A 975,175-nucleotide genomic window follows, 5' to 3' on the forward strand; every position below is an offset into this window, starting at 1 on the left:
AGGGCAAGCAGCGAGCAAGGTAGGATTGATAAATTAAACTGCAAACATAAACTGGGATTGCCACAGTGTTAAGGGTTCAGATGGAGAAGAATTTGTTAAGTGTGTGCAAGAAAAGTTTCTGATTCAACGTGTGGATGTACCTACTAGAGAAGGTTCAAAACTTGACCTACTCTTGGGAAATAAAGCAGGGCAGATGACTGATGTGTCAGTTCAGGAGCATGTTGGTGCCAGCAACCATAATTCTCTTAGTTTTAAAATAGCAATGGAAAGGATAGAACTGATCTAAAAGTTGATGTTCTAAATTGGAGTAAGGCTAATTTTGATGGTATTAAACAAGAACTTTTAAAAACTGATTGGGAGCAGATGTTTGCATGTAAAGGGATGGCTGGAAAACGGAAAGCCTTCAGAAATGAATCAACAAGAGTCTGGAAACAGTATATTTCTGTTCGGGTGAAAAGAAAGGCTGGTAGGTATAGGGAATGCTGGATGACTAAAGAAATTGAGGGTTTGGTTAAGCAAAAAAAGGAACCATATGTTAGGTATAGACAGGATACATTGGGTGAATCCATAGAAGAGTATGAAGGCAGTAGGAGTATACTTAAGAGGGAAATCAGGAGGGAAAAAAGGGGACATGATATAGCTTTGGCAAATAGAGTTAAGGAGAATCCAAAGGGTTTTTACAAATACATTAAGGACAAAAGGGTAACTAGGGAGAGAATAGGGCCCCTCAAAGATCAGCAAGACGGCCTTTGAATGGAGCCTCTCAAGATGGGGGAGATACTAAATGAGTATTTTGCATCAGTGTTTACTGTGGAAAAGGACATGGAAGGTAGCGAATGTAGGGAAATAGATGGTGATATCTTGAAGAATGTCCATCTTCCAGAGAAGGAAGTGCTGAATATCTTGAAATGCAGGAAAATGGATAAATCCCCAGGACCTGATCAGGTGTACCATAGAACTGTGAGAAGCTAGGGATTCCTGGGCCCCTTGCTGAGATATTTGTATCATTGATTGTCACAGGTGAGGTGCTGGAAGACTGGAGGTTGTCTAAGGTTGTGCCACTGTTTAAGAAGGGTGGTAAGGACACACTGAGGGACTATAGACCGGTGAGCCTGACATCAGTGTTGTCAAGTTGTTGGAGGGAATCCTGAGGGACAGGATGCACATGTATTTGGAAAGGCAAGGACTGATTCGGGATAGTCAACATGGCTTTTTGTGTGGAAAATCATGTCTCACAACCTTGACAGAGGTTTTTGAAGAAGTAACAAAGAGGATTGCTGAGGGTAGAGTGGTAGGTGTGATCTACATGGACTTCAGTAAGGTGTTCGAAAAGGGTCCCCATGGGAGACTGGTTAGCAAGGTTAGATCTCATGGAATACAGGAAGAACTAACCATTTCGAAACAGAACCAGCTTAAAGGAAGAATACAGAGGGTGGTGGTGGAGGGCTTGTTTTTCTGACTGTGACCAGTGTAGTGCCACAGGGATCGGTGCTGGGTCCACTAATTTTCATCATTTATATAAATGATTTGGATGTGACCATAAGAGATAGAATTAGTAAGTTTGCTGATGACACGAAAATTTGGAAGTATAGTGGACAGCAAAGAAGGTTACCTCAGATTACAATGGATCTTGATCAGTTGGGCCAATGGGCTGAGAAGTGGAAATGGAGTTTAATTTAGATATATGCGAGATGCTGCATTTTGGGACAGGAAATTTTAGCAGGATTCATACACGTAATGCTAATGTCCGAGGGAGTCTTGCAAAACAAAGAGATATTGGAGTGCAGATTCATAGTTGCTTGAAAGTGGAGTCACGGGTAGATAGAATAGTGAAGGAGGCATTTAGTATGCATTCCTTCATCGGTCAAGAGTACTGAGTACAGGAGTTGGGAGGTCATGTTGCAGCTGTACAGGACATTGGTGAGGCTACTTCCTGTTGGAAAGATGTTGTGAAACTTGAAAGTGTTCAGAAAAGATTGACAAGGATGTTGCCAGGGTTAGAGAATTTGAGCTATAGGGAGAGATTGAATAGAGGTTGTTTTCACTGGAGTGTCAGATGCTGAGGGGTGACTTGATAGAGGTTCATAAAATCAGAAGGGGTATGGATTGGATAAATAGACAAAATGTCTTCCCTGGGTGGGGAGTCCTGAACTAGAGGGCATAGGTTTAAGGAGAGAGGGGAAAGATATAAAAGAGACCTTAGGGGCAACTTTTTCATGCAGAGGATGGTACGTGTATGCAATGAGCTGCCAGAGGAAGTGGTGAAGGCTCGTACCATTGCAACATTTAAAAGGCATCTGGATAGGAAGGTTTTAGAGGGAGTCGGACTGCGTGCTGGCAGTTGGGATACTAGATTGGGTTTGGATGTCTGATCGGTATGACGAGTTGGACCGAAGGGTCTGTTTCCGTGGCTCCAAGACGCTATGATTGCAGACTCCAACAAAGCTGGTCATAATTTGCAAAGTGTCCATTCATCATATCGGACCATCTTCATGTTGCCATACTCGAAATCAATTGCTTTTCTCCAGCACTGATCTACTCGACTGTGTCTGCAATGAAAGAGCACATTTGAACAGACGAAATTCAGCAAACAACAGAGTAATTCTGTCAAATGCAATCAACGCTCTCACTCAGAGGCAGAGTCAGGCGGAAAGTAGCAGCTCATGCGCCAATTCCTCCAGACGACCAACTGCAGCCGCCTGTTGTCTTTGCAGCAACGTCTGCAGTGGAGCTGTTGCTGCCGTTTGAACTGAAGGCGACTGAGGGAAGCGCCACGCGATCGCCGGGGGCTGTGGCGCGCGCCTGTAATCCCGCTGCTGGGAGGCTGAGGCTGCCGGATGACTTGAGGTTGCGAGTTCTGGGCTGTTGTGGTCTGTGTCGATCGGGTGCCCACACTCAGGGCAGTGTCCACATGGTGCTCCTCGGGGAACTCGGGTGTGCCAGGTGTGCTGCAGAGGGGTGAACCGGCCCAGGTCGGAAACGGAGCAGGTCAAAGCCCCCGCACTGCTCAGTAGTGGGATAGTACCTGTGAATGGATGCAGCAGTGCAACCTGACCAATAAAGTGAGACGCAGTCTTTTACACCATTCTTTACCTTGCGGCATTCCCATCTTTTGCCATCGGTCGAAACAGTCTCACCATGTCAATCCTCCTTCCCACCTTCCTTCCTTCCTTTCTTCCCCACTCTCTCCCGCCGCTTCCCTCCACATCCTACACCCGCCACGTTTATTCACTCTCAGGACAACCAATCTTTACAAAGTCAGCGACAAATCCACACAACCGAATCTTTACAAGTCCTCCACACTCACCCAAACACACTCTCTCAGTCATTACCTCACACTTCCCACACTGCCCTTTTCTACCTCTCCTCAATATTCACTTCTCTTTTACTGCTCCCTGCTGTTCACAGCACCTACTGCTCTGAGAAAATCTCCACTTTACACAATTCTACCAGCCACGGCCAGCAGAGAGCGCAAAACTCTCTTCATTTTCCTGCCCGAATGCTCCATTGCTCACATTGCCGAAACTTCCATTGCAATCACCAAGCGTTCAAGCTGCCTCCCGGCTCTTTCCCCTCTCCGTCATCCATTCATTCATTCACTTCGGCAAATGATTCTCCTGCAAAGCCGTGCAACCCTGCAACTCTCACCCTAATGTTGCATGTACTGCAGAAAGAGGGAGAGAGGCAGCAAGATTGTAATTCCATGATTTGTCTTTGAGCCACAATCAAGTTTGCCGCCACCCCATTTTTCCGTGTCCTGTCTGCCGAGTATTCGCTCTTGGAGAAGTCGTCGAGAACGTGTATCACCCTAAATGCGCCTTATTTCCGAAGACGGGGCGTTTCCGACCTCGTTGCAACTGGTGGTGTTTCAAATGTGAGATCAATCCGAAGAAAGCTGTGATTTCTGCTGTGATTCTCGCAGTCCACTGGAATATCACCGGTAATCAGTCAACCTGCTGTTTCCCACTCGCATGTCGAAAACAAATCCTGATTTACTTCAGTCCTGCATTTTTTCTGGCAACAATGGAGCGATATAGTAGAACAGGCATAATTTATCCAAGGGTTCTATCCCACAAATACAGCCCCTGCCCTCACTTAGAGTCACAAGATCACATAACGTCGCTGCTTTTACTATTGTCCCAGATGAGGAATTGCAGCAGCCTGTTATCTTTCTCGCAATCACTGCGGTGAAGCTGTGGCTTCTTTTTGAACTGAAGGCGGCTGCATCAGTCCTCACTCCGCACTCATTCACCCCACATTCACTTATCATTTCACTAATTCTCACATCCTTAGTTTCCCGACAACTAATCATCACAACCAGATCACCAATACATAGACACATTTTGAAACAAACGAATCTTCAACTGTGTCAAGACTAAGCTATCACAGCCGGGCACATCCCGCAGCATATAAATAACTGCTGTGGTCCTGATGCGCCAGTTTGAAAGCCATCCTCAATCTCTTCCATTCTCCAGCCCAGGACCTGGGCCTGTTCTTGAATGTCGCCAAAAAAGATACTCAGATATGCACTTAACCCTACATTCGGGGTTTCAGTGGCTCTTTTCTCATTCTCACAAACGAATGTAGCAGTTGATGCAGTCATCTGGCAACACCACTTCCTGTATATACGATTTGGATTCAAACATAAGCAGAATTAGAGGAATTGATTATATCCTGTGTAATTATAAACTCTGTATTCAATGTAAGCTGACAACTCATAAGCAACTTTAGCTTCTTGGACACCACTGCATTTACATTGGCACAAGTCATCAGGCATAGGCTGGAATTGCACGTTTATTTTTCAGAATAATTGGTACATAAACCTCCAAGATTATACATTTCAAACTGCTGAGGTCACAGCTAGAAGATTCAACTAGGCAGTAACTGCCCGTTTAATGGCATCTTAGTCACACTCCCAACGCACAAAATGCTGACATTGCATTTGTCTTCCTAATTCTCAACCGAAACTTTATGTTAATCTTCAGAGAATCCTGACCTCAGATTTCAAATTTCATTTGTGCTTCAGATTTCCAAAGTCTTTCATCATTTAGAAAATTGTTGATGCCTCCAATCTCCCGACTAAATTGCATATTTGTAGCAATAATGTCAGTGGAGCTATTCCTGCCATTTGAACTGAAAGTTGCTCAGTTAAGACTCCCAGTTGCTATATATATGAAAATGTTGAGTATTCACAATCATGACAGTCACAGCCACAAGAGCGTGTAAAATTATTCAGTTTTTCCACCTCATCTGCTCCATTGACCAATTTTACAAGCATAGCAATATAGAAAACAGGGAATGGAGTTGGCCATTTGACTCATTAAACCCAGCCACCATTCAGGCAGATTATGGTTGATAGGAGAAATAGACAAAGTCTTTTCCCTGGGGTGGGGGAGTCCAGAACTAGAGGGTATAGGTTTGGGGTGAGAGGGTAAAGATATAAAAGAGACCAACGAGGCAACTTGTTTAATCAGAGAGTGGTACACGTATGGAATGAGCTGACAGAGGAAGTGATGGATGCTGGTACAATTGTAATATTTAAAAGACATCTAGATGGGTTTATGAATTAGAGGGATTTGGACAGATGTGGGCCAGGTGCTGGAAGGTGGCACGAGATTGAATTGGGATATCTGGTCAGCACAGACAAGTTGGACCAAAGGATCTGTTTCTGTGCTGTACATCTCTATGACTCTATGACTATGAAAGCATGGGAACGGTTAAAGCATGAAGACCATGGTGATCTGTTGCAAGGGGTCTGTGGAATGCTACAGTAGTCAAAAGGTCACCGTGGCAGGATGGGATAAGAATAGTGGAATGTTCTTACGTCAATTAGCAGAGTAAGGTTGGGGCTGAAAGGTCACTATAGCGGAATGAAATAACACAATTAGTAAAATCAGCCTCGCCTGCTAAATATCATCATGGCAGGGCTGGGAAAGGTTGTTACAATAAACATTTGGGACAGGACATTAAATATTTAATTAATAGTTAGTAAAGTCAGCCTGTTTGAGACCTTTGAGAATAAATATCTAATTAGTAGTTAGTAGAGTCAGCCTGCCTGATACCCTTGACAGTAAAATATCTGATCATTGCATTATAACAATATCAAGTAGGGTCTGGGATGAAAGACCATTGTTGCAGAGCTGACACGAAATATCTAACCTTGACATTAGAATAACATTAAGTAGAATGTCGGAAAAGTATAGTGGCAGAATTAAAGCAATAATGGGAACTAACATCACTGGTTTATTGTATAGCTGGAGTGAGGTAATTTTGCTTAACACAGTTGGACATGCTGATAAGCTCACAAAAACATGATAAAAGAAGGTATAAAGAGCCATGGACCCTGAGGTTCGGGGGAATTCAAGAGATTGCTTTCTGAGTGTCATGGTTTTTTGTTTGCAAATAAAAGACCCACTCCTTGAAGAACTCTCTGCATCTCCTGGTAATACTCTGTCTCAACACCACATTACTGTTCTCTCCCCATGTTCCATGATACACTTCACCCTTCTAGATCTACCTATTTATTTCGTAAATATCTTTCATGACTGAGCCTTCACAGATGTTTGTCTTCAAAAATTGCACAGATCTGCCACCCTCTGAGTGATGAAATTTCACCTCATCACAATCAGAAATGACGAACTCTATAATCTGAGACAACGTCCCATTCTTGTGAATGCCCTGTCAAGGGGAAAACATTATTCCTGTATGCAATCATTCTGGCCCATTAAGCCTTCACCGGAAGTGTGTTTTTGTTTTTGCCGCTGTTTACCTGTTATTTACTTAGCTATGCTATTTAAGTCTGTGATCTGCCTGTATTGCTCGCAAGACAAAGCTTTTCACTGTGACATGTGACAATAAATTCAATTCAATTCAATTCTTTGCAATTCGCAATGCAATCTGCTCTCATTCTTCAAAACTCCAGTGAGCACAGGCCTAGTTGACACAAATTCTCCTCATGCAACAACCTGCCATTCCAACAATCAGCCCAGTGACATTTACTGCATTTCTGCATTGATGGTGTATATTTTCTTTGGTAAGCAGAGCAAAACCACACTGAATATTCTGGTCATTGTTTCACCAAAGCCCTACACACCTGCAGGAGATTGCTGTTGCTCCTATACACAAACAATCTTGCAACAAAGGCCATCATATCACTTAGTTTCCCAACCATTTGCTGAACTTGCATCTTAGTTTGACTAATCAGTGTTACAAGGACACTCAGTTTACTTTGTGCATCAACAATTCCAATCTATCACTATTTAAAGATTTCTTCCTATTCATTTTTGCTTACTGATATGGACAATTTCACACTTAGCCATGTGGTCAATTTGAAGATAAAATCTACTTGATGTGATTGGATCTCAGTGTGACTGAACAGGCCAATTTTCCACCTTGGGACTCATTATGACCCCATGAACTTTAGACTCATGGGGACTCACCATGATGCAATTGAATCTAGAGGACAGAATTTGTTTCATTTTGTTTCATATTTAAGGTTCAGCAGGAAAAAGAGAGCTTCTTGCCAACTTCATTCATCGCTAGCTTGACAGACATTTCTTTCTCCATTTTCAATGATTGGTAGCAAGTGTCTCCAAATTATTAATGTCAATGCTGCAATGACAGCTTCAGGTCCTTGGAAATGTTTTCTTGCTCCTGCTCTTGAACTTGACGGTTGTGAAACTAAAACCTGGGTTGGGGGTATTGGGGAAAGATTAAAATAGGAGTCTTGAGTACGGTGTTCAGTAGCATAAATTAATCTTTGCTTCATGACTGGGCCTTCATCACAATCATTTGCCACATGTATGGCAGAGGTCAGAGATCACTCCAAATCTGGGCCCTGGCTGCCCTCTTAAACACAGCTTGGATTGGAGGAGAAGTCTGTGACACTCTACTATTCCCAATGAACGACAGGATTTTTATACACTTCATGTTACAATAATCAAATGCAGCGTTGATGTCATTGTTCCATCCCCCCAATCTATGCATCCAATCCATCCACCCGATCAAAGATGAACGCCTCTACTGAGAACGCTAGCATCTCCCAAGATCTTGTGATGTTTACCACACTTCCTATACCTGTCCTTGGGTTCCTACAATATATCTTATTGACGAGATTGCAACACTGATTGTTATGTCCCTTCCTAGACATTTGTCAGCTGCATCATAGACTTGCTTATGATTAATGACATTTCAGATTTGGTTATGCCATTCATATCCTTTGCTGACCTTAATATGGACTATTAAAAGGAAGTTAATTTCTATTAATTGCTATCATGGTTGTAAAATCAGCTCCAGTATAAAGTTACTTATAAGCTTATACATAGTCAGGCCTGATACTATGATCCTGTGACAAACCTAACAATTTTGGGAGCAGAAACAAAAACAGAAACTGTTGGAAGAGTCAGCTAGTCTGACAGCACCTGTGGAAAAAAAATCTGAGTTAATATTTGGATCAAAGTTTTCCAAGGAAGGGTCACTTGACCTGAAACCTTAACTCTGATTTCTTTCCACATATACTACCAGACTGGGTGAACTTTTCTCAAAATTTCTGCTTTTGTTTTTTGATTGACAGCATCTGCAACTCTTTGAGTGTTAATTTTGGGAGGAGTTTCCCTCTTATCTGATTTGGAAAAGTGAAGCAATCCCAGTCTCTTTGTCTAGCAGCTACCTTTTACACCTTCATCTATTCTGCATGCTGTAAGAGGGTTTAGAATAGAAACTTGATAACAGGGCCATACTGACCCTGTTTTACAATTGTTTCTGTCTCTCTTGTTACCTTATTTGTTGCTTGGGACTGTTATGATCTTCTTTGTATTTTTCCCTTGTTCTGGTCTCCCTGTTGATGAGAAAAAGTTCCCAGCAAAGATATGTATTGTAACCAGTCTCTATGTCACATTAATTCACATTCTAATGCTTGCAGTCAATTCAGGAAATACAAAAAGATGCTAATTCATACTAATTGCTATGAAATTCATAATGTCAATTTTAATAAACAGGAAATTGCTTCTAAAATGGAATTTACTGTCCCAACTCTTTGCATTGACTATTTTGTTTGATAAGATAACATCGATTCATATTTCATTTTAAGACTGAAACTCCGTCATTTGCCCAACTCCTGAATCTTGTCTGAATTCCTGAGGATTGACATGAAATTTGTCAGATTCTTTGTTCTGAATGTTACCTTAGATTCATCTTATTCTCAAAGCTATCATTGTTCTAATTTGTGCTCTCTGTCTGATGCTGAACTAAGTAATCTAATTCTGTTATTGCAGCAAAAAAATCATCTCCACTAAATATAGTCTGAACGAAGATCCACAGGCAGCAATCTGCTGCACCATCTGGTCATGGGCAGCTCCAATAGAGACAAGGAAGAAGCTGAATCTTTTGAGGGGTACAAATGACCTGCAAGATTTTGGGTCAGAAGGAGACCAAAATGGAGTGGGAAAAGTAATGGCTTTGCAGAGGGTTGGGAGGAAGTAGGCCACAGAGGATGGGGATAAGAAAGAGACTACAGAGGGTCAGAAAAATAAAGAGGCTTCAAGGAACAGTGAGGACAAAAAAGAAGTCTCCATATTTGATGGAGCAGAAAGAGCCTGCAAGCTTGTGATTGATTAAAATCAGGAAGGACAAATGGAGTGGCTGCAGAGCTGGGGGAAACCACAAGTGGCAGGTTGAAAGGGGTGGGGGTGGGGGATGGGAGGTGACTGCACATGTTGGGCAGAGGAATGGCTGCAAGCCGGTCAGATAAGCAGATTTTTGGGAAGGAATGGTGAGCTGCAAAGAATGCGGGTGCAGGGAAGGTGAAAAGAAAAGAGAAGATTTTTAAGTTTGGCAACAAAGGAGAATGCACCTAAATCAGAGCTATGGCACTTGTAATCACTGAGACTATGAATTTTTTGCAAATGAATATGGAAACTATAGCTTTTTGCTGTATATCTTGAGGAACCACGTTTTCAGAAAAACACAGTGCAAGGTATTTTAATAGCACAATTTCAGCTGTTGAAATGGTATCAAATATTGACATCTGAGGTGCCACTAAAAGCATGCCTACTGCCTGGGTAAGTGTTGGGGAGATTTCACTGGGGTATTTAATGTAGGGCTAGGGAGGGTGACACTAGTTCTGCAACAGACACTTCTAGTTCCAGCCCTGAAATGGTTAACAACAGCCAAGCGAGCTGCTGCTGGCGACTGCATGAGTACCTGGCTGGAGCTTGTAAGGGATATGCATAATGTTAATTAAATCTTGGAGCCTGTAAATACCAGCCAGTATCAATTGCCCCATCGAAACTCGGGATTAATAAAGAAACCGATCGGAATCTGTAACTGTTAGACAAGTGTGAATTGGTCTATCGGAACCTGTAACTGTTAAGTGTGAATGGCTCTATTTAAGTCTAAAGTTGATAAGTGTAATTGTCAATTTAAACTGAAACTATTGAAAATGGCTAGCCTGTCAGACGCATAGTAATTCCTTGAAACAATGAACTATTGAATACGGGATCGGAATCGCTCCCGGGGATGGCTGAGCCATTGTCAAGCACAGCAGGAGCTGGACAGGCACTTCGATGCAGCCAATAGGAGGACGGATCCCCAGCGCACGCAGATGAATGGACCAATGGGGAAGGCGAACTGACTGGGGACTCCAGACAGCGCGAAGTATAATTGTGTCAAGTTTGAACGAGAAGGGAGAACGCCTTCTCCAACGAATGCATGCTTGTAGATTCGTTGTACCAGTTAAGATTCTGTGAATAAACTGCTGTCTGCGTCTAACCATAGTTGCCAATGTGAATCTCTCCTTCCGAAAGAACACGCAAAGACGGGACCCCGCGGGTCCGTCTTAACATTTCTTCTAGCTGCGACCTCAGCGATCTGAAAAGTAGTCTTAGGGTTTTGGAGGCATATGTACCAATTATTCTGAAACATAAATGTGTATTTCCACCTATACCTGATGATTTATGTCAATTTAAATGCAGTGATGTCCAAGAAGCTAAACATTTCTTATGAGTTGTGAGTTTACTCTGCATACAGGGTTTATAATTACAAATGACATAATCAATCCCTCTAATTCTGCTTATGTTTAAATCCAAATTCTATTTATAGAAAGTGGTGTTGCCATATGACAACATCAAAGGCTACATTAATGTATGAGAATGAATAAAGAGCCACTGAAAACCTAAATGTTTCCTTGAGAAAATCTAACAATAGTCTCAGAGCAATAGTCCAAAAGTTAGAAAAACCAAAGGAACTGCAGATGCAGTAAATCAGAAACAGGGACAGAAGTTGCTGGTAAAGCTCAGCAAACTGGCAGCATTTGTGAAGAGCAATCAGAGTTAATGTTATGTCCAAGTCTAAGGAATGGGCACCAGATCTGAAATGTTCACATTGATATCTCTTCTTCGCTGTTGCCAGACCTGCAGAGCTGGTCCTCCAAAAATTATTATTTTGTGCCCTGTCTAGGATGAGGAATGTTTGACTGATCAGGGTTGAATCCATATATGAGTAGATTTTGGCAGCATTCAAGAACAGGCCAAGGTCCTGGGCTAGGGAGTGGAAGAGATTGAGGGTAGCTTTCAAACTGGCACATCAGGAGCACAGCAGTTACTTGTATGCTACCAGATATGTTTTTCCGTAACAGTTTAGTTTTAGTGAGTTTGGAGAAGATTTGTAGCACAGATACTGGGCGTACGTTTCCTCACTGAGCTGGAAGGTTTGCTTTTAGACATTTTGTCACCATACTAGGTAACATCATCAGTGAGCCTCCGGTGAAGCACTAGTGTTATGGCCCACTTTATATTTATGTGTTTAGGGTTCCTTGGGTTGGTGCTGTCATTTCCTTTCCTTTTTTCAGAGGGTAGTAGATGGGATCAAAATCGATGTGTTTGTTGATAAAGTTCCAGTTCGAATGCCAAGCTTCTGGGAATTCTTTATTTGGCTTGTCCTGGGGTGGATGTGTTGTCCGAGTCAAAGTGGTGCCTTTCCTCATCTGTATGTAAAGCTACTAGCGATAGTGGGTCATGTCTTTTTGTGGCCAGTTAATTTTCATGTATCCTGGTGGCTAGTTTTCTGTCCATGTGTCCACTGTAGTGTTGGTTACAGTTCTTGCAAGTTGTTTTGTAAATGACGTTTGTTTTGTTTGTTGTCTGTATAGGGTCTTTCAAGCTCATTAGCCGCTGTATTGGTGGGTTTATGGGCTACCATGATGCTAAGAGATCTGAGTAGTCTGGCACTACATTGGACAAACAGGCAGAAAACTAGCCAACTGGATACATGAACATCAAAAAGTCACAAAAAAGACATGATCCATTATCTTACATACAGATGAGGAAGGACATCACTTTGACTGGGACAACACATCCATCCTCGGACAAGCCAAAATGAGACACACATGTAAATTCCTACAAGCATCACATTCGAACTGGAACTCTCTCAACAAACTTGGATCCTATCTACCACAGTCTGTGAAAATTAACAGGAAAATGACATCACCACCGGAAATGACATCACCAACCCAAGGAAACCTTAACACATAAATAAAAAGTGGACCATAACACCAGTGCTTCTCTGGAGGCTCACTAATGATGTTACCCAGTGTGGTGTTGAAATGTCTGAAAAAGAAACTTCAAGCTCAGCGAGCAAATTTACATCTATAGTTTCGTCCTGGCACTGTTGAAGATTCATTTGTAGATGTATTGGTGATGAGGTTATAATGATTAGTTGTCGGGATATGAAGGGATGTGAGAATGAGTAAAAGGATGAGGAAATGTGGGGCGAATGAATGCAGAGTGAACCTGGTGACTGAGACGCTTAATTCAGACACCTTCAGGTCACACGGCAGCCAGAGCTCCACTTCATTGCTGTAAATATACCAGGCTGCTGCAGTTCCTCATCTGGGGCAATTGTTGAAAAAACTGCTACGTTATGTGTTCTTATGACTTTACGTTAAGGCAGGGGCTGATTTTGTGCGATCGAACGATTGGATAAATGACACCGGTTCTATTATAGCGCTCCATTGCTGGCAAGAAAAACGCATTGCTGTAGTAAATCAGGATTTGTGTTCAATCATGGAGTGGGAAGCAGCAGGTTGACTGAATGTCAGCGATATTCCAGTTGACTGTGAGAATCGCAGCAGCAAGAAACAGACAGCTTTCATCTGACTGATCTCCCACTTGGATCACCAGTTGCTGCAAAGTGAGGGTAGCATCGCCCACCTCTGGAAATTATACATATCGAGGGTGCAATTATATTTGCTGCCTTCAGTCTGCAAACAAATTGAATGTTTACATATGTATGGCATGTCCAGTTGTACAGATCATCAAAGTATTTTATGAATAAAGCATATTTTTGAAATGAAAAAAAAGCGGATGTGTACTGCCTGCAGGATTTCCCTGCGGCAGGCTATTTCGATGTGACCTTCAGGAGCGTGAAGAATTGCGAGCAGCTCCTGAAGGTCTTCAAGGAGAAGGAAGGGGAACCTCTGTTCTCCATCTTCTCGGCGGTCCCGTTGTGTGTGCTTCCTGCGCAGAGGAGTCGGGTTGTAACAATCCAGATGTACAACCCTCACGTCTCAACAGCAGATGTCCTGACCTTCTTGAGGAGATACGTCCAGGTCGAGGGAGAGAGTACCGATGTGGTCGATCCTTTCGGGATCTGGACCAGCAAACGACAGGTCAGGGTAACCCTGAGTGTCGATGCCAGTGGGAACATCCTCCACCCACCCTCCAGCTTTGCCATCGGAGGAAGCAGAGGTTACCTGACATACGCAGGGCAGCCAAAAGTGTGCCGGACCTGCGGGAGGTCAGGCCACATGGCGGCGGATTGCAAGGTGACCGTCTGCCGAAACTGCAAGCAGGAAGGCCACCCGACCAAGGAATGTAAGGAGGCCAAGAACTGTAATCTGTGCGGAGAGGCGGGCCACATGTACAAGGCCTGCCCAAGACGAGGGGCCGCCACCTATGCACAGATGGCCGGAGGTGGCAACACGAGCCGTGGACCGCCCAAGACCAGCAAGGTACCACAAAACAGCACGGGAACGGTGTCTGGAGGCAACCAGAAGGAAGGGCGGGCTGTAGCGGAGCAGACGGCAGACAGCGGGGAGGTGCAGCAGCCGATCCAAGCTCCTTCAAGACAGACGGAGGAAATGGAAGAGAAGGGACCAAAGGAGGCAGAGGATTGGATTACCGTGAAAAGCCGGAAGAGGAAACCTCCCAAAGCCACCCAGCGAGTGGGGAAGCGACACCTACATGGCGAGGATACAGGCAGCTCTTCCGACGGTGAGGACATGCGCAAGGAGGGTCGTCACCAGAGGAAGAGACAGAGCGCCGTGGGGAAAAAGGAGGGCAGCACCGCCCAAGCAGGAAAAGACAATCCCTCTGAGGGGATGGGTAAAGGCCTCCCCCGACCCGGTGAGAACCAAGAGGTACCCACCGGCCCACAGCTCCAGGTAACTGGGAGCAGCGGTCCTGTGACAGCCCCGCTGTCAGATGGAGAACTGAACTATGCGGACCCTGGGGCCAACCCGAAGACACCAGAGCGGGGAAATGGCTCCAGCTTGGAGCCGGACAGCTACCTCAGCCCTGGGATGGTCCAGCAGTTTGCTGTCACCACGGGAATGCACACAGCTACCCCAGAGGGGCAAGACCAGCAGCAAATGGACACTGTTAACCTTGTAAATTGTTAAAATGGGGATAAGAGTTGCCAGCATCAATGAGCGTAGCATCAAATCGGCTACGCGATGTGTTTCTACGATGGCCTTCCTGGCCAACGTTAAAGCCGACGTCCTGTTCCTGCAGGAGTGTGGGATACCGCAACTCAGCAGCTACAGGAGATGGTCGAGCTTGTGGGCCCATAGGCCGTCAGTTTGGTCGGGGGGCAACGATAGCCGCGCCTCCGGCCTGGGTTTCCTGTTGAGAGGAGGCAACTTCACCATCTCCGAGGTTAAGGAGGTGGTGGGCGGGTGCCTCCTCGTCGCCGACATCATGTACAGGAATGCTCCCCTGAGACTGATTAATGTGTAAGAGTGGCTACGTCCAGGCCGGTCATTCTGGCCGGAGACTTCAACTGTATCATTGATGCAGATGGACGATCCGGCGGGGGGGACAATAAACTGGACACCATGTCCAGAGCCCTGATGGACACGGTAAAAGATGCCAAGATGCACGACGTCTTCAGCGCCCCTGCAGACGGAGCGCAGCGTAAATACACCTGGTCACGGGCAGACGGGTCTATCCGCTCAAGGATAGATTACCTGTTTATGTTCCGAACGCTCTCGGTCAGATCCACCGACGTCAAGCCGGTGTTCTTCTCTGACCACTGCCTCCTGCTGGCTGACTGTCACCTACAGGACGAGCAGCGGGCTGGTAAGGGAACATGGAAGCTGAACACAAAGCTGTTGACCCCGGGAAACATCGAGGAGCTCAAGAGGGATTACGCAGGTTGGAGAACCGTGAAGCCCCTCTTTGAGTCTTCAGCGGACTGGTGGGAAACAGTAAAAGGGAACATCAAGAGGTCCTTCATCCTCAAAGGTGTTCAGGAGGCAAGAGAGAGACGGGGAAAACTGTCCCTGCTCCAGAAAAGTATGCAGAACCTGCTCCTGCTGCAGACGTTGGGGGTCGATGTCACGGAGGACCTCAAGGAGGTGAAGGGCCAGCAAGCCTCGCTCTTTGCTTCAGAGGCCTCCAAGATAATCTTCCGGTCCAGGGTCCGCTTGGTGGAGCAGGACGAGACGTGCTCATGTTTCTTCTTCCAGAAGGTGCACAAAGAGAGCTCTGTGCTCAGCAGCCTGAAGGAAGAAGATGGCTCGCTAACGTCATCTCAGGCTGACGTCATGAGGATCAGTAAATCCTTCTACGCCAGTCTGTATGACGCGAAGCCGACCGACAGCACGGCCTCCCAGTCATTCCTGTCCTCTATCACGGAGGTCTTAGACGACAGAACACGGGAGTGGCTGGACCAGCCGCTATCTCTGGACGAGCTGACCAAGGCCCCCAAGTCCTTCGAAAAGAATAAAACTCCCGGAAGCGACGGCTTACTGGTCGAGCTCTATTCCGCTCTGTGGGACTTGATTGGCCAGGACCTGCTGGAGGTGTATGTCAGTATGCTTCGGGCAGGTACCATGAGTGAATCCATGAGGAAAGGCATCATCACCCTCGTCTACAAGTGGAATGGGGAGAGGGAGGAACTCAAAGATTGGAGACCAATCTCACTGTTGAATGCAGATTACAAAATTCTGTCAAAGGTAATCGCCAACCGGGTCAGGTCTGCTCTAGGGTCAGTGATTCACTCTGACCAAACCTGTGCTGTGCCGGGCAGGAAGATCGCTGAGAGTCTCGCACTCCTCAGGGATACGATCGCCTACGTGCAGGATAGAGGATTGGACACCTGCCTGATCAGCCTGGACCAGGAGAAAGCCTTTGACAGGATATCACACACGTATATGAGAGATGTTCTCTCCAAAATGGGCTTTGGGGAGGAAATCTGCAATTGGATCAGACTGCTCTACACCAATATTGTCAGTGCAGTCTCAATCAACGGGTGGGAATCAGATAGCTTCCCAGTCAGATCTGGAGTCAGGCAGGGCTGCCCCCTCTCTCCTGCCTTGTTTGTGTGCTGCATAGAGCCATTTGCCGAGTCCATCAGGAAGGATGCGAGCCTGAGAGGGGTGACTATTCCTGGCAGCGGGGGCCTGCAGGTTAAGGCCTCCCTGTACATGGATGACGTCGCCGTTTTCTGCTCGGATCCGCTGTCCGTGCGCAGACTCATGTGCATTTGTGACCAGTTCAAACGGGCCTCGGGGGCCAAGGTAAACCGAGGCAAGAGCGAGGCCATGCTCTTCGGGAACTGGGCCGACCAATCCTCGATCCCCTTCACCGTCAGGACTGACCACCTGAAGGTGCTGGGTATTTGGTTCGGAGGGGCTGGGGCATGCGCCAAGTCTTGGGTGGAGCGTATCAGCAAAGTGAGGCAGAAACTGGGCAGATGGAAGCTACGGTCGCTCTCCATCGCTGGAAAAAACCTGGTCATCAGGTGTGAGGCACTGTCATTGCTATTATACGTGGCACAGGTCTGGACTATTCGCAGAACCTGCGCCGCTGCAGTCACCCGGGCCATCTTCCAGTTTATATGGAGGTCAAAGATGGACCGGGTCCGGAGGGACTCGCTGTACAAAGATCTGGGCAACGGAGGAAAAATACACCCAATGCCACCCTCACCCTGATGGCCACCTTTGTGTGTGGCTGCATCAAGCTGTGCGTGGATCCCCAGTACGCAAACACCAAGTGTCACTACGTACTGAGGTTATACCTGTCCCCGGTGTTGCAAAGGATGGGCCTGGCCTCCCTGCCGCGGAACGCTCCGAGTAGTTGGACCGTTCCGTATCACCTGTCCTTCGTGGAGAAATTTATGAAGAAAAACACCTTTGACCACAAGTCCATTAGGAAGTGGTCAGCACGTAGTGTCCTTGAGACCCTTCGGGAAAAGGAGAGGGCGGATCCTATCGAGCGGTTCCCTGAGCAGACTGTCAAAGCCATTTGGCAGAATGCCTCATCGCCAGAACTTTCCAACAAGCACCAAGACATGGCTTGGCTGGTGGTGAGAAGGGCTGTGCCTGTGAGATCCTTTATGCACGCCCGGACTCTCAGCCGCACCGCACGCTGCCCTCGAAGCGGCTGCGGCGGGGACTGGAATGTGCCTACGCAGAGGAAGTCTGGAGAGGAATGCAGTGGTGTTTGTCGAGGTTCGTCCCGATCAGCGCCGTGACGCGGGACTCCGTGCTCTACGGTCTGTTCCCCGGGACGCACACCGAGACGAACATCAACTGTGCCTGGAGGATCATCAACTCGGTGAAGGACGCTCTCTGGGTGGTCCGAAACCTGCTGATCTTCCAGCTGAAGGAGTTGACCCCGACTGAGTGCTGCAGACTGGCACATTCCATGGTCCAGGACTACGTGTTGAGGGACGCGCTGAAGCTTGGGGCAGCTGCCGCCAAGGCGCGGTGGGGAAAGACCACTGTGTAAAGTCTGCCTGCCAAACGAAGAACAGGGGGCCCATGCAGTCATTTGGGCTCTGCTGACGCCTCAGCTAATTATATGGGCATATGATCAAAAAATGTACAGATCTGTATAAAAATGATAAGTTTTGATCTCTGTATGTACATGTTTACATATATATGGCATGACCAACTGTACAGACCATCAAATTATTTTATGAATAAAGTACATTTTTGAAAAAAAAAGCAGCGCGAAACAGACAGCTTTCATCTGACTGATCTCCCACGTGGATCACCAGTTGCTGCAAAGTGAGGGTGGCATCGCCCACCTTTGGAAATAATGCCTATCGAGGGCGCGATTTTATTTGCTGCCTTCTCTAAGAACATATACTCGGTAGTAAGGATACCGAGACCCGGCTTGCCTTGTGACTTCGACGTAAACCCGGGAATTACGAATGTTACTGCTCTCCCACTCTCTCTTTCTCTCCCGTTCTCGCTGATATTGCAACATGAGGGAACATAAGGTGACAATTGCAGTGTTGCACAGTTTTGCAGGAGAATCATTTGCCGAAGTGAATGAATGAATGGATGACGGAGAGGGGAAGGAGTCAGGAGGCAGCTTGAACGCTTGGTGGTTGCAATGGAAGTTTCGGCAATGTGAGCAATGGAGCATTCTGACAGTGACATGAAGAGAGTATTGCGCTCTCTGCTGGCCGTGGCTGGTAGGATTGTGTAAAGTAGAGATTTTCTCAGAACAGGAGGTGCTGTGAACAGCAGGGAGCAGTAAAAGGGAAGTGAATATTGAAGAGAGGTAGAAAATGCAGTGTGGGAAGTGTGAGGTAATGAAGGCAATGATGGAATGAGTGTGTTTGGGTGAGTGTGGAGGAATGGTAGAGAGATTCGGTTGTTGTAAAATGTGTGGATATGTTGCTGACGTTGTAAAAATTGATTATCGTGAGAGTGAATAAACGTAGGGGCTGGAGGGCGTGAGTAGGGAAGGAAGGAAGCAGGATTGAGACATCGAGATTGTTTGCACTGATGGCAAAAGATGGGAATGCCGCAAGGTAAAGAATGGTGTAAAAGACTGCGTCTCACTGTATTGGTCAGGCTGCACTGCTGCATCCATTCATAGGTGCTATCCCACTACTGAGCAGTGCGGGGGCTTTGACCTGCTCCGTTTCACCCCTCTGCAGCACACCTGGTATACCCGAGTTCCCCGAGGAGCACCATGTGGACACTGCCCCTGAGTGTGGGCACCCGATCGACACAGACCACAACAGCCCAGAACTCCCAACCTCAAGTCATCCAGCAGCCTCAGCCTCCCAGTAGCGGGAGTACAGGCGCGCGCCACAGCCCCCGGCGATCGCGTGGCGCTTCCCTCAGTCGCCGTCAGTTCAAACGGCAGCAACAGCTCCACTGCAGACATTGCTGCAAAGACAACAGGCGGCTGCAGTTGGTCGTCAGGAGGAATTGGCGCATGAGCTGCTACTTTCCGCCTTACTCTGCCTCTGAGTGAGAGCGTTGATTGCATTTGACAGAATTACTCTGTTGTTTGCTGAATTTCATCTGTCCAAATATGCTCTTTCATTGCAGACACAGTCGAGTGGATCAGTGCTGGAGAAAAGCAATTGATTTCGAGTATGGCAGCGTGAAGATGTTCAGGTATGATGAACGAACACTTTGAAAATATGACCAGCTTCGTTGGAGTCTGCAATCATAGAGTCAAAGACTCTTAGAGATGTACACCACGGAAACAGACCCTTCCGTCCAACTCATCCATGCCAATCTGATATCCCAACCCAATTTAGTCCCACCTGCCAGCACCCAGCCCATATCCCTCTAAACCCTTCCTATTCATATACCTATCCAGATGCCTTTTAAATGTTGCAATCGTACTAGCCTCCACCACTTCCTCTGGCAGCTTATTCCATACACGTACCATCCTCTGCATGAAAAAGTTGTCCCTTAGGTCTCTTTTATATCTTTCCCCTCTCACCCTAAACCTATTCCCTCTAGTTCTCAACTCCCCAATCCCAGGGAAGATACTTTGCCTATTTATCCTATCCATGCCCTTCATGATTTTGCATAAGGTCACCCCTCAGCCTCTGATTTTCCAGGGAAAACAGCCCCAGCCTATTCAAGCTCTCTCTATAGCTCAACTCCTCCAACCCTGGCAACACCCTTGTCAATCTTTTCTGAATCCTTTCAAGTTTCACAACTTCCTTCCGATAGGAAGGAGACCAGAATTGCACGCAATATTCCAAATTTGGCCTAACCAATGTCCTGTACAGCCGCAACATGACCTCCCAACTCCTGTACTCAATATTCTTGACCTAAGAAGGAAAACATACCAAACACCGTCTTCACTGACCTATCTACCTGTAACTCCACTTTCAAGCAGCTATGAATCTGCACTCCAAGGTCTCTTCCTAAGATTTGCTTTGCCAAAATGCAGCACCTCACATTTAACTGCCACTTCTCAGTCCATTGTCCCATCTCATCAAGATCCTGTTGTAATCTGAGGTAACCTTCTTTGCTTTCCACTACACCTCCAAGTTTGGTGTCATCTGCAAATTTATTAATTCTATCTCTTATGCTCACATCCAAATCGTTTATTTCAATGATAAAATTAGTGGACCCAGCACTGATCCTTGTGGCACTCCACTGGTCACAAGCCTCCAGTCTGAAAAACAATCCTCCATCACCACCCTCTGTCTTCTACCTTTAAGCCAGTTCTGTTTCCAAATGGCTAGTTCTCCCTGTATTCCATGAGATCTAATCTTGCTAACCAGTCTCCCATGGGGAACCTTGTCAAACGCCTTGCTGAAGTCCATATATATCACATCCACCACTCTTCCCTCACCAATCCTCTTTGTTACTTCTTCAAATACCTCTATCAAGTTTGTGAGACATGATGCACAAAGCCACGTTGACTATCCCTAATCAGTCCTTGCCTTTCCAAATACATGCACATCCTGTCCCTCAGGATTCCCTCCAACAACTTGCCCACCACCGATGTCAGGCTCACCAGTCTATGGTATCCTGGCATGTCCTTACCACCTTTCTTAAACAGTGGCACCACATTTGCCAACCTCCAGTCTTCTGGCATCTCACTTTTGACTATTGATGATACAAATATCTCAGCATGGGGCCCAGCAATCCCTAGCTTCTCACAGAGTTCAAGGGTTCACCTGATCAAGTGCTGGAGATTTATCCACACTTATGCATTTTAAGATATCCAGCACTTCGTTCTCTGGAAGATGGAGATTTTTCAAGATGTCACCATCTATTTTCCTACGTTCTATACCTTCCATGTCTTTTTCCACAGTAAACACTGATACAAAATATTCATTAGTATCTCTCCATCTCCTGTGGTTCCACACAAAGGCTGCCTTGCTGATTATTGAGGGGCCCTATTCTCTCCCTAGTTACTGTTCTGTCCTTAATATATTTGTAAAAACCCTTTGGATTCTCCTTAACTCTATTTGCCAAAGCTATCTCATGTCCCCCTTTTCCCCTCCTGATTTCCCTCTTAACTATACTGGTACTGCCTTCATACTCTTCTAAGGATTAATTCAAGCTATCATGTGGTGACATATGCTTCCTTCTTTTCCTCAACCAAAACCTCAATTTTTTTATTCATCTAGCATTTCCTATACCTACCAGCCTTTCCTTTCACCCGAACAGAAATAGTTTGTCTCTGGACTCTCATTATCTCATTTCTGAAGGCTTTCCATTTTCCAGCCGTCCCTTTGCATGAGAACATCTGCCCCAATCAGTTTTTGAAAGTTCTTGCCTAATGCCATCAAAATTAACCTTCCTCCAATTTAGAACTTCAACTTTTAGTTCTAATCTATCCTTTTCCATCACTATTTAAAAACTAATAGAATTTTGGTCACTGGCCCCAAAGTGCTCCCGAATTAACACCTCAGTCAATTGCCCTGTTTTATTTTCCAAGAGTAGGCAAGTTTTGCCCCTTCTCTAGTAGGTACATCAACATGTTGAATCAGAAAATTTTCTTGTACAGACTAAACAAATTCTTCTCCATTTAAACACTTAACACTATGGCAATCCCAGTCAATGTTTGCAGTTTAATTTATCAGTCCTACCTTGTTCCCTGCCTGCCCTGACTGTTTGACTCGCTTCTTTTCTCAACTGTACCAGTCACAGATTGATCTCTTTCCACATTATCTCCCTGGGTCCCAGCACCCTCTATCCCCCACTGCAGTAGTTTCAATACTCCTGAGCAGCTCTAGCAAATCTCCCTGCCGGAATATTATTCCCCTTCCAATTGAAGTGCAATCTGTCCTTCTTGTACAGATCACTTCTACCCCAGAATAGATTCCAATGATCCAAAAATGTGAATCCTTCTCATATACACCAGCTCCTCGGTCATGCATTCATCTGCTCTGTTCTCCTATTCCTACCTTCACTAGCTCGCAGCACTGGGAGTAATCCAGATACTACTATGCTGGAGGAACTCCTTTTTTTAATAAATATTTTTGTTGAAAGTAGATTTTTGAAATTTTTTTACAAAATTACAAAATTAGTACAAAATAGTGTATTCCACTTTACAAAAATAATAGCAACAATAATATAAAATTAAGAAAACTAACTACTGATCTATTCTACAGACTACCAAAACACAAAGTAAAATATAAAAAAAGAAAACTCTCTATATAAGAAAAGACCACAGTGTCGTACATTACTAACAATAACCGAAATAAATAAATAAATAAATAAATAAATATGCATTCAAAATAAAGTTATATCAAGTCATAACAAAACCCGTATTTATATGGGATTCTTCTTCTCGAGGGCCCCCGAACCAACCAACACCATCCTCATGGCTAAGCAAAGGCCCTTACCAATATGGCCGATATATCTGCATCAATGTAGTTCAAAAAGGGCTGCCATGTTCTTTAATATAATTCCATTTTTTGGTGCACCATATTCATAAGGAAGACTGGGGTATTCCATAACTATCCTGTACTAACTCAAAAGTCCTGGGGGACTTTCGGACACCCAACTTACTAAGATGTTTTTCCTCACACAAAAAGAAAGGATAGTGAATAATTTCTTCCCGTATGCATCTAGAGAAGGGAAATTTGGAAAACTCAAAAGATGAGACACTCAGTCCAGTCCAATCTCTGTTCCCAAAATCTTTGCCAAGGCATTGGCAATGCTGTCCCAATATCTGCGAATCTTATGGCATGCCCACAAATAATGAGTGAGGGTATCAACTTCTATTTTACATTTAGGGCACGTTGGGGATGCTCCTGCCTTGAACTTTGCAAGTCACTCTGGTGCCATATGAGCCCTATGAAATATCTTCAATTGAATAACCTGAGTTCTATTACAGATAGAGATCTTCTTGGCATTTTCCCAGATATCCTTCCACATCTCTAAGGAGATTTCTATCCCCAATTCTTGAATCCAGGTTTTATATAACCGTTTCATGTCCGTTGACACCTTATTATTTAACAAGTGGTAAAGAGTACTGACTGATGGCGCACCCATTGGCCAAAGCACTCTCCTTTCCATACCCAATTTATATGGATTAGTCATCAATGTGGTTTTTTTTGTATGAAATCTTGTACTTGAAAGTATCGAGGAAGGTCCTTGCTGGGCAATCTGAACTTCTGATGCAACTGTTTGAAGGACATCATGACTTCCCCATCAAACAGATCTCCCAAACAGGAGATACCACTGGACTCCCAGATGTTAAATCCATTATTAGTCAAGCCTGGCTGAAATCCCGACGTTCCCATTATAGAGGTATAAGGGGAGGTTTTTTGTAAATTGCCCACATCCTGTCAGATCATCTTCCAAGCTTTCATTGTATTTAATACAATTGGATTTTTACAATGATCCGTAATAGCTACCATCCTTTCCATAAATAGTAGATTCATGGGAGGACATTTTGCTTGGGAGGCCTCAATATCCAACCAGATTGATTGTGGATCACAGGAGATCCAATCAGTCACATATGACAGCAGGGAACTCAGTTGGTACCTCTTGAAATTCAGAAAATCCAGCCCTCCCCCTACTTGTGGGAGCTGCAACATATCTAATTTAATAAGGGGCCATCTATGACTCCAAATAAAGGAGCTGAGCCAACCATAGAGCTTAGGCAGTGCCTCCCTCTGCAGCAACAAGGGGGAGCATTCTCATAGGGTATAAAAGACGAGGTAGAATATTCATCTTGACCAAAGCTATTCTTCCTAGTCAGGATATCGAGAGATCTTCCCAGCATTGAAGATCCTGCCTTATTTTCTCTTCACAAGTGTGTATAACTAGCTTTATATAGCTGACCAAATGCTGTGGTAATAAAAATACCTAAATAAAGAAAGCCTCCCAGTGACCATCGAAAGGGGAAGCAGGATCCATCCGGAAAATTGGATATGCTGGTAAGACCTCTTAGCGGCATGGCCTCTGATTTCATAAAATTAATTTTGTAACCTGGGACAATAGACAATAGACAATAGGTGCAGGAGTAGGCCCTTCGAGCCAGCACCACCATTCATTATGATCATGGCTGATCATCCTCAATCAGTATCCTGTTCCTGCCTTATCCTCATAACCCTGGATTCCATTATCCTTAAGAGCTCTATCCAACTCTTTCTTGAAAGTATCCAGAGACTTGGCCTAGGGCAGAGCATTCCACACACTCACCACTCTCTGGGTGAAAAAGTTTTTCCTCAATTCTGTTCTAAATGGCCTACCCCTTATTTTTAAACTGTGTCCTCTGGTTCGGGACTCACCCATCAGTGGAAACATGCTTCCTGCATCTAGAGTGTCCAATCCTTTCATAATCTTTTACGTCTCAATCAGATCCCCTCTCAGCCTTCTAAACTCAAGGGTATACAAGCCCAGTCACTCCAATCTTTCAGCGTAAGATAGTCCCGCTATTCCGGGAATTGACCTTGTGAACCTACGCTGCACTCCTTCAATAGCCAGAATGTCTTTCCTCAATTTTGGAGACCAAAACTGCACACAATATTCCAGGTGCGGTCTCACCAGGACCCTGTACAGCTGCAGAAGAACCTCTTTCCTTCTATACTCAATTCCGCTTGTTATGAAGGCCAGCATTCTATTAGCTTTCTTTACTGCCTGCTGTACCTGCATGCTTGCTTTCATTGACTGATGTACAAGAACACCCAGATCTCATTGTACTGCTCCTTTACCTAACTTGACTCCATTTAGGTAGTAATCTGCCTTCCTGTTCTTGCCACCAAAGTGGATAACCACACATTTATCCACATTAAACTGCATCTGCCATGCATCTGTCCACTCACCTAGCCTATCCAGGTCACCCTGTAATCTCCTAACATCCTCCTCACATTTCACCCTGCCACCCAGCTTTGTATCATCAGCAAATTTGCTAATATTACTTTTAATACTATCATCTATATCATTCATGTATATTGTAAAAAGCTGCAGTCCCAGCACTGATCCCTGCTGTACCCCACTAGTCACCGCCTGCCATTCTGAAAGAGAGCTGTTTATCACTACTCTTTGATTCCTGTCAACCAACCAATTTTCAATCCAAGTCAATATTTTGTCCCCAATACCATGCGCCCTAATATTGCTCATTTGCCTCCTATGTGAGACTTTATCAAAGGCTTTCTGAAAGTACAGGTACACTACATCCACTGGATCTCCCTTGTCCATCTTCAGAGTTACATCCTCAAAAGGTTCCAGAAGATTAGTCAAGCATGATTTCCCCGTCATAAATGCATGCTGACTGTGACCTATCCTGTTACTGCTATCCAGATGTGTCGTAATTTCATCCTTTATAATAGACTCCAGCATCTTTCCCACCACTGAGGTCAGACTAACTGGTCTATATTTCCCTGCTTTCTCTCTCCCTCCTTTCTTAAAAAGTGGGACAACATTAGCCAGCCTCCAATCCGCAAGAACTGATCCTGAATCTATAGAACATTGGAAAATGATCACCAATGCATCCACGATTTCTAGAGCCACCTCTTTCAGTACCCTGGGATGTAGACCATCAGGTTCTGGGGACTTATCAGCCTTCAGACCTAACAGTCTCTCCAACACCATTTCCTGGGAAATATGAATTCCCCATCAGTTCAAGTCTTTTAGCCACTGGGAGATTGCTTGTGTCATCCCCGTGAACACAGATCTGAAGTACCAATTCAACTCTTCTGCCATTTCTTTGTTCCCCGTAATATATTCACCTGTTTCTGTCTTCAAGGGCCCAATTTTAGTCTTAACCATTTTTTTTCCTTTCATATACCTAAAAAAGCTTTTACTATCCTCCTTTATATTTTTGGCCAGTTTACCTTCGTACCTCATTTTTTCTCTGTGTATTTCCTTCTTAGTTATCCTCTGTTGTTCTTTAAAAGCTTCCCAATCCTCCATTTTCCCACTCAACTTTGCTATGTTATACTTTTTCTCTTTTGACTTTATATGTTTCTTAACTTCCCTCATCAGCCAAGGCCACCCCTGTCTCCTCTTAGGATCTTTCTTCCGTTTTGGAATGAACTGATCCTGCATCTTCTGCATTATACCCAGAAATACCTGCCATTGTTGCTCCACTGCCATCCCTGCTAGGGTATTGCACCATTGAACTTTGGCCAGTTCCTCCCTCATAGCTCCATAGTTCCCTTTATTCAATTGAAATATTGTCACTTCCGATTCTACCCTCTCCCTTTCAAATTGCAGATTAAAGCTTATTGTATTATTGTCACTACCTCCTAATGGCTCCTTCACTTCGAGGTCCTTGATCAAATCCGATTCGTTGCAGAACATCAGATCCAGAATTGCCTTCTCCCTGGTAGGCTCCAGCACCAGCTGTTCTAAGAATCCATCTCGGAGTCACTCCACAAACTCCCTTTCTTGGGGTCCAGTACCATCCTGATTTTCCCAGTCTACCTGCATGTTGAAATCCCCCATAACAACTGTAGTAATAGCTTCGCAACAGGCCAATTTCAGCTCCTTATTCTATTTACACCCTACATCCAGACTACTGTTTGGGAGCCTGTAGATAATTCCCATGAGAGTCTTTCTAACCTTAGAATTTCTCAGCTCTATCCATACTGACTCTACATCCCCTGACTCTAGGTCGTCCCGCAAGGAACTGAATATCATTCCTTACCAACAGGGCCACCCCACCCCCTCTGCCCATCAGTCTGTCCTGACGATAGCACGTATAGCCTTGAATATTCATTTCCCAGGCACTGTCCACTTGAAGCCACGTCTCCGTTATCCCCACAACATCGTAACTTCCAATTTCCAAATGAGCCTCATGCTCATCCATCTTATTTCTAATGCTTATGCGTTCATATGTAATATTTTTAATTTGTTACTGCCCTCACCCTTCCTATCAATCCCTATTTCACTCAACCTTACGGCATGATTCTTTTTTGAGTTGTCTGCTCCATTGGTACCGTTGTCTTTCTTGACTTCTCTTGTTCTAACTTTCCCTTCAGTTTCCTTCTTAAACTTCCAGCTTGTCCCCTCCCCCCGCTATTTAGTTTAAACGCAGCTGTGTTGCAGTGAGAACATACCAAATAAGTTAACCACTTGAATTAAGCGGGGCACAGAGTCAATGGGTCATTTAAGAAAAGAAGGATATCATCCAAATAGAGAGTGATTTTATGTTTACCCGATCCTATCTCTGGGATCGGGTAAGTTAGGATCAGTTTGTACAGCTTCCGCCAGCGGCTCAATCACTAACATAAATTGTAGTGGTGAGACAGGGTATCCCTGATGTCAACGTCTGCCAAGACTAAAGCTATCCGATCTTACACCATTGCTAATCACTGCTGCTTTGGCGTCATTATATAATACTGCAACCCATTTAGTAAAGACATCTCCGATACCAAACCATTCCAAAGTATAAAAGAGATATGGCCATTCTACCCGAACAAATGCCTTCTCTGCATCTAGGGAGACAACTAATCCCGGTATCGCTCCCTGCTGGAGGACTTGTACCATGTTTAACACTCTTCTAATGTTATTAGTTGATCTGCGACTCTTAATAAATTCTCTTTGATCCGCTTTTATAATGAATGGTAAAACCCTCTCAAATCTTAATGCCAACATTTTTGAGAGAATTTTAAAGTCCACATTCAATAAGGATATAGGTCTGTATGAAGTTGTTATCTGGGGCTTTCCTTTCTTAAGAATGAGAGAGATATTTGCTTCTCTCAGAGAAGGTGAGAGGCAAGCCTTACTGTGTGTATAATTATACATATCTATAAGTGGCCCGGCCAATTCATCTATAAATTCAGATAGAACCCATCCTGGAATTCATCTGGTCCAGGTGCTTTACCACTCTCGAGCTGCCTCACCACCTCCTGTACTTTTTGGGTTGTCAGGGGGGCATTCAAAAGCAAGAACAGCTCTGAGGTTAGGCCTGATAGGGCTAGGGTTTTTAAAAAAGACTCCATCTTCCTCGTTCTATCCTCACAGCCCTCCGACTTGTACAATTCGAAATAGAACTTTCTGAAGGCTGCATTGATCTTTTTTTAGGATCACAAGTCAGGGTATCAGCACCCTCTCTAATAGATGTAATGAATTGGGTAGCCTTTTTCTTTATGGCAAAGTATGCTAGATACCTGCCCAGCTAATCGCCATATTCAAATAATCTCTGCTTCGCAAATAGTATCTCCCTCTTTGCTGTTTGAGGAAGTGTGGTATTCAAAGTTGCCCTGAGGGCTGTGATCCACTGCAGTTTAGTAATGGAGGGCCTATCGGCATACACTGTCTCAGCTGCCTTCAGACGAGCCTCAAGCAGACGCTGTTGATCTCCCTTTCATCTTTTCTGGGTAACAGAATATGAGATAACCAAGCCGCGTGTATATGCCGTAGCAGTCTCCCACATCACCAACAGGTTACTGGCCGTACCTGAATTGACATCCCAGAAAGTTTTAAATTCGTGCAAGAAATATTCTATGAACTTACTATCCTTCAATAGGAAAGAGTCCATACGCCAGTGTCGGGAACCCAACTTGTCATCACTTGTCTTAACCTCCATATATACTGTTGCGTGGTCAGAAATAGTTATATTACCCATTTTATAAAACAATATCAAATTCAGAAAGGTCACAGGGACAAAAAAACATATTAATTCTGGTATGGCACGTGTGGATTAGAATAAGAAGTAAAATCTCTACCCTTAGGGTAAAGACACCTCCACATGTCTACCAGCCCCAACTCCCTATCCAGATCAGCCAACTGCCTAGATCGCAGATATACCCTCAGATCTCGTAGGTATCCTGCCCACCTGGGGGTCGATAATACAATTAAAATCTCCCCCTATAATTGTGTGTTGCACCCCGAGAGCCATCAACTTGGAGAGTGCTTCTGTTACAAATTTAAAAGGATGTGCCAGGGGGCAATAAACATTCAAAATCCCGTAATCCTCTCCATATATTAGGTCTTTAAGTAATAAATACCATCCAAACTCATCTGTTATCTGGCTTAGCATTTGGAAGGGAAGATTCTTCCGGATAAGAATGGCCACTCCTCTACATTTTGAGCTAAAAAATGAAAAGAACACTTGGCCAAATCCACCCTGTTGCAGCTTTGAATGCTCCTTGTCAAGTAGATGTGTCTCCTGTAGAAGGGCTATATCAACCCTTTCCTTTTTAAACTTGATAATATCTTTTTCCTTTTAATTGGTGAGTGGCTCTGCAAACTCCACACAGACAGTTGCCTGAGGTGAGAATTGAACCCAGGTCCCGAGCACTGTGAGGCAGCAGTGCTAACCACTGAGCCATTGTGCAAAAGTAACTCAGAAACGTCCCCCAATAATCGGATAAACCAAGCGAGTTATAGATAAGAGTCAAAAGGAAGAACCCCTCCCCATGGAAGGATGGAAAAGAAACAGAGGAAATGAGGAGGAGAAAAAACAGAAGGGGGGTAAAATAAATGAATTGTCCATATAGGTCAAGACCCACAGTCTACTTGAGAGCATCCAAAAATTGTTTTACTTTTTCTGGTGATCTGAAGTTATACACAAATCCTCCATGACTGAAGTACAGCGTTGCCGGGTATCGCATGGAATATTGAATATTTAAATCCCTCAGACTCTTCTTTACCTCGCTGAACGCCTTCATCTTGCGAATCTCAATCGGAGAGAAGTCGTGGAACAACATTATTTTGGAACCCTTGTATACCATGGTTTGGGGATCCTACCCCAAAACTCTGGAGGCCTCCAGCAGCATTTGTTTTTTTCCCTGTAGTGCCGAAGTCAAACGAGGACCGGGCGGAGTTGCTGGTCCGACTTGGGCCTGCGCGCAGCAACCTGGTGGGCCCACTCAACCCACACCCAGCCCAGCTCCGACTCCAGTTTCAACAGCTGAGGGAGCCATTGCTCCAAAAAAATCAATAAGCTGGCCTTCCTCCCCCATTTGGGAAGGACAGCAACCGAATATTTATCCAATGACCTCGATTCTGCGCCCCTCCAACATGCTGCTCAAGTTTATCGATCTCTTGGTCATGCTGCAGAAGCATGACCGAGATTGACTCCCACCTGGATGGGGACTCTTCAATGGATGCGTCGATCTTCTCTCAGAGCTTAACAGTCTCCGAGATCAGGCTCCCCTCTGCCGGTAAGTGCCCTGGGGCGACCGCGAATTTCTCTGTTGCTGTGGGGCATGGGGGTTGGGGGGCATGGGGGTGAGGGCGGTGGTGGTGGTGGTGGGTAGGGGTCCTCACCTGTTGCAAACGTCATAATGCTTTACCTTTGGTCATTTTGAAGTGAAAAGAAAACTGCTAAAGTTTGATGCAGAATGACCAAAGCTGCTGAGAAAAGGCTATTTTAAATAGTTTAGAAAGTGAGGGGAGGGGGGTACCCCACTTTGCCTGGGTCCTAGGCAGAGCTCAGCAGACTCAGACCTACTGGGTCACCGCCATCTTGAATTCCCCCTGGAGAATCTCCTTTTTAAATTCCTGTGTAACTCTCTATATTCTCCATTCAGAATCTCATCCTTTTGTCATCTACGTAATTGGATGCAACGTGTACAATGAACTCCGCTGGTCCCTCTCCCCCTTGAGAACATTCTGTATCCTCTCTGAGACATCCTTGAGCCTGGCACCAGGGAGGCAATGCACCATTCTGATTTTTTGCTGCTGGCCACAGAAACTTCTATTTGTGCCACAGAATAAGGAGTCCCCTATCACAATTTGGAACCCAGCATACCCCTCATTGCATTAGTGCCAGTCTCGATACCAGAATCTTGGCTGTTCTTGCAACAATTCCCTGAGAATCCAACTCTTCCTACATTTTCCAAAACAGCATATTTGTTTGAAAGATTCTTGCACTTCCTGCCTACTCCGCCTTACCTTTCCTAGAGTTCATCCATCTATGTGACTATATCTGCAACTTTTCTCCCTTCCTATAACTGCAATCCCCTTGCTCTTGTAAATTCCTTGTTGCCTCTAACTGTGTCTCCAACCGATCCACTCGATCTGATAGGATTCGCAACTGACCGCATATGTTGCAGATATAATCCTCAGTAACACGTCAACTCCCCCTGAACTCCCATATCCAACAAAAAGAGCATATTGCTCAACTAAAGGCCATTTTTGCTTCTTCCAATCTACACACCCAGAAAATAGCACTGTCTTATTCCTCTACAAAATACGACTCCAGGTTATCTTAATACTTACGGCTTATATTTTAAAGTTTAATCAAGAGACATATTTCAATAAAACATCTAATCAAGAAAGAACCCACTCTAGTCACTAATGCTGACTTTCTGTCTGTGACCTTTTCCCAAACAGGTTCCCCCAAGATTAATTGTGAATTTTACTGTTTATTAATTTTTGCAGATACACTCCAATGTCCAGTGATACATGAATGCAAAGGCAGTAGCTGCGCAAGTTCACTGTGGTGTCAGTTAACACTGTGGGTTTCATTCCCTCTCTCTCTCCTGTACAGACCTGAACACGTGTTGCCACTGTCTCTTCCTCTCCCTTTTAAAAGTGCTGTTGTTTAGACTTTCTTTTCTCTCTGAAGTTCCAAAACAATGCAACAGCATATAACACAGTAATTGCTACTCCTGGAATTTGAGGAAATCACCTCCAGCACCTAAAATGCTTCAAAAAAGGAGCAGCCTGTTACAACCAGACATTTTCCCCATCCTCCATCTTGAATTACCCACTTAAACGAAGTGCAATCATTTGGGAACGGGAAGTAAGTTTTGACAAAGCTGCAGGGGTTTTGAGTATATTACGTTTGGCAAAGTCATCAAGGCTAGATCACTTGAAGCATCTTCGTTAAAGAGAGTTTTGAATAGACTCCATCCAGAACCACCCTCCTTCACCTGGCTGAACTCATTGCACTTTGAGATCCTTAGCCTTTCATTTATCTCCTCTTTCTTCAAGTCTAAGGTGTGTGCATAGAGTACTGCAGTTACCCCATGCTCTGGTGCCTGGTTGCATACACGGGGCTGATATATCATTACTATTACATGGCTGACGCATGCACAGGATTGATAATTAAATATTCCAGAAAATACACGCTACAGGGAGGATAGAAAGGAAACCATGAGAGGCTTTCTTGGTTTAGGATAGCATTACTGCTGCACTTAGGCAGGCTATTCCAGTGAGTACATTCAGTGAAGTTATTTGTGTGGAACTGAGAAATAAGAAAGGGATGATCACCCTGTCGGGATTGTACTATAGACACTCCAACAGTCAGCCAGACATTGAGAAGCAAACATTTGTAAGGAGATCTCAGTTATCTGTAAGAATAACCGGGTTGTAACGGTTGGGGTTTTGAAATTTCAAAACCCAGACTGGGACTGCCTTAGTGTTAAGGGCTGGAATGGAGTGGAATTTGTTGTGTGTGTGCAAGAAAAATTTCTTACTCAGTGTGTGGACTTACCTCCAATGGAGCAAATCCTGAACTTCCGTTGCAGGGCAAGTGACCGACGTTTCGTTGGGCGAGCACTTTGGGACCAGGGATCGTAATTCTGTTAATCTTTAAGCCGTGATGGAAAAGCGTAAACCTGATCTAAAAATTAACGTTCGAATTTGGAGGAAGGCCAATTATTGGCATCAGACTAGAACTTTCTTAATTTGATGGAGGAATGTCGGCGGATATTCGCAGATAAAGGGACGACTGGAAAGAGGGAAAACTTCAATTGTGAGAGTCCCGAAACACTGTGCTGGTGAGGACATTGAAAAATGACATGCCTTGTGGCTTCGGGATAAAACTCTGGAATTCCGAATTTTGCTGCTCTCTGTCTCTCTCTCTCTCGTTCTCGCTAATATGAGGAAAGTTAAGGTGACAATGAAAGGATTGCACGGTTTTGCGGGAGAGTTATTGGCAGAAGTGAATGAATGAATGGATGGATGACAGAGAGAAGAAGGAGCCGGGACGCAGCTTGAACGCTTGGTGGTTGCAATGGAAGTTTCGTCAATGTGAGCAATAGAGGATTCGGACAGGAAAATGAAGAGAGTTTTGCGCTCTCTGCTGGCCGTGGCTGGTAGGATTGTGTAAAGTGGAGATTTTCTCAGAGCATTTGGTGCTGTGAACAGCAGGGAGCAGTAAAAGAGAAGTGAATATTGAGGAGAGAAGAAAGGGCAGTGTGGGAAGTGTGAGATAATGAAGGTAGTGATTGAGAGGTTGTGTTTGTGTGAGTATGGAGGAGTGGTAGAGATTCGATTGTAGCAAAATGTGTGGATTTATTGCTTACTTTGGAAAGATTGGTTATCGTGAGAGTCAATAAATGTGGCGGGCGTCGGGAGTGAGCGGGGAAGGAAGGAAGCAGGATTGAGACAGCGAGATTGTTAGCACTGGTGGCAAAAGATGGGAATGCCGCAAGGTAAAGAATGGTGTAAAAGACTGCGTCTCACTGTATTGGTCAGGCTGCACTGCTGCATCTATTCATAAGGGCATTAGAAGGGAGTTGACCTGCTCCGGTTCACCCCTCTGCAGCACACCTGATACACCCGAAGAGCACCATGTGGTCACTGCTTTCAGTGGAGACACCCGATCGACACAGACCACAACAGCCCAGAACTCCCAACCTCAAGTCATCCGGCAGCCTCAGCCTCCCAGCAGCGGGATTACAGGCGCGCGCCACAGTCCCCGGCGATCGCGTGACGCTTCCCTCAGTTGCCTTCAGTTCAAACGGCAGCAACAGCTCCACTGCAGACATTGCTGCAAAGACAACAGGCGGACGCAGTTTCACAGAGAGTCATCGAGTCATGCAGTACGGAAACAAACCCTTCAGCCCAATCACTCTGTGCCGAACATAATCTCAAACTAAACCCTTCCTAGTTCACTGCTTCTGGTGAATATCCAAACTTTCCTTTTTCATGTATTTATCCAAAATTTCTTTTAAACATTGTAACGGTACCCATATCCATCACTTCCTCAGGAACTTCATTCCACTGGCTAACCACCCTCTTTAGAAAAAAAAATGCCCCTCATGTCTTTTTTAAATCTCCCACTTTTGGCTTTAAAATGTGCCCCCTCTCCTGGAATCCCCCATCCGAGGAAAAAGACGACTTCTGTTCATCCTATCTCTACCCTTCATTATTTTATAAACGTCCATAAGGATTCCACTTGACCTCCTCCTCTTCAATGTAAAAGGTCTCAGCCTATCACTCCACTTCAGCTCTGATATAGAGTCATCTGGATTCAAAACATGAGCTTGCTTTCTCTCCGTGGATGCTGCCTGAACCATTGTGATGTCCAACACTTTTTGTTTTCTGTTACAGATTCCAGCATCTGCAGTAATTTGTTCCTACCCAGTCTATCCAGCCTTTCATTCCAGCTCAAACTTTCAATACCTGGCAAAATCCAGTAAATGTCTTCTCAACTAGTCCAGCTTAATAATATCCTTCCTATAACTGGGCAAACAGAACTGAACACACTATTCCCAATATGTCTCACCAATGTCCTATCCAACCACAACATGACTTTTCAACTCCTATCGTCAAAGGTTTGAGCAATGAAGGCACAGCATGCAAAATGTCTCTTTAACCACCCTGTCTATACGTGATGCAAACTTCATTGGCCTTTCTGTTCTACAAACACTACTTGTGTATAAATACAACCAAGGCCCTACTTTTGGTTGTGCCCTATGTGTCCTACCCTTATTTGTTGAACCAAAATGCAATACCTTGCATTTATTCAGATTGAACACCATCTGCCATTTTTGAACCCATTGACCCATTTGAACAAGATCCCTTTGTAATCTTAGGAAATCTTATTTCACTGGCTACTATGCTACCACTTTTGGTGTTGTCTGCAAGCTTACTAGCCATGCCTTCTATATTCTCATCCAAATCATTTATATAAATGACAAACAAAAGATTACCCAGAACCGATCCTTGTGGAATACTCTGGTGACAGGCCTTCAGTCTGAAAAACCTCCCTCAACCACCAGTCTCTGTCTCCTGCCATTAAGCCAATAATGCGTCCAATTGGCAAGCTCACCCCAAATCTTGTGAGCGAACTTAACTAATTAGTCTACAATGTGGAACCTTGTCAAATACTCTACTAAAGTCCAAGTTAACAATGTCTACTGCTCTGGCCTCATCAATATTTTTTGGTAACTTCTTCAGAACTGCAAGTATGTTTGAGAGAAATTATTTTTCTCACACAAAGCCACACTGACTATCCCAAACCAATTTATGCTTCTCTAAATGTCCATAAAGCCTATCTTTTAAAATCACCTCCAAGACTTTACCCACAACCAAAGTCAGACAAGCCAATAGTTCCCAGGTTCCTCCTTGCAACGTTCCTTTAACAAATCTGGGGAAAAAATGTTTACTCCTATCTCTCCCAACCTTTGGTATTCATATATTTGTCTACATGTCTTTTAAACATTGCAATTGTGCCCAGCATACACAACTTCCTCAGGAGGTTCATTCCACATGTGAATCACATTCTGTGTAAAAATAAATTGCCCCACATGTCTTTTTAAAATCTCCCTCCTCGCACCTTAAAAATACATCCCCGGTTCTTGAAATCCCCCATTCTAGGGAAAAGACACCTAATATTATTCTTATCTTTAGGGCTTATAATTTTATAAACTTCTATAAGGTCACCTCTCAATCTCCCAAGCAAGAATGAAAAGAAAACCTCCCAGCCTCTCCAATGTTTCTTTCTAACTTAAACCTTCCACACCTGGCAACATTGTGGTAAATCTCTCCTGAACCCTCACTCGCCTAATATTATCTTTCCTATAACTGGGTGACCAGAACTGGACACAGCACTCCAGAAGAGGTCTCACTCATGTCTTATACAACCTCAACATGACTACACTCAAAATCTCGACAACATTTCTCCAAGGCTATGCTTGTGCAGATATGTGGAACATGGAAAATGTGAGGACTTCTCATTCCTGATGAAGGGCTTATGCCTGAATGTCGATTCTTTTGCTCCTGGAATGCAGCCTGACCAGCTGTGCTTTTCCAGCATCAAACTCTCAACTCGGTATGTGAAACATGCCTTGTTGTGTTCCTATTCCAGAGACGACCAACAACTCTTTCTCTTATATATCGATGATGTCATACCTGTGCCCAATCCCTAAGTATGACACTCACCAACCAGTTGTTTGCCCTTTCACTTAAGCCATCATGTTCCCATGCTAAAATTCCCATCCTGGGTGTGCTTTCGTGTTGCATTAATGTTCAACGTGAACTGGAGGAACAACATCACATTTTCATGTCATATCCCCCCATCCTAGCCCTCAACATTGAGTCAACAACTTCATAGCATGACATTTACCCTCCAGTTGGTTTAGAAACTGACCCCTTCCTTCATCTCCATTTATTTTTAATGTATCTTGCTGTTTCTGTCTCAACATAATAGATTTTCGTTCTCTCTGTTGGAATATTGCGTGCAATTCGGGTCTCCTTACTATTGGAAAGATGTTGTGAAACTTGAAAGAGTTCAGAAAAGATTTACAAGGGTGTTGCCAGGGTTGGAGGATTTGAGCTGTGAGAAACAAGCTCACTAACTTCAATAATTTCAGTCTGACACAAGATCTGAATCAGTAGTGTCCTTTATTTCACACTTGCAAGTGGGTGTGATGTCCACAAGGCAGGGACAAAACACACTGAATTCAACAAATACTCGATATTTATATAAGTTGGTTCCTACATATTTTTTTCTTATTTCATTGTTTCCCCCCCTGTTTACATCCTCCACTTCCCTAAGACCGGTACCCATTACTCCTCTTTATCTCTTGTCTTATCCGGCCTTGTCTGTGACAAAATGCTTAGTTCTGGCCTCACAAGGCCATTTGACCTCATCTTGCTGTGGGTTATTGTTAGGCATTTCTTGCCTTACCATTATCTATTCCCTCCATCTGTGCTGCCCCTCACAGCATCTTATCACCAAGCCCTTTTAATTGGGGTTTGTTCCTGTGTTTCTGTAAAAGTGGGAAACAGATGTTTATACCTACTGTTTATACAGGCATATTTAGTTTAACTGCCTCTCTTCACAACATTTTATCTAGTGCCTGTATTTCTACCATTGTTTTGCAATCCTGTTTCTTTCTTGCATGCATTTTTAGCTAATACAAAAAAACAATTATGCATTTCCTCCACATAGTTTCCATTCTTGTTGACTCAGCTCTTGGCTGAAACAATTACACACTGATATGAGTTCATTTATTTTTTGTATAATCAATTATAATTGCAGAATTGCAGAAGTAACATTAATTTACCTATATCCCACAAATTTCCCCTTTTTCTTTAATTACCATTTGTTATCTTCTGCATTTTTCTTTTAAGCATCGCAATTCGCAAGCATCATTCCGGAGATTTCATCCATCTTGGTCTCACTCATCCCCTCATTATTTAGTCGATAAAGTTTTTCTGCCTGATTTCCTTTTCGGGGCATTTGTTTCATCAAGGCTGTCTCAATCAGTCTTTGGGTGAGCCCTCGTATACAGGGTATGATACAACAGCCAATGGCTACCAATACCCCGACTACTACTATCAGGGAAGTAAGGATGGACACTACCACCCCTTCCATCTTCCAAACCAGGATTCAAGCCATCCTGTGAGAGATGTGTCTACACCTGAATTCTCAGCCAGTTCCTCTGCTAAGGTAGTCAATCTCCTTAAGGCCCGATTAATTGAACCATCAGCTGCAGTGTTATTAGGAATAAAGGTACAACAGCTTCCTCCTAACATCACACACACACACCCTTTTTCTGCTAAAATCATATCAAGGGCCATTCTGTTTTCCCATGCCATCCTACTTGTCGCATCAAGCTGGTCTGACATTCCTTTAAACTCATCTCTTGTATAATTTATAAATCGCTGCTGATTATAGAAAATGTAATTTATCCAATCTACATTTTTATTAATTGTTACCCACCAAAAGAGAGCTGACTCAAAGCCTGCTGCAATCTGGTTACAAGCCTTGAACTCATCAGGTACGCCCCCCCGGAGACTCCTACCGAATCGAGATAAATCCTGTCATCGAAAGAAGTGTCTAACAGTGATCTCTTATCCCTTCCCTTTTTCCCTACTATCTTTTCCTTCTCAAATGCCAGGGTAAATGGAATTGCCAATTGTACAATTGCACATATTTCTCTCCAATCTGGAGATAGGGTGGGTCTCAATATTTTGCCTCCACAGTACCACCACAGGTCCGGTCGGGGAACCTTTAGTGCTGAGTAGTTCCCTCCTTTCTCCGTTTTGGTAACATTTTTAATCTCTGTACATAATTTCAGCTCCCCCAAATCTCTAGACCGACTTGTGCCTCGTCTATGCACACACGACGTGTGATTTCCAACTGCAGCGGAAAATGTGGGGGAAGCTTGTACATCTTTCTTCTCCAAGGGAGGGAACATCAGAGATAGGGAGGTACAATTCCTATCATATCATGCAGTCTCATCCTGATACAGGGCTATCATACATTTCATGCCCTTCCTGTCTCGCTTCCACCCGAGTGGAAAGGGAACCACCTGGGCCACTGGCCTACCGGAGGCACATGCATAGCAATTGCTTTTGTTCAGACTTTTTACAGTATACTTTACCCATTCAACCCAGGCATTTGCATCCCCGTACCCAGTTTCTATTTCGATAGTCTGTTTCAAGTCCTTTACCTCTATAATTTTTCTACTTTAGGATCATCGGGAGGAGTGAAAGGTTGTATCTCATTATCCAGTAATTCCACCCGTTTTCCCTATCCTATGCTAATTCAAAAACAACAGCCCACAAAATCCTTCCCATTTGCTTTCATTTCTATCCCAAACGTTTCATTTAATTGTATCTCATAGGTGCACCCCCCCCGCCCCAACTTGCTTCATGCCATGTGATTTTCTTTATTGTCAGGTATATTGGGTTACACTTTTTATCGGGACAATCGCGAGCTGGTTGGAAGGGGGTCCGGTGTACTGTGACGAGACCATTATGCCAAGTACCATCCCCAAGTACCATCCCCATAGGACTTAAATTGTATCTCTGAGCTGCGGTACTGTCTCTGATTATCTACACCCCCACAATTTACTAAACTGCATGCATCAGCGTCTATTACTTGTGGATTATCAGACTCAGGAACCATTAATAATACATATGAAAATGATATTTGACAAAATCCAAATACAAAGAGGGCTAGCATCATAACTCAAAGCATTCCCAGTACATTAAACATCATGCTGAAGCACAAAACGCGCTCGCGTCACCACTGTATAATCAGTTGCTCAAAGTCTCTTTAGTCTGAGTTTCAGTGGGTCTTGCGTTGATTCGGCTGTCCAGACTTCTTCCTCAACTGGAGAGTCCACTGGCCCTTCGATCTGGGTGTAGTGAGTCCAGCCTTTCTCCGCTGTCCTTATTGCCGTTTCAGTAGTTAAAAGAGCCTGGTATGGCCCTTCCCAGTCCGGCTGCAATTTAGTCTCTGTCCATGATTTTACTAAGACCCAATCTCCCGGCTGGATGGGATGAACGGTGAATTCAAGGGGTGGAGTCTGTGCCAATAAACCCTGTTTCCTGCGGAAAGACAAAGAGGAGGACAAGCCCAGTATTTACTTCTTTAAGAACAAATCTTTAGTTTTGAGAATTGGCAATTCTCCATTTGTTCCCAGATAAGGTGACCCAAATAAGATTTCATAGGGGGATAGTCCCAGATCTTTCCTCCACCAAGGGACAAGCCCAAAAAGCATCCTTTAAATCTATCACACTAAACTATTCGTGGTCATGGGAGATCTTACTTAATCTCTAATCAGTCCCTCAATTACTGGCTGCAGTCCTCGTTTACCTTCTATGGAAATTGGATATTGTCGCTCACAGACAATGTTCCCTTTCCTTTTTAAATTTACTTCAAGGGGGGGATCTGTAGTCCTCCACGATTCCCTTCCCTAGCCCATACAATAGGGTCTATCTCTCTCTCCATATCCTCTGTCAACATTGCCATTTGTACAACTAATTCTTTTTCCTGAATTCCAATCTCCAGTCCTAAGAGGGTAATTAAGTCTCTCCCTAGTAAGTTACTTCCTATATCAGGGATATACAACAATTCCCCTGTGACCCTATCCTTAGGACCTTCTATCATCATAGGTTCAAATACTGGAACAGTAAATCCTTCCCCTTTCACCCCAGAAACAGTAATTGACCGTGTCGACATTTCTACTTTCTTTGGTTTAAAATTCAACGATGACCGTGCTGCCCCAGTATCGACTAGGAAAACTACCTCTTCCCTATAGGGTCCCACCTTCAAGTTTATCAAGGGTTCGTGGTGTGTCCCCGAGGGCAGGAACCCCTGACACCCCTATTCATTATCAAAATTCAAAAGCGGAATTGCTCTTTCTTCCCTTTGTAGATCAGGACACTCCCGCTTAAAATGCCCTATCTTTCCACAATAATAGCATCCTTCCTGTGGAGACCTCCAACTCTGCCCCTGTCGCTCGAATCCTCTATCAAATGCTCCCCCTTGTCCTCTCCCTCTCCCCTTTCCTCTCTGCCCTACATGCTGCCATCCGCTGCTCCGGTTGCTCAATATTGGTTCCATTCTTTTCTTAACTACCTCATCAACCGTAGCTACCATCATTTTCACCTTCTGCTTTTGTCTCTCATCCTCTGTCTTTACAAACACTTTCTGTGCCTCTCTTAACAATTCATCTAATGGTTTTTCACTCCACCCTTCTATCTTCTGTATCTTTCTCTTTATGTCTGGCCATGCCTTTGTCACAAAATGTACTTTCAAAAGACCCTGTGCCACTGGGTCCTCAGGGTTCATTCCAGAATATTTCCGCATTGAGTCTCTTAACCTCTGCAAGAAAGCTGAAGGAGTCTCATCTTTCTCCTGTCTAACTTCAAAGGCTTTAGTCAGATTCTGCGACTTCGGAACTGCCTCTCTTATTCCTTTTAGAGTCAGGTCTTTCAATTCCCTCATTTCTTCTCTATGCTCTGGGTTTTGATTTTACCACTGGGGGTCTCTGAGGGGAAACTTCGTCTCTCCCTGTCCAGCATCCCCATCTCCAATCGGCTGTTCCCTATCACATATTTTAATGGCTGCTCCCCATATAAGTCCCCTTTCCTCCCCAGTAAATAGTATATTCAAAATAGACATTAACTCAGCCCACATATACAGATTGGGCCCCAAATATTGATCAATTTGTTCAGACAACCCTACCGGATTCTCAACAAGGACTTTCGTTTCCTTTTTAAATGTTCTGACCTCCCCACTGGTGAGGGGGGCACTCACAAACCCAATCTCTTTGCCCCTATTGGTACCTCCCGAAGGGGATAAGTCGTTACGTTCTTCCCTTTTTTCTTTTCTTCTTTTTAAGAAATATTGCAATATTTCTAGCTCCCCATAACTTCAAACACCAATTCATCAATTCATGCTTGACTAACTTTAAAACCTGTACCAAACTTGAAAATATATTTATATATTTACATTCATTTATTCAGTATTTAATATTTAAAATGTAAAATGCATACAGTTCCCAATTTTGAAATTCACTGTAATCACCCAGTTTTAGTCCCCTAATTTAAATCCCAAATTAGTTTTCTTAAGTAGTCCTGACAAATCATTGCTCAATTACAATACTATAGGTCGTGAAATAATCAGAGCTGCCTTAAAAGAATTTGTCTATTCAAGTTAAAAAAAACTTCTAATGCATGAACAATGGCTGAATCCAAGGTCACAGATATTAACCATAGAATTTTGTTTTTACTACAATCTAATGTTGAACTGAAACTTCAACTGTCCTCCATAAATCACTTTTATGTAAAGATAAATAAGATTAGTTAGAAACTGATAGTAAGGCAGTCATGACTTGTAAAAAGAACAGGAGTTATCATCATTTTTTTGTTCATAATCTCTATAGAATCCTTAACCTTAAAAGAAATCATGTTAAGTTTCCATAATAAAAATCAGATTCAAAACAGTCCTAGAACTCAAGCTCCAGGGAATAAAACACAAACATTCAATCACCAACAAACCAATGTGCATTCAAACCAAATCACAAAGGGTTAAACTTTCTACCAGCTGTACAGCTCTTTTCATTCTCTCTCTCTCACTCATTGACAAATAAATTCAGATATTTACAAACCCAGTCTTCGTCCGACCTGTACTTTGGCCAGAAGACGGCGGGACGAAGAATGGATTCCTTAGTCCATACAAAGCAACAATATTTAATCATCTTTTTCCCTTGTACAAGTATTATTTTTCCAATTCCACAACATCCTGCCCAACGGACTTTCTGCAGGTATGTTGTAAGAGACTCCACCTCCATTTCCATTGCCTTGTTCTTCTTTTGTTTTCCCGGAGGCTTTTTCCTTACTTACGGCACAACCTATATTGAGTTCCTTCGTTAGTCCCTTATTAACTACTAAAATTCAATCCCAGCCACCAAGGCAATACTTAAAAGTCAATTTTCTTACCTTGGTCTGTGCACAGAGTTGCCTGGCCCCTTTTTGCCATATTTTCTATTGACCTCCTCTCACTGTCTGATTCAGATGTCTCTCTTGTGGGATTCGTACCAGTCGCCCAAGGGAGTGGACCAGACCGGGACACGAGACCGCTCCTCAATGGGGAACAGGAAGCGTCTTCCCAGTGTCCAGGGCCAACCACTCCTCCCGGCGATGGAAGAACATCCCGGACAGCCACCAATTGTGAGAAACAAAGCTCACTCACTTCAATAATTTCAGTCTGACACAAGATCTGAATCAGTAGTGTCCTTTATTTCACACTTGCAAGTGGGTGTGATGTCCACAAGGCAGAGACAAAACACACTGAATTCAACAAATACTCGATATTTATATAATTTGGTTCCTACATATTTTTTTCTTATTTCATTGTTTCCCCCCCTGTTTACATCCTCCACTTCCCATTACTCCTCTTTATCTCTTGTCTTATCCAGCCTTGTCTGTGACAAAATGCTTAGTTCTGGCCTCACAAGGCCATTTGACCTCATCTTGCTGTGGGTTATTGTTAGGCATTTCTTGCCTTACCATTATCTATTCCCTCCATCTGTGCTGCCCCTCACAGCATCTTATCACCAAGCCCTTTTAATTGGGGTTTGTTCCTGTGTTTCTGTAAAAGTGGGAAACAGATATTTATACCTACTGTTTATACAGGCATATTTAGTTTAACTGCCTCTCTTCACAGCATTTTATCTAGTGCCTGTATTTCTACCATTGTTTTGCAGTCCTGTTTCTTTCTTGCATACATTTTTAGCTAATACAAAAAAACAATTATGCATTTCCTCCACATAGTTTCCATTCTTGTTGACTCAGCTCTTGGCTGAAACAATTACACACTGATATGAGTTCATTTATTTTTTGTATAATCAAATTTAATTGCAGAATTGCAGAAGTAACATTAATTTACCTGTATCCCACAGAGCTATAGGGAGAGGCTGAACAGGCTGGGGCTTTTTTCCCTGGAGCGTCGGAGGCTGAGGGGTGACCTTATAGAGGTTTACAAAATTATGAGGGGCACGGAGAGGATAAATAGGCAAAGTCTTTTCCCTGGGGTTGGTGAGTCCAGAACTAGAGGGCATAGGTGTAGGGTAGAGGGGAAAGATATAAAAGAGACCTAAGGGGCAGGTTTTACATGCAGAGTACATGTATGGAATCAGCTGCCAGAGGAAGTGGTGGAGGTTGGTAAAATTGCAACATTTAAAGGCATTTGGATGGGTATATGAAGAGAAAGGGTTTGGAGGGATATGGTCCGAGTGCTGGCAGGTGGGACGAGATTGGGTTGGGATATCTGGTCAGCATGGACGGGTAGGACCTAAGGGACTTTATGACTCTCTTTTGCACCTGGTATCTCCAGACATTTTACATTTCTATCTCACCTTTATTAACATTACCACTCTTTTTGTCTCCTGCTCTGAGCACCATCACCATTTACTCTACTTGATCTGTCTCCCCCTCTCTCAACAGCATAAAAATGTTTAAATTCCAAGATGGTCCAGTTCTGAAGAAAACATTTCAGACTCAAAAGGTTAATGCTATTTGTTTATCCATGTCATGCATGCAGCTGGACGTTGTCAGTTGCAAGTGGTGACAACAGCTCCACTGCAGTTATTAGTGTAATTCCAGCAGGCTCTTGCATTTGATTTGACTTGGTTTATTGTTGTCACACATACCTAAGTGCAGTGAAAAGTTGTGTTTTGTGTACAGAATGAGCATATCATAAGATACAAAGACATACAGATCATAGGGTGATTTAACACAGCAAGGCACACAAAGTTACAGCTGCAAGGAGGGTATAAAAAGAGATCACCATTAGATTTGAAATTTGAGAGGCCCATTCAGCAGACTAATGTGTTCTTGAACCCTTTGGCACGTGTGTTTAAACTTTTGTATCTTCTGCATGATGGCAGAAGTTGCAAGAGATTATTACCAGGATAGGTGTTGCTGATGGTGCTGGCTGCCTTTCCACATCAACAGTATATGTAGATGGAGTCCATGGCTTTTGTGATTGTCTGGGCTGTACACACAACTTTCTGTAGGTTCTTATGGCCATGGGCAGAGCAATTACTGTAACAAGCCATGATGTAGCTGGGTAGAATGCTTTCTATGATGCATCTGTAAGAGTTAATGAGGGTCCTTACAGACATGCTGAATTTCATAAGCATCCTGAAGAAGAGGAGGCATTGTTGTGCCTTCTTGATTATCACACCTATGTGGGAGGTTCAGTGCAGGTTGCTGGTTATCATCACTCCAAGGAATTTGATGCTATCGACCCTCTCCACCTCAGCTCCATTGATGTAAGTAGTGTCATGTTGTTGTTCTTTCTTCCGGAAGTCGATGATCAACTCTGTAGTTTTATTGACTTTGGAGGAGAGATTGTTACCTTTGTACGACAAAATCAAGCATCCTTTCTTCTTTCTGTATGCTGACTCATCATTGTCTGATATCTGTCATACCATGGTAGTGTTCTTAGCGAAATTGTAAATGGCATTTGAATGAAATTTTGCCACACATTCCTGAGTGTACAGGGAGTACAGTTGGAAGTTGAGTACGTATTCTTGCTGGTGTTGAGGAGTATTGCAGAGGAGGTGATGTTGTCTTTCTTCATTGAATGCAGTCTATGAGTCAAGAGTTGAGTATGCCGTTGCAGATGGCAGACCCAAGACCGAGGTCTCAGAGATTGGATGTTAGTTTGGTTGGAATTATAGTGTTGAAGATGGAGCTGTAATCGATAATTAGAAGCCTGACACAGGTATCTGTATTATTCAGATGTTCATCGAATGAGTGCAGGATGAGGAAAATGGCATCTACCATGGACCTGTTGCTCTGTTCGGCAGATTGCAAGGGATTGAGGCAGGCTGGGTGTCTAGGGTTGATGTGATCCATGACTAACCTCTCAAAGGACTTTGTAACTATGGAAGTCAGAGGCATCAGGCGGTAGTCTTTGAGACACATTGCATGTGCTTTCTTTGGTACCAGAATAAGGTAGTCTTATAGAAGCTGGTGGGGACTTCAGATTGCAAAAAGGCGAGGTTAAAGATGTCAGGAAATACTCTCGCTAGCTGGTCTGCACAGGATCTAAGTGCATGGCCTGGGATTCCATCCGGACAAGTTGCTTTCCTTGGGTTCACTCTCAAGAAGGTGATCTGACATCTGCAGCAGTGACTGGAGGATTAGGAAGATCTGGGGCTATTGGGGGCAGGTGACACCATTCCACTGGCATTATGTTTGAATGGATTGTAAATAGATCAGGGAAGAACGTGTTTCTGTTCTGCTTCAATTTGCATCCTGTTATGCTGTGCAGGTCTTGTGACAGGCAGTGGGCATCCGTTTGGTTAGTTTGGGTCTCTAACATAGACCTGTACTGCCTCTTTGCATCTGTAATAGCCTTGCAGAGGTTGTATCTAGAATTCCTGTGAAAGTCTGGGTCATCCAACTTAAATGCCACATGCCCGGTCTTCAGTAGGCAATGGATATCCCAGTTCATACAAGGTTTCTGGTTGATGAACGCACTGATTTTCTTCTTTGACACAGCCGTCTATACATATGCCAATCATGTCTGTGACGGTGACAGCATACTTGGCTAGGATGACTGCTGAACTCTAAAATATGGTTCAGCCCAACGATTCCAAGCAGTGTCACAGAAGCCCTTCTGCAGCTTCAGACCAGCACTGACCTGCTTTCTGTGCTAGATCCTCAAGTTTCAGATTCTGCTGATACACTAGGAGCAGGAACACAGTGCTGTGATCTGATTTTCAAAAGTGTATTTGTGGTATGGAGTGGTAGGCATTGTTGGTGGTTCAGTAGCAATGGTTCAATATCTGTTGCGGAAGCCAGTATTTTACATGCTCTTGTGACTGTAAGGGAGAACAGTCGCATGATTTTGTGTGATAGAACCCTTGAACAAATTACACCTCTGCTACTATATTGCTCCATTGCAGCAATGGCCAGGATATGTTTTAAATATTAGAGTGGGAAGCAGAAGACTGAATACCGGTGGCATTCAAGTGGAGTGCGAGAATCGCAGCAGAGAGGAACAGAGAACTTTCTTCTAACCGATCTGCCACTTGGACCACCGCCAGTTGTAAAGTGAGGCCAGTAAGGCCCCCGTTCTTGGAAATAACGTGCATCTCGGCTGCTATTATTTCTCGCTGTCTTGTCTAAGACCTCATACTCGGAAGTGAGGAGATGGAAAAATGGGCTGTTGGTCAACTTGATTGTGGCATCATGGAAATGCCAGTCTTGCTGCCTCTTTCTTTATCTCTGGTAGCACCAGCGTGAGAGAAGTTAGAATGAGAGTTCAAGTGTTGCACAGTTTTGCAGGAGAATCATTTGCCGAAGTGAATGAATGAATGGTTGACGGAGAGGGGAAAGGATCGGGAGGCAGCTTGAACGCTTGGTGGTTGCAATGGAAGTTTCGGCAATGTGAGCAATGGAGAATTCGGGCAGGAAAATGAAGAGAGTTTTGCGCTCTCTGCTGGCCGTGGCTGGTAGTACTGTGTAAAGTGGAGATTTTCTCAGAACAGTAGGTGCTGTGAACAGCAGGGAGCAGTAAAAGAGAAGTGAATATTGAGGAGAGGTAGAAAAGGGCAGTGTGGGAAGTGTGAGTTAATGACTGAGAGAGTGTGTTTCGGTGAGTGTGGAGGACTTGTAGAGAGATTTGGTTGTTGTAAAATGTGTGGATTTGTTGTTGACTTTGAGGAGAAAGTGAGGTCTGCAGATGCTGGAGATCAAAGTTGAAACTTTATTGCTGGAACAGCACAGCAGGTCAGGCAGCATCCAGGGAACAGGAGATTCGACGTTTCGGGCACAGGCCCTTCTTCAGGAATCATAATTGTTGACTTTGTAAAGATTGGTTATCGTGAGAGTGAATAAACGTGGCGGGCGTAGGGGGTGGAGGGAGTGAGTGGGGAAGGAAGGAAGCAGGATTGAGACATCGAGATTGTTTGCACTGATGGCAAAAGATGGGAATGCCGCAAGGTAAAGAATGGTGTAAAAGACTGCGTCTCACTGTATTGGTCAGGCTGCACTGCTGCATCCATTCACAGGTGCTATCCCACTACTGAGCAGTGCGGGGGCTTTGACCTGCTCCGTTTCCGACCTGGGCCGGTTCACCCCTCTGCAGCACACCTGGTACACCCGAGTTCCCCGAGGAGCACCATGTGGACACTGCCCTGAGTGTGGGCACCCGATCGACACAGACCACAACAGCCCAGAACTCCCAACCTCAAGTCATCCGGCAGCCTCAGCCTCCCAGCAGCGGGATTACAGGCGCGCGCCACAGCCCCCGGCGATCGCGTGGCGCTTCCCTCAGTTGCCTTCAGTTCAAACGGCAGCAACAGCTCCACTGCAGACATTGCTGCAAAGACAACAGGCGGACGCAGTTTCACAGAGAGTCATCGAGTCATGCAGTACGGAAACAAACCCTTCAGCCCAATCACTCTGTGCCGAACATAATCTCAAACTAAACTCGCCGTAGCTCACTGCTACTGGTCCAGATCCAAACTTTCCCTTTTCATGTACTTACCCAAATATCTTTTAAACATTGTAACGGTGCCCACATCCATCAGTTCCTCAGGAACTTCATTCCACTGGCTAACCCCCACCCTCTATGGAAAAAAAGATGCCCCTCATGTCTTTTTTAACTCTCGCACTTCTGCCCTTTAAATTCTGCCCCCTCTCCTGAAATCCCCCATCCGAGGAAAAAGACAACTACTCTTCATCCTATCTATACCCTGCATTATTTTATTTTATAAACGTCCATAAGGTTTCCACTTGACCTGCTACTCTCCAGTGTAAAAGGTTCCAGCCTATCGCTTCACTTCACTTCAGCTCTGATGTAGATTCATCGAGATTCATAACACGAGCTTGCTTTCTCTCCATCGACCATTGTGATCTCCAACACTTTTTGTTTCCTGTTACAGATTCCAGCATCTGCAGTAATTTGTTCCTACCCAGTCTATCCAGCCTTTCTTTACAGCTCAAACTTTCCATACCTGGCAAAATCCAGTAAACCTCTTCTGAATTCCTCCAGCTTAAAAATATCCTTCCTATTACTTGGCAAACAGAACTGAACACTATATTCCAGAAGATGTCTCACCAATGTCCTGCCCAAACACAACGTGACTTTTCAACGCCTATACTCAAAGGATTGAGCAATGAAGGCACAGCGTGCAAAATGTCTCTTGAACCACCCTGTCTATATGTGATGGAAACTTCAAGGAATGGTGTACCTGAACCCATTGGCCTCTCTGTTCTACCAACACTACTTGTGTATAAACACAACCAAGGCCCTACTTTTGGTTGTGCCCTATGTGTCCTACCCTTATTTGTTGAACCCAAATGCAATACCTTGCATTTATCCAGATTGAACACCATCTGCCATTTTTGAACCCATTGACCCATTTGAACAAGATCCCTTTGTAATCTTAGGAAACCTATTTCACTGGCTACTACGCTACCACTTTTGGTGCTGTCTGCAAGCTGACTAACCATGCCTTCTATATGCTCATCCAAATCATTCATATAGATGACAAACAAAAGATTTCCCAGAACCGATCCTTGTGGAACACTCTGGTGACAGGCCTTCAATCTGAAAGCAACCCTCAACCACTAGTCTCTTTCTCCTGCCATTAAGCCAATAATGCGTCCAATTGGCAAGCTCAATCTTGTGACCTAACTTTACTAATTAGTCTATAATGTGGAACCTTGTCAAAAGTTCTACTAAAGTCCAAGTAAACAATATCTACTGTTCTGCCTTCATCAATCGTTTTGGTAACTTCTTCAAAACTGCAAGCATGTTTGTGAGAAATTATTTTTCTCACACAAAGCCACGCTGACTATCCCGAATCAATTTATGTCTCTCTAAATGTCCATAAAGTTTATGTTTTAAAATCACCTCCATCAATCTACCCACAACCAAAGTCAGACAGGCCAATAGTTCCCGGCTTTCTCCTTACAACATTTCTTAAGCAAATCTAGGAAAAAATGTCTACTCCTATCTCTCCAAACCTTTGCTATTCATATATTTACCTAGGTGTCTTTTAAACTTTGCAATTGTGCTCAACATTCAGGATTTCCTCAGGAAGTTCATTCCACATGTGAATCACCTTCTGTGTAAAAATAAATTGCCCCTCATGTCTTTTTAAAATCTCCCTCCTCTCACCTTAAAAATATATCCCCTGTTCTTGAAATTCCCCCATCCTAGGTCTCACTCATGTCCTGTACAACCTCAAGATGACAACACTCAAAGTATAGACAACCACATATGTCCCAGGCTATGCTTGTGCCTTTGTTGGTATTTGGAACATGGAAAAGATGAGAACTTCTCATTCCTGATGAAGGGCTTATGCCTGAATGTCAATTCTCCTGCTCCTCGGATGCTGCCTGACCAGCTGTGCATTTCCAGCATCACACTCTCAACTCAGTATGTGAAACATGCCTTGTTGTGTTTCTATTCCGAGACTACCAACAACTCTTTCTCTGATATATCGATGATGTCATACCTGTGCCCAATCCCTAATTATGACACTCACCAGCCAGTTGTTTGCCTTTTCACTTAAACCATCATGTTCCCATGCTAAAATTCCCATCCTGGGTGTGCTATAGTGTTGTATTAATGTTCAATGTGAACTGGAGGAACAACATCACATTTTCATGTCACATCTCCCTATGCTAGCCCTGAACATTGAGTCAACAAACTTCACAGCATGACATCTACCCCTCCAGTTGGTTTAGAAACTGACTCCTTCCTTCACCTCCATTGCTTTTTTAAAAAAAAATGTATCGTGTTGTTTCACTCTCAACAGAATAGATTTTCTTTCTCTCTTTTGCACCTAGTATCTCCATGCATTTTACATTTCCATCTCACTTTTACTAACATTACCACTCTTTTTGTCTCCTGCTCTGAGCACCATTACCATTTATTCTACTTAATGTTTCTCCCCCTCTCTCAACAGCATAAAAATGATTAAATTCCAAGACTGTTCAGTTCTGAAGAAAACATTTCAGACGCAAAATGTTAATGCTGTTTGTTTATCCATGTCATGTATGCAGCTGGACTTTGTCAGTTGCAAGTGGTGACAACAGCTCCACTGCAGTCACTGTGTTAGTCGAGCAGGCTGTTGCACTTGATTTGATGTGATTTATCGTTGTCACACATAACTAAGTGCAGTTGAAAGTTGTGTTTTGTGTACAGAATAAGCAGATCATAGGGTGATTGAACAGAGCAAGGCAGAGAAAGTTATGGCTGCAAGGAGAGGACAAAAAGAGATCGCCATTAGATTTGAAATTTGAGAGACCCATTCGACAGACGAATAACAGCAGGTAAAAATTTGTTCTGGAACCCACTGGTATGTGCGTTTAAGCTTTTGTATCTTCTGCGTGATGGAAGAGGTTGGAAGAGATTAATACCAGGATTGGAGGTGTCACTGTTGACGCTAGCTGCCATTCCGGAACTACAGTATACGTAGAGGGAGTCCATGGCTTGTGTGATTGTCTGGGCTGTTCACATAACTTTCTGTAGGTTCTTATGGCCATGGGTAGAGCAATTACTGTACCAGCCATGATGTAGCTGGGTAGAATGCTTTCTATGATGCATCTATAAGAGTTAGTGAGGGTCCTTACAGACATGCTGAATTTCATAAGCGTTCAGAGGAAGAAGAGGCATTGTTGTGCCTTCTTGATTATCACACCTCTGTGGGAGGTTCAGTGCAGGTTGCTGGTTATCATCACTCCAAGGAATTTGACGCTATCGAACCTCTCCACCTCAGCTCCATTGATATAAGTGGGGTCATGTTGTTCTTCTTTCTTCCGGAGGTCGATGATCAAGCTCCTTAGTTTTGCCCACCACTTTGGAGGAGAGATTGTTATCTTTGCATCATAAGATCAAGCATCCTATCTTCTTTCTGTATGCTAACTCATGGTTGTCTGATATCTGTCATACAATGGTAGTGTTTTCAGTGAACTTGTAAATGGCATTCGGATGAAATTGTGCCACACAGTCCCGAGTGTACAGGGAGTGCAGTAGGAGCTTGAGTACGTATTCTTGGGAGGCGCCGGTGTTGAGGCGCATCGCAGAGGAGGTGATGTTATCTTTCTTTACTGACTGCAGTCTATGGATCAAGAGGTTGAGGATCCTGTTGCAGATAGCAGACCCAAGACCTAGGTCTCAGAGTTTGGAGGAGAGTTTGGTTGGTATTATAATGTTGAAGGTGGAGCTGTAATCAATAAGTAGAAGCCTGACACAGGTATCTGTATTATTCAGATGTTCATCGAATGAGTGCAGGATGAGAAAAATGGCATCTACCGTGGACCTGTTGCACTGGTAGGCAGATTGCAAGGGATTGAGGCAGGCTGGGGGTCTAGGGTTGATGTGATCCATGACTAACCTCTCAAAGGACTTTGTAACTATGGAAGTCAGAGGCATCAGGCGGTAGTCATTGAGACACATTGCATGTGCTTTCTTTGGTACCGGAATAATGGAAGCAGTTGGGGACTTCAGATTGTAACAACGAGGGGTTAAAGATGTCAGAAAGTTCTCTCGCTAGCTGGTCTGCACAGGATCTAAGTGCATGGCTGGGGACTCCATCCGGACAAGTTGCTTTCCTTGGGTTCACTCTCAAGAAGGCGATCTGACATCTGCAGCAGTGACTGGAGGAATATGAGGATCTGGGGTTGTTGGGGGCAGGTGGTATCATTCCACTGGCATTCTGTTTGAACGGATTGTAAAAAGATCAGGGAAGGCTGTGTTTTTCTCCGCTATTCTGTTCTGCTTCAATTTGCATCCTGTTATGCTGTGTAGGCTTTGTGACAGGCGATGGGTGTCCATTTGGTTAGTTTGGGTCTCTAACATAGTCCTGTACTGCCTCTTGGCATCTGTAATAGCCTTGCAGAGGTTGTATCCAGAATTCTTATGAAAGTCTGAGTCATTCAATTTGAATGCCACCTGCCCGGTCTTCAGTAGGCAATGGATATCCCAGTTCATACAAGGTTTCTGGTTGATGAACGCACTGATTTTCTTCTTTGACACACAGCCGTCTATACAAATGCCAATCACGTCTGTGACCGTGACAGCATACTTGGCTAGGATGACTGCTGAACTCTGAAATATGGTTCAGCCCAACGATTCCAAGCAGCGCCACAGAAGCCCTTCTGCAGCTTCAGACCAGCACTGTCCTACTTTCTGTGCTAGGTCCTCAAGTTTCAGATTCTGCTTATAAACTGGGAGCAGGAACACAGTGCTGTGATCTGATTTTCAAAAGTGTATTTGTGGTATGGAGTGGTAGGCATTGTTGGTGGTTCAGTAGCAATGGTTCAACATCTGTTGCGGAAGCTTCTATGTTACATGCTCTTGTGACTGTAAGGGAAGGCAGTCGCATGATTTTGTGCGATAGAACCCTTGAACAAATTACACCTCTGCTACTATATTGCTCCATTCCAGCAATGGCCAAGATATGTTTTCAATATTAGAGTGGGAAGCAGAAGACTGAATACCGGTGGCATTCAAGTGGCGTGCGAGAATCGCAGCAGAGAGGAACAGAGAACTTTCTTCTAACCGATCTGCCACTTGGACCACCGCCAGTTGTAAAGTGAGGCCAGTCAGGCCCCCGTTCTTGGAAATAACGTGCATCTCGGCTGCTATTATTTCTCGCTGTCTTGTCTAAGACCTCATACTCGGAAGTGAGGAGATGGAAAAATGGGCTGTTGGTCAACTTGATTGTGGCATCATGGAAATGCCAGTCTTGCTGCCTCTTTCTTTCTCTCTGGTAGCTACAGCATGAGAGAAGTTAGAATGAGAGTTCAAGTGTTGCACAGTTTTGCAGGAGAATCATTTGCCGAAGTGAATGAATGAATGGATGACGGAGAGGGGAAAGAGCCGGGAGGCAGCTTGAACGCTTGGTGGTTGCAATGGAAGTTTCGGCAATGTGAGCAATGGAGAATTCGGGCAGGAAAATGAAGAGAGTTTTGCGCTCTCTGCTGGCCGTGGCTGGTAGGATTGTGTAAAGTGGAGATTTTCTCAGAACAGTAGGTGCTGTGAACAGCAGGGAGCAGTAAAAGAGAAGTGAATATTGAGGAGAGGTAGAAAAGGGCAGTGTGGGAAGTGTGAGGTAATGACTGAGAGAGTGTGTTTGGGTGAGTGTGGAGGACTTGTAGAGAGATTCGGTTGTTGTAAAATGTGTGGATTTGTTGTTGACTTTGTAAAGATTGGTTATCGTGAGAGTGAATAAACGTGGCGGGCGTAGGGGGTGGAGGGAGTGAGTGGGGAAGGAAGGAAGCAGGATTGAGACATCGAGATTGTTTGCACTGATGGCAAAAGATGGGAATGCCGCAAGGTAAAGAATGGTGTAAAAGACTGCGTCTCACTGTATTGGTCAGGCTGCACTGCTGCATCCATTCACAGGTGCTATCCCACTACTGAGCAGCGCGGGGGCTTTGACCTGCTCCGTTTCCGACCTGGGCCGGTTCACCCCTCTGCAGCACACCTGGTACACCCGAGTTCCCCGAGGAGCACCATGTGGACCCTGCCCTGAGTGTGGGCACCCGATCGACACAGACCACAACAGCACAGAACTCCCAACCTCAAGTCATCCGGCAGCCTCAGCCTCCCAGCAGCGGGATTACAGGCGCGCGCCACAGCCCCCGGCGATCGCGTGGCGCTTCCCTCAGTTGCCTTCAGTTCAAACGGCAGCAACAGCTCCACTGCAGACATTGCTGCAAAGACAACAGGCGGACGCAGTTTCACAGAGAGTCATCGAGTCATGCAGTACGGAAACAAACCCTTCAGCCCAATCACTCTGCGCCGAACAGAATCTCAAACTAAACTCGCCGTAGCTCACTGCTACTGGTCCAGATCCAAACTTTCCCTTTTCATGTACTTACCCAAATATCTTTTAAACATTGTAACGGTGCCCACATCCATCAGTTCCTCAGGAACTTCATTCCACTGGCTAACCCCCACCCTCTATGGAAAAAAAGATGCCCCTCATGTCTTTTTTAACTCTCGCACTTCTGCCCTTAAAATGTGCCCCCTCTCCTGAAATCCCCCATCCGAGGAAAAAGACAACTACTCTTCATCCTATCTATACCCTTCATTATTTTATTTTATAAACGTCCATAAGGTTTCCACTTGACCTGCTACTCTCCAGTGTAAAAGGTTCCAGCCTATCGCTTCACTTCACTTCAGCTCTGATATAGATTCATCGAGATTCATAACACGAGCTTGCTTTCTCTCCATCGACCATTGTGATCTCCAACACTTTTTGTTTCCTGTTACAGATTCCAGCATCTGCAGTAATTTGTTCCTACCCAGTCTATCCAGCCTTTCTTTACAGCTCAAACTTTCCATACCTGGCAAAATCCAGTAAACCTCTTCTGAATTCCTCCAGCTTAAAAATATCCTTCCTATTACTTGGCAAACAGAACTGAACACTATATTCCACAAGATGTCTCACCAATGTCCTGCCCAAACACAACGTGACTTTTCAACGCCTATACTCAAAGGATTGAGCAATGAAGGCACAGCGTGCAAAATGTCTCTTGAACCACCCTGTCTATATGTGATGGAAACTTCAAGGAATGGTGTACCTGAACCCATTGGCCTCTCTGTTCTACCAACACTACTTGTGTATAAACACAACCAAGGCCCTACTTTTGGTTGTGCCCTATGTGTCCTACCCTTATTTGTTGAACCCAAATGCAATACCTTGCATTTATCCAGATTGAACACCATCTGCCATTTTTGAACCCATTGACCCATTTGAACAAGATCCCTTTGTAATCTTAGGAAACCTATTTCACTGGCTACTACGCTACCACTTTTGGTGCTGTCTGCAAGCTGACTAACCATGCCTTCTATATGCTCATCCAAATCATTCATATAGATGACAAACAAAAGATTTCCCAGAACCGATCCTTGTGGAACACTCTGGTGACAGGCCTTCAATCTGAAAGCAACCCTCAACCACTAGTCTCTTTCTCCTGCCATTAAGCCAATAATGCGTCCAATTGGCAAGCTCAATCTTGTGACCTAACTTTACTAATTAGTCTATAATGTGGAACCTTGTCAAAAGTTCTACTAAAGTCCAAGTAAACAATATCTACTGTTCTGCCTTCATCAATCGTTTTGGTAACTTCTTCAAAACTGCAAGCATGTTTGTGAGAAATTATTTTTCTCACACAAAGCCACGCTGACTATCCCGAATCAATTTATGTCTCTCTAAATGTCCATAAAGTTTATGTTTTAAAATCACCTCCATCAATCTACCCACAACCAAAGTCAGACAGGCCAATAGTTCCCGGCTTTCTCCTTACAACATTTCTTAAGCAAATCTAGGAAAAAATGTCTACTATCTCTCCAAACCTTTGCTATTCATATATTTACCTAGGTGTCTTTTAAACTTTGCAATTGTGCTCAACATTCAGGATTTCCTCAGGAAGTTCATTCCACATGTGAATCACCTTCTGTGTAAAAATAAATTGCTCCTCATGTCTTTTTAAAATCTCCCTCCTCTCACCTTAAAAATATATCCCCTGTTCTTGAAATTCCCCCATCCTAGGTCTCACGCATGTCCTGTACAACCTCAAGATGACAACACTCAAAGTATAGACAACCACATATGTCCCAGGCTATGCTTGTGCCTTTGTTGGTATTTGGAACATGGAAAAGATGAGAACTTCTCATTCCTGATGAAGGGCTTATGCCTGAATGTCAATTCTCCTGCTCCTCGGATGCTGCCTGACCAGCTGTGCATTTCCAGCATCACACTCTCAACTCAGTATGTGAAACATGCCTTGTTGTGTTTCTATTCCGAGACTACCAACAACTCTTTCTCTGATATATCGATGATGTCATACCTGTGCCCAATCCCTAATTATGACACTCACCAGCCAGTTGTTTGCCTTTTCACTTAAACCATCATGTTCCCATGCTAAAATTCCCATCCTGGGTGTGCTATAGTGTTGTATTAATGTTCAATGTGAACTGAAGGAACAACATCACATTTTCATTTCACATCTCCCTATGCGAGCCCTGAACATTGAGTCAACAAACTTCACAGCATGACATCTACCCCTCCAGTTGGTTTAGAAACTGACTCCTTCCTTCACCTCCATTGCTTTTTTAAAAAAAAATGTATCGTGTTGTTTCACTCTCAACAGAATAGATTTTCTTTCTCTCTTTTGCACCTGGTATCTCCATGCATTTTACATTTCCATCTCACTTTTACTAACATTACCACTCTTTTTGTCTCCTGCTCTGAGCACCATTACCATTTATTCTACTTCATGTTTCTCCCCCTCTCTCAACAGCATAAAAATGTTTAAATTCCAAGACTGTTCAGTTCTGAAGAAAACATTTCAGACGCAAAATGTTAATGCTGTTTGTTTATCCATGTCATGTATGCAGCTGGACTTTGTCAGTTGCAAGTGGTGACAACAGCTCCACTGCAGTCACTGTGTAAGTCGAGCAGGCTGTTGCACTTGATTTGATGTGATTTATCGTTGTCACACATACCTAAGTGCAGTTGAAAGTTGTGTTTTGTGTACAGAATAAGCAGATCATAGGGTGATTGAACAGAGCAAGGCAGAGAAAGTTATGGCTGCAAGGAGAGGACAAAAAGAGATCGCCATTAGATTTGAAATTTGAGAGACCCATTCGACAGACGAATAACAGCGGGTAAAAATTTGTTCTGGAACCCACTGGTATGTGCGTTTAAGCTTTTGTATCTTCTGCGTGATGGAAGAGGTTGGAAGAGATTAATACCAGGATTGGAGGTGTCACTGTTGACGCTAGCTGCCATTCCGGAACTACAGTATACGTAGAGGGAGTCCATGGCTTGTGTGATTGTCTGGGCTGTTCACATAACTTTCTGTAGGTTCTTATGGCCATGGGTAGAGCAATTACTGTACCAGCCATGATGTAGCTGGGTAGAATGCTTTCTATGATGCATCTATAAGAGTTAGTGAGGGTCCTTACAGACATGCTGAATTTCATAAGCGTTCAGAGGAAGAAGAGGCATTGTTGTGCCTTCTTGATTATCACACCTCTGTGGGAGGTTCAGTGCAGGTTGCTGGTTATCATCACTCCAAGGAATTTGACGCTATCGACCCTCTCCACCTCAGCTCCATTGATGTAAGTAGGGTCATGTTGTTCTTCTTTCTTCCGGAGGTCGATGATCAAGCTCCTTAGTTTTGCCCACCACTTTGGAGGAGAGATTGTTATCTTTGCATCATAAGATCAAGCATCCTATCTTCTTTCTGTATGCTGTCTGATATCTGTCATACAATGGTAGTGTTTTCAGTGAACTTGTAAATGGCATTCGGATGAAATTGTGCCACACAGTCCCGAGTGTACAGGGAGTGCAGTAGGAGCTTGAGTACGTATTCTTGGGAGGCGCCGGTGTTGAGGCGCATCGCAGAGGAGGTGATGTTATCTTTCTTTACTGACTGCAGTCTATGGATCAAGAGGTTGAGGATCCTGTTGCAGATAGCAGACCCAAGACCTAGGTCTCAGAGTTTGGAGGTTAGTTTGGTTGGTATTATAATGTTGAAGGTGGAGCTGTAATCAATAAGTAGAAGCCTGACACAGGTATCTATATTATTCAGATGTTCGTCGAATGAGTGCAGGATGAGAAAAATGGCATCTACCGTGGACCTGTTGCACTGGTAGGCAGATTGCAAGGGATTGAGGCAGGCTGGGGGTCTAGGGTTGATGTGATCCATGACTAACCTCTCAAAGGACTTTGTAACTATGGAAGTCAGAGGCATCAGGCGGTAGTCATTGAGACACATTGCATGTGCTTTCTTTGGTACCGGAATAATGGAAGCAGTTGGGGACTTCAGATTGTAACAACGAGGGGTTAAAGATGTCAGAAAGTTCTCTCGCTAGCTGGTCTGCACAGGATCTAAGTGCATGGCTGGGGACTCCATCCGGACAAGTTGCTTTCCTTGGGTTCACTCTCAAGAAGGCGATCTGACATCTGCAGCAGTGACTGGAGGAATATGAGGATCTGGGGTTGTTGGGGGCAGGTGGTATCATTCCACTGGCATTCTGTTTGAACGGATTGTAAAAAGATCAGGGAAGGCTGTGTTTTTCTCCGCTATTCTGTTCTGCTTCAATTTGCATCCTGTTATGCTGTGTAGGCCTTGTGACAGGCGATGGGTGTCCATTTGGTTAGTTTGGGTCTCTAACGTAGTCCTGTACTGCCTCTTGGCATCTGTAATAGCCTTGCAGAGGTTGTATCCAGAATTCTTATGAAAGTCTGAGTCATTCAATTTGAATGCCACCTGCCCGGTCTTCAGTAGGCAATGGATATCCCAGTTCATACAAGGTTTCTGGTTGATGAACGCACTGATTTTCTTCTTTGACACACAGCCGTCTATACAAATGCCAATCACGTCTGTGACCGGGACAGCATACTTGGCTAGGATGACTGCTGAACTCTGAAATATGGTTCAGCCCAACGATTCCAAGCAGCGCCACAGAAGCCCTTCTGCAGCTTCAGACCAGCACTGTCCTACTTTCTGTGCTAGGTCCTCAAGTTTCAGATTCTGCTTATAAACTGGGAGCAGGAACACAGTGCTGTGATCTGATTTTCAAAAGTGTATTTGTGGTATGGAGTGGTAGGCATTGTTGGTGGTTCAGTAGCAATGGTTCAACATCTGTTGCGGAAGCTTCTATGTTACATGCTCTTGTGACTGTAAGGGAAGGCAGTCGCATGATTTTGTGTGATAGAACCCTTGAACAAATTACACCTCTGCTACTATATTGCTCCACTCCAGCAATGGCCAAGATATGTTTTCAATATTAGAGTGGGAAGCAGAAGACTGAATACCGGTGGCATTCAAGTGGCGTGCGAGAATCGCAGCAGAGAGGAACAGAGAACTTTCTTCTAACCGATCTGCCACTTGGACCACCGCCAGTTGTAAAGTGAGGCCAGTAAGGCCCCCGTTCTTGGAAATAACGTGCATCTCGGCTGCTATTATTTCTCGCTGTCTTGTCTAAGACCTCATACTCGGAAGTGAGGAGATGGAAAAATGGGCTGTTGGTCAACTTGATTGTGGCATCATGGAAATGCCAGTCTTGCTGCCTCTTTCTTTCTCTCTGGTAGCTACAGCATGAGAGAAGTTAGAATGAGAGTTCAAGTGTTGCACAGTTTTGCAGGAGAATCATTTGCCGAAGTGAATGAATGAATGGATGACGGAGAGGGGAAAGAGCCGGGAGGCAGCTTGAACGCTTGGTGGTTGCAATGGAAGTTTCGGCAATGTGAGCAATGGAGAATTCGGGCAGGAAAATGAAGAGAGTTTTGCGCTCTCTGCTGGCCGTGGCTGGTAGGATTGTGTAAAGTGGAGATTTTCTCAGAACAGTAGGTGCTGTGAACAGCAGGGAGCAGTAAAAGAGAAGTGAATATTGAGGAGAGGGAGAAAAGGGCAGTGTGGGAAGTGTGAGGTAATGACTGAGAGAGTGTGTTTGGGTGAGTGTGGAGGACTTGTAGAGAGATTCGGTTGTTGTAAAATGTGTGGATTTGTTGTTGACTTTGTAAAGATTGGTTATCGTGAGAGTGAATAAACGTGGCGGGCGTAGGGGGTGGAGGGAGTGAGTGGGGAAGGAAGGAAGCAGGATTGAGATATCGAGATTGTTTGCACTGATGGCAAAAGATGGGAATGCCGCAAGGTAAAGAATGGTGTAAAAGACTGCGTCTCACTGTATTGGTCAGGCTGCACTGCTGCATCCATTCACAGATGCTATCCCACTACTGAGCAGTGCGGGGTCTTTGACCTGCTCCGTTTCCGACCTAGGCCGGTTCACCCCTCTGCAGCACACCTGGTACACCCGAGTTCCCCGAGGAGCACCATGTGGACACTGCCCTGAGTGTGGGCACCCGATCGACACAGACCACAACAGCCCAGAACTCCTAACCTCAAGTCATCCGACAGCCTCAGCCTCCCAGCAGCGGGATTACAGGCGCGCGCCACAGCCCCCTGCGATCGTGTGACGCTTCCCTCAGTTGCCTTCAGTTCAAACGGCAGAAACAGCTCCACTGCAGACATTGCTGCAAAGACAACAGGTGGACGCAGTTTCACAGAGAGTCATCGAGTCATGCAGTACGGAAACAAACCCTTCAGCCCAATCACTCTGTGCCGAACATAATCTCAAACTAAACTCGCCGTAGCTCACTGCTACTGGTCCAGATCCATGTCTTTTTTAACTCTCGCACTTCTGCCCTTGAAATGTGCCCCCTCTCCTGAAATCCCCCATCCGAGGAAAAAGACAACTACTCTTCATCCTATCTATACCCTTCATTATTTTATTTTATAAACGTCCATAAGGTTTCCACTTGACCTGCTACTCTCCAGTGTAAAAGGTTCCAGCCTATCGCTTCACTTCACTTCAGCTCTGATGTAGATTCATCGAGATTCATAACACGAGCTTGCTTTCTCTCCATCGACCATTGTGATCTCCAACACTTTTTGTTTCCTGTTACAGATTCCAGCATCTGCAGTAATTTGTTCCTACCCAGTCTATCCAGCCTTTCTTTACAGCTCAAACTTTCCATACCTGGCAAAATCCAGTAAACCTCTTCTGAATTCCTCCAGCTTAAAAATATCCTTCCTATTACTTGGCAAACAGAACTGAACACTATATTCCAGAAGATGTCTCACCAATGTCCTGCCCAAACACAACGTGACTTTTCAACGCCTATACTCAAAGGATTGAGCAATGAAGGCACAGCGTGCAAAATGTCTCTTGAACCACCCTGTCTATATGTGATGGAAACTTCAAGGAATGGTGTACCTGAACCCATTGGCCTCTCTGTTCTACCAACACTACTTGTGTATAAACACAACCAAGGCCCTACTTTTGGTTCTGCCCTATGTGTCCTACCCTTATTTGTTGAACACAAATGCAATACCTTGCATTTATCCAGAATGAACACCATCTGCCATTTTTGAACCCATTGACCCATTTGAACAAGATCCCTTTGTAATCTTAGGAAACCTATTTCACTGGCTACTACGCTACCACTTTTGGTGCTGTCTGCAAGCTGACTAACCATGCCTTCTATATGCTCATCCAAATCATTCATATAGATGACAAACAAAAGATTTCCCAGAACCGAACCTTGTGGAACACTCTGGTGACAGGCCTTCAATCTGAAAGCAACCCTCAACCACTAGTCTCTTTCTCCTGCCATTAAGCCAATAATGCGTCCAATTGGCAAGCTCAATCTTGTGACCTAACTTTACTAATTAGTCTATAATGTGGAACCTTGTCAAAAGTTCTACTAAAGTCCAAGTAAACAATATCTACTGTTCTGCCTTCATCAATCGTTTTGGTAACTTCTTCAAAACTGCAAGCATGTTTGTGAGAAATTATTTTTCTCACACAAAGCCACGCTGACTATCCCGAATCAATTTATGTCTCTCTAAATGTCCATAAAGTTTATGTTTTAAAATCACCTCCATCAATCTACCCACAACCAAAGTCAGACAGGCCAATAGTTCCCGGCTTTCTCCTTACAACATTTCTTAAGCAAATCTAGGAAAAAATGTCTACTCCTATCTCTCCAAACCTTTGCTATTCATATATTTACCTAGGTGTCTTTTAAACTTTGCAATTGTGCTCAACATTCAGGATTTCCTCAGGAAGTTCATTCCACATGTGAATCACCTTCTGTGTAAAAATAAATTGCCCCTCATGTCTTTTTAAAATCTCCCTCCTCTCACCTTAAAAATATATCCCCTGTTCTTGAAATTCCCCCATCCTAGGTCTCACTCATGTCCTGTACAACCTCAAGATGACAACACTCAAAGTATAGACAACCACATATGTCCCAGGCTATGCTTGTGCCTTTGTTGGTATTTGGAACATGGAAAAGATGAGAACTTCTCATTCCTGATGAAGGGCTTATGCCTGAATGTCAATTCTCCTGCTCCTCGGATGCTGCCTGACCAGCTGTGCATTTCCAGCATCACACTCTCAACTCAGTATGTGAAACATGCCTTGTTGTGTTTCTATTCCGAGACTACCAACAACTCTTTCTCTGATATATCGATGATGTCATACCTGTGCCCAATCCCTAATTATGACACTCACCAGCCAGTTGTTTGCCTTTTCACTTAAACCATCATGTTCCCATGCTAAAATTCCCATCCTGGGTGTGCTATAGTGTTGTATTAATGTTCAATGTGAACTGGAGGAACAACATCACATTTTCATGTCACATCTCCCTATGCTAGCCCTGAACATTGAGTCAACAAACTTCACAGCATGACATCTACCCCTCCAGTTGGTTTAGAAACTGACTCCTTCCTTCACCTCCATTGCTTTTTTAAAAAAAAATGTATCGTGTTGTTTCACTCTCAACAGAATAGATTTTCTTTCTCTCTTTTGCACCTAGTATCTCCATGCATTTTACATTTCCATCTCACTTTTACTAACATTACCACTCTTTTTGTCTCCTGCTCTGAGCACCATTACCATTTATTCTACTTAATGTTTCTCCCCCTCTCTCAACAGCATAAAAATGTTTAAATTCCAAGACTGTTCAGTTCTGAAGAAAACATTTCAGACGCAAAATGTTAATGCTGTTTGTTTATCCATGTCATGTATGCAGCTGGACTTTGTCAGTTGCAAGTGGTGACAACAGCTCCACTGCAGTCACTGTGTAAGTCGAGCAGGCTGTTGCACTTGATTTGATGTGATTTATCGTTGTCACACATACCTAAGTGCAGTTGAAAGTTGTGTTTTGTGTACAGAATAAGCAGATCATAGAGTGATTGAACAGAGCAAGGCAGAGAAAGTTATGGCTGCAAGGAGAGGACAAAAAGAGATCGCCATTAGATTTGAAATTTGAGAGACCCATTCGACAGACGAATAACAGCGGGTAAAAATTTGTTCTGGAACCCACTGGTATGTGCGTTTAAGCTTTTGTATCTTCTGCGTGATGGAAGAGGTTGGAAGAGATTAATACCAGGATTGGTGGTGTCACTGTTGACACTAGCTGCCATTCCGGAACTACAGTATACGTAGAGGGAGTCCATGGCTTGTGTGATTGTCTGGGCTGTTCACATAACTTTCTGTAGGTTCTTATGGCCATGGGTAGAGCAATTACTGTACCAGCCATGATGTAGCTGGGTAGAATGCTTTCTATGATGCATCTATAAGAGTTAGTGAGGGTCCTTACAGACATGCTGAATTTCATAAGCGTTCAGAGGAAGAAGAGGCATTGTTGTGCCTTCTTGATTATCACACCTCTGTGGGAGGTTCAGTGCAGGTTGCTGGTTATCATCACTCCAAGGAATTTGACGCTATCGACCCTCTCCACCTCAGCTCCATTGATGTAAGTAGGGTCATGTTGTTCTTCTTTCTTCCGGAGGTCGATGATCAAGCTCCTTAGTTTTGCCCACCACTTTGGAGGAGAGATTGTTATCTTTGCATCATAAGATCAAGCATCCTATCTTCTTTCTGTATGCTAACTCATGGTTGTCTGATATCTGTCATACAATGGTAGTGTTTTCAGTGAACTTGTAAATGGCATTCGGATGAAATTGTGCCACACAGTCCCGAGTGTACAGGGAGTGCAGTAGGAGCTTGAGTACGTATTCTTGGGAGGCGCCGGTGTTGAGGCGCATCGCAGAGGAGGTGATGTTATCTTTCTTTACTGACTGCAGTCTATGGATCAAGAGGTTGAGGATCCTGTTGCAGATAGCAGACCCAAGACCTAGGTCTCAGAGTTTGGAGGTTAGTTTGGTTGGTATTATAATGTTGAAGGTGGAGCTGTAATCAATAAGTAGAAGCCTGACACAGGTATCTGTATTATTCAGATGTTCGTCGAATGAGTGCAGGATGAGAAAAATGGCATCTACCGTGGACCTGTTGCACTGGTAGGCAGATTGCAAGGGATTGAGGCAGGCTGGGGGTCTAGGGTTGATGTGATCCATGACTAACCTCTCAAAGGACTTTGTAACTATGGAAGTCAGAGGCATCAGGCGGTAGTCATTGAAACACATTGCATGTGCTTTCTTTGGTACCGGAATAATGGAAGCAGTTGGGGACTTCAGATTGTAACAACGAGGGGTTAAAGATGTCAGAAAGTTCTCTCGCTAGCTGGTCTGCACAGGATCTAAGTGCATGGCTGGGGACTCCATCCGGACAAGTTGCTTTCCTTGGGTTCACTCTCAAGAAGGCGATCTGACATCTGCAGCAGTGACTGGAGGAATATGAGGATCTGGGGTTGTTGGGGGCAGGTGGTATCATTCCACTGGCATTCTGTTTGAACGGATTGTAAAAAGATCAGGGAAGGCTGTGTTTTTCTCCGCTATTCTGTTCTACTTCAATTTGCATCCTGTTATGCTGTGTAGGCCTTGTGACAGGCGATGGGTGTCCATTTGGTTAGTTTGGGTCTCTAACGTAGTCCTGTACTGCCTCTTGGCATCTGTAATAGCCTTGCAGAGGTTGTATCCAGAATTCTTATGAAAGTCTGAGTCATTCAATTTGAATGCCACCTGCCCGGTCTTCAGTAGGCAATGGATATCCCAGTTCATACAAGGTTTCTGGTTGATGAACGCACTGATTTTCTTCTTTGACACACAGCCGTCTATACAAGTGCCAATCACGTCTGTGACCGTGACAGCATACTTGGCTAGGATGACTGCTGAACTCTGAAATATGGTTCAGCCCAACGATTCCAAGCAGTGCCACAGAAGCCCTTCCGCAGCTTCAGACCAGCACTGTCCTACTTTCTGTGCTAGGTCCTCAAGTTTCAGATTCTGCTTATAAACTGGGAGCAGGAACACAGTGCTGTGATTTGATTTTCAAAAGTGTATTTGTGGTATGGAGTGGTAGGCATTGTTGGTGGTTCAGTAGCAATGGTTCAACATCTGTTGCGGAAGCTTCTATGTTACATGCTCTTGTGACTGTAAGGGAAGGCAGTCGCATGATTTTGTGTGATAGAACCCTTGAACAAATTACACCTCTGCTACTATATTGCTCCATTCCAGCAATGGCCAAGATATGTTTTCAATATTAGAGTGGGAAGCAGAAGACTGAATACCGGTGGCATTCAAGTGGCGTGCGAGAATCGCAGCAGAGAGGAACAGAGAACTTTCTTCTAACCGATCTGCCACTTGGACCACCGCCAGTTGTAAAGTGAGGCCAGTAAGGCCCCCGTTCTTGGAAATAACGTGCATCTCGGCTGCTATTATTTCTCGCTGTCTTGTCTAAGACCTCATACTCGGAAGTGAGGAGATGGAAAAATGGGCTGTTGGTCAACTTGATTGTGGCATCATGGAAATGCCAGTCTTGCTGCCTCTTTCTTTCTCTCTGGTAGCTACAGCATGAGAGAAGTTAGAATGAGAGTTCAAGTGTTGCACAGTTTTGCAGGAGAATCATTTGCCGAAGTGAATGAATGAATGGATGACGGAGAGGGGAAAGAGCCGGGAGGCAGCTTGAACGCTTGGTGGTTGCAATGGAAGTTTCGGCAATGTGAGCAATGGAGAATTCGGGCAGGAAAATGAAGAGAGTTTTGCGCTCTCTGCTGGCCGTGGCTGGTAGGATTGTGTAAAGTGGAGATTTTCTCAGAACAGTAGGTGCTGTGAACAGCAGGGAGCAGTAAAAGAGAAGTGAATATTGAGGAGAGGGAGAAAAGGGCCGTGTGGGAAGTGTGAGGTAATGACTGAGAGAGTGTGTTTGGGTGAGTGTGGAGGACTTGTAGAGAGATTCGGTTGTTGTAAAATGTGTGGATTTGTTGTTGACTTTGTAAAGATTGGTTATCGTGAGAGTGAATAAACGTGGCGGGCGTAGGGGGTGGAGGGAGTGAGTGGGGAAGGAAGGAAGCAGGATTGAGACATCGAGATTGTTTGCACTGATGGCAAAAGATGGGAATGCCGCAAGGTGAAGAATGGTGTAAAAGACTGCGTCTCACTGTATTGGTCAGGCTGCACTGCTGCATCCATTCACAGGTGCTATCCCACTAGTGAGCAGTGCGGGGACTTTGACCTGCTCCGTTTCCGACCTAGGCCGGTTCACCCCTCTGCAGCACACCTGGTACACCCGAGTTCCCCGAGGAGCACCATGTGGACACTGCCCTGAGTGTGGGCACCCGATCGACACAGACCACAACAGCCCAGAACTCCCAACCTCAAGTCATCCGGCAGCCTCAGCCTCCCAGCAGCGGGATTACAGGCGCGCGCCACAGCCCCCGGCGATCGCGTGGCGCTTCCCTCAGTTGCCTTCAGTTCAAAAGGCAGCAACAGCTCCACTGCAGACATTGCTGCAAAGACAACAGGCGGACGCAGTTTCACAGAGAGTCATCGAGTCATGCAGTACGGAAACAAACCCTTCAGCCCAATCACTCTGTGCCGAACATAATCTCAAACTAAACCCTTCCTAGTTCACTGCTTCTGGTGAATATCCAAACTTTCCTTTTTCATGTATTTATCCAAAATTTCTTTTAAACATTGTAACGGTGCCCACATTCATCAGTTCCTCAGGAACTTCATTCCACTGGCTAACCCCCACCCTCTATGGAAAAAAAGATGCCCCTCATGTCTTTTTTAACTCTCGCACTTCTGCCCTTAAAATGTGCCCCCTCTCCTGAAATCCCCCATCCGAGGAAAAAGACAACTACTCTTCATCCTATCTATACCCTTCATTATTTTATTTTATAAACGTCCATAAGGTTTCCACTTGACCTGCTACTCTCCAGTGTAAAAGGTTCCAGCCTATCGCTTCACTTCACTTCAGCTCTGATGTAGATTCATCGAGATTCAAAACACGAGCTTGCTTTCTCTCCATCGACCATTGTGATCTCCAACACTTTTTGTTTCCTGTTACAGATTCCAGCATCTGCAGTAATTTGTTCCTATCCAGTCTATCCAGCCTTTCTTTACAGCTCAAACTTTCCATACCTGGCAAAATCCAGTAAACCTCTTCTGAATTCCTCCAGCTTAAAAATATCCTTCCTATTACTTGGCAAACAGAAGATGTCTCACCAATGTCCTGCCCAAACACAACGTGACTTTTCAACGCCTATACTCAAAGGATTGAGCAATGAAGGCACAGCGTGCAAAATGTCTCTTGAACCACCCTGTCTATATGTGATGGAAACTTCAAGGAATGGTGTACCTGAACCCATTGGCCTCTCTGTTCTACCAACACTACTTGTGTATAAACACAACCAAGGCCCTACTTTTGGTTGTGCCCTATGTGTCCTACCCTTATTTGTTGAACACAAATGCAATACCTTGCATTTATCCAGATTGAACACCATCTGCCATTTTTGAACCCATTGACCCATTTGAACAAGATCCCTTTGTAATCTTAGGAAACCTATTTCACTGGCTACTACGCTACCACTTTTGGTGCTGTCTGCAAGCTGACTAACCATGCCTTCTATATGCTCATCCAAATCATTCATATAGATGACAAACAAAAGATTTCCCAGAACCGATCCTTGTGGAACACTCTGGTGACAGGCCTTCAATCTGAAAGCAACCCTCAACCACTAGTCTCTTTCTCCTGCCATTAAGCCAATAATGCGTCCAATTGGCAAGCTCAATCTTGTGACCTAACTTTACTAATTAGTCTATAATGTGGAACCTTGTCAAAAGTTCTACTAAAGTCCAAGTAAACAATATCTACTGTTCTGCCTTCATCAATCGTTTTGGTAACTTCTTCAAAACTGCAAGCATGTTTGTGAGAAATTATTTTTCTCACACAAAGCCACGCTGACTATCCCGAATCAATTTATGTCTCTCTAAATGTCCATAAAGTTTATGTTTTAAAATCACCTCCATCAATCTACCCACAACCAAAGTCAGACAGGCCAATAGTTCCCGGCTTTCTCCTTACAACATTTCTTAAGCAAATCTAGGAAAAAATGTCTACTCCTATCTCTCCAAACCTTTGCTATTCATATATTTACCTAGGTGTCTTTTAAACTTTGCAATTGTGCTCAACATTCAGGATTTCCTCAGGAAGTTCATTCCACATGTGAATCACCTTCTGTGTAAAAATAAATTGCCCCTCATGTCTTTTTAAAATCTCCCTCCTCTCACCTTAAAAATATATCCCCTGTTCTTGAAATTCCCCCATCCTAGGTCTCACTCATGTCCTGTACAACCTCAAGATGACAACACTCAAAGTATAGACAACCACATATGTCCCAGGCTATGCTTGTGCCTTTGTTGGTATTTGGAACATGGAAAAGATGAGAACTTCTCATTCCTGATGAAGGGCTTATGCCTGAATGTCAATTCTCCTGCTCCTCGGATGCTGCCTGACCAGCTGTGCATTTCCAGCATCACACTCTCAACTCAGTATGTGAAACATGCCTTGTTGTGTTTCTATTCCGAGACTACCAACAACTCTTTCTCTGATATATCGATGATGTCATACCTGTGCCCAATCCCTAATTATGACACTCACCAGCCAGTTGTTTGCCTTTTCACTTCAACCATCATGTTCCCATGCTAAAATTCCCATCCTGGGTGTGCTATAGTGTTGTATTAATGTTCAATGTGAACTGGAGGAACAACATCACATTTTCATGTCACATCTCCCTATGCTAGCCCTGAACATTGAGTCAACAAACTTCACAGCATGACAACTACCCCTCCAGTTGGTTTAGAAACTGACTCCTTCCTTCACCTCCATTGCTTTTTAAAAAAAAAATGTATCGTGTTGTTTCACTCTCAACAGAATAGATTTTCTTTCTCTCTTTTGCACCTAGTATCTCCATGCATTTTACATTTCCATCTCACTTTTACTAACATTACCACTCTTTTTGTCTCCTGCTCTGAGCACCATTACCATTTATTCTACTTAATGTTTCTCCCCCTCTCTCAACAGCATAAAAATGTTTAAATTCCCAAGACTGTTCAGTTCTGAAGAAAACATTTCAGACGCAAAATGTTAATGCTGTTTGTTTATCCATGTCATGTATGCAGCTGGACTTTGTCAGTTGCAAGTGGTGACAACAGCTCCACTGCAGTCACTGTGTAAGTCGAGCAGGCTGTTGCACTTGATTTGATGTGATTTATCGTTGTCACACATACCTAAGTGCAGTTGAAAGTTGTGTTTTGTGTACAGAATAAGCAGATCATAGGGTGATTGAACAGAGCAAGGCAGAGAAAGTTATGGCTGCAAGGAGAGGACAAAAAGAGATCGCCATTAGATTTGAAATTTGAGAGACCCATTTGACAGACGAATAACAGCGGGTAAAAATTTGTTCTGGAACCCACTGGAATGTGCGTTTAAGCTTTTGTATCTTCTGCGTGATGGAAGAGTTTGGAAGAGATTAATACCAGGATTGGAGGTGTCACTGTTGACGCTAGCTGCCATTCCGGAACTACAGTATACGTAGAGGGAGTCCATGGCTTGTGTGATTGTCTGGGCTGTTCACATAACTTTCTGTAGGTTCTTATGGCCATGGGTAGAGCAATTACTGTACCAGCCATGATGTAGCTGGGTAGAATGCTTTCTATGATGCATCTATAAGAGTTAGTGAGGGTCCTTACAGACATGCTGAATTTCATAAGCGTTCAGAGGAAGAAGAGGCATTGTTGTGCCTTCTTGATTATCACACCTCTGTGGGAGGTTCAGTGCAGGTTGCTGGTTATCATCACTCCAAGGAATTTGACGCTATCGACCCTCTCCACCTCAGCTCCATTGATGTAAGTAGGGTCATGTTGTTCTTCTTTCTTCCGGAGGTCGATGATCAAGCTCCTTAGTTTTGCCCACCACTTTGGAGGAGAGATTGTTATCTTTGCATCATAAGATCAAGCATCCTATCTTCTTTCTGTATGCTAACTCATGGTTGTCTGATATCTGTCATACAATGGTAGTGTTTTCAGTGAACTTGTAAATGGCATTCGGATGAAATTGTGCCACACAGTCCCGAGTGTACAGGGAGTGCAGTAGGAGCTTGAGTACGTATTCTTGGGAGGCGCCGGTGTTGAGGCGCATCGCAGAGGAGGTGATGTTATCTTTCTTTACTGACTGCAGTCTATGGATCAAGAGGTTGAGGATCCTGTTGCAGATAGCAGACCCAAGACCGAGGTCTCAGAGTTTGGAGGTTAGTTTGGTTGGTATTATAATGTTGAAGGTGGAGCTGTAATCAATAAGTAGAAGCCTGACACAGGTATCTGTATTATTCAGATGTTCGTCGAATGAGTGCAGGATGAGAAAAATGGCATCTACCGTGGACCTGTTGCACTGGTAGGCAGATTGCAAGGGATTGAGGCAGGCTGGGGGTCTAGGGTTGATGTGATCCATGACTAACCTCTCAAAGGACTTTGTAACTATGGAAGTCAGAGGCATCAGGCGGTAGTCATTGAGAAACATTGCATGTGCTTTCTTTGGTACCGGAATAATGGAAGCAGTTGGGGACTTCAGATTGTAACAACGACGGGTTAAAGATGTCAGAAAGTTCTCTCGCTAGGTGGTCTGCACAGGATCTAAGTGCATGGCTAGGGACTCCATCCGGACAAGTTGCTTTCCTTGGGTTCACTCTCAAGAAGGCGATCTGATATCTGCAGCAGTGACTGGAGGAATATGAGGATCTGGGGTTGTTGGGGGCAGGTGGTATCATTCCACTGGCATTCTGTTGAACGGATTGTAAAAAGATCAGGGAAGGCTGTGTTTTTCTCCGCTATTCTGTTCTGCTTCAATTTGCATCCTGTTATGCTGTGTAGGCCTTGTGACAGGCGATGGGTGTCCATTTGGTTAGTTTGGGTCTCTAACGTAGTCCTGTACTGCCTCTTGGCATCTGTAATAGCCTTGCAGAGGTTGTATCCAGAATTCTTATGAAAGTCTGAGTCATTCAATTTGAATGCCACCTGCCCGGTCTTCAGTAGGCAATGGATATCCCAGTTCATACAAGGTTTCTGGTTGATGAACGCACTGATTTTCTTCTTTGACACACAGCCGTCTATACAAATGCCAATCACGTCTGTGACCGTGACAGCATACTTGGCTAGGATGACTGCTGAACTCTGAAATATGGTTCAGCCCAACGATTCCAAGCAGCGCCACAGAAGCCCTTCCGCAGCTGCAGACCAGCACTGTCCTACTTTCTGTGCTAGGTCCTCAAGATTCAGATTCTGCTTATAAACTGGGAGCAGGAACACAGTGCTGTGATCTGATTTTCAAAAGTGTATTTGTGGTATGGAGTGGTAGGCATTGTTGGTGGTTCAGTAGCAATGGTTCAACATCTGTTGCGGAAGCTTCTATGTTACATGCTCTTGTGACTGTAAGGGAAGGCAGTCGCATGATTTTGTGTGATAGAACCCTTGAACAAATTACACCTCTGCTACTATATTGCTCCATTCCAGCAATGGCCAAGATATGTTTTCAATATTAGAGTGGGAAGCAGAAGACTGAATACCGGTGGCATTCAAGTGGCGTGCGAGAATCGCAGCAGAGAGGAACAGAGAACTTTCTTCTAACCGATCTGCCACTTGGACCACCGCCAGTTGTAAAGTGAGGCCAGTAAGGCCCCCGTTCTTGGAAATAACGTGCATCTCGGCTGCTATTATTTCTCGCTGTCTTGTCTAAGACCTCATACTCGGAAGTGAGGAGATGGAAAAATGGGCTGTTGGTCAACTTGATTGTGGCATCATGGAAATGCCAGTCTTGCTGCCTCTTTCTTTCTCTCTGGTAGCTGCAGCATGAGAGAAGTTAGAATGAGAGTTCAAGTGTTGCACAGTTTTGCAGGAGAATCATTTGCCGAAGTGAATGAATGAATGGATGACGGAGAGGGGAAAGAGCCGGGAGGCAGCTTGAACGCTTGGTGGTTGCAATGGAAGTTTCGGCAATGTGAGCAATGGAGAATTCGGGCAGGAAAATGAAGAGAGTTTTGCGCTCTCTGCTGGCCGTGGCTGGTAGGATTGTGTAAAGTGGAGATTTTCTCAGAACAGTAGGTGCTGTGAACAGCAGGGAGCAGTAAAAGAGAAGTGAATATTGAGGAGAGGTAGAAAAGGGCAGTGTGGGAAGTGTGAGGTAATGACTGAGAGAGTGTGTTTGGGTGAGTGTGGAGGACTTGTAGAGAGATTCGGTTGTTGTAAAATGTGTGGATTTGTTGTTGACTTTGTAAAGATTGGTTATCGTGAGAGTGAATAAACGTGGCGGGCGTAGGGGGTGGAGGGAGTGAGTGGGGAAGGAAGGAAGCAGGATTGAGACATCGAGATTGTTTGCACTGATGGCAAAAGATGGGAATGCCGCAAGGTAAAGAATGGTGTAAAAGACTGCGTCTCACTGTATTGGTCAGGCTGCACTGCTGCATCCATTCACAGGTGCTATCCCACTACTGAGCAGTGCGGGGGCTTTGACTTGCTCCGTTTCCGAGCTGGGCCGGTTCACCCCTCTGCAGCACACCTGGTACACCCGAGTTCCCAAAGGAGCACCATGTGGACACTGCCCTGAGTGTGGGCACCCGATCGACACAGACCACAACAGCCCAGAACTCCCAACCTCAAGTCATCCAGCAGCCTCAGCCTCCCAGCAGCGGGATTACAGGCGCGCGCCACAGCCCCCGGCGATCTCGTGACGCTTCCCTCAGTTGCCTTCAGTTCAAACGGCAGCAACAGCTCCACTGCAGACATTGCTGCAAAGACAACAGGCGGACGCAGTTTCACAGAGAGTCATCGAGTCATGCAGTCCGGAAACAAACCCTTCAGCCCAATCACTCTGCGCCGAACAGAATCTCAAACTAAACTCGCCGTAGCTCACTGCTACTGGTCCAGATCCAAACTTTCCCTTTTCATGTACTTACCCAAATATCTTTTAAACATTGTAACGGTGCCCACATCCATCAGTTCCTCAGGAACTTCATTCCACTGGCTAACCCCCACCCTCTATGGAAAAAAAGATGCCCCTCATGTCTTTTTTAACTCTCGCACTTCTGCCCTTAAAATGTGCCCCCTCTCCTGAAATCCCCCATCCGAGGAAAAAGACAACTACTCTTCATCCTATCTATACCCTTCATTATTTTATTTTATAAACGTCCATAAGGTTTCCACTTGACCTGCTACTCTCCAGTGTAAAAGGTTCCAGCCTATCGCTTCACTTCACTTCAGCTCTGATGTAGATTCATCGAGATTCATAACACGAGCTTGCTTTCTCTCCATCGACCATTGTGATCTCCAACACTTTTTGTTTCCTGTTACAGATTCCAGCATCTGCAGTAATTTGTTCCTACCCAGTCTATCCAGCCTTTCTTTACAGCTCAAACTTTCCATACCTGGCAAAATCCAGTAAACCTCTTCTGAATTCCTCCAGCTTAAAAATATCCTTCCTATTACTTGGCAAACAGAACTGAACACTATATTCCAGAAGATGTCTCACCAATGTCCTGCCCAAACACAACGTGACTTTTCAACGCCTATACTCAAAGGATTGAGCAATGAAGGCACAGCGTGCAAAATGTCTCTTGAACCACCCTGTCTATATGTGATGGAAACTTCAAGGAATGGTGTACCTGAACCCATTGGCCTCTCTGTTCTACCAACACTACTTGTGTATAAACACAACCAAGGCCCTACTTTTGGTTGTGCCCTATGTGTCCTACCCTTATTTGTTGAACCCAAATGCAATACCTTGCATTTATCCAGATTGAACACCATCTGCCATTTTTGAACCCATTGACCCATTTGAACAAGATCCCTTTGTAATCTTAGGAAACCTATTTCACTGGCTACTACGCTACCACTTTTGGTGCTGTCTGCAAGCTGACTAACCATGCCTTCTATATGCTCATCCAAATCATTCATATAGATGACAAACAAAAGATTTCCCAGAACCGATCCTTGTGGAACACTCTGGTGACAGGCCTTTAATCTGAAAGCAACCCTCAACCACTAGTCTCTTTCTCCTGCCATTAAGCCAATAATGCGTCCAATTGGCAAGCTCAATCTTGTGACCTAACTTTACTAATTAGTCTATAATGTGGAACCTTGTCAAAAGTTCTACTAAAGTCTAAGTAAACAATATCTACTGTTCTGCCTTCATCAATCGTTTTGGTAACTTCTTCAAAACTGCAAGCATGTTTGTGAGAAATTATTTTTCTCACACAAAGCCACGCTGACTATCCCGAATCAATTTATGTCTCTCTAAATGTCCATAAAGTTTATGTTTTAAAATCACCTCCATCAATCTACCCACAACCAAAGTCAGACAGGCCAATAGTTCCCGGCTTTCTCCTTACAACATTTCTTAAGCAAATCTAGGAAAAAATGTCTACTCCTATCTCTCCAAACCTTTGCTATTCATATATTTACCTAGGTGTCTTTTAAACTTTGCAATTGTGCTCAACATTCAGGATTTCCTCAGGAAGTTCATTCCACATGTGAATCACCTTCTGTGTAAAAATAAATTGCCCCTCATGTCTTTTTAAAATCTCCCTCCTCTCACCTTAAAAATATATCCCCTGTTCTTGAAATTCCCCCATCCTAGGTCTCACTCATGTCCTGTACAACCTCAAGATGACAGCACTCAAAGTATAGACAACCACATATGTCCCAGGCTATGCTTGTGCCTTTGTTGGTATTTGGAACATGGAAAAGATGAGAACTTCTCATTCCTGATGAAGGGCTTATGCCTGAATGTCAATTCTCCTGCTCCTCGGATGCTGCCTGACCAGCTGTGCATTTCCAGCATCACACTCTCAACTCAGTATGTGAAACATGCCTTGTTGTGTTTCTATTCCGAGACTACCAACAACTCTTTCTCTGATATATCGATGATGTCATACCTGTGCCCAATCCCTAATTATGACACTCACCAGCCAGTTGTTTGCCTTTTCACTTAAACCATCATGTTCCCATGCTAAAATTCCCATCCTGGGTGTGCTATCGTGTTGTATTAATGTTCAATGTGAACTGGAGGAACAACATCACATTTTCATGTCACATCTCCCTATGCTAGCCCTGAACATTGAGTCAACAAACTTCACAGCATGACATCTACCCCTCCAGTTGGTTTAGAAACTGACTCCTTCCTTCACCTCCATTGCTTTTTTAAAAAAAAATGTATCGTGTTGTTTCACTCTCAACAGAATAGATTTTCTTTCTCTCTTTTGCACCTAGTATCTCCATGCATTTTACATTTCCATCTCACTTTTACTAACATTACCACTCTTTTTGTCTCCTGCTCTGAGCACCATTACCATTTATTCTACTTAATGTTTCTCCCCCTCTCTCAACAGCATAAAAATGTTTAAATTCCAAGACTGTTCAGTTCTGAAGAAAACATTTCAGACGCAAAATGTTAATGCTGTTTGTTTATCCATGTCATGTATGCAGCTGGACTTTGTCAGTTGCAAGTGGTAACAACAGCTCCACTGCAGTCACTGTGTAAGTCGAGCAGGCTGTTGCACTTGATTTGATGTGATTTATCGTTGTCACACATACCTAAGTGCAGTTGAAAGTTGTGTTTTGTGTACAGAATAAGCAGATCATAGGGTGATTGAACAGAGCAAGGCAGAGAAAGTTATGGCTGCAAGGAGAGGACAAAAAGAGATCGCCATTAGATTTGAAATTTGAGAGACCCATTCGACAGACGAATAACAGCGGGTAAAAATTTGTTCTGGAACCCACTGGTATGTGCGTTTAAGCTTTTGTATCTTCTGCGTGATGGAAGAGGTTGGAAGAGATTAATACCAGGATTGGAGGTGTCACTGTTGACGCTAGCTGCCATTCCGGAACTACAGTATACGTAGAGGGAGTCCATGGCTTGTGTGATTGTCTGGGCTGTTCACATAACTTTCTGTAGGTTCTTATGGCCATGGGTAGAGCAATTACTGTACCAGCCATGATGTAGCTGGGTAGAATGCTTTCTATGATGCATCTATAAGAGTTAGTGAGGGTCCTTACAGACATGCTGAATTTCATAAGCGTTCAGAGGAAGAAGAGGCATTGTTGTGCCTTCTTGATTATCACACCTCTGTGGGAGGTTCAGTGCAGGTTGCTGGTTATCATCACTCCAAGGAATTTGACGCTATCGACCCTCTCCACCTCAGCTCCATTGATATAAGTGGGGTCATGTTGTTCTTCTTTCTTCCGGAGGTCGATGATCAAGCTCCTTAGTTTTGCCCACCACTTTGGAGGAGAGATTGTTATCTTTGCATCATAAGATCAAGCATCCTATCTTTTTTCTGTATGCTGTCTGATATCTGTCATACAATGGTAGTGTTTTCAGTGAACTTGTAAATGGCATTCGGATGAAATTGTGCCACACAGTCCCGAGTGCACAGGGAGTGCAGTAGGAGCTTGAGTACGTATTCTTGGGAGGTGCCGGTGTTGAGGCGCATCGCAGAGGAGGTGATGTTATCTTTCTTTACTGACTGCAGTCTATGGATCAAGAGGTTGAGGATCCTGTTGCAGATAGCAGACCCAAGACCTAGGTCTCAGAGTTTGGAGGTTAGTTTGGTTGGTATTATAATGTTGAAGGTGGAGCTGTAATCAATAAGTAGAAGCCTGACACAGGTATCTGTATTATTCAGATGTTCGTCGAATGAGTGCAGGATGAGAAAAATGGCATCTACCGTGGACCTGTTGCACTGGTAGGCAGATTGCAAGGGATTGAGGCAGGCTGGGGGTCTAGGGTTGATGTGATCCATGACTAACCTCTCAAAGGACTTTGTAACTATGGAAGTCAGAGGCATCAGGCGGTAGTCATTGAGACACATTGCATGTGCTTTCTTTGGTACCGGAATAATGGAAGCAGTTGGGGACTTCAGATTGTAACAACGAGGGGTTAAAGATGTCAGAAAGTTCTCTCGCTAGCTGGTCTGCACAGGATCTAAGTGCATGGCTGGGGACTCCATCCGGACAAGTTGCTTTCCTTGGGTTCACTCTCAAGAAGGCGATCTGACATCTGCAGCAGTGACTGGAGGAATATGAGGATCTGGGGTTGTTGGGGGCAGGTGGTATCATTCCACTGGCATTCTGTTTGAACGGATTGTAAAAAGATCAGGGAAGGCTGTGTTTTTCTCCGCTATTCTGTTCTGCTTCAATTTGCATCCTGTTATGCTGTGTAGGCCTTGTGACAGGCGATGGGTGTCCATTTGGTTAGTTTGGGTCTCTAACGTAGTCCTGTACTGCCTCTTGGCATCTGTAATAGCCTTGCAGAGGTTGTATCCAGAATTCTTATGAAAGTCTGAGTCATTCAATTTGAATGCCACCTGCCCGGTCTTCAGTAGGCAATGGATATCCCAGTTCATACAAGGTTTCTGGTTGATGAACGCACTGATTTTCTTCTTTGACACACAGCCGTCTATACAAATGCCAATCACGTCTGTGACCGTGACAGCATACTTGGCTAGGATGACTGCTGAACTCTGAAATATGGTTCAGCCCAACGATTCCAAGCAGCGCCACAGAAGCCCTTCTGCAGCTTCAGACCAGCACTGTCCTACTTTCTGTGCTAGGTCCTCAAGTTTCAGATTCTGCTTATAAACTGGGAGCAGGAACACAGTGCTGTGATCTGATTTTCAAAAGTGTATTTGTGGTATGGAGTGGTAGGCATTGTTGGTGGTTCAGTAGCAATGGTTCAACATCTGTTGCGGAAGCTTCTATGTTACATGCTCTTGTGACTGTAAGGGAAGGCAGTCGCATGATTTTGTGTGATAGAACCCTTGAACAAATTACACCTCTGCTACTATATTGCTCCATTCCAGCAATGGCCAAGATATGTTTTCAATATTAGAGTGGGAAGCAGAAGACTGAATACCGGTGGCATTCAAGTGGCGTGCGAGAATCGCAGCAGAGAGGAACAGAGAACTTTCTTCTAACCGATCTGCCACTTGGACCACCGCCAGTTGTAAAGTGAGGCCAGTAAGGCCCCCGTTCTTGGAAATAACGTGCATCTCGGCTGCTATTATTTCTCGCTGTCTTGTCTAAGACCTCATACTCGGAAGTGAGGAGATGGAAAAATGGGCTGTTGGTCAACTTGATTGTGGCATCATGGAAATGCCAGTCTTGCTGCCTCTTTCTTTCTCTCTGGTAGCTACAGCATGAGAGAAGTTAGAATGAGAGTTCAAGTGTTGCACAGTTTTGCAGGAGAATCATTTGCCGAAGTGAATGAATGAATGGATGACGGAGAGGGGAAAGAGCCGGGAGGCAGCTTGAACGCTTGGTGGTTGCAATGGAAGTTTCGGCAATGTGAGCAATGGAGAATTCGGGCAGGAAAATGAAGAGAGTTTTGCGCTCTCTGCTGGCCGTGGCTGGTAGGATTGTGTAAAGTGGAGATTTTCTCCGAACAGGAGGTGCTGTGAACAGCAGGGAGCAGTAAAAGAGAAGTGAATATTGAGGAGAGGTAGAAAAGGGCAGTGTGGGAAGTGTGAGGTAATGACTGAGAGAGTGTGTTTGGGTGAGTGTGGAGGACTTGTAGAGAGATTCGGTTTTTGTAAAATGTGTGGATTTGTTGTTGACTTTGTAAAGATTGGTTATCGTGAGAGTGAATAAACGTGGCGGGCGTAGGGGGTGGAGGGAGTGAGTGGGGAAGGAAGGAAGCAGGATTGAGACATCGAGATTGTTTGCACTGATGGCAAAAGATGGGAATGCCGCAAGGTAAAGAATGGTGTAAAAGACTGCGTCTCACTGTATTGGTCAGGCTGCACTGCTGCATCCATTCACAGGTGCTATCCCACTACTGAGCAGTGCGAGGGGTTTGACCTGCTCCGTTTCCGACCTGGGCCGGTTCACCCCTCTGCAGCACACCTGGTACACCCGAGTTCCCCGAGGAGCACCATGTGGACACTGCCCTGAGTGTGGGCACCCGATCGACACAGACCACAACAGCCCAGAACTCCCAACCTCAAGTCATCCGGCAGCCTCAGCCTCCCAGCAGCGGGATTACAGGCGCGCGCCACAGCCCCCGGCGATCGCCTGGCGCTTCCCTCAGTTGCCTTCAGTTCAAACGGCAGCAACAGCTCCACTGCAGACATTGCTGCAAAGACAACAGGCGGACGCAGTTTCACAGAGAGTCATCGAGTCATGCAGTACGGAAACAAACCCTTCAGCCCAATCACTCTGTGCCGAACATAATCTCAAACTAAACTCGCCGTAGCTCACTGCTACTGGTCCAGATCCAAACTTTCCCTTTTCATGTACTTACCCAAATATCTTTTAAACATTGTAACGGTGCCCACATCCATCAGTTCCTCAGGAACTTCATTCCACTGGCTAACCCCCACCCTCTATGGAAAAAAAGATGCCCCTCATGTCTTTTTTAACTCTCGCACTTCTGCCCTTAAAATGTGCCCCCTCTCCTGAAATCCCCCATCCGAGGAAAAAGACAACTACTCTTCATCCTATCTATACCCTTCATTATTTTATTTTATAAACGTCCATAAGGTTTCCACTTGACCTGCTACTCTCCAGTGTAAAAGGTTCCAGCCTATCGCTTCACTTCACTTCAGCTCTGATGTAGATTCATCGAGATTCATAACATGAGCTTGCTTTCTCTCCATCGACCATTGTGATCTCCAACACTTTTTGTTTCCTGTTACAGATTCCAGCATCTGCAGTAATTTGTTCCTACCCAGTCTATCCAGCCTTTCTTTACAGCTCAAACTTTCCATACCTGGCAAAATCCAGTAAACCTCTTCTGAATTCCTCCAGCTTAAAAATATCCTTCCTATTACTTGGCAAACAGAACTGAACACTATATTCCAGAAGATGTCTCACCAATGTCCTGCCCAAACACAACGTGACTTTTCAACGCCTATACTCAAAGGATTGAGCAATGAAGGCACAGCGTGCAAAATGTCTCTTGAACCACCCTGTCTATATGTGATGGAAACTTCAAGGAATGGTGTACCTGAACCCATTGGCCTCTCTGTTCTACCAACACTACTTGTGTATAAACACAACCAAGGTCCTACTTTGGTTGTGCCCTATGTGTCCTACCCTTATTTGTTGAACCCAAATGCAATACCTTGCATTTATCCAGACTGAACACCATCTGCCATTTTTGAACCCATTGACCCATTTGAACAAGATCCCTTTGTAATCTTAGGAAACCTATTTCACTGGCTACTACGCTACCACTTTTGGTGCTGTCTGCAAGCTGACTAACCATGCCTTCTATATGCTCATCCAAATCATTCATATAGATGACAAACAAAAGATTTCCCAGAACCGATCCTTGTGGAACACTCTGGTGACAGGCCTTCAATCTGAAAGCAACCCTCAACCACTAGTCTCTTTCTCCTGCCATTAAGCCAGTAATGCGTCCAATTGGCAAGCTCAATCTTGTGACCTAACTTTACTAATTAGTCTATAATGTGGAACCTTGTCAAAAGTTCTACTAAAGTCCAAGTAAACAATATCTACTGTTCTGCCTTCGTCAATCGTTTTGGTAACTTCTTCAAAACTGCAAGCATGTTTGTGAGAAATTATTTTTCTCACACAAAGCCACGCTGACTATCCCGAATCAATTTATGTCTCTCTAAATGTCCGTAAAGTTTATGTTTTAAAATCACCTCCATCAATCTACCCACAACCAAAGTCAGACAGGCCAATAGTTCCCGGCTTTCTCCTTACAACATTTCTTAAGCAAATCTAGGAAAAAATGTCTACTCCTATCTCTCCAAACCTTTGCTATTCATATATTTACCTAGGTGTCTTTTAAACTTTGCAATTGTGCTCAACATTCAGGATTTCCTCAGGAAGTTCATTCCACATGTGAATCACCTTCTGTGTAAAAATAAATTGCCCCTCATGTCTTTTTAAAATCTCCCTCCTCTCACCTTAAAAATATATCCCCTGTTCTTGAAATTCCCCCATCCTAGGTCTCACTCATGTCCTGTACAACCTCAAGATGACAACACTCAAAGTATAGACAACCACATATGTCCCAGGCTATGCTTGTGCCTTTGTTGGTATTTGGAACATGGAAAAGATGAGAACTTCTCATTCCTGATGAAGGGCTTATGCCTGAATGTCAATTCTCCTGCTCCTCGGATGCTGCCTGACCAGCTGTGCATTTCCAGCATCACACTCTCAACTCAGTATGTGAAACATGCCTTGTTGTGTTTCTATTCCGAGACTACCAACAACTCTTTCTCTGATATATCGATGATGTCATACCTGTGCCCAATCCCTAATTATGACACTCACCAGCCAGTTGTTTGCCTTTTCACTTAAACCATCATGTCCCCATGCTAAAATTCCCATCCTGGGTGTGCTATCGTGTTGTATTAATGTTCAATGTGAACTGGAGGAACAACATCACATTTTCATGTCACATCTCCCTATGCTAGCCCTGAACATTGAGTCAACAAACTTCACAGCATGACATCTACCCCTCCAGTTGGTTTAGAAACTGACTCCTTCCTTCACCTCCATTGCTTTTTAAAAAAAAATGTATCGTGTTGTTTCACTCTCAACAGAATAGATTTTCTTTCTCTCTTTTGCACCTAGTATCTCCATGCATTTTACATTTCCACCTCACTTTTACTAACATTACCACTCTTTTTGACTCCTGCTCTGAGCACCATTACCATTTATTCTACTTAATGTTTCTCCCCCTCTCTCAACAGCATAAAAATGTTTAAATTCCAAGACTGTTCTGTTCTGAAGAAAACATTTCAGACGCAAAATGTTAATGCTGTTTGTTTATCCATGTCATGTATGCAGCTGGACTTTGTCAGTTGCAAGTGGTGACAACAGCTCCACTGCAGTCACTGTGTAAGTCGAGCAGGCTGTTGCACTTGATTTGATGTGATTTATCGTTGTCACACATACCTAAGTGCAGTTGAAAGTTGTGTTTTGTGTACAGAATAAGCAGATCATAGGGTGATTGAACAGAGCAAGGCAGAGAAAGTTATGGCTGCAAGGAGAGGACAAAAAGAGATCGCCATTAGATTTGAAATTTGAGAGACCCATTCGACAGACGAATAACAGCGGGTAAAAATTTGTTCTGGAACCCACTGGTATGTGCGTTTAAGCTTTTGTATCTTCTGCGTGATGGAAGAGGTTGGAAGAGATTAATACCAGGATTGGAGGTGTCACTGTTGACGCTAGCTGCCATTCCGGAACTACAGTATACGTAGAGGGAGTCCATGGCTTGTGTGATTGTCTGGGCTGTTCACATAACTTTCTGTAGGTTCTTATGGCCATGGGTAGAGCAATTACTGTACCAGCCATGATGTAGCTGGGTAGAATGCTTTCTCTGATGCATCTATAAGAGTTAGTGAGGGTCCTTACAGACATGCTGAATTTCATAAGCGTTCAGAGGAAGAAGAGGCATTGTTGTGCCTTCTTGATTATCACACCTCTGTGGGAGGTTCAGTGCAGGTTGCTGGTTATCATCACTCCAAGGAATTTGACGCTATCGACCCTCTCCACCTCAGCTCCATTGATATAAGTAGGGTCATGTTGTTCTTCTTTCTTCCGGAGGTCGATGATCAAGCTCCTTAGTTTTGCCCACCACTTTGGAGGAGAGATTGTTATCTTTGCATCATAAGATCAAGCATCCTTTCTTCTTTCTGTATGCTGTCTGATATCTGTCATACAATGGTAGTGTTTTCAGTGAACTTGTAAATGGCATTCGGATGAAATTGTGCCACACAGTCCCGAGTGTACAGGGAGTGCAGTAGGAGCTTGAGTACGTATTCTTGGGAGGCGCCGGTGTTGAGGCGCATCGCAGAGGAGGTGATGTTATCTTTCTTTACTGACTGCAGTCTATGGATCAAGAGGTTGAGGATCCTGTTGCAGATAGCAGACCCAAGACCTAGGTCTCAGAGTTTGGAGGTTAGTTTGGTTGGTATTATAATGTTGAAGGTGGAGCTGTAATCAATAAGTAGAAGCCTGACACAGGTATCTGTATTATTCAGATGTTCGTCGAATGAGTGCAGGATGAGAAAAATGGCATCTACCGTGGACCTGTTGCACTGGTAGGCAGATTGCAAGGGATTGAGGCAGGCTGGGGGTCTAGGGTTGATGTGATCCATGACTAACCTCTCAAAGGACTTTGTAACTATGGAAGTCAGAGGCATCAGGCGGTAGTCATTGAGACACATTGCATGTGCTTTCTTTGGTACCGGAATAATGGAAGCAGTTGGGGACTTCAGATTGTAACAACGAGGGGTTAAAGATGTCAGAAAGTTCTCTCGCTAGCTGGTCTGCACAGGATCTAAGTTCATGGCTGGGGACTCCATCCGGACAAGTTGCTTTCCTTGGGTTCACTCTCAAGAAGGTGATCTGACATCTGCAGCAGTGACTGGAGGAATATGAGGATCTGGGGTTGTTGGGGGCAGGTGGTATCATTCCACTGGCATTCTGTTTGAACGGATTGTAAAAAGATCAGGGAAGGCTGTGTTTTTCTCCGCTATTCTGTTCTGCTTCAATTTGCATCCTGTTATGCTGTGTAGGCCTTGTGACAGGCGATGGGTGTCCATTTGGTTAGTTTGGGTCTCTAACGTAGTCCTGTACTGCCTCTTGGCATCTGTAATAGCCTTGCAGAGGTTGTATCCAGAATTCTTATGAAAGTCTGAGTCATTCAATTTGAATGCCACCTGCCCGGTCTTCAGTAGGCAATGGATATCCCAGTTCATACAAGGTTTCTGGTTGATGAACGCACTGATTTTCTTCTTTGACACACAGCCGTCTATACAAATGCCAATCACGTCTGTGACCGTGACAGCATACTTGGCTAGGATGACTGCTGAACTCTGAAATATGGTTCAGCCCAACGATTCCAAGCAGCGCCACAGAAGCCCTTCTGCAGCTTCAGACCAGCACTGTCCTACTTTCTGTGCTAGGTCCTCAAGTTTCAGATTCTGCTTATAAACTGGGAGCAGGAACACAGTGCTGTGATCTGATTTTCAAAAGTGTATTTGTGGTATGGAGTGGTAGGCATTGTTGGTGGTTCAGTAGCAATGGTTCAACATCTGTTGCGGAAGCTTCTATGTTACATGCTCTTGTGACTGTAAGGGAAGGCAGTCGCATGATTTTGTGTGATAGAACCCTTGAACAAATTACACCTCTGCTACTATATTGCTCCATTCCAGCAATGGCCAAGATATGTTTTCAATATTAGAGTGGGAAGCAGAAGACTGAATACCGGTGGCATTCAAGTGGCGTGCGAGAATCGCAGCAGAGAGGAACAGAGAACTTTCTTCTAACCGATCTGCCACTTGGACCACCGCCAGTTGTAAAGTGAGGCCAGTAAGGCCCCCGTTCTTGGAAATAACGTGCATCTCGGCTGCTATTATTTCTCGCTGTCTTGTCTAAGACCTCATACTCGGAAGTGAGGAGATGGAAAAATGGGCTGTTGGTCAACTTGATTGTGGCATCATGGAAATGCCAGTCTTGCTGCCTCTTTCTTTCTCTCTGGTAGCTACAGCATGAGAGAAGTTAGAATGAGAGTTCAAGTGTTGCACAGTTTTGCAGGAGAATCATTTGCCGAAGTGAATGAATGAATGGATGACGGAGAGGGGAAAGAGCCGGGAGGCAGCTTGAACGCTTGGTGGTTGCAATGGAAGTTTCGGCAATGTGAGCAATGGAGAATTCGGGCAGGAAAATGAAGAGAGTTTTGCGCTCTCTGCTGGCCGTGGCTGGTAGGATTGTGTAAAGTGGAGATTTTCTCCGAACAGGAGGTGCTGTGAACAGCAGGGAGCAGTAAAAGAGAAGTGAATATTGAGGAGAGGTAGAAAAGGGCAGTGTGGGAAGTGTGAGGTAATGACTGAGAGAGTGTGTTTGGGTGAGTGTGGAGGACTTGTAGAGAGATTCGGTTGTTGTAAAATGTGTGGATTTGTTGTTGACTTTGTAAAGATTGGTTATCGTGAGAGTGAATAAACGTGGCGGGCGTAGGGGGTGGAGGGAGTGAGTGGGGAAGGAAGGAAGCAGGATTGAGACATCGAGATTGTTTGCACTGATGGCAAAAGATGGGAATGCCGCAAGGTAAAGAATGGTGTAAAAGACTGCGTCTCACTGTATTGGTCAGGCTGCACTGCTGCATCCATTCACAGGTGCTATCCCACTACTGAGCAGTGCGAGGGGTTTGACCTGCTCCGTTTCCGACCTGGGCCGGTTCACCCCTCTGCAGCACACCTGGTACACCCGAGTTCCCCGAGGAGCACCATGTGGACACTGCCCTGAGTGTGGGCACCCGATCGACACAGACCACAACAGCCCAGAACTCCCAACCTCAAGTCATCCGGCAGCCTCAGCCTCCCAGCAGCGGGATTACAGGCGCGCGCCACAGCCCCCGGCGATCGCCTGGCGCTTCCCTCAGTTGCCTTCAGTTCAAACGGCAGCAACAGCTCCACTGCAGACATTGCTGCAAAGACAACAGGCGGACGCAGTTTCACAGAGAGTCATCGAGTCATGCAGTACGGAAACAAACCCTTCAGCCCAATCACTCTGTGCCGAACATAATCTCAAACTAAACTCGCCGTAGCTCACTGCTACTGGTCCAGATCCAAACTTTCCCTTTTCATGTACTTACCCAAATATCTTTTAAACATTGTAACGGTGCCCACATCCATCAGTTCCTCAGGAACTTCATTCCACTGGCTAACCCCCACCCTCTATGGAAAAAAAGATGCCCCTCATGTCTTTTTTAACTCTCGCACTTCTGCCCTTAAAATGTGCCCCCTCTCCTGAAATCCCCCATCCGAGGAAAAAGACAACTACTCTTCATCCTATCTATACCCTTCATTATTTTATTTTATAAACGTCCATAAGGTTTCCACTTGACCTGCTACTCTCCAGTGTAAAAGGTTCCAGCCTATCGCTTCACTTCACTTCAGCTCTGATGTAGATTCATCGAGATTCATAACATGAGCTTGCTTTCTCTCCATCGACCATTGTGATCTCCAACACTTTTTGTTTCCTGTTACAGATTCCAGCATCTGCAGTAATTTGTTCCTACCCAGTCTATCCAGCCTTTCTTTACAGCTCAAACTTTCCATACCTGGCAAAATCCAGTAAACCTCTTCTGAATTCCTCCAGCTTAAAAATATCCTTCCTATTACTTGGCAAACAGAACTGAACACTATATTCCAGAAGATGTCTCACCAATGTCCTGCCCAAACACAACGTGACTTTTCAACGCCTATACTCAAAGGATTGAGCAATGAAGGCACAGCGTGCAAAATGTCTCTTGAACCACCCTGTCTATATGTGATGGAAACTTCAAGGAATGGTGTACCTGAACCCATTGGCCTCTCTGTTCTACCAACACTACTTGTGTATAAACACAACCAAGGCCCTACTTTTGGTTGTGCCCTATGTGTCCTACCCTTATTTGTTGAACCCAAATGCAATACCTTGCATTTATCCAGACTGAACACCATCTGCCATTTTTGAACCCATTGACCCATTTGAACAAGATCCCTTTGTAATCTTAGGAAACCTATTTCACTGGCTACTACACTACCACTTTTGGTGCTGTCTGCAAGCTGACTAACCATGCCTTCTATATGCTCATCCAAATCATTCATATAGATGACAAACAAAAGATTTCCCAGAACCGATCCTTGTGGAACACTCTGGTGACAGGCCTTCAATCTGAAAGCAACCCTCAACCACTAGTCTCTTTCTCCTGCCATTAAGCCAGTAATGCGTCCAATTGGCAAGCTCAATCTTGTGACCTAACTTTACTAATTAGTCTATAATGTGGAACCTTGTCAAAAGTTCTACTAAAGTCCAAGTAAACAATATCTACTGTTCTGCCTTCGTCAATCGTTTTGGTAACTTCTTCAAAACTGCAAGCATGTTTGTGAGAAATTATTTTTCTCACACAAAGCCACGCTGACTATCCCGAATCAATTTATGTCTCTCTAAATGTTTATGTTTTAAAATCACCTCCATCAATCTACCCACAACCAAAGTCAGACAGGCCAATAGTTCCCGGCTTTCTCCTTACAACATTTCTTAAGCAAATCTAGGAAAAAATGTCTACTCCTATCTCTCCAAACCTTTGCTATTCATATATTTACCTAGGTGTCTTTTAAACTTTGCAATTGTGCTCAACATTCAGGATTTCCTCAGGAAGTTCATTCCACATGTGAATCACCTTCTGTGTAAAAATAAATTGCCCCTCATGTCTTTTTAAAATCTCCCTCCTCTCACCTTAAAAATATATCTCCTGTTCTTGAAATTCCCCCATCCTAGGTCTCACTCATGTCCTGTACAACCTCAAGATGACAGCACTCAAAGTATAGACAACCACATATGTCCCAGGCTATGCTTGTGCCTTTGTTGGTATTTGGAACATGGAAAAGATGAGAACTTCTCATTCCTGATGAAGGGCTTATGCCTGAATGTCAATTCTCCTGCTCCTCGGATGCTGCCTGACCAGCTGTGCATTTCCAGCATCACACTCTCAACTCAGTCTGTGAAACATGCCTTGTTGTGTTTCTATTCCGAGACTACCAACAACTCTTTCTCTGATATATCGATGATGTCATACCTGTGCCCAATCCCTAATTATGACACTCACCAGCCAGTTGTTTGCCTTTTCACTTAAACCATCATGTTCCCATGCTAAAATTCCCATCCTGGGTGTGCTATCGTGTTGTATTAATGTTCAATGTGAACTGGAGGAACAACATCACATTTTCATGTCACATCTCCCTATGCTAGCCCTGAACATTGAGTCAACAAACTTCACAGCATGACATCTACCCCTCCAGTTGGTTTAGAAACTGACTCCTTCCTTCACCTCCATTGCTTTTTAAAAAAAAATGTATCGTGTTGTTTCACTCTCAACAGAATAGATTTTCTTTCTCTCTTTTGCACCTAGTATCTCCATGCATTTTACATTTCCACCTCACTTTTACTAACATTACCACTCTTTTTGTCTCCTGCTCTGAGCACCATTACCATTTATTCTACTTAATGTTTCTCCCCCTCTCTCAACAGCATAAAAATGTTTAAATTCCAAGACTGTTCAGTTCTGAAGAAAACATTTCAGACGCAAAATGTTAATGCTGTTTGTTTATCCATGTCATGTATGCAGCTGGACTTTGTCAGTTGCAAGTGGTGACAACAGCTCCACTGCAGTCACTGTGTAAGTCGAGCAGGCTGTTGCACTTGATTTGATGTGATTTATCGTTGTCACACATACCTAAGTGCAGTTGAAAGTTGTGTTTTGTGTACAGAATAAGCAGATCATAGGGTGATTGAACAGAGCAAGGCAGAGAAAGTTATGGCTGCAAGGAGAGGACAAAAAGAGATCGCCATTAGATTTGAAATTTGAGAGACCCATTCGACAGACGAATAACAGCGGGTAAAAATTTGTTCTGGAACCCACTGGTATGTGCGTTTAAGCTTTTGTATCTTCTGCGTGATGGAAGAGGTTGGAAGAGATTAATACCAGGATTGGAGGTGTCACTGTTGACGCTAGCTGCCATTCCGGAACTACAGTATACCTACAGGGAGTCCATGGCTTGTGTGATTGTCTGGGCTGTTCACATAACTTTCTGTAGGTTCTTATGGCCATGGGTAGAGCAATTACTGTACCAGCCATGATGTAGCTGGGTAGAATGCTTTCTATGATGCATCTATAAGAGTTAGTGAGGGTCCTTACAGACATGCTGAATTTCATAAGCGTTCAGAGGAAGAAGAGGCATTGTTGTGCCTTCTTGATTATCACACCTCTGTGGGAGGTTCAGTGCAGGTTGCTGGTTATCATCACTCCAAGGAATTTGACGCTATCGACCCTCTCCACCTCAGCTCCATTGATATAAGTAGGGTCATGTTGTTCTTCTTTCTTCCGGAGGTCGATGATCAAGCTCCTTAGTTTTGCCCACCACTTTGGAGGAGAGATTGTTATCTTTGCATCATAAGATCAAGCATCCTATCTTCTTTCTGTATGCTAACTCATGGTTGTCTGATATCTGTCATACAATGGTAGTGTTTTCAGTGAACTTGTAAATGGCATTCGGATGAAATTGTGCCACACAGTCCCGAGTGTACAGGGAGTGCAGTAGGAGCTTGAGTACGTATTCTTGGGAGGCGCCGGTGTTGAGGCGCATCGCAGAGGAGGTGATGTTATCTTTCTTTACTGACTGCAGTCTATGGATCAAGAGGTTGAGGATCCTGTTGCAGATAGCAGACCCAAGACCTAGGTCTCAGAGTTTGGAGGTTAGTTTGGTTGGTATTATAATGTTGAAGGTGGAGCTGTAATCAATAAGTAGAAGCCTGACACAGGTATCTGTATTATTCAGATGTTCTTCGAATGAGTGCAGGATGAGAAAAATGGCATCTACCGTGGACCTGTTGCACTGGTAGGCAGATTGCAAGGGATTGAGGCAGGCTGGGGGTCTAGGGTTGATGTGATCCATGACTAACCTCTCAAAGGACTTTGTAACTATGGAAGTCAGAGGCATCAGGCGGTAGTCATTGAGACACATTGCATGTGCTTTCTTTGGTACCGGAATAATGGAAGCAGTTGGGGACTTCAGATTGTAACAACGAGGGGTTAAAGATGTCAGAAAGTTCTCTCGCTAGCTGGTCTGCACAGGATCTAAGTGCATGGCTGGGGACTCCATCCGGACAAGTTGCTTTCCTTGGGTTCACTCTCAAGAAGGCGATCTGATATCTGCAGCAGTGACTGGAGGAATATGAGGATCTGGGGTTGTTGGGGGCAGGTGGTATCATTCCACTGGCATTCTGTTTGAACGGATTGTAAAAAGATCAGGGAAGGCTGTGTTTTTCTCCGCTATTCTGTTCTGCTTCAATTTGCATCCTGTTATGCTGTGTAGGCCTTGTGACAGGCGATGGGTGTCCATTTGGTTAGTTTGGGTCTCTAACGTAGTCCTGTACTGCCTCTTGGCATCTGTAATAGCCTTGCAGAGGTTGTATCCAGAATTCTTATGAAAGTCTGAGTCATTCAATTTGAATGCCACCTGCCCGGTCTTCAGTAGGCAATGGATATCCCAGTTCATACAAGGTTTCTGGTTGATGAACGCACTGATTTTCTTCTTTGACACACAGCCGTCTATACAAATGCCAATCACGTCTGTGACCGTGACAGCATACTTGGCTAGGATGACTGCTGAACTCTGAAATATGGTTCAGCCCAACGATTCCAAGCAGCGCCACAGAAGCCCTTCTGCAGCTTCAGACCAGCACTGTCCTACTTTCTGTGCTAGGTCCTCAAGTTTCAGATTCTGCTTATAAACTGGGAGCAGGAACACAGTGCTGTGATCTGATTTTCAAAAGTGTATTTGTGGTATGGAGTGGTAGGCATTGTTGGTGGTTCAGTAGCAATGGTTCAACATCTGTTGCGGAAGCTTCTATGTTACATGCTCTTGTGACTGTAAGGGAAGGCAGTCGCATGATTTTGTGTGATAGAACCCTTGAACAAATTACACCTCTGCTACTATATTGCTCCATTCCAGCAATGGCCAAGATATGTTTTCAATATTAGAGTGGGAAGCAGAAGACTGAATACCGGTGGCATTCAAGTGGCGTGCGAGAATCGCAGCAGAGAGGAACAGAGAACTTTCTTCTAACCGATCTGCCACTTGGACCACCGCCAGTTGTAAAGTGAGGCCAGTAAGGCCCCCGTTCTTGGAAATAACGTGCATCTCGGCTGCTATTATTTCTCGCTGTCTTGTCTAAGACCTCATACTCGGAAGTGAGGAGATGGAAAAATGGGCTGTTGGTCAACTTGATTGTGGCATCATGGAAATGCCAGTCTTGCTGCCTCTTTCTTTCTCTCTGGTAGCTACAGCATGAGAGAAGTTAGAATGAGAGTTCAAGTGTTGCACAGTTTTGCAGGAGAATCATTTGCCGAAGTGAATGAATGAATGGATGACGGAGAGGGGAAAGAGCCGGGAGGCAGCTTGAACGCTTGGTGGTTGCAATGGAAGTTTCGGCAATGTGAGCAATGGAGAATTCGGGCAGGAAAATGAAGAGAGTTTTGCGCTCTCTGCTGGCCGTGGCTGGTAGGATTGTGTAAAGTGGAGATTTTCTCCGAACAGGAGGTGCTGTGAACAGCAGGGAGCAGTAAAAGAGAAGTGAATATTGAGGAGAGGTAGAAAAGGGCAGTGTGGGAAGTGTGAGGTAATGACTGAGAGAGTGTGTTTGGGTGAGTGTGGAGGACTTGTAGGGAGATTCGGTTGTTGTAAATTGTGTGGATTTGTTGTTGACTTTGTAAAGATTGGTTATCGTGAGAGTGAATAAACGTGGCGGGCGTAGGGGGTGGAGGGAGTGAGTGGGGAAGGAAGGAAGCAGGATTGAGACATCGAGATTGTTTGCACTGATGGCAAAAGATGGGAATGCCGCAAGGTAAAGAATGGTGTAAAAGACTGCGTCTCACTGTATTGGTCAGGCTGCACTGCTGCATCCATTCACAGGTGCTATCCCACTACTGAGCAGTGCGAGGGGTTTGACCTGCTCCGTTTCCGACCTGGGCCGGTTCACCCCTCTGCAGCACACCTGGTACACCCGAGTTCCCCGAGGAGCACCATGTGGACACTGCCCTGAGTGTGGGCACCCGATCGACACAGACCACAACAGCCCAGAACTCCCAACCTCAAGTCATCCGGCAGCCTCAGCCTCCCAGCAGCGGGATTACAGGCGCGTGCCACAGCCCCCGGCGATCGCCTGGCGCTTCCCTCAGTTGCCTTCAGTTCAAACGGCAGCAACAGCTCCACTGCAGACATTGCTGCAAAGACAACAGGCGGACGCAGTTTCACAGAGAGTCATCGAGTCATGCAGTACGGAAACAAACCCTTCAGCCCAATCACTCTGTGCCGAACATAATCTCAAACTAAACTCGCCGTAGCTCACTGCTACTGGTCCAGATCCAAACTTTCCCTTTTCATGTACTTACCCAAATATCTTTTAAACATTGTAACGGTGCCCACATCCATCAGTTCCTCAGGAACTTCATTCCACTGGCTAACCCCCACCCTCTATGGAAAAAAAGATGCCCCTCATGTCTTTTTTAACTCTCGCACTTCTGCCCTTAAAATGTGCCCCCTCTCCTGAAATCCCCCATCCGAGGAAAAAGACAACTACTCTTCATCCTATCTATACCCTTCATTATTTTATTTTATAAACGTCCATAAGGTTTCCACTTGACCTGCTACTCTCCAGTGTAAAAGGTTCCAGCCTATCGCTTCACTTCACTTCAGCTCTGATGTAGATTCATCGAGATTCATAACATGAGCTTGCTTTCTCTCCATCGACCATTGTGATCTCCAACACTTTTTGTTTCCTGTTACAGATTCCAGCATCTGCAGTAATTTGTTCCTACCCAGTCTATCCAGCCTTTCTTTACAGCTCAAACTTTCCATACCTGGCAAAATCCAGTAAACCTCTTCTGAATTCCTCCAGCTTAAAAATATCCTTCCTATTACTTGGCAAACAGAACTGAACACTATATTCCAGAAGATGTCTCACCAATGTCCTGCCCAAACACAACGTGACTTTTCAACGCCTATACTCAAAGGATTGAGCAATGAAGGCACAGCGTGCAAAATGTCTCTTGAACCACCCTGTCTATATGTGATGGAAACTTCAAGGAATGGTGTACCTGAACCCATTGGCCTCTCTGTTCTACCAACACTACTTGTGTATAAACACAACCAAGGTCCTACTTTGGTTGTGCCCTATGTGTCCTACCCTTATTTGTTGAACCCAAATGCAATACCTTGCATTTATCCAGACTGAACACCATCTGCCATTTTTGAACCCATTGACCCATTTGAACAAGATCCCTTTGTAATCTTAGGAAACCTATTTCACTGGCTACTACGCTACCACTTTTGGTGCTGTCTACAAGCTGACTAACCATGCCTTCTATATGCTCATCCAAATCATTCATATAGATGACAAACAAAAGATTTCCCAGAACCGATCCTTGTGGAACACTCTGGTGACAGGCCTTCAATCTGAAAGCAACCCTCAACCACTAGTCTCTTTCTCCTGCCATTAAGCCAGTAATGCGTCCAATTGGCAAGCTCAATCTTGTGACCTAACTTTACTAATTAGTCTATAATGTGGAACCTTGTCAAAAGTTCTACTAAAGTCCAAGTAAACAATATCTACTGTTCTGCCTTCGTCAATCGTTTTGGTAACTTCTTCAAAACTGCAAGCATGTTTGTGAGAAATTATTTTTCTCACACAAAGCCACGCTGACTATCCCGAATCAATTTATGTCTCTCTAAATGTCCGTAAAGTTTATGTTTTAAAATCACCTCCATCAATCTACCCACAACCAAAGTCAGACAGGCCAATAGTTCCCGGCTTTCTCCTTACAACATTTCTTAAGCAAATCTAGGAAAAAATGTCTACTCCTATCTCTCCAAACCTTTGCTATTCATATATTTACCTAGGTGTCTTTTAAACTTTGCAATTGTGCTCAACATTCAGGATTTCCTCAGGAAGTTCATTCCACATGTGAATCACCTTCTGTGTAAAAATAAATTGCCCCTCATGTCTTTTTAAAATCTCCCTCCTCTCACCTTAAAAATATATCCCCTGTTCTTGAAATTCCCCCATCCTAGGTCTCACTCATGTCCTGTACAACCTCAAGATGACAACACTCAAAGTATAGACAACCACATATGTCCCAGGCTATGCTTGTGCCTTTGTTGGTATTTGGAACATGGAAAAGATGAGAACTTCTCATTCCTGATGAAGGGCTTATGCCTGAATGTCAATTCTCCTGCTCCTCGGATGCTGCCTGACCAGCTGTGCATTTCCAGCATCACACTCTCAACTCAGTATGTGAAACATGCCTTGTTGTGTTTCTATTCCGAGACTACCAACAACTCTTTCTCTGATATATCGATGATGTCATACCTGTGCCCAATCCCTAATTATGACACTCACCAGCCAGTTGTTTGCCTTTTCACTTAAACCATCATGTTCCCATGCTAAAATTCCCATCCTGGGTGTGCTATCGTGTTGTATTAATGTTCAATGTGAACTGGAGGAACAACATCACATTTTCATGTCACATCTCCCTATGCTAGCCCTGAACATTGAGTCAACAAACTTCACAGCATGACATCTACCCCTCCAGTTGGTTTAGAAACTGACTCCTTCCTTCACCTCCATTGCTTTTTAAAAAAAAATGTATCGTGTTGTTTCACTCTCAACAGAATAGATTTTCTTTCTCTCTTTTGCACCTAGTATCTCCATGCATTTTACATTTCCACCTCACTTTTACTAACATTACCACTCTTTTTGTCTCCTGCTCTGAGCACCATTACCATTTATTCTACTTAATGTTTCTCCCCCTCTCTCAACAGCATAAAAATGTTTAAATTCCAAGACTGTTCAGTTCTGAAGAAAACATTTCAGACGCAAAATGTTAATGCTGTTTGTTTATCCATGTCATGTATGCAGCTGGACTTTGTCAGTTGCAAGTGGTGACAACAGCTCCACTGCAGTCACTGTGTAAGTCGAGCAGGCTGTTGCACTTGATTTGTTGTGATTTATCGTTGTCACACATACCTAAGTGCAGTTGAAAGTTGTGTTTTGTGTACAGAATAAGCAGATCATAGGGTGATTGAACAGAGCAAGGCAGAGAAAGTTATGGCTGCAAGGAGAGGACAAAAAGAGATCGCCATTAGATTTGAAATTTGAGAGACCCATTCGACAGACGAATAACAGCGGGTAAAAATTTGTTCTGGAACCCACTGGTATGTGCGTTTAAGCTTTTGTATCTTCTGCGTGATGGAAGAGGTTGGAAGAGATTAATACCAGGATTGGAGGTGTCACTGTTGACGCTAGCTGCCATTCCGGAACTACAGTATACCTACAGGGAGTCCATGGCTTGTGTGATTGTCTGGGCTGTTCACATAACTTTCTGTAGGTTCTTATGGCCATGGGTAGAGCAATTACTGTACCAGCCATGATGTAGCTGGGTAGAATGCTTTCTATGATGCATCTATAAGAGTTAGTGAGGGTCCTTACAGACTTGCTGAATTTCATAAGCGTTCAGAGGAAGAAGAGGCATTGTTGTGCCTTCTTGATTATCACACCTCTGTGGGAGGTTCAGTGCAGGTTGCTGGATATCATCACTCCAAGGAATTTGACGCTATCGACCCTCTCCACCTCAGCTCCATTGATGTAAGTAGGGTCATGTTGTTCTTCTTTCTTCCGGAGGTCGATGATCAAGCTCCTTAGTTTTGCCCACCACTTTGGAGGAGAGATTGTTATCTTTGCAACATAAGATCAAGCATCCTATCTTCTTTCTGTATGCTGTCTGATATCTGTCATACAATGGTAGTGTTTTCAGTGAACTTGTAAATGGCATTCGGATGAAATTGTGCCACACAGTCCCGAGTGTACAGGGAGTGCAGTAGGAGCTTGAGTACGTATTCTTGGGAGGCGCCGGTGTTGAGGCGCATCGCAGAGGAGATGATGTTATCTTTCTTTACTGACTGCAGTCTATGGATCAAGAGGTTGAGGATCCTGTTGCAGATAGCAGACCCAAGACCTAGGTCTCAGAGTTTGGAGGTTAGTTTGGTTGGTATTATAATGTTGAAGGTGGAGCTGTAATCAATAAGTAGAAGCCTGACACAGGTATCTGTATTATTCAGATGTTCGTCGAATGAGTGCAGGATGAGAAAAATGGCATCTACCATGGACCTGTTGCACTGGTAGGCAGATTGCAAGGGATTGAGGCAGGCTGGGGGTCTAGGGTTGATGTGATCCATGACTAACCTCTCAAAGGACTTTGTAACTATGGAAGTCAGAGGCATCAGGCGGTAGTCATTGAGACACATTGCATGTGCTTTCTTTGGTACCGGAATAATGGAAGCAGTTGGGGACTTCAGATTGTAACAACGAGGGGTTAAAGATGTCAGAAAGTTCTCTCGCTAGCTGGTCTGCACAGGATCTAAGTGCATGGCTGGGGACTCCATCCGGACAAGTTGCTTTCCTTGGGTTCACTCTCAAGAAGGCGATCTGACATCTGCAGCAGTGACTGGAGGAATATGAGGATCTGGGGTTGTTGGGGGCAGGTGGTATCATTCCACTGGCATTCTGTTTGAACGGATTGTAAAAAGATCAGGGAAGGCTGTGTTTTTCTCCGCTATTCTGTTCTGCTTCAATTTGCATCCTGTTATGCTGTGTAGGCCTTGTGACAGGCGATGGGTGTCCATTTGGTTAGTTTGGGTCTCTAACGTAGTCCTGTACTGCCTCTTGGCATCTGTAATAGCCTTGCAGAGGTTGTATCCAGAATTCTTATGAAAGTCTGAGTCATTCAATTTGAATGCCACCTGCCCGGTCTTCAGTAGGCAATGGATATCCCAGTTCATACAAGGTTTCTGGTTGATGAACGCACTGATTTTCTTCTTTGACACACAGCCGTCTATACAAATGCCAATCACGTCTGTGACCGTGACAGCATACTTGGCTAGGATGACTGCTGAACTCTGAAATATGGTTCAGCCCAACGATTCCAAGCAGCGCCACAGAAGCCCTTCCGCAGCTTCAGACCAGCACTGTCCTACTTTCTGTGCTAGGTCCTCAAGTTTCAGATTCTGCTTATAAACTGGGAGCAGGAACACAGTGCTGTGATCTGATTTTCAAAAGTGTATTTGTGGTATGGAGTGGTAGGCATTGTTGGTGGTTCAGTAGCAATGGTTCAACATCTGTTGCGGAAGCTTCTATGTTACATGCTCTTGTGACTGTAAGGGAAGGCAGTCGCATGATTTTGTGTGATAGAACCCTTGAACAAATTACACCTCTGCTACTATATTGTTCCATTCCAGCAATGGCCAAGATATGTTTTCAATATTAGAGTGGGAAGCAGAAGACTGAATACCGGTGGCATTCAAGTGGCGTGCGAGAATCGCAGCAGAGAGGAACAGAGAACTTTCTTCTAACCGATCTGCCACTTGGACCACCGCCAGTTGTAAAGTGAGGCCAGTAAGGCCCCCGTTCTTGGAAATAACGTGCATCTCGGCTGCTATTATTTCTCGCTGTCTTGTCTAAGACCTCATACTCGGAAGTGAGGAGATGGAAAAATGGGCTGTTGGTCAACTTGATTGTGGCATCATGGATATGCCAGTCTTGCTGCCTCTTTCTTTCTCTCTGGTAGCTACAGCATGAGAGAAGTTAGAATGAGAGTTCAAGTGTTGCACAGTTTTGCAGGAGAATCATTTGCCGAAGTGAATGAATGAATGGATGACGGAGAGGGGAAAGAGCCGGGAGGCAGCTTGAACGCTTGGTGGTTGCAATGGAAGTTTCGGCAATGTGAGCAATGGAGAATTCGGGCAGGAAAATGAAGAGAGTTTTGCGCTCTCTGCTGGCTGTGGCTGGTAGGATTGTGTAAAGTGGGGATTTTCTCAGAACAGTCGGTGCTGTGAACAGCAGGGAGCAGTAAAAGAGAAGTGAATATTGAGGAGAGGTAGAAAAGGGCAGTGTGGGAAGTGTGAGGTAATGACTGAGAGAGTGTGTTTGGGTGAGTGTGGAGGACTTGTAGAGAGATTCGGTTGTTGTAAAATGTGTGGATTTGTTGTTGACTTTGTAAAGATTGGTTATCGTGAGAGTGAATAAACGTGGCGGGCGTAGGGGGTGGAGGGAGTGAGTGGGGAAGGAAGGAAGCAGGATTGAGACATCGAGATTGTTTGCACTGATGGCAAAAGATGGGAATGCCGCAAGGTAAAGAATGGTGTAAAAGACTGCGTCTCACTGTATTGGTCAGGCTGCACTGCTGCATCCATTCACAGGTGCTATCCCACTACTGAGCAGTGCGGGGGCTTTGACCTGCTCCGTTTCCGACCTGGGCCGGTTCACCCCTCTGCAGCATACCTGGTACACCCGAGTTCCCCGGGGAGCACCATGTGGACACTGCCCTGAGTGTGGGCACCCGATCGACACAGACCACAACAGCCCAGAACTCCCAACCTCAAGTCATCCGGCAGCCTCAGCTTCCCAGCAGCGGGATTACAGGCGCGCGCCACAGCCCCCGGCGATCGCGTGACGCTTCCCTCAGTTGCCTTCAGTTCAAACGGCAGCAACAGCTCCACTGCAGACATTGCTGCAAAGACAACAGGCGGACGCAGTTTCACAGAGAGTCATCGAGTCATGCAGTACGGAAACAAACCCTTCAGCCCAATCACTCTGTGCCGAACATAATCTCAAACTAAACTCGCCGTAGCTCACTGCTACTGGTCCAGATCCAAACTTTCCCTTTTCATGTACTTACCCAAATATCTTTTAAACATTGTAACGGTGCCCACATCCATCAGTTCCTCAGGAACTTCATTCCACTGGCTAACCCCCACCCTCTATGGAAAAAAAGATGCCCCTCATGTCTTTTTTAACTCTCGCACTTCTGCCCTTAAAATGTGCCCCCTCTCCTGAAATCCCCCATCCGAGGAAAAAGACAACTACTCTTCATCCTATCTATACCCTTCATTATTTTATTTTATAAACGTCCATAAGGTTTCCACTTGACCTGCTACTCTCCAGTGTAAAAGGTTCCAGCCTATCGCTTCACTTCACTTCAGCTCTGATGTAGATTCATCGAGATTCATAACACGAGCTTGCTTTCTCTCCATCGACCATTGTGATCTCCAACACTTTTTGTTTCCTGTTACAGATTCCAGCATCTGCAGTAATTTGTTCCTACCCAGTCTATCCAGCCTTTCTTTACAGCTCAAACTTTCCATACCTGGCAAAATCCAGTAAACCTCTTCTGAATTCCTCCAGCTTAAAAATATCCTTCCTATTACTTGGCAAACAGAACTGAACACTATATTCCAGAAGATGTCTCACCAATGTCCTGCCCAAACACAACGTGACTTTTCAACGCCTATACTCAAAGGATTGAGCAATGAAGGCACAGCGTGCAAAATGTCTCTTGAACCACCCTGTCTATATGTGATGGAAACTTCAAGGAATGGTGTACCTGAACCCATTGGCCTCTCTGTTCTACCAACACTACTTGTGTATAAACACAACCAAGGCCCTACTTTTGGTTGTGCCCTATGTGTCCTACCCTTATTTGTTGAACCCAAATGCAATACCTTGCATTTATCCAGATTGAACACCATCTGCCATTTTTGAACCCATTGACCCATTTGAACAAGATCCCTTTTGTAATCTTAGGAAACCTATTTCACTGGCTACTACGCTACCACTTTTGGTGCTGTCTGCAAGCTGACTAACCATGCCTTCTATATGCTCATCCAAATCATTCATATAGATGACAAACAAAAGATTTCCCAGAACCGATCCTTGTGGAACACTCTGGTGACAGGCCTTCAATCTGAAAGCAACCCTCAACCACTAGTCTCTTTCTCCTGCCATTAAGCCAACAATGCGTCCAATTAGCAAGCTCAATCTTGTGACCTAACTTTACTAATTAGTCTATAATGTGGAACCTTGTCAAAAGTTCTTCTAAAGTCTAAGTAAACAATATCTACTGTTCTGCCTTCATCAATCGTTTTGGTAACTTCTTCAAAACTGCAAGCATGTTTGTGAGAAATTATTTTTCTCACACAAAGCCACGCTGACTATCCCGAATCAATTTATGTCTCTCTAAATGTCCATAAAGTTTATGTTTTAAAATCACCTCCATCAATCTACCCACAACCAAAGTCAGACAGGCCAATAGTTCCCGGCTTTCTCCTTACAACATTTCTTAAGCAAATCTAGGAAAAAATGTCTACTCCTATCTCTCCAAACCTTTGCTATTCATATATTTACCTAGGTGTCTTTTAAACTTTGCAATTGTGCTCAACATTCAGGATTTCCTCAGGAAGTTCATTCCACATGTGAATCACCTTCTGTGTAAAAATAAATTGCCCCTCATGTCTTTTTAAAATCACCCTCCTCTCACCTTAAAAATATATCCCCTGTTCTTGAAATTCCCCCATCCTAGGTCTCACTCATGTCCTGTACAACCTCAAGATGACAACACTCAAAGTATAGACAACCACATATGTCCCAGGCTATGCTTGTGCCTTTGTTGGTATTTGGAACATGGAAAAGATGAGAACTTCTCATTCCTGATGAAGGGCTTATGCCTGAATGTCAATTCTCCTGCTCCTCGGATGCTGCCTGACCAGCTGTGCATTTCCAGCATCACACTCTCAACTCAGTATGTGAAACATGCCTTGTTGTGTTTCTATTCCGAGACTACCAACAACTCTTTCTCTGATATATCGATGATGTCATACCTGTGCCCAATCCCTAATTATGACACTCACCAGCCAGTTGTTTGCCTTTTCATTTAAACCATCATGTTCCCATGCTAAAATTCCCATCCTGGGTGTGCTATGGTGTTGTATTAATGTTCAATGTGAACTGGAGGAACAACATCACATTTTCATGTCACATCTCCCTATGCTAGCCCTGAACATTGAGTCAACAAACTTCACAGCATGACATCTACCCCTCCAGTTGGTTTAGAAACTGACTCCTTCCTTCACCTCCATTGCTTTTGAAAAAAAAAATGTATCGTGTTGTTTCACTCTCAACAGAATAGATTTTCTTTCTCTCTTTTGCACCTAGTATCTCCATGCATTTTACATTTCCATCTCACTTTTACTAACATTACCACTCTTTTTGTCTCCTGCTCTGAGCACCATTACCATTTATTCTACTTAATGTTTCTCCCCCTCTCTCAACAGCATAAAAATGTTTAAATTCCAAGACTGTTCAGTTCTGAAGAAAACATTTCAGACGCAAAATGTTAATGCTGTTTGTTTATCCATGTCATGTATGCAGCTGGACTTTGTCAGTTGCAAGTGGTGACAACAGCTCCACTGCAGTCACTGTGTAAGTCGAGCAGGCTGTTGCACTTGATTTGTTGTGATTTATCGTTGTCACACATACCTAAGTGCAGTTGAAAGTTGTGTTTTGTGTACAGAATAAGCAGATCATAGGGTGATTGAACAGAGCAAGGCAGAGAAAGTTATGGCTGCAAGGAGAGGACAAAAAGAGATCGCCATTAGATTTGAAATTTGAGAGACCCATTCGACAGACGAATAACAGCGGGTAAAAATTTGTTCTGGAACCCACTGGTATGTGCGTTTAAGCTTTTGTATCTTCTGCGTGATGGAAGAGGTTGGAAGAGATTAATACCAGGATTGGAGGTGTCACTGTTGACGCTAGCTGCCATTCCGGAACTACAGTATACGTAGAGGGAGTCCATGGCTTGTGTGATTGTCTGGGCTGTTCACATAACTTTCTGTAGGTTCTTATGGCCATGGGTAGAGCAATTACTGTACCAGCCATGATGTAGCTGGGTAGAATGCTTTCTATGATGCATCTATAAGAGTTAGTGAGGGTCCTTACAGACATGCTGAATTTCATAAGCGTTCAGAGGAAGAAGAGGCATTGTTGTGCCTTCTTGATTATCACACCTCTGTGGGAGGTTCAGTGCAGGTTGCTAGTTATCATCACTCCAAGGAATTTGACGCTATCGACCCTCTCCACCTCAGCTCCATTGATGTAAGTAGGGTCATGTTGTTCTTCTTTCTTCCGGAGGTCGATGATCAAGCTCCTTAGTTTTGCCCACCACTTTGGAGGAGAGATTGTTATCTTTGCATCATAAGATCAAGCATCCTATCTTCTTTCTGTATGCTAACTCATGGTTGTCTGATATCTGTCATACAATGGTAGTGTTTTCAGTGAACTTGTAAATGGCATTCGGATGAAATTGTGCCACACAGTCCCGAGTGTACAGGGAGTGCAGTAGGAGCTTGAGTACGTATTCTTGGGAGGCGCCGGTGTTGAGGCGCATCGCAGAGGAGGTGATGTTATCTTTCTTTACTGACTGCAGTCTATGGATCAAGAGGTTGAGGATCCTGTTGCAGATAGCAGACCCAAGACCTAGGTCTCAGAGTTTGGAGGTTAGTTTGGTTGGTATTATAATGTTGAAGGTGGAGCTGTAATCAATAAGTAGAAGCCTGACACAGGTATCTGTATTATTCAGATGTTCGTCGAATGAGTGCAGGATGAGAAAAATGGCATCTACCATGGACCTGTTGCACTGGTAGGCAGATTGCAAGGGATTGAGGCAGGCTGGGGGTCTAGGGTTGATGTGATCCATGACTAACCTCTCAAAGGACTTTGTAACTATGGAAGTCAGAGGCATCAGGCGGTAGTCATTGAGACACATTGCATGTGCTTTCTTTGGTACCGGAATAATGGAAGCAGTTGGGGACTTCAGATTGTAACAACGAGGGGTTAAAGATGTCAGGAAGTTCTCTCGCTAGCTGGTCTGCACAGGATCTAAGTGCATGGCTGGGGACTCCATCCGGACAAGTTGCTTTCCTTGGGTTCACTCTCAAGAAGGCGATCTGACATCTGCAGCAGTGACTGGAGGAATATGAGGATCTGGGGTTGTTGGGGGCAGGTGGTATCATTCCACTGGCATTCTGTTTGAACGGATTGTAAAAAGATCAGGGAAGGCTGTGTTTTTCTCCGCTATTCTGTTCTGCTTCAATTTGCATCCTGTTATGCTGTGTAGGCCTTGTGACAGGCGATGGGTGTCCATTTGGTTAGTTTGGGTCTCTAACGTAGTCCTGTACTGCCTCTTGGCAACTGTAATAGCCTTGCAGAGGTTGTATCCAGAATTCTTATGAAAGTCTGAGTCATTCAATTTGAATGCCACCTGCCCGGTCTTCAGTAGGCAATGGATATCCCAGTTCATGCAAGGTTTCTGGTTGATGAACGCACTGATTTTCTTCTTTGACACACAGCCGTCTATACAAATGCCAATCACGTCTGTGACCGTGACAGCATACTTGGCTAGGATGACTGCTGAACTCTGAAATATGGTTCAGCCCAACGATTCCAAGCAGCGCCACAGAAGCCCTTCCGCAGCTTCAGACCAGCACTGTCCTACTTTCTGTGCTAGGTCCTCAAGTTTCAGATTCTGCTTATAAACTGGGAGCAGGAACACAGTGCTGTGATCTGATTTTCAAAAATGTATTTGTGGTATGGAGTGGAAGGCATTGTTGGTGGTTCAGTAGCAATGGTTCAACATCTGTTGCGGAAGCTTCTATGTTACATGCTCTTGTGACTGTAAGGGAAGGCAGTCGCATGATTTTGTGTGATAGAACCCTTGAACAAATTACACCTCTGCTACTATATTGCTCCATTCCAGCAATGGCCAAGATATGTTTTCAATATTAGAGTGGGAAGCAGAAGACTGAATACCGGTGGCATTCAAGTGGCGTGCGAGAATCGCAGCAGAGAGGAACAGAGAACTTCCTTCTAACCGATCTGCCACTTGGACCACCGCCAGTTGTAAAGTGAGGCCAGTAAGGCCCCCGTTCTTGGAAATAACGTGCATCTCGGCTGCTATTATTTCTCGCTGTCTTGTCTAAGACCTCATACTCGGAAGTGAGGAGATGGAAAAATGGGCTGTTGGTCAACTTGATTGTGGCATCATGGAAATGCCAGTCTTGCTGCCTCTTTCTTTCTCTCTGGTAGCTACAGCATGAGAGAAGTTAGAATGAGAGTTCAAGTGTTGCACAGTTTTGCAGGAGAATCATTTGCCGAAGTGAATGAATGAATGGATGACGGAGAGGGGAAAGAGCCGGGAGGCAGCTTGAACGCTTGGTGGTTGCAATGGAAGTTTCGGCAATGTGAGCAATGGAGAATTCGGGCAGGAAAATGAAGAGAGTTTTGCGCGCTCTGCTGGCTGTGGCTGGTAGGATTGTGTAAAGTGGAGATTTTCTCAGAACAGTAGGTGCTGTGAACAGCAGGGAGCAGGAAAAGAGAAGTGAATATTGAGGAGAGGTAGAAAAGGGCAGTGTGGGAAGTGTGAGGTAATGACTGAGAGAGTGTGTTTGGGTGAGTGTGGAGGACTTGTAGAGAGATTCGGTTGTTGTAAAATGTGTGGATTTGTTGTTGACTTTGTAAAGATTGGTTATCGTGAGAGTGAATAAACGTGGCGGGCGTAGGGGGTGGAGGGAGTGAGTGGGGAAGGAAGGAAGCAGGATTGAGACATCGAGATTGTTTGCACTGATGGCAAAAGGTGGGAATGCCGCAAGGTAAAGAATGGTGTAAAAGACTGCGTCTCACTGTATTGGTCAGGCTGCACGGCTGCATCCATTCACAGGTGCTATCCCACTACTGAGCAGTGCGGGGGCTTTGACTTGCTCCGTTTCCGACCTGGGCCGGTTCACCCCTCTGCAGCACACCTGGTACACCCGAGTTCCCCGAGGAGCACCATGTGGACACTGCCCTGAGTGTGGGCACCCGATCGACACAGACCACAACAGCCCAGAACTCGCAACCTCAAGTCATCCGGCAGCCTCAGCCTCCCAGCAGCGGGATTACAGGCGCGCGCCACAGCCCCCGGCGATCGCGTGGCGCTTCCCTCAGTTGCCTTCAGTTCAAACGGCAGCAACAGCTCCACTGCAGACATTGCTGCAAAGACAACAGGCGGACGCAGTTTCACAGAGAGTCATCGAGTCATGCAGTACGGAAACAAACCCTTCAGCCCAATCACTCTGTGCCGAACATAATCTCAAACTAAACTCGCCGTAGCTCACTGCGACTGGTCCAGATCCAAACTTTCCCTTTTCATGTACTTACCCAAATATCTTTTAAACATTGTAACGGTGCCCACATCCATCAGTTCCTCAGGAACTTCATTCCACTGGCTAACCCCCACCCTCTATGGAAAAAAAGATGCCCCTCATGTCTTTTTTAACTCTCGCACTTCTGCCCTTAAAATGTGCCCCCTCTCCTGAAATCCCCCATCCGAGGAAAAAGACAACTACTCTTCATCCTATCTATACCCTTCATTATTTTATTTTATAAACGTCCATAAGGTTTCCACTTGACCTGCTACTCTCCAGTGTAAAAGGTTCCAGCCTATCGCTTCACTTCACTTCAGCTCTGATGTAGATTCATCGAGATTCATAACACGAGCTTGCTTTCTCTCCATCGACCATTGTGATCTCCAACACTTTTTGTTTCCTGTTACAGATTCCAGCATCTGCAGTAATTTGTTCCTACCCAGTCTATCCAGCCTTTCTTTACAGCTCAAACTTTCCATACCTGGCAAAATCCAGTAAACCTCTTCTGAATTCCTCCAGCTTAAAAATATCCTTCCTATTACTTGGCAAACAGAACTGAACACTATATTCCAGAAGATGTCTCACCAATGTCCTGCCCAAACACAACGTGACTTTTCAACGCCTATACTCAAAGGATTGAGCAATGAAGGCACAGCGTGCAAAATGTCTCTTGAACCACCCTGTCTATATGTGATGGAAACTTCAAGGAATGGTGTACCTGAACCCATTGGCCTCTCTGTTCTACCAACACTACTTGTGTATAAACACAACCAAGGCCCTACTTTTGGTTGTGCCCTATGTGTCCTACCCTTATTTGTTGAACCCAAATGCAATACCTTGCATTTATCCAGATTGAACACCATCTGCCATTTTTGAACCCATTGACCCATTTGAACAAGATCCCTTTGTAATCTTAGGAAACCTATTTCACTGGCTACTACGCTACCACTTTTGGTGCTGTCTGCAAGCTGACTAACCATGCCTTCTATATGCTCATCCAAATCATTCATATAGATGACAAACAAAAGATTTCCCAGAACCGATCCTTGTGGAACACTCTGGTGACAGGCCTTCAATCTGAAAGCAACCCTCAACCACTAGTCTCTTTCTCCTGCCATTAAGCCAACAATGCGTCCAATTAGCAAGCTCAATCTTGTGACCTAACTTTACTAATTAGTCTATAATGTGGAACCTTGTCAAAAGTTCTTCTAAAGTCTAAGTAAACAATATCTCCTGTTCTGCCTTCATCAATCGTTTTGGTAACTTCTTCAAAACTGCAAGCATGTTTGTGAGAAATTATTTTTCTCACACAAAGCCACGCTGACTATCCCGAATCAATTTATGTCTCTCTAAATGTCCATAAAGTTTATGTTTTAAAATCACCTCCATCAATCTACCCACAACCAAAGTCAGACAGGCCAATAGTTCCCGGCTTTCTCCTTACAACATTTCTTAAGCAAATCTAGGAAAAAATGTCTACTCCTATCTCTCCAAACCTTTGCTATTCATATATTTACCTAGGTGTCTTTTAAACTTTGCAATTGTGCTCAACATTCAGGATTTCCTCAGGAAGTTCATTCCACATGTGAATCACCTTCTGTGTAAAAATAAATTGCCCCTCATGTCTTTTTAAAATCTCCCTCCTCTCACCTTAAAAATATATCCCCTGTTCTTGAAATTCCCCCATCCTAGGTCTCACTCATGTCCTGTACAACCTCAACATGACAACACTCAAAGTATAGACAACCACATATGTCCCAGGCTATGCTTGTGCCTTTGTTGGTATTTGGAACATGGAAAAGATGAGAACTTCTCATTCCTGATGAAGGGCTTATGCCTGAATGTCAATTCTCCTGCTCCTCGGATGCTGCCTGACCAGCTGTGCATTTCCAGCATCACACTCTCAACTCAGTATGTGAAACATGCCTTGTTGTGTTTCTATTCCGAGACTACCAACAACTCTTTCTCTGATATATCGATGATGTCATACCTGTGCCCAATCCCTAATTATGACACTCACCAGCCAGTTGTTTGCCTTTTCACTTAAACCATCATGTTCCCATGCTAAAATTCCCATCCTGGGTGTGCTATAGTGTTGTATTAATGTTCAATGTGAACTGGAGGAACAACATCACATTTTCATGTCACATCTCCCTATGCTAGCCCTGAACATTGAGTCAGCAAACTTCACAGCATGACATCTACCCCTCCAGTTGGTTTAGAAACTGACTCCTTCCTTCACCTCCATTGCTTTTTTAAAAAAAAATGTATCGTGTTGTTTCACTCTCAACAGAATAGATTTTCTTTCTCTCTTTTGCACCTAGTATCTCCATGCATTTTACATTTCCATCTCACTTTTACTAACATTACCACTCTTTTTGTCTCCTGCTCTGAGCACCATTACCATTTATTCTACTTAATGTTTCTCCCCCTCTCTCAACAGCATAAAAATGTTTAAATTCCAAGACTGTTCAGTTCTGAAGAAAACATTTCAGACGCAAAATGTTAATGCTGTTTGTTTATCCATGTCATGTGTGCAGCTGGACTTTGTCAGTTGCAAGTGGTAACAACAGCTCCACTGCAGTCACTGTGTAAGTCGAGCAGGCTGTTGCACTTGATTTGATGTGATTTATCGTTGTCACACATACCTAAGTGCAGTTGAAAGTTGTGTTTTGTGTACAGAATAAGCAGATCATAGGGTGATTGAACAGAGCAAGGCAGAGAAAGTTATGGCTGCAAGGAGAGGACAAAAAGAGATCGCCATTAGATTTGAAATTTGAGAGACCCATTCGACAGACGAATAACAGCGGGTAAAAATTTGTTCTGGAACCCACTGGTATGTGCGTTTAAGCTTTTGTATCTTCTGCGTGATGGAAGAGGTTGGAAGAGATTAATACCAGGATTGGAGGTGTCACTGTTGACGCTAGCTGCCATTCCGGAACTACAGTATACGTAGAGGGAGTCCATGGCTTGTGTGATTGTCTGGGCTGTTCACATAACTTTCTGTAGGTTCTTATGGCCATGGGTAGAGCAATTACTGTACCAGCCATGATGTAGCTGGGTAGAATGCTTTCTATGATGCATCTATAAGAGTTAGTGAGGGTCCTTACAGACATGCTGAATTTCATAAGCGTTCAGAGGAAGAAGAGGCATTGTTGTGCCTTCTTGATTATCACACCTCTGTGGGAGGTTCAGTGCAGGTTGCTGGTTATCATCACTCCAAGGAATTTGACGCTATCGACCCTCTCCACCTCAGCTCCATTGATGTAAGTAGGGTCATGTTGTTCTTCTTTCTTCCGGAGGTCGATGATCAAGCTCCTTAGTTTTGCCCACCACTTTGGAGGAGAGATTGTTATCTTTGCAACATAAGATCAAGCATCCTATCTTCTTTCTGTATGCTGTCTGATATCTGTCATACAATGGTAGTGTTTTCAGTGAACTTGTAAATGGCATTCGGATGAAATTGTGCCACACAGTCCCGAGTGTACAGGGAGTGCAGTAGGAGCTTGAGTACGTATTCTTGGGAGGCGCCGGTGTTGAGGCGCATCGCAGAGGAGGTGATGTTATCTTTCTTTACTGACTGCAGTCTATGGATCAAGAGGTTGAGGATCCTGTTGCAGATAGCAGACCCAAGACCTAGGTCTCAGAGTTTGGAGGTTAGTTTGGTTGGTATTATAATGTTGAAGGTGGAGCTGTAATCAATAAGTAGAAGCCTGACACAGGTATCTGTATTATTCAGATGTTCGTCGAATGAGTGCAGGATGAGAAAAATGGCATCTACCGTGGACCTGTTGCACTGGTAGGCAGATTGCAAGGGATTGAGGCAGGCTGGGGGTCTAGGGTTGATGTGATCCATGACTAACCTCTCAAAGGACTTTGTAACTATGGAAGTCAGAGGCATCAGGCGGTAGTCATTGAGACACATTGCATGTGCTTTCTTTGGTACCGGAATAATGGAAGCAGTTGGGGACTTCAGATTGTAACAACGAGGGGTTAAAGATGTCAGAAAGTTCTCTCGCTAGCTGGTCTGCACAGGATCTAAGTGCATGGCTGGGGACTCCATCCGGACAAGTTGCTTTCCTTGGGTTCACTCTCAAGAAGGCGATCTGACATCTGCAGCAGTGACTGGAGGAATATGAGGATCTGGGGTTGTTGGGGGCAGGTGGTATCATTCCACTGGCATTCTGTTTGAACGGATTGTAAAAAGATCAGGGAAGGCTGTGTTTTTCTCCGCTATTCTGTTCTGCTTCAATTTGCATCCTGTTATGCTGTGTAGGCCTTGTGACAGGCGATGGGTGTCCATTTGGTTAGTTTGGGTACCTAACATAGTCCTGTACTGCCTCTTGGCATCTGTAATAGCCTTGCAGAGGTTGTATCCAGAATTCTTATGAAAGTCTGAGTCATTCAATTTGAATGCCACCTGCCCGGTCTTCAGTAGGCAATGGATATCCCAGTTCATACAAGGTTTCTGGTTGATGAACGCACTGATTTTCTTCTTTGACACACAGCCGTCTATACAAATGCCAATCACGTCTGTGACCGTGACAGCATACTTGGCTAGGATGACTGCTGAACTCTGAAATATGGTTCAGCCCAACGATTCCAAGCAGCGCCACAGAAGCCCTTCTGCAGCTTCAGACCAGCACTGTCCTACTTTCTGTGCTAGGTCCTCAAGTTTCAGATTCTGCTTATAAACTGGGAGCAGGAACACAGTGCTGTGATCTGATTTTCAAAAGTGTATTTGTGGTATGGAGTGGTAGGCATTGTTGGTGGTTCAGTAGCAATGGTTCAACATCTGTTGCGGAAGCTTCTATGTTACATGCTCTTGTGACTGTAAGGGAAGGCAGTCGCATGATTTTGTGTGATAGAACCCTTGAACAAATTACACCTCTGCTACTATATTGCTCCATTCCAGCAATGGCCAAGATATGTTTTCAATATTAGAGTGGGAAGCAGAAGACTGAATACCGGTGGCATTCAAGTGGCGTGCGAGAATCGCAGCAGAGAGGAACAGAGAACTTTCTTCTAACCGATCTGCCACTTGGACCACCGCCAGTTGTAAAGTGAGGCCAGTAAGGCCCCCGTTCTTGGAAATAACGTGCATCTCGGCTGCTATTATTTCTCGCTGTCTTGTCTAAGACCTCATACTCGGAAGTGAGGAGATGGAAAAATGGGCTGTTGGTCAACTTGATTGTGGCATCATGGAAATGCCAGTCTTGCTGCCTCTTTCTTTCTCTCTGGTAGCTACAGCATGAGAGAAGTTAGAATGAGAGTTCAAGTGTTGCACAGTTTTGCAGGAGAATCATTTGCCGAAGTGAATGAATGAATGGATGACGGAGAGGGGAAAGAGCCGGGAGGCAGCTTGAACGCTTGGTGGTTGCAATGGAAGTTTCGGCAATGTGAGCAATGGAGAATTCGGGCAGGAAAATGAAGAGAGTTTTGCGCTCTCTGCTGGCCGTGGCTGGTAGGATTGTGTAAAGTGGAGATTTTCTCAGAACAGTAGGTGCTGTGAACAGCAGGGAGCAGTAAAAGAGAAGTGAATATTGAGGAGAGGGAGAAAAGGGCAGTGTGGGAAGTGTGAGGTAATGACTGAGAGAGTGTGTTTGGGTGAGTGTGGAGGACTTGTAGAGAGATTCGGTTGTTGTAAAATGTGTGGATTTGTTGTTGACTTTGTAAAGATTGGTTATCGTGAGAGTGAATAAACGTGGCGGGCGTAGGGGGTGGAGGGAGTGAGTGGGGAAGGAAGGAAGCAGGATTGAGACATCGAGATTGTTTGCACTGATGGCAAAAGATGGGAATGCCGCAAGGTAAAGAATGGTGTAAAAGACTGCGTCTCACTGTATTGGTCAGGCTGCACTGCTGCATCCATTCACAGATGCTATCCCACTACTGAGCAGTGCGGGGGCTTTGACCTGCTCCGTTTCCGACCTAGGCCGGTTCACCCCTCTGCAGCACACCTGGTACACCCGAGTTCCCCGAGGAGCACCATGTGGACACTGCCCTGAGTGTGGGCACCCGATCGACACAGACCACAACAGCCCAGAACTCCTAACCTCAAGTCATCCGACAGCCTCAGCCTCCCAGCAGCGGGATTACAGGCGCGCGCCACAGCCCCCTGCGATCGCGTGACGCTTCCCTCAGTTGCCTTCAGTTCAAACGGCAGCAACAGCTCCACTGCAGACATTGCTGCAAAGACAACAGGTGGACGCAGTTTCACAGAGAGTCATCGAGTCATGCAGTACGGAAACAAACCCTTCAGCCCAATCACTCTGTGCCGAACATAATCTCAAACTAAACTCGCCGTAGCTCACTGCTACTGGTCCAGATCCATGTCTTTTTTAACTCTCGCACTTCTGCCCTTAAAATGTGCCCCCTCTCCTGAAATCCCCCATCCGAGGAAAAAGACAACTACTCTTCATCCTATCTATACCCTTCATTATTTTATTTTATAAACGTCCATAAGTTTTCCACTTGACCTGCTACTCTCCAGTGTAAAAGGTTCCAGCCTATCGCTTCACTTCACTTCAGCTCTGATGTAGATTCATCGAGATTCATAACACGAGCTTGCTTTCTCTCCATCGACCATTGTGATCTCCAACACTTTTTGTTTCCTGTTACAGATTCCAGCATCTGCAGTAATTTGTTCCTACCCAGTCTATCCAGCCTTTCTTTACAGCTCAAACTTTCCATACCTGGCAAAATCCAGTAAACCTCTTCTGAATTCCTCCAGCTTAAAAATATCCTTCCTATTACTTGGCAAACAGAACTGAACACTATATTCCAGAAGATGTCTCACCAATGTCCTGCCCAAACACAACGTGACTTTTCAACGCCTATACTCAAAGGATTGAGCAATGAAGGCACAGCGTGCAAAATGTCTCTTGAACCACCCTGTCTATATGTGATGGAAACTTCAAGGAATGGTGTACCTGAACCCATTGGCCTCTCTGTTCTACCAACACTACTTGTGTATAAACACAACCAAGGCCCTACTTTTGGTTGTGCCCTATGTGTCCTACCCTTATTTGTTGAACCCAAATGCAATACCTTGCATTTATCCAGAATGAACACCATCTGCCATTTTTGAACCCATTGACCCATTTGAACAAGATCCCTTTGTAATCTTAGGAAACCTATTTCACTGGCTACTACGCTACCACTTTTGGTGCTGTCTGCAAGCTGACTAACCATGCCTTCTATATGCTCATCCAAATCATTCATATAGATGACAAACAAAAGATTTCCCAGAACCGAACCTTGTGGAACACTCTGGTGACAGGCCTTCAATCTGAAAGCAACCCTCAACCACTAGTCTCTTTCTCCTGCCATTAAGCCAATAATGCGTCCAATTGGCAAGCTCAATCTTGTGACCTAACTTTACTAATTAGTCTATAATGTGGAACCTTGTCAAAAGTTCTACTAAAGTCCAAGTAAACAATATCTACTGTTCTGCCTTCATCAATCGTTTTGGTAACTTCTTCAAAACTGCAAGCATGTTTGTGAGAAATTATTTTTCTCACACAAAGCCACGCTGACTATCCCGAATCAATTTATGTCTCTCTAAATGTCCATAAAGTTTATGTTTTAAAATCACCTCCATCAATCTACCCACAACCAAAGTCAGACAGGCCAATAGTTCCCGGCTTTCTCCTTACAACATTTCTTAAGCAAATCTAGGAAAAAATGTCTACTCCTATCTCTCCAAACCTTTGCTATTCATATATTTACCTAGGTGTCTTTTAAACTTTGCAATTGTGCTCAACATTCAGGATTTCCTCAGGAAGTTCATTCCACATGTGAATCACCTTCTGTGTAAAAATAAATTGCCCCTCATGTCTTTTTAAAATCTCCCTCCTCTCACCTTAAAAATATATCCCCTGTTCTTGAAATTCCCCCATCCTAGGTCTCACTCATGTCCTGTACAACCTCAAGATGACAACACTCAAAGTATAGACAACCACATATGTCCCAGGCTATGCTTGTGCCTTTGTTGGTATTTGGAACATGGAAAAGATGAGAACTTCTCATTCCTGATGAAGGGCTTATGCCTGAATGTCAATTCTCCTGCTCCTCGGATGCTGCCTGACCAGCTGTGCATTTCCAGCATCACACTCTCAACTCAGTATGTGAAACATGCCTTGTTGTGTTTCTATTCCGAGACTACCAACAACTCTTTCTCTGATATATCGATGATGTCATACCTGTGCCCAATCCCTAATTATGACACTCACCAGCCAGTTGTTTGCCTTTTCACTTAAACCATCATGTTCCCATGCTAAAATTCCCATCCTGGGTGTGCTATAGTGTTGTATTAATGTTCAATGTGAACTGGAGGAACAACATCACATTTTCATGTCACATCTCCCTATGCTAGCCCTGAACATTGAGTCAACAAACTTCACAGCATGACATCTACCCCTCCAGTTGGTTTAGAAACTGACTCCTTCCTTCACCTCCATTGCTTTTTTAAAAAAAAATGTATCGTGTTGTTTCACTCTCAACAGAATAGATTTTCTTTCTCTCATTTGCACCTAGTATCTCCATGCATTTTACATTTCCATCTCACTTTTACTAACATTACCACTCTTTTTGTCTCCTGCTCTGAGCACCATTACCATTTATTCTACTTAATGTTTCTCCCCCTCTCTCAACAGCATAAAAATGTTTAAATTCCAAGACTGTTCAGTTCTGAAGAAAACATTTCAGACGCAAAATGTTAATGCTGTTTGTTTATCCATGTCATGTATGCAGCTGGACTTTGTCAGTTGCAAGTGGTGACAACAGCTCCACTGCAGTCACTGTGTAAGTCGAGCAGGCTGTTGCACTTGATTTGATGTGATTTATCGTTGTCACACATACCTAAGTGCAGTTGAAAGTTGTGTTTTGTGTACAGAATAAGCAGATCATAGGGTGATTGAACAGAGCAAGGCAGAGAAAGTTATGGCTGCAAGGAGAGGACAAAAAGAGATCGCCATTAGATTTGAAATTTGAGAGACCCATTCGACAGACGAATAACAGCGGGTAAAAATTTGTTCTGGAACCCACTGGTATGTGCGTTTAAGCTTTTGTATCTTCTGCGTGATGGAAGAGGTTGGAAGAGATTAATACCAGGATTGGAGGTGTCACTGTTGACGCTAGCTGCCATTCTGGAACTACAGTATACGTAGAGGGAGTCCATGGCTTGTGTGATTGTCTGGGCTGTTCACATAACTTTCTGTAGGTTCTTATGGCCATGGGTAGAGCAATTACTGTACCAGCCATGATGTAGCTGGGTAGAATGCTTTCTATGATGCATCTATAAGAGTTAGTGAGGGTCCTTACAGACATGCTGAATTTCATAAGCGTTCAGAGGAAGAAGAGGCATTGTTGTGCCTTCTTGATTATCACACCTCTGTGGGAGGTTCAGTGCAGGTTGCTGGTTATCATCACTCCAAGGAATTTGACGCTATCGAACCTCTCCACCTCAGCTCCATTGATATAAGTGGGGTCATGTTGTTCTTCTTTCTTCCGGAGATCGATGATCAAGCTCCTTAGTTTTGCCCACCACTTTGGAGGAGAGATTGTTATCTTTGCATCATAAGATCAAGCATCCTATCTTCTTTCTGTATGCTGTCTGATATCTGTCATACAATGGTAGTGTTTTCAGTGAACTTGTAAATGGCATTCGGATGAAATTGTGCCACACAGTCCTGAGTGTACAGGGAGTGCAGTAGGAGCTTGAGTACGTATTCTTGGGAGGCGCCGGTGTTGAGGCGCATCGCAGAGGAGGTGATGTTATCTTTCTTTACTGACTGCAGTCTATGGATCAAGAGGTTGAGGATCCTGTTGCAGATAGCAGACCCAAGACCGAGGTCTCAGAGTTTGGAGGTTAGTTTGGTTGGTATTATAATGTTGAAGGTGGAGCTGTAATCAATAAGTAGAAGCCTGACACAGGTATCTGTATTATTCAGATGTTCGTCGAATGAGTGCAGGATGAGAAAAATGGCATCTACCGTGGACCTGTTGCACTGGTAGGCAGATTGCAAGGGATTGAGGCAGGCTGGGGGTCTAGGGTTGATGTGATCCATGACTAACCTCTCAAAGGACTTTGTAACTATGGAAGTCAGAGGCATCAGGCGGTAGTCATTGAGACACATTGCATGTGCTTTCTTTGGTACCGGAATAATGGAAGCAGTTGGGGACTTCAGATTGTAACAACGAGGGGTTAAAGATGTCAGAAAGTTCTCTCGCTAGCTGGTCTGCACAGGATCTAAGTGCATGGCTGGGGACTCCATCCGGACAAGTTGCTTTCCTTGGGTTCACTCTCAAGAAGGCGATCTGACATCTGCAGCAGTGACTGGAGGAATATGAGGATCTGGGGTTGTTGGGGGCAGGTGGTATCATTCCACTGGCATTCTGTTTGAACGGATTGTAAAAAGATCAGGGAAGGCTGTGTTTTTCTCCGCTATTCTGTTCTGCTTCAATTTGCATCCTGTTATGCTGTGTAGGCCTTGTGACAGGCGATGGGTGTCCATTTGGTTAGTTTGGGTATCTAACATAGTCCTGTACTGCCTCTTGGCATCTGTAATAGCCTTGCAGAGGTTGTATCCAGAATTCTTATGAAAGTCTGAGTCATTCAATTTGAATGCCACCTGCCCGGTCTTCAGTAGGCAATGGATATCCCAGTTCATACAAGGTTTCTGGTTGATGAACGCACTGATTTTCTTCTTTGACACACAGCCGTCTATACAAGTGCCAATCACGTCTGTGACCGTGACAGCATACTTGGCTAGGATGACTGCTGAACTCTGAAATATGGTTCAGCCCAACGATTCCAAGCAGCGCCACAGAAGCCCTTCTGCAGCTTCAGACCAGCACTGTCCTACTTTCTGTGCTAGGTCCTCAAGTTTCAGATTCTGCTTATAAACTGGGAGCAGGAACACAGTGCTGTGATCTGATTTTCAAAAGTGTATTTGTGGTATGGAGTGGTAGGCATTGTTGGTGGTTCAGTAGCAATGGTTCAACATCTGTTGCGGAAGCTTCTATGTTACATGCTCTTGTGACTGTAAGGGAAGGCAGTCGCATGATTTTGTGTGATAGAACCCTTGAACAAATTACACCTCTGCTACTATATTGCTCCATTCCAGCAATGGCCAAGATATGTTTTCAATATTAGAGTGGGAAGCAGAAGACTGAATACCGGTGGCATTCAAGTGGCGTGCGAGAATCGCAGCAGAGAGGAACAGAGAACTTTCTTCTAACCGATCTGCCACTTGGACCACCGCCAGTTGTAAAGTGAGGCCAGTAAGGCCCCCGTTCTTGGAAATAACGTGCATCTCGGCTGCTATTATTTCTCGCTGTCTTGTCTAAGACCTCATACTCGGAAGTGAGGAGATGGAAAAATGGGCTGTTGGTCAACTTGATTGTGGCATCATGGAAATGCCAGTCTTGCTGCCTCTTTCTTTCTCTCTGGTAGCGACAGCATGAGAGAAGTTAGAATGAGAGTTCAAGTGTTGCACAGTTTTGCAGGAGAATCATTTGCCGAAGTGAATGAATGAATGGATGACGGAGAGGGGAAAGAGCCGGGAGGCAGCTTGAACGCTTGGTGGTTGCAATGGAAGTTTCGGCAATGTGAGCAATGGAGAATTCGGGCAGGAAAATGAAGAGAGTTTTGCGCTCTCTGCTGGCCGTGGCTGGTAGGATTGTGTAAAGTGGAGATTTTCTCAGAACAGTAGGTGCTGTGAACAGCAGGGAGCAGTAAAAGAGAAGTGAATATTGAGGAGAGGTAGAAAAGGGCAGTGTGGGAAGTGTGAGGTAATGACTGAGAGAGTGTGTTTGGGTGAGTGTGGAGGACTTGTAGAGAGATTCGGTTGTTGTAAAATGTGTGGATTTGTTGTTGACTTTGTAAAGATTGGTTATCGTGAGAGTGAATAAACGTGGCGGGCGTAGGAGGTGGAGGGAGTGAGTGGGGAAGGAAGGAAGCAGGATTGAGATATCGAGATTGTTTGCACTGATGGCAAAAGATGGGAATGCCGCAAGGTAAAGAATGGTGTAAAAGACTGCGTCTCACTGTATTGGTCAGGCTGCACTGCTGCATCCATTCACAGGTGCTATCCCACTACTGAGCAGTGCGGGGGCTTTGACCTGCTCCGTTTCCGACCTATGCCGGTTCACCCCTCTGCAGCACACCTGGTACACCCGAGTTCCCCGAAGAGCACCATGTGGACACTGCCCTGAGTGTGGGCACCCGATCGACACAGACCACAACAGCCCAGAACTCCCAACCTCAAGTCATCCGGCAGCCTCAACCTCCCAGCAGCGGGATTACAGGCGCGCGCCACAGCCCCCGGCGATCGCGTGGCGCTTCCCTCAGTTGCCTTCAGTTCAAACGGCAGCAACAGCTCCACTGCAGACATTGCTGCAAAGACAACAGGCGGACGCAGTTTCACAGAGAGTCATCGAGTCATGCAGTACGGAAACAAACCCTTCAGCCAAATCACTCTGTGCCGAACATAATCTCAAACTAAACTCGCCGTCGCTCACTGCTACTGGTCCAGATCCAAACTTTCTCTTTTCATGTACTTACCCAAATATCTTTTAAACATTGTAACGGTGCCCACATCCATCAGTTCCTCAGGAACTTCATTCCACTGGCTAACCCCCACCCTCTATGGAAAAAAAGATGCCCCTCATGTCTTTTTTAACTCTCGCACTTCTGCCCTTGAAATGTGCCCCCTCTCCTGAAATCCCCCATCCGAGGAAAAAGACAACTACTCTTCATCCTATCTATACCCTTCATTATTTTATTTTATAAACGTCCATAAGGTTTCCACTTGACCTGCTACTCTCCAGTGTAAAAGGTTCCAGCCTATCGCTTCACTTCACTTCAGCTCTGATGTAGATTCATCGAGATTCATAACACGAGCTTGCTTTCTCTCCATCGACCATTGTGATCTCCAACACTTTTTGTTTCCTGTTACAGATTCCAGCATCTGCAGTAATTTGTTCCTACCCAGTCTATCCAGCCTTTCTTTACAGCTCAAACTTTCCATACCTGGCAAAATCCAGTAAACCTCTTCTGAATTCCTCCAGCTTAAAAATATCCTTCCTATTACTTGGCAAACAGAACTGAACACTATATTCCAGAAGATGTCTCACCAATGTCCTGCCCAAACACAACATGACTTTTCAACGCCTATACTCAAAGGATTGAGCAATGAAGGCACAGCGTGCAAAATGTCTCTTGAACCACCCTGTCTATATGTGATGGAAACTTCAAGGAATGGTGTACCTGAACCCATTGGCCTCTCTGTTCTACCAACACTACTTGTGTATAAACACAACCAAGGCCCTACTTTTGATTGTGCCCTATGTGTCCTACCCTTATTTGTTGAACCCAAATGCAATACCTTGCATTTATCCAGATTGAACACCATCTGCCATTTTTGAACCCATTGACCCATTTGAACAAGATCCCTTTGTAATCTTAGGAAACCTATTTCACTGGCTACTACGCTACCACTTTTGGTGCTGTCTGCAAGCTGACTAACCATGCCTTCTATATGCTCATCCAAATCATTCATATAGATGACAAACAAAAGATTTCCCAGAACCGATCCTTGTGGAACACTGGTGACAGGCCTTCAATCTGAAAGCAACCCTCAACCATTAGTCTCTTTCTCCTGCCATTAAGCCAATAATGCGTCCAATTGGCAAGCTCAATCTTGTGACCTAACTTTACTAATTAGTCTATAATGTGGAACCTTGTCAAAAGTTCTACTAAAGTCTAAGTAAACAATATCTACTCTTCTGCCTTCATCAATCGTTTTGGTAACTTCTTCAAAACTGCAAGCATGTTTGTGAGAAATTATTTTTCTCACACAAAGCCACGCTGACTATCCCGAATCAATTTATGTCTCTCTAAATGTCCATAAAGTTTATGTTTTAAAATCACCTCCATCAATCTACCCACAACCAAAGTCAGACAGGCCAATAGTTCCCGGCTTTCTCCTTACAACATTTCTTAAGCAAATCTAGGAAAAAATGTCTACTCCTATCTCTCCAAACCTTTGCTATTCATATATTTACCTAGGTGTCTTTTAAACTTTGCAATTGTGCTCAACATTCAGGATTTCCTCAGGAAGTTCATTCCACATGTGAATCACCTTCTGTGTAAAAATAAATTGCCCCTCATGTCTTTTTAAAATCTCCCTCCTCTCACCTTAAAAATATATCCCCTGTTCTTGAAATTCCCCCATCCTAGGTCTCACTCATGTCCTGTACAACCTCAAGATGACAACACTCAAAGTATAGACAACCACATATGTCCCAGGCTATGCTTGTGCCTTTGTTGGTATTTGGAACATGGAAAAGATGAGAACTTCTCATTCCTGATGAAGGGCTTATGCCTGAATGTCAATTCTCCTGCTCCTCGGATGCTGCCTGACCAGCTGTGCATTTCCAGCATCACACTCTCAACTCAGTATGTGAAACATGCCTTGTTGTGTTTCTATTCCGAGACTACCAACAACTCTTTCTCTGATATATCGATGATGTCATACCTGTGCCCAATCCCTAATTATGACACTCACCAGCCAGTTGTTTGCCTTTTCACTTAAACCATCATGTTCCCATGCTAAAATTCCCATCCTGGGTGTGCTATAGTGTTGTATTAATGTTCAATGTGAACTGGAGGAACAACATCACATTTTCATGTCACATCTCCCTATGCTAGCCCTGAACATTGAGTCAACAAACTTCACAGCATGACATCTACCCCTCCAGTTGGCTTAGAAACTGACTCCTTCCTTCACCTCCATTGCTTTTTTAAAAAAAAATGTATCGTGTTGTTTCACTCTCAACAGAATAGATTTTCTTTCTCTCTTTTGCACCTAGTATCTCCATGCATTTTACATTTCCATCTCACTTTTACTAACATTACCACTCTTTTTGTCTCCTGCTCTGAGCACCATTACCATTTATTCTACTTAATGTTTCTCCCCCTCTCTCAACAGCATAAAAATGTTTAAATTCCAAGACTGTTCAGTTCTGAAGAAAACATTTCAGACGCAAAATGTTAATGCTGTTTGTTTATCCATGTCATGTATGCAGCTGGACTTTGTCAGTTGCAAGTGGTGACAACAGCTCCACTGCAGTCACTGTGTAAGTCGAGCAGGCTGTTGCACTTGATTTGATGTGATTTATCGTTGTCACACATACCTAAGTGCAGTTGAAAGTTGTGTTTTGTGTACAGAATAAGCAGATCATAGGGTGATTGAACAGAGCAAGGCAGAGAAAGTTATGGCTGCAAGGAGAGGACAAAAAGAGATCGCCATTAGATTTGAAATTTGAGAGACCCATTCGACAGACGAATAACAGCGGGTAAAAATTTGTTCTGGAACCCACTGGTATGTGCGTTTAAGCTTTTGTATCTTCTGCGTGATGGAAGAGGTTGGAAGAGATTAATACCAGGATTGGAGGTGTCACTGTTGACGCTAGCTGCCATTTCGGAACTACAGTATACGTAGAGGGAGTCCATGGCTTGTGTGATTGTCTGGGCTGTTCACATAACTTTCTGTAGGTTCTTATGGCCATGGGTAGAGCAATTACTGTACCAGCCATGATGTAGCTGGGTAGAATGCTTTCTATGATGCATCTATAAGAGTTAGTGAGGGTCCTTACAGACATGCTGAATTTCATAAGCGTTCAGAGGAAGAAGAGGCATTGTTGTGCCTTCTTGATTATCACACCTCTGCGGGAGGTTCAGTGCAGGTTGCTGGATATCATCACTCCAAGGAATTTGACGCTATCGACCCTCTCCACCTCAGCTCCATTGATGTAAGTAGGGTCATGTTGTTCTTCTTTCTTCCGGAGGTCGATGATCAAGCTCCTTAGTTTTGCCCACCACTTTGGAGGAGAGATTGTTATCTTTGCAACATAAGATCAAGCATCCTATCTTCTTTCTGTATGCTGTCTGATATCTGTCATACAATGGTAGTGTTTTCAGTGAACTTGTAAATGGCATTCGGATGAAATTGTGCCACACAGTCCCGAGTGTACAGGGAGTGCAGTAGGAGCTTGAGTACGTATTCTTGGGAGGCGCCGGTGTTGAGGCGCATCGCAGAGGAGGTGATGTTATCTTTCTTTACTGACTGCAGTCTATGGATCAAGAGGTTGAGGATCCTGTTGCAGATAGCAGACCCAAGACCTAGGTCTCAGAGTTTGGAGGTTAGTTTGGTTGGTATTATAATGTTGAAGGTGGAGCTGTAATCAATAAGTAGAAGCCTGACACAGGTATCTATATTATTCAGATGTTCGTCGAATGAGTGCAGGATGAGAAAAATGGCATCTACCGTGGACCTGTTGCACTGGTAGGCAGATTGCAAGGGATTGAGGCAGGCTGGGGGTCTAGGGTTGATGTGATCCATGACTAACCTCTCAAAGGACTTTGTAACTATGGAAGTCAGAGGCATCAGGCGGTAGTCATTGAGACACATTGCATGTGCTTTCTTTGGTACCGGAATAATGGAAGCAGTTGGGGACTTCAGATTGTAACAACGAGGGGTTAAAGATGTCAGAAAGTTCTCTCGCTAGCTGGTCTGCACAGGATCTAAGTGCATGGCTGGGGACTCCATCCGGACAAGTTGCTTTCCTTGGGTTCACTCTCAAGAAGGCGATCTGACATCTGCAGCAGTGACTGGAGGAATATGAGGATCTGGGGTTGTTGGGGGCAGGTGGTATCATTCCACTGGCATTCTGTTTGAACGGATTGTAAAAAGATCAGGGAAGGCTGTGTTTTTCTCCGCTATTCTGTTCTGCTTCAATTTGCATCCTGTTATGCTGTGTAGGCCTTGTGACAGGCGATGGGTGTCCATTTGGTTAGTTTGGGTCTCTAACGTAGTCCTGTACTGCCTCTTGGCATCTGTAATAGCCTTGCAGAGGTTGTATCCAGAATTCTTATGAAAGTCTGAGTCATTCAATTTGAATGCCACCTGCCCGGTCTTCAGTAGGCAATGGATATCCCAGTTCATACAAGGTTTCTGGTTGATGAACGCACTGATTTTCTTCTTTGACACACAGCCGTCTATACAAATGCCAATCACGTCTGTGACCGTGACAGCATACTTGGCTAGGATGACTGCTGAACTCTGAAATATGGTTCAGCCCAACGATTCCAAGCAGCGCCACAGAAGCCCTTCTGCAGCTTCAGACCAGCACTGTCCTACTTTCTGTGCTAGGTCCTCAAGTTTCAGATTCTGCTTATAAACTGGGAGCAGGAACACAGTGCTGTGATCTGATTTTCAAAAGTGTATTTGTGGTATGGAGTGGTAGGCATTGTTGGTGGTTCAGTAGCAATGGTTCAACATCTGTTGCGGAAGCTTCTATGTTACATGCTCTTGTGACTGTAAGGGAAGGCAGTCGCATGATTTTGTGTGATAGAACCCTTGAACAAATTACACCTCTGCTACTATATTGCTCCATTCCAGCAATGGCCAAGATATGTTTTCAATATTAGAGTGGGAAGCAGAAGACTGAATACCGGTGGCATTCAAGTGGCGTGCGAGAATCGCAGCAGAGAGGAACAGAGAACTTTCTTCTAACCGATCTGCCACTTGGACCACCGCCAGTTGTAAAGTGAGGCCAGTAAGGCCCCCGTTCTTGGAAATAACGTGCATCTCGGCTGCTATTATTTCTCGCTGTCTTGTCTAAGACCTCATACTCGGAAGTGAGGAGATGGAAAAATGGGCTGTTGGTCAACTTGATTGTGGCATCATGGAAATGCCAGTCTTGCTGCCTCTTTCTTTCTCTCTGGTAGCTACAGCATGAGAGAAGTTAGAATGAGAGTTCAAGTGTTGCACAGTTTTGCAGGAGAATCATTTGCCGAAGTGAATGAATGAATGGATGACGGAGAGGGGAAAGAGCCGGGAGGCAGCTTGAACGCTTGGTGGTTGCAATGGAAGTTTCGGCAATGTGAGCAATGGAGAATTCGGGCAGGAAAATGAAGAGAGTTTTGCGCTCTCTGCTGGCCGTGGCTGGTAGGATTGTGTAAAGTGGAGATTTTCTCAGAACAGTAGGTGCTGTGAACAGCAGGGAGCAGTAAAAGAGAAGTGAATATTGAGGAGAGGGAGAAAAGGGCAGTGTGGGAAGTGTGAGGTAATGACTGAGAGAGTGTGTTTGGGTGAGTGTGGAGGACTTGTAGAGAGATTCGGTTGTTGTAAAATGTGTGGATTTGTTGTTGACTTTGTAAAGATTGGTTATCGTGAGAGTGAATAAACGTGGCGGGCGTAGGGGGTGGAGGGAGTGAGTGGGGAAGGAAGGAAGCAGGATTGAGACATCGAGATTGTTTGCACTGATGGCAAAAGATGGGAATGCCGCAAGGTAAAGAATGGTGTAAAAGACTGCGTCTCACTGTATTGGTCAGGCTGCACTGCTGCATCCATTCACAGGTGCTATCCCACTACTGAGCAGTGCGGGGGCTTTGACCTGCTCCGTTTCCGACCTAGGCCGGTTCACCCCTCTGCAGCACACCTGGTACACCCGAGTTCCCCGAGGAGCACCATGTGGACACTGCCCTGAGTGTGGGCACCCGATCGACACAGACCACAACAGCCCAGAACTCCTAACCTCAAGTCATCCGACAGCCTCAGCCTCCCAGCAGCGGGATTACAGGCGCGCGCCACAGCCCCCTGCGATCGCGTGACGCTTCCCTCAGTTGCCTTCAGTTCAAACGGCAGCAACAGCTCCACTGCAGACATTGCTGCAAAGACAACAGGTGGACGCAGTTTCAGAGAGAGTCATCGAGTCATGCAGTACGGAAACAAACCCTTCAGCCCAATCACTCTGTGCCGAACATAATCTCAAACTAAACTCGCCGTAGCTCACTGCTACTGGTCCAGATCCATGTCTTTTTTAACTCTCGCACTTCTGCCCTTAAAATGTGCCCCCTCTCCTGAAATCCCCCATCCGAGGAAAAAGACAACTACTCTTCATCCTATCTATACCCTTCATTATTTTATTTTATAAACGTCCATAAGGTTTCCACTTGACCTGCTACTCTCCAGTGTAAAAGGTTCCAGCCTATCGCTTCACTTCACTTCAGCTCTGATGTAGATTCATCGAGATTCATAACACGAGCTTGCTTTCTCTCCATCGACCATTGTGATCTCCAACACTTTTTGTTTCCTGTTACAGATTCCAGCATCTGCAGTAATTTGTTCCTACCCAGTCTATCCAGCCTTTCTTTACAGCTCAAACTTTCCATACCTGGCAAAATCCAGTAAACCTCTTCTGAATTCCTCCAGCTTAAAAATATCCTTCCTATTACTTGGCAAACAGAACTGAACACTATATTCCAGAAGATGTCTCACCAATGTCCTGCCCAAACACAACGTGACTTTTCAACGCCTATACTCAAAGGATTGAGCAATGAAGGCACAGCGTGCAAAATGTCTCTTGAACCACCCTGTCTATATGTGATGGAAACTTCAAGGAATGGTGTACCTGAACCCATTGGCCTCTCTGTTCTACCAACACGACTTGTGTATAAACACAACCAAGGCCCTACTTTTGGTTGTGCCCTATGTGTCCTACCCTTATTTGTTGAACCCAAATGCAATACCTTGCATTTATCCAGAATGAACACCATCTGCCATTTTTGAACCCATTGACCCATTTGAACAAGATCCCTTTGTAATCTTAGGAAACCTATTTCACTGGCTACTACGCTACCACTTTTGGTGCTGTCTGCAAGCTGACTAACCATGCCTTCTATATGCTCATCCAAATCATTCATATAGATGACAAACAAAAGATTTCCCAGAACCGAACCTTGTGGAACACTCTGGTGACAGGCCTTCAATCTGAAAGCAACCCTCAACCACTAGTCTCTTTCTCCTGCCATTAAGCCAATAATGCGTCCAATTGGCAAGCTCAATCTTGTGACCTAACTTTACTAATTAGTCTATAATGTGGAACCTTGTCAAAAGTTCTACTAAAGTCCAAGTAAACAATATCTACTGTTCTGCCTTCATCAATCGTTTTGGTAACTTCTTCAAAACTGCAAGCATGTTTGTGAGAAATTATTTTTCTCACACAAAGCCACGCTGACTATCCCGAATCAATTTATGTCTCTCTAAATGTCCATAAAGTTTATGTTTTAAAATCACCTCCATCAATCTACCCACAACCAAAGTCAGACAGGCCAATAGTTCCCGGCTTTCTCCTTACAACATTTCTTAAGCAAATCTAGGAAAAAATGTCTACTCCTATCTCTCCAAACCTTTGCTATTCATATATTTACCTAGGTGTCTTTTAAACTTTGCAATTGTGCTCAACATTCAGGATTTCCTCAGGAAGTTCATTCCACATGTGAATCACCTTCTGTGTAAAAATAAATTGCCCCTCATGTCTTTTTAAAATCTCCCTCCTCTCACCTTAAAAATATATCCCCTGTTCTTGAAATTCCCCCATCCTAGGTCTCACTCATGTCCTGTACAACCTCAAGATGACAACACTCAAAGTATAGACAACCACATATGTCCCAGGCTATGCTTGTGCCTTTGTTGGTATTTGGAACATGGAAAAGATGAGAACTTCTCATTCCTGATGAAGGGCTTATGCCTGAATGTCAATTCTCCTGCTCCTCGGATGCTGCCTGACCAGCTGTGCATTTCCAGCATCACACTCTCAACTCAGTATGTGAAACATGCCTTGTTGTGTTTCTATTCCGAGACTACCAACAACTCTTTCTCTGATATATCGATGATGTCATACCTGTGCCCAATCCCTAATTATGATACTCACCAGCCAGTTGTTTGCCTTTTCACTTAAACCATCATGTTCCCATGCTAAAATTCCCATCCTGGGTGTGCTATAGTGTTGTATTAATGTTCAATGTGAACTGGAGGAACAACATCACATTTTCATGTCACATCTCCCTATGCTAGCCCTGAACATTGAGTCAACAAACTTCACAGCATGACATCTACCCCTCCAGTTGGTTTAGAAACTGACTCCTTCCTTCACCTCCATTGCTTTTTTAAAAAAAAATGTATCGTGTTGTTTCACTCTCAACAGAATAGATTTTCTTTCTCTCATTTGCACCTAGTATCTCCATGCATTTTACATTTCCATCTCACTTTTACTAACATTACCACTCTTTTTGTCTCCTGCTCTGAGCACCATTACCATTTATTCTACTTAATGTTTCTCCCCCTCTCTCAACAGCATAAAAATGTTTAAATTCCAAGACTGTTCAGTTCTGAAGAAAACATTTCAGACGCAAAATGTTAATGCTGTTTGTTTATCCATGTCATGTATGCAGCTGGACTTTGTCAGTTGCAAGTGGTGACAACAGCTCCACTGCAGTCACTGTGTAAGTCGAGCAGGCTGTTGCACTTGATTTGATGTGATTTATCGTTGTCACACATACCTAAGTGCAGTTGAAAGTTGTGTTTTGTGTACAGAATAAGCAGATCATAGGGTGATTGAACAGAGCAAGGCAGAGAAAGTTATGGCTGCAAGGAGAGGACAAAAAGAGATCGCCATTAGATTTGAAATTTGAGAGACCCATTCGACAGACGAATAACAGCGGGTAAAAATTTGTTCTGGAACCCACTGGTATGTGCGTTTAAGCTTTTGTATCTTCTGCGTGATGGAAGAGGTTGGAAGAGATTAATACCAGGATTGGAGGTGTCACTGTTGACGCTAGCTGCCATTTCGGAACTACAGTATACGTAGAGGGAGTCCATGGCTTGTGTGATTGTCTGGGCTGTTCACATAACTTTCTGTAGGTTCTTATGGCCATGGGTAGAGCAATTACTGTACCAGCCATGATGTAGCTGGGTAGAATGCTTTCTATGATGCATCTATAAGAGTTAGTGAGGGTCCTTACAGACATGCTGAATTTCATAAGCGTTCAGAGGAAGAAGAGGCATTGTTGTGCCTTCTTGATTATCACACCTCTGCGGGAGGTTCAGTGCAGGTTGCTGGATATCATCACTCCAAGGAATTTGACGCTATCGACCCTCTCCACCTCAGCTCCATTGATGTAAGTAGGGTCATGTTGTTCTTCTTTCTTCCGGAGGTCGATGATCAAGCTCCTTAGTTTTGCCCACCACTTTGGAGGAGAGATTGTTATCTTTGCAACATAAGATCAAGCATCCTATCTTCTTTCTGTATGCTGTCTGATATCTGTCATACAATGGTAGTGTTTTCAGTGAACTTGTAAATGGCATTCGGATGAAATTGTGCCACACAGTCCCGAGTGTACAGGGAGTGCAGTAGGAGCTTGAGTACGTATTCTTGGGAGGCGCCGGTGTTGAGGCGCATCGCAGAGGAGGTGATGTTATCTTTCTTTACTGACTGCAGTCTATGGATCAAGAGGTTGAGGATCCTGTTGCAGATAGCAGACCCAAGACCTAGGTCTCAGAGTTTGGAGGTTAGTTTGGTTGGTATTATAATGTTGAAGGTGGAGCTGTAATCAATAAGTAGAAGCCTGACACAGGTATCTATATTATTCAGATGTTCGTCGAATGAGTGCAGGATGAGAAAAATGGCATCTACCGTGGACCTGTTGCACTGGTAGGCAGATTGCAAGGGATTGAGGCAGGCTGGGGGTCTAGGGTTGATGTGATCCATGACTAACCTCTCAAAGGACTTTGTAACTATGGAGGTCAGAGGCATCAGGCGGTAGTCATTGAGACACATTGCATGTGCTTTCTTTGGTACCGGAATAATGGAAGCAGTTGGGGACTTCAGATTGTAACAACGAGGGGTTAAAGATGTCAGAAAGTTCTCTCGCTAGCTGGTCTGCACAGGATCTAAGTGCATGGCTGGGGACTCCATCCGGACAAGTTGCTTTCCTTGGGTTCACTCTCAAGAAGGCGATCTGACATCTGCAGCAGTGACTGGAGGAATATGAGGATCTGGGGTTGTTGGGGGCAGGTGGTATCATTCCACTGGCATTCTGTTTGAACGGATTGTAAAAAGATCAGGGAAGGCTGTGTTTTTCTCCGCTATTCTGTTCTGCTTCAATTTGCATCCTGTTATGCTGTGTAGGCCTTGTGACAGGCGATGGGTGTCCATTTGGTTAGTTTGGGTCTCTAACGTAGTCCTGTACTGCCTCTTGGCATCTGTAATAGCCTTGCAGAGGTTGTATCCAGAATTCTTATGAAAGTCTGAGTCATTCAATTTGAATGCCACCTGCCCGGTCTTCAGTAGGCAATGGATATCCCAGTTCATACAAGGTTTCTGGTTGATGAACGCACTGATTTTCTTCTTTGACACACAGCCGTCTATACAAATGCCAATCACGTCTGTGACCGTGACAGCATACTTGGCTAGGATGACTGCTGAACTCTGAAATATGGTTCAGCCCAACGATTCCAAGCAGCGCCACAGAAGCCCTTCTGCAGCTTCAGACCAGCACTGTCCTACTTTCTGTGCTAGGTCCTCAAGTTTCAGATTCTGCTTATAAACTGGGAGCAGGAACACAGTGCTGTGATCTGATTTTCAAAAGTGTATTTGTGGTATGGAGTGGTAGGCATTGTTGGTGGTTCAGTAGCAATGGTTCAACATCTGTTGCGGAAGCTTCTATGTTACATGCTCTTGTGACTGTAAGGGAAGGCAGTCGCATGATTTTGTGTGATAGAACCCTTGAACAAATTACACCTCTGCTACTATATTGCTCCATTCCAGCAATGGCCAAGATATGTTTTCAATATTAGAGTGGGAAGCAGAAGACTGAATACCGGTGGCATTCAAGTGGCGTGCGAGAATCGCAGCAGAGAGGAACAGAGAACTTTCTTCTAACCGATCTGCCACTTGGACCACCGCCAGTTGTAAAGTGAGGCCAGTAAGGCCCCCGTTCTTGGAAATAACGTGCATCTCGGCTGCTATTATTTCTCGCTGTCTTGTCTAAGACCTCATACTCGGAAGTGAGGAGATGGAAAAATGGGCTGTTGGTCAACTTGATTGTGGCATCATGGAAATGCCAGTCTTGCTGCCTCTTTCTTTCTCTCTGGTAGCTACAGCATGAGAGAAGTTAGAATGAGAGTTCAAGTGTTGCACAGTTTTGCAGGAGAATCATTTGCCGAAGTGAATGAATGAATGGATGACGGAGAGGGGAAAGAGCCGGGAGGCAGCTTGAACGCTTGGTGGTTGCAATGGAAGTTTCGGCAATGTGAGCAATGGAGAATTCGGGCAGGAAAATGAAGAGAGTTTTGCGCTCTCTGCTGGCCGTGGCTGGTAGGATTGTGTAAAGTGGAGATTTTCTCAGAACAGTAGGTGCTGTGAACAGCAGGGAGCAGTAAAAGAGAAGTGAATATTGAGGAGAGGGAGAAAAGGGCAGTGTGGGAAGTGTGAGGTAATGACTGAGAGAGTGTGTTTGGGTGAGTGTGGAGGACTTGTAGAGAGATTCGGTTGTTGTAAAATGTGTGGATTTGTTGTTGACTTTGTAAAGATTGGTTATCGTGAGAGTGAATAAACGTGGCGGGCGTAGGGGGTGGAGGGAGTGAGTGGGGAAGGAAGGAAGCAGGATTGAGACATCGAGATTGTTTGCACTGATGGCAAAAGATGGGAATGCCGCAAGGTAAAGAATGGTGTAAAAGACTGCGTCTCACTGTATTGGTCAGGCTGCACTGCTGCATCCATTCACAGGTGCTATCCCACTACTGAGCAGTGCGGGGGCTTTGACCTGCTCCGTTTCCGACCTAGGCCGGTTCACCCCTCTGCAGCACACCTGGTACACCCGAGTTCCCCGAGGAGCACCATGTGGACACTGCCCTGAGTGTGGGCACCCGATCGACACAGACCACAACAGCCCAGAACTCCTAACCTCAAGTCATCCGACAGCCTCAGCCTCCCAGCAGCGGGATTACAGGCGCGCGCCACAGCCCCCTGCGATCGCGTGACGCTTCCCTCAGTTGCCTTCAGTTCAAACGGCAGCAACAGCTCCACTGCAGACATTGCTGCAAAGACAACAGGTGGACGCAGTTTCAGAGAGAGTCATCGAGTCATGCAGTACGGAAACAAACCCTTCAGCCAAATCACTCTGTGCCGAACATAATCTCAAACTAAACTCGCCGTAGCTCACTGCTACTGGTCCAGATCCATGTCTTTTTTAACTCTCGCACTTCTGCCCTTAAAATGTGCCCCCTCTCCTGAAATCCCCCATCCGAGGAAAAAGACAACTACTCTTCATCCTATCTATACCCTTCATTATTTTATTTTATAAACGTCCATAAGGTTTCCACTTGACCTGCTACTCTCCAGTGTAAAAGGTTCCAGCCTATCGCTTCACTTCACTTCAGCTCTGATGTAGATTCATCGAGATTCATAACACGAGCTTGCTTTCTCTCCATCGACCATTGTGATCTCCAACACTTTTTGTTTCCTGTTACAGATTCCAGCATCTGCAGTAATTTGTTCCTACCCAGTCTATCCAGCCTTTCTTTACAGCTCAAACTTTCCATACCTGGCAAAATCCAGTAAACCTCTTCTGAATTCCTCCAGCTTAAAAATATCCTTCCTATTACTTGGCAAACAGAACTGAACACTATATTCCAGAAGATGTCTCACCAATGTCCTGCCCAAACACAACGTGACTTTTCAACGCCTATACTCAAAGGATTGAGCAATGAAGGCACAGCGTGCAAAATGTCTCTTGAACCACCCTGTCTATATGTGATGGAAACTTCAAGGAATGGTGTACCTGAACCCATTGGCCTCTCTGTTCTACCAACACGACTTGTGTATAAACACAACCAAGGCCCTACTTTTGGTTGTGCCCTATGTGTCCTACCCTTATTTGTTGAACCCAAATGCAATACCTTGCATTTATCCAGAATGAACACCATCTGCCATTTTTGAACCCATTGACCCATTTGAACAAGATCCCTTTGTAATCTTAGGAAACCTATTTCACTGGCTACTACGCTACCACTTTTGGTGCTGTCTGCAAGCTGACTAACCATGCCTTCTATATGCTCATCCAAATCATTCATATAGATGACAAACAAAAGATTTCCCAGAACCGAACCTTGTGGAACACTCTGGTGACAGGCCTTCAATCTGAAAGCAACCCTCAACCACTAGTCTCTTTCTCCTGCCATTAAGCCAATAATGCGTCCAATTGGCAAGCTCAATCTTGTGACCTAACTTTACTAATTAGTCTATAATGTGGAACCTTGTCAAAAGTTCTACTAAAGTCCAAGTAAACAATATCTACTGTTCTGCCTTCATCAATCGTTTTGGTAACTTCTTCAAAACTGCAAGCATGTTTGTGAGAAATTATTTTTCTCACACAAAGCCACGCTGACTATCCCGAATCAATTTATGTCTCTCTAAATGTCCATAAAGTTTATGTTTTAAAATCACCTCCATCAATCTACCCACAACCAAAGTCAGACAGGCCAATAGTTCCCGGCTTTCTCCTTACAACATTTCTTAAGCAAATCTAGGAAAAAATGTCTACTCCTATCTCTCCAAACCTTTGCTATTCATATATTTACCTAGGTGTCTTTTAAACTTTGCAATTGTGCTCAACATTCAGGATTTCCTCAGGAAGTTCATTCCACATGTGAATCACCTTCTGTGTAAAAATAAATTGCCCCTCATGTCTTTTTAAAATCTCCCTCCTCTCACCTTAAAAATATATCCCCTGTTCTTGAAATTCCCCCATCCTAGGTCTCACTCATGTCCTGTACAACCTCAAGATGACAACACTCAAAGTATAGACAACCACATATGTCCCAGGCTATGCTTGTGCCTTTGTTGGTATTTGGAACATGGAAAAGATGAGAACTTCTCATTCCTGATGAAGGGCTTATGCCTGAATGTCAATTCTCCTGCTCCTCGGATGCTGCCTGACCAGCTGTGCATTTCCAGCATCACACTCTCAACTCAGTATGTGAAACATGCCTTGTTGTGTTTCTATTCCGAGACTACCAACAACTCTTTCTCTGATATATCGATGATGTCATACCTGTGCCCAATCCCTAATTATGACACTCACCAGCCAGTTGTTTGCCTTTTCACTTAAACCATCATGTTCCCATGCTAAAATTCCCATCCTGGGTGTGCTATAGTGTTGTATTAATGTTCAATGTGAACTGGAGGAACAACATCACATTTTCATGTCACATCTCCCTATGCTAGCCCTGAACATTGAGTCAACAAACTTCACAGCATGACATCTACCCCTCCAGTTGGTTTAGAAACTGACTCCTTCCTTCACCTCCATTGCTTTTTTAAAAAAAAATGTATCGTGTTGTTTCACTCTCAACAGAATAGATTTTCTTTCTCTCTTTTGCACCTAGTATCTCCATGCATTTTACATTTCCATCTCACTTTTACTAACATTACCACTCTTTTTGTCTCCTGCTCTGAGCACCATTACCATTTATTCTACTTAATGTTTCTCCCCCTCTCTCAACAGCATAAAAATGTTTAAATTCCAAGACTGTTCAGTTCTGAAGAAAACATTTCAGACGCAAAATGTTAATGCTGTTTGTTTATCCATGTCATGTATGCAGCTGGACTTTGTCAGTTGCAAGTGGTGACAACAGCTCCACTGCAGTCACTGTGTAAGTCGAGCAGGCTGTTGCACTTGATTTGATGTGATTTATCGTTGTCACACATACCTAAGTGCAGTTGAAAGTTGTGTTTTGTGTACAGAATAAGCAGATCATAGGGTGATTGAACAGAGCAAGGCAGAGAAAGTTATGGCTGCAAGGAGAGGACAAAAAGAGATCGCCATTAGATTTGAAATTTGAGAGACCCATTCGACAGACGAATAACAGCGGGTAAAAATTTGTTCTGGAACCCACTGGTATGTGCGTTTAAGCTTTTGTATCTTCTGCGTGATGGAAGAGGTTGGAAGAGATTAATACCAGGATTGGAGGTGTCACTGTTGACGCTAGCTGCCATTCTGGAACTACAGTATACGTAGAGGGAGTCCATGGCTTGTGTGATTGTCTGGGCTGTTCACATAACTTTCTGTAGGTTCTTATGGCCATGGGTAGAGCAATTACTGTACCAGCCATGATGTAGCTGGGTAGAATGCTTTCTATGATGCATCTATAAGAGTTAGTGAGGGTCCTTACAGACATGCTGAATTTCATAAGCGTTCAGAGGAAGAAGAGGCATTGTTGTGCCTTCTTGATTATCACACCTCTGTGGGAGGTTCAGTGCAGGTTGCTGGTTATCATCACTCCAAGGAATTTGACGCTATCGAACCTCTCCACCTCAGCTCCATTGATATAAGTGGGGTCATGTTGTTCTTCTTTCTTCCGGAGGTCGATGATCAAGCTCCTTAGTTTTGCCCACCACTTTGGAGGAGAGATTGTTATCTTTGCATCATAAGATCAAGCATCCTATCTTCTTTCTGTATGCTGTCTGATATCTGTCATACAATGGTAGTGTTTTCAGTGAACTTGTAAATGGCATTCGGATGAAATTGTGCCACACAGTCCCGAGTGTACAGGGAGTGCAGTAGGAGCTTGAGTACGTATTCTTGGGAGGCGCCGGTGTTGAGGCGCATCGCAGAGGAGGTGATGTTATCTTTCTTTACTGACTGCAGTCTATGGATCAAGAGGTTGAGGATCCTGTTGCAGATAGCAGACCCAAGACCTAGGTCTCAGAGTTTGGAGGTTAGTTTGGTTGGTATTATAATGTTGAAGGTGGAGCTGTAATCAATAAGTAGAAGCCTGACACAGGTATCTGTATTATTCAGATGTTCGTCGAATGAGTGCAGGATGAGAAAAATGGCATCTACCGTGGACCTGTTGCACTGGTAGGCAGATTGCAAGGGATTGAGGCAGGCTGGGGGTCTAGGGTTGATGTGATCCATGACTAACCTCTCAAAGGACTTTGTAACTATGGAAGTCAGAGGCATCAGGCGGTAGTCATTGAGACACATTGCATGTGCTTTCTTTGGTACCGGAATAATGGAAGCAGTTGGGGACTTCAGATTGTAACAACGAGGGGTTAAAGATGTCAGAAAGTTCTCTCGCTAGCTGGTCTGCACAGGATCTAAGTGCATGGCTGGGGACTCCATCCGGACAAGTTGCTTTCCTTGGGTTCACTCTCAAGAAGGCGATCTGACATCTGCAGCAGTGACTGGAGGAATATGAGGATCTGGGGTTGTTGGGGGCAGGTGGTATCATTCCACTGGCATTCTGTTTGAACGGATTGTAAAAAGATCAGGGAAGGCTGTGTTTTTCTCCGCTATTCTGTTCTGCTTCAATTTGCATCCTGTTATGCTGTGTAGGCCTTGTGACAGGCGATGGGTGTCCATTTGGTTAGTTTGGGTACCTAACATAGTCCTGTACTGCCTCTTGGCATCTGTAATAGCCTTGCAGAGGTTGTATCCAGAATTCTTATGAAAGTCTGAGTCATTCAATTTGAATGCCACCTGCCCGGTCTTCAGTAGGCAATGGATATCCCAGTTCATACAAGGTTTCTGGTTGATGAACGCACTGATTTTCTTCTTTGACACACAGCCGTCTATACAAATGCCAATCACGTCTGTGACCGTGACAGCATACTTGGCTAGGATGACTGCTGAACTCTGAAATATGGTTCAGCCCAACGATTCCAAGCAGCGCCACAGAAGCCCTTCTGCAGCTTCAGACCAGCACTGTCCTACTTTCTGTGCTAGGTCCTCAAGTTTCAGATTCTGCTTATAAACTGGGAGCAGGAACACAGTGCTGTGATCTGATTTTCAAAAGTGTATTTGTGGTATGGAGTGGTAGGCATTGTTGGTGGTTCAGTAGCAATGGTTCAACATCTGTTGCGGAAGCTTCTATGTTACATGCTCTTGTGACTGTAAGGGAAGGCAGTCGCATGATTTTGTGTGATAGAACCCTTGAACAAATTACACCTCTGCTACTATATTGCTCCATTCCAGCAATGGCCAAGATATGTTTTCAATATTAGAGTGGGAAGCAGAAGACTGAATACCGGTGGCATTCAAGTGGCGTGCGAGAATCGCAGCAGAGAGGAACAGAGAACTTTCTTCTAACCGATCTGCCACTTGGACCACCGCCAGTTGTAAAGTGAGGCCAGTAAGGCCCCCGTTCTTGGAAATAACGTGCATCTCGGCTGCTATTATTTCTCGCTGTCTTGTCTAAGACCTCATACTCGGAAGTGAGGAGATGGAAAAATGGGCTGTTGGTCAACTTGATTGTGGCATCATGGAAATGCCAGTCTTGCTGCCTCTTTCTTTCTCTCTGGTAGCGACAGCATGAGAGAAGTTAGAATGAGAGTTCAAGTGTTGCACAGTTTTGCAGGAGAATCATTTGCCGAAGTGAATGAATGAATGGATGACGGAGAGGGGAAAGAGCCGGGAGGCAGCTTGAACGCTTGGTGGTTGCAATGGAAGTTTCGGCAATGTGAGCAATGGAGAATTCGGGCAGGAAAATGAAGAGAGTTTTGCGCTCTCTGCTGGCCATGGCTGGTAGGATTGTGTAAAGTGGAGATTTTCTCAGAACAGTAGGTGCTGTGAACAGCAGGGAGCAGTAAAAGAGAAGTGAATATTGAGGAGAGGTAGAAAAGGGCAGTGTGGGAAGTGTGAGATAATGAATGAGAGAGTGTGTTTGGGTGAGTGTGGAGGACTTGTAGAGAGATTCGGTTGTTGTAAAATGTGTGGATTTGTTGTTGACTTTGTAAAGATTGGTTATCGTGAGAGTGAATAAACGTGGCGGGCGTAGGAGGTGGAGGGAGTGAGTGGGGAAGGAAGGAAGCAGGATTGAGATATCGAGATTGTTTGCACTGATGGCAAAAGATGGGAATGCCGCAAGGTAAAGAATGGTGTAAAAGACTGCGTCTCACTGTATTGGTCAGGCTGCACTGCTGCATCCATTCACAGGTGCTATCCCACTACTGAGCAGTGCGGGGGCTTTGACCTGCTCCGTTTCCGACCTAGGCCGGTTCACCCCTCTGCAGCACACCTGGTACACCCGAGTTCCCCGAAGAGCACCATGTGGACACTGCCCTGAGTGTGGGCACCCGATCGACACAGACCACAACAGCCCAGAACTCCCAACCTCAAGTCATCCGGCAGCCTCAACCTCCCAGCAGCGGGATTACAGGCGCGCGCCACAGCCTCCGGTGATCGCGTGGCGCTTCCCTCAGTTGCCTTCAGTTCAAACGGCAGCAACAGCTCCACTGCAGACATTGCTGCAAAGACAACAGGCGGACGCAGTTTCACAGAGAGTCATCGAGTCATGCAGTACGGAAACAAACCCTTCAGCCCAATCACTCTGTGCCGAACATAATCTCAAACTAAACTCGCCGTCGCTCACTGCTACTGGTCCAGATCCAAACTTTCCCTTTTCATGTACTTACCCAAATATCTTTTAAACATTGTAACGGTGCCCACATCCATCAGTTCCTCAGGAACTTCATTCCACTGGCTAACCCCCACCCTCTATGGAAAAAAAGATGCCCCTCATGTCTTTTTTAACTCTCGCACTTCTGCCCTTGAAATGTGCCCCCTCTCCTGAAATCCCCCATCCGAGGAAAAAGACAACTACTCTTCATCCTATCTATACCCTTCATTATTTTATTTTATAAACGTCCATAAGGTTTCCACTTGACCTGCTACTCTCCAGTGTAAAAGGTTCCAGCCTATCGCTTCACTTCACTTCAGCTCTGATGTAGATTCATCGAGATTCATAACACGAGCTTGCTTTCTCTCCATCGACCATTGTGATCTCCAACACTTTTTGTTTCCTGTTACAGATTCCAGCATCTGCAGTAATTTGTTCCTACCCAGTCTATCCAGCCTTTCTTTACAGCTCAAACTTTCCATACCTGGCAAAATCCAGTAAACCTCTTCTGAATTCCTCCAGCTTAAAAATATCCTTCCTATTACTTGGCAAACAGAACTGAACACTATATTCCAGAAGATGTCTCACCAATGTCCTGCCCAAACACAACGTGACTTTTCAACGCCTATACTCAAAGGATTGAGCAATGAAGGCACAGCGTGCAAAATGTCTCTTGAACCACCCTGTCTATATGTGATGGAAACTTCAAGGAATGGTGTACCTGAACCCATTGGCCTCTCTGTTCTACCAACACTACTTGTGTATAAACACAACCAAGGCCCTACTTTTGGTTGTGCCCTATGTGTCCTACCCTTATTTGTTGAACCCAAATGCAATACCTTGCATTTATCCAGATTGAACACCATCTGCCATTTTTGAACCCATTGACCCATTTGAACAAGATCCCTTTGTAATCTTAGGAAACCTATTTCACTGGCTACTACGCTACCACTTTTGGTGCTGTCTGCAAGCTGACTAACCATGCCTTCTATATGCTCATCCAAATCATTCATATAGATGACAAACAAAAGATTTCCCAGAACCGAACCTTGTGGAACACTCTGGTGACAGGCCTTCAATCTGAAAGCAACCCTCAACCACTAGTCTCTTTCTCCTGCCATTAAGCCAATAATGCAAGCTCAATCTTGTGACCTAACTTTACTAATTAGTCTATAATGTGGAACCTTGTCAAAAGTTCTACTAAAGTCCAAGTAAACAATATCTACTGTTCTGCCTTCATCAATCGTTTTGGTAACTTCTTCAAAACTGCAAGCATGTTTGTGAGAAATTATTTTTCTCACACAAAGCCACGCTGACTATCCCGAATCAATTTATGTCTCTCTAAATGTCCATAAAGTTTATGTTTTAAAATCACCTCCATCAATCTACCCACAACCAAAGTCAGACAGGCCAATAGTTCCCGGCTTTCTCCTTACAACATTTCTTAAGCAAATCTAGGAAAAAATGTCTACTCCTATCTCTCCAAACCTTTGCTATTCATATATTTACCTAGGTGTCTTTTAAACTTTGCAATTGTGCTCAACATTCAGGATTTCCTCAGGAAGTTCATTCCACATGTGAATCACCTTCTGTGTAAAAATAAATTGCCCCTCATGTCTTTTTAAAATCTCCCTCCTCTCACCTTAAAAATATATCCCCTGTTCTTGAAATTCCCCCATCCTAGGTCTCACTCATGTCCTGTACAACCTCAAGATGACAACACTCAAAGTATAGACAACCACATATGTCCCAGGCTATGCTTGTGCCTTTGTTGGTATTTGGAACATGGAAAAGATGAGAACTTCTCATTCCTGATGAAGGGCTTATGCCTGAATGTCAATTCTCCTGCTCCTCGGATGCTGCCTGACCAGCTGTGCATTTCCAGCATCACACTCTCAACTCAGTATGTGAAACATGCCTTGTTGTGTTTCTATTCCGAGACTACCAACAACTCTTTCTCTGATATATCGATGATGTCATACCTGTGCCCAATCCCTAATTATGACACTCACCAGCCAGTTGTTTGCCTTTTCACTTAAACCATCATGTTCCCATGCTAAAATTCCCATCCTGGGTGTGCTATAGTGTTGTATTAATGTTCAATGTGAACTGGAGGAACAACATCACATTTTCATGTCACATCTCCCTATGCTAGCCCTGAACATTGAGTCAACAAACTTCACAGCATGACATCTATCCCTCCAGTTGGTTTAGAAACTGACTCCTTCCTTCACCTCCATTGCTTTTTTAAAAAAAAATGTATCGTGTTGTTTCACTCTCAACAGAATAGATTTTCTTTCTCTCATTTGCACCTAGTATCTCCATGCATTTTACATTTCCATCTCACTTTTACTAACATTACCACTCTTTTTGTCTCCTGCTCTGAGCACCATTACCATTTATTCTACTTAATGTTTCTCCCCCTCTCTCAACAGCATAAAAATGTTTAAATTCCAAGACTGTTCAGTTCTGAAGAAAACATTTCAGACGCAAAATGTTAATGCTGTTTGTTTATCCATGTCATGTATGCAGCTGGACTTTGTCAGTTGCAAGTGGTGACAACAGCTCCACTGCAGTCACTGTGTAAGTCGAGCAGGCTGTTGCACTTGATTTGATGTGATTTATCGTTGTCACACATACCTAAGTGCAGTTGAAAGTTGTGTTTTGTGTACAGAATAAGCAGATCATAGGGTGATTGAACAGAGCAAGGCAGAGAAAGTTATGGCTGCAAGGAGAGGACAAAAAGAGATCGCCATTAGATTTGAAATTTGAGAGACCCATTCGACAGACGAATAACAGCGGGTAAAAATTTGTTCTGGAACCCACTGGTATGTGCGTTTAAGCTTTTGTATCTTCTGCGTGATGGAAGAGGTTGGAAGAGATTAATACCAGGATTGGAGGTGTCACTGTTGACGCTAGCTGCCATTCCGGAACTACAGTATACGTAGAGGGAGTCCATGGCTTGTGTGATTGTCTGGGCTGTTCACATAACTTTCTGTAGGTTCTTATGGCCATGGGTAGAGCAATTACTGTACCAGCCATGATGTAGCTGGGTAGAATGCTTTCTATGATGCATCTATAAGAGTTAGTGAGGGTCCTTACAGACATGCTGAATTTCATAAGCGTTCAGAGGAAGAAGAGGCATTGTTGTGCCTTCTTGATTATCACACCTCTGTGGGAGGTTCAGTGCAGGTTGCTGGTTATCATCACTCCAAGGAATTTGACGCTATCGAACCTCTCCACCTCAGCTCCATTGATGTAAGTGGGGTCATGTTGTTCTTCTTTCTTCCGGAGGTCGATGATCAAGCTCCTTAGTTTTGCCCACCACTTTGGAGGAGAGATTGTTATCTTTGCATCATAAGATCAAGCATCCTATCTTCTTTCTGTATGCTGTCTGATATCTGTCATACAATGGTAGTGTTTTCAGTGAACTTGTAAATGGCATTCGGATGAAATTGTGCCACACAGTCCCGAGTGTACAGGGAGTGCAGTAGGAGCTTGAGTACGTATTCTTGGGAGGCGCCGGTGTTGAGGCGCATCGCAGAGGAGGTGATGTTATCTTTCTTTACTGACTGCAGTCTATGGATCAAGAGGTTGAGGATCCTGTTGCAGATAGCAGACCCAAGGCCTAGGTCTCAGAGTTTGGAGGTTAGTTTGGTTGGTATTATAATGTTGAAGGTGGAGCTGTAATCAATAAGTAGAAGCCTGACACAGGTATCTGTATTATTCAGATGTTCGTCGAATGAGTGCAGGATGAGAAAAATGGCATCTACCGTGGACCTGTTGCACTGGTAGGCAGATTGCAAGGGATTGAGGCAGGCTGGGGGTCTAGGGTTGATGTGATCCATGACTAACCTCTCAAAGGACTTTGTAACTATGGAAGTCAGAGGCATCAGGCGGTAGTCATTGAGACACATTGCATGTGCTTTCTTTGGTACCGGAATAATGGAAGCAGTTGGGGACTTCAGATTGTAACAACGAGGGGTTAAAGATGTCAGAAAGTTCTCTCGCTAGCTGGTCTGCACAGGATCTAAGTGCATGGCTGGGGACTCCATCCGGACAAGTTGCTTTCCTTGGGTTCACTCTCAAGAAGGCGATCTGACATCTGCAGCAGTGACTGGAGGAATATGAGGATCTGGGGTTGTTGGGGGCAGGTGGTATCATTCCACTGGCATTCTGTTTGAACGGATTGTAAAAAGATCAGGGAAGGCTGTGTTTTTCTCCGCTATTCTGTTCTGCTTCAATTTGCATCCTGTTATGCTGTGTAGGCCTTGTGACAGGCGATGGGTGTCCATTTGGTTAGTTTGGGTCTCTAACGTAGTCCTGTACTGCCTCTTGGCATCTGTAATAGCCTTGCAGAGGTTGTATCCAGAATTCTTATGAAAGTCTGAGTCATTCAATTTGAATGCCACCTGCCCGGTCTTCAGTAGGCAATGGATATCCCAGTTCATACAAGGTTTCTGGTTGATGAACGCACTGATTTTCTTCTTTGACACACAGCCGTCTATACAAATGCCAATCACGTCTGTGACCGTGACAGCATACTTGGCTAGGATGACTGCTGAACTCTGAAATATGGTTCAGCCCAACGATTCCAAGCAGCGCCACAGAAGCCCTTCTGCAGCTTCAGACCAGCACTGTCCTACTTTCTGTGCTAGGTCCTCAAGTTTCAGATTCTGCTTATAAACTGGGAGCAGGAACACAGTGCTGTGATCTGATTTTCAAAAGTGTATTTGTGGTATGGAGTGGTAGGCATTGTTGGTGGTTCAGTAGCAATGGTTCAACATCTGTTGCGGAAGCTTCTATGTTACATGCTCTTGTGACTGTAAGGGAAGGCAGTCGCATGATTTTGTGTGATAGAACCCTTGAACAAATTACACCTCTGCTACTATATTGCTCCATTCCAGCAATGGCCAAGATATGTTTTCAATATTAGAGTGGGAAGCAGAAGACTGAATACCGGTGGCTTTCAAGTGGCGTGCGAGAATCGCAGCAGAGAGGAACAGAGAACTTTCTTCTAGCCGATCTGCCACTTGGACCACCGCCAGTTGTAAAGTGAGGCCAGTAAGGCCCCCGTTCTTGGAAATAACGTGCATCTCGGCTGCTATTATTTCTCGCTGTCTTGTCTAAGACCTCATACTCGGAAGTGAGGAGATGGAAAAATGGGCTGTTGGTCAACTTGATTGTGGCATCATGGAAATGCCAGTCTTGCTGCCTCTTTCTTTCTCTCTGGTAGCTACAGCATGAGAGAAGTTAGAATGAGAGTTCAAGTGTTGCACAGTTTTGCAGGAGAATCATTTGCCGAAGTGAATGAATGAATGGATGACGGAGAGGGGAAAGAGCCGGGAGGCAGCTTGAACGCTTGGTGGTTGCAATGGAAGTTTAGGCAATGTGAGCAATGGAGAATTCGGGCAGGAAAATGAAGAGAGTTTTGCGCTCTCTGCTGGCCGTGGCTGGTAGGATTGTGTAAAGTGGAGATTTTCTCAGAACAGTCGGTGCTGTGAACAGCAGGGAGCAGTAAAAGAGAAGTGAATATTGAGGAGAGGTAGAAAAGGGCAGTGTGGGAAGTGTGAGGTAATGACTGAGAGAGTGTGTTTGGGTGAGTGTGGAAGACTTGTAGAGAGATTCGGTTGTTGTAAAATGTGTGGATTTGTTGTTGACTTTGTAAAGATTGGTTATCGTGAGAGTGAATAAACGTGGCGGGCGTAGGGGGTGGAGGGAGTGAGTGGGGAAGGAAGGAAGCAGGATTGAGACATCGAGATTGTTTGCACTGATGGCAAAAGATGGGAATGCCGCAAGGTAAAGAATGGTGTAAAAGACTGCGTCTCACTGTATTGGTCAGGCTGCACTGCTGCATCCATTCACAGGTGCTATCCCACTACTGAGCAGTGCGGGGACTTTGACCTGCTCCGTTTCCGACCTGGGCCGGTTCACCCCTTTGCAGCACACCTGGTACACCCGAGTTCCCAGAGGAGCACCATGTGGACACTGCCCTGAGTGTGGGCACCCGATCGACACAGACCACAACAGCCCAGAACTCCCAACCTCAACTCATCCGGCAGCCTCAGCCTCCCAGCAGCGGGATTACAGGCGCACGCCACAGCCCCCGGCGATCGCGTGGCGCTTCCCTCAGTTGCCTTCAGTTCAAAAGGCAGCAACAGCTCCACTGCAGACATTGCTGCAAAGACAACAGGCGGACGCAGTTTCACAGAGAGTCATCGAGTCATGCGGTACGGAAACAAACCCTTCAGCCCAATCACTCTGTGCCGAACATAATCTCAAACTAAACTCGCCGTAGCTCACTGCTACTGGTCCAGATCCAAACTTTCCCTTTTCATGTACTTACCCAAATATCTTTTAAACATTGTAACGGTGCCCACATCCATCAGTTCCTCAGGAACTTCATTCCACTGGCTAACCCCCACCCTCTATGGAAAAAAAGATGCCCCTCATGTCTTTTTTAACTCTCGCACTTCTGCCCTTAAAATGTGCCCCCTCTCCTGAAATCCCCCATCCGAGGAAAAAGACAACTACTCTTCATCCTATCTATACCCTTCATTATTTTATTTTATAAACGTCCATAAGGTTTCCACTTGACCTGCTACTCTCCAGTGTAAAAGGTTCCAGCCTATCGCTTCACTTCACTTCAGCTCTGATGTAGATTCATCGAGATTCATAACACGAGCTTGCTTTCTCTCCATCGACCATTGTGATCTCCAACACTTTTTGTTTCCTGTTACAGATTCCAGCATCTGCAGTAATTTGTTCCTACCCAGTCTATCCAGCCTTTCTTTACAGCTCAAACTTTCCATACCTGGCAAAATCCAGTAAACCTCTTCTGAATTCCTCCAGCTTAAAAATATCCTTCCTATTACTTGGCAAACAGAACTGAACACTATATTCCAGAAGATGTCTCACCAATGTCCTGCCCAAACACAACGTGACTTTTCAACGCCTATACTCAAAGGATTGAGCAATGAAGGCACAGCGTGCAAAATGTCTCTTGAACCACCCTGTCTATATGTGATGGAAACTTCAAGGAATGGTGTACCTGAACCCATTGGCCTCTCTGTTCTACCAACACTACTTGTGTATAAACACAACCAAGGCCCTACTTTTGATTGTGCCCTATGTGTCCTACCCTTATTTGTTGAACCCAAATGCAATACCTTGCATTTATCCAGATTGAACACCATCTGCCATTTTTGAACCCATTGACCCATTTGAACAAGATCCCTTTGTAATCTTAGGAAACCTATTTCACTGGCTACTACGCTACCACTTTTGGTGCTGTCTGCAAGCTGACTAACCATGCCTTCTATATGCTCATCCAAATCATTCATATAGATGACAAACAAAAGATTTCCCAGAACCGATCCTTGTGGAACACTGGTGACAGGCCTTCAATCTGAAAGCAACCCTCAACCATTAGTCTCTTTCTCCTGCCATTAAGCCAACAATGCGTCCAATTGGCAAGCTCAATCTTGTGACCTAACTTTACTAATTAGTCTATAATGTGGAACCTTGTCAAAAGTTCTACTAAAGTCTAAGTAAACAATATCTACTCTTCTGCCTTCATCAATCGTTTTGGTAACTTCTTCAAAACTGCAAGCATGTTTGTGAGAAATTATTTCTCTCACACAAAGCCACGCTGACTATCCTGAATCAATTTATGTCTCTCTAAATGTCCATAAAGTTTATGTTTTAAAATCACCTCCATCAATCTACCCACAACCAAAGTCAGACAGGCCAATAGTTCCGGGCTTTCTCCTTACAACATTTCTTAAGCAAATCTAGGAAAAAATGTCTACTCCTATCTCTCCAAACCTTTGCTATTCATATATTTACCTAGGTGTCTTTTAAACTTTGCAATTGTGCTCAACATTCAGGATTTCCTCAGGAAGTTCATTCCACATGTGAATCACCTTCTGTGGAAAAATAAATTGTCCCTCATGTCTTTTTAAAATCTCCCTCCTCTCACCTTAAAAATATATCCCCTGTTCTTGAAATTCCCCCATCCTAGGTCTCACTCATGTCCTGTACAACCTCAAGATGACAACACTCAAAGTATAGACAACCACATATGTCCCAGGCTATGCTTGTGCCTTTGTTGGTATTTGGAACATGGAAAAGATGAGAACTTCTCATTCCTGATGAAGGGCTTCTGCCTGAATGTCAATTCTCCTGCTCCTCGGATGCTGCCTGACCAGCTGTGCATTTGCAGCATCACACTCTCAACTCAGTATGTGAAACATGCCTTGTTGTGTTTCTATTCCGAGACTACCAACAACTCTTTCTCTGATATATCGATGATGTCATACCTGTGCCCAATCCCTAATTATGACACTCACCAGCCAGTTGTTTGCCTTTTCACTTAAACCATCATGTTCCCATGCTAAAATTCCCATCCTGGGTGTGCTATAGTGTTGTATTAATGTTCAATGTGAACTGGAGGAACAACATCACATTTTCATGTCACATCTCCCTATGCTAGCCCTGAACATTGAGTCAGCAAACTTCACAGCATGACATCTACCCCTCCAGTTGGTTTAGAAACTGACTCCTTCCTTCACCTCCATTGCTTTTTTAAAAAAAAATGTATCGTGTTGTTTCACTCTCAACAGAATAGATTTTCTTTCTCTCTTTTGCACCTAGTATCTCCATGCATTTTACATTTCCATCTCACTTTTACTAACATTACCACTCTTTTTGTCTCCTGCTCTGAGCACCATTACCATTTATTCTACTTAATGTTTCTCCCCCTCTCTCAACAGCATAAAAATGTTTAAATTCCAAGACTGTTCAGTTCTGAAGAAAACATTTCAGACGCAAAATGTTAATGCTGTTTGTTTATCCATGTCATGTATGCAGCTGGACTTTGTCAGTTGCAAGTGGTAACAACGGCTCCACTGCAGTCACTGTGTAAGTCGAGCAGGCTGTTGCACTTGATTTGATGTGATTTATCGTTGTCACACATACCTAAGTGCAGTTGAAAGTTGTGTTTTGTGTACAGAATAAGCAGATCATAGGGTGATTGAACAGAGCAAGGCAGAGAAAGTTATGGCTGCAAGGAGAGGACAAAAAGAGATCGCCATTAGATTTGAAATTTGAGAGACCCATTCGACAGACGAATAACAGCGGGTAAAAATTTGTTCTGGAACCCACTGGTATGTGCGTTTAAGCTTTTGTATCTTCTGCGTGATGGAAGAGGTTGGAAGAGATTAATACCAGGATTGGAGGTGTCACTGTTGACGCTAGCTGCCATTCCGGAACTACAGTATACGTAGAGGGAGTCCATGGCTTGTGTGATTGTCTGGGCTGTTCACATAACTTTCTGTAGGTTCTTATGGCCATGGGTAGAGCAATTACTGTACCAGCCATGATGTAGCTGGGTAGAATGCTTTCTATGATGCATCTATAAGAGTTAGTGAGGGTCCTTACAGACATGCTGAATTTCATAAGCGTTCAGAGGAAGAAGAGGCATTGTTGTGCCTTCTTGATTATCACACCTCTGTGGGAGGTTCAGTGCAGGTTGCTAGTTATCATCACTCCAAGGAATTTGACGCTATCGACCCTCTCCACCTCAGCTCCATTGATGTAAGTAGGGTCATGTTGTTCTTCTTTCTTCCGGAGGTCGATGATCAAGCTCCTTAGTTTTGCCCACCACTTTGGAGGAGAGATTGTTATCTTTGCATCATAAGATCAAGCATCCTATCTTCTTTCTGTATGCTAACTCATGGTTGTCTGATATCTGTCATACAATGGTAGTGTTTTCAGTGAACTTGTAAATGGCATTCGGATGAAATTGTGCCACACAGTCCCGAGTGTACAGGGAGTGCAGTAGGAGCTTGAGTACGTATTCTTGGGAGGCGCCGGTGTTGAGGCGCATCGCAGAGGAGGTGATGTTATCTTTCTTTACTGACTGCAGTCTATGGATCAAGAGGTTGAGGATCCTGTTGCAGATAGCAGACCCAAGGCCTAGGTCTCAGAGTTTGGAGGTTAGTTTGGTTGGTATTATAATGTTGAAGGTGGAGCTGTAATCAATAAGTAGAAGCCTGACACAGGTATCTGTATTATTCAGATGTTCGTCGAATGAGTGCAGGATGAGAAAAATGGCATCTACCGTGGACCTGTTGCACTGGTAGGCAGATTGCAAGGGATTGAGGCAGGCTGGGGGTCTAGGGTTGATGTGATCCATGACTAACCTCTCAAAGGACTTTGTAACTATGGAAGTCAGAGGCATCAGGCGGTAGTCATTGAGACACATTGCATGTGCTTTCTTTGGTACCGGAATAATGGAAGCAGTTGGGGACTTCAGATTGTAACAACGAGGGGTTAAAGATGTCAGAAAGTTCTCTCGCTAGCTGGTCTGCACAGGATCTAAGTGCATGGCTGGGGACTCCATCCGGACAAGTTGCTTTCCTTGGGTTCACTCTCAAGAAGGCGATCTGACATCTGCAGCAGTGACTGGAGGAATATGAGGATCTGGGGTTGTTGGGGGCAGGTGGTATCATTCCACTGGCATTCTGTTTGAACGGATTGTAAAAAGATCAGGGAAGGCTGTGTTTTTCTCCGCTATTCTGTTCTGCTTCAATTTGCATCCTGTTATGCTGTGTAGGCCTTGTGACAGGCGATGGGTGTCCATTTGGTTAGTTTGGGTCTCTAACGTAGTCCTGTACTGCCTCTTGGCATCTGTAATAGCCTTGCAGAGGTTGTATCCAGAATTCTTATGAAAGTCTGAGTCATTCAATTTGAATGCCACCTGCCCGGTCTTCAGTAGGCAATGGATATCCCAGTTCATACAAGGTTTCTGGTTGATGAACGCACTGATTTTCTTCTTTGACACACAGCCGTCTATACAAATGCCAATCACGTCTGTGACCGTGACAGCATACTTGGCTAGGATGACTGCTGAACTCTGAAATATGGTTCAGCCCAACGATTCCAAGCAGCGCCACAGAAGCCCTTCTGCAGCTTCAGACCAGCACTGTCCTACTTTCTGTGCTAGGTCCTCAAGTTTCAGATTCTGCTTATAAACTGGGAGCAGGAACACAGTGCTGTGATCTGATTTTCAAAAGTGTATTTGTGGTATGGAGTGGTAGGCATTGTTGGTGGTTCAGTAGCAATGGTTCAACATCTGTTGCGGAAGCTTCTATGTTACATGCTCTTGTGACTGTAAGGGAAGGCAGTCGCATGATTTTGTGTGATAGAACCCTTGAACAAATTACACCTCTGCTACTATATTGCTCCATTCCAGCAATGGCCAAGATATGTTTTCAATATTAGAGTGGGAAGCAGAAGACTGAATACCGGTGGCTTTCAAGTGGCGTGCGAGAATCGCAGCAGAGAGGAACAGAGAACTTTCTTCTAGCCGATCTGCCACTTGGACCACCGCCAGTTGTAAAGTGAGGCCAGTAAGGCCCCCGTTCTTGGAAATAACGTGCATCTCGGCTGCTATTATTTCTCGCTGTCTTGTCTAAGACCTCATACTCGGAAGTGAGGAGATGGAAAAATGGGCTGTTGGTCAACTTGATTGTGGCATCATGGAAATGCCAGTCTTGCTGCCTCTTTCTTTCTCTCTGGTAGCTACAGCATGAGAGAAGTTAGAATGAGAGTTCAAGTGTTGCACAGTTTTGCAGGAGAATCATTTGCCGAAGTGAATGAATGAATGGATGACGGAGAGGGGAAAGAGCCGGGAGGCAGCTTGAACGCTTGGTGGTTGCAATGGAAGTTTCGGCAATGTGAGCAATGGAGAATTCGGGCAGGAAAATGAAGAGAGTTTTGCGCTCTCTGCTGGCCGTGGCTGGTAGGATTGTGTAAAGTGGAGATTTTCTCAGAACAGTCGGTGCTGTGAACAGCAGGGAGCAGTAAAAGAGAAGTGAATATTGAGGAGAGGTAGAAAAGGGCAGTGTGGGAAGTGTGAGGTAATGACTGAGAGAGTGTGTTTGGGTGAGTGTGGAAGACTTGTAGAGAGATTCGGTTGTTGTAAAATGTGTGGATTTGTTGTTGACTTTGTAAAGATTGGTTATCGTGAGAGTGAATAAACGTGGCGGGCGTAGGGGGTGGAGGGAGTGAGTGGGGAAGGAAGGAAGCAGGATTGAGACATCGAGATTGTTTGCACTGATGGCAAAAGATGGGAATGCCGCAAGGTAAAGAATGGTGTAAAAGACTGCGTCTCACTGTATTGGTCAGGCTGCACTGCTGCATCCATTCACAGGTGCTATCCCACTACTGAGCAGTGCGGGGACTTTGACCTGCTCCGTTTCCGACCTGGGCCGGTTCACCCCTTTGCAGCACACCTGGTACACCCGAGTTCCCAGAGGAGCACCATGTGGACACTGCCCTGAGTGTGGGCACCCGATCGACACAGACCACAACAGCCCAGAACTCCCAACCTCAAGTCATCCGGCAGCCTCAGCCTCCCAGCAGCGGGATTACAGGCGCACGCCACAGCCCCCGGCGATCGCGTGGCGCTTCCCTCAGTTGCCTTCAGTTCAAAAGGCAGCAACAGCTCCACTGCAGACATTGCTGCAAAGACAACAGGCGGACGCAGTTTCACAGAGAGTCATCGAGTCATGCGGTACGGAAACAAACCCTTCAGCCCAATCACTCTGTGCCGAACATAATCTCAAACTAAACTCGCCGTAGCTCACTGCTACTGGTCCAGATCCAAACTTTCCCTTTTCATGTACTTACCCAAATATCTTTTAAACATTGTAACGGTGCCCACATCCATCAGTTCCTCAGGAACTTCATTCCACTGGCTAACCCCCACCCTCTATGGAAAAAAAGATGCCCCTCGTGTCTTTTTTAACTCTCGCACTTCTGCCCTTAAAATGTGCCCCCTCTCCTGAAATCCCCCATCCGAGGAAAAAGACAACTACTCTTCATCCTATCTATACCCTTCATTATTTTATTTTATAAACGTCCATAAGGTTTCCACTTGACCTGCTACTCTCCAGTGTAAAAGGTTCCAGCCTATCGCTTCACTTCACTTCAGCTCTGATGTAGATTCATCGAGATTCATAACACGAGCTTGCTTTCTCTCCATCGACCATTGTGATCTCCAACACTTTTTGTTTCCTGTTACAGATTCCAGCATCTGCAGTAATTTGTTCCTACCCAGTCTATCCAGCCTTTCTTTACAGCTCAAACTTTCCATACCTGGCAAAATCCAGTAAACCTCTTCTGAATTCCTCCAGCTTAAAAATATCCTTCCTATTACTTGGCAAACAGAACTGAACACTATATTCCAGAAGATGTCTCACCAATGTCCTGCCCAAACACAACGTGACTTTTCAACGCCTATACTCAAAGGATTGAGCAATGAAGGCACAGCGTGCAAAATGTCTCTTGAACCACCCTGTCTATATGTGATGGAAACTTCAAGGAATGGTGTACCTGAACCCATTGGCCTCTCTGTTCTACCAACACTACTTGTGTATAAACACAACCAAGGCCCTACTTTTGATTGTGCCCTATGTGTCCTACCCTTATTTGTTGAACCCAAATGCAATACCTTGCATTTATCCAGATTGAACACCATCTGCCATTTTTGAACCCATTGACCCATTTGAACAAGATCCCTTTGTAATCTTAGGAAACCTATTTCACTGGCTACTACGCTACCACTTTTGGTGCTGTCTGCAAGCTGACTAACCATGCCTTCTATATGCTCATCCAAATCATTCATATAGATGACAAACAAAAGATTTCCCAGAACCGATCCTTGTGGAACACTGGTGACAGGCCTTCAATCTGAAAGCAACCCTCAACCATTAGTCTCTTTCTCCTGCCATTAAGCCAATAATGCGTCCAATTGGCAAGCTCAATCTTGTGACCTAACTTTACTAATTAGTCTATAATGTGGAACCTTGTCAAAAGTTCTACTAAAGTCTAAGTAAACAATATCTACTCTTCTGCCTTCATCAATCGTTTTGGTAACTTCTTCAAAACTGCAAGCATGTTTGTGAGAAATTATTTCTCTCACACAAAGCCACGCTGACTATCCTGAATCAATTTATGTCTCTCTAAATGTCCATAAAGTTTATGTTTTAAAATCACCTCCATCAATCTACCCACAACCAAAGTCAGACAGGCCAATAGTTCCGGGCTTTCTCCTTACAACATTTCTTAAGCAAATCTAGGAAAAAATGTCTACTCCTATCTCTCCAAACCTTTGCTATTCATATATTTACCTAGGTGTCTTTTAAACTTTGCAATTGTGCTCAACATTCAGGATTTCCTCAGGAAGTTCATTCCACATGTGAATCACCTTCTGTGGAAAAATAAATTGTCCCTCATGTCTTTTTAAAATCTCCCTCCTCTCACCTTAAAAATATATCCCCTGTTCTTGAAATTCCCCCATCCTAGGTCTCACTCATGTCCTGTACAACCTCAAGATGACAACACTCAAAGTATAGACAACCACATATGTCCCAGGCTATGCTTGTGCCTTTGTTGGTATTTGGAACATGGAAAAGATGAGAACTTCTCATTCCTGATGAAGGGCTTCTGCCTGAATGTCAATTCTCCTGCTCCTCGGATGCTGCCTGACCAGCTGTGCATTTGCAGCATCACACTCTCAACTCAGTATGTGAAACATGCCTTGTTGTGTTTCTATTCCGAGACTACCAACAACTCTTTCTCTGATATATCGATGATGTCATACCTGTGCCCAATCCCTAATTATGACACTCACCAGCCAGTTGTTTGCCTTTTCACTTAAACCATCATGTTCCCATGCTAAAATTCCCATCCTGGGTGTGCTATAGTGTTGTATTAATGTTCAATGTGAACTGGAGGAACAACATCACATTTTCATGTCACATCTCCCTATGCTAGCCCTGAACATTGAGTCAGCAAACTTCACAGCATGACATCTACCCCTCCAGTTGGTTTAGAAACTGACTCCTTCCTTCACCTCCATTGCTTTTTTAAAAAAAAATGTATCGTGTTGTTTCACTCTCAACAGAATAGATTTTCTTTCTCTCTTTTGCACCTAGTATCTCCATGCATTTTACATTTCCATCTCACTTTTACTAACATTACCACTCTTTTTGTCTCCTGCTCTGAGCACCATTACCATTTATTCTACTTAATGTTTCTCCCCCTCTCTCAACAGCATAAAAATGTTTAAATTCCAAGACTGTTCAGTTCTGAAGAAAACATTTCAGACGCAAAATGTTAATGCTGTTTGTTTATCCATGTCATGTATGCAGCTGGACTTTGTCAGTTGCAAGTGGTAACAACGGCTCCACTGCAGTCACTGTGTAAGTCGAGCAGGCTGTTGCACTTGATTTGATGTGATTTATCGTTGTCACACATACCTAAGTGCAGTTGAAAGTTGTGTTTTGTGTACAGAATAAGCAGATCATAGGGTGATTGAACAGAGCAAGGCAGAGAAAGTTATGGCTGCAAGGAGAGGACAAAAAGAGATCGCCATTAGATTTGAAATTTGAGAGACCCATTCGACAGACGAATAACAGCGGGTAAAAATTTGTTCTGGAACCCACTGGTATGTGCGTTTAAGCTTTTGTATCTTCTGCGTGATGGAAGAGGTTGGAAGAGATTAATACCAGGATTGGAGGTGTCACTGTTGACGCTAGCTGCCATTCCGGAACTACAGTATACGTAGAGGGAGTCCATGGCTTGTGTGATTGTCTGGGCTGTTCACATAACTTTCTGTAGGTTCTTATGGCCATGGGTAGAGCAATTACTGTACCAGCCATGATGTAGCTGGGTAGAATGCTTTCTATGATGCATCTATAAGAGTTAGTGAGGGTCCTTACAGACATGCTGAATTTCATAAGCGTTCAGAGGAAGAAGAGGCATTGTTGTGCCTTCTTGATTATCACACCTCTGTGGGAGGTTCAGTGCAGGTTGCTAGTTATCATCACTCCAAGGAATTTGACGCTATCGACCCTCTCCACCTCAGCTCCATTGATGTAAGTAGGGTCATGTTGTTCTTCTTTCTTCCGGAGGTCGATGATCAAGCTCCTTAGTTTTGCCCACCACTTTGGAGGAGAGATTGTTATCTTTGCATCATAAGATCAAGCATCCTATCTTCTTTCTGTATGCTAACTCATGGTTGTCTGATATCTGTCATACAATGGTAGTGTTTTCAGTGAACTTGTAAATGGCATTCGGATGAAATTGTGCCACACAGTCCCGAGTGTACAGGGAGTGCAGTAGGAGCTTGAGTACGTATTCTTGGGAGGCGCCGGTGTTGAGGCGCATCGCAGAGGAGGTGATGTTATCTTTCTTTACTGACTGCAGTCTATGGATCAAGAGGTTGAGGATCCTGTTGCAGATAGCAGACCCAAGACCTAGGTCTCAGAGTTTGGAGGTTAGTTTGGTTGGTATTATAATGTTCAAGGTGGAGCTGTAATCAATAAGTAGAAGCCTGACACAGGTATCTGTATTATTCAGATGTTCGTCGAATGAGTGCAGGATGAGAAAAATGGCATCTACCGTGGACCTGTTGCACTGGTAGGCAGATTGCAAGGGATTGAGGCAGGCTGGGGGTCTAGGGTTGATGTGATCCATGACTAACCTCTCAAAGGACTTTGTAACTATGGAAGTCAGAGGCATCAGGCGGTAGTCATTGAGACACATTGCATGGGCTGTCTTTGGTACCGGAATAATGGAAGCAGTTGGGGACTTCAGATGGAAACAACGAGGGGTTAAAGATGTCAGAAAGTTCTCTCGCTAGCTGGTCTGCACAGGATCTAAGTGCATGGCTGGGGACTCCATCCGGACAAGTTGCTTTCCTTGGGTTCACTCTCAAGAAGGCGATCTGACATCTGCAGCAGTGACTGGAGGAATATGAGGATCTGGGGTTGTTGGGGGCAGGTGGTATCATTCCACTGGCATTCTGTTTGAACGGATTGTAAAAAGATCAGGGAAGGCTGTGTTTTTCTCCGCTATTCTGTTCTGCTTCAATTTGCATCCTGTTATGCTGTGTAGGCCTTGTGACAGGCGATGGGTGTCCATTTGGTTAGTTTGGGTCTCTAACGTAGTCCTGTACTGCCTCTTGGCATCTGTAATAGCCTTGCAGAGGTTGTATCCAGAATTCTTATGAAAGTCTGAGTCATTCAATTTGAATGCCACCTGCCCGGTCTTCAGTAGGCAATGGATATCCCAGTTCATACAAGGTTTCTGGTTGATGAACGCACTGATTTTCTTCTTTGACACACAGCCGTCTATACAAATGCCAATCACGTCTGTGACCGTGACAGCATACTTGGCTAGGATGACTGCTGAACTCTGAAATATTATTCAGCCCAACGATTCCAAGCAGCGCCACAGAAGCCCTTCTGCAGCTTCAGACCAGCACTGTCCTACTTTCTGTGCTAGGTCCTCAAGATTCAGATTCTGCTTATAAACTGGGAGCAGGAACACAGTGCTGTGATCTGATTTTCAAAAGTGTATTTGTGGTATGGAGTGGTAGGCATTGTTGGTGGTTCAGTAGCAATGGTTCAACATCTGTTGCGGAAGCTTCTATGTTACATGCTCTTGTGACTGTAAGGGAAGGCAGTCGCATGATTTTGTGTGATAGAACCCTTGAAAAAATTACACCTCTGCTACTATATTGCTCCATTCCAGCAATGGCCAGGATATGTTTTCAATATTAGAGTGTGAAGCAGAAGACTGAATACCGGTGGCATTCAAGTGGAGTGCGAGAATCGCAGCAGAGAGGAACAGAGAACTTTCTTCTAACTGATCTGCCACTTGGACCACCGCCAGTTGTAAAGTGAGGCCAGTAAGGCCCCCGTTCTTGGAAATAACGTGCATCTCGGCTGCTATTATTTCTCGCTGTCTTGTCTAAGACCTCATACTCGGAAGTGAGGAGATGGAAAAATGGGCTGTTGGTCAACTTGATTGTGGCATCATGGAAATGCCAGCCTTGCTGCCTCTTTCTTTCTCTCTGGTAGCTACAGCATTGAGAGAAGTTAGGATGAGAGTTCAAGTGTTGCACAGTTTTGCAGGAGAATCATTTGCCGAAGTGAATGAATGAATGGTTGACGGAGAGGGGAAAGAGCCGGGAGGCAGCTTGAACGCTTTATGGTTGCAATGGAAGTTTCGACAATGTGAGCAATGGAGAATTCGGGTAGGAAAATGAAGAGAGTTTTGCGCTCTCTGCTGGCCGTGGCTGGTAGGATTGTGTAAAGTGGAGATTTTCTCAGAACAGTAGGTGCTGTGAACAGCAGGGAGCAGTAAAAGAGAAGTGAATATTGAGGAGAGGTAGAAAAGGGCAGTGTGGGAAGTGTGAGGTAATGACTGAGAGAGTGTGTTTGGGTGAGTGTGGAGGACTTGTAGAGAGATTCGGTTGTTGTAAAATGTGTGGATTTGTTGTTGACTTTGTAAAGATTGGTTATCGTGAGAGTGAATAAACGTGGCGGGCGTAGGGGGTGGAGGGAGTGAGTGGGGAAGGAAGGAAGCAGGATTGAGACATCGAGATTGTTTGCACTGATGGCAAAAGATGGGAATGCCGCAAGGTAAAGAATGGTGTAAAAGACTGCGTCTCACTGTATTGGTCAGGCTGCACTGCTGCATCCATTCACAGGTGCTATCCCACTACTGAGCAGTGCGGGGGCTTTGACCTGCTCCGTTTCCGACCTGGGCCGGTTCACCCCTCTGCAGCACACCTGGTACACCCGAGTTCCCCGAGGAGCACCATGTGGACACTGCCCTGAGTGTGGGCACCCGATCGACACAGACCACAACAGCCCAGAACTCCCAACCTCAAGTCATCCGGCAGCCTCAGCCTCCCAGCAGCGGGATTACAGGCGCGCGCCACAGCCCCCGGCGATCGCGTGACGCTTCCCTCAGTTGCCTTCAGTTCAAACGGCAGCAACAGCTCCACTGCAGACATTGCTGCAAAGACAACAGGCGGCTGCAGTTTCACAGAGAGTCATCGAGTCATGCAGTCCGGAAACAAACCCTTCAGCCCAATCACTCTGTGCCGAACATAATCTCAAACTAAACTCGCCGTAGCTCACTGCTACTGGTCCAGATCCAAACTTTCCCTTTTCATGTACTTACCCAAATATCTTTTAAACATTGTAACGGTGCCCACATCCATCAGTTCCTCAGGAACTTCATTCCACTGGCTAACCCCCACCCTCTATGGAAAAAAAGATGCCCCTCGTGTCTTTTTTAACTCTCGCACTTCTGCCCTTAAAATGTGCCCCCTCTCCTGAAATCCCCCATCCGAGGAAAAAGACAACTACTCTTCATCCTGTCTATACCCTTCATTATTTTATTTTATAAACGTCCATAAGGTTTCCACTTGACCTGCTACTCTCCAGTGTAAAAGGTTCCAGCCTATCGCTTCACTTCACTTCAGCTCTGATGTAGATTCATCGAGATTCATAACACGAGCTTGCTTTCTCTCCATCGACCATTGTGATCTCCAAAACTTTTTGTTTCCTGTTACAGATTCCAGCATCTGCAGTAATTTGTTCCTACCCAGTCTATCCAGCCTTTCTTTAGAGCTCAAACTTTCCATACCTGGCAAAATCAAGTAAACCTCTTCTGAATTCCTCCAGCTTAAAAATATCCTTCCTATTACTTGGCAAACAGAACTGAACACTATATTCCAGAAGATGTCTCACCAATGTCCTGCCCAAACACAACGTGACTTTTCAACGCCTATACTCAAAGGATTGAGCAATGAAGGCACAGCGTGCAAAATGTCTCTTGAACCACCCTGTCTATATGTGATGGAAACTTCAAGGAATGGTGTACCTGAACCCATTGGCCTCTCTGTTCTACCAACACTACTTGTGTATAAACACAACCAAGGCCCTACTTTTGGTTGTGCCCTATGTGTCCTACCCTTATATGTTGAACCCAAATGCAATACCTTGCATTTATCCAGATTGAACACCATCTGCCATTTTTGAACCCATTGACCCATTTGAACAAGATCCCTTTGTAATCTTAGGAAACCTATTTCACTGGCTACTACGCTACCACTTTTGGTGCTGTCTGCAAGCTGACTAACCATGCCTTCTATATGCTCATCCAAATCATTCATATAGATGACAAACAAAAGATTTCCCAGAACCGATCCTTGTGGAACACTCTGGTGACAAGCCTTCAATCTGAAAGCAACCCTCAACCACTAGTCTCTTTCTCCTGCCATTAAGCCAATAATGCGTCCAATTGGCAAGCTCAATCTTGTGACCTAACTTTACTAATTAGTCTATAATGTGGAACCTTGTCAAAAGTTCTACTAAAGTCCAAGTAAACAATATCTACTGTTCTGCCTTCATCAATCGTTTTGGTAACTTCTTCAAAACTGCAAGCATGTTTGTGAGAAATTATTTCTCTCACACAAAGCCACGCTGACTATCCCGAATCAATTTATGTCTCTCTAAATGTCCATAAAGTTTATGTTTTAAAATCACCTCCATCAATCTACCCACAACCAAAGTCAGACAGGCCAATAGTTCCCGGCTTTCTCCTTACAACATTTCTTAAGCAAATCTAGGAAAAAATGTCTACTCCTATCTCTCCAAACCTTTGCTATTCATATATTTACCTAGGTGTCTTTTAAACTTTGCAATTGTGCTCAACATTCAGGATTTCCTCAGGAAGTTCATTCCACATGTGAATCACCTTCTGTGTAAAAATAAATTTTCCCTCATGTCTTTTTAAAATCTCCCTCCTCTCACCTTAAAAATATATCCCCTGTTCTTGAAATTCCCCCATCCTAGGTCTCACTCATGTCCTGTACAACCTCAAGATGACAACACTCAAAGTATAGACAACCACATATGTCCCAGGCTATGCTTGTGCCTTTGTTGGTATTTGGAACATGGAAAAGATGAGAACTTCTCATTCCTGATGAAGGGCTTATGCCTGAATGTCAATTCTCCTGCTCCTCGGATGCTGCCTGACCAGCTGTGCATTTCCAGCATCACACTCTCAACTCAGTATGTGAAACATGCCTTGTTGTGTTTCTATTCCGAGACTACCAACAACTCTTTCTCTGATATATCGATGATGTCATACCTGTGCCCAATCCCTAATTATGACACTCACCAGCCAGTTGTTTGCCTTTTCACTTAAACCATCATGTTCCCATGCTAAAATTCCCATCCTGGGTGTGCTATAGTGTTGTATTAATGTTCAATGTGAACTGGAGGAACAACATCACATTTTCATGTCACATCTCCCTATGCTAGCCCTGAACATTGAGTCAGCAAACTTCACAGCATGACATCTACCCCTCCAGTTGGTTTAGAAACTGACTCCTTCCTTCACCTCCATTGCTTTTTTAAAAAAAAATGTATCGTGTTGTTTCACTCTCAACAGAATAGATTTTCTTTCTCTCTTTTGCACCTAGTATCTCCATGCATTTTACATTTCCATCTCACTTTTACTAACATTACCACTCTTTTTGTCTCCTGCTCTGAGCACCATTACCATTTATTCTACTTAATGTTTCTCCCCCTCTCTCAACAGCATAAAAATGTTTAAATTCCAAGACTGTTCAGTTCTGAAGAAAACATTTCAGACGCAAAATGTTAATGCTGTTTGTTTATCCATGTCATGTATGCAGCTGGACTTTGTCAGTTGCAAGTGGTAACAACGGCTCCACTGCAGTCACTGTGTAAGTCGAGCAGGCTGTTGCACTTGATTTGATGTGATTTATCGTTGTCACACATACCTAAGTGCAGTTGAAAGTTGTGTTTTGTGTACAGAATAAGCAGATCATAGGGTGATTGAACAGAGCAAGGCAGAGAAAGTTATGGCTGCAAGGAGAGGACAAAAAGAGATCGCCATTAGATTTGAAATTTGAGAGACCCATTCGACAGACGAATAACAGCGGGTAAAAATTTGTTCTGGAACCCACTGGTATGTGCGTTTAAGCTTTTGTATCTTCTGCGTGATGGAAGAGGTTGGAAGAGATTAATACCAGGATTGGAGGTGTCACTGTTGACGCTAGCTGCCATTCCGGAACTACAGTATACGTAGAGGGAGTCCATGGCTTGTGTGATTGTCTGGGCTGTTCACATAACTTTCTGTAGGTTCTTATGGCCATGGGTAGAGCAATTACTGTACCAGCCATGATGTAGCTGGGTAGAATGCTTTCTATGATGCATCTATAAGAGTTAGTGAGGGTCCTTACAGACATGCTGAATTTCATAAGCGTTCAGAGGAAGAAGAGGCATTGTTGTGCCTTCTTGATTATCACACCTCTGTGGGAGGTTCAGTGCAGGTTGCTGGTTATCATCACTCCAAGGAATTTGACGCTATCGACCCTCTCCACCTCAGCTCCATTGATGTAAGTAGGGTCATGTTGTTCTTCTTTCTTCCGGAGGTCGATGATCAAGCTCCTTAGTTTTGCCCACCACTTTGGAGGAGAGATTGTTATCTTTGCATCATAAGATCAAGCATCCTATCTTCTTTCTGTATGCTAACTCATGGTTGTCTGATATCTGTCATACAATGGTAGTGTTTTCAGTGAACTTGTAAATGGCATTCGGATGAAATTGTGCCACACAGTCCCGAGTGTACAGGGAGTGCAGTAGGAGCTTGAGTACGTATTCTTGGGAGGCGCCGGTGTTGAGGCGCATCGCAGAGGAGGTGATGTTATCTTTCTTTACTGACTGCAGTCTATGGATCAAGAGGTTGAGGATCCTGTTGCAGATAGCAGACCCAAGACCTAGGTCTCAGAGTTTGGAGGTTAGTTTGGTTGGTATTATAATGTTCAAGGTGGAGCTGTAATCAATAAGAAGAAGCCTGACACAGGTATCTGTATTATTCAGATGTTCGTCGAATGAGTGCAGGATGAGAAAAATGGCATCTACCGTGGACCTGTTGCACTGGTAGGCAGATTGCAAGGGATTGAGGCAGGCTGGGGGTCTAGGGTTGATGTGATCCATGACTAACCTCTCAAAGGACTTTGTAACTATGGAAGTCAGAGGCATCAGGCGGTAGTCATTGAGACACATTGCATGGGCTGTCTTTGGTACCGGAATAATGGAAGCAGTTGGGGACTTCAGATTGTAACAACGAGGGGTTAAAGATGTCAGAAAGTTCTCTCGCTAGCTGGTCTGCACAGGATCTAAGTGCATGGCTGGGGACTCCATCCGGACAAGTTGCTTTCCTTGGGTTCACTCTCAAGAAGGCGATCTGACATCTGCAGCAGTGACTGGAGGAATATGAGGATCTGGGGTTGTTGGGGGCAGGTGGTATCATTCCACTGGCATTCTGTTTGAACGGATTGTAAAAAGATCAGGGAAGGCTGTGTTTTTCTCCGCTATTCTGTTCTGCTTCAATTTGCATCCTGTTATGCTGTGTAGGCCTTGTGACAGGCGATGGGTGTCGATTTGGTTAGTTTGGGTCTCTAATGTAGTCCTGTACTGCCTCTTGGCATCTGTAATAGCCTTGCAGAGGTTGTATCCAGAATTCTTATGAAAGTCTGAGTCATTCAATTTGAATGCCACCTGCCCGGTCTTCAGTAGGCAATGGATATCCCAGTTCATACAAGGTTTCTGGTTGATGAACGCACTGATTTTCTTCTTTGACACACAGCCGTCTATACATATGCCAATCACGTCTGTGACCGTGACAGCATACTTGGCTAGGATGACTGCTGAACTCTGAAATATGGTTCAGCCCAACGATTCCAAGCAGTGCCACAGAAGCCCTTCTGCAGCTTCAGACCAGCACTGTCCTACTTTCTGTGCTAGGTCCTCAAGTTTCAGATTCTGCTTATAAACTGGGAGCAGGAACACAGTGCTGTGATCTGATTTTCAAAAGTGTATTTGTGGTATGGAGTGGTAGGCATTGTTGGTGGTTCAGTAGCAATGGTTCAACATCTGTTGCGGAAGCTTCTATGTTACATGCTCTTGTGACTGTAAGGGAAGGCAGTCGCATGATTTTGTGTGATAGAACCCTTGAAAAAATTACACCTCTGCTACTATATTGCTCCATTCCAGAAATGGCCAGGATATGTTTTCAATATTAGAGTGTGAAGCAGAAGACTGAATACCGGTGGCATTCAAGTGGAGTGCGAGAATCGCAGCAGAGAGGAACAGAGAACTTTCTTCTAACTGATCTGCCACTTGGACCACCGCCAGTTGTAAAGTGAGGCCAGTAAGGCCCCCGTTCTTGGAAATAACGTGCATCTCGGCTGCTATTATTTCTCGCTGTCTTGTCTAAGACCTCATACTCGGAAGTGAGGAGATGGAAAAATGGGCTGTTGGTCAACTTGATTGTGGCATCATGGAAATGCCAGCCTTGCTGCCTCTTTCTTTCTCTCTGGTAGCTACAGCATTGAGAGAAGTTAGGATGAGAGTTCAAGTGTTGCACAGTTGTGCAGGAGAATCATTTGCCGAAGTGAATGAATGAATGGTTGACGGAGAGGGGAAAGAGCCGGGAGGCAGCTTGAACGCTTTATGGTTGCAATGGAAGTTTCGACAATGTGAGCAATGGAGAATTCGGTAAGGAAAATGAAGAGAGTTTTGCGCTCTCTGCTGGCCGTGGCTGGTAGGATTGTGTAAAGTGGAGATTTTCTCAGAACAGTAGGTGCTGTGAACAGCAGGGAGCAGTAAAAGAGAAGTGAATATTGAGGAGAGGTAGAAAAGGGCAGTGAGGGAAGTGTGAGGTAATGACTGAGAGAGTGTGTTTGGGTGAGTGTGGAGGACTTGTAGAGAGATTCGGTTGTTGTAAAATGTGTGGATTTGTTGTTGACTTTGTAAAGATTGGTTATCGTGAGAGTGAATAAACGTGGCGGGCGTAGGGGGTGGAGGGAGTGAGTGGGGAAGGAAGGAAGCAGGATTGAGACATCGAGATTGTTTGCACTGATGGCAAAAGATGGGAATGCCGCAAGGTAAAGAATGGTGTAAAAGACTGCGTCTCACTGTATTGGTCAGGCTGCACTGCTGCATCCATTCACAGGTGCTATCCCACTACTGAGCAGTGCAGGGGCTTTGACCTGCTCCGTTTCCGACCTGGGCCGGTTCACCCCTCTGCAGCACACCTGGTCCACCCGAGTTCCCCGAGGAGCACCATGTGGACACTGCCCTGAGTATGGGCACCCGATCGACACAGACCACAACAGCACAGAACTCCCAACCTCAAGTCATCCGGCAGCCTCAGCCTCCCAGCAGCGGGATTACAGGCGCGCGCCACAGCCCCCGGCGATCGCGTGACGCTTCCCTCAGTTGCCTTCAGTTCAAACGGAAGCAACAGCTCCACTGCAGACATTGCTGCAAAGACAACAGGCGGACGCAGTTTCACAGAGAGTCATCGAGTCATGCAGTCCGGAAACAAACGCTTCAGCCCAATCACTCTGTGCCGAACATAATCTCAAACTAAACTCGCCGTAGCTCACTGCGACTGGTCCAGATCCAAACTTTCCCTTTTCATGTACTTACCCAAATATCTTTTAAACATTGTAACGGTGCCCACATCCATCAGTTCCTCAGGAACTTCATTCCACTGGCTAACCCCCACCCTCTATGGAAAAAAAGATGCCCCTCATGTCTTTTTTAACTCTCGCACTTCTGCCCTTAAAATGTGCCCCCTCTCCTGAAATCCCCCATCCGAGGAAAAAGACAACTACTCTTCATCCTATCTATACCCTTCATTATTTTATTTTATAAACGTCCATAAGGTTTCCACTTGACCTGCTACTCTCCAGTGTAAAAGGTTCCAGCCTATCGCTTCACTTCACTTCAGCTCTGATGTAGATTCATCGAGATTCATAACACGAGCTTGCTTTCTCTCCATCGACCATTGTGATCTCCAACACTTTTTGTTTCCTGTTACAGATTCCAGCATCTGCAGTAATTTGTTCCTACCCAGTCTATCCAGCCTTTCTTTACAGCTCAAACTTTCCATACCTGGCAAAATCCAGTAAACCTCTTCTGAATTCCTCCAGCTTAAAAATATCCTTCCTATTACTTGGCAAACAGAACTGAACACTATATTCCAGAAGATGTCTCACCAATGTCCTGCCCAAACACAACGTGACTTTTCAACGCCTATACTCAAAGGATTGAGCAATGAAGGCACAGCGTGCAAAATGTCTCTTGAACCACCCTGTCTATATGTGATGGAAACTTCAAGGAATGGTGTACCTGAACCCATTGGCCTCTCTGTTCTACCAACACTACTTGTGTATAAACACAACCAAGGCCCTACTTTTGGTTGTGCCCTATGTGTCCTACCCTTATTTGTTGAACCCAAATGCAATACCTTGCATTTATCCAGATTGAACACCATCTGCCATTTTTGAACCCATTGACCCATTTGAACAAGATCCCTTTGTAATCTTAGGAAACCTATTTCACTGGCTACTACGCTACCACTTTTGGTGCTGTCTGCAAGCTGACTAACCATGCCTTCTATATGCTCATCCAAATCATTCATATAGATGACAAACAAAAGATTTCCCAGAACCGATCCTTGTGGAACACTCTGGTGACAGGCCTTCAATCTGAAAGCAACCCTCAACCACTAGTCTCTTTCTCCTGCCATTAAGCCAATAATGCATCCAATTGGCAAGCTCAATCTTGTGACCTAACTTTACTAATTAGTCTATAATGTGGAACCTTGTCAAAAGTTCTACTAAAGTCCAAGTAAACAATATCTACTGTTCTGCCTTCATCAATCGTTTTGGTAACTTTTTCAAAACTGCAAGCATGTTTGTGAGAAATTATTTCTCTCACACAAAGCCACGCTGACTATCCCGAATCAATTTATGTCTCTCTAAATGTCCATAAAGTTTATGTTTTAAAATCACCTCCATTAATCTACCCACAACCAAAGTCAGACAGGCCAATAGTTCCCGGCTTTCTCCTTACAACATTTCTTAAGCAAATCTAGGAAAAAATGTCTACTCCTATCTCTCCAAACCTTTGCTATTCATATATTTACCTAGGTGTCTTTTAAACTTTGCAATTGTGCTCAACATTCAGGATTTCCTCAGGAAGTTCATTCCACATGTGAATCACCTTCTGTGGAAAAATAAATTGTCCCTCATGTCTTTTTAAAATCTCCCTCCTCTCACCTTAAAAATATATCCCCTGTTCTTGAAATTCCCCCATCCTAGGTCTCACTCATGTCCTGTACAACCTCAAGATGACAACACTCAAAGTATAGACAACCACATATGTCCCAGGCTATGCTTGTGCCTTTGTTGGTATTTGGAACATGGAAAAGATGAGAACTTCTCATTCCTGATGAAGGGCTTATGCCTGAATGTCAATTCTCCTGCTCCTCGGATGCTGCCTGACCAGCTGTGCATTTCCAGCATCAGACTCTCAACTCAGTATGTGAAACATGCCTTGTTGTGTTTCTATTCCGAGACTACCAACAACTCTTTCTCTGATATATCGATGATGTCATACCTGTGCCCAATCCCTAATTATGACACTCACCAGCCAGTTGTTTGCCTTTTCACTTAAACCATCATGTTCCCATGCTAAAATTCCCATCCTGGGTGTGCTATAGTGTTGTATTAATGTTCAATGTGAACTGGAGGAACAACATCACATTTTCATGTCACATCTCCCTCTGCTAGCCCTGAACATTGAGTCAGCAAACTTCACAGCATGACATCTACCCCTCCAGTTGGTTTAGAAACTGACTCCTTCCTTCACCTCCATTGCTTTTTTAAAAAAAAATGTATCGTGTTGTTTCACTCTCAACAGAATAGATTTTCTTTCTCTCTTTTGCACCTAGTATCTCCATGCATTTTACATTTCCATCTCACTTTTACTAACATTACCACTCTTTTTGTCTCCTGCTCTGAGCACCATTACCATTTATTCTACTTAATGTTTCTCCCCCTCTCTCAACAGCATAAAAATGTTTAAATTCCAAGACTGTTCAGTTCTGAAGAAAACATTTCAGACGCAAAATGTTAATGCTGTTTGTTTATCCATGTCATGTATGCAGCTGGACTTTGTCAGTTGCAAGTGGTAACAACAGCTCCACTGCAGTCACTGTGTAAGTCGAGCAGGCTGTTGCACTTGATTTGATGTGATTTATCGTTGTCACACATACCTAAGTGCAGTTGAAAGTTGTGTTTTGTGTACAGAATAAGCAGATCATAGGGTGATTGAACAGAGCAAGGCAGAGAAAGTTATGGCTGCAAGGAGAGGACAAAAAGAGATCGCCATTAGATTTGAAATTTGAGAGACCCATTCGACAGACGAATAACAGCGGGTAAAAATTTGTTCTGGAACCCACTGGTATGTGCGTTTAAGCTTTTGTATCTTCTGCGTGATGGAAGAGGTTGGAAGAGATTAATACCAGGATTGGAGGTGTCACTGTTGACGCTAGCTGCCATTCCGGAACTACAGTATACGTAGAGGGAGTCCATGGCTTGTGTGATTGTCTGGGCTGTTCACATAACTTTCTGTAGGTTCTTATGGCCATGGGTAGAGCAATTACTGTACCAGCCATGATGTAGCTGGGTAGAATGCTTTCTATGATGCATCTATAAGAGTTAGTGAGGGTCCTTACAGACATGCTGAATTTCATAAGCGTTCAGAGGAAGAAGAGGCATTGTTGTGCCTTCTTGATTATCACACCTCTGTGGGAGGTTCAGTGCAGGTTGCTGGTTATCATCACTCCAAGGAATTTGACGCTATCGACCCTCTCCACCTCAGCTCCATTGATATAAGTGGGGTCATGTTGTTCTTCTTTCTTCCGGAGGTCGATGATCAAGCTCCTTAGTTTTGCCCACCACTTTGGAGGAGAGATTGTTATCTTTGCATCATAAGATCAAGCATCCTATCTTCTTTCTGTATGCTAACTCATGGTTGTCTGATATCTGTCATACAATGGTAGTGTTTTCAGTGAACTTGTAAATGGCATTCGGATGAAATTGTGTCACACAGTCCCGAGTGTACAGGGAGTGCAGTAGGAGCTTGAGTACGTATTCTTGGGAGGCGCCGGTGTTGAGGCGCATCGCAGAGGAGGTGATGTTATCTTTCTTTACTGACTGCAGTCTATGGATCAAGAGGTTGAGGATCCTGTTGCAGATAGCAGACCCAAGACCTAGGTCTCAGAGTTTGGAGGTTAGTTTGGTTGGTATTATAATGTTGAAGGTGGAGCTGTAATCAATAAGTAGAAGCCTGACACAGGTATCTGTATTATTCAGATGTTCGTCGAATGAGTGCAGGATGAGAAAAATGGCATCTACCATGGACCTGTTGCACTGGTAGGCAGATTGCAAGGGATTGAGGCAGGCTGGGGGTCTAGGGTTGATGTGATCCATGACTAACCTCTCAAAGGACTTTGTAACTATGGAAGTCAGAGGCATCAGGCGGTAGTCATTGAGACACATTGCATGTGCTTTCTTTGGTACCGGAATAATGGAAGCAGTTGGGGACTTCAGATTGTAACAACGAGGGGTTAAAGATGTCAGAAAGTTCTCTCGCTAGCTGGTCTGCACAGGATCTAAGTGCATGGCTGGGGACTCCATCCGGACAAGTTGCTTTCCTTGGGTTCACTCTCAAGAAGGCGATCTGACATCGGCAGCAGTGACTGGAGGAATATGAGGATCTGGGGTTGTTGGGGGCAGGTGGTATCATTCCACTGGCATTCTGTTGGAACGGATTGTAAAAAGATCAGGGAAGGCTGTGTTTTTCTCCGCTATTCTGTTCTGCTTCAATTTGCATCCTGTTATGCTGTGTAGGCCTTGTGACAGGCGATGGGTGTCCATTTGGTTAGTTTGGGTCTCTAACGTAGTCCTGTACTGCCTCTTGGCATCTGTAATAGCCTTGCAGAGGTTGTATCCAGAATTCTTATGAAAGTCTGAGTCATTCAATTTGAATGCCACCTGCCCGGTCTTCAGTAGGCAATGGATATCCCAGTTCATACAAGGTTTCTGGTTGATGAACGCAGTGATTTTCTTCTTTGACACACAGCCGTCTATACAAATGCCAATCACGTCTGTGACCGTGACAGCATACTTGGCTAGGATGACTGCTGAACTCTGAAATATGGTTCAGCCCAACGATTCCAAGCAGCGCCACAGAAGCCATTCTGCAGCTTCAGACCAGCACTGTCCTACTTTCTGTGCTAGGTCCTCAAGATTCAGATTCTGCTTATAAACTGGGAGCAGGAACACAGTGCTGTGATCTGATTTTCAAAAGTGTATTTGTGGTATGGAGTGGTAGGCATTGTTGGTGGTTCAGTAGCAATGGTTCAACATCTGTTGCGGAAGCTTCTATGTTACATGCTCTTGTGACTGTAAGGGAAGGCAGTCGCATGATTTTGTGTGATAGAACCCTTGAACAAATTACACCTCTGCTACTATATTGCTCCATTCCAGCAATGGCCAAGATATGTTTTCAATATTAGAGTGGGAAGCAGAAGACTGAATACCGGTGGCATTCAAGTGGCGTGCGAGAATCGCAGCAGAGAGGAACAGAGAACTTTCTTCTAACCGATCTGCCACTTGGACCACCGCCAGTTGTAAAGTGAGGCCAGTAAGGCCCCCGTTCTTGGAAATAACGTGCATCTCGGCTGCTATTATTTCTCGCTGTCTTGTCTAAGACCTCATACTCGGAAGTGAGGAGATGGAAAAATGGGCTGTTGGTCAACTTGATTGTGGCATCATGGAAATGCCAGTCTTGCTGCCTCTTTCTTTCTCTCTGGTAGCTACAGCATGAGAGAAGTTAGAATGAGAGTTCAAGTGTTGCACAGTTTTGCAGGAGAATCATTTGCCGAAGTGAATGAATGAATGGATGACGGAGAGGGGAAAGAGCCGGGAGGCAGCTTGAACGCTTGGTGGTTGCAATGGAAGTTTCGGCAATGTGAGCAATGGAGAATTCGGGCAGGAAAATGAAGAGAGTTTTGCGCTCTCTGCTGGCCGTGGCTGGTAGGATTGTGTAAAGTGGAGATTTTCTCAGAACAGTAGGTGCTGTGAACAGCAGGGAGCAGTAAAAGAGAAGTGAATATTGAGGAGAGGTAGAAAAGGGCAGTGTGGGAAGTGTGAGGTAATGACTGAGAGAGTGTGTTTGGGTGAGTGTGGAGGACTTGTAGAGAGATTCGGTTGTTGTAAAATGTGTGGATTTGTTGTTGACTTTGTAAAGATTGGTTATCGTGAGAGTGAATAAACGTGGCGGGCGTAGGGGTTGGAGGGAGTGAGTGGGGAAGGAAGGAAGCAGGATTGAGACATCGAGATTGTTTGCACTGATGGCAAAAGATGGGAATGCCGCAAGGTAAAGAATGGTGTAAAAGACTGCGTCTCACTGTATTGGTCAGGCTGCACTGCTGCATCCATTCACAGGTGCTATCCCACTACTGAGCAGTGCGGGGGCTTTGACCTGCTCCGTTTCCGACCTGGGCCGGTTCACCCCTCTGCAGCACACCTGGTACACCCGAGTTCCCCGAGGAGCACCATGTGGACACTGCCCTGAGTGTGGGCACCCGATCGACACAGACCACAACAGCCCAGAACTCCCAACCTCAAGTCATCCAGCAGCCTCAGCCTCCCAGCAGCGGGATTACAGGCGCGCGCCACAGCCCTCGGCGATCGCGTGGCGCTTCCCTCAGTTGCCTTCAGTTCAAACGGCAGCAACAGCTCCACTGCAGACATTGCTGCAAAGACAACAGGCGGACGCAGTTTCACAGAGAGTCATCGAGTCATGCAGTACGGAAACAAACCCTTCAGCCCAATCACTCTGTGCCGAACATAATCTCAAACTAAACTCGCCGTAGCTCACTGCTACTGGTCCAGATCCAAACTTTCCCTTTTCATGTACTTACCCAAATATCTTTTAAACATTGTAACGGTGCCCACATCCATCAGTTCCTCAGGAACTTCATTCCACTGGCTAACCCCCACCCTCTATGGAAAAAAAGATGCCCCTCATGTCTTTTTTAACTCTCGCACTTCTGCCCTTAAAATGTGCCCCCTCTCCTGAAATCCCCCATCCGAGGAAAAAGACAACTACTCTTCATCCTATCTATACCCTTCATTATTTTATTTTATAAACGTCCATAAGGTTTCCACTTGACCTGCTACTCTCCAGTGTAAAAGGTTCCAGCCTATCGCTTCACTTCACTTCAGCTCTGATGTAGATTCATCGAGATTCATAACACGAGCTTGCTTTCTCTCCATCGACCATTGTGATCTCCAACACTTTTTGTTTCCTGTTACAGATTCCAGCATCTGCAGTAATTTGTTCCTACCCAGTCTATCCAGCCTTTCTTTACAGCTCAAACTTTCCATACCTGGAAAAATCCAGTAAACCTCTTCTGAATTCCTCCAGCTTAAAAATATCCTTCCTATTACTTGGCAAACAGAACTGAACACTATATTCCAGAAGATGTCTCACCAATATCCTGCCCAAACACAACGTGACTTTTCAACGCCTATACTCAAAGGATTGAGCAATGAAGGCACAGCGTGCAAAATGTCTCTTGAACCACCCTGTCTATATGTGATGGAAACTTCAAGGAATGGTGTACCTGAACCCATTGGCCTCTCTGTTCTACCAACACTACTTGTGTATAAACACAACCAAGGCCCTACTTTTGGTTGTGCCCTATGTGTCCTACCCTTATTTGTTGAACCCAAATGCAATACCTTGCATTTATCCAGATTGAACACCATCTGCCATTTTTGAACCCATTGACCCATTTGAACAAGATCCCTTTTGTAATCTTAGGAAACCTATTTCACTGGCTACTACGCTACCACTTTTGGTGCTGTCTGCAAGCTGACTAACCATGCCTTCTATATGCTCATCCAAATCATTCATATAGATGACAAACAAAAGATTTCCCAGAACCGATCCTTGTGGAACACTCTGGTGACAGGCCTTCAATCTGAAAGCAACCCTCAACCACTAGTCTCTTTCTCCTGCCATTAAGCCAATAATGCGTCCAATTGGCAAGCTCAATCTTGTGACCTAACTTTACTAATTAGTCTATAATGTGGAACCTTGTCAAAAGTTCTACTAAAGTCCAAGTAAACTATATCTACTGTTCTGCCTTCGTCAATCGTTTTGGTAACTTCTTCAAAACTGCAAGCATGTTTGTGAGAAATTATTTTTCTCACACAAAGCCACGCTGACTATCCCGAATCAATTTATGTCTCTCTAAATGTCCATAAAGTTTATGTTTTAAAATCACCTCCATCAATCTACCCACAACCAAAGTCAGACAGGCCAATAGTTCCCGGCTTTCTCCTTACAACATTTCTTAAGCAAATCTAGGAAAAAATGTCTACTCCTATCTCTCCAAACCTTTGCTATTCATATATTTACCTAGGTGTCTTTTAAACTTTGCAATTGTGCTCAACATTCAGGATTTCCTCAGGAAGTTCATTCCACATGTGAATCACCTTCTGTGGAAAAATAAATTGCCACTCATGTCTTTTTAAAATCTCCCTCCTCTCACCTTAAAAATATATCCCCTGTTCTTGAAATTCCCCCATCCTAGGTCTCACTCATGTCCTGTACAACCTCAAGATGACAACACTCAAAGTATAGACAACCACATATGTCCCAGGCTATGCTTGTGCCTTTGTTGGTATTTGGAACATGGAAAAGATGAGAACTTCTCATTCCTGATGAAGGGCTTATGCCTGAATGTCAATTCTCCTGCTCCTCGGATGCTGCCTGACCAGCTGTGCATTTCCAGCATCACACTCTCAACTCAGTATGTGAAACATGCCTTGTTGTGTTTCTATTCCGAGACTACCAACAACTCTTTCTCTGATATATCGATGATGTCATACCTGTGCCCAATCCCTAATTATGACACTCACCAGCCAGTTGTTTGCCTTTTCACTTAAACCATCATGTTCCCATGCTAAAATTCCCATCCTGGGTGTGCTATAGTGTTGTATTAATGTTCAATGTGAACTGGAGGAACAACATCACATTTTCATGTCACATCTCCCTATGCTAGCCCTGAACATTGAGTCAACAAACTTCACAGCATGACATCTACCCCTCCAGTTGGTTTAGAAACTGACTCCTTCCTTCACCTCCATTGCTTTTTTAAAAAAAAATGTATCGTGTTGTTTCACTCTCAACAGAATAGATTTTCTTTCTCTCTTTTGCACCTAGTATCTCCATGCATTTTACATTTCCATCTCACTTTTACTAACATTACCACTCTTTTTGTCTCCTGCTCTGAGCACCATTACCATTTATTCTACTTAATGTTTCTCCCCCTCTCTCAACAGCATAAAAATGTTTAAATTCCAAGACTGTTCAGTTCTGAAGAAAACATTTCAGAAGCAAAATGTTAATGCTGTTTGTTTATCCATGTCATGTATGCAGCTGGACTTTGTCAGTTGCAAGTGGTGACAACAGCTCCACTGCAGTCACTGTGTAAGTCGAGCCGGCTGTTGCACTTGATTTGATGTGATTTATCGTTGTCACACATACCTAAGTGCAGTTGAAAGTTGTGTTTTGTGTACAGAATAAGCAGATCATAGGGTGATTGAACAGAGCAAGGCAGAGAAAGTTATGGCTGCAAGGAGAGGACAAAAAGAGATCGCCATTAGATTTGAAATTTGAGAGACCCATTCGACAGACGAATAACAGCGGGTAAAAATTTGTTCTGGAACCCACTGGTATGTGCGTTTACGCTTTTGTATCTTCTGCGTGATGGAAGAGGTTGGAAGAGATTAATACCAGGATTGGAGGTGTCACTGTTGACGCTAGCTGCCATTCCGGAACTACAGTATACGTAGAGGGAGTCCATGGCTTGTGTGATTGTCTGGGCTGTTCACATAACTTTCTGTAGGTTCTTATGGCCATGGGTAGAGCAATTACTGTACCAGCCATGATGTAGCTGGGTAGAATGCTTTCTATGATGCATCTATAAGAGTTAGTGAGGGTCCTTACAGACATGCTGAATTTCATAAGCGTTCAGAGGAAGAAGAGGCATTGTTGTGCCTTCTTGATTATCACACCTCTGTGGGAGGTTCAGTGCAGGTTGCTGGTTATCATCACTCCAAGGAATTTGACGCTATCGACCCTCTCCACCTCAGCTCCATTGATGTAAGTAGGGTCATGTTGTTCTTCTTTCTTCCGGAGGTTGATGATCAAGCTCCTTAGTTTTGCCCACCACTTTGGAGGAGAGATTGTTATCTTTGCATCATAAGATCAAGCATCCTATCTTCTTTCTGTATGCTAACTCATGGTTGTCTGATATCTGTCATACAATGGTAGTGTTTTCAGTGAACTTGTAAATGGCATTCGGATGAAATTGTGCCACACAGTCCCGTGTGTACAGGGAGTGCAGTAGGAGCTTGAGTACGTATTCTTGGGAGGCGCCGGTGTTGAGGCGCATCGCAGAGGAGGTGATGTTATCTTTCTTTACTGACTGCAGTCTATGGATCAAGAGGTTGAGGATCCTGTTGCAGATAGCAGACCCAAGACCTAGGTCTCAGAGTTTGGAGGTTAGTTTGGTTGGTATTATAATGTTGAAGGTGGAGCTGTAATCAATAAGTAGAAGCCTGACACAGGTATCTGTATTATTCAGATGTTCGTCGAATGAGTGCAGGATGAGAAAAATGGCATCTACCATGGACCTGTTGCACTGGTAGGCAGATTGCAAGGGATTGAGGCAGGCTGGGGGTCTAGGGTTGATGTGATCCATGACTAACCTCTCAAAGGACTTTGTAACTATGGAAGTCAGAGGCATCAGGCGGTAGTCATTGAGACACATTGCATGTGCTTTCTTTGGTACCGGAATAATGGAAGCAGTTGGGGACTTCAGATTGTAACAACGAGGGGTTAAAGATGTCAGAAAGTTCTCTCGCTAGCTGGTCTGCACAGGATCTAAGTGCATGGCTGGGGACTCCATCCGGACAAGTTGCTTTCCTTGGGTTCACTCTCAAGAAGGCGATCTGACATCTGCAGCAGTGACTGGAGGAATATGAGGATCTGGGGTTGTTGGGGGCAGGTGGTATCATTCCACTGGCATTCTGTTTGAACGGATTGTAAAAAGATCAGGGAAGGCTGTGTTTTTCTCCGCTATTCTGTTCTGCTTCAATTTGCATTCTGTTATGCTGTGTAGGCCTTGTGACAGGCGATGGGTGTCCATTTGGTTAGTTTGGGTCTCTAACGTAGTCCTGTACTGCCTCTTGGCATCTGTAATAGCCTTGCAGAGGTTGTATCCAGAATTCTTATGAAAGTCTGAGTCATTCAATTTGAATGCCACCTGCCCGGTCTTCAGTAGGCAATGGATATCCCAGTTCATACAAGGTTTCTGGTTGATGAACGCACTGATTTTCTTCTTTGACACACAGCCGTCTATACAAGTGCCAATCACGTCTGTGACCGTGACAGCATACTTGGCTACGATGACTGCTGAACTCTGAAATATGGTTCAGCCCAACGATTCCAAGCAGTGCCACAGAAGCCCTTCCGCAGCTTCAGACCAGCACTGTCCTACTTTCTGTGCTAGGTCCTCAAGTTTCAGATTCTGCTTATAAACTGGGAGCAGGAACACAGTGCTGTGATCTGATTTTCAAAAGTGTATTTGTGGTATGGAGTGGTAGGCATTGTTGGTGGTTCAGTAGCAATGGTTCAACATCTGTTGCGGAAGCTTCTATGTTACATGCTCTTGTGACTGTAAGGGAAAGCAGTCGCATGATTTTGTGTGATAGAACCCTTGAACAAATTACACCTCTGCTACTATATTGCTCCATTCCAGCAATGGCCAAGATATGTTTTCAATATTAGAGTGGGAAGCAGAAGACTGAATACCGGTGGCATTCAAGTGGCATGCGAGAATCGCAGCAGAGAGGAACAGAGAACTTTCTTCTTACCGATCTGCCACTTGGACCACCGCCAGTTGTAAAGTGAGGCCAGTAAGGCCCCCGTTCTTGGAAATAACGTGCATCTCGGCTGCTATTATTTCTCGCTGTCTTGTCTAAGACCTCATACTCGGAAGTGAGGAGATGGAAAAATGGGCTGTTGGTCAACTTGATTGTGGCATCATGGAAATGCCAGTCTTGCTGCCTCTTTCTTTCTCTCTGGTAGCTACAGCATGAGAGAAGTTAGAATGAGAGTTCAAGTGTTGCACAGTTTTGCAGGAGAATCATTTGCCGAAGTGAATGAATGAATGGATGACGGAGAGGGGAAAGAGCCGGGAGGCAGCTTGAACGCTTGGTGGTTGCAATGGAAGTTTCGGCAATGTGAGCAATGGAGAATTCGGGCAGGAAAATGAAGAGAGTTTTGCGCTCTCTGCTGGCCGTGGCTGGTAGGATTGTGTAAAGTGGAGAAAAAGGAGGGAGTGAGTGGGGAAGGAAGGAAGCAGGATTGAGACATCGAGATTGTTTGCACTGATGGCAAAAGATGGGAATGCCGCAAGGTAAAGAATGGTGTAAAAGACTGCGTCTCACTGTATTGGTCAGGCTGCACTGCTGCATCCATTCACAGGTGCTATCCCACTACTGAGCAGTGCGGGGGCTTTGACCTGCTCCGTTTCCGACCTGGGCCGGTTCACCCCTCTGCAACACACCTGGTACACCCGAGTTCCCCGAGGAGCACCATGTGGACACTGCCCTGAGTGTGGGCACCCGATCGACACAGACCACAACAGCCCAGAACTCCCAACCTCAAGTCATACCGGCAGCCTCAGCCTCCCAGCAGCGGGATTACAGGCGCGCGCCACAGCCCCCGGCGATCGCGTGACGCTTCCCTCAGTTGCCTTCAGTTCAAACGGCAGCAACAGCTCCACTGCAGACATTGCTGCAAAGACAACAGGCGGACGCAGTTTCACAGAGAGTCATCGAGTCATGCAGTATGGAAACAAACCCTTCACTCTGTGCCGAACATAATCTCAAACTAAACTCGCCGTAGCTCACTGCTACTGGTCCAGATCCAAACTTTCCCTTTTCATGTACTTACCCAAATATCTTTTAAACATTGTAACGGTGCCCACATCCATCAGGTCCTCAGGAACTTCATTCCACTGGCTAACCCCCACCCTCTATGGAAAAAAAGATGCCCCTCATGTCTTTTTTAACTCTCGCACTTCTGCCCTTAAAATGTGCCCCCTCTCCTGAAATCCCCCATCCGAGGAAAAAGACAACTACTCTTCATCCTATCTATACCCTTCATTATTTTATTTTATAAACGTCCATAAGGTTTCCACTTGACCTGCTACTCTCCAGTGTAAAAGGTTCCAGCCTATCGCTTCACTTCACTTCAGCTCTGATGTAGATTCATCGAGATTCATAACACGAGCTTGCTTTCTCTCCATCGACCATTGTGATCTCCAACACTTTTTGTTTCCTGTTACAGATTCCAGCATCTGCAGTAATTTGTTCCTACCCAGTCTATCCAGCCTTTCTTTACAGCTCAAACTTTCCATACCTGGCAAAATCCAGTAAACCTCTTCTGAATTCCTCCAGCTTAAAAATATCCTTCCTATTACTTGGCAAACAGAACTGAACACTATATTCCAGAAGATGTCTCACCAATGTCCTGTCCAAACACAACGTGACTTTTCAACGCCTATACTCAAAGGATTGAGCAATGAAGGCACAGCGTGCAAAATGTCTCTTGAACCACCCTGTCTATATGTGATGGAAACTTCAAGGAATGGTGTACCTGAACCCATTGGCCTCTCTGTTCTACCAACACTACTTGTGTATAAACACAACCAAGGCCCTACTTTTGGTTGTGCCCTATGTGTCCTACCCTTATTTGTTGAACCCAAATGCAATACCTTGCATTTATCCAGATTGAACACCATCTGCCATTTTTGAACCCATTGACCCATTTGAACAAGATCCCTTTGTAATCTTAGGAAACCTATTTCACTGGCTACTACGCTACCACTTTTGGTGCTGTCTGCAAGCTGACTAACCATGCCTTCTATATGCTCATCCAAATCATTCATATAGATGACAAACAAAAGATTTCCCAGAACCGATCCTTGTGGAACACTCTGGTGACAGGCCTTCAATCTGAAAGCAACCCTCAACCACTAGTCTCTTTCTCCTGCCATTAAGCCAGTAATGCGTCCAATTGGCAAGCTCAATCTTGTGACCTAACTTTACTAATTAGTCTATAATGTGGAACCTTGTCAAAAGTTCTACTAAAGTCCAAGTAAACAATATCTACTGTTCTGCCTTCGTCAATCGTTTTGGTAACTTCTTCAAAACTGCAAGCATGTTTGTGAGAAATTATTTTTCTCACACAAAGCCACGCTGACTATCCCGAATCAATTTATGTCTCTCTAAATGTCCATAAAGTTTATGTTTTAAAATCACCTCCATCAATCTACCCACAACCAAAGTCAGACAGGCCAATAGTTCCCGGCTTTCTCCTTACAACATTTCTTAAGCAAATCTAGGAAAAAATGTCTACTCCTATCTCTCCAAACCTTTGCTATTCATATATTTACCTAGGTATCTTTTAAACTTTGCAATTGTGCTCAACATTCAGGATTTCCTCAGGAAGTTCATTCCACATGTGAATCACCTTCTGTGTAAAAATAAATTGCCCCTCATGTCTTTTTAAAATCTCCCTCCTCTCACCTTAAAAATATATCCCCTGTTCTTGAAATTCCCCCATCCTAGGTCTCACTCATGTCCTGTACAACCTCAAGATGACAGCACTCAAAGTATAGACAACCACATATGTCCCAGGCTATGCTTGTGCCTTTGTTGGTATTTGGAACATGGAAAAGATGAGAACTTCTCATTCCTGATGAAGGGCTTATGCCTGAATGTCAATTCTCCTGCTCCTCGGATGCTGCCTGACCAGCTGTGCATTTGCAGCATCACACTCTCAACTCAGTATGTGAAACATGCCTTGTTGTGTTTCTATTCCGAGACTACCAACAACTCTTTCTCTGATATATCGATGATGTCATACCTGTGCCCAATCCCTAATTATGACACTCACCAGCCAGTTGTTTGCCTTTTCACTTAAACCATCATGTTCCCATGCTAAAATTCCCATCCTGGGTGTGCTATAGTGTTGTATTAATGTTCAATGTGAACTGGAGGAACAACATCACATTTTCATGTCACATCTCCCTCTGCTAGCCCTGAACATTGAGTCAGCAAACTTCACAGCATGACAACTACCCCTCCAGGTGGTTTAGAAACTGACTCCTTCCTTCACCTCCATTGCTTTTTAAAAAAAAATGTATCGTGTTGTTTCACTCTCAACAGAATAGATTTTCTTTCTCTCTTTTGCACCTAGTATCTCCATGCATTTTACATTTCCATCTCACTTTTACTAACATTACCACTCTTTTTGTCTCCTGCTCTGAGCACCATTACCATTTATTCTACTTAATGTTTCTCCCCCTCTCTCAACAGCATAAAAATGTTTAAATTCCAAGACTGTTCAGTTCTGAAGAAAACATTTCAGACGCAAAATGTTAATGCTGTTTGTTTATCCATGTCATGTATGCAGCTGGACTTTGTCAGTTGCAAGTAGTGACAACAGCTCCACTGCAGTCACTGTGTAAGTCGAGCAGGCTGTTGCACTTGATTTGATGTGATTTATCGTTGTCACACATACCTAAGTGCAGTTGAAAGTTGTGTTTTGTGTACAGAATAAGCAGATCATAGGGTGATTGAACAGAGCAAGGCAGAGAAAGTTATGGCTGCAAGGAGAGGACAAAAAGAGATCGCCATTAGATTTGAAATTTGAGAGACCCATTCGACAGACGAATAACAGCGGGTAAAAATTTGTTCTGGAACCCACTGGTATGTGCGTTTAAGCTTTTGTATCTTCTGCGTGATGGAAGAGGTTGGAAGAGATTAATACCAGGATTGGAGGTGTCACTGTTGACGCTAGCTGCCATTCCGGAACTGCAGTATACGTAGAGGGAGTCCATGGCTTGTGTGATTGTCTGGACTGTTCACATAACTTTCTGTAGGTTCTTATGGCCATGGGTAGAGCAATTACTGTACCAGCCATGATGTAGCTGGGTAGAATGCTTTCTATGATGCATCTATAAGAGTTAGTGAGGGTCCTTACAGACATGCTGAATTTCATAAGCGTTCAGAGGAAGAAGAGGCATTGTTGTGCCTTCTTGATTATCACACCTCTGTGGGAGGTTCAGTGCAGGTTGCTGGTTATCATCACTCCAAGGAATTTGACGCTATCGACCCTCTCCACCTCAGCTCCGTTGATGTAAGTAGGGTCATGTTGTTCTTCTTTCTTCCGGAGGTCGATGATCAAGCTCCTTAGTTTTGCCCACCACTTTGGAGGAGAGATTGTTATCTTTGCATCATAAGATCAAGCATCCTATCTTCTTTCTGTATGCTAACTCATGGTTGTCTGATATCTGTCATACAATGGTAGTGTTTTCAGTGAACTTGTAAATGGCATTCGGATGAAATTGTGCCACACAGTCCCGAGTGTACAGGGAGTGCAGTAGGAGCTTGAGTACGTATTCTTGGGAGGCGCCGGTGTTGAGGCGCATCGCAGAGGAGGTGATGTTATCTTTCTTTACTGACTGCAGTCTATGGATCAAGAGGTTGAGGATCCTGTTGCAGATAGCAGACCCAAGACCTAGGTCTCAGAGTTTGGAGGTTAGTTTGGTTGGTATTATAATGTTGAAGGTGGAGCTGTAATCAATAAGTAGAAGCCTGACACAGGTATCTGTATTATTCAGATGTTCGTCGAATGAGTGCAGGATGAGAAAAATGGCATCTACCGTGGACCTGTTGCACTGGTAGGCAGATTGCAAGGGATTGAGGCAGGCTGGGGGTCTAGGGTTGATGTGATCCATGACTAACCTCTCAAAGGACTTTGTAACTATGGAAGTCAGAGGCATCAGGCGGTAGTCATTGAGACACATTGCATGTGCTTTCTTTGGTACCGGAATAATGGAAGCAGTTGGGGACTTCAGATTGTAACATCGAGGGGTTAAAGATGTCAGAAAGTTCTCTTGCTAGCTGGTCTACACAGGATCTAAGTGCATGGCTGGGGACTCCATCCGGACAAGTTGCTTTCCTTGGGTTCACTCTCAAGAAGGCGATCTGACATCTGCAGCAGTGACTGGAGGAATATGAGGATCTGGGGTTGTTGGGGGCAGGTGGTATCATTCCACTGGCATTCTGTTTGAACGGATTGTAAAAAGATCAGGGAAGGCTGTGTTTTTCTCCGCTATTCTGTTCTGCTTCAATTTGCATCCTGTTATGCTGTGTAGGCCTTGTGGCAGGCGATGGGTGTCCATTTGGTTAGTTTGGGTCTCTCACGTAGTCCTGTACTGCCTCTTGGCATCTGTAATAGCCTTGCAGAGGTTGTATCCAGAAGTCGTATGAAAGTCTGAGTCATTCAATTTGAATGCCACCTGCCCGGTCTTCAGTAGGCAATGGATATCCCAGTTCATACAAGGTTTCTGGTTGATGAACGCACTGATTTTCTTCTTTGACACACAGCCATCTATACAAATGCCAATCACGTCTGTGACCGTGACAGCATACTTGGCTAGGATGACTGCTGAACTCTGAAATATGGTTCAGCCCAACGATTCCAAGCAGCGCCACAGAAGCCCTTCTGCAGCTTCAGACCAGCACTGTCCTACTTTCTGTGCTAGGTCCTCAAGTTTCAGATTCTGCTTATAAACTGGGAGCAGGAACACAGTGCTGTGATCTGATTTTCAAAAGTGTATTTGTGGTATGGAGTGGTAGGCATTGTTGGTGGTTCAGTAGCAATGGTTCAACATCTGTTGCGGAAGCTTCTATGTTACATGCTCTTGTGACTGTAAGGGAAGGCAGTCGCATGATTTTGTGTGATAGAACCCTTGAACAAATTACACCTCTGCTACTATATTGCTCCATTCCAGCAATGGCCAAGATATGTTTTCAATATTAGAGTGGGAAGCAGAAGACTGAATACCGGTGGCATTCAAGTGGCGTGCGAGAATCGCAGCAGAGAGGAACAGAGAACTTTCTTCTAACCGATCTGCCACTTGGACCACCGCCAGTTGTAAAGTGAGGCCAGTCAGGCCCCCGTTCTTGGAAATAACGTGCATCTCGGCTGCTATTATTTCTCGCTGTCTTGTCTAAGACCTCATACTCGGAAGTGAGGAGATGGAAAAATGGGCTGTTGGTCAACTTGATTGTGGCATCATGGAAATGCCAGTCTTGCTGCCTCTTTCTTTCTCTCTGGTAGCTACAGCATGAGAGAAGTTAGAATGAGAGTTCAAGTGTTGCACAGTTTTGCAGGAGAATCATTTGCCGAAGTGAATGAATGAATGGATGACGGAGAGGGGAAAGAGCCGGGAGGCAGCTTGAACGCTTGGTGGTTGCAATGGAAGTTTCGGCAATGTGAGCAATGGAGAATTCGGGCAGGAAAATGAAGAGAGTTTTGCGCTCTCTGCTGGCCGTGGCTGGTAGGATTGTGTAAAGTGGAGATTTTCTCAGAACAGTAGGTGCTGTGAACAGCAGGGAGCAGTAAAAGAGAAGTGAATATTGAGGAGAGGTAGAAAAGGGCAGTGTGGGAAGTGTGAGGTAATGACTGAGAGAGTGTGTTTGGGTGAGTGTGGAGGACTTGTAGAGAGATTCGGTTGTTGTAAAATGTGTGGATTTGTTGTTGACTTTGTAAAGATTGGTTATCGTGAGAGTGAATAAACGTGGCGGGCGTAGGGGGTGGAGGGAGTGAGTGGGGAAGGAAGGAAGCAGGATTGAGACATCGAGATTGTTTGCACTGATGGCAAAAGATGGGAATGCCGCAAGTTAAAGAATGGTGTAAAAGACTGCGTTTCACTGTATTGGTCAGGCTGCACTGCTGCATCCATTCACAGGTGCTATCCCACTACTGAGCAGTGCGGGGGCTTTGATCTGCTCCGTTTCCGACCTGGGCCGGTTCACCCCTCTGCAGTACACCTGGTACACCCGAGTTCCCCGAGGAGCACCATGTGGACACTGCCCTGAGTGTGGGCACCCGATCGACACAGACCACAACAGCCCAGAACTCCCAACCTCAAGTCATCCGGCAGCCTCAGCCTCCCAGCAGCGGGATTACAGGCGCGCGCCACAGCCCCCGGCGATCGCGTGACGCTTCCCTCAGTTGCCTTCAGTTCAAACGGCAGCAACAGCTCCACTGCAGACATTGCTGCAAAGACAACAGGCGGACGCAGTTTCACAGAGAGTCATCGAGTCATGCAGTCCGGAAACAAACCCTTCAGCCCAATCACTCTGTGCCGAACATAATCTCAAACTAAACTCGCCGTAGCTCACTGCTACTGGTCCAGATCCAAACTTTCCCTTTTCATGTACTTACCCAAATATCTTTTAAACATTGTAACGGTGCCCACATCCATCAGTTCCTCAGGAACTTCATTCCACTGGCTAACCCCCACCCTCTATGGAAAAAAAGATGCCCCTCATGTCTTTTTTAACTCTCGCACTTCTGCCCTTAAAATGTGCCCCCTCTCCTGAAATCCCCCATCCGAGGAAAAAGACAACTACTCTTGATCCTATCTATACCCTTCATTATTTTATTTTATAAACGTCCATAAGGTTTCCACTTAACCTGCTACTCTCCAGTGTAAAAGGTTCCAGCCTATCGCTTCACTTCACTTCAGCTCTGATGTAGATTCATCGAGATTCATAACACGAGCTTGCTTTCTCTCCATCGACCATTGTGATCTCCAACACTTTTTGTTTCCTGTTACAGATTCCAGCATCTGCAGTAATTTGTTCCTACCCAGTCTATCCAGCCTTTCTTTACAGCTCAAACTTTCCATACCTGGCAAAATCCAGTAAACCTCTTCTGAATTCCTCCAGCTTAAAAATATCCTTCCTATTCCTTGGCAAACAGAACTGAACACTATATTCCAGAAGATGTCTCACCAATGTCCTGCCCAAACACAACGTGACTTTTCAACGCCTATACTCAAAGGATTGAGCAATGAAGGCACAGCATGCAAAATGTCTCTTGAACCACCCTGTCTATATGTGATGGAAACTTCAAGGAATGGTGTACCTGAACCCATTGGCCTCTCTGTTCTACCAACACTACTTGTGTATAAACACAACCAAGGCCCTACTTTTGGTTGTGCCCTATGTGTCCTACCCTTATTTGTTGAACCCAAATGCAATACCTTGCATTTATCCAGATTGAACACCATCTGCCATTTTTGAACCCATTGACCCATTTGAACAAGATCCCTTTGTAATCTTAGGAAACCTATTTCACTGGCTACTACGCTACCACTTTTGGTGCTGTCTGCAAGCTGACTAACCATGCCTTCTATATGCTCATCCAAATCATTCATATAGATGACAAACAAAAGATTTCCCAGAACCGATCCTTGTGGAACACTCTGGTGACAGGCCTTCAATCTGAAAGCAACCCTCAACCACTAGTCTCTTTCTCCTGCCATTAAGCCAATAATGCGTCCAATTGGCAAGCTCAATCTTGTGACCTAACTTTACTAATTAGTCTATAATGTGGAACCTTGTCAAAAGTTCTACGAAAGTCTAAGTAAACAATATCTACTGTTCTGCCTTCATCAATCGTTTTGGTAACTTCTTCAAAACTGCAAGCATGTTTGTGAGAAATTATTTTTCTCACACAAAGCCACGCTGACTATCCCGAATCAATTTATGTCTCTCTAAATGTCCATAAAGTTTATGTTTTAAAAACCATCAATCTATCCACAACCAAAGTCAGACAGGCCAATAGTTCCCGGCTTTCTCCTTACAACATTTCTTAAGCAAATCTAGGAAACAATGTCTACTCCTATCTCTCCAAACCTTTGCTATTCATATATTTACCTAGGTGTCTTTTAAACTTTGCAATTGTGCTCAACGTTCAGAATTTCCTCAGGAAGTTCATTCCACATGTGAATCACCTTCTGTGTAAAAATAAATTGCCCCTCATGTCTTTTTAAAATCTCCCTCCTCTCACCTTAAAAAGATATCCCCTGTTCTTGAAATTCCCCCATTCTAGGTCTCACTCATGTCCTGTACAACCTCAAGATGACAACACTCAAAGTATAGACAACCACATATGTCCCAGGCTATGCTTGTGCCTTTGTTGGTATTTGGAACATGGAAAAGATGAGAACTTCTCATTCCTGATGAAGGGCTTATGCCTGAATGTCAATTCTCCTGCTCCTCGGATGCTGCCTGACCAGCTGTGCATTTGCAGCATCACACTCTCAACTCAGTATGTGAAACATGCCTTGTTGTGTTTCTATTCCGAGACTACCAACAACTCTTTCTCTGATATATCGATGATGTCATACCTGTGCCCAATCCCTAATTATGACACTCACCAGCCAGTTGTTTGCCTTTTCACTTAAACCATCATGTTCCCATGCTAAAATTCCCATCCTGGGTGTGCTATAGTGTTGTATTAATGTTCAATGTGAACTGGAGGAACAACATCACATTTTCATGTCACATCTCCCTATGCTAGCCCTGAACATTGAGTCAACAAACTTCACAGCATGACATCTACCCCTCCAGTTGGTTTAGAAACTGACTCCTTCCTTCACCTCCATTGCTTTTTTAAAAAAAATGTATCGTGTTGTTTCACTCTCAACAGAATAGATTTTCTTTCTCTCTTTTGCACCTAGTATCTCCATGCATTTTACATTTCCATCTCACTTTTACTAACATTACCACTCTTTTTGTCTCCTGCTCTGAGCACCATTACCATTTATTCTACTTCATGTTTCTCCCCCTCTCTCAACAGCATAAAAATGTTTAAATTCCAAGACTGTTCAGTTCTGAAGAAAACATTTCAGACGCAAAATGTTAATGCTGTTTGTTTATCCATGTCATGTATGCAGCTGGACTTTGTCAGTTGCAAGTGGTGACAACAGCTCCACTGCAGTCACTGTGTAAGTCGAGCAGGCTGTTGCACTTGATTTGATGTGATTTATCGTTGTCACACATACCTAAGTGCAGTTGAAAGTTGTGTTTTGTGTACAGAATAAGCAGATCATAGGGTGATTGAACAGAGCAAGGCAGAGAAAGTTATGGCTGCAAGGAGAGGACAAAAAGAGATCGCCATTAGATTTGAAATTTGAGAGACCCATTCGACAGACGAATAACAGCGGGTAAAAATTTGTTCTGGAACCCACTGGTATGTGCGTTTAAGCTTTTGTATCTTCTGCGTGATGGAAGAGGTTGGAAGAGATTAATACCAGGATTGGAGGTGTCACTGTTGACGCTAGCTGCCATTCCGGAACTACAGTATACGTAGAGGGAGTCCATGGCTTGTGTGATTGTCTGGGCTGTTCACATAACTTTCTGTAGGTTCTTATGGCCATGGGTAGAGCAATTACTGTACCAGCCATGATGTAGCTGGGTAGAATGCTTTCTATGATGCATCTATAAGAGTTAGTGAGGGTCCTTACAGACATGCTGAATTTCATAAGCGTTCAGAGGAAGAAGAGGCATTGTTGTGCCTTCTTGATTATCACACCTCTGTGGGAGGTTCAGTGCAGGTTGCTGGTTATCATCACTCCAAGGAATTTGACGCTATCGACCCTCTCCACCTCAGCTCCATTGATGTAAGTAGGGTCATGTTGTTCTTCTTTCTTCCGGAGGTCGATGATCAAGCTCCTTAGTTTTGCCCACCACTTTGGAGGAGAGATTGTTATCTTTGCATCATAAGATCAAGCATCCTATCTTCTTTCTGTATGCTAACTCATGGTTGTCTGATATCTGTCATACAATGGTAGTGTTTTCAGTGAACTTGTAAATGGCATTCGGATGAAATTGTGCCACACAGTCCCGAGTGTACAGGGAGTGCAGTAGGAGCTTGAGTACGTATTCTTGGGAGGCGCCGGTGTTGAGGCGCATCGCAGAGGAGGTGATGTTATCTTTCTTTACTGACTGCAGTCTATGGATCAAGAGGTTGAGGATCCTGTTGCAGATAGCAGACCCAAGACCTAGGTCTCAGAGTTTGGAGGTTAGTTTGGTTGGTATTATAATGTTGAAGGTGGAGCTGTAATCAATAAGTAGAAGCCTGACACAGGTATCTGTATTATTCAGATGTTCGTCGAATGAGTGCAGGATGAGAAAAATGGCATCTACCGTGGACCTGTTGCACTGGTAGGCAGATTGCAAGGGATTGAGGCAGGCTGGGGGTCTAGGGTTGATGTGATCCATGACTAACCTCTCAAAGGACTTTGTAACTATGGAAGTCAGAGGCATCAGGCGGTAGTCATTGAGACACATTGCATGTGCTTTCTTTGGTACCGGAATAATGGAAGCAGTTGGGGACTTCAGATTGTAACAACGAGGGGTTAAAGATGTCAGAAAGTTCTCTCGCTAGCTGGTCTGCACAGGATCTAAGTGCATGGCTGGGGACTCCATCCGGACAAGTTGCTTTCCTTGGGTTCACTCTCAAGAAGGCGATCTGACATCTGCAGCAGTGACTGGAGGAATATGAGGATCTGGGGTTGTTGGGGGCAGGTGGTATCATTCCACTGGCATTCTGTTTGAACGGATTGTAAAAAGATCAGGGAAGGCTGTGTTTTTCTCCACTATTCTGTTCTGCTTCAATTTGCATCCTGTTATGTTGTGTAGGCCTTGTGACAGGCGATGGGTGTCCATTTGGTTAGTTTGGGTCTCTAACGTAGTCCTGTACTGCCTCTTGGCATCTGTAATAGCCTTGCAGAGGTTGTATCCAGAATTCTTATGAAAGTCTGAGTCATTCAATTTGAATGCCACCTGCCCGGTCTTCAGTAGGCAATGGATATCCCAGTTCATACAAGGTTTCTGGTTGATGAACGCACTGATTTTCTTCTTTGACACACAGCCGTCTATACAAATGCCAATCACGTCTGTGACCGTGACAGCATACTTGGCTAGGATGACTGCTGAACTCTGAAATATGGTTCAGCCCAACGATTCCAAGCAGCGCCACAGAAGCCCTTCTGCAGCTTCAGACCAGCACTGTCCTACTTTCTGTGCTAGGTCCTCAAGTTTCAGATTCTGCTTATAAACTGGGAGCAGGAACACAGTGCTGTGATCTGATTTTCAAAAGTGTATTTGTGGTATGGAGTGGTAGGCATTGTTGGTGGTTCAGTAGCAATGGTTCAACATCTGTTGCGGAAGCTTCTATGTTACATGCTCTTGTGACTGTAAGGGAAGGCAGTCGCATGATTTTGTGTGATAGAACCCTTGAACAAATTACACCTCTGCTACTATATTGCTCCATTCCAGCAATGGCCAAGATATGTTTTCAATATTAGAGTGGGAAGCAGAAGACTGAATACCGGTGGCATTCAAGTGGCGTGCGAGAATCGCAGCAGAGAGGAACAGAGAACTTTCTTCTAACCGATCTGCCACTTGGACCACCGCCAGTTGTAAAGTGAGGCCAGTAAGGCCCCCGTTCTTGGAAATAACGTGCATCTCGGCTGCTATTATTTCTCGCTGTCTTGTCTAAGACCTCATACTCGGAAGTGAGGAGATGGAAAAATGGGCTGTTGGTCAACTTGATTGTGGCATCATGGAAATGCCAGTCTTGCTGCCTCTTTCTTTCTCTCTGGTAGCTACAGCATGAGAGAAGTTAGAATGAGAGTTCAAGTGTTGCACAGTTTTGCAGGAGAATCATTTGCCGAAGTGAATGAATGAATGGATGACGGAGAGGGGAAAGAGCCGGGAGGCAGCTTGAACGCTTGGTGGTTGCAATGGAAGTTTCGGCAATGTGAGCAATGGAGAATTCGGGCAGGAAAATGAAGAGAGTTTTGCGCTCTCTGCTGGCCGTGGCTGGTAGGATTGTGTAAAGTGGAGATTTTCTCAGAACAGTAGGTGCTGTGAACAGCAGGGAGCAGTAAAAGAGAAGTGAATATTGAGGAGAGGTAGAAAAGGGCAGTGTGGGAAGTGTGAGGTAATGACTGAGAGAGTGTGTTTGGGTGAGTGTGGAGGACTTGTAGAGAGATTCGGTTGTTGTAAAATGTGTGGATTTGTTGTTGACTTTGTAAAGATTGGTTATCGTGAGAGTGAATAAACGTGGCGGGCGTAGGGGGTGGAGGGAGTGAGTGGGGAAGGAAGGAAGCAGGATTGAGACATCGAGATTGTTTGCACTGATGGCAAAAGATGGGAATGCCGCAAGGTAAAGAATGGTGTAAAAGACTGCGTCTCACTGTATTGGTCAGGCTGCACTGCTGCATCCATTCACAGGTGCTATCCCACTACTGAGCAGTGCGGGGGCTTTGACCTGCTCCGTTTCCGACCTGGGCCGGTTCACCCCTCTGCAGCACACCTGGTACACCCGAGTTCCCCGAGGAGCACCATGTGGACACTGCCCTGAGTGTGGGCACCCGATCGACACAGACCACAACAGCCCAGAACTCCCAACCTCAAGTCATCCGGCAGCCTCAGCCTCCCAGCAGCGGGATTACAGGCGCGCGCCACAGCCCCCGGCGATCGCGGGGCGCTTCCCTCAGTTGCCTTCAGTTCAAACGGCAGCAACAGCTCCACTGCAGACATTGCTGCAAAGACAACAGGCGGACGCAGTTTCACAGAGAGTCATCGAGTCATGCAGTACGGAAACAAACCCTTCAGCCCAATCACTCTGTGCCGAACATAATCTCAAACTAAACTCGCCGTAGCTCACTGCTACTGGTCCAGATCCAAACTTTCCCTTTTCATGTACTTAGCCAAATATCTTTTAAACATTGTAACGGTGCCCACATCCATCAGTTCCTCAGGAACTTCATTCCACTGGCTCACCCCCACCCTCTATGGAAAAAAAGATGCCCCTCATGTCTTTTTTAACTCTCGCACTTCTGCCCTTAAAATGTGCCCCCTCTCCTGAAATCCCCCATTCGAGGAAAAAGACAACTACTCTTCATCCTATCTATACCCTTCATTATTTTATTTTATAAACGTCCATAAGGTTTCCACTTGACCTGCTACTCTCCAGTGTAAAAGGTTCCAGCCTATCGCTTCACTTCACTTCAGCTCTGATGTAGATTCATCGAGATTCATAACACGAGCTTGCTTTCTCTCCATCGACCATTGTGATCTCCAACACTTTTTGTTTCCTGTTACAGATTCCAGCATCTGCAGTAATTTGTTCCTACCCAGTCTATCCAGCCTTTCTTTACAGCTCAAACTTTCCATACCTGGCAAAATCCAGTAAACCTCTTCTGAATTCCTCCAGCTTAAAAATATCCTTCCTATTACTTGGCAAACAGAACTGAACACTATATTCCAGAAGATGTCTCACCAATGTCCTGCCCAAACACAACGTGACTTTTCAACGCCTATACTCAAAGGATTGAGCAATGAAGGCACAGCGTGCAAAATGTCTCTTGAACCACCCTGTCTATATGTGATGGAAACTTCAAGGAATGGCGTACCTGAACCCATTGGCCTCTCTGTTCTACCAACACTACTTGTGTATAAACACAACCAAGGCCCTACTTTTGGTTGTGCCCTATGTGTCCTACCCTTATTTGTTGAACCCAAATGCAATACCTTGCATTTATCCAGATTGAACACCATCTGCCATTTTTGAACCCATTGACCCATTTGAACAAGATCCCTTTGTAATCTTAGGAAACCTATTTCACTGGCTACTACGCTACCACTTTTGGTGCTGTCTGCAAGCTGACTAACCATGCCTTCTATATGCTCATCCAAATCATTCATATAGATGACAAACAAAAGATTTCCCAGAACCGATCCTTGTGGAACACTCTGGTGACAGGCCTTCAATCTGAAAGCAACCCTCAACCACTAGTCTCTTTCTCCTGCCATTAAGCCAGTAATGCGTCCAATTGGCAAGCTCAATCTTGTGACCTAACTTTACTAATTAGTCTATAATGTGGAACCTTGTCAAAAGTTCTACTAAAGTCCAAGTAAACAATATCTACTGTTCTGCCTTCATCAATCGTTTTGGTAACTTCTTCAAAACTGCAAGCATGTTTGTGAGAAATTATTTCTCTCACACAAAGCCACGCTGACTATCCCGAATCAATTTATGTCTCTCTAAATGTCCATAAAGTTTATGTTTTAAAATCACCTCCATCAATCTACCCACAACCAAAGTCAGACAGGCCAATAGTTCCCGGCTTTCTCCTTACAACATTTCTTAAGCAAATCTAGGAAAAAATGTCTACTCCTATCTCTCCAAACCTTTGCTATTCATATATTTACCTAGGTGTCTTTTAAACTTTGCAATTGTGCTCAACATTCAGGATTTCCTCAGGAAGTTCATTCCACATGTGAATCACCTTCTGTGTAAAAATAAATTGCCCCTCATGTCTTTTTAAAATCTCCCTCCTCTCACCTTAAAAATATATCCCCTGTTCTTGAAATTCCCCCATCCTAGGTCTCACTCATGTCCTGTACAACCTCAAGATGACAGCACTCAAAGTATAGATAACCACATATGTCCCAGGCTATGCTTGTGCCTTTGTTGGTATTTGGAACATGGAAAAGATGAGAACTTCTCATTCCTGATGAAGGGCTTACGCCTGAATGTCAATTCTCCTGCTCCTCGGATGCTGCCTGACCAGCTGTGCATTTGCAGCATCACACTCTCAACTCAGTATGTGAAACATGCCTTGTTGTGTTTCTATTCCGAGACTACCAACAACTCTTTCTCTGATATATCGATGATGTCATACCTGTGCCCAATCCCTAATTATGACACTCACCAGCCAGTTGTTTGCCTTTTCACTTAAACCATCATGTTCCCATGCTAAAATTCCCATCCTGGGTGTGCTATAGTGTTGTATTAATGTTCAATGTGAACTGGAGGAACAACATCACATTTTCATGTCACATCTCCCTATGCTAGCCCTGAACATTGAGTCAACAAACTTCACAGCATGACATCTACCCCTCCAGTTGGTTTAGAAACTGACTCCTTCCTTCACCTCCATTGCTTTTTAAAAAAAAATGTATCGTGTTGTTTCACTCTCAACAGAATAGATTTTCTTTCTCTCTTTTGCACCTAGTATCTCCATGCATTTTACATTTCCATCTCACTTTTACTAACATTACCACTCTTTTTGTCTCCTGCTCTGAGCACCATTACCATTTATTCTACTTAATGTTTCTCCCCTTCTCTCAACAGCATAAAAATGTTTAAATTCCAAGACTGTTCAGTTCTGAAGAAAACATTTCAGACGCAAAATGTTAATGCTGTTTGTTTATCCATGTCATGTATGCAGCTGGACTTTGTCAGTTGCAAGTGGTGACAACAGCTCCACTGCAGTCACTGTGTAAGTCGAGCAGGCTGTTGCACTTGATTTGATGTGATTTATCGTTGTCACACATACCTAAGTGCAGTTGAAAGTTGTGTTTTGTGTACAGAATAAGCAGATCATAGGGTGATTGAACAGAGCAAGGCAGAGAAAGTTATGGCTGCAAGGAGAGGACAAAAAGAGATCGCCATTAGATTTGAAATTTGAGAGACCCATTCGACAGACGAATAACAGCGGGTAAAAATTTGTTCTGGAACCCACTGGTATGTGTGTTTAAGCTTTTGTATCTTCTGCGTGATGCAAGAGGTTGGAAGAGATTAATACCAGGATTGGAGGTGTCACTGTTGACGCTAGCTGCCATTCCGGAACTACAGTATACGTAGAGGGAGTCCATGGCTTGTGTGATTGTCTGGGCTGTTCACATAACTTTCTGTAGGTTCTTATGGCCATGGGTAGAGCAATTACTGTACCAGCCATGATGTAGCTGGGTAGAATGCTTTCTATGATGCATCTATAAGAGTTAGTGAGGGTCCTTACAGACATGCTGAATTTCATAAGCGTTCAGAGGAAGAAGAGGCATTGTTGTGCCTTCTTGATTATCACACCTCTGTGGGAGGTTCAGTGCAGGTTGCTGGTTATCATCACTCCAAGGAATTTGACGCTATCGACCCTCTCCACCTCAGCTCCATTGATGTAAGTAGGGTCATGTTGTTCTTCTTTCTTCCGGAGGTCGATGATCAAGCTCCTTAGTTTTGCCCACCACTTTGGAGGAGAGATTGTTATCTTTGCATCATAAGATCAAGCATCCTATCTTCTTTCTGTATGCTAACTCATGGTTGTCTGATATCTGTCATACAATGGTAGTGTTTTCAGTGAACTTGTAAATGGCATTCGGATGAAATTGTGCCACACAGTCCCGTGTGTACAGGGAGTGCAGTAGGAGCTTGAGTACGTATTCTTGGGAGGCGCCGGTGTTGAGGCGCATCGCAGAGGAGGTGATGTTATCTTTCTTTACTGACTGCAGTCTATGGATCAAGAGGTTGAGGATCCTGTTGCAGATAGCAGACCCAAGACCTAGGTCTCAGAGTTTGGAGGTTAGTTTGGTTGGTATTAAAATGTTGAAGGTGGAGCTGTAATCAATAAGTAGAAGCCTGACACAGGTATCTGTATTATTCAGATGTTCGTCGAATGAGTGCAGGATGAGAAAAATGGCATCTACCGTGGACCTGTTGCACTGGTAGGCAGATTGCAAGGGATTGAGGCAGGTTGGGGGTCTAGGGTTGATGTGATCCATGACTAACCTCTCAAAGGACTTTGTAACTATGGAAGTCAGAGGCATCAGGCGGTAGTCATTGAGACACATTGCATGTGCTTTCTTTGGTACCGGAATAATGGAAGCAGTTGGGGACTTCAGATTGTAACAACGAGGGGTTAAAGATGTCAGAAAGTTCTCTCGCTAGCTGGTCTGCACAGGATCTAAGTGCATGGCTGGGGACTCCACCGGACAAGTTGCTTTCCTTGGGTTCACTCTCAAGAAGGCGATCTGACATCTGCAGCAGTGACTGGAGGAATATGAGGATCTGGGGTTGTTGGGGGCAGGTGGTATCATTCCACTGGCATTCTGTTTGAACGGATTGTAAAAAGATCAGGGAAGGCTGTGTTTTTCTCCGCTATTCTGTTCTACTTCAATTTGCATCCTGTTATGCTGTGTAGGCCTTGTGACAGGGGATGGGTGTCCATTTGGTTAGTTTGGGTCTCTAACGTAGTCCTGTACTGCCTCTTGGCATCTGTAATAGCCTTGCAGAGGTTGTATCCAGAATTCTTATGAAAGTCTGAGTCATTCAATTTGAATGCCACCTGCCCGGTCTTCAGTAGGCAATGGATATCCCACTTCATACAAGGTTTCTGGTTGATGAACGCACTGATTTTCTTCTTTGACACACAGCCGTCTATACAAGTGCCAATCACGTCTGTGACCGTGACAGCATACTTGGCTAGGATGACTGCTGAACTCTGAAATATGGTTCAGCCCAACGATTCCAAGCAGTGCCACAGAAGCCCTTCCGCAGCTTCAGACCAGCACTGTCCTACTTTCTGTGCTAGGTCCTCAAGTTTCAGATTCTGCTTATAAACTGGGAGCAGGAACACAGTGCTGTGATCTGATTTTCAAAAGTGTATTTGTGGTATGGAGTGGTAGGCATTGTTGGTGGTTCAGTAGCAATGGTTCAACATCTGTTGCGGAAGCTTCTATGTTACATGCTCTTGTGACTGTAAGGGAAGGCAGTCGCATGATTTTGTGTGATAGAACCCTTGAACAAATTACACCTCTGCTACTATATTGCTCCATTCCAGCAATGGCCAAGATATGTTTTCAATATTAGAGTGGGAAGCAGAAGACTGAATACCGGTGGCATTCAAGTGGCGTGCGAGAATCGCAGCAGAGAGGAACAGAGAACTTTCTTCTAACCGATCTGCCACTTGGACCACCGCCAGTTGTAAAGTGAGGCCAGTAAGGCCCCCGTTCTTGGAAATAACGTGCATCTCGGCTGCTATTATTTCTCGCTGTCTTGTCTAAGACCTCATACTCGGAAGTGAGGAGATGGAAAAATGGGCTGTTGGTCAACTTGATTGTGGCATCATGGAAATGCCAGTCTTGCTGCCTCTTTCTTTCTCTCTGGTAGCTACAGCATGAGAGAAGTTAGAATGAGAGTTCAAGTGTTGCACAGTTTTGCAGGAGAATCATTTGCCGAAGTGAATGAATGAATGGATGACGGAGAGGGGAAAGAGCCGGGAGGCAGCTTGAACGCTTGGTGGTTGCAATGGAAGTTTCGGCAATGTGAGCAATGGAGAATTCGGGCAGGAAAATGAAGAGAGTTTTGCGCTCTCTGCTGGCCGTGGCTGGTAGGATTGTGTAAAGTGGAGATTTTCTCAGAACAGTAGGTGCTGTGAACAGCAGGGAGCAGTAAAAGAGAAGTGAATATTGAGGAGAGGTAGAAAAGGGCAGTGTGGGAAGTGTGAGGTAATGACTGAGAGAGTGTGTTTGGGTGAGTGTGGAGGACTTGTAGAGAGATTCGGTTGTTGTAAAATGTGTGGATTTGTTGTTGACTTTGTAAAGATTGGTTATCGTGAGAGTGAATAAACGTGGCGGGCGTAGGGGGTGGAGGGAGTGAGTGGGGAAGGAAGGAAGCAGGATTGAGACATCGAGATTGTTTGCACTGATGGCAAAAGATGGGAATGCCGCAAGGTAAAGAATGGTGTAAAAGACTGTGTCTCACTGTATTGGTCAGGCTGCACTGCTGCATCCATTCACAGGTGCTATCCCACTACTGAGCAGTGCGGGGGCTTTGACCTGCTCCGTTTCCGACCTGGGCCGGTTCACCCCTCTGCAGCACACCTGGTACACCCGAGTTCCCCGAGGAGCACCATGTGGACACTGCCCTGAGTGTGGGCACCCGATCGACACAGACCACAACAGCCCAGAACTCCCAACCTCAAGTCATCCGGCAGCCTCAGCCTCCCAGCAGCGGGATTACAGGCGCGCGCCACAGCCCCCGGCGATCGCGGGGCGCTTCCCTCAGTTGCCTTCAGTTCAAACGGCAGCAACAGCTCCACTGCAGACATTGCTGCAAAGACAACAGGCGGACGCAGTTTCACAGAGAGTCATCGAGTCATGCAGTACGGAAACAAACCCTTCAGCCCAATCACTCTGTGCCGAACATAATCTCAAACTAAACTCGCCGTAGCTCACTGCTACTGGTCCAGATCCAAACTTTCCCTTTTCATGTACTTAGCCAAATATCTTTTAAACATTGTAACGGTGCCCACATCCATCAGTTCCTCAGGAACTTCATTCCACTGGCTCACCCCCACCCTCTATGGAAAAAAAGATGCCCCTCATGTCTTTTTTAACTCTCGCACTTCTGCCCTTAAAATGTGCCCCCTCTCCTGAAATCCCCCATTCGAGGAAAAAGACAACTACTCTTCATCCTATCTATACCCTTCATTATTTTATTTTATAAACGTCCATAAGGTTTCCACTTGACCTGCTACTCTCCAGTGTAAAAGGTTCCAGCCTATCGCTTCACTTCACTTCAGCTCTGATGTAGATTCATCGAGATTCATAACACGAGCTTGCTTTCTCTCCATCGACCATTGTGATCTCCAACACTTTTTGTTTCCTGTTACAGATTCCAGCATCTGCAGTAATTTGTTCCTACCCAGTCTATCCAGCCTTTCTTTACAGCTCAAACTTTCCATACCTGGCAAAATCCAGTAAACCTCTTCTGAATTCCTCCAGCTTAAAAATATCCTTCCTATTACTTGGCAAACAGAACTGAACACTATATTCCAGAAGATGTCTCACCAATGTCCTGCCCAAACACAACGTGACTTTTCAACGCCTATACTCAAAGGATTGAGCAATGAAGGCACAGCGTGCAAAATGTCTCTTGAACCACCCTGTCTATATGTGATGGAAACTTCAAGGAATGGCGTACCTGAACCCATTGGCCTCTCTGTTCTACCAACACTACTTGTGTATAAACACAACCAAGGCCCTACTTTTGGTTGTGCCCTATGTGTCCTACCCTTATTTGTTGAACCCAAATGCAATACCTTGCATTTATCCAGATTGAACACCATCTGCCATTTTTGAACCCATTGACCCATTTGAACAAGATCCCTTTGTAATCTTAGGAAACCTATTTCACTGGCTACTACGCTACCACTTTTGGTGCTGTCTGCAAGCTGACTAACCATGCCTTCTATATGCTCATCCAAATCATTCATATAGATGACAAACAAAATATTTCCCAGAACCGATCCTTGTGGAACACTCTGGTGACAGGCCTTCAATCTGAAAGCAACCCTCAACCACTAGTCTCTTTCTCCTGCCATTAAGCCAGTAATGCGTCCAATTGGCAAGCTCAATCTTGTGACCTAACTTTACTAATTAGTCTATAATGTGGAACCTTGTCAAAAGTTCTACTAAAGTCCAAGTAAACAATATCTACTGTTCTGCCTTCATCAATCGTTTTGGTAACTTCTTCAAAACTGCAAGCATGTTTGTGAGAAATTATTTCTCTCACACAAAGCCACGCTGACTATCCCGAATCAATTTATGTCTCTCTAAATGTCCATAAAGTTTATGTTTTAAAATCACCTCCATCAATCTACCCACAACCAAAGTCAGACAGGCCAATAGTTCCCGGCTTTCTCCTTACAACATTTCTTAAGCAAATCTAGGAAAAAATGTCTACTCCTATCTCTCCAAACCTTTGCTATTCATATATTTACCTAGGTGTCTTTTAAACTTTGCAATTGTGCTCAACATTCAGGATTTCCTCAGGAAGTTCATTCCACATGTGAATCACCTTCTGTGTAAAAATAAATTGCCCCTCATGTCTTTTTAAAATCTCCCTCCTCTCACCTTAAAAATATATCCCCTGTTCTTGAAATTCCCCCATCCTAGGTCTCACTCATGTCCTGTACAACCTCAAGATGACAGCACTCAAAGTATAGATAACCACATATGTCCCAGGCTATGCTTGTGCCTTTGTTGGTATTTGGAACATGGAAAAGATGAGAACTTCTCATTCCTGATGAAGGGCTTATGCCTGAATGTCAATTCTCCTGCTCCTCGGATGCTGCCTGACCAGCTGTGCATTTGCAGCATCACACTCTCAACTCAGTATGTGAAACATGCCTTGTTGTGTTTCTATTCCGAGACTACCAACAACTCTTTCTCTGATATATCGATGATGTCATACCTGTGCCCAATCCCTAATTATGACACTCACCAGCCAGTTGTTTGCCTTTTCACTTAAACCATCATGTTCCCATGCTAAAATTCCCATCCTGGGTGTGCTATAGTGTTGTATTAATGTTCAATGTGAACTGGAGGAACAACATCACATTTTCATGTCACATCTCCCTATGCTAGCCCTGAACATTGAGTCAACAAACTTCACAGCATGACATCTACCCCTCCAGTTGGTTTAGAAACTGACTCCTTCCTTCACCTCCATTGCTTTTTAAAAAAAAATGTATCGTGTTGTTTCACTCTCAACAGAATAGATTTTCTTTCTCTCTTTTGCACCTAGTATCTCCATGCATTTTACATTTCCATCTCACTTTTACTAACATTACCACTCTTTTTGTCTCCTGCTCTGAGCACCATTACCATTTATTCTACTTAATGTTTCTCCCCTTCTCTCAACAGCATAAAAATGTTTAAATTCCAAGACTGTTCAGTTCTGAAGAAAACATTTCAGACGCAAAATGTTAATGCTGTTTGTTTATCCATGTCATGTATGCAGCTGGACTTTGTCAGTTGCAAGTGGTGACAACAGCTCCACTGCAGTCACTGTGTAAGTCGAGCAGGCTGTTGCACTTGATTTGATGTGATTTATCGTTGTCACACATACCTAAGTGCAGTTGAAAGTTGTGTTTTGTGTACAGAATAAGCAGATCATAGGGTGATTGAACAGAGCAAGGCAGAGAAAGTTATGGCTGCAAGGAGAGGACAAAAAGAGATCGCCATTAGATTTGAAATTTGAGAGACCCATTCGACAGACGAATAACAGCGGGTAAAAATTTGTTCTGGAACCCACTGGTATGTGTGTTTAAGCTTTTGTATCTTCTGCGTGATGGAAGAGGTTGGAAGAGATTAATACCAGGATTGGAGGTGTCACTGTTGACGCTAGCTGCCATTCCGGAACTACAGTATACGTAGAGGGAGTCCATGGCTTGTGTGATTGTCTGGGCTGTTCACATAACTTTCTGTAGGTTCTTATGGCCATGGGTAGAGCAATTACTGTACCAGCCATGATGTAGCTGGGTAGAATGCTTTCTATGATGCATCTATAAGAGTTAGTGAGGGTCCTTACAGTCATGCTGAATTTCATAAGCGTTCAGAGGAAGAAGAGGCATTGTTGTGCCTTCTTGATTATCACACCTCTGTGGGAGGTTCAGTGCAGGTTGCTGGTTATCATCACTCCAAGGAATTTGACGCTATCGACCCTCTCCACCTCAGCTCCATTGATGTAAGTAGGGTCATGTTGTTCTTCTTTCTTCCGGAGGTCGATGATCAAGCTCCTTAGTTTTGCCCACCACTTTGGAGGAGAGATTGTTATCTTTGCATCATAAGATCAAGCATCCTATCTTCTTTCTGTATGCTGTCTGATATCTGTCATACAATGGTAGTGTTTTCAGTGAACTTGTAAATGGCATTCGGATGAAATTGTGCCACACAGTCCCGAGTGTACAGGGAGTGCAGTAGGAGCTTGAGTACGTATTCTTGGGAGGCGCCGGTGTTGAGGCGCATCGCAGAGGAGGTGATGTTATCTTTCTTTACTGACTGCAGTCTATGGATCAAGAGGTTGAGGATCCTGTTGCAGATAGCAGACCCAAGACCTAGGTCTCAGAGTTTGGAGGTTAGTTTGGTTGGTATTATAATGTTGAAGGTGGAGCTGTAATCAATAAGTAGAAGCCTGACACAGGTATCTGTATTATTCAGATGTTCGTCGAATGAGTGCAGGATGAGAAAAATGGCATCTACCGTGGACCTGTTGCACTGGTAGGCAGATTGCAAGGGATTGAGGCAGGCTGGGGGTCTAGGGTTGATGTGATCCATGACTAACCTCTCAAAGGACTTTGTAACTATGGAAGTCAGAGGCATCAGGCGGTAGTCATTGAGACACATTGCATGTGCTTTCTTTGGTACCGGAATAATGGAAGCAGTTGGGGACTTCAGATTGTAACAACGAGGGGTTAAAGATGTCAGAAAGTTCTCTCGCTAGCTGGTCTGCACAGGATCTAAGTGCATGGCTGGGGACTCCACCGGACAAGTTGCTTTCCTTGGGTTCACTCTCAAGAAGGCGATCTGACATCTGCAGCAGTGACTGGAGGAATATGAGGATCTGGGGTTGTTGGGGGCAGGTGGTATCATTCCACTGGCATTCTGTTTGAACGGATTGTAAAAAGATCAGGGAAGGCTGTGTTTTTCTCCGCTATTCTGTTCTACTTCAATTTGCAACCTGTTATGCTGTGTAGGCCTTGTGACAGGCGATGGGTGTCCATTTGGTTAGTTTGGGTCTCTAACGTAGTCCTGTACTGCCTCTTGGCATCTGTAATAGCCTTGCAGAGGTTGTATCCAGAATTCTTATGAAAGTCTGAGTCATTCAATTTGAATGCCACCTGCCCGGTCTTCAGTAGGCAATGGATATCCCAGTTCATACAAGGTTTCTGGTTGATGAACGCACTGATTTTCTTCTTTGACACACAGCCGTCTATACAAGTGCCAATCACGTCTGTGACCGTGACAGCATACTTGGCTAGGATGACTGCTGAACTCTGAAATATGGTTCAGCCCAACGATTCCAAGCAGTGCCACAGAAGCCCTTCCGCAGCTTCAGACCAGCACTGTCCTACTTTCTGTGCTAGGTCCTCAAGTTTCAGATTCTGCTTATAAACTGGGAGCAGGAACACAGTGCTGTGATCTGATTTTCAAAAGTGTATTTGTGGTATGGAGTGGTAGGCATTGTTGGTGGTTCAGTAGCAATGGTTCAACATCTGTTGCGGAAGCTTCTATGTTACATGCTCTTGTGACTGTAAGGGAAGGCAGTCGCATGATTTTGTGTGATAGAACCCTTGAACAAATTACACCTCTGCTACTATATTGCTCCATTCCAGCAATGGCCAAGATATGTTTTCAATACTAGAGTGGGAAGCAGAAGACTGAATACCGGTGGCATTCAAGTGGCGTGCGAGAATCGCAGCAGAGAGGAACAGAGAACTTTCTTCTAACCGATCTGCCACTTGGACCACCGCCAGTTGTAAAGTGAGGCCAGTAAGGCCCCCGTTCTTGGAAATAACGTGCATCTCGGCTGCTTTTATTTCTCGCTGTCTTGTCTAAGACCTCATACTCGGAAGTGAGGAGATGGAAAAATGGGCTGTTGGTCAACTTGATTGTGGCATCATGGAAATGCCAGTCTTGCTGCCTCTTTCTTTCTCTCTGGTAGCTACAGCATGAGAGAAGTTAGAATGAGAGTTCAAGTGTTGCACAATTTTGCAGGAGAATCATTTGCCGAAGTGAATGAATGAATGGATGACGGAGAGGGGAAAGAGCCGGGAGGCAGCTTGAACGCTTGGTGGTTGCAATGGAAGTTTCGGCAATGTGAGCAATGGAGAATTCGGGCAGGAAAATGAAGAGAGTTTTGCGCTCTCTGCTGGCCGTGGCTGGTAGGATTGTGTAAAGTGGAGATTTTCTCAGAACAGTAGGTGCTGTGAACAGCAGGGAGCAGTAAAAGAGAAGTGAATATTGAGGAGAGGGAGAAAAGGGCAGTGTGGGAAGTGTGAGGTAATGACTGAGAGAGTGTGTTTGGGTGAGTGTGGAGGACTTGTAGAGAGATTCGGTTTTTGTAAAATGTGTGGATTTGTTGTTGACTTTGTAAAGATTGGTTATCGTGAGAGTGAATAAACGTGGCGGGCGTAGGGGGTGGAGGGAGTGAGTGGGGAAGGAAGGAAGCAGGATTGAGACATCGAGATTGTTTGCACTGATGGCAAAAGATGGGAATGCCGCAAGGTAAAGAATGGTGTAAAAGACTGCGTCTCACTGTATTGGTCAGGCTGCACTGCTGCATCTATTCACAGGTGCTATCCCACTACTGAGCAGTGCTGGGGCTTTGACCTGCTCCGTTTCCGACCTGGGCCGGTTCACCCCTCTGCAGCACACCTGGTACACCCGAGTTCCCCGAGGAGCACCATGTGGACACTGCCCTGAGTGTGGGCACCCGATCGACACAGACCACAACAGCCCAGAACTCCCAACCTCAAGTCATCCGGCAGCCTCAGCCTCCCAGCAGCGGGATTACAGGCGCGCGCCACAGCCCCCGGCGATCGCGTGACGCTTCCCTCAGTTGCCTTCAGTTCAAACGGCAGCAACAGCTCCACTGCAGACATTGCTGCAAAGACAACAGGCGGACGCAGTTTCACAGAGAGTCATCGAGTCATGCAGTACGGAAACAAACCCTTCAGCCCAATCACTCTGTGCCGAACATAATCTCAAACTAAACTCGCCGTAGCTCATGCTACTGGTCCAGATCCAAACTTTCCCTTTTCATGTACTTACCCAAATATCTTTTAAACATTGTAACGGTGCCCACATCCATCAGTTCCTCAGGAACTTCATTCCACTGGCTAACCCCCACCCTCTATGGAAAAAAAGATGCCCCTCATGTCTTTTTTAACTCTCGCACTTCTGCCCTTAAAATGTGCCCCCTCTCCTGAAATCCCCCATCCGAGGAAAAAGACAACTACTCTTCATCCTATCTATACCCTTCATTATTTTATTTTATAAACGTCCATAAGGTTTCCACTTGACCTGCTACTCTCCAGTGTAAAAGGTTCCAGCCTATCGCTTCACTTCACTTCAGCTCTGATGTAGATTCATCGAGATTCATAACACGAGCTTGCTTTCTCTCCATCGACCATTGTGATCTCCAACACTTTTTGTTTCCTGTTACAGATTCCAGCATCTGCAGTAATTTGTTCCTACCCAGTCTATCCAGCCTTTCTTTACAGCTCAAACTTTCCATACCTGGCAAAATCCAGTAAACCTCTTCTGAATTCCTCCAGCTTAAAAATATCTTTCCTATTACTTGGCAAACAGAACTGAACACTATATTCCAGAAGATGTCTCACCAATGTCCTGCCCAAACACAACGTGACTTTTCAACGCCTATACTCAAAGGATTGAGCAATGAAGGCACAGCGTGCAAAATGTCTCTTGAACCACCCTGTCTATATGTGATGGAAACTTCAAGGAATGGTGTACCTGAACCCATTGGCCTCTCTGTTCTACCAACACTACTTGTGTATAAACACAACCAAGGCCCTACTTTTGGTTGTGCCCTATGTGTCCTACCCTTATTTGTTGAACCCAAATGCAATACCTTGCATTTATCCAGATTGAACACCATCTGCCATTTTTGAACCCATTGACCCATTTGAACAAGATCCCTTCGTAATCTTAGGAAACCTATTTCACTGGCTACTACGCTACCACTTTTGGTGCTGTCTGCAAGCTGACTAACCATGCCTTCTATATGCTCATCCAAATCATTCATATAGATGACAAACAAAAGATTTCCCAGAACCGATCCTTGTGGAACACTCTGGTGACAGGCCTTCAATCTGAAAGCAACCCTCAACCACTAGTCTCTTTCTCCTGCAATTAAGCCAGTAATGCGTCCAATTGGCAAGCTCAATCTTGTGACCTAACTTTACTAATTAGTCTATAATGTGGAACCTTGTCAAAAGTTCTACTAAAGTCCAAGTAAACAATATCTACTGTTCTGCCTTCATCAATCGTTTTGGTAACTTCTTCAAAACTGCAAGCATGTTTGTGAGAAATTATTTTTCTCACACAAAGCCACGCTGACTATCCCGAATCAATTTATGTCTCTCTAAATGTCCATAAAGTTTATGTTTTAAAATCACCTCCATCAATCTACCCACAACCAAAGTCAGACAGGCCAATAGTTCCCGGCTTTCTCCTTACAACATTTCTTAAGCAAATCTAGGAAAAAATGTCTACTCCTATCTCTCCAAATCTTTGCTATTCATATATTTACCTAGGTGTCTTTTAAACTTTGCAATTGTGCTCAACATTCAGGATTTCCTCAGGAAGTTCATTCCACATGTGAATCACCTTCTGTGTAAAAATAAATTGCCCCTCATGTCTTTTTAAAATCTCCCTCCTCTCACCTTAAAAATATATCCCCTGTTCTTGAAATTCCCCCATCCTAGGTCTCACTCATGTCCTGTACAACCTCAAGATGACAGCACTCAAAGTATAGACAACCACATATGTCCCAGGCTATGCTTGTGCCTTTGTTGGTATTTGGAACATGGAAAAGATGAGAACTTCTCATTCCTGATGAAGGGCTTATGCCTGAATGTCAATTCTCCTGCTCCTCGGATGCTGCCTGACCAGCTGTGCATTTCCAGCATCACACTCTCAACTCAGTATGTGAAACATGCCTTGTTGTGTTTCTATTCCGAGACTACCAACAACTCTTTCTCTGATATATCGATGATGTCATACCTATGCCCAATCCCTAATTATGACACTCACCAGCCAGTTGTTTGCCTTTTCACTTAAACCATCATGTTCCCATGCTAAAATTCCCATCCTGGGTGTGCTGTAGTGTTGTATTAATGTTCAATGTCAACTGGAGGAACAACATCACATTTTCATGTCACATCTCCCTATGCTAGCCCTAAACATTGAGTCAACAAACTTCACAGCATGACAACTACCCCTCCAGTTGGTTTAGAAACTGACTCCTTCCTTCACCTCCATTGCTTTTTAAAAAAAAATGTATCGTGTTGTTTCACTCTCAACAGAATAGATTTTCTTTCTCTCTTTTGCACCTAGTATCTCCATGCATTTTACATTTCCATCTCACTTTTACTAACATTACCACTCTTTTTGTCTCCTGCTCTGAGCACCATTACCATTTATTCTACTTAATGTTTCTCCCCTTCTCTCAACAGCATAAAAATGTTTAAATTCCAAGACTGTTCAGTTCTGAAGAAAACATTTCAGACGCAAAATGTTAATGCTGTTTGTTTATCCATGTCATGTATGCAGCTGGACTTTGTCAGTTGCAAGTGGTGACAACAGCTCCACTGCAGTCACTGTGTAAGTCGAGCAGGCTGTTGCACTTGATTTGATGTGATTTATCGTTGTCACACATACCTAAGTGCAGTTGAAAGTTGTGTTTTGTGTACAGAATAAGCAGATCATAGGGTGATTGAACAGAGCAAGGCAGAGAAAGTTATGGCTGCAAGGAGAGGACAAAAAGAGATCGCCATTAGATTTGAAATTTGAGAGACCCATTCGACAGACGAATAACAGCGGGTAAAAATTTGTTCTGGAACCCACTGGTATGTGCGTTTAAGCTTTTGTATCTTCTGCGTGATGGAAGAGGTTGGAAGAGATTAATACCAGGATTGGAGGTGTCACTGTTGACGCTAGCTGCCATTCCGGAACTACAGTATACGTAGAGGGAGTCCATGGCTTGTGTGATTGTCTGGGCTGTTCACATAACTTTCTGTAGGTTCTTATGGCCATGGGTAGAGCAATTACTGTACCAGCCATGATGTAGCTGGGTAGAATGCTTTCTATGATGAATCTATAAGAGTTAGTGAGGGTCCTTACAGACATGCTGAATTTCATAAGCGTTCAGAGGAAGAAGAGGCATTGTTGTGCCTTCTTGATTATCACACCTCTGTGGGAGGTTCAGTGCAGGTTGCTGGTTATCATCACTCCAAGGAATTTGACGCTATCGACCCTCTCCACCTCAGCTCCATTGATGTAAGTAGGGTCATGTTGTTCTTCTTTCTTCCGGAGGTCGATGATCAAGCTCCTTAGTTTTGCCCACCACTTTGGAGGAGAGATTGTTATCTTTGCATCATAAGATCAAGCATCCTATCTTCTTTCTGTATGCTAACTCATGGTTGTCTGATATCTGTCATACAATGGTAGTGTTTTCAGTGAACTTGTAAATGGCATTCGGATGAAATTGTGCCACACAGTCCCGAGTGTACAGGGAGTGCAGTAGGAGCTTGAGTACGTATTCTTGGGAGGCGCCGGTGTTGAGGCGCATCGCAGAGGAGGTGATGTTATCTTTCTTTACTGACTGCAGTCTATGGATCAAGAGGTTGAGGATCCTGTTGCAGATAGCAGACCCAAGACCTAGGTCTCAGAGTTTGGAGGTTAGTTTGGTTGGTATTATAATGTTCAAGGTGGAGCTGTAATCAATAAGTAGAAGCCTGACACAGGTATCTGTATTATTCAGATGTTCGTCGAATGAGTGCAGGATGAGAAAAATGGCATCTACCGTGGACCTGTTGCACTGGTAGGCAGATTGCAAGGGATTGAGGCAGGCTGGGGGTCTAGGGTTGATGTGATCCATGACTAACCTCTCAAAGGACTTTGTAACTATGGAAGTCAGAGGCATCAGGCGGTAGTCATTGAGACACATTGCATGTGCTTTCTTTGGTACCGGAATAATGGAAGCAGTTGGGGACTTCAGATTGTAACAACGAGGGGTTAAAGATGTCAGAAAGTTCTCTCGCTAGCTGGTCTGCACAGGATCTAAGTGCATGGCTGGGGACTCCACCGGACAAGTTGCTTTCCTTGGGTTCACTCTCAAGAAGGCGATCTGACATCTGCAGCAGTGACTGGAGGAATATGAGGATCTGGGGTTGTTGGGGGCAGGTGGTATCATTCCACTGGCATTCTGTTTGAACGGATTGTAAAAAGATCAGGGAAGGCTGTGTTTTTCTCCGCTATTCTGTTCTACTTCAATTTGCATCCTGTTATGCTGTGTAGGCCTTGTGACAGGCGATGGGTGTCCATTTGGTTAGTTTGGGTCTCTAACGTAGTCCTGTACTGCCTCTTGGCATCTGTAATAGCCTTGCAGAGGTTGTATCCAGAATTCTTATGAAAGTCTGAGTCATTCAATTTGAATGCCACCTGCCCGGTCTTCAGTAGGCAATGGATATCCCAGTTCATACAAGGTTTCTGGTTGATGAACGCACTGATTTTCTTCTTTGACACACAGCCGTCTATACAAGTGCCAATCACGTCTGTGACCGTGACAGCATACTTGGCTAGGATGACTGCTGAACTCTGAAATATGGTTCAGCCCAACGATTCCAAGCAGCGCCACAGAAGCCCTTCCGCAGCTTCAGACCAGCACTGTCCTACTTTCTGTGCTAGGTCCTCAAGTTTCAGATTCTGCTTATAAACTGGGAGCAGGAACACAGTGCTGTGATCTGATTTTCAAAAGTGTATTTGTGGTATGGAGTGGTAGGCATTGTTGGTGGTTCAGTAGCAATGGTTCAACATCTGTTGCGGAAGCTTCTATGTTACATGCTCTTGTGACTGTAAGGGAAGGCAGTCGCATGATTTTGTGTGATAGAACCCTTGAACAAATTACACCTCTGCTACTATATTGCTCCATTCCAGCAATGGCCAAGATATGTTTTCAATATTAGAGTGGGAAGCAGAAGACTGAATACCGGTGGCATTCAAGTGGCGTGCGAGAATCGCAGCAGAGAGGAACAGAGAACTTTCTTCTAACCGATCTGCCACTTGGACCACCGCCAGTTGTAAAGTGAGGCCAGTAAGGCCCCCGTTCTTGGAAATAACGTGCATCTCGGCTGCTATTATTTCTCGCTGTCTTGTCTAAGACCTCATACTCGGAAGTGAGGAGATGGAAAAATGGGCTGTTGGTCAACTTGATTGTGGCATCATGGAAATGCCAGTCTTGCTGCCTCTTTCTTTCTCTCTGGTAGCTACAGCATGAGAGAAGTTAGAATGAGAGTTCAAGTGTTGCACAGTTTTGCAGGAGAATCATTTGCCGAAGTGAATGAATGAATGGATGACGGAGAGGGGAAAGAGCCGGGAGGCAGCTTGAACGCTTGGTGGTTGCAATGGAAGTTTCGGCAATGTGAGCAATGGAGAATTCGGGCAGGAAAATGAAGAGAGTTTTGCGCTCTCTGCTGGCCGTGGCTGGTAGGATTGTGTAAAGTGGAGATTTTCTCAGAACAGTAGGTGCTGTGAACAGCAGGGAGCAGTAAAAGAGAAGTGAATATTGAGGAGAGGGAGAAAAGGGCAGTGTGGGAAGTGTGAGGTAATGACTGAGAGAGTGTGTTTGGGTGAGTGTGGAGGACTTGTAGAGAGATTCGGTTGTTGTAAAATGTGTGGATTTGTTGTTGACTTTGTAAAGATTGGTTAGCGTGAGAGTGAATAAACGTGGCGGGCGTAGGGGGTGGAGGGAGTGAATGGGGAAGGAAGGAAGCAGGATTGAGACATCGAGATTGTTTGCACTGATGGCAAAAGATGGGAATGCCGCAAGGTAAAGAATGGTGTAAAAGACTGCGTCTCACTGTATTGGTCAGGCTGCACTGCTGCATCCATTCACAGGTGCTATCCCACTACTGAGCAGTGCGGGGGCTTTGACCTGCTCCGTTTCCGACCTGGGCCGGTTCACCCCTCTGCAGCACACCTGGTACACCCGAGTTCCCCGAGGAGCACCATGTGGACACTGCCCTGAGTGTGGGCACCCGATCGACACAGACCACAACAGCCCAGAACTCCCAACCTCAAGTCATCCGGCAGCCTCAGCCTCCCAGCAGCGGGATTACAGGCGCGCGCCACAGCCCCCGGCGATCGCGTGACGCTTCTCTCAGTTGCCTTCAGTTCAAACGGCAGCAACAGCTCCACTGCAGACATTGCTGCAAAGACAACAGGCGGACGCAGTTTCACAGAGAGTCATCGAGTCATGCAGTACGGAAACAAACCCTTCAGCCCAATCACTCTGTGCCGAACATAATCTCAAACTAAACTCGCCGTAGCTCATGCTACTGGTCCAGATCCAAACTTTCCCTTTTCATGTACTTACCCAAATATCTTTTAAACATTGTAACGGTGCCCACATCCATCAGTTCCTCAGGAACTTCATTCCACTGGCTAACCCCCACCCTCTATGGAAAAAAAGATGCCCCTCATGTCTTTTTTAACTCTCGCACTTCTGCCCTTAAAATGTGCCCCCTCTCCTGAAATCCCCCATCCGAGGAAAAAGACAACTACTCTTCATCCTATCTATACCCTTCATTATTTTATTTTATAAACGTCCATAAGGTTTCCACTTGACCTGCTACTCTCCAGTGTAAAAGGTTCCAGCCTATCGCTTCACTTCACTTCAGCTCTGATGTAGATTCATCGAGATTCATAACACGAGCTTGCTTTCTCTCCATCGACCATTGTGATCTCCAACACTTTTTGTTTCCTGTTACAGATTCCAGCATCTGCAGTAATTTGTTCCTACCCAGTCTATCCAGCCTTTCTTTACAGCTCAAACTTTCCATACCTGGCAAAATCCAGTAAACCTCTTCTGAATTCCTCCAGCTTAAAAATATCTTTCCTATTACTTGGCAAACAGAACTGAACACTATATTCCAGAAGATGTCTCACCAATGTCCTGCCCAAACACAACGTGACTTTTCAACGCCTATACTCAAAGGATTGAGCAATGAAGGCACAGCGTGCAAAATGTCTCTTGAACCACCCTGTCTATATGTGATGGAAACTTCAAGGAATGGTGTACCTGAACCCATTGGCCTCTCTGTTCTACCAACACTACTTGTGTATAAACACAACCAAGGCCCTACTTTTGGTTGTGCCCTATGTGTCCTACCCTTATTTGTTGAACCCAAATGCAATACCTTGCATTTATCCAGATTGAACACCATCTGCCATTTTTGAACCCATTGACCCATTTGAACAAGATCCCTTCGTAATCTTAGGAAACCTATTTCACTGGCTACTACGCTACCACTTTTGGTGCTGTCTGCAAGCTGACTAACCATGCCTTCTATATGCTCATCCAAATCATTCATATAGATGACAAACAAAAGATTTCCCAGAACCGATCCTTGTGGAACACTCTGGTGACAGGCCTTCAATCTGAAAGCAACCCTCAACCACTAGTCTCTTTCTCCTGCAATTAAGCCAGTAATGCGTCCAATTGGCAAGCTCAATCTTGTGACCTAACTTTACTAATTAGTCTATAATGTGGAACCTTGTCAAAAGTTCTACTAAAGTCCAAGTAAACAATATCTACTGTTCTGCCTTCATCAATCGTTTTGGTAACTTCTTCAAAACTGCAAGCATGTTTGTGAGAAATTATTTTTCTCACACAAAGCCACGCTGACTATCCCGAATCAATTTATGTCTCTCTAAATGTCCATAAAGTTTATGTTTTAAAATCACCTCCATCAATCTACCCACAACCAAAGTCAGACAGGCCAATAGTTCCCGGCTTTCTCCTTACAACATTTCTTAAGCAAATCTAGGAAAAAATGTCTACTCCTATCTCTCCAAATCTTTGCTATTCATATATTTACCTAGGTGTCTTTTAAACTTTGCAATTGTGCTCAACATTCAGGATTTCCTCAGGAAGTTCATTCCACATGTGAATCACCTTCTGTGTAAAAATAAATTGCCCCTCATGTCTTTTTAAAATCTCCCTCCTCTCACCTTAAAAATATATCCCCTGTTCTTGAAATTCCCCCATCCTAGGTCTCACTCATGTCCTGTACAACCTCAAGATGACAGCACTCAAAGTATAGACAACCACATATGTCCCAGGCTATGCTTGTGCCTTTGTTGGTATTTGGAACATGGAAAAGATGAGAACTTCTCATTCCTGATGAAGGGCTTATGCCTGAATGTCAATTCTCCTGCTCCTCGGATGCTGCCTGACCAGCTGTGCATTTCCAGCATCACACTCTCAACTCAGTATGTGAAACATGCCTTGTTGTGTTTCTATTCCGAGACTACCAACAACTCTTTCTCTGATATATCGATGATGTCATACCTATGCCCAATCCCTAATTATGACACTCACCAGCCAGTTGTTTGCCTTTTCACTTAAACCATCATGTTCCCATGCTAAAATTCCCATCCTGGGTGTGCTGTAGTGTTGTATTAATGTTCAATGTCAACTGGAGGAACAACATCACATTTTCATGTCACATCTCCCTATGCTAGCCCTAAACATTGAGTCAACAAACTTCACAGCATGACAACTACCCCTCCAGTTGGTTTAGAAACTGACTCCTTCCTTCACCTCCATTGCTTTTTAAAAAAAAATGTATCGTGTTGTTTCACTCTCAACAGAATAGATTTTCTTTCTCTCTTTTGCACCTAGTATCTCCATGCATTTTACATTTCCATCTCACTTTTATTAACATTACCACTCTTTTTGTCTCCTGCTCTGAGCACCATTACCATTTATTCTACTTAATGTTTCTCCCCTTCTCTCAACAGCATAAAAATGTTTAAATTCCAAGACTGTTCAGTTCTGAAGAAAACATTTCAGACGCAAAATGTTAATGCTGTTTGTTTATCCATGTCATGTATGCAGCTGGACTTTGTCAGTTGCAAGTGGTGACAACAGCTCCACTGCAGTCACTGTGTAAGTCGAGCAGGCTGTTGCACTTGATTTGATGTGATTTATCGTTGTCACACATACCTAAGTGCAGTTGAAAGTTGTGTTTTGTGTACAGAATAAGCAGATCATAGGGTGATTGAACAGAGCAAGGCAGAGAAAGTTATGGCTGCAAGGAGAGGACAAAAAGAGATCGCCATTAGATTTGAAATTTGAGAGACCCATTCGACAGACGAATAACAGCGGGTAAAAATTTGTTCTGGAACCCACTGGTATGTGCGTTTAAGCTTTTGTATCTTCTGCGTGATGGAAGAGGTTGGAAGAGATTAATACCAGGATTGGAGGTGTCACTGTTGACGCTAGCTGCCATTCCGGAACTACAGTATACGTAGAGGGAGTCCATGGCTTGTGTGATTGTCTGGGCTGTTCACATAACTTTCTGTAGGTTCTTATGGCCATGGGTAGAGCAATTACTGTACCAGCCATGATGTAGCTGGGTAGAATGCTTTCTATGATGAATCTATAAGAGTTAGTGAGGGTCCTTACAGACATGCTGAATTTCATAAGCGTTCAGAGGAAGAAGAGGCATTGTTGTGCCTTCTTGATTATCACACCTCTGTGGGAGGTTCAGTGCAGGTTGCTGGTTATCATCACTCCAAGGAATTTGACGCTATCGACCCTCTCCACCTCAGCTCCATTGATGTAAGTAGGGTCATGTTGTTCTTCTTTCTTCCGGAGGTCGATGATCAAGCTCCTTAGTTTTGCCCACCACTTTGGAGGAGAGATTGTTATCTTTGCATCATAAGATCAAGCATCCTATCTTCTTTCTGTATGCTAACTCATGGTTGTCTGATATCTGTCATACAATGGTAGTGTTTTCAGTGAACTTGTAAATGGCATTCGGATGAAATTGTGCCACACAGTCCCGAGTGTACAGGGAGTGCAGTAGGAGCTTGAGTACGTATTCTTGGGAGGCGCCGGTGTTGAGGCGCATCGCAGAGGAGGTGATGTTATCTTTCTTTACTGACTGCAGTCTATGGATCAAGAGGTTGAGGATCCTGTTGCAGATAGCAGACCCAAGACCTAGGTCTCAGAGTTTGGAGGTTAGTTTGGTTGGTATTATAATGTTGAAGGTGGAGCTGTAATCAATAAGTAGAAGCCTGACACAGGTATCTGTATTATTCAGATGTTCGTCGAATGAGTGCAGGATGAGAAAAATGGCATCTACCGTGGACCTGTTGCACTGGTAGGCAGATTGCAAGGGATTGAGGCAGGCTGGGGGTCTAGGGTTGATGTGATCCATGACTAACCTCTCAAAGGACTTTGTAACTATGGAAGTCAGAGGCATCAGGCGGTAGTCATTGAGACACATTGCATGTGCTTTCTTTGGTACCGGAATAATGGAAGCAGTTGGGGACTTCAGATTGTAACAACGAGGGGTTAAAGATGTCAGAAAGTTCTCTCGCTAGCTGGTCTGCACAGGATCTAAGTGCATGGCTGGGGACTCCACCGGACAAGTTGCTTTCCTTGGGTTCACTCTCAAGAAGGCGATCTGACATCTGCAGCAGTGACTGGAGGAATATGAGGATCTGGGGTTGTTGGGGGCAGGTGGTATCATTCCACTGGCATTCTGTTTGAACGGATTGTAAAAAGATCAGGGAAGGCTGTGTTTTTCTCCGCTATTCTGTTCTACTTCAATTTGCATCCTGTTATGCTGTGTAGGCCTTGTGACAGGCGATGGGTGTCCATTTGGTTAGTTTGGGTCTCTAACGTAGTCCTGTACTGCCTCTTGGCATCTGTAATAGCCTTGCAGAGGTTGTATCCAGAATTCTTATGAAAGTCTGAGTCATTCAATTTGAATGCCACCTGCCCGGTCTTCAGTAGGCAATGGATATCCCAGTTCATACAAGGTTTCTGGTTGATGAACGCACTGATTTTCTTCTTTGACACACAGCCGTCTATACAAATGCCAATCACGTCTGTGACCGTGACAGCATACTTGGCTAGGATGACTGCTGAACTCTGAAATATGGTTCAGCCCAACGATTCCAAGCAGTGCCACAGAAGCCCTTCTGCAGCTTCAGACCAGCACTGTCCTACTTTCTGTGCTAGGTCCTCAAGTTTCAGATTCTGCTTATAAACTGGGAGCAGGAACACAGTGCTGTGATCTGATTTTCAAAAGTGTATTTGTGGTATGGAGTGGTAGGCATTGTTGGTGGTTCAGTAGCAATGGTTCAACATCTGTTGCGGAAGCTTCTATGTTACATGCTCTTGTGACTGTAAGGGAAAGCAGTCGCATGATTTTGTGTGATAGAACCCTTGAACAAATTACACCTCTGCTACTATATTGCTCCATTCCAGCAATGGCCAAGATATGTTTTCAATATTAGAGTGGGAAGCAGAAGACTGAATACCGGTGGCATTCAAGTGGCGTGCGAGAATCGCAGCAGAGAGGAACAGAGAAATTTCTTCTTACCGATCTGCCACTTGGACCACCGCCAGTTGTAAAGTGAGGCCAGTAAGGCCCCCGTTCTTGGAAATAACGTGCATCTCGGCTGCTATTATTTCTCGCTGTCTTGTCTAAGACCTCATACTCGGAAGTGAGGAGATGGAAAAATGGGCTGTTGGTCAACTTGATTGTGGCATCATGGAAATGCCAGTCTTGCTGCCTCTTTCTTTCTCTCTGGTAGCTACAGCATGAGAGAAGTTAGAATGAGAGTTCAAGTGTTGCACAGTTTTGCAGGAGAATCATTTGCCGAAGTGAATGAATGAATGGATGACGGAGAGGGGAAAGAGCCGGGAGGCAGCTTGAACGCTTGGTGGTTGCAATGGAAGCTTCGGCAATGTGAGCAATGGAGAATTCGGGCAGGAAAATGAAGAGAGTTTTGCGCTCTCTGCTGGCCGTGGCTGGTAGGATTGTGTAAAGTGGAGATTTTCTCAGAACAGTAGGTGCTGTGAACAGCAGGGAGCAGTAAAAGAGAAGTGAATATTGAGGAGAGGGAGAAAAGGGCAGTGTGGGAAGTGTGAGGTAATGACTGAGAGAGTGTGTTTGGGTGAGTGTGGAGGACTTGTAGAGAGATTCGGTTGTTGTAAAATGTGTGGATTTGTTGTTGACTTTGTAAAGATTGGTTAGCGTGAGAGTGAATAAACGTGGCGGGCGTAGGGGGTGGAGGGAGTGAATGGGGAAGGAAGGAAGCAGGATTGAGACATCGAGATTGTTTGCACTGATGGCAAAAGATGGGAATGCCGCAAGGTAAAGAATGGTGTAAAAGACTGCGTCTCACTGTATTGGTCAGGCTGCACTGCTGCATCCATTCACAGGTGTTATCCCACTACTGAGCAGTGCGGGGGCTTTGACCTGCTCCGTTTCCGACCTGGGCCGGTTCACCCCTCTGCAGCACACCTGGTACACCCGAGTTCCCCGAGGAGCACCATGTGGACACTGCCCTGAGTGTGGGCACCCGATCGACACAGACCACAACAGCCCAGAACTCCCAACCTCAAGTCATCCGGCAGCCTCAGCCTCCCAGCAGCGGGATTACAGGCGCGCGCCACAGCCCCCGGCGATCGCGTGGCGCTTCCCTCAGTTGCCTTCAGTTCAAACGGCAGCAACAGCTCCACTGCAGACATTGCTGCAAAGACAACAGGCGGACGCAGTTTCACAGAGAGTCATCGAGTCATGCAGTACGGAAACAAACCCTTCAGCCCAATCACTCTGTGCCGAACATAATCTCAAACTAAACTCGCCGTAGCTCACTGCTACTGGTCCAGATCCAAACTTTCCCTTTTCATGTACTTACCCAAATATCTTTTAAACATTGTAACGGTGCCCACATCCATCAGTTCCTCAGGAACTTCATTCCACTGGCTAACCCCCACCCTCTATGGAAAAAAAGATGCCCCTCATGTCTTTTTTAACTCTCGCACTTCTGCCCTTAAAATGTGCCCCCTCTCCTGAAATCCCCCATCCGAGGAAAAAGACAACTACTCTTCATCCTATCTATACCCTTCATTATTTTATTTTATAAACGTCCATAAGGTTTCCACTTGACCTGCTACTCTCCAGTGTAAAAGGTTCCAGCCTATCGCTTCACTTCACTTCAGCTCTGATGTAGATTCATCGAGATTCATAACACGAGCTTGCTTTCTCTCCATCGACCATTGTGATCTCCAACACTTTTTGTTTCCTGTTACAGATTCCAGCATCTGCAGTAATTTGTTCCTACCCAGTCTATCCAGCCTTTCTTTACAGCTCAAACTTTCCATACCTGGCAAAATCCAGTAAACCTCTTCTGAATTCCTCCAGCTTAAAAATATCCTTCCTATTACTTGGCAAACAGAACTGAACACTATATTCCAGAAGATGTCTCACCAATGTCCTGCCCAAACACAACGTGACTTTTCAACGCCTATACTCAAAGGATTGAGCACTGAAGGCACAGCGTGCAAAATGTCTCTTGAACCACCCTGTCTATATGTGATGGAAACTTCAAGGAATGGTGTACCTGAACCCATTGGCCTCTACGTTCTACCAACACTACTTGTGTATAAACACAACCAAGGCCCTACTTTTGGTTGTGCCCTATGTGTCCTACCCTTATTTGTTGAACCCAAATGCAATACCTTGCATTTATCCAGATTGAACACCATCTGCCATTTTTGAACCCATTGACCCATTTGAACAAGATCCCTTTGTAATCTTAGGAAACCTATTTCACTGGCTACTACGCTACCACTTTTGGTGCTGTCTGCAAGCTGACTAACCATGCCTTCTATATGCTCATCCAAATCATTCATATAGATGACAAACAAAAGATTTCCCAGAACCGATCCTTGTGGAACACTCTGGTGACAGGCCTTCAATCTGAAAGCAACCCTCAACCACTAGTCTCTTTCTCCTGCCATTAAGCCAATAATGCGTCCAATTGGCAAGCTCAATCTTGTGACCTAACTTTACTAATTAGTCTATAATGTGGAACCTTGTCAAAAGTTCTACTAAAGTCCAAGTAAACAATATCTACTGTTCTGCCTTCATCAATCGTTTTGGTAACTTCTTCAAAACTGCAAGCATGTTTGTGAGAAATTATTTTTCTCACACAAAGCCACGCTGACTATCCCGAATCAATTTATGTCTCTCTAAATGTCCATAAAGTTTATGTTTTAAAATCACCTCCATCAATCTACCCACAACCAAAGTCAGACAGGCCAATAGTTCCCGGCTTTCTCCTTACAACATTTCTTAAGCAAATCTAGGAAAAAATGTCTACTCCTATCTCTCCAAACCTTTGCTATTCATATATTTACCTAGGTGTCTTTTAAACTTTGCAATTGTGCTCAACATTCAGGATTTCCTCAGGAAGTTCATTCCACATGTGAATCACCTTCTGTGGAAAAATAAATTGCCCCTCATGTCTTTTTAAAATCTTCTCCTCTCACCTTAAAAATATATCCCCTGTTCTTGAAATTCCCCCATCCTAGGTCTCACTCATGTCCTGTACAACCTCAAGATGACAACACTCAAAGTATAGACAACCACATATGTCCCAGGCTATGCTTGTGCCTTTGTTGGTATTTGGAACATGGAAAAGATGAGAACTTCTCATTCCTGATGAAGGGCTTATGCCTGAATGTCAATTCTCCTGCTCCTCGGATGCTGCCTGACCAGCTGTGCATTTCCAGCATCACACTCTCAACTCAGTATGTGAAACATGCCTTGTTGTGTTTCTATTCCGAGACTACCAACAACTCTTTCTCTGATATATCGATGATGTCATACCTGTGCCCAATCCCTAATTATGACACTCACCAGCCAGTTGTTTGCCTTTTCACTTAAACCATCATGTTCCCATGCTAAAATTCCCATCCTGGGTGTGCTATAGTGTTGTATTAATGTTCAATGTGAACTGGAGGAACAACATCACATTTTCATGTCACATCTCCCTATGCTAGCCCTGAACATTGAGTCAACAAACTTCACAGCATGACATCTACCCCTCCAGTTGGTTTAGAAACTGACTCCTTCCTTCACCTCCATTGCTTTTTTAAAAAAAAATGTATCGTGTTGTTTCACTCTCAACAGAATAGATTTTCTTTCTCTCTTTTGCACCTAGTATCTCCATGCATTTTACATTTCCATCTCACTTTTACTAACATTACCACTCTTTTTGTCTCCTGCTCTGAGCACCATTACCATTTATTCTACTTAATGTTTCTCCCCCTCTCTCAACAGCATAAAAATGTTTAAATTCCAAGACTGTTCAGTTCTGAAGAAAACATTTCAGACGCAAAATGTTAATGCTGTTTGTTTATCCATGTCATGTATGCAGCTGGACTTTGTCAGTTGCAAGTGGTGACAACAGCTCCACTGCAGTCACTGTGTAAGTCGAGCAGGCTGTTGCACTTGATTTGATGTGATTTATCGTTGTCACACATACCTAAGTGCAGTTGAAAGTTGTGTTTTGTGTACAGAATAAGCAGATCATAGGGTGATTGAACAGAGCAAGGCAGAGAAAGTTATGGCTGCAAGGAGAGGACAAAAAGAGATCGCCATTAGATTTGAAATTTGAGAGACCCATTCGACAGATGAATAACAGCGGGTAAAAATTTGTTCTGGAACCCACTGGTATGTGCGTTTAAGCTTATGTATCTTCTGCGTGGTGGAAGAGGTTGGAAGAGATTAATACCAGGATTGGAGGTGTCACTGTTGACGCTAGCTGCCATTCCGGAACTACAGTATACGTAGAGGGAGTCCATGGCTTGTGTGATTGTCTGGGCTGTTCACATAACTTTCTGTAGGTTCTTATGGCCATGGGTAGAGCAATTACTGTACCAGCCATGATGTAGCTGGGTAGAATGCTTTCTATGATGCATCTATAAGAGTTAGTGAGGGTCCTTACAGACATGCTGAATTTCATAAGCGTTCAGAGGAAGAAGAGGCATTGTTGTGCCTTCTTGATTATCACACCTCTGTGGGAGGTTCAGTGCAGGTTGCTGGTTATCATCACTCCAAGGAATTTGACGCTATCGACCCTCTCCACCTCAGCTCCATTGATGTAAGTAGGGTCATGTTGTTCTTCTTTCTTCCGGAGGTCGATGATCAAGCTCCTTAGTTTTGCCCACCACTTTGGAGGAGAGATTGTTATCTTTGCATCATAAGATCAAGCATCCTATCTTCTTTCTGTATGCTAACTCATGGTTGTCTGATATCTGTCATACAATGGTAGTGTTTTCAGTGAACTTGTAAATGGCATTCGGATGAAATTGCGCCACACAGTCCCGAGTGTACAGGGAGTGCAGTAGGAGCTTGAGTACGTATTCTTGGGAGGCGCCGGTGTTGAGGCGCATCGCAGAGGAGGTGATGTTATCTTTCTTTACTGACTGCAATCTATGGATCAAGAGGTTGAGGATCCTGTTGCAGATAGCAGACCCAAGACCTAGGTCTCAGAGTTTGGAGGTTAGTTTGGTTGGTATTATAATGTTGAAGGTGGAGCTGTAATCAATAAGTAGAAGCCTGACACAGGTATCTGTATTATTCAGATGTTCGTCGAATGAGTGCAGGATGAGAAAAATGGCATCTACCGTGGACCTGTTGCACTGGTAGGCAGATTGCAAGGGATTGAGGCAGGCTGGGGGTCTAGGGTTGATGTGATCCATGACTAACCTCTCAAAGGACTTTGTAACTATGGAAGTCAGAGGCATCAGGCGGTAGTCATTGAGACACATTGCATGTGCTTTCTTTGGTACCGGAATAATGGAAGCAGTTGGGGACTTCAGATTGTAACAACGAGGGGTTAAAGATGTCAGAAAGTTCTCTCGCTAGCTGGTCTGCACAGGATCTAAGTGCATGGCTGGGGACTCCATCCGGACAAGTTGCTTTCCTTGGGTTCACTCTCAAGAAGGCGATCTGACATCTGCAGCAGTGACTGGAGGAATATGAGGATCTGGGGTTGTTGGGGGCAGGTGGTATCATTCCACTGGCATTCTGTTTGAACGGATTGTAAAAAGATCAGGGAAGGCTGTGTTTTTCTCCGCTATTCTGTTCTGCTTCAATTTGCATCCTGTTATGCTGTGTAGGCCTTGTGACAGGCGATGGGTGTCCATTTGGTTAGTTTGGGTCTCTAACGTAGTCCTGTACTGCCTCTTGGCATCTGTAATAGCCTTGCAGAGGTTGTATCCAGAATTCTTATGAAAGTCTGAGTCATTCAATTTGAATGCCACCTGCCCGGTCTTCAGTAGGCAATGGATATCCCAGTTCATACAAGGTTTCTGGTTGATGAACGCACTGATTTTCTTCTTTGACACACAGCCGTCTATACAAATGCCAATCACGTCTGTGACCGTGACAGCATACTTGGCTAGGATGACTGCTGAACTCTGAAATATGGTTCAGCCCAACGATTCCAAGCAGTGCCACAGAAGCCCTTCTGCAGCTTCAGACCAGCACTGTCCTACTTTCTGTGCTAGGTCCTCAAGTTTCAGATTCTGCTTATAAACTGGGAGCAGGAACACAGTGCTGTGATCTGATTTTCAAAAGTGTATTTGTGGTATGGAGTGGTAGGCATTGTTGGTGGTTCAGTAGCAATGGTTCAACATCTGTTGCGGAAGCTTCTATGTTACATGCTCTTGTGACTGTAAGGTAAAGCAGTCGCATGATTTTGTGTGATAGAACCCTTGAACAAATTACACCTCTGCTACTATATTGCTCCATTCCAGCAATGGCCAAGATATGTTTTCAATATTAGAGTGGGAAGCAGAAGACTGAATACCGGTGGCATTCAAGTGGCGTGCGAGAATCGCAGCAGAGAGGAACAGAGAAATTTCTTCTTACCGATCTGCCACTTGGACCACCGCCAGTTGTAAAGTGAGGCCAGTAAGGCCCCCGTTCTTGGAAATAACGTGCATCTCGGCTGCTATTATTTCTCGCTGTCTTGTCTAAGACCTCATACTCGGAAGTGAGGAGATGGAAAAATGGGCTGTTGGTCAACTTGATTGTGGCATCATGGAAATGCCAGTCTTGCTGCCTCTTTCTTTCTCTCTGGTAGCTACAGCATGAGAGAAGTTAGAATGAGAGTTCAAGTGTTGCACAGTTTTGCAGGAGAATCATTTGCCGAAGTGAATGAATGAATGGATGACGGAGAGGGGAAAGAGCCGGGAGGCAGCTTGAACGCTTGGTGGTTGCAATGGAAGCTTCGGCAATGTGAGCAATGGAGAATTCGGGCAGGAAAATGAAGAGAGTTTTGCGCTCTCTGCTGGCCGTGGCTGGTAGGATTGTGTAAAGTGGAGATTTTCTCAGAACAGTAGGTGCTGTGAACAGCAGGGAGCAGTAAAAGAGAAGTGAATATTGAGGAGAGGTAGAAAAGGGCAGTGTGGGAAGTGTGAGGTAATGACTGAGAGAGTGTGTTTGGGTGAGTGTGGAGGACTTGTAGAGAGATTCAGTTGTTGTAAAATGTGTGGATTTGTTGTTGACTTTGTAAAGATTGGTTATCGTGAGAGTGAATAAACGTGGCGGGCGTAGGGGGTGGAGGGAGTGAGTGGGGAAGGAAGGAAGCAGGATTGAGACATCGAGATTGTTTGCACTGATGCCAAAAGATGGGAATGCCGCAAGGTAAAGAATGGTGTAAAAGACTGCGTCTCACTGTATTGGTCAGGCTGCACTGCTGCATCCATTCACAGGTGCTATCCCACTACTGAGCAGTGCGGGGGCTTTGACCTGCTCCGTTTCCGACCTGGGCCGGTTCACCCCTCTGCAGCACACCTGGTACACCCGAGTTCCCCGAGGAGCACCATGTGGACACTGCCCTGAGTGTGGGCACCCGATCGACACAGACCACAACAGCCCAGAACTCCCAACCTCAAGTCATCCGGCAGCCTCAGCCTCCCAGCAGCGGGATTACAGGCGCGCGCCACAGCCCCCGGCGATCGCGTGACGCTTCCCTCAGTTGCCTTCAGTTCAAACGGCAGCAACAGCTCCACTGCAGACATTGCTGCAAAGACAACAGGCGGACGCAGTTTCACAGAGAGTCATCGAGTCATGCAGTACGGAAACAAACCCTTCAGCCCAATCACTCTGTGCCGAACATAATCTCAAACTAAACTCGCCGTAGCTCACTGCTACTGGTCCAGATCCAAACTTTCCCTTTTCATGTACTTACCCAAATATCTTTTAAACATTGTAACGGTGCCCACATCCATCAGTTCCTCAGGAACTTCATTCCACTGGCTAACCCCCACCCTCTATGGAAAAAAAGATGCCCCTCATGTCTTTTTTAACTCTCGCACTTCTGCCCTTAAAATGTGCCCCCTCTCCTGAAATCCCCCATCCGAGGAAAAAGACAACTACTCTTCATCCTCTCTATACCCTTCATTATTTTATTTTATAAACGTCCATAAGGTTTCCACTTGACCTGCTACTCTCCAGTGTAAAAGGTTCCAGCCTATCGCTTCACTTCACTTCAGCTCTGATGTAGATTCATCGAGATTCATAACACGAGCTTGCTTTCTCTCCATCGACCATTGTGATCTCCAACACTTTTTGTTTCCTGTTACAGATTCCAGCATCTGCAGTAATTTGTTCCTACCCAGTCTATCCAGCCTTTCTTTACAGCTCAAACTTTCCATACCTGGCAAAATCCAGTAAACCTCTTCTGAATTCCTCCAGCTTAAAAATATCCTTCCTATTACTTGGCAAACAGAACTGAACACTATATTCCAGAAGATGTCTCACCAATGTCCTGCCCAAACACAACGTGACTTTTCAACGCCTATACTCAAAGGATTGAGCAATGAAGGCACAGCGTGCAAAATGTCTCTTGAACCACCCTGTCTATATGTGATGGAAACTTCAAGGAATGGTGTACCTGAACCCATTGGCCTCTCTGTTCTACCAACACTACTTGTGTATAAACACAACCAAGGCCCTACTTTTGGTTGTGCCCTATGTGTCCTACCCTTATTTGTTGAACCCAAATGCAATACCTTGCATTTATCCAGATTGAACACCATCTGCCATTTTTGAACCCATTGACCCATTTGAACAAGATCCCTTTGTAATCTTAGGAAACCTATTTCACTGGCTACTACGCTACCACTTTTGGTGCTGTCTGCAAGCTGACTAACCATGCCTTCTATATGCTCATCCAAATCATTCATATAGATGACAAACAAAAGATTTCCCAGAACCGAACCTTGTGGAACACTCTGGTGACAGGCCTTCAATCTGAAAGCAACCCTCAACCACTAGTCTCTTTCTCCTGCCATTAAGCCAATAATGCGTCCAATTGGCAAGCTCAATCTTGTGACCTAACTTTACTAATTAGTCTATAATGTGGAACCTTGTCAAAAGTTCTACTAAAGTCCAAGTAAACAATATCTACTGTTCTGCCTTCATCAATCGTTTTGGTAACTTCTTCAAAACTGCAAGCATGTTTGTGAGAAATTATTTTTCTCACACAAAGCCACGCTGACTATCCCGAATCAATTTATGTCTCTCTAAATGTCCATAAAGTTTATGTTTTAAAATCACCTCCATCAATCTACCCACAACCAAAGTCAGACAGGCCAATAGTTCCCGGCTTTCTCCTTACAACATTTCTTAAGCAAATCTAGGAAAAAATGTCTACTCCTATCTCTCCAAACCTTTGCTATTCATATATTTACCTAGGTGTCTTTTAAACTTTGCAATTGTGCTCAACATTCAGGATTTCCTCAGGAAGTTCATTCCACATGTGAATCACCTTCTGTGTAAAAATAAATTGCCCCTCATGTCTTTTTAAAATCTCCCTCCTCTCACCTTAAAAATATATCCCCTGTTCTTGAAATTCCCCCATCCTAGGTCTCACTCATGTCCTGTACAACCTCAAGATGACAACACTCAAAGTATAGACAACCACATATGTCCCAGGCTATGCTTGTGCCTTTGTTGGTATTTGGAACATGGAAAAGATGAGAACTTCTCATTCCTGATGAAGGGCTTATGCCTGAATGTCAATTCTCCTGCTCCTCGGATGCTGCCTGACCAGCTGTGCATTTCCAGCATCACACTCTCAACTCAGTATGTGAAACATGCCTTGTTGTGTTTCTATTCCGAGACTACCAACAACTCTTTCTCTGATATATCGATGATGTCATACCTGTGCCCAATCCCTAATTATGACACTCACCAGCCAGTTGTTTGCCTTTTCACTTAAACCATCATGTTCCCATGCTAAAATTCCCATCCTGGGTGTGCTATAGTGTTGTATTAATGTTCAATGTGAACTGGAGGAACAACATCACATTTTCATGTCACATCTCCCTATGCTAGCCCTGAACATTGAGTCAACAAACTTCACAGCATGACATCTACCCCTCCAGTTGGTTTAGAAACTGACTCCTTCCTTCACCTCCATTGCTTTTTTAAAAAAAAATGTATCGTGTTGTTTCACTCTCAACAGAATAGATTTTCTTTCTCTCTTTTGCACCTAGTATCTCCATGCATTTTACATTTCCATCTCACTTTTACTAACATTACCACTCTTTTTGTCTCCTGCTCTGAGCACCATTACCATTTATTCTACTTAATGTTTCTCCCCCTCTCTCAACAGCATAAAAATGTTTAAATTCCAAGACTGTTCAGTTCTGAAGAAAACATTTCAGACGCAAAATGTTAATGCTGTTTGTTTATCCATGTCATGTATGCAGCTGGACTTTGTCAGTTGCAAGTGGTGACAACAGCTCCACTGCAGTCACTGTGTAAGTCGAGCAGGCTGTTGCACTTGATTTGATGTGATTTATCGTTGTCACACATACCTAAGTGCAGTTGAAAGTTGTGTTTTGTGTACAGAATAAGCAGATCATAGGGTGATTGAACAGAGCAAGGCAGAGAAAGTTATGGCTGCAAGGAGAGGACAAAAAGAGATCGCCATTAGATTTGAAATTTGAGAGACCCATTCGACAGACGAATTACAGCGGGTAAAAATTTGTTCTGGAACCCACTGGTATGTGCGTTTAAGCTTTTGTATCTTCTGCGTGATGGAAGAGGTTGGAAGAGATTAATACCAGGATTGGAGGTGTCACTGTTGACGCTAGCTGCCATTCCGGAACTACAGTATACGTAGAGGGAGTCCATGGCTTGTGTGATTGTCTGGGCTGTTCACATAACTTTCTGTAGGTTCTTATGGCCATGGGTAGAGCAATTACTGTACCAGCCATGATGTAGCTGGGTAGAATGCTTTCTATGATGCATCTATAAGAGTTAGTGAGGGTCCTTACAGACTTGCTGAATTTCATAAGCGTTCAGAGGAAGAAGAGGCATTGTTGTGCCTTCTTGATTATCACACCTCTGTGGGAGGTTCAGTGCAGGTTGCTGGATATCATCACTCCAAGGAATTTGACGCTATCGACCCTCTCCACCTCAGCTCCATTGATGTAAGTAGGGTCATGTTGTTCTTCTTTCTTCCGGAGGTCGATGATCAAGCTCCTTAGTTTTGCCCACCACTTTGGAGGAGAGATTGTTATCTTTGCAACATAAGATCAAGCATCCTATCTTCTTTCTGTCTGCTGTCTGATATCTGTCATACAATGGTAGTGTTTTCAGTGAACTTGTAAATGGCATTCGGATGAAATTGTGCCACACAGTCCCGAGTGTACAGGGAGTGCAGTAGGAGCTTGAGTACGTATTCTTGGGAGGCGCCGGTGTTGAGGCGCATCGCAGAGGAGGTGATGTTATCTTTCTTTACTGACTGCAGTCTATGGATCAAGAGGTTGAGGATCCTGTTGCAGATAGCAGACCCAAGACCTAGGTCTCAGAGTTTGGAGGTTAGTTTGGTTGGTATTATAATGTTGAAGGTGGAGCTGTAATCAATAAGTAGAAGCCTGACACAGGTATCTGTATTATTCAGATGTTCGTCGAATGAGTGCAGGATGAGAAAAATGGCATCTACCGTGGACCTGTTGCACTGGTAGGCAGATTGCAAGGGATTGAGGCAGGCTGGGGGTCTAGGGTTGATGTGATCCATGACTAACCTCTCAAAGGACTTTGTAACTATGGAAGTCAGAGGCATCAGGCGGTAGTCATTGAGACACATTGCATGTGCTTTCTTTGGTACCGGAATAATGGAAGCAGTTGGGGACTTCAGATTGTAACAACGAGGGGTTAAAGATGTCAGAAAGTTCTCTCGCTAGCTGGTCTGCACAGGATCTAAGTGCATGGCTGGGGACTCCATCCGGACAAGTTGCTTTCCTTGGGTTCACTCTCAAGAAGGCGATCTGACATCTGCAGCAGTGACTGGAGGAATATGAGGATCTGGGGTTGTTGGGGGCAGGTGGTATCATTCCACTGGCATTCTGTTTGAACGGATTGTAAAAAGATCAGGGAAGGCTGTGTTTTTCTCCGCTATTCTGTTCTGCTTCAATTTGCATCCTGTTATGCTGTGTAGGCCTTGTGACAGGCGATGGGTGTCCATTTGGTTAGTTTGGGTCTCTAACGTAGTCCTGTACTGCCTCTTGGCATCTGTAATAGCCTTGCAGAGGTTGTATCCAGAATTCTTATGAAAGTCTGAGTCATTCAATTTGAATGCCACCTGCCCGGTCTTCTGTAGGCAATGGATATCCCAGTTCATACAAGGTTTCTGGTTGATGAACGCACTGATTTTCTTCTTTGACACACAGCCGTCTATACAAATGCCAATCACGTCTGTGACCGTGACAGCATACTTGGCTAGGATGACTGCTGAACTCTGAAATATGGTTCAGCCCAACGATTCCAAGCAGCGCCACAGAAGCCCTTCTGCAGCTTCAGACCAGCACTGTCCTACTTTCTGTGCTAGGTCCTCAAGTTTCAGATTCTGCTTATAAACTGGGAGCAGGAACACAGTGCTGTGATCTGATTTTCAAAAGTGTATTTGTGGTATGGAGTGGTAGGCATTGTTGGTGGTTCAGTAGCAATGGTTCAACATCTGTTGCGGAAGCTTCTATGTTACATGCTCTTGTGACTGTAAGGGAAGGCAGTCGCATGATTTTGTGTGATAGAACCCTTGAACAAATTACACCTCTGCTACTATATTGCTCCATTCCAGCAATGGCCAAGATATGTTTTCAATATTAGAGTGGGAAGCAGAAGACTGAATACCGGTGGCATTCAAGTGGCGTGCGAGAATCGCAGCAGAGAGGAACAGAGAACTTTCTTCTAACCGATCTGCCACTTGGACCACCGCCAGTTGTAAAGTGAGGCCAGTAAGGCCCCCGTTCTTGGAAATAACGTGCATCTCGGCTGCTATTATTTCTCGCTGTCTTGTCTAAGACCTCATACTCGGAAGTGAGGAGATGGAAAAATGGGCTGTTGGTCAACTTGATTGTGGCATCATGGAAATGCCAGTCTTGCTGCCTCTTTCTTTCTCTCTGGTAGCTACAGCATGAGAGAAGTTAGAATGAGAGTTCAAGTGTTGCACAGTTTTGCAGGAGAATCATTTGCCGAAGTGAATGAATGAATGGATGACGGAGAGGGGAAAGAGCCGGGAGGCAGCTTGAACGCTTGGTGGTTGCAATGGAAGTTTCGGCAATGTGAGCAATGGAGAATTCGGGCAGGAAAATGAAGAGAGTTTTGCGCTCTCTGCTGGCCGTGGCTGGTAGGATTGTGTAAAGTGGAGATTTTCTCAGAACAGTAGGTGCTGTGAACAGCAGGGAGCAGTAAAAGAGAAGTGAATATTGAGGAGAGGTAGAAAAGGGCAGTGTGGGAAGTGTGAGGTAATGACTGAGAGAGTGTGTTTGGGTGAGTGTGGAGGACTTGTAGAGAGATTCGGTTGTTGTAAAATGTGTGGATTTGTTGTTGACTTTGTAAAGATTGGTTATCGTGAGAGTGAATAAACGTGGCGGGCGTAGGGGGTGGAGGGAGTGAGTGGGGAAGGAAGGAAGCAGGATTGAGACATCGAGATTGTTTGCACTGATGGCAAAAGATGGGAATGCCGCAAGGTAAAGAATGGTGTAAAAGACTGCGTCTCACTGTATTGGTCAGGCTGCACTGCTGCATCCATTCACAGGTGCTATCCCACTACTGAGCAGTGCGGGGGCTTTGACCTACTCCGTTTCCGACCTAGGCCGGTTCACCCCTCTGCAGCACACCTGGTACACCCGAGTTCCCCGAGGAGCACCATGTGGACACTGCCCTGAGTGTGGGCACCCGATCGACACAGACCACAACAGCCCAGAACTCCTAACCTCAAGTCATCCGACAGCCTCAACCTCCCAGCAGCGGGATTACAGGCGCGCGCCACAGCCCCCTGCGATCGCGTGATGCTTCCCTCAGTTGCCTTCAGTTCAAACGGCAGCAACAGCTCCACTGCAGACATTGCTGCAAAGACAACAGGTGGACGCAGTTTCACAGAGAGTCATCGAGTCATGCAGTACGGAAACAAACCCTTCAGCCCAATCACTCTGTGCCGAACATAATCTCAAACTAAACTCGCCGTAGCTCACTGCTACTGGTCCAGATCCATGTCTTTTTTAACTCTCGCACTTCTGCCCTTAAAATGTGCCCCCTCTCCTGAAATCCCCCATCCGAGGAAAAAGACAACTACTCTTCATCCTATCTATACCCTTCATTATTTTATTTTATAAACGTCCATAAGGTTTCCACTTGACCTGCTACTCTCCAGTGTAAAAGGTTCCAGCCTATCGCTTCACTTCACTTCAGCTCTGATGTAGATTCATCGAGATTCATAACACGAGCTTGCTTTCTCTCCATCGACCATTGTGATCTCCAACACTTTTTGTTTCCTGTTACAGATTCCAGCATCTGCAGTAATTTGTTCCTACCCAGTCTATCCAGCCTTTCTTTACAGCTCAAACTTTCCATACCTGGCAAAATCCAGTAAACCTCTTCTGAATTCCTCCAGCTTAAAAATATCCTTCCTATTACTTGGCAAACAGAACTGAACACTATATTCCAGAAGATGTCTCACCAATGTCCTGCCCAAACACAACGTGACTTTTCAACGCCTATACTCAAAGGATTGAGCAATGAAGGCACAGCGTGCAAAATGTCTCTTGAACCACCCTGTCTATATGTGATGGAAACTTCAAGGAATGGTGTACCTGAACCCATTGGCCTCTCTGTTCTACCAACACTACTTGTGTATAAACACAACCAAGGCCCTACTTTTGGTTGTGCCCTATGTGTCCTACCCTTATTTGTTGAACCCAAATGCAATACCTTGCATTTATCCAGAATGAACACCATCTGCCATTTTTGAACCCATTGACCCATTTGAACAAGATCCCTTTGTAATCTTAGGAAACCTATTTCACTGGCTACTACGCTACCACTTTTGGTGCTGTCTGCAAGCTGACTAACCATGCCTTCTATATGCTCATCCAAATCATTCATATAGATGACAAACAAAAGATTTCCCAGAACCGAACCTTGTGGAACACTCTGGTGACAGGCCTTCAATCTGAAAGCAACCCTCAACCACTAGTCTCTTTCTCCTGCCATTAAGCCAATAATGCGTCCAATTGGCAAGCTCAATCTTGTGACCTAACTTTACTAATTAGTCTATAATGTGGAACCTTGTCAAAAGTTCTACTAAAGTCCAAGTAAACAATATCTACTGTTCTGCCTTCATCAATCGTTTTGGTAACTTCTTCAAAACTGCAAGCATGTTTGTGAGAAATTATTTTTCTCACACAAAGCCACGCTGACTATCCCGAATCAATTTATGTCTCTCTAAATGTCCATAAAGTTTATGTTTTAAAATCACCTCCATCAATCTACCCACAACCAAAGTCAGACAGGCCAATAGTTCCCGGCTTTCTCCTTACAACATTTCTTAAGCAAATCTAGGAAAAAATGTCTACTCCTATCTCTCCAAACCTTTGCTATTCATATATTTACCTAGGTGTCTTTTAAACTTTGCAATTGTGCTCAACATTCAGGATTTCCTCAGGAAGTTCATTCCACATGTGAATCACCTTCTGTGTAAAAATAAATTGCCCCTCATGTCTTTTTAAAATCTCCCTCCTCTCACCTTAAAAATATATCCCCTGTTCTTGAAATTCCCCCACCCTAGGTCTCACTCATGTCCTGTACAACCTCAAGATGACAACACTCAAAGTATAGACAACCACATATGTCCCAGGCTATGCTTGTGCCTTTGTTGGTATTTGGAACATGGAAAAGATGAGAACTTCTCATTCCTGATGAAGGGCTTATGCCTGAATGTCAATTCTCCTGCTCCTCGGATGCTGCCTGACCAGCTGTGCATTTCCAGCATCACACTCTCAACTCAGTATGTGAAACATGCCTTGTTGTGTTTCTATTCCGAGACTACCAACAACTCTTTCTCTGATATATCGATGATGTCATACCTGTGCCCAATCCCTAATTATGACACTCACCAGCCAGTTGTTTGCCTTTTCACTTAAACCATCATGTTCCCATGCTAAAATTCCCATCCTGGGTGTGCTATAGTGTTGTATTAATGTTCAATGTGAACTGGAGGAACAACATCACATTTTCATGTCACATCTCCCTATGCTAGCCCTGAACATTGAGTCAACAAACTTCACAGCATGACATCTACCCCTCCAGTTGGTTTAGAAACTGACTCCTTCCTTCACCTCCATTGCTTTTTTAAAAAAAAATGTATCGTGTTGTTTCACTCTCAACAGAATAGATTTTCTTTCTCTCTTTTGCACCTAGTATCTCCATGCATTTTACATTTCCATCTCACTTTTACTAACATTACCACTCTTTTTGTCTCCTGCTCTGAGCACCATTACCATTTATTCTACTTAATGTTTCTCCCCCTCTCTCAACAGCATAAAAATGTTTAAATTCCAAGACTGTTCAGTTCTGAAGAAAACATTTCAGACGCAAAATGTTAATGCTGTTTGTTTATCCATGTCATGTATGCAGCTGGACTTTGTCAGTTGCAAGTGGTGACAACAGCTCCACTGCAGTCACTGTGTAAGTCGAGCAGGCTGTTGCACTTGATTTGATGTGATTTATCGTTGTCACACATACCTAAGTGCAGTTGAAAGTTGTGTTTTGTGTACAGAATAAGCAGATCATAGGGTGATTGAACAGAGCAAGGCAGAGAAAGTTATGGCTGCAAGGAGAGGACAAAAAGAGATCGCCATTAGATTTGAAATTTGAGAGACCCATTCGACAGACGAATAACAGCGGGTAAAAATTTGTTCTGGAACCCACTGGTATGTGCGTTTAAGCTTTTGTATCTTCTGCGTGATGGAAGAGGTTGGAAGAGATTAATACCAGGATTGGAGGTGTCACTGTTGACGCTAGCTGCCATTCCGGAACTACAGTATACGTAGAGGGAGTCCATGGCTTGTGTGATTGTCTGGGCTGTTCACATAACTTTCTGTAGGTTCTTATGGCCATGGGTAGAGCAATTACTGTACCAGCCATGATGTAGCTGGGTAGAATGCTTTCTATGATGCATCTATAAGAGTTAGTGAGGGTCCTTACAGACATGCTGAATTTCATAAGCGTTCAGAGGAAGAAGAGGCATTGTTGTGCCTTCTTGATTATCACACCTCTGTGGGAGGTTCAGTGCAGGTTGCTGGTTATCATCACTCCAAGGAATTTGACGCTATCGAACCTCTCCACCTCAGCTCCATTGATGTAAGTGGGGTCATGTTGTTCTTCTTTCTTCCGGAGGTCGATGATCAAGCTCCTTAGTTTTGCCCACCACTTTGGAGGAGAGATTGTTATCTTTGCATCATAAGATCAAGCATCCTATCTTCTTTCTGTATGCTGTCTGATATCTGTCATACAATGGTAGTGTTTTCAGTGAACTTGTAAATGGCATTCGGATGAAATTGTGCCACACAGTCCCGAGTGTACAGGGAGTGCAGTAGGAGCTTGAGTACGTATTCTTGGGAGGCGCCGGTGTTGAGGCGCATCGCAGAGGAGGTGATGTTATCTTTCTTTACTGACTGCAGTCTATGGATCAAGAGGTTGAGGATCCTGTTGCAGATAGCAGACCCAAGACCTAGGTCTCAGAGTTTGGAGGTTAGTTTGGTTGGTATTATAATGTTGAAGGTGGAGCTGTAATCAATAAGTAGAAGCCTGACACAGGTATCTGTATTATTCAGATGTTCGTCGAATGAGTGCAGGATGAGAAAAATGGCATCTACCGTGGACCTGTTGCACTGGTAGGCAGATTGCAAGGGATTGAGGCAGGCTGGGGGTCTAGGGTTGATGTGATCCATGACTAACCTCTCAAAGGACTTTGTAACTATGGAAGTCAGAGGCATCAGGCGGTAGTCATTGAGACACATTGCATGTGCTTTCTTTGGTACCGGAATAATGGAAGCAGTTGGGGACTTCAGATTGTAACAACGAGGGGTTAAAGATGTCAGAAAGTTCTCTCGCTAGCTGGTCTGCACAGGATCTAAGTGCATGGCTGGGGACTCCATCCGGACAAGTTGCTTTCCTTGGGTTCACTCTCAAGAAGGCGATCTGACATCTGCAGCAGTGACTGGAGGAATATGAGGATCTGGGGTTGTTGGGGGCAGGTGGTATCATTCCACTGGCATTCTGTTTGAACGGATTGTAAAAAGATCAGGGAAGGCTGTGTTTTTCTCCGCTATTCTGTTCTGCTTCAATTTGCATCCTGTTATGCTGTGTAGGCCTTGTGACAGGCGATGGGTGTCCATTTGGTTAGTTTGGGTCTCTAACGTAGTCCTGTACTGCCTCTTGGCATCTGTAATAGCCTTGCAGAGGTTGTATCCAGAATTCTTATGAAAGTCTGAGTCATTCAATTTGAATGCCACCTGCCCGGTCTTCAGTAGGCAATGGATATCCCAGTTCATACAAGGTTTCTGGTTGATGAACGCACTGATTTTCTTCTTTGACACACAGCCGTCTATACAAGTGCCAATCACGTCTGTGACCGTGACAGCATACTTGGCTAGGATGACTGCTGAACTCTGAAATATGGTTCAGCCCAACGATTCCAAGCAGTGCCACAGAAGCCCTTCTGCAGCTTCAGACCAGCACTGTCCTACTTTCTGTGCTAGGTCCTCAAGTTTCAGATTCTGCTTATAAACTGGGAGCAGGAACACAGTGCTGTGATCTGATTTTCAAAAGTGTATTTGTGGTATGGAGTGGTAGGCATTGTTGGTGGTTCAGTAGCAATGGTTCAACATCTGTTGCGGAAGCTTCTATGTTACATGCTCTTGTGACTGTAAGGGAAGGCAGTCGCATGATTTTGTGTGATAGAACCCTTGAACAAATTACACCTCTGCTACTATATTGCTCCATTCCAGCAATGGCCAAGATATGTTTTCAATATTAGAGTGGGAAGCAGAAGACTGAATACCGGTGGCATTCAAGTGGCGTGCGAGAATCGCAGCAGAGAGGAACAGAGAACTTTCTTCTAACCGATCTGCCACTTGGACCACCGCCAGTTGTAAAGTGAGGCCAGAAAGGCCCCCGTTCTTGGAAATAACGTGCATCTCGGCTGCTATTATTTCTCGCTGTCTTGTCTAAGACCTCATACTCGAAAGTGAGGAGATGGAAAAATGGGCTGTTGGTCAACTTGATTGTGGCATCATGGAAATGCCAGTCTTGCTGCCTCTTTCTTTCTCTCTGGTAGCGACAGCATGAGAGAAGTTAGAATGAGAGTTCAAGTGTTGCACAGTTTTGCAGGAGAATCATTTGCCGAAGTGAATGAATGAATGGATGACGGAGAGGGGAAAGAGCCGGGAGGCAGCTTGAACGCTTGGTGGTTGCAATGGAAGTTTCGGCAATGTGAGCAATGGAGAATTCGGGCAGGAAAATGAAGAGAGTTTTGCGCTCTCTGCTGGCCATGGCTGGTAGGATTGTGTAAAGTGGAGATTTTCTCAGAACAGTAGGTGCTGTGAACAGCAGGGAGCAGTAAAAGAGAAGTGAATATTGAGGAGAGGTAGAAAAGGGCAGTGTGGGAAGTGTGAGGTAATGACTGAGAGAGTGTGTTTGGGTGAGTGTGGAGGACTTGTAGAGAGATTCGGTTGTTGTAAAATGTGTGGATTTGTTGTTGACTTTGTAAAGATTGGTTATCGTGAGAGTGAATAAACGTGGCGGGCGTAGGAGGTGGAGGGAGTGAGTGGGGAAGGAAGGAAGCAGGATTGAGATATCGAGATTGTTTGCACTGATGGCAAAAGATGGGAATGCCGCAAGGTAAAGAATGGTGTAAAAGACTGCGTCTCACTGTATTGGTCAGGCTGCACTGCTGCATCCATTCACAGGTGCTATCCCACTACTGAGCAGTGCGGGGGCTTTGACCTGCTCCGTTTCCGACCTGGGCCGGTTCACCCCTCTGCAGCACACCTGGTACACCCGAGTTCTCCGAGGAGCACCATGTGGACACTGCCCTGAGTGTGGGCACCCGATCGACACAGACCACAACAGCCCAGAACTCCCAACCTCAAGTCATCCGGCAGCCTCAGCCTCCCAGCAGCGGGATTACAGGCGCGCGCCACAGCCCCCGGCGATCGCGGGGCGCTTCCCTCAGTTGCCTTCAGTTCAAACGGCAGCAACAGCTCCACTGCAGACATTGCTGCAAAGACAACAGGCGGACGCAGTTTCACAGAGAGTCATCGAGTCATGCAGTACGGAAACAAACCCTTCAGCCCAATCACTCTGTGCCGAACATAATCTCAAACTAAACTCGCCGTCGCTCACTGCTACTGGTCCAGATCCAAACTTTCTCTTTTCATGTACTTACCCAAATATCTTTTAAACATTGTAACGGTGCCCACATCCATCAGTTCCTCAGGAACTTCATTCCACTGGCTAACCCCCACCCTCTATGGAATAAAAGATGCCCCTCATGTCTTTTTTAACTCTCGCACTTCTGCCCTTAAAATGTGCCCCCTCTCCTGAAATCCCCCATCCGAGGAAAAAGACAACTACTCTTCATCCTATCTATACCCTTCATTATTTTATTTTATAAACGTCCATAAGGTTTCCACTTGACCTGCTACTCTCCAGTGTAAAAGGTTCCAGCCTATCGCTTCACTTCACTTCAGCTCTGATGTAGATTCATCGAGATTCATAACACGAGCTTGCTTTCTCTCCATCGACCATTGTGATCTCCAACACTTTTTGTTTCCTGTTACAGATTCCAGCATCTGCAGTAATTTGTTCCTACCCAGTCTATCCAGCCTTTCTTTACAGCTCAAACTTTCCATACCTGGCAAAATCCAGTAAACCTCTTCTGAATTCCTCCAGCTTAAAAATATCCTTCCTATTACTTGGCAAACAGAACTGAACACTATATTCCAGAAGATGTCTCACCAATGTCCTGCCCAAACACAACGTGACTTTTCAACGCCTATACTCAAAGGATTGAGCAATGAAGGCACAGCGTGCAAAATGTCTCTTGAACCACCCTGTCTATATGTGATGGAAACTTCAAGGAATGGTGTACCTGAACCCATTGGCCTCTCTGTTCTACCAACACTACTTGTGTATAAACACAACCAAGGCCCTACTTTTGGTTGTGCCCTATGTGTCCTACCCTTATTTGTTGAACCCAAATGCAATACCTTGCATTTATCCAGATTGAACACCATCTGCCATTTTTGAACCCATTGACCCATTTGAACAAGATCCCTTTGTAATCTTAGGAAACCTATTTCACTGGCTACTACGCTACCACTTTTGGTGCTGTCTGCAAGCTGACTAACCATGCCTTCTATATGCTCATCCAAATCATTCATATAGATGACAAACAAAAGATTTCCCAGAACCGAACCTTGTGGAACACTCTGGTGACAGGCCTTCAATCTGAAAGCAACCCTCAACCACTAGTCTCTTTCTCCTGCCATTAAGCCAATAATGCAAGCTCAATCTTGTGACCTAACTTTACTAATTAGTCTATAATGTGGAACCTTGTCAAAAGTTCTACTAAAGTCCAAGTAAACAATATCTACTGTTCTGCCTTCATCAATCGTTTTGGTAACTTCTTCAAAACTGCAAGCATGTTTGTGAGAAATTATTTTTCTCACACAAAGCCACGCTGACTATCCCGAATCAATTTATGTCTCTCTAAATGTCCATAAAGTTTATGTTTTAAAATCACCTCCATCAATCTACCCACAACCAAAGTCAGACAGGCCAATAGTTCCCGGCTTTCTCCTTACAACATTTCTTAAGCAAATCTAGGAAAAAATGTCTACTCCTATCTCTCCAAACCTTTGCTATTCATATATTTACCTAGGTGTCTTTTAAACTTTGCAATTGTGCTCAACATTCAGGATTTCCTCAGGAAGTTCATTCCACATGTGAATCACCTTCTGTGTAAAAATAAATTGCCCCTCATGTCTTTTTAAAATCTCCCTCCTCTCACCTTAAAAATATATCCCCTGTTCTTGAAATTCCCCCATTCTAGGTCTCACTCATGTCCTGTACAACCTCAAGATGACAACACTCAAAGTATAGACAACCACATATGTCCCAGGCTATGCTTGTGCCTTTGTTGGTATTTGGAACATGGAAAAGATGAGAACTTCTCATTCCTGATGAAGGGCTTATGCCTGAATGTCAATTCTCCTGCTCCTCGGATGCTGCCTGACCAGCTGTGCATTTCCAGCATCACACTCTCAACTCAGTATGTGAAACATGCCTTGTTGTGTTTCTATTCCGAGACGACCAACAACTCTTTCTCTGATATATCGATGATGTCATACCTGTGCCCAATCCCTAATTATGACACTCACCAGCCAGTTGTTTGCCTTTTCACTTAAACCATCATGTTCCCATGCTAAAATACCCATCCTGGGTGTGCTATAGTGTTGTATTAATGTTCAATGTGAACTGGAGGAACAACATCACATTTTCATGTCACATCTCCCTATGCTAGCCCTGAACATTGAGTCAACAAACTTCACAGCATGACATCTACCCCTCCAGTTGGTTTAGAAACTGACTCCTTCCTTCACCTCCATTGCTTTTTTTAAAAAAAATGTATCGTGTTGTTTCACTCTCAACAGAATAGATTTTCTTTCTCTCTTTTGCACCTAGTATCTCCATGCATTTTACATTTCCATCTCACTTTTACTAACATTACCACTCTTTTTGTCTCCTGCTCTGAGCACCATTACCATTTATTCTACTTAATGTTTCTCCCCCTCTCTCAACAGCATAAAAATGTTTAAATTCCAAGACTGTTCAGTTCTGAAGAAAACATTTCAGACGCAAAATGTTAATGCTGTTTGTTTATCCATGTCATGTATGCAGCTGGACTTTGTCAGTTGCAAGTGGTGACAACAGCTCCACTGCAGTCACTGTGTAAGTCGAGCAGGCTGTTGCACTTGATTTGATGTGATTTATCGTTGTCACACATACCTAAGTGCAGTTGAAAGTTGTGTTTTGTGTACAGAATAAGCAGATCATAGGGTGATTGAACAGAGCAAGGCAGAGAAAGTTATGGCTGCAAGGAGAGGACAAAAAGAGATCGCCATTAGATTTGAAATTTGAGAGACCCATTCGACAGAAGAATAACAGCGGGTAAAAATTTGTTCTGGAACCCACTGGTATGTGCGTTTAAGCTTTTGTATCTTCTGCGTGATGGAAGAGGTTGGAAGAGATTATTACCAGGATTGGAGGTGTCACTGTTGACGCTAGCTGCCATTCCGGAACTACAGTATACGTAGAGGGAGTCCATGGCTTGTGTGATTGTCTGGGCTGTTCACATAACTTTCTGTAGGTTCTTATGGCCATGGGTAGAGCAATTACTGTACCAGCCATGATGTAGCTGGGTAGAATGCTTTCTATGATGCATCTATAAGAGTTAGTGAGGGTCCTTACAGACATGCTGAATTTCATAAGCGTTCAGAGGAAGAAGAGGCATTGTTGTGCCTTCTTGATTATCACACCTCTGTGGGAGGTTCAGTGCAGGTTGCTGGTTATCATCACTCCAAGGAATTTGACGCTATCGACCCTCTCCACCTCAGCTCCATTGATGTAAGTAGGGTCATGTTGTTCTTCTTTCTTCCGGAGGTCGATGATCAAGCTCCTTAGTTTTGCCCACCACTTTGGAGGAGAGATTGTTATCTTTGCATCATAAGATCAAGCATCCTATCTTCTTTCTGTATGCTAACTCATGGTTGTCTGATATCTGTCATACAATGGTAGTGTTTTCAGTGAACTTGTAAATGGCATTCGGATGAAATTGTGCCACACAGTCCCGAGTGTACAGGGAGTGCAGTAGGAGCTTGAGTACGTATTCTTGGGAGGCGCCGGTGTTGAGGCGCATCGCAGAGGAGGTGATGTTATCTTTCTTTACTGACTGCAGTCTATGGATCAAGAGGTTGAGGATCCTGTTGCAGATAGCAGACCCAAGACCTAGGTCTCAGAGTTTGGAGGTTAGTTTGGTTGGTATTATAATGTTGAAGGTGGAGCTGTAATCAATAAGTAGAAGCCTGACACAGGTATCTGTATTATTCAGATGTTCGTCGAATGAGTGCAGGATGAGAAAAATGGCATCTACCGTGGACCTGTTGCACTGGTAGGCAGATTGCAAGGGATTGAGGCAGGCTGGGGGTCTAGCGTTGATGTGATCCATGACTAACCTCTCAAAGGACTTTGTAACTATGGAAGTCAGAGGCATCAGGCGGTAGTCATTGAGACACATTGCATGTGCTTTCTTTGGTACCGGAATAATGGAAGCAGTTGGGGACTTCAGATTGTAACAACGAGGGGTTAAAGATGTCAGAAAGTTCTCTCGCTAGCTGGTCTGCACAGGATCTAAGTGCATGGCTGGGGACTCCATCCGGACAAGTTGCTTTCCTTGGGTTCACTCTCAAGAAGGCGATCTGACATCTGCAGCAGTGACTGGAGGAATATGAGGATCTGGGGTTGTTGGGGGCAGGTGGTATCATTCCACTGGCATTCTGTTTGAACGGATTGTAAAAAGATCAGGGAAGGCTGTGTTTTTCTCCGCTATTCTGTTCTGCTTCAATTTGCATCCTGTTATGCTGTGTAGGCCTTGTGACAGGCGATGGGTGTCCATTTGGTTAGTTTGGGTCTCTAACGTAGTCCTGTACTGCCTCTTGGCATCTGTAATAGCCTTGCAGAGGTTGTATCCAGAATTCTTATGAAAGTCTGAGTCATTCAATTTGAATGCCACCTGCCCGGTCTTCAGTAGGCAATGGATATCCCAGTTCATACAAGGTTTCTGGTTGATGAACGCACTGATTTTCTTCTTTGACACACAGCCGTCTATACAAATGCCAATCACGTCTGTGACCGTGACAGCATACTTGGCTAGGATGACTGCTGAACTCTGAAATATGGTTCAGCCCAACGATTCCAAGCAGTGCCACAGAAGCCCTTCCGCAGCTTCAGACCAGCACTGTCCTACTTTCTGGGCTAGGTCCTCAAGTTTCAGATTCTGCTTATAAACTGGGAGCAGGAACACAGTGCTGTGATCTGATTTTCAAAAGTGTATTTGTGGTATGGAGTGGTAGGCATTGTTGGTGGTTCAGTAGCAATGGTTCAACATCTGTTGCGGAAGCTTCTATGTTACATGCTCTTGTGACTGTAAGGGAAGGCAGTCGCATGATTTTGTGTGATAGAACCCTTGAACAAATTACACCTCTGCTACTATATTGCTCCATTCCAGCAATGGCCAAGATATGTTTTCAATATTAGAGTGGGAAGCAGAAGACTGAATACCGGTGGCATTCAAGTGGCGTGCGAGAATCGCAGCAGAGAGGAACAGAGAACTTTCTTCTAACCGATCTGCCACTTGGACCACCGCCAGTTGTAAAGTGAGGCCAGTAAGGCCCCCGTTCTTGGAAATAACGTGCATCTCGGCTGCTATTATTTCTCGCTGTCTTGTCTAAGACCTCATACTCGGAAGTGAGGAGATGGAAAAATGGGCTGTTGGTCAACTTGATTGTGGCATCATGGAAATGCCAGTCTTGCTGCCTCTTTCTTTCTCTCTGGTAGCTACAGCATGAGAGAAGTTAGAATGAGAGTTCAAGTGTTGCACAGTTTTGCAGGAGAATCATTTGCCGAAGTGAATGAATGAATGGATGACGGAGAGGGGAAAGAGCCGGGAGGCAGCTTGAACGCTTGGTGGTTGCAATGGAAGTTTCGGCAATGTGAGCAATGGAGAATTCGGGCAGGAAAATGAAGAGAGTTTTGCGCTCTCTGCTGGCCGTGGCTGGTAGGATTGTGTAAAGTGGAGATTTTCTCAGAACAGTAGGTGCTGTGAACAGCAGGGAGCAGTAAAAGAGAAGTGAATATTGAGGAGAGGTAGAAAAGGGCAGTGTGGGAAGTGTGAGGTAATGACTGAGAGAGTGTGTTTGGGTGAGTGTGGAGGACTTGTAGAGAGATTCGGTTGTTGTAAAATGTGTGGATTTGTTGTTGACTTTGTAAAGATTGGTTATCGTGAGAGTGAATAAACGTGGCGGGCGTAGGGGGTGGAGGGAGTGAGTGGGGAAGGAAGGAAGCAGGATTGAGACATCGAGATTGTTTGCACTGATGGCAAAAGATGGGAATGCCGCAAGGTAAAGAATGGTGTAAAAGACTGCGTCTCACTGTATTGGTCAGGCTGCACTGCTGCATCCATTCACAGGTGCTATCCCACTACTGAGCAGTGCGGGGGCTTTGACCTGCTCCGTTTCCGACCTGGGCCGGTTCACCCCTCTGCAGCACACCTGGTACACCCGAGTTCCCCGAGGAGCACCATGTGGACACTGTCCTGAGTGTGGGCACCAGATCGACACAGACCACAACAGCCCAGAACTCCCAACCTCAAGTCATCCGGCAGCCTCAGCCTCCCAGCAGCGGGATTACAGGCGCGCGCCACAGCCCCCGGCGATCGCGTGGCGCTTCCCTCAGTTGCCTTCAGTTCAAACGGCAGCAACAGCTCCACTGCAGACATTGCTGCAAAGACAACAGGCGGACGCAGTTTCACAGAGAGTCATCGAGTCATGCAGTTCGGAAACAAACCCTTCAGCCCAATCACTCTGTGCCGAACATAATCTCAAACTAAACTCGCCGTAGCTCACTGCTACTGGTCCAGATCCAAACTTTCCCTTTTCATGTACTTACCCAAATATCTTTTAAACATTGTAACGGTGCCCACATCCATCAGTTCCTCAGGAACTTCATTCCACTGGCTAACCCCCACCCTCTATGGAAAAAAAGATGCCCCTCATGTCTTTTTTAACTCTCGCACTTCTGCCCTTAAAATGTGCCCCCTCTCCTGAAATCCCCCATCCGAGGAAAAAGACAACTACTCTTCATCCTATCTATACCCTTCATTATTTTATTTTATAAACGTCCATAAGGTTTCCACTTGACCTGCTACTCTCAGTGTAAAAGGTTCCAGCCTATCGCTTCACTTCACTTCAGCTCTGATGTAGATTCATCGAGATTCATAACACGAGCTTGCTTTCTCTCCATCGACCATTGTGATCTCCAACACTTTTTGTTTCCTGTTACAGATTCCAGCATCTGCAGTAATTTGTTCCTACCCAGTCTATCCAGCCTTTCTTTACAGCTCAAACTTTCCATACCTGGCAAAATCCAGTAAACCTCTTCTGAATTCCTCCAGCTTAAAAATATCCTTCCTATTACTTGGCAAACAGAACTGAACACTATATTCCAGAAGATGTCTCACCAATGTCCTGCCCAAACACAACGTGACTTTTCAACGCCTATACTCAAAGGATTGAGCAATGAAGGCACAGCGTGCAAAATGTCTCTTGAACCACCCTGTCTATATGTGATGGAAACTTCAAGGAATGGTGTACCTGAACCCATTGGCCTCTCTGTTCTACCAACACTACTTGTGTATAAACACAACCAAGGCCCTACTTTTGGTTGTGCCCTATGTGTCCTACCCTTATTTGTTGAACCCAAATGCAATACCTTGCATTTATCCAGATTGAACACCATCTGCCATTTTTGAACCCATTGACCCATTTGAACAAGATCCCTTTGTAATCTTAGGAAACCTATTTCACTGGCTACTACGCTACCACTTTTGGTGCTGTCTGCAAGCTGACTAACCATGCCTTCTATATGCTCATCCAAATCATTCATATAGATGACAAACAAAAGATTTCCCAGAACCGATCCTTGTGGAACACTCTGGTGACAGGCCTTCAATCTGAAAGCAACCCTCAACCATTAGTCTCTTTCTCCTGCCATTAAGCCAATAATGCGTCCAATTGGCAAGCTCAATCTTGTGACCTAACTTTACTAATTAGTCTATAATGTGGAACCTTGTCAAAAGTTCTACTAAAGTCCAAGTAAACAATATCTACTGTTCTGCCTTCATCAATCGTTTTGGTAACTTCTTCAAAACTGCAAGCATGTTTGTGAGAAATTATTTTTCTCACACAAAGCCACGCTGACTATCCCGAATCAATTTATGTCTCTCTAAATGTCCATAAAGTTTATGTTTTAAAATCACCTCCATCAATCTACCCACAACCAAAGTCAGACAGGCCAATAGTTCCCGGCTTTCTCCTTACAACATTTCTTAAGCAAATCTAGGAAAAAATGTCTACTCCTATCTCTCCAAACCTTTGCTATTCATATATTTACCTAGGTGTCTTTTAAACTTTGCAATTGTGCTCAACATTCAGGATTTCCTCAGGAAGTTCATTCCACATGTGAATCACCTTCTGTGTAAAAATAAATTGCCCCTCATGTCTTTTTAAAATCTCCCTCCTCTCACCTTAAAAATATATCCCCTGTTCTTGAAATTCCCCCATCCTAGGTCTCACTCATGTCCTGTACAACCTCAAGATGACAACACTCAAAGTATAGACAACCACATATGTCCCAGGCTATGCTTGTGCCTTTGTTGGTATTTGGAACATGGAAAAGATGAGAACTTCTCATTCCTGATGAAGGGCTTATGCCTGAATGTCAATTCTCCTGCTCCTCGGATGCTGCCTGACCAGCTGTGCATTTCCAGCATCACACTCTCAACTCAGTATGTGAAACATGCCTTGTTGTGTTTCTATTCCGAGACTACCAACAACTCTTTCTCTGATATATCGATGATGTCATACCTGTGCCCAATCCCTAATTATGACACTCACCAGCCAGTTGTTTGCCTTTTCACTTAAACCATCATGTTCCCATGCTAAAATACCCATCCTGGGTGTGCTATAGTGTTGTATTAATGTTCAATGTGAACTGGAGGAACAACATCACATTTTCATGTCACATCTCCCTATGCTAGCCCTGAACATTGAGTCAACAAACTTCACAGCATGACATCTACCCCTCCAGTTGGTTTAGAAACTGACTCCTTCCTTCACCTCCATTGCTTTTTTAAAAAAAAATGTATCGTGTTGTTTCACTCTCAACAGAATAGATTTTCTTTCTCTCTTTTGCACCTAGTATCTCCATGCATTTTACATTTCCATCTCACTTTTACTAACATTACCACTCTTTTTGTCTCCTGCTCTGAGCACCATTACCATTTATTCTACTTAATGTTTCTCCCCCTCTCTCAACAGCATAAAAATGTTTAAATTCCAAGACTGTTCAGTTCTGAAGAAAACATTTCAGACGCAAAATGTTAATGCTGTTTGTTTATCCATGTCATGTATGCAGCTGGACTTTGTCAGTTGAAAGTGGTGACAACAGCTCCACTGCAGTCACTGTGTAAGTCGAGCAGGCTGTTGCACTTGATTTGATGTGATTTATCGTTGTCACACATACCTAGGTGCAGTTGAAAGTTGTGTTTTGTGTACAGAATAAGCAGATCATAGGGTGATTGAACAGAGCAAGGCAGAGAAAGTTATGGCTGCAAGGAGAGGACAAAAAGAGATCGCCATTAGATTTGAAATTTGAGAGACCCATTCGACAGAAGAATAACAGCGGGTAAAAATTTGTTCTGGAACCCACTGGTATGTGCGTTTAAGCTTTTGTATCTTCTGCGTGATGGAAGAGGTTGGAAGAGATTAATACCAGGATTGGAGGTGTCACTGTTGACGCTAGCTGCCATTCCGGAACTACAGTATACGTAGAGGGAGTCCATGGCTTGTGTGATTGTCTGGGCTGTTCACATAACTTTCTGTAGGTTCTTATGGCCATGGGTAGAGCAATTACTGTACCAGCCATGATGTAGCTGGGTAGAATGCTTTCTATGATGCATCTATAAGAGTTAGTGAGGGTCCTTACAGACATGCTGAATTTCATAAGCGTTCAGAGGAAGAAGAGGCATTGTTGTGCCTTCTTGATTATCACACCTCTGTGGGAGGTTCAGTGCAGGTTGCTGGTTATCATCACTCCAAGGAATTTGACGCTATCGACCCTCTCCACCTCAGCTCCATTGATGTAAGTAGGGTCATGTTGTTCTTCTTTCTTCCGGAGGTCGATGATCAAGCTCCTTAGTTTTGCCCACCACTTTGGAGGAGAGATTGTTATCTTTGCATCATAAGATCAAGCATCCTATCTTCTTTCTGTATGCTAACTCATGGTTGTCTGATATCTGTCATACAATGGTAGTGTTTTCAGTGAACTTGTAAATGGCATTCGGATGAAATTGCGCCACACAGTCCCGAGTGTACAGGGAGTGCAGTAGGAGCTTGAGTACGTATTCTTGGGAGGCGCCGGTGTTGAGGCGCATCGCAGAGGAGGTGATGTTATCTTTCTTTACTGACTGCAGTCTATGGATCAAGAGGTTGAGGATCCTGTTGCAGATAGCAGACCCAAGACCTAGGTCTCAGAGTTTGGAGGTTAGTTTGGTTGGTATTATAATGTTGAAGGTGGAGCTGTAATCAATAAGTAGAAGCCTGACACAGGTATCTGTATTATTCAGATGTTCGTCGAATGAGTGCAGGATGAGAAAAATGGCATCTACCGTGGACCTGTTGCACTGGTAGGCAGATTGCAAGGGATTGAGGCAGGCTGGGGGTCTAGGGTTGATGTGATCCATGACTAACCTCTCAAAGGACTTTGTAACTATGGAAGTCAGAGGCATCAGGCGGTAGTCATTGAGACACATTGCATGTGCTTTCTTTGGTACCGGAATAATGGAAGCAGTTGGGGACTTCAGATTGTAACAACGAGGGGTTAAAGATGTCAGAAAGTTCTCTCGCTAGCTGGTCTGCACAGGATCTAAGTGCATGGCTGGGGACTCCATCCGGACAAGTTGCTTTCCTTGGGTTCACTCTCAAGAAGGCGATCTGACATCTGCAGCAGTGACTGGAGGAATATGAGGATCTGGGGTTGTTGGGGGCAGGTGGTATCATTCCACTGGCATTCTGTTTGAACGGATTGTAAAAAGATCAGGGAAGGCTGTGTTTTTCTCCGCTATTCTGTTCTGCTTCAATTTGCATCCTGTTATGCTGTGTAGGCCTTGTGACAGGCGATGGGTGTCCATTTGGTTAGTTTGGGTCTCTAACGTAGTCCTGTACTGCCTCTTGGCATCTGTAATAGCCTTGCAGAGGTTGTATCCAGAATTCTTATGAAAGTCTGAGTCATTCAATTTGAATGCCACCTGCCCGGTCTTCAGTAGGCAATGGATATCCCAGTTCATACAAGGTTTCTGGTTGATGAACGCACTGATTTTCTTCTTTGACACACAGCCGTCTATACAAATGCCAATCACGTCTGTGACCGTGACAGCATACTTGGCTAGGATGACTGCTGAACTCTGAAATATGGTTCAGCCCAACGATTCCAAGCAGCGCCACAGAAGCCCTTCCGCAGCTTCAGACCAGCACTGTCCTACTTTCTGTGCTAGGTCCTCAAGATTCAGATTCTGCTTATAAACTGGGAGCAGGAACACAGTGCTGTGATCTGATTTTCAAAAGTGTATTTGTGGTATGGAGTGGTAGGCATTGTTGGTGGTTCAGTAGCAATGGTTCAACATCTGTTGCGGAAGCTTCTATGTTACATGCTCTTGTGACTGTAAGGGAAGGCAGTCGCATGATTTTGTGTGATAGAACCCTTGAACAAATTACACCTCTGCTACTATATTGCTCCATTCCAGCAATGGCCAAGATATGTTTTCAATATTAGAGTGGGAAGCAGAAGACTGAATACCGGTGGCATTCAAGTGGCGTGCGAGAATCGCAGCAGAGAGGAACAGAGAACTTTCTTCTAACCGATCTGCCACTTGGACCACCGCCAGTTGTAAAGTGAGGCCAGTAAGACCCCCGTTCTTGGAAATAAGGTGCATCTCGGCTGCTATTATTTCTCGGTGTCTTGTCTAAGACCTCATACTCGGAAGTGAGGAGATGGAAAAATGGGCTGTTGGTCAACTTGATTGTGGCATCATGGAAATGCCAGTCTTGCTGCCTCTTTCTTTCTCTCTGGTAGCTACAGCATGAGAGAAGTTAGAATGAGAGTTCAAGTGTTGCACAGTTTTGCAGGAGAATCATTTGCCGAAGTGAATGAATGAATGGATGACGGAGAGGGGAAAGAGCCGGGAGGCAGCTTGAACGCTTGGTGGTTGCAATGGAAGTTTCGGCAATGTGAGCAATGGAGAATTCGGGCAGGAAAATGAAGAGAGTTTTGCGCTCTCTGCTGGCCGTGGCTGGTAGGATTGTGTAAAGTGGAGATTTTCTCAGAACAGTAGGTGCTGTGAACAGCAGGGAGCAGTAAAAGAGAAGTGAATATTGAGGAGAGGTAGAAAAGGGCAGTGTGGGAAGTGTGAGGTAATGACTGAGAGAGTGTGTTTGGGTGAGTGTGGAGGACTTGTAGAGAGATTCGGTTGTTGTAAAATGTGTGGATTTGTTGTTGACTTTGTAAAGATTGGTTATCGTGAGAGTGAATAAACGTGGCGGGCGTAGGGGGTGGAGGGAGTGAGTGGGGAAGGAAGGAAGCAGGATTGAGACATCGAGATTGTTTGCACTGATGGCAAAAGATGGGAATGCCGCAAGGTAAAGAATGGTGTAAAAGACTGCGTCTCACTGTATTGGTCAGGCTGCACTGCTGCATCCATTCACAGGTGCTATCCCACTACTGAGCAGTGCGGGGGCTTTGACCTGCTCCGTTTCCGACCTGGGCCGGTTCACCCCTCTGCAGCACACCTGGTACACCCGAGTTCCCCGAGGAGCACCATGTGGACACTGCCCTGAGTGTGGGCACCCGATCGACACAGACCACAACAGCCCAGAACTCCCAACCTCAAGTCATCCGGCAGCCTCAGCCTCCCAGCAGCGGGATTACAGGCGCGCGCCACAGCCCCCGGCGATCGCGGGGCGCTTCCCTCAGTTGCCTTCAGTTCAAACGGCAGCAACAGCTCCACTGCAGACATTGCTGCAAAGACAACAGGCGGACGCAGTTTCACAGAGAGTCATCGAGTCATGCAGTACGGAAACAAACCCTTCAGCCCAATCACTCTGTGCCGAACATAATCTCAAACTAAACTCGCCGTAGCTCACTGCTACTGGTCCAGATCCAAACTTTCCCTTTTCATGTACTTACCCAAATATCTTTTAAACATTGTAACGGTGCCCACATCCATCAGTTCCTCAGGAACTTCATTCCACTGGCTAACCCCCACCCTCTATGGAAAAAAAGATGCCCCTCATGTCTTTTTTAACTCTCGCACTTCTGCCCTTAAAATGTGCCCCCTCTCCTGAAATCCCCCATCCGAGGAAAAAGACAACTACTCTTCATCCTATCTATACCCTTCATTATTTTATTTTATAAACGTCCATAAGGTTTCCACTTGACCTGCTACTCTCCAGTGTAAAAGGTTCCAGCCTATCGCTTCACTTCACTTCAGCTCTGATGTAGATTCATCGAGATTCATAACACGAGCTTGCTTTCTCTCCATCGACCATTGTGATCTCCAACACTTTTTGTTTCCTGTTACAGATTCCAGCATCTGCAGTAATTTGTTCCTACCCAGTCTATCCAGCCTTTCTTTACAGCTCAAACTTTCCATACCTGGCAAAATCCAGTAAACCTCTTCTGAATTCCTCCAGCTTAAAAATATCCTTCCTATTACTTGGCAAACAGAACTGAACACTATATTCCAGAAGATGTCTCACCAATGTCCTGCCCAAACACAACATGACTTTTCAACGCCTATACTCAAAGGATTGAGCAATGAAGGCACAGCGTGCAAAATGTCTCTTGAACCACCCTGTCTATATGTGATGGAAACTTCAAGGAATGGTGTACCTGTACCCATTGGCCTCTCTGTTCTACCAACACTACTTGTGTATAAACACAACCAAGGCCCTACTTTTGATTGTGCCCTATGTGTCCTACCCTTATTTGTTGAACCCAAATGCAATACCTTGCATTTATCCAGATTGAACACCATCTGCCATTTTTGAACCCATTGACCCATTTGAACAAGATCCCTTTGTAATCTTAGGAAACCTATTTCACTGGCTACTACGCTACCACTTTTGGTGCTGTCTGCAAGCTGACTAACCATGCCTTCTATATGCTCATCCAAATCATTCATATAGATGACAAACAAAAGATTTCCCAGAACCGATCCTTGTGGAACACTCTGGTGACAGGCCTTCAATCTGAAAGCAACCCTCAACCATTAGTCTCTTTCTCCTGCCATTAAGCCAATAATGCGTCCAATTGGCAAGCTCAATCTTGTGACCTAACTTTACTAATTAGTCTATAATGTGGAACCTTGTCAAAAGTTCTACTAAAGTCTAAGTAAACAATATCTACTGTTCTGCCTTCATCAATCGTTTTGGTAACTTCTTCAAAACTGCAAGCATGTTTGTGAGAAATTATTTTTCTCACACAAAGCCACGCTGACTATCCCGAATCAATTTATGTCTCTCTAAATGTCCATAAAGTTTATGTTTTAAAATCACCTCCATCAATCTACCCACAACCAAAGTCAGACAGGCCAATAGTTCCCGGCTTTCTCCTTACAACATTTCTTAAGCAAATCTAGGAAAAAATGTCTACTCCTATCTCTCCAAACCTTTGCTATTCATATATTTACCTAGGTGTCTTTTAAACTTTGCAATTGTGCTCAACATTCAGGATTTCCTCAGGAAGTTCATTCCACATGTGAATCACCTTCTGTGTAAAAATAAATTGCCCCTCATGTCTTTTTAAAATCTCCCTCCTCTCACCTTAAAAATATATCCCCTGTTCTTGAAATTCCCCCATCCTAGGTCTCACTCATGTCCTGTACAACCTCAAGATGACAACACTCAAAGTATAGACAACCACATATGTCCCAGGCTATGCTTGTGCCTTTGTTGGTATTTGGAACATGGAAAAGATGAGAACTTCTCATTCCTGATGAAGGGCTTCTGCCTGAATGTCAATTCTCCTGCTCCTCGGATGCTGCCTGACCAGCTGTGCATTTCCAGCATCACACTCTGAACTCAGTATGTGAAACATACCTTGTTGTGTTTCTATTCCGAGACTACCAACAACTCTTTCTCTGATATATCGATGATGTCATACCTGTGCCCGATCCCTAATTATGACACTCACCAGCCAGTTGTTTGCCTTTTCACTTAAACCATTTTGTTCCCATGCTAAAATTCCCATCCTGGGTGTGCTATCGTGTTGTATTAATGTTCAATGTGAACTGGAGGAACAACATCACATTTTCATGTCACATCTCCCTATGCTAGCCCTGAACATTGAGTCAACAAACTTCACAGCATGACATCTACCCCTCCAGTTGGTTTAGAAACTGACTCCTTCCTTCACCTCCATTGCTTTTTAAATAAAAAATGTATCGTGTTGTTTCACTCTCAACAGAATAGATTTTCTTTCTCTCTTTTGCACCTAGTATCTCCATGCATTTTACATTTCCACCTCACTTTTACTAACATTACCACTCTTTTTGTCTCCTGCTCTGAGCACCATTACCATTTATTCTACTTAATGTTTCTCCCCCTCTCTCAACAGCATAAAAATGTTTAAATTCCAAGACTGTTCAGTTCTGAAGAAAACATTTCAGACGCAAAATGTTAATGCTGTTTGTTTATCCATGTCATGTATGCAGCTGGACTTTGTCAGTTGAAAGTGGTGACAACAGCTCCACTGCAGTCACTGTGTAAGTCGAGCAGGCTGTTGCACTTGATTTGATGTGATTTATCGTTGTCACACATACCTAAGTGCAGTTGAAAGTTGTGTTTTGTGTACAGAATAAGCAGATCATAGGGTGATTGAACAGAGCAAGGCAGAGAAAGTTATGGCTGCAAGGAGAGGACAAAAAGAGATCGCCATTAGATTTGAAATTTGAGAGACCCATTCGACAGACGAATAACAGCGGGTAAAAATTTGTTCTGGAACCCACTGGTATGTGCGTTTAAGCTTTTGTATCTTCTGCGTGATGGAAGAGGTTGGAAGAGATTAATACCAGGATTGGAGGTGTCACTGTTGACGCTAGCTGCCATTCCGGAACTACAGTATACGTAGAGGGAGTCCATGGCTTGTGTGATTGTCTGGGCTGTTCACATAACTTTCTGTAGGTTCTTATGGCCATGGGTAGAGCAACTACTGTACCAGCCATGATGTAGCTGGGTAGAATGCTTTCTATGATGCATCTATAAGAGTTAGTGAGGGTCCTTACAGACATGCTGAATTTCATAAGCGTTCAGAGGAAGAAGAGGCATTGTTGTGCCTTCTTGATTATCACACCTCTGTGGGAGGTTCAGTGCAGGTTGCTGGTTATCATCACTCCAAGGAATTTGACGCTATCGACCCTCTCCACCTCAGCTCCATTGATGTAAGTAGGGTCATGTTGTTCTTCTTTCTTCCGGAGGTCGATGATCAAGCTCCTTAGTTTTGCCCACCACTTTGGAGGAGAGATTGTTATCTTTGCATCATAAGATCAAGCATCCTATCTTCTTTCTGTGTGCTAACTCATGGTTGTCTGATATCTGTCATACAATGGCAGTGTTTTCAGTGAACTTGTAAATGGCATTCGGATGAAATTGTGCCACACAGTCCCGAGTGTACAGGGAGTGCAGTAGGAGCTTGAGTACGTATTCTTGGGAGGCGCCGGTGTTGAGGCGCATCGCAGAGGAGGTGATGTTATCTTTCTTTACTGACTGCAGTCTATGGATCAAGAGGTTGAGGTTCCTGTTGCAGATAGCAGACCCAAGACCTAGGTCTCAGAGTTTGGAGGTTAGTTTGGTTGGTATTATAATGTTGAAGGTGGAGCTGTAATCAATAAGTAGAAGCCTGACACAGGTATCTGTATTATTCAGATGTTCGTCGAATGAGTGCAGGATGAGAAAAATGGCATCTACCGTGGACCTGTTGCACTGGTAGGCAGATTGCAAGGGATTGAGGCAGGCTGGGGGTCTAGGGTTGATGTGATCCATGACTAACCTCTCAAAGGACTTTGTAACTATGGAAGTCAGAGGCATCAGGCGGTAGTCATTGAGACACATTGCATGTGCTTTCTTTGGTACCGGAATAATGGAAGCAGTTGGGGACTTCAGATTGTAACAACGAGGGGTTAAAGATGTCAGAAAGTTCTCTCGCTAGCTGGTCTGCACAGGATCTAAGTGCATGGCTGGGGACTCCATCCGGACAAGTTGCTTTCCTTGGGTTCACTCTCAAGAAGGCGATCTGACATCTGCAGCAGTGACTGGAGGAATATGAGGATCTGGGGTTGTTGGGGGCAGGTGGTATCATTCCACTGGCATTCTGTTTGAACGGATTGTAAAAAGATCAGGGAAGGCTGTGTTTTTCTCCGCTATTCTGTTCTGCTTCAATTTGCATCCTGTTATGCTGTGTAGGCCTTGTGACAGGCGATGGGTGTCCATTTGGTTAGTTTGGGTCTCTAACGTAGTCCTGTACTGCCTCTTGGCATCTGTAATAGCCTTGCAGAGGTTGTATCCAGAATTCTTATGAAAGTCTGAGTCATTCAATTTGAATGCCACCTGCCCGGTCTTCAGTAGGCAATGGATATCCCAGTTCATACAAGGTTTCTGGTTGATGAACGCACTGATTTTCTTCTTTGACACACAACCATCTATACAAGTGCCAATCACGTCTGTGACCGTGACAGCATACTTGGCTAGGATGACTGCTGAACTCTGAAATATGGTTCAGCCCAACGATTCCAAGCAGTGCCACAGAAGCCCTTCCGCAGCTTCAGACCAGCACTGTCCTACTTTCTGTGCTAGGTCCTCAAGTTTCAGATTCTGCTTATAAACTGGGAGCAGGAACACAGTGCTGTGATCTGATTTTCAAAAGTGTATTTGTGGTATGGAGTGGTAGGCATTGTTGGTGGTTCAGTAGCAATGGTTCAACATCTGTTGCGGAAGCTTCTATGTTACATGCTCTTGTGACTGTAAGGGAAGGCAGTCGCATGATTTTGTGTGATAGAACCCTTGAACAAATTACACCTCTGCTACTATATTGCTCCATTCCAGCAATGGCCAAGATATGTTTTCAATATTAGAGTGGGAAGCAGAAGACTGAATACCGGTGGCATTCAAGTGGCGTGCGAGAATCGCAGCAGAGAGGAACAGAGAACTTTCTTCTAACCGATCTGCCACTTGGACCACCGCCAGTTGTAAAGTGAGGCCAGTAAGACCCCCGTTCTTGGAAATAAGGTGCATCTCGGCTGCTATTATTTCTCGGTGTCTTGTCTAAGACCTCATACTCGGAAGTGAGGAGATGGAAAAATGGGCTGTTGGTCAACTTGATTGTGGCATCATGGAAATGACAGTCTTGCTGCCTCTTTCTTTCTCTCTGGTAGCTACAGCATGAGAGAAGTTAGAATGAGAGTTCAAGTGTTGCACAGTTTTGCAGGAGAATCATTTGCCGAAGTGAATGAATGAATGGATGACGGAGAGGGGAAAGAGCCGGGAGGCAGCTTGAACGCTTGGTGGTTGCAATGGAAGTTTCGGCAATGTGAGCAATGGAGAATTCGGGCAGGAAAATGAAGAGAGTTTTGCGCTCTCTGCTGGCCGTGGCTGGTAGGATTGTGTAAAGTGGAGATTTTCTCAGAACAGTAGGTGCTGTGAACAGCAGGGAGCAGTAAAAGAGAAGTGAATATTGAGGAGAGGTAGAAAAGGGCAGTGTGGGAAGTGTGAGGTAATGACTGAGAGAGTGTGTTTGGGTGAGTGTGGAGGACTTGTAGAGAGATTCGGTTGTTGTAAAATGTGTGGATTTGTTGTTGACTTTGTAAAGATTGGTTATCGTGAGAGTGAATAAACGTGGCGGGCGTAGGGGGTGGAGGGAGTGAGTGGGGAAGGAAGGAAGCAGGATTGAGACATCGAGATTGTTTGCACTGATGGCAAAAGATGGGAATGCCGCAAGGTAAAGAATGGTGTAAAAGACTGCGTCTCACTGTATTGGTCAGGCTGCACTGCTGCATCCATTCACAGGTGCTATCCCACTACTGAGCAGTGCGGGGGCTTTGACCTGCTCCGTTTCCGACCTGGGCCGGTTCACCCCTCTGCAGCACACCTGGTACACCCGAGTTCCCCGAGGAGCACCATGTGGACACTGCCCTGAGTGTGGGCACCCGATCGACACAGACCACAACAGCCCAGAACTCCCAACCTCAAGTCATCCGGCAGCCTCAGCCTCCCAGCAGCGGGATTACAGGCGCGCGCCACAGCCCCCGGCGATCGCGGGGCGCTTCCCTCAGTTGCCTTCAGTTCAAACGGCAGCAACAGCTCCACTGCAGACATTGCTGCAAAGACAACAGGCGGACGCAGTTTCACAGAGAGTCATCGAGTCATGCAGTACGGAAACAAACCCTTCAGCCCAATCACTCTGTGCCGAACATAATCTCAAACTAAACTCGCCGTAGCTCACTGCTACTGGTCCAGATCCAAACTTTCCCTTTTCATGTACTTACCCAAATATCTTTTAAACATTGTAACGGTGCCCACATCCATCAGTTCCTCAGGAACTTCATTCCACTGGCTAACCCCCACCCTCTATGGAAAAAAAGATGCCCCTCATGTCTTTTTTAACTCTCGCACTTCTGCCCTTAAAATGTGCCCCCTCTCCTGAAATCCCCCATCCGAGGAAAAAGACAACTACTCTTCATCCTATCTATACCCTTCATTATTTTATTTTATAAACGTCCATAAGGTTTCCACTTGACCTGCTACTCTCCAGTGTAAAAGGTTCCAGCCTATCGCTTCACTTCACTTCAGCTCTGATGTAGATTCATCGAGATTCATAACACGAGCTTGCTTTCTCTCCATCGACCATTGTGATCTCCAACACTTTTTGTTTCCTGTTACAGATTCCAGCATCTGCAGTAATTTGTTCCTACCCAGTCTATCCAGCCTTTCTTTACAGCTCAAACTTTCCATACCTGGCAAAATCCAGTAAACCTCTTCTGAATTCCTCCAGCTTAAAAATATCCTTCCTATTACTTGGCAAACAGAACTGAACACTATATTCCAGAAGATGTCTCACCAATGTCCTGCCCAAACACAACATGACTTTTCAACGCCTATACTCAAAGGATTGAGCAATGAAGGCACAGCGTGCAAAATGTCTCTTGAACCACCCTGTCTATATGTGATGGAAACTTCAAGGAATGGTGTACCTGTACCCATTGGCCTCTCTGTTCTACCAACACTACTTGTGTATAAACACAACCAAGGCCCTACTTTTGATTGTGCCCTATGTGTCCTACCCTTATTTGTTGAACCCAAATGCAATACCTTGCATTTATCCAGATTGAACACCATCTGCCATTTTTGAACCCATTGACCCATTTGAACAAGATCCCTTTGTAATCTTAGGAAACCTATTTCACTGGCTACTACGCTACCACTTTTGGTGCTGTCTGCAAGCTGACTAACCATGCCTTCTATATGCTCATCCAAATCATTCATATAGATGACAAACAAAAGATTTCCCAGAACCGATCCTTGTGGAACACTCTGGTGACAGGCCTTCAATCTGAAAGCAACCCTCAACCACTAGTCTCTTTCTCCTGCCATTAAGCCAATAATGCGTCCAATTGGCAAGCTCAATCTTGTGACCTAACTTTACTAATTAGTCTATAATGTGGAACCTTGTCAAAAGTTCTACTAAAGTCTAAGTAAACAATATCTACTGTTCTGCCTTCATCAATCGTTTTGGTAACTTCTTCAAAACTGCAAGCATGTTTGTGAGAAATTATTTTTCTCACACAAAGCCACGCTGACTATCCCGAATCAATTTATGTCTCTCTAAATGTCCATAAAGTTTATGTTTTAAAATCACCTCCATCAATCTACCCACAACCAAAGTCAGACAGGCCAATAGTTCCCGGCTTTCTCCTTACAACATTTCTTAAGCAAATCTAGGAAAAAATGTCTACTCCTATCTCTCCAAACCTTTGCTATTCATATATTTACCTAGGTGTCTTTTAAACTTTGCAATTGTGCTCAACATTCAGGATTTCCTCAGGAAGTTCATTCCACATGTGAATCACCTTCTGTGTAAAAATAAATTGCCCCTCATGTCTTTTTAAAATCTCCCTCCTCTCACCTTAAAAATATATCCCCTGTTCTTGAAATTCCCCCATCCTAGGTCTCACTCATGTCCTGTACAACCTCAAGATGACAACACTCAAAGTATAGACAACCACATATGTCCCAGGCTATGCTTGTGCCTTTGTTGGTATTTGGAACATGGAAAAGATGAGAACTTCTCATTCCTGATGAAGGGCTTCTGCCTGAATGTCAATTCTCCTGCTCCTCGGATGCTGCCTGACCAGCTGTGCATTTCCAGCATCACACTCTGAACTCAGTATGTGAAACATACCTTGTTGTGTTTCTATTCCGAGACTACCAACAACTCTTTCTCTGATATATCGATGATGTCATACCTGTGCCCGATCCCTAATTATGACACTCACCAGCCAGTTGTTTGCCTTTTCACTTAAACCATCATGTTCCCATGCTAAAATTCCCATCCTGGGTGTGCTATCGTGTTGTATTAATGTTCAATGTGAACTGGAGGAACAACATCACATTTTCATGTCACATCTCCCTATGCTAGCCCTGAACATTGAGTCAACAAACTTCACAGCATGACATCTACCCCTCCAGTTGGTTTAGAAACTGACTCCTTCCTTCACCTCCATTGCTTTTTAAATAAAAAATGTATCGTGTTGTTTCACTCTCAACAGAATAGATTTTCTTTCTCTCTTTTGCACCTAGTATCTCCATGCATTTTACATTTCCACCTCACTTTTACTAACATTACCACTCTTTTTGTCTCCTGCTCTGAGCACCATTACCATTTATTCTACTTAATGTTTCTCCCCCTCTCTCAACAGCATAAAAATGTTTAAATTCCAAGACTGTTCAGTTCTGAAGAAAACATTTCAGACGCAAAATGTTAATGCTGTTTGTTTATCCATGTCATGTATGCAGCTGGACTTTGTCAGTTGAAAGTGGTGACAACAGCTCCACTGCAGTCACTGTGTAAGTCGAGCAGGCTGTTGCACTTGATTTGATGTGATTTATCGTTGTCACACATACCTAAGTGCAGTTGAAAGTTGTGTTTTGTGTACAGAATAAGCAGATCATAGGGTGATTGAACAGAGCAAGGCAGAGAAAGTTATGGCTGCAAGGAGAGGACAAAAAGAGATCGCCATTAGATTTGAAATTTGAGAGACCCATTCGACAGACGAATAACAGCGGGTAAAAATTTGTTCTGGAACCCACTGGTATGTGCGTTTAAGCTTTTGTATCTTCTGCGTGATGGAAGAGGTTGGAAGAGATTAATACCAGGATTGGAGGTGTCACTGTTGACGCTAGCTGCCATTCCGGAACTACAGTATACGTAGAGGGAGTCCATGGCTTGTGTGATTGTCTGGGCTGTTCACATAACTTTCTGTAGGTTCTTATGGCCATGGGTAGAGCAACTACTGTACCAGCCATGATGTAGCTGGGTAGAATGCTTTCTATGATGCATCTATAAGAGTTAGTGAGGGTCCTTACAGACATGCTGAATTTCATAAGCGTTCAGAGGAAGAAGAGGCATTGTTGTGCCTTCTTGATTATCACACCTCTGTGGGAGGTTCAGTGCAGGTTGCTGGTTATCATCACTCCAAGGAATTTGACGCTATCGACCCTCTCCACCTCAGCTCCATTGATGTAAGTAGGGTCATGTTGTTCTTCTTTCTTCCGGAGGTCGATGATCAAGCTCCTTAGTTTTGCCCACCACTTTGGAGGAGAGATTGTTATCTTTGCATCATAAGATCAAGCATCCTATCTTCTTTCTGTATGCTAACTCATGGTTGTCTGATATCTGTCATACAATGGCAGTGTTTTCAGTGAACTTGTAAATGGCATTCGGATGAAATTGTGCCACACAGTCCCGAGTGTACAGGGAGTGCAGTAGGAGCTTGAGTACGTATTCTTGGGAGGCGCCGGTGTTGAGGCGCATCGCAGAGGAGGTGATGTTATCTTTCTTTACTGACTGCAGTCTATGGATCAAGAGGTTGAGGTTCCTGTTGCAGATAGCAGACCCAAGACCTAGGTCTCAGAGTTTGGAGGTTAGTTTGGTTGGTATTATAATGTTGAAGGTGGAGCTGTAATCAATAAGTAGAAGCCTGACACAGGTATCTGTATTATTCAGATGTTCGTCGAATGAGTGCAGGATGAGAAAAATGGCATCTACCGTGGACCTGTTGCACTGGTAGGCAGATTGCAAGGGATTGAGGCAGGCTGGGGGTCTAGGGTTGATGTGATCCATGACTAACCTCTCAAAGGACTTTGTAACTATGGAAGTCAGAGGCATCAGGCGGTAGTCATTGAGACACATTGCATGTGCTTTCTTTGGTACCGGAATAATGGAAGCAGTTGGGGACTTCAGATTGTAACAACGAGGGGTTAAAGATGTCAGAAAGTTCTCTCGCTAGCTGGTCTGCACAGGATCTAAGTGCATGGCTGGGGACTCCATCCGGACAAGTTGCTTTCCTTGGGTTCACTCTCAAGAAGGCGATCTGACATCTGCAGCAGTGACTGGAGGAATATGAGGATCTGGGGTTGTTGGGGGCAGGTGGTATCATTCCACTGGCATTCTGTTTGAACGGATTGTAAAAAGATCAGGGAAGGCTGTGTTTTTCTCCGCTATTCTGTTCTGCTTCAATTTGCATCCTGTTATGCTGTGTAGGCCTTGTGACAGGCGATGGGTGTCCATTTGGTTAGTTTGGGTCTCTAACGTAGTCCTGTACTGCCTCTTGGCATCTGTAATAGCCTTGCAGAGGTTGTATCCAGAATTCTTATGAAAGTCTGAGTCATTCAATTTGAATGCCACCTGCCCGGTCTTCAGTAGGCAATGGATATCCCAGTTCATACAAGGTTTCTGGTTGATGAACGCACTGATTTTCTTCTTTGACACACAACCATCTATACAAGTGCCAATCACGTCTGTGACCGTGACAGCATACTTGGCTAGGATGACTGCTGAACTCTGAAATATGGTTCAGCCCAACGATTCCAAGCAGTGCCACAGAAGCCCTTCCGCAGCTTCAGACCAGCACTGTCCTACTTTCTGTGCTAGGTCCTCAAGTTTCAGATTCTGCTTATAAACTGGGAGCAGGAACACAGTGCTGTGATCTGATTTTCAAAAGTGTATTTGTGGTATGGAGTGGTAGGCATTGTTGGTGGTTCAGTAGCAATGGTTCAACATCTGTTGCGGAAGCTTCTATGTTACATGCTCTTGTGACTGTAAGGGAAGGCAGTCGCATGATTTTGTGTGATAGAACCCTTGAACAAATTACACCTCTGCTACTATATTGCTCCATTCCAGCAATGGCCAAGATATGTTTTCAATATTAGAGTGGGAAGCAGAAGACTGAATACCGGTGGCATTCAAGTGGCGTGCGAGAATCGCAGCAGAGAGGAACAGAGAACTTTCTTCTAACCGATCTGCCACTTGGACCACCGCCAGTTGTAAAGTGAGGCCAGTAAGGCCCCCGTTCTTGGAAATAACGTGCATCTCGGCTGCTATTATTTCTCGCTGTCTTGTCTAAGACCTCATACGCGGAAGTGAGGAGATGGAAAAATGGGCTGTTGGTCAACTTGATTGTGGCATCATGGAAATGCCAGTCTTGCTGCCTCTTTCTTTCTCTCTGGTAGCTACAGCATGAGAGAAGTTAGAATGAGAGTTCAAGTGTTGCACAGTTTTGCAGGAGAATCATTTGCCGAAGTGAATGAATGAATGGATGACGGAGAGGGGAAAGAGCCGGGAGGCAGCTTGAACGCTTGGTGGTTGCAATGGAAGTTTCGGCAATGTGAGCAATGGAGAATTCGGGCAGGAAAATGAAGAGAGTTTTGCGCTCTCTGCTGGCCGTGGCTGGTAGGATTGTGTAAAGTGGAGATTTTCTCAGAACAGTAGGTGCTGTGAACAGCAGGGAGCAGTAAAAGAGAAGTGAATATTGAGGAGAGGTAGAAAAGGGCAGTGTGGGAAGTGTGAGGTAATGACTGAGAGAGTGTGTTTGGGTGAGTGTGGAGGACTTGTAGAGAGATTCGGTTGTTGTAAAATGTGTGGATTTGTTGTTGACTTTGTAAAGATTGGTTATCGTGAGAGTGAATAAACGTGGCGGGCGTAGGGGGTGGAGGGAGTGAGTGGGGGGGGGAAGGAAGGAAGCAGGATTGAGACATCGAGATTGTTTGCACTGATGGCAAAAGATGGGAATGCCGCAAGGTAAAGAATGGTGTAAAAGACTGCGTCTCACTGTATTGGTCAGGCTGCACTGCTGCATCCATTCACAGGTGCTATCCCACTACTGAGCAGTGCGGGGGCTTTGACCTGCTCCGTTTCCGACCTGGGCCGGTTCACCCCTCTGCAGCACACCTGGTACACCCGAGTTCCCCGAGGAGCACCATGTGGACACTGCCCTGAGTGTGGGCACCCGATCGACACAGACCACAACAGCCCAGAACTCCCAACCTCAAATCATCCGGCAGCCTCAGCCTCCCAGCAGCGGGATTACAGGCGCGCGCCACAGCCCCCGGCGATCGCGTGACGCTTCCCTCAGTTGCCTTCAGTTCAAACGGCAGCAACAGCTCCACTGCAGACATTGCTGCAAAGACAACAGGCGGACGCAGTTTCACAGAGAGTCATCGAGTCATGCAGTACGGAAACAAACCCTTCAGCCCAATCACTCTGTGCCGAACATAATCTCAAACTAAACTCGCCGTAGCTCACTGCTACTGGTCCAGATCCAAACTTTCCCTTTTCATGTACTTACCCAAATATCTTTTAAACATTGTAACGGTGCCCACATCCATCAGTTCCTCAGGAACTTCATTCCACTGGCTAACCCCCACCCTCTATGGAAAAAAAGATGCCCCTCATGTCTTTTTTAACTCTCGCACTTCTGCCCTTAAAATGTGCCCCCTCTCCTGAAATCCCCCATCCGAGGAAAAAGACAACTACTCTTCATCCTATCTATACCCTTCATTATTTTATTTTATAAACGTCCATAAGGTTTCCACTTGACCTGCTACTCTCCAGTGTAAAAGGTTCCAGCCTATCGCTTCACTTCACTTCAGCTCTGATGTAGATTCATCGAGATTCATAACACGAGCTTGCTTTCTCTCCATCGACCATTGTGATCTCCAACACTTTTTGTTTCCTGTTACAGATTCCAGCATCTGCAGTAATTTGTTCCTACCCAGTCTATCCAGCCTTTCTTTACAGCTCAAACTTTCCATACCTGGCAAAATCCAGTAAACCTCTTCTGAATTCCTCCAGCTTAAAAATATCCTTCCTATTACTTGGCAAACAGAACTGAACACTATATTCCAGAAGATGTCTCACCAATGTCCTGCCCAAACACAACATGACTTTTCAACGCCTATACTCAAAGGATTGAGCAATGAAGGCACAGCGTGCAAAATGTCTCTTGAACCACCCTGTCTATATGTGATGGAAACTTCAAGGAATGGTGTACCTGTACCCATTGGCCTCTCTGTTCTACCAACACTACTTGTGTATAAACACAACCAAGGCCCTACTTTTGATTGTGCCCTATGTGTCCTACCCTTATTTGTTGAACCCAAATGCAATACCTTGCATTTATCCAGATTGAACACCATCTGCCATTTTTGAACCCATTGACCCATTTGAACAAGATCCCTTTGTAATCTTAGGAAACCTATTTCACTGGCTACTACGCTACCACTTTTGGTGCTGTCTGCAAGCTGACTAACCATGCCTTCTATATGCTCATCCAAATCATTCATATAGATGACAAACAAAAGATTTCCCAGAACCGATCCTTGTGGAACACTCTGGTGACAGGCCTTCAATCTGAAAGCAACCCTCAACCACTAGTCTCTTTCTCCTGCCATTAAGCCAATAATGCGTCCAATTGGCAAGCTCAATCTTGTGACCTAACTTTACTAATTAGTCTATAATGTGGAACCTTGTCAAAAGTTCTACTAAAGTCTAAGTAAACAATATCTACTGTTCTGCCTTCATCAATCGTTTTGGTAACTTCTTCAAAACTGCAAGCATGTTTGTGAGAAATTATTTTTCTCACACAAAGCCACGCTGACTATCCCGAATCAATTTATGTCTCTCTAAATGTCCATAAAGTTTATGTTTTAAAATCACCTCCATCAATCTACCCACAACCAAAGTCAGACAGGCCAATAGTTCCCGGCTTTCTCCTTACAACATTTCTTAAGCAAATCTAGGAAAAAATGTCTACTCCTATCTCTCCAAACCTTTGCTATTCATATATTTACCTAGGTGTCTTTTAAACTTTGCAATTGTGCTCAACATTCAGGATTTCCTCAGGAAGTTCATTCCACATGTGAATCACCTTCTGTGTAAAAATAAATTGCCCCTCATGTCTTTTTAAAATCTCCCTCCTCTCACCTTAAAAATATATCCCCTGTTCTTGAAATTCCCCCATCCTAGGTCTCACTCATGTCCTGTACAACCTCAAGATGACAACACTCAAAGTATAGACAACCACATATGTCCCAGGCTATGCTTGTGCCTTTGTTGGTATTTGGAACATGGAAAAGATGAGAACTTCTCATTCCTGATGAAGGGCTTCTGCCTGAATGTCAATTCTCCTGCTCCTCGGATGCTGCCTGACCAGCTGTGCATTTCCAGCATCACACTCTGAACTCAGTATGTGAAACATACCTTGTTGTGTTTCTATTCCGAGACTACCAACAACTCTTTCTCTGATATATCGATGATGTCATACCTGTGCCCGATCCCTAATTATGACACTCACCAGCCAGTTGTTTGCCTTTTCACTTAAACCATCATGTTCCCATGCTAAAATTCCCATCCTGGGTGTGCTATCGTGTTGTATTAATGTTCAATGTGAACTGGAGGAACAACATCACATTTTCATGTCACATCTCCCTATGCTAGCCCTGAACATTGAGTCAACAAACTTCACAGCATGACATCTACCCCTCCAGTTGGTTTAGAAACTGACTCCTTCCTTCACCTCCATTGCTTTTTAAATAAAAAATGTATCGTGTTGTTTCACTCTCAACAGAATAGATTTTCTTTCTCTCTTTTGCACCTAGTATCTCCATGCATTTTACATTTCCACCTCACTTTTACTAACATTACCACTCTTTTTGTCTCCTGCTCTGAGCACCATTACCATTTATTCTACTTAATGTTTCTCCCCCTCTCTCAACAGCATAAAAATGTTTAAATTCCAAGACTGTTCAGTTCTGAAGAAAACATTTCAGACGCAAAATGTTAATGCTGTTTGTTTATCCATGTCATGTATGCAGCTGGACTTTGTCAGTTGAAAGTGGTGACAACAGCTCCACTGCAGTCACTGTGTAAGTCGAGCAGGCTGTTGCACTTGATTTGATGTGATTTATCGTTGTCACACATACCTAAGTGCAGTTGAAAGTTGTGTTTTGTGTACAGAATAAGCAGATCATAGGGTGATTGAACAGAGCAAGGCAGAGAAAGTTATGGCTGCAAGGAGAGGACAAAAAGAGATCGCCATTAGATTTGAAATTTGAGAGACCCATTCGACAGACGAATAACAGCGGGTAAAAATTTGTTCTGGAACCCACTGGTATGTGCGTTTAAGCTTTTGTATCTTCTGCGTGATGGAAGAGGTTGGAAGAGATTAATACCAGGATTGGAGGTGTCACTGTTGACGCTAGCTGCCATTCCGGAACTACAGTATACGTAGAGGGAGTCCATGGCTTGTGTGATTGTCTGGGCTGTTCACATAACTTTCTGTAGGTTCTTATGGCCATGGGTAGAGCAACTACTGTACCAGCCATGATGTAGCTGGGTAGAATGCTTTCTATGATGCATCTATAAGAGTTAGTGAGGGTCCTTACAGACATGCTGAATTTCATAAGCGTTCAGAGGAAGAAGAGGCATTGTTGTGCCTTCTTGATTATCACACCTCTGTGGGAGGTTCAGTGCAGGTTGCTGGTTATCATCACTCCAAGGAATTTGACGCTATCGACCCTCTCCACCTCAGCTCCATTGATGTAAGTAGGGTCATGTTGTTCTTCTTTCTTCCGGAGGTCGATGATCAAGCTCCTTAGTTTTGCCCACCACTTTGGAGGAGAGATTGTTATCTTTGCATCATAAGATCAAGCATCCTATCTTCTTTCTGTGTGCTAACTCATGGTTGTCTGATATCTGTCATACAATGGCAGTGTTTTCAGTGAACTTGTAAATGGCATTCGGATGAAATTGTGCCACACAGTCCCGAGTGTACAGGGAGTGCAGTAGGAGCTTGAGTACGTATTCTTGGGAGGCGCCGGTGTTGAGGCGCATCGCAGAGGAGGTGATGTTATCTTTCTTTACTGACTGCAGTCTATGGATCAAGAGGTTGAGGTTCCTGTTGCAGATAGCAGACCCAAGACCTAGGTCTCAGAGTTTGGAGGTTAGTTTGGTTGGTATTATAATGTTGAAGGTGGAGCTGTAATCAATAAGTAGAAGCCTGACACAGGTATCTGTATTATTCAGATGTTCGTCGAATGAGTGCAGGATGAGAAAAATGGCATCTACCGTGGACCTGTTGCACTGGTAGGCAGATTGCAAGGGATTGAGGCAGGCTGGGGGTCTAGGGTTGATGTGATCCATGACTAACCTCTCAAAGGACTTTGTAACTATGGAAGTCAGAGGCATCAGGCGGTAGTCATTGAGACACATTGCATGTGCTTTCTTTGGTACCGGAATAATGGAAGCAGTTGGGGACTTCAGATTGTAACAACGAGGGGTTAAAGATGTCAGAAAGTTCTCTCGCTAGCTGGTCTGCACAGGATCTAAGTGCATGGCTGGGGACTCCATCCGGACAAGTTGCTTTCCTTGGGTTCACTCTCAAGAAGGCGATCTGACATCTGCAGCAGTGACTGGAGGAATATGAGGATCTGGGGTTGTTGGGGGCAGGTGGTATCATTCCACTGGCATTCTGTTTGAACGGATTGTAAAAAGATCAGGGAAGGCTGTGTTTTTCTCCGCTATTCTGTTCTGCTTCAATTTGCATCCTGTTATGCTGTGTAGGCCTTGTGACAGGCGATGGGTGTCCATTTGGTTAGTTTGGGTCTCTAACGTAGTCCTGTACTGCCTCTTGGCATCTGTAATAGCCTTGCAGAGGTTGTATCCAGAATTCTTATGAAAGTCTGAGTCATTCAATTTGAATGCCACCTGCCCGGTCTTCAGTAGGCAATGGATATCCCAGTTCATACAAGGTTTCTGGTTGATGAACGCACTGATTTTCTTCTTTGACACACAACCATCTATACAAGTGCCAATCACGTCTGTGACCGTGACAGCATACTTGGCTAGGATGACTGCTGAACTCTGAAATATGGTTCAGCCCAACGATTCCAAGCAGTGCCACAGAAGCCCTTCCGCAGCTTCAGACCAGCACTGTCCTACTTTCTGTGCTAGGTCCTCAAGTTTCAGATTCTGCTTATAAACTGGGAGCAGGAACACAGTGCTGTGATCTGATTTTCAAAAGTGTATTTGTGGTATGGAGTGGTAGGCATTGTTGGTGGTTCAGTAGCAATGGTTCAACATCTGTTGCGGAAGCTTCTATGTTACATGCTCTTGTGACTGTAAGGGAAGGCAGTCGCATGATTTTGTGTGATAGAACCCTTGAACAAATTACACCTCTGCTACTATATTGCTCCATTCCAGCAATGGCCAAGATATGTTTTCAATATTAGAGTGGGAAGCAGAAGACTGAATACCGGTGGCATTCAAGTGGCGTGCGAGAATCGCAGCAGAGAGGAACAGAGAACTTTCTTCTAACCGATCTGCCACTTGGACCACCGCCAGTTGTAAAGTGAGGCCAGTAAGGCCCCCGTTCTTGGAAATAACGTGCATCTCGGCTGCTATTATTTCTCGCTGTCTTGTCTAAGACCTCATACGCGGAAGTGAGGAGATGGAAAAATGGGCTGTTGGTCAACTTGATTGTGGCATCATGGAAATGCCAGTCTTGCTGCCTCTTTCTTTCTCTCTGGTAGCTACAGCATGAGAGAAGTTAGAATGAGAGTTCAAGTGTTGCACAGTTTTGCAGGAGAATCATTTGCCGAAGTGAATGAATGAATGGATGACGGAGAGGGGAAAGAGCCGGGAGGCAGCTTGAACGCTTGGTGGTTGCAATGGAAGTTTCGGCAATGTGAGCAATGGAGAATTCGGGCAGGAAAATGAAGAGAGTTTTGCGCTCTCTGCTGGCCGTGGCTGGTAGGATTGTGTAAAGTGGAGATTTTCTCAGAACAGTAGGTGCTGTGAACAGCAGGGAGCAGTAAAAGAGAAGTGAATATTGAGGAGAGGTAGAAAAGGGCAGTGTGGGAAGTGTGAGGTAATGACTGAGAGAGTGTGTTTGGGTGAGTGTGGAGGACTTGTAGAGAGATTCGGTTGTTGTAAAATGTGTGGATTTGTTGTTGACTTTGTAAAGATTGGTTATCGTGAGAGTGAATAAACGTGGCGGGCGTAGGGGGTGGAGGGAGTGAGTGGGGAAGGAAGGAAGCAGGATTGAGACATCGAGATTGTTTGCACTGATGGCAAAAGATGGGAATGCCGCAAGGTAAAGAATGGTGTAAAAGACTGCGTCTCACTGTATTGGTCAGGCTGCACTGCTGCATCCATTCACAGGTGCTATCCCACTACTGAGCAGTGCGGGGGCTTTGACCTGCTCCGTTTCCGACCTGGGCCGGTTCACCCCTCTGCAGCACACCTGGTACACCCGAGTTCCCCGAGGAGCACCATGTGGACACTGCCCTGAGTGTGGGCACCCGATCGACACAGACCACAACAGCCCAGAACTCCCAACCTCAAATCATCCGGCAGCCTCAGCCTCCCAGCAGCGGGATTACAGGCGCGCGCCACAGCCCCCGGCGATCGCGTGGCGCTTCCCTCAGTTGCCTTCAGTTCAAACGGCAGCAACAGCTCCACTGCAGACATTGCTGCAAAGACAACAGGCGGACGCAGTTTCACAGAGAGTCATCGAGTCATGCAGTACGGAAACAAACCCTTCAGCCCAATCACTCTGTGCCGAACATAATCTCAAACTAAACTCGCCGTAGCTCACTGCTACTGGTCCAGATCCAAACTTTCCCTTTTCATGTACTTACCCAAATATCTTTTAAACATTGTAACGGTGCCCACATCCATCAGTTCCTCAGGAACTTCATTCCACTGGCTAACCCCCACCCTCTATGGAAAAAAAGATGCCCCTCATGTCTTTTTTAACTCTCGCACTTCTGCCCTTAAAATGTGCCCCCTCTCCTGAAATCCCCCATCCGAGGAAAAAGACAACTACTCTTCATCCTATCTATACCCTTCATTATTTTATTTTATAAACGTCCATAAGGTTTCCACTTGACCTGCTACTCTCCAGTGTAAAAGGTTCCAGCCTATCGCTTCACTTCACTTCAGCTCTGATGTAGATTCATCGAGATTCATAACACGAGCTTGCTTTCTCTCCATCGACCATTGTGATCTCCAACACTTTTTGTTTCCTGTTACAGATTCCAGCATCTGCAGTAATTTGTTCCTACCCAGTCTATCCAGCCTTTCTTTACAGCTCAAACTTTCCATACCTGGCAAAATCCAGTAAACCTCTTCTGAATTCCTCCAGCTTAAAAATATCCTTCCTATTACTTGGCAAACAGAACTGAACACTATATTCCAGAAGATGTCTCACCAATGTCCTGCCCAAACACAACATGACTTTTCAACGCCTATACTCAAAGGATTGAGCAATGAAGGCACAGCGTGCAAAATGTCTCTTGAACCACCCTGTCTATATGTGATGGAAACTTCAAGGAATGGTGTACCTGTACCCATTGGCCTCTCTGTTCTACCAACACTACTTGTGTATAAACACAACCAAGGCCCTACTTTTGATTGTGCCCTATGTGTCCTACCCTTATTTGTTGAACCCAAATGCAATACCTTGCATTTATCCAGATTGAACACCATCTGCCATTTTTGAACCCATTGACCCATTTGAACAAGATCCCTTTGTAATCTTAGGAAACCTATTTCACTGGCTACTACGCTACCACTTTTGGTGCTGTCTGCAAGCTGACTAACCATGCCTTCTATATGCTCATCCAAATCATTCATATAGATGACAAACAAAAGATTTCCCAGAACCGATCCTTGTGGAACACTCTGGTGACAGGCCTTCAATCTGAAAGCAACCCTCAACCACTAGTCTCTTTCTCCTGCCATTAAGCCAATAATGCGTCCAATTGGCAAGCTCAATCTTGTGACCTAACTTTACTAATTAGTCTATAATGTGGAACCTTGTCAAAAGTTCTACTAAAGTCTAAGTAAACAATATCTACTGTTCTGCCTTCATCAATCGTTTTGGTAACTTCTTCAAAACTGCAAGCATGTTTGTGAGAAATTATTTTTCTCACACAAAGCCACGCTGACTATCCCGAATCAATTTATGTCTCTCTAAATGTCCATAAAGTTTATGTTTTAAAATCACCTCCATCAATCTACCCACAACCAAAGTCAGACAGGCCAATAGTTCCCGGCTTTCTCCTTACAACATTTCTTAAGCAAATCTAGGAAAAAATGTCTACTCCTATCTCTCCAAACCTTTGCTATTCATATATTTACCTAGGTGTCTTTTAAACTTTGCAATTGTGCTCAACATTCAGGATTTCCTCAGGAAGTTCATTCCACATGTGAATCACCTTCTGTGTAAAAATAAATTGCCCCTCATGTCTTTTTAAAATCTCCCTCCTCTCACCTTAAAAATATATCCCCTGTTCTTGAAATTCCCCCATCCTAGGTCTCACTCATGTCCTGTACAACCTCAAGATGACAACACTCAAAGTATAGACAACCACATATGTCCCAGGCTATGCTTGTGCCTTTGTTGGTATTTGGAACATGGAAAAGATGAGAACTTCTCATTCCTGATGAAGGGCTTCTGCCTGAATGTCAATTCTCCTGCTCCTCGGATGCTGCCTGACCAGCTGTGCATTTCCAGCATCACACTCTCAACTCAGTATGTGAAACATACCTTGTTGTGTTTCTATTCCGAGACTACCAACAACTCTTTCTCTGATATATCGATGATGTCATACCTGTGCCCGATCCCTAATTATGACACTCACCAGCCAGTTGTTTGCCTTTTCACTTAAACCATCATGTTCCCATGCTAAAATTCCCATCCTGGGTGTGCTATCGTGTTGTATTAATGTTCAATGTGAACTGGAGGAACAACATCACATTTTCATGTCACATCTCCCTATGCTAGCCCTGAACATTGAGTCAACAAACTTCACAGCATGACATCTACCCCTCCAGTTGGTTTAGAAACTGACTCCTTCCTTCACCTCCATTGCTTTTTAAATAAAAAATGTATCGTGTTGTTTCACTCTCAACAGAATAGATTTTCTTTCTCTCTTTTGCACCTAGTATCTCCATGCATTTTACATTTCCACCTCACTTTTACTAACATTACCACTCTTTTTGTCTCCTGCTCTGAGCACCATTACCATTTATTCTACTTAATGTTTCTCCCCCTCTCTCAACAGCATAAAAATGTTTAAATTCCAAGACTGTTCAGTTCTGAAGAAAACATTTCAGACGCAAAATGTTAATGCTGTTTGTTTATCCATGTCATGTATGCAGCTGGACTTTGTCAGTTGAAAGTGGTGACAACAGCTCCACTGCAGTCACTGTGTAAGTCGAGCAGGCTGTTGCACTTGATTTGATGTGATTTATCGTTGTCACACATACCTAAGTGCAGTTGAAAGTTGTGTTTTGTGTACAGAATAAGCAGATCATAGGGTGATTGAACAGAGCAAGGCAGAGAAAGTTATGGCTGCAAGGAGAGGACAAAAAGAGATCGCCATTAGATTTGAAATTTGAGAGACCCATTCGACAGACGAATAACAGCGGGTAAAAATTTGTTCTGGAACCCACTGGTATGTGCGTTTAAGCTTTTGTATCTTCTGCGTGATGGAAGAGGTTGGAAGAGATTAATACCAGGATTGGAGGTGTCACTGTTGACGCTAGCTGCCATTCCGGAACTACAGTATACGTAGAGGGAGTCCATGGCTTGTGTGATTGTCTGGGCTGTTCACATAACTTTCTGTAGGTTCTTATGGCCATGGGTAGAGCAACTACTGTACCAGCCATGATGTAGCTGGGTAGAATGCTTTCTATGATGCATCTATAAGAGTTAGTGAGGGTCCTTACAGACATGCTGAATTTCATAAGCGTTCAGAGGAAGAAGAGGCATTGTTGTGCCTTCTTGATTATCACACCTCTGTGGGAGGTTCAGTGCAGGTTGCTGGTTATCATCACTCCAAGGAATTTGACGCTATCGACCCTCTCCACCTCAGCTCCATTGATGTAAGTAGGGTCATGTTGTTCTTCTTTCTTCCGGAGGTCGATGATCAAGCTCCTTAGTTTTGCCCACCACTTTGGAGGAGAGATTGTTATCTTTGCATCATAAGATCAAGCATCCTATCTTCTTTCTGTGTGCTAACTCATGGTTGTCTGATATCTGTCATACAATGGCAGTGTTTTCAGTGAACTTGTAAATGGCATTCGGATGAAATTGTGCCACACAGTCCCGAGTGTACAGGGAGTGCAGTAGGAGCTTGAGTACGTATTCTTGGGAGGCGCCGGTGTTGAGGCGCATCGCAGAGGAGGTGATGTTATCTTTCTTTACTGACTGCAGTCTATGGATCAAGAGGTTGAGGTTCCTGTTGCAGATAGCAGACCCAAGACCTAGGTCTCAGAGTTTGGAGGTTAGTTTGGTTGGTATTATAATGTTGAAGGTGGAGCTGTAATCAATAAGTAGAAGCCTGACACAGGTATCTGTATTATTCAGATGTTCGTCGAATGAGTGCAGGATGAGAAAAATGGCATCTACCGTGGACCTGTTGCACTGGTAGGCAGATTGCAAGGGATTGAGGCAGGCTGGGGGTCTAGGGTTGATGTGATCCATGACTAACCTCTCAAAGGACTTTGTAACTATGGAAGTCAGAGGCATCAGGCGGTAGTCATTGAGACACATTGCATGTGCTTTCTTTGGTACCGGAATAATGGAAGCAGTTGGGGACTTCAGATTGTAACAACGAGGGGTTAAAGATGTCAGAAAGTTCTCTCGCTAGCTGGTCTGCACAGGATCTAAGTGCATGGCTGGGGACTCCATCCGGACAAGTTGCTTTCCTTGGGTTCACTCTCAAGAAGGCGATCTGACATCTGCAGCAGTGACTGGAGGAATATGAGGATCTGGGGTTGTTGGGGGCAGGTGGTATCATTCCACTGGCATTCTGTTTGAACGGATTGTAAAAAGATCAGGGAAGGCTGTGTTTTTCTCCGCTATTCTGTTCTGCTTCAATTTGCATCCTGTTATGCTGTGTAGGCCTTGTGACAGGCGATGGGTGTCCATTTGGTTAGTTTGGGTCTCTAACGTAGTCCTGTACTGCCTCTTGGCATCTGTAATAGCCTTGCAGAGGTTGTATCCAGAATTCTTATGAAAGTCTGAGTCATTCAATTTGAATGCCACCTGCCCGGTCTTCAGTAGGCAATGGATATCCCAGTTCATACAAGGTTTCTGGTTGATGAACGCACTGATTTTCTTCTTTGACACACAACCATCTATACAAGTGCCAATCACGTCTGTGACCGTGACAGCATACTTGGCTAGGATGACTGCTGAACTCTGAAATATGGTTCAGCCCAACGATTCCAAGCAGTGCCACAGAAGCCCTTCCGCAGCTTCAGACCAGCACTGTCCTACTTTCTGTGCTAGGTCCTCAAGTTTCAGATTCTGCTTATAAACTGGGAGCAGGAACACAGTGCTGTGATCTGATTTTCAAAAGTGTATTTGTGGTATGGAGTGGTAGGCATTGTTGGTGGTTCAGTAGCAATGGTTCAACATCTGTTGCGGAAGCTTCTATGTTACATGCTCTTGTGACTGTAAGGGAAGGCAGTCGCATGATTTTGTGTGATAGAACCCTTGAACAAATTACACCTCTGCTACTATATTGCTCCATTCCAGCAATGGCCAAGATATGTTTTCAATATTAGAGTGGGAAGCAGAAGACTGAATACCGGTGGCATTCAAGTGGCGTGCGAGAATCGCAGCAGAGAGGAACAGAGAACTTTCTTCTAACCGATCTGCCACTTGGACCACCGCCAGTTGTTTCGTGAGGCCAGTAAGGCCCCCGTTCTTGGAAATAACGTGCATCTCGGCTGCTATTATTTCTCGCTGTCTTGTCTAAGACCTCATACGCGGAAGTGAGGAGATGGAAAAATGGGCTGTTGGTCAACTTGATTGTGGCATCATGGAAATGCCAGTCTTGCTGCCTCTTTCTTTCTCTCTGGTAGCTACAGCATGAGAGAAGTTAGAATGAGAGTTCAAGTGTTGCACAGTTTTGCAGGAGAATCATTTGCCGAAGTGAATGAATGAATGGATGACGGAGAGGGGAAAGAGCCGGGAGGCAGCTTGAACGCTTGGTGGTTGCAATGGAAGTTTCGGCAATGTGAGCAATGGAGAATTCGGGCAGGAAAATGAAGAGAGTTTTGCGCTCTCTGCTGGCCGTGGCTGGTAGGATTGTGTAAAGTGGAGATTTTCTCAGAACAGTAGGTGCTGTGAACAGCAGGGAGCAGTAAAAGAGAAGTGAATATTGAGGAGAGGTAGAAAAGGGCAGTGTGGGAAGTGTGAGGTAATGACTGAGAGAGTGTGTTTGGGTGAGTGTGGAGGACTTGTAGAGAGATTCGGTTGTTGTAAAATGTGTGGATTTGTTGTTGACTTTGTAAAGATTGGTTATCGTGAGAGTGAATAAACGTGGCGGGCGTAGGGGGTGGAGGGAGTGAGTGGGGAAGGAAGGAAGCAGGATTGAGACATCGAGATTGTTTGCACTGATGGCAAAAGATGGGAATGCCGCAAGGTAAAGAATGGTGTAAAAGACTGCGTCTCACTGTATTGGTCAGGCTGCACTGCTGCATCCATTCACAGGTGCTATCCCACTACTGAGCAGTGCGGGGGCTTTGACCTGCTCCGTTTCCGACCTGGGCCGGTTCACCCCTCTGCAGCACACCTGGTACACCCGAGTTCCCCGAGGAGCACCATGTGGACACTGCCCTGAGTGTGGGCACCCGATCGACACAGACCACAACAGCCCAGAACTCCCAACCTCAAATCATCCGGCAGCCTCAGCCTCCCAGCAGCGGGATTACAGGCGCGCGCCACAGCCCCCGGCGATCGCGTGGTGCTTCCCTCAGTTGCCTTCAGTTCAAACGGCAGCAACAGCTCCACTGCAGACATTGCTGCAAAGACAACAGGCGGACGCAGTTTCACAGAGAGTCATCGAGTCATGCAGTACGGAAACAAACCCTTCAGCCCAATCACTCTGTGCCGAACATCATCTCAAACTAAACTCGCCGTAGCTCACTGCTACTGGTCCAGATCCAAACTTTCCCTTTTCATGTACTTACCCAAATATCTTTTAAACATTGTAACGGTGCCCACATCCATCAGTTCCTCAGGAACTTCATTCCACTGGCTAACCCCCACCCTCTATGGAAAAAAAGATGCCCCTCATGTCTTTTTTAACTCTCGCACTTCTGCCCTTAAAATGTGCCCCCTCTCCTGAAATCCCCCATCCGAGGAAAAAGACAACTACTCTTCATCCTATCTATACCCTTCATTATTTTATTTTATAAACGTCCATAAGGTTTCCACTTGACCTGCTACTCTCCAGTGTAAAAGGTTCCAGCCTATCGCTTCACTTCACTTCAGCTCTGATGTAGATTCATCGAGATTCATAACACGAGCTTGCTTTCTCTCCATCGACCATTGTGATCTCCAACACTTTTTGTTTCCTGTTACAGATTCCAGCATCTGCAGTAATTTGTTCCTACCCAGTCTATCCAGCCTTTCTTTACAGCTCAAACTTTCCATACCTGGCAAAATCCAGTAAACCTCTTCTGAATTCCTCCAGCTTAAAAATATCCTTCCTATTACTTGGCAAACAGAACTGAACACTATATTCCAGAAGATGTCTCACCAATGTCCTGCCCAAACACAACGTGACTTTTCAACGCCTATACTCAAAGGATTGAGCAATGAAGGCACAGCGTGCAAAATGTCTCTTGAACCACCCTGTCGATATGTGATGGAAACTTCAAGGAATGGTGTACCTGAACCCATTGGCCTCTCTGTTCTACCAACACTACTTGTGTATGAACACAACCAAGGCCCTACTTTTGGTTGTGCCCTATGTGTCCTACCCTTATTTGTTGAACCCAAATGCAATACCTTGCATTTATCCAGATTGAACACCATCTGCCATTTTTGAACCCATTGACCCATTTGAACAAGATCCCTTTGTAATCTTAGGAAACCTATTTCACTGGCTACTACGCTACCACTTTTGGTGCTGTCTGCAAGCTGACTAACCATGCCTTCTATATGCTCATCCAAATCATTCATATAGATGACAAACAAAAGATTTCCCAGAACCGATCCTTGTGGAACACTCTGGTGACAGGCCTTCAATCTGAAAGCAACCCTCAACCACTAGTCTCTTTCTCCTGCCATTAAGCCAATAATGCGTCCAATTGGCAAGCTCAATCTTGTGACCTAACTTTACTAATTAGTCTATAATGTGGAACCTTGTCAAAAGTTCTACTAAAGTCCAAGTAAACAATATCTACTGTTCTGCCTTCATCAATCGTTTTGGTAACTTCTTCAAAACTGCAAGCATGTTTGTGAGAAATTATTTTTCTCACACAAAGCCACGCTGACTATCCCGAATCAATTTATGTCTCTCTAAATGTCCATAAAGTTTATGTTTTAAAATCACCTCCATCAATCTACCCACAACCAAAGTCAGACAGGCCAATAGTTCCCGGCTTTCTCCTTACAACATTTCTTAAGCAAATCTAGGAAAAAATGTCTACTCCTATCTCTCCAAACCTTTGCTATTCATATATTTACCTAGGTGTCTTTTAAACTTTGCAATTGTGCTCAACATTCAGGATTTCCTCAGGAAGTTCATTCCACATGTGAATCACCTTCTGTGTAAAAATAAATTGCCCCTCATGTCTTTTTAAAATCTCCCTCCTCTCACCTTAAAAATATATCCCCTGTTCTTGAAATTCCCCCACCCTAGGTCTCACTCATGTCCTGTACAACCTCAAGATGACAACACTCAAAGTATAGACAACCACATATGTCCCAGGCTATGCTTGTGCCTTTGTTGGTATTTGGAACATGGAAAAGATGAGAACTTCTCATTCCTGATGAAGGGCTTATGCCTGAATGTCAATTCTCCTGCTCCTCGGATGCTGCCTGACCACCTGTGCATTTCCAGCATCACACTCTCAACTCAGTATGTGAAACAAGCCTTGTTGTGTTTCTATTCCGAGACTACCAACAACTCTTTCTCTGATATATCGATGATGTCATACCTGTGCCCGATCCCTAATTATGACACTCACCAGCCAGTTGTTTGCCTTTTCACTTAAACCATCATGTTCCCATGCTAAAATTCCCATCCTGGGTGTGCTATAGTGTTGTATTAATGTTCAATGTGAACTGGAGGAACAACATCACATTTTCATGTCACATCTCCCTATGCTAGCCCTGAACATTGAGTCAACAAACTTCACAGCATGACATCTACCCCTCCAGTTGGTTTAGAAACTGACTCCTTCCTTCACCTCCATTGCTTTTTTAAAAAAAAATGTATCGTGTTGTTTCACTCTCAACAGAATAGATTTTCTTTCTCTCTTTTGCACCTAGTATCTCCATGCATTTTACATTTCCATCTCACTTTTACTAACATTACCACTCTTTTTGTCTCCTGCTCTGAGCACCATTATCAATTATTCTACCTAATGTTTCTCCCCCTCTCTCAACAGCATAAAAATGTTTAAATTCCAAGACTGTTCAGTTCTGAAGAAAACATTTCAGACGCAAAATGTTAATGCTGTTTGTTTATCCATGTCATGTATGCAGCTGGACTTTGTCAGTTGCAAGTGGTGACAACAGCTCCACTGCAGTCACTGTGTAAGTCGAGCAGGCTGTTGCACTTGATTTGATGTGATTTATCGTTGTCACACATACCTAAGTGCAGTTGAAAGTTGTGTTTTGTGTACAGAATAAGCAGATCATAGGGTGATTGAACAGAGCAAGGCAGAGAAAGTTATGGCTGCAAGGAGAGGACAAAAAGAGATCGCCATTAGATTTGAAATTTGAGAGACCCATTCGACAGACGAATAACAGCGGGTAAAAATTTGTTCTGGAACCCACTGGTATGTGTGTTTAATCTTTTGTATCTTCTGCGTGATGGAAGAGGTTGGAAGAGATTAATACCAGGATTGGAGGTGTCACTGTTGACGCTAGCTGCCATTCCGGAACTACAGTATACGTAGAGGGAGTCCATGGCTTGTGTGATTGTCTGGGCTGTTCACATAACTTTCTGTAGGTTCTTATGGCCATGGGTAGAGCAACTACTGTACCAGCCATGATGTAGCTGGGTAGAATGCTTTCTATGATGCATCTATAAGAGTTAGTGAGGGTCCTTACAGACATGCTGAATTTCATAAGCGTTCAGAGGAAGAAGAGGCATTGTTGTGCCTTCTTGATTATCACACCTCTGTGGGAGGTTCAGTGCAGGTTGCTGGTTATCATCACTCCAAGGAATTTGACGCTATCGACCCTCTCCACCTCAGCTCCATTGATGTAAGTAGGGTCATGTTGTTCTTCTTTCTTCCGGAGGTCGATGATCAAGCTCCTTAGTTTTGCCCACCACTTTGGAGGAGAGATTGTTATCTTTGCATCATAAGATCAAGCATCCTATCTTCTTTCTGTATGCTAACTCATGGTTGTCTGATATCTGTCATACAATGGTAGTGTTTTCAGTGAACTTGTAAATGGCATTCGGATGAAATTGTGCCACACAGTCCCGAGTGTACAGGGAGTGCAGTAGGAGCTTGAGTACGTATTCTTGGGAGGCGCCGGTGTTGAGGCGCATCGCAGAGGAGGTGATGTTATCTTTCTTTACTGACTGCAGTCTATGGATCAAGAGGTTGAGGATCCTGTTGCAGATAGCAGACCCAAGACCTAGGTCTCAGAGTTTGGAGGTTAGTTTGGTTGGTATTATAATGTTGAAGGTGGAGCTGTAATCAATAAGTAGAAGCCTGACACAGGTATCTGTATTATTCAGATGTTCGTTGAATGAGTGCAGGATGAGTAAAATGGCATCTACCGTGGACCTGTTGCACTGGTAGGCAGATTGCAAGGGATTGAGGCAGGCTGGGGGTCTAGGGTTGATGTGATCCATGACTAACCTCTCAAAGGACTTTGTAACTATGGAAGTCAGAGGCATCAGGCGGTAGTCATTGAGACACATTGCATGTGCTTTCTTTGGTACCGGAATAATGGAAGCAGTTGGGGACTTCAGATTGTAACAACGAGGGGTTAAAGATGTCAGAAAGTTCTCTCGCTAGCTGGTCTGCACAGGATCTAAGTGCATGGCTGGGGACTCCATCCGGACAAGTTGCTTTCCTTGGGTTCACTCTCAAGAAGGCGATCTGACATCTGCAGCAGTGACTGGAGGAATATGAGGATCTGGGGTTGTTGGGGGCAGGTGGTATCATTCCACTGGCATTCTGTTTGAACGGATTGTAAAAAGATCAGGGAAGGCTGTGTTTTTCTCCGCTATTCTGTTCTGCTTCAATTTGCATCCTGTTATGCTGTGTAGGCCTTGTGACAGGCGATGGGTGTCCATTTGGTTAGTTTGGGTCTCTAACGTAGTCCTGTACTGCCTCTTGGCATCTGTAATAGCCTTGCAGAGGTTGTATCCAGAATTCTTATGAAAGTCTGAGTCATTCAATTTGAATGCCACCTGCCCGGTCTTCAGTAGGCAATGGATATCTCAGTTCATACAAGGTTTCTGGTTGATGAACGCACTGATTTTCTTCTTTGACACACAGCCGTCTATACAAATGCCAATCACGTCTGTGACCGTGACAGCATACTTGGCTAGGATGACTGCTGAACTCTGAAATATGGTTCAGCCCAACGATTCCAAGCAGCGCCACAGAAGCCCTTCTGCAGCTTCAGACCAGCACTGTCCTACTTTCTGTGCTAGGTCCTCAAGTTTCAGATTCTGCTTATAAACTGGGAGCAGGAACACAGTGCTGTGATCTGATTTTCAAAAGTGTATTTGTGGTATGGAGTGGTAGGCATTGTTGGTGGTTCAGTAGCAATGGTTCAACATCTGTTGCGGAAGCTTCTATGTTACATGCTCTTGTGACTGTAAGGGAAGGCAGTCGCATGATTTTGTGTGATAGAACCCTTGAACAAATTACACCTCTGCTACTATATTGCTCCATTCCAGCAATGGCCAAGATATGTTTTCAACATTAGAGTGGGAAGCAGAAGACTGAATACCGGTGGCATTCAAGTGGCGTGCGAGAATCGCAGCAGAGAGGAACAGAGAACTTTCTTCTAACCGATCTGCCACTTGGACCACCGCCAGTTGTAAAGTGAGGCCAGTAAGGCCCCCGTTCTTGGAAATAACGTGCATCTCGGCTGCTATTATTTCTCGCTGTCTTGTCTAAGACCTCATACTCGGAAGTGAGGAGATGGAAAAATGGGCTGTTGGTCAACTTGATTGTGGCATCATGGAAATGCCAGTCTTGCTGCCTCTTTCTTTCTCTCTGGTAGCTACAGCATGAGAGAAGTTAGAATGAGAGTTCAAGTGTTGCACAGTTTTGCAGGAGAATCATTTGCCGAAGTGAATGAATGAATGGATGACGGAGAGGGGAAAGAGCCGGGAGGCAGCTTGAACGCTTGGTGGTTGCAATGGAAGTTTCGGCAATGTGAGCAATGGAGAATTCGGGCAGGAAAATGAAGAGAGTTTTGCGCTCTCTGCTGGCCGTGGCTGGTAGGATTGTGTAAAGTGGAGATTTTCTCAGAACAGTAGGTGCTGTGAACAGCAGGGAGCAGTAAAAGAGAAGTGAATATTGAGGAGAGGTAGAAAAGGGCAGTGTGGGAAGTGTGAGGTAATGACTGAGAGAGTGTGTTTGGGTGAGTGTGGAGGACTTGTAGAGATATTCGGTTGTTGTAAAATGTGTGGATTTGTTGTTGACTTTGTAAAGATTGGTTATCGTGAGAGTGAATAAACGTGGCGGGCGTAGGGGGTGGAGGGAGTGAGTGGGGAAGGAAGGAAGCAGGATTGAGACATCGAGATTGTTTGCACTGATGGCAAAAGATGGGAATGCCGCAAGGTAAAGAATGGTGTAAAAGACTGCGTCTCACTGTATTGGTCAGGCTGCACTGCTGCATCCATTCACAGGTGCTATCCCACTACTGAGCAGTGCGGGGGCTTTGACCTGCTCCGTTTCCGACCTGGGCCGGTTCACCCCTCTGCAGCACACCTGGTACACCCGAGTTCCCCGAGGAGCACCATGTGGACACTGCCCTGAGTGTGGGCACCCGATCGACACAGACCACAACAGCCCAGAACTCCCAACCTCAAGTCATCCGGCAGCCTCAGCCTCCCAGCAGCGGGATTACAGGTGCGCGCCTCAGCCCCCGGCGATCGCGTGGCGCTTCCCTCAGTTGCCTTCAGTTCAAACGGCAGCAACAGCTCCACTGCAGACATTGCTGCAAAGACAACAGGCGGACGCAGTTTCACAGAGAGTCATCGAGTCATGCAGTACGGAAACAAACCCTTCAGCCCAATCACTCTGTGCCGAACATAATCTCAAACTAAACTCGCCGTAGCTCACTGCTACTGGTCCAGATCCAAACTTTCCCTTTTCATGTACTTACCCAAATATCTTTTAAACATTGTAACGGTGCCCACATCCATCAGTTCCTCAGGAACTTCATTCCACTGGCTAACCCCCACCCTCTATGGAAAAAAAGATGCCCCTCATGTCTTTTTTAACTCTCGCACTTCTGCCCTTAAAATGTGCCCCCTCTCCTGAAATCCCCCATCCGAGGAAAAAGACAACTACTCTTCATCCTATCTATACCCTTCATTATTTTATTTTATAAACGTCCATAAGGTTTCCACTTGACCTGCTACTCTCCAGTGTAAAAGGTTCCAGCCTATCGCTTCACTTCACTTCAGCTCTGATGTAGATTCATCGAGATTCATAACACGAGCTTGCTTTCTCTCCATCGACCATTGTGATCTCCAACACTTTTTGTTTCCTGTTACAGATTCCAGCATCTGCAGTAATTTGTTCCTACCCAGTCTATCCAGCCTTTCTTTACAGCTCAAACTTTCCATACCTGGCAAAATCCAGTAAACCTCTTCTGAATTCCTCCAGCTTAAAAATATCCTTCCTATTACTTGGCAAACAGAACTGAACACTATATTCCAGAAGATGTCTCACCAACGTCCTGCCCAAACACAACGTGACTTTTCAACGCCTATACTCAAAGGATTGAGCAATGAAGGCACAGCGTGCAAAATGTCTCTTGAACCACCCTGTCTATATGTGATGGAAACTTCAAGGAATGGTGTACCTGAACCCATTGGCCTCTCTGTTCTACCAACACTACTTGTGTATGAACACAACCAAGGCCCTACTTTTGGTTGTGCCCTATGTGTCCTACCCTTATTTGTTGAACCCAAATGCAATACCTTGCAATTATCCAGATTGAACACCATCTGCCATGTTTGAACCCATTGACCCATTTGAACAAGATCCCTTTGTAATCTTAGGAAACCTATTTCACTGGCTACTACGCTACCACTTTTGGTGCTGTCTGCAAGCTGACTAACCATGCCTTCTATATGCTCATCCAAATCATTCATATAGATGACAAACAAAAGATTTCCCAGAACCGATGCTTGTGGAACACTCTGGTGACAGGCCTTCAATCTGAAAGCAACCCTCAACCACTAGTCTCTTTCTCCTGCCATTAAGCCAATAATGCGTCCAATTGGCAAGCTCAATCTTGTGACCTAACTTTACTAATTAGTCTATAATGTGGAACCTTGTCAAAAGTTCTACTAAAGTCCAAGTAAACAATATCTACTGTTCTGCCTTCATCAATCGTTTTGGTAACTTCTTCAAAACTGCAAGCATGTTTGTGAGAAATTATTTTTCTCACACAAAGCCACGCTGACTATCCCGAATCAATTTATGTCTCTCTAAATGTCCATAAAGTTTATGTTTTAAAATCACCTCCATCAATCTACCCACAACCAAAGTCAGACAGGCCAATAGTTCCCGGCTTTCTCCTTACAACATTTCTTAAGCAAATCTAGGAAAAAATGTCTACTCCTATCTCTCCAAACCTTTGCTATTCATATATTTACCTAGGTGTCTTTTAAACTTTGCAATTGTGCTCAACATTCAGGATTTCCTCAGGAAGTTCATTCCACATGTGAATCACCTTCTGTGTAAAAATAAATTGCCCCTCATGTCTTTTTAAAATCTCCCTCCTCTCACCTTAAAAATACATCCCCTGTTCTTGAAATTCCCCCATTCTAGGTCTCACTCATGTCCTGTACAACCTCAAGATGACAACACTCAAAGTATAGACAACCACATATGTCCCAGGCTATGCTTGTGCCTTTGTTGGTATTTGGAACATGGAAAAGATGAGAACTTCTCATTCCTGATGAAGGGCTTATGCCTGAATGTCAATTCTCCTGCTCCTCGGATGCTGCCTGACCAGCTGTGCATTTCCAGCATCACACTCTCAACTCAGTATGTGAAACATGCCTTGTTGTGTTTCTATTCCGAGACTACCAACAACTCTTTCTCTGATATATCGATGATGTCATACCTGTGCCCAATCCCTAATTATGACACTCACCAGCCAGTTGTTTGCCTTTTCACTTAAACCATCATGTTCCCATGCTAAAATTCCCATCCTGGGTGTGCTATCGTGTTGTATTAATGTTCAATGTGAACTGGAGGAACAACATCACATTTTCATGTCACATCTCCCTATGCTAGCCCTGAACATTGAGTCAACCATCTTCACAGCATGACATCTACCCCTCCAGTTGGTTTAGAAACTGACTCCTTCCTTCACCTCCATTGCTTTTTTAAAAAAAAATGTATCGTGTTGTTTCACTCTCAACAGAATAGATTTTCTTTCTCTCTTTTGCACCTAGTATCTCCATGCATTTTACATTTCCATCTCACTTTTACTAACATTACCACTCTTTTTGTCTCCTGCTCTGAGCACCATTACCATTTATTCTACTTAATGTTTCTCCCCCTCTCTCAACAGCATAAAAATGTTTAAATTCCAAGACTGTTCAGTTCTGAAGAAAACATTTCAGACGCAAAATGTTAATGCTGTTTGTTTATCCATGTCATGTATGCAGCTGGACTTTGTCAGTTGCAAGTGGTGACAACAGCTCCACTGCAGTCACTGTGTAAGTCGAGCAGGCTGTTGCACTTGATTTGATGTGATTTATCGTTGTCACACATACCTAAGTGCAGTTGAAAGTTGTGTTTTGTGTACAGAATAAGCAGATCATAGGGTGATTGAACAGAGCAAGGCAGAGAAAGTTATGGCTGCAAGGAGAGGACAAAAAGAGATCGCCATTAGATTTGAAATTTGAGAGACCCATTCGACAGACGAATAACAGCGGGTAAAAATTTGTTCTGGAACCCACTGGTATGTGCGTTTAAGCTTTTGTATCTTCTGCGTGATGGAAGAGTTTGGAAGAGATTAATACCAGGATTGGAGGTGTCACTGTTGACGCTAGCTGCCATTCCGGAACTACAGTATACGTAGAGGGAGTCCATGGCTTGTGTGATTGTCTGGGCTGTTCACATAACTTTCTGTAGGTTCTTATGGCCATGGGTAGAACAATTACTGTACCAGCCATGATGTAGCTGGGTAGAATGCTTTCTATGATGCATCTATAAGAGTTAGTGAGGGTCCTTACAGACATGCTGAATTTCATAAGCGTTCAGAGGAAGAAGAGGCATTGTTGTGCCTTCTTGATTATCACACCTCTGTGGGAGGTTCAGTGCAGGTTGCTGGTTATCATCACTCCAAGGAATTTGACGCTATCGACCCTCTCCACCTCAGCTCCATTGATGTAAGTAGGGTCATGTTGTTCTTCTTTCTTCCGGAGGTCGATGATCAAGCTCCTTAGTTTTGCCCACCACTTTGGAGGAGAGATTGTTATCTTTGCATCATAAGATCAAGCATCCTATCTTCTTTCTGTATGCTAACTCATGGTTGTCTGATATCTGTCATACAATGGTAGTGTTTTCAGTGAACTTGTAAATGGCATTCGGATGAAATTGTGCCACACAGTCCCGAGTGTACAGGGAGTGCAGTAGGAGCTTGAGTACGTATTCTTGGGAGGCGCCGGTGTTGAGGCGCATCGCAGAGGAGGTGATGTTATCTTTCTTTACTGACTGCAGTCTATGGATCAAGAGGTTGAGGATCCTGTTGCAGATAGCAGACCCAAGACCTAGGTCTCAGAGTTTGGAGGTTAGTTTGGTTGGTATTATAATGTTGAAGGTGGAGCTGTAATCAATAAGTAGAAGCCTGACACAGGTATCTGTATTATTCAGATGTTCGTCGAATGAGTGCAGGATGAGAAAAATGGCATCTACCGTGGACCTGTTGCACTGGTAGGCAGATTGCAAGGGATTGAGGCAGGCTGGGGGTCTAGGGTTGATGTGATCCATGACTAACCTCTCAAAGGACTTTGTAACTATGGAAGTCAGAGGCATCAGGCGGTAGTCATTGAGACACATTGCATGTGCTTTCTTTGGTACCGGAATAATGGAAGCAGTTGGGGACTTCAGATTGTAACAACGAGGGGTTAAAGATGTCAGAAAGTTCTCTCGCTAGCTGGTCTGCACAGGATCTAAGTGCATGGCTGGGGACTCCATCCGGACAAGTTGCTTTCCTTGGGTTCACTCTCAAGAAGGCGATCTGACATCTGCAGCAGTGACTGGAGGAATATGAGGATCTGGGGTTGTTGGGGTCAGGTGGTATCATTCCACTGGCATTCTGTTTGAACGGATTGTAAAAAGATCAGGGAAGGCTGTGTTTTTCTCCGCTATTCTGTTCTGCTTCAATTTGCATCCTGTTATGCTGTGTAGGCCTTGTGACAGGCGATGGGTGTCCATTTGGTTAGTTTGGGTCTCTAACGTAGTCCTGTACTGCCTCTTGGCATCTGTAATAGCCTTGCAGAGGTTGTATCCAGAATTCTTATGAAAGTCTGAGTCATTCAATTTGAATGCCACCTGCCCGGTCTTCAGTAGGCAATGGATATCCCATTTCATACAAGGTTTCTGGTTGATGAACGCACTGATTTTCTTCTTTGACACACAGCCGTCTATACAAATGCCAATCACGTCTGTGACCGTGACAGCATACTTGGCTAGGATGACTGCTGAACTCTGAAATATGGTTCAGCCCAACGATTCCAAGCAGCGCCACAGAAGCCCTTCTGCAGCTTCAGACCAGCACTGTCCTACTTTCTGTGCTAGGTCCTCAAGTTTCAGATTCTGCTTATAAACTGGGAGCAGGAACACAGTGCTGTGATCTGATTTTCAAAAGTGTATTTGTGGTATGGAGTGGTAGGCATTGTTGGTGGTTCAGTAGCAATGGTTCAACATCTGTTGCGGAAGCTTCTATGTTACATGCTCTTGTGACTGTAAGGGAAGGCAGTCGCATGATTTTGTGTGATAGAACCCTTGAACAAATTACACCTCTGCTACTATATTGCTCCATTCCAGCAATGGCCAAGATATGTTTTCAATATTAGAGTGGGAAGCAGAAGACTGAATACCGGTTGCATTCAAGTGGCGTGCGAGAATCGCAGCAGAGAGGAACAGAGAACTTTCTTCTAACCGATCTGCCACTTGGACCACCGCCAGTTGTAAAGTGAGGCCAGTAAGGCCCCCGTTCTTGGAAATAACGTGCATCTCGGCTGCTATTATTTCTCGCTGTCTTGTCTAAGACCTCATACTCGGAAGTGAGGAGATGGAAAAATGGGCTGTTGGTCAACTTGATTGTGGCATCATGGAAATGCCAGTCTTGCTGCCTCTTTCTTTCTCTCTGGTAGCTACAGCATGAGAGAAGTTAGAATGAGAGTTCAAGTGTTGCACAGTTTTGCAGGAGAATCATTTGCCGAAGTGAATGAATGAATGGATGACGGAGAGGGGAAAGAGCCGGGAGGCAGCTTGAACGCTTGGTGGTTGCAATGGAAGTTTCGGCAATGTGAGCAATGGAGAATTCGGGCAGGAAAATGAAGAGAGTTTTGCGCTCTCTGCTGGCCGTGGCTGGTAGGATTGTGTAAAGTGGAGATTTTCTCAGAACAGGAGGTGCTGTGAACAGCAGGGAGCAGTAAAAGAGAAGTGAATATTGAGGAGAGGTAGAAAAGGGCAGTGTGGGAAGTGTGAGGTAATGACTGAGAGAGTGTGTTTGGGTGAGTGTGGAGGACTTGTAGAGAGATTCGGTTGTTGTAAAATGTGTGGATTTGTTGTTGACTTTGTAAAGATTGGTTATCGTGAGAGTGAATAAACGTGGCGGGCGTAGGGGGTGGAGGGAGTGAGTGGGGAAGGAAGGAAGCAGGATTGAGACATCGAGATTGTTTGCACTGATGGCAAAAGATGGGAATGCCGCAAGGTAAAGAATGGTGTAAAAGACTGCGTCTCACTGTATTGGTCAGGCTGCACTGCTGCATCCATTCACAGGTGCTATCCCACTACTGAGCAGTGCGGGGGCTTTGACCTGCTCCGTTTCCGACCTGGGCCGGTTCACCCCTCTGCAGCACACCTGGTACACCCGAGTTCCCCGAGGAGCACCATGTGGACACTGCCCTGAGTGTGGGCACCCGATCGACACAGACCACAACAGCCCAGAACTCCCAACCTCAAGTCATCCGGCAGCCTCAGCCTCCCAGCAGCGGGATTACAGGCGCGCGCCACAGCCCCCGGCGATCGCGTGGCGCTTCCCTCAGTTGCCTTCAGTTCAAACGGCAGCAACAGCTCCACTGCAGACATTGCTGCAAAGACAACAGGCGGACGCAGTTTCACAGAGAGTCATCGAGTCATGCAGTACGGAAACAAACCCTTCAGCCCAATCACTCTGTGCCGAACATAATCTCAAACTAAACTCGCCGTAGCTCACTGCTACTGGTCCAGATCCAAACTTTCCCTTTTCATGTACTTACCCAAATATCTTTTAAACATTGTAACGGTGCCCACATCCATCAGTTCCTCAGGAACTTCATTCCACTGGCTAACCCCCACCCTCTATGGAAAAAAAGATGCCCCTCATGTCTTTTTTAACTCTCGCACTTCTGCCCTTAAAATGTGCCCCCTCTCCTGAAATCCCCCATCCGAGGAAAAAGACAACTACTCTTCATCCTATCTATACCCTTCATTATTTTATTTTATAAACGTCCATAAGGTTCCCACTTGACCTGCTACTCTCCAGTGTAAAAGGTTCCAGCCTATCGCTTCACTTCACTTCAGCTCTGATGTAGATTCATCGAGATTCATAACACGAGCTTGCTTTCTCTCCATCGACCATTGTGATCTCCAACACTTTTTGTTTCCTGTTACAGATTCCAGCATCTGCAGTAATTTGTTCCTACCCAGTCTATCCAGCCTTTCTTTACAGCTCAAACTTTCCATACCTGGCAAAATCCAGTAAACCTCTTCTGAATTCCTCCAGCTTAAAAATATCCTTCCTATTACTTGGCAAACAGAACTGAACACTATATTCCAGAAGATGTCTCACCAACGTCCTGCCCAAACACAACGTGACTTTTCAACGCCTATACTCAAAGGATTGAGCAATGAAGGCACAGCGTGCAAAATGTCTCTTGAACCACCCTGTCTATATGTGATGGAAACTGCAAGGAATGGTGTACCTGAACCCATTGGCCTCTCTGTTCTACCAACACTACTTGTGTATAAACACAACCAAGGCCCTACTTTTGGTTGTGCCCTATGTGTCCTACCCTTATTTGTTGAACCCAAATGCAATACCTTGCAATTATCCAGATTGAACACCATCTGCCATTTTTGAACCCATTGACCCATTTGAACAAGATCCCTTTGTAATCTTAGGAAACCTATTTCACTGGCTACTACGCTACCACTTTTGGTGCTGTCTGCAAGCTGACTAACCATGCCTTCTATATGCTCATCCAAATCATTCATATAGATAACAAACAAAAGATTTCCCAGAACCGATCCTTGTGGAACACTCTGGTGACAGGCCTTCAATCTGAAAGCAACCCTCAACCACGAGTCTCTTTCTCCTGCCATTAAGCCAATAATGCGTCCAATTGGCAAGCTCAATCTTGTGACCTAACTTTACTAATTAGTCTATAATGTGGAACCTTGTCAAAAGTTCTACTAAAGTCCAAGTAAACAATATCTACTGTTCTGCCTTCATCAATCGTTTTGGTAACTTCTTCAAAACTGCAAGCATGTTTGTGAGAAATTATTTTTCTCACACAAAGCCACGCTGACTATCCCGAATCAATTTATGTCTCTCTAAATGTCCATAAAGTTTATGTTTTAAAATCACCTCCATCAATCTACCCACAACCAAAGTCAGACAGGCCAATAGTTCCCGGCTTTCTCCTTACAACATTTCTTAAGCAAATCTAGGAAAAAATGTCTACTCCTATCTCTCCAAACCTTTGCTATTCATATATTTACCTAGGTGTCTTTTAAACTTTGCAATTGTGCTCAACATTCAGGATTTCCTCAGGAAGTTCATTCCACATGTGAATCACCTTCTGTGTAAAAATAAATTGCCCCTCATGTCTTTTTAAAATCTCCCTCCTCTCACCTTAAAAATACATCCCCTGTTCTTGAAATTCCCCCATTCTAGGTCTCACTCATGTCCTGTACAACCTCAAGATGACAACACTGTACAACCTCAAGATGACAACACTCAAAGTATAGACAACCACATATGTCCCAGGCTATGCTTGTGCCTTTGTTGGTATTTGGAACATGGAAAAGATGAGAACTTCTCATTCCTGATGAAGGGCTTATGCCTGAATGTCAATTCTCCTGCTCCTCGGATGCTGCCTGACCACCTGTGCATTTCCAGCATCACACTCTCAACTCAGTATGTGAAACATGCCTTGTTGTGTTTCTATTCCGAGACTACCAACAACTCTTTCTCTGATATATCGATGATGTCATACCTGTGCCCAATCCCTAATTATGACACTCACCAGCCAGTTGTTTGCCTTTTCACTTAAACCATCATGTTCCCATGCTAAAATTCCCATCCTGGGTGTGCTATAGTGTTGTATTAATGTTCAATGTGAACTGGAGGAACAACATCACATTTTCATGTCACATCTCCCTATGCTAGCCCTGAACATTGAGGCAAACACCTTCACAGCATGACATCTACCCCTCCAGTTGGTTTAGAAACTGACTCCTTCCTTCACCTCCATTGCTTTTTTAAAAAAAAATGTATCGTGTTGTTTCACTCTCAACAGAATAGATTTTCTTTCTCTCTTTTGCACCTAGTATCTCCATGCATTTTACATTTCCATCTCACTTTTACTAACATTACCACTCTTTTTGTCTCCTGCTCTGAGCACCATTACCATTTATTCTACTTAATGTTTCTCCCCCTCTCTCAACAGCATAAAAATGTTTAAATTCCAAGACTGTTCAGTTCTGAAGAAAACATTTCAGACGCAAAATGTTAATGCTGTTTGTTTATCCATGTCATGTATGCAGCTGGACTTTGTCAGTTGCAAGTGGTGACAACAGCTCCACTGTAGTCACTGTGTAAGTCGAGCAGGCTGTTGCACTTGATTTGATGTAATTTATCGTTGTCACACATACTTAAGTGCAGTTGAAAGTTGTGTTTTGTGTACAGAATAAACAGATCATAGGGTGATTGAACAGAGCAAGGCAGAGAAAGTTATGGCTGCAAGGAGAGGACAAAAAGAGATCGCCATTAGATTTGAAATTTGAGAGACCCATTCGACAGACGAATAACAGCGGGTAAAAATTTGTTCTGGAACCCACTGGTATGTGCGTTTAAGCTTTTGTATCTTCTGCGTGATGGAAGAGGTTGGAAGAGATTAATACCAGGATTGGAGGTGTCACTGTTGACGCTAGCTGCCATTCCGGAACTACAGTATACGTAGAGGGAGTCCATGGCTTGTGTGATTGTCTGGGCTGTTCACATAACTTTCTGTAGGTTCTTATGGCCATGGGTAGAGCAATTACTGTACCAGCCATGATGTAGCTGGGTAGAATGCTTTCTATGATGCATCTATAAGAGTTAGTGAGGGTCCTTACAGACATGCTGAATTTCATAAGCGTTCAGAGGAAGAAGAGGCATTGTTGTGCCTTCTTGATTATCACACCTCTGTGGGAGGTTCAGTGCAGGTTGCTGGTTATCATCACTCCAAGGAATTTGACGCTATCGAACCTCTCCACCTCAGCTCCATTGATGTAAGTAGGGTCATGTTGTTCTTCTTTCTTCCGGAGGTCGATGATCAAGCTCCTTAGTTTTGCCCACCACTTTGGAGGAGAGATTGTTATCTTTGCATCATAAGATCAAGCATCCTATCTTCTTTCTGTATGCTAACTCATGGTTGTCTGATATCTGTCATACAATGGTAGTGTTTTCAGTGAACTTGTAAATGGCATTCGGATGAAATTGTACCACACAGTCCCGAGTGTACAGGGAGTGCAGTAGGAGCTTGAGTACGTATTCTTGGGAGGCGCCGGTGTTGAGGCGCATCGCAGAGGAGGTGATGTTATCTTTCTTTACTGACTGCAGTCTATGGATCAAGAGGTTGAGGATCCTGTTGCAGATAGCAGACCCAAGACCTAGGTCTCAGAGTTTGGAGGTTAGTTTGGTTGGTATTATAATGTTGAAGGTGGAGCTGTAATCAATAAGTAGAAGCCTGACACAGGTATCTGTATTATTCAGATGTTCGTCGAATGAGTGCAGGATGAGAAAAATGGCATCTACCGTGGACCTGTTGCACTGGTAGGCAGATTGCAAGGGATTGAGGCAGGCTGGGGGTCTAGGGTTGATGTGATCCATGACTAACCTCTCAAAGGACTTTGTAACTATGGAAGTCAGAGGCATCAGGCGGTAGTCATTGAGACACATTGCATGTGCTTTCTTTGGTACCGGAATAATGGAAGCAGTTGGGGACTTCAGATTGTAACAACGAGGGGTTAAAGATGTCAGAAAGTTCTCTCGCTAGCTGGTCTGCACAGGATCTAAGTGCATGGCTGGGGACTCCATCCGGACAAGTTGCTTTCCTTGGGTTCACTCTCAAGAAGGCGATCTGACATCTGCAGCAGTGACTGGAGGAATATGAGGATCTGGGGTTGTTGGGGGCAGGTGGTATCATTCCACTGGCATTCTGTTTGAACGGATTGTAAAAAGATCAGGGAAGGCTGTGTTTTTCTCCGCTATTCTGTTCTGCTTCAATTTGCATCCTGTTATGCTGTGTAGGCCTTGTGACAGGCGATGGGTGTCCATTTGGTTAGTTTGGGTCTCTAACGTAGTCCTGTACTGCCTCTTGGCATCTGTAATAGCCTTGCAGAGGTTGTATCCAGAATTCTTATGAAAGTCTGAGTCATTCAATTTGAATGCCACCTGCCCGGTCTTCAGTAGGCAATGGATATCCCATTTCATACAAGGTTTCTGGTTGATGAACGCACTGATTTTCTTCTTTGACACACAGCCGTCTATACAAATGCCAATCACGTCTGTGACCGTGACAGCATACTTGGCTAGGATGACTGCTGAACTCTGAAATATGGTTCAGCCCAACGATTCCAAGCAGCGCCACAGAAGCCCTTCTGCAGCTTCAGACCAGCACTGTCCTACTTTCTGTGCTAGGTCCTCAAGTTTCAGATTCTGCTTATAAACTGGGAGCAGGAACACAGTGCTGTGATCTGATTTTCAAAAGTGTATTTGTGGTATGGAGTGGTAGGCATTGTTGGTGGTTCAGTAGCAATGGTTCAACATCTGTTGCGGAAGCTTCTATGTTACATGCTCTTGTGACTGTAAGGGAAGGCAGTCGCATGATTTTGTGTGATAGAACCCTTGAACAAATTACACCTCTGCTACTATATTGCTCCATTCCAGCAATGGCCAAGATATGTTTTCAATATTAGAGTGGGAAGCAGAAGACTGAATACCGGTGGCATTCAAGTGGCGTGCGAGAATCGCAGCAGAGAGGAACAGAGAACTTTCTTCTAACCGATCTGCCACTTGGACCACCGCCAGTTGTAAAGTGAGGCCAGTAAGACCCCCGTTCTTGGAAATAACGTGCATCTCGGCTGCTATTATTTCTCGCTGTCTTGTCTAAGACCTCATACTCGGAAGTGAGGAGATGGAAAAATGGGCTGTTGGTCAACTTGATTGTGGCATCATGGAAATGCCAGTCTTGCTGCCTCTTTCTTTCTCTCTGGTAGCTACAGCATGAGAGAAGTTAGAATGAGAGTTCAAGTGTTGCACAGTTTTGCAGGAGAATCATTTGCCGAAGTGAATGAATGAATGGATGACGGAGAGGGGAAAGAGCCGGGAGGCAGCTTGAACGCTTGGTGGTTGCAATGGAAGTTTCGGCAATGTGAGCAATGGAGAATTCGGGCAGGAAAATGAAGAGAGTTTTGCGCTCTCTGCTGGCCGTGGCTGGTAGGATTGTGTAAAGTGGAGATTTTCTCAGAACAGTAGGTGCTGTGAACAGCAGGGAGCAGTAAAAGAGAAGTGAATATTGAGGAGAGGTAGAAAAGGGCAGTGTGGGAAGTGTGAGGTAATGACTGAGAGAGTGTGTTTGGGTGAGTGTGGAGGACTTGTAGAGAGATTCGGTTGTTGTAAAATGTGTGGATTTGTTGTTGACTTTGTAAAGATTGGTTATCGTGAGAGTGAATAAACGTGGCGGGCGTAGGGGGTGGAGGGAGTGAGTGGGGAAGGAAGGAAGCAGGATTGAGACATCGAGATTGTTTGCACTGATGGCAAAAGATGGGAATGCCGCAAGGTAAAGAATGGTGTAAAAGACTGCGTCTCACTGTATTGGTCAGGCTGCACTGCTGCATCCATTCACAGGTGCTATCCCACTACTGAGCAGTGCGGGGGCTTTGACCTGCTCCGTTTCCGACCTGGGCCGGTTCACCCCTCTGCAGCACACCTGGAACACCCGAGTTCCCCGAGGAGCACCATGTGGACACTGCCCTGAGTGTGGGCACCCGATCGACACAGACCACAACAGCCCAGAACTCCCAACCTCAAGTCATCCAGCAGCCTCAGCCTCCCAGCAGCGGGATTACAGGCGCGCGCCATAGCTCCCGGCGATCGCGTGACGCTTCCCTCAGTTGCCTTCAGTTCAAACGGCAGCAACAGCTCCACTGCAGACATTGCTGCAAAGACAACAGGCGGACGCAGTTTCACAGAGAGTCATCGAGTCATACAGTACGGAAACAAACCCATCAGCCCAATCACTCTGTGCCGAACATAATCTCAAACTAAACTCGCCGTAGCTCACTGCTACTTTCCGTTTTCATGTACTTACCCAAATATCTTTTAAACATTGTAACGGTGCCCACATCCATCAGTTCCTCAGGAACTTCATTCCACTGGCTAACCCCCACCCTCTATGGAAAAAAAGATGCCCCTCATGTCTTTTTTAACTCTCGCACTTCTGCCCTTAAAATGTGCCCCCTCTCCTGAAATCCCCCATCCGAGGAAAAAGACAACTACTCTTCATCCTATCTATACCCTTCATTATTTTATTTTATAAACGTCCATAAGGTTTCCACTTGACCTGCTACTCTCCAGTGTAAAAGGTTCCAGCCTATCGCTTCACTTCACTTCAGCTCTGATGTAGATTCATCGAGATTCATAACACGAGCTTGCTTTCTCTCCATCGACCATTGTGATCTCCAACACGTTTTGTTTCCTGTTACAGATTCCAGCATCTGCAGTAATTTGTTCCTACCCAGTCTATCCAGCCTTTCTTTACAGCTCAAACTTTCCATACCTGGCAAAATCCAGTAAACCTCTTCTGAATTCCTCCAGCTTAAAAATATCCTTCCTATTACTTGGCAAACAGAACTGAACACTATATTCCAGAAGATGTCTCACCAATGTCCTGCCCAAACACAACGTGACTTTTCAACGCCTATACTCAAAGGATTGAGCAATGAAGGCACAGCGTGCAAAATGTCTCTTGAACCACCCTGTCTATATGTGATGGAAACTTCAAGGAATGGTGTACCTGAACCCATTGGCCTCTCTGTTCTACCAACACTACTTGTGTATAAACACAACCAAGGCCCTACTTTTGGTTGTGCCCTATGTGTCCTACCCTTATTTGTTGAACCCAAATGCAATACCTTGCATTTATCCAGATTGAACACCATCTGCCATTTTTGAACCCATTGACCCATTTGAACAAGATCCCTTTGTAATCTTAGGAAACCTATTTCACTGGCTACTACGCTACCACTTTTGGTGCTGTCTGCAAGCTGACTAACCATGCCTTCTATATGCTCATCCAAATCATTCATATAGATGACAAACAAAAGATTTCCCAGAACCGATCCTTGTGGAACACTCTGGTGACAGGCCTTCAATCTGAAAGCAACCCTCAACCACTAGTCTCTTTCTCCTGCCATTAAGCCAATAATGCGTCCAATTGGCAAGCTCAATCTTGTGACCTAACTTTACTAATTAGTCTATAATGTGGAACCTTGTCAAAAGTTCTACTAAAGTCCAAGTAAACAATATCTACTGTTCTGCCTTCATCAATCGTTTTGGTAACTTCTTCAAAACTGCAAGCATGTTTGTGAGAAATTATTTTTCTCACACAAAGCCACGCTGACTATCCCGAATCAATTTATGTCTCTCTAAATGTCCATAAAGTTTATGTTTTAAAATCACCTCCATCAATCTACCCACAACCAAAGTCAGACAGGCCAATAGTTCCCGGCTTTCTCCTTACAACATTTCTTAAGCAAATCTAGGAAAAAATGTCTACTCCTATCTCTCCAAACCTTTGCTATTCATATATTTACCTAGGTGTCTTTTAAACTTTGCAATTGTGCTCAACATTCAGGATTTCCTCAGGAAGTTCATTCCACATGTGAATCACCTTCTGTGTAAAAATAAATTGCCCCTCATGTCTTTTTAAAATCTCCCTCCTCTCACCTTAAAAATATATCCCCTGTTCTTGAAATTCCCCCATCCTAGGTCTCACTCATGTCCTGTACAACCTCAAGATGACAACACTCAAAGTATAGACAACCACATATGTCCCAGGCTATGCTTGTGCCTTTGTTGGTATTTGGAACATGGAAAAGATGAGAACTTCTCATTCCTGATGAAGGGCTTATGCCTGAATGTCAATTCTCCTGCTCCTCGGATGCTGCCTGACCAGCTGTGCATTTCCAGCATCACACTCTCAACTCAGTATGTGAAACATGCCTTGTTGTGTTTCTATTCCGAGACTACCAACAACTCTTTCTCTGATATATCGATGATGTCATACCTGTGCCCAATCCCTAATTATGACACTCACCAGCCAGTTGTTTGCCTTTTCACTTAAACCATCATGTTCCCATGCTAAAATTCCCATCCTGGGTGTGCTATAGTGTTGTATTAATGTTCAATGTGAACTGGAGGAACAACATCACATTTTCATGTCACATCTCCCTATGCTAGCCCTGAACATTGAGTCAACAAACTTCACAGCATGACATCTACCCCTCCAGTTGGTTTAGAAACTGACTCCTTCCTTCACCTCCATTGCTTTTTTAAAAAAAAATGTATCGTGTTGTTTCACTCTCAACAGAATAGATTTTCTTTCTCTCTTTTGCACCTAGTATCTCCATGCATTTTACATTTCCATCTCACTTTTACTAACATTACCACTCTTTTTGTCTCCTGCTCTGAGCACCATTATCAATTATTCTACCTAATGTTTCTCCCCCTCTCTCAACAGCATAAAAATGTTTAAATTCCAAGACTGTTCAGTTCTGAAGAAAACATTTCAGACGCAAAATGTTAATGCTGTTTGTTTATCCATGTCATGTATGCAGCTGGACTTTGTCAGTTGCAAGTGGTGACAACAGCTCCACTGCAGTCACTGTGTAAGTCGAGCAGGCTGTTGCACTTGATTTGATGTGATTTATCGTTGTCACACATACCTAAGTGCAGTTGAAAGTTGTGTTTTGTGTACAGAATAAGCAGATCATAGGGTGATTGAACAGAGCAAGGCAGAGAAAGTTATGGCTGCAAGGAGAGGACAAAAAGAGATCACCATTAGATTAGAAATTTGAGAGACCCATTCGACAGACGAATAACAGCGGGTAAAAATTTGTTCTGGAACCCACTGGTATGTGCGTTTAAGCTTTTGTATCTTCTGCGTGATGGAAGAGGTTGGAAGAGATTAATACCAGGATTGGAGGTGTCACTGTTGACGCTAGCTGCCATTCCGGAACTACAGTATACGTAGAGGGAGTCCATGGCTTGTGTGATTGTCTGGGCTGTTCACATAACTTTCTGTAGGTTCTTATGGCCATGGGTAGAGCAATTACTGTACCAGCCATGATGTAGCTGGGTAGAATGCTTTCTATGATGCATCTATAAGAGTTAGTGAGGGTCTTTACAGACATGATGAATTTCATAAGCGTTCAGAGGAAGAAGAGGCATTGTTGTGCCTTCTTGATTATCACACCTCTGTGGGAGGTTCAGTGCAGGTTGCTGGTTATCATCACTCCAAGGAATTTGACGCTATCGACCCTCTCCACCTCAGCTCCATTGATATAAGTAGGGTCATGTTGTTCTTCTTTCTTCCGGAGGTCGATGATCAAGCTCCTTAGTTTTGCCCACCACTTTGGAGGAGAGATTGTTATCTTTGAATCATAAGATCAAGCATCCTATCTTCTTTCTGTATGCTAACTCATGGTTGTCTGATATCTGTCATACAATGGTAGTGTTTTCAGTGAACTTGTAAATGGCATTCGGATGAAATTGTGCCACACAGTCCCGAGTGTACAGGGAGTGCAGTAGGAGCTTGAGTACGTATTCTTGGGAGGCGCCGGTGTTGAGGCGCATCGCAGAGGAGGTGATGTTATCTTTCTTTACTGACTGCAGTCTATGGATCAAGAGGTTGAGGATCCTGTTGCAGATAGCAGACCCAAGACCTAGGTCTCAGAGTTTGGAGGTTAGTTTGGTTGGTATTATAATGTTGAAGGTGGAGCTGTAATCAATAAGTAGAAGCCTGACACAGGTATCTGTATTATTCAGATGTTCGTCGAATGAGTGCAGGATGAGAAAAATGGCATCTACCGTGGACCTGTTGCACTGGTAGGCAGATTGCAAGGGATTGAGGCAGGCTGGGGGTCTAGGGTTGATGTGATCCATGACTAACCTCTCAAAGGACTTTGTAACTATGGAAGTCAGAGGCATCAGGCGGTAGTCGTTGAGACACATTGCATGTGCTTTCTTTGGTACCGGAATAATGGAAGCAGTTGGGGACTTCAGATTGTAACAACGAGGGGTTAAAGATGTCAGAAAGTTCTCTCGCTAGCTGGTCTGCACAGGATCTAAGTGCATGGCTGGGGACTCCATCCGGACAAGTTGCTTTCCTTGGGTTCACTCACAAGAAGGCGATCTGACATCTGCAGCAGTGACTGGAGGAATATGAGGATCTGGGGTTGTTGGGGGCAGGTGGTATCATTCCACTGGCATTCTGTTTGAACGGATTGTAAAAAGATCAGGGAAGGCTGTGTTTTTCTCCGCTATTCTGTTCTGCTTCAATTTGCATCCTGTTATGCTGTGTAGGCCTTGTGACAGGCGATGGGTGTCCATTTGGTTAGTTTGGGTCTCTAACGTAGTCCTGTACTGCCTCTTGGCATCTGTAATAGCCTTGCAGAGGTTGTATCCAGAATTCTTATGAAAGTCTGAGTCATTCAATTTGAATGCCACCTGCCCGGTCTTCAGTAGGCAATGGATATCCCAGTTCATACAAGGTTTCTGGTTGAAGAACGCACTGATTTTCTTCTTTGACACACAGCCGTCTATACAAATGCCAATCACGTCTGTGACCGTGACAGCATACTTGGCTAGGATGACTGCTGAACTCTGAAATATGGTTCAGCCCAACGATTCCAAGCAGCGCCACAGAAGCCCTTCTGCAGCTTCAGACCAGCACTGTCCTACTTTCTGTGCTAGGTCCTCAAGTTTCAGATTCTGCTTATAAACTGGGAGCAGGAACACAGTGCTGTGATCTGATTTTCAAAAGTGTATTTGTGGTATGGAGTGGTAGGCATTGTTGGTGGTTCAGTAGCAATGGTTCAACATCTGTTGCGGAAGCTTCTATGTTACATGCTCTTGTGACTGTAAGGGAAGGCAGTCGCATGATTTTGTGTGATAGAACCCTTGAACAAATTACACCTCTGCTACTATATTGCTCCATTCCAGCAATGGCCAAGATATGTTTTCAATATTAGAGTGGGAAGCAGAAGACTGAATACCGGTGGCATTCAAGTGGCGTGCGAGAATCGCAGCAGAGAGGAACAGAGAACTTTCTTCTAACCGATCTGCCACTTGGACCACCGCCAGTTGTAAAGTGAGGCCAGTAAGGCCCCCGTTCTTGGAAATAACGTGCATCTCGGCTGCTATTATTTCTCGCTGTCTTGTCTAAGACCTCATACTCGGAAGTGAGGAGATGGAAAAATGGGCTGTTGGTCAACTTGATTGTGGCATCATGGAAATGCCAGTCTTGCTGCCTCTTTCTTTCTCTCTGGTAGCTACAGCATAAGAGAAGTTAGAATGAGAGTTCAAGTGTTGCACAGTTTTGCAGGAGAATCATTTGCCGAAGTGAATGAATGAATGGATGACGGAGAGGGGAAAGAGCCGGGAGGCAGCTTGAACGCTTGGTGGTTGCAATGGAAGTTTCGGCAATGTGAGCAATGGAGAATTCGGGTAGGAAAATGAAGAGAGTTTTGCGCTCTCTGCTGGCCGTGGCTGGTAGGATTGTGTAAAGTGGAGATTTTCTCAGAACAGTAGGTGCTGTGAACAGCAGGGAGCAGTAAAAGAGAAGTGAATATTGAGGAGAGGTAGAAAAGGGCAGTGTGGGAAGTGTGAGGTAATGACTGAGAGAGTGTGTTTGGGTGAGTGTGGAGGACTTGTAGAGAGATTCGGTTGTTGTAAAATGTGTGGATTTGTTGTTGACTTTGTAAAGATTGGTTATCGTGAGAGTGAATAAACGTGGCGGGCGTAGGGGGTGGAGGGAGTGAGTGGGGAAGGAAGGAAGCAGGATTGAGACATCGAGATTGTTTGCACTGATGGCAAAAGATGGGAATGCCGCAAGGTAAAGAATGGTGTAAAAGACTGCGTCTCACTGTATTGGTCAGGCTGCACTGCTGCATCCATTCACAGGTGCTATCCCACTACTGAGCAGTGCGGGGGCTTTGACCTGCTCCGTTTCCGACCTGGGCCGGTTCACCCCTCTGCAGCACACCTGGTACACCCGAGTTCCCCGAGGAGCACCATGTGGACACTGCCCTGAGTGTGGGCACCCGATCGACACAGACCACAACAGCCCAAAACTCCCAACCTCAAATCATCCGGCAGCCTCAGCCTCCCAGCAGCGGGATTACAGGCGCGCGCCACAGCCCCCGGCGATCGCGTGGCGCTTCCCTCAGTTGCCTTCAGTTCAAACGGCAGCAACAGCTCCACTGCAGACATTGCTGCAAAGACAACAGGCGGACGCAGTTTCACAGAGAGTCATCGAGTCATGCAGTACGGAAACAAACCCTTCAGCCCAATCACTCTGTGCCGAACATAATCTCAAACTAAACTCGCCGTAGCTCACTGCTACTTTCCGTTTTCATGTACTTACCCAAATATCTTTTAAACATTGTAACGGTGCCCACATCCATCAGTTCCTCAGGAACTTCATTCCACTGGCTAACCCCCACCCTCTATGGAAAAACAGATGCCCCTCATGTCTTTTTTAACTCTCGCACTTCTGCCCTTAAAATGTGCCCCCTCTCCTGAAATCCCCCATCCGAGGAAAAAGACAACTACTCTTCATCCTATCTATACCCTTCATTATTTTATTTTATAAACGTCCATAAGGTTTCCACTTGACCTGCTACTCTCCAGTGTAAAAGGTTCCAGCCTATCGCTTCACTTCACTTCAGCTCTGATGTAGATTCATCGAGATTCATAACACCAGCTTGCTTTCTCTCCATCGACCATTGTGATCTCCAACACTTTTTGTTTCCTGTTACAGATTCCAGCATCTGCAGTAATTTGTTCCTACCCAGTCTATCCAGCCTTTCTTTACAGCTCAAACTTTCCATACCTGGCAAAATCCAGTAAACCTCTTCTGAATTCCTCCAGCTTAAAAATATCCTTCCTATTACTTGGCAAACAGAACTGAACACTATATTCCAGAAGATGTCTCACCAATGTCCTGCCCAAACACAACATGACTTTTCAACGCCTATACTCAAAGGATTGAGCAATGAAGGCACAGCGTGCAAAATGTCTCTTGAACCACCCTGTCTATATGTGATGGAAACTTCAAGGAATGGTGTACCTGAACCCATTGGCCTCTCTGTTCTACCAACACTACTTGTGTATAAACACAACCAAGGCCCTACTTTTGGTTGTGCCCTATGTGTCCTACCCTTATTTGTTGAACCCAAATGCAATACCTTGCATTTATCCAGATTGAACACCATCTGCCATTTTTGAACCCATTGACCCATTTGAACAAGATCCCTTTGTAATCTTAGGAAACCTATTTCACTGGCTACTACGCTACCACTTTTGGTGCTGTCTGCAAGCTGACTAACCATGCCTTCTATATGCTCATCCAAATCATTCATATAGATGACAAACAAAAGATTTCCCAGAACCGATCCTTGTGGAACACTCTGGTGACAGGCCTTCAATCTGAAAGCAACCCTCAACCACTAGTCTCTTTCTCCTGCCATTAAGCCAATAATGCGTCCAATTGGCAAGCTCAATCTTGTGACCTAACTTTACTAATTAGTCTATAATGTGGAACCTTGTCAAAAGTTCTACTAAAGTCCAAGTAAACAATATCTACTGTTCTGCCTTCATCAATCGTTTTGGTAACTTCTTCAAAACTGCAAGCATGTTTGTGAGAAATTATTTTTCTCACACAAAGCCACGCTGACTATCCCGAATCAATTTATGTCTCTCTAAATGTCCATAAAGTTTATGTTTTAAAATCACCTCCATCAATCTACCCACAACCAAAGTCAGACAGGCCAATAGTTCCCGGCTTTCTCCTTACAACATTTCTTAAGCAAATCTAGGAAAAAATGTCTACTCCTATCTCTCCAAACCTTTGCTATTCATATATTTACCTAGGTGTCTTTTAAACTTTGCAATTGTGCTCAACATTCAGGATTTCCTCAGGAAGTTCATTCCACATGTGAATCACCTTCTGTGTAAAAATAAATTGCCCCTCATGTCTTTTTAAAATCTCCCTCCTCTCACCTTAAAAATATATCCCCTGTTCTTGAAATTCCCCCACCCTAGGTCTCACTCATGTCCTGTACAACCTCAAGATGACAACACTCAAAGTATAGACAACCACATATGTCCCAGGCTATGCTTGTGCCTTTGTTGGTATTTGGAACATGGAAAAGATGAGAACTTCTCATTCCTGATGAAGGGCTTCTGCCTGAATGTCAATTCTCCTGCTCCTCGGATGCTGCCTGACCAGCTGTGCATTTCCAGCATCACACTCTCAACTCAGTATGTGAAACATGCCTTGTTGTGTTTCTATTCCGAGACTACCAACAACTCTTTCTCTGATATATCGATGATGTCATACCTGTGCCCAATCCCTAATTATGACACTCACCAGCCAGTTGTTTGCCTTTTCACTTAAACCATCATGTTCCCATGCTAAAATTCCCATCCTGGGTGTGCTATAGTGTTGTATTAATGTTCAATGTGAACTGGAGGAACAACATCACATTTTCATGTCACATCTCCCTATGCTAGCCCTGAACATTGAGTCAACAAACTTCACAGCATGACATCTACCCCTCCAGTTGGTTTAGAAACTGACTCCTTCCTTCACCTCCATTGCTTTTTTAAAAAAAAATGTATCGTGTTGTTTCACTCTCAACAGAATAGATTTTCTTTCTCTCTTTTGCACCTAGTATCTCCATGCATTTTACATTTCCATCTCACTTTTACTAACATTACCACTCTTTTTGTCTCCTGCTCTGAGCACCATTACCATTTATTCTACTTAATGTTTCTCCCCCTCTCTCAACAGCATAAAAATGTTTAAATTCCAAGACTGTTCAGTTCTGAAGAAAACATTTCAGACGCAAAATGTTAATGCTGTTTGTTTATCCATGTCATGTATGCAGCTGGACTTTGTCAGTTGCAAGTGGTGACAACAGCTCCACTGCAGTCACTGTGTAAGTCGAGCAGGCTGTTGCACTTGATTTGATGTGATTTATCGTTGTCACACATACCTAAGTGCAGTTGAAAGTTGTGTTTTGTGTACAGAATAAGCAGATCATAGGGTGATTGAACAGAGCAAGGCAGAGAAAGTTATGGCTGCAAGGAGAGGACAAAAAGAGATCGCCATTAGATTTGAAATTTGAGAGACCCATTCGACAGACGAATAACAGCGGGTAAAAATTTGTTCTGGAACCCACTGGTATGTGCGTTTAAGCTTTTGTATCTTCTGCGTGATGGAAGAGGTTGGAAGAGATTAATACCAGGATTGGAGGTGTCACTGTTGACGCTAGCTGCCATTCCGGAACTACAGTATACGTAGAGGGAGTCCATGGCTTGTGTGATTGTCTGGGCTGTTCACATAGCTTTCTGTAGGTTCTTATGGCCATGGGTAGAGCAATTACTGTACCAGCCATGATGTAGCTGGGTAGAAAGCTTTCTATGATGCATCTATAAGAGTTAGTGAGGGTCCTTACAGACATGCTGAATTTCATAAGCGTTCAGAGGAAGAAGAGGCATTGTTGTGCCTTCTTGATTATCACACCTCTGTGGGAGGTTCAGTGCAGGTTGCTGGTTATCATCACTCCAAGGAATTTGACGCTATCGACCCTCTCCACCTCAGCTCCATTGATGTAAGTAGGGTCATGTTGTTCTTCTTTCTTCCGGAGGTCGATGATCAAGCTCCTTAGTTTTGCCCACCACTTTGGAGGAGAGATTGTTATCTTTGCATCATAAGATCAAGCATCCTATCTTCTTTCTGTATGCTGTCTGATATCTGTCATACAATGGTAGTGTTTTCAGTGAACTTGTAAATGGCATTCGGATGAAATTGTGCCACACAGTCCCGAGTGTACAGGGAGTGCAGTAGGAGCTTGAGTACGTATTCTTGGGAGGCGCCGGTGTTGAGGCGCATCGCAGAGGAGGTGATGTTATCTTTCTTTACTGACTGCAGTCTATGGATCAAGAGGTTGAGGATCCTGTTGCAGATAGCAGACCCAAGACCTAGGTCTCAGAGTTTGGAGGTTAGTTTGGTTGGTATTATAATGTTGAAGGTGGAGCTGTAATCAATAAGTAGAAGCCTGACACAGGTATCTGTATTATTCAGATGTTCGTCGAATGAGTGCAGGATGAGAAAAATGGCATCTACCGTGGACCTGTTGCACTGGTAGGCAGATTGCAAGGGATTGAGGCAGGCTGGGGGTCTAGGGTTGATGTGATCCATGACTAACCTCTCAAAGGACTTTGTAACTATGGAAGTCAGAGGCATCAGGCGGTAGTCATTGAGACACATTGCATGTGCTTTCTTTGGTACCGGAATAATGGAAGCAGTTGGGGACTTCAGATTGTAACAACGAGGGGTTAAAGATGTCAGAAAGTTCTCTCGCTAGCTGGTCTGCACAGGATCTAAGTGCATGGCTGGGGACTCCATCCGGACAAGTTGCTTTCCTTGGGTTCACTCTCAAGAAGGCGATCTGACATCTGCAGCAGTGACTGGAGGAATATGAGGATCTGGGGTTGTTGGGGGCAGGTGGTATCATTCCACTGGCATTCTGTTTGAACGGATTGTAAAAAGATCAGGGAAGGCTGTGTTTTTCTCCGCTATTCTGTTCTGCTTCAATTTGCATCCTGTTATGCTGTGTAGGCCTTGTGACAGGCGATGGGTGTCCATTTGGTTAGTTTGGGTCTCTAACGTAGTCCTGTACTGCCTCTTGGCATCTGTAATAGCCTTGCAGAGGTTGTATCCAGAATTCTTATGAAAGTCTGAGTCATTCAATTTGAATGCCACCTGCCCGGTCTTCAGTAGGCAATGGATATCCCAGTTCATACAAGGTTTCTAGTTGATGAACGCACTGATTTTCTTCTTTGACACACAGCCGTCTATACAAATGCCAATCACGTCTGTGACCGTGACAGCATACTTGGCTAGGATGACTGCTGAACTCTGAAATATGGTTCAGCCCAACGATTCCAAGCAGCGCCACAGAAGCCCTTCTGCAGCTTCAGACCAGCACTGTCCTACTTTCTGTGCTAGGTCCTCAAGTTTCAGATTCTGCTTATAAACTGGGAGCAGGAACACAGTGCTGTGATCTGATTTTCAAAAGTGTATTTGTGGTATGGAGTGGTAGGCATTGTTGGTGGTTCAGTAGCAATGGTTCAACATCTGTTGCGGAAGCTTCTATGTTACATGCTCTTGTGACTGTAAGGGAAGGCAGTCGCATGATTTTGTGTGATAGAACCCTTGAACAAATTACACCTCTGCTACTATATTGCTCCATTCCAGCAATGGCCAAGATATGTTTTCAATATTAGAGTGGGAAGCAGAAGACTGAATACCGGTGGCATTCAAGTGGCGTGCGAGAATCGCAGCAGAGAGGAACAGAGAACTTTCTTCTAACCGATCTGCCACTTGGACCACCGCCAGTTGTAAAGTGAGGCCAGTAAGGCCCCCGTTCTTGGAAATAACGTGCATCTCGGCTGCTATTATTTCTCGCTGTCTTGTCTAAGACCTCATACTCGGAAGTGAGGAGATGGAAAAATGGGCTGTTGGTCAACTTGATTGTGGCATCATGGAAATGCCAGTCTTGCTGCCTCTTTCTTTCTCTCTGGTAGCTACAGCATGAGAGAAGTTAGAATGAGAGTTCAAGTGTTGCACAGTTTTGCAGGAGAATCATTTGCCGAAGTGAATGAATGAATGGATGACGGAGAGGGGAAAGAGCCGGGAGGCAGCTTGAACGCTTGGTGGTTGCAATGGAAGTTTCGGCAATGTGAGCAATGGAGAATTCGGGCAGGAAAATGAAGAGAGTTTTGCGCTCTCTGCTGGCCGTGGCTGGTAGGATTGTGTAAAGTGGAGATTTTCTCAGAACAGTAGGTGCTGTGAACAGCAGGGAGCAGTAAAAGAGAAGTGAATATTGAGGAGAGGTGGAAAAGGGCAGTGTGGGAAGTGTGAGTTAATGACTGAGAGAGTGTGTTTGGGTGAGTGTGGAGGACTTGTAGAGAGATTCGGTTGTTGTAAAATGTGTGGATTTGTTGTTGACTTTGTAAAGATTGGTTATCGTGAGAGTGAATAAACGTGGCGGGCGTAGGGGGTGGAGGGAGTGAGTGGGGAAGGAAGGAAGCAGGATTGAGACATCGAGATTGTTTACACTGATGGCAAAAGATGGGAATGCCGCAAGGTAAAGAATGGTGTAAAAGACTGCGTCTCACTGTATTGGTCAGGCTGCACTGCTGCATCCATTCACAGGTGCTATCCCACTACTGAGCAGTGCGGGGGCTTTGACCTGCTCCGTTTCCGACCTGGGCCGGTTCACCCCTCTGCAGCACACCTGGTACACCCGAGTTCCCCGAGGAGCACCATGTGGACACTGCCCTGAGTGTGGGCACCCGATCGACACAGACCACAACAGCCCAGAACTCCCAACCTCAAGTCATCCGGCAGCCTTAGCCTCCCAGCAGCGGGATTACAGGCGCGCGCCACAGCCCCCGGCGATCGCGTGGCGCTTCCCTCAGTTGCCTTCAGTTCAAACGGCAGCAACAGCTCCACTGCAGACGTTGCTGCAAAGACAACAGGCGGACGCAGTTTCACAGAGAGTCATCGAGTCATGCAGTACGGAAACAAACCCTTCAGCCCAATCACTCTGTGCCGAACATAATCTCAAACTAAACTCGCCGTAGCTCACTGCTACTGGTCCAGATCCAAACTTTCCCTTTTCATGTACTTACCCAAATATCTTTTAAACATTGTAACGGTGCCCACATCCATCAGTTCCTCAGGAACTTCATTCCACTGGCTAACCCCCACCCTCTATGGAAAAAAAGATGCCCCTCATGTCTTTTTTAACTCTCGCACTTCTGCCCTTAAAATGTGCCCCCTCTCCTGAAATCCCCCATCCGAGGAAAAAGACAACTACTCTTCATCCTATCTATACCCTTCATTATTTTATTTTATAAACGTCCATAAGGTTTCCACTTGACCTGCTACTCTCCAGTGTAAAAGGTTCCAGCCTATCGCTTCACTTCACTTCAGCTCTGATGTAGATTCATCGAGATTCAGAACACCAGCTTGCTTTCTCTCCATCGACCATTGTGATCTCCAACACTTTTTGTTTCCTGTTACAGATTCCAGCATCTGCAGTAATTTGTTCCTACCCAGTCTATCCAGCCTTTCTTAACAGCTCAAACTTTCCATACCTGGCAAAATCCAGCTTCTGAATTCCTCCAGCTTAAAAATATCCTTCCTATTACTTGGCAAACAGAACTGAACACTGTATTCCAGAAGATGTCTCACCAATGTCCTGCCCAAACACAACGTGACTTTTCAACGCCTATACTCCAAGGATTGAGCAATGAAGGCACAGCGTGCAAAATGTCTCTTGAACCACCCTGTCTATATGTGATGGAAACTTCAAGGAATGGTGTACCTGAACCCATTGGCCTCTCTGTTCTACCAACACTACTTGTGTATAAACACAACCAAGGCCCTACTTTTGGTTGTGCCCTATGTGTCCTACCCTTATTTGTTGAACCCAAATGCAATACCTTGCATTTATCCAGATTGAACACCATCTGCCATTTTTGAACCCATTGACCCATTTGAACAAGATCCCTTTGTAATCTTAGGAAACCTATTTCACTGGCTACTACACTACCACTTTTGTTGCTGTCTGCAAGCTGACTAACCATGCCTTCTATATGCTCATCCAAATCATTCATATAGATGACAAACAAAAGATTTCCCAGAACCGATCCTTGTGGAACACTCTGGTGACAGGCCTTCAATCTGAAAGCAACCCTCAACCACGAGTCTCTTTCTCCTGCCATTAAGCCAATAATGCGTCCAATTGGCAAGCTCAATCTTGTGACCTAACTTTACTAGTTAGTCTATAATGTGGAACCTTGTCAAAAGTTCTACTAAAGTCCAAGTAAACAATATCTACTGTTCTGCCTTCATCAATCGTTTTGGTAACTTCTTCAAAACTGCAAGCATGTTTGTGAGAAATTATTTTTCTCACACAAAGCCACGCTGACTATCCCGAATCAATTTATGTCTCTCTAAATGTCCATAAAGTTTATGTTTTAAAATCACCTCCATCAATCTACCCACAACCAAAGTCAGACAGGCCAATAGTTCCCGGCTTTCTCCTTACAACATTTCTTAAGCAAATCTAGGAAAAAATGTCTACTCCTATCTCTCCAAACCTTTGCTATTCATATATTTACCTAGGTGTCTTTTAAACTTTGCAATTGTGCTCAACATTCAGGATTTCCTCAGGAAGTTCATTCCACATGTGAATCACCTTCTGTGTAAAAATAAATTGCCCCTCATGTCTTTTTAAAATCTCCCTCCTCTCACCTTAAAAATATATCCCCTGTTCTTGAAATTCCCCCACCCTAGGTCTCACTCATGTCCTGTACAACCTCAAGATGACAACACTCAAAGTATAGACAACCACATATGTCCCAGGCTATGCTTGTGCCTTTGTTGGTATTTGGAACATGGAAAAGATGAGAACTTCTCATTCCTGATGAAGGGCTTATGCCTGAATGTCAATTCTCCTGCTCCTCGGATGCTGCCTGACCAGCTGTGCATTTCCAGCATCACACTCTCAACTCAGTATGTGAAACATGCCTTGTTGTGTTTCTATTCCGAGACTACCAACAACTCTTTCTCTGATATATCGATGATGTCATACCTGTGTCCAATCCCTAATTATGACACTCACCAGCCAGTTGTTTGCCTTTTCACTTAAACCATCATGTTCCCATGCTAAAATTCCCATCCTGGGTGTGCTATCGTGTTGTATTAATGTTCAATGGGAACTGGAGGAACAACATCACATTTTCATGTCACATCTCCCTGTGCTAGCCCTGAACATTGAGTCAACAAACTTCACAGCATGACATCTACCCCTCCAGTTGGTTTAGAAACTGACTCCTTCCTTCACCTCCATTGCTTTTTTAAAAAAAAAGTATCGTGTTGTTTCACTCTCAACAGAATAGATTTTCTTTCTCTCTTTTGCACCTAGTATCTCCATGCATTTTACATTTCCATCTCACTTTTACTAACATTACCACTCTTTTTGTCTCCTGCTCTGAGAACCATTACCATTTATTCTACTTAATGTTTCTCCCCCTCTCTCAACAGCATAAAAATGTTTAAATTCCAAGACTGTTCAGTTCTGAAGAAAACATTTCATACGCAAAATGTTAATACTGTTTGTTTATCCATGTCATGTATGCAGCTGGACTTTGTCAGTTGCAAGTGGTGACAACAGCTCCACTGCAGTCACTGTGTAAGTCGAGCAGGCTGTTGCACTTGATTTGATGTGATTTATCGTTGTCACACATACCTAAGTGCAGTTGAAAGTTGTGTTTTGTGTACAGAATAAGCAGATCATAGGGTGATTGAACAGAGCAAGGCAGAGAAAGTTATGGCTGCAAGGAGAGGACAAAAAGAGATCGCCATTAGATTTGAAATTTGAGAGACCCATTCGACAGACGAATAACAGCGGGTAAAAATTTGTTCTGGAACCCACTGGTATGTGCGTTTAAGCTTTTGTATCTTCTGCGTGATGGAAGAGGTTGGAAGAGATTAATACCAGGATTGGAGGTGTCACTGTTGACGCTAGCTGCCATTCCGGAACTACAGTATACGTAGAGGGAGTCCATGTCTGGGCTGTTCACATAACTTTCTGTAGGTTCTTATGGCCATGAGTAGAGCAATTACTGTACCAGCCATGATGTAGCTGGGTAGAATGCTTTCTATGATGCATCTATAAGAGTTAGTGAGGGTCCTTACAGACATGCTGAATTTCATAAGCGTTCAGAGGAAGAAGAGGCATTGTTGTGCCTTCTTGATTATCACACCTCTGTGGGAGGTTCAGTGCAGGTTGCTGGTTATCATCACTCCAAGGAATTTGACGCTATCGACCCTCTCCACCTCAGCTCCATTGATGTAAGTAGGGTCATGTTGTTCTTCTTTCTTCCGGAGGTCGATGATCAAGCTCCTTAGTTTTGCCCACCACTTTGGAGGAGAGATTGTTATCTTTGCATCATAAGATCAAGCATCCTATCTTCTTTCTGTATGCTAACTCATGGTTGTCTGATATCTGTCATACAATGGTAGTGTTTTCAGTGAACTTGTAAATGGCATTCGGATGAAATGGTGCCACACAGTCCCGAGTGTACAGGGAGTGCAGTAGGAGCTTGAGTACGTATTCTTGGGAGGCGCCGGTGTTGAGGCGCATCGCAGAGGAGGTGATGTTATCTTTCTTTACTGACTGCAGTCTATGGATCAAGGGGTTGAGGATCCTGTTGCAGATAGCAGACCCAAGACCTAGGTCTCAGAGTTTGGAGGTTAGTTTGGTTGGTATTATAATGTTGAAGGTGGAGCTGTAATCAATAAGTAGAAGCCTGACACAGGTATCTGTATTATTCAGATGTTCGTCGAATGAGTGCAGGATGAGAAAAATGGCATCTACCGTGGACCTGTTGCACTGGTAGGCAGATTGCAAGGGATTGAGGCAGGCTGGGGGTCTAGGGTTGATGTGATCCATGACTAACCTCTCAAAGGACTTTGTAACTATGGAAGTCAGAGGCATCAGGCGGTAGTCATTGAGACACATTGCATGTGCTTTCTTTGGTACCGGAATAATGGAAGCAGTTGGGGACTTCAGATTGTAACAACGAGGGGTTAAAGATGTCAGAAAGTTCTCTCGCTCGCTGGTCTGCACAGGATCTAAGTGCATGGCTGGGGACTCCATCCGGACAAGTTGCTTTCCTTGGGTTCACTCTCAAGAAGGCGATCTGACATCTGCAGCAGTGATTGGAGGAATATGAGGATCTGGGGTTGTTGGGGGCAGGTGGTATCATTCCACTGGCATTCTGTTTGAACGGATTGTAAAAAGATCAGGGAAGGCTGTGTTTTTCTCCGCTATTCTGTTCTGCTTCAATTTGCATCCTGTTATGCTGTGTAGGCCTTGTGACAGGCGATGGGTGTCCATTTGGTTAGTTTGGGTCTCTAACGTAGTCCTGTACTGCCTCTTGGCATCTGTAATAGCCTTGCAGAGGTTGTATCCAGAATTCTTATGAAAGTCTGAGTCATTCAATTTGAATGCCACCTGCCCGGTCTTCAGTAGGCAATGGATATCCCAGTTCATACAAGGTTTCTGGTTGAAGAACGCACTGATTTTCTTCTTTGACACACAGCCGTCTATACAAATGCCAATCACGTCTGTGACCGTGACAGCATACTTGGCTAGGATGACTGCTGAACTCTGAAATATGGTTCAGCCCAACGATTCCAAGCAGCGCCACAGAAGCCCTTCTGCAGCTTCAGACCAGCACTGTCCTACTTTCTGTGCTAGGTCCTCAAGTTTCAGATTCTGCTTATAAACTGGGAGCAGGAACACAGTGCTGTGATCTGATTTTCAAAAGTGTATTTGTGGTATGGAGTGGTAGGCATTGTTGGTGGTTCAGTAGCAATGGTTCAACATCTGTTGCGGAAGCTTCTATGTTACATGCTCTTGTGACTGTAAGGGAAGGCAGTCGCATGATTTTGTGTGATAGAACCCTTGAACAAATTACACCTCTGCTACTATATTGCTCCATTCCAGCAATGGCCAAGATATGTTTTCAATATTAGAGTGGGAAGCAGAAGACTGAATACCGGTGGCATTCAAGTGGCGTGCGAGAATCGCAGCAGAGAGGAACAGAGAACTTTCTTCTAACCGATCTGCCACTTGGACCACCGCCAGTTGTAAAGTGAGGCCAGTAAGGCCCCCGTTCTTGGAAATAACGTGCATCTCGGCTGCTATTATTTCTCGCTGTCTTGTCTAAGACCTCATACTCGGAAGTGAGGAGATGGAAAAATGGGCTGTTGGTCAACTTGATTGTGGCATCATGGAAATGCCAGTCTTGCTGCCTCTTTCTTTCTCTCTGGTAGCCACAGCATGAGAGAAGTTAGAATGAGAGTTCAAGTGTTGCACAGTTTTGCAGGAGAATCATTTGCCGAAGTGAATGAATGAATGGATGACGGAGAGGGGAAAGAGCCGGGAGGCAGCTTGAACGCTTGGTGGTTGCAATGGAAGTTTCGGCAATGTGAGCAATGGAGAATTCGGGCAGGAAAATGAAGAGAGTTTTGCGCTCTCTGCTGGCCGTGGCTGGTAGGATTGTGTAAAGTGGAGATTTTCTCAGAACAGTAGGTGCTGTGAACAGCAGGGAGCAGTAAAAGAGAAGTGAATATTGAGGAGAGGTAGAAAAGGGCAGTGTGGGAAGTGTGAGGTAATGACTGAGAGAGTGTGTTTGGGTGAGTGTGGAGGACTTGTAGAGAGATTCGGTTGTTGTAAAATGTGTGGATTTGTTGTTGACTTTGTAAAGATTGGTTATCGTGAGAGTGAATAAACGTGGCGGGCGTAGGGGGTGGAGGGAGTGAGTGGGGAAGGAAGGAAGCAGGATTGAGACATCGAGATTGTTTGCACTGATGGCAAAAGATGGGAATGCCGCAAGGTAAAGAATGGTGTAAAAGACTGCGTCTCACTGTATTGGTAAGGCTGCACTGCTGCATCCATTCACAAGTGCTATCCCACTACTGAGCAGTGCGGGGGCTTTGACCTGCTCCGTTTCCGACCTGGGCCGGTTCACCCCTCTGCAGCACACCTGGTACACCCGAGTTCCCCGAGGAGCACCATGTGGACACTGCCCTGAGTGTGGGCACCCGATCGACACAGACCACAACAGCCCAGAACTCCCAACCTCAAGTCATCCGGCAGCCTCAGCCTCCCAGCAGCGGAATTACAGGCGCGCGCCACAGCCCCCGACGATCTCGTGGCGCTTCCCTCAGTTGCCTTCAGTTCAAACGGCAGCAACAGCTCCACTGCAGACATTGCTGCAAAGACAACAGGCGGACGCAGTTTCACAGAGAGTCATCGAGTCATGCAGTACGGAAACAAACCCTTCAGCCCAATCACTCTGTGCCGAACATAATCTCAAACTAAACTCGCCGTAGCTCACTGCTACTGGTCCAGATCCAAACTTTCCCTTTTCATGTACTTACCCAAATATCTTTTAAACATTGTAACGGTGCCCACATCCATCAGTTCCTCAGGAACTTCATTCCACTGGCTAACCCCCACCCTCTATGGAAAAAAAGATGCCCCTCATGTCTTTTTTAACTCTCGCACTTCTGCCCTTAAAATGTGCCCCCTCTCCTGAAATCCCCCATCCGAGGAAAAAGACAACTACTCTTCATCCTATCTATACCCTTCATTATTTTATTTTATAAACGTCCATAAGGTTTCCACTTGACCTGCTACTCTCCAGTGTAAAAGGTTCCAGCCTATCGCTTCACTTCACTTCAGCTCTGATGTAGATTCATCGAGATTCATAACACCAGCTTGCTTTCTCTCCATCGACCATTGTGATCTCCAACACGTTTTGTTTCCTGTTACAGATTCCAGCATCTGCAGTAATTTGTTCCTACCCAGTCTATCCAGCCTTTCTTTACAGCTCAAACTTTCCATACCTGGCAAAATCCAGTAAATCTCTTCTGAATTCCTCCAGCTTAAAAATATCTTTCCTATTACTTGGCAAACAGAACTGAACACTATATTCCAGAAGATGTCTCACCAATGTCCTGCCCAAACACAACGTGACTTTTCAACGCCTATACTCAAAGGATTGAGCAATGAAGGCACAGCGTGCAAAATGTCTCTTGAACCACCCTGTCTATATGTGATGGAAACTTCAAGGAATGGTGTACCTGAACCCATTGGCCTCTCTGTTCTACCAACACTACTTGTGTATAAACACAACCAAGGCCCTACTTTTGGTTGTGCCCTATGTGTCCTACCCTTATTTGTTGAACCCAAATGCAATACCTTGCATTTATCCAGATTGAACACCATCTGCCATTTTTGAACCCATTGACCCATTTGAACAAGATCCCTTTGTAATCTTAGGAAACCTATTTCACTGGCTACTACGCTACCACTTTTGGTGCTGTCTGCAAGCTGACTAACCATGCCTTCTATATGCTCATCCAAATCATTCATATAGATGACAAACAAAAGATTTCCCAGAACCGATCCTTGTGGAACACTCTGGTGACAGGCCTTCAATCTGAAAGCAACCCTCAACCACGAGTCTCTTTCTCCTGCCATTAAGCCAATAATGCGTCCAATTGGCAAGCTCAATCTTGTGACCTAACTTTACTAATTAGTCTATAATGTGGAACCTTGTCAAAAGTTCTACTAAAGTCCAAGTAAACAATATCTACTGTTCTGCCTTCATCAATCGTTTTGGTAACTTCTTCAAAACTGCAAGCATGTTTGTGAGAAATTATTTTTCTCACACAAAGCCACGCTGACTATCCCGAATCAATTTATGTCTCTCTAAATGTCCATAAAGTTTATGTTTTAAAATCACCTCCATCAATCTACCCACAACCAAAGTCAGACAGGCCAATAGTTCCCGGCTTTCTCCTTACAACATTTCTTAAGCAAATCTAGGAAAAAATGTCTACTCCTATCTCTCCAAACCTTTGCTATTCATATATTTACCTAGGTGTCTTTTAAACTTTGCAATTGTGCTCAACATTCAGGATTTCCTCAGGAAGTTCATTCCACATGTGAATCACCTTCTGTGTAAAAATAAATTGCCCCTCATGTCTTTTTAAAATCTCCCTCCTCTCACCTTAAAAATATATCCCCTGTTCTTGAAATTCCCCCACCCTAGGTCTCACTCATGTCCTGTACAACCTCAAGATGACAACACTCAAAGTATAGACAACCACATATGTCCCAGGCTATGCTTGTGCCTTTGTTGGTATTTGGAACATGGAAAAGATGAGAACTTCTCATTCCTGATGAAGGGCTTATGCCTGAATGTCAATTCTCCTGCTCCTCGGATGCTGCCTGACCAGCTGTGCATTTCCAGCATCACACTCTCAACTCAGTATGTGAAACATGCCTTGTTGTGTTTCTATTCCGAGACTACCAACAACTCTTTCTCTGATATATCGATGATGTCATACCTGTGCCCGATCCCTAATTATGACACTCACCAGCCAGTTGTTTGCCTTTTCACTTAAACCATCATGTTCCCATGCTAAAATTCCCATCCTGGGTGTGCTATCATGTTGTATTAATGTTCAATGTGAACTGGAGGAACAACATCACATTTTCATGTCACATCTCCCTATGCTAGCCCTGAACATTGAGTCAACAAACTTCACAGCATGACATCTACCCCTCCAGTTGGTTTAGAAACTGACTCCTTCCTTCACCTCCATTGCTTTTTTAAAAAAAAATGTATCGTGTTGTTTCACTCTCAACAGAATAGATTTTCTTTCTCTCTTTTGCACCTAGTATCTCCATGCATTTTACATTTCCATCTCACTTTTACTAACATTACCACTCTTTTTGTCTCCTGCTCTGAGCACCATTACCATTTATTCTACTTAATGTTTCTCCCCCTTTCTCAACAGCATAAAAATGTTTAAATTCCAAGACTGTTCAGTTCTGAAGAAAACATTTCAGACGCAAAATGTTAATACTGTTTGTTTATCCATGTCATGTATGCAGCTGGACTTTGTCAGTTGCAAGTGGTGACAACAGCTCCACTGCAGTCACTGTGTAAGTCGAGCAGGCTGTTGCACTTGATTTGATGTGATTTATCGTTGTCACACATACCTAAGTGCAGTTGAAAGTTGTGTTTTGTGTACAGAATAAGCAGATCATAGGGTGATTGAACAGAGCAAGGCAGAGAAAGTTATGGCTGCAAGGAGAGGACAAAAAGAGATCGCCATTAGATTTGAAATTTGAGAGACCCATTCGACAGACGAATAACAGCGGGTAAAAATTTGTTCTGGAACCAACTGGTATGTGCGTTTAAGCTTTTGTATCTTCTGCGTGATGGAAGAGGTTGGAAGAGATTAATACCAGGATTGGAGGTGTCACTGTTGACGCTAGCTGCCATTCCGGAACTACAGTATACGTAGAGGGAGTCCATGTCTGGGCTGTTCACATAACTTTCTGTAGGTTCTTATGGCCATGGGTAGAGCAATTACTGTACCAGCCATGATGTAGCTGGGTAGAATGCTTTCTATCATGCATCTATAAGAGTTAGTGAGGGTCCTTACAGACATGCTGAATTTCATAAGCATTCAGAGGAAGAAGAGGCATTGTTGTGCCTTCTTGATTATCACACCTCTGTGGGAGGTTCAGTGCAGGTTGCTGGTTATCATCACTCCAAGGAATTTGACGCTATCGACCCTCTCCACCTCAGCTCCATTGATATAAGTAGGGTCATGTTGTTCTTCTTTCTTCCGGAGGTCGATGATCAAGCTCCTTAGTTTTGCCCACCACTTTGGAGGAGAGATTGTTATCTTTGCATCATAAGATCAAGCATCCTATCTTCTTTCTGTATGCTAACTCATGGTTGTCTGATATCTGTCATACAATGGTAGTGTTTTCAGTGAACTTGTAAATGGCATTCGGATGAAATTGTGCCACACAGTCCCGAGTGTACAGGGAGTGCAGTAGGAGCTTGAGTACGTATTCTTGGGAGGCGCCGGTGTTGAGGCGCATCGCAGAGGAGGTGATGTTATCTTTCTTTACTGACTGCAGTCTATGGATCAAGAGGTTGAGGATCCTGTTGCAGATAGCAGACCCAAGACCTAGGTCTCAGAGTTTGGAGGTTAGTTTGGTTGGTATTATAATGTTGAAGGTGGAGCTGTAATCAATAAGTAGAGGCCTGACACAGGTATCTGTATTATTCAGATGTTCGTCGAATGAGTGCAGGATGAGAAAAATGGCATCTACCGTGGACCTGTTGCACTGGTAGGCAGATTGCAAGGGATTGAGGCAGGCTGGGGGTCTAGGGTTGATGTGATCCATGACTAACCTCTCAAAGGACTTTGTAACTATGGAAGTCAGAGGCATCAGGCGGTAGTTGTTGAGACACATTGCATGTGCTTTCTTTGGTACCGGAATAATGGAAGCAGTTGGGGACTTCAGATTGTAACAACGAGGGGTTAAAGATGTCAGAAAGTTCTCTCGCTAGCTGGTCTGCACAGGATCTAAGTGCATGGCTGGGGACTCCATCCGGACAAGTTGCTTTCCTTGGGTTCACTCTCAAGAAGGCGATCTGACATCTGCAGCAGTGACTGGAGGAATATGAGGATCTGGGGTTGTTGGGGGCAGGTGGTATCATTCCACTGGCATTCTGTTTGAACGGATTGTAAAAAGATCAGGGAAGGCTGTGTTTTTCTCCGCTATTCTGTTCTGCTTCAATTTGCATCCTGTTATGCTGTGTAGGCCTTGTGACAGGCGATGGGTGTCCATTTGGTTAGTTTGGGTCTCTAACGTAGTCCTGTACTGCCTCTTGGCATCTGTAATAGCCTTGCAGAGGTTGTATCCAGAATTCTTATGAAAGTCTGAGTCATTCAATTTGAATGCCACCTGTCCGGTCTTCAGTAGGCAATGGATATCCCAGTTCATACAAGGTTTCTGGTTGATGAACGCACTGATTTTCTTCTTTGACACACAGCCGTCTATACAAATGCCAATCACGTCTGTGACCGTGACAGCATACTTGGCTAGGATGACTGCTGAACTCTGAAATATGGTTCAGCCCAACGATTCCAAGCAGCGCCACAGAAGCCCTTCTGCAGCTTCAGACCAGCACTGTCCTACTTTCTGTGCTAGGTCCTCAAGTTTCAGATTCTGCTTATAAACTGGGAGCAGGAACACAGTGCTGTGATCTGATTTTCAAAAGTGTATTTGTGGTATGGAGTGGTAGGCATTGTTGGTGGTTCAGTAGCAATGGTTCAACATCTGTTGCGGAAGCTTCTATGTTACATGCTCTTGTGACTGTAAGGGAAGGCAGTCGCATGATTTTGTGTGATAGAACCCTTGAACAAATTACACCTCTGCTACTATATTGCTCCATTCCAGCAATGGCCAAGATATGTTTTCAATATTAGAGTGGGAAGCAGAAGACTGAATACCGGTGGCATTCAAGTGGCGTGCGAGAATCGCAGCAGAGAGGAACAGAGAACTTTCTTCTAACCGATCTGCCACTTGGACCACCGCCAGTTGTAAAGTGAGGCCAGTAAGGCCCCCGTTCTTGGAAATAACGTGCATCTCGGCTGCTATTATTTCTCGCTGTCTTGTCAAAGACCTCAGACTCGGAAGTGAGGAGATGGAAAAATGGGCTGTTGGTCAACTTGATTGTGGCATCATGGAAATGCCAGTCTTGCTGCCTCTTTCTTTCTCTCTGGTAGCTACAGCATGAGAGAAGTTAGAATGAGAGTTCAAGTGTTGCACAGTTTTGCAGGAGAATCATTTGCCGAAGTGAATGAATGAATGGATGACGGAGAGGGGAAAGAGCCGGGAGGCAGCTTGAACGCTTGGTGGTTGCAATGGAAGTTTCGGCAATGTGAGCAATGGAGAATTCGGGCAGGAAAATGAAGAGAGTTTTGCGCTCTCTGCTGGCCGTGGCTGGTAGGATTGTGTAAAGTGGAGATTTTCTCAGAACAGTAGGTGCTATGAACAGCAGGGAGCAGTAAAAGAGAAGTGAATATTGAGGAGAGGTAGAAAAGGGCAGTGTGGGAAGTGTGAGGTAATGACTGAGAGAGTGTGTTTGGGTGAGTGTGGAGGACTTGTAGAGAGATTCGGTTGTTGTAAAATGTGTGGATTTGTTGTTGACTTTGTAAAGATTGGTTATCGTGAGAGTGAATAAACGTGGCGGGCGTAGGGGGTGGAGGGAGTGAGTGGGGAAGGAAGGAAGCAGGATTGAGACATCGAGATTGTTTGCACTGATGGCAAAAGATGGGAATGCCGCAAGGTAAAGAATGGTGTAAAAGACTGCGTCTCACTGTATTGGTCAGGCTGCACTGCTGCATCCATTCACAGGTGCTATCCTACTACTGAGCAGTGCGGGGGCTTTGACCTGCTCCGTTTCCGACCTGGGCCGGTTCACCCCTCTGCAGCACACCTGGTACACCCGAGTTCCCCGCGGAGCACCATGTGGACACTGCCCTGAGTGTGGGCACCCGATCGACACAGACCACAACAGCCCAGAACTCCCAACCTCAAGTCATCCGGCAGCCTCAGCCTCCCAGCAGCGGGATTACAGGCGCGCGCCACAGCCCCCGGCGATCGCGTGGCGCTTCCCTCAGTTGCCTTCAGTTCAAACGGCAGCAACAGCTCCACTGCAGACATTGCTGCAAAGACAACAGGCGGACGCAGTTTCACAGAGAGTCATCGAGTCATGCAGTACGGAAACAAACCCTTCAGCCCAATCACTCTGTGCCGAACATAATCTCAAACTAAACTCGCCGTAGCTCACTGCTACTGGTCCAGATCCAAACTTTCCCTTTTCATGTACTTACCCAAATATCTTTTAAACATTGTAACGGTGCCCACATCCATCAGTTCCTCAGGAACTTCATTCCACTGGCTAACCCCCACCCTCTATGGAAAAAAAGATGCCCCTCATGTCTTTTTTAACTCTCGCACTTCTGCCCTTAAAATGTGCCCCCTCTCCTGAAATCCCCCATCCGAGGAAAAAGACAACTACTCTTCATCCTATCTATACCCTTCATTATTTTATTTTATAAACGTCCATAAGGTTTCCACTTGACCTGCTACTCTCCAGTGTAAAAGGTTCCAGCCTATCGCTTCACTTCACTTCAGCTCTGATGTAGATTCATCGAGATTCATAACACCAGCTTGCTTTCTCTCCATCGACCATTGTGATCTCCAACACGTTTTGTTTCCTGTTACAGATTCCAGCATCTGCAGTAATTTGTTCCTACCCAGTCTATCCAGCCTTTCTTTACAGCTCAAACTTTCCATACCTGGCAAAATCCAGTAAATCTCTTCTGAATTCCTCCAGCTTAAAAATATCTTTCCTATTACTTGGCAAACAGAACTGAACACTATATTCCAGAAGATGTCTCACCAATGTCCTGCCCAAACACAACGTGACTTTTCAACGCCTATACTCAAAGGATTGAGCAATGAAGGCACAGCGTGCAAAATGTCTCTTGAACCACCCTGTCTATATGTGATGGAAACTTCAAGGAATGGTGTACCTGAACCCATTGGCCTCTCTGTTCTACCAACACTACTTGTGTATAAACACAACCAAGGCCCTACTTTTGGTTGTGCCCTATGTGTCCTACCCTTATTTGTTGAACCCAAATGCAATACCTTGCATTTATCCAGATTGAACACCATCTGCCATTTTTGAACCCATTGACCCATTTGAACAAGATCCCTTTGTAATCTTAGGAAACCTATTTCACTGGCTACTACGCTACCACTTTTGGTGCTGTCTGCAAGCTGACTAACCATGCCTTCTATATGCTCATCCAAATCATTCATATAGATGACAAACAAAAGATTTCCCAGAACCGATCCTTGTGGAACACTCTGGTGACAGGCCTTCAATCTGAAAGCAACCCTCAACCACGAGTCTCTTTCTCCTGCCATTAAGCCAATAATGCGTCCAATTGGCAAGCTCAATCTTGTGACCTAACTTTACTAATTAGTCTATAATGTGGAACCTTGTCAAAAGTTCTACTAAAGTCCAAGTAAACAATATCTACTGTTCTGCCTTCATCAATCGTTTTGGTAACTTCTTCAAAACTGCAAGCATGTTTGTGAGAAATTATTTTTCTCACACAAAGCCACGCTGACTATCCCGAATCAATTTATGTCTCTCTAAATGTCCATAAAGTTTATGTTTTAAAATCACCTCCATCAATCTACCCACAACCAAAGTCAGACAGGCCAATAGTTCCCGGCTTTCTCCTTACAACATTTCTTAAGCAAATCTAGGAAAAAATGTCTACTCCTATCTCTCCAAACCTTTGCTATTCATATATTTACCTAGGTGTCTTTTAAACTTTGCAATTGTGCTCAACATTCAGGATTTCCTCAGGAAGTTCATTCCACATGTGAATCACCTTCTGTGTAAAAATAAATTGCCCCTCATGTCTTTTTAAAATCTCCCTCCTCTCACCTTAAAAATATATCCCCTGTTCTTGAAATTCCCCCACCCTAGGTCTCACTCATGTCCTGTACAACCTCAAGATGACAACACTCAAAGTATAGACAACCACATATGTCCCAGGCTATGCTTGTGCCTTTGTTGGTATTTGGAACATGGAAAAGATGAGAACTTCTCATTCCTGATGAAGGGCTTATGCCTGAATGTCAATTCTCCTGCTCCTCGGATGCTGCCTGACCAGCTGTGCATTTCCAGCATCACACTCTCAACTCAGTATGTGAAACATGCCTTGTTGTGTTTCTATTCCGAGACTACCAACAACTCTTTCTCTGATATATCGATGATGTCATACCTGTGCCCGATCCCTAATTATGACACTCACCAGCCAGTTGTTTGCCTTTTCACTTAAACCATCATGTTCCCATGCTAAAATTCCCATCCTGGGTGTGCTATCGTGTTGTATTAATGTTCAATGTGAACTGGAGGAACAACATCACATTTTCATGTCACATCTCCCTATGCTAGCCCTGAACATTGAGTCAACAAACTTCACAGCATGACATCTACCCCTCCAGTTGGTTTAGAAACTGACTCCTTCCTTCACCTCCATTGCTTTTTTAAAAAAAAATGTATCGTGTTGTTTCACTCTCAACAGAATAGATTTTCTTTCTCTCTTTTGCACCTAGTATCTCCATGCATTTTACATTTCCATCTCACTTTTACTAACATTACCACTCTTTTTGTCTCCTGCTCTGAGCACCATTACCATTTATTCTACTTAATGTTTCTCCCCCTTTCTCAACAGCATAAAAATGTTTAAATTCCAAGACTGTTCAGTTCTAAAGAAAACATTTCAGACGCAAAATGTTAATACTGTTTGTTTATCCATGTCATGTATGCAGCTGGACTTTGTCAGTTGCAAGTGGTGACAACAGCTCCACTGCAGTCACTGTGTAAGTCGAGCAGGCTGTTGCACTTGATTTGATGTGATTTATCGTTGTCACACATACCTAAGTGCAGTTGAAAGTTGTGTTTTGTGTACAGAATAAGCAGATCATAGGGTGATTGAACAGAGCAAGGCAGAGAAAGTTATGGCTGCAAGGAGAGGACAAAAAGAGATCGCCATTAGATTTGAAATTTGAGAGACCCATTCGACAGACGAATAACAGCGGGTAAAAATTTGTTCTGGAACCAACTGGTATGTGCGTTTAAGCTTTTGTATCTTCTGCGTGATGGAAGAGGTTGGAAGAGATTAATACCAGGATTGGAGGTGTCACTGTTGACGCTAGCTGCCATTCCGGAACTACAGTATACGTAGAGGGAGTCCATGTCTGGGCTGTTCACATAACTTTCTGTAGGTTCTTATGGCCATGGGTAGAGCAATTACTGTACCAGCCATGATGTAGCTGGGTAGAATGCTTTCTATCATGCATCTATAAGAGTTAGTGAGGGTCCTTACAGACATGCTGAATTTCATAAGCGTTCAGAGGAAGAAGAGGCATTGTTGTGCCTTCTTGATTATCACACCTCTGTGGGAGGTTCAGTGCAGGTTGCTGGTTATCATCACTCCAAGGAATTTGACGCTATCGACCCTCTCCACCTCAGCTCCATTGATATAAGTAGGGTCATGTTGTTCTTCTTTCTTCCGGAGGTCGATGATCAAGCTCCTTAGTTTTGCCCACCACTTTGGAGGAGAGATTGTTATCTTTGCATCATAAGATCAAGCATCCTATCTTCTTTCTGTATGCTAACTCATGGTTGTCTGATATCTGTCATACAATGGTAGTGTTTTCAGTGAACTTGTAAATGGCATTCGGATGAAATTGTGCCACACAGTCCCGAGTGTACAGGGAGTGCAGTAGGAGCTTGAGTACGTATTCTTGGGAGGCGCCGGTGTTGAGGCGCATCGCAGAGGAGGTGATGTTATCTTTCTTTACTGACTGCAGTCTATGGATCAAGAGGTTGAGGATCCTGTTGCAGATAGCAGACCCAAGACCTAGGTCTCAGAGTTTGGAGGTTAGTTTGGTTGGTATTATAATGTTGAAGGTGGAGCGGTAATCAATAAGTAGAGGCCTGACACAGGTATCTGTATTATTCAGATGTTCGTCGAATGAGTGCAGGATGAGAAAAATGGCATCTACCGTGGACCTGTTGCACTGGTAGGCAGATTGCAAGGGATTGAGGCAGGCTGGGGGTCTAGGGTTGATGTGATCCATGACTAACCTCTCAAAGGACTTTGTAACTATGGAAGTCAGAGGCATCAGGCGGTAGTTGTTGAGACACATTGCATGTGCTTTCTTTGGTACCGGAATAATGGAAGCAGTTGGGGACTTCAGATTGTAACAACGAGGGGTTAAAGATGTCAGAAAGTTCTCTCGCTAGCTGGTCTGCACAGGATCTAAGTGCATGGCTGGGGACTCCATCCGGACAAGTTGCTTTCCTTGGGTTCACTCTCAAGAAGGCGATCTGACATCTGCAGCAGTGACTGGAGGAATATGAGGATCTGGGGTTGTTGGGGGCAGGTGGTATCATTCCACTGGCATTCTGTTTGAACGGATTGTAAAAAGATCAGGGAAGGCTGTGTTTTTCTCCGCTATTCTGTTCTGCTTCAATTTGCATCCTGTTATGCTGTGTAGGCCTTGTGACAGGCGATGGGTGTCCATTTGGTTAGTTTGGGTCTCTAACGTAGTCCTGTACTGCCTCTTGGCATCTGTAATAGCCTTGCAGAGGTTGTATCCAGAATTCTTATGAAAGTCTGAGTCATTCAATTTGAATGCCACCTGCCCGGTCTTCAGTAGGCAATGGATATCCCAGTTCATACAAGGTTTCTGGTTGATGAACGCACTGATTTTCTTCTTTGACACACAGCCGTCTATACAAATGCCAATCACGTCTGTGACCGTGACAGCATACTTGGCTAGGATGACTGCTGAACTCTGAAATATGGTTCAGCCCAACGATTCCAAGCAGCGCCACAGAAGCCCTTCTGCAGCTTCAGACCAGCACTGTCCTACTTTCTGTGCTAGGTCCTCAAGTTTCAGATTCTGCTTATAAACTGGGAGCAGGAACACAGTGCTGTGATCTGATTTTCAAAAGTGTATTTGTGGTATGGAGTGGTAGGCATTGTTGGTGGTTCAGTAGCAATGGTTCAACATCTGTTGCGGAAGCTTCTATGTTACATGCTCTTGTGACTGTAAGGGAAGGCAGTCGCATGATTTTGTGTGATAGAACCCTTGAACAAATTACACCTCTGCTACTATATTGCTCCATTCCAGCAATGGCCAAGATATGTTTTCAATATTAGAGTGGGAAGCAGAAGACTGAATACCGGTGGCATTCAAGTGGCGTGCGAGAATCGCAGCAGAGAGGAACAGAGAACTTTCTTCTAACCGATCTGCCACTTGGACCACCGCCAGTTGTAAAGTGAGGCCAGTAAGGCCCCCGTTCTTGGAAATAACGTGCATCTCGGCTGCTATTATTTCTCGCTGTCTTGTCTAAGACCTCATACTCGGAAGTGAGGAGATGGAAAAATGGGCTGTTGGTCAACTTGATTGTGGCATCATGGAAATGCCAGTCTTGCTGCCTCTTTCTTTCTCTCTGGGAGCTACAGCATGAGAGAAGTTAGAATGAGAGTTCAAGTGTTGCACAGTTTTGCAGGAGAATCATTTGCCGAAGTGAATGAATGAATGGATGACGGAGAGGGGAAAGAGCCGGGAGGCAGCTTGAACGCTTGGTGGTTGCAATGGAAGTTTCGGCAATGTGAGCAATGGAGAATTCGGGCAGGAAAATGAAGAGAGTTTTGCGCTCTCTGCTGGCCGTGGCTGGTAGGATTGTGTAAAGTGGAGATTTTCTCAGAACAGTAGGTGCTGTGAACAGCAGGGAGCAGTAAAAGAGAAGTGAATATTGAGGAGAGGTAGAAAAGGGCAGTGTGGGAAGTGTGAGGTAATGACTGAGAGAGTGTGTTTGGGTGAGTGTGGAGGACTTGTAGAGAGATTCGGTTGTTGTAAAATGTGTGGATTTGTTGTTGACTTTGTAAAGATTGGTTATCGTGAGAGTGAATAAACGTGGCGGGCGTAGGGGGTGGAGGGAGTGAGTGGGGAAGGAAGGAAGCAGGATTGAGACATCGAGATTGTTTGCACTGATGGCAAAAGATGGGAATGCCGCAAGGTAAAGAATGGTGTAAAAGACTGCGTCTCACTGTATTGGTCAGGCTGCACTGCTGCATCCATTCACAGGTGCTATCCTACTACTGAGCAGTGCGGGGGCTTTGACCTGCTCCGTTTCCGACCTGGGCCGGTTCACCCCTCTGCAGCACACCTGGTACACCCGAGTTCCCCGCGGAGCACCATGTGGACACTGCCCTGAGTGTGGGCACCCGATCGACACAGACCACAACAGCCCAGAACTCCCAACCTCAAGTCATCCGGCAGCCTCAGCCTCCCAGCAGCGGGATTACAGGCGCGCGCCACAGCCCCCGGCGATCGCGTGGCGCTTCCCTCAGTTGCCTTCAGTTCAAACGGCAGCAACAGCTCCACTGCAGACATTGCTGCAAAGACAACAGGCGGACGCAGTTTCACAGAGAGTCATCGAGTCATGCAGTACGGAAACAAACCCTTCAGCCCAATCACTCTGTGCCGAACATAATCTCAAACTAAACTCGCCGTAGCTCACTGCTACTGGTCCAGATCCAAACTTTCCCTTTTCATGTACTTACCCAAATATCTTTTAAACATTGTAACGGTGCCCACATCCATCAGTTCCTCAGGAACTTCATTCCACTGGCTAACCCCCACCCTCTATGGAAAAAAAGATGCCCCTCATGTCTTTTTTAACTCTCGCACTTCTGCCCTTAAAATGTGCCCCCTCTCCTGAAATCCCCCATCCGAGGAAAAAGACAACTACTCTTCATCCTATCTATACCCTTCATTATTTTATTTTATAAACGTCCATAAGGTTTCCACTTGACCTGCTACTCTCCAGTGTAAAAGGTTCCAGCCTATCGCTTCACTTCACTTCAGCTCTGATGTAGATTCATCGAGATTCATAACACCAGCTTGCTTTCTCTCCATCGACCATTGTGATCTCCAACACGTTTTGTTTCCTGTTACAGATTCCAGCATCTGCAGTAATTTGTTCCTACCCAGTCTATCCAGCCTTTCTTTACAGCTCAAACTTTCCATACCTGGCAAAATCCAGTAAATCTCTTCTGAATTCCTCCAGCTTAAAAATATCTTTCCTATTACTTGGCAAACAGAACTGAACACTATATTCCAGAAGATGTCTCACCAATGTCCTGCCCAAACACAACGTGACTTTTCAACGCCTATACTCAAAGGATTGAGCAATGAAGGCACAGCGTGCAAAATGTCTCTTGAACCACCCTGTCTATATGTGATGGAAACTTCAAGGAATGGTGTACCTGAACCCATTGGCCTCTCTGTTCTACCAACACTACTTGTGTATAAACACAACCAAGGCCCTACTTTTGGTTGTGCCCTATGTGTCCTACCCTTATTTGTTGAACCCAAATGCAATACCTTGCATTTATCCAGATTGAACACCATCTGCCATTTTTGAACCCATTGACCCATTTGAACAAGATCCCTTTGTAATCTTAGGAAACCTATTTCACTGGCTACTACGCTACCACTTTTGGTGCTGTCTGCAAGCTGACTAACCATGCCTTCTATATGCTCATCCAAATCATTCATATAGATGACAAACAAAAGATTTCCCAGAACCGATCCTTGTGGAACACTCTGGTGACAGGCCTTCAATCTGAAAGCAACCCTCAACCACGAGTCTCTTTCTCCTGCCATTAAGCCAATAATGCGTCCAATTGGCAAGCTCAATCTTGTGACCTAACTTTACTAATTAGTCTATAATGTGGAACCTTGTCAAAAGTTCTACTAAAGTCCAAGTAAACAATATCTACTGTTCTGCCTTCATCAATCGTTTTGGTAACTTCTTCAAAACTGCAAGCATGTTTGTGAGAAATTATTTTTCTCACACAAAGCCACGCTGACTATCCCGAATCAATTTATGTCTCTCTAAATGTCCATAAAGTTTATGTTTTAAAATCACCTCCATCAATCTACCCACAACCAAAGTCAGACAGGCCAATAGTTCCCGGCTTTCTCCTTACAACATTTCTTAAGCAAATCTAGGAAAAAATGTCTACTCCTATCTCTCCAAACCTTTGCTATTCATATATTTACCTAGGTGTCTTTTAAACTTTGCAATTGTGCTCAACATTCAGGATTTCCTCAGGAAGTTCATTCCACATGTGAATCACCTTCTGTGTAAAAATAAATTGCCCCTCATGTCTTTTTAAAATCTCCCTCCTCTCACCTTAAAAATATATCCCCTGTTCTTGAAATTCCCCCACCCTAGGTCTCACTCATGTCCTGTACAACCTCAAGATGACAACACTCAAAGTATAGACAACCACATATGTCCCAGGCTATGCTTGTGCCTTTGTTGGTATTTGGAACATGGAAAAGATGAGAACTTCTCATTCCTGATGAAGGGCTTATGCCTGAATGTCAATTCTCCTGCTCCTCGGATGCTGCCTGACCAGCTGTGCATTTCCAGCATCACACTCTCAACTCAGTATGTGAAACATGCCTTGTTGTGTTTCTATTCCGAGACTACCAACAACTCTTTCTCTGATATATCGATGATGTCATACCTGTGCCCGATCCCTAATTATGACACTCACCAGCCAGTTGTTTGCCTTTTCACTTAAACCATCATGTTCCCATGCTAAAATTCCCATCCTGGGTGTGCTATCGTGTTGTATTAATGTTCAATGTGAACTGGAGGAACAACATCACATTTTCATGTCACATCTCCCTATGCTAGCCCTGAACATTGAGTCAACAAACTTCACAGCATGACATCTACCCCTCCAGTTGGTTTAGAAACTGACTCCTTCCTTCACCTCCATTGCTTTTTTAAAAAAAAATGTATCGTGTTGTTTCACTCTCAACAGAATAGATTTTCTTTCTCTCTTTTGCACCTAGTATCTCCATGCATTTTACATTTCCATCTCACTTTTACTAACATTACCACTCTTTTTGTCTCCTGCTCTGAGCACCATTACCATTTATTCTACTTAATGTTTCTCCCCCTTTCTCAACAGCATAAAAATGTTTAAATTCCAAGACTGTTCAGTTCTAAAGAAAACATTTCAGACGCAAAATGTTAATACTGTTTGTTTATCCATGTCATGTATGCAGCTGGACTTTGTCAGTTGCAAGTGGTGACAACAGCTCCACTGCAGTCACTGTGTAAGTCGAGCAGGCTGTTGCACTTGATTTGATGTGATTTATCGTTGTCACACATACCTAAGTGCAGTTGAAAGTTGTGTTTTGTGTACAGAATAAGCAGATCATAGGGTGATTGAACAGAGCAAGGCAGAGAAAGTTATGGCTGCAAGGAGAGGACAAAAAGAGATCGCCATTAGATTTGAAATTTGAGAGACCCATTCGACAGACGAATAACAGCGGGTAAAAATTTGTTCTGGAACCAACTGGTATGTGCGTTTAAGCTTTTGTATCTTCTGCGTGATGGAAGAGGTTGGAAGAGATTAATACCAGGATTGGAGGTGTCACTGTTGACGCTAGCTGCCATTCCGGAACTACAGTATACGTAGAGGGAGTCCATGTCTGGGCTGTTCACATAACTTTCTGTAGGTTCTTATGGCCATGGGTAGAGCAATTACTGTACCAGCCATGATGTAGCTGGGTAGAATGCTTTCTATCATGCATCTATAAGAGTTAGTGAGGGTCCTTACAGACATGCTGAATTTCATAAGCGTTCAGAGGAAGAAGAGGCATTGTTGTGCCTTCTTGATTATCACACCTCTGTGGGAGGTTCAGTGCAGGTTGCTGGTTATCATCACTCCAAGGAATTTGACGCTATCGACCCTCTCCACCTCAGCTCCATTGATATAAGTAGGGTCATGTTGTTCTTCTTTCTTCCGGAGGTCGATGATCAAGCTCCTTAGTTTTGCCCACCACTTTGGAGGAGAGATTGTTATCTTTGCATCATAAGATCAAGCATCCTATCTTCTTTCTGTATGCTAACTCATGGTTGTCTGATATCTGTCATACAATGGTAGTGTTTTCAGTGAACTTGTAAATGGCATTCGGATGAAATTGTGCCACACAGTCCCGAGTGTACAGGGAGTGCAGTAGGAGCTTGAGTACGTATTCTTGGGAGGCGCCGGTGTTGAGGCGCATCGCAGAGGAGGTGATGTTATCTTTCTTTACTGACTGCAGTCTATGGATCAAGAGGTTGAGGATCCTGTTGCAGATAGCAGACCCAAGACCTAGGTCTCAGAGTTTGGAGGTTAGTTTGGTTGGTATTATAATGTTGAAGGTGGAGCGGTAATCAATAAGTAGAGGCCTGACACAGGTATCTGTATTATTCAGATGTTCGTCGAATGAGTGCAGGATGAGAAAAATGGCATCTACCGTGGACCTGTTGCACTGGTAGGCAGATTGCAAGGGATTGAGGCAGGCTGGGGGTCTAGGGTTGATGTGATCCATGACTAACCTCTCAAAGGACTTTGTAACTATGGAAGTCAGAGGCATCAGGCGGTAGTTGTTGAGACACATTGCATGTGCTTTCTTTGGTACCGGAATAATGGAAGCAGTTGGGGACTTCAGATTGTAACAACGAGGGGTTAAAGATGTCAGAAAGTTCTCTCGCTAGCTGGTCTGCACAGGATCTAAGTGCATGGCTGGGGACTCCATCCGGACAAGTTGCTTTCCTTGGGTTCACTCTCAAGAAGGCGATCTGACATCTGCAGCAGTGACTGGAGGAATATGAGGATCTGGGGTTGTTGGGGGCAGGTGGTATCATTCCACTGGCATTCTGTTTGAACGGATTGTAAAAAGATCAGGGAAGGCTGTGTTTTTCTCCGCTATTCTGTTCTGCTTCAATTTGCATCCTGTTATGCTGTGTAGGCCTTGTGACAGGCGATGGGTGTCCATTTGGTTAGTTTGGGTCTCTAACGTAGTCCTGTACTGCCTCTTGGCATCTGTAATAGCCTTGCAGAGGTTGTATCCAGAATTCTTATGAAAGTCTGAGTCATTCAATTTGAATGCCACCTGCCCGGTCTTCAGTAGGCAATGGATATCCCAGTTCATACAAGGTTTCTGGTTGATGAACGCACTGATTTTCTTCTTTGACACACAGCCGTCTATACAAATGCCAATCACGTCTGTGACCGTGACAGCATACTTGGCTAGGATGACTGCTGAACTCTGAAATATGGTTCAGCCCAACGATTCCAAGCAGCGCCACAGAAGCCCTTCTGCAGCTTCAGACCAGCACTGTCCTACTTTCTGTGCTAGGTCCTCAAGTTTCAGATTCTGCTTATAAACTGGGAGCAGGAACACAGTGCTGTGATCTGATTTTCAAAAGTGTATTTGTGGTATGGAGTGGTAGGCATTGTTGGTGGTTCAGTAGCAATGGTTCAACATCTGTTGCGGAAGCTTCTATGTTACATGCTCTTGTGACTGTAAGGGAAGGCAGTCGCATGATTTTGTGTGATAGAACCCTTGAACAAATTACACCTCTGCTACTATATTGCTCCATTCCAGCAATGGCCAAGATATGTTTTCAATATTAGAGTGGGAAGCAGAAGACTGAATACCGGTGGCATTCAAGTGGCGTGCGAGAATCGCAGCAGAGAGGAACAGAGAACTTTCTTCTAACCGATCTGCCACTTGGACCACCGCCAGTTGTAAAGTGAGGCCAGTAAGGCCCCCGTTCTTGGAAATAACGTGCATCTCGGCTGCTATTATTTCTCGCTGTCTTGTCTAAGACCTCATACTCGGAAGTGAGGAGATGGAAAAATGGGCTGTTGGTCAACTTGATTGTGGCATCATGGAAATGCCAGTCTTGCTGCCTCTTTCTTTCTCTCTGGGAGCTACAGCATGAGAGAAGTTAGAATGAGAGTTCAAGTGTTGCACAGTTTTGCAGGAGAATCATTTGCCGAAGTGAATGAATGAATGGATGACGGAGAGGGGAAAGAGCCGGGAGGCAGCTTGAACGCTTGGTGGTTGCAATGGAAGTTTCGGCAATGTGAGCAATGGAGAATTCGGGCAGGAAAATGAAGAGAGTTTTGCGCTCTCTGCTGGCCGTGGCTGGTAGGATTGTGTAAAGTGGAGATTTTCTCAGAACAGTAGGTGCTGTGAACAGCAGGGAGCAGTAAAAGAGAAGTGAATATTCAGGAGAGGAAGAAAAGGGCAGTGTGGGAAGTGTGAGGTAATGACTGAGAGAGTGTGTTTGGGTGAGTGTGGAGGACTTGTAGAGAGATTCGGTTGTTGTAAAATGTGTGGATTTGTTGTTGACTTTGTAAAGATTGGTTATCGTGAGAGTGAATAAACGTGGCGGGCGTAGGGGGTGGAGGGAGTGAGTGGGGAAGGAAGGAAGCAGGATTGAGACATCGAGATTGTTTGCACTGATGGCAAAAGATGGGAATGCCGCAAGGTAAAGAATGGTGTAAAAGACTGCGTCTCACTGTATTGGTCAGGCTGCACTGCTGCATCCATTCACAGGTGCTATCCCACTACTGAGCAGTGCGGTGGCTTTGACCTGCTCCGTTTCCGACCTGGGCCGGTTCACCCCACTGCAGCACACCTGGTACACCCGAGTTCCCCGAGGAGCACCATGTGGTCACTGCCCTGAGTGTGGGCACCCGATCGACACAGACCACAACAGCCCAGAACTCCCAACCTCAAGTCATCCGGCAGCCTCAGCCTCCCAGCAGCGGGATTACAGGCGCGCGCCACAGCCCCCGGCGATCGCGTGACGCTTCCCTCAGTTGCCTTCAGTTCAAACGGCAGCAACAGCTCCACTGCAGACATTGCTGCAAAGACAACAGGCGGACGCAGTTTCACAGAGAGTCATCGAGTCATGCAGTACGGAAACAAACCCTTCAGCCCAATCACTCTGTGCCGAACATAATCTCAAACTAAACTCGCCGTAGCTCACTGCTACTGGTCCAGATCCAAACTTTCCCTTTTCATGTACTTACCCAAATATCTTTTAAACATTGTAACGGTGCCCACATCCATCAGTTCCTCAGGAACTTCATTCCACTGGCTAACCCCCACCCTCTATGGAAAAAAAGATGCCCCTCATGTCTTTTTTAACTCTCGCACTTCTGCCCTTAAAATGTGCCCCCTCTCCTGAAATCCCCCATCCGAGGAAAAAGACAACTACTCTTCATCCTATCTATACCCTTCATTATTTTATTTTATAAACGTCCATAAGGTTTCCACTTGACCTGCTACTCTCCAGTGTAAAAGGTTCCAGCCTATCGCTTCACTTCACTTCAGCTCTGATGTCGATTCATCGAGATTCATAACACGAGCTTGCTTTCTCTCCATCGACCATTGTGATCTCCAACACTTTTTGTTTCCTGTTACAGATTCCAGCATCTGCAGTAATTTGTTCCTACCCAGTCTATCCAGCCTTTCTTTACAGCTCAAACTTTCCATACCTGGCAAAATCCAGTAAATCTCTTCTGAATTCCTCCAGCTTAAAAATATCTTTCCTATTACTTGGCAAACAGAACTGAACACTATATTCCAGAAGATGTCTCACCAATGTCCTGCCCAAACACAACGTGACTTTTCAACGCCTATACTCAAAGGATTGAGCAATGAAGGCACAGCGTGCAAAATGTCTCTTGAACCACCCTGTCTATATGTGATGGAAACTTCAAGGAATGGTGTACCTGAACCCATTGGCCTCTCTGTTCTACCAACACTACTTGTGTATAAACACAACCAAGGCCCTACTTTTGGTTGTGCCCTATGTGTCCTACCCTTATTTGTTGAACCCAAATGCAATACCTTGCATTTATCCAGATTGAACACCATCTGCCATTTTTGAACCCATTGACCCATTTGAACAAGATCCCTTTGTAATCTTAGGAAACCTATTTCACTGGCTACTACGCTACCACTTTTGGTGCTGTCTGCAAGCTGACTAACCATGCCTTCTATATGCTCATCCAAATCATTCATATAGATGACAAACAAAAGATTTCCCAGAACCGATCCTTGTGGAACACTCTGGTGACAGGCCTTCAATCTGAAAGCAACCCTCAACCACGAGTCTCTTTCTCCTGCCATTAAGCCAATAATGCGTCGAATTGGCAAGCTCAATCTTGTGACCTAACTTTACTAATTAGTCTATAATGTGGAACCTTGTCAAAAGTTCTACTAAAGTCCAAGTAAACAATATCTACTGTTCTGCCTTCATCAATCGTTTTGGTAACTTCTTCAAAACTGCAAGCATGTTTGTGAGAAATTATTTTTCTCACACAAAGCCACGCTGACTATCCCGAATCAATTTATGTCTCTCTAAATGTCCATAAAGTTTATGTTTTAAAATCACCTCCATCAATCTACCCACAACCAAAGTCAGACAGGCCAATAGTTCCCGGCTTTCTCCTTACAACATTTCTTAAGCAAATCTAGGAAAAAATGTCTACTCCTATCTCTCCAAACCTTTGCTATTCATATATTTACCTAGGTGTCTTTTAAACTTTGCAATTGTGCTCAACATTCAGGATTTCCTCAGGAAGTTCATTCCACATGTGAATCACCTTCTGTGTAAAAATAAATTGCCCCTCATGTCTTTTTAAAATCTCCCTCCTCTCACCTTAAAAATATATCCCCTGTTCTTGAAATTCCCCCACCCTAGGTCTCACTCATGTCCTGTACAACCTCAAGATGACAACACTCAAAGTATAGACAACCACATATGTCCCAGGCTATGCTTGTGCCTTTGTTGGTATTTGGAACATGGAAAAGATGAGAACTTCTCATTCCTGATGAAGGGCTTATGCCTGAATGTCAATTCTCCTGCTCCTCGGATGCTGCCTGACCAGCTGTGCATTTCCAGCATCACACTCTCAACTCAGTATGTGAAACATGCCTTGTTGTGTTTCTATTCCGAGACTACCAACAACTCTTTCTCTGATATATCGATGATGTCATACCTGTGCCCAATCCCTAATTATGACACTCACCAGCCAGTTGTTTGCCTTTTCACTTAAACCATCATGTTCCCATGCTAAAATTCCCATCCTGGGTGTGCTATAGTGTTGTATTAATGTTCAATGTGAACTGGAGGAACAACATCACATTTTCATGTCACATCTCCCTATGCTAGCCCTGAACATTGAGTCAACAAACTTCACAGCATGACATCTACCCCTCCAGTTGGTTTAGAAACTGACTCCTTCCTTCACCTCCATTGCTTTTTTAAAAAAAAATGTATCGTGTTGTTTCACTCTCAACAGAATAGATTTTCTTTCTCTCTTTTGCACCTAGTATCTCCATGCATTTTACATTTCCATCTCACTTTTACTAACATTACCACTCTTTTTGTCTCCTGCTCTGAGCACCATTACCATTTATTCTACTTAATGTTTCTCCCCCTCTCTCAACAGCATAAAAATGTTTAAATTCCAAGACTGTTCAGTTCTGAAGAAAACATTTCAGACGCAAAATGTCAATGCTGTTTGTTTATCCATGTCATGTATGCAGCTGGACTTTGTCAGTTGCAAGTGGTGACAACAGCTCCACTGCAGTCACTGTGTAAGTCGAGCAGGCTGTTGCACTTGATTTGATGTGATTTATCGTTGTCACACATACCTAAGTGCAGTTGAAAGTTGTGTTTTGTGTACAGAATAAGCAGATCATAGGGTGATTGAACAGAGCAAGGCAAAGAAAGTTATGGCTGCAAGGAGAGGACAAAAAGAGATCGCCATTAGATTTGAAATTTGAGAGACCCATTCGACAGACGAATAACAGCGGGTAAAAATTTGTTCTGGAACCCACTGGTATGTGCGTTTAAGCTTTTGTATCTTCTGCGTGATGGAAGAGGTTGGAAGAGATTAATACCAGGATTGGAGGTGTCACTGTTGACGCTAGCTGCCATTCCGGAACTACAGTATACGTAGAGGGAGTCCATGGCTTGTGTGATTGTCTGGGCTGTTCACATAACTTTCTCTAGGTTCTTATGGCCATGGGTAGAGCAATTACTGTACCAGCCATGATGTAGCTGGATAGAATGCTTTCTATGATGCATCTATAAGAGTTAGTGAGGGTCCTTACAGACATGCTGAATTTCATAAGCGTTCAGAGGAAGAAGAGGCATTGTTGTGCCTTCTTGATTATCACACCTCTGTGGGAGGTTCAGTGCAGGTTGCTGGTTATCATCACTCCAAGGAATTTGACGCTATCGACCCTCTCCACCTCAGCTCCATTGATGTAAGTAGGGTCATGTTGTTCTTCTTTCTTCCGGAGGTCGATGATCAAGCTCCTTAGTTTTGCCCACCACTTTGGAGGAGAGATTGTTATCTTTGCATCATAAGATCAAGCATCCTATCTTCTTTCTGTATGCTAACTCATGGTTGTCTGATATCTGTCATACAATGGTAGTGTTTTCAGTGAACTTGTAAATGGCATTCGGATGAAATTGTGCCACACAGTCCCGAGTGTACAGGGAGTGCAGTAGGAGCTGGAGTACGTATTCTTGGGAGGCGCCGGTGTTGAGGCGCATCGCAGAGGAGGTGATGTTATCTTTCTTTACTGACTGCAGTCTATGGATCAAGAGGTTGAGGATCCTGTTGCAGATAGCAGACCCAAGACCTAGGTCTCAGAGTTTGGAGGTTAGTTTGGTTGGTATTATAATGTTGAAGGTGCAGCTGTAATCAATAAGTAGAAGCCTGACACAGGTATCTGTATTATTCAGATGTTCGTCGAATGAGTGCAGGATGAGAAAAATGGCATCTACCGTGGACCTGTTGCACTGGTAGGCAGATTGCAAGGGATTGAGGCAGGCTGGGGGTCTAGGGTTGATGTGATCCATGACTAACCTCTCAAAGGACTTTGTAACTATGGAAGTCAGAGGCATCAGGCGGTAGTCATTGAGACACATTGCATGTGCTTTCTTTGGTACCGGAATAATGGAAGCAGTTGGGGACTTCAGATTGTAACAACGAGGGGTTAAAGATGTCAGAAAGTTCTCTCGCTAGCTGGTCTGCACAGGATCTAAGTGCATGGCTGGGGACTCCATCCGGACAAGTTGCTTTCCTTGGGTTCACTCTCAAGAAGGCGATCTGACATCTGCAGCAGTGACTGGAGGAATATGAGGATCTGGGGTTGTTGGGGGCAGGTGGTATCATTCCACTGGCATTCTGTTTGAACGGATTGTAAAAAGATCAGGGAAGGCTGTGTTTTTCTCCGCTATTCTGTTCTGCTTCAATTTGCATCCTGTTATGCTGTGTAGGCCTTGTGACAGGCGATGGGTGTCCATTTGGTTAGTTTGGGTCTCTAACGTAGTCCTGTACTGCCTCTTGGCATCTGTAATAGCCTTGCAGAGGTTGTATCCAGAATTCTTATGAAAGTCTGAGTCATTCAATTTGAATGCCACCTGCCCGGTCTTCAGTAGGCAATGGATATCCCAGTTCATACAAGGTTTCTGGTTGATGAACGCACTGATTTTCTTCTTTGACACACAGCCGTCTATACAAATGCCAATCACGTCTGTGACCGTGACAGCATACTTGGCTAGGATGACTGCTGAACTCTGAAATATGGTTCAGCCCAACGATTCCAAGCAGCACCACAGAAGCCCTTCTGCAGCTTCAGACCAGCACTGTCCTACTTTCTGTGCTAGGTCCTCAAGTTTCAGATTCTGCTTATAAACTGGGAGCAGGAACACAGTGCTGTGATCTGATTTTCAAAAGTGTATTTGTGGTATGGAGTGGTAGGCATTGTTGGTGGTTCAGTAGCAATGGTTCAACATCTGTTGCGGAAGCTTCTATGTTACATGCTCTTGTGACTGTAAGGGAAGGCAGTCGCATGATTTTGTGTGATAGAACCCTTGAACAAATTACACCTCTGCTACTATATTGCTCCATTCCAGCAATGGCCAAGATATGTTTTCAATATTAGAGTGGGAAGCAGAAGACTGAATACCGGTGGCATTCAAGTGGCGTGCGAGAATCGCAGCAGAGAGGAACAGAGAACTTTCTTCTAACCGATCTGCCACTTGGACCACCGCCAGTTGTAAAGTGAGGCCAGTAAGGCCCCCGTTCTTGGAAATAACGTGCATCTCGGCTGCTATTATTTCTCGCTGTCTTGTCTAAGACCTCATACTCGGAAGTGAGGAGATGGAAAAATGGGCTGTTGGTCAACTTGATTGTGGCATCATGGAAATGCCAGTCTTGCTGCCTCTTTCTTTCTCTCTGGGAGCTACAGCATGAGAGAAGTTAGAATGAGAGTTCAAGTGTTGCACAGTTTTGCAGGAGAATCATTTGCCGAAGTGAATGAATGAATGGATGACGGAGAGGGGAAAGAGCCGGGAGGCAGCTTGAACGCTTGGTGGTTGCAATGGAAGTTTCGGCAATGTGAGCAATGGAGAATTCGGGCAGGAAAATGAAGAGAGTTTTGCGCTCTCTGCTGGCCGTGGCTGGTAGGATTGTGTAAAGTGGAGATTTTCTCAGAACAGTAGGTGCTGTGAACAGCAGGGAGCAGTAAAAGAGAAGTGAATATTCAGGAGAGGAAGAAAAGGGCAGTGTGGGAAGTGTGAGGTAATGACTGAGAGAGTGTGTTTGGGTGAGTGTGGAGGACTTGTAGAGAGATTCGGTTGTTGTAAAATGTGTGGATTTGTTGTTGACTTTGTAAAGATTGGTTATCGTGAGAGTGAATAAACGTGGCGGGCGTAGGGGGTGGAGGGAGTGAGTGGGGAAGGAAGGAAGCAGGATTGAGACATCGAGATTGTTTGCACTGATGGCAAAAGATGGGAATGCCGCAAGGTAAAGAATGGTGTAAAAGACTGCGTCTCACTGTATTGGTCAGGCTGCACTGCTGCATCCATTCACAGGTGCTATCCCACTACTGAGCAGTGCGGTGGCTTTGACCTGCTCCGTTTCCGACCTGGGCCGGTTCACCCCACTGCAGCACACCTGGTACACCCGAGTTCCCCGAGGAGCACCATGTGGTCACTGCCCTGAGTGTGGGCACCCGATCGACACAGACCACAACAGCCCAGAACTCCCAACCTCAAGTCATCCGGCAGCCTCAGCCTCCCAGCAGCGGGATTACAGGCGCGCGCCACAGCCCCCGGCGATCGCGTGACGCTTCCCTCAGTTGCCTTCAGTTCAAACGGCAGCAACAGCTCCACTGCAGACATTGCTGCAAAGACAACAGGCGGACGCAGTTTCACAGAGAGTCATCGAGTCATGCAGTACGGAAACAAACCCTTCAGCCCAATCACTCTGTGCCGAACATAATCTCAAACTAAACTCGCCGTAGCTCACTGCTACTGGTCCAGATCCAAACTTTCCCTTTTCATGTACTTACCCAAATATCTTTTAAACATTGTAACGGTGCCCACATCCATCAGTTCCTCAGGAACTTCATTCCACTGGCTAACCCCCACCCTCTATGGAAAAAAAGATGCCCCTCATGTCTTTTTTAACTCTCGCACTTCTGCCCTTAAAATGTGCCCCCTCTCCTGAAATCCCCCATCCGAGGAAAAAGACAACTACTCTTCATCCTATCTATACCCTTCATTATTTTATTTTATAAACGTCCATAAGGTTTCCACTTGACCTGCTACTCTCCAGTGTAAAAGGTTCCAGCCTATCGCTTCACTTCACTTCAGCTCTGATGTCGATTCATCGAGATTCATAACACGAGCTTGCTTTCTCTCCATCGACCATTGTGATCTCCAACACTTTTTGTTTCCTGTTACAGATTCCAGCATCTGCAGTAATTTGTTCCTACCCAGTCTATCCAGCCTTTCTTTACAGCTCAAACTTTCCATACCTGGCAAAATCCAGTAAATCTCTTCTGAATTCCTCCAGCTTAAAAATATCTTTCCTATTACTTGGCAAACAGAACTGAACACTATATTCCAGAAGATGTCTCACCAATGTCCTGCCCAAACACAACGTGACTTTTCAACGCCTATACTCAAAGGATTGAGCAATGAAGGCACAGCGTGCAAAATGTCTCTTGAACCACCCTGTCTATATGTGATGGAAACTTCAAGGAATGGTGTACCTGAACCCATTGGCCTCTCTGTTCTACCAACACTACTTGTGTATAAACACAACCAAGGCCCTACTTTTGGTTGTGCCCTATGTGTCCTACCCTTATTTGTTGAACCCAAATGCAATACCTTGCATTTATCCAGATTGAACACCATCTGCCATTTTTGAACCCATTGACCCATTTGAACAAGATCCCTTTGTAATCTTAGGAAACCTATTTCACTGGCTACTACGCTACCACTTTTGGTGCTGTCTGCAAGCTGACTAACCATGCCTTCTATATGCTCATCCAAATCATTCATATAGATGACAAACAAAAGATTTCCCAGAACCGATCCTTGTGGAACACTCTGGTGACAGGCCTTCAATCTGAAAGCAACCCTCAACCACGAGTCTCTTTCTCCTGCCATTAAGCCAATAATGCGTCGAATTGGCAAGCTCAATCTTGTGACCTAACTTTACTAATTAGTCTATAATGTGGAACCTTGTCAAAAGTTCTACTAAAGTCCAAGTAAACAATATCTACTGTTCTGCCTTCATCAATCGTTTTGGTAACTTCTTCAAAACTGCAAGCATGTTTGTGAGAAATTATTTTTCTCACACAAAGCCACGCTGACTATCCCGAATCAATTTATGTCTCTCTAAATGTCCATAAAGTTTATGTTTTAAAATCACCTCCATCAATCTACCCACAACCAAAGTCAGACAGGCCAATAGTTCCCGGCTTTCTCCTTACAACATTTCTTAAGCAAATCTAGGAAAAAATGTCTACTCCTATCTCTCCAAACCTTTGCTATTCATATATTTACCTAGGTGTCTTTTAAACTTTGCAATTGTGCTCAACATTCAGGATTTCCTCAGGAAGTTCATTCCACATGTGAATCACCTTCTGTGTAAAAATAAATTGCCCCTCATGTCTTTTTAAAATCTCCCTCCTCTCACCTTAAAAATATATCCCCTGTTCTTGAAATTCCCCCACCCTAGGTCTCACTCATGTCCTGTACAACCTCAAGATGACAACACTCAAAGTATAGACAACCACATATGTCCCAGGCTATGCTTGTGCCTTTGTTGGTATTTGGAACATGGAAAAGATGAGAACTTCTCATTCCTGATGAAGGGCTTATGCCTGAATGTCAATTCTCCTGCTCCTCGGATGCTGCCTGACCAGCTGTGCATTTCCAGCATCACACTCTCAACTCAGTATGTGAAACATGCCTTGTTGTGTTTCTATTCCGAGACTACCAACAACTCTTTCTCTGATATATCGATGATGTCATACCTGTGCCCAATCCCTAATTATGACACTCACCAGCCAGTTGTTTGCCTTTTCACTTAAACCATCATGTTCCCATGCTAAAATTCCCATCCTGGGTGTGCTATAGTGTTGTATTAATGTTCAATGTGAACTGGAGGAACAACATCACATTTTCATGTCACATCTCCCTATGCTAGCCCTGAACATTGAGTCAACAAACTTCACAGCATGACATCTACCCCTCCAGTTGGTTTAGAAACTGACTCCTTCCTTCACCTCCATTGCTTTTTTTAAAAAAAATGTATCGTGTTGTTTCACTCTCAACAGAATAGATTTTCTTTCTCTCTTTTGCACCTAGTATCTCCATGCATTTTACATTTCCATCTCACTTTTACTAACATTACCACTCTTTTTGTCTCCTGCTCTGAGCACCATTACCATTTATTCTACTTAATGTTTCTCCCCCTCTCTCAACAGCATAAAAATGTTTAAATTCCAAGACTGTTCAGTTCTGAAGAAAACATTTCAGACGCAAAATGTCAATGCTGTTTGTTTATCCATGTCATGTATGCAGCTGGACTTTGTCAGTTGCAAGTGGTGACAACAGCTCCACTGCAGTCACTGTGTAAGTCGAGCAGGCTGTTGCACTTGATTTGATGTGATTTATCGTTGTCACACATACCTAAGTGCAGTTGAAAGTTGTGTTTTGTGTACAGAATAAGCAGATCATAGGGTGATTGAACAGAGCAAGGCAGAGAAAGTTATGGCTGCAAGGAGAGGACAAAAAGAGATCGCCATTAGATTTGAAATTTGAGAGACCCATTCGACAGACGAATAACAGCGGGTAAAAATTTGTTCTGGAACCCACTGGTATGTGCGTTTAAGCTTTTGTATCTTCTGCGTGATGGAAGAGGTTGGAAGAGATTAATACCAGGATTGGAGGTGTCACTGTTGACGCTAGCTGCCATTCCGGAACTACAGTATACGTAGAGGGAGTCCATGGCTTGTGTGATTGTCTGGGCTGTTCACATAACTTTCTCTAGGTTCTTATGGCCATGGGTAGAGCAATTACTGTACCAGCCATGATGTAGCTGGATAGAATGCTTTCTATGATGCATCTATAAGAGTTAGTGAGGGTCCTTACAGACATGCTGAATTTCATAAGCGTTCAGAGGAAGAAGAGGCATTGTTGTGCCTTCTTGATTATCACACCTCTGTGGGAGGTTCAGTGCAGGTTGCTGGTTATCATCACTCCAAGGAATTTGACGCTATCGACCCTCTCCACCTCAGCTCCATTGATGTAAGTAGGGTCATGTTGTTCTTCTTTCTTCCGGAGGTCGATGATCAAGCTCCTTAGTTTTGCCCACCACTTTGGAGGAGAGATTGTTATCTTTGCATCATAAGATCAAGCATCCTATCTTCTTTCTGTATGCTAACTCATGGTTGTCTGATATCTGTCATACAATGGTAGTGTTTTCAGTGAACTTGTAAATGGCATTCGGATGAAATTGTGCCACACAGTCCCGAGTGTACAGGGAGTGCAGTAGGAGCTTGAGTACGTATTCTTGGGAGGCGCCGGTGTTGAGGCGCATCGCAGAGGAGGTGATGTTATCTTTCTTTACTGACTGCAGTCTATGGATCAAGAGGTTGAGGATCCTGTTGCAGATAGCAGACCCAAGACCTAGGTCTCAGAGTTTGGAGGTTAGTTTGGTTGGTATTATAATGTTGAAGGTGGAGCTGTAATCAATAAGTAGAAGCCTGACACAGGTATCTGTATTATTCAGATGTTCGTCGAATGAGTGCAGGATGAGAAAAATGGCATCTACCGTGGACCTGTTGCACTGGTAGGCAGATTGCAAGGGATTGAGGCAGGCTGGGGGTCTAGGGTTGATGTGATCCATGACTAACCTCTCAAAGGACTTTGTAACTATGGAAGTCAGAGGCATCAGGCGGTAGTCATTGAGACACATTGCATGTGCTTTCTTTGGTACCGGAATAATGGAAGCAGTTGGGGACTTCAGATTGTAACAACGAGGGGTTAAAGATGTCAGAAAGTTCTCTCGCTAGCTGGTCTGCACAGGATCTAAGTGCATGGCTGGGGACTCCATCCGGACAAGTTGCTTTCCTTGGGTTCACTCTCAAGAAGGCGATCTGACATCTGCAGCAGTGACTGGAGGAATATGAGGATCTGGGGTTGTTGGGGGCAGGTGGTATCATTCCACTGGCATTCTGTTTGAACGGATTGTAAAAAGATCAGGGAAGGCTGTGTTTTTCTCCGCTATTCTGTTCTGCTTCAATTTGCATCCTGTTATGCTGTGTAGGCCTTGTGACAGGCGATGGGTGTCCATTTGGTTAGTTTGGGTCTCTAACGTAGTCCTGTACTGCCTCTTGGCATCTGTAATAGCCTTGCAGAGGTTGTATCCAGAATTCTTATGAAAGTCTGAGTCATTCAATTTGAATGCCACCTGCCCGGTCTTCAGTAGGCAATGGATATCCCAGTTCATACAAGGTTTCTGGTTGATGAACGCACTGATTTTCTTCTTTGACACACAGCCGTCTATACAAATGCCAATCACGTCTGTGACCGTGACAGCATACTTGGCTAGGATGACTGCTGAACTCTGAAATATGGTTCAGCCCAACGATTCCAAGCAGCGCCACAGAAGCCCTTCTGCAGCTTCAGACCAGCACTGTCCTACTTTCTGTGCTAGGTCCTCAAGTTTCAGATTCTGCTTATAAACTGGGAGCAGGAACACAGTGCTGTGATCTGATTTTCAAAAGTGTATTTGTGGTATGGAGTGGTAGGCATTGTTGGTGGTTCAGTAGCAATGGTTCAACATCTGTTGCGGAAGCTTCTATGTTACATGCTCTTGTGACTGTAAGGGAAGGCAGTCGCATGATTTTGTGTGATAGAACCCTTGAACAAATTACACCTCTGCTACTATATTGCTCCATTCCAGCAATGGCCAAGATATGTTTTCAATATTAGAGTGGGAAGCAGAAGACTGAATACCGGTGGCATTCAAGTGGCGTGCGAGAATCGCAGCAGAGAGGAACAGAGAACTTTCTTCTAACCGATCTGCCACTTGGACCACCGCCAGTTGTAAAGTGAGGCCAGTAAGGCCCCCGTTCTTGGAAATAACGTGCATCTCGGCTGCTATTATTTCTCGCTGTCTTGTCTAAGACCTCATACTCGGAAGTGAGGAGATGGAAAAATGGGCTGTTGGTCAACTTGATTGTGGCATCATGGAAATGCCAGTCTTGCTGCCTCTTTCTTTCTCTCTGGGAGCTACAGCATGAGAGAAGTTAGAATGAGAGTTCAAGTGTTGCACAGTTTTGCAGGAGAATCATTTGCCGAAGTGAATGAATGAATGGATGACGGAGAGGGGAAAGAGCCGGGAGGCAGCTTGAACGCTTGGTGGTTGCAATGGAAGTTTCGGCAATGTGAGCAATGGAGAATTCGGGCAGGAAAATGAAGAGAGTTTTGCGCTCTCTGCTGGCCGTGGCTGGTAGGATTGTGTAAAGTGGAGATTTTCTCAGAACAGTAGGTGCTATGAACAGCAGGGAGCAGTAAAAGAGAAGTGAATATTGAGGAGAGGTAGAAAAGGGCAGTGTGGGAAGTGTGAGGTAATGACTGAGAGAGTGTGTTTGGGTGAGTGTGGAGGACTTGTAGAGAGATTCGGTTGTTGTAAAATGTGTGGATTTGTTGTTGACTTTGTAAAGATTGGTTATCGTGAGAGTGAATAAACGTGGCGGGCGTAGGGGGTGGAGGGAGTGAGTGGGGAAGGAAGGAAGCAGGATTGAGACATCGAGATTGTTTGCACTGATGGCAAAAGATGGGAATGCCGCAAGGTAAAGAATGGTGTAAAAGACTGCGTCTCACTGTATTGGTAAGGCTGCACTGCTGCATCCATTCACAGGTGCTATCCCACTACTGAGCAGTGCGGGGGCTTTGACCTGCTCCGTTTCCGACCTGGGCCGGTTCACCCCACTGCAGCACACCTGGTACACCCGAGTTCCCCGAGGAGCACCATGTGGACACTGCCCTGAGTGTGGGCACCCGATCGACACAGACCACAACAGCCCAGAACTCCCAACCTCAAGTCATCCGGCAGCCTCAGCCTCCCAGCAGCGGGATTACAGGCGCGCGCCACAGCCCCCGGCGATCGCGGGACGCTTCCCTCAGTTGCCTTCAGTTCAAACGGCAGCAACAGCTCCACTGCAGACATTGCTGCAAAGACAACAGGCGGACGCAGTTTCACAGAGAGTCATCGAGTCATGCAGTACGGAAACAAACCCTTCAGCCCAATCACTCTGTGCCGAACATAATCTCAAACTAAACTCGCCGTAGCTCACTGCTACTGGTCCAGATCCAAACTTTCCCTTTTCATGTACTTACCCAAATATCTTTTAAACATTGTAACGGTGCCCACATCCATCAGTTCCTCAGGAACTTCATTCCACTGGCTAACCCCCACCCTCTATGGAAAAAAAGATGCCCCTCATGTCTTTTTTAACTCTCGCACTTCTGCCCTTAAAATGTGCCCCCTCTCCTGAAATCCCCCATCCGAGGAAAAAGACAACTACTCTTCATCCTATCTATACCCTTCATTATTTTATTTTATAAACGTCCATAAGGTTTCCACTTGACCTGCTACTCTCCAGTGTAAAAGGTTCCAGCCTATCGCTTCACTTCACTTCAGCTCTGATGTAGATTCATCGAGATTCATAACACGAGCTTGCTTTCTCTCCATCGACCATTGTGATCTCCAACACTTTTTGTTTCCTGTTACAGATTCCAGCATCTGCAGTAATTTGTTCCTACCCAGTCTATCCAGCCTTTCTTTACAGCTCAAACTTTCCATACCTGGCAAAATCCAGTAAATCTCTTCTGAATTCCTCCAGCTTAAAAATATCTTTCCTATTACTTGGCAAACAGAACTGAACACTATATTCCAGAAGATGTCTCACCAATGTCCTGCCCAAACACAACGTGACTTTTCAACGCCTATACTCAAAGGATTGAGCAATGAAGGCACAGCGTGCAAAATGTCTCTTGAACCACCCTGTCTATATGTGATGGAAACTTCAAGGAATGGTGTACCTGAACCCATTGGCCTCTCTGTTCTACCAACACTACTTGTGTATGAACACAACCAAGGCCCTACTTTTGGTTGTGCCCTATGTGTCCTACCCTTATTTGTTGAACCCAAATGCAATACCTTGCATTTATCCAGATTGAACACCATCTGTCATTTTTGAACCCATTGACCCATTTGAACAAGATCCCTTTGTAATCTTAGGAAACCTATTTCACTGGCTACTACGCTACCACTTTTGGTGCTGTCTGCAAGCTGACTAACCATGCCTTCTATATGCTCATCCAAATCATTCATATAGATGACAAACAAAAGATTTCCCAGAACCGATCCTTGTGGAACACTCTGGTGACAGGCCTTCAATCTGAAAGCAACCCTCAACCACGAGTCTCTTTCTCCTGCCATTAAGCCAATAATGCGTCGAATTGGCAAGCTCAATCTTGTGACCTAACTTTACTAATTAGTCTATAATGTGGAACCTTGTCAAAAGTTCTACTAAAGTCCAAGTAAACAATATCTACTGTTCTGCCTTCATCAATCGTTTTGGTAACTTCTTCAAAACTGCAAGCATGTTTGTGAGAAATTATTTTTCTCACACAAAGCCACGCTGACTATCCCGAATCAATTTATGTCTCTCTAAATGTCCATAAAGTTTATGTTTTAAAATCACCTCCATCAATCTACCCACAACCAAAGTCAGACAGGCCAATAGTTCCCGGCTTTCTCCTTACAACATTTCTTAAGCAAATCTAGGAAAAAATGTCTACTCCTATCTCTCCAAACCTTTGCTATTCATATATTTACCTAGGTGTCTTTTAAACTTTGCAATTGTGCTCAACATTCAGGATTTCCTCAGGAAGTTCATTCCACATGTGAATCACCTTCTGTGTAAAAATAAATTGCCCCTCATGTCTTTTTAAAATCTCCCTCCTCTCACCTTAAAAATATATCCCCTGTTCTTGAAATTCCCCCACCCTAGGTCTCACTCATGTCCTGTACAACCTCAAGATGACAACACTCAAAGTATAGACAACCACATATGTCCCAGGCTATGCTTGTGCCTTTGTTGGTATTTGGAACATGGAAAAGATGAGAACTTCTCATTCCTGATGAAGGGCTTATGCCTGAATGTCAATTCTCCTGCTCCTCGGATGCTGCCTGACCAGCTGTGCATTTCCAGCATCACACTCTCAACTCAGTATGTGAAACATGCCTTGTTGTGTTTCTATTCCGAGACTACCAACAACTCTTTCTCTGATATATCGATGATGTCATACCTGTGCCCAATCCCTAATTATGACACTCACCAGCCAGTTGTTTGCCTTTTCACTTAAACCATCATGTTCCCATGCTAAAATTCCCATCCTGGGTGTGCTATAGTGTTGTATTAATGTTCAATGTGAACTGGAGGAACAACATCACATTTTCATGTCACATCTCCCTATGCTAGCCCTGAACATTGAGTCAACAAACTTCACAGCATGACATCTACCCCTCCAGTTGGTTTAGAAACTGACTCCTTCCTTCACCTCCATTGCTTTTTTTAAAAAAAATGTATCGTGTTGTTTCACTCTCAACAGAATAGATTTTCTTTCTCTCTTTTGCACCTAGTATCTCCATGCATTTTACATTTCCATCTCACTTTTACTAACATTACCACTCTTTTTGTCTCCTGCTCTGAGCACCATTATCATTTATTCTACTTAATGTTTCTCCCCCTCTCTCAACAGCATAAAAATGTTTAAATTCCAAGACTGTTCAGTTCTGAAGAAAACATTTCAGACGCAAAATGTTAATGCTGTTTGTTTATCCATGTCATGTATGCAGCTGGACTTTGTCAGTTGCAAGTGGTGACAACAGCTCCACTGCAGTCACTGTGTAAGTCGAGCAGGCTGTTGCACTTGATTTGATGTGATTTATCGTTGTCACACATACCTAAGTGCAGTTGAAAGTTGTGTTTTGTGTACAGAATAAGCAGATCATAGGGTGATTGAACAGAGCAAGGCAGAGAAAGTTATGGCTGCAAGGAGAGGACAAAAAGAGATCGCCATTAGATTTGAAATTTGAGAGACCCATTCGACAGACGAATAACAGCGGGTAAAAATTTGTTCTGGAACCCACTGGTATGTGCGTTTAAGCTTTTGTATCTTCTGCGTGATGGAAGAGGTTGGAAGAGATTAATACCAGGTTTGGAGGTGTCACTGTTGACGCTAGCTGCCATTCCGGAACTACAGTATACGTAGAGGGAGTCCATGGCTTATGTGATTGTCTGGGCTGTTCACATAACTTTCTGTAGGTTCTTATGGCCATGGGTAGAGCAACTACTGTACCAGCCATGATGTAGCTGGGTAGAATGCTTTCTATGATGCATCTATAAGAGTTAGTGAGGGTCCTTACAGACATGCTGAATTTCATAAGCGTTCAGAGGAAGAAGAGGCATTGTTGTGCCTTCTTGATTATCACACCTCTGTGGGAGGTTCAGTGCAGGTTGCTGGTTATCATCACTCCAAGGAATTTGACGCTATCGACCCTCTCCACCTCAGCTCCATTGATGTAAGTAGGGTCATGTTGTTCTTCTTTCTTCCGGAGGTCGATGATCAAGCTCCTTAGTTTTGCCCACCACTTTGGAGGAGAGATTGTTATCTTTGCATCATAAGATCAAGCATCCTATCTTCTTTCTGTATGCTAACTCATGGTTGTCTGATATCTGTCATACAATGGTAGTGTTTTCAGTGAACTTGTAAATGGCATTCGGATGAAATTGTGCCACACAGTCCCGAGTGTACAGGGAGTGCAGTAGGAGCTTGAGTACGTATTCTTGGGAGGCGCCGGTGTTGAGGCGCATCGCAGAGGAGGTGATGTTATCTTTCTTTACTGACTGCAGTCTATGGATCAAGAGGTTGAGGATCCTGTTGCAGATAGCAGACCCAAGACCTAGGTCTCAGAGTTTGGAGGTTAGTTTGGTTGGTATTATAATGTTGAAGGTGGAGCTGTAATCAATAAGTAGAAGCCTGACACAGGTATCTGTATTATTCAGATGTTCGTCGAATGAGTGCAGGATGAGAAAAATGGCATCTACCGTGGACCTGTTGCACTGGTAGGCAGATTGCAAGGGATTGAGGCAGGCTGGGGGTCTAGGGTTGATGTGATCCATGACTAACCTCTCAAAGGACTTTGTAACTATGGAAGTCAGAGGCATCAGGCGGTAGTCATTGAGACACATTGCATGTGCTTTCTTTGGTACTGGAATAATGGAAGCAGTTGGGGACTTCAGATTGTAACAACGAGGGGTTAAAGATGTCAGAAAGTTCTCTCGCTAGCTGGTCTGCACAGGATCTAAGTGCATGGCTGGGGACTCCATCCGGACAAGTTGCTTTCCTTGGGTTCACTCTCAAGAAGGCGATCTGACATCTGCAGCAGTGACTGGAGGAATATGAGGATCTGGGGTTGTTGGGGGCAGGTGGTATCATTCCACTGGCATTCTGTTTGAACGGATTGTAAAAAGATCAGGGAAGGCTGTGTTTTTCTCCGCTATTCTGTTCTGCTTCAATTTGCATCCTGTTATGCTGTGTAGGCCTTGTGACAGGCGATGGGTGTCCATTTGGTTAGTTTGGGTCTCTAACATAGTCCTGTACTGCCTCTTGGCATCTGTAATAGCCTTGCAGAGGTTGTATCCAGAATTCTTATGAAAGTCTGAGTCATTCAATTTGAATGCCACCTGCCCGGTCTTCAGTAGGCAATGGATATCCCAGTTCATACAAGGTTTCTGGTTGATGAACGCACTGATTTTCTTCTTTGACACACAGCCGTCTATACAAATGCCAATCACGTCTGTGACCGTGACAGCATACTTGGCTAGGATGACTGCTGAACTCTGAAATATGGTTCAGCCCAACGATTCCAAGCAGCGCCACAGAAGCCCTTCTGCAGCTTCAGACCAGCACTGTCCTACTTTCTGTGCTAGGTCCTCAAGTTTCAGATTCTGCTTATAAACTGGGAGCAGGAACACAGTGCTGTGATCTGATTTTCAAAAGTGTATTTGTGGTATGGAGTGGTAGGCATTGTTGGTGGTTCAGTAGCAATGGTTCAACATCTGTTGCGGAAGCTTCTATGTTACATGCTCTTGTGACTGTAAGGGAAGGCAGTCGCATGATTTTGTGTGATAGAACCCTTGAACAAATTACACCTCTGCTACTATATTGCTCCATTCCAGCAATGGCCAAGATATGTTTTCAATATTAGAGTGGGAAGCAGAAGACTGAATACCGGTGGCATTCAAGTGGCGTGCGAGAATCGCAGCAGAGAGGAACAGAGAACTTTCTTCTAACCGATCTGCCACTTGGACCACCGCCAGTTGTAAAGTGAGGCCAGTAAGGCCCCCGTTCTTGGAAATAACGTGCATCTCGGCTGCTATTATTTCTCGCTGTCTTGTCAAAGACCTCATACTCGGAAGTGAGGAGATGGAAAAATGGGCTGTTGGTCAACTTGATTGTGGCATCATGGAAATGCCAGTCTTGCTGCCTCTTTCTTTCTCTCTGGTAGCTACAGCATGAGAGAAGTTAGAATGAGAGTTCAAGTGTTGCACAGTTTTGCAGGAGAATCATTTGCCGAAGTGAATGAATGAATGGATGACGGAGAGGGGAAAGAGCCGGGAGGCAGCTTGAACGCTTGGTGGTTGCAATGGAAGTTTCGGCAATGTGAGCAATGGAGAATTCGGGCAGGAAAATGAAGAGAGTTTTGCGCTCTCTGCTGGCCGTGGCTGGTAGGATTGTGTAAAGTGGAGATTTTCTCAGAACAGTAGGTGCTGTGAACAGCAGGGAGCAGTAAAAGAGAAGTGAATATTGAGGAGAGGTAGAAAAGGGCAGTGTGGGAAGTGTGAGGTAATGACTGAGAGAGTGTGTTTGGGTGAGTGTGGAGGACTTGTAGAGAGATTCGGTTGTTGTAAAATGTGTGGATTTGTTGTTGACTTTGTAAAGATTGGTTATCGTGAGAGTGAATAAACGTGGCGGGCGTAGGGGGTGGAGGGAGTGAGTGGGGAAGGAAGGAAGCAGGATTGAGACATCGAGATTGTTTGCACTGATGGCAAAAGATGGGAATGCCGCAAGGTAAAGAATGGTGTAAAAGACTGCGTCTCACTGTATTGGTCAGGCTGCACTGCTGCATCCATTCACAGGTGCTATCCCACTACTGAGCAGTGCGGGGGCTTTGACCTGCTCCGTTTCCGACCTGGGCCGGTTCACCCCTCGGCAGCACACCTGGTACACCCGAGTTCCCCGAGGAGCACCATGTGGACACTGCCCTGAGTGTGGGCACCCGATCGACACAGACCACAACAGCCCAGAACTCCCAACCTCAAGTCATCCGGCAGCCTCAGCCTCCCAGCAGCGGGATTACAGGCGCGCGCCACAGCCCCCGGCGATCGCGTGGCGCTTCCCTCAGTTGCCTTCAGTTCAAACGGCAGCAACAGCTCCACTGCAGACATTGCTGCAAAGACAACAGGCGGACGCAGTTTCACAGAGAGTCATCGAGTCATGCAGTACGGAAACAAACCCTTCAGCCCAATCACTCTGTGCCGAACATAATCTCAAACTAAACTCGCCGTAGCTCACTGCTACTGGTCCAGATCCAAACTTTCCCTTTTCATGTACTTACCCAAATATCTTTTAAACATTGTAACGGTGCCCACATCCATCAGTTCCTCAGGAACTTCATTCCACTGGCTAACCCCCACCCTCTATGGAAAAAAAGATGCCCCTCATGTCTTTTTTAACTCTCGCACTTCTGCCCTTAAAATGTGCCCCCTCTCCTGAAATCCCCCATCCGAGGAAAAAGACAACTACTCTTCATCCTATCTATACCCTTCATTATTTTATTTTATAAACGTCCATAAGGTTTCCACTTGACCTGCTACTCTCCAGTGTAAAAGGTTCCAGCCTATCGCTTCACTTCACTTCAGCTCTGATGTAGATTCATCGAGATTCATAACACGAGCTTGCTTTCTCTCCATCGACCATTGTGATCTCCAACACTTTTTGTTTCCTGTTACAGATTCCAGCATCTGCAGTAATTTGTTCCTACCCAGTCTATCCAGCCTTTCTTTACAGCTCAAACTTTCCATACCTGGCAAAATCCAGTAAACCTCTTCTGAATTCCTCCAGCTTAAAAATATCCTTCCTATTACTTGGCAAACAGAACTGAACACTATATTCCAGAAGATGTCTCACCAACGTCCTGCCCAAACACAACGTGACTTTTCAACGCCTATACTCAAAGGATTGAGCAATGAAGGCACAGCGTGCAAAATGTCTCTTGAACCACCCTGTCTATATGTGATGGAAACTTCAAGGAATGGTGTACCTGAACCCATTGGCCTCTCTGTTCTACCAACACTACTTGTGTATGAACACAACCAAGGCCCTACTTTTGGTTGTGCCCTATGTGTCCTACCCTTATTTGTTGAACCCAAATGCAATACCTTGCATTTATCCAGATTGAACACCATCTGTCATTTTTGAACCCATTGACCCATTTGAACAAGATCCCTTTGTAATCTTAGGAAACCTATTTCACTGGCTACTACGCTACCACTTTTGGTGCTGTCTGCAAGCTGACTAACCATGCCTTCTATATGCTCATCCAAATCATTCATATAGATGACAAACAAAAGATTTCCCAGAACCGATCCTTGTGGAACACTCTGGTGACAGGCCTTCAATCTGAAAGCAACCCTCAACCACTAGTCTCTTTCTCCTGCCATTAAGCCAATAATGCGTCCAATTGGCAAGCTCAATCTTGTGACCTAACTTTACTAATTAGTCTATAATGTGGAACCTTGTCAAAAGTTCTACTAAAGTCCAAGTAAACAATATCTACTGTTCTGCCTTCATCAATCGTTTTGGTAACTTCTTCAAAACTGCAAGCATGTTTGTGAGAAATTATTTTTCTCACACAAAGCCACGCTGACTATCCCGAATCAATTTATGTCTCTCTAAATGTCCATAAAGTTTATGTTTTAAAATCACCTCCATCAATCTACCCACAACCAAAGTCAGACAGGCCAATAGTTCCCGGCTTTCTCCTTACAACATTTCTTCAGCAAATCTAGGAAAAAATGTCTACTCCTATCTCTCCAAACCTTTGCTATTCATATATTTACCTAGGTGTCTTTTAAACTTTGCAATTGTGCTCAACATTCAGGATTTCCTCAGGAAGTTCATTCCACATGTGAATCACCTTCTGTGTAAAAATAAATTGCCCCTCATGTCTTTTTAAAATCTCCCTCCTCTCACCTTAAAAATATATCCCCTGTTCTTGAAATTCCCCCATCCTAGGTCTCACTCATGTCCTGTACAACCTCAAGATGACAGCACTCAAAGTATAGACAACCACATATGTCCCAGGCTATGCTTGTGCCTTTGTTGGTATTTGGAACATGGAAAAGATGAGAACTTCTCATTCCTGATGAAGGGCTTATGCCTGAATGTCAATTCTCCTGCTCCTCGGATGCTGCCTGACCAGCTGTGCATTTCCAGCATCACACTCTCAACTCAGTATGTGAAACATGCCTTGTTGTGTTTCTATTCCGAGACTACCAACAACTCTTTCTCTGATATATCGATGATGTCATACCTGTGCCCAATCCCTAATTATGACACTCACCAGCCAGTTGTTTGCCTTTTCACTTCAACCATCATGTTCCCATGCTAAAATTCCCATCCTGGGTGTGCTATAGTGTTGTATTAATGTTCAATGTGAACTGGAGGAACAACATCACATTTTCATGTCACATCTCCCTATGCTAGCCCTGAACATTGAGTCAACAAACTTCACAGCATGACATCTACCCCTCCAGTTGGTTTAGAAACTGACTCCTTCCTTCACCTCCATTGCTTTTTTAAAAAAAAATGTATCGTGTTGTTTCACTCTCAACAGAATAGATTTTCTTTCTCTCTTTTGCACCTAGTATCTCCATGCATTTTACATTTCCATCTCACTTTTACTAACATTACCACTCTTTTTGTCTCCTGCTCTGAGCACCATTATCATTTATTCTACTTAATGTTTCTCCCCCTCTCTCAACAGCATAAAAATGTTTAAATTCCAAGACTGTTCAGTTCTGAAGAAAACATTTCAGACGCAAAATGTTAATGCTGTTTGTTTATCCATGTCATGTATGCAGCTGGACTTTGTCAGTTGCAAGTGGTGACAACAGCTCCACTGCAGTCACTGTGTAAGTCGAGCAGGCTGTTGCACTTGATTTGATGTGATTTATCGTTGTCACACATACCTAAGTGCAGTTGAAAGTTGTGTTTTGTGTACAGAATAAGCAGATCATAGGGTGATTGAACAGAGCAAGGCAGAGAAAGTTATGGCTGCAAGGAGAGGACAAAAAGAGATCGCCATTAGATTTGAAATTTGAGAGACCCATTCGACAGACGAATAACAGCGGGTAAAAATTTGTTCTGGAACCCACTGGTATGTGCGTTTAAGCTTTTGTATCTTCTGCGTGATGGAAGAGGTTGGAAGAGATTAATACCAGGATTGGAGGTGTCACTGTTGACGCTAGCTGCCATTCCGGAACTACAGTATACGTAGAGGGAGTCCATGGCTTATGTGATTGTCTGGGCTGTTCACATAACTTTCTGTAGGTTCTTATGGCCATGGGTAGAGCAACTACTGTACCAGCCATGATGTAGCTGGGTAGAATGCTTTCTATGATGCATCTATAAGAGTTAGTGAGGGTCCTTACAGACATGCTGAATTTCATAAGCGTTCAGAGGAAGAAGAGGCATTGTTGTGCCTTCTTGATTATCACACCTCTGTGGGAGGTTCAGTGCAGGTTGCTGGTTATCATCACTCCAAGGAATTTGACGCTATCGACCCTCTCCACCTCAGCTCCATTGATGTAAGTAGGGTCATGTTGTTGTTCTTTCTTCCGGAGGTCGATGATCAAGCTCCTTAGTTTTGCCCACCACTTTGGAGGAGAGATTGTTATCTTTGCATCATAAGATCAAGCATCCTATCTTCTTTCTGTATGCTAACTCATGGTTGTCTGATATCTGTCATACAATGGTAGTGTTTTCAGTGAACTTGTAAATGGCATTCGGATGAAATTGTGCCACACAGTCCCGAGTGTACAGGGAGTGCAGTAGGAGCTTGAGTACGTATTCTTGGGAGGCGCCGGTGTTGAGGCGCATCGCAGAGGAGGTGATGTTATCTTTCTTTACTGACTGCAGTCTATGGATCAAGAGGTTGAGGATCCTGTTGCAGATAGCAGACCCAAGACCTAGGTCTCAGAGTTTGGAGGTTAGTTTGGTTGGTATTATAATGTTGAAGGTGGAGCTGTAATCAATAAGTAGAAGCCTGACACAGGTATCTGTATTATTCAGATGTTCGTCGAATGAGTGCAGGATGAGAAAAATGGCATCTACCGTGGACCTGTTGCACTGGTAGGCAGATTGCAAGGGATTGAGGCAGGCTGGGGGTCTAGGGTTGATGTGATCCATGACTAACCTCTCAAAGGACTTTGTAACTATGGAAGTCAGAGGCATCAGGCGGTAGTCATTGAGACACATTGCATGTGCTTTCTTTGGTACCGGAATAATGGAAGCAGTTGGGGACTTCAGATTGTAACAACGAGGGGTTAAAGATGTCAGAAAGTTCTCTCGCTAGCTGGTCTGCACAGGATCTAAGTGCATGGCTGGGGACTCCATCCGGACAAGTTGCTTTCCTTGGGTTCACTCTCAAGAAGGCGATCTGACATCTGCAGCAGTGACTGGAGGAATATGAGGATCTGGGGTTGTTGGGGGCAGGTGGTATCATTCCACTGGCATTCTGTTTGAACGGATTGTAAAAAGATCAGGGAAGGCTGTGTTTTTCTCCGCTATTCTGTTCTGCTTCAATTTGCATCCTGTTATGCTGTGTAGGCCTTGTGACAGGCGATGGGTGTCCATTTGGTTAGTTTGGGTCTCTAACGTAGTCCTGTACTGCCTCTTGGCATCTGTAATAGCCTTGCAGAGGTTGTATCCAGAATTCTTATGAAAGTCTGAGTCATTCAATTTGAATGCCACCTGCCCGGTCTTCAGTAGGCAATGGATATCCCAGTTCATACAAGGTTTCTGGTTGATGAACGCACTGATTTTCTTCTTTGACACACAGCCGTCTATACAAATGCCAATCACGTCTGTGACCGTGACAGCATACTTGGCTAGGATGACTGCTGAACTCTGAAATATGGTTCAGCCCAACGATTCCAAGCAGCGCCACAGAAGCCCTTCTGCAGCTTCAGACCAGCACTGTCCTACTTTCTGTGCTAGGTCCTCAAGTTTCAGATTCTGCTTATAAACTGGGAGCAGGAACACAGTGCTGTGATCTGATTTTCAAAAGTGTATTTGTGGTATGGAGTGGTAGGCATTGTTGGTGGTTCAGTAGCAATGGTTCAACATCTGTTGCGGAAGCTTCTATGTTACATGCTCTTGTGACTGTAAGGGAAGGCAGTCGCATGATTTTGTGTGATAGAACCCTTGAACAAATTACACCTCTGCTACTATATTGCTCCATTCCAGCAATGGCCAAGATATGTTTTCAATATTAGAGTGGGAAGCAGAAGACTGAATACCGGTGGCATTCAAGTGGCGTGCGAGAATCGCAGCAGAGAGGAACAGAGAACTTTCTTCTAACCGATCTGCCACTTGGACCACCGCCAGTTGTAAAGTGAGGCCAGTAAGGCCCCCGTTCTTGGAAATAACGTGCATCTCGGCTGCTATTATTTCTCGCTGTCTTGTCAAAGACCTCATACTCGGAAGTGAGGAGATGGAAAAATGGGCTGTTGGTCAACTTGATTGTGGCATCATGGAAATGCCAGTCTTGCTGCCTCTTTCTTTCTCTCTGGTAGCTACAGCATGAGAGAAGTTAGAATGAGAGTTCAAGTGTTGCACAGTTTTGCAGGAGAATCATTTGCCGAAGTGAATGAATGAATGGATGACGGAGAGGGGAAAGAGCCGGGAGGCAGCTTGAACGCTTGGTGGTTGCAATGGAAGTTTCGGCAATGTGAGCAATGGAGAATTCGGGCAGGAAAATGAAGAGAGTTTTGCGCTCTCTGCTGGCCGTGGCTGGTAGGATTGTGTAAAGTGGAGATTTTCTCAGAACAGTAGGTGCTGTGAACAGCAGGGAGCAGTAAAAGAGAAGTGAATATTGAGGAGAGGTAGAAAAGGGCAGTGTGGGAAGTGTGAGGTAATGACTGAGAGAGTGTGTTTGGGTGAGTGTGGAGGACTTGTAGAGAGATTCGGTTGTTGTAAAATGTGTGGATTTGTTGTTGACTTTGTAAAGATTGGTTATCGTGAGAGTGAATAAACGTGGCGGGCGTAGGGGGTGGAGGGAGTGAGTGGGGAAGGAAGGAAGCAGGATTGAGACATCGAGATTGTTTGCACTGATGGCAAAAGATGGGAATGCCGCAAGGTAAAGAATGGTGTAAAAGACTGCGTCTCACTGTATTGGTCAGGCTGCACTGCTGCATCCATTCACAGGTGCTATCCCACTACTGAGCAGTGCGGGGGCTTTGACCTGCTCCGTTTCCGACCTGGGCCGGTTCACCCCTCTGCAGCACACCTGGTACACCCGAGTTCCCCGAGGAGCACCATGTGGACACTGCCCTGAGTGTGGGCACCCGATCGACACAGACCACAACAGCCCAGAACTCCCAACCTCAAGTCATCCGGCAGCCTCAGCCTCCCAGCAGCGGGATTACAGGCGCGCGCCACAGCCCCCGGCGATCGCGTGGCGCTTCCCTCAGTTGCCTTCAGTTCAAACGGCAGCAACAGCTCCACTGCAGACATTGCTGCAAAGACAACAGGCGGACGCAGTTTCACAGAGAGTCATCGAGTCATGCAGTACGGAAACAAATCCTTCAGCCCAATCACTCTGTGCCGAACATAATCTCAAACTAAACTCGCCGTAGCTCACTGCTACTGGTCCAGATCCAAACTTTCCCTTTTCATGTACTTACCCAAATATCTTTTAAACATTGTAACGGTGCCCACATCCATCAGTTCCTCAGGAACTTCATTCCACTGGCTAACCCCCACCCTCTATGGAAAAAAAGATGCCCCTCATGTCTTTTTTAACTCTCGCACTTCTGCCCTTAAAATGTGCCCCCTCTCCTGAAATCCCCCATCCGAGGAAAAAGACAACTACTCTTCATCCTATCTATACCCTTCATTATTTTATTTTATAAACGTCCATAAGGTTTCCACTTGACCTGCTACTCTCCAGTGTAAAAGGTTCCAGCCTATCGCTTCACTTCACTTCAGCTCTGATGTAGATTCATCGAGATTCATAACACGAGCTTGCTTTCTCTCCATCGACCATTGTGATCTCCAACACTTTTTGTTTCCTGTTACAGATTCCAGCATCTGCAGTAATTTGTTCCTACCCAGTCTATCCAGCCTTTCTTTACAGCTCAAACTTTCCATACCTGGCAAAATCCAGTAAACCTCTTCTGAATTCCTCCAGCTTAAAAATATCCTTCCTATTACTTGGCAAACAGAACTGAACACTATATTCCAGAAGATGTCTCACCAACGTCCTGCCCAAACACAACGTGACTTTTCAACACCTATACTCAAAGGATTGAGCAATGAAGGCACAGCGTGCAAAATGTCTCTTGAACCACCCTGTCTATATGTGATGGAAACTTCAAGGAATGGTGTACCTGAACCCATTGGCCTCTCTGTTCTACCAACACTACTTGTGTATGAACACAACCAAGGCCCTACTTTTGGTTGTGCCCTATGTGTCCTACCCTTATTTGTTGAACCCAAATGCAATACCTTGCATTTATCCAGATTGAACACCATCTGTCATTTTTGAACCCATTGACCCATTTGAACAAGATCCCTTTGTAATCTTAGGAAACCTATTTCACTGGCTACTACGCTACCACTTTTGGTGCTGTCTGCAAGCTGACTAACCATGCCTTCTATATGCTCATCCAAATCATTCATATAGATGACAAACAAAAGATTTCCCAGAACCGATCCTTGTGGAACACTCTGGTGACAGGCCTTCAATCTGAAAGCAACCCTCAACCACTAGTCTCTTTCTCCTGCCATTAAGCCAATAATGCGTCCAATTGGCAAGCTCAATCTTGTGACCTAACTTTACTAATTAGTCTATAATGTGGAACCTTGTCAAAAGTTCTACTAAAGTCCAAGTAAACAATATCTACTGTTCTGCCTTCATCAATCGTTTTGGTAACTTCTTCAAAACTGCAAGCATGTTTGTGAGAAATTATTTTTCTCACACAAAGCCACGCTGACTATCCCGAATCAATTTATGTCTCTCTAAATGTCCATAAAGTTTATGTTTTAAAATCACCTCCATCAATCTACCCACAACCAAAGTCAGACAGGCCAATAGTTCCCGGCTTTCTCCTTACAACATTTCTTAAGCAAATCTAGGAAAAAATGTCTACTCCTATCTCTCCAAACCTTTGCTATTCATATATTTACCTAGGTGTCTTTTAAACTTTGCAATTGTGCTCAACATTCAGGATTTCCTCAGGAAGTTCATTCCACATGTGAATCACCTTCTGTGTAAAAATAAATTGCCCCTCATGTCTTTTTAAAATCTCCCTCCTCTCACCTTAAAAATATATCCCCTGTTCTTGAAATTCACCCATCCTAGGTCTCACTCATGTCCTGTACAACCTCAAGATGACAGCACTCAAAGTATAGACAACCACATATGTCCCAGGCTATGCTTGTGCCTTTGTTGGTATTTGGAACATGGAAAAGATGAGAACTTCTCATTCCTGATGAAGGGCTTATGCCTGAATGTCAATTCTCCTGCTCCTCGGATGCTGCCTGACCAGCTGTGCATTTCCAGCATCACACTCTCAACTCAGTATGTGAAACATGCCTTGTTGTGTTTCTATTCCGAGACTACCAACAACTCTTTCTCTGATATATCGATGATGTCATACCTGTGCCCAATCCCTAATTATGACACTCACCAGCCAGTTGTTTGCCTTTTCACTTCAACCATCATGTTCCCATGCTAAAATTCCCATCCTGGGTGTGCTATAGTGTTGTATTAATGTTCAATGTGAACTGGAGGAACAACATCACATTTTCATGTCACATCTCCCTATGCTAGCCCTGAACATTGAGTCAACAAACTTCACAGCATGACATCTACCCCTCCAGTTGGTTTAGAAACTGACTCCTTCCTTCACCTCCATTGCTTTTTTTAAAAAAAATGTATCGTGTTGTTTCACTCTCAACAGAATAGATTTTCTTTCTCTCTTTTGCACCTAGTATCTCCATGCATTTTACATTTCCATCTCACTTTTACTAACATTACCACTCTTTTTGTCTCCTGCTCTGAGCACCATTATCATTTATTCTACTTAATGTTTCTCCCCCTCTCTCAACAGCATAAAAATGTTTAAATTCCAAGACTGTTCAGTTCTGAAGAAAACATTTCAGACGCAAAATGTTAATGCTGTTTGTTTATCCATGTCATGTATGCAGCTGGACTTTGTCAGTTGCAAGTGGTGACAACAGCTCCACTGCAGTCACTGTGTAAGTCGAGCAGGCTGTTGCACTTGATTTGATGTGATTTATCGTTGTCACACATACCTAAGTGCAGTTGAAAGTTGTGTTTTGTGTACAGAATAAGCAGATCATAGGGTGATTGAACAGAGCAAGGCAGAGAAAGTTATGGCTGCAAGGAGAGGACAAAAAGAGATCGCCATTAGATTTGAAATTTGAGAGACCCATTCGACAGACGAATAACAGCGGGTAAAAATTTGTTCTGGAACCCACTGGTATGTGCGTTTAAGCTTTTGTATCTTCTGCGTGATGGAAGAGGTTGGAAGAGATTAATACCAGGTTTGGAGGTGTCACTGTTGACGCTAGCTGCCATTCCGGAACTACAGTATACGTAGAGGGAGTCCATGGCTTATGTGATTGTCTGGGCTGTTCACATAACTTTCTGTAGGTTCTTATGGCCATGGGTAGAGCAACTACTGTACCAGCCATGATGTAGCTGGGTAGAATGCTTTCTATGATGCATCTATAAGAGTTAGTGAGGGTCCTTACAGACATGCTGAATTTCATAAGCGTTCAGAGGAAGAAGAGGCATTGTTGTGCCTTCTTGATTATCACACCTCTGTGGGAGGTTCAGTGCAGGTTGCTGGTTATCATCACTCCAAGGAATTTGACGCTATCGACCCTCTCCACCTCAGCTCCATTGATGTAAGTAGGGTCATGTTGTTCTTCTTTCTTCCGGAGGTCGATGATCAAGCTCCTTAGTTTTGCCCACCACTTTGGAGGAGAGATTGTTATCTTTGCATCATAAGATCAAGCATCCTATCTTCTTTCTGTATGCTAACTCATGGTTGTCTGATATCTGTCATACAATGGTAGTGTTTTCAGTGAACTTGTAAATGGCATTCGGATGAAATTGTGCCACACAGTCCCGAGTGTACAGGGAGTGCAGTAGGAGCTTGAGTACGTATTCTTGGGAGGCGCCGGTGTTGAGGCGCATCGCAGAGGAGGTGATGTTATCTTTCTTTACTGACTGCAGTCTATGGATCAAGAGGTTGAGGATCCTGTTGCAGATAGCAGACCCAAGACCTAGGTCTCAGAGTTTGGAGGTTAGTTTGGTTGGTATTATAATGTTGAAGGTGGAGCTGTAATCAATAAGTAGAAGCCTGACACAGGTATCTGTATTATTCAGATGTTCGTCGAATGAGTGCAGGATGAGAAAAATGGCATCTACCGTGGACCTGTTGCACTGGTAGGCAGATTGCAAGGGATTGAGGCAGGCTGGGGGTCTAGGGTTGATGTGATCCATGACTAACCTCTCAAAGGACTTTGTAACTATGGAAGTCAGAGGCATCAGGCGGTAGTCATTGAGACACATTGCATGTGCTTTCTTTGGTACCGGAATAATGGAAGCAGTTGGGGACTTCAGATTGTAACAACGAGGGGTTAAAGATGTCAGAAAGTTCTCTCGCTAGCTGGTCTGCACAGGATCTAAGTGCATGGCTGGGGACTCCATCCGGACAAGTTGCTTTCCTTGGGTTCACTCTCAAGAAGGCGATCTGACATCTGCAGCAGTGACTGGAGGAATATGAGGATCTGGGGTTGTTGGGGGCAGGTGGTATCATTCCACTGGCATTCTGTTTGAACGGATTGTAAAAAGATCAGGGAAGGCTGTGTTTTTCTCCGCTATTCTGTTCTGCTTCAATTTGCATCCTGTTATGCTGTGTAGGCCTTGTGACAGGCGATGGGTGTCCATTTGGTTAGTTTGGGTCTCTAACGTAGTCCTGTACTGCCTCTTGGCATCTGTAATAGCCTTGCAGAGGTTGTATCCAGAATTCTTATGAAAGTCTGAGTCATTCAATTTGAATGCCACCTGCCCGGTCTTCAGTAGGCAATGGATATCCCAGTTCATACAAGGTTTCTGGTTGATGAACGCACTGATTTTCTTCTTTGACACACAGCCGTCTATACAAATGCCAATCACGTCTGTGACCGTGACAGCATACTTGGCTAGGATGACTGCTGAACTCTGAAATATGGTTCAGCCCAACGATTCCAAGCAGCGCCACAGAAGCCCTTCTGCAGCTTCAGACCAGCACTGTCCTACTTTCTGTGCTAGGTCCTCAAGTTTCAGATTCTGCTTATAAACTGGGAGCAGGAACACAGTGCTGTGATCTGATTTTCAAAAGTGTATTTGTGGTATGGAGTGGTAGGCATTGTTGGTGGTTCAGTAGCAATGGTTCAACATCTGTTGCGGAAGCTTCTATGTTACATGCTCTTGTGACTGTAAGGGAAGGCAGTCGCATGATTTTGTGTGATAGAACCCTTGAACAAATTACACCTCTGCTACTATATTGCTCCATTCCAGCAATGGCCAAGATATGTTTTCAATATTAGAGTGGGAAGCAGAAGACTGAATACCGGTGGCATTCAAGTGGCGTGCGAGAATCGCAGCAGAGAGGAACAGAGAACTTTCTTCTAACCGATCTGCCACTTGGACCACCGCCAGTTGTAAAGTGAGGCCAGTAAGGCCCCCGTTCTTGGAAATAACGTGCATCTCGGCTGCTATTATTTCTCGCTGTCTTGTCAAAGACCTCATACTCGGAAGTGAGGAGATGGAAAAATGGGCTGTTGGTCAACTTGATTGTGGCATCATGGAAATGCCAGTCTTGCTGCCTCTTTCTTTCTCTCTGGTAGCTACAGCATGAGAGAAGTTAGAATGAGAGTTCAAGTGTTGCACAGTTTTGCAGGAGAATCATTTGCCGAAGTGAATGAATGAATGGATGACGGAGAGGGGAAAGAGCCGGGAGGCAGCTTGAACGCTTGGTGGTTGCAATGGAAGTTTCGGCAATGTGAGCAATGGAGAATTCGGGCAGGAAAATGAAGAGAGTTTTGCGCTCTCTGCTGGCCGTGGCTGGTAGGATTGTGTAAAGTGGAGATTTTCTCAGAACAGTAGGTGCTGTGAACAGCAGGGAGCAGTAAAAGAGAAGTGAATATTGAGGAGAGGTAGAAAAGGGCAGTGTGGGAAGTGTGAGGTAATGACTGAGAGAGTGTGTTTGGGTGAGTGTGGAGGACTTGTAGAGAGATTCGGTTGTTGTAAAATGTGTGGATTTGTTGTTGACTTTGTAAAGATTGGTTATCGTGAGAGTGAATAAACGTGGCGGGCGTAGGGGGTGGAGGGAGTGAGTGGGGAAGGAAGGAAGCAGGATTGAGACATCGAGATTGTTTGCACTGATGGCAAAAGATGGGAATGCCGCAAGGTAAAGAATGGTGTAAAAGACTGCGTCTCACTGTATTGGTCAGGCTGCACTGCTGCATCCATTCACAGGTGCTATCCCACTACTGAGCAGTGCGGGGGCTTTGACCTGCTCCGTTTCCGACCTGGGCCGGTTCACCCCTCTGCAGCACACCTGGTACACCCGAGTTCCCCGAGGAGCACCATGTGGACACTGCCCTGAGTGTGGGCACCCGATCGACACAGACCACAACAGCCCAGAACTCCCAACCTCAAGTCATCCGGCAGCCTCAGCCTCCCAGCAGCGGGATTACAGGCGCGCGCCACAGCCCCCGGCGATCGCGTGGCGCTTCCCTCAGTTGCCTTCAGTTCAAACGGCAGCAACAGCTCCACTGCAGACATTGCTGCAAAGACAACAGGCGGACGCAGTTTCACAGAGAGTCATCGAGTCATGCAGTACGGAAACAAATCCTTCAGCCCAATCACTCTGTGCCGAACATAATCTCAAACTAAACTCGCCGTAGCTCACTGCTACTGGTCCAGATCCAAACTTTCCCTTTTCATGTACTTACCCAAATATCTTTTAAACATTGTAACGGTGCCCACATCCATCAGTTCCTCAGGAACTTCATTCCACTGGCTAACCCCCACCCTCTATGGAAAAAAAGATGCCCCTCATGTCTTTTTTAACTCTCGCACTTCTGCCCTTAAAATGTGCCCCCTCTCCTGAAATCCCCCATCCGAGGAAAAAGACAACTACTCTTCATCCTATCTATACCCTTCATTATTTTATTTTATAAACGTCCATAAGGTTTCCACTTGACCTGCTACTCTCCAGTGTAAAAGGTTCCAGCCTATCGCTTCACTTCACTTCAGCTCTGATGTAGATTCATCGAGATTCATAACACGAGCTTGCTTTCTCTCCATCGACCATTGTGATCTCCAACACTTTTTGTTTCCTGTTACAGATTCCAGCATCTGCAGTAATTTGTTCCTACCCAGTCTATCCAGCCTTTCTTTACAGCTCAAACTTTCCATACCTGGCAAAATCCAGTAAATCTCTTCTGAATTCCTCCAGCTTAAAAATATCCTTCCTATTACTTGGCAAACAGAACTGAACACTATATTCCAGAAGATGTCTCACCAACGTCCTGCCCAAACACAACGTGACTTTTCAACACCTATACTCAAAGGATTGAGCAATGAAGGCACAGCGTGCAAAATGTCTCTTGAACCACCCTGTCTATATGTGATGGAAACTTCAAGGAATGGTGTACCTGAACCCATTGGCCTCTCTGTTCTACCAACACTACTTGTGTATGAACACAACCAAGGCCCTACTTTTGGTTGTGCCCTATGTGTCCTACCCTTATTTGTTGAACCCAAATGCAATACCTTGCATTTATCCAGATTGAACACCATCTGTCATTTTTGAACCCATTGACCCATTTGAACAAGATCCCTTTGTAATCTTAGGAAACCTATTTCACTGGCTACTACGCTACCACTTTTGGTGCTGTCTGCAAGCTGACTAACCATGCCTTCTATATGCTCATCCAAATCATTCATATAGATGACAAACAAAAGATTTCCCAGAACCGATCCTTGTGGAACACTCTGGTGACAGGCCTTCAATCTGAAAGCAACCCTCAACCACTAGTCTCTTTCTCCTGCCATTAAGCCAATAATGCGTCCAATTGGCAAGCTCAATCTTGTGACCTAACTTTACTAATTAGTCTATAATGTGGAACCTTGTCAAAAGTTCTACTAAAGTCCAAGTAAACAATATCTACTGTTCTGCCTTCATCAATCGTTTTGTTAACTTCTTCAAAACTGCAAGCATGTTTGTGAGAAATTATTTTTCTCACACAAAGCCACGCTGACTATCCCGAATCAATTTATGTCTCTCTAAATGTCCATAAAGTTTATGTTTTAAAATCACCTCCATCAATCTACCCACAACCAAAGTCAGACAGGCCAATAGTTCCCGGCTTTCTCCTTACAACATTTCTTAAGCAAATCTAGGAAAAAATGTCTACTCCTATCTCTCCAAACCTTTGCTATTCATATATTTACCTAGGTGTCTTTTAAACTTTGCAATTGTGCTCAACATTCAGGATTTCCTCAGGAAGTTCATTCCACATGTGAATCACCTTCTGTGTAAAAATAAATTGCCCCTCATGTCTTTTTAAAATCTCCCTCCTCTCACCTTAAAAATATATCCCCTGTTCTTGAAATTCCCCCATCCTAGGTCTCACTCATGTCCTGTACAACCTCAAGATGACAGCACTCAAAGTATAGACAACCACATATGTCCCAGGCTATGCTTGTGCCTTTGTTGGTATTTGGAACATGGAAAAGATGAGAACTTCTCATTCCTGATGAAGGGCTTATGCCTGAATGTCAATTCTCCTGCTCCTCGGATGCTGCCTGACCAGCTGTGCATTTCCAGCATCACACTCTCAACTCAGTATGTGAAACATGCCTTGTTGTGTTTCTATTCCGAGACTACCAACAACTCTTTCTCTGATATATCGATGATGTCATACCTGTGCCCAATCCCTAATTATGACACTCACCAGCCAGTTGTTTGCCTTTTCACTTCAACCATCATGTTCCCATGCTAAAATTCCCATCCTGGGTGTGCTATAGTGTTGTATTAATGTTCAATGTGAACTGGAGGAACAACATCACATTTTCATGTCACATCTCCCTATGCTAGCCCTGAACATTGAGTCAACAAACTTCACAGCATGACATCTACCCCTCCAGTTGGTTTAGAAACTGACTCCTTCCTTCACCTCCATTGCTTTTTTAAAAAAAAATGTATCGTGTTGTTTCACTCTCAACAGAATAGATTTTCTTTCTCTCTTTTGCACCTAGTATCTCCATGCATTTTACATTTCCATCTCACTTTTACTAACATTACCACTCTTTTTGTCTCCTGCTCTGAGCACCATTATCATTTATTCTACTTAATGTTTCTCCCCCTCTCTCAACAGCATAAAAATGTTTAAATTCCAAGACTGTTCAGTTCTGAAGAAAACATTTCAGACGCAAAATGTTAATGCTGTTTGTTTATCCATGTCATGTATGCAGCTGGACTTTGTCAGTTGCAAGTGGTGACAACAGCTCCACTGCAGTCACTGTGTAAGTCGAGCAGGCTGTTGCACTTGATTTGATGTGATTTATCGTTGTCACACATACCTAAGTGCAGTTGAAAGTTGTGTTTTGTGTACAGAATAAGCAGATCATAGGGTGATTGAACAGAGCAAGGCAGAGAAAGTTATGGCTGCAAGGAGAGGACAAAAAGAGATCGCCATTAGATTTGAAATTTGAGAGACCCATTCGACAGACGAATAACAGCGGGTAAAAATTTGTTCTGGAACCCACTGGTATGTGCGTTTAAGCTTTTGTATCTTCTGCGTGATGGAAGAGGTTGGAAGAGATTAATACCAGGATTGGAGGTGTCACTGTTGACGCTAGCTGCCATTCCGGAACTACAGTATACGTAGAGGGAGTCCATGGCTTATGTGATTGTCTGGGCTGTTCACATAACTTTCTGTAGGTTCTTATGGCCATGGGTAGAGCAACTACTGTACCAGCCATGATGTAGCTGGGTAGAATGCTTTCTATGATGCATCTATAAGAGTTAGTGAGGGTCCTTACAGACATGCTGAATTTCATAAGCGTTCAGAGGAAGAAGAGGCATTGTTGTGCCTTCTTGATTATCACACCTCTGTGGGAGGTTCAGTGCAGGTTGCTGGTTATCATCACTCCAAGGAATTTGACGCTATCGACCCTCTCCACCTCAGCTCCATTGATGTAAGTAGGGTCATGTTGTTCTTCTTTCTTCCGGAGGTCGATGATCAAGCTCCTTAGTTTTGCCCACCACTTTGGAGGAGAGATTGTTATCTTTGCATCATAAGATCAAGCATCCTATCTTCTTTCTGTATGCTAACTCATGGTTGTCTGATATCTGTCATACAATGGTAGTGTTTTCAGTGAACTTGTAAATGGCATTCGGATGAAATTGTGCCACACAGTCCCGAGTGTACAGGGAGTGCAGTAGGAGCTTGAGTACGTATTCTTGGGAGGCGCCGGTGTTGAGGCGCATCGCAGAGGAGGTGATGTTATCTTTCTTTACTGACTGCAGTCTATGGATCAAGAGGTTGAGGATCCTGTTGCAGATAGCAGACCCAAGACCTAGGTCTCAGAGTTTGGAGGTTAGTTTGGTTGGTATTATAATGTTGAAGGTGGAGCTGTAATCAATAAGTAGAAGCCTGACACAGGTATCTGTATTATTCAGATGTTCGTCGAATGAGTGCAGGATGAGAAAAATGGCATCTACCGTGGACCTGTTGCACTGGTAGGCAGATTGCAAGGGATTGAGGCAGGCTGGGGGTCTAGGGTTGATGTGATCCATGACTAACCTCTCAAAGGACTTTGTAACTATGGAAGTCAGAGGCATCAGGCGGTAGTCATTGAGACACATTGCATGTGCTTTCTTTGGTACCGGAATAATGGAAGCAGTTGGGGACTTCAGATTGTAACAACGAGGGGTTAAAGATGTCAGAAAGTTCTCTCGCTAGCTGGTCTGCACAGGATCTAAGTGCATGGCTGGGGACTCCATCCGGACAAGTTGCTTTCCTTGGGTTCACTCTCAAGAAGGCGATCTGACATCTGCAGCAGTGACTGGAGGAATATGAGGATCTGGGGTTGTTGGGGGCAGGTGGTATCATTCCACTGGCATTCTGTTTGAACGGATTGTAAAAAGATCAGGGAAGGCTGTGTTTTTCTCCGCTATTCTGTTCTGCTTCAATTTGCATCCTGTTATGCTGTGTAGGCCTTGTGACAGGCGATGGGTGTCCATTTGGTTAGTTTGGGTCTCTAACGTAGTCCTGTACTGCCTCTTGGCATCTGTAATAGCCTTGCAGAGGTTGTATCCAGAATTCTTATGAAAGTCTGAGTCATTCAATTTGAATGCCACCTGCCCGGTCTTCAGTAGGCAATGGATATCCCAGTTCATACAAGGTTTCTGGTTGATGAACGCACTGATTTTCTTCTTTGACACACAGCCGTCTATACAAATGCCAATCACGTCTGTGACCGTGACAGCATACTTGGCTAGGATGACTGCTGAACTCTGAAATATGGTTCAGCCCAACGATTCCAAGCAGCGCCACAGAAGCCCTTCTGCAGCTTCAGACCAGCACTGTCCTACTTTCTGTGCTAGGTCCTCAAGTTTCAGATTCTGCTTATAAACTGGGAGCAGGAACACAGTGCTGTGATCTGATTTTCAAAAGTGTATTTGTGGTATGGAGTGGTAGGCATTGTTGGTGGTTCAGTAGCAATGGTTCAACATCTGTTGCGGAAGCTTCTATGTTACATGCTCTTGTGACTGTAAGGGAAGGCAGTCGCATGATTTTGTGTGATAGAACCCTTGAACAAATTACACCTCTGCTACTATATTGCTCCATTCCAGCAATGGCCAAGATATGTTTTCAATATTAGAGTGGGAAGCAGAAGACTGAATACCGGTGGCATTCAAGTGGCGTGCGAGAATCGCAGCAGAGAGGAACAGAGAACTTTCTTCTAACCGATCTGCCACTTGGACCACCGCCAGTTGTAAAGTGAGGCCAGTAAGGCCCCCGTTCTTGGAAATAACGTGCATCTCGGCTGCTATTATTTCTCGCTGTCTTGTCAAAGACCTCATACTCGGAAGTGAGGAGATGGAAAAATGGGCTGTTGGTCAACTTGATTGTGGCATCATGGAAATGCCAGTCTTGCTGCCTCTTTCTTTCTCTCTGGTAGCTACAGCATGAGAGAAGTTAGAATGAGAGTTCAAGTGTTGCACAGTTTTGCAGGAGAATCATTTGCCGAAGTGAATGAATGAATGGATGACGGAGAGGGGAAAGAGCCGGGAGGCAGCTTGAACGCTTGGTGGTTGCAATGGAAGTTTCGGCAATGTGAGCAATGGAGAATTCGGGCAGGAAAATGAAGAGAGTTTTGCGCTCTCTGCTGGCCGTGGCTGGTAGGATTGTGTAAAGTGGAGATTTTCTCAGAACAGTAGGTGCTGTGAACAGCAGGGAGCAGTAAAAGAGAAGTGAATATTGAGGAGAGGTAGAAAAGGGCAGTGTGGGAAGTGTGAGGTAATGACTGAGAGAGTGTGTTTGGGTGAGTGTGGAGGACTTGTAGAGAGATTCGGTTGTTGTAAAATGTGTGGATTTGTTGTTGACTTTGTAAAGATTGGTTATCGTGAGAGTGAATAAACGTGGCGGGCGTAGGGGGTGGAGGGAGTGAGTGGGGAAGGAAGGAAGCAGGATTGAGACATCGAGATTGTTTGCACTGATGGCAAAAGATGGGAATGCCGCAAGGTAAAGAATGGTGTAAAAGACTGCGTCTCACTGTATTGGTCAGGCTGCACTGCTGCATCCATTCACAGGTGCTATCCCACTACTGAGCAGTGCGGGGGCTTTGACCTGCTCCGTTTCCGACCTGGGCCGGTTCACCCCTCTGCAGCACACCTGGTACACCCGAGTTCCCCGAGGAGCACCATGTGGACACTGCCCTGAGTGTGGGCACCCGATCGACACAGACCACAACAGCCCAGAACTCCCAACCTCAAGTCATCCGGCAGCCTCAGCCTCCCAGCAGCGGGATTACAGGCGCGCGCCACAGCCCCCGGCGATCGCGTGGCGCTTCCCTCAGTTGCCTTCAGTTCAAACGGCAGCAACAGCTCCACTGCAGACATTGCTGCAAAGACAACAGGCGGACGCAGTTTCACAGAGAGTCATCGAGTCATGCAGTACGGAAACAAACCCTTCAGCCCAATCACTCTGTGCCGAACATAATCTCAAACTAAACTCGCCGTAGCTCACTGCTACTGGTCCAGATCCAAACTTTCCCTTTTCATGTACTTACCCAAATATCTTTTAAACATTGTAACGGTGCCCACATCCATCAGTTCCTCAGGAACTTCATTCCACTGGCTAACCCCCACCCTCTATGGAAAAAAAGATGCCCCTCATGTCTTTTTTAACTCTCGCACTTCTGCCCTTAAAATGTGCCCCCTCTCCTGAAATCCCCCATCCGAGGAAAAAGACAACTACTCTTCATCCTATCTATACCCTTCATTATTTTATTTTATAAACGTCCATAAGGTTTCCACTTGACCTGCTACTCTCCAGTGTAAAAGGTTCCAGCCTATCGCTTCACTTCACTTCAGCTCTGATGTAGATTCATCGAGATTCATAACACGAGCTTGCTTTCTCTCCATCGACCATTGTGATCTCCAACACTTTTTGTTTCCTGTTACAGATTCCAGCATCTGCAGTAATTTGTTCCTACCCAGTCTATCCAGCCTTTCTTTACAGCTCAAACTTTCCATACCTGGCAAAATCCAGTAAACCTCTTCTGAATTCCTCCAGCTTAAAAATATCCTTCCTATTACTTGGCAAACAGAACTGAACACTATATTCCAGAAGATGTCTCACCAACGTCCTGCCCAAACACAACGTGACTTTTCAACACCTATACTCAAAGGATTGAGCAATGAAGGCACAGCGTGCAAAATGTCTCTTGAACCACCCTGTCTATATGTGATGGAAACTTCAAGGAATGGTGTACCTGAACCCATTGGCCTCTCTGTTCTACCAACACTACTTGTGTATGAACACAACCAAGGCCCTACTTTTGGTTGTGCCCTATGTGTCCTACCCTTATTTGTTGAACCCAAATGCAATACCTTGCATTTATCCAGATTGAACACCATCTGTCATTTTTGAACCCATTGACCCATTTGAACAAGATCCCTTTGTAATCTTAGGAAACCTATTTCACTGGCTACTACGCTACCACTTTTGGTGCTGTCTGCAAGCTGACTAACCATGCCTTCTATATGCTCATCCAAATCATTCATATAGATGACAAACAAAAGATTTCCCAGAACCGATCCTTGTGGAACACTCTGGTGACAGGCCTTCAATCTGAAAGCAACCCTCAACCACTAGTCTCTTTCTCCTGCCATTAAGCCAATAATGCGTCCAATTGGCAAGCTCAATCTTGTGACCTAACTTTACTAATTAGTCTATAATGTGGAACCTTGTCAAAAGTTCTACTAAAGTCCAAGTAAACAATATCTACTGTTCTGCCTTCATCAATCGTTTTGTTAACTTCTTCAAAACTGCAAGCATGTTTGTGAGAAATTATTTTTCTCACACAAAGCCACGCTGACTATCCCGAATCAATTTATGTCTCTCTAAATGTCCATAAAGTTTATGTTTTAAAATCACCTCCATCAATCTACCCACAACCAAAGTCAGACAGGCCAATAGTTCCCGGCTTTCTCCTTACAACATTTCTTAAGCAAATCTAGGAAAAAATGTCTACTCCTATCTCTCCAAACCTTTGCTATTCATATATTTACCTAGGTGTCTTTTAAACTTTGCAATTGTGCTCAACATTCAGGATTTCCTCAGGAAGTTCATTCCACATGTGAATCACCTTCTGTGTAAAAATAAATTGCCCCTCATGTCTTTTTAAAATCTCCCTCCTCTCACCTTAAAAATATATCCCCTGTTCTTGAAATTCCCCCATCCTAGGTCTCACTCATGTCCTGTACAACCTCAAGATGACAGCACTCAAAGTATAGACAACCACATATGTCCCAGGCTATGCTTGTGCCTTTGTTGGTATTTGGAACATGGAAAAGATGAGAACTTCTCATTCCTGATGAAGGGCTTATGCCTGAATGTCAATTCTCCTGCTCCTCGGATGCTGCCTGACCAGCTGTGCATTTCCAGCATCACACTCTCAACTCAGTATGTGAAACATGCCTTGTTGTGTTTCTATTCCGAGACTACCAACAACTCTTTCTCTGATATATCGATGATGTCATACCTGTGCCCAATCCCTAATTATGACACTCACCAGCCAGTTGTTTGCCTTTTCACTTCAACCATCATGTTCCCATGCTAAAATTCCCATCCTGGGTGTGCTATAGTGTTGTATTAATGTTCAATGTGAACTGGAGGAACAACATCACATTTTCATGTCACATCTCCCTATGCTAGCCCTGAACATTGAGTCAACAAACTTCACAGCATGACATCTACCCCTCCAGTTGGTTTAGAAACTGACTCCTTCCTTCACCTCCATTGCTTTTTTAAAAAAAAATGTATCGTGTTGTTTCACTCTCAACAGAATAGATTTTCTTTCTCTCTTTTGCACCTAGTATCTCCATGCATTTTACATTTCCATCTCACTTTTACTAACATTACCACTCTTTTTGTCTCCTGCTCTGAGCACCATTATCATTTATTCTACTTAATGTTTCTCCCCCTCTCTCAACAGCATAAAAATGTTTAAATTCCAAGACTGTTCAGTTCTGAAGAAAACATTTCAGACGCAAAATGTTAATGCTGTTTGTTTATCCATGTCATGTATGCAGCTGGACTTTGTCAGTTGCAAGTGGTGACAACAGCTCCACTGCAGTCACTGTGTAAGTCGAGCAGGCTGTTGCACTTGATTTGATGTGATTTATCGTTGTCACACATACCTAAGTGCAGTTGAAAGTTGTGTTTTGTGTACAGAATAAGCAGATCATAGGGTGATTGAACAGAGCAAGGCAGAGAAAGTTATGGCTGCAAGGAGAGGACAAAAAGAGATCGCCATTAGATTTGAAATTTGAGAGACCCATTCGACAGACGAATAACAGCGGGTAAAAATTTGTTCTGGAACCCACTGGTATGTGCGTTTAAGCTTTTGTATCTTCTGCGTGATGGAAGAGGTTGGAAGAGATTAATACCAGGATTGGAGGTGTCACTGTTGACGCTAGCTGCCATTCCGGAACTACAGTATACGTAGAGGGAGTCCATGGCTTATGTGATTGTCTGGGCTGTTCACATAACTTTCTGTAGGTTCTTATGGCCATGGGTAGAGCAACTACTGTACCAGCCATGATGTAGCTGGGTAGAATGCTTTCTATGATGCATCTATAAGAGTTAGTGAGGGTCCTTACAGACATGCTGAATTTCATAAGCGTTCAGAGGAAGAAGAGGCATTGTTGTGCCTTCTTGATTATCACACCTCTGTGGGAGGTTCAGTGCAGGTTGCTGGTTATCATCACTCCAAGGAATTTGACGCTATCGACCCTCTCCACCTCAGCTCCATTGATGTAAGTAGGGTCATGTTGTTCTTCTTTCTTCCGGAGGTCGATGATCAAGCTCCTTAGTTTTGCCCACCACTTTGGAGGAGAGATTGTTATCTTTGCATCATAAGATCAAGCATCCTATCTTCTTTCTGTATGCTAACTCATGGTTGTCTGATATCTGTCATACAATGGTAGTGTTTTCAGTGAACTTGTAAATGGCATTCGGATGAAATTGTGCCACACAGTCCCGAGTGTACAGGGAGTGCAGTAGGAGCTTGAGTACGTATTCTTGGGAGGCGCCGGTGTTGAGGCGCATCGCAGAGGAGGTGATGTTATCTTTCTTTACTGACTGCAGTCTATGGATCAAGAGGTTGAGGATCCTGTTGCAGATAGCAGACCCAAGACCTAGGTCTCAGAGTTTGGAGGTTAGTTTGGTTGGTATTATAATGTTGAAGGTGGAGCTGTAATCAATAAGTAGAAGCCTGACACAGGTATCTGTATTATTCAGATGTTCGTCGAATGAGTGCAGGATGAGAAAAATGGCATCTACCGTGGACCTGTTGCACTGGTAGGCAGATTGCAAGGGATTGAGGCAGGCTGGGGGTCTAGGGTTGATGTGATCCATGACTAACCTCTCAAAGGACTTTGTAACTATGGAAGTCAGAGGCATCAGGCGGTAGTCATTGAGACACATTGCATGTGCTTTCTTTGGTACCGGAATAATGGAAGCAGTTGGGGACTTCAGATTGTAACAACGAGGGGTTAAAGATGTCAGAAAGTTCTCTCGCTAGCTGGTCTGCACAGGATCTAAGTGCATGGCTGGGGACTCCATCCGGACAAGTTGCTTTCCTTGGGTTCACTCTCAAGAAGGCGATCTGACATCTGCAGCAGTGACTGGAGGAATATGAGGATCTGGGGTTGTTGGGGGCAGGTGGTATCATTCCACTGGCATTCTGTTTGAACGGATTGTAAAAAGATCAGGGAAGGCTGTGTTTTTCTCCGCTATTCTGTTCTGCTTCAATTTGCATCCTGTTATGCTGTGTAGGCCTTGTGACAGGCGATGGGTGTCCATTTGGTTAGTTTGGGTCTCTAACGTAGTCCTGTACTGCCTCTTGGCATCTGTAATAGCCTTGCAGAGGTTGTATCCAGAATTCTTATGAAAGTCTGAGTCATTCAATTTGAATGCCACCTGCCCGGTCTTCAGTAGGCAATGGATATCCCAGTTCATACAAGGTTTCTGGTTGATGAACGCACTGATTTTCTTCTTTGACACACAGCCGTCTATACAAATGCCAATCACGTCTGTGACCGTGACAGCATACTTGGCTAGGATGACTGCTGAACTCTGAAATATGGTTCAGCCCAACGATTCCAAGCAGCGCCACAGAAGCCCTTCTGCAGCTTCAGACCAGCACTGTCCTACTTTCTGTGCTAGGTCCTCAAGTTTCAGATTCTGCTTATAAACTGGGAGCAGGAACACAGTGCTGTGATCTGATTTTCAAAAGTGTATTTGTGGTATGGAGTGGTAGGCATTGTTGGTGGTTCAGTAGCAATGGTTCAACATCTGTTGCGGAAGCTTCTATGTTACATGCTCTTGTGACTGTAAGGGAAGGCAGTCGCATGATTTTGTGTGATAGAACCCTTGAACAAATTACACCTCTGCTACTATATTGCTCCATTCCAGCAATGGCCAAGATATGTTTTCAATATTAGAGTGGGAAGCAGAAGACTGAATACCGGTGGCATTCAAGTGGCGTGCGAGAATCGCAGCAGAGAGGAACAGAGAACTTTCTTCTAACCGATCTGCCACTTGGACCACCGCCAGTTGTAAAGTGAGGCCAGTAAGGCCCCCGTTCTTGGAAATAACGTGCATCTCGGCTGCTATTATTTCTCGCTGTCTTGTCAAAGACCTCATACTCGGAAGTGAGGAGATGGAAAAATGGGCTGTTGGTCAACTTGATTGTGGCATCATGGAAATGACAGTCTTGCTGCCTCTTTCTTTCTCTCTGGTAGCTACAGCATGAGAGAAGTTAGAATGAGAGTTCAAGTGTTGCACAGTTTTGCAGGAGAATCATTTGCCGAAGTGAATGAATGAATGGATGACGGAGAGGGGAAAGAGCCGGGAGGCAGCTTGAACGCTTGGTGGTTGCAATGGAAGTTTCGGCAATGTGAGCAATGGAGAATTCGGGCAGGAAAATGAAGAGAGTTTTGCGCTCTCTGCTGGCCGTGGCTGGTAGGATTGTGTAAAGTGGAGATTTTCTCAGAACAGTAGGTGCTGTGAACAGCAGGGAGCAGTAAAAGAGAAGTGAATATTGAGGAGAGGTAGAAAAGGGCAGTGTGGGAAGTGTGAGGTAATGACTGAGAGAGTGTGTTTGGGTGAGTGTGGAGGACTTGTAGAGAGATTCGGTTGTTGTAAAATGTGTGGATTTGTTGTTGACTTTGTAAAGATTGGTTATCGTGAGAGTGAATAAACGTGGCGGGCGTAGGGGGTGGAGGGAGTGAGTGGGGAAGGAAGGAAGCAGGATTGAGACATCGAGATTGTTTGCACTGATGGCAAAAGATGGGAATGCCGCAAGGTAAAGAATGGTGTAAAAGACTGCGTCTCACTGTATTGGTCAGGCTGCACTGCTGCATCCATTCACAGGTGCTATCCCACTACTGAGCAGTGCGGGGGCTTTGACCTGCTCCGTTTCCGACCTGGGCCGGTTCACCCCTCTGCAGCACACCTGGTACACCCGAGTTCCCCGAGGAGCACCATGTGGACACTGCCCTGAGTGTGGGCACCCGATCGACACAGACCACAACAGCCCAGAACTCCCAACCTCAAGTCATCCGGCAGCCTCAGCCTCCCAGCAGCGGGATTACAGGCGCGCGCCACAGCCCCCGGCGATCGCGTGGCGCTTCCCTCAGTTGCCTTCAGTTCAAACGGCAGCAACAGCTCCACTGCAGACATTGCTGCAAAGACAACAGGCGGACGCAGTTTCACAGAGAGTCATCGAGTCATGCAGTACGGAAACAAACCCTTCAGCCCAATCACTCTGTGCCGAACATAATCTCAAACTAAACTCGCCGTAGCTCACTGCTACTGGTCCAGATCCAAACTTTCCCTTTTCATGTACTTACCCAAATATCTTTTAAACATTGTAACGGTGCCCACATCCATCAGTTCCTCAGGAACTTCATTCCACTGGCTAACCCCCACCCTCTATGGAAAAAAAGATGCCCCTCATGTCTTTTTTAACTCTCGCACTTCTGCCCTTAAAATGTGCCCCCTCTCCTGAAATCCCCCATCCGAGGAAAAAGACAACTACTCTTCATCCTATCTATACCCTTCATTATTTTATTTTATAAACGTCCATAAGGTTTCCACTTGACCTGCTACTCTCCAGTGTAAAAGGTTCCAGCCTATCGCTTCACTTCACTTCAGCTCTGATGTAGATTCATCGAGATTCATAACACGAGCTTGCTTTCTCTCCATCGACCATTGTGATCTCCAACACTTTTTGTTTCCTGTTACAGATTCCAGCATCTGCAGTAATTTGTTCCTACCCAGTCTATCCAGCCTTTCTTTACAGCTCAAACTTTCCATACCTGGCAAAATCCAGTAAACCTCTTCTGAATTCCTCCAGCTTAAAAATATCCTTCCTATTACTTGGCAAACAGAACTGAACACTATATTCCAGAAGATGTCTCACCAACGTCCTGCCCAAACACAACGTGACTTTTCAACACCTATACTCAAAGGATTGAGCAATGAAGGCACAGCGTGCAAAATGTCTCTTGAACCACCCTGTCTATATGTGATGGAAACTTCAAGGAATGGTGTACCTGAACCCATTGGCCTCTCTGTTCTACCAACACTACTTGTGTATGAACACAACCAAGGCCCTACTTTTGGTTGTGCCCTATGTGTCCTACCCTTATTTGTTGAACCCAAATGCAATACCTTGCATTTATCCAGATTGAACACCATCTGTCATTTTTGAACCCATTGACCCATTTGAACAAGATCCCTTTGTAATCTTAGGAAACCTATTTCACTGGCTACTACGCTACCACTTTTGGTGCTGTCTGCAAGCTGACTAACCATGCCTTCTATATGCTCATCCAAATCATTCATATAGATGACAAACAAAAGATTTCCCAGAACCGATCCTTGTGGAACACTCTGGTGACAGGCCTTCAATCTGAAAGCAACCCTCAACCACTAGTCTCTTTCTCCTGCCATTAAGCCAATAATGCGTCCAATTGGCAAGCTCAATCTTGTGACCTAACTTTACTAATTAGTCTATAATGTGGAACCTTGTCAAAAGTTCTACTAAAGTCCAAGTAAACAATATCTACTGTTCTGCCTTCATCAATCGTTTTGTTAACTTCTTCAAAACTGCAAGCATGTTTGTGAGAAATTATTTTTCTCACACAAAGCCACGCTGACTATCCCGAATCAATTTATGTCTCTCTAAATGTCCATAAAGTTTATGTTTTAAAATCACCTCCATCAATCTACCCACAACCAAAGTCAGACAGGCCAATAGTTCCCGGCTTTCTCCTTACAACATTTCTTAAGCAAATCTAGGAAAAAATGTCTACTCCTATCTCTCCAAACCTTTGCTATTCATATATTTACCTAGGTGTCTTTTAAACTTTGCAATTGTGCTCAACATTCAGGATTTCCTCAGGAAGTTCATTCCACATGTGAATCACCTTCTGTGTAAAAATAAATTGCCCCTCATGTCTTTTTAAAATCTCCCTCCTCTCACCTTAAAAATATATCCCCTGTTCTTGAAATTCCCCCATCCTAGGTCTCACTCATGTCCTGTACAACCTCAAGATGACAGCACTCAAAGTATAGACAACCACATATGTCCCAGGCTATGCTTGTGCCTTTGTTGGTATTTGGAACATGGAAAAGATGAGAACTTCTCATTCCTGATGAAGGGCTTATGCCTGAATGTCAATTCTCCTGCTCCTCGGATGCTGCCTGACCAGCTGTGCATTTCCAGCATCACACTCTCAACTCAGTATGTGAAACATGCCTTGTTGTGTTTCTATTCCGAGACTACCAACAACTCTTTCTCTGATATATCGATGATGTCATACCTGTGCCCAATCCCTAATTATGACACTCACCAGCCAGTTGTTTGCCTTTTCACTTCAACCATCATGTTCCCATGCTAAAATTCCCATCCTGGGTGTGCTATAGTGTTGTATTAATGTTCAATGTGAACTGGAGGAACAACATCACATTTTCATGTCACATCTCCCTATGCTAGCCCTGAACATTGAGTCAACAAACTTCACAGCATGACATCTACCCCTCCAGTTGGTTTAGAAACTGACTCCTTCCTTCACCTCCATTGCTTTTTTAAAAAAAAATGTATCGTGTTGTTTCACTCTCAACAGAATAGATTTTCTTTCTCTCTTTTGCACCTAGTATCTCCATGCATTTTACATTTCCATCTCACTTTTACTAACATTACCACTCTTTTTGTCTCCTGCTCTGAGCACCATTATCATTTATTCTACTTAATGTTTCTCCCCCTCTCTCAACAGCATAAAAATGTTTAAATTCCAAGACTGTTCAGTTCTGAAGAAAACATTTCAGACGCAAAATGTTAATGCTGTTTGTTTATCCATGTCATGTATGCAGCTGGACTTTGTCAGTTGCAAGTGGTGACAACAGCTCCACTGCAGTCACTGTGTAAGTCGAGCAGGCTGTTGCACTTGATTTGATGTGATTTATCGTTGTCACACATACCTAAGTGCAGTTGAAAGTTGTGTTTTGTGTACAGAATAAGCAGATCATAGGGTGATTGAACAGAGCAAGGCAGAGAAAGTTATGGCTGCAAGGAGAGGACAAAAAGAGATCGCCATTAGATTTGAAATTTGAGAGACCCATTCGACAGACGAATAACAGCGGGTAAAAATTTGTTCTGGAACCCACTGGTATGTGCGTTTAAGCTTTTGTATCTTCTGCGTGATGGAAGAGGTTGGAAGAGATTAATACCAGGATTGGAGGTGTCACTGTTGACGCTAGCTGCCATTCCGGAACTACAGTATACGTAGAGGGAGTCCATGGCTTATGTGATTGTCTGGGCTGTTCACATAACTTTCTGTAGGTTCTTATGGCCATGGGTAGAGCAACTACTGTACCAGCCATGATGTAGCTGGGTAGAATGCTTTCTATGATGCATCTATAAGAGTTAGTGAGGGTCCTTACAGACATGCTGAATTTCATAAGCGTTCAGAGGAAGAAGAGGCATTGTTGTGCCTTCTTGATTATCACACCTCTGTGGGAGGTTCAGTGCAGGTTGCTGGTTATCATCACTCCAAGGAATTTGACGCTATCGACCCTCTCCACCTCAGCTCCATTGATGTAAGTAGGGTCATGTTGTTCTTCTTTCTTCCGGAGGTCGATGATCAAGCTCCTTAGTTTTGCCCACCACTTTGGAGGAGAGATTGTTATCTTTGCATCATAAGATCAAGCATCCTATCTTCTTTCTGTATGCTAACTCATGGTTGTCTGATATCTGTCATACAATGGTAGTGTTTTCAGTGAACTTGTAAATGGCATTCGGATGAAATTGTGCCACACAGTCCCGAGTGTACAGGGAGTGCAGTAGGAGCTTGAGTACGTATTCTTGGGAGGCGCCGGTGTTGAGGCGCATCGCAGAGGAGGTGATGTTATCTTTCTTTACTGACTGCAGTCTATGGATCAAGAGGTTGAGGATCCTGTTGCAGATAGCAGACCCAAGACCTAGGTCTCAGAGTTTGGAGGTTAGTTTGGTTGGTATTATAATGTTGAAGGTGGAGCTGTAATCAATAAGTAGAAGCCTGACACAGGTATCTGTATTATTCAGATGTTCGTCGAATGAGTGCAGGATGAGAAAAATGGCATCTACCGTGGACCTGTTGCACTGGTAGGCAGATTGCAAGGGATTGAGGCAGGCTGGGGGTCTAGGGTTGATGTGATCCATGACTAACCTCTCAAAGGACTTTGTAACTATGGAAGTCAGAGGCATCAGGCGGTAGTCATTGAGACACATTGCATGTGCTTTCTTTGGTACCGGAATAATGGAAGCAGTTGGGGACTTCAGATTGTAACAACGAGGGGTTAAAGATGTCAGAAAGTTCTCTCGCTAGCTGGTCTGCACAGGATCTAAGTGCATGGCTGGGGACTCCATCCGGACAAGTTGCTTTCCTTGGGTTCACTCTCAAGAAGGCGATCTGACATCTGCAGCAGTGACTGGAGGAATATGAGGATCTGGGGTTGTTGGGGGCAGGTGGTATCATTCCACTGGCATTCTGTTTGAACGGATTGTAAAAAGATCAGGGAAGGCTGTGTTTTTCTCCGCTATTCTGTTCTGCTTCAATTTGCATCCTGTTATGCTGTGTAGGCCTTGTGACAGGCGATGGGTGTCCATTTGGTTAGTTTGGGTCTCTAACGTAGTCCTGTACTGCCTCTTGGCATCTGTAATAGCCTTGCAGAGGTTGTATCCAGAATTCTTATGAAAGTCTGAGTCATTCAATTTGAATGCCACCTGCCCGGTCTTCAGTAGGCAATGGATATCCCAGTTCATACAAGGTTTCTGGTTGATGAACGCACTGATTTTCTTCTTTGACACACAGCCGTCTATACAAATGCCAATCACGTCTGTGACCGTGACAGCATACTTGGCTAGGATGACTGCTGAACTCTGAAATATGGTTCAGCCCAACGATTCCAAGCAGCGCCACAGAAGCCCTTCTGCAGCTTCAGACCAGCACTGTCCTACTTTCTGTGCTAGGTCCTCAAGTTTCAGATTCTGCTTATAAACTGGGAGCAGGAACACAGTGCTGTGATCTGATTTTCAAAAGTGTATTTGTGGTATGGAGTGGTAGGCATTGTTGGTGGTTCAGTAGCAATGGTTCAACATCTGTTGCGGAAGCTTCTATGTTACATGCTCTTGTGACTGTAAGGGAAGGCAGTCGCATGATTTTGTGTGATAGAACCCTTGAACAAATTACACCTCTGCTACTATATTGCTCCATTCCAGCAATGGCCAAGATATGTTTTCAATATTAGAGTGGGAAGCAGAAGACTGAATACCGGTGGCATTCAAGTGGCGTGCGAGAATCGCAGCAGAGAGGAACAGAGAACTTTCTTCTAACCGATCTGCCACTTGGACCACCGCCAGTTGTAAAGTGAGGCCAGTAAGGCCCCCGTTCTTGGAAATAACGTGCATCTCGGCTGCTATTATTTCTCGCTGTCTTGTCAAAGACCTCATACTCGGAAGTGAGGAGATGGAAAAATGGGCTGTTGGTCAACTTGATTGTGGCATCATGGAAATGCCAGTCTTGCTGCCTCTTTCTTTCTCTCTGGTAGCTACAGCATGAGAGAAGTTAGAATGAGAGTTCAAGTGTTGCACAGTTTTGCAGGAGAATCATTTGCCGAAGTGAATGAATGAATGGATGACGGAGAGGGGAAAGAGCCGGGAGGCAGCTTGAACGCTTGGTGGTTGCAATGGAAGTTTCGGCAATGTGAGCAATGGAGAATTCGGGCAGGAAAATGAAGAGAGTTTTGCGCTCTCTGCTGGCCGTGGCTGGTAGGATTGTGTAAAGTGGAGATTTTCTCAGAACAGTAGGTGCTGTGAACAGCAGGGAGCAGTAAAAGAGAAGTGAATATTGAGGAGAGGTAGAAAAGGGCAGTGTGGGAAGTGTGAGGTAATGACTGAGAGAGTGTGTTTGGGTGAGTGTGGAGGACTTGTAGAGAGATTCGGTTGTTGTAAAATGTGTGGATTTGTTGTTGACTTTGTAAAGATTGGTTATCGTGAGAGTGAATAAACGTGGCGGGCGTAGGGGGTGGAGGGAGTGAGTGGGGAAGGAAGGAAGCAGGATTGAGACATCGAGATTGTTTGCACTGATGGCAAAAGATGGGAATGCCGCAAGGTAAAGAATGGTGTAAAAGACTGCGTCTCACTGTATTGGTCAGGCTGCACTGCTGCATCCATTCACAGGTGCTATCCCACTACTGAGCAGTGCGGGGGCTTTGACCTGCTCCGTTTCCGACCTGGGCCGGTTCACCCCTCTGCAGCACACCTGGTACACCCGAGTTCCCCAAGGAGCACCATGTGGACACTGCCCTGAGTGTGGGCACCCGATCGACACAGACCACAACAGCCCAGAACTCCCAACCTCAAGTCATCCGGCAGCCTCAGCCTCCCAGCAGCGGGATTACAGGCGCGCGCCACAGCCCCCGGCGATCGCGTGGCGCTTCCCTCAGTTGCCTTCAGTTCAAACGGCAGCAACAGCTCCACTGCAGACATTGCTGCAAAGACAACAGGCGGACGCAGTTTCACAGAGAGTCATCGAGTCATGCAGTACGGAAACAAACCCTTCAGCCCAATCACTCTGTGCCGAACATAATCTCAAACTAAACTCGCCGTAGCTCACTGCTACTGGTCCAGATCCAAACTTTCCCTTTTCATGTACTTACCCAAATATCTTTTAAACATTGTAACGGTGCCCACATCCATCAGTTCCTCAGGAACTTCATTCCACTGGCTAACCCCCACCCTCTATGGAAAAAAAGATGCCCCTCATGTCTTTTTTAACTCTCGCACTTCTGCCCTTAAAATGTGCCCCCTCTCCTGAAATCCCCCATCCGAGGAAAAAGACAACTACTCTTCATCCTATCTATACCCTTCATTATTTTATTTTATAAACGTCCATAAGGTTTCCACTTGACCTGCTACTCTCCAGTGTAAAAGGTTCCAGCCTATCGCTTCACTTCACTTCAGCTCTGATGTAGATTCATCGAGATTCATAACACGAGCTTGCTTTCTCTCCATCGACCATTGTGATCTCCAACACTTTTTGTTTCCTGTTACAGATTCCAGCATCTGCAGTAATTTGTTCCTACCCAGTCTATCCAGCCTTTCTTTACAGCTCAAACTTTCCATACCTGGCAAAATCCAGTAAACCTCTTCTGAATTCCTCCAGCTTAAAAATATCCTTCCTATTACTTGGCAAACAGAACTGAACACTATATTCCAGAAGATGTCTCACCAATGTCCTGCCCAAACACAACGTGACTTTTCAACGCCTATACTCAAAGGATTGAGCAATGAAGGCACAGCGTGCAAAATGTCTCTTGAACCACCCTGTCTATATGTGATGGAAACTTCAAGGAATGGTGTACCTGAACCCATTGGCCTCTCTCTTCTACCAACACTACTTGTGTATGAACACAACCAAGGCCCTACTTTTGGTTGTGCCCTATGTGTCCTACCCTTATTTGTTGAACCCAAATGCAATACCTTGCATTTATCCAGATTGAACACCATCTGTCATTTTTGAACCCATTGACCCATTTGAACAAGATCCCTTTGTAATCTTAGGAAACCTATTTCACTGGCTACTACGCTACCACTTTTGGTGCTGTCTGCAAGCTGACTAACCATGCCTTCTATATGCTCATCCAAATCATTCATATAGATGACAAACAAAAGATTTCCCAGAACCGATCCTTGTGGAACACTCTGGTGACAGGCCTTCAATCTGAAAGCAACCCTCAACCACTAGTCTCTTTCTCCTGCCATTAAGCCAATAATGCGTCCAATTGGCAAGCTCAATCTTGTGACCTAACTTTACTAATTAGTCTATAATGTGGAACCTTGTCAAAAGTTCTACTAAAGTCCAAGTAAACAATATCTACTGTTCTGCCTTCATCAATCGTTTTGGTAACTTCTTCAAAACTGCAAGCATGTTTGTGAGAAATTATTTTTCTCACACAAAGCCACGCTGACTATCCCGAATCAATTTATGTCTCTCTAAATGTCCATAAAGTTTATGTTTTAAAATCACCTCCATCAATCTACCCACAACCAAAGTCAGACAGGCCAATAGTTCCCGGCTTTCTCCTTACAACATTTCTTAAGCAAATCTAGGAAAAAATGTCTACTCCTATCTCTCCAAACCTTTGCTATTCATATATTTACCTAGGTGTCTTTTAAACTTTGCAATTGTGCTCAACATTCAGGATTTCCTCAGGAAGTTCATTCCACATGTGAATCACCTTCTGTGTAAAAATAAATTGCCCCTCATGTCTTTTTAAAATCTCCCTCCTCTCACCTTAAAAATATATCCCCTGTTCTTGAAATTCCCCCATCCTAGGTCTCACTCATGTCCTGTACAACCTCAAGATGACAGCACTCAAAGTATAGACAACCACATATGTCCCAGGCTATGCTTGTGCCTTTGTTGGTATTTGGAACATGGAAAAGATGAGAACTTCTCATTCCTGATGAAGGGCTTATGCCTGAATGTCAATTCTCCTGCTCCTCGGATGCTGCCTGACCAGCTGTGCATTTCCAGCATCACACTCTCAACTCAGTATGTGAAACATGCCTTGTTGTGTTTCTATTCCGAGACTACCAACAACTCTTTCTCTGATATATCGATGATGTCATACCTGTGCCCAATCCCTAATTATGACACTCACCAGCCAGTTGTTTGCCTTTTCACTTCAACCATCATGTTCCCATGCTAAAATTCCCATCCTGGGTGTGCTATAGTGTTGTATTAATGTTCAATGTGAACTGGAGGAACAACATCACATTTTCATGTCACATCTCCCTATGCTAGCCCTGAACATTGAGTCAACAAACTTCACAGCATGACATCTACCCCTCCAGTTGGTTTAGAAACTGACTCCTTCCTTCACCTCCATTGCTTTTTTAAAAAAAAATGTATCGTGTTGTTTCACTCTCAACAGAATAGATTTTCTTTCTCTCTTTTGCACCTAGTATCTCCATGCATTTTACATTTCCATCTCACTTTTACTAACATTACCACTCTTTTTGTCTCCTGCTCTGAGCACCATTATCATTTATTCTACTTAATGTTTCTCCCCCTCTCTCAACAGCATAAAAATGTTTAAATTCCAAGACTGTTCAGTTCTGAAGAAAACATTTCAGACGCAAAATGTTAATGCTGTTTGTTTATCCATGTCATGTATGCAGCTGGACTTTGTCAGTTGCAAGTGGTGACAACAGCTCCACTGCAGTCACTGTGTAAGTCGAGCAGGCTGTTGCACTTGATTTGATGTGATTTATCGTTGTCACACATACCTAAGTGCAGTTGAAAGTTGTGTTTTGTGTACAGAATAAGCAGATCATAGGGTGATTGAACAGAGCAAGGCAGAGAAAGTTATGGCTGCAAGGAGAGGACAAAAAGAGATCGCCATTAGATTTGAAATTTGAGAGACCCATTCGACAGACGAATAACAGCGGGTAAAAATTTGTTCTGGAACCCACTGGTATGTGCGTTTAAGCTTTTGTATCTTCTGCGTGATGGAAGAGGTTGGAAGAGATTAATACCAGGATTGGAGGTGTCACTGTTGACGCTAGCTGCCATTCCGGAACTACAGTATACGTAGAGGGAGTCCATGGCTTATGTGATTGTCTGGGCTGTTCACATAACTTTCTGTAGGTTCTTATGGCCATGGGTAGAGCAACTACTGTACCAGCCATGATGTAGCTGGGTAGAATGCTTTCTATGATGCATCTATAAGAGTTAGTGAGGGTCCTTACAGACATGCTGAATTTCATAAGCGTTCAGAGGAAGAAGAGGCATTGTTGTGCCTTCTTGATTATCACACCTCTGTGGGAGGTTCAGTGCAGGTTGCTGGTTATCATCACTCCAAGGAATTTGACGCTATCGACCCTCTCCACCTCAGCTCCATTGATGTAAGTAGGGTCATGTTGTTCTTCTTTCTTCCGGAGGTCGATGATCAAGCTCCTTAGTTTTGCCCACCACTTTGGAGGAGAGATTGTTATCTTTGCATCATAAGATCAAGCATCCTATCTTCTTTCTGTATGCTAACTCATGGTTGTCTGATATCTGTCATACAATGGTAGTGTTTTCAGTGAACTTGTAAATGGCATTCGGATGAAATTGTGCCACACAGTCCCGAGTGTACAGGGAGTGCAGTAGGAGCTTGAGTACGTATTCTTGGGAGGCGCCGGTGTTGAGGCGCATCGCAGAGGAGGTGATGTTATCTTTCTTTACTGACTGCAGTCTATGGATCAAGAGGTTGAGGATCCTGTTGCAGATAGCAGACCCAAGACCTAGGTCTCAGAGTTTGGAGGTTAGTTTGGTTGGTATTATAATGTTGAAGGTGGAGCTGTAATCAATAAGTAGAAGCCTGACACAGGTATCTGTATTATTCAGATGTTCGTCGAATGAGTGCAGGATGAGAAAAATGGCATCTACCGTGGACCTGTTGCACTGGTAGGCAGATTGCAAGGGATTGAGGCAGGCTGGGGGTCTAGGGTTGATGTGATCCATGACTAACCTCTCAAAGGACTTTGTAACTATGGAAGTCAGAGGCATCAGGCGGTAGTCATTGAGACACATTGCATGTGCTTTCTTTGGTACCGGAATAATGGAAGCAGTTGGGGACTTCAGATTGTAACAACGAGGGGTTAAAGATGTCAGAAAGTTCTCTCGCTAGCTGGTCTGCACAGGATTAGATTAGATTACTTACAGTGTGGAAACAGGCCCTTCGGCCCAACAAGTCCACACCGACCCGCCGAAGCGCAACCCACCCATACCCCTACATTTACCCCTTTAACCTAACACTATGGGCAATTTAGCATGGCCAATTCACCTGACCCGCACATCTTTGGACTGTGGGAGGAAACCGGAGCACCCGGAGGAAACCCATGCAGACACGGGGAGAATGTGCAAACTCCACACAGTCAGTCGCCTGAGTCGGGAATTGAACCCAGGTCTCTGGCGCTGTGAGGCAGCAGTGCTAACCACTGTGCCACCGTGCCGCCCACTAAGTGCATGGCTGGGGACTCCATCCGGACAAGTTGCTTTCCTTGGGTTCACTCTCAAGAAGGCGATCTGACATCTGCAGCAGTGACTGGAGGAATATGAGGATCTGGGGTTGTTGGGGGCAGGTGGTATCATTCCACTGGCATTCTGTTTGAACGGATTGTAAAAAGATCAGGGAAGGCTGTGTTTTTCTCCGCTATTCTGTTCTGCTTCAATTTGCATCCTGTTATGCTGTGTAGGCCTTGTGACAGGCGATGGGTGTCCATTTGGTTAGTTTGGGTCTCTAACGTAGTCCTGTACTGCCTCTTGGCATCTGTAATAGCCTTGCAGAGGTTGTATCCAGAATTCTTATGAAAGTCTGAGTCATTCAATTTGAATGCCACCTGCCCGGTCTTCAGTAGGCAATGGATATCCCAGTTCATACAAGGTTTCTGGTTGATGAACGCACTGATTTTCTTCTTTGACACACAGCCGTCTATACAAATGCCAATCACGTCTGTGACCGTGACAGCATACTTGGCTAGGATGACTGCTGAACTCTGAAATATGGTTCAGCCCAACGATTCCAAGCAGCGCCACAGAAGCCCTTCTGCAGCTTCAGACCAGCACTGTCCTACTTTCTGTGCTAGGTCCTCAAGTTTCAGATTCTGCTTATAAACTGGGAGCAGGAACACAGTGCTGTGATCTGATTTTCAAAAGTGTATTTGTGGTATGGAGTGGTAGGCATTGTTGGTGGTTCAGTAGCAATGGTTCAACATCTGTTGCGGAAGCTTCTATGTTACATGCTCTTGTGACTGTAAGGGAAGGCAGTCGCATGATTTTGTGTGATAGAACCCTTGAACAAATTACACCTCTGCTACTATATTGCTCCATTCCAGCAATGGCCAAGATATGTTTTCAATATTAGAGTGGGAAGCAGAAGACTGAATACCGGTGGCATTCAAGTGGCGTGCGAGAATCGCAGCAGAGAGGAACAGAGAACTTTCTTCTAACCGATCTGCCACTTGGACCACCGCCAGTTGTAAAGTGAGGCCAGTAAGGCCCCCGTTCTTGGAAATAACGTGCATCTCGGCTGCTATTATTTCTCGCTGTCTTGTCAAAGACCTCATACTCGGAAGTGAGGAGATGGAAAAATGGGCTGTTGGTCAACTTGATTGTGGCATCATGGAAATGCCAGTCTTGCTGCCTCTTTCTTTCTCTCTGGTAGCTACAGCATGAGAGAAGTTAGAATGAGAGTTCAAGTGTTGCACAGTTTTGCAGGAGAATCATTTGCCGAAGTGAATGAATGAATGGATGACGGAGAGGGGAAAGAGCCGGGAGGCAGCTTGAACGCTTGGTGGTTGCAATGGAAGTTTCGGCAATGTGAGCAATGGAGAATTCGGGCAGGAAAATGAAGAGAGTTTTGCGCTCTCTGCTGGCCGTGGCTGGTAGGATTGTGTAAAGTGGAGATTTTCTCAGAACAGTAGGTGCTGTGAACAGCAGGGAGCAGTAAAAGAGAAGTGAATATTGAGGAGAGGTAGAAAAGGGCAGTGTGGGAAGTGTGAGGTAATGACTGAGAGAGTGTGTTTGGGTGAGTGTGGAGGACTTGTAGAGAGATTCGGTTGTTGTAAAATGTGTGGATTTGTTGTTGACTTTGTAAAGATTGGTTATCGTGAGAGTGAATAAACGTGGCGGGCGTAGGGGGTGGAGGGAGTGAGTGGGGAAGGAAGGAAGCAGGATTGAGACATCGAGATTGTTTGCACTGATGGCAAAAGATGGGAATGCCGCAAGGTAAAGAATGGTGTAAAAGACTGCGTCTCACTGTATTGGTCAGGCTGCACTGCTGCATCCATTCACAGGTGCTATCCCACTACTGAGCAGTGCGGGGGCTTTGACCTGCTCCGTTTCCGACCTGGGCCGGTTCACCCCTCTGCAGCACACCTGGTACACCCGAGTTCCCCAAGGAGCACCATGTGGACACTGCCCTGAGTGTGGGCACCCGATCGACACAGACCACAACAGCCCAGAACTCCCAACCTCAAGTCATCCGGCAGCCTCAGCCTCCCAGCAGCGGGATTACAGGCGCGCGCCACAGCCCCCGGCGATCGCGTGGCGCTTCCCTCAGTTGCCTTCAGTTCAAACGGCAGCAACAGCTCCACTGCAGACATTGCTGCAAAGACAACAGGCGGACGCAGTTTCACAGAGAGTCATCGAGTCATGCAGTACGGAAACAAACCCTTCAGCCCAATCACTCTGTGCCGAACATAATCTCAAACTAAACTCGCCGTAGCTCACTGCTACTGGTCCAGATCCAAACTTTCCCTTTTCATGTACTTACCCAAATATCTTTTAAACATTGTAACGGTGCCCACATCCATCAGTTCCTCAGGAACTTCATTCCACTGGCTAACCCCCACCCTCTATGGAAAAAAAGATGCCCCTCATGTCTTTTTTAACTCTCGCACTTCTGCCCTTAAAATGTGCCCCCTCTCCTGAAATCCCCCATCCGAGGAAAAAGACAACTACTCTTCATCCTATCTATACCCTTCATTATTTTATTTTATAAACGTCCATAAGGTTTCCACTTGACCTGCTACTCTCCAGTGTAAAAGGTTCCAGCCTATCGCTTCACTTCACTTCAGCTCTGATGTAGATTCATCGAGATTCATAACACGAGCTTGCTTTCTCTCCATCGACCATTGTGATCTCCAACACTTTTTGTTTCCTGTTACTGATTCCAGCATCTGCAGTAATTTGTTCCTACCCAGTCTATCCAGCCTTTCTTTACAGCTCAAACTTTCCATACCTGGCAAAATCCAGTAAACCTCTTCTGAATTCCTCCAGCTTAAAAATATCCTTCCTATTACTTGGCAAACAGAACTGAACACTATATTCCAGAAGATGTCTCACCAACGTCCTGCCCAAACACAACGTGACTTTTCAACACCTATACTCAAAGGATTGAGCAATGAAGGCACAGCGTGCAAAATGTCTCTTGAACCACCCTGTCTATATGTGATGGAAACTTCAAGGAATGGTGTACCTGAACCCATTGGCCTCTCTCTTCTACCAACACTACTTGTGTATAAACACAACCAAGGCCCTACTTTTGGTTGTGCCCTATGTGTCCTACCCTTATTTGTTGAACCCAAATGCAATACCTTGCATTTATCCAGATTGAACACCATCTGCCATTTTTGAACCCATTGACCCATTTGAACAAGATCCCTTTGTAATCTTAGGAAACCTATTTCACTGGCTACTACGCTACCACTTTTGGTGCTGTCTGCAAGCTGACTAACCATGCCTTCTATATGCTCATCCAAATCATTCATATAGATGACAAACAAAAGATTTCCCAGAACCGATCCTTGTGGAACACTCTGGTGACAGGCCTTCAATCTGAAAGCAACCCTCAACCACTAGTCTCTTTCTCCTGCCATTAAGCCAATAATGCGTCCAATTGGCAAGCTCAATCTTGTGACCTAACTTTACTAATTAGTCTATAATGTGGAACCTTGTCAAAAGTTCTACTAAAGTCCAAGTAAACAATATCTACTGTTCTGCCTTCATCAATCGTTTTGGTAACTTCTTCAAAACTGCAAGCATGTTTGTGAGAAATTATTTTTCTCACACAAAGCCACGCTGACTATCCCGAATCAATTTATGTCTCTCTAAATGTCCATAAAGTTTATGTTTTAAAATCACCTCCATCAATCTACCCACAACCAAAGTCAGACAGGCCAATAGTTCCCGGCTTTCTCCTTACAACATTTCTTAAGCAAATCTAGGAAAAAATGTCTACTCCTATCTCTCCAAACCTTTGCTATTCATATATTTACCTAGGTGTCTTTTAAACTTTGCAATTGTGCTCAACATTCAGGATTTCCTCAGGAAGTTCATTCCACATGTGAATCACCTTCTGTGTAAAAATAAATTGCCCCTCATGTCTTTTTAAAATCTCCCTCCTCTCACCTTAAAAATATATCCCCTGTTCTTGAAATTCCCCCATCCTAGGTCTCACTCATGTCCTGTACAACCTCAAGATGACAGCACTCAAAGTATAGACAACCACATATGTCCCAGGCTATGCTTGTGCCTTTGTTGGTATTTGGAACATGGAAAAGATGAGAACTTCTCATTCCTGATGAAGGGCTTATGCCTGAATGTCAATTCTCCTGCTCCTCGGATGCTGCCTGACCAGCTGTGCATTTCCAGCATCACACTCTCAACTCAGTATGTGAAACATGCCTTGTTGTGTTTCTATTCCGAGACTACCAACAACTCTTTCTCTGATATATCGATGATGTCATACCTGTGCCCAATCCCTAATTATGACACTCACCAGCCAGTTGTTTGCCTTTTCACTTAAACCATCATGTTCCCATGCTAAAATTCCCATCCTGGGTGTGCTATAGTGTTGTATTAATGTTCAATGTGAACTGGAGGAACAACATCACATTTTCATGTCACATCTCCCTATGCTAGCCCTGAACATTGAGTCAACAAACTTCACAGCATGACATCTACCCCTCCAGTTGGTTTAGAAACTGACTCCTTCCTTCACCTCCATTGCTTTTTTAAAAAAAAATGTATCGTGTTGTTTCACTCTCAACAGAATAGATTTTCTTTCTCTCTTTTGCACCTAGTATCTCCATGCATTTTACATTTCCATCTCACTTTTACTAACATTACCACTCTTTTTGTCTCCTGCTCTGAGCACCATTATCATTTATTCTACTTAATGTTTCTCCCCCTCTCTCAACAGCATAAAAATGTTTAAATTCCAAGACTGTTCAGTTCTGAAGAAAACATTTCAGACGCAAAATGTTAATGCTGTTTGTTTATCCATGTCATGTATGCAGCTGGACTTTGTCAGTTGCAAGTGGTGACAACAGCTCCACTGCAGTCACTGTGTAAGTCGAGCAGGCTGTTGCACTTGATTTGATGTGATTTATCGTTGTCACACATACCTAAGTGCAGTTGAAAGTTGTGTTTTGTGTACAGAATAAGCAGATCATAGGGTGATTGAACAGAGCAAGGCAGAGAAAGTTATGGCTGCAAGGAGAGGACAAAAAGAGATCGCCATTAGATTTGAAATTTGAGAGACCCATTCGACAGACGAATAACAGCGGGTAAAAATTTGTTCTGGAACCCACTGGTATGTGCGTTTAAGCTTTTGTATCTTCTGCGTGATGGAAGAGGTTGGAAGAGATTAATACCAGGATTGGAGGTGTCACTGTTGACGCTAGCTGCCATTCCGGAACTACAGTATACGTAGAGGGAGTCCATGGCTTATGTGATTGTCTGGGCTGTTCACATAACTTTCTGTAGGTTCTTATGGCCATGGGTAGAGCAACTACTGTACCAGCCATGATGTAGCTGGGTAGAATGCTTTCTATGATGCATCTATAAGAGTTAGTGAGGGTCCTTACAGACATGCTGAATTTCATAAGCGTTCAGAGGAAGAAGAGGCATTGTTGTGCCTTCTTGATTATCACACCTCTGTGGGAGGTTCAGTGCAGGTTGCTGGTTATCATCACTCCAAGGAATTTGACGCTATCGACCCTCTCCACCTCAGCTCCATTGATGTAAGTAGGGTCATGTTGTTCTTCTTTCTTCCGGAGGTCGATGATCAAGCTCCTTAGTTTTGCCCACCACTTTGGAGGAGAGATTGTTATCTTTGCATCATAAGATCAAGCATCCTATCTTCTTTCTGTATGCTAACTCATGGTTGTCTGATATCTGTCATACAATGGTAGTGTTTTCAGTGAACTTGTAAATGGCATTCGGATGAAATTGTGCCACACAGTCCCGAGTGTACAGGGAGTGCAGTAGGAGCTTGAGTACGTATTCTTGGGAGGCGCCGGTGTTGAGGCGCATCGCAGAGGAGGTGATGTTATCTTTCTTTACTGACTGCAGTCTATGGATCAAGAGGTTGAGGATCCTGTTGCAGATAGCAGACCCAAGACCTAGGTCTCAGAGTTTGGAGGTTAGTTTGGTTGGTATTATAATGTTGAAGGTGGAGCTGTAATCAATAAGTAGAAGCCTGACACAGGTATCTGTATTATTCAGATGTTCGTCGAATGAGTGCAGGATGAGAAAAATGGCATCTACCGTGGACCTGTTGCACTGGTAGGCAGATTGCAAGGGATTGAGGCAGGCTGGGGGTCTAGGGTTGATGTGATCCATGACTAACCTCTCAAAGGACTTTGTAACTATGGAAGTCAGAGGCATCAGGCGGTAGTCATTGAGACACATTGCATGTGCTTTCTTTGGTACCGGAATAATGGAAGCAGTTGGGGACTTCAGATTGTAACAACGAGGGGTTAAAGATGTCAGAAAGTTCTCTCGCTAGCTGGTCTGCACAGGATCTAAGTGCATGGCTGGGGACTCCATCCGGACAAGTTGCTTTCCTTGGGTTCACTCTCAAGAAGGCGATCTGACATCTGCAGCAGTGACTGGAGGAATATGAGGATCTGGGGTTGTTGGGGGCAGGTGGTATCATTCCACTGGCATTCTGTTTGAACGGATTGTAAAAAGATCAGGGAAGGCTGTGTTTTTCTCCGCTATTCTGTTCTGCTTCAATTTGCATCCTGTTATGCTGTGTAGGCCTTGTGACAGGCGATGGGTGTCCATTTGGTTAGTTTGGGTCTTTAACATAGTCCTGTACTGCCTCTTGGCATCTGTAATAGCCATGCAGAGGTTGTATCCAGAATTCTTATGAAAGTCTGAGTCATTCAATTTGAATGCCACCTGCCCGGTCTTCAGTAGGCAATGGATATCCCAGTTCATACAAGGTTTCTGGTTGATGAACGCACTGATTTTCTTCTTTGACACACAGCCGTCTATTCAAATGCCAATCACGTCTGTGACCGTGACAGCATACTTGGCTAGGATGACTGCTGAACTCTGAAATATGGTTCAGCCCAACGATTCCAAGCAGCGCCACAGAAGCCCTTCTGCAGCTTCAGACCAGCACTGTCCTACTTTCTGTGCTAGGTCCTCAAGTTTCAGATTCTGCTTATAAACTGGGAGCAGGAACACAGTGCTGTGATCTGATTTTCAAAAGTGTATTTGTGGTATGGAGTGGTAGGCATTGTTGGTGGTTCAGTAGCAATGGTTCAACATCTGTTGCGGAAGCTTCTATGTTACATGCTCTTGTGACTGTAAGGGAAGGCAGTCGCATGATTTTGTGTGATAGAACCCTTGAACAAATTACACCTCTGCTACTATATTGCTCCATTCCAGCAATGGCCAAGATATGTTTTCAATATTAGAGTGGGAAGCAGAAGACTGAATACCGGTGGCATTCAAGTGGCGTGCGAGAATCGCAGCAGAGAGGAACAGAGAACTTTCTTCTAACCGATCTGCCACTTGGACCACCGTCAGTTGTAAAGTGAGGCCAGTAAGGCCCCCGTTCTTGGAAATAACGTGCATCTCGGCTGCTATTATTTCTCGCTGTCTTGTCAAAGACCTCATACTCGGAAGTGAGGAGATGGAAAAATGGGCTGTTGGTCAACTTGATTGTGGCATCATGGAAATGCCAGTCTTGCTGCCTCTTTCTTTCTCTCTGGTAGCTACAGCATGAGAGAAGTTAGAATGAGAGTTCAAGTGTTGCACAGTTTTGCAGGAGAATCATTTGCCGAAGTGAATGAATGAATGGATGACGGAGAGGGGAAAGAGCCGGGAGGCAGCTTGAACGCTTGGTGGTTGCAATGGAAGTTTCGGCAATGTGAGCAATGGAGAATTCGGGCAGGAAAATGAAGAGAGTTTTGCGCTCTCTGCTGGCCGTGGCTGGTAGGATTGTGTAAAGTGGAGATTTTCTCAGAACAGTAGGTGCTGTGAACAGCAGGGAGCAGTAAAAGAGAAGTGAATATTGAGGAGAGGTAGAAAAGGGCAGTGTGGGAAGTGTGAGGTAATGACTGAGAGAGTGTGTTTGGGTGAGTGTGGAGGACTTGTAGAGAGATTCGGTTGTTGTAAAATGTGTGGATTTGTTGTTGACTTTGTAAAGATTGGTTATCGTGAGAGTGAATAAACGTGGCGGGCGTAGGGGGTGGAGGGAGTGAGTGGGGAAGGAAGGAAGCAGGATTGAGACATCGAGATTGTTTGCACTGATGGCAAAAGATGGGAATGCCGCAAGGTAAAGAATGGTGTAAAAGACTGCGTCTCACTGTATTGGTCAGGCTGCACTGCTGCATCCATTCACAGGTGCTATCCCACTACTGAGCAGTGCGGGGGCTTTGACCTGCTCCGTTTCCGACCTGGGCCGGTTCACCCCTCTGCAGCACACCTGGTACACCCGAGTTCCCCGAGGAGCACCATGTGGACACTGCCCTGAGTGTGGGCACCCGATCGACACAGACCACAACAGCCCAGAACTCCCAACCTCAAGTCATCCGGCAGCCTCAGCCTCCCAGCAGCGGGATTACAGGCGCGCGCCACAGCCCCCGGCGATCGCGTAGCGCTTCCCTCAGTTGCCTTCAGTTCAAACGGCAGCAACAGCTCCACTGCAGACATTGCTGCAAAGACAACAGGCGGACGCAGTTTCACAGAGAGTCATCGAGTCATGCAGTACGGAAACAAACCCTTCAGCCCAATCACTCTGTGCCGAACATAATCTCAAACTAAACTCGCCGTAGCTCACTGCTACTGGTCCAGATCCAAACTTTCCCTTTTCATGTACTTACCCAAATATCTTTTAAACATTGTAACGGTGCCCACATCCATCAGTTCCTCAGGAACTTCATTCCACTGGCTAACCCCCACCCTCTATGGAAAAAAAGATGCCCCTCATGTCTTTTTTAACTCTCGCACTTCTGCCCTTAAAATGTGCCCCCTCTCCTGAAATCCCCCATCCGAGGAAAAAGACAACTACTCTTCATCCTATCTATACCCTTCATTATTTTATTTTATAAACGTCCATAAGGTTTCCACTTGACCTGCTACTCTCCAGTGTAAAAGGTTCCAGCCTATCGCTTCACTTCACTTCAGCTCTGATGTAGATTCATCGAGATTCATAACACGAGCTTGCTTTCTCTCCATCGACCATTGTGATCTCCAACACTTTTTGTTTCCTGTTACAGATTCCAGCATCTGCAGTAATTTGTTCCTACCCAGTCTATCCAGCCTTTCTTTACAGCTCAAACTTTCCATACCTGGCAAAATCCAGTAAACCTCTTCTGAATTCCTCCAGCTTAAAAATATCCTTCCTATTACTTGGCAAACAGAACTGAACACTATATTCCAGAAGATGTCTCACCAACGTCCTGCCCAAACACAACGTGACTTTTCAACACCTATACTCAAAGGATTGAGCAATGAAGGCACAGCGTGCAAAATGTCTCTTGAACCACCCTGTCTATATGTGATGGAAACTTCAAGGAATGGTGTACCTGAACCCATTGGCCTCTCTCTTCTACCAACACTACTTGTGTATAAACACAACCAAGGCCCTACTTTTGGTTGTGCCCTATGTGTCCTACCCTTATTTGTTGAACCCAAATGCAATACCTTGCATTTATCCAGATTGAACACCATCTGCCATTTTTGAACCCATTGACCCATTTGAACAAGATCCCTTTGTAATCTTAGGAAACCTATTTCACTGGCTACTACGCTACCACTTTTGGTGCTGTCTGCAAGCTGACTAACCATGCCTTCTATATGCTCATCCAAATCATTCATATAGATGACAAACAAAAGATTTCCCAGAACCGATCCTTGTGGAACACTCTGGTGACAGGCCTTCAATCTGAAAGCAACCCTCAACCACTAGTCTCTTTCTCCTGCCATTAAGCCAATAATGCGTCCAATTGGCAAGCTCAATCTTGTGACCTAACTTTACTAATTAGTCTATAATGTGGAACCTTGTCAAAAGTTCTACTAAAGTCCAAGTAAACAATATCTACTGTTCTGCCTTCATCAATCGTTTTGGTAACTTCTTCAAAACTGCAAGCATGTTTGTGAGAAATTATTTTTCTCACACAAAGCCACGCTGACTATCCCGAATCAATTTATGTCTCTCTAAATGTCCATAAAGTTTATGTTTTAAAATCACCTCCATCAATCTACCCACAACCAAAGTCAGACAGGCCAATAGTTCCCGGCTTTCTCCTTACAACATTTCTTAAGCAAATCTAGGAAAAAATGTCTACTCCTATCTCTCCAAACCTTTGCTATTCATATATTTACCTAGGTGTCTTTTAAACTTTGCAATTGTGCTCAACATTCAGGATTTCCTCAGGAAGTTCATTCCACATGTGAATCACCTTCTGTGTAAAAATAAATTGCCCCTCATGTCTTTTTAAAATCTCCCTCCTCTCACCTTAAAAATATATCCCCTGTTCTTGAAATTCCCCCATCCTAGGTCTCACTCATGTCCTGTACAACCTCAAGATGACAGCACTCAAAGTATAGACAACCACATATGTCCCAGGCTATGCTTGTGCCTTTGTTGGTATTTGGAACATGGAAAAGATGAGAACTTCTCATTCCTGATGAAGGGCTTATGCCTGAATGTCAATTCTCCTGCTCCTCGGATGCTGCCTGACCAGCTGTGCATTTCCAGCATCACACTCTCAACTCAGTATGTGAAACATGCCTTGTTGTGTTTCTATTCCGAGACTACCAACAACTCTTTCTCTGATATATCGATGATGTCATACCTGTGCCCAATCCCTAATTATGACACTCACCAGCCAGTTGTTTGCCTTTTCACTTAAACCATCATGTTCCCATGCTAAAATTCCCATCCTGGGTGTGCTATAGTGTTGTATTAATGTTCAATGTGAACTGGAGGAACAACATCACATTTTCATGTCACATCTCCCTATGCTAGCCCTGAACATTGAGTCAACAAACTTCACAGCATGACATCTACCCCTCCAGTTGGTTTAGAAACTGACTCCTTCCTTCACCTCCATTGCTTTTTAAATAAAAAATGTATCGTGTTGTTTCACTCTCAACAGAATAGATTTTCTTTCTCTCTTTTGCACCTAGTATCTCCATGCATTTTACATTTCCATCTCACTTTTACTAACATTACCACTCTTTTTGTCTCCTGCTCTGAGCACCATTATCATTTATTCTACTTAATGTTTCTCCCCCTCTCTCAACAGCATAAAAATGTTTAAATTCCAAGACTGTTCAGTTCTGAAGAAAACATTTCAGACGCAAAATGTTAATGCTGTTTGTTTATCCATGTCATGTATGCAGCTGGACTTTGTCAGTTGCAAGTGGTGACAACAGCTCCACTGCAGTCACTGTGTAAGTCGAGCAGGCTGTTGCACTTGATTTGATGTGATTTATCGTTGTCACACATACCTAAGTGCAGTTGAAAGTTGTGTTTTGTGTACAGAATAAGCAGATCATAGGGTGATTGAACAGAGCAAGGCAGAGAAAGTTATGGCTGCAAGGAGAGGACAAAAAGAGATCGCCATTAGATTTGAAATTTGAGAGACCCATTCGACAGACGAATAACAGCGGGTAAAAATTTGTTCTGGAACCCACTGGTATGTGGGTTTAAGCTTTTGTATCTTCTGCGTGATGGAAGAGGTTGGAAGAGATTAATACCAGGATTGGAGGTGTCACTGTTGACGCTAGCTGCCATTCCGGAACTACAGTATACGTAGAGGGAGTCCATGGCTTGTGTGATTGTCTGGGCTGTTCACATAACTTTCTGTAGGTTCTTATGGCCATGGGTAGAGCAATTACTGTACCAGCCATGATGTAGCTGGGTAGAATGCTTTCTATGATGCATCTATAAGAGTTAGTGAGGGTCCTTACAGACATGCTGAATTTCATAAGCGTTCAGAGGAAGAAGAGGCATTGTTGTGCCTTCTTGATTATCACACCTCTGTGGGAGGTTCAGTGCAGGTTGCTGGTTATCATCACTCCAAGGAATTTGACGCTATCGACCCTCACCACCTCAGCTCCATTGATGTAAGTAGGGTCATGTTGTTCTTCTTTCTTCCGGAGGTCGATGATCAAGCTCCTTAGTTTTGCCCACCACTTTGGAGGAGAGATTGTTATCTTTGCATCATAAGATCAAGCATCCTATCTTCTTTCTGTATGCTAACTCATGGTTGTCTGATATCTGTCATACAATGGTAGTGTTTTCAGTGAACTTGTAAATGGCATTCGGATGAAATTGTGCCACACAGTCCCGAGTGTACAGGGAGTGCAGTAGGAGCTTGAGTACGTATTCTTGGGAGGCGCCGGTGTTGAGGCGCATCGCAGAGGAGGTGATGTTATCTTTCTTTACTGACTGCAGTCTATGGATCAAGAGGTTGAGGATCCTGTTGCAGATAGCAGACCCAAGACCTAGGTCTCAGAGTTTGGAGGTTAGTTTGGTTGGTATTATAATGTTGAAGGTGGAGCTGTAATCAATAAGTAGAAGCCTGATACAGGTATCTGTATTATTCAGATGTTCGTCGAATGAGTGCAGGATGAGAAAAATGGCATCTACCGTGGACCTGTTGCACTGGTAGGCAGATTGCAAGGGATTGAGGCAGGCTGGGGGTCTAGGGTTGATGTGATCCATGACTAACCTCTCAAAGGACTTTGTAACTATGGAAGTCAGAGGCATCAGGCGGTAGTCATTGAGACACATTGCATGTGCTTTCTTTGGTACCGGAATAATGGAAGCAGTTGGGGACTTCAGATTGTAACAACGAGGGGTTAAAGATGTCAGAAAGTTCTCTCGCTAGCTGGTCTGCACAGGATCTAAGTGCATGGCTGGGGACTCCATCCGGACAAGTTGCTTTCCTTGGGTTCACTCTCAAGAAGGCGATCTGACATCTGCAGCAGTGACTGGAGGAATATGAGGATCTGGGGTTGTTGGGGGCAGGTGGTATCATTCCACTGGCATTCTGTTTGAACGGATTGTAAAAAGATCAGGGAAGGCTGTGTTTTTCTCCGCTATTCTGTTCTGCTTCAATTTGCATCCTGTTATGCTGTGTAGGCCTTGTGACAGGCGATGGGTGTCCATTTGGTTAGTTTGGGTCTCTAACGTAGTCCTGTACTGCCTCTTGGCATCTGTAATAGCCTTGCAGAGGTTGTATCCAGAATTCTTATGAAAGTCTGAGTCATTCAATTTGAATGCCACCTGCCCGGTCTTCAGTAGGCAATGGATATCCCAGTTCATACAAGGTTTCTGGTTGATGAACGCACTGATTTTCTTCTTTGACACACAGCCGTCTATACAAATGCCAATCACGTCTGTGACCGTGACAGCATACTTGGCTAGGATGACTGCTGAACTCTGAAATATGGTTCAGCCCAACGATTCCAAGCAGCGCCACAGAAGCCCTTCTGCAGCTTCAGACCAGCACTGTCCTACTTTCTGTGCTATGTCCTCAAGTTTCAGATTCTGCTTATAAACTGGGAGCAGGAACACAGTGCTGTGATCTGATTTTCAAAAGTGTATTTGTGGTATGGAGTGGTAGGCATTGTTGGTGGTTCAGTAGCAATGGTTCAACATCTGTTGCGGAAGCTTCTATGTTACATGCTCTTGTGACTGTAAGGGAAGGCAGTCGCATGATTTTGTGTGATAGAACCCTTGAACAAATTACACCTCTGCTACTATATTACTCCATTCCAGCAATGGCCAAGATATGTTTTCAATATTAGAGTGGGAAGCAGAAGACTGAATACCGGTGGCATTCAAGTGGCGTGCGAGAATCGCAGCAGAGAGGAACAGAGAACTTTCTTCTAACCGATCTGCCACTTGGACCACCGCCAGTTGTAAAGTGAGGCCAGTAAGGCCCCCGTTCTTGGAAATAACGTGCATCTCGGCTGCTATTATTTCTCGCTGTCTTGTCAAAGACCTCATACTCGGAAGTGAGGAGATGGAAAAATGGGCTGTTGGTCAACTTGATTGTGGCATCATGGAAATGCCAGTCTTGCTGCCTCTTTCTTTCTCTCTGGTAGCTACAGCATGAGAGAAGTTAGAATGAGAGTTCAAGTGTTGCACAGTTTTGCAGGAGAATCATTTGCCGAAGTGAATGAATGAATGGATGACGGAGAGGGGAAAGAGCCGGGAGGCAGCTTGAACGCTTGGTGGTTGCAATGGAAGTTTCGGCAATGTGAGCAATGGAGAATTCGGGCAGGAAAATGAAGAGAGTTTTGCGCTCTCTGCTGGCCGTGGCTGGTAGGATTGTGTAAAGTGGAGATTTTCTCAGAACAGTAGGTGCTGTGAACAGCAGGGAGCAGTAAAAGAGAAGTGAATATTGAGGAGAGGTAGAAAAGGGCAGTGTGGGAAGTGTGAGGTAATGACTGAGAGAGTGTGTTTGGGTGAGTGTGGAGGACTTGTAGAGAGATTCGGTTGTTGTAAAATGTGTGGATTTGTTGTTGACTTTGTAAAGATTGGTTATCGTGAGAGTGAATAAACGTGGCGGGCGTAGGGGGTGGAGGGAGTGAGTGGGGAAGGAAGGAAGCAGGATTGAGACATCGAGATTGTTTGCACTGATGGCAAAAGATGGGAATGCCGCAAGGTAAAGAATGGTGTAAAAGACTGCGTCTCACTGTATTGGTCAGGCTGCACTGCTGCATCCATTCACAGGTGCTATCCCACTACTGAGCAGTGCGGGGGCTTTGACCTGCTCCGTTTCCGACCTGGGCCGGTTCACCCCTCTGCAGCACACCTGGTACACCCGAGTTCCCCGAGGAGCACCATGTGGACACTGCCCTGAGTGTGGGCACCCGATCGACACAGACCACAACAGCCCAGAACTCCCAACCTCAAGTCATCCGGCAGCCTCAGCCTCCCAGCAGCGGGATTACAGGCGCGCGCCACAGCCCCCGGCGATCGCGTAGCGCTTCCCTCAGTTGCCTTCAGTTCAAACGGCAGCAACAGCTCCACTGCAGACATTGCTGCAAAGACAACAGGCGGACGCAGTTTCACAGAGAGTCATCGAGTCATGCAGTACGGAAACAAACCCTTCAGCCCAATCACTCTGTGCCGAACATAATCTCAAACTAAACTCGCCGTAGCTCACTGCTACTGGTCCAGATCCAAACTTTCCCTTTTCATGTACTTACCCAAATATCTTTTAAACATTGTAACGGTGCCCACATCCATCAGTTCCTCAGGAACTTCATTCCACTGGCTAACCCCCACCCTCTATGGAAAAAAAGATGCCCCTCATGTCTTTTTTAACTCTCGCACTTCTGCCCTTAAAATGTGCCCCCTCTCCTGAAATCCCCCATCCGAGGAAAAAGACAACTACTCTTCATCCTATCTATACCCTTCATTATTTTATTTTATAAACGTCCATAAGGTTTCCACTTGACCTGCTACTCTCCAGTGTAAAAGGTTCCAGCCTATCGCTTCACTTCACTTCAGCTCTGATGTAGATTCATCGAGATTCATAACACGAGCTTGCTTTCTCTCCATCGACCATTGTGATCTCCAACACTTTTTGTTTCCTGTTACAGATTCCAGCATCTGCAGTAATTTGTTCCTACTCAGTCTATCCAGCCTTTCTTTACAGCTCAAACTTTCCATACCTGGCAAAATCCAGTAAACCTCTTCTGAATTCCTCCAGCTTAAAAATATCCTTCCTATTACTTGGCAAACAGAACTGAACACTATATTCCAGAAGATGTCTCACCAATGTCCTGCCCAAACACAACGTGACTTTTCAACGCCTATACTCAAAGGATTGAGCAATGAAGGCACAGCGTGCAAAATGTCTCTTGAACCGCCCTGTCTATATGTGATGGAAACTTCAAGGAATGGTGTACCTGAACCCATTGGCCTCTCTGTTCTACCAACACTACTTGTGTATAAACACAACCAAGGCCCTACTTTTGGTTGTGCCCTATGTGTCCTACCCTTATTTGTTGAACCCAAATGCAATACCTTGCAATTATCCAGATTGAACACCATCTGCCATTTTTGAACCCATTGACCCATTTGAACAAGATCCCTTTGTAATCTTAGGAAACCTATTTCACTGGCTACTACGCTACCACTTTTGGTGCTGTCTGCAAGCTGACTAACCATGCCTTCTATATGCTCATCCAAATCATTCATATAGATAACAAACAAAAGATTTCCCAGAACCGATCCTTGTGGAACACTCTGGTGACAGGCCTTCAATCTGAAAGCAACCCTCAACCACTAGTCTCTTTCTCCTGCCATTAAGCCAATAATGCGTCCAATTGGCAAGCTCAATCTTGTGACCTAACTTTACTAATTAGTCTATAATGTGGAACCTTGTCAAAAGTTCTACTAAAGTCCAAGTAAACAATATCTACTGTTCTGCCTTCATCAATCGTTTTGGTAACTTCTTCAAAACTGCAAGCATGTTTGTGAGAAATTATTTTTCTCACACAAAGCCACGCTGACTATCCCGAATCAATTTATGTCTCTCTAAATGTCCATAAAGTTTATGTTTTAAAATCCATCAATCTACCCACAACCAAAGTCAGACAGGCCAATAGTTCCCGGCTTTCTCCTTACAACATTTCTTAAGCAAATCTAGGAAAAAATGTCTACTCCTATCTCTCCAAACCTTTGCTATTCATATATTTACCTAGGTGTCTTTTAAACTTTGCAATTGTGCTCAACATTCAGGATTTCCTCAGGAAGTTCATTCCACATGTGAATCACCTTCTGTGTAAAAATAAATTGCCCCTCATGTCTTTTTAAAATCTCCCTCCTCTCACCTTAAAAATACATCCCCTGTTCTTGAAATTCCCCCATTCTAGGTCTCACTCATGTCCTGTACAACCTCAAGATGACAACACTCAAAGTATAGACAACCACATATGTCCCAGGCTATGCTTGTGCCTTTGTTGGTATTTGGAACATGGAAAAGATGAGAACTTCTCATTCCTGATGAAGGGCTTATGCCTGAATGTCAATTCTCCTGCTCCTCGGATGCTGCCTGACCAGCTGTGCATTTCCAGCATCACACTCTCAACTCAGTATGTGAAACATGCCTTGTTGTGTTTCTATTCCGAGACTACCAACAACTCTTTCTCTGATATATCGATGATGTCATACCTGTGCCCAATCCCTAATTATGACACTCACCAGCCAGTTGTTTGCCTTTTCACTTAAACCATCATGTTCCCATGCTAAAATTCCCATCCTGGGTGTGCTATAGTGTTGTATTAATGTTCAATGTGAACTGGAGGAACAACATCACATTTTCATGTCACATCTCCCTATGCTAGCCCTGAACATTGAGTCAACAAACTTCACAGCATGACATCTACCCCTCCAGTTGGTTTAGAAACTGACTCCTTCCTTCACCTCCATTGCTTTTTTAAAAAAAAATGTATCGTGTTGTTTCACTCTCAACAGAATAGATTTTCTTTCTCTCTTTTGCACCTAGTATCTCCATGCATTTTACATTTCCATCTCACTTTTACTAACATTACCACTCTTTTTGTCTCCTGCTCTGAGCACCATTACCATTTATTCTACTTAATGTTTCTCCCCCTCTCTCAACAGCATAAAAATGTTTAAATTCCAAGACTGTTCAGTTCTGAAGAAAACATTTCAGACGCAAAATGTTAATGCTGTTTGTTTATCCATGTCATGTATGCAGCTGGACTTTGTCAGTTGCAAGTGGTGACAACAGCTCCACTGCAGTCACTGTGTAAGTCGAGCAGGCTGTTGCACTTGATTTGATGTGATTTATCGTTGTCACACATACCTAAGTGCAGTTGAAAGTTGTGTTTTGTGTACAGAATAAGCAGATCATAGGGTGATTGAACAGAGCAAGGCAGAGAAAGTTATGGCTGCAAGGAGAGGACAAAAAGAGATCGCCATTAGATTTGAAATTTGAGAGACCCATTCGACAGACGAATAACAGCGGGTAAAAATTTGTTCTGGAACCCACTGGTATGTGCGTTTAAGCTTTTGTATCTTCTGCGTGATGGAAGAGGTTGGAAGAGATTAATACCAGGATTGGAGGTGTCACTGTTGACGCTAGCTGCCATTCCGGAACTACAGTATACGTAGAGGGAGTCCATGGCTTGTGTGATTGTCTGGGCTGTTCACATAACTTTCTGTAGGTTCTTATGGCCATGGGTAGAGCAATTACTGTACCAGCCATGATGTAGCTGGGTAGAATGCTTTCTATGATGCATCTATAAGAGTTAGTGAGGGTCCTTACAGACATGCTGAATTTCATAAGCGTTCAGAGGAAGAAGAGGCATTGTTGTGCCTTCTTGATTATCACACCTCTGTGGGAGGTTCAGTGCAGGTTGCTGGTTATCATCACTCCAAGGAATTTGACGCTATCGAACCTCTCCACCTCAGCTCCATTGATGTAAGTAGGGTCATGTTGTTCTTCTTTCTTCCGGAGGTCGATGATCAAGCTCCTTAGTTTTGCCCACCACTTTGGAGGAGAGATTGTTATCTTTGCATCATAAGATCAAGCATCCTATCTTCTTTCTGTATGCTAACTCATGGTTGTCTGATATCTGTCATACAATGGTAGTGTTTTCAGTGAACTTGTAAATGGCATTCGGATGAAATTGTGCCACACAGTCCCGAGTGTACAGGGAGTGCAGTAGGAGCTTGAGTACGTATTCTTGGGAGGCGCCGGTGTTGAGGCGCATCGCAGAGGAGGTGATGTTATCTTTCTTTACTGACTGCAGTCTATGGATCAAGAGGTTGAGGATCCTGTTGCAGATAGCAGACCCAAGACCTAGGTCTCAGAGTTTGGAGGTTAGTTTGGTTGGTATTATAATGTTGAAGGTGGAGCTGTAATCAATAAGTAGAAGCCTGACACAGGTATCTGTATTATTCAGATGTTCGTCGAATGAGTGCAGGATGAGAAAAATGGCATCTACCGTGGACCTGTTGCACTGGGAGGCAGATTGCAAGGGATTGAGGCAGGCTGGGGGTCTAGGGTTGATGTGATCCATGACTAACCTCTCAAAGGACTTTGTAACTATGGAAGTCAGAGGCATCAGGCGGTAGTCATTGAGACACATTGCATGTGCTTTCTTTGGTACCGGAATAATGGAAGCAGTTGGGGACTTCAGATTGTAACAACGAGGGGTTAAAGATGTCAGAAAGTTCTCTCGCTAGCTGGTCTGCACAGGATCTAAGTGCATGGCTGGGGACTCCATCCGGACAAGTTGCTTTCCTTGGGTTCACTCTCAAGAAGGCGATCTGACATCTGCAGCAGTGACTGGAGGAATATGAGGATCTGGGGTTGTTGGGGGCAGGTGGTATCATTCCACTGGCATTCTGTTTGAACGGATTGTAAAAAGATCAGGGAAGGCTGTGTTTTTCTCCGCTATTCTGTTCTGCTTCAATTTGCATCCTGTTATGCTGTGTAGGCCTTGTGACAGGCGATGGGTGTCCATTTGGTTAGTTTGGGTCTCTAACGTAGTCCTGTACTGCCTCTTGGCATCTGTAATAGCCTTGCAGAGGTTGTATCCAGAATTCTTATGAAAGTCTGAGTCATTCAATTTGAATGCCACCTGCCCGGTCTTCAGTAGGCAATGGATATCCCAGTTCATACAAGGTTTCTGGTTGATGAACGCACTGATTTTCTTCTTTGACACACAGCCGTCTATATAAATGCCAATCACGTCTGTGACCGTGACAGCAAACTTGGCTAGGATGACTGCTGAACTCTGAAATATGGTTCAGCCCAACGATTCCAAGCAGCGCCACGGAAGCCCTTCTGCAGCTTCAGACCAGCACTGTCCTACTTTCTGTGCTAGGTCCTCAAGTTTCAGATTCTGCTTATAAACTGGGAGCAGGAACAAAGTGCTGTGATCTGATTTTCAAAAGTGTATTTGTGGTATGGAGTGGTAGGCATTGTTGGTGGTTCAGTAGCAATGGTTCAACATCTGTTGCGGAAGCTTCTATGTTACATGCTCTTGTGACTGTAAGGGAAGGCAGTCGCATGATTTTGTGTGATAGAACCCTTGAACAAATTACACCTCTGCTACTATATTGCTCCATTCCAGCAATGGCCAAGATATGTTTTCAATATTAGAGTGGGAAGCAGAAGACTGAATACCGGTGCATTCAAGTGGCGTGCGAGAATCGCAGCAGAGAGGAACAGAGAACTTTCTTCTAACCGATCTGCCACTTGGACCACCGCCAGTTGTAAAGTGAGGCCAATAAGGCCCCCGTTCTTGGAAATAACGTGCATCTCGGCTGCTATTATTTCTCGCTGTCTTGTCAAAGACCTCATACTCGGAAGTGAGGAGATGGAAAAATGGGCTGTTGGTCAACTTGATTGTGGCATCATGGAAATGCCAGTCTTGCTGCCTCTTTCTTTCTCTCTGGTAGCTACAGCATGAGAGAAGTTAGAATGAGAGTTCAAGTGTTGCACAGTTTTGCAGGAGAATCATTTGCCGAAGTGAATGAATGAATGGATGACGGAGAGGGGAAAGAGCCGGGAGGCAGCTTGAACGCTTGGTGGTTGCAATGGAAGTTTCGGCAATGTGAGCAATGGAGAATTCGGGCAGGAAAATGAAGAGAGTTTTGCGCTCTCTGCTGGCCGTGGCTGGTAGGATTGTGTAAAGTGGAGATTTTCTCAGAACAGTAGGTGCTGTGAACAGCAGGGAGCAGTAAAAGAGAAGTGAATATTGAGGAGAGGTAGAAAAGGGCAGTGTGGGAAGTGTGAGGTAATGACTGAGAGAGTGTGTTTGGGTGAGTGTGGAGGACTTGTAGAGAGATTCGGTTGTTGTAAAATGTGTGGATTTGTTGTTGACTTTGTAAAGATTGGTTATCGTGAGAGTGAATAAACGTGGCGGGCGTAGGGGGTGGAGGGAGTGAGTGGGGAAGGAAGGAAGCAGGATTGAGACATCGAGATTGTTTGCACTGATGGCAAAAGATGGGAATGCCGCAAGGTAAAGAATGGTGTAAAAGACTGCGTCTCACTGTATTGGTCAGGCTGCACTGCTGCATCCATTCACAGGTGCTATCCCACTACTGAGCAGTGCGGGGGCTTTGACCTGCTCCGTTTCCGACCTGGGCCGGTTCACCCCTCTGCAGCACACCTGGTACACCCGAGTTCCCCGAGGAGCACCATATGGACACTGCCCTGAGTGTGGGCACCCGATCGACACAGACCACAACAGCCCAGAACTCCCAACCTCAAGTCATCCGGCAGCCTCAGCCTCCCAGCAGCGGGATTACAGGCGCGCGCCACAGCCCCCGGCGATCGCGTGGCGCTTCCCTCAGTTGCCTTCAGTTCAAACGGCAGCAACAGCTCCACTGCAGACATTGCTGCAAAGACAACAGGCGGACGCAGTTTCACAGAGAGTCATCGAGTCATGCAGTACGGAAACAAACCCTTCAGCCCAATCACTCTGTGCCGAACATAATCTCAAACTAAACTCGCCGTAGCTCACTGCTACTGGTCCAGATCCAAACTTTCCCTTTTCATGTACTTACCCAAATATCTTTTAAACATTGTAACGGTGCCCACATCCATCAGTTCCTCAGGAACTTCATTCCACTGGCTAACCCCCACCCTCTATGGAAAAAAAGATGCCCCTCATGTCTTTTTTAACTCTCGCACTTCTGCCCTTAAAATGTGCCCCCTCTCCTGAAATCCCCCATCCGAGGAAAAAGACAACTACTCTTCATCCTATCTATACCCTTCATTATTTTATTTTATAAACGTCCATAAGGTTTCCACTTGACCTGCTACTCTCCAGTGTAAAAGGTTCCAGCCTATCGCTTCACTTCACTTCAGCTCTGATGTAGATTCATCGAGATTCATAACACGAGCTTGCTTTCTCTCCATCGACCATTGTGATCTCCAACACTTTTTGTTTCCTGTTACAGATTCCAGCATCTGCAGTAATTTGTTCCTACCCAGTCTATCCAGCCTTTCTTTACAGCTCAAACTTTCCATACCTGGCAAAATCCAGTAAACCTCTTCTGAATTCCTCCAGCTTAAAAATATCCTTCCTATTACTTGGCAAACAGAACTGAACACTATATTCCAGAAGATGTCTCACCAATGTCCTGCCCAAACACAACGTGACTTTTCAACGCCTATACTCAAAGGATTGAGCAATGAAGGCACAGCGTGCAAAATGTCTCTTGAACCACCCTGTCTATATGTGATGGAAACTTCAAGGAATGGTGTACCTGAACCCATTGGCCTCTCTGTTCTACCAACACTACTTGTGTATAAACACAACCAAGGCCCTACTTTTGGTTGTGCCCTATGTGTCCTACCCTTATTTGTTGAACCCAAATGCAATACCTTGCAATTATCCAGATTGAACACCATCTGCCATTTTTGAACCCATTGACCCATTTGAACAAGATCCCTTTGTAATCTTAGGAAACCTATTTCACTGGCTACTACGCTACCACTTTTGGTGCTGTCTGCAAGCTGACTAACCATGCCTTCTATATGCTCATCCAAATCATTCATATAGATGACAAACAAAAGATTTCCCAGAACCGATCCTTGTGGAACACTCTGGTGACAGGCCTTCAATCTGAAAGCAACCCTCAACCATTAGTCTCTTTCTCCTGCCATTAAGCCAATAATGCGTCCAATTGGCAAGCTCAATCTTGTGACCTAACTTTACTAATTAGTCTATAATGTGGAACCTTGTCAAAAGTTCTACTAAAGTCCAAGTAAACAATATCAACTGTTCTGCCTTCATCAATCGTTTTGGTAACTTCTTCAAAACTGCAAGCATGTTTGTGAGAAATTATTTTTCTCACACAAAGCCACGCTGACTATCCCGAATCAATTTATGTCTCTCTAAATGTCCATAAAGTTTATGTTTTAAAATCACCTCCATCAATCTACCCACAACCAAAGTCAGACAGGCCAATAGTTCCCGGCTTTCTCCTTACAACATTTCTTAAGCAAATCTAGGAAAAAATGTCTACTCCTATCTCTCCAAACCTTTGCTATTCATATATTTACCTAGGTGTCTTTTAAACTTTGCAATTGTGCTCAACATTCAGGATTTCCTCAGGAAGTTCATTCCACATGTGAATCACCTTCTGTGTAAAAATAAATTGCCCCTCATGTCTTTTTAAAATCTCCCTCCTCTCACCTTAAAAATATATCCCCTGTTCTTGAAATTCCCCCACCCTAGGTCTCACTCATGTCCTGTACAACCTCAAGATGACAACACTCAAAGTACAGACAACCACATATGTCCCAGGCTATGCTTGTGCCTTTGTTGGTATTTGGAACATGGAAAAGATGAGAACTTCTCATTCCTGATGAAGGGCTTATGCCTGAATGTCAATTCTCCTGCTCCTCGGATGCTGCCTGACCAGCTGTGCATTTCCAGCATCACACTCTCAACTCAGTATGTGAAACATGCCTTGTTGTGTTTCTATTCCGAGACTACCAACAACTCTTTCTCTGATATATCGATGATGTCATACCTGTGCCCAATCCCTAATTATGACACTCACCAGCCAGTTGTTTGCCTTTTCACTTAAACCATCATGTTCCCATACTATAATTCCCATCCTGGGTGTGCTATAGTGTTGTATTAATGTTCAATGTGAACTGGAGGAACAACATCACATTTTCATGTCACATCTCCCTATGCTAGCCCTGAACATTGAGTCAACAAACTTCACAGCATGACAACTACCCCTCCAGTTGGTTTAGAAACTGACTCCTTCCTTCACCTCCATTGCTTTTTCAAAAAAAATGTATCGTGTTGTTTCACTCTCAACAGAATAGATTTTCTTTCTCTCTTTTGCACCTAGTATCTCCATGCATTTTACATTTCCATCTCACTTTTACTAACATTACCACTCTTTTTGTCTCCTGCTCTGAGCACCATTACCATTTATTCTACTTAATGTTTCTCCCCCTCTCTCAACAGCATAAAAATGTTTAAATTCCAAGACTGTTCAGTTCTGAAGAAAACATTTCAGACGCAAAATGTTAATGCTGTTTGTTTATCCATGTCATGTATGCAGCTGGACTTTGTCAGTTGCAAGTGGTGACAACAGCTCCACTGCAGTCACTGTGTAAGTCGAGCAGGCTGTTGCACTTGATTTGATGTGATTTATCGTTGTCACACATACCTAAGTGCAGTTGAAAGTTGTGTTTTGTGTACAGAATAAGCAGATCATAGGGTGATTGAACAGAGCAAGGCAGAGAAAGTTATGGCTGCAAGGAGAGGACAAAAAGAGATCGCCATTAGATTTGAAATTTGAGAGACCCATTCGACAGACGAATAACAGCGGGTAAAAATTTGTTCTGGAACCCACTGGTATGTGCGTTTAAGCTTTTGTATCTTCTGCGTGATGGAAGAGGTTGGAAGAGATTAATACCAGGATTGGAGGTGTCACTGTTGACGCTAGCTGCCATTCCGGAACTACAGTATACGTAGAGGGAGTCCATGGCTTGTGTGATTGTCTGGGCTGTTCACATAACTTTCTGTAGGTTCTTATGGCCATGGGTAGAGCAATTACTGTACCAGCCATGATGTAGCTGGGTAGAATGCTTTCTATGATGCATCTATAAGAGTTAGTGAGGGTCCTTACAGACATGCTGAATTTCATAAGCGTTCAGAGGAAGAAGAGGCATTGTTGTGCCTTCTTGATTATCACACCTCTGTGGGAGGTTCAGTGCAGGTTGCTGGTTATCATCACTCCAAGGAATTTGACGCTATCGACCCTCTCCACCTCAGCTCCATTGATGTAAGTAGGGTCATGTTGTTCTTCTTTCTTCCGGAGGTCGATGATCAAGCTCCTTAGTTTTGCCCACCACTTTGGAGGAGAGATTGTTATCTTTGCATCATAAGATCAAGCATCCTATCTTCTTTCTGTATGCTAACTCATGGTTGTCTGATATCTGTCATACAATGGTAGTGTTTTCAGTGAACTTGTAAATGGCATTCGGATGAAATTGTGCCACACAGTCCCGAGTGTACAGGGAGTGCAGTAGGAGCTTGAGTACGTATTCTTGGGAGGCGCCGGTGTTGAGGCGCATCGCAGAGGAGGTGATGTTATCTTTCTTTACTGACTGCAGTCTATGGATCAAGAGGTTGAGGATCCTGTTGCAGATAGCAGACCCAAGACCTAGGTCTCAGAGTTTGGAGGTTAGTTTGGTTGGTATTATAATGTTGAAGGTGGAGCTGTAATCAATAAGTAGAAGCCTGACACAGGTATCTGTATTATTCAGATGTTCGTCGAATGAGTGCAGGATGAGAAAAATGGCATCTACCGTGGACCTGTTGCACTGGGAGGCAGATTGCAAGGGATTGAGGCAGGCTGGGGGTCTAGGGTTGATGTGATCCATGACTAACCTCTCAAAGGACTTTGTAACTATGGAAGTCAGAGGCATCAGGCGGTAGTCATTGAGACACATTGCATGTGCTTTCTTTGGTACCGGAATAATGGAAGCAGTTGGGGACTTCAGATTGTAACAACGAGGGGTTAAAGATGTCAGAAAGTTCTCTCGCTAGCTGGTCTGCACAGGATCTAAGTGCATGGCTGGGGACTCCATCCGGACAAGTTGCTTTCCTTGGGTTCACTCTCAAGAAGGCGATCTGACATCTGCAGCAGTGACTGGAGGAATATGAGGATCTGGGGTTGTTGGGGGCAGGTGGTATCATTCCACTGGCATTCTGTTTGAACGGATTGTAAAAAGATCAGGGAAGGCTGTGTTTTTCTCCGCTATTCTGTTCTGCTTCAATTTGCATCCTGTTATGCTGTGTAGGCCTTGTGACAGGCGATGGGTGTCCATTTGGTTAGTTTGGGTCTCTAACGTAGTCCTGTACTGCCTCTTGGCATCTGTAATAGCCTTGCAGAGGTTGTATCCAGAATTCTTATGAAAGTCTGAGTCATTCAATTTGAATGCCACCTGCCCGGTCTTCAGTAGGCAATGGATATCCCAGTTCATACAAGGTTTCTGGTTGATGAACGCACTGATTTTCTTCTTTGACACACAGCCGTCTATATAAATGCCAATCACGTCTGTGACCGTGACAGCAAACTTGGCTAGGATGACTGCTGAACTCTGAAATATGGTTCAGCCCAACGATTCCAAGCAGCGCCACGGAAGCCCTTCTGCAGCTTCAGACCAGCACTGTCCTACTTTCTGTGCTAGGTCCTCAAGTTTCAGATTCTGCTTATAAACTGGGAGCAGGAACAAAGTGCTGTGATCTGATTTTCAAAAGTGTATTTGTGGTATGGAGTGGTAGGCATTGTTGGTGGTTCAGTAGCAATGGTTCAACATCTGTTGCGGAAGCTTCTATGTTACATGCTCTTGTGACTGTAAGGGAAGGCAGTCGCATGATTTTGTGTGATAGAACCCTTGAACAAATTACACCTCTGCTACTATATTGCTCCATTCCAGCAATGGCCAAGATATGTTTTCAATATTAGAGTGGGAAGCAGAAGACTGAATACCGGTGCATTCAAGTGGCGTGCGAGAATCGCAGCAGAGAGGAACAGAGAACTTTCTTCTAACCGATCTGCCACTTGGACCACCGCCAGTTGTAAAGTGAGGCCAATAAGGCCCCCGTTCTTGGAAATAACGTGCATCTCGGCTGCTATTATTTCTCGCTGTCTTGTCAAAGACCTCATACTCGGAAGTGAGGAGATGGAAAAATGGGCTGTTGGTCAACTTGATTGTGGCATCATGGAAATGCCAGTCTTGCTGCCTCTTTCTTTCTCTCTGGTAGCTACAGCATGAGAGAAGTTAGAATGAGAGTTCAAGTGTTGCACAGTTTTGCAGGAGAATCATTTGCCGAAGTGAATGAATGAATGGATGACGGAGAGGGGAAAGAGCCGGGAGGCAGCTTGAACGCTTGGTGGTTGCAATGGAAGTTTCGGCAATGTGAGCAATGGAGAATTCGGGCAGGAAAATGAAGAGAGTTTTGCGCTCTCTGCTGGCCGTGGCTGGTAGGATTGTGTAAAGTGGAGATTTTCTCAGAACAGTAGGTGCTGTGAACAGCAGGGAGCAGTAAAAGAGAAGTGAATATTGAGGAGAGGTAGAAAAGGGCAGTGTGGGAAGTGTGAGGTAATGACTGAGAGAGTGTGTTTGGGTGAGTGTGGAGGACTTGTAGAGAGATTCGGTTGTTGTAAAATGTGTGGATTTGTTGTTGACTTTGTAAAGATTGGTTATCGTGAGAGTGAATAAACGTGGCGGGCGTAGGGGGTGGAGGGAGTGAGTGGGGAAGGAAGGAAGCAGGATTGAGACATCGAGATTGTTTGCACTGATGGCAAAAGATGGGAATGCCGCAAGGTAAAGAATGGTGTAAAAGACTGCGTCTCACTGTATTGGTCAGGCTGCACTGCTGCATCCATTCACAGGTGCTATCCCACTACTGAGCAGTGCGGGGGCTTTGACCTGCTCCGTTTCCGACCTGGGCCGGTTCACCCCTCTGCAGCACACCTGGTACACCCGAGTTCCCCGAGGAGCACCATATGGACACTGCCCTGAGTGTGGGCACCCGATCGACACAGACCACAACAGCCCAGAACTCCCAACCTCAAGTCATCCGGCAGCCTCAGCCTCCCAGCAGCGGGATTACAGGCGCGCGCCACAGCCCCCGGCGATCGCGTGGCGCTTCCCTCAGTTGCCTTCAGTTCAAACGGCAGCAACAGCTCCACTGCAGACATTGCTGCAAAGACAACAGGCGGACGCAGTTTCACAGAGAGTCATCGAGTCATGCAGTACGGAAACAAACCCTTCAGCCCAATCACTCTGTGCCGAACATAATCTCAAACTAAACTCGCCGTAGCTCACTGCTACTGGTCCAGATCCAAACTTTCCCTTTTCATGTACTTACCCAAATATCTTTTAAACATTGTAACGGTGCCCACATCCATCAGTTCCTCAGGAACTTCATTCCACTGGCTAACCCCCACCCTCTATGGAAAAAAAGATGCCCCTCATGTCTTTTTTAACTCTCGCACTTCTGCCCTTAAAATGTGCCCCCTCTCCTGAAATCCCCCATCCGAGGAAAAAGACAACTACTCTTCATCCTATCTATACCCTTCATTATTTTATTTTATAAACGTCCATAAGGTTTCCACTTGACCTGCTACTCTCCAGTGTAAAAGGTTCCAGCCTATCGCTTCACTTCACTTCAGCTCTGATGTAGATTCATCGAGATTCATAACACGAGCTTGCTTTCTCTCCATCGACCATTGTGATCTCCAACACTTTTTGTTTCCTGTTACAGATTCCAGCATCTGCAGTAATTTGTTCCTACCCAGTCTATCCAGCCTTTCTTTACAGCTCAAACTTTCCATACCTGGCAAAATCCAGTAAACCTCTTCTGAATTCCTCCAGCTTAAAAATATCCTTCCTATTACTTGGCAAACAGAACTGAACACTATATTCCAGAAGATGTCTCACCAATGTCCTGCCCAAACACAACGTGACTTTTCAACGCCTATACTCAAAGGATTGAGCAATGAAGGCACAGCGTGCAAAATGTCTCTTGAACCACCCTGTCTATATGTGATGGAAACTTCAAGGAATGGTGTACCTGAACCCATTGGCCTCTCTGTTCTACCAACACTACTTGTGTATAAACACAACCAAGGCCCTACTTTTGGTTGTGCCCTATGTGTCCTACCCTTATTTGTTGAACCCAAATGCAATACCTTGCAATTATCCAGATTGAACACCATCTGCCATTTTTGAACCCATTGACCCATTTGAACAAGATCCCTTTGTAATCTTAGGAAACCTATTTCACTGGCTACTACGCTACCACTTTTGGTGCTGTCTGCAAGCTGACTAACCATGCCTTCTATATGCTCATCCAAATCATTCATATAGATGACAAACAAAAGATTTCCCAGAACCGATCCTTGTGGAACACTCTGGTGACAGGCCTTCAATCTGAAAGCAACCCTCAACCATTAGTCTCTTTCTCCTGCCATTAAGCCAATAATGCGTCCAATTGGCAAGCTCAATCTTGTGACCTAACTTTACTAATTAGTCTATAATGTGGAACCTTGTCAAAAGTTCTACTAAAGTCCAAGTAAACAATATCAACTGTTCTGCCTTCATCAATCGTTTTGGTAACTTCTTCAAAACTGCAAGCATGTTTGTGAGAAATTATTTTTCTCACACAAAGCCACGCTGACTATCCCGAATCAATTTATGTCTCTCTAAATGTCCATAAAGTTTATGTTTTAAAATCACCTCCATCAATCTACCCACAACCAAAGTCAGACAGGCCAATAGTTCCCGGCTTTCTCCTTACAACATTTCTTAAGCAAATCTAGGAAAAAATGTCTACTCCTATCTCTCCAAACCTTTGCTATTCATATATTTACCTAGGTGTCTTTTAAACTTTGCAATTGTGCTCAACATTCAGGATTTCCTCAGGAAGTTCATTCCACATGTGAATCACCTTCTGTGTAAAAATAAATTGCCCCTCATGTCTTTTTAAAATCTCCCTCCTCTCACCTTAAAAATATATCCCCTGTTCTTGAAATTCCCCCACCCTAGGTCTCACTCATGTCCTGTACAACCTCAAGATGACAACACTCAAAGTACAGACAACCACATATGTCCCAGGCTATGCTTGTGCCTTTGTTGGTATTTGGAACATGGAAAAGATGAGAACTTCTCATTCCTGATGAAGGGCTTATGCCTGAATGTCAATTCTCCTGCTCCTCGGATGCTGCCTGACCAGCTGTGCATTTCCAGCATCACACTCTCAACTCAGTATGTGAAACATGCCTTGTTGTGTTTCTATTCCGAGACTACCAACAACTCTTTCTCTGATATATCGATGATGTCATACCTGTGCCCAATCCCTAATTATGACACTCACCAGCCAGTTGTTTGCCTTTTCACTTAAACCATCATGTTCCCATACTATAATTCCCATCCTGGGTGTGCTATAGTGTTGTATTAATGTTCAATGTGAACTGGAGGAACAACATCACATTTTCATGTCACATCTCCCTATGCTAGCCCTGAACATTGAGTCAACAAACTTCACAGCATGACAACTACCCCTCCAGTTGGTTTAGAAACTGACTCCTTCCTTCACCTCCATTGCTTTTTCAAAAAAAATGTATCGTGTTGTTTCACTCTCAACAGAATAGATTTTCTTTCTCTCTTTTGCACCTAGTATCTCCATGCATTTTACATTTCCATCTCACTTTTACTAACATTACCACTCTTTTTGTCTCCTGCTCTGAGCACCATTACCATTTATTCTACTTAATGTTTCTCCCCCTCTCTCAACAGCATAAAAATGTTTAAATTCCAAGACTGTTCAGTTCTGAAGAAAACATTTCAGACGCAAAATGTTAATGCTGTTTGTTTATCCATGTCATGTATGCAGCTGGACTTTGTCAGTTGCAAGTGGTGACAACAGCTCCACTGCAGTCACTGTGTAAGTCGAGCAGGCTGTTGCACTTGATTTGATGTGATTTATCGTTGTCACACATACCTAAGTGCAGTTGAAAGTTGTGTTTTGTGTACAGAATAAGCAGATCATAGGGTGATTGAACAGAGCAAGGCAGAGAAAGTTATGGCTGCAAGGAGAGGACAAAAAGAGATCGCCATTAGATCTGAAATTTGAGAGACCCATTCGACAGACGAATAACAGCGGGTAAAAATTTGTTCTGGAACCCACTGGTATGTGCGTTTAAGCTTTTGTATCTTCTGCGTGATGGAAGAGGTTGGAAGAGATTAATACCAGGATTGGAGGTGTCACTGTTGACGCTAGCTGCCATTCCGGAACTACAGTATACGTAGAGGGAGTCCATGGCTTGTGTGATTGTCTGGGCTGTTCACATAACTTTCTGTAGGTTCTTATGGCCATGGGTAGAGCAATTACTGTACCAGCCATGATGTAGCTGGGTAGAATGCTTTCTATGATGCATCTATAAGAGTTAGTGAGGGTCCTTACAGACATGCTGAATTTCATAAGCGTTCAGAGGAAGAAGAGGCATTGTTGTGCCTTCTTGATTATCACACCTCTGTGGGAGGTTCAGTGCAGGTTGCTGGTTATCATCACTCCAAGGAATTTGACGCTATCGACCCTCTCCACCTCAGCTCCATTGATGTAAGTAGGGTCATGTTGTTCTTCTTTCTTCCGGAGGTCGATGATCAAGCTCCTTAGTTTTGCCCACCACTTTGGAGGAGAGATTGTTATCTTTGCATCATAAGATCAAGCATCCTATCTTCTTTCTGTATGCTAACTCATGGTTGTCTGATATCTGTCATACAATGGTAGTGTTTTCAGTGAACTTGTAAATGGCATTCGGATGAAATTGTGCCACACAGTCCCGAGTGTACAGGGAGTGCAGTAGGAGCTTGAGTACGTATTCTTGGGAGGCGCCGGTGTTGAGGCGCATCGCAGAGGAGGTGATGTTATCTTTCTTTACTGACTGCAGTCTATGGATCAAGAGGTTGAGGATCCTGTTGCAGATAGCAGACCCAAGACCTAGGTCTCAGAGTTTGGAGGTTAGTTTGGTTGGTATTATAATGTTGAAGGTGGAGCTGTAATCAATAAGTAGAAGCCTGACACAGGTATCTGTATTATTCAGATGTTCGTCGAATGAGTGCAGGATGAGAAAAATGGCATCTACCGTGGACCTGTTGCACTGGGAGGCAGATTGCAAGGGATTGAGGCAGGCTGGGGGTCTAGGGTTGATGTGATCCATGACTAACCTCTCAAAGGACTTTGTAACTATGGAAGTCAGAGGCATCAGGCGGTAGTCATTGAGACACATTGCATGTGCTTTCTTTGGTACCGAAATAATGGAAGCAGTTGGGGACTTCAGATTGTAACAACGAGGGGTTAAAGATGTCAGAAAGTTCTCTCGCTAGCTGGTCTGCACAGGATCTAAGTGCATGGCTGGGGACTCCATCCGGACAAGTTGCTTTCCTTGGGTTCACTCTCAAGAAGGCGATCTGACATCTGCAGCAGTGACTGGAGGAATATGAGGATCTGGGGTTGTTGGGGGCAGGTGGTATCATTCCACTGGCATTCTGTTTGAACGGATTGTAAAAAGATCAGGGAAGGCTGTGTTTTTCTCCGCTATTCTGTTCTGCTTCAATTTGCATCCTGTTATGCTGTGTAGGCCTTGTGACAGGCGATGGGTGTCCATTTGGTTAGTTTGGGTCTCTAACGTAGTCCTGTACTGCCTCTTGGCATCTGTAATAGCCTTGCAGAGGTTGTATCCAGAATTCTTATGAAAGTCTGAGTCATTCAATTTGAATGCCACCTGCCCGGTCTTCAGTAGGCAATGGATATCCCAGTTCATACAAGGTTTCTGGTTGATGAACGCACTGATTTTCTTCTTTGACACACAGCCGTCTATACAAGTGCCAATCACGTCTGTGACCGTGACAGCATACTTGGCTAGGATGACTGCTGAACTCTGAAATATGGTTCAGCCCAACGATTCCAAGCAGTGCCACAGAAGCCCTTCCGCAGCTTCAGACCAGCACTGTCCTACTTTCTGGGCTAGGTCCTCAAGTTTCAGATTCTGCTTATAAACTGGGAGCAGGAACACAGTGCTGTGATCTGATTTTCAAAAGTGTATTTGTGGTATGGAGTGGTCGGCATTGTTGGTGGTTCAGTAGCAATGGTTCAACATCTGTTGCGGAAGCTTCTCTGTTCCATGCTCTTGTGACTGTAAGGGAAGGCAGTCGCATGATTTTGTGTGATAGAACCCTTGAACAAATTACACCTCTGCTACTATATTGCTCCATTCCAGCAATGGCCAAGGTATGTTTTCAATATTAGAGTGGGAAGCAGAAGACTGAATACCGGTGGCATTCAAGTGGCGTGCGAGAATCGCAGCAGAGAGGAACAGAGAACTTTCTTCTAACCGATCTGCCACTTGGACCACCGCCAGTTGCAAAGTGAGGCCAATAAGGCCCCCGTTCTTGGAAATAACGTGCATCTCGGCTGCTATTATTTCTCGCTGTCTTGTCAAAGACCTCATACTCGGAAGTGAGGAGATGGAAAAATGGGCTGTTGGTCAACTTGATTGTGGCATCATGGAAATGCCAGTCTTGCTGCCTCTTTCTTTCTCTCTGGTAGCTACAGCATGAGAGAGTTAGAATGAGAGTTCAAGTGTTGCACAGTTTTGCAGGAGAATCATTTGCCGAAGTGAATGAATGAATGGATGACGGAGAGGGGAAAGGGCCGGGAGGCAGCTTGAACGCTTGGTGGTTGCAATGGAAGTTTCGGCAATGTGAGCAATGGAGAATTCGGGCAGGAAAATGAAGAGAGTTTTGCGCTCTCTGCTGGCCGTGGCTGGTAGGATTGTGTAAAGTGGAGATTTTCTCAGAACAGTAGGTGCTGTGAACAGCAGGGAGCAGTAAAAGAGAAGTGAATATTGAGGAGAGGTAGAAAAGGGCAGTGTGGGAAGTGTGAGGTAATGACTGAGAGAGTGTGTTTGGGTGAGTGTGGAGGACTTGTAGAGAGATTCGGTTGTTGTAAAATGTGTGGATTTGTTGTTGACTTTGTAAAGATTGGTTATCGTGAGAGTGAATAAACGTGGCGGGCGTAGGGGGTGGAGGGAGTGAGTGGGGAAGGAAGGAAGCAGGATTGAGACATCGAGATTGTTTGCACTGATGGCAAAAGATGGGAATGCCGCAAGGTAAAGAATGGTGTAAATGACTGCGTCTCACTGTATTGGTCAGGCTGCACTGCTGCATCCATTCACAGGTGCTATCCCACTACTGAGCAGTGCGGGGGCTTTGACCTGCTCCGTTTCCGACCTGGGCCGGTTCACCCCTCTGCAGCACACCTGGTACACCCGAGTTCCCCGAGGAGCACCATATGGACACTGCCCTGAGTGTGGGCACCCGATCGACACAGACCACAACAGCCCAGAACTCCCAACCTCAAGTCATCCGGCAGCCTCAGCCTCCCAGCAGCGGGATTACAGGCGCGCGCCACAGCCCCCGGCGATCGCGTGGCGCTTCCCTCAGTTGCCTTCAGTTCAAACGGCAGCAACAGCTCCACTGCAGACATTGCTGCAAAGACAACAGGCGGACGCAGTTTCACAGAGAGTCATCGAGTCATGCAGTACGGAAACAAACCCTTCAGCCCAATCACTCTGTGCCGAACATAATCTCAAACTAAACTCGCCGTAGCTCACTGCTACTGGTCCAGATCCAAACTTTCCCTTTTCATGTACTTACCCAAATATCTTTTAAACATTGTAACGGTGCCCACATCCATCAGTTCCTCAGGAACTTCATTCCACTGGCTAACCCCCACCCTCTATGGAAAAAAAGATGCCCCTCATGTCTTTTTTAACTCTCGCACTTCTGCCCTTAAAATGTGCCCCCTCTCCTGAAATCCCCCATCCGAGGAAAAAGACAACTACTCTTCATCCTATCTATACCCTTCATTATTTTATTTTATAAACGTCCATAAGGTTTCCACTTGACCTGCTACTCTCCAGTGTAAAAGGTTCCAGCCTATCGCTTCACTTCACTTCAGCTCTGATGTAGATTCATCGAGATTCATAACACGAGCTTGCTTTCTCTCCATCGACCATTGTGATCTCCAACACTTTTTGTTTCCTGTTACAGATTCCAGCATCTGCAGTAATTTGTTCCTACCCAGTCTATCCAGCCTTTCTTTACAGCTCAAACTTTCCATACCTGGCAAAATCCAGTAAACCTCTTCTGAATTCCTCCAGCTTAAAAATATCCTTCCTATTACTTGGCAAACAGAACTGAACACTATATTCCAGAAGATGTCTCACCAATGTCCTGCCCAAACACAACGTGACTTTTCAACGCCTATACTCAAAGGATTGAGCAATGAAGGCACAGCGTGCAAAATGTCTCTTGAACCACCCTGTCTATATGTGATGGAAACTTCAAGGAATGGTGTACCTGAACCCATTGGCCTCTCTGTTCTACCAACACTACTTGTGTATAAACACAACCAAGGCCCTACTTTTGGTTGTGCCCTATGTGTCCTACCCTTATTTGTTGAACCCAAATGCAATACCTTGCAATTATCCAGATTGAACACCATCTGCCATTTTTGAACCCATTGACCCATTTGAACAAGATCCCTTTGTAATCTTAGGAAACCTATTTCACTGGCTACTACGCTACCACTTTTGGTGCTGTCTGCAAGCTGACTAACCATGCCTTCTATATGCTCATCCAAATCATTCATATAGATGACAAACAAAAGATTTCCCAGAACCGATCCTTGTGGAACACTCTGGTGACAGGCCTTCAATCTGAAAGCAACCCTCAACCATTAGTCTCTTTCTCCTGCCATTAAGCCAATAATGCGTCCAATTGGCAAGCTCAATCTTGTGACCTAACTTTACTAATTAGTCTATAATGTGGAACCTTGTCAAAAGTTCTACTAAAGTCCAAGTAAACAATATCAACTGTTCTGCCTTCATCAATCGTTTTGGTAACTTCTTCAAAACTGCAAGCATGTTTGTGAGAAATTATTTTTCTCACACAAAGCCACGCTGACTATCCCGAATCAATTTATGTCTCTCTAAATGTCCATAAAGTTTATGTTTTAAAATCACCTCCATCAATCTACCCACAACCAAAGTCAGACAGGCCAATAGTTCCCGGCTTTCTCCTTACAACATTTCTTAAGCAAATCTAGGAAAAAATGTCTACTCCTATCTCTCCAAACCTTTGCTATTCATATATTTACCTAGGTGTCTTTTAAACTTTGCAATTGTGCTCAACATTCAGGATTTCCTCAGGAAGTTCATTCCACATGTGAATCACCTTCTGTGTAAAAATAAATTGCCCCTCATGTCTTTTTAAAATCTCCCTCCTCTCACCTTAAAAATATATCCCCTGTTCTTGAAATTCCCCCACCCTAGGTCTCACTCATGTCCTGTACAACCTCAAGATGACAACACTCAAAGTACAGACAACCACATATGTCCCAGGCTATGCTTGTGCCTTTGTTGGTATTTGGAACATGGAAAAGATGAGAACTTCTCATTCCTGATGAAGGGCTTATGCCTGAATGTCAATTCTCCTGCTCCTCGGATGCTGCCTGACCAGCTGTGCATTTCCAGCATCACACTCTCAACTCAGTATGTGAAACATGCCTTGTTGTGTTTCTATTCCGAGACTACCAACAACTCTTTCTCTGATATATCGATGATGTCATACCTGTGCCCAATCCCTAATTATGACACTCACCAGCCAGTTGTTTGCCTTTTCACTTAAACCATCATGTTCCCATACTATAATTCCCATCCTGGGTGTGCTATAGTGTTGTATTAATGTTCAATGTGAACTGGAGGAACAACATCACATTTTCATGTCACATCTCCCTATGCTAGCCCTGAACATTGAGTCAACAAACTTCACAGCATGACAACTACCCCTCCAGTTGGTTTAGAAACTGACTCCTTCCTTCACCTCCATTGCTTTTTCAAAAAAAATGTATCGTGTTGTTTCACTCTCAACAGAATAGATTTTCTTTCTCTCTTTTGCACCTAGTATCTCCATGCATTTTACATTTCCATCTCACTTTTACTAACATTACCACTCTTTTTGTCTCCTGCTCTGAGCACCATTACCATTTATTCTACTTAATGTTTCTCCCCCTCTCTCAACAGCATAAAAATGTTTAAATTCCAAGACTGTTCAGTTCTGAAGAAAACATTTCAGACGCAAAATGTTAATGCTGTTTGTTTATCCATGTCATGTATGCAGCTGGACTTTGTCAGTTGCAAGTGGTGACAACAGCTCCACTGCAGTCACTGTGTAAGTCGAGCAGGCTGTTGCACTTGATTTGATGTGATTTATCGTTGTCACACATACCTAAGTGCAGTTGAAAGTTGTGTTTTGTGTACAGAATAAGCAGATCATAGGGTGATTGAACAGAGCAAGGCAGAGAAAGTTATGGCTGCAAGGAGAGGACAAAAAGAGATCGCCATTAGATCTGAAATTTGAGAGACCCATTCGACAGACGAATAACAGCGGGTAAAAATTTGTTCTGGAACCCACTGGTATGTGCGTTTAAGCTTTTGTATCTTCTGCGTGATGGAAGAGGTTGGAAGAGATTAATACCAGGATTGGAGGTGTCACTGTTGACGCTAGCTGCCATTCCGGAACTACAGTATACGTAGAGGGAGTCCATGGCTTGTGTGATTGTCTGGGCTGTTCACATAACTTTCTGTAGGTTCTTATGGCCATGGGTAGAGCAATTACTGTACCAGCCATGATGTAGCTGGGTAGAATGCTTTCTATGATGCATCTATAAGAGTTAGTGAGGGTCCTTACAGACATGCTGAATTTCATAAGCGTTCAGAGGAAGAAGAGGCATTGTTGTGCCTTCTTGATTATCACACCTCTGTGGGAGGTTCAGTGCAGGTTGCTGGTTATCATCACTCCAAGGAATTTGACGCTATCGACCCTCTCCACCTCAGCTCCATTGATGTAAGTAGGGTCATGTTGTTCTTCTTTCTTCCGGAGGTCGATGATCAAGCTCCTTAGTTTTGCCCACCACTTTGGAGGAGAGATTGTTATCTTTGCATCATAAGATCAAGCATCCTATCTTCTTTCTGTATGCTAACTCATGGTTGTCTGATATCTGTCATACAATGGTAGTGTTTTCAGTGAACTTGTAAATGGCATTCGGATGAAATTGTGCCACACAGTCCCGAGTGTACAGGGAGTGCAGTAGGAGCTTGAGTACGTATTCTTGGGAGGCGCCGGTGTTGAGGCGCATCGCAGAGGAGGTGATGTTATCTTTCTTTACTGACTGCAGTCTATGGATCAAGAGGTTGAGGATCCTGTTGCAGATAGCAGACCCAAGACCTAGGTCTCAGAGTTTGGAGGTTAGTTTGGTTGGTATTATAATGTTGAAGGTGGAGCTGTAATCAATAAGTAGAAGCCTGACACAGGTATCTGTATTATTCAGATGTTCGTCGAATGAGTGCAGGATGAGAAAAATGGCATCTACCGTGGACCTGTTGCACTGGGAGGCAGATTGCAAGGGATTGAGGCAGGCTGGGGGTCTAGGGTTGATGTGATCCATGACTAACCTCTCAAAGGACTTTGTAACTATGGAAGTCAGAGGCATCAGGCGGTAGTCATTGAGACACATTGCATGTGCTTTCTTTGGTACCGAAATAATGGAAGCAGTTGGGGACTTCAGATTGTAACAACGAGGGGTTAAAGATGTCAGAAAGTTCTCTCGCTAGCTGGTCTGCACAGGATCTAAGTGCATGGCTGGGGACTCCATCCGGACAAGTTGCTTTCCTTGGGTTCACTCTCAAGAAGGCGATCTGACATCTGCAGCAGTGACTGGAGGAATATGAGGATCTGGGGTTGTTGGGGGCAGGTGGTATCATTCCACTGGCATTCTGTTTGAACGGATTGTAAAAAGATCAGGGAAGGCTGTGTTTTTCTCCGCTATTCTGTTCTGCTTCAATTTGCATCCTGTTATGCTGTGTAGGCCTTGTGACAGGCGATGGGTGTCCATTTGGTTAGTTTGGGTCTCTAACGTAGTCCTGTACTGCCTCTTGGCATCTGTAATAGCCTTGCAGAGGTTGTATCCAGAATTCTTATGAAAGTCTGAGTCATTCAATTTGAATGCCACCTGCCCGGTCTTCAGTAGGCAATGGATATCCCAGTTCATACAAGGTTTCTGGTTGATGAACGCACTGATTTTCTTCTTTGACACACAGCCGTCTATACAAGTGCCAATCACGTCTGTGACCGTGACAGCATACTTGGCTAGGATGACTGCTGAACTCTGAAATATGGTTCAGCCCAACGATTCCAAGCAGTGCCACAGAAGCCCTTCCGCAGCTTCAGACCAGCACTGTCCTACTTTCTGGGCTAGGTCCTCAAGTTTCAGATTCTGCTTATAAACTGGGAGCAGGAACACAGTGCTGTGATCTGATTTTCAAAAGTGTATTTGTGGTATGGAGTGGTCGGCATTGTTGGTGGTTCAGTAGCAATGGTTCAACATCTGTTGCGGAAGCTTCTCTGTTCCATGCTCTTGTGACTGTAAGGGAAGGCAGTCGCATGATTTTGTGTGATAGAACCCTTGAACAAATTACACCTCTGCTACTATATTGCTCCATTCCAGCAATGGCCAAGGTATGTTTTCAATATTAGAGTGGGAAGCAGAAGACTGAATACCGGTGGCATTCAAGTGGCGTGCGAGAATCGCAGCAGAGAGGAACAGAGAACTTTCTTCTAACCGATCTGCCACTTGGACCACCGCCAGTTGCAAAGTGAGGCCAATAAGGCCCCCGTTCTTGGAAATAACGTGCATCTCGGCTGCTATTATTTCTCGCTGTCTTGTCAAAGACCTCATACTCGGAAGTGAGGAGATGGAAAAATGGGCTGTTGGTCAACTTGATTGTGGCATCATGGAAATGCCAGTCTTGCTGCCTCTTTCTTTCTCTCTGGTAGCTACAGCATGAGAGAGTTAGAATGAGAGTTCAAGTGTTGCACAGTTTTGCAGGAGAATCATTTGCCGAAGTGAATGAATGAATGGATGACGGAGAGGGGAAAGGGCCGGGAGGCAGCTTGAACGCTTGGTGGTTGCAATGGAAGTTTCGGCAATGTGAGCAATGGAGAATTCGGGCAGGAAAATGAAGAGAGTTTTGCGCTCTCTGCTGGCCGTGGCTGGTAGGATTGTGTAAAGTGGAGATTTTCTCAGAACAGTAGGTGCTGTGAACAGCAGGGAGCAGTAAAAGAGAAGTGAATATTGAGGAGAGGTAGAAAAGGGCAGTGTGGGAAGTGTGAGGTAATGACTGAGAGAGTGTGTTTGGGTGAGTGTGGAGGACTTGTAGAGAGATTCGGTTGTTGTAAAATGTGTGGATTTGTTGTTGACTTTGTAAAGATTGGTTATCGTGAGAGTGAATAAACGTGGCGGGCGTAGGGGGTGGAGGGAGTGAGTGGGGAAGGAAGGAAGCAGGATTGAGACATCGAGATTGTTTGCACTGATGGCAAAAGATGGGAATGCCGCAAGGTAAAGAATGGTGTAAATGACTGCGTCTCACTGTATTGGTCAGGCTGCACTGCTGCATCCATTCACAGGTGCTATCCCACTACTGAGCAGTGCGGGGGCTTTGACCTGCTCCGTTTCCGACCTGGGCCAGTTCACCCCTCTGCAGCACACCTGGTACACCCGAGTTCCCCGAGGAGCACGATGTGGACACTGCCCTGAGTGTGGGCACCCGATCGACACAGACCACAACAGCCCAGAACTCCCAACCTCAAGTCATCCAGCAGCCTCAGCCTCCCAGCAGCGGGATTACAGGCGCGCGCCACAGCCCCCGGCGATCGCGTGGCGCTTCCCTCAGTTGCCTTCAGTTCAAACGGCAGCAACAGCTCCACTGCAGACATTGCTGCAAAGACAACAGGCGCCTGCAGTTTCGCAGAGACGCAAGTGATGACTGCAGATGGTGGAGATCAGAGTCAAGCGTGTGTTGCTGGAAAGGCACAGCTGTTCAGGCAGTATCCGAGGAGCAGAAGTACCGACATTTCCGACATTCCTTCATCAGGAATGTTCCCTGGTGAAGGGCTTTTGCCCGAAATGTGGTTTCCTCTGCTTGTCCTGCTGTGCTAATCCAGCAACACACTCTTGACGCAGTTCCACTGAGAATCCTAGAGTCATGCAGCAAATATGCAAAAAAAGACGGCGTCGCAGCATCCATTCATAAGCACACATATATACAGTTAATGGTAAGTTCCTGGAGAGTTGTACTGAACATAGAGACTTTGGAGTGCAGGTTCATAATTCCTTGAAAGTGGAGTCGCAGGTCGATCGGATAGTGAAAAAAGACGTTTCGTATGCCTTCCTTTACTGGTCAGAAGCATTGAGCGAAGGAGGTGGGAGGTCATTTTTTGGATGTACACGACATTGGATTGGCCACTTTTGGAATATTGTGTGCAATTCTGGTCTCCCTCCTATAGGAAAGATGTTGTGAAACTTGAAAGGGTTCAGGAAAGGTTTATAATGATTTCGCCAGGGTTGGAGGTTTTGTGCTAAAGGGACGGACCGAATACGCTGAGGCTGTTTTCCCAGGAGCATCAGAGTCTGAAGGGTGAAAGGTTCATAAAATCATGAGACAATGGATCGAGTAAATAGATCAGATAGACAAAGTGAGGACTGCAGATGCTGGAGATCAGAGTTGAGAGCGTGTTACTGTGAAAGCACAGCAGGTCAGACAGCATCCGAGGAGCAGGAAAATCGACATTTCGGGCATAAGTCCTTCATCAGTAATCCGAATTCAACAGAATTCCTGATGAAGGGATTATGTCCGAAATATCGATTTTTCTGCTCCTCGGATGCTGTCTGACCTGCTGTGCTTTCCCAGCAACACACTCTAAATAGACAAGGATTTTCCCTGTGGCGGGGGAGTCCAGGTCGGTATAGGTTTAGGGTGAGGGGGAAAGATTTAAAAGATACCTTAGGCTCAACCTTTTCACGCAGAGGGTAGGGTGTGTATGGAATGTGCTGCCAGAGGAAGTGGTGGAGCCAGGTATAATTGGAACATTTAAAAGGCATCTGGATGAGTATATGAATGGGAAGGGTTTTAGAAGGATATGGGCCAACTGCTGACAAATGGGAGAAGATTAATTTCGGAAATTTGGTCGGCATGCACGAGTTGGACCGAAGGGTCTGTGTCTTTGCTGCGTATCATTTGTGTCTCCAGTACTGATGAACAGCGTTTTTGACCTGCTCCCGTTCCCACCTGGATAGATACACCCCTTTCAGCCCCATCTGGTGGTCCTCCATTTCCCGCCGAGCTGAACTCAACTGCAGATTCTGAACTAGACGTGGATTCTGGGTCGGCACAGTCCCAGGTCAGTACCGAACCCCCGACCTCCTGCAGCCTCCAGTTGACTGGACAACAGACGCGCGCCGCCGCTGAGGGAGCGCGTTCGCGAGTCCAGGCACGCCTGCCAGACTCGAGCGGAGAGGGGTGTGGCTGCACAGGCGCATTAGTGACGTGGGCGTGGCCAGGCTCCCAGAAGAGGCGCAGGCGCAGAGCCCTCCTTCTCTTTCTTTCCTGTCGCCGCCATGGGTCGTATGCACGCTCCTGGGTAAGGGCCTGGGAAGAGGTGTCGGCGTCGGCCAAAGGCGCCTCAAGTGAGAGGGTTCCCAGCCTGGTACATCCCGTTATGTAGCGGAGGGAGGCTTTAAGGGGCCCACTGCGGGCGGTAGTGGCGCCTCCTCGGGGCGGTCTAACGGTGGTGGAGCTCCCTGAGCCAGCCCCACGAGGAGCCACGTAGGCCTGACGCTCGGCCTTGGGGCTTTCACCAGGCTTGTTTCGCCCAGTAGGATTTCCGGCATCCCCAGTGTTTTGCCTTCATGCGAGTGTGTAATCCGCGGTTTATCTCGCTGCAGCACGGGGCCCAAAGGCTGAGTTCTCTCCTGTATTCCTGTATGCAATCGCTGGCCTGGGGAGCGGGCGGGCGGCGAGGTGGGGGAGGGGAAATGCTGGTGATGGCTTCGCTCCACCGGTTTTTAACCTTGTACTTACTGCTTCAGGTTCATTATTAATCCAAAAGAGCTTGGGTAATGCTGTTAGAAGTGTTCAAAGAGCTTGGGTGATGCTGAAGTAAAGCAGAGCATGTTCAGTGTTCAGCCGGCCAGGCTCAACATAACTTGCACCATTTTCCACTGGTATGTTAAAAATGAATACAGGAGAGTGAAACTTCGATGTTTATTATTGGTGATACATCACACGATTATTATTATTATCTTTTTATTTGCAGCAAGGGCTTGTCCCAGTCAGCTTTACCTTACAGGCGCAGTGTGCCCACTGTAAGTCAATCGATTTTTCTTCTGTAAGTGGGAGACAAATTAAAAAAAAAACTGTCTTTGAGGGTATAACCAGTTTGGATTTTATATAAAATCCAGTATATAGCATATTTTGCTTTTCAAAAGGCAGTTGATAAAGTGCTGGACAAAGTGAATGGAAGTTAGACATGTTTGGGTAAAATAAGTCATTTTCAAAAAACAGAATGTAACTGGAGTGGTACAAGACTTTGTACTATGGCTGTGATTCGGAGATGACAGTGTTGGACTGGGGTGTACAAAGCTAAAAATCACACAACACCAGGTTATAGTCCAACAGGTTTAATTGGAAGCACACTAGCTTTCAGAGCGACGCTCCTTCATCAGGTGAAAGCTAGTGTGCTTCCAATTAAACCTGTTGGACTATAACTTGGTGTTGTGATTTTTAACTTTGTACTATGGCTGTCGCTATTTACAATGTATATGTTTATGACTGAATAAACCATGATGAAGCTTCCTTTTCTGATGATATAAGGATCTGCTGGATTGAGAGCATTCAGGTGGATACAGTCTGCAAAAAGCTGTAATCAAACAAAATTATTGGGAAGCAAGGGAACTGATGGGTTATAATGAGGGAAAGGGTAAAAGTATTTACTGATCATAATAGCGGAAGTTTTTCAGGATGGAAAGACTTTAGAATCTGATGCTCAGAAGAACTGAAAGCAGAGATTTACCTGTACTTCCACACACGTCATCTACGGTGTCTGTTGCTCCCGCTGTGGTCATCTCGACATTGGGGAGACAGGATGCCAACTTGGAGAATGTTTCAGAGAACATATCTAGGACATACACACTAAACAACCCCATCGCTCTGTGGCGAATACTTTTAACTCCCACTCCGCCCAGGACATGCAAGTCATGGGCCTCTTCACTGCCAAACACTAACCACCTGACCCCTGGAAGTAGAATGCCTCACCTTTTGCCTTGGGGCCCTCCAACCACATGGAATCTATGTGGAATTCTCCAGTTTCCTCATTTCCCATTACCCACCTTATCCCAGATCCAACTTTACACTTCGCACCACTCTCTTGAACTGTCCATCTTTCCTCCCACCTATCTGCTCCACCCTTCTCTCTGACCTATCACCCCCACCTTTGTCTACCTATCTCATTCTTGTCTGCTTTTCTGTGCACCCCTCATTTATTTCTTAACCCCCTTGGGCCACATGCCTCATTCCTGTTCAAAATGTCGATTCTGCTGCTTCTCGGTTGCTGCCTGATTGCCTGGGCTTTTCCAGTATCTCACTCTTTGACTCTGATCTCCAGCATCTACGTCCTCACTTTCTTTTACCGATATCTTGGGTCAGGGATTTTCAGTGTCTAGAGTCAGTCAATTACTGATCTGTTCAGTCTTAATTGTGACTTTGTTTATTGATTTATAATTGATCTGTTTCAAATTAATTATAGGATTTTCTAAAGGTTTCATAATATTGAGCTCTTGTGCTTTTGAATGAGGTATCTGGGTTATAAGTGAATTTAATAGATTCAATAGGAATATCTTGGTTTTATTTCTGTATGTGACATATCTCTTTTGTCCTAGTGGCTCAAGTTAACATCTGATGATGTAAAAGAACAAATTTACAAGCTAGCAAAGAAGGGCTTGACCCCATCACAGATTGGTGAGTATACAGTTTTAGGTAGTCGCATAAGAATTTGTGTACAGAAACAGACTTATTATTGTTAATACATATTCAAAATATTGAAGGTGCTGAAAACTTGAAATGAAATAAAAGCAGAATACAGGAAATATTCCGATCAGGCAGCATTTGTGGGGAGAGAGGGAGATCTGTTTCATGTCTGATGAGTCTTTGGTCTGAAATGTGAATTCTTGTTTCATTTTACATGGCAGGCATTTTTGTTTAGGTAATGTGATGCACCTACATACTTAATAGACTACAGAGGATCCTTGACCTTAATTGAAATGAGAAAAGCTAAGACAGTTATGCTGAAAATGATTGGTTTTTCTTTAGTTGCTATCATATACAAATCTGTGTCACACTAGAATTATGTCCATTTGTTGTGCATGCAGCGAAGTCTACGAAGTACTGCCAGGGTTTAGAAGTGTTGAGATATGAGCTTGGGTTGTATTTGGAGCAGATATGGTGAAGATAAGTGATTAGTTTTAAGAAGCTTGGTGCGTGTACATCAGGAGAAAGCTTTTACTGGACTAAGGGTCCAGCACACTTGGTAGTTGGGACTTTGAATTGGGGGAACGTACCTTATGAATGATGGGTACTTTTGAGCATAGATAAGCTCTGTTAACAAATTTGCACGATATTAAGAGCAAGAAAGTGGCTAGTCCCTCAAAGCAATTTTTTGCATTATCTGCTGGAGTGCTGATTATGTGTTTTCCAATTAATGTCTGTGTTTCCAGACTGAATGGAGCTTTCAGACATTCCTGTTAAATGATTGTGATCCCGGTGGATTAAACTTTTTAACACTCTGCATCCTGACACATCAGTTCTGTAAAGTTTGTAAATTTTTATTCGCTAATGCAATATGAGCTTATGGTATCAGCATGGTATTTCCCTAATATCAAATCAGCTCTGCTGCCAATATTAATTTTAAATTGAAAATTCAGTTTGTTTAATTGAGAATTGCAAGTTTTTTCGTTTAAAGCATTCTTAAGTTAGCATTCTAACTTTTCAACAATTAATGACTTTTTCTGCCTTCTGCCCTTTGATCCAGTTTAATAGAATCTTATACATTTTCCTGTGATTTGTTTGGCTGTGACCTCATGGGACACTTGTAATGTTAGGTGACTTGCTTACAATGATGACAGTTCCCAATCATTCGCAGTTTCCTCCAGAAAGGACAAGTCCACTTGTTGGTTCGACCTTCCTTGGATGTCTGAGTGAGCATTTCCAAGTAACTGGCTATTAATTCACTGAGAATATATGTATTTAAACTGTTATTCTTATGCACACTAATAACAGAATTGTTATTCAACTTGGCCAGTTGAACGGCCCTGATGAAGATCTTTTACCTGAAACGTCGCATCTGCTGCTCCTCAGATGCTGCCTGACCTATGCTTTTCCAGCGCCATGCTCTTAACATAGTATTGTTGTTCAACTTGGCCAGTTAAGTTGGATGTTAAAGAAGAGCCTTTATAAACCTGTCTTTCAGGTGTGATCCTTAGGGATTCCCATGGTGTTGCCCAAGTGCGTTTTGTTACTGGGAACAAGATTCTCAGGATCCTGAAGTCTAAGGGGCTTGCTCCAGATCTTCCAGAGGACTTGTACCACTTGATCAAGACTGCTGTGGCTGTTCGCAAACATTTGGAGAGGAACAGGAAGGTAAGTGCTATTACAGTTAAAGTATATGTTACAGTTCATTCAAGAATGCTCATCAGCTTTATACAGTGACATTTATGTTGTATTGAGGAGCTTTTCATCAATTAAGTACTGTTGTTTGGGGTGTTGAGAGTTTTGCCTCAACGGCCTATACTCTGCAAAAGAATTGAATTTCTTGCAGTGGTTATCTGCCTGCATATGTTTTCCAGAAGTTACTGTTCATTTCAGTAGAGTAATGATAGTCAACACTGCAATAGTTGTCGCAGCAAAACTGTCATAACTCTTCTGGCCCTAAATTTGAGCGATAGTAAATAGGTAAAATACTTATAAATGTTAGGTCTTGCTCAGAGTTGAGTTTGAATATGAAAGGGCTTGGGACAGAGCAGCTGAAGGCTTACTTTTCATGTTAGAATGAAATCGGTTTAATAAAAACAAAGATTCATGTTTGTAATCTAAAGCATTAAGTTGCCTATGTTTTTGGTCTTGTTTTTTAATTCTGAATGTCTTATGATTGCAAGCTAATTTTGCTGACAATTAACTTGCGTTTTCCTCAAGCGATGAATTGCATGTATCAGCTCACAGTGATGAATGTTTTATCCAGCATTCGCAGTTTCCTCCAGAAAGGGCTTTCCCCCTAATGTTGGTCAATCCTTCCTTGGATGTCTGAGTGAGCTATGTGGCTATGTTCAGTTTAATGTACCTGTGGTGAAGAAACCAATAATTGTTTAACAGGCAACCCCTTTAACCTATCAGTTTGAGCAATATGGTATTCTTGCTGCAGGACAAGGATGCCAAGTTTCGTTTGATTCTTATTGAAAGCAGGATTCATAGGCTGGCTCGTTATTACAAGTCCAAGAGGGTACTTCCACCCAACTGGAAATAGTGAGTAATTAATACCTATTTTGTAAGATTCTACTAATCAAATCTGCTTTGAGCACATTATATTGTAGGTAAGTGTATTTTAAAACTAATAGTTAGCTCTCAATGATGACGTTTCTCCAACCATTCGCAGTTTCTTCCAGAAAGAGATTTGCTCTTAATGTTGGCAAACTCTTCCTTGGATGTCTGAGTGAGCTACACACAGTAAGGTGAAGCAATGCTTGTCAAATACCAAGCGCTCAATACTGCAGAAAGTGGAAAGAATAGAAGACTTTAAAATAATTTAGTAAAGTAGTATGATGGCATGAGTAAAGCAGTGAAAACCTAGTGAAAGAGGAAGGAATGACCAATTTGGAACAAAAGATTTGTTTGGAGAAATGAGATGATTTTTTTGCAGAAGAGTCGAATGAAACGGAGGTAGCTGGAGGCATGTGAAATTCAAAGTTTAATACATTGAGGTAACAATTAAAGTTTTGGCATCCTTAATTGTGGATAAATGAGTTCAGATGTCTCTTAAACTGCTAATGGAAAATGTTTTCAAAAATTGTTTTAAATCTGTTCATGAATGGAAAGAAGGCTGGTTTTCGTGTTGGACTAGGCTGTGTAGTCGCAACCCCGTGTAATTTGTGGTCTTCGGCAGAGTAGTGCCAAGCTGTGATGCATCCAGAGAGAATGCTTTCTATGATGCATCTATTAAAAAATTGGCAAGTTGTTGTGGACATACAAATTACCTTAGCTTTCCAAAGTAGTAGAGGCATTGATATGTGTCATTGAGTATAGCTTAATCTTATGCAATTGGCCACAAGTATTTTCCTGGTGTTGGAAAATATACATAGAATGGAGAGGACAAGTGTCAGCTGTCCTGTTCACTCTGAAATCTGGCTCTTAAAAAAAAGACTGGATAGGACATACCTATTTCCATTGAAATGTTAATGTACAAAGTGGCATTGATGGGACAATAAGAGGTGAGTTCAGAAAATTCTTACTGGAGGCTGGAGGGAGTTTTAACTTGCTGGCTGAAAGTATGGTAGAGGCAGAAAATCATCACTTTTTTAAAAAAGCCTGCAATGCAGTTGAGATGCCGTAAACATAGTGGTTCTAGATTAAGATTCAAAGGTGGATTGTACTGGATAGTTCTTTCTTAGTTTGTGTCGCTCTGCTGTAAATCTTTTGCATTTCTAAGTGTTGATAAATAAGGAGAGAACTTTGCATCTGTCAGATCAGTTTTGTTGTCCATGCAATGGGCTAATTATGCATTACTTTTTTTCTCCCCACAGTGAATCCTCCACCGCTTCAGCACTTGTCGCCTAAGAAGTTTCTTCATTGATTTACTTAACCTGAAAAATAAAATTCTTTGTATCTTGTTCATGTCAACCTGTCTGATTTTTGATCTTGTGGTCTTATCTCAAATTATTTACATGTGGCATCATTTCACAGCAGTTTCCAAATACATTTCTGATTGGAGGATTTTGAAATCTTAGCTTGAGTGCAAAATATTGGATGTTACAAATCTGAAACAATGCTGGAGAAACTCTGTAGGTCTGATAGCAGCTGTGGAAGGAGAAATACTTGAATTCAAATCCAGTGTGGTGACTCATTTTCTGATGAATGGTCATTGGACTCTGACAGTATTTCTCTTCACGTAAGCTGCCAAACCTGAGTTTCTTCAGAATTCTTTGGGTTGTGTATTATGCATTTGATATGCCACTAATAGGTATCATTACATGCATAAATGCAAAATGGCAGATGTAGGATAGGTGTTGAAGTTGCATCCTAAATTGTGAACACCTCAATGTATTGGGGGAAATGGAGTTAACTTGACCTTTTTTAAATAATTACAATTAAAAGACTGTTTTTAAAAAAAAAATTGAATGTTGTATGCATAAGTTTCTTGAAATACTGTATATTGAAGTAAATTAGTGTCTTTGTTGAAACATGTCAGTTGACTGCACAGTAACTATTTGACTTCAAACTCCTAAATCTTGCTGCTTTTCTTCACACTTCCCCACCCAAGCGCACACAGTTGAGCGCCTTGGCCCCTACCATGTCAAATGTCAACCAGATGTGCAGCAGTTCTCTTTTTAAGGTCACTGGCAAGGGTGTGTGTGCATTTTGCTTCTTGGCTATATTAAAATATCACCTTTTAATATCCAAGCATTGCTAAATTCCTTTTAAGGGTAAGAGGTTTCATGTAAACACTTTTTTTGAAGATGGAATCCATGTTTCATGCCTGTAAAATTTGAGATATCTTGCGATTTGATCGGTTAGATTTTCACAATCCAGTTCACGTCAGCATTTAGAGTCTGATGCAGTGGTGAATACTATTAAGCCTCTGTTTTTGGATGTGTTAATAGAATTATTATTACTCAAAGGAGTGGTTAATATTTCTCTAAAAGAGTATATAAACATCTCAAATTTGAGTTCTTAAAATTGAAACATTGATACATGCAAACAGTTGTGCACTATGCTTCACCCATTAGCTATATTTTATTATAGCTAAATCATTATCACTTATTGATTTTAGTATAGTGCCATCTAAGCTTGTCATTACTGGATAAATCAATTTCCAGAACAAAATTTGGCTTGTTAGGTTTATATCTGAAAATGTGTTGCTGGAAAAGCGCAGCAGGTCAGGCAGCATCCAAGGATCCTGTCTGACCTGCTGTGCTTTTCCAGCAACACATTTTCAGCTCTGATCTCCAGCATCTGCAGTCCTCACTTTCTCCTTGTTAGGTTTATATATCTATTTGCAGTTCATTGTCATGGTTATTAGTGATTTGAAGATTTTAGAAAGCTGCACATGAACATGGCCTGCAGTGACAATTTTGCAATTTCCTTCTAAGTCTGCTGGTACAGGCTTTTCATAATTTTAATGGTCTTAAACTCAGTTCTAATAACTTGAAGATTTCTACTGTAAACTTTCCTGGCTTGGAAGCTTCACAAACTAACACCTTTGGCTACAATGACTGGTTCTATTCAACTAAAACTTGCCTTTAAATGCACTTCTCAGAATTAAGAGTGAGAAGTTAAACTTATTTGGAAGTCAAAATTAATGGCTTTTAATGCCATCATCGTAAAATTATGGGAATACCTGCCCTGAATTGAACTACAGTTGCACTGCAGTCATAGTTTGAAACTATGCGTTTTAAAAATATCTTTTAGAACTAACCTGTATCTGCCCCTATTTTCAAGATTTGGATTTTAAACTATCCAAGCTTTAATAGTAAAACTGCTCTCAAAATGGAGAAAAAGGAGTACTTACTATCGATCCAAGGATCTTGTGGGGGCATTTCCACCCGTTATATGGTGCTATCATACATGAAGTCATGTTCTGAACTTTTTTTGCCATTTTTCTTATAAATGAAATCCTTTGTAATACATTTAACTGTATATAATAGCTACTAAGCAGAACTGTAAAACTACAGTTCCAATATACAATAGGTTAGCTATTGAAACATTTGGCGAGTTAGGATATTTATTTTGGTTATGGATGTCAAATTACTATCAGTCGTTCATAGGGGTGAAATTTCAATTCGGTGCAGAAAATAAGCACGGTTCGGCGAAGAAATCTTCATCACTACCTGGCCCCACATCTGTGTGAATACAGGCACACAGGAACGTGGTTGACTTTTAACTGTCCTCTGAAGCGGTTCGCAAGGAGCTCAGCTGGAAATCACACAATCTTGTTTTGCAATCTGCGACCAGCAGGAGGCCCTGTAAAAATTGGAAGAGCTTTTCTACTCACTAGTAAATGCCTGACACGGCTACACTCATGAATTTCTACAATTGCATTATCGCCATTCTTGAACATTATAGAATGAAGGGTTTTTTTTTACATACCAAGAGGTGGGGTTGAGGTTAATGATAAACGCTGATCTCATTGGATAGCAGATTAGATTCATATTGTCCCCAGTCTTGATGCTCCTTGTTATATTTTGCGGTCTTTTCATTCATTGTAGATCAAGGAAAACAGTGTGTGTGTGTATGGAAAGTTATAGACGCAGTTTAGGGGTGGTTTCCTGTGTGACGTGTGGAAATTTTGCTCAAAGCGAGAAAACCACGCTGCTTAGAGCTGTTCCGTTTCAATAAGGAGTTGAGCTCTGATAATTAAGTAACCAGTTCCACCACTCGCTAATCAGCATTGCTGATTTTGAAAACCGGTCAGAGTGGACTGACTATAATAGGTTGATACGTGATTAGATAGGATTGGATAATAACAGTGAGAATCCTGCTGCACAACATACTATTTTAAGAGAAAAGAGAGCACTCCGGATTGCTTTCGTTTGTTTGTCTGACTATATCGGGACTTAGCTGCTGATTGATGCGGTTCTGGTAAACGCATATGTACATTGAAAACTCTTCATGATCAGCGTTGTCGCCTCATTCTCTGTGCTATGGCACCTCGGAGTTGCTCTGATGGGTGGTCTCTCAGAATTCTTTGGGTTATCAATAAGACTGCACGCAGGTGGGTGGAATACGAGTATTTGCCAGAGAGAATGCAGTGTGAAAACCTCGAAACATGTTAGTGCACCTTCGAGTGATTGGGACCAGACCCTCGGTAGCAAAGTAGGCACAACTGGCACTTTCCTAAAAGTTGTTCTGTTGTCGTCGGGCTGTTGGAAGTTCTTCCCCACTTGAACTGAAATTGTAAAGCAGAATATGCTAAAGAGGGGGCGATAAACTTAAGTTTTTGAGGTCGTGAGGCGGCAGTAGCCGCTCTGGAGCGCCGACTAAGTTATAATAGTTGTACTACTGGTCTCACACTCAGCGGGTTGATGACCATTTTCAAGCCTCGAAATGCCATCACAGTGGAGATGGTGTTGGCTCAACTGCATTAAATTCGTATTAATTTGTTTCCAAGTGTTGCTGGCTCCTCGACTTTAGCGGACTCCCAGACTGCTGCTCTTGATTTTTTTTTTTAAAAAAGGAGCATAAAGTCTTAAACTTGTTTGTGCCATTCCTTATGTTGTCTAAAATGCCCCTTTTTGATTGGTATAGTTTCTAATTACTTGTTCTCCTGCACCTTGGAAAGCGAAACTCCGTTCTGTGTACTTCCCTTGGTTTTTTTTCTGCATGGTTCTGGGTCCATGTAATCCCTTCTAAGCACATGTCGGTGTTTGCAAAGAGGAATACTTAATATGTCTGCAGTATTAAATTAAATATTCAGTTTATAAACTTGAAACATTTTTGAGCTACATTTGAAGCAAGTGTTTCATTTCTAGTTCTGCATCACAAATGAGACTTCTGTTTTTTTATTTTATTGGCTGCAGCCACATTATAGGTAAATGGTTAACTTGCTTGAGACTTTTGAGCCATTGAAAATGAACCTGCAAGAACCTTGACTCTCAACATTAAATTTAGAGTGCACTTAACAGGGTAGGATAGAGAGTCTGTGGAATTCTTTGCTGCTGAGACTGGGTTACGATAAGGAATCCAAGGGCTATAGCAAAAGGCAGGATAGTGGACTTCTAGACTATCAGCCATAATCTCATTGAATGGTGGATCAGACTCTAGACTGGCCTACTTTCACTCCAATGTCTTATTCTATCTGTCATCGTTTCCAATATGAATCATAGCTCCTGGAATCCTCCCCTCTCATTCCAAGTTGTCCTCCACCTTGGCAACAAGCAGGCAAAACAGCCTTTGAATGGCATGGAACAACACTTATTCCCATGATTATGCTGTCTGATATCATTGGAACATTTGTTTTCACTACTCCCCAACCCATTTCTGTACCACAGTGGCATGGATGGTTGAATCCAGAAAATAGACTGTGCTTTTATCCACGTGAGCAACACAAAAATCTTGAGACTTGCATGCGAACAGGACCAAGAACCCTGTAGTGTTGCACATTGAGTCCCCTTTACCTGACTGACTCACAATCAGGGATTTGTACAGCCAGTTGGTTTCTTACTGTGAAATCCAGACCATTCATGTCTGCTGAATTCTTACTGTCAAATGAAGTGGTGGCATACAGGGCTTAAGCACATTTGGATGGTAGAAGTGGTTGTGGGAATGGGTATAGTCTTGAACTAAGTCAGGATATTTGCTTACAATCATTATCCAATAGATTTTGCAGTCTAACATATCCTTATAGATGTTGGGTTAGTTATGATGCCATTAATAGTTGAATATTGTGATGCTCTCTGTCCAGTCAGACATGTCCAAATGTCAACACAGACTTCATAAGCAATTGGAGGACTAGTATTGTCCATACTACTGTATGGTAGTGTTAAGAAGAACCTGTATGAGAGCAGGTAGGGAAGGATGTGTGAATACAGCAGGACATTTAGGGTATCTGACAAATCATCTGAGTGTCTTGTTAATAGTTCGGTATACTTTAATGACAGTACTGCATTTTGACTCCATGAGATCATGTAGAATCATTTCATTTCAAATGTATTTTTTATGATGGGCTAATCATCTCCAAATATATGTATTATACCTAAAAAGGGGTTTTGTTTTGTTCTCTATTGAACTAACAAGTCTATTCAAATAGCAGTTGAATAATTGATGATTGAAGCTCTGTCAACTCTTTTCCAAGGAGTGGTGGGATTGGGGGAGTGACAACCTATTCACTGCAGCAATTTTAGATTTTGTGATGAATGATGAGATTTGGCACAATGGACCAATTTGGATGTGACCTATTTGAATGTTGCATTGTTGGCTTTGTTTCTATTGAAGTTATCACTATAAATAGACCCATTCAAATTCTAAATTCTTCAGATTTGGAGGATTTTTTTTCCCACTAGAGAATGGGAAAATGTGTAACCTTACCGAATAGTCAAAGGCATTGTTGAGAAAGACCACTGTTAAAGGGCCAGTCAGTTGTCCAACTCTCTGTTGCTCAAAATGAGCATAAGTCGAGAGTGTCCTGTTTTATTTTTACAACTAAAGAACCTCCTGAAAAATATCAGTTCCAACTAGATTTTGCAGAGAGGGGGGAAAAAAAACATGTTATTATTTAGGACCTTACTTATCTATCTTAGATCATTTTCATGAAAAAAGTATATTTTTGAAATTTTAAAGCCATCCTAGTTAACTGACTCATACCGAACTATTAATCTAGAAGTTTAGACTAATGTTACCTGGAGATGGGTTCAAAACCCACTATATCAGCTTGTGGAATTTAAGTTCAATTTATAAATCTGGAATATAAAGCTTATCTTAGTAAGGGGCACTATGAAGCTCTCTTCAATTGTGAAAACATACCTGAAAGCAATCTATTATACTTACCTGGTGTGGCCCACACATGATTGCAAATGACAGCAATGTGGTTGACACACAAACTACTCTCTGAACTGGCTTTGTAAGCCATTCAATTCAAGGACCATCTGAATGGGGCCATAAATATTGACATTACCAGTGATTCCCATATCCCTTTCAAGATTTTTCCATTTTAAAAAAAAAATCTGGAATATATGAATGCACTGTAAAACTGTTTGGTGTCTCTTCCAAAAAAAAGTGTGAAGATTGGATTGGAGACTGTGGAAACAACCATTCAAAACTTCTATGCTGCAACCCCAAATGTAAGATGCACTTGAAGGGAATACCAGTGTTGTAGTTCTGTAGTCTGTTCTGGTTGTAAAGACTCTATCCCAATAAAGGAATGGAATTTTACTTTCAATATTCTGTTAAAGTAACTCTTTGAGACGGCTTAGGAAATCCCTGATGGACTTGACCTGTAAGCCTGTTTTGCTTTGTCCTGGAGATTGAACTCTGTGGTAGCCAGGAATATAAAACTCTTAGAGTCATAGAATATGTACAGCATGGAAACAGACCCTTCGGTCCAATCTGTCCATGTTGACCAGATATCCCAACCCAATCTAATCCCAGTTTACATTATTACCTTTTATTTACCAATGGCATCACTGTTACACTGTAACATAAATACCTTCAAGTCAGGCTTGAACTAAGGTTTTAAAACCATTAGCAGAGTAGTGGCAGCAGCTTTTATGCCTCAGAATAGCCTGAGACAGCTCTTTATTGTTGCAAACAAGCTGTCTTTATACAGAAATTGGTATTAAAATTATAAAAACATCACGACCTTAATCAGATAAGCAGCAATAAAATGGCAAAAGTTTGTAGAGGAAGAGAAACTCATTGACAGGTCTGAGTATGCTTGACTTATTAAGCTATGTGCACAAAATGGGAACCCTGATCAAGCCAAGCCAAATGGCCAATTGCTTTTGCTAGATAAGCTTCCCTTTTAACAGTACTTCATAATCGGAGACTAGTCTAAACCATGTGGAAAAGGTCATGAGGTAGCCTCATTCAGGGAACATGCCCAGTTGTCCAGTATCTTTGTCCTACAAAATGACTTTTTTCTTTTTAAAATAATCTTAGATTCTGACAATGCAAATTTAAATTCATTACATTCCCAGATCTTGAACTCCAGGGAACAACACGCATGTGTGTCTGTCTCACATACATCAACATCTTCCAACTTTCTTACTATGTCAGTTTCAGCCTTTGTGTTTTCCAAGCTTCTAAGGGTAATGTGACATTCACATTCCAGAACAGTCAAAATTAGGGAGCTGAGCTTCATTAAATTCAAATCTGCTCAGTGTGGTATATCTGCAAATGTATCAGGATTGTTCTATTCTATGCATAATCCACTCAGCTTATTAAATTACAAGTTATTTTCCTGTTGAGTATGAGATTTGTTAAGAGTCTTCGATCTAAACCAGAAGCTCAGTTATCCAACATCCCACTGTGAAATATGTGCAGCTTCCAGCCCCCAGGGTGAGAAGGAAGTACTGCCACACATTCCTCAAATGAACAAATATTATCACTTTATCCATTGACACTAAGAACAGATGTCCTTAATTCCTCTAAACAAATGCACACCCCCTTCCCTCACCCGGTGGTTAAGTGCTTTCCTACATCTCCTGTAGCAGATGTGTAAGGCTTCAAGCTTTCTCAACCCCTCCGTAATGTTGGAAAGGGCTAAAAGAAAACTGAAGTGTTCTACATTTGGCCTTGTGCATGGTTTATCCCATCCTAATATTTATATCAATCAATGCTTGGTATGTCTTATTTTTGATCAGTGGATGTTATGCCATTCCTATCAATCTGATCTTGAATTTGATATCTTACAGTTCTTCAGTTATGCAGAGCAGTGCTTAATCAGCTTGTAGAAGAGACACCATTAAACAGCAGTCAAGTTGAAGATGTTAAAAGAATTGACAAAAAATTATTGATCTTCACCTGGTTTGGAAGAATGAATACTACTTATGAAAGAAGTAGTGTTCAATATGGGTGTAAACAGCAAGATAACCTAACTACTGCACAGTTTAACTCAACCAAATTCAACCAGATAGAAATTACCAGCAAAGGACCTTCCGATTATCCAATTACATTAGAAGATCATTCTACACAATGTACTGAGTGGAACTGCAGCCAGCATTATCTGAACAAATTTAACCAAGATCATTTTGAGCATCATCATGAGTGTGTAGCTATCAATCATTTCAGCTGTCATTGTATGATTCCAAAACGTTCAATATCTCCATCAGAATGGAACAAGATGATGACTAATAGAGAAGATCACAATTCTACTGATAGCGAAGAGTGGGAGGACTCGGAGGAAGATTCTGAAATAGTATGTAGCAGTGATGATTCACTTAGTGATGTGAGTGATCAAGAACTGAATGAAGTGCCCTGGAAATCTTCCTTCATTGCAGACCCTGATAATCTTTTGAACTTCACAGCTTGTCTTAGCAGCTCTTCTACAAAAAGGAAAGCAAGTTTGGATTTGAATACACAGGGTTTACTAGATTGTGAGAGTGGAAGAAAAAGCTTAATCAAAGTAAAATTCTCAACTTTACAAAAACCAGTACATTTTAGATACTACTGTATACCTGACACTGGAGAAAATATCAGATTTTGTATAAGGAAAGTGTCGGCAAAATCTGTAAAAGGAGAGGACAACAAAGTGGAAAAACCATCTGTTAAGAAGGTAGGTCATCTCAATAATGCCTGTCTCTTGATCACTCTCTACTTATCCGCTCCAACAGCTTTCTAACTGTCTTTGGTTTCATTACAAAGGAATGTACAAACAGAAAATGCAGGAAATACTAAATTGGGCAGCATCCATGGACTAGGAAATAGTTTAATGTTTCAAATTGCTGGTATTTTATTATTATCTCACTTATTTTCCATCAGCTTCCCTTTTTTTTTGGTCGTTTAGTCACTTGTAGTTCCTGTCGTGCTCATGTCGCTCGACTTGTAATTGAGAGGCACAATGATTTGGGGATACTTCAAATGCAAGCGTAGTAATGAGTGAAATTTAAACTCTATTAGTAAAATTTTCCAAATGAACATTGGTGACTTTCATGGTAATCATTATGATCCTTATTTTTTTTTAAAAAGTAAAACCCATGTGGTTCACCAATGTTTTCTTAGTGCAGGAAATCTGTCATCCTTGACTGGTCTGGTCTGCGTGTGATTTCAAGCACCTGACAATGTGATTTAACACTTAAGTACCCTCTGAAATTCCCTACTGAGTGACTCAATTCAGGGAGAACAAGGGATAGGCAACAATTATTGTCCTTGCCAATGATGCCCACATCACATGAAAGAGTAAAGGAGACAAAAACCCTTTCTCCTCCCCACTTTATCTGGTTTTGTAATTTGCCTTAAGTATTTATCTCTGTCTCCCATTCTGATAGTCTGTTAGCTTGAAATATTTCGATGCTGCTCATCTTGATGAGTATTCTTATCTTTGCAGTTTTTTTTAATGTTAAGCTTTTTTCAAAAAAAAAATCCTCTTGTGTCCACCTAATTGTTCTGCACAACTCTTTTATGTGGTCATTTTACCTTCAAATCTGTAAAGGGTCAAGGCTGTATTACAGAAGGAGGATCTTCTTGAAGCCTACTTCTAGTCTCATCTTGACTTCAAAACACTATTCATAGGCCATTCTAAGTTTATTGGACAATTTCTCTGCTCTAACCATTCAGCCTGTCTTTTCTATACCTGATCTCTGCAAGGACAACTCAGCTAATTCTACTCCCATGCCTCTTCTGTAGCACTAATAATCTTTTACCTTCAGATAATTGTCCAGTTCTTTCTTTAAGTATATCTTGACCACACACAAACAGTGCATTCTGGGTCCTAACCATCTCCTGTGTAAAATGGTTTCCCTTGTGTTACCTCTGCTACTTCTATTCTTAAATATTGATGTCCTTTGGTTCTTGATGCTACTTCCAATGGAAACTGATAATCCCTATATATTGTTCTAAAGTCATGATTTTTGAACATCTCTGAACAAATGGGAGAAACTGAAGACTGCAGATGCTGGAGATCAGAGTCCAGAGTGTGGTGCAGCATTCTCCTGCCTGACCTGCTGTGCATCTCTAAGAAAATACCGTATTCTCTACATTACAAATAGCTGAGGTGGTTGTTTTGTTTAATCTAGCCTTCTAATTCTGTCATTATTTTTGTAAAACCTTTCTGCACACTAACCAATACCTTTTTTTAAAAATATATATCCTTTCAAAACTTTGGAACTCCGGGTTTGACATCAGTAGAGGCCAGATCAGTATTTTGTTGGGATTCTTCATAATCTTAGTTTTTAACACCTTGTGCAATTATTCATAAAGCCTAGGATTGCATGCTTTAGTAATCACTTTATCAACCGTCCTCTTTAACAACTTGCACCCAAAAATCACTGTCTGATTACTCTTGGTCTCCCTTAGAAATTGACCCATTATTTTATGTCGACTCTTCTTCATCTGTACCATGTTCAAATGTTCCACCTTTATCTTAAACTTATTATCCTCGATGTTCATAATACTTCCAATTCTTTTGCTCATCTAGAAATTTTGAAACGGTGCTCTGTAGACTCTCTCTCTCTCAGGAGAAAGTGATTACTGCAGATGTTGGAGATCAGAGTCAAAAAGTGCAGCACTGGAAAAGCACAACCGGTCAGGCAGCATCTGAGGAGCAAGAAAATCCATGTTTCAAGCATGAGCTCTTGAGGAATCATTCTCATAGATCAAGAGGAAGAGTGGAGAAAGTGAGGTCTGCAGATGCTGGAGATCAAAGTTGCAACTTTATTGCTGGAACAGCACAGCAGGTCAGGCAGCATCCAGGGTACAGGAGATTCGACGTTTCGGGCACAGGCCCTTCCTCAGGAATCAAGAGGAAGAGTGGCTGATCTTTGCAGTTACAGTTGACCTTTCTTTTTGTCATTTCTATCCATGATGTTACTGTCCCTTTTTATTCCATGCATTTTGACTTTCCTAAGAAGCCTATTAAGTTGGCCTTTAGCAAAAGCTTTTTGAAAGTCCATGTTACCACAAGCAAAAATGTAATCAAATTATTCCAAATGTGAAACAAGTGTTATTGGAGAATCTGAGCAAGTCCAGCAGCATTTGCAGAGAGAAATAATTTAATGCTTTTGAGTCCAGTGATCCTTCTTAAGACCAGAGTATAATCGAGAAAATAGTATTTATGCTGATGACAAGAGCTGGGGAAGTTGGGGGTGGGGGTTGGAGGAGTGAAGAGATAGATGGAGATTAAGCCCAGAGTGAAAAAGAAGAAAAAGTGCAAGTACACAAAGGGATATTTGTTTGTAAGTCAAGGGAGAAAATAAATTTAGGCTATAATAGGACTGAGTGGGTGAAAAAGGGTTGGCTTTGCTGAAAGCAATTCATATCATAACAGGACTTGGAATATGGGGATGGGTAAAAGATGTGGAAGTAGGTGGTCCAGCTGTAAAGTTATTGAACTTGATATTGAGTTTTGAAAGCCACGAGGTCACCAAGTGGAAGATGAGATCCTCTAGCTTACACTCCGCCTTGGATCACTGCAGCAGGCTGGAGACACATATTTGCATGGAAACACGATGGTGTAATAAGTGAGTCAGTTGAAAGCTCAGAATCATTATTACGGACAGAACATAGGTACTCTGCATAATTGTTAGCCAGTCTGCATTTCACTCCTCCAGTGTAGAGGAGACCACATTGTGATCAGCGAATACAGTGGTCTCCTGGATGACCACTTTGTGGAGCACTGACTTAGTCTGTAAAAACTGTGTTCGTCACTTACAATGTGGTCTCCATGCTGATTGTTTGCAAGGCTGGTTGAGCACCTCAGAACAGTATTTGCACCATTAAATATTATTCAACTACTATAAATCATTTTGTAAATAAGCTGGGCTGTATTGAGAATTATGCCAAAACCAATTTAAGGTCATCAGCTGGGTTTAGTATGATGTATTTGTATGATTCAGTAGCAATACATATTCTCAGGACTCTGTTTTATCTATTCAAAACAAATTTGTACATGTGTTTGATTTTTAAACTGTTTAGGTCAGCAAGTTTCAGAAATTTACATAGCATTTCACTCTTTAAGAGAGTTTACTTATTTTTGCTTTTCTTTTTTCAGGTCAGATTTTCTCCTTTCGTTGAAGTTCACAAAATGGTCACATGGTCCTTCGCATCAAGGGAAGCGCGCAAGGGCCAATGGATGCAGATAGCTCTTGACAGGATGAGATTTCTGGACAGAATTCAAGCTACAGAGGAGGCTATTAGTTACTGTTTACAGACAAATCACAGGAACAAAATATTGGAAAGAAATTCACAGCTATGCTAGATTTGAGGAATCCTTACCAGTACTTAGTCGCCAAAATACTTCATGGATATACTCTCTAAGTGACAGTTAAGCACATGATTTGCTGGTTACAGTACGGAGTAGGAATGACCAGGACCATTCAGTACAGTGAGATTTGCATTAATCATATTTCCACATAAAACTTGAATTTTTGTCAGAGAGACCACAATTTCATTAAGTATTTGTTCAGGGCCACAAAACTCAGTATGTGAATGATATTCTGGAATACATTTATGATCCAGCTGAGCTTCTGCAGATTTGTCTGTTTGGGAAGGCATTTCTGCTCAACTGGTATGGGTGCATAGGAAGGGAGCATGAAGTGCTGATCATTACTTGGGTAAGTTGGCAAATCCTGTATTTTTAATTAAACCATTTAATTATGGTAAAGAACACAGACAGCATTATCTTGTTTGAATAGTAAGGGGTGGAAAGAAAATGATAGCAAATCCTCAATTAAATTGCAACAATTGCAGATGTAAAAAAAAAGTGGGTATCTGAGCACTGTGGTGTAGGCAACAAATTCTCCAGTTGTTTTGGTCCATGTATGATTAATGCAGAGCAATGACCTTACATTAAATTGGCAGTCTAATTATAATCTAGTAAAACTTTTGAATAGTTTATTCAACATAATGCCATGGCGAATATTGAAGTAAGTGTTAGTGATTGTTGCTTTTGCTTTTTTGCTACTCAATCTTGCTGAAACAAATTGCCTATGGAAGAATAAATTAAGTATCTGAAGATCTTGTGTTGCAGTGGTAGGCCCCTTTCTCTGATTCAGGTGGCTTGGTTGCAATACCAATCTGCTTTAAAGCTGTGTAGTACCATCTGTGAGCAAGTTGATTTTGAAAATGTTTGCTTAAATGAAGTGCTGTTACAGGTGCCTCCTAAGACATGAATTGGTTGTTTTCTCCATACTTTAAGAGTTCCTGGTTTTGTTGCAGTAGTCATTGAAACAAAACCGCTCTGAATCTGCATCCTTTCAAGCAGACCAGCAAGAGATTGTGCTTGAACTGTTTGCTGAAGTCACTTGGTACTACCTGTACAGATCACTGTTGTTGATCTCTACAGATTGTTCATAGCCATTTGAGGAAATTTCTGCACTTGAAGTTCAAGTTTCTGTAGGCAGTAGGTGCTTATAATGGTGCACTGAGTCCACAGCAGCAGGATTTCAAATTAGTGCACAACCACTCTGACTGAAATAGCTTTGGCACACAAAGGTAGCATTGGAAGATTTGGGTAAAAATATCTCATGGTGTTTTATGTGGTCATAATCAAATCTGAGTGAAATACTATATTCTCACATTGAAGGTTTTATTGTATCTTGTGTAAATTGTACAAAACTAATGTTTTGATTTTCTATATTAAATATTGCTTTCATGTTTTTGTTCTGATCAACCTTGATGTTGTGTGTATTTGTCTCTGCAAATGGAATATTTTGAACATGTACTCCTTTAAAAAATTAGTAGGCCAGCATACTGAAGCAGTAGTTAAGAGGGAAATGAGGAACCCATTTTTGTTTCCATTAATCATAGTCCTTGCTGGAGTCCACAAATGGTTACAACAAAACAACAACTAAGTAATGTAAAGCATTGCTAAATGTTTTTTGTGAAAGGTATATGTTACAGCTGTTGGGTATTTCTTTAGATTTAGCATTCATGGCCTTGCTTGTAGAGGACCATTTGCCTGAAAACAGGAGTTGGTAATGAACCTGTTCTTTACTTTAAAATCAATGTAAATATCTCAAGACCCCAAGATTTTAAATGAGAATCCTTATCAATGTATCTCTCATTATTGCAATAGATCACCAGCTGCCATCTCTTCATTCTGAGAATCTGTTCGAAGTGCTTCTGTGCTTTCTGCAATGAATTTAGCAGGCACATTAATTGATAAGTATTCTGTTCAGAGATTTGTAGTAAACTTGGTCGCAGACACTTGTCATTAAACTGCTTTGAAACCTTTTTTTTTTATTTCTGCATGGCTTTTTGATTCCACTGTCATTTTTGTTCTACTCTGCATCTCTTATGGCCTCAGGCTGACTGATCTTTGCAAATTGTGGTTGAAAATACAGCTCCAAACTTACTAATATATGTTTAAGTTTGACTTTTTAATGTTGAACACTTTTGAGATAAATGCTCTGAAATATTAATTATTTCAAAGCTTATGTCAAAATAGTTCTATTCAAGACAGATGGCTCAGTGGTTAGCACTGCTGCCTCGCAGCGCCAGGGACCCGGGTTCGATTCCATTCTCAGGCGACTGTCTGTGTGGAGTTTGCACATTCTCCCTGTGTCTGCGTGGGTTTCCTCCGGGTGCTCTGGTTTCCTCCCACAGTCCAAAGATGTGCAGGTCAGGTGAATTGGCCATGCTAAATTGCCCATAGTGTTAGGTGCATTAGTAGGGGAATGGGTCTGGGGTCATTTACTCTTCGGAGGGTCGGTGTAGACTTGTTGGGCCGAAGTGCCTGTTTCCGCACTGTAGGGAATCTAATCTAATCTAATCTAATCTAATTATTGTTGCATTATTCATTTTAGCTGGTTTTATGCCATTTAAGTTGCAAACATTCATTTTGCCCCAGCCTGCATTCAACAACATCTTGGTGTATTTGTTTAGTGCAAATTGCAGGGATATACAAAAGATTGCAGTTTTATCATGCTGACTTGACACAGTTGGTGTCATTAATGATCTCCGAATCCAAATTGTTGCAGTGCTGACAGAAGCCATTTGTCCCATCATTTTCTGTGCCAGCTCTGAATGTTTTGACTTGGTGCCAAACTCCTGCCTTTCCCCATAACCATACATATTGCAAGTTCATTAAATAGAAATGATAGCTTCTTCAGTGCTGTGATTTAACCCACCTCCAGGCAGTGCATTCCAGATCCAACTATTTATGTAAAGTCTTTGCTCGCTTTGGAATTGCTTGTTTTGACATGACTTTACTGTGTGCCTTCTCATCTTCAATCCTTTTACAAGTAGGAACAATTCCTCCCTCCCAATTTTTCTTCACAGAAAACAATCCCAACTTTTCCAATTAACCCTCGTAACTAACATTTCTCAACATATAACAATTCTCATAAGCCTCTTCCTCACTTTTCTCCAATGCATTTCCTAAAATGTCTCACCCTCAATTCTTTATGGTATTCCAGTTGAGGTCTGACCAGAGTTCTATACAATTCAGCATCGCCTCCCTAATTTTGAACACCCTGCCCCTATTAGTAAAACCGTGGAAACTTTTTTTAAACTTGACTTATCACCTTGAACGATTTATGCATCCAGGTATATCAAAGTCATACAGCATGAAAATAGACCCTTCCGTTCCAACCAGTTCAGGCTGACCATTATTCCAAACTAAACCAGTCACACCTGCCTGCACTTGGCTGTATTCCTTCAAACATTTCTTATTCATGTACTTATTCAAATGTTGCAAGTGTTGTATCTTTACCTGCATCCCATCACTCCCTCCAAAAGTTAATTCCATATACAAACAACCTTTTTTTTAAAGTAGTTGCCCCTCATGTCTTTAAATCTTTCCCTTCACCTTTTAAAAATATGTCCCCTAGTCCTGAAATTCCTCAACCTGTGGGAAAAGACACTTACCATTCATCTTTATCTATACCCCTCATGACCTGATACACCTCTCTAAGGTCACCTCTCAACCTCTCATGCTCCAGTGAAAAATGTTCCAGCCTATTTAATGTCTCCTTAGAACTGAAATTATCCACTCCCAGCAGTACCTTGGTAATTTTTTTCTGAATCCTCTCTAGCTTAATATCCTTCCCCTAAAAGGGTTACCAAAACTGGATGCAGTACTACAAAAAAAGTTTTTTGTACAACCTCAACATTGTCTCAACTCCTATACTCCTCCAAGGTCTGAACAATGAAGTCAAGCATGGTACAGACCTTAACCACTATATCTATATGTGGTACAAACTTCAAAGAATGAAGTACATGAACCCGCAGGTTTCTCTATTCTACAACAATACTCAAGGCCCTCCTATTAATAAGTCCCACCCTTGTTTTACCAAAATGCAAAACCTCACATTACATTTATCCAAATTCAACAACTGTTTGTTCCTGTATAACATTTTTAAATAGTTTTTTTACATTTTACACATTCTTGCATGTTCTTTTCCACCAAAAAAAATCAATGCACACTTCCCCACATTTGAATTTTAATCTACTGTCTATCCATTCACTTCAACTTATGTATTTTTGAGGTTCTAAACTGTCGTCCTCTGTTTTCAATGTTCCCAAGCTTTTAAAAGTCTATGCATACCATATTGGCAACCTTGCCTTCATCAAACTTCTTTCATTGTTCCAAGTTAGACATTTTTAAAATAAATCCTTACTGATTCCCTTGAATTGACCCACATTTTTCTGTGTAGCCATTAATTTAACTTAATCCAGAATAATTGTGGTTGTTGACTTACTTGCTGAGCTGGTAAGTTTGTTCATAGATATTTTGTCACCATTCCAGGTAATGTTGTTTGTGCACCTCTGGTGAAACTTCAACTTACAAGCTCAGCGAGCAAGTCAGCAACCTCATCCACAAACTGAGCTGCAAATGTTCACTAATACAGTGTTTCTAGAAGTTTCCTGACTGAAGTTAAAGTGAAATTGCTGGGCTTATCACTATCCTTGTTCAAAAATGGAAAATTGCAAGCATTATAACCAGTCTTCTAGCATCATCCGAGGTTGCAAGATTGTTGTCATCGCATTTGCAATTTCTCGTATCTTTTGATATGCTTAGATATATATCATCCACTCATGATACCTTGCCAACTTTAAGTCCTGATAACTTATTCAGTACCACCTCCTTATCAACGTTAAACATATAATGTGACAGAGTTCTGTCCTTTGTCACCGTGGCCTGGACAATATGTAGAAGACAGATGTAAAGTGTTCATTTACTTACTGTCTCAGCCATGTCTCTTACCTCCATGGGTAAATCCCCTTATTCTCCATTTAACACCTTTTTGACTGTTCATGTTCTAACATGGCACTTTTTGATTTCCCTTTTTTATATTGACTACCTGAGATTTTTTTCCATATTCTCTCTTTGCGTCCTTTACTTTCTTTCTCACCTCCCTTCTGAGCTTTCTCTTCTACTCAGGTTCGTTCTCATTGGTATTTATCACAAGAAATGTCCTCGACATACCAACGTTAACTTAATTTGTATCTCCTTTTGATCCAAGGGGCTCTGGAATTTTTGTCCCACCTTCCCCTTTTGAGGGAATATATCTTGATTATGTTCTGGCCATCACATCCATGAAAGTAGCCCATTATTTAGCAGTTGTTTTCCCATTAACCACTGGTTCCAATCTATCATGACCCCATTCCATTTTAGCCCCATTATACTCATCCCTCCACACTTAGAATATTCTTAGTCTGGATTATTCAGTGTTAATTTTGCCATCATCATCCTCTACTTTATGACACTATGATCGCTGTCAGTTAATTTTCTTTGACCCACCTCATTCCCAAGAAGGAAATCCTTCTTTTAGATTGGACTGGATACATACTAGACAGTAATGGAGAGAGTCCGATCTTGTGACTGTGTAGAAAAGCCAAAAAGATGATATTGCAACCTTGGCAGTGATGAAAGAAATAGAGTTAAGATAGCAGCAGTAATACTTCACTGGGATTAAGTGAGTGTAATGGCTGCTGCTGGGGAAAATGCTGAATTTTTCCCTTTGCTGAATTTACTTACTTACAGCTTTTAAAATTTATTTTGTGTAGTAAGAATTCCTAATATAAGCTAATATTCATATACCAGTGTGTCCATGATCCACATTGACCACTACAACAAACAAGCTGCAAAAATAATACTTATGATCAATCAAGCAATATTTCACTCTGAGATCTGATTGTCTGGTATTACTATCAGCTGGAATCAATAGATTGGGAAAGACAGAAGCTGGATTGCAGTGAGGGAAGAAAGGGTCAAGCAAGAGATACATGTATTTATCAACTGCAGCTTGTCAATCAGAAGACATTGCATGATGAGGGGAAATGGAGTGTTAGAGGACCTTTAAGTAGGAACATACCATTATCTTCAATGGTATCAGTTATGCTGCTTACCATGGCCTCAGCTTTGGTTGCTTCAATAATGGAATAATTAATGGAATACTCCATCAGGTTGAGGATTTGCATGTGTTTTCACCCGCTGGTTAGGTGCTTCTACTTGTGTACTAAATTGTCCTGTAGGAAAGTTAGAAATATGTCAGTGAATGTGGTTTGAATGACCGTTTATTAGCTGACAGCATGTGTAAACTTAGAGCTATGTGTGAGTCTTCCAATAGTATTAACTATGTGAGGCTAGTGTTACGAAGATGTGGGGTGTACTGTACCTTAAAGAGCTTTAAAGGTAAAGCTACTTGACAGCACCAAGTGCTCTCAATAAAGTAACAATGTAACACTTGGTCAAAAGCTAAATTATCTGGTTGCCTGGAACAGATTCAAATTAGGCCAATCATCTTAAATTATATTCCAAAACACACCAAATTCCAATCCAATTTGAACTGAGTACATTGACAATCTTAAAAGCCAATGACTTAATCCAATGCTTTGAAAGTATAAAACTGAGAAAAATTGAACAGTTGAGAGGAGAACTGCCAAGCCAATGACATCTGTACACTGCCCAGAAAATAGCTCTTTTAAAAGATATCTTTATCAATCAGTAACCAGTGAAGCTGTATCGCCAAGTAGAAGAGAAGACGACCAAAATACAGAGTATAAGAAAAGCTGCCTGGTTTTAAGATAAGACATTTTGTTTTGTAAATCGTAATCAGGAGTTTTATTGGACTCTTCTTATAGAAGGGAAGGTAGGTTAGGGTAAGGGCTTGTAAAACTTGTTAGTTAATTATTTTCTGTTATAATTTAAGAAATAAAGTTGCTAATTTTTACTTTAAATAGTTCTTAGCCACTTGAATTTTATGTATTACTGCACAAGATAAATATTTTCTGTATTGCTGGTTTTAAATTAAGCAGGAGAGTTTACCCATGCCATAACAGTTTGGGGGCTCATCCAGGATTTCAACTGGATAAGACAGATTTGAATAGATTAGTGAAGGTAGTAAAGGAGACTCCAAGACGAGCTGCAAGAGAATCCACAGCGTAGGTAGGGGCTGGGTTTGGAGTTAGTGCCTGATCTCTGCAAAGAATTTGCCTCTGTGGGTAAAGTTTACTCAAAGAATGGGGGAGAAGGACAAGAAGTTTTAATTTTTGAGAGATACAGGAGCTACAGTCACTGAGAGTAAGGGATGAGCGACTATGCACTCTTCCTGATCTGTTACCCAAGAGTGTGGTAATTTGTGGGATAGATGGACAGAAATTTAGCATTTCCCTATGTAAGATGAGGTTGGAGTGCCAACTCAAGATTGGGAAAGTTAGTGTGAGTGATTGACATAGTGTCAGTTCCAGGAATTCAGTTTGTTCTTGGGAATGATTTGACAGACTCCAAGGTGGTAGTGACACTCCTTGTTGTGGAGAAACCCAAGGAAGACCAAAAAACTGAGGGGTTAAAACTGAAATATTCTGGTATTTTCCCAGACTGTGCGGTAACCAGATAGATCCCACTATCATAAGTCGCAGCATGAATTGAAAAGTAAAGAGAAAGATGGAGTTGAGGTTCAGTTAGTGGATACCCTGTTTGATGTAATGGTGCAGGAAAGACCTGAACAGGCAGAAGTGTTTAGTCTTGAAAGGCTAATGGACTTGCAGCAACAAGACCAGATGATAAAAGATATATGTGGCTGTGTACCCTGAAAAGGAGGCAGAGAATATTTCAGAGGGTTATTATCTGAAAGGTAGAATCCTAAGGGTGAAATGGAGACAATGACAGGTTATTGCAGAGCAGAAATAGGCTGAAGTACATCAGTTTGTGTTGATGGTGGCATACAGACAGGTGGTGTTACGGGTAGCACATGAACTACCTTTGGAGATCACCTGGGGTACAAAAGACTCCGGCTAAGGTACAAAAACATTTTTATTGGCCTAGAATGCACAAGGATGTGCCATATTTGCCAAATGGCAAGTATACCACAGGCAGTGGGTGGCATGGTGGCACAGTGGTTAGCACTGCTGCTTCACAATGCCAGAGACCCAGGTTCAATTCCCGCCTCAGGCAACTGTGTAGAGTTTGCACATTCTCCCCATGTCTGTGTGGGTTTCCTCCAGGTGCTCTGGTTTCCCCCCACAGTCCAAAAATGTACAGGTTAGGTGAATTAGCCATGCTAAATTGCCCATAGTATTATTTGAAGGGGTAAATGTAGGGGAATGGGTCTGGGTGGGTTGTTCTTCAGAGGGTCGGTGTGGACTAGTTGGACCGAAGGGCCTGTTCCCCACTGTAAGTAATCTAATCTAATCAGTAATAAAACCAGTACCTTTGTTCCCAATTCCCACATTTGAAGAACCTTTCACGTGGGTTATAATTGATTGTGTAGGTCCCCTCCTGAGAATTAAAAGTGGGAGTCAGTACTTATTAACCATAATGGACAAATCTACCGATTTCCAGAGACAATTCCATTACGGAGTATTAAGGCAAGAAAGGTGGTAGAGAAGTTAGTAGCTTTCCTCACATGGTATGAGCTACCCCGAGAGATTCAGTTGGACCAAGGGTCAAATTTTGCTGCTAGGGTGTTGAAAGAGGTTAAAGATAGCTTAGGTACATAGCACTATAAATCCAGTGCATACCATCCTGAATTCCAGGGGCCATCAGAAATTGAAGACCATACTGAGAGCATACTGTCAGGACGACCTGAATGATTGATTAGGATAAAGGTATCCCATTTGTCTTGTTTGCCATTAGAGATGTCCCAAATGAATCTACTCAGTTTACTCCCTATGAGTTAATATTTGGGTATGAAGTGAGAGGCCCTTTGAAATTAATTTCAGAAAAATTGACTGGGCCGAAGTTGAAGATCTCACACATGGATTATGTATCGAAGCTGAGGGAGAGACTAAATAGAGTAGGTGAGTTAGCTAAACAACACCTAAAGGGGTTCTGGATCAGTGGTGCTGGAAGAGCACAGCAATTCAGGCAGCATCCGAGGACAGGCAAAATCGACGTTTCGGGCAAAAGCCCTTCATCAGGAATAAAGGCAGAGACCCTGAAGCGTGGAGAGATAAGCTAGAGGAGGATGGGGGTGGGGAGAGAGTAGCATAGAGTACAATAGGTCAGTTGGGAAGGAGATGAAGATGATAGGTCAGGGAGGAGAGGGTGGAGTGGATAGGTGAAAAAGGAGCTGGACAGGTCGGACAAGTCAGGGGATCGAGTTGCTGGAGGTTAGAAACTAGGATGAGGTGGGGGAAGGGGAAATGAGGAAACTGTTGAAATCCACATTGATGCCCTGGGGTTGAAGTGTTCCGAGGCGGAAGATGAGGCGTTCTTCCTCCAGGCGTCTGGTGAGGGAGCGGCGGTGGAGGAGGCCCAGCACCTCCATATCCTCGGCAGAGTGGGAGGGGAAGTTGAAATGTTGAGCCACGGGGCGATTTGGTTGATTGGTGCGGGTGTCTCGGAGATGTTCCCTAAAGCGCTCTGCTAGGAGGCGCCCAGTCTCCCCAATGTAGAGGAGACCGCATCGGGAGCAACGGATACAATAGATGATATTAGTGGATGTGCAGGTAAAACTTTGATGGATGTGGAAGGCTCCTTTAGGGCCTTGGATGGAGGTGAGGGAGGAGGTGTGGGCACAGGTTTTACAGTTCCTGCGGTGGCAGGGCAAAGTGCCAGGATGGAAGGGTGGGTCGTAGGGGGGCGTGGACCTGACCAGGTAGTCACGGAGGGAACGGTCTTTGCGGAAGGCGGAGAGGGGTGGGGAGGGAAATATATCCCTGGTGGTGGGGTCTGTTTGGAGGTGGCGGAAATGTCGGCGGATGATTTGGTTTATGCGAAGGTTGGTAGGGTGGAAGGTGAGCACCAGGGGCGTTCTGTCCTTGTTGCGGTTGGAGGGGTTGGGTCTGAGGGCGGAGGTGCGGGATGTGGATGAGATGCGTTGGAGGGCATCTTTAACCATGTGGGAAGGGAAATTGCGGTCTCTAAAGAAGGAGGCCATCTGGTGTGTTCTATGGTGGAACTGCTCCTCCTGGGAGCAGATAGGGCGGAGGCAGAGGAATTGGGAATATGGGATGGCATTTTTGCAAGAGGTAGGGTGGGAAGAGGTGTAATCCAGGTAGCTGTGGGAGTCGGTGGGTTTGTAGAAAATGTCAGTGTCAAGTCGGTCGTCACTGATGGAGATGGAGAAGTCCAGGAAGGGGAGGGAGGTGTCAGAGATGGTCCAGGTAAATTTAAGGTCAGGGTGGAATGTGTTGGTGAAGTTGATGAATTGCTCAACCTCCTCACGGGAGCACGAGGTGGCGCCAATGCAGTCATCAATGTAGCGGAGGAAGAGGTGGGGAGTCATGCCGGTGTAATTACGGAAGATCAACTGCTCTACGTAGCCAACAAAGAGACAGGCATAGCTGGGGCCCATACGTGTGCCCATGGCTACCCCTTTGGTCTGGAGGAAGTGGGAGGATTCAAAGGAGAAATTGTTAAGGGTGAGGTCCAGTTCGGCCAAACGAATGAGAGTGTCGGTGGAGGGGTACTGTTGGGAACGTCTGGAGAGGAAAAAAACGGAGGGCTTGGAGGCCCTGGTCATGGCGGATGGAGGTGTAGAGGGATTGGATATTCATGGTGAAGATGAGGCGTTGGGGGCCGGGAAACGGAAGTCTTGGAGGAGGTGGAGGGCGTGGGTGGTGTCTCGAACGTATGTGGGGAGTTCCTGGACTAGGGGGGATAGGACAGTGTCGAGGTAGGTAGAAATGAGTTCAGTGGGGCAGGAGCATGCTGAGACAATGGGTCGGCCAGGGTGGTCAGGCTTGTGGATCTTGGGAAGGAGGTAGAACCGGGCAGTGCGGGGTTCCCGGACTATGAGGTTGGAAGCTGTGGGTGGGAGATCTCCTGAGGTGATGAGGTTCTGTATGGTCTGGGAGATGATGGTTTGGTGATGGGGGGTGGGGTCATGGTCAAGGGGGCGGTAGGAAGAGGTGTCCTCGAGTTGGTGTTTGGCTTCAGCGGTGTAGAGGTCAGTGCGCCAGACTACCACTGCGCCCCCTTTGTCCGCTGGCTTGATGGTGAGGTCAGGATTGGAGCAGAGGGATTGGAGGGCTGCGCGTTGTGAGGGTGAGAGGTTGGAGTGGGGGAGGGGGGTCGACAGGTTGAGGCGGTTAATGTCCCGGCGGCAGTTGGAAATGAAGAGGTCGAGGGCAGGTAATAGGCCAGCGCGGGGTGTCCAGGTGGATGCAGTGTGTTGGAGGTGGGCGAAGGGGTCCTCGGAAGGTGGGCGGGAGTCCTGATTGTGAAAGTAAGCTGTGAGGTGGAGGCGACGGAAGAATTGTTCGATGTCACGGCGTGTATTAAATTCATTGATGCGTGGACGGAGGGGGACGAAGGTGAGTCCTTTGCTGAGGACTGATCGTTCGTCCTCAGTGAGGGGGAGGTCTGGGGGGATGGTGAAAACTTGGCAGGGCTGGGAGCTGGGAGCTGGTGTGGGTGTAGAGCTGGGAGTGGGGTCGGAGCCAGTACCTGGAGTGGGTGTGATGGTGGGGGGAATGGAGGTAGAGTCATGAGCAGGGGTAGTGTTCCCCTCGGGGTTCTGGGGGGTAGGGATAGTGACAGTGTGGTCTGTGGGGGGCATGTCAGCAGAATGCAGGTGAGTGGCGTTGGTGGGGACGGAAGTGGTGGCAGACACGGCAGTAGGGGTGGCGGAAGTCACTGAGCGTGTGGCATCGGCGATGATGTGAGGGCCGGAAATGGCTGTGGGAGTGGCCATGATGGGGGCAGAAGTGACATCATCAATCAGCGTGGGGGTGGTAGCTGCATCAGCCGCATGGCTAATGGCGTTTCTGAGGCCAGGGGAATCTTCTGGAATGTTCGAGGAGCGCTGGTTATGGAGGTGGGTAGATAAAAGTTTGTTGTACTTACAGTTTTTGATGTTTGAGATGGAATTGAAATACTGTTTGTTGAGAGTATGGATTCTCCTGAGGATGTAGTACAGAGTGGGTCCTTTGCAATTCTGAGAGAGTGTGGCCCTCAGCTGAGGCAGGGCAGACTGCAGAGAGGTTAGGTACCGGCGCATTGCTGCAAGCGTGGAGCGGAGGATCTTGATGGAGAACTGTTGCTGGTGTTTTTGAATCTGTAGTCTGTACTGTTTGTCCTGTTCGGGTCCGAACTCTGCTGGTTTAAAGGTGGTCCGGAGTCCGTGTGGGATGAGTTGGTTACGGAGACAGGCACTGAGGAAGCAAATGTGGCTGTGATAGCGAGTTTGTTTCAGGACATGGGGGGCACAGTGTAGAATGGAGCAGGTGGCAGATAAAAGCTCTGAGACTCTGATATTTTCCCAAGAGGATGACGTGTTCGTACTGTTACCAGTGATGAGAGATCCCTTCAAAGCCAGGTTTAATGAGAAAAAGTTGAGTGAGGTGAACTACCTAGTAAGGATGCCAGATAGAAAAAAAAGGTATTGAGTATGTCATGTGAACATGTTGAAACATTATACTAGAAACAAAGAAGTAGAGAAATAGATGTTAGTTACTGCCCCCGCAGAGTGAGGAATCTAATCCAGATGATATGGATTTTGATGTGCCTCAAAATAGATTACAAAATGATGAGGACCTTGTGGAGTTGGATAAGTTAGTAAGCTGTCTGTCTCAGAAGCATAGAACACAGTTGAAAGATTTGTTACTACAGTATAAGGACATATGTAAAAATCAGATGGGGAGGACTAATACTATTGTTCATGAAGTAGATGTAGATAAAACTGCTCAGATAAAACAACACCCCTTTCAGCTTAATCCTCTTAAAGCCAGACAGGTCCAGGTGGAGGTGGAGGCTATGCGCGAGGAGGACATTATTGAACCAGGCCAGAGCGAGTGGAGTTCGCCGATCATCTTAGTTCCCAAACGGGACGGGACTCAATGACTTTGTGTGGACTATCGGAAAGTCAGTGCCGTTACAAAATCAGACTCCCGACCCAATTCCCAGATTGGTGAACTGTACTGAGAAAGTCAGACAAGCCAGTTACATCACCAAGTTGGACTTAATGCATGGTTACTGGCAGGTACCTTTTATCAGAGACAGCGAACGAAATTCTAACCCCAAATGGGCTATATCAGTTAAAGTGATGCCCTTTGGAATGAAGAATGCACCCGCCACATTCCAAAGACTCATGAACAGACTTGTGACTGGGTTAACAAACTGTGCAGTCTATTTTGATGATGTAGTGATCTTTAGTTAGTCCTGGAAAGATCACATAGTACAGTTGGCAGAGCTCTTTGCATGACAACAAGAAGTAAAACTGGTGATAAACTTAAATAAAACTGAACTCGCGAAAGCAGAGGTGACGTTCTTGTGACATAACATCATTCATGGAAGGTTGACCCCATGGAACGCAAGCATGAAAGCCATCAAGGAATTTCCACAACCAACCTCAAAGAATGAGGTGTTTCAATTCTTAGGATGCAGCAGATTCTATTGTACGTTTGTTCCAAACTTCAGCAGTGAGGTGGCACCATTCACCGATTTGCCGAAGGGAAACCCAATGTTTTGGTGGACAGAACAATGCCAAAGGCATTTGACATTTGAAAGCAATATTAACCATGGCACCAGTTTTAACTCCACCAAACTTTTCAAAACCTTTTAAAGTCACCAGTGATATTAGTGACATTGGATTTGGAGCTGTACTCCTACAGGAAGATGAGAATGAGATTGAACTGCCAGTTGGTTTCTTTTCAAAGAAGATCAGCATCCACCAGAGGAAATCCTCCACGATTGAAAAAGAACTATTGAGTTTGGTACTGGCCTTACATCGTTTTAATGTGTATGTCACGAACAATGTGTCAGAGACAGTTGTGTACACAGATCACAATCTGCTTACATTCTATGAACACTTTAGAGACAAGCATATGAGACTATTTCGTTGGAGTCTTATGTTGCAGTCTTTTAACTTAAAAATCATACACGTTGTGGTTTGGAAGAATGTAATTGCAGATGTGCAATTGCGAATTTAACTGATAGAGTTTAGATAAGATTTGTCTTTATTTAATGTTGTATCTATACAGGTATATGGAAAGAAGTTAAGATAACTTATATTAAAGTTATCTGTATGTTAGTTTCATGTGTTTAAAAAATATAGAGAAAAAGCCATATTTTCATTATGATGGTTCAATTTTTCTTAAGGGGGGAGGTGTTATGGTGATTCAGATATACCGAACCTTTGAGAGTTAAAAGCTGGTAGAGCTACTTGACAGCACTCAGTGTCCTCAATAAGATAACAATGTAACACCGTGTTGAAAGCTAAATTGTCTGGTTGTCTGGAAATGACAAAACAGATTCATATTAGGCCAATCAGTTTAAATTATACCCTGAAAAATACCAAATTCCAATCCAGTTTGAATTGTGTATATTGACAATCTTAAAAGCTGATGACTCAATCCAAAGGTTTGGAACTGTAAGACTGGAGAAAATTGAACAGTTGAGAGGAGCACTGCCAAGCCAACAACATCTGAACACTTCCCAGATAATAGCTCTCTTAAAAGATGCCTTAATCAATCAGTAACCTGTGAAGCAGGATCCTCAAGAAGAAGAGAATAAGACCAAAGTACAGAGTAGAACAAAAGCTGCCTGGTTTGGGATAAGACATTTTGTTTTATAAATAATAATGAGGAGTTTTATCAGACTAGTATTATAGAAGGGAAGGTAAAAGATAGATTACAGTAAGGACTTGTAAATAGTTGTTAGTTAATTACTCTGTTATAATTTAAGAAATAAAGTTGTTAATTTTTAATTTAAATATTTTTTTGGCCACTCAAATTTTACAGATTACTGCACGGGATAAATCTTTTCTGTTGTAAATTAAGCAGGAGAGTTTACCCCATGTCATAACAATGGGTTGATATTATGAATGTGAAATATGAGCTGTTGTTAATAGAAATTGTTGACTGTGAAGAGAGAAATGAATTGAGCAGCATGTATGGCTAGTGGTTGATTTTTATGCATGTGGCAATTGAAGATGTTTTTATTGACCTTGACCTAGCACAATTGCAACATTTAAAAGGCATCTGGATGGGTATGTGAATAGGAAGGGTTTGGAGAGATATGGGCTGGGTACTGGCAGGTGGGATACTGTCAAGGATACTGTGTCCTTGGTTTGTGTCAGAGGGGTTGTAAAACAGTCTGGGTTCCAAAATGACCGGTTTGATACAGAGATGAAAAAGGTATTGGGAGGCCTTTTTGTTTATATGTAACCAATGATTTTATGTTTTAGAAGTGACCTGTAGAATGAAAGGGGAGTGGTTAGTCCTAAAAAGCTGAATTCTTGTTGTGGGTCAGTTCAGCATTAGGCTAAATGGAAACAGGCTGCTAGACTCTTTCTCCTTCTGCCCTACTAACTTCGACCGATAAGCCTTTGTTTCATTTTTTGCTCTGTGTTTAAGGGGTTTGTTTCTGGGACTGTTGCACTAATTTTTCAGAACAGCATTATTAAGTCTGGTTTGGATAGTCTGCAGTCTCTGGGTATTCTATACTCTGTTTTTTGTGTTTCATTCCATAATTTTGTGAATAAAGTTTTGCCTCTTTTAAAACCTGGTAGTCAACCTAACTAACTTACTCCAGGTAATTTTCACTGTACACTTACCAAACAAATTGCAAAGTTATAGTCTGGGTTGCCTGTTCAAGAATGTTGTGAGTGGTCTGGCCTAGTCCATAACAGACTGGGGGACTTTGCAGGATTTAAACAGCGAGTGGTAGATGCTAGTGTCTTTATATCAGATGTTGGTTTGATTGGGTAGACAAAGCTTGGGATAGCAATGGCTCTTTCAGTCACCAAGAGTTTTCTGGAGGTGGACGAGATGACTTTGGAAGTTCTACAAAAGGTGAATAAGATAAAGCTGCAGGAATTAGCAGACAAGTTGGGAGTGGAGCTGCCTCCTTCTGTGAGGAAAGGAGAGATAATTATAGTAGTAGCCCCGCATTTAAATTTGCTGGAAACACCATCAGATCTATAGAGATGGCAAGAATTCAATTGCAAATGAAGCAGCTTGAGTTAGAGGTGAGAGCTGAAGAAAGGGCAGTAGGAATGAAACAGTTTGAGTTATGATTAAAAGCAGAAGAGAAGGAGAAAGGGAGAGCAGCAGAACAGAAAGAAAAGGAGAGAGCAGCAGAAGAGAAAGAAAAGTAATGATGGGCTTTAGCAGAAGACAAAGAAAAAGAGAGATAATTTGAACTTCAAAAACTGACACTTAGAAAGGAAAGTCAGCTTAAAAGACTGGAGATAAAGGCTGAGGGTAGGCTTAGTGAGGAAGAGAGTGAGGATGAGCAGGCCCTTGGTATTCAGAAGTCTAGTGAGAAACAGTTTAAGTATGTCCAAGCATTGCCTAAATTTGAGAAGGATGTGGAAGTCTTTTTCATCTCATTTGAAAAAGTGGTTAAACAAATACAGTGACCAGTGACCATGTGGGTTTTGTTGATCCAAACAAAACTTGCAGGTAGGTCTAGTGAGGTCATTCCATCACTGTCAGGGGAGGTATTGGGGAGTATGAGGATGTGAAAAAAGCCATCTTAAGTGCGCATGAGCTTGTATCAGAAGCCTATGGACAATGTTTTGGGAATCTAAGGAGGGACCTATAGTGTGTTTGAAAGGATCAAACAGAGTAATTTCGACAGATGGATAAGAGCTTTAAAAATAGAGCAAACCTATAATTCCCTCAGAGAGGTATTTATTTTGGATAAATTCAAAAGTTCACTGCCTGAAGCAGTGCAAACGCATGTGTAAGAGCAGAGAGTTAAAACAGCAGGGTTAGCAGCTGAAGTGGCTGATGATTATGAGCTGGTCCATAAAACACGGTTTGGCTTCCAGAATCAATTTTAGTCCATGAGGGATAGAAATTGGTGTAAAGAGAAATCCTCATTTGGAAAGGGAAAGGTAGATCTCAGGTCGTAAGGATAACTTAACATATCAGAGGGTAAAAAGGAAACCCTTGAAGGGAACAAAGAAGGTAAAAAGCTCTGATGTTTTCATTGTAACAAAGTGGGCCACATGAAATCACAGTGTTGGTAGGCTAGGAGAAAGCCCAGGTGTTGGAGAAAAGGACAAGCCTGGAAGTTTTTTAGGCATGATAACTAAAGGTACACAGGAAGCTAGAAAGCTGCATCAGAAGTTGATTAATGAGGAAGTGCCAGACTTATTTAAAAAAATATACCTGCAAAGGTAAAGTTTCTTCACATAAGCCAGGAGTAGCAGGTAAAGAGGTTACAATATTAGGGGACACAGGATCCTCTCAGTCAGTGATGCTGAAGGCTGAGGAGATATATACCCCTGAAGGATTATTGCCAGAAAAGGTACTGGTAACAGGAATTCATGTGAGACAAAAAGTGCTCAATTATGTAAAGTGAGGCTAGAGTGTCCAGAAAAGAGTGGAGAACTTGTGGTAAGAGTACTGTACAAACTCTCAGCTCCAGGAATACAGTTTGCCCTTGCAAATGATATAGCTGATTCACCGACAGGCGTGCTGCCTACTCTGGTTGAAAAGCCAGTGGAGATGCAAGCAACTGAAGAAATGCAAGATGTTTATCCAGGATTCTTCACTGATTGTGTTGTAATGAGATCGCAGAGTCACAGACTGAAGAGGAGAGATCAAAAAGCACAGATTAGGAAGCTGAAGTCGTATTATGAGAAACTTTTTTGATCAGATAAGTGGGATCAGATAAACAAATAGGTAAACATACAAATATCTTTAGCTCTGCTAAGTTTATTGAGTTACAGCGGAAAGATGAGAATTTAAAGCAGTTGTATCAAAAGGCATATACAGAAAAGGAGAGTGAAAACATCCCCGTGTGTTATTACTTAACAAATGATGTCTTAATGAGGAAATTGAGACCATCACACATTGAAGCAGATGAGAAATGGGCAGAAGCTCATGAAATTGTTTTGCCAGTCGGGTATAGAAAGGAGGTGCTGTGAGTGGCGCATGAGCCACCACTTGGAGGTCATTTAGGGGAGTAAGGAAAACACAGGGTAAAATACAAAGACATTTTTACTGGCCTGGACTACACAAGGATGTAGTTGAATTTTGCCAGATGTGTCATACATGTCAGTTAATTGGAAAACTACAAGCAATAATAAAACCTGCACCTTTAATACCTATTCTAGCATTTGAGGAACCTTTCACAAGAGTCTTGATTGATTGCATAGGCCCCCTACCTCAAACAAAAAGTGGGAATAAGTATTTATTAACAATAATGGATGTATCAACGAGATCTCCAGAAGCAGTACCATTATGCAATATCACAGCTAAAAGGATTGTAGAAGAATTACTCAAATTCTTTACAAGATACGGACTATCAATAGAGATAGTCAGACCAAAGGTCAAGCTTCACATCCAAACTATTCAAGGAGGTTATGGATAACTTTGGAATAAAGCAATTCAATTCTACTGTGTACCATCCAGAATTGCCAGGAGCACTAGAAAGGTGGCATCAAACACTCAATACCATGTCGAGGGCTTGCAGTCAGGACTATGCAGATAATTGGAATAAGGGAGTTTTGTTTCTGCTTTTTGCGATCAGAGATGTACCAAATGAATCAACCAAATTTCAGTCCACTTGAATTTAGCTTTGGGCATGATGTAAGAGGACCATTAAAATTGATTGAGGAGAAATTAATAAGTCAGAATTCAGAGACCACCCATTTTCACTATGCATCAAATTTTAGAGAACAACTAAATAGAGCTGGGGAGTTGGACCGACAAGCATTTAAAAGTATTGCAGCATTCAATGAAACAGGAAGCGGGTAAGAAATCACAAATTCACAATTTTGCCATTGGGGATAAGGTGTTAGGTGTTACTTCCAGTAATAGGTGAACTTTTAAAAGCAAGGTTTAGTGGACCTTATCAAATTGAGAGGAAATTTAATGAGGTGAACTACCTGATAGGCACTCCAGACAGGAAGAAATCTCACAGTGTGTCATGTGAAAATGCTCAAAAAGTGCTTTGACAGAGAAGGAAAGCAAGAGGAGAAGGTGTTAATGATTAGAGCACAGAAGGAAGTACCAAGTTCAGAGGATTCTGAATTGGACATTCTTCAAATCAAATTGGACAATGAGGAAGTTGTCAAAAATTGGGATAAATTATTGAGTTACCTTCCATGAGAAAACCAAAATGACCTGAAAGAGTTATTACGATCACATGGGGAGATATGCGGAAATAAACTGGGAAGCACTAAACTGATTGTGCATGATGTAGATATAGGAGATGCTGTTCCAATTAAGCAACAATCTTATCGGCATAGCCTTCTAAAATTGGCACAGATTCAGAAGGCAATAGAACGCATGCTCCTAGATAGTATCATCAAAGTGAGTTACAGTGACTGGAGCTCACCCATAGTCATGGTGCCAAAGCCAGATGGTACCCAACGGTTATTTGTGGACTATCAAAAGTCTATGCTGTTACAAAGACTGATGCATATCCAATTTCATGGTTGGAGGACTGTGTCAAAAAGGTGGGATAAGCAACTTACATTTCTCGGTTGGACTTGCTCAGAGGTTACTGGCAAGTACCTCTGTCAGAGAGAGCAAAGGCTTTCATAATGCCAAATGGACTATATCAGTTCTAAGTCATGCCATTTGGTATGAAAAATGCTCCAGCCACATTTCAGAAACTAACTAATAAGGTAATTGCCAGATTACCCAACTGTCCGGTGTATCTTGATGACCTGTTGATTTTTAGTGACTCGTGGAAGGAACATTTACGGCATTTATCGGACTTGTTTGATCAACTTCGGAAGGCAGGCTTGCTGATAAACCTGGCTAAAAGTGAATTTGCCAAAGCTCAAGTCACCATCCTGGGCCATGTTATTGAAGATGGACAAATGGCCCCATGGGATGCGAAAACAAAAGTAACTGGGGAATTTCCCACACCTTCGATGAAAAAAGCGGCACTACGGTTCCAGGGATTGAGTGGATTTTACTGCAAGTTTGTTCCAAACTTTAGCAGTGTGGCTGCTCCACTCACTGAATTGTTAAAAACGGGCAAAAGGTTTCAGTGGACAGCAGACTGTCAAAACGCATTTGATAGCCAAAACACACTGTTAACCGCTGCCCCAGTATTAGCCACACCAGATTAAACAAAGCCTTTCCAGTTGGCTCTCAATGCCAGTGATGTGGGTGCCAGTGTGGTGCTCCTGCAGGAGGGTGACAAGAAGATAGAAAGACTGATCGGATATTTTTCCAGGAAGTTGAAAGTCCATCAACAGAAATATTCAATGGTTAAGAAAGAGATTTTGAGTTTGGTTTTGGGATTACAACATTTCAGTGTTTATATTGCCAGCAAGGAATCTGAGACAATCATATACACCGATCATAACCCATTGACATTTGTGTAAAAAATTTGAGGACAAAAATGCCAGACTGTTTAGATGAAGCTTGTTGTTGGAGCCATTCAGTTTTACAATTAGGCATGTGGCAGGTTGTGAAAACATGATTGCTGATGTGTTGTTGAGACTTGAATGAGATACGGAGGTGTTCGGTGGTGGGTGTGCCACAGCCTGAATTTGACTGTTTTGCATATTTGCATGTGTATAATTAGTGTAGTGTTTTAGAGTATTAAACATTTTTTTTGAGGTGTTTAAAAATGAAGCCATCTTTGGGTATTGATGGTTCATTTCTTTTAAGGAGGGAGATGTCACAAGCTGGTCTTTTTTTTCTAAAAGCTGTTCCTTTTGTCAAGGATACTGTGTTCTTGGTTTGTGTCAGAGGGGTTGTAAACAGTCTGGGCTCTGAAACGACTGGTTGGCACAGAGATAAAAGGGTATTGGGAGACCTTTTTGTTTATACATATACAGATGAGACTTTAGTCCAAAGCTTTTATGTTTTAGAAGTGGCCTGTATAATGAAAAGGGAGTGGTAAGTCCTAAAAGCTGAACTCTTGTGGTGAATCAGTTCAGCAGTGGGCTGTGTGGAAACAGGCTGCTAATTTCTCTCTCCTTCTGCCCTTCTAACTTTGACAGATAAGCCTCTGTTTCGTTTTTCCTGTGATAAAGGGTTTGTTTAGTGGGACTGTTGCACATATTTTTCGGAACAGCATACTTAAGTCCAGCTTGGAAAGACTGAGTTCTGTGGGAATTCTATATTCTGTTTTTTGTGTTTCATTCTGTAATTTTGTGAATAAATTTTGTATGTTTGAAAACCTCATAGTCAATCTAACTAACTTACTCCGGGTACATTTCACTGTACACTTAATGAAACAAATCGCAAAGTCACAGTCTGAGCTGCCCGCTTAAGAATGTTTTGAGTGGTCTAGCCTAGTCCATAACACCTTCAATGAATCATGCAGCCATGCACCAATGTGTTTAGTTCTGAGTTGCATAGTACTCCCATTTAAATAATCAGGCAGCAGTCAATTTACAAGCATCCTGCATTTGAATTAATATAAGCAGGTTAACCACAAATAGCGATCATACTGCAGATTGTCAAAGTCATTTGGCAAAATGTTTCATCACCAGATCTTTCAAACTAGCACCAAGATCTAGATTAGCTAATGATCGCAAAGGCCCCCCCCCCTTAGAACATTTCTGCATATCCAGAGTTTCATCATCTCTGAAGACTGCCCTCAAATCAGCTGTGACAGGAAATGATGTCTGTTACAATTGCTTATTGTGACCTGATGCCAGATGAGAACCTCTAGGTTATTATGGTTCCAGACAAGATATTCCAAATTGCCAAGATCCTGGGTGAAGATGAATGAATGGACTCCCATCTTTATTCACCCATTCCCTTGGTTGGTCTCAACAAGGTTAATTTATATAAAAGAGGACAGACACAGCCAAAATGACTGCAGATGTCAATCCAGCGGCTATCTCAAGAGAAACTCTGAAATGTCACACTTCAAAGTGTCAAAGAATCTTCAAAGAGAGAAAACACAAGACAAACTGAAATCATCTCCTGAGGTTATTTCTGACTACAAACATGATGGAATTAACAAAGGCACCATTCTGTCAGGAGACACACTTTCAAAACCTTCCCCTTTCAAGAATACACATGAATAAGGGTTAAAAAAAATCTGCTCCCTTCTCCTGTTTCAAGCAGGGGTAAGCTGCAGTGACCGGGTCTGTGGCGCGAGGTCTGGCTCTGAGACTCAGAAGGGAAAGGGGGAGAGGAGGAGAGCGCTAGTTATAGGAGACTCTCTAGTTAGAGGGACGGACTGGCGGTTCTGTGGACATGGGCGAGACTCTCGGATGGTTTGTTGCCTCCCGGGTGCCAGGGTCCAAGACGTCTCGGACCGTGTCTTCAGAATCCTTAAAGGGGAGGGTGTGCAGCCAGAAGTCGTGGTGCACGTTGGCACCAATGACATAGGTAGGAAGAGGGGTGGGGAGGTCATTAAAGAGCTCAGGGAGTTAGGCTGGAAGCTAAAAGCTAGGACAGACAGAGTCGTCATCTCTGGGTTGTTGCCGGTGCCACGTGACAGTGAAGCAAGAAATAGGGAGAGAGTGCAGTTGAACACGTGGCTGCAAGGATGGTGTAGGAGGGAGGGCTTCAGGTATTTGGACAATTGGACTGCATTCTGGGGGAGGTGGGACCTGTACGAACAGGACGGGTTGCACCTGAACCAGAAGGGCACCAATATCCTGGGGGGTAGGTTTGCTAGCACTCTTCGGGGGGGTTTAAACTAATTTGGCAGGGGGATGCGATCCGGACTTGTAGTCCAGCAAGTAGACTAGCTGTTTGTCAGGATGTCCAAGAATGTAGGGAGGCTGTGAAGAAGGTAGCACTGACATGGAATACTTGCGGACACAGAGATGGGTTCAAATGCGTATACTTCAATGCAAGGACTATCAGAAATAAGGTGGGTAAACTTAAGGCGTGGATCGGTACCTGGGACTACGATGTTGTGGCCATCATGGAAACGTGGATAGAAGAGGGACAGGAATGGTTGTTGGAGGTTCCTGGTTACAGATGTTTCAGTAAGATTAGGGAGGGTGGTAAAAAAGGAGGGGGGGTGGCGTTGCTAATTAGAAATGGTATAACGGCTGCAGAAAGGCAATTCGAGGGGGATCTGCCTTTGGAGGTAGTATGGGCTGAAGTCAGAAATAGAAAAGGTGCAGTCACCTTGTTGGGTGTTTACTATGGGCCCCCCAATTGCAGCAGAGATGTGGAAAAACAGATTGGGAAACAGATTTTGGAAAGGTACAGAAGCCACAGGGTAGTAGTCATGGGCGATTTCAACTTCCCAAATATTGATTGGAAGCTCTTTAGATCAAGTAGTTTGGATGGGGCGGTGTTTGCGCAGTGTGTCCAGGAAGCTTTTCTAACTCAGTATGTAGATTGTCCGACCAGAGGGGAGGCCATATTGGATTTGGTACTCGGTAATGAACCGGGACAAGTGATGGGCTTGTTAGTGGGTGAACATTTTGGTGATGGTGACCACAATTCTGTGACTTTCACCTTGGTTATGGAGAGAGATAGGTGCGTGCAACAGGGTAGGCTTTACAATTGGGGGAAGGGTAATTACGATGCTGTAAGACAGGATCTGAGGAGCATAAGTTGGGAGCATAGGCTGTCAGGGAAGGATGTCGTGGAAATGTGGAACTTTTTCAAGGAACAGATACGACGTGTCCTTGATATGTATGTACCTGTCAGGTAGGAAAGAAATGGTCGTGTGAGGGAACCTTGGTTGACGAGGGAGGTTGAATGTCTTGTAAAGAGGAAGAAGGAGGCTTACATAAGGTTGAGGAAACAGGGTTCAGACAGAGCAGTGGAGGGAAATAGGGTAGCCAGAAGGGACCTGAAGAAAGGGATTAGGAGAGCTAAGAGAGGGCATGAAAAATATTTGGCGGATAGGATCAAGCTTAACCCAAAGACATTTTATGCGTATGTGAGAAACATGAGAATGACGAGAACGAGGGTAGGTCCGATCAAGGACAGTAGTGTGAGACTGCGTATTGAGTTGGAAGAGATAGGAGAGGTCTTGAATGAGTACTTTTCTTCAGTATTTACGAACGAGAGGGACCGTATTGTTGAAGAGGAGAGTGTGAAACGGACTGGTAAGCTAGACGAGATACTTGTTAGGAAGGAAGATGTGTTGGACATTTTGAACAACTTGAGGATAGACAAGTCCCCCGGGCCTGACGGGATATATCCTAGGATTATGTGGGAAGCAAGAGAGGAAATTGCAGTACCATTGGCAACGATCTTTTCGTCTTCACTGTCAACGGGGGTGGTACCAGGGGACTGAAGAGTGGCGAATGTTGTGTCCCTGTTCAAAAAAGGGAATAGGGATAACCCCGGGAATTACAGGCCAGTTAGTCTTACTTCGGTGGTAGGCAAAGTAATGGAAAGGGTACTGAGGGATAGGATTTATGAGTATCTGGAAAGACACTGCTTGATTAGGGACAGCCAGCACGGATTTGTGAAGGGTAGGTCTTGCCTTACAAGTCTTATTGAATTCTTTGAGGAGGTGACCAAGCATGTAGATGAGGGTAGAGCAGTGGATGTAGTATACATGGATTTTAGTAAGGCATTTGATAAGGTTGCCCATGGTAGGCTTATGCGGAAAGTAAGGAGGCATGGGATAGAGGGAAATTTGGCCAATTGGATAGAAAACTGGCTAACCGGTTGAAGTCAGAGAGTGGTGGTAGATGGTAAATATTCAGCCTGGAGCCCAGTTAAAAGTGGAGTTCCGCCGGGATCAGTTCTGGGTCCTCTGCTGTTTGTAATTTTTATTAATGACTTGGATGAGGGAGTCGAAGGGTGGGTCAGTAAATTTGCAGATGATACGAAGATTGGTGGAGTTGTGGATAGTGAGGAGGGCTGTTGTCGGCTGCAAAGGGACTTAGATATGATGCAGAGCTGGGCTGAGGAGTGGCAGATGGAGTTCAACCCTGCCAAGTGTGAGGTTGTCCATTTTGGAAAGACAAATAAGAATGCGGAATACAGGGTTAACGGTAGGGTTCTTAGTGAGGTGGACGAACAGAGAGATCTTGGGGTCTATGTTCATAGATCTTTGAAAGTTGCCACTCAGGTGGATAGAGCTTGTAAGAAGGCCTATGGTATATTAGCGTTCATTAGCAGAGGGATTGAATTCAAGAGTTGTGAAGTGATGTTGCAACTGTACAGGACTTTGGTTAGGCCACATTTGGAGTACTGTGTGCAGTTCTGGTCGCCTCACTTTAGGAAAGATGTGGAAGCTTTGGAGAGGGTGCAGAGAAGATTTACCAGGATGTTGCCTGGAATGGAGAATAGGTCGTACGAGGATAGGTTGAAGTGCTAGGCCTTTTCTCGTTGGAACGGCGAAGGATGAGGGGTGACTTGACAGAGGTTTATAAGATGATCAGAGGAATAGATAGAGTAGACAGTCAGAAACTTTTTCCCCGGGTACAACAGAGTGTTACCAGGGGACATAAATTTAAAGTGAAGGGTGGAAGGTATAGGGAAGATGTCAGGGGTGGGTTCTTTACCCAGAGAGTGGTGGGGGCATGGAATTCGCTGCCTGTGGGAGTGGTAGAGTCAGAATCTTTGGTGACCTTTAAGCGGCAATTGGATAGGTACATGGATGGGTGCTTAAGCTAGGACAAATGTTCAGCACAACATCGTGGGCCGAAGGGCCTGTTCTGTGCTGTATTGTTCTATGTTCTATGTTCTATTAACCAGGCTTTCTTGAGACAACGAAGCAGAGCACTTATTCGTTACAAAACATGGGATGATATAATAACAACGCACAGATTAGCTATGAGCAGTCCAAAAGAAAATGTTTAAAAAAAATACATGGACCAGTTTCTGAGTCATTCATGATGGGCAGATAGTAGATGTTGAGGCCTTTACAATGGTAATTATTGGTAGCATTGACATTTTAGCTTTACTTGTTGCATTCTATGTCAGTATGTCTTTTCCCCCTCCCTCCTCTGCAGTGGCACTCTCTGTTCATTCCAGTTTGGCAGTTGGACACACTATTGTTCCTGATGAAGGGCATATGCCTGAAACGTCAATTCTCCTGCTCCACAGATGCTGCCTGACCTGTGTTTTTCCAGCACCACACTCTCGACACACTTTTGTTCTGCCATTCTTACATTGAAATCACTTAATCTGCACTATCAGCACCCTTTCTCCTCCAGCACTCCACCTCCACACTATTGCATAAATGCTGTCCTCTCCACACTTCACATCAACTCTGATGAAGAGTAATCTAAACTCGAAACATTAGCTTGCTCTCTCCACGGATGCTGCCTGGCCAGCTGTGATTTCCCTTTTTAAATTTAAACTTTGTTGAAACCAAGAATCCTAACCCAGTTGTAACACCTGATTTTCCTCATCAATAGCATTGTACAAGTTTGTCAAAATTGTTACTTTCATTCACCAGTGAATCAGCAACCATCTGATAAGAATTTAAGACCCCCAAAATTATTTTCCTGTTGTAAACTCAGGATAATTAGGACATGATATTAGAGAGCTAGTTTTTTTATACATTTATATAATTTTTTTATAAAGCAAACCGGATAAGAATTAGAAAAATAAAATCTCCAAAAAAATATGGAGTAAAGGATAGAGGAATGAAACTATATAGATAACAAATTGAAATGGCCAGAATAAGCACAATGGTTTCCTCCTTGTTTAGAATAAATCTCCAAAATTCTCTAATCCCGTTAGTTCATTAAAGTGTGTTTCCTGATACTTCGTGGATTCTGGTCACACCTATCTGAATTTATATTTTTAAAAAATCCACAATTATCTATAAAAAGAGTAGATCTGAGCACCTTTAAGCTCAAGGTTTAGTCCCCATGCACTTTGTTTTATATGCTAATATCAGTGTTACTCATTGTAAACCTCACACATTTGCTCCAAAGTATTGGTTGTGAGGAACTTGTGAAATTATTCTCGATAATATGACAGTGTGATTGACAGAAAACATCCAGTACATCTACAATTTACAAATATATCGCATCTATAACTTCAAATATTCCTCAGCAATTCACAGAAGCATTATCAAATAAAATTTGATGCAATAGCCACATGGGGAGGTATTACGGTAGGATAATCAAAAGCTTGGTCAAAGAGTTGATTTTAGGGAAAATCATAAAGAAGGAAAGAATGGTGTAGAGCAGCAAACATTTAGGAAGGAAATTTTAGAGCTTAGGCTCAGATGATGGCGCCAATGGTGAAGCTATAAAAGTTGCTGATGCAAAAGAAGACTTGGAGGATTTTAGAAGTGAGGTGTTGAGAGCACAGAGAGATTTGGAAACAAGATTGAGAATTTTACAAACAAGATGATAATTTACTGGAGAAAGGTAAGTGATGGAGCATTTCACTACAAGGGATATACTCCATGGAATGAGTAATGAATGCAGTGAGCTGAAATGATATACAAGTATACACCTGACTGGAAACACAAGTTGAACTGAATAGCCTGTTTACTTCCTGCTATTGTAGTTACATAGGAGCAATGCTGAATTATTAAACAGCTGATACCTGAGCATGAAAAATGCTGCTGCACATAGTTTCAGGAAAAGTGCTATTGCATTTTAATAATTCCCCACCTCATCCCAATCAGGAGTGTTTAATTCCAAAGAAAAATTAACTTTTTGTCCTAGCGCGTTTGGTTCTGTCACTTTGTTTAAATGAACAAAAAACAATTTTGGTCTAATATCTAAATTAAAATGGATAGCTCTGCCTTGTCTCCCCTATCCTGTACCCCCATCCCAGTGGAGGAATATGCTCCAATCATACAGACTTCATTGAACAAGGGAAAATTAAAACTAGACTCATAGTCAACCACACGGTGGTGCTATAATCCAGCACCAATGGTACCTTTACCCACTAAGTTTTGAGATGTGTTACTTTGAAATTTCCAATTTTGTCTTTTCATCTATCAACAGCGAATGAGAGCACTCAGAACATCATAATTCACTCATCTGGATATTCTAAACACCACACACTTCTCCATGACTTTCAAGTTAATTACTCAATATTAAAATGTACTTATAACTGGTCTAAAAGTAGCCTAAAACAAGGCTCTGCCTGCCCTCAAGAGTTACATTTCTGATGACATTATTCAAGGAAGACCGGGACTTCTCTCTGGTGACAGACACTTACCCCTAAACCAGCATCTAAAAAAAATCTTTATCATACTGCTATTTGCCAGACATTTGTAGCACATTTTCTCCATGAGAGTAAGAACTACTCTTCAAAATCAACTTAATTCACTGTAAATGCACCATGGTTTGTTCTGAGATCATGAAAAGCAAATTTATCCTTTTTATTTTTTGACAATCAGAAGAGAGTGCAATATTTCTTATGTGATCTGAATACGTTATTATATCATTGATCATTATATCATTTGATCTGACCTGTATTTCAGTCTATCAGCAATACAGTTCAGCACCCAATTGGTTCAATTAGTGGCTGCTCTATATTGATTGTACATTGAGTCCATTCAGTCTCCTGCATCTCTTCTAGCTTCATTCTGAACTACTTCAATCCCAGTTGTGAAGAATGTATGTTGTCATTTTTTTCCACCATGTGTAGTACATGACATTTATTAAGTTTACTCTTGTCCAACATATTTTGTAAGGGCTGAGCTGAATTTATCAATTCCACTTCTCTGAAGTTCAGTGTCATTTGCAAATGTTCAAAATTCTTTTCTGACTCCAGGTCATTCATGTAACTTTCAAAGAAGTGATTACATGTCAAAAAAAAAGTATCATATAGAAAAGATTTTTACAATCACGCTGTTGTTTTGGTTGATTCTAACCTGACCTTCTTGAATGTTATGTTGTCAGAATATACTAAAATGTCTGAAATATCATATTATTGGCTGCCATAATTGTCCACAGAAAAAAACTTTGCATTATTTGGTAAAAACTTCCTGCAATAGGGTTAGGGTTAGAGTTAGGGTTAATTTTAAACATAGTCTGAATGAAGGTACTGTTTGTACAGTTAATGCAATGCATTATTCTCTACAAATCTCCACTATTTTCTCATTTATTTTTCTGATTGAAAAAAATGCTCCTTGTTGTGAATACTTGATGATGTAGTGATTGTAATGAAGTCAGCCAGTTGGATCTCAGAAAATATGAGTTCCCTAATTATGGCTGTTCATCTGCCTCAATCAGAGAGCCCTGTCTGATATAAAAAGGCAGTGTCAGAGATGTCGACACTCTGGTGGCTGATTCTGACTGAGTATTAAAGTCAAGGACTGTTCATGTGTAAATAAAGGATGACTTGATGACAAATACCAGACTCCACTGGAATTGTTTCAATGACAATGACACAATTGCCAGGACATGAACATGTTGAATCAGGGAGTGATAGATGCAGTTGGCACTGAAGATTCTATATGGTGGGGTATGTTATTGCACAGACACGTTTACGAGATGGCACAATTGCCTCTGACACATTACAGTGCCACCTGATGGGATAGCTCATTCTCCTGAAGGCAGCAAATTTTGGTTACTCATGCCAGTAGTTCAATGTGGCTGCCCAATGGCAGGGGTGCTTAACAGGGTTTAAAGAACATAAGACTGACAGAATTTTAAGTCTGATTTCATCTTGTTGAATATAAACTGGGCATGTTTCACAGGCCTAGCAGCCCCAATAAGTCATTGACTCACTTAGCTTCTCATATACTGAAAAGCGTTAACTTTCACTACCTCACCTTGGAAACTGTATAAAAAGTACAATATGTGGAGGGTGATATCAGGGATAAATGTGTGGGAAGTACAATGATATCTGTTTGATCATAAATGCCTCCAAATTGAAGCATTTATGGTAAATCCAATTTGCTCCATTCTTCCTGACCTATTCTTCCAATATAATATATTATTCATTGATTGTATTAGTGCCAATAAAAGGTCAATGTGATCATGCATATCAGCTCATGGTTCACATGAGCTCATAAGGTGTTTTTGCTGACTCTAAGCTTTTCCTTACTCCACTTTTCTCACTAATGTTTTCAATTTTCTGTCAGCAATTACCTCTTACTGAAGTAAAATTTTGAATCAGATAGCTTTTGGGGTTCCAAAATTACAACATAAAATCTAGGCGGATGCTCTTGGGCAGTACTGAAGAAGTTGTTGACAGTGCAATCTCTTGAATTAGATCGTAAACAGAGACTTTATTTACCTGCTCAGGTGGGTGTAAGAATTCACCACTCTTTTAGAAGAAAAGCAGGTGTGTCCTGGCCAGTATTTCTCCCCTAATCAGTATCACCAAAGCAGATTATCTGGCAACTATCATATTGTTATTTCTGGGACTTGACATGCCCAAATTGACTGGTGCTTCTCCGAGATTGCTAAAGAACATAAGAAGCAGAAGCAGAGTAGACCACACAGTTCTGCTATTCCATTCAGTCATGCCATTGCGACAGCAACTAAATTTCAAAAGGACTGAATTGGCTGTTAAGTGCTTTGGGATGTCTTGAGATTGTGAAGAGTATTCTAAAGACCTTCTTCTGACTGGGTGGCTGGATCTTTACAGATTGGGACAGTTCTTCCGAACCGTAATTGATTATTCTTGTGTGCTTGCTCAAGAATCTCAGTTGGAACAGGACGATGTGGCTACAAAACTCTCCACAGCTTACCACAGACGCATTGAAATTTGAGTAAGCACCTTCAGGTGAGAAGGAAATTGAATGCAGAGAGGTTAAAAAATTGCAGTTTTTTTGTTCGAGAACTGAAATTAATTGCTTATTAATTGTTCATTCACAGGAGGCGTATTTGTTACTCATCACTAATTGCCCTTGATTGAGTGGCCTGTTGGACAATATCAGGGAGCAGTTAAAGTCAACCACTTTCTTTAAGGGACATTTGCAAACAAAGTGTTTTTTTCTAGTAGCTAGTCACCAAATTGCGTCAGTACCACTTTTATTCATTACACTTAAACTCCCCAATTTGATGGTGGGAATTGAATTCACATTCTGAGCTAATTGGTTCAGCTCACTGGATTACTGGTTGAGTGAGATAACCATAATGTTCAACATGGATCAGTCCTGGGACTACAACTGTTCACAATTTCCATTAACAATTTGGACTTTAGAATCAAAAATGCAATTTGTAAATTTGTAAATGACTGCAAATTGGGATGGTTAGCAAATATGAAGGAGGATGTTAGCAGATTATAGATAACATTAATAAACTTACAGTCTGGTTAAATAATTGTCAAATGAAGATCAATAAAGATAAAAGGGAGGTAGTACATTTTGCTAAGAAGAATAAGGAGGTCACTTATTAAATTGAACGTGCAAACCTAGGTAGGGTATGGTAAAAGAAAGGGATATTGGAGTTCAGATATATCAATCATGGAAAGTTGTACCAGAGGTTAACAAGGTCATAAAAATAGCAAATGTAAAGTTTTATTAGAAATAGAATTGAAAGGTAGTGAACTTATACTTAACTAGAATTGAGTAGACTACACTGAGAATACTTTGTTCTGTTCTGATTGACACACTATAAAATGAAGAAAAGGCACTTTGAGAGGTTGAAGAAACGATTTGAAAGAATAATAACAAAACTTTGTAGGTGCATATATCATGACAGGATTAAAAGATTTGGCCTCCTTTCACGTGAACAAAAGTTGGACAAAGGATGACTTTGAGGAGGTACTTAAAATTATGAAAGGTTTTGGTTGAGTGAATACAGGAAGAATATTTTCTTTTGTGGGAACAAGCATAACTCAAGTTGAGAAATTGTAATATCACATTGTAGCTGAGAAATTCAACAGGGAATTTAGAAGAAAATGTTTTACTTGCAGCATGGTATGGATGTGGAAATCATGACCATAGGGAATGGTTGAATGAAATGATATAAATGCCTTTAAGGAGAAATAAGACATGCATTTGAGTAACTTGGGAATAGACTGTTGAGGTGGTGAGACGTAGATGAGAAGAGATGAAAGGAAGTTGTGTAGTTCAGAAATACTGGCATGGACTGGCGAGGGCGAGTGAGTTTTTCTGTGCTGTGTGCTCTTGTGCGATGTGTAAAATCACTTTGCTACCACTTGTGTGCTTCTCTGAGAATCTCACTTGGGACAGGACAACATGGTTACAGGACTCTCCTACAGTTCACCACAGGCACATTGAAATTAGAGGAAGCACCTTCAGGACAGAAGGAAATCAAATGCAATGAGTTTTTTAAAAACTGCAGGTGTTTTTGTTGGAGAACTGAAATTAATTGCTTTTTAATTCACAGGAGGAAAGTACTTATTGTTCATCACTAATTGCCTTTAATTAAGTGACTTGTTGACCGTATCAGAGGGCAGCTAAAATCAACTAAAATCCCTTTGCTCCCACTTACGTGGTTTTCCAAGAATCTACTTCAGTGATTTGCAGCTAATCACCTATGGTGTTGATTAAGGATGACTTGGGTTTGGTGTACGGCACTGATGCTTAACTTCTGGACTGGAGTATTGTGCACAGTTTTGGTCCCCTTTCTTGAGGAAGCATGTAATGACACTGGAGGCAGTTCAGAGGAAGTTCAGTAGATTGATCCCAGAGATAAGTGATTTGTCGGATGAAAAGAGATTGAACAGATTAGGTCTATACTCTCTGGAATTTGGAAGAATGGGGGGAGATCAAATTGAGGTATTCAAGCTGACAAAAGGTCATAGAGTCACAGAGATGTACAGCATGGAAACAGACCCTCCGGTCTAACCCGTCCATGCCGACCAGATATCCCAACCCAATCTAGTCCCATCTGCCAGCACTCAGCCCATATCCCTCCAAACCCTTCCTATTCATATACCCATCTGGATGCCTTTTAAATGTTGCAATTGTACAAGCCTCCACCACTTCCTCTGGCAGCTCATTCCATACATGTACCACCCTCTGTGTGAAAAAGTTGCCCCTTAGGTCTCTTTTATATCTTTTCCCTCTCATCCGAAACCTATGACCTCACGTTCTGGACTCCCCGGTCCCAGGGAAAAGACTTTGTCTATATATCCTGTCCATGTCCCTCTATAAGGTCACTGCTCAACCTCTGACATTTCAGGGAAAACAGCCCCAGCCTGTTCAGCCTCTCCCTATAGATCAAATCATTCAGCCCTGGCAACATCCTTGTAAGTCTTTTCTGAACCCTTTCAAGTTTCACAACATCTTTCTGATAGGAAGGAGACCAGAATTGCATGCAATATTCCAACAGTAGCCTAACAAATGTACTGTACAGCCACAACATGACGTCCTTACTCCTGTACTCAATACTCAGACCAATAAAAGAAAGCATACCAAACGCCTTCTTCACTATCCTATCTACCTGCGACTCCACTTTCAAGGAGTTATGAACCTGCAATCCAAGGTCTCTTTGTTCAACAGCCATTAAGTGTATGAGTCCTGCTAAGATTTGCTTTCCCAAAATGCAGCACCTTGCATTTATCTGAATTAAACTTCATCTGCCACTTCTCAGCCCATTGACCCATCTGGTCCAGATCCTGTTGTAATCTGGGGCAACCGTCTTCGCTGTCCACTACACCTCCAATTTTGGTGTCATCCTCAAACGTACTAACTGTACCTCTTATGCTCACATCCAAATCATTTATGTAAACGACAAAAAGTAGTGGACCTAGCACCAATCCTTGTGGCACTCCACTGGTCACAGGCCTCCAGTCTGAAAAACAACCCTCCACCACCACCCTCTGTCTTCTACCTTTGAGCCAGTTTTGAATCCAAATGGCTGGTTCTTCCTGTATTCCGTGAGATCTAACCTTGCTAACCAGTGTCCTATGGGGAACCTTATCGAACGCCTTACTGAAGTCTACATAGATCACATCTACCGCTCTGCCCTCATCAATCCTCTTTGTCACTTCTTCAAAAATATCAGTCAAGTTTGTGAGACATGATTTTCTCATGCACAGTCCTTGCCTTTCAAATACATATACATCCTGTCCCTCAGGATTCCCTCCAACAACTTGCCCACCACCAACGTCAGGCTCATTGGTCTATAGTTCCCTGGCTTGTCTTTACCACCCTTCTTAAACAGAGGCACCACATTGGACAACCTCCAGTCTTCCGGCACATCACCTGTGACTATTGATGGTACAAATATCTCAGCAAGAGACCCAGCAATCACATCTCTAGCTTCCCACAGAGTTCTATGTTACACCTGATCAGGTCCTGGGAATTTATCCACCTTTATGTGTTTCAAGACATCCAGCACTTCCTCCTCTGTAATATGGACATTTTGTCACCATCTATTTCCCTACATTCTATATCTTCCATATCCTTTTCCAGAGTAAATACTGATGCAAAATACTCATTTAGTATCTCCCCAATTTTTTGCGGTTCCATAAGAAGGCTGCCTTGCTGATTTGAGGGGCCTTATTCTCTCCCTAGTTACCCTTTTGTCCTCAGCGTATTTGTAAAAACTCTGGATTCTCCTTAATTCTATTTGCCAAAGTTATCTCAACTTCCCTTTTCGCCCTCCTGATTTCCCTCTTATGTATACTCCTACTGCCTTTATGCTCTTCTAAGGATTCACTCGATCTATCCTGTCTATACCTTACATATGCTTCCTTCTCTTTCTTAACCAAACCCTCAATTTCTTTAGTCATCCAGCATTCCCTATACCTACCAGCCTTTCCTTTCACCCTAATAGGAATATACTTTCTCTGGATTCTCGTTAACTCATTTCTGAAGGCTTCCAATTTTCCAGCCGTTCCTTTGCCTGCGAATATCTGCCCCCAATCAGCTTTTGAAAGTTCTTGCGTAATACCATCAAAATTAGCCTTTCTCCAACTTAGAACTTCAACTTTTAGATCTGGTCTATCCTTTTCCATCACTATTTTAAATCTCATGGAATTATGGTCGCTGGCCCCAAAGTGCTCCCCCACTGATATCACAGTCACCTGCCCTACCTTATTTCCCAAGAGTAGGTCAAGTTTTGCATCTTTTCCAGTAGGTACATCCACATACTGAATCAGAAAATTTTCTTGTACACCCTTAACAAATTCCTCTCCATCTAAACCTTTAACACTATGGCTGTCCCAGTCGATGTTTGGAAAGTTAAAATCCGCTACGATAACCACCCTGTTATTCTTACAGATAGCTGAGATCTCCTTACAAGTTTGTTTCTCAATTTCCCTCTGACTGTTGGGGGGTCTATAATACAACCCCAATAAGGTGATCATCCCTTTCTTATTTCTCAGTTCCACCCAAATAACTTCCCTGGATGTATTTCCAGGAATATCCTCCCTCAGCACAGTTGTAATGCTATCCCTTATCAAAAACGCCACTCCCTGTCCTCTCTTGCCTCCCTTTCTATCCTTCCTATAGCATTTGTATCCTGGAACATTAAGCTGCCAATCCTGCCCAGCCCTGAGCCATGTTTCTGTAATTGCTATGATATCCCAGTCCCATGTTCCTAACCATGCTGTGAGTTCATCTGCCTTCCCTGTTAGGCCCCTTGCATTGAAATAAATGCAATTTAATTTATTAGTCCCACTTGTCCCTGCCTGCCCTGACTGTTTGACTCTCTGCTGTTCTCAACTGTACCAGTCTCAGATTGATCTCTTTCCCCACCTTCCTCGTTTAAATCCTCCCGAGCAACTCTAGCAAACTTCCCTGCCAGTATATTCATCCCCTTCCAATTTGGGTGCGCAATCCGTCTTTCTTGTACGGGTCACTTCTACCCCAATAGAGATTCTAATAATCCAAAAATGTGAATCCTTCTCCCATACACCAGCTCTTCAGCCTTGCATTCATCTGCTCTATTTTCCTATTCCTGCCCTCACTAGCTCATAGCACTGGGAGTATTCCAGATATTACTACTCTTGAGGACCTCCTTTTAAAATTCCTGCCTAACTCTCTGTAATCACCCTTCAGAATTTCAACCTTTTCCCTTCCTATGTCGTTGGTTCTCATGTGGACAATGACCTCTTGCTGGGTCCTCTCCCCCGTGAGAATATTCTGCACTGTCTCTGAGACACAGTTGATTCTGGCACTAGGTAAGCAACGCACCATTCTGATTTTTCACTGCTGGCCACAGAAACGTCTGTCTGTACCTTGGACTAGAGAATCCCCTAACACAATTGATCTCTTGGAACCCGACGTACCTCTTGTTGCATTAGAGCCAGTCTCAATGCCAGAAACTTGGCTGTTCGTACTACGTTCCCCTGAGAATCCATCACCCCCTACATTTTCCATAAAAGCATACTTGTTTGAAATGGGTATAGTCACAGAACAGGGAGAAAATGAGGACTGCAGATGCTGGAGACCAGAGTTGAAAAATGTGGTGCTGGAAAAACACAGCAGGCCAGGCAGTATCCGAGGAGCAGGAGAATCGATGTTTCGGGCATAAGCCCTTCTTCAGGAATGAGGCTGGTGTGCCAGGCTGGCTGAGATAAAAGGTAGGGGGAGGGAATTTGGGGGAGGGGCACTGGGAATACGATAGGTGGAAGGAGGTGAGGGTGAGGGTGATAGGCCGTAGAGTGGGTAGGGGTGGAGAGTCGGGAAGAAGATTGCAGGTCAAGAGGGCGGTGCTGAATCCGGGGGTTGGGACTGAGATAAGGTGTGGGGAGGGGAAATGAGGAAGCTGGAGAAATCTACCTTCATCCCGTGTGGTTGGAGGGTTCCTAGGAGGAAGATGAGGCGCTCTTCCTCCAGACGTCATGTGGTCAGGGTCTGGCGATGGAGGAGGCCAAGGACCTGCATGTCCTTGGCGGAGTGGGAGGGGGAGTTAAAGTGTTCAGCCACAGGACGGTTGGGTTGGTTGGTGCGGGTGTCCCAGAGGTGTTCCCTGAAACATTCTGCAAGTAGGCGACCTGTCTCCCCAATGTAGAGGAGACCACATCAGGAGCAATGGATACAGTAAATGTTGTGTATGGAGATGCAGGTGAATTTGCGATGGATTTGGAAGGATCCATTGGGGCCTTGGTGGGAGGTGAGGGGGGAGGTGTGGGCGCAAGTTTTGCGCTTCTTGTGGTTGCAGGGGAAGGTGCCGGGAGTGGAGGTTGGGTTGGTGGGGGGGGGGGGGGGGGGGGTGTGGACCTGACGAGGGAGTCGCGGAGGGAGGGGTCTTTCCGGAATGCTGATAGGGGTGGGGAGGGAAATATATCCCTGGTGGTGGGGTCTGTTTGGAGGTGGCGGAAATGATGGAGGATGATACAATGTATCCGAAGTTTGGAGGGGTGGAAGTTGAGGACCAGTGGGGTTTTGACCTGGCGGCGATTGGAAGGGTAGGGTTCAAGGGCGGAGGTGAGGGAAGTGGAGGAGATGCAGTGGAGAGCATTGTCGACCACATCGGAGGGGAAATTGCGGTCTTTGAAGAAGCTGGCCACCTGGGTTGTTCAGTATTGGAATTGGTCCTCGTGGGAGCAGATGCAGTGGAGGCGAACGAATTGGGAATATGGGATGGCGTTTTTACAGGGGGAAGGGTGGGAGGAGGTGTAATCTAGGTAGCTGTGGGAGGAGATGTAATCTAGGTAGCAGTGGGAGTCGGTTTGTAGTAAATGTCTGTGTTGAGTCGGTCGCCTGAGATAGAAATGGAAAGGTCTAGATAGGGGATGGGGGAGTCTGAGATGGTCCAGGTAAACTTGAGGTCGGGGTGGAAGGTGTTAGTAAAGTGGATGAACTGTTTAACCTCCTCGTGGGAGCACGAGGTAGTGCCAATACAATCATTGATGTAGCGGGGGAAAAGGTGGGGGGTGGTGCCAGTGTAGCTGCGAAAGATGGACTGTTCCACATATCCGACGAAGAGGCAGGCATAGCCGGGGCCCATGCGGGTGCCCATGGCTACTCCTTTGGTTTGAAGGAAGTGGGAGGATCAGAAGGAGAAGTTGTTAAGAGTGAGGGCCAGTTCAGTCAGTCGAAGGAGGGTGTCAGTGGAAGGGTACTGATTGGGTCGGCGGGAGAGGAAGAAGCGGAGGGCTTTGAGGCCTTCGTGATGGGGGATGGAAGTGTCTCGGGACTGGATGTCCATCGTGAAGATAAGGTGTTGGGGGCCGGGTAAGCGAAAATCATGGAGGAGGTGGAGGGCGTGGGTGGTGTCCCGAACGTAGGTGGGGAGTTCTTGGACTAAGGGGGACAGGACAGTGTCGAGGTATGCAGAGATGAGTTCGGTGGGGCAGGAGCAGGCTGAGACAATGGATCGGCTGGGGCAGTCGGGTTTGTGGATTTTGAGCAGGAGGTAGAAATGGGCAGTGTGGGGTTGTGGGACTATGAGGTTGGAGGCAGTAGTGGGAGAAGCCTGAGGTGATGAGGTTATGGATGGTCTGGGAGATGATGGTTTGGTGATGGGAGGTGGGGTCATGGTCAAGGGGGCAGTAGGAAGAGGTGTCCGTGAGTTGGTGTCTAGCTTCAGTGGTGTAAAGATTGGTGCGCCAAACTACCACCACGCCTCCCTTGTCTGCCGGTTTGATGGTGAAGTTGGGGTTGGAGTGGAGGGCTACGTGTGGTGAGGGTGAGAGGTTGGAGTGGGTGAGAGGGGTGGACAGGTTGAGGCGGTCAATGTCGCGGTGGCAGTTGGATACGAAGAGATCGAGGGCGGGCAAGAGGCCAGTACAGGATATCCAGATGGATGGGGTGTGTTGGAGGTGGGAGAAGGGGTCGTCAGAGTGTGGGCGAGAGTCCTGGTTGAAGAAGTAGGCGCGGAGGCGAAGGTGGTGGAAGAAATGCTCGATGTCTAGCCGCGTGTCGAACTCATTGATCCGGGAGCACAGGGGGATGAAGGTGAGGCCTCTGCTAAGGACTGATCATTCATCCTCAGAGAGGGGGAGGTCTGGAGGGATGGAGAAAATATGGCAGGGCTGGGAGCTAGGACCTCGGACCTGGTGTGGGGCTGGAGCTGGGAGTGGGGACGGAGTTGGTAGTGGGGGCGGAGTTGGTAGTAGGGGCGGAGTTGGTAGTAGGGCGGAGTTGGTATTGGGGGCAGAGACCAACGTGGGGGTGGAGATTGACGTGGGGGCGGAGATCGACATGGGGGCGGAGATCGATGTGGGAGTGGCGTAGCGTGTGGTGTGGTCCTTGAGCAGGTGAGTGACGTCACTGGAGGCGGAAATGGCTGTGGCGATGGCAGCTCTGGGAGCGGAAGTGGTGCACCGGGCAGAAACGGGGCTGGTCCCGGTAGCCTTGGATCCCGCGGCAGCCGCGTATCTGTCGGCGATGATCTTCCTGGCGATCGTGGAGGCTGTTGTCTGGGTGGCAATCATGGAGGCTGCATGGTTGGTGGTGGCTGTTGTCCGTACGGCGGTGGGGGCGGAAGTGACGTCACCGTTCACTGCGGCGGTGGTGGCTGCAGCGGCCGCGTGGGCAATTGTGTCCGAGCGGTTTTGCAGGTCGCGAGAAGGTTCAGGAATGGTCGAGGAATCCGGAATGTGAGGGTGAGTACATTAAAGTGTTTTGCACTTACTTTCTTTGATGTTTGATATGGTTAGGAAAAAGCATTTGTTCAGTGTATGAATTCTTCTGAGGATGAAGAACAGCAAAGGTCAAGAACACACCTGCACTAGGTGCCTACCTCTCTTACCTTTCCTGGAGTTGACCCAGCTATGTGACTGTATCTGAGACTTTCCCCCCTTCCTATAACTGCCATCCATCACATACTGTTGCTGTTGCAAATTTCTCATTGCTTCTAACTGTCTCTCCAACCAATCCATTTGATCTGATAAGATTTGCAACCAACAGCATTTATTGCAGATATAATCCGCAGTTACCTTTAAACTCTCTTTAAACTCCCACATCTGAAAGAAGCACATATCTCTCTATTAAAGGCCATTTTTACTCCTTCACAATTTACAGACCTAGAAAATAGCACTGTCTTATTCCTCTACAAAACACTGCCCCAGGTCAGATTAATAGTTATGGCTTATATTTTAGTTTAATCAAGAGACATATCTCAAAAAACATATAATCAAGAAAGTACCCACTCTACTCACTACTGCAGACTTTCTGTAGACCGCTTAAAATAATTCACTTATCTGATTCTGTGCTGTGAACTTCACCCATACAGTTTGTCCAAGGTCAGTTGTGAATTTCACTGTTTGTTAATTTTCCCAGACGCACTTCGATGTCCAGCGATACATGAATTCAAACAGCAAAGGCAGTACTGTGCAGGTTCACTCTGATATCAGTTTCTTTCTCTCTTTCTCTCCTCTGCACTGACCTCATCATGTGCTTCCTTTGTCTGTTCTTCTCCCTTTTAAAACTACTCTTGTTTTGACTTTTTTTTCCCCCAAAGTTCCAAAAGAATGCAACAGCATCTAAAACAGTAATTGCTGCTCCTGGCATTTGAGGAAATCACCTCCAGCTCCTAAAATACCTCAAAAAAGGAGAAGCTGTTACAGCCAGAAATTTTTCCCGTCCTCCATCTTGGATTACCCTGTGGATAAAAAAGATGTGGAGCAGATGAATCCTCTTATTGGGCGTTCTCGGACGAGAGGCCTTCGTCTCAGGATAAGGGGTAGCAAATTTAAAACAGAGTTGAAGAGACACTACTGCTCCCAAAGGGTTGTGAATCTGTGAAATTCACTACCGCAAAGTACAGTGGTTGCTGGGATAGTGAGGAAATTTAAGGAGGAGTTGTACAGATTTTCAATTGGTAATGGGTTAAAGGGATATGGAGAGAAGACAGGAAAATGGGGGTGAGGAACATATCAGCTATGATTGAATGGAGGAGCAGACTGGGCTGAATGGCCTCATCCTGCTCCAATATCTTATGAACTTATGAACTGAAATGGCCTTAAACTTGGTAAAAACCTTCACTGCTAAAAAAGGAGATATGTACATTGGCAAATGCAAATAGAAATTTGTGTCTGGACTTAGAAAATTCTCAGTGTGAGATGGGCTCCAATTTAATGAAATCTTCTGCTCAATTTCTGAACAAACAGATTTGGATTCTGCTTTTCTCTGAAGGTTTTATTTTCACTGAAATCAAAGTTGATGTCTTCGGTCATCCTATCACCAGATTTCATGGTTTTATTGTTTGGGCGAGAGGGCAGAGTAGACTGCTGAAGAGCACTGTCAGCTGGAGTTTTAAACTCAGACCTGTCCAATGGAGTAGTCCCATAGCATCTGTTTTTGGCAGAGTATGCAAACACAGGCAGCAGCTGTGTTCTTGCCCAAACTTAGTAAGTCACTGTTCTTTGTGCGTTTATGGACACACATTATTTAATTAAAGCAAAATAAATTTCTCTTCATTTGTAAATCATGTTATATTAAGAAAGATCATTTATATTAAAGTGAAGACCGAATGAACAATATGGATTTCTTTGAAGTATTTTTTCAGTAGACAGAGTTAGTGGTATATTCTTGAACTAACATAAGACATCAATTTGACCCATTAAGTGTAAGGAAAAGTTTCAGGTTAATCTATATGTTCAAACAAGTTGGCCATGGTGAACAAAGAACGTTTTCATTGATTCTATTTACACGGATTGTTATTTCATTTAAAAGTGCTTTGATGAACAGGTATGAATAAAGGCCAAACTTCTGCATTAAACACTAATAATGAATCCATGCCTATGCCCTAATACGGCCAAGGGAGTGTGTGTTTATTATCATTATCACTTACATTCAGAAACCTACTGTTCAAATCACTCTCACGGGGATGGTTGAGTGGCAATGCCAGTCATGCCAGCGTCATAGAGTCATAGAGATGTACAGCACAGAAACAGACCCTTCAGTCCAACTTGTCCACGCTGACGAGATATCCCAACCTAATCTAGTCCCAACTGCCAGCACCTGGCCCATATCCCTCTAAACCCTTCCTATTCATATACCCATCTGGATGCCTTTTAAATGTTGCAATTGTACCAGCCTCCACCACTTCCTCTGGCAGCTCATTCCATACACGTACCACCCTCTGCATGAAAAAGTTGCCCCTTCGGTCCCTTTTGTATCTTTCCCCTCTCACCCTAGACCTGTGCCCTCTAGTTCTGGATTCCCCCACCTCAGGTAAAAGACTTTGTCTATTTATCCTATCCATGCCCCTCATGATTTTTTTCAACCTCTATAAGGTCACCCCCTCAGCCCCCCTCAAATCCACCAACCCTGGCAACATCCTTGTAAATCTTTTCTGAACCTTTTTAAGGTTCACATCTTTCCGATAGGAAGGAGACCAGAATTGCATGCAATATTCCAACAGTGGTCTAACCAATGTCCTGTGCAGCCACAACATGACCTCCCAACTCCTGTACTCAATACTCTGACCAATAAGGGAAAGCATACCAAACACCTTCTTCACTATCCTATCTACCTGCAACTCCACTTTCAAGGAGCTATGAATCAAGGTCTCTTTGTTCAGCAACACTCCCGAGGACCTTACCATTAAGTGTATAATTCCTGCTAAGATTTGCTTCCCAAAATGGAGCATCTCGCATTTCTCTAAATTAAACTCCATCTGTCACTTCTCAGCCCGTTGGCCCATCTGATCAAAATCCCATTGTAATCTGAGGTAACCTTCTTCGTTGTCCACTCCACCTCCAATTTTGGTGTCATCTGAAAACTTACTAATTATCCCTTTTTTGCTCACATCTAAAGCATTTATGTAAATGACAAAAAGTAGAGGATCCAGCACCGATCCTTGTGGCACTCCACTCGTCACAAGCCTCCAGTCTGAAAAACAACCCTCCACCACCCCCCTCAGTCTTCTACCTTTGAGCCAGTTCTGAATCCAAATAGCTAGTTCTTCCTGTATTCCATGAGATCTAACCTTGCTAACCAGTCTCCTAGATGAAGTTCTGTAGTACCAGCAGCTGAGAATACAACAGGCTTGCTTTCAATTCATAGAGTCATGGAGTCATAACGCACAGAAACAAATCCTTCAGTCCAACCAGCCCACGCTGAATGTAATCCCAAACTAAACTAGTCCCACCCTGCCTGCTCCTGGCCAATATCCCTTCAAACCTTTCCTTTTCATGTATCTATCGAAATGTCAATGTCATAGTAAGTCTTAATTATTTCCTTTTGACAGAGGAAATTAGCTTTTGCAAGTGTGGAGTCTAATTTGTTCATGTTTGTTATGGATCGGATCAGATCCCCTCAAAAATATTTTAAGAAGGCAAACTAGACTGTAAACTTTTCTTAATTCAAAGGCAGATCTGAAGTGTCTCAGATGCAATACGACTGGTCAAAATACACAATGTTAAGCAAAACACAATTTATTTAAACACAATAGTTAAAATACAATCAAAGAAAGACAAACTAGAATAACTTAATAGATTGGAAATTTAACATAATAATAGATACCATAGCTTTTTCTAGTTTACTGTTCCATTATAGTAACATCCCTTGGCAAAAAGGAAAATTCAGACACAGATTTTCACCTGCAGTTCTCCAATCCAGGAGGAAAAAACATCAATAGAAGTTTCACAGAGAGTAGCAGCCAAGAGACATTCACTGAAGCTTCCAACTCTTTTGAGACTCCATTATTTTCTCATGTTACTGAAAAGAATCAAAACACAGAGATCTGGATTTGTGAGAGCTGGACACACCCATACAGGTTTTTAGGGCCTCCCAATCTGTTTAATGAAGTCATTTTCACTTATCAGTTTCATTTTTCACTTACCATCACTCCTCAAATAAAAACCAGAACAAAATAACCTCTTTAAGTGACAACATCATCACATATTCCATTTGTTATGTGTGGATTAAATTTAAAAAACATTTTATTTTACATTTAATTTCAGTTTCTTTTATCTTTATCTTTTAGTCAACTTTTTATTTCCTTTTTTGTTACAATCAGCCATCTCTATATTGGTAAAGTCTTCAGTTTTGCTCCTAATCATATAGAAGGACCAGAGCACAATGGTAACGTTACTGGACTAGAGAACTCAAGAACCTGAATAACTGCTCCAATTCAAATCCAAATCTGACAATGAAGGAATTTAAATTCAACTAATAAAAACATCTGGATTTTAAACTACTTGCTAACAGTTAAATAAAACCTTCTGTATCACCCTTGACATTCAGTGAAGATGTGTGGTCTTTATATGACACTAGGCATATAACATGTGGTTGACATTGAACTGAAAACACCTAACAAGTCTTCAACAAAAGAAAATACTTTTTTTCCAAATTTATTATTTAACATAATTTAAATTTCTTTTTACTGGAAACATATTCTTTATATCCATTAATCTTTAGGAGTACTTGGTAATCTCAACTTTTGTGCTAGGCACACTAACTTCACATTCATCCTCCAGTTCTGTGCTAATGGTTCAGTATAAAACATTTTGCATCTGTATTATCAATTCCTCTTCACAGCTTATAGACTTTATTACTTTGCATATTATTTTTCTTTAAGTCAACCAATTTAATGAGTAATCCCCAAATAATCTTTGTCAAGCTTTATCATTCATACAATAATACAGTGATACATTAAAGTTCTGTTGTGAAACCAGAGTTCTCCAATTTCCAGGAAAACACTTTGGCATCAAATCCATGATTTACAACATTCTTTGCAACTGCGATGAAAATAATGTAAGAATAGATGATTGCAAATTCAAATCCAAATAAACAATATTATTATGAAGTTGAAGGCATGTGCTGCACCTTTAAGAGAGAGTGAAAGCTGTTTTGCACTGAGAGCTTTCAGGCATCTCTCATGTGACTGACTCGCAGTCTCAGTGTTCTGCAAAACTGAAAAATATGTAGCATTTGGCTGTGAAACAAGTAGTTTATTTTTGGTTGCTATGTTTTCACAACAGCTTGAATTTAACCACTCAGTTTAAATTATGCCCCAAGATACTAAAACCAAAATTGAATTTGAATTTTACTGTTTTGCCAACATTAAACCAATGAGACAATCCAAGGTTTGGGGTATAAAGAGGCAGAAATTTTGAGAGTTAGCCAGAGAGAGAGAGCGACCAACTGCCATCGCCAGAGTAACTGCGAGAAAAATGCCCTCTATCCAAGGTACCTTTTTCATATGAAACATCTTTGCAGCAAAAGATGAAAGCCGACCCAGGGAGACTTACAGGAGGACACTGGAGATAACAGCTGCTGTCTGGTTTTTGAAATTAAGTTGATGTAATTTCAATACGAGTGGTCATTGGAACAATATATTGTTATAGATTTGGAGGCAGATAACAAGCAGTTAGGAGAAAGGAGGCTTAGAGTTGTAAAAGGTTGTTGTTCAATGTTCACTTTTAGAGTTAAAGAATAAATTGATATTTTTTCTTTAAATAGTGGAATTTGTGTGCTCTCTGTCACTCACACTTTAACAGACTAAGAGGTCAGATGAGCTTTTCTGGGTGTTTGGTTTGATTGGTCGAGGGGTTCACTGCCATGTTGTAACAATATATTCTTTTCAATAGTATGTTGGCTTCAACTTCAAAGGGCTTCAAAGTGACATTAGGGAAAAAGAAAATAAAGAACCATAGACACGATGTAGCAAAGTTATTACAATAATCATGAGGTACTTTAACATTCAGATGGAATGAGGAAAATGAACTGGCAGTAAGGTTGTAAAGGACAAGTTGGTGGAATGTATAGGAAATTATTTTCTAGATAATAATGTTGAGGAATCAATGAGTGAGCAATCTAGATCTCATGTTGTAGTAAAAGACTATCAAGTGAATAGTGAAGTTAAATATTTCTACTGAGTTTGACAGATTTTAAATTGAAAATTAGCATTTTAATTGTGAACAGAGCAAATGATGGGGGCACAAAGAGTGAGCTGGCTAATGTAGACTGAGAAATTAGATTTTAAAACATAATGGTAGGTAAGCAATGATAATTAAATAATTGATTTATAAATTACCAACACATATAAGTTTCCTTAAAGAATAGCGAGACCATGATCAAAGGTGGTCCAATCATAGATAAGAAAATAAGTGCAAGATGGTATTAGCTTACAGGAAGAGGTTTCTCGTGTTTCTAAAACTCCTGGTATTAGTAAAGAAGTAATATAAAAATATAAAACACAGAGGATTGGGAGGATTTTAAAATTCAGCAAAAAAGGGACAAAGGAATGATAATGAGAGTGAAAATAATTTGGAAAATCATGGATAGCCATGTAAAAAGCAAAGTTTTAATGAAAGTATATTTGAATCCCAATGCCAATGGGAAAATAAATGCTAAGAGCAAAAAGGAAATGGTGGAGACATTACATGAATAATTTGTATTCATCTTCTTAGTGGTGAACACCATAGATGTTCAGTTCAGTAAAAGAGAATCTATCCATTGCCCCTTGACATTCAATGTCATTACTATCACTGAACCCTGTCTATCAATATTGTTGGGGTTACCATTGACTCGAAACTGAACTGGACTTGCTACATAAACACTAGTGACAATAGCAGCTCAAAGGTTAGTAATCCTGCCAAATGTAGCATACATTCTGACTCCCCAAAACCTTCCATTATCTACAAAGTGCAAGTGAAATAGAGTGGAACACTCCCCACTTGCCTGCATGAATACAGCTCCAACAATACTCGAGAACTATCCAGGTGAAACACATTGCTCGATTGACACCACATCCACAAACATTCATTCCCTTTCGCATTGATGCTCGGTAGCAGAAATGTGTACTATCTACAAAATGCACTGCAGAAACTCACTAGGGTTGTTTAGATGACATTTTCCAAATCCATAATACTGCTATGTGGAAGTACAACAGCAGGATATACATGGGAACACTACAAACTCCAATTTCCTCTCCAAGCTACTCACTATCCTGACTTGGAAATATATCATCATTCCTACATATATCACTACTTTTTGTTGCCTTCTTAATTGCTAAATGATTCCAAAATCATTACATTCTTGATTGTGCATCAGGAATGATATTAGCTTTTCCAATATAATGACTGAATGAATGATTTATTATCACATTGTAGGTTGGTATGGGGCGGCGGCATGGTGGCTCAGTGGAGGGATGGCACAGTGACTCAGTGGTAAGCACTGCTGTCTCACAGCACCAGGGACACGGGTTCAATTCCAACATTGGGTGATTGTCTATGTGGAGTTTGCAGATTCTTCCCGTGTTTGCATGGGTTTCCTCCAGATGCCCCAGTTTTCTCCCACAGTTCAAAGATGTGCAGGTTAGGTGGATTGGCCATGCTAAATTTCTCATGGTGTCCAGGCTGTGAGAAATGTTGGAATACAGGGATGGGGTCGGTTTGGTTGGGATGCTCTCCAGAGGGCTGGTGTGGGCTCAATGGGCCAAACAGCTAGTAAGGATTGTATGATTCTATCTTAAGTCGTGAAGATTCAGTGAAAAGTGTTTTGTCGCCACAATCCTGCACCATTTTGAGTTACAACATGGATAAAAAGAAATTACTTAAATAAGAGTTCATCTTCTGTTCAAACTGGGGTTTCAAGCACAGCTTCTGTAATGTGATTGGAAGATGTTTCAGACCTCAAGGAGCCCGGCTCCAGGAACAGCAACACTGACATTGATGCCCCAGGAAATCTCAGCTCTACTACTGCTGGCAGAGTCCAGGCTCGGGGCCTACCACTGCCAGGAATCCCCACTCTGTGCACAGCTACTACCAAGAGTCCAGGCCCCAAGTCTATCAAGGCCAGAGGTCTAGACTCCCAAACTACTGCTGCAATCTGAGGGTTTCCCTTTCTTACAAAACGACCTGCCTTCACTTTGCCCATTTCATCTTCTTACAATAAGACTGCCCACACATCTATGTTACTTTAAAAATTTAGTGAAGTTAGGAGCAGCCAAAGTTAATTCATTTGTTAAAATTACCATCAGCTCCTCAAAAACGGATTAACCACATAGGCTTTGCCTGCTTTTGCAATAAATCTATGAGGGAGCAGCTATTGTACGACATTTGCAGATTTTTTGATGGAAGGCACGCATCATTAAAAATCTCATGTTTTCCCATTTAAATTTAGGAATTTGCTTCCACTGTCCTTGCCAATTCTTACCTATGCTTTACAATGTGTCATAGATAAGTTGCCTGTACCTTCAGGAATTTGCTTTTGGCAAGATTTCCCACAAGATCAGCGAACTGTAAATGTGTAAATAAGGTTTCCAAATGTTTTGTATATTCTTTCTAGGTGTTGCTGTTTATTAATACATCATCCAGTAAACTACACAATTAGGAACATCAGTTACAACTTGGTTCATTAGTTATAATTGCTTTAGAAGATTTTGGAAAGAGGCTAACGCATTTTTAGACCAGAATGGCATGACTTGGCATTGATGCAACTCATTTGGTGAATGAAATTGCTATTGATGTCAATGATCCTTGCCAATATGCCTTCAATATATCAATTTTAGTATGAGGCACTACTAACCTTAATGGTACAATCTTCTAATTGAAGGATTGGATATGAATTTGTTTTTGCAACTGCATTTATATTCTAGCAATTTATCCAGAATCCAGTAAACCCATGTGGTTTGTGAACTAATATTACTTGAGAACATCAACTGTTTAGATGAGGTTCAATTAAGTGCTTTTCTAACATATATTAAATTGCCACTTTCATCTAAACCTGTTTCATCAGACTTAGATGATAAGGATGTTGTTTAATAGTGTAGATTTCCCTACATCCGCATCATTCCTGGCCAAAGTATACCCTGGTTTATTTGTACAGATATCCTTAAATTTTGTAGGTGACCTCATTAGTTTTTACTAAGTATGTGAATATGGATTGGTCATGTCTTTTTATAGTTAGTTGATGTTGAGACCCATTCTCATTAGTATCTTTACATTCAGATGAAGAAGGACAACACTTCAACTGGGACAACACATCCATCCTAAGACAAGTCAAACAGAAATATGCACGAGAATTCCTACAAGCATGGCATTCCAACCAGAACTCTATCAACAAACACATTGACTTGACCATTTACCACCCCTGAGAGAAAAAAAAACAAATTGACATCACCACAGGAAATGACATCACCAACCCAAGGAAACCTAAACACACAAATAAAAAGTGGACCACACCACCAGTGCTTCACTGGAGGTTCACTGATGATGTTACAGTATGGTGATGAAATGTCTGAAAACAAAGCTTCCAGCTCAGCGAGTAAACTTATGTCCAGAACGTCTTCTCATGTTTGAACCTGACACCTGAAACTGGATGGCAAAAAGAGTAGGACTGGTTAGGGAATAAAAAGTTTATTTATGGCTGTGACATGTAGAAAATCTAGTTGAGAACCAAGAGGAATATCAAAGATCAGGAGGGGAGCTGAGAAAGCAAATAAGGGAAGAGGAATTATGACAAAATACAGGCAGCCAACATAGAGGTTTCCCAAAGCCTTTGTGGTCATATAAATAATAAAGGGGTGCTAAAAGGATAGTATGGCTGATTAGGGACCAAAAAAGAGATTTACATCTGGAGGCAGGAGACTTGACTGACATTTTAAATGAATATTTTGCATCTATCTTTGCCAAAGAGAGAGATGCTAGCCAGGCTGTGGTGAAAGAGGAGGATGCTTTGTTGCCAGAAGTATTCACATTTGGTAGGGTGGAAGTGTTGGATAGACTGGTAGTGCTTAAAGTTGGCAAGATGAGACACATCCAAGGATTTTGAAGAAAGTAAGAGTGGGAATTGTTGGGATCACAATCTTTCAGTCCTTCCTAGACTCAGGGGAAGTGCCTAAAAACTGGAAAATTGCAAACATTACAGTTTAAGAAAGATAGTAAGGATAAGTCTAACAATTACAGACCAATCAGTTTAACTTCATTGGTGAGAAAGTTTCCAGACACAATTATTTTGGATAGATTTACCAGTTACATAGAAAAAGGCAGGTTGATTAGGAAGTGTCAATATGGATTTCTAATGGGGAAATCATGTTTAACTAATTTGTTTGTATTTTTTGAATAGGTAACAGAAAAACTTGATGAAGATAATTTCATTGATATGGTGTACTGGGACTTTCAGATACAATGCCACGTGACAGACTTGTGAGAAAACATATAGCTCATTAAATAACTTGACTCAACAATTGGAAACAGAGAATAATGGTTGGTATATAATTTTCAGTTTGTAAGAGGGATTGTGGTGCTTCCCAGGGTGGACCCTTACCACATATTACCGATCTCACTCTTGGAATGCAGGGGGCAATTTCCAAGGTTGCAGATGACACAAAGCTTGGAATAATTTGTAAATTGTGAGGAGAACAGTGTAGAACTTTAGAAGGACATAGACAAGTTGGTGCAATGGATATATGGGTGACAAATGAGTTGTATTTTGACACGTAATGCATTTTGGTAGGAAAAAAGTGGCAGGATATGTAGAAAGATGAGTAAGTAAGGAGTTCAATATCCTTGGTTTTATTAATAAGGGAATGGGGTACAAGACCAAGGATGTGATGTTGAACATATGTAAGATACTTATAAGAGCTCAACTGCAGTATTGTATACAGTTCTCACCTGCAATAGGGTTAGGGTTGGGGATAGCCATGTCATAGGAAAGATGAGAACATATTGGAGAAATGCAGGAATGATTTATAAGAATAATTCTAGGGATGAGGAAGTTCAGTTTTGAGGATCGATTAAGTAGTTGGGACTGTCCTCCTTGGAAAGAAAAATGTTGAAAGGAGATCTAATAGAGGCTTTCAAAATCATGAGTTGATTGGATAAAGTGCACAGGGAGAAGTTGTTGCCACTCATAAATTATACAACAAAGAGAGGACATAGATTTAAAGAAATCTGGAAAAGAAGGTAGGGTGAATTGAGAAAAACCTTTTTTCAGTTAGCATGTAGTTAGGGTATGGAATGCACTGCCTGGAAATATGGAGGAGACAGGTTCAATTGAGGCATTGAAGAGGGAATTGGATGATTCTTTGAATATTAATAATGTTGTGGAGTTGCCGATGTTGGACTGGGGTGGACAAAGTCAAAAATTCACACAACACCTGGTTATCGTCCAACAGGTTTATTTGGAAGTACAAGCTTTTGGACCATTGCTCCTCCTATTCAATATATCGCATCACTGCATGACACTGTGTTCTTTTGCTAGAAATTCTGTGTTCTATGATCCTACTCCACCAGCTACCTGACAAAGGAATAGTGCTCTGAAAGCTTGTACTTCCAAATAAACCTGTTGAACTATAATCTGGTGTTTTGTGATCTTTGACTATAAATAATGTGCAAGTGTATGCAGAAAAAACAGGAGATTGGCAATACATATTGATGCTTGTTTAATGAGCTGGTGCAGACATGATAGACCAAGTGGCCTCCAAGTGGCCTCCTTCTATGCCATAATATTTCTATGATTCTGTGAAGTGTTCAGACTGCAGCATATTTCATTTGTCCTTTCTTTCATTTTACCTGTAAAGTTTTAGAATTCCCCTGTACTACTTGGCAGGTTTCTGAGAATTTACCTACCAGAGAAGGTGCAAAACTTGACCTACTCTTGGGAAATAAGGCAGGGCAGGTGACTAAGGTGTCAATGTGGGGGAGCACTTTGGGACCAGCGACCATAATTCCATTAGTTTTAAAATAGCGATGGAAAAGGATAGTCCAGGTCTAAAAGTTTAAGTTCTAAATTGGAGAAAAACCAATTTTAATGGTATGAGGCAAGAACTTTCAAAAGCTGATTGGGGGCAAATGTTCACAGGTAAAGGGACAGCTGGAAATTGGGAAGCCTTCAGAAATGAGATAATGAGAGTCCAGAGAAAGTATACTCCTGTTGGAGTGAAAGGAAATGTTGGTAGGTATAGGGAATGCTGGATGACTGAAGAAATTGAGGGTTTGGTTAAGAAAATGAAGGAAGCATGAGTCAGGTAATAGACAGGATAGATAGAGTGAATCCTTAGAAGAGTATAAAGACAGTATGAGTGTACTTAAGAGGGAAATCAGGAGGGGAAAAAGGTGACATAAAATAACTTTGGCAAATAGAGTTAAGGAGAATTCAAAGGGTTTTTATGAATACATTAAGGACATAAGGGTAACTAGGGAGAGAATAGGGTCCCTCAATGATCAGCAAGGCAGCCTTTTCGTGGAGCCCCAGGAGATGGGGGAGATATTAAATGAGTATTTTACTGTGGAAAAGGACATGGAAGGTATAGCATGTAGGGAAATAGATGGTGACATCTTGAAAAATGTCCATATTATAGAGGAGGAAGTGTTGGATGTCTTGAACCGGATAAAAGTGCATAAGTCCCCAGGACCTGATCAGGTGTACCTAGAAATCTGTGGGAAGCTAGGGAAGTGATTGCTGGGCCTCTTGTTGCAATATTTGTATCATCGATAGTCACAGGTGAGGTGCCGGAAGACTGGAGGTTGGCTAAAATGGTTTATTTAATAAAGGTGGCAAGGACAAGCCAGGGAACTATAGACTGGTGAGCCTGACGTCGGTGGTGGATAGGTTGTTGGAGGAAATCCTTTGAGACAGGATGTAAATGTATTTGGAAAGGCAAGGACTGATTATGGATAGTCAACATGGCTTTATGCGTGGGAAATCATGTCTCACAAACTTGATAGAGTTTTTTGAACAAGTAACAAAGAGGATTGATGAGAGCAGAACAGTAGATGTGATCTATATGGACTTCAGTAGGGTGTTCAACAAGGTTTCCCATGGGAGACTGGTTAGCAAGGTTAGATCTCATGGAATACAGGGAGAACTAGTCATTTGGATACAAAACTGGCTCGAAGGTATAAGACAGAGGGTTGTGGTGAAGGGTTGTTTTTCAGACTGGAGGCCTGTGACCAGTGGAGTGCCACAAGGATCAGTGTTGGTCCACTACTTTTTCTTATTTATATAAATGACTTTGGTGTGAGCATAAGAAGGATAATTAGTAATTTTGCAGATGACACCAAAATTGGAGGTTTAGTGGACAGGGAAGGAGGTTACCTCAGATTAAAATGGGATCTTGATCAGATGGGCCAATGGGCTGAGGAATGGCAGATGGTGGTGAAATTAGATAAATGGGAGGCACTGCATTTTGGGAAAGCAAAGCTTAGCAGGACTTATACACTTAATGGTAAGGTCCGTTGAACAAAAAGACCTTGGAGTGCAGGTTCATAGCTCCTTGAAAGTAGAGTCACAGGTCGATAGGGTAGTAAAGAAGACATTTGGTACTCTTTCCTTTATTGGTCAAGAGGATTGAGTACAGGAGTTGGGAGGTCATGTTGTGGCATGATTAGGCCACTTGTGGAATATTGCATGCAATTCTGGTCTCCTTCCTATCGGAAAGATGTTGTGAAACCTGAAAGGGTTCAGAAAAGATTTGCAAGGACGTTGCCAGGGTTGGAGGAATTGAGCTAGAGGGAGAATTTGAATAGACCGGGGCTGTTTTTCCTGGAGCGTCGGAGGCTGAGGGGTGCCTTACAGAGGTTTATAAAATCATGAGGGGCATGGATAGGATAAATAGACAAAATCTTTTCCCTGGGGTGGGGGAGTCCAGAACTAGAGGGCATAGATTCAGGGTGAGAGTGGAAAGATATAAAAGAGACCTAAGTGGGAACTTTTTCACGCAGAGGGTGGTACGAGCTGCCAGAGGAAGTGGTGGAGGCTGCTACAATTACAACATTTAAGAGGCATTTGGATGGGTATATGAATTGGAAGGGTTTGGAGGGATATGGACCGGGCGCTGGCAGGTGGGACAAGATTGGGTTGGGATATCTGATTGGCAAAGGTTGGACTGAAGGGTTTGCTTATGTGCTGTACTTCTTTGACTCTATGACTCTCCAAGAACATGGAAGCATACAGCGTTTGTTCTACTGTCTGAAAACTTTGGCTATCAATGTACTTTCTACAGGAAAAGCTATATTTTTCCCCAACATAAAGTTTATGTAGCTCCTGTATCCTTAGTATAGTTATGGATTTAGCTGTATCAATTGATGAATAAGGTTTTATGCTTTTCCACTCAACAAGATATCCTTTGCAATCTCTTATTTACCTTCTTGAATCTCTTCAGTGCAGAAAGAGGCCACTTGGCCAATCAAGTCTGCACCACCCCTCTCAGGACCAAACCTGGCACCCTACCTTATCCTATCCCCATAACCTCAGGTCGACCACAGATAATCCATCTAGCCTGCATATCTCTCAACAATATGAACAATTTACTCTGGCCAATCCACTTAATCTGCACATCTTTGGACTGCCACTGGAAACTGGAGTAGCCCTGTACAGACACAGGGAGAACTTGCAAGCTCCGCAAAGCCAATCACCCCGGGCTGGAATCAAATCCGGGTCCCTGGTGTTGTGAGGCAGCAGAGCTAACCACTAAGCCACTGTGCTGCCTTGCACTCACAGCAGTGTTCACTCTCAATCTCATAGCTTATTGCGTCTTTATTCTGTCTTCCCTTTTTTTAGAATCATGCTTATGAATCCCAATAAAACTCATGAGGTTCCCATCCAATTTCTGTCATAGTGCACCATGGTGTCCTACTTTTTTTTTACAATGGAAACTCTTCAGCCTTCACTTCTAACTTGTACTTTCACAGCCTGCCTTTCCAGAAGAAGAATTCCCTGAGCATTCCCAATTGTCCCATCTTTGCCTTGTCTTCTAGCTTTCATTTTATTCTCCTACCTTCTTCTCTTCTTGAGTTCATAGGGAATACAGATAAAAGGTGTAATTCTATGGATCAGTTGATAAATGTCAGCCATAGCTGCTGCCAGACTTGCTGTTGCAACTCTCTGGTCCTGCACATGAATTTTAATTACTTAAGGAAATTTATTCTTAAATTATTTGATGATGGCTAATGCCCATATCCAATGGTCAAAGTGACTTTCTTTCACCCTTTCAAATTCACTGGAGATCTGTCCAGGCTGTTTCCTTACGCTTCTTTCCCCCTGTGGAAGTAGCTTACATGCATCAAGAACACCCTTTTTATTGCTCATAATCCACAGAAACCTCTTCTGAATGTCATACATAAACCTCATGAGCTCTATCTCTCAACCTGCTTCACATGAGTAGAGACATGCTTTTCTTCTGCCACTTCATTTGTTTGGCATCTTGTATAAAGAATGCATCAGAATCTTTTCCCTCAACTTTTGGTAGAGCTGGTAGAAATTTAAACTTCTCATCACAGACTTTGAGTTAGTTACAGGTCTTTCCTTCTACAAATGTTCCTCAGAGTCAAAACCTTTTTATAGTTCCAGTCTTTCAATCTGGCATTTGCTTTCTCTTGTCTGAAATGCTTTTTCCCTTTCTTTTTCCTTGCATTCACTGTTATTAATTTCCAATGGCTTTTCTATTTTGAGCTGCTTTATCTACAATTATGTTCTTGCTCACCTATTTGCCTCACTACTTGGTATACCTGGTCCCTCATGTTCTTCCAACTGTCTGAAATAATATGCTAATACTTTGATTATCTTTGTCTACTTACCTTTTTCAGGAAATTCCATCTTTGACTTCTCTACCAATTCTATTAGCTTAGCCTATTTAAATTGTCTCAGCTTGTCAGGGATAACAAGTGTGTCCTGTCTTCTTCAAACGCCATTTTGTTTTCATGTTATGATAAATTTGGTATTCTTCACTTTATGTCATACCAAGTATTATTATTTCATATTTAAATACCTGTTGTTCATGCCACAGTTTCCAGATGAGTCTCCAGACTATGCTATGACTGTGATGGGTGAAATGCACTGGAAGTCAAACCCACCATTTCATGAGTCTCACTATTAGTATTAATACTTTGCTTTAATCAATAACATGGAAAATTGTTTCCTTTTGGTACTGCTATCCAGAATAAAAGAGGTTTTTGTTGGCTATATTTAATGATCTCAAAATTAATCCATTCATTTATTTTCTGAAAACAGTGGAAAAACCTGTTAACGTCTAAGTTATAGTCCATAAATGAAACTATATCACTTTTAAGGTTATTAATTAGTTTGATACTGGATCCGTGTATTGTGCCACAACTGGGAAGGTGGAGTTTGAAGAGGTGGGTAGTGTAATGCTTGGGTTTTCCTTTGCTCCTTCTGCTATTTGCATTGGCCTCTACCTGGGCCTTTTCGAGATACTCAAAATGATTGGCACCCTTTCTGATACTTCTTTTCTAGTTTGCATGGTTTTCAGCAAGGGACTCCCATGACAACGTAGAGATGTTTGTTCAGGGATACTTTGAAGATGTCCTTGAATCATTTCATCTGCCCTCTTAATAACTATTTGCCATGATGAAGCTCAGAGTAGAGAGCTATGTATTTTATATCAGGCATGCAGATGATTTGATCCGCTCAACGACTGACAGCAACCGTACACCTGATACTGGTGATGTTGCCTTGATAGAACCCATGATAATGGAGTGCCCATTTTGCTATTGGATTGCCTCTTACTAGTGGTTGGAGATCTCCTCTCGGTGTCACAATGCAGAGTATGTCCATTGAGAGGCACTATGGGTATGATCTTCACCAGAAGAAATGTGCAGAAAGCAGCAGCAACAATACATGGCTGCTATTGAGCACATAAAAGCTTTTGACTCTTTCAATTGGGAGAGATTGTGAAGCATTCTCTTTTAGTTTTGCTGACCATAGATGTTCATCACCATCTTTCTCCTGCTGCTCAAGGACATGTAAACTGTGATCCTCATCAACAGATCCATTGGTATAACCAACATTGGTGTAAACCAGAGTCAAACAAGGCTGTATTGTTGCACTGACAATCTTATCTATTTTCATCACTGCAAAATTCCACATTATCTCCATGAAGCTCCCTGTTTTTTGTGGAGCTAATCTATATGAACTGTTCGACATTTGTCATCTCCAATCCAGAAAAAAAGCTGTCATTGTGCTGCAGCAGTAAGACAGCTCTTATGTGTGTAGACCCACTCAGAGGCCAAGCTCCAAACTATCGTTAATTCATAGAGATGTGAGAAAATTGGACTGTGGCTAAATATCTGTAAGATAAATAGCCTTTACCAGCTTCCTCTTGTTGCACAATGCTCAGCCCTTGATATCCACAGTTTTTCCAAGATGATGGAAATTAATGGCAAGTCTGAGAGTCGAAGGTTCTACTTGTAGATATAACTGTTAACCATATCCCTATTGGCCTTGGAGGCGCTGATTTATAACATGTAAGAATGTAAAGAATGGAGACACTTTGGTCATGATTTTATTTTGCTCTAAAAGTGATGTCAGAGCAGATGTTTACTTAGGACAAATTAATTTCTAATTTGTCATAAAATATCCAAGTCCAGTGCCGAGTGGTTCAAACTGAAACTTAATCATTTCGTGAATGTTTTCTAGACTTATACCAGATGGCTATCTTGGAAAAAATTATATATGGGGTGAAGATCTCCCTTCTTCATATAGAACTTGAATTTCTCATAAATGTTCCAGTTTTAGATTAGATTCCCTACAGTGTGGAAACAGGCCCTTCGGTCCAACCAGTCCACATGAACCCTCTGAAGAGTAACCCACCCAGACCCATTTCCCTCTGGCTAATTGACCTAACACTATGAGGCAATTTAGCATGACCAATTCACCTGACCTGTACATCTTTGGACTGTGGGAGGAAACCGGAGCACCCGAAGGAAATCCACGCAGACACAGGGAGAATGTGCAAACTCCAATCGAACCTGGGACCCTGGTGCTGTGAGGTAGCCACTGAGCCACTGTGCTGCCCTAATTCCTTGATCAATTAGCTATTTGATTATATAAAACAAAGAACTGCGGATATTGGAGACCTGAAACAACAAAAAAACAGAATTTACTGGAGAAACTTACCAAGTTTGGCAGTGTCTCTGGAGACTCTTTGAGTCTCTGGACAATGGTCTGAGAAGTGGCAGATGGAGTTTAATTCAGATAAATGTGAGGTGCTGCATTTTGGGAAAGCAAATCTTAGCAGGATTTATACACTTAATGGTAAGGTCCTAGGGAGTGTTGCTGAACAAAGAGACCTTGGAGTGCAGGTTCATAGCTCCTTGAAAGTTGAGTCACAGGCAGATAGGATAGTGAAGAAGGCGTTTGGTATGCTTTACTTTATTGGTCAGAGTATTGAGTACAGGAGTTGGGAGGTCATGTTGCGGCTGTACAGGACATTGGTTAGGCCACTGTTGGAATATTGCATGCAATTCTGGTCTCCTTCCTATCAGAAAGATGTTGTGAAGCTTGAAAGGGTTCAGAAAAGATTTACAAGGATGTTGCCAGGGTTGGAGGCTCTGAGCTACAAGGAGAAGCTGAACAGGTTGGGGCTGTTTTCCCTGGAGCGTCGGAGGCAGAGGGGTGACCTTATAGAGGTTTAGAAAATTAAGAGGGGCATGGATAGGATAAATAGACAAAGTCTTTCCCCTGGGGACGGGGAGTCCAGAACTAGAGGGTATAGGTTTAGGGTGAGAGGGGAAAGATATAAAAGAGACCTAAGGGCCAACCTTTTCACGGAGAGGCTGGTACGTGTATGGAATGAGCTGCCAGAGGAAGTGGTGGAGGCTGGTACAATTGCAGCATTTAAGAGGCATTTGGATGGGTATATGAATAGGAAGGGTTTGGAGGGATATGGGCTGGGTGCTGGCTGGTGGGACTAGATTGGGTTGGGATATCTGGTCGGCATGGACGGGTTGGACCGAAGGGTCTGTTTCCATGCTGTACATCTCTGTGACTCTATGACTTGAACATTAACCATTTTCTTTCTACACATTCTGTCAAATCTGCTCAGTTTCTCCAGGAATTTCTGTTTTTGTCTGTTTCAGCTACATTGCTTCCTACCAGCCTTTTCACTGTATTTGAGTTTCAATAGGGAAGGCAACAAAATTAATTTCAAACTTTTTGACTTTTTTAAGTTGGATAGATTCTACAAAATGGACTTTTAATGATTTGTTATGGACTGGTATATTTAATATCACTGACTTGTGGTTTCTTGCAAAATGTTGATGCATTGCTCATCTATCACTGTTTATTGTGCTGTTCCTTTTCATGGGCAAAGGTTATGGGCAGAGGTTCAGAAGGATTGGATTTGTTAGCCACTGTAACGGAAAAATACATAGCTCTGGAATAGAGTTATAAGAAAGATTGGGATTTGGGGAAATGGTGAAGGGGCAAGGTGTAAATGTTGCCAGTTCAAGTTGAATATATTCCAGGACGTTTAATTACAGCCCCATGCTCCGTATCTCCAATAACTCATATCTCAGAAACAGAAATATTATTTAAGGAAATAGGTGCAGTAGTAAACGCTACAGCGTTCATGCCTAATCTTTGTCTTCAACTCTACCTTTTCGCCACTTCCTATATCTCATTATTCCTGGAAAAATCAAAAAGATATTCGTGTCAACATTAAAATATGTCAAAATATATATGCACCCACAGCCGTCTGGGATTAGAAAATTCCATAAATACACAATGATATGAAATTCACAATAATATGAGCGAAGAAATGTCTCCCCAGCCCAATCCTACATTAACAAAAACCGAAAGAACTTCGGATGTTAGAAATCAGAAAGAAATCCAGAAATTGCTGGAAAAACTCTGCAGGTTTGGCAGCCTTTTTGGAGAGAAAGCAGAATTAACGTTTCGGGTCCAGTGGCCCCTCTTCAGAACACTACTTCTATTCTTGGGTTTTTCCAACAATGTCTGTTTCTGTTCTACATTATTTTCATTATGAACCTGTGCCATGTGTTCTAGATTCGCGAACCAACCTCTCCGTGACTGTGAAGGTTCCCCTTTAGAAAATTCCATTTTCAAACCAATCACCTCTCATTCTTCTCGACTCCAGATCATATAGACTCAATTTAATCAACAGCGTTGAAAGATTTTTTAAAAATGCAATGTGACCTATTTTCATTCTCCCATATTCGGCTGGTAGCAGTGTCCTGAATATTCCTGGAGAATTGGATATTCCCGGAGGCTTGATAATCCTACAGTCGGTGTTCCGAACAAAGATCACTTCCAACCACGATACAAGAGGGTAAGTAGTTTTAATATCATTCTTCAAACTTTTTAAAAGAAATAATGTTCTGGAGAGCGACAAGCACACAAAAAAAATCAATATCCATCCTGTTATAAATTGTAGCTGCGGTTGATAAAAAACAAATTGAAATGTAATCAGATTGAAAATCTTTTGATTATTTTCTGCAACGTATCTAGTAACAAGCAAGCCATATTCAATGTTACGGAATGACTGTATAATGAGGAATTGTTCTTTATCAGAATAGGTTTCCACCTCCTTCTCTCCCCGGGCAGCTGACGCGTTAATCAGCCCTTGTGCCTCTGTTAAAGGGATTGAGCTTTCCTTTGAGTTGTCATTTTCCGTCGGCGGGCACAAAGCCGAGTTTGTTCCTTTAATCCCGGCGCGTCCTTGATCAAGGGCCGATAATCCGGGAGACCATTGAGACGGACTGAGTTTTCATGCCAGGATCATGGCGGCGGAATTGAGGCGGGAGACGCTACCTGCCCACTGGTCTTACGGGGTCTGTGAGGATGGGCGGATATTTTTCATTGAGTATGTTCACCCAGAGCAACTTTCAAACATTCTTGTCGCTTTCAAGCGCTCAGCGATTTCGAGTTGTTTGGAATTACAGGTTTATTTTTGTTGTCGGTGTGTATCCCCTTTCTTTGTTTTGTTTCCCGCAGCGATCAAACACGAACCACCACTTGGTTACATCCACGAACTGGTGAACCTGTCAACTCCGGCCATATGATCCGATCAGGTGGGTCGAGCGAGACTTTAGTAACTTTTGTTTGAGCGGTCAGTTCCTGTTTATCTATGTGTAATTGAGACAGGCGCAAAGGTCCAAAGTTTCAGCCGTTGATTGGGTTTTTTTTCCCTCTTTTTCTCTGCTTCCATCTCTTTATTTCCAGATCTACCTCGGGGATGGGAGGAAGGCTTCACTGAGGAAGGAGCGAGCTACTTCATTAAGTGAGTGTTGTGTCGGTGCTTCATGTTGAATTTTGCTGCAAATTTCTAAGCCTGCGAGCAGGTGAATGAGTTGGGAGATCCCACTTTGCCTCAAATCCACCTGTTTTGTTTCAGTTGATCTGTTGTTTGCTTTTGTATATCTTTTTAAAAAGGCATTTTTATTTCATAGTTCAAGTGAAAGTATAAAGGTTAATCGGAAGGTGGAATTTACTACTGGCTGCTGCAAATGTTTAATGATTACCGAGGAGATCATATGATTGTGGAATGTGAGCAACAGGTAGTCACGTGGAGTTTTATAACCTGTGAAATTGATGGGTTGATGTTTGAACTTGGGGTGCGTCTTATTTTGTAACAAAAGCGCATTTTTTGTGGCGTTTGCGAGTATGGGGATGTCATCTACATTATATTTTTAAAAATTTGTAACATACAGCCCCAAGAGAAAATGAAATCAGATAAAGTTCTTCTTTTGATGCAAATTAGATTCTATTCCTTGATTGCCTGAAACTACAAAAAACAAGACATTGTGTTTACTCCGGGATTCGCACAGTCCGCGCCTTATACTCTTATGAATTGGTTGGTATGGTGTCAATAAAGGGGAATTTATGAATTGTATAGACAGCTCGAATTACTTGCTAGTTGTGCAGGAGATGTTACTGATCGCTTTGTCGTTTCACAAATAATGTCGTTTTACAGGCGATGTAATGACAAAATATAGTTTTCCACATTGCCGTTTGAGAGGTTGCTGTGGTAACAAACAGCCCCTCGCAGTGAATTATTCAGGGCATAATTCAAATCGAAGATGCTTTCTTACCACTACAGTTTAAAAAAAACACGTTGGTATTTATGTGAAATAGTGTCTCGATTTTATGTGTCAGCTTGAAACCTAAATACGTGGGAGTGAATTATGAGACGTTTTCACAGATGAGTCTGCTGTCATATAACCTGCTGGATTATTTACAACTCTGGTTTGAAGCACAAATTAGACTTTGTTCTGAATTTTGTTGTTGACAGTCTAGGAGTTTCCTAATGTCTTTAAAATATAGTCTGTTTGATTCGTCTGACATTAAATGTAGATTATTGTTCTTGAATGATTTCTGGTTTTCTTCTTTTAGTCAGTAAATTTCATATACCAGATTATTGGAAGGATAATAGTTATCATGTAGCTACTGATCATATGCATGTGGCTTCATAGTCACTGGAATGTGTTTGTGCAGTTGTGATGGGTTCCAAAGGTTTTGTGGAGTTCAGAGTGTTTGGTTTCCAATTGCTCACATTAATGAAAGGCTGAAATTTGGTAGTTGAGACAAATAGTACTGACTTTGTGAATTTGTGATCGTTCTGTGAAATTCTTCACTATTGGGTTAGATATGTTTAGAATATTACTTTTTGACTCAATATAATGGACTGTAAGTATTAATTCATAAACTAGTGAAAAATAAATTTAAATTAGATAATTGCCAGAGAGAATTATTTCATGCAAAGGTTGATGAATGTGTTCAATGTTTCACCTTTTTGGAAAATGTTCAAAGCATACTTTAAACAGGTATTGGTTAATCTTGGGACATATTTTAAAGGGTTCAAATGTTCTTTTGTTCTTGACTTACTTTTTGCTTACAAGTCTTCTCTTGTATTCTCTTGACCATGAAGGCTGATGGAATACCGTGCTCAAATTTGTCACCTTCCTCAGCTACTCCACAATGTTTTGTGAGCTGTAATCCTCAATGGACCACCACAAACACTCATTCAGTGAAAATGAAGGTCAAGTAAGGCTGTCATTCAACTAATTCTCTCCTGCATTTTTCTTGCTGCAATACCACACCCCTCTCAAACTACCCCAAAGCAGTGGAGATGATCTTCTGAATGGAAAGGAAACTGTTCAGCACAAACCATCTTTAACCCATAACCAACAGCTACAGTATGCAAGTTATAGTTGTGTGCATCACTCAATCTGTGATCCATTTCATTGTCAGCTAGCTCATTGAAGCATACATGAAACCGAAAACATCAGAAAGCTAATGTTCTCATTCGTCTCCCATAGTGGAATGCTTCCCTTGATTATTTGATTAAGGTCAACATGATAATCATGGAAAATGTGAACCATTTTGCACATCTTTGGAGCCTTCTCGTGACGCACAAACAAAGTTATGATAGTTCAACACCTTCAATGTGCTAACTCCGCCTTCAGCTGGAAACAGAAAAGTGTGTATTTTGAGGATCAGGAGAGTAAGGTTATGCTTTACTAAGCTCCATTGATTCCTGCACTTGTGTATAATTTGGTGTTTTAGATGAATGCATTTAGGAGACTGAAAACTGAAGAAGAAGCACCTTCAGTGTCTTGGCAAGAAAGTTGGTCCAAAGCAATATCCTCTTGCAAGCCTGCTTGCCCAGCATCAAGGTGCTAATAGATCTAAACTAGCTCTGCTGGATGGAATGTATTGTTAGTGTGCCTGTCAGCAGACTCCTGAAGCAACGACTCTACTTGAAACTTAATCAAGGCAAGAATTTCCTGGGACGATAGAAGAAATCCTTTAGGATTGTCCTAAAAGCATTCCTGAAGAGGTCCAACATACCCATCAACTCATGAGAGATAATGGCCTGTGACTGACAAATTGAGAAGGCTCGTTTCAGGAAAGCAGTTTGTGGTACTTCCATTGGGAATATGCTGAGGTGAAGTGAAACTAGAGGGAGCACACCTGGAGTGGCAAGGATACTATCACCATGCTACATGACACACAAGCAGGAGCTGAGAGATTTCCCATCAATCAGTTCAGAGATTAGATTCCCAACAATATGAGAACAGGCCCTCAGGTCCAACAAGTCCACACCGACCCTCCGAAGAGTAACCCACCCAGGCCTATTTCTCTCTGCCTAATGCACCTAACACTAGCATGGCCAATTCACCTGACCTGCACATCTTTGGACTGTGGGAGGAAACCCATACAGAGACAGGGAGCATATGCAAATTCCACACAGACAGTCGCCTGAGGCTGGAGTCGAACCTGGGACCATGGTGCTGTGAGGCAGCAGTGTTAACTACTGGGCCACTGTGCTGCCCCACGGTGTTATAATATACCTCCAGAGCAGGTAGGACTTGAAACTATGCCTCCTGAATCAGATGTTAGGGATGCTGCCAATGCACCACAAGAACCTCTAAGTAGTAGAGTAATACAGCATGGAAACAGATCCTTTTCATCCAGTTTGTCATGCTGACCAAGTTTGTCAAACTAAACTAGTCCCACTTGGCTGCATTAGGACCATATTCCACTAAATCTTTCCTATTCAGATACCTATCTGAATGTCTTTTATAAGTGTTGTTGCTGCTTTTACCACTTTCTCTGGCAGTTCATTCCACAGGTGAATTACCTAGAGAAAGTGAGGACTGCAGATGCTGAAGAAGGGCTTATGTCCGAAACGTCGATTCTCCTGCTCCTTGGATGCTGCCTGACCTGCTGCGCTTTTCCAGCAACACGTTTTTCAACAGGTGAATTACCCTCCATGTAGAAAAAGTTGCCCCTCGGGTTCCTTTTTTTAAAGTCTTCTCTCTCCTCACCTGAAAATTATGCTCTCTAGTTTTGCATTCCCCTACCCTCAGGAAAAGACCTTTGCTAATGAATGTATGTCCCTCACGATTTTATAAACCTCTATAAGGTCACCCCTCAACCTTTTTATGCTCCAGTGGGAAAAAAATACCCAGCCTATTTGTATATCTCAAACCTTCCATTCCCAGCAACCTCCTGAAAAATCTTTTCTTTTCTGAAACCTCTCCAATTTAATAACTTTGTTCTTCTAGCAGGGTAACCAGAATTGTACACCGAACTCCAAAAGTGGCCTGACCAACATCCTGTATAACCTGAACATGACATTCCAACTCCTATATTCAATGGTCTGAGCACTGAAGGCATGTATGCAAAATGCCTTCTTAACCATGATGTCTATCTTTTGATGCAACTTTCAAAGAAATATGTACCTGAATCCCTAGGTCTCTATTTGGCAACAGTACCTCAAGGTTCGACCATTAATTGTATAAGTCCTGCCTTTGTTTGTTTTACAGATATGCAAAACCTCCCATTTATCCAAATTAAAGTCCATCTGTCACTGGCCCGATTGAGCAAGATCCCTTTTGTAATCTGAGATAACCTTCATTGTCAACTAAACCACCAATTTTGGTGTCATCTGCAAACCTACTAACTTGCCTCCTAAATTCTCATTGTTACTTGTCATTTATATAATATTTCAGTCGACCTAGCATCAATCCTTGTGGAACACCACTGGTTCCAGGCCTCCAATCTGAAAAACAACCCTCCACCACCACCCTCTGTCTCCTCCTGTCAAGCCAATTTTATAACTAGTGGGCAAGTGCTTCCTGAATCCCATGTGATCTAACTTTACTAATTAGTCTACCATGTGGAACCTTGTCAACGGCTTTACTATAGTCCATGTAGACAACATCTACCACTCTCTGCTCTCATCGATCTTGTTGGTTACGTCCTGAAAAAAATCAATTGTGAGGTTGCCATGCATGAAGCCATGGTGTCTGTCTCTAATCAGTCCTTGCCTCTCCAAATGCATGTAAATCCTATCTCTTGGAATTCCTTCCAACAACTTCTCCACCGCTGGTCAGACTTGCAGTTCTGTAGTTCCCTAACAGTCTTTCATAAATAAAGGCACAACATTTGCCACCTTCCAGGCCTTCATGGTTGTAGCTGATACAGATTTGTCTGTTAGGGAGCACTGCAATTTTATTCCTAAATTCACTCGACCTGGGATGCATGATCAGGTCTGGATATTTATCCACCTTCATTTTTAAGGCAATCAGCCCTTCCTCTTCTGTAATGTAGATTGTTTTCAAGACATAAATATTTATTTTCCTGAGTTCCATCGCCTCTGTTTCTTCATTCAGAGTAAAAACTGACACTATATTTGCTTATGTCTCTGATCTCCTGTGATTCCACACATAGACAACCTTGTTGATTGTTATTCTCTAACTAGCTGCTCATTTGCTCTTAATATGTTTTGTCGAATCTCTTTGGATTATCCTTAACCTTATGTGCCAGGGCTATCTCATTTCCTTTTTGCCCTCCTAATTGCTGGCTTAAGAATATCTCTACAACCCTTCTACTCTTCAAGAGATTAATTTGATTCCAGTTATCTGCACCTAATATAGGATTACAATTTCTTCTTAACCAGAGCATCAATATCTTTGTTAATCCTTTGTTACCTATTCTTACTAGCCTTCCCCTTCACTCTAATAGGAACATAATGCCTCTGAACTCTCTATCTCATTTTAGAAAGCCTCCCATTTGCCAGTTGTAGACTTTTCACAGGTAAAGGGACTCCAACTCTTGATAGTTCCTGTCTAAATCCATTAAAATGTTTTTTATTTCTGTAGAAAGAACTGTAGAACTAAAGAACTGTAACTTTTTTTATATAAGGACTATCCTTTTCCATAACTATTTTTAAACAAGTGAAACAAGTCCCAAAGTGCTCCCCTCTGCTATTTCTAATTAACTTGTTTTGTCATGTCTGGGGCTTGAACCCAGGCCTTCTGGTTCAGAGAGGTAGGGATGCTACTATTGCACTACAACAGCCCTTGAATTCATTCTGGCTAGAAACCACAAACATTGGCCAGAATGGGAATAGAACCTGTGACTTTGGCATTATTAATGAAACTCTGTAACCAGCTATTGCTATAAATACTGAAGGGATAGGATCGTAAGATAAAGCTTGGCTATTTTGTAATCATCCTGTTCAGAAATGTTATTACAGACATCTGAAGTAGGTGAGACTTGAACCCAGGCCTCATGGCTCAGCCCAACTATTGCCCTAAGCAGTAGTTTAGACTTATTTTTCTAATCAACCAGTTCAGAGATCTTATTACACACCTCTGGAGCAGATGGGACTTGACCCCCATGTCTCTCTGGTCTTGGGGCAGAGGCACTGCGACTGAATCACAAGAGGCCGAGTAGTTGTTTAGAGAATTCATCCCCCTCAACCCTCACCTGCTTCACTCCTTCAATTGCATCACATTATTGATCTTGGCTAACTGGCACATTTCCGGGTGTCATGGGATTGGAGAATTCTGATTGACAGCTAACTAGATTTTTCTGCCTAATCACTTACTATCTATAATCTGTGAGCCACCAGAAGCAACGATAGGGTTCTCTTGTGGCGCAGTGATAATTTTCTTAGCCTAGGACTGGGAGGGCCGGGTTCATGTCCCACCTACTCAACTGAACAGGTTGAGTAGATAAATAGGTTTCTTAAATCAAAGCTATTTTAGTACTTGGCACATGAGCTGTGTGAAGGGGTGGGAATGAAAAAACTTGCCCATTCACTCAAGTGGACAGTTTGCAACTAAAGTTGTTTTTACATGGGTTAGTTTTTGTGCTTATAAATTGTTTGACTACTTGCTGTAGCTGTGGCTTAGATTTATAGTCCACTTTGTTTTTACTGTAACTACATTTTGTATTGTAGGCAGTTAGAGTTAAAGGTTTTACAGCCAAAACATTTTGACTTGGAATGTGATTTCAAATTGTTAAAATTTTTCTACATTTCACATTTCAGCTGTTGGGTTGATAGTCTAATGTAAGAATGGTTTAAGCTTTGAATTAGTATGAAGCTTTTGAGTTGTGCTTTTTGTTTTTGCAAGTTGTCACAAATGTTTATAATTGCAATTCTTAACTTGTAATGTATAGACTGTAACAAAAGTTTTTGTAACTTGTATTGACATGTTTGAGACCAAACTAAATTTATTTAACCTATGTGAATTTAGGCTTGGCCATAGACTTCATGTGTAAGCAGGATTCCACATTTGCTATTTGGCTGCTGTAGGTACCATTATTAGGTAGTGTGATAGCAATGCAAAATGCTCTAGTTAACATAAATTTTCCCTCCTTCCAATATAACATGTCCATTACCATTTTTTTTCATTGCAAAGATGTATTTATTTTCTGTCAGCTGCCATTTTCACAAATGTGCAGATTCTGCTTGCAAACCAAACCTGGTCTCGTTGATTACCTTGTCCAATTCAGACAAAAATATACCAGACGATTATGTGAGTAATGTTTCCTCATAAAGTTCATACAGGGGAATTGGATTTGATTATATAAACCTCATCTCCCCATTTGTTGAGGACATTGATCTGTGACTTCACTCCACATGCCTGTGTTTGCCCATACCTTTGGTGATTTAACAGTTTCTACTTTCAAGTTAACAGTTGATCAGGGATCCAATGCCATTTGCTGGAGTTCCAAGCTCCTGTGACCCTTTTGAGGAAGCATTTCTTTTCTCCTGGAAGTCTTATATGTTAAGATTTATACCTCTCAGTCCTAGTCTTTGAATTAGTTGAAATAGTTTCTCCCAACCTTTTAATACCTCAAAGTTTGTGAGAAGATTTGTAGCTTGGGTGCTCGTTGTTGTGATTCTGTTCGCCGAGCTGGGAATTTGTGTTGCAGACGTTTCGTCCCCTATCTAGGTGACATCCTCAGTGCTTGGGAGCCTCCTGTGAAGCGCTTCTGTGATGTTTCCTCCGGCATTTATAGTGGTTTGTCTCTGCCACTTCCGGTTGTCAGTTCCAGCTGTCCGTTGCAGTGGTCGGTATATTGGGTCCAGGTCAATGTGCTTATTGATTGAATCTGTGGATGAGTGCCATGCCTCTAAGAATTCCCTGGCTGTTCTCTGTTTGGCTTGTCATACAAAATCCCATGCAAGGACTGCACAAAACACTACATAGGACAAACAGGAAGACCGCTAACGATCCGCATCCATGAACACCAACTAGCCACGAAACGACATGACCAGCTATCCTTAGCCACACACGCAGATGACAAGCAACATGAATTCGACTGGGACAACACTACTATTATAGGACAAGCCAAACAGAGAACAGCCAGGGAATTCCTAGAGGCATGGCACTCATCCACAGATTCTATCAATAAGCACATCGACTTGGACCCAATATACCGACCACTGCAACGGACAGCTGGAACTGACAACCGGAAGTGGCAGATTCAAACCACTATAAATGCTGGAGGAAACATCCCAGAAGCACTTCACAGGAGGCTCCCAAGCACTGAGGATGTCACCTAGACAGGGGACGAAACGTTTGCAACACAAATTCCCAGCTCGGCGAACAGAACCACAACTTTTAATACCTTTTGACTAAATCATCCCAAAACCTTCTTTAAAGATTGAGGGAACATCACCCTTGTTGTCTAATTTCTCCTCATAGCTGAATGCTTGGAGTCTATTCTAGTAAAAGCACAGTGCTCTTCATTCAATATCAGATTACAAGTGAGCTAATATTTCTGTGTTGCACAACAGTGTGCCAGAACATTCAAATATTATCTCCTAAACTTCCTAAGCCTTATCTTGCAGGCATTCATACTCCCGTGCAAAATGATTCTTCCTTCATGGATATATCTAAGACCAAGCATGGAGACCAGAGTTCCTACCCAGAAATTGGGGGAGTAAAGCTGCTTGTAGATTCCTCCAAGTTGTAATATATTGTGAGCTTTCTATAACTTGTGTGTTTTTTGCTCCCAAAATGTTGAGAAGGAATAAACAGTTCAACCTCAGCAGTTCTGAAACTAAGATTGGATTGTAATCATGCACTCCGTTAACATCAGAAATGAGCCTTGCATAGGATTTCAAAGCCTGTTTGTTGTTCATGCGTAATTTGTTCCAATAAATCTAAGTTGTTCTAGAAGTTGGATATTATTTTTATGAAGTGGTTATATTTTATCAGTGAATAAATTGATACCACTAAACATGTAGAAAGGAACTTTATTTGTAGCTGTCTTCAGTAGCTTATTTAAATGTGTTAACTGACGTGATTTTAAGTGAAGGAAAGTGGAAACCAAAGTTGGTTTCATGCAGTAAAATTTGTGACGTCTCTAGGGAATCTTGTCTGATTTTCATTTGTTCTCTCTAGTCCTTCCATGTGCTTTTGCTAAGCTTAAAAGCCTGTTTTAGATTCTGAAAGTTTGTGTAATGGTTTGTAAAATGGAATGCATTCTATGAATTTTGAACTGAGAACAAAGTGTAAGCAGTCCAATGGGCTTCTGCTGAATATAAAATCTGAATGACCGTAACAATTGCATACCTTCCAGCCTACCTACTTTGGTAGGTTTGAAGAATGTTAAATTGTTCTTGTACATTGCAGATTGAACTAGTCATTATTTTGTTTTTTTTTAACAAATCAGTATACTTCAGTTCCCCACCCGCTCCTTTTTAGATCCATTTCTGCTGGAGATTGATTCATAGAACATAGAACAAAATAGCGCAAACAGGCCCTTCGGCCCTCAATGTTGCGCCGACCTGTGAACTATTCTCAGCTCGTCCCCCTACACTTATCCCAAAATCATCCATGTGCTTATCTAAGGATTGTTCATATCTCCCTAATGTGGCTGAGTTGACTACATTGGCAGGTAGGGCATTCCACGTCCTTACCACTCTCTGTGTAAAGAACCTGCCTCTGATATCTGCCTTAAATCTACCACCCCTCAATTTATAGCTATGCCCCCTCATACACACTGACGTCATCATCCAAGGAAAAAGACTTTCACTGCCTACCCTATCTAATCCTCTGATCATCTTGTATGTCTCTATCAAAACCCCTCTTCGCCACCTTCTTGCCAATGAGAACAGGTTAAAGTCTCTCAGCCTTTCCTCATAAGACCTTCCCTCCAGACCAGGCAATATCCTGGTAAATCTCCTCTGCACCTTTTCCAATGCTTCCACGTCCTTCCCGAAATATGGCGACCAGAACTGTACACGATATTCCAAGTGTGGCCGCAGCAGCATTTTGTATAGTTGCAGCATGATATTGCGGCTCCGGAACTCAATCCCTCTATGAATGAAACCTGACACTCCATATGCCTTCTTAACAGCACTATCCACCTGGGTGGCAACTTTCAGGGATCTATGTACATGGACTCCAAGATCCACACTACTAAGAATCTTTCCATCGGCTCAGCACTCTGCTTTCCTGTTATGCTTCCCAAAGTGCATCACCTCACATTTAGCTGCATTGAACTCCATTTGCCGCCTCTCAGCTCAATTCTGCAGTTTATCCAAGTCTCCCTGCAACCTGAAACATTCTTCCACACTGTCTACTACTCCACTGACTTTAGTGTCATCTGCAAATTTACTAATCCATCCAACTATGCCTACGTCTGAGTCATTTATAAAAATGACAAACAGCAGCGGTCTCAAAACAGATCCTTGTGGCACACCACCAGTAACCGGACTCCAGGCTGAATATTTTCTATCAACCACCACTCGCTGCCTTCTTTCAGAAAGCCAGTTTCTAATCCAAACTGCTAAATCGTCCTCAATTCCATGCCTCTGCATTTTCTCCAACAGCCTACCATCTGGAACCTTATCAAAAGCTTTACTGAAGTCCATGGGCTGTGGCTAGTATCTGGTACACTGTCCATTCTGAACCAGCAATCTCAAAGTTTAGGTGGTGCACTTCTAACTGAGCCTAGTTTGTGTCTGCACCTAATGTCTATAATTAGGAATGATTACTTTTGTCAGGATGCTGCAACATATTCATGCCTTGTGCTCCAATGAGCAGAGTTCATTGCATTCAAAACGGAATAACATAGAAACAAAATGAACTTCTGCAGTTAGTGGGTAGTGAGGGGATATATGCTGTCACTTTGATGAGGTGCTGGGCAATGGTCACATTACTCCAAAGAATATCGTTGGGAGAAAAGTCATGAATAAGAAGATGACAATTCTTTTAATGTTGAACTCCTCCTTGTTCTAATTTCTGGCACAATTGAGAATGTGACTATCCAAATGAAGCAGAACATTTGATCAAATGGTTTCACTTGTTTAAATATTAATCATGATAGATCGTGGTAGATTGCAGCATGTGGGATAAAATTTCAAAGAAATTTAAGTTGGTTCTGTGATTACACTGCAGCAAGTACCTCGCTGGCTCAGGAGCTAAGTGCATTTCTGTCTCAGGACTTGCAAATTCTCCTGTTTGATACCGAATTAAGTAATCAACACAACCTACAAGCACTGACCAATGAAACAGCTTGACTTAGTTGGATGCTCCTGAAGAAGGGCTTATGCCTGAAACGTCGATTCTCCTGTTCCTTGCATGCTGCCTGACCTGCTGTGCTTTTCCAGCAACACATTTTCAGCTTAGTTGGATGCTCACCAGGATGAACACTGCACAACTTCTATGCTGCCTTGTAGTATTTGGGTGTGTTATGAAGAACCACAGGGCACAATTGTTTTGGTGCATGATAAAGTATTGATAGCCTTTGAATTACATTCTATTTTTTCTTTGTTGCTTTTCTGTTAATTTTTGTAGTTTCATGTCATTCCATTAAGTGCTATATTTATATGCAGTTCAGTTTACATATAGTTGAGTGTTTGTGTGTTTACGCGTATGTGTGAATTGTGATTGATTGTTTTGTGAAGTGGAGGTCAAATATTAAAAGGTAGAACATTATTTCCTTCAAAAATATTTGACATTCTTTCAACATTACAATAACATATTTTATGTAACACCTCTCTTCAAATAAATCATCCAAGGTCTTTCTGAAGGATATTGTGAAACAAAACGACAATCAGGTGGGAGCAATTAAGATATCCAATACTCATGATTTGAAGAGAAGCTTTTAAACAGAGTGAGAGAGATGTAAGTCTAGTATTCTGGATTTTGGGCCACTTGTCGCAAGTGGTAGCAGTAAATATAAGGGGTGCTCAATTTGCTGGAATTAGAATGTAGATCTTGTGGTGGAATGGGGGTGGGGAGGATAGGGGCACTGCCATGATTCTACAAGTAAGAAGGTGGCTTAACGAGATGGAAGAATTTCACATTAAGGATGAGAATTTAAAAACAACACCATTGCCTGAACTGGTATCCAGCAAAGGTCAGCATGGACGGAGATGAAGGAGAATGGGACGAAGCAACTTGAGACACCGGCAGCAGAATTTTGAATGAAATAAAGTTCCAGTTCAAAAAGAAACTATTGCCCTATTTCTTCTTTACAAGAGATAACTTGCTGTCATAATATCACTCTCCTGCTGCTTTTTAAATTGTATCTGTAACAGTGATTTGTGGCATTATGGCTCAACGTGGCAAATCAATCCATGCTCAAACAAACGTCAAGTATACATAAATTTCACTTAACCCATGGCTTTGCTTTGGTATTTCCTGAGTGGAGCATCAAGGAGGTGGCTCTGTGTGCACCTGTAGGTGGTGTTGCTTGTTCATGTTTTCTGTCAAAGTAGAAATAGTGCTTATATTTGGAGGGTAATCCTCAAGTGGAAACCTGTGGACATGTAAGATAGTGAAAAATAAATCCTGGACAATGTTTATTAGGTCTGGCAGCATTTGTAGAGCTGTCTTTGTTCAATTTGTGCTATTACAGACTTCAGGCTTTTTCCCATTTAAAACCAACATGAATAATTTCCTTGAGGTTAATCAGACATGAGTATAATCATACATTAATCAACATATGGAATTAATTCTTGGGTAGTGTGATGGATACAAAACCATGAGTCACTTAAATTGACTGTAATGAAATGTAAATGAATAAATGAAGATGGATTGAATACTGTCCCAAATTTCCCATTTAACCTTATTCTCTCTCTTTTGTAACCTGAAAGTGCCGCAGTTGTCTTTAGTGTGGCTTGAAGGTTTTGGAGCCTGTTGTTCAATCACTGCCAAAGATTTGAGGGAAAGGGAGAATGAACAAGTTTCCCTCTTTAGACCTCATTTTGAGGCCTGAATTCAGACAGGATTACCAGGTTACAGCTGTAGTTGGCTTACTAGTGACATAACTAATATTCTTTATATCCTTATTTTGGATTCTGATGGAAAATTCTGGAGTTAACAAGAATAGGAGGCCATCTAATTGAGATAAGTATAGTGCTAAAAGGTTTGACAAAGTAGACACTGAGAGGATGTTTCCCCGTATGGGGCAATCGAGAATAAGAGGTGACAATCCTTGTTGGATAAGGGGTAACAGATTTAAAATAGCGAGAAGAAACTATTTTTCAAAGGGTCACAAACCTGTAGAATTCACTACTCCAAAGTGTGTTGGATGCTGGCTCATTGAGTAAATTTAAGGGGAGTGAGAGATTTTTCATTAGCACTGGGTCGAAGAGTTGTGGAGAGGAAAGGAGTTGAGGCTGAGATGAGATCAATGATCATATGCAGCAGGCTCAAGGGACTGGATTGCCTACTCTTGCTCTGAGCTCTTTTGTTTATAGTTGCAAAAATCATTGGAAGTGGAATTATTGAAACGGCTTGCATTTATATTTAATCCATGGCTACTAAATGTCTTACCGTACTGTGCAGTCAACAAAGCACTTGTGCAGTGTCTGACTGTTTTTGTGATGTAGGAAATGCAGAAGTCAATTAATGCACAGTACTTTTCCACAAATGGTGTGGTAATGACCGGATAATCTGTTCTTGTATTGATTTGTGGAACAAATATTGACCAGATCACGAGCACTCTGCTCTTGTTTTAATATGGCGTTGTGGGCAGAGAGGGACTCGATATAAATATCTCATCTGAAAGATCCAGCAGTCCATTATTCCTTCTGTGTAGCACTGGTGTGTAAGCTTTGACTTTTTTTTTAGCTCGTGCTAAAGGAGGGCCAAAACACCAAAATCCTCATTGTTTAATAACTAAGTAGTGTAACCTCACCAAGATGTTTCTTAACCAGTTATCCATTTTGCATCAAGTTGCTGGCGATTGTTGAAACTATGTATCACGTATGCCACTGAGCAGAAAATCCACTCTGAGCTCTTGTTCCAGATTGTTCACAAGTACTTCCTTTCTCCCATCTCCTTCCCCCTGCTGTGACTGTGGAAGTGCTGTAAATTGGATCAGCATCAGATGCAGCTCAGCAGGAATGAAGACTGTCTCTTGTTGAATAGCTTGTTTAATTCCTCAGGCCTCAACTATTACGAATGACTAATTAGGCAAGGTTTTTGCAAGTGTCCATTGCCTTTGATAGACTTTTTGTTTGGTTCCACAAAATCAATATCTTCAAGCACAAAAGTTGGACTGTTTCTTAATTCACTCACGAGCTGTGGGCATTGATGGCTGGTCCAGCACTTAATTGCCTTGGCCCAGTGGCCCTTATGTTGCAGTTTGTGTATGTAGACCACAATGCGATGAGGCTGACCCATTTCAGGTTTTAACATAACCCTGAACAAGTCAGGATTGAGAGTGGCAGGGAGGGCACTTTGTCCTTTTTTGAGATGGAAGTGGTTGTGGGTTTGAAAGGTGTTGTTTAGCGAATCTTTGGCAAATTTCTGTGTCTTCTGATAATACACACTGCTGCCACTGAGCATTGGTGGAGGAAGTGGATCTTTTTGTGGTGCTGATTTTAAAAAGGTTGCTTTGTCTTGGATGGTGTCATGTTTCTTGAGTGTTGGAGCCGCATCCATCCAGGCAAGTGGGGAGTATTTCAGCACACGCTTGATTTGTGCCTTCTAGATGGATGGACAGGTTTTGGGGAGTCAGGAGGTGAGTTGGTCATTGCAGTATTCTTAGCATCTGACCTACTGTTGTAGCTGCGGCATTTTTATTTGTTTGGCTCGTTCACATTCTGATCAATGGTAACCCCCAAGATGTTGATAGTTATGATAATACCGTTAAATATATAGGGGTGGTAGTTCGACTGTCTCTGTCTCTTAATGGAGATGGTCATTGCCTGGCATTTGTGTGGCATGAATATTAGTTTCCACTTTCAATCCAACCTTGAATATTCTTAAGGTCTTACTGCCTTTGGACTTGGACTGCATTGCACATGAATTATGAATGATGCTGAACATTGTGCAATCTTTGGCAAGTATCCCCACTTCTGGCCTTCTGGAGGGAAGATAGTTGATGAAGCAGCTGAAGATGGTTGGGCCTAGGATATTGCCCTTAGGAAATCCTGCAGGAGCACCTGGAGCTGAGATTACTGACCTCTGACAACCACTTCCATCTTCGTTTGTACCAAGTCTGACTCCAACCAGTGGAGAGTTATTTTCCACTGAATCATTGACTCCAGTGCTCTTGCTCGGGTTCTTTTGATACCATACTCTTGTCAACTGCAGCCTTGTTCTCAACGGCAGTCACTTTCACCGCACCTCAGGATTTTGTCCATATAATGAGGCAATAACTTGAAATTTATTTTTCGCAACCACCAGACATCTCAAAACTACTTCAAGCCAAAAGAGTTACATTGTACTTTGCTCAAAAACTGCATGAATTCATGTAAGACTCTGTTATCTCACTTTTTAGATTAGAATCAGTCTAAACATTATGGCACAGACAGAGAACACAGGGGGCTAACACCAATTGTTACGGTTAACCTGAGCATGTAACTTTTTTTAAAAAGTTGTGATTTACACATGAAAGAAGTGAAACAATCATATTCGAACAGATGAAAGACTGAAAAATACCTTGATTATTTTTTGAATGTATAATTTCAGTTACATCACACTGTAAACTTTTGCTATAAATTCTGTGTCTTATAATTGTGTCCTCCACAACCACCTGATGAAGGAACGGCGCTCCGAAAGCTAGGGTGCTTCCAATTAAACCTGTTGGACTATAACCTGGTGTTGTGATTTTTTATTTTTTAACCTTAAGCCAACAAAGTTATTTTAACATGCAGTCATAGTGTAATGCAAGAAATGTGGCTGTAAAGTAGCACCCAAAGAATTGCGCAAAGTAATTCTGAGCAGGTAATCTGTTTCTTGTGATTGTTGGAGGGATTTAAACGGACATACGCGATAACTCCCTGCTCTTCTGCAAATTAGTACCTGAGCTGGCAGAATGGGGCCTCAGTTTAATGTCTCATTTGAAGGAATGCCGCACTTTCTCACTACTGCACTGGATGTTCTGGCCAGGACTTCATCCAAGAACTTTTTTGGTTTAGGTGTGATCATGAATAACGGGGAAGGTTAAAGAACAAGTAACTGGTGAGATGGATTATGTATATTGATGTACTGTTGTTACCTTTAGATTGAATGTCATTTTTCTACAGATTCTAAAGGAACAAAAATCTGAATTTATAAGATCACTGTCAACTTTTACAAATCGATGGCAAGGGCACCAAGTACTTTGCACCACAATATGGGAAGGTCGTTAAGTTTACCAATACAAGGTACAAAGTTTACCAATAGGGTTGTAAAAATCGGACCAAAAACTTTGTTGAGAGAAGATGTAATTAGTTTTCTTGAAGAAAGGAAGCTTGAGGGAATACCTCCATGAATATATTTGCAATTATGTGATGTTTTGATTAAGTAGGATGAATTAGTTTCCTCTGGCAATTGGGCCAACACTCAGAGGACATAGATATAAAATACTTGACAAAATGCTAGGGGGTAAGGAGAAACGTGTTTGCACTCGGTATGATTTAAGATCTGAAATGCACTACTTGAAAGGGTAGTGGAATCAGATTTCAAAAGCAATCAAAGAGCCCTTGAATGCTTGAGGACTAATATGCAGCAAAAACACTGGAGTGAGAATTAAGAGTCATGATCAGTTGAATGGTGGCCTTCTGTGGTGAAAATACCATGACTTTATCTTTTTAGAAGACTCTTTCTTTTTTTTCTCTCTGCATTGCTGATTTCACATTATTACAGTAGACAAAAATATTATTGCAGAACTACTTGGTCAGGGTTGATTTGCAATAAAAGATGGTTCATTTCAAAGAAAGGTGAGACTGTGTAACTGGTAGTGCATGAGTCATGAAAATGTCACCATCGTCAGGGTGGCATGTTTTTTGACATTTTTAAGGATTCTACGTAAAAAGTCTATGTCATACAGGTATTTTACATATACTCTATGTTCTTGTGCTTGAGAACTATTATCACTTTACTGGCATTTTGGAGGAGTCTGGAAGGAGATGCATTATTGCTCAATGAAATTCAATCTGGCTCCTTTTGTGAACATGTTCTCTACACAATGAATTGTATGTTCGAATGGATCGACATTTCAGTCAGCTTGAGGAAGAAAGGAAAAACATCTTTTAATGAATGGCACTGCCTTCAGCAAAGTTAGATAGTTCAAACATGAATGGGATCTAACCTCCCACATTCTTTCCTTCAAAATATTTTCAGTATATTTCTAAACCTTGAGAGTAGTAGACTTTTTTTAAATTGAAGTTTAGAAGACTTTTTTTTTTCTCTGCATTGCTGATTTCACATTATTACAGTAAACGAAAATATTATTGCAGAACTACTTGGTCAGGGTTGATTTGCAATTTTAATTTTAGTATGCATGTGGGCAAGTTTCATGCTTTAAAATGTGATCCGTGCACATCAAAGTTCTGCAGTATTTCTAATGAATGGGCTGCATTATGTGACAAAATCCTTTCTTCATTTGCAAAATGTTCTTGAGCTTCATGCCTTCATCTCTAAGCAACTTTTTAAGATGTGACTTTAAAACCAGGCCCTACCTCTTCAAGTGAATGTCAAACGTACCACTGTGCTGTTGGTCAGAGAGCAGGGAGTTCTGATATTCAGGCCACTGTTGACACGTAACAAATGTCAGCAAAAGAATTGATTTTTTTTTGTGGGATCAATGATGTGTAATGGTGAACTGCTGTTTTTAATGTATTTTAACAGTGATGAAACTTGATAGCAAAAGAAAATGTACTTTTTAAGTGCTTTGGTATGTTTGGCATGTTTTAAGGACATAGAGATCAAACTGTTTGTAGGGTAAATGCACTGGTCAGTCTTTTGATACAAGTGTATTTTACTGGCTCTGCTGAATAAAGTACTACTTGGGCATGGCCTGGTTTGTCAAGCTGTGGTAAATGAAGCTCAGTAAACAGCCTGAGGGTTGCGGCAATTGCAATGCATGAGTAGTTAGTTAAAGCAGTGGAAATTTGGGAGTTTTCAATCTATTTCCAAAGCAGAAAATTAAACTGCAGATGCTGAAAAGCTGAAATAGAAACTGAGCAACTCTGGATTTAAGGAAATAGTTCTTGAACTAATTGTACTTTCCTGTCAGAATTGTCATTTTGTTGCAGTTATCTTGAAAATGCTTGTTTTTTTTCCCGTGAAATGGAAGTTTGCCCTATTGCACATGCAGCATTTCATAGGACTAGAAGATAGGACTAGGTCATTTGACCCTTGAAGCCTGCTCTACCACTCAGTATAATCGTGGCTTATCATTGAGCTCAATGTTCTAATCCTAATTCTATGCACACTTCCTTTCAGTGACTGGTGGATGAGGATATCCAAGCCTAGCTGGAGATTGCCCCCTCAATTTACATCAATTTAAATAATAATCTGCCTTCGTACTTTTGCTACCAAATTAGATAACCATGCATTGATGCACATTATACTGCATCTATCATGCATTTGTCTCCTCACTCAATCTGTTCAAATCACATAGCAACATTTTGGCATCTACTTCTCGGCTCACTCTTGCACCCAGTTTTGTGTCAGCTGGGAATTTTGAGAGATTACACCTTGTTCCCTCATCTAAATCATTAACATGTATTGTGAATAGTTGGGGTCCTAGTATGCCATACCTATTCAGTCACAGCCTGCTACTCAGAAAGTGAGTTTTTTTTCTATTTTCCTATTGTTTATTTCTTGTTAGCTTAGCAATTTTCTATTCATCTCAAAATGTTACCCCCAATCCTATGCATTTCACTTTCGTGTTTATCTCTTTTGGTGTGACTTTGTCAAAGCCTTTTAAAAGTCCAAATAAACCACTGGCTTTTCCAATCCACTCTACTAGGTATTGCAGTGGATTTCTCTGCAGGATTTCAATTTTGTTAGTCCATTTTGACTTTGTCTGATTTCACCCCTCTTTTCGATGTGCTTGGCTATGAAATCCTTGATCTTCCTCGCTACTGACGTTAGACCTGCTGGTCTACAATTCCCTGTTTACTCTCTACTCTCGAATAATAATTGACTTCGTGTAACAACAGACTTTTGCATTACAAGTTGTAGAATTGGCCTCTTCAGAAAAAGGATCATAAATATCAGTGCACTGGCAGATTGTATTATTCACACATGAACTATGTATTTTAAAGTGATATAATTATGAAAATGCAGAAAACACAAGTAAGAAACAACTTGAATTCAAGAATATTTGAGCTTCTCTTGAAATAGTTCAGGTTTTTAAAATGTGAGTTCTTTGTAATAAAACGTTGATCTCGATTCTACGATAAAGGAATTTTGCTTGTTCACTCCATTGACAACTGCCAGCAAAATGGCTGTGTGCTTTAAAGTCTTCCTTTTTATGTAGAGAACACTGAGCCATTTGATATCTAAGACCTGTAGTACATGAGAGCATTGGAAAATGCATGACTACCTCTGGCAACTCTCCAGACTGACATTGGATGATGCCCTTGGCTGTTTTTGCTTTGGGATCGCCTTCATTTCCACTGAAGGCATTAACCTTTGACATTCAGAATGTAGCCATGTAGTTGAAGTACAAGCAATGTATTTGCTAATTGAGCTGCTGCCACATGCTGTCAATGTTCTCTCTAAAGTGCACAATTGTGTAGTCACAAAGGTGATCAACATGCTCATGCCGATTGTGGTATTGACTTCTCATTCTGGAAGTTGCTGCCATGTACAAAACCCAGCGGTCTGTGTGGAACAAAGGTAAATTGGGGGAGTGCTGCATGCTGTAGCTGTAACATTGATGTGGCACTGTGTGGTCTGCCCCTTCGATTATTTTATGTTGGCAACCATGAGCTGTTTGCCTTTCTATCTGAGGTAAATAGCATGAAAAACCAGAGATACTATTCGTATCCAAGTACCAAGCAAGCTAAGTGCCATAAAATGCATTCTGTGCAGATGCATGAGGTACTCATGTATTTGTGTGTGCAGTAACCTGGCAGAAACATTATGATGCAAGGTGGCCCTGATTCCAAAGTGCAGAGAAATCTGAAGCATGCTTAGCTATTTTGAGACTTTTGTTTTTGCTGTTGCTGACATCCAGTGATGAAGTGCAGAGATGGCTGCTGTCCGTGGACCATGCAGTGAAGAGTTTGGTGAACTGAGCTTAAAACTGAGGTCTGAAGAAGTATGAATCCGCAAGGTAGTTGCTCAGACGGTCTTGTTGGGAATTGGCATCATTTAGTTTCTTGGCAGTAGTCTGAAGAATCATGAGCTCCATACAAATAAGGTGAAATTAGCTTATAATGAATTAAAAATGTCTGGAAACAAAATATTTGCTTATTAGAGATTTAAAACTTTGAGGGAAAATCAGAACCTTTTTTCTTTTGACTGGAAGAAGCAGATGACTTATTTCCCTTAACTATATTTTCCCCAACTTTCTTGTCATTGCTCACTCAAATCAAGGGCTGGAAAGAGCCATGCAAAAATTAAGATTTAAATCATTATGTACAAAATAAAGATTGAGAAAGAACGTGGGGTTACAAGAGTAGGAGGTAAGACAGGTGAACCAAAAACAACTTAACTCTCCAATATGAATTAAACTTGCAAGCATGAGACTCCCCATAATTAACAGTACAGCTTGACAGTAGTTCTAACTGATGACATAACTAAATTATGCCTGAAAGCATCAACTTACTGCAGTCCCCATTGATTTTAAAAAAACATTCTGATAGGCTCACACTGATTTCAGTGGTCATGTATGTTTAAAGCTCAAGAGTATCTGAGCTCCATAACATCCCTGAGGAACTCCTGCAGGGTAGTATTTTTTGGCTCATCTACCTTCAGTTGCTTTGTTAGTGACTTGCTCTTAGTGATCAGGTCAGAGGTAGGAAAGTTCACTGACTGTGTACAATGTTCAGCACGATTCCTGACTTCTCAGATACTGAAGTAGTCCATGTTCAATTGCAGCAAGACCTGGACAATATTCAGGTTTCAACTGACAAGTGGCACGTAACATTTGTGCCACACAAATGACAGACCATTAACATCTGCAACAAGAGAGCATCTAACCATCACCCATGGACCTTTTTATAGCATTGCAATCACTGAATCCGCCACTCAATACCTCAGGGTTAGTGTTGATCAGAGACTGAACTGGACTTGCTGCAAATATTGTGGCTACAACAGGTCAGAGGCTAAGAATCCTACAGTGAATTAACCTGCCTCCTCACTCTCCTGAATATGTCCATCATTTGCAATGCTCAAGCTGAGTGTGATGGAAAACTCACTTGCCTGGATAAGTGCAACTCAAAAAATACTCGACTAGACATCATCAAGGACAAAGAAGTCTGCTTGATTCGCACCATGTCCAGAAGTGTTCACTCCCTCCAAACCCATTCTCATTAGCCACTATCTGCATGATGCTGTACAGAAATTCACCAAGGCAACTTAGTCATGGATTTTGAAGGTGTTGTCTATTTCCAACTAGAAGGACAAGGGCAGCAGATACATGAGTACACCGACCATGTGCAGTTTCTTCTCCAAGCTACTCACCATCCAGACTTGGAAATGTATCGCCGTTTCTTTACTACCACTAGGTCAAAACTGTGGAGCACTCTCTCCCTAGTCTACCCACACAAATTGGACTGCAGTTTTTCAAGATGATAGCCCATCACCACCATTTTGAGGGCAACTAGAGATGGCAAATAATTTATAGGTCAGCTTTTAATGAAAAAGAAACCTTGGAACTGTAACCTTTGTGTTGTTTAACAGCAAATGAGGGCTCCACAATTTACTGTTTCATTTATTCCAAGATACTGGTAATTACTGTGAGTTTAATTTACATAATACAAAATGAGGGCTGTAATGTGGTAAAGGTCACCAACTGTTGACCTGGAGATCACCTCAGTTGGAATTATGCACTTAGAAATAGAGATTGGACAAAATACAAGGTAAAAGAAGTTATCTGAAAATCAGGCAGTCTGAATGTGAACTATTTACTACCACTTGAGCTATCAAGGGATCAAGTGCAGTCCATCATTGCTTGACCTACTTTTGTTATACCTAATCAAAAGTGAAACCATTCAAAATGAAATTACTGTAGATGCTGGAAATTGAAGACAAATTCAAAAATGTTAAACACTGAAGTTAGGCAACAACTGTACAGAGAGAAATCAAGTTAACATGTCTGATTTTAATGCTGTGAAAATGGCTTTGGGTCATTGGAAATCTTCCTCTGTGGCTGTGATGACCTATTAACAGAATCTAATTAAACTGGAAATGTATCTGCATTGTCTGTATAGATTGTCTTCTGGCCCCTTGTGCATTCCCAGCCTTCATTGCTCCACTGTACCTCAGTTACCACAACATCACCATTTGAAAGCTAACATGACACCTCTCCAACCATGTTTCTTTTCAAAGCTACTTATTCTGAATCATAGAATCCCTACAGTGTAGAAACGGGCCCTTTTGGCCCAGCAAGTTCACACAGAACCTCCGAAGAATAACTCACCCTGATCCATTCCCTTACCCTACTACTCTATGTTTACCCCTTATTAATGTACCTAACCTACACATCTCTGAACACTCTCAGCAATTTAGCATGGTCAATTCACCTACCCTACACATCTTTGGTGTGTGGAAGGAAACCGGAGCACCTGGAGGAAACCCGCACAGACATGGGGAGAATGTGCAAACTCTGCACAGTCACCCGAGGCTGGAATTGAACCTAGGTCCCCGATGCTGTGAGGTAGCAGTGCTAACCATTGTGCCGCCTCCCACTACTGATCAAGGTTGTCATTAACCTAATATCTTTTTTTTCTGGTCGGTTGTTATATTTTGTTTTATTACACTTTTTTTGGCAAAATATCTTGGTTCATTACACTATATTACATGCCATCTTTAATATGATTTGTTGTTTGATCAGTCCTGTATGATTGTACACATGAACAGTTCAAACAAATTTACCTGATTTTAGTTTTCACTTCTGTAGTAGCATCAGAAGCAATGGCTGACTGCTCCTAGCTAAACTGATTCTAGCTAGTTTTGTGTATTCTCTAACCATAAGACAACAATGACTTACACCGTCTTAAATCTAGTCATGACTTGTATGGGATTTGGGTGTGATCTGGAGCGCGGAATGTTTACTTGGGTAAGGTACCTCATAGCCATCTGTGAAACCATACACCAGTGAGGAATTTGGTATTTTCAGGAGAAGCAATGGTATAGGAAGATAATTGCAAAAAGAAGAATTAAAGAATGGTCCTCTTCTGCAACATTTTAGACTTTAAAATAGAGTACTGCTTAAATGTGATACAAATTGACTTGAGCATGCATGCAGCTGTTCTATGACATCCTGTATTACTATTGTTGTAGAATTTCAAATGGCCACAGAACCGTGGCTTAACTTACTTTCACTTTGTTTTTGATGAATACCTTCTTTAGCAAAATACCAACAATTAAACAAAGCTTTGCTTTTTTTTCTGTGTCTCTACTTATAGTTTTAAATCTTTTTCTTCCCCACCTGCTTATATTCGCACTCCTGTTTTAACCCCTTCTCCATTGCAACAAATAGTACACAACTATCATGCTTCAATTCAATAGATCAAAATGAAAGAATCCATTTTCCCACGTGGCCTTGAGTGAAAAGGAGGTGGTAGTAAGTTTCCAAATAAATGTCTTGACCTGAAGACCAAGGACAATTCCATATAAAGTACATATGCTAACAAAGCTTCAAAAAGATGACAGGATGTATGCTGTGAGTGTGAAGATGAAGCAGATGCTGTTTCAAGTTCTTAGAGATCTTGAGATGGGAGATTGGGACTCAGGTTTCAATCAGTTTTTCTGTGGCCTTGGCATGAGGGAAATTTTTGCCATCCTGGAGTTCTCTGTATTTGGCTGTTTTCTCAAGTTGCTTATTTGCTGAGTGCGTCATTTGAGAGAAGGCGCAAGGAGAGATACATAGAATAGAATCCCGACAGTGTGGAAACAGGCTCTTTGGCCCAAGATATAGAGCAGACCATTCTCATTCCTTTGGCTGCTCAACTGTTTGTCTTTCTCTGGGCTCCATCTGCACTGACTGATTACCTTCCCTCACCCCATTCTCTGCATAGATACCAACCTTTTACTCATTTCAATTATTTCTGAAGAAGGGTCACTGGACCCAAAACATCAGTTTTTTGGGTTTCAGCCTCTCTGGATGGTAGCTAATTTGCATTCTGTACGATAGACAGCAATCTAGTAAATGGTCAATTTATCTGTGTTTGGTGGGTTCGGGTTATAGAGTCCTAAAGTCATATGGAAACTGATGCTTCCAAATACCCCTCAGTATTTTATAAACTTCTATCGGGTCCCCATTCATTCTCCTATGCTCCAGTGAAATAAGTCCCAGCCTATCTGGCCTCCTTTCTTTTATAACTCAAACCTTCCATATCCAGCAATGTCCTGGTAAATCTCTCCTGAGCCTTTTCTAGCTTTGTAATGCCCGAAACGTCGATTCTCCTATTCCTTGGATGCTGCCTGATCTGCTGCGCTTTTCCAGCAACACATTTCTAGCTTTGTAATATCCTTCCTAGAACTGACTGACCAGAACTGGATACGATATCCCAGAAGAGGCCTCACCAATGTCCTGTGTAACTTCAGCATGACTTCTCTACTTCTATACCCAAAGGACTGAACAATGAAGGTAAACACGCCAAGCATCTTTTTTTAACTACTTGAGGAATAATTATTGGCCAGAAAAGCAGAATGTCTCTCAAATAGAGCCTCTGTTTAACCACTCCTCTGAAGGATGGTCCTTCCAACAAATACAACCTTTCCTCAGTGATGCAATGGAGTGTTAGAATATATGAAATCCTCAGATTTTTTGATAGGAACTTGAATTTTGATCTTTTTGATTCCAAACTTGGAAGGCTATGAGCAATACCAATAGTTGTATTTTGACCATAACGAATCAAGCCCTACAGTTTGATTCCTGGGCAACGATGATTTTTATTTTGGTTATGACAGGGAATTGGTTGAAGTTTTTCAGAGCTGGTGAAGGGGAGTTGTCAAAACTTACTGCTGCATGTCAAAAATCTGGGCTCTGTTTGCCTGCGGTTGAATGCTATTTTCTGTGATTTAAAGGCACTGTATCATGAGCTGTTTCTGAACAATATCTTGCTGACATCAGGTTGAGCTTCAGGCCTGAAGAATGCAAACATGGAGAAAATCCACAAGAAAGGATTCAAGACCTTGAGAGGAGGAGGATAAGATATTTGAACACAGTAACAAGAATGCCCAAGATGCATTGCAGAGAATTGTGGCTGCATGTAGTGATACTACAGTTTCTGAACAGAATGGAGGCCATCGTGTAATGCTCTGGATCTTAATTACACTCCAAGATCATATTTACCGAAGCTGACTGGAATTGATTTTCCACACAATATTTATGCAACAATTCTCAAGTGCATTTTGCTGAAGAAATGACTGTGTGCAAATTTATTAAAGGTTTCTGTAGATTTGGACATGAGGTTGATTTGCAGACACGCTTTTTGTTTGGAGCGATATCTAAATAAATGTATGGTTCCCCCTGCCCTGTCTCAATCTCTGGACATAAGTGTAATGAAATTAAAAGTAGAAGGATCCACTGGATTCTCGGTCAAACTATAAAAGTTGGTTTGAAATACTTTTAACAGACCCTCACTGGAAAGAGATGGGGTTTTAAATTTAATGTACTCTGTCACTATTTGTAGAGGTGAAATTTGCATATTTCCATGAGGAATTTAAAATGATGACCTATCCTTCCTTTGATGTTTAAAGTCTCAATTTTCCAATAACTTTTGTAAATTTCCTAAACTTAATTTTTCCCACAATTGTCAACTGCTTAACATTTAAAGGAACCAAAAATGACATGGTCTTACACATGAGTGTCAATCTATCTCTGGTAGTGGATATCAGTTCTTTTGTGCTTAACATCCTAAAGATTAATTATTCTTGTGTAATTGTTGCAAGTTCAACGATGCAGGTGATTATCAAAAAAAATTACTTGACTTTCTAAATGGATGGATGGATACGTGATGTCTTTAAATGAGTGTAGAGTGATTATTCAGTCTAGTGTTCCATATGTGTTCCACCACCTCCGTTGGATTCCACTCTTGTAATTCACTTAATCGCTGTCTGTGGTGTCAGTTTGACCCATCAAAAGTATTTCACAGAATTCAGTGACAAAGAGGTAGGTGTTCTTCAAACTTGTGAATGTGGCCTTTGTCACATGAGTTTTGTATGTGTGAAGCTTTACTGGTTGGATCATGAGTATATCTAATATTTGTGTAATAGCCATGCAGGCCTTCAATAGGGGAGCTCCAAACCAGTAGCCTGCGAGGGACTGCTTAGACGAAGTTGTAGCAACTATGTATGCATTAGGATATGATGTGAAATTCCTGTTTCAACAAAGGCTTTCACGTCTTTCAAGTTAAGTCAAGGTTACCAAGTAGGGTCTTGCTCTTGTTCCTTGCACGTGCAATGTATACATCTATGGGGTCAATGTGTATTTGCAGATACGTTTATTTTGTTCCAAAAGCATACAGTCTACAGACGGTCAGTCCATGTGATATTCTCCCCATGTCTGCGTGGGTTTCCTCCGGGTGCTCCGGTTTCCTCCCACAGTCCAAAGATGTGCAGGTCAGGTGAATTAGCCATGCTAAATTGCCCGTAATGTTAGGTAAGGGGTAAATGTAGGGGTATGGGTGGGTTGCGCTTCGGCGGGGTGGTGTGGACTTGTTGGGCCGAAGGGCCTGTTTCCACACTGTAAGTAATCTTAAAAAAAAAAGTAAGCAAATTGAAGTGACCTGTTGCAGGGATTTTATTTAAGTTTGTTTTAATTTTTAAATTGGACTCCAAATTAATTATGTTTGCACTTACTGCTATTACGTGTACATTTAAACTTTATAGACATTGCACAGAATTCAGATTAGCCATCAAGCCTACAGGCTGCACTGTGACACACATTTTTGATGATCTAAAATGAATATGTATCATCTGTGACCCCTGTCCAAGTGTCCTTGCACATACACATTCTTAGCACTTGGTGGCCCTGCAGCAATTGACTTGTAATCAAAAGGTTGAATATTACCCTGAATCTCAAATTTTTCATGGTATTTTATACTGCAAAGTTATTGCTGTCATGTGTATTTTCTTAGCCATGTAAAGCCATTTAAACACTAATCAGTGTTGTCTAATTTCTGCTCACATTTTCTTATCACCAGTATAAAATTTGCTATGCACAAATGAAACCATGATGTGAAGGTGCCACTGTTGGACTGGGGTGGACAAAAATTTAAAACCACACAACATCAGGTATTGTCCAACAGGTTTATTTGGAAGTACAAGCTTTCGGAGTGCTGTTCCTTCATCAGGTAGCTAGTGGGACAGGATCGTAGGACACAGAATTTATAGTAAAAGATCAAAGAGTCATACAACTGACTCGATCTATTGAACAAACCTAGATTGGTGTTAACCTGCAACCCATTCTAAGTGGTTAAGATTTCGATTCATTAATATGTAAATCCCAGAACTTTCTTCAAGTCACATTCCCAGTTAATTTAAGGTTTTATACAAAAACAAGTGCCATCTCAGTTCAGACAGTGCATTAAAATTGTGAGGTCAGAGTCTGTATCCCAAACGTGAGTCAGACTGGTTCTGTTGCCAAAGTAGAAATTTATAAAATGTCACCTGGACTGACTGTGCTTTTGGAACAAAGTAGAATGTACCTGCAAATGCAAATTTACCCCGTAGACTTTCATGTGTGTGCGCATATATGCATGAGAGTGTTTGTGCGTGTGCTCGAGTGTGGCTGAGTATATGCCTGTGAGAGTGTCGGGGGGAGGGTAGGCAGTGTATGTATAGTGTAGTAGGGTCATCTGCAGTTTGACATGAATCCAAGATCCTGGTTGGGTACAGAATGTGGCTATCCGCGTCTGCTTGGCAACTCTGCGTTTATTGCGTATCCTGAAGTCTGCCTTTGGAGGACGGGCACCTGAAGATCCAAGGCTGAATGCCCTTGACTGCTTAAGTGTTTGCAAGAAGTAATTCGGTGAGACCAAGCAGGCGCTACAACAACGGATGAATGGACACTGTGCAACAATCGCCAGACAGGGATGTTCCCTCCCCAGTCAGGGAACACATCAGCGGTTAAGGACATTTTGGCCTTGGGTCTTCGGGTGACTGTCCTCTAAGGCAGTCTCCGAGATACGCAATAATGCAGAATTACCGAGTAAGGTCTTGCTCTTGTTCCTTGCACGCGCACACGTATACATCTATGGGGTCAATGTGTATTTGCAGATACGTTCTAAAAGCATACAGTCTACAGACGGTCAGTCCATGTGATATTTTATGAATTCCTACTTTGGAAATAGAACCGGTCTGACTGAAGAATACAGACATATTCTAATCTCACACCTTCAAAGCATTGTCTGAGCTGAGATGTCACCTTTCTTTCTAAAGCCTAAAGTTATCTCCAGGAATGTGACTTGAAAGAAGTTCTGGGGTTTACATAGTAATCAATTGAAACCATCATCCCCATTCCAAGTGATTAAAGACTTAACAGCAATCTTGTAAAACTTAATGCCAAAACCACAAACTCAGCTTGCACTTGATGCAATTTGCATTGACATTTCTTGATCGATTATGCTGCTTTGGTTGACTTTGGATGACCCCAGTGCAAAGTACTGGAAACTCCCAAGCCCTGACTTTTTTTTTCCCAATTAGATAAAAGCCTGAAATATTTTTCGATTGTCTTGAGTCTCTCCACTTTTTTTTACCCCCCACCCCAAATCAGACAGCACAAGTAAGTAAAGATTAAACAATTGAATTGAAAATCATATTTAACTTGGCCTTTATAGGTAGGGTTGTTGTGATCTAAGGCCTGATAATGGCCTAACATTTTACAGGGTATAATACTATTGCTTTCAGAGGTATAATTTGTCTTGGTTTTAATGAAGAAAGATTGAAACAGAGGTGATGTTTCTCTCTGTCTCTGTTTCTGTGTCTCTCTCACCTAAAAGTGTCTCTCTTATTACATTAGATTAGATTACTTAGTGTGGAAACAGGCCCTTTGCCCAACAAGTCCATACCGACCCACCGAAGCGCAACCCACCCATACCCTTACATTTACCCCTTCACCTAACACTGCAGGCAATTTAATATGGCCAATTCACCTGACTTGCACATCTTTGGACTGTGGGAGGAAACCTGAGCACCCAGAGGAAACCCACGCAGACATGGGGAGAATGTGCAAACATCACGCAGTCAGTCGCCTGAGGCAGAAATTGAACCTGGGTCTCTGGCGCTGTGAGGCAGCAGTGCTAGCCACTATATTGAAGCAGTTGCTATTTAGTAGTTGAATAATCAATTATCCTGTTAAGTTTTCCAGTAGAGTTGAACTTATACCAATTCTTTTTGTTGCTATTTTAACTGTAGTGTAAGAATAAAGTGAGTTTTGCTTAAAGCCAAGTACTGTGTAACCAATCAAATTATGTCTGGAACACAGCACCATACCTTTGCCTTCAAATAAGATAAAAGTTAGTGTTTAAGCTACCTCCTTGATATACTTGAAGGAAACCTGGTCTGGTCTATTGCAAGAGGTGATGGTTGTATTATTAACATTTGCCATCATAACTATGAAACTGGCTCGTGTTTTGGAATCTGTCCATGCATAGTTAAATCAGGAAACCCCAAAGTTGTCAGTAATTCTATAGTTCTCCATACAGTATGTTGTTGAAGATCCTAAGATTTGGGAGTACGTTTGGAATCACTGAATAGATAAGAATTTATCTTTTACAGTATCTAAGATAAAAAAGAACAATTAACACCTTGTTCAATGAGGTGTTATCTGGGTTTTAACATTTGTACTGGGAACATTCTATTGGTAGAATGCCAATTTAATTAAGTTTAATTTAGCTTCACCTTGACTTGAGTGAAAGTCTCAGTCAGTAATATACACCCTGGTATGAATGTCATTTAAATGGGAAGGGTAGCAGTGTATTTGTCTTTGTTGACTGAAAAATCTGTAAAGTGATTGGCCGCTAAGACTGTTGCTGTATGTTTTCTGATTCCCTTGACTGGATGCCTGAGTGAAACATTTCGGGAAAGGGAAAATCCACATCACAGTAATCATGAGTTCTTCCTCAAGATTGGTTTTGCTTCTAACGTTGAAATCTAGGCCAATGTTTGCTGTGACAACTTTTGTTATTCAACTCTCCCTTCTTATTTGTACAAATGTTACGTGGACCTAAGGTGCTTGTAACATTAACATATAATATCGATTCAGTGAATAGAACTCTGTTTTAATTAACTTGACATGCACTTCAAAGGTTCAATTTAATCTTTATTTTACATTACTCAGACCAGGTTCTTTTAATAACACTCTTTCAAAGATTTGTCTTTTTTTTTGACATCTAAGCCCGTCTTTCAGCAGTGTTTTCCATGGCAACTGACTGCAAGTTTCCCTTCCACAAAGTGTCTCTGAGCAACAGAGGCGACAGCCAAAAATCACTCTGCTTCCGAAGAGGTGGATTTGTTCAGTGTAGTACCTTTTGAACATTGTTATAATGCCAGTTCAGTATTTGACTTGCCATGCAGTAATATCTGTGAATTTAAATTTGGTGACACTGAACCTAGAGAAGATTGGATTTACCACAAGCAGTGTTTTTTCTGTGTTTTTGAAGGCAGTAGCTCCAGAGGAAACACATTAATTTATTTTTCTCAGAAAAATCTGTGACTAGTTTTTCACTCATTGGTAATTTTGAATTGTCAAGCTCAAAATTTAAGCTTGAGAGTACCTGCGTGCGTGGCCAGTTCTGCTGCATTATAAGTGACTTTTTAAAATTTGTTCTTGGGAAGGTCAGAATTTACTAGCTACCCTCCAATTTCCCTTCATGATGGCAGTGATACACAGCTGCAGTGCATATGCCATGATGGCATTCTATTTTGATGAAGCAAATGTAATATAGTTTGAAGTGAAGGTAGGATTTGTAACTTGGGGAAGTTGCAGATGGGAGATTTCCCATGCATCTGCTGGCCTGTATGTGGCACAGTCCATGAGTTTGGAAAGTGCTGTTGAAGGAGTCTTGATGAGTTGCTGCAGTGCATCATGTGTAGAAGACACACAGCTGCCACATTACACCAATAGTGGTTGGGTTGATGATCAAGTGAACTACTTTATCCTGAATGACATCTAGTTTCTTGAGTGTTCTTGCAGCAGCATCCACCTGGGCAAGTGGGGAATATTTAGTCAGTAGAGCTAAAGTCAGCATACTAGTGAGAAATTAACTCTGCTCAGAATATCAAGATAGAAGATCAGTATGGGTGATGATAAACAGCAAAAGGAATGATGCTGTCAGATGAGAGCAACATACAGCCCTCTGAACTGTAGTTAAACTGTAATATATTAATGAAAAATAGAGGCTTGTAAGAGATATTGAAATAATCATCAATAACTTTAATGTAGATTGAACAAATTAATTTAGAAATGAATACCTGGAAGATACATTTTGCAGTCTGTTTGGGACATTTCTTTTTCAAAGCAGTATGTTCTATAACCAACCTTTGAGTAAGGCTATGTTAGACATTTTAGCGTGCCACAAGATTTGATTCATTTAATAACCCCCTGAAGAACCCTCTGGAAAAGTGAGCAGAGTGTCACTGGGTCAAAATCATGAAACATTGTGGATGTACTTGGACCAAATAGACTGCAGCAGTGCAAGAAGGCAGCTCACCACCACCTTCTCAATGATGATTGGAGATGGCAGTAAGTGCTGAACCAGCCAGCCATGTCCATATTCTATGAGTGAAGGAATGAAATTGACAGAATTTCACATTTTATTATGGGATGAGGAATGTGGGTCTAAAACTAGTGTCTTAAAGTTTTTAAACAAAGGCAGTTACAAGAGTATGAAGAGAGTTGATAAATGGGTACCCAATGGACATAGTCCACTGATTTCTCAACAACAAACCCAAACAAGCAGACAAAACACATCCAGAAACCCTCGGCACTCTTCCCCTACATCCAAGATATCTCGGACATGACTGCCAGACTACTCGGACCCCTTGGCGTCGTGGTAGCCCACAAACCCACCAACACATTAAAGAACAGGAAATGACATCAACAACCCAAAGAAACCCAAACATCTAAATAGAAAGCAGGAATTATCAGCAGTGCTTTGCCCGGAGGTCCACTGAAGATGTTATCTAGTAGGGTGATGAAACATCTGGAAATGAACCTTCCAGCTCAGCAAGCAAACCTACATCCAGAACGTTTGAATGTCTGAGAATCATCCCCAAAAACATTCAAAAGGAAAAGGGAATGAGGGACTTAGAACAACTTTTGGTCAGTGCCTTTTGGTTGGGAGGTCATGTTGCAGCTGTACAGGACGTTCGTTCAATCACTTCAACTCTGGCACATTAGTCTTTGGCTTTTTTTACCTTGAGTTATGGAGATGAGGGCATTTCAATGCAGTTGAGGCTGAGTACATGGATTGATATCATCAAATGGGGTGGTGGATGGGCTGAGTCAGGAAATGGATTTAAAAACATAATGAAGTGAACAACAATCTTACTGATTGCCTCAAGCCTATTTTGTCAATGAATGGCCTATGCCTGTCCCAATTTCTTATCTTATGATTCCTCGTTTGTACTTTCAGCAACATTAGACCAGCCTTGAGGATTCGGGAAGTGATGAACAATGGTGATGAACAATTCCCAGACTTTGTGTGTGCCAGGAAACAAAATTGAGGGTGAAAATGGTTGAACATCAAGGGACGAAGTGTGGGAAATGTTTAAACAAAGCCCTACACTATTTCCCCCAGGCATTTTTTGTACAGAGGAAAAAAAGTAAGGAAGAGTCCGTACAGGTGTTAGCACTAAGTCCAAGCTCCATGGCAGCCACTGTTGCTTCAAAGCTCTCAACCCTAAAATCTTGTCACCTGCTTCAGGTTGCAAGAAATGACCGATGTTCTGGGAAGCCCTGATGTAGGAAGACAAAGGTGGCAGTTGGTTGGAAACACCCACCATCTGCATATTTTCTTTGAAGCCACTCGTTATACCGACTGGGAAGTATAATACTATTCCTTCACCATTGTTGGGTGAAAGTTTTGGCTCCCCTTTCTGAAAGTGGTGTGGATGAACTGCAGAGGTTCTTGAAGGCAGCTCACTGCTTCCTTAACCTCGAGTAATTAAGAATGGCTAACAAATGTTGGCCTAGCTGGTGACTGCCATATTTTCTGAAAGAATAAAGAAAACCAGATCTGCTGGTGTCCCCCATGGGTCCCTGGATCCCTGGTCAATACTTAAATCTCAATTAACTTCGGAAGAACAGATTATCTGGCCACCATACACTTTTATTTGGAGGGTGGGGTTAGGTGAGAGTGGAGTTTGCTGCACACAAATCTATATTTCTTTATAGCTCAATGGTGACTACTCTCCAGAAGTATTTAATTGGCTGTAAAGAGCTTTGTGTCCAGTCGACCATTAGATACAAGAGCAAAATTAGGCCAATTGACTAATTGAATCTGCTGTGCCATTTGATCATAGCTGATGGTTTCTCAACCCCATTCTCTTGCCTTTTCCTCATAACCTTTGATTCCCTTTATTTATCAAGGACCCATCTATCTCTGTCTTAGTACACACATGACTTTGACTCCACACCCCTCTTCAGTCATGAGTTTCCCAGATTCATCACTCTGTGGTTGCAGAAGATCCTTCTCACTCAGTGTAAATGGTTGTCCCTTCACTCTGAGGCTGTGCCTTCTAGTTCTAGTCTCTCCTACCAGTGGAGACATCTCCTCCATGTTCACTCTATCCAGGCCTTTCAGTACACTGCCAATAAGGTCTGCCCTCATTCTAAACTCCATCAATACAAACCCAGTGTGCTCCACTTTTTTGTATACCTTCTTAGGGCTCCTTCCAACACCAGCACATCTTTCCTTAGGTAGAAGCCCCAAAATTGCTCATAATGTTCCAAATGCAGTCTGATCAGAGCCTTCTACAGCCTCAGCAGGACATTTTTTGTAATCTAGTTCTCTTGAAATGAATGCTAACATTGCATATACCTTCCAAACTGCCAACTGAACTTGCTTGTTAACCTTAAGAGAATCTAGAACTAAGACTCCCAATCCCTTTTGAGCTTCAGATTTCCAAAACTTTTCCCCGTTTAGAAAATAGTGTATGCGTCTATTCTTCCCACCAAAGTTCATAACCTCACTTTGCCATATTGTATTCTATCTGCCACTTCTTTGCCCACTCGCCTAATCTGCCCACGTGTTTCTGCAGCCTCCGTGCTTTCTCAACATGGCCTGTCCCTCCCCCATCTTTGTCATCTGCAGACTCTGCAAAAGTGCACTCGGGTCATTTGTCTAGATTGTTAAAGTCTAACTTGATAGTTGTGGTCTTAACACTGACTCCTTTTAGAAGTCTACCGGGTGCCATCCTGAAAATGATCCTTTATCCTTGCTGTCTGCCTTTTGCCAGCCAGTCAATCCTCTATCCATGGCAGTACCTTGCCTTTAACACAGTAGGCTCTGACTTTATTTTGCAACCTTCTGTGTGGCAACTACTTCGAGAAATCCAAATAGATCAAGTCCACTTGCTCTCCTTTGTCTAACTTGGTTATTACCACCTCAAGGTCAGACAGCATCTAGGGAACAGGAGATTCGACGTTTCGGGCACAGGCCCTTCTTCAGGACCTTTACCACCTCAAAAAATTCTAACAGATTTGTTAGGCACGGCCTTCCTTGAACAAAACGGTGCTGACTCAGCCCTATTTTACCATGCGCTTCAATGTGCATGCATAATCTTACCCTCCGTAATTAACTCTAAAATCTTACCAAAAACTAAGATCAAGCTAACTGGCCAATTCGTTTCCTGTCTTCTGCATCTTTCCCTTTTAATCTTTTTGGCTATTTCCTTTAGAACCCTGGATTCTACTCCCTCAGGTGATTTATCCACCTTTTAGAACTTTTGGCTTCCCCAGCATCTTCTCCTTCATGATGGCTACGAGTCTCACTTCTGCCCCCCGACTTTCCCTTGAAGTTCTGGTATGTTGTTGGTGAGTTGCACTGTGAAAGCTGTGAAAGTTGGCCATTTCTTTGTTCCCTAGCACTACTTCTCCAACCTCATTTTTCCAATGGACCAATGTCTTGCCTCTCTTTAGCTTTTTGGTATCTTCGAATGCAAGATTTTTTTTTATTACCGACTATCTTATTCTCCCATTTCACCTTCTCCCCACTTATTGCTTTCCTCGTTATCCTCGGCTGGTTTTTAAAGGTTATACAATCCTCTGTAATCCCACCAGTCTTCACAACACTATTGGCTTTTTCTTTTGCTTTTATGCTGTCCCTGACTTCCCTTGTCAGCCATGTTTGCCAAATCCTCCCCTGAGGATATTTCTTCTTCCTTCGGTTGAATTTCTGTTGTGCCCCCAGAAACTCCTGCCATTGCTGCTCCACTATCTTGGTCTAGATTAGAGTGGTGCTGGAAAAGCACAGCAGGAAAATCAACGTTGAAGGGCTTTTGCCCGAAACATCAATTTTCCTGCTCCTCGGGTGCTGCCTGATCTGTTGTGCTTTTCCAGCACCACTCTAATTTAGACTCTAGTTTCCAGCATCTGCAGCTCTTGTTTTTACCTGCTCCACTATCTTCCCTGTTAGGCTCCCCTTCCAATAAACTAAAGCCAGTTCCTTCCTTGTGTCTTTGTCGTTACCTTTTTACTCAATTGTAATATCGTTACATCCCATTCCAGTTTCTCCCCCTCAAACTGCAGAGTGAATTCTATCATTTACAGTCACTACCCTCTAGGGATTCCTTCATTTTTTAAGTCTCCCAATCAAGTCTGCCGCAATACATACACTGTAATTAAATCACGAATTGCCTGTTCCCTAGTGGACTGTACCACAATCAGATTGAGACATATAAGATTATTAAAGGATTGGACACCCTGGAGGCAGGAAACATGTTTCCGCTGATGGGTGAGTGCCGAACCAGAGGACACAGCTTAAAAATATGGGTAGACCATTTAGGACAGAGATGAGGAGAAACTTCTTCACCCAGAGAGTGGTGGCTGTGTGGAATGCTCTGCCCCAGAGGGCAGTGGAGGCCCAGTCTCTGGATTCATTTAAGAAAGAGTTGGATAGAGCTCTCAAGGATAGTGGAATCAAGGGTTATGGAGATAAGGCAGGAACAGGATACTGATTAGGAATGATCAGCCATGATCATATTGAATGGTGGTGCAGGCTCGAAGGGCAGAATGGCCTACTCCTGCACCTATTGTCTATAAAAATCATTTTGTAGACATTTCTCAAATTGCTTTTCTTGATCTGCCACCAATTTGATTTTTCCCAGTTAACCTGCATATTGAAATCCCCATGATTATTGTTTATAGTGCCTTTTTACATGCCTTTTTCTGTCTCCTTATTTATTTCCTTTCCCATGTCCTGATGTCTGTTCGAGGGCCTATACATAACTCCCATCAACGTCTATTTTCCTTTGCAGTTCCTCAATTCTACCCACACAAAGTTTACACCTTCCAACTCTATAGCACTTATTGCTATTGATTTTAATTTTATTTCTTACCAACAAGGCAACCCTATCCCTTCTGCCCATCTGCTTGTCCTTTAGATAGGAAGTGTATCCTTGGTTATGTTGTTCCTAGTTCTCATCCTTGCAGCCATGTCTTTGTGATAGCCACAACATTGTATCTGCCAATTTCACTCTGCGCTTTGTTTCATATATTGTGTGCATTTAAATACAACACTCAGCCCTGCATTGACTGCCTCACTGCTTCTCATAGTGTTCCCTTATCTGCTGTGTCTGAAGTTAGCTTCCTGAGCTTTCCATACTCTGTCCTATTAATTTGTTCTGGAAATGGTAAGCTCTGTTGAACTCTCCCCACTGTTTACATAATTTTCCACACAACTGACCCATGGAATGGTGTTAGGAAAGATGTAAATAAAAGTGTTTTTCTGTTATCCATATTGGTGTCATATTTTTTTGATTTTTTAAAAAAAACTTTTTGTCAAGTGTTTCGACATTTACTTACTTAAAATGTGCCAACGGTTATTTAACGACTAGTCCAGTCCTGATAGAAAACCTTATTTAGGTGTAATGTTATGCAGTGTCATTGAGTAAGTGGGAAGTATTAATCTGCAAAGCCAATTTCTGCAGCCAAAATATCATCTTTATTTCTGCAAATGATTTATGTCATAGATAGAACAAAAAATATCTAGCAATTGACAGAATAAATGAAGTGAGTTTATCCTTTTCATGTTTCATGTTAAATAATTACAAAATTAGCGTTTGTCTCTTCAGAATTAAGCTAGTTATTTTTGGCTTGTGTCTATTAAATAAAATGCAAGTTGAAGTGTATGTTCATCAACTAGACTACAGGCAATTCAAGTGGAACATGAATCTACCATCAGCATCCAAACGAATGCTGTGACTTTGGCAGATGCATCACTATCATAATTGTCAAAGGATGAAAGACCCTCTGAGGTGAGAATTAAATTTGTCTATCTTAAGAGTGCGGAACAGTTTGTAGCACATTGGCAGCCTTTTCGCATATTGTACCAGATGGTATTTTCCAAGATTAAATAACATTAAATAAATTCCGAGAAAGAGTTTGGACAAATATACTGTAAGTTTTACATGGAATGAAGATCGGATGTAGGGACACAATGTCTGCCAATTTTGCTGTAAGCCCATTCTTTGTTGTTGGCGCTGACCAATTAGATTGTGTCCTGACACTTCTTTTCTCTTTAAACCCCTGAAGAAAAGACTCTTTATCCTAATTTGAAAATGAGCAGTAACATAATTTGTCATAGAGATGTACAGCATGGAAACAGACCCTTCTGTCCAACCCGTCCACACCGACCAGATACCTCGACCCAATGTAGTCTCACCTGCCAGCACCCGGCCCAAATCCCTCCAAACCCCTCCTGCTCAAATAACCATCCAAATACCTCTTAAATGTTGCAATTGTACCAGCCTCCACCACTTTCTCTGGCAGCTCATTCCATACATGTACCATCCTCTGTGTGAAAAAGTTTCCCCTTTAGGTCTCATTTATATCTTTCCTCTCTCACCCTAAACCTATGCCCTCTATTTCTGGACTCCCCGACCCCAGGAAAAAGACTTTGTTTATTTACCCTATCCATGCCCCTCATAATTTTGTAAACCTCTAAGGTCACCCCTTAGCCTCTGATGCACCAGGGAAAACAGCCCCAGCCTGTTCAGTCTCTCTCTATAGCACAAATCCTCCAACCCTGGCATCAGCCAAAATGTTAAATTATAAATAATGAAAAAGAATGATTAGACTGCTAATGAGAAGATAAGTACTATCTACATTCAACATTTTACATCATTTGTCTGCTTCATGTATGTAATCCTGCTTTTCTTAATGAAAAAATGAAGGAAAAGGAAAATGAAGGTAAATGCAGTCTTATTTTTTCGAAGAACTGTTTACACATTCCTGTTGGCTGGTATAGAATACAAGACTTGTATATTTGGGGTTATTTGTTCACTTCCATAGCTGGTCTATATTAACCCCTCTGAAGCATAGAGCAAAGCCTGGTTATGCTTGGAGAAGTTCTTCAAAATTCTATTGATATTTTGGAGCACGTCATAACTAATAAATTACTTTTGAAATGTAGTCCATATTATATAAGCAAAGTAATTTCATTACGAGGTGTGAAACTATTAAATCGGGTAGATTTGCTCAATTGTCACTCTTTGATTTCAGTGAATCCTATAGATTTTAACTTGCTCTTTAATGCCTTGCACATTATCTCCTATAGAATGTGTGACTACTTGTTTAATTTTTGCTAGCCTGACATCAGCGGTGAGGCATTTAGTTAAACAAGCCCCATAGCCTGCCCAACCTCTCTCCTACAGTATTGCTTTTGCAGTGAGTCTTGTTTACCCTTCAGCTCCAATCCACCTCATTCTGACTTATGCTGACTTTTAACTGCATCTAGTGTGGTTTTGCACCAGGAGGATCTGCCAAGAAGTGACCAGGTTGACTCCTTGAGCTATTTCTAGTCAGCTTGTTTGATGAATTCTGTTGTTTGTTAGTTGTGACTTAGTGGTATTTGTTTTATCATGCTGTAAAATAAGTGTTGGCTGGTTCAATTGGCTGGGTGGCTTTTTTGTGATAGAGTGATGCCAGCAGCATGGATTCAATTCCTGCACCAACTGAGGTTACCATCAAGGTCCGTCCTTCTTCACCTCTTCCCTTCATTTGAGGTGTGACTGTCAGGTAGAATCATCACAAGTTGTGTCTCTGTCTGTGTCTGTCTCTCTCTCTCTCTCTGTCTTGCTCTCGCTGTCCCTGTTTGTCTGTCTCACTTTCTCATGACAGTACAACACAACAGTCCTGTGAGGCTATGACTATCTTGATTTTTTTTTTGCTCTAATATAAAAATATGATTTTGTAAGTCCTTTTCTGCTTTTAAACTGTATCAGGGTAATGAATGAACAAACAAATTCGTGTTTGTTTTGCTTAGAGTTTTCAGAGCAAAGTATATTGGATTTGGATCCAGTCGGCACAGATATTTCCTAACCATTCATCCCTGCATTCCAAAGCAGATGCAAAATTAAAATAGAGGCATTTTAGCTTGTCATGCATTAGGAATTTCAGCTCGACATCTTTTAAATTAGTGTTCAAAAAGATTTAACCTATTTGGTCAGATGATGAGGCTAAGCTGCAAAAATACTTATTTTGCTTATTTGCTTGTGGTTTAGTTTCAGCAGCAGCGTTAGAATCATGGAGTTCAGTTGCTGCGGATGAGTTACATAGGAAGTATTCATAAGAAGAGAATAAGCCTGTGACTGCAGTGTTTGAGAATTCTCATCTTGTTAAAACGACTAATGATATTGCTGTTGATTAAGTTCCCAATCAGAGTGCTTAATCTTTGATGACCATGGGTCATTAACTATGCATACAGCAGATTCTAGCATCTGAACTATTGAACTTATTTTTAACATTATTCACCAGCTTTATGCATGGCATCTTTCCTTTTGAGCAGACTATCTGTCTAAATTCATTTTTTTAACTTGCTACTTCAAACCCAAGAGGTATTAAAATGTCCTTTTTTTTTGTGAATGGATTGTCAGATGAACTTCTGTAGACTAAGCAAAATCACAGTTTTCAGCCCAGTGGTTTTCTTGAAAACTGGTGGATTTCATTAGTTTAAAACAAAAGAAATTTCAAATCTGTGAATACTAAAAAAGAAGTAATATCAGTTCACTTGAAATTCAGAGTATAGATGGTTAAGCATTATATAGTTCCTTCAAAGTGGGTAGATACCGCAGCAAGATGAGATGGCGGTTCTTTTTTTAGGTTTATTCTGTGGACGTGGGTGACACTGGCCCAGTATCTAATGTCCATTTACTGTGAAGTTGATGATGATGACTTGCTGCCTAGAGTTGTTGCAGTCTATTTGATGCCAGGCCCACAATGCCTTTAGTGAGGAAAGTTCAGATTTTGACTAGTGACCCTGAAGGAGCTGATTGATGTATTTCCTGGTCAGGTTAGTGAGTGGCTTGGAGGGGCATGTGCAGTTGATGGTGTTCCCATGCATTTGCTGCCTGTGCCCTTCGTGATGGTATTGCTCACAGGTTTGGAAAGTGCTATCCAAGGACCCTTGGGAAATTTCTGCAGTGCTGCTTGCAGCAGTAGTGTGTACTGAGCATCAGTTGTGAAAAGGGTGAATGTTTGCAGACATGGTGCCAAACAATCAGGCTGCTTTGACCTGGATAGTTTCAAGGGCTAAGTGCAATCACAATGGAGAACTGTTGCATTACATCATGCAATAGAATTTACAATCCATGGCTCATAATTGTAAAATGATCTTGGCTGCTGCTTGACATTCTCCTGTATTTTGTGCTGCATGCCACAACTGCATTAATTGTTTCTCATTAGGAACTACTCCTGATCTATTACTCAAAATACTACAATCTGTTGCCCAGCAACTCTTTTGGTAATGGTACCATCCAAATGACAATGCTGAATGTTGTTGCTTTTCACCATATCTCATTGGTAATTTTATTTTTCAAAAGAAAATTTGAATAATCTTCAGTTAAAAGATATAAAATAGGTTGGGCTGAATTTTGTAGGGAAATGTCTGGGCTATGGATAACTGAGTGATGGAGCCCTCTTGTGTTTGTCTCATTGATCATTGTGTTCTGTCCTTTTCAAAGTCAGTCTTTACAGGATTTGATATCATTACTACAAACTATAAAAATAGTATTTAAATGCTTTTCTCCAGACAAAACAAGTTGTTGCAAGCACTGACATCTACCATTTTGCTTAATTTCTTGAATCAATAATATAAACAAAAGACCTGTTTCTATATTACAATATTTGCTAGCGGTTGATTGAGATCAGCTCTGAACTGTACACAAGTCTGACTTTGGATTTCAAGGCTAGCAAGCTTCCATATTGAATTTTTGATCTTTGTTTATGGGATCTTAGTTTTCCCTGGGGCTGTTTTCCCTGGAGCATTGGAGGCTGAGGGGTGACCTTATAGAGGTTTACAAAATTATGAGGGGCATGGATAGGGTAAATAGACAAAGTCTTTTCCCTGGGGCCGTGGAGTCCAGAACTAGAGGGCATGGGTTTAGGCTGAGAGGGAAAAGATATAAAAGAGACCTAAGGGGCAACTTTTTCACGCAGAGGGTGGTACGTGTATGGAATGAGCTGCCAGAGGATGTGGTGGAGGCTGGTACAATTGCAACATTTAAGGGGCATCTGGATGAGTATATGAATAGGAAGAGTTTGGAGGAATATGGGCCGGGTGCTGGCAGGTGGGACTAGATTGGATTGGGATATCTGGTCGTCATGGACGGGTTGGACTGAAGGGTCTGTTTCCATGCTGTATGACTCTATGAATACATGTTTCCTCCTGTATGGGCTTCTCCTTGGAGAGTTGATGTGGAATCTGTGTTGCTATGCAGTTTGGTTAATGACAAATTCATATTACTGTGCATTGCCATTGTATTTTTTTTCAAGGCAATTACTTATGTTTCCATGGAGGCACTGACATCCAGTATAATAAAACTGAATAATTTATTGAAGAATCTTGGTCATTGGTACTTTCATGTCGGGCTGTTGTTCATTTCGAATTGTCAGATTTTGTTCTATGAGGTGAGGATGTTGGTGAATTTTTTTAAGATGGGTTTTTTTTCCATTTTATTTGGCATGTTAGCATGAAGCTTAAGTTCTGTTTGTCAGACTGTCCACAAGCAAGCACCTAGTTCACGCGACTAATTGCTACCTATCATCACTATAATGGGGTGGAGTCAGTAAAACAGTACTTATCCCTTTAATTATGTCTGTCTGTGTTTTATGCAGAAAATAATTGCTCATAGTGGTCTATTCTTTAGGGATAAAGAGTCAATTATACCTCATGTTCTGATGTTAAGGTTGCTGCTGTTTGTGGTGTGGTAGAATTTTGTTCATGTGATTCATTCAGGTAGGTGTGCGGGTTGTTAACGTGTAGGATTAATGATTTTTCAGAAAAAAAATACCCAAGTAGTTTTACAGTTTTGTTTCAATTTTAAAATATACTTGGCTTCTTTTAATCATTTGAAGCTGCTGGTGATTTTTGTTCTCAATACAGTTCCAACTTAGAGATGGGTGGGGACAGGGCATAGAAAGAGGTAAGATGAATGTAGAAAGGTGATCTGCTAGTGCTGAACATTGAGTTCAATAATCAAATTGTGCAGGTCTGCTAAGAATAGTTTTAATTTGTTGTGGTGTTAATAGTTTTTTATTATCATTGTGAAAAAAACTTAAGAAATGGGTTTAAACTAAGTGTAATAAATGAAACAAAATGTTATTGAACAGCACATAAACTCAGTCATGCAAAACCTTGCTGATGATTGGAACTACTTGTGCTTTGATTAGTGCTCAAGACTACCTTTTTTTTTATCTTTTATAAATACATGAATTAAGTAAAAGAGCATTCACAGCATTGTTTAGAATATATGATGGAGAAATGACAGAGTGCAAACAAATTGATCTTGCCGTTGAACTGTTCACCCTCCTGTACTTCCTTTGTTTTCTGATCTGTTTTCTATGAATATTAAAGGAATACTCTTGCCTACAGTATTCAGCATATAGAAGATTGACTAATTTTTTTGTTACACGTTACATTAAATTTAGATGTCCTTCAAACTTCAATGTAGAATCTATATTGCACAATTTGCAAAAATTGGTTACGGTGTTATTGTGATGGCTGTGATTGCAGGAAGGGTATTTGAGTTATTGAAAATGGCAAGTGATAAATTTAGTTGCATATTGGAGAAAGAGTATCTTTACTACCTTTTTTCGCCTCCTTTGCTAAAGTCATTGAGTTGTACTGGGTCTGGTTTTTGGGAGGGGACAACCTTCTACACAGTACAAATCCAGGCATAGTTTTAAGCTGACACTGACTGTTTGCCCTAGTGTTTGTTTTTCAATGAGAGGTTATTACATTCAAGTCCAATCGTCCCCTTTTTCTTTAAGTCTCACTCGCTATTGCCATGCATGGAGAAAAAACCAAGAACTGTGCCCGACATTTTGCCTTCTACTTCTAATACAAGGATATACCAATTCATTAATCCCATTGATCCAGGTAAGTACAGGTAAGAGTCTGAACCTCAAAACTTTATAGGGTATTGAAAGACAGAAGGAGGTCATTCAACCCCAACATGCCCCACTTTTGTCTATCCTTTTTATTATTTGTTTGAAAGTAACTTGTATAATTTAAATTCTCACACTTATTCCCGTTTCTTAAAATCTCATCTAAACTTATTACATTTCAGCTTGTTTTTTCCCCCACTGTATTATGTGCTGCATTATCTCCCTGAAGTCTCTTTCTGCCTTATTTTGATCTCTATTTTCTGCTATCCAGAGAACACTAGCTTTGGATGCCTTTCTTTCCCTCTCTGGGAGTGTCTGTATTCTGTATCTTTTGTCCTTTTTAATTTGAATCAAATGGATTTTGACCTTGCCTCTCCAGCGTTTGAATGGTTTTGTGAATCAATGCTACTGCACTTGTTTTTTTTTGCTCCGACTTTTTTTCCTGAAGATCTTGCAGCCAGGAATATGAAGTATCCGATCCTCCTCTGAGTGAGAATCCTTGTGCTACCATAATATTGTACAGGCTGAGCATCAACTTCAGTCACCATGCTACACATATAACTTTTTTATAATGCAAAAAAGAAAACCTAGCCAAGACTGCTTTTGCATCTGGTCACTTAGTTGAATCTTCCAATTCCTGAACTATTGTTTTCTCCAATGCTAATTTCTTTCAGTCCTGACTGCTACTTTATTTCTCTGCTCTGTTTCATCCTCCCATGTATCACCTGCAAAATTAGTTAAAATCATCCCTCACCAATGGTTACATTTCCCTTGTGGAATCTGCCGCTTTGAACTGGGACTAACTTATCCATGTTGAATAAGTCACTGCCATCAAAACAGGGTCCCTATCATGAGGATTTTGAGAGTATTTTCTGCTGGCTCCTGAAGAAAATCTGTCCAACATTTACAAAGCAAAGTAAGAATGTGATTGAAATCCTGCCTGCTTGTCTCGTGAGTGGAGTGTTCCAGTTGCAAAGCTCAACACCATTCAGAACAAAGCCCAGTTGATTGACATGACTCATTGAGGCCACTTCTGACAGCACCTTCTAAACTTTCGCTCTACCATAGGGAAAGAGAAGGGCAGCAAGTTAATGCTAACACCATCACATATAAATTTTCCCCCAAGTCATAGACTTTCCTGTCTTGGAACTGGTTTGCCATTCCTTCACTCTTACTCGGTCAAAATCCTGGACTCCCGGGCAGTTCAGTCCCACCTGCACAAAGGCTATGTAAGGTGGATGATAAATGCTGGCCGAGTGAGACAAGTGCTGCTCACCTCCTAAATGAATGAAAAGATAAAATATTGCCATTCTCCCTTAATTTGAAGTACCTATTACTATCACTCCCTCAGCTCAAATTTTCCAGTTTCTCCAAATTTCAGGCCGGCACTCTGTGTTGCAAGCAATTTTGTTTAAGCAAATACTTTCAACTGTCTGCATGTAAAACTGCCCATGTAATTTTTGAAATAAATTTCACATTTCATTTTTGAACATGTTTCATCATTTCCAGATTGCCCAATGAACAAGAATATGTTGAATTGCCAAAATTTGTTGGACAAAATATTTTGCAGTGTCTCAATTGTACTAATCATCATTTGTTATTATGCAGTAATTAATTAGATGGCTCTGACATTAGCAAAAAAGAAGACATCAACTTAGAATGAGCATGTGAAGAGAGCATGATCATAGACACTACCCTAGAGAGCTGTACAAAGTTTAAAAAAAATCACACAACACCAGGTTATAGTCCAAGAGGGTTTATTTAGAAGCGCTAGCTTTCGGAGCGCTGCTCCTTCATCAGATGGTTGTCCACCACCTGATGAAGGGGCAGTGCTCTGAAAGCTAGTGCTTCCAAATAGACCTGCTGGACTATAATCTGGTGTTGTGATTTTTAACTTTGCATGCCCCAGTCCAACACCAGCATCTCCAAGTTGAAGAGCCTTACTTAGTGATCAGGCACAAGTCACACTAGGACCAATGTATTTGAGGCTGCCCATAGTCAGCTGAGAAACACTCCAGATTCCTATTTCAATTTGTAGGTCACAGACCTGGCTAAAAGCATAAAACAAAGCATATTGCAATAATCAATATAGCACTTGAATCAAACAATTCTTTTTATTAGGAGGATTGGGCAGCTTTAACTTTGCAAACCTTTTCCCTTTTAAATCAAATAAAACCTGAAGTAAATAAATCCAAATAGGATTTCCAGTTTGTATTTGTTGGTGCAAAAGTTTGTAATATCCATAGTCATCTCACCTTTCCTTTCTCCCTCTGTAACCTTCAATTCTCTAATTGAATTAATCTATTGTTAATCATTTCAATCCACAAAAGTAACCTGTAAAACCTGTTCAATTTTATTGAGGTGTAACTGTTATGATTTGACATTCCAGTCATTTAGGGCGTGTTCTGTCTCTGCTGCCTTCATTTGTGGTCTGCTATTTATGGTATCTGAGCTAGTTGGTGCTCTGCCAAAAATGAACCACACATGCACATACACACCACACAATTCAATGTTGTACTCCCTATCTGATCAATCTGAGAATTAATTATTTCTGTTTCTCAAGGTTAAAAATCACACAATATCAAGTTATAGACTGACAGGTTTATTTAAAAGTACAAGCTTTCCAAATACTACTCCTTCATCAGGTAGTTAGTGGGGCAGGATCATAGGACACAGAATTTATAGTAAGAGATCATTGTGTCATACAACTGATGTGATGCATTGAACAAACCTAGATTGGTGTTAAGTCTTTAATCACTTAAAATGTGTTGTCGATAAGACTTAACACCAATCTAGGTTTGTTCAATACATTGCATCGGTTGTATGACACTATGATCTTTTATTATAAATTTTGTGCCCTATGATCCTGCCCTACTGGTTATCTAATGAAGGAACAGCACTCCAAAAGCTTGTACTTTCAAATGAACCTGTTGGACTATAGCATGGTGTTGTGCGGTATTTAACTTTGTCAACCCAGTCCAACACAAGCACTTCCATATCATGTATCTCAATAAAGGAATAGATGCCTATCTGCAGGAAACTGTGTAAGGTGAAATCAGTTAATTTAATCTGACAGAATTTTAAGCTTCTGATTTGAAAATGAGCTTATGTTGGAAAGATGAAATTACATTTACTGCTTTATTGAATTCTCCGGTTGCAGATGGTAAAATTGGATGAGTTGTTTTCACACCTCCAGGTTCCTTGATGGCAATGTAGCATTTTCTGGCATCCTCTGTCTCTGCCATATCCTTGTACTGGTGCTGTAGAATGTGATTTTTTTTTTCTCTCTGGTTCAAACAAGGAAAAAATTAGAAAAATGCTAATGAAGTGAATGCTATAGTATTATTCTTTTTGCCAGTACAGCACAAAGCCAAGCAGGCTGGTAAGTTTTTAATTTCTTTAATACTTATTTCTTAAGGAATTCTTGAATGGTGGTTTATAAAAGTGTCACGTTTTAGATTATTTCCACATTTATGGTAACTAGATTTGAGATATTACCTGTGCTTCAAATACAGTTTTGAGTAATTGAGGTGAAATCAGATCCTAAGTTGTCTGGCCACTGATGTGCTAAGTAAGTGACATCCACGAGGGAATCTTTTGCATAGCCTGTCAGTTTTGATTGGAATTATCCATCAAAACAGTAATCATGGAGAGTGGAACCTTCTGCTTCCAATTGTTAATTCACTCACAACTAAACATGGTGACAATGATCTTCAGCTATAAGAGTTTTTAAACTTGTTGTTAACTTTCTATTGACCAACTTTTTTTTTGTACAATGTTTTTTGTATTTAGATTTAATCGATGTCCGTGTTCATTTTGCTATTTAACAAATAATCAATATACTCATGTTTAAATGAAAAGCAATAAAGTATTTCATCAGAAGATGAAATGCTGTTCCTTTAAACTTGAGCACCCTTTGAATAACGTCAGACGCAAAGCAAAGGGAGGTCAAAGTGCCAATTGGTTGAAAGATCAGGGTCGTACGTGCAAACTGTATATTTGGAAAACCCCTTTTGTGGGTACGTCTATGTCTCTTTCTAACCTAGTGGAAACTGCATTTTATACAGTATAACAAATATGGAAAATATAAGTAAGTTGCTGTTTTATTTCGAAAGTGTTCGTTTGTGGTCCTGGACAATGGGAAAGGTAACGGTGGAAAAAGTCAAGCATTGTACTTTCTTTTGCTTGATTGGGAAGGTGCATTATGAAGGGGAGTGTGTGTTTTGTAGGTGGTTCAAAAAGTGGATCAGGGTTCTGGGAGGCAAATTTGTAATGCTGAAAGAGTTGCGATTATGAGGAGATTCTCAGACTTGGAATGGGATCTCATGTTCAAATGGACTGTGTTGAACATTGTTACAGCCAGGTAATGAGGTCTCAATGAGCCTCTTTTTTTTAATATATATATATATGTTCCTCCTCCACCCAACATCCTTGTTTGGCCATATGACATATACAAGTTTTTTTAGTACGCAAGTTTACCTGTCTTCAACAGAACTGTAGTTAGGTAGTTCACTGGAAACCAGGATCCAAATCCAATGATTACTGAGTGAAAGGAAGAGCCATTTTATACATACTTAACCAGAGAAATAATAAAGGCACAATGTCAAACACTGTCGAAGCACATTGTCTTTTTTTTGGGAAGTTGTGGATCAATGGCAGCTATGAATATTGTAAATATCTTTTGAGGTACCTGTGTGAATTGGCACCTCTTTGCAGTTGGTGTTATTGCCAGGTACGTTGTCCTTCTCAAGGCTGAGAAAGACTTCTCCATTTCCGGTTGGAAATTCATCACTTCTTGAAATCAGGGTTTCTTATTTTTTTGAAAACATTGCATTCCTTGAACTTTCCAGGTGTTTAAATCACATGATGGAAGTCCAAAATTGATCATTATTTTTTGTCACTCGGAAGACACATGATCAATCCTCCAGAGATACCTCCAACTTGATTTGATAACACTAGTCTTTACATGCATCTTATCTACACACTTAGGTCTGTTTTACATACTTGTCCATTTTTTCAGGACCTTCTTTCTGAGCGGTTAGATATTTTTGTTCAAATTTTGGATGCTGTAAGTTGGAATATTGTTAACCTTTCATTGGATATTGGGGTTGCTGGCATGACCACCACTTACTGTTCATCCCTATTTACCCTCTTAGAGGTTGTGGTGAGCCAGCCTTTTGAACCACTGCAGTCCATGTGGTGTGGATATACCTCGGGTCCTGTTAGTTAGGTACATGTGATTGCATCATATGCCAAGATGCACTGTAACTGTGTGTCTGTTTACAGATGCCAATGTACTAGTCGCTTACATGGGGAAGCTAGAAAATTATACAGTTCTTTGCTTCCTCCAGGGTGCTGCTGCACACTAATCTGCTGCTTTAGATTATTGGCAAAAGCCCACTAGGAGGTTGTCCATTTTTCTTGTTATAATAAATCGGTTACTTGGGGAGTTCAGAAATTTCTGGTGGACAGACTAGTTTTGTCACGAGAAAATAAAACACGAAACAGCATGTCACTGTGAAACATGTGAATTCCCTGGCTCAGTGAATTAATTGTGGCCTGATGTGGTCATGTATTTGACTGTGATGAAAACTTGTTGATAAAGATTAAAGAAAAAAATATTTTTTGTCATGCCAAAGCCATGTCAACAGCTTGCCTCTTTGTAACTCTAAGTAAGTCACTTAACAAGGCCTAGTATTATTAACAAACTTTACATGCCAAACCTACAGATTCTGTTGTGGTTAATTTCATTGATAGTGAAGCTTAAAATTACTTTTAAGCAATTGAATACAGACCTTAAGTCAAATGAGTAAGAAAAGGATTCTATTCCACATCTCGTATGACTGAAATGCTGATTTTTTTTCCCCTAAAATTGGCTGAATGTCAATTTGAGGCAGTTTCATGGAGGGTTCTCTGTGAGCTCTCGTGAGTTATCTCACTTCATTCTCTACTGATAACCTCAACCTCATTAGGTATGTATCACAGCTCGACAGCACTGCACCGTCTTGCACTCACCAGTCATGAAAGTCCACAATACTGCTGGTAACCTTCCAGGATTTCTGCTGGCAGCACCACATTTAAAGCCCAGCTGTGCACCAGGTTAAATGCTGTCAGCCTTTCCCAAGAATGGGAGAGACAAGGAAAATAAAAGCATGCATGTGGCATGGCTGACACTTCCTTGTAATTAGGATCATATTTGTAAGTCTGTTCACATTTCAAGTCATCACCTGTCTAATCAACTGTAATTGAAGCTGCAGCTAAATGATGAAGTGACCATCTTTCCTGGCACTACTGTTTACCTAACACTCTGGTATAACATGGTTGTATGTCGGAGCATTACATGTTGTAAAACTTTTTAACATTAACTTGAAATTTTATGGAAGGAAAAAGAAACAAAAAATGCTGAAGTAGTCCTGGGATTAAATTAACTTTGCTTGCCTTTTTGAGCAACAAATCCATTCATGAAGAATGATTGGCTTCACCCAACTAAGATGCATTGAAACTGGATGTCAATTAACTCCTGACTGACTGTGTCCAATGCTACTGCACCTTCTCAACTTGTACCTGAACTATAGCATAACCCAAGTAATTTCTTTGCAGAGAAATCAGCTATTCAATTTCATTTTTTCTAAATGTTACAATTCCACCAGTCTGTGTTTTTATATCTATTTTCATGGATTTGGTTCAAAATTAATGGGCTGTATTCAAATTAGTATTACGGTTGTATTAGAATTAATACTTTCAGGAAAGTGAACACCATTTGATTCTGCAAGTTGCCCAGTTGAAAGCAGGAGTTACAATTGTAGGTGTAAGTGGACAAAACTTGGATGTTGTTTGAAATGCTAAGGAATCTGAGTATTTGGGATGGCACAAAATCAAGGATAAATGATAATAATGTGTACAATGCTGAATATGCTGTGGCAATTCTTGACTTAATTTTGAGAAGCTTAGAATTCCTCTGTGAAAGTGTCCTGTCTGATTTTTCTTCTCCAATGCCCAGACTTCATGGGAATTTATCAGCATGTGCATTGACAATGCTGGTAATAGAAGTTTGAGATTGTCAGAGGGTTGGAACATTTTGTTTTCTGTCAGAATGTGAATATTTAATTATTCACTTAAATATTAAAGAGTTCATTACCCATAAGAACCAAGAGGAAATGTCTTGTCTGGAAAATTAATTTCATTAATGGCTGTTCCCTGACAGGACCATTTCAGGAAGTTAAAGCAACAAACAACAAACTTATATTTGCAAATTAGTGAAATAATGGAATTGCATTCCTTGTGAGGATATGATACTGTTTTGTAGTGTTTAGCAAAGCACATATCAATGACCCTTGTCAGTGACTTGAAAGTTAACACTGGGGCTCCCTAGAGGCATGATGAAATGTTTAAGAGAGATTCCCTGGGCATAGTTTTAAAAACTGTAAACTTTCAAATTAGAACTGATTGTCATGTGTACTGAAGTACAGGGATACAGGAATACAATGAAAAAAAGTATAGTGTTGCTATTTCAGGCATCACCTAAGGTACAAAGGTACCTAGGTACAAATTTGTAGTTACAATGTAGAAAAATAAGGAAATAAAGCTAAAAATTCAACATTAACGTTCTTCTTAAGTGCTAAGCTATGCTGGGCTCACAGACTTCAATTCCAATGTCCTCCGTGCTGGGCTACCTCCCCTCCATGCTTGATGTAGATGCTGGGAACCTCTATCACTGCTGTGCTGGGTTCGATTTCCACCGGGCTGCACCAGAGTTGACTCCCTCCATCACCGGGAAGAAACCTTGCTTCAGACATGCTGGACATCTTGAAACAGCCACAGAACATAGAACATAGAAGAATACAGCGCAGTACAGGCCCTTTGGCCCTCGATGTTGCGCCGATCCAAGCTCACCTGACCTATACTAACCCACTATCCTCCATATACCTATCCAATGCCCGCTTAAATGCCCATAAAGAGGGAGAGTCCACCACTGCTACTGGCAGGGCATTCCATGAACTTACGACTCGCTGAGTGAAGAACCTACCCCTAACTTCAGTCCTATATCTACCCCCCCTTAATTTAAAGCTATGCCCCCTTGTAATACCCGACTCCATACGCGGGAAAAGGTTCACACTGTCAACCCTATCTAACCCCCTAATCATCTTGTACACCTCAATCAAGTCACCCCTAAACCTTCTTTTCTCTAATGAAAACAGCCCCAAGTGTCTCAGTCTTTCCTCATACGATCTTCCTTCTATACCAGGCAACATCCTGGTGAACCTCCTCTGCACCCGTTCCAGTGCCTCCACATCCTTCCTATAGTATGGCGACCAAAACTGCACACAATATTCCAGATGCGGCCGCACCAGAGTCTTATACAACTGCATCATGACCTCAGGACTCCGGAACTCAATTCCTCTACCAATAAAAGCCAGTACGCCATATGCCTTCCTCACCGCACTATTTACCTGGGTGGCAACTTTCAGAGATCTGTGTACATTGACACCAAGATCCCTCTGCTCATCCACACTGCCAAGTATCCGACCATTAGCCCAGTACCCCATCTTTTTGTTGTTCTTCCCAAAGTGAATCACCTCACACTTAGCTACATTGAATTCCATTTGCCACCTTTCTGCCCAGCTCTGCAGCTTCTCTATATCCTGCTGTAACCTGCCACATCCTTCCTCACTGTCAACAACTCCTCCGACTTTCGTATCATCCGCAAACTTGCTCACCCAACCTTCTAACCCCTCTTCCAGGTCATTTATAAAAATGACAAACCGCAATGGTCCCAAAACAGATCCTTGCGGAACACCGCTAGTGACGGCACTCCATGAAGAAACTTTGCCATCAACTACTACCCTCTGTCTTCTTCCATCCAGCCAATTCCTAATCCAAACCTCCAACTCCCCCTCAATGCCATATCTCCGTATTTTCTGCAGTAGCCTACCATGGGGAACCTTATCAAACGCCTTACTAAAATCCATATATACCACATCTACCGCTTTCCCCTCATCAACCTCCTTCGTCACCTTTTCAAAGAATTCAATAAGGTTTGTGAGGCACGACCTGCCCTTCACAAAACCATGCTGACTATCCTTGATCACATTATTCCTATCCAGATGTGCATAAATCCTATCCCTTACAATTCTCTCTAAGACTTTGCCCACAACAGAAGTGAGACTCACCGGCCTATAGTTACTAGGGTTATCCCTACTCCCCTTTTTGAACAAGGGAACCACATTTGCTATCCTCCAGTCTTCTGGCACTACTCCTGCAGACAAAGAGGACATAAAAATCAAGGCCAATGGCTCTGCAATCTCCTCCCTTGCTTCCCAGAGAATCCTAGGATAAATGCCATCAGGCCCAGGGGACTTAGCTATTTTCACCTTTTCCAGGATTTCCAACACCTCTTCTCTACATACCTCAAAGCCATCCATTCTACTTATTTGTGACTCAGTATTCACATCGACGACAATGCCCTGTTCCTGAGTAAATACTGAAGAAAAGTATTCATTCAGTGTCTCCCCAATCTCTTCCGCCTCCACACGCAACTTCCCACTACTATCCTTGACTGGACCTATTCCTACCCTAGTCATTCTTTTATTCCTAACATACCTATAGAAAGCCTTAGGGTTTTCCCTAATCCTACCGACTAAGGACCTTTCATGTCCCCTCCTTGCTGCTCTTAGCTCTCTCTTCAGGTCCTTCCTGGCTACCCTATAACTCTCAATCGTCCCAATTGAACCTTCACGTCTCATCTTGAGATAGGCCGCCCTCTTCCATTTAACAAGGGATTCCAATTCCTTATTAAACCACGGCTCCCTCGCACGACCCTTTCCTCCCTGCCTGACAGGTACATAATTATCAAGGACACTCAATAGTTGCTCCTTGAACAAGCTCCGCATATCATTTACACTCTTGCCTTGGAGTCTACTTTTCCAAGCCACACATCCTAAGTTATGCCTCACCGCATCATAATTTCCCTGACCCCAGCTATAACTCTTGCCCTGTAGTACACACTTATCCCTCTCCATCACGAAAGTAAAAATCACCGAATTATGGTCACTATCCCCAAAGTGCTCACCTACCTCTAATTCTAACACCTGGCCTGGTTCGTTACCCAGAACCAAATCCAGTATGGCCTCACCTCTTGTTGGCCTGTCTACATATTGTGTCAGGAAACTCTCCTGCACACATTGAACAAACACTGACCCATCTAACAAACTTGAGCTATAGCTTTCCCAATCAATATCAGGAAAGTTAAAGTCCCCCATAATAACCACCCTATTACTGTCACTCATCTCCTGAATCACCTTCCCTATCCTTTCTTCAATGATTCTAGGACTATTAGGAGGCCTGTAAAAGACTCCTAACAGGGTGACCTCACCTTTCCTATTCCTAACCTCAGCCCAAACTACCTCAGATTTAAAATAAGAAACTGTGCAAGAAGAAAAAAAAGTAAACACAGATGGAGCAGATGAACATCGGGCAGGAGCTTGCACATTGCACTGTTGCTCCGCTGCCATCTTGAAAACCTTAGATCAATTGTAGAAATGGTGCTTCTGTTATGATGGATGGAACAAGGCCATAACTTTGTTCTTTCTGGAAGAACCAAAATAACTGAAACATCATTTTAATGTACATTTCCTTTTTGAACTCTGTTTAAAGCAAAGTAATCACAATTCATTTTGCACAGTAGCTTGAAACTAATACATAGCTGCGATTTGATCAATGAAATGCTTCGCTCAAGGTCAAATTATTTGTTCACTGCTATGTTTTTGAAAATATTGGTCCTTTCAATGTGCTAATTAATGACAAAAATGTGCACCTTTGCTGATCTGCAGACATGTTGACCGAAAATTGGATAGAGATTGTGCAAGCTTCTCTTCGTCAATGATTCTAAAAGATGTTTGCGAGAATGGAAAATTTTATTACTTCCATCTAGACTAGTTTCCATGAGAGAGGTATTTGACTGTGTATCATGTTATCCCTGTTAGTTTAAATGAGGAAAAAAAGTATAGTGTTGCTATTTCAGGCATCACCTTAGGTACACACAATGTAGAGATTGGCACCTTTGTGTGCCAAACTCAGATGACTACTAAATAAACGTAAAATGCTGTAGATGCTAGAAATCAGAAAGGAGCAAAGTGCTGGAGAAGCTCAGCAGGTCTTGCAGCATCTGTGGAGAGAGAGAGAAAAAGGGAAAGAAACATTTTGGATGAAACAGGCTTGAAGATCTTTCTTTTGACAATCCGAAGAGGAGCCGGGGAACACTTAATACAGAAGTCCAGTGCAAAAGACAAAATGATTTTCTCTTTCACCCCAATTGACAACAAGTCCTCTTGGCTAAAAAGCAAGTAAATGTGACACGTCCATGGTATGGGGGAAGAGTAATGGAAGAAAAATAAAAGGCAGATGTCATGGTCAGCTCTGAAGTTGTGGGAATCAACAGTACCTTTTAACAAAATGAGTTGTTGTTCCTTGAACTTGTCGTGTTTCATTGGAACATTGCAGCAAGTCCCCATGAGACTGAGGTGGTTTATTGAAATGAAAACAGCTGGAAGGTCAGGGTCATTCCTACAGACAGAATGGAGATGTTTCATTAAGAGGTCAATGGTCTGCCAATGTAAAGGACACTACATTGTGAGCAATGAATACAGTAGGCTGAATTGAAAGAAATATATGTAAAATGCTGCTGCCCTGAGAAAGTGTGTTTGAGTCATTGATCTTCCATTGGCAATCCTATGCTGTATCTGCATACTAACCTTTTGCTGTTCATGCACTAGAACGGCCAGCTAATCAGCATGTTTGAACTAGCAATCGTTCCTCATTTGGATTACATGGTGTGTTTTTTTTCTTCTAGTTGAATGCACAAGTTGACATTATCCATGTTCTGCTACATTTGCCAAATATTTATCCATTCCTATACTCCTTTTATGAACTCTTCCCAAATTACTTTCCTGCCTTGCATCAGCACATTTAGAAACCATATCTTCAGTCCTGTTATACAAGTCATTTTATAAACTTGTGAAATGTTGAGGCCGCAGCCCTGATGCCTGTGGCACACCGTTGTTAAGTCTTGCCACCCACTTTAGAATAAAAACAATTTGTGCCTGGTCTGAATCCTGATAGCTAGCTTATTTTCTATGCCAATATATGCTGCCCTCTACAACATGAGATTTTAGTTTTTGCAATAATCTCTGTGGCACCTTATCAAATTCGTTTAGGAAATCTTAAGTACAATGCATCCAATGATTCCCTCTTTTATGCACCACGCATGTTCATTCCTCAAAGAGTTCCAATAAATTGATTAAACATAATTTTCCTTTCTCAAACCAAGTTGACTCTATCTGATTATTTTTTCAAAATGCCTGCTGTAATGTCTTTTAATAGTCTCTGCTATGCAACAGAAATAGGCTATTTGGCCCCTCAAGCCTGTCCCGCCATTTAATAAGATCTTAACCAATACATTTTGAGTTCCATGTTACAACCTACCCAACTTTAAAATTTGATTCATCACCTGGTAAAAGTGTGCAAATCCTCTGGTTCCTAAAGGCAACAGAGGTTGAGAGGGCTTGTGTGATACTTACCTTTAGTACCCAAGATGCAGTTTTAAGAGCAGGGAAGTTGTGTTAAGACTGTTTAAGATGTCAGTTGGGCCACAGCTCGAATATTATGTGCAGTTCTGAAATCCACATGATAGGAGGGATGTGATTGCATTGGAGGGAAGTGCAAAGGAGATTTACCAGGCTTTGCCTGGGCTGGAGAGTTTTGATTTATGAAGAGCGATTGGATAGATTGATGTTGATTTCCTTGGAGTGGAAGCAACTGAGGTGGGGGACATGATTGGAGTGTATAAAATTGAAGGACGTGCACAGGAAGGGACCCTTCCTCTTCGTGAAGGGATCATGACCAGTGGTATAGACTTGAGGTTAGGGACAGAAGGTCCAAAAGAGATATGAGGAAGAGTTTTCACCTATTGGGTGAAACTCTCTGCCTTGTAAAGGTAGTAGAGGCATAAAACCTGAAAACATTTCACTATTGAGAAGGATGCTTGCAATGCCATGGCATACAAAACTATGGACCGAGGACTGAGAAATGTGACTGGAACAGTTAAGTGGTAGTTTTTGATTGACTTGGACTCAGACTTCATGGACCGAAGGGCCATTTTGTGTCCTGGAGAGCTGTATGACTCTAAGAATCAATCTACCTCCATCTTCTTAATAAAAAACCCAATGATTCCACCTCCATTGCTTTGAGGCAGAAAATCCCAAAATTGTACAACTTGGGGGGGGAAAAGGTTCTCCTGGGTGTGGGAGTCCAGAACTAGATGGCATCAGTTTAGGCTGAGAAGGGAAAGATTTAAAAGGGACCAAAAGGGTAATTTCACACACAGGACAGTGCGTGTATGGAATGAGCTGCCAGAGAAAGTGGTGGAGGCTAATGCGAATACAATATTTAAAAGGCATCTGATGGGTATATGAATAGGAAGGGTTTAGAGTGATGTGTACCAAATGCTGCCAAGTGGGACGAGATTAGTTTTAGGATATCTGGTTAGCATGGATGAGTTGGACCAAAGGGTATGTTTCAGTGCTGTACAGCTCTATGACTCCATTACTCTAAAAGAGGAACCCGAAGCAGTGACCCTGGACTCCTACAAGAGAAAACATTCTGCTCCTGACTCCTTTGTCAAGAATATTCAGGATCTTGTAAACATCAATCAAGTGACTCCTTGATCTTCTAAACCTTCCTGAAAATAAGTGCAATCAGTCCCATCTTTCCTCTTAAGATAACCTGCACGTCCAGATGCCAATCTAGCAAACCTCTGATTTGCTTCCAATGTAATCATAACCTCCCATAAATAAGGAGTTCAAAACTGTATGCTATATTTCAGATGTGGTCTCCTTAATGCCCTGTAATACTGAAGCATAGCTTCCTTGCTGTTAAGTTCAACTCATCTCATGATAGCGAACATTCTATTAGTCATCTTAATTACTTGTTCCTGCACACTAACTTTTAATGAAAAAAGTGGTGAAGCACCGTAATGAATTGGTATTTCAGAATTCTGTATTTTCCATTTCATTGTTGCTTTTTTTTTTAAAAAAAGAAATTCTTCCTGTTAAAGTCAACAACTGCACACTTTCTCTCATTATACTCCATCTACCAAGTATTTGTTCACCTATTCAACCTTTTTGTTTAGCAGTTTGCAACTTCCTTTGTTCTTCTCAAGACTTTTTTAGCAGTCTTTTGACATTTGTAAAAATAGCTACCTTCCCTTCATTCTCCTTATCTAAGTCATTGATGTGAGTGGTAAAGTGTACTGCTTAATCTTCAGAATTTTGTTCTATTTACATCCTTTTTATCAAGGGATTGTTACCCTGCGAACCCATGTGTTTTTATGCAGTATGTATTGTCCAGCATTATATATGGAGTGCATGAAGATTGTTTGAATGTAATTGAAAATGGGATGTAGCCATAAAAAGCAATTGAATTCTCTCAATTAACAAAGAATCTGAATACAAGCACTACATCAGCTAGATAACTTAATTATAGATTTGAATCAGTGAGCTTCACGTTCCACTACATAAAGTTCTGCAGTGTGTGTTTTAAATGTCTGTTTCAAAGAGCATTTTTCTTACACATTGCTAAATCGAGCTTGTCCTTGACCTATTCAAAGTAATTGAAACACTTTTTAAAATTTTTTTTCCCCCTTTAATCTGATATGGTTTGAAATTTTAGGATTCTAAGCAAGGATCATAGTACAATGTGGCAAAGTCAAATTTTTGATTCCGTTACCCTTTGTTTCATTTTAAGTAAATCTGTTGTTAAAACATTTACTAATGAAGCTGTGAGGTGCAAAAGCTCTTTGCAGAATTTTGTGCTCTGTGGATTAATGCAAATCCTGTGTAGTGGCATATTTTTCTGAATCTGGTTTAGATCTGGTCTACTTGTGGCAAGTGCTGAAAAGCATCCTCATGCTTGAATATTTGGACTGAATGGTTCTATTAAGTTTAAAGGTAAACATTTCATTTGTAGTTGTAATGACTTGCTATACCTGCATGTTAACTTTTAATGGCATATGCATTGAAACATCTCAATGAATCTGCATCCTGGAACCCAATAGCTGTTTTCCATTTATGGTATGTATGATGAGTACATTCAGTCTGTAGGAGACTGATGACCAATTCCAAGATTAAAAGTGGAGATTGATGCAAGTAGGTCAGTGTTTCACTCTCTACTTGGGTCTAGGCTGTGCCAGACCATGATATGAAAATCACTGCCACTGCATCATAATTTAACATTGAGCAGTAAGTTTCATTTCAAATTTCTGGGGTTGGAGGCAGGAGTGTGTTTGAGGTGTAGCACTGTTCAAGTTACTTTCTGCAAGAATTGTTATTTACAACTTGAACTACAAGTTCTGAATGCACATATACACACTTCCAATGATCAGATAATAAATTCTGAAGCTTGGATGTGAGCTGCCCACAGGAACTCAGTAGAATTCCCAACATCATAACCTGAGGGAATTGGCTGGGAAATTGAAGATTGCGCTGTGTAATTCCTGACAGCCTGGAATCTTAAGGATCTGTCTGAATCAGAATTTGGAGTAAGCCACTGCAGTTAAGTAAATACTTACTTGGGAATAGCTAAACTGTTAAATGTTAAACTGACAAACACCCCACCTATATCTGAGCTTGCCGAATACAACTCACTCATAACCCCTTACCCAGCCCTTGGGACTTGGCACAAGCCTTCTGCACTGCCACTGGACCTAATTTCTCCACTACCCAACCCTCTGCAAAACCTTGTTCAGACCTGGACTTCCCTCTTCTACTGATGGTTGCAACTTGGAATTGACTCCACCTGTTTTTCTGCTGTCCCTGAGATGATCCCCATCTCCACTTCGAAAAAAACTGAATACCTGTGCTACTGGACAAAGAATAGATGTGATATTCTCCACACCCGCCCCACCTTTCTCCCCCTCCCACCGCTCCAAAAAGAGCTTCTTCCTTTCAGTTCTCTCGCTGCCTCATGTCATGTGACTATGGCATTATTATTCCATCATTATATATGTTCATTTAGAGAGAGAAGAGTAGAAACAGTTATGCCACAATGGTAGGGTCTTTACCTCTGTGCTAGGAGATCAAACTCTCGAGATGCATGGTAATGTCTCTGAGCAGATTCATACGAAAATATCTGTTGAATGAAGAGTATTTAAGATTGTATCATTGGGGTTTAAATGGAAAGGGCATGGGAAGAACACCAAACGTAGAAGTATTGTTTTAAAATTACAGACAAAGTTGCAACATAATGTAGGAACTTGGTATAAACTTTTTTTGTCGTTGTGGTTATTTTGAAGCTTATGTTTTTTTTCTGACCATTGTCTCCTCTGGAAGTTATTGACCCATTTTTTTTATTAATGATTCCATCAATGTATTTTTTTCTTTATCTTGGACCATTACTCTTGAGTGAGCTTTGACTGTGTCTCGAGTTATTTTAATGAGCAGCATCTCAACTGTGACCAGTCACTACCAAACTTTTCTCCTAACCATCAGAACTGGCTGTATTTAACCCCTGATGAGAACCTTAACCACATCACTTGACCTACCCTGGGAAGACCTAACTGAACGTCAATGAAGATTGAAGATTTATTTTCTGGTCTCTGATGCTCAGTTATCTTTTTCTTAGCCATTTCATGATGTGTTTTAATTGTTTCAAAATCCAATCCTGAGTCCATATAATCTCTGTACTATGCAAGATATATAAAGATGTCAGTTATTGTAGAATGCTGCATATGATGTACATGCTGTCACCAGCTATGTTGGATATAAATCCTGGGCATAAGCAATCTTGACCAGTCATTAACACACAGATCACAGTCAACACTGAAATGGAAAGAAGTTACAGGTGACATTAAAAAAAAAGTCACCTGTCGGCCACAATTCACAAAAACAATTCAACATCTTATTAGCTCTGTTTGCTTGTATATTTCTTCTTGTCTGGAACTGTAAGCTTTTGACTGTTTTTATTAACTTTTGACATGGACATTGCTGGCTAACTAATATTTACAGCTCATCCCTAGTTGCCCTTGAGAAGATTGTGATGAGCTGTTGTCTTGAACTCCTGTCGTCCATCTACTGTAGGTAGATCCCCAATGCCCTCAGGGAGGGAATTCTTGGATTTTAATCCAGCAACACAGAAGGAATGGTGATGTATATCCAAGTCAGGATGGTGAGTGGCTTGGAGGCGAACTTGCAGGCAGCGGTGTTCCTGAGCATCAGTTGTCTTTGACTTTCTTGATAGAAATGCTTTGGAAGGTGTTGTCAAATGATCTTTGCTCTTAATGCTGACTGTCTGAGGTGATGTGGGAGGTTAAGGGGGTGGGGTTGGTGGATGGGGTAGTGATGGAGACAATGTTTCAGTAATCCGAACACACTTGCGTGACAAGTCTACTGTGTCAAAGATCCATGGACAGGCTTTCCTAAGCTCAGGCAGCATATTTTGTTCTCAAAGCTTCTCCAGGTACACAATAAATAGGACACGTTGCACTAGGAGAAAGTGAGTGTCATTGCTGATGAAAAGCTTATGCTTGAAACGTCGACTCTCCTGCTCCTCGGATGCTGCCTGACCAGCTGTGCTTTTCCAGCACCACACTCTTTGACGTCACATGTTGTACTGAAAGTGCATTTCATAACACAACTTAGTTCAATGGAAAAGGATTCCATTCAGTCGATGTACAAATCATTTGTGATCATTGATGCTAAGTCCTGGAACCTTGGGAGCTTTTATGTGCCGAGATCCTTGAGAACTCTCACTGTCCTTTTGTTGCAAGGGCCAGATGCCTGCCAAGGTTATTGGGAGATCAGGGTTAACCCTCTGTAACTGTGGTGAATGACTCCATTATGTCATCCCTTGACTCAGCTGAATGTAAAATTTAATACTGACCATTCTTTGTTCAGGGCCATCGTCGAGCAGATGGTCAACCTCACAAAGAAGAGGTTCTGCTGCTTGCAATACACTCCAGACTCTAGAATGTTAAGCTCTACACATCTGGAACAGGCAATGACCAAACGAGATGAATGCTAAAGAGCTGGAGAGTGGCAGCAGTCTTTGGAGGAGGAAGATGTAGCATTGACCATGTGCAATATCACTTTCAGCATGATAGAGTGATGCACAGCCTTACCAGACATAGGTTTTCATTAGATCTGAGTCGAGTGAAGTGGTCATTCATGAGACCTTTTGCTCGATGGTCAAGCAGCTCCTATTTGTTCGCAGAAGCAAATACAGTTCTGTTATTCAATAGCAACAGTTGTTATTATTTCTTAACTTTTAACTTTTATTAAACAAGAAAAGTAAAGTTCATATTGTTTTGATGGTTTTCCACCATATGATCCTGTCACATTGAGTAATGACAAGATGTTGTGGTGTGCTGGGCATTAGGGAAAGAGTGGCACTCATTCATACAGGTATGATACTGAGACTGTTGAGCTCCATTCTTGGAGCAGCAGATATTTTGACATTCAGTTAGAAAGGTGATGCTAAGAGGCAGTGCATTTACCGATGTAATTCTGTGGGTGAAGTATTATCCGTACCACCTATCTGCCCTTGGAAGCGTTTCTTTATTGTACATCATGAAGGAGAAACAACAATGTGCTTTCCCTGGCTTGCAGTGCTTGACCTGGTGTACTGTTTGGAAAAAAAATGATGCTGCAGCAAGTAGTTTTACTCCTCGTGAGCCCATGACATCCTACAGTGTCAGACCTATGATGCATACATAATAAAGTGTGTTTGAAGTTTTTAGAGCTCACAGAGAAACCCTTCGTGAAACTCCCAGAAATTGACACTGAGCCAAATTTTGATAAAGTGCGGCTCTGTAGTTTGTGCCATTGCCATGAATATTTCTGAAGTGTTTTTAGTTGTGGAATCCTGTGTTTCCTTTATAACTGGATACAACAGTGCTTTCTTAAATACCTATACATTTGTTGTTAATTACAGCCAGTGATTTGATTCGTGAACATCCTTGGAACAGTGCTCTATTACATTGGTGAAATTAATGTTCTGTGAGACATTTAGTAAAGGGACTTTTCTCTGACACATTAAAATTTTATAATTAGCCAATTGCTTTTACAGCGTGCAGTTGATTGAATTTTGAATAGAATTGACCCTCCTAGGAAACTGGTATAATCCCTCATCCCATATTTTTGTGTATGTACTTGGATAATATTTTCCAGTTATCTCCCTTAATTTGTGCAAAACAGACCATTTAGTTGTGGTATCCAGAGCTGCTTTTTCCTACATGACATCAATCTGGAACTCATTCCCCACAAAGCTGTGAATACTGGGTCAATTGAAATTTAGTATTGAGATTCATATTTGTTAGTTAAGGGCATCAAGAGATGGACTAAAGATAGCTACAAATGAAGTTGATATACAGGTCAGTCATGATCTGATGGAATGGTGGAACAAATTCAAGGGACTGAATAACCTGTTAGTAATCCTCATGAAATACTGATGCATGTTTTCTGATTTCATGAATACCTTCCAGCAATTTGTCATGATATTTTCGCCACTCGTGCAAATATAATACTGCAGGATATTTTCAACTATAGTTGAGTTGAATCTTGTGCATCTTCCATGGTTGGATGCATATCCCTCTTCCATCATAAGCCACTGGACAGCAGTTGGAAGTTTGGCTCGGCGAGGAAAGGGAAACTGGAATGCCATTTTGAGACAAACTCTGGAACCCATGCAGCTGACTGAAATTACCGACATATTGAGAATGCAAAACAGGTGCCTCTTTGTGTGCCTCACCCCGGATCTCAATTTCATTTATTGATCTTTTGGGGAAGCTTCAGATCCTTTTAGTTGTTCTAGTTTAAAAGATTTCTGTTCTGTAAAAGATGGCAACACTGTTTATCTGTGTGACAATCAATGCTCCACATGCTTCTTTCCATTTTAAAATTCCATTCATTATTTTCTCCACATGCATCAAGCCATCCTCAAATGTGAATTAATTGGCTTATACGCTGTTTATGTGAAGTGAAGGCTAAAATGAAAGATATTGCCAGTGATCTGGAATAGTTTCAAAATGAAACAAGCTGTACCAAGGAGAATATTCAGTTTTGCCATGCAATATTAGCATTGGGAAGGTTTATGTCATTGTTGTGACAATAATTTTTAAGGCCAACAATGATGACACAAGGATGACTTTCTTTTGGTACCTGAGTTCAAAACAAAAACATACAATGTCTAGCAGTGATTGGTGAGTACCCTAAGTTGTATGTTTACCTCATTGAATGGGGTATTGTTATCCAGGGTTCGGAATTATTGATGAGTGCAGAGAAATAAAATTCTCTCTTTATTAATAATGATGAATGAAGCTCATGAAATGTTAGGATTGAACTAATAATTGATAAACCATTGACTTGAAGTTGAGAATACAGGGGAGCTTCAACAATTGACAGCAGATTTGTAGGGCAATAGTTATTTTAATTGATTAGTCTGCTGTAGTTGAATATGTCAATGTTAGGTCTTGTGTTTATGAAAGTTTTGAGAGCATTGATGAAGAGCGTAAATTTTAAAGGACCGTTTCAATTCTTGTCAAAATCCAGAGTCACTGATGGTTTAACACTGATGGAACATGGATGTGAGCTTGTGCTACCCCACTGATTTGGTTCCAAACTGCCAGTTTTGCGAGTAGAGTCAAATGCTGACTCCTATTTTATTTTAATATCTAGAACTTGGTTAGATACCACTTTCCCAGTTCTCCTACTTGTCTTGCTGTTGTTTGGCTAGTAGTTTATATTTTAGAATAGGTTTGAGGTTTTCATTGAGATAAAAATTTGGTCATAATACTAATAAGGGCATCAGATGGATTTAGGAAAGCTGAGTTTAAATAGTGTCCATCCACTTGTCTATTTAATTTATCTGAAGTAGAGGAGGGAATTTTGAGCTTTAACACACATTGGGATAGCATACTGGTGGTTTTAGGTCAGTCATTAGCGTCTGACTAATATTAAATGATACATCCAAAATTCCTTGAACATCTCAACCCTTGTCAAAAGTGCATCTTTATTTCTATTGTATACTAAATAAAACTACAATTGAAGCTGAACTATGTCATTTTAAAAATTTTGTCTTATTCTCCCTCCCAACTTTCTCTTTTCCGAACAACTTGAACGCACTTGAGTTTCTGTATTTCCATATGTTAATTCCTGTGACCAGTTGTGCGAACCAGTGAAAACATCCCACCAGCCAAATATAAGCCTGTTGGGTGAGGTCATGAATGGGGCTGTGAATATTTTGTTGATTTAAGATTCTAGTATTTAAGCTGAAGTAGTGGATTTTTTTCTTCTTTTGATGGCCCCATGAACATTGCAATGTGTTTTTAGTGCTCCAGCTGAATATATAATGAAATAACCAAAGGCCAGACACCTGACTTGATTTGCTGAATTTGGGTTCAACATCTTAATATTTCTTTTTTTAATTAATTCATTGAAAGTATGCATTATTGCTGGACCAGCATTTACTTTCCATTCCATGTTGCTCTTGAGAATTTGGTGGTAAACTGTTTTGAAATGCTGCAGTCCATGTAATACAACTACCATCCCAAGATAGGGGGAATCTAGGATTTTAGTCAAAAAGTGTGGCGCTGGGAAAGCACAGCCGGTCAGGCAGCATCCGAGGAGCAGCAGAGTCAGCATTTCAGGTGTAAGCTTGTCATCAGGAATGTTCATCAGACATGCCTGATGAAGGGCGTACGCTCGAAGCATTGACTCTCCTGCTCCTCGGATGCTGCCTGAATGGCTGTGCTTTCTCAGCACCACACTTTTTGACTCTGATCTCCAGCATCTGCAGACCTTACTTTCTCCTGGATCCAGGATTTTAATCCAATAATAGTAAAGGAATGAAGCTCCAGTTCCAAGTCAGAATGGTGTGTGGCATGGATTGTGAAATAACTGAGTGAACTGGATGTCTGACACTCCTGTTCTTATCTGTCAGCCAGGGCTGCCTGATGGAGGCTGTTAATCTGGTCCAATCAAAAATCTCATACTATGAGGTCCCCCGGCTGACCTCATTACAATCACTTGAAGAAAGTGTTTTTTATATGGATATCTTGCCTTTGACCTTCTAGGTAGTAGATGTTACAGATTTGAAAAGTGTTGTCGAAGGAGACTTGATGAGTAACCACTGTGCATCTTTTCTGCGAGTGCTGAGGAAATCTTGGTGCCTTTGTTAATGTATGTTACCTTCACTTTCTCTATAGTTATCAAGTCAAATGGTATGGGTTTGTGAGCTATGTCATAGTCATAGAGATGTACAGCATGGAAACAGATCCTTCGGTCCAACCCGTCCATGCCGACAAGAGAGCCCAATCCAATCTAGTCCCGCCTATCAGCACCCGGCCCATATCCTTCCAAACCCTTCCTATTCATATACCCATCCAAATGCCTCTTAAATGCTGCAATTGTATCAGCCTCCACCACATCCTCTGGCAGCTCATTCCATACACATACCACTCTCTGCATGAAAAAGTTGCCCCTTAGGTCTCTTTTATATCTTTCCCCTCTCACCCTAAACCTATGCCCTCTAGTTCTGGACTCCCCGAACTCAGGGAAAAGACTTTGTCTATTTTCCCTATCCATTCCCCTCGTAATTTTGTAAATCTCTATAAGGTCACTCCTCAGCTTCCGACGCTCCAGGGAAAACAGCTTGTTCAGCCTCTCCCCATTGCTCAAATCCTCCAACCCTGGCAAAATCCTTGTAAATCTTTTCTGAACCCTTTCAAGTTTCACAACATCTTTCCGTTAGGGAGGAGACTAGAATTGCATGCAATATTCCAACAGTGGCCTAACCAATGTCCTGTACAGCCGCAACATGACCTCCCAACTCCTGTACTCAATACTCTGACCAATAAAGGAAAGCATACCATATGCCTTCTTCACTATCCTATCTACCTGCGACTCCACTTTCAAGGAGCTATGAACCTGAACTCCAAGGTCCCTTTGTTCAGCAACACTCCCGAGGACGTTACCATTACGTGTATCCGTCCTGCTCAGATTTGCTTTCTCAAAATGCAGCACCTTGCATTTATCTGAATTAAACTCCATCTGCCACTTCTCAGCCCATTGGCCCATCTAGTCCAGATCCTGTTGTAATCTGAGCTAACCCTCTTTGCAGTCCACTACACCTCTAATTTTGGTGTCATCTGCAAACTTACTAACTTGTACCTCTTATGCTCGCATCCAAATCATTTCTATAAATGACAAAAAGTAGAGGACCCAGCACCGATCCTTGTGGCAGTCCACTGATCACAGGCCTCCAGTCTGAAAAACAGCCCTCCACCACCACCCTCTGTCTTCTACCTTTGAGCCAGTTCTGTATCCAAATGGCTAGTTCTCCCTGTATGTCAGGATTTCAGTTCTCAAGTCAGGCTGGTCCTTCATTACTTGTGGGCAGCTACACTTCCAGAGTGAGTTAAGCTCTTCAATCAAGAACTAGGTCTCATTTTGAAACACTAACATTATTTTGCCATCAGATTTGCGTTGCTATAGTTGCTTGTTCCTTACATTTTTATCATAGAGTGTAGCTAGTTCTACTAATGCAAATTGGGGAAGCTAGCAAGAAGATGCCTCACTCCTCTACTTCAGAAAAGGTTTGTGTGTCTTCGTCACTTTCTCCCAGAAATGGTTAATTACTGGTTAATTTTGCTGCTGGCACAGAATGTCCAGAAGTTTATATACCTGACAACAGATTGTACATTTGAAACCAATTCACTACCTGAAACAGTTTGAGGTTTTTGCATGTGATGATTGTTTAATTCCCTGAGTATAATTCACTTGATTTTTTCCCCCATAACTTGTGAATTCAACTGTGCAATCTTAGAAAATTTTCATGATATTAGCATTTTCTACTCTATTAAATATTGAGAAAATTCTGCATATTCACTATCAGTCAATGGAATCATAATTTCACAGCATGATATGAATTGGCATGAGTGAGTGGACCTTGTGTAAGAATTCCTAAAATGGATCAGTAGAAAGCTTATTCATGTGGATCATTCTCCTTAATTTGCTACTGTATTGGAGTACAAAGTGAAGGCTCAGCACTACTTTAGGAAGGAGCAGTTACTCTTTTTCTGAAATAAAGAAAGACTTGTAATTATTTCATGTTTTTTATGATCCACGAGCGGCTGTATTTTCTCACTTACTGAACTTCAAAGGCTTCTCAATAGTTCTGTTGAAATGTTAGAGATTGCTTTCCTTTCTTTAAAAAAAAGGTTAGTGTTTTGATTTTCAATTGTTTTCTCTGTTGAACCAATTGAATTCAATTTAGATTTGTTGGTCTGTCTGTCTGATCATGTCAACTTGGGTTTGCAAAAAGAGAGTTAATAACTTCTCCCATGCCTGATTTACTCCTCTATAATAATAGAGCAGCTTCCAAATGAAAACTACCCCCTTTTCAAACATAGAGGATGGAATCTTCCAAAGCCTTGGCCAATGTGGATTGCAAGGAAATGTTGGAAGAATGAGATGTCCACCAACGCCCCTCTCTTTGTTGGGACAGAAATTTGCAATTTCTGCGCAAATCATTGGAGCTGAGATGTTTCTTGTTTGTGAGTGGTAAAAGGTCAGTTAATGGGGGTATTTCTCATTAACATTTTTATTCTTCATTTCATCTCATTTATATACATCCCTACTTCCCAACCACCAAATAAAAAAATAAACACTGAGGTTTCCTGACAGGAAAGTCTGTGCATATCTAACTCCTGCTAGCTCCTCCAGAGGTACATGGGCATTGGGAGCTCACCGGCCCCATCTATGCTAATGTTTGATACACAGTGAGCTGCTTGGCTGGTTTATCTGTTTGTATTTATTTTTATTTTTGGAGCACTGATGGATGAACAAGTTTTAATCACCAATACACTGAACTTCAGGAAAATTCCAAGAATTCTTGTGTATTGATTATTATGCACCAGACTGAGCAGCTGTGTGTTTCTGAACTTTTTAATAGCTCATGAACTCCATTATAAGCTCCTATTGCAACATATCATATACTAGACTTTGAAACTAGTTCATTGGCTGAAATGCATTTTGAAGTTGTGAAAGATGCAACATAAATGCCAATATTTCTTATTAATAAGTTTACATGCAGAACATGACTCATCTCTCGGCCATGTACAGCACACTTTTTTGCATTTTGTCCTGCACTTGAGTGCTCTAACACCCCTCGCTGTAATATTGCGACACGGACAGTGTGTGTATGTTTGCATTGCACGTGGCTGTATCTTTGGGTCTGCTTCTAGCTTTCAGCATCTTTGCCTTGTCTTTTTAAGCTTTGACCCCTCAGCCAGAGCTAACAGACTCACAGTACTTCTGTGTTGCCTTGCCGTACAGATATGATGTCTGCCTGATTTTGTCTCTGCAATATCAGCAGTGATCAGTCAACAGAGTGAGCCTGTTGCTCTACAACACTGTGTGTTGTCAATCTCACACCGACAGCATGGACCAGACATGGCACAAAAACTGCATATGGTTCAACTAATGGCCATGTCTCAAAGTCTAAAGCATACTCCTCATTCAAGTCAAGGGAACTGTCATGAGTCAGGAGGTCTCTGTATAGTAAATTGAGGGTAATCTTTTGATATCAGACTAGGGACTTGGGCACTGTCAGTCAGCTACTTTAGAGTTTTCAGGTTTAGGACCCAGACTTCGCAGGGAGTGAGGAGATGAGTGTGAGACCATCCAAAAGCTCTCTTTTGCCCTAATGTCAGACTTTTGTCTCCTGGAATAAAGAAAGGGAAGAATTGAGTGAGCTGAAAGTGGGTGGCCTGGCTGATACAGGTGGGGAAAATGTTGAGGTGTCTCACAGGAGAGCGTAGTTGCCATGCAGAGTTAATCATGTGAGGGATTGCATTGGGTGAAAGCAAGTGAGGGCATATATTGCATGCAATTGTGTGGTGGAGCATGAAATTGATGCAGTGGCAGAGACAGTGAGTATGAAGTAGCAGATAGAATACAATGGTATTCAGAACAAAGTAGAAAAGGTAATTAAACTTCATCTTACACTTGGCATTCTTCTAGAAGGATGAGATCATGCTGACCTGGCAGGATCTGGTTCTGGGAATGAAAGACAGCCCAACTCTGCACCACTTCATTCACCAGGGTCTGCAGGTCTCTAACTACAAAGCATAGTTTCCTCTTATCTGGCATCTTAAAGGAACATGTAAAGAACTGTGCAAGGCAGCTCTGGATTGTCAGTGCTTGACCAGGTGCAAAATGGCCTTTTAATCATGACTCCAGTGTCAGAAATCCTGTGGTATCCTGATAGTAGTGAATCCATTGGCTTACAAATGGGGGAATGGGGGTTGGTGTTGGATGAGACGGTTATGTAGAGTTATGGTACCGAGTTAATGGTGGAAGTTTGGGATGAGAGCATGAGAATATTCAGGCCTTGTGGAGAGAAATCCTCCACTTCGTTGTTAAGTTTCAGCCCAAGTTTTTTACTTTAAAATTAGGAGAATTCCAATCCTTCTATTACATTTTATGATGTAATGGAGAATGCGCATCTGTGACCTTTGACAGAAACCAATGTTGCACTATGATCAATGTTACCACAGGAAGAATGGTCGCCAAAGCAAAGCAGCAGAGGGTTGTTGCCTCTTGTCGGATTGCATTCTAGAAATTGATAGCTTGTGAAATAATAGAATCTGTGACCACACAGGAACTTTCAATTCACCAGATGAAACTGAGAAGTGTATATGGGTATGTGATCTGTAGCTTAATTTCTATTTTTAAGTATTGTTGACAACTATATTTGGTCTGGTTAATCTTACTTGGTATAATTCCATTATGTAGGTCTGTCTGTTGATTGGGGGTGGGTGTGTTGGTTAATTACAGGTGGTTAAATGGTGGTTTGTAAAGATTTTTTTTAGTGAATTTAATACAGCTGAGGTAATGCTGCACATTCATCTTGTGAAACCTTTTGTGCACAATCTCTTGTAAAGCTGTTTCTGATTAACATTTAGATCCTCTGCCTAAGAGTACATCATAATCACTGACCCCTTTAGTGAGAAGTCCGTTCGAGAATTGAAGAGTTGTTTCCTCTCTAAATTTCATCCTCTAATTTTGATTGTGGTTACAAAAATCTCCCAGTTAGTCATGTGCTGATGTAAATTTTTATGAATGGTTCCAGAGAATGTGAGAGAGGTGAAGGAGGAGGTTTCCCATCATTCAGTCTGGAGGACTCAAGACACCGCTACGAATGCTGGATCTAAAAGTGTGAGCAATTCATTGTAGGCCTGCTGTGGATGGCATGCTGATCATCTTGGTGGATTGTACGACTGGAGAATATCAGTGTAGGGAAGTGGAGAGATTTGATCATGGAGAGATTTGAACTTGAAGATGAGCATTTTCACTTGGGCCTCCAATGCTTCAAATTTAAAATGCAAGCCAACAAGCCGGTCAGGCAACATTCGCAAGTTGGCATCCTTTCTCCCCAGTGTAGAGGAGACCACATCGAGAGCAAAGGACACAATAAATGATGTGTGTGTGGAAGTACAAGCAAATCTCTGTTGGGTGTGGAAGGCTCCTTTGGGGCCTTGAATGGAGGTAAAGTGGGGTGGGGGGGGGGGGGGCGGGGAGGTGTGGGCGGCGGTTTTGCACTTCTTGTGGTGGCAGGGGAAGGTGCCAGAAGTGGCGGATGGGTTGTGGTGGGCGTGGAACGAAGAAAGGAGTCGCAGATGGAATGGTCTTGCTGGAATGCATTAAAGGTGGGGAGGAAAATATATCCCTGATGGTGGGGTCTGATTGTAGGTGATGGAATGGCAGAGGAGGGTGTGATGTATCTGGAGTTTGGTGGGGTGGTAGGTGAGGATCAGGGGCGGTCTGTCCTTGTTGTGATTGGAGGGGTGGGGTTAAAGGGTGGAGATGTGGGAAGTAGAGGAGATGCACTGGAGGGCATTGTCAACCATGTGAGAGGGGAAATTGCGATCTTTGAAGAAGAAGGCCATCTGGGATGTTCTTCAATGGAATTGGTCCTCCTGGGAGCTGATGCGGAAGAGGAATTGGGAATAAGGAATTCCCCATCTACATCCGGGACACCACCCTGTCCTCCACCTCTTCCAGGACTTTCATTTGCTATCCCCCAACGCCTGATCTTCACCATGGACCTCCAGTCCCTGTACACATCTATCTGCCATGACGAAGATTTCCAAACGTTCCATTTCTTCCTCTCTCACAAATCTAACCAGTACCTTTCTACTGACACTCATTTTTTTTCTTTTATTATTTTTTAATTTTACCCCCCACACTACCACCTAAGTGTGGTAGTGGGCCTCGGAATCTATTCCGCCATTAGCCATGCGGCTGATGCAGCTGCCACTCCCACGCTGATTGATGATGTCACTTCCGCCCCATCATGGCCACTCCCACAACCACTTCCACCCCTCACAATTCCTCATGCATCACATGTGACATCACTTCCGCCCTTCACATCATCGCTGATGCTACATGCTCAGTGATTTCCGCCACCCCTACTGCTGTGGTCAACATCACTTCTGCCCCCATCAGCGCCACTCACCTGCATTCTGCTGACGCCCCCCATAGACCCCACTGTCACTATCCCCACCCCCCAGAACCCCGAGGGGAACACTACCCCTGATCATGACTCCACCCCCATTCCTCCCACCATCACACCCACTCCAGTTACAGGTTCCGCCCCTCTCCCAGCTCTACACCCACACCAGATCCCAGCTCCCAGCCCTGCCAAGTTTTCACCATCCCCCCCAGACCTCCCCCTCACTGAGGACAAACGATCAGTCCTCAGCAAAGGACTCATCTTCATCCCCCTCCATCCATGCATCAATGAATTTAATACACGCCGTGACGTCGAACAATTCTTCTGTCGCCTCCGCCTCACAGCTTACTTTCACAATCAGGACTCCCGCCCAACTTCCGAGGACCCCGTCGCCCACCTCCAACACACTGCATCCACCTGGATACCCCGCGCTGGCCTATTACCTGCCCTCGACCTCTTCATTTCTAACTACCGCCGAGACATTAACCGCCTCAACCTGTCTACCTCCCTCCCCCACTCCAAACTCTCACCCTCACAACGCGCAGCCCTCCAATCCCTCTGCTCCAATCCCAACCTCACCATCAAGCCAGCGGATAAAGGGGGCACAGTGGTAGTCTGGCACACTGACCTCTACACCACTGAAGCCAAACGTCAACGCGAGGACACCTCTTCCTACTGCCCCCTTGACCATGACCCCACCCCCCATTTCCAAACCATCATCTCCCAGACCATACAGAACCTCATGACCTCAGGAGATCTCCCACTCACAGCTTCCAACCTCATAGTCCGGGAACCCCGCACTGCCCGGTTCTACCTCCTTCCCAAGATCCACAAGCCTGACCACCCTGGCCGACCCATTGTCTCAGCATGCTCCTGCCCCACTGAACTCATCTCTACCTACCTCGACACTGTCCTATCCCCCCTAGTCCAGGAACTCCCCACATAGGTTCGAGACACCACCCACACCCTCCACCTCCTCCAAGACTTCCGTTTCCCCGGCCCCCAATGCCTCATCTTCACCATGGATATCCAATCCCTCTACACCTCCATTCGTCATGACCAGGGCCTCCAAGCCCTCTCTTTTTCCTCTCCAGACGTCCCCAACAGTACCCTTCCACCGACACTCTTATTCGTTTGGCCGAACTGGTCCTCGCCCTTAACAATTTCTCCTTTGAATCCTCCCACTTCTTCCAGATCAAAGGGGTAGCCATGGGCCTGTCTCTTTGTTGGCTACATAGAGCAGTTGATCTTCCATAATTACACCGGCACCACTCCCCACCTCTTCCTCCACGACATTGATGACTGCATTGGCGCCACCTTGTGCTCCCGCGAGGAGGTTGAGCAATTCATCAACATCACCAACACATTCCACCCTGACCTTAAATTTACCTGGACCATCTCTGACACCTCCCTCCCCTTCCTGGACCTCTCCATCTCCATTAATGACGACCGACTTGACACTGACATGTTTTACAAACCCACCGACTCCCACAGCTACCTGGATTACACCTCTTCCCACCCTACCTCTTGTAAAAATGCCATCCCATATTCCCAATTCCTCCGCCTCCGCTGGATCTGCTCCCAGGAGGACCAGTTCCACCACAGAATACACCAGATGGCCGCCTCCTTTAGAGACCGCAATTTCCCTTTCCACGTGCTTAAAGATGCCCTCCAACGCATCTCGTCCACATCCTGCACCTCCGCCCTCAGACCCCACCCCTCCAACCATAACAAGGACAGAATGCCCCTGGTGTTCACCTTCCATCCTACCAACCTTCACATAAACCAAATCATCCACCGACATTTCCACCACCTCCAAAGACCCCACCACCAGGGATATATTTCCCTCCCCACCCCTTTCCGCCTTCCGCAAAGACCGTTCCCTCCGTGACTACCTGATCAGGTCCACGCCCCCCTACGACCCACCCTCCCATCCTGGTACTTTCCCCTGCCACCGCAGGAACTGTAAAACCTGTGCCCACCCCTCCTCCCTCACCTCTATCCAAAGCCCTAAAGGAGCCTTCCACATCCATCAAAGTTTTACTTGCACATCCACTAATTTCATTTATTGTTTCCGTTGCTCCCGATGTGGTCTCCTCTACATTGGGGAGACTGGGCGCCTCCTAGCAGAGCGCTTTAGTGAACATCTCTGGGACACCCACACCAATCAACCACACCGCCCTGTGGCCCAACATTTCAACTCCCCCTCCCACTCTGCCGAGGACATGGAGGTCCTGGACCTCCTTCACCGCCACTCCCTCACCACCAGACGCCTGGAGGAAGAACGCCTCATCTTTCGCCTCGGAACACTTCAACCCCAGGGCATCAATGTGGACTTCAACAGTTTCCTCATTTCCCCTTCCCTCACCTCACCCTAGTTCTAAACTTCCAGCTCAGCACTGTCCCCATGACTTGTCTGGACTTGTCCTACCCGCCTATCTCCTTTTCCACCTATCCATTCCACCCTCTCCTCCCTGACCTATCTCCTTCATCCCCTCCCCCACTCACCCATTGTACTCCATGCTACTTTCTCCCCACCCCAACCGTCCTCTAGCTTATCTCTCCACACTTCAGGCTCACTGCCTTTATTCCTAATGAAGGGCTTTTGCCCGAAATGTCGATTTTGAAGCTCGTTGGATGCTGCCTGAACTGCTGTGCTCTTCCAGCACCACTAATCCAGAAACAGACATCTACTAACCCACCAACTCCCACACCTACCTGGACTACACCTCTGCACACCTTGCCTCCTGTAAAAATGCTATCCCTTGTTCCCAATTCCACTGCTTCTGCCACATCTACTCAATTCCACCATAGAACGTCCCAGATGGCCTCCTTCAAAGACTGAATTTCCTCTCTCTCATGGTTGACAATGCCCTCCAGCACATCTCCTCCACTTCCTGCGTCTCCACCCTTGAACCCCACCCCTCTAATCGCAACAAGGTTGGAAACCCTTGGTCCTCACCTTCCACCCCACCAACCTCTGGGTACATTGATTATGCTCCGCCATTTTCGCCACCTACAAACAGACCCTACCATCAGGGATATATTTCCTTCCGGACAGATCATTCCCTCTGCGATTCCCTTGTTAGTTCCACGTTCCCCACCGACCCACCCTCCACTCCTGCTCCTTCCCCTGCCACTGCAGGAATTGCAAACGTTGTGCCCACTTCTCTCCCCCACCCCCCCGCCCCAAATTTAACTCCATCCAAGGCCCCAAAGAATCCTTCTACATCCGACACCGATATACCTGGACTTCCACACATGACATTTACAGTTTTGTTGCTCCCGATGTGCTCCCGATGTGGTGGTCTCTACATCAGGGAGACAATATGCCAACATGCGGAACATTTCAAGAGAACATCTCTGGGACACATGCGCTAAACAACCCCACCGCCCAGTGGCCCAACACTTTAACTTTCTCTCCCATTCCACCAAGGAAATGCAAGTCCTCGGTCTCATCTACCGCCAAACCCTAACCACCTGACGCCTGGTGGGGGAGAATGCCTCATATTCCGCCTTGGGACTCTCCCACCACATGTGATCAATGTGGATTTCACCAGTTTCTTCATTTCCCCTCCCCCAACCTTATCCCAGATTTAACCTTCCAACTCTGCACCGCCCCCTTTAAACTGTCCTACCTGTCCATCTTCCTTCCCACCTATCTGCTCTACTCTCCTCTTTAACCTATTACCTTCAACCCCATTTTCATCTACTTATCACATTCCCAGCTACCTCCCCCCAGCCTGACCCTCCTCCCATTTATCTCTCAGCCCCCTTGGGCCACAAGCCTCATTCCTGATGAAGGGCTAATGCTCGAAATGTCGATTCTCGAGCTCCTTGGATACTGCCTGACCGGCTGTGTTTTTCCAGCACCACACTCTTCAACTCTGATCTCCAGCTGAATGGTGTGTTCCTGTTACTGTTTTCTGTGTTTTGATATTTGTAAATATTTTCCCTTTTACCTTGGTATTTCTTGCAAATTGTCCAGATGATTGCAAGAAGAAAAGCTTTGCTAAAAAGAACAATTCTTTAAATTCTGTTCTTTTGTTTTTATGGATGTATAAGCATGTTTTACATGGTTGCAGTGGCAGATTGCCAGGGCAAAGCCCTCTCCCTATCAGATTGACAGTAAAAGTTCACTACATGCCCCCATGTTACATTCACCGGTGTTTTCCTTCAGTATATGGTTTGCATTCTTCATACTTCAATGGACAGATTGTCAGCTGGTGACTGTCGTCTCAGTGAAAGCTTAGTCAAGTCTGACAAGGAATGAAAATTAATTTAAATTCTAAGCCCTTCACTTATCCCATTTGCTTGGTTAAAAAGGTCTGAGTGCAGTACACATCTTTTGACTTCTTTTTAAGATACGGGCAGCACAGTGGCTCAGTGGTTAGCACTGCTGCCTCACAGTGCTAGGGTCCCAGGTTCGATTCCAGCCTTGGGTGACTGTCTGTGTGGAGATTACACATTCTCCCCTTGTCTGCGTGGATTTCCTCCATGTGCTCTGGTTTCTTCCTACAGTCCAAAGATGTGCATGCCAGATGAATTAGCCATGCTAAATTGCCCATCGTTTTAGTGCATTAGTCAGAGGGAAATGGGTATGGGTGGGTTACTTTTTGGAGCATTGATGTGGACTTGTTGGGCTAAAAGGCTGTTTCCACACTGTAGAGAATCTAATCTAATCATATTGTAAATTTATGCTGTTATTTAAAAGTGAACTGTGTGATGTTCAATGTTAGTCACCTGATAAATTGCAAATTGAAAATGTTTTAAGCTCTGCAGGAGTAATTCATTTAAAATGCCAGTGAGGTAATTGTAACTTGAGAACACTGTCATCTCTTGGATTATTGCCATGATGTTTCTCTTTCCAAAATCCAAAATGTGTGCAAATTCCTAACAAAAACTACTTGGACATTTTTATGGGATGAGAATTCTAATAACCTTTCTAAAATAACTACTTCTCTCTTTTTAAAAAAAAATTCATCCATATATATTGATCTTGATCCTTCAGAGCTATTGACATACATTGTTCAGTCTTTAAGAAGAACTGAAAGTGGGAGACAAGGACCACATTGTTAACCTAGGGCTTCATTGTGAAACGTGGACAACTGGTCAACTTTTTTATTAATAATGAAGCCTTACTTTAGAACTTAACCAAATAACATAATCAAATTAACCAGTTTGATTTATTTGAGATACAGTGAATAGTGTTGTTTTGCGTGCTTTGCAAGCAGATGATACCACACAAAGTACATCAAGCAGCAGAATAGAGTGCAAAATTGTGTGACAGCCACAGAGAGAGAGGGAAAGGTCAGCATTGGCATTTGAGAGGTCCTTTCAAAGATCTGATAACAGCCTGGAAGAACTTGTTCTTGAATCTGTTTGTGTGTGTCATCAAACTTTTGTATCTGCCTGATGGAAGGTTATTCAGCTAATCTGACTACTCCAAACTGGCAAGTCCAATGAGAGCTACTGATGCTCAAAAATAATTTATATTGCTCTTTACCAAATCAAACAAAACATACATCTGGTGCAGTTTTTAATAGCAGAATATAGATTAGCTTTGCTGAATGCAAACAACTAAACCAAGGTACTGGTGGAGTAAAATATTAAGAAATGGTGGCAAGTCTTCATGGCCTGAATTTGTTGAACTCCATAGAGTCATAGAGATGTACAGCATAGAAACCGACCCTTCAGTCCAACCCATCCACGCCGACCAGATATCCCAACCCAATCTAGTCCCACCTGCAAGCACCTGGCCCATATCCCTCCAAACCCTTCCTATTCATATACCTATCCAAATGCCTTTTAAATGTTGCAATTGTACCAGCCTCCCCCACTTCATCTGGCAGCTCATTCCATACACGTACCACCCTCTGCATGAAAAGGTTGCTCCTTAGGTCCCTTTTATATCTTTCCCCTCTCACCCTAAACCTATGCCCTCTAGTTCTAGACTCCCCGATCCCAGGGAAAAGACTTTATCTATTTATCCTATCCATGCCCCTCATAATTTTGTAAACCTCTATAAGGTCACCCCTCAGCCTCCGACACTCCAGGGAAAACAGCCCCAGCCTGTTCAGCCTCTCCCCATAGCTCAAATCCTCCAACCCTGCAACATCCTTGTAAATCTTTTCTGAACCCTTTCAAGTTTCACAACATCTTTCCGATAGGAAGGAGACCAGAATTGCATGCAATATTCCAACAGTGGCCTAACCAATGTCCTGTACAGCCGCAACATGATTTCCCAACTCCTGTACTCAATACTCTGACCAATAAAGGGAAGCATATCAAAAGCCGCCTTCACTGTCCTATCTACCTGCGACTCCACTTTCAAGGAGCTATGAACCTGCACTCCAAGGTCTCTTTACTCAGCAACACTCTCTAGGACCTTACCATTAAGTGTATAAGTCCTGCTAAGATTTACTTTCCCAAAATGCAGCACCTCGCATTTATCTGAATTAAACTCCATCTCAGCCCATTGGCCTATCTGATCAAGATCCTGTTGTAATCCGAGGTAACATCCTTCACTGTCCACTACACCTCCAATTTTGGTGTCATCTGCAAACATACTAATTGTGCGTCTTATGCTCGCATCCAAATCATTAATGTAAAAGTAGAGGACCCAGCACCGATCCTTGTGGCACTCCACTGGTCATAGGCCTCCAGTTTGAAAAACATCTCTCCACCACTACCCTCTGTCTTCTACCTTTGAGCCAGTTCGGTATCCAAATGGCTAGTTCTCCCTGAATTCCGTGATATCTAACCTTGCTAATCAATCTCCCATGGGAACCTTGTTGAATGCCTTACTGAAGTCCATGTAGATCACATCTACTGCTCTGCCCGCATCAATCGTCTTTGTTACTTCTTCAAAAAACTCAATCAAGTTTGTGAGACATGATTTCCCACGCACAAAGCCATGTTGATTATCCCGAATCAGCCGTTGCCTTTCCAAATACATGTACATCCTGTCCCTCTGGATTCCCTCCAACAACTTGCCCACCACTGATGTCAGGCTCACTGGTCTATAGTTCCCTGACTTGTCTTTAATGTCCTTCTTAAACAGTGGCACAACGTTTGCCAACCTCCAGTCTTCCGGCGCCTCACCTGTGACTATCGATGATACAAATATCTCAGCAAGAGGCTCAGCAATCACTTCTCTCACTTCCCACAGAGTTCTTGGGTACACCTAATCAGGTCCTGGGGATTTATCCACCTTTAACCGTTTCAAGACATCCAGGACTTACTCCTCTGTAATATGGATATTTTGCAAGGTGTCACCATGTATTTCGCTATTTTCTATATCTTCCATATCCTTTTCCACAGTAAATACTGATGTAAAATACTCGTTTAGTATCTCCCCCATTTTCTGCGGCTCCACACATGTTGCATCCAATAGGATATAAAGATCCGAAGTGGAAAATGAGACTTTGTTTCTCCAGCTTTTGTTGGGCTTCACTGGGACACTAGCAAGCCAAGGGCAGGAAGAGAAAAAGTACCAGCCTGAGAGCAGGATAATGTATTGAGATGGAAAATGAACAAAGTCAGTGTCGTGCTTATGGACTGAGGATATGCTCTGCAGAGTGGTTGTCGGGTCTGTTTGCTCTTCCTAATGTAATGTATTGTTTGCACAGCTTAATTGAGTAGACAGAAGTTAAAGTAAATTTTTCTTTTTATTCAGAGGGAGTGTTTTGGGTAATTGAATGGTGCAGAGAGTGGAGATAAAAGTCCAGTGTTACTGCGATTATTTTGGACAGTGTTGGAATGACTGGAACATCCTGTTTTGCTGACATAAGAAACAATCTATCTGGGCCTACCATGTCGTGAAGATAATCTGAATGATTACTTACTTTTTTTATCGGGTTGGTGGTAAATGGACGGAGGGATGTTTATGACAGTGTTCTTATTTTGAATGTTATATTAGAATCTTTAATTGAGTTTGAAAGGACAGATGAATTGAGAGTTTAACTGGCTGAAAAATAGGATCATCAATAATGACACACTTTCAGCACTGTGTGCACATGAGATCTGCAACTGCATTTCAAGGGCAATTGGTTATAAGCACATAATAAACATCAGGCTTTTAAAAAAATGTCAGTCTCAGTGAAAACTTTTAGTACAGGTACACAATCCTTTATCCGAAACGTTTGGGATCAGCTGGATTTCAGAATTTGGAATTTTTTGAATTTCGGAATAAGTGACCGTTCAATGGTGAAATTTTAAAAAAAACTTATTGAAAAGCAGACTCACTGTGAGCAATGGGCCCGGAGACAGAATTGAGGCCTGCCACAGCTGGGCCATGACCCCCCATGCCATATGTGAGTTATGTGTATCGAGTGGGTATGGAGTTGTCAACTGTTTGCATGCCTAATAATCTTGGTAATGAGATAAAAACTTAATGGAAAACCTTTTTGGAGGTTTTCAGATTTCGGGATTTTGGATAAAAGGTTGTCTACCTGTAATAGAGTTCAAACCCATTTAGCGTGAAATGAGCTAAAATGATGGTAACCTATGGTATTGATTGCAACAGTCATAACCATCCTTTTTCAGCAATATTTCTGATTAGCACCGTTATAGGTCTGGTTCCGATGTAATGCTTTTTGAATTTTTCCAATGCTTTTGGATACCTTGCTTAGAAATTTTAAAGTAACGCTGGATGGCTTCTTCAGAGGAATGTTTCGCTGTTATGTTGACCAGAATACTTCAATTAATTTTAAAACTGCTTATCTGTACATTTAGTCAATTGAGAGAAATCTTGTGGGGAAAGAACATTAAAACAACAGTATTGACTAGACTTGGTGTATTCTATCACTGTAGCATTTTGCAGGAAAACCCACTCTGAACAGTACCCCCTATTGTAATATCAAACGACTGCTCCTAAACACAGGTGATTGTCGAGATTATACAACTCAGCATTGATCTGACAATCTTGGGGCCAAACTTTTCTGCAAATAAATTTTCACAATAGTGCTTTTAAGTTTGATTTTAAAAAAAAAAGTAGGCATCCTGTTAATGCTTTTCAATTTGTAGCTCATTTACATTGATGGCAGACTTGTACACCCAGATGTAATTACGTCTGCTATGACTCACTTCAAATCTGAATTCATGCCACAGTTGAGTCTGCTTTCAAAGAAGACTAACATGCAAGCAGCTGACATGGAATTATCTTCCATGATACCCATTCAATTGATTTTCAGTTGGTCTATTTTAGCAGTTTTGCACTGGGGGGGGGGGGGGAAGTCAAATAAATTTCAACAATTTATTCATATTGCTTATAGGAAATCACTCTAATTAATTTGGGTTCCTACTTCCTTGGTTGATACAATTACCTGACTCTTAACCCATCATCATTCGATAAGGGCTTTTGAGTAACCCAGGTTCTAAACAAATAAATATTTCATCCCCACTTTGCCCATTCACAAAACCTGCACAGGGATTAACTGCTGCATTTGAGGATAACAGTTATAATTCTTTCTCAAAATACATACTTGGTGGTTATTAATTCATGAAGAGATAGTGGATGCAGTACAATCATTTTCCATTTAGAGTTCCAGACTTATGACCCAGTGACACTGAAAGAAGGGTAATTATATTTCCAAATCAGGATGGCAAGTGGTTTGGAGGGGAAATTGCAGGCAGTAGTAATCCCATGTATCTGCTACCCTTGTCCTTCTAGATGGTCGTGATCGTGGTTTTGGAAGGTGCTGTTTTAGGAGCTTTGAGGAATTTTTGTAGAGCATCTTGCTGCTATTGAACATTGGTGGTGAAGGATCTGAATGGTGGTGGATGTAGTATTCATCAAATAGGTGCTTTGTCCTGGATGGTGTCAAGCTTCTTCAGTACTGGAGGACAGGCTTTGGGGAGTCAGGTCATCAGTTATTCGCCACAGTGTTTCTAGACTGTTGCCTGCTGTTTTAGCATAGCAGTCATATGATTATTCCAATTCAGTTTCTCATCAGTGGGGACTCCATGATGGTAGTGGGGGAATTCAGTGATTGTAATGCCATTTAAATGGCAAGGGTTGATAGTTATATTTTCCTACTTGGAGGTGGCCACTGCCTAGCACTTGTGTGGCCTGAATGTTATCTGCTACTTGTAGGTCAATCTGGCTATTATCTAGATTTAGCTGCATTTGGGTATGGACTGCTTCAGTATCTGAGCAGTTATGAATAGTGCTGAACATTGTACAATCATCACCAAATGTACCACTTCCAACCTTATGATGGAGGGAAGGTCACTGAAGCAGCTGAAGGTGATGGGACCTCGGACACTACCTTGAAGAGCTCCTGCAGAGATGTCCTGGAACTGAGATGACTGCCCTCCAACAAGTACAACCATCTTCCTGTGTGTCAGGCATGTCTCCAACCAGTGAAAATTGTTCCCTTGATTCCCATTTGACTCCAGTTTTGGTCGCGCTCCTTGATCTCACACCCAATGCAATGCAATCTGCACTGCAAACTTCAAGTTGGTTAGTGTTGCATTTAATAATTATTTTATTTTTATTTTCTCTATTTGAGACTCTTGTGATGGTTTCTTTGCGCAAAAAACGAGCTGCTACTTGGCCTGAAGAGTTACACTTCAAAACTTGCCATTTTGATGCATCAAAATGGAGACCTTTTCCACAATAAGGTTTTGCCTCCATACAGGAATGGAGAAAAGATTGAATAGTCACAAAGTAACTGTTAACATTACCTGAATATAAAAATAAAAGTACTGTGCTGGAAATCTGAAATTTAAGCAAAAAAACATTTGTAAATACTCACCGGATAACAGAATCTCTGAAGAGAGAAACGGTTCATGTTTGTTTTTGTGAAATGTCACAGCCAGGAAGCTATGAAAATAATTCTGAGCAACAAAATGGAGTGCTTTCCATATTCTCTGAATGTCCTAAACTATTTTTCAAACAATTAGTTACTTTTGAAGTGCAGCCATTGCTGTATCTTGGAAAGGACAGTGGGAGCTAACACATGCAGCGTGTAATCTTATGAACAGCAAAGAGAATGTTTGTGAGATAACAGTTGTTTAAATAAGATTTTTAAGTTTTCCATGACTGAGAAAATGCCCATTTTCTTTTTTTTTACATTGTGACAAACTGAACCAAGTTAGTTTTGTGGCAAATAAAAACTATCCTTAAGCCATGCTCGACTAAGTCTTGTGCCTACCTAAAACAAACAGAGCTTTTGTTTAAGAGTGAAGGTGAATGCTGATGCATAATGTCTTGTTAGAATGGGATGAATCTTTTGTTGAAATACCTCAAAACCTTACAAACAATTCACCTTGCTCCATGTAACACATTAAATTGAAACAGAAGTATTATGTTTTATTTGCAGTTATTTCATTTCAAAAGCATTTTAAATGTATTCTCTTTCATATCTTCTCTTAAGAAATGTAAAATAGATGTACTTCGGATTCCTTACCTTACTGGGATTTAACAATTTTGTAATCTGCCTCAATTTTAATTACAGGCTAAAACTTATTTAGCTTTCTGTTCAATCAGCAAATAATTTATTGCATATCTGTAGCACTTTTTTCATTCTGGCTATGAGACAAAAACAGCAAGAATAAATTGAGATGCAAATACTAGTTTCCCAATCAGACTCAAACTCAACCTTGTGCAATGCTAGCTATCAAACAGAGAATCATACCTTCAGTCCAACCAGCCCATGCTGACCATAATCCCAAAGTAAACTGGTCCCACGTGCCTGCGCTTGGCCCGTCTCCAAACTTTTCCTATACATGTACTTGTCTGAATGTCTTTTAAATGTTGTAAGTGTACCCGCATCTGCCAATTCCTCTGAAAGTTCATTCCACACACAAACGTTCCCTGTTGCTTCCTGTAAAATTTAAGAATCAGTGGGTCTTGACTGGAAATTTAATTAATGCTTTGAATGACCAACATGGTATTTATTTGGCTTTAATTCCCTCCACCAGAAGATCATATTTATGGATCCTCTGGCTCCTTTGTTTTGATTTTCTATTCGTAGATTAGCTGTTTCTGCCATTGATGTTTTGGAATTTAATATTTCTATACCTTTAACCCACCAGAGACTGGAAGGTAGATTGATGTTATGCATTGAGCCCCATTTTGGGACAGCCGTGGAGTGCCACAAGGATTGGTGCTGGGTCCACTACTTTTCATTATTTATAGAAATTATTTGGATATGAACATTGGAGGTGTAGTGGACAGCAAAGGTTAGCTCAGATTACAATGGGATCTTGATCATAGAGTCATAGAGATGTACAGCATGGAAACCGACCCTTCGGTCCAACCTGTTCACGCCGACCAGATAACCCAACCCAATCTAGTCCCACCTGCCAGCACCCAGCCCATATCCTTCCAAACCCTTCCTATTCGTATACCCATCCAAATGCCTTTTAAATGTTGCAATTGTACCAGCCTCCACCACATCCTCTGGCAGCTCATTCCATACACGTACCATCCTCTGCGTGAAAAAGTTGCCTCTTGGGTCTCTCTTATATCTTTCCCCTCTCAGCCTAAACCTATGCCCTCGAGTTCTGGATTCCCTGACCCCAGGGAAAAGACTTTGTCTATTTATCCTATCTATGCCCCTCGTAATTTTGTAAACCTCTAGAAGGTCACCCCTCAGCCTCCGATGCTGTAGGGAAAACAGCCCCAACCTGTTCAGCCTCTCCCTGTAGCTCAATTCCTCTAACTGTAGCAACATCCTTGTAAATCTTTTCTGAACCCTTTCAAGTTTCACAACATTTTCCTGATAGGAAGGAGACCAGAATATCATGCAATATTCCAACAGTGGCCTAACCAATGTCCTGTACAGCTGCAACATGACCTCAAAACTCTGACCAATAAATTAAAGCATACCAAATGCCTTCTTCACTATCCTATCTACCTGCGACTCCATTTTCACGGAGCTATGAACCTGCACTCCAAGGTCTCTTTGTTCAGCAACACTCCCCAAGACCTTACCATTAAGTGTATAAGTCCTGCGAAGATTTGCTTTCTCAAAATGCAGCACCTTGCATTTATCTGAATTAAACTCCATCTGCCACTTCTCAGCCCATTTGCCCATCTGGTCCAGATCCTGTTGTAATCTGAGGTAACCCTCTTCGCTGTCCACTACACCTCCAATTTTGGTGTCATCTGCAAACTTACTAACTGTACCTCTTATGCTTGCATCCAAATCATTTATGTAAATGACAAAAAGTAGAGGACCCAGCACCGATCCTTGTGGCACTCCACTGGTCATAGGCCTCCAGTCTGAAAAACAACCCTCCACCACCACCCTTTGTCTTCTACCTTTGAGCCAGTTCTGTACCCAAATGGTTAGTTCTCCCTATATTCCATGAGATCTAACCTTACTAACCAGTCTCCCATGGGGAACCTTGTCGAACGCCTTACTGAAACCCATATAGATCACATCTACTGCTCTGCCCGCATCATTCTTCTTTGTTAGTTCATCAGAAAACTCAATCAAGTTTGTGAGACATGATTTCGCATGCACAAAGCCATGTTGACTATCCCTAATCAGTCCTTGCTTTCCAAATAAATATACATTCTGTCCCTCAGGATTCCCTCCAACAACTTGCCCACCACTGAGGTCAGGCTCACCGGTCTATAGTTCCCTGGCTTGTTTTTACCACCCTTCTTTAACAGTGGCATGACGTTTGCCAACCTCCAGTCTTCCGGCACCTCACCTGTGACTATCGATGATACAAATATCTCAGCAAGAGGCCCAGCAATCACTTCTCTAGCTTCCCACAGTTCTTGGGTACAGATGGGTCAATGGAAGGATGTTGTAAAACTTGAAAGGGTTCAGAAAAGATTTACAAGAATGTTGCCAGGGTTGGAAGATTTGAGCTACAGGGAGAGGCTGAACAGGCTGGGGCTGTTTTCCCTGGAGTGTCGGAGGCTGAGGGGTGACCTTAGAGAGCTTTATAAAATTATGAGGGGCATGGATAGGATAAATAGACAGTCTTTTCCCTGGGGTGGGTGAGTCCAGAACTAGAGGGCATAGGTTTAGGGTGAGAGGGGAAAGATATAAAAGGGACCTAAGGGGCAACGTCTTCACGCAGAGGGTGGTGCATGTATGGAATGAGCTGCTGGAGGAAGTGGTGGAGGCTGGTACAATTACAACAGTTGAAAGGCATCTGGGTATATGAATTGGAAGGGTTTAGAGGGATATGGGCCAAATGCTGGCAAATGGGACTAGATTCATTTGGGAAATCTTGTCGGCATGAACGAGTTGGACCAAAGGGTCTATTTCCGTGCTGTACATCTCTATGACTGTATGTGGCTGTGAATAGCACCATTTAAGGTTTTCTTAATCTGACCAGACCCTTGGGACTTTGGGTGAATGCATCATTTGGCCTGATACTGAAGCACAAGAGTTTGGATGTTTTAGGTTTGATTCCCAGTTTTGGCTGAGTCCAAAAATGATTGTCCTTTAGCGTCCTTCTGAAAGAGGGGAAATGAAAACAGCTGAAGTTCTCACTCTCACGTGATTGTCTATTTTCAGTGTGTTACTTCACAAGTTCATGTGACTTTCTAATTGTCAAATTTAACATTAATTTCCTCAAGCATTCAGGATTCTTATTAACTAAATTAAACTGTTGCCACGTTTAGTCATCTGAATTGCTGGCAAATTGAAGGTTCTACCGGTTATGATCTGTTCGGAAGGGTTTACCTTCTTTGGATATTCAAGGTACCTTCTCTTGAGAACAGCAATGTGTCTAGTGTGGCAAGTGATAGCTTCAGCTATTTGTATTCTGCCCATGGGTCCTGCAAATAAACAGGGGGATGATAGCGCCTCTCATGGAAATATAAAGCAAACAACATCCGGTTGTGAAAATTCCTGGAAGTTACCCTTGAGCAGATACTGGACTGGACCAGCCGTGTAAATACTGTGTGCCGAGAACAACAGAGATCAGAGGCCAAGAACCTTGCAATAAGTAACAGACCACCTGACTCCCTAAGCCTATTCGCCATCTACAAGGCACACATCAGGTGTGTGATTAAATACTCCCCATTTGCTTGGATGAGTGCAGCTCCAACAATTCATGAATTGAGATGCTATCTAGGGTAGAGCTCTGATGGAGAGTCATTTGAACTTGAAATATTAGCTTGTTCTGTATCTGTGGATGCTGTCTGACCCACTGTGATCTCCAGCATTTGTTTTCAGTACAGATTTCAGCATCTGCAGTAATTTGCTCCTGGGATAAAGCAACTCACTTGATTGGTACCACATGCACAAATAGCCACTTTCCTCCACCAATGGTTAGCATAAATGTGCAACCCTACACGATGCCTTTGAGACAAGCCTTCCAAATGATTGTGATCATCTGGAAGGACATGGATATCAGTTATTTGGGAGCACCACCACCTGCAGTTTCCCTGCAAACTAATCACCACTCCTGATTTGGAAATACATCTCCATTCCTTCACTGTTGCTGGTTCAAAATCATTGAGCGACTTTCTTAACAGCATTGTGGGTGTCACGACACAAAATAGACTGCAGTCTTTTTGAAGAAAACAGCTCATTGCCCACACCTCAAGAGAATGAGACTAGGGATGGGCAATAAACGTGGGCCCAGGCAGTGATGCCAACATTCTCTTAAATGCCCTTTGATTCATTTATTAGGTAGGCTTGATTGTGCGAACCACTGCTTGTTATATTCATGCTTATTGCTGATCCTACCAAATCTTTAAAAATGTTTTGATTGTTTCAGATTTCACCGTACAAACTGCAGGTTCAGTGATGAATGGAACATGATCTTGGTTAGCTGGGCACCCATGACAGCTGTTATCTGTAATTTAAAACAAAGCTTTTTCACCTTCTAGGTCTGTATGCATTTTATTTTCAAACAATAACATTCAAAGGTTCTGGTTTTAAAATCAGTGGCGATGTTTTCATGTCCAAGCTCTCATGGAGAGAATACGATTGGGAAAGGTGAAGGATATGGACAGGATGTGTTTTTGTGATAAGGTATATTTGATATGTAATATGATGTGAGTGCACTCCCTGCCTAAAGACAATAAATACAAGATGTGTTGTTTTTCTATGATGAAAACAAACCACTTGCTTCAGCTGAAGTGAATGTGTTGAGTTGGTTACATTTTACTGACCTAGAAAGCGAGCAAGAACCAGCCAACAGGTTTTTAAAAAATTCCTCTGAAAGGTCTTTAATAAATAACTCTAGCATATGAAAGTGAATAACCATATTGAAAGTGGAGTTGTATGTTGCTGCCTATGTATCCCAAATTCCTTTCAGATACATATGTGTGCCCTTTAATGTGAGTAAATGTTTCATTTCAGCAGTAGTTTGACCATTTCTTCCCTCATATTTTCATTGCTCAAAAATGCTGTTGATTATTCTTCAAATTGTTCCTCCTCCGTTTTGCATTCTTCCTGTTTTTGAATTCTATTGATCCTATGCATTCCTCTGTGCCGACATTCTCAAACTCTTTATGACACCACACCCCATTCAAAAGCTATTCTGTTGTCGCTCCTTTTTTTTTTCTGAAACAGCAGAGTTGAATCTTTACCTACTGGAATTCTTATTCTGAGTATGTGTGCCATATATCTCAAGCAGCTATTTCAAATCTGTTGAGCACACTCCCAAGAACTCAGTGCTGCCAATGCTGGCAGCAAGTAGGACCTCTGAATTGATGGGAAAAGGCATGCAGTTGTTCAGGGGGGGACTCTTCAAATGCAGTGTCAATCAGTAGAATTTGGACAGCTTAATAGCATTTTCTTATAAGGTGCCCAAGGAACCTTCTGCCTACATAATGTCACTTGTGAAGAATTTTAAAATGTAGAATGTCCTTCATTTACTTTTGTTTTGCAATTGACAAAATAGTGATTTTGGGTGCTATTTGCATTTGTATTTTTACAAAATGGTCATTGAATTGTGTAATCCAAACTTTGCTATAAAATTAAAGGCCAGCCTTTATTTTTATTGCAGGCCAAAGCTCTCAGCAATATCTTTATATCCCCACTTGCTCTCCATCAAATGCAGAAATCCAAAAGTTGCTCTTGATGTGTTTCCCTACTGTAGTCTGCACCAAATGACTAAGCATGGAAACTATTATAATGGTATAAAAATAGGGCAGTGAAAGTATCTATCAACTAGTTTTACACTCAGGCAGCTAAAAAAACTGGAGCTAGTGTCTTTAGGAGTGGGTGGCTTTTAATGACAGGGGGTAATTTACTGCTGTATTAACCCTGAAATTTTACAGGAGTGGAATCTGTTGTCTTCCAAGAAATGTTTTTGACTTTTAATTAAAATACTTTGTCTCTTCCTTAATCCTAGCTGTAAAATATTTAGTTTGCCTCCTTTTATATGGTTAAATTATAATTCATGTTTCCTGTTCTACTGTCTTTCCGGTTTGTGGTTTATTTGTTTCGGTGAAGATATTTCAAACTGATTTGTAGAAGATGTGTGGCCTGTTGAAGCAGATGTTAATAGAAATTCTGTGATAAACCTGTGAAATGATGTGGAGGAGCTGGTGTTGGACTGGGGTAGGCAGAGTTAAAAAAATCAAATCTGTGGAAGTCATTGGGCCTTCGTTGTGATAAAGGCAAAACGTATGGCAAAAGTGGTTTTTTTCTCACCTGAGAGCAATATCCAGGACAGTGCGTGGATGTGTCAGAACTAACCTGTCTGTGAAATGGCTGGATGTGTATTCCAGGCAAGTGGGAGGTCATTGCTTCTGCTTGTGCTGATGAGCCAGTGAAACCTGTTCAGCCAAGTGGTAATTTAGCTTGAGAAACTTGTGACATCAGGTGTTAAACTTGCATGCAGAAAAAAAAAGTCTGTTTTGTCTATGACATTTTTCTTCTCAAGACCATGTCATGCAATTTATCAAAGCTATTGGATCTTTTGACGAAAATTCGATCAAGTTCCACTTTCTTCCCTTTGGCCAAAATGGAAACTAAGAAAGCTTCTGTACTAACTTTCTGATCTTGAATTCTCATGTTACACTTGACATTCCATACTTTTATGTTTAATACTATGTCTACCTAGGCTTTCACTCAACTTTTGATTCTGTTGCCAAAGTATATTAATTGGCATAGTTTGGGTCGGAGACTGTTAAAATCATTTTATTATGCTGAAGAAAAGTTCAGCTGACAGGACATGGTCCTGGAAATATTTAGTGGGTTAGGAGCTGCCCGTGGGTTAGTTGGGCCACCTTCTGGACAGTATAGAACACTGATTTGAATAGAAATTGAACCAGAATGTCTGCTATAATGATCTTTTTCCACTTATTCTGTCATAGACTGAACCAGAAAGTTACTGTGTGCTTATCTTTTTATTTGTGTTTCTGTATTTTAGCATTTGCATTTCAGTTCAGATCAGGCTATTTCAAATAGTTTAAGAAGGTTTGGTCACAAAGGAAAACAAAGTTTAATTCTTGATCACCAGCAAAATCCTTTTAACTACAGTCATTTGTTTTTCAACATTTCTGACTTCCAGCTGGATCTGCCCATTCAGTCCTTTATTTTGTTGTCTTGCATTTTTGTCATGCTGTGATTTTGATTTCCTGCAGCAAATGGAACTAAAATATGGCCACTGAATGATGTGTACCCCTGAAAGAAAATTGGCAAATTCATTCCATAGTCAAAACCCAGGATAGCATCTATGACATCCTTTATTGAAGGCTGTCTCAACTTGAACATTTTGTACCCAACATGGACACTGAACCACAACCTTTTCAGCACACTTGATTTCTCTGGTTGATATTGAATCCAATTCTAAATGAAATTGTCAAAAATTGCACAGAGCTAATAAAATGGAAGCTGATGAGGCATATTCTGTGGAAAGTAAATTGCGTGTCATGAAATTTTCTCCAGGAATTTGACTGCAGTGTCCTGCGTTCCCAGGTGGAAAAATAAGGTGTAGTCTCGAGAATGGATACCTTTGTTTCCAGATCAGAGTCTGCCATTTATAGACTGACAGAAGAATGAAATATTCACTCTGATGAAGGTTAGTAAATAACATGCAACAGTTAGTGGCATTGTTATTGGTTGATGGTGCCTTTCCTTTCCTCAACTAATGTGCACTCAGCAACCCATCTAAAGCCAACACTCCATGACATACAAAGGTTGTTTGTGTATGAGTAAAGATTTAGTTGGACAAAGCTAGCATTGAGTATTATTGTACTAGTGGGTGTTTGTCTAAGAATGTGGAGCCATTATTCTTTTGAGTTGGAGGATGACTTTTGTGGGTTTTGAAATGGAATAATTTAGCTCACTTGTGAAAAACATTGGCTTAATTTGAAGATGTATGTCATGAAAGATGGAGCAGTCTTCTGAGAGACGTCCAGAAAGGAAAGCCAAAGTACAATTTAGTAGAAGCTGCTATAAGAGGTACAGAATGGAGTCCTACTTCAGTTGCCTGCCATTAAGACATCTGAGAAGAACCAAAACTCTCATCAGACGGGGTATTTTTGGTACAAACAAAAGACGGAAGACATTTTTTACCTCAAAGTTTTCAAGGTATGATTTTCAACTGATGCCAGTAGCATTTTAGCAAAATGAAATAGTGAATGTACTTTTGAAATATATCCATTTGAATTTTGAATGCAATCAGCCATGCAATTCTGGTTATTATCCTTCCAAACCTGGAGGGCATGTACCATGCTTTGAGCTTGAGTGAATCACTGTTTTCAGGACTGTCATTGACAGAAGTAGTAGAAGCAATCTGAGGTGATAAGAATGTCATGCAAGAAACTCCTAGGCAGAACATTTTAAAGTATGTATCTTTCTTTTTCTTTGCAGTTCTGCATACACTAAATAATCACAAGCTGTCTGAAGAACAATGCTGCATTAACTAATTGTAAGGGAAAGCTGGAAATTCAAATTGAAACTCGTGGCTAGATTAGAATTGTGAATTTGTTTTTGTCCATTGTACTATCATAAAACATATAACTTTCAGAGCTGAATTGAAGCCTGATCTTGGAATAATTAAGATGGACAGCATAGCTGTCAAGAGATTCTGATGAAGTTAACATTTGCGATCCTTAAACAGAAAGTTAGGTGTTGGCAAACATTCTGCTAATTTTATTTTTGTGCATTGTAATCTTGAGATCCAATTAATGTGATTTTTTTTGTCAACGATATGGTTATTGTCTTGAACTTCAGAATAAATGGCAGAGATTGAAGCTGCTATGTAACTTGGCAATTGAAATCCCGATAGAAAAATGTCATATCTTATGGAAAAAATATTACATTGCATTGTGTTGCACAGAAAGCAGAGATGAACCCAGTCAATATAAAGTGAATTGAGTTATGGTTACTGTGAATAGAACCATTGATATTTTAGTAAATTGATTAAAATAGATGGTATAATGTGAAACTTTATCACATTTTCCTTGGTGAAATGAATAGTGAGACTGCTAATTTGTTCGATTGAATTCATTGTACAATCTGCAGACCTCACTTTCTCCCCTAGAATCATAGAATCCCTACAGTGTGGAAGCAGGCCATTTGGCCCATTGAGTCCATACAACCCCTCTGAAGAATATCCCACCCAGACCTTTGTCTATTCCTATGTTATGCTGCATTCCCTGTGGCTAATCCACTGAACCCATACATCCCTAGACACTATTGGCAATTTTAGTGAAGTCAATCCACCTAACCTGCATGTCTTTGGACATAGACAAACATGAGAGGAAAGTGCAAACTCCATGTAGTTGCTCGAGGGTAGAATTGAACCTGGGTCCCGAGCGCAGTGAGGCAGCAGTGTTAACCACTGAGACACTGTACCACCCATTGTTGTCAACTGATTCAACTGTTGTGCTGGAATTTGTCTTACCTGTCAATACGGAAACCCAGTTCTCAGAGTAGATATGGATTTACTTGAAGCTGTCTCTGTGAGATGAAAGCTCTACAGGGAAAGACACATTTCTTCTCCTTCTATATTTTCCAATCAGTGTAATCCAAACCGGGAACGCTTGAAGGAGAACTGCGTAATAACAGTAACGATCAGTTAAAGCAGTATGGCAGAGGTATGCAGTGCTGAGTGCCCGCTTCACTTGTTTAAATGTGCTTTTGATCCCTTCTGGCACATTTCCTCTTCCTCACACCCCTGGCTATCTGCTTGCTGGCCATCCTTAAACTGTTCTTGGTAGCTTTTTATTACAGTCTTACATAGGGAAACATAAGTTATTATGTGTGAATTTGTCTGGAAGTTGATTGGACTGGAAGATAAATGAAGGTTATTGACCAGTGTTGGCATCTATGATTACTTTCTTTTCCCCCCTTCCCAAGTGTCTATGGCTAAGAAACAAAAGGTGCCGAGAGCCAACAGGTTTTAAGCATGATACTATGGACCACAGTATTTGGCCTGGTGCTGAAGACTTAAAATGCACTTCCCATTGCAGTTTTTATATTTGCCTAATTTCTTTGTTCTTTGGACGTGGATGTCATTGGCAAGGCAGGCATGTGTTGGCCATTCCTAATTGATCTTGAATTGTGACTTGCTTTGCGACTTCAATGGACAGTTAAGAATCAAAGTCGAGAGTGTGGAGCTGGAAAAGCACAGCAGGTTTGGCAGCATCCAAGGAGCAGGAGAATCGGCATTTTGGGCATAAGCCCTTCATCAGGAATGAGGCTCATTCCTAATGAAGGGCTTAGGTCCAAAACGTCAATTCTCCTGCTCCTTGATACTGCTTGACCTGCGGTGCTTTTCCAGCACCACACTCTCGACTCTGATCTCCAGCATTTGCATACCTCACTTTCTCCTAGTTTAGAATCAAACATATGACCATGGATGTGGAGTCACAGGAAGGCCAGACCTTCAGGTGAGGATACTGCAGATGCTGGAGATTAGAGTCAAGATTAGAGTGGTGCTGGAAAAACACAGCAGTTTAGGCAGCATCCAAGGAGCAGAAAAATCAAAGTTTCGGGCAAAAGTCCTTCTTCAGTAATGAGGCTTCCAGCCTCATTCCTGATGAAGGGCTTTTGCCTGAAATGTCAATTTTCCTGACCTGCTATGCTTTTTCAGCACCACTCTAATATTCAGGTGACGATGACATATTTCCTTCCTTAAAGGACCTTAGTGAACAAAATGAGCTTTTAAAGCAATCAGTAGTGATTTGGTGGTCACTGTTACAAAGAGTAGCTTTATTAAATTGAATTTAAATTCCACCAGCTTTTGTGTTGCCAGACTATTAGCCTGGGTCTCTACATTGTTAGTTCAGAGACTAGTAACCTGAAAGAATAGTGACTGTCAAATCAAATCAGTCACCTTCATGGTGTTTGCAGGTTTCTCTCTTAACTCTGTTCAACATTGCAAGATTTGGAGTGACGCATCTGCGGTTATAAATAGCTGATATTATATTGGTCAAAATTACAATGGTTTGAAACTATTGTATATTTGGTAAATGCAAGATTCATAGGCCACTTACAGGAGTCACGAGTGCCTGCTCTCGTCAAGAGCACATACATGTGTAGTGCATAGCAGTTTGTCAGTATCTTGAGCAGCTTTTGAGAATCTGTTCGGTACACTCAACTCTAATCTCCAGCATCTGTAGTTGTCAATCTTCATGCTCCTCTGATGCTGCCTGACCTGCTGTGCTTTTCCAGCACCACACCCTCACCTCTGATGTCCAGCATCTGCACTCCTTGCTTTCGCCCTCTTGGGTAGGTTTGGAGAGTTGGTTATTCAACTGTTATAATGAATATTGTATGGTACCATAACTTCCATATGTTTATGATTTGAATTCTGAAATATCTACACACTGCTAATTGTGGCCTTTGGTGCATTATAAATTTTAATTGCTTTGTCATTGGTGTTCCCTTCAGTTTCCCAGGTCCTAAGTTCTGAAACCCTCCCCACCACCTCAACTCTCTGTCTTGCCACCTTATTTCCCATCTTTAAACCACTTTGTTCAAACTTGACTTCAAACTCATCTAACTTTTATTTTCCCTGTTGTATTTGCTTTATAATGCTCCTGTGAAACATTTTTATTGTATCAATGGACTACATGAATACAAGTCCTTGTCATTAAAATAATAAATGTAATCTCCAGTGGTTTCTTGAGGGAATAGCACCATTTTGACAATGCACCATTTCCTGACTGCTGCAACAGAGTTAGAACTAGCAATACGTGCTTAAATTCATATTGTCTACCAAGATTTATGACCTTTGGATCTGGTATTATGTGAGGCTGTGATGGTTTGCATTAGAATATGCTTTATATAATTCTTCTCCGCAAAGGTATGCTTGTGATTGTCTTTAAAAATAATTCTGTTTTTCAACTATGTAAAGCCAATGAAATAAATGAGACTTGTGCATAGTCCAGACTGGCATGGAGATAAGATTCTTTCTCGTGCTAACCAGTAATTTAAAGCAAAAGATGACCTCAAAGTGGATGACTTTGACTGTTAAATCATGAAGAGTAACTAGAAAAATTCCAAATGCAGGATTAATGCATGTGATGGAGACAATTTCCATTGATCTGTAAACTGTAATTTCTCTTATTTGAAATTTCAAATGGAAGGGAATATAACTAAACAGGAACTTCATATTCACTGCATTGTTCCTTTGTTTGATAGAGTGGAAAATGAAACTGTACTAAAACTGCACAGTGGATTTCAGTTTCAGGGGATTGTCTATCTGGTTTTAGGGTGAGAATCATTTAGCCCATTGTTCAATTATTTTAGAAAGACACTCACTTGTGTTCAAAGTATGACATTCACATAGAACATTAGATGACCTGACAGAATGGAGATTTGCTTCAAACATTTTAGCTCCTGAGATCAAGTTAGATTGCTGAAATCTGACAGGACTTGAAGCGAATAGATTACTGCCTGCATTCCACCAAGATGGTAGAATAAAATTCGGGATATGTTTGCATGTTTAGTGGATGAAGGCTGTCACCAGCAGAACTCCATGAAGCATCTACAAGCCGCAATGCAGTAAGCCACTTTACTCACCCAAGACTTCTAAAATGTAGTGAATTCTAAATGACCAAAACAAATGCATCTACCTCTGCAGCTATCCTTTTCAAAAAAGACCTCGAGAGTCATAGAGTCACAGAGATGTATAGCATGGAAACAGACTCTTTGGTCCAACCCGTCCATGCCAACCAGATATCCCAACCAAATCTCGTCCCACCTGCCAGCACCCGGCTCATATCCCTCCAAACCCTTCCTATTCATATACCCATCCAAATGCCTCTTAAATGTTGCAATTGTACCAGCCTCCACCACATCCTCTGGCAGCTCATTCCATACACGTACTACCCTATGCGTGAAAAGGTTGCCCTTAGGTCTCTTTTATATCTTTCCCCTCTCACTCTAAACCTATACCCTCTAGTTCTGGACTCCCTGACCCTAGGGAAAAGACTTTTTCTATTTATCCTATCCATGCCCCCCATAATTTTGTAAACCTCTATAAGGTCACCCCTCAGCCTTCGACGCTCCAGGGAAAACAGTCCCAGCCTGTTCAGCCTCTCCCCATAGCTCAGATCTTCCAACCCTGGCAACATTCTTGTAAATCTTTTCTGAACCCTTTTGAGTTTCACAACATCTTTCTAATAGGAAGGAGACTAGAATTGCACGCAATATTCCAACAGTGGCCTAACCAATGTCCTGTACAGTCGCAACATGACCTCCCAACTCGTACTCAATACTCTGACCCATAAAGGAAAGCATACCAAACGCCGCCTTCACTATCCTATCTACCTGTGACTCCACTTTCAAGGAGCTATGAACCTGCACTCCAAGGTCTCTTTGTTCAGCAACACTCCCTAGAACCTTACCATTAAGTGTATAAGTCCTGCTAAGATTTGCTTCCCCAAAATGCAGCACCTTGCATTTATCTGAATTAAACTCAATCTGCCACTTCTCAGCCCATTGGCCCATCTGGTCCAGATCCTGTTGTAATCTGAGGTAACACACTACACCTCCAATTTTGGTGTTTTCTGCAAACTTACTAACTGTACCTCTTATGCTTGCATCCAAATCATTTATGTAAGTAGAGTGCCCAGCACTGATCCTTGTGGCACTCCACTGGTCACAGGCCTCCAGTCTAAAAAATAACCCTCCACCACCACTCTCTGTCTTCTACCTTTGAGCCAGTTCTGTATCCAAATGGCTAGTTCTCCCTGTATTCCATGAGATCTAACCTTGCTAATCAGTCTCCCATGGGGAACCTTGTCGAACGCTTTCCTGAAGTCCATACAGATTACATCTACTGCTCTGCCCTCATCAATCCTCTTTGTTACTTCATCAAAAAACTCAATCCAAGTTTATGAGACATGATTTCCCATGCACAAAGCCATATTGACTATCCCGAATCAGTCCTTGCCTTTCCAAATACATGTACATCCTGTCCCTCAGGATTCCCTCCAACAACTTGCCCACCGCCGAGGTCAGGCTCACTGGTCTATAATTCCCTGGCTTGTCTTTACTGCCCTTCTTAAACAGTGGCACCACGTTTGCCAACCTCCAGTCTTCCGGCACCTCACCTGTGACTATCGATGATACAAATATCTCAGCAAGAGGCCCAGCAATCACTTCTCTCACTTCCCACAGAGTTCTCAGGTACACTGATCAGGTCCTGGGGATTTATCCACCTTTAACCGTTTCAATACATCCAGCACTTCCTCCTCTGTAATCTGGACATTTTGCAAGATGTCACCATCTATTTCCCTACATTCTATATCTTCCATATCCTTTTCCTCAGTAAATTCTGATGCAAAATATTCATTTAGTATCTCCCCCATTTTCTGTGGCTCCACACAAAGGCCACCTTGCTGATCTTTGAGAAGCCCTATTCTCTCCCTAGTTGCCCTTTTGTCCTTAATATATTTGTAAAACGCCTTTGGATTCTCCTTAATTCTATTTGCCAAAGCTCTCTCATGTCCCCGTTTTGCACTCCTGATTTCCCTCTCAAGCCATTCTGTTCAAGGTCAATTAGGGATGGGCAACAAAATCTGGTCTTAGAGAGATGACTTCATCCCAGGAAAGAATTTTTTTAAAAAAGCTACAATTTGAACTAATCACTCAACAGCCTGACTTATTTGTAGGCTGCAAGGTATGATTCTGAGTATTGGTAATTATTTTGGGCATGTTTTGTTGGAGGGAATCCTGAGGGACAGGATGTACATGTATTTGGAAAGGCAAGAACTGATTAGGGATAGTCACCATGGCTTTGTGTATGGGCGGCACGGTGGCACAGTGGTTAGCACTGCTGCCTCGCAGCGCCAGAGATCCGGGTTCAATTCCCGCCTCAGGCGACTGACTGTGTGGAGTTTGCACGTTCTCCCCGTGTCTGCGTGGGTTTCCTCCGGGTGCTCCGGTTTCCTCCCACAGTCCAAAGATGTGCAGGTCAGGTGAATTGGCCATGCTAAATTGCCCGTAGTGTTAGGTAAGGGGTAAATGTAGGGGTATGGGTGGGTTACGCTTCGGCGGGTCGGTGTGGACTTGTTGGGCCGAAGGGCCTGTTTCCACACTGTAAAGTAATCTAATCTAATCTAATCTATACTCCGACTTTCTTTATACTCTTCTAAGGATTCACTTGATCTATCCTGTAGGTTGCAGTTCATTCTGTCTGAGGGATATATCACCACTTAGTACTAGATAAATTAATGTGCCTGTTTTTCTGACTAATATGCATTTCCTCTCTCTCACTTTTCCTTGTTACAGATAACACAAATCTGGTGACATTTCCAGAACATTTACCTCTTCCATTGTGGGGATTGACGGTGTTTGTTTAATGTCCATTCTATTTCCTTAGTCCGCATTATAATTTCTCTTGACTCTACCTCAAATAGCCCATGTTTGCTTTCACTATCTTTCTCCTATTACGCAGTTCCTAGAAATATTTTGGATCTTGTTTTTAATATTACTTGTCCATCTACTCTTCTATTTTCTCTTCCTTTATTCATTTCTAAAATACTTCCAATTCTTCAGCATATGACTTTTGAAAATATTATGCTTTTTTTGGTTGTGATACCATCTCTAACTGCTCGTGTTAATGATGATTTGACCCCATTTTATGTAGGTGTTTTTATGCCATGAATGGATTTGTATTGTTGCAAATTACTATTAGTCTTTTAATACTAGCCATTGTTTGTCATATTCTATCATATCATTCAATATAGTTTTCCAATTGGCCTTGGCCCACTCATCCCTCATACCTCTATAGTTTGCATTGTTTGAATGTGAACTCTGATTTGGTGAAGACTGAAACAATGTCAAACTCAAACATTTTACAAATTAGTTACTTTTCCCTCAAAGCCCCTTTTACTAAGCAGTTATTAATTAGACCTTTTCTCCTGAAACAAATAACCATTCAAAGCTTATTCACTGATTAGTTCCTTGACACACTGATCAAGTATATGCCATAGACTTATCCTCCACACTATTAGTGCAAGTTTGGTTTGCTTTTTTATTTTATACAAAGATTGAAATTTCTTCATGATTATCGATTACCTTTAGTGTGTATGCCCGATTTTTTTTTTTTCCTGATTTATGTTGAACTTTACAATATAACCACTGTTTGGGGCTTACTCTTTACTGTCACTAATGTTTTCTGGCTCTTGCTATTTCATTGCAACTGGGCTGTTATCACAAGCATATTTTCTGCAGCACCACTAATTCTAAATGGTAAAAACGTTGACTTGCTTTTTAAATCATCTACCTAACTTGGTGGCTCTGTGATTCATTATCATATTATTACAATTGTCATCGACGTTTTTTGATCTGAAAATAGACTCTGACCTTCCTGGTAAAATCTAAATGATCACACTCTCTCTGAATTGACCCAGGGAGCCAGTTGTTTGTATCAAACTGCAAGGGAAACATGCAGAGAAGAACTAAAAAAGCACAAAAACTGACATCCTGTAAGATTCCCCTCGTTGATATGTGGGGAGACCGTGGTACTGGTAATGTTACTGGGTTCGCAGTCTGGATGCTTGCCTAATGCTTGGGGAGATGGTGGTGTGGGGAGGAAAACCCTTTGGCAGCTCATGACATTCAAGCTCTGTGAATAAATCTGAAATTGAAAGAATAGTCACCATGTAGCCCCCACAGTTATTTGTCAAACAAACACATCTAGTTCATTTAACTTCCTTTTTGAGGGAAGAAATCTGCCTTCCTTGTGTGGTCTTGGCAACATGTGACTCCGAACCCACAATTGCCTCCTGAAATGGCCTCACAAGCCATTCTGTTCAAGGTCAATTAGGGATGGGCAACAAAATCTGGCCTTAGAGAGATGACTTCATCCCAGGAAAGAATTTTTTTAAAAAAGCTACAATTTGAACAAATCACTCAACAGCCTGACTTATTTGTAGGCTGCAAGGTATGATTCTGAGTATTGGTAATTATTTTGGGCATGTTTTGTTATCATTTGTTCTGCAGGGGTGCTTGAGGCCTAATTGAATGAGGCAATCAATAAATGTGTTGAGTTATTCATTTATCTCCATATAAGTACAGAGAGCTAATAATTTTGGGGTGAGTTTCAAGGAGCTGACTGAAATGAAGCTATCATATAAAAGTGTGGACTTGAGTTATGTTGAAATACAGTTACATTTCAAAGTGTAATACCTTGCCGAGGGAAAAAAAGAAGCAGCTGGAAAATGTTTTGATTATGGTGTAGAAGCCACACTGAACAGGTGTGTATCTTTTTAAGGTCATTACATGATGTCATGACCATGTTTTTTTCTAAATTTGTTCATGGGACATGGGTGTCACTGGCTTGGCCAGCATTCATTGTCCATCCCTAACTGCCCAGAAAGCAGTTGAGAGTCAACTATGTTGCTGTGGTTTGGAGCCTCACATAGCAGACCCGGTAACAATGGCAGTTTACTTCCCTAAAGGCCATTAGTGAACCAGGTAGGTTCTGACCATCAGCAATGCGTTCATGGTCATCAAATATAATAGTACCTGTCTGGACTTCAATTTTTCTCTTCGCATAATGTTTAATGGAGTGAGTCAACTTTGTATATGTAATGTATTGTATTACCAGTAAGCATAGAATCCAGACTCTGTTACATAGCCTTAAAAATAGGTGGTGTTGTAAATAAACTTCAAGATATCTGATTCAACAAAACCTGATTAACTGTGAAAGATGAGGGTTAACTTATAGAAAGCCGCAAACTGTACCAAAAGCACCACCTTCAGTTTTTCCTCTGTGTCTCACACCATCCTGATTTGGAATTACATAGGCATTCCCTTACTGTCACTGTGTTAAAGTCTTGGAGCTCCCTTCATAACTGCACTGGGTATACCTACACTATAGACCACTGTATTTCAAGGAAGCAGCTCATCACCTCCTGAGTACAAACAAGAATGGGCAATAAATGGTAGCCTTGGTAATGGCACTTGCATTCTGTGAACAACTTAGTCATCAGTTTTTTTTTGTACAAGAACTCATAAGAAAAGCAGTGTTTAAAATTTTAGTGAAATATGCTGACCGTTATTGTACTTTAGTGTTTGTTGGACTGAAGCCATGACTCTGGCTAAGTTTCTCTCTGGTTCATTGGTGTTAAAGTGATCGAGTTGATGTGTATAATAATTTAAGTATGTTGAAATTAATCTGTCATGCTTGACATAAGGTAAACTGAAAAGAAACCTGTCCTTTGTTCAGTGCATTCATGCTAACTTCGTCAATGTGACATAATGCACTCAAGTCAGTGTCATGTTGATGCAATTACAGTATAATGAAAATGGGAACATTTGCGTCTGCCTTGTTCGTGAAATGCATTTGTAATGCCGTTTATGTGATCGAGCAGTTTAAACGGCTCGACAGTACAACTCATGTTTAACAAACCAAGCAATGTTCACCTGTTTTTTTTTAATCTGCCTGCATATTGCTAGAAAGAGACATTCGTATTACAGAAGTGTGTCATATTTCAAGGTTCTCTGACCATTTGCCCATTAAAAAGGGTTTAGAAATATATAACTTGAGTTGGGCTTTGAAAAACTAAATGAATTTGCACAGATGTTTTACTTTAAAAAGTGATGGTCTGTTGGCTGTATAGGCATTTCTTTTGAACGCGTGTTAAATCCCAGGCACTGAAGTTAGTCCAGTATCTGCAGTATTTTGCTTATGTTTAGTCAGGTCTTTGAACTATTCAAGGCAAGGAGAAGTTCAGGAATTAAACTTTAACTTTCTATGGATGCTGGAATAAGGTAACTGGGTAAATATGGCTCGTTGAATGGCATATCATCGTGAAAAGGACTTAGTGAAATACTGAAGGAACCTGGGGGAATAAGAAGCTTGATTACAGGCTTTACAAGATAAATCAGGGCAGTTTTTAAAAATTTGTTAATGAAATGTGGTCATTGCTGGCATTTATTCCCATCTTTAACTGCCAAGGCTGCATTAAAGAGTCTGGCATGTTGCTGAAAGGCTGGAGTTGCATGGAGACCAGACCATGTAACGGTAATAGATGTTTGTGCCTACCAGACATTGGTGAACCTAATGAAATTTTACTGTCCTGGTGGAATTTGGGGTTCTGGATTACTAACATTACCACGACATCGTACCACCCCTTAAATTACGTATGACAAATAAGTTCACTCCCCAGAAGGGGATATCATTATTATGTTCTCAAATAATGTCATTGTACAAACTTGTTTGTACAAATATCGTACTGAGACCATCAGGCAAGAATGATTGCCCTTGTCATCAAGGCTGCATTACAGAGTGTGGCATCAAGAAGCTCTAGCAATGCTACACTTCAGTGCATATCTGTGGGCAAACTCTCTGGTGGTTACAGTCATACCTGACTCATAAGAAGATGGTTGTAATTATTGGTGGTCAGTCATCTTCATTCCATGACATCTCTGCAGGAATTCTTCAGGCTAGTGTCCTTGGCTCAACCATCTTCAGCCGTTTCATCAACGACCTTCCCTCTATCATAAGATCAGATGTGGTGATATTTGTCAATTGATTGCATAGTGTTCAGCACCATTCATGATTCCTCAGATACTGAAGCAGTTCAATGTTCAAGATTAATAAGATCTGGACAATATTCAGACTTAGGGTGACAAGTGGCAAGTAAGATTTGTGCCACATAAATGCCAGGCTGTGACCATCACCAATAAGAAACAATGTAACCACTGCCCCTTGACATTCAATGGTGTTTCCATCACTGAATCCATTATCAACATACTGACGGTTATCATTGACCAAAAACTCAGCTGGACTCGCCAAATAAAAATAAGGGCTACAAAAACAGGTCAGAGGCTAGGAATACTGCAGTGAGTAGCTCACCACCTGATTCCCCAAAGCTTGTCCCACCATCTACAAGGCACAAGTCAGGAGTGCGATGGAATACACCCCGCTTGCTTGGATAGGAGCAGCTCCAACAACACTCAAGAAGCTTGACACCATCCAAGACAAAGCAGCTTGCGTGATTGGCACTACATCCACAAGTATCTGTTCCCTCCACCATTGACACTCAGTAGCACCAAGATACCCTGCAGAAATTCACCGAAGATCCTCCGACAACATCTTCTAAACTAACAACCACTTCCATCGAGAAGGACAAAGGCAGCTAATACATGGGAGTATTACCGTCTTCAAGTTCCCTTCCAATCCACTTGAAGGTATATCGCTGTTCCTTCATTGTCACTGAGTCAAAATCCTGGAATTCACTCCCTCAGGGCATAGTGGGTCAACCCATAGCACGTAGACTGCAGTGTTTTAAGAAGGTAGCTCACCATCACCTTCTCAAGGGCAACTAGGGGCAAGCAATAAATGCTGGCCAGCTAGTGACACCCACATCCCACAAAAACTAATTTTAAAAAAAGCTTAAAGCAGTGGCTGATGCTAATGAGCCCATCAATGTATCTGCATCAGATCTGAACTTCTAAATTTGACTAATACAGCAACATGTTTTTTCAATTTAAGGATATGGGCAATACTGGCAAGATCATTTATTGCTAAACTTTTGATTGAAGGAGTGGGTGAGCCACCTTCAAACACTGCAGACTTTGAAACACCAATACTGTTGTTTTTATGGGAAGTTTCAAGTTACCAAACCAGTAACAATGAAAAGATGCGTATCCAGGTTGGTGCAATGTAAGTGTTTTTTTTAATTTGTTAATGGTTTGTGTGTGTCACTGGTTAAACCATCTCTAATTGCTGTGGATTTGAGGCCAGGTAATGTAAGGATGATGGATTTACTTCCATAAAGGACATTTGTGAACCAGATGAGTTTTTAGCACCAGATTTTTGTTAAGTTCAAATGTCGTCCACCTGTCATGTCCTCGAAACATTAGCCTGGATTCTGAAATACTAGTCCAACTGCCCCTCTTTGGAAGGGAACTTGTAGATAATAGTATTGACGTGCCTGCTTGGCTGGACAATTTTAGAATGTATTGAACTGGAGGTTTGGGCTTACTGAAATATTAAGTACTTATGAAACTTGTTAACCAGTAACAAAACATAGTCATGCTCAATTCTTTCAAACCAGTTTAGGCAATACAGTGATTGGTTGTTTTGCTGAAATTGATAATATCTGTGTTGGGGATTGAAGTAAAATGTAATTTTTCAAGACCATGTATGAATATTTTAGTTATTCTTAAAAACAAAAATGACATGATAACTCTGAGGTAGGTGAATCGAAACCTGATGGCTTCAGATCAAACACAGAGATTTTCCTTGACTGTAGCTTTATTAGCAGATCTCCTGACAGAACACCCCACTGTCCCTTTCTTGTCTCCTTCATGACTCCCCTCTGGAACTGATCAAGCTTGAATCTGGGCCTCCTGACCTGGAGGTAGGGATGCTACCACTGTGTCCAAAGCCAATTTGCCTCCATTTATTACCTCTTATTACTAGCCTGTTCATACACATTTTAACACACCTTTGCAGGTGGGACTTACATCTGGTGGGGACACCACGAGTGTGCAAAAGGAACCCCAATATCCTCATGTTTTATTCTTTTGATATAAAGCCTTCAGTTGATCACCTAATTTAAATAATCCTAATTTTACAATAATCCTAATTGTAAAAGTAGGTTTATTTAAATTCCATTCAAAGCTTCTAGCTCTCTTGCTCTTTGCTTCAATGGATTGTTGATGGTTGGGAACAGTTGCAGTAATTGTAATATGAATGATATGAAAGTTAATCTTTTTTAATGCATAACTGCAAAGTTAGCAAAAGAGAATATGCGAGAATATTAGTTTAAATGTAATTAGTACTCAAAGGTTTGTTTGAATAAAAATAGAGCCTGGTGAATGTAGGCAAAACATTTTTTGGCTAATTTTTTTCTTTTTAAAACAGCAATACAATTTGACAATTTTTACCCTTAGTTTGCGGACTAAGATATCTATGATGTTGCTGCCCAAGTCCTTTGATTGGATCTGCAACCATCCAGATGTCCAAACAAAATTTTCATGTTAATATCAGAACAATTTGACAACTCAACATGAAGATCATGACAAGATTTAACCAAATTATTATGAGATATTTTGTTTTTGGTGATGTTTCTGTACTAAGCAAATTGCCAGGGAAAGGTCGAATTTTGTATTTATAATTTACAATACATCTACTCCTGATTCTGCTTGAAGATGTTTAATGCATTTACTAATATTCAGCTTCGAGTTTATGAAATTATCTTTAATTTTTAAAAAATCTAAAAGATCAGGTGTTCAGTATTTTGTAATGAGGCTGCAAGAAAGGACTTAGAATTACTAAATTATCTTCTAAGTCTGACTAGAATTTCATTGAGCTGTAATGACAGCATCAATGCGTGGATTCTGGTTGTTCATTAGCAGAATCTAGGTCAGGTGCATTCCTTGGCAAGGTTACATAGACTTCACCGAGTTCACAATGTCAGTTGAAGTAGATTTCAAATTTTAATTAATGTCTCCAAAGGATTTTAGATTCCTGGACCTGGTCATGCTGCGTTATTATGTTGCGGATGGAATAGCCACTGCATCTCATGAGGCACAACATACCCAAATCCCAGAAGTTGTAGTTTAAGCAACATTTCTTGCTGCATTGCTAACCGTGAAGCAAATATGTGCCTGATCGAACACTGATTATTACAGTAAGCCTCAGAACTCCAAATGATTGCATTTCCCTGTGGATCAGTGGGTGAGTGTACTTTTGTTGTAATGTTGAGCTAACTGATCATAAATACTCCCCAGGCTAGACCCTGGGTTTTAAGCTGGGTTCTAAGTAATTATTCTTTTCAATAATTACTTTTGTGTGGTTATGTAGTGATCAAATAAGCAAGATGTTCACACATTATGTTTATTTTTAATCATGTAAGACATGAGAATCGTACCACATAAGCTTTTGTCTGTAGGGACATTTCAGCTATCAACAGAAACACGCTCTATCACCTCAGTGCAAAGTAATAAGTTTATGGTTTTTACTATTGGCACAAATCCTACAGGACACCCTTGTTCCAGGACAAATGTGAATCCATTTTGCATTTTGTAGTTTATCAAAGCAAATTTAAAGAGAAACAGCCTTCTTCAAATACAACTTTGAAATGAAGTTCCATAATTTAATTTTGTATTTGATTTGTATTTTCTATGTATATCTTACCATAGTACTTTGTTATCATAATAATCTTCACCAACGTCATTTCTTAAGATGACCTTTGTTATACAAATATTTCAAAGCTTTCTTTAAATGATCTCTTCAGTACAATGATAAGACTGGATTTCTTGTAATCGCATGGTAAGATCTAACGTGTGTATTTTTATAAAGCATGTGACCCCCACCTGTTTGGAAAAAAATGACCTTGGAAAAGGTAATGTTGCCCTCTAAAATTGACTGACATAATAGGGAACCAGTCAGGAGATAACAGGAAGTAAAATCAACAAGATCGCCATTATCATAGTGAAATCAATCCGTCTGAAACTGGCCCATACCACTCAGCCAATCAGTTTGACCATGCAGTGATTATACATTGATTATTCATTGGCAGACTAGTCATAACTGAGGGATTATCTTGTTGAAGAAATAACAAGCAATTTAACAGAATACAGCACCAGTCAAGTGCCCGTGCTTTTAACGAGAGTAGTCTTTTAACAAGTCGGAACTGGAAGTTCCTTTTCCTTAGCTCCCCAACCACATTTATAATCATGATTCAGACTTAAATCTTCAAATTAAATTTAAGCACTCACAGCCTTCTACTTTTGCTTGGCTGAGGCCAGCTGATGGGTTTGGAACATCACAGTTGATTTCATCGTTCTTTTAAAGAGGTTAAAAAGAGGTTTCTGCATCTGACTTTTTTAAGTAACTCTGGATGAAAGTCTTTGAATACCAATTGAGGAAAGGATCAAGTTTGCTTGTGATATCTTATGACAGTGCTGACACCACTATGTGCATTCACATATGAAGATTCGCTTGGATATTCAGCCAGCTAGTGTTGAGTTGTACATCAGTAAACCTTGCATCTCCAAACAGAAGGGTGAAAACAACCTGAAAGAGTTTCGTTGTTTCTGCAATCTCTGATGATTCTATTGTGCAGTCACCACCATAGTATGTACAATGTGTTTTCTACCAAACGTAGAGACAATTTTTAATAATGTCCTTTTTTTCTGAAAACCGGCTGTGGATTGATTAGACTAATTAAAACGTAATTGTTTGAAATGTTTTGAAAAAGGAATTGTATTATTTTCAAATGATGCAGCATTATCATAAAAAGACCCTTTAACATTCCTCTTTGTTGAAAATTGTGTAATTTTTTTTGTGGTAACATGGACTTTTTTTTAACTGTCATCTGGGTTCAATACCTGGGACCTTTTATGGTCCAAGATGGTTTTAAGAGGTTGAACATAATTCAAGATTGCTGTAGTAGTCACCTGACCAGGCTAAACCAAGCTCCTGAAACCATTGATTTGAACTGAAATTGCCAGTGTTATACCAAGGAATTGAAATCTAAATCTGTATCTCCTGTTTGATTCACACCTTTGTGGAATTTTTAAACATGAGGATGAAAGTCATTATGCTCCCTCTCGCAAAAGAATGCCTGATGATGAAAACAATTGGAGAGCGATCCATTCACCAAGCATGCACACAAAAATGAGAAGTATGAGCAGGAGGATGGCACTCAATCTCTTGAACTTGTTCTGTCATGCTATTAGGTCCTTTTCCCAAGGCTTTGCACACTAAATGTAATTTGCACTCCAACTTCTGCAAACAGTTAAAGTGGTGACCCTCTTTTACCCTCTTCGCAGGCTTGCAAAGTCTAGTCAAAGTGAGGCACTGAATAAAGAAAACACACATCCCCTATGTGAGGTCAGTTGGTCATGCTGACAGATACTCTGGCCACTTCTCCGTAGTGACATGCCATCAAGACAACCTCCAGTCACCCCCTCAGTCACATGTTAGCCCAAGTACAATGGTAGGATGAGATCATCTCAGAGATGGTGTAAATATAAATGCCCTAATCCTGCGGAATCGTCAGGCGAACAGTTTCCTGCCCCAAGGCAATGCAGGTGTGACATACCTAGCTTCAGGGGATGGCTAGAAAGCATTTCTGAATGGAAGAGATTGAATGATACTTCAATTTGATAATGGGTTGGGGGGGGGGGGGAGAGAGGAGCAGCAACTGACTGACCCCCACTCCAATTAGCCATTCTCATTCTTGCACGAATGTCGTCCCCACCCATTTCCAGAATGTTTAATCAATGCAGTTTAATCCTTTAATATTACTTCAATGTCGAGAGAGGTATTTCCATTTAATTTTTTAACATTACAATTCAATAAAATGCTGGTTGAATGAATTTCTCCACATTCTTACCAATGCCCAATAATTGTTCACCTCTTCTTGCTTATCAGGAATCTACCAGGCTCTCCCTTTTTGGAAAAAAAACAGATTCAAAGACTTCGTCTTCCTCAAGAAGCAGTCTAAGCAGTTCCAAAGAATTGCAACCCTCAGTGAGAGGAAGATTATATTGTCCTCATCCCTATCATAAATAGCAATGCCTTTTTTTAAAAAACTGACTCCTAGATATGGATCTCCTTTCAAAATGCACCCTCTCAAGATACTCCAAGATCTTGTATGTTTCAATCTAGTCTTTCTTTCTTAAACTTCAGATATAAGTGTAGCCTGTCTAATCTTTCCTCTTCACTTAATCCCCAACCCTTTTCCAGGTATTAATCGTGTAAATCATCTCTTAACTGCTTCTAACATTTATATCCTTCCTTAATATAAGGAGACCAGTATTAGACACACATTATTGTACACACCACTCCAGAGGTGGTCTCATTGGTGCCCTAAATATCTGAAGCATGACCTCCCTGTTTTTGTATTCATTTTCCCTCCCAATAAGTGATTATTCTCAAATAGTTTTCCACATCGGTTGCTATACTTCATGCTAACTTTTTGTGATTTATGCCTCAGGATACCCCAGATCTTGCTGCATCTGAGTACTGCAACGTCTCACCATTTTAGATGATCTTTCCTTCCACAATTGACAATTTTTCGTATTTCCCTACATTATACTCCATTTACCAGATCTTTTGCCTACTCATTCAGTTTATCTGTAACCTCTGGTCCTCTTTGCAATTTGCTGCCTTACCTATGTTTGTGCTATCTGCAAATACAGAAACCATGACTTCTGGTTCCTTTAATCCAAATCATTTATATAAATTGTAAAAGGTTGAGGCTCCAGTTCTGATCCCTATAGCACACCATGAGTTACATCTTGCCAACCAGAAAATGACCCATTGATACCTACTGTCTGGTTAGCTAATGGGAAACCACCTTCTATCTGTGGCAATATGTTAGCTTTTACACCATGAGTACTTAGTTACTGCAATAACCGTTGGTGTGGCTCCTTATCAAATATCTTCTGGAAATCTAAATACACGAAATCCACTGGCTCCCCTTTTATCTTTCATCTTGTTACTTCTTCAGAAGTCCAAGTTGGTTAAACATGATTTCTCTTTCTCAAAACCATCTTACCTCTGCTTGATTTTTTTTTTGGCTTTTGTGTTCTGCTATAATGTCTTTCTAATATGTTCTCATTGACAAATGTTAAACTAATTACTCTGAGGTTTCCTGCTTTCTGTCTCCCCTTTTTGAATAAAGGAGTTATGTTTGTTCTTTTGTAATCTAATAAAACAGTTCCTGAATCCAGCAAATTTTAGTGAAGTAAAACCAAAACAACAACTATCTCAGTAGCCACTTATTGTAAGCCTGTAGGATGACACCCACCAGGACCCTAGAATTTGAGTGCACAGCTCCAACCATTTGCTCAAATGCAACTCCACTGATGGTAATTTTATTGAGTTCCTCCTTCTCTCCCTCCCATTTCCTGATTCCCAGCTATTTCTGGGGTGTTGCTTGTATTCTGTGTAGTGAAGGTGAGGACTGCAGATGCTGGAGATTAGAGAGTGTGGTGCTGGAAAAGCACAGCAGGTCAGGCAGCATCCGAGGAGCAGGAGAGTCGATTTTGAAGGCAACAGGCCTTCATTCCTGAAGAAGGACATTTACCCGAAATGTCGACTCTCCTCCTTGGATGCTGCCTGACTTGCTGTGCTTTTCTAGCACCACACTCTTGACTTCTGTATAGTAAAGGCTACCGCAAAATATCTGTTCAGTTCATTTGCCTGATCCTTAGTTTTCATTATTAGCTTCCCATAATTACTTTCACTTTATCTCCTTTCTTTCAGAAATATTGTGATCTTTTGTGACTTTGAGAGGGATTTGGTCTGTCCTGTTTCTCTTGTAATTGGGTGCCAAGGTGTTTGCACCATGGAAAGCAGAGTAAATAGCTTTGGGTTTTTATTTAAAGTTGTACAGAAGAAGCATGAGTGAATGGAGTCAGGCTCTCTCGGACTCGGTTTTAATTTTGCTTTCAATTGTTTAAGTGGGATTTTTTGGAGTTGAAGCTGTTAGTTACAGCTCTCTCTCTGTTGCTGCAAACATTTGTGTTCTCTCTCCACTGTTTAGTTCATTGTTTCAGTTTTTAGTTTCTCCTGGATGGGAAGAGATTGCATGTCAGGGAAATCTGTTCTGCTGAATTTACCTTTGCTGAGTGTGTGTTTGTGTGCTGCTGGGTAGCACAGTGGCTCAGTTGTTAGCACTCATAGCACCAGGGTCCGATGATTTGATTCCAGCCTGGGGTGACTGTCTGTATGGAGTTTGCACATTCTCCCCATGTCTGTGTGGGTTTCCTCCGGTTTGCTCCCACAATTCCAAGATGTGCAGGTTAGGTGAATTGGCCATATAAATTGCCCATACTAAATTGCCCATAGTGTTAGGTGCATTAGTCAGAGGGAAATGGGTCTGGGCGGGTTGCTCTTCGGAGGGTCAGTGTGGACTGGTTGGGCTGAAGGGCCTGTTTCCACACTGTAAGAAATCTAATCTATATTGGAACAGTTGATGAGTAGTAATTAAGTAATATATTATTTTGTATAGTATTTTGACAGACTTAAAGTTAAGCCAATTCTTTTGTTTGTTTGTGTTTTAACTGTGGTGTAAGAATGAAGTGTTTTTGCTTAAAGCCCTGTAGTTTGAACAATTGAATCACATCTGGAATGCAGCACCATACAGTTGCCTTTACATAAGATTAAAGTTAGGGTCTAGGCTACCTCCTTGATGTGATTTGAGGAGGTGTGGGCATGGTCCATCATAATATTGATAAGAATGACTTTTTTTAAACCAGTGTTTTTAATCACTTTTCATATCTGTACATTTGTTTTTGTGTCTGTATTTAATGTTTTATTTTTTTCTCTTGCTCAGTAAGTAGTAAAATTCCTCTCTCTTTCTCTGGAAAATTCTGCAACTGGCTCTTTTAATTTTTTTCTAGTAAAATATTCTAATTGAAATATCATGTAGATGTGTGCTAACCTGGGGTTAAAATGAGGCGAACAAATTCACCCCTCCCCATCTGCTTGCAACAAGTTTAATATCTCATTACAAAACAAAACAAAATTTGACAACAAGCACTTGAAATAGTTGGAAAGGTGGCCAAAGCATATTTAAAGAGGTCAATTTTAAGAAGGATCTTGAAAGGACAATATGTTGGAAAAAAAATTAAGGTGCAGAAAATTGAAGACACAGCCACAAACGGCGGAAAGATTAGAATTAGAGCTGTGCAGAAGACTTCAAATTGAGAAGTACAGAGTTCCCTGATTGTAGTATTGGGGGACTTGACAAAGATAAATCACAGGGTGAAAGGGCTGCTGATGCTGGAGATCAGAATCCAAAAGTGTGGTGCTGGAAAAGTACAGCCAGTCGGGCAGCATCCGAGGAGCAGGAGAGTCGACATTTTCAGCATAAGCTCTTCAGGAATGTATGGAGGGATGAAAACAATGATGGAAGTTTTAAAATTAAGATATGTCTGAGCAGGGGCCAGTCTAAGTCAATGAGTGCCAGAGTGGACATAACTGGGAGTTGATGTGGTTTAAAATTGCTTCAACTAGTTTTCATATCTCTCCATGACCTCGTCCGTCCCTATTTCCACTTTCTTACAGGGCTTCCTAAATAACCACAGCTTTCTGATTATGGCCTATTGCGCAGACAGATCATTCATCACTCCACCATTGTCAGCTGTATGTTCAGCTGTTCAGCCCCTAATCATTGGAATTTTTTTCCTAATCTCCACTTCATTCCTCCTTTTTAAGAGCTCATTAAGTGCATGCCTCTTTATCCAACCTCTCTCCGCATCTGTTTTAATATCTCTTGATGGGGCTTTGTGCTCCTGTCAAGTACATGTTCTGATATTTTAAAGGTGTTACATAGATGCACTTTTTAAAAATATGTTAATAGCAGAGCTTTGGAGGAGCTCAAATTCATATGGAACAGAAGATGGATGATCAACTAAAATTGTATTTGAACAGACAAGTCCATGAGTAACAAAGATATGCATAAGGATCTCAATAGCATTTGAGCTGACATGGAAGTAGGGATGGGCATTATTTTGGAAATCATTAACATGTTGGTTACAGAGTAGTTAGGACAGGGCGGCATAGTGCTCAGTTGTTAGCACTGCTGCCTCACAGTTCCAGGGTCCTGGGTTCGATTCCAGTCTTGGATGACTGTCTATGTGGAGTTTGCACATTGTCTCAGTGTATATGGGTTTCTGCTGGGTGCTCTCGTTTCCCCTCTCAGTCCAATGAATTGCAGGCCATTTGGGTTGGCCATGGTAAATGTGGGGTTATGGGGATTGGGTCAGGTGCCAGGTCTGGATGGGACCCCCTTTAGATGGTCGGTGCAGACTGGACAGGGCGAATGGTAGGGATTCTATGGTTCTACATTGCTGAAGTACAGACAAGGTACTGTTATAAAGGCAAGTTTTGCTTTTTGTTCCTTATCTCTCCTTATCATTTTAATTATTTTATTCACATCGTTAACAATGTTCAAGTTGTAACCAATTGACTTTAAATTAATTATAAATTAATTACTGCCGACTGAGAATTTGACAAATGTCTAATGAAAATAAACTTTCTATTTGTGATCAGAATAAACAAGTGAAATAAAATATTAGAAACAAAACCAGACATCGCTGGAAAAGCTTTCTGGAGTGGTTTCTTATTTTTAATGCCATTTGAGTTGTGATGCTGAAAGAATTGTGTTTTCAGTTCCGATCTTTAAGCTATTATTGTTTTTTAGTAAATTGTGTCAATGATTGGTCTGTAAATGAAGCATTGCATTGATTATTATTGTGCTAATAACTGGATAATTGGAAACATTTCTGTCTATGTTCTCAACGGGCAATTCCTACTGATTAACTGCTTTTGAGTGTTGGCAGCTTTGAAACACTGGTTTGTGCTTCTATGCACCATTTCATTTTGTCAGTGAACAGAAGGAAGCACTTTACTTCTCTCACCCTTGCACTCGGACGACTTTCAATTGCACTGCTTCATTTATTTCTTCACAAGCTGTCCATGTGGTCTTGCATCCTTGTTCAGAATGAGGAATTTGCGCACACTAGTATACTGGTTAAAAAATATTTTCCCTCTTCTGGCTGAAGTATAAATTGCAACCGGAGCTGAAATGAGGCATTTGCTAAACATCAGATACTGGTAAAACAACAAATAAAACCTTTGTTTTGAACAGGAAATTATATGCCAAATTGTACTCCCCACTGCTTCATTCTTGTCACCATACATGGTAAGCTATCAATATAATATCTAATAAAGGACTCTACTAGGAGACAGCTGCCATCTGCACAACTGGTGATATTGTATATCACAAGGAAACTTGATTGATCTCATTAAAGGTTAAACTCCATTTTGAGATTGGGTCATGTATATTTGCTTTAGTAGCTCAATGCATGAGTGCAGTGTGCATAGTATATTGGCATGGATTACGATCTATCATGTACAAGTTTCAGTACAAAAACTTCATGAAATGTTTGACACTAATCTCTGGTAGCTACAAGATTCCTCTCTCGTTTCTGTTTTCATAGACATTGAAACACATCCTTTTTTAAAATTATAGTCTGGTCCTAATATTTTTAGGCTAAAATCAAAATGATGATTAAGCCAAGTTCAAAATGATGATGGTCAGAGCTTTGGCATTAATTTCCTGGCAAATTAATTAGAATTTTTTGAGAAGGTAACAAACAGGATAGATAAAGGAAAACCAATAGATGTAACAAACTTGAATTTCCAAAAGACATTTAATAACGTTCTGAGGAAGTCTGACTGGACCCAAAATGTTAATTCTGATTTCTCTCCACAAATGCTGAGATTTTCCAGCAATTTCTGCTTTTATCTCTGGTTTCCTCTCTGTAGTTCTTTCATTTTTCTTTTCTTTAAAAGAAAATGTTTGACAGGGTACCTCCTATAAGACTACTTAATTATAAGGACCATTTCTTATTTTGTATTTACAAAAACTGGGGACTGAATTATTAAAGAGCAGTTCTAAAAAAAATTGTTTCAAAGGTTGTGACAGCAAGTAAGATGACAACCCATGGCAGACATGATGTAAACAACTCTTAAACTTCAATAACGGCTTGTTCAACGTTGCAGACGATTGAGACTGTGTACTGCTGCGGTTTTGACTGGAAGCAAGAAATTGATTGAACTATGGACTAGTGACCAGTTATCAATGGTGAAGTTTTTTGCCTGCTGACATCAATTGTTTCTCTGGTTCTCAGGTAACTGAACAGCTTGGAGTTGGGAGGAAGTTAAAGAGAGTAACTGAGAAATGTTCAGTTCTTCCCCAACTCTGGATTGGTTTCTCGCTTTGTTTGCAGTCAAAACTCATACTGAACCAAGAGAAAATGTAACTTTCCCTGTAACTTGTTGTATGCTATGAGTTTTATCTGATAAGTCAGACTTTTCATAACAGAATCAACTACTTTATGACTCTCCAACCAGTGGAAGATACCAGAGAAAGATGATTTGAATCAATGCATTGGCCAGCAGAAGATTCACAAAGATTTTCTCTACACAGAACCTGAAATAAAGACTTCTGAACTATCCTGTTTTCCCCCCTCTGCCATAATCTATTCATTCTCTCCAGAGGGTACTAAACCTGTGGAATTCTTCAGAGGGCTGTCAAGGCTAAGGTTTCAAATATACTCACAGAAGAGGTTTTTAATCAGTCAGGGATTTGAAGGTTAGGAGGATAAGGCAAAAAGTGGAATTGAGGATTATAGATCAACCATTGAATGACAGAGCAGACTTATGGGCGAAATGGCTTATTTTTGAACTTATGTCTGTAGTCCTCTGGTTAAAGAAAAGCCCATTGTTCACATTCTGGGGCATTCACAGTTATTAATGTTGATTTTGATGTATGAAGATTGACCTTATTAATTTCTGAAGTGGTACTCTCAATTTCACTACTCAAATGTGGCTCCAACTGTAACTAGTTAAATTTGCTACATGTTTGCTACATGTCTTCTGTTTATTGAGATCTTGATGTAGCTCTGGCTTTAAAACCTTCAACTGTATCGAAAGTGTTTATATTTTTGACTTACCTTTATTCATGTACAACACTTCAAGTCTCTTTGGTATGTCAATATTTGTTTCTGTTGAGTATCACCTGTAAACTCTTACCTAGTCATTGAACCACTCTTTTTGTACTAATTGCCTGTAAATTTGAGTGTTTCTGATCTTAAGAGTCTTTGCGCAATAAGCATGCACAAACAACAGATGCAGATGGTGCCAAACTAGCTGTATTCTTCCATATGTAATCCTCTACAGTGTTTGATGTAAATTTAAAAATTCTCTGTTTCCTGTTGGATCTAAATATATTTGTATGCAGTCTGTTGAATGCCGTTTCAGTCCATCTTCCCTGACAATAATTGTGCAAATTTTCTTCAAGATTTTCTGGTCCTCGTGTGCGACTAATATTTCTTCTTTCCTCAGTCTCTTTATTAAGACCCAATCTGTAAATTGAATTTTTGTGGAGAATTTATGACCATAGAATTATGACAAATTGTTTGGCTGGTCACTGTAAACATGTATTTTTTTACATCCGATTGATGCCATAAACTTCAACTGTGGTGGTTCAGTAAGTTCTTTGGAATTTACTGACCCTGGAGCATTGTAATATGGGTGATGTAACATAAGACTTTTGTGATGAGCTCCTAATTTCAATCATTTCACTGTATATGATATGAAATGAAGACCTTTTCAGAAGTTGTAAGGGGATTTAGAAAAAAAAAGCTTGATATTTCGAACTAATTGGGCTATTTCACACTGAAAAATCCTTTTTCCTCATCCCCTGTCTTTCACTGGAGAACATGTGGCACTAATTCGTGGTTTAGTTAATGTTCCATGCAATGAAGACTTTGGAGGTATAGATATGTATAGGGCTGCAGAATTGGGGCAAGGTAGAGAAGGAGTCAGTGGGTAAATGTTTCCTGTGCTGTTTTTGGCATATCTTTTGGAGAGTACTGTGCAATGCTGTGTGCAAAGAATCCATTGACATTTGTCAGTCATTGTTTTGGAGGCAGGCAGGACTTGAAGAACGACTAGATGCAATGGGTTGGATTCAAAATTCCACCCAGTAGTGCCTCTGCTATAGATGCTCTTCAGGAAATGCAATGTGTTGGTACCTTGCATATTCTCTTCTGTGAATTGAAAAGCTAGCTGATAGAAGAGAGGGCGAGATGAGCTCTTATCAGTCGGGTATATCTCCAGGAGAAAGTGAGGATTGCAGATGATGGAGATCAGAGTCGAGAGTGTGTTGCTGGGAAAGCACAGTATGTCAGGAGGGTATCCGAGGAGCAGGAGAATTGACATTTCAAGCATTAGCCCTTCATCAGGAATGAGGCTTGTGGGCCGGGAGGTGAGCGATAAATGGGAGGTGGGTGGGGTTAGGGAGGGGGCAAGGTTGCTGAGAAAGTGATAGGTGAGGGAAAAGGTGATAGGTCAGAGGGAGGGAGTGATGGACAGGTCAGGAGGCTTTGGACTGGGAGAATGTTTGGGGGGGGGGGGGGGGGGTGCGAGAGGGAAATGAAGAAGCCATTGAAATCCTCATTTATCCCGTGTGGTTGCCAGGTCCCAAGGTGGAATATGGGGTGTTCCTCCTCCGGGTGTCGGGTGGTAAGGGTTTGGCGGTGGGGTTGGTGGGTGCGGATGGCCCAAAGATGTTCTGTGAAACAATCCACAAGAAGGTGTCCTGTCTCCCCGATGTAGAGGAGAGCACATTGGCTGCAAAGATGTAGTAGATGACATTGTTAGAGGTATAGGTAAATTTCAGACAGGTGTGGAAGGATCCCTTGTGGCCTTGGACAGAGGTGAGGGGAGTGGAATGAGCGCAGGTTTTGAACTTCCTGCAGTAGCAGGGAAAGATGCCAGGAGTGGGGTGTGGGCTGGTATGGGGTGTGGACTGGATGAGGGAGTTGCAGAGGGAATGGTCTCTCCAAAACGCTGATAGGGGTGAGGAGGGAAATATATCTTTCGTGGTGAGGTACGTTTGAAAGTGGCGCAGAATGATGCATTGTCTGTGGAGGTTGATTGGGTGGAAGGAGAGGAATGGGGGCTTCTGTCATTGTTGCATTGGGAGGGGTGGGGTTCAAGGGCGTGAACCCCACCTCCCATTTATCTCTCAGCCCCCGGCCTATAAGCTATATTCCTGATAAAGGGCTTATGCCTAAAACGTCGATTCTGCTGCTCCTCTGATGCTCCCTGATCAGCACCACATAATCTGCTATATCTCCAGTCATTGCAAAGGGAGCAAATTGGTTTGAGACAAAAGTATTCACTGGGATAGCTCCTTTATACATATCCTACTGGTTTTGTGGTTTTAGATAACTGAGTTTCCACTGAGGACGCAGACTTTGTGTAGATGTTTAGTGTTCCAATGGCAGCTGGGACATTATTTATCAGATACTGCTTCAGGTTTCAGTCCACACATGTGCTGATGGAGTTGGCCACAACTTAAGTAAGAATAAGATTGAATCCAATTTTGTGGAACTCCCTCTGCCAATTTTGGAAACAGACACAGGTTTTCTGGTATCTTTTGGAAATGTGGTCACTGATCTTGTCTACACAAGTGAGCCACTGAACTACTTTGTACTATTGTGACTATGTCTTCAAGGCTGGTCTCCTGGCATTGAGCTCAGTGATTGTCTTCTATGACTGCCTTTTTGTAATGCATCTGGGAACCTTTTTGTTCCCTGCAGATACACAATTCTTTTCTCTACCACCTCCATCAAGTCCTCCAGTACAATGTTGGCAATCCATGCAAACTGGTCTCCCAGGCTTTTAATTGCTCTTTCCAAGTCTTTGTTACTTCGTAAATTACGTGTGTTTTGTTTATTGAAGTCTTGGTGAAGCTGTGGATCCAAACCCTTCAACTGTAGATCAAGTGTTTATATTTTTGATCTCTATTCATGTCAGACACCCCTTCAATTCTCCTTCATAAGTGACTCCCAGTTACTGCAGCTGCCATGCTCTCATTTAAAAGGTGTCAGCTAAATCTAAATATTGTAGGGTTCCTTTTGGGAGTCCTAAGAAGATAGAGACATTTTTTGGCCCTTGTTGACATGCATCATAAGCGAGAAAACAGTCAGCACTGACTACATGCAGTCAACATCTTAAAGATCAGACACCATGAAGATGGCATGCTGTTTGCAATTCAAACATTGACTGTAGGTTAATTCTACCCTGCAATCTCATTTTTTTTGAGGAGGGGGCACAATCCTATTTTGTCCCCTTTCCATTTAAACAGCGCATTAAAGCCTTAAGGAAAACTCAGGACCGAAGTTGCAGATCTTGATAAAAGTAGAGTTATTTCACTAGCAAAATCCAGCAGGTGGAGGTTAGTTGCACAGCTGATTTGACATAAACTGTCTCTGTTGATTTATAGCAGAATAGTCTCTGTATGTGGTGCAATACCAAACTGTCTTTCCATTCAGACTGGGAACAGTAATCTCACTCTTGGCTGACATGATGTATGCAAATAACTTCTTGTAAATTGGAGAGCTCAGATTGTGAACAGAAGCATTCAAGCACAGATTTTCTGAGCAGCTTGTTGTTCTGTATGGGATGCATAATTGTAAGGAATGTTAAACGTTTTTGATTTTGAGAGTAATGTTGAAACTGAAGAGCAAGACTCCTCTCCTACTTTGAACAATCTTTCTGAATTCAATTTAATATGTAAATGTCAACTTGTCTTCCTCTGATCAGTCACCTTCACAGTGCACTTCAGTAATTCAGAGAGGCTTGCTGCTTGTGCTTTCCCACATAGTCACGAATGAAATAAAATTTGTATTCTGTGAAGTATTGATTTATGGTAGAAGCAACTCTATTATGGTGTAATTCTTGCTTTGAGACTTTGAAACAAAATTGGTTTCTTCATTTTCAATGATATTAAATTTGTTTTTAATGGCCTGTCCTAATAGACAAATTATGAATAATTCAGCTTCTTTCATTGCATACTTCAAGGCTTTGACCATTAATTAGTTTTGCTTCATTGAAAGCAAAATCTGAAATGGCTACAGATGGCATGAATATCACCATTTTTATTTGCCTCTGCAAATATTTCCCCAGTTTGATCCAAGTCACTGTTTGTTTTACATAGCAGATTCCAAGTGGTCATCTGGTTCTTTGTCAGTTGTGACTCTGGCAAGTGAATGTTATCGAGCTTTTTGATTACAAAAGCTTCACTTGAGCTCCAAACTAACATGGTTTTGACTTTCCTTACTGAGAGTGATCAAAATGGGAAAGATGTCTCTTGATTTAACCTATCCGCCAGCAAAGAATGTACTCCAGAGTAGCTCAGCAGTATCACGACTGACTGAAAAGCTGAGCATAAAATTATGTATCAACCTAGTGAAGCTCAAACACAGGAGTAATTTCATGCCACTGATAGAGCAAAATGATCCTATGGTAAGGGATCAGATCTAAGCTCCAGACCAACTACATTCCTGTGTGTGATTCTGATGGAGGAGGTGATTTCACAAATATCCCCATCCTTAATGAAGAGGAATTTCAGCACTATCAGTGAAAAATACAAATTCAAACCATCTTGAGCCATGAATGCTAAGGAGATAATTCATCTTGAACTCCTTTTGAGGACCCCACTATCATAGTTTTTGATCTTCGGCCAATTGAATTCACTTAGCTTGTATGATACCAAAAAATACTGTTTAAAGCACTGGATGTTGCAAAGGTTAGGGGCCCTGACGATATTCCCAAAACTGTATAGAATTTAAGGTGTGCTCCAGAACTAGCTGTCCTCTGAGCCACACTGTTCCAGTGCAATGTAAAAAAAAAAAAATTGCTCCGGTATGTTCCATCCTTAAAAAGTAGGAGAAGTCCATTCCACGATTGTACGCTTGATTATCAGAACAAGTGATGGAAAGGGGCATTTACAGTGCTGTTAACTGGCATTTACTCAGCAAGAATCACTGAACTTCCAGCTGGGCTTCTCACTTTGTGACCTCCTTACAGCCTTTTTTCCAAAAAAATGCTGAATTAGAGGTGAAGTCACTCTTGTATCAAGACAGTATTTGAAACGTGGCTTCAAGGAACCATAGCAAAACTGGTGATTTTGTGAATTGGAGGGAAATTTCCATTTTTGAGAGTCATATCTATCACAAAGGATCTGTGTCCCAAGATATCACTGCAGGAGTTCCTTGGAATAATGTTTCATGCCCAACTATCATCACCTATGAATGCCACCCATCATGAGGTCAGAAGGAGTAACATTGTGCAATAATCAATGTCCTGTTCCATTAGTGAATCCTCCGATCCCAAAGCAGTCTGTGTCCATAAGCAGTAAGACCTAGAAAACATTCATGTTTGGTCTGTAACTGTCATATAACCTTGCAGTACATCATTATCAGACATTAACCACCTTCAAAAAGAGAGTGTCTTACCAGCTCCCTTTGACATTCAATGGTGTGACCATCACTGAAAACCCCGTTCTTACTACCTTGGTGATTAACATTAATCAAAGAAGTGGTGGAGGCTAATACAATTGTAACATTTAAAAGGCATCTGGATGGGTATATGAATAGGAAGAGTTTAGAGGGATATGGGCCAGGTGCTGGCAGGTGGGACTAGATTGGGTTGGGATACCTGTTAGAGTTGAACCGAAGGGTCTGTTTCTATGCTGTATGTCTCTGACTCTATAAAAGCTGAATTAGATCAACCATTATAAATACAGTGGCTATAAAAGTAGAGCAGATTCTAGGGATTTTGCAGCATGTGTCTCAAAGCCTGGCCACCACCAACAAGGCACAATCAGGGGTATGATGGAAAAGTGCCTGTCTACCTGAATGAGTGTGACTCCAATACTGAAGCAGCTCAAAACCATCTGGAGCAAAGCAGCCTGCTTGATAGGCAAAGCATCTGCCATCTTAAATATTTAATTCCCCTGCAACTGACATTAACAAATGGGAACAGTATATACTATCTACAAGGTGCACCACAGCAACTCACCAGAGCTCCTTTGAAAGCACTTTCCAAACCAACAGTCTCTATCACAGAGGGCAAAGGTAGTAGATGCTAGGGAAGCCAACAGCTGCATGTTTATCTCCAAACATACACCTTCCTGACTTGGAACTACATGACTATTCCTCCTTGTCCTTTGTCAAAACCCTGGACCTCCCTTCCTACTTTCACTCTGGGTGTCCCTACATCACATGGACTGCAGTGGTTCAAGAAATTGCAGCTCACCACCACCACCTCCCTGGAAATAGGCAGCACGTGAAGGCATATTGAGTGAGTCCTACATCTCGACCTGAAGCCACACAGCACGGAAACAGGTTCTTTGGCCAAACCTGTTCATACCAACTGTTTCCTAAGATGACCTAGTCCCATTGGCCTGCATTTGGTCCACATCACTCTAAATCTTTCCTATCCATGCATCTGTCCACATGTTTTTTCAAATGTTATATAGTAGTCAAGGCAGATACAATTATAACTCAATATTCTTTTAGAAAGGTGCATTGTAAAATAATTAAATCCAGCTTTTGGTCCGTAACATCTCTCAGATTAACAAAGGTGCTTTTACACTGATGCCTTTTGCTGTATTACTTTGGATTATTGTGGTAATATTCCAGACGATTAACAGTTTCTGTTTGTGTGTGCTTTTATATAAATTGCTTCATAATGTTTATCTGACCTTTCCTTTGGTCTTTAACTGATGAGGCATCTAGTCTGGAAGATGTAGTTCATTCTGGAGTCAATACTTTTGAAGATTTTTGTCTGTTAATTTTAATTTAAAAAGAGCCTCTTGTGACCACCTGGGCATTGGCTGTTGAGAGAGAAATGTGGAATGAATGTAGAAGTGGTAAATGCTGTGAGACCTTATCATAAATTGTAGTGCTTTCATAATAACTCTCACCTGCAATTGAACAGTGCATCGGATGGATTACATTTGGCCCTGGTATGTAATTAATGCCTTTTTGCCCATCATTCATTCTTGGGAGGGGATAGGAAGATGTGTATGTGTGCAGTGTTGGCTAGAAACTTACATTTACTTCATGAAATTTAGGAGCTTGATAGAATTTATATACTACACTTTCTGTAGTACATTGTGCTTTAGCGGTAGCACTGAAAATAAGAGTCTTCACGAACATTCCAGTTTTCCACATTGAAAGAAATTAAATGATCAAAATAAGTTCAAACTGCAAATTTGTTTTCAATTGGTTTAACATGGAGAATTAATTGAAGGAGCGTGGTATGGGTTCCGTGATGTTTGAACATTCATGCCAAGCTTGAAGAAATCCCAACCCTCTACCTGGTTAATTCTTGCAGGCACTGCAAGACAAGAGATCCTGATTCAGACTGGTTCCTACTGGTTCTCTTATTTACTACATGTCTTTAACTTGCAGTTGTGAAATGTTCTCTGCTGAAGTTCTCATTAGTTGTAGATGTTAATATAGACCAACATACACAACATAAAACAGAATTTAAAACTTTTGACTATTGCTAGCTGTACATCAATCTATTTCCAGCAGTTTACAATTTTAGATGTTAATTTGTGATGGTTTAATCTTTAATTTTAATCTGTAAAATACCGTACACTTGTAAATCAAATTCCTGATGAAGGACTTATGCCCGAAACATCGATTCTCCTGCTCCTTGGATGCTGCCTGACCAGCTATGCTTTTCCAGCAACACACACTCAACTTGTGAATCAAACACAATGCTGTTGAAGTGTGTAGTCGGCAACTACATAGTCACCAATAATTGATGACATGGCAAAGCATGGATGGAACCTTTTTTAGGCAGTTTTCCCAATTCTCTGGCATTTATTGTGGGGTTTGCTTATGGGGGTCTAATGGCTACCTCGAGAGTATAATCTATGTAGAAATAGATCAGCAACTCATACTACTGCTTGTACTTTGTTCTTACTGGAGAATGTGACAGAAAACATCTCTTCCAACGTTCATTAATTTGGGCCAAAACCAGTTTTCTAATAATTTAGATTAAACACCAGAGTTATGTATACTTCTGAGGGAATGGGTCATTACAATCTGTTAAAAATGACGACTAAAACATCTGACACATGCATTTCTCTCTCAGATCCCACAGAAGGAGAAACCAGTTAATAACCAGCAGTCACATAGACATGCTCATCCTCTTGCTTTCTCTCTCTCTCTGAATTATTATAGTTCAAAAATTTGGAGTTGGGTTATTTGGGGCATCACATGTGCATTGGCTCTCTTGTCTGGTGTCAATGTCCTGCCTCATTACCCCTCATCCCCCTTCCCAATATCCTTACTAATGAAAAAAAAACGATGCAACACCCTCTTGAATGTTTCAATTAAACCTGTCTCCACCACATTTCCAGGCAGTACATTTTACAACTTGCTGCATGAAGAAGTTTTTCTTTTCTTACATTATCTTTGCTTCATTTGAACATCAGTTTAAATCTAAGCAACCTTGTTCTTGTTTCTTTTGCATGCAGAGACAGTTTCTCCTATCTATTCTGACCAGCCTGCTTCTGATGTCGATAACCCCAATCAAATCTCTCCTCTGCCATCTCCTCTCCAGGGAGAGTAGTACCAATTTCTTCAATCCATTTGCCTGACTGAAGTTTCTCATACATGGAACTAATGATAGAAAATTGCTTCTGCACTCAATAATATCATGGCTGATCTGGTTGTGGTCTCTGCACCACTCTCCTGATCGTGTGTCATAGCTCTTGATGCTCTTGTCTATCTAAATCTATCTAAGTCAGTCTTGAATAGATTTAATGACACAACCTTCATTACCCTCTGAGGAAGAAACTTCTATGCTCAATGAACCCTTTGGAGAGAATAAATTCTCCTAATTTGCCATCTCAATAAAAAGACCTCTTAATTTTAAATTGTGTACCGTAGCTTGTCTGCCCCCACGAAGAAAGAGACATTCCCCCTCAATTTCCTAATTATTCCCTTCAAGATTTTCCATTTTACAATAAGATAGTCATTCTTCCAAATTCCACTAGGAAAATGATCAACCTATTGGACCTTAATAAGATAAAGTATTCATTGCAATAAGGGTTCAAATGAGTGTAAAAAAGTAATTGTGATCCTTTTCGAAGAAGGAGATCGAAACTGTTTAAAGTGTTTCAGAGATGATGATACCAAACCTTGCAGTGCAAGTGGCTGAGAGATAGATATACCAAGGACATATGTGGCAATTTTTACACTCTCTGGTTCATGTGAGGAAGTAGTGGATGTGGGTACAGTTACAAAGTTTAAATAACATTTGGATAAGGACATGAATAAGAAAGGTTTGAAGGGATATTGGCTTAAGGGCAGGCAGGTGGGACTAGTTTAGTTTGGGATTATGGTTGGCATGGACTGATTGGTCTGAAGGGTCTGTTCTATTCTGTACGACTTTGACTCAATCTCGCATTTTCCTAAATTTGAAATCTCTCAGGATTTTACTTACCCAGTGAACCTATCCATGTCCCCTTGCAGATCCCTTATGTTCTCAATACGCTATGCTATCCCACCTATTTTGATGTCATCGGCAAATCTGGATATCTAACATTGTCCCTTCATCCAGGTCTATTAATATGTATAGTAAATAATTGAGGCTTGAGGACTGATTGCAAGTTATGCATTTCCATTATAAAGAATCATCAAAAATTCCTTGTCCACAGATTAACCAATTCTCAATTCAAGATCATAAACTGCCCTCAATACCATGAGCTTCTGTCTTGTGCAATAACCTTTTCTGTGGCATTTTACTGAGTGCCTTCTGGAAATCCTAATACACATCTAATGGTTTTCCTTCATCAACTCTGCTTGTTGTATCTTCAAAGAACTCAGCCAAATCTGTAAAACATGATTTGCATTTCTCAAAACAGCAACGGTTTTATTACATTAAGCTTTTCTAAATGTTCTGCCGTTTAGTCCCTTAATGGGTGCCAGAATTTTCCCAATGACTGTTTTGAGGAGATGCATTAGTCTTGTGGTATTATTGTTACACTGTTAATCTGGGGACTCTGGTTTGAATCCCACCATGGGCAGTTGGTTGTGCAGTTTGAATTCAGTAAAAAATCTGGAATTGTGGGTCTAATAATAATGATGAAACATTATCGACTGTCCGAAAACCCAACAGGTTCAGTAATGCCCTTCAGGGAAGGAAATTGCTATCCTTACCCTATCTCGCCTATGTGTGACTCCAGACCCACATTGATGTTGATGGCTTTTGGGAAATTACGGATAGGAATAAATGATGGCCTAGCCAGTGATGTCCATATCCCATGAATGCATTTTTTAAAAAAATCTTGCCTTTGGTTCCTTCTTGAACAAGAACAATTTTTCAATCTGCTGGAACCTTCCTGGAATCCAGTGAGTTCTGAAATATTTTGACCAATGCCTCCAGTAACTCTGATTACAGTTTGCCTCTTCTTACCCTGCATCACTGGTCTCACTTCTTTCTGATTTTTGAACTGTCCTTCATTTGAATCATTTCTGCGGTACTTAATTGAAGGCCCTATCTATGTTTTACTTACAGTACACCAGGACACTGGTTATAGCATGATTCAAATCATGATTATCGCACTGGAATTTATTTATTCCATGTGCTTTTTACGGTTTCCTGTTCACTTCTTTATCTTTTGGTGATCTTCCCTTTCTAGTGGGTTACTACTTAGCTGGAAGAACTAACTAACCAAAGCAAACCTGAATAAAAGGATTTCCCACTGAGTGGAAAAGTGCTCACAGTTGAAATACTGAATTCTACAACTTGACCTTGGCTTTGTAAATAATTTGCTCGGCAGAATCGTGACTGGAAACTATTCATCAGTGCGAGATTAGGACAGGTTACTTGAAAGGTAAATGGAATGTTGTAACTTATTGCAAGCAGAAAGAAATATCAGAGTCCTGCAACATGAAAACAGACTTTTCATTCCAACCAGTCCACGCTGACTATAATTCCCAAACTAAACTGTGTTCCTACCTGCCTGCGCTTGGCCCACATCCTTCCAAACATTTTTTATTTGTGTACTTAGGTAAATGTCTTTTGTACGTTGTAAATGTACTCACTTCCACCACATCCCCCGAAAGATCATCCTACATATGATCCACTCCATTATTTTTTTAAAATGTCCCTCTTGTCTTTTTAAAATCTTTCTCCTCTCACCATTTTTAAAAATAAAATCTCTCACCATTGTGAAAAGGCACCTGCTATTCACCTTCTCTATACTCTTAATGATTTTATGAACCTCTCAGGTCACCACTTAGCCTCCTATCCTCCAGTGGAAAACGTCCAAGCCTTTCCAGCTTGTCCCTATAACTAAAACCTTCCATTCTTGGCAACATCCTGCTAAATCTGAGCTGAACGCTCTCCAGCTTGATAATATCCTCTCTAAACCTGGGTGACTAGAACTGAACACTGTATTCCAGAAGAAGCCTCACCAATGGTACAACCTCAACATGGCTTTCCAACTCAAAAGTCTGAGCAATGAAGACAAGCTTGCTAATCATCTTCTGAAATATTCTGTTTACATGAGACACAAACGTTAAGGAATTCTGTACCTGAGTCCCTTGGTCAAACTGTTTTGTAGCACTACCCGTTAATTGTGTAAATCCTGCCATTGTTTGTTTTACTGAAATGGATTTTTCTTGCAATTATCCAAATTAAATTCCATCTGCCACTCTTCAGCCCGTTGACCCAGTTGATCAAGATCCCTTTGTAATCTTTGATATTCTTCCACCAATTTTTATATCATCTGCAAACTAACCAACTGCGCCTTCTATATTCTCATCTAAATCATTTATATAAATGACAAACAAAAGTGGACCCAGTACCAATCTCTGTGGAACACCACTGGTAACAAGCCTCTGAAAACAACCCTTCTTCATCATTCTGTCTCCTGTTTCTTTGCTAATTTTGTATCCAATTTGAAAGCTCACCCTGAATCCCATGTGATCTAACTTTATTAGTTTAGTCTATAATGCGGAACCTTGTCAAAGGCTTTACTGAAGTCCAAGTAAACAACATCTGTTGCTCTGCCTCATCAATCTTTTTGGTTACTTCCTTAAAGCACTTCAGTCGAGATGCTGTTTAATTCACACAAAACCACGCTGACGAACCAAAATCATTCCTTGCCCCTCCAAACTATATGAATCCCACCTTTTAGAATTACCTCAAAACATTTACCTACCAATCAAGTCAGTCTCAGGTCTGTAGTTCCCAGGCTTCTCCTTTATCCCTTTTTAAACAGAGATTATGCACTTTGGTACGAAGAGTCAAAAGGCAGACTATTATTTCAATGGAGAGTCGCCAAAACAAAAGTGTGCATCACAGAGGGATCTGGATGTACTTGTGTACAAAACACACAAAGTTAGTGTGCTCTGCAACAAATAATTAAGGCCAATTAAATTCTAGCCTTAATCCCTTGAGAGACTGTGGTTTAAAATAGCCAAGTGTTGATCCAACTGGACAGGATGCTACTGAGGCTGTCAGGAGTGCTGTGTGCAGTTTACATCCCCGTATTTAAGAAAGGATATACTGACTGACTTTTGAGACAATTTACAAGATATTTACAATGTTGATCCCTGGGATGAAGGGAGTGACTTCGAAATAAATGACTGAACAGGTTGTGTCTTTATTCATTAGATTTCAGAGAATTTAAGGTGATATTATTGAAATAGACAATGTTTTGAGGGGACTTGACAGGGTGCATGTTCAGAAGATGTTTCCATTAATAGGGAATCTTGAAGTAAGGGACATAGTCACAGAATAAGGAGACACCTAAAACTGAAATGCAAAGCAATTTTTTCTCCCAAATGGTGGTGAATATTTGTAAACCTTTACTCCAGATAGTTATGGAGGCTAGATTACAAAATATTAGAGGAATAGTTGGATTTTTGAAATATCAGAGTTGAGAGCAATGAGAAACTAGCATAAGAGGAGTTGAGATCTGCACAGATTAGCCATAGTAAAATTGACAGGGTAAGTTTGACGGGCCAAGTGTCTTGCTCTACTTCTATTTCTTATGATCTTACAATGAGAGAAAGGAAAATGTTGCATTTATAAAGCATCTTCCCATATTTTAACTGAACCCCCCAGGCAGTGGTTCACAGTTCATTATTTTTGAATTGTATTTATTCATCATCAGCAAACACACACCAATGAATATGATTGTAGACATAGGAAATTCTGTGTCTCTGAGTTCTGTGGGTCCTTGCATGGCTGATCAACCTGATCCTGGAGCCACACTTCCGACCACACACTTGACTGGTGTTTCTAGGAAGAGAAATTGGTCCTTAGTCATGAGACCACTGTTTACTATTGTTACGTGGACAGTTGCATGGTTCTAAAAACAGCACGTGAGATGAATTGAACAGTTTATTTATTTCTGAGATTTTTAATTTTCAAGGGAGGGGTGTTGGCTGGAAATCCAGGAGGCCTGTGATTTCTCTTGAATCTTTTGCATTGTTTGCGTTATTTTGACCTCATTGAACAATGTTGCAATTCCTCAGCATTGGACTGAATGCAAGCTTAAATGTGCACAGGTCATTCTGCTATAATGTGCATTTCGTCAACATGAATTTGCTGTAACACTTTTGATAAATTGGGGATGTTGTTTCTAAACTGTAAACTTTTAAAATGTGTGTTGGCTGTAATATGATTACATCACCAACACTTCAAGCGCTGTTTCTAAAGCGTGATTTTTCTATAACACTGTCGCGTAAGAATGCAACCATCGTATTACAGAAGAACTATAGGGCATGGCTTTGTTGCATGAGACAATGAGTTTATGATGAGCAGCTCAGCCAGTCTGGATATAAAAGTCTCCTCCTGGGAGGAGCTAACCAGTTTTCCATGTGCTGTACAAGTCTCCAGCGTGTGTCTCAGTAATCATTTTTTGTGTTAAGAGCATGCCGTTAGTGTATTTACTAAGTTGAGCCTGATGTCTCAAGACAAATATGTATCTTTAGATATACTGTAACTAAACATGATTTGGAGGTACTGGGATGGACAAAGTTAAAGTGGGGCGGTTGTCCTGATGAAGAAGCAGTGCTTTGAAAACTAGTGATTCCAAATAATCTGGTGTTATGTGATTTTTAGCTTTGTAACTAAATAGTATGTTTTAAAATGAACTACATAATCAAATCAGACCCCACCTTCTGCCCAATATTTTGTGCTGGTAACCTTCCCCATATGGTATCAATAGCTTAGCTAAGACTATCAAGAAGGATTAATGGTGTCAAATTTGTCCAAGATTTCCCAGTGGGGTTCCAGCTAGAATATGCCAGTGGCAGTGGCATATAGCATTGAGATGCTGAATTCTCCTCTGACTTGGAATTAAAAGTGTTACTAATGGACTTCTGATGCCCTTTGATAAAAGTTAATTAAGCATAAAGTATGTTTTGTTAATAGTCATCGATATGAGTAGGAGCTTACGGTGTGGAATTTTACTTTCTCTCTTCATATATTTAAAAATCTACTTTGTAATTAGTGACCTGGGATAATTATACATGTTTATGAAATTTTATTTTTAACTTTGTTCTGTGAATATCTTATTCTCATTTCACACTTAGCTAAATTCAGGGCTACAGGTGAATGGGACAATGTAGGATTTGGACCTCCAACACACACTTCTCACACAATGATGTAACGGTTGAAGTTCAAATCCATGTCTTTTGTCTTTGAGTTTGTAATTTTGCTTGGGAATCCTTGTGACTAAATTGTGATTCATCCTATTTCAAATGATCTCTCTTTTTTGTATATATTTGGTGCTTTTCATTCAACTGGTAGGTGGGTTAAAGTTGGCAATTTTGGGTTAGTTTTTGTAACTGCTGTTTGACATTTACTTTGCTTTTGTGTTTTGAGCCGGAATTATATTTTAGTGACAACGTTTACCTTATTCCTAAGGTCCCAGCATGGGATACCCTGTGGGAAATTAGGTATTGTAAAAATTGATGCTTATCATATAATGGATGATTTCCTTGTTGTAAAATCTTGACATTTACTCCTCTCTTGTTCATTTAAAAACCACATGTCTAAGTCCACCAACAAGTGACCCTGTAAGATAATGTTCTGTTTCATTAAAACTCTGTTTCAAGCATTTTGCAAAGGAGCAAGTGTCTTAAAAATGGTTTAATAGATGACGTTTGAAAGAAAATTCTATGTGCTGATTAGAGTTAAGTATGAATATTTTGTTGATCTCAATAAAATTACTATGTTTACCTGTGACAAACAGTTTGCAGTTCAGGCTGAATTGTGTCTTCAGTCAAAATAATAGTTCCCTGTCTGAAAGATCAGGTCTGTGTACAGTTGGGGAATCTATCCTACATTTGGCATGGTCAGGCAATGAAAATACAGTGTCGAGGCACATTATATGTCATGTTTCAAAAACTGTTTTAGCTCGTAATGAGGCATATTTGGGGATTATTTATGCAGTGTGATTGAAGGGTGTGTTGAAAGACCACCATGAAGAACATGAGGTTCATTTCAGGGAAATTGTACAATGTGAAGCCTCATAGTGAATCAAACCATGACTGAGAATACCATGTGGTATCCAGAGGAGGTTGGGAAGTTGCTGACCCTACAGACCTGATCTCTCAGATGGAGTCATATTTTGACTGCACGTATATTTTGGCCCAAGCTACAATGGTTGTTCCAAATATACATAGCGTGATGACTTAATTGGGAAGAATACACTGATCATCAGAGCCTCTTTATTCTCTCAGCCATCACAAATGGGTAAATACCAATGAAGCACCAAGGTTATCACTTTGCTTGACTGACTGTGATTTAGGGCAAAAGAAATTTGCACCTGGTTTGTCTTTCGCGAAAAAAAACCTCATTGTGTATACACACTTATTCTCAAACAAATGGCAGAGAAAAATAGAATTACGAACCAACTTCAGTGACTTAAACAATACCCCTTTAAACCCTAAATATGCACAAACAATATGTCTTTACAAGTCAGACAGAGACTTTGATGCAATGAGTGGAAAAATGTAGACAATGTTTTGATTTTAGCAAAACTGATATGTGCTTTCTGTAGAGTGAATGTTGTTGATACGGTAGACCTCGCCTCTGTATTAGAATTCTTTCTTTTAAGTTTCTTGTTTTTTTTAATTTCATCTTTTCAATTATGTAAAGAGAAGGGCCAGACACATTTTATTTGCTGATTCTGAATGTTTCTGGCTGAACTGATCTCAAGTTTGTCACAAACTATAATGCAGACAATCCAAAGGCTGTTGACAGGCAGATTTTTTGTTAAATCGAAAAGTAAAATTTATATAAAAGTTGGATGATTCAAATTTAAGAAAGAAATGACTAAACCTCAATTGTCAGCAATAGTGAAAGTTTTCAAAGGTTTTCGGCTATTTTAATATGGTGAATGCAAGACAAATTAGCTGTTTGGATCTTGGAGTTGCTGAGATTCCAGACTTAAAGGCTTGAAAAGTCTCCAGTGGAGGAAACCAAGCAGAACGTTGTTAACTAATGGTTACTTCCCTGCCAAATCCTAATTAGCATGTCGACTGTGCTCAGCCAACGTATGATCATGTCAATACCAGGGTTCTGTCAATATAATTGAATGTATTCCATTAAATTTTGTGCGGGCCTGATTCACCCTGCAATGTGTCCTGCTTGATTGCGAAGTGCCCAGTAGATTTCTAACAGGCAGTGAGATACGGTTCTTTCGTGGGCATGTTGTTTTTATCCATTTGATCTGAATTGCTGTGTTGTCCTGTTCCCCCCCCCGACCCCCCACCACCACCACCCCCGCCTTCAGTTGAAGCAAAACGCTCAGACACAGTGTAGTGTTACCTCCTTCATCTTTATTCCGGGCCATGGAGGGAGAGAGAACGATCGCCCATGTGCACAGAAACATGAGTTCACAGTCTTCTCTGGAATTGCAGTTTCTTAATGAATTATATAGACATCTTACAGGGAGGAGCATCCAGATAAGGCAACATACATATTGATTGGGTGATCGTTACAATCAGCAAGCATCAACAGTCAAGATTAAGCCATCTGTTGTTACACAATGAATGTTCTTAACCTTAACTGGCTTCACATATGACTACTTTTCACCTTGCTAACTGACCTTATGTACTGAATGCTACTGATATTGTTAAAGGCTCTAAATAATGAATGCTTTTCCATCTTGTTAATCGATTACCCTTGCCTCCAGCACCCCATTGTTAACTACAAGTTCTTATCTGATCTGAGTCATACTCAGCTGAACATCTTGTTTCACAAAACTCAGAACTTAACTCTTTCCCTACCTGCTTATACCCTATACACATTCTCATTCCCTCCTTTTATCATTTCATGATAACCACCAAGATGGCATTACCAGCATTCATAAGACTCTGACAGCCAGTATTTAAGAAAGTTATTGACACACAGCATATAATGATTATGACAACAAAACGTATTAGTCCGTTATAGTAAAAAGAATTTGAAGAATCCTCCCATGTGGAAAAATTCACCTGTAAAATTCTTAAATCCATAGTCCTTAGTGACCACTCCACCCCCTCCAAGTCGAATGGAAATGAGCCAGTAATCCAAATCTCCTTCAGTAAAGTCCAACCTGAAAACAAAATTCAGTCTGTCCTTCTGCATCATTCTAAGGAGAAATCTGAATTCTTGGATAATGGCAATTAAATACTTAAAGCTGACAAGACTTCCATCCTTGTGGAGATACTTCAGATGGAAGATACCAATGCATCGGAGTGCTGCAGCAGCAGCAGGCTAGGTGAATGCAGCATTCTTGGCTGCTTTTACGCCCGCTCTGCTATTAAATGTAACAAAGCCAATTGGCTGTTGTGATGTTAGCTTGATTAGTGAACTTTCATGTCCCTTAAATGGTCGAGAGAGAAGGTAAAGCTCACCTGGCTTAATGTTCATAGGAAGGCCAGTGACAAAAAGCATACAGACCTCCTCTTCACTGTTGTTAGCTTCACTGTTCGTGCTTGTGACTCGGGAGCTGATTGAATCCATTGGATTAGGTTGTGGAGGAGTTGGGTGGTGGTCTGAAGACATGCTTTACTTGAGAGTGGAAGAACTCTAAAGATCATGTTAGCTGCTGAAAGTATCTTTGCACTTCTTCTCTCATTCCTTCCTTGCCAAAGTGGTTTTCAATATGAAGACAGTCACTCGTTTAACTACACTAAATTGTGTCTGCCTATTTAAACATTCTTTGAATTCTTAAAGTCTGTTACTCTGTTCACTATTTATGATGTTAAGTTTTATACAATCCATAATCTTCTAAATTGTACTGCCTAAACAATTCAGTCAATTACAAACAACAATCAATGGTCCTAAAATCAAACCCTCTGGGACCTCATTCAGATTATTCAAAAATTATTTTCTTTTAACAAATTGATACTTGGCTAATGTGAAAGCTGTCAGGAAAATGGAGTGTCACAAGGATCGACACTGGGTCCACTACTTTTTGCCATTTATATAAATGATTTGGATGTGAGCTTAAGAGGTATAGTTAGTAAGTTTGCAGATGACACGAAAGGTGGAGCTGTAATGGACAGCGAAGAAGGTTACCTCTGATTACAATGGGATCTTGATCAAGATGAGCCAAAGGGCTGAGTGGCAGATGGAGTTGAATTTAGATAAATGTGAGGTGGTGCATTTGGGAAGGCAAATCTTAGCAGGACTTAGACACTTAATGGTAAGGTCCTAGGGAATGTAGCTGAACAAAGAGACCTTGGAGTACAGGTTCATAGCTCCTTGAAAGTGGAGTCGCAGGTAGATAGGATAGTGAAGGTGTTTGGTATGCTTTCCTTTATTGGTCAGAGTATTCTGCATTGAATGCAGGAGTTAGGGGGTCATGTTGCAACTGTACAGGACATTGGTTAGGCCACTGTTGGAATCATGCGTTCAATTCTGGTCTCCTTCCTATTGGAAAGAAGTTGTGAAACATGAAAGGGTTCAGAAAAGATTTACAAGGGTTGGAGGATTTGAGCTATAGAGACAATTTGGATCGGCTGGGGCTGTTTTCCCTGGAGCATTGGAGGCTGAGGGGTGACCTTATAGAGGTATATAAAATCATGAGGGGCATGGCGGAAGAGAGAACAATCACTCGTGCACAGAGACTTGAGTTCACGGTCTTCTCTGGAATAGCAGTTTCTTAATGAATTATATAGTCATTTTACAGGGAGGAGCATCCAGATAAGGCAACATACATATTGATTGGGTGATCGTTACAATCAGCAAGCATCAACAGTAAAGATTAAGCCATCTGCTGTTACACAATCAATGTTCTTAACCTTGCTTCACATATGACTACTTTTCCCCTTGTTAACTGACCTTACATACTAAATGCTTCTAATATTATTAAAGGTTCTACATAATGAATGCTTTTCCACCTTGTCAACCAATTACCCTTGCCTTCAGCACCCCATTGTTAACTGCAAGTTCTTATCTGATCTGAGTCATGCTCAGCTGAACATCTTATTTCACAAAACTCAGAACTTAACTCTTTCCCTACCTGCTTATACCCTCTCTACATTCTCAGCTGTGATTACAATCTTTGGCTGTCTTGTACCTTTTCAAAGGATATATAATTATTCATTTGTAAATCTGGTTCATGAACATTGATCAGCTTTGGAACAACATTCGTACTGAATGGAAACACTGGGGGAAGCTGATATTCATAATAACGCTGTCTTTGGTAATAGACATAAGGAAGCAATTGACGTAATTAGTTACTTCAAATGAGGCAATTGTGTACCATTCATACTTAGCACCAAATTTTCCAGTCTGTTTCAGTGTTAATTCATGAAGTAAAAGTTCTTTATCAATGAATTGGCAATTAATATCAACCATTGTACAAAGTGCAAAGCAATCAATATAGACCAGTTGATAGGATGTTGATATTGGCGGATTCAGCTATGGTAATGTCATTGAATATCAATGGGTGATGATTGGGCTCTGTAGTTGCTGATTATAATTACCAAATATGAATAGGTCCTGACCATGATTGTCCAATGGCTTGGTTTGTAAATACAACACCCAAAAATATTGGGTTACCAACTCCAAAAGCCAAGTGGAGAACCACAGAACTGAGGCAAATCTTGATATCCTTGCAAGCTTTATTTAGAGCTGCACTTTGAATATCATTCATCTCCAACACAATTTCAGCCTATTCTATATGTTGGATCACACGAAGTTCTCAGTTAATACACGCCACCTTAATATAATTAAGCAACAGTTAGAAGGCTCTTGTGATGTAGTGGTCGTGTCTGTACCTCTAATCCTAGAGGTTTGGATTCGTGTCCCACCTACTCCAGAAACGTATAATAACATTTCTGAACAGGTTGTTTGGAAAATATCTTTAATTCAGATCATTGACAAATAGCATCTGCTCACAGATCAAAGGTGAGAATGTGAATTTGGTAGCTGTTGTGGTGCAGTAGTAATGCCTCCACCTCTCTGAACCAGGTGGCTTGGGTTCAAATCCCTCTGCTTTAAACTATGTAGTAATGTTGCTGAGCACGTTGATTGAGAAAATATCTATGCAATTAACGGGGGCTCTTCTTGCACTGTGGCAGTGTCTCTACCTCTGAGCTAGAAGATCCAGCTTCAAGTCCAATCTTCTCCAGAGATGTGTCACAGCATATCTGAGCTGGATGATTAAAAATAGTTGGGCTCTTGGTGCAGTGGCAGTTTAGAGACCACCTGAAGTGTTTGATATTTTTGCTCGCAGCTGTTTATACTTGGAAGGATAACTTTTTTTTCAGAAATGGTACACTTGCATGTAACTGCAAAATAGTTTAAAATTACACTAACACAGAAAATTACAAAGTAGATTGTACTTAACTATACACTGTACATAAAATAGTGCACAACATCAACATTCAGTTGATACACAATCTGGAGTAATAAAAGTCAAAACACAATTATGTTGTCACAAAATTAATCTCAAAAGTTAAGAGTTTAATTCTAATTCAAAGAATACATTGAGCTAAATGTAATTACTTCTCTCTCTCTAATACACTGCAAATTAAAACTATCCCAAAATAGAACACAGCTGTTATTTTCCTTTTTGCCCTCTTCAGACAATAAGCCTTTTAAGATTTTATATGATAATGACAAGACTTGGTTGCTTGATGAGGATTTAATGATATGAAAGGGCATAAGCTAGCTCATTCAACTTTATGACTTTAAGTTATCATTCTGTGATACCAAAATAAATTTAGCAGCTTCCTCCCTCCAATTTTTGAAACATAACTTATCGTATAGAAAAGTACATATTATCCCACAATATATAATTACACATGAAACTCTCAGTGGCCATACTATCTTCTGTATTCTCCATATAAAGAATGGTATTTAAAATACCTATGAGAGAGAATTCCATGCCTTTGCCTCTAAAGAAGCCAATTTCCATCAGCCAGGTGCTTTTACCCACCATTTTTCTTTACTTGCTAAGCTAAAGGACAATATTTTCCCTTCATGTCTATAAGAAATGCTATGAAACCAGTGGTACTAGAACGGCCATCAGAGATTATGCAATGATAACTAGCTTCACATTTCTTGGGAATATAAAGATGTGCATTTGAACCAGCTACAGTTTTTTAAAACCTTCAATATATACTCCTCTTCAGGGTATTTCATGAGAGTACTTCATTGCAATGCATCAAAGCGAGCATCAGATCTGGTCTGAGTGTATAGCCAGCTCAACTGACAAATCAAATTTTCCAATTGCTGCACCTTTTCCTTTTTGTCGCAACATCAGTCTTCTCTATGGTAACTGAATACCATTACCCAGCACGTTCAAACCAGCTGATCATGAATTTTACAGGAACAATTTAATATCTCGGCAGATGTATGTAAAAGCCTAACTCCAAGGTTTAAATTTTACTCTCCTCTTATTAATAGCTCAAATTACCACCCACCTGAGAATATATTGTTGTTCATTTTACTGTTTGTGTAAAAATCCTTCCCTAACAGCATTGTTACCAAATGGCCTCCAATGGTTCAAGTAGGTGTTCACTACCTCCTTCTTGAAGGCAACCAGGGATGAGCAATAAGTGCTGGCCCAGTGAGCAAACTGATTTATTTTTAAAACAAAGCATCATAAAGGTACCAGTAAGATTTTCTTTGTAGTAACCCAAAAACAAAAAGTCAAACAGAACCTATTTTTAATAAAACAATCTTTCTGAATGTTATCCTACCCTGGAAGATCATTCAGGTCATAGATACATTTGTTTAGTTTCCACCAATTTCCTCCTCCTTCTGCTGCCTTGTGTTGGTTTCAAAGATATTTATCACTGAAAGAATATTGTCCAGCAGAAATGTAACTTTGCCTATTTCTAAAATTGATTTACTTTTCCTACATTGGAAAGTCCACTTTAACATTTCTAATATCCTCTTTAAAATTTCTTTTCCATCTTTTGTCCTAAGGCTAATTTGCAAAGAATTTTTTTATACATGCCTATCCAAGCAACAAAACTGGTTAACTCTTATCTCGCAGCTCAAATTCTAAACTCTCTATCTTCATAAAATGTTTTGCCCCTCATTAATTTACCCTTTTGGATCAAAGGCAGTAAGCAAAACATTTACATTTGTGAAGATTTCCATCTCTGGCTCCATTATGGAGCTATTCTGTGTTCTTTATTCCTTTGTCCAATCTTTTCACCCTACAGCCTTTAGTGACTTTTTGTGTTTCTCCAGTTTGGGATGATTTTCCACTATGAGAATCAGGTCCAGAATGGTATCTTGTGCTGTACTTGGTTACTTTCAACACTTTTTGCTCCCTTTTGCCAGTCCAGAGAGTCTCCTCTTGGCCATCATCCTGAAGATATATGTAACCCCAACATTTCAACTAAATAGCTTCACCTGCACTAAATGATCAGATTTCCAGAAGAGTTTAATGAATAGGGAATATATGACACACAAGTATCCACTTTGGTTAATTGGCATCGGGATTTGATAGCTGCCCTGGTGTTATGATCACTCATTCTCATTGTCCCATCTGTTGCTTAGGTTACTTGGCCCAAAATCCATGTGCTTTTGGGGTACTTATGCCTTGTTTACTTTGATCAACCATATGGATAGAGTTTTATAACTAATTCTGAATACTCATGAGAAATGAACATTTCATTTGGCAAGTACTATTTTACCATCACGATCTTCACTGTGACCCTCTCCTTTTAATAGTATACCCAATGACCTGAATTAAAGTTGCTCAGATAACCTAAAATATGTCTCCATTTTCTGTGATAACCTCAACCGAGATAAAAATGTTTCCCTAAATATGGCATATTTAAGTGTGCGGGGAAATTTGAACTAATTTTACTAACTTCAGGAGCAGAAAGGAATATCACAAAGAAAAGTAACTTGGGATTATACTCCTTATTTGATGAGGATTATATTTGCAGCCATTTTAAGAGAATTCTTTGTATGAGCTGGCTATTATTTTTGTTAAGATTTCAACTATCAATATAAACTAATTTGCATAACTTTTTAAAAATCTCCATTATATTTGTCCTTTAATCATTCTCTTGTGTCAACACCTGTCTGGTGTCAGGGCTATTTTAAAATCTGGTAACAATTGAGTTTTTTTTTAACAACATGTTAAAATTTAACCTATTTTGCAAATCAGCCTGTTCAGAGAGATGTTACCATGCACCTCCAGAGCAGGTGGGACTTGAACCCAGGCCTCCCATTCCATGGGTGGAGACATTACCACTATGCCATCAGAGGACTCCCTAATGTACCTGGTATTCCCAGGCAGTCTCCCATCCAAGTTGTAACCAAGCCTGAGTCTGCTTAACTTCCGAGATCAGACAAGATCAGACGTTTTCAGACGCCAATGGCTTCTATTCTGTTAGTTGCAGTGCAATATATCATTTATTCTATGATAGCTGAAGGGAATGATTTTTTTTCCCCAAGTGTATTTTTTTAAAGGCAGCATATATCTAATCTAGTATTGCTGCCTCCTCCAACATCCAAATGCAAGTTAGAACCAGTATAATAGAAAGCACTTCAGCACAACCCATGCATAATGATGATGGCATTTTTAATAAACAAATGCAAAATACTGAGATTCTGAAAATATGTAACAAAAACTGAAAATGTTGGAGAGACCTGGGTCTTGCAGCGTCTTTGAAGAATTTAAAACTGAATTTGTATGTGAAATAAATCTCCTCAAATAATTGTACAATTTATTGAAGTCCATGATACATTCTTGCTGATCAAGTCTTTGAAATGTATGAGCTGTTAACCAGGTGTAAAGCATTTGTAGATTTAATCCAAGAATTCTGGACCTTCATCACTATACATTTGATTGACATCAGTCTCGGGAAATTCCTTATTTCTAAATTTACCATGGGCAGTGGTGATAATGCCAAGGAGGTAACTTGCTTCCTCTATGGTAGCGATGAAAACATGTTCATATGTCAACCTCATTCTTCCTTTCACTGGTCACATTGTTCTAACACCGATAACATCGGAGGATAATTATAAACTGACAATTTGCAGAAAATACATATGAATTTCAATGATACTCACTCAGATTTTGGGTTTTATTCAGATATAAAGCTACTGTAGTTTCCAACCTTTACCAGTATGCAGCTATCTTCCTCCATGTCAGAACTCAAGTGGTGACGAATAGAATTGGATAAAAGGTATTTAAACACTTGGAAGTATTTGCCGAAATACTTGTTCCTTATTGAATATCTACCAATTTCCTCCTCTTGCACATATAAGCACTAGTGAATCTCCAATCAATGCCCAGCAGCTAGAATCTAGAGTACAAGTGGGTGCTAAGGTAAATATTTAAATAAGGAATTAGCCATAGAATAGAAAGGACCATCGGCATTTCTTTCCTTTACAGTAATGATAACTTTGAATTTATTTATTGGATTTTAAGTTTTTTTTCTATCTGTGTTGACCTTCGAGCCAATGTGTTTCCTGCATTTTCAACTCTGCATCAATGGATGTGAATGTGTCCCTTGTTTTGTTTGTCATTTCATATGGGCATTCTTTTGAATAGTCATCAGTAGAAATTCAAGCTTTTATGCAATGGATGATCTATCTTAATATCAGAAAACAGGCCTGGATCCAGCTGCTGCTCAATACTATATATTAAACAAAAGATTCTAGTAAATGCAATGACTTGGAGTGAGGAATTCTTTTCACCCCAGGCAAACATTTTTGATGTGGTTTGCTGTTTTCCTAAATCCCATTATTTTTTCCTTTCCTGAAATATGCCCGTTGATGCATATTTCTGTATGCACTGACTTTTCTCTACTGCCACATTTGAAATGAGGGGAAACCTCCAATAATACTAACTGCTCCTTTTTAAAAAAAAACGGTTTTGCATAGTTTCAGTTCCTATTAGTGGGATGACAGCTAGGAGTAAGAAGTGTCATTGCGCTTTTTGGAAAGCGATAAAAAGATTGGTTATGGTCCTTAAGGTGACTCAAGTAGGTCGGTATTTTCGCAGTACTTTTCATCATTAACATTTATCTTTTTGGTGCTGTGGATGAATAGCCCAGCAGATCGATTAATATTTCAATGAATACTTAGTAGTCCAGATGATGTTCTGGACATCAATTGTATCTTAAAGCTAACTTTAAAGTGTTTGGAGGTTTTGAACATACCCATACAAGGGCAGATGGGAAAAGTCACAAGCCTTGCAAGCATGTCATGTCATCAAAGACCATGTGAAATGGTGACATTAAGCTCACAATCATGGGGATATGTGGTTGGATTTGTGTCAGGGTGGAGTAAGAGAGGATAGGAAATTGGACTTGATTGAGGCAAGCTGTACACTGGCAGTAAAGAGACTTTCTTAAAGGGAAAAAGAGACAAGAAGATGTGCAGAGATGACACCCGGCCATTTAGAAGTAGCTTATAAAGATTTCTCTGATTTATAAAGGGGAGGTGAGAGATAAATTCCTTCCTCAGTCTGTCAGAAGGGGGTCACAGAACGTCACCAGAAGACCTTGGCTTCCTTGTCGCACCTGAAACGCAGCAAAAGAGTACAATGGTCCTCAGGCGAGTTATCAAGTAAAACATTTTATTCTCTCCTCAATTGCTCCTACTTGCTTTTGCACTACTGTCTTCCCCAAACTCCTTTCATTTGCCCAACTATCTCTGTAATGTACCACACTTCAGAATATGACATCCACTCTGTGTTTTAATAGAATCTCAGAAGTACTGAGGTCCACTCTAAGCAGAGTGGCTGTGACTCTGTGGGAGACATTCCAGCCATTGTCCATCAAGGTATCAGCAGGCCTGATTCCTTATTTCCCTGGTTGCATCAGCCCTTGCTTACTGCACTATGCAGCCAGATCTTTGAGGCTAGACTGCTCTCCCAGCGGGACCACCTGAAACAAACCTTTGGAGCAGGAATCATTTCTGAATAGTAACTCAAGTGATTCTTTTTCATTTTAAATCTGTTAATACTTCGCATGTATTTGTCGAGTTTTTTTTCAGAATTTGAGCCTGGAATAAGTGGCTGGACTAAAGGAAACATACTAGATGGTTATGGTGGTGATGAGGCTGACAGTAGTTTTTCTTGGACATAGTGGATTAGAGCAAATTAAAATAAACAGCCTTCCTTTCTTCAGGCTTTAGATATATTTTACTTGAGAAAGACAGAATCCCCTTCCCACCAGACGTCTGAAGGCTTCTGGCTGTTCTATTCACACCCATGAGCTGTTCAGCTACTTGGGAGCCAATCACATAGTTGTTGGCAGACAGAAGTCATCACTCTACAGATCAGTCAGATACTTGTTGCTGACCGAATCTTAGCTTATACGTACCTGGTGCCAGTTGGCCTGGAACTAAACTTGCCTCACTGGTTGAACAGACAACATTGTAAGCAGCACTTGCAATAAATGGTGCAGTTTGCTCTTGGAAACTCCTCCCTCCCTCCCTCCCTCCCCTCTCTCTCTCCCCCTCCCCCCTCCATACCTCCATGCTCTTGGAAAATACCTCCATACCTCTGACACCCCTAAGTATTAAAAGTCTTTTTCCTCATTTCAGTCCACAATCAAAGATACAGAAAAATAATAGTAGTAAACGTAAACAGACTTCTCTTGAAGTCACAGTTCTGTTGTAGGCAAATTTGTACAGAATTCCACAAGTAACATTTGAGATGAATTTAACTTTGTTGTGTTAATTAAGGGTCAAATATTGTTCAGAGCTTTGGGAAAATCTCTGTTGTGACGAGTGATGGAATCTCAACCATCACTGTAAAAGGAAATAGGTTTCGGTTAGCGCAACGTTACAGGCTCATCAAACTGCAAAGAAAGTCAACGTTGCACTCATCCATGTTTAACATGCCAGCTCTACAGTAATAACAAAACGTGTGGCCTTGATGAGATGAGGATTCGACGTTCATCAGAGAGTGGAAGCTCGTTGAGAGCAGAAATATTGATATCCGAAGCTCTAGAAATTCCAGCAGTACCAGAACTCAGATGTTGGATGGTGTTGGGACTGCACATCAGCCCCTGGGTGAAGAGCAGTTGGACATCTGACTTGGCTAAGACCTGGATAGGATAGGAATGGACCAGGAGGACTGGGATAAGTGGATAATACGGTGTGGGAATGTGAGGTTTCACGGCCAGGCAGGATGGGGCAAAAGGAGCAACCTTTTGGGGTTGACCCTGTTGTGCAAAGAGCCCCCATCGAAAGATGCATCCCCTTCCTTCCTGCCTTTCCCTCAAAGTTAAGCAAAAACAAAGTCCTTCAGTGTGGACCACCTGCCCACAGCAAGTTTTGTATGACATAGGCAGTGTATCGTTCAGTTTAATTGGCTTATTAATCAGCTTTATTGTGTTAGTTACTTCATAACAAAAATAATCTTGTAGATTTTTGGTACTTGCTTATAAGATTATGGAGACTGGGAAGGCAGTGGGCTCACCACTGTCATATTCTAAAAGCCTCTATCCCTCACCCCTCATGCCCGAACAGGGCTTCAAAGTGCTAAAATTTCTGGATGTACTGCCAGACCTGCTGTATATTTTCAGGGTTTTTGTTTTTGTCTCCGTTGTAATATCTGCATTATTTTCTATTGAATAAAGGTCTCCACTGAAGAATTTAACCGTCAACAATGCAGCACTTCCTTCATATTTTATGAGAATATCTGTCTGAAGTTATAGGCTGGTGTACCTTGCACTTTGCCTCAGTTTTGAGTGAGAATAGAATATATATTTACTAAGGAAATGAATTGCATTTTTGTAATGTATTTAGCTGTACAGTCTACATCTGTGTTTATATGTAAACATAATAATTATAGTTAAGTCTGACTAATATCATTATCAGCCGTGTTTTCCAACAATGTGTCTAGTCTTCACTGTACATTGTAACTTGCAGCTCTAATGTAGTGAGGCCTTGTTATCAGCTCAGCAAGCATGTGTTTAAAGAGCAACAATACCCTGTTGCCAAGTAACCATAGCACAGACAGGACAAATTAGTGAGTGTGTGTCTAGATGAATGTTTTACATGGACACTTCCGCCTGTTATTGAAACTTAACTGTCGCAGTAAAGCTTTGCCATATTAGCAATGTAAATTAAAAATTTTGCACCTAGAAATTATTCATCGAGCAAAGTTTGGCCAATCAGAATAATATGAGAGGTCGTCAAGTTCTAGCTAAGCTAAAAATTAATCAATTTAAAAACCTGTGAAATCACTTCCTACTCTATTAAAATTGTTAATAAGACCCAGTTGTATCCATAGGAGATATAGTTGTATTAAATATCTTGAGTCCATTGTGAGCCCCAGATAGCAACTGTAAGAAAAAAAAAGCTTATATTCAGGAATGAAGAGTGAATGAAGAGACTTTATTTTAAACTTAAGTAGGGACGCTAATGGGGACATAAAAGTAGAAAGCAAAAATCAACATATTGAGAGGTCAGCAGAAAAAGAAGGGCAGACATTCAAGGGAATATTTTAGAATTAACAGAACAGATGCATTTCCATAAGAAAGAACATTTCAAGGGGAGGATTTACCATGCATAGTCAACAAAAAATGTTAAGATAGTATCAAACTTGAAACTTAATTCTGCAAAGATAGGTGGAAGTTCAGAAGATTGGACAGAATATGGTAACAACAGATGAAGAAAACATTAGGAGGGAAAGTTAGAACATGAGAGAAAGTTCTTAAATTTAAAAACAGCAACAGTTTTTACAGATATGGAAGAAAGAAAAATGTTACCAATGTGTGTTTAATTCTGGAAAATTAGTAGAAAATAAGGACCGGGAAGATGAATAGGTATTTTGATCAAAAACTAATTGCTGGAGCAACTCAGCAGGTCTCTAACAGAATCTGTGGAGATAAAACAAAAGAGATTTAATATTTCAAATCCAGTGACTACTGTTCAGAACTGACGGCTGAGAAAAGGTGTTATGTATTTTGATTGATCCTTTTTACCCCACATCCCCCTCAATTAGCTTGACTGAGCCCAGGGAGAGAAAGTTAAGTTGGCAAAGTGATCATAAGGTTTGATGAGTGGTTTGACTAGGTATTTTGTATCATTCTTCACTGTGGAAGATATCAATAACATCCTGGAAATAGCTGTAAATTAGGAAACAGGATAGAGCAGCTCCAGAAGGTTACCTAAGGAAGTGATAGGCAAATTGTTGGAGTTGAGAGTTTACAGTCCTATGGTATCAGCCTAGCTTCTTAAAAGAAGGGTTTAATAAGATAGTTAAGATTTTCTTTTTAATTTTCCAAAATTCCTTCGATTCTGGGAAGTTCCATTTGATCACTATTCAACAAGTGAGAGAGATGGAAAGCAAAGAAGTACATGAAAGGTTAATTTAACATTTATCATAGGCAAAATAATAGGCAAGCTGACATTTTTTTTCCCACGACATACTGAGCAATAAAATGAAGTTGAACAGAATCGCAGCCAACAGTACAACCCTACTTGACAAGCTCAATGCATTCTATGCTTGCTTTGAACAGAGAGTCCATGAAATGTCACCTATCCCAATACCCTTGGATGCACCTCTACCCACAACCACCACTGCAGATATTAGATCGGCCTTCCTGAGAGTGGACCCACTGAAAGTGACTGGCCTAGGTGGAGTCCCTGGCTGTGTACTCAGATCCTGTGCAGAGTATTTACAGATGTCTTTAACACTCATGATCTGAAGTCCCCAGGTGCTGTGCGAAGGCCACTATCATCTTGGTGCCAAAGTAAAATCACTTAATGTGCCTCAATTACTACCATATGGTGGCTCTGACCTCCTATAATTATGAAGTGCTTCGAGAGATTGGTCATGGCTCATATCAACTCGAGCTTCCCAGATTGCCTTGATTCTTTGCAATTTGCCAACTGGCACAACAGGTCCACAGCAGATCTCCACTCATTCATGAAATATCTGGGCAACATAGTATACTGTGAGGGAACAAGTACAGAATGACTAAATTAGCACACTGGGCAATGGATGCAAGTTAGAAATACAAATTCTTGGATACCAACAAATGAAGGAGCTGGTCATTGACTTCAGGAAGTGGCGTAGGGGGCATACCACTGTCTGCATCAATGGATCAGTGGTGCTGACATGGAGATGGTTGAGACCGTACAGTTCCTGGGAATGATAATCACCAACAATCTGACCTGGTCCATCATGATAGTCAGGAATGCACAACATCATCTCTATTTCCTCAGGTGTCTGAGGAAATTTGACATACTGAAAGGACTCTGAACAATTTTTATAGATGCACCACAGAAAAATCTTATCTGAATGTATCACAATGTGGTATGGCAACTATTATTCCCAAGAGTGCAAGAAACTATAGAGAGCCCAGTGCATCACACGTACCAGCCTTTCATCCATTGACTCCATTGATTCTTCCCGCTGCCTTAGGACAGCAACCAATGAAATTAAAGACCCCTCCAACTCTGGTTATACTCTCTTCCACCCTCCTCCAAAAGACAGAAGACCTAAAAGTTTGAATGCATGTACAAATAGATTCAAGATCAACTACTACTTTGCTGTTATTAGACTTTTGAGTGGACTTCTCAAAGGCTCATTGTGACCTCTCTCTACGCATGCCCTGGGGCTGTTACACTGTATTCTGCACTCTGTTCTGCTACCCTGATATACTTTGTATGGATCTGGATATAAGTTTGCTCGCTGAGCTGAAAGTTTCATTTTCAAATGTTTCGTCATCATACTAGATAACATCATCAGTGAGCATCCAGTGAAGTACTGGTGTTAGTGACCCGCTGTCTATTTATGTGTTTCGGTTTCATTGGGTTGGTGATGTCATTTCCTGTGGTGATGTTTCTATTAAGTCACCTTTCAACCTTCATGCCTCTAAAGAAAACAGTCTCAAGTCTTTCAGCCTTACCTCCATACCAGGCATCTTCCTGGCAAATCTCCTCTGCATCCTTTCAAGTGCTTCCACATCCTTCCCCAAGAAAAGCTAACACACCATATGCCCTCTGAAGAACCTTATCAACCTGGGTGGGCAAATTTCAGGGATCTATGCACATGGACACTGAGATCTCTCTGCTCATCCACGGTACCAAGAATCTTACTATTAACCCAGTATTCTGTATTCCGGTTATTCCTTCCAAACTGAATCACAATGAAACAGCATATAAAATTACTGTTTTATATGCTGTTGTATTGTTTTGGAACTTTGGGAAAACATGTCAAAACAACAGCAGTTTTAAAAGGGAGAAGAATAGACAAAGAAAGCACATGGTGAGGTCAGTGTAGGAGAGTGAGAAAGAAACTGACACCACAGTGTACCTGCATAGTACTGCCTTCGTTTGAATTCATGTATCACTGGACGTCGGGGAGGGTCTGGGAAAATTAACAAAGTGAAATTCACAACTGATCTTGGGGGAACTGTTTGGGCGAAGTTCACAGCACAGAATCAGATAAATGTATTGTTTTAAATGTGGCCTACAGAAAGTCTGCAGTAGTGAGTAGAGTGGGTTCTTTCTTGATTATATATTTTTTGAGATCTGTCTCTTGATTAAACTTACAATATAAGCCATAATTATTATTTTAACCTGGGGCAGTGTTTTGTAGAGGAATAAGATGGTGTTATTTTCTGGGTCTGTAGATTGTGAAGGAGCAAAAATGGCCTTTCGTATAGTGATAGGTGCTTCTTATCAGATATCGGAGTTTAAAGAGAGACTAAGGGTTACTGTGGATTATATCTGCCATAAATGCTGTTGGCTGTGAATCTTAGCAGATCGAACAGATCGGTTGGAGATGCAGTTAGAAGCAATGAGGAATTTACAAGAGCAACAGTATGTGATGGATGGCAGTTATAGGAAGGGGGAAAAGTCTCCGATACAGTCACATAGATGGGTTAACTCCAGGAAAGGTAAGAGAGGTAGGCAGCAAGTGCAGGAACCTTCTGTGGCTATACCCATTTCAAACAAGTATGCTGATTTGGAAAATGTAGGGGGGGGGTGATGGATTCTCAGGGGAACATAGCACGAACAGCCAAGTTTCTGGTATGAGACTGGCTCTAATGAAATGAGGGGTACATCTGGTTCCAATACATCAATTGTGTTAGGGAATTCTATAGTCTGAGGTACAGACAGATGTTTCTGTAGCCAGCAGCGAAAAATCAGAATGGTGTGTTGCTTCCTTGGTGCCAGGATCAAGGATGTCTCAGAGAGGGTGCAGATGTTCTCAAGGGGGAGAGGGGTCAGCAAGAAGTCATTGTACACATTGGAACCAATGATGTAGGAAGGGAAAAGGTTGATTCTGAAGAGAGATTAGAGAGTTAGGCAGGAATTTTAAAAAGGAGCCCTCAAGAGTAGTAATGTCTGGAATACTTCCGGTGCTATGAGCTAGTGAGGGCAAGAATAGAAGAATAGAGCAGATGGATGCATGGCTGAGGAGTTGGTGTATTGGGAGAAGGATTCACATTTTTGGATCATTGGAATCTCTTCTGGGGTTGAAGTGGCCTGTAAAAGAAGGACAGATTGCATCTAAATTGGAAGGGGACTAATATACTGGCAGGGAGATTTGCCAGAGCTGCTCGGGAGGATTTAAACTAGTAAGGTGGGGGTGGGGTTTGGGGGGTTTGGCAGGGGGTGGTAGGGGAGGAGGTGGGGTTGGGACCTGGGACCCAGGGGGATAGTGAGGAAAGAGATCAATCTGAGACTGGTACAGTTGAGAACAGAAGCGAGTCAAACAGTCAGGGCAGGCAGGGACAAGGTAGAACTAATAAACTAAACTGTACCTATTTCAATGCAAGGGACCTGACAGGGAAGGCAGATGAACTCAGGGCATAATTACGAACATGGGACTGGGATATCTTAAAAATTACAGAAACATGGCTTAGGGATGGGCAGGACTGGCAGCTTAATGTTCCAGGATACAAGTGCTACAGGAAGGATAGAAAGGGTGGCAAAAGAGGAGTGGGAGTGCCATTTTTGATCAGGGATAGCATTATAGCTGTACTGAGGGAGGATATTCCTGGAAATACATCCAGGACGTTATTTGGGTTGAACTGAGAAATAAGAAAGGGATGATCACCTTATTGAGATTGTATTATAGACCCCCCAATAGTCAGAGGGAAATTGAGTAACAAACTTCTAAGGAGGTCTCAGCTATCTGTAAGAACAATAGGGTGGTTATGGTAGGGGATTTTAACTTTCCGAACATAGACTGGGACTGCCATGGTGTTAAAGGTTTAGACGGGGAGGAATTTGTTAAGTGTGTACAAGAAAATTTTCTGATTCAGTATGTGGATGTGACTACTAAAGAAGGTGCAATACTTGACCTACTCTTGGGAAATAAGGCAGAGCAGGTGACTGAGATGTCAGTGGGGGAGCACTTTGGGGCCAGCGACCATAATTCTATTAGATTTAAAATAGTGGTGGAAAAGGATAGATCTAATCTAAAAGTTGAAGTTCTAAATTGAAGAAAGGCCAACTTTGATGGTATTAGGCAAGAACTTTCGAAAGCTGATTGGAGGCAGATGTTCACAGTCAAAGGGACGGCTGGAAAATGGGAAGCCTTCAGAAATGTGAGAATGCAAATCCAGAGAAATTATATTCCTGTTGGGTGAAAGGAAAGTCTGGTAGGTATAGGGAATGCTGGATAACTAAAGAAATTTAAGGGTTTGGTTAAGAAAAAGAAGGAAGCATCTGTAAGGTATAAACAGGATAGATTGAGTGAATCCTTAGAGTATAAAGGAAGTAGGAGTATACTTAAGAGGGAAATCAGGAGGGCAAAAATGGACATGAAATAGTGTTGGCAAAAAGAATTAAGGAGAATCTAAAGGGTTTTTACAAACACATTAAGGACAAAAGAGTAACTAGGGAGAGAATCCGGCCCCTCAAAGATCAACAAGGCAGCCTTTGTGTGGAGCCGCAGAAAATGGGGGAGATACTAAATGAGTATTTTGCATCCGTATTTACTGTGGAAAAAGATATGGAAGATATAGAATGTAGGGAAATAGATGGTGACACCTTGCAAAATGTCCATATTACAGAGGAGGAAGTGGTGGATGTCTTGAAACGGTTAAAGGTGGATAAATCCCCAGGACCTGATCAGGTGTACCCAAGATCTCTGTGGGAAGCTAGAGAAGTGATTGTTGGGCCTCTTGCTGAGATATTTGTATCATCAATAGTCACAGGTGAGGTGCTGGAAGACTGGAGGTTGGTTAACATGGTGCCACTGTTTAAGAAGGGTGGTAAGGACAAGCCAGGGAACTATAAACCAGTGAGCCTGACGTCGGTGGTGGGTAACTTGTTGGAGGGAATCCTGAGGGACAGGATGTAAATGTATTTGGAAAGGCAATGACTGATTAGGGATAGGCAACATGGCTTTGTGCGTGGGAAATCATGTCTCACAAGCTTGATTGAGTTTTTTGAAGAAGTAACAAAGAGGATTGATGAGGGCACAGCAATAGATGTGATCTATATGGACTTCAGTAAGGCGTTTGACAAGGTTCCCCATGGGAGACTGATTAGCAAGGTTAGATCTCACTGAATACAGGGAGAACTAGCCATTTGGAAACAGAACTGGCTTAAATGTAGAAGACAAAGGGTGGTGGTGGAGGATTTGTTTTTCAGACTGGAGGCCTGTGACCAGTGTAGTGCCACAAGGATTGGTGCTGGGTTCACTAGTTTTCATCATTTATATAAATTATTTGGATGTGAGCATAAGAGAGAGAATTAGTAAGTTTGCCAATGACACCAAAATTGGAGGTGTAGTGGACAGCGAAGAAGGTTACCTCCAATTACAACAGGATCTTGATCAGATGGGCCAATGAGCCAAGAATTGGCAGATAGAGTTCTATTCGGATAAATGCGAGGTGCTGCATTTTTGGGAAAGCAAATCTTAGCAGGATTTATACACTTAATAGTAAGGTCATATGGAGTGTTGCTGAACAAAGAGACCTTGGAATGCAGGTTCATAGCTCCTTGAAAGTGGAGTCGCAGGTAGATAGGATAGTGAAGAAGGCGTTTGGTATGCTTTCTTTATTGATCAGAGTACTGAGTACAGGAGTTGGGATGTCATGTTTCGGCTGTACAGGACATTAGTTAGGCCACGGTTGGAATATTGCGTGCAATTCTGGTCTCCTTCCTATCGGAGGGATTTTATGAAACTTGAAAGGGTTCAGAAAAGATTTACAAGGATGTTGCCAGGATTTGAGCGAAAGTGGGAGGCTGAACAGGCTGGGGCTGTTTTCCCCTGGAGCATCGGAGGCTGAGGGGTGGCCTTATCGAGGTTTATAAAATTATGAGAGGCATGGATAGGGTAAATAGGCAAAGTCATTTCCCTGGGGTCGGGGAGCCCAGAACTAGAGGGCGTAGGTTTAGGGTGAGAGTGGAAAGATCTAAAAGAAACCTAAGGGGCAACTTTTTCATGCAGAGGGTGGTACATGTATGGAATGAGCTGTCAGAAGAAGTGGTGGAGTCTGGTACAATTGCAACATTTAAGAGGCATTTGGATGGGTATATGAATAGGAAGGGTTTGGAGGGTTATGGGCCGGGTGCTGGCAGGTGGGAATAGCCTACTGTAGGAAACCTTTATCAAACACCTCACTGAAATCCATATGCACCCCATCAACCGCCTTACCCTCGTCCACCTGTTTGGTCACCATCTCAAAGAACTCAATAAGGTTTGTGTGGCATGACTTAACCTTCACAAAATCTAGTTAACTATTCCTCATCAAATTATTCCTTTCTAGATGACTATAAATCCTATCTCTTAGAATCCTTTCCAACGTTTTACCCCCAAGCGAAGTAAGGCTCATGGTCTATAATTACCAGAGCTGTCTCCACTTCCCTCCGTGAACAAAGGGACATTTTCTGTTCTCCAGTCTTCTGGCACTATTCCTGTTGACAATGAATAACATAAAGATCAAAGCCAAAGGCTTTGCAATCTCCACCCTGGCTTCGCAGAGAATGCCACAATAAATCCATTCTGGCCCAGGGGACTTACATATTTTCATACTTTCCAGAATTGCTAACATCCCCTCCTTATGAACCTCAATCCCGTCTAGTCTAATAGCCTGTATCTCAGTATTCTAATTGACAGTATTATCTTTTTCCTGTGTGACTACTGACTAAAATATTCATTTAGCACCGTTCCTATCTCCTCAGACTCCACGCACAACTTTCCACTACTGTCCTTGACTGGCCCTAATCTTACTGTAGTCTTACCTGACGGAGCTATGGATAGTTTTGGGGTTTGCTGGGAGAAAGTGAGGACTGCAGATGCTGGAGACCAGAGTTGAAAAATGTGGTGCTGGAAAAACCCAGCAGGCTAGGCAGCATCCGAGGAGCAGGAGAATCGACGTTTCAGGCATAAGCCCTGAAGAATTCCTGAAGAAGGGCTTATACCCGAAACGTCGATTCTCCTGCTCCTCGGATGCTGCCTGGCCTGCTGTGTTTTTCCAGCATCACATTTTTCAATTCTATTTTAGGGTTTGGTCCTACCTGCCAAAGACTTTTCATGTCCCATCTTGGCTCTTTCTTGCTTTCTCTTTATGTCCTTCCTGGCTAAGTTGTAACTCTCAAACGCCCTAACTAAGCTTTCACATCTCATCTTTACATAAGCCTCTTTCTTCCTTTTGACAAGAGATTCAGCTTCTTTTGAAAACCATGTTTCCTTTGCTCGACCACTTCCTCCCTGCCTGACAGGTACATACTTATCAAGGACACGCAGTAGTTCTTCCTTGAACAAACTCCACATTTCAACTGTACCCATCGTCTGCAGTTTCCTTCTCCATCCTATGTGTCCTAAATCTTGCCTAATCACATCATTATTGCCTTTCCTCCAGCTGTAACTCTTGCCCTGCGGTATATAGCTATCCCTTTCCAAGAAGGGCTTATGCCCGAAACGTCGATTCTCCTGTTCCCTGGATGCTGCCTGACCTGCTGCGCTTTTCCAGCAACACATTTCCAGCTCTGATCTCCAGCATTTGCAGACCTCACTTTCTCCTCATCCCTTTCCAACTCTCAAGTATACATAATCAACTTCTGGTCACTATCACCGAAGTGCTCACCTACCTCCAAATCTGGCCTGGCCTGGCCTGGTTCATTACCCAGCGCCAAATCCAATGTGGCCTTGCCTCTTGTTAGCCTATCTACATACTGTGAAGAGAAAATGAGGTCTGCAGATGCTGGAGATCAGAGATGGAAATGTGTTGCTGGAAAAGCACAGCAGGTCAGGCAGCATCTAGGGAACAGGAGAATCGACGTTTCGGGCATTAGCCCTTCTTCAGGAAAGAAGGGCTAATGCCCGAAACGTCGATTCTCCTGTTCCCTAGATGCTGCCTGACCTGTGCTTTTCCAGCAACACATTTCCATATCTACATACTGTATCAGGAAACTCTCCTGCACAGATTGTACAAAGACTGACCCATTTAAAGTACTTGAACTATAGTTTCCAGTCAATATTTGGAAAGTTAAAGTCCCCCATAACAACTACCCTGTTACTTTTGCTTGTCTCCAGAATCATAGTTGCAATTCTTTTCCTCTACATCTCTGGAATTTTTCAGAGGCCTATAGAAAACTCCAAACAGGGTGACCTCCTTTCCTGTTTCTAACCTCAGCCCATACTACCTCAGTAGGGTCCTCAATAGACATCCTTTCTGCCACTAATACTGTCCTTGACTAACAATGCCACACCTCCCCCTCTTTTACCACCTTCCCTATTCTTACTGAAACAGCTAAACCCCAGAACCTGAAACAACCATTCCTGTCCCTGATCTATCCATGTATCTGAAATGGCCACAACATCAAAGTCCCAGGTACCAATCCATGCTGCAAGTTCACCCACCTTATTCCAGATGCTGCTGGCGTTGAAGTAGACACACTTCAAACCACCTTCCTGCCTGCTGGTACACTCCTGCAACCTTGAAACCTTATTCATGACCTCATTACTCTAAACCTCCTATACACTGGAGCTACTACAATTTAGGTTCCCATTTTCCTGCTGAACTAGTTAAAACCCTCCTGAAAAGCATTCGCAAATTTCTGCCCCAGGATATTGGTACCCCTCAAGTTCAGGACCATCCTGTTTGGAGAGGTCCCACCTACCCCAGAATGAGCCCCAATTATTCAGGTGTCTGAATCCCTCCCTCCTACACCATCCCTGCAGCCACGTGTTCAACTGCTCTCTCTCTCCCTATTCCTTGCCTCGCTAGCATAAGGCATGGGTAAGAAACCAGAGATAACAACTGTTTTTTTTCTAGCTGTAAACTTCCACCCTAGTTCCTTTTGAAGTTCTGCTTTACATCCCATCCCTTTTCCGACCTATGATGTTGGTGCCTATTTGGACTATGACTTGGGACTCCTCCCCCCTCCCCCTTAAAAGATCATGAAAACACAATCCAAGACATCACAAACCCTGGCACCTGAGAGGCACCACAGAATCTCCTATCTGTCCCCCTAACTGTGGAGTCTCCAATGACTAATGCTCGACACCTCCATTCCTCCCCCCCCACCCTGCCTTCCCTTCTGAGCAACAGGGACTGACTCATGCCAGAGACCTGTACCTCTCAGCTTACCCCGGCTAAGTCGTTCATGCCACCCCCAACCCGTCCCAAACAGTATCCAAAACTGTATACTTGTTATTGAAGGGAACAGCTACAGGGAATCCCTGCACTGTCTGCCTGTTCCCTTTCCACCTCCTGACTGTAACCCACTTACCTTTTTCCTGTACCTGAAGTGTGACTACCTCCCTGTAACTCCTGTCAATTTACTCCCTCGGTCTTCCAAACGATCCAAAGTTCACCCAGCTCCAGTTCCCTAGTGCGGTTTCCGAGGAGCTGGAGTTGGGTGCACTTCCCACAGATGAAGTCTGTGGGGACACTAGTGGTGACCCTTACCTTCCACATTCTACAGGAGGAGCATTCAACTGCTCTGACATCTGTTTCCACTCTTCTGAATTCCCAAATAAACTATTGCAGAAAATAAAACTAGTAACCTTTCCAATCCGATGTACAGACCCTGGTCACGAGCAATCTGTGCTTTGCTTGTGACTCAGGAGTTTAAAATAATCCATTCCTGACTGAAGAACGCAATGACAAGTAATTTGAGATGGCATTGTTTACTGAGTTATGAGAGTCTAGTCAGTGAGGTGGTGGATCAAGGGGCCAACAACTTAGTTATTGCATAGATTAACTCCACCCTAGGCAATACTGTTGTTTAATAAAATTTGGTATCTTTTCTTTTCAGACATATATTTTCACTTATTGAGACCTAATCTCAATAGGTTTTCTGTCTTTATGTACATCTTTTCAAAACAAAATTTAATTCTATGTACTAGCTGCAAATTAATCAGAAATGTTTAGTTTTATATTTAAAATGGTTCATCCTATTGATTTCTGCAGGGAAAGTTAAGTCCTGTGCGAAGAGAACTTTCTTATGCATTTGAAGGCCTTGCTGGATGCATGTCATATCAGCTGCACTAAGTGTAGAAAGCAGTGTTTTGAAGAGAGGAGGAGGGAGGGGTGGTAATTAATTGAATGCAGTAGACTGGGAACATCCAGCCTGCAATGAAAGCTTGGTCGCAGTAAATACACCATTTGAAGTGCCTCCTTTTTTTTTCAAGAAAAACTGCTTTCAATTTTCAACCCAACAAAAGCTGAACCTCCGGTATTGTATAAGGGAATGCAAGAAGCTGAGAGAAATCAAAAGAAGTGTAATCTGGTAATTGAGAGATTTTGAATCATCGTGCCTTGTAGTGTTCAGGTAAGGGCAGCAAACTTGAAATGTAGTCTTGTTGCTGAAAGCCAATAACTACATAACAGTAATGTTATGCAGTATCAATTCATTAGCTCAGTTACAATTTAACCACAGTTTATGACAATGCATAAGGCTTTGCAATTGTTAGTAAACTATTTACATTAGTTTACTTTTTGCTTATCTCAGGCTCATTTAGAAATATTACATTGAAATACATTTTGAAGTGAAGTCTGTCACCTTTGTGATTTTCTATTGTTTCTAACAAAATCTGAGACACTTTTGTTCAATGTGACTTTGCTGTTGTACTTTGTTTTCTTTGATGTAGAAGTTTTTGTTTCTTGTGCATAATACTGTAGGAAGACCTTTGATTAAGAAAATACTTCTTTTAAAATTATAAAGTCATTGCTTATTTTATTCTGAAAGAATTGTTTTTAATATTGTTTATTCTGCATTTGCTTTCACAATGCAAGAGGCGCATTTCTTTTTTCTAAGAGTGACCTTGTAAGCCTGCTTGTCAAGTATGTATTTGCCGTGTTTTCGTGTCTTTTCTGGTTATGATACAATCTCATTTCTCCTTTTGAGCTGAAGATGACCATGTTGTTCACCTGATGGGCTTAGGACTGTTCAAATGAAACCTAGAAAGTCTTGCTGCAAGTCAGATTTCCATCCATGGTTAGGTTTTGGATATTGTTGGATAGATATTTTCTCTCCTTGTGTTTTCAGTTTTGATCTGATATGCTCTTGATTTGGAAGGAGGTTGTACCATTTTTCATTTTTTGGTTGTGCCAGGGGAAATGATTTTGGATGAGTCTCTCAGTACTCCAAACTATTCCCTGAACTCTGAAGTGATACCTTTTGAATGTACTTTCTTCTGCTTTCATAGAAGTAAAAGAAAGCAACCCAGGACTTGAGCTTTCCATAATAAAGCATTCTGATTACATGACCAGCCCAACTCCGTTCTGATTGCTTCAATTTGGTTTAAATGCTTCACACGCCAGCTTGGGTTGTTGCCTCGAAGACAGAATGTTGTCCTGCCATCTGATCTTCACTTCCAAAGGCATCTCAAGTGAGAGTGGTCGTCCTTCTCAGTATCATGTGGGTACTTCGTCAATGTTTTTTGCGTATATAGAACAGAGCGGGCAAAATTGTTTTGTAGCTTTTTCAGTTTCGTAGGTTAGACTTGGTCATCTTTATTCCCAGTCTGGAGATTGAATTTTCCAAAGGACAAACTTGCAATTCATGACATGCTTAATTAATACATAGTGTTCAAGAAATAATGTTGCTGAGGTAAGCACACTTACCTACTGTGAAAAGTTTCTGATCATTGACAAAATTCTTGGGCTTGAGATGGGACTTTCATGGAGCAGGGGGTTTCTTTATTGCTTAGTTTTCTTAGATCCGCATTTGAATTCCAGTTACCTTCAAAGATCGTGATAGCTGACTGTATCAAAGGTCATGGTCAGGTCAGCAAAAATGGTGAACAGGTCAATATACTGTCATTTGGTATTTCCCTGAGAGCTGTTTGTACCAAGACTGTGTTGGTGCCTCCTTGAATTTGACTGAAATTGCACTGATTCTTGCAGCAAATCCTGGTTGAATTGTTGTGCAAAATAGTTCTGAAAGATTGAGAAATGAGACAACTTGGAGTTTTTTTATTAATTTAGTGTCCACTTTGGATTTTTTTGGGGGTCAATGGCATTAGTTATGCAAGATGATCTTCTACCCCTATTTGCCAGAGTTAGCTTACATAAGTGTGAGATCCACAGGTCACACAATTATGTCTCAGATCTAAATTGGATGCCATCTATCCATATCTTTTGCATGCCTAACCAAACTTTTTGTAGATGGATTAAGATAATATCCAGTAATTGGAGTGTGATGGTTATAATTGGTCTCTATTAAATCAGTACAATTCAGCTTTATATAATGAAAAATAGTGACCATTATTTTTTTCCTGCAGTAGTGGTTGGTCAGAGAATCAGAGAATAGAACAATATAGCACTCTTCTCAGCACACTATCCACTGCAGCCTATCTTTTATTGAAATCCTTATTCAACCATTTGTCGCCATTTAAACTAAATATTCCTTGCTTTGCTGGTTAACCTCACATCCTTAACCTCCCATAAACCAGCTTATTCATATTTCTAGAGCACATTTTCTAATTTACAATGTACCAAGCACTAATCCATGCTGTACTCATGACTGCAATTGGATTTAAGGCGAATTCTGTTTCAACTCTAGTAACGTCAAACTAATGAAGAGATTGTGCATATAAACATTCAAAAGGCATTTATTAAATTTTGACATGATAGACTTATGGCAAAAGTAAGCCCAGAAGGAAAAAGAGTAGTTAACTCCAGGACAAAGTTGCTGTAAATGGTTGTGCTTCATATTGGATTGAAGAGTGATGTCCCTTGGGTTCATGTTGGGTGCTACTTTTTTTTCAATGTATATTAATAACTCGAACTTGGGAGTGTGGGCATAAAAACTCAAATATCATAATTAGCGAGTACAACTGTAATAAACTTCAGGAGGTCATTGACAGACTCGTGAAATAAGCAAATGCGTGCCAGATTAAATACAATGTGCAAAGATTTAATGTGACTCATTTAGATCCGAAAAATGAGAAGCAGTATAAATATTGCTCTTGTAAAGGGGGTGCAAGAACGAATATGCTGTACTTCAAGATGTTTTGAAAGTGTTAGATAAGCTTTGACTGAGAAAACTGCAATCTAAAGGTATAGAGTATGAAAATTAGGAGGTTATGCAAAATCTATTGTAACAATTTATCTGGTTAGATTGTGATTGGGGAATTGTGGCTAATTCAGGGTACCACCCTTTTGAAAATATGCCAAGGACCTTTTAAAAGGGGAAGAGGAGATGGTCAAGATTTACTAAAATGATACTGTGGAAGGAAGTATTCAGTTTGTGGACTGATGAAACGGACTGAAGAATTTTCTCCTTTCATCAGAAGAGGGGAATTATCTTGAATTTTGATAATGTGAATAACAATCATTTGATTCCAGTGGCAGAAGACGAGAAACCAAAGAACACAGCTGTAAGGTAATTCATGAAAGATCTGGAGGTGACATGAAGGGAAAAGACTGAGTCGGTTGTTATCTGGAATGCATATAAAGAATCTTGGAATAGATTCAAAAATAACTTGTAAATAGGAATCAAATAAATAGTTGAACAGAAAAAAAAATCGGTTTTGGAGAAAGAACAGGTGCTGTGTTAATGATTTAGCTCTCTGAAAGAATGAGCACAGGCATGATGGGCTGAATTGCCTCCTGTATTGTCTCAATGCATGATGATGGCATAATATGTACTTCTGAGCTGAGTGAAAACATGTTGTCACAATGTCTTCTATTCCTAAAACCCCCTCAGCCTGCTTTCTGTCTTCTTTTGTAACCTTGCCTGTGTTTACAACTCCAGAGGAAGGCTTATGCCACTCTATTAATTATCGCCAAACGTGCAAAAGAATCGACTTAACAAACACAGTAAGTGTGAGGTGTTTATCAATTACTGAAACAGACTAATGCATTCCTTAATGATCACAGTTTGGGAGAAGCATTCACAAAACCTCATTCCCATACCTTCGAGATACTTAGCAGATTGGGCTGCATTTGTTGAGAAAACATGAGACGGTGATGTTTTAGGGTTAAATTCTGAACTGCAGGCCATTCTAAATGAATGGTATTTAGTCTGGAACAGAAAAGGGGAAAGAAGGGCTGAGGGGTGCATCCAGAATAATCACACACGAGGAATAACAATGAACTAAATTATGCCACAGAGAAGATCAGAAAATGTTGAAAAGGCAGATGTGATCTGTGTAGTAGACAAAACTCTAATTATTGTAATGCTGTTTTCTTGCTGTCTCCAGTCAGTTGTTTTCATTTCAGATTTACAACATAGAAGTATTTTGAGTTTTGGCTTCAAATGTAATCTTTGTTTTCCAAATCCTTTCTGTGGAAAAATGGTCAATGTTGAAATGTGCCAGTCATTTAGATTAGTCAACTATAGATCGCATTCACCTGAAATTTAGAAACATATTTTAAATAATCCCCAAAACCCATAAGTCAAACTGTACATTTTAGGGCATATTTTCAGTTTTATCTTGGACTCTGCTGAGTTGCAGGAACTTAACCGTGACAATGACAGAAGTAGAACAATTAGTTTCAGGATCCCTATTTTAATTGCTACTCATAATTCCTGTTGGATTGTACTTAATCAATAAGGTTAGTTTGAACTCCATTTTGAAGCTCTTAAATGATGAATAACCAAACATGTGGGTTGAACACACTAGCTACGTTGATGGAGTAATTAAATTCCACTTGTATCAGCAGCACCTGTAACCAGTATGACTTAGAACTGTTAGCAATTGAGAAAATCAGGAGGACAAGTATGTTGGAAAAATTACCCAAAATGCATTGTTTGATTATAAGGATCCCATTTGTTTCTAGCCTGTCTGGATTTTATAGTTCAGTCAATGGAGATTCTCAAGGATTCTCTCCGTTCACCATTTTTTCTCAGTTTGAAAATGAAACCACTGTTCTTTTTTGGCAGTCCCATGGGATTGAGGAGAATTTTCTTCCATTTCAGAGTTGTGGGTCCTGAGATAACTAAATAGTTCAATGCTGAATCCAGAAACCCTGGCACTGGTAGGGCAGGTGGTGGCTGCTGAGGCGGTGCTCAGATATTTGTGTACTACTTCAGTTGTTTGTTTGCGTTATTAGAGATGCTCAAAATGGTGATACCATTTCGATGGTTTTGGTCAAGAGATTCCCATGAGTCAGTGAGCATGTTGTACTTTCTTTCCAAGGAGGCTTTGGAGTGTCCTTTGAGTGTTTCCTCTGCCCTCTCCCCAGTACCTGCTTGCCTGGATAAAGTTTATTGTAAAGAGTCTGATTGGGTATCTGGGTCAGAGACATAGAGAGAATATGGCTTGTCCAATGCCTCAATATTGGGGATGATGTCCTGAGGGAGGATACCCAACATTGGAATATCCATCCTGTCATTGCATTTGTGGAAGCATCGCTGGTGATAGATTATCAAAGATTTGAGATATCTGCTGTGCATTGTCCCTGTCAACAACATAGGTAGGAGAGCTGGTAAAACTGCTGTCTTGTAGACGATGAGGTTTATATCATCAAACACTCTCTTTACCTTCAGTGTGCCAAAGCAGCCTTCAGCCATCTGAGGAAATATTGAATTTTGTTGTCCAAGTCTGCCCTCACTGAAAGAAGGCTTCTAAGCTGTAAGGATTAATCTGTTGTCCAATGGCACACAGTGGGTCTTGATAGTTAGTAGGCCAGTGTTGCATTGTGTGATCAGGCTAATAGAGGACCTTTTTGATTCCGGAAGTTTAGCTGAAGGCCTCCTGTTTCTTAGACCTCCATGAATGTATTCATGATGATGTGGAGCTCTCCCTCTGCGCTCATCTTCAGACTGTAGCTCACACTCACAAATGAGTTCAAACAATTATATTTGTCAATGAGTAACTGTAGTTCACTGAGTTGTAAAGAAAGGGAAACTTGTTTGCACAGAGAAAAGTCTCCAATTCCTAGGGTTACACAGTATTTTAAATTGAAATTGTGAAGTTGGTGGAGCTGAGGTGGTTTCCAAAGTGTTGCTGTCTGATTGATCTTTAACTGGAGCAATATCCTCAAACTTTTGTTTTTGACATTGACCCTGTGGGGAAAGGAGAACATTGATTGTGTTGGGTGGTTCCCTGAGCAGACTGTCAAAGTCTTTTGACTGAATACTTCATAGCCACAACTTTCCAACAAGCACCAAGATGTATTTGGCTGGTGGTGAGAAGGGCATTACCCATCAGATCCTGCATGCATACCTGGATGCTCGACACCATAGACTCTACATCAAAGCGACAGCCTTTCTGAAGAAACTGTCTCACACCTCTTTCTGTAATATATATTTGTATATTTGGAGAGAAATGCAGTGGGTTTGTTGAGTTTTGTCCTGAGTGGCTCTATGCTACAGGACTGTGTGGTCTATGGGCTGTTTCCCTGCATTTGAAGGACCATCAACTCTTTGGTCTGCCTGAAACTTATTGGTCTTCTGGTACAAGCGTTGACCTTGACTGAGTGTTGCAGATTGGCACGTTCCAAGGTCCAGGACTATGTGCTGAGGGATTCACTACAGCTTGAGGTAGGTGCTGTCGAGGTGTAGTGGAGAAAGATAAATGTCTAAGATCTTTCAGCCAAAGTATAATGAGGTTCTGTTACATTTTGAGATATCTTTGTTTGCCTTAATAGTTTCCTTGCATTATTAGGAAATTCATTTTTTTTTGGTTGTTGTAACTGCATTGAAATATACTAAAGAAGCAATGTCAAAAATTCCACTGTGTTTTCGGCAAATTCTAGAAGAAACTGTTTTATAAATCTATTTACTGACATTTACTTTATGAATAAAGTATGTTTTAAATGAAACATGTTGTTTTTGACATTTAGCTTCTAAGGAATATTCTTTGTGTTTGGAATATGAAGAAGCAAGTCCCTGTATCAGTTTAATTATACTGACATCATATATGCTAGACAGTGGTGAGTTTTTAACTTTGCCATGTTAATAAGAGAGGCAGTGATCAATTATCTGGTGTGCTATTAACCTACACATATAATAGCACAAAGTTTGATTCTCAATCTGCATGAAGTCACCTCATCTCAATTGGGGCCCTGTCAGGAATGTGACAATTGAATGCTGTCTTTCTCCGAGCATGCTGTTTAATCAATGGAGATTCCTACTTTCTATCTACTAATTGCTATTTGAAGATAATTGGCGAAAGTGAGGATGCCCGCAATGTCAATTCTGTTACTCCTCGGATGCTGCCTGATCTGCTGTGCTTTTCCAGCACCCCACATTTGAAGATACTTGTCTGATTATGCTTGTCCGGTGAGCATGCACTATGGTGGCTGACTAGTGCAATATTTACTGATTTACATGTGTTAAGGCTTCATAGATGATAAGTATACTTTTCAGCAAATACTGAAAAGCTGCTATGGAATTATAAGCATCATAGTTTTTCTCCTCTTCCAGTGAAAGCAATTTTTCTACTAGAGTAGGGCCATAACTTACTGACTGAAAACTATCAATGAATAATAATTTTACATAAAACCTGGTGCAGAATATAAGTGAATTATACTTGCAAGCCTATTTGATGATCTACCCAATATAAACATGCTTCATTGCCCATACTAACAAATCTAATGTCTCTGAAAAGACTGTATACTGTCTTTTCAAATTGCTGGTAAAACTCATTTACATGCAACTCTTTTACATGATGACCATAATTCATGGAACTGATTGTTCTAGTGACAAAAGGAATGGCGCTTCATTCTTTTTCTCTCCTGAATTTGATCGAACATTGTTTTTAAGACATAAAATATAAATATTTTAACACTATGATTACATTGTTGAAGTGGAAAGTGAATGTTGCAGAATAACTTGTATGGTTTGTCATTCAAATTGCATACACAAATTTTAAGTTCAGTTTATGTATCTGTGTTAAGTGTGAGGCCATTTTGTTTGGGAATTGGGCTGACCAGTCACTTATGCTTATCACCATAAGGCAAGATTGCCTGTAGGTGCCAGCTGTATGGTTCAGAGGGGCTGGGGCAGGTGCCTAACCTAAGAGGGAGCACATTGCCAAGGCGAGACAGAAACTGGGTAGAAGGGAGCATCAGATGTGAGGTACTCTCTGTGTTGCTGCATTTGGCGTAGGTCTGCCCCATTTTTGGAGCCTGTGCCAATGCAATCACCCGAGACACCTTCCACATCATCTGGAGGTCAAAAATGGACTGTGTCTGCAGGGACACCATGTACAAGGCTTTGGATAAGGGGTGGGGGGAGGAGGGGATGGAGGAAGAATGTATGCATGTTACCCTCATCCTGATGGCCACCTTTGTATGTTGCTGCATCAAACTGTGCATTGACTTTCAGTGTTACTTTGTACGGAGGCTCCATCTGTCATTTGTGTTATGAAGGAAGAGTCTGGGCATGTTGCCATGGAATGCTTCAAGTAGTTGGACCGTTCTGTATCATGAGTGTGTAATGAAAACAATTTGCAAAGGAGGACACACTTGACCACAAGTCCTTCAGCAACTGGTCAACATGTAATGTCTTTGAGACCCTGTGGGAAAAGAGGTGCAGGAGGTGAGGATTCACATTTTTTGGACCATTGGGATCTCATCAGAAGCAGAAATGACCTGTATAAGAGGGATAGGTTGCATCTGAATTGGAAGGGGAATGATATATTTGCAGGAAAATTTGAGAGTGTTACTTGGGAGGCTTTAAACTTATTGGGTGGAGGTTGTGGTGGTTGAGGTGATGGGAACCAATGTGATTGTGAGGAAAAGCTGAGGCTGGTACAATAGATAAAGGGAAGAAGTCTTATAGCCAAGGCAGATAAGAGCTTGATAGAGAAAGCTGTAAGACTGATGAATGAAACTGTATTGTGGCCTGACCGGTAAAGTCACTGAACTGATGGCAGAGGTGGGAACATGGCACTAAGATATTACAGAAACATGGCTCAGGATGGACAGGACTGGCAGCTTAATGTTCTGGGTTAAAGATGCTATACCAATGATAGAAACAGAAAAGTAGAGAGGAGGGGAGAACATTACTACTGTACTTGAGGAAGATGTTCCTGGGAAATTGTCCAGTAGAGTTTATATGGGTGGACCATAAAAAATAAGAAAGGGATGATCATCTCCTTGAGATTCTTTTGTAGGCCCCTCAACAGTCATTGAGAAATTGAGAGAATATGTAAGTAGTTTGCATATGTATCTTTAAGAAAAATAAGGTTGTAATGGTTTTTTAAATGTTTTCCAAACAGACAGAGGGACTGCTGTAGTGTGAAGGGCTTGGATGGGGAGGAATTTAAGTGTGTACAAAACTCACTGTTTCAATATGTGGACATACCTACTACAGAAGGAGCAGTACTTGATTGTCAGCATGGCTTTGTGTGTGGGCAATCATGTATCACTAACTTAATGAGCTTTTTGAAGAGGTGATAAAGAAGATTGAAGGCAAAGCAGTTGTTTGTATGGACTTCAGTAAAGTGTTCCACAAGGTTCCACGTGGTAGATTGGTTAGTAAGGTTAGAGCATGTGGGATCCAGGGAGATCTAGCCAATTGGATATAAATTGACAGATGGTGGTGGAAGGATGTTTTTCAGACTGGAGACCTGTGACCAGCGGTGTACCACAGGGATCAGTGCTGCATCCATTGCTTTTAATCACTTATGTAAATGATTTGGATGTGAATATGGGAGGTATGGTTAATTCATTTGCAAATGACACCAAAATAGCTGGTGTAGTGGTTAGTGAAGAAAAATATCTCCGGATTCTATGCTACTTTCTCCCCACCCCCAACCTTCCTCTCATTTATCTCTCCACCCTTCAGGCACTCTGCCTGTATTCATGATGAAGGGCTTTTGCCCGAAACATTGATTTTCCTGCTCCTCAGATGCTGCCAGAACTGCTGTGCTTTTCCAGCACCACTCTAATCCACAATAGGACCTTGATCAGATGGGCCAATTGGCTGAAGATGTTTTGCATTTTCTGAAGGCAAGCCAGGGCAGGATGTATAAAGTAAATGGTAAGGTCCTGAGGAGTGTTGCTGAACAAAGAGACCTTGGGCTGCAAGTGCATAGTTCCTTGAAAATTGGAGTTGCAGGTAGAGGAGGTGGTGAGGAAAGCATTTAGCATGCTTACTTTCATTGGTCATTGCATTGAATGTAGGAGTTGGAATGTCATGATGTGGCAGTGCAGGACATTGGTGAGGTCACTTTTGGAATACTGCACACAATCCTGGTCACCCATCTCTTGGAAGGATGTTTTTAAACTTGAAAGTGTGCAGTAAAAATTTACACTGATGTTGCCAGGAATGGAGGGTTTGAGCTATCGGGAGAAGCTGAATAGGCTAGGGCTTTTTTTCTCTGCAGTTCGGAGACTCAAGGTTGGCGCTATCGTTGCTCATAAAATCATGAGTGGCATTGATAGACTGAATAGCCACGGTCTTTTTCCCTAGGGTGAGGGAGTCCGAAACTAGAGGGAATAGGTTTAGGGCGACGGGGAAGATTTTAAGAAGGACCTAAGGGGCAGTGTTTTCATGCAGAGGGTGGTGCGTATCTGGAACGAGCTGCAGTGGAAGTGGTGGAGGCTGGTATAATTACAAAATTTAAGAGCCACCTTAGGTGCAAATGCCTCTATATCATGCACACAGAACTTTGTCTTGTCTTAGTAGTTTTAATCAACTTGTTCAGGAATTTCATGACACATCACTGCAGCAGGTGGGACTTGAAAATAGGCTTCCTGGCCCAGAGGTGTGGACACTATATGCTGAGGCACAAGAACCCTCTCATCTTGTCTAAAGCACAACTAATTTACCCATCACATAATGACTATGAATGAAGAAAGTTATTTAGGCACAGAGAAGTTATATCAGCTAAGTGGTTCTGAAACAATTAACATGTGCCATTGTTTATACTGCAATTGAACCCACTCCTACTTGTTCTCATCTCAATTCGACGTAGTAACCATCAGTTCCCTCCTCTCTCACGCACTTGTCCAGCTTCCCACTAAACACTTTGTTTAAATGAATTCCTGTAGTAGCATGTTCTACATTCTCTGTACTCTGACGAGGTTTCTTCTGAATTCTCTGGCTTTCTCAATTACTTTCTTGTTTGTCATGTGTTCCTCCTCGCTTTGTCAGTTTAGATATTGGTTGCATGTATTCAAGAGTTGGAAACAGCGTCAACTTCCCTGTCCTAGAGGAGGCCACTTATGTATCAGGCACATCCCAAGGTGGGTGACCAGTCCAAGTTTGTTCGATGTCTTGGCGGTTTCACCTTTCCTCCCAATAAGTTGTAGAAAGGGTCCCATCTGTCCTGTTGACTCAGGGTTTCCCTGAAAGAGTGCAGCACTTAGCCCCACATGTGAAACTAATAGCAGTCCTCTAAATCCCAGGCGTCTGCCAAGTGGGAACCAAAATCTTGGGTTTTGGGTTTCGGGTTTCCCTTGAGTAAAGAATGTAGCGGCTGCACTTTGGAAAGATGGTACGCTCAGCAATGCGTACAGCATTCTAAATAAGGTCAAATCAATGTTTAGCAGAACTTGCCTATATTTCACTTCAGTCCCTCTCGAAATAAATGGCTTTTCTGGATTATTAACCTGTGGCTTAACTTGTAATTGTATTTGTCCTCCGAAGTCTGTTTGCTCTTCTACCCTTTCTAAACTTGCACTTTCCAAGTAATACATATTCTTATCAGCATTTACTACTTAAAGTCTATTTGTATTGAAATGCAATTGCTAAGTATTCATCCATTCTGGAAAGTTTATTCATCTCCTCCAGTAAGTTAATGCAGTTCACCTCAGTATTGACTTACCCTCTCTAATTTTATGTCATTCACAAATTTTAATAAAAATTAATTTTTTGACTCCAGTCCAAATCATCCATATAAGTTGTGAAAGCAGTGGTCCAAGCACTGATCTTTGTGGATCACCACTTTCTGCTTTGAACAACTGTTGAGTAAAAAGATCAGACGTGTTCAGATTGTAAATCTGAATGTCATTGGGTTGTGCCGACTGTCATGATGCAATACATCACTTAGATGTATTTAGACATAGTTTTAGATAACTGCACCTGAGGACCATCCATGGTAAATGGTGTCAGCTGGATAGGCTTATATTCTTCTCGTGGTACAAAAATAGTCATGGAGTTGTAGGGTATGGAAACAGACCCTTTGGTCCAACAGATCCACAGCAATAATGTTCCTAAACTAAACTAGTCCCACCTGCCTGTACTTGGCCCATATCCCTCCAAATCTTTCCTGTTCATGTCCAAATATCTTTTAAATGTAGTAACTGTACCTGCATCCACCACTTCCTCTGACAGTTCATTTCCATACTGTGTTTTAAAAATAAATTACTCCTCATGAACTTTTCAAATCTTTCTCCTCTCACCTGAAAAATATGCCCCGTAGTTTTGAACTCCCCTACTCCACGGAAAAGACCCTGTTATTCACTTTATCTATGCCCCTCATGATTTTGTAAACCTCTAAGTTCACCCCTCAGCCGTCTACGATCTAGTGAAAAATGTCTCAGCCTATCCAGCCTATATTTATAACTCAAACGCTTCGTTCTTGGCGACATCCTGGTAAATATTTTCTGTCTTCACCTCCAGTTTAAAAATATTATTGTTTAGTGAGTTTTCAGAAGAAGCCTATTCTTGCTCTAATAGGGCAACCAGAACTGCATATAATACTCCAGAAGAGGTCATACCAACGTCCTGTACAACATCAACATGATGTCACAACTCGTTTACTCAATGTTCTTTTAATCTGTCAGTCTCTCCATTTTGTACTTCTCCTTAACGATGCAGTTTGAGATTAGGATCATGATGGGTGGGGGATAGGAATTTCAGACAGAATTCTACATTCCATCACCCTTCTGTCACTTTTTCCCCATTCCACTCCTTCCCACATGCATCCTAAAGCTATGAGCTATGTCGACAATTTGGTCTTTCCATTTACATCCTTGTTATGAAATGCTGATTACAGCCTGTCTGGAATATGTAAACTCATAATTAGTGCTTTTCGTTTTATTCACAAAGAATAAAACAGATTCAACAGATTCAAGAAATAAGGTGCTTTTGTTATTTTGCAATTTAATTGTAGGTTAGTGTGTTTACTTTCAGACTATAATCCTGGCATGTCTACAGCTGCAAGTTTGACTTATTTTTACCTAAGTTAACCTTCAAATGACCTCCACCTTTAGCCCTCTCCAAATCCTTTGACAGATGGTCATGCTCACTCCTGCTTTATCAGGAACACTTTAGTTTTACCACATACTGGTTTAACTGGACATTAACCAGGACCCACGATAAAGCCTTTAAAAGGTACTGTGTGGTTATCAATAATTCATGTCAAGAAGAAACTTGTCATGAGCAATGTCACAGCAACACTGAAGTCAATGCAGACGTTTATGTTGTACAAAGATAAAATGAGTTGTATATATAGATAGAGTATACAAGTATTTCACAATAGATTATGAACATGAAGATAAAGCTACTGTTTCCCTTTTCCTGTTTCCTTTGCGCATGAGGTTCAACAAAATACTGGAGGAGACAGCATTACAATAGAGAGTAGTAATTAATAGTTGGAGTAAAGGAGAAATTAAGACATTCTAAATCGGGGTATGCAGCAAGTATCAGATTGAAGAATATAATGAGTACATTTGGGAGTTTCAGGCCAAATGTTGTTGTGGCAATGACCAAGATGTGGCTGAAGGAAGATAAGGCTCAGCATTAAATATAGAATGGTGAGTGGGTAGGTAAGTGGCGCTGAGTCCGTGAAAAAGTCTGTTATGATCTTATTGTATGGCAGAGCAGGCTCAAAGGCCAGATGGCCTACTCCTGCTCCTGTTTATTTTGTTCTTATTCCAGGATGCTCAGGAAAGATATCAAAGGAAGAAAAGCTGGAAGGTGGTGGTCTTGGTAAAAACTCATTCTTGTACTGGAGAAGGATGTTGTCTGAGGCTTCAGGAACAGAATTGATTTGGCTGGAGCTAAGGAAGGAGGAGGATTGAGTTTTTATTCAGTGAGGTCTCCAAAATGTGAACTTGTCAGGAGGATATAGGGGAACAAATTTGCCAAGAAATTATAGAGATCCATAAGCATTATAGAGTAGTTGTAACGGGGGAACTTAAATCACCCAAATACAGACTGGGATAGTGTGACTCTCGAAGACAGAGGGGCAAGCATTTTAGAATGTGTTCAAGAGGCTTTTCTATCACAGGGAAGAAGGCACTGCTGTACCTGGTTCTTTAGAACAAGGTAGGCCAAGTATATGAAATGTAATTGGTGGAACTTTTGGGAAACAATGATTTATTGTTTCGGATGATAGAAAAGGACAATGGATTATCCAGAGTGAGAAAAGTTAGTTCTGGGCAGTTGACTTCAAAGGGACAAGAGCATACCAAGAGATTTGGCAGGTGAAGCTGTAGCTGAACAATGGGTTACTTTCAACAAAGAGATGAAAGTGAGTACTGCAGATGTTGGATATCAGAGTCAAGGTTTGAGTGGTGCTGCAAAAGTACAGCAGGTCAGGCAGCATTTGAGAAGCAGGAAAATCGATGTTTCGGGCAAAAGCCATTCATCACAAGAAAAAGATGGCTTGGGTACAGTTGAGGTACATTTTCTCCAAAGTGAAAGGTATAGCAAACAATTTCAGAGGTCTCTGGATGAAAAAAAGTCAAAATTAGGGTGTCAAAAATGTGAGCTTATGACTGGTTTCAGGTAGAAAATACAATTGAGAAAAGAACTGAATGCTAAACGCTCAGAAAGAATTGGAAAAACAAACAAGAAAAGTAAAGGGGTTTTGTATATATAAAAAAAGACTGTCAGCTAACTTGAAGCAGAATCTACAAGTCTTCCGCTGGCACATAAATAGTAAAAGATTAGTAAAAGAAGTAGTACTGCTGATTACAGACTGAAATGGAGATTGACACATAGCTGATATCTTGAGTAAATATTTGGAAGCTGTCGTTGCCCAGGAAGCAGATGTTATCCAGGCCATGGTAACTGAGCAGGAAATTTGGTCACAAGAAGAGTTGATAATTAATAACAAGGTACTGATAGGCTGTTGACACTTGCAGTCAACGAAGCAGGACCAGATGTGGTCCATTCAAGAATATTGAAAGAAGAGAGTACAAACTATGGATGCACCAGCAAAAGTCTTTGCATTTTCCATGAACATTGGGGTGGTGCCATAAGACTAGAGGATTGCAAACATATGCCATTGCTCACTGATTATGGATCAGTCAAATTAATGGGAGACTAATGGGAAAACATCTAGAAATAGTAATCTGGGAAAAAATAAATAGTCACATGGGCAAATGTGGATTATTAAGGGACAGTCAGCATGGATATTTTGAGGGAAATAAATGAATAAGTAATTTTTTGATGTTGTTTGGAGAGGCTTGATGAGCGTAATGCTGTTGATGTGGTGTGCATGGATTTCCAAAAGTGTCGTGTACTGTACCACATAATTGGCTTTGCAAAAAGCTACAGTTTATGTAATAGAAAATGCAGTAGCAACATGAATACAAAATTGGTTGAGTTATAGGAAGAAGAGTAATGGGTTAGTGGACTTCCTTCAAGCTTGAGGATGGCCTATTGTGGAGTTCCATAGGGGTCAGTATTGGTGCTGATGCTTTTCCTGATTTATGTTAATAGTCTAAATCTTGGGGTAGAGGGGAAAATTTCCAAATTTGCAGATGATAAAAAAATTTAGCATTGTAAACTGTGAGAAGGGCAGTATATAAGTTTAAAAGGATATTGACAAAGATGGTGGATAGGTGGCAAATCAAGTTCAAGGCAAAAAAAGTGTGAGCTGATGAACATGGAGCGAAAGTATAAAATGAAGGCTATTATTTTAAAGGGTGTGCAGGAGCAGAAACCTGGGTGCATATTGGTGAAAGTAATTGAAGGTAGTAGGACAGATGGACAAAACAGTTAATGAAGCATACAACATCCCAGGCTTTATTAATATGGGTAAAGATTGGAAGAACAAGGAAGAAATGCTCAACCTGTATAAAACACCAATTCGACATCGGCTGGCTATTGGATACGTTTCTGTATATTTAGCAAAGATGTGAATGCATTAGAAAGAATGCAGAAGAAGTTTCCGAGAATGGTTCCAGAGACGAGAAGTTTAGCTGTCAGGATAGAATTTGGGATTTTCCTTGGAGAGGAGGAGAATTGGTGGCAGGTTTCAAAATGGTGAGAGATGAGAGAGTAGACAGTGACTGATTGATTGACTTCTTGTTCAAAATGCTTAAGGAGAACAGGGAAATGATTTTTAAGTGATTTGCAAAAGAAGTAAATGTGTTCTCAGTCTTTTTTTTCCTAACCATTCCAACTCCACCTCCAACCCCCCCCCCATTTCTTTCCTCACTCCCTGTTTCCTGCTGCTTCGCTGTCAATTTGCATAGTGTCACAGCCCCACTTCCTGGAGCTATGCACATCCAATCTTTAACATTCCAATTTACTCTTGAATACCATAATGCAAACTGTCTTAGGTAGTGTATTCCTAATCTGAACCACATCATCTCATCACCTCATTGCCAATTACCTTTAAATTTGTGTTGTCTTATCCTCAATTCCTCCACATTTTTGTCCTTATCTACTCTTCCCAGACTATCTTTTCTGTTATTTTACACCTCCCGCCTCCCCCCACCCCCGGCAACTTCTCTCCCTTGCCCAAGCATCCAAACCAATTTCAATAAGTTCTCCTTTCAAATGGAAATTGAAACTGGTCCAGTTCAAACTTGCCCAATTGATCAGTTTGAAGTCTCCTTTTTACCCTCTTTTTCTCTCTCTTCCCCCCTCCCCCCTCCCCCATGTTTTTCTGTCACTCTCCTCAGGAAAACAATTTTCTGCTGTGTCATTTGGAAATTCTCTGACCACTGTCTTTTCTGTTCAATTTAAAATATTTTTAGGAATGTTTACTCCATTTGGGGGTATAGTTCCATGGATGACTGAAATCATTCAGTACCTCATTCAAGTGGGAATATTTTGTGAATTAACTTTGATCAAGTGTTAGCACACTTTCTTTATATTTGACATAGGCATGGGTAAAATTATAAGAATGAATGAATTCCTCAAACTTCCATGTTATATTCTTCCCATTAGGAGTTTTGGATGATGGGTAATGATATCCCCTTTACTCCTCTCTCATCTCAGATATGAAGGCAAATTACTCAGTGCACAAAAACTTTGAACAGTGCCAAACATGTTTAAGGATTATTTGTTTTTGTATTTGTTACCTCTATGTTGAATGTGTCCTGAAATTTATTATGTCGATTCTCCTAAAATGTCTGAGCTGATCAGTGCATTTTGCCTTTAGTTATTGATAAGACTGTGTTGAACGTTAGCATTTTTCTGCCTGTTGATCAGTTAGTTTTGATGACTAGCCAAATCAAGAACTGAGATGTGAAGTGTACATAATAATACCCATACTTTACTTTAATTGCATGAATGTTTCACAGCTACTTAAGACTCATACAAGATGAATTTTTTACAGTGGGTTTCGCATTTGGTATTGTATCTGATCCCAGGATGATTTATTGGCCTCCTATTATGCCATCACGAAGACTGTCTGTTTCCATGTCCATAATGGTTCCTCGACGCCATCCATGTCTCTGTTTATCTGCTGATGAACTCCTCACTCATTGATTTGATACTTCTAGATTCAATTATTTCAATGTCGTCCTATGTGGTCTCCCATGTTGTACCATCCCATAAATCATCTAAAATTCTGCTAGTGGTTTATAAACTGACAGCAAGTCGCATTTCCCTATCATCCCTGTGATCACTGACCTATAGAGGCTCCTAGTCAAGCAATGCCTTGATTTTCAAATCCTCACATTTATTTTGCATCTTTCATTGGCTGCACCCTTCCATATCTCTCCTTTTCTCATCAATCCTCTCAAAGCTCTGAGGTTCTTTCATTCATCTAATTCCAACCTCTTGCACTTCCATAAGTTAAATTCCTTGAACCTTTTTATGGCTATATCTTCTCACATTTCTTTGTTTACTCAGGATATTGGTATCACTGGCTGGGCCAGTATTTATTGCCCATCCCCAATTTCCTGTGAGATGATGATGGTGAGCTGGCTTCTTGAATCGATGCAGTCCGTGTGCTGTAAGTTTTTCGACATGACCTTTAGGGAGGGAGTTCCAGCTTTTAACCCAGTGACAGTGAAGGACCAGTGATATTTTCATGTCAGGATGGTGAATGGCTTGAAGGGGAACTTGGAGGTGTTGGTGTTCCCGTGTATCTGCTGCGCTTGTCCTTCCAGATAGAATTGATCTTTAGTTTGGAAGATGCTGGCTATTTGCTTGTTGGAGCTACACTCATCCAAGCAAGTGGGGAGTATTCCATCACGCTCCTGACTTGTGCCTTGTAGATGATGGACAGGCTTTGGGAGTCAGGAGGTGAGTTATTGCCAACCTCTGACCTGCTCTTATTGCCACTGTTTGTTTATGTGGCGAGTCCAGTTGAGTTTCTTGTCAATGCTAACTCTAAGATGATGAAAGTGGGAGCTTCACTTCCCTAAACCTACCCGCTTCTCTCTATTTTGCTTGCTACCTTTAATTCATTGGTTAAAACTTATTTCTTTGACAGCTATTGGCCATCTAAGCTACTATTTCTTGATGTGATTTGTCATACAGTTTTTGTCATAATACTTTGCAGGACATTTGTGGCTGAATATTATTGCACACAGGGACTAGCTACAAAGTGGTTACTTAATATAATTCCATTGAAATCTGATTCCAGCTCCGTGCATGCTTTTTGAACTGAGTAAAAGCTTGCAAATGTTGTGGTTCAATTAGTTGAATTACACAATAGTGAAAATTTAGGCACTGCATTTGTATCAATAGAAGCAGTGTGATCTATCCTGTTAAGATATTCAATAGCGACAGTAGAGGAAAAAAGATTAGAGATTTGGTTGCTGAAGAACTGTCATTTGCCAAGGATGCTATCTATTTGTGAGATTTTGATAAATATGTGAGAATAGTGAGAACTGAAATTTATGATATTGCACTGTTTGTAAAGAATGCCATTGCAAGATGATATAATGACCTGGAGAATGGGAGTTGTTTCTGGTAGGTATTGGTGATGCAAACTATTTTGGCTCACAAACTTTTGTACTTCTGTTTTGTAGGAGAATAATACTGAAAAATAACTGCCAGCTTTGAGTGACATGGAATAATTCAGTTCCATAAGTATTTAGCTTCAGTCACACCTACTCCAAATAAACTTAATTAAACCAACCTAGACGCAGAATTTGTTTTTTAAATTTCTCATTCTTGTTTTGCATCCCTATAGTGTCCAGTACTCCAAAAACCCTCCAAGACAGCATTACTTCTGATCACTTGTGCCATTCCTGATTTTAATCCCACCACTATGTAGCCTTCAATTTTCTCAGCTTTAAATTCTGGAATACACTCTCTGCATTTTCCGGTATCTTCCTGTCACTTTTTTAAGGTACCTCTTAAAACCAAATTTTTTGACCAAGCTTTGGATTATCTGACCCAATATCTAGAAATGTGGCTCTGTCATAGTTTGATTTCAAATGCACCTGAGAAGCACCTTGGGTTACGCAGTAATTACTACATGAAACACTCAAAATAAACATTTGTTTTTATTAATGCCGAACTATTGGATGAATTGTTTCTGTGTACTGGATGTATCTTTTGAAAAGAAACAATTTTTTGTGAATTTTTTTCAAGTAATTTGAGAATTCTTTGAATAAATTTTAGGATTTTGTTTTCAACTGCAGTCCGTTAAATCCCGAAATATTTCTCTGCTGGAGTTTGAGCACTGTACTTCAGGAGACTTCACAATGTTGTTAACTATTGAAGTATGCCAATAATGTTGAACGGGAAACATTCCTGGGCCGACAGAGTTCAAATATAATACTAACTAAAGAGTTTAAAACATTCTGAGCAATGTTTGGGGAATGCACAGGATGGGTTGGAAAAAGTGAATTTCAAACGATGGGTTTTGCTTGAGCAGAATATACTTGCCAACATACTGAGATCTTACTCATTAAAATTAGTAATTTTAGTAAAGCTTCCAATATTGTTTATCCTTGGACTGTGAATGATAAGCAATTGATTGGTTCCTCTCAGCAAGTGATAAACATCACAGTTTCATGGTGTCGAGGAACCGTTGGTCACTTCTGGCTGCTACCACTCTGATTTTAAAAAATCAAGATGCAGTTACTTCTATCCAACACCAGTTGTGTAGGACTAGCAACAGTTGCAATGTCAATTTTATTGTTAAATAGAAAGTAGCAAGGACAAGCTATGAATGATCTCAGTAATGCAGCAAGCCAGGAAGTATTAGCTATTATTTTGTTTCATTTAATAATAAGACTGTCAGACCTGGCTTTTATCTATACTTTTCACGAATTCAGGAAGTCCATAAATGTTTCTTGAATGCTGTAATGTAGAAAATTCCAGACAAATGAACTTCTGATGTATAGAAGCATATTATATTTGATACTTTGTATTATTACCCATGGATTGGTTGTGCTAAGGACATACAAACATTTATTAAGAGCATTTGGTCCCCAAAGTCTGTTCTTCCACTTAATAAAGTTCTGATTGTGGGTGCAAATCTACGTTTCCATCTATTGTTAGTAACATTAAACTTCCATGTAAATCAAGCATCTTTTCACAATTGATTTTCAAATCTTCAATGCCTTTGCCTATATTGCTGTCTGTGAAAGACTGTTGCAATGACGTGTGACTCAAGAAAACCTTCCTTCTCCTCTTTGTTAGTAGAGGAAGATGCCTTATATTGAATTTGTTTCACCTACAAGGAGAAACATCCTTTTTAAGTGTAGCAAAATGTGCCTGCTCTTATATTTCGTTCATCTTGCCATCTGTAACCACTTGCCGATTGTTTTCCTAATCACTTGTAGTTGCATAGTAACACCCAGATTTTTCTGTATATTAGAATTCTACAATCTCTTTCCCTTTAAATAGTACACTGCTTTTCTATTCTTCCTGGATAACTTCACCTTTTTCTGCATTGTATTAATGATCAAATTAATGAATTGAAACCTATTCCTTTGTGTAATCATGTATATCCATTTTGGAAATTTATTTCTTCGAGCAAAATGTTGTATTATCTCTCATTTTCAGTTTGTCTTTAGGGGAAATGGTCTTGATGTTGTCATTGTATCATAACATGTGACCTGAGGGTGTAAAGATCTCCGACTTATGAAGCATGACACTGGAGGCCTATTGCTTAATGTAATGTAACGTTTGTGTATAATTATCAGTGATGCTGTTGGATACTTCAATACCATGACATCCACACAAGTTTCATCTTATGGGAGGAAGCTTTTATCATTCTTAACTATGGTTTCAGTTATAAGGAGAGGCTGGATAGGCTGGGATCTATTTTCCCTGGAGCATAGGAGCTTGAGAGCTAACCATCATAGAGGTTTATAAAATCATGTATGGTTTGGATAAGGTGTACAGCCAAGGCCTTTTCCCAAGGGTAGGGGAATCCAAATCTAGAGGGCACTGGTTTCAGCTGAGGGCGGAAGATTTAAAAATGGCCAGCAAGGTAACTTTTTTCTATGCAGAAGGTGATGTGTAAATGGAATGATCTGCCAGAGCAAGTGGTAGAAATGGGTACAATTACAATGTTTAAAAGACATTAGGACAGGTACATAGTCAGGAAAGATTCAGAGGGATTTGGCCAGATGCAGGCAAATAGGACTAATTTAGTTTAGGTGACCTGGTCAGTATAGATGAGTTGGGCTGAAGGGCCTGTTTCTGCGTTGTATGACTTTATTCAACAACATTTGCCTTTCGTCAGTGTGTTATCTGAGGAGATGTCGATCTGTGATAAATCCCAATTGGGTCCAATCTAGACATGTACATGTAATTGCTTTGTATGTGGATAATAATCAGCTGTTTTGTCTCTTAGTTCACAATTCTCTTGTTTGTGCACAGCACTAATGGAGTTACACAGAGAACTCTTGGTGTTCTGAGATCCACAATTAGATTAAAAACAGGCCCTTCGGCCCAACAAGCCCACACCGACCTTCCGAAGAGCAACCCACCCAGACCCATTCCCCTATATTTAACTCCTTCGCCTAACACTATGGGCAATTTAGCATGGCCAATTCACCTAACCTGCATATTTTTTGGATTGTGGGAGGAAATCTGAGCACCCGGAGGAAACCCACGCAAACATCGGGAGACACAAGGAGAATGTGCAAACTCCACACGGACAGTTGCCTGAGGCGGAAATTGAACCCGGGTCTCTGGCGCTGTGAGGCAGAAGTGCAAACCACTGTGTTACCGTGCCACTCGTATTCGCTTCCCCTGAAAGATCATTCGACAGACCTCACTTAGAAAACGTTAACAATGCTGTAAAATGAATGAAGAAATACACTGATTTCTTACATGTGCATAAACGATGAAGCTAACCTTATCATAATACATACTGTTAAATTCCAGATTTGTGAAGCCCCAGGACACTGCTGTTCAAGGTCTAATCATTAATCTGACATTGGAAATTAAACTAGCAGGAGCATTTGCTTGCTTATGTTGTGACCAGCTAATTCCTCTCAGATAGAGATTGAGCAAACAATTGTGCCTGTAGTTATTTTTCATATTCAACTGAATTGTGCATAGCTAGGGAAGAAAAGTGATCAAAGACTATTGAATAATTTCCAGCAAACGATTAGTCTGTTTGATTCTGATTCAATTCAGTTCAGTTACACAATTGGTTTGGAGGTCTTTTTCCAAAATTGACAAGAGGTATAAATCTGAACTGTATTATTTGTTTCTTTATAAATATGATTCTTAAAACCCATTTCAGTAAATAGGGAATGTAATTTCATCCCTATAGTGTTTACTTTCATTCATTCAATATTGATTTCCTTTACAAAACTGAGTTAGTTAATGAATGAGAATTCCTGATTAAACTTCTGTTTTTCTATTGGTGTATTGTTGTTTTGTCCTGTTGAAGATAATATGTATGCCAGTGCGTTGACAACAACCAAAGTCAACACAATTGATGTTCCGATTGAAGTATTGATCTTGACCCTGATGATAAATGCTGGCAAAAAGGTGATGAATTATTGAGGCTGCACATATGGCTTCTGCTAAAGGATTGATTTAGACCATGTTAGTGACATTGTATTCTTAACAAGTTAAGCTGCTGTCATTGCTATGTGTGCATTATTTCATCTGGTTCACATCACTGCAATAGATTCTGTCTGTCAAACTGAACGGTAAAACACATGTTCCCTAATTGTGTGTTTTTGTTGTTTAAATGACAGTAGTGTACTAGACTGGACTGTTTGCTCCAGTGCTTTTAATTGTTTAATTTCTTTCCAATGTAACTGAGTATATTTCTAAGCTATTGAGATCTTAACCACACAGACTTGCCTGAGTGTGCAGCATGGAATAAGCCATTTGGCTCTGATGGTCCATGCTGCTGTTTATATTCTATTTGAGCTTTCTCCCATCCTATTTAATCACCTATTTCATGTAATCCTATCATCATACTCTGCTAGTCCTTTGTCTGTCATGTATTTACTTAGTTTTCCATCAGATGCATCAATGTCCTTTACCTCAGTTCCTTGTGTTGAGCTTCACATCCTAACCACTCTTTCCAGGTCGAGCAAGTTGTTTCCAAATTAGATACATTTGTGACTGTGTTTTGTATTTACAGCTCCAAGTTTTGGTCTCCATGTGTGAAAACATCTCCCCATCATATACCCTAACTGATCTGTCACCCATCCCAATTCAAATAGGCTACATTATTTTTGTTGAATTATATCAGAAGTAGAGATCTCATTTCTGTATGTTTAGCACAGACTGGATAATGAAAGATTATTTTTTGTTTGACACTTCTTCTAAAGTTTGTGTGTTAACTAAAGTTTGTGTGTTGCTAAAGCAGTAGTTCCCTGTGTTTACATTCAAAGTCAGGTATATTATCCCAAAGATTTAGTAGTTTCAGGGTTCGATTGGAATTCATATTTTCAAGATACCATGATATTATAAATGATTGAGAAGGGTCAAAGAGTATAACCAGCTTAAACAATCTAGGAAAGCCCAGTGTGCAAGCCTAGGGCAGGGCTGTTGTGGTACAGTGGTAGTATCCCTATCTTTTGAGCCCGAAAGACCATATTCAAGTTCCACCTGCTGTGTGTTATAAGACATCTGAACAGGTTGACTAAAAATATCCCCAGACCTGGGTTTATGACTCAGTGTGTTAACTGAATTCTTGGTTGGCCACGACAATTAGTCCTAATATCAGTTGGTGAGTTGAGAGAACCCAGGAATCAATGAAATAAACTAACAGCACAGAGCAACCACAGAGAATGCTGAACAAACTCAACAGGTCTGGCAACACCTGTGGAGTGAACAACAGGGGTAAATACAGCAGATGCTGGAAACCAGAGTCTAGATTAGAGTGGAGCTGGAAAAGCACAGCAGGTCAGGCAGCATCCGAGGAGCAGAAAAATCGACGTTTCGGGCAAAAGCCCTTCATCAGGAATAGAGGTAGGGAGCCTGCAGGGTGGAGAGATAAATGGGTGGGGGTGGGGAGAAAGTAGCATAGAGTACAATAGGTGAATGAGGGTGGGGATGAAGGTGATGGATCAGAGAGGAGAGTGAAGTGGATAGGTGGAAAGGAAGATAGGCAGGTAGGACAGGTCATGAGGGCGGTGCTGAGCTGGAAGGCTGGAGCTGGGGTGAGTTGGGGGGAAGGGGAAATGAGGAAACTGGTGAAATCCACATTGATGGCATGGGGTTGAAGTGTTCCGAGGCGGAAGATGAGGCCTTCTTCCTCCAGGCGTCGGGTGGTGAGGGAACGGCAGTGGAGGATGCCCAGGACCTGCATGTCCTCGGCAGAGTGGAAGGGGGAGTTGAAATGTTGGGCCACAGGGCGGTGGGGTTGATTGGTGCGGGTGCCCCGGAGATGTTCCCTAAAGCGCTCTGCTAGGAGGCATCCAGTCTCCCCAATGTAGAGGAGACCGCATCAGGATGGTCTCCTCTACATTGGGGAGATTGGACGCCTCCGAGCAGAGCACTTTAGGGAACATCTCCGGGGCACCCGCACCAATCAACCCCACCGCCCTGTGGCCCAATGTTTCAACTCCCCCTTCCACTCTGCCGAGGACATGCAGGTCCTGGGCATCCTCCACCGCCGTTCCCTCACCACCCGACCCCTGGAGGAAGAACGCCTCATCTTCCGCCTCGGAACACTTCAATCCCATGCCATCAATGTGGATTTCATCAGTTTCCTCATTTGCCCTTCCCCAACTCACCCTAGCACCGCCCTCATGACCTGTCCTACCTGCCTATCTTCCTTTTCCACCTGTCCACTTCACACTCCTCTCTGACCTATCACCTCCATCCCCACCCCCATTCACCTGTTGTATTCTATGCTACTTTCTCCTCACCCCCACCCCCCTCTTATCTCTCCACCCTGCAGGTTCCCTGCCTCTATTCCTGATGAAGGGCTTTTGCCCGAAATGTCGATTTTCCTGCTCCTCGGATGCTGCCTGATCTGCTGTGCTTTTCCAGCACCACTCTAATCTAGAGTGAACAACAGAGTTGACTCAAATTCTGAAGAGCCATACTGGAATTGATATATTAACTCTGTTTCTTTCTTCACAGATACTGCCAGATCTGTTGAGTTTCTCGTGCATTCTGTGTTTGTTTCAGATTCCCTGTGTCTGCAGTATTTTTCTTTTAACACATCAACAACTTGATTTTTGGTGTTCTCTGTGAGGCTTGAAGTTTTCTTGTAGAAAATAAATAACTGCTAGTGAAACCATGGGAAAGCTGAAGCACTTCGACAATGTAGCATTTAAGTTCCAGACATCCTACCCTGAAAATAATATTGCTATCCTCCAGCTATGCCATTCTCTTGCCTGTTGTTCCATCCAAAGGGGCCTTTTGCTGCATTCCTGAAGTAACAACTATTCAATGTAATGGAAAGTGTTTGTGGAATGCTAGCTGCTCATTATCTATGATTACTTGAAGAACCAAAATAGAATAGGGAATGCTTTGACAAATGTTTGATCTGAATTTACTGTGGAGTGGCAAATTAAACACAGAAGGCGGAGGGGGGGAGCTTTGCAAGGTTTTTCCAGTCCCATGTCCATGATCCCTGAAACAAACACACAACATTTTGGCTGGTCTGGCAGCATTTGTGGAGAGAGTTCTGGAGGGCTCTTCTTCAAGACATTTTGCTGGATAAACTTGGTGCAAGACTCGATCTTTGCTCCCCTATTTCATATAGATTAGATTACTTACAGTGTGGAAACAGGCCCTTCGGCCCAACAAGTCCACACCGCCCCGCCGAAGCGCAACCCACCCATACCCCTACATTTACCCTTTTACCTAATACTACGGGCAATTTAGCATGGCCAATTCACCTGACCTGCACATCTTTGGACTGTGGGAGGAAACCGGAGCATCCGGAGGAAACCCACGCAGACACGGGGAGAACGTGCAAACTCCACACAGTCAGTCGTCTGAGGCGGGAATTGAACCCGGGTCTCTGGCGCTGTGAGGCAGCAGTGCTAACCACTGTGCCACCGTGCCGCCCATTATAAGGAGCAAACAACCTGTCTGAACTGAGTGGAACTAGGTGGTGACTTAAGATGTTGCCAGAAAGAATATTAATGCTTGTTTTAAGGAGAAACCGCAACCAATTACTTTGTCGCTTTTGTGTGATGTGACTGTGTGTGGTACACAGCAGCCATTGAAAAGTGATGTTAAAATGGACCCATGTGACCTGACCAATGAAGAGTTGCCAATATATTTAATGTTCTAAAGTTAAAATTCAGCGGTGTATGGATACAATTGTTCTGTACAATCACCTTGTTTAAAATGCTGAGAGATTCCATATTTTATCTGAATTTGCAACTTGGCCTAGAATCATTTGGAGTAGAAGCCAAGGTTACTGTGATTAAAAGCATATTGAGTGCCAGCAAATGAAGTGCATCTCTTCTGGGAGCTTTGTATATTAATGATGGATTCAAATTGGCCCTGTTTGTAACAGGCATTGCTCAAAGTAAAACTGGTTTCTGAGTCAACACAGCCAAATGTACAAGCTACCTTGGACATGAATCTAAATAAGTTCAATATTCATTTGTCAAGTTTTGTTCGTTAAAATTCTTTACATTTGTGGATTCATACTATTAAAGTATTAGGAGCAAGAGTAAACCATATGGACCCGCAAGCCTTTTCAGGGCTCAGCATGATTGTGTTACATCTTCAGCTTCAAGCTGACTTTGTTCTCTGTTCCCAATATTGCATGATTCCCTGAGAAACTAAAACACTGTCCAGCTCAGTCTTAAACACATTGGGGCATTTGTGATTCCAGTGATATAGATAGAAAGGAAAAAGGAGACTCTTCTCAGGGAGTATGAGCAGCTAGGGACTAAATTAGAAAACAGAACTGAAAAGGTGGTCATCTCCAGATTACTACCTGAGCCATACACTAATGGGCAGAGGATCAACAAGATTAAAGAGGTAAGTGCATAGCTCCAAGATTGTGGGAGCAACATGTTTGATTTGACAGGACATTGGCATCAGCACTCTGGAAGGAGGGAGCTATTCTAATGGGATCAGTGTCCTGGCGAATTACACAACTCGTGTAATTCTAAATAGTTGGGGGGTGATGAGTGGTTTCAATTTTACGGAAAATTACAAACTCACAGTTACAGGAGAAGATAGGATTGAAGTTTTGTGATGGTGTTAATTGCTTCCAGAAAATAAAAAGGAAAGCACAGAATGTGCAAATATCATCTTGTACTAAGGAAGATGAAAGTGTGGAGAAGTTTGATAGTAGAACAAACTTAAAGGCTTTGTATCTTGATGCACAAAACCTTTGCTATAAGGTTGGTGCACTGAGAGTCCAAACTGAGATAAATGAATACTTTCCCACTTACAAACTGGGACCTTAACGTTAAGAATATTTGACATTTGGAAGGATAGGAGGGATGGAAAAGGTGGTGGGGTAGCACTGCTAACAAGAAATGAAATTAGGACGGGTTGTGAGAGCTCCGTTTTTGGATGATGTCGAGTCCATTTGGGCAGAGGTAAAAAAATAGCAAGAGAAAGAAAACATTAGTTGGGGTCACATGCAGACCCCTCCACAATATCCACTCTGGGAAAAGGTACAAATCAAAAGTAGGAGCATATAAAAGAATAGAGCAATAATTTTGTGATTTGCATCTTCACCTTGGTTGAGTTAATCAAATTGGAAAGGATTGCTACGACAATGAATTATTCGAGTGCATTAGCGTTAGTTTCTTTGAGCATTGTGTCATGGAGCCAATCGGGGAGCAGGCTGTCTTGATTTTGGATAATGTGTAATAAGGCAGATTTAATAAATGACTTCTGGGTAGAACATCCCCTATGAAGTAGTGATCATAACATAATAGAATTTAATAATCAGTTTGAGAGTGACAAACAGCTGCTTTTAACTTAAATTAGGGAAATTGCAATGAAATGTGGATAAACTTATCTGCAGTGAGCTGATAAAATAGATTATCAGGAATGACAGTAAACCAGCAATGGCAGACATTTAAGGAGATAGTTGATGACTTGGCATCCCAGAAAGGAGGGAAGATTCTGAGAGGTATAACATGGCTAACCAAGGAAGTTAAGGAGAGTGTTAAATTGAAAGTTTTGCATCAGTATTAATCATTGAAGATACTTTAAAAAAAATCTCATTAATATTAAAGAATATCAAAGAGGAATTAAGTATCTAAAGTACTACTATTAATAAACAAATGGGGCTTAAGCAGATAAGTAGGAGAAAGTGAGGACTGCAGATGTTGGAGATCAATGTTAAAAAGTACCACGCTGGAAAAGCACACCCAGTAAGGCAGCATCTGAGGAGGCATCTGATGAAGAACTTACACTCAATGTCTACTCTCCAGCTCCTCAGATGGTGCCTGACCAACTGTGCTTTTCCAGTGCTGCACTTCTTGACTCTGCAGCAGATAGGTCCACTGGCTCTGATGGCTGGCATCTTAGGATCCTAAAAGAGGTAGCTACAGAGATTGTGGATGAATGGTTTCTAATTTTCCAAAAATCATTGGACTTCAGAGGAGTACCAGAGAATTGAAACCTGTTAATGTTGCACACCTCAAAAATGTATGGAAGCCAAAAGCAGCTAACTATGGATCAATGAGCCTAATATCTATTGTTAGATAAATATTAGAATCAAGTATTAAGGGAGTAACAGCAGAATATTGGAAATTCATAATCTAATTGAACAGTCAGCATGGATTCATTTCAAGTGAAGTTGTATCTGACTAATTAATTTATTCATGTTTTTGGAGGAAATCTCAGAGTGGATGGAGGGTTCACAGTTGGTATGTTTTATTAGGACTTCTGGAAGACTGTCACCAAGGTACCTCAAAAGCTAAATTCAAGGTAAGAGCCCATGATGTTGGGATAGAAAATTGGCTTATGGCAGGAAATGACAAGTGGAGAGAAGGGATTGTTCTTCAGGTTCTAGTGTTGAAATTGCTATGCTTGCTATGTACATTAATGACTTGAAGGAAGTAAGTGAATGTATTGTAGCCATACAGGGATACAATTGAGAGATATTGATTAGGTAGTGGGTAAATAGAGTATAATGTGGAAAATGCAAACTTCATTTTGGAAAGGAGAGCAAAAGACCAAAATTATTTAAATGGAGAAAAACTGCAGAAAGCTGCAACACAAAGTGACTTGGGGGTACTTGCACACAACACAGAAATCTAACATGCTGGTGCAGCAGGTCAGCAGGAAGGCTAATGGAATGTTGTCTTTTTTAATTCAAGCAGGTTGGAGTACAAGATTAGGGAAGGCTTATTGCAACTGTACAAAATGATGGTGAGACCACATCTGGAGCACAGAGAGCGGTTTTGAACCCATGTTTGTAGAGCATTGGATTTCAAGTCCAGTGACTACCATCATCTTTCCATGCAAATTCAAAGTTTATCCTTGACTTTGTAAACCCACCTTTATGTTTGCAGTGGTATACATACGCAAGTTCCAATGCATGACATATTAAGTAATTTGATTGCCAACTTCGAAGAATAAGGTGGCTATTTTGAAACCTTATCTCACTTAATGAAATGTTGGTTTAACCTTGACCTCCTGAGCAAATCAGAGGATCAGAGCACAGAAAATGCTGTAACTGATACTTTTAGGGAAATAAAGAAAATGTTTTGATTTTGGGTGAACTCCAACAGGAATACTTCAACACAACTGCACAATTCAATCAAGTGGCTCACCACCACTTTCCTGAGCAATTAGGAAGAAGCAATAAGTGCAGGGATGCCTTTTGTGATTTTTTTTCATGAAAGGATAGTAAAGAAAATTATTGCAGAATTTCTCAGCAAACTCTGTGTAAGGGATTTTTATTTTACTTTGATCGTTTTTTTTGTGAAGTGAAATGTTGGCTTTGTGACACTATTGTATTTAGTTCAGTCTCACAGTGATAAAATCATTGGTTAGTTTTACTTAGCCCAATTTGGGAAGACAAAATGGCTATGTCTGGAAAGTGTTTTGAGTTCCATAATGACTAGGCTGTGACTGACCTGGTGCAAGTTGTGGTAGAAACAGTTTTGACCTAAGTTATAAACAGATTGCTCTGCCTCATTTATCAGTGCGAATACCCTTTTCTTTTGTACTTGAGAACAAAAGCTTGTACACCTGCCCCGCCCTCTCTCAGTTCTCAAAAGAAAGGTGTTCTGACCCATTAAAGCCATTGATATTTAAAGCCAAGCTTTGAGGGTCACTTGGACATGGCTGCCTTTTGAATTTAGAAAGGTTTCAGAATTAACCCTTCATCAGACCTGAAAAGGTAACTCTGTCTTTTGCCATAGCTGTTGCCTGCCCTGCTGAGTATTTCCAGCATTTCTGTTTTTATTTCAGCTTTCCAGCATCTGTAAAATTTTGCTTTTGTGCTGTGTTGTTTTGAATCATCTCAGCTGGAACTGTAACACCTGGTCAAGCACTGTGACCATGTTTATCTAGAGAAGGAGAGAGAATGAAAAATTAACTGATCCAAATGTACCTTTCTATAATGTGACCCGAGTATAGTGATGGGAGAAACACTTCTGATAGTAATGACCCTCCCAACTCTCTGTTCCCCTGCACTCCATTTTAAAATAGACTCAAGCAAGCGGGAGGAACTAAAAATGAGAAGCAGAATTAAGGTTAATTCTTTTGTGGCAGAATATTTTTGTGTGAAATAGGACCTGCAATTGTTTTAATAAAATAGCACACGTGATTTGAGTTTTAACTTCAGTTGTGCATATGCATTAATTATGTCATGAACTATGATTATTTTCTTTCTCATGAATGCATGAAATGAATTTTTCACCAAGTTGCCAAAGTAGCAATTTCTGTTCCCCTGGAAACAAGACAAATGTGATGTCCTGCTAGTGAAGCAGTCAGATGTCAGCCTTTTCAACCATCTAATTTGATCAAACGATAGATGTATCTCAACTTTGAGCTATTTGCTGTTGGTGAATGGTATTTTGTGATGTTAGAATAGTCTGTCTTTTCCTCTGAATCTTTCCTTCTGCAGTGGGAGTGATGGCTTTGTGATATTAGCTGGGTAATAATCTGGAAGATGGTGGAATTTGAATTCAATGAAGAATCTACAATTAGGAGTCTAATGATGACCATGAAACCAATGTTGATTGTCAGAAAACCCATCTGGCTCTTTAAGGAAGGAAAGTGCCATCCTTACCTTGTCTACATGCGGCTCCACACTCACAGCAATGTGGCTGACTCTTAATTATTCTCTGGGATAGTCAGTAAATGAAGAATTTTTAAAAATAAAAAGTGGCGTGCCACAGTTTGGCTTTCTGATCTCACCATCATCTTGTTCCTGGGACTGCTCGGAACTACTTGATTCATTGAACCTGGGATTCAGTGAATCTGGTCTTTTGACTCAACATCTTTCAAGATCTTAGCTTAATAAATTTAACTCTGATGTACAGTAAATTGAATTTACTGGAGTCTAACACTGCTCTATTTTTTTGGATTCTAACAGAAACCCACAAGTTGTTTCAATTGCTTCCATCATTATGGTATTCTTAGACAATCCTCAACCCGTGACAAATAACCATTATTTAGCAATGACTTGCATGAAAGTGAACTTTCAAGCAATTACTATATTAATTACTAACTCTTTCCCATCATCTACCTACAGCATGTGCCCTGTAATACTTGGAAGCCAAGTGCAACACTCTCAGTGCTACCTATACACCTGATTTTGTATCTTCTTTATCCCGATATAGACTTGGCAGTATTAACCCCATGAGCATGCACCTTGGAAGCACGATTCATAACCTCTAACCAAGTATTTGCAATTCTTGACTAATGGGAAAAGTGCTCTTAGCTTCCCCACAACAGTGTGACTTTTTCTTTTTTGCCCAGAGGCACTCGTAATAAGAACAGGAGTAGACCATTCAGCCATTTGAGCTTGGCCCGCCATTCAAAAACAATCATGGCTGATAAAACACTTCAGTGCTTTCTGCCTATCCTATCCCTGTAATCCTGAACACCACTGGTCATCAGAAACCCATCAATTTCTACGCTAAACATACTCAAAGACCGAGCCTCCACAGCCTTATGTGGTTGAGAATTCCAAAGGTTCACAGAACTGAATAAATAAAAATAATCCTAATCTCAGACATAAGTGTCATTCCCCTTATTTTCAAATATGTCCATCGGTTCTAGATACTCCAAACACGGAAACATTTTAACTGCATTTACTTTGTCTGCCCCGTTAAGTATTTTGTAAGTTTCAATGAAAGGACTTCTCATTCTTCGAATTGCTAGGGTATGTGGGCCCAGTTTACTCCAATCTCTTACAGGACAATCCTACCATCCCAAGAACAATTGATATATTTTGTTAACAGCTGGTCCCAAATAATAATCCATCCGGTACCTCACTCGTCACAGGCTGCCACCACAAGAATGACCTATTTATTCCTACTGTCCCTTAACTGTTAACAATAATTCATCCATCTCAGCACAGAACTCCTATCCTGTGTGTTTTAATATTTCTAACCAATCTCCGGGGGGACTTTATCAAAAGCTGCCTGTGAATGTCAGTATACTAATTTTGTCAACGTTCCTTTATCAATTTTGTTAGTAACGTCTTCAAAAGAAAACTCCCAACTTTGTCCAATACTATTTCCCATTTGCAAAACCATGCTGACTGTGCCTGATGAGATTATCATTCAAATTTCAACCATGTACATCACAACACAACACCCAAGAACTACAAAAAGCAGAAGGAAAATACCTATAAGTTTTCAGAAAAAACAGTTAGCCAATAAACACAATCCGCTGAATCCTCTGAAACAAACCTAAACATGCAGACACAACGCAATCAAAAATTATAGCCACATTACCTTACATCAAAGACCTATCAGATATGACTTCCAGACTACTCAGACCCCTTGGTATCCTGATAGCCCACAAAACTACCAACACACTTAAACAGCGACTAATGAAACTAAAGGATCCATTGGATACTACCAGCAAAACTAATGTCGTGTACAAAATATCATGCAAGAACTGTTTTTAAAAAAACGCTACATCGGACAAACAAGCAGGAACTTGCCACTAGGATACTTGAACACCAACTAGCCACGACCCACTATTACAAGGTTCCATATATATAGACAAAGAAGGACACCACTTTGGGCAACATACACATCCTATGACAAGCGAAACAAAGACCCGCACGAGAATTCCTAGTGGCCTGGCATTCTAACCTGAATTCCATCAATAAACACATCGATTTAGACCCATCTACATTCCCTTGGGGAAAAACAACTGGAAATGACATTATCCACCTTAAGAAATCAAGACCTATAAATAGAGTGGTGGGACAAACCATCAGCGCTTCACTGGGGAGATTCTCTCTGATGATGTTACCTAGGCGTGGTGAGAAAATGACTGAAAACAAACTTTCTTGCTCAGCGAGTTAACTTATATCCATATCCAAATATCTATCTATTACGTTCTTTATAATAGATTCTAGTTACTAATGTAAGGTTAACAGGTCAGTAGTTTTGTTTTCTCTTTATCGTCTCTCAATTTTTACCTTCAGGCAAGACTTCTACCCAATTAGTTTTCAGTCCAGACTTCTGTTCACTACTAATACTAGATTCACTGGAACCTGAATGTGCAAATGCATCCCAGTTATAACACCGTGGATCTTTTTTGTAAATTACGAGAAATCCCAGTTTGAAGATTTTCTTAACATCCCAATTAATTTTCATCAGGAAGGTATTGTGTACATAACAATTTGACAATTTAGAAGTCCAACAGATGGTCGTGATCTTTGGTTGAAAAGAGGAATTGCCCATTGCAGCATTAAACTGAGCTGTACATTTAGTGAGAAGGCTAGTAAAACTAGGAGAACTTATTACGTTCACACTTCCAGACTCACTATCGGCTGTAAACCTTCCTCATTACAGGATATTAATTTCAACCACTTCAGGAAATTTTGGCATTTGAAACTACGGATTCCGTCCCTTGGTTGGATAAGTCACTTTCTTGTCATGGTGTGCAATTTTGTCATGCAAGAAGAAGTGGAATGGATTAGTGAGCATGGTGCAGTATATCTGAATATCAGTGCTTGAAGATAAAATACTCTCTCTTGCATTAAGAAGAACCAGCAGATTTGTGAGAGAGGCCTTTGCTAGAACATTGGGGGTACCAAAGTTTCATCGCAAGAGGATGATGGCTCCAAAACTCAATCCCTCTACCAATATGCGAATCAGAGCTGTTTTAACAAAAGATGGAAGCATAAGTTAAGTAGTAATGTAACTTCTTTCTGCATTGTTTCCAGGTCGAGAGACTTATGTTCATATGTTCTGTCACTTTAGAGCTTTGCTTGGCAGTGTGTTCTGACATCTTTATTATCTAATGAAAAAATAATATTCTTTCTCTTCATAAATGTCTTCTATTAGAAGTTTTAGGGTATTATCAAAAATTGAGATGTTCTTCTAATCAATATAGTTTGAATTCAGCAGCAGGTTTTAGCTCTGCTTCACAATGAAAGCTGTACCTTCCCTTTAAGAGATGGGTGTCAACAGGAGCTGAATGAATCAAATTTTATAGAGACAAACCCAAAAAAGTTCTTCATACTGACGTAATTAAGTGAAAAGGTCACCCTATTCACTTTGTAAATGCTTTTGGCACTTGTTGAAACCTCCCTTTGGGCGCTTTGATGCTCCATCTAGTGGCTTGACTGGAACTGCAAATATCAGTTGAATTTGGACAATTTATTTGACCATAATTTAGGTAGACGGTTTTCAGCTTGCCAACTCCTCTCTCTACAAGAATTTCAGGGAGTCCCTCTCCCACTGCAACTCCCAGGTCATTTCCTCTGCCCTGAAGCGCTTACGCCTGGAGGAAGAACACCTCATCTTCCGCCTCGGAACACTTCAACCCCAGGGCATCAATGTGGACTTCAACAGCTTCCTCATTTCCCCTTCCCCCACCTCATCCTAGTTTCAAACTTCCAGCTCAGCACTGTCCCCATGACTTGTCCGGACCTTTCCGACCTGCCTAGCTCCTTTTCCACCCATCCACTCCACCCTCTCCTCCCTGACCTATCACCTTCACCTCCTCCCCCACTCACCCATTGTACTCTATGCTACTTTCTCCCCACCCCCACCCTCCTCGAGCTTATCTCTCCATGCTTCAGGCTCACTGCCTTTATTCCTGATGAAGGGCTTTTGCCCGAAACGTCGATTTCACTGCTTGTTGGATGCTGACTGCACTGCTGTGCTCTTCCAGCACCACTGATCCAGAAACTGTTAATTTTTGTTGGAATATTGTGAAATATCTAATTTGAAATCTTAATGAGTAATAATTTGGGGTGGCATGGTGGCTCAGTAGTTAACACTGCTACCTCACAGCGCCAGGGACCCGAGTTCGGGTGATTGTGTGGAGTTTGCACATTCTCCACATATCTGTGTGGCTTTCCTCTGGGTGCTCTGGTTTCCCCCCACAATCCAAAGATGTGCAGGTCAGGTGAATTGGTCATGCTAAATTGCTCATAGTGTTAAGTGCATTAGTCAGGGGTAATATAGGGTAAGGGAATGGGACTGAATGGGTTACTCTTCGAAGGGTCTGTGTCGATTTGTTGGGCCAAATGGCCTGTTTCCTCACTGTAGGAAATCTAACTAATCTAATATTATGTCTTTTTATAAAACCTTCCAAAATAAGCCAACAAAAATCACGATACATGCTGTAACTAGGTATGAATTTTGAATGACTATGCCAGATTGAACAAGCTATTGTAACTTTGTTTACTCATTGTTTGAAATCAGATCGCACTTGGCTTTCTGTTAGCTCAAATATATTAGTTGGTGTGAAATGTAGCTATACTGACCAGCAGGTGTCTCATCCAATTGCAATCAGTTTGTGCTGAGTTGACTGATCTTGGCCAGTGTAATATTGCAATTTTCCTGACATAACATTGATTTCAACAGCTTCAGACACAACCACTGCTCCTAGTTTTTTTTCTCTTGGACAATGCTGGTAATGGTTCTGTTGTTGACAATTTCCACTCTTTTCAAATCATTTTAATTCTTTTCTTGTTCTATTACCAGTCCCTTTTTGCCTGCACCATATTCCTGTTTGTCAATTAATCACTCATGTCTTCCAAGATGTCACTTGTATTCCATTTTGTTGCTCCCTCCACTCCCCAGACCACAGTCCATCCTTTTGACTAACTCTGCTGCTTAGAAACCATTAATTCTCCAACTTATTCTGATTCATGATTATTGATCTAAAATGTTCATTATCATACTAGTTCAAGATGTTACCTGACATCACTTTTATAATAGATATACCACAGTTGGTTATAGTTGTCTTGAACTAGAAAAAGGAAAATTGTATAAAATTTCTACATCTTGAATGATACCTACTGGAAGTTTATGTCTTGATATTAATTCTGTTGATACAGATAACATAGAACGTTACAGTGCAGTAGAGGCCCTTTGGCCCTTGATAGTTTCACAGGTTGGTGCAACAATCTGAAGCCCATCTAACCTACACTGTTCCATCATCATCCATATGTTTATCCAATGTTCATTTAAATGCAGTCTACTACTGTTGCAGGCAGGACGTTCCAGGCCCTCAGTACTCCCTGAGAAAAGAACCTACCTCTGATATCTGGGTGATATCTATCACCCCTCAATTTAAAGCTATGTCTCCTCGTGCTAGCCATCACCATCTGAGGAAAAAGGCTCTCACTGTCCACCCTGTATAATCCTCAGATCATCTCTCAGATCATCTTGTATGTCTCTAAGTCACCTCTCAAACTTCTCTCTAACAAAAACAGCCTCAAGTCCCTCAGCCTTTCCTGATAAGATATTCCCTCCATACCAGGCAACTTCCTGGTAAATCTCTTCTGCACTCTTTCCAATGCTTCCACCTTCTTCCTATAATACGGCGACCAGAATTGTTTGCAATACTCCAAGTGTGGCCGCAACGGACTTTTGTACAGCTGCAACATGACCTTATGGCTCCAAAACTCAATCCCTCTACCAATAAAAGCCAACACGCTGTATCCCCTCCTAACAACTCTATCAACTTGGGTGGCAACTTTCAGGGATCTATGCACAGGGACACTGAGATCTCTATGCTCATACACTCTACCAAGAATCATATCATTAGCCCAGTACGTTGTATTCCTGTTCCTCCTTCCAAAGTGAATCACCTCATACTTTTCCGCATTAAAGTCCATTTGCCACCTCTCAGCCCACCTCTGCAGCTTATCTATGTCCCTCTGTAATCTACAACATCCTTCTACACTGTCCACAACTCCACCAAACTTAGAGTCATCTGCAAATTTACTAACCCATCCTTCTACGCCTTCATCCAGGTCATTTGTAAAAATGACAAGCAACAGTCGTCCCAAAACGGATCCTTCCGGTACACCACTAGTGACTGAACTCCAGGATGAATATTTCCCATCAACTATGTTGTCTTCTTAGAAAGAGCTAATTTCTGATCCAAATCACTGAATCACCCTCAATCCCATGCCTCCATGTTTTCTGTAATACCCTACCATGGGGAACCTTATCAAACGCTTTACTGAAATCCATATCCACCACATCAACCACTTTACCCTCATTCACCTGTTTGGTCACCTTCCCAAAGAATTCAGTCAGTTTTGCGAGGCATGACCTACCCTTCACAAAACCATATTGACTATCCTTAATCAAATTATTCCTTTCTTGATGATTATACATCCAATCTCTTATCCTTTCCAAAACATTACCCACGACAGAAGTAAGACTCACTGGTCTCTAATTACTAGGGTTGTGCCTCCTCCCCTTCTTGAACAAGGGGACAACATGTGCTATCCCCCAGTCTTCTGGCACTAATTCCTGTAGACAGTGATGACATAAAGATCAAAGCCAAAGCTTTGCAATCTCCTCCCTAGCTTCTCAGAGAATTCTAGGATAAATCCCATTCAGCTGAGGGCACTTATTTATTTTCACATTTTCACACCTTCCAGAATCACTAACACCACCTTCTTATGAACTTTAAACCCGTCTAGTCTAATAGCCTGTATCTCGGTATTCTCCTTGACAACATTGTGTTTTTCCTGAGTGAATACTGATGAAAATATTAGCACCTCTCCTATCTCCTCTGACTCCAAACACAACCTCCCATCACTGTCCTTGACTGGCCCTAATCTGATTCTAGTCATTCTTTTATTCCTGACATAGCGATAGAAAGCTTTAGGGTTTTCCTAGATCTTACCTGCCAAAGACTTCTCATTGCTCTTCTTAGTTCTCTCCTGACTAACTTGTAACTCTCAAGCGCTCTATCTGAGCCTTCATGTCTCATCCTCACATCAGCCTCCTCCTTCCTCTTGACAAGAGACTCAACCTCTTTAGTAAACCATAGTTCCCTTGCTTGACCACTTCCTCCCTGCCTGACGGGTACACTCTTAGTGAGGACACGCAATAGCTGTTCCTTTAACAAGCTCTACATTGCAATTGTGCCCATCCCCTGCAGTTTCCTTCCCCATCCTATACATCCTAACCTGCAGATATTTTGGCAGAAGCCTTCTTTGATCAAGCTATATGTCCAGGGAATTGAGAGTTTCCCCACATTAAGGAGATGCTGTTTTGATCCCTGCTAAATTTCTAACCTTGACTCTCTAATGTAGGCTGGGTGTTGGCTTGGGCCAGTGCACACTGCTTAGATTGCTTGAATGGACACTAACTGCAAAGAACTGCAGTGCTTTGAGAAGGCCATTCACCACCACCTTCTCTAAGGTAATAAATGCTGCACCCACATTCCATGAACTAATAAAACAGAAGAAAAAACACAGGCAGCTTTTAATCCAAAGCTCAAACAGTCTCGATGACAAGATGTGTTTAGAGAACTTAGATCTAGCTCATAAATTTCAATTTTACTCTTTGGCTTATCTGCAAATAATGACCAAAAGACAACTTCCCATCATAATCAATCTGAGAATTTCGAAGGGAAGCACGATAAATGGAAAATATAATAGTAATGTAAACAATGAAGAAATCTGGGGCAATTTGACTTGGGCTGCTGGTGCCACGCTTGTGGAAGCACAGGGCCTTGTTGACAGAGGTCAAGGAGCAGTTTATTTGTTATGTCAGACACAATTCACATCTTGGTCGAAGAGATGGTATTTTATTTTAGAAGAAATACCTGATTCTTTCTTCCTTGCTTTCAAATGTTGGGTGGTGATGGGGAATGACAATACACTAATGCATTTTTCAAAAGCCAACAACATCACGCGCGAACAATTTACAGAATTAGTTTAGTGATGCATCATAATTACCTATTTCATCTAATTAGCAAAAATATTATTGACACTTGAGCCAAGGTGACAGCTTGTTTTCCTTTCAGTTGTGATGAAAGTAACAGTATACGAGGCTTAGTCCCCACTTAGAACTGAGTGATATAATGGAAAGGCATACTGTATAATTGTAAACTTTTAAAAGGCTCGACTTATGGAAGTATAAGGTGTACTATTCAGATAAGCCTAAGGGCTGTTTCCTTTGTTTGTGTCAAACACTTCAAACTGGCTTCTCCAGTTTGAAGTGAAATATTAGCTTAGTCTCAAAAAGCCATAGCAGTGTCCAGTTACTTCAAATGGTAGAATTGTTGCACAGTGTAGACTGTGTTTGTGTTGCATGCCTTGCATTAAAGAAGATAAAAATAAAACTATTGTTAGAGGGAGATGCTCCCTTAGCTAACAACAAATAAAATGCATTTATACCAGCCATCTCCATCTTCATTAGCTGCTGGAAGGGATTTGCAGCGTTCGCAGTACTTCATAGCAGGTACTGGCAGACTGCCAGACAAAGCACGACTGCTGTTGTAAGGCAATGGGTTTCTCCTTCAGCTTTCCATAGCACTATCAGTGCAGGATCAGAGCATATGAAAGATTTCTTCAGGACTCTGTGAAGAATGCGCCTGATACTCGTAGCAAAAGAAAGGTCCTGACTTTTAACAGATTGAATTACTATTGGGATTTTGCGACGTTGGGAAGCTGAAGGCTTTCTTCATTTCAGTGGCTCCAAGACAGGTCAGAATATTGAAACGATTTTAATTTTCAAGTCTGCTACCTTTTGTAGCTTTCTATCAAGTACAGGACAGGTTTGTGTAAAGACTGTCATGCTAGAGGTTTCTATTAACAACTGTCTGGCATTTATGCTCAAGGTTAAACAGAGTAAAGAATATATTGTTATGTCTTTGTGAGACGTCTACATGTCCCAGCTGGAATTTAGTAATAATTGTCACATTGATATTGTGATTTAACTCATTCTTTCCAAGAAATTTGACTAAGCTGACTGGACTGGATTTATGGTGTGAAATGTCTAATTAATATGATCGGTTCAAGACAGAGTATCATAATCATAGGGCCCGGGGCATTTGTGCACTGTCTTGCATAGATGCTGCATCATTACCAAGTAATTTAGGCTATTTTAAATAACCGGCACAGAGAAATTTTCCAGACAAAAACCAATGCAATATCTTATTGCTTAAAAAAAAACAAGTTCTGTCTTTTCCAGTTTGTTGATTATTCTACTTAAATGCTTCAATGGAATTAATTTTAAATAATATGCTGGCAATATCAATGCTGTACAGGACTGAGCAGCGATGGCCCATTCAATAGTCACTGTCTGCAAATTGCTGACATTGTGTTTAATGAATTATTTTCTCCAAATAAATATGAGGATGCCTGCAGCAGTTGCTGTACCTTCATTTTCTGGAAGTCTTTCTCTCCTTGACCATTGTTCCACAAATGAAATAGACATCACTCTGCTGTTTGACCCGAGCTTAGCTTCTTATCAACATACAATACATCATAGTCTACTTCCTTTACTGAAACATTGCCCACACTGACCAATGTCAAACAACAACAACAGAAGTGTTTTTATTTAGCACCCTTAATATTGTAAAATATTCCAAGTCACTTCAGAGGTACATTATCCAACAAAATTTGTTAATGATATTCGGACCACTGACCCAGGGTTATATTTTGAGGTGCACCTTTATAGGAGGAAACGGCTTTTGCCCGAAACGTCGATTTCGAAGCTCCTTGGATGCTGCCTGAACTGCTGTGCTCTTCCAGCAACACGACATCAGAATGTATGAATGTTTAGAGGATGCAAGGTAAAATGCCAGCTAGGACATGCCATTGACAAGTTAATGTATGCATTCATCATCTCTGTCATGACTTCTTATGGACAAGTTCAATTCTCCACCCTACATTAAGGCAGAAATTGTCTGTTTCCTATTCCGTTACCAAGGCCCTGTTATCATCTGCCCTGTCTGTTACCTGAACTTTGGATATTCCTATCCTGTTGTTTAAATTACTTTGTGCATGAATCTTACTGTCACTGCACTAATGTCCATTGCTACCTGAAACCCTCAAAATCATTGCTACTTACATTGCCCAAATCTTCACCCCAAAATTGAGCTTTTCACTATTTCAGCCGTGCATTCTTGAATTCCCATGCTAAGCCCATAGGTCTCTTCTCTGTTTACCCTTCTTTCCATATCATCCTAAAATTCATCTCAATGTTCAAATTATTTTCCACCCCTCTTAGTATCTCTCTATATTCTGTTGAGGTTATAGATTTCAACATACCTCTGAGAATTCTTGAAGATAGTTTATTTGAGTAAAGATCTTATATAAAAATGTGCATAGTCTTAGTCAGCACAAGTGTACCTTTGGCAGAGGTCACTGAAGAAAGAATGGCCGGAAATATTGCTGACTTTCCACTTTTGTCTTGTAAGCTGCGCTGATGTCTATTACAGCCTGGCCTGAGTTCAACAGACTCCTACTTCAGAAATGTGCGACAACAGCTTCGGACAGGTCAATTAGAAAATATCGACAATAACAGAATTGTACTGTAGATGTAAACAATCAACTGCACATAGAACAGGGGCCAAGCATCGAGCTTGTGAATATGTGTAAAATGAAAAATCAACTCATTACATTGCTAAAGTTTTGTGAACGTAAGTGGTCCCCGTTTCTGTTCGGTATTTGCGTGGAGTTAAAGTTTAGCTTGTAACACCATTTAATGCTTCGCCTTAGCATTTGAGAGAGAAAGACATTTTAAGTTCTGCAGGATCATTTCTGGAGCGAACGAGATATTTGTGCGCGTTGAATTTGTCTTCACTGTTTATGAAAGTTGGGATGTTTAATAGTAACGTGCACCATTGATGGACCAATGTGCTTGTGAGCTGGGGTGTTCTTCCCGCTTTTGTTCAGTTCCTTTCAGTTGATAGAAATTCCTGCGAGGGGCGTGTTCTGATGAGCTGATACTATTTACGTCTGATGACCTATAAGGGAGTGCACCTTTGTGGGAGGAGGAATGCTTCAGTCAGTTTCATGTGAAAATGAATTGGTGGTTTCAAAACAAAGTGATTTCGAAAGAGGGTGGTTTTAAGGTTTCTACTCTCTGTTGCTGGGAATTGAGCTGCTTCTTTATCGTACATAGAACGCCTATTTCTTCAAGTTTGGAAGGTACGCTTTATATGCTCCCTTTCTGTGGGCTATTTGTTTTAAATGTTAAAATGATGACCTTGCAAAGCATATGTTTAAACTCCAGCTTTTACGAGGTACCTTGTACTTTCTTGCTGTTGTGGGTCATTCAACAAATTTACTTTGACAGCGTCTCCATTATGTTAAGGACAGGAACGTGGGAACGCCATCACCTCCACACTCACTACTGCTACTTAGCAGTAATGTGTATTTGCACCAAAGGGCTAGGGATTTATAGGCCTCCTGCATGATCTGGACACTGTAGTGTAAAGAAGCCCAAACTGCAGGAATGAACAGGGTTTCGGAGACATTCCAGTATTTGGTCCACAATCCTCTCCTCGCAGTGAAGTAAGTCTGGGGATCCGCCGCTGCAGAGTTGATCTGAGATAATGGCAGAGCTTAGCAAGCAAATTGAAAGCAGTTTTGCCAAACTGGAACATTGAAGCTCGGAGAAGAACTCATGAATATGATTGCATCAGGAACTCCGTAAACAACAGCATCTTAAATAAGACGTCACCGTCAATAATAAATCACGTTTACCTAGTTTTGAAGTTTCACAATTGTACCTCAGTTTCTTTTTCTGCTTGTGTATTTAAGAATCCGTAAGCCGTTGGAATATTTTTTTTAAAAAAGTGGAGGGTCACCTTTCAGCTCATTCCGCGAAGTATCATTAGGGTATGAAATAGGTTTTGTGAGGCTGCCTATTTACATCCCCATTGAATTGAGTGTTGGTGCTGTGATTGGCTGGCGTTGTATTATTGAAGCTCTGCTGCACACACACTGAGTACTACTGATGGAATGTTTATTGTGTCGTTCACTAGCCTCTAAAGAAAGATTCCGTCACGACCAGTGTGACTGGCATTCTCAGCTCAAGCTGTGAAAACTGTTCGAGCCTTTTTTTTTAAAAGGGAATGTATTTAAGGCCACACTGACTTCAGTATGTGCAGTTCAACACCTACCAGATATTGTTGGAGTCTTAATCAGGCTTGATAATTTTACATGACCAACCTTCCTCCTGTCTGGTCTGCATGCACATATTTTAATTTCGTATGATGTATGTTGCCGCAACTTTTAAAGCCAAATATAAAAACAAATATACTAGCAAAATATTGAGGATACAGAAGATCTGAAATAAAAAGAAAATAGTACTGGAGAATCTTCAGTCTGGCAGCATTTGAATGTGACACTCTTCAGAAGTTCAGATCTGATATAAACAAATGCCAACTCTTCTCAGTTAAGCATGATGGACATTTCAGAGACTAACAGAGTCTATGGCACAGAAACATATCATTTCACCTGATTGCTCTTTGGCATTCTTGTTCCACAAAAACCTCCTCCCACTTATCTTGCTCTAACTCTGCCAGCATATCCTACTGTCCTCCTCTTCCTCATGCTTATTCAGCTTATTGAATGCATTTGTGCTATTTGCCTCAACTGGTCCTTGTGGTTGCACATTTTATATTCTTATCACTGTTTATTATGTTCTGCCTCATTCATTATTCTATGACTCTTGCTCTGTTGCAAAGTCAGACTGCTGTTCCTGAACTGGTCAGGATATTCTGCCTTTCACATAAAAAATGTTTGCCACATGCTCCTTGCCTTTTCCTGGTCTACGCACCTTTCCTCCATGGTGAAACTGCTAAAAATTGGGCATCTACTCAGTGGAATTTGTGACACCCTGTCCTTTGTCAATTTTGCACTATCTGCGGCCACTGTTAATTGGAATGTAAGCATTCAGTCTATCACAGAATAATCTAAACAGAACTTCTGATTCATTGGTAGCAAGTTGCCTTTTGAGTTAGAAGATCCCACACCAGAAAAACCAAATGCAGAATCCAGGCAAGCAAATACAAAGAGTGCTGCGCTCGCAGAGCTGTTGTCGAAATGAGACATTAGACAAAAACTTCATTAACCCCTTCAAATGGACTTTGCCCAATGTTACAATGGAATATGTTGATCAGTGGAGTGCTTTTGTCCAGGCAAATATTTCTCCTTGAACCAACAATACTGATAATTGATTAGCTGATCCTTCGTGCATTAGTGTTTACAGGATCATGCTTTGTGCAAATTGGCTGCAGCATTTTCTATGTTATGGCAATGATTACGCATTTTTTAAAAAAAGACTTCAGTTCATGAAACTAGTAAAGGTGCTAACTGGACAAGGCTTTTTTTTTAAAGCTTTCACTGTAATTCAGACTAGTCTTAAGCAAATAAATCTGTGGATTTTCATGATTGTGATACATAACCTTTCAATATTGAGAGTGATTTCTGATCCCAACACTTTAAGATAGCAGATGTTCCTTCATAAATAAATATCTTTGAAGAAAGTGATGATTCCATTTAGTTGAATGGTACATTTGTCCAATTTCATCTATTCCAACTCCATTACAATGTCCAGTTATTGCTTTTACCTTTAAGATGACTCCAGGCATTTTGCTCCCATTACTCACTTTGGAAGTCTATTCATGCATTCATCATTGCGCAATGATTTTTTTTCTAAATATCAGTCTTCAGTTTGCTTTAGTTGTGTTTGAAACTATGTTGCCTTCTCTCTCAATTTAGTTTAAAGTGGTGGTCCAGTGTATGGTTTCCACATCTGTCATTAGTTTAAATACTGCAACAAGATCATCTTTGTCTCCATCTTTTAAGATGCGGAGGTGCTGGTGTTGGACTGGGGTGGGTAAAGTTAAAAACCACACAACAGATTATAGTCAAGCAGGTTTATTTGGAAGCATTAGCTTTCAAGAGCACTGCTTCAGGTAATTCATGGGGCAGGATCATAAGACACAGAATTTATAGCACAAGATCATTGTGTCATGTAACTGATATGATATATTGTTCAAATCTAAATTGCTGTAATGTCTTTCATTTTTTAGAATGGGTTGCATGTTTCGATTCATTAAAACGTAAATCCCAGAACTACTTACTCGAGATAATTTAACGTTTTATACATTTTTTTTAAAAAAGTGATGTCTCAGCTCAGATAATGTATTAAAGGTTTAAGACTGGGAGGCCTTTTGCTGCTTGAGCAACACACTTCAGGCAGTTTATATTTCACTTACCTCTGGTTACATTGGACTACATTCTCACAAAGGTGAAATTACCAAGACTTACTGATGACTTTGAGATTATTCCAATTTTTCAGTTTTATCCTTTAAGCCATATTCTTTCAAAATAGAAATCTTTGTAAACCTGTCGTGCAGTCAGTTCTTTGGTAGATACACTGCATGTAGGTTTTGGTTCCATAACTACAATACTGTTTCACATGGCCAGCTGCTATGATCAGAAATTCATTGTGTGAAATGCCAAAACAAGACAGACCATATGTGAAATTACTGTTTCATAGCAGAAACTAGGTAAATGTGGAAGAAGAACTCTGTTAATCAAAAAGTACAACACTTGGGAGTGGCATTGGTGCAGGAGATCAGAATGAAGAATTTGATTTGTGTGAGGATGAGAATATATGGGTAGGCGATGGGGAGTGGTATTCTTGCTAGATTGTTCATCCAGGACCTGGATTTGTAACCTGCCATGCAGATAGTGGAATTTAATGTTCAATAGAATCTGGAATTAAGAATGTAATGATGACCAAGAAACCATTGTTGGGGCAAAACCCATTGGTTCACTTGCTTTCGCGAAGGATATCTGCCCTGTTTACCTGGCCTGACCTAGTGTGACTCTCAACCAATGACAGTGGTTGACCAGTAACTGCCTTCTGGGCAATTAGGGATGGGCAATAAATGCTGGTCAATTGATGCTGACATACCACGAATGAATTAAAAAAAAATCTAGACAGCATGGATGAGTTAGACCGAAGAGTCTGTTTCTGTGCTGTACATCTCTATGACTCTAAGTACTTGTTAGAACTACACTATGAGCTGTACTCCACCTTCTCTGACTATTTGTCTGCACTATGGTTGAAATCAAAAATGTAAAAAAAAAATTGCCTGGCACTTCACAAATAAACACATTAGCTTATGTAGAACGAAGTTGTACTGAGCCTTACTTGTCATTGGCTTTAGTGGGAGGAATTTGAGGGAGGAAGAGATGCATTGATAGAAATATTAAATGTCATGAAAATTCATGACTTGACCTGTACAAATAGCTGGTTAATCAATTTTGTTCTGCTTTTGTCTGCTGTGATGAAAATGACTACTTATTTATTTTCACTCGCTTTCTTGTTGCTGTATCTAAAATTGGTAATTAATGCTGTTATATTTAAGTTGATCCGGATAAGCAATATAGCTAATACAGTATAGTTAGAAGAACAGAAGCATTCCTGTTATTTCAGAATCCCTGAATTCATTGTTTCAGCCTACATTTTTGTTTGACATTCCCAGTTGTACTAGATCATTTTATTACCATAAACCTTTTTTAAAAAGTTGTTGTTTTTGTAGTTGATGCAAGTTGCCCTGAGGATTTTATTAGACTCCAACTGGCAACTTGCATATTTCCTTGTTGTTATCTCCTGTTTGGCAGCAGTGTTAGCAATGACTCCCACAGATGCCAATAAGTTTCTTTAAATACTACTAAAATTAATAATCTGAATATTGTAATTCTTTTCCTTGAAGGAATCCTGATACTTGGTTTCTGAAAAAAAAAATTGGTTTCTTGCCTTCTTAATTAAAACTATAATCTTGGCAGGCAAATGGCTGATGCTAGATTCAGAACTGTTAGATTGAAGACATCATTCTTGTCCAGTCATAGATGTAGTTAGTTGCTGAATTGAGAATCTATTTGTTAAAGTCTTGATTATGTTGAATTATGAACATACAAACCGGAGGTTACATTGCTTAATTTTTCAATTTGTTGTAGATTTAGATTTTTTCTGTGGTGTTAGAGGTGAACTGGACAGTTAAGTCCTAGAAGTCTTGTTTTTTTCCATGCAAGGTACTTGAGGTTATTGCTTGGCTGTTTCTGAAATCTTTTCTGTCTCCTCCTCTTATTTCCCCCTGAAATTTTCCAACCTTACCTTTTTTTTTCTCTCTTTGCCTCTCCCACCTTGTTTCCAGTTCTCTTTTCTTTCTCCCCCATCCCACCCCACCACCCTTTACTTTCTCTCACTCCCCTTCCTTTCACTCTCCTCACTTTCTCCTTCCTTGAGCAAATTTAACACAAGTGAATGGCAGCAAATCATCATCAGCAACTTTTCCTTTTCCCAACAAGCTTTCTTCTTTTATTGATTCCTTTTTTGGGGTACGGTTCCACTGGAGTAGTTATTTGCAATATCATGCCCAAATGAGTCTTGGCAGTCATTATTGGCAAGCTTTCATTGTTGGTGTTCCCATGTAATTTGTTTTTAATCTCAATCTTAGCCAAGCATTACACCGGTTGGCAAAAATTGTTACAAATTTAATCATTTTATACAACTGTAATTTCTTGCAAAATCAACGTGAACCAAAAGGCTGGTCATTGGGGATGAAATTGGCCTGTGATAAGATGCACTGAAAATGCCTGATATTGATTTCTGTTGAGATCAATAAAAATTATATTTAAACATTTTGAATTGTTTAATCTAAATGGCGAATATGATAGAAGATCCTCTGGGAATCTGGTGGTTTAAGGGCTGTTGCTTGTGTACTTGAGTACAAAGCTCAACCCATTAAATTTATGAAGCAAATTTCGTTTCAGATATGCTTGGAATTCCAGATGAATTTGCAGGTGCACACGAAATATCTATTCGATGGGAGCTTTAAATCTTTCATTCCGGACTGGAGAAATTTTTTTCTGAAATTAATTTGCTAACCTGTCTTTTTATGACAGTTTTGCTCTTTCAACTAATTTTGTCAGACATTTTCTTTTGACAAAAAAAGACATGTGTGGGAAAGACAGTATAATGTGGAGAGGTTTTATTGAATACTATTTTGTCTGGAGATTTTCTATGCACATTGAAAATGCACTTCAGTGTGACTGTAAAATAAGCCTGGAATTTGTTTTAGTAAATCTTCAGTCAATGTTAAGGGTGTTTTGTTTAATTTGTAGTATGGACAGCCTTGTATTTAAGTTGACCTATTTCTGTACGTTTGTTGGTGATCTGATTTGCATATGTTCTCCAGTAAGAACTATTCTGGGCTCAAATTACTGTGCAAATTGACCCCTGACATTTATCCAGGTGATAGGTTTCTTTGCATTCACTTAATTGAGGAACCACTTCCAAGGACAGTTAGAAAATATCTGCACTGTTTTGGTATGGTTGCTATAAAAGGTTCCATAGCAACCACATTAAACAAGTCTTGAAGCCCCAAGCCAGAAATCCATTTTGTTGCTCAGTCTGCAGGTGTTATCAGACTCATCAGGGCTCCATGCTGCCTAACAATTCCTAAAGAAATTGGGATATAGTTTTAAAATGAATCAGTCTAAAAAACAAGTGTTTTAAATCTAATACTTTTGAAAGTGAAGCAAGAAGGTTCCGCAGTAAAATCTTACATAACTGCAAACCATCTCACACCCCTGCTCTCAGTTTCACATTATTGTTGGTTATCCCATCCACTGATCCAGGAACCCATTATGACTGAAAGGTATTTGCATCTTAATAAAATAAAATGAGACCATTGGGTAAATTGTACCCATACCCAGGTGTCTCAGCATCTTGCTGCACCCAATTGGTTGGGGTGAGGTGGGAGTGAATAAAGAGTATTAACATGTGAACAAACACTTATCTACGATGAGCCAAATGCAAGGGAGAGACTAAAAATCACATGTTGAAGATGTTCCAAACTGCAATGATATTTCTATTTGATTGGGAGTGTGTGCATGTGTATTTCTCTTCATAAACATATCTGCAAACCCAAAAACTGGGGAGATCATACGAGCAAATTTGTCATATTTTGATGTAACAAGGGATTTGAGAAGTTATCTTTTTGAATTCTTAAACTGGACTGATGAAAAGTAATAAATACTTTTAAATCATGTAATCTCTGCATTTCAGATGCCATATTACAATGTGGTTATCTACATCAAAGCCTGCTGTCTACTGAACCTACTAATAATAACGGGCGATATGATGATCAAATGCATCAGTCTTAATTTAAGGAATTTACGTGGATCCCATTTTGCCTGTTAACTTTCAATTTAAATGTGTTATTTGCATTGCAGAATTAAAATGTTCTATGTAATAGCTGTTAATCAAAATCCCTCTTCTCAATAGATGCATACTAAAGCCTTAGATGTATCACAAAAAATTTGGACTGTTTCATTGGACACCGTGTGACTGCCAAACACCTCTTAGAAAACTGCAAATCTATTTTTGTATGTCTTGGTATTGTTCTGGTCAAAGCACATAGTAGGTGAGAATGAGGCACCAACTGATTAGCCAAGGAGCTTTCTGACTGCCTTAGCTTCCAGCCTGAAAAACAAGATAGAACTGAAAAAGAAGAGAGTAATGAAGAAAGTCATAGAGTCAAACAGCACAGAAACGATGTTTTGGTCCAACTTATCTGTGCCGACCAGACATCCCATATTTGGCCCATATCCCTCTTATACTCTTCCTATTCATATACCCATCCGAATGCCTTTTAAATGTTGTAATTGTCCCTCAGCTCCATTCCCTTTGGCAGCTTGTTCCATACATTCACTACTGTCTGAGTGAAAAAGTTATCCTTCCAGGTCTTTTTTGTAGTTCTTTCCCCTCTCACCTTAAACCTATGCTGTTTAGTTTTGTATTCTTCTCTCTCTTACACCCCCACCCCAACCCCACAAAGAGAAGGCTACCAAGGCTATTCACCTTATCCATGCACCTCATGATTTTATAAACCTCCATAAGGTTACCCCACAGTCTCTGATGCTCCAGGAAAAAAAACCCCAGTCCATTCAGCTTTTGCCTATAACACAAACCCTCCAACCCTGGCAACATCCTTGTAATTGTTTTCTGCACTGTCTCACATTTAACAACCTTCCTTGCACTAGAAGGGCAACTAGAATTGAACACAGTATTCTAAATTTGGCTGCACCAATGTTCTGTATAGCAGATTTGGGTTAGTGGGATGATAGTGAAAATAACTTGGATCTATAGATGTTCTCAGCTTTCTAAAGGATCTTACTACTCCACTACAAACACTGAGTAACATGGTCCCATCTTGCCAAGGCAAAGGTCTTTATACCTTTGTTGAAGGATGGTTATCAGCAAGTAAAGCTAGATGAAAAGAGCAGTTTTCCAACTACATCTTGGAAGGCATTCAGACATACAGATGTTTGCCCATGCCATATGGTGTTTCCTCTGCTCCAGAAAAGTATCAATGCAGATATCATGAGAGTGTCAGTGGTCTTCCCAGATTGGAAGCTATTGTTGGTGATATGTTAGTTTATGGATCTGAGGATATGATGGAAGAAGTAATCACAGACAGTGATCTGTGCTTTATGACTGTAGGAGAGAGCTTACCAAATGAACTGTCAGTCCACGTGGCAATTTGCGACCTGTTTAGAGCAGTTGTCACCTTGATTGTACACTGTGAATTTAAACAATCCGATATGTAATCAGAACCACAAACTAAGTAGAATGACAGCAACTTTGCAGCTCTCACTGTTCACATTGTGTACATAAGAGGTGCAGTTAGTAAGTTTGCAGATGACACCAAAATTGGGGGTGTAGTGGACAGCGAAGAGGGTTATCTCAGATTACAACAGGATCTGGACCAGATGGGCCAATGGGCTGAGAAGTGGCAGATGGAGTTTAATTCAGATAAATGCAAGGTGCTGCATTTTGGGAAAGCAAATCTTAGCAGGATTTATACACTTAATGGTAAGGTCCTAGGGAGTGTTGCTGAACAAAGAGACCTTGGAGTGCAGGTTCATAGCTCCTTGAAAGTGGAGTCGCAGGTAGATAGGATAGTGAAGAAGGCGTATGGTATGCTTTCCTTTATTAGTCAGAGTATTGAGTAGAGGAGTTGGGAGGTCATGTTGTGGCTGTACAGGACATTGGTCAGGCCACTGTTGGAATATTGTGTGCAATTCTGGTCTCCTTCCTATCGGAAAGATGTTGTGAAACTTGAAAGGGTTCAGAAAAGATTTACAAAGATGTTGCCAGGGTTGGAGGATCTGAGCTACAGGGAGAGGCTGAACAGGCTGTGGCTGTTTTCCCTGGAGCGTCAGAGGCTGAGGGGTGACCTTAGAGAAGTGTACAAAATTGAGGGGCATGGATAGGATAAATAGGCAAAATCCTTTCCCTAGGGTCAGGGAGTCCAGAACTAGAGGGTATAGGTTTAGAGTGAGAGGGGAAAGATATAAAAGAGACCTAAGGGGCAACTTTTTCACGCAGAGGGTGGTACGTGTATGGAATGAGCTGCCAGAGGATGTGGTGGAGGCTGATACAATTGCAACATGTAAGAGGCATTTGGATGGGTATCTGAATAGGAAGGGTTTGGAGGGATATGGACCAGGTGCTGGCAGGTGGGACTTGATTGGGTTGGGATATCTGGTCGGCATGGGCAGGTTGGACCGAGGGGTCTGTTTCCATGCTGTACATCTCTATGACTTTCTATGACTCTAAACGCTATCTGTCTGGGAATACACTGTTCAGCAATAACAGTTACCACTGATGCATTCTTGTTTTGGGTTATGATGTTCAATAAGTTAATTCATTAGAATAGTTTGATAGATTGAATTAATTTATGGTGAACTACTTAATCCTTTAGTTGAGACTGTGGAGCTGGAAAAGCACAGCAGGTCAGGCAGCATCTGAGGAGCAGGAGAGTTGATGTTTCGGGCAAAAGCCCTTCATCGGGAATCAGCTTGTTCCATACACACATCGCCCCTCTGTGTGTTTAAAAAAAAAAAAGCATCTCTCAGGTTTTTTTTTTATTCTTTCCCCTTTCGCCTTAAGCTTTAAAAATGAATAAAGGCTATTAACATGTGAGCAAACTCTTACCTATGATGAGCCAAATGCAAGGGAGAGACTAAGAATCGCGTCGAAGAGATTCCAAACTGCAATGGCTTTTCTATTTGATTGGGAATGTGTATTTTTAAGATTCCTGATGAAGTGCTGATGCCTAAAACGTCAATTCTCCTGCTTCTCGGATGCTGCCTGACTTGATGTGCTTTTCCAGTACCACACTTTTAACTCTGATCTCTAGCATCTGCAGTCCTCACTTTCTCCTATTTAATATTTTAGCATGAATTCTATTGGGCGCTGCCTGTTTTTGCAATCCTTTTTAACTGTTGTGCAGTTAGTTAGTAATAGTTGCTGGTGGGTGTGGATGACAAAGGCATTAAAGGTTAAAAAACAGAAGGTTGCTTGAGTTTGCCTTTTGTCCTTTTGCGTTCCCACTTGTTTCTGAATTGAACATACATTAATTTGGTCAATAGTCTGTATTCTTCATTTCTGAAATAAATGTCCAGTTGGCAACACACTGTATAATCCAATGAAATGTATGTTATTTGTTGAACTGGATGAAAATAGTGCATTGTTTTGAGATAACTATGAGAATTAGAATTGCAGGGTACTTGAAAATTTAGATCAAGTACTGCAGGCAGCAAAGTTCAAGAAGTTTGTAAGCAATATCTACAATGCATGAGTGTGAAAATTATGGACAATCCTAAAACTGTCTTATTCCTTAGATTCTTGATCCTTGTAACTGTAACATTGCCTGTCAAAATAATTAAATGTATAATGTTATTGAAATAACAATACTAAAAGTGGAAAGAAAGAACCTGAGGGTCGTCATGCCTAAGGAGGAAGGTGACGTTGTGAAGGCAAATCATAGTAACCTGTTCAAAACTTTGCGTCATTAGTCAGGCTTCAGTCTTTTGTCCCCATCAGGGACTTCTTTCTTTGTTAGAGATGTTTTTGCTGTGGATTGTGTTGGTGTCCAGTAGCTTCCACATGCTGCAGCACCAATACATCACCTGTTCTGTCATTTACCATTGTATTTCATTTTGTTATTAACTAATTAATCTATATACCCATCTTTTTACATTATAACATTTAAAAAAAACTTATTTCTTTTCTAAAACAAAGAGCTTAAGAGAAAACATTAAAGTCCTAAACATTAAGTGAAGAACTTTTTATTTTTACTTTAAAGAATATAAATATTCACTACCAGTCAGCTACTTTCCTTATACGTGCATCACATTATGGTTCATGTTTCTTTGCTGCTGGTCTAATTGCAGGTAGGCCTTTTGACCTGTGCCTCTTATTCCCCTCTGCTTACCCTTGCTATGAGAGGTTTACTTCTGTTAGTTAAAGCACTTTTATCCCTTTTTTTTTACTCATTTGGTTTTTGTCCGCCTCACTGACTGGCTGACTGCCTATTATCCTTATGATTTGGAGATGCCAGTGTCACTCTGGGCTGTACAAAGTTTTTAAAAATCATAGGACAACAGGTTATAGTCAAACAGGTTTAATTGGAAGCACTAGCTTTTGGAGCATTGCTCCTTCATCAGGTGGTTGTCCACCTGAAGAAGGAGCGAAGCTCCGAAAGCTAGTGCTTCCAATTAAACCCCTTGGACTATAACCTGGTGTTGTGTGATTTTTAACCTTATTATCCTTATTTCATGCATTATATCTGACTGGCATTTTATTTACTTCGGTGTCAACATTCTGTTGTTTTCTGTTGTCCTGTGTCTCTATCACTTTGTGGCAGATGAAAAGCTAACTGAAGATAGACAATCTGTTCCTTGTAATTGTCCAACATGTGTATGCAAAGATTTGGTGCCTCATCACTTTACACACTTACAGAATCTGAACAAATCATATAATCATAGCCACTGAACCTTGGAATGCACCCTAACTGGTTGCTCTGCTGCAAAATTACTGTTTTTTTCCATCTTTACCCATGACCTTTCTTACACCATTCCACTCTTCATGCTGTCTCTTTTTTAATATATCATGTTCCCTGAATTAACATTTATTTTTGGTCTTCTCTGATGCCATGAGTCTCACTAGTTTTTCTTCTGAAACCGCTACCTTAATGATTGTCATTTTCCCTGCATGCTGGTTGAAAACATGAAGCTAATTGTAATCCTTCCCAAACAGAGCAGTGATCATTGAGATACTGAGGGAATTTATGGATCTCTCCCAATAATCAATTGATACAGCTCTCGTCCCCAGCCATCTGGAGTGATGTCTTCGCATTGACTGCCGAGGTCAGGGCTGATGTTAATTTCCAATCTGGTTGATCTGCTAGGATTTTATGAAGCATATCATCTATTTGATTTTTTTTTGTTGCGTTGCATTGCATTACTAAAGGGACTTTCTACCACAGTTATCACTTCTACAATGTCCCTATCTTCATGCATATCTCTAAAGTCCGTCATTGGCAAAATGTGGAGCCCCAGGTCAGGTCCCTATTCCTTCCACAATTGTTTTGTTTATGAATCTCTTTTTCGATTTACTATATGTTACTGTCGACTGGCTAAATCTAGACACCATAATTACACAGTGAGAGATGAAAATGCTTTTCTCCTTATCCCACACCTTCACTTCCATTGCTACAACTTTGTTACAGGTCTTTTGCTAATCGGAGCTTTAAAGTGCACCATGCCTTCATTTTTTTTTTAACTTTTGTCACATTTTTTACTGCCTCTTCAATTCATTTGGTGCAGTCACCATCCTTTATTCTGCATCCTTTAGTAGCGTTGTTAACCTGTGGGAAAACAGATGGTGAAATGCTCATGTTTTAAATATTGATATTCAAGCTGTTCAGATACATTGTTCCACATCTCTAGAGCAGGTGGGACTTGAACGCAGGGCCCCTAGCTCTGACATAGGGACACTATTGCTTCAAGCTGATGTAGTTTTAAGGTAATTCGCTTTTTTGTTCAGTAAATTCACGTCCCCTGACCCCAACAGCACAAATCTACGTTTCAGGTTTGAGAAATTTGATCTTGTTTTACCAAGCTATGTTAATTACCACTTTTTTTACATATTCAGCGTCCTCAAACCTGAAACGCAGTGTGTTCAACTTCTTCACGAAGTAAGATTAGATTATTTTCCCTACTGTATGGAAACAGGTCCTTTTGGCCCAACAAGTCCACACCGACCCTCTGAAGAATAACCCACCCAGACCCATTTCCTTCTGACTAAAGCACCTAACACTATGGGAAATTTAGCATAGCCAATTCACTTAATTCACCTGCACATCTTTGAACGGTGGGAAGAAACAGGACCACCTGGAGGAAACCCACGCTGAACACTGGGAGAACGTGCAAACTCCACGCAGACAGTCACCCGATGCTGGAATCGAACCTGGTTCCCTGGCGCTATGAAGCAGCAGTGCTAACCCCTGAGCCACCGTGCCACCCCATTAAAATCGGGAATGAACTCCATTCCCAGCTTACATATTAAAGAATAAGGCTAAAAAGTTTTGGAAATATAATCTGTTCTATATTGTAGATGTGCAATCTCTCCAACATGTATGATTAAATGAGTTTGCAACTAAGACGTTCATCACTGGGCTGAAGCATCTTGCTGCTAATAAAATTCTCTACCTGTATGGTATCACTATTGTGTCCTTCCAAATGCCAGTGATGAGCATAATTTCGAAAACCTTGTTATTCCATTTAGTAAAAATATTCTGTAATGGTTTTTCAAGATGCACCTTAAAAGCTAGCTGACCATACGGTGGGCATTCCTGGGGTTTATTCTTATGTTTCAGAATTTCTCTCGTCTTTAGAATTACCAGATGTATCTCTGTTGTCAGCATTTTTAAATGATATTTCTCTTTTTGGAGTGATTCTTGCCCGTATCTGAGTAGACTTGGCAATGCCACTGCATTGAAATTTTCATTCTTTAGTGTAAAATTCATCTCCTTAATCCGCTTTCTTTGGCTTGGTGTTGATTTCTGTCTGGCAATCAATGAAGCATTTTTGTTCGGGACTACAAAAATGCAAGTTGCTACTTTGCTTCTAAACAACTTTTTTTCCAACCTTAAATTTAAACTGGTTGCACCCATCCTCTAAGCTTAACTTGAATATCAATATCACAAATGTACTGCAGAATAATGCCTGGAAAATGCAGCTTATTCCTTTTCTATATGACATCAAGTAAATGGTTCCCAGTGGATCAAATTGTCCTGCCTAAGTACGTGAATTATGTCCACTGTCTTGAGTGGATGATCAATTATTTTGAAGGTACTGTAACTAGAATTGGGTTTTGTTCCTGCAGTTGGCCTTTTGGCTCCTTCCAGTTGATCTGAAGATTATAGCAAGAATCCTTTTGGTTAAAATTTAATGTGACTTTGGTGAGGATGTCCACTTTCAGCCAAGGACATGATGTTGGCAAAGTGCTGACCTGTGTGTACACAACCTAGGATGATTCCACGTGCAGTGTTTAATTGTTTTTGATTTCAGAATATAGTCAGCACTTGAATGAGGTTGAAGAGAGAACATCACTTTGAATCTGGAAGGCTCGGAGAGTTCTGTCAATAGAAGCCCGTTGCATGAGGTGAGTACAAGTCTTCCTGATTAACTATTGAACTTTGGATGCAGTGTGGAATTGTACCAGGAGTCAAGAGCCTTGCCGATTCAGTGAATCCATTGCTTTTCTCAGATCAATGCAAGCAACTAAATGAGAAAGAAGGTTGTATGTAATCAGACTAATACATCATGATTGTCCCAGTTTGCATCATTGGGCTGCCATCTGCCACACTGGAAGTGTCTCTTTAATGATGGACCCTATTTTCTTTACGCCATTCATTGCTGTTTGCTAATATTTATCTCTGAGGGGGTTTGAGCATCTGGCAACTGAGCAACTGGCATCTTCTTTTGGAACCGTTTACAAGCTTGAAATACTTCAGCATTCCATTTACTGTTACAAATAAGTAATGACCTTCCAGTTTCTGTTGCTGGAAATTCGATTGGAGCCTCATTCATGTTTTTTGAATGTCCTGTTTGATTCCAAAGATTCTATGTTGTCTACAATCGTTTTATTTATTTGAAACTGCAAACTGTAACATTTGTTATTTTGCACCATATTGGGACCTGGACTGTTTGAAGGACAAGTACGACAGACATTAAATGCACAATATTCATGTCAGTTGAACAATGAATTCTGTTCAGCATTTTAACAATTTTAAGCAAAAAAAAAAAGAGGCATTTAGAAGTATAATGGGCGTTGTGACCTTCTCTTTAATGTCACTTGCTGCAGCAGTTCATTTTGCTGTGTGACAATATCCTTCAGTTTCAACATTTCTTTTTTGCCATCTGCGTTTTTTTTTCAAAAGATATGTTGATGCAGTGTAACAGTTTTTAAACATTGGGAGGAATACACTTCAGTTGTGCTCTGCCAAGACCATGCTGTGTTGGAAAAATTCACCATTTTCTTCAATGCTTGAATTTACTCAACTATAGTTAACACTGAAGTGCAGAAATCTTGACAGAACCCACATAATTCCAAAAGAATTTGGAAAATTCATTCTGCACAAATATTGTGTTGTCAAATACATACATTTTGCTGAAAATCTTTGTACTGTCATGCTTTAGGGCATTTTTGTATTGGAAGACATGAATATAGATCTCTTGTCTGAATTATATAAAATCTTACATCGTATGTAGCCAAATCTTCAATAACTGTAAAACCTCTCAACCTTAGAATTGCATAAATTTACGTTTCTGACAACTTTATAACCCAATTGAGAAGACTGTGGTGGCAGAATGTGTGCAGGATATTTTTGCAATCAAAAACTGATGCATGTGGACAGTGTTGCTAAATTCATCTCCTAAGAATCAAATCGTTTCTTCATGTTGTGACAACTTCTGTATAAGCCAATACAGATTTTAAAGATATTTACAAATTTCTGAACTATTAATGGAACATCTGAAGACTGGTTGTCTCATTCTTTTCAAATTGTAATTCTGGGATTTGAGGGTGAGTTAATATTAATTATTAGTATAAAATGAAAAGTTTGGTCTGGATTTTGCATCAAGTGTGTGTTGAGAATGTCAACTATTACTATTATTATAGATTAAATCTTGCACCAACATCTGGAATCTGCACATGTATTTAGAGATGAAGTAGAAATATTGAAATTGCTGTGAGAATTTATTTTCATGTTTTATATTAATATTTGACCTAGAGGCTCACCAACCGTGTAAGTCCATGAAGTGGCTATACTTGCCAGTAGACAACCGATTAAAAATGCCAAAGAAAGTTGAGACTGATGGAATAATTTTGTTACTGTAACAATAAAAATTTATTTACACCTGAATCCAACACACTTGTGTGGCATTGGAAATTCAAGTTTATAAGAACTGTAGAGTCTCAAACCTTGAGAATTTAATTCAGTTGGAACAATAAAGCACATTTTGTACTTTATCCCATTTTTAGATCTTTCTTCATTCCAACTGCCTATTTATTAATTTATAATTTACTTGAATTTACTTTACATGAGGTCACAATCAATTACATATTCCAGTTGCTACTTCCTGCCTTCGACTCAGCTCATCTCCGCTTCAATCTAGTTCATATACCATGTTGTTACTTGAACTTGTTTATATGTGCTATCCAGTCCCAATAGGGGGCTACACATATGGTCAGACCCCCCAATGCTCGCAGGATGCCAAGTAAGCCACAGAATCTGTGGGCAGCTGTGAACATCATGAATGGTGATCTGCAGCAATATCTGTAAGGACCACAAAAGCAATGTTAAATGAGAACATTGAATGGAAGATACAACTCTCAGAATCATACAGAATTATAATCATTGTGTGGTATATTAGAGTATAGCTTCGTCTCCTCTTTTCGTAGAGTTTGAGTGCATCTGTCTTGTACGTAAGTGCTTCATTTTAAGCAATCTGCTGTTTTGAGGTGGACTAATAGTGCTGTTCCAATGTTATGAAATGAGGTTTCTTTTGGAATGATTGCCAGTCATACAACTCTCAAATAATTGTATGTCTGTAGACTTATGATAGAGAACATAAGTTTTATTGATTTGTGATTAGTCTGCTGTACCTTGTCGACATTTTTCTGATTGGAAGAAATTTTATGACTTGTACATCTGTCAACTGCACAGGGAAAGGTACTTGACTCTTTGTTCACATGTTAGATGCTAATTAAAATAGAAGGAATTTTACTTCTGTCCCTTCCAGCTCATTATTTTTTTAAATTCTCAGTTTGTGGTCAATCTTGATTTGTACTGTCACTGTGAAGAAAAACTATCTGAAGAATTTGCCAAGTTGACAATTTACAGTATTTCAAAAACAAGACCCACATTGTGGACAAGCTTGAACCTACAGTTCTGAGGAAAATGCACTGAACCCAAAACGTTAACTTTGATTTCTCTTCACAGATGCTGCCACACCTGCTGAGCTTTTCCAGCAACATCTGTTTTTGTTTCTGGACATACTTTTGCCTGAATCCCATAATTAGTTTGGGTTGCACTTTCTGCATTCACCTTTTTCCCCCAAGCAGCACTGTGGCAAATTCTGTCCTAATTCTGGGTTGATATGGTTCGTTGGGTCTTATTTAAGCATGTACTTGCACAAGCATGTTGAAACTTGTGAAATTTTTAACTGCTGATATATCACAGATTGCCTACATCAAGATCTTCAATTGTATACAGGAGATAACCGTGTAGGATTTTCTTGGTAAGCTGTAAGTTTGTTTTGTTAGTTCCTGAGGTGCCTCCAATGACTCAGTCAGTAAATTCATTCAATAATTGGGTGATGTTAGCAGGAGTTGCACCAAGTTCAGTTACAGTCTGCAATGATTTGGTTTATTTTAGCTAAAACCAAAGTCTTTAGAGAAAGAAAAAACGGCAGATGCCGAAATCCAAGGTCGACTAGCAGGAGGCAAGAAGAACACAGCAAGCCAGGCAGCATCAGGAGGTGGAGAAGTCCATGGTGTAACCCTTAAGGATCCAATGTTTTGACTTGTTTTTCTATTTGTTTGTATGTTTGTTTGTTTATGGTTGGTTGTTTGTGTGTGTATATCTGGGTAAACAAGTGAAAAACTGATCCATCTTTCCCACTCCAGTCGACTACTTGTAAAGCTGCAGGGATGTTCAAATGTGGATGTTTGGATGCAACAATGTTAGGCTTTTAAACTTGTAAATACAAATATATTCTAACAATGATTCTGTCATTCTCAAAATTTGCATGTAGCCAATTGCAACCTGAGTGTATTACTACTTCCCTGGATCCTGAAGAGGAATATTATTTTCGAAGAATATGGGGAGTGCTTACATTGGGTTTGCAAAGAAAGTACATGAATTACTCTCATCCCGGATTGTTCACCTGATTGATTACACTGCTCTCTATGGAATTCGATGTCATATCTGCTCTGAGTGATTTGACCTCAGCAATGGTGATACAGAAATTAATGTTGAAGCTGAGCCTAGGTTTCTTGCCAAAGATAATTGTCAATGAATTCTTATTGGGAAGAGGACAGAAGAAAATTGGATGAGGTAAAGACAGGACCCAATCAGCTTTGGTGCTTCCATCGTCATAAATATGGGTCTGTGAGTAATTTATTGGACAGCGACTGCTGTTGATGGAATTGTAGCCCAGTATGAGTTATTACCTTCTGAAGAAGACAGCATAAAATTGGAAAGAGGAAGGTGGTTCTTGGTTTGTTGCATGACATTGGCACAGATTTCACAATCCAGATTCGAAACATTGAAGCCTATAACTGACCAAAGAGAAAGCTACCCACGGGATTTGGTGATCTCTGTGGCATAGATTTCACCTTTTTGACATCAATTTCAGCATCAGCCCAAGGGATTCTCTGGTGTCTGGCCATAGTGATGTGATCAAGCAGACTAAACAGTCAATAATATTGAAAAACACTCTCAAAAGGCTAGCACTCAATTGTTAGTCTTCTCATACATTGGGAAATAAATGACTGGGGCATGCAGATTAAATTAAGTTTGCACCTGCAATTTCTTGAATTATTTTATTATTTTAAAAACCATTTACTGTAAATAGTTTTAACCATGATATAGAAATTATAATTCTATTGATAGAAAATTTAAGATTTTTCTAAGCTAGTAAAAGGCTGGAACATTTTTTGCCAGAGCATAAGAGGTTGAGAGGTGACCTCAGACATTTTAAAAAATAATGAGTATATATGGAATTAATGGTAATTGTCTTTTCCCTAGAATGGGGATTTTAAGAGTAGGGGACATCCTTTTAAGGTGAGAGGAGAAAGATTTAATGACCTGAGGGGCACATTTTTTACACTTGGTAGTTTGCGTGTGGAAAGACGTTCCTGAAGAAGTGGTGGGTGTGGGTACAATTACCATGTTTAAAAGACATTTGGATAAGTACATGCCGAGGAAAGGTTTGGAGGGATATGGGTCAGAAGCAGGTATGTGGGACTAGTTTCATTGGAGTATGTTTGGCATGAACTGAAGGGTCTGTTTCCATGCTGTATGATTCTATAAACGTTGTGTGCCATGAGAAAACTCCAGTATACCCCATTAAATGTGTGAACTTTTTTGAAAGGCTTTTCACAGTGAGAGCAACAATGTAATAATTCAGAAGTTGTCAATTCAGGTAATTTCGAAGACTTCCATTTGTTGGAATTTCAGCACTACTGTGTGGTGGTGTAGAATTACTGATGGCAGCTTTGGGACATCATGCATAACTGCACATGGGCACAGTGCACAATTGACCCAGAACAGTACAAATTTGCAGTGATTTTCTTTTCACTATTAAATCAAAGCTATTGTCTAAACTTTGTGATTTCTCTCACAACTTTGAATTTTTTTTTTGCACATGCACAGAAGTATTACTGACGTTAAGAAAATTGAAGAATTGTGTTTTGTACTTGTTAAGGTATCTGTGGAGCTGTTGCCCCTAATATCTCTCAAAAGTTACTTGTGTATTACAGTTTGATTTTGAGGTTTGTTGTGTAAAATATTGAGAAACTCACGTGGGGGAGGCAGAACTGGAGTCAGGAGGGGAACTAACCATCTCTATGAAACCTTGCTTGAAGTAAAAGTGCATTTCATAGTGTTCATGGTTTTTCAACCTGCTAATGTGACAATATACTGCTTGTTACCTTCTCAAATGGATGATGATCTCTGATCGGTTTTGACTAATTTTAATTGAAGCACCAAATAGTCACTGAAGTAGAGATTTAAATAATTCTGTCCAGCACACAGCATGAATAATTAAATAGTGCAGTTGTTTTGCCAGAGCTGAGTTAAATTGGACTTCAGTTTAATGGCATGGAGTGTATGTATTTACAGTAGGTGAAGAATTGGATCAGTCTTCCTTCCAGGTAATAATACAGAGTAGCTGCTACAGCACATAAATTCTACACTGTGCTTTCTATTAAAGAGTTTTAAAACTAGTTGCAGAATAAGGTAAAGGGCAACGTTTTAATTCTCCCCCTTTTGAGCAAGCTTTTCTGTGCTTGCGAAAAGAAGGGAAAGAAGATGTATGTTGTGCATGATGGAACATTGAAAGATAATGAAATCCATCCACAGAAATCTCTGCTAGACACCTTTTTACTAATATCTAAAATATTTCCTTAATCCACGGGGAAAAAATATATTCATTTTAATGTAGTTTTCTGCCATCTCTCAAACTTGGATTTTTCAAGTTCATTGACTTCATTGCTATCTAAACCATTGTAATTAGATTAGATTAGATTACAGTGTGGAAACAGGCCCTTCGGCCCAACAAGTCCACACCGACCCGCCGAAGCGCAACCCACCCATACCCCTACATTTACCCCTTACCTAACACTATGGGCAATTTAGCATGGCCAATTCACCTAACCTGCACATCTTTGGACTGTGGGAGGAAACCGGAGCACTGGGAGGAAACCGGAGCACCCGGAGGAAACCCACGCAGACACTGGGAGAATGTGCAAACTCCACACAAGTCAGTCGCCTGAGGCGGGAATTGAACCCGGGTCTCTGGCGCTGTGAGGCAGCAGTGCTAACCACTGTTCCACCGTGCTGCCCACAAATCTGTCACCATTTGCATGCTTTTCTGAGTTGTCATTGCTGATCCTGGTTTCAACTTTCCTTTTGACTTGGGTGCAGAAGAGATAATAGGTTGCTGTTTTTTTACTTTTCCAGCAAGTGTTATTATCCCAAAAAATGACAAACAGAATAAATTGACAGCCTCGTGGGTGAATTCTCTGGTGACCAAAGAGCGATTATCCTTTGTCTCTCATTAGCTGTGTTCAAGATTGTTGATAGGGTTGTTTTGGCCCTAAGAAAGAGCGTGTTGGCTTATCTGTTTTGTTTTTAAATTATACAGTTCAACAATGCAGCACAGGAACGGACTCTTCAGCCCAACAAACCTGCACTGATTCCTCATCGTTATTTAGAGCCTGTACTTACTGCCCATTCTCAGTTTCTGTCCCTTTGTTCAGCTCTTCATGTATCTATCAAGATATGACTTAAAAACATAAATTGGCCAAATTCAAGATGTTCACAATTCATGGCATATCTCTTAATCCCTTGAACTTTATTAATTGATTTGCATTTTAATTTTCTTGTAAGATTCACCCCCTTAGAAATTTGTAGGCATTCTAACTCCAACAATCCAAAAAAAAATTCAGAAGCAAGAAATCTGTCATTAACTTTTGTGCTTTCATGGGGTGCTGGTAAGGCCAGCATTTATTGCCCATCTCTAATTGCTCCTGTTAGATTGCTAGGCCATCTTCGAGCGTAGTTAAGAGCCAACTGGCCATGGAGACCATGTTGGCCAGACCAAGTAAGGATAACAGGTTCTGTTCCTTAAATAACCTTAATGAACCAGATGACTATCAACAATGGTTTCATTACTTGAGACGAGATATATTTCCAGATTTATGAATTGAGTTTAAATCAGCTGCTATGGTGGGCTTTGAACCCATGTCTTGAGATCATGCATCTGGGCCTTTTTAGATTTACGAGTTCTGTGCTATTATGACCACGTCACCATCTTCCTCAATGCATTGGGCCTTACAAGGTTTGGTAGGAAAAGCTAGATATAGTTGTATGCTTATTACATCCCTGACAAGCACTAATTTTTAACCCATGAGTTCTTGTTTTAAAAAAATACTTAACTGCATAAGAATACAAGAAATAGGAACCTGCATAGATATCAGCCCCTTGAGCCTGCTGTGCTAATCAGATAAGGTGAAGGTGATCTTGGATCTCTCCTCCACTCTGCCACCCAATTCTCAATCCCTTAATTTCTGTAAGAGTCCAAAAAATTATATTTTGGCCTTTAACATATTCAGCTACAAACCATTCACAGTTCTGAGATGGAGAATTCCAATGACTCATGACACTCTGAATGGTGAGTGCAAAATAGCTGTCTGACTCAGTTAGTGTCTCCTTTTTTTCAAACTCTTCAGCCATGGAAATAATTGCTCGGGATCTGCTTTGACATTTGTTTTTTAAAAAATCGTTTCATTCTAAATTTCAGGGATTGTTGGGTCATTCTCCTTGGCCTCCTTATCAGAAAGCATTTGCATCACTGCAATCAAAAATTGGTTGCATCATCCCCATGGGTACCCACAAACGCCTACCTCTCTTATTCACAAGCTCTTTCTCATACGCTCACACACACCCCTCCACCCTCTCACAGACTTATACCCCTTTACACTCTCACATACTGTCTGACAGACACTCATACACCCCCTGCCCACCCCCTCACAGGCAGACACGCTGACACACAGGCTGATACACAGACAGACACGCATATAAGCTTGTGGGGTGAATTTGTACTTGGAGAATTATATTATATTTTGCTCAAAAACTGCATGAATCCATGTAAGATTCTGTAAATCCCTTTTTTCGGAATAGAGTCAGTCTGAATAGCTGGGCAAAGACTACCTCATACAGGGTGCCTTGCCCCTTTAATGCATGATTTGAGAAGCCATGGCACCTGTTAACATTCACTTGAGAATGTAACTTTTTAAAAAAAAAAATGTTCTGGGATTTACATGTGAAAGAACTGAAACCATTATGGTCATTCTAAAAGATGAGACGCTTAACAAACAAGCCAGGTCTTTTTCAATATATAATTTCAGTTGCATCACACTAAACAGTTCCTATAAATTCTGTGTCATACGATCTTATACTCCACAATCACCTGATGAAGGAGCAGTGCTCCAAAAGCTAGTGCATCCAAATACACCTGTTGGACTACAACCTGGTGTGGTGTGGTTTTTAACTTTGTTCACCCCAGTCCAACATTGACACCACCAAATCTTTAGTCTAAGCCTCCAACCCTCTTGCAATAAAAGGTCAGCGTCACATTTACTTTCCTAACTGCTTGAGTCTGTATGTTAGCTTCCCATTACCTTGGATGTCACCCTTTCAGTCATATCTTTGCGTTTTAATGATTTGTCAACATTTTTAAAAATTCTACCAAAATAACTTTGAAACTCCACATTATACTCACCACCATCTTGTTCAATAACTTAACTTGTCTATCTCCCTGGTAGAGTTTTGTTCTTACGGCTTACTTTTCCACTCCAGTTATGTGTCATTAGTTTACTTAAAGTTATTCCCGAGCTCCTTTGGGAGAAAGGCTAATGAGTGGTAATGAGACCAAGGCCTGGGTATATTAACATTTTTTTTGAAACTCTCAATCATCCTTCTCTGTAGATATGGCTGTTCAGTAACAGTCATATAGTAAAGAAACAGACCCTTTGGTCCAACTCATCTACGCCGAACATATATTCTAAATTAATCTCGTCCCATTTGCCCCATATCCTTCTAAACCCTTCCTATTCATGTACCCATCCAAATGCCGTTTAAATGTTGTAATTGTATCTGCCTCCACCACCACCTCTGGCAGCTCATTCCATCAGTTTTCAAGATCATAAACATGTGTTGCAGACTCTGGCACAGCGATTTTAAGAAAGTGGAAGTTAAAGCCCAAAACTGTTTGACAGTCAACCCAGCATGTTTTGCTTCCCTGTAAGTATATGTCATTATACTGTCATGTTGACCAATATGGGAAATGTATTGCTCAAGGTATATACACCAGAATTATCGAGTTGGATTATCCATGTCAAACCTGGAGTTCTAATCTTAGGGAATGTTATTCTCTCTGCATTAAGGCAGAAGTGATATTTCTAACTGAACATAAAACTTTGCTTTTTCTGGTAATAAGTTTGGGATTAAGAAGAGCAAGTTGACAACTGACTTGTGCAGTTACTTATTGCTGGAACATCAATGTCAGCGTTTTTTTTTTAAAAGTGGGTTGAGTGGAATGCTTGATTCTACAAAATTCTCAGTAACCTTTAATTATTCTTTTGACATTTGGATTTAATTTTAAGAATCTTTTTGGTACTGATTCCCAACTTTGCTCCATTTGGTGCTGCAGCACTTTTGGAATTTCTTTTTAAAAGTTCATCAGACAGGAAACACTTTTTTGTTTGATTTTTGTAGTGCTGTTTTCTCCAAATTTTTGTTACATGTTCAATGCATACCTCTCAACATACAATATGTTGAAAGGTTTACATTTGTCTTAATACTTTGGGCAGTTGACTCTGTGGAATGAGCAAATAAGCTGCCTTTGCAAGCTTGGTAATCTTCTGTGTTGCTGTGCTCTTTAACTCTAAATGAAAAGATGTACAGCATGGAAACAGACCCTTCGATCCACCTCCACGCCGACCAGAGATCCTAACCTAATCTAGTCTCATTTGCCAATGTTAGGTCCATACACATTATGTAATGGAAGTATGTTCTAATTTAAACAAGATAATTCAGTAAAATTTTCATGGTGATTTGACTGATGCAGTGGGCCAGTACTTCCATATGATAATTTATCATTTGGCAGCACTTGAAGGTGGGAAGTACCTAGAAGTGCTTCCTATCCTAGATGAAGAAGAAAATATAATTGTCTATCATTGAAGCTAATGTTTGTTTGTTTGTTTGTTTAACTATGAAAATGTTGCACTAAATTTATGTAAATCAGCAAGATTGATAAATAAATGTCAAACCGAAGTGTTTAAATCTTTTAAGGTTATATGAAATGACATCGGTAAATAGGGCACTCTGCACTGTTTCAGGACGAGGAAAAAGAGAAGTTAAAATAGGAAGTTCTACAATTATGAACCCAAATATAGCAAGGAGTGGAAAATAAAATCAAATGGTGAATAACTTTTTTTGTATTTTAGAAGAAGCAGGATGAGAATTGAGAGGTACACCTGTCAAATAGCAAAGTTAGAGATTTTCTCTCCACGCTTCAGGCTCTCTGCCTTTATTCCTGATGAAGGGCTTTTGCCTGAAACGTCGATTTCGCTGCTCCTTGGATGCTGCCTGAACTGCTGTGCTCTTCCAGCACCACTAATCCAGAATCTGGTTTCCAGCATCTGCAGTCATTGTTTTTACCAAGTTAGAGATTTAACAGAGTTCAATAGAGGTAAGACCAAATAAAAAAAAAGTTCTCAAAGATAAGATATGGGACGAGCACTGAGTCTCAAAACCAAGTATGTCCAAGACAACAGTACTTGAGGGTATGTGGATTAATTCCCAGTATAAAACAGTGTAGGCTTTTGAGAGTGTAGTAGGACTGGATCAGAGGGAAAGCAGTGAGATGAAGAAAGGAAGAAATTTTTAAAAAGAGATGTTAAAATTCAAGTGGTGATTGTCACTACTGACAGTTGAGAAACCCAATTTTCCTTCATTCCAATTACTCCAATCTGTAGTTACTTAACTTACAGTGTGGAAACAGGCCCTTCGGCCCAACACATCCACAAGTCGACCGCCAAAGTGCAACACACCCAGAACCATTCCCCTACATTTACCCCTTCACCTAACACTATGGGCAATTTAGCGTGGCCAATCCACCTGACCTGCACATTTTTTGGATTGTGGGAGGAAACCAGAGCACCCAGAGGAAATCCATGCTGGCATGGGGAAAATTTGCAAACTCCACACAGTCGCCTGAGGCGGGAATTGAACCCGGGTCTCTGGCGCTGTGAGGCAGCAGTGCTAACCACTGTGCCACCGTGCCGCCCACAAAGTTGTTGTTATTCAGAGATGTTATTGCACACTTATGGCGCTGGTGGGACTTGATCCCCTGCCTCCTGGTACAGAGGTAGGGACACTATCACTGACACATGGGCCCTTATGCAAGTTCTGTCCAATTTCACCTTTCTTCTGTCCTTATTGGTTTATCCTGTTTTTTTGTGTTGAAATGCACAATACTTCACTTTAAATCCATTAACCATATCTATATATTAAATCCTTTCCACAAATTTCTCTCGTCCCATCTCACTTGTGCATATTCCAGTTCTGACATTCCTTTCACCCTTCAAATGCCCTTTTCTGTGTTATCCAGGAAGGTAACTTACTATACGATTAAATCTCATTATCATTTTCTTCAGTGTCTATTTTGAGCATTATTTTGGCAGTGGTATTAAAACCAGTTTCACGTTGGTTCTGAAATAATTTGAAGTTTTTTGAACAAAAAATGAATTTAAATAATTGATTAATTCATAAAGATGATGACTTGTTAAGTCACTGTTCTGAGTATAAAAGGGAGGAAAGGTATGAGTGTTTGCAGGAACCAATCAATGAGAACTTATTTTATTCCATTTACAGAAAGTTACAGTCGATGTGGGAAATTGTTCCTGAAACAAGGAACTTTTGCAAGTATATTTGATAGCTGAATCAAGAATTTTAAATTGTGTGTGGCTACAAATGATTAGTTCAGTAGTAGACGCAAAAGGGTGTGAAGAATGAGTCAGTGCAGTAATCCATGATCTTCTACTTCAATGTAGAAACATGACTGGAAAACATCTTGTGGTTTAATATGCTTCAGGAAAAGAAGAGAAGTAATACTTGTGTGGTACGGTTCCCTGCGATGTGACTGTCATGTGGTTCTTTGCCCAAGTGAACACGTTGTGTGGTCCGAAATAGTGTATGTCAATGAGCTATTTAGTAATGCAGGATATTACGATGGACTCAGATCTTGGATTGCTTCCCACCCTTCAAAGGACTTTAACACCTCATTTGAAACTCTGTTTGAGATCAGGTAACTTAGCATAAAGTGAATTTTGAACCTGGGACCTTCAGGTTTGGCTTGAGTCCATATCCTGTGTTGTAGTTAATTACACAGTCTATAACAGTATGATGTAGACATATTCTTAGTTTTACGTGGCATTGAATCTTTAAGCATAACAATGTTGCAGGCTATTTGAAATGTAATATTAATGAAGATTTTTGACAGCTCTGTCGTGTGACTTTCATGTTTAACCTTTAATGGGCATAGAAGTTAGGCAGAGAATTCCGTTTTAATTAATTACTTAAAGCTAATTGTATCCTCTGGTTTCACACCATTTGATTAAGATGTGGCGACCACTCATTATCTTGAAAAATGAATTGGAGAATTTCTAGAAAGGTGAAAGTGAGTGAATCAATTAGTGCTGATCACTTGAATTTTGTCTTGCAGCCTCATTCAAAACATTGTGCAATAACATTTCATTTCAATTTATTTTGATTTGAATCATTCAGTTTATATTTAATTAAATTGAAGGAGGACATTTATGAAAATGTATATGCCATGGAAATCTCTGTTGCAATGGCAGTTTCCAGCAACTGTCTGTGGAATATAATATGCAGTTTATTGTTTATAATGGTGTATATAGTTAATTTATAAAATATCCTATTTAATATTCCATTCACTGATTGAACTGCCCTACTCATCTGGGTATCATTTAGAATTTTTTTTTCGCAAATGGCCAATCGTAGCGATATCTGACTCCCTTGTTTATTTGTGCTTTTGCTACAAAGAGTGATTTACATGTTTTTTCACAAGGGCTGAGTTTGACACAAGTCCTGCTTGGTGTGAGTTTGCCTCCAACAGGTTGTTTTAACTGATAACGATACGGAGGTGTTATCTCCCTTAATGTGAACTGGGCACAGATATGTCCCAATTATGCATAAGCATTATGTTCCTCAGGCACACAAGTGTCTGGACTAGCGTTGAATTAAGTTACAACATACATTCTTTCAGTAGGGTGTGAGCTATCAGTCCCTTGGGCAACATGTTCTGATAATGATCACATCATGTGCATTTCTTTCAAAAACATAACTGATGTACTCTCCATCAGTCAATACAACAGTACGCTACCAAAGCTATGTTACACTTGTGCCATCCACATGCACTGCCAAACTTGTATTAAATTGAACCCTATTTGCCAGTTAAAACTATGACTGTTGACTCCATTCCAGTGATAATGTATCTGGTAATTTTTTTTTTTGGATTACCACAGCTTGCAAAAGGAAAATGGTGTGATTTCTTTCTCTCATTATTCTGTTCTGTCTTTTAACAAAATGAGTAAGTCTGTTAGCAACATAGCTCACTGTTGTAATCTAACGTGAGTTCTCTTTTGTCAGATAGCAACAGGTTAGACAGTTTGTTATTGCTCTTTGTGTTCGACTATCTATTTTCTCCATTAACCGAGATTATCCCATGTTAATGGATGAGGCGGAAATAAATATATCCTCATATTTATCTATTCCTCCTTGAGGGGGTAAGGGCATGAAGGTGAAATATTTTTCATACCTTTTTCTTTCCATGAGCATTTTAAAGCAATTTTGTGCCCACAACTGAGGTCAATCAATAACTATTCACAACTGTTTTTCATTTGAATGATTAGGATTGTGTTTGCTTGCATTGTTTTCCAAAAACAACTTGAACTCAATTTATCTGTTCAATTTTTGGTGTTAGTAGACCAGTTCTTGATATGGATCAGAGCCATTCAGTCTACAAGAAGGAGAAGACAACTTTTTCCCATTCCTGTATTTGAATCTTTTAGCTCAGTTTTAGTTAATCAATAGGTAGGCAGTTTCATGTTTGTTCTGACTGATGAATTCTCATGAGTGATATTGATGAGTGTGTGATAGTGAAATACAGATTCTGTACAAAAGATGTTTATTTGCAAACTAACTTCACAAGCAATCAATTGTAAAGCACTTTAAGTATGAACTTCTGAAAGTGCACAGACAGCATTGTTGACTGTTGTTATTCAGTAATGGGTGAAAGTTATAACTGAATTTAGATTGGACTGCATGTGACAAATTCATGTGACGTTTGAAGTACTTAGATGTTGATCTCTGCTGCTGTTTATTGAAATGTTGTCTACAAAGGCTGCTGCAAATTGTAACACAAACTTGTCCAAAAAAAATTGTTTGCATAGGATTATTTAATATGAACGATTCCTAAAGATTTGTGACTTCCAATTACAGGACTGTGTTAAGGTAAGTCTTGTTCAAAGTAAGTCTTCAAATGCAGAATAATTGAGTGGACAAAAGTTTATAGAAGCATATGCTGGCCTATTGTGTTAAGCATTAACTTTTCATTTAATTCCATTCCATTTTTAAAAATTCCTTTAGCTTATCCTTTCCCAGGAGGTCAAAAGTGTGGAACTCTTGTTATAACATTTTGGAAAAATCAAACTAATCACTACTGTTCATATTTGTGTCTGTTGGCTGAACAATTCATCATCCATTCTCGAGTCATCTTTCACCTAATCGATAATAGTATTCAGTAGCGCAGCAAGGATTTCACACTCCTACTCCATTCAGTGCTGATATTATTAGAAGTCGATTCCTGTATGATTTCCCAATTAAAAATAATTGACAGTTATTTGAATTTCAAGTTCGATTTGGCTGTGTAAATTTTAGGTTGCTTTTACCAAACAGGCATAGAGCTTTACAATATTTAAAACTCGGATACAAGAAATACAAAATATATATCATCAAATTTAAAGTTTGAATGTTGAAGGATGATCCGATTCATGATTATGAACATTCCTGTTTTCCAAGGTTCAAAGACTATGTGTCAAGATAGTCTTTGAAACCTCCCAAAGGATTTCATTCACATTCCATTGTCTAAAAATATTCGACCATCGTAAGGCTGGCTCTGAAAATGAAATCCCCAGGTTAATTTGTAACCATCTCACATTGCCTTCAAATTCTATTGGGGAGTTGATTGGAATGAAATCTAGCATGAATTGTGCTATTTTTGTGCTTGTATAAAATGGAGCAGCATCTGAACTGAAGTTTATTTGGCAGATGTAAGTATTTTTTGACAATCCATTTTTAAAATGTATTTTTATTGACTGGGACACTGCTCAATAAGCAAAGGATACTTTGTGCAAATAACCACTCTCTTTGTTAGCATGAATTTTATAGATGAATACTTTTAAATGACTCTGTTAACCAATTTATTTCAAATGTGTTAATTCAATATAAAATGACACAAGTACAAATTATAGGCTGCATCGTGTCAGATTGTTTTTACTGTGAAGGGAGATCCTGTCTCGTTTGATCACATGTCTGTGCTTTAGAGTTGGGGGCTTAACTATGGTGACTTTATCTTATAAAAGAATGATCACTTAATAGGAATTCCATCTCAGTACTTCTCTTTTCATTCCATGGCTGAGACTTATGGCATGTTTCAATTGCTGCCCTGGTTGAAATTAGCTACATTTTTACAAAGAAAGACAGACTCTGAATCTAGACCCAGCTATGTCTCAATGCCTCAATATAACATTTTTTAAAAAAGTTATACAATTGTTTGATTGCCTTCTATTGAATCAGGCAATTTTGTTTTATTGAATATGCTGACAGAAGTTGATAATGAAGTCAATGATAATCCATCTGGCATTCTTAGTATGACACTTTTTTAAAGAAAAAAAGTCTTTAACAGCTTATTGCGACACATTTTTCCCAGCTTGTTGATTTTTGTTTTAAATGACAGTTGTAAAAGGGAAAAGGGGCTGAAGAGTTATGCTGTTTCCTTTCTGGCGTCACTGTCATTTTTAAAGATAAATTCATGATGCAGTTACCAGTTGAGTGCGAACATACTACTTTAATGGTTCTGATTGTGGAATGTCCCATGTAGTTGATCTGCCAAGACTTCACAGATGATGTTTTTGTTAAGAAATCAATGTCTTGACATATGCATTGGATTAGGTATGGGATTTCACATGATGAAAAGTTTATAACAAAGTTGGGTTAGTCTAGATACAGCTGTCAGTAAAGGACTGGCGTTTGAGATATCAGACATGGCTTTGAAAATTAATGCATGGGAGAGGATGTGAGACCCAAGTGATAGATATTGCTGGCTATATAATATTTCAGAAATGAATCTTTTAAAGAAGAGAAAATATTATTCAGTTTGGAGTTGGCATCAATTCACTAACGCTGACTAGTTTTAGAAACTGCTTTATGTCATGTCTGTAGTAGAGCAGTTATTTAAAATTATATAGCCTGACTTCATTGGTATATTAAATGGAGTAGAAATTGCAGTTGCCTGTGAAAAATGTGGCTAAATTTGCAGATGACACATGATAGGGAACTCTGGTGTGAAGTTGACATAGCAAGAATGTAGACCTATTAAGTTGACTGGATCAAGATCTGACACATGGATTATAATGTGGGGAAATGTGCAGAGGAAGAATAAAAAAAGCACTGTATTACTTAAACAGAGAACGACTACAGGATTCCAAGGTCCAGAAGGAAATAAGGGTTCCAGGGCATGAGTCTCAAAAAACTAGTACATGTATACAAGCAATTAAGTTAATGAATTGATTGCTATCATTTTATTCCAAGAGGAATTGAACATAAAAGTATGAATGCTATGATTTAGACAGTTGGAGAAAGGCAGGGTGGGCTTATTTTCATTGGATTTTAGAAGACTGAAGGTTATTTGATTTAAGGTCATAGGATTTTGATGAAAAGAATGTGTTCTTGGGGTGAGTCTAGAACTGGGGCCACACTTTCAGGACAGACATGAGGAACTTCTTGTGACTTGGTCTCCATCATCTTCTGAGAATGTGTGCTTCAAAGTGATTGGATATTGTAAAGTGTCATTGGGGAGGTAGGTGGGAATGTGGAATTACGAACTGAAACCAATGGGCCATGATCTCCATTGAATAGTGGAATAGACGTCAAGGGTCAGAAGGCCCGCTGCTGCTGCTTATTTGTAAGTTCATACATTTGTTAAAAAGTAATTAAGACTCTGTTGCAACAAGTAGAAAATCACAAATCCCCTTCGGAACCCAAGGAGATGGATTTGTTTATTGATTCTTAATTATTTCACTGCCTGAGGGAGAGTGCTACATTATTTCTTCTGCCCTCCCCATGTCATTAGACAAAGTTGTGGAACATTGAAGCATTTGCACATCTCTGCTTGCTTGTAGATTTCCACAGGTGGCATTTCCCTTCCTTGAAGTTATAAGGTGGTGAGGTCAAGCAAAATTTCAGTGATTTGAACATGGAACTGTTAAGATATTTCAGTCTAGAACTGAGGGAGTTCCAATCTTTCACAGTTATTTCAGATGAGGCTTTAAACAGCGACACTATTTGCTGTTATCAGTAAGGATCCCATGACACTGTTTGAAAACTGCAATGCTATTTTTCTCACCTCCAGCTGAACATCAATGCACCTAATTAAAATCACGAGCATAGATTATCAGGTAATTAATCTCATTGTTTTGAGTCCTAGCTGAGTTCAATATAGTTACACAAACAGACACAACGCTTCCTGAAAATATCAAATATTTTTGAAGTGTACTGGTCATCAATTGATCTCAAACTGAAATATTAATGTAATCTTTTCAGAACCTCAAGAATCAGTGTTTTATGGATTATTAAATAATTGCTGTTACTGTTAGTCCTATTTTTAACTTCATGTTTATCCATTGCTTTTATTAGCATCTGTCTTTTTTTCAAGACTTGGGGGTCTTGTTAAACTTTCTTGTGCTGTCCAGTTTAACACACATTTGCGTCAATCCTTCGGTTCACATTGCATTCACATCAGTGCATCCAGATTCTGAAATGAATACTTCTGCAGAAAGAATAGTGCAGAATAAGGAGGTAGTTTGAGATGATATAGTGCATTAGTGCACCTGCTGTTTTACATGATGAAACCTTCGGTCTAGTTAACTACAGTTTGATTGAGGTTTTTTGCTTTTAGTGCAATTATTTGTCAGACTGGATGAGACTTTGCTTGAATGCCTGGATCTCTGTTTGTTAAATAAATGCAAGTAAAGAAATCAAAATTGCCTCGTATGCCTCCAGTTGATATGTATTTCTCATGATGCTATGTCCAGACTTGCCATTATCTCTCTACACTACCCTGTCACATCCACACTAACACTAAGCCTAACTTTATTGCATCTCCTGTGCCCATCCATCCCCTCTTGCGCAAGCACACCATATTATTCTCCTACTGTACCAATTCAAAGTTGAAAGCAGAACTTGAATTTTCAGATGACACCTACTAAATGACTGTGTTTGGACTTTCATGGAATTCTGAATTGAGCAAAAACTTTAAAATGGGGTATAAACATGATGAGTTCTGTAGTTAACCACCTCCTCAAGGTAAAAAACATTACTGCCAAGTTGTTTGCCCAAGGATAAATAATTATTATTTTCAACTGCTCATACATTTTATGCAATTGTGGTGCAGTACACAGTAAATCTTAAATAGTCTTAATTGGAATCTTGGAACCTATGCTGAAAAGGCAGTATTTCCCTTCGAACTCGATTAGTGCAAACTTATTTGACACATTCATGAATGTTTGGCACAAATGAATGTTGTAAAGCAAAAGAAATCTAAGTGTTCGGTCAAGGATGTAAAAGTGAAAGAAAAACTGAAATGGCAAGGTGCTTTAAAGAGAGAGGCACTAAATCTGTCTAACAATCTGGGTAGCTGCAATTTCTGGTTTTCAAACATTGGGTTTAAGAGTAGAGAAGAGGAGGTTGGCAAAAGTTCATTTGAAGAGTCAAATCCGCAACTAAATAAAAGGCACAGCTGATGTGTGCAAAATGAAAATCTGAATCTCTTTGTTAAATTGTTGTGTACTTCTGTATTGCCAGTAGTTTAAACAACTGCTTCATCACTCAAAGTAAAATTGGAAATCTCAAAAACTCTAGGAAATGTCATAAAAGAAATAATGGTTCCCACGTGAACTTATTCTTGTGGATCTGCCACTCTAAGTGAAAACTGCTGTAATTAACATGACTATTGTGTCTCTGTCTGAATGATGTTTACGGTAATAAGCAATTGTATATTGCTCAAGCTATTGAGTTACAGGTATCAACAGGTTACACCTCCCTTTTTATTTTTGTTTCATAAACAACCTTTTAAAAGAAACATGTTTGAGTTTTCAAATTGAGCTCTTCAACCATTATTAAGATCACTGATTTTCCGCCTGTGCAACATTCTTCACCTCTGCTCTTGTCTTAGCTCATTATTGATGAAACTCTCAGCTGTGCCTTTTTTAGCTGCAGATTTAACTATACAAATGAACTTTTGCTCAGCCTCCTCTTCTCTACTCTTAAACATGAGGTTTACGACCCTTGTCCTTACTCATACCAAGTCCTGCTTCCCCATTGCTTCTTTGAGTACTGCTCTTGGTTCACTTCCAATAAAATAACGTCTCAAATTTAAAGTTACCATCCTTAGTTTCAAATCCCTTCATGGCCACTCCCTCCCTGGTCCAATTTCTGTAATATGCCCCAGCCCCAGTGTTCTTGAGATATCTAAGCTTCTTCAGAATCTCTGTCATGCCAAGGGCTAAAACTCAGTAACTTCACTTCTAAACTTCTCTGGCTCTCGGCTTTGCTTTCCTCCGTTTTGCTCTTCAGTGCATCCTCTTTAACTGAACCTTTTGGGTGATCTCCTTTTGTGGCTTGATGCTACATTTGCCTTCTCGTGCTCCTGTGAAGTCCATAGAACATTTCTAAAGGCACTGACTATAAATATAAGTTATGTGAATAGTCACCGGCATGGAGTAACGTATAATGTGTAGAGCTTTGCATCGATGACATCAGCTTTTTGTTTGCCTCCTCCACTGCTTTCATTGTGCTGCCTACTATCAATCCCTGCACAGTAAGTAAAGACTTTCAATTCTAGATCTCCTTTCTCACGATGTCTCAAAGCCTGTTGTGTAGGCAGTGAAATACATTTGAAATGTTATCACTGTAAGTTAATAGAAGAAATGTGGTAACCAATTTGACCATCATCATTGCACTAATGTTTTTAGTTGTTTGAGCCAAATTCTACTCTGCTGTTAGTTCTCTGTTTCTTTTAAGGTTTCCCCCCTTTCAAGGAACTTTTAAATGCTTTTCATAGGTTCTCGTGCAACCATGAATTTTGTCTGAAAATTACAACTTGTTAACAATGGATCATACATCCTCAGTCTTTTTTCTGACTATATTTTTCCTGGGCTTCGTGAATACCTGGCTAAACAGATTCTTTCCAATTAGGTTAATTTTCTTACCTCACTTTGCATAACTCTATTCAGCTCTTCCCTTTTAATTGTCATTATCTAAGTTGAGGACATTGGTTTGAGACTCATTGCTCTCCATTAAAACTGAATTCAAGTTTCCATTATGTTGTGATTGCTAGCCCCGAGAGGGTTCTTAATTAAAGTATCTCTGATGAATCCTACCTCACTGCATATTACTAGATCAAAAATATCCCATTCTATGTTAAGTTCTGCAATGTGCTTTTTCTTTTATTGGGATGTGAATATATTGCTGATCCATAATCCACTTGTAGTTGAGAGCTGTTTTGTTGATCTGCTGCAGTTCATTTGGTGTGAGTAAACCAACAATGTTATGAAGGGCATTCCAGGTTTTCAATCCCGTGACAAAGAAGGTTATGTCATCTCAGTTGCAGAGGAATTTTGAGTGTTGAAGGGAAGTTCATATACAGTCAGAAGGTGTACAATCTGTGTTGGTAGACTTGAGGAATCATGAAGCAGAAAAGGCACAGATGTGAATTTTCTGTAAGTGCCCACACAATAGTCAGGATGTGGGGAAGAAGATAAATCAGGAGAGAGAGAGAAAAAGACATGTAGAGGCTATTGAGTGCTTTACAAGTTCATCTTCTATGTTACCCTTGCCAAGTACATTTGTCTAGTCAATATGCAAGTTAAAATCTGAGTAATTGTAGTGCCCTTGTTGAGCCCGCTCCTGTTTCGTGCTTTATACTTTGTTCTTCAGTATGTTAAGTCTTCATGGGTGACTACCACCCTGGTGTAAAAATTTCAGGTAAATTTTCTCCCTTGTTTCCAACCAAACTGAATTCACATCTTGGCCAATTTGTACCTAAATGACCACATACCACTGCATTGATAATTTGCTACCCCACTTCCTTTTCCTTTTGGCCTGGCCTTTCTGACTCTCAAATATCCTTGAATATTTAGTTTGTGATCTTGGTCACACTGCGACCATGTCTCTGTATTAGCTATCAAGTCAGACTTACTTATGTCTATTTGTACTGTCATTTCATCCATTCGGTGACAAATGCTGTGTGTCCTCAGACAAAGCCTTGAGCTTTCACCTTTTAATGATCATTATGCTGTCCAGTTCTAAATTATGCTGCATTCATCTGTGTATTCTTTCCCACATTCTGTTATATTTCAATTCTCTTTTGCCTCTTCAATACCTCTGCTCTCTTGTTTTATTTTTATTACTTTTATACAAAAATTCTCTTCAACTGAATCATCAATCTCTTTTTTTTTTCCTGTTTTCCCCTTCCGTGTCTAATGGTCTGATCTCGAATACTATATCTGATTCCCCAGGACACTGTTTACAGCCCAAGTGCGAATATAGTTCTGGGGGTTTGGTGCAGAGGGAAACTGGTGCTTTTTGCTTATTTTTGGCTTACAGTTGATAAGGTATTCTTCAACAAGACAAATTGAAGCCCAAGATAAGGGACCCAACAAAGAAGATTGATGTCACCTGAAAACCTTAAGTTCATTGGTACGAGCTATCAATTTGACTATCTATTGATCACTTTCAGTCTGAAGGTAAATAGGATAAATATTTACAGGCTACAAACTAAAAGACCAGTGTGAATTTTTTTAAAGGTTGAACTAAAGGTGCCGGGCCAGGCAATGTATTGTACCTGCATGTGGGAAATGGTGGACCCCGTTGTGGTTCATAGTGATCTCATCGAGAGCAAGCGTTGGTTGTTTGTTTGAAGAACTCTGGCTCAGATTTGATGAGCTGGAGTCTGCACTTCAAACACTACAACACATCAAATAGGGGGAGAGTTACCTGGATGCTGTGTTTCAGCAGGCAGTCACACCCCTTAGATTGGCAACCTCAAATTTGGTCAGGGATAGGGGAGGTGGTACTATCAATGAGGTAGGTAGAGGAATCCAGAAGATCAGCTCCTGCAGCACTTGGGCCTTGAGCTTATCTAACAGATTTGAAATTCCTTCTTAAAGTTTGGATGACAATGGGGGTCGTATGGAGGCTAAGCCAACTGACCATAACACTCTGGTTCAGGGACAGGGAGCCATTCAAGAGAGGGGTGAAAAGAGAAATGTAGTTGTAATCAGGTATTGTGTAATCGGGAGAATAGATACTGTTCTGTGTCAAGGATTAAGAGTCCTGAAAGCGGTGTTGCCTGTCTGGTGCCCTAATTCAAGATACCTCATCTGGTTTGCAGAGGATTTTGGAGTGGGCAGGGAAAGATCCAGTTGCCGTGGACAACATCAATGATACAGTTCAAAAGAGGTTCTGTTGAGGGAATATAAGTAGCTTGAGGCTAAATTAAAAAGCAGAACCAAAATGGTGGTAATCTGTAGATAACGACATGAGCCATGAATAAATTGACATAGTCACAGAGTCATAGAGATGTACACCATGGAAACAGACCGTTCAGTCCAACTCCTCCATGTCAACCAGATACCCTAACTTAGTCAAGTCCCATTTGCCAGCACTTGGCCTATATCCCTCTTTAAACCCTTCCTATTCATGTACCTATTCAGATGACTTTTACATGTTGTAATTTTACCAGAGATGGAAATGTGTTGCTGGAAAAGTGCAGCAGGTCAGGCAGCATCTAGGGAACAGGAGAATCGACGTTTCGGGCATTAGCCCTTCTTCAGGAATGAGGAAAGTTGGTCCAGCAGGCTACTTCATTCTTCCTCTGGCAGCTTGTTTCATATACACACCATCCTTTGCATGAAAATGTTGCCCTCTGGTCCCTTTTATATCTTTCCCCCAACACCCTAAACCTATGGTCGCTAGTACTGGACTCCCCCAGGGAAAAAAACATTGTCTATTTACCCTATCCATGCCCCTCACAATTTTATAAACCACCCCTGTCTCTGACACTCCAGACTGTCCCTGTTGCTGAAATCCTCCAACCCTAGCAACACCCTTTTAAATCTTTTCTGAACCATTTCAAGTTTTAGAAAATCCTTCCTATAGGAGGGAGACCAGAATTGCACGCAATGTTCCAAAAGTGGTTAATCCATGTCCTGTACAGCTGCAACATGACCTCCCAACTCCTATACTCAATGCTCTGACCAGCAAAGGCAAGCAAACCAAATACCTTCGTCACTATCCTATCTACCGGAGTCTTCACTTTCAAGGAACTATGAATCTGCACTCCAAGATCTCTTTGTTCAGCAACACTCCCCATGACCTTACCAGTAAGTGCATAAGTCCTGCCTTAATTTGCCTTTCCAACATGCAGCACCTCGCATTTATCTAAATTAAACTCTATCTACCACTCCTCTGCCTATTGGCCCATCTGATCAAGATTCCATTGTAATCTGAGGTAACCACTTTTGCTGTCCACTACAACAACTCCAATTTTGGTGTCATCTGCAAACTAGCTGACTATACCTCCATTGTTCACATCCAAATCATTTATGTAAATGACAGAAAGCAGCGGACCCAGCACCGATCCTTGTGGCACATGTCTGGTCACAGGCCTCCAGTCTGAAAAGCAACCCTCCACCACCACCCTCTGTCTTCTACCTTTGAGCCAGTTCTGTAATCGAATGGCCAGTTCTCCCTGTATTTCATGTGCTCTAACCTTGCTAACCAGTCTACCATGAGCAACCTTGTCGAATGACTTATTGAAGTCCATATCGATCATGTCCACGCTCTGCCCTCATCAATCCTCTTTGTTACTTCAAAAAAATTGATCAAGCCCATGAGACATTATTTCCAACACACAAAGTCATGTTGACTATCCCTAATTAGTTCTTGCCTATCCAAATATATGTAAACCCTGTCCCTCAGGATTCCCTCCCACAACTTGCCCACCACTGATGTCAGGCTCACCAGTCTAGAATTCCCTGGCTTTTCCTTACCTCATAAATAGTGGCAGCACATTAGCCAACTTCTTCTGCTGACACCTCACCTGTGACTATTGATGATCCATATATCTAAGCCAGGGGCCCAGCAATCGTTTCCCACAGAGTTCTAGGGTATGTCTGATCAGGTCCTGGGGATCTATCCATCTTTATGCATTTCAAGACATCCTGCACCACCACCTCTGCAATATGGACATTTTTGAAGATGTCACCGTCCATTTTCCCACATATGTTGGTCTTGCCATTAATGAGCAAGAATAAAAAAAACAAATGGTATTGGTTCAATTGTGTATTCGTGGAGATGGTCATTGTCTGGCATGTGTGTGGCTCAAACATTACTTGCCACTTGTTAGCCCAAACCTGGACATTGTGCAGGTCTTGTTGCATTTGAACGTGGACTGCTTCAGTATGTGAGGAGTTGTGAATATTGCTAAACATTGTGCACTCATCGGCGAACATCCCCACTTCTGACGATATGATGGAGGGATGGTCATTGCTGAAGCAGCTGAAGATGGTGGGGCCTGTGATACTAAACAGCTCCTTTTCTAAGCCAAAGAGGTTTAGTAGTATTGCAGGAACATAAATATTGTAATTAAAAGGATCCTTTAATCATTAGCTGGTTGAAATATTTGGCAATTAATTTAACAAGCATCTCAAATCTAGTCATAGATTGAAGCTTGTTGAGAGTAAGCACCTATTCAGTCAAGACAGTTCAAGCAGTAAATTGTCCAGCAATTTGTCGCGATTCGTAATTCATGTCATATCTTCACCTCACAAGAAACAGCCAAGTTACTTACTAATAGTGATGACAAGTACATTAGACATACCATTATTTTCCCAGCAAATACTGTGTGAATGACGCTGCCAATTATTGGAAAATTATCTATAGAATAGATGAGCTGTAAATGCACAGCAGGTCTAGAAGCATTTCAAAGTGAGTAGGGTCAACAAAATGAAAGAAGTAAATGCGTGGCTCGAAGATTGATGTGGGAGAAATGAGTTTGAATTCATGGGACATGAGCAGCAGGACTGGGGAAGGAAGCACTCCAATAGGCCAGGTTCCAACTAAATCATGCTCAGCCCAGAGTACGAGGAAATGGAATAACAAGGGCTTCTGGGTAGGGCTCGATATAATGCTGATGCTATATATGGCTCTGGTCCGACTGCATTTGGAATATTGTGAGCAGTTCTAGGTGCTGTACCTCAGGAAGCATGTGCTGATGTGAGAGGGGGTCAGAGGTGGTTTACAAGAATGATCCCAGGGATGAAGGACTTGTCAAATGAGGCATGATTGAAGACTCTGGGTCTGTTCTTAATGGATATTAGAAGGATGAGCTGGTGTCTGATTGATATTTACAGAATACTGAGAGGACAACATCTGAGGGAAGGGACACTTCTTAGATACTGAAGGCTGTGCAGGCCAATTCATTGGGTGCCTTTAAGACAGTGATAGATAAGCTTTTGATTAGAAGGGAATCAAGGGTTAAGAGGCGAAGACAGGAGAATGAGGTTGAGAAGCACATCAGCCATGATCAAATGGAATGGCAGAGCAGACCCGACGGCCAAATAGCCTAATAATGTTCCTATATCCTGTGTCTATTGTCCCACCACAGTTGAAAGGAAAACTATCCCAATGGAACAGCTGTCTCCTTCCCCAGAACTGTTAATTGCTCCATGAATTGCAAAATACATTTCTCTCATATCAATCATTTGAGTCACACTTTTACTTCTCTTAATCTTCTTTATCTGATGATAATTGGGACATGGCTCAGATAGTATTCTGAAGGCTTTAACCTTTTTGTGGTTTAGCTCTGATCTACTCGTAATCCCTCAGCAAAACCTCTTTTGTGGCTCTACCTGTGCCATTGATAATTACTTGGATCATGACAACTATATCCTTTCTCTTCCACTTTTTAAGTTCCTGTCCAATCCAGAAGAGAGATCCTGAGCCTTCGCACCAGTTAGGCACTCCAGTCTTCAGAACTCTTATCGATCTCTTAACTGTGCTATTCCCAATGACAACTACATTTCTCTTGGCACCATTCAAGTAGGGAAGCATACTTTGTGGTGCTGAGGTTAGTTTGCTCATTTCAGCTGCTGTCTATCACTGCCCTTTTGACATGGGTCCACTGTTCACTTCATGAAGCTGATGTCCCCATGTTCTCTCTCTGTTTGAGAAGCTATGGATCCTGCTGTTACTTGTGCTGTATCAGAAGCACAGGTCTTCCTCTCTCTCAATTGGTTTGCCTAATCTTTGTCCACTCTTTTAATCTGTCTATCCTTTTGTAGATTCTTTGTGTCTTCATCCTAACTTGTCATACTCATTATTTTTATCAACAACTTTGAATGCAATGCAGTCACTTGAGTCATTAGTGCAAAATGTAACTATTGTGGTCCCAAACTTGAAACTCCATTCATCACAGCTTGTCTATCTCTTAGATGATCTGTTTATCCTGACTTTGTTTCTTGTCAGTAGGCAATCCTTTAACTATTGTATAATAACAACATTCCCAACACCGTGAACATATTCTTGTGCAATAATCTTTATATGTGATACCTGAGTAAATACTTTTTTGAAAATCCAGGTAAGGACAGATTAGATGAGATGACTTACAGTTGATCTCCTGATATCGACTCTGCTTGTAACATTCTCAAAAAGCTGAAATGAGTCAAACATGATTTCCCTTTCATATAATCCTGTTGACTCTATCATTGTTAATTCTAGAAATGCACTTCATAATGGATAGCAGCATTTTCCAGTTGTGAGTAACAGACGAACCAGTTTCCTCTCTGTCACCCTTTTCTCTTAAAGAGAGGTATTAGCGTTGCAGTTTCCTAAAAGGAGCTTTACAGAATCTGCAAAGGTTAAGGCCATCGCATCTTCTTTTTCTATAATTAATGTCTGCATCCTAGGCTCTTTAAAGCTTGAGCCAACTCAGTCTCTATACTATATTCATTGGATTTAAATTCACCATCCAAGTTTTCAATCAAAATTAAAATGAATGCAAAATTAATCATGGAATGAGGATGCTTTTATTGTGATGTCACTTATCAAGCCTATCATGTTTTTGTGGACTAAAACAAGCTGAGTCCAGAATATATTGTTTTATTTCACTGTCCCAAATTAACTTTGACCTTGTCCTCCAGGCAACTTTGGGGTAAAAACAATGACTGCAGATGCTGGAAACCAGATTCAGGATTAGTGGTGCTGGAAGAGCACAGCAGTTCAGGCAGCATCCAAGGAGCTTCAAAATCGACGTTTTGGGCAAAAGCCCTTCATCAGGAATAAAGGCAGTGAGCCTGAAGCGTGGAGAGATAAGCTAGAGGAGGGTGGGGTTGGGGAGAAAGTAGCATAGAGTACAAGAGGTGAGTGGGGGAGGGGATGAAGGTGATAGGTCAGGGAGGAGAGGGTGGAGTGGATAGGTGGAAAAGGAAATAGGCAGGTAGGACAAGTCCGGACAAGTCATGGGGACAGTGCTGAGCTGGAAGTTTAGAACTAGGGTGAGGTGGGGGAAGGGGAAATGAGGAAACTGTTGAAGTCCACATTGATGCCCTAGGGTTGAAGTGTTCCGAGGCGGAAGACGAGGAGTTCTTCCTCCAGGCGTCTGGTGGTGAAGGAGCGGCGGTGAAGGAGGCCCAGGACCTCCATGTCCTCGGCAGAGTGGGAGGGGGAGTTGAAATGTTGGGCCACGGGGCGGTGTGGGTGTCCCGGAGATGTTCCCTAAAGCGCTCTGCTAGGAGGCGCCCAGTCTCCCCAATGTCGAGGAAACCGCATCGGGAGCAACGGATACAATAAATGATATTAGTGGATGTGCAGGATGTCCTGGGAGCAGATGAGGTAGAGGAATTGGGAATACGGGATGGCATTTTTGCAAGAGGTAGGGTGGGAAGAGGTGTAATCCAGGTAGCTGTGGGAGTCAGTGGGTTTGTAAAAAAAAAAAAAGTCCGTGTCAAGTCGGTCGTCATTAATGGAGATGGAGAGGTCCAGGAAGGGGAGGGAGGTGTCAGAGATGGTCCAGGTAAATTTAAGGTCAGGGTGGTATCACCGATTCCCACAGCTACCTGGATTACACCTCTTCCCACCCTATCTCTTGCAAAACTTCCATCCCATATTCCCAATTCCTCCGCCTCCGCCGGATCTGCTCCCAGGAGGACCAGTTCCACACAGAACACACCAGAAGGCCTCCTTCTTTAGAGACCGCAATTTCCCTTCCCACGTAGTTAAAGATGCCCTCCAACTCATCTCGTCTACATCCCGCACCTCCACCCGCAGACCCCACCCTTCCAACCGTAACAAGGACAGAATGCCCCTGGTGCTCACTTTCCACCCTACCAACCTTCGCATAAACCAAATCATCCGCCAACATTTCCGCCAGCTCCAAACAGACCCCACCACCAGTGATATATTTCCCTCCCCACCCCTTTGCGCCTTCCGCAAAGACCGTTCCCTCCGTGACTACCTGGCCAGGTCCACGCCTCCCTACAACCCACCCTCCCATCCTGGCACTTTCCCCTGCCACCGCAGGAACTGTAAAACTTGCGCCCACATCTCCTCCCTCACCTCTATCCAAGGCCCTAAAGGAGCTTTCCACATCCATCAAAGTTTTACTTGCACATCCACTAATATCATTTATTGTATCCGTTGCTCCCAATGCGGTCACTTCTACATTGGGGAGACTGGGCGCCTCCTAGCAGAGCGCTTTAGGGAACATCTCTGGGACACCCGCACCAATCAACCACACCACCCCATGGCCCAACATTTCAACTCCCCCTCCCACTCTGCTGAGGACATGGAGGTCCTGGGCCTCCTTCACCGCCGCTCACTCACCACCAGACGCCTGGAAGAAGAACGCCTCATCTTCTGCCTTGGAACACTTAAACCCCAGGGCATCAATGTGGACTTCAACAGTTTCCTCAATTCCCCTTCCCCCACCTTACCCCAGTTCCAAACTTCCAGCTCAGCACTGTCCCCATGACTTGTCCGGACTTGTCCTACCTGCCTATCTCCTTTTCCACCTATCCACTCCACCCTCTCCTCCCTGACCTATCACCTTCATCCCCTCCCCCACTCACCCAATGTATTCTATGCTACTTTCTCCCCACCCCCACCCTCCTCGAGCTGATCTCTCCACGCTTCAGGCTCACTGCCTTTATTCCTGATGAAGGGCTTTTGCCCGAAACGTCGATTTCGAAGTTCCAGGCTACTTTGTTGAGTTTTATTCATCTAATCTATGAAGATTAAAATCTTACCTGATTATTGTACCACCTTTCTTATGAACTTCTAGTATTCCCTGATTTTTTTTTTTAAACCCATCCAACAGTCAGGGACCCATAAAACTCTCACCTGTGACTTTATTTTGCTGCTCCATATATCCATCCAAGCTGACTCTATACTTGGACCTTCTGAAGCTTGATGTATTTCTTTCTACTGCATTGTTTCAATTCTACAGGATGGGTTAAGTGGCCGCTGGACTTGAGGATTAAGTCGCTCACTTCTGTTACTGTGCTTCTATGTTATCATATTTGTGAGCCTTCTATCTATTCTTCAGAACGGATGGTTGCAGATGTGCAATTTCTTTCCAGGATGTTGTCCTGTCAGTCAATGATTTGTGGTGGCCCACTCCTTGCATTCTTTTCTACATACACAGAAAACTGAGCTACCCATAAGATGATTCACTAAATGGATGTAGCACACACTGAGAAATGAAAAATATGGAGTGACTTCAGTGATGGGTAAATAAATGGAAGAGGTAGATTGAACTATAAATGTGTGTATGAAATGAGAGCTGCATATTAAAGTTTGAGGTGGTATGAGAAATTATATCAGGAAGAACACTTATCAAGAGAATATAGAAGTGATGAAAGGTGGGTGGAAACACGAATCACAGCATGTTATTGATTTGTACACTTTCTGACCTGACTGGGATGTCATGTAATGTTGCTGCATTCTGTGCTGTCATGTCTCTTCCTGAACGCAGAAGCTATGTTCCTCCCATTTCTAGATGTTCCTCCTGTCCATGCTACACCACAGTCATCTCAAATATGACACCTCCATCTGGATGCTGCCTTTAGATAAGCCATTATGAGCGTCCCCCATTTGCATTTATATTATTTTAGATGTAGGTAAGGTAGCAGTATGACTATGAGCCTTGCCCCCTGTGCAAATTACTTGTCAAAATTGAGTTGAGATTGTAGATACTGAAATGCTCATTTGAGTTACGTATTTATCCATGCGGCTTCACCCTTCTCCCAACAACTCCGAAACTGCCTTCACCTTAATCTTGGGTACTCTGTCTTTCTTTGTTATTCTCTCCACAGTTGCTACCTGGCATTTAAAAAAAATTTCGGCTTTTAAGTATGTGCGCAGTACTTTGCTCTTGTAAAATGCTGACTCTGGTTACAAGGTCTCCACCGATGTCTTGTGTAAACTTGACATCGTCTTTATTTAAGTTTCTTGTAGCACTTAAATTGTTTTCAAACACACCCTCCAGCTATTATATTTTACGATTACAACTTGAGCAGCTCAGTATGAAGTACTGGGCAGTGTTGTGGGCAATGTTAGTGGGCCACTGTAGCAATCCTTCTCTGTGACAGTTATTCTGAATTACTTGCAATAGCCTTTTATGTGCCTATTTGAAAAACTTCAATATTGAATGCATCAGCAGAGCAGTAATACTTAATTACCTGATATGATGGCGTAGTTTGCTTTTTACATTTGCTTTTATATCCATCAATACAGCTCTCCACAAAAATCAGACTTGACAGCTTAAAAATATCTTCGTATTTCTGGTATTCACAATTAGACACTGCATTATCATACGCTGCAAAGCACTTCTCCCAAAGAATTACATTTGAAATGTTGTGACTGGTCACTTCAGCAAATGTGACAGCATTCCTACAGCACCGCATCATCAAAGAGCAATGAAATAAATGGCCACTTAACCTATTTTTATTGCTATTGATTGAAGGAAGAATGCTGACAGGAGTATCAGGTCATCAAATACCTACACTTCAAATAATGCCATTCAGTTTTTAACACCTGTAGACCCACTTAATATGAAAGATTGACAGTACCTACATTTAATACGGTGTACTGTGAGCCGATCAGGCACCTTTAAGGGTGCATTTGCCTTGAAGGGAGTACAGTGTAGGTTTACAAGAATGATACATGCATTTCAGGTGTTATGAGGAGAGGTTATACAAATTAAGTTAAAACAAAGCTATCTGTGCAAATCTGAAGCAAAAGTTTTTAAATGGCTGGAGAAGCTCAGCAGGTCAGGCAGTATCTGTGGAGAGAAAGCAAAGTTAATGTTTTGAGTCTAGTTCCCTTTTTCAGAACCCTTTCTGAAGAGGGATCACTGGACTTGAAACATGAACTTTCTTCATCTCTGTAGATGCTGTCCGACCTGCTGAATTTCTCCAGCAATTTCTGTTTTGGTTATACAAATTAAGCCTGTTTTCTCTAGATTTCTCTGGAAATTTAAGGTGTGATCTGTTTTGCAATCTTCAAGGTTGTTAACATGCAAAAGATAGGATAGATAAACTACTTCAACTAGTTGGATATTTTTAGAATTAGGGAGCACGACCTGAGAATTAGGGCCAGACTGTTCAACAGTGACATTAGGTCACACTTATGCACACACAAAGTGGTGGTTGTTTGGAGCACTCTTCCACAAATGGCAGTGGAATGTGGATCAGTTATTGAATATACATCTGTGATAGATAAAGTTGTATTGGGCAGAGATATTCAATGATATGGACCAAAGGCAGGTACACAGTTAGGCCATAGATCTGTCATGATCTCATTGAGTGGTGAAACAGGCTTGAAGTCTACTCCTAGTCCTATGTCAACTGCCCAGTCAATCAGGTACGAGTTGAAAACCCTACTTCTGAGTGTGGATTAAAATTTACTCACTTGCATTTAGCTAAGTTATAAATTGTAAATTCATTGATAGTGCCAGTTGTTATGAACCTGTTTAAGGATCCACAAATCCAAAAGACCTTGGGAGAAACTACTAGCGCTTCACGAGAGACTTTCACTGATGTAGCCTAGTTATGGTGATGAAATGTCTGAAAACAAACCTTCCAGCTCATTGAGCTAACTTGCATACTTATCATAAACCTAAGCTACAAATTGTCTCAAAAATCGCTAATTTGGGCCATCTTCTTAATTCAAAAGTGCCGTGTGAGGATACCTTAACTTCTTAAACTACATTTGGCCATTTGTAATTTTAAAACACATCCAGAAATGTCAGTTATGCATTTATTTATATGTGAAGATGCTGTGCCATCTTAATAACAATTTTCTCATTTAGCTGAATGCAGTTTGGACTCTGGGAAGTTAGTGAATGTCATGTATGCAGTATCAAGAGCAAGTTAATAGCTCCTTCATTTACCACCCACTGAGTTCACTCTGGTATTTAAAGCAAGACTCAGAATAAAATGAATAATTTCTTTTCGTGATTATGGCTCACATCAATTAATAGACCTGTCACTTTGAAATGTTTTTCAAAAACTTGCAGATTAATCCGTCATTGCAGTTAACTAGGTTTTAATCTGTCAAGACTAATTTTTGTCTTCAAAAAAAAAAGTATCCACCCAATGCCAAAGGAAAAGAAATCACTGAATACAATTTCACTTTTCGAACCTTGATCATAATTCACCAACTAAAATCAACATACTTCAATCATGATTAAACTAATGGAGTATTCAAAGCAAAAGAAGTAAATTTCACTTTAAAAGTTGATACAATAAAAATGTGCCTGATGTGGTTATGGATACACCCACTTCTCTCAGAAATGCAGAATCGCATGCAATCTCTTGTCTTCTCAACTCAACCTCCCTTTTGTAGAAAGTTAAAAATCACACAACACCAGGTTATAGTCCAACAGTTTTAATTGGAAACACACTAGCTTTCAGAGCGATGCTCTTTCATCATGTACACCCTAGTCCAACACTGGCATCTCTCAATCATCCCTTTTTTAGGGTTTCTCACTTCTTCGGATCAAATCTATTTCAATGGCTGTAGTCCAGTCCACAATTCTTTGGCCTTCCCATCTTCTGCTCTGTCTTGTTCGTTCCAACAGTCTCGTGCACACAGTTTCCACTCTATTGGCAAAGTGCTTCTATGCCAGAATTAGTTTGAATTCTGTCAAAGAAAAACTGTCATGTTCAGAGAAGATCTTGATTGTTGTCTTTTTGCACACATTCTATGCATCTTGAACCGGTGGACAAAAGTCACTTATTGACTTAACCTCAAGGTAATTAGCTTTCCATTTATTTTTTGCTTTTAACTATTCATTTCCAAGGCAATCCCAGATCAGATGGGCATTTTGTTTGAAAGATGCTCATAGTGACCTATCTAATAAACTGATTCATTTTTTTTAAATACTCCACAGCCAACTTTGGTCTTGTGCACAAAATAAATTCCCCAAATGCATGCCTTGACATACACAAAATCATACTTTTCCAATCCTAATGTTATATAACCCCTATCTACTTTCCTTGCCTGTGTTCACCATCAGCCTGAATTTTAATGTGATTGCACACAATGTGAGTCATTCCATCTTTACCAATACCTCTGAAGGCTGTACAGTGTTGTTTGAGAAGCAACAGCACAGTATCTTATGGCTAACATGGGTTTTGAGTGAATATGGTGAGTATGCTTTCTCTGCTCTTTTTTTTAATTAGATTTTAGGAGTTAGTGTATGCAGAAATTTTAGGCAGAGGAATATGTTCATACACTTATTGCAAGTGATAATGTCCAAACTGTGACAGTTAAGATTCATTTGTTTAATGAAGCTGTGGACATGTACTAATTATTGACTATTTTAATATTAAGTGGGGATTTGCATGTTTGAAGATTTTTATTAAAGTATTGATGCAATGTTTGTGTATCAATATCCAAATCAGAAAAGTCTGCATCTCTGTTTAAACCAGAAATCTGTTCGATATTAAGATTGGTGATGTTTGCTACATATGAATAAATAGAATATTTTACAGTTCCATTAATCTCTGGATGTGCTTGGAATGGCTTCCTAAGTGTTCATTTACCACTAAAAATGCTTACCAGTTCCCTTTTATTCTGATTGCATCTGTAAAAGGTGAAATGTCTAATTGTATATGTATACAACTGACCTGTGGGGAGAATTGATGCTCCGTATTCCATTCATTTTTAATCAATCATAAACATTGAAAGGTTTGTGCCATATAGTTTATGCACATGCAATACTGATCTGCAACTGTCTCTAATAAAAGCCATTGTGTGAAGAAGACCAATGAATCTTTGTAGTATTTCAAAACATCTAAAAAAATGTACGATGAGGAAATAGTGAGTCAGCCCAGCTTTTAACCCTGATTTTTACATACTTAATTTATATAATAAGACTGGACAGCTTCAAGATGCACAGGCTGCTGAATATTTGGATTATTTTTTCCCCTTTTCAAGTTGTAATGCTTATATTTTGTTTTACGATTGTCTGATTCCGTGGATACTCATTCAACAGCTCACCTATTCATCATTTATGAGCTTCAGAATAACAGGTTATTTGATCCCAGTGGGACACAATAACAAGGCCTAGTTCTGTCTTTAGTTCAGTAATTTCGACCCTTCCAGCAAGAAGCACTTGATCATGGTCTTGGTTGAAAACTTAGGTTTTATTTCATGGCTTGGATGCTGACAGTAAAGTACATGCATGCTTTGGTTAGTTAATAGAGTGGAGATAATAAATTGAATGAAGAAAACTTAACTGGTCTGTAAGGTCTCTCACTGTACCAAAAGATTCATTTATCCAAAGATTGGGAGGAACACTGTTATTACTGAACAAGAAAAGTCCTGAGAAACAATTTGATACAGGTGAATACACCTTGGGATATTTGGATGTTTAAAATAGAGAAACAAAAGTGAATGGCAAAATAAGCAAGGTGATCCGAGGATTTTTTGACCATGAGTGGTTAGTATGTGGAATGCACTACCTCGGAGTATGGTGGAGCTGGATTCCGTCATGACCTTTTGGAAAAAAAAAAATGCAGGCTTTTACAGGGAAAAGCCATAAGAGTGGGAAAAGCTGACTTTTCCTCTTGCCCAGAATCAATATGGTCTACAATGACCTGACCATCTATCATTCAATGATTCCATGTTTCTACACCCCTCATTACAAAATAATTGGTTATTATATAGGAGCAAATTACTGCAGATGCTGGAATCTCTACTGAAAACAATCAATGCTGGAGATCTCAGTGGGTCAGACAGCTTTCATGGAGAGAGATCAAGCTCATGTTCAGAGTCCAGATGACTCTGAAAGCCGAGATAGTTCTGAACAGTCATCTAGACTCAACATTAGCTTGCTATCACTGAGTGTTGTCTGACCTGTTGTGATGTCTAGCAGTTGTTGTTTTCTTAACTATTTATTAGTTTATTTGTGCCATAGATTGTAATTGTATTTTAATGTGGTCAGTAACTTATCTCTCAAGCTGGTATTTTCAGTGCTTCATGTATGTAAATGCAAGATTAGGGTAATTAGGCAGTAAAGGGGTTCAGAGTTTCAGGATTTGCCAAGGAATTAATCCAGTCTATTGCTATGTTCTGTAGGAAATAGCAGTGGATGCCTGAATATCCCTCCACACCCCCCCCCACTGCCTAATGCAAATATTTCTATGCAATACTTAAAATGTGTGCTCATATCAAGTTTACTGAAAACAATTCTATCTGGGTGCATTTTAGCTGGATTTTCACCAACTGCCTGAAACAAATATAACATTCATTACCAAACTGGTTTGTTGTTGAAAATGCGAGACTAGCAGCTTTTTCAATCTCCTGTGTCTTTACATCATTGACTGCTGCAACTGTGCACACTAAATATTTCGAAGTCTCCGTGTCAAGTTTATACTTCTCAAAAACCCTCTTGCCAATTTTCTGTCTTCAGCTAAAGATTATGACTCGTAATGTTAAATTGGAATGGGTGCTGTCCACCATTTTGGTATCCAGACCTATTGGTCAAACTTTTTTTGTGACCTCTAGATTTGGGTGGAAATGTTAACTGCTGCTAATATGTGGTTAAGTGCTTAAAGATCAAAATCCAAAACCTGCTTTCACCCAATCATTTTCCTCCACCTTGATAAGACGACAAATGCATTATAATAGAGTTAAAACCTCCATAGACTGTTGGGGGAGGGGCGGTGGTGAAGAAAACTGACTTCTCAGTTTCATGGCAAGTTCGGTCAGGTGAATTACAATCTAGCCTTTGTGTTGAAACCTACATTAATTTTAAAAGCTTGCCACAGTTAAGCAAGTTCCTTTCTGCATATTGTGTTCATGGGCACATTTTTAGTGGTGGTGCCAAAAGACTGGAGGTTGGCAAACGTGGTGCCGCTGTTTAAGAAGGGCGGTAAAGACAAGCCAGGGAACTATAGACCGGTGAGCCTGACCTCAGTAGTGGGCAAGTTGTTGGAGAGAATCCTGAGGGACAGGATGTACATGTATTTGGAAAGGCAAGGACTGATTCGGGATAGTCAACATGGCTTTGTGCATGGGAAATCATGTCTCATAAACTTGATTGAGTTTTTTGATGAAGTAACAAAGAATGATGTGGGCCTAGCAGTAGATGTGATCTATATGGACTTCAGTAAGGCGTTTGACAAGGTTCCCCATGGGAGACTGATTAGCAAGGTTAGATCTCCTGGAATACAGGGAGAACGAGCCATTTGGATACAGATCTGGCTCAAAGGTAGAAGACGGAGGGTGGTGGTGGAGAGTTGTTTTTCAGACTGGAGGCCTGTGACCAGTGGAGTGCCACAAGAATTGGTGCTGGGCCCTGTACTTTTTGTCATTTACATAAATGATTTGGATGCGAGCATAAGAGGTACAGCTAGTAAGTTTGCAGATGACACCAAAATTGGAGGTGTAGTGGACAGTGAAGCGGGTTACCTCAGATTACAACAGGATCTGGACCAGATGGGCCAATGGGCTGAGAAGTGGCAGATGGAGTTTAATTCAGATAAATGCAAGGTGCTGCATTTTGGGAAAGCAAATCTTAGCAGGATTTATACACTTAATGGTAAGGTCCTAGGGAGTGTTGCTGAACAAAGAGACCTTGGAGTGCAGGTTCACAGCTCCTTGAAAGTGGAGCTGCAGGTAGACAGGATAGTGAAGAAGGCGTTTGGTATGCTTTCCTTTATTGGTCAGAGTATTGAGTACAGGAGTTGGGAGGTCATGTTGCGGCTGTACAGGACATTGGTTAGGCCACTGTTGGAATATTGTGTGCAATTCTGGTCTCCTTCCTATTGGAAAAATGTTGTGAAACTTGAAAGGGTTCAGAAAAGATTTACAAGGATGTTGCCAGGGTTGGAGGATCTGAGCTACAGGGAGAGGCTAAACAAGCTGTGGCTGTTTTCCCTGGAGCGTCGGAGGCTGAGGGGTGACCTTATAGAGGTTTAGAAAATTGAGGGGCATGGATAGGATAAATAGGCAAAGTCTTTTCCCTGGTGTCAGGGAGTCCAGAACTAGAGGGTATAGGTTTAGGGTGAGAGGGGAAAGATATAAAAGAGACCTAAGGGGCAACTTTTTCACGGAGAGGGTGGTACATGTATGGAATGAGCTGCCAGAGGATGTGGTGGAGGCTGATACAATTGCAACATTTAAGAGGTATCTGAATAGGAAGGGTTTGGAGGGATATGGGCCGGGTGCTGGCAGGTGGGACTAGATTGGGTTGGGATATGTGGTCGGCATGGGCAGGTTGGACCGAGGGGTCTGTTTCCATGCTGTACATCTCTATGACTCTATCAACTAAACTAATCCCATTTGCCTGCACGTGGTGTTTATCTCTCTATTCTCTACCTTTTCCTGTACCTGTCTAAATGCCTCCTACACTTTGCCATTGTATCTGCTTTTACCACCTCCCCGAGACAGCATTACAAGGATTGACTACCCTCTGTTTTTTAAAAATAAATACTTTCCTTGCACACCTTTTTAAACTTTCTCCCTCTCATTTTAAACCTATGCCACCTTGAATTTGACTTGACTTGGAGTTGAAATCACCTATCCATATCCCTGATAGTCTTAGGTACTTCTATCAGGTCACTTCTCAGCCTCTGATGGTCGAGTGAAAATAATCCATCTTCTGCATCTTCTCCAAAGCCTCCACATTCTTCCTATTGTGCAGCAACCAGGACTGTGCACAGTATTCCAAATGTGGCCTGAACTAGATTTGCAGTTTCCCTCATCATCCAAGGTTCTCTAATCATAGTTGGTAGTGGATCTCAGGATAAGTAACTTATGGAATGTTTGCACAAGAGTTTTTTCTTGTACTAGCTTGTGATAGAACCCACAGGGGAACAGGCAATTCTAGTTTTGCTGATGTGTGATGAGGCAGATTTGCTGAAGGAACGTAAGGTGATGGAATCCTGAGGGGACAGTGAACATCATATGGTAGAATTCATCCTGCAGTTTGAAAGGGGAAGCTGAAGTCCATTACAATTTGCAGATGTCTCCAAAGATATGAAGAAAACCACGAAACTGCAGAATGAAATAGATTTGAACGAGTGGGTTAAAGATCTGTTAGATGCAGTATAATGTGGGCAAAAGTCAAGTTATTCACATCTGTTGGAAGAATGGGAAAGCAGAGTGTTATTCAAATGGAGGATGACTGTGGAATTCCAAGCTGCAGAGGGATCTAGCTATTCTCATGCTTGAGTCACAGGTTAAGAATGCAGCATGTAATCGACAAAGTTAATGGGATATTATCATTCGTCGAGTGGAATTAAATAAAAAAGTTAGACTAATGTTATACATGGCATTGCTCAGACATCATCTTGAATAGTATGTGCAATTTTGGTCTCCTTATTTAAGGAAGGATTGAAACATTTTGCAGTTTTTGAGGACGTTTAATAGATTGATATTTGGAATGACTTTTAGAATAATAGGTTAGATAAACTGGGATTGTTTCGTTTGAAAATGATCAGAATGAGGGATGACCTGATTGAAGTGTTCGAGATCCTGAATGGCCTTGATCGAGGCATGTGGAAAGGATGCTCATTAGAGTCTTTCTTTTTAAAAAAAAAAGATCCCTTGCTTCTGTCTGTGTGTCAATGCTACCCATATAATTTATTAACATATATGGTAGGCAGGCTGCTGACTTTAGCTCCTCCCCTCCCATATTGTGGAAGTGAGCAGAGGCATGGAGAAGTGGTGATCGGCCGGGCACCTGGAACTGCTCTTCAAACTAGACCGTGAGTTGGATTGGAGATCGGCCATGATCTCATTGAATGGTGATGTATGTTTGAGTGGTATGTAGCTACACTTGTTCCTTTGTGAAATGAGAATCAGAAATCACATTTCCTGTTGTTGTGGTTCTGTTCGCCGAGCTGGAAATTTTTGTTGCAAACGTTTCATCCCCTGTATTAGGTGACATCCTCAGTGGTTGGGAGCCTCCTGTGAAGTGCTCCTGCGGAGTTTCCTCCGGCATTTATAGTGGCTTGTCCCTGCTGCTTCCGGTTGTCAGTTTCTGCTGTCCGCTGTAGTGGCCGGTATATTGGGTCCAGGTCTATGTGTTTGTTGATGGAGTTTGTGGATGAGTGCCATGCTTCTAGGAATTCCCTGGCTGTTCTTTGTTGGCTTGCCCTATAATGGTAGTGTTGTCCAGTCAAATTCATGTTGCTTGTCGTCTGCGTGTGTGTCTATTAAGGATTGCTGGTCGTGGCGTTTTGTGGCTAGTTGATGTTCATGGATGCGGATCGTTAGCTGTCTTCCTGTTTGTCCTATATAGTGTTTTGTGTAGTCCTTGCATGGGATTTTGTACACTACATTAGTTTTGCTCATGCTGGGTATTGGATCCTTCGTTCTGGTGAGTTGTTGTCTGAGGGTGGCTGTTGGTTTGTGTGCTGTTATGAGTCCTAGTGGTCGCAGTAGTCTGGCTGTCAGTTCTGAAATGCTCCTGATGTATGGTAGTGTGGCTAGTCCTTTGGGTTGCGGCATGTCCTCGTTCCGTTGTCTTTCTCTTAGGCATCTGTTGATGAAATTGCGCGGGTATCTGTTTTTGGCGAATACCTTGTACAGGTGTTCCTCTTCCTCTTTTTGCAGTTCTGGTGTGCTGCAGTGTGTTGTGGCCCTTTTGAATAGTGTCTTGATGCAACTTCGTTTGTGTGTGTTGGGGTGGTTGCTTTCATAGTTCAGGACTTGGTCTGTGTGTGTGGCTTTCCTGTATACCTTTGTGGTGAATTCTCCGGTGTTCTCTGTACCATCACGTCTAGGAATGGGAGTTGGCTATCCTTTTCTTCTTCTTCTCTCGTGAATCGGATTCCTGTTAGTGTGGCATTGATGATCCGGTGTGTTTTCTCTATTTCTGTGTTTTTAATGATTACAAAGGTGTCATCAACATATCTGACCCAGAGTTTGGGTTGAATTTGTGGTAAGACTGTTTGTTCTAACCTTTGCATTACTGCTTCTGCTATGAGTCCAGAGATCAGTGAGCCCATGGGTGTTCCGTTGATTTGTTCGTATATCTGGTTGTTGAATGTGAAGTGTGTTGTGAGGCACAAGTCCAGTAGTTTAAGTCTGCCGTCTTTGTTGATAGGTTCAACGTCCTGTTGTCTGTTCTGTATGTCCAGCAGGTTGGCTATTGTTTTTCTGGCTAGGGTTTTGTCAATAGAGGTGAATCACATTTCCTACATTGATTTCTCTTTGGACAGACAATGGAAACTTTTGTATTTTGCCCCAAAAAATCAAGGAATGGTTCTAATTATTAATTTCTGCAATTTCAAGCACAGTTAATATTTAATGGTAGCTAAACACTTCAGTAAGAACTCTCTTTGTATTGGAATACAAGTTGAGGACGTGTCAGAGTAATAATTAATAACATTCATGTAATAGATTGAGAATGTGGATCGAGGGGCCATGGTTAGGATTGGTTCTTCATATGTAACTGAGATAAAAATTCTTTTTCATAATGCATAATGTGAGAGAGGAATTTCTGTTCATAGCTTTGGTGCATTTTGAACCATTAAGTGCCTGGCAATAGCATAAGGCTGTCATATCAGGGATGCAGATTAAATTACAGCAGTGTGTGTGGATTGGTTTCATACAACTGCATCAATACTTTTGGTTATGTAACTGTTGATTCCAAATGACCAACGCCTAGTTTCTGGCAACACAGAATTGAAAATTGTAACTTTACCAAAAGGAATAGCACTTCTGCAAGCTAATTGACAACTGTTGCTGGGCTTCCTAAAGTATTTGAGCTATTGGGAGAGGCTGAATAGGCTGGGAAGTTTTTCTGCTCAAGCGTTGGAGGCTGAGAGGTGACCTTTAAAAGTTTATGAAATCGTGAGGGGCATGAATAGGGTAAATAGGAAAGGTCTTTTCTCTGGGGTGGGGGAGTCCATAACTAGAGGGGGATAGGTTTAAGGTGAGAGAGGGAAGATTTTATAACGACCCGAGAGACAACTTTTTCATGAAGAGGCTGGTGTATGTATGGAATGAGCCACCAAAGGAAGTGGTGAAGCAGGTAGAGTTACAACATTTTAAAGGCATCTGGATGGGTATGTGACTAGGAAGGGTTCATAAGGATATGGTCCAATGCTGGCAAATGGGACTAGGTCACATTGGGATGTCTGGTCTGTACAGACAAGTTGGACCAAAGGATCTTTTTCAATGTTGCATGAATCTGCCTATTTCAATGAAATTGAATTGTTTGTGTAAAGATGGAGATTCTTGATATCGAGGATTCTTTCTGCCTCTCTTTTTGTGGAAACTGTTCTTCACTTGGAAGTGTGTGAAACCTGATAAGATTTTGATGTACCACATTGTTGGAGAACAAGATGAAACTTGACTTTGAGAGGATATTCCTTGGGGAAGATGCTCAGCAGCTGACGTTTTAGGTATTTGAGTTCTTGGTTTCCTTCAATAATGTGTTGGTGACATTGAAACCACTTATAGGGTATTACTTCAACTTGAACCTGAATACAACTATATTGTGTAATTTCATTCAGATTCATTTATATCATTTACATGATGTGTATCTGATCTGTGTTTTTAATAGTTAAAGCAATATTCTTCACTTCAGCCTTTGTCTTAAAAGAAATAGCTTCTTACTGTAACTGTTATTCTGTGGTTCTTCTGAGTTGCTTTGTTTTACTTTTAATATTGATTAATTGGATGGGAGATCAATTTTGTTCAGTGCCAGCTACACTTTGGTATTTTAGCCATGTGGCTTCACTCTGCTCAAGAAATATCTGGGAAACCATTGTGGGTGGGGTGGGGTGGGGTAAAACTCCTATCAACCTGATATTCTCCTTCACAATACACTAATATTGTACTGTTGAGACTGAATAGTGATCAGAAATGGAGAGATCCTCCTGATCTATTGCCTCCCAGCTTCGAGGGGTGTTTGCCAATTGTAGCACCATTAGCTTCATTGTATCTGAATTCAACTGCTTTAGCATAACTAAGGGGCCAAGCTGGATTAGGATAGTTCCAAAGGCACAGTCTGTATGCTGCAGTGCATGTCCGAATGTCACATCATACATTAACATATTGTGCTGTTCTGGTGCAACAAAGTGAACGAGATTGTAAGGACCATGGTGTTGCAGGGAGGGTCGTTAAGGTGTTTAAGAAAATGCGTATGAGATCCACATATTCTATTGCATTGGCCGATAAATCCAAGTATAGAAAGGTTGCGCTGGAAATGTATAAAATGCTGGTTTGTCCACAAGTGGAGTAATGTAACCAGTTGTGCTTGCCACATTATTGCAGTTACATCCTTCCTATAGAGCAGCATTTAAAGTACATTTGTACCTGTCTTTATAAAGATATTGCCTGGGCTGCAGGGTCCGAGTTATGAACAAGATTGATAGGCCATAGTTTTCACAGGGGTAGCAAAGGGTACCTAATCGAGATGCTTAAGGTTATGAAGGGCAGAGAGAGGGTGGATAGATAAACATTTTTCCATTAAAAGGATCAATGAGCTGAGGACATAGATTTATGCTGACAGCTCAAAGGCTAAGAAGTAAATTTAGAAACGTTTCAACCTCGAGGGTGGTTGGAGTCTGGAACTCAGTGTCTGAAAGGGGAGTTGAGTCAGGAACTCTCAAAAGATTTAAGCATTATTTAGATATTCACTTGCATTGCCCTAGCCTCTGGGGCTATGGGCCAAGAGCTGGTAAAAGGGGTTAGTGTGGTCAGATCTTTGATTGACATGGACATGATGATATGAATGGTCTTCTGCCCAGCTGTCAGTGTCCAAGTCTGAGAAGAATAATCAAGAGTCTGAAGCTGCCTGAATCTTTGAAAATGAATATATCATGCTCACCAACTCGAGGATGCTTTGGCTACAAATGAATCAGTCCTTAATGTGAAAGAAGTGTAACTAATACCCTAATTGGAAAGCTTCATTATGAGACACAAATCATTTGCAGCATTTAAAGTACATTTGTACCTGTCTCCACAAGGTAGATATTGGAAGCATTATTGGAAAAGAGAAGAGGGAAGTTACCAGCTGTATTATAATAACGAAAGCATTTGGAAGGATCAGCATGACTGACATTTAATCAATCTTCTCGTCCAGAAATAATGCATTTCAGGAAGCTGGAAAAAACAAAGATAGAAAAGGCAAAAACAATTGATCATAATTGGTCACATCTCATCACGTTACCAGAAGACCTTTTTGAAAGTTTTTATCATTCATTTTGATATGGGTGTTACTGTCTGGACCAGAATTTGTCTGTTCCTGGTTGCCGTTGAGAAGGCGGAGTACTGTTGTCTTGAATTGCTGCAGTCTATGTAGGCCCACAGTACTATTAAGGAATGAGTTCCAGAATTGTCCCAGCAACAATGCAGTGATACATTTTCAAATCAGGGTGTTAACTGGCTAGGAGGAGTTTTGCAGGTGATGGTATTGTCATGTTCTTGTCCATCTAGATGACAATGGTCTTGGTTTTAGAAGGTGCTTTTAAAGGTCCTTGGTGAATTTCTGCAGCGTATCTGTGTAGATAGAATGCACAGCTAGTAAGTGTTGGTGGTAGATGAAGTGGATGTTTGAGGATGTGGCACCAATTAAACAGGCTGCTTTCTCCAAAATGATGTCAAGTTCCTTGAGTGTTGGAGTCGTATTCATCCAGGTAAGTGGGCAGTATTCCATTATAACCTTGATTGGTGCCTTGTAGAGGATGGACAGGCTTTGGGGAGTAGGGAGATGAGTTACTCACTGCAGGATTCCTAGTCTGACTGGAGTTAATTAGCATTTATTGTGAGCGGGAAGAGAGATAAATCAGGAAATTATAGACCAGTGAGACAATATCCATGGTGGGCAAGTTAATGAAAACCGTTATCAGGGATCTAGTGATAGTGCATTTGGAACATTATCAATTAACCAATAGAGAGCCAGCATGGATCTGGTGAAGGTAACCTGTGTTCATTAACATAGAGTCATAGAGATGTACAGCATGGAAACAGACCCTTTAGTCCAACCCGTCTATGCCGACCAGATATCCCAACTCAATCTAGTCCCACCTGCCAGCACCTGGCCCATATCCCTCCAAACCCTTCCTATTCATATACCCGTCCAAATGCCTCTTAAATGTTGCAATTGTACCAGCCTCCACCACATCCTCTGGCAGCTCATTCCATACACGTACCACCCTCTCCGTGAAAAAGTTGCCCCTTAGGTCTCTTTTATATCTTTCCCCTCTCACCCTAAACCTATGCCCTCTAGTTCTGGACTCCCTGACCCCAGGGAAAAGACTTTGCCTATTTATCCTATCCATGCCCCTCATAATTTTGTAAACCTCAATAAGGTCACCCCTCAGCTTCCCCTCAGGGAAAACAGCCCCAGCCTGTTCAGCCTCTCCCTGTAGCTCAGATCCTCCAACCCTGCCAACATATTTGTAAATCTTTTCTGAACCCTTTCAAGTTTCACAACAAACATGATTGAGTTTGATGTTAAAATTACAGAGTTGATTTCAGAGTGCAATAAATGTTAAGGGTGTAGACTTTCAGAAGACAAACTGCCACAATGGGCTTTTATTTAGAGAATGAAAATTGATGTAAACTGAATGAAAGTGATCATTCTATACAAAATAGGTTCCGTGATAGGGAGGCCAAAGATGATGATGGATGGATAATTTCCGTTTGGTGCATTACTCTCTCTCAACTTTTTAATAAATGACCCAAGCCCTCGTATGAGGAGCAGTACATTAAAGTTTGCAAATTGCTCTCGTGGATGATGCAAAAAGTTAAATATTTCAGGATATTAGCGGGCATGGTGAAAAGGAAGTGTGGCAGATGGAGATTGAGATCTCGTAGACGTTTTTAACAAAGTAAAAACATTCCTGCTGGTGTGGGACAAGTGTTTCCTGTGATGTGTGGAATTGTAGTTGTAAGCCTACGACTTCTAATCATTGGGAGAAGATCTGGTAATTCTTTTCTGAGAACCTTGAAAATATGGAAGGCTGTACCATTTTTAAAAAAAATCAGATTTTATAAAATTTGAAGCAAAATTTAAGTAGGTACTGAGCAACTTGCAGGGTCAGAAAACTGGGGGAAAGCTTAACTGCAATGACTTTTGGAGTCTGCACTGGTATGAAGGGCTGAATGGCCTCTTTCGTTTGTGATTCTCTGAAACTGGAACCGTGCTGCCCTCTATAACTGCGCTACATATGACAATCGACCTTTAAGAAAGCTAGACCTCATGCCCACAAATCTTAGAAAATGTATAAAGTGTACAGATTCTGCTCATTATTACTCCTATCTTGGCAGCTGGCAGCGTAGGAAAGGTTGAAATTTATGTAAACCCGACCCCAAGATGATGAAACAAAGAAATATTTGCAGTACAGTAATAACTTCTAGCCAGCAGATGCAGATCAGGTACAGACCGGTGATTAAAAACCACTGTTTGCTGAAAACTGGATAGATGTTTGCGATATCATAGCCGTACAATGCTTCATTTGCTAATCTGTATTAACTGACTGGGAGGCTTGATGCAACAAATATCTATGGTGTACTGACATCCATTCCATTCAGTGGCCCATTGTAGCTAATACAGCAACTTGCAAATATCAGCATTGCACGAGTACAGAATTAGCTTGTTTTGTGTTTTCAATGCACCCTTCGCAAACAAAAACAGAAACTGTTGGAGGAGCTCAGTAGGTCTGGCAGCATCTGTGGAGAGAAAGCAGAGTTGTCTTTTTGGGTCTAGAGACCCTCCCAAACACATCATATGTTGATGCTCAGTAGCTTACCTTGCACGTGGATGAGGTATTGAAGAGTCCTTCTCATCCATAAATTGGATCTTAGAAATAGGAGATTTCCCCACGGGTTTAGAAGTTGTGACAATATCACTCACAGTTGCTCATGAAAATTCAGATGAGGTAAATTGAGAGTTTTACACATTGTTTTTCCATTTTCTATTGAACCCAGTTAACATTTGGTTGTGTTGTGCACTAGAGTGTGTAAATTGAATTTTAACACAAACGTTTAGCATGATAGAAGTTTGAATGTTGTACTGACATGATTTTCCAAAGGATGATTCTGCATTGCTGAATATGAATGTTACCAATTTTATACTGCAAATGAAGTGTGTAGAAATTGTAAAATTTGTTTGACATTTAAGATGAACAAATCAATAATTTAACCTGAATTCTGTGATATCTACACTGTGCTCCTCATTGGTTTTTCTGGTTGCAGCTTCCACTTCTCATTAAGTATTAAGCTTTCTGAGAGTGATCTCAGGACAATAGTTATTTAATCTGTTAACTTGTTTGGAATTGAGACTCAACATTGCAAGAAGATGCCCCATTATTGTGAAAAGGTGCAGCTGATTATAGCTACTTCGCCATTTGTGGGGTGTGAATCTAAAAGCTGCCTTTAGACTGGCAGTCTTGGTAATGTGTGTGAGTAATGCCACACAAATTTTCCTCTGACTGATCCAGTTGCTGAAGATTTAAATGGGGGAGAATATAATGTTTCTATTTATAATATAGATTCCCACAGTGTGGAAGCAGGCCATTCATTCTATCAAATCCACACCGACCTTTTGAATAGCATCCCACAAAGAGTTACCATACATTCTCCAAGGCTAACCAACCTAACCTGCACATCTTTGGGATGTGGGAGGAAACCCATTCATTTATTCATTGGATGTTGGTGGCATTGGCTGGCCAGCATTTATATTACCTATACCTTGTTGCCTTTGAGAAGGTGGTGATGAGCTGTCTGTTGGAGGATTTTGACCCAGTGACAATGAAGGAACTGAGATCTATTTCCAAGTCAGGGTGGTGAATGGCTTGGAGAGGAACTTGCCCTTGTCCTTCTAGATAGAAGTGGTTGTGGGTTTGGAAGGTGCTATCTGAGGATTTTGTTCTGCACTGTACTGCACAATGCTGCTACTGACCAACATTCAGTCATGAATGATGGTCGACAAGTCAACAAATAACAAATAAATATCCCAATTGTTCATAAGGGAATCTAGTATATCAGTGCAGAAAGCAAGGTTGAAGTGTTTTCCTCTATCTTCAGTTAGAAGTGCTGAGTGAATGGTCCATATCAGCCCCCTGAAGTTTCACAGATGTCAGTGTCTAATTTGATTTAATTCCTGATGAAATTAAGAAATGGCTGAAGGTGCTGGACACTACAAAGGTCCTGGACCCTGATAACATTCTAGGAACAGTACTGAAGGCTTGTGCTTCAGAACTAGTTGTGTCCCTCTCCAAATATTACACTATATTGCTCTAGAACTACAGGATGGAACTACAGGTATGTCCATCAAAGGCTGAGGGATGACCTCAGAAGTATACGCAATCCTCTGGGGATGAGGGGCAGAAATAGGGTGAACAGCAAAGATTTTTTTCCGAGGGTAGGGGAGTCCAAAACTAGAGGGGACAGGCTTAAGGTGAGAGGGAAAAGGTTTAAAAGGGACCTAAGGGGTAACTTTTTCACGCAAAGAGTGGTGCATGTATGGAACGAGCTGCTTGAGGAAGTGGTGGAGGCTAGTACAATTACTACATTTAGAAGGCATCTGGATGGGTATATAAATAGGGATGGATATGAGCTAAGTGCTAGCAAATGGAACTAGATTAATTTAGGATATCTGGTTGCCATAGGCACATTGAATCGAAGGATCTGTTTCCATGTTGTATTTCTCTGACACGATGACCATTCCTAACTTTAAACCTCAAGTCAGGAGTGTGATTGAATACTCCCTGCTTGCCTGATGAGCGAAGATCCAACAATGCTCAAAGCTTGATGCCATCCAGACAAAAGCCCAGTTGTTTTGCATCGCACCTATAAACATTCACTTTGTTCACCACCAATGCTCAATGGCAACAGACTCTACTATCTGCAAGATGCAGTGCAGGAATTTGCCACAGTCCCTTCCAGACCCATGAGTACTACCATCCAGAAGGACAAAGACAGCAGGTATATGGGAGCACAACCACACGCAAATCCCTCACATGCAGAGTTACTACATTAAAATCCTGGAACCCTCTCCCTGATGGCTTTGAGAGTAAATCTGCACCAAACAGACTGCAACGATTCAAGAAAGCAGCTCACCATCACTTCTTGAGGGCCACGAAGGATGGGCAATGAATGCTGATTTTTTTTAAAAATTAACCAAACAACCAAGCCATTAACCAAAACTGGGCAATTTATTTAAAACATTATGGATGCGTGAGATTCAGTATGATGTCAGTTTGAATTACTCTAACATCAAGCAAATATAATTTGGAAATGAAAATCATTGTTTTTGTCTTGAAGGGTTTTAAGCTTTTTAAAATTTCAGATGAAATGAAATTTTAATGAAGAACTTTGAGATAATGAACATGTATCACACAATAGTAAAGTAATTTAAGATCTAAATGTTGCTGAAATATATTGGTACAGAAGCGTTGAATAAATCAATGACAAGACTTTTCAGTAGACTTCCATATGCTTTCTGTGTGTAACATTTTACCTCTGGAATTTTTTTTCTTGCTGCGGGCAAGAAATGACACAAGGATAAGACTCTTGAGTGAAACAATAGAACCGTACCTTGAGAGATTCTGCCTATGATCCACTGAGATTTTTGGTAATAGCTTCACATCTCCCAATTCATAAAGGTGAGGCCACACTGTTTGTTCAAAATGAGTGTACTGCAGTACATGGGGTATTCCACATGCAGATGAATTAGATTATTATGAGCACTTTTGCAATCAAATTAGTGTTAGCTTTTTCGGGAGAAAAGCTTAGATACTAATTTTTCCTCGAGAAACAGTTGTGATTTAGGTGGAATGCAAAAAGCCTGACCTGCAAGCGACTTAAAAAAAAGTTAACCTTGCTGACTTGAGTCTATTCTGCAGTTATCTCCCAAATGCACCAAGGCCAGAATTAGACAGAAAACTTTAACCCTTTTACCATTTGTTCATAATATTTCTATTTCAAATTGTGCTGTGGCATTGTTTTGGAAATGAATCTTCAGAAATTCTATATTGTAGTATATTTGTTAATGTGCTGGAAGGAAAGCAAGATCTATATTTGGAAACCATTTTGGTTTGGAGTATTTGCACTGAAGTGTCAGGGTCATGCAGTCCCACTGTTGAAGGATTAATGGTTGTCTAGTTGTCAGCTCCATCAGTTTCCTTCGAAGTTAATTGTATAAAAATGTGACAAGCTATAGTTCATCACTACAACATGAAAAAGAAAAATGTGGGCAATGCAGTAGCTGTGGTGCAAACGGATAAATTAAATTTTTGTGTGTAGACTCTATTTGAGAGTAACAATTTTCTGCTATAATGAAAGTGGACGCCTCGTGGAAAATATCAGCAAGTCGAGCAACATCTGTTGAGAATGAAACAGTTAACATTTTTGCATTCAAAACAAATAGGAAGAAATTATCTTTGACTTATAAGTTCATTCGGTTTATCTTTTCCACAGATATTGCCACATTTACTGAATGTTTATTTCCAGCACTTTTTGTTTCCGATTTCCATGGAACTTTTGCTTTTGTTTTAAAATTTTTCATTATTGTCTAAATCAAAACACTTCTATGATAACTCTTTCCCATTGTCCAATGGCTGATCACAACTTGTTTTTCCTTATCCTTACCCTGGTTCTTCACAGGAAGGGGTTAATCAAATAAGTTGTGTTAAACCGTGCACCATCTCCAATTACATTGCAAGCATTGACAGAAATACCAGCATCACATTTTTTTGCTTTCAAGAGCTGTCAATTAATTTTTCAAAAAAGCACAATTAAATATAGTGCTAACCTAATTCAAACTCTTCTAATCTATTTGAAATCCAAAATAAAGTTAAAATGTTTTTGGATATTGGTGATTCTTCCTTCTACTCCCATGGGAGCTAAAGTAGGCTTGGAAACAATGAAAACTGTCTTAAGACTGTACCTTATTTACTTGGTTCTCATTTTTCACATCTACTTTGAAACCTTAATAAAATTAAATCCAAATCAATTTGTGAACCATTCAACTAGATGTTGAGTCTTGTTATTTACTGTGGAAATCTAGTGAAGTTCAAATTTCTACCATTGTATAATTTCCTGAGAGCCTGTATATTGCCATAGCTATTATTCAGGATGTCATAGTATTTTTATTGACATTTCTACAGCCATTATTAATGCTAAAGTAGCCAATTTTCCTTCCTATGTCAGAAATGTAGCAATTGAAATAAATAAATTATGGCTTTCTTATCAGAAGTAAAGTTTGATCCTTAACATTATCATTATTCTGCATTCTGTCAGGGGATCTGGGCATTGCTGGCTCAGCTAACATTTATTATCCATCCCTATTGGCCCTGAAAAGCTGGTGGTGAATTGCTGAAGACCATGTCATGTAGGTATGCCCACAGTGCTCCTAAATAGAGAGTTCTAGGATTTTGACCCTAGAATGATGAAGGAATTGTGATTATAGCTCCAAGTTAGCATGGTGAGAGACTTTGAGGTGGTAATGTTACCTTGCACAGATGTGCTTGTCCTTCCAGGTGGTAGAGATCATTAGGTTGGGAAGGTGCTGCCAAAGGAACCTTAGCAAGTTGTTGCAGTATATCTCGGAGACAGTATGTGCCACTTTCACTGTGCTTTTGAGGCAATGAGTGTTGTTGGAGCTGCACTCATCCAAGCAAATGGAGACTTGTCTATCACAGTTCTAGCTTGCAATTTGTCAAAGTTTGGAGTTACATAATGGTGGGTGTGCAGCATCGTCATGGTTTTACATAATCACTTAAATCTTTGTTCTTTCATTGAGGACTCAATTACTAGGGGCACAAGTTCAAAGTGAGATGGGAAAAAGTTTAGGGGAGATATGCGTGGGAAATTCTTCACACAGAGGGTGGTGGGTGCCTGGAATGCATTGCCAGCGAAGGTGGTGGGGTGGGAATGATAGCATCATTTTAGATGTATCTAGACAGATACATGAATGGGCAGGGAGCTAAGGGATACAGATCCTTAGAAAATAGGCAGCAGTTTAGATAAAGGATCTGGATTGGTGCAGGCATGGAGGGCCAAAAGGCCTGTCCCTGTGCTGTAAGATCCTTTGTTTTGTGTTCTTAACTGAAAAAACACCCTGACAGCTGAGTTGCAGTTTTGTGTTTAAATGGTGTGTTATGTTTGGGAAGAGGAGAAAGTGAGGGCTGCAGATGCTGGAGATCAGAGCTGAAAATGTTGCTGGAAAAGCGCAGCAAGTCAGGCAGCACCCAAGGAACAGGAGAATCGACGTTTTCGGGCATAAGCCCTTCTTCAGGAAACGTCGATTCTCATGTTCCTTGGACGCTGCCTGACCTGCTGTGCTTTTCCAGCAACACATTTTCAGCTATGTTTGGGAAGACACCAGCAGTAGGCTGTAGTAAAGTCTGTATTGGATACCAAAATCAATTTGAGATCATAAAGCATGTCACAGCAGAAGTGTACTGAACTAAATAGTTCAGTTTTGCAGGAAGGATGAAAAATAGTATTATTTAAAAAGCGAGTGACTGCAAAATTCTGAGGTGCAGAGAAATCTAGGTTTTCTAGTGCATAGGTCATAAAAATTTAGTGTGGAAGTAATCACGAAGGCTAATAGGATGCTGTCCTTCATTGAGAGGAATTGAACATGAAAGTAAGGATGTGATGCTTCAGTTACACAGGCTAGGAGTGAGACCATCCCATATCATGCAGTTTTGGCTTACTTACTTAAAGAAGAAAGATCGTAAATGGTTCAGAGGAGTTTTATCAGATTAGTACTTGGAATAAGGAAATTTTGGGTCGAGAGGGCTTAAATTAACTGGAGTTGATATTGCCCCTCACTTTTCTGATTGATATTTGCAATATCCTGAATAGTCATGATGAGAGACGTTGAAAGGATGTTTCCTATTAAGGATGGGTTCAGAATTATAAGGCAATGTTTTTAAAGTCATTTATTGAGAACAGAGAAGAAGGATTTTTTTTCTGAGGATTGTGCATCTCTGGAATTCTCTGCCTTAGCAGTGAGTATTAGATTGATTTTAAGCTACGCTGATAATGGGTAAATGGGAATGTGGAGATTCAGATGAGAAACTAATGGGGAGTGACCTTCTTGAATAGTAGAGCAGGCTTTGAGGGTCAAATAGCCTAATTCAGCTCCTAATTTGTACCTATGCTTTAAATGTGATACTTCTCCCTGCAGTATATTGGTTCTGTATTGAACTATTGCCGGATAGTGAAGACTTGACTTATAAAGAAAGCTGGGACCTTTTTTCACTGGAATATAGGAGATTGAGATGTAACCTCTTACCGAGCTTCAAAAATCATGAGACGTACAGATAGGGTTCATGGTCGGTGTCTTTTCCCGAGGATGGGGGATTTCAAGACTCTGGGTGCATATTTTAAAGTGAGAGGAGAGAGATTTTATAAAGACATGATGAGCAAATCTTTACACAGGGTGTGTGTGGAATGAACTTCTTGAGGAAATGGTGGATGTGGGCACAGTTACAACATTGAAAAGACACTTGGCTAGATACATGAATATGAAAAGTTTGCCGTGATATGGGCTAGGAGCAGGCAGGTCGGATTATGTTCAGCAAAGAACTCAATGACACGATTGATATTTGGGAAAATTAGAGTAGAATTTCACTAAGAATGTCTACAGGCTTCTGAGGGCTGACAAATAGACATGCCTTGTAATATGACAAATGTAGTCTGTGTAACGTTTAAAAACAGAAATATTTCAGCAAGAGAAAAAAAAACTCAGCATATGGTAATTTTGCTTGAACAATTAAATCAGTGCTGTGGGTGGATTGATCAAAAAGACTCATTGGTATTATATGTACTTAGTGTGGTTTGCTCAGAATTATTATAAAATACATTAGGTTGTGTAAATTGGGTTTGGACATTAGAAACCTTTCTTTCCCTGGCATTTGTCAACCTACAATTTGCCTAGCTCAGCAAGAAATCGGCAAAGTCAGCAGGAGAACTTAGAAGGTGGAAAGCCCCACTGAGATGACAAAAATGGATATTTGAGGCAGAATATTGGGGCAGAGCAAAATGAGATTTATTTTGCATCGTTTCTGACCTGAAAGGTCTTTATCAACCCTGTATAGTTGAAATGGAAAGTGCTAATGCTACCAACTTGCTGAGCACTGCATTGACAAACAAAAAGCCAAATATCTATTAAGATTCCAAGTTTCACTGCATGGTGATTGAAAGTGGTGGCTGTTTTTTGGAGTGCTTCCCAACTTCAGGTGTTGGAGGTGCGGTTGGTTGGAGTCTGCTGTGTGTAGCAGAAATTGATACTAAACTACTGACCTATCCTCCCATGTCACTTTTTTATAAATGTGCACACTACACATTTTCTAAGCTAGATGCAATATTTAGTATTTGCATAAAAGAAAACATTGGAATTTAGTCGAGGAGCTTTTATGTTTGCAGAATTCTTCGCCGATTACTAAGCAACCTTGATTGTTAGCTGTTTAGTGTGGCTTGTCAGTTATTTTTGCTGAATCTTGCTCAATTTGACACATTTGTTTTCAGCTCTTTGTTAATTATAAACCTTCTGTGTGCATGGAAGTTGAAGTGTCACTTAGAGTAAATATTTGCAGCTTACTTTGCAGATGTACAAATAGAATCATAGAATCCCTACAGTGTGGAAACATGCCCTTCGGCCCAACAAGTGCAAACTGACCTTCCGAAGATTAACCGATCCAGACCCATTCCCAGACCTTCGTACTCTACATTTACCCTTGACTAATGCATCTAACCTACACATCCCTGAACACTATGGGCAATTCAGCAAGGAGAATCCACCTAACCTGCACATCTTTGGACTGTGGGAGGAAATAGGAGCACCCAAGGAATGACTGCACATTGAAGCACAAGCGCTTTATCTGTAGTTCAGTTTCTTCCATGTGATGCCCAAGATGAGCCCTGTACTAAACTGCATTAGTTACCAAGCCGTATAACCCCAGTAGAAGAAACACACACATATTGTATCGATACCTATTATAGTCATAAAACATGGAAACAGACATTTTTGGTCCAACCAGTCCATGCCAACCATTCCACCTGCCTGTGCTTGGCCTATATCCCACTAAGCATTTCTTACTCATGTACTTCGCCACATGTCTCTTAAACATTGTAATTGTACCTGCATCCACCACTTCATCAGGAAGTTTTTCCATGCACAAAACACTCTGGGTTAAAAACAATTGAACCTCGTGTCCTTGTTTAAATCTTTCTCCTGTCACCTTAAAAAATGCCCCTTAATCTTGAGATCCCCCACCCTAGGGGAAAAAACATCTGCCATTCACCTTATTTATATCTCTTAAGATTTTATAAACCTCTATTAGGTCATCCCTCAATCTCCTACACTCCAGTTGGAAAAAAAAAGTCCCAGCTGATCCACCCTCCTCTTATAACTCAAATCCTCCATTCCCAGCAATATCCTGGTAAATCTTTTCTGATCCCTTTCCAGCTTAATAATATCCTTCCTCTAACAGGATGCCCACTACTCATCACAGTAGTGTGGAAGATACCTCAATGCCCTGTATAATGTTGATGAACCTCATTAAATGGTTTTTAAGTAGATATTTAAAGTTGCTTTATGGTTGCATAAGTGCACTGCCTTCTCTGCAGTGGCTTGTCCAAGCAGCTACTTATCACCACGTGTTAAAGAATGGCATTAGGCTATTGGACTTTCTGGGTCAGGGCAAAGCTGTGGTGGCAGATGATGCAGAATTGTTGACTCATATCCTCCACCTTTCTGGTATCCCCACTCCACTATCCAACAACAGTCATTCACTCGTGGAGAATTTGAAAACTGATTACTTCGCCTTCCTCTGGCTCAAAGATCCTAAAGCCAATTGATGCAATTTTGCTGTCTACTTAATTGAACTGAAGTAACATGGTCTTTGATTAAACTAAAATCTTTCTGGTGCAGTTGACTCTACCGTGTACCATGAGCCTTCGTAAGCATTTTGATTTTGTCATAGTCATTTGTTGTTCATCAATTTTTTGACCATCTCTGACTACTGAAAGTTAATTAAACAGAATAAAAATAGGACATGAGCAACTGACTTATTTACTTTTTAATTTTTCTCTGTTGAAGTAAGCTGGGTGTACCGCATTGAGTATTGACGAGCATTCAGCACATGTTATCTTTATCTTACAGTTACCTTTATCACTAATAAACATGGTTCATTTGCTGCAGTTGTACTCTTGCTGAACATTTATAGACTGCTCTCTACAATCAAATGTAGAATTAGTAAGGTTGTAGAATGTAGAAGGTTGTCATTTCAGTATCATTGGTTGACTTTGGTTGTAATAAATTTAGATCCCATGCCATTTCTTTTTTCCTCCTTCACATTATCTGAATTGCTACTTTACAAACAAACGTTTTATTACTTGAATTGCCTTTACTATGCCAGATTCATTTGGCTCATGAAAGTGGAAATTGAAGTGTCATTTGAAAGAGGTACCTAGTATCACAATGGATTTTAACATTGGGATAAACATATTTGAAATTTGGTGCTTTAATATAACATTCAAACTATTTGCAAACTTTCTTTTCCTGCTCTCCTGAAAGGCTGACCTCGTGGAATACATGGGTTCTGGCAATTATAGTGTGATTAATGATTCTTCCTATATCATCATAGGTTTGATTTTGGCAAACTCATCTTATGATCTTATTCTTCAAAGTACTAAATGCTTTTTATATTGTGGTTTCTTGCAATACTCCAGGGTGCTGGTCTCTACTAGCCTTCCTAACTATCTGTTCCATAAGTTCTTCCATTTTCTTGCCCTACGCAATCATGAACCTGGCTCTTGCCTTGTGTATATAAAAATAGCTTCTCACTCCTGGTAAATTAATGGCTATTTCTTATGCTTGCAATTGAAGAATAACAGATAATCAAAGCATGTTAGAGTGACAGGCTTTTTGAAATAAGTTTGATATATTAAATAAGAATGCCTATTCTCTCTAAAATAGAGTATCAATCTCCTTTCCTGGTAAATGTTTCTCTCTACCAGAAAGGTGGAGGATATGAATTGACTATTCTGCATCATCTGCCACCACAGCTTTGCCCTGACCCAGAAAGTCCAGTAGCCTCATGCCATTCTTTAAAACGTGGTGATATGGCTTTGTTTCCTTTCAACATAATAGTCACTGTTTGACTCTTCAAAATGAAAGTTGTCTTCCCATTCAAGAGCACTATCTCAGTTTTTTTTTCTTGAATTCTATTGTTGCCTCCCACAGCCATGCCTTCTTTCCTGCATCTCAACATCTCAATCGTGTCTGTTAATCTCTCCACTGCTTATACCACCACCTCTGTCAATTTTTCCCTCTACTGAGTTGTCAAACTGCACATCCAGCATCCAGCCTGTTTGCTATGGCTAATATTTGGGAAGATTGAAGTCATCACGTTTGGTTTCACCAAAAACTCTCCTACCCTTGTCACAGTTCCAGTCATGCCTGGAACATGGGGGAAAAAGAGGAATCCTGCGTTAGACTCTTACTCATTGAAAACAGCATCGCCTTCAACAACATAAATCCAACCAAACTAATCTCCAAACTCTGAGACTTGGATCTCTGCTCCACCCTCTGCAACTGGATCCTTGACTTACTGACCCATAGATTGCAATCCATGAAAATAGGCAGCAGCACCTCCACGATAATGGTCAATACGGCACCCCCCTCAGGCTGCATATTCAGTCCCTTACTCCCTACACACTCATGACTGTGGTCTATTTCCGTCTTATCTCCAACGACAAGTTTGCTGACAATGCCACTGTTGTAGGTAGGATATCAAACAATGACGAGACAGAATAGAGGAAAGATTGAGTGAATGCTTGGTGGATGGTGTAAAGATAGCAATCTCCTTCAACACAAGCAAAATGGAAGAGTAGGTCATTGACTTCAGGAAGCAAAGTGGAGGGCACAACCCTATCCAGATCAGCGGTGCTGAGGTGGAGATAGTCGAGAGCGTCAAGTTGTTAGGAGTCATGATCTCTATAAATCTGCTCTGGTCTGCGCATGTTTACATTATGATCAAGAAAAAGCAACAATGCTTCTACTTCCTCAGGATGCTAAGGCATATCCATAAAGACTGTCACCAATTTTTGTAGATGCATCTTAGGAAGGATTCTATTTTGATACATCACAGCTTGGCATGGCAACTGCTCTGCTCAGAACAGTAAGAAACTACAGAAAGTTGTGAACACAGCCCAGTCCATCATGCAAGCCAGCCTTCCATCTATGCTTACTGCCTTGGGAAGGCAGTCAACACAATTAAAGATTCCTCCCATCCCAGTTATAATCTCTCCTAACCACTTCCACGTAGAAGATACGGAGGCTTAAACATGCGTGCTAACTGATTCAAGGACTGCTTCTTCCCTGCTGCTGTTAGACTTCTGAATAGACCTCTCAAATTGTAAATTTAATGTTGACTCACTCTTTTTGTGTACCTAGGTAACATGTGACAATAATAAATCAAGTATCCATTTGCATCCAACTCCAAGCTCAACCTCAGATGCAGGTACCACGTATTTATTGAGGACAGCTGCTCCTTCAATGTTTTGAGTTCAAAATTCTCATCCATGTGTTTCAATGGGTTGTGTGTTTGTAATCTCCAATTATGGAGCAAAATCTGGGGTATGGTACCTGAAAAAACTAGAATGCTTGTTGCACAGAGAAAGCTCATTTAGGTGGTATGGTGGCTCAGTGTTTAGCACTGCTACCTTACAGATCCAGGAACCCAGGTTTAGTTCCACCCTTGGGCAACTGTCTGTGTGGAGTTTGCACATTCTCTGCATGTTTGTGTGGGTGTCCTCTGGGTGCTCCAGTTTCCTCTCAGTCCAAAGATGTGCAGGTTAGGTTGATTGGCTGCATGAAATTGTCTTTCGTGTCCAAGGATACGCAGACTAAGGGAAATTAGCTATGGAAAATGCAGGGTTACAGAGTAGTTACAGTTGGGTCTGGTGGGATTCTCTTTGGAGGAGGAATGTGGACTCCTCATTAGGCAAATGGTCTGCTCCCACATTATATGAATTCTATGAAAACCGTCCTGTCTACCACAACTAAGTATTGAGAGATCCCACCAAAACCTTGCTTTCTGGTGTCAGTTGTATAATAGCCCCAGCAGAAGTACAACACAATGACTGGCTTTTCCCATTTTTTAATATAATATATTTTTATTAAGAAAAAATAGATTTTTAAATATTACAACAAATACAAAACAATGCAATTCAAAACAGTACAAAAAAGTACAAAACTAAACCCAAATAATAAAAAAAATTCCCCAACCCACCCTCCTATACGAATGTATAAACATATGTAGAGAAGTATAAAATTAAAAAAACCCCTAAACTAGCTATTTAACTAAATAAATACCTAACAACAACAACAAACAAAAAAATAGTAATAACTCAGCCCAGCCAAACAAAACACTCATACGTTCACAGTTCCTCCTCCCTGGATATTGGACTCATGAAACACTATCGTTATGGCTATATAAAAGCCCTTGTTAGTGTGGCAGATAAATCTGTGTCCAGGTATTTCAAAAAGGGTTGCCATGCCTCGTAAAAATTCTCAGTTTTGTGGTGTACCATATTTGTGAGAAAATCCAGGGGAATATGCTCCATAACAATCTTCTGCCAACCCGACAGGCCTGTGGGGTTTTCTGATATCCATCCTAGCAAGATATTCTTCCTTGCGCACAATGTAAGAATATTGACAAGTTTTGCCTTATGCGAGTCTGCAGTAAATACAATGGGTAGGCCCAAAAGGAGCGAAGTAGGGTCCTTCTCCACTCCCACACCTAAAATCCTCTCCATTGCACCCACCACAGCACTCCAATATGTTTGAAGCCTGTCACAAGACCAAAGACAATGGGTAGGAGTACCGTACAGACCTTGCACTTGGGGCAAGCTGAAGATACCCGTGGTTTAAATTTTGACAAACGGTCTGGGGCTAAGTGGATCCTGTGGAGAATCTTCAATTGTGAAGCACGGGTCCTATTGCAAATCGATATCTTCCTTGCATTCTCCCAAATATCCTCCCTCTGAAGAAACTTCAACACCCAGCCCTCTTTCCCACATCTTGCAGAGTCGATCAGACTCATCTGAGGTGGCACCCCCCAATTGGTGATATAGAGTACTGACAGAGAGTGTACTCTTAGCCCTTAGTACCCCTCTTTCTATGTTAGATTTGTAGGGATCAGTCAAAAGTGTGGGGTTTTTTTTGAATAAAATCCCTAACTTGAAAAAAACGAAAGAGGTCTCTATTAGGTAACTCGTACTTCCGTACTAACTGATCGAAGGACATCATTACATCTCCCTCAAATAAATCACCCATGCAAGATATACCCCTAGCTGCCCAATGTTTAAATCCTGAATCTATCATACTTAGTTGAAAACTCGGCATATCCATTAAAGGTGTAAACAAAGATGTTTTGCCAATATTACCTTCCCTCTGCCGAATTGCCTTCCATGCTTTAACAGTATTGATGACTATTGGGTTATGGCAATAATCCCTAACTGTCCTCACCTTGTCCAAAAACAGCAAACTGGTAAGGGGGCACCTTGCCTGGGAGACTTCGATATCTAGCCATATTGAAAGAGGGTCCCCACAAACCCAATCACTTATGTCGGTCAAAAGCGAGCTTAATTGGTAATTTTTATTGTATGGAAGGTCTGCTCCCCCTAATCTGAGGCAACTGCAGTTTGGCTAATTTAATGAGGGGCCGTTTACGGTGCCAGATAAAGAAGCTGAACCAACTGTTCAGTCTCCTGAGTGTTTGTTTATTGAAAATCAGGGGGAGCATCCGTATAGGGTATAGCAAACGAGGGAGAATATTCATCTTAATAAACGCTATCCGACCCAGCCATGAGACTGGAAGTGCCTCCCATCTTTGGAGATCTTGTTTAATTTTTTCAAATAATTGAGTAAAATTGGCTTTGAACAGCCAATCCAGAACTGGAGTAATGAATATGCCCAAATACACACAACCCCCCTGTGACCACGTAAATGTGAATCTATAGTCACTCAAGAGCCAACTCTTTCTTAAGACCACCCAAAGGCATAGCCTCTGATTTAGCAAAATTAATCTTATACCCTGAAAAAGCGCCAAACGCGTGAATGCATTGTATCAGGCAAGGCACTGAAACTGCTGGATTTGTCCAGAAAATTAGAACATCATCTGCATACAGTGAGATCTTCTGTAATTTTGACCCCACTTCTGGAGCTGATATATTGAGATCCCCACGAATGGCCTCTGCCAACAGTTCAATCGCCAACATAAAAAGTAATGGTGAAAGGGGACAGCCCTGCCGGCTGCCCCTAGAAATATTAAAATTGCTTGATTGTACCCCATTGGTAATGACCGCAGCGAGAGGTACACTGTAGAGACCCTTTACCCATCTTATGAAAACTTCACCCAGACCAAACCGCTCCAAAGTATAGAAAAGGTACGGCCACTCAACTTGGTCAAATGCATTCTCTGCATCTAAAGAAATCACCAATCCCTGTATTGACTGCTGTTGGCATGCTTGAATTATGTTAAGCAGCCTCCTAACGTTATTGGAGGATCTGCGACCCTTTATGAAGCCCGTCTGATCCTCTTTAATAATAGAAGATAACACAGTCTCCAGCGTTAACGCAAGAGCCTTAGAAAGTCCACATTTAAGAACGAGATAGGCCTGTATGAAGCACAGTCTTCCAGATCCTTCCTTTTTTAAGGATAAGTGAAATATTAGCCTCTCTCAGAGATGGTGGGAGACAAACATGACTGTATGAATCATTTAACATATTCAGCATCGGGCCTGACAGTATACTTATAGATTCCTTATAGAATTCACTGGGAAGTCCATCAAGACTTGGTGCCTTTCCACTTTGAAGCTACCTCACAGCTTCTTGCACTTCTTGCTCTGATAATGGGGCATTGAGAAAGGACTGTTGTTCGGGAGTCACACCCGGGAGCTTCAGATTCCTAAAAAAGGATTCCATTTTGGCCTGCCCCTCCTTACAATTCTCAGACTGATATAATTCAGAGTAGAATCTCTGGAACGCCACATTAATCTTTTTAGAATCACATGTTAGGTTCCCAGACCCTTCCCTAGTCGCTGTAATGGTTTGTGGGCACTTCTCTTTCTGGCAAGGTATGCTAAGTATTTGGCTGGCTTGTCACCATGTTCGTAGAACCTTTGCTTTGCAAAAGCCAGCTCCTTCTTTGCCGTCTGCGTGAGCACGGAATTTAGTGCAGACCACAGTGCCGTAATCCTTCAATCCTCTCATGCCAGTCTCCAAGTCAAGGAATTTCAGAAGCCAATCTTCAACAAATTCCCCAGGCCACTCACCTTGCTTACCCTTGGGCAGATTGATGATCTGAATGTTTTTTCTCCTGATCTTGAATGTTTTCAAGATCATCCACTTAGTGATGCAAATTACAAACCTGCGTCTTCAGGGCTTGGATCTCTTCCTTGAATGAACTGGCATTAGCTTCCACCACTGTGACCCTGTGCTCCACCTCATCCGTCCTCTTCTCCTGGTCTCCCAGCTGCTACCCGTGCTTCTGCAGCATGAGAGAGACTGGAGCCAGCTTCTCTTCACTCTGTTTCCCCAATATCTCGCGAGATTTCGAGAGCTGATTCACCAGGTCCTGGAGAATAATCTGCTCTGAGGCTGCTGCAGGCCTGGCCTCAAATGCTCCTCCTCCCTTTTTAGACATTTCTGGACAGCTGAAAATACAGGTAAGTCAATCTTTAAATGTTTCTTGGGGCTCCACAATCTTTCCAACACCCCAAGAAATCCTGATGACCTGGGTTGGGTGGGTTAAAGGATCGTCCTGCTTCTGCAATGTGAAGCTCTGCAGTGTGATCTTCTCAGATCGCCGCCATCTTAGATCCTCCACGTTGTTATAAGAGTCTATGATTCTAATCTCCTTTCCTGAATCTTCTGTCATTGAATACTCACTTCTCAATAAGTGAACTCTCTTGCCTCCCATATTCATGCCTACCTTTGCCTTATGGTGCTCGTGCCCTTAGCCATCAGGCCTATTGTTCTAGAATTTCCTCCTTAATGCTGTACATCTCTTGGACCCTGTTTGAAATTGCTGTCTTCAACTCTAAACTCAAATTTGGATCACTCGTTCTAATATTCCTTTCTTGGCACTTTGTGTTAATGTTTCTGATTATGTATCTGTCAATCTACATTGGGGCACTATATCAATGGGAGCGTGTAGTTGATGCTGCTTGACCCCAGTTTTTGCCTGAATAAAGAAAGCGTATGTCAGACATAGACAGCAGTGATCGAGTGAATCCTTAGAGTATCAGGCAGTAGAGGTATACTTAAGAAGGAAATCAGGAAGTCAAAAAGGAAACATGAAGATTAAGGAGAATCCAAAGGGATTTTCGAAATAGTGTTAAGGCCAATAGGGTAACTAGGACAGCGATAGAAACCATCAAAGATCAGCGAGACAGCCAATGTGTGAAACAGCAGGTGATTGGGGAGATACTAACCCAATATTTTACATCCGTGTTTACTGTGGAGAAGGACATAGTAGGTATAGAATGTAGGGAAACAGTTGGTGACATCTTTACAAATGTCCATATTACAGAAGAGGAGGTGCTAGATGTCTTAAAATGCATAAAGATAGATAAATCCCTAGGACTTGATCAGGTGTATCTTAAACTCTGTGGGAAACTAGGGAAGTGATTGCTGGGCCCCTTGCTGAGACATTTGCATCATCAATAGTCATAGGTGAGGTGCTGCAAGACTGGAGATTGGCCAATGTATTGCCACTATTTAAGAAAGGTAGTGAGGACAAGGCAGACAGCTTTAGTCCAATGAGCCTGACATCGATGGTGGGCAAGTTATTGGAGGGAATCCTGAGGGATAGGATATGAATGTATTTGGAAAGGCAAGGACTGATTAGGTAGAGTCGACATGGCTATGTGAATGGGCAATCCTGTCTCATGAAACTGATTTTGTTACTACTTCAAAAAACTCAGGATTGATAGGGCAGAGTGATTGACATGATCGATATGAACTTCAGTAAGGTGTTCAACAAGCTTCCTCATGGTAGACTGGTTAGCAAAGTTAGATTACATAGAATGCACGGTGAGTTAGCCATTTGGAGATAGAACTGGCTCGAAGACAGGGTGGTGGTGGTGGAGGTGGAGGGTTGCTCTTCAAACTGGACGCCTGGGACCAGTGGTGTACCATAAGGATCAGTGCTGGGTTCATTTTCCTATCTTCATTTACATAAATGATTTGGATGTGAACAGAGGAGGTATAGTTAGTAAGTTGGAAGATGACATCAAAATTGGAGGTGTAGTGGACAGGGAAGAAGGTTACCTCCAGAGTACAACGGGATCTTGATCAGATGGGCCAATGGACCAAGGAGTGGCAGATGAAGTTTAATGTAGACAAATGTGAAGTGCTGCATTTTGGACAGGCAAATAAGGGCAGGTCTTATGCACTTAATGATAAGGTCCTGGGGAGTGTTGCTGAACAAAGACCTTTGAGTGCAGGTTCATAGTTCCTTGAAAGCGGAGTCTCTGGTAGATAGGATAGTGAAGAAGGTATTTATTATGCTTTCCTTTATTGGCCAGAGCATTGAGTACAGGAGTTGGTAGTCATGTTGCAGTTGTACAGGACATTGGTCCAGCCACTTTTGGAATTTTGCATGCAATTCTGGTCTCCCTCCTTTAGCAAGGATTCAGAAAAGATCTGCAAGGATGTTGCCAGAGTTGGAGGGTTTGAGCTATAGGGAGAGTTTGACTAGGCTGAGGCTGTTTTCCCTGAAGCGTTGGAGTCTGAGGGATGACCTTATAAAGCTTTATAAAATCATGAAGGGCATGGATGGGGTAAATAGACAAGGTCTTTTCCCTGGGTTGGTGGAATCCAGAACTGGACGCCATAGATTTCGGGTGAGAGGGGAAAGATATAAAAGAGACCTTAGGGACAACTTTTTCATGCAGAGGGTGGTATGCGTGTGGAACGAGCTGTCAGAGGAAGTGGTGCAGGCTTGTACAATTGCAACATTTTAAAAGGCATTTGGATGGGTGCCTGAATAGGAAGGGTTTAGAGGGATATGGGCCAAGTGCTGGCAAATGGGACGGGATTAGTTTGGGATATCTGCTCAGCACTGATGGGTTGAACCAAAGGGTCTGTTTCTGTGCTGTGCATGTGAATGACGGTAATTTTGAGGGTAGGCATTCAAGTCATCCAGGTTACAGCTAAATGCAGCTCTCATTTGAACTCTTGGACTGGTAGATGCTGTCAAATCTGGGTTTTCTTTCGGAAATATGAATAAATACTGTATTTTGCATTGTTAATTTGTCATCTTTTCTCAAAATTAATGTGATTTTCCAATAATGTTTTCCTTCACAAACATTGGACAGGAATGTGATCTGTATTGAGATTGTTGATGCATGACAATTACTTGTTGTGCTTAAAGATTTTTAAGGCCTAATAGTCCTTTAAGTGAACTGGATTTCTTATTGACTATTTGAAATTGATGAACCTTTCCTATTGGTTCTTTCTTGACACTGTCAAAACCTGAATGGCTTTAAAGATTCATGTAAACCTTCTCTCCTTCAGTGGAACTGTTCCTCCTATATCTAGTTGCTTCTCAAAAGTACAATTTAATAACCAAGTGTTAGCTGGTGATTTGACTTTGACGAGTCTCCAAACAGAATCCAGTCACATTCCCCATTGATCTCTGTACGTATGTACAGTTGAGTTTGTGAGATTGTGATTGGATAGGAGAACTCTGTAATTTTCCTTGCCCTGTTTCAAGGTGAGTAAGGTCAGATGTGATTCTGATCTTTATGGGACTTGAATTAAATCTGTCATGCTTTGAACTTGTATTACATTATCTTAGTTATTGTTCCTGTTTATTCTTGTCCTGAACTCCTTTTATTATAATTAGCATATGTCTGTATTGATTCCAAGCAGGCTCCAGCACCTCCCACTTATTACAGCCAAGGCACTGACTGTGGTAGGCTGATTGCCTGAAGGGCATAATAGTTGAAGCAGATATGTGCATGTACGTACAGGGGTTAACAGAGCAGCAATTTTGTGATTTTCTGATCAAGCCAGTATTTGAACTCTGTTATACTGTCTGTGGGAAAAATTCAGCTGGAGATTAAAACTGACAGTTTTCAAATTTAATAAATCTGGTGAAGCAGTAGGAGAGCTGCAGACCCTTGCCAACACTAGCATTCATGCTTTCTGAATAGCACTGCAGTCCATTTCTACAATGGAGAAAGTACCTTATTCTCTCAGGAAAATACTAGGTATTGCCACTGATGATTTTCTTGCTGTTTGAAATTAGCTAGTTGTAATCATATAATTCAACAGTGAAGTACTACAGATGGTAGAAATCTGGACTGAGAATGAGAATGCTGGAAGTATTCAGAAAGCCACAAAACATTGTCCTAGCATTTTCAGTGTTTTCTGTAAAATGTATAATGTAATTATTGAATGATTTCCCCCACATGTCATTATCATTAGTGGCATGTCTGCAGTTCTCTGTTAATGGAATGTGGTGATTGTGCACTTTTCCAACCAGTAAAATGTTTGTGGTTATCAGCTTAAAAATGGCATTGTAACCGAGCTATCAACACTGATGTGACTTCTGAGTTGCTTTGCTGGCAGCTTTTCTGGAAAAATGGTTTAAGTGGAGTCTCGATGAACAGTTGGTAATCAGATACAAAGTGAACTACTTACATCTTTACAGAAATGCTAGAGCTGGACCAATACTGTTGTGTCACACTCTAAAATAATCCAGATTGAGGCAACTTTATTTTGGTGATCACGTCCTTTGCTGCAGTGCAGATTTTTGATGTTAGCCACTGCAGCTACTGCTTAACTTCTGGTGCAAAATGAATCATAGAATCAGAGTCTCTACAGTGTGGGAGCAGGCTATTTGGCTCATATAGTCCACAATGAGCCTCCAAAGAGCATCGCACCCAGACCCACCCTCCTTACCCCATCCTCATAACCTGTATTTTCCATGACTAATGCACCTAGCTTGCACAAGGTGCAAAGTGTTGAATGGAGACTCCAGGATCACTGACTGTTCTTTCTTTCAATTTCAACGCCCAGTTCATCAGATAACTTGTTTCTTCCAAACTAAGAATGTTAGTTGCAAATAAACCAGAAAATTAGAACTAGGGTGAATACATATAATTTAATGAAAAGTAGTTATTGGATGAAAATCCATTGATTTGATTAAAGTCATAGAATCAGAGATGTACAGCACAGAAACAGACCCTTCAGTCCAACTCCTCCATGCTGACCAGTTAGCCGAACCGAATCTAGTCCCGTTTTCTAGCACTTGGCCCATATCCCTCTTAACCCTTCCTATTCAAATACCATTCCAGATACTTTTTAAATTCTGTAGTTGTACCAGCCTCCACCACTTCCTCTGGCGGCTTATTCCATTCACTCACCACCCTCTGCAATAAAAGATTGCCCCTTAGGTCTCTTTTATATCTTTCCCATCTTGCTCTAAACCTATGCCCTCTAGTTCTGGACTCCCCTACCCCAGGGAAAATACCTTATCTATTTTATCCTATCCATGTCCCTCATAATTTTATAAATCTCCATAGGGTCAACCCTCAGCCTCTGACCTTCCAGGGAAAACAGCCTCAGCCTAATCAGTCTCTCCTTATAGCTCAAATTCTCCAACCCTGGCAACATCCTTGTAAATCTTTTCTGAACCCTTTCTAGTTTCACAACATCCTCCTGATAGGAAGGAGACCAGAATTGCATGCAATATTCCAGAAGTGGCCTAACCAATATCCTGTACAACTGCAACATGACCTCCCAACTCAATACTCTGACCAATAAAGGCAAGCATAGCAAACACTGCCTTCACTATCCTGTCTACCTGCGACCCACTTTCAAGGGACTATGAACCTGCACTCCAAGGTCTCTTTGTTCAGCAGCACTCCCTAGGACCTTATCATTTTTTTTTGTCTTTTTTAACCCCCACACTACCACCTAAGTGCAGTAGTGCTTAGTTTTTTCCCCAGGACCCATGGTGTGTGTGTGCAGGTGTGAAACACAGTGGAGGACACAAAGTGCACAAATTTTTTATTCAATTTCCACCACCAGGAAGATAGGAAAACACCCGGGTGGCCAGTGACAAACACTGCCCTTCAAGGACCTTATCATTAAGTGTATAAGTCCTGCTCTGATTGGCTTTTCCAAAGTATCTCTCATTTACCTAAATTAAACTCCATCTGCCACGCCTCAGCCCATCTGAGCAAGATCCCATTGTGTTTGAAATCTATTGGATAAAGAGCAGAGCCAGAAACATTGGGGACATTCAAGTGCAATTTGATGAAAAATTGGTGAATTAGGGTATAGATGGATGAATTTGGGCCAAATGATTTTTTTCTTACTCTTGGCATTTATTGCAGACAAAACTAATTAAAGAAATAATATGACTAAGTTTAAGATGCAATTAGATCCATTTCTAGAATTTGAACATTGATGTAGCATTGAGATCAAAAAGTGTGTTGAGCTTTGTGGATTATAGTTTGGACTTTAAAAAATAAATCAAACCAATCTAAGACATAACATTCTTAGTGCCAGCTTTGCCTCAGGATTGCAGTATTTAATCCAGACTGACAATTATTTGCAGTGCGAAGAAAGTGTGATCTTTTGCATGAGACGTTAGACAATGATTGTTACTTTTGGGTGAATGCAAAGGATCCTGTTGTGTTTTGAGATGGAGTTTTCTCAGCAAGCTGACTGCTATAAAACACTGTTGATTAATGCCACTTCAAAATTAATCAAATGTTTGTTCATCTTGTTTTGCTGTCTGAAGGACTTTAGTGTTCATAAATGTTTGCTTCCATAAAAACAGTGCTGTTTCAAAACCCATTCACTGACTCAGTTGTTTTGGGGTATGCTAAGGATTGTTGAGGCGGTTAGTAATTGCAGATTTGATAGCTAAGTAATGATTTCCTGTTCTTAAATGCTTTTCCATTTCTACACAGTGAGGCATTGGTTGAACTATTGGCATAGTTTTATTTTCTCTGCAGCTGCTGCACTCCTGGTCAAACTACATTAATTGCGTCAGTAAGTAGCGTACCCACGTATCAAGAAAATGATGGTATGAAAATTAATCATTGGTTCTTTGCTATCATTTTAGTGCTGTCTACAATCTGCAGTGGGTAAGCACAAACATTGTTGGTTTCAATTTGACCACAGTCCTTTAGGCAAATACTAAACAAATTTATACATACAATACGATTCTGTGTGCTTCTTCATTTGTCAGATATTTTATCTCTTCTACTAAAATAATTTGAGGAAAAATAAAGAGCAGCTATGGTTTTTTTGTACCATTTGTTAATGTGTTTGGATAAGCAGAGAAACTCCATCATTCAAAGAGCAAGAAATTAATGTTGTATTTGTGAGTCTCTGCAATTTCAACTGAGCTGTCATTTTTGCAATTTGTTTCACTCTACTGAAGGAAAAATGCTTGACCTCTGGTTGGTACCTGCTCAGGCACCTAGGTTTCCAATTTGTTTGAAGGTTATCAGGCATGGTCTTTTATTTCATGGTGTTGTATGCTGCAATACTTGACATGTACCCATAGACCAAGATATTACTTGTGGTTATGAACCTTGATAGAAAATAGCGAGTTTTTTTTTAGAAAAGCAATAGTGTAGCTAGAGACAGTCTTCATCTTTCAAATGTCTAAATCTTCCATTTCTAGAAACTTAGTAACTATTGCTATTTCAACAAGAAGCAAGTGTTCTTTCTGTTGCATTCTGAAGAATTACCAAGAATTCGTTTTGGTTGCTACAAGGCAAGAGTTAGCAGACTGGATGTTGTGCTGAAATCAACAGTAAGGTCACATTAAAGAAAGCTTTCATGTTTGACTCAAATCTGATCTGTTGAGAATTGTCTTGCAATGGGGGAAAACTTGCAGCTAACAGATGCAGGCGTGAATTGATGAGGGAAAATGTCTTTGAAACAAGATGTTTCAAACACCTGAGAATGTTGCAGGTTTGATTCTCTCTAATCTCTTTTTGATAGACATTACTGACAGTGCAATAAACCAGTTTCGTATAATTATTTACATGACGTCAGGAATGCTACATTGTACATTGCCAGTACTTTCTACATCAGTAAAACTAGGTTATCTGGACTTGCATTTTTTGATGTTTGTGGTTATTTTGTGTGAAGTATTGACTTGTGTACTGACTTGGAGTTAGAGTGGAGCTCATGCTTTGACATTCTAACTTGGGATGAATGTGTTGTTGGATTGACACTTAAGAATGAGAAAAGGTGTTCATCCCACAGAGACTCATCTTTTTAGTATGTGCATTAAGGCGAGCATCTATGATAACTGGCAAAATCCTCACCGCTATAGTGTTGTAATGTTTGGTCCCTGGGTAAAATAATCTGATTCACCAACGTGGGGTGATTCATTGCCACCAATCCTTTTATATTGGTATTAGTTTATGCTACTGCTAACGTTTTGGGAGGGAAACCATTTGCAGTCTTTGGCAGAAGGTGCCTCAGTCTTGACAAACAGTCAAGGTTCATTACGCTGTACTTAGATCTAACATGCAGGATATCACGAGAAACATCTGGATGAATGCAAGAAATACATATCACTGCTAGCTCTGTTAACTCGGCATGCTGGAACAATGCAAATTGAGCGTCAATCTATGCAGTTGTGTTTTGAGCATCCTGAAGTTGATGTCTCCATAATCTGCATTGGCAATCATGACTCTAACCACCAGAGAGTTTTCCCAACACCCACTGATTCTAGTTTTGCTCGGGCTCTATAATGCCACACTTGAGCAAATGCCACCTTGATGTCAAGGGCTGTCACTCTCCTCTCATCTCACGAATTCAGCTCTTTTGTCCATGTTTGAACTAAAGGTGAGGTGAGAGTGACAGCTGTTTTCATCAAGGCTTCACATGGCATTGTGTGGCATCATGGAGCCCTAGCAAAACTGGAATCAGTGGTATAGGGGTAAAAACTCTGGTCGTTAGAGTCATATCAGACCCATAGGAAGAAAGTTGTGGTTGTTGGAGATCTGTCATCCCCGCTCCAGGACATCTCTGCAGGAGTTTATCAGGGCCGTGTCATAGACCCAACCATCTTCAGCTGCTTCATCAGTGACCTTCACTCCATCATAAGATCAGACGTTGGAATGTGCAATCATCAGCAAACAAAGTTCAGCATCATTCACAACTGCTCAGACACTGAAGCAGTCTGTGTCCAAATGCAACAAAATCTGGTCAAAGTCCAGGCTTGGGCTGACAAGTGGCAAGTAACATTATTGCCACACAAATGCCAGGCTCTGACCATCACCAACAAGAGACCGTCTAACCTGCTGCCTCTTAATATTCAGTGGTGTTACCATCTGAATCCCCCACTACCAATATCCTGGGAGTTATCACTGATTGGAAACTCAGCTGGACTCACCACATTAACACAGTGGCTACAAGAGCAGGTCAGAGGCTAGGAATACTGTGGCGAGTAACTCACCACCTGATTCTCAACCACCTGTATGCTATGTACAAGACACAAGTCAGGAGTGTGATGGAATACTCACCACTTGGCTGAATGAGTGCAGCCCTAACAACACACAAGAAGCTTGATACCATCCAAGGCAAAGCTGTCCATTTGATTGGCACTGCATGTACTCCCTCCACCACCAACACTCCGTAGGCAGCAGTGTGTACTATCTATGAGATGCACTGCAGAAATTCACTAAAGATCCTCAGACAGCACCTTTTAAGCCTACGACCACTTCCACCGAGAAGGGCAAGGGCAGCAGATACGGGGAACACCACCATCTTCAAGTTCTCCTCCAAGCCACTCACCATCCTGACCTGGAAACATATCATTGTTCCTTCACTGTCATTAGGTGAATATCCTGGAATTCCCTCTCTGATGACCATGTGGTCAACCCACAGCAGGTGGACTACAGCAAGAAGCAACTCACCACCACCTTCTTAATGGCAACTAAGGATGGGCAATAAATGCAGGCCAATTAGCAATCACACCAAATCACTCCTATCACACCAAATGAACAAGTAAATAAAATTCACATTCTTTTTTATCGTGCAAAGAAATTCTTTTGTTTAAATTTTTATTATAATAATATTTAGGGTCTTTTTTTTTAAGAGCTAAGTAACTTCATATGCATCAAGATTCCAATTAACTGTTCAGGACTAACTTCTTTAACAGTTCCCCATTTTTTTTTTATTTTCCTTACATGTGACAGTTTTGTTACTCTGCCTTTTGTCATCCATTGTTGTCCTGATAGTCATGATCTTTCCTAAGATTAACCATTACATTAAGAAAGGCACACTGAGATAGAAACTCTACATATATATGCCAATTATGTGCCCACAACCTCATTCCCATTGCAACCTTTGCAGCCTCCCATTCTAGGCATAGGAACACTGCCACTGTGCCGCAAGAGAGCTCTGCCAGCTATTTTTGAAATTTTAATTTCTTTCTGTAATCATCCTGAGACATTATTACACACCTCAGGGGCAGATGGGACTTGAACCCATGCCTTCTGGTCCAGAGGGGTAGGGATGCTACCTCTGTGCCACAAAAAGGCCCCATCACCAATTTTTATGTTGTGTCCAAATTTTCCAGTCATGTCTTCCCCACTTAAATTTATATGTATCACCAATAGCAAGTGACTCAAAACTGAGCCTCTGGAAAATTCTTTCTATTCACAAAATCATCCATGTGCTTTGTTTCCTGTCTTTGAAACAATTTTGGAGCCAGCTCAAAGTATTTCCCTGCATTCTGTAGCTTTTAATTTTTCTGAACAGGCTGTCGGTTAATCCTTGTGAAATTCCTTATTAGACAATAGACAATAGGTGCAGGAATAGGCCATTCTGCCCTTCAAGCCTGCACCGCCATTCAATATGATCATGGCTGATCATTCCTAATCAATATCCTCTTCCTGCCTTATCTCCACAACCCTTGATTCCACTATCTTCGAGAGCTCAATCCAACTCTTTCTTAAATGAATCCAGAGACTCGGCCTCCACTGCCCTCTGGGGCAGAGCATTCCACACAGCCACCACTCTCTGGGTGAAGAAGTTTCTCCTCATCTCTGTCCTAAATGGTCTACCCCTAAATGGTCTACCCCGTAGACCATTAAAATCTATGTAAACACCATCCATTGCATTGCCCGAACCAATCCTCATTGTTACTTCCTCAAAAAATTCAATTGATTAAGTAAGGCATGACCTTCCCTTGGTATAACCATGCTGCTTATCCCTTATTAAGTCATATCTTTCCAAGGAAAGGTTAAATCTCTCGATTCTCGTGATTTGCTCCCCCACCCCCAATTAAAATAATGAAGCAACATTTGCCAGCATTCAGTCCTTTGGTACCTTGCCTTTGTCGAGTGAAGATTAGAAAATAAACTTCAAGGCAGCTGTTATCTCCTTCCTGACATCAACTAACTGTCTAGGATATGGGTTTTCCTCCCCTGACCCTAATTCATGTTGGGGTGCGAAGGTGTCAGGGATTGGGCTACATCTCCTGCCCACTTAGGTAAATGCCCTTCCTGCCTCCTATCTTACCACCTCAAGGAACGAAAGGTTCCACTCTTTGTGCCCTGAAGACTATCAAACTTGCACAATGTAATTGCAGCTTTAATTGAAATTCTGAAATATATCTTTAGTGTAGCAATATTTTGACAATTAACTTTTAATCACTGAGTTGCCAGGACACACTAACTCAGCAGTCTCCAGCTCATGGGGGCTTATTTAACTTGAGGAATTGTGCAACTGGTCATAAGTTATATCGTGTTGATTTAAAATTTTAATCAGTATAACTAACAACAGTAATGTGGTTTGGATACTTATCTCAGAGATAAAAAATAACTGTGCTTTTCTGGTAATTGTCTGCTTTTGCATGTGTGTCTACTACTTGCTTTTGCAACCCATTTAGGATGCTTGCACAAATTACAAAATTGTAATAAACCATAGACTCATTTTGTACCTTTTTACTGAAGTTGCTTTCCTGTTATGACCTTTCCGAAGCTTCTGTGAAAATTAGTTCACAGAATTAAGTTAATGGTGTGCTATCTAAAAATTACATTGATTGTTGGTAACCAACCTATTTTACATGTAATCAATGAATTTATACTTAAATTTTTGCACTTTAATGCGCTTGTGGTGTGTTGCTCTTAATTCATCACCACAAATTGCTCTCCCCAACAGTGACATGATATGCAGTCATCATATTATCACAGCTCATAACTCTTTCACCAATTGCCGTCCAAGCTGGAAAGCTTAGAATCTGACTGTTTTGTTGCTTTTTTTTTGCAAGTTGAATGAGTGTTATGCGAAAACATCTGAAGCAAACTACTTTGTTTTGAAAATGCTGATTAATCATGCATTTCCAGAGGGGAGATTTTCTGAAAGCTGTGAAATTGTGGGTTAGAAGTCAGTGTTTAAGAATATATTGAAATAAAATAACAGTACAGTGATAATGTGATTTTATATGTGGACAACTTCAATGTTAACAGTAAAATACTGATATATGTTCAGGAACTTTTTAGAATTACAATTGTAAGTTGACCAATCATTTTAATTCTTTGCTCCAATTCCATTCTGATATTGGCATCCTGTCTCGCATTAAATTCCAACTCATGTTTCAAGTAGACATCTCCTGGCTTTCAGGCCCAACAATGAAATTATTGAACTCTACGTGTTAACTACTGCATCCAGTTTTCTGGACACCATTGAACAGGCATTCCCTTTTTCACCTATAGGGAGAGAGTGAGGTCTGCAGATGCTGGAGATCAGAGCTGGAAATGTGTTGCTGGAAAAGTGCAGCAGGTCAGGCAGCATCCAGGGAACAGGAGAATCGACGTTTCGGGCATAAGTCCTGAAGAAGGGCTTATGCCCAAAACGTCGATTCTCCTGTTCCCTGGATGCTGCCTGACCTGCTGCGCTTTTCCAGCAACACATTTCCAGCTTTTTCACCTATAGGCAATTTCTATTTGCCCTGCACCAGCACTCCATTTTGTCATTTCTGCCTTAATGGACAAGGAGCTCCCATAACCTCTGTTGACTGGAGATTGTTTGCTTGCTGAAATGGTGTAGGGCAGTTAACGTGACACTTGGAATAGGGAATGAAAAAACATCGGCTCGAATACTAGTTCTGGTTCATGCCTAACTGCTGGGCAGTGCATTTTTGTTTTGCATCAATTGAAAACAAAGTAGGTTTGCTTGCCAAACTTTTCAAATGAAAAGGAGAAATGCGAATTCAAGAAAGAGTTGAAACTTTTGGAATTTGCACAAGCAAAATGTCTTCCTTGTTTAGTTTCTGGAGAATTCGCAGCAACCTTGACGTTTTCCAAAATGAACTGTGTACCTGCTGAACAAACAGCAAAAGACAAGACGAAGTTGACAATGAATCAATAGTTGTCAGATCTGCCAATTGCTCTGCTGGTTCCATGTATTCTGAACCCTGAGATTGTCTTTTTTGGTGCATTTGTTGACATCTATACAACAGTGTTCAAAAGCCTGGATTTTAAGAAATGAATGACCTGATTTCTAGAAATGTGGATTTTTAAAAAAAAAATTGATAGAGGTGTTAAATGAAGAATTTTCAGTGTTGCTGTTTGTTCCAAAAAAATATTTGTCATTTTCGGATTAGTAGAAGGTTTGTCTGTCTAAGTGTTGTAACCAGCAGAGCATAATATGATCCAAGAGTTAGCACTTATGCAGTGCTGCAGGCTGTTGGCAGATGCGTCGCACATGTGTTGAAAATGTTGACGTTTAAAGCATTTTTGTAAAATAACGGAATAATGCAATTATTTAGTATGATCAGCAGATCTAATCTATAATAGAAGTGCATAGTGGAGAAAGTGCATCTTTATATAATGACGAATTAATGCTAATGAAACTTTTTGTGATTTATTGCAGTCATAATCAACGGACTTCATCATTCAGGCACCCAGTGACTGGGCAGATTTCACCAGAAAACACTGAGTACATACTGAAAGAACAGTAAGTATTGTGCTGTATTAGCTTGTGCTAGACCTGAAAATCTGGAATGTTATTTTAATGCTGCGTTAATTATTATAACTGATTCCTTAATTCCAAAGTGAAGGGAGCACTGTTTTTGTTTTTTTTTTAATTGGTTCAAATTAAAAATGATCAGCTGTCAAGCCTACATAGTTGGCATGTCTCCCTGTTATGTTTGTTATTTATGGTTTATTTACAGTTTTGAGCATTATGCTTTGTTTCCAGTGGTTTGTGAACGTAAAGGATTGTTGTCCAGTTGCTGGACAGTACCTAACAGTTAACAACAGTGTCCCAAGCCTTTCCTAGTCAATCCTTAGACACGAGGATGGTTCCTTTTATTATTCATGATTGATCTTAAGTTTGCTGATCTCAACTGGGCTGCAGTAAGATGCTGCAACTGATCTTATTCCTTGTGCCTAGGAAGGGGGAGAAAACTGCACTTGTACCTATTGAAAGTTGTAGGAATTCTGGGTAGGGAAGGGATTGGAGTTGCCTAACCTCAAAAAAAGGTGGTGATCATTTTGGAGAGAGAAAGGGTGGAGTGGTGGCTTGTGGACAGAAGAAAATTGAAAAGAAGATGATTTTTTGTGATTTTATCTTAGCATGTGGGTGGCACAATGGCTCAACAGTTAGCACTGCTATCTCACAGGTTTGATTACACCCTTGGGCAACTGTATGTGTGGAGCTTGCATGTTCTTCCCATGGTTTTCCTCCGGGTGTTTCAGTTTCCTCCCACAGTCCAAAGGTGTACAGGTTAGGTGAATTGGCCATGCTAAATTGCACATTGTGTCCGGGGTGCACAGACTAGGTGGTTTCGCCAGGGTAAATGTTGGGTTACTGGGATAGGGTGGTGGGCAAGATCTGAGTGAGATGCTCTTCAAGGAATTAGTACAGACTTAATAGGCCAAATGGCCTCTTTTTGAACTGTAGAGATTCTATGATTCATGTTGCTTAGAACGAACTTCCCATCTGTTCAATGATATTCATGTGAAGACTTCATTAGAGGCAACAGCTTGAGTTTTACAGTCATGGGAAAATCACGCTTGACATTCATTACACTTGCAGCTCCCTCAGACTCTGTGAACTATTAGATGATAACTTATGGTAATTAGGGGTGCACACAAGTGATCTGGGACTTTCCAAATGAGGAAAATAATACTGTCTGTTCAACCAATTAGATGGAAGATTCCATAGTGAAAAACAGAGCCAGACCAAAAAGCATGTACATTGCATTCCACTATAACGAGCGTTTCGTTAATGCAAATTTGCGACACTGTTTCTAAAGCGTGAACTTTTAAAGTGTGAATTGGCTATAACGCGATTCCAACCTTATTAGTTTAAATAGTACTGCTATGATGCCATTTTCTTATAATACGGAGAACGGAGCTACCATGTTATAGTAGAACTGACTGTACCAAATGTTTCAATGAATCTAAATACAAAAAGTAGCTGGATTTGCGTGAGAATGAACCAAGAGAAAAAAGGTAAGTAAATTAAAAATTAATGTACTTTATTTAAAATCTCCAAGAATGAGATGATACATTTGTATTTGGACTTCTGTCTCAATTGCTTGATTGTATTAAGATTTGTAATTTGTAATTATAATTTAACAGACTGCTAAAGATAAATTTCCCTTGAATGGCCACATTCACAATTTTTTTTTCTCTGTTGAATGGATAAGTAGTACAGCTTCATGCCTTACATGTGTGTTAGTGCCAATGTATTTGTAAGTTACTGACTGGTGAATCCTGAGGGAAAACAGGGAAGTTTGGGCAGAATTACACATGGGAAGAAGGTGACATAGTGGGAATGTCACAGGATGAATAAATCCTGAGTATGCACAGGTCAGTGCTTTGGGGCACAGGTTCAAATCTTTGAGGAGAAAGTGAGGTCTGCAGATGCTGGAGATCAGAGCTGGAAATGTGTTGCTGGAAAAGCGCAGCAGGTCAGGCTGCATCCAGGGAACAGGAGAATCGACGTTTCGGGCTTATGCCCGAAACGTCGATTCTCCTGTTCCCTGGATGCTGCCTGACCTGCTGCGCTTTTCCAGCAACACATTTCCGGCACAGGTTCAAATACCATCATAGAAGTGGAACTTAAATAGCTATTAATTGGTCACCTATGAAGCATCAATGTTGGCATTGCCTGCAGTTCCTACAACTGAGAAAGGAGTTTAAAAATACAAATGCTTCAAGCTGTTGCTCACCTTAATCCATATGATTGGTGAATGCTGATATTATTGCCATGGCAAATTTCAGCCCTTTGTCTCCAACAACTATGATGGAGTTATTCCCCCCTCCCCAAAAAAAAACTATTTGCAGCACACATCAGAGTGCTCTGGGGCTTCTGATTATATTATCCAGTCAAACTAAAGAAAGGTGGAGGGGTGACGTGATAGAGCTTTATAAAATCTTGAGGAGCATGGATAGGGTAAGTAGACAAGGTCTTTTCCCTGGGGTGTGGGAGTCCAGAATTAGAGGGCAGAGATTTAGGGTGAGAGGGGAAAGATATTAAAAAGACCTAAGGGACAACTTCTTCACACAGAGGGTAGTGCATGTGTGGAACAAGCTGCCAGAGGAAGTGAAGGAGGTTGGTGAAATTACAACATTTAAAACATATCTGTTTGGGTGGATGAATAGGAATGGTTTTGAGGGATATGGGTGAAGTGCTGGCAAATGGATCTAGATCAATTTAGGATATTTGGTCGGCGTGGACCAGTTGGACTGCAGGGTCTGTTTCAATTCTGTACATCTCTACAACTCTGTGACTCCAAAGAGCTTGCGCTTCGACTAGTTCTTTCATGTTCTCCAAAGTATTCTAAAGTGTTTCATTCGCGGATCACTCTTGATGCTAATTATTTTTAAATGAGCAAACAGAGCATCCAAACTGTGCACAGCACATAACTAACAATATGAACATACATTTTATCATCCTCTGTGATGGCTGAGGGAAGTAGATTGGCCCGGACACCACTTCCTTCAAAGATTACATTGTCTATCCACCTTTCCAGATGAAGAGGGTCTAATCAAAAAGAGACATTTTTGACAATATTGCACCCTTCCAGTAACGCACTGAATTGTTAGTTCAGATTATGTACTCTCATCTGACATGACAGTTGGGCATGTAACCTGTAAATTTAGATACATTAGAACTGGATTGGGGATAGGTTCACTTATCTGCTCGAGCTTGTTACATCCTTCAGCAAGATTGTGGCTGATCTGTAATCTAGATTACCTGCATTTGCTTCCCATCACCCTCTTTTTTATTTTTGCTTTGGAAAAACATATTAATCTACCATTTCATATTAATGATCTAGCACCAAAAGCCATTTCTAGAAGAGAGTTTTGAGCTTTCACCATTTTGTGTGCAGCAGTATTTCATAACTTCACTTGTAGAAGTTTTAACTTTATCTTTTTAGGCCTGCTGATCCTTATTCTTGACTTCCAACCAATGCAAACAGTTCCTATTTCTCCATCAGCTTTTTTTTTTAAACATCCTGAAAATATCCATTAATTTCCTCTGCAATCACCTAAAATCTGCAGAATACAATTCTATTTTGAGTGATCTCCTTTTAATTTAACTTTGGAGTCCACGCATCATTCTAATAAATCCACCCTGTCCTCTCTCCAACTATGGTAAAAACAATGACTGCAGATGCTGGAAACCAGATTCTGGATTAGTGGTGCTGGAAGAGCACAGCATTCAGGCAGCATCCGAGGACAGGCAAAGCTTTTGCCCGAAACGTCGATTTTGCCTGTCCTCGGATGCTGCCTGAATTGCTGTGCTCTTCCAGTACCACTAATCCAGAATCCTCTCTCCAACTATATCTATTGTATGTGTTGATTTCATGTTCTGAACAAGTATTTCAGATGTGGGATAATTCGCCTTTGTAGACCTGCAAGACTTTTGTTTCCCATTCACCTTTTTGATCATTTTCTGTATCTCTCTGGGACAGTTTACTGACCTATGCAAAAAGTCTTTCTGGACTTGGAACCAATTTGGAAGATACTGATTTATCCTATTTTTCACCTTGCAGATATAAATGGTCCAAAGTGGATGACCTTATTTTTGTGTATATTGAAACTTGTGCTACAGTTTTGCTTGCACAATCAATCGAGTAATATCTCTGATTTCCTCCCTTCATCTACATTGTTTATAATGCCATCAACCTTTGTCTTCATTCAGCTGATTGTGTGTGATTCTCTATTCCATCATCTGAGTTGTTGATGAAGATGATGAACAGCTTGCTTTATGTAATGAAGGTACTGTCAAAATTGATTCTTGGAGCAATTGATGTTGAAGCCAAGTTAATTAATAATTTAATTACTTGAATAAAACTGTGCACATAGCGGAAGAAGGCAGAGAAATAATAAAGGATCAAGATGGAGGGAGGAATTGTCTTGATGGAAATTATTTGCATTAGTCAACAACCTTCATGCATTATATGATTGGGTGAAGTACTAATTCACTACAACTAATACTTATGTAGTGCTAATGATAGAACTACGTGGGTAATTGTTATTGACACAAGTCTGTTCTGTATGCTTAGTACTGCTGCTATTCGATTACCAGAAACTTCTTGTAAAATATATTTGGTGCAGATGTATTTCAGTCTTTGTGAAACCATAGTAACATATTTTTGTTTCTCCCTTGCATCTTGCTGTCCTGCTCTGTTGATGCTGAAGCTTGATGTGGCATTGGATGACCAACTGCATCTTGCCCAAGTGCACGTTCTTCTTGCATGTGAATGTAGAAGATGAGTGTGGGAAATGTATGGCCTTATAGTTTTGCCTGATGTCTGTATGTGGACTGGCCAGCGCAAGATTTGATTATTACCAGCATTGTAAAAATTAGTTTGTTTTTTGGATGGTGATACTGAAGTCAGTGGGAATATTTCTGCCAGTGTCTAAGATGAATTAAGATCAGGACTGAAGCTGGGATATCCTTGTTCAATTCAAGCTGGGCCATTAAAGGGTTTAGTTTTTCCAAAATGTTTCATCTGAATTTATTACATGATATAAGTTTTGCTTTACTACTTTGTCCACTAAAACCAAGAGTTGTTTTTGAGAGGCTAGTTTTTCACTCTGTGAAGCATGTATGGAATGAACTGTCAGAGGAAGTGAAAAGGGTGAGTACAATTATAACATTTAAAAAGGCATTCGGAAAGGTACGTGAATAGGAAAGGTTTAGAGGGAAAAGGGGCAAATGCAGGAAAATGGGACTCGTTCAATTTAGGAAATCAGGTTGCAATGGATGACTTGGACCGCCGGGTCTGTTTACGTGCTGTATGACTCTGTAAATGAGAATTCAGTTGGCCTATTCAATAAGGATGGAATTGATATGAGCAGCAGCTCATTTTTATTAATTGCTACACAGATCTTTATAATTACTGCTCTGTTTATTTAGAAGGTGTCTTTCAGCCAAGTGTATTCTGACTGTAAACTGAAATGTATAACTTATGCTTGCAACTGAATATTGAGACTTGATTTTGAGTATTACTTGCACGGGATCATAGAACAAATGAGTCATTGATCAGTGTTTTTCAAAAACAGAGCAAGATGCAGTGCATGAATGTATACTTTGATATCAGAGGCAAATTAATGCTGGCTTATAAAGAACGTGCAAAAGCTGTACAGGATACGAGAAACACCATTGCCAGCTGGAAAAACTAGATAATCTGTTGAATTCCTCCCTCCACAAAAAAATAACAATTGTATGAGCCACTGGGATTCAAAACCTATTAATAGCTGTCACACCTTTTATTGTTAACAACATGGAGTGCGCTGCATTGTTTATTTGAAAATAAATACAATTCCAGAAATGTCGAAGGCAAAAAGCAATGCTGGTTATTTGATTTTAGTGAAGCCAATCTTCGGATCTATGGTCATTGCTTTCATCTTTTGACAACAGTTAGGTTTCCGGACTGCTTTTGAGCACTCCCTGCAGCTGTTAGTACCTCTAATAGAGCCCCAGAGAATCAACCATGTGCCCTGTTGTATCCCATACATTCAGTTGCTATGGCAGCCACAGATGAAAAATATAAGCACCTGCCTTGCTGTGGTTGAAACTTCCGCAACTGGATGAGGAGAATAATAGAATAATTATTTATGTTATTTTCAGTACCCAAATGGATTATTCACTACGGTAAGTGTAATTAGTTAAGGAACTACTGCATATTGTATTGAGATATTTCTCTACTTAGTTCAGAGAGAGAAAGAATAGCTTCATTTAAGTGCTTTTATCACACGTTAGATATCTGTGTCACCTTTCAGTGTTGCATTGTCACTTTCGTGGAGATTCTTATTTAATGTTAGCAGATATTTGTGGAAATCTAAGCTGTTTATAACGATCTTTTTAAAATGAAAGAATGATGGAAGATTTGCTATCAAATCACCTAAATCAAGATATGTGTATGTACATCTTGGATTTTATTCTTCTGATGTTAATTGAATGAAGCTGGTAATTGAATGTTTTATTTTTCATTCATAGCTACAGTGATTTGTGATAGATGATTCTGTTGAACTGAGAACCTTTTGCAGTGATAAATGTGCAATGATGTTCAATAGGGAGTTTCAGTATCGTGATGTTTAAGACAGAATTGCATATGACTTGTTGCTTGGTGTTTGAGCTGGTGGTGTCCCCATTGTTGTTGATTCTTGGGTGATAGTGGAGGTGTTGTGTAACAAATCTCAAGGTTATGGCATGAGTCAGGAAGACTGCTTTTTGCCTGTGAGATGCTTGGATGCTCCAACTCTGTCACATCTCTGTCCGTATGAGGAAGCACAGTGGCTCATTGTTTAGTACTGGTGCCTCTCAGTGCCTGGGACCCGGGTTCGGTTCCAGTGTTGGAAGACTCTGGCTTTGTGGTGTTTGCATGTTCTGCCCGTATCTAACTAGGTTTCTGCCATGTGTTCCAATCTCCCCTCTCAGTCGAAAGACATTCAGGATATGTGGTTTAGCCATGGGACATGTGGGGTTACAGGGATAAGATGGTCTGGGTTGGATGGTCTTTGGAGTGTTGATGTGGACTAGATGGGCCAAATGGCCTCTTTCCTTATTGTAGGAATTCTTTCATTCTATGATTGATTCAGGGGTGGGGTGATTTTCTATTGGACCTCTTATTTGTGGATGGACGCAATGGTTTGACCAGTCCAGAGAAAAACCAGCATTGCATATGTGGTCTTTTGTTAAAATAATTGATTTCTATTCAATTATTGATTAACGTAGAAGTCGCGGGTTATTGGGATTAAGTCGAAATGTCAAGTCGATGTTAGAATCAAATCAGTGAATATCTTCTGGAATACCAGAACAGGCTTGAAGGGCCCAACGGACTACTCCTGTTGCTAACTCATTTCTATCTATGCATTCTGGTCAATTATTGAACCAGTTTTGGCTCCGTTTTACCAAGGCTTTTTGATTTCAGACTCCACTACCCCTGCATGTAATGGTGGAGTAACTAGAATTGCATGGAAATTTGCATCAGTGATGGTCAATACTTTGGAACAGATCTCCGTGAACTGTCCACCTGGAATGTTTTGCTGAAGCCTGAAGACGTTTGCAAAATGTTTAGCCAGCCTTGCCTCTTAGACTGACTTCTTGAGCTCTCTATTTATGAATAGAAAGGTTCATGAAGCCACTTTCTGTTTAGTTGTTTGGTCGTCCACCTCTTTTATTCAATTTGATGATTGTGCTTTTGAGATTTTCTCTCGACCATTGGTTGCCCTGACTGTGGTCTCCTCTTTTTGAGTTTGTCTGGCTGGCAGCTTCGCAAGGTTGGTGCTTCATTGCAATGTTCCAGCACATTTTTGCATGCTATTTATGTTCCATGTTAACCCATATTTGGTACTGGAAGGAATGATACGTCAGGCCGTTTGGTTATAGATTGTGGGGGCGTGAAGTACTGCTGTTGGCAATGCGATGCTTTGTTACTGCAGACCTCCCTGTCTGTGTTGATATCTATCCGGTTTCTGCTATCATTTTGGCAATTGTTTGGAGTTTTCAATTGGTGGCCAGCCTGAGACCAGAAAAGGTCTCCCCAGCCGACCTCTCCTTTTACTACAAAAAAGAATCTTGTGCATCCACTGTAAACAGTAATTGACCTTGTGAATGGAGAAAATCCTCATTCCTGCTTGACCAGTGCAGAATGGGTTCTGAGGCAACACTGGCAAGCAGTGCACAGTTAATCTGCAGCTGAGAGTTGACCATGGGAAGCTGAGCTCTCTGCATTCACGTTTTCATCCAATCCATTAGCCCTTTTCCCTGAAGCTGCTGAATGCTGCAATTCAAATATCTTAATTATCTCAATCATACTTTTGACCCAATAGGTTCTCTTTTATGTTTGAATCCAGACAGTAAACATCTGATGCTGTTGCTTGGCAGAGCTGAAGACACACTTATTGGTAATTTTACCATTTCCTGTGAGGAATCTGAGAGCAGCAGTTAATATTGCAGACCGTCAGTCATTCTTTTTGCATGTTGTTGCGTATAGGGAGAATTTCAGAAGTAAATTCACCGCAGAATTCTTGAGGTTACAGGAGGGTGAAAAATTTCTATGTCCTGCCCTTTCTCACTCTGGCTCAGATGTTTTTTTCCGACTAACACCCCAGTTCTTGATTATCAAAATCAAATGCGTTCACTAATATTGCTTAGTTATGAACTGTTGTTTTACCAGGTATTTTTTGGTACTGTAAAGACCAGCCATAACAGATTTTCACAGTCCTACTTTGCTTAATTTCAAAAGTAAGTTGGGATAGGAGCCTTGATTTAATTCTGAATGAATTGCCAGAGGACAGTGATCAAGTGCTTGAGACGCACTTTTCTCTGATTCCACAGACTAATAACAATAGTTATCTTTTCATTGGTTGAAGAGCGTGCCACTTGAATTCATGTCTTGTGCAGTGTAGGAATGTTTATTTATAAATTGCCTTGATGGCAATCTTATAGCAGTTTTAATTAACCCTGTTTGAACATGCTGTGACTCACATCCAGGATAGGTGCACCTCGTCCCTGACTCTTCAAGCCCAAAGGATATTAACTACTTATGTTGCAATGGTAATGATTCACTGATGATAAAACAACGAAAATGAGCATTTCCCCTTTAACTGCCAAATATTCCCACCTGAAAAAACATAATCAAACTGCCATAGAGAAGGCTCCAGTTTATGGTAATTGACTGTTAACTGCCAGCTGTTTAGATTTTAAGCCAGACAGGTTAAGTTCAGTTATTGAGGCATTGTTCTGAGAAGAACTGCAAAGGCTGTCATCTGTTTTGCAGTGAGCTTGAGTATGTTGAGCCTGACTTCATTTGAGGTGAGAACAATGAAAAGAATCTTATTGAAACTTAAGATCCTGAGCAGGGTTGACAGAACAGATATTTGGGGGCTATTTCTATTTTGTCAGAGTTTAGAGCTGAGGACAAAGCTTTAAAAAAAAGTATGTTTAAAACAGAGATTGAATTGATAATGGAACATAATTCCAGATTATCTGTGGATATGTCGAATTATAATGTGTCTTTTAAAAGGCCAGCACCCAAAAATGACTCCAATGTAAATTCTGCGCAATATAATTCCACCTGAAAGGCCTGCAGTGGATTATCCTGAGCTATTAAGGAGACCCTGAAATGTCATGTGATGACTATTGCAAAAGATTCAAAGAGAAGGACTTCAAGGAGAGAGGCATTGCAAACTGAATTGTTACTTCCTGTGAACTATCTCAGATCGTGAATATGCTGGGAGAAAAGAGCAATTTGGGCAAAAGGCAAGTTTGTTTCCCCTTTCAAGAATACACAACAGGGGGGGGGGGGGGGGGGAGATTAAAAGCTCATTTCAGCCTTGGACTGTATGTGATACTGGACGAAACAATGTGCTGTCAGTGTCACAAATGAGGAAATCCCTAGTCATCGCTGCACTGCAGATAAAATAAAGCAAGTCTGTGTGTCTTGTCTAAAAGCCAGAAAGTCAGCACAACTTCAGGTGCAAGAAACTGAACATCAGCCTTTTCAGCTGACCTGCAAAGCCTGGCATCTCGATCAACTGCTTGCCTGCTAATATAACTGCTTCAGGTACCATGTCAGTGTAACAGCCATAGCATCCATTGTATTCTCTTTGTGGAATTCTGAAACTGATCTGGTTAATGTTTTGTAACTTTTATCATTTCTGGACTCTGCTTTCATTTCTAATGTATGTGGGTGTTGCGTTACTATTTGTCCTTTCATTCAACAGCTAACAAACCTATTTTTAGTGAGCTCCAAGAAAGCCGTGTTAAGTTGGCTTCTTTTAAGAGACAAACTCATTTGGTCTGAGCAAAAAACATCCATAAGGGAAGGGATTATTTTTAAATTAGCCCTGTTGTGGACAAATTGATGGGTCGTGAGTTCAAAAAAAGGGAACTAGTTCACCCAGGAGCTTAACAATTTGGATTAACCTGCCTGGAATTGTAATTAATTGGGAAACTTGGCCCAGGAATTGTCCCAAGATGAGGGAGGAATGTCTTCTGGGAGGGGAATTCTCAAATGAATTATTTAATATATTTGCAGCTGAGCTCGATGGATTTGAATGTACAAGAGCATTCGGGGTTATGGGCGCAGGCTAGTGTCCATTGCTCCCGATGTGGTCTCTTCTACACTGGGGAGACAGGACGCCAAGTTGCGGAACATTTCAGGGAACATCTCTGGGAGACACTTACTAAACAACCTGACCGCCCGGCGGCCAGACATTTTAATTCCCCCCTCCCACACTGCCAAGGACGTGCAAGTCCTGGACCACCTCCACCACCCAACCCTCACCATCTGATGCCTGGAAGAAGAACGCCTCATCTTCCACCTCGGGACACTTCAAGCATATAGGATCAATGCTTGATCCTATATGCCAGAGGTGGGTTTCACCAGTTTCTTCATTTCCCCTCCCCCAACATTATTCCAGATCCACCCTTCCAACTCTGCACTGCCCTCTTGAACTGTCCTACCTGTCCATCTTACTTCCCTCTATCCTCTCCATTCTTCTCTCTGACCTATCCCCTTCACCCTCACTTTCAACTACCTATCACATTCCTAGCTCCCTTCTTCACTCTTTTTCTTCTCCCCCCCCCCCCCCCAAAAAAAAAATCAAGCCCCAACCCCTCCCATTTACCTCTCGGCCCCGTTGAGCCACAAGCCTCATTCCTGATGAAGGACTTATGCTCAAAACAGCGATTCTCCAGCTCCTTGGATGCTTCCTGACCAACTGTGCTTTTCCAGCACCACACTATTTGACTCTGATCTCCAGCATCTGTCGTCCTCACTTTCTTGCAGACAAGAAACAAGTTCAAGCATCAAACAGTTCAGACGCAACTTTATGAATAGTAGATCATGCTCAATGAGCTGATTAGCCTATTCTTATTGCTATTTCTTAGGATTTTGTTTTTCTTATATCCTGCTTTTTTTTTCTTTTGAGTTCAATTGTAATACTCTTCAAGCTAAGAATTGAAAAATGAGGATGAATGGAGATTCTTAACTTGTGGCTTGAGTTCTTTGTCAGAACCATTTAAGCTTTCATGCTGAAGTTTGGAGGGAGTTGAGTGCATGACTGAATATATAAAAGATGGTTGGTGGGAAGTTTAGATTACATGAGTAGAATGACTTTTGCCAGTTCTGTTTTAGTTCCTATGTGTGTAGATCTTCCTTCATTGGAAGATTAAATGATCGTATGTGCTTATGCTTGTAGTTCTTACCACGCAAATCTTTTGGTTAATAGCTGGTTGATGTAGCTGTGCTATTGTAACCTCCTATTTATCTTCAAATTTGGCTCATGTGAAGAACTATGTGTAATTTTGACATTAACTGACATACTCATGTAGAAAGATGATTGGCAAAGCAAAAGGAAAATATCACTCCTTTTGAGTTCTAGCGCGAGGGGGCATAGATTTAAATTGAGAGGTGATAGATATAGGACAGATGTCAGAGGTAGTTTCTTTACCCAGAGTGTAGTAGGGCTGTGGAAAGCACTGCCTGCAACAGTAGTAGACTCACCAACTTGAAGGACATTTAAATGGTCATTGGATAAACATCTGGATGAAAATGGAATAGTGTACGACAGATCGGTTTCAGATTGGTTCTGCAGGTTGGCGCCAAGTCGAGGGCTGGAAGGGCCTGTACTGTGCTGTAGTGTTCTATGTTCTATAAGGGCGGCACAGTGACTCAGTGGTTAGCACAAATGCCTCAGTGCCAGGCACACAAGTTCAATTCGAGCCTGTGTGGAGTTTGCACATTCTTCCTGTGTCTACGTGGGTTTCCTCTGGGTGCTCCCTTTTCCCCCCACAATGCAAAGATATGCAGCTTAAGTGAATTGGCCATGCTAAATTGCCCATAGCATTCAGGGATATGTAGGTTAGGTGCATTACTCGGGTAAATATAGGGTCGCGGAATGGGTCTGGGTGGGTGGGTCAGTGTGAAATTGCTGGACCGAAGAGCCTGTTTCTGTAGGGATTCGAATTCTTAACAACAATCCAGATTTGTTCAATATATCGTATCAGTTGGATTCTAATTCTAATTCTTTGCTGTATTGTGAGGAAAGTTCATTCTTCTCTGTTTGATTTGGGAGTACTTGCTGCAGCTTGTGGGTGTCTGACACAGATGAAGATTTCGTTCATTACAGCTAGCATCCTTTAAATTAGTAAAACATTTACCCAAACAATCAGAAGGTAATAAACTTGACCATATTATTTCAAGTTACCTTTTATTGCAGCTTGGTACTGATGTTGTAGTAGTTATTGGAGCTGTTTGCTGTATAGAAAAATCTGCTGTCATGTTCAGTCTGCAATGACACAACTGTATTTTGAAAGGCCTTCTGTCGAATCTCTAGACTCTCATTTCAAGAATCTTTTTCCTGAAATGAAATCTGACTTGAGAACATGGAGAAAAGCCAATAAAAAGTGTACCTCCTTCTGACTTTATAAGGTGTAGGGATTTTGAATGCTTCTATTCCTGGTTTATGATTAATCACTAACAATGTTTGATGTGAGTGAGAACTTTGAGTGAAGAAAAGAACAGGACTGCCCTGTCACCAACCAAGTTTTCAGAATGTCATTTTAGATTGTCCAGTGAGTTTTTAATGCCAGCTCTCTTGTTTAATTCTTATCAGCTAAATTCCAGTCAGCCAATACAGCAGCTTAGAATAAAGAGTGAGGGTTAGGGAAGAATAATGAACAATGTTAACATAAGCATGCAGCATGATAAAATGATTGTCCTGTGTGCCACCTCTTCTTGAGAAGTTTCTTTTTGGAAGTCAAAAGGAGAAGGAGGAAGTAAAATAGATGTGGAATTGGATGAATGTAATCTTTTCTTCCACTCTGCTCTGAAGTTCTTGCTTTGGATATCTTAGAATTTCTACAGTATGGAAACGGGCACTTCAGCCCAACAAGTCCACACCACCCCTCCGAAGAGTATACCACCCAAACCCCCTCCCCTACCCTATTACTCTACATTGACCCCTGACTAATGTGCCTAACCTACACATCCCTGAACAGTATGAGCAATTTAGCTAGTCTGCACATATTTGGATGTGGAAGGAAACCAGAGCACCTGGAGGAAACCCACGCAGATATGGGTAGAATGTGCAAACTCCACGCAGACAGTTGCCCGAGGCTGGAATCGAACCCTGGTCCCTGGCACTATGAGGCAGCAGTGCTAACCACTGAGCCACTGTGTTGCATTATCTTCTCTGATAATGACTCAGTTCATTTTGTAGTGCTGCACGACTACACCAACATATACAGCAAGGTGAGAATTTTCCACGTTTGGAAAAATACGTAGAATTACATGAATGGTGACTAATCCAATCAAATCCATATTGCGTTTTATTTGTTCATGGGACTACTGCTGGCTAGACTAGCATTTAGAGTAGATTCCCGACAGTTATGGAAACGAGCCCTTCGGCCCAACAAGTCCACACTGCCCTCTAAAGAGTAACCTACCCAAACCCATTCCCCACATTTACTCCTGACTAATGCACCCAACACTCTGGGCAATTTAGCATGGCCAATTCACCTGGCCTGCACATCTTTGGATTGTGGGAGGAAACCGGAGCACCTGGAAGAAAACCATGCAAACACGTGGAGCATGCGCAAACTCCACGCAAGCAATCACCTGAGGCTGGAATTGAACCTGGGTCCCTGGTGCTGAGAGGACCCAGGTTCAATTTATTGACCATCTCTACTTGCCGGCCAGAAGATGATGGTGGGAAGTAAGTGAGGACTGCAGATGCTGGAGATCAGAGCTGAAAATGTGTTGCTGGAAAAGCGCAGCAGGTCAGGCAGCATCCAGGGAAAAGGAGAATCGACGTTTCTGGCATAAGCCCTTCTTCAGGAATGAGGAAAGTTTGTCCAGCAGGCTAAGATAAAAGGTAGGGAGGAGGGACTTGGGGTAGGGGCGTCGGAAATGTGATAGGTGGAAAGAGGTCAAGGTGAGGGTGATAGGTCAGACTGGGGTGGGGGCGGAGAGGTCAGGAAGAAGATTGCAGGTTAGGAAGGCGGTGCTGAATTCGATGGATTAGACTGAGACAAGGTTGGGGGAGGGTAAATGAGGAAACTGGTGAAATCAGAGTTCATCCCTTGTGGTTGGAGGGTTCCTAGGTGGAAGATGAGGCGCTCTTCCTCCAACCGTCGTGTTGTTGTGGTCTGGCGATGGAGGAGTCCAAAGACCTGCATATCCTTGGTGGAGTGGGAGGGGGAGTTGAAGTGTTGAGCCACAGGGTGGTTGGGTTGGTTGGTCCGGGTGTCCCAGAGGTGTTCTCTGAAACGCTCTGAAAAGAAGATGATGGTGAGCTGCTGTAGTACATAGTGTGGAAACACCCATTGTGCTTTTGGGAAGGTAGTTCCATATTTTGACCCAGTGATGATGATGGAATAGCAATATTGTTCCAAGCCAGAATGATGTGTATGTTCAGTTGTTGAGGAGGGAGTGGGGCAAGGGAAGAATTGTAGCCAAGCAAAGCTGATGAAAAGGAAGGGCTTCTCCAAAACGAAGCAACCCCATCCATTCACAGGTTTGTTTTTTGGTAGCAGTCAGACCTCCAGAGGCCATATTCAGCCATGCCCACCAAAGGGCACAAGTATTCAAAGGGTTCTCACATTGGTCAGAAGTAAGCTGAAGCTGTGTGGCAGCTCCTGCTGCCCGAGAGGCTGTAATCCCAAAGTATGAGGATATGATCCACAGTTTAGGAAGCCTTGCTCTGTTCTCTTCTCCCTTTTTATGTTTGTATAGGTTTCCTTAATGCATCGAATAGTCATTCAGCCACTATTAACTGTGGGAATGAATTCTTGCCACTCACTTCCTTGGAGTAAAGACATTTCCTCTGTATTCCCTGTTCACTTTAACAGTAGCTATCTTCTGTTGATGACCTTTGGATTAGCTCATCACCCAAGAGAAAATAATGTTTTCATATGTGCTGTATGAAAATCTTTAATAATCTTTAAAGGCCCTCTGTCAGGTTACTGCCTAGCCTTTTAAAGTGGGTAATTTTGGGTAGGCCCATTTCACTGAAATGTCTGTAAACCTGCTTAGGAAACCAATAAGACTGACTGTTGAAGTAAGAATTAAAGCCATTAATTATTTCTCCACTGATAAATTTCTAGAATTTTAGTCATTTTCCAATAAGGTTATATGGCTTGTGTAAAATTTCTCTGCATGCAAAACTGTAAATTTTATCATGTGCTCATGTTCAATTGATTAGGTATTGCTTTAAAATTATGCAGGATGTAATTTTATGGAAAAACAACTTCATACAAAATTTGTGGTCACATAAACAATCGATTGGTTAAAATTAATATTCTGGATTTAGCTTTTGCATGCTCTTAATGTTGTTCAATATTCTTCAAAATCATTTCTCATACACTTAAAGCAAAGCTGAATTTTCATATTTCTCTGGTAGTTTCTCATCACTCTGAACTTTTGATGCTCAAAACTGAATGTTCAGTCTGGATTTGGGGAGCTAACACTTGAATTGTTTTCAGGTCCAGAGCCTGCGTCAGGTTGGTCAGCAGTTAAGACCCTATAACCAGTTTGCCTGGCACAATGCTTGCTTGCTACGCAGTGAAACAGTGCAGCAGCTGATATCTCCAAATTTCACGGCCGACAGGCATCCTGGGAAGCACTATGATCTTCATACACCTCCCTTTGTAAATTGAATGGATGGAGTGTCAATCAGGGCATGTTCCTTGCATTTGTAGAATAAACGCACGAGCTGAAGAGGCATGATGGGTGTGTCAGCAGAAAGCAACAATCAGTTGATTATAGGTCCAGTGCAGAAAGCGATTTGATGAACTGATGAGGTCAGGCAGAGTGAGTGGCAGGTGACCCACATATTGCAAATTTCCATTTTCACATCGCCCAGCATGTTCATGAGCTGAGCAGACTGGATGAGCATGCTCAATGTGGTCAGATCGAGTGGTCAGTGATGTGACAGAGATGTTAGTGGCCCTGACAAATAGAACATGATTAACTGTGGGGGCTTCATTGAGAAATGGAACATCTTATTTGGATGTCATGCTGGAAAGGTTAGGGAGGACAGCCTACTTTGGACCTTCCTCCGTTTTTCCTGAAGGCAGTGTCGTCTGCAGATAGTGGTGAACTCCATCTTTTGCGTCTCTCTCTCTCTGCCTCGCACTTGCTGCGCGTGCACTTGCTACGCGTGCACACGCGCACACACACCCACCCACCCCCCATTCCCACTGCTTCTTCAACATTTTCTTCAATTGTATTCATTTTTTATTGCTGAAAATGTGTTGCTGGAAAAGCGCAGCAGGTCAGGCAGCATCCAAGGAACAGGAGAATTGACGTTTCGGGCATAAGCCCTTCTTAGCTTATGCCCGAAACGTCGATTCTCCTGTTCCTTAGATGCTGCCTGACCTGCTGCGCTTTTCCAGCAACACATTTTCAGCTCTGATCTCCAACATCTGCAGCCTTCACTTTCTCCTCGTTCATTTTTTATTGGCTTATTTCTCTGGCTTACTTTCAGGAATCATTTTACAGTTTTGTTTTATATGAAAGGCTATTTTAATTCATTGACTCCCCTCTAAGGTCATGTCAGATTTTTACATTATTGTTTTCATCCTCCTCACTCCATCCAGAGGCAGAAGGGAGAGAGTATCTTTCCTGAATGTGTTTTTTACATTAAAAATTGATATGAGAAAATACTGAGATATTAGTTCAAGTTAATCAGGGAAAGACATGCTAGAAGACATCATTTTAAATGGATTTGAAAGAACACCAATATTGACTTTTGAATATTTGGGGTGATAAATATTTGGATGACATAGAACAAAAACATTTTGCATTGTTCAAAAAGCAGCTGGACTCTAAAATAGATATCTTTTGAGAAAGAAAAGTTGATCCTTCTCTTAATATTTTTCTTGTTATATTTCCTGGTAACAGTCCTTTCAGTTTCTCGCTTGTCTGTGAAAATGTTTGACTTCAATCTGACACTTCCTAAAGTTGCACCAGATGACAGGTCAGAATATGTGCAAGTGGAGTATTATAGATAGAAAACTATCTAGGGAAGCATTCTAGGATCTCAACACTTTAACTTCATTAATAATTTAACAGAAGGCTTGTTTCGCTCCAAGATTTTCTTTTGTTTTTCTATAGCTATCTTGTGCAATTGTTGGTTTGTGCAGTGAATTCAAGATTGATTGTGAGCTTTGAAGCAATTCCAGTTTCAATGGCATTGACTTTTCTGGATCTGCAGAATCAAGACTGCAACTTAAAATCTGTCCAAATGAGATAATGGTGCCCCAGAGTTTTGTCATCCTGGAATAAAGTGGACTGGGAAACAGTTTAGATTCCCACACAACAGGAGAATGGGGTGAAGACTATGTGAAATGATGCTTCGGAGCAAACTGTAATTCTAAGGTGGATCATATAAACTGATGCCCAGTTCTGACATTGCTGAAATGTTGAAGCTGTTTGTGTGATTCTTTAATGCAAATTTAATGTCTTATTTCACAGTAGTATCCACTTTGCTTGTTTTATTTTTATCAGCCACGCATAAATTTAATGTTTTATTCTGGTGCAATAGGTTTAATAATGTGAATAGGTGCTAAAATGTTTGCATATATTCCACAAACCTGAATCTGTTCAATGCTATTTGGTTTCTGATGATTTTAGCAGTAGGGGAAATGTCAATATTCTCTTCAACCAAATGGGAGACATGGAAATAATTGTGTTCTTCCTTATAATTTAGACCAAATACTCAAATGTCCAGACAACAAACAGACCAAAGGCCGCAAAGTATGATCAGCGAGACCTCAACAGCAGTAACTGTATCCACGGTAGATCCTGGTCCAGGCTCAAAGGTGAGTTTGAGCTGCTCTTTCCATATATTTTCATTTTGTACACAAAACTAACTGTCCATTGGCTTTTCTGTAATTTTCAGTAACATTACTAATTTTTGTATTAAGTATTTCAATTAACAGCATTACAATATCTACGCAATAATCCTTACTGAAATGTGGATGGCAGCTGGATCTGCTATGATGTACATGCATCTATGTGAACATTTTAGAAATATTTGGGCCAGTGGTTTTATTTTCCTCTCCAAGGGACCAGTTTCAAGTATTTACACAATACCAGTAACCTGTTGCCCTAATTTCTGAAAAAAACTTATCAATCTTCCAGAGAGAGCAGCGTCTGTATGGTGTACATATACAGCCCTAGCACTAACGTGTTATCAAGGTTGTGTTATGGACCAGACCAAATCTCCTGCAAACATATCAGAAATAGCTCAGACTCTAACTTTTAACTTATTCAAAAGCAAGTATAAGGTGCTGTGTTCCAAATGTAATTTATTTGGTAATACTACTCAATTTTAAGCAAAACACACACTTTATTCTGACCCCAATTAAAATATAAATAAAAGAAAATTGGTCTAACTTTCAATGTTTTGGAAAATTTAACAGAATAGGTTTAATGACTAAACAGCAGCTATTCCAATACAGTAACATTCCTTAAACGCACCCTTAACAAAGACAAATTTAATAAAATACATTGTCTCACATGCAATGTTTCTCCAGTCCTGGAGGAAAGAACATCCAGAGAAAATTCCCTGAAAATTTGCAGAGAGAACACCCCAGCTTTTTACTGTAGCAGGGAGAGATGTATGGCAGTTTCAAAATTCTAAGAACTACTGAAAGCTAAACTAAAACTTTGCTTCTGTGGGAACCTGGCTCCACCCATTCATGCTGCTTTGTTCCAACTAAAAAAAAAATGCAAGCCTTCTCCAGCTGTTTATTGGCTTCAAAGAGACAGCTCACCCACCTACAGCTCAAAACCTCACTGTGGGGGAGGAAAAAGGACAAAACACACCTCTTTAAATCTGTATTATCATCACAGCTGAGAGAAGTGTTGTAATAACCAATAGACATCTGACCTTATGGACTCCGTATAGATATCCTACGGTTGGTTGACACCAATTGTTCAGTTAAATAATGGCTGTAAAGGGACTGATGTTATGTTTTACTGATGTCGGTGTATCTGAGAGTGGAGACAAACCATTCTACTCTAGCTTTTGGAGGGAGCAGATATATTTACACCAGCTTCCTAAAGTCCATGTTATATTATGTCACACAATCAGTCTGTCAGTTTGTCTTTGAGATGCTCATGATATCATCACTAAGAGGATATTAATTTGATTTAATCTTGATTCAGATCAGTTGAAACATGACATGATACTTTTTTAAAAAAAAGCTTCTCTGTGGCATAATACCTAAATGTTAGCCCTGACACTCTTGTACCAGAGGAATATAATGTTTGCAAATAAAGTTAATGGGTAGAAATTTCAGTTGGATTCTTCAGTGCTGTGATATCCATGCCCAGTTGTTATTCTCCATCATATGAATAGGAAGGGTTTGGAGGGATATGGGCCAGATGCTGACGGGTGGGACTAGATTAGGTTGGGTTATCTGGTCGGCATGGACAGGTTGGACCGAAGGGTCTGTTTCCATGCAGTACATCTCTCTGACTATGACTCTGTCTTTTTTAAAGAAACATTTGCATCATAAGACAATCCCTTTGTTCAAAATGCCTAAATCTTTCATTTGAAAACGTGTCCACTCAAACTACCAGTGGTGAAGTGTCAAATGCCAATTTACTGAAGCAAGACTCATTTCTAAGATGCAAAGTATCTGGTCTACAAATTTAGTGCAAGAATCCCAAAACCTCATGACATTCTGGACACCTTTTGGGCAGTTTCTTTTGCCTGTGGTTATCATTTGGATTATTAGTGAAGAAATGTTCTGATGATGCATATGTACCTTGTAGTGTTTGTATAATTAATGCTAATGCAGTCTTGGGTAAGGCAAATGCAGAGCATGACAACCCTTTTCACCTACTGGTGTCAGCAGCATGATGACAAGGATTCATATTCAATTGTACAAATGCTGGGTCAGTCTCAGCCAGATACCTTCCTTTACACCACCCATGTAGTCTGTACTAATTCAGGTGACCGGTTAAAGAGGTTCCGTGATGTAACATCAGCTTGTTCAGCATCCTCACGTCATAGTTCCCAACTCGGTGAGCAAAGTATCTCTGCTGAAGACTTGCTCAACAGGAAGGTCATGACGGTGCAGCAAGGTGACTACTCATAGTTTTTAGATTCTTTGAATGGTCAGAATCTTTACTACTGCAATACCATGACCCCAGGAAAGAGGCAGTTCGCCACCTGTCATCTGCACAAGCCAACTTTTCCAATGTAGAATGTGTGATGTTACTTCTGGCATTTGGCATCCTACAGTTTATCTCACACTTATCTAGCAAAACATTGCTGTTGAAAAAGATCATAAACCATAAAAACTGAAATTCACCAGATGGATACTGAGTGCACCATCACGTTTGTAGCAATAGTTTGTCAAGATTCAAGAAAATGATAATATGAGATACAAGTCAGGTATCTGAATTATTATGCCAAGTGCATTACAATGTTGAAGATATTCTTAAGATTGATCTATTACACTTTGGCAAACATTTACTTTGATTCACGCCATCGGCAGCTACCCCAAAATCAGTAACTACAAGAGTTCAAAAGATCATCATCCACGATTGGCCTGATATTAAAGATGTACCCAAGAAGGTTTGTTTATTTGGCCATGCATTGGTAAATTGTGTTTGTCTCTGCAAGTCATTTTTCAAGGCCAATTAAATCCCCAAGTTTTTGTCAAGATATCAATACTATATTACACCAGCATCATTTTGTTAGACCCAGGTGGATTACTGTATACATTTTATAGGAAGGATGTGATTTAGTGAAAGTGCAGAATTAGTTTACAAGAATGGTTCCACGGATGAGAAACGTTATTCACTGAAGATGTTGGGACTGGTTTCTTTGGAGAGGCGAAAGGTATAGAGACATTTTGATCAATAATTTCAAAATTGTGAGGGGATTGGGCAGTGTCGATGGAGAGAAACTGTTTCCTCTGCTAAAAAGGATTGAAAACGAGAGGATATTGGTGAGGGATGTACAATATTAGGATATTCTGTGAGTCATGAACGCATGCGAGGCTAAAAAAGCAAGGTTTTTGCATTGCATTGCTGGGTTTCCATATAATGTTAATAGTAAGGGTGCATGACTTGTACTTAGAAGTGTGAATTACTTTGTCCAGCAACTAATTGTCAAACCATTCCAAGATTGAACATTTTTCTTCAAAGTTGATGGAATTTGCAAAAAGTGTATAATCAAAACATAAATACAGAATGACTGAATTAGCACACTCGACCAAGGATGCTAATTAGATGTACAAATGCTTTAATGCCAGCAAAGGTTATTCTAAAATATACAGCCAGTGTAATCATACACCGTATTACTGATCATGGTCCTAAACTGCAAAAGAACACAAGGCAGCTTGGAGCAATTTAGGGCACGCTAATGGTGAGCTGAGAATTATAAAGAACACTGCATTGTGTGATGATATTGGATGACTACAAACAGCAAGATGATCACTTTGTCAAACCAGTGCAACAGAAAATAATGCCTACTTCTCCAGATGGTTATGATAGTGCCAGATCAGGACAATTCTTGAATCATACAACACATTATATTGAAGTTTGAAATGTTTGTTCTGTAAACTGTTTTGCTGGATTGTTGAACCAAGCTTATGTACAATGATTTCTAGGTTTTTCTGGCTAGGCCAGCACTTATTGCTCATCTTCAATTACACAAAGGGCAGTTGAGATTACCCTCATTACTGCGGGGCTAGAGTCACAGTAAGCCAGGCCAGACCAGATAAAAATAGCCTTCCTGAAAAGGCACTGGCGAACCAAATGGGATTTTGTGCTTTACACATGCTTGTATGTTTACTGCTGAGCTGCTTTTAATTTTATTCCAAACTCTCCATTGAATTCATGTTTTGCTATTCACCATTAGGGTATTTGAACCAGTGTCCCAGAAGGATAAGCTTAAGGCTCTGGATTACACATCTAGTGGCATTATGACTCCGTAATGAAGTTTTTATCATGAAATAAAGAGGAGTATTTATAACATGTCACAGTCAGTACAGCAGTATGCCTTTAAGAGACATGCTCAGATCATGTGAGTGAAGGGCATGTGGGTCTCATACTCCATCTTGCCTCTGATTGCTTGAAGCATGCCTCACTACTGGAAGCATGCTCTTCTGTTGTAACATAACATAATAGGTTATCATAAGCCCAGATCTGTCTGTGCCCAAGGAAATTAAAGTTTGTACATAATGGTTATAATTAATGTGTGTTGGAATCTTCAGTCCAATATTCACACCCACTTCGTTAAGGTATGGGAGATAATTTAAACATGGTCGAGTCAGGTAATACACACCATTGGAGGTTAATTCATGCCTAATCCTAGTAATTAAGCCTGACCAACTGCATTGCAATGCAGTTCTTGATATCTAAGAACAGTGCATCTTCTGGAGGTAGTACAGAATGGTGTATGCTCAATAGTCTACCACTAATCACATGGCAGGCTGATGACAAAGGAAGATTAGTGGCAGTGAACTGTTTCAAGCAACACTTATCCAATACCACACACACGGAGAGGAAACGAACACTTAAAAAGTAAAAGCAGAGGTCAAATCACAAAAATACTACACCAACTTGAATATTAAAATTTTTAGTGATAAGTTGTTGGTGTTTTGACGTGCACAGGAGGAATGAGGGAAGGGAAAATGAATTTTTTTAAATGTTAATTTGACCACTTTTATTATGCTTTCTAAAAAGTGCTATAGTCACCAATATGGGAAAGGGGATATGTGGTTTTTAGAAGGGGTGCTTTCTTATCTATTACCTCTGAATAATTTACTTAATTGGTTGTGACAGCCCATCAAATCCAAAACTACTCAGAACATTTGGCAGGGCCAATATGAAATAAATGAACAGGACTGAGCTCCTCTTGAGATATTAAAAACCATTCAAGTGCTGCAGTTTGCAATGTCACTTACCATTTGTCTCATTGAAATCAGTTGGCTTGCTTTCAATCAGTGAGTGTGGGTTTCCACTTCCTGACTGACCCATAAGAACCTTTCACCAAAAAGATCCTCTGACGAATGCAACTGTGTAATATTATTACAAGTGCAAGGTTTTATGTGGTTATGTTTCGGGATTGTCTTTAATTCAGGCTAAGATAGAGTGAAGCGGACCATGCAACCTGCTCTGAATTCTGGTGGCTTGCATATCATTTCTGAAGAATTATTATTTTCAACTGTTAACTCTTGTTTCACTCGATATAAGAGGCTGCCAGACCTACTGACTATCTTCCACCACTTTACAGATGTTGGAAATGTGAAATAAAAACAACTTTTTGCTTTTATTTATGTCTTTAATATAGTTGAGAACTTGGAGATTGTTTGGAAGAATGGAAGGTTAAGAATGAAACTAAGTTTTTCAATCCAGGTTCAGTGCCTTTTGAGGAATGCAGTTACTGTTGAAGTTCCATAGACCCACTGGTACAACAATATGTTCTTATGATTGATCATTTAGTGACCAAACCAGTGGCCGAGCAACTCTTTGCTTTTTGATGAGTTTGGCTGCACATCGTGGAAAGTAAGCATCGTTGCTTTGGGGTTAGTGTTTCTAAAAGACTGCTTTCCTTTGTGATTAGGTTATGGTAAACTATAACACGTTGCTCTGCAATAGCTGAACGAGGTCAACCTGCATCCACCTATCACTTTCTGACCTACCTACTCCCTCCAGCCCACCCCCACCTGCCTCTTTACCTCTAAGCCCCCTTTCCCCCTCCACATTCCTGATGAAGACCTTCTGCCTGAAATGTTGACTCTTCTGCTCCTCTGATGGGTATAACCTACTGTGCATTCTAGCGCCACACTTTTCAACTCTGACTCACCAGTACCTGCAGTCCTCGCTTCCTCCAAGATCCACAGTCGTCCCAAGCAGCTGGATTTATCATCCTTTCTGGCTTGGGACTGAATGGTTTAGCCTGCCTCAGACAGGCAGCATTAATTTAATTCCAGGTAATTGTTGAAACAAATTTCCTGATGCAATCCTGGTTAGACCAATAGTGCTTCTTGGCTGATAAGACACATCTATCACACTCCTGCACCCACCTTGCAATCAGAATTCATGGGGACACTTGGAACGTTTTAATGCTTGACTATTAAACCACTGCTAAAGTCTGTGAGCCTCAGAATTACTTGGTTTGTGTCTTATTGTGTCCTCTCTGTCAGGCAATTGATTTGGCGATTAATAGACAGTTGTCTATGTGCATAAATTTGCCATATGCCTGACTGATAAAGGAGTGAAATAAAGAATGTTTGTATAACTCGCATGTTTCCTGATGGTGTACTGACTTGATGAGGAGAAAGTGAGGTCTGCAGATGCTGGAGATCAGAGCTGAAAATGTGTTGCTGGAAAAGCACAGCAGGTCAGGCAGCATCCAGGGAACAGGAGAATCGATGTTTCGGGCATAAGCCCTTCTTCAGGAAGGGCTTATTCAGGATTCATTCCTGAAGAAGGGCTTATGCCCGAAACGTCGATTCTCCTGTTCCCTGGATGCTGCCTGACCTGCGCTTTTCCAGCAACACATTTTCAGCTACTGACTTGATGAGATGACTGTATCGAATGATGTTTTGCAAGAAATTATCATTGAGAAGTCTTTGGAAGTGATTATTTGTTTTAACTTTATAACAAAGAGAACAACTTGTGCTAAAAACCTTTATTAAAAAAAAATGAAAATGCTGCATCTATATTGTCACTTCTCCATTGCAGAATGCTTGAGGCAATGTCATTTTCTGGATCTTGGATCCTTTTGAAGTGGAAGTAACTGTACATGTAAGATTTACCTGAAGCACCAAACTGAAATGAAATACTTCAAAGTAGCTCTATAATGTACTTTACTTATCTAATACCCTATAGTCCATGTTTTTTCTTCTCAAAAGTACAGTACTAAAAAAATGATAATGGTTGGGTCTGCTTGAAAATTGCAAATCAATTGTTTCTCAAAATAGATTTACAGATCTTGTACTGTTTGGTCCTCAGAATCTGTCAAGAGAGGGAAATATCTGTTTTATAGAATTATCCAGGCTTCTCAGAGCTTGTTACTCATGTGTGTTCCCTTTAGGTGAAATGTTGGGTCACTAGTTCCTTCTCGGGAATTTAAAATGTGAACATTAAGAGTGGAAACTTGTTAGCCCCTGCTGATGTGGGGGCAGAATATTGAGAAGATCACGAGATGGCCATGGAGGAACTTCTCAAAGTCAAGTTGTTTTTTAAAAATCCCTTTTTCCAACCAAGTGTTGAATGGTGAGTTTAAATTCTTATTAGGGTGTGGTGAGAGGTCTTGCATTGCTGTCTTAGCATCCATTAATATCATGTCCTTAATGACCAGTTTTCCATTTTTCCACCCAATGGACAATGATCATCCAATTAAGTGCCTTCCTGCTTTCTTTCCATAACCATTTATCTGTTCTTGGCCCTAAGAACTATACTTCACTCCTCCTCGAAAATATTTGATGTTTTGACCTCAACCACTTCCTGGCAGAGAATTCCACATCCCCCAGTACTCTCCAAGTGATGACATTTCTCCTTGTCTCAGTCCAAAATGCAGTATTCCTTATTCTGAGATTGTGATCCCTGGTTCTGGACTCTCCGGTCATTGGGAAAATACTTCCTGCATTTACCCTGTCTAGTCCTGTTATAGGTTTCTTTTGAGATTCTCTTCTAAAAGTAGAAACCGGATGGCAACAATTCTTGTCATGAAAATTAGAGTGGTTACCTGGAACTTAACTTGCTGTTCCAGACCTTCATCTTGGACACGAGACATCAATATCTTAGAGAATGCTACAAAGGCAGTGTCTGCACATACACCCTGTCCATGGTCCTTGGCATCTGACATGTGCCAAGTTCATTAGACCCTCATGCCATTTGTTATATGGATCTGAACTTCCATGCTCCCGCACCTTTTCATTGCAATGCAAATGCCGGAGTGTTTTGCACACACAAATTGGACCTGGATGCACCCCGGGGAACATCATTCACTCTCTCAACACTTGCTCACTTTGTGTCCGCTTTGAAACTCTAAGCAACTCTGCATTTCTTTACCTTTCAGTGCTTTGCCCCCTCAGACACATCTTAAAAGTTCACAGTACTTATGTCTTTCCTACTGCTAAATGCAGATAAAGGATAGGCAGCTTCTCATGGTTAGAGACAAAAAAACGTTCAGATGCTGGAATCCAAGAAGGTTTACACCCGAAAAGTTAACTTCTTCACCTCCTGATACTGCCTGGCTTGCTGTGTTCTTCCAGCCTCCAGCTTCTCATGGTTGTCAGCAGTGAACAAGAGAGGAAACTGTCTCCACAGGTGCGCAGGTTGACTGACTGACTTTACTCTCCCATATCCGTATCTCTGCTGTATCATGGATCAGCCGCACGGTTGGTTGGTCCGGGTGTCCCAGAGGTGTTCTCTGAAACGTTCCGCAAGTAGGCGGCCTGTCTCCCCAATATAGAGGAGGCCACATTGGATGCAGCGGATGCAATAGATGATGTGTGTGGAGGTGCAGGTGAATTTGTGGTGGATATGGAAGTATCCCTTGCGGTCTTGGAGGGAAGTAAGGGGGGAGCTGTGGGTGCAAGTTTTGCATTTCTTGCGGTTGCAGGGGAAGGTGCCGGGAGTGGAGGTTGGGTTGGGAGTTCATCCCTTGTGGTTGGAGGGTTCCTAGATTTCTCCAGTTTCCTCATTTCCCCTCCCCCCACCTTGTCTCAGTCAAATCCCTCGAACTCAGCACCACCTTCCTAACCTGCAATCTTCTTCCTGACCTCTCTGCCCCCACCCCACTCTGGCCTATCACCCTCACCCTGACCTCCTTCCACCTATCGCATTTCCAACGCCTCTTCCCCCAAGTCCCTCCTCCCTGCCTTTTATCTTAGCCTGCTGGACACACTTTCCTCATTCCTGAAGAAGGGCTTATGCCCGAAATGTCGATTCTCCTGTTCCCTGGATGCTGCCTGACCTGCTGCGCTTTTCCAGCAACACATTTTCAGCTCTGATCTCCAGCATCTGCAGTCCTCACTTTCTCCTTAATGTTTTCGTGGACTCGTTCCACTTATCCGTGGGGTTCCTTTATTTTTCAGAAAAAGGATCTACCTTTGCTTTAAAAGTGATTACTGAAGTCACATCAACTACTTCCCTGGGCAAGTACTACCATAGATTAACAACCCCCTGGGTGAAAAGTTCCCTCTCAGTTCAGTTCTAAACCTGCTTCCTCTAATCTTGAGGCCATGCCCTTTTGTTCTCGTCTCATTCACCAGTGGAAACATCTTATCTATTTATATTTTATCGATTCCCTTCATAATTTTACATGTTTCTATAAGATCCCCCTCCTCCTTCTGAATTCCAGTGTATATAATCCCAATCTACTCAGCCTCTCTTCATAAGCCAACTCCTTCAACTCCGGAATCAGCCCAGTGAACCTCCTCTGCATCCAACTCCAGTGTCACTACATACATTCTTAAGTAAGGAGATCAAATCTGCACACAGTTCTCCAGATGTGGCCTCACCAGCACCTTGTACAGCTATAACCATAACTCTCTGCTTTTAAACTCAACCCCTTTAGCAATGAAGGGCAAAATTCCATTTGCCTTCCTAATTACTTGTACCTTGTAGACAACAGACCAAGGCAGATGCCACAGCTACTGAAAAGTAGACTTTGCTGAATTATGTGGTCGTCCAGGTGTGTGTTCATACTGGATGATGTCCTCCCTACTATGAAAATTGTCATTATTGTAAAGATACTGAATTTAAGCATTTTCAGGTTCTGAGATTTAACGACTTGGCAAATAGTCAAAAGGTCAGTTTGTAATTTTAGTGAGAAAATGTTATATGAGCAAAACGCAAAATATATCCACATTTATTAGCATCTATTAAAATTTTTGCAACTGCCACATTCAGTGTAGGAGGTTTTGAGGTTGCTTCTGGACCTGTTTATATCCTGTTGATCGCAGAAGTCAGGAAATATTTGTCTGATGTCACCCTCTAAGTTTTGCAGACATTGATGTTTTGCTGCTGATATAGTGTTTGTGAGAGTATTCTGGCTGCTTTATGGATTATTGGGTTACATTGACAGGAGGTGTAATGTGCAGTCAATGGTATAATACAGATTAACTTTATATAAACAGACGACATCATGGAGCATGAGCATGGATGCTATCAGTGATTAGGAAGTGTAACAATGTTTTCTGATTTCATTTTTCTGTCCTATTGAAATTCATGACTTGCATGTGGTTAAATTTAACTTGCAGTGTCAAAACTAGATCATTGTACAGTCAGACCCTGCAACACTATTTGCAACAACAGTTCCTGAAAGCTGATCAGGAGCAGAAAAAGAAAAGATGTTTTTCTTTGTTTTTGGGCCAGCAGTAACCAATTATTAGTATCTTTTGTTGAGATCTGTTAACTTGGCACAAATCGCAAATTGAATATAGGATCTTCATTTTCCTTTCTTCGTTGAATATCACATTAGGTTATAAGGTTACCCATAAATCAAAGGTGAAATTATTCAAACTATCCACTAATATTTGCAGTAACATCCTTTTGTGGTGACTTGAGTTTTTTATATCTGTAAAAACTTAGGACAGATGGTAGATTTAAAAAAAAAAGCAATTGTAATTCTGCCAAAATTAGGAGGATATGTTTTGGAACTGAAGCAGCCATTCAACCCTACCATCTCCCTCCATGCTTAGGAGTGTCTCCTATGGTATGTATGCAGTTAAATTGATGACACGTGCATTTTATTTTTCAATGCATTTTACAGATTGTTCATTTTCAAATGTGTTCCACCGTGCATTGCAGCAAGAGATTTGAACAGGGATCAAACCTACTGAAAATATGATTCCCTGAAAGATATTCCTATCTCTCGTCATCCACCACTGTCATCCCCATCCCACCATATTTTATATTTCACAGATATTGATTTCCCGCAATTCAGAATGTTGAGTGTGTCAACTTACTTTTGGCGGTTATGCAAGTGCCCAATCTGGACATTGTGAGATTCTTGATTATGTTATCTAAATTACACAGCAAAAATAAACTGGTTGTGCTCTATAAATGTATTGTTGTTGTTCAGTGTGTTAGCAAAATAATACAATACTTTCTAAGGAGTAATTTAATTCCACTTGTGATGTCAATGTGCTTTGCGGACAGCTGTATGTTTTATGGCAATTGGATTGTCTAGTTTCCAGGGATAATTTTTTGAGCGAGATCTGGCTGCCAGTAACTGATCATTGGTCCCAAGTTGTCTGAGAGAGAACTTCTGGTGGTCTTTCTCCTTCTGTTTAAATTACAGGGGTGAACAGATTGTGGTGTGGTGTGGTCCTGGTCTCCAGTAGAATTATTGCTAGTTGTGCAGATTTAATGCTGCAGTTGATTATTGTTCTAACCTTTGGGCAAACATATATTTTGCTAATTAAAGATCCCATCAGAAAATAGCATGTATAATTTGGAATAGAGAACAGTGACATTGGGAAATGAACAATTTTCTGGTTTTGTCTTTGCTTGCTTAGTCATCAGCAGTGCAAGTAAGGAGGCAACTATTTTGAGCAATAGTTAAAGGAATAATCAGCTGGTATCAGGATAAGAGCAGATGGAGGTTTTGGAGATTTTTTTCTGATTGTTGTTTGTATGTTTTGCACCAGTTCTGAATTTTCTTGTATTTAATCGTGGCTAAAGGATCATTGAGTAGGCCCAGCATTTATTGCCACCTCATAATTCATCTTATGATGATGTTGAGCTGTTGTCTTGAACTACTGCAGTTTTTGGGATGTCAAGGCACCCACAGTGCTGTTGAGTAAGGAGTTCTAGGATTTTGACCAAGCAATAGTGAAGAAATTGTGACCAGAAACTGATGTATCTCTTGAAGGCAAATTTGTAGATGGTATTACAATTTATCTGCTTTCCTTGTTCTTGTGGTAGACATTGTAGGCTTGAAAGGTGCTGTCTTGGGATCTATGGTGAATTGTTGCAGTGCCACTCGCAGATGGTACACACTGCTGCCATTGGTGGTGGATGAAGTGAATATTGAAGATATAAGGTAGGTTGCCTACCTAGTGACCTGTTTTATCCTGAATGGTGTTGAGTTTCTTGAGTTCTGTGGGAATTACATTTGTTCATGTGAGTAGGGAGATTTCCAACACATTCCTGATTTGTGCTTTGTACAAGGTAGACAGAGTGGGGGCAGAGTGGAGGGTCGGGTGTGAGTTATTCTCAGCTCAGTATTTATATTTAGTATTTATATGGCTGGTTGAGTTCAGTTTCCGGTCAAAGGTTACAGCCAAGCGGTTGTTGGTTAGTGATTCAGTGATGATAATGGCATTTTGAAGGGTGATGGTTATGTTTTTTTTTAAAGAGATGGTTAGTGCCTGATACCTGTGTTGTGCAGATTTTACTTGCCACTTATCAGCCCAAACTTGAATGTTGGTCGGTCCTTGCTGCATTTGGGCATGGACTGCTTAAATGTTTTGAATGGAACTGAACACTGACTATCTTTAGATGCTTTATGCTTCAGGTTCTGCAGTCATGAACATCTGCTTTTAGGGATGTTGATTCTTTTCCTATTCCTGATGCTAAATGCACAGTCTTTTAAGCCGTTGACGTACAGGGATTTGGCAAGCAAGCAAACTGCCCAATTTACTTTTGGTGCAATAGTTATTGGAGTGAATGTTTCAAGCTGTTTGTACAAGCTTGAGGATCTACAATGAAAATCACTTGGATCCCATGCTGGTCTCTTTGAGGGTGCCACTGGGTATGCCCTATTCACCAAGCAGTTTGCCTGTTTCTGATGAAAGCAGGAAAATCTTTGTTGAAACAGTAAATAGAGTAACTGCAGATAAAATGTGTTCAGGTAATCCATTACTAACATTCCAAATTGACTTCAAGGCAATTGTGTCTTCTTGCTCATGCAAAGCAAAAATGTTATACCATCAAAGAAAGAGAACAAAAGGTCTTCTATTTTAGACATTCATGAATCATATATTCTAGTTTTCCCATATAAAGAGCTCTGCACTAATCATTAACATGCAACAGTTTAAAGACCTCTATTAACTTAGTCTTTCAGAAGAATAATAGCGAGTGAATCACAGGAATTTGTCAAATTTGCTTCAATAATTGCACTGCAATTGACTCTAGAATTAGCCTATTTAGGTTATGTTCTCTTATAGAATGCTAGAGCAGTGCTAAGAGGCAGATGAAACTTTAATATAGCTATATCTTTATTAATGAAACATTTCTGAATATGTTACAAACATAAACTGCCTGTCAGTATTTTCATGGGGTATCTGAGTGAAAGGGCACGGTTGAATTTCATGGTTGTCTGTAAGGAGTGTTACTACGGTACTAATATTTTAAAATGTTTTTCCACACTTAGGAAGTACATACTCTTTGGAAAATAGTTTTTCTTTTCTTCAAACTTTGATGGAACTTGTAATACATGAAATGTAATTAAGTTGCATATGTTCTGTTCTTCAGCTTTATAGTTTGTGGAAATGCAACAAGTTTGTTCTTTGAAACCCTCCATGCCTTGATACCCAAGTATTGGCCTCCACTGAAGCATACATACCTGTGGTTGAGTATCCTCTGTCATCGTTTCCCATTTTCTACCATTCTTCCTTATTGTGCTGCCTTCTGCTTGATTGATTCCTGTCATTGTTCACTGTTTGTGTTTCTCAGATGCACCACATCACAGTGAAGAGTTGCCAGATGATTGAGAATTGAGATGTAACTATTTTTGGTTTCACTTTGAGCAATGAAGGACAAAGAAAGAGAATGAGGAAATAATGGGAACCCTAAGTCATTTCGGACTGTTGAAAATATCCTACAGTTAAAAGATTGATGGCTGATTAGGGACAAATTGAGTATGGGTAACCTGAGTGATGTCATACAAAGATTCAAAGAATTCAGTCTACACCTTTAGAGTAGTTTGGCCAAATCAAGTCTGAAGGAAATAAATGTTTTTTAACAGTTGGAATGATTGTAGATGGAGAGTGTTAATTGGAAATGCTTGTCAGATGGACAGTGGTGTTTCATGCCCTTCATGAATCTGTGCAAATTGATTCAATGGGACGATTCAAAATCAATCCATTGAAATGAAGGTTGAGGCAACATGATGGCAAAAGGACAAGTTAGTCTGAGAACCCAATGCAAAGAAGACTGAAGGTCTGGAATTTGACATCATAGGCTGTAAGCAAAAGCTACTCATCTCAGCAGAAACAAGCCATGAGCTCAGGTGAGCATGTCTAAACATTCCAGAAGATCGTTACAGTTCTTGTTGCATATATTGGCTGGAAAGCAGACAAACAAATTGAGTGATGCAAAAATGAAATGTTTAGAGTCTGAGTCGCAGCTTGAAGGAAGAGTCACACCTGACTCAAAATGTTAACGCTGTCTCTGTCTCTCCCTTCCCTTCCCTTCCCTTCCCTTCCCTTCCCTTCCCTTCCCTTCCCTTCCCTTCCCTTCCCTTCCCTTCCCTTCCCTTCCCTTCCCTTCCCTTCCCTTCCTCTCTAACCACCACCAGCTATGACCGCCCCCACCCCCAATCCCTGTCTCTCCTCCGTTGCTGCCAGACCTACAGAATTTTGCTAGCATTGTCTAATTACTGTCAGATTTTCAGCATCCAAATGTATTATGATTTTAACCAAAGAGAAAGTGTGTTGTTTGCAGTAAAATCAATTGGTAAACTCAGCTAAGGGAATTTGTCCCGGATCTTGAGAGGACATCATCCCATTGGCAGACAGGGAAAGCTGACAACACTTATGAATGTAAGGAGACTGACAAGAGGAACTACATAGATTAATGTACAGTTTTACTAATGCTTGAGTATAATTTTGTGCATAGTGGGTAACTTGGGTAGCTCAGTGTGAATGATATTGCATGCCAGATTTTTGGTATGAAAAAGATAATGTTTGCAATCAGAATGTAACTTAGTACTAATGTACATCCTGCCTTGTTGTATTCATGTAACCTTTACCAAGAGGCTTACATTAAAAGCATCCAACTTATCATGCATTCACTCAGGACAGTGCAATCAGGCCAGTGCTGTGTAAGCTTGTAGTGGATGCATCTTGGGTTGCTAAGGGAAGCTGAAACTCTAAGCATAATCCTTCTTGGATATTACAGCTATGTCAAGAGGTTTGGAAAATTGCAGTTGTTATGTCCCTGTTCAAAAATTGAGAGATGGCTCAATCATTTTAATGTCAGGGGAAAGCTATTGGAAATCATTGTCGAGGAACAAAGGTAGTTCTCAAATGGAAGTAGTATGAATTGATAACTAACAACCAGCATGGGTTTGTTATATATGAAGTGAATTGTATATGTCAAACCTGATAAATTTCTTTGAAATAATCGTGTTTTTCAAAAGATAGTGTACATACGTTCAATTTCGACTTTGAAAAGGCATTTAATAAAGCACCTTATAACCGATTTCTTCAGGAAATAGATGTGTGAATGGGATGGTTACATGTAAATGACTGAGACTTGCCTGCAGGGAGTGCATTTCTGAAGTTTGTGGATGATGCAAAACCTGTAAACAGAGTGATAGTAGACTTCAAGAATATGTGAACAGACTGGTGAAATGGGCCAACACACCTCGAGCTATTTCAGGTAGATGACTGTAAATAACATTCTTGATGAATCAGCATGGACATACAGTACAATCTACATAGTCCTGCCATGAGAGAGCTGCAATAACAGACTAACCAACGGATATCTATTCTCAAACCTTAAGCATGGCAAGGCCAGTTGTTAGGGTGGTTAAGAAAGCACATTGGATGCTATAAAATGGAGCTATGAATTTAAAAAAAAATTGCATTTCATGACTATAGGATATCGTGTGCTTAGCAGCCAATGAACCACTTTTGTTTTTGAAGTGCAGCCAATGTTGTAATGCAGGAAATGCAGAAGCTAATTTGCCAAAACTTGCGATGATAATCTGATAATCAGAATAAAGGGTGAAAATTTACCAGAACACCATGGGCACTTCTCCAGTTCTTCAAAATATTACCATGGGATCTTAAATCAATAGGGCCTCAGTATCTTCCAACATGCAAAAACGCTGAGGTCTTATGAGATCTGTGGGGGGGGAAAGAAGGCACTGTTTAGGCCACAATAGTAAGACTGCATTCTATCCTGGCCACATCCATTCCACATCCATCCTGAAGAAGGGCTTATGCCCGAAACGTCGATTCTCCTGTTCGTTTGATGCTGCCTGACCTGTTGCGCTTTTCCAGCAACACATTTTTAAGCCCACATCCATTCAAGTCTTTCCAATGACTATCATTTTTCCAGAAGTTAGTTTGAAGAAGAAACGTCGTGCAGAAAACCTGATTACACATATTCTCGAGTTTTTCATGATGTTCATATTCTTGTACATATTACGATAGCCATCTGGAAAATGTGTTTGGATCAGATCCTCTAGGGGTTTTAATCACTGAGCTATGCTTTGTAGATTAAATAATGTGAAGTAACTGTGCTTGAGATGTATTCATTTTTAAAAGCAACATGCTTAAACGAGTGTAATCAAATCAGCCATATGATTTTACAGAATATCGCCCATCTGAAGGAACCACCCAATCCTGAGTCTTTTGCATTATATTTTCAAGGCCCAATGGAATAAAAATTCTAAGTAGAAGATTGATCGATTATACAATTACTCTTAACTTAATTCAAGTATGTTTATTTTTAATCAGGTTTCAAAACCAAGTGGCAAAATCCATAGCTTTGGGAAGAGAGAACAGTCGAGCAAGAGGAACCCAAATGCTCCAGTTGTGGTGAGAGGATGGCTTTACAAGCAGGTACAGCACTGTGCACTCTTAACTTGATGATTATTGGTCATTCTTCAACAACAAATACAAGGTGACAGATTTGATTCATGATCAAGTGGAAGGAAAAGTTACATCTGATGAAATTTCATCTCGCTTTGGCTCAGAAGAACATATTTGGTTAACTGTGCAGGATATCACAGGCATGTTTATAGTGGTGCACTATTAAAATTAAAATTCAAGATAATGTGCTTCAATGGAAAGGAAGTAAAGAGCTGGCTTTCTCTTCAACAATATGACTTTATTTAAACACACTGGTTTTGAGGAAGACTGAGGTGAGGGAGGAGCGCCACAAATTGAAAATACTTCATTTGGAATATGTTGTTTTACCTCCATCTTGTGACGAAATCCAGCATGTTGGACTGGAGGGACTAAATCATTAACTGTATTCATGGCTGAGATGGACAGATTTTTAAGCAGTATGGAAATCAAGGGTTATGCACAAATGGTAGGAAAGTGGAGTTGAGGAATATCAGATTAGCCATGACCTCATTGAAGGACGGGCAGAACTAATGGACTAAATCATTACTACTATTCCTGCATCTTGTGGTGTGGTTATCATGTGAAAAGTTCCAGTTATTTGTCAGTCACACAGCATGTGATTTGAAACTTTAAGAGCCATTTGGAGATTTAGCAAGGCCAAACCCCTCAGTAGAACAATACCATATGGAGTTCTGGGTATTGGCTTTGAGAGGTAAAAGACATTTGAAGGAATTGGAAGATGATCGTGAGATTCAAAATGAAGTGCTTAGTGAGTTAGTGAGCCAAATCTCTCTGTCATGAAATGTTGTTGAGAATTGTGCATAACTATTGGATCGGCAAAAGAAAAATGTGTTTTGTATAGCACTCTTCACAACTTCTGGATATCCCAACGAATGCAGTAGCTTTCACAGTTGTTACTGTTGTAATGTAGGCAAAAACAATATCAACTCACTTTTTTACATAGCAATATCCACAAACTGCAATTAAAAAATCAACCTAAATATAAGAAACGTAAGAAATAGGAGCAAGAGTAGGCCATTTGGATCCCTTCTGCCATTCAGTATGATCATGGCTGAACTTAGCCTGTTGCCTCCATTTCCTGATACCCTTTGATTCCTTTAGTCCTAAAAACTGTATCTATCTCCTTGAAAACATTCGATGTTTTGAGCACAACTGCTTTCTATGGCACAGAATTGCACAGGCTCACTGCTGTGGATGAAGAAATTTCTTCTCATCTCAGTCCTAAATGGCCCACTGCATAACCTTGGACTCTGACTACTGATTCTGGACTCCCTGACAATTGGGAATATCCTTCCTGCGTATACTCTTTATGGTCCATTTAGAACTTTCTAGGCTTTCATGAGATCGCTCTGCTTTCTTTTAGACTGTGGTGAATATAGTCCTTACTGATTCAATCTCTCTTAATATGTCTGTCCTGCCATCCTAGGTATCAGCCATGGTAAGCCATTGTTGAGCTCTGTCGATAGCCAGAACATCCTTATTCACATAAACAGTTGAAACTGCATACAATATTCCAGGCCTGGAATAATTGCAGCAAAACGTCCCTGCTCCTGTTCTGAAATTGTCTTGCTATGAAGACCAACGTACCGTTTGCTACCTTGACCATCTGTATTCTTTGAGCAACTGATGGACAAAGGGTATCCAGGTCTCGTTGCATCATCCCTTTCCCAATTAATCACCATTCCGATAATAATCCGCCTTCCTGTTTTTGCTACCAATATGGATAATCTCATTTAGCCTCATTGTACTTAATCTTCCATGCATTTACCCAGCAACTCGGCTTGCCTAAAGTAAAAGGAAATCTTCTCTGAAGTGTATTGCTTGCATGCTCATGCTGACCAGATATTATGATAAACCTCCCTGATCTTTGAAAATTACCAAGAGATATTGCATTCAAAATGGGCGAATGCAAACTTTTTTTTAAGTGTATGTACCAGCTGTTTGGAAGGTAGACAAGCAGGAGGCTGGAAGAACACAGGAGTTAGGGTTATATCCAAACTGTTGACTTCTCTGCCACCTGAAACTGCCTGGCTCGCTGTTTTCTTCCAGCCTTCTGCTTGTCTACCTTAGATTCCACCATCTGCAGTTTTTTTTAATCTCTAGCTTTTTGTAACAGGTGTTCCAAGCTCGTCCCAGTCATAGTTTTGGAAACTACTCCTGTTCCAAATGTGTGCATATGTATTTTATGTATTGTTCTATTGAATTTGCTTTTCCATTCCCACCATATTATAATTTGCAGATCATACCTTGTAACATAAAGCAGAGTCTTATCATTTTGCACTGATTGTGTTAGCAATTATGTTAATATATGTTTCCCTGATGGAAACAGTTTGTCCTCTGAAAGACAGCACTTTTGAGCAATTTCTCTGCCCTGCATTGAAGTGTCAGCATAGATTCTGAACTCCAGCCTCTGGCATGGGGCTTGAGCCTACAACCTTCTGACACTGAGGTGTTACCACTGAGGCAAGTGTGAGTGATCGTCACTCTCATTCCTGCCGATGAGGATGTACAATATCTTTTTAGCTGGAGAGAAATTTAGATTACTTAGTATGGAAACAGGCCCTTGGGCCCAACAAGTGCACACCGACCCGCCGAAGCGCAACCCACCCACACCCATTCCCCTACATTTACCCTTTCACCTAACACTACGGGCAATTTAGCATGGCCAATTCACCTAACCTGCACATTTTTGGACTGTGGGAAGAAACCGGAGCACCCGGAGGAAACCCATGCAGACACGGAGAATGTGCAAACTCCACACAGTCAGTCGCCTGAGACGGGAATTGAACCCGGCCTTCTGGTGCTGTGAGGCAGCAGTGCTAACCACTGTGCTACCATGCCGCCCTTCTTTACAGTCTGATACTTGAGATTGTTATTTAACTTCTAAATACATTTTGGTTAATGCAAAGAAAAGAGAAGCATACAATTATGATATGCAATAGCACAAGCAAACATTTTTAAAGTTTCCAAGTAATCAACAACAAATAAAACTGGGCATGTTAGATAATTTAGATAAATTTATTTCAGATTTACCATTCAATTTTAAATGTGAGCTACAAAATAGCATATTGTAAATCCCATCAAACCGCCTTACTGAGATTTTGCAAATTGAATGATAGGCATAAAAATCAACAGAAAAACTTGTTCAAAATTTCATGTTGATTAGTCATAGTTGTCAGGAATATTTGTTTGCTGAATACAGCCAAATTGCATGAAAGGCAGTAGTTGGTGTGATAGTGATATTCTTGAGGTGTGGGTATATCTATTGACATAAACTTGGAAGGAGAAAAACTTCATTCTAGTATAACATCCTTCAGAGTAGGAATGTTGCTAAGACTTGAACTCACCTAAGCCAGTTAGAAAAATATCCATGTTCACTTGCCATTAATCCATCAGAGATAATGCAATGCAGTGTGGGGCAGTAGCTATTGTTTTAGAGGATGATGTGGTCTCCAGTTTGCCTCAAGATGAGAAACAAATGGTATTATCCTGTGATAACTTAAAATTGTAGAAGTTTTTTTGAAAATTGGTACAGTGGAATGTAATTGGACATTTCAATCCAAGATTAGTATCTCTTCAGTTTATTATTGCTATTACTCAAGACATGGTGGGGGTGGAGTTGAGTTATTTAGCTATTGAACCAATAAATTCCACCGTTAAGTAACTGAAAGTTTACCAGCAATGGTTAGTTCATTCATGTCAGGAGTAACTGTGTTAACAGAAACCAAGCAAATAAACACATTTACCTGTGCTAGTTTCAGGTTTCATTTTTCTCTGTCGAATAATTGTTTTTAAAAACCTAATTCCAGACCTGGATTTCACAGATTTTATTCAAAGTATTTTAAATCCGTACTGATGTGGGCAAGGTTCCATTGAGCTTGCTGTTTAAATTGAGCATTACCTTTTAAAGTTGAATTTGATCACTGTATGCCAATTGTTAATTTCCCATTCACCTCCAATATTTACAGGGCTTTTTATTGCGCTGTTTAATTTGTATAGGTTTTTGTACAATTGCAACAAAATATCACTGCATGGTGCAAAACATTCTGAGTTGGTTCCAAATTGAGTTTTACTGCAGGAAATCACGAGCATAAGATTTGGACAAAATTGAAAATGTCATTCAGACTTTTTTGTTAAATTATAGATTCCTTTACAAAGCCAAGAGTAGCTCATGCTCAGTATTGTAATTAGTTTGTTAACAGATCCATTTATGGTGAAGAAGAGCATGTACAGAGAGAGGATTTGATGTTTACGATATTGCAAATTGAGCAATTGAATTTGGTGGGAGGGGAGGGGTGCAAAGATATTGGGTAAAGGTTCTGGGAAAAAATGTTTTATTGAAACAATTTATTACTGATGTGAAAATCAGCCTAATAAATACAGGATTGAAAGATACCAAATAAGATGTGAATCTCAGAAACTTACTGCTCCATTTATACTTCTATGTTGTTTTATTTGCGCATGCAGGATCTCAACATTAGACCCCCTGTTGCCTTAAACAACTTGCTGAATTTGTACATTAATTGTTCTTTTTAAAGCTACTTAAAGTTTGGCTTCATAATTAATATAAAACTCTTCTTGTGCTTAAGTGATCATTATCAATGCAATGCTGATCCATCTCTCTAGAAAGGAAACAGTTTAAACTGTCAAGTCTCATTCCTGTAAATAGTAAATTATTGTTAGAGATTTAAAATGTCAGGTGAAAAAAAACTTTTCCCTCTTTTCTTTAATCTAGTATTTCATTTGACTCAATTTTATACTCCTTCATCATTTCTGTTTTGTTCTCCTCGGTGATATATTGTTGGTCGCAATATTCATGAAGGTCCCAGATGCACGTCGATTTTACAAATGCATAGTTCAATGAAGCTCCCACACAAAAGCGTTTCAAAGTGAAGTCTTGTTAACTCCCTATAGCTTGAGTTGTCCTGCTCCAGCAGTTTTCAGCCCAACATGAACTTGCGCATTGACCAGAATTTATTGCAGACAATAAACAAGTGGTAGTTGCTATTTACTAAACTGTCCTTACCCATTTAGTTTCCATAAATGCTTTGTATAGCAAGTGTCTGTAAGTGGGAGATTAAAATAATTCAGCATGTGTAATGTGTAAGAATAGATAGACAATATTTGACTAACAGTTTGATATATTACTAGTGAAAAGCATAGAGTGATAGAGATGTATAGCACGGAAACAGACCCTTCGGAACAACTCTTCCATGCCGACCAGATATCCCAATCCACTCTCGTCCCACCTGCCAGTACCCGGCCCATATCCCACCAAACCCTTCTTATTCATATACCCATCCAGATGCCTCTTAAATGTTGCAATTATATTAGCCTCCACCACTTCCTCTGGCAGCTCATTCCATACACGTACCACCCTCTGCATGAAAACGTTGCCCCTTAGGTCTCTTTTATATCTTTCCCCTCTTCCCCCCCCCCCCAACCTCGCCCTAAGCCTATGCCCTCTAGTTCTGGACTCCTCCACCCCAGGGAAGAGACTTTGTCTGTTTTTCCTATCCATGCCCCTCATGATTTTATAAACCTCTATAAGGTCACCCCTCAGTCTCCGGCGCTCCAGGGAAAACAGCTCTAGCCTATTCAACCTCTCCTTATAGCTCAAATCCAAAAAATGCAAATTACAATAACAAATATCTGATCAGCTGAAAATGTGTTGCTGGAAAAGCGCAGCAGGTCAGGCAGCATCCAAGGAACAGCAGAATCGATGATTTGGGCATAAGCCCTTCTTCAGGAATCTGATCAGCTACCAAAAGCAAGCTCGAGCAAAAGAGACAAAAATATAAATTGTTGAAACATCTCAACAGGTTTGTTAGCATCTGTGCAGAGAAATCTGAGTTAACGTTTCTGGTCTAGTGACCTTTCAGAACTGGGGTAAAAACTGATGAAGCTAAAGTAAATGATATCAGCTTTTTAAGAAACCTGCAGCAACATTTTGGTCAGTGAAACTTTACAGTTGTAGAAGATCATTTTAGTCCATTAACAGTTGAGAGCAGAAGTAGGTCAGTCAGCCTCTCGATGAGATAGCTGACCTGATAATTCTCAAATCCATTTTTCTGCCTTTTCCCTGTAACCCTTGATTCCTTAACTGATTAAAAATCTGTCCATGTCAGCCTTGAATGTACCTAGTGACCTAACCTCTATCATCTAGAAATTCATGACCAGAAAAGAAATTCCCCCTCATCTCTGTCCTAAGGGTGACTGCTTATACTAAGATTATCTTCTGGTCCTAGGTTCCCCCACAAGGAGGAAGCACCCTTTCCACATGTACCTTGTGGGAATTCCTCAGGACTGTTGTGTGTTTCAATGAGGTTGCCTGCCATTATTCAAGACTCCAAGGAGCACAAGCCCAACATTTTCCATATCACTTCAACGACAATCCCTCCAAACATGGGATGAGCCTAATGAACCTTCTCTGGTTCACCTTGAATGACAGTATATCTGTCATCAAGTAAGGGGTTCAAAACTGCTCTCGGTATTTCAGTTGCTTTTTTAATTGCTTGCTGCACAGATGCTGACAGACCACCTGAGTATTTCCAGCAATTTCTGTTTTAGCACAGTATTTCACCTGTCTGAAGGATGTTGTGAAACTTGAAAGGGTTCAGAAAAGATTTACAAAGATGTGCCAGAGTTGGAGGATTTGAGCTATAGGGAGAGGCTGAATAGGCTGGGGCTGTTTTTGTGGAGCGTCAGAGGCTGAGGAGTAACCTTAGAGGTTTATAAAACATGACTAGCATGGATAGGATAAATAGACAAAGTCTTTTCCCTGGGGTGGGGGAGTCCAGAACTAGAGGAGGCATAAGTTTAGGGTGACAGGGGTTAAAGTTTAAAAGGGACCTTGGGGGCAACTTTTTCACGTAGAGGGTGGTACGTGTATGGAATGAGCTGCCAGAGGAAGTGGTGAAAGCTGGTACAATTACAACAGTTAAAAGGCATCTGGATGGGAGTATGATTTGGAAGGATTTAGTGAGATATGGGACAAGTATTGGCAAATGGGACTAGATTAGTTTAGGATATCTGGTTGGCATGGACGAGTTGGACTGAAGGGTCTGTTTCTGTGCTGTACATCTTTATGACTCTGTGATCTGACAAGTGCCTTGTGTAGTTTTGGCAAAACCTCACCATAGATATACTCCATTCCCTTTGAAATGAAGGCCAACTTTCCATTTGCCTTCCCTAATACCTCCTGACATTGTGCGCAGGCATTTTTAGATTTAAGAATAATAACTCCCATAACCCTGGTGCTGTAGCTTTCTACAGCCTTTTTCCATTTACAGCATATTCGCCACCTTTGTTCTTCCTGTCAAAATGCGTAAGTTAACATGTTCCCACATTATGTTCCATCTGCTAGCTTCTTGATTTTTGTATTTAGTCTCACATTTGTGCTTACTGAAGTTTGTGTATGGTTTGTGCAAAAATGTTCTATTGCATTATGAACTTCTCTTTTTAAACAGTAAATTTTGGTCTATAACTAACTACTGCACTTGGTCTTGACAATTTTTGGGCAGGAAATCGTTGGTTGCCTGCTTTTTGTGTGCTGAAACTGCTGAATCTATGCAGAATTTGTAAATTTAGGTTTGATTAAGTATTCTTCCCATTCATTAGGCCAAGCTCTTCGCAGTATAAATGTAGCACACAGGGTCTGTTATTATTTTAGTGCTCGAAGCAAATAAATATTATAGTAAGCAAGTTTAAGGTTCCTGCCAACCACAGCAGCTTTGAAACGTTAAAGTTTGCTGAGGAAGAATGGACAAAAGCATGGGTGTATAAATTAACATAAAATTTAGCGGTTTGGTTGCTTTTTAAAATATTTTTACAAAATATATGGTAGAAAAGTGCACTAATATCATCTGATTGCACTATTGTATAATACTTGTTAAAGTGTCTCAGTCCTGCTGCAAGGAAATATTTATAAATTTCTCTTAACCAGATTATACCTATCATTCCTTTTTCTTGTCATAATTTTATTTTTACTGCAATGCAGTATCTGAAACTGTTCAGCGACTGACCAATCAGTAAGAATGTCATGCATATAATCTTCTCTCTTATCAGTTATATAAAACTAATTGCTTTTTTCTTGCAGTTAAGAGTTTGTACTTCAAACATTAACTTGTCTTCCCTTGCAGAGATGCTGATAGATCTGTTGTGTATTTCCCATACTTTCTTATTTTGGATTGTGTGATCTACATTTAATCACTCGCTGGCTGATTTATGAAGTTGACACAATATGGGTTCTCATTTATATTTCGCTGTATGTAACTTCTAAATGCCCTTGTAGTCTTTTTTACATTGGAAACGTTTCAGAACCTAATTTGTATTTGTTAAAATCACTTTTGACTTGATGGATGATTGCTGGTTTGTACTTGTAGGACAGTTCTGGAATGAGACTGTGGAAACGCCGATGGTTTGCACTTTCAGAATATTGTCTGTTCTATTACAAAGGTGAGTGCAGATCACCACGTGAACCTTGTAAGAAGAATTCAAATGCTTATTGGGTAAACGAATGTTAGAAGGTAACTGATCATCACCATTAAAAATTAGGGCTAAATATTGCTGCCAAAATGGGTCACTAAATTGAAAAATTTCCTAACTCTGACTCTCCTCTACATAATGGGCTATATAAAAATCCAGGTTTTGTTCCAGGGAGCATCATTTGAGTCAGGCCTGCCACTTTTGGGAGGCAGCTATCGAAACAGTCTTGCGCTGTACTGAGCTGGTTAGAAGGCCTGCCTCAAAATCTGACAGTGGGACCCACTTCTTTTATAAAAGTCTGTTAAGCCTTATAGCCCTTCCATATTTTGCCCACTCCTCTCCCCATATACCCCACCCATGGCATCTTGCATCCCCATATGACAACTCCCAGTGCAGCTTCCATGACCATTCACGCAGCATCCACTTTGGACAAACATCACTAACCATGTAGACGTGAAAATTGTTTCCCTCCAGGCAATTTACTTGAGCTGTCATTCGTACATTCTTAATACTGGAAAGAAAACTCACTCATTAAGCCCTTTTGAATTATACATCCCCTAACGTTGTCAGCCTGTTTCTAAGACAAAAAAATCTATTTAGTAACCACCCCAAAGATAACAGCATCTAAAAACTGTTCATCAAAATGTGAATGATCCACAGTAAGTCAACGATCCATAATTACAGCCCTTGAGAAATACCAGTAATGAAGTTTATTGAAACTGCAAGAGTAGGTATTAATATTTTTTCTAAGCTACATTAGATGGCCTGTCAGTCAATGCAGTTCAGCAGCGTGTCTTTTTTTTTTAAACGAAGAGTAAAGCCCTTGAAATCCAGTTATTTCCAAATTGCCCTGCAGATTAAGATTCTATACATGTGCATCTCACATCCCACTCCCTTTTAATTATGGACAAAACTTGTATTCACCATAAATAAAGATAGGACTTGCATTTCAGTCTTCCCTTCCATTTTTAAAGGTCTCTGGAGTCATCGCAACCACAGAGAAATTCAACCCTGAGCGTTACTTGTAACTCATTACGCAACATGGCGACAACGATGCTCAAATGTGATGGTGACTTAGTGTTAGAGGGAAAAGAAAAACATTCTATCAACATGGATCCTCTTCAGTCTTATAATGCTTATCAAATTAATTTGTTTATATCTACTGACCCAGTGACTCATCATATATATTCTGTAGGTCAGAAGGGAAAAGTAAGCCAGAGCTAATGCTTTTGATCACTGTTCAGTAACTACCAATTGGGAAATGTTGGGACCAGGCTCAGTTTAGTTTTTATGTGCTGCCTTGGTAGCCATGTTAAAATAGATTGCATGGAAAGTTGCAGAAATCCTTCAGGTCTGCTGGAACTTGTGAAGTCATATACTTGATTAGTTTCAGAGAGGAAATTAGAAAATTAGAGGAGAGACAAGAACAAGTATTGCCAATTGATTCAGCAATTCATTTTATGTGAACTTTGTAACCTGATGCCATGATTATACTTGATTGCTGATTTTGTGTCTGATAAACAGACATTGCAAAGCTAATGAATAGACCTTGTGTTATCATTGCTAAGCTAATGCTTAATTCATACAAATCATTTGAAGAGAGTATGCTGATAATATGAAATAATTGTAATATTTAGTCAGGAATAAAAGCTGGCTGTTAATCTGATTTGTCGCAGTCAAGTGTTTAGTAGAATGTATTTTTACACTTATCTAAATTATGTTTGTTTTTAATCATTGAAAATCAATTTTGACTCTTGCTTTGGTACTTCATAGTTTCTATTTGTGCATTTCAAAGCACGTTTAACTATTTACGTTGTATGTAACGTAATGGGGGAGGAAATTGGCTTGAGTTTCTTTGTTCTGATTGTCAAATAGAAAAGTGTTGCAAAGTGTATATGACTGGTATGATTGATCTGGTATGAATATTGGCTTGTTTTTGATGGTGTCCATGTTTGAATAGCTTTCCTCCATTAACTGTTTTATCTGTGTGTAGCTGAGGTATTTTAAGGCTGCCATACTGATGGAATGATACTATGGTATAGGTCAATTCCCTCAGTACAGTATATGAAAAGCTAATTGGACAGAATTATTACTTTAATAATTTAAATATCAATGTTTATACCTGAAAGAAAGTTTGTCTGTATAAAAATAAGTAGATTGCATTTTGGCTGAATTGTTGAAAAGTTTCTATATTGTAAATGTAATCAAGATTTTCAGCATTTAAGTTCTGAACAAGAATTGTTAACATTGCAATTTGTTTTGTTTTACACAGACAGCAGAGAGGAGACTGTATTGGGCAGCATTCCTTTACCTAGTTATGTAATCTCACCGGTTGACCCTGAAGATCATATAAGTCGGAAATATGCTTTCAAGGTACAAGGTTTTGCAATTTATGTAGCATATGTTGGTCAGGTATTTAGTAGGCTACTGAATTATGGCTTTAAAATGATCATACATGCAACTGTAGTTTTGAAAGTTTGTAGTTAGTTTGATTGTTCTGACACTGTGACATACAGATGAATGACAATATTTTACTAGATGAACTGTCCCTGACTTCCAACTTCTCTGGATCGATTGAAAGTAGAAATCCCCTGACACTTGGGCCAGAACTTCAGACCCAGGATTTTAAACCTGGAGTTTTACTCATTGTTAATAGAAGAAGAACAAATAAAGAACTGGCTGTTTGTTACTACCTTAAACAAAGGATTTCTCAAGCCACCTGTGTGCCCAGTGAAATCAGAAGTTCTCCATCTTGTGATTGAAATCTCTTGCTTTTATTAATATTTACATTATAACCATAATCAACTAAACTTTGTACACTGCATTAAATGATTATCTCCAGATGACTGCAAATAATGACAGTATTTACAATTGAGAGTGAGAAAGAGAAGGATTGAGGGACTTTGCTGTTAGCGTTGGTCCATTCTGTTTATAGTTTGGTAGCAGCTTACAGTAGCTTTCATGGCAGTTATCCCCTTCCTTGACTGAGGCACAAACCAAAATCAAAATATTAGGATGTTCACTTCTCTCATTAGTTAGCTCACGATAATAATATTATTCTGCTTCAGATATTTCTAATCTGCATGATCAGTCGTGTTGGGATATTCCTCTGGAGCAGCTGGGACTCGAATCCAGGCCTTCTGCCCTAACAGTAGTGACACTATCACTGTGCCATGACCACTTCTTGAAGACTTCCATCTAATGGGCTGAAGTCTATGGGTTTGAATCCATGACTGACTTTCTTGCAGGGAACTCAATAGTGCATGCACCGTCTGCATTATGCACTGCCTCTCTCAACAAACTGTCATTATTTTAATCAATGCATACAGCCATGTTGTGATACTACTTTAGGCAGGTGAGAGATGAACCCTGATCATTTGCACCAGCTTCAGGGGTCACTACCACTGCACCATAAGAACCTCATAAATTAGTCTTAAAGCTTGTAAGCAGCACATTTATAATTGAAAATAAGTCAGAGTCTCTTAACATGGAGTTATATTGACTTAGTTCCCAAATGGACTTCTTACATTCCTTGTATAAAAGGACTGACAAATCCTAACCTTCAGAAACATTGAACCGATGTTTCAAATAAAAGTTAATAGTTTGGATGTTCTTGTTAATTAAATTTCACTATTGGGTAACATTTGGATTATGTGCTCTATTCCATCTATTATAAGTAGCTGTGATAATGCCACTGCACACTCAACCATATGACCTTCTAAACCAATCAGTCAACTTGCCAACCAGGAAGCAAGCTTTTCTCCTAAAGTGCAAGTTGTTGTGATGATTTGAAATTTAGTATTCTTGTGTTGACCATGATGAGTGCAAGTACAAAGTTTCATTTTAATGTAATAGGTATTAAATGCTGAAAAAGGAGACATGTTGAAATTTATTGTCATGCATTCAAGACAGATAGAAGAGCCCACGATGCAATGGGAGCAAAAAATGAATCCTGCATGAGAAAAGCTGCAGATTGGTTGGCAAGGTGATTCTGATTGTTTGAGGAATTGCCATGATGAATGTACTACTGTCATCTATGATTTTGTTTTAGTTCAAAAACGTGAAGATGTTTGGGCATTTTCCTTTTCCAAGACATCCATGTGAATATTACCTTCGAACAAGTATAGATGAGACATGCTTCGAGACTAATGGACAACATTAAATTGGCTGATAGTTTAAGTTGTAACACTGTTGGAATTATGCAGGAAGTGTGGTTTTCATGGCAGTGCTCTAACCAGCCAGAGTCGAATTGCCAAGCAATCAGGACCCTTTATGCAAGCTGTATAAGATATTGCTCCCTTAGAAATCAAACATTTTTCCATCCATCCCGATGTGTAGGTTGAAAAGCTTTAACAACACATCTCTCTTTCAGCAGTAACAAATAGTTTAGATTTTATAACTTGATACTATAAGGAGTTGCGGAGACCTCAAAGATAAGTTAATTTAAGGGATATATGGATAAACACAAGGAAAGAAATAGCATGATGTAGTGTTGGATAAATAAGGGCTAGAGTATGCTTGTGTGAAATGTCATGGAGCCAATTAGGCCATTATTTGTGCTGCAAATAATGTAAGACAGTGTATTCCCTTGACTGGGGAAAACTAGAGAGTTGGGAATCACGACTGGGATGCCTTATTCCTACACTAATTCTTTCAATGCTTATTGTCGCCTTCATAAGAATGAACATCTACTATTCTCCATCCAGGCACCTAACTAGGTGCCAATCTCTCAGAATTTTGACACTCTGACGTGTGGCTTTAAGTATTTCATTTAAAACTTTGTCACTCCTTTTCATTTTCCCTAAAATAGCTTGCCAGATATCAAGATTTTGTCATACTCTGATTACATTTGCCACGCTAACGATGTTTGCTTGGGTATTCTGACTGATCGTAGGTAAAGCAAAAGATAAAACAAAGAATGTGAATTATAAGTTAATGAATTGATAGAAATTTGGCTGTCTGATATTTACTAAAATACTTCGCTATTTTTGGTAATCTACAGCACACTCAAACTTTCAGAAATAAAATAGCTGAGTTACTTTTTTGTTTGTGAGTCTGGCATCACATTTCTGAATCATGTTCTCTTCTAAGTTGTTTCAGTATATTTGCCCTCAAATTTTTACTTTCTCCAGAAAAAAAAATGCTACTGTTGGGCATAAGCAGCAGTTTTCTTCCAGATTGCAGCAAAGAATATGCATCAGTTTTATTGTTTCATTTTGAAAGCACTTTTGTGCAGTGTTCAAGTGAATGCCTTCTGACTTATTGTGTCACAGCCAGACTTAGAATACACTTGATCATTGAACATATGCATGAATCATCTATGTTCTATTCAACTTCGGTCTGTATAGGTAGTGTGTAGGAGTTTTAACAAGGTTGCCAGACATAGGAAAAAGAGCTAGGTAAATCATTTTTGAAGCAAAATCCGTAGTTGATAGGAAATTACAAGTAAAATGTGAATACACTAGATTACAAGACTCTTTCAAGTGAAGAAGGCCATTCAGTACCATCTTTCCACATTAGCAACACGACTTAGTATCTTATTGCAATGACCCTGCATCTATCTGTGACGTGTTAGCATTTAGTTCTGAGATCTGGCTCTAACTTAAGTCGACATTAATGAGTGATGAATAATTGATGGCAGTCTCAACCAGTTTCTCATCAGGGTTGCTTCTGAAATCTGCAAGATCAACCCATTTCTAATTATATGCAAATCTATAGACCAAAACTGCCCATTAAATTGGACAGAATGAAGAGAGTAATTGGATGATAAATAGAAAATATTGTATTAATCACTGGTCACTAGCTGGCAGTGGCTTTAAATTGGAGCTAAAAGACTTTAGAAGTGTGGAATAAAGAGCTTTATTCAATATTTTAATGTCGTTCTTGCTGATACTAGTGCCTGAAATAGGAGCGTGTTTCACTTCCCTGGTGAAAGCACAATTTACAAAAAATTTCTTTTAAAAGAGCAATAAGGAAGCATTTTACTCCTTCGTAGAAGAAAATCATGGATGAGGCGATGAAAGTGTGCAACTGAAACTTGTTCCTGGCAGCGTGTAATTGTCTTTAACATTGAGGAAAAGAGTTCAAGGATCAAATGTTATCTGAGATCTTTGCTTTACTGATGAATGCAATCTTGATCATGAATTTAGCTGCAGTCATTGGAATTCATCCAAATGAACAGAATGAGCTGCAGTTTCCAGGGCAGCCAAATTGCAGAAAAGTGTTTAGTGGTAAATCCAAAAAACTGTGGCTCAGTTTATTGGTTTTTGATAACTTATAATTAAGAGTCTACTTTGATATTCATTGCAGTGGATTTGTGTAGAGGGTAATTAATAGGAATCAAATTTAATTATCCCTCTACTGAGTTAAATTGGTGTCAGAGGCTTGTGTATTGCTGTTATCTAGCACAAGTACTGTGGTTCAGATGTTCGCATCATTCCAGTACAAATTTCCAACAATGTGCTGCCACACGATCTATGTTTTGGTCTGGTGACTTAATGCATTAACTATACAGCACAGATGAGACTGTTACTCTTTCAGACATTCTCATTCAGGTTGAAGTATTCTGATCACAAACAGCTGTTTTAATTTGCAACATCAATAATAGGAAAATTAAAATCGAGCTATTAATTTTTAATTTACTAAAGTGAGAAATTCTGTTAGATCTGTTTATTTTGAAAAACTTACATTAGAGCAGAAATAAGCTTTTTTGCACCTTGGACACAGGAGGTCAAATACCTTGAAATATTACATTCCAGTTGAAATGGAAATGACCCTTTTGAACTTGTTAGCATTTTATTAAAATACGTATTCAGCAATTGTACTTGGTTTGTTAAATGACTGTTTTGGATATTGCACATCAGATTAAGCAGATTTCATTGTTGACCAGTGCCCGTTAAGCTGAGAATGACAATGATGATAATTAACATAATTTCTCATCAGCATTTCCTTTTTTTAAAGGGAGTGAAGCAAGGGAAAATCCTTTGTTCCAGCCAATATACGTTTGGTAATGGAAGAGTTCATGGCAATATACTTCTCTTTTAAAGATTGAAACAAGGCAGTGGACCTGTTTCTGGTTTGGATCTTGGATGTTTATTATTACAGCAATATACTGGTTTGATGTTATAAAGTTAATCTATAATTTGAGCTATAAAAATGTGATTTAATCAATGCTGATTTTTAAAAAAAGGGTTAATTTAAATAAAATATTTAATAATTATAAAAATTATAATATCTCAGAATAGAACAACTAAAACACAATTGACTGCTGAACTCTGTTGTAATTTCCTGAATGGCTGTCAGTTCACGTTAATAACTTCCCTGGTGGAGCTTAGTTTTAACTGTGTGATTATGGAACGCATTCCAGTTGTTGGACAGAGGATTGGAATGTTGCTGCAGTCGGAGTTGTAACGATGGGGTGAGGTTGCTGTGTTAAATATGTACACATATGGACCATCTTCAATGATGTGCAGGAGGAAATTACAAAGCCAAAGGCAACATTATAGAAACAACGTATTGGAAATGAAAAAAGCATTACCATTGTCGGTGAGAATATCAATATATTTATGGTATTTAGGACATCATTGTTGTAGTTTGGCTCAGCTTAGTATTGGAGTGAAGACTTAACAAATATTGACTGTAAACAATGATTGTTATTACCGTAAGCAGTGGGTGTCAGCTAAAGATATAGATCAGCTAAGCAAAGAAATGGCCAGAAATTTTGGATGCAGGTTGAAATTATTCCTGAAGACCCTGATGCTTACCTGCTGTTCATTGTGATGCTTTGTTTCTTTTTCATTGCTTGAAATATTGATTATCATTATTCTTATTTTTGATCATCATAGTGGGGAAAAAAAACCCCTTCAACCAGTTTCCCTCTTTAAAGTGGAGTCTTGCCAGGGTATAGTTCAGTGGGTGTAAACTCTTGTTATGGAATTGTTGGGTGGTTATTTGTTCTCCTGTCCTCCTCCACACATGCACCTTTCCTGTTAGAACTCATCAGATTGCATTAAAGGCCTGATTATTTTATCCAACCTTCAATATTTTGTAATGAGCTTCAATTTTGTTCACTGTTTGTTTTTGACATTAAATTGCATTTGCATTGACCTACAAATTTCAGATCAAATCAAAAATTAGCTTTCATGCGCCTCGATTGCACAACTTCATTAGGGCCCTGTTCAGTTTAGATGAAAGGAAATGTGAAAATTAGATGCAAGGTTTCAATTTTAGAACTTATTTGTGGAAATGAATGCAAGCGAATTATAGATTGAAGAAAACCAACACCATAATCATATCCTGAAATAGATGATGGTGATGGAAAGCCATTCATAAATATTTCAAGGTTCATTATTTACCAAAATAATTATGTCAGTTATTTCTGTTCTTCAAGACAATGCTGACGTGCATGACAGAATGGTTGAAAGATATTAAGCTGCTATCAATCATCACCATGCAGTTTAATTGCTCCCATTTCTTCTGTGTACCTTAATTCTGGAACTTTTAGTTGTGGATCATTCACAAAATAGATGAAAGGATAATCTGCTAAATTACATGAATCTTTGCTTGGCATAACAGGAGTTATGGATGAGTGGAGGAAAAATTACAGTCAGAATATGGAGCTGAGATTATTTTATCTATCCTGGCAGTATCAGTAAGTGTTGTGCAATATTAATGAAGAAGGAGAATTTCTGACAAAGATAATGTTATAATCATAGGGAACTTTATGGAATGGACAAATCAAGTTCCCAAAAGTTGTTTTGATGACCAATGAGATTACACGAGTGAAATGGTTACATAGAACATAGAACATTACAGCACAGTACAGGCCCTTCGGTCCTCGATGTTGCGCCACTCTGTCATACTAATCTGAAGCCCATCCCACCTACACTATTCCATGTACGTCCAATGATGACTTAAATGCACTTAAACTTGGCGAATCTACTACCGTTGCAGGCAAAGCATTCCATACCCTTACTACTCTGAGTAAAGAAACTACCTCTGACATCTATCTTATACCTATCTCCCCTCACTTTAAAGTTGTGTCCCCTTGTGTTTGCCGTCCCCATACTTGGGAAAAAAGACTCTCCCTGTCCACCCTATCTAACCCGCTGATTATCTTGTATGTCTCTATTAAGTCACCTCTCAATCTTCTTCTCTCTAACGAGAACAGCCTCAAGGCCCTCAGCCTTTCCTCATAAGACTTTCCTTCCATACCAGGCAACATCCTCTGCATCCTTTCCAAAGCTTCCACATCCTCCTTATAATGCGGTGACCAGAACTGTACACAATTCTGCAAGTGTGGCCGTACCAGAGCTTTGTACAGCTGCAGCATAATCTCCTGGTTCCGGAACTCAATCCCTCTATTAATAAAGGCCAAAACACTGTATGCTGCCTTAACAGCCCTGTCAATCTGGGTGGCAACTTTCAGGGATCTGTGTACATGGACACCGAGATCTCTCTACTCATCTGCATTCCCAAGAATCTTACCATTAGCCCAGTACTTTGCATTCCGATTACTCCGGCCAAAGTGTATCACCTCACACTTGTCCACATTAAACTCCATTTGCCACCTCTCAGCCCAGCTCTGCATCCTATCTATGTCTTTCTGCAACCTACAACATCGTTCGTCACTATCCACAACTCCACTAACCTTAGTGTCATCCACAAATTTACTAACCCACCCTTCTCAGCCCTCATCCAGGTCATTTATTAAAATGACGAACAGCAGTGGACCCAACACTGACCCTTGCGGTACGCCGCTAGTGACTGGACACCAAGATGAACATGTTCCATCAACTACAACCCTCTGTTTTCTTTCAGCAAGCCAATTACTGATCCAAACTGCTATGTCTCGCACAATCCCATTCCTCCGCATTTTGTATAATAGCCTACTGTGGGGAACCTTATCGAACGCCTTGCTGAAATCCATATACACCACATCAACCGGTTTACTCTCATCTACCTGTTTTGTCACTTTGTCAAAAAAGTCAATAAGATTCGTTAGGCACGACCTGCCCTTCACAAAACCATGCTGACTGTCCCTGATCAGATTATTATTTTCTACGTGGTTATAAATCCTATCTCTTATAACCTTTTCCAACACTCTTTACCAACAACTGAAGTGAGACTCACTGGCCTGTAATTACCAGGGTTATCTCTACTACCCTTTTTGAACAAGGGAACCACATTTGCTATCCTCCAGTCCTCAGGCACTATTCCTGTAGACAATGATGATTTGAAGATCAATGTCAAAGGCTCGGCAATCTCTTCCCTTGCTTCCCAGAGGATCCTAGGATAGATCCCATCTGGCCCAGGGGACTTGTCAATTTTAACACTCTGCATTATTTCTAAGACCTCTTCCTTGTGAATCTCCATCTCTTCTAGTCTAGATGCAAGTATCTCTGTATCTTCCTTGCCAACATTTTCATTTTCTCTTGTGAACACTGTTGAAAAATATTTATTTAGTGCTTCCCCTATCTCCTCTGACTCCACACACAACTTCCCACTATGATCCTTGATTGGCCCTAATTTAACTCTCGTCATTCTTTTATTCCTGACATACCTATGGAAAGCCTTAGGGTTAACCCTGATCCTATCCGCCAACAACTTCTCATGTCTCCTCCTGGCTCTTCTGAGCTCTCTTTTTAGGTCTTTCCTGACCTTCTTGTAACCCTCAAGCACCCTAACTGAGTTTTCACATTTTGTCCTAACATAAGCCGCCGCCGCCTTCTTGACCAGGGATTCCACTTCCTTAGTAAACCATGGCTCATGCGTTCTATATCTTCCTCCCTGCCTAACAGGTACATACTTATCTAGGACACACAGGAGCTTTTCTTTGAATAAGCTCCACATTTTTAATGTGCTCATCCCCTGCAGTTTCCTTCCCCATTCTACGCTTCCTAAATCTTTCATAATTGCATTGTAATTTCTCTTCCCCCGAGCTGTAACTCTTGCTTGGTGGAGTACATCTATCCCTTTCCATCACTGAAGTAAACCTGACAGAATTGTGATTGTTGTCTCCAAAGTGCTCACCTACTTCCAAATTTATCACCTGGCCAGGCTCATTACCCAGTACTAAATCTAAAGTGGCTTTGCCCCTTGTAGGCCTGTCTACAAGTGGTTATTTTTTGACCAGGGTGGTTGCAATGGGTTGAAGTGCCTTTTTCTGTGCTGGAGACCTGACTCTAAGCTCCTATATAGATATCTGAGGAAATTTCCTTGGAAAAATAGAACCAACCAGGGAAGAAGAACTTTCATTTTTACTCTTGTCGTCTTTCACAAAACGGGGTTTGTTAGTAACTTCATGGTAACTTGCAGGAAAGAATAATCATTAGCTTCAATAATTTGACACTGTTTCACATTGGATTAAGCATGATGTAGCAAACTGCAAAATAGTGTTTTGCTGAAGTGTTTTATTTAAAAGTACCCCAATTCTGTAGGTGGGAGGTATGTGCTTGCTAAAATAGATTGGGGAAATTAGTTTACAAATTATAACAACATCGTAACAATGCTGAACAAGTAAAGACCTACTTTGTGCTTCTCCACAAATCTATTTTCTGTTTGAGAAATAAAGCTCCATGAGGAAAAGAGGTTTTTCATTATTGAGCAGCCAGTTGGTATTAATGATTATCGACAAAGAGAGATGACGTCATGAAAAAGGAATTTGGGAAGTTCAGTCGGAAGTTAAAAACCAGGACTTCTGAATTGCTTCTTTTGCTAAATGTTATGAGAGCCAGAAATAGGAAAATGATCGTGTTTAACACATGGCTAAAGAGCTGGTGTGAGATTGAAAGCTTCATATACCTGGACATTGGGATCTCCTCTTCCAGAGCAAGATGGACCTGTACAGGTACAGATGGTTTGCATCAAAATTAGATGGACAGATAGGACAGGTGAAGAAGATAGTGCTGAGTTAGAGGGTTGGATCTGGAATGAGGCAGGGGGAGGGGAGATTCGGAAACTGGTGAAATCAACATTGATGCCATGAGGTTGGAGAGTCCCAAGGCAGAGAATGAGGTGCTCTTTCTTCAGGTGTTGGGTGGCTTGGATTTGATGGTGGAGGAGACCCGTGACTTGCATGTCCTTGGCACAGTGGGAGGGGGAGTTGAAATGGTCAGCCACAGGGTGATGGGGTTGTTTGGTGAGTGTGTCCCAGAGATGTTCCCTGAAACATTCTGCGAATTGGCATCCTGTTTCCCCAATATAGAGGTGACTATATTGAGAGCAATGGACACAGTAGATGAGGTGTTTCGGTGTGAAGGAAGATCTCTGCTGGATGTGGAAGGATCCTTTGGGGCCTTGGATGGAGATGATGGGGGAGGTGCGGGCAGAAGTTTTGCATCTCTTGTGGCAGCAAGGGAAGGTTGCAGGAGTGGGTTGGTGGGGGGTGTGCCTAATGAGGGATTCATGAAGGGAATGGTCTCCGCAGAGGCCAATAGGGGTGGGGAGGGAAATATATCACTGGTGGTAGGGTCTAATTGTAGGTGGCAGAAATGGTAGAGGCTGATGTGTTGTTTCCAGAGATTAGTGGGTGGAAGGTGAGGACCAAGGGATTGCAATCCTTGTTGTGGTTAGAGGAGTGGGGTTCAAGGGTGGAAGTGTGGAAAGTGGAGGAGAAGGGCTGGGAGGGTATTGTTGTTCACTGGGAAGGGGAAATTGTGGTCCTTGAAATCAGAAGCCATCTGTGATGTCCTGAAATGGAATCACTCCTCCTGGGAGCAGATACGGCGGAGGTTGAATAATTGGGAGTAAAGGATAGAGTATTTACAGGAGGAGCATTGGGAGGGGGTGTAGTGAAGGTAGCTGTGAGAGTCTATGGGTTTGCAGTAGATGTCTGTGTTGAGTCGGTCACCAGAAATGGAGTTGGAGAGACCCAGAAAGTGGAGGGAGGTGTCTGAGATGGTCCAGGTGAACTTTATGTCAGGGTGGAAGGTGTTCATGCATCTACCTATCGCCTTCCCAGCTACCTCACCCCAACCCCCACTCTCCTATTTATCTTTCATTTTCTTCTTCCACACCCCCCCCCCCCCCACCCCCCCACACTCCTCATGAAAGGCTCATGCCCAAAATGTTGACTCTCCACCTCCTCAGATTCTGCCTAATGTGCTGTGCTTTTCGAGTGAGACTCCTATTAGATATTTGACTCCTACTAAATTTAACCAATACCGCAGTGCCGCATTTAATGCGGTGCTAGATGCAGGTATGAGGAGCCTGGAAATATAAGCTGACACCATGATTTGGCAGGAAGCAGGGATGTAACTGTCACATTGGCTGGACTACTGGCATCAACTGGCTTATCCCTATGGTGTTTGTTCAGTATAATTCTCTTTATTTTCCCATTATTTCCAATAGAAAAGTGCCATGCTTTTGATTCTTTCATGCAATGTGAACACTATTGCCTGCTATTTGCAAGCCCACAATTTTTGAGTAGGTGATGGTGATGTTCTTCCATGGCCGCTACACTCTGGGTATCCCCCAGTTCCAGTTTTTAGATGCAGTGATATTGAAGAAACCATATGTTTCCAAGTCAACATGTTTATGACTTTGAGGTGAGTTTGAAGGTAGTGTTGTCAAGATGTGCCTGCTGCCATTTTCTTTCCAGTTGATAAGGGTCACAGTTTTTAAGGTTGTTATAAGGGAACCCTTGGAAAATTGCTGCAATGTGTGTTGTTGGTACACACTGCATTCATCATGCACTGGTAGTAGTGGGCATGATGCTTAAGATGTGGAATGGGATGCTGTGTTGTTGGTACACACTGCGTTCATCATGCACTGGTAGTAGTGGGCATGATGCTTAAGATGTGGAATGGGATGCTGATCAATCGACTGCTTTATCCTGATCAAGGTTCTTGAGTGTTGAAACTGTGTATATCCAGATAGATAAAGAATATTTCATCAGACCTTTGATTCATTCATACCCTGCAGATGATAGAAACCTTTTGGCAGTCTGGAGGTGAGATAAACCCAGCATAGTATTTGCAAGATAGCTGGTTGGTCAATGCTGATGCACACATGTGGGAAGGTGCATACAACACGTTCTGGGGCTCCTCAATGAAAATGCAAATGAATGCAGGAAGTTAGCTGTGAATGAAGTGAAAACAAGAATTACTGAAGATCACAACATGTCAGGCAGCATGCATGGAGAGAAAGCAAGCTAACATTTTGAGTCTAGATGACTGTTCAACAGAGCTGACTTGAAGGATGGAGGGGACAGCATTTATGCAGTAATGGGGGGGAGGGGGGGATGGTTGGAGGGCTGGGGGAGAAAGGATGTTGGTAGTGCAAATTAAATGTTTGGAATGTGAGAATGGCAGAACAATGGTGTGTTCAAATGCCAGATTGGAGAGAGCGAGAGGAAAAAAAGCTGCAGTTGCTGGAATCTAAGGTGGACAAGCAGGAGGCCCTTTTTCTGCTTACACTTCGATCCCTTACACTCACCCCCAGTCCTGAACAAGGATAACACCTGAAACTTTGACTTCTCCACCTCCTGACGCTGCCTGGCTTATTGTGTTCTTCCTGCTGAGGTGGAGGAAGGGGAAAGAGGGTGACAGGAAATGTAATACACAGAGCAAAAAGAAAGGGAAAGAATGTGTTCACAATTCAAAGATGCACTCAATACTGTGCCCACAAAGTTATAAACTGCCCGGGTTGAAGATGAGATGTTGCTCCCCCAGTTTGTGCTGAGATTTGTTGGAGCATTGCAGGATACTGAGGACAGACAAGCTGGCCTGTGAGCGAGACGTTGTTTTAAGATGAATGGCTACAGGAAGGTCAGAGTTACGCTTGGGCATGGCTCGGAACTGTGTATTGTCATTGTCAGGCACTTAGGTGACGAGTAATCTACTCCACGTATCACTCCCAGCTTCATTGTTGCACAGATCTTGCTGCATCTGAGCACGAACTGATTCCTTATCTGAGGCATTGCAAATGCAACTAACTGCCGTATGATCATCATTGAATATTCCCACTTCTGAATTAATGGTGAAGGGAAGATTGTTGAAGAAATAACTGAAGATAATTGAGAATAGAAAACCACTAAGCAGCTTCTCAGTGATAATATGGTGTTGAAATGATTATGCTTTTGCAACCATTTCATCTTGTTTTGCACTAGATATAGCACTAGTTCAGGAAAGGTTTAGCCCTTGGTTCCCATTGTCTTCAATTTTAGTAGGGCTGCTTGCTGCTCACTCAGTCAAATACCTTCTTGATGCCAAGGAAGTCACTGTCGTGTTCCTCATGTACCCTCTTTTCCTTCCCCGTTTCTGGACTAAGGACGTAGTGAGGTCTGGAGCTGCATCATCCCAAAAGAATCCAAACTGAACTTTGGTGAGCATGGTATTGGTCAGTGAACTCAGAGTAGCACTGCCAGTCGTTTTTTTTTTAAATGCATGATAAATAATTCTTGTTGAGTACAGCACCCTGATCTGTGCTTTCTGAAAATCTGGTTAATTGGGAGACTGTGGTTTCTGTATTTTAAAAAAAAATAACTTATTGTTTGTCGCAACTCCAGGAATAGTGGGGCCTGATGTATCACAGTTGATTGTAATAGTGCTAACATTGAGGGATATTGCAGATGAGGACAATACAGATGGTAGTCATGGATGCCTGGTTTTGATTGCTTAGTCTGTTCTGAATCTGCTGAAAATGTGTTGCTGAAACAGCGCAGCAGGTCAGGCAGCATCCAGGGAACAGGAGAATCGACGTTTCGGGCATAAGCCCTTCTTCAGGAACCTGCTGCGCTGTTCCAGCAACACACTTTCAGCTTGCTGCCTGACCTGCTGCGCTGTTCCAGCAACACATTTTCAGCTGATCTCCAGCATCTGCAGACCTCACTTTCTCCTGTTCTGAATCTGTCCTATCTAGTGTTATAATCCCATGTCCTTTTGCGTCAGGCTGCCAGTAGTTCAAGATTATTTGATTTTCAGGAAGAGACTTTCCAAAACCATCACAGTCAAACACTACAACTGGAATACTTCATGATTTCAAGTGTTATTGAAGTTTGGTGTTGTGTGGTTTTATGGAAAAGCCTGGCATATATCAGGAAATGGCTAAATATATCAAACAGTTGCCACTTGATAAAGACTTATGTTCAGGTGAACACCAGCGATTTGTCTTGGTAAAACTAGCATTGCTAACTTAATAATGGCTTGGATTCAGAAATTTGATATAACCTTGTTAAACTTGCCGATGATGTAAAAATAGGAATGACAATGAATTTGGAAGCAACTGAACAGTTAACATCATGCGATTTAAGAAAAATATATTTGTAAAAATTGCATGTAAATCTTTCTCTCCCTAGCTAGAGTAAGGTTAATTGAAACATGTTGAAATGCTGAAAGGGATCTAAGAATTTCAGATTACTTAATGTTAACCATATCCAACAGAAGCAGAACAAACAACAAAGTTGATTTAGCATGAGATTTCATAATCAAAACAATGCAATGATAATGCACACAAGTTGTGATCAAGGGAAACGTCCAAGCACCACATGGAGAGTCAAAAGGAATCACAAGGCTGGTTGTTAATGTCAAAGCCTAAAATGGCCAAGCTAAGAATCCCCAAAGGCTGCAAGTGCACAGCATGTTTCACAATTGAGGTATCTGTGCAGAGGTAAAACAGTTAACATCTCAGGGATCTAACTTTTTTTATCTTCATGGAAAAATCATTGACTTGAAAAGCTAACTCTGTTATACTCTGCAGGCCTGCAGCGTGTTAACTTTTTATGTTAGTTTTCCAGAATCTTCAGTGTTCTACTTTAGTTTGAATTATCAGGAAAGATTGGAGAAATTTGAGCTTTTCACCCTGAAGAGTAACCCCTAGGAAATAATATATAAACACATGGTAGTTCATAGTATGTTTCAGGGGAAAAAAAAGCTTCAAGTTGCATATATAAGGTGATAGAATACCTATATAAAATACAAATGAGTAATTTCGGCCAGTGTCAATAGGGATTGTACCATAGAATAAATATTTCGTGCATGGATTAATCCCAGATAGTGGAGTGGAGATGGAAACTTGAGAATCTTTTTCAATAACAATTTGAATGCTTCAGTTGAGGCTTTTAGAGTATCTCTGAATAGATTAAAAATATAGGCAAACTAAACTTAGCTTTTACACTTCGCACCTTTTACTCTGAATTGTGTCTTAATCTGTTTCTCAGGATGTCACAAAATTGACGGCCAAAGAAGCATATGTATGTGACTTCTGAAAGCTTGATCATAAGTTGAGCTTTGATGCAGGTGTAGGGGCCAGAACCCATATGGATAGGATCAATGTGGCTGCTAATTGCAAGGGCTGGGACAGAAATAGTGGCCCCCCAAGGCTGCTCTTGGTCTGGGCCCATCCAAAACCCCTATATAGAGCCATGCCCTGACCCACATTCAGTGGGATCCCAGGTATTGGACTCTAATGTATCCCACTGTTTTTGGCCAGAAGGAGTCTGGGTCAATGGAGACTAGTTTTGGAGTACCCTAGGGCAAGAGTAGATTAAAGATAGAAAGGAACAAGATGATGAAGAGATTCCATAAAGGCTTCTAGTGTAAATAAGAAAAGATAATGTTTGCTGAACTGAACATCTGTGGGTAGGTTTTGGATCAGATGAATTGTGCAAAGGATGGAGGATGAGAGATTGAGCAGGTGAGTATTGGGATAGCTATGTATGGATTAGAGTATTTCTGAGAAATCATGTCCAACTACTTGACTGGGCTTGGCTACAAAATTGTCAAAAATCTAGATGAGAATTTAGGGCCAGAGAGGTCTTTGTCTTTCTGTGTGCAGCTTTCACTATTACTTGATTGAAAGAGGATTAGTCTATTTGAAACACTTGGTTTATCTATATTTCTGTCTATGTTTGACGTTTTTCAAAGGGAACCTCATATTTCCCATTAAATGTTACAAAGTTACAAAAGCAAAATGTCTGGTTGAAATCTGAAATAAAAATGCAAAGTGCTGGAAAAGGTGGTCAGGCAATACATGTGAATTATAAAACAGACCATTGAGGTTGATACTGCAGGTCTTCAAAAAATAAAGACACAGTGAAAAGTGGGTTGTTGAATAGAAAAGAAAAGTCTGTTCACATGGAAGGCAAGAAAGCTTAAATGACAGTGGTGGTGTAAGCCAAAATGAGAAGTTTTGAAACATGTAAAGTTAAATACAGTGAGGCTGTATGAGTTGTAAATGGAATTACGTGAACCTTCAATGACATCTGTTATCTAGAAATGAATAATAAAGAAACAAAGACAATGAATCAAGAAGTCTTAAATGTAAGTTTGAGCCTGGAAGGCTGTTAAGTGTGTAATAGAAACAGTTCAATAGATAGCTTGCTAAAGTGTTTCAGAGAGCAGTTAAGGGGCTCGATTTACACTCCAGTCATATTACATTATGACAGCAGATTCCCATCCCCAAATTAAATTAATGGAACCGATTGTTTTTGTGACAGGTGGTTTGGTGACCACAGCTAATACTCGCTTTTCATTGCATATTTAATGAACTGATTTAAGATTCCTCAACTGCCATGAAAACATTTGTACTTGTATTTTCATATCATAGCCACTAAGCTATGCATAACACACGTGTACAAGAAATCGCAGTTGGCATGATGTTCTGAATTGAATATGTGCATAAACATCACTGTTTCACCTTGAAATGTTTTGGGATTTCAGTAGTGAGAAAAGAGCAGTAAATGGTGACAAAGATAGTTATTTTGTTTAATTTTAACTGAGCTATTAACCAATGTTTTGGCAAATGATCTGTTACAAATGTTAACAATTATGCCCAGCCTACTGCCAAGCCATAATTGATAGGCTAAGGGTGATATTTCACATCACTTATCAAATTCTAGATTCTCACTTTTCTATTATCTTTGCATTTCTGCACTCACTTTTTAAAGTATTTACTAAGTGTTTTTAAAAAAGCCCATTTAAAGTGAAATACTAAAATTATAAAGGAGGCTAGATATGTTTGCTATGCATCTGGTAAGGATAGCAAAGCGTCATTTTATTTAGACAGAGAGAAATTGCTGAGTTCTGTGCTACATGAAACTCAAAAGGTTAATATGCAGGTACATCAAGTAGTTAGGAAGTCAAACTGAATGTTGTCATTGATTGCAATGGGAATGGAATGTAAAAGAAGGAAAGTTTTACTGCAGTTGTATTTGGCATTGGTGAGAAAATGTTTGGGAGTAGTGTGTACAGTTTTGATCTTCTTATTTAAGAAGGAAGCTAATAGTAGAAGTTCCTTGCAGAGCAGGTTCACTCAACTGGTTCCTAGATGAGGGAGTTGTCTTATGAGGCAAAGTTAGACTGGTTGGGCATGTATCATTGGACTTGAGAAGAATGAGAGCTGATCTTATTGAAACATATACGATCCTGGGGATGGATGTTGAGTTGATAGTCATTAAAATTCCCTTTCCCAGGGAGGAATGGAGGTCATTGAATATTTTTAAGGTTGAGCTTGATATATTCTTGAGTATTAAGTGAGTCAAAACATATGGAGAGTAGGCAGGAAAGTAGAGGCCATGCCAAATCATCCACAATTGTGCCAGAGGCAGAGTAGGTTTGAAGGGCTGAATGGCTGATTCATACTAATTTGTTAATAGCTAAAATATTGAAGGGTGTTAAGGAAGGGAATTGGACCCAATAATAATTTTCAAGAAAAAGTAACTCTGAGAATGGGAGTTCTTTATAGGCTGGCACATAAGTGATCATTCATAAAGATAATCCTATGTGTTATGAGAGGTAGCCCAAGGATGTGATGTAAAACTTTGGAGGTTAGTGAGATTTAGGATAAGGTGAATGTATTTTGAGCTGGCATGCGATACTTGGGCGGCACGGTGGCACAGTGGTTAGCACTGCTGCCTCACAGCGCCAGAGACTCGGGTTCAATTCCCGCTTCAGGCAACAGTCTGTGTGGAGTTTGCACATTCTCCCCATGTCTGCGTGGGTTTCCTCCTGGTGCTCTGGTTTCCTCCCACAGTCCAAAAATGTGCAGGTCAGATGAATTGGCCATGCTAAATTGCCCGTAGTGTTAGGGGCAGGGGTAAATGTAGGGGAATGGATCTGGGTGGGTTGCGCTTTAGTGGGTCGGTGTGGACTTGTTGGGCCGAAGGGCCTGTTTCCACACTGTAAGTAATCTAATCTAATCTAATCTGGTGGTCCTCTAATTTATACTGGCCGACTTAGTTAAAGGAAATTAGAGTTGTACATCAAAGTTAAAAATGAAATCAAATTAGCAGGAACAATATGTTCTGTAGATAGGAAATGGAAGTTGTGAAGGAACATAGATTCACTGATGGGATACAACTGTGGCACATGGTGGTCAATGTATGAAAATATGGGATAATCCACTTTAAGATTAGTATTGTTTTGATAAATCTGCAGTGTATTCTTACAGTGCTACTCAGAACTGAATGCAGTATTCCAACTGACGACTTGTCAAGGCACTGTATAACTGAAATATAACCTCCTTCATTTACATTCCAATTCTCTAGACATCATAGCTGCTTTCTTCATGAATATTTTTCAAAATCAAAAAAATTACACATCTGAAATAAAGACAGAAAGAAATGACCTTTCAGAAACACCAACAGACATTTCCAAAGGGGCTGCCTGACCGGAGTGTCTCCAGCATTTACTTTTATTTGTATTTGTCTGTGACATTGTTGGAGAGCTGTAGTCAGCCGAAGCTGTTTCCAGCTAGTAATTTGCAGGGATCAAGTGTTTCCTTTCTCCTGTTTACGTGTTAAACTGTAATTATTGTAGGTAGGTAGTTGTTGCATCGTGAAATTTTCCTCTTTCTCCCTGGGCACTGTTGAAAGCATTTGACACTGAAAATTGATCTAAAATGATTTAATTTTAACATTGCAATATTGCTGTTGGTACCTGAGCAAGTACTTAGTTTACGCACAGCATTATTGATGGTTCGTATTACTTTGGTATTGCAAAGTGCTTCAGGCTGCCAGTTCTGTGCTAATTCATGCTGGACAAAATAGAAGATTTTCCCTGTCTGCAGTGGAACTTGAAATGTATTGAAGATCATTCCAAAAAATGTATAGAGAATATAACACAGGCCTCAGAAATGAGTAATTTGCCTTATGCTTATATATTCACTACTGATGTTAAGTCTGGAAGTTATATAATCTTTCCTCCATAATTGTAGGTTTCAGGAACATTTAACAGCTTGTATTATATCTGAAAGGAAACACATCATTTTCTCATGGGAATTAAATAATGCTTTCGTGGTCAAGTTTATGATTGGACTGTTAAACTGAAAAGAACAATAGATGTTTGTTTCTTCTCTATTGATTGGCGAACTTGCAAAAGTACTTTCAATCTGTCGTATGCACTCCCATTGAAGAGAAGTGATTAGATATTAAGTTTTCTTGATTTATAATCTGATTTAATTCCTCTTGTTGCCCATTTCAATGTTATTTGTTTCTTTCATGTCTCTCATTTGGAATGCTTCTTCTAAAGCGTGTTAGGAAAGTTAAAGTATTCTGGCCAGTATATTTCAGAAATGTAGATTCATTTTGGAATAAATTATTTGTGCTAATGCTATGAATGTGATGTGGACAGAGAAAAGTGCATTCCGTTGAGGTAGGTCCTTCAGAATCGTCCCACTGTGAGCAGCTGGATTCAGATTGATTCAAATTCTGAGGGCTCAAAATGAAATTATTTTCCTATTCCTGATGTAAGAAATGTCAATCCCAATTTTGGCATTGATATTTTTCTTGCTTTTTATTCTCTCTCTCTATCTACCTCTTTCAAGTTATTGCAGTGTGTGCATGAAGAACACAATTTTGCATCATCACTGTTCCATTGCTGAAAATACATTATTGCTTTGATACATGACTGAATCGCTTTTTCTTTCCTTTTTATTTCCTTCTAGGCAACCCATACAGGCATGCGGACATACATGTATAGTAAGAATTCTGTTCTTGGCTCGCAGGCAGACCACAGTGGTATGAGAACGTATTATTTCAGTGCCGATACACAAGAGGACATGAATGGCTGGATCAGAGCAATGAACCAAGCTGCACTTATGCAAGCATACACTTTAAGGAGGTCAGCCTGAACTTTGATTCAGCTGTTAAGCACAATTAGTTTATATTAATGAAATTTTCAAAGGGGTAACAGAGTAAGTGGCAATATTGCAGTAGATGTAATCAAAATTTTTCAAGAAACCGTTAAAGTAAACACAATAGATGAAGAGTTGAAGAATGTGGTGCTGAAAAAGCACAGCCAGTCAGGCAGAATCGACGTTTCCAGCATTAGCTTTACATCAGGACTTGATGAAGCACGTATGCTCAAAACGTCAAATCTCCTGCTCTTTGAATGCTGCCTAACTGGTTGTGCTTTTCTAGCACCACACTCTTCGACCCTGATCTCCAACATCTGCAGTGCTCACTTTCTCCCATAATAGACTGATGAAGCTGGAGAACATGGAGTTAGGACAGGAATCAAAATGGACAGCTAACTGGCATCAAGCCAGAAAACCAAGAATAGGTTTACAAGTAATTATTTAGTGTGATTAGTTAGAAGGTGGTGATCTACAAGGATCAATGCTGGGACCACAATTGTTCGCCCACATAGTATCTGACCACCTTCAGCATCCTCCTCTTCTTTTGGGGCTACTGAGACCCAGTTCTGTCAGTACTATGCTTCAACTGCAGCATCGAGGCCATTAGGCCACCTCCAGGAAGATAGCTCTGCTGGTCTTGCTTCCAAAAAGTGAGTTTAGGAATCCTCATTTGATCATGAACCAGAATCCAGTGGTAAAATGCAGCCAGACAACTCGGCTAAAGAAGCTGGGTAGATTCAATAACTAGGCAAGATAGGTAGGTATAATGAGTGGAAATTTGAGTTTATTTATATTGGTTTTTCTACACCTACCAATGTTTTAATACTGGGAAATGATTTAATGTTGATGTTCAATGAATGTCTTCTTGTGCAAGAGCACAGAAAATCTTGGCACACAAGAGGAACAAATGACTAGCAAGACAAATATAGGGTGACCTTTATTCCAAAGGGATTCATATACAGGAGCGAACCATTTTTGCTGCAATTGTACACAGATTTAGTTAAAACACACCTGAAGTACAGTGTACAATTCTGAGCTCTGTACCTGAGTAAAGGTATGCTCTCCTTAGAGATGATGCAGCACAGCTTCACTAAAGGGATTCCTGAGTTGTCACGTTTTGTTTAATGAAGAGAAATTGAGAAGCATGCGTATATACACCCCCAAAATTTAGAAGATTTGAGAGGTGCTTTCATTGAAACATTAAAAATTCTGAAGAATAGATAGACTTTTCTTGACCGTAGTCAAGAGATGTGGAAGTGAGATGGGAATCGAGGATTGAAGTCAAAGATCAACCACGTTCTTATGAAATGACAGACTAGGCCAACTCTTGCTCCTACTCACATTGTCATAATTTGGCCATTTGATGAGCAGCTTTGACAAATGCCACAAAGTGGGAAAATTAATGTGAAGCAACTGAAATGCTCATTATTTTGCCTGAGGATACTTCAGTATCAGCCAATGAGAAATACTTTGTTCTGTATTTAACCCATGCTAGTCTAGACCTGCAGTTTTTGAATACTGGGTGGCCAAAATGCAGAAAGTTTCCTCAACTAATCTCTGATTTACATAGGCACAGATTTCACTCAATGCTAATTTTGGAGCATAATTATAGTTGATCTGGTAGAATAATGTTGCTATACATAGCTGCACCTTAGCTATAGGAGATGGACCCTACCCTACAATTTTGCAAATTAGTAAACTTTCCTTGCAGTGTGAAATGCAAAATACGGAAACAAATCCCTTGAGGAAAAATAGGTTCAAGGAGCATGTCAATGTTGTGTTTACAGCTCCAAGGTATATCAATGCACAATCTGTGGATGTAATTAATTATGAATATTAGAGGTCACCGAATGTGATTTAAAAACCCGGTGATTGATTTGAGTTGAGACCTATTTGCAAAAAAGGAATCCATGGTACTCTTTTTGGTGTAGTTCAACTGTAGTTTCTTGCCAGTGTTTATGATACAAGGTTAGGGATAGATGCATTTTCTTTTATCAGTATGGCACTGAAAGTCTGCATTAATTTTAAAAAGCTATGGAATTGCCAATGGAAGCAAAATAAACTTGGGATATTCATGCTGTCAGAATGATATATATGCATGATATGAATGTTACTTTGTGAAATTGTTAGGTGAAGTGTTCAGGATGTAGTACTTGCATAATAAATTGGTACTAGATTTTGGGGCATACGATATAAAGACAGTTGAAAGTTAGATTTAAAAATGTGGTAGTTTGTCTCGTGTGAATTATTGTACTGCACAGAGATGTTTGACTTGTTTTAAATGTGGAGAGCGTTTTAAGCACTACTTTATGTTGTTTGCAGAATATTGATTATGCTTTTGAAATTTTAGGAAATTTAAAATTCAGGTCAAATGTGCAGCTTCACTTTAGGTGATTTCACTTTCATTGTATGTTGTGCAAGGGTAAATCTTTTCAGCACATCAATAAAACAAGAAACAATTGGATACTTCAACTTAATGCCTTTTAATTAACAGCATACATCATGAAGGATTATAAGTCTTTTAGCAAAAGAGAGTTAATGAGCATGTGATTACATTTATGTATATAAAGCCCAAAAAGGAAACTGTCTGACAGCTTAGTAATTGCCTGAATTGTGTGAAGCAAGAAGGTCTCATGTTTTATTCCTGGGCTCAACAAGGGGTTGTTTCAAGAATCCTGTGGTTTGGCTCTTGAGAGGATTACGATCCTAATGTAGTAATGCTGCCTTAAAGTCCATGGATATCAGCTGAGGAGTGATTACAAGTGTCTGTCATCCACTCCCGGGATGTCAGGATGTAATATTAAGAGAAACTGGATCAGTTATGACTATATTCAAAACAGTTTCAAAGAATGAGTGGTGATCTCATAGGAAACTGTAAAATTCATACAGGATTAGATGGAGAAGATGCAGGAAGGATGTTCTCATTGATTGGGGAGTACAGGTCCAGAAATCTGTGTCAGGGTAATGGATAGGCTCTTTAAGACAGAGATGAGGTGAAATTTCTTCACCCATAGAGTGGTGAGTCTGTGGAATTCTCTGCCACAGGGAACTGTTGAGGCCAAAATATTGAAGACTTTCAAGAAAGATAGAGATGTAGATTTTATGATTAAACAGATCAAAGGATCTGGAGAGAAAACATGAACTGAGTTGGATGATCAGCCATGAACACATTGAAAGGCAGAGCAGGCTCAAAGAGCCAAATGGCCTATTCCTGTTCCTATGTTCGGTATTTTCATGTGACATACTTACAAATGAATAAGCTTTTCACTGTCTGGGCTAATGCTTGTACGTTTGTCATTTGGGAGAAATGTAACCATTGACCCTAGAGTTATTCCCTAACAACCATGGAAGATGGCATTCGGGCAATAAACCTTGATCTATTTTAGAAAAAAAAAATTTCGATTAGGACCCCTAAATATTGGTATAATGTCTTAAATTTATTAGTCCTGATGATGATGTAGTCATGTGTGGAGATTGTTTTCAGGTAAAACTGCGGAGTCTTATTTACTGTGCACAGTTTTGTTTCACAACATTCAATTTAGCCTTAATTATTTACCATCACTACATATTAATTTAGAAGTTTTCAATATTTAGGACTGTAATTGCTATTTTTCTCCTTTCCTCACCATCTGTCTGCCTTCATGTTGGCATTTCTGGAAGTCATTTTGAGGAGCAATAGGAGCTCGAGCTGACTTTGTCTACTCCTGGCATCAACACATGAACTTAGAAAAGAGGAGACAGGAACAATGATTAAAAAAGGTTGCTTCCCTGTTTCACTCCTTTTCTCCCCACTCCCTAAAAAAAAATCTTTTACTGGGACTATTTTGTATTTCAACACTATTGTTTCAGTACAGATCAGGATGCCATATGATTTCCATGTTTCCTGACTCCATACCATGCCATGAAATACACCTAGTTACTGAGCTACAGTCAGGCAGGTTAACAGATGATGTCTATTGGGCAAATATTTCTCTGTCTACCATCTTTTTGAGATAATTTATCAGCTGAATTTGTAGTTGAATGGTAACATACATTCAGTGGAAAAGCAATGACTATTTGGCATGTGAGTATTCATGTGCAGTTGGGCTTGAAGAAAGAAATTCAATTTCATCTCCACATGTTACATGAAATTGTTGTCAGCTGAATAATAATCAGAGCTTTAATCACAAAGTGTCAAGAGGGGATTTCTTTTTTTCTCTTGTGTTTAAAATAGAGTTGTAAACATTTGTAAGGAATATGCTGGCAATATTGTTGTGAATGGTAAACAGTAGCAATAATGTAGCCTCTCATTCTGAACTTTACTGGGGTGGGGTGGGTGGGGAGGGTGAGGAGAAAGCGGGAAGAGATGAATAGGTAAGAAATACACATGCAGGTTTCTTTTATCTTTCTATTGTATGTTATGGGTACAGCGAGTAAAAGATGCAATTAGGGCAATCTTTCTTGCTGTCAATGCCAAGTCCCCCTAGTCATTTCACTGAATTGAACATAAATTTATTGCTGAGTCATAATTGAGGAAATATTTGCAAAATACTGAAATTTGTAATAAAATGGCTCTGTTTATTTTGTTTAAAATGGCTGAAGCAAGAATATTTTTGGGGAGGGGGAACGGGAGAGCATGGCATGAGGGGAAACAGGAGCAAACATTTCTTATCCAGTCTAAATGTGGTTTTGATTAATACAGTTTGGACTCCACTCTCTATGCTCCTCATCACTATTATCAAGTAGAAGACAATGGTGAGGCCACTTTTCAAATACTGCATTCAATTCTGGTCTCCCTGCTGTAGGAAAGATGTTGTTAAATTTGAAAAGGTTCAGAAAAGATTTACAAGGATGTGTCTGAGGTTGGAGGATCCCTGGAGTGTTGAAGGCTGAGGGATTACCTTTAGGGAGGCTTCTCAAATCATGGATAGGGTGGATAACCAAAGTCTTTTTCCAAGGTAGGGAAGTCCAAAACTAGAGGGCAAAGGTTCAAGGTGAGAGGGGAAAGATTTAAAAGGAACCCGAGGGACAAATTTTTGAGGATGGTGCGTGTATGGAATGAGCTACCAGGGGAAATGGATGGGTACATGAATAGAAAGGGATCGGAGGAATATGGCCAAGTGCTGGCAAATGGGGTTAGATTAATTTAGAGTACCTGGTTGGCACGGACAAGATAGACTGAAGGATCTGTTTCTGTGTTGTACAATTCTAACTCTAAAAGTAAAGGCAGTCAGGAGAGGAAGAAAATGTACTGATGTTGCATAAAGATTGCAATCGTTTTAAAGCCACTGCAACCGTGTTTGGGGAGGGGGGGGGGGGTAATTAACTTGAATTGTCTCTCAATGCTTTTCTTTTCTTTCCCAATGTTCAGTCACTAACACAACCCCTTTCCACCTCTAACCCTCCAAAAATTAAGTTCACTCCAAGCATTTCTATGGCCCTAAAAAGTGTGGGTTCGCTGACAATTAGACTATGGTGTAGAATTTTGGGTATCTTGTATGTCAAAAGCTGTGAAGACATATATGGCAACTGAAATGATTCCCTTGTGTAATATGTGGGATGGGAGTTTAAATTTCACTTAAAATGATCAGTAAAAGAACAATAGTTGATCTCAGATTTTTTTAAAAATGCAACATAATATTACAGCATGGTAAGCTAATGCAAAATTAGTGGAGATAGGATCCATAGTTGCCTTAAAGAGGGATTTAATAAATATCTGAGAGAAGGAAACATTGTGAAAGGTAGTGGAAAAGGACTGGGTAATGGTACTTCACTTCAGAGAGCAAAGGGCCAAATAGCTTCATTCTATATTGTAAAATACTATCTGAAGAACAATTTGCAGGTGCTGCTGAGGCAGTTTTGTTTGTTTAGTTACGTTGTTTAGTTTTTTTATGAAAAGTTTTCAATATTATTACAGAGAACCAGAAAAAGCTGAAAGACCTCGCCTTACTCGGAACAACTACATCAACTCTTATAAGGGCTTAACAAAGGCAGAAGTGCTTCAGAGCAGAGACAGCGCTGGGAGACCCCGAGATGAAAAGTTTGGGTTTGAAAAATATGACGAAATAAAGAAAGATTGGGATGATGAAGAGAGATATGGTTTTCAAAAGGAGCCAATGGAGATACTGCCCCAAAGAGTGAATAAGAACAAGATGCAAACAAGTTCCATGGAACGTGACATGTTTCCACAGCGTCGTCCTTTGTCTCATCCACAATCCGCACAACGTAATGGCACAATTCAGCCTCCCACTAGTGCTGCTCTGATAGACCAGAATGGTGCTGATCTTTATCGGAGGGAGTTTGGGCCTGGAATGGAAACAGCGAAAAATGTCCAGCGGAAAAGTTCCATGGTGCAGGTGGAACACTGGGTGAAATCTCACAAAGGAGGCAGTAAAAGGTCAGAATGCATTTTTACTTATTAGCAGCCTACATACATTGCTTGAGCATCAAGCCATAACAGAAATAAAAACAGCTACTGATGTGATAAAATGAGTGAACTGCTTCATTCAGAAGCACTTGAATTAATGACTCATTTAGACCCTTTAAAGATATTACAATCATAAAGAATTAAGATCCTCATTTGGAATATTTATAACTCTGTATGGTGGTAATTTCCTGTGATGTATTCCAAAATGAAGGAACTTTAATAGACTATTCCTTTTTTTTGGGTATGTCTGTATTGTAATTGCATGTAGATCAGCAGGATCTACTTAACAAAGGCAGATTGATCTCATAGAGATGTACAGGTACATCTCATAGAGATGTACAGCACAGAAACAGACCCTTTAATCCAACTCGTCCATGTCGACCAGATATCCTAACCTAATCTAGTCTCATTTGCCAGCACTTGGTCCATATCCCTCTAAACCCTTCCTATTCATATACCCATCCAGATGCCTTTTAAATTCTGCAATTATACCAGCTTCCAACACTTCCTCTAGCAGCTCATTCCATACCCGCACCACCTTCTGCATGAAAAAGTTGTCCCTTCGGTTCCTTTTAAATTTTATGCCCCTCACTCCAAACCTATGCCCTCTAGTTCTGGACTTCCCCCACCCCATAAAAAAGACCTTGACTATTTACCCTCTCCATACCCCTCATGATTTTATAAACTTCTGTAAGGTCACCCCATAACCTCTGACAGTCCAGGGAATACAACCCTAGCCTATTCAGCCTCTACCTCTAGCTCATACCCTCCAAACCTGACAACATCCTTGGAAATCTTTTCTGATTGGTATTTTTACATAAAAATGCATGAAGTGCAGGCAATGTCCCCAAAGCCCCAAATAAAAATCCCATGTATAAGAGCAAGTCAAAAAAAATAGCAGCCTTGCTCAATATTCTAGCAAAAGCACTGGTTTACATTGAACAGATGGGCAGAATATGATTCCTTAAGACTCAGGCCAAAGTCCCCAAAATTCCAGCCATTAAAAATTGAACTTGATTTCACTCTGTTAAAGTCAATGTGATCCTTTTCATAGCCCCAAAAATATTGCTGTCTTGGAAATCTCTTGAGATTAATGCACAAATAGAGATGAACAGTGCATTTTCTTGAGGGAGAATGTCATACTGTTGTCCATAATCAATATGAGATTATTACCTTTCTGTTATTGTAGATGGGTTTATAGGACCAGAAAAGTACCAGAAATCAATGGTTAAATATAGTTAAATGGATTCAAAATGTACTTCAAGAAGTCATGCTGCAAACTCTTTGTTCAGCTGGCACATTCTAATAATGAAACATTCTAATAATAATTCTAATAATGAATCAGCAAGTTTGCCTTTATTGTTTGAGGTTTATCTGGGATGTGTACTCTTTTCTTGTGTTGAATTGGACTTGTCAAACCTAACAGCATGGAAAGAGACCAATTGATCCATTGGGCCTGTGCCACCTCTTTAAAAGTGCTATTCCTTTTAGTTCGATACCCCTTCGTTGTTCCCATAGTCCATCCGAGTACTGCTGTTGTAAGCCCAACTGTTTGCATGTCCAAAAGTAGATCGGATGGAAGAGTTGAAAATTCATAAATTTTGTGAGGTCAATGCATTTCCATTAATTGGTGCAATGATAATCAGAGCATATTGTTTCAGGCAATAATTAAAAGAATCGAGAGTGACAAGAATTTTATTTTACCTCCAGTATGTCTCTTGACGTGAAATATCTTGCTGGAGCTATTCTGGGAAGAGGATAAGTTGAAAAGGACAAAAAAAAAGTTAAGATCAATAATTTTCATCCATTGAGGTGAAAGCTCAATGTTCAATGGTTCTTAGCTTCCAAAACTGCTTCTACTGATATCAGCTCTGAAACATTCCTCAATTCATGTTTGCATTCTCCTCCGCTCCTTTCTCCCCACTTGACTGGTGCAGCCAAATTTAGTTATCAGATTGCAGAAGTATATTGAACAATATTGAGCATGATAGAACAGAAAATGGGAGCAGTACCACTATGGAATGAAAGAAACTTAATGGTGGGGACTGGATTTGTGGGGAAGCATTCGGGAGAATGCTTGTCTGAGCTAAGATTCTGGTGTGTGCACTGTGGGAATCGTAAACTTGAGAAAGATGTAGGAAATTTCTTGCGTAAAGTCAGATGAAGGAGGAGAGTGTAAGCATGACATTCAGGAAAAATGTGTGAGCGCAAACTTAAGCGGAACCTCAGGAAAAATACCAGTAGGAACGGTGGACTGCATTGTGAACTTGGTGTGTGGTAGACTTCTCGTTTTTCCATGCTCTAAGAGATTTCATCATATTCTGCACATCATCTCATGACTGAAGAATTCAGTGTGAGATTGGCGTGGCCATCCACTGAACTGGCAGTTCATGTTGCCATTGTTGGTGCTTGGGGGGAATTTATGCAGTTGTGCCACCTCTGTCCTCCTCTGAGCAGTGTGGATATCACAAGTTTGGATTGTTCTTGAAGCATGATGAACCAAATTTTTAGAGGTTGTTTTCATATGTAGTGGTTGTCTGCAGTGTTGAAGTGGATTAGTATGCACTGCAAAAGCTTGAAGGTTTTTTTTCTGTTTTTAACAAATCCTTGAATCATATAAACTGACCACCTGGTGGTCTTGGTGCAGGCCCTGTGTGTATTAACAGGTTCTGTGGGGAGGGGATTTGTGTGAATAAGACAGTGCGAATATACAAAAGTTATGTGTGCAACTAAGTTGATACAAACTGCCATATGTATCAAACATCGAGGCAAACCCTCTGCCCCAACCATCAACCCCCAATCAATGTAATTCCACTAAGTTATTTTTCTAGTTCTAAATTTGGGATGTTCTTTGATCAGTGCAACCATTCCACAGAAATGCTGGTTAGAATCAGTATGATGTGAAATGATAAATGGTTTTGTGAAATAATGTTTGAATGGGCGTTCATTTATAAGCAATAAATGACAATAAGATTTATTCACTGTCATTTATTATGTTTAACGTGGTGACTTCTGATATGTTAACTCCATACGTTATCAGGATTTCCTGCGAAATAATTTCAAGTAACTGTGTTCCACATTCCCAATGTGTAGCTCGTTTAACTCGCAAGCTTTAATGGCTCTTGCCAGTCACATTATTTTAATTTCTATGTGGGAATATTCCAAAATGTCAACCCATTTTAAAATTTGCTTTGCTGTGGCAGATTTTAGATATTCCTTCTTTTACTTAACTTGGTGAGACGCACAGCTATTAATGTTAATACTTTTCTTGTGCGTGGTTCATGTGTGTAGTATCTCATTACCAAAGAATGAGGTAATTAAATTACTCAATTTTCATAACTGTTTAATTTTTTAAAATGCAAGTTGAGAAGCATTTTAGTTTGAAGTACTTGGAATTCTACAGTTCCTGAACATAAGTCCATGAATTGAGACAATGTATCATTAAATTAAACTCATCTTCCATGTGTGGATCATTTCAGTTGGTGTTAAGGGTGAATTACTTTGCACGCGAAGACAATTTTCTTTCCTTTGAGAAAATACTTTGCCTTTGCTCGGCACTTTTCCTGGGAGTTCAACTACTGATGGAACTCTGCAATCGCTAAATATTGAGATAACAGCCTGAAGAGACAATTTTATATTTTCTCACATGCACCCTTTGCTGAATCTTTGCCCACCATTTGAAATACTGAATATCTTTTTGTAGCCTCCCTATGTCTCCTTCACAACTTGCTTTCCTAAGTCTTCCATATCCTTTATCTAAGTTTTGAAGTGTTGAGTAGTTGCACTGACCTCCGTAACATTCCACTCATTATATCTTGCTAACCAATGAAATAGTCATTTTTGCTTTGACTAGCTAATTGAAACAGAGATGATGTAGTATCAGTGTCTATGGATTTTCTCCAACTCTGTGGACTCTTGCTTTTTTCACAGCGTTATTTGATATAGCACCTTGGTTCTTCTGAAAATCTCATCATGCAGCATCTGCTGATTTCCCCTTCATCAATATTGCATGTTTCTTCCTCCAAGAACTTGACTAACCTGCTTAAACATACTTCACTTTCACAAAACCTTGTTGACTCTGCCTGATTACTCCATTCTTTTGTAATCATGACTTTAATAAAAGCTTCGAACCTTTTCCTAAGAACAAGTGTTAAGCTTGCCTATAGTTTCTGAAAGTGACAACTACTGTGTCTGCTGACCTGTCTGTAGATTGGTTTCTTGCACTCTTCTATGTATTCAAGCAGTTCAATTCGAAGACCATCTTGGCAGCTAAGTAGTAATAAACTAATTTTGTGTGCTAATTGTTCAGTTTGGTGCTATTTTCTCTTGTTAAGGTTTTATTATTCTCTTTTTAAGGTTTTAGCTAAAAATTTCAACTAACATATTTTTCCCTTGTGTTTTCGAGTCATACAGCACAGAAACAGACCCTTCGGTTGAACTAGTCTCACCTGTCTGTGCTTGGTCCATATCCCTCCAAATGTTTGTTATTCATGTACTTATCCAAATGTTTTTAAACATTGCAACTAAGTACTCTGTTTTTTTTTTTAAAAGTTGCCCATATCCTTTTTCTACATCTTTCTCCTCTCACCTTAAAAATGTGCCCCTTAGTTTTGATGTGCCCCACCTTTGGGAAAGGACCTTTGGTATGCACCTTATCTATGACCCTCATGATATTGTAGACTTTTATAAGGTCATCCCTCAACCTCCTACATTCCATTGAAAAAAGTCCAAACCCATCCAGCCTCCCCTTATAATTCAAATGCTCCATTCCCAGCAACAACCTGGTAAATCTTTTCTGAGCCCTCTCCTGTTTAATATCCTCCCTATAACAGGGCGGGGAGAGCTGCACACAGTACTCCAGAAGAAGCCTCACCGATGACCTCAACATGATGCCCCAATCCCTATCCTCATAGGACTGAGCAAAGAAGGCATGCATGCTAAATGCCTTCTTAACCACCCTGTCTGCCTGTGATACAAATTTCAAATAATTATGTATCTAAACCCATATGTCTCTCTGTTGTACAACACTACCTAGGGCCCTATCATTTAATTGTATAAGTCCTGCACTTGTTTGTTTTACCAATATGCAATGCCTCACATTTATCCAAATTAAACTCCATCTGTTACACCTCAGCTTATTAAGCCCAGGTGATTAAGATCTGCTTAGAATCTTCACTAGCCTTCTTCACTGTCTACTATACAACCAATTTTTGTGTCATCTGCAAACTTATTAACCGTGTCTCCTATATTCTCATCCAAATCAATTATATAAATGACAACCAAAAGTGGACCCATACCGATCCCTGTGGAACATCGCCTGTTACAGGCTTCCAGTCTGAATAAAAACCCTCCACCACTACCCTCCGTGTCCTAATGTAAAACAACTTTTTTTATCAAATTGGCAAGTTCACCCTGAATCCCATGTGATCTAATATACTAATTAGTCTACCGTGTGGAACCTAGTCCAAGGCTTTACTGAAGTCCCGTAAAGAATCCTGCCCTCGTGAATCTTACTGGTTATTTCCTCAAAACATTCGATCAAGTTTGTGAGACATGATTTCTCTTGCACAAAATCATGCTGACTATCCCTGATATTTCCTTGACTCTCCAAATGCTTGTAAATCCTATCTTTGGCTTAATCACCTCCAACAACTTACCCACTACTGATGTCGGACTCACAGGTCTATAGTTCCCAGGCTTCTCCTTTCAGCCTTTCTAAAAATAAAGGCTCAGGATTAGCCACCCTTCAGTCCTCCAGCACCTCACCCATTGTTATGGATGATGCAAATATCTCTGCTAGAGGCCCTGTAATTTTCTCCCTAACTTTCAATGTCCTGGGATACACTTTGAAATTAGATTCCCTCCAGTGTGAAAACAGGCCCTTGAGCCAAACAAGTCCACACGGTTGCTACAGTGCATCTTTTGGACAGTACTCACTGCAGTGATGGTTTAGTGGTGGTGGAGAGAGTAACAGAAAGGCAAAGAAGCAGTTTTCAATCATTTGGAGTAGTTATTAATGCAAACACTGAAAATATACTAAAGCTTTAGCGCAATATAAATAATTGAATTTGGCTGAACTTTACAACCTTAGTTTTAGGGGGTGAATGGGATAATGATGCAGTTGATAGTTTTGTATTGAACTGTACAAATGTTGTTGGAGCTACACTCGTCCACGAGTGTAAAGTATTCCATCAAGGCCACAGCCTTGTAATGATGGATCGCCTGTGGAGATTCAAGATGAGTTAACTTGCTGCAGAATACCCAATCCGTAAAGTTAATTTGTGATGTGGCATTGTTGGCTGAGCCAGGATTTAATTCCCCTGCCGAGTTGCCTTTGAGATGGTGCCACCCTGAAGAGCTGTAGTCCATTTTTTTTGTGACCACAGCACTCATTAAACTTCCCTAAATCCTACCTCTTAAGCACTCCTGACTTTGATGGTTCCATCATTGGCAACCATGCCATTAGCTGCCTTGGCCCTAAACTTGAGAATGCACTCCGACATGCCATCACTTCCCTCCTTTAAGATGTTCCTTGAGACCATCCATCCAGTTGTATGACATTTAAATAAACGATCTTGCTTGTGTGTTAACATTTCCTTCCGAGACTTGCTGCAATATTCCAATGAAGCTCAAAGCAAACTGGAGGAGCTGACCTTAATTTTCACTTCGGTACTCAATAGCTTTTAGGACTCCACATTCAGTTACAACAGTGTCAGACCATGACATTTTATCTCTATTTTGATTACAAGTGTCCCCACTCCTCACATCTTATACATTTCACCTTGGCCTTGTTCTGATTTGTTGCTTATAGGATAGCATAGCTCTGCCTGTGGTATGCTGCTTCAATTGTTTAGGAATGGTGGATGAAGGGACTGCCTGCTCAGGTACCCCCCCTCCATTCCTGTGGGTATTGCAGTCTCAGAAACAAGGTCGAGTTCAATCATTTTGTCCCTCATGGGATCTTTTTAACTAAAAATCCTCTCATTGACAAATTCCAAACATCATCCCTTCCACTCCTGATTGATCAGAAACTCAACAGCTTGCTACTAATGCTGTTGTTAAGTTAGAGCCTACTTTAGTTGTTGAACAGAATATCGGCCTTCCCTTAGGTCTGTTTGGAAGGAATATCACTTCTGCTCATGCAAGTAAGATATATTAGAATTCAGTACCAACATAGCCTCAAATATCATCAGAGCAGGTTCCATGCTGCACAAGATTTCTTTGCGAAATAAAGTCCCAGAGTTACATACAGGACTTACTTATTGGAGACAGAATGGGCCACACAGCAGGCACTCGGTCTTTAAAAAACAACAGCTGTGTGCAATTCTTTTCCACCTGTAATTTCAACAATCAAGTCCAAATCGAACTGGGATCTTGTTCTGAAAACAGAAGTTGAAAAATTGGTTAAATGCAGTTTTAGTGCACAGTGTACTTGCTGCTGTGATATCTTATTGCTTTAGTTCTGTGACCATAAATTTTCTGTGTGATTCTCTGTTCTTGAAAAGACACAAATTTTTAAGTATTTGTCAATCTATATAACATCACAAGGTGGGATAAGGTATCACAGTGGTCACAGTATCTACCATACTATACTGCAGTTCAACAAGGGGCAACAACTGGGGTGGAGGGAAAAATGAGGAAGTAATCTTTATTTTTAAGAAAGCTGTTTCCTGAATGATAAAATGAGTCACAGAATTATCTGTGACTGCAGAGGGTGGGGAGGGGGGGAGCATTTAGTTCACGTTGTGTCTGTACTAGCTCTCCAAATGAGCATTTCTCTGACTGGGGCGAGGGAGAAAGACTTTTCTCCTGCACCTGGCCACTTTTCTCTGAAACATCTAGATGCTTCACCAATATGAATTTACTATGAAGTGATTTAATTGTTATGTAGATCTGTGAAGTATTTTGCAGACTCCAAGACTCAGCTTGCAGCATTGTGATTGAGTAGCCGGTTAGTTTCCTTTTAGTGATTTTGAGGGAGAAATCTTAGTCAGATTACTGGGAGTATTTGCTGCATAGTACCATGGGTTTGCTACAATTTACTTGCGCTCTAGACAAGGCATATGGAACTCCGTTTTGTTGCATGATGTAAAGGCTTCTGACAAAGCAACCCTGCCCTGTCCTGTACCAGAATATCATCCTACCTTGTCTGCTTTTATTCTGGAGTGGCGCCTGACTGACTAGTAAAATTAATCAGGTAAAATTTAGTGCCACGAAAATCGGATTGTTAGTGCTAATTGTTTGGTTGCTATGGGTGCCATGCAGTGTCTAAAATGGTGTCTGAGAGATGAGTCAAGTTGGTAGTATTTGTTGGAAACATGAGTGCCTCTGCAGCAAATGACTGCCAGAAGTGTCATGTCCAGGTAGATTATCATGCCAATCAGCGCAGCGCTGGTTTTGGGAGCTACAGGTCACAGTCAGAGTTGTACAGCACAGAAACAGACCCTTCAGTCCAACTTGTCCATGCCGACCAGATATCCTAAATTAAACTAATTCCATTTGCTAGCATTTGGCCCATATCCCTGTAAACTTTTCCTATTCATCCAGATGCCTTTTAAATGTTGTAATTGTACCAACCTCCACCACTTCCTCTGGCAGTTCATTCCATACATGCATGAAAAGGTTGACCCTTAGGTCCCTTTTATATTCTTCCCCTCTCATCTTAAACATATGCCCTCTAGTTTTGGACTCCCCGACGCTGGGGAAAAAAAGAACTTGGCTATTCACTCTATCCACATTCACCATTCCAGTTGGTATTCCCTCTTCATATTGTGTAGCTGAACATGCATTCAGCAGAAAGAAAGTCCCCCACCAGTTTATTGCATAACTTATTTACAGATTATGTGCATGTGATGTACGTTAATGAAGAGACTGTTAGGAGCACACTCGCCTCAGATGTGTGTCCTACCAGCTCTTCCTTTCCAACCAAGTTGTTACGACATCATGGTAAGTAATGGTTACTGCAGTTAACCAAGTATTTAATGCTTCCAGGCACTAATGTAATTACCAGCATCATTTAAAGGGCTCATTACTTATGTGTAGCTTAGTTTCTTCTTGGTTCCTTTGCTTTTATTTATCAAGTGCTTTCTGTAGTTGTTCAATGTTTCCAAAGTCTACAAAGAGTGACCTGGTAGATGCTAAAGAGTTTTTGCTGATACTGAAGCTTTGAGGTAAACCTGTTGCTCCCAGATATTGGTATGGTATCAGCCATTTCATTTAATTGATTTAGACAATTAACAGTAGCCCTACAGAGTGTGACAGGTTGCTGGAAGAGGGAGGATAAAGAAAAGGCCTCCTATCAGATGACCAAGGCTGTTTAGGGAACAGTTCTCATACCTGAAGCTGCATAACCAATAATATGTGCAAGGTCTCAGTTACAGGTATTGCAATGAGCAGCTCTTTGGGTGGATGGCCTGGCCAGTCAAGGGTTGTCTGGGTTTCTTCTATTTTAATTCCATTCTAATTTTCCATTTGTCAGTCGGCTCAACTTAATCTTCAACAGCCATCATCATGTCCACTTGACCACAGTGGAAATAATAAAAGGCACGACAAAATGAATATTCCATATGAAAAACTGTACAGTTTTATTTCCTGTACTTTTGTGGACTGGAATGGAAAAAGGACTGGTTCAAAACACCTGACTGTAAGAAGAATTGCTGCATTTTTTAGCTGCAACTCATTGTAAGTGGCGTTTACACTGCTTTATTCAAGCAGTGGCGCAAACCTTTTAGGTGGTCTGGAACCAGTGATGTATGCAGATTGAGATTTGGCTGGCAACAAGGAGGTGATTGGTTTGGGCAATTGTGACAAGTTATGGGTACCAAAGAGCATTGCCTGATGAAAACTGGTTCATTGCTGGGTAGTTAAATAGCTTGCAGGTATGAACAATACAGTGAGAATCCTCCAGACTGCTGAAAGGGCAGGTGGTATCACTTGTCTCTCTGCAGTAAAAAATACCTGAATAAAGCCAGTTCTATTCTCCCAATAATTGCTGCAAGCTATTGTCGTAGAGTTATACAGCTCAGAGACAGACCCATCGATCCAACCAGTTCATGCTGAACATAATCTGAAAGTAAACTAGCCCCACCTGCCGACTCCTGGCCCAGATCCCTCCAAACCATTCCTATTCATGTAGTTATCCAAATGTCTTCTAAATGTTGCATCTGTGCCTGCATCCACCAGTGCCTCAGGAAATTCATTCCACGTGCGAACTACCCTCTGTGTAAAGAAATTGCCTCTTGTGTCTTTTTAAAAATCTTTCCCTTCTCATCTTAGAAATATGCCCCCCGCCCCCCAATCTTGAAGTCCGCCATCCTAGGGAAGGAACAGCTATTATTAGCCTTATCTATACCCCTCATGATTTCATAAGCTGCTATAGGGTCACCTCTCAACTTCCTAGACTCCAGTGGAAAAGAAGTCCCAGCTTGTCCAGCCTTTCTTTACAACTCAGTTAGCGTGCCAATTGCCCTATGCCTCTGGCAAAGAAATAAAATGAACTTGCAGAAACAAGATTGAAGAACCGAAAGTCGTGCAGGCAAAAAAATCGTCACAGTAAACCTGTAGGCTGGCACACCATTGAATTGTAGTTCTGTTCTTTTTCTTAAAGCCCTCCACTTTATTTTTTGTGAGCTTGTCCTCTCCTGGTGAAGGGCTTTTGCCCGAAATATCGATTTTCCTGCTCGGATGCTGCCTGGCCTACTGTGCTTTTCCAGCACCACTCTAATCTAAACTTTGGTTTCCAGCATCTGCAGTCCTCATTTTTGCCTCATGTATTTAAAAGGCGTTAGAATTTTAACTAGTAGAGCCATACATTGATAATTCATAGTTGTTCACTTGTAGTTAAAATTTATTTACTTGTAATAAACATATGTTTTTGTAAAGTACAGAAATCTGATCAGTGATTTCTGTTAAATTAATTTCATCAGATACACAAATAAGGATTTTGTGTGCTTTGATTAGATCTTTACTTTTTGCAGCAGTTCCAAAAGTAGTGAGACTTCAGAATCAGCGCAGTTTCCCAAGAGGGTTGTAACACATACTGAATGTATTTATAAATCAAATAATTCCATATTGTATTCACTAATTATACTCATGTTGTCCCTCTGCTCATCATCTGTGTGCCTATGCCTGTCTTAGTGCTCTTACACAGTGGCTGCAGCGAGACTGCATGTTTACAGTGAGAAAACTGGAGATGATATTGTCGGATGCCATTGGGGAGCTTTGAGACTGGAAGGCCTAAAGTTCCTCTGCACAGAGAGTGTGGTGCTGGAAAAGTACAGCAGGACAGGCAGCATCTGAGGAGCAGGAGAGTCGACATTTCAGGCAAAAGCCCTTCATTAGGGCTTTCTCCATGAAGGGCTTTTGCCCAAAACGTTGACTCTCCTGCTTGGATGCTGCCTGACCTGCTGTGCTTTTCCAGCACCACACTCTCTACTCTAAACTCCAGCATCTGAAGTCCTCACTTTCACTGAGTTGAAGTTAATCTGCACCCATCCCAGCCTGGGTGGCAGTGCACTCAGCTGGCTAGCTCACCGATATCTCACCCAGCGACAGTGTGGGGGATTATGCATGTTTCTTTTTCCTGAGAGTGGGTAAACAATTGTGTTCTATGGTGTCACTGCCACTCCTCCAGAGTTTCAGTTTAGCAATCTCAGTAATCTGTTATCTGAGCTGGAGGCTCTAGGCCCGAAATTAAGTGACAAAGCTTTACTCTCTTCGTTAGTCTCTCTCTGGCTTCTGTCCTTTTATCACCTGGCCGCTTTCCACCTGTTGGATACCAAAAAGGATTAACAGCACAAGACTAAGTTGTGGTTGAGAGAGTTGAGGAGGAAACATTACATCATCTGCAGCTTGCAAATCATAAGAGAATGAGTTGTAGGGACAAGCTGTATTGGGTTTAATGATATTGTCATCTTTGATTCCTGGGCTATCCAAGGCTCCAGCAGTGACCATCCCAATAATGGCCAAAGTTGTTTCTTTCAAGGGTGGTAGGACACGAAATTGCATCCATCAATTCCATTTGGCATCTGCTATCTCTGGTTGTGTACCACTTTGACCTTTGTGTCAGTGAGGCTGGTGCAATATGTTTGAGTGAAATGATGGTTATAGTTGAATAGCTGGCAATTGTGTGCATTCTCTGTGATAGAACTATGAGGCGTGCAGTAGAACTTTGTGTCTGAGTAAAAGCTGTCTTTATTTTGATTCAAGTACCGATTAATTGGTAATAGGGTTGTGATAATTAGAGTAGTGCAACTTGGTAGGATATGGCATTTGAAGATATATTCAGTGGCCATGGCTTCATATTTGGTCATTTTACTCCACAGTTTAGAGTACGTTGTTATTGTCCCTGAGCAGCATAAGCTGCTCTCTCACAAAAGAGACATGACTGGTAGCAAGTGTTTAATCTGTTACCATGAAGACTGAGGTTGAGAAGGGCTGGATCTTCATAGTGACTTCAGCCAGTACAGGAATTGAGCCTGTATTGCTGGTATCCCTGCTTTACAAACCAGCGAGTTGAGCCCATGAATGTTTAGTGGCATTGAATCCAGGTCTGCTGGGTTTGACTCCTGGCATTGCCCTGCATGGTTAACTGCTCCTATTGTCTTTTGAGCATCGGTTGAGAAAGCATCTCTGGGTGTGCCTAAAAGCTTTGGAACTATGCTGTTTCAAGCAGTGCCATTTATTGTTTTTCCAGGGTCAAATTCAATTGCTACAAAACCTGCTTCAACCACAGTTCTTCCCCTGAAGGCATACAGGTTAGCATTAGATATTTTCTAATCGACCAGTTCAGAAATGTCATCAAGCATCTCTGGAACAGGTGATTTTTGAGCCCAAGTCTCATGTTCCAGAAGTGGGGACACTGCTACAAGAACCCCTTTTTCCCCCCACAGGTTGGCTTTAAACAAGTAACTGAGGCCGAACGCTCACACTACTGATCCTCTGCTCAGGCATCAAGCCGATCAACAGCATGGTTAACACTGACTGAATATTGATTTTCTTTCAGAAGCACACTGTTTGAATTCATTACAGCCAACAGATATGGGGTAATTGTGCATTGCAATTGCCAGACTTGGTTTTGGAGGATATTAACTTAGACCCATTAGTGTCAGTACCTGCGTGGTCTTTGTCTGTGGATAATGTGTGTTACACACAATCCTGTAACTTAGGGCCTGTATGCCACTTTATGTTTAATGTTTATTCATTACTACTGAGTTATGTTTCACTGTTTATTTAAAGCTTCTTTTATCCAGTTGTACTTGACTTCTGGCAGTTCCATTAATAAGGTTGAATAGAATTCTAGTGCTCGGTATCAGTTTTTGTGCCTGTTTAATATTAAACACAAAGTGGTAGCATTTTCTACAGTTGAGTTATTATAGCTGTGCTGTCAAGTGTCTGTGTAGAAACACACACATACCCAGATACAGACATTACTTTTGTTATGAAGCTCAAGTTACAAAGTTTAATAGAAATGATTTGTTTTATGGTTCTAGTTAACTATTAATATTTTATTATTTTTTATTATTGCTAATTGGTTATTTATTAACCAGTGTATTAAGTCCTGAGCATTTTATTTTCTCCTGAAATATAGTTTTGGAGTATCCCCATAGCTTAGATTGATAACTCAATGTATGGCGTGGCCTGCCATTTTTGTATTGAATACGTTTTTGAAAAAATGCATCTTTTATTATACTGCATTGATTTTGTAGAAATGTTAATAAATGTCATATTTAGGCCACTTCAGTGTGAGTGCAACTTTATCAAGATTACAAATAGTTGCCTTGTTGTACAGAGTTTGAAAAAAGGACCTTTTTTTTTTGAAGCTTTTCTCTTGAACTGATCAGGATATTTTGCAAGAAACACCAATGTGAAGGGAAATAACATTACATTGTATGAAATGAAAGTGCTCGTTGGTGAGTAAGCAGACTTATGATTGGAAGTGTTCCCATGGAGAATGCACTTGTTAATCATGCCTGGCAGTCATTGGTGGACAGAGACTTTGAGGAGTCATGAACCATCTGTTGGAGATTACCCAAGTTCTGCCTTTTTCTTGCAGCCACTGTGTTGATGCCTCTGTTCTCATCAAAATCTCATTAACTCTGACCCCTACAATATTGATCTGTAGGAAATTCTTCGTTTATGGTGCCTTTCAGGAAAGTTGGTGTGAATAAGATGAAATCAGATATTATCTAGCCATTTTTCTGTTGCTGACATGAATCACTGAATGATCAGAGGAGTTGAAATGGAGCTAAACATTGTGAAATCATCATTGAACAGTTCTATTCCTGCGAGAGCAATGGCCATTGTTGAATCAGCTGAGCATTAGTACACTGAGCACGTCTCTGTGGAATTCCTATTGTGATATCATGTCACTGTGGTGACTGGTCTCAAAGCTTTTGATATCAGCCATTTAGTTCTGTGTCTAAAAGTTGCTTTGAAGTCAAGGCATCTGCTTTTGCCTGTTCTGTTGCATCCATGTCTGGATCAACATTTACTGTATGGGTTGAGCTAAATAGTCTAACATTACCTGAACTGAATGTTAGTGGCCATGTTATTGGTAAGTTGATGTTCCTTGGTGCCATAATTGTTGAGTATTTCTGTCATTTTATCATATACCTGAATAGAAGGAGACTTGACACACAATCAGTATTTGTATTTCGTTATTGTCTTTTGCCTCTAACTATTAAATTACAACTGTTCAGTGTGATTAAAAAAAACCTCTTAATCAATTGAGCTCCTTTTTTAAAAGCAAATTCTGTTTCACCATCAAAACATTTTCTATTCAAAGTTATTTTCTCACCTACCAATGTCTATTTTGTTGCTAGAGAGTAGCATCTGTTTGACTGATTAAATTTGAAATGCAGTTAAATTGAAGGCAAAAATTCTTTTATTACTATCTGGTTAGCTGGTTTCAGTCAAGGAGAGGGACAATCAAACATTATAACTTGCCTTAATCACTGGTTATGGAGGCAATGTTAGGTAGGTCAGAGGTTAGTCTGAGTTCTCACTTCCAACTGTTCAAAAAGTAAACTTAGGTTTAAAAATAATATGCATTTACATTATGAAGTTCTCCACAGTCAAAAAACCTACTTGTACATGTTGTCAAGACTCATCCATGAATATTCAGGAGCCGTATGGGATGGCACATTGCCAGCAGTAGTACTGTAGCCTTTGATCAATGCATTCAGATAGCTAGGAGGAAGGGAAATAAATATTTAAGCTGACAAATGATAGTGATATTTATGCCACGCAAGTGATGAGCAATGACTGTCTCCAACAAGAAACAATCTGTACATATCCCCTTGACATTTCACTGGCATTACCACCACTGAATCCACATTATCAACGTCCTAAGGCTAACCCTATGGACCAGATCACCCATAATTGCAAAATAAAGGATTGACCATTTAAGACAGTGATGATGAATTTCTTCTGAGGGTAGTGAATCTATGGATTTTTTTTTGCCGCAGTTGGCTGTAGAGGCTGGGTCATTAGTGGTATTCAAGGCTAAGACAGATGGATGTTTAGTAAACAGGGGAATCGAGGGTTATAGGGAAAAGCCATGAGAATGGCGTTGAGGCTTATCAGATTAGCATGATCTCATTGAATGGCCAAAGCAGACATGATGGGCTGATTAGCCCAATTCTGCTCCTATGGTCATATAAGGTCAAAGACTGAAAACCTTGAGGCAATTAAGTCACTACTTAACTCACTAAAACCTACCGATCATCTGCCAGGCACAAATCAGGATTGCGATAGAATACCTTCCACTTGACTAGATGTGTGCAGGTTCAGTGACACTCCAGAAGTTCAACAGCATCTAGGCCAAAGCAACCCATTTGATTGGCAATCAAATTCACCACTTTAAATAACCATTTCCTCCCCCACTGACATGCAGTGACAGCAGTGTATACGATATATAAGATGCACCACACTAACTCACCCAAGGCTGCTTTGACAGCAGCTTCAAAACTATCACCCCGTTCATTAAGAAGGGCACGGGCAACCGTCACATGAGAATGCCAACAAGCTGCATGTTCCCTTCGAAGCCCCAAGCCATCCCAAATATATCACTGCTGTTCTTATTCGCATCACTGGATCAAAATCCTATAACTCCATTCCTAAGAGAGCTGTTGGTGAACCTACACCATATGAACTGCAGCAGTTCAAGAAGGCAGCAAGCCACCAACTTCTTGTGGACAACAAGGGATGGACAACAAATGCTGGCCTGTATTTGAAAAAATGTTTATTCAAGGTCTTAGGGAGTTGTCACAGACGACAACGTGATTTGTAGAAATGACTTGGATTTTTTAAAAAAGTGTTTATTTAACAAATATCGTGATACTTAGTATATCTTCTAAATAAAGCACATAGTTAAAATTATGTGAAAGTTTTGACAAGTAGGCATTTAGTAGGCATATGTGGTAACTACTTAGCGTGTAATATAAATTCCCTCAAACATCAGTAAGATGCAAGTCTATTAACCTGATTTACAATGTAAACTGAGGGAAAAGTTCTGAGAATTGATTATTGTAATAATTGAAAATCTGTGTATATTTCTGCATGGGATGCATGATCTGCCATTTACTTTGCTTTGATTTTCTTTCAGCCATGCATCTGCTCAGACCCTTCCACACCGTACACTAAGTCAACCTCAGCCTTACCCAGAGAATTACCAAACTCTGCCAAAGAATATCGGGCAACCTTCAGAAAGTTCCCTTGGTACAAATCATAACCTACCGAGTGATTACAAGTATGCTCAGGACCGTGTTAGTCACTTAAAAATGTCAAATGAAGATCGAAAGGCCACTAAGGAGGGCACTGTATGGCAGCTGTATGAGTGGCAGCAGAGGCAGCAGTTTAAGCATGGCAGCCCCACTGCACCACTCTATCCCTCACATATCACAGACTTTGACTCTGGCCTAGTAAAATCTGCCTTTGATGTTCCTCGTTCGATCTCTGTCCCTCCATCTCCCTCAGAGATACCACCACCAGGTCCTCCTAAAGCCTTCTCACCCAGAAGACCCCACACCCCAGCAGAAAGAGTCACTGTCAAACCCTCGGAGAAAAGGCCAGCTGAGATCTTCTTATCGGGATCTCCAAGAAGAACCCATGGCACTTTGACAAAGGTAAATTCTGTGGTTTACATTATTTCAGAACAGACTAGGCATTTTTCTCTGTATGCATTGATTCGTAATATGATGCACCTAATCTTACATACGATCTCCAAGTCCATGCTGGTTAAGCCAATTTCAGAAATGATCAATGTAGAGGCAACATTGGATGTGGAAAATTAGTTAAGATTCCAGATCCTGATCATGGATCGTTGGTAGAAATTTCTCCGCTGTTAATGCCATAGGAAGATGCAATTGAATGTGACGTTCATTTCTGTCCACATATTGGGGTCTGAAACTATCAAAAGCAGGCTGTTGGCTGACATATTTCCCTTGCCTTGTCCAGCAGTGTTGTGGTCAGTTATGTAACCTCAGTCACCATTCTAGCTGCAGTCAATTAAGTTATCGTTGATTGGTGCCCCTCCTGCTCAATATTACTTCTGTAAAAAAAAAAATTGATTACTGGGAATTGATTACTGATTGATTACTGATTACTGATTACTGCTTAGAGGCTGGTGGGTTCACCTGATGATGGAAAGAGAAAATAGTAACTCCAGCAATAATTGTGAAGAAGCACAACTTTCAAAGTTGGGTGGATCGAATTACTAAACTTGAAAAAGCTTGAATATTTTTTAGAAAGATGATGTCAGTAATTCACAGATGTTAATGCAAAATCACCCTGTGTGCTTATTTGTGTTGTTTTTGAATTTGAGTTTCTTTTTTCATCATGCAAAGTGGTATTCCTTACTGAACAGTTCCTTGTGCAATGCACCTTTTACAATTTACAGACAGGGCAGGGACATGGATTTCAGTGAAGAGGAAAAAAATTGCACGCTATGCAACGAGTAGCTAATTCTTTGTTGCCCATTTTTACACCACTGCACAAGAGTTAGAATTACCCAAAGCCCTGCTTCATCACTACAGTAAGCATTATGAAAGTTAAATAGTGGAAATTCCTGATGAAGGGCTTATGCCAGAAATGTCAATTCTCCTTCTTGAATGCTGCCTGACCTGCTCTGCTTTTCCAGCATCACATTCTTAATTATGAAAGTTAAAGTCTGTCTTAGCCTGTAGGACAGTGCCAGTGACATGGAGATATTGTAGCTTCTCAGTCAGCTGCTTGAAAAGACTGCCATTTGGAATCTACAGCAAGTGCTGTGCAATATTTACCACCGCTTTAGTGGCCAAAGTCAGAGCACAAGTTTTTCCAATTCACTCAGTGGTCTGCTTTCTCTGTCACTTTACTTGGACAAGTGGGTAAGTGCAGAGGTACAAATTATCAGCCACAGTGTTAGTAGTGTGTTTCTGTCTGTCTGTCTGTCTGTCTGTCTGTCTGTCTTATTTAATAAGTCTCATTATGACATTTAGTTCTTGTATTACAGTTTCCAAAATGGGAGGACTCCTTCTGAACAGTGGCTTCATTGGGACGAGTAACTTCTAGTACTTCACCCAACAGTCTATTCCGTAATTGTCAGCCTATACTGTGAATATTAGCCAGCTATTTTACCATGGGAGTGTCACAGTCAAACTCAATCCTGATGCAGCATAAATTTCATTTAGGCCATCCATTCTGTACCTAATTTCATAATAACGTGCAATCTAACTTTGTAATTTTGTTGTTTATAGTATTCTTTGTTTTCTGGCAGAGTTCGGCACACATTGACAGACGCTCGATGCCTCCCATGGGTTACATGACACACACTGTCAGTGCCCCTAGCTTGCATGGAAAGACAGTAAGTTCAGTTATGAATGTGCATATTTTTAGAATTGTATTGCAAAGTTGAGGGAATGTTGAATTAATTAATGTCTATGAGTTGCTTCATCATTATTATACTGCTTCCTTGATCTTTCTGGCCTAAAGAGTAACACCCTGCATCTTTAAACTTGATCTGCGAATATTAAATTGCAAATTATGTTGTCAATTAAACCTCCCAGTCAAGTGTATATGACTTTTGAGTAATCAAAGCTAACACTTAGAAAAATAACTTGCATTTCACTATGCTGCAGAAAATTACATTCTTTTACTCAACATGTAAGATAGTTGTGCCAAATAACTGACTTTTATTGGTAGAGGAATTGAGTTCCGGAGTCCGAGGTCATGATGCAGTTGTATAAGACTCTGGTGCGGCCGCATCTGGAATATTGTGTGCAGTTTTGGTCGCCATACTATAGGAAGGATGTGGAGGCACTGGAACGGGTGCAGAGGAGGTTTACCAGGATGTTGCCTGGTATGGAAGGAAGATCGTATGAGGAAAGACTGAGACACTTGGGGCTGTTTTCATTAGAGAAAAGAAGGTTTAGGGGTGACTTGATTGAGGTGTACAAGATGATTAGGGGGTTAGATAGGGTTGACAGTGTGAACCTTTTCCCGCGTATGGAGTCGGGTATTACAAGGGGGCATAGCTTTAAATTAAGGGGGGGTAGATATAGGACTGAAGTTAGGGGTAGGTTCTTCACTCAGCGAGTCGTAAGTTCATGGAATGCCCTGCCAGTAGCAGTGGTGGACTCTCCCTCTTTATGGGCATTTAAGCGGGCATTGGATAGGTATATGGAGGATAGTGGGTTAGTATAGGTTAGGTGGGCTTGGATCGGCGCAACATCGAGGGCCAAACGGCCTGTACTGCGCTGTATTCTTCTATGTTCTATGTTCTATAAGTTAAGTTGTAGACTGCTAGTTATGGAGGGCTACTTATTTTCTGTTGCATTTGGATTTGGCCTTTTTTGTACTATTCCTAATCATTCAAAAGTTTGATATTTTCACTGGATAATCGGTGTCTCAATATTGAGATGTACAACTCACTTGTAACAGATACAGTTACAAATATGATGACTCTAATGGGCTTTGTGTGGAATACTTGTTAATTCACTATTCAGTACTTGACCTAGCTTTTCCATTTTCCCTATACTCTGTCAAGGTCCACATCTAGCCCTCACTTAGGGTTTTTTTTTAAATGGGCTACTGCTCTGTGAAAACTTAATCGTTCATACTGTTCTTTGTGATTTTTTTTCCTTCAAAGAGAGTGAACAATGTATTAAACTCAACTATGCACAAAGTACATTTATTCAAAAGGTGCATCAAATTAATTCTTGTTTTTTGTAAATACTAAAAAGAATAATCAATGGTAAATTGTTTTCTCATAGAATAACAGCACTCTTGCATATACCTAAATTATTTTGATGTAGCTTTCCTGGTTTTATTGCAATTAATTTACATTAGTCCTATTAAAAATAATTGGAAACTTAAGACCCCTGGTAGTTTGTTCACTTAGATTGCTGACTTTGTGTAGTAAACTCTGAACAGGCTACCTCTTCAACCGCTCAACAATGTATTTATTACTTACTCTATTTAATTCTTCTGACCGTGATTGAAACTAATTGGGAAAAATCCATTCGGAGTTAGAGAAAATGTTGAAGTGTACCATGTTCAGTGAGGAGATTTGAGGTTTGTAGTTTAATTGTCCTTTTTGTAGGACAGAACATGAGTATAGCTGGAAATACTTACTTTATCCGAGCTTTGGGTCTTGCTGTCACGCGGCATTCACAGTATAAAGGGCAACATCACTCATAGTACTGTCTGAGAAGGGAGTGCTGATTGGTTAGCAAGTGTACTCTGACTGATAGAGTGCTGTCATGGCAAATGCACCAATTAGATGATTGCCAAGTTTTGCAGGTTAATTTGGATTGGTCAAGGCATTGCCCTTAAATGAAACAGAAAGTGGATGTCACCTATTTTATTACTTAAAACACATGCAATGTCTGTATAGCCTTTCTCTCTACAAAAAAAACCCATGAATAAATATAGGTTCCATGTATGCAAGTGGATTGCACTGAGAATTTGATTAGCAATATTAAATTGGTTGTCGACATCATTTGTATCACAGTTTGACCATTTGCGGATGCTACTGTTTTACGATAGTGCTCCTGACTCCCACAAGCCTACCTTCACTCATCTGTATACACGTCAGGATTCCTACACTTCCACATACTATTGGATGGGCCTTATTGGCAATCTTATCAGTCAGGTTTGAGCAATTTTCTCATTGTGCAAGCTTGATCCATAAATTGGATAGTCCAAAGCCATCCTGTGAGACAATGGCTACCTCTGGTACAGAAAAGTTTCCTCTGGTACAGAAAAGTGCTTTGTTGATCTCATCTGAAGAGTAAAGCATTTCATTTTGACTGACAGGTGAAGCTGCCTGTTTGATATTGCGACAATGCAGTTGTAGTAAGAGTGGCTTTTGTGTCTAACAGGATGCTGCTGTCAAGCCATTTAAAAAAACAAACAGTTCTGCCTATCACATAAATGAGGAAAATAGTGTAAGAATTTAAATACTGTGTGATGCTATGTCAAGGCACTGACCACATCCAACCGGTTCATGCTTGCTAAACTCCAAACAGTGTCAACATGTGATGTGATTCTGCAATTGGATATTTATTAAATAATCATGTATGCTACAAATTATGTTGACAACTAATTGTCATTTGAGTATACATATGATGCACCTGCACATACTGGAAGCTACACATATTTATACACACAGGCCATGTTACTTGCAGACACAAAGAATGTACAGTCATTCTGTCTGTTTCACCTCAACAAAATAGGTAGCAGTTATTCTGTAGTTGAGCGCAATACTCTGACCAAACCGTGTAATCCTGCTGCATTTCAACTGATGTGAAGCTTGGGAGCTATCATCACTCATCATCCAGCTTGTGCATTGTCCATGGCAATACTCTACTAGTCACAGTCCACTTGCCAACTAACCAATCTGTACTGTTCTCGTGCAGAATAAGATGTTGTTCTCCTTTTATAATGGTATTCTTGAGCATGTTCTGATAAGTGCAAGATAAATAGTTTTGGACATAATCCCTTTCTTTCAGCAATAATCCATGTAATTTATTGTTCAGACAGGGTAAAATACTTCAAGGTAACTTCTTAACCTGTTTGAGGGAAAAAGATGTTATATAAATACCTTCATTGGAGGCTTCAACATCTTTTTGATTGTCATTCAGATATAAATTGGATCAAGCTAATCTTCAACTCTTCTGATATGATATTGATTGTGATCATAATTAGGTAGAGTGCCTCTGGGTTGGAGTGACATGTTTGAATTGCTAATGCCTCCCTTTATGACCAACTATTACCTGCAGCCAGAAGAACTAACTTTACTGCTCATTCGATTACGGAGACATCAATCCAAGCTGGCTAATGTTCGAAATCATACTTTTACCCAGTTACAACTAAACAAGCTGAGCCAATCCAACCATCAGGTCAGCTACTGATTGGCTCAAAATGTCACCCAATGTGGCTGTTTGTCCCAGAATGCTTCATGAAGTTACTTGTTGTATGCTTTTTGTGGCTGTACAATAATTTTTTATTTTAAATGTTCACATATACAAACCATGACCAGCAAATCCAGCTTCAGCAGTTTATTGCCATTGTGCATCAAGTTAGATCATTACCCAAATGCTATTGGTGACATGTACTGATATTTCTATATTTTCTGTTGTTTCCCCAAAACGTTGTCTTCCACACAGCTTTGAAAATGTTGCAACAGAGTATTTGACTGTACATGACTCCATGATGAATTTATGAATTTTAGTTTAAGCTAAAATCTGGAACAACTCTGGCTCAACTTAAAAAACAAGAAGGGGAAAAGCAATATCAGATTTCTGACCCGTAATCAACAGTGAGAGATTGCTGCTGCAAGAGAGGAAAGGCTCAGTCTCTGCCAGTACATGTAGGTCTGCAAATGTAAATAAGCACTAAGATGAGGTGCGAATGGGCAGTCCATGCTCATGGTACCATGTCCCAGTAGGAGTTAGTCCCTTCAAAGGGAAAAAAACTGCAGCAGTTTGAGTAGATGGAGACAGAAACCAAAACCAGATGTAGCATTGCTCTTTCTGAAGTCCGTAATCTTTTATCTATTGTAAAGTTCCTGTGTTTCAACTTGGACACAAATTATCCTGCAATTGGAGTTAGATGACTTTTTGTCAGTCTAACAATATTAAAAGAGAACCATCTTTCGAATGTGAAATAATTCTAATTTTTCCCAAAATGTAAAACTTTTCTGAGGATATATAAATATGGATATTATTTAACTGTTCAAATTTCATTTAATTCTGTTGGGATACTGGTCAGAGAAAAGTGTCCACTGATTAAGTCCTGAATTTTAACTTGATGACTGATCACTTATTGCTCTCTAATATTGTATCGTCATGTAGAAAGAAAAGGCAAATTACAATCAAATATTCTGCCCTCTTAAAGGTGGTACTATACTTTTTTATTAAGTAAAATAATGCAACGTGGTTTCAAAATTCTGAGTTCCTGCCTGACTGTTCAACATCTGCCCTGTGAATGTTATTGTATAAGTGTTTGGACTGTTACTTTTATAATTGGAAAAAAAGACAGTTTATTTTATAACAGGCCATTTTAGCCAGACTCAAATTATTGGTACAGAGGCTGTTGAAAGTGTGCTTAGCATTGATGTATGTGCGTGCAAGCTTGCTTTCTGAATAGCTGAAATCCAGAACTTTGTACTTTCAACAACTTAAAAGCGTCTGTTCTATAAGTATATTTTGGATTAAGTTTAATGACTCAATACTGTAAAAAAACCATGACTGAGAAACCTTTACACAAGAAACTGATCTGTTCAAAGTTCTGGAGATGCATTATGCAGTAGATTTCTGTTTTCCTGTTGAAATGTTTTGAGTGAAGAGGATAATGGATTTGTCCATTTTTGACAAATTATTCATTTTAATTGTGCTTCTTCATTTTCTCATCTACAATGTCAGGCTGATGACACATACATGCAACTGAAGAAAAACCTGGAGTACCTCGATCTAAAGGTTGGACCCCGCAATTATCGCCTCTTCTGTCTGTTTCTCTGTTGTTCTTTTATGCCCTCCTAATCCTTTTTATCACTAATATAGTTTTCTGTATTCCACACGTTCTATTTCTATTTGTTTCTCCCAATTACTGCCATTCATTTATCCAAGAATGTGTAATTCAGTTTATCAGTTCACTCACTGTGTTTTCATAATTCTGTACTGGTTTATCTCCTGACGTGCAATATTTTCCTGAGTACGTAAGTAATTCAAAGCATCAAATGAATCACACTTGTGGATCAGGTCCTAGTAGCTTGGCACATTTGCTAATTCACAACTAGTTATATGTCCACAATTATCAACTGAATCACAGTTCTGTCATGTGTACTGTCAAATAGTTAATAGCAAGCTGTTTAAAATTTGAATTAATTTTCCAAGAAGGTGCTTGTGGAAATTGATAATATAATTGTACGAGCCATGAATATTCTTCCATATTTTCACAAATTAAAATTCTATAAAGGGATTTTTGTTCTTGAGTTAATGAGCTGTATTGGAACTTAATTGAAATCATATTTGTTTAAGAGCAAGGTTTTTAGTTTTCTATTTCTGTGTTGGGAAAGATTGTAAAATTATAAAATACTACATATTTTGATCTGTTCAGAGACTCTGTTAAACTGCTTTCTGCATTACGTTATTTTCGGACTATTTTAGCTGATACCACAAAGCCCTGACTCTTTAGATTAGATTAGATTACATTACATTACAGTATGGAAACAGGCCCTTCGGCGCAACAAGTCCACACCGACTCGCCGAAGCGCAACCCACCCATACCCCTACATATTCCCCTTACCTAACTACCGGCAATTTAGCATGGCCAATTCACCTGACCTGCACATCTTTGGACTGTGGGAGGAAACCGGAGCATCCGGAGGAAACCCACGCAGACACGGGGAGAACGTGCAAACTCCACACAGTCAGTCGCCTGAGGCGGGAATTGAACCCAGGTCTCCGGCACTGTGAGGCAGCAGTGCTAACCACTGTGCCACCCTGCTGCCCATTAAATCCAGATTCCCTATTTTTATATGTGAACTATTGCTGATTTCTAACCTTCAAATTACAGCTAGTTGATGCAAATGAATGACACACTGTCAGATCTTTGTGCGTGGGAAATCATGTCTCACAAACCTGATTGAGTTTTTTGAAGAAGTAACAAAGAAGATTGATGAGGGCAGAGCAGTGGATGTGGTCTATATGGACTTCAGTAAGGCATTCGACAAGGTTCCTCATGGGAGACTGATTAGCAAGGTTAGATCTCATGGAATACAGGGAGAACTAGCCCTTTGGATACAGAACTGGCTCAAAGGTAGAAGACGGAGGGTGGTGGTGGAGGGTTGTTTTTCAGACTGGAGGCCTGTGACCAGTGGAGTGCCACAAGGATTGGTGCTGGGCCCTCTACTTTTTATCATTTACATAAATGATTTGGATGCGAGCATAAGAGGTACAGTTAGTAAGTTTGCAGATGACACCAAAATTGGAGGTGTAGTGGACAGCGAAGAGGGTTACCTCAGATTACAACAGGATCTGGACCAGATGGGCAAATGGGCTGAGAAGTGGCAGATGGAGTTTAATTCAGATAAATGTGAGGTGCTGCATTTTGGGAAAGCAAATCTTAGCAGGACTTAGACACTTAATGGTAAGCTCCTAGGGAGTGTTGCTGAACAAAGAGACCTTGGGGTGCAGGTTCATAGCTCCTTGAAAGTGGAGTCACAGGTAGATAGGATAGTGAAGGCGGCGTTTGGTATGCTTTCCTTTATTGGTCAGAGTATTGAGTACAAGTTGGGAGGTCATGTTGCGGCTGTACAGGACATTGGTTAGGCCACTGTTGGAATATTGCGTGCAATTCTGGTCTCCTTCCTATCAGAAAGATGTTGTGAAACTTGAAAGGGTTCAGAAAAGATTTACAAATATGTTGGCAGGGTTGGAAGATTTGAGCTATAGGGAGAGGCTGAACAGGCTGGGGCTGTTTTCCCTGGAGCGTCGGAGGCTGAGGGGTGACCTTATAGAGGTTTACAAAATTATGAGGGGCATAGCTAGGATAAATAGGCGAAGTCTTTTCCCTGGGGTCGGGGAGTCCAGAACTAGAGGGCATAGGTTTAGGGTGAAAGGGGAAAGATATAAAAGAGACCTAAGGGGCAACGTTTTCATGCAGAGGGTGTTACGTGTATGGAATGAGCTGCCAGAGGATGTGGTGGAGGCTGGTACAATTGCAACATTTAAGAGACATTTGGATGGGTATATGAATAGGAAGGGTTTGGAGGGATATGGGCCGGGCGCTGGCAGATGGGACTAGATTGGTTTGGGATATGTGGTCGGCATGGACGGGTTGGACCGAAGGGTCTGTTTCCATGCTGTACGTCTCTGTGGCTCTATGACTCTAATTTGCAGCTATTGAACATTTTGCAGGAATGGTGCAAATTTGGATAATGTATAGAGAAATTAAAATTTCTTCTGAATATATGCTGTTAACTATTATGAAATGTTACTTTCCATTTATTGAAGTCTCTTCATGGTCAATGGTCACTTAAGTATCTTGTTGAAATATGGGTGAGCTCTTTATTAATCACTAAGCTGCTGGCTGTTGCATCATGAGGTGGGCCACTACTGGGACAGCACTGATTGATCTGACCAATTGATTTAATTCCTGCGATTAGAACTCTTGCTTGTAACTTGTTATGTATTTTATTATTAAATTTCACTGTTTATTTACTCGTAACTTTAAGAAGCTCACTTTCCAAATTCACACTTCTGAAGTTCCTCATTTACTGATATTATTCTTCAGTAAAATAACATCCTTTTGCACAGACTGTAATGGTTATCACATCCAGGATTGCCCAGTAATCATTACATGCAAATGAACTTCTCACAATGAAGGTGCATCTGAAACATTTGCCATCTCGTTGAAACACCACAGCTTGGGGATTCAACAATTTTATCACAAAATAGGTATCACATCCATGATTGATTTAATAGTGGCCGTTGAGCACAATGTTGTGGTTGACTGGTTCATGTAAAATTTCACAATTTCCCATCCCATGTCTTTTCGCTGTTTGTTTATCTATTTCATATTTCTGTCTGTGACTAGATTGTACTGATGTGAATGCAGTTGTTGCATAACTGTTAGTAATTTTCAGCATTGCCACATGATGGACAGAGTTACATAGGGTTGCGAATGACACAGGCTATGGCAAGATTTGTGGCACGATTGGCAAGGACACTCTCAAAATCAGGATCATCTCGCTCCACCTTTTACTCGTTTTACAAGTGACGCAGCAAGTTTCTTGCTCGGCAACAGTTACATTTATAGCTTATTGCATGTCTTGTTGGTTCAACTTGCATCAATAATATTTGGTTTTGTATTTTACCAAACTTAGAAACGAGCCATTTGTTAAGAAAACTTAACGTGGGTACCTGGTGACTTCAGCACCTACCTGCTCTGGTCAGTCTCGATGTCCTGTTTTGTCAAACAGGATTCCAGACCAAGATCCATGGGCACCAGCCACACCCATCTCTTCTCCAGGGACAACTTGTTCCACACTGCTATCCCTGTTGCTGTCTGTGCATGTGGACAGAGTTTGTGATTATTGACATCACAGGGTCCTTTCATTCCTGGGACTGAGCAGGTGCCTGGCCTCTGGCAGTACCCAGCAGCCTGGGGCATTTCTTATTTGGCCAGGAGCAGAGCTGTAAAAGTGAGGTCTTTGCCAGGTTGTAATCCCCCATTTTCTAGGCCTAACATTCCCAATGAGGTGTCAGTATCTGGCCTGATGAGGGGACAGCAGGAGGTGTCTTTGTTGATGCTTCCTCTGAAGCATTTTGTCCCTTGGGAGTGGAGAAGGTGTCATCTGGCAGAGGCATGCATTTTTCTCTGGAGTGCCAAAGATGCTGGCTGGACCTGCAAGACACAAGAGAAAATACATGCATAGATGTCTTGGCATCCTTGCAGAAGTGTTCGCAGTCTTCTGCAATGTGGGCCAAGATTCCCCCTTTTCATTGGGACTGAGGAACCTGGAGCTGCACACCAATCCACTTTGACAGGGCAGAGCCAGCCTGATGGGTTCATTCTCCTGGATTGAGGGAAAGGAAGGAATTGAACGAGGAGAAATTGGAGGGCGCAGCTGGTAGTTCTGCAGGTGAGTTACCCTGGGTGAGTGCTTAGCCAGTGCAGAGATCATGCTGTTTTATTAGTGTTAGGGTTGCAATGGATGAAGTAAGATGTTGCAGGCAATAAGAAGTGCGGCAGAGCCTGATGTTGATGGGAAATGTATGCTGTGGCAGAGAGAAGTGTCACATTACCCTGGTGTGATGGAGCATAGCTGCCCATTCTGCACTGTGGAGACAGCATTGACCTGGGAGGTGACCTCTGACCAAGCTGCCAGGATCTGATACATGTAGAAGATCCTTTATCCGAAATGCTCAGCACCAGCTGTTTTTTGGAATTTGGAATTTTTTGGTTTTTGGAATATTGACAGTTTAATGGTGAAATTTTTCAAAATCTTACCGGAGGAGCAGACTTCTAAGAACGTGCTTGGCCAGGCACACCCCTCTCCTACGTCTCATCTGATTGACACGCAATGAGTGGGTGTTGACTTGGGAGCATTCACAGAGAGATCCCAGGCCTGTCGGTGCTTGGCCACACCCCCCCCCTCCCATGTCACATCTGAATGACACACATTGAGTGGGTGTTGACTTGGGTTAACTGTGCTTGCCAAACAACCTTGCTAATGAGAAAAAAATTCACAAAAATCCTTCAGAGTTTGGAGGTTTTTGGTTTTTGGATGTTCGGATTAAGGGTCTTCTACCTGTAATGTGGTCTGCTCTGCCTGTCATTTGGGAAGAGCATGGAGCTCCTTGGCACCACTCTGTCAATCAGGACCTCAGTCTTCCTGTTGGAGAATGGTGATGCCATCTACCCCTCTGTGACATAGTGAGATTCTGTCTGACAGTGAGCAGAGCAGGTCGGATTTTCAGTGCTCTTCCTGGTACACAGTGGCTTTTTCAACATGGCACACTTGCAAGGGATGCTGGTCTTTCAGGCATCCACTGAGTGTAAAGTCATTCTGTGAATAGTGCGTGGTAAAATTAGATCAACTGAATGTAACAGACGCCATACAGATGGGGTCGGTAGTTAATGCACTACATTTGGTAAGAAAGTGAGAGAATTTGTTGGGCTTCATGGCTTAAAAACTCTTGAAAGAAATTGATGCAACTTGTACTGAGTGCAGAAAAAGCAAATTTCAGCCCAAAATATTTGCCGACTTATTATTTTGATCCATTGAATCGAAACAGGTGCTTCAGCCAAGCTGGTCTTTTCCACAGGGAACCCCACCCATTTCACTTCATTCCAACTGCAGCAACGTTTTTGCTGTGAAATCCTTAGATTTGCTGTGATGTAGCAAACGGTTCTTGTCAATGGCACTTTACTAAAGGATTGACTTGGCTGTATTAGTTGATCTAACCTAAAGCAACTATAGAGGTGCTGCAGTTAGTTAGAATCCTTTTAGTCAGTGAAGGTGAAAAGGTCAGTTGATTGCTATGGAGTAGCTCTTGTTAGGAATTTGGGTCTGCACGTGCTAGATAGAATCACAGAAAGCCACATACAGAGGTCTACTGATCTTACATAAAGCTTTTGGTAAATTCACAATGCATTAGAAGGGAGACTGTTCCCCGTGTGGAGGAATTCATGTCCTCAGGACTAAAATGTCAAAGTGAAAATTGGCATTTCTTTTTGAGGTGCCTATAATCGTGTTGAAGAGCGAGTTGATTTTCCACACAAGTGTGTGTGGTTCCATTTAAGATATACTTGACTATTCTGTTTTCTCTACTTGTGCTTTGCTGTATAGTGTGAGTCAGATTCGTTTCTGGACATGTTGGCATTTTTTTTACACTACTTCACGAATGGGATTTTTATATCTTTTGTTTCTGTTTGGGCTGCAATTTTTGTTGTGTATCCCCCAGTTGTAGTCATAGAGTCATAGAGATGTACAGCATGGAAACAGACCCTTCGGTCCAACTCTTCCATGCCGACCAGATATCCCAACCTAACCTAGTCCGATTTGCCAGCACTTGGCCCATATCTCTCTTAACCCTTCCTAGTCATGACTCTAGCCCTTGGCATCATGGTAGCCCACCAACACACTAAACAGGAGCTAATGGACTTGAAAAACCCTGTGTGGACAATAAGCAAAAGTAATGTAATTTAGAAAATACCTTGTAAGAACTGTAACAAACACTACATTAGACAAACAGGCAAAAGTCTAGCCACCAGGATACATGAACATCAACTAGCCACAAAACAACATGACCCTCTCTCAGTAGTATCCTTACATACAGAAAAGGAAGGACACCACTTTGACTGAGTCAAGCCAAACAGAGACATGCACGAGAATTCCTAGAAGCATGGCATTCCAACTGGAACTCTATCAACAGACACATTGACCTGGATCCCGTTACCACCCCCTGAGAAAAAGAACAAGACGTGACATCACCATAGGAAATGATGTTACCACAGGAAATGACATCACCAACTCGAGGAAAGCCAAACCTATAAGTAGAAAGCAGAAAACACCAACAGTGCTTCATCCAGAGGCTCACTGAAGATGTTACCTGGTATGGTGATGAAACGTCTGAAGATGAACCTTCCAGCTCAGTGAATAAATCTACATCCAGAACCTCAACCTGAGCTACAGATCTTTTCAAAACCTCCTTTCCTATTCATATACCCATCCAGATGCCTTTTAAAGTTGCAATATGAGTACCACCATTCAGGTTATTGTGCTTCATAAACATGCCAGCTTCTTTCAAATTAAGCATGTTTGCTGATAACTTTAACTAGTTAACAGTTACTAATGCATTTCTATTTGAGTATTTATCTGCTTTTTAAAAAGTAAGTGTGGAAATGGCCACCTAAAACACAGGTAGCAGGGAGGATGGGGATCACTGAAATCACATTGAATTGACATGAAAATCCTTTCTTTCTTAATTTCATGTTTGAAACTTGTTAAAAAGATAAACCTATAGCATTTCATTCAAATTAGCCATTTCCTATTACCAGGCTGCAAAAGTACAATGTCCATCTAGTCTCGCTACTTTTTTTCCCAGTTATCAAGATGACTAATTAAGTACTGAAAATGTGTTGCTGGAAAAGCGCAGCAAGTCAGGCAGCATCCAACGAACAGGAAAATCGACTTTTCGGGCATAAGCTCTTCTTCAGGGCTTATGCCCGAAACGTCGATTCTCCTGTTCCTTGGATGCTGCCTGACCTGCTGTGCTTTTCCAGCAACACATTTTTAGCTCTGATCTCCAGCATCTGCAGTCCTCACTTTCTCCCTGACTAATTAAGTATCCAATTTCTATCAGGTTTTAACATCAAGCTTCCATCAGTCAGGGTTCTTAATGAGCATAATTATGGATTATTATCAAAAGGAAAACTTCTTATTCAATAAAGGTGTAATCATTAGTAAACTTAGAATCAGTGGTACAGATGTATAAAAATTCAGCATAAAAATGAAAAACCAATTTTTCTTCAGCAATTGGCTTTCTGAAAACGAAGAACGTAATCTTCAAGAATAACCCGTTGACTAAAAGAGTTAAGCATGGGTTGTTCTGAAATTTGTGGCTTTGATGTTTGGGGATGTGTGGTCACGTCACAAACAATGCACGGTTGTCTCTGCCTTGCAGATGCAGAAGTACGATCTTGGGATGTTCTTTCAATCAAACGTTCAAAAGAAAAAATAAGTTTCACCCTGAATTGCTACAGAGAGTTGTTTTTGTCAGAAATTGGAGAGATCAACTGGGCAATTGTTCTCAGCAGGTCTCCCTCCAACTCTGCTGGTTCTTAACTCAGTTGGACAGAATCTGGCCAAATAAAACAAGAACCTCTTCAAGTCGAGTGCTGTTTTGAAAACAGCCCCAGCTTGGTCTGCAGCAAGCAAGGTGTGATTCCTAGGGGGCCTTGTTTAAAATAAAAAGATCAATATCAATAGTGAACTCATAATAGCCTCTTTAAAATAAAACCACTCAAGGTATGTTCACAGGATAAATCAATTTCCAAAAATCCCTCAAAACATGAGCCCTCCAAGGAATATTGGCTGCAAAGTATTTTTATAGGTAACATCGGAGACAATCCAGACAAGTTTGGCAAGGCTGAAAGCAGGTATGGAGAGATTGTGTCTTGTGAGGTGAGGTTGAGTAGATTATGTAACATACATCCTTAAAGGACTTTATAGGTAGATGTAGAAAGGTTGTTTCCCTTCGTTGGAGAGTCTAAAACCAAAGGTCATAATCTCAGATTAATGAAGGGGTTGCACATTTAAGATTGCAATGAGGAGGAATTACCTCTGAGTGAAGTGAATCTGTATGGCTGTGGAGATTGAGTCATTAGGTATATTCAAGACTGAGGCAGATTTTTAATTAAGTAAACCAAGGGTTTTTTGGGAAATGGCAGGAAAGTAGAATTGGGGATGATCAGATCAGCTATGACTTTGTGGAATGGTGAAGCAGACTCAGTAGGTTGACACCATACTTCAGTTTCTGTGTCTCATAGTAACACAGCATGATCCGTTATCAAAAGATGCCTGAGCCCATCCTACTTTTTCTTCCCCTAGGGAAAAGCTGTCCAAATACAATCAGGGTCATAGAGGTCTACAGCATGGAAGCAGGCCTTTCAGCCCAACCTGCCATTGCCACCCAGTTTTCACAATTAAACTAGTCCCATTTGCCTGTTTGGTCCACATCCCTCCATGCCTACACCATCCATTAACTTGTCTAAACATTTCTTAACTTGCAAAATTGTACCCTCTTTACATCACTATTCCTGGCAGCCTGTTCCAGACACACCCCACCCTCTCTGTGGAGAAAGAAAATTGCTCCTCTGGGTCCTTTTGTATCTCTCCACTCTCCCCTCTCACCTTAAACTACAGCCTCTTGTTTTAGATTTCCCCAACCATGGGGAAAAGCAATTGGCAATCTACCTTATCTATGCCCCTCATGATTTTATAAACCTCCATAAAGGCACCCCACAGACTCCTATACTCCAGAGGAAAACCCCAGCCTATCCAACCCCTCATGATAACTCAAACCTTCCAATCCAGGTAGCATCCCAGTAAATTTTTTTCTGCACTTTTTCTATTTCGATAGTATCCTTTCCATAGTAAGGTGACCAGAATTGCACACGGTACTCCAGATGTGGCGCCTCCAATGTCCTGTACAGCTGCAACAAACTATCCCAATTCCTGTACCCAGTGCTCTGACCGATGAAAGCAAGCATGCCAAAAGCTTTCTTCATCACCCTGTCTACTTGTGACTCCACTTTCAAAGAGCTGGAACCTGTACCCGTAGATCTTTGTTCTATAACACTCCCCAGCGTTCTACCATTGATTGTGTAAGTCCTGCCTTGGTTTGACCCATCAAATGCAACAGCTTGCATTTATCTAAATTCAAGTTTTGCCATTCTTCAGCCGACTGGCTGAGTTGAACAAGACCTCGCTGCATTCCCAGATGACCACCTTCACTGTCCCCTCTACCACCAATCTTGGTGTCATCCGCAAACTTATTAACCATTCCTCCCAAATATTCAGTCAAAGAACTACTACCATTCCACTGCTAATTCCCCATTCCTAATAAAGTTACCCTTAATTATTTATCCAATTTCCTATTGAAAAACCTTATTGACTTTTCTTCCATCTCTGTTTCAGCTGGAATATTACAAGTAAATCATACCAGCTTGCAATATTAAAAAAAAACTTTTTTTTCTTAAGTACATTCTGCCTTTTAGACCAAGTACCTTAACTCTCTGCCCTCTGGTTATTCACCTTAGCTTGCTGGACACTGGAGAATGTGTGCATTTGTGTAATGTGAGCTTTTGAGTAGTGCTGTGGAAGTATCTTAGAGGATAGGAGTTTTTTTTTAGTTTTGTTTTCCTGAGTGTCCCAGAGCAATGTCTAGTGAAAAATTCTTAAAATTTCATAGTTTTGTCCTATAAATTGGATTTATTTTCACCTCCCCCACCCCCCCAACTGACAGAATCTGTTACAACACTGCAGCAATTTTGGTGATAATACAAACAACAGAAAAGCACATTATTTATTCTGTCATATCCTTTCTACATTTTGAAAACCTTGAACAAGCTTGCTCTGAATTACAACAATCTTGGTGTTTGGACGTTACCATTGATGGTGCCATCTACCCATATTTACTCTGCACCTTCCTCAAGGCCTTGATGTCTTTTTCTTTTAAACTGTGGTGTCTAGATCAACAACAGTTCTCCATTTGAGGTCGAACCAGTGCATTAGAAAGATTTAACACAACTTTGTACTGTATGCTTCGACTTGACAAAGCTGAGCTGATTGTGTACCCCTTTACTGCAATTATAATTTTACTGAAATCTGAGTTTAATATTACATATGCATTCCTTGGCAGTCTTGTGTACTCAGGTGATGTGTTTAATTTCTGCTTTTGTCCAGTTACAAACTCATTCAGAGGAGAGACTTGTTGAACCAAAAATAAAGGCAGTAATTTTAGCTGGACAATATAAAAAATAGGTTCAGTATGTTTAACCTTGACACGCAATTTATTGGAGACTTCTATCGAGTCAGTGAAATTTTAGGAGTTCACTCCAATTTATCAACGTAGCTTTAATTTTAAAATTGAATATTTTCTATATTTTGTGCTTATTCACTCTGAACAAATTGACTTTTGTTGTAATTTTGAAATACATTCATACATTTCCCAGCTTAAGATTCAGTAAACTTGGAGGCTGGAAATGTTTTTGTTCCAATTGCTTGGGCTAATGTGTGTGACTGAGTGGTGCTGTAGAAGATCCTTTGGACCATGTAATCCTGTTCTTGAGTTCTGCTTTTGTATTCTGACTGAGAATGGCTGCTGCAGATCAACAACAGTATCTGATGGTAAATTCTGGCAACTGTATTCCTCATGATTGTGTTTTGTGGGCTAGAGCCCCCCTCTAGTGGCAGAGTCAGTTACAGCACTGTTGCAGTCTCTGCATAGGTTTGGTGAAAAGCCAAAGAATAATAATGCCCTGCCTTTATAAAATACCTTAGGATGACAAAATGTATCAAAGTGCTTAGCCCCCATAAACCATTTTACATTTGAAATGCCTGGACTCCTGTTAATTAAGCAAATGAAACAGCAATTCAAAAATGAGACGGATGTCTAGTTTTTGCTTGGCTGATGAAAGTGAGAGTGCATGGAAGCTTTTAAATCTGTGAAGGTGAATGTAAAATGTAAGATGTTGATGTTACAAGCTCATTTTATGACCTGCTGGAGGGCAGTTGATGAATCTTAGGAGGACTATTTATGGAATGGTTTGATACATGTATCATACTTTGAAGCATTGTTTGGAATTGTGACATTTCGCTTTGGTGACTTTATATGATCCTAAGGAAGCAGTCACCATTATTGTAATGAAATGTATTCCTCTTCTGTTTGGAACAGATGAAATCTAATATACCTTTGATCAACATGGTTCACAGAATCTTAACGAAAGTCACACCAACGTTTCGACCCAGTTTCCAAGTAAGGCTGCTTGTTCCAGCTGAAATAAAAAGCAATTCATGTGGCTATTCCATCAGCAGCTTGCTTTCCACCATGGTTTGATATGCAATGTTTAGAAATCAGTGTTCCCCTTTCTGACTGATTTGGTCTGTGCTGTTATTTCTGTGAATTAAAATATTGATTTCAAAGCTTGGTCTTCCATTGCAGGCTGCAAGGCTGGATTTATTTTGTACTGTTGAAGATTTTGTAAAACTAACTGTGTTTGTATGTACCTTGCGTGAGCGTGTGTTTTGATTTCATTAAAGGGGCACCATATATCAAAATAATTTAGCAGTCTTTTGGTTCTAAATAAATATAAGCTCCTGCAATGTTGCATTTCAGTGCAATTTGTCTCATGACATCAGAAGAACTGGAAAGTTTAAACACATGTACATGTATATATTTGCACATTCATGTGCATATTCCCGCACCCTATGATAAACACATTTTTCATAAAGATACTGCCCCTTTAAAGAAGGCTATTGAAGCAACATAAAGCATGTTTGTGGCGGCAAAGTGCAGCATTTTACTGTGCGCCATAGCTTTCAATTTTTGTGTGATCAACATTATTCCTGATAGTTTAGCACAAAGGTGTAGTTAGTTTAAATTGATTCAAATCAAAAAACTTTATCCTTATTGTTGCAGTGAATTTATGTTGACCAACTTGAATAATTCAGGATGCCTTGGCAAGATGTTACTGTAGCTAAGTTGATTTAAGTCTTTTGGTGGATTGTAACAATAATCTGGAAATAGGGTTAAATATATTTCTTATCCAGACAAAATAAATGCTAACTGTGGAGGGATGTTATCAGCTTATTGTAGGACAGTTTGAAGAGCAGATCTGTAAAGTAATGCTTTGCTCTGCAAATTACCAGCTAAAATTCACTTCCTTTACTTTCTGTTCAAATTGTAACAGTAATGTGTTAATATTTCAGAATTTGAAGTGTTTGACGTAAAGGGAAGATTACGGATGTGTGGTTGCTATGCGTTTATCACTGATGCTTCGTTTATCATTCAATGTTTGTATTGATCTTCGTCGTTAATTCTTTGTTAGAATGACCACCATGTGAGAAATATATTTGCTTTTTTTTTTCATCTTTCCACTACCTTCCCAATTTTCTTCTCTCCTGAAGGGATTTGGTCAATTGGGGATACCACTCCATACACATCAGAAGACTTTTGGTTTTCATCCTTCTCATCTGATCCACTTAAGCAGTACATAGAACTGGGCAATTATTGACAGGATTTCTACATCATTTCTTGATCTGCTATCTTAACAGTAGTATTGGCATGCTTACATCACCAATGGTCATTTCTTTGTTTTTGATGTTGGTGGGTACTTCATCGATGATGGGAGTGGGATATCATCCTGAGCCACATTCAGCACTTAGTGGATAATCTCAGGCATGCATTTTCCAAGCAAGGCTCACTGGAAAATAATCTTTAGGCGTGGGACCCACAGCCACCATTACCAAATGGTGATGCAACGAAGGAAATAAATATATTACTGACCCCTCCACTAACCACCTGAATCATCTTCATGAAGGTTAATATCTGATATGGAAGTGCTAGAGAAAATGTTGAGAAAGTACTCATTCTGTCTTTTAACAGGTTATAAATTTGTGAGGTTTATTTGATCTTGAGATTTTGCTGGTCATTTCCTTATACTGTCCCTTTTTCATAATTCCTTGCCTTGGTCTGTTCTCGCTTTACTTTTGGTTTTTACTGGTTTAATAATAAAGCTAATTTGTTGAATGTTCAATTGCAGTTTTACTAAAGGCTTTATACTTTAATTCTTCATGGAGTAAAAACTTTTGCTTTGGGAGAGAAATCTAAAGTTGGTTGGATCGCAATTTATAGTTTTCTGCTGGCTGTCATCATCCTATCTTTTTATACTAGGTGACTGGACAAGAACCAATCAGACGTGTTGTGCAACCAGTTAAAATTGCTGAAAGCAACGCTGATGTAAGTCGCATCAGATTTTCTTTTTCCACGACTTTCCCCTGCAGCTCCTATTCAAGAATTCTTTAAAGCTGGAACTGTACAGTACTCTTCCTTAGTTTGATTCTCAACAATGAGTGTTGGCAAGCTATTTAGCTGTGAAGAGTTCACTATCTGACCCCATAGTCTCCAGAATTCCCTCCACATTGTGCTGTGTCAGAGCTATTGGTTGATTAACGTTGTGTTCTTGTTGACCAGGGGTAAGAACTGATGTTAAAGCCAAGATGAACAGAAATGCAGAGATTAAACCTAATTCATCCATATTTACATGCTTTAATACCACAATCTATCATATATCTATTGACTGGAACTTTAATCAAATGGAATTGTATTTAAACTTGCCTCATTTCCTTACTGTACTTGGGCTACCATGTAGCCAGAACATTTGAACTGAGATGATATATATGTTAAAACAAAAGTAATAAAATGTAGTTCTCCTTGGAGCACTATCTGACTGGGGTTATAAATAAATAATTTTACAGTTGAAAGGTTTTCCCCTTGGTGAACTTGGCAATGCAGCAATTATTGACTTTCCATCTGTGATTTCTCCAGTTGCTACATACCCACTCACAACTGAATTATCATTGGGAGACAGCAAGCATAGATCATGCTTTGCCACCTCCAGAAGATTTCCAGGCAGTTATTGTGCTACAAATATTAATGTAGCTGTAATATCAGGAGCAGGTCTTTGTGGGTAATAATAACCAATATGCCAGAAATTGAATTGTAGTTATGTTCATTTTCAAGATCCTATCCTACTTACGTGACTTCACACTTTTAATATCTTTTTCCTCAGGAATAAAACTTATTCCTCAGTTTAACTATTTTAGCAAACTAATTTAATTCATCCTGACTATTCTCGTTCCTCTGTTAGCTTCTCAGCTTGTTTATTTTTTTTCCTGTTGGTTTCCAGTATCACTTTTTAGTGTGTTTTCAAAATGGGTGTTTACTAAAGAGAGAAAAACATGGACAAAGGAACGAAAGAGAGAGAGTGCAGATTTGCGTTTGTTAAGCTTGGAAAGTTTTTTTTTTAATGGTTGTTTCTCTTTTAACATTCGCTAAAAGCTCAGAGGCCGAAGATGGCCATGTCCATGTGTGTGTCAATCTTAATCATCAAAATGTAGAAGGAGGTTTTGAGTGAAAATATTCAGTGGTGGTCCGTGGATTGCAACAATTCCTGGACGTGTAACCTCATACACAGTGCTGGATATAGTGGATGACTGTTTCTCATGAGGTTGCCAGTTTTGCTGAAATTCTTTTTTGCTTCACCTGGTCAGATAGAGGATAGTGTCCTAACCTCTTGGTTGCAGCAGTTTTGGTGATGTTGGACTTGTTGTAAAGCTTACAGTATATTTTAGTAAGGAAACCGGCACAGGCTTATGGCATGGATCATGGCAGAATCGCTTTTAAGTGAGCTCACACCAGCTTTGTGCTTAAAGTGATGGTCTATCATGTAGCGACTGCTGTGGTAATTCATGTTAAGTACGGTTAAATGTTTTACTCTTCAGACTGGCGGTGATAGAATCTCACCTTGCAACTGTGTCAATAACGATGCCAAAACGTTGTGTACATTTCCATTTCCATTTGATAAATATTCATTCTTTCTGTCTGTAGGCTAAACTGAGCAGACTTTGTGAACGGGACAAAAGTCTTCAAGATCTGGAAGCCAAAGTTCGGCAACTGAAAGCAGATAAGGTATGTTGCAAAGAGAAACAAAAAGAACAGTGCAAATACTGCAAATGTAAAATAAGTGCTTTGGAGTGTATGATTAGGAATCAGGAGTAGGCATTGTGCTCCTGGAGCCAATACTGTCACTCAATAAGCTAATGGTTGAACCTCTGCACCTTCTTTCTTGTCCTAGTCCCATGTCTCTTGAATCCTTGTCTCCCCAGTTAATTGTTCTTCACTTTAAATTGAATAATGGGCTGAGCATTTTTGCAGCTCTCTAGGAATTGGGATTGATAGAAGTTCCAAATAAAAGAAATGTCTCCCAACGTCTCACATTTTAAAAAAAAACCCAACTAATTAAAAAAAGACTGTCCTGAGACCATCACCCCTGAATTCTATGTCCTTCAGTCTGCAAAAACCACCTCTTGGTATTGACCTAATCACCTTGATGTTCAATGGTGGTTCATATTGAAAGTTATTCAAGACTACTTACTGACTGCACTTTGTATATTCTGCCATTATATATAAATAAAGATAAGATGGCCAACAGTTTGACTGTAAAGAACTCACTGTCCAAGTTTTCCAGTCTCCACATATATGCACTGCAATAGTGAGGACTATTAAAGATAATTTGACTTGAATCTAGGACTTTCCTAGTTTATGTGCCTCTACTCCATTCTGTGATATATTCAATCAATAATCAAGAAATTAGTATAATATATAATATCATCCAGTAGGAAATGATAATAGAAATGGAATAACTGTTCTGACAAGCTTCTGTCCCTAATGCGAAAATCTGGGAGAATCCAATAGTGAGTGAACTGATGTGTGAATGGACACTGTTGGACTACCCTTCCAAAGCCTGGACACACTATTCAGAAGTAAGAATAATCCCAAGATGACAGTTGGTGAAATTTAGTTGTTAATTCACTGAATCTGTAATCAAAAGTAGTCATCAGTAATGGTAATCATGAAACCCCAGAACCAATCCTGTCTTCACTTATCGAAATGTGATACTTTGTTTTTAATTCATTCATGGAATGAGGGCATCACTGGCTAGGCCAGCATTTATTGCCCATCCCTAATTGCCCAGAAGGCAGTCAAGACCACATAGCTCTGGGTCTGGCATCACATGTTGGCCAGACCAGGTAGGAATGATAGTTTCTCTCCCTAAAGGACATTAGTGAAGCAGATGGGATTTTCCAACAATTGATAATGGATTTATGGTGATATTAATTCCACATATTTATTGAATTCAAATTCGATTGAATGCTGTGGCAGGATTTGAAACTGGGTCCCCAGAACATTTAAAAGTGCAGCAATACTATTGCTAGGCCGTTGCCTCCCCGTACATAGACTGAACTGGCCTCTGCTCTGGAACTTTAAATAAACAATACTGATTTATTGTGATTCGTTTGCTTGCTTCAAGGAGAATGGAACAAAAAAAACATAGCACAATAATGACAGTTCAACGGAGACTACTGATAGTAAATTGATAAGTTTTATTGTGACTTCGAGTGCAGTAATCCAAGTAATTGAAATTGATGACTGCAGAGGATTGGCGACACTTGTATAAGTCCTAAATGTTTAGTCACAAACCCATTTTAACTTGGGACAGGCAAGAAACCAACATTTCAACCAGAAAGCCATCAGTGTATGAGAATGGCGCAGGAATTGCAGGTACCTTTATCCAGTAAATCCACAGCAGAAGAATTATGTTAATGAAAGGACAGCTTCGCCTGGGTTTGGGTCTTGGTTTGAAGTCTGCTTCAGATTTTGAGTTGGTTGGATTTAAGTTACGTGCCAGTATTTTAACAGTTGCTTACTTGAACATTATACCAAGTGTTGTAATTTTTAAAATCTATTTGACATAGAGAACTGAAGGAAGGATAAAAGGTCATCTGTTTACTAACAAGTCATTTCTCATGTCACATTGATCATGCTCAAATAGTCTTCTGTATCCGGTCAGACCCCACACATAGTTTGACCTGAGCCTTGAACCTCCATTTCCCAACTCTGTATCACCACTATCACTCCTGCATCTTGCTGTTTAGTTTTTTTTCATTTCATTTCATTCCAGGTTGACATCTCACTTGATTAAGTTCTTGGCTACCTAAAAGGCCACTCTGCTTTCTCTAGGCTACTTGTTCTTCCTGGTGTCTTGGTAATCTTTTACCCACTGGGTGCCAACCTCCATCTGCTTCTTTTAGACCTGCCATCCTACCCTTTGACTCTGGCAGTGACTCAAATGATTTTGCCTATCCACATCCCACTCATCTGCCTTACCACCACCCCATCCCACGCAAAACAAAATAATAGGATTTGATTACTGATGTATCTTAGAGGTGTCGGAGGACATGTCCTTTCATTTAGGTTTTGCTGAAATGGTGATGATTGCTGCAAGTTCTGATTTGACATGTTTATTCAGGACAAGCTTGAATCAGTACTGGAGGTAACCCACAGACAACTGGATCAATATAAAGGACAGCCAACTCATACTGAGAAGATTGCCTATCAACAGCGGCTGCTACAAGAGGATCTGGTTCAAATCCGAGCTGAGATTTCCAAAGTCTGCACAGTAAGTGTAATTCACCTAACTAGTTGTTGTAGCTTGTATGGTCTGCTAAAGTAACACTTTTAGTATATCAGATGTAAAAATGGTCATATGAGTTTGTGTCTGACACACAAATATACAGAAGTTAAGCAATATGACTCCTGCACTATCAGGCTGCTTTTAAAATCAGTTTTGTCTTCCTTTAACTATAACTTCAGCTAGAAGACGCATTTGAAATGTGCCTGTGCAACCCTGTTAGATATTATGGAAATCTTCAAACTGCTGTAACAATCTTGCTTAATAAAATGAGCAAAATGTTTTCACCTGTCAGCATCAACATAAAATTTAATGATAGAGAAAGCAAAGTTGTTGTTTTTCTGCAATATAACATAACATGTACCACCTTTACCTAAAATATCTACTCAATGATCACTCATTGTTCCATTTCAATGGTTTCTGTCGGCCTTTGGTTCTATGTTCCATGTTACTTCTCATACCATTGAAACCTACGTCCTGCCAATGTAGAAGCTTGGCTTCAGGTTGTTACTTGCTCTTTTCCATTATGAGTCGAACCATATGATACAGTGAACACTCTAATACATTTATTTCCCCCATATATACTTGGCTCACTTAGCTCAAATAATTCTCCAGCAACAAATTCAGCAATATCTCCTCTTTTATTTGGAACACCTTCATACTGGTCAAGGAAATGCCCCAAACACATTTCACACATTCATTTCTTTCCTTATGCTTATTCTAATATTATTCCAATTAATATTTGAGTAATTAAGGCTGACCGGTATGACTACGAAATTCTTGCGTATGTCGGTGATTTCCTTTAAATAGTGAGAGCAATATGGAGGAACAAGTAGATAGGGTCCCCAGTGGTATAGTAATGCTTTTTTTATTTCTTTACTCAAACTTTGATTTTTCTTTGCCCATTTTGATCCATGTCCTCTCATTCCAGCATTACAAGGTCTTCCTCATCAAACTGCCAGCCTGCCTTCATTTGATTAGATTCTCTACAGTGTGGAAACAGGCCCATCAGCCCAACAAGTCCACACCACCCCTCCAAAGAGAAACCCACCCAAACCCATTCCCCTACCCTATATTTACCCCTGACGACATACCTAACACTGTGGGCAATTTAGCATGGGCAATTCATCTGATGTGCACATCTTTGGATTGTGGGAGGAAACCGGAGCACCCGGAGGAAACCCACGCAGACACAGGAAGAATGTGCAAACTCTACACAGACAGGCGGGAATCGAACCCAGGATCCTGGTGCTGTGAGGCAGCAGTGCTAATCACTGAGCCACCGTGCCGCCCAATTACTTTGCATTTTTCTGAATACTTCATATCTTTTAAATTTTAGTGGTTAGTACTCACTAATTTTAAGTAATTTTTCAACAATAACTACCATGTGATATTCTTACACAGCTGTTTATGCTCACAGTTCATCCACTCTTTTAACCACACTTTGTGAATTTACATGCATGCATTGTAAACCTGTTTTTGTATTCCCCATAGTCTGGTCCCATCTATTACAGTACCATTCCTTATTCTAAACATCCTAAAGTATAATAACACTCTGTCCTTTATGCAACTTATTCCTCCTACCACACTAATACACTGGTATCTATTTCCCAACCAATTTAGTTTAAATCCTTAGCAGTGATATTAGTGAACATTCATATGAAGATATTTATACCAATACTGTTCTGGTCTCCTCCCCTTGAATTGGTGTTTCTTGCCTAAAACTGGTCCCAGTGGCCACAAATCTGAAGCCTTCCATCTTGCACCATGCATTAATCCTCCCTTCCTTCCAGTTTCTACTCTCATTAGCACAAGACACTACAAGGTGCTACTCTTTTAACTTCCTTCTGAGCTCCTGAAATCTAACTGTAAGACCTCAATCCCTGGACACAATCATTGGTGTTGCATGTACAACAATTTCTGGCTATCTCCTTTTCTGTGGAGAATATTATATGCTCTTTCAACGATATAATTTACCTTGATCAGCAGCGAGACAGCTTACCATGTGGGCTGCACACTTGCAGAAATGCCTTTGTCCACTAGACTATGGAATATCCTACAATGACGATATTTTGATTCTTTGCCGTTCCTTCCTGTGCCCTATACTTCAGGATCTCAATGTTGAACTACAGTTGGCCTTTGTCAAGAGGATCAACTGATTCTGTTTCCTCTGCAGTCTTTTTTTTAAACCATGAAACGCAGCAGCCAGTAGGATATGCAGGAAGTCAGGCAGGAGACCTGTTTTAAGATTCCTGTCAACCATGATTCATCCCCACTATGAGGAGTGCCAGGTTAGCCCACAATTGAGTCTAAACCATTGCACTGCCTTCAATTCTAACTTTTCAGAAACTAAATATTTTATGGGTTATTTTAAACTGAAAATGATTGATCAGGTGTGGAGCAGTTGTGATGCCTCCAAGGCCAAACTCAGTGAGAATTAGCAGCATTTTTGCTGACTGGGAAATGTCTAAAGATCTTTATGGATTAGCAAACCATTCAGCTCAAACATGTTGCTTGTCTTCAAAGTAATGTTTGGGCTCTGCTTCAGAAATTAAAGCAAGCCTGGAGCTAGAAGAACCTCCATAGTAGCAAATACATGAATGGAATCACCAAGGTCAAGGAACTGAAGATGAAAAGATAAACTCCTTTGAAAAAGAACTGGAATTGAGTTGCTACATTCCTTGTATACTCTTTGGTCTATGTTAACACACTGCACTTTGATCAAGTCAATGGCTCTTTCTCAAATCATTTTAAGGAAAGTAATGCAATCCTTTTGAGGTCAAATGTTTGGACAACTTTTATTTAAATAATCATGCTTAGTTACGTGAAGAATAGACTCAATTGTGGGCTAACCTGGCACTCCTCATAGTGGGGATGAATCATGGTTGACAGGGATCTTAAAACAGGTCTCCTGCCTGACTTCCTGCACATCCTACTGGCTGCTGTGTTTCATGGTTTTAAAAAAAGAGAATAAATTAGCTTTTTCTTTTGATTCTTAATGTACATAAGTCGATATTGAATAAAAGCTCAGTGCTGTAATTATCCCCTTTACTCTCAGCAATTCAATCATCAGTAATATGTTGATTGGGATCAGGAAGGTCTAAGAATATTTGGCTGGATATTTCTAAATGGATTACTGTATGCATTAAGGAAAGCCATTTATTAAATGTTTGTGAACTGTAGAGAAATGGATCAATTATAAAACAGGAAAGGTTTTAGATGAAGTAATCTCTGAAATATTGTGTGCTGTCTTTTGAGCTTTGGGATTAGAAAAGTATATTGTGGTTCTGTTTACTTCTGTGTTAATTGTGCCTTGTGGGAAAAGTCAATAAAAACATTCCATGAGATAGGAGAATAAAATAATAGAAATCTACTTTTAATCCATTTTTGTGTTTCACCAATTACATTGTGGAATTTAACAAACTCCTGTATCATTTGTCTGCAGGAATTGGAAAATGCGTGGAAAGAATATGAGCAGACGGAAAACGATGTGAACCAGCTCAAGGAAGCAATCCTTGGATACCTGAAAATGGCACCAAGCCCCCAGGCAAGCTCATTTTATAGAAATTGTGTTTTGTTTTAAATGATCAGCTAAGGATTATTTTCAAAATAACAAAGTTGGAAAAAGCTCAATAATTTGAGGAATAAACGACGAGTAAAAGGCATGTTTCATTTCTCAGAAGTACATAGTTTGCAGCTGGAAGCTAATGATTTTAATGAGTTATTTGCTTGCATAATATGTGAATTTGGAGCAGGAGTAGGCTATTAAGTCTCTCAAGCCTACTCTACCAATGAATAAGATCATGGCTGACTTGATTGTAACGTCAAAACCACAGTCCCACGTGCCTGATAACCTTTCTCCCCTTTGCCTAACAATAAGCTCTGTACCTCATCTTTAAAAATATTCAAGGACTCTGTTCCTGAAAATCTGGTTGAAGCACAATACCAAAGGCTCATGACCCTCTGATTTGGGGTGGGGCAAATGTCATTGCGTCTGTTTTAAATGGGTGACTCCTGGTTTTTAAAGAATGATTCCTAGATTATCCCATCCTCTCCACATCTATTTGTATATTTTGTTTTATCAATTTTAAATTCAGTTATGTTTTTATATATTTTGCTCCCAGTTGCTGGATTATTTTGAATTGTTGGAGTACAGTAGACATTAGTTACGTACCAAATGCTTGGTACATATCTCATTTTTTTTCTCTTTTTAGAGTAAGGTTCAATTCCTAAAACTGAAAAAGTTTAACACAAGTTAAAGTACACCTCATTTCACTTTCTCCCTTTTCACTTAACTCGGGTGCCTTCTTGTAAGTCAGACTATGTTGGCTAGTTTTATGTGCTCCTGAAAGCCTGCCCCGACTTGCTTAATGAGGTTACAGTTTTGGATCTCTTGTTTAATGTAAACTACAAGCTAACTTAATTTGCACAGAACAAAAACATAGACTTTCTTACTCAAATAGTGCATTCAATCTGTCTGACTGTAGAGACATTCGGATATATTTTTTCATTTGTACATGAAAGTTACAAAATGTTACTGAATCTGAACACCCACAACTGGTATTTGTTTACCTTTCTTTGGGCTGAACTCTGCTGACTTTCTATTCATAGATGGTTTCATTCATAGTTGGGAGGCAATGGAGAAACAAAGGGTAGAATAAAGACCCAAGGGAATTCATGGTATTTGGGGAAGAGAGGGAAGACCTTCTCCAAAAAGACTGAAAGAACCCTATTTTCATCTAAATGGAATGGCTGGTGCTGGTGACAGGCTCATAATATCACAGGCACCTGCCAGTCCCATTCAGGTCCCACCATTGAGGTGAACATATCAACACATTTATGTATTTTATACTTATTTGGGATCAGTTATCAGTGCTCTCCTTCTGTCAGAGTCTTAAATGTTCTAATTGTTAGAGCATTTTTGTTCCAGCAACAAAGCCCGAGTGTCTCCAATGTATATTCCAAGTGGCTTTGGATTGGCTTCAAAACCTATTTCTAGTTTTAGAATTTGATCCAAGTTGTCATATTTATTTGGTATTCAAGGACAGAAGAGTGCAGCTGCAAGGCAAGTAAGGAAATTCAGAGGACCAGGAGCTTCAGCCTTTGCAGTTGTCCAATGGGTTTGTTTATAATAGAAAATTCAATGCTTCCAATGGAAATTGTTCTTGCACAATGTTTTAGTTGTGGCCTGTTATCTAGTTATGTTGGGAAAGCAAGTTTAGCAACAATGTCTAACTGAGCGTGTGAATACTTTAATGAAGGTCAATTCGCCACAGATACTTTAGTACTTCTAACTGAGACCTCTAATCTGTAAGGATATAAATTTCGCTATTATTGAGGGAGATACAGTTTCAAAGTTACAATTAAGGATATTAGAGTACAGCTCAGGCCAGTTTATCCTGAAATTTGACCTATGCTTTAGCTGATATTCAAGAGCTTAATATTAAAACATGGGTTATAAAATGGGTATAATTGTGATGAGCACATAATTTATCAAAAAGTACACTCTGGAATAAAATTGCTGTGTTGGGATAATTTCTCCCATTGACTCCCTTGAGCTGAACTTGTACTTTATTTGCAACTAAATTGTGTTCTATGCCACTTCTGCACCTGCATTGGCATGAGAATTCTTTATTTTTGTTAAGTGCTTCATTTCAGAAATGTTGGCAAAAGGCGTGGATTCCTAAGCAAACAAGGTACAGCAGGTGTCATCAGTTTTTGTTGACAAAAGCTTGTAGACTTCGGCTATAGCAGTGATGACAGCATAAAATGTAAGGAATGAGAAGTGTACATCTGCTCTGTGGAATATGAAAATATTTTTGACTGGATGAATTGGTAAAAGCTATTGCAACTATTTGTAATGATCAGCGCTTACTGGAGAAAGAAATGATTGGTGCCTGGAATGGACTGTGAAATCACTGGTAAATTCATAGTATTTAATGAACATGAATCCAGTGTAATTGAGTGCAAGGTACAGAGACTGCAATTTTCTTTTTATAAAAAAAACACCAAATGAAGTACAGAACACTGTCAACATAGAATATCAATTGGTGAAGGCCTTGGTGGACAAGACAGCAGAAAACGTAGAGATAATAATGGACAAGTGAGTGAACTGGTGAAAATTGGCAATGAACATTCACATAGAGAAGACCAAAGTTATGAAGATTCTCAGATGTAATGGTGTGAAAGTAGAGCTCAATAGGAGTGGTCCACAGCTGTAATAGGCTTATAGTTTAGTTACTTGGGAAGCATCTGTTCTGAAGGTGGTTACTATTAAAAATTAAATCGGAACTAGAATATCAGTTGTAAAGAACCTTTCTTTAAACATCAAAAATTGCTCAACAAGGGAATAAGTAGAGATTTTTAGAAAATTTTCAAAGTTGTGATTTGAAGAGTCATGTTGTATGTACTGAAATGTGGGCATCCAACATTCTGAAATGGGTCACTTAGAAGTACACAGGATAGTAAAGAAGTTTTCAGGCTGATGATAGAGGGAAAGTTGTAAGCGAAGATAGTCAAGAAAAGGCATCAGTGTCATATTCTGAAGTAAGAGAACTTGTTGAAGGAATGGGTTGAAGGATGATAAGAGGGCTATACAAAGAGGGAAAGAACAAGAATGAGGATATTAGACATCATACATATTTGAAAATTGGATGGTCCTGCAAACAACTGAGGAAGATAACAGAAGACTATAAGGCCTGGGAAAAATGAGCATTGCTTGCCTTTGGATAGATTACTGCTACCTAACATTTTCTTGCATGACTCAACATCAAATGCTACCTTAAAACCCTCCTGTGAATCATCTTCAGACCAGTGCTCGAATTTGTTGGGTTTATATGGTGCAACAGTTATACTGCTTTAAATGACCCTAATGCTCAGATGGGTATTGACTTATCAACAGAGTTTTCATTTTAGTTCTCTATTTGTTATCCATAGTTGTCGTTCAGTTACTTGAACTGAATGTCGGTTTTCTTGTACTGACAAATATCCAGGTAAAATGTTGTTAATTTCGGGCACATGTTGCTTTGTCTCCCTTGAACTTGTAAAGTTGATGACTTGCTTTTCTGAATTCAGGATCAAGAACGGATAAGAAAGGATCTGAGGAGGATTGAGGATGTCATGGCAGGCCTCAGTGTGAATAAGAACAACTATAAAATGATCATTGAATCTATTCAGAATCCTGGTGAGTGCAAGTTTTGAAACTTGTTAGTGCACCATTTTCTTTACCTTCCTACTATAAGTTAACCCCAGGAAGGTAAATGGCATTACTTGAAGAAAAGCAGAACGTTCTGTTTGACAATCCTCCAAATTAAATTGATTTGTCAATCATATTACTAAAATTGGTATGATCTTGTCATGTACAAATTACTTCAAGTATACAATACGTGAAAACCCTGCAAACCTTTCCTGGTTGTGATAGTCATTTGTCATATTTTAGATTTTTTTTGATCTATCTGGAAATAAGTGGTGGACTGTGAATGAAATTGATTTTACAGTTTTACAAATTACTGATTAGTCATCACCTATATTATACATGCTCCCCACAGACAGTAGAGTAAGACCCATGTGACTCGAGCTCCTTCACTGAACCATCATGGTTCACATTCCAGCACTTTTGCTTCTCGCTCACAATGCTGTCAGTGTGGCCCTATATGAGAGGCTTCAGCACAAAATTTCATGCTGGGATTTCAGTGTAGTAATAATGGCAATAAGACATGAGATGCATTTTAAATAGTGTATTTGTGAGAGAGCTCAAAACTGGTACACAAAAGTTAATGCATTCTATCTTACAATTTTAGGTATATTTCCATATTATAATACATTACTCATAAGAACCCAGCTTTTCAGATCACAGCATGTAGGAGCAGAAGTGGGTCATTCAACCCCTCCAGTCTAATCCACTAGACGATATCATGGCTGATCTAATACTCCTGAACGTCACTTTCATACGTTTTCCACCCAGTACTCTTGATTCCATGACTGATCAAAAATCTCCCTATTTTGTCCTTGAGTGTACATAATGACAACTACAGCTCTCTGCAGTAAAGAGTTCTATGTATTCGCTACCCTCGAAATTCTTCCTCATTTCTGACCTAACTGAGCAACCATTATTCTGAGATTATAATCTTTGATGCTAGACTGTCCCACAAGGGAAAACAACTTCTCTGTATTTACCTGAGAAAAGGTAGTCCCTAAGAATCTTAAATGTTTCAACAAGTTTGCTTCTCATTCTTCAAAATTCATTTAGTACAAACCTACCTATTCAACATTGCCTTACAAAACATATTCACCATACTTAGGATCAACCTAGTGAACCTTCTCTGAATGGCCAGCAATGCCTATATACCTTTCCTTTGATGAGAGGATCAAAATTGTTTACAATATTCCAGGTGTCATCTAACCTTGTGCCTTGTATAATTTTAGTAAGATTTCCAGATGTTTATATTCCATAATATTGCTTTGAATAAAAGCAAACACTCCATTTGCTTTCCCTCTTACTTGCTGAACTTACATGGTTTCTTTTTGTGATGTATATATAAGGACTCCCAAATCTCTCTCTGCTGCAGCTTTCTACAGTCTTTCCCTGTTTAAATAATATGCAGATCCTTTATTCTGCCCAAGTGCATAACCTTGCATCTTCCAGTGTTATATCTTACTCACTTAGCTTGTCTACAGCCCTCTGCAGACTCTTTGTCACTATTTGCCTTTCCACTATTTTTGTGCTATACGCATGCTTGGCTACTGTACATTGATTTTCCTCATCAACACATATTGTAAATAGTTGTGGTCACAGCACTGATCCCTGTGGCGTTCCACTAATTACGGTTGCCACCCTGAAAAAAACCCGTTTTTTCCAACTATGTATCTTGTATTAATTAGCCAATCCTTTAACAGAGCTAAAATATTGTATGGGTTTGTAACTGATGAAGTAACTAACATGTGATACCTTATCAATAGCCTTTTGGATATTCCAAATATGTTGCATCCACCGCTTCCCCTGTATGTGTTCTGATTATTTGTCAGCCATGATTTTACGTCTTTCGAAATGCTCTGCGATTACGTTGTTTATAATAGAATGTAATGTTTTCCCAATAACAGATGTAAGACTATAAGAGACAGGAGCAGAAATTAGGCCATTCAGCCCATTTAGTCTGTTCTGCCATTCAATCATGGCTGATACGTTTCTCAATCCCATTCTCCTGCTTTCTCCTCATCATCCCTTGATCCCCTTTACAAGCTAACTTGCCTGTTATTCTGTATTTCTTGTTTCTTCTTTTTGAATAAAGATGTTACATTGGCAGTTTTCTGATTCTTCTGCACTTTTCCAAAATCTAAGAACTCTTGGAAGGTTGCTGCTAGTGCATCCACTATCTCAGTAGCTATTTCCTGTTAAAATCCTAGAGTGCATCCCATCAAGCTTAGAGGACCTATCAGCTTTTAGTTTCCCTTGGACTTTTTCTCTCATGATAGTTATTGTATTCGTTTACTCATCCCCCTTTTGCCCCTTGATTATTTTGTAACTTTCGAATGCTGTAAATATCTTTAGAAGACTGATGTAAACCATTTATTCAACTCTTCTGCCATTTCCTCTTTCCCCCATGCTTTCCCCAGCGATGATCTCAAAGGGTCTTGTGTTCACTTGGGCCCCCCTCTTCCTTTTTATAAATTTAGCGAGTCTCATGTTAATATTACCATCCTAACATTATTCGCACATTTAGCCTCAAAGTTTATTGGTCATCTTTTGATTTTTTAAAAAAACTATATTCATCCTCTGTCTTGCTACTAATCTTTGCCACATTGTATGTTTTTGCTTTTAATTTGATGCTATTCTTATGGATCAGTCCAGACACCATCAAAGTATTGTAAGGAGGTAGCCTAGACCCTAACTTGTATATTTCCTTAAAGGTGAGTGTAAGGTGCTATGTTCTAAATGTGACTCAATTGGTCCACCACTAGGCTTTAGTCGAAACTCACTATTACAACACAGTTAAAAGCAAACAAAGAAGATAAGTTGACATATCTCCAACTCTGTTGAAATACTTAACAAGATACAGTGTTATTTAACCACTAATCATCAACTTTTTCCATATCGATAGCATTCCATGAATGCACCCTTTGGAAAAATTCAATTTAGCAAAACAGTTATGGTTCTCGTGCTGTCTCTCTCCAGTCCAGAAGACAAAAAGAGTCTGTCATTTTTGGTTTTTAAGAGGAAGCCACACTGTCGAAGACTCTAGCAGCTGGGACCTTGACTTTTTAGTTCACAAATCAGCGAGCAACCTTCTAATGAACTGAAAGCAAAACTAAAAGCCTTTATAGGCCTGTGTGAGTCCTGACCCTACCCACTCATGACTCTTCTGTGTCTAGATTTAAAAAAAACACAAAGGGAGAACTCAAAAGCTACTTACCAACTGCTTGTCTGAAGGAGACATTCCAACAACACCATGCAAAACTTCTCTGCAAGAGAACCAGCACGGAATTAAAAGGCACAGTCTCATCACACTATCCTTAACTTCCAATGACCTGATTGGCATATTCCAGACCGAGAATCCTCCTTTCTCACTGGGATATGTTTTTGCTTTGAGCCATGAACTATTTTCTTAAACATCTGCCATTGTTCCTGAGAAGCCTTTGCCTCTTTTCACAGTCCACTCCAGTTAAGTTCCGCCATCACTTCATTGTAATTACTATTCTTTAAGTTTAGGACAACTCTTTTTTTCCTGACCCAAGTTTCTCCCCCTCAGACTGAATGCTAAATGCTCCTGTGTCATAGTCACTGTTTTCTAAGTGATGTTGCACTCTGAGATCATTTATTAAACCTGCTTCATTTCACGCCATCAGATCCAAAGCAGCTTGATCACTAGTTGGATTCCCAATATGTTGTTCTGGGAAGCTAGCTTGTATGAACTCTTCGTTGTGGCTATCTCCATCATTTTCCCAATCTACAGAGGATCCTTGATTATCCAAAGGACACGGGTGGGGAGTATTTCATTCAGTTAATTGAATTCTGGATAGTTGAATGCAGGATAACATTGTTTAGCCAAGCATCAGGACTCGTGATCTTGCCGGATAATCTGATATGCGGATAGTTGAATGCCGGATAATCAAGGTACCTCTGTGTATGAAAGTTAAAGTCAGCCATGATGCATGGACCGTCCTTTATTCAAGTCCTTATTATCTCCTGATTTATTCTCTCCTGCCATGTAACTATTGTGAGGGGGACTATAAACAACTCCATACAGTGTTATTTACCCTTGTTATTTCTAACCTCTGCCCATCTTCAGATCCAAGATCATTTCTTGCTGTTGTATTTATCCCATCCCATACTAACGAAGTTGCTTCACCCTCCTTTTCTCCCTTTCAAAGTTATATACCCCTGAATATTTCAATTAGCTTTGATCTCTTGGTAGCCATATCTCCATTTTGGCTATAATACCATAACCATTAACTTCGATTTGTGCCATTAATTCAATTATTTCATTCCAAATACTGCAGACGTGAAGAACTGAATAATTACGCAGTCTCTCCTCCCCCATTGACCCATTTGCTGCATTTTTCCCAACTTTGTATACTCTATCCCTTCATCTCCAATTCTTGGTATTGTTATCCAAATACATGCCCTGAAATGTTATTTCCTTTTGCTTTGTAAACCTACATTTTCCCCACTCTCAAACCCTCCCCATCCCCAATTAGTTAAGAGCCATCTCTCCAGCCATATTTGTTTGATTCACCAAGGACACTGGATCCAGCATGGTGCCACCTGAACAGCTCACTTCTATGCAAAAATGGATGACAGTGTCCCTTGAACTGAATCCCCATCTGGTTCCAATTTGACCTGCTACTGAAGTGCTGAACGCAGGTACTTTCATTCAGGAGGTTGTAGTTTCAAACAAAGTGAGCAAATTGTGAAGATGTGTTCTCTTGCCTATCAGAGACAAAAACTTTTATTTAGGAAGGACAGTTCAGGTATTGTGCTTGTGTGTTGGGCTCATCCTTCTGCAGATTGACCTGCGTTAGTTCTTAGTCTGGTATTGTTTCAATTTTGCAAATCTCATTTTTTTATTCATAGTCCTTCCATTTCCATACCCACGTCCAGCCTGATGGCCCTGATATTGATTAGATTAGATTAGATTAGATTAGATTAGATTAGATTACAGTGTGGAAACAGGCCCTTCGGCCCAACAAGTCCACACCGACCCGCCGAAGCGAAACCCACCCATACCCCTACATTTACCCCTTACCTAACACTACGGGCAATTTAGTATGGCCAATTCACCTAACCTGCACATCTTTGGACTGTGGGAGGAAACCGGAGCACCCGGAGGAAACCCACGCAGACACGGGGAGAACGTGCAAACTCCACACAGTCAGTCGCCTGAGTCGGGAAATGAACCCGGGTCTCTGGCGCTGCGAGGCAGCAGTGCTAACCACTGTGCCACCGTGCCGCCCACTATCTGTCCTTGTCTTGCCTCTTGCTCATTCCTGTTTCATTGTTCTGCCTTCAAGGCTGTACGTGCAATATCTTAGGCCCTAAGATCTGATATTATCCCATAATCCTCTTTATTTCTCCTCCCCTCACCAAACCCCTCCAAAAGAAATTCTTAATATTTACCTCCTCGTTTGTCTTCATGTCAGCTCATCTGGCTTGGTGTTAAGTTTTGTTTGATAAATCTCCTAAGTCCACCATGGGACATTTGCTAACTTAAACACACTGTATAAATGTTTTGGTTTAACATTTTCAGGAAATGGCCCGAATATAATAATATCCACGAAATGTAAAAGTTAAACTCATATTATAGTTGCTTCTGTACTAATTTGAGATTAAGAATTTAATCACTTGTTCTGCATAGAAAGAGAAACCATGCCTTCAGTGCCTTCCTCAATGGTGCCTTCAGTAATGAATACATTCTCAGTGAAAGAGGGGCGAACTGGCATGCAGCTGAGTCCCTCAGTGAGTCCAGTGCTGTCACCTCCAGAGCCTGTGGAAACACAATTTCAACCTCAACAACAGCCTGTTAATCTGCCACCATTCAAACCTCAACCTCTGCCTCAGTTCAGACAACATCTAACGGTGGTAAGTCTCTCCATAAATCTGCCAAGGCTAGAATAATAATATTAAAATAATACAGCAAGATTCTTGCATGAATCCTGTTAATCAGAATTTTCTGGTCAAGCTTCAAACATGCTTGTAAAAGTCTTAAACTTTCATGTTTTGAGAACAGGAAATGGCCATTTAATCCAATTAGATCTCAATGTCAACTTTTCATCATTTCTTTCAATTGTTGCTTTACTGAGGGATACTGAATTTCTTGAAACTCATTTGTTCTGACTGTTGTAATTGCTTTACATGGAGACTTATTTCATAAACAAGAATGGAAATTGCTGAAAAAACTGGCAGCATCTGTGGAGAGAAATACCAAGTTAACGTTTTGAGTCAAGTGACCCTTCTTTAGATTTGAAACATTAATTCTGCATACTCTTCACAAATGCTGCCAGACCTGAGTTTTCCCAGCAATTTCTGTTTTTGTTTCTGATTTCCAGTATTCACAATTCTTTGAGACGTATTTCATGTTTACAATTGGTGTATCATTGCTCTGTTTGAAATCCCTCCTTGATCTTAAATTATCTATGTCAATGTTCTTGAATTTATTAATTTGTTTCAATCAATTCTTGTTGCATTCTTCATAGTTTTGATAATTATTGTTACTTCTGGTTATCTAATCTTGTTCAATGACTCAAGAGTCCTGAGATATGATATCCTTGTGGTTGGCTTAAATCAATGTACAGAGATGTATATGCCAACAGATTTAAAAATAAAAATCTTATTAAATATTCCTCATAGCTAGAGGATCAAGCTCCACCTCGACCACCTCTCCCTCACATGTATAGCCCTGATGATGAACCACCAGTTGTACCACCTCTTCCAAAAGATGCTACAGTCATCAGGCATACATCAGTCAGGGGACTGAAACGCCAATCTGATGAAAGGAAGAGAGACCGGGAGTTTGGCCAATATTTGAATGGAGATTACAAAGTAAGCAAATGAAGTGAAACTTTCCACTGATAGCAAGAGGATAACTATTAGCATTCTATGAAGGTATATGGTGAAAACCAAAGTTTTATTTTCCTCAATGGCTTTTTTAAACAATCTGCGTGTACAAGACAGAGTTTTAAATATTTAGCCAATTTAAAACAAAATTTGGTTGTCTGAAGAGAGTCTAGTTTTGCACTTTGCAAAGCAATTATGGATGAGAAATGCAATGTGACCCTTGTGCATTCATTCTTCTAAAACAACCGAAACGTTCTGCCATTTCTGCATCTAGCTGTTCATGAAATGGCTCAGGCTTTTCAATTCCAATGTTTTGCCTGGAAGTCATTTCACGTGTTGTTTACTCTTCTTGTTTTGCAAACCTTTCTGATCATCCATTTTACTTTCTAAACAGCTAAATTTTGTGTCCCTTCCCGCAGCTTGATTTAGAGTAATATTCCATATTATTTCTTCCCTTCATTTAACTTTCCTGTGTATAAAGCCACCTCCCTGGAGCATGTTTCCTGGCTGAAATGCTAAATTCCTGCCAGTAGGATCATTGATTTGCGATCAATTTAGTAATCAGTTACTCGAGATCTGTTTAACTGGTCCATTTTGCAGATTAATCAAATAATATTACAGATTGTGAAAAAGAATCTATTTGGATGTCATCTGTCAACTGATTATTAATATCATTTATAATCTGTTTACAGTAAAAATGTTTGTGGACAAACTCTGCCTCAATTCTGACATGTTAAATTTATTACTTTGTTTCAGACTGAACTGCGTACTTACATGAGTGAACCTGAACTCATATCACTTGGGAATGGCCTCAACAGGTCCACGGCTGGAGCCTTTGGCCTAGACAATGGTTTGCAGACACTGCCTGGTAAAGGTATGTTTGGACACTTAGTAAATTCAGCAGGCAGTGAAGAAGGCAAATGTTACGTTGGTCTTCGTAGCAAGGGGATTTAAGCATGGAAGCAAAGATGTGTTGCTGTAATTTTGCCGAGCCTTGGTGAGACCGTATCTGGAGTATTGTGTCTCTTTATCTAATGAACGATGCTCTGTTCATGGAGGTATCGCAACAAAAGTTCACTAGACTCTTTCCTGGGATGGGAGAACTGAAAAATAAAGAGGTAGTGGGTCAGTTACGACTATAAATAAAACATAAATAGCTGGAAATTTCTGCAGGTTTGGTTGCATCTGTGGAGAGAAATCAGAGTAAATGTTTCAGGTCCAGTGACCCTTCTTCAGAACTGATGTTAGCTCGGAAAAGGTTTGTTTTCATGCAGAAGATAGGGTGTCCGGCGGGGATAAGGAGTAAATAATAAGTGGAGATAGAGCCCAAAGAGAGGAAAAAGAAACAGTTGGACAGACAAAGGAATGGATAATGGTCAGTTTAGGAGAATGAATAGCTGCTAATGGGGACAACTGGTGCCTAACAATGGGTTGTGTCTCATAGTAGACCATGTGATCTCAAGGTTTTGTATGGGGAGGTTAGGATAAACATGTGGAAGGAGGTGCTTCAAGCCCAAAAATTGTTAAACGCCATATTGAATCCAGAAGGCTGTCGAGTTCCCAAATGGAAAATGAGGTGCTGTTCTTCCAGCTTGTGTTGAGCTTCACTGGAGACTGCAGCAAGCCTGAGACAGACATGTTGGCCAAGGGCCAAGGTGGTGTATTGAAGTGGCAAGCAACTGGAAACTTAGAGTCTTTCTCGAGGACAGAACACAGATGTTCTGCGAAGCGGTCACCCAGTCTATGTTTCATTGCCCCACATGAAGAGGAGACCACATTGTGAGCAGTGAATGCAGTCAACTAGATTGAGTGAAGTGCAGGTAAAGTTCTACTTCATCTGGAAGGTGTGTTTGAGCCCTTGGATACTGAGGAGGGAGGAGGTAAATGGGCACAGGTTACACCTTCTGCAGTTGCAGGAAAAGGTGCAGTGGGGGGGATGTTGAGAGTGAAGGAGGAATGGACCAGGATGTGCCAGAGGGAACAGTCTTTGCAGGGAAAAGGGGAGGGGAGGGAGGTATGTGTCTGGTGGTGGCATTCCATTGGAGGTGGTGACTAATGGTCCTCTGGATGTGGATGCTGCTGGGAAAATAGGCAAGGACAAGGGCCAATTGCTGTTGTGGGAGGGGACAGCGGGGTGAAGGCTGAAATGCAGTAGATGAGTTGGACCCAGCTGAGGGCCCTGTCAACTATGGTGCTAGGGAATCCTTGGTGGAGGCAGAAGATGGATATTTTGGAGGTCACCTAGATGAAGTTGGCGTCATCTCCTTTACTACCACCCTATCTTCTACATAAAAACTATCCTTTTCCTAACTACTGTCAGTTCCAAAGAAGGGTCACTGGACCTGAAACATTTAACTCTGGTTTCTCTCCACAGATGCTGCCAAACCTGCTCAGTATTTCCAGCATGTCCTATTTTATTTCTGAATTCCAGCACTTTTTTTTTTTGTTTTTCTGGTTAGGACTAGATTCACTGGAGTGTAGAAGAATGAGGTAGTGGGTGGATCTCATAAAAACCTATCAAGTTATAATAGAACTAGGCAGGGTAAGTGCAAGGAGGATGTTCCCATTGACTGGGGAGTCTGGAACCAAGCGTTATAGTCTAAGGATACAAGGTAGGCCATTTAGGACTGAAACGAGGAGAAGTGAGCTGTGGAATTCTCTGCTGCAGAAGGCTGTTGAGGTTAATGTTTTCAAGCAGGGGCTAGATATAATTCTTAGCATGAAAGGGATTAAAGGGTATGGGAAATAGCAGAGACAAGCAGCTAAGTTAGATGATCAGCCATGATCATATCAACAGCTGTGCAGGCTAGAAGAGCCAATTAGCTTACTATTTTCTGTTTATAAATAGTCAAGAAATTTACTTCTCCAATTCATGTTTCTCCACAGTTGAAGGATTTTGTTTCTTGCATAGCTTTGCTTTAACATGTGCCTTCCAATGCCAGGTCTGCATGTGCACGTGTGAGAGCAAACATTAGGTGTAGAAAGCTTATTCTACAGCAAAAGTAATCTCAGCCAGACAGAGTATCCAACTATCAACCCTTAATGTTCAGTGACATTACCAATGCTATGTTCTCTACTGTCAACATCCTAGAGCCTTCAATTGACCAGAAACTTAACTGGACCAATCATATAAATACTGTGACTACAAGGGCATGTCAGAGGCTAGGAATTTCAGAGTTACTCCCCTCCTGATCCCTCTAGTTTCTGTCCACCATCTATAAGGCAAAAGTCAGGGTGTAATGGAATTATCTCCATATTTGCCTAGATAAATACAGCTGAAACAGCACTAAAGAAGCTTAACGCCATCCAAGATAAAGCAACCCCTTGATTGGCATCACATTCACCACATCAGCAGTTGCTTCCACCAACATAGTGTGACAGCAGTGTGTGCTGTTGATGAGATGCTGTTCAATAACTCATCAAGGTTCTTTGACGGCACCTTCCAAATGTGTGACTTCGACATTGTCCACCAAGATGATGTTTGGCATGCTTTCTTTTATTGGTCAGATCATTGAGAATGGGAGATGGGAGGTCATTGGTTAGGCCACTTTTGGAATATTGTGTGCAATTCTGGTCTCCCTCCTATCGGAAGGATCTTGTGAATCTTGAAATAGTTCAGAACAGATTTACAAGGATGCTGCTTGGGTTGGAGAGCTTGAGTTATAAGGCTAGGCTGAATAGGCAGGGTCTCTTTTTTTTCTTGGAGCATTGAAGGCTGAGGGGTGACCTTATAGAGGTTAATAAAATAATGAAGGACATAGGGTAAATGTCAAGGTCTTTGCCCTGGAATGGGGGAGTCCAGAACTAGAGGGCATAGGTTTAGAGTGAGAGGAGAAAAATTTTAAAAGGGTCCTAAGGGACAAATTTTCCATGCAGAGGATGGTGCATGTTTGGAATAAGCTGCCAGAGGAAGTAGTGGAAGCTGGTACAGTTACAACATTTAGAAGGCATCTGGATATTTATATGAATAGGAAGTGTTTAGAGGGATATGGGCTAAGTACTGGCAAATGGGACTAGATTAAGTTAGGATATCTGGTCAGCATGGGCAAGTTGGACCAAAGGATCTATTTCTGTGCTATACATCTCTCTGACTCTATGGCAGCAGATGCATCTGCAAGCTCCCCTCCAATCCACTCACCATCCTGAGTTGGGATTATGTCATGTTCCTTCACTGTTATTAGGCGTAAATCTTGGATCTCCTCCCTTAAAGCCCTGTGGGTAACAAACTAGACTGATTCAAGAAGGCAGCTCATGACATCTTCTCCCGGATTGTTGGGAATCAACCGTATGTCTGACTGCACCTAATATCATATGAACACTTAAAGGCTGGTTCTAAGGTTATAGTATTCTGCTGCTGCTTAGCTGAGAGCAGTTTCCTGCAAATAGACTGAAGATTAAATGTAATTTTTCTGTTTTCCGTTCCTCGGCTAGCAATGTACGTAACTAGTTGAAGTATTGTTGAAGAGTAGTGTTATAAGATGTGAAAAACTGTTGTAGTGGGGGAGGTAGTGCCGACCAATGATAGTGCAAGTCTGCACTTCCATTCATGCTGCAGTGAGAGTCAGAGCAGAACCCAGGATTTTCACAAGGTGAAAATGGAAAGGTAAAATCAGCTCATGTCACAACCATTGTTGCTAGTAGTTTCTGGGTTCACAAAGTAATATTGGCAGACCTAGATCGTCCGTATGCCATCACAGCAATGTCTGGCACATGCCAAGTGACCTTAGGAAAGAATTTCTCAGGATAATATTTCAGAAGGATTCAATAGCAAGATACCCATATAATTGCTTACAGTGGGATGAAGTGTCATATCGGGTGTGATAATTAATAATGGGAAACAATGGTCCTTCTAAACTGCATGGCTGCGCTTGTGCACAGCTGCTGCAAGGTTCCATGCACAGTGATCAACACTGGCATGCCCATCGCTGCATTCACTGCATTCTGGAATTCACTGTCATACGCAGACCTTGGAGACAGAAATAGAAGTCAAGGGAATGCTCGTGGGAAGGTAAATGGTGATGCTGACACAAGGAGTCTACAAATGGATGTAGCTCAGTGAAGTGAGGGTGCAAGACCATGGCAGGTGGACAATAATGTGGGGGGAATGGCAAGAAAATAGAGAAACTGAATGTTAGTTAAATGGGCAAAGGCTACAGAAAGCTGTAGCACATAGACTTGGGAGTCCTCATGCATAAATAAAAAAACAAGTTGGCATATTAATACAGGAGATAAATGGAATTTTGGCCCTGATTTCAAAGACAATGGATAACTTACTAAAACTGTAACCAGTTAGGCCACAGCTGGAATACTGTGAACGGTTTTGGTCCCCTCATCTAAGAAAAACATACTGGCATTAGAAGCAGTAGAGAGAAGATTCACTAGGATTATCCTGGTATAGAATCCTGGGTCTTGAGGTGTGCTTGTGCAGTTTGGGCATGTCCTAAATGGAGTTTAGTAGAATGTGAGAGGGGATCTTATTGAAAAATACAGGATTCTTACAGGGTGGGGGACTCAACAGGGTAGATTTAGACAAGTTGTTTCCTCTTGAGGGAGATCCTAGGACCAGAAGGTATCATCTGAGGAAGGGCTCACCCAGTTAGAATGAAGATGAGGAATTTGTTGTAAGGAGAGTAAATCAGTGCAAATCTTTATCAGAAAAGAACGGTCAAGGCTAGGTCATTAAGTAAACGCGGAGTTGAAATAGTCAAGTTTTTTTGATCAATATGGGAATCAGGGGTTATGGGAAAAAAGCAGTAAAGTGGAGTTGAGGATTATGACATCAGAAATGATCTCCTTGTGGGATGGAACAGACTCTATGGCTGAATGCCCTACTTCTCTTTTGCTTTGATATTTTAAAACTTGGGCTCTTATGAATAACATATACAATATGCAAGAATTAGAATGTATCCTAGCTACTTAACTTTGATAGTAAGGACTGACTGCAGATGCTGGAAATCCGAGTCAATAAAATGTGGAGCTGGAAAGAGACAGCAGGTCAGACAGCATCTGAGGAGCAAGAAAGTCAATATTTCGGGTGAGGACCCTTCAAGACCCTGCTCGACCGATGCTGTCTGACCTGTTGTGCGTTTCCAGCTCCACATTTTATTAACTTATTATTTTGGTGTCTGAATTTCTTATCAGTAATAAGGAAGGCCATTTAAACTTAAATATGTCATTCTGTAATTTGAAGGTCCAGTTGGAAACTCCTTACCCCAGAATTGGAAATAGACCCAGAAACTTTAACAAAATAACTTTAAATAGTTGTTCACCTAATTTCTGGACTCTTCCCTTCATGAATTTTGGTCTGACTCATTAATGTTTGGTTTCTCTCTCTCAAATTGCTTATGGCTGTCTTGTCCAAATGGTCATTATTCACATGTGAGATTTGACTGAATTTTTGTGCAAGTGAAAATAGTACAGGGGGCCTGAATCCAGAACACCCATCTGAGATCCTGGCCCCTCGCCATTTTGACGAGCAGGAAATTAAGATGGATTTTGATTACACGTGCATAGGTTAACAAAGTAACTGCATGTGGTCAAGTGCAACTCACTTCATTTTCATTGGGTGCCCTAAATGTGACTTGTGCACTTTTGACCTAGTGGAAGAATGTCTAAAATGACGGGTGTTGCTTTTGGAGAGATATCATACTCTTTTGGTAAGTAAGTAACCCAGCTGAGATCATCAAACTCATTCAAGGTTGTCAGTTGAGCCTAGGTGGTTCACAATCTGCATGATTCTACCATGGGTTCCGTGGTTTTTGAACTATTAATTTTGTACAAAATTAAATTTCTTAATTTTGTTACAACATTTTGGCAGGATAGTTCCCTGTATTGTATTATTTAGACTCTTTATTTGCACAAAGTTACAGAACAAGTCATTTTCAGGAACATTAATTTCCATCTTATTATTCCCAGGATTGTCGTCATCTAACTCAGGGCTACAGCAATCATCAACCATAGCATCTTTTGTCACACTTAGGCGGAAAAATGATGAAATTAGTTCTAAGGTAAACTATCTTTTAGTTTGTTTCTAATTTGGCTTGCATTTGCATTTTCCGTTCAGGATCGATGGTGGACATATTAACTTTGAAGCGTTAACTGGAGGTGCTCAGAACTATAATTGTAATCTATCTTCTCCCAAACTTGAGAGAAAACATTTTACATTGTCTGACACCAAGGCGAGATGTACATAGATATCTTGGGTGGTAGTAGTAATTTCAATTGTTGAATTGAGAACATTACACAAGAAGTTTTGTTTTTATTAATTCACAGGTTGTGGGTGTCACTGGAGAGGCCAGCATTTATTACCAATCCCTAAATGTCCAGGTTAAGTGTCAACCACATTGCTGTGGGTCTGACGTCACATGTAGGCCAGACCAGCTCAGGATGGCTGAAGGACATGAGTAAACCAGATGTGTTTTTCTGATACTTGTCCATGTTTAGTGGTCATTACTAGGCTATTAATTCCAGATAATTCTGGATGTAGGTTTGCTCGCTGAGCTGGAAGATTCATTTTCAGATGTTTCGTCACTATATGCGGTAACATCTTCAGTGAGCCTCCGGACGAAGCACTGCTGGTGTTTCCTGCTTTCTATTTATATGTGTGGTTTCCTTGGGTTGGTGATGTCAGTTTCTGTGGTGATGTCATTTCCTATGGTGATTTCATTTCCTGTTCTTTTTCTCAGGGGGTGGTAAATGGGATCTAAGTCAATGTGTTTGTCGATAGAGTTCTGGTTGGAATGCAATGCTCCTAAGAATTCTCGTGCATGTCTCTGTTTGGCTTGTCTGAGGATGGATGTGTTGTCCCAGTCGAAGTGGATGCCCTTCCTTATCTGTATGTAAGGATACTAGTGAAAGAGGGTCATGTCGTTATAAAATTTACAAAGTACCATGCAAGAATTGTAACAAGCACTACATTGGACAAACAGGCAGAAAACTAGCCACCAGGATAGATGAATATCAACTTGCCACAAAACGACATGTCCCCCTCTCACTCATATCCTTTTGTACTGATAAGGAAGGACACCAATTCAACTGGGACAACACATCCATCCTCGGGCAAGCCAAACGGGGACATGCACGAAAATTCCTAGAACCGTGGCATTCTAACCAGAACTTAATCAACAAACACTTTGACTTGGATCCCATTTACAATCCCCTGAGGAAAAAAAAAATATGTCACCACGGGAAATGACATCACCGACCCAAGGAAACACAAACAAATAAAAAGCAGGAAACACCAGTAGTGCTTTGTCCGGAGGCTCACTGAAGATGTTACCTAGTATGGTGATGAAATGTCTGAAAACGAACCTCCCAGCTCAGTGAGGAAACCTATATCCAGAACCTCAACCTGAGCCACAAATCTTCTCAAAACTTGCTAATTCCAGATAGCTTTTGAATTCAAAGTCCACTGTCTATCATGGCAGGATTTGAATGTGGGCCCCCAGAATGTTACCAAGTCTCTAGATAATAATAGTCTTGCGATAATACTTCTAGGCCATCACCTCCCCTTATGATACTGACTGTTGTACATTTTTCTTGATTTAATGTGCTGAAACTGAAGCATTGTGTATTCTCACTGATAACATTGGAAATTGTTTAGCGAGCACATTAAAATGATGCAGTCCATACCCTCCCAATTTTTACTAGTTATGGATTTAAAAAGTACCTGTGCATCAACGCACATGTTTCATTTTGAAAGCGTCTTCCTTAAATAAAAACAAATAATTATATTTGTGTTCCCACTACAATCTGTCATGTTTTCTATTTTGAAACTTGAGGAAAGAATCTGGAAATACTGAATCCAATATGGGCAGATATTAGTGCAGCTGATTCGACTTAGAGATTTTAGGATTACAACTTTCTTCTTGTAAATTCTGAGTCTGATTCTCTTGAAGGTTTCTAGGAATTGACTTTGTTTTCTCCTTTGCACCAATTAATCGAACATGTTATAATGTCAAGTCACCTACTTTCTGGGGTGGCATGGTGGCTCAGTGGTTAGCACTGCTGCCTCACAGCGCTAGGGACACTGGTTCAATTCCCGCCTTAGGCGACTGTGTGGAGTTATACAATCTCCCCATGTCTGCGTGGGTTTCCTCCAGGTGCTCCGGTTTCCCCCCTCAATCCAAAGATGTGCTGGTCAGGTGAATTGGCCGCATTAAATTGCCCGTAGTGTTGGGTGCATTAGTCGTAGGTATATATAGGGTAGGGGAATGGGTCTGGGTGGTGCCTCTTTGTGTGGGCTTGTTCGGCCGACGGGCCAGTTTCCTTACTGTAGGGAATCTAACCTTTTGAAACATTGTAATGCAAATTTTTCAGTTGTAGTCTTCCCTAACACACACCATCTGAGCCTCAGAATCATCAACAAAACTTTCCAAGTGAAATACCAGGTAAAAAGCTATTGCAGTATCGGTGATAAGTAGGAATGTGGAGTTGAGATTACTGTCAGATCAGCCATTGTCTTGTTAAATGGCAAACTGGCTTGAGAAGAAACATGGCCTACTCCTGCTCCTAATTTGTATGTTCATTTGAGTAACATTTTAGAAAAAAATAATTTGCTCATTTTACTTTAAGCAATTACTTTTGCATGTTTCCAAGTCTGCTGTTCTAAGTCTGTGATTGCTAGGAACTTGGATGTTTAGTAGTTTCACATGCTGCTTGGTAAGAGGATTTCTGCATGTGCTATTAGTTTTGTTGTCGGTAAATCTGCTTATTAAGAGGCTCCTGTGGTGTCAAATATGTCAAGTCATTATGATTCCATCCAGTTTTTTTTTGCCTTTCCCAACACTAGTTGCCTTCTACTATCCCTCCCGCTCTTCAAACACAATCCGACACACCAGCCCCAAGTGTGATTCTTGGGTACTGTATTTGGAGTTTGCTGTACTACCTACATTGTAACCTCTGGACAGAATATTTGTTGAGAAATATCAGGTCAATAAAAAATTGCAAAGATTTCACTTACCAATCAATAATTTTAATTGATTCAAGAAAAAGATTTGATAAGTGAATAATTATTCACCAAAATGATGACTATTTAGTTCGCAATAATGGATTAATTCCTTCTGTAAAAGAAATTCCCACAATTGTTTTGAACAATATTACAAATTGGAATTATTATAAAATCCTGGTTTGTGTAAAAGATTTAACAACCTCTCACCCCTCTTTCCTCATGTTTTTCTTGTTTGTACAGGAAAGGCCAAAAAGTGCCTTGGAGCGTCTCTATGGAGAACACCAAAGAGGCAGAATGAGTGCAGAGGAACAGTTGGAACGTATGAAGAAGCATCAGAAGGCTTTGGTTCGTGAGCGAAAGAGAACGCTGAGTCTTGGAGAACGACACTCCACATCATCTCGGACCTCTTCCAGACCAGTCTCTGTTGATGCTGGCTCAGTACGTTAGTTTGTCCAGAAAGTACAATAGCAAATAAGGAATGCCATAGCTGCAAAGAATAGGATGTACTGTATATTCCTTCCATAAGAAGGATCCATCTAAATAATGGCACTGATGAGATGAACATTCTGTTCAATATAATCTGAAGGGATTATTGCAAAGTATTAGCAATTACACCATAATTAGTAAAATGACTAGCTGCTCATTTTCATCAGCTGCAAAATGTGAGGAGGTTATTTGGCATAACTGCAGGTAAGTTGGTAAGAGGACTGTGCTGTTGGAGTAGTATTTGAATGTTATTAGATGGTTTTGGATTTGGAATAATATTTCACTGGAAAAAGGGAATCATAGAATGTGCTTTCACTATAACCCAGATAGTTAACACTGACCAGCGTGAGCCTTTCAAAATCTGTGGCAGGTTTTTGAACAGAAATTATTTTTTAATTAAACTGGAAAATGAAATTATTTTTGAAAACAATTTCTAAAATTTGGAATGGCCAAATATGCCATTTTGAACTTGAAAAATGTTTCCTTAAACTGTACTAGGAAACATATCTGTGCGTAACTTTTGCTGAGTATCAATGTCCAAACATTTTCAACTAAACACTTTATTTCCTTTATCAAATAGTAAAGTGATTTAAGTAATTCTAGTTATCAATGCTTATCGATCAAACAAATAGATCTTTATGAATTGATAGTAAAGTTCTGTACTGTTGAATTCGGATTTTCACCTGCAGTTGCTGATAAGGCTCATTGTTCCTGTAGGGATTGCTAAAGGGATTTAACAGCAATGCTGCAGTTAGTACAATTGATATGTTGCTTCCTTAGATGAAATCTTGTCAGTGAATGGAGATCCTTCACCACAACTAACCACGTGCAATTAAACCACTCATTGATAGTTAACCTAGAATTCAGCATTAGATTTGTAGTAGACTTACCAATGATATTGTACACTCTACATTTTGAGAATCCTGTATAGCTGAATCAATGCACAAGTTACCCAACTGTTGGCAATCTCTTGCCCTTTCTCATGCTTTCATCATTAAGATCTTTACTTGCTTGTCTGTAATATCTAACCAAATAATTTGTCTTTTGTGTATTACCAGGCCTCACTGTGTTTATGTGTAACAATGCATTGTGGTGCTTGAATAGTAATGCAATGCTTGCGACCCTTTTTAGGTCCTTACTCTGTGTCTATTCCTTTTTTGGGTCTAAAATTAAAAAAAAAAAAAATTCACTTTAGTTTGTGCTTAAGCTAAACAGTTAACAAGTTACTGAATATTTCTAACATCCTTAGTAGGTAGAAAGTTTTTAATGAGTGGCACTGTTCATATCAAGTGTCCATGCATCCCTGCTTCAGTTGGCTTTTAATCTAGTTAAATTGTAATGGATTAATATAACACATTGATAAATTGTGAGGTGCAAATTGTTCCATTACCATGGGTTATTTTAAATTTAGAAGAAGTCTGAATTCATAACTTTCAATTATATTTCGAAGTAGCAGCTTTCAGTTATCAGCAGCAATTTAGACACTTTTGAAGACTGCCTGTTTAATGTATAGTGTTCAGCAGATGTTGGCACTAGGTACAAAATCACTGCCTATCTCTGGAATGAATCCGCAGTTGAACCCAACATCTGGAGAGGTCAAGAATGGGACAAACAAAAATCCACTTGGAACCAAATTGTGAAACAAATAATTTAATTGCCTTGTGTGTTTTGCAGAAGTGCCCTTATTTAGTAAATTTATTGTCTGCACTTTTAACAAATGATCTTGTACATACATTTTCTGGTTTCCTAACATTTGTTAGTTTTTTATTTCACATAAAGAATAACCAGATCCAAAATGTATACTGTAAAATTCCATGTGTAGATTGCCTCTCATTATTGGATTATTACATCTAACTAGAAAGGTACCATCTGTATACTAGTGCAAGTATTTTTTTTTTAAAGAAGTCTGCAATTTTTAACCAAAATAACCACTATAAATGTAGGATGCAATTTGTACATAGATATGATTTGTTATCTGGATTTTATGGTAGCTAATTAGCAAATGATACAACATAGTTGTGAAATATAGGTGCTATTTATTTGTTACCTAATTATTGTTTCTCGCATCAAATGTAGTTTCATATTACATAAAAAGTAAATAAATCTGATAATTAAGATATTAATCAATCCGTGATGGATTTTCCTGATCATTATGAGTAATCTGTGTAAATGTATTTTTATGTACTGTTGATTAATTCCATCACACTGAGGCCTGGTTCTAGGTACAAACTGTTCATCTCTTAATGCCTTCTTGCACAAACACACAGATGCGCACAAACAAATGGAATAGAAATGGGAAAACTTGCATGTCAGGGTAGCATTCTTACAATGGAAAGGATCATCTTGTGGCTTCGTGCATCTAAAAACTAAACAAGATATATGAATGTATTCTGTCTCAGAATGATTGAAAGTTTATATGGCCTTGGAACAAAGTGGTGAAATTTCTTTTCTTTACTTCACTTTTCCTTATTTATGTCACATTTTGGTACTTGTGCATTTTCAATTCAGTTACAAGGAGTGATTGAACTATTTGCTGAACATGAGCAAAATGGTGTTGTTGGTGACCACAACAATTATGTTTAAATATGGCTTTAAGTCATCAGTTGTCTGTGCTTTTGAGAATGTTTTATAGCTATGCTCTGAAGAAAGTCTACAAATTATTTTTATGAATTTAGTACTTTGTGTATATTTTGTACACAACTGGCTAGTTTTAAATGAGGAAAGGTATGTTTTACGCTGTTAAACTTCATTAGTTGTACAAGCATGTAGTGTAGTTTGTATCTTCAAAATAATTAGTTGCACTCCCAAATTAGATATAGTTTCACTTAATTTTCTATATTACTATGCAGTCAAAGTGTACTCAAATTAACTAAAAGCTGTTGTTAGCTTGTTTGAATCATATTTTTACAGTGCAAGTTCCCTCAAGCACAGATTTTGAATGTGAAAGAAGATTTTTAATATACATCGTGTTGCAAAAGGCATTGAGATGGTCAACATTTATTGCCTGGTTCTAATTTTCCTCCAGAATTTCCAAAGCCTTCTGATGTGATGTTGTTTGGTAGAAATTTTGACCCAGTAACAATGAAGAAATAGGGAAATATTTCCACTTCTGGATCGTATGCGTTAAAGGGAGAATTGCAGATGGTGGGGTTCCCATATGCTTGTTGTTCTGAACAGTGTAGCTCCTGTGTTTTTATTTTCATGATGCAGTTGAAGAAACTTTGTTGAGCTGCTGCTGTTATTCTAGGTTGCAGTCTGCAGCCATGGTGTGCTGGTACTCGATGGAATGAATGTTTGTGATGAATGGGATATCCACTAAGCAGGCTGCTTTTTACTAGATGCTCAAGATGCGCCCATTGAGGCAAGTGAAGAGTTAATCCATAATATTCCTGACTTATGCCCTTTTAAATAATGGAAATACATTAGGAGGCTGTTTTTGATCTCCTGTAGCTATAGTGTTTATGTTGGTGGTCAAGTTAAATTTCTCATTAAAGATAAAAGCAAGGATATTAGATGTTAGAAACCTCATTGAATGCTTTAGGAAGTTGCTCATTGCCTGATAATTCTGTGATATAACTGTTACTTACTGCTTGAGAATGTTTGCCATGTCTTGCTGTATGCAAGTATAGATTACTTCATCATCATATAGCAATTGTAAATGAAACTGAACATTTCCACTCTTGGTCTTATTATAAAAGGAATGTCAATGCAATTGAACATGGTTGAGTCTATAACACCACAACAATATTTTAAGGCTCTTTTGTTGCAGTAGTAGTCTCCCTACCTCTCAGTCAGGATGTCCAGGTTCAAGTTCCACCTGCTCCAGAGGTGTATCATTACATCTCTGATCAGTTTGATTAGAAAATATCTGCAGTGCTATCTTGAGGCTGACCACCAATTGCTTTTCACTCGCTCCGACTCTGGACAACACAGAATTTTCTACCTAATTTCCAATCAGTTCACCTTTTAATGCTGCCTTGATGTCAGGGGCAGAAACTTGACCTCACCTGTTGAAGTCCAGCTCTCTTGCCAATGTTGGGCCAAGCCCTGGAGCTGGATAGTGCCGAAAGCAAAACAGAAACTGAGCATTAGGAAGCAAGCTATTGGTGAGTGAGTACCACCTAACTACATTAGAACAACTTGGCACAGGGTGCAACTAGTTCTGGAAAACCCATATGTCGCACCACACCTGAGATTTTTGCGACTAATAGCCTTTTCTGTTCCTCTGTGCTCAGTCTCTTCTTGATATCATGTTGATTAAATCGAGTTGATTGAAAGCTGGCACCTTTGGTGATCTTATACACGTGATAAATAATTGATTGGCTGCTCAATCCCCATGTTTTCGTTCTGTAATAGTGCGCTATCATCAATGTCACTGGCATCAATAGTCAATTTAAATGGCTTTGCACGATTCACTGCTCACTTGGGCCATCTCCTGTGGATTCAGTCTGTAGAAATGTTGGCTTATTGGTGATACATCCCCAATATTAATATCATGTATAGTCACAAAGATGTTTCTCCTGATCTGTTTACACGAATTGTTTCATGATTCAGTAACAGCTTTCATAAGTGACTTGAGTAGTTTTCTGGGAGGTGACATAATATTCCATCTAACTGGTCAAGCATCTATGATTCAGTTTGATTACTTGAGTGAAACTTGAAAGTTTTCAAATTCTGATTTGATCTTGAATCATTCTGATATTTTTATTTTACTCCCTAACTACTTATTTAACATTGGGAAATCTACTTCTTGCCTAACTATTTTCCCTGTCCATCGAATTATTTTAACTCATTAATTTGACAGATTCTCCTTTTTTTCCTCCTATCTGGAATGCTCACTGTATAACTAACATAATTGTGTTTCTTTTTGCTATGATGGGGGTCCATTGAATATCTCTTTTAATGGGTCCCCAGAGATGGCTAATACCTTAACTCAGTTGGAAAAATTCCAAGTATTTGGCCTTTTTATCAGCTCTAATTTTAATTATTGAGCAAATACTTTCAGGCCAACACTGATGCTTTGGTTAATGTTTCTTAGAAATTTGACCGAGGTCACAAGTGTATGTTGGTTTATAAGCTTCATTAATTTATGGGGCCCTCTCACCTCATGCTTATCTGTCAGTTCAAAAGGATTGGAAACTATGGACTTATTAGGGTATCCAAAATGGCAAACAATAATGAAGGGAATTATTTTATTCCAAACATTCCTGATCACAAACTCTAATTTTTTTTTACAATTTTATTCCAACTTTCCAACACTTCTTGAGATGGTGGATGATGAGCTTTAAATTGTTTTATTCTCAAACTCTGAATATTTGGGAAAAATGTGCATCTTTATCTGATGGTGTTTTGTGCGGTAATCCATATCCCTTCTTTTATGAAATGAACTATGTAGTTTTTGCCTGAAATTTCTCAAAGGTACGACTTTGAGGAAATGTGGTTGAAACATTCATGATTATTAAAAGTTACAGTTTCCAACTTGTGCTTTTAGCTAAGATTCCTGTACAATTCACTAAAATTCTGCTAACTTTATTTTTGTTCAAAGCTGGTTTTTCAATTAAAGATGCAAAGTTAATTGAAAATTGGGGTTTACCACTACCTGACGCACATGACTGTCTGACAAAATTAACTGCATTATTATGTAATCATGGCAAATAAAAATGGTGTTTGGCATTTTAGCCTTCATTTCCTCATACCTAAGCGACCTGCCACTGGAATATTGTGGAGATACTAAGATGGAAGCTACTGCTTGATGGACTACTGCTGAGAGACTGATGAAGGGCTTTTGTCCGAAACGTCGTTTTTCCTCCTACTCAGATGCTGCCTGACCTGCTGTGCTTTTCTAGCACCACTCTAATCTTGACTCTAATCTCCAGCATCTGCAGTACCCACCTCCACCTACTGCTAAGAGACTGTCCATTCCACATTGCTTGGTATTTGAGGTGGTCTTCAATTCCAGATTAAAACTTTGCTGTTTTAATAATAAACTGCAGGTATTGGTTCTGTTTAAATCTGGGTTTGATGCAACTCTCAACTCAAGGTCCATCTGTTGCATTTCTGGTAAAGAAGATGGGGCTCAATGTGTCAAGTCTAATGCTCTTTATCATCATCCTTTTTAAGTTTTTGAAAATAGTGTCAGAGAAAAGAGTTTTCTTATCATCTTTGTATGTAATCTTTGTCTAATGTTATGGACTTGAGATCTTGTCACAACATAATCATGAAATAATCTTGTTTCTTTTACTTCCATGGCTGGTCCCACACCATCACTAAGGCCAATATTTTTGAACCAGCCCAGTTGTTACTCAAGAAAAATCTGTTCTTAAGGGATTGTTTGCATTACTCCAACTTATCCACTTATTAAATCACTCTTTAGCCTGACTATATAATCTGACTGGTTTGTGACCCCAATGTTTACTTCCGATTTAATATATTAAAACTTTTTAACTCCTCTGGAAGACACATTATGATCAGTTAAGATCAGTGACAGACTTGCTCTTGTATTTCTCATATCTTTGAAATTTTATTTCCATGATTTTGAAGCAAAATACTCCATGGCCTGGTTGTCTTCAGCAATAATAGAGGAAGAACTTGCTGCTGACCCATCCTTCCCTTCTTATTGGATTCTGAAGGAACACACTCCACCTATACTGCTGCTATCGTTTTAATACGTATTTCCTTTCCTGATGTACACTTTTCTAAGTATTTTCTGAGCAATAAATCTTCATTTAACGTCAAGCAATTAGTTTTCTAATTACCTTATTAGAATTGAAGCATGTTATTTTCTTTGTCACTTTTAGGTCCTAGTCTTTCTCCTTTGTTATTTTGATGTCCTTCTGTTTCCTATAAAACTGAGACCTTGTCCATTCCCTTGTGCTGTTATTTTTTTTCTAATTTCAGTGATTGAAGCCACTGATCTCCCTCCATTTAATTCTAAATACTCTATGCTTCTTCTCATCATGAGATCTTACCTTTGATTTTTACCTTGAAAATGTCCACTAACTCTTCCCGTTTAGCCCTGATCTTCTGACAGATGTGGAATAAAAAGATTCAATTATTTACATGAACAGAAATCTGCATTTCTTTCCGATGAAAAGATTGTCTTGCCCCTTTGAGGCAAAATAATCCTCGGCTGCGAGGCAATTAAGGTTAGAAAACAGATTAGAAATAAGGAGGTGCATGATCAGACATATCTTAGATCTTTCCAGTTTCATTTGTTTCTTAATTTCCTCACTCATGAACAGCAAACTATTTTGCTTATTTTGCTGAAAGTACACACCTGAAGATTTTCCCTTTCAAGATTATTGCAGTTGTACCATGTGTAATTGAGTTATAATCCAAAAGAATGGCCGTTGTGCTTTATTTGTAAATGGTCGTCAGGTATAAAATTTACATCCCTCTCCTCTTATCTTCTGATTTTTCATCTCAAATACAATGGAATTTCCACAGGGAGATTGTAAAAATGTTGCCCAAAATGAACACAGCAAATCTCTTGCAGTAACAAACAAAAAGCAGACACTCAGCAGGTCTGGCAGCATCTGGACAGAGAAAAGAGTTAACGTTTTGACACCAGTGACCCTTGGAATCCTCCAACAATTTTTAGTTTTGTTTGCTTCAGATCACCACTGTCCACACCTCCTTTATTTTAAAGTTCCTGCAATACGCAGTTGGGTTGAAAAGATGAAGTAGCAAAACTCCATCCAACCGCCTACAAATTCATTCATTCAGAGCTGTCAGAAAGGCGTAGTCAAGTTTCTCCATGAATCACTGTTTCAATTCTTGCAGACCATACATTGCTGGTCAATCAGAGGCCAGCAGCTCGTGGGTCCTAAAATCTGCTGGTCAAGGCCTACTCCTCTGGAACCAGCAGTGAGAAGATATGTACTCGTAAGTACTTCTCATGGGGAGGTGGGATCAGAGGCTTTTGACACAAGGTTGGGTCAGGGGAGGGTTGGGGGAGTGACTCCTTCCAGGAAGGATGTTCTCTTCCCTACTCCCATCCATGTTTCTCGTGTTTTCTCTCCACCAGTAAAGTTCACGTTTTGGGTCCAGTGATCCCTCTTCAGAACAGTTCTGAAGTTGAACCACTAAACCTTTAAAAATATACTCTGCTTTCTCCCCACAGACTCTGTCAGATCTGCTGCGTTTTCCCAGCAATTTCTGTTTCCATTCACTGAAATCTGGCCTGCTGTTTTTTTATACATAAATAAGTGCCCTGAAATCCTTTACGTGCACTTGTATTTTTGAAGGAAATTCTTCAAGCATGCAATCTGTGGCAAAATGTGAGATAACCAGACAGCTAGTACCCGAGAGGAGGTGGAAAGGAGTGATGATTTCAAGGTAAGCAGCAAGGCTCTGGGTTACTGATTTGATACGGGTTGTCGAGTCAGGGGTCAACCACCCAAATGCTGTAATTAGGATTGCGTGAAGTAGGCTATCGCAATGGATAAGGTAGGAAAGAGTCTGGGAAATGGTAAGGAGTTAAGAAATATTTGGAAGATTTTAACTGATTTCCTAAAGGTTTATAATTTTGATATTTATCACAGCATTGACTGCTGACTTAGATAAACTTAGACTGTTGCAAGGTGACACTTAGTGGCCAGAACCTGTAACTGCAAACAAAACTTGCATGTGTAAAATATGAATACACCATTTTGCTGTTGCTGTATTAGAAGCAAACATTGCCTGACATTTAACATTGAAAATTCCTATCACAATGCCATCTAATATACATAACAGGAGCAGCAGGTAAATGTTGATACTTTTTAACAATGGGACAGTCAACTACTGTCGATATTTCTACACCCACACTCGCACTAATCCTTCTTTCCCTCCTTAATTAGCTTTCACCACTTGATCTGATATTAAATTTGGTGAGATTCAGTGATGTTCCTATACAATATTCTTAACCATGAGTTAGCCATGGGAAGTGCAGTTTTACAGGGATTTGGTAGGACAGTGGATCTGGGTGGGATGCTCTTCACTGGGTGGGTGTGGACTTGATGGGCTAAATGGCCTGCTTCCACACTAAGGATTATATGATCAAGCCCCAAGTGTCCTGTCAAGTTTGGAACTTTTCCATTTTAAAAAATCATGGAAATTAAATGAGTATAGACCAAATCTATCCATTCATTCACCAACTGCAGAAGATTCTGGATCACTTATCAGAAAGACAGTTAGTTGGAGGCATTTGGAATTTATAGTTAATTGTGGCTTAAAGGGTACCTTTTTGCCACTGTTTAACGGTATACCTAAGTTGGTTAGTATTCAAAACAGTCTCAGCAACCCAATCAGTGGCCCGCATTAATACACAGGCCTTCTTTGCAGACAGACAGAACATGTACATGCAGTGTGCTGTTTCAGCTGGGAGGTGATAGCTATTCATTAGTTGTTTTCTCTTGGCAATGCTTGTCTAAACAAGTTAACCTGACTAAGATGTAAGAAAAGTTTGGCAGTTAACAGTTTATCACTATTAATTGCTACATTCTTTATTGGCAAAGCTTCTACTGATCAGAGTCCACTTGCCAACCAATCAGCACACTCATCCCAATAAATGTTGTCTTTGCCCTTGAATTGGTACTCTTGTAAAGTGTCTTGATGAATACAAGATGAAAAGGGAGTCCTTTCTCAACAATACTTGAGTTCAACCAAATAACTGTAACAACAATAACTCAATTCTTTTAGTTACTCTAGACCAATGTTTCATCTCATAAAGTCAGTACTACAAACCACTCTCCCTTGGTTGAAATGTTCAGTATTTGGCTTGCTTATCTACTCATTGTTTCAAGGCTGTTTGTGGTGCTCAAAGGTCCCCTGAAACTCCCTGAACACTTACATAGTTTAACATCCGACTCATCCTTCAACCAAAATAGCCTTTCCTTGATTAGTTTCAGAAATTGCCTTAACTTACATTTGTTAAACCAAGTCAAAATGACTCAAACCACTTGGTTCATTCAGTGAATCCCTTGTAGCAACAAACAAAATCAAGTTCTTAATCTCAGACATGAAGATATTCATGACAGTATGTGCTGATTGTTGTTCTGAGTTTTTGACCATGCCATTTTGAAGTTCTTTGTCATTTGTTGATGTGATGAAGGCTTCAACTGTGTTGTCAACATCCTGGGAGTTACCATTGATGAGAATTAGATTTGACCACTAAATACTGTGGCTTTGAGAGCAGGTGAGAGGCTAGGAGTCCTGCACTGAGTACTCCCCTCCCAATTCCTCAGAGCCTGTTTATCATCTACAAGAGACAACTCAGGATTGTCATACTCCCCACTTAGCTGGAGGCATGCAGCTCCACTAGGGATGGGTAATATATGCTGGCATAACCAGCAATGTCCATGTCTCATTACATTTTTTAAAAATTCCAGAATTCTCCCATGAATCTGGAACCTTGATCCAGTTGGATCACCATCAATGGTCCATCTTAAGCGAAGAACTGTGTTAACTTCTTGATGACATTTGGGCAGTACCTCTATCTACTGAACCACTATCCTCTCCTTGTCCTTGGGTTTGTGAGGAGATCTCCACTTCCTTATCAGAATTCCATTTCTCAGTATATGCAGTAGCATTCTCGAATATCCTTAGCTTCAGTTTCCGATTGAGTCAGTTGGAGTTACCTTACCTCTGGATTGCTGTTCCTCAATCAGAGAAGTCTTATTGAACATTTCCTTTGGATTGTCCACATCCCCAAAGTAAGTTTGTGATAATTAAGTATCTAACAATGAATTTTTCTTACAACAATACAAATGAAGAAAAAGTTCCTGAAACCATTCCCTATATCTGCTGTATCTCCTTGACATCACTTGTCTTCATTAGTATTACAAAGGCTACAACTGTCACACTGTCAAATAGAAATTAGGAATTCCTATGAATTATTTTTGTTTATAGGTGAACCAAGACAAGTGCCTACAGTTACCTTGCAAATAATAGGTCACTCTCTCTAGGTGCACCCAATGTAAAGGTATGGGTATATATTCCCTGCTAATACCATTTATAAAATTTTGGTATTAATGTCACTCTCTGCCTTTCCTCAGCAAAATAATTTGAGTGCTTCCTGTATGTAACCCTATGACTACTGGTCAATGAGACAATAGGTTGCTTGCTTGCATCATTTGAGGAAAAAAGCTGCAATTCCTTCCTGACAATTCCCTCCAACTGTCAGTTACCGCATTTACTTCCTCTGCATGCTCAGCAGTGGTTATACTTCATCTTACGGCTGCAGTCAAACTACCCCCTCTCCCACAGCAACTCCCAGGTCATTTCCTCTGCCCTGAAGCTCTTACTCTATGCTACTTTCACCCCCACCCTCCTCTAGCTTATCTCTCCACGCTTCAGGCTCTCTGCCTTTATTCCTGATGAAGGGCTTTTGCCCGAAACGTCGATTTTGCTGCTCGTCGGATGCTGCCTGAACTGCTGTGCTCTGCCAGCACCACTGATCCAGATACCACTTGATCTGTTGTACTCTCAATTGTCCAGGCTCTTTTCTCTGCATTATTACATGATTCTCTGATAAATGATAAATGCTATGGATTTGCTTTACAATTTCCAGCAATCTGCACTACAATCTCCCATCGTGTGCCAATGGAAATATAAGTCCCTAGACATCACTTCTACCCTTGGCAACTCACTTTCTAGCCTGAGGAGTTTCTGAGGCATTCCCAATTGTTCCTGGTTACTTGCCTCCTTTCACTTTCCCACTATCTATTCCTTGGCTTTTAGGGATGTCGAAGAAGGTTTTAGGTTTTATGGACCAGCTTTACAATTGTCAGCCCTTTCCGCTGCCAGTCTTGGTGGTGCAACATTCTGATTTTTGGTGAGTGTGTGTACACTAATGGATGGAATGACTTTTTAATTTTCCAAGAGAATTAGTTCCCTTAGAATCTGATATGTAGCCTCACTTTTTAATGCCAACATCCAAAGATCAGACTTACTTGCCTTTAGGTCGAAAAGTCTACTCAGGCTTCTTTCAGTTATTTCAAAATTTCCACCTGGCATGCCTCAGGAATTAACTTGTGCCTTTTCTCTGCCTCAAAGTCAGTGGAAACTTCCTCAGAAAGCGAAGCATTTACTTGATGAACTGTTCCTGTCAGCCTGATTTGCATTAGCAATATCCAGTTTCTTTTGGCCACCTCACTAAGGCTTTTTCAGTTCTTTTGATATGATGGATAAGCAGCCTCCCTTTATTAACTTTAGGGAGGGCTTGCACCAATTTTAACAGCTTCCCGCTGAGTCTTGGCTTAGACATCTGTTCCTTGACAATATGTTCATCAGAGTTAGAGGCCACCTTAGTTCCAACATTTTAAGTTTCCTTTATCCATTTCTCTTTTCTGAAATGCTATTTTCCTTTCACTTCCCTCCCTGTGAAGTGCTTTTCTCTTAAGGTCAAGTTTTGAAAAAAATTACAATTCCCTTTTCTGCTTTTTTGTTTCTTGATTTTAAAGCTGCTTAATCTGCAACTGAATTTTCACTAACACAGTTGTCTTGTCATTTGGTTTATACTGCTGTTCTTACAACTTCAAATATGCTATTTCCTCAGTTGCATCAGCTTTCCTAGCCCCTACTTTTAATTCTAGCTCTAACTTCCTAGCCAATTCAATTAGTCAAAATCTTGGTTATTCTTTGCAAATCATTTAGGGATAATTCTTCTCTCTCCAGAAAGGTCATAACTGTCAAATCCATTTTGTTAAAATAATGCACAAAAAAACTTGGTGTTCTTCCTTTTGCCTTTTCCAAGTTTTGGTTCTCTGCTTTAAGATAAATGATGTCCACCTTTCATGTCCCACTGCGATTCCCCCACTTGTGTGTCATCACCAACATTGGAGCAGGGCACTTTTGCTCTGGTCCTACTACTCCACAGGGCTCAACATAAAGCAATACTATGTCCAGTTACCAAGATGAGTAATTTAATACTTTCTCACGAGGAATTTTTTAAAAATTATTGATAAGGATTCTTAATATATACTATTGAGTTCATTATCAAAACAAAAGTTATTTGATAAGTATGCAATAATTGGTTAACATACACTGTCAATAATATGGAAGAATAAATGTCCCTAAATGTTCCACAAGCACACAAACATTCTCTTCAAGAAAAAAATTAAAGATAAACAAATTTCTCTGCAGCTATTGGCATTCTACAGAAAAAGAGAATCCTGTTGGCTAATGGTTTATTTTTAAGGCAATGGGATAAAGTGTCGGATGTTCCAGTATTTGTTCCTCTGATGTTGTGGCATGTATGGCCAATTCACTAATCATGCACAGTTATCTCAAGAATTTTGCAGAAACCGCTTGCTCAGTATGATGTAGAGGATTTTCTTTTCAGCCATGGGAGCAATTAGCTGGACAGTTGGTTCTTCAGCAGATTTTCTTCCAATTCTGCTAATCCTTGGCTGGTTTTCCTCCAGCTCAGCTTGATAAAATGAGAACCAGGTGCTGTTTGAAACACACTCAACAGACCGAGAACAAAGCCAGAAATTATCATCGGTCATGTGATTTCTAGGAAGTCTCGTTTAAAAAGTTCCAATGAGAAATAAACGACTCGCGATATATTCACAGCATCTGAAACTAATTCCTGTTTCCTCAATCCTAAAAGCCTAAGTTTTCCAAGGAATACTAAATAGAAAGCATCACTGTAACAAAAATTAAGTGAAGGTCAGAAAGTCGTGATTGCATGATGTGAAGGTTGGAATTTGATAACCTGGTTTTCTAGCATGAAGGATATTCTGATGGAGGTTAGCATTGTCTCAGTTGGAATAGGGCACTGCAACATGGTAAAGATTTAAAATATAAGGTAGTGTATGTCGAATGGTACATTTAGAGGTTGACAGAACATGAACTGAGTCTTCAACTCAACCCACTATTTTAACAAGATGTAGTATTGTTGGTGGATGCTGCAGTCTGTGTCATACTTGGCTCTCCTACTTATAAAAACCATAACAAAATTTTAATCTATTTCTGAATATAATACCAAGGATTATTAAAACTATATTGCAAGATCACATCAAATGCCATTTCTGCAGATGTAACAATATTCCAGATAACTAGTGTGAATTAGAAGATCATTTGTAGAAGGGATGGAGCGAGTTGAATCTCATGAGGGCCTGAGGAATATAGGCTATAACGAGAAATGTGGTAAACTGGCTGTCTGGACATTGAGCAACTTGGAGTATCTTGTAATATATTCTGGGTGTTGAGGTGCAACTCTTACTGGGGAATGCTATATGGCTTCCTGTCCTGTAAATGCCACAAATTCATGATGTGCCAGTCTGAGTGGGTATCTGCCAATTTTTGCTAACAGCTGGCTCCAAAGGCATTCAGTTTGCTCAGCTTAAAACAGCACCTACAAGCATGACCGTGGCTGTTAGCTACATGCATCTCTCATCCTCAGACAATTGGTACCTGACAATTGTTAACCCCTCAGTAGTGCCTCATGCCACTTGCAGGATGCTTATGAAGCAGAGACCTGCAATTCAGGGTGCACCAGCAACTAGCATTGAAAAACTGCTGCAAGAATACTTTGTGCGGAGGGACAAGCATCCATCTCAGTGTTTCTCAGGGTTGCTGCCTTGCTCTCTCAGCACTCACTCACTTAACACTGACCTGCATCCTTGTGGTATCACTATCTTGCGTTGCATAATAGCACTGTCAAACATAGCTTGCCTTGCTGGTCAACAATCCTCAAAGGGACATACATGTATGACAGTGTGCTTGTCAATCTCACCTGCACCACATGCCAGTAGGTTGCATGGCAAAGATATTTCACGTGCAACAAGCAAACAGCAATGTCTGTCAGTCTTAGAGGAGTAGCCCTCACCTAAGTTCATGGAGGCATCCGTCACTCCCAGCGCAGTAAGTAAAGAGAATGGGAAGGATAGTTGTATTTAAAAGCGGGGATACAGTAAGACATGGATGGGAACATGGCAATGCAGGAGGAGAATTCATCCATGGTCAGGAGCAGCCTGGCTTCAAGAGGGCAACAAGATAACACCATGCCTTGCATGGTCAACCTGTATGCCAGAGGCTGGGGAGGAAAGTTAGGTGGATGTATGGTTTGGCTGGGAACATGAGGCACAAAGTCTGTGGGATTCATGAGATGGGTTATCGGGAAGGCTGAAAATTGAAACTATGCAATAAGAAAGAAAACTGGTGTGACCACACCTGGAGACTCCTGCACTCTACAGGACTCAGACTTGCAGTGTCCCTAATTGTTAACAGATCGAAAGCATTAATTGCTTGTGTGCTATACACTACCTTGCCCCAGACATTGCTTCATTCACAGCAATATGTCTGCACACAGGCACCAGGGCAAGAATGGGGATGTTTGAGTATGTGGTGGGGGTGGGGACAAAAGTGCCAACAAATCCAATTGCCCTCTAAATGCTTGTTCATCTTACTTCCAAATGTTAAAGTAAACTTTTGACACAGGCATCAATCCATAGTACATTCTGTACAGACATGAAATTAGGCAGTTTACTGGCACAGTTACATTCAGGGCTAAACTGAGACTGAAACACAGTTTGTGTAGTGCACAAACCAATTAAATCTATCCAAAGATGATACTTTTATATACAGTGGGCTCTCATCTGTTCCACCAGAAAGCCTTCAAAGGTTATTTCTATGTGTTGTCCCAGGTACTGCAGTTAGAGTGGACAGAGCCTGCTTGGCAATGAATAAATTGGCCTTGAAGGGTTGGTCAGGTAACCCAGGGACCTTTTGTGTCTGGACACCCCAGACATGCTGAGGTCTTACAAGAGGCAAGTGGTCCTTCCTCGGCTTGAACTTCGAGGTGGGTTCACCTCTGGACCACCCTTGATTGCCCAGAGGGCTTTTCAAGAGTCAATCCTATTGCTGTGGATCTGGAATCACATGTAGGCCAGACTAGTTAAAGAGGACAGGTTTCCTTCCCCAAAGGACATTGGTGAACCAGGTGAATTTTTCTGACAAATCAGCAGTGCATTCATGGGTATCATTAGACGCTTAATTCCAGATGTTTGTTGAATTCAAATTCTGCCATCTGCCATGGTGGAATTTGAACCTGGGTCTGCAGGACATATCCAAGGTCTCTGGATTAGTAGACCAGTAATAATAGACTAAGCCATTGCCACCCAAGTATTGGGCACCGTTCCAGATCCCTTCTCCTGGAATGATGGAAAGGAAAAAATTGAGTGAGATGAAAGTAGGTTATACAGCTGTTAGTGTTGGTGGGGCAAAGGTGATTAGGTACCCGACGCTAGTGAGTAGGCGGTATAGAGGCCATGCAGAGATAATGTGGAAATTTGGGAGAAAACAAGAGTGAGGGAGGGAAGATATTGAAATCAATGATGAGGGTGATAGAGCATGACTCTCGATGGGAGGTGATGCAGCAGCAGAAAACAATAGTGTCACTGAGAGGTAATAGAGAGGAGAATATGGCACTTACCTTGATGGACCAGACAAACTCATTCTCCTCCTTGCTGCACTATTCACCATTCTTCTGGACTGCATTAACCAGATGGCATCCTCTCATCAAGTTAGCAGACTAGTGGCATGGACTCCTCTGGTCTTCTTTGCAGAGGTCACCTCTTCTGCACTACCCCATCCACCAGAAGTCGAGAATCACAGTGCTATTTTCCTCTTCTCCGATATCTACTGAGCGAATATCTGTCACTGAGGATGTCAGCTTTGGAGTGTCAGTGCTTGCCCAGATGCATGATCACCTTTTAAACATGGCCTGGGCTTGAGGGATTATGCTGTGTTGGCAGAGACTCTGGGAATGGCACATGGTACAATCAGGTTAGAATTGAGTGAAAAACCTGCCAAGAGGGGTGAGATAAATAACTTGAGGCAAGATTGATAAGAGGTGAGAGATCATTGAGAAACTCTGTCATTCACATCACAAAACTGACATTTAACTGGCAATGTAGGATTTAATCCATAGTCACTACATGGAATAAACAGACGCAGATTACTTAGACCTTAAACAAGTTTTCCTTTTCAAACTATATATACCATTACAGGATATGAAAACTGGAGTAAAATTTCTGAGCCATTTCATTGACTCGTAATTGCCAAACATAAGACTTATGTCATTTTTGGACTTGTTCTACATTTTGCTGCCCAAGTTTCTTAAGCTTATTCTGGATAGTTTTTTGAATTTGTTAATATGGCTTATATCTGTTGTGGGCAGATGCTTCATCTGAGACCTTCAGTCGAAGTGGGAGCAAATTCTCTGCTCACAAATTTTGTGCCATGGATGATAACGAGGAATGAAAAAGGAATCGTGCATTGAATAGGGAACATGTTTAACTGGATTTTCAATGTGTTGTAAAGAGTTGAACAAATTCAGAGCACACAACAAAGACTGGATTCAAGAAGGTGTTGTGGGAGTGTCCTGCATCTCCTGCACCAGAAATATTATCTTGTTGATCAACAACAGCTTTCATTTATACAGCACGTAGTAATATTGTACACTTGAACATCATAACATTTAAATGCATTTTATGGAGCCTAAACATGAAAAATTAATACAAAATCAAAAAAAGAAATATTCAAACAGATTCGGACATTCGGACATACTTGCTAAATGAGGGTGTTTTAAGGAGCATTCTCTGGAGGGCAAGAGACTGAGAAAGGTTTCCAGAAGAAATTCCAGAGATTAGCATAGAGGGGACTTTGTTTTAAAGCTTATCTTTAAAATAATCATGAAAAATCTTTCTAATATTACATTATCTTTTTAAAGGATCACTTTTTAACTGTTATCTACAATGTTGGTTTATAAACCACAAAGTCGATTCTGTTGTCAGGTATCATATCTCCCTTCTGCTCCCCTGTTGAGCTTTGCAGCATCTGAACAACACAGGCTACAAACACTGACCTGAACATAACAGCATTCCTGCCAGGGTTTGTACGGACGCTTCTCTGGGAAAGCAGACTGAGTTAAGCACAAGTACCAATTGAAAAGCAAGATGTGGAGTGGTTTGCGACATCTGCTGATATTGTTGTTAAATGCTGTTTCTGCCTGTCCGTTTTCTGGGAATATTTCAGCAACATTATCTTTTCAATCTGGTGTGTTCACAAACCAAGGTGAAACGGCAGCATTCAAACACACTGAACCACCATTTTCACAAATACTTGGCACAGCCATTCTTGCAAAATGTTGTCTCCTCTCCATAGTTTTACATTAGGGAATGCACTATTCTAAAGCATTTAGATTATTGATTTTATGTTGAAAATCTTGACAACCTTGTAAGGAGTTTGTCTCTTCTGGTAAATGCTGTTGAAGATGTAGGAAATAATATTTCATAAGATATACTTCAAAGTGCTGACTTTTTCTGGCTTACTGATCACTTAATGTCTCTTAGACTGTGCCCACTCACCCGTGTTAACATCTTTCATCTCATTGAAAGTTTTATTTCCAAAGCTTTTTTCAAGTCCATAAGCAATTGAGAAATTAAAAATCAGCCACTTGCCCTCTTTATTCTTGTAGATTTCTTCATATTCTCTGAATGATAGGCAACATAAATGAGAAGCCAAATTAATATGACCACAAAATGCAAGTCAAAATCCTGAAGTCAAAGCCAGCAGGAATATAACTTAATCATGGCTAAATCATGGATCTTTATACAATGCAGCTTTTATTTGTTAGTTTGTTAAACTAAAAGAAGAACAAAAAGTGCTAGAGAAGTTCAGAGCAGTGTTAATAGTTTTGGACAATGACCTTTCATCAGAATTGACGAAAGATAAAAATGCAAAGACTTTTTAAAACCAGAGTTGTTGGAGTGGGGTAGGAAGAACCAAGGACTAGGTTTGTAATGTGGTAAAAGCTCTGAGAAAGTTAAATAATATTTTAAAAACAAAATCTCTTAGACCCCGCTCTGTACAATGTCTGAGGCCCCAAACATACTTGCCCAGTGAAGCAATGATTGACTTGTTCTCCTTTCAATTCAGAATACTGTATTCACTGCTTATTATGTGGTTGCTTGTACATTGAGGGGACCAAACACAAACTGGGTACTCACTTTGCAGAATATCCCATTCAGTCCACAAGCATAATGATTTGCTTGCCATCTGAATCCTCCACAATTGTCCCACATGCTGACCTTATTGTCTGTGGCCTGTAGCAATGCTCCAGTGAAGCTCAATGTACGGTCAAGAAACTGCACCCTGTCTTTTAACTTGGTATTCCTTGGGCACTTTTGTTTCTTCACTGTAGAGTAATACAGTACCCTTCATTCCAACCAATTTATGTCAACCATAATCCCAAACTAAAGTCCCACCTGCCTGCGCTTGGCCCACATCCCTCCAAACATTTCTTCTCCGTGTACTTATCCAAATGTCTTTTAAACATTGTAACTGTACCCACATCCACCTTTTCCTCCATAGCAACTGTAATCTTTTAGTGTTAAGTCTTCCCTGACTCCACCCTATCACAGATCTTTGGTCTTGCTGGCTCCTTCTGATACCACTGGTTTAAAAATTCTTACACCTCTATTTCTCTTCAGTTCTGATGAAAGCTAACCAACCTGTTTCTGTTCACATCCTGGAAAAGCGCAGCAGGTCAGGCAGCATCCAGGGAACAGGAGAATCGACGTTTCGGGCATAAGCCCTTCTTCAGGAATGAGGAAAGTTTGTTCAGCAGGCTAAGATAAAAGGTCGGGAGGAGGGACTTGGGGTAGGGGCGTCGGAAATGTGATAGGTGGAAAGAGGTCAAGGTGAGGGTGATAGGTCAGACTGGGGTGGGGGCGGCGAGGTCGGGAAGAAGATTGCAGGTTAGGAAGGCGGTGCTGAATTCGATGGATTTGACTGAGACAGGGTGGGGGGAGGGGAAATGAGGAAACTGGTGAAATCCAAGTTCATCCCTTGTGGTTGGAGGGTTCCTAGGCGGAAGATGAGGCGTTCTTCCTCCAACCGTCGTTTTGTTGTGGTCTGACAATGGAGGAGTCCAAAGACCTGCATATCCTTGGTGGAGTGGGAAGGGGAATTGAAATGTTGAGCTACAGGGTGGTTGGGTTGGTTGGTCCGGGTGTCCCAGAGGTGTTCTCTGAAACGCTCCGCAAGTAGCCGGCCTGTCTCCCCAATATAGAGGAGGCCACATCGGGTGCAGAGGATGCAATAGATGATGTGTGTGGAGGTGCAGGTGAATCTGTGGCGGATATGGAAGTTTCCTTTGGGGCCTTGGAGGGAGGTGAGGGGGGAGGTGTGGGCGCAAGTCTTGCACCTCCTGCGGGGCCATGGGCACCCGCATGGGTCCCAGCTATGCCTGCCTCTTCGTAGGATATGTGGAACAATCCATCTTCCGCAACTACACTGGCCCCACCCCCCACCTTTTCCTCCGCTACATCGATGACTGTATCGGCGCCGCCTCGTGCTCTCACGAGGAGGCTGAACAGTTCATCCACTTCACCAACACCTTCCACCCCGACCTCACATTCACCTGGACAGTCTCAGATTCCTCCCTCCCCTTCCTCGACCTTTCTATCTCTATCTCAGGCGACCGAATCAACACGGACATCTACTACAAACCGACCGACTCTCACAGCTACCTGGACTACACCTCCTCCCATCCTGCCCCCTGTAAAAACACCATCCCATTCTCCCAATTCCTTCGACTCCGCCGCATCTGCTCCCAGGAGGACCAGTTCCAAAAACGCACAACCCAGGTGGCCTCCTTCTTCAAGGACCGCAATTTCCCCCCCGACGTGGTCGACGATGCCCTCCACCGCATCTCTTCCACTTCCCGCTCCTCCGCCCTTGAGCCCCGCCCCTCCAACCGCCACCAGGACAGAACCCCACTGGTCCTCACCTACCACCCCACCAATCTCCATGTACAGCGCATCATCCGCCGTCATTTCCGCTACCTCCAAACGGACCCCACCACCAAGGATATATTTCCCTCCCCTCCCCTATCAGCATTCCGTAAAGACCACTCCCTCCGTGACTCCCTCGTCAGATCCACACCCCCCACCAACCCAACCTCCACTCCTGGCACCTTCCCCTGCAACCGCAGGAGGTGCAAGACTTGCGCCCACACCTCCCCCCTCACCTCCCTCCAAGGCCCCAAAGGAAACTTCCATATCCGCCACAGATTCACCTGCACCTCCACACACATCATCTATTGCATCCTCTGCACCCGATGTGGCCTCCTCTATATTGGGGAGACAGGCCGCCTACTTGCGGAGCGTTTCAGAGAACACCTCTGGGACACCCGGACCAACCAACCCAACCACCCTGTAGCTCAACATTTCAATTCCCCCTCCCACTCCACCAAGTATATGCAGGTCTTTGGACTCCTCCATCGTCAGACCACAACAAAACGACGGTTGGAGGAAGAACGCCTCATCTTCCGCCTAGGAACCCTCCAACCACAAGGGATGAACTCGGATTTCACCAGTTTCCTCATTTCCCCTCCCCCCACCCTGTCTCAGTCAAATCCATCAAATTCAGCACCGCCTTCCTAACCTGCAATCTTCTTCCCGACCTCTCCGCCCCCACCCCAGTCTGACCTATCACCCTCACCTTGACCTCTTTCCACCTATCACATTTCCGACGCCCCTACCCCAAGTCCCTCCTCCCTACCTTTTATCTTAGCCTGCTGGACAAACTTTCCTCATTCCTGAAGAAGGGCTTATGCCCAAAACGTCGATTCTCCTGTTCCCTGGATGCTGCCTGACCTGCTGCGCTTTTCCAGCAACACATTTCCAGCTCTGATCTCCAGCATCTGCAGACCTCACTTTCTCCTCTGTTCACATCCTGTCTGCTCTACTGAGTTTTCCAGCACTTTGTTTTTATTTCAGATTTTCAGCACTGCATAGTATTTTGCTTTCATTTCCTAAATCGTCATGTTTTCTCAGGTTGTCAGCTTTGTTTGAATGTGTTCAACAACTTGTCTCAAGTTTGTAGATTGCCGTTTGTATTACCTAGATATCTCCTTAAAAAGTTATCCTTTTAATGAAAGGCTATTACAGACCTTGTGTCACCATTAATTGATTTCCAGAAAAATATGCTGATTGTATGGGTGTATGAAATAGGAACAAAAGTAAGCTGTTCACCCCCTCAAGAATTCTCTGCTATTCAATAGGATCACAGATGATCTGTTTGTGTTTTGTATTCCACATTCCAATGAACTCCTGATAGCTTTTGGTTTTATTGCCTAACAAGATCCATTAACTTCTACCTTAAAAATACTTAATGACCACCCACTACCACCTTCTGAAGTTGCAACTTCCAAAATCTCTCTATCTCCTATGAAATGTTTCTCTTTAAGTTTGCCCTAAAAGGGCAATCACACATTTTAAAACAATGCCCACTATTTCTCGACTTGCCCAGAAGAAAAAGCATCCTTTCCACCTTCTGCAGGGTAAGATCAGGAGAAAGTGAGGACTACAGATGCTGGTGATCAGAGTCAGTGTGTGCTACTGGAAAAGCACAGCCAGTCAGGCAGCATCCGAGGAACAGGCGAATTGACATTTCGAACATAAGCTCTTCATCAGGAATTGGGTGTGACTGGGTAAGACCAGTCAGAATCAAGCAAGTTGCCCCTCACTCTTCTAATCGCTGGTGAATTAACCACAGCCTGTCCAATCTATTCTCATAAAATAGCCCACTCATTCGAGATACCAATCGAGTAAACATCTGAACTAGCTCTGGTGTATTTACATCCATCCTTAAATAAGAAATGATGAATCTATTGTCAGAAAAACTCATCTGGTTCACTAATGTACTTTAAGAAAGGAAACTGTCATCCTTACCTGGTCTGGTCTGCATGTGACTCCAGACCCACAGCAATGTGTTGACTCTTAACTGCCCTCTGAGCATTTAGGGTGAGCAATAAATGCAATCTGGCCAGTGGCCCTTATCCGGTGAATACGTTTTTTAAAAAGACCAAAATTGCACAGTTGGAGTTGTGGTATCACCAATGCCCTATATAATTACAGCATAATAATTTCACTTCTTTCTTCAGTTGCTTTCATAATAAAAGATAATGCTCCATTAGCCTCCTTGATTACGTGCTGTACCTGCGTCCTGACATCTTATGACTCTGACACTAGAATACCTAAATTTCTGTACACCTCGGAATTCTGCAGTTATTCTCCATTAATTTAATACTCTGCTGTTTCATTTTATAAACCAAAGTGAGTGTCTTCACATTTTACACATTGTACTCCATCTGCCAGATTATTGTACCTACATCTGTCTGTAATCTCCTTGCATCACCTTCACAATATACTTCCCTACCTATCTTAGTGTTGTCTGCAAATTTAGTTGCTATGCCTTCAAATTGTCAAATCTTGCTAATCAAAGACCCCTTTATGCAAACTGTTAGTTTTCTCCCAGCCAGACAGTCCAGTGTCCATGGTTATATGCTACTTCTGATATCATGAGTTTTTATTTTCTGTGATAATCTTTGATGTGGAACCTGATTAAATGCCTTCTGGAAATCCATGCACAGTATGTTTACAAGCTCCCCTTTATCCACAGTGCATAATAATCCTTCTAAAAACTCCAATATATTGGTTAAATATGATTTCCCTTTGAAACCATGCTGAGTCTTCCTGGTTTTTCTCAAGTGCATAGCTAGCATTTGTTTAATGATTGATTCAACATCACCTTCGCCGCCCCCCCCCACCCCAGTTTTTGTGCGTGTCTCTCTCTCTGTCTCTCTCTGTCTCTCTCTGTCTCTCTCTGTCTCTCTCTGTCTCTCTCTAAATAGAAGAGTCCTATTTGCCCATTTCCAGTCTGATTGAATTTTTAATGAAACTAGGGAGGTTTAGATAATTTACACTGATGGATCTACTACCTCATTAAGGTTTTTTTTTTAAAAACGGTGGTAGGATAAAGTCCATCTGGACCTGGAGACTTGTTGGCATGCAGCTGACAATTTATTGTCCTTCATTTTGTGAGCAATTTAAAAATATACTGATTTAGTTAATTTAAAAATATAATTAAGAATTCCTATTTTTTCTTCCTTCAGGGATTTTCATTTGAATGAATGTAATGATTCAAGTCAAACTGCACCTTCAGAAACATTGGGAAGGTCATCCAAATGATCTTTCAAGTGTGTATTTATACAGCTAGCAATGACATTGTTTAACCATAGAAAGCATTACAATCTAATCTAATCCAATCCTATCTATATACTTTATAGTATTGGTCTTGTTTAGTGGTTTCTTTAAGGATGTTGGTTGACTTTTTCCCCCTCCCTCCTTTTCAGTTTAGGATAGATGTATCCAATCTTCATAGCTGAGATGGATGTGCCAATGAAATAACTGTGATATATTCATATCCAAAGTAACTGCTTCATTTATGTCTGTTGTAAATTATTGACATTATACCTTTCAAGACTGACACCAATACCAATATTTGCCATAAGTATTTATAAAACAGAAGGCTGAATTCACTGGAACCTTTTACTTTTGATCATGATCAAGTTGAATTGTTTTGAGTATTTGCACGCGCACATAGCCAAGTGACATAGTCACAAAGTGCTATTCCTATACAATGCCATGGAAGTTTACAGTGCAGAAGGAAGATGTCCAGTTTATTTGGACTACATGACTTATCAGCTTTAGACTAATCCTAAAGTATTTCCACATTAGAGCTAAGGGAATTGCTGTGGTTCTGTTCGTCGAGCTGGAAGTTTTTGTTGCAAACGTTTCGTCCCCTGTCTAGGTGATATCCTCAGTGCTTGGGAGCCTCCTGTGAAGCGCTTCTGTGGTGTTTCCTCCGGCATTTATAGTGGCCTGTCCCTGCCGCTTCCGGTTGTCAGTTTCAGCTGTCCGCTGTAGTGGCCAGTATATTGGGTCCAGGTCTATGTGTTTGTTGATGGAGTTTGTGGATGAGTGCCATGCTTCTCGGAATTCCCTGGCTGTTCTTTGTTTCGCTTGCCCTGTAATGGTAGTGTTGTCATAGACCTGGACCCAATATCCTGGCCACTACAGCAGACAGCTGAAACTGACAACAGGAAGCGGCAGGGACAGGCCACTATAAATGCCGGAGGAAACACCACAGAAGCGCTTCACAGGAGGCTCCCAAGCACTGAGGATATCACCTAGACAGGGGACGAAACGTTTGCAACAAAAACTTCCAGCTCGGCGAACAGAATCACAGCAACGAGCACCCGAGCTACAAATCTTCTCACAAACTTTGAGCTAAGGGAATTGTTTAAGTGCTGCTAAAAGCTGGGCCTTGTCAGATGAGGAAATCTAATATGTACATACATGGGAACACAGTCAAATTGGTCTGATCTACACTGTATTCCTCTGAAGTAAATGAATGATGCAGAACAGGATTATATATGGGTAGAAATGCTTTTCACTTAGAATCAAAATTAAAGTGCCTCTTTGTTGGAGCAGGCATCTTCACAACCATTTATGCATGTATTTTTAATCCAAAGATGTCAAATAAATGTTACAATGATATGTTAACAGATTGCAATTGTTTGTCTGTCCTTTTTAGTGGAAACGTGAACAAGAGTTTGATTTACAGTTATTGGAAAAAGCTGTGAAAGGAGAACATAACAATCTTCAAGATGGGCTTATAAAGCAGGCAGTACCAGCAGTGGAAGCCGATGTGGAGCCATTAGACTACGATCTGGATCTCAGCAAAGAGGTGATAATATTAGTGTATGACTGCCAATTATCTACTAGTAAAAGAAGAACTTGCGTTTTTAAAGCACCTTGTACAGCCTCAGGACACCCTAAAGCACTACACAGTCAATTAATTACTTTTGAGGTTTAAATACTGCAGCAGTAGAAACCAATTTGCGCACTGCAGGAACCTACAGGGAGGCATTAAACAAATAGAGAGGCATTAAGTCAGTCTGGTTAGTTGGAAGATGTGTCGATTAGTACACTAGAGAGAATAATACCACGGGCTCTCAAAAGCCTTGAGTTAGTTGAAATGGCAAAAGAAAGGTCCCTCTTTACTGCAATGATGCTACACCCACGATTCACTTAGCTTCAAGTCCGACTCCAGACATTTGCAGCTATGACTTCTTGATTTAGAAACATGAGTGCTGCGGCTGAGCCATTGCTGACATCTAATGTAAATTCTTACACTAATCTAAAAGCTTTTTGTTGATTCAACAGGAAGAAGTAGTGCTGACAAAGCTGTAAAGACATGTTGGAATGGTGTATAATTAATGTGATAGGTTATTCCAGTTAGCATATAAAAATACCAGAACCAAACAAACCAACTGATCAGGAATGACCATATTGTATATTGGATTTTCCCAAAGAACAATTGCTCTATGTCATAAATGCTTAATATTGAAGTTGATTGGTTTCAATTAGCATTTGTTTAACTAAGTCAAACACCCTGTTTCCTGATGAGGTGCAATTAAATGTGTCAAGTGTTTGAGGCAATAATAACCTCAAACTGGAAGCTAACTCTCAAAAAAGGGATGGTGTCCTTTCAGATTAAATGCAAGAATTCTTGATAAGGAATCCGACCTCCCATGAACGCTCCCACTTTCTGTTTTAACTGAGACATGGTATGAGGAGGGAAATCAACCTGCTCACAAGCTAATTTAGATATTGAAGCTGCGTGGCTGTGTTCTGAACCTTGTGGAAATGTGACAGCTAATGGAAATAAGATGGACAAAATGCATAAGCTATGTATCTTTATGGCACTGCTTTTAGTCAAGAATGAACAGATCTATTTCCTTCATGCCAAATAAGTCAGTACTCTTAAACCCCACTCCCTTCTACAGCATCCTGATCTCTCTGCTCCCAATCTCTGATTTCCAATAGTATTGTTGAGTATCATTAAAGTCCTGTCCTGACTTCATCTGGCCAACATCTGACCTACATTGTCTCCCCCCAAGATGCTTCCCTACCTCTATGATCCACATCCTGACTCCTCACTCCACTGTGATCCATCTTACTTCAGCCATTCCTGATTTCATAGGCTTTGGTACTCCAGGTTTTCTGTCCAATAGGCCTCCACATTAAATTCAATAGAGCAATTGATAAATCCATTCTTTTAGACTTCTTTATGCCCCAGTCGACCCCCACCTCTGCATAGTACTCCCCTCTAGACTAAAACCTTTGTAGATCCTTCTGTGTTAAAGGCTACTGTACTGATTGAGTCTTTGAGAACTGTTTAGTGCTGGATGTTAAACTGAGTCAACAAACGTATTACCTGAATAATATCACCTAATTTGAGAGAAATCATGTAGCACAGTGGCTCAGTGGTTAGTGCTGCTGCCTCACAGTGCCAGAGGCTCCGGTTCAGTTCCATTCTTGGACAGCTCTTTGGAGGGTCAGTGTGAATTCAATTTACCGAATGTTCTGCTTGCACACTGTAGAAGTTTTATGATTCTGTGTGATTGATACTGACATTTTTGAAAAAAATGTTGTTGGAACTAACTGCTCCAGAAATTAAAGTAAATCTTGAAAACTTGTCAGATGTTTAAGAGTTTGCCATATCGCATAATTCCAGCTGTCCTGATAATGTGATAAATATAACTATTCCCTTGTATTTTCATTAAAATATTCACTGTAGCGCTGATGACTCAGTCATTGTATACAAAAGGTTGACGAGCTGTCATAAAACTCAAAAATGCATGCTTTCACATTACCATAAATAACCTGGCACCTTTTATTCAATGCAGTTAAGTATCCTATATCTTCCCAGCTCCAGTACTAAAGATAATGATCCAAATATTGAAGTTAATGAAAGAATACTTACCAAAGCTTTTCCGTTGCGGCAATGACATGGCTCAAGTAATTGTCTAATAAAACAAAGCACTGCAGATGCTGGAAATCTGAAACAAAAACAAATCGCTGAAGAAACTCTGCAGGTCTTGCAACATCTGCAGAGAGAAAGCAGAGTGAACGTTTCAAGTCCAATACTCTTTCAGAATGGAATTTTTCTTTGTTTCAAGTTCTTATACATTGTTTGAAAGAATTCAGATAACCAATGCATGGTCAAACTATTCAGGCCACTGATGATAATTTGGACTTGTCAAATATAGTTTGGTTGATTTACGAAGTCATTTGGTTTCTACCATTTCCAGAATGATGGTCACTGTAACTATGCGTCATTGTAAACATGAGTGTCCCTAGTCTTTGATTTTACCTTCCCTAATTTTAGCCAAGAAATCAAGATTGAAGAGCCTTGACTATAAATAGCTTTCTTTCCTGCTTTAAAGAATTGTTTAACCTTTCTTCAGAAAAATCTTCATTCATAGAGGACTGAAAGATGAATCCAGGTCAGAATCTAGTCAGTATCACTGTCACCAATTGTAACCGTAAAAATAAATCATGGGATTTGAATCCTCCTCTTTAATTCATATACGCATACATATGTCTTGTTTGGTGTGCTTAGTTGTTAGCTATTTGCATCTGATGATTTACATGAATGCTGTTTATGTGGTACGTTTGTTGTTCACATCCCTGTTTTATTTATCTCTTTTGTGAATCGTTTGTTTATTGAGTTGACTAGTTTCAATGCAGGGTATTGGCATTTTCCCAATTTAGACCCACTGTGTCAGCATCAAACAATTGAGCTGTTGTTTTTGAGAGAAATCATGTAGCATGGTGACTCAGTGGTTAGTGCTGCTGCCTCACAGTGCCAGAGGCTCCAGTTCAGTTCCATTCTTGGACAACTGTCTGAGTGGAGTTTGTACATTCTCCTCAATGAGGAACAGCCGATATATAATATTTGCCACACCAAACTTTATCGACCGTCTGGAACCTACAGGGTGCGAGATCTCTTTCAACCGGGAAAAGGTGGAGACTGTTATTTCATGCAGCTAAGCTAAATTTAAACTCAGGTTTGAAAGGTAATGCCAGCAACCATACAAGTGCACCAGGCTGCCATATCTTGTTGTGTTAATATTTTGATCCCTCATTTCTTTTCAGTTATCAAAGCCAGACATGGTTCTAATTCCAGAACGCTACATAGAGTTGGAGCCTGAGGAACCACTCAGCAATGAGGAATGGGAGGCAAGGAGGCGCAAAGTTCAAAAAATCAAAAACATCCTTTCCAAATTGAGGTACTCTGTTCAAATGTTTCCCTTTTTGTATAATGTGTCTTTTTTAAGTACTTGTGAATCTAAACTGTTAAGACAATATAAACTCAGTACATTTTAATACAGAGTCTTACCAAACAATTTTAAATATTACTAGGATCCAAAATTCCACAACATATTTCTCTCTCCAAACAACAGCTAATCACTGAATTTGAAAGTTGCTGTGTTATTTTATAACTATTTGGGGTAACACAGTAAGTGTAAAACTGTTCTGTTGAATAGGGGCAAATGAACAATGTGCAACAGGAGAATCGAGACTTTAGGAATTTCTGACATTTTAATGTTGTAAAAATTTCCTTATTCATGAAGTCATGTAGATGGAGCTTTTGATTAATGTTTTGTTCAATCTACACCACATATGACCTGTTATAACTCCTCCCCAGATGAGTGCTTTGGATTATATTAGAATAACATGAATAGTAACTTCATTTTGGTTGTCATTAAAGAGGGAGTTACTGCATCTGGAACAACTCTGATGAAGAATTCTGCTATTACTGTCTTCTCTGTCACAGAAAATTAAGTTGTATTTTTGTTCTGCATTAGTTACCAGAATGTGCAACCAGGAGTTAACTACATCAGTGAGAACTCCTCTGATCTCGATTCACAGTTGCAAGAACGGGAACGCATCATCACTATGTCCTATGCATTAGCATCTGAGGCTTCCCAGCGCAGCAAAATAGTAGCAGGTAAATGCCATACTTCTAAGTTTCACACTCAAGTCATACATTTGCATGGAACTTTTTCATGTAAAGTCTGATTTCATATGTGCTAATAATTGAAAGAGTTGCTTTTGGAACATGGTAAAGCCTTTCCTTGCCCTTTTCAAGAGGCAGAAATTAGAAGCCAAGGCATACCAAGATGTCATATGTCCCCTGTGTTTGACAGTCACTCAGTGACATCTATTTATTTGTCATTGTTATCTGACGAGACTGTGCAAATGTCAGAACTTTTTTTCTGAAAGCACGAACAAAGGAGAAATTTTATATTCTTTTGGTTTTTATGAATTATATATTTGTAGTGCAAGATTATGTAAAACAATGTAGTGAAGTTAATTACTATCTTGTCAGTGAGGCCCGAAAGACATTGCAAATATTGTTACTGCCTATCTATGTAGGTACACAATTCTGACTGCGGCTCAGTTATCTTGACTAGAATATTAAAGTTATCCTTGAAGTGTTAATTCTGATTTTTACTTAAAATATATTTTTTATTGTGCATCAGAAAAATGTAGGCAAGTTCTGCTACAAATAGGTGCACCAGAACCTCTTTGAATGAATTGACTTTTTTCTTTATGTAGAAATTGCCTAGCTTTTGAATAGACTTTAACTCCTTGCTAAGAAAGACACCTGTTTGTTTCGGGGAAATGCCAATGTAAATCCATTTTCAAAGCGGTGTTTTAAATAATGGAGTAGGTGTCCTAACACCTCCAGAAATTGGGTCAAAGCCAACCCAATCGGATGAGATGAAATGTCTTTTCTCAACTGGCTGAGTATATCCGACATGAAACCCATGGGCAGTTTCAAACCAGATCCTAATGGAAATTAGCCAAGTCTGTACCAAGTTTAAACAGTTTCCTGATTTCTAGAAATATCTGGAATTCCACTGTGAAACTGTACCGCAAAGCTACACACAGATTTGCTCTGTTTAAGGATGTTGTCCAAGCTCAAGAAGGTGAACATCAGAGAGAAGTTTATTTTATCCTATTTGGTTCATTGCTGGCAGTGACAAGTGCTGGGCTATGGTTCCATGGGCTCAAGTAGTCCTCCAAGCAGCCTTTCTCCATGTGTGGGCTACTTCGGAAGGCAGATGTTTTGACCACACAACCAAGTTTTATTCTTCTGTCAACCACAATCAATGTATATGTACTTTCTAGCAAGTAGCACTGGATAGCAGTGAAGCATGGAAACCCGATTTGCCTCTGCCTCAATCTCGCTCAGGCAGCACTACAACATCTTGCTGCTGTTCCAGCTGAGATCTACAAAAGAGCTCAAACTTAAGTGCCAGAGCAACTGATGTATTTAGCCATTAAATGATCAGGGGAACTAAACAGGAGCTTTATGAGCAACTAGGTTACACATTAACTCATTTTAATTTCCTCTTCAGTGCTCCACTAATACTCTATTACCAGAATGATGGGAGAAATAAGCGGTTGCATGTTCATCACTCTTGCCTTACAAAGTGTCAACAACTCAATTTGATTTTTCACTCTGATTTATGGCTGTCACCTAGTGTTTTAATCATCTCTGGGGAAAGTGTTCACCAGTGCTTTGGAAGGTAAAAAAAGAAAGAGCACTATCGCTACACGTGCAGTTGGTTAGAATGCAGGTCTTTTACTTTGCATTCTGGCTTCAAATTCAGTACAGATTAATGGACATATGTTTTGTCTCTCTCTAACTGCAAGGTTCAAACGGAGGTGGAGCATTCATAATCCAAGGGTATAAACATAAACCTGCTTACAATGCTGTGCTTACTCACATAAAATTACTTATTTTGGACGCCAGAGGATGGCAAAAAATTGAAATGTCAAATTGAAATAAAATGTGGTCTACATTGAACTTGGGTAGTGAGACAAAGTAGAACTACTTTCATCCTATATTTAATCTATTCTATAGCATCCCAGGAATTGGACAATATTGAATTAGATTACAAAGGTAGGAAAAATGTTATAGTACAAGAATAGAATGACACTAAATCAAATAGAAGCCAATCTACCCAATCAGCTTGGATCGATTTTTAGCTTCTGCATGAGCCATGATCCTTAGCACAAATGCCTCTCCTCTATCCCTTAAGCATTTTTCTTCAACAACATCTTTAACCTACTCTAAACGTTAACATGGTCTCTACTTTGATCAGCAATTACATGCATTCTACATCCTCTTGGTGCTCTGTAAAAACACAGGTTTCTCATTCTCAGTCCAAAATCTATTATACTTAATATTGTATCAATATTCCTTCTAGAACCTTCAACCACCAGAAACAATATATTTCAATGTGCTGTATCCCATTACATTGCTTCAGCAGTGTTCCTATTCAGGGAAGGAGGGCTTATGCCTGAAGAAGGGCTTATGCCCGAAACGTCGATTCTCCTGTTCCCTGAATGCTGCCTGACCTGCTGCGCTTTTCCAGCAACACATTTTTCAGCTCTGATCTCCAGCATCTGCAGACCTCACTTTCTCCTCCTATTCAGGGAAACCAACTCACCAAACTTAAAACTCCTACTAAGACCAAATATAGATTCCATGTTACATATCAGCTTCAATATTGTATACCTCTTGCTATAACTCTGTATTCCATCAGCTAATTTGTGGCCTTATTGGCTTGAGATGCATTTAACATCGTGAACCTAAATCCTGCCAATACTCTTCAGCTTTTATCCAAACAAAGTTGTTTATTACTTTAGTTTTTAAACCAAAATATTTCACTTACTATCTGAAATTGAATTTCATCAGGCATTGGAAAATCTGGTTTCAACATCACCTTTGTATTTCAGCAACCATCTCAAGCCTGGCCTCAATGATAAACACATTAGATAAAAGTTATCCTAGAACAGAACCAGTGAATACCAACTTCCAAGCAGTCTGAGTAACATGTCTTATTTCAGACTATCTGTTTCCCCATGACCTCTTCTAACTAGTTACTATCCACCACTATTTTCATTGATCTTAAATCTTCTGTCGTTCCAAATATTGTGATTTGTAAAAATAAAAAATCGTAATGTAAGAAATCTTAATGTAAGAATTAAATGTTAATCATATCTCTTGGAGAATTGGTTACAAAGTCATTGAGAGTGGAGGGGGGAGGGATAAAAATCACAGGTAATAAAAAAATTCAACCACCTTGTGTTTATTGCTAGTTCAGCTCATTTGTTTTCACCAGTTTGGTCCTGTCAGCTCCTTCAAATTCCCCATTCTTCTTGATAATTGAAGGGTTCTTGTGCAGTGCTGATAATGTCCCTAATGTGGATGCAAATTCCACCTATCCTGGAGAACACCTGAACATGTTGAGTAGTATGTTCCTGATTCTCCTCTTAAGTTGGTATTGGTTGCTTTCATAGTCAAGACACAAGTTGTGGGAACACAGGTATGTTGTTGTATCAGAAACACTGCGAAATTAGTCTCCAGGAGGTGTATGAGATCTATTTTGTAAATAGCCAGCCTCTCTCTTCCCTCTCTAGACCACCAACAGCAAACAGGAGCCCAGCCTTTATTTGGCACATCTTCAGAGCACCAGACTGGAATTAGTAACACTGAAAAGTCTGTGATTAAATCTATGTCCACTGTTCCAAATTGCAACATTGAGCATTCACAATAAAATATGTCTAATTATGGTCAGTTTAAACTGTTTGGATTCAAAATAAACTAAGATGCTAATTCTGCTAAGTTACAGAAACAATGTTATTTACATCTGACACTAAATTATTTTGATTTTGATCTTGATCAGTAACGTGTAAGCAACTGCGTGTGTGTACATTCGATGAGAGTACAAAGTTCGATGCCCTTTTGGTTGAGCAATCTCATGACAGTTGCCATCTACAATTGAGTCTGACACCGGGATCTTATCCTCGCTTGTGTAACTATATCCAGTGTGAATCAGTACATTCAGAAAAATCAAAAGTCCTGATGAAGATGTGAATGACTTGAGTTATATTGTGGTTCCAATCATTTGTTATCTTCATCGAGAATATTACATCATGATCATTTGCATGTATCTTTTAGTTAAATCCTGATTACAGCTGTGTGATTACAGAGGAACCTCAATTATCCGGCATTTGATTTTCCAAATATCGGATTATCCGGCAAGATCACAAGGTCCCGATGGTCAGCTAGACTGTTACCCAGTATTCAATTATCCAGAATTTGATTAACCAAATGACATATTTCCCACCTGAGTCCTTCGGGTAATCGAGGTTCCTCTGTATTGCACGTGGGCAGAATGTCATAAAGAGATTTAATAGCATCAAATCACTATCAAAGAAAATTAAGAATAAAATCACAAACAGGCTAGCCAACACTGTAAAATAATCACTGTCTTGTTATTAACCCTTGTCTTTAACAATTTGTGCCTTTGTCTCTCTGTGTGTGATCCCTTCCAGCTCAACAGCAGGTCCATTCGTCTTCAGCACCTTCCCCTCCTCACTCCCCTCTTAGCAATGGATTCCACTACACATTTGTCTAAGCAAAGTAAGAACTAACAGATTTTTAAACTTTTTTCCTACTTTAACTAGTTTGTGTGATTAAAGTATTAAATTTACACTGTATACTAATCCAGTAGCTTCTTCAGTAAAATGTATTCTTTAAGATTAAGCCAAAAAAGAGAAATGCAGAACCTAGTATCATAATATAAATAATGTTAGTGGCTGATTCTAGTTTCCTATTCCAGGAATACCTAGTAATAAACACTGCTGTCAGCCACTACAAAATGAATCAAAAGTAAAACTAATGTCGAATTGACTCTGCTTTTTAGTTCTGAAAATATTCCATAAAATTGTTGGAAAGATTTGCTACATAACTTATATATGAGATAATATTACTTTAGTTGGATTTTGGAACTTTGGTGGAACAAGATTTAAGTTCTGAGGTGATAGTCTTAAAACAAAGATGAAAAAGAGAGAAAAATTAGAGATTGAAGTGATAGAAACCTTTCTTGTCAAATGGTCAGTCTTTTTAGGTTCTGCCAAAAAGTCATCCTAGTTTTTGGAATGGTAATTAAGTATTGAATGTACTTGGGTTGTACAAAAACAGGAGTGCTGGTGAAACTGAGGAGATAGGCAGCATCGATAGAGAGAAAGACAGTTATCATTTCCAGTCCAACCGCCCATTGTCAAAAGCAGTTATGAATTGCTGAAGTGAGAAAGTACAGCACATTTAGATCAAAAACACTTCAGTTGCACTCTTAAAATGGCTCTAAATATGTTTGCGTATAATAGCCAGAGGGCATGTGGCCAACTGCCAATTTGAAAAATTTCATGGTGGAGAATTTTAATTTAATCTGTATAAGTGGTCATCTTCTGTTGCTAGGTCCAAAGCGTCTCACTTGTTCTTAGGACCTATGACTCTCACTAGTTCTATACTGATTGAATTAATTTTAATCCTGGTTAACCGATGTTGTGTGGCAAGTATAGAAATGCTGCAATTTTAATTGAATGACAATCTTACTGTGAAGCAATCCCTCCTGCTTCGTTCCATCATAAAATAAGAAATCAATTAAAATGCAAACTGAACTTTCTATTTCTAGTTGTCACATGACACTGAATCCATTGTGCTCCGTATAGCTTCTGCTTTGTCCAGCTACTTTGCCTTATATTGTCATCCTCCATTCCCCGTTGCTCTGTTTCATACCCTAAACTAGATGCGAAATGGCAAATTTCAATAACTAGCTTTACAAAATAATTTATCAGCAGACTTCAAAGAATTTTGAAAGTCACCAAGTGCTCAGTGGTAAGCAGAATTCTGGCCAGTCCAAATAGCTGGCAATTCTGTTGTCCCAATGGTGCCAGCCTTGGAGCGGTGGCCACCACTGGCAGGAGCCCAAGTAAGTCCAGACTTGTGAAGAGAGGGTTTAGGAGGGCCAGATTCAAGAGAGAGGGTAAACCTTTAGCCAGAGGTGCTCCAAGGGTGCCAGGGGGCCATCGTAGGAAGCCAACGCTCTCCACCCATCTCCCAGAACACCTAATAAACTTGTCCAACATCAATCAATGCTGCTAAAGCAACTAGGCAAGAGACTCCACCCTTACTTTGGTTTGATACAGGCACTGGTTGTTTGAGACTTTTTAATTAGCTGCTACTTGGCATGTCTGAGTAGGCATTGGCTTCAGTTTACTGAAGGACAGTCAGATGCCCACTGCCACCCCTGAATCCGCAAAAGTTTCAGACAGGCCTCGGTGGTTGGATTTACCTACTGGATCTTTTCCTCTTGTATCATGACTTGTAGTATGAATAATATCCATGTATTTGTATCGACATATTCCTCACTCTTGTTGATCATTTGCTACCTTCCTGGCTTGTTTTCAAGCATCAACCCTGGATTTGCCTTATCTATGCCTTTAATATACGTTGTTTGTCCATAATCAGTTTTTCTTTGTTTGTTTCTCTAGTCTGTATGCTTAAGAGCAGCAAGATCAATCCCTTTGTAACATTTTTACTATTGGCATAGTATATGTTTTTGTTTGGTACAATAACCAAAACCAAACACAGCCAATTATGATCCCACCACGTTAAAATATCCCAAGAATGAAGAGAAGATAAAGCAAAATTAGAGCATTTCATTCTATTTCAAATGCTATTGGCCCAAATTTTATGATTATGAGTAGAGACCTTTCACTCAACTAGTATTTCTGTTACATGTACTGAGGGAGGGTACTCCCGGAAATACATCCAGAAAAGTTATCTGGGTTGAACTGAGAAATAGAAAAGGGATTATCACCTTATTGGGATTTTATTATAGAGACTCTAATAGTCAGATGGAAATTGAGAAACAAACTTGTAAGGAGATCTCAGTTATCTGTGAGAACAATAGGGTGGTTATGGGTAGGGGATTTTAACTTTCCAAACATAGACTGGGACTGCCATAGTGTTAAGGGTTTAGATGGAGAGGAATTTGTGTGTACAACAAAAATTTCTGATTCAATGTGTGGATGTACTTACTAGTGAAGGTGCAAAACTTGACCTACACTTGGGAAATAAGGCAGGGCAGGTGGCTGAGGTGTCAGTGTGGGAGCACTTTGGGGCCAGCGATCATAATTCTATTAGTTTTAAAATAGTGATGGAAAATGATAGACCAGATTTAAAAGTTGAAGTTCTAATTTGGAGAAAGGCTAATTTTGAAGGCATTAGCCAAGAACTTTCAAAAGCTGTTTGGGGGCAGATGTTATCATGTAAAGGGATGGTTGGAAAATGGGAAGCCTTCAGAAATGAGATAACGAGTCCAGAGACCGTGTATTCCTGTTAGGGTGAAAGGAAAGGCTGGTTGGTGTTGGGAATACTGGATGACTGAAGAAATTGAGGGTTTGGTTAAGAAAAAGAAGGAAGCATATGTCAGGTGTAGACAGGATAGATTGAGTGAATCCTTAGAGTATAAAGGCAGTAGGAGTATACTTAAGAGGGAAATCAGGAGGGCAAAAAGGGGACGTGAAATAGCTTTGGCAAATGGAGTTAAAGAGAATCCAAAGGGTTTTTTACAAATGCATTTAGGACAAAAGGGTAACTAGGGAGAGAATAGGGACCCTCAAAGTTCAGCAAGATGGCATTTGCATGGAGCTGCAGTAGATTGGGCAGGGGAAGGGACGCGGAGATACTAAACGAGTATTTGACATCAGTATTTACTGTGGAAAAGGACATGAAAGATATAGAATGTAGGGAAAAAGATGGTGACATCTTGAAAAATGTCCATATTACAGAGGAGGAAGTACTGGATGTCTTGAAACGGGTAAAGGTGGATAAATCCCCAGGAGCTGATCGGGTGTACCCGAGAACTCTGTGGGAAGCTAGGAAAGTGATTGCTGGGCCCCCTTGTTGAGATATTTGCATCAACGATAGTCACAGGTGAGGCTGGAAGATTGGACGTTGGCTAATGTGGTGGTGCCACTGTTTAAGAAGGGTGGTAAGTACAAACCAGGGAACTATAAACCAGTGAGCCTGACGTCGATGGTGGGCAAGTTGTTGGAGGGAATCCTGAAGGACAGGATGTACATGTAGTTGGAAAGGCGAGGACTGATTAGGGATAGTCAATATGGCTTTGTGTGTAGGAAATCATGTCTCACAAATTTGATTGAGTTTTTGAAGAAATAGCAAAGAGAACTGATGAGGGCATAGCGGTGGACGTTATCTGTATGGACTTCATTAAGGCGTTCGACATGGTTCCACATGGCAGACTGGTTAGCAAGGTTAGATCTCATGGAAGGAGAAAGTGAATACTGCAGATGCTGGAGATTAGAGCTGAAAATGTGTTGCTGGAAAAGTGTAGCAGGTCAGGCAGCATCCAAGGAGCAGGAGAATCGACGTTTCGGGCATGAAACGTCCATTCTCCTGCTTTTTGGATGCTGCCTGACCTGCTGCGTTTTTCCAGCAACACATTTTCAGCTTAGATCTCATGGAATACAGGGAGAACTAGCCATTTGGATACAGAACTGGCTCAAAGGTAGAAGACAGAGGGTGGTAGTGGAGGGTTGTTTTTCAGACTGGAGGACTGTGACCAGTGGAATGCCACAAGGATCAGTGCTGGGTCCTCTACTTTTTGACATTTGTATAAATGATCTGGATGTGAGTGTAAGAGGTATAGTTAGTAAGTTTGCAGATGACACCAAAATTGGAGGTGTAGTGGGCAGCAAAGGAGGTTACCTCCGGTTACAACAGGATCTTGATCAGATGGGCCAATGGGCTGAGAAGTGTCAGAGGGAGTTTAATCGAGATAAATGCAAGGTGCTGCATTTTGAGAAAGCAGATCTTAGCAGTATTTATATCTCAATGCTAAGATCCTAGGGAGTGTTGCTGAATGAAAAGACCTTGGAGTGCAGGTTCATAGCTCCTTGAAAATGGAGTCACAGATAGATATGATAGTGAAGGAGGTGTTTGGTATGCTTTCATTTATTGGTTAGAGTATTGAGTACAGGAATTGGGAGGTCATGTTGCAGCTGTACAGGACATTGGTTAGGCCACATTTGGAATATTGCGTGCAACTCTGGTCTCCTTCCTATCGGAAGGATGTTGTGAAACTTGAAAGGGTTCAGAAAAGATTGACAAGGATTTGAGCTATATGGAGAGGTTGAATAGGCTGGAGCATCGTAGGCTGAGGGGTGATCTTATAGAGGTTTATAAATCATGAGGGGCACGGATAGGATAAATTGACCAAGTCTTTTCCCTGGGGTGGGGGGATTCCAGAACGAGATGGTGTAGGTTTAGGGTGAGAGGGGAAAGATATAAAAGGGACCTAAGGGGCAACTTTTTCATTCAGAGGATGGCACGTGTATGGAGTGAGCTGCCAGAGGAAGAGGTGAAGGCTAGTACGATTGCGACATTTAAAAGGCATTTGGATGGGTATATGAACAGTGAGGGTTTGGAGGGATATGGGCTGGGTGCTGGCAGGTGGGACTAGATTGGGTTGGGATATCTGGTTGGCATGGACGGGTTGGACCGAAGGGTCTGTTTCTATGCTGTACATCACTGTGACTATGACTGTGTCAGAACCCTGAGATACACCTTGCAGAAGCACATCCACAATATTTGCACAAGTAATTTAACCCTGTCTGGATTGTTCTGTGGCTTGGCTCGAATGATCCAGGGTTGGGCGGTTTACCTATATTTACTCTGCTTGTTACATAACTTCATGTAGTTTTTGTTTTGTATTCAGATATTCACTTGGTGTGTGCCATAGCCTCGAGCGCAATGTGCCAAGAGCTGGAAATTGGATTAATGTAATCACATCTCAGTTAAACAGCCCTCATGATGGGCCGAATGCCCTCTTTCTGTGCTCTAAATGTCAAACTGTCTTTCATGTCATACCTGCTGAGTAGCAAAAGTGAATTTCAAATGGAGTGCCTAAGCATTCCAACCACAGCAATATTCAGCACCCATGACTTTTACGTTTATCCCTGGCAGAGAAATGCTTACCACCCCATTTGCATTCTCCACGATTGCCCTGTTCTGAACTTACTGTCCTGACTTGTCTTCTGCAATCTTGGCTCCTTTCTGGCCAATATCAGACGAAGGTTCAGTGTTATCGTTGGGGCGAAGAAGTGGGGGTGAACACCCTCAGGGGACTGAGGGAGTCAGAGTAAGGGAGTGATGGTAAATACTGTTGGGTGTGATGTTAGGTTTAAATTGTTAGGGTGAGGAAGGGAGGTGAACACAGTACATTGTCTGGTGTAGTTGGAGGTTTGGTGAACACTGGGGATGAAGTAGTGTTAACATTAAACAAAGAAATGCTCATCATGGGGTAATGATTAATTGTTGGATACTACTTTTGAAAATAATTTTTACTGTGAACAAACCCGAATAGAGCATAACAAGTACAAGCTTTGGGATATTTAAACTGTAACAGAATATGGCAACTACTGCTACAAAAGTAGAGTACAGCTTGACTTCCCTGACTATCTGCATGATGAGAGAGCAGTTGCATTTCACGTGTGCTGTTCATTTCCGACTGAGCCAGGACTGAAAGTTCACGCGAGAAATGCTGAGCTTGGTCATAGTGGGGGGTCAGAAGCAGGAGTGGAATGGAAATCTGACTGTGATTGCTACTGTTTAGAAGATTTAGACTAACGTCTGCATGAACTGTTTCATCACCTTGAGATTAGAAACAAAAGAAGCTTCCCTTTCAGCATCTGGTACAGAAATGATGAGTCGAATAGCCTCCAATCTTGTAAAATTCTGTGTTTCTCGGAGGTAGATGTCATTTTTAGAACAAGGTAGAATGTTGATGCATTTCTGATTTAAATTCAATTAATATGTTAGAAGTTGCACAAACTATCAAAGTAAATATTTACCTGTTCCTGTTTTCTAATTGTGAAGCTGATGGGGAGGAATATTTATTCCCCTTGCTGGTATTATGCAAGGTTGTGCTGATTCTCTATGGGCAGACAGCAACATGTGTTGCTGCCCTTGTTGCATTCCTCATTAATAACTTTGACAAAACGTACATGAGCCACAATGTGAAAGAAACATGTGTTTGTGCACTCAATAGTTCAGTTTTTTGTGTTGGAATTCTCTAACAGTGCCATCTTGTGACAATTGAACAAAACAGCACTGCAACAAAACGACCTCCTAACAGTTACATGTACACGTACATATACTTGAGAGGGCTATTTGCCTCAATTAAAGCTAAGCAATACTTTTCGAGGATTCTTGTGTAAAACAATGAAGAAAGATCTTGTGCCATCTGTTGAAAGAATCTTACATCATTTGGGAGATTAGCCTAAGAGGATTCAAAAAGGCAAACCAAATATTGTTTTGAGTTAAGAAGAAAAAAAAATTACATATCGTTAAAAGACAATTACATAATTTAGATTAACAGGAAGCTTTAAAATATATAGTTGAATAGCTAGAGTAAATTGACGGTTGTTGATTTTTGTAAAATGTCTCCATAATAATGCTTGAATGTCTTCCAAAATGTTTAAGCTGCTACATTTTAATATTAATTTCAGAATTGTAAACTTTGATTCAGTTACTCGTGTATAGAATATATACAACAGAAGAGCTTATGGTTGATTACTGGCCTCTCTGTTAAGTCAGTTGATTGAATCCTGAAGACGTGACAATTCATAGAATCCCTACAGTGTGAAAGCAGGTCATTCAGCCATCGAGACCCTCCGAACAGCATCCCACCCAGATCCACCTCCCTACCCTATCCTTGTAATCCTGCATTTCCCTCGACTAATCCACGTAGCCGACGCATCTGTAGATGCTATGGGTAATTTTGCATGGCCAATTCCTCTAACCCACAGATCTTTGGACTGTGGGACCAAAGCGGAGAACCCAGGTAAACTGGGGATACTTGATTTTGACTCTCAAAATGTTAAATGCAGAAGGGCACTTTATCCACTGTCACATATGTTTTCTCATCAAAGCCTTATCATTATTTTAAAAATATGTAACATATCACAAGCCATTGCATTTTGATTTGTATAGTCACCACCTTTTTAACCTGTGCTTCAGAAGGTTCCCAACTCCACAACAGACTTCTCCCATGGGTCATGACTCCTTTGAACTACATGAACTATATCTACTAAAACAGGCATGACTCTGTGGAAAGGAGAAGGTTGAGGCAAAGCATAGTGGAAAAGGATGGTCTACAATGCCCACCTACTCACTGTTCCATGTGAAATCACAACCCTTGTGCTTATCCCATTATCTGGCAAAGGGACTATGTGCAGGAGTCCCAGAATTGGATCCTGTCAGGCATTTTAAATTCTTGTTCGTCTCTGTGTCCACATGGATGGACACACCCCTTTATACAATAAAAACAGAAAATTCTGTAAATGCTCAACAGTTAGGAAGCTTCTGTAAAGAGGTATACAGAATTGATATTTCAGGTCAATGACCTTTCATCAAACTTGGAAAAGTTAGAAACCGGAGAGGTTACAAGCAAGTGTACTTGGATAACATTGGGAAAAAGAGCAAAAAGCAAGAACTGTGATCGGGTGTAAGATGGGAGATTGCATGACATGAGACTAGGTGGTGTGGTAGAAGTGGAACTGTGACATGAAGCAGTCATTAAATTGAATCTGATCGTCCCATGTAGAGGCATTGTGAGCAGTGGTTGTAGAGTACTTAATTGAAATAAATAGTCAGTAATTGTTTCACCTGGAGGAATTATTTGAAGTCTAGTATGATAGAGTAGGCAAAAAGGCATCTGCAGGCACTCACATGAAGTGCTACACTGGGAAGGGTGTTGGAAGATGGTGGCCATGGTGGAATGGTTCCTTTCGAATGTTGAAAAGGAAGAGGAGGAATGATGGGTTTGATGGACCTACCTGCTATTGAAAACATGTACATTATACTTTGAGCTGTGAAAAGACAGCAAGGTTGGTGGACTGAGCGATGTTTCCTTTTTCCATGTTTGTGTAAAAAAAAAATTGGATATTGTTTTATGTGACTGAACAAGTGATACTCACTCGAGGATTCTTTTTATTCTCCACATTCTAGCCAAAGCCCTGGCTGAACACTAATAATACAGAGGAGCAAAGAATGGAACAAAAAGAAAATTGCAAGAAACCTGCAAAGCTGATCTGATGGAGGACAACATTGCATTGCAATTAACTTGTACTAACCAGCCAGGAACAGAAGTAATTACGTCAATTTGTTTTTTCTACTAAAACAAACAAGGGCAACTTTTCTTTCGGAAGCAATGAAGCAGGATTATAAAAACACTCACTCACTGGATTAAGTATTTAAAAGGCAAACTATTTTTCTAAAACTTAAAGGATGCAGAAACATTCACGGTGGAAGTTTGGGTGACTCAGATATTGGAAACTAATTTTTTTCTTAACACAGCAGAAGTATGTGAAGTAGATTAACTTTTCTAAAACAAAACATATATAATGGTATTGCACTTTATACATATACCATAAAAAGCTGATTTGCTGCATTTTAGAATCAGAATGTATTAAAATAGATTTGTACAAAACATGCAATTGTTCAGAGCAATTTTGCAGTGTTGTGAAATATGTTTAATTTTATTAGCCTGTTTTCAGCTGCAATATTATAATGTATTCCAATGGCGGCTACAAATATTCATAAGAAAAAGGACCAATTCCATGGTTCTCATAATTTACATAAAAACACTGATCTATTTTTGAACCGGAAATTAAAATGTGATATTCCTACACTTTTTGGATCAACTTTAAAATGAGTTTATTTTGTCTGAATTGAGCACTGCCAGAATGAATTATATTGCCAAAACCAAATGGATTTCATTGTCATTTCTGCGTGGACTCTTGCAAAGTGAAAAGCACAGTGAAAAGATATTTTGGAAGATAATGATGGAGCATAGACACATTTTTGTAATTTGCAAGGGAAAAGATTGCATATGTGTAAATATTAAACAAAAATTCAACAGGATACTGTGTCTCTCTTCATAAGCTTGAATATATGCATGTATTTGATTTAGTGATGGCCGAGACTTTTTTTTCTTTTAAAAACATGAAGTGGGAACACACTTTGTGGTTGAATGGCAAAGGTGCCAGCTCTCTTGTCATACTGAGCTATACATATATTCACCAAGGCCAGCATTCAGCACTACAAATGGCAACAGCCTTTTGGGATAAAGAGAAGACCAAGAAGGATCAGACATGTTTCATCCATCTCGATCACTATCGGTGAAGTTATGGGAAAAAGGCTACCATGTGGGCACAACTGAATAACCACCTACATTTACAGTCAGGCTTGAATAAATCAAATGGTCAATGCTTAAATCCCCAGCAGTTACCTTCAGCCAGAATGAGTTCCTCCCTTCATGAAACGAGGGCAGAAAATTGAACACAAAAGAAAATAAAGAGATAATCATTGGAGAGAACTTGAAGTACAAAGGTGAGACATTGATTTACATTTAGCATTATAACCTTATGTAAATTAACATTATTAGAAACCGTATGACATGAGCTCAATCTTAATTTGTGGTCACTTTGACTTTATATTCCATAATTTAATTTAAACATTTCTTCTACATTTCTACTTATTCCTTTATCCTTAGATCTTCTCCAAATCTCTTGTCTTCAGTTACCTCCTCACTCATCTTAGGTCCTTCTTGGTTTTCCTTCTCTTTACACTCCCCTCCTCACCCTTGTCTCACTATTACCACCATCCTTGAAGCTCTCCAGATTTCTAAATGTTTGATTTTACTTTTTAAATGCAACATATTGCATAAATAAAGCAATAAATGAGGATCCCATATATTGAATCTTAAGTAACAATGAATTATGATATTAATCAGTATAATATATGGCTATGTATAATTTGTAACTTGGTAAAAACAATAACTGCAGATGCTGGAAACCAGATTCTGG

The 975,175-nt window shown here is 41.9% G+C and overlaps 3 protein-coding genes, 63 non-coding genes and 2 pseudogenes across 75 annotated transcripts; 6 read left to right on the plus strand and 62 right to left on the minus strand.

Annotated features, from left to right (window-relative positions):
• The first annotated feature begins 2,781 nt into the window (after positions 1 to 2,781).
• Positions 2,782 to 3,079, plus strand: LOC148146897 (signal recognition particle RNA). The gene has a single exon (XR_015760302.1).
• A 15,979-nt stretch (positions 3,080 to 19,058) lies between these two features.
• On the minus strand, positions 19,059 to 19,341 carry LOC148146898 (signal recognition particle RNA; annotated as a pseudogene).
• A 14,462-nt stretch (positions 19,342 to 33,803) lies between these two features.
• Positions 33,804 to 34,060, minus strand: LOC148146899 (signal recognition particle RNA; annotated as a pseudogene).
• A 13,796-nt stretch (positions 34,061 to 47,856) lies between these two features.
• Positions 47,857 to 48,154, minus strand: LOC148146900 (signal recognition particle RNA). Its single transcript, XR_015760312.1, has one exon.
• Positions 48,155 to 54,209: 6,055 nt separating this feature from the next.
• LOC148146901 (signal recognition particle RNA) lies at positions 54,210 to 54,507 on the minus strand. Its single transcript, XR_015760266.1, has one exon.
• A 6,040-nt stretch (positions 54,508 to 60,547) lies between these two features.
• LOC148146902 (signal recognition particle RNA) lies at positions 60,548 to 60,845 on the minus strand. Its single transcript, XR_015760297.1, has one exon.
• Positions 60,846 to 66,769: 5,924 nt separating this feature from the next.
• On the minus strand, positions 66,770 to 67,067 carry LOC148146903 (signal recognition particle RNA). Its single transcript, XR_015760282.1, has one exon.
• A 6,035-nt stretch (positions 67,068 to 73,102) lies between these two features.
• Positions 73,103 to 73,400, minus strand: LOC148146904 (signal recognition particle RNA). The gene has a single exon (XR_015760284.1).
• Positions 73,401 to 79,443: 6,043 nt separating this feature from the next.
• LOC148146905 (signal recognition particle RNA) lies at positions 79,444 to 79,741 on the minus strand. Its single transcript, XR_015760277.1, has one exon.
• Positions 79,742 to 85,782: 6,041 nt separating this feature from the next.
• LOC148146906 (signal recognition particle RNA) lies at positions 85,783 to 86,080 on the minus strand. The gene has a single exon (XR_015760278.1).
• Positions 86,081 to 92,124: 6,044 nt separating this feature from the next.
• On the minus strand, positions 92,125 to 92,422 carry LOC148146907 (signal recognition particle RNA). The gene has a single exon (XR_015760294.1).
• A 6,041-nt stretch (positions 92,423 to 98,463) lies between these two features.
• LOC148146908 (signal recognition particle RNA) lies at positions 98,464 to 98,761 on the minus strand. The gene has a single exon (XR_015760275.1).
• A 6,055-nt stretch (positions 98,762 to 104,816) lies between these two features.
• On the minus strand, positions 104,817 to 105,114 carry LOC148146909 (signal recognition particle RNA). The gene has a single exon (XR_015760299.1).
• A 6,043-nt stretch (positions 105,115 to 111,157) lies between these two features.
• On the minus strand, positions 111,158 to 111,455 carry LOC148146910 (signal recognition particle RNA). Its single transcript, XR_015760286.1, has one exon.
• Positions 111,456 to 117,368: 5,913 nt separating this feature from the next.
• LOC148146911 (signal recognition particle RNA) lies at positions 117,369 to 117,666 on the minus strand. Its single transcript, XR_015760288.1, has one exon.
• A 6,041-nt stretch (positions 117,667 to 123,707) lies between these two features.
• LOC148146912 (signal recognition particle RNA) lies at positions 123,708 to 124,005 on the minus strand. The gene has a single exon (XR_015760270.1).
• A 5,913-nt stretch (positions 124,006 to 129,918) lies between these two features.
• On the minus strand, positions 129,919 to 130,216 carry LOC148146913 (signal recognition particle RNA). The gene has a single exon (XR_015760271.1).
• A 5,913-nt stretch (positions 130,217 to 136,129) lies between these two features.
• LOC148146914 (signal recognition particle RNA) lies at positions 136,130 to 136,427 on the minus strand. Its single transcript, XR_015760276.1, has one exon.
• Positions 136,428 to 142,459: 6,032 nt separating this feature from the next.
• LOC148146915 (signal recognition particle RNA) lies at positions 142,460 to 142,757 on the minus strand. Its single transcript, XR_015760283.1, has one exon.
• A 6,052-nt stretch (positions 142,758 to 148,809) lies between these two features.
• Positions 148,810 to 149,107, minus strand: LOC148146916 (signal recognition particle RNA). The gene has a single exon (XR_015760257.1).
• A 6,053-nt stretch (positions 149,108 to 155,160) lies between these two features.
• On the minus strand, positions 155,161 to 155,458 carry LOC148146917 (signal recognition particle RNA). The gene has a single exon (XR_015760313.1).
• Positions 155,459 to 161,513: 6,055 nt separating this feature from the next.
• Positions 161,514 to 161,811, minus strand: LOC148146918 (signal recognition particle RNA). Its single transcript, XR_015760265.1, has one exon.
• Positions 161,812 to 167,865: 6,054 nt separating this feature from the next.
• On the minus strand, positions 167,866 to 168,163 carry LOC148146919 (signal recognition particle RNA). The gene has a single exon (XR_015760263.1).
• A 5,823-nt stretch (positions 168,164 to 173,986) lies between these two features.
• LOC148146920 (signal recognition particle RNA) lies at positions 173,987 to 174,285 on the minus strand. The gene has a single exon (XR_015760259.1).
• Positions 174,286 to 180,329: 6,044 nt separating this feature from the next.
• Positions 180,330 to 180,627, minus strand: LOC148146921 (signal recognition particle RNA). Its single transcript, XR_015760274.1, has one exon.
• Positions 180,628 to 186,675: 6,048 nt separating this feature from the next.
• Positions 186,676 to 186,973, minus strand: LOC148146922 (signal recognition particle RNA). Its single transcript, XR_015760314.1, has one exon.
• A 6,052-nt stretch (positions 186,974 to 193,025) lies between these two features.
• LOC148146923 (signal recognition particle RNA) lies at positions 193,026 to 193,323 on the minus strand. The gene has a single exon (XR_015760261.1).
• A 6,041-nt stretch (positions 193,324 to 199,364) lies between these two features.
• LOC148146924 (signal recognition particle RNA) lies at positions 199,365 to 199,662 on the minus strand. Its single transcript, XR_015760254.1, has one exon.
• Positions 199,663 to 205,713: 6,051 nt separating this feature from the next.
• Positions 205,714 to 206,011, minus strand: LOC148146925 (signal recognition particle RNA). The gene has a single exon (XR_015760316.1).
• Positions 206,012 to 212,062: 6,051 nt separating this feature from the next.
• Positions 212,063 to 212,360, minus strand: LOC148146926 (signal recognition particle RNA). The gene has a single exon (XR_015760258.1).
• A 6,053-nt stretch (positions 212,361 to 218,413) lies between these two features.
• Positions 218,414 to 218,711, minus strand: LOC148146927 (signal recognition particle RNA). The gene has a single exon (XR_015760317.1).
• A 6,043-nt stretch (positions 218,712 to 224,754) lies between these two features.
• LOC148146928 (signal recognition particle RNA) lies at positions 224,755 to 225,052 on the minus strand. Its single transcript, XR_015760293.1, has one exon.
• A 5,913-nt stretch (positions 225,053 to 230,965) lies between these two features.
• Positions 230,966 to 231,263, minus strand: LOC148146929 (signal recognition particle RNA). Its single transcript, XR_015760260.1, has one exon.
• Positions 231,264 to 237,306: 6,043 nt separating this feature from the next.
• On the minus strand, positions 237,307 to 237,604 carry LOC148146930 (signal recognition particle RNA). The gene has a single exon (XR_015760268.1).
• A 6,053-nt stretch (positions 237,605 to 243,657) lies between these two features.
• LOC148146931 (signal recognition particle RNA) lies at positions 243,658 to 243,955 on the minus strand. Its single transcript, XR_015760318.1, has one exon.
• A 6,054-nt stretch (positions 243,956 to 250,009) lies between these two features.
• LOC148146932 (signal recognition particle RNA) lies at positions 250,010 to 250,307 on the minus strand. The gene has a single exon (XR_015760319.1).
• A 6,059-nt stretch (positions 250,308 to 256,366) lies between these two features.
• Positions 256,367 to 256,664, minus strand: LOC148146933 (signal recognition particle RNA). Its single transcript, XR_015760330.1, has one exon.
• Positions 256,665 to 262,718: 6,054 nt separating this feature from the next.
• LOC148146934 (signal recognition particle RNA) lies at positions 262,719 to 263,016 on the minus strand. Its single transcript, XR_015760252.1, has one exon.
• A 6,054-nt stretch (positions 263,017 to 269,070) lies between these two features.
• LOC148146935 (signal recognition particle RNA) lies at positions 269,071 to 269,368 on the minus strand. The gene has a single exon (XR_015760253.1).
• A 6,054-nt stretch (positions 269,369 to 275,422) lies between these two features.
• Positions 275,423 to 275,720, minus strand: LOC148146936 (signal recognition particle RNA). Its single transcript, XR_015760327.1, has one exon.
• A 6,054-nt stretch (positions 275,721 to 281,774) lies between these two features.
• LOC148146937 (signal recognition particle RNA) lies at positions 281,775 to 282,072 on the minus strand. Its single transcript, XR_015760320.1, has one exon.
• A 6,078-nt stretch (positions 282,073 to 288,150) lies between these two features.
• LOC148146938 (signal recognition particle RNA) lies at positions 288,151 to 288,448 on the minus strand. The gene has a single exon (XR_015760273.1).
• A 6,038-nt stretch (positions 288,449 to 294,486) lies between these two features.
• On the minus strand, positions 294,487 to 294,784 carry LOC148146939 (signal recognition particle RNA). The gene has a single exon (XR_015760264.1).
• A 6,027-nt stretch (positions 294,785 to 300,811) lies between these two features.
• On the minus strand, positions 300,812 to 301,109 carry LOC148146940 (signal recognition particle RNA). The gene has a single exon (XR_015760306.1).
• A 6,033-nt stretch (positions 301,110 to 307,142) lies between these two features.
• LOC148146941 (signal recognition particle RNA) lies at positions 307,143 to 307,440 on the minus strand. The gene has a single exon (XR_015760289.1).
• A 6,041-nt stretch (positions 307,441 to 313,481) lies between these two features.
• On the minus strand, positions 313,482 to 313,779 carry LOC148146942 (signal recognition particle RNA). Its single transcript, XR_015760279.1, has one exon.
• A 6,041-nt stretch (positions 313,780 to 319,820) lies between these two features.
• On the minus strand, positions 319,821 to 320,118 carry LOC148146943 (signal recognition particle RNA). The gene has a single exon (XR_015760280.1).
• A 6,041-nt stretch (positions 320,119 to 326,159) lies between these two features.
• On the minus strand, positions 326,160 to 326,457 carry LOC148146944 (signal recognition particle RNA). Its single transcript, XR_015760300.1, has one exon.
• A 6,054-nt stretch (positions 326,458 to 332,511) lies between these two features.
• LOC148146945 (signal recognition particle RNA) lies at positions 332,512 to 332,809 on the minus strand. Its single transcript, XR_015760301.1, has one exon.
• A 6,054-nt stretch (positions 332,810 to 338,863) lies between these two features.
• On the minus strand, positions 338,864 to 339,161 carry LOC148146946 (signal recognition particle RNA). Its single transcript, XR_015760272.1, has one exon.
• A 6,054-nt stretch (positions 339,162 to 345,215) lies between these two features.
• On the minus strand, positions 345,216 to 345,513 carry LOC148146947 (signal recognition particle RNA). The gene has a single exon (XR_015760255.1).
• Positions 345,514 to 351,567: 6,054 nt separating this feature from the next.
• Positions 351,568 to 351,865, minus strand: LOC148146948 (signal recognition particle RNA). The gene has a single exon (XR_015760321.1).
• Positions 351,866 to 357,919: 6,054 nt separating this feature from the next.
• Positions 357,920 to 358,217, minus strand: LOC148146949 (signal recognition particle RNA). Its single transcript, XR_015760322.1, has one exon.
• Positions 358,218 to 364,271: 6,054 nt separating this feature from the next.
• On the minus strand, positions 364,272 to 364,569 carry LOC148146950 (signal recognition particle RNA). The gene has a single exon (XR_015760323.1).
• Positions 364,570 to 370,623: 6,054 nt separating this feature from the next.
• On the minus strand, positions 370,624 to 370,921 carry LOC148146951 (signal recognition particle RNA). Its single transcript, XR_015760324.1, has one exon.
• A 6,054-nt stretch (positions 370,922 to 376,975) lies between these two features.
• On the minus strand, positions 376,976 to 377,273 carry LOC148146952 (signal recognition particle RNA). The gene has a single exon (XR_015760307.1).
• A 6,368-nt stretch (positions 377,274 to 383,641) lies between these two features.
• Positions 383,642 to 383,939, minus strand: LOC148146953 (signal recognition particle RNA). The gene has a single exon (XR_015760308.1).
• Positions 383,940 to 389,993: 6,054 nt separating this feature from the next.
• LOC148146954 (signal recognition particle RNA) lies at positions 389,994 to 390,291 on the minus strand. The gene has a single exon (XR_015760325.1).
• Positions 390,292 to 396,345: 6,054 nt separating this feature from the next.
• On the minus strand, positions 396,346 to 396,643 carry LOC148146955 (signal recognition particle RNA). The gene has a single exon (XR_015760326.1).
• A 6,048-nt stretch (positions 396,644 to 402,691) lies between these two features.
• Positions 402,692 to 402,989, minus strand: LOC148146956 (signal recognition particle RNA). Its single transcript, XR_015760310.1, has one exon.
• Positions 402,990 to 409,041: 6,052 nt separating this feature from the next.
• On the minus strand, positions 409,042 to 409,339 carry LOC148146957 (signal recognition particle RNA). Its single transcript, XR_015760311.1, has one exon.
• A 6,052-nt stretch (positions 409,340 to 415,391) lies between these two features.
• Positions 415,392 to 415,689, minus strand: LOC148146958 (signal recognition particle RNA). The gene has a single exon (XR_015760267.1).
• A 6,052-nt stretch (positions 415,690 to 421,741) lies between these two features.
• On the minus strand, positions 421,742 to 422,039 carry LOC148146959 (signal recognition particle RNA). The gene has a single exon (XR_015760292.1).
• A 1,673-nt stretch (positions 422,040 to 423,712) lies between these two features.
• Positions 423,713 to 430,100, plus strand: rps13 (ribosomal protein S13). The gene is made up of 6 exons (XM_087996495.1): positions 423,713 to 423,808; positions 424,484 to 424,532; positions 426,105 to 426,183; positions 427,691 to 427,860; positions 428,639 to 428,739; positions 430,014 to 430,100. The coding sequence occupies exons 1-6, from the start codon at positions 423,786 to 423,788 to the stop codon at positions 430,045 to 430,047; spliced, it is 456 nt and encodes a 151-aa protein (XP_087852621.1). The 5' UTR covers positions 423,713 to 423,785; the 3' UTR covers positions 430,048 to 430,100.
• LOC122558141 (small nucleolar RNA SNORD14) lies at positions 427,332 to 427,422 on the plus strand. Its single transcript, XR_006314042.1, has one exon. It is a non-coding gene; the product is annotated as a small nucleolar RNA SNORD14 (small nucleolar RNA).
• On the plus strand, positions 428,434 to 428,528 carry LOC122558140 (small nucleolar RNA SNORD14). Its single transcript, XR_006314041.1, has one exon. It is a non-coding gene; the product is annotated as a small nucleolar RNA SNORD14 (small nucleolar RNA).
• Positions 430,101 to 432,883: 2,783 nt separating the features above from the next.
• On the plus strand, positions 432,884 to 444,098 carry LOC122557776 (uncharacterized). Its single transcript, XM_043705775.2, has 3 exons — positions 432,884 to 433,201; positions 437,838 to 438,697; positions 442,130 to 444,098. Exons 1-3 carry the CDS (start codon positions 433,099 to 433,101, stop codon positions 442,334 to 442,336), a joined length of 1,170 nt encoding a protein of 389 aa, XP_043561710.2. The 5' UTR covers positions 432,884 to 433,098; the 3' UTR covers positions 442,337 to 444,098.
• A 57,228-nt stretch (positions 444,099 to 501,326) lies between these two features.
• Positions 501,327 to 974,231, plus strand: plekha7b (pleckstrin homology domain containing A7b). Of its 10 annotated transcripts, XM_043705777.2 has the most exons (32): positions 501,327 to 502,586; positions 502,718 to 502,794; positions 502,946 to 503,003; positions 791,991 to 792,074; positions 810,305 to 810,416; positions 827,271 to 827,375; positions 835,790 to 835,862; positions 838,165 to 838,265; positions 857,775 to 857,950; positions 863,863 to 864,342; positions 880,979 to 881,498; positions 883,130 to 883,216; positions 886,635 to 886,754; positions 888,279 to 888,332; positions 899,823 to 899,903; positions 901,821 to 901,886; positions 903,537 to 903,617; positions 906,019 to 906,168; positions 909,626 to 909,727; positions 913,255 to 913,363; positions 919,032 to 919,255; positions 920,024 to 920,215; positions 920,987 to 921,104; positions 927,146 to 927,237; positions 930,420 to 930,617; positions 956,100 to 956,252; positions 959,510 to 959,643; positions 960,223 to 960,365; positions 962,292 to 962,330; positions 964,120 to 964,248; positions 964,772 to 964,859; positions 973,317 to 974,231. In XM_043705777.2, exons 1-31 carry the CDS (start codon positions 502,504 to 502,506, stop codon positions 964,852 to 964,854), a joined length of 4,224 nt encoding a protein of 1,407 aa, XP_043561712.2. In that variant the 5' UTR covers positions 501,327 to 502,503; the 3' UTR covers positions 964,855 to 964,859; positions 973,317 to 974,231. The 10 variants fall into 10 exon arrangements, with proteins under 10 accessions (XP_043561712.2, XP_043561713.2, XP_043561715.2 ...); XM_043705778.2 differs by lacking the exon at positions 962,292 to 962,330 and having other exon boundaries at positions 501,328 to 502,586; XM_043705780.2 differs by lacking the exon at positions 899,823 to 899,903 and having other exon boundaries at positions 501,328 to 502,586.
• The last annotated feature ends 944 nt before the right edge of the window (positions 974,232 to 975,175 follow it).

This window comes from Chiloscyllium plagiosum, unplaced genomic scaffold, assembly GCF_037043375.1.
Source record: "Chiloscyllium plagiosum isolate Xiang-an unplaced genomic scaffold, Cpla_swu_hap1 HiC_scaffold_18, whole genome shotgun sequence".
Taxonomy (NCBI): domain Eukaryota; kingdom Metazoa; phylum Chordata; class Chondrichthyes; order Orectolobiformes; family Hemiscylliidae; genus Chiloscyllium; species Chiloscyllium plagiosum.

Excerpts from the sequence above, each read along its gene's own strand:
- rps13 (XM_087996495.1), top strand. The coding sequence starts at position 423,786 with ATGGGTCGTATGCACGCTCCTGG. Across the intron at positions 427,861-428,638 it reads ATTTGGAGAGGAACAGGAAG|GACAAGGATGCCAAGTTTCG; the intron begins GTAAGTGCTATT and ends TTCTTGCTGCAG. Across the intron at positions 428,740-430,013 it reads CTTCCACCCAACTGGAAATA|TGAATCCTCCACCGCTTCAG; the intron begins GTGAGTAATTAA and ends TTCTCCCCACAG.
- LOC122557776 (XM_043705775.2), top strand. The coding sequence starts at position 433,099 with ATGATCAGCGTTGTCGCCTCATTCTCTGTGCTATGGCACCTCGGAGTT. Across the intron at positions 433,202-437,837 it reads ATCAATAAGACTGCACGCAG|TTCTTCAGTTATGCAGAGCA; the intron begins GTGGGTGGAATA and ends GATATCTTACAG. Across the intron at positions 438,698-442,129 it reads AAAAACCATCTGTTAAGAAG|GTCAGATTTTCTCCTTTCGT; the intron begins GTAGGTCATCTC and ends TTCTTTTTTCAG.
- plekha7b (XM_043705777.2), top strand. The coding sequence starts at position 502,504 with ATGGCGGCGGAATTGAGGCGGGAGACGCTACCTGCCCACTGGTCTTAC. Across the intron at positions 857,951-863,862 it reads CAAGCATACACTTTAAGGAG|AGAACCAGAAAAAGCTGAAA; the intron begins GTCAGCCTGAAC and ends ATATTATTACAG. Across the intron at positions 921,105-927,145 it reads GCAGACACTGCCTGGTAAAG|GATTGTCGTCATCTAACTCA; the intron begins GTATGTTTGGAC and ends TATTATTCCCAG.